At 54.9% G+C, this 984,694-nt stretch overlaps 8 protein-coding genes, 3 long non-coding RNA genes, 1 other non-coding gene and 2 pseudogenes across 54 annotated transcripts; 5 read left to right on the forward strand and 9 right to left on the reverse strand.

Annotated features, from left to right (window-relative positions):
• The first annotated feature begins 7,051 nt into the window (after positions 1-7,051).
• Positions 7,052-112,636, forward strand: JPH3 (junctophilin 3). Of its 3 annotated transcripts, XM_003820836.5 has the most exons (5): positions 7,052-8,072; positions 49,346-50,123; positions 98,535-98,659; positions 104,068-104,948; positions 111,070-112,636. In XM_003820836.5, exons 1-5 carry the CDS (start codon positions 7,691-7,693, stop codon positions 111,148-111,150), a joined length of 2,247 nt encoding a protein of 748 aa, XP_003820884.2. In that variant the 5' UTR covers positions 7,052-7,690; the 3' UTR covers positions 111,151-112,636. The 3 variants fall into 3 exon arrangements, with proteins under 3 accessions (XP_003820884.2, XP_008972551.4, XP_008972552.1); XM_008974303.4 differs by lacking the exons at positions 49,346-50,123; positions 98,535-98,659; positions 104,068-104,948; positions 111,070-112,636 and adding an exon at positions 8,784-8,983 and having other exon boundaries at positions 7,292-8,072; XM_008974304.6 differs by lacking the exons at positions 49,346-50,123; positions 98,535-98,659; positions 104,068-104,948; positions 111,070-112,636 and adding an exon at positions 8,633-9,579 and having other exon boundaries at positions 7,296-8,072.
• LOC129394120 (uncharacterized) lies at positions 112,637-118,037 on the reverse strand (annotated as a pseudogene).
• On the reverse strand, positions 112,637-192,994 carry KLHDC4 (kelch domain containing 4). Of its 11 annotated transcripts, XM_055100220.2 has the most exons (16): positions 192,419-192,994; positions 191,548-191,680; positions 187,061-187,305; positions 182,248-182,333; positions 179,479-180,090; positions 175,627-175,718; positions 170,504-170,582; positions 169,303-169,401; positions 162,793-162,929; positions 144,943-145,035; positions 141,152-141,311; positions 128,916-128,991; positions 125,732-125,940; positions 123,762-124,164; positions 122,846-122,962; positions 122,310-122,571 (listed from the first exon to the last, which is right to left on the reverse strand). In XM_055100220.2, exons 5-15 carry the CDS (start codon positions 179,575-179,577, stop codon positions 122,847-122,849), a joined length of 1,563 nt encoding a protein of 520 aa, XP_054956195.1. In that variant the 5' UTR covers positions 179,578-180,090; positions 182,248-182,333; positions 187,061-187,305; positions 191,548-191,680; positions 192,419-192,994; the 3' UTR covers positions 122,310-122,571; position 122,846. The 11 variants fall into 11 exon arrangements, with proteins under 11 accessions (XP_008972546.1, XP_054956195.1, XP_063454123.1 ...); XM_063598053.1 differs by lacking the exon at positions 182,248-182,333 and having other exon boundaries at positions 187,071-187,221; positions 192,419-192,984; XM_063598052.1 differs by lacking the exon at positions 192,419-192,994 and having other exon boundaries at positions 187,071-187,305; positions 191,548-191,966.
• A 7,733-nt stretch (positions 192,995-200,727) lies between these two features.
• On the reverse strand, positions 200,728-220,966 carry LOC134729372 (uncharacterized). Its single transcript, XR_010110381.1, has 2 exons — positions 219,856-220,966; positions 200,728-205,763 (listed from the first exon to the last, which is right to left on the reverse strand). It is a non-coding gene; the product is annotated as an uncharacterized LOC134729372 (long non-coding RNA).
• A 23,558-nt stretch (positions 220,967-244,524) lies between these two features.
• Positions 244,525-285,060, reverse strand: SLC7A5 (solute carrier family 7 member 5). Of its 2 annotated transcripts, XM_034940866.3 has the most exons (10): positions 284,384-285,060; positions 266,968-267,093; positions 255,762-255,867; positions 255,139-255,183; positions 254,412-254,535; positions 253,332-253,435; positions 252,467-252,563; positions 251,119-251,268; positions 248,901-249,078; positions 244,525-247,517 (listed from the first exon to the last, which is right to left on the reverse strand). In XM_034940866.3, exons 1-10 carry the CDS (start codon positions 284,919-284,921, stop codon positions 247,462-247,464), a joined length of 1,524 nt encoding a protein of 507 aa, XP_034796757.1. In that variant the 5' UTR covers positions 284,922-285,060; the 3' UTR covers positions 244,525-247,461. The 2 variants fall into 2 exon arrangements, with proteins under 2 accessions (XP_034796757.1, XP_063454125.1); XM_063598055.1 differs by lacking the exon at positions 244,525-247,517 and having other exon boundaries at positions 247,535-249,078; positions 284,384-285,015.
• An 11,834-nt stretch (positions 285,061-296,894) lies between these two features.
• Positions 296,895-350,354, reverse strand: CA5A (carbonic anhydrase 5A). 2 transcript variants are annotated; one of them, XM_063598057.1, is made up of 7 exons: positions 350,213-350,354; positions 342,231-342,428; positions 320,252-320,370; positions 317,894-317,989; positions 317,380-317,442; positions 307,235-307,390; positions 296,895-297,288 (listed from the first exon to the last, which is right to left on the reverse strand). In XM_063598057.1, exons 1-7 carry the CDS (start codon positions 350,352-350,354, stop codon positions 297,160-297,162), a joined length of 903 nt encoding a protein of 300 aa, XP_063454127.1. In that variant the 3' UTR covers positions 296,895-297,159. The 2 variants fall into 2 exon arrangements, with proteins under 2 accessions (XP_063454127.1, XP_054955877.2); XM_055099902.2 differs by lacking the exon at positions 296,895-297,288 and adding an exon at positions 302,955-303,450.
• Positions 350,355-352,804: 2,450 nt separating this feature from the next.
• On the reverse strand, positions 352,805-353,045 carry LOC134729373 (small EDRK-rich factor 1-like; annotated as a pseudogene).
• A 6,115-nt stretch (positions 353,046-359,160) lies between these two features.
• BANP (BTG3 associated nuclear protein) lies at positions 359,161-484,658 on the forward strand. Of its 27 annotated transcripts, none has more exons than XM_063597813.1 (15): positions 359,270-359,297; positions 359,983-360,216; positions 382,776-382,914; positions 389,184-389,275; positions 392,186-392,385; positions 409,950-410,066; positions 411,743-411,918; positions 424,102-424,341; positions 433,381-433,548; positions 439,043-439,179; positions 441,229-441,291; positions 443,864-443,902; positions 472,623-472,688; positions 479,446-479,589; positions 483,959-484,658. In XM_063597813.1, the coding sequence occupies exons 3-15, from the start codon at positions 382,845-382,847 to the stop codon at positions 484,028-484,030; spliced, it is 1,584 nt and encodes a 527-aa protein (XP_063453883.1). In that variant the 5' UTR covers positions 359,270-359,297; positions 359,983-360,216; positions 382,776-382,844; the 3' UTR covers positions 484,031-484,658. The 27 variants fall into 27 exon arrangements, with proteins under 27 accessions (XP_034796772.1, XP_034796767.1, XP_034796768.1 ...); XM_063597810.1 differs by having other exon boundaries at positions 359,281-359,297; positions 382,776-382,932; positions 441,220-441,291; XM_034940881.3 differs by lacking the exon at positions 359,983-360,216 and having other exon boundaries at positions 359,161-359,297; positions 382,776-382,932; positions 441,220-441,291.
• A 2,293-nt stretch (positions 484,659-486,951) lies between these two features.
• On the reverse strand, positions 486,952-508,394 carry LOC100979541 (uncharacterized). Its single transcript, XR_004666978.3, has 3 exons — positions 508,260-508,394; positions 494,637-495,004; positions 486,952-493,734 (listed from the first exon to the last, which is right to left on the reverse strand). It is a non-coding gene; the product is annotated as an uncharacterized LOC100979541 (transcript).
• Positions 495,014-500,369, reverse strand: LOC129392928 (uncharacterized). Its single transcript, XM_055099901.2, has 2 exons — positions 500,258-500,369; positions 495,014-498,830 (listed from the first exon to the last, which is right to left on the reverse strand). The coding sequence occupies exon 2, from the start codon at positions 498,176-498,178 to the stop codon at positions 497,510-497,512; it is 669 nt and encodes a 222-aa protein (XP_054955876.1). The 5' UTR covers positions 498,179-498,830; positions 500,258-500,369; the 3' UTR covers positions 495,014-497,509.
• Positions 497,633-502,825, forward strand: LOC134729323 (uncharacterized). Its single transcript, XR_010110324.1, has 2 exons — positions 497,633-497,771; positions 498,731-502,825. It is a non-coding gene; the product is annotated as an uncharacterized LOC134729323 (long non-coding RNA).
• Positions 508,274-853,764, forward strand: ZNF469 (zinc finger protein 469). Of its 2 annotated transcripts, none has more exons than XM_034940869.3 (5): positions 508,274-508,635; positions 634,666-634,908; positions 685,680-685,782; positions 837,401-837,465; positions 840,343-853,764. In XM_034940869.3, exon 5 carries the CDS (start codon positions 840,469-840,471, stop codon positions 852,340-852,342), a length of 11,874 nt encoding a protein of 3,957 aa, XP_034796760.3. In that variant the 5' UTR covers positions 508,274-508,635; positions 634,666-634,908; positions 685,680-685,782; positions 837,401-837,465; positions 840,343-840,468; the 3' UTR covers positions 852,343-853,764. The 2 variants fall into 2 exon arrangements, with proteins under 2 accessions (XP_034796760.3, XP_054955866.2); XM_055099891.2 differs by lacking the exon at positions 508,274-508,635 and adding an exon at positions 618,951-619,066.
• Positions 853,765-866,168: 12,404 nt separating this feature from the next.
• ZFPM1 (zinc finger protein, FOG family member 1) lies at positions 866,169-949,534 on the forward strand. The gene is made up of 10 exons (XM_034940874.3): positions 866,169-866,601; positions 898,774-898,878; positions 901,897-902,019; positions 930,299-930,432; positions 941,186-941,288; positions 942,408-942,614; positions 946,368-946,601; positions 946,990-947,085; positions 947,165-947,311; positions 947,524-949,534. The coding sequence occupies exons 1-10, from the start codon at positions 866,562-866,564 to the stop codon at positions 949,347-949,349; spliced, it is 3,015 nt and encodes a 1,004-aa protein (XP_034796765.3). The 5' UTR covers positions 866,169-866,561; the 3' UTR covers positions 949,350-949,534.
• LOC117976326 (uncharacterized) lies at positions 921,896-940,916 on the reverse strand. 2 transcript variants are annotated; one of them, XR_008621391.2, is made up of 6 exons: positions 936,347-940,916; positions 929,627-929,825; positions 927,500-929,252; positions 926,768-927,040; positions 924,334-926,034; positions 921,896-923,033 (listed from the first exon to the last, which is right to left on the reverse strand). It is a non-coding gene; the product is annotated as an uncharacterized LOC117976326 (long non-coding RNA). The 2 variants fall into 2 exon arrangements; XR_004666979.3 differs by having other exon boundaries at positions 921,896-926,034.
• Positions 949,535-984,694: the final 35,160 nt, after the last annotated feature.

The following is a 984,694-nucleotide window of genomic DNA, read 5'->3' on the forward strand; positions in this document are numbered from 1 at the left end:
TCTTTATGTGTTTGGCATCATCTGCTGAGCAGGAAGGGGTGAGTGGGACCTCTGTAACTCTCTCTACAGCCGTCCCCAAGTGCCATGTTGGCAATATCAGCTCATGTCAAACAAGGTCAAAACATAGATCACAGAAATAGCCACAGCTGAGTGTCTTAAAAGCACTTTCAGACGGCACCCTTCACTTTATGTGACAAGCATTGATTCAACAAATGTTCAGAGGAGGCTGACTTCCCAGTCATGTATTTGTTTGTTCATTTATCATTCACTCAAAAATGTAACGATTGCATCCCTACTGTGTGCCGGACATTGTGCCAGGTGCTGAGGAGGAGAAGAGAGAAGGAGAGAGAAGAGAAATCTGGCAGCACTCCCCTCTCCCCACTTGAGTGGACGAGACCATGAGTTAGAAGATAGTTACGTGGCAGAGCAGTATATGCTATAATGGGGGTGCACAGGGTGCGGACAGAGCTCAGAGACACCTAAAGTGTCTCCAGGGGACCCCTGGAGAGGGTGTTTATGGTGAAGGCTGAGAGCCAATGAGTGTTCTGCGGTAAAGAGATGTGTGCACACATTCCAGAATACACAGACAAGAAAGTGAAAGTTTTTTGTTTTGTTTTGGTTTTTTTTTGAGACAGAGTCTCACTCTGTTGCCCAGGCTGGAGTGCAGTGTGCGATCTAGGCTCACTGCAAGCTCCGCCTCCTGGATTCACACCATTCTCCTGCCTCAGCCTCCTGAGTAGCTGGGACTACAGGTGCCCGCCACCACACCCGGCTAATTTTTTGTATTATGGGTTTAGTAGAGACGGGGGTTTCACCATGTTAGCCAGAATGGTCTCGATCTCCTGACCTTGTGATCTGCTCGCCTCGGCCTCCCAAAGTGTTGGGATTACAGGCGTGAGCCACTGTGCCTGGCCAAAAGCAGTTGTTTTTAATAAAAACAGCCACAAACCATAAGGAACTCTTATGTCTACCTACAGTAGAAGGGCTCAGTCATATTGGAGATATTCATAGGATGGAATATTATACAGCAAAGAGAACAAATGAACCTAAGGAACCCAGCCACATGGGTGAATCTCAAGCATGATGTTGGGCAGAAAAGAATGCATTTGGTATGATTCCAGTCCCACGAAGCTCAAAAACAGGAAAAACTAGGCCACAGTGCTTAAGATGCACATAGACAGGTGGTAACATTATAAAGAAGAGCAAAGTTGATGAAAAATTCAGGTTAATGGCTCTGTCTGGAGGGAGGAGAAGGTTATGATTGGAGAGGGACACACAGTGGGTTTTGGGGGTTCCAATAATGTCTAATTCCTTGACCTGGGTGGTCATTATCTGGGCATTTACTATTTAAGTATTCATTAAATTATACAAATATGTGGCTTGGCCACAGATAACTCATTTTTTCCCAGCGAGGGGACATTTACACACTTGAGACAGAAGAGTGTGGTGGCTGCAAGCCTGTGCTGTGCTGTCAACTGCTTCTTCACTTCCACCTTAGATAAGTGAGTTGGCCTTTATGAGCTTCAGATTTCCTCATCTGTAAAATGAGGATAATAATACTACCAGCCTCATAAAGTTGCTTTAGGATTAAATATGATAGGATAATGTAGGTTCAGCACAGAGGCAGGCACATACATGTAACAATTATCACTATCATTATCACTACCATCATCACCAGTCTCATAATCCTCATCACCATCACTGTCATCACCATCATCACTACCATCATCATCATTATTACCATCATCATCACCACCATCACCATCATTATAATCATTATAATCATCACCATCATCACCAACACCATCATCACCATCACTATCATCACCACCATCACCACCATTACCATCATCACTATCATCATTACCATTATCACCATCATCACCATCACTATCATCACCACCATCACCATTACCACCATCACATCACCATCATCACCATCATCACCACCACCATCACCATCATTATAATCATCACCACCATCGCCACTATCATCATTACCATCATCACCATCACGACCATTACATCACCATCACTGTCATCATTACCATCATCACCATCATCATCATCACCATAACCATCATCATCATCACCATAACCATCATCACCATCATCATCACTATCATCACAATCACCATCACCACCATCGCCATCACCATCACCATCATCACTAACATTATCACCATCCTCATCACCATCGCCATCATCATTACCATCACCATCATCACCATCATCACCACCATCACCATCACTATCATCATCATTACCATTATTACCATCATCACCATCACCACCATCACCATCACTATCATCATCACCATTATTACCATCATCACCATCACCACCATCATCACATCATCACTAACACCATCATCACCATCACCAACACCATCATCACCACCATCATCACCATCATCACCATCATCCCCATCATCATCACTAACACATCATCATCTTCACTATCCTTTATATCATCATCACCATCACAAAGTTTATTTTTCCTTCTTGCTAATCCATCCAAATTACTTCTGCTTTATCCCCCTCTTCTTCCTTCCTCCCACCTCTCTTTTCATAATTATCTTCATCTGGAAATTGAATGACCAGTAACAGCGCTATCTGGAGTCATGGATAGTTCTAGATCTTAGTAAGTAAGGAAGTAAAATCATGCTCAACATTTTTTCAAAGCTCTCCCTTTCTCAATGTTAAATCATGTCTTATCGACAGACCCCATATCCCAATTTTTGGCTCAGTTTGCTTCCTCTACTTGTACTAGAAATGCTGATCATATCTTTCTGCCATCACAAGGGAGGACCCTGGACCCCACTACTTGACCACAGCTAATCGAGTCAGAAAGGGACACCTGACCCAGGCTGAATGTCTCTCCTAAGACTCAGGAATCAGGATCTCCAGAGTCCAGGTTAGTGACTGTTAGGATGGGAAGAGCAGATTGCAGCAGAGAAAGCTGGTCTATGGAGGGCAGAAACATAAGGCAGGCTGGCTGAGAGCAGAGATGTAGGGCCCAGTAAAAGAGAGACGCTTGGGTCGTGGCACAGTGGGAAGGTGGCCATCTGCAAGCTGGGCAGAGAACTCTCACCAGGGACTGAATCAGCCAGAAACTTGATCTTGGACTTTTAGCCTCAAAAACAATAAGACATTTCTGTTGTTGAAGTCACCCAGTCTGCGGTATTTTGTTATGATGGCCCTTGAAGACTAATACACAGGCAGACAGTGCTAGAAAGCTCACTGCATCACTGTAACTGCAGAAAACAAAACAAAGCCGACCGCCCTAAATGTCCCTCATTGACAGTGGGTGTATGAGGAGGTGACTGTCCTCCTGGCTGCTGGTACTCTGGGGAGGGGGCTTTGGCGCTCAAGCCAAGAGATTGAGGTTGAACTCTGGGACTCCCAGGAGGGGCTGATTTTCCTGAGAGCCCCGTGAGCAAAAAGTGGTAAACGTTTTCTGTAAAGAACAAGATGGTAAATATTTTAGGCTTTGTAGGCTATATGGTGTCTGTCACAACGACTCCACTCTTATGTTGCAGTGTAAAAGCCACTCTAGACACACAAATGAATGGCCATGGTTGTGCTTCAGTGAAATTCTGTTCATGAAAATAGGCAGTGGACTAGATTTGGCCTCTGGGTTATGGTTTGTGTGATGCCCGGCTTAAAACAACAATCTTCTTTTTTTTTTTCAGAAAATTGAAATTCTGACAAGATGTGATGGGGAACGCTTGTCTCAGCTGCATGTGGCTTTAGCTGGGGTGACCTGCCTGGGGTCTGGAGGGTCTACTTTCAAGATGGTACACTTTTATGGCTGTCAAATGCTGCTGGCGGCTGGCTGGGAGTCTGGCTGGAGCTGTGGGCTGGAGGACCCTGTATCTCTCCTTGTTGGCACGTTCAGGGGCTGCTTGAGCTTCCTTACATCATGGCAACTTGGTTCCAAGCTTGAGCACCCCAAGAGCATGAGGCAGAAGCTGTGTTGCTGTTTATGAACTGACCTTTGAAGTCACATCCTGTCACTTCTGTGATAATCACACACTGGCCCAGATTCAGGGGAAGGGAATGCAGAGCCCACCTCTCAACAGAGACCTAGAAACGCCCGAATGGCAGTCCCACTTTGCTCCCCCAAAGCACTCCCTCAACAGGAGGGGTGTCAACACCACACTGGAAGAAGATCACGTGGAATGGGGAATCTTGTGGACATTTCACAGTGTTATGGTAAACACAGGCAAAGACAGGAAGGCAAGCACAGATGAGTTGATCGTGGCTCAGTTCTTTGAAGGAGATCAATAGGCTTTTGTGGGGATGCAGGGGGAGCTTTCTTTCTGCACTAGTCAGGAAGCCTCTCTGGAGCTGAGACCAGAAAGCTCTACTGTCATGGGAAGAGGCACCAGGCAAAAGAGACAGCAAGGACCCATGCCTGGAGGCCAGAAAGGGTGCAGGCTGGAAGGCCAGGCAGACTTGGGCTCGAATCCTGCCCAGTCATTATTTTCCCTCTGGCAAGGCACTTTACGTTGGTGGGGAAAAGTGATTCTTTTAAAAAGGAGAGTGTAATTCCAAATCACCTGAGTCCATGAGATGACTAATGTGCTGTCTTCATCCTAGTGCCTGGCTCACATGTGGGTTACAGCTTTTTTATCCTTCTCCCTGGTTTTTGTTTTTAAATGGCTGGGTGGTACTATGTTTATAGGCTTGGAGAGTTTCCTCCAAAATGAAATCAATACTGCCAGCCCTACTTCATCGGGAGGGCGGTGATTTCCAAATTGCACAGAACAAATGCCTGTAATATCTGCATTTCAGAGACTAGAGCCTGTCACCGCTGGAGTAACTGACTGCAGGAGATGAGAGAGGGTCAGTTGGAGGTGGGGGTCTTGGAACTGCAAGGGAGCGGAGTGTACACTGGCCAAAGATGGAAGGTGCTGACCAGTAACTGCTTGGAAGCAACCACCGTGTTTCAATAGGATCTCAGTTGCAATCCACTGCTTGTGTGAAGGAGGGCTGCTGATTCAGCAGCAAAAGGGTTGGAAATAAAATGGAAGAAATGAAAAGTAGAACATACGAGTGGTGGCAATGTTTATTTCAACAGGCAGAGGGCTGGGTGTCTCCATGCAGGAATCCATGACCCTCCCTGGGGGGCTGGCTTCCAGTAACATTACTTCCCACTTCCCGAGCGCTTACTGAGTGCTGGGCGCCTAGCCTTTGAATTCCCACGGTAACCCTATGGGAACTCTGCCATCTCCATTTTACAGATGAGAAAACTGAGCTCAGGGACATTAGGTGACTGCCCAAAGCCATACTGCTGGTGGGCCCCGGAGCCAAGGTTTCGACCCGAATCTCTTGAGGACAAGGTGCAGTTCCTTTGGCCCACACATTTACAACAGAGAAATTTCCATGGACATGAAACAGCCCAGAGATATTATTTCATACCCATTTAGATGAACAAAGTAAAATAAATGGAAAGAAAATCAGAAGTTTGAGGACACCAGTGCTGGCCAGGAAATAGAGAACCACAAACCCAGGCACACTGAAGGGTGAGAGGTCAATTGCTCCAGGTGTTTGGAAAGCAATTTGGCAGCTTCCAATAAAGTCCAAGACGTAGCTGGTTCAATGATGCCACCGCAGACATTTAGAAAACTTCTGTAGAGGGGCACAGGGAGACAGCGCTAGAAAGCTCAATGAATCACTGTAACTGCACAAAACAAAACAAAGCCGACCGCCCTAAATGTTCCTCATTGACAGTGGGTGTATGAGGAGGTGACTGTCCTCCTGGCTGCTGGTACTCTGGGGAGGGAGCTTTGGTGCCCAAGGCAAGAGACTGAGGTTGAACTCTGGGACTCCCAGGAGGGGCTGATTTTCCTGAGAGCCCCGTGAGCCAAGAGTGAGCCAAGAGTGGGGACCATCCTGATTCTCTCGGACAGGGGAAGATCTGAGCAGGGCTCCTGGCTGATTGGAGGGTCCGAATCGCACCTCTTCTCCTGTCCTAATCTCAGGCTCCAGGCCTGGCTTGCAGTTTCTGGCTCACCGCGCTGGGGTCACCGGCCCACACTCCCAGGAGTGAGGACCCTGGGCAGCCTCCACACCCCCATCAGCCCCCACTGCACCGGTCTGCTGCCATTTCCCGCACGCATTTCAGGAGGGTTGGGGACGCCGGCTTCTGCCTGAGGATTTATGGTCCAGGAAATGCATTTTAAATGGATCCCAGGATGATCGGATCCAAGAATCAGACACTCTCTTGTGCGTGGGAAGGGGGGCGGAGGGTGAGAGTATGTCTAGAGAGAGACCTAGAAACGCCCGAATGGCGGTCCCACTTTGCTCCCCAAAAGCGCGACCGTTCCCCGAGTGGGGGGGCGCTACCTGTTGGCCAGGGCGCAGGGCGCACGGAATTCGGGTGACTTTGCTCCAAGATACATGCGTGTGTCCCGACTCTCACTTAATTTATAGGGGAGAGGGACTCGCCAAATCCCTGTTTTCTGGGGTAACCCCCCTCCCCCCACTCTTGGACCCAAGCTGCCCGGAAGGAAGAAGGAAGCATTGTTTGTCACCGGAGAAAACCACCTGTGGTTTGCAAAGGGCCTCAGTCGAGTCAGGGGCAGGCGGGGCAGATCCGAGCCCGGCGGGAGGGGCGAGGCGCGGGGGCGGGCAGGGGCAGGGGTAGGGGCGCTCAGCTGGCAGGTCCTGCTCTGCAGGCCTCACCGCCCAGCTCCCGGGAGGGGGCCGAGGGCGCCCTGAGTGCTGCGCGCCTTCCCATGACGCAGTTCCTGTGCCTTTAAATCCCACTCCCGGAGGGGGCGGGGGCGCCCCGGCTGGACCCCGGTTTCCAGTCCGGCGGGGGCCCGGGGGAAGCCCAGGGCGGGGAGAGCGGGGCGGGGGGCGCGGAGGGCGGGGCGCCCGGGGTCCCCGCCCGCGCGCCGCGCCCTAGCCTGCCGGGCCGCGCCCCTCTTGGGACCGCCGCGCTCCGGGGGCGGGGGCGGGGGCGGGGGCGGGGGGCGGGGGGCGGGGGGCGGGCGGGGGCGCGCGGGCGGGCGGGGTGCGGGCGCGCGCCGCGCGGCCCGAGCGCGCGAGCCGGGCCCGGAGCGCACGCCGCCGCCGCCACCGCCGCCGCCGCCGCCCGAGCCGCCGCATTGCTGCTGCTGCTGCCGCCGCCGCCCCGCGCCCGGCCCGCGGCCCCCAATATGGTGCAGCCGCCAGCGCCGCCGCCCGTGCCGCCGCCGCCGCCCGCGGGCCCCGCCGCCGCCCTCGGGCGCCCGCAGCGCGGCAGCCGCAGGTGGGGGGCCGCGGCCCGGGCCTGAGCCGCCCCCCGCCCGGCCTCGGCGCGGCGCCCTCCCCGCGGGGCTGCCGGCGAGGGGCCCTCTCGCCGCTGAGGTGGAGCCGCGGGCCCCGCCGCCGCCGCTCCTGCCCCCTCCCTCCCTCCTCCCCTCCCCCTCCCCTCCGGTCCTGTCTCCAGCGGGAGCGCGAGACGCTGGTCAGGCTCCGCGGCGCAGCTCGAAAAGGAATAATCGCCCCCGATTGACTGAAATTCCTCCGGAGCCGGCGCCGCGGCCGCCCGCGCCCGAGACCGCGCTCCGGGGCCGCGTCCTCCTCTCCTCCGGAAAACGCTCGCGACCCAGGGCCGCCGGCGGCCGCGACTCTGCTGTGTCGATCGCCTGAGTCCGTTTTCACCGTTTGCGGGATCTGGAACCGAGTTACATGCATGTCCAGTGGGGGCAGGTTTAATTTTGACGACGGAGGGTCCTACTGTGGAGGCTGGGAGGACGGCAAGGCGCACGGCCATGGCGTCTGCACCGGCCCCAAGGGCCAAGGCGAATACACCGGCTCGTGGAGCCACGGCTTCGAGGTGCTGGGCGTCTACACCTGGCCCAGCGGCAACACGTACCAGGGCACCTGGGCGCAGGGCAAGCGCCACGGCATCGGCCTGGAGAGCAAGGGGAAGTGGGTGTACAAGGGCGAGTGGACGCACGGATTCAAGGGGCGCTACGGGGTGCGGGAGTGCGCGGGCAACGGGGCCAAATACGAAGGGACCTGGAGCAACGGGCTGCAGGACGGCTACGGGACCGAGACCTACTCGGACGGAGGTAGGTGCCGCGGGCCGGGCCGGGCCGGGGCGGGTGGGACGTGCTTCCGATCGCGCCCCTTCTGTGGATCTCTGGGGAAGTTGAGCTGCGTCCTCCGGTTGGGCCGTGGGCACCAGGGGCCTTTCCCGGGCTTCCCTGGAGGCCACGGCGGCTCCTGGCTACAGGTTGCCCCGCTGCCTGGTGGGGACAGTGCCCCTGTGCCAGCTGAAGGGTGTTGGGGGCTTTCCAGGGGCAGAGCCAGGCGGGGCCCAGCAGAGCCTCCGTGCGTCGGACACAGCAGGCCGGAGACCTGCGGGAAGGGCCAGGCTGGGCCCGCGGCCCTGGGGAACCCAGCAAGGGCAGAGGGGGCTGGGAGAAGGGCCCCTCCCCTTGTTGGCTTTGCCCCCCACCCTGGAGGCCGCCCTTCGATCAGGCCCCAGCTTCGCTTCTGGTGTTCCTGCGGCGCCCGAGGGCCTTCCTCAGCCCCGAATCTGCCCAAGCCGAGAGAAAGGGAGTGATGGGGAGCGCTAGGGGCGGGGGATGCCAACCCGAACCAAAACAGCCAGGCAGTACACTTCTAGGTGGTTGGACGCGGACTAGCGCTGTCGAAGCAGGCTGCTGGAGGGAGGAGGGAGGCCCATCTGCTCAGTGAGAGCCCAGGAATCTCGTCTTTCAGTGGCTGCATCGTTTTCACCATTAGTTGAGGGAATCGATCTGTGCCTTCATTCTAAGATGCCACCACATTCGGGGCAGAGCCGGGGCCGGAAGCCAGGGAGCTGCCTGCTGCTGCTGCTGCTGCTGCTGCTGCTGCTGCTGCTGCTGCTGCTGCTGCTGCTGCTGCTGTAAGATGGTTTCTGTGCAGGGAGCCTTGGCCGGCTCTGCAGCTGCCCGCCTGCCCGGACTCTCCGATATCCACTCCTCAGTGCACCTGACACGCACGGAGCCGGTCCTTTCCTGGAAGCCAGACCCCAAACAAACTGGCTTCCCCGACCAGTCCACTCCCATGTGGGAGCTCATCCTCAGAGGCACTGGGTCCTCTGCCTCCCTCGGGCGGCTCGCCTGTTTCAGGCATGGATGCCTGGGAAGGGAGTGAGACGCAGCAATGACTTGTGCTTCTGCCGGGAATAAAAATCCTGAGCGTACGTGTGCTCTAGTCCTCCCCGCCCGCTCGCTGCCTCCGAGTCTCATGAAGAAAGCTCGGAACACCTGCTCCACGGCCACATCCAGGAGTGGCAGGGGGCTGGAGAGTAATTATTATTTTGGCTTATGCAACTGAAAAGCAGGGTTCGTTATTACCCGAAGAGGAGGAGGAGTCTGGGGCAGTTAATTATATAATGCTCCTGCCTGTCAAAGCCGTGCCCAGCCCCGGTCTCAGGCGGCCTTTTCTGTGCCGTTGTTGTTTTCATGGAGCAGGTTGGAGAGCTTCCCTGACCCTGGGGCGCTAAGGGCCGGGCGGGAGCAGACGGTGCTCCCTTGGTTCCAGGCTGTGGGCCTGTGTGTGTGTGTATGTGTGTGTGTGTGCGCGTGCGTGCAGGCACAGGGAGGCCCGGGCAGCAGATGTGGGTGGCTGAGACAGGCAGGCAGCCTGGCGCTTCCAGCTGGGCTGTTTGGAGCCCAGGGGCTGCTATCACCCCCAGGCTCTGGCCAGGAGGCTCTGCAGACCTGTCCTCCAGAGGTGCTCCTGCCTGAGCCTGCTCCAGGAGGACTGTGCAGGCCGGGCTCACGCAGGGCATGGGGACGAGAGGAGCCAGGGCTTTCCTTGTCTCTGAAACTCCCGAGAATATCTGGGGGTGAGGCTGAGCACCCCACTCTGCCCACGCTCCTCAGACATCTCCAGAGTCCTGAGGAATCATTTCTTTCATTCAACAAATACTGATGGAATGTTTGCTATGAGCCAGGTGTGCCAGGCTCTGGGAAAACCACACTGAGCAAAGCAGACAGCCAGGTGTCCTAGGCTTTGGAAAAACCACACTGAGCAAAGCAGACACAGATCTTTGCCCTCACGGAGCTTACATTTGAGGGAGAAGGAGCGGCGATTATGTTGTGACTTTTTAGGGAAGAAAGGATCTGATTCTGTGGCTGGCCGTGTAGTTTAGGATCTGACGGGTTAAGGGGAGAGATGTTTTTCTCTATAGGTCCACTTCCCTGGGCTCTCCACTCCAGCCAGACAGCTCCCTCAGCATCCTGCTCCTCTAAGCCCTTCCCCTCCTTGTGGTCCTGCCTGATCATGTCCATTCTACAGATGAGGCCAGTAAGGCCCGGGCTGTGTGATTCAGGAGTCCCAGCCTTTGGCTGCAAGGATCCCCGATCTGTCTGGGACCAAACCCCCCTCGTTCTCGCATCACATTGCCGGAAGAAGCCCAGATTGTCAACATCCTCTCAAGGGGTATGCGGTTCTTAGCTCTCCCATAAGCAAAGCCAGGCAGGGATGCAGATGGGGAGCTTCATGGCCGGCTCTCCCTTTTGGTTGGCAACATGGCATGACGGGAAATAGAATTGACCCTTCTGGTCTTGGGGACTCGGGCCTGGACATCTGGGCCACTTTTCTGGAGGGCTCCCAGCTTCCTGTTGGGAAGGGGGTGATTGTGGCACTGAGTGTCCCCAGGCAGCCCATGGAAGGAGCCTGCAGGGTGTGGGGATCGCCAGAATGGGGCAGAGACCTCCACGCCTCCTTCCCAGTCAACTGGTGGGTGGTGACAGCCATGTCGCAGTGAGGAAGGAGTTAATGGCCCCAGCTCCACTCTGACTTTTCCTTTGCACAGGAAGTGGGGGAATACTGGGCAGCCATCAGCAAAGCTCTAGAACCTCAGCCCAGCTCTGGGCGCTGACTTGGGGAAATGGCGATTTTCATGAATGATGCACCAGCGGCCAGCGTATTCCACATGTAGCTGGAATTGGTGTGGAATTTCAGCTGGGGACACCTGTGCCAACTCCTCCTCCTCCAGGTGTGTCCTCCCCTTAGGGTACTCCCTGATTGAGCTGAGTAGCTTCTACCGTCTGCATGGTGAGGCCTGGGGGTGTGGGGTACAGGCACACCTGCTTCCAGTCACAACCCCAGCTTGCATCCTGGGCTTGAATCCCTGCCCTACATGCCCTGTTTTGTGACCTTGGTTGGGTTACTTAACCTCTCTGAGCTTGTTTCTTCATCTTTACAAAAGGTTGATAACAATACCTGTAAGGTGGGTGAGGATTAATTGAGAATGGTGTGCGTGGCTATGCCAGGAATATAGTAAGCATACATTATTATTTACCGTTAGTTTTTTCATTACAGTTTCCAGGCAATGCATGTCACTTACAATGATCATTATTAGAACCAACATCTGGACAGGAGACTGGTGATCATGTAAATGATGTTAAATAGCAACATTAGATACTTACTGTCTGCCAAGCATGTGGCAAGTGTTAAATGAATTACAGCCCTTAATTCTTACACCTCTAGAGGGTGATTTTCTTGTTGTTCTCATTTTCCACACTGGGAAGTGGAGGCTCCCAGTGGGCGTGGGTTGGGAGGAACCAGCAGGCATCACGCTCAGGACAGCCGTCCCAGAGCCTGGGCCTTTGCTAGGTACGTCGCTCTCTAAATGTCCCTGTGTAAAAACACCTCCTGTTCTTTCCTCTCGTTTATATCTCTCGTTCTCTTGTGCGTACAGTGGCCCAGAATTGCAGGTGAATGCCCATGCACAGACGGGCAAACCCATACCCTGCCCAGGACCCCTGGCCCCCTGAGGCCCACCATGCATGCCGGTGCTGCACTGCACAGGTATAGATCTTTCCTTCGGGTGCTGTGTACACAGAACCCCTCGAATCGAAAGTTACCCCCTCCAATAAGCCCTCCTACACCCTGAAAGATATGAGTCATCTCACGCCCAAGCCTCTCCCCCTCATACTCAGGTCCCGTTCACCGGCCCAGATTCCTCAACCCACACAAATCACACACACCCACAGTCAGAATTCAGATCCCCCCAGGCGCCTGCGCACACACACGCGCACAAAACACCTGCCACCCGGAGACATTTTCCACCCTGTCCCCCAGAACGCAGCCACTGCGCCCTTGCAGCCTTGCTTGCTCTCCACTGGCCAAGGACTCTGAATCTCCACCAGGCCTGTAAACGGGGAGCTCAGATGACAGAGGCAGTGGTGTGCTTTGTTTCCATTTTAAACACACGTTTATGCTGTTAGTGCCCTTTTAGGGAGAAAAATCCCTCATCTCAACAAAATAAACTACCATGGGGCATATGCTTTGTGCTTGGCTATGACTATGCAACAAGTAATTTCTTTTTAAAATGAGTGCCCAGGTTAGAAGGAATCAGGTTCATTGGTGCGGAGATTATGCCAACAGAAACTCATTTCAGAAACAAGCCCTGAGCAGTTGGAGATGAAAGCGTTTTCTCCGAGATTCTCTTTCCGCTACTTCGGGGGGCGGGTGGTGAAAGGCTCCGTAAGGTGAAAAGAGAAAGGAAGAAGCAAACAGCTATTTTTTTGTTGCCAGTTATAGCTGAGAAACAAATGTGGCTGAAGGGCACCCCTACCCACGTCGGCCGTGAGGCCGTTTGACGGGCTTTGTGTGAGGAATGCTGAGATGAGCTGGCCGGGGAGTGAGGACCAGCACCCGCCTACAGCAGCGATCTGGAGTAGTGAGTGAGCAGCCCCAGCTGACACAGAGAAGGAGAGAGAGAACTCTGACCCCTTGTCTTCTGAGGACACCCAGCCGGAGAGAGCAAGAAGGGGTGGAGTGTGGGGGTGGGGGCAGGAGCCTCTGCTGTTCCTTTCCAAGACTTTTTCTTCCTGTTTTCCCCAAGCCTCCACAACTCTAAATATGACGAGCTCTCAACTGTGAGCTAATAATGTTGAATGTAACGCCCTTTGTGTCCTTAGATGACAAAAAGACTTGTGAGTACTAGAGGAGAGGGTGATGTTGGTGTGAATTTTCCACATTGGTCCGTGTCTCCGTGGACTGGCTGCTTCCCCCGCTGGTAGCTTCCTGGCTGTGAGAGGCCATGCGGTGGATGGAGCCACCGCTGCACTGGGGTCCTGGCTCGAACTTGAGTAAGGTGCTGTCTTCCAAGTCTGGAGAGGAGAGGAGAAGAGAAGAGAGGCAGTCCCTTCAGGACCTTGGAGAGCGCTCCCGGCTGCCTGCCTGGGTGGGGTGGACGGCTGGAGTCACTTTCGCTCTAGGCATCCTCTTCAAGCCAAACCATCTCTCCTTGCCAGTGACCGCCTGGTCCTGGACCCTCCGGCACACTCAACCACCAGAAGTGTGCCTACGCCTGTGCCAGATGTGGGCGCCACGCCTGCGATCCCAACACTTTGGGAGGCCGAGATGGGAGGTTCACTTGAGCCCAGGAGTTTGAGACCAGCCTGGGCAACATTGTGAGACCCCCGTCTCTACAAAAAATACAAAAATTAGCCAGGTGTGGTGATGCACGCCTGTGGTCCCACCACTCAGGAGGCTGAGGTGAGAGGATCGCTTGAGCCCCGGAGGTCAAGGCTGCAGTGAGCCAAGATGGTGCCACTGCACTCCAGCCTGCTGACAGAGCCAGACCCCATCTCAAAAGAAAAAGAAGAAGTGTGCCTGGTCCTACTCAGTTGGTGCATGGATTCCATGCTCCAGGAAGGGCTGCCACTTGGCATGCCTGCCTATTTTTTCACCCCTACCCTGTCAGTCCTTCCTGAAGAAGTGAGTGTCTTCTGAGGTAACATCCTCTGCTGGTCAACTGGGAGAGCAGCTCCCAGCTTGTGGAGGTGGGTTTGGGGGTGAGACTTTATTTTTTTGTTTTTATTTATTTATTTATCTATTTTGAGATGGAGTCTCACCCTGTAGCCCAAGCTGGAGTGCAGTGGAGTGATCTTGGCTCATTGCAACCTCTGCCTCCTGGGCTCAAGTCATTCTCATGCCTCGGCCTCCCGAGTAGCTGGGATTACAGGCATACGCCACCACACCTGCCTAATTTTTTGTGTTTTAGTAGAGACAGTGTTTTGCCATGTTGGCCAGGCTGGTCTTGAACTGAACTCAGGCGATCTGCCTGCCTCGGCCTCCCAAAGTGTTGGGTTTACAGGTGTGAGCCACTGTGCCCGGCCTAGGGTGAGACTTTAGTAAGATGTATAGAAGTTGCTCTGAAGTCTAAGGTGTATTCCTGCCATAGGATATGTGTGTTCACTTCTCTTGGAGCATAACAGGGGTCATAGGTGCACAGCCGAAGGCAGGCAAAGGAATGATTTGTCTGTACCAGTCAGTGAAACTGTTTCACCACCATTCTCTTTACATCTGCCTCAATGGGTGAGTCCTCTAGAGCAATGGTCCCCAACCTTTTTGGCACCAGGGACCTGTTTCATGGAAGATAATTTTTCTACCGCCCAGGGTTGAGGGATGGTTTTGGGATGATTCAGGCGCATTCTATTTATTGTGTGCTTTATTTCTATTATTATTACATTGTAATATATAGTGAAGTAATAATACAACTCACCATCATGTAGAATCAGTGGGAGCCCTGAGTTTGTTTTCCTACAACTAGACGGTCTCATCTGGGGGTGATGGGAGATAGTGACAGATTATCGGACATTAGATTATCATAAGGAGTGTGCAAACTAAGTCCCTGGCATGAGCAGTTTACAGTAGGCTCTGCATTCCTATGAGAATCTAATGCTGCTGCTGATCTCACAGGAGGCAGAGCTCAGGCAGTAATGCAAGCGTTGGAGAGCGGCTGTAAATACAGACGAAGCTTCACTTGCTTACTTACTCACTCGCCACTCACCTCCTGCTGTGTGGCTGGGTTCTTAACAGGCCACGAACCAGTACCAGCCACATTTCATGGGCTCAACAGCCACATGGGACTAGTGGCCACCATATTGGACAATGTAAATCCAGAACATTCCATCAGTGCAGAAAGCTTTATTGGGCAGCACTGGTCTGGAGTGTAAGTTCCATATGGGAAGGGGTTTGTGTCCATGCTGGTCACTGCCATGTGCCCAGTGACTAAAATGGTGCTGGCACGTGGTGGTCAATAAATATTTGTGGAATGAATGACTTGTGCAAGTAAATGCGGTGGTATTTGGTAATTTTGTTTACCATCATTATTTCGTATGCCTGTTTCATTGCAAGACCTTAGAATTGGACGTAGTTAAAGGAAAGTTTTTCCCTCAGACCCTCATGTCCACAGTTCAGTCTCACTTTACAATTAGCATTAAAACATGCCTGTTCTAATTCCTTGATCAGTTTTGTTTCGTGGTTGGCTTTGTCATTGCTCCTTAAGAGACTGCCAGTGTTTCATATGAGAAAGATGATGGTGTTGAATGCAGTGAATAATGGAGCGATACCAGCAGTCATGACGGGGAGGCATTTTTGGACCACGATTTAATGAGTAGCATTCATTGCAAAGTGCAAAGAAAGACCCATGGAAAGATGAGTACCCTCCAGTCTGCTTAATTCCTCACTATCTTTTTACTGCTCCCTTTTCCTTGGCTTGATTCGTTCAGTCATTGGAGAAGCATTTGCCAAGTTCAGACCGTGTTCAAGGCACAAAGACAGAAAAGCTCAGGTCCAACCTCAGTGAATCAGCCTTAAGTATTTGCTGAGTATTGACTATGTACGCAGTACAGAGTTTGTGGTAACGTGGAAGATTGGAAAAAAAGAAACAAACACATAAAAATGAAAATGCAAGAAATAGGATGTCCTATGTTCTACCAGGAAGAATAAGGAGTCTGAACAGGGATGCAAAACCGAGATATATGGAATAATTCAGGGTTTCTCATGCCACAGTGGGGGTCCTGAATGGGAGCACCACAGGGCAGGGACCTGAGGAGGGGCAGGGCAGGTGTGTGTGTCCCTGAAGGAGCGGCAGAGGCTTCTGGGGGTAGGCAGTGCCTGAGTTGAGTCTGGAAGGGCAGTAGGGTGAGAGTTGTTATCCCAAGCCTGAGGCTGCAGATTTGTTCGAGGCCACGTCTCCCTCAGCCTCAGCTTCCCCATCTCTATGATTTAGTCATGACATTTTTTTCCTTCTCAACATGTGCCATCTCCCTCCTACCTATGAATGTCATGGGTATTGTTCTGGACCCAGGGAAGGCTCGCTGGTGCAAATGCTTTCCAAAAACACCGAGAGTCGCTCTCTCTGCTGCTGGTGGAGTCTGAGTTGGGCAGGACATGGGCCCGCCTCTGTCTGCTGCTCTATGCCAGTGCTTCCCAAGCCTGAGTGTTAAAAGAACCACCTGGAAGGTGTGTCAAGACACAGATTTACAGCCCCACCCCTGAGTCTCTGGGCCTGGGATGCCACCCAAGAATTTATATTTCTTACAAATTTCAGGCGATGCTGAGGCTGCTGATCTGGGGACCTCACATTAAGAACCACAGTCCTGGGCTTGTGCCTCCTAAGCCTGGCTACACATTCGAGTCACTAAGAATGTCCCTGGGAGACGGTTAGAAATGCAGGGTGTCAGGCCTGCCACCGACCTCCAGGGTCAGGATGTGTGTTTGGAGATGCTCAGGTGGCTCCAGTGCAGGAGATACTGCCTTGGTGCACTCACTTTAACCCTAGCTGTGCATGAGCTTCATCTAGGTTGCTTTAGAAAATGCAGATGCCCGGGCCCCACCCACAGGTGCTGATTGAGGTCCTCTGGGTACAGCCTGGGCATTGGGATTCTTTTTATTTTAATTTTTTTGAGACGGGGGCTGGCTCCGTCTGTCATCCTGGAGTGCAATAGTGTGTGATCGTGGCTCACTGCAACCTCTGCCTCCTGGGCTCAAGCCATCCTCCCACCTCAGCCTCCTGAGTAGCTGGGACTGCAGGCATGCACCCCCATGCCCAGCTAATTTTTGTATTTGTTGTAGAGATGAGGTTTTGTCGTGTTTCCCAGACTGGTCTCAAACTCCTGAGCTCAAGCGATCCACCCACCTTGGCCTCCTGAAGTGCTTTTACAGGTGTGAACAACTTTTTTACAGGATTACAGGTGTGAGCAACTGCACCTGGCCTGGGATTATTTTTTAAACATTCCAGGTGATTCTAACGTTCAGCACAGGTTGAGGACCACTCATCTGGAGCGTCTGTAGCTGGACATCACTTGGGAGCTTTGATGACTGACCCATGCCGGGGTCCATCCAAGACCACTGACACTGGAAACTTTAAGGCGGGGGTCTCAGCCTGAGTATTTGGTCACAGCAAGCAGGGCCTAGAGTTGCAGCTGTAGGTAAGAGTTTTTCAAACTCTGGGTCAAGTGGTTCATGAAATTAATATAGTACATTAAAATAGACTAGAGGCCGGGCGCGGTGGCTCATGCCTGTAATCCCAGCACTTTGGGAGGCCGAGGCGGGCGGAGGCCAAGGAGGTCAGGAGATTGAGACCATCCTGGCTAACACAGTGAAACCCCGTCTCTACTAAAAATACAAAAAAATATTAGCCGGGCTTGGTGGCGGGCACCTGTAGTCCCAGCTACTCTGGAGGCTGAGGCAGGAGAATGGCGTGAACCTGGGAGGCGGAGCTTGCAGTGAGCCAAGATAGCGCCACTGCAGTCCATCCTGGGTGAAAGAGTGAGACTCCGTCTCAAAAAAAATAAAGGAAAATAAAGTAGACTAGAAATTTTTCAAGCACAATACCTACGTTTCTTTCTTTCTTTTTTTTTTTTTTTTGAGACAGAGTCTCACTCTGTCGCCTAGACTGGAGTGCAGTGGCGCGATCTCGGCTCACTGCAAGCTCCGCCTGCTGGATTCACGCCATTCTCCTGCCTCAGCCTCCCGAGTAGCTGGGACTACAGGCACCCACCACCATGTCCGGCTAATTTTTTGTACTTTGTTTAGTAGAGACGGGGTTTCACTGTGTTAGCCAGGATGGTCTTGATCTCCTGACCTCGTGAACCGCCCGCCTTGGCCTCCCAAAGTGCTGGAATTACAGGTAGCGTGAACTCAGCTCACTGCAGTCTCTGCTTCCCGAGTTCAAGCCATTCTCCTGCCTCTGCCTCCCGAGTAGCTGGGATTACAGGTGCCCACCACCATGCCTGGCTAATTTTTGTATTTTTGGTAGAGACGGGGTTTCACCATGTTGGCCAGACTGGTCTTGAACTCTTGACCTCAAGTGATCCGCCCACCTCAGCCTCTCAAAAGTGCTGGGATTACAGGTGTGAGCCACCTAGCCCAGCCTATTGTGTTGTTTTTAAATATATTTTTGATCTGCAGTTGGTTGAATTTGTGGACTTGGAACCTGAAGCTATAGAGGGCTGACTGTGTATGATAACCTAGAACTGCAAAGCCAGGGAATTCCTTTGAAAGAAAAACACTTTTTCTTTCTAAAACATCTATTTTGTTCCAAGTATTGTGCTGGGCATTTTATCATAGACGTTATATCTTACATTCCTTAAGATAATGCCTTGAGATAAGGCATTCCGCTCCCATTTAAAAGACAGGAAAGGTGAGGCTCACGGGGTCACACTCGCTGAGATCACAGCGCTGCAAACTTGTTTCTGGCTGCAGAATTGTTTCCGGCGCTCCGAGGTGCCTTTCTTGATGGAGCCAGCATTCCAGGGGCCCCCTTGCTTTACAGATGAGGAAACTGAGGCCCACCAAGGGAGGGGCCCTGCCCCAGGTCTCACAGTGAAGCAGGGGCAGAGAGGTTTCACTCCCAGCAATTTGTAAGCTTGGGGGACTGCCAGCGTGGTGTGGACACAGAGCTGCATGACCCCTCCCAGGATAAAAGCAGGTCCCTGCAGACAGGAGGAGCCGAGTGTCCCCTCCCAGGATAAAGGCAGGTCCCTGCACACGTGAGGAACTACACGTCCCCTCCCAGGATAAACGCAGGCCCCTGTACACAGGAGGAGCTGTGCGTCCCCTCCGAGGATAAAGGCAGGTCCCTGTACACATGGGGAGCTGTGTGTTCCCTCCCAGGATAAACGCTGGTCCCTGTACACAAAGGGGTCTGCACGTCCCCGTCCCAGGATAAAGGCAGGTCCCTGCACACGTGAGGAGCTACACGTCCCCTCCCAGGATAAAGGCAGGTCCCTGTACACAGGAGGAGCTGTGCGTCCCCTCCCAGGATAAGTGCTGGTCCCTGCACACACAAGTGTCCGCGCGTCCCCCGCAGGATAAACGCTGGTCCCTGTACACATGAGGAGCTGCGTGTCCCCTCCCGGGATAAAGGCAGGTCCCTGCACACGTGAAGAGCCGCGTGTCCCCTCCCGGGATAAAGGCTGGTCCCTGCACACACGAGGAGCCGCGCGTCCCCTCCCGGGATAAACGCTGGTCCCTGCACACACGAGGAGCCGCGCGTCCCCTCCCGGGATAAACGCTGGTCCCTGCACACACGAGGAGCCGCGTTTCCCCTCCCAGGATAAAGGCAGGTCCCTGCACACAGGAGCTACACGTCCCCTCCCAGGATAAACGCAGGCCCCTGTATACAGGAGGAGCTGTGCGTCCCCTCCCAGGATAAAGGCAGGTCCCTGTACACAGGAGGAGCTGTGCGTCCCCTCCCAGGATAAGTGCTGGTCCCTGCACACACAAGGGTCCGCACGTCCCCCGCAGGATAAACGCATGTCGATGCACACAGGAGCTGCGTGTCCTTTCCCAGGATAAAGGCAGGTCCCTGTACACGTGGGGAGCTGTCTGTTCCCTCCCAGGATAAACGCTGGTCCCTGCACACAAGGGGGTCTGCGCGTCCCCGTCCCAGGATAAAGGCAGGTCCCTGCACACGTGAGGAGCCGCGCGTCCCCTCCCGGGATAAACTCTGGTCCCTGCACACACGAGGAGCCGCGCGTCCCCTCCCAGGATAAACGCAGGCCCCTGTATACAGGAGGAGCCGCGCGTCCCCTCCCAGGATAAACGCTGGTCCCTGCACACACGAGGAGCCGCGCGTCCCCTCCCAGGATAAACGCTGGTCCCTGCACACACGAGGAGCCGCGCGTCCCCTCCCAGGATAAACGCTGGTCCCTGCACACACGAGGAGCCGCGCGTCCCCTCCCAGGATAAACGCTGGTCCCTGCACACACGAGGAGCCGCGCGTCCCCTCCCGGGATAAACGCTGGTCCCTGCACACAGGAGGAGCCGCGCGTCCCCTCCCGGGATAAACGCTGGTCCCTGCACACGTGAGGAGCTGTGCGTCCCTTCCCAGAATAAAGGAAGGTCCCTGCACACATGAGGGTTGGTGGCTCTCCTGAGGGTTCACAGGTTCCCGGGGACCCATCCACAGATCCCCAGATAAGAACCTGTCCATCCTCCCCGGGGCCTAAGCGTGCCCAGATTGATCTCAGTTTGCACAGTGAGTAGAAAAATAGGCCAGGATCAGCAGATTCCTACAGGCCTGGTGGAGGCTTGGGCTGGAGTAGACCCAGGCAGAGTTGGTCTTTCACCTCGCCCCCTTCCGGAGGCCCCGTACCCTTGGGGTCAGCATCCAGGCAACATGGGATACCCAGAACCTTCTTTCTTGTCCTGAGCCCTTCTCTGCCAGCTCGGCATGGACTTGAGTGACAGCTGCTGTGTTTCTTTCCTGCCCAGTGAGTGGGGCCGGGCCCTGGAGCTTTCCCTGTTCATTTGTTTCGTCTCCTTGTGGGGAAAGCATGGCTCCCCCATTTTCCAGATGGGAAGCAGGCTCAGAGATGCAACAGAAGTGGGAAGTGATGGAGCAGGGACTCCATAGCTCCAGTCACGAGTCTCAAACTCTGTGCACATCTGGGTCGCCTGACCCAGCCTCCCTGACCCGGGCTGCCCAGAAGGGAGCCCAGGAATGCCTGGGAGGGTCACACAGCCAGGGCCATTCAATGCAGGTGGTGCTGGGACCACGCCTTGAGAAGCTCCAGTCGCCTTCCCTCCTCTGCAATGAGGCATTGCTAGGGGGAGGCGAGTGGGGGAAGAGACCGGGTCTGTTGGGGTCAGCCCCGGGCACAGCACCCGACAGCAGAGGAGAGCTCCGGAAATCATGGCTGGATGGGTCAATGAGTGGTCAATCAGGCGAGCTCTGAGCGACAGGAGGGGCCGGTGGTGTGGAGAGAGGGAAGAAGAGCCTGCAGGAGGGAGACGGCGCGTGCAGGGGCACCACGGCTAGAGCCTGCTTGGTGTTCAGAGAGCCCTGTGGCTGCCGCAGTTGGGAGAAGGGCATGGGGTCTGAGCACAGACAGCCACGGGGTCTGAGCACAGACAGCTTCCAGGCCCCAGGGTTGGGGGACTTTGAATTTTGTCCAGGGCCCAGGAACGACATTGTCTGATTTAAGCAGAACAGCAACGCAATCTGGTTTTGTGTGTGTGTGTGTGTGTGTGTGTATATATATATATATATATATTTTTTTTTTTTTTTTTTTTGAGACAGAGTCTCGTTCTGTCACCCAGGCGGGAGAGCAGTGGCGCGATCTCAGCTCACTGCAGGCTCCGCCTCCCGGGTTCACACCATTCTCCTGCCTCAGCCTCCCGAGTAGCTGGGACTACAGGCGCCCGCCACCATGCCCGGTTAATTTTTTGTATTTTTTTTTTTTTTTTTTTTTTGTATTTTTAGTAAAGACAGGGTTTCACCGTGTTAGCCAGGATGGTCTTGATCTCCTGACCTCGTGATCCGTCCACCTCGGCCTCCCAAAGTGCTGGGATTACAGGTGTGAGCCACTGTGCCCGGCCAGGTTTTGTATTTTTGTAATTACACTTTTTATTTTGAGATCACCGTAGATTCCCAGGCAGTGGTGAGGAATAGATCAGAGATCCGGTGTCCCCCTCATGTGGTCTCTCCCGAGGTAGCATCTTGTGCAACTGATGACATGTCGGAACCGGATATTGACGTGGACACAGTCAGGATGGGGAGCACCCGCGCCCCGGGGTCCCTTGTGTTGCCCTTTTGTAGCCACACCCGCTGCCATGGCAGCCTCTGAGCTGTTCTCCATTCCTTCAGTTTTGTCGTTTCCAAAATGCTCTGTAAATGGAAAAGTACAGTTCGTCATTTTGGGGCTGGCTTTCGTCACTCAGCCTCATTTGCTGGAGATTCTTAGGTGTTGCCTATATCAATAGTTCATTCCAGGCTGGGCTCCGTGGCTCACGCCTGTAATCCCAGCACTTTGAGAGGCCTAGGCGGGTGGATCACCTGAGGTCAGGAGTTAGAGACCAGCCTGGCCAACATGGTGAAACCCCGTCTTTACTAAAAATGTAAAATTAGCCGGGTGCGGTGGTGCGTACCTGTAATCACAGCTACTCGGAGGCTGAGGCAGGAGAATCACTTGAACCTGGGAGGTGGAGGTTGCAGTGAGCCGAGATCGCACCGTTGCATTCCAGCGTGGGTGACAGAGTGAGACTCTGTCTCAAAAAACAAACAAACAACAAACCAAAAAACCAAATAAAATAGTCCTTTCTTTCTTATTGCTGGGCAGTGTCCCACGGTGTGGATGGGCCGTTTGTTTAACCATCTGTCCCTTGAAGGGCATCTGGGGTGTCTCCAGCGTGGGACGTCGTGAATTTAAAAAGCTGCTGCCAACTCTCAGGTCCAGGTTTTCCTGTGCACAGATGTCTTCGCTTCCCCCCAGTGGATGCCAGGAGAGCTGGTGCTGGGCCGTGTGGAAGTTGTATGGCTGAGTTCACGTGGTCACTCTGGTGCTGGCAGGGCAGGGAAATGGGGGCCAGAGAGGAAGCTGGGGGTCATGGGAGGGATGCCACCTCTAGGGAGGGGTGCCTGTGTCCAAGGAGTGGAGATAGTGGCTGGGTCTGGTGGGGGCTGTGGAGGTAGGGGGGCTGCATGGTAGGGCAGAGGCCAGGAATCTGGGACTGGGTGGTCCTGTCTTTGAGGGAATTTGGAGAAGGAGCAGGTGCAGGTGCAGGGGCTGAGAGTCACCTATGAAACATGCTCAGCAGAGAAGCTGTGGGCAGCCGGGGCAGGGGTGCATCCGTGGTGGCATGGTGGGGATGGTGTGTCTGGGTGGAAGGGGCGGGGCATCTCCCACTCCCGGGGGCATTGAATAGTGGGAGGGGAGTGACTGGGCGTGGTGGCTCATGCCTGTAATCCCAGCACTTTGGGAGACTGAGGTGGGCAGATCACTTGAGTTCAGGAGTTTGAGACCAGCCTGGGCATCATAACGAAGCCCCGTCTCTACAGAAAATACAAAAATTAGCTGGGGCATGGCAGCCTGCGCCTGCAGTCCCAGCCACTCTGGAGGCTGAGGTGGGAGAATCACTTCAGCCCGGGAGGTGCAGGTTGCAGTGAGTTGAGATTGGGCCACTGCACTCTAGCCTGGGCAACATAATGAGACACTGGCTCAAAAAAAAAAAATAAATAAATAATAAAACTTGGAAATAAGGCAAAAAATATTATTTAAAGAAAACAGAAAGTGGGAGGGGAGAAATGCACAGGATGGAGCCTAGGGGAGCCCCAGGACTCAAGAAGTGGGCAGAGGAAGAGGAGGCAGGAGGAGGGAGGGAGGCCAGGCAGCCGCTGGGGGAGGAGGGTGTGGACAGGCCGGGAAAAGGAGCAAAGGCAGGATGAGGACACAACACTGGCCTGTGCCTGGCCTTGTGGCAAACACCTCATCCCTCAGGCCATTGGCCATCGTCCCTGCTGTCCTACAGCCCCGAGAGGCCAGGTACGTCCATGTGTCGTGCCCATTTTACAGACGGTGGAGCTCAGGCCTGGGAGACAGAGTGACAGTGTTCGGCACTAACTCCACCCCAGCATTTTTCCACCTGGCCACACTGTTTACTCGTTCCCGCCAGCAGCATGGGGGCTCTGGTGTTTCTGCGTCCTCATCCGCACCTGTCATCGCCTGTCTTTTTGGTTGCAGCCACTTCTGGGATGGATTTCCTGTAGGCTGGTGCTGAGTCTCTCTAGGTGCTTGTCGGCCCATTGGTACATCTTTGGAGCAATGCCTGTTCAGATCCTTGCCCATTTAAAAATTGGGTTATTTCAGGCCGGGCGCAGTGCTCACACCTGTAATTCCAGCACTTTGGGAGGCCGAGGTGGGCAGATCACCTGAGGCCAGGAGTTTGAGACCAGCCTGGCCAACATGGCAAAACTCCATCTCTACTAAAAATGGGAAAATGAGCTGGGCGTGATGGCAGGCGCCTGTAATCCCAGCTACTCGGAAGCTGAGGCAGGAGAATCACTCGAACCTGGGAGGCAGAGGTTGCAGTGAGCCAGGATTGCACCACTGCACTCTAGCCTGGGCAACAGAGTAAGACTCTGTCTCAAAAAAAAAAAAAGGGGGGCCCTGCGCACCAGCCTGGGCAACATGGCAAAACCCCATTTCTATAAAAAATGCAAAAAATTAGCTGGGCATGGTGGTGCCTGTAGTCCCAGCTATGAGGAAGGCTGAAGCAGGAGTATCACTTGAGCTCAGGAAATCAAGGCTGCCGTGAGCTATGATCACGCCACTGCATTCCAGCCTGGGTGACAGAGCGAGACCCTGTCTTAAGAAAAAAAAAAAAAAAAGGATTATTTGTCTTCTTACTGTTGAGTTGTGACATTTTCGTAGGCTGTAGACACCACTGTGAGCCCCCGGCTCCCCTGCACCCCAGCCCACCTGGCTGCAGGCTGCCTGCTCCGTTGGAGGTTGGACTTCTGAGATAAACTGCGCTGGGTGTCTGTCTCTTGGCTCCAGAGTACCAGGCACAGTGCCATGCACACAGTAGGTGCTCAGTAAGCGGCGACAGGACAAAGCCAGGATCGCAGTCTGCGGCTTGGAGGGGTCTGGGGTCCGGCTGTCACTATCTGGCTCTGCTTACCAGCTCTGGTCCTCGGACACCACGACGGCTGCAGAGGGAGGAGCCACGGAGTCTGGGGGGATGTTGGGCCACACAAGTATCTATTGAGCGCCGACTGTGTGCTAGGCAACAAGCTGGCCCTGGGGACAGTGGTGAACAAAGAGCCTTAGGACTTCTTGGTTGGGGGAATAGGACCCGTCAGTCAGCCCTGCAAAGCTTCCTGCGGGGCACGGATGGGGCGCAGGGAAGGGGCTAGAGATGCCTTCTAGGGAGTGAGGCTGGTGAGCGGGTTGGGGAGGAATCATGGGGCCTCCCAGACTTCAGGAGGCGCATCTGTGAGCACCAGGGGCAGAAGGAACAGGGCCACCCTGGGACCCAGTGCGCAAGGAGCCCAAGGGCCCTCACACGTCACCCTTGGGTGTGCCAGAGCCAGTCCAGTTGTTAAGAAAAACAAGAGCCGGAGGTAAACCCCTTGGGAAACGGAGGTCCCAGCCCACAGTACTGCATGGGAGGGAGAAGTGTGGGAGTCACCTGGGCTCTGGGGTCCCTCAGGCCAGCAATGGGGACTGGGATCCCAGCGCAGGCTGAGCCTGGGTGGCTATGTCCACACTGCAGAGACCTATCGTGAGCAAGTTTATGGTGCATTCCTGTGTGGAAGAGTACAGCAGAGGCCAGGGGGGCGGGGCTGCAGCGACAGTGACCAGGAGTCACCCATAGGGGCAGGGTCCTGGTGTCATGGGCCAGAGCGGGCCAGAGTGGGGACGGGGGGGCAAAGGGAAGGAGCATTTGAGCCTGGATGGGGGTGTGGTTAGCAGAGAGGTGGGAGGGGAGGGGGAGAGAGAGAGAAGGAGAGACAGGGAGAGAGAAGAGAGAGGAGAGAGAGGGAGAGAAGGAGAGGAGAGAGAGAGAGAAGGAGAGGAGAGAGGGAGAGGGGGAGGGGAAGAAGGAGAAAAGGGAGAGGGGTGGGCTGTGAGGAGAGGGAGGGGAAGGGCTGCAGAGGGGGGAACGTCAGTCCTGCCATGGGGGGGACGTGCGTTGTTCCTCGCCCCTCCCTTCCAGGTTTTGATGCTGCTGTTCCCTGCGTTTACACCACCGCTCTTTTTGCGTCTTTCCTTGGATTCCACACAGCAGCCCTGTGAGGCGCTGTCCTCCTACTGCCCGGAGGAGGAGACTGAGGCCAGAGATGCGGCAAACTTCCCAAGGCCACAGGGTTCTGCCGTTGGGGCGGCACTGGGCCTCCCTGCCCGCCTGCCTCCGTCTGGCCCTGTGAAGAGGTCTCTTGGGACTGTTAGGAGCATTTGATAGAAACTGGGCCCCTGGGCTGGGTACGGTGGCTTGCGCCTGTAATCCCAGCACTTTGGGAGGCTGAGGCCTGATCGCTTGAGGTCAGGAGTTTGAGACCAGCTTGGCCAACATGGTGGAACCCCATCTCTACCAAAAAATACAAAAATTAGCCAGGCTTGGTGGCGGGCGCCCGTAGTCCCAGCTACTCAGGAGGCTGAGACAGGAGAATTGCTTGAGCCCGGGAGGCGGAGGTTGCAGTGAGCCGAGATCGTGCCACTGCACTCCAGCCTGGGCAACAGAGCGAGACTCTGTCTCAAAAGGAAAAAGAAAAAGAAACTGGTCCCCTGGAGCGCGGGGGTCAGCAGCTAACTTCTCGCCCTGGCAGCTGGACCCGACTTGGCCCAGAGTGCCAGGGCCAGTGCCCCCATCTGCTCTGTGTCGGGAGGGGCTGCTGGCAGGAGGAGGTGGCCACTCCAAAATCCTATAGACGGAGTCCGGGGGAGGGGGTTCGGGACAGGAACAGCCCAGACCTGGGATCCGCAGCTGCGCAAAGGGCTTCAGGGTGGTCTGGGCCTAGTTCTGAGCCCTGTGAATCCAAGGCCACAGGACTGGGCCTGGGGGCTTCTGAATCCCCACCAGTGCCTTCTTGCTCTCAGGAGCGTTGGCCAACCCCAGGCCCCAGGGCTTCCCCTCGTGATTCTCCTCTGAGAGAAACGCACCCACCTACAGTCGCCAGTCGGGAGCAATTGCTGTGCAAACACCCAGGACTGTCTCAGACGGTGGATGCAGCCAGCCAAGCCCCCGGAAGGCTCCGGTTGAAGGGCCGGGTTTATTCCTCCCTGCAGTGAGGGTGGACACTCCCCCAGGAACCACGGGGCAAGAGGGTGTTGGGAAGAGCCCCACTAGGGTTTGGGGTTTGGGTGGGTGGTGGGGAGGGGACGGTCTAGGGACGTAGGGCTCACTAGACCAAGTGCTGTTAGAAAGGGGGCGATTCTCTTGTGGGTGCGTTGGTCACTGTCGCCTATAGACACGGGAGACCTGCACCAAAATAATGCGAAGATGGGTCAAGAAGCAGCCGTCCCTCGCCTTAGTCGAGAGGGGGGATGATTGGTGATCGTGGGTGGCACAGTGACCTGTTTCTGTCTCACTCTACTGTGATCTCAGAGTGAGCTTGTCCACATGTGGTGTTCTGGGAGATGGTTTATATCCAACAGAAGAACGACGCAGCCTGGCAGGAGCTCCAGGTGTCGGGGGGGGCCCCTTTGGGGTGGAGGGGATGCCTCAGAGCCAGCCGCATGCCACCCCGCAAGCTACCTCTCTGCCGCCGTCTGCCCCAGAGCTGCCTGCCTTCCGAGGCCTCAGCTGGTCCTGTGCGTCCCTGCGTCTCCAGGACTCTTGGGTGATGGCTCAGGGGAAGTTTCCAGAAAGCCCAGCCATTTCCTTGTCTCCTCCTGGGCTTGGGTCTGAGGTCAGCTTCCCAGGGGGCACCCAAGCCTCCGTGAGCAAGGACAGAGAGTGGCTGGAGTGAGAACGGGTGCTGCTGTCCTTTGGCGGTGGGAGGGTGTCTCCAGCTGTGTTCCCATTTCTCAGTGACTACCAGGTGCTGTGGCCCTTGGCTGCAGAGGGGGGTGCAGACAGCCTCTCCTTCCTGTGAAGCAGCAGCTGTGGCAGGGCCAGGAAGGAGAGCTCCCCTCTGTGAGGCTGTGGCTGGGGTGGGAGGAGAGCTCTCCCTTCTGCGAGGCTGTGGCTGGGATGGAGGTCTGCCAGAGGCGGGCTCAGAAGTTCCATGAGGAACTGAGGGCTGGGACCTGCAGGAGGAGCTGAGGGTGCATGGGGTCTGGGGGAGCCCCAGAGATGGTCAGGGTCTCCTCCTGATAAATCAGACCCCCCCCGCCCACCCTGCCACTGAGAGGCCTGGTCCTGCTCTAAACCTGGAGTGGATGGGGAGCGTGGGCTGGGGCTGGGGGGCTGGGGAGGTGGTGTAGCCAGTGCCCTGCCCCAACTCAGCCTCTGGTCACCCTTCCAGGGCTGGCAAGGCATTGGGGGTATGAAAGGGCCCTGGGGTCCCAGGGTCGCAGAGGACTTGCCTTCTCTGCGATGGCCGCTACTACCTGGGTCCCACAGCGGGGTAAGTTCAGAGGGGGACCTGGTGGAGGTCGGCTGTGGGCAGGGGAGCCACAGGAGTGTCCAGGCCCCTCCCAGGCCAGCCCCACAGATTCTGAGGCAGCAGTGGGGGCCTCAATGGAGGAGTCCACTCTGCCCACCCCGGATACTGCCCAGCCAGCCTGGGTTCCAGCGTGGGCCAAGCTCTCATCCTGGTCTCCTGGGAGCTGTGTGGTCCTGCAAGGACCTCAGCACCTTCCTTGCTTTGAGCATCCCTCCCCCAAGGCCTGGCTGACACTCGAAGCCAGTATCCATAGAGGGTTGCAGGGGCAGGCGAGGGTGGACACTGATGTCCTTGGCTCATTCCTCCCTGGCTGGCTGCTCTGATGTCCAGCAGGGTGGGTGTGAGGCTCATGGGGGGCTCCCCAGCCAGGGCAGGACTTGGGGTAACACTATCCTGGGATGTTTGTTCCCGCTGTGTGGGGGACATGCCGTTTCCATGAGTGACAGAGTCACCGATGTGGCCAGTACCACTGTGGGCTTGAGGCATCTTCTAGTTTAAGGAAATGCTAAATTTCAAGTAAAGCTTAGTGAAAATAAGGATGCAATTTCATTCCCCAACAAAACAACCTCTATTTCCCTCTGTGAACCCCTTGGGAGCTGCAGACCCCGGGTTCCGGACCCCCTCACCTCACTCTCCTCCTTCGGAGCAAAAGTGGTGCCTGAAATCTGAGGCCCCATCTCTGAGTCCTGCACTGGTCCTGGCCCGAACACTCCCCAACATCGCATGGGCCACAAGGACCCTCTGAGCAGATTTTGGGGTGTCTTTGGAGGTTTAGGGGCACAGCTTGAAAACTGTGGGGTCCTCCCTGGGGACCACATGCCCAGCTGTGGGGTCCCCCAAGGCCACAGAGCAAGCTTTCTGGGAAATCCTCCTCCTGTGAGAGCCACCATGGAGCCCCCATAATGGGAATGGAGGGTGTTGCCATCAAACATGGCCTTGGCGTTGCCCAGAAGTCTAGGTGTGTCCCTGTCAGCTGGGAGGGGACAGGGTAACTGTGCGGCCCTCCCCAGGGCTGAGGCTGGGGCAGCCTCCAGAGGCCAGGTTGTCGCTGTCACTCCCCAAATGGAGGGTCCCCCTCATGCTCTGATTGCAGAAAAAGGGCTCCAGTAAGCCTGGCTTTTAAAAAATACAGCTTTGCTGACATATATTTCACACACCGTACAATTCACCCATTTAAACTGTACAGTCCAGTGGTTTCTAGAATATTCAGAGTTGTGTCACTCTCACCATAATCAATTTTAGAACATTTTCATCGTCTCAAGAAGAAACCCTCTAGCTAGCTACTCCTTCCCCATTCCCACGGCTCCCCACCCCTGGTGACCGAGACTCCATTTTCTGTCTTTGTGGGTTTGCTGCTCCTGACGTTTCGCATGCGTGGAGTCATACGCTGAGTGGCCTTTTGTGTGTCGCTTCTGTTGCCCAGCGTTGTTTTCAGGGTTCACCCGCGTAGGAGCTGCATGAGTCCACTCCTTCGTATCACTGAGTAATATTCCACAGCGGGGCACCGCGTTTTGTGTGAATCTGCCACCACTCAGGATAGCTCACGGGTGGAAACAGCCTAAAGCTGGCAGAGGTTTGGGCTGTTTGCCAGCCCTGGGTCACTTTTGGGCTGTTTCCACCTGGGGGCTATCCTGAGTCGTGCTGCTGTGACCATTTGCGTCCTTTTGTTTCCTCCTGGGTGGAGATTGTGGGGTGGCCTGGCTGGGTCGCTCTGGGTCCAACTCTCTGAGGAGAGCTGTTGAACACATACCCCACAGCTTTTTTTAGTTTTTATTTATTTCATTTTATTTTTTGAGACAGAGTTTCACTCTTGTTGCCCAGGCTGGAGTGCAGTAGCGTGATCTCGGCTCACTGCAACCTCCACCTCTCGGGTTCAAGGGATTCTCCTGCCTCAGCCTCCGAAGTAGCTGGGATTATAGGCATGCGCCACCATGCCCGGCTAATTTTGTATTTTTAGTAGAGACAGGGTATCAACATGTTGGCCAGGCTGGTCTCGAACTCCTGACCTCAAGTGATCCACCTGCCTTGGCCTCCCAAAGTGCTGGGATTACAGGCATGAGCTGCCTCACCTGGCCTTATTTTATATACTTTTTAAGACGGAGTCTCACTCTGTGAGCCAGCACACCTGGCCCATGGCTTCTTTTAAAAAGAGACTTCTGGAAGCTGAGAAGTCTTTTCCAGGGCTCCACCTGGCGACTGACCACTGGGCATGGTGAGGTCTGCGTTTGGAGGAAGTGGGGAGACAGTGACAGCTGTGGCTACTGGAGCACACAGTCGGTGCTGGGCAGGTGGGTCATTCCTGAACCCTCAGTGTTTCCCTCCTCGGGGGTCCTGGCCAGTCACTCTCCTCCTCCACACCAGCCCCCAGCAGCTCGCAGGCTGCCTGGGCCCAGCCCCATCGTCAGCCGCTGGGCACCCACCTGAGAGGTCTGAACCCTGCTCTTGGTGCTGCACGGTCACTGGCCATTTTCGCAGAGGGGCCCCCTGAGCAGGAGGAGCAGGGCCAGCATGCACACTGCAGCCAAGGTCCCAAGAAGGAAGTGACGAGGAGGAGGAGGAGGAGGACCGGCCCCCCCTGTTGCCCTTTGTCTCACAGGGCAGACCGGGGGAGACGTGAGGATCTAACAGAGGTTCCTGGGGGGCCTTCATGAAGCTGTAATGAATGTTGTGCCAAACCCCTGTCAACACCAGTGGGTACAGCACAGGGTTCAAGGGCTGAAGAAGTGACCCAGGGCTAGCAAAGGAGACCCGGGGTTTACTGCGGGCCGTGGGGTGGAGAGGGAAGTGCAGGGACGGGAGAACCGCAGCGGCTTGTAGACAGCGCGAAGTTCCTATGGCACGTTCACCCCATACCCTCCCCTGACGACCTCCACCTGCCAACCTTCATTCAACCCAAAACTCAGGGCCTCAAGCCCCTGCACAGCGCACGTTCCACGGGACACGCCAGGGGCTCAGAAGTTCCTCATAGCCAAGGAGGGAATCTCCAGATGGGCCACTCCTGGATTCCTTAGCTCAGGTTGTTCTTGGAGTATGTGTAAGTTACTGCTATCGGGGGTGTTTACCCTCCAACAGGTGTTTGGTGGGGGAGGAGCCTCCTTGGGGGTGCCAAGAGCAATAGCGGCCGGGGTCTCATGTCTGCAGGGCCACTCCCATTGCTTTGTGCTTAGTAACTGGGTCTTCAAGGCAGCTCTGCGGGGTGGGAATCATTTTTATCCTGTGATATTTCATTGTGCACACGTGCAGACTGAGGTTGCGTAACTACCCCAGGCCGTACAGTTATCACCATGGAGCTGGGATTTGTACCCTGGTGGCTTAGTACAGAGCCTGAGCACACAACTCCCACCCGCCTGCCTCTCTCCGAGCGTGAGTCCTCCAGGAGGATTGGGGCTCTCCTCCCAGCACCACCACGGCCATTGAGCCCAGTGCCCAGGAGACCGAGGCCTGTGAGGTTTCACCTGGGGCCCGGAGACAGGCTCCAAGTGGTGTGGGGGCCCCTGTGCCCAGGTTTTCCCCCAGGTGCCGGCTCACAGCTACACACGCCCATGGGCCTGCCTGAGTCCGGTGCTCCGAGCCACACCCCGAGTGGGCGGCCTCCCTCCCACGCAGTCCTCAGCCTGAGGCCGCCACACTCAGAGCCACTCAGCCTATGGGGTCGTGCATGTCCAGAACCCTGACCTTTGGGAAGGTTGGGATGATTGGAAATGCAGATGTTCCAAGGGGAAGTGGCGGGAGCGGGTGCCGGCTGGGGCCAAGGGATTCTCAAGAGAAGACAGGAGCTTCACTCAGGCACAGCTCTTCAGCAGCAAGAGTGTTGGTCCTTAAAGATCATGTAAATAGAGGAGGGCATGGTGGCTCATGCCTGTAATCCCAGCACTTTGGGGAGGGCAAGGTGGAAGGATCTCTTTAGGCCAGGAGTTCAAGACCAGCCTGGACAACATAGTGAAGCCCCATCTCTATTTATTAAAAAAAAAATAGTTTTTTAAAAGATACTTTTAAAAGGTGGTTGGTTCTGAAATAAGAATCACCTGGGAAGCTCTTAAAAGCCTCAAGCCCGGGCCTGCCCCAGCCCCGTTGAATCAGTGTCTCTGGGCTGGGGGGCGAGGCCAGTCATTAGTTGCCAAAGTTCTCCAGGTGATTCCAACTCAAGCCTCTTTGCCCTAGAGCCGTGGCTCAGCTTGAGGAGCATTAGGGCCCCTGGAGGTTGTTAAATCCACGTTGTGGGGCCCCAGCCCCCAGTTCCTGATGCAGCTGTTGGGGTGAGCTGAAAATCTGCAGAGCCTGCATTTCAGGGTTCCCAGGCGGCGCCACCAGCTTGAGGGGGTCTTGGCGCTACTGTAACGATAACAGCAGCAGTCTCCAGAACCTTCTGTAGGCCTCTGCATGCTCACAGGTTAGACCACCGAGACCACCCATGGATTTTATGCAGTAGACACACAGGGTGGGCCTCGTGCCCAGTGTTGTCTAACATGCTTTGTAAATGCAGACCCGTTCCTCCCAGTGCCTTTGAAGTTGGAGATTGTGGTCCTTGTTTTACAGGCAGGGACAGTGAGGGGACTGTGAGTGCTGTTGGTGCCAGGCATCTGGCTGCAGCTCCCAGGCTCTCATCCCTTTGCTGTGCTCCTTTGCAGCTTGGAGGGAATGATTTTTATCCCCATCTTACAGTATGGGGAAGGTGAGGCTCAGAGAAGTCAAGGACTTCTGTCTAGGTCACGTGGCTAGGAAGCTAACAGCCAGGATCCGAGCTCAGATTTGTCCGACTTCCACCCATGCCGATGGGCGGGTCTTCTTCTTGGAGAGGGGCCAGTTCTGCCCCGCGGTGCCATCTCTGCACAGGTAACAGCATCAGCCAGGCACCCTGCTGGCCACCCCGCGCCTCGCAGGGGTTTCCACTAACCCTGCTGTCTGCCAGGCCAGCCTGTGAGCCCCACCACCCCCTAGGTGAGCGTTCCCAACATCAGAGCTATGCAGCGGGCAGTGAGGGGATCATGGGTCCGGCAGGGGCAGGACTGGGAGGGGCACCCTTATGTGCTGTGTCCTGTTCCTGCCTCCCCTGTTCACGCCCCACAGAGGAGGGAGGAAGCTGGGGTTAAGGGTAAGGGACAGTTCCTGCTCTTCCAGGCCCCACAAGGCGTGCAAGAGGCTAAAATTCAGAAGCCAGCAGGACGCCCAGGTCTCCTGAGCCTGTGCGTCTGATCTGCTCACCTGGGAGAGGATGGTGCTGGCGTGGGCGGGTCAGAAGGAGCAGCAGGACCCTTCCACGGCCGAGGACAAGCCAGCCGTCAGGGGCCAGAGCCCCCATGCTGGGCACAGGGCTGCCACCTTGGGCGGTGCCCTCCCTAGGTGCCGCACTTCAGAGTGAGCCCCCATCACTGGCGTCTGCCCTCCTGAGTGAGTGAGGGAGGGGCCGGGTGGGGCCGGATCGTGATCAGAGCCAGAGTTGGCCTTCCTGAGTGATGGCCTTGCCTGCTCCGTTGCCCGGTGGCAGTAAAGAATATTCCTACAGAGTGTGGGTTTTGGAAGCAGACATGCCTGGTAGGGGTCCTGGCTCAGACGCTTCCCTGACGTTAGCACCTGGGCAAGTGGCTTAACCTCATCACTCGGTGTTGGCATCTGTAAAATGGGCACAATAACATGCTAATGTCTCCCTCGCGGGGCTGTGCGAGAATCGATTCAGTGGCCCGTGGAAACCCCTAGCGTGGCCCGGATGTGTGGTGAGTGGCCTTGGCGGCGTCAGCCTTCATGCGAGGTGGGAGAGCTTTGCCCTCCCGGGTGAGGTCGGGGTAAGAGAAAGCAGAGTCGGTCCCCAGCAGGTGTGGCTGGGAGGATGCTCAGTCACTCCCAATGTTCATTGGGAGTCACTGTGCTCCCAGTGGACAGAGTGTCAGGTAGGGTCTACAGATGAGCCCCACTTCTTAGCCTTGCCCTGGGTCCACAAATCAGCCACAGTTACTGGGTGTGGGGCTTCCTCCATGTCGGGGATAGGGGGGAACAGAAGGGCTGGGTCTGGAGTCTCCAAGGCTCCTTCCAGGCTCCAGGGCTAACAGTGTGGGGAGGGCCCAGGTCTCCACCTCTTGTTGCTGTGTGGCCTTGGGCAAGTGACTCACCTCTCTGAGCCTCTGCATGTCATGGGGAAGTGACTCCATGCCTGCTGCTGTCTCGGTATTTCACAAGTGCTCAGCAAATGCCAGCAGACCGTGTCCTTCAGACGCGGCAGCTGGGGTTCCTGACTGCTGGGCTACTGCTGGGGTGGCTCATGAAGGTTTTTCTGTCCCCACTACAAAACAAAAGGCAGGTGATGCAGGAGTTTTAGTAAAGATAATGTATATTTTAGTAAAGATAACGTATATTTGATTTAAAAGAATGCTCTTTATTCTGAGATTTGGTCCATCCCATCTTTGTGGGTTTTTTTTTTTTAATTTGGATGTGAAAAAGACATTCCCTTTATTTGTAATTGCCCAAAGTCGGAAGCAGCGAAGATGCCATTAAATAGGGAAGTGGATAAGCAAGCAGCGGTGACGACGCGGAGCAGCCTTCAATGCCTGGTGCTCAGCGGGAGAAGCCCGTGTGAAGAGGCCACATCCCGTGGGGTTCCAACTAGATGGCATTCTGGAAGAGGCGGAACTCTGGAGACAGTGACAAGATCAGTGGTTGCCCAGGGTTGGGGGCGGGGAGGGACAGACAGGCGGAGCCCGGGGGATTTGTAGGGCAGTCATACTACTCTGAGATACTCTAACGGCGAGTATATGTCCGGATGCCTTTGTGCACACCCATGGAAGGCGTGGACCCTGATGAAAACCATGGCTCTGGTTAATAATGTATCTGTCTTGGCCCATCAGTTGCGACAGATGTACCACAAGATGCTAATATCAGGGGAAGTGGGGGGTGAGGGGATACAGTATATGGGAACTCTCTGTACTTTCCACTTATTTTTCTGTAAAGCTAAAACTGCTCTAAAGTATTTTTTAAAAAGAAAAAGTTAAAAAAAGACCACATGAACCCATGTGGAGAGTGGAAGAAGCAAAGTCAAAACATTGCCCAGAGTCCATGCTGGAAGCCAGCTGGGGCGTGGCTGCTGCACTCAGTTGACTGTCTGAGTCTTGTCCCCACAGCACAGATTGGTGGACCTTCAGCCCCCACACTGGAGGCACTGGCCTTCCGAATCCCTTCTCACCTGGGTGGGGTGAAGATGCATCTGGGTCCTATTTGCTGCCCACCTCTGGGGTCAGCTGCTGTTCTCGGCACCTCCCACCCTAGGGGGATGGTGTCTGCAAACGGTGCTTTTGGCCTCTGGAATGTCCACCCTGCCACAATCATCTTCCTCACCCTCATCTGCAGACCTTCTGACACCACCTCTGCTGACCCCTCTCCCCTTGTCCTTCTGGGGAGATCATGGACCTGCCCCTTCCTGGCATTCCCCAGCCAGTCCTCCATGGGGAGCAGGACTGTGCATCAAGGCCAGGCTCAGGTCTTCACCCACGTTGACAACGTACGAGTCCCCTCTGAGCCTTAGTTTCTGTGGCTGGAAAAATGAGGTTAATATCACTATTGTGAGAATCTTCTCATAAATGCATCTTTCCTTCCCCTCCTCTTTAAAATTTTTAATCCTTATTGAGCTATTATGTGCCCATAGTTTAAGGTGACATTTAGTGCTAAAAACAAAATAGAGCTTGGAGCAAAAATCATGTGTGTCTTCAGAGACTGACCACCATGTTTCCAAGTGGGTGTGTTTGCCGCTTCCTGAGCTCATGCTCACTTTTAGCCATTATCTGTTGACTCCTACTGTAGTAGATGGAGATTTTCAATCCCTTAGACCCCCATTCTCCCCACTCCCAGCTATCTCAATATTGCTATATTGCATTTTTTGTTGTTAAATCCATACTCAGTGTTTTTCATTATGACTATGTAAGTATTGCTTACTGCTGAGCCAGGCAATGGAGTCTGATTCTGTACACTTCTCATGCATAACTTGAGTTTGTAATTGTCTCGCTTTTTTTCAGTTGCAATTTTCTTTAAATCATTGGTTCTTTTTTCACCTTCCAACTGCTCAGTGAAACACCTCTCAAATGCAGCTTGCACTTGAGCAAACCTGCCAGATTCAGTAATACACACAAATGTACAAATACGTTTGTTTATTGATTGATTGCCTTCTTCCCAATTCTTCCCCCATTTTCCTGGATATTTCCTTCACCTGTCCTGTGTTTGATCTCCTCATGTCTTCTTTCATGGTTTCCTCCCTCATTTGGGTGGAGCACATCCTGGAGTAGCTTCCTAAGAAAGGATGCACGGAAGATATAGTTTCTGTGGCTTGATGATTTGATAAATTGGTATGCATAGTATGCTAGGTTGAAAATCATTTTTGCTCATAATTTGGGGCGGTGGGGGTGCAGTTTCCCACTGACTTCTAGGTTCAGTGTTGCTCTTGAGAAGCCCATGCTGTTCTGATTCTCGGTCCTTCATTTGTGATCTGTTTTTGCGTTTCTCTGGAAGCATTTAGGGTCTTTGTCATTTGAGTTCTGAATTTCATGCCACTGTATCTTGGTTGGGTGTCTCTCCCCTCATGGTTGGGTGTCTCTCCCCTCATTGTGTGGTATCTGTGAGCCCTCCAGTCTGGACGCTCACACCCTTCCATTCCAGGAGACTTTCCTGTTTAAATCTTTGCCCATTTTCCTTCCCTGCTTTCTAGAACTCCTGCTGTTTAGAGTTCGGGTGTTCTGGATGAGTCCTTTAATTTTCTTACTGTTTTGCCTACCTCTTTTTTTGTTCTAGTTTCTTAAAGATTTTCTTGATTTTTATCTTCCAGCTTATTTACCAAAATATTTCTTTTAGCTGTTAAACTTTTAATTTCCAGAAGCTCTTTATCCCTGGTCTTTCCTTTTTAATTGCATTTTATTCTCATTTTGTATTTTATGTCTGAGGATTGAAATTCTGGTCCCTCGATGTCTTCTCCCACCTGCTGCATTTTTTGATTCCCCCTCTTTTTTCCCACTTATTTGTAAGTTTTGGTCTTTTTTGTCCCTGCCAAGGCTTCTCCTTGTGTCTGAGGACCGCTGACTGTTCATATATTAAAGTGAGGTATGAAAAAGCTGAGTGGAAACTTGTGTGTTTGGCAGCCTTCGCTTCTGGCTACAGTCTGTTTTTTCAGAGGAATTTTCCACCTCTCTCCTGGATAAAGTAATCCTCCCTGTTTGGGGGGGGTAGCAAGCAGGGTCTCTTGGTTCAGAATGAGCACTTTCCCAGTGCCTGCTGAAGCACTGGCGAAAAGACGAAAAAAAAAGCACTTCCCTGGCAGTCCTCCCCCACCCTCCTCTGCCTGGTGCCCCTGGGGTGGGCTTGTCTGATTGTTTGCCTAGCAACTTTTCTTCCTGGGTTCTGCAGAAGGAGAGAAAACTCTCTTCCTTTCATTCATTATTTATATTTCTCAGCAATCTGGCTTTTTATCCTTTTTCTTGGTTTGTCCTAACTTTAAGAGATGGAGTCTTGCTCTGCCACCCAGGCTGGAGTGCAGTGGCACGATCACTGCAGCCTCAATCTCCTGGGCTCCAGCCCCTCCTGGGCTGAAGCAGCTGGGCTACAGGTGTGCACCACTAAACACACTAATTTCAACAAAATTTTGGCTGGGTGCAGCGACTCACGCCTGTAATCCCAGCACTTTGGGAGGCCAAGGCGGGTGGATCACTTGAGGTCAGGAATTCGACACCAGCCTAGCCAACATGGTGAAACTTTGTCTCTATTAAAAACACAAAAATTAGCTGGGCATGGAGGTGTGCACTTGTAATCCCAGCTACTCCAGAGGCTGAAACAGCAGAATTGCTTGAACCTGGGAGGTGGAAGTTGCAGTGAGCTGAGTTCGTGCCACTGCACTCCAGCCTGCGCGACAGAGCTGGACTCTGTCTCAAAAAAAAAATAATAAAAATTTTGGTAGAGACAGGGTCTTGCTGTGTTGCCCAGGCTGGTCTGGAACTCTGGGGCTCAAGCAGTCCTGCCTCAGCCTCCCAAAGGGCTGGGATTATAGGTGTGAGCCGCCACGCTTCTCCTCTCCTTTTACTTCATTATTTATATAGTTAATCACCTCGCTAGAGACTGAGAATTCTGTGTCCTCAGGCTGCCATCACAAAATACCACAGACAGCATGGCTTAAACCACAGTTGATTTCCTTGCAGTTCTAAGGCTGGAAGGTCAGGGTCAACGTGCTGGGAGAGTTGATTCTTTTGTTTTCATGGGCTTGTCCCTCTGTATGACTCTGAGTCCCTTCATAGAAAGACACCAGGCCTACTGGATGAGGGCCCCCAGTGCCTTCATTTTTAACTCAGCCACCTCTTTAAAGACCTTATCTATCTCCAAACAAGGTGACATTCTAAGGTGGCAGAGGATGCCGGGGTTGGGGGTGGGTAGGACTTCAGCATATGCATTTTGGAGAAACGCAATTAAGCCCATAGTGAATTCCGGCAGACATAACTATTCAGAACTCCGCTAAGATTAACCAAAAAAAAAAAAAAAAAATTATATATATATATTAACTGATGGGCGGGGCACGGTGGCTCACACCTGTAATTCTAGTGCTTTGGGAGGCCGAGGGAGGCGGAGTACGTGAGGGCAGTTTGAGACCAGCCTGGCCAACATGGTGAAACCCTGTCTCTAGTAAAAATACAAAGATTAGTTGGGTGTGGTGGCGGGCGCCTGTAGTACCAGCTACTCGGGAGTCTGAGGCAGGAGAATCGCTTAAACCTGGGAGGCGGAGGTTGCAGGGAACCAAGATCACACACTGCACTCCAGCCTGGGCGACAGAATGACACTCCATTGCAAAAAATAAAAAAATATCTGGTGTTGGTAGTAACGATGTAGGGGACATGGTCTCTCTTATAGTCTTTTCTGAGGGTAATTTCTGAAAAACCATAACCCCAAACCCTTCCTTTGGACCAAGCAGTTTCATTCTAGGAATTTATCCTAAGGATAAATTTTAATGTCATATGAAGATTAGCTGTGAAAACGGAGGAGTGACCCGAATACCTTGCGGCATAGGATTAGCTTGTAATTTATATGCTTGTGAAACAGCCGTGCAATGAATGGGGCTCCGTGCAGCCGAGGACAAAGTGGGTGCACAGAGGCAGGAGGGACAGGCACGGGGCATGGGAGCCACCCGTGGAGAAAGCCCTGGAGCTTTGTGAATGCCGTCTGTTGGCCAGCGCAGGGCTCTCACTGTCACGTTGGACCTGTGCCCAGGGCCTGGTCCCTTGTCTGTGAGGGTCCCAGAGGGGGCACAACAGGTGAAGACCCCAAAGACAGGGGTCTGTTCCGGGGCATCCTGGGCAGAGAGTGGGTACAGGGGACAGAAACCTAGCCAAAGCGGCTCAAGTGGAAGATGGGTGCTGGTCGATGTGGGCCAGCCTGAGGGGTGTCAGAGCCAGGAATGGGGAGGCCATCGGAAGCCCACAGGAGCCACTTCTGAGTTCCCTCAGGGTGGAGGCCTGGCCGCCTTCCCAGTGGTGCCTGTTTCTTCCTTTCTCTGCGGGTTGGCTTCTCTGCGTCCCTGCCTCTGGGTGGGAAGGGGTCCCTGCAGGCTTCGTCTCCTCCCAGCTGCAGAGCCACCTCCTTGGGCTCCCCTGCCCCAGGCCCAGGCTGGTGGATCTAATTGGGATTTGGTAAGCTGTGATGGGAGGGGGGCTCTGGCCCGTGCCTACCCATGGGAAACGGGCCTTATAGGAGGCAGGTGAGGCGGGCCAGAGTGAATCAGTGGTCCAGTCCAGAACGGAGGCTGTGACCCGCCAGGGTGGGAGAGGACGGGCTTTGGGGTCGGGCCTCAGCCCCGAGTGGGCAGGCACAGCATGGGACTAGCTGAGAGACGCTCTGTGTGGGTTTCGGATCAGCTCAGCGTAGGTTTCAGTCCTGCTCTAGCTGGGTGACACTGGGGTTATTTTACCTGTCTCTGCCTCAGTTTCCTTCCTTAAGTGGACACAGTAAGAGTGCTGAGCTCCCGGGGCAGTGTGTGGATGAAAGGTGACCTCCGCTTGTACGGAGCCCCAGAAATGTTTCCCCTTTTCCCTCCTCACTGGACTCTGGGACAGTAGTGGGAGCCTGGGTGGGGGCTTTTGCCTGCCAGAACTCATGGGTCGGGGCCGCGCATGAGCGAGTGTCTCCTGGGCAGGGCTGTGGCCGTGAGCTCAGGTCTGCAGTGGGCTCCTTGCTCCTCTCAGCAAAGTGTTCACTTTGCCCCACCCTGGGACCTCTCAGGTACTCTTTGGAGGTGTTGACCTGGGGCATCTGTCCATGGCCCTGAGGAGGTGGAGCACATGGTGGGGGCTGCGCTCTCTCCAGCTGGGACCCCGGGCTCCGAAACTAATGTTTTGGGAAGAGTGTCAGCTGACGGGTGGGGCTTCAGAGGAGAAAAAGAAACAAGGGTGTGAGATGTGCAGGCCCTGGCGAGAGACAGGCAGCAGCAAGAGCCTGCCGGCCATACTTACCTACAAGGCCGGCTGAGGGGCTGTGCTGGCCCAGGGCTCTGGCTTTCGGACCCAGACAATGCTGCTGACCACGTAGGCCAGGCGCTGAGTGACTGTCCCAGCGGATCTCCGAGCAGGGTCCCCTGAGCATTAGGAATGCAGCTTCTCAGGCCATGCCAGCCTGGCAGAACAGGAAGGGAGGGGTACAGCCCTGCGGGGACGCAGCTGTGGCTCGAGTGACACCTGCTGGCGGCCTCATCTCATCCGCTCTCTGCGAGTCTGTGGTGTTTCTAGTCGGCGTTTCACGGGCAAGGTTTAGGGGGTTTGTTCCTCACCTGGGGTCCACCCACGTCTTCCGACTTCCTCTCGCGGTGTTTGGGCCATCGGTGGGTGAGGTGGCTGCAGCAGAGCCGGGGGCTCCTGTGTGCAGAGGCAGCAGCGACATCCCCTGCAGCCACACCCTCCTGAGAGGGTCTGGAAGGAAGCAGGGCACCCTGCCAACCCATCTGCCTCTGGGGTGTCTTCCGGGGCCCCAGGGCCAGGGCATCTGGAGCAGACAGGACATTATCTAGCTCTGGGGGCCATGCTGACCGAGACAGACCCTCGCGGCGGCCCACAGAGATGGGCACCTTGCGGGGCAGCTTTGTCCCCCCGACACTGGGTCCTGTCTTCATGCACACAAGCCGCCTGTTCTGCAGGTGACCAGTTAGGTTCAATGGGACAGGCTTTGGGAATCAGCGCCTTGGATTTGCCCCCCACAGCCTTGGATCTTGACCTTGGGAGAGGCCTCCACCACGTGCCCTGGGGTGGGGCGGGGGCGTCCTGCATCTGCGCTGTTCAGCTCAGTTGCCCTCAGCCGCGGTTGGCCGCCAAGCACTAGGGTGTTGCTGGCACAGCCAAGGAACTGAGCCCAGACTTTTTGTTTACTTAATCAAGCATAAATGCAAAGGGCTGGGGGTGGCCGAGCTGATGGTGCAGGCGTGTGCGCTCAATAGCTCCGTCACAGTGGCTGTCGCTTTATTGAGCAACCAAGGGAGCGAGGGAGAGGAGCAACTGCGGCGAGCGTGGAGGCCCAGCCCGCAGAGCTCCCGTCTGGGGGAAGCCCTGTCCCTCACTGCCTGTTCCCGGCGCTTTGGTGCCCTCTGCTGTGGGGTGATGAGGTCAGGCTACGCAGGCAGTCACGGCAGAACTGAAGGCCGTGTGCTTTCGTGTAGCTAAACCCCTTTCCTTATTGATATCAGTTATAAAATCAGAGCTATGTTCCCACCAGGGGCAAAAATCCAACACCGTGCAGTTGCAAACACGGGGCAGGAAAGACTCCGGTGACCCTCATTACACTGTGCCGGGAGGCATGGCCAGAGCTCCGTCAGCTCATGCGTCACTTAAATCTAGAGGTGGGTGCGATTATCACCCTATCTTACAGGTGGGGAAACTAACTCAGCTCTGAGATGTGACTGACCTTCCCCGGCCATAGTACGCGCAGCGCAGTGGGGCCTGGACGCGGCTGCCTGGTTTCAGGTCCACACGCTCCCCAGCACTGCCTGCCAGGCTCCAGCACGACGGGGGTCAGGCCTCCACAAGGCCCTGTCGGCCACGGGAGTTTGCTGCGAGATTCTGGGTCCCTGACTGTGTTCTCAAAGCCCCTAGGATTTGACCAGCCATTCTTTTATCTTAGGAGTCGGAAGTCTTACATCTGTATTTTTATTTCGCTGTGCTTCCGCCCCCTGCTCTGCTACCCTCACTACATTGTTTTATTGGCATAGTATAAAATTCACATTTTACAGTATGCAATTCAGTGGCACTAGCACATTCATGGGGTTATGATCATCACCTCTATCAAGTTGCAGGCCACTTTCATCACCCCAAAACCCCAGCCCTGTGAGCAGCCATTCCTGCTCCTCCCCGGCCACCATCCATCTGTCTCTGGATTTACCTGTTCATGATACGGGGGAGAGAGACAGAGAGAGAGAGTGTGTGTGTGTGTGTGTGTGTGTGTTTTAAATGAAGGCTTGTGGTATGGGGTGTGTTCTCATTTTGCGCCGGTGTTGGGCCTGAAGTGTGTCCTGTGTGCATGTCTCTGACCCCCGGAGTCATGGGACCCAGTCACGTGCTGCACTGACGTGGAGTCCGAAGTTGTAACGACAAAGCTGGGTGAGACCCCAGTGACTCACAGGTCCTTCTGCTCTCCTTTCCGGATCTGGGACTTTCTCGGGGACAACCCTGGGATAACAGCCACCACTGGAGTCTATGCTTGAAGGCCATTCCGCCTCGTGGTGCCCTGGGCGAATGTCAAGGAAGGCAGACTGCCTGTGCCCCTGGGGTTGGCTTCTTGCTCAAGGACTCCAGATGCTGGCCTCCTGGGTGTTGTTCCCATGCCGAGCTCCAGTTGGGGGTGTGACCAGCACCCTGTGCGGGGGCTGCTGGTGTTCTGTGTTGTCAGAGCAGTGCTGTTTTGTGTTTTTCTTTAAAAAAAAATTTTTTTTTGAGATGGAGTTTCACTCTTGTTGCCCAGACTGGAGTGCAGTGGCACAATCTTGGCTCACTGCAGCAGCCTCTACCTCCTGGGTTCAAGCAATTCTCCTGCCTCAGCCTCCCCAGTAGCTGGGACTACAGGTGCCTGCCACCATGCCCTGCTAATTTTTATATTTTTAGTAGAGATGCGGTTTCACCATATTGGCCAGGCTGGTCTCGAACTGCTGACCTCAGGTGATCTACCTGCCTGGCCTCCCAAAGTGCTGAGATTACAGGCATGAGCCACCACACCCGGCCTCCTTTTAAAATTTTAATTTTTAATGAAATGGGATCTCACTATGTTGCCCAGGCTGGCTTTGAACTCCTGGGCTCAAATGATTCTCCTGTCTCAGCTGTGTTTTGTGTTTGCTCCAGCCCTTTGCTGGTGAACAGATGCGTTCACTGGACACCTAAGTGCCTGGACCGTGGAGCACAGGGTGGGGGTGGTGTTCATGGCCGGAACTCCAGAGGCTACTGGGGAGACACAGGAGCGACCACCATGATCCACAGACCAGGACTGCACAGAGCACTTGAAGGGGCGGGCTCAAGAATTGTGCCGGAACAGTGAACATGAGGGCTCCTGGCTCCCCTCTGAGGACAAGGGTTAGGTAGGAGGGGACAGGGCAGGGCTGAGGTGGGTAGGCTTGGTTCATGGCAGGGCTTGGGGAGCGAGGAGAGTGAGGAGTACCGGGACCCGGGGTCCCTGCTCTGCTCACCTGCTGAGAATGAGCCAGTGTTGGCCTCTGGTCTCCATGTGTGTAGAGAGGCTTCTCTGCTTCCGCTCCTGTAGAATGGGAATGACCACATCTAGCCATAGAGTGCTGAGAGTTCAGGGACAGGACGCAGCGAAGGTGCCCCAGTCCCCCTTCCTGACCCCAGCCTGGCGTCACCCCCTATCCAAGGGAAGAAGCAGGAGTCTGCCTACAAGTCTCTCAGGATGTGAAGCGTGGCCCCCAGCCTGGTGCCTTTGCAGTGGGCCCAGGACGGAGGGTAGCCTTGGCACCTGGGGAGGACAGGTGAACCTGGATCCAGACTCTGCCTCAGGTGACAGCCCTGGGTTCTAACCCTGTGCCTTCCATGTCTTGGCTGTGTGTTCCTAGGGCGGCCACAGCCCCTCTCCAGCCTCAGTTGCCTCACCTGGGAAGAGAGGTGCAGGGCTTTTGCGATGATCATAATAGTTACCATCAATCGAGCATTAGCGACTTTCCAGCACCTTAAGGCAGTTACCCGGTGATCTGCACAGCCGCCCTCCCCTCGTTGGAGATGAGGAGACTGAGTCAGAGAGAGGTTAACCCAGACATTCCCAAGGTTGTAGATTGAGAAAGTGTTGAGTTGGGATTCGAACTCGAGTCTGTCTAAGGCCCCTAGCCCCTTCCTGACCCTGGAGCTTTCCACACCTCATGGCTCCACCAGACCCTGCATGAAGCTCCTGGTGGGCAAACTGTGCACCTTCACTTTAAACGTTGAGGGAAAAATACACATAACCTACAGTGTCCCGTCTCAGTCATCTTCACGTGTGCCGTTCTGTGGCATTAAGCACATTCACGCTCTTCAACCGTCACCAGAACTTTTCCATCTCCAGAACTTTCTCATCTTCCCAAACCGAAACTCTGTCCCACCAAATGCTCACTGCCTGTCCTCCCTCCTGGCCCCTCGCACCCTCCGTTCTACTTTCTGTGTCTATGAGTCTGATGACTCCAGGGACCCCATGAGAGTAGAATCCCACAGGATTTGTCCCTTCGAGCCTGGCTTATTCCACTGCATGACGGCCTCAAGGCTCATCCAGGAAGCAGCAGGTGTCCGGCTTTCCTTCCTTTTTAAGGCTGAGGAATATTCCACTGCATGGGGGGACCACGTCATTTTATCCATGATGCCTTCACTTTTCAGCTCTTGTTCACATCTGTATGTGTAAGCTGGAGCATCCCTTGATGGAGGAGGGATCTCAGGGAGTGGGTGAGCCTCTCCTCTTTCCAGGGTCATCCTTCACTTTGTGGGGGCAGCCCACCTTCCTGGACTTCCAGCTGAGGGGCGGCCCAATTTAACAAGCACTTTGGGAGGTTGAGGTGGGCGGATCATGAGGTCCAGAGATTGAGACCATCCTGGCCAACATGGTGAAACCCTGTCTCTACTAAAAACACAAAAAAATTAGCTGGGTGTGGTGGTGCATGCCTGTAGTCCCAGCTACTCAGGAGGCTGAGGCAGGAGAATCGTTTGAACCTGGGAGGCAAAGGTTACAGTGAGCTGAGATCGCGCTACTGCACTCTAGCCTGGCGACAGAGCAAGACTCCATCTCAAAAAAAAAAAAGGGTTGTCCAGTTACATGTGCATGCCAGGTAATCAACAAATGCTTTTTATTTTTATTTATTTATTTGTTTAGAGACAGAGTCTTGCTCTGTCGCCCAGGCTGGAGTGCAGTGGCATGATCTGTGCTCACTGTAACCTCCACCTCCCAGGTTCAAGTGATCCTCCTGCCTCAGCCTCCTGAGTACCTGGGATTACAGGCACCCATCACCATGCCTAGCTAGTTTTTTTGTATTTTTAGTACAGACAGGATTTCACTATGTTGGCCAGCCTGGTCTCTAACTCCTGACTTCAGGTGATCTGCTTGCCTCGGCCTACGAAAGTGCTGGGATTACAAGCATGAGCCACCCCACCCAGCCAACAAATGCTTTTTAAATATAGGTATGTCCCATGCAGTGTGTCCCCTAAAGAACGATGTGTTGTTCATCTGAAACTCAGATGTTACCAGGCGTCCTGTGTTTGATGTGACAACCCTGTCCACAGCCCTGGCACGGAAGGGGCAGTCGCTGAGGGTGCAGTCTTGGGGTGAGGGTCCCTGTGATGGCAGCCTGTGTCCAGCTTGGACTGGCCGTGGGAAGGCCACTGTCTGGGCGGGTCTGGCCTTGGTAAAGGGCCACCCCCTGAGACCCACCGAGCCTAGTTCCAGTTTCCTCCTCACAACCCCAGCCTGGAAGGGCGTTCGGGTGTGGAGCAAGCCACAGGGTTTCCCCCCAGTGTGGTTCGCATTGGGGTGCCGGGTGGTTCCGAGTTAGCTGCCCCCTCTGCCTCCTCCCCGTGCCCACCACAACTGCCCCCAGTGCTGGGACCTCTGGGCAAGAAGCTGAGGCTGACACTCTGGAAAGGTGTGCAGTGGTGCTGTGGGGTCCCTGGGGTCCGGTCCACATACATCCCTGCTTGCCCGGCTCTTGGCATCCTGCAGGAGAAGGTGCCACGGCCTAGTGGGTGGGAGGGCAGGAGCCCCATCACTGGAGTCGGAGGTTGCTTTTGATGTTGATGGCAGTGAGGTTGCTTCCGATTTTGATGGCAGTGAGGTTGCTTCCGATGTTGATGGCAGTGAGGTTGCTTCCGACGTTGATGGCAGTGGACTTGCCTCCAGGTTAGCTGTCTCCCCAAGCAGCTTTGGGGGTACAGAATGACCGACCAGTGTGGGAGCCCAAACATCCTACCCCCTTGCCTGAAAGTGGGACGAGGCTGAAGCTGACCTCTTGCTGAGACCACCTCATTCAGCCCCGTCCTCTGCTGCCACGTCCTTCCTCCTGGTACCCCCCTTCTCCAGCCCCAAAGAAGTCACGTTCACAGGATCCCCAGCTCAGGCTCTGCTCCTGGAGAAGCTGCCCTCAGAGGCTGTGTGGCCGATTCCTTTTTCAACGGAGAGGCTGCAGCGTGTGGCAGCTGCCACCATCTCTTGGAGTGAGGCAGCCTCAGGGGCTCTGTCCGGGGCTGCAGCCTGATTGGTGATCTTTGCATGCCCCTTCTCTGCCCTGGCTGGGCCATGTGCCACATGGGGTGTGAGGGGCCTGCAACACAAGTCCCTCTGGGGGCTCGTGATGTGGTTGAGCTGGAAGATACATTCTGGAACATGTAAGACCCCAGCCACTGTCCTGAGTCTGGATGCCGCGGGTGCCGGGCATGGGGGCTCTGGGCCCGGGCACTGGGGTGCTTGGAGGTGCTGTGGAGGAGGGGTGGGGCTGGCTTGGAGCCCATGGGATTCGATTGGAGGGTGGGAGTGTGAGAGAGGAGAGAGCGTGAACAGAGCCTTGGACAGAAAAGCCTGGAAGGATCAGGACCCTTTGGGGGGTGGTGGGTGAAGGTGGCGGGGTGTGGGGATACCCTCGGGACGGACAGGTCACTTGAGGCTACAGGACTTTGAATTCCACACTTAGTTTGGATCCCACCCTCTGGTGTGGGGTGTGTGAGTGGAGGGGGCCTGGCTAGGGAAAGGGGAGGGGCAGTGGGGAGTGGAGGGCTGCTTCGCTCCGAGGGATGGCGGCACCTGCCACCCGCTGCAGCCTCTCCGTTTAAAAAGTGACTGGCAGAACAGGAGCAGCTGCTGCCAGCTCCTGTCCATTTTGTCCTCTGAAAAGAGAGGTCGGGGTGGCCAGGTCCTCATTTTTCAGGAGACAGAAGGGAGCTGAATTTTTATGTGAAATCTCTTGGTTTTGAGTTGTTAGCGGGTAATTCCAGTGTTTTATGAAAACAGCGGTGGGACGAATAAAACCTACGTATCAGTAAGTCTCGGCCTCCAGGCCTCTGGTCTGCAGCCTGTGCCACCGTGAGTTGGAAGAGTGGTGGACAGACTCTGTTCTCCCCGCAAAAGCCCTTTCCAGGGTGGCACGTCCACGCCGTTAGTGCCCGGCTGCAGGGAGAAGCTCAAATGACAAATGAGGCTTGAGGTTTGCCGTGTTGGGCGTCGTGCTGAGGCTCAGTCGTCCTCACGGTGACCTTTGGCATGAGGAGTCCTGGTTCCACTCTACAGACGAGGACAGTGAGGCCAGCGGGGCCCAGAAACTTGACTGAGTCACAGCTTACAGAGCAAGACATGGGCCCAGGTCTGCTGACCGGGTTTCCTTTTTATTTTATTGTGGTAAGAGAAATACAAAATGTACCATGTTAGCTACTTTTAAGTATACAATTCAGTGGTATTAATTACATTCACGGTGTTAGGTAGCTGTCATCACTGTTTACTGCCAAGACTTTTCCATCATCCTACTGCAAAACTCTGTCCCTATTCAACACTGACCCCACAACCCTCCCCAGCCCCTGCACCCACCGCGCTTTCTGCATCTCTGAGTGTGACTACTCTTAAGGACCCCGTGTACATGGAATCATCCAATATGTGGCCTTTTGTGCCCAGCTCAGTTCACTCTGTGTAATGTCTTCAGCGTTCATCCACATTGCAGCCTGTGTGAGAATGTTCTACCTTTTCAAGGCTGAATGATGTTCCATCGTATGGACGGACCGCATGGCGTCTGTCCATTTACCAGGTGATGGACTTGTGGGTTGCCTTTACCTTTCCAGCCATGGAAACAGTGCTGCTGAGAACCCAGGTGCACAGGCAGCTGCTGCAGTCCCCACCCTCCCTTCTTTTGGGGATATCAGGTCTGCTGATTTTATGTCTGAAGGTCATGGGCCACTGCCTCTTCTCTCTGCCCTTGAATCTCTTCCATGGTGTGTCCACTGTGTGGTCTTCCACACGCTTCTTGGATATCTCCAGCAATGGGGAGCTCACTGTCTCCCAGAGCAGCCCATTCAGGGCTTAGTGTGTAGCCCACACCTGTGTCCCTGTAGCTGCCACTCATTAGCCTCCTGACCCAGGACGCGTTTCCTTGTCCCCTTGGCAGGGGCTCCGTGTTCACTCTGGGTTCTGTGGTCCTCACTCTGCACCACAGACTCTGATGCCTCCCTTCTCCCTCCCCGATTTCCAAGAGAGAACAAGATCTAGCCATCAGAAGCAGGATGGAGGTGTCTTCAAAAACATCCACTGGTGATAGAAGTTGTAGGAAGGCACCATGGTCTGTCTGCCTCCACACAAACCTCACCAGGTTTCGTCAAGATAGCACACCAGGAGTGGTGTGGCTCATGCCTGTAATCACAGCACTTTTGGAGGCTGAGGCAGGATCGCTTGAGCCCATGAGTTAGAAACCAGCCTGGCCAACATAATGAGTCTGCCATCTCTACAAATAATTTAAAAGATAGTGGAGCATGGTGGTGCAAGCCTGTAGTCCCAGCTGCTCAGGAGGCTGAAGCAGGAGGATCGCCTGAGCCCAGGGATTCCTGGCTGTTGTGAGCTGTGATAGTCTCACCGCGCTCCAGCCTGGGCAACACAGCAAGAACCTGTCTCAAAAAACACAAAACAACAGGAAGCTCAGACAGGACTGTGGCTGCTTCCACCCTGTCCGTGGCCAGGCTGTGCCCCCTCCTCTGTCGCTCGACACTCACCCCGTTCTCATTTTCTCCCCAGGGACCTACCAGGGCCAGTGGGTCGGTGGCATGCGCCAGGGCTATGGCGTGCGGCAGAGCGTCCCGTATGGCATGGCTGCGGTCATCCGCTCACCCCTGAGGACGTCCATCAACTCCCTGCGCAGCGAGCACACCAACGGCACGGCGCTGCATCCCGACTCCTCTCCGGCGGTGGCCGGCAGCCCGGCCGTGTCCCGCGGGGGCTTCGTGCTCGTGGCCCACAGTGACTCCGAGATCCTCAAGAGCAAGAAGAAGGGGCTGTTTCGGCGCTCGCTGCTGAGCGGGCTGAAGCTGCGCAAGTCGGAGTCCAAGAGCAGCCTGGCCAGCCAACGCAGCAAGCAGAGCTCCTTCCGCAGCGAGGCGGGCATGAGCACCGTCAGCTCCACGGCCAGCGACATCCACTCCACCATCAGCCTGGGCGAGGCTGAGGCCGAGCTGGCGGTCATCGAGGACGACATCGACGCCACCACCACCGAGACCTACGTGGGCGAGTGGAAGAACGACAAACGCTCCGGCTTCGGCGTGAGCCAGCGCTCGGATGGGCTCAAGTACGAGGGCGAGTGGGCCAGCAACCGGCGCCACGGCTACGGCTGCATGACCTTCCCGGACGGCACCAAGGAGGAGGGCAAGTACAAGCAGAACATCCTCGTCAGCGGCAAGCGCAAGAACCTCATCCCCCTGCGGGCCAGCAAGATCCGCGAGAAGGTGGACCGTGCCGTTGAGGCCGCTGAGCGGGCCGCCACCATCGCCAAGCAGAAGGCTGAGATCGCGGCTTCCAGGTAGGAGGGCAAGGGGGCGGGGGGCCCTTCTTGGTGCCCAGAAGGTGTTTGTGAGCCCAGTCTGTTCAGTCCTGCTGTCGCTCAAGGCCTTGGGCTAGGCCCAGTTTGAGGCCTACACTGGTGTTTCTCAAACTATGCCCCCATGGAACCCTAGGGTTCCCTGGAGGTTCTCAGAGGTGACTGTGGTCAGGACTGGTACAGAGGAATGGTTGATTTGTGGGGGTGTAGAGGCCTACAGCCTCCTTAAACTGAGCAGTGTCTCTTTGTTCTATATGCTGATGTTTAGTGTAAAATATTGGTGAATAAAGAAGGTGGTCTGTTCCGTTGGTACAATGCATTGGAGTGCTGCTGTGCTGGCTAGTAGGGGTGACACCACCAGGTGGGGGTGGCAGGTCCAGCACTGCAGGGCTGTGGGAGGTGGCTAGGAGCTGCCTCAGCTACCCAGACCTGCGATCTAGATTCTTCCGGGACCCTGGGAGATGACAGCAGTTGGGAGGCCAATTCCGAGTGCCTGGCAAGGGGCTCATGCAGGCCTGGTGCTTTGGGGGCAGCCACTGTTCTGAATCGGCTGCATGACTTACGGAATTTGGGGTCCAGTGGGGCGTCTAGGCCCTAAGGAATGGGTCCAGAGGTGACTGTGGGTGGGATTGACGTGGCTTGTGGGTACCTTTAGGGGTGGGTGCAGGGTGGGGCCTTTAGGGCTGGAGGAAGGCGCCCAGGGTCTGGCTCCTGTGGAGGTGAGTGTGTGAGCCAGGGGCTGGTCCCCGCCAGGCTGTGGCTGGCAGGAGCCACCTGCTGCAGGTTGGAGGAAGTTCCCCTGTGGAAAGCCACGGGCCCCACAGGTAGGCATTTGGGTTCTAAAGTAACTGAGGTTACTAAAGGGCTTTGTCAAGACTTGAGAAGGCATTTCAGAAAACCCAGAGCCTTTGCTTTCCACCGGCATTTGCTTTCCTGGGCCAGACGAGGGCCCTTGGGGTAGCCCGGAGAGTCTTGGGGCAGGGATCTGGGAGCTGCGGGGGAGGCCATGGGCTGCCCAGGCAGGAGGCTTCCCAGGGCATGTTCCCCTGCGTCTTTCTGGATGGCTTTGTGTTCTCAGCCAGGGGCAGACCTGGAGTTCCTCCAGGAAAGCTCCCACCTTGGGTGCGGCTCAGCCCTTCCCGACCTGTCGCTAATTAAAGTTCAGCCCATTTGGTTCTGATTTTCAGTGACCTTTGATCTATAGTGAAAAACAAAAATGGTGGCTGCGGTTTGTTGGCAGAATATGTTGCTCGCAACTTCTATTGTTTTAGAGGGAATCAAGATCGATTCCAAGAAGCCGAAAGAAACATGGAATTACTACCTGACACCGAGGTCCAAACTCGCTGTTTGTCCCTCCCTGCTCCCTCAGAAATGTTCAGGCAGGGAAATAAACAGCAGCCCACGTGTGACTACTCATCTGGGGTTTTAAGAACAAATTAGAATCAGTAGTTATTTTTTCCATCATAAATGTAATACTTGTTCCACAGGAAAATAAATAACACTGAGAAGGGAGAAAGCAGCATTAGCTCTGGTCTGATGGATCGGCCGAGCGCTCTCCTTGGCATTTTGGTGAATTTCTTTCCTCTGTGTTTTGTTTTTCGACCCTTTCTATTTTGTGTAGTTGCTTTTTTGACCCTAGTGGACAAGAAGCAGTTTTGGGGGCTGGGGGACAGCGGCGTCACGGAATTGAGGAAGCTCGTGGCAGCTTCCGTGTGACCTGCAGATTGGTTCATGAGTTCATTGGTTCATGAGTTCTCAGCAGGTCGAGGACTTAGTGGACAGTGCCCTGCAGGACTGAGCTTATTTCACAGCCTTGGCACTGGGTGGATGTCTGTAGGACTGGGGGGACATGGGACCTGAGATAGTTTTCAGACGAATTCCCCTAGACATTAAGAGAAGCGGGTTCCCATTAAGGAGCCAAGGTGGCATGGACAGGGCTGGGGGCAGCACAGGTGAGGAGCTGCCCCAAGGCAGGTTGTCAGCCTCTCTGGACCTCAACTTTTAATCTCTGAAGGCCTGTGAAGCTTAGGTGGTAACAGCTCCCTTCCTGGGGCATCCAACCTCTTCCTGGGGTTTTGGGGGGCCCGGGGGCTCTGTGGAGCATTGTTGGGGGAGATGCCTACGTATAAGTGGGCATCATGCTGGGGTGAAAGCCCAGGGGCTGGGCCGGGAGGGCGAGACCTGAGACCCATGCAAAGGAGCCGGGGCCAGGGTGGGGTGGGCGCGGCTCCTACTGAGTCCCCAGCCCTTGGGACGCTGGCCAGCCAGCCTTGGCATGGCCAGCGTCCCTGTGTCTCCTGGGGAGGCATTTTACTTAATGGACAGAAGGACAGACAGACGGGTGGAGGGAGTGAGAGGGAAGGGATGGGTTTGCAGGCTGGTGCAGCTGTGAAACTGACGGAGCCCACCCCCCGCCAACCCCCCGACAGCCTTTGAGACCCAGCAGCCCATGCTCCCTGGCAGGTTGGGGCTTGCCTTCTGCACTGGCGGTGTCCGAGCTGACTCCGTCCCTTCGCCCGAGCAGGCGTCGCGGGCAGGGAGGTGGTTCCTGCTTCCGCATGCGCACAGCTGGGGTCTTGGATCTAGCTCCTTTGTGAGAAAGGGACTGGCTCACCCACCGTGTCCTGCTGTCCACACACACGGCTCTGCACACCACTCACGGCCTCCTCACTGCTGTGCACAGCCTGCACATCCATGCGCACCCGTGGAGCCAGGGTGTGCGGCTGCACAGGTGCGCCTAGGTGGAGGTCTCCAGGTCACTGGAACTTAAAGTGTCCAAGAGAGGAGGTGTCAGGCCTCAAAGGGGCACTAGGAACCGGCGTCTCACCCTTGCCTCTGAGACCTGCAGACCCGCGTCCAGCCTGGGCTGTCGTGGCTGAGTGCCCCAGGCCGGTCGCCTCCCCTCTCTGGGCTGGGTTCCCCGCTGAAGGGGGGCGGGGCTCCCTGCTCCCTGTAGTGGCCTCGGCGTGGGGCCGGGCCTGTGGTTGCACCATCTCCATTGGTGTCATCCTCCCCCAGCCCTGCTGTGACAGGCATGGGAGGCAGGTGTGTTTGTGAGCTCACTGGTGTGACCCTCGGAGGTGGGAGGCTACACAGTATTTTTGGTCATCAGAGGATGGAGGATGAGCCTGCATTCTGGGCTGCAGGGCCTGGAGCTGTGCTTTCTCAATGGACTTAGAATTTAGGAAAAAAAGGAGGGAAGAGAGTCTGCCGCCCTGGAGAGTGAAGCTCATGAATGGCTGGCTCAGGCGCCCACAGCCCCAGGGCCAACCCTCCACTGGAGCGTGAGAGCGGCCGCACCACGTGGGCTGAGGAGTGACTGGCCCCGGGCGGGCTCCTGCCACTGTCACAGTCGAGAGATGCGAGGGAGCTGTAGGGCAGCTGGCACTGTCCTCACCCGCCCCGGCCGGCAGGGCTTGTCAGGCCGCGTGAAGTGAGAAACGGTTTGCGGTGTCCTCCGCGGAGTGCCGGGCCCTTCCCCGGAGAGCAGCTCTGCAGGGAAGGGAGGTGGGTTTTCCTGGAAAACGGGGCGGGAGGTGTGGAGCTCGGAGAGACTGAGGTCCTGCACTGCTAAGGGGACTGGCCCCGGCCCTGGGCTGGGAGTGGGGGAGCTGGGACTCAGCCCAGGGTGGAGTCACCATGGGTTCTAAGGCACAGGATGGATACCCTCCTCGGCCATGTGACATCATTGTCTGGGATGCGCCCGGTGTTCGGAGCCTTTGAGGCTCCCCAGGTGCCTGGAGGGCTTGTAAAAATGGTGGTCAGGCCCCACGCCCCAGACTTTGTCTCATCATGTCTAGGTGGGGCCCCAGCACCTGACGCTGACCTGGTCCCCAGGACGCAGATGCTGCTGGCCTGAGCGCTCCCGGCTGTCTCCTGTCTGGTGTGGGTGCTGCCGCCGGGAGGCCTCGGCCCCACGGGGAGATGAGGCATCACACACGCAGCCACAACACGGGTGGGAGGCAGAGTCCAGCCCAGCAAGGGTGTGGCAGTGGAGACGAGGGAGGGGTGAAGCGGGTGGTTCCAGGAGGTTCCGTCTGGGTGAGACCCTCTGCTGCAGAGAGGGGCGGGAGCCATTGGCCCCGCGGAGCTGAGGTCAGGTGAGAAGGGGCTGCAGTCTCTTCTGTGCCATTCTCCTGTGGGGTCAGCCTCACCCCAGTGGGAACTCCCACTAGTGAAAGTCTGAGATGGCCCTATCCTGCCGTGTCGCCTAGCAGTGCACCCCAGGGCATTCGGCCCCTCCTGCCTTCACACACTCAAGACGTTTTCATGACTCATCTCCTGCCAGGAGGGCATACACAGGGGACCTTTGCATGGCACTGCCTGTCCTGAACGCCTCGCTGTCCCCAGGTGGACATAGGAATTCATCACAGTCCTCCTCGAAGCCCGGGTTGCTCTAGAAGATGAAACTCAATTGCTGTCCTTGGTCTGCTGCTCACTAGAGGCCCTGGGTTGGGAATCGGAATGTAAATGTGTCACCCATCCTAGAGAAGAAAGTCCTGCAGTGTGACATGGCTTCATTTTCAACAGCTGAGACCCTCTGCCACAACAACTCTCACAGCCCCCTCATCCCCACCCGCCGTGGAAACCTAAAAGCAGAAAGCTCTGGTGGAAGCCGAGCTGGGGGTGATGGGGCAGATTGTAGCCCGTTTCTCCTTCCCGTCCCCCTCCCCACTTTGGCCCCTGGGACCTGCTCAGAACCCCAGGGTGAAGGTTCATGGCCCAGGAGACATCTCAAGTGTGACCCATTGGCTGCCTCTGCTGTGGGAGAGGGAGAGACGGGGTGGCCCATGTGAAAGCTATGCCTCCTGCAGCCCCGCAAAGCCTGCAAGAGCTCAGCCAGGATTTGATGGCGTCGTTTCTGCTGGGACCCCCTCTCTGCTGCGTCTCGTGCAAACGTTGCTGTGAAGAGATGCCAAGGGGTTTTGCAAAGCAGAAACCCAAGCTGAGAGGAGGAGAAGGGATTGTTCTGGGGGCCAGGCCCACCTTGATTCAGGGGGTTTCACTTCATTGTGCTTTGCAGATGCTGTGTTTTTACAGATTGGAGGTTTGTGGCACCCGTGCATGGGGCAAGCCTATTGGTGCCGTTTTCCCAACAGCACGTGTTCACATCGTGTCTCTGTGTCACACTTTGGTAATTCTCATGGTATTTCAAGCTTTTTCATGATTATATCTGTTCATGGTGATCTGTGATCAGTGGTCTCTGAGGTTACTAGTGTGGTTATTTTGGGATGCCACACATCGCACCCATATAAGACAGTGAACTTAATAAATGCTCTGCATTCTGTCCAATCCTCCAACCAGCCGCTCCCCCATCCCTCTCTCTCCTCTGGTCTCCCTATTCCCTGAGACACAACAGTATTAAAATTAGGCCAGTTAATAACACTACAATGGTCTCTAAGTGTTCATGTGAAAGAAGAGTCTCACATCTTTCACTTTAAATCAAAAGCTGGAAATGATAAAGCGTAGAGAGGAAGGTGTGTCAAAAGCCGAGACAGGCCTCATGCACCAGGCAGCCTAGTTTTGAATGTAAAGGAAAAGTAATTGAAGAAAATTAAAAGTGTTACTCCCGTGAATACATGAATGATAAGGGAGTGAAACAATCTTATTGCTGATATGGAGAAAATTTTAGGGTCTGAAGAGAAGATCAAACTAACCACAAGCCTGATCCAGAGCAAGGCTCAACTCTAATGCTGTGAAGGCTGAGAGAGGTGAGGAAGCTGCAGAAGAGCTGGAAACGAGGAGAGGTTGGTTCATCAGGTTTAAGGAAAGAAGCCGCTTCCAGAACATAAAGTGCAAGGTGAGGGAGCAGGTTACCCAGAAGATCTGGCTGAGATTGTTGATGAAGGTGGCTACACTAAACAGATTTTCGGTGTCGATGGAACAGCTTTCTATTGGAAGGAGATCCCGTCTAGGACTTTCATGCTAGGAAGAAGCTAATGGCTGGATTTGAAGGACAGGCTGACTCTCTTGTTAGGGGCCAGCACAGCTGGAGATGTTAACTTGAAGCCAGTGTTCATTGAACATTCCAAAAATCCTAGGGCCCATAAGAATTGTGTAAAATCCACTCTGTGCTCTAGAAATGGAACAACAAAGACCTGGGTGGCTGCACGGCTTACAGCATGGTTTCCAGAATAGTTTTAAGCCCAGTGTTGTGATCTACTGCTCAGAAAAAGATTCCTTTTAAAATATTACTACTCACCCCGGAGCGCCCATGGAGATGTACAGGAAGATGAATGTTGTTTGCGTGCCTGGTAACATAACATCCAGCATGCAGCTGTGGATCAAGGACTAATTTTGACTTTCAGGTCTTATTATTTAAGAAATACATTTTGTAAGGCTGCTATAGATAGTGATTTCTCTGATGGATCTGGGCAAAGTCCATTGAAAACCTTCTGGAAAGGATTCACCATTCTAGATCCCATTAAGAACATTCGTGATTCAAGGTTGGAGGTCAAAACATCCACATTAACAAGAGTTTAGAAGAAGTTGATTCCAGCCCTCAAGGACGGCTTTAGGGGCTCAAGACTTCAGTGGAGGAAGGACTGCAGACGTGGTGGAAATAGCAAGAGAACTGGACTTAGAAACGGAGCCTGCCGATGGGACTGCGTTGCTGCAAGCTCACGACCATACTTGAAAGACTGAAGAGTTGCTGCTTAGGGGTGAAACGAGAAAATGGTTTCTTGCGATGGAATCTACTCCTGGCGAAGATGCTGCAGACATTGTTGAAGTGACAGCAAAGATTTAGAATGTTCCTTCAATGTAGTTGATAAAGCAGCAGCAGAGTTTGAGGGGATTGACTCCAGTTTCCAATGAAGCTCTACTGTGAGTCAAATGCTATCAAATAGCATCACATGCTACAGAGAAATCTTTTGTGAAAGGAAGAGTCCATTGATGCAGCCAACATTGTTGTCGTTCTTTTTTTTGTTTTTTTTGTTGTTGTTGTTTTGAGATGGAGTCTTGCTCTGTTGCCCAGGCTGGAGTGCAGTGGCACGATCTTGGCTCACTGCAAGCTCCGCCTCCCAGGTTCACGCCATTCTCCTGCCTCAGCCTCCCAAGTAGCTGGGACTACAGGCGCCCACCACCGCGCCCAGCTAATTTTTTTAGTATTTTTAGTAGAGATGGGGTTTCACCATATTAGCCAGGATGGTCTCGATCTCCTGACCTCGAGATCCGCCCACCTCGGCCTCCCAAAATGCTGGGATTACAGGCGTGAGCCACTGCGCCCAGCCTGTTGTCTTATTTTAAGAAGTTGCCGCCTCAGCCTTCAGCACTCACCACGCTGATCACCCACAGCCAAGCCAAGACCCTCCACTGAAGGCTCAGATTATTGTTCACATTTTTTAGCAACAAAGTATTTTAAAATTAAGATTTGCAATTTTTGAAGATATAATGCTATAGCATGCTTCATAGACTACAATATAGTAGAAACATAACTTTTTTCTTTTTCGAGACAGGGTCTTACTCTGCCGCCCAGGCCGGAGCGCAGTGGTGCCATCACGACTCACTGCAACCTTCACGTCCCGGGCTCAAGTGATCCTCCTGCTTCCGCCTTCCGAGTAGCCTGTGGGGAGGGTGCACGCAGCTGGGCTAGGATGGCCTGGCTGGGGTCAGCCCCCGTCTGTCCTGGAGGCCAGGCAGGTGCGGAGCTTATGGAGGTGGCCACCTAGATGATGGTGCCCACTCTCGTGAGTTGAGGCCCTTGGATCTCTGTGGCAGTCAGCAGGACTGTGGTGGCCGCCGGTGTGCTGGTTGTCAGCTGATGTCCCTGTCTGTGATTTTTCCATGTGAGTGCAGCCGTGACTGGGCATGTAGATCAGAGGTGACAAGTCCTGGGCACCTCTGCCACTCTTCTTCCTGCCCTGCACCCACTACAGACACAGCTAATTGGTGGCTGCGTTGAGAATCTTGTCACCAGGCAGGCCCTTCTGTCGGCTCAGGACTGTCCTGGGGGCATAGCAGGAAGTGAACTGCAGGGGGAAGTTGGGGCCTGGTTGCTGAGGAGGGCAGTGCATGGTCTCCAAGCTGGTCAGTGCCTGGGGCGGGGACTAGAATTCTCACCCAGGCCTCTGCTCTTGGTCCTGTTCCTCCTTTCACACCCTTCACACCCAGGCTGGGTTCAGGGATCCTTGTTGATGATGGCCTTGAAATGTCCTCTGAACAGCGTTGCTCTGGGGGTGTGCAAAACCCAGGGTGAGACCTGCTCTGAAAGGGGCTTCCAGATCCCTTTGTGTCTCCAGCACCTGCCGTGTGCCTGCCCCAAGCTGGGGTCTGTGAGCTGTGCCTCAGGGCCCCTGCCTGTCCCCGCTCTGCTCTCCGCTGTGGCTTGCTGGCTGCAGGGTTCTCCAGTGAGTGAGGGATCCCCGCTGGCCATGCCTGGAGCTGAGGGTGGAGGGAGGCCCAGCAGGAAGCCCCACAGGTAGGCCCCAGTGAGGGTGCATTATCTACAGGAAAGTTGCCTGGGACACTCTAATGGGCCGTCTAGGAAATGCAGCCTTTAAGGACCTGAAATGGAGGGGGATATTTTTAGTTTTTAAAATTTATTTCTCATTAAAATTATAACACAGCCTCGTAAAAATATTAAAGCAGCGAGACAGATGTGTCGGGGTTATGTATATGAAGGAGGTAGCACAGTTCTCATCACGGGTGTGCTTAGTGTCCCCCTAAAGTTCATGCCAGTGAATGTGATCGTGACTGTAATTGGAAATAGGGTCGTTGCAGATGTAATTAATTAAGATGAGGTTCTTCTGGAGTCGAGTGGGACTGGTGTCCTTAGAGGAGAAGAGACACGGACCCAGACGCCACGTGGGACAGAGGCCTGCTGTCTACACCCGTGCAGAGGAGACAACAAGGAGAGTGGGGCATGACCCCTGCCGTGGACACTCGCCTCCAGGAAGGCAGCCAGCTGCCCATCTTTGGTGCGGTCATCTCTGCAGGCGACAGAATGGCAGAGTGGCAGTCTGATCACTCTACTCCATTGTGTGAGAGTCCCCGGGATGAAGACCAGGCTCCCCAGCAGGACCTGCGGCCCTCATGGAGTTCTGGCCTTGTTTTCGGCTGTTGCCTGGCTGATATTCTGCACATCTGCCCACCGTCCTCTGGGCGGTCGACGAATACATTGTGCCTTCCTCTTTGCATATGCTGGTCCCTCTGCTGGCAATGCCCTTCCTTCTTGGTGAGCTCCAATGCATCCCTCAAGACTCAGTTCAGATGCGCCTCTGTGGACTCATCCCCAACTCCCAGACGGGGTTGGCTGCTCCCTTTTTCAGATCCTGAAACACTTACTTTTCCCCCTTTATGTGGGCATTTATCTGATAGTAGAGTTTTTCTGTACTGTTGGAATTGTGAGTGCCCTGAAGCTAGGTCAGCTTCCTTCTCAGCATTCAGCAGGCGGTGGGGGAGGAGGGAAGGAGAGGAACTTCCTAATAAAGATGAACACCTCTTTGTGGTTAGGTCAGACCAGCCTGTGCCTGTGCGACCTGGTGCAGACCTTCACCTCTCAGAGCCTCGGCTTCCTCATCTGAGCCTCAGGCACGACAGTCTGCTAGACTCTGCTTCCCGGTGGCAGCTGGGGAATGGGATGGGAAGGACCCCTGGGATGCTCAGGTCATCCCTGCCACCAGAACGTCCCCAGAGTCATGACCATCAGCATCTCAGCCTCGCTGCTTTTACCTTGGGATCCGCGGGGGCAGGACGCAAACCCCGCACGCTCGCTGCGCAGTAAGCTGCAGGGGCTTCTCCAGCAGCACCGCTGAGGCCTGCCTACCACGTGGAGATGCTGCTCCCGTGGGCTCTGACCACTGCTCTGCCCTCTTCTCACAGGAACCAGCGACCACTCGGCCCGGCGTAACCACACATGTCCACTGGTCACCTGGTGGCCTTCGACAAGAACGTGTGATAAATCCCTGCCGGAGTGCGGCTCCGGGAAAACGCTGTCACCGCAAACCAGCTCCTCTTTGTTGCAGGCCCCCGGGGGCATGGCCCGGCAAGTTTCCCTAGCCAGGGGCCAGTTTGCCTTGGGTCAGTGGGCAGCGCCTGGGAGTCGAGTGTCTCAAATGGGGTCCTGCTTGGTTTCTCCTTGAAGGTCTGGCAGGGTCAGACCCTGCATCGGCAGTAACCGCGGAGATGGGAGAGCCGAGTCTGCCGCTGTGGGCTTCCTGGGCCTTCCCGCCACCCCCGCCAGGGCCCTTGGGCTGCATATTCGAGGCGTGCAGCCTGCCAGGCCCTCTGGCCTCCCTGCGTGGCCACCAGGGAAAGTGGCTTCACTTTGCTGAGCCTCTGTCTCCCTGGTTACAAAACAAATAATTTTATTTTTTGAGACAGGGTCTTGTTCTGCTCTGTCCCCCAGGCTGGAGTGCAGTGGTACGATCATAGCCCACTGCAGCCTCGATCTCCTGAGCTCAAACGATCCTCCCACCTCAGCCTCCTGAGTAGCTGGGATCGCAGGCGTGCACCACCACGCCCAGCTAACATTTTTATGTCTTGTAGAGATGGGGTCTCACTATGTTGACCAGGCTGGTCTCCAACTCCTGGCCTCAAAAATTCTCCTGCCTCAGCCTCCCAAAGTGCTGGGATTACAGGCGTGAGCCACTATGCCTGGCCAATAATGTTCTATTTTAATTTCCTGTATTCCCTAAATAGTCATAACCGTTTCCAAGGGCGATATTCAGAACACGTAACGAGTGCAGTGCAGGCACCAGCCCACGTCCCGGCCCCCTGTGTGGGGAACCAGTCTGGCCATCTCATGGTCCCTGCGTCTGCTCTGCCCACCTCGTAGGAGGCTCTGGATTGAATGAGGTTGGACAGAAAGTGCTGACTGTGAGCCTGGCCCTGAGTCCGCTCAGGGGTCTCACTTGCCACTCTGCTGCTGTCACTGCGCCGTTCCCTTTGCCCACATGCCCTCCTGGCCTCTGCACAGATGTCCTGAGTGGGACTGCTGGGAGTGGGGCATTGCTGCGTGGCAGTGGAGCCTCGATAGTGGGTCTCTCGGGGGATTATTGGCAAGCTGCACCCCTTGAAAGTTAACCGATGGGGGTGCATGGCGTGAACTTCCCTTCCTGAGCTGGTCAGCCCAGTGTATGCTGTGAGCCAGGAGCCCTGAGGGCGTCTCTGCCTGCCTATCTCAGAGCACACTCTCAGTGTTGCAGGTGCCGTGACACCTATTTTACAGCCCAGGAAACAGAGTCTTTCATACTGTTCCTTCCAGCCGAACCCTCAGCTGGAGTCACTCCAGAAGCCGCAGGCAGGAGAGCTCCCACAAAGGACTGGATGCAAACCTTCCTGAGACGGGGGGTGGGTTAGGATTCCAGCAAAGGAAGCTCTGAACACCAGAGTGGCCAGTCCATGGCATTTGTTGGGGGACTTACAGAGGGGGCTTCAGCTTCCTCGTGGGAATGGGGAGATGAGCCACGTTCTACCCCGGTATGTCTGCAACGACGGGATCAGATTACGGAGTTCACATGAGGGTGAAGGAACTTGGCTCAGGGCCGGGCCCAGTTTCCAGGCTTGATCTTGCAGTGTTTGGGGGCAACAACCTGAATAAATTAATCAGTCAGTGCCTGGGAACATTCAAGGCCCTGGCTTGGGTTCAAGCCTGCAGGAAAAACGTGCAACTGGCGGATCAGGGGCAGTTAGGACAGAGGACGAGGAGGAACGGGGTCCCCTACGTGCCGTGGGCATGTGCTCTTCTCTCTCCTGGTGTCCACTTTTCTCCTCTGCCTTGTGGCTCAGCTTGGACTGCCATAACAAAATACCATAGACTGGGTGGCAGAAATGCATTTTCTCCCCGTTCTGAAAACTGGACAGTCCAAATGCATGGTGCCTGTGGTGTTCTGACAGGGGATCACTCCTCGGGCTCCTTCTCGCTGTGTTCACGGGGCTTTCCTTGGTGCATGGAGAGGATCTCCCTCTCTTCCTCTTCTTATAAGGTCACCAGTCCCATCAGATTAGGGCCCCACCCATATGGCCTCATTTAACCTTAATTACCTCCTTAAAGGCCCTATCTCCACATATAGGCCCTTTTCGTAGCGGAGGCTTCACATAGGAACCTGAGGGGGACTCAGCCTGGAGCACCTGGTGTGTTAGGAGGAGGCCAGGCCAGCGCTGAGCACCCTGCCTGTGGGTGAGCCCTGCTTCTCAAGGAACAGTAATAAATAAAAAGGAGGAGGCCAAACTGACCAGACCTAAAATAACAGCATTGTAAGGTCTGACACCTGCCACGGCATGAATGAGCTGTAGAACGTGATGCTGAGTGAAGGAAGCCTGTCACAAAAGGACACATGTGGCATGTGAAATCTCTAGAACAGGGAGATTCATGGGGACAGGGAGTGGACTGGGTTACCAGGGGCTGGGGTGGGAAGAATGGGGAGTGGCTTCTTCATGGGTGTAGGGTTTCTGTTGAGGGTGACGACAGTACCCTGCAAGTAGACAGGTGACCGATGCACAGCGTTGAATGTACTGAATGCCACTGAACTGTGAACTTTAAAACTGTTAAAGTGGCAAGTTTTATGTTATATTTAAAAAATCATATATAGAAAGGATGTTGTATTAAACGAGAAAAACTCATTTCTCTCAAGTACCAGTCACTCAGTGTGGAGACTGCTCTTGAGGTCACTGTGCCCAGGCCTCTTCTGTCTTGAGCCAGTCCATCTCTGGGGTGTGACCCTAGCTTACCCCCATGACCACAGGAAGACCATGAGCTGGTCCTTTAAGGATGCAACCTGGGAGTTGCCCCGAGGACTGTGCTCACATTCTGTTGGCCAAAACTTGGTTACGTGACCACACCTAGCTGCAACGGAGGCTGGGAAATGTAGTCCTTAGTCTGGGGGCATGTGCCTGGCTGACAATTGGGCTTCAGTGCTGTGGGAGAGGAGGAGCTGGTGGCTGCCAGGGGATGGACAGCTGTCTCTACCACACCTGGCCTCACAGTGGTCACGCTCCAGGACATAAATGTCCCCTCTGCAGCAAAGATTTCCTGGGTGTGGAGGGGACTGGGGGCCCACACCCTGGTCTTCACAAGATGGTCTCCTACCCCGGAAGGCACCACGCGGCCCACGCTTCAGTGTGAAGACACCACCTGTGTGTTAATGGGCCTGACACCAACCTGGGTGCAGGGCAGGTATTCAGCAAACAGTGAATGGACACCAGGGAGCTGGCTACTATAGTGACCTCCTGAGGTCGCAGGGCTACCAAACAGTGCCCGGCATTTGCACCCCAGCTCAGGCGTCCCGGCAGGGATTCTGCATTGTCTGCCTTTGAAAAAAGGGTGGGGGAGTTAGGACAGGAATTTTCCCTGTTTCCCTCTCTCTCTCCTTCTCCCCCCCTTCTCCCCCTCTCTTTTTCCCTTTCTCTTTTCCTCCCTCTCTGTCCCTCCCTCTCTTTTCCTCTCTATCTCCCTATCTGCTTTGCTCTCTGTCTCTCTGTCCTATTTTTCTCCATCACTCTTCGTCCTTGTCTCTCTTTCTCGTTCTCTGTCACTCCGTTTCTGCTTTTGTTCCCCCTTCTCTCTCTCTCCCCTACCCCCCTGTTTCTCTATCTCTTCACCTGTGGATTCCTGAAACAGACCCAGGGCATGATGTCGTGGAAGGCAGGCCCTAGAGGCGTCCAGGTGACACCGTGTGGGCGTTTGTAAAGCAGGAGGCCCCAGCAGGTGGAGCAGGAGGACTCACCCCCCTGCAGTGGGTGGTCAAGAAGAGCTGCCTTTCCTAAGCCCCTCTCTCCTCCAGCCACCCCTCACCTGGGGCCTGCTGAGAGTGACAAGGTGGATTGGGGCTTGCTGTGAGGCTGGTGCTGAGGCAGGGGTGGGTGGCCCCCCAGCCCCCATTTCCTCCTCTCCAAATCCAGCCATCCCAGTTAATTATTTGCCCAGCAGGGCAGCTTGACTGGCGGTGTCTTGCTGAGCAATAAGCAGCTGAATAAGGGTGCAATTGCTGGAGGCGGGGGCGCAGTTGCAGACCTGGGCGGTCACTTAGTCTGGGACAGCTGCAGCAGCCACAGCGAAAGCCATGCAGCCCGCCCCATGCCTGGCTTTGTCGCGACGGCTGCTGGAACAGACGGGTGTGGTGGCTCATGCTTGTAATCTCAGCCCTTTGGGAGGCCAAAGCAGGCGGATCACTTGAGGTCAGGAGTTAGAGACCAGCCTGGCCAACATGGCAAGATCCCCTCTCTACTGAAAATACAAAAAAATTCAGCCGGGTATGGTGGCAGGCACCTGTAATCCCAGCTACTCAGGAAGCTGAGGCATTAGAATCACTTGAACCCAGGAGGTGGAGGTTGCACTGAGCCAAGATCAAGCCACTGCACTCCAGCCTGGGTGACAGAGTAAGACTGTCTCAAAAAAAAAAAAAAGAAAAAAAGAAAACTACACACACATACACACAACATAAAATGTATGATTTTGGCCAGGCACAGTGGCTCACGCCTATAATCCCAGCACTGGGAGGTTGAGGTGGGTGAATCACTTGAGGTCAGGAGTTCTGGACCAGTCTGGGCCAACATGGTGAAATTCCATCTCTACTAAAAATACAAAAATTAGTAGTGTATTAGTGGGTGTGGTGGCAAGTACCTGTAATCCCAGTTACTCAGGAGGCTGAGGCAGGAGAATTGCTTGAACCCAGGAGACGAAGGTTGCAGTAAGCCGAGATAGCACCACTGCACTCCAGCCTGGGCAACAAAGCAAGACTCCATTTCAAAAAAAAAAAGGATGATTTTTAACCATTTTTAAGTGTACCGTAAGTGGCATTAAGCATGTGGTGCAACCATGACCACCATCTATCTCCAGAACTCCTTTCACCTTGCAGAAATGACACCCTGGACCCTTGAAACACTAACTCCCCCTCCCAGGTTCCCTCCCCCAGCCTGGGGATTAAGCATCTAGCAGCTGCTGTCTGGAGAGGGATAGCATGGCCCTGCTCCGTCCCTTCTGGGCCCGTTGAGCTCTGCTGTGAAGGGGATTCCTTTCCTTGTCCCTGTCACTCCTAGTGTGGGGGTCGGGGGTACCAAGCCCCAGCCCTGCCACCTGGAAACCATGGGAAAGCAGCGTCACCTCCCTGTGCCTCAGTTTCCTCATCTGTAAAGGGGAGCTGAGGACAGGACCTGCCTCCGAGCCTGGGGAGAGACAGCAGTGCACAGGGACCAGCTGTGCATCTCAGTAATACGGAGAGAACTTTCCAGGCCAATGGCGTCCCTCTGAGAAAGACTCTCCCTGGATTCTGTTTCAGAGAGTTGAGCCTTTCCCCAGAGCAGATGCTTTGAAACTGTCTCAGGTGGACAGAGGGGGCTGCAGGGAGGGCACAGAGGACTTCCTGGGAGTGAGGTTTCCTGGGATTGAGTCCCAGCCCTGCTGTAGGGCTGGAGTGAAAGGGGCCTTCCCAGAGAGCCTCTCCCAGGACTCTGTCCCCAAGTGGCCAAGCTAATTCAGTTCCATGCTCCCCTTTTGCCCACCCCCACCGGAGGCCACAGGCAGGACTGGGCGCCACTGCCCATGCTTCTGTCCTGGGATAGCACAGACCAGTACACCAGGGTCTGGCACATGTCCGTTGTAGTCAGTGCAGCCCTCCCAGTCTCCCCGTTTTGTAGAGGAAGGCACAGCTCCGGGCAAAGCCGCACCTCTCAGTGGACAGGTGAGTCTCTGCCTCCCCACCAGCTGCCTCTTCCACAGATGGACCCCCAATCACACTGTCATATCGCCTGTCTGAGCCTCACTGTGCTAGTCTGTAGGAGGGGGCACCTCCTCTTGGGCCATCCATATAAGGCTGGAGACAAACAGCTCCACCCAGTTATGGGAGTCCCATGCCATCCAGGACACATCCAGGCGGATCTCTCATAGCCTATCATGGTTCCTCCAAGATCCAGTTTTCCCATCTGTCCAGTGGAATGACAATGTTACAGGCTGTGAGAATCCCTTATCTGAAATGACTGGGATCAGAAGTGTTTCGGATCTTGGCTTTAAGTTGTAGAATATTTGTATGCACATAATGAGATATCGTGGGGATGGGACCCAAGTCTAAACCCAAAATTTGTAATACATAAGTCTCTGGAGGCTCCAGGGAGAATGTGTTCCTCGCCTTTCCCAGCTTCCAGAGGCCGCCTGCGTTCCTTGGCTCGAGGTCCCTCCTCCACCTTCAGAGCCAGCGGGGCAGCCTCTCCTCTCCGACCTCCTGCCTCCCTCTTACAAGGACACTTGTGGTTCGGGGTCATCGGATTATCCACCCAGATAATCCAGGGTCATCTCTCTCTCTCCTGATCCTTAACTCAGTCATATCTGCAAAGTCCCTTTTGCCACATAAGGGGACACATTCACAGACGGGTTCTAGGGATCAAAACGGGGACATCTTTGAGGGCTGTGTTTCTGCTGACCACGCCCTCCTCTGGGCCTGCCCTTTGCACCTGCAGATAGCAGTGGACTCTCTTTAGGGGGAGCAAAGCCTCCTGCTCTGAGCATGGGCTGGACTTTGAGGGTCCAGGACTGGGGAGGGGTCGACATTGTAGGTCACCACCATGAGTGACTGTCCAGGGAGGCTGGGCGATGAAACAGCCGAGGGTCTGACTGGGGGAGAGCCGAGAACACACCCCACTTTTTCCAGAAGGCCAGCCATGTCTGCTCAGAGATGAAGAGTCACGGGACAGCCCTGTCCAAGAGCAAAGACCCGTCCAAGAGCAGGGTCAGCACCTCGGAGAGTTCCCCACAGGCCGCCACGGGGCGGGGAGAGAATTCATGGGGCTTCGACTTAGAAGGGGAACATACAATGCTGTGGTTTTCACTGCCTCTGGATGAAACTCAGCATTTCCCCAGTTATGAAGCCAGGGCCTTGGCCCCCAGCAGGAAGCCTCGGGTATTTCATTGCCTCACACTCACGTCCCATCTGCTGAGGGGCACGTACGCCCCCACTACTCCTGAGTGGCAGTTGATTTTACGCTCACAGATTCATCCTGTTATTTAGTATGTTAATTCAGACGGCTATGCATGGCTGTCTCACAAATTTGATTTTTAAGCAATTTAACATTTCAAAATACTTGGTTTCCCTTGTAACCCTGCACCTTTTATTTTCTGTACCTACGGTCATCCCTCAAGAGGGATCCGTAGGCGTCCCCTGCCTGCCCTGGGCACAGGGACATCCCGAAGCGCCGGTCCCAGAGCCTGGGCTGTGCTGCTGTTTCTCTGTGACTTGAGGCAAGATATCCTACGCTGCCGAGATAGCAGCCACCCTGCCTGGGGAGGTGAGTATCAGGCACCCGGTGTACTCTGTCGATGTTTAAGGGTCAGTGGGCGCCGAATGAATGGTTTCTGTCAGCAGCACGTTCTGCATCTCCCAAAACCAAAACCAAAAGGACAGCCGGATTTTCCCCACTGCCTGACTTCACTAGGCTCGCGTCTGATTTTTTTTAGCACCGTCAGCATAAGGGCCTGGGTTTATTTTATGGTTGTTTATAGTGGAATTGGGTGTAGTGTCCTGATTTGTTTTCCAGGATGTTCGTTTTGGGGTCAAGGGTCTTTGGGGTGGATGAGGCGGGAGAACCAGGCTTGAGTGAGGCTCTGCCCTCCTTTCCTGGCCCCCTGGTGGCCCCTCCAGAGTCTGTCCTGGCCATGGACCCCACTCCCCACTGAGCCATGCTGAGAGTTTGGGAGAAGTGCATACCTGCCTTGGGGGCTTGACTGGCAGGCTGCTTTCCTCTGGCTCATCTTGAAGTTAAAAGGTAGCTCAGACCCTCCTCAGCCCCCATTCAGGGTTGCAACCTCTTCCGTCTGTCTCCCTGTGAAATCTACCCTCCAGGGGGCAGCCTGGGACCTGGGATGGCCCTCCCTGCCTGAAACCTTTCAGGCCTTCCACTGCCTGCAGGGAAAAGCACCGGCTCCTTTCACGGACTTCCAGCACCCCTTCGGGGCTGCTGCTGCCTGGTTGGTAAGCCCTGAGCTCACTAATCTCAGCCGTGACATGCTGTTGGGCACCAGCCTGTCTCTTTGGACCATAAAAACGCCATGTTGGGTTGGCAGGATAAGTCGGCAAGTTTTGATCCAGGGCTACAGATTTCCTGGTTGTATTGTTTCAAGGTTAATTTCTTTCTTTCTTTCTTTCTTTTTTTTTTTGAGATGGAGTCGCGCCCTGTCACCCAGGCTGGAGTGCAGTGGCACAATCTCAGCTCATTGCAACTTCCGCCTCCCAGGTTTAAGCAATTCTCCTGCCTCAGCCTCCCAAGTAGTTGGGACTACAGGCCCGTGCCACGTGTCCAGCTAATTTTTGTATCTTTAGTAGAGACAAGGCTTCACCACGTTGGTCAGGCTGGTGTCAAACTCCTGACCTCAAGTGCTCCACCTGCCTTGGCCTCCCAAACTACTGGGATTATAGGCATGTGCCACTGTGCCCAGCCAAGGTTAATTTTTTGATAGTGAGAGTTGGACAGTCAGTTTTGCTACAAAGCTTGTTTTGAAAATGAGAGTTGTTTCCAGCATGATTGATATATCAGGGAGCAGTTTGAAGATAACACAAGTTTCCTGTTTTCCTTTGTGAGATTTCACCCACCAGAAGCACTGGGTGAACACAGCCACTGCCCCCAGCCGGCCTGATGCACCTGTGTTCACATAGGAACACATAGGATGCATACGCACCTCACACAGCCCCAGCTGCCCCGGGGACCCCATCCTCGTCAGGGCACAACTTCCCCGTCTCCACTGCCCCGTCTCTGCCACTCTGCACCAGCTCTCCAGCCCACCTCCCTCGGTAAACTTACAGCGTTTTCAAGCCCAAGTGCTATGTTAATGTGTCTCTGAACCCCTTGATATGTGAAGCCGTGCTGCCGTTTTTATTAGGGTTCCTGTCTGTTTTGAGTGCCCTTCCCCTAACCCCATTCCCCGACAAGCCCTGTGGTTTTGACTGTGCGGTTTTGCATGCAGTGATTTCTAGGAATGCAGACGTCGAGTTGTAGTGGAATCGACTCTTCTGTGCTCATGTGAGGGAATGGCCTTGTTTCGAGGAAATATGCGCTGAAGTACTCAGGGGTTAAAAATCATACGGCCAGACGGGCGTGGTGGCTCACGCCTGTAATCCCAGCACTTTGGGAGGCCGAGGCAGGCGGATCACGAGGTCAGGAGATCGAGAGCATCCTGGCTAACATGGTGAAACCTCGTCTCTACTAAAAATACAAAAAATTAGCTGGGCGTGGTGGAAGGCGCCTGTAGTCCCAGCTACATGGGAGGCTGAGGCAGGAGAATGGCGTGAACCTGGGAGGCGGAGCTTGCAGTGAGCCGAGATTGCGCCACTGCACCTCCAGCCTGGGCGACAGAACGAGACTCTGTCTGAAAAAAAAAAAAAAAAAAAAAAAATCATATGGCCAGTCAGGCGCGGTAGCTCACGCGGTTTGGGAGGCTGAGGTGGGTGGATCGCTTGAGGTCAGGAGTTCGAGACCAGCCTGGCCAACACGGTGAAACCCTGTCTCTACTAAAGATACAAAAATTAGCTGGGCGTGGTGGCGCATGCCTGTAATCCCAGCTACTCAGGAGACTGAGGCAGGAGAATTGCTTGAACCTGGGACGCGGAGGTTGCAGTGAGCTGAGATCGCGCCATTGCACTCCAGCCTGGGCAACAAGAGTGAAACTCCGTCTCAAAAAATAGTAATAATTCGTCCGTCTCCTCGGCGAGTGGAGGCTGGGGCCAGGGTGGAACAGGAGCTCCACGGTGAGCCACCCCGGAGTGAAGGCCACTGGCCCTCCTCATCCTTGCTGCGGTGTGGGGGTGTATGCGGTATGGCCCACAGCTCACATGTGGAAACATGGAGGCCCCGGGGCCTGTGTGACTTGCCCAGGGTCCCAGCTGGCAGGTGGCAGAGCAAGACCTGTATGCAGAGGCCCAAGGAAGCGTCATGCGGACCCAGGTCACCAGTGTATCTCCAGGGTGAACCTGGCCCCTGCCCAGCGCGTTTGCCTGTCCCCTGAACCCGCCACCACACAAAACCATGTGCATCTTCACAGCAGGAGGCGTCTCCACCATCTGTTTGCTCCCGTTTGACAAATGGTCGGTGCTCCTTGAACGGATAAACAGGAACCATCTGGCCCTCTTCCTTGCTGGAGCTCATCCCTTTGACTCCAGGGAGGGAGGTCATGAGCACCACAGTCTTTATGGGGGAGATCACTGGCCTGCCCCTGGGCGGAGAAGCCAAACTAGAACCTTCTCCCCAGGGTGAGCTCACAGGCTTTTCCCATCCGGGACCCCTGAGCCGATTGGCTGCCCGGGACCTGCTGTTATATCGGGGGCTCCCATTGCAAAGCCCCTGCCTGGGCTGGCTTCCCCGGGTTTGGTTTCTCCCCAGTGTGCAGGGTCTTGGGGTAGGGTCTGAGCCAGGTCACCCTGGAGAACCGACAGCACCGGCCCAGCCCCGCTGTGACCTGCTGACCCCGGACCCCGCACTTTGCTTAGTGCTTTAGGTCTGTAGGAGTAATCTTTGGAGAATCGTGATTCTGGGACCCGAGCTCTGAGGGAACAACCTCCTCTGAGCCTCCCAAGGCCCCCCAACATTGTGGGGTGAGCCCCACCTCACAAATGCTGAGACAGGCCTAGAGGCGTGGCGCTCCCAGCCCCATGCCCCACATAGCTCTAAGGCCTGGCCTCACTTGCAGGTGAGGGTCCTAGGAAGCTGGGGGTGGGAGCAGGCCTGGGAGAGGCACTCAACAACCACGGCCCAGCATGGTGTAGAACTGCCCCCTCTTCCTCCCGGCTGCCCCGAGTCTGGCTTCTGTCAGACCCAGCCTCCTTCCCTAGCCCATCCCTCTCCCTCTTTGATGAGGCCGATGGGGCAAGGACCTTTGCTTCCCAGAATGTTCTGTCCCTGGTTGGAACACTGGTCCCTGGGACACAGCCCTGTCCTCAGCTTTGAAGTCAGTTCCCATCGCTGCCCCCCAGGTAGCTGGCTGGCTTCTGCCAACCTCAGCCTGGTCGCAGCTGGCACCTCCTCACCAGGTACTAAACCAGGGTGTGCAGAGTCCCGCTCGATCCATGGGGCAGATCAGCAAATGGTAGTGCAGGATGCCCCATCATATGTGAATATCAGGTAAATAACAGGTACTTCTTTTTTTCTTTTTCTTTTTTTTTTTTTTTTTTTTTTTGAGACAGAGTTTCGCTCATTGCCCAGGCTGGAGTGCAGCGGCATGGTCTTGGTTCACTGTAGCCTCTGCCTCCCTGATTTAAGCGGTTCTCCTGCCTCAGCCTCCCAAGTATCTGGGATTACAGGCACCTGCCACCATGCCCAGCTAATTTTTATATTTTTAGTAGAGACAGGGTTTCATCATGTTGGTCAGGCTGGTCTAGAACTCCTGACCTCAGGTGATCCGCTCCCCTCAGCCTCTCAAAGTGCTTATATTACAGGCATGAGCCACCGCGCCTGGCCTATTTTTTTTTTTTTTTCCCTTGGCGACAGGGTCTTGCTCTTTTGCCCAGGCTGGAGTACAGTGGCGCAGTCATGGCTCACTTCAGCCTCAAATTCCTGGGCTCAAGTGAGCCTCTCACCTTAGCCTCCTAAGCAGCTGGAACTACAGATGTGCACCACCATGCCCTACTAATTTTCTTTAAAATTTTTTTGTAGAGATAGGGGTCTCTCTATGTTGGCCAGGCTGGTCTCAAACTCCTGGGCTCAAGCCAGAGAGGGGCTGGGCTGGTGCTCTGGGTTCTCCAGACCCCCGCCTGCCTTGGTCTCCCACAGTGCTGGGATTACAGGATGAGCCACGGTGCATGGCCACCTGATGGATAATGTCTAATATAAGAGAACCCCTAATTTAGCTGTCCCTGTACCCTTGTGAGGTGAGCAGTATTGTTGCCTACATTCTATAGATGGGGAAACAGAGGCCACAGAGGCCTAGCAGCCTGCCTCGTCACGGAGTGGGAGCTTGGCAGGGCTGGGATCTGAACCCAGGCTGTCGGCTCCTGGGCCTTTGTGCCCCCTCCATGACCATATCAGCTTCCTGCAGCTTCCATGACAAAGCACCACAAAACCGGGGGCTTAAACACAGAAACGCAGTCACCCAGCTCCGGGCAGAAGCTCGAGACGAGGGTGTGGCAGGGCCGTGCCCCCTCTGCAGCCTCTGGGGAGGGTCCCTTCCGGCTTCTGGGGGCTGCTGGCCTCCCCGGAGTGGCCACGTCCCTTGTTGCTGCTGTCTCCGTCGTCACATGGCCTCTCCTTCTCTGTCTCTCAGCTCCCTCTGCCCCGTCCTGAGCACAGCTGTGACTGCATTAGGGCCCACCTGTACAACCCAGGAAGCCCTCCTCTCAGGAGCCGTGCCGTGATCTCACCTGCAGAGATGCTTTTCCCGACGTGAATGGAATATTCTGAGGATTAGGACGTGGACCTACCTTGTTAGGGGCCACCATTCAGCTGACTGTCTTTGCCAAGCACAGGCAGTCGAGACTGTGTCATGCTCTGATCCGAACAGTCGTCCTTCTGTCTGCCGCCCGACTTCCCCAGCCCTGTTCAGAAAGACAGAAGGAACTCCTGCCCCACCCTAAGCTGAAGTCGGGAGCGTGAGGACCGTTTATCTGGTCTTTGGGGGCCAGGTGGGTTCACGGGCGCAGGACAGCATCACAGGCAGGGCCTGGCATTGGGACACCTGGGTCTTAGTCCTCACCTGTGGCAGCGGGGGAGGGGGGGGGTGTCTTGGGCAAGGTCCCACCCCTCTCTGGGCCTTGAAGATGAAGGGGTTAGATCCTGGCCTTCCGGAGCTTTCCCTGGCGTAGGATCAACACACTTTTTCTATCAAGGACTAGAGAGTATTTTAGGCTTTGCTGGCCCTGTGGTCTAAGTCACATACTCTTCTGTTTGTTTTTGTTTGTTTTGGTTTTTTTTTTTGTTTTTGTTTCTCCTACAACCCCTTTAAAACGCAAAACCCGTTCCTAGCTCCAGGCCATGGCTGCCATTGGGCTGTATTTAGCCTGTGGCGGCGTGCACAGACCTCTGCCCTTGGTGGACACTCTGATTCCACCTGCAAATCTTGAGCGCACACCGGCTCTGAACAGGCTCTGTGGCTTCAGAAACTTATCTTCTGGCTTCGTCAACCTGGCTGGTTTGCCCTGGAGATCCCGCATCCTGTGACTACCGTGATGAGCAGAGCGCAGCGCCCGGCTCCCTGGGCCAACTTTTGGTGTCTTGCCCTGCCTGAGCCTGTTCCTCCTTCCTCTCCCTGCCTCTCCAGCCGCTCCGTGTCCTCTGGGAAGCTCCGGCCTCTTCACCAGCCCTGCGCGGCTGCTGGATCTGGAGGCCAGAGCCGGCACATGCGTCTGACAGCAGCATTGCTGTCTCTTGTTTTTCGTGGTCCATGTTTGGGGGTTACATCTGGGCCTGTCCCTTCTCTGTGCAGCCTGAAGGCATTTCCCAGGCTTGTGTCCCTCACCTCTCCGCAGACGCCCTTTCCAGATTCTGTTCAAATCCTGGCCCTACTCACAGGAACTTGGGTGAGTCAGTTCCCTTCACTGAGCCTTCGTGCCTCCCTGTTAAGGAGAAGCTTCACTCGGCATGGCGTGGCCCGTCACACTCATCCTGCATCTGTTACAACAAATGCAGTTTCCTCTTCTATAAATGGGAGAAAATCACCTATCCTTGCCAAGTGTCCGGTGAGAATTAAATGAGCTGAGCCAGGGCATGGGTGGAGCTTGCTAAGTGTTAGGTCCTGTGCCTGCTCTTCTTGGCGGAGTCTGGCCAGATACCTCATCTGGTTCCATTGCTGTCAGTCTCTAAATGGGGCCTTTCGTGCCCAGCTCCCAGCCCTGGTGCTCACACCATCACAGGCCAAAGAACTGGATTCCAGACATTGCCTCCTCCACCGTCCCCACAGTGAAAATGGGGAGGGATGTCCCTGTGGAGCCCTAATTGGGACCCAGACAGCCCTACCCCCAGCTCCCACCCCCTCCGGCTGTCCCGGAGGCCGTGCTCCGTGGATCTCCTCTCCGTCGCCTCCACGTGGGCTCCAGGTAGCTGTACACGCGTTACAAACATCTCGTTAATCTTCTCGGAGGTCCTGCGAGGCGAGGCCTGTGGCAGCCCTGCCCTTGGAGCACTGAGAATTAGCAAGGAAATCGCCGCTGCGTCTCCAGGTGGCACAGGGGCGTGGAGGCGCGGCTGGCCTTCCGTCTTGCGCCACTTTGGATCCTGGGTCCTCACAGCAGTGTTCTCTGCAGGGGAGGTGCAGGCATTGGTCTGCTCTAGGGCCGGGTGTTCTAAAGCCCCTGGTCAGCCCCCAGTCCTGCAGGAATCTGCATGTTAGTGGGATTTGGGGTTCAGGATGCTTGCCTGCTGGGTAGGATGGGGGTGCTGAGTGAGGCTGAAATCCCAGATGGGATGTCTGGGCTCCTTCATGCCTGACTTGGGAGGGGCTGAGGAAAGGAAGGAGACTTGACCATCTTTAGTCTAAAAGCCTAGTGCTGTCTCACAGGAGGGAAGAGCAGGTCTCTGCAACACACGCCTGGGGTTCCGTCCCCTCTGGCCACTTGTCTGTCACCTTGGACACGTTGCGTGGCAGCCTCTGAGCCTCAGTGTGCTTCTGTGAAGTGGGGTGACCCTAGCACGGTGCTCACGGACAGAAAGCTTGGGAGTGCAGACGTGGGTCAATGGCCCGCGGTGAGAGCTCCCTGTCTGCCCCATGCTGAGTTTCCACAGCAGTAAGAGAGGCCTGGCCTGTGGGGTGGAGGCCGGGACAGTGTGAGGGCCACCTGGTCAGAGCGGGAGGCAGGACCCCGTAGGGAGATGAAAGCCAAGCTGGACCCAGGCAGAAAAAGGGGAACGAAGGACAGTAAGTCCAAGAGCAGTCACTGCTGACGTGAGTGCGGCCTGCAGGCAGCCAGTGTGGATGGACTCTCAGGCCCTCCGTTGTGTGTTAGGGGACCGGAGGAGCAGAGAGGTTGCAGCAGCCAGCCGGCGTCTCTCGGTGAGGGCCGGACTGCACATGGGGCTCAGAGGCCGTGGGTGTGCCTGCCCGCCTGTGCCAGCTCCAGCCGTGGGGGCGGGGGTAATCCGAGGCTGCGTCCCGAGGCTGTGGGAGCTCTGCCTTCATCCTTCCATTCACAGGTAGGGACACAGGTGTGGGGATTCCACGGTGCCCGTGAGGCAGCTGTTTCCTAGACCCCCAAGGCCCTGACGGAGACTCCCCCACCCCTCAGGAGCAGAGGGTGAGGCGGGGTCTGCACTGGCCGATGTGGGCAACCGTTGCACCCTCGGAGCCCAGCAGCGAGGGTGGGGGTCTGTGGGGAGTCAGCCGCAGCCACCAGCATTGCTGGAATGTGTCAGAATGGTGGTGCCTCCTGCAAACAACCTTAGCCTCTGTTCATCCTGTCACCAGGGTCCTGGGAGAAGCAAACCCACGTGTGGCCTCTGCAGGGTGGGTGGGGAGGTTCTCCCGGCCAGGCCTGACTGACACCCCTGCTGCTCCCTGTGGTCCAGCCTGGACTTGCCACCGATTATTCTGTCAATGGCACTGCACTGGGCACCAGGATCCAAGCAGTGGACTGTGGGACAGGACCTGTCCCTGTGAGCGGCCTGTCCCTCTCCCCAGGCCCAGCCTCCTGTTGGTTATCCTTCCAAGCCCATGCCTGGGCTGTGCGATCCACCTTTCCTCCAGGCACTCCTCAGACAAATCTCTGGAGCACCCACTGGGTGCCACACACTGCGGATGGGACGCAGGGTACAGCACAGCCCCGGTCCTCAAGGACCCGGCGGGGACAGCACTGGTGAAAAACCACGGAAATACATTGATGTGTCACTTCAACAGGGGCCTACGCAGGGGCCTGCCCTGTGCCAGGCCCTGTTGTTGGTTTGGGGGGTGAAGACCCTGTTCCTATGGTGTGGACGTGGTAGAGATCCAGGGGCTCTGGCAGCTTGTATGGGGGAATGGGGAGGGGAGGGGGTCAGGAATGGGCTTCTCGAGAGAAGTGACATTTGGTCAGAGGCCCAAGAGCGGGAATTGATCCTGGCCCTCCCTGAATCAGGGTGGTGTGACCCCTCCCCGCAAGGTGAGGGTAGCAAGGTGCCTGGGGCTGGAATCCTGGGGCTGTGGCCCGTACAGTCGCCCAGGACCCATGCCCAGAAGGGCCCTGCACCCAGAGTTTAACACTGAGGTCCCCACCTTGAAATTCCTAATCATTGAGTCTTCGTAACTTATGTTGGGGAGTCCAGCGAGACAATGGGGTATGTGCGGGGTCTTTGGAGCTTCAGCCCATGCACAGACACGTCTCTCTGTTCCTCGCCTCCCTGCAGGCTCTCAGCTGCCTGCCCCAGAGACCAAGCCCCACCTGGCCCCTTCGTCACCCCGAGGTTGGCGACTGGGTTGTGCTGAAGGAGGGAGGCCCACACGCCACCACTGCCCTCTGACCCGTCAGGGGCCCCGAGGGCCTGGTTGGTCAGGGCTGGGCACTCCACCCACCCCAGATGACAGCGCCAGGCTCATGTGGCAGGTGACTCGGCAGGGGCCACTCACCAGCGCCACCTGGTGTGTCCTGGGTGGCGGCCGCTGTGCCTGCTCCTATCCACCATGGTTGGGCACTGGCTGGGAAGAGAGGTGACCACCAGACCCTAATAGCAGGAGTCACCCATACAACCCTTGCACCCAGCCCTGGGGTCCAGGCCGCCTGCACCGGCTCAGTTCTGCACCTGAGCTCCCAGCTCTGGGGTCCAGGCCACCTGCACTGGCTTAGCCCTGCACCCGGGCTCCCAGTGCTGGGGTCTCCCACCCCTTGGTGTTGCCGCATCCTCCCTGGGCCCAAGATTCCTGGAGCTGGAGAACCCCCTTCCTCCCTGACGCATGGAGGCTGGGCTGGTCCTGAGCCCACTCCAGACACAGGGGACACACCTGCTTCCTTCTTAACTGAGTAGAGCAGAGTTATTTTGAAGATCAGTTTTCAGCAGGACAGTAAAAAGGTGAACTGGGAGATTGTTCATGCAGCAGCTTCTAAAACCAGTTTTTAGATAAATGCATCTTTGTCCGTGGGGGGTGGCCGCACCCAGCCTCGCTTCAGGTGCCTGACGGGGTACGTGCTGCGTTCAGTCCCAGGCAGGTGTAGGGCTGGGCAGGTGGAGACGCGTTGCCCTTACTCAACCGGGGTCTAGGCTCCTCGCCGGGCGGGGTTCACCTGCTATCCCCAGTGTGTGGGGGCGGGGGTGTGGGGTGAGGGAGAAGAGTGGGTTGCTGAGTCTAAACATAGGCTGTGGCTTGTAGGTGAGGGGAGGCAGCGGCAAGGAGGGGGAGATCAACTCCTGAAGAGACCCCGTTTCTAACATGCCGGGAGCCCTGCGGTTTGTCATGGAAACTGGCAAGAGTCCCTCTCCATCCCTCCCTACTCCCAGAAACAAGATGGTCCCAGGCTAACGGGCTTCTCTCTGGCCTGGCCCTGCTCCCAGACCCCCGCTGAGGGTGGTAAACACCCCAGCCGCGCCCTTGGCAGGGGTTCCCTCCCAGGGGCCTCCGTGTTCTCACTGTGAGGGCGGGGATGATGGGCAGCTTTGGGGAGCCTCCTCAGCACAGAGCCGCACATGAGGGGAGTGGACAGACTGTGGCCCCACAGCCGTCCATCACTTTCATCTTGTGTGGTGGGAGAACGGGGCTTGCTTGAGGTCTGTCCTGGATATTCATAATGCTGGCAGTGACGGGGCCAGTGAAGGCTCTGATTGGTGCGGGTGACGAGGACACAGTCGCAGCAGGCGTAGGCCACCAGAGCAGGGTGTCCATGTGGCGGGCCACGTTTAGTTGATAAAAGTGGCATCTATAAATGGGTGGTGGTGCGGAATGGGTGGTTCATTGAATGGTATTGGGCCGCTCAGGTGGCCATCGGGGAAAGGTAAAGCTGGATCCCTACCTCATACCAAAATTATTCTAGGTGGATAAAAAGATTAAATGTAGGCCAGGCAGTGGCTTGTGCCTATAATCTCAGCACTTTGGGTGGCCGACATGGGCACATCACCTGAGGTCAGGAGTTCAAGACCAGCTTGGCCAACATGGTGAAATGCCATCTCTACTAAAAATACAAAAAATTACCTTTGCGTGGTAGCGCGTGCATGTAATCCCGGCTACTTGGGAGGTTGAGGCAGGAGAATCGCTTAAACCCAGGAGGCGGAGGTTGCAGTGGGCCGAGATCGCACCGTTGCACTCCAGACTGGGCGACACAGTGAGACTCTGTCATAAAAAAAAAAAAGTTTACATGTAAAACATAATAAAAGCTGGTTTCCTTACTGCATAAAACACTTCTACAAATCGACAAGAAAAAAAAATCAACCGCACTCTTAATAACAGAAATGTAAATTAAAACTACAAGGAGATAATGCTGGGTTTCACTTGTCTTGGGAGAGATTTAAAAAAAAATACTGATCTACTGAACTACAGAAGATGCGAGGAAACAGGCCCCCCCCGTGCTTTGCTCGTGGGGGTGTAAATGTCCTCCCTGGAGAGAAAATTGTGAATCTCTAGCAAAGTTCAGACCCCAGGAACATTTAAACTGCAGCTTTAATTCAGCAGTGGCACTTCTGGAAGTATCTTCTGAAGATGGATTTGTGTGTGAAATATCAAATATACAAGGTTATTATTAGACTGTGAATTCTAATAGGAGAACATGGAAGACAGCCTTCATGTCCATCAGCATGGGCGGACTTCATGTGTTCTGGAACAGTCATTAAAACAAGAGGCTGGGCACGGTGGCTCACACCTGCAATCCCAGTACTTTTGGAGGCTGAGGCGAGAGGATCACCTGAGGTCAGGAGTTCGAGACCAGCCTGACCAACATGGCGAAACCCTGTCTCTACTAAAAATATAAAAATGAGCTGGGTGTGATGGCAGGCACCTGTAATCCCAGCTACTTGGGAGGCTGAGGCGGAAGAATCGCTTGAACCTGGGAGGCAGAGGTTGCAGTGAGCTGAGATTGTGCCACTGTACTCCAGTCTGGGTGACACAGCGAGACTCTGTCTCAAAAAAATAAAGTATAAATAAATAATTTAAAAATTATTTAATAAATAAATAGAATAAGAAAGCTGTGTTTGCTGATATGGAACAATCTCCAAGATACAGTGTTAAGTTAAAAAAAAACAAAAACAGGCCAGGCGCAGTGGCTCACGCCTGTAATCCCAACACTTTCAGAGGCCGAGGCGGGTGGATCACGAGGTCAGGAGATCGAGACCATCCTGGCTAACATGGTGAAACCCCGTCTCTACTAAAAATACAAAAAATTAGCCAGGCGTGGTGGCAGGCGCCTGTAGTCCCACCTACTCGGGAGTGTGAGGCAGGAGAATGGCGTGAACCCGGGAGGTGGAGCTTGCAGTGAGCCGAGATCGCGCCACTGACTCCAGCCTGGACAACAGAGCGAGACTCCGTCTCAAAAAAAAAACAAAAACAAAAAAAAGCAGGGGCAGAACTGTGTGTGGTGGGCCAACACTTGTGTCCAGGTTTCTAGCATGTGAGAGTGTTTGAAAACTGGAGCCTGTCCTGTGACGGAGTCTTGTGCAGACATGAAAAACGAGAGATATCCTAGTGAGCTCCCAAACAGGGACACCCATGACAGAGTAAAAGCAGAAACAAGTCACAGGAAAAAATATGTAGAGTATAACCCCATTTGTGCGGCAAAAATAAGGTGTGTATGTCGATCAATCCATCGGAGAGGAACTGAAAGAGAACCAATCAGAATGAAGAGTCATTTTCTGTGGGAAGCTGGACACATGTGGAAGGGTTTGAAGGAGGAGTTTTACTTTCATTCTGTACATTGTAAAATTTTTTCTAAAGAACTTGTGTTTTACTTTTGTATATTTTTTTTTATTTATTTATTTTGAGATGGAGTCTTGCTCTGTCGCCCAGGCTGGAGTGCAGTGGCGCGATCTTGTCTCGCTGCAACCTCTGCCTCTTGGGTTCAAGCCATTCTCCTGCCTCAGCCTCCTGAGTAGCTGGGACTACAGGTGCCTGCCACCATGCCCAGCTAATTTTTGTATTTTTAGTAGAGACGGGGGTTTCACCATGTTGGCCAGGCTGGTCTTGAACTCCTGACCTCAGGTGATCCACCAGCCTCGGCCTCCCAAAGTGCTGGGATTACAGGTGTGAGCCACAGCGCCTGGCCAACTTTTGTATATTTTAAAAATAAAATATCCAGCCACAATCCCTGAGAATAGCTAGGCAGTGGAAGGATGATTTCTACCACCCCATGCCCCACCCCCCAGCTGGCAGAAGCTTTCACCCCCCGCCCCTCACCCCCCCCGCTGTTTCCCCGACTCGCTGACCCCTCCTCTGCCCCTGGGCCTTTTGCATCCTGGAGCTCTCTTCCCCTTGCCAACTCCTCCTGCCTCCCAGGCCTCAGCCACGCCTGCTTCCTTTGGGCTGATGCTGAGCAGCAACCCAGAGTGTTGGTGCCGCTCATTGCTCCAGTGATCCCGTCCAGACCAGCCTCCCCCTCCAGCCTTCCTCTTGCCCCTGGGCAGGACCTGCCCTGTGCTTTGAGGCCCTGGGGCCTGCACATATCCAGCATGTGGGTGTGCCTTGTCTGTGTGTACCAGGTAAGTGGGCAGATGAGCCCAACAGACAGTGCTGCAGCCGGAGGTGGCCGGCAGCCCGCGGTGGCACAGCAGTGCTGTGGAAGGGCCTTCCTGTGTCTGGGGCCGTGTTTTCCACACTCCCCCTCTGGCTTTTACTGTTTTGCTCTGGGAGTGTGGCTTTCTAGAGTTTTGTCTGATTTTATAGCAGAGTTTCTGTTAACTCAAAAAGGGACTCCACAGTGGAGGTTTAAAGGTGGTCCCAGCTGCAGCAGGAAGCAGGTGTGGGGTGCCTGCTGCCCAGGCCCTGTTCCCCAGCACTGCTTCTGACCCAGGAGGGGCTGGGGAGAGGACCACTTTTCCTCACCTTTCATACACCCACTCCCATCCTATTTCCCACCCCACCCTCCAGGCTGCCTGCACCTCTGCCCTGCTGGCCTTTCGCTCTATAATTCCTTTCTGAAAGAAATGTTTTCCATGAAACAACAACAGCAAGAAGAAAGCAGATCAGCTGTTGGCAGGAGCTGGGAGGAGGGATGGGGAGGGCAGCTGATGGATATGGGGTTTCCGTCGCAGGGGACGAAAGTGCTGTAAAATTAGATCACGATGGTGGTGACCCGCCTCAGTAAATGTGCTAAAAACCAGTGAATTATACTCTCAACAGGAGTGTAATTGCTGTCTTCTTAGAACGTGTGGCCATGGAAATGTGCTCTTTTTATGTGTTTACCTTTGTATCAGCCGTCTTCTCAATGAGACCAGAATCCCTATCAGAGCAAGGACCTTGTTTGTGTCTCCCTTTTCCTCTATGTCCTAACATACAACAGTGTGTTTAGCTTGTAGCAGACACTCAATTTAACAACATCTTTTTGAACGAGTGGATCCATAAATGCATTAAGTTGCTCTGTGACTTCAGACTCTTCTTCACGTTTACGGTATATAAATATATCATTTACGGTATCTTCATTTATGGTATATAAGTGATATTTCAGCCGGGGTGCAGTGGTTCACACCTGTAATCTCAGCACCTTGGGAGGCAGACGCAGGTGGATCACGAGGTCAAGAGATCGAGATCATCCCGGCCAACGTGGTGAAACCCCGTCTCTCCTAAAAATACAAAAATTAGTCGGGCATGGTGGTGCGCGCCTGTAATCCCAGCTACATGGGTGCCTGAGGCAGCAGAATCCCTTGAACCTGGGAGGCAGAGCTCGCAGTGAGCTGAGATCACACCACTGTACTCCAGCTTGGGTGACAGAGCAAGACTCCATCTCAAAAAAAAAAAAATTGTTATCTCAGCCAGGCACAGTGGCTCACACCTGTAATCTCAGCACTTTGGGAGGCTGAGGCAAGTGGATCACATGAGGTCAGGAGTTCAAGTCCAGCCTGACCAACATGGCGAAACCCCGTCTCTACTAAAAATACAAAAATTAGGCCAGGCACGGTGGCGCACGCCTGTAATCCCAGCACTTTGGGAGGCCGAAGTGGGCGGATCACGAGGTCAGGAGATCGAAACCATGGTGAAACCCTTTCTCTACTAAGAATACAAAAAATTAGCCGGGCGTGGTGGCAGGTGCCTGTAGTCCCAGCTACTCGGGAGGCTGAGGCAGGAGAATGGCGTGAACCCGGGAGGTGGAGCTTACAGTGAGCTGAGATCGTGCCACTGCAATCCAGCCTGGGCGACAGAGCGAGACTCCATTATACACACACACACGCACTATATGTATGTATGTATGTGTATATATATACACACACACACACATACACACACACACACACACAAATTAGCCGGGTGTGGTGGGCGCCTGTAATCCCAGCTACGTGGGAGGCTGAGGCAGAAGAATTGCCTGAACCTGGGAGGCAGAGTTTGCAATGAGCCGTGATCATGCCACTGTACTGCAGCCTGGGTGACAGAGCAAAACTCTGTCTCAAAAAACAAACAAAATAAATGATATCTCAATAAAGCTGCTAAAAACACTCGCCCACCAGGTACCCATCAGGTATCTTACCCAGCATAAGAACAGCTGGGCTGTGTGCTGTCTGCACCTCATCCCATGAATCTTTGCAGGGGTTCTACAAGGGTCCTCCTTACTAAACCCCCTGCACAGGTGAGGAAACTGAGGCCCAGAGATTATGCAGCCTGCCCAGGTAAAGCAGCTGGTGAACGTGGACAGCATGGCCCCCGTCATACCTTCTCGCCAGCTGACGGCTCTGTCCAGGGAGTCTGGAAAGCAGAGATCCAAAGGAACTGGCTGGGCTGGAAGGTTCCTTACAGAAGAGCTCACTTGCCCATTCACTTATTCATTCGTTCAGCTGAACGCCCACCTACGAGTGTGTACCAGGCAGACCCGCTCCTGCCTCCACGAACCACAATCACAGAATTGTGTAAACGAGGTAAAGCCGGAGGCCTGAGATTGTGGGGATGGGGATTGAGGTCAGGACTGTTTTACCAAGGAGTGACATTTGGCCTGGGATTGAAAAGTCACGAAGGAACTGAACATTAAGACCCTGTATGTCGACTATCGAGAGAAGGACTGTGTGGTAGATAGAGCTCCCTCTCCCCTCTCCCCTCTCCCCTCTCCCCTCTCCCCTCTCCCCTCCCCCCTCCCCCCTCTCCCCTCCCCCCTCTCCCCCTCCCCTCTCCCCTCTCCCCTCTTTCCACGGTCTCCCTCTGATGCCGAGCCAAAGCTGGACGGTACTGCTGCCATCTCAGCTCACTGCAACCTCCCTGCCCGATTCTCCTGCCTCAGCCTGCCGAGTGCCTGCGATTGCAGGCGCGCGCCGCCATGCCTGACTGGTTTTCGTATTTTTTTGGTGGAGACGGGGTTTCGATGTGTCGGCTGGGCTGGTCTCCAGCTCCTAACCGCGAGTGATCCGCCAGCCTCGGCCTCCTGAGGTGCCGGGATTGCAGACGGAGTCTCGTTAACTCAGTGCTCAATGGCGCCCAGGCTGGAGTGCAGTGGCGTGATCTCGGCTCGCTACAACCACCTCCCAGCCGCCTGCCTTGGCCTCCCTAAGTGCCGAGATTGCAGCCTCTGCCTGGCAGCCACCCCGTCTGGGAAGTGAGGAGCGTCTCCGCCTGACCGCCCATCGTCTGGGATGTGAGGAGCCCCTCTGCCTGGCTGCCCAGTCTGGAAAGTGAGGAGCGTCTCTGCCCGGCCGCCATCCCATCTAGGAAGTGAGGAGCGCCTCTTCCCGGCCACCATCACATATGGGAAGTGAGGAGCGTCTCTGCCTGGCCGCCCATCGTCTGAGATGTGGGGAGCACCTCTGCCCTGCCGCCCCGTCCGGGATGTGAGGAGTGTCTCTGCCCAGCCGCCCTGTCTGAGAAGTGAGGAGACCCTCTGCCTGGCAACCACCCCGTCTGAGAAGTGAGGAGCCCCTCCGCCTGGCAGCCACCCCGTCTGAGAAGTGAGGAGCGTCCTCCCTCCTCGTCCGGGAGGGAGGTGGGGGGGTCAGCCCCCCGCCCGGCCAGCTGCCCCGTCTGGGAGGTGAGGGGCGCCTCTGCCCGGCCGCCCCTACCGGGAAGTGAGGAGCCCCTCTGCCCGGCCAGCCGCCTCGTCCGGGAGGGAGGTGGGGGGGTCAGCCCCCCGCCCGGCCAGCTGCCCTGTCCGGGAGGCGAGGGGTGCCTCTGCCCGGCCGCCCCTATTGGGAAGTGAGGAGCCCCTCTGCCCGGCCAGCCGCCTCGTCCGGGAGGGAGGTGGGGGGGTCAGCCCCCTGCCCGGCCAGCCGCCCCGTCCGGGAGGTGAGGGGCGCCTCTGCCCGGCCGCCCCTACTGGGAAGTGAGGAGCCCCTCTGCCCAGCCAGCCGCCCCGTCCGGGAGGGAGGTGGGGGGGTCAGCCCCCCGCCTGGCCAGCCGCCCCGTCTGGGAGGGAGGTGGGGGGGTCAGCCCCCCGCCTGGCCAGCCGCCCCGTCCGGGAGGGAGGTGGGGGGATCAGCCCCCTGCCCGGCCAGCCGCCCTGTCCAGGAGGTGGGGGGGCGCCTCTGCCCGGCTGCCCCTACTGGGAAGTGAGGAGCCCCTCTGCCCGGCCAGCCGCCCCGTCCGGGAGGGAGGCGGGGGGGTCAGCCCCCCGCCCGGCCAGCCGCCCCGTCCGGGAGGGAGGTGGGGGGGTCAGCCCCCCGCCTGGCCAGCTGCCCCGTCCGGGAGGGAGGTGGGGGGGTCAGCCCCCCGCCCGGCCAGCCGCCCTGTCCGGGAGGTGGGGGCGCCTCTGCCCGGCCACCCCTACCGGGAAGTGAGGAGCCCCTCTGCCTGGCCAGCCGCCCCGTCCGGGAGGGAGGTGGGGGGGTCAGCCCCCTGCCGGGCCAGCCGCCCCGTCGGGGAAGTGAGGGGCGCCTCTGCCCGGCCGCCCCTACTGGGAAGTGAGGAGCCCCTCTGCCCGGCCAGCCGCCCTGTCCGGGAGGGAGGTGGGGGGTCAGCCCCCGGCCCGGCCAGCTGCCCCGTCCGGGAGGGAGGTGGGGGGGGGTCAGCCCCCCGCCCGGCCAGCCGCCCCGTCCGGGAGGTGAGGGGCGCTTCTGCCCGGCCGCCCCTACTGGGAAGTGAGGAGCCCCTCTGCCCAGCCACCACCCCATCTGGGAGGTGTACTCAACAGCTCATTGAGAACGGGCCATGAAGACAATGGCGGTTTTGTGGAATAGAAAGGGGGGAAAGGTGGGGAAAAAATTGAGAAATCGGATGGTTGCTGTGTCTGTGTAGAAAGAGGTAGACATGGGAGACTTTTCATTTTGTTCTGTACTAAGAAAAATTCTTCTGCCTTGGGAAAAAAAAAAAAAAAGACCCTGTATGTAAGGCTGGGTGTGGTGGCTCCCACTGTAATCCCAGCACTTTGGGAGGCCAAGGTGGAGGAATGCTTGAGGCCATGAGTTCGGAATCAGCCTGGGCAACATAGTGAGACCCCATCTCTACAAAAATAAACAAAATTAGCCAGGCGTAGTGTCTTCCTGCCCACTTGGGTGGCTGAAGTGGAAGGACTGCTTGAGCCCAGGAGTTCAAGACTGTGGTGAGCAGTGATTGTGCCACTGCACTCCAGCCTGGGTGACAAAGGGAGACCCTGTCTCTAAAAAATAAGATTATAAACCAGCCAGGCATGGTGGCTCACATCTGTAATCCCAGCACTTTGGGAGGCTGAGGCGGTTGGATCACCTGAGGGTTTTGAGACCAGCCTGGCCAACATGACAAAACCCTGTCTCTACTAAAAGTAGAAAAATTAGCCGGGCTTGGTGGCACATACCTGTAGTCCCAGCTACTTGGGAGGCTGAGGAAGGAGAATTTCTTGAACCTGTGAGGAAGAGGTTGCAGTGAGCCGAGATCATGCCACTGCACTCCAGCGTGGACAACAGAGCCAGACTCCATCTCACACACACACACACACACACACACAAAATATATATATATGTGTGTGTGTTTGTGTATATATACACACTCACATACTCACACTCTCTCTAGTGGGCTGGTGTCCCCAAAAGCTAGGTCTGCCTGGCAACTCACTTCCACCTTCTTGGAATAAGGGTCTCTGCAAATGGAATTAGTTAAGGATCTGCAGATGAGATTCTCCTGGATCAGGCTGGGCCCCAATCCAACGAAGAGTGCCCTTGTGAGGCAGAAGAGGAGAGAGACACGTGCCGGAGGAGGCCACATGAGGGCAGAGGCCGAGAGGCGGGAGTAAGGCCACCACGAGCCTGGGAACGCCGAGGGCGCCAGCAGCCGCCAGCAGCTGGAGAGAGGATGGATGGGAGGATGTTCTAAAGCCTTCCGATAGGGGTGTGACTTCTTGATTTTGGACTCCGGGACTGCAGGACCGTGAGAAAAGGAGTGAGTGTTAAGTCCACCTAGTTAGTGGTCATTCATTACTGTAGCCCGGGACACCTACATGAACTTCAGACCTCAAATCCTCCCCATCCTGCAGCCCCAGGCGCAGACCTGGGCAGTGGGGCCCCCGTGTGCCCATCCCCTAGCTGGCCAGGCTCAGCTGAGAGCTCCTCGACCTCCTGCCTGTCCCGGCCACCCTTAGGAGTCCGAGAAACTGGACCTGCCCGTGGCCTGAACACCACTCCCTTTATTGCTTAGGGTTTCTCTCTTTCTTTCTTTAAAAATTTTTTAAATGAAAAATGGGGCTGAGGGAAGACTTAGTCTAAAGATAAAGAGAGGGGTCACCTTGATCTGGAATGTTCTCTGGCTTTCCAGGCTGCTCTGATCGCAGACCTCCTGTCTTTAACAATCCAGCCTGGGTCGGGTCTGATGAAATGCACTTTCCAGGGAATGGGGCTGGTTTGGGCTCTGCAGAAGCTTCCCTCTTCCATCCTGGCACCGGCAGAAAAGCCCATTAAAATAATTGCAGGGAGAGACTGTTACCTAAGTTTCCTCCCCTTGAGCTGTTTGAGCTCTTCTTTGACCTTTATGGTTTTTAAAACCCTGCCAATCCTTGCCTTGTCCCCCTGGACGCATTCATCCAGTGGGTTGGGAAGCTGGTGTTCGCTGTCCGGGCTGGGTCGTGCCGGCTCTCTGTGTGTGCACGTGTGGGTCTGGCCTGGGTGTTGACCTGCTCCTGGGCCAGGGCTCACCAGAGCCTTAGTCCGGGTGGCCACCATCTGGGAGGCCCGGCCATGTCCTCTCTTACCCCAGTTCTCCAGGGACTGGCCGGGGGCCCCCTCAGCACACATGTCATAGTTGGTCCCTCTCTGCACATGGCCCTTCAGAGGCCCCCAGCTGGTCTTGGGAGGAGGCGGCCTGTGTGGGCCAACTTTCAGCACAGCCCCCGCCCTCTGCTCCAGCCTTGGGTGCACCCCAACGCCACCCAGCTGACCAGCCTGTTGGGGGTCCTGTGGACCCCGCCTCTAAGCCTGGGTCTTCCTCTGGGCACCCGTGGAGGACAGGGCAGCCACACAGCCAGCCCAAGGTGTGGTCTCCCCACCCAGCTGCCTCCCTTGCAAAGGCAGGGTTGGCTTGGCAATGACATCTGAGGAGGAAACGCTTGCCCTGGGTGCGCTGTTTCCCTGTCTTCATTAAGGGAGGAGGCTGGCTTCCTCTGGCGGAGGGGAGGCAGCAGCTCTCCTTTGCCTTGGAACTCGCTTTGCTCCAGTGATCCCTGAGCCACCACATTGGTAAGACTGGCTGGAGCTGAAGGTCCGAGTGTGGCTTCAGGACTGGTGACGATGGCCAGGGATGAAGGGCTGCGGCGTGTGGAGGGGCTGCGCCCGGAAGGAAGCGGTATGGGCCCGGAAGGAAGCGGTGTGGGCCCGGAAGGAAGCGGTGTGGGCCTGGAAGGAAGCGGTGTGGGCCCGGAAGGAAGCGGTGTGGCCGTGCGAGGATCCGCGCCTGGGAAGGAAGCGGTGTGGCCGTGCGACGGTGCCTGCGGCGTGTGGAGGGGCTGCGCCCAGGAAGGAAGTGGTGTGGCCGTGTGAGGGTCCCTGGGCTGCCACCACCTGGGGGGCTTCAGCTGCAGGAGTGATTCCTCCACAGTCTGGAGGCCTGAGGTCCAAGATCAGGGGGGTGGCGGGGGGCCGGTGCCTTCTGAGGGCCTGGAGCGGGGACCTGATCCAGGCTGCATCCCTCTGCTGGTAGCCGAGAGTCCCTGGCATCCTCCCTCAGGGTGTGTCTGTGTCCACATCTTTCCTTTCAGAAGAACATGACAGTATCCTGACCATCCCAGTCCCCAGTGTTACCTTGCCACGTAGAGAACCCTCCGGGCCGGCTGCTGTGTGTCTTGGTTCTGAGAGTGGAAGCGCGCTTTGGGGATGTGGTCCGAGTGCCCGCCTTGGGGGGCGTACCCTGCTGGCCCCTCCATCTCTCTGTCAGGCCTTTCTTCTGCCCTGGCGCGGGTGATCGGGGCTAAGCCAAGAACGGACCATGGTCTGGGAGCGCCACGTATGAGGGAGCCCTTCTCAGGTGAAGCAAAGCAGTCACACTTGACTGTCCTTGAAGTTTTTTCTGCTTGAGTGTAGCCTATTTTATTGTAAAACACAAAAACAGCGTGAAATGCAGAAGTAGCCTCCTCTTTATATGGATGCCCGTCCTGTTGGGTAAGAGCCCACCCGAATGACCTCGTCTTAACGCGGTCACCTGTCTAAGACCCTGTCCCTGAACAAGGTCCCAGTTGTGGACCTGGGGGCAGACACCACTTGTCTGTTTTGGGAGACGCGGTTCAGCCCATCACGTGTGCATCCTCCGTTGCAGAGCTGAAAGGTCTTCCTGCAGTGAGAGAAACACGCAGGTTAAAATACAGGAAGTCCACCCTGCCTTCTGGCTACAGCCACCTGCTGGCCTGATAGGCCGCATGGGGACTGTGAGCCCCTAGGTTTGAGACCCTGCCCCACCACTCACCCCCGGTGTGAGACTGGGTGTGTCCCCTTTCCACAGCCTTGTTCCTCTCATCTGTGAAATGGGCGGTGTGGCGATTCCACTCTCCCCCCGTGCTCTCCCAGTCCATTCCCGTCCTGCCACATCCTGCCACATCCGTACTACCCATTCCGTGTTCTCTGTCAGTCTGTAAATGTGACCAGCCCCTCCATCTCCAGCCTGTCCTCTGCACTCCCGTGTGGCCAGTGTCCCCTGCAATGGGTGTGGACAGGGAGACAAGTAGGTGGGGGTGGCGTGGGGTGGGAGGGGAAGCTTGAGTCCGGAGGACCTTCTGAGACCACCTGAGAAGCCTCAAGAGGGACCCCAGGCGGAGCCTGTTTCTGTTCAACGATGTCACTCCCCTTTAAAAATGTAAGGCTGGGCTGAGCGCAGTGGCTCACGCCTGTAATCCCAGCACTTTGGGAGGCCGAGGCAGGTGGATCATGAGGTCAGGAGTTTGAGACCAGCCTGGCCAAGATGGTGAAACCCCATCTGTACTTAAAAAAAAAAAAAAAAAAAATTAGCCAGGCATGGTGGCGGGCACCTGTAATCCCAGCTACTTGGGAGGCTGAGGCAGGAGAATCGCTTGAACCTGGGAGGCGGAGGTTGCAGTGAGCCAAGATCGCACCACTGCACTCCAGCCTGGGTGACAGAGTGAGATTCTGTCTCAAAAAAAAAAAAAAGAAAAAAGAAAAAGGGCCAGGTGCAGTGGCTCATGCTTATAAACCCAGCATTTGGGGAGGCTGAAGTGGGAGGGTCCATTGAGACCAGCTGGGCTGTAACATAGTGAGATCCCCTCTCTACAAAAAATGCAAATATTAGCCAGGCACTGTGGCATGTGCCTGCAGTCCTTCTGTCCATTACATAAAATGCCTCCCTGGGAGACGCCGGGGCACTGACCACACCAAGGCTGGCCAGCCGGTGCCCCAAAGGCTGGGGACTCAGTACAAGAAAACTCAAGGCCAGGCTTTTTAAAGGACGTAGACATGGGTGTGGTGCCCTGACCTGTCCAATGTGGTCTGGACTCTTGACGCCACGTCCCCAGGGCCCCAGGTGAGTAGCTCAAGTCTGGCCTTGAGTTTTCTCATCTTCAAAATGGGGGTCTTACGTTCCTCCTGGAGCTGGGGGAGAGTCAAATGGCAAATGCGTGTGGACGGTCAGAGCACAGCCAGGCTGCCCACCAGGGCTCTGCAGAGGGGCTGCGGGGCCGTCTCCCGCAGCCCCATGACACTCAGTACACGCCCAAGGAGGAGCAGTAAATGTCATTATGATTCCTACTAAAGCCAAAGGCTGACCTGTCTGCTCTCAGCCTCATCGGTGAGGGGCCCGGTGGATGAGGGCTTCTCTGGGACGCAGATGCTGAGTTCTCGTCCATGACGCCCCATGCTTCATCTCACTCCCGCGTATTGATCATTATTGAGACACGTTCGTCTCAGGCTGCAGGCATTAATGATGCATAAAAAGAGCGATGTACCGGCCAGCCGCCTGGGAAGGGCAGGCATTTGCACAGAGGGGGATCGGTCTGCATTTGCTTCTCCCTGAACTCTGGCTCTCATCCGCCAGCTTCTCTCTGAGGGAACTACCGTGATGGGCTCTGCCTTGAGGACGCCTGGTCCCCCGAGGCCCCTGCTCACAGCCAGGAGGACCCACACAGAGCGTCTGCACTCGGGCAGGCCGGGCTTCAGGAGCTTGCAGCAGGGATCCATCTCAACTCGGGGTACTCAGAGGCTTCAGGGAGAGGTGTCCTCACGGAGAGGGGAATTAGCCAGGCGGAAAGGACAAAGGCTGCCTGAAAAGAGTTCCTCCAGGAGCAGGAAGGGCCAGAGTCCTGCATGGCCGGCCGATTCCATGAGACCAGCCTTTCCTGAGCATTGAGGACCCTACAGGGGCTGGAGCTCCAGTGCTGAGACGGCCTCCGAGGTTTTGTGTAGCTTCCTGAGCGCTCGCATTGATCAGCAGAGGAGGGCACAGGATGTGGAAACACCCCAGATATGCATCCCTTTAAGAGTCTGGAGGGGCACAGCCAGAAACCACCGCCCTCATAGTGGGTGTCAGTTGGTGGCGAGTGGGGCCATAGGGCCCCTCAGTGCCCCTTTGGCCCAGGCTCTGTGCAGCCCGAGGAAGACAGGCAGGAAGTGAGATTCGAGGCCAGGCAGGAAGTGAGATTCCAGGCCAGGCAGGAAGTGTGTGATTCGAGGCCAGGCAGGAAGTGAGATTCGAGGCCAGGCAGGAAGTGAGATTCAAGGCCAGGCGTCAGCGGAGCGTTCATTTCCTACCTGGGAAGCCACCGTCCTGCCCTCAGGGAAAGAGACACAAAGAGGATCAGGAAGCAAAGGCTGCTGGGGCGTCTGAGCCTACTCCTCACTCCAGGATGCTCCGCGGGCTCCAGAACCTTCCCCTTCAGGAGATGCGGGTGGCCTTGCCTGCCTGGCTGCCCTGCACTCGGCCTTTACCCCTGTGGTGGCTCCTCCTGGGGCAGCCACTGACGTTGGTCCAGGCCGGTGCCAGGAGCAAAAGGCCCCCGGCTTCTCCCAGAACCGGGGAGATCCTGGGAGGCCTCAAGTGGGGAGGTCTCTGAAGGGGTCTTCCAGCAGGAAGGGCTGCTTGGTCTCTGCCAAGGGGGCAAAGGTCACTGCTGCAGGCTCCGGAGGGAAGGTCAGGCCCTCAGCTCTGTCTGCCCCGGTTCCTCCACCCTGAGTCTCCAGTCCTGTTCTTTCCTGTCTGGCTTTGGCCTCGGCACAGGATGCTGCCTGCTGAGTCCGGCCTTCTGGGTCCTGCCCTCCCTCTGCCCCTGGCTACAAGAGGTGGGGGTTTCCCGAAACGCTGCCGGGGAAGCCCCCTGGCTCTTACACTTCACCCTGAACCACCCCAGACTGTCGTCATCTCTTGGATGAGGCAGTGGCCTCCACAGAGTCTCCCACGGCCACGGTCTTCCCAGCTCTCTGACCCTTCGGACCTTTCAAGAATCAGCAGAGCACCCCACCCCCTGGGCTCACAGTCTCCTTGGGGCTGGTCACCAGGGGCTGTCTGCACCCCAGTCACCTGTGCTGGGTCCTCCTGGCCTGCCGGAGCCTTCTCTCCAGATCCATGCCTCCCTGTTGCACGGCTGCTTGGGGTACCTGCTGGAGATGAACTTGTAGGGAGGGAGGACGGCAGGGCTGGGCGGGGAGAGGCCGGCGTGGATCTTCACAGATGGAATTGAGTCAAGGATCTCAGGATGAGGCCATCGTGGATTATCCAGGTGTTCTGAGAAGGGAAGAGGCCGCACGGTGGCAGAGGTAGAGATGGGAGTGAGGCGGCCACAAGCCATGCCAGGAGCCCCCAGAAGCTGGGAGAGACAGGAAAGAGTCTCCCCCTGAGCCTCTGGAGGGAGCACGGCCCTGCTGACACTGGGTGGAACCTCCAGCCTCCAGAACTGTGAGAAGAGACGTTTCTGTGGTTTAGGTCACCCAGCGTGTGGTCATGCGGTTGACCACTGCAGGAGACGCATGCCCTCGCCGCCCAGACAGACCAAGCCTCACCGGGCTGGTACCTGCTGCCCAGAGAAGAGGGGCCTGGCATACCAGGCTGCGTCAGCCTTATGCCTGGCCCCAGGAGAATGTCACCGTGACCGCCCGTGTGCTGTCGAGATGAGACAGAATCCATCAGGGACACGGGCTCTCTGAGATGCATCTGGGATCACTGCGATGGAGGGTGGCACTCGGGCCTGGGACCCACCTGGGACCCACCTGGCTGCATCTGAATTGGAAAGGGCCCATGGAGATTTCAGGTGCTCCAGTGACCTGGGGGTGGGTGTCTAGTCTCCTCCGGGCCCTGGACAGCCAGTGGTCTCGTGGCTCGGTGAGAAGAGGGAACCCGATTGTCAGGGGAAATCCTGCCCCCAGCCCTGGGGTGGGCTCGGAGGCTCGGGTCAGTTCAACTTGGAAGGGAAGGTCCAGGCTGCATCGAGCTGACCCCCTGGACACCCGAAGATGGGGACGTGGGCAGGGCCAGAGCCACCATCCCACAGCTGTGAGACCCCCGTGGGGCTCGGAACCACCCGGGCTGCCAAGGTGGAGTCTGTGTGTCTTCGTTTCCTCATTTGTCAATGAGGAGTGATGCTCACTGCTGTGCCTGCATCAGAGTTGTCACGGGTGTGGAATGGGGCCTCTGGAAAGCTAGGGGCTGTCATCCAGGGCCAGCTATCACCTGAGATGTGTGGAAGACCCCTGACCCCAGGGAAGAGGATTTCCTGCTGGAGGGGAGTGGGTCAGGGCCAGTGAGAGGTGAGCAGTGACTCCAGGCCTCATCAGGAGCCGCCTCCTGACCTCTTGGCTCCCGTATCAGCTCAGCTTAGATGCCCTCTCTTCCAGGAAGCACTCCGTGATTTCACAGGTCGGGAGCCACCTCCTGACTTCTTGGCTCCCCGTCAGCTCAGATGCTCTCTCTTCCAGGAAGCACTCTGTGACTTCACAGGTCAGGAGCCATCTCCTGACCTCTTGGCTCAGGAGCTTAGATACTCTCTCTTCCAGGAAGTACTCTGTGACTTCACAGTAGTGCTCACCTGGCTGCCCTGCTCACCTGCCCCTCTGGCTTTCCCAAACCTGGGGGTGATGCTCCAGGATGGGGGCACCTCCTGGTGACCTCTGTCCACCCAGCACAAGCCTCCTCCCTCGAGAACGTCCTGGTCAGCCTTTGCCTCCCTGCAGCCCCTACTGCACCCCATCTTCTCAGCACACTTCTGTGCTTGCCGGGGACCCTGGGGCACCAGCCAGCACGGGGAGGGCCCAACAGTGTTGGATAAAGGCAGGGTGAATGGGAGGAGTTCAAGGAGAAGCCCCAGGCCTGTTCTGGCCCCTGGGTCATCAGCACAGGTGGCAGCTGGGAACACAGGGTCCGCGTGCTGTGAGGACTTGAGATGGAGGCTCTGGGACTTGCATCTTCCGGTGGATCTGAGCCAAGGAGCTGTCACTCAACAAGGAGCCATCAGTGGTGGGGAATACCACGTTCTGACCTGGGCCAGGGTGTGGGGGGCGGGGACCCCACTGTGGGGAGGTAGGCTGCAGGATCTCGTGGCCCCTCCTCCGGCAGGCAGGGAGAGTCGAGCACAGTGGAAGTGGTGCTGGCAGGGCAGGAGCCCTCAGCCCGGGAGTTGAGGAGGAGGAGGAGGAGGGCTGCATGCCGCCAGCGTGTGGCTGGGCCGGTTCCCCTGGCGTGTGGGTGAGTGGACGTGGCAGGGGGGCGGCGGGGATGGGAAGTTGGCTTCTAGCAGAGCGGCCATCCAGCAGGAGAGAGGGGCTGCCGGGCAAGGTACAGGCTGAGTACTCTGGAGTTTGCCCTTTTGGTGTTTCTCCAAGCAAGGTCCCTGCACCAGTGGGGGCCACCACCTCACTTGGGAGATAAAAGTGCAGATTCCCAGGCACCACCCAGACTTGGGGAATCAGACACTCTAGGGCTGGGTCAGGCTCTCTGGGTTTTATCCCATCCTACAAAGACCCTATTTCCAAATAAAGTCATATTCCCAGGTTCAGGATGAAGGAATATTTTAGGGGGCCACGATTTAATCCAGTGCAGGTGCTGAGGGTAGAACCAGGAGTCACCACAGGCCCCACCTGCACCTCCATCGTGTGTATCTGTGGCCTTGTCTTCCGTCGGCTACTTCTCTGTCCTCGGTACCGTCCACAGCAGAGGTGGCCTGGGCAGCGAATCCTGCCGGCATCCACTCCACTCCCAGATTGGAAGAGCCCAGGCGTCTGGCCAGCCGGCCTACGGTCAGCAGTGGCCCAGGAACTGGGCCTTTTCTTGCCTCTTGCCTCTGACTCAGAGCGGCTTGTGGGAGCCTCGCATGCAGGGCCAGGCAGGGCAAGAACGATCGTGACCTTTTCCTCCAGGGAAGGTTGCAAGAAAGGCGGGATCTGTGATGTGACTAGGTGGAGGCACTACGGAGCCACGGTGCAGGGGTGGGGGGCCCCAGGTGAGCTCAGATGCCCTCCCTGCCTGTGCCACCGTGGCCTGACTCTCCACAGGTGGGAGCCACAGGCGTCAGGAGCCATTACCCCTTGGAGAACTGGGTGCCAGGCCGAGACCTGGTGTCTCATTAATAACAAACCGCTGCAGTGCGTTTGGGAGTCTCCTCCTCCATGACATGCGCTTGTCTGGATTGGTTTTATTTTAGTGCAGGCGCCACGTCGTCTTTTTATATACGTGTGAACATATATATGTAAACACACGTATGATGTTGGTGAGTTGATGTTGGTGGTATTTTTACTAAGCAAAGATGTGGGAACCAAATGGGCCCATCCGGGGAGTTTCCCATTTGGTCCCTCGTGCTGTGTGTGGTGGGGGGCATTGTGGTTGAGGTCTGAACAGCCGGGGAGGTGAAAGACTCCGTCGTCTCCGGGAGCTTACGGGAGTGGGAGAGACGTTGACGAAATATTACCCATCGCAGGAGTCAGGTGCACACAGTGATGATAGTTCCGGAAGGTCAGGTGCGCACGGTGATGACAGTGCCGAGAGGTCAGGTGTGCGCGGTCGTGACAGTTCCTGGAGGTCAGGTGCGCGCAGTGGTGACAGTTCCTGGAGGTCAGGTGCGCGCAGTGGTGACAGTGCCGGGAGGTCAGGTGCGCGCGGTGGTGACAGTGCCGGGAGGTCAGGTGCGCGCGGTGGTGACAGTGCCGGGAGGTCAGGTGCGCGCGGTGGTGACAGTGCCGGGAGGTCGGGTGCGCGCGGTCGTGACAGTTCCTGGAGGTCGGGTGCGCGCGGTGGTGACAGTTCCTGGAGGTCGGGTGTGCGCGGTCGTGACAGTGCCGGGAGGTCGGGTGCGCGCGGTGGTGACAGTGCCGGGAGGTCGGGTGCGCGCGGTGGTGACAGTGCCGGGAGGTCGGGTGCGGGCGGTGGTGACAGTTCCTGGAGGTCGGGTGCGCGCGGTGGTGACAGTTCCGGGAGGTCGGGTGCGCGCGGTCGTGACAGTTCCGGGAGGTCGGGTGCGCGCGGTGGTGACAGTGCCGGGAGGTCGGGTGCGCGCGGTGGTGACAGTGCCGGGAGGTCGGGTGCGCGCGGTGGTGACAGTGCCGGGAGGTCGGGTGCGCGCGGTGGTGACAGTGCCGGGAGGTCGGGTGCGCGCGGTCGTGACAGTTCCGGGAGGTCGGGTGCGCGCGGTCGTGACAGTTCCGGGAGGTCGGGTGCGCGCGGTGGTGACAGTTACGAGAGGTCAGGTGCATGCGGTGATTGTTCCGGAAGGTCAGGTGCATGCGGTCATAGTTCCAGAAGGTGTCCCCGGGGCAGGATATGTTTTCCTATTTTCCTTGGCTTCCGGGGAGCTTGGAGCCTGCTTTCCTTTGGGTCCTGGGCTGATTTTCGGGCAGGAGCTGGGATGCAGTGTCCTGGGTGCTGCAGCATGGCTGAGCCTCGGATTCTCTGTCCAGGGCTAGCTGTGTTCAGACCGCGCATCTTTAGTTTTGGGGCATCGCAGATCCTCCCAGAATCTGATCAAAGCCGTGGACCCTCTGCTTGTGGCGGGGGGTCATGCAGAAAACTTTGAGTACAGTTTCAGGGGATGCACAGACCACCCAAAGGCCCGGAATCGGAGCCCCCACAAGATAGGGGGTGTGCTCTCTGGGCCAGCGTTTGGAGCACTCTCTGGCTCTTGGAGCCCTGGTGGGGCATTCCCAGCAGCTTGCTTCATTTCCTGGACACGTGTTCTTGGCTGTGGTTTATATTACTGTCTGTATGTAAATGTCATAGGTTTATTTTCTTTTAGTAAAATTGTTCCTAGTTAGCACAGTGGAATCTTGAAACAAGAAAGCCGTCTTTCATGAACAGTGTGTGGTTTCCAGACTTAGCCCATGGAGTTGGAGTGACAGGTATGGCAGAGATCGGGGGTCAGGCTGCGTAGAAGGTGTTTGCGCCCCCTAGGTGCAGGTGTTAATCCTCACCCCCAGGGCGATGGTGCTAGGATGTGGGGCCTTTGGGAGGTGATGGGGCTGAGGACGGAGCCTCATAGTGGGGATTAGTGCTCTGATGAAAGAGGCCTCAGAGGGCACCCTCGCCTCTTCTACCATGTGAGGACCCAGCAGGAAGGTGCTGTCCAGGACCCAGAAAGTGGGTCCTCTGCAGACACCAAATCTGCTGGCACCTTGATCTTGGACTTCCAGCCTCCGGAACTGGGGGAAAGCAATGTCTGCTGTTGATGAGCCGCCCAAGCTGCGGTGCTTTGTTGCAGCCCGAACAGGCTAAGTCAGGAACCGTGAGCAGGAAACCTCCCAGGGAGTCTGCTCCGAGGGGGGATTGGTCGTGGGGGAATGGGTCATTGTGCCTCAGTTTCCCCGATGTTGGGGAAGTGGTGCCCATGGCCACTGGCAGGCCCCCCCGGGGGCCAGCACACCAGGTAGGAAGAAATGCAAGCCCCAGGCTGCTGAGATGCACAGAGCCCCACATTCTGCCTTCAGGACGTCTGTCTAGTCTCTTGTTTTACAAAGGGTGGGCAGGTCCCCTGCAGGACTCAGCAGAGGGAGAGACACAGTCAGGGAGCGGCCAGAGGGGTGACGTGCCCAGCTGCCCACAGATACAATGGCTCCTTCGTGTCACACATGGGTGTCGGCGTCATCTTTCGGCTGGGTGAGGGAACTGCCCAGCTGCCCAAGCCCTGGGGTCCCAAGTCAGAGTTGCTGGGATTACTGGGCAGGGAGGTGGTCCCACAACCCAGACCGGGGCAGTGGCAGGAAGCACAGACACACACAGCACAGCGGGCCGGCACCGCCGGGGTGGGTTGTCTGGGCTTGGACTCTTTCTGTGCACATGCTGATGTTTGTCAATAATAAGAACAGAAACATTTTCTTTTCTTTTTTTTTTTTTTTTGAGATGGAGTCTTGGTCTGTCACCCAGGCTGGAGTGCAATGGCATGATCTCCGCTCACTGCAACTTCCGCCTCTCAGGTTCAAGCAATTCTCCTTCCTCAGCCTCCTGAGTAGCTGGGATTACAGGCACGTGCCACAACACCCGGCTAATTTTTGTAATTTTTAGTAGAGACGGAGTTTCACCGTGTTGTTCAGGCTGGTCTTGAACTCCTGACCTCATGATCTGCCCGCCTCAGCCTCCCAAAGTGCTGGGATTACAGGCGTGAGCCACCGTGCCCAGCCCCCCCCCCTTTTTTTTTCCTTGAGACAGAGTCTTGCTCTATTACCCAAGCTGGAGTGCAGTGACGTGATCTCAGCTCACTGCAACCTCTACCTCCCAGATTCAAGCAATCCTCCTGCCTCAGTCTCCCGAGTAGCTGGGACCACAGATGCGTGCTATCACACCCAGCTAATTTTGTATTTTTGGCAGAGACAGGGTTTTGCCATGTTGCCCAGGCTGGTCGTGAACGCCTGAGCTCAAGCGATCTTCCTGCCTTGGCCTCCCAAAGTGCTGGGATTACAGGCGTGAGCCACCATGCCCTGCCCAGAGGTGTTTTCAAGCATGTCCTGTGCACTGGGCCTGGTTGGTTGATGCTCAGCGATGTTTATTGAATGAATGAATGAATGAACAAGATCCAGAAGTCTGAGGGTAAACACGGGGTGCCAGCATCTTGTCTTAGCCCAGCCCGTGCCTCCTGCCCCCCTCACGCTCCTCCCTGTCTCCCCCAGGACCTCCCACTCTCGGGCAAAGGCCGAGGCAGCCCTCACGGCGGCTCAGAAAGCCCAGGAGGAGGCGCGGATCGCCAGGATCACTGCCAAAGAGTTCTCCCCTTCCTTCCAGCACCGGGAAAACGGTGAGTCTCGCCCGGCCTGATACTGGCATCGTGGGGAGGGGGTGCGTGGATGGCTGGGCAGTCCTGGCAGCAGATGCGTTCTCCAGGGTGGGTAGGCTTAGATGGGCTCGGCCCCAGCTGCTCCCCTGCCCGGTGTCTGCCTCTCCCGCCGAAGGTGCCTGTTTGTGCCGAGGCCTGGCCTGGCTCCCCGGGACACAGGACATGTGTCTTGGCAGGTCTCTCCCATTCCCACAGCCCTTGGGGCACCGCGTGTCACTTGCCGGCTGTCCCTGACGGTGAATGCCCACCTGCCCGGCCTGTGCTGTCTGCTGCCAGCTCTCCCCCAGTGTTGTTCTAGAACCTTCTGTGATGATGGAACTGTCTGCTGGGTCCAGCGTGGCAGCCATTAGCTGGGTGTGTCTGCGGTCCTGGCTCTTGACCTGCCTCTGATGTGAACTAACTTACGATTAAACACACCCAGTGGCTGCTGGGTTGGACAGCGTCACAAATGGCAGCTCCCACTGTGCCCCTCGGAAAGAGCTGGAAGCTGCTGCCTGATTTAGGAACCTCGTCCTCCCTTCGAGGGGGGGATCATGGGTGATACGGCCCAGTGACAGTGGCGGGGGTGTGGAGGGTGTGGGGTGGGTGGCGGAGAGGCCGTGGCCAGCTGCCTCCCATCTCCTACCTCATCTCGGAGGAAGCTTCCTCTGCACCAGGAGGCCCCAGAGAATGGGGTTAGGAGCACGCCCCCTCAACCCGAGCTCTGACCGGTGAGCGGCATTCGGATGAGGCTCTGCGCACTGGAGGTCCGCACCTGACACCACAGCCCTGAACTTGCTCGCAACACCTGCCACTCTGGCCACCAGGACAGGATGAGGAGCCCAGCCTGGGGGCTGCGGGGCTGGGGGCTCCCCTGACTGGAACGCGAGACCACATCATCTCTAGAGGTGACCGTCCGCCACCACTCCAAGACCTTGCCTTCACTGGGCGAGTGCCGGGCCCTGCAGAGCCTGCAGCTGTAGCCTGGAGGTCAGGAGGACGAGCCCCCGCACCCCCACCTCCTTGGGCAGCTTCTATTCCACTGCGTCCCCTCCACTCTCCTGGCCCCTGCAGACACACGCACCCCAAAGTGTCCAAGTGGGAGGGCCACGGGCCAAGTGCCCCTGTGGCCATTGGCATCCTCCATGGTCTCGCCCTCAGGCCCTGAGTTTCCTTCTCCCTGGGGCCCCTCCTTGCCTTGCCCACGACCAGCTGCCTGGGCTGGGAGGCGGTGGGGCGCACACTTGGGGGCACACGTGTAGTGTGCACGTGCATGTGGGGAGTGGGTGCAGTGCTGCGGGATGGACGAACGGAACAGGGATGCCGGAGAGGAAGCCAGTGCCGTCAGGGGCACCTGCCAGAACCCTGGCTGGGCCACTCCACGCAGAATGTACGTAGGACAGGATGGGATTCCACGTACCAACCCTGGCCCATGGTCGCCTCAGCTCCAGCCCTGCCTGCGACTCACATTCCACTGCCTGCGGCCTGTTTTGTTTCCTCTCAGAGCCTCAGTTCCATGTGTGAAAGGAAGGGGACCAGACAGGGAACATTGAAGGCTCCATCCTGTGCCAAATCCCCAAAGAGACACATCCACCGGAAGCTCCCAACGTGACTTATTTTGGGGGAGGAGGGTCTGTGCAGGTGTCATTATGGAACAGACTTTGAGACAAGATCAGCCTGGATTGGGGTGAGTCCTAGATCCCCGCGGTGTCCTTAGAAGAGACAGAAGAGGAGGAGACAGGGGCGGATGGAGTGATATGTCAGAGATCGCTGGAGCCACTGTGGCTGGAGCGGAGACCCTGGAAGGAAGCAGCACTCCCGACACCTGGATCACGGCTTCTAACTTCCAGAAACACGAGTTTGCCTTTTGGGTGTTTCTACCCCCACCCCCGCGTGGCGCTTTACTGCTCCAGTCCCAAGAAATGGGTGCAGGCTCCCCCACCCTGAGAATTCCAGTTAAGACTTTGGAGTCAGAGATGCTTCCTGGAGGGCTCAATCCTGGAGTCAGAGGAGATGCTTCCCAGAGGGCTCAGTCCTGGAGTCAGAGATGCTTCCCAGAGGGCTCAGTTCTGGAGTCAGAGATGCTTCCCAGAGGGCTCAGTCCTGGAGTCAGAGATGCTTCCCGGAGGGCTCAGTCCTGGAGTCAGAGACGCTTCCTGGAGGGCTCAGTCCTGGAGTCAGAGATGCTTCCTGGAGGGCTCAGTCCTGGAGTCAGAGATGCTTCCCAGAGGGCTCAGTCCTGGAGTCAGAGATGCTTCCTGGAGGGCTCAGTCCTGGAGTCAGAGATGTTTCCCAGAGGGCTCAGTCCTGGAGTCAGAGGAGATGCTTCCTGGAGGGCTCAGTCCTGGAGTCAGAGGAGATGCTTCCCAGAGGGCTCAGTCCTGGAGTCAGAGATGCTTCCTGGAGGGCTCAGTCCTGGAGTCAGAGATGTTTCCCGGAGGGCTCAGTCCTGGAGTCAGAGGAGATGCTTCCTGGAGGGCTCAGTCCTGGAGTCAGAGGAGATGCTTCCTGGAGGGCTCAGGTCCCTGCAGGAGGGGCCTTGGGCTGACCTTTTAAGTCCTGAAGCTGCCTCCTCAGTCAGTTCTTGTCTTCATGATACAGATGCAGGCCCCTGTGGGGGCCACTGTGATGGAGAGACGGGGCCGCTGCTGCCTCACTGGTGGGAGTCCAGTCCTCGAGGGTCTGGCCAAGTTGGCCTCACCTCCAGCTGCTGCACCTTGGAGCCTGGCTCACTCTGAGCACCTCGGTCCGATCTGCCACCTCTTTGGGTGGCGCCCCGGGGCCTTCTCTGAGCAGCATCTTCCCCGGAGGGGGCATTGGGACCGTGTGTGTTTTACAAGCGCTGGGACTGGCATGAGATTTGATCCAAGCGTTTCTTGTTTCCGCCTATGGATGCATTCAGGATCAGTGTTCCCAGACCAGGCACCCCGGGGCCTTCTCGGCTGCTGGGGATGGGTGGGGCCGGGGGAAGCTGTCCAGGTCCTTCCTCAGTCGTCCTCACAGCCAGGAGCTGAGGTCACCAATGACAGATGACAGAACAGAGCCTCCAAGAGGGGAACAGGGTTGCCAGAGCACTCAGGCAGGACGTGGTGGAATCAGGATTTAAAACGAGGCTCTGAAGCCTGGGCCATGCCGGCTTCTAGAAGCAAACCATCCAGCGCTTCAGCTGCAGAGTGGCTGGCTCCAGCCTCTTGCTGCCTGTCTGGGAGATCCCTGGCAGCCTCCCAGCCTGAGAACTCTTGACGATCAGGGTTCTGCCCAAGGCCACGTGAAGGTAGGACCATGAAGGAGCCTGGCCATGCGGTGTCCAGTGCCCAGGCCACTTCCGGTGCCATCCGTCCCCGCCCCAGAGGCAGGAGGACTGAGCGTCGGAGGCTGCAGGACGCAGGCGGCTTGAAGGCACAGGAACGGAGCTGCAGGGGCTTCATGAGGACCTGCCCTGCATCCTCACCACGAGGCTTCTAGGAACATTAACTGCTCAGCAGCTCATTCTAGCTGAGGGTGCCCTCCTGCTGGTGGTGCTGGGAGTCGGGGCCCCTCTAGCGTGGGGTCTCCTGGGCCAGCCAGGCCTGATCTCAGCAGCAGTGGGTGGACGGCCTCGTGGGAAAGGCCGGGGCGCCATCGGGGGATGGGGGGGGCCTTGATCCCAGCCTGCTAGGTCCATAGTGTCTAAAGCACAGGAATGCCAGCCCCTTGGAAGTCCCATCCTGGCCAAGGAGGAGGTACGATGTGGGTGATCCGTGGGCATGATTGGGGGCCTCTGATGGGGCCAGGGCTGCCCTCCACACAGGACCCTCACGGGGAGAGAGGTGGTGGGGCTGGGCGTCAGGTGGGTACGTGGATGTCAACGCAGTTCTACACGGACCTTCTCTGGCCCATTCCCTGCTCTGCTCGGGGGACACCCAACCAGCCCAGCCCTGTTTCTGGGGAGTGACCACAGAGAAGCAGTCATTGAGACCTCAGAGTGGCCCACCCACACCCCCGTGTGACAGGAACTCAGACTGGGGAGGGCTGGCCACCCACCCAGAGCTACCCAGCTGTGCCCCAAGCCCCATGCCAGGGCCATGGCCTCGCTCTGCTCAGCACTGCCTCTTAGACCAGCAAGGAGGAGGACGCAGCAGCCCAGCCTGGTGGCGTCGCAGCGTGCCCCGAATCTGCTTGCTAACGTCTCTTCACAAACGGAGGGCCTATCTGGTGCCACACCGAGGGTAGCCATGTCTCCCAGACCTTCTCCTGCCAAAAGGTCAGACTGGGGTACAGGCCAGGAGAATGTCCGAGCGTCAGAGACTCTAAGATGGGCAGTGGCTCTTGGTGTCCGAGCTGGTCTCATGAGGTGGCCGCCCCGGGTAGAGCTCTGCACCATTTTGGCTCGGGCAGGACGGGGATGCTGGGGGCGGGGGTCCCACTGTTCTGTGCTGAGCCTAGGACCCTACTTGGGATGAACGTGTAACTGTTCCCCGGAGGGTAAGAAGCGCCGCGTTCTTGGGTTTCTCCTAATGGAATAAAGTCTGGCATGGCTCCTGTGTCCCTGCGTTGGCAGGAAATGAGATCCCCATCAATGTTCTTGGTTCTCACCTCCTGCTGGGGGCTCACGGAGCTCCGGAGAAGTCTTGGGGCTAGTCCTACAATGCTGCCCCTCCCTATCCAGGCCTCCGGGTGGGGGCTGATGGGGACTGCGCCACCGGCAGACGACAGGGACTCTGCTGGCTGCAGAGCTGGCCCCTGGGTCCTGTGGTGACCTCCCCTTCCTGGGAGCCCCCTGCCTCTGCAGCTCTTTGGAGACCAGGGGCTTCTTGACTCCCTGCAAGTGAAGGGGAGCCCCGCCCTAGGACTTGAAGCCCCAGCAGCCTCGAAAGATGGGGAGGGAAGTCGGCTCCTGGGCTCTCACGCTGGCCCCGGCACTGGCTGTTTCTCAGCAAGACTGTCCCAGCACCCTGAGACACAGCCCCAGGCGGGTAGGGGTGTTGGCGGCCTTGCTGGGACAGCTCGGCCTCCCCAGACAGGTGGTCAGCTAGGGTGAGGGGCTTCCTCTCACCCTCAGGACAGGCGAGTCAGGGTTGGTGGGACCTGAGTCCACACCCCAGCGTCCTCACGCACTTTTCGAGCCTTGGGTCTTCCTTGTAGCCGGGGAGCTGCTGTCCGCCCCTCCTGTGGTGCCTGGGCCCAGCCAGTCTCCCTCCAAGTGTCTGTGGGGTGGGGACCACGGGGGTCCCACAGAGGGCTTTGGGAGCCACGGTCCCCACTCCCCTCCCTTGCTTGCAGCCTTTTGGTGAGTGGGAAGCTTCTCTGCTGCGGTGAGGTTCCTTCTGGCGCCCTGGCCCGGGGACTGCGGCCTCGCTGTGGAATGTGCTGGGTAACGCCGTCTGGTGTCGTCTTGTGTCCCCATACAGGGCTGGAGTACCAGAGACCGAAGCGTCAGACCTCCTGTGACGACATCGAGGTGCTGTCCACCGGGACACCCCTGCAGCAGGAGAGCCCCGAGCTGTACCGCAAGGGCACCACCCCCTCCGACCTGACCCCCGACGACAGCCCCCTGCAGAGCTTCCCCACCAGCCCCACGGCCACCCCGCCGCCCGCGCCCGCCGCCAGGAACAAGGTCGCCCACTTCTCGCGGCAGGTGTCGGTGGACGAGGAGCGGGGCGGGGACATCCAGATGCTCCTGGAGGGCCGGGCCGGGGACTGCGCCCGCAGCAGCTGGGGCGAGGAGCAGGCCGGGGGCTCCAGGGGTGTCCGCAGCAGTGCCCTGCGCGGCGGCCTGCTCGTGGATGACTTCCGCACCCGAGGTTCGGGCCGCAAGCAGCCCGGGAACCCCAAGCCGCGGGAGCGGCGGACGGAGTCACCCCCCGTGTTCACGTGGACTTCCCACCACCGGGCCAGCAACCACAGCCCCGGAGGCTCCAGGCTGCTGGAGCTGCAGGAGGAGAAGCTGAGCAACTACCGGATGGAGATGAAACCCCTGCTGAGGATGGAGACGCACCCCCAGAAAAGACGCTACAGCAAGGGCGGCGCCTGCCGGGGCTTGGGGGACGACCACCGCCCCGAGGACCGGGGCTTCGGGGTGCAGAGACTGCGGTCCAAGGCCCAGAACAAGGAGAACTTCAGGCCGGCCTCCTCCGCGGAGCCCGCCGTGCAGAAACTGGCGAGCCTGCGGCTGGGCGGGGCCGAGCCCCGGTTGCTGCGTTGGGACTTGACCTTCTCCCCGCCCCAGAAATCCTTGCCTGTCGCTCTAGAGTCCGACGAGGAGAATGGGGATGAGCTCAAGTCCAGTACGGTGAGTGGGCGGCCACCGGGCTGGTCCCAGTGGAGGCAACATCCACCTCTCCGCTGACCTGGTGTTTCCTGAGGGTTTCCAGCAAGGTCACTGCTCCCCTGTTCCTCTCCAGGGGTGGAGTAGGGTGGGGGTACAGCCGGGAGTGGTGGCCTTCAGGTCGCTGGGACCCTCCCCTAGGAAGCCAGGTGGGGCAGGTGTCACACCTCTTTCCGTGACAGGCTGCCCCCAGGTTGTCCAGAAAGCACACGAACCTCCTGGTTTCCAGGCAGCATGGGATCCCTGCGCTCCCCGCAACGTGCTCAACCCCAGCTGCTCCAAGAGTCTGTGCCCCTGGTCAGTAGCTTTGGGCCGTGAGATGACCGCTTGAGTGTCCTGTGTCCTGGATAGGAACCCAGAGGCGTAGAAACAGCTGGGGGCAAGGCTGGCCCTGGGGCTGGGAGTCAGGTCTGGGGTTGGGGGGAGCTGCCAGTCTAGGTTTCTCTCACCCATGGGGGGTGTTGGGGTTGGAGCCGGCTCCCACATGAGGCCCCCTGTGTGCAACTCACCATGAGCCTCACCCAGCACCCCCCACCCCCCCACCCTAAATTCATTCCTCCAGGGCAGGCAGCTTGGAGGGAAGAACAGCGTCCCCCGGGCTAGACTCGGCGCCAGGCTGGGGGTCCCGGGCTAGACTCGGCGCTAGGCTGGGGGTCCCGGGCTAGACTCGGCGCGAGGCTGGGGGTCCCGGGCTAGACTCGGCGCGAGGCTGGGGGTCCTGGGCTAGACTCAGTGTGCGAGGCTGGGGGTCCTGGTGCCTCACACAGGACTGGCCTCCCCTTGAAGGGACCTTCACTCTGCAAATCCCACCCTGCTCCCTTGACCAGTGCTGCAGGAATGAAGGGCTGTGGGACGGTGGCTACATAGGATCTGCGCACGGCCAGGCCCTCACCCCAGCAGGGCTCTGCTCGCTCGTGGCTGCCAGGCAGTGCGTGGTGCTGAACAGAAGTGCTGCAAGCCAGTCTGCCCCTCGGGTGTGAGCACGCAGGGGGGTGTCTGCAGGGGGCGCTCAGGGGGTGTGGGGCGGGCAGGGGGGGCCATTGGTAGGTTTATTGTCGACGCTGTGGCAGGGGTCGGTGTCTGTTCCTGCCCCTGACCTAGGGGACCTGTGGTTTTCTTCTTCTGCCAGCCCCACCCCCAGAGGAGTCATTGCGTGACACCCCTTTGAAGGGGCACGTCCTGCCGGGTGGCAATGCCTGTTTCTGCCTCTCCTTGGAACCACTGCGGACGTCTGTCTGTCCTGTTGGGTTCCTAAGATGCCTCCCCGTTCCCCAAAGCCCACAGAGAACAGCCCCTATGCTCCTGCTGGGACCAAAATACCAGCTCACACTTACAACTTGATTTTCCCCATCGCAGCCGGAGGTGTGTGCGTGCGCGGTTATTTTAGGAACAGCCAAGCAGTGGGCAGGGTGGGAGATGTAGGGACAGGTTCTATTTTTAGCCTGCTTAATGCACTGGCACTTTTGGGTGCTTTTAAATGAACCTTCCTGGGGTCAATGCATAAGCTGGGGACAAGTGCCAAGCTGGCCTCTGGGATGAGTTCACTACGTGACACGCAGGGTGCTACATGCTGCCCTGGTCCTGCCTGGTCTCCAGCTGGGGCTAATCTGGAGGTCCCGTCAGCTGCAGCATCATGTCCCACCCACCCTGGAGGATGCCAGCTGAGCTCCTTGGAAGTGGCCACCCTGGGGTACCTGGTGCTGGTGCAAACAAGGTTTCCCTCCCTGTCTCCCTCCCCACAGCTTTGGAGCTGTGTTTTCTGCCAGGTCTGTGAGGGGAGATGGTGTGTAGAGGCGCGGTCAATCCTAAGCACTGTTCCAGGCCCTGTTGGTGGGAAGGAGGAGGGGCCCGTGCCAGCCGGCATCCATGTCAGGGGACAGGTGTCAGGGCAGTCGGGTGCCAGGCTGGGCTGAGTGCGTTCAGTGCCACCCCCTCACGGGGGTACAGCTCTCTGCAGTGTCTCCCCTGGGCCACCAGCAGGGTCTGGGGTGCTGTCTTCTGGCCATCCCCCTCCACCATTCCCAACATGCTGCAGAGCTCACATGCCAGAGGCCCTGGGTCCCACTGGCCACATATGGGCCTGGGATTCTAGCCCACATAGGGTCCCACTGGCCACAGATGGGCCTGGGATTCTGGCCCGCGTAGGGCCCTGGCAATTCAGGGTAAAGTCCCTTAGGATGGAAGCATAGGTTCTCCCTACCGCTCTGCTGGTGAAGGAACTCTGGCCCTGGCTGTTTCCCTCTTGGTGAAATGATGGATATGACCTGATGGTGGGGTCCAGGGTTGGAGGATGGCTGGGGAGACAGAAGCTTCCCTCCTGCGGGCAGCCACGCCCTCGCCCACAGCGTGCGTACCTGCTTCCCGGCCCAGAGCACGGGCTGGACTGTGGCAGAAGAGGTGCCACTGACCACCCCACTCCATCCTGCTCCCCCACTGCAGGCTGAGTAACATCCAGCCCTTCCTCCTAGCTGGGCTGGGGGAACTTTGCACCAGGGGTGGCATCAGTGGGCAGGGCTGGGCCCTTGGCTGTTCTCTGCCCCCTGCAGGCTGGCCCAGCCCAACCAAGTTGTCATGGGGCCCAAGACTCACAATACACCTGCCTGAGGCCACGATGCCACGGAAAGCTGGGCTCAGGGCAGCTTGCTTTCTCTCTGGCTGAGTGGAGGCCCTTGCTGTGTCCACACCTCCACTTCCATCTGCGCCTCAGGTCCCTGATAGGCTGGGAGGTTGCGGAGGGTGTGGGCCTGGTGCTGCTGTGGCTGCAGGTGCCCGCTAGGCAGGACCTCACCCTCTGAGGACCCTCCTCTCTGAGCTGCATCCCAAGGACAGTTTACAAAGCCCTTTGCTGACTGGGGTTCAGCTTATCTGTTGAGCAAACTTTTTCTTTAAAAAGTTTCTTGGCTAGGCACGGTGGCTCACACCTATAATCCCAGGACTTTTGAGAGGCCGAGGCAGGTGGATCACCTGAGGTTATCAGTTCGAGACCAGCCTGGCCACCAGGGTGAAATCCTGTCTCCACTTAAAAATACAAAAATTAGCCGGGCATGGTGGCACACGCCTGTAATCCCAGCTACTCAGGAGGCTGAGGCACAAGAATTTCCAGAACCCACAGGAGGCAGAGGCTGCTGTGAACTGAGATCATGCCACTGCACTCCAGCCTGGGCAACAGAGCGAGACTGCATCTCAAAAGTTTCTCAAGCCAGTGTCTCTAGAGCCTGAGAGCTCCAATCCCCAGTGTGAGGAGAGGCGCTCGGGCCTGGGAGCTGATGCCCAGCATACAGTCGGGGGTGCCCCTGCCAGGTGTGGTGCAGAGCACGGCAGGGGTGTGTGAGACCTGAGGATAGCGTCTGGATGTTTCTCTCACGTTAACGGGAATGAGATAGGCTCATTGGCTGCTCATCCCCAAATCCAAATGGAAAACCGCCATTCGGGCCAGGCAGAGGCAAGTACTGCCACCCGCTGCCGTGTTGAGCCCACCATGCCGAGTGGTGTTGGCAGGGGCCTCCCGAGGAAGCTGTGCCAACGCAGGAGTGGTCAGAGCCTGTCCAGGCCACAGATGGGGCTACGATGAGCACTGCTGCCCAGGGCATGTTGGGGGCAGCTCCTGGAGACCACAGGGAGGGGAGGTGGGCACCCAGGTGTGGGCAGAACTGGACCAGGAGGAGGAGGGGCAGCAGCTTGCTCAAGGCACAGGGCCTCAGCCACAGGGTGGAAGGCTGGGAAGGGGCGAGGGTGTGATGGGTTCTGAGTGCCCCATGCAATGGCTGTTTTGGGCCACATGCTCAAGCAGGCACCCAGGGAAGACCAGCCTAGGTGCTGGGATCAGGCCCTTCAACATCACCTACGATGTTGCTTCATCAGGAGCACAGCCTGGGGAAAGAATGAAACTGACCCAGGAGACAAAAGGGTCCCCGGGCCAGACGGTCAAGCAGGAGGCTGCTTCTCTGCCGCGGGATGTGGCATCCAGGCTAGGCAAGGGAACGGCAGGCTGCCATCCCCAGAGGGAGTTCTCCGGGCAAGGCTGTGACCCCACTGGGGCTCTGAGTTTGCATCCTTCCTGTGTGGCAAGAGCAGAGCCGGCCACTGCCAGCCCATAGCTCCCACGGTGCGGCCCTGGAGAGCTGACTTCACGCGGGATGTCTGCTGTTCTTTGCGTAGCTTTAGCTTTACTGAGAGAGAAAGCGTGTACTGTTCACTTCAGGTGGCCACAGTGTACAAGTCAGGGATTTTAGTGTATTCCCAGTTGCACAGCCATCACCCCCAATTCTATCTAGATCAGCTCCATCACCTTAAACCTCAGGGCCATTGAGCAGGCACTTGCTGTCCCCTCCTCCCCCAGCTCCCGGACTCTGCTTTCTGCCTGGTGCCCAGCTTCTCACGCAGCATGCACTGCTCCTGCACTTTCTCCGTGGCATCCGCGGTTGCACGGCCCATGTCTTCCCGGCTGTGTGTTCATCCTCCACTGGACAGCTGGCTCTGCTTCCACTCCGTGGCTGTTGTGAATCCTGCTGCCGGGAGTGTGTGCACACACAAGGTTTTGAGTGGAGGCTTGACTTTGCCCTCTTAGATTTAGGCCTGGGAGTGGAACTGCTGGGTCTCTGGGGTTCTCATCAATTCTCTTCCAGTCTCTGGGAGAGGAGCCAGCAGCAGCTGCTTCCTTGTGGGTGGGGGGAAGGGGGAGGTGCGTTGTTCGGGCTCCACTCCTTAATGCAGGCCTGAGCAGCCCTCACCTGGTGCCACATGAGCTACTCAGTCTGTAACAGACCACCCCATCATGTCTTTGAAATTTGACCAGAGGCCAGACTTGGGGGCTTAAAGGACTCCATGGAAAACCAGTCTATTAACAGGGAGGGGGAGGAGAGTAGCCATCCCTGAGGAATGTGCATCCTGGGACGACCTTCAGGACAAGCCCTGGTCCATCTGTGTCGCACAGCAGCAGGATGTCAGCGTGGTAGGAAGTGGGGGGCTCCGGGGGCTCTGAGCAGCTCCTTCCCCCAGTGGGGTCCACATCTCCTTCCAGGTGGCTGTGAGATGCAGGGCGTGGTGGTGGGGGTGGGGAGAGGCAGGGGCAAGTGTCCTCTGGATGCAGACTGTGGGCAAGACTGGAGTGGGTGTCCCAGCCATTCCTGGGCTGGGGCCACCGTCCAGGAGGCGTCCATTCCCTGTGCAGCAGGTACTGTATCTGTAGGGCAGCACCCACCCCTGCCGTCCTGGGAGCTTCCCAGAGGGGCCACGCTCCCTCTCACCCCTGCCTGGTGTGAGCAGAACACAGCAGAGTGCAGGACTGCAGGAATCACTGCAGAAGGGCGCCCCCGGAAGAGGCTCTGTTGTGAGACGTGTCCTACCTGGCCCCGGCAAGCACAGGGAAGGTGGCAGCTTGGTCTGAGTGCCCAGGCTGTGTGGCTGAAGGGGGAGTCTGGCACTTGGGGCTCCAGCGGAGGCTGAGGACTTGTGAGCCACTTCAGGGAGGTGGTGGCAGCAGCACTCAGGACCGTAACCTAAATCCAAGGCAGCTCCCAATTGGACACAGTCCTCCAGAGCCAGTTGGCGTGAGGGGTTTGTTGAAGAAGGTGTGGTGAGAGGGGGTTTTGTTGAGGACACTGTGCTCATGGACTTTGGGAGTCCTCTGAGTTCCAGGGCCTCTCTGCTGGGCCGCATCTGACACTGGCCATGGCAGCCATGCAGGCACTTCTGAGATTCTGAGGTCCCAGTTCCACAGGGCAGGAGAAACCTGCTGATTGGCACAAAGGCCACACGCACTGAGACGTTTGCTTGCAGGGAGGCCTGGGTGGTTCTCTCCAAGGGGACCCTGGGAGAGCTGGTACTCAGGGTCTCGGGGCCACAAGGGAATTCCAAGACCAGCAACCTCAGACTTACAGGCAGTTGGGGCTTCTCTCCCCCGTCTGGACTTCACGGAGCTCAGGTTCTTGTGGGCCTTTGGTGTCCGAGCGTTTCTAACATCCTCCCGTACACTTCCACCCCCGAGGGTCTGCTAGCTTGGTGAAAAGACGTGGGTGGGAGGCGTGGTGGCCCAGGCAGAGCCCCCCGCGGCTGTCGCTCACCTCTTCCCCTCGCTCTCTTCCAGGGCTCAGCGCCTATCCTGGTGGTCATGGTGATCTTGCTCAACATCGGAGTCGCCATTCTGTTTATTAACTTTTTCATCTGATGAGATGTCGCGGTAGCGAAAATAGAGAAAGGGTAGAAAAAAGGGACATTAAAATTAAAAGCAAAACCACAAGAAGGGAAAGACCGCAACTCGGACAGCCCAGCGACTTCCAAGTCCTCTCACAGAAGAACCACACGATTGGGTATCACTCACAGTTTGCCTTTTTTTCTGGGTAATGTTTTTTGGATTTCAGCCAAAATTCTTTGCTTGTATAACACTCTGCTGTGTGGCATGGCAGAAGGAGGCCAGCACGCAGCCCCTCCAGCTCCACGTGGAGACAGAAGGGATCCCGGCACATCAGTGGTAACAGCGGACGTTGTCCTCGTGGTCACACGTCCCGTCTTGGGTGTGGATGGAGGGCAGCCCGGGGCGGAGCCTCAGCCCCATGACCCGCGCCCCCTGAGCAGCAGGGCTGACTCCCGTCGACACGAGCTTAGAAAGTGGATTCACTGCTTTCTCTGTCTAGAACAGACGGGTGACAAGTATGGGCGGGAGGCATGGGGCAGGGTGGCCCACCCCAGTGGGCAGTAGCCTGGCCTTTTTCTGTGTGAGATCTGTGCTGCACACCTGAGGGAGGGGGAGGGATCGGCCACCTCCTCCCTGTGAGACGGATGCAGGTCCTTCCCTCTTCTCGGCACTGCCCCCGGCCTTCCATGAGAAGCCGACTCCCCACACCGAGTTTTAAAGCAAAGCCTTTTTCTTCTGCTGCCCACTCACTGTGGGTCCCATTTGGCTGTTTCCCCCATCAGACCCCAGGGAAGCCAGGGCCCACTCCGATCCGCCTGGGCTCAGCTAAGCACGGAAGCCAAGGGGGCTGTGCCGTGGAGCTGGCCTCGCGCCGGGGCTCTGGGTGTGTGCGCTTGGCGTGCAGGGTGGACGCGTGGGCTTCCGTGTCCCCAGCAGTGAGGGCCCTAGAGGACGCCTTCTCCCATGGTTACTGACCTCCACGGGTTTTCACATCTTTGTACTGTGCCTGCCTCAACTTCCCCTAACAGATATGCATATTCCTTCCAGATGCCTCAGTGCTACACCAGAGTGGGCCTGGTCCCAGGACAGGAATGCGGTTCAAACCCAGTGGCTTGAAACTTCCTGAGAAACTGTAGCATATCCAGCCCCCTAAAATGTACAATGTAACTTGTTCAGTCCAACAAAAACAGGTTCCTTATGTTTCTGCCTTCTCCACCAGGGTCGCTCCATCACCCAAACAAAAGAACAAGGTTTGCCAGGATGTCCGAGTGCCCCCTGGCTCTCTTGTGCATGGACGTGCCTGAGGGGTCCGGGCACGGCCATACGCAGGACCCCTGTGCCCGGGGAGGCGCTGCAGGGATTCCCCATCCGGTCGTCTTGGGGCCAGCCCGTCTTATGGACTCTGCCTTGCTTTGCTTATGTTTAGCTGTTTCTCTGCTACCTTTCGAGCAGACTTCTTTACTACACTGCACTGGATTGCTATATTTTTAACCAGAAATAAACTAAAGATTAGAGCATGTTCCAGTTAAATTCAGTTTTATTGTTTTCCGTTATATGTTCACTCCCTGTTCCTTCTCGCCGCCTGGTCTGGTGGGGGCATAGGAGAGGGAGGGAGGACTGAAGGTCATACATTTCTGATAATGTCGCTTTCTAAAGGGCTGTGACGTCTTTTTGTACATCTTTTCCATTTTTTAGTATCAAGTGGTTGCTGCAGACCAGAAGTGAACCAAATAAAGACTCCTGCTCTTTGCAGCTCTCAGAAAGATCACAGCTGCTTTTGTACATTCCAGTAACTGCATGACACAAAACGGTACCTGTGAGCAGGAGACACATTCACACCATGAGACATGCACGGAGGCAGGTGTCCCTGAGCGAAGTCGTGCAGAGATCTAGGCCTAGGGGCCATCAGCTCCCGCCCCAACACAACCTAGAAAACCAAGCCGAGAACAGCCCCTTGCCTTCCAGCAGCGAGGGCAGAGGGCAAAGCCACTTCCCTGTGAATTCCAGGAGGATTCCACCAAGGCTAAAATGCCCCGGGTCTGAGAGAATCGAATCTTTAATTGGTTTCCACATGGGGTGATTAAGGAGAAGGCTGCTTCCCGCCTGTCCGGAGCCTCGGCCTTCCCTGACAGGCACGCAGTCCCTCTGCCCAGGCCCAGGGGACCTGCTTCCCTCCACACAGTCGGGCAGGGCAGGGCAGGACAGCATGTGCCCGGCTGGCTGCTGCTGCATGGAGAATTTGATGAGTTTTCATTAACCCGAGAGCAGCCTGGTGAGAGCCATTTTCCGCCCCAATAGCTTCTTCATGTTTCACCTGTGCACCCGAGGCCAGGAGGAAGTGGTGGCATCCCCTCCAGACAGCAGCGCGGTCTGGCGGGGGTGGGTGTGGACAGCCCATGGGCCAGGCTGGCGTCTCCCCACCCTTACAAGCCTGCAGACAGGCCCACCTCTGGCCCAGGAACAGATGAGCCCCGCCCTGGAAGAGCTGGAGAAGACCCTCTGCCCCGGGGCCTCTAGTGAAACTGTCTGTGCCCACGGCTGGCCTGTTTTACTTACCAGCCTCTGCACACTGGATGGACTGGTACTTTCTGAAGTTCAGTAGCACACAGAATGTGCCTGGATAATTTCGGGAACCTGAAACAGTCTCTTTATCCATTCTTTTGGATCTAGAACCATTAGCTCACAGAATTCCCAAAGATACAGATCAGGCATGCAATGCCTGAGCCGAGCTAACTGACAAGACAGTGGTGATGTAGAAAAGCAGGGCAAGGCCGGGCGCTGTGGCTCATGCCTGTAATCCCAGCACTTTGGGAGGCCAAGGCAGGTGGATCACCTGAGGTCAGGAGTTCGAGGCCAGCCTGACCAACATAGTGAAACCCCATCTCTACTAAAAAAAAAAATACAAAAATTAGCCAGGCGTGGTGGCAGGTGCCTGTAATCTCACCTACTGAGGAGGCTGAGGCAGGAGAATCGCTTGAACCTGGGAGGCAGAGGTTGCAGTGAGCCGAGATCGTGCCACTGCACTCCAGCCTGGATGACAGAGTGAGTCTGTCTCAAAAACAAGAAACACACTGTAGAAAGACGGGCCCTCCCCTGCATGCACTCAACTCGCTCCCCTGTAAGGCCCCAAGCCAGGCCATGGGCCAGCGGTCCACGGGACGTCCATACTCCAGGCTCTAACCATGCCCCTGACTCTAACCACACTTGCTCCTTTTCACTTTTAGAAGCACATGGCCACCCCGTCTCACTGAGGGCCATCAGTCACCCCCAAGGCACTGCAGACCTAAAGTGTGGAGAACTTGAGGGAAATGAAATGTTTTTCATACTTTTGCAGTTCAGGTTCTTGGTTGTCCTTTACTCCTTCCCCGGGAAGTTTTATCGACAGCTGGACCCGTCGGACTGAAGAGACCCTGAGGCCTGTGGTGGTCCCCAAGCTGCTGGCGCTCCTGGGCCGTGTGCGGGCAGCAACTCCCCTCACAGTCTTCATGGGACAGTGTGGATTTCACCTCATACATGCGACAGACGCTCTGCAGGAGACAGCGGAAGGACCTTCTCCCTCCTCTAGGTCACGCTCAGTTTCTCTGACTCTTCGGAAGTTTGATCTGACTGTTCTTGCCTTTGGTCTTGGAAACTTGACATCAAGGTGCCCATTAGATTTTCGGTCGTCGCCTTCCATAGCTGCAGGTGCTGTGACTGTTTCTGCCTTCAGCCGGCCGACAGCACCGGGCGCAGCAAGCTTCAGGACATCATGATGCCGCCCACCCGCAGTGCCTTTAACCTCGCCCGGGCCAGGGTCTGCCTCCAGCCCAGGACCAAGACCCCGATGCCAGATAAGGCGGAGGGAGGAGGGCAGAGAGTAGAGGGAGGAGGGAGGAAAGAGGGTGGAGGGAGGAGGGAGGAAAGAGGGTGGAGGGAGGAGGGCAGAAGAAGAGGGCAGAGGGAAGAGGGTAAAAGGAAGAGGGTGGAGGGAGGAAAGAAGAGGTGGAGGGAGGAAACAGGGTGGAGGGAGGAGGGAGAATGTTGGAGGGCAGAGGGAGGAGGTTGGAGGGCGGAGGGAGGAGGTTGGAGGGCGGAGGGAAGAGGTTGGAGGGCAGAGGGAGGAGGTTGGAGGGCAGAGGGAGGAGGTTGGAGGGCAGAGGGAGGAGGTTGGAGGGCAGAGGGGATTGGAGGGTGAAGGGAGGAGGTTGGAGGGCAGAGGGAGGAGGTTGGAGGACAGAGGGAGGAGGTTGGAGGGCAGAGGGAGGGGATTGGAGGGTGGAGGGAGGAGGTTGGAGGGCAGAGGGAGGAGGTTGCAGGGCGGAGGGAGGAGATTGGAGGGTGGAGGGAGGAGGTTGGAAGGCGGAGGGGAGGAGGTTGGAGGGCAGAGGGAGGAGGTTGGAGGGTGGAGGGAGGAGGTTGGAGGGCAGAGGGAGGAGGTTGGAGGGCGGAGGGGATTGGAGGGTGAAGGGAGGAGGTTGGAGGGCGGAGGGGAGGAGGTTGGAGGGCGGAGGGGAGGAGGTTGGAGGGCGGAGGGAGGAGGTTGGAGGGCGGAGGGAGGAGGTTGGAGGGTGGAAAGAGTCAGTCAACTCAGGCACCTGGTTGGCTTCTCTCGCGCCCAGGCCGCGTGTCAGGTGAGGCAGTCGGTACGCAGAAACTGAGGAAGCGACTGTCCCCAGGTGCCAAGGAGATTGCCGGCTCAGCCTTCAAAACAAGCAAGGAAAAGTGCAGCTGCATTTGTTGAAAAAAAGCCAGGCTGTATTTTTACCATGTGCCCCCTGCCTTGAAAATGAACTACGGAACGCACAGCGGGTGGGGGGTGGGTGCTGGAAAGGGACAGAACAAGGGTCCGTGGCAACCACAAAGCACCTGCAGGCCAGCGCTTCCTGATGAGCAGAGGCAGGGGCTGGCACCTGGCGCTGGCTGCAGACAGGCAGTCAACGCCACCAAAGCAGAGGACCTCAGCCACCCAGGTTAGCAAGAGGGTAGCAGGGCACTCAGGAACAGGTGAAGCCATACTGTGGAGAGAAGCTGAATGCTCCTCCCAAGCTTCAGCCCACCCATTAGGAACAAATGCTCTTTAAGTCTGTTTCTTCATGAAACCCAAAGTGGAAGTGCCTGAGCTGTGAATGCGGCCACAGCGTTCATGCCAGCTTGTTCCCAAGCCTAGGAGAAGCAAGCAGCCCCGTGACGGGCACAGGCCACAGTGTGGGCGTGAGCTCACCCCATGTGTATCCGGGTGCTGGGCCCAGGCCGCTGGGTTTCTGGGGTCGGCAGAGTGGGCCAGGCAACAACCTCACATGCCTACCTCACTGCCACTCGTCCGCCTCGTCCACTCCTGGCATTTGGGATAAACATCCTGTGTCAGACACACCCTTCTCGTGCGCCCACGCCACCTGCTCAGGCCTATGCCGCCCGCCCGTCCTCCCAAGCGTGTACACCCGTCCGCCATCCTTCCCCCCTGTCTGTGCCCCATGGGACAGAGGCCTCCAGCTGCACCACCACTGCTCGTTAACAGCTGCCATCCACACCGAGGAAGCCTCTTCCAGCCCAGGGAGTGGAGGATGGGGCTCTGCTGTGCACGTGCTCCCTCGGGCCCTCCCAGCAGTGGTGGATGGGGCTCTGCTCTGTCCTTCTTGGTCATTTTCCTGGGCCTGCAACAAAGCTCAGCCCAGCAGCCAGGCAGCTCCTTACAGAGGCTAATGCCGGGTCTGGTCCCTGGTGACCCCAGGCTGCTGTGAGAACTTGTGACCCCCGAGATCAGAACAGCCTTCGGGTCCCAGAGCTTCCCGCATGATCGTGTGTGGAACAGACCGGGAGATTCCAGCAGATATGGTTTCAACGTTGACCACCAACCTTGACAACCCAAGGGCTGCCTCCCCTGACCATGACAGCCAACTCCTCCTCCACAGTGGCTCTGCCAGGCGCCGAGTCCATAAAGGGCAGCCACTGTTTGGCAAGGAGGGCCGGTCTGCCGGGGGCTCCCAGGCCCTGGGGTCAGGCTGAGAGAGGAAGATGGGTGTGAGGGTGCAGGGGGGCGGGCCCTGCAGGGCAGTGCCTGACCCGTCCTGCACCCCCAGCCTGGGAACCCCCGGCTTTCTCGCTTGGGCCTCTGGGGAGCCCGCGTCCCCAAGTGTGGCCACATCAGAGCACACTTCTCCGGCAGCAACTTCCCAGGCACGTCCGTGGCCTCCTCGGGGGCAGGCGCCCCCTCCTGGACGCTGAGCTGACCTCTCTAGCAGGACTCTGCTCATCTGCACCATTTGCCATTTCCACAGAAACCGTGTCCCCAGAGCCCGGCGGAGAAAAAAACCACAGGGGCCTCTCTGCTCAGGGGAGCCACGCGGAAGAGGCACCCTCGCTCCAGCTGCCAAAGCAACTGAGCCTGCTGCAAACATCTCTGTGAACTCGGAAAGAAAACAGTGTTAACCTGTGTTTCCTTCCAAGTCGGCCCTGGCCCATGTGAACTGCTTGCTAATACTGTGTACAATCACGCCGTGCAATGACAGAGAGAACTTTTCTTATTGATGAAGTGGTTTAAAAAGTTACCCTGAGCCTTTTCTCTTTGCTTTTAAGCTGGAAAGATAGCTTGATTACTTATGAAATGAAAAAAAGTTTTCCTAAATCAAACAGTTTAAATCATACTGTTACAAAAACAACACTGTCAAGATTAAAAAGAAATTCTGCTCCTTTTAGTAATAAACAATGTCGTGTGACACTTTGGACCGCTTCTCTCATTACAAACCAGCGTCTTTACTGAAGGTCCTTCGGCTGCAAAGCTGCGCAATGGATGTGTGGACAGAGCTAGTTGGCACGTGGAGGCTCTCCTGGTTTCCGAAGAGGAAACGTGCTGTGAGCAGGAATCACGAGCAAGTTCCGTGGCGTCCCCGGGTCAGCGCGCACGGGGTCCTGTCTCGCTGGCTCACCACTGGTGGCCAGGGCATGTCTCCCCCAGCCCTGAGTCTCCGCAGTGGTGACCAGGGCATGTCTCCCCCAGCCCTGAGTCTCCTGGCAGTGGAGGCAGCGTGGGCACAGGGTTTGTCACAGCCTGTAAGTGAATGGAGGACACAAAAATAACCAGAGAGGCAGGCTCTGCCCTCCGGGAGCACACAGGCGGTTTTTAAAGTGTGTGCGTTCATGTAATTAAACGTCTCCCCTTGTTTCTGAGGGAGTGGTTACTCAATTTCTTCCCAGCCAGAGCTTTGTAAACCTGCGCTTCTCACCCCTCAGTGAAGCCTGAGTCCAGCCTCTAAAGGTGGGTCCCCTGGGTGGGCTGCAGCCAGTGGGGGCTTGGAAGGGCTCTGAAGGTTGAGACAAGGAAAACGGGCGTGAGCTGGACTCGGGGAAGCCGGATCACCGTGGTACCTGCACTGTGGCCCTTGGCCATGACAGTGTGTCAGCTTCCGGCAGGGACTGCTTGTGTGCCTCGGGACACCAGTGACCAGGTGTGGCCAGGCCCCAGATGGCACTGCTGCAGCTCTCTCGTGAAAGAGTAATGGAGGTGACTGCAACCTGCGCCGGGAGCCATCTGGGCTATGAAAACGAGACTGGCCTCCAGCGCCCCCGGCCTCCACACAACACTCTTACACTGCCCAGGAGAGCAGCGGTCACTAGCAAGTTCCTTCCATGCACAAAGGCAGGCAGGCTGAGGCCGTGATCACAGCTAGAGCTCGGCTCCTTTTCCTTCCGGGCTGGGGAACCACCATCCCCCGCTCCTTCTGGAGGAAGGCAGACTCTTCTCTGATGGAAACCATCAAGCACACGGCGCCACCTCCTCACTCCAACACCCGAGTGCCACGTCCAGCGCGGGGTCTCGCCTCGTCACCTGAACGACACGTGGAAGGAGGCGCCTGTGGAGAGCCCTGGGGAGGGTCCTGAACGTCACGGGGAAGGAAGCGCCTGGGGAGGGTCCTGAACGACATGGGGAAGGAGGCACCTGGGGAGGGCCCTGGGGAAGGTCCTGAACGTCACGGGGAAGGAGGCGCCTGGGGAGGGCCCTGGGGAGGGTCTTGAATGTCACGGGGAAGGAGGCGCCTGGGGAGGGCCCTGGGGAGGGTCTTGAATGTCACGGGGAAGGAGGCGCCTGGGGAGGGCCCTGGGGAGGGTCCTGAACGTGACAGGGAAGGAGGCGCCTGGGGAGGGTCCTGGGGAGGGTCTCTCTCACCAACGGGCATCTTGGTATTTGGTCCCCCAGTGACTTTGTCACCTAGCCAATGACATCCTGCTTGTACCAACTCAATTAAAAAAAAAACCAGATGTCAAACTGCAATCAACACTGCTCTCATCTAAACACAAACACAAACCAACTGCCTAGCAAGGATTTCTAAGCTCAATGGGTGGTTCCCTTGATGTTCATTCCACCCAACACCCTCCCGACCCCAAACACGAAAAAAGCCACCGCTCATGGCCAGTCCCTCCAATTCATCCTCACACAGAGCATGGCGCGCATGGGCGGCAGGGGGAGCATGGAGAACAAGATGATTCATCCTTTAAAATCCCACAAAGCCCTGCGAGGAGGAGCTGTGGCCCTGCTGCCAAGTGGGCCGGCCAGAGTGCCTCCCCTGGTACGCCCGCCCACCCTGCAGTCAGGGGTCTGGGGGCCGTGTGGGAGGGCCGCAGCCGAGGGAAAGGCCTCCTAACAGCCAGCAGCTCACCACAGTGAGGAACTGGGCAAGAACGTGGCACCGAGTACGGCATGTCCCAGCCGCGCCGTGCCAGCAGCTCCCGGTAGACAGAGGCCCTGGGCTTTCCTGCCGGCCGCTCACGCCCTACGGCGGCTGTCTGGCCACCAAGTAGTTCGGTAAACTGGGCCCCGGCAGACAGAGCAGACCACAGGCCCGTGGGGCAGGCAGAGCTCCGCCCAGGAATCCACCACCCTGTGTTGTGTTCCGCGTCTCCCACGGTTCCACACTGAAGGCGCCCTGTTTTAATCACGGCCGTGACAGCAACTCCATGCTGGGAGCTTGTCTATCTGATCCCCATTGGTTCTGATCAGCATCTTTCATTCAAACCAAATCTTTAGCAACAAAAGCAAAATGCTTTCTGTATAAGAAAGTGTACAAGAAGTTTCTTCCTCAGGGCTGCTGTCATCTTTCTTTCAACTGGGTTGATTCAAAAGTCTCTTTTTCCTTGGAATCCCATCTAATCAGTTACAAGCTCCTCTGAAAGAAAAACTGTCCCTCATAACAGACAACTACATTGAAGCCAACAAGATCTTTCCATTCCTTCCTCCAAGAGCAGGAGGGAAGAACCGGCCACACAATGGCGTCCATCTTCTGGACAGGGGCCAGAGCCGCAGAGCCGGGCAGGGCCTGGGTGGGGGCGGGGGCGGGGGCGCTGCTGCCTGCGCTCTGGCTTCTCAACCCTGTCCGAGCCTCTTCCAACCAGCTTAGCTGAGAGTGTGAGGAAAGGACCTTGACTGCCCAGCACTCAGACAAAGTGCCCAGACCGGCCGCCAAAGCCGGCGCAACGCAACACAAGCTGCAGCCCTGGGGTGGGGGGGGGTCGGTGCAACACAAACACAAGCTGCAGCTCTCAGGGGGTTGGCACAAGGCAACACAACCTGCAGCCCGAGGGGAGGAGGGGTCGGCGGAACGCAAACACAAGCTGCAGCCCTGGGGGGGGGGGGGGGGTCAGCGCAATGCAAACACAAGCTGCAGCCCTCGAGGGGGTCGGTGGCAGGGAGGGGGGTGAGCTGGCACAACCCAAACACAAGCTGCAGCCCTCGGAGAGGGGGGAGTCGGCGCAATGCAAACACAAGCTGCAGCCCTTGGGGGGGTCGGCGTGGGGGGGTTGGTCGGCACAACACAAGCTGCAGCCTCCGGGGGGGGGGGGGTCGGCGGAGGGGGCCGGCACAACGCAAACGCAAGCTGCAGCCCTCGAGGGGGGCGGCACCTGCAGCCTCACTCCTGTCCGCACTGCCACCCACATCCAGACGAACCAGACAGGTGTCCCCACCAGGGAAGAGGCAGTGCCCAGAGCCTTCCCCTTTCTGATCAGCATTCCCATCAAGTGTCAAGTGACAATGGAAGCCTGAAGTGAGGTCACACCCATGGCAGTGGGCGGGGCCCTTGGGGCCAGTTCAAGTGCCGCCCACCGAGGCCTCCTGAACATCCGGCTGCACCAGGGAGCTCAGCACGTGCCCTGCTGTGGAAGAGCTGGCCAAGTGCCCCTGAGATGATTCCTGAGAGGCGACACTTCTCAAGCCATTGCCCCAAGGTGACCTGGGTTTTCCTGCGCCCACCTGGAGCCGTAAGGATGAAGAGGCCAAGGGAGCGGGGAGGTGCTCACAGGTGCTCGCCACCAAGTCAGCTTCTAGCCCTCTCCCAGCTGCGCTTCCACCCGCCCAACACCGGCTCCGCCAGGAGGGAAGTCTCCCCACCACCCTTGTTTTCAACTCCCAGATAAGAAATGGGACCACAGTGAATATGTCATCAGCCCCATTATAGAAAACTAAGGATCCTATATTCCCACTGTTCAAAATATTTAAGATACACAAAAACTGCACCAGGTGTGGTTTCAATGCTCAACTTTTGACCCCAATTATGCAAATCCGAATTGGCCTTCAGTCTTGGACTGGAGCAGGCCTAGGTTGGGAGTTAGCGCACCACAGCCTTCGGGGGCAAGGAGGCCGCGGCGCTGAAGCCAGGAGGAGCTGGATGGGGACACCTGGTGGCAGCCATGTGGGGACGCTGGGAGCCCTCGCCCTCCAGCCTCCCTTCCTGTCGCTTTGCAAATGCTAATCCTAAACCCTAAACCCGACTGGGACAGGGACAGGGATGGTCCCACCACAGCCTCCCAGAGACCACGCGGCGGCAGGGGGCTCCCAGGAGTGAGGCCGCTGCACATAAGGAGGCCCCACCACGAGACCCCCGTGTGCGGCCAGCCAGCGGTGCTTCACGTGAATGAGAACCGGGAAGGTGTGCACTGGCCCTGGGCTGCTTTTCAGTTTCAGGCATCAGAGGCTGATCCCAAATGTGAATATGGATGGGCAGTCAGGGCCCTCTTCTGGTTTTGCAGAAGGAAAGGATCACAAAGCACAGCATATTCCGGGGTTTCGGGCGCAGAAACCTGCTTCTCGAGGGTCCTTCGTGTCCAAGGTTCCACCCTCCAGTGTGGGGTGGTCTCGCCCTAGGCCCAGCCCTGGCCCGAGGCAGAGGCCCCGGGAAGACTGCGGTGTGCCTAGGGCCGCACAGAAGACACCCTCCGCGGTGGTCTTGTTTCAAGTCCAATTTATTTCACACAACACACAGGCTGCTGAGGGAATCCACCTGCACTGCACTCAGTTGAACTTCCGGCCCAGCGCCGCGTCAGAGACTAAACCATGGGAGAAAGTTCACACCCTGGCCTGGGCCACCCACCTTCAGCTCTCTCCTGTGCGTCAGGGCGCACGCTGGCCCCAAGAGCTTCACTCAACACGGCTGGGTCCTGGGCGGACGTGGGCACAGCACTTGCCAGGCGCCCCTGGCAGGGGCTCTTCTGATACGCAAGGCGGAAGGAATGAGAGAGAAACACATTCAGCCGAGGGGGAGGCCCGTGCAGGGGGCGTAGACAGAACACCGGGTTTTCAGGGAAGACGTCATCAAAGAGCCCACAGGCACACGGCACTCATTAGCAAGCTGCCCAAGTTACTCCACACACCAACGTTTTTAAAAAATTTACAAAGCTGAATTCCAATAAGCATCCGATAAACACGAAAAGCCTTTCACGAACACCCAGCAGCCGCGCCACCCGCCAGCCCGAGCCCGCTCACCTCAGTCCCCCGCGCCGCTCTCCTCTCCGCTGTCGTCGTCGTCGACCCCACCCTCGGCGCCCTCAACCTCCTCACTGTCCTCTTCCGAGTCCGTCTCCTCCAGCCACTCCTGAGTTTCTTCAAAAGCAGAATGAACACACATACACGTCAGCGCAGCTGAGGCAGGTGGGGGAGGCTGCGGGACGGTGGTGGCTACGTCCTGGGGGGATTCCGTGTTCTTAAGAACCATAATGTGAAACCTAACTCCTCTTCCCCGACCCCCTTCAGATCCACAAAGGAAACAGACTGCGTTCCCCTGGGCTTCAGGACAGAGATCCGAGACGGCAAACATGCAAAAGCACCCCCGTAACGGAGCAGCTGGCCAACAGGGCCTCCTGCCACCCTCCACCCTGGCTCACGGTGTTCTCACAAAACAGCAAACATCCTGTGCCAACAGTTCACTACCTTTCCCTAGATTTGTGGATTTTGCTTTAGTCTCAGATCTTTAAAAACTGCATAGTGACTCGAGCCCAGCAGCAGTTGGGGTAAAGGGGACGTGTGACTACGGCAGCAGAGGGGCCCTGGGTCAGGCAGCAAGGCTGGAGGCTCAGACCCAGGGCCTCAGGGCCCGGCTCGGACGGCCATCCACAAACAAGCATGCTGTGGATGGAGCAGCAGATGCACCCGTGTCCTGTGCCGCCAGAGCCGCAGCTCCCGTCAGCACCCGGGACAAAGGACAGACGTGCCCAGGGTGGGCCCCCCCTTTCCACAACAGGGGCCTGTTCTCCGTCAATCTGACCGTGGAGGCAGGAGCACAGGCGAGAAGTGTCGGCACAGGCCGCCTCTGGGCAGCTTGCAGGGCTTGCTTTCCAGGGACGCGACACACGACCGTGGGCTCTCGCTCCCGGGCACGGAGGCACCAAGCTGCCTGGCTCACCTGGGTCCATCTCCACCAAGGCCTTCCACGCCTCCATCCTGTGCAGGTCCAGGCAGTGCAGGTCGCTGAGGGTGACCTGGCGGTCGCCGGCCTCAAACATGCCCCCATAGACGTAGAGCATCCCATGCTTCACAGCCAGCATGGCGTTGGAGCGTGGACACGGCCCAGGTGCGGGGCTGCCGGCCTCCTCAAGGCTGTCTTCGTCCTCAGACCGGGGCTGCCCCACCGAGCCTGGGGCGGCGAGCACCTGCTTAATGGTGACCACGGTGCCATCCTCGGCCACCACCTCCTTGACCACCTGCACAGGCCCCTGGGTGCCAGCTCCCCCACACGCTGGCTTGCTACCACCTTCGGGCTCCTCTTTTCTGCCCTGCCTGCGTTTCTTCTTTTCAGACTTGGGTCCCTATTAATAGACCGAGGAAGCAGAGAGCAGCAGCTTCAGCGAGGCAGGGGTCATTCCTGCTATGCCCACGAGGCCAGGCAAGGGTTTGCGGCGACCACCCACAAGCGTGGGGAGTGTGTGACCCAGGAAGGCGCCATCCCTGACTGCCCTGGGTGCAGGCACTGGGCTGCAGGAGCACGCTCCTGTCTCCCACTGGCCTCGCCGTTCACTCCTGGGCTGGGGCAGAAAACCCCCCACTGCGTGTCCTCACTGAGGGGCCGCTCCACACCTCCGCTGAGAGGTGGACAGGCCCACCAGACCCCACACACAGGGCACCAGCCCCACAGGCTCCGACGCTCACCCTGGGAAAACCCAATCACCCACAGTGCTGGCTCCCAGAAGGGCTGGGGAAGCCAGGCTGAGGGGCTTCCTCCCCTTTCCCAAGCAAGACAGACGGTCAGGCCCACAAGCCCAGCTCATTTACTACGAACGGCGAGCCAGAGAGGGGCCCTTCCTCACCAAACGTTTTTAAAGGGGAGCTCTCAGGTCAGGCTGCCTCCTGCAGGACAGCCAGCCATCCCTCTCTGTCCCACTTCCCTGGCTGTGTTGCAGGGGTCAGTCTGGACCCTTCTGTCACTGCCTTTGTCATTTTGTCACAAAACGCTGCCAGCTCATGAGGTGACATTTGCCAGGTTATTTCCAAATTTTCCAAGGATCACTACCTCCAGATCAACCCAAAGTCAGCTTCACATTCTAGACTTCTAAGATCCACTTTGTGTCTGGACTCTGCAACAGTGAGTTTCAAAAGGGAAAGCTCTCTGAGGTCCTCCGTAATCCTGGGGAATGTCAAGGGCCCTGAGATCACAGTGTGAGAACCGTGACACTAGCTGGGGTCAACACGCTCTCTGAAGAAAAGCCACAGGGGAAACCTGTGCAGACTCTGCTTGGAGCAATTCCTTCTAAAGTAAAAGAGCGAGGCGGACTGTGGGTCCAGAAACGAAGCCGCATGTTTTTCCAATTTCCAGCCCAGGTGCCACCACACGTCAAGAGCAGCTTCAGGAGTTTGCAACCAACAGGGACCAGCCCTCCTTGGCCCTTTCTGGGTCCGGCTGACCTGGTACACTCCGAGACCCTGAGGCCAACTGGGGGATCCCCTTCTGGGACTGTCACCCACTGCTGTGCCTGTGCTGGGCTGGCCCTGGACAGCAGCTATGCTCACGCGGACAGTAAAGATGGTGCCGGAAACCAGGGAAGCTCAAGCGTCATAACACAGGCTGGTCCACACCAGGACCTCCAGCAAACCCTTCTCACACAGAGGGCCGGGGAGGTCCCGGGCACCTCAGCCCAGGGCAACTGGCTTCCGAGGTAGCAGCCCCGCCAGCATCCAGGACAGACTAAGGGGACCGTGACCAAGGGCTCTCTAAGCCTAGTCACCCAGGACAGTCAGAGACGGAACCCTCGCCCCTCTTGAGAGAGCTCATGGGCTTTGGGGGCCCCAATACCCAAAGGTGCTGGAGGAAGGCAGTGGTGGCAGGGACCCAAGTTAGGGCCGTGCACCACGGCGCATGCTACTCAGAGATTGCACTACCTTCAGCTGTCCCTCAAACCAACGGTTCCTGGTGGCGTCGTAGAAGTACAGATCGTTGAAGAACTCCCCCGACAGGCTCTCCTCCTCTTCCTCGTCACAGACACCCCCGAAGAACAGTGTCTGGTGATTCGGGGCCATGGCCACGGAAAAGCCAGACCGTGGGGTGGGCTTGACCCCCGAAGGGTTCATCCGAGTCCAAACCCACTTGTCTGTCAAAAGAGAACAAGGAAATGGGATAAGAACACAAGGAAGGACCCTGAGAGCCAGCCCAGGACATGCCCAGGACCCCAGGTGCCCCCCAGAATGGGGTAAATGAAAACCGTGAGACTGTGGGCAAAAACTCTGCTCCCTCTGCAGAAAAACAGACACCATTCAACTCCCCTCGAGTTCCACCCTTCTCCTTAAGAGAGGTAGCATTCAACAGCTTTCCACACACCCCCAAGCACCTCTAAACTAGGGGTAGCTACAAGCCGCAGTAGAAAGGCAGGGATTGGGCAGAAGCAGCACACACGCTAGACACGCAGAGGGGCTTCTGTGGGGAGGCTGCCCTGCACAGGGACCCTCCGCCCGGCACAGGGACCCTTCGCCCAGGGGGCTGAGTGGCCTGCACCAGCCCCCCTTGGGCCTGCACGGGGACCCTCCACCCTGCACGGGGACCCTTCACCCAGGGAGCTGAATGCCTGCGCCAGCCCCCCTTGGGCCTGCACGGGGACCCTCCGCCCTGCACGGGGACCCTCCGCCCTGCAAGGGGACCCTCCGCCCAGGGGGCTGAATGCCTGTGCCAGCCCCCCTTGGGCCTGCACGGGGACCCTCCGCCCTGCACGGGGACCCTTCGCCCAGGGGGCTGAATGCCTGCGCCAGCCCCCCTTGGGCCTGCACGGGGACCCTCAGCCCTGCACGGGGACCCTTCGCCCGGGGGCTGCAGCGTGGCCAGCGAGGAGCCCATCCCCTGGGGTCTGAGTGCCTGCACCAGCCCCACCTTGGGCTGCAGTGTGGCCAGCTCTACTTCAGGAGGGGTCTATGTTCTCTCTTGGCACGCGCCTATGTGATGTGCCAACCCTCAAACAGAGCCCAATGTGCAGATGTCTCCCCACCACTTCTAGGAGACAGAATGGAGATTTTTTTCCTCCAATGAACATTTAAAAAAAAAAAACAGAAGCAGCAAATGGACGTATTCTGTGTGGTGCTAGACGTCACTCGCCCATGCCCAGTGTGGGCGTGGCTCTGGAGCCCCTGCCTCATTCCCACCAGCACACGACTGTGTGAAGGAACAGGGAAGACCACCACAAGAACTCGCCACACAGGGCAGGACCCTCTCCGGTGACAGAAACCCACACACACAAGGTGTGTCGCTCCTCACCACGATGCTTTCCTCCTGGGGGCTGACGAGCAGAGCACACAGGCTCAGGGCCGCCCTGGGGGAAACACTCCAGCATCCAGGTTCAAGTTCACTGGGGTGTAGGCTGGAAAGTGACTGAAAGGAGGCGTCTGTCCTATCAGCCAGGGTGCAGTAAGGCAGGGCCCTGGGAGAGGCACCTGGGCCTTTTGACAGGCAAATGGGTGTGGATTCAGATTAACCCTTCGGGTATTTCTGAGGCCTCAGCATGAGGAATTTTAGTGCAAGAAAGAGATAAAAACACTTTGCACAATGGTCCCCTCTCCTGGGGAGGTTGGAGAACTTGCTGTGGGTCACAAAAGCAGACCCGGCCTAGGCACTGGGTCTCCTGGGTCTAGCCCAGCCCTCTGGTCCCAAGCCACAGCCTCCCATAAGAGAGCTGTCCCCTGGTTTCCTAACGGCACTGGGGACGCTAAACTCCACGGCAAACACCCTTGACCTGTGCCTCCTGGCGTCACTCCCTTGCTCTGGAGCAGAACAAATGCCATTATCTCCTTCTATTTATTATTTATTTTTTGAGACAGTCTCACTCTGTTGCCTAGGCTGGAGTGCAGTGGCACGATCTCAGCTCACTGCAGCCTCCACCTCCTGGGCTAGAACAATCCTCCCACCTCAGCGTCCCGAGTAGCTAGAACTACAGGCGTGCGCCAGCCTGTAGTTTTTTTTTTTTAAGAGATGGTGTGTCACTATGTTGCCCAAGCTGGTTTCAAACTCTTGGCGTCAAGCAATCCTCCCACCTCAGCCTCCCAAAGTGCTGGGATTATAGGTATGAGCCACGGCGCCCAGCCAGTAACAAATGCAATTTTTTTCAAAATCAAGAAATTAATGATTGAAAAGTAGCAGCCCACCCCCATCCCCCCGCCCACGCTCCACACAGGCACGGCTTCTCCTGCTTCAGAGGTCTGTGAGAACGGACGGGCAGCCACCGGCAGGAAACGCCGCCAACAGTTCATCTCAGCGCATGACCCACGCCCAGGAACATGAAACGTGCCATGTGTAGAAGGTGGTGAGAGTGGCTGACACATCCTGGGCCCTCTGGGTGCCAGAGCCATGTAAAGGGCTGTCCCCTAGGTCATCCCATGTCATCCTTTTAAAAAGTCCCAGAGAATGATGATTGTTCCCCTGTGCTTTAGTAAGAAAATTTTGATTCTTAGATCCCAGTTTAGCTAAAAGCTTTTAGAAATCTAGGCATTCTAACAGCCCCGAGTTCAGTAACTCAAGCTGACAGAGGCCACGGCTGCTCTTGGAGGCCGTCCCTGTGAGGGCCAATAGCAGTCTCGGTGATGACTTCTGAAGTTCTGTGCATGAGCAACACCGACCCCTGGCTGGGCAGCCCACACCCAGCCTGCCCAGCTGCTGCCCGCAACCACCCCAAGAGCGAGGCCCGTCACCACAGTGCCAGGCAGCCCCAGTGACTCCTGGTGGCTTGTACTCAAGGCCCAGGATGGTTCTCCCTTCGAGAGCTCAAGACCCTTGGAGGGGCCCATCAGGAGCTGCTGAGGGGCACTGTGCTCACTGCTCCATAGAGGGCTGTCTGCAGGGTAACAGCGCCCGTGCTTCTCAGTCAGTCCATCATCAATGCCCCCAAAGGTGATTGCCCAGCAGACACCAGGGCTATGGAGCCTGTCCCACCCGGCCCACCCCGAAATGGGCCATCTCGGCAGGCCCTCCGCTCCGGGCAGGGTGCAGGGGCTCACCGCCAGCCCCACATCCATGGGAGGGTGTGGGCTCCGCCTCCCGCCACACACAGACCAGCCAGCTCCCGCCCTGGAGGCACAGCGCCTCTACCTTCTCTTCCGTCCTCCGGCTTCAGCAGGAACATGTCTGAGTGCCGTGTGCCCTTGTCTACGTCTTTCTTAACTCTCTGCAATGGAAAGGAATTGTGTGAGAACCGGGGGCAGCTACAGTGGTTGCTTACAGACCCCCCAACCCTGTGGGCACATTTTGGATGGAAGGGGCTGGAGGCCTTCCCTGTAGACCAGCCCCAAAGCTCCAAAGCATGCCTGCAGTGTGCTCAGGGCTGGCACCACCTGACAGGCTTTATCCCCCAAATGGGCCCATCTGAAGAGGCCACCTTTCTAATGGCCGCGATCACACAGTACACTAGAGTTCCTGTCAGGGCACGCACAGCTTCCACAGCAGCCCTGGTCTGTGTGGAAACCACCACAGGGGCCTCTGATACTATTACAGAGTCACTCTTTGTTCCTGATCCCGGTAGATCCCCACCGCCTTTCAAATAACACGACTCAGGCTTCACAGCAGAAATCAAGTTACTACTGTGTGCAGAGGGCAGGCACTGCCCACTGAAAGACTTCTCCAAGCTTCGAAAACAATGCGCTCCATGTCCCTTAACCCTTAGTCTTCTGCCTCAAGTGAGCCTCAGCCGGACCAGGTGCACTGTTCGCCAGCACCCATACCCTACAAGTCCTGGTGCCACACCCCTTACCTGGGACCTAAGGTTGTGAGGAAGATGGCCAGCAAAACGCTCACCCTGGGTGGAGGGCCCCCATCCATTTCCATCTCATCTTTGTATTTGTCTGCACTTTAATTCTCTATTTTTAATACACTATTTTAGAAGTTTTGTATTTGCAGAAAATTGAGACGATAGTACCGAGAGCTCTCACACGCCCACACCAATGTCCCCCCAGCATGAATACCTTCCTCTCCTTGGTGCCCTTGTGACGGCTCAGGAACCGGCACTGACCCGTTACTGGGAGTGCGGCCCACACTTCATTCACAGCCCCCAGTGCTCCGCAGCTCATCCTGCCCAAGGATCCCGTCGAGGGTGCCACTGGCCGTTTCGTCCTGTCGCCTCCTCAGGTTCCTCTGGGCCCTGAGCTTCTCCGACTCTTCTTGTCTCTGAGGACCATGATAGCTGTGTGGATGGCTCAGGAGTTTTATAGAGTGCCCCTCTACTGGGACTGTCTGCTGTCTTTCTCATTAAACTGGGGTTATGAATCATTAGGACGATCCCCGGGGTGAAGTGCCCATCTCATCACATCCCATCAAGGGTCCACACCATCAACAGGACTCATCACGGTGGATGCTGACATCGACCGCCTGGCTGAGGTCGTGTCTGACAGTTTCTCTTCAGCTCTATGTTCTCACAGATATTGACACAGACTTCGGCCATGCTACTGTGGTCGCAGGGGTAGTGACACAGACTTCAGGCATGCTCTGTGCCTCGTGAATACTAACACAGACTTCAGGCACGCTCAGTGCCTCGTGGATATTGACACAGGCTTTGGGCACGCTCTGTGTCTCATGGATATTGACATAGACTTTGGGCACATTCTAAGGTCTTGTGGATATTTATGTAGACTTTGGGTAGGCTCTATGTCTCGCAGATATTGACACAGACTTCAGGTACGCTCTATGTCTCGTGGATACTGACGTAGACTTTGGGTACACACTATGGTCTTGTGGATATTTATGTAGACTTTGGGTACACGCTAAGTCTCGTGGATACTGACGTAGACTTTGGGTACACACTATGGTCTTGTGGATATTTATGTAGACTTTGGGTACGCGCTACGTCTCGTGGATATTGACGTAGACTTTGGGTACACGCTATGGTCTTCTGGATATTGACGTAGACTTTGGGTACGCGCTATGTCTCGTGGATATTGACATAGACTTTGGGTACACGCTATGGTCTTGTAGATACTGACGTAGACTTTGGGTACATGCTATGGTCTTGTGGATACTGACGTAGACTTTGGGTACGCACTATGTCTCGTGGATATTGACATAGACTTTGGGTACACGCTATGGTCTCGTAGATATTGACGTAGACTTTGGGTACACACTATGGTCTTGTGGATATTGACGTAGACTTTGGGTACGCGCTAGGTCTCGTGGATACTGACACAGAGTTCGGCTATGCTCTATCACTACCCATCTTTGTTGCTCGGGTTGTTCAACGACACACAGCTGCCACTAGGAGCCTTTACAGCTACTCTTGGGTCCCTGTGACTTGCACCATCTTTGTGGGTTCCTTTGAGCACCTCCTTAGGCTCTGACACAACAAGATGCTCGATTCCTCCTATATACTCCCTGCTCAGCCCTACAATTCGCCATTTCTCAAGGGAGCCCTGGTTCCCTTTGTTGGAGAATGGTGTTAGAAACCAAGAAACCAGGGGCCGGGCATGGTGGCTTACGCCTGTAATCCCAGCACTTCAGGAGGCCGAGGGGGGTGGACCATGAGGTCAGGAGATCAAGACTAATCCTGGCTAACACGGTGAAACCCCAACTCTACGAAAAATACAAAAAAATTAGCCAGGCGCAGTGGCAGGCGCCTGTAGTCCCAGCTACTGGGGAGGCTGAGGCAGGAGAATGGCATGAACCCAGGAGGCGGAGCTTGCAGTGAGCCGAGATCTCGCCAGTGCACTCCAGCCTGGGCGACAGAGCGAGACTCCGTCTCAAAAAAAAAAAAAAAAAAAAGAAAAGAAAAGAAAAGAAACTAAGATACCAAGATTTGCTGTATTCCCAGCACTTTGAGAGTCCAAGGTGGGCAGATTGCTTGAGTTCAGGAGTTCAAGACCAGCCTGGGCAATGTCAAAAACCCATCTCTCCCCAAAAATACGAAAATCAGCCAGGCATGGTGGCATGCATCTGTAGTCTCAGCTACTCCCAACGCTGAGGTGGGAGGACTACTTGAGCCTGAAAGGCAGAGGCTGCAGTGAGCCAAAATCATGCCACTGCACTCCAGCCTGGACGACAGAGTGAGACTTCTCAAAAATTAAAAAAATTAAAGAGACCAAGATTTGGGCAATGGATGTGTGAACTGCTACCGGGTAGTATTGTTTCTAGGCCTTCCCATCTGGTAGAGCAAGGAAATATTTGTTTATGGTTATTTTTCTTATAGCTAACATGTACTGTATTTACTATAATGGAAGAAAAACATGTTCCTTTTGAAACATGCAAATGATCCACTGTCCACAGAGACTTCATATTTCCACCTGGGCCTGAGTGTCCTAAAACTAAGAGGGCTCCACGTTGGCCATATGGAGAGCGACCTGAATCTCAGGAAGTGAAAACTGAGTCTGGGTCTCTTTTGTTCTCCTTCTGGAAACATCTGTGCAATTCAAGTGATGCAGTTTCTGCACATTACAGACAGTGATTGAGACTAGTCTCTTTTTGTAGCAGGTTGATAGAAAATGGCTGTCATTTCCGTGCCTGCTTTTCCAAACCTAAGGGCCTAGCATTATTGGGAACTGAATTGACACCCAGAGACTTCATCTGCTGGGGGGACAAGGAAGGAATTCAGTGACGTCTCTATTTGTCATCAGAAACTCAAATCGCTGCTTACCTTCGGCAGGTCTCTGTCTCCTTGTAGTACCCTGCACCTGTCTATGTGAACCGTCTTGTTTTGCTGACAGCAACATTTTCTTCTTAGAATTAACAGGCTATGGGGGAATGTTTTATGCTACAATATTTAAGTACTTCCCCTCCAGACCATGCAAGCCAGAGAGGTGGAGCACTTCACAAGGCCTGCTCTGCTCACACGGGTCCACAGGTTGCTTCCGGCACACAGCTGGCTGGCCACACCCTCTAACAGGGCCCATGGTTCGACCTCCCCAACAGCTTCTAACTCCTCCTACAGCAGTTTCTTTTCTTGAAGTGTTGTGACTTTTCCCAAAATCCAACCTATCTGTCTTCAAAGAAAGTAACAGACAGTGGCCTTGTTGCCCTCTGTTTTTCTGGATCACCTGTGCTCAAGCTCTATTAGCGTACACCAAACCAGCTTTACATTCACACAGTCTTTCCACAAAAACCGATTCGCTCTGGCTCTCCCTCTCCCTCTCCCTCCCCCTCCCTCTCCCTCCACAGTCTCCCTCTCCCTCTCTCTCCACGGTCTCCCTCTGATGCCGAGCCGAGGCTGGACTGTACTGCCGCCATCTCGGCTCACTGCAACCTCCCTGCCTGATTCTCCTGCCTCAGCCTGCCGAGTGCCTGGGATTGCAGGCGCGCGCCGCCACGCCTGACTGGTTTTTGCTGGAGTGCAGTGGCGTGATCTCGGCTCGCTACAACCCCCACCTCCCAGCCACCTGCCTTGGCCTCCCAAAGTGCTGAGATTGCAGCCTCTGCCCAGCCGCCACCTCGTCTGGGAAGTGAGGAGCATCTCTGCCTGGCCGCCCATCGTCTGGGATGTGAGGATCCCCTCTGCCCGGCTGCCCAGCCTGGGAAGTGAGGAGCGCCTCTTCCCGGCCACCAAACTGTCTGGGAAGTGATGAGCATCTCTGCCCGGCCGCCCATCTTCTGAAATGTGGGGAGCGCCTCTGCCCCGCCGCCCTGTCTGGGATGTGAGGAGCGCCTCTGCCCGGCCGCGACCCCGTCTGGGAACTGAGGAGTGTCTCTGGCCGACTGCCACCCCATCTGGGAGGTGAGGAGTGTCTCTGCCCGGCCACCCTGTCTGAGAAGTCAGGAGCCCCTCCCACCGGCAGCCGCCCCGTCTGGGAAGTGAGGAGTGTCTCCGCCCGGAAGCTGCCTCGTCCGGGAGGTAGGGGACAGCCCCCGCCCGGCCAGCTGCCCTGTCTGGGAGGGAGGTGGGGGGCAGCCCCCGCCCGGCCAGCCGCCCCGTCCGGGAGGGAGGTGGGGGGCAGCCCCCGCCCGGCCAGCTGCCCCATCTGGGAGGGAGGTGGGGGGCAGCCCCCGTCCGGCAGCCGCCCCGTCCGGGAGGTAGGGGGCACCTCTGCCCAGCTGCCCTGTCTGGGAAGTGAGAAGCCCCTCTGCCTGGCCGCCACCCCGTCTGGGAGGTGTACCCAACAGCTCATTGAGAACAGGCCATGATGACGATGGCGGTTTTGTCGAATAGAAAAGGGGGAAATGTGGGGAAAAGAAAGAGAAATCAGATTGTTACTGTGTCTGCGTAGAAAGAAGTAGACATAGGAGACTCCATTTTGTTCTGTACTAAGAAAAATTCTTCTGCCTTGGGACGCTGTTAATCTATAACCTTACCCCCAACCCCATGCTCTCTGAAACATGTGCTGTGTCCACTCAGGGTTAAATGGATTAAGGGTGGTGCAAGATGTGCTTTGTTAAACAGATGCTTGAAGGCAGCATGCTCGTTAAGAGTCGTCACCACTCCCTAATCTCAAGTACCCAGGGACACAAACACAGGGAAGGCCGCAGGGTCCTCTGCCTAGAAAAACCAGAGACCCTTGTTCACATGTTTATCTGCTGACCTTCCCTCCACTATTGTCCTATGACCCAGCCAAATCCCCCTCTCCGAGAAACACCCAAGAATGATCAATAAATACTAAAAAAAAAAAAAAAAAAACCGATTCGGCTACGCTAAAGTAGTAAACAGAATCTGCATGAATTTTTGGAGAAGTTAGACTTCATTCTAATACATTATTGCTGGAATGCAAAGACATCTGAGAGAGAGATCAAGTGTCAACATGGAGGGTGAGCGCAACAGGGCTGGCTCTGGAATTACTTAGCATCCGGCTGAGACCCCAGAGCCCAGCACAGCTGTGCCTGAACGTTTCGAGGCGCACCGGCCACACACGCCAAGTCCCAACGGGCCCCCACCTCCCGCACAATGTAGTACAGGCCACCTAGCTTAGCCTGCAGCCACATCCCCTGATGAGACCCCACCTCCCGCAGAAGTACAGGCCACTTAGCTTAGCCTGCAGTGAGTCCTCAATGCAGCCGCTTTGGCTCACCCGGCTGTCGGCTCAGACGCCGACCCATTTCAATCATCAGGAGAGAAGACACACAGGGCCGCCCCAAGGACCCCGTCACCAGCTCAGGCCTGGTCACAGAATGGGCCGGCGGTGCAGTGGTAGGTAGATAAAGGCCGGGGAGCGTTTGTGGGAGGAGACGGCCAGACGACAGGTCCTGGGAGAAGACAGTGCTAACGGCAGCACTGATGTTCACCGAAATCACAATCAGGCAGGGAGAGGGTGTCGGTTCCAAGCGGACGTGTGTGAACACAGAAACCATGGGGGCCGCTCCTTCCCACACCACTGAGACTGTCCATCCAGGCGCCCGAAGACGACTCCTAAACCACCTTTGCCAGACGCAGGTCCAGCAACCCATCAAGAGCACAGCTCGGGCAAGCAGCGACCGCACGCACCGTGCCCTCCTCACCACACAACCACAGGTGATGAGCCCCTGCGGAGACGCTGAACCCCTGTGGAACCGCCGCGCCCCTGGGGAGACGCCGCACCACATCAGTGCACGGGAGGCATCTCACGTTTCGCGGGGCTTGGGAGAGAGGGACCCATGACGAGAGGACCCCCGCCCAACCACGTGTCGCGAGAGCAGCATGAACCCGCGCACCCCCTCTAGGCAGGGCTGCTGCTAAAATAACACCCTGTCGATTACGGTTAGCATCACTTCCATTAGCACGACTTCTAGTCAGCTTCCATTTGAAAACTGCTTCAGGGAAGCTGCTCCAGAAGCCCATGCATGTGCCCTGCCACAGCCGCAGCCTCTTTGGGGACACTGCTGTCGGGATGGTTTCTGCAGAGCCACCCGGGGTCCCCACCATGCCTGCCTCTCCAGTCACTCAGTCCTTTCTCCTGGAACCTGGTCAAGTCCCTCTGCGTGTCTGAACCGGGACAAGGCCCTGCCTGCTTCCATACCTGAAGCTGGGCCCCAGGGCACCTTCCCATCCACATCCGAGACCACCTTCTTAACGGCCAACGGCCACTCAACCCGCCACAACCAAGACTTCTACCTGTCGCTTTCCAAGACTGAACATTTTCAGCTTCGCCATTAAAAAATACACCCAGAAGGCCGGGCATGGTGGCTCACGCCTGTAATCCCAGCACTTTGGGAGGCTGAGACAGGCGGATCACAAGGTCAGGAGATCGAGACCATCCTGGCTAACGCAGTGAAACCCCGTCTCTACTAAAAATATAAAAAATTAGCCGGGTGTGGTGGCAGGCGCCTGTAGTCCCACCTACTCCGGAGGCAGGAGAATGGCGTGAACCCAGTGGGTGGAGCTTGCAGTGAGCCGAGATTGCCCCACTGCACTCCAGCCTGGGCGATAGAGCGAGACTCTGTCTCAAAAAAAAAAAAAAAAAAAAAAACACCCAGAAACAGGTGTGGCCACAGGTCTGTGTGTACTGGAACATGAGTAGGAGCCGCTGTCGCGCCCAATTCCCCAGCACGAGACAAGCTGAGACACCCTGCAGCCAGTGACCTGGGAGAGCTGGGCTCGGAGCTCAGGGGCCCGGTGGGCACGGAGCTCTGGCTCCGAGGTCAGCCGGGATCTCCCGAGTCACACAGTCCACACTCGCAACAACTCTGTCTGCTTCTGGTATTCCAGGAGCTCAGCTCCCAAGTGGCAAATGAAAGGACGCTCTGGCCTCTGCCAGCATGCTCCACGGCCACGCGGAAACAGTGGGGCGTGCAGAGAACAGCCCTCTCCTGGCTATGCATGGACGTTATCTCCTGACCTCCAGGCGCACAATGACAACTGAGGTCAAAACGCAGGCAGGAAGGAGGGCCCCATCCTCAGCAGGACTCCGCCCCTGGCTGCCCATGTGTCCGTGGAAACAGACCACCAGGTGATAAACCTTCCACGGTCGCGCCCCCACCCTCGCCATCCAAACGCCATTTCCAAAGAGCTGTGCTGGTTCCCTGACTCTCTAAAGGAACGAGAACTCCCCCTCTCCGGAAGCTCCCACAACACCAGAAGCACGTACTAAGGACTGAGTCTTTGACACGTGAATGCTGCTGGGTCTAAGGACTGAGTCTTTGACACGTGAAGGCTGCTGGGTCTGCTGTCCCACACGCTGCATCTCTTTTGTTAGGATACAAGTCATCATAGTCAAAGCACTAGCTGGACCCAGACTGACTCGGAATTTATAAAACGTGGTTACGATACTGACCAAAGCTGCCGGTTCTTCGTGGCAGCGCAGAGCCTGGAGGGTGTTTAAAGTCCTCCCGAGGCTACTCAGATGCATCTCCTGAGGGAGCCTGGGACGGGATCTGGTTACAGGAGGAGGAAGGAGGGCAGGTGTCTGTGAGTTCCTCTTAATCTACAGGCAGGTTCAGCCCCAAGGTCAAGGCTCTGAGCACTACTGTCCACTTCATGAACCCGAGCTCTTCACATGTCAAACTCTGGAGCCTTGCCATGCAGAACCACGGTCAGAATGCCTTCATCTGATCAAACACTGTCAAGCACGCCACTGTCCGGGCACCAGGCACGCAAGTGGACAGAAGACTGGCCCTGTGAGACTCTCTTCTCCGGGCTGAGAGACAATGGCCAAGTCTGTAACCAGCAGGGAGGATGGTGAGCAGAAGGACAAGGACACGCAGGGGGATGGAAGCTGGGGCCGCCCTGCTGAGACGAGGACCATGGGGGTTCTGCATGGAGGAGACCTGGCCTGGCTTGCATCTCTGCAAGTCACTCCAGCTGCTGCACTGTGGTGTGATCCTGAGGGCCCCGGGGAGGCGCCAGCTCTGGCAGGAGAGTGTAGTGCATGGCAGTGGGCAGGGTTCAGGCACTCTCCAAGCCACCTCTACTTGCTCAGTGAAATGTGAGGTGAGGGTGGGTGGCGGGTGGCAGGACCTCCTGGGAGCATGGACGGGGCCTGCGTGGGGGAGAGGCGTGTGCCCACAGTGTGTGGGGTCTTCTCTGGCCTGGGACGTGCAGCAGCACAGCACAGCTGGGTCCTGCCAAGAGGACAGAGCATGGGGGGTGGGGGTGTAATGGCGCCAGAGCAAGCACGAGCTTCCCCCAGCCCCAAGCTCAGGTACGGGCCACGTACCCTTACCTGAGTTTCTATCAGTTCTTGCAGACTGCTGCTTCGGCCATGGCGCAGCTGACCACCTGCTTAGGCTACCGAATTTTTACACTCCAAACCATTCACAACTCAAATCTCTCGCTAATTCTGATAAATCCCTCACGAATCCAAACAGACAAGCTTTTCACTGCAATTCCAAATGCCACAGGCTCAGAGCCAAGAGCTACTGAACTAAGTGGATTGAGATCACCCACCGTCAGACTGAGGGCGGGTGCACGTGGCTGCAGACAGCAGCTGCTGAGAATGACACGCGACTCTGATGAAAGCGATACAGCTTAGCCGGTCTGGCTGTTCACCGTCCTGCTGCACTCTACGACACATCTGCTGGGAGAAAGCACTAGACCGGGGCATCCTGCCTGGCTTTCAGCCAAGTCAGCCTGTTCTCAGTGCCCTCCCACATGCCAGAATATCTGGACAAGCCTGACCGATGCCAGCCACTACTCCAGAAAATAGGGTGATTTTCTCTGTGCAGAACAAAAGATGACCAAGAAAAAAATCGGGTCATTCCGATCAACTCGGTACAATCTCTGACCAATTGCCATTAAAAGGCTGAAATCCTTTATTGCCAGGGCAGCAGAATGAACGTGGATCAGAATGGAGAAAGAGACCCATGTTCCTGCAGGCATGTGATTTTCAACAAAGGTTCCTAAGGTATTCAATGGAGAATAAAAAGCCTTTTCTTTTTTCTTTTTTTTGAGATGAGTCTTGCTCTATTGCCCAGGCTGGAATGTAGCAGCACAATCTTGGCTCACTGCAACCTCTGCCTCCCGGGTTCAAGTGATTCTCCTATCTCAGCCTCCCGAGTAGCTGGGATTACAGGCACGCCCCACCACGCCTGGCTAATTTTTGTATTTTTCAGTAGAGACGGGGTTTCACCATGTTCGCCAGGCTGATCTCGAACTCCTGACCTCGAGTGATCCGCCCGACTCAGCCTCCCAAAGTGCTGGGATTACAGGCGTGAGCCACTGTGCTCGGCCTAAAAAGCCTTTCCAACAGATGCTGCTGAGGTAAGTGAGTATCTACATGGGGGAAACAGCCTCAACACTCACCTAACGCTGCTCTTGAGAATTAGTTCCGTGCAGATCTCAGGACTAACTGTGAAACCATATCATTTTTAGAGAAAAATAAAATAAAATAAAATAAATAAAATAAAAAGAAAATCTTTGTTACTGAAGCTAAACAAGGTCTTCCTGTATCACCGCAATAATCACAGAAGAAAAACGTAATAAATTAGATTTTATCAAAACTCAAAGCTTCTCATCAACAAACACTTCGGAAGGTGACCAGCCAAGCCACTACTGGGAGGGTATTTGTAATCCACACACCTGAAAACAACTGGTGTCCAGAATGTCACCTTCTGCAACTCACTAACAAAAACTACAGCCCATTAAAAATAGCAGAAGACATGAACACACACTTCAGGAAAGACAAGCTCATGAAAAGCACTCAACACCAGCAGTCATGAGAGAAATGAGAATTAAAACCATGAGGTACCACACATCCACCAGAGTAGCTAAAAACAGAAAGACTGACGCCATTGGGGCTGGTATGAACAGGGGGCAACTGGAACTCCCCAACATTTCCAGCACAAGTGGAACCGGCCACTGCTTTGGGAAGAGAGCTGACCATTCCTTATTAAATAACACCCACACCCACACCCACCCCAGGGCCCAGCAGTTCCACTCCACATATCTATTTACCCAAGAGAAACCAACACACGCAGCCACTCAAAAGATCCGTATGGACATGCTCATAGCAGCTTTAGTCACAGCTGCTTCCAAAGGCTGTGTCTTCTGAAGAACGGAAACAGCCCAGGTGTCCATCAACGAAAAACAGAACCACAAACTGTGGGACAGTCATATAATGGAACACTTCAGCACGAAGCAGCAATGAACAGAAACATGCAACACGTGGGTCTGAAAAGCTGAGGGAAAGAAGACTGGCCCCACATCTGGGTGACTGTGTTTAGCAGAAGCTCCAGGACAGGCAGATCTATTACGGTGGGAAAATCAGAGCAGTGTCACCTCTGGGCGGAGGGGAGGGCGGGCAGCGGGGCCGAGTGGGAAGGGCACGGCAGGATCAGGGTGTGGGTGACATGGTGCGTGCACTTGTAAAAATGTGTCCCCTCACTGTGGGTAAATGACGCATAAGAAATTACCACCGACTATAGGCGCCTGTCACCACGCCTGGCTAATTTTTTGTATTTTTAGTAGAGATGGGGTTTCACAGTGTTAGCCAGGATGGTCTCGATCTCTTGACCGCGTGAGCCGCCCGCCTCGGCCTCCCAAAGTGCTGGGATTACAGGCGTAAGCCACCGCGCCCGGCCTAAGCATAGCAAAATCTTAATAGCAGGATCTAGGAGGAGTATACAGGTGTTCCCCGTAAAATTCTTTCAAAAGTTAGCTGTGGTTGAAAATTTTCAAAATACAAAGGATTTTAAAAAACCCTACAGTGAGATACTACTTCGTACCTCTCAGATTCACAGAAATGTAAAGGTTGGCAGAGTGTGAAATGGGAGTGAAGCAACAGGAACACTTGAGTGCCGAGGACAGAGCCTGTGCCAGCCGCCTCTGTGGAGCACACGCCCCACGAGCAGCAGGCACATGTGAGGAGCACACATTCCACGAGCAGCAGGCCCGGGTACGTGTGAGGAACACACATTCCACGAGCAGATGCCAGTACACGTGCAAAGCACACGCCCCAAGAGCAGGAGGCTCCGGGGTGGGCGCGAGAACATTCCTGTCAGCACTGTTCTCAGGTTACCAAAGAAACAAGCCCGTTAACAGGAGCGAGGAGAATTTCATTCCCCAGAGAATACTACACAGTAGTGAGCGTCCATGGTGCAGGAAGGAGACCCTCAGAACACAGAATCGCTCACACTGCACTGCTGACAGGGGTGTGGAGAACAGAACAGGGCCCTAACACGGCACCAAGTTCACAGAGGAGCCGATTAACACTATCTCTATTTCTAATTCAATACAAACAACTGTTTATATTCAACCAATGAGTAATCCCATGTGAGAGTTTCAATGTTCATGAAACTGAAGAGACCACAGACAGCAGCGCCTGTCTTCCCACGCCGCAACTCACCCGTCTCCCCAAGCCGCGCCTCGCCCGTCTCCCCACCCCACGCCTCGCCCGTCTCCCCACCCCGCGCCTCGCCCGTCTCCCCACCCCGCGCCTCGCCCGTCTCCCCACCCCGCGCCTCGCCCGTCTCCCCACGCCGAGCCTCGCCCGTCTCCCCACCCCCCGCCTTACCTGTTTCGAGTAGCCCCCATAGACGACGATGCCGCCCTGGGGAGTGACGGACATCTGGCAGCCTGATCTGGGTGTGGGCCCCGTCCCTGACGGGGACAGCTTGCTCCATGTGAAGGTGTCCAGATTAAAGGCATACACGTCGTTGTAGTAGATGTAATCCCTGGTTAGAAGAACACCAGCTGTCAGGGTCCGTAACACTGGGAAAAGCCCTGACATTAAAAACTGAACTGATTTAAATTAAAGGTAAATTTCCTACTGTTTGGGGAAAAACTCAAACCATTTTTCTCCTCTGCTCTTACACCAACACAACAATCAACACAGAAATGTGGGCGCTTTCCCTGCAACGGGCCAGAGACGCCAGTCAGGTCTCCTCAAACTCAATCTTGACGCAGTCTACCTGGAGACAGGGCAACATTTTTACCAAGTCACCTGTTTAATTCAAGTTTGAATTTATATGAAAGGACCACAAGCACGTGTGAGTTTGCATTTGAAAACCGGAAATAATGCTGGCCCACAGAGGCAGAGGAATTTAATCTGAAAGCCATACTGCGTTTTCTTACACAGTTAACACAATCAGAGACAATTCCATTAGGTTATTAGGTGTGCAACCGTAAGGGCAGCAGTGAATGGCGCCTCCAAAGGGATGATCAGAACGGAGGTGTGAGCAGCCTGGCAGCAAGGGCGGTAAGGCCCCACAGTGGACTGGAGGGGTGAGTGAGGGGACTGGGCGCTCCAGGGAAACTGAAGACCACAGAAGCCGACCCTCTGTGCCCGAAATCACAGCGCGGCAAGGAGGCCCCGCAGCCTTGCTCTGCTCAGTGCCTGCCGGACCCAGCACGCAGACTGGGCTGAACAGGGAAGTGGCAACTTTGCTGGAGGCATGGGGAGACTCGGAGGCGCACCCAGAACGTCCTGTCCTAATGTGGAACTTTGACAGAATAATTGTGAAAGGGTAAGGGGCTGCTCTCCAGCTACTCAAAAAGGAGAGCCAAACTGATTTTTTAAGGAAAGAAAGCATGGAAGAGCAAGCAGCTCTAGCCCAAGTCTCAAGTGCCCGGTTTTCTCCTGTTTGTTCCTGTTTTGTGTGAAGCAAGAAAAGTCACAGGGCGTTTACCCAGCACCGCTGCCACATCTGGTCTTAAAATAAACAGCCTGGGCACAGTGGCTCACACCTGTAATCCCAGCACTTTGGGAGTCTGAGGCAGGTAGATCACTTGAGGCCAGGAGTTCAAAAACAGCCTGGCCAATATGGTGAAACCTTATCTCTACTAAAAATACAAAAAATTAGCCAAGCATGGGGGCGGGTGCCTATAATCCCAGCTACTCAGGAGGCTGAGGCACGAGAATAGTTTGAACCTAGGAGGTGGAGGCTGCAGTGAGCTGAGATCACGCCACTGCACTCTAGCCTGGGCGATCAAGTGAGATTCTGTCTCAAAAAAAGAAGAAAGAAAAGATAACCTGACCTTGCTGACTGCAACTCAGACTGACCACATCCTTCGCAGGACGATGGCTCTTAATATAGACAGAATCTGAGGAATGTGGAAATGTGGAAGCGTGTAATCTTTAAAAGACTGCTACAGACCACTGTTTTTTTCAGATTTCACGTCGCAGATTTTTAGTACAAAGATTCTACTTTGCACGTAAGATAAATACAGAATATTTTCTCTATAAATGCAGAATAGAGTTTAAGGAAAACTCAAAGTTGGTATTTGAATAATTTTAAACAAGATAACAACAGCTTTGAAAAAAGTTCTGATTTTAAAATGGTTGCAAGTTAAAACAAACATGAAGCATGATTTGATTTATAACCTGTAAGTTCAAAGGAGGAAGGGGCTGTACAATCTCACTGTCCTACACATAGTAGGTAATGAATTAATGCTCTGACAAACTTACGTGTGCATTCTGACAATTATTTGTTTTAAAATAAATTTTAAGAATGAACATAAGGCTAGGCGCGGGGGCTCAAGCCTATAATCACAGCACTTTGGGAGGCTGAGGCATGTGGATCATGAGGACAGGAGTTCGAGCCCAGCCTGGCCAACATAGTGAAACCCCGTCTCTACTAAAAATACAAAAATTAGCTGGGCATGCAGCTCACTTCAACATCCGCCTCCCCAGTTCAAGCGATTCTCTTGTCTCAGCCTCCCGAGTGCCTGGGATTAAAGGTGTGCACCACCACACCTGGCTAATTTTTTGTATTTTTTTATTGAGATGAGTTTTTGCCATGTTGGCCAGGCTGGTCTCAAACTTCTGGCCTCAAGTGATCCACCCACCTCAGCCTACCAAAGTGCTGAGATTACACATGTGAGCCACTGTACCCAGCCTTAAATACTTTTTAGTTTGAATTACATTTTTAAATCTTTCCCCCTTGAAAAGTATTTAAGAATTTGGATCCCTTTTCCCCCCGAATTCACAAAATTAATGAGACTATATCAGTGAAGAAAATCTGAAACCTGGCTGGGCGCGGTGGCTCACGCCTATAATCCCAGCCCTTTGGGAGGCTGTACAGACTAATCATGATGGATCAAGAATCACGAGAGGGTGCAACTGGACTCACCATGTGACAAAGGTGTGAGTGGCACCTTCACATCAATCAATTGCCATGCTGGTTCCTGAGGGACCAGTAGAGAAAGAGGGCTTCAAATGAGGCCCCGGAGATACAGACAGCCACTGTCTCCGACACCACGAGGCCAGCAGAAAGCCTTCAAAGATGGCCTTCACCAGGGTTGCAGAGTCTGCGACACTTCACTCAGAACACTACTGCACTTATGACAGAAACAGGGATAACCAGCTCCCCTGTGTCTTGCTTTTCTGGACTGAACTAAGTAAGCTCAAGAAGATATGTGAGCAGATAACAGGCCTAAAACAATGAGAGAGCCCGCAGCTCACCCTGGGCAGCCATGCCAGCTGCACGAACACCCACGTGACATCAAAAGAGAACCGCAGGCCTCTTCCGGCATCGCTGTGGAGAGCGTGCTATCACTGCTCTCCCGGACAGGAGTGTTTTGAAGTGATTACAGACCTGTGGCTCTCAAAGTGAAGTCCCCTGGCCAGCAAAGTCAACATCACCTGGGAGCTTGTTAAAATGCAGATTCTTGGGCCTCACTCCAGGCCTCTGAGTCAGAGCTGCGATCAGCACTCTAACCAGCCCTCTAGGGTATTCTGAACCAGGCTAAGGTTTGAGAATCCCATTTTATTTATTTATTTATTTTTTCAAACAAAGTCTCACTTTGTCACCCAGGCTGGAGTTCAGTGGCATGATCTCAACTCACTGCAACCTCCATCTCCTGGGTTCAAGCGATTCTCCTGCCTCAGCCTCCTGAGTAGCTGGGATTACAGGCACCTGCCACCACGCCTGCCCAATTTTTGTATTTTTAGTTGAGACAGGGTTTCACCACGTTGGCCAGGCTGGTTTCGAACTCTTGAGCTCAAGTGATCCACCCGCCTCAGCCTCCCAAAGTGCTGGGCTTATAGGCGTGAGGCACCATGCCCAGCCAAAACCCCATTTTAGATAGAACTAGCCATATCATTTGCAGGACCTGGTGTAAAATTAAAATGTGGGGTCCCTTGTTCAACAATGGTGAAGAATTTCAATAGGAATACAGCATGAAGCCAGTGTGAGGCCTGGTGTGAGGCCCTTTGGAGGGCAAGGCCCTGTGTGGCTGCCCAAAGCTCATGAAGCTGGATTTGGGAGGATGGGTGCGTCTTTCTTGTGTATTCAGAACACTCTTTCTATAAAAAGCCCACTCAATGCTTCAGGAGAGAAAGATTTTTCCATTCTTGGTACCAACCGTGTACTTTCATGGAAGCCACCAAAAAGGATCAATTGTCTCTTCCAGGCCACCATCCGATGTCCACTCCGACCCGAAGGACCGCCTGTTGATCTAAAATGAAACAAACAAAAAGACACTATCAACCTGCTTAATTTCTGGTTGCTCTAAAGACGATAACAACAAACAAAACCCAATTTTTACAATGATTTCTGTTTTGTGAGCACTTACTGCTCACAAATTAAATACCATTTAATCTGATCCATGAGCTACCAAAACCATCCTGCTAAGAGCCCAGCTGGCTAAGCTCAAACCTCAGGAATAAAACAGGAGAACATCTCCAAGACCTTGGGCTGCATAAAGATTTCCTAGATAGAACATTACAAACTGGACTCCGCCAAAACAAAAAACTTCAAGAATACACCATTACAAAATAAAAAGACAAGCAACAGACTGAGAGAAATATCTTGAAACACATGACTGACAAATGACTTGCATCCAGAATATATACAGAATTCGTTTTTTTTTTTTTTTTTTTTTTTTTTTTTTTTTTTTTGAGATGGAGTCTCCCTCTGTCTCCCAGGCTGGAGTTCAGTGGCCAGATCTCGGCTCACTGCAACCTTTGCCTCCAAAGTTCAAGCGGTTCTCCTGCCTCAGCCTCCTGAGTAGCTGGAATTACAAGCGTGCACCACCACACCCGGCTGATTTTTTGTATTTCTAGTAGAGATGGGGTTTCACCATGTTGGCCAGGCTGGTCTCGAACTCCTGACCTCAAGTGATCTGCCCGACTCAGCCTCCCAAAGTGCTGAGATTACAGGCATGAGCCACTGTGCCCGGCCCAGAATTCTATCGTAATAGTAAGATAAATGACCCAATAAAAATATAGGCAAAAGATTTGATCAGAAAGTTCGTAAGACAGAAAAATGGGGGAAAAAAAGATGGAAAATGGCCAATGAAAAAAGGAAAAGATGCCCAACATCATGAGTGGTCAGGGAAACATATGCCAAGTCCACAGTGACCTCCTACCACACATGGCTGGGCACCCGAGATCAAGACAACATCAAGTGCTGGCGAGGACATGGGGCTGCTGGAGCCATGGCACCGGTGAAAACGTAACACAGTGAAACAACGGTGAAACATAAACTTAGCGCACAGCTTAGCAATCTGACATAAGACATGGACTCAAGAGAAAGGAAAACACCAGTCCACACAGACGGACAGGCACACGTTTATACACGCTCTTGTGTCACCACCAGCAGCCGAGCTGTCCCTCAGTGGGTGAATGAACAGCATGTGGTGCTCCCCACATGGCGGAGGACTTCTCAGAAACAAAAAGGAATCGTTTACTGATGCACACAGCAATTCGAATGAATCTTAATAACATCTCGCTGAAGGAAGGCAGGTTCTGCTGGACTCCATGCACACGAGCGTCTTAAAGGTGAGATCTGTCTTCGGCCCAGGATGGCTGCTCGGGGCAGGAGCTGGGAGGGGACCAACTATAGCTCTCTGGGGTGACAAGAAGGGCCTACATCTTGTCTGTGGTGCTAATTACATAAGTGTGCATATTTCTTTTTTTTCTTTTTTTTTTTTTTGAGACAGAGTTTCATTCTTGCCCAGGCTGGAGTGCAATGGCGCAATCTTGGCTCACTGCAAGCTCCGCCTCCAGGGTTCAAGCGAATCTCCTGTCTCAGCCTCCCAAGTAGCTGGGATTACAGGTGCCTGCCACCACGACCAGCTGCTTTTTGTATTTTTAGTAGAGATGGGGTTTCAACATATTGGTCAGGCTGGTCTCGAACTCCTGACCTCAGGTGATCTGCCTGCCTCGGCCACCCAAAGTGCTGGGATTACAGGCATGAGCCACCGCGTCCAGTGGGGTGTGTATATTTCTTAACACTCATCTAAGTGTACACCTAAAAAGCATGCATTTTATTGAATTTTATTGTAATTATGTCTCAATAAAACTGATATAAAAATACATGGCAATAAAAAAATACAAAAAGCAAAATTAAAACCTTAAAAATACACACAAAACTATAATCAACCTCCCCAGTAATCAAAGAATTTCAAATAAAGCAGAGATACCATTTTATTCTATCAACTTGACAAAGATGTTTAAGAATTAGATTCTTTAAAATACTGCATGTCACTGGAAAATGCTCGAAAAACAGCAGGTGAAAAGGCAGGTCCAAAGCAAATCCTATCCCAGCTTCTATAGGTGAAAAGGCAGGTGCAAAGCAAATCCTATCCCAGCTTCTATAGGTGAAAAGGCAGGTGCAAAGCAAATCCTATCCCAGCTTCTACAGGTGAAAAGGCAGGTACAAAGCAAATCCTATCCCAGCTTCTATGGGTGAAAAGGCAGGTGCAAAGCAAATCCTATCCCAGCTTCTATAGGTGAAAAGGCAGGTGCAAAGCAAATCCTATCCCAGCTTCTACAGGTGAAAAGGCAAGTGCAAAGCAAATCCTATCCCAGCTTCTACAGGTGAAAAGGCAGGTGCAAAGCAAATCCTATCCCAGCTTCTACATGGGTGGTTCTCAGTGGTTTTCTTGTCTTAATCGTTTCCTGCATCTCCCAGCAGTCCTCCAGTGAGCAGGCGTGACTTTCACAACCAGAGAGAGGAGCAACAAAACAGAGAGGGGTGGTGAGGAGGCGCTGGGGCAGCAGGTGCTCAGAAAGCTCGCAGAGGTGCTTATGCCTGCCACAGATGTGCAGGGCGCCCAGGCACAGAGGAGGCGGGGCACACAGGAATGGCTTTAGGCTGCAACATCAGGCTCAAAGGGTGCGTGTGCTGTGACTACCCAGGAAATCTCCTAGAGCCGCAGGCACCAGGGCAGGGCCTTAAGGAGGGCTGCTGGGCACAGTCACTGCAGCCACTCCCTGGGATCCTCACTGATGACCTGCCTCGCCTCCTACTTAGGAATCCACTCCCTGGGATCCTCCGTGGCTTTCACACCCACTCTCTGCCTGGCCCTCCCACCTCTCCACACAGGTCACAGCAACTCTGGGCTGCAAAGGATGGTTACAGCTTCAATCACGCAAGTCAGTGCCTATTTAGATAATGCATTCTTCCTCCATTTATTTTTTGTGCATGTTACACAGCTGTCCCCAAAACCCACTTACAGGGTTTTATGTAAAAGCCCAGAAATGGGCAGGTACCCTAAAAAACACAAGAGGGCCAGGCGCGGTGGCTCACGCCTGTCATTCCAGCACTTTGGGAGGCCAAGGTGGGCGGATCACGAGGTCAGGAGTTCAAGACCAGCCTCACCAACATGGTGAAACCCTTTCTATACTAAAAATACAGTAATTAGCTTGGCGTCGTGGAGGCACCTGCAATGCCAGCTACTCAGGAGGCTGAGGCAGGAGAATTGCTTGAACCCAGGAGGCGGGAGCTGCAGTGAGCCGAGACTGCGCCACTGCACTCCAGTCTGGGCGATAGAGCAAGACTCCGTCTCAAGGAAAAAAAAAAAAAAAAAATCAAGACATGGAATCTCAAACGTAAAAGGAAGCTTGAGTGATCTAATCCAAGTTTACTGAAGTTCAGAGATAATTCACCACATCATCAGGGTGACTGCCAGGAGTCTTCGCCTGCTCCAAGCTGGAGCGAATTCGGTTCTCAATGTTCAAACGCGGGATCCCTCCAGCTTCTCTCCTCTAACACCCTCAATCGTATCAGCACCCCTTTCAATGTATCACTGAAAATGACAACCACACCCCTCCATGGAATGTCAACCAGAAGCAACCAGTTCCTTTTTCTAGACACCAATTCTATTAATCCAACCCGGAGTTGGCATGAGCCTTTGGGGTGGACTCCACACATACTGATACCCAGCAGGATCTCAGCTCACTAAGTTTCTTTGGAGTCCTGCAAGCTGGCCTCACTTCACAGTTCCAAAGTCTCCACAGCAGCTCCATCCCCTTCGGGCTGGGCACCGCAGGGGACAGCACCATCCAGCGGACACACTACACATGAGAGTCAATTGAGAAGAAAACCCCACACATGCGGAGCAAGAAAAGAACGCCCCTCCCCCTCCTGACGAATTTCCTGACGCCCCTCCCCCTCCTGGCAAATTTCCCGATGCCCCTCCCCCTCCTGACGAATTGCCCGACGCCCCTCCCCCTCCTGACGAATTTCCTGATGGATTACTTTATAAGAACAATCTGAGGATCAGACCTTCATTCAAAACTAAACCAGTGCTGAAACCCCGTCTCTACTAACAATACAAAAAAATTAGCCAGGCATGGTGGCGGGCGCCTGTAGTCCCAGCTACTCAGGAGGCTGAGGCAGGAGAATGGCGTGAACCTGGGAGGCGGAGCTTGCAGTGAGCAGAGATCGCACCACTGCACTCCAGCCTGAGCAACACAGCGAGACTCCGTCTCAAAAAAAAAAAAAGAAAAAAAAAAAACTAAACCAGTGTGTCTGCATCCAAGTCCGCTTCAAAAAATGACAGAGGAGAACCGAGCGCTGCCACTGCCGTCCCCAACCAGCAAGGGAACACAGGCCTGGGGCCTGCGGCAGCCCCATAGATGGGGCGCCCCCCGCTGCCCTAACTGCGCTGGGGCGGGGCCTCCTTTCACTGCCTGCATGGGAACCCCACCAGAGTCTCATCCTCTGGCTGACACAACGGACTCAATTAACTTTTTGTGGCAGTAGCCAAATATCACTGTGTTTTCTATCTAAAAAGGGAAAATTTTCTATAAAAAGATTCCACGTCCCTCTTTAGAAAAATAAAGCTACTATAAAAGGCCACTTATATTTGAAACCCCAACAGGCTTTTCAAAACTGCTGTCATTCCTAAATACGAAGTCTTAAAAAATCCACATGTCCTCCTCAGCCAGAGGCCTATGGACAGCACAAAATACAGGGGAATGTCGTGGTGGCGGCTGCCTCGAGGCTCAGCAGCTGCGTGCAGGATGGAGCTCCAAGCAGGGCGAGCTGCCAGGCAGTGTCACCACCAGGCCCCTCGACTGGGCCGCTGCGGTGACATTTACAGAAAACTCTACATGCTTAGGGTACAGTCAGAATTAAACACTCTGTATGCAAACGCTTCTCTGAGTTAAGCACTCTGCATGCAAACGCTTCTCTGAGTGACTTTACAGTCTACACCTTACAAAATTATACAACATACAGTCACGCACTGCTTAATGACAGAGACGGGTTCTGGGAAACAACACATCATTAGGCGACCTTGTCATTGTGCTGTCCGAGTGCACGCATACACTTCTGGAAGGCACAGCCTGCCACACGCCTGCACTGTCGGGAGAGCCCACTGCTCCTAGGCTACAAACCTGGACAGCACAGTACTGTCCCAGATACTCTAAGCCACTGTAACACAATGGCAAGTAGATGTCTCAACACACAAAAGGGAAGTAAAAACACAGTCTGATCATCTTAGGGGACCACCACTGTATGTATGGTCCGTCGTGGACAGAAACATCGTGAGGCAGCCCAACGGCAGGACCACTGCTGCACCGGCAGCCTAGAGACATCTGCTGAGCAAAGGAGCAATTCCTGCCAGATCCCTGAGAGCCTGGGTGACAGGGGCTGAGGAAACTCAGTCTAGTGGCTCATCCTCAGACTAGAGAGCCCCTGTCTTTCAAGAGCGGTTACAGCGCAGCCAGGGAGAGCCGTGTGCATGCACCTCCCCTTCCATTTCAAACACATGCCTTGGAAGCTTCGCCCTGCTTTTCCGAGTATCAAGTCCATCAAATAACAAATGATAGTGTAAAGACAGGGCACTTAATCACGTTGTGTGGCATGATTAGTAGCCATCTCCAGAATTCAGGCAACTTATAAACCACACCCTTGTCTCATCTTAATGATTACTACTCAGAGAAAAACCACCATTTGTGTTTATTCTATGCCAGGCAAAGTCCTTTTACGTGCATTTATCCTCACAGCAAACTCGTGGTGCAGATATTACCTTTATTCTCATTTTACAGACAAGAAAATCGGCCGGGCGTGGTGGCTCACGCCTGTAATCCCAGCACTTTGGGAGGCAGAGGTCAGGAGTTTGAGACCAGCCTGGCCAACATGGTAAAACCCTGCCTCTTATTAAAAATATAAAATTAGCCAGGCATGGTGGTAGGCACCTGTAATCCCAGCTACTTGGGAGGCTGAGGCAGGAGAATTGCTTGAACCCAGGAGGCAGAGGCTGCAGTGAGCCGAGATGGCGCCACTGTACTCCAGCCTGGGCGACAAAAAAAAAAAAAAAAAAAAAAACAGATAAGAAAACCAAGACTTACAAGTCAGGATACCCAGGAAAGCAGTCAGTGGCACAGCCAGAATTTGAACCAAGGTGTTCTGGCTGTCAACACTGATTAAGACACTAAATGACATCACATGAAGTTAGAGGCCTCAGCACCAAAATAAACCTATGGCTCAAAAACCACTTACCCTAGGCCAGGGGCGGTGGCTCACGCCTGTAATCCCAGCACTTTGGGAGGCCAAAGCAGCCAGATCACTTGAAGTCAGGAGTTGAAGACCAGCCTGGCCAACATGGTGAAACCCCGACTCTCCTAAAAATAGAAAAATTAGCCAAGCGTGGTGGTGCGCACCTGTAATCCCAGCTACTTGGAAAGCTGAGGCAAGAGAATCACTTGAACTCAGGAGGCGGAGGTTGCAGTGAGCCAAAATCACACCACCGCACTCCAGCTCACCTTCCCGGTTTCTCTACAAATCAGTCCTTTTTTTTTTTTTTTTTTGAGACAGTCTCGCTCTGTCACCCAGGCTGGAGCGCAATGGCACGATCTCAGCTCACTGCTACCTCCACCTCCCGGGTTCAAGCAATTATTCCACCTAAGTCTCCCCAGTAGCTGGAATTACAGGTGCCCACCATCAGGCCTGGCTAATATTTTTCGGTATTTTTGTAGAGATGGCGTTTCACCATGTTGGTCAAGGTGGTCTTGAACTCCTGACCTCAAGTGATCCGCCTGCCTCGGCCTCCCAAAGTGCTGGGATTACAGGTGTGAACCACTGCGCCCAGCCCAGTCTCTCTAAGTACATGTGGGTCCTACCTCCGTCCTATCACAGATACAAACGATCATCCATCAGCAAACTGCACAACGGGGAATCCATACACACCCCGGTCTTCCAGCAGGGCAGGTTCTGCCTTCATGAGCTACTGCTGTTTGCTGTCGATAGAACCCAGGTTACTGTGGAGTCAGAGAGCTTCAGACCATGCAACGCAACCCACCACCCAGAGGGCAGAGCAGGGCGTGTCCATTCCTATGGTGACCTGTACTTCACACCTGAGATTCTCAGAGGCCAGTCACTGTTAGCTAACTCGTTGCCGTCCTTCACTACAGAATCGTAAAATAACGGAATCATCCTGCCGAGGAGCCTTCTCCAGGAAACTGACTTTCACTCAGATGCAGCTTTAGCTGAGGACCAAATGAGGACCCTTCCTCACGTCAGGACAAAACAGTGCGTATGCCTGCGCACACACGGACGCGCACACACACACACACACATCTACATCTTCATCCAACCAAACAGTACCGATCATCTCCCAAGTGCTCCGGTGCATACAAAGATGTATGCACTGTCCGTAAACGTTTACAGCAACACTGCAATAGCAGAAAAGTGGAAACAACCCAAGTGCCCAACAGAAAACCAAAACGTGCTCCATCCACACACCAGCACCTCATCCATCCACACACCAGCACCTCATCCATCCACACACCAGCACCTCATCCATCCACACACCAGCACCTCATCCATCCACACTCCAGCACCTCATCCATCCACACACCAGCACCTCATCCATCCACACTCCAGCACCTCATCCATCCACACACCAGCACCTCATCCATCCACACTCCAGCACCTCATCCATCCACACTCCAGCACCTCATCCATCCACACACCAGCACCTCATCCATCCACACTCCAGCACCTCATCCATCCACACTCCAGCACCTCATCCATCCACACTCCAGCACCTCATCCATCCACACTCCAGCACCTCATCCATCCACACACCAGCACCTCATCCATCCACACTCCAGCACCTCATCCATCCACACTCCAGCACCTCATCCATCCACACTCCAGCACCTCATCCATCCACACACCAGCACCTCATCCATCCACACTCCAGCACCTCATCCATCCACACTCCAGCACCTCATCCATCCACACACCAGCACCTCAACCATCCACACACCAGCACCTCATCCATCCACACACCAGCACCTCATCCATCCACACACCAGCACCTCATCCATCCACACACCAGCACCTCATCCATCCACACACCAGCACCTCATCCATCCACACACCAGCACCTCATCCATCCACACTCCAGCACCTCATCCATCCACACTCCAGCACCTCATCCATCCACACACCAGCACCTCATCCATCCACACACCAGCACCTCATCCATCCACACACCAGCACCTCATCCATCCACACACCAGCACCTCATCCATCCACACACCAGCACCTCATCCATCCACACACCAGCACCTCATCTGGCCACGGGAGTGAAGTGCTGATACTCGCAACAGCAGGACATGTCCTGACAGCACCACGTGGAAAGAAGACACATCCTGACAGCACCACGCATAAAGAAGAGCCCGTCACAGAGGCCACGTGTTTTGATTCCGCTTTTATGAAATACCCAGAAGAGGCAGATCCACAGACACAGACAGCAGGGACCGGGGATGGTGGGGTGACTGCTAAAAAGATGGTTTTTCTTTCTGGGGGATGAAAATGCACTAACTTTAGATCATGGTGCTGGTTGCGCAATTCTGTGAATATGCTAAAGACCACTGAATGACACATTTTAAACGGTGATTTGATGGTATATGAATCACATCTCAGAGAAAGCTGTTATGAAACACCTATCGGGCGGGGTCCTAAAGTGGCCTGGCCTCCATCTGTGGTGTGTGAGTCACAGATCAACCCTCAGAGGGCACTGGCCCAGAAATCAATGGAGGGAGACGAATCTCCCCCAACCCCCTGCAGCTTCTCCAGGGGACAGGAAGAGAAGGTGGCAAGTGCCTGGAGAAACGCTGGCTGTGATGTGTGGCAAGCCGACCTAACCAAACTCTGAATCTTCAAAGCCAGCAAGCTCAGCGGGCAGGGCAGGCCCACCGTGACTGAGGAGGGAAATGAGAGAGCTCCAGTGATCCCACCCGACATGTGTGCATCCCGAGGGGACCACCGGCTCCGCTCTGCTCCCTATCCCAGAGGCCCAGGGCTGAGCGGCACAACGGGAGATTGACAGGTTGTGGGGGTGGGGAGAGGGGAAACCCTACTTTGGGGGTTCCCAGGAGCAGCCGCCTCCCCTCCTGCTCCAGAGCCTAATGCTGGGAGGATCCAGGCTGGACTGGGCAACAGGGCCTCTCTCCCTCCCAGCCCAGCGGAGGGTGGCTCCCACCTTCCTGGGAGCTGCCTGCACCCCCAGCTGTGACCCATCTCCACCAGGACACACCTTCGTCAAAGGAAAATGCTCTGCAAACACCAGATGCTGGTGTTTTTAGTGTTTCACAGTTTCCAGTCACTCTTGCCAATAACCGCAGACAGACTTTCAGTCACCAGCATCTGTTTACATGCGAGGGAAAAGGGGAGTCTTACAACCCCCTCCTCTTCCCAGCCCTTCCCACGCCCTCCATAATTAACACCACTGCCCTGAGCACAGCTCCTGCTGTTGCATCTAACTCCCTTCAAACTCACATGAGCGCGCACACATTTAAAACAAACACACAGAAACAAAAATAAGAAACAGTACAGAGATCTATGCTGCAAAGTCGCAACAGGGCAGCTTTGCAGGCAACTCCCACTCGAGGAAGAGACTGAAGAGATCTCAAAATAGCTGCTAGCGCTGGCCACACGCAGCCCTCCAACGAGGCACGGATGCTCCCGCACCTGAGTTTTGGTCTTGACGTCAGCATTGCCATTTCCCCCCTCATTTCCAAACCATTATGACGTCAAGTATATGTGTCTGTTGCTAGAATGGAGAAGATGAGAGACTGTTACAAAGTATCCACATGATGTCCTGTCTGTTGCTAGAATGGAGAAGACAATGAGAGACTGTTGCAAAGTATCCACCTGTCAACCAATGTGCTACAAAAACACCCACCAGCCAACCAACCAACACCCAGCAGAAGGCAGCCAGCCAGTGCTGGCCTGGACAGAGGCCCAGGCGCCCTGCTGCCTGCCAGTTGGAGGTCCATGGCCTGTTAGGAATCAGGTCGCACAGCAGGAGGTGTGGGGGCCAGCAGGCATCAAAGGCTGAGCGCACCTCCTGTCAAAGCAGCAGCAGCATTAGACTCTCACAGGAGTGAGAACCCTGTTGTGAGCTGCACACACCATAGATCCAGGTTGCGGAAACTAGGTTGTGAGCTCCTTAGGAGAATCTAATGCCTGATGATCTGAGGTGGAACAGTTTCATCCTGAAACCGTCACCCCTCGCCACCAGCGGTGGAAAAATTGTCTTCCATGAAACCAGTCCCTGGTGCCGAAAAGGTTGGGGACCATTACTATACATTAACCCAACTCAAATCAGATTATCAGCATCCCAAAATATGCACCGCTGTTAAAAATGACCAGATAACAGGAGGGACTCTATTATGCCTTCCTACAAGAAAACCCTTAAAAGCCAAGGAAGAGACTGACTACTCCAGATACTGAATCCAGACTCCGTGTGCTTCTGCCAATATTTAATTCCCGCCAACTTCACACCCTCGGCTGAAAAACCAACTCCCCCACAGAAGTAAAAAATATTCACTAAAAAACCAATGCGCAGTGCAAGGCTGCGTCACGGTAGCAACGTCTATTCCGTTTCCTGATGCTCTTCCTGGACTTCTCAAAAGACGTAAGCCCACCCCACGGGGATTCCCACGTGCTCTGCACGAGGCCTGCCACAAGCCCACCCCACGGGGATTCCCACGTGCTCTGCACGAGGCCTGCCACAAGCCCACCCCACGGGGATTCCCACGTGCTCTGCACGAGGCCTGCCACAAGCCCACCCCACGGGGATTCCCACGTGCTCTGCACGAGGCCTGCCACAAGCCCACCCCACGGGGATTCCCACGTGCTCTGCACGAGGCCTGCCACAAGCCCACCCCACGGGGATTCCCACGTGCTCTGCACGAGGCCTGCCACAAGCCCACCCCACGGGGATTCCCACGTGCTCTGCACGAGGCCTGCCACAAGCCCACCCCACGGGGATTCCCACGTGCTCTGCACGAGGCCTGCCACAGCAATCTTCCCCAGAAAGGGCAAAAACCGTCTTCGTTGTGGCTGAATCTCCTGACCTTTCCTTTTAGATCAGTTTAAAAAAAAAAAAATGACAGAGGAAAAACAGCCAGAGTAATCCTCTCTCAGCAGCGGCCACATAGTGTGTGAACCCCCAAGCCCAATTACGGGCAGCAGCAGCACTGCACCAGGATGCCACACACCGCAGCCCAGCACATGAAATCAACAGGCCGCCTGCACCCTTCAATCCCCTGTACCATCCCCAGCTACACTAGCCCATGATGATCTGGCCACATAGCACTCAGAGCCTGACCTGCCAAACCACCATTAAGCGAATGCTTTCATTCTGTAATCATTCGTAACTTACAAAAGCAAAACCTACACTACTTTCATTATTAAGGATCTAAGAGGTATTTTACATGAATATTCTTACTTCTTTTAAGCAGCAACTAAAAAACTTCACCTCAGTTGAACAATATTCAAAATAAGCATGCCTTCCACCAGTCACAGAGGCTGATGGATCAGATCATAATCGGACCCCGTCTATGGTCCACAGCTGTCAGGATAGGGATCGTGGAGAGGGTACAAGGAGAGGTTAGGGTAAAACACAGATTCCTCAACCACACATCAACCTGCTCTGAATGGGACTGAAGTCCGGAGTGGGAGGGCAGGAAGGAGCAGTCTCCTGGGCTCCCTAGGGGCTACGTGGAGTATGAAGACTTGAGAACCACTACTCAAGATCCTCTTCTCTGCCAGCGGACAGCTCTGCTGGCCACTGTGCCAGGAAAACCCCCCACTGTTCTCTAAGTTCAGAATCAAAACACGGCCCCTCCAGACGAGTTGCCCTAGCGCCTTCCCATCAGGGCAGGGAAGACTCATTCTGCAAGGCGCTGCAGCTGTAGTCCAGTGTCTGCCACAGCTATGAAGTGACAATGAGCACGGAGAACACTTGAGGAAAACTGTGAAACAGGAGCACCTGCACAGGCATCGCGCCAAGAGTCAGCCCTCCACACGCCAGCACCGGCACTAGCTGGAGGCTTTTGGGAGAACCATTAGACATGAGGTCAAATACTTTATAAATGTGTATGCCTTGCATTCTGATGTTTTGTTAAGTCACAGGGCCTCACTTGTGGCCCAGATTGCAGTACAGTGATGCAATCACAGCTCACTGCCACCTTGAACTCCTGAGCTCAAGTGATCCTCCCACCCCAGCCTCCCAAGTAGCTGGGATTACACACACACCAGCACATCTAGCTAACTTCTTTAGAGATGGGGTCTTACTATGTTGTCCAGGCTGGTCTCAAACTCCCGGGTTCAAGTGATGCTCCCGCCTCCGTTTCCTAAAGTGCTGGGATTACAGGCATGAGCCACTGCACCCGGCCTGAACTCTACAATTCTACTTCAGGCCATTTTAAACTTGCCTGAACATTAAAAAAAATAAACCTGGCCAGGCGCCGTGGCTCATGCCTGTAATCCCAGCACTTTGGGAATCCGAGGCGGGTGGATCACGAGGGTCAGGAGATCGAGACCATCCTGGCTAACACAGTGAAACCCTGTCTCTACTAAAAATACAAAAAATTAGCCAGGCGTGGTGGCGGGCGTCTGTAGTCCCAGCTACTCGGGAGGCTGAGACAAGATAATGGCGTGAACCCAGGAGGCGGAGCTTGCAGTGAGCCGAGATCAAACAACTGCACTCCAGCCTGGGAGACAGAGCGCGACTCCGTCTCAAAAAAAATAAAAATAAAAATAAATAAATAAATAAATAAACCTAACTTCCCAGGGTGTTTACAGGTCAGGATTTGACACTCTTACCACCATAGCCCAGGTTTAAATTCTTAAATAAATAAAAAAACCAAATGGAGAGATACACGGTGCTCCCAAGGGGGAGGACTGAGGGGTATGATGGTGTCACTGCCTAAATGCGATTTAACAGCAAACGCAATCCAGTCAAAATCCTTCTGGACTTTTAAAATTAGAATTTGAGGGCCAGGCGTGGTGGCTCATGCCTGTAATCCCAGCAATTTGAGAGGCCGAGGGGGGCGGATCACTTGAGGTCAGGAGTTCAAGACCAGCCTGGCCAACACGGTGAAACCGTGTCTCTACTAAAAACACAAAAATTAAGGCCGGGTACAGTGGCTCATGCCTGTAATCCCAGCACTTTGTGAGACCGAGGTGGGGGGATCACCTGAGGTCAGGAGTTCAAGACCAGCCTGACCAACGTGAAGAAACCCCATCTCTACTAAAAGTACAAAATTAGCCGGGCATGGTGGCAGGCATCTGTAATCCCTGCTACTCAGGAAGCTGAGGCAGGAGAATTGCTTGAACCTCTGAGGTGGAGGCTGCAGTGAGCCGAGATCCCGCCACTGCACTCCAGCCTGGGCGACGAGAATGAGACTCCGTCTCCAAAAAAAAAAAAAATAAATAAAATAAAATAAAATAAAATTAGCCAGGCATGATGGCAGACACCTGTAATCCCAGCTACTAGGGACACTGAGGCACAAGAATGGCTTGAACCAGCGAGGTGGAGGTTGTAGTGAACCAAGATTGCACCACTGCACTCCAGCCTGGGCAACAGAGCTAGACTGTCTCGGAAAAAAAAAACAACAGAATTTGAAAAACTGATGGTAAAGCTCATGAAAACAAAATACACGAAAAAAGCAAAGACTTTAAGTAAATGAGAAAAATCCTCCAACCTATCAAAATATACCATAAAGCTACAGTAATTAAAATGGCACAAAAAATGATACCAAGAAAAGATCAATGAATCAGAAAAAACCTCAGAAACAATACAGACCTTCTCCCTTCTCCTGTGCACGTACAGTGTGCACGCACCAGGTTCTCCGGATCACTGCGTCAGCACACACACTTGCAAGTGCACACACACGAGCACATACACGCTCACACACATGCAGTCACACACATGCATACACAAACAGGCATACAGAGGCACATGCACTCACATATGCTCACACGTGCACACACGCAATCGTCTGCACACACGCGCAGGTGCACACACGTGTACACATGCAGGCTTTTTTCCAAGCATATGTTGTTCTGCATCCTGTTTTTTGTATATATTTTTGTACGAAATAAGAGGAAGCATTTCTTTAGGGTATAATCCTTAAACTTGGGGGTCAGGGTACACGCACATTTAAAATTCCAACAAACAGGTGCCACCCACTGAGCGGTGGGGGCACGTTCTCTCCACCCTCACCCTACACCCATATTGCCCAGCACTGCTCTCACAGCACCCGCCCTGGGGCCGGCCATAGGGTGCCCTCTGCTCCACCTTCTGCTCTTGCAGCACCCGCCCCGGGGCCACCTCCTGGTGCCTCTGCCCAGCCCATACTGCCCAGCACTGCTCTCGCAGCACCAGCCCCAGGGCCCGCCCTGTGGTGCCTCTGTCCCGCCTTCTGCTCTGCTGCAGAGGGCACCACCTCCCGGAACGTGAGCTCCGCCTGATGCTGCAGGTACCTTCTCCCCACCAGTCACCATTTTTAACTTTCCCTGTGGCATCATCTTCCACACAAAGACCTTCCTGTTTCATATGGGCAAATCCATCCACCTCTTCTGGCTTCTGCTGAATGTCTTGCTCAGAAAACCTTAGCTAAGACGTGCTTGGAGCTGGTACACAACAGACTGCAGTCAACTGTCACCGCAAGAGAAGCGTTCACTCGCATTGAAGGTCTTCAAGACAACATTGGGGCAGGGTGGGAGAGGGCAGGCTGAGGCCATGGGGACAGTCAAGGCGCCTGGTGTTTATGAGGGCAAGGGCTCAGCACCCCGAGCTGACTACAAGGTGGGAGAGAATGCGGAAAGGGACACGGACATCAGCTGTCAAACAACATCTCCTGCAGACCATTTGTCACCGCTGTGCGTCTCGTCAGGGTCTTAACAACTGAATAAGGCTCAACATTAGGCATCTCCCAATCACAAATACATTAAGCAGCAGTAACCTAATCCTGCTGAGCAGTAGAAATACAGAAATTAAGCAGCTCAGCCTGGCACAGTGGCTCACACCTATAATCCCAGCTACTCAGGAGGCTGAAGTGGGAGAATCTCTTGAGGCCAAGAATTCAAGACCAACCTGGGTAACATAACAAGACCCCATCTCTAAAAAAAGAAAAAAAAATTTAATTAGCCCGGCATGGTGGTGCACGCCTGTAATCCTGGCTACTAGGGGGGCTGAGGCAGGAAGACCACTTGAGCCCAGGAGTTTGAGGCTGCAGTAAGGTGTGATCACACCACTGTATTCCAGCCTGGGCAACAGAGTAAGACTTTGTCTCTTGAAGGAGGAGGAAAGAAAGGAAGGAGAAAGAGAGAGAGAGAAAAGAGACAGGAGAAAAAGACCAGAAAGAGAGAAAGAGAGAGAGCGAGAGAGAGAGAGAGAAAGAGACAGAGAGAGAAAGAGAGTGAGAGAAAGATTAAGGGCACACCCTCAATTTCCTGACCTCCAAATCCGTACTCAGAACAGGCTGCATCTCCTTATCAGACGCACACTCCACACGACCTTCCAGGACCAAGGGCGACCTGCAGAACCACACCCTGGCTGCCAAGGCAAACGTCTCAAAGCAATGCTCCGCGAGGTATCTCTGTTCATCCCCCGCACAGGTCTCCCTTGCTAATGGTTACTTAGGCCAAGGAGAACCAGAAATCATCACCAGAGACAGATGCCTCCACAAAGGGTGATTCTGGCAAAAAGAAGAGAGTGAAGCACATAATGACCCTGTTCCTGCCCCACCACTCCCTCTAGAGACTGGAACTGGGGGCCAAGAATCGCAACTACATTGTATGTTTGCAGGATCGCTACTAAAAAAAGTCTAATAGCTTCTACAATATACCTTTAAAACAAGTCTCCTGTTTTAATTACCATTAGCAAGCATTCGAGGAATGAGGTGTCTGTTTATCAGACAATCCAGACCCAGGGCAGCTGCCACGGATGTCCCGCGTATGACGGAGCCTGCAGTGTGGGATGCAGCTGGAGCTGCACATGAGGTAGGGGCTGCCACCCGCAGCTGCCGGCCCAAGAGAGGGGCCAGGGCCACTCCCAAAGTGACCAGGTACCCACAGTGCATCCCTATTCCCTTGGAACAGATACCCATGATCCGAGTGACAGAACCACCAAAGCCTGAAGGCACGAGAGAGCCCTCATGTCACAGACAGCTCAGAGTCACCACAGAGGCACCGCAGCCAACACCAGACTGGCGGGACCTGCTGGGTTGGGTGCTGGGTTAGACGCATTCTATCACAGAGACTTGACTCTCCTCACCTGTCAATTATGAACAAGAGATACCAAAGCTGATAAAATGCTATCAAAAAATCAATCAATTTGCCAAAGATAAACAAGCAAATCAGTAACAAGCGGGCTCCAAAAGGAACAAAGCAAAAGGACAACTGCGTGCTGAGTGGAAATACGTGAGCTTCAAGATATACACAAAGAAATCCATTTTTAGCATGAAAGTAATTTCCCAATTGCTGTGCCTACTAAAATTACGAACCTTTCTCAAAGCAAGCATGAGAAAAGGGACAGAAAAGCCTGGGAACACAGTAACCCACCCCACACCACAGCACCTTCCGGGTCCCACTGTAAGGCTATCGTCATGTCCTCCTCCAGCAGGTGGGCCCAGGGCAGGGAATCTGTCTGCACCCTCCCCACCCACAGCAGACTCTTCATTTGACTGGTTAACATTCCCGGCCTAGAGCCAGGCAGAGCAGTGCAGCCAGCGAACAGGACTCAACACCCTGACAAGGCTCACTGCAATACAGCTGGGGACCAAACTCCAGAAAACACCTCGAACTGGCTCATTGTGACATAACCAAGCCCGGGCTGCAGGGAGCACCGCTGCCCTCCGGCTGAAGCCCCAGGATGTGGAGAAGGCGTGCGTGCGGCGGCCTCTCTCCCAGAAGCAAGGGCACTTCCGCTCTGCTGCTTTAATGGCAGAGAGATGGTGTACGTAATGGTGGGTCATGGCTGCAGCAATTGAGCCAGGTCACACATAGAAGGACACTAACAACTCTACTTCAGTCTGTCATTCGACTAGACTTCTTCTCTTAAATAATTTATATGCAAACATGCCATGTGGCTCTCTACACGGAGAGACAGACATGCAGCTCTTGACTAATGGGAGACACCCGTGCCTGGTAAACATGCATCAGAAACCCCATCAGCAACATTCCCGACAGAGGTGGAAATCAAGAGGCTGAGCGGGGTTCACTGAAGAGAAATGTCAACATCCTTCCTGTCTCATACCAGCTCCACAGTTTCTACACCAACTCGACACAGAAAGAATGTGCCTTTTAGTCAATGACATATCGCTATGGGGCCCTCCTTCCAGCAAGCTGGGCACCCAGAGCTGCCTCCAATGGTGTAAACAGAAGACCACAGGAGAAGAGCTGCAACACAGGCAGCGAGAGGCTGGTGGCCAACAACAAGAGGAACCTGGAGAACAACACCAGGCAGCTGGCACCCCCCACACCCGGCCCAGGCTTCTGTATGAAGGGTCCAGAGAAAATGTGGTCTCCCAGGACCCAGCGAGGCTGGGCTCCAGGACTGTGACCCAAGTTCCTCTGAACCCTGGTATTCTGAAGTCTGCTCCGAGCACGCAGGCTCAGCACACAAGCACAGAAGAGCCATGCCCGGAGCTCAGCTTCTCATCTGGCTTCTTACTTGACTTGTTCCCAGGTCTTGGTGGCCAAATGCAGGACCCAGAGATCCTTGTAGTGGTAGAACTGCTCTCCGTTGGGAGAGGCAAACTCCCCTCCAAAGACCCACAGCTGTCCGCCACCTTGAGGCACCACCACCGCCTGTGAAAAGAAAGGTGACAGGTCAGGGCACAGCCACACAGCAGAAGGGCCAGTGTCATGGGTGACCGGCAGTGGTGAGCGCTTCAGTACTATCTCGGCTGCCCGGCAACATGACCAGCCCCACACTCAGCCACTGTCCTCTCCTGCCTCTAAGGGGAGGATTCCAGACAAACACCCTCGTAGGAAAGCATGTCCTCAGTCAAGGGTCTAATAAACTTTCATGTATCCCTAGGTGGCAAAATAAACATCCATTTAAATGTAGACAATGCCACATCCCATTAAAGTGGACACAGCTAGTTACTTCAAACATTAACAACAGTGTGGTGCAACCTAGCAGTGTTTTCCTTTTATTAATATCTACAATAAAGCTGTCTGCCTGCTCTCGTTAATCCCTTTCCTTGCTATTATGTGCCAACTAAATTAGCCTCAGAAGTACAATGTGCACGTAAAAGAAAGTGTTTATGGGCCAGGCACGGTGGATCACACCTGTAATCCTACCACTTTGGGAGGCTGAGGTGGACAGATCACAAGGTCAAGAAATAGAGACCATCCTGGCCAACATGGTGAAACCCCATCTCTACCAAAAACACAAAAATTAGCCGGGCATGGTGGCATGCACCTGTAGTCCTAGCTGCTTGGGAGGCTAAGGCAGAAGAATCGCCTGAACCTGGGAGGCGGAGGGTGCAGTGAGCCAAGACTGTGCCATTGCACTCCAGCCTGGACGACAGAGCAAGACTCCATCTCAAAAAAAAAAAAAAAAAAAAAGAAAGTGTTTATGTTTTTTCCTTTTAGAGACCAGGTCTTGCTCTATTGCCCAGGCTGGAGTGCGGTGGCGCCATCATCACTCACTGCAGCCTCGACCTCATGGTTTCAAGTGACCCTCCCACTTCAGCCTCCTGAGTAGCTGGGACCACAGGCATGTGACATCATGCCCAGCTGTTTAATTTTTTGCAGCAATGGCATCTATGCTGTCCAGGCTGGTCTCAAACTCCTGGCTTTAGTCAATTCTCCCACCTCGGCCTCCCAAAGCACACTGGGATTACACATACGAGCCACCACACCCAGCCTTATGTGACATTATGAATGATTTATGAATGATTAATAAAGACTCAGCACCACAGTAAAGGTGAAGGACCGCAGCGGGAGTGATGCCCTCTGGGCCACACAAGGCAAAGCACTCCGGCAGCAGGGGATGCCAATGAGAGAACAGACCACCAATCAAAAACGACGGCATCCCTGACGGGTCATCAGACACTACCGGCTACTCCACATGAGGCCCTCCATGGCCCACTCCCTCTCAGGGCCCCCAAGAACTGCAGGAAGCAGAGCCTTTAGGGGACGGCACACATCCATCTGTGCAAAGAGCTGCTTGGACAGCCTGCTGGGCTACAAGCAATGGCAGAGACCACCAAGCCCCACGGGGTCTTTCCTCCAAACCTGCACATTAAGCAGCAGCTGGGGTCCAGGATGAGAAAAGCACGCTCCTAGGCAGTCTGTGTTAGCAACCACGCTGGAGGGGACCCTCAGTGCTGCATCTCCACAGGTGAGAGCCGCCCACCCTGCCCAGGGTCTTGCAGCCCAGCTTTGCCTGACTATAACGCACCTGGTGGCATAATTAAGAGAGAAAAAGCAACCTGAGCAACCTGGCAGCAGGTGAAGCCCCATTTCCCAGCTCAGCCATGGTCATTGCAGAGTTGGTTCTTTCATAAAAGCCTGTTGTTTTATTTCCTCTCATTTCAAGGTAAGAGTGAGGATCTAGCAGGACGAAGAATGGTTCCACACAGGGCGCAGAGAGGGCTGGTAAATGAGAGTGCCAACCCGTCTAAGGTCAAGTGCGCCTCGGGTGGGGCAGACAGTGGTCCTCAGCAGGCTCCCTCCCGGCACCTCTGAGTCGGTGTTCCCCCGCCCGCACTTAGAAACGGCCACAGTGCCGCCCCTCTGCACCAATGCCGTTCCTTCCTGGGCCAGACGGCAGGTGCAGGTGGTAGCAGCACACAGGGGGTGGCGTGTCCCTCTCCACCCCACCCACTTCCAGTTGTTCTTTGCATCTGTCATCTCAGCACAGATGACTCACCTGTAAAGGGACAGGCCAGGCTTCCTATCATTCTAAAAGCCCAGTAGTTCCATAGGGAGAAACTAACCAATTTACACCTTTACAGCAGACATGATGACTGGCTCAAGGCCGAAACCTAACAAATGTTTTGAGTCTAGAGGTAGTTAGGTGGCACAACCATGCCACACAGTAAACTGAGTTTTAAACTATGATCTCGGGAAGACTATTCAATGCCACAGAATAATCCTACAATAATACATCAACGGTAAAAAACACTATAGAAAGAACACACACGCACACTCCAGTAAGCGTGAAATAGATGCATAGAAATATGAACTGGCTGGGCGTGGTGGCTCACGCCTCTAATTCCAGTGCTTTGGAAGGCCAAGGGAGGTAGATCATGAGGTCAGGAGTTTGAGACCAGCCTGACCAACATGGTGAAACCCTGTCTATACTAAAAATATAAAAATTAGCCGGACGTGGTGGCATGTGCCTGTAATCCCAGCTACTTGGGAGGCTGAGGCAGGAGAATTGCTTGAGCCTGGGAGGCAAAAGTTGCAGTGAGCTGAGGTCGCACCACTGCACTCCAGCCCGGGCAACAGAGCAAGACTTCATCTCAAAAAAAAAAAAAAAAAAATGAACTCTATGTGCAGAGAAAACATGCAGAAAATACAAATTCAGTTTAGGGAGAATAGACAATGGACTTGCCTTTTAATTCTTTTCATTTTTTTCAGAATGAATATTTACACCTTACATAATCAGTCCCTAAAGCCATTCCTGGCCAGGTGCAGCGGCTCATGCCTGTAACCCCAACACTGTGGGAGACTCATGTGGGAGGACTGCTTGAGCCCAGTACTTTGACACCAGCCTTCACAACAAGCAAGACCCTATTTCTAAAATATAAAAAATAAAGCCATTCTTAAAAAATGAAGTCGGCCGGGCACGGTGGCTCTCGCCTGTAATCCCAGCACTTTGGGAGGCCGAGGCGGGCGGATCACGAGGCCAGGAGATTAAGACCATCCTGGCTAACATGGTGAAACCCTATTTCTACTAAAAATATTTTAAAAATTAGCCAGGCACGGTGGCAGGTGCCTGTAGTCCCAGCTACTCAGGAAGCTGAGGCAGGAGAATGGCATCAACTCGGGAGGCGGAGGTTGCAGTGAGCCGAGATCACGCCACTGCACTCCAGCCTGGGCAACAGAGTGAGACTTTGTCTCAAAAAAAAAAAAAAAAAAAAAAAAAAGCCAAACGGCCAGGCACAGTGGCTCACGCCTGTAATCCCAGCTCTCAGGGAAGCAGAGGCAGGAGGATCGTTTGAGCCCAGGAGTTCAACACCTGCCTGGGCAATATAGCGAGACCCGTTCTCCACAAAAAAGAAAAAAAAAAAAAAAAGACCAAAAAGAAAAAAATGAAGTCAAACTCCAGGCAAAAGAGTGTAATCCACAATCCGATCCACAGCACTGTTTTTTCTTTTTTTTTTTTTGGAGACAGAGTCTCGCTCTGTCACCAGGCTGGAGTGCAGTGGCGTGATCTTGGCTCACTGCAACCTCCAACTCCCCTGGTTCAAGCGATTCTCCTGCCTCAGCCTCCTGAGTAGCTGGGATTACAGGCACGCGCCACGACGTCCAGGTAATTTTTGTAGTTTTAGTAGAGACGGGGTTTCACCATGTTGGCCAGGATGGTCTCGATCTCCTGACCTTGTGATTCGCCCATCCCGGCCTCCCAAAGTGCTGGGATTACAGGCATGAGCCACCATGCCCAGCCCACAGCACTGTTTTAACATCCTTTCCTCCATCTTAGTTACAATCCCAGGCTCGAACCAGTCCGACCCAGAGGACCACAAAGGCAGGCGGATCAGCAGTCTAAGAGCTTCGTATAGCCTACGCCCCAAAGATAATGAACACCAGGGAAAAAAATAAATATGACTCAAGGGAAGATTAAAACTATGGAGACGCACAGATAAAACTTCTACTCCTGCCCACGATGGAGCAACCTGTACCACGTTAGCTCCGCACCATCAACAAGGAAAAAACCAGACGAAATCTAGGAAGCAACAACCTCCAGACAACAGGAAGCGGGAAGTGCAGGACTGCGAACCTGAGAGCCAGGAAACACGCCACGCAGCCCTGACCCATGACTCCAGCCCCTGCAGGCAGCTTCTTCCCTGGTGCAGGGACAAGGGGCACAGGCAGGGCAGGTGGTCTTGCGTAGCTGAGGAGACAAGGACTGGCGTTCAGGGACGCAGAGGCAGCTAAAAGTGGCAGGGCAGAGCATTGGAGAGAGGAAGCTAGGGGAGAAAAAGCCCTGGAAATCTGCACGGGGGCGTCCCCTGGAGTCTCTGTACACTAAACTGCACCCTGGGAGGGTGAGACCAAGGAACCACCACTGTGAAGACAAAAGCATCTTCTGATGCTGAGAACTATCAGAGCTTACACAGGGCTTGGAAACAGGCGAGTTCCAACCAGACGAGGTGAAAAGATGTCACTGACCACACAGGTCGTTCACTAGAGACTGCAGAAAGGCCACCACTGAGGGCTAAGCCAGCCCTAGAGAGAGCATCCAAAGATCAAGATGATCTGCAAGGAACTGAATCACCTCAGGACAAAATGCAACACTGTCTGATAGGTGAAAAAATCCAGACACTCAGGCTGGGAGCAGTGGCTCACGCCTGTAATCTCAGCAATTTGGGAGGCAGAGGTGGGTGGATCACTTGAGGTCAGGAGTTCGAGACCAGCCTGGCCAACATGGTGAAACCCCGTCTCTACTGAAAATACAAAAAATTAGCTAGGCGTGGTGGCACACGCCTATAACCCCAGCTACTTGGGAGGCTAAGGCAGGAGAATCTCTTGAACTTACGAAGCGGAGGTTGCAGTGAGCCAAGATCGCGCCATTGCACTCCAGCCTGGGCAACAAGAGCGAGACTCCATCTCAAGGAGAAAAAAAAAAAAAATTAGCCAAGCGTGGTGGCGGGTGCCTGTAATCCCAGCAACTCAGCGGGCTGAAGTAAGAGAATCGCTTGAACCCGGGAGGCGGAGGTTGTAGTGAGACGAGATCACACCATTGTACTCTTGCCTGGGTGACAGCAAGACACCATCTCAAAAAAAAAAAAAAAAAAAAAGTAGCCGGACATGGTGGCATGTGCCTGTAATCCCAGCTACTGGGGAGGCTGAGGCAGGAGAATCCCTTGAACCCAGGAGGCGGAAGTTGCAGTGAGCTGATATAATGCCACTGCACTCCAGGCTGGGAGACAGAGCAAGACTCCCTCTCAAAAAAATAAAATAAAGATTCAAATGTAGAAGGCACCTTAGCCACCTAATACAATCCCAGTCAGGTGTGGTGAGGGGTGCCTGTAATCCCAGTTACTCAGGAGGCTGGGGCAGGAGAATCGCTTGAACCTGGGGGTCAGAGGTTGCAATGAGCCGAAATCAGGCCATTGCACTCCAGCCTGGGTGACACAGCAAGACTCCATCTCAACAACAACAACAACAAATACAAGCGTATACAAATCTGATTTTTAAACCAGCCCAAATGCCTGCAAGCCTGCATCTGCACGGGATGTTCACACAGCTCAGGCAGGCAGGTCCTCCTCACCAAACCAACTTCATTAGCAGGTGAGTTCTAAGCACAGAATCAGCAAAAGGGGAAGCAAATATTGCACAGGAATGCATGTATCATGCTGTGGTCACCTGATGCGATGATCTTTCTCTGCACTGGAGAGGCAGGCACTCATTCAAATTTTCTGTGCGAGCCCAACTGTCACAGAGTTGAACAATGGACAAGGACAGAGTTCCCATCCTTACGGAGCTTACAGAATGTCTAACTCTGGAAGCCCCTTCCCTGACAGGAGGGCGACAGCTGACACTGCTCTCCTGGGTAGGAAACGAGCTAACCACGTGCTAAGTCAGTGCCACTTCTCTGTGATCCCTTTACAACTCGTTTCCGCTAAAACAATTGTTTTCCTTCCACCATGCACACCTTTCCCGAACATCCAGTTCTCCTGTCTTCATCATCTAGTCCAGACCGTGGGCCTAGGGGGAGTGAGCATTCTGCCAGTGGCTGGGACACACCAGGAACGACACGAGCTATTTTACACGGAATATTTCATGTGATCCTCACGCCACCTGGGGAGCAGGTGTTCTCCTCCCCGTCTCACAGTGAAGAAGCTGAGTAAGGAATCCAAGTGAGCAAACAGCAGAACCAGGCGATCTACAGGGCCCAGCCCCTCCGCACCAGCTGCCTGTCACCTATCAACTCTCCATGTGTCTACCAGACTCTCGCGTGGGAAGAGGGAGGACGACTGAGAGTCAGCGCTGACATTACCTGGTGAGCACAGCGCCTCGGAGGTGGACTGGGGATGTCAACTTTGGTCCAGGTGTCCTTTCTGATATTGTAGACATAGAGCTCGTTATACAAAAAAGTCTACAGGAAGGAAGAAGAATGTCAGTGTCACAAATGATACGCTTCCAAGGAAGTGGTGAGAACAATCTTAATCATGACAATTCCCTGGGAAACTGACATGCTAAAGGAATGTAAACCACACCAGCACAGGGAGGCCATGGGCTGGGTCCCCGGGGCCCTTGGGGATGACGACACAATGAAAACGACCGAACGCCCACCGGGCCCATCAATCTGGAAGGTACTGAAAGCCCTCGCTGTTATTAGGACTGGTCATTCTCCTAATTCCAGCCTAGTTTTTTTGTTTTTGTTTTGTTCGAGATGAAGTCTCGCTGTTGCCCACAATGGAGTGCAATGGCGCAATCTTTGCTCACTGCAACCTCCGCCTCCCAGGTTCAAGCGATTCTCTGCCTCAGCCTCCGAGTAGCTAGGACTACAGGCGCCCGCCACCACGCCCAGCTAATTTTTGTATCGTTAGCAGAGACTGGGTTTCACCACATTGGCCAGACTGCTCTCAAACTCCTGACCTCAGGTGATATGCCCACCTCGGCCTCCCAAAGTGCTGGCATTTGGGAGCCACTGTACCCAATCAAGCCTAGTTTCTGAATGCACGAAAACTGAGAGACGAAGATGGACAAATGCAGTCAAACCCCCAAGGCCCATCCCGGGCTGCAGGGAAGGTGAGCTCCTGCTTTTGTGTTTCACACACAATTGTGAAACACAGGTCTTACTGGCCTGCTCAAAAATAAAAATTAGCCCTAAAATTTATCAGCACTTTCCGTGTTTAAGACAACCTGAAAGCTGAGTGTGAAACCTGGAAACCCGCTGGGAGGAAGAACAGCACAGACAACCACAAAGAGGGGTGCGCCCACCAAGAGTGATGACGGCAGAGCTGGGCCTCAGCCTAAGTCCCAGGAATAGAGACCCCAGGAGCACTGAAGTCATCAACAGTCATGCCAGGGCCTGGACCATCCTGGCGACGTCTCACATGAGCCCTGACGGCTCAAGCGCGTGATACAAGGGGGTGAAGGGGCTAACGCATATTTGATGTCACTGTCTTAAGTTAACTTTCTGTCAAATGATACTCATGCAACATGGGAAGAAAAGAAAAAAATATATACTTTACTTTTTGGCCGTTGAAATATTCACCTCCAAAAAGGATTAACTCATCTTTCTCAGGATGAACCGAGAGGGAGGCATTTAACCTACAAGACACACAAGCGGCAGGTCAGCAAGATCACCCCCGATACCCACCTGAGCGCTATCCCCTTCCTCACAGAATCCTCTGTCACCACAAACTGGCTGCCTCTACACTTCCTGAAAGGAGAGCCTGGCATCGAGAAAGGAAGCAAAGGTGCCACTTGAACACCAACCCCCCTACCAGTGCCCAGGGCCACACTCCAAGGACAACCATGGAGCTGGACTGACACAGTGTCTGGTTGTATTAAAAAAAAAAAAAAAAAAAAAATTCCCCAGGCAGGAATAAGTCCAGATGCCCCTACTGATGTATCAAATGTTCCAGAACTGTTTTTTTTGTTTGTTTTTTTTCTTTTTTGAGATGGAGTTTCCCTCTTGTCACCCAGGCTGGAGTGCAATGGCAAAATCTCAGCTCACCACAACCTCCACCTCCTGGGTTCAAGCAATTCTCCTGCCTCAGCCCTCCGAGTGGCTGGGATTACAGGTGCCCACCACCACACCCGGCTAGTTTTTGTATTTTTTAGTAGAGATGGGGTTTCACTGCGTTGGCCAGGCTGGTCGCAAACTCCTAACCTCAAGTGATCTGCCCACCTCGGCCTCCCACAGTGCTGGGATTACAGGTGTGAGCCACCGTGCCCGGACCTCAGAACTGTCCTCTTTTAAGAGCCTATCCTGTCAAATCACCTCAAAACCATTCTAAAAAGTCCAGTAACTAGGCCTGGAGCAGTGGCTCATGCCTGTAATCCCAGCACTTTGGGAGGCCGAGACAGGCAGATAACGAGGTCAAGAGATCGAGACCATCCTAGCCAACATGGCGAAACCCTGTCTCAACTAAAAATAGAAAAATTAGCTGGGCATGGTGGTGCGTGCCTATGGTCCCAGCTACTTGGGAGGCTGAGGCAGGAGAACCACCTGAACCTGGGAGTTGGGGGTTGCAGTGAGCTGAGATCATGCCATTGCACTCCAGCCTGGGCACAGAGCAAGATTCCATCTGAAAAAAAAAAAAAAGTCCATATGTAAGTATTTCAATATACATGCCAGATATCTTCCATCTAGAAAATACAAAAAACTTTCTATTTATTTCACATGAGAACAAAAGAAGAGCTACAAGGAAATTACATAATAATATTATGGGCCAGGCCCGGTGGCTCACACCTGTAATCCCAGCACTTTGGGAGGCTGAGGCGGGCAGATCACCTGAGGTGAGGAGTTCAAGACCAGCCTGGCAAACATGGTGAAACCCCCCGTCTCTACTAAAAATACAAAAAGTAGCCAGGCATGGTGGTGGGCACCTGTAATCCCAGCTACTCAGGAGGCTGAGGCAGGAGGATCGCTTGAACCCGGGAGGCAGAGGTTGCAGTGAGCCAGGATTGCATCATTGCACTCCATCCTGGGAGACAGAGCAAGACTGTCTTAAAAAAACAAAAAATAAATAAATAAATACATAGGGCCACTTCAGTTGAAAGTAATGAAAGACACAGTGACTATATGGCAAATCACTGTGAAAGATCCTCCCTTCAGAGTCCTCTAAGACGGCGTTCCCCAAGGCGTGCTCCATAATGCCAACTCCAAAAGATGTTTCTCAAAAGAAAAACAGGTTTCAAGGTCAAGTGAGTTTGGGAAATCTGAGAACTCTATTTTCTATTGGGGATTTATTTGCATAGAAACATGTCATAGGCTGGGAATTTCTGCAGGAAAGAAACCAGTATTAAAAGCTAAACACAGAATCACCACATGATCCAGCAGTTCGTTCCCAGGCATTAGCTCAAACAGATACCTGTATGCAATGCTCATTACGGCCTCACAAAAGCCAAACAGTAGAAATAACCTAAGTGTTGGTCTGCAGATGAGTGGACAAACACAATGTGGCATACCCACAGACGGAACAGGATTTAGCCATAAGAAGAAATAAAGTTCTCACACATGCCACAGAACTGATGAACTTGGACATACCAGGTGAAGGAAGTCACTCACAAAAAGACACTTCTGTGACTCCACTTACGCAAAATACCTAGAATAGGCCAATTCACAGTGACAGAAAGTTGACCAGAAGTCACTAGGGGGCTGGGGGAGGGGAAACAGGGAGCAACCATTGAAGGTTCTAGACACTTGTCCCATCTTTTGGCTTCCCTGGGCTACAATGGAAGAAGAATTGTCTCGGGCCACGCATAAAATACACTAACACTAACAATAGCTGATGAGCTTTAAAAAAAAAATCTCATCATATTTTAAGAAAGTTTACAAATACGTGTCACGCTGCATTGAAGCTGTCCTGGGCCACCAGTTAGACAAGGTTGGTCTAGAGTTTCTATTTGGGGTGACAAAACAATGCTGCAACTGGATAGTGCTAATGGTTGCACAGCGGCATGAAGTAATTCCACTGAACTGCACAGTTTTAATGATTAAAATGGCAAATTTTGGCCAGGCGCATTGGCTCATGCCTGTAATCCCAGCACTTTCGGAGGCCAAGGCGGGCGGATCACCTGAGGTGGGGAGTTCGAGACCAGTCTGGCCAGCGTGAGGAAACCCCATCTCTACTAAAAATACAAAATTAGCCAGGCATGGTGGCGCATGCCTGTAATCCCAGCTACTTGGGAGGCTGAGGAAGGAGAATTGCTTGAACCTGGGAGGTGGAGGTTGCGGTGAGCCGGTATCATACCACTGTACTCCAGCCTGGGCAACAAGAGCAAAACTCTGTCTCAAAAAAACCAAAACCAAACAAAAATAAAATAAAATGGCAAATTTTGTTAAACATTTTACCACAATAAAAAAAACTTTTTAGGTCGGGGGCAGTGGCTCACACCTGTAATCACAGCATTTTGGGAGGCCAAGGCAGTTGGATCATCTGAGGTCAAGAATTTGAGGCCAGCCTGACTCCAGAGGTTGCAGTGAGCTGAAATTGCGCCATAGCACTCCAGCCTGGGCAACAAAAGCAAAATTCCGTCTCAAAAAAGAAAAGAAGAAAAAAAAACTTTTTAAAAATAATAAATAGGCCGGGTATGGTGGCTCATGCCTGTAATCCCAGCACTTTGGGAGGCCGAGGTGGGTGGATCACCTAAGGTCGGGAGTTCAAGACCAGCCTGACCAACACGGAGAAACTCCGTCTCTACTGAAAATACAAAATTAGCCGGGCGTGGTGGCGCATGCCTATTGTCCCAGCTACTCGGGAGGCTGAGGCAGGAGAATCACTTGAACCTGGGAGGCTGCAGTGAGCCAAGATCGTGCCATTGCACTCCAGCCTGGGCAACAAGAGCTACACTCCATCTCAGAAAAAAAAATAAAGAGTGTTTCCCAAATTCCTCTGACCCTGAATCTTTTCTCACTGAATACCTATTGATTTTCTGCAGAAAAGCACCAAACACAACTTCAGAAACGATTTACACGGGGCCCAAACTGAGGCCCCCACCCAGCCACCAGCGGCACCAGCCCAGGTGTTTCCGCCGCACAGGCAGGTGAGGTACTGAGGCAGCTGGTGTCATGCCCCCATTTTCCAGGTAGGTCACGTCAGAGCCAATCCTGACGGTATGCTCATTTAGAAACTGGTCATTCTCACAAGGTTTTAAAGTAATATGATTGAGAAATAGGAAGTTGGAAGTTATTAAGGTTACCAAGCAAAAGATCTTAATCTCAGGATAACTGCTCCCTCCTATTAGGAAGCATTTCCGGCTGACCCAGGGAACTGCCAACACCTTAAATTATATCCTGACATGAAATCTGACTTTCAGGCAACATTACTTATGGAAAAATTCTAAAATATCATTAAAAAAAAAAAAAAAGAAAAAGGCCAGGTACAGTGACTTGAGCCCAGGAACTCAAGACCAGCCTGGACAACATAAAAAAATGTCTCTACAGGGCCGGGCACGGTGGCTCACGCCGGTAATCCTAGCACTTTGGGAGGCTGAGGCGGGCGGATCACGAGGTCAGAAGATCGAGACCATCCTGGCCAACACGGTGAAACCCCGTCTCTACTAAAAACACAAAAAATTAGCCAGGCATGGTGGCGCGTGCCTGTAGTCCCAGCTACTTGGGAGGCTGAGGCAGGAGAATGGCGTGAACCCGGGAGGCAGAGCTTGCAGTGAACCAAGATGGCGCCACTGTACTCCAGCCTGGGTGACAGAGTGAGACTCCATCTCAAAAGGAAAAAAAAAAAAGTACATTTACCATGTGTAACTTACATTTGGCCCTGAGGGCAACATGCAAACTGAAGGGAAAAAGAAAACTCAAATCCTAATGGACATGAAGTGAAAACCAGGAAGGACACTGGCCTTTGGGAGTGGCTCCAACACCACTCACTCTGCGCAGGGGCTGATCACCGCGCTCCTCCCACCTCTGGGCAGGTGATGATAACCCTGCCTCTGAGGCCGGTGGGTGGGACTTGGGCATCAGAGCCATCACATGTGCCTCATTAATGCAAACGCAGCACAATTGTGACCCTCCACTCCCGATGGGCTGAACCCCGGCTTCCACTCGGGCCTGCAGCAGCTTTATTACAAGGGTAAATCCTGCAAGGTTAATCTCCTACTGAGGGAAATAAATCATTTCTCATTCCAGCTCATCCCACACGTGTATGAAATCCTACAGACTCGGAACGTTTTTACGTTATTTTCAAATCCATTTAAAATGGCTTATACTCAATTTATGTTTAACAAACTTTTCACATGAGAATTTGAAAGCATTACAAACACATCAAAAAGCCACAGTGATTTTCAGCTTTCTGCCTACAGTACGCACTTTTAAAATACCTTAAGAACCAAAGAAAAGCTCACTGGGGCAAAACTTTCATCCCCACGTCATGACCAGTGGAGGAGCTTTCAAAGTTGGCACCAGAGCCCAGAGGCAGCAGCTGTCCTGGAGGCCCTGCTCCCAGGTTCCATGGCAGTAAACCTCTACAGCCTCATTCCAGTTCTTCAGCAGAAAGTGACCAAGAACAGGTTTTAACAATGAAAATGTCCCAAGTGCCTGGTCATTTACGAAACCTGGTGCTATTTAAAGCAGTTTTTCAATGTATAGAAGAAAAGGAAACATACAATATGAAAAATGCTACTTGCTCACCTTGGTGAGGGCGGGGGGCACGGAATTTCCACAGTCTGAGTCCTCTTGGCATCGAGTGTCTGGAAATGGGCTATGAGCGCTTCCAGGTCTTCCTAGGGCAAGCAAGCAGGCACACGTGAGACTTGTTCCCAGGACCCGCCGCAGAGCCACAGCCCGCTCAGCTTTCCTCCAGTCAGTGTGATTCGACTGGGCTCAGTCACGTCTGTGAACTGCAACATACTGTGCCTGTGTTGGAAATGCAGAGTTTGACACATTCCAAAGTAACCAGAGCTTGACCTCAAAGGCAGTTTGCTTAAAGGGTAGATGTGTGCACCAAGTATTATCTCACTCCACACCCTTAACGCTCCCTTTGCAAGACCTTCCACTTACACAAGCCCGTTGTGACTTCACTGCAGACACCCTCAGCACCTCTCATAACCCAGGCTCGAGCCGTCGCACCTGCCAGCCTTCCTGTCTGCAGAGCAGTGTCCGACAAGAACTTCCACTTAGACAAGCCCATCGTGACTTCACTGCAGACACCCTCAGCACCTCTCAGCGCCCAGGCCTGGGCCGTCGCGCCTGCCTGCCTTCCTGTCTGCTGAGCAGTGTCTGACATATTTCTCTTGCTTATTTGTTTCCTCCGCCCCAACAAAATAATAAAATATGAGCTCCACCAGAGCAAGACTTGTGTCTAGTTAAAACACTGCCTGCACAGCAAGGGCTCAGCAAATACCAGCTGCAGTATATTCATGTAAGAAGGTCTCAACTTTTACTACCATCGAGAGTGACTCCAGGTACTGATGTGACACACAGAGGGCAGCACTGGAACCCAGTGTTCCTGCCTCAGTCCCAGTGCCCATTTCCCAACATTTACGAGACACCCCCATCCACACCCGAGCCTGGCATTTCAAGTTCCTTCTAGCCTTCAGTGTCCTTCTTGCAACTACACACACCTGCAGACCATCTTCCCTCCCCCACACCCACCTCTCCAACCTCACCTCCCACCTGGCCTCACTCTCCAAGATACACCGGCATCCTCTCCGTTCCTTTAATGAAAACGCCAGGTTCCCTCAGCCTGCCACACCCCACCTCGTGCTTCCTTCAGTCCACCTCTCATCTCAGGGTGAACGTCAGCAGGGTACACTGCTTAGTATTCTAAACGATGCAATATTTAAAACACACAAGTTAACAGAACTTTATCCAAGACACTCCTGTGTACCGTTCCCAGGGTAAGGAATAAAGTGTCACCCACATGTACCCACCCACACATTCCCTCAAGTAACCACTATCTGGAACTCGATGCTTATTAGTCTCACGCTTTTCTTCAATCTTTTATTACACATGTGTATCCCTAAGCAACATATAGTATTGTTTTACATTTTTAAATGTCATTAAATGAACTGGGCACAGTGGCTCATGCCTGTAATCCTCCAACTTTGGGAGGCCGAGGCAGGTGGATAATTTGAGGTCAGGAGTTCGAGACCAGCCTGACCAACACGGTGAAACCCCATCTCTACTAAAAAACACAAAAATTAGCCGGGCACAGTGGCGCACACCTGTAGTCCCAAACTACTCGGGAGGCTGAGGCAGGAGAAATGCTTGAGCCTGGGAGGCAGAGGTTGCAGTGAGCTGAGATCATGCCACTGCGACACTTGCTCTGGGTGACAGAGCAGGACTCCATCTCAAAAAAAATAAAAATAAAAAATAAAATGTCATTAAATGGTATCATACTGTATATTCTTTCAACTTGCTTTTTTTGCTCAGTGAGGTTAAACAAACAGTTCAAATACTAACGTCTGTGTACCGGGAAAGCTTTGCTGCTGCTACTTAAAGAGAGTGGTCTTTAACCTTGGCTGAACCTCATCATCATTGGGTGACTGAAGGAGAGCAAGGTGGTAGGGTCTGGGTGACGCCAGTAGCCTAGCCAGTGACAGCCTCTCCAAAGTGACAATAAGCTAAATGCTGAAAAGACGAGTCAGACGGAGTATGGTTGGGGTATAGGTAAGACCACAGACACAACTTGGCATGTTTGAGACACTAAAAGACATTGTGGCTGGAGTGAGCCCAGGGAGACAGCTGGAAAGACAGGCAGAGGCCAGGACCAAGTGAAGGTGCGAACCAGGTGACCTGATACATGAGTTCTATGGGAGCAGAATTCCAAACTGTCCCCAACCCTTCCCCCAATAATTGCCAGGACTGTGAAAGAATGGGATACCACTCTTGTGATTAGGTTGCATTACAGACACAGCTGAATTTAAGAAAGAGATGATCCTCTGTGGGTCTAGCCTAATCAGATGCCCACTTATTTTAAAAGTTTGTTTTGAGGGTTCATTAAGATAACATACAAACCCCAGGCCTGACAGGCTCTCTCTCTTAAGGGAAGCTACCGTTACAATCACCTTAGTATTGGGTACTGGAGGGACACATGGAGATGAGTAAAAATGACAGGTAACTGGCGGGGCAAGGTGGCTTACGGCTTGTAATCCCAGCACTTTGGGAGGCCGAGGCAAGCGCATCACCTGAGGTCGGGAGTTCCAGACTAGCCTGACCAAAACGGTGACACCCGGTCTCTATTAAAAATACAAAATTAGCCGGGTGTGGTGGTGCACGCCTGTAATCTCAGCTACTTGGGAGGCTGAGGCAGGAGAATCGCTTGAACCTGGGAGGCGGAGGTGCAGTGAGCTGAGATCACACCATTGCACTCCAGCCTGGGCAACAAGAGTGAAACTCCTTCTCAAAAAAAAAAAAAAAAAAGCAGAAAGCAGCTAACAGCTGGTTACTGACTGCTTACTTTCTGCCAAGCACCATTCTGAAGATACCACACAGATGAACTGACTTCCTGTGCCACAACCTTAGCCAGCAGGTCATGCCACTGCAGTCCAGCTTAGGCGACAGAGCAAGACTCTGTCAAAAAAAAAAAAACAAAAAAGAAAGAGCCTAAGAGGAGTGTGAGGGAAAAGTCCAACTCCATTATGTAAGAGATGAGGACATGGAGAGATCAATGACTTAGGAAGAAAAGGGACAAAGGAATGTGGTCAAGAGCTCCTGATTCAGGACATCTGGTCACATCCCAGTTCCATACCACTTCATGGTTCACCTGTTGGTCTGACTTCCTGTCAAATGGGAATACCAGTGCTACGGAACTGACCTGGTCGTGAGGAGTAAAGCCCAGGGAGCTGTGCCTGGCGCACGGCAGGCCATAAAACTGCCCCCGGTTAGGGAATCCATGAGCAGCAGCCGCAGAACACTCAACCCTAAGGTCAGGACGGATCCTCCTGCAGACCCCGGGCTGAGGACCAGAGGGAAGAAGACAACCGTGATGGCCGCCATCAGCTGCTACGGGATACCCCGTGGCTCCAGTGCCTTCTTCACTTAACCATCTGCTGCTCACTCCTCAGGGCTGCTGTGATGATTATTTGCCCTCTTTTGAAAGAAAAGTAAGGTTCAGAAAAGTGAAGAGTCTTACTCCCAGACCACACATCTTGCAGAGGCAGCCCCCGGCTCAACCTCAGGTCTTCCTATGCCAAACCCCTCCCTCTTCTCACCACCCAGCCTCCCTTCAGAGGGAGAGGAAAGGGAGAAGGGAGGAGGGGGAGGAAACGCAGAAAAACGCCCGTGACACCATACTAAGAAAAGCAAGCACGTTAAAGGGGGCAGCTCCGAGAAACGGACAGACACACGTGGAGACTCAGGAGGGGGCGGGCCCCGTCTGGGCTGCCCGGACGCGGCGCCGGGGCAGTTCCTACGGCCTCCAGCTCTCCCGCAGGGCCGGCGCGGCTCCCACGGCGACCCGTAACCCCAGGGGGCGCAGGGACTCGGCCGAGGCTGCACGGCCGCGACGTCGGGCCGCTACGCCCGGTCTGACCCGCTCACCTCCTCCTTCCGCGAGCGCTTAGACACCTTCTTCTCCATCTTGGCGGCCGTCTTCTCCGCGCCGCGGCCCTTCTTCTCCTTCTTGCCCTTCTTGCCCATCTTGCCGGGTCCCAAGCCGCGACGGGACACCAGGAGAGGAAACGGCCCGCGCTCTCCGCTCGGAAACAGGTGCTCGTGGGGGCGGAGCTCGGCGCACAGAAATGGAGTCACTTCCGGCCCCGAGTTCGAGCCGCTTCCGGCTAGAGGTGCGGCTGGGCCCTTTACGAGGTTCAGTCTTGGAGCTCCGTCCTCGGACTCTGCATAAGGCCCCGGAGAAGATGACCGGCCCCGGGCTGGGCGCGGTGGTTCATGCCTGTAACCCTGGCGCTTTGGGAGGCCTTGGCGGGCGGATCGCTTGAGTCCAGGAGTTCGAGATCAGCCTGGGCAACAAAGCGAGACACCACCCCCCACCCCCAGTCACTACAGAAGAAAAAAAAAAAATTAACCGGGCGTGGTGTCTCGCGCCCAGTGGTCCTAGCTCCTCGGGAGGGTGAGGCGGGAAGATCGCTTGAGTCAAGGAGTTCCAGGCAGCAATGCGCCCCTGCACCCCAACCTGGGCGACAGAGCGAGATCCTGTTTCAAAAAACAAAAAAGATGGCAGCCCCGGCCTGACATACCCCGGCCATGCTCGCCAATTCTCACGCCCTGTGCCCCCACCTAGCCTGTCCCCGTGTCCTAGGAGACGTGCCCTCTGAGTTTTATTTTTTATTTTTATTTTTTGAGGCAGGGTCTTGCTCTGTCGCCCAGGCTGGAGTGCAGTAGCGCGATCTCGGCTCGCTGCAACCTCCGCCTCTGGAGTAGCTGGGACCCCAGGAGCCCACCACGCCCGGCTAATTTTCTCTTGAGTTTTCCCGGGTGCACGTGCCCCCTGTTAAGGCACATTGCTTCGCCCTGTGTAGAAGTAAGTGGGCGACTCTTGGGCTGGCCCCATTTTTTCTCCTCAGACCAATCAAATGAGTGCTTTTTTCCCAGAAAAAAAATTTCACATAGTTATAAGGATTTGCAGACCCTAAGTAAGACAGTCCCTGCCGGGCGCGGTGGCTCACTCCTGTAATCCTAGCACTTTGGGAGGCCGAGGTGAGTGGATCACGAGGTCAGGAGTTCGAGACCAGCCTAGCCAACATGGTGAAACCCCGTCTCTACTAAAACTACAAAAATTAGCCAGGCGTGGTTTTGGGCACCTGTAATCCCAGCTACTTGGGAGGCTGAGGCAGGAGAATCGCTTGAACCCAGGGGGCAGAGGTTGCAGTGAGCTGAGATCAAGCCACTTCACTCCAGCTTGGGCAAAACAGCGAAATTCCATCTTAAAAAAAAAAAAAAAAAAAAAAAAAAAAAAAGGCTGCCCCTTCCACCTTCCCATTTAAAATGTGCCAGACACTGTTAGGTACTAAGGGCATGTCCTCAAATGTCCTAACATGGAGGACTTTTGTTTCTTCATTGGTAGGCTAGAGCTAATGATAGCACCCTGAAAGGGTACTCAATTTGTGGAGCCTGAGAAATAAAGATGAGTAAGATCCAAATGCCTGCTAGGAAACTGTACTCTAGGATTTGCCTCAAATTACGTAAGAAATGGCAAAATCATCTGCAGTGCATGGAATGTTATGATTTGAAAGAGCAGAGTAAAAATGCTTATCACTACTTAGAAGTTGTCATCTTTGGACGGGTAATCAAGGAATAAGGCAAATTAAGGACAAGGACAAGCCAAAATTTGGCAAAGGGAAAGCATAAATCAGGAAATAATCTAGTTTATTACTTTGTGTGTGAGTCAGCCTTTAAAAGTTCTCTTAGGCCAGGCGTGGTGGTTCATGCCTGTAATCCCAGCACTTTGGGAGACTGAAGCGGGCTGATCACGAGGTCAAGAGTTCAAGACCAGCCTGGCCAATATGGTGAAACCCTGTCTCCACTAAAAATACAAAAACAAAAATTAGCCAGGTATGGTGGCACCCACCTGTAGTCCCAGCTATTCAGGAGGCTGAGGCAAAAGAATCACTTGAACCTAGGCAGCAGAGGTTGCAGTGAGCCGAGATTGCACCACTGCACTCCAGCCTGGGCGACAAAGCAAGACTCCATCTCAAAAAAAAAAAAAAAAAAAAAAAAAAAAAAGATGTTATCTTAGATCCAGCCAGGTGTGATGGCTTACGCCTGTAATCCTAGCACTTTGAGAGGCCGAGGCAGGCAGATCACCTGAGGTCAGGAGTTTGAGACCAGTCTGACCAACATGGTGAAACCCTGTCTCCACTAAAAATACAAACTTAGACAGGCGTGGTGGCGCGCACCTGTAATCCCAGCTACTTGGGAGTCTGAGTCAGGAGAATGGCTTGAGCCTGGGAGACAGAGGTTGCAGTGAGCCAAGATTGAACCACTGCACTCCAGCCGGGGCAACAGAACTAGACTCCGTCTCAAAAAAAAAAAAAAAAAAGAAGTTAACTCGGCCAGGCGCAGTGGCTCACATCTGTAATCCCAGCACTTTGAGAGGCCAAGGTGGGCAGATCACGAGGTCAGGAGTTCAAGACCAGCCTGGCCAACATGGTGAAACCCCGTCTCTACAAAAATACAAAAAAAATTAGCCAGGTGTGGTGGTGTGCACCTTTAATCCCAGCTACTCAGGAGGCTGATGTAGGAGAATTGCTTGAACCGGGAGGCAAAGTTTGCGGTGAGCCGAGATCACGCCATTGCACTCCAGCCTGGGCAGCAAAAGCGAAACTCTGTCTCAAAAACAAGAAAAGTTACCTTAGATCCAATCAATGACTAGTCACTGAGCAGCCGAGGAGGAATGATTTTCCAACCCACTCCAAGCCTTATCCATAAACCTAGTTCTGTAAGAAGAAAAATGAAATTTGGGGAAATAATGAGAAGAAAAGATAGCACTGGTTGAAGGCCACCATGGTCTCCAGCACTGCTTGTAGGAAACCTGTGTGGTGGTAGAAAAAAAACCGGTTAGGAGCTGAGCAGAAAGGAGCTGGAGAATTTCACAGAAACCCAGCCTGGGCATCCAGGCATGTTTATCTTCCATGACAAACTACAAAAGGCTAAATCCTCACTATTGCTCTCAGGAAATAGTTCTGTCCCCTCTAGTGTACTATGACATTAAGAACATACCTAATCCTTTAATATTTTTCTAAAAATCCTGGGTAAACCTGAGGCAACGCACTTGAAGCAAAAAGGCTCTTCATTCACAGCACATCTGGCTGCAGTACATTACAGTGGTGTCCACTTCAGGCCGGAGACAGGGAGAGCGTATGACCTACTGAAGATTTAGGAGGATCTGGTGGATGCGGGGTTTAATACTTTTATTATCTGAAAGAAGCTTGAAGCTAAATTAGAAGGCTCTTGGATTATAGGTGTCATGGTGATTTACGTGAGATTGAAATTCTCATACTGAGAAAGACGGAATAGAACATCTAAAATGAGATCAGATCCTAAAATAGTCAAAAGATTAAGTACAAGTCTCTATTTTAGTAAAATTCACGTTGTTGAAACTTTAATGGATTATCTTTAATCTATCACTGACTTTTAGAGTGTATCTTTTGTGTGATCAGGCGCCCTCTGCTGCCTTCAAGTTGAAGTGCAGAAGAGAAAAAAAAATCTATTAATAATAGATTAAATTTTAGGAAAATATGCTAACTTCTAATTATCCTCACCACAAGTAATCAATGTGATTGGAAGGTTCTGCCAAGTGCGGTATGGATTACGTGGCTCTTTGCACGTTTCCCAGCAGGAAAGTGGGAATAATGAACTAGTTCACCTATTACACAGGATTCTTGGGAAAATCAAGTGAAACAATAATAAAGCCTAGGAAAGAGGCCGGGTGCGGTGGCTCACGCCTGTCATCCCAGCACTTTGGGAGGCTGAGGCGGGTGGATCACGAGGTCAGGAGATCAAGACCATCCTGGCTAACATGGTGAAACCCCGTCTCTACTAAAAATACAAAAAATTAGCCGGGCGTGGTGGCGGGCGCCTGTAGTTCCAGCTACTCGGGAAGCTGAGGCAGGAGAATGGCATGAACCCGGGAGGCGGAGCTTGCAGTGAGCCAAGATCGCACCATTGCACTCCAGCCTGGGCGACAGAGTGAGACTCCATCTCAAAAAAATAAAAACTAAAAATAAATAAAATAAAGCTTAGGAAAGTAAAAAAGCAAAACACAAAGGCTTTTTTTTTTTTTTTTTTTTTTTTTTTTTGAGACAGAGTCTCACTCTGTCACCCAGGCTGGAGTGCAGTGGCACAATCTCAGCTCACTGCAACCTCCGGCTCCCAAGTTCTTACCTCAGCCTCCCAGGTAGCTGGGATTACAGGCATCTGCCACCACACCCAGCTAATTTTTGTATGTTTTATAGAGACAAGGTTTCACCTTGTAGGCCAAGCTGGTCTCAAACTCCTGACCTCAAGTGATCCACCCGACTGGGCATCTCAAAGTGCTGGGATTACAGGCGTGAGCCACCATGCCAGCCTTACTGAATATTTCCCACTTCTTTGAATCCATTCCAGAGAGAGGAATAATAAGATTTCCAACTATAATCAGGGATTTATCTATGTGTTGCTTATATACAATAAACTGTATATATTTCAAGTGTGCACAGGTGGCTGGGGTGAGGCAGGTGGCTGCTGAGGAGCAAGAGGGATCTACAGTTGTCCCCTGCCCTATGAGAAGGACCACCCACTCAGGAGGGGCCTCAAGGGATGATGAGAAATGAGTATGGAATTTGTCAGCCTTGAAGTTCCAAATTGGAAACCTGGAAACATGTGTCCCGTCTTCTTCATCAAGATTTTCCAATTTTTTTCTTTTTTTTTTTCTTTTTTTTTTTTTGAGACGGAGTCTCCCTCTGTCTCCCAGGCTGGAGGGCAGTGGCGCTATCTCGGCTCACTGCAAGCTCCGCCTTCTGGGTTCACGCCATTCTCCTGCCTCAGCCTTCCAAGTAGTTGGGACTACAGGTGCCCGCCACCATGCCCAGCTAATTTTTTTTTGTATTTTTAGTAGAGACGGCGTTTCACCGTGTTAGCCAGGATGGTCTCGATCTCCTGACCTCGTGATCTGCCCGCCTCAGCCTCCCAAAGTGCTGGGATTACAGATATGAGCCACCGCGCCCAGCCGATTTTCCAATGTCATAGCATAAAGCAATAAGTGATGTTCTTCTAATTAAAACAATAAATTAAAGTGTAGAATTTAATATGTATTAATACTATCAAAGTCTGGCCAGGCACAGTGGCTCACGCCTGTAATCTCAGCACTTTGGGAGGCCGAGGCAGGCAGATCACAAGATCAGGAGATCGAGACCATCCTGGCTAACACAGTGAAACCCCGTCTCTACTAAAAATAGAAAAATTAGACAGGCATGGCGGCATATGCCTTTAGTCCCAGCTGCTGGAGAGGCTGAGGCAGGAGAATGGCGTGAACCCGGGAGGCAGAGCTTGCAGTGAGCTGAGATCGCGCCACTGCACCCCAGCCTGGGCGACAGAGCGAGACTCCATCTCAAAAAAAAAAAAAAAATACTATCAAGGTCAAATAAAAATATAGAGATGGATCTCTAAACAAAACACCTTGTATGGGAATCATAGAATTATATTTTGAGACATATCCACAGGCTGGGATGAACTTCAATATGTCCAAAGAACAAAGAGAAGGTTGGGGGTTTTATTAAAAAGAGAAACGTGGCAAGGCATGGTGGCTCCTCATGCCTGTAATTCCAACACTTTGGGAGGTCAAGGTGGGTGGATCATTTGAGATCAGGAGTTCAAGACCAGCCTGGCCAACATGGTGAAACCCCATCTCTACTAAAAATACAGAAGTTAGCTGGACGTGGTGACATATGCCTGTAATCCCAGCTACTCGGGAGGCTGAGGCAGGAGAATTGCTTGAACCTGGGAGGCAGAGGTTGCAGTGAGCCAAGACTGTGCCACTGCACTCCAACCTGGGCAATAGAGTGAGACTCTGTCTCAAAAAAAAAAAAAAAAAAAGAAATGTGGTTGGGCGTGATGGCTCACACCTGTAATCCTAGCACCTTGGGAGGCCAAGGTGGGCAGATCATTTGAGGTCAGGAGTTCAAGACCAGCCTCGCTAATATGGTGAAACCCGTCTCTACTACAAACACAAATTAGCTGGGCATGGTGGCACACACCTGTAATCCCAGCTACTCAGGAGGTTGAGGCAGGAGAATCGCTTGAACCCGGGACATGGAAGTTGCAGTGAGCTGAGATCGCACCGAGATCGCCTGGGTGACAGAGCGAGACTCAGGCTCAAATAAATAAATAAATAAATAAATAAAATAAAAAACTCTTGATTAGTTTCCATTTTTCTAGGGTTTTACAAAATGGAATCCTACAGTCAGGGACAGTGGCTCCCACCTGTAATCCCAGCACTTTGGAAGTCGGAAGTGAGTAGATCACCTGAGGTCAGGAGTTCAAGACCAGCCTGGCCAACATGGCAAAACCCCATCTCTACTAAAAATATAAAAATTGGCCAGGCTGTGAGATTGTCTCCCATAGCACTGAGCTGATTTCTGTGGTTCCTCAGGTCATGGGGGGTAGGGTGAGACCTGCTTCAATCTTACCCTTTTGGGGCAGAACTCTTGAAATCTTGGCTTAATCTGGGGAGTTCTCTCTTAGATCCCACCTTGGACACCCTTGGATTTGATTATGTTTTTCTTGCCCTTGGGGGCTGTCAAAACCAAAGGTAAGTATGGCAAGACCGGCTCATGCGTGAAACTAAAAGCTGTCTCAGAGCCCAGTGGCCTGTTTTTGTTGCTACTTTCCGTTAAGGTCTGACTTGGTAATTCCTTATTAGCTTTCGGATGCCTTTCTGATGTTATTTGTGTCTACCATATTCCTTAAAAGACAGCATTGCTTCGTTTTTAAATGGTGGGTTTTTGGGAGGTTTTTCTGAGACGGAGTCTTGCTCTGTAGCCCCGGCTGGAGTGCAGCGGCATGATCTTGGCTCACTGCAACCTCTGCCTCCTGGGTTCAAGCAATCCTCCTGCCTCAGCCTTCCAAGTAGCTGGGATTACAGATCTGCACCACCACGCTCAACTAATTTTTGTTTTTTTAGTAGAGACAGGGTTTCACTATGTTGGCCAGGCTGGTCTCGAATTCCTGACCTCAAGTGATCTGTCTGCCTCAGCCTCCCAAAGTACTGGGATTACAGGCGTGAACCATCACACCCAGGTAAATGAAGTTTGTTATTGTTGTTGTTATTGTTGTTTTGAGATGAAGTCTCACCCTGTCACCAGGCTGGAGTGCAGTGGTGTGATCTCGGCTCACTGCAACCTTTACCTCCTGGGTTCAAGCAATTCTCCTGCCTCAGCCTCCTGAGTAGCTGGGACTACAGGTGCCCACCACCACGCCTGGTTATTTTTTTGTATTTTCAGTAAAGACAAGGTTTTACCATGTTGGCCAGGCTGGTCTCGAACTCCTGACCTCAAGTGATCCGCCCACCTTGGCCTCCCAAAGCGCTGGGATTACAGGTGTAAATGATGTTTTTTAGTGTGTAATTAATATATACTCATTTTCAAAATTTGGAAAATACAGATGAGTATAATGAAGGAAATCTCACAGTCACTTACAGCCTTCTCTGCTGCATGCCAGCACTCTTGGCACTTGGCGGGTATTTCCTGCTGACGGATCTTGAGCAAAGGTCCGTGCTGTGGCGTCACTCATCTTAGTGTCGTGCAGAGGGCCTCCTTCCTTCTTGCAGTATCCGTGTCTTCTTTATCACTGATCTCAGAAGAAGCACGTGAAGATTAAGAACATTCTGTAAGATATCCGATGCAAAGATAGGGAAGAAGAAACTACCAAAACCTAGAAAATAGCACAGAAAATGGAACAGAAGATAGAAGCTATGCTGGAAATGCTAACTGCAAACTAGAAAACAGCATTATTTATTTATTTTTATTTATTTATTTATTTTTGAGACGGAGTCTCGCACTGTCGTCCAGGCTGGAGTGCGGTGGCACAGTCTCGGCTCCCTGCAACTTCCGTCTCCCAGGTTCAGGCAATTCTCCCGCCTCAGCCTCCCGAGTAGCTGGGATTACAGGCGCACACCACCACACCCGGCTAATTTTTTTGTATTTTTTGTAGAGACGGGGTTTCACTATGTTGGCCAGACTGGTCTCGAACTCCCGACCTCATAATCCACCCGCCTCGGCCTCCCGAAGTGCTGGGATTACAGGTGTGAGCCACCGCGCCCGGCTAGAAACAGCTTTTCACATCATGTCAACAACTGTGAGCCAATGATTGGCTCTGAGGAAGCCATGGACCTTGTGTGCTCCCCATGTGAGACTGCAGGTTTGCGTCTGTCTCCCAGTGGGCGTGTTCCCCGACCCTACCCAGACATAGCCAAAACCTTGCTTTCCTGCATGCAGTCATCAGAGATGCCAGACCAGAGGAAATACAGCAATCAAAGCAGGCAAACCTGTTGCTAAATGTGTTTTTGAGAGTAAAACTCCTTGGCCAAATACTTCAAGACATTGATGATTCTCAAAGTAAGTAGATTTTTTAAATCCTATACTGTCAATGTTTTGAGCATCTGGCTTCTTAACCCAGGAACGAGCTGTTTTCCAGCCTGATAATCCCATAGTCAACAGTGTATGCTTAGCCAGGCGCGGTGGCTCACGCCTGTAATCTCAGCACTTTGGGAGGCTGAGGCGGGCGGATCACGAGGTCAGGAGTTTGAGACCAGTCTGGCTAACACAGTGAAACCCCGTCTCTACTAAAAATACACAAAAAATTAGCCAGGCGTGGTGGTGTGCGCCTGTAATCCCAGCTACTCGGGAGGCTGAGGCAGGAGAATCGGATGAACCCAGGAGGCAGAGCTTGCAGTGAGCCGAGATCACGCCACTGCACTCCAGTCTGGGCGACAGAACGAGACTCCGTCTCAAGAAAAAAAGAAGAAAAAAAAATGTATGCTTAGGGTTCACAGTGGTAACCCCTGAAATTCTGGCTGTCTAGCCATGGAACTAGTTCGCACTGAAACCCCCTAATTCTAAAAAAGAAGGGCTTTTTTTTCTCATTGTTCCTACACAGACTGTCATCATGAACCATCTGGAGAAGGCCAGATGTTTACATTTCACGGAAATGTGGTCCTGAAACCTTCCTTCTGAGCGCAGAGCTAACCACCTCCTCCTATTCTTGGCAACACTAGTAAATGATACATTACCACAGAGCAGGTGAAATGCAGCAGAGACATCTACGCTAGAACCCGAGGGTTGCTATGTTGTAAGAAGCATGCCCAGGTTTATACTAGGACGCTCGGCTGAAGCATTAGGTTCACTGCTGTCCACTATTTTAAAGACATGCCAGAAATAACAATCCTATTATCTGATTTCCAAGTAAGTCAGGATGTTCCTACTAACAGCCCTTCCTTTTATGGTAGTGAGAATAGTCTAGAAACTTAGTGTATTATGATAATTCATGTGCTGTAGCTCTCTTCCAGGAGATTTTAATCTCCCTCTGGCCTTGTCTTATTCACCTTTATGTCCCAGGACAAAAATGTTGGACTGTTTGTTATATGTTAATAAGTGGGCTGGGCGCGGTGGCTCACGCCTGTAATCCCAGCACTTTGGGAGGCCGAGGCGAGCGGATCACAAGGTCAGGAGTTCAAGACCAGCCTGCCCAATATGGTGAAACCCCATCTCTACTAAAAATACAAAAAAATTAGCCAGGTGTAGTGGCACATGCCTGTAATCCCAGCTACTCGGGAGGTTGAGGCAGGAGAATTGCTTGAATCCGGGAGACGGAGGTTACAGTGAGCCAAGATTGCGACACTGCACTCCAGCCTGGGCAACAGAGCAAGACTTCGTCTCAAAAAATAAAATAAATGATTGATAAACAGTGAATGAAGGCTGGGCACAGTGGCTCACACCTGGAATCCCAACACTTTGGGAAGCCAAGGCAGGCAGATCACCTGAAGTCAGGAGTTCAAATCCAGCCTGGCCAACATGGCGAAACCCCGTCTTTACTAAAAAATACTAACAATTAGGCTGGGCACGGTGGCTCACGCCTGTAATCCTAGCACTTTAGGAGGCCAAGGTGGGTGGATTGCCTGAGCTCAGGCGTTCAAGACCAGCCTGGGCAACACAGTGAAACCCCGTCTCTACTAAAATACAAAAAATTAACCAGGCATGGCGGCGTGTGCCTGTAATCCCAGCTACTCAGGAGGCTGAGACAGGATAATTGCTTGAACGTGGGAGGCGGAGGTTGCAGTGAGCCAAGATCACACCACTGTGTCACACACGTCCGTGTGAAGAGAGTCCACCAAACAGGCTTTGTGTGAGCAACAAGGCTGTTGATTTCACCTGGGTGCAGGCGGGCTGAGTCAGAAAAAGGAGTCAGCAAAGGGTGGTGGGATTATCATTAATTCTTACAGGTTTGGGATAGGCGTACAAAGTACATTCTCAAGGGCTCGGAGAATATTACAAAGTACATTCACAAGGGTACGGGGAGAATATTACAAAGTACCTTCTTAAGCGGGGAGAGAGGCCGGGCACGGTGGCACACGCCTGTAATCCCAGCACTTTGGGAGGCCGAGGTGGGCGGATCACGAGGTCAGGAGATCGAGACCATCCTGGCTAACACGGTGAAACCCCATCTCTACTAAAAGTACAAAAAATTAGCCGGGCGTGGTGGTGGGTGCCTGTAGTCCCAGCTACTCGGGAGGCTGAGGCAGGAGAATGGCGTGAACCCAGGAGGCGGAGGTTGTAGTGAGCCAAGATTGCGCCACTGCACTCTAGCCTGGGTGACAGATCCAGACTCCGTCTCAAAAAAAAAAAAAAAAAAAAGAATTGGCTGTCAGAGCGAGTCACAATGGCTCACACCTGTAATCTCAGCACTTTGGGAGGCCAAGGTGGGCGGATCACCAGAGGTCAGGAGTTCGAGATCAGCCTGGTCAACATGGTGAAACCCCGTCTCTACTAAAAATACAAAACTTAGCCGGGCATGGTGGGAGGTGCCTGTAATCCTAGCTACTTGGGAGGCTGGGGCAGGAGAATTGTTTAAACCCGGGAGGCAGAGGTTGCAGTGAGCCAAGATCATGCCATTGCACTCTAGCCTGGGCAACAAGAGCGAAACCCTGTCTCAAAAAAAAAAAAAAAAAAAGAATTTGCTGTTGGATCTCACTCTGATTCATATCTCATATTTGCCTATGTTTCTCTCTTTTTCTTTTTTGCTGTAGCCTGGGGTGGAGCAGAGGGGACTGCTGTAACCGGGGACCTGGAAACATGGTCAACACTGAAAGTAAAAACACAAACTTGGTTTTTCCAGGGAGCTGCTGGAAACTGACCCAAGGCAAAAGCAAGGTGCAGGTGGAATTACTGAGAGGTTGTGGAGGCCTCCTGCTCCCCTCTCTGCTGCCAGACACTCTGTGTGGGGCCCTCGAAAACGTGCCTGGCACCCCAGTCCCTCAAATGTTCCCTGGATATGGGGAAATTGTTGACTAACGACTTTATAAGTCATGGACGTTTCTTGGCTGGGTGCAGTGGCTCATGCCTGTAATCCCAGCACTTTGGGAGGCTGAGGCGGGCAGATCACGAGGTCAGGAGCTCGAGACCATCCTGGCTAACACAGTGAAACCACGTATCTACTAAAAAATACAAAAACATTAGCCGGGTGTGGTGGCGGGTGCCTGTAGTCCCAGCTACTCGGGAGGCTGAGGCAGGAGAATGGCGTGAACCTGGGAGGCGGAGCTTGCAGTGAGCCGAGATTGTGCCACTGCACTCCAGCCTGGGCGACAGAGCGAGACTCCGTCTCAAAACAAACAAACAAAAAAAGTCATGGACATTTCTCTGCAAACGTGTGCTATCAGGGATACGTAAACTCTAACAGCCATGAGAAGCCATTGGACGGGTGTTGCTGTGGCCAAAATCCAGAGCATGGACAGCACCACACGCCGGCCAGGAGGTGGCGCATCTTTTCATGTCAGTCATGATTTATCCAAAAACAGCACCTCCCGTGATGCCAGTGCTGCGCAGAGGTTGGGATACAGCGGGTGGGTGCCTAGAAGCCAACTCCCGCCTTCCAGGAAGTATGGTTAGGGGACATACTCACCCGGACACCGACGTGAACCTGCAGCCTCCCCCGGGGAGCACGCATGGGTCCCAGTTGCCTTAGAGTCTGATCACCGATGCTGTTGCCAAGGCAACGTGAGGGTGGCCCTGGCTCCTTGATCTTCCTGGTGGCTCTGGGGGACCATGACGGAGATGCGGATATTTCAGGTCAGGGCAGGAGCCGGCCGGCAGGGGGCGACAAGCACACTGCCCATGAACGGTTGGCTCTGCCCACGTGCACACGGCGTTTCCACATTAACATTCATTTAATAATAATAAAAGAATAAGCAACGAGACAGAAAGCCAGAGATCTACATGACTAGACTTGCTGCATTTCTAAATTACCAGGTACGACGTGAGCCGAGCATCTGCCCCCTTGCCCTGACCAGGTCCCCATTTCTGACTCTCCACTCCCAGCCCTGGACAGGAGGAGTCAAGGGTCAGAAATGGTCCGGGTCTGCCAATACATTCCTTGGTAATAGTATGTTTAAAGTAGCAAGTGGCAATCTGTTCTCTCTCTTTCTTTCTTTCTTTCTCTTTCTTTTCTTTCTTTCTCTTTCTTTCTTTCTTTCTTTCTTCTTCCTCTGTCTCTCTCTTTCTCTCTCCCTCTCGCTCTCACTCTCGCTCTCTCTCTCTTTTGAAACAGGGTCTCGCTCTGTCTCCCCGGCTGGAGTGCGGTGGTGCGATCTCGGCTCAGTGCAGCCTGTGTCTCCTGAGCTCCAGCAATCCTCCCGCCTCAGCGTCCCAAGTACCTGGGATCACAGGCGTGTACCACTACGCCCGGCTAATTTTGTAATATTTTGTACAGAGATGGGGTCTCATTATGTTGCTCAGGCTGGTGTCAAACTCCTGGGCTCAAGCGACCCACCCACCTCGGCCTCCCAAAGTGGTGGGATCACAGACGTGAGCCAGCGCTCCCTGTCAGCGTTTCATTCCCTCTTCATATCACATCACTTGGGTCTGTGGTCCAGGTGCGCTGGGGGCAGCGCAGGCCGGGTTCAGGAGAGCTCGGCTCAGCAGCAGCCGATGTAGCTTTCCTGGGGGCTCCCACCTGGCCGCCAGCTCCAGAAGCCAAGCCAGGGGCTCTTCGAGACATGGTCCCACCAGAGGAGAGACCGAGCCTCGGAGAAATGAACGTCCTAGGCCATGGGACTCGGACCCCTCACCCCACCCGCCACACCTCCCAACTTCCCGGCCTGCAGGGTGGCAGGAAGCCTGAGGCCTTATTCAGCTTCCTTAGGGCCCGTTGGCTGATGCAACACAGCTCAGAAGTTGAGTCCGAGCACCAAGCCCGCAATGTCTGCGTCGGCCGCCAGGGGTCAGTCCTCCCGCGCAGAAGGCGGCCTTGGCAGCCTCGCAACGGCAGTATGCGAAGGTTGCATCACCCTCGCGGGGTCTAAGAGGACGGATGGGGACCAGCCCGCAGGCGGGCCTGAGCCTCCTGGCAAAGCCCTTTGTCAACGTCAACAGAAGCATCTGGCGTCCTTTCTGGTCGCGGACGTCAGAGCTGGCTGCTCCGGCACTCAGCCGGGTGGTTGGTCCCCAGGCAGCCGCTGGGGCCCTGCCACCAGGTCTCACCTGGCCGAGAGGGAGTCAGGATGCCCTCTGAAGCAGTGTCCTGAAATCCCGAATTCACCCCTACCCCCAGGTCAATAATGTACAAGACGCTACATTCCTTTTTTTTTTTTGAGAGGGAGTCTCACTCTTGTTGCCCAGGCTGGAATGCAATGCCACGACCTCGGCTCACCACAACCTCTGCTTCCCAAGTTCAAGCAATTCTCCTGCCTCAGCCTCCCAAGTAGCTGGGATTACAGGCATGCGCCACCACACCCTACTAATTTTGTATTTTTAGTAGAGACAGGGTTTCTTTTTTTTTTTTTTTTGGAGACGGAGTTTCACTCTTGTTGCCCAGGCTGGAGGGCAATGGCATGATCTTGGCTCACCACAACCTCTGCCTCCTGGGTTCGAGTGATTCTCCTGCCTCAGCCTCCCGAGTAGCTGGGATTACAGGCATGCACCACCATATCTGGATGATTTTTTTGTGTTTTTAGTAGAGACGGGGTTTCTCCATGTTGGTCAGGCTAGCCTCGAACTCCCGACCTCAGGTGATCCACCCGCCTCGGCCTCCCAAAGTGTTGGGATTACAGGCGTGAGCCACCACGCCCGGCCTGAGACAGGGTTTCTCCATGTTGGCCAGGCTGGTCTCAAACTCCAGACCTCAGGTAACCCGCCTGCCTTGGCCTCCCAAAGCACTGGGATTACAGGCATGAACCACCACGCCTGGCCGTTGAAGCTACATTCTTGTTCCAAAGTTTTAAGCAGGGACTTTGGTGCAGACATAGCAATCCTTTGCGAGGATTAATGGAGGGAAGAAATAGTACCTGGTATTCCCACTGCTCTCACCCACAGCCCCGGGATCCACCTCCTCTTTACCGCCCGGGCCACAGAGAGCACACGTGGGCTCCTTTCCATTTGCTGGTCCGACCCAGCAGTGGTCACCGCTGGAGCCCTGAGACCCCACCAAGGTGTTCTGCCCAGCTCTCCTCATCCACAGAGGACAGAGGGGGTAAGGGGAAGTAATATGAATCTGACGCTGGGGACATTTGCAACCCGCAGAGTCACCGCCACCTGGTGTCTCTTCAGTGTCTATGGAGACCAGTAAATGACTGTTTGCTCCACTGTTCTGAAAACAAATGAGTGCAGAAACAATCTTCTTTTGCTTCCTACCTGGTGAGAGACATGATTGCCAAGAGCTCAGGCCAGGAGCCGAGGGTTTGCTTTTCATCCTAATCTTCAAGGTGGTCATCTTCAAAGGATGTGAGAGGGCAAGAGCTGAGCTCTGCTTCCTGCAAAGAGAACCACACATGCCCCTCAGTGGAGTTCCCAGTCCAGCTTTCCTGTGTCTGCCTTCCTCCCTCCACCCACGCCTTCCTCCCTCTGCCCACACGTCCTTCACCCTCTCCCCACAGGCTCAGCCTTCGGGAGCTGTTTCCTGTGGCTTTTTATTCACTTCCTTTTTTTTTTTTTTTTTTTTTTATGAGACGGAGTCTCACTCTGTCGCCCAGGCTGGAGTGCAGTGGCACGATCTTGGCTCACTGCAACCTCTGTCTCTCAGGTTCAAGCGATTCTCCTGCCTCATCCTCCTGAGTAGCTGGGATTACAGGCCTGAACTACCATGCCTGGCTAATTTTTATATTTTTAGTAGAGACGGGGTTTCACCATGTTGGCCAGGCTGGTCTTGAACTCCTGACCTCAAGTGATCCACCCGCCTCAGCCCCCCAAACTGCTGAGATTACAGGTGTGAGCCACCGCGCCCAGCCTTATTTACTTGTTTTGATAATTTTTTTCTTTTGGAATAATCGTAGGTTTGCAGGACAGCTAAGATAGTTTCTGAAGTTCTCCAGTGATCATCTTCCATACAATGGTACATTGGTCAAAACTAAGCAACCATCGTTGGTATATTGCCATTAACTAAACCCCAGACTTGCTTTGGATTTCCCTGGGTCTTTTCCTACTTACATCCTTTTCCTGTTGCCATCCAGGATCCCACGCAGGAGACAACATTGCATTTAGATGTGGTTCACTCTTCAATGCAGAGATTTCAGACCCTAATGCATCTCACCCTGTGTAGCTCCAGGTGTGTGGCCTCCTGCTGCTGGGAGGAAACGCACCGAGTCGTGGTGCTCAGTGGCACCCTAAATGCCCTGGGAGCCTGTGAACCCCAAAAATCTGAGACAGGTCTCAATCAATGAAGAAAGCTTATTTTGCCAGGTCAAAGACAGGCACTGTGACACAGCTGAGTCAGGAGAATAGAGCCCGGAAGAAGGGAACCGAGAGACTGCCTAGGACTAAATCAAATGTAAGGGCTGGGTACAGTGGCTCACGCCTGTAATCCCAGAACTCTGGGAGGCCAGGCGGGCAGATCACCTGAGGTCAGGAGTTCAAGACCAGCCTGGACAACATGGTGAAACCCCGTCACTACTAAAAATACAAAAATTAGCTGGGTGTAATGGTGGGTGCCTGTAATGCCAGCAACTCAGGAGGCTGAGGCAGGAGAATCACTTGAACCTGGGAGGCGGAGGTTGCAGTGAGCTGAGAACGTGCCACTTCACTCCAGCCTGGATGACAGGGAGAGACTCCATCTCAAAAATAAATAAATAAATAAAATAGAAACACTTCAGCTATGACAGGAAATATCCTCTTTACTTACATAGGGCATCTGTGTAAATGAAGCGTAAATGATTTCATTGACAAATGAGTAAGTGACTTTGTAACTTTACTTCATCCTCTTCATTTACACAGGGCGTACACCAAGTACATGACTTTGTAACTTCACTTTAGCCTCTTCATTTACAAAGGGCATACACCAAGCAACCAATGGAAACCTCTAGAGGGTATTTAAATCCCAGAAAATTCTGTAACCAGTTTCTTGAGCCCCTATGCTGGGGCCCACTCCTACCTTGTGGAATGTACTTTCTCATTTTTTTTTTTTTTTTGAGGTGGAGTCTCGCTCTGTCGCCCAGGCTGGAGTGCAGTGGCGTGATCTCAGCTCACTGCAAGCTCCACCTCCCGGGTTCACGCCATTCTCCTGCCTCAGCCTCCCGAGTAGCTGGGACTATACGTGCCCGCCACAACGCCTGGCTAATTTTTTGTATTTTTTAGTAGAGACGAGGTTTCACCGTGTTGGCCAGGATGGTCTTGATCTCCTGACCTTGTGATCCACCCACCTCGGCCTCCCAAAATGCTGGGATCACAGGTGTGAGCCACCGAGCCCGGCCTTGTACTTTCGTTTTCAATAACTCTCTGCTTTTGCTGCCTCGTTCTTTTCTTGCTTTGTTTGTGCATTTTGTGCAATTATTTGTTGGACAACACCAAGACTCCAAGAACCTGGACACCCTCCACCGGTAACACAGCCTCAGGGGGTCCTGAGGACATGTACCCAAGGTGGCTGGGGCACGGTTTGGTTTTACATGTTTTAGGGAGACATGGAGACATCAGTCAATACATGTAAGATGTACATTGGTTCCGTCCAAAAAGGCAGGACAACTCAAGCAGGGAGGGGGGCTTCCAGGTGGCAGGTCGGTGAGATACAAACCGTTGCATTCTTTTGAGTTTCTGATTAGCCTTTCCAAAGGACGCCATCAGATATGTATGTATTTCAGTGAGCAGAGGTGTGACTGAATAGAATGGGAGGCAGTTTTGCCTTAAGCAGCTCCCAGATTGACTTTTCCCTTTAGCTTAGTGATTTGAGGGCCACAAGATTTCCAAGATTTATTTTCCTTTCACAAGCTGAAGAAGCGGTGGGAGCTGCCTTTGGTGGTCTCCCCATGGACCTGACTCTGGCCTTCCCCTCCCTTTACCCCCATGGGTCCCTTGTCTCTGCACTTGATTTGCTCACGAGATTCTAAGTATCAGCCGTTTACTACTTAGGATAAACCGCAGGTCTTGCTGCAGTATCGCCCGTTGCTGATATGTGCAGATGCCCAGTTCTCTGGATGGGAACCATCTAGAGCCTTGGTAGTCATAGGCCGGGCACAGTGGCTCACGCCTGTAATCCCAGCACTTTGGGAGGTCAAGGCAGGCGGATCACTTGAGGTCAGGAGTTTGAGACCAGCCTGGCCAACATGGTGAAACCCTGTCTCTCCTAGAAATACAAAAATTTGCTGGGCATGGTGGTGCGCGCCTGTAATCCCAGCTACTCGGGAGGCTGAGGCAGGAGAATCACTTGAACCCAGGAAGGGAGGTTGCAGTGAGCCGAGATTACACTACTGCACTCCAGCCTGGGCAACAGAGCGAGACTCTGTCTCAGAAAAAAAAAAAGAGTCTTGGTAGTCGTGGGGATTGAAGCCTCTTTGGGAGTCCCATCCCTTCGCTCCTTCTGTGCCTGTGGCCCCTCACTGTGAAGTGCACACTCCCAGAGTGCCCAGGCCAGGCTGGTTCAGTGCCACCCACCCTCCAGCCTCTCCCAACCCCCCACAGCCAAAGCACCGGCACAGAGGTCACAGGAGACTCAGGCCACGTGGCATCCAGATGCCGACAAAGTGAGTTCTTTACCCAGAAAATGAAAGGGAGACCTTCCCGAGGCGCTTGCCCATCCAACTGTACAAGGATGACGGGGTTCCACTCAAGCCAACCAAAAACATCCACAGATAAGAATACACAAAATAAAGCCAACCCAGAACAAACTCCCAGGACTCAGAATCCAACACGCCTCCCATCGTCGTGTTGTGACCAAGCGAGTTACAGAGAAACGCCACACTTTGAGACAAATTAAAGAGTCTTTTATTAGCCAGCGACCAAGAGGCAGCTAACGCTCAAAATTCTCTCGGCCCCGAGGAAGGGGCTAGTTTTGTTTTTATACCGTGGTCTAAATAGTGGAGGGGGGATTTTAGCTGAAGCAATTTTTACAAAAGCAGAACCGGCAAAAAGTTAAAAATTTAATTGGTTACATGGCCGGGCGCGGTGGCTCAAGCCTGTAATCCCAGCACTTTGGGAGGCCGAGGCGGGTGGATCATGAGGTTAGGAGATTGAGACCATCCTGGCTAACGTGATGAAACCCCGTCTCTACTAAAAATACAAAAAATTAGCCGGGCGTGGTGGCGGGCGCCTGTAGTCCCAGCTACTCGGGAGGCTGAGGCAGGAGAATGGCGTGAACCCAGGAGGTGGAGCTTCCAGTGAGCCGAGATCACGCCACTGCACTCCAGCCTGGGTGACAGAGCGAGACTCCATCTCAAAAAAAAAAAAAAATCAATTGGTTACAAAAAATTTTTAAGTTCCAGGTGCAGGGGCTTAAACTATCACAAAGAGATAAATGCAGGGGCTTCGGGTGCCATCCACCGAGTGCGTCCCGAGGAGCTGCAGGTGCAGCTTGCCTCAGTATCTTATCAGTAGGTGCATTTCTGGACGTGCTTTGAGTCAGTTTACACTAGTTATGCCTTAAGGGAGGGAGGTGAAAGGGGACTGCACGTGAAGAAACTAAAATGGAGTCTGTCCGGCTCTCTCTCTGCTAGGAGAGAGCGGGGTATCACCGCTGAGCCACAGGGGACGGCAAGTTGTCCATTTTTCCTGCTCAGGGGCCGCTGACCTCACAGCAGCTGGAATGTGGGTGGTGGCATTCATAGGACAATCCACATTTCACCGTGATTAGAAAACGAGGCCAACACGGCTCAGGCTCTGAGCATGGCTTCTCTGCATTGGTGACTGCAAGAATATCCCTCATGCCTTTGAAGGGCCATGGGGAAGATGGCATAGCTCTCCCGGAGTTCCCGAATCTCTCGCCCAAAGTAACTTGGCCCTCCGAGGCAGAATTGGACAAACAGAACATCCTCACACCCAAGTCCCATTTTCTCTGTGGTGACCTGCAAACCACACTGCACCTTCTGGCTGCGACACCCTCAGATTTCAGGTCAGAACCTTGGAAGAAGTAGGGCCACTCCCTGGTTTCGATGGGCCAGAGTGCTAGGTTGGGGACGTTGCCTCCAGAGCTGTCCCTGGGGGCCCTGACGCTGCCGTGTGCTGGGAGTGAAGGAGCTCCTACCTCACGGGCCAAACCCACTCCCGCTCTCTCCCAGGCTCCAGGGATAAAACTGGAGACCACTATGTCTTGCTTTCTGTGTTCTTTCTCCCTGCCATGGCTGGGCGCAGAATGCTGAAGCCGCCTTTGCAAAATTATGACTGCAGCAGTGAAAGAGATCTAATGTAACCAACATCATCTTACTTCTTTTTGGTGGGTGTGGGGGATGGAGTTTCACTCTTGTTGCCCAGGCAGGAATGCAATGGCACAATCTCCGTTCACTACAACCTCCACCTCCCGGATTCAAGCGATTCTCCTGCCTCAGCCTCCCGAGTAGCTGGAATTACAGGCATGTGCCACCACGCCTGGCTAATTTTGTATTTTTAGTAGAGATGGGGTTTCTCCATGTTGGTCAGGCTGGTCTTGAACTCCCAACCTTAGGTGATCTGCCTGCCTCGGCCTCCCAAAGTGCTGGGATTACAGGCATGAGCCAGTGCGCCCGGCCTTAACCCCTATTTTAAATGTGCACAATTTCTACATTGTCAAATCACAGAGTCATTGCATATGATCACATCTCTCATTTTGTCCTAGTCCTTCAAACAGCTATGCACGTGTATCTCCCACTCCCAGCAGTCCTCTTGATATCTTGTCACTTTGGTTGTCTGAAACCCAGCCTCTAGGAGGTTCCTTAAAAGGCATATAGGGACCAGGTGCAGTGGCTCATGCCTGTAATCCCAGCACTTTGAAAGGCCAAGGTGGGTGGGTCACCTGAGGTCAGGAGTTCAAAACCAGCCTGGCCAACATGGCAAAAACCCCGTCTCTACTAAAAATGTAAAAGTTAGCCGGGCGCGGTGGCAGGCATCTGTAATCCCAGGTACTCAAAGGCTGAGGCATGAGAATTCCTTGAGTCCGGGAGACAGGTTGCAGTGAGCCGAGATCATGCCATTGCACTCCAGCCTGGGGGAGACAGAGTAGAACTCTGTCTCAAAAAAAAAAAAAAAAAAAAGAAGGCTGGGTACTGTGGCTCACACCTGTAATCTCAGCACTTTGGGAGGCCAAGGCAGGCAAATCACCTGAAGTCAGAAGTTCAAAACCAGCCTGGCCAGCACAGTGAAACTTTGTCTCTACTAAAAATACAAAAATTAGCTAGGTGTGGTGGCGCACACCCCTAGTCCCAACTACTCAGGAGGCTGAGGCAGGAGAATCAATTGAACCCAGGAGGCTGAGGTTGCAGTGAGCCGAGATTGAGCCACTGTATTCCAGCCTGGGCGACACAGTGTGACTCCATCTCAAAAAAAAAAAAAAAAAAAATACAAAGGCTTATGGGAATAATGAGTTCTTGCACGTCGATGTTTTCTCTATGCCCTTTGTACTTGAAGATCAATTTTGCTTGGTGCTTCTTGAAAGGAGGCCCCGAGCAGTCATTTCTGAGAGTTCACAGAGGATATAGACCCCAGTCTCTTTAAACATAACCAGAGTCCCCTTGCACTCACCCACTAATGCAGACAAAACCACTCTGTCAGTGATAATCCTATTACATGTGAACGTAAATAAATTATTTTTTAATGAAAAGCAACTATGTTTCTAAAACCACAACATATTTAGTAAGAAGGATGGCTTGTTTTATGTTTTTGCAAATAGAAGACAATTGGATTTTTATTTTATGCATTTATTTATTTAGAGACAGGGTCTCACTCTGTCACCCAGGCTGCAGTGCAGTGGCGTGATCATGGCTCACTACAGCTTTGACTTGCCTGGCTCAGGTAATTCTCCCACCTCAGCCTCCCAAGTGGCTGGGACTATAGGTGTGCACCACCACACCTGGCTAATTTTTGTATTTTTTTTGTAGAGATGGAGTTTCACCACGTTGCCCAAGTTGGTCTCAAACTCCTGGGCTCAATAAATCTGCCTTCCTCGGCCTCCAGAAGATCTGGGATTATAAGCATGAGCCACTGATCCTGGCCCAGATTTTGTTTTCTGTTTTGGGATAGAGTCTTGTTCTGTCACCCAGGCTGCAGTGCAGTGGCACAATCTCAACTCACTGCAACCTTCACCTCCTGGGTTCATGCAATTCTCCTACCTCAGCCTCTGGAGTAGCAGGGATTACAGGCATGTGCCACCATGCCCAGCTAATTTTTGCATTTTTAGTAGAGACAGGGTTTCACCATGTTGGCCAGGCTGGTCTTGAACTCCTGACCTGAAGTGATCCACTCGCCTTGGCCTCTCAAAATGCTGGGATGACAGGTGTGAGCAATCACGCCTGGCCTGTATTTTCAGTAGAGACAGGTTTTCACCATGTTGGCCAGGCTGGTCTCAAACTCCTGACCTCAGGTGACCCACCTGCCTTGGCATCCCAAAGTGCTGGGATGACAGGTGTGAGCCACCATGCCAGGCCAGTGGCCCAGAGTTTATATCTGGTTCTGCATTCTATCTCCTGGCTGCATCATGTCATATGGCCTCTGGAAAACTTCACTGAACACTCATGAGAGAATCCCTGGACTTTTTGTTTTGCTATGTTGTCATGCTGTCTGCTTTTTTTGGGGATTTGGAATGTTCAAAAACTATGCTGCCACTGCCATCTTTCCAGATCTTCATAAGATTGCTGATAAGGGAAAGGGGTAAGAAATAGAAGGTAGGCCAGGCGTGGTGGCTCACACCTGTAATCCGAACACTTTGGGAGGCCGAGGCAGGTGGATCAGTGGAGCACAGGAGTTTCAGACCAGCCTGGACAACATGGTGAAACCCTGTCTCTTCAAAAAATCCAAAAATTAGCCGGGCATGCTAGCACACACCTGTAGCCCCAGCTACTCTGAAGGCTGACATAGGAGGATCTCTTGAGCCAGGGAGATCAAGGCTGCAGTGAGCGGTAACCACTCCAGCCTGGGTGACAGAGTGAGATCCTGTCTCAAAAAAAAAATTAAAAAGAAAGAAATAGAAGGTGAAGCTGCAATGTTCTCTCTCAGCATGTCTATTTAACATTGTACCAGAAGGCTTAGCACAAAAGGCAGGAAAAAGAAATAAAAGGTTTAAGGTTTAGAAAATGTAGAAAATTTAAAGAATGTACTGATAATCTATTAGAATTCATAAGTAAATTTATCTAGGTTGCTGGATACAAGATCAACATACAAAAACTAGTTGTTTTTCTATATATCAGCAGCAAACAAAACAAAGCTAAAATCTTAAAAGTTACCATTTATAAAGTCACCGTTTATAAAAAACATCAGATACTTAAGAATAAATCAAACAGGCCAGGTGCAGTGGCTCACACCTGCAATCCCAGCACTTTGGGAAGCCAAGGCAGGTGGATCACTTGAGGTTAGGAGTTTGAGACCAGCCTGCCCAACATGGTGAATCCCTGTCTTGACTAAAAATACAAAAATTAGCCGGGCATGTTAGCATGCACCTGTAATCCCACATACTCGGGAGGCTGAGGCACGAGAATCGCTAGAGCCTGGGAGGTGGAGGTGTCAGTGAGCCAAGATCGCGCCATTGCACTCCAGCATGGGTGACAGAATGAGACTTCAATTCAAACAAAACCAAAACCAAAACAAACAAACGAAGAATAAATCAAACAAAGAGTTTGCAAGACCTCTACACTGAAAACTACAAAATATTGTTGAGAGAAATGTAAGGAGACCAAAAAATAATGCAGGGCTCTTTTAGTAACTGAGACAAGACTAAATATTAGAAAGATGTCACTTCTCCTCAGACTGACCTACAGATTCAACACCAGTTTTTTTTCCTTTTCCTTTTTTTTTTTTTTTTTTTTGAGACAGGGTCTCACTGTTGCCCAGGCTGGAGTCCAGTGGCTTGATCTCACCTCACTGCAACCTCCGCCTCCCAGGTTCAAGCGATTCTCCTGCCTCAGCTTCCTGAGTAGCTGGGATTACAGGCATGAGCCACCACACCTGGCTAATTTTGTATTTTTAGTAGAGACAGGGTTTCGCCATGTTGGTCAGGCTGGTCTTGAACTCCTGACCTCAGGTAATCCACCTGCCTAGGCCTCCCAAAGCACTGGGATTACAGAAATGAGCCCTGGAGCCTGGCTGCTTTGGGTGTTCTCGAGACTCTACACTCTCCTCCCGCACACCACAGCAAACAGCTTGGACCCCCTGACAGCTCCTGGTCTTCCCCAGCTGAGCAGAAGTCTTCTCCTGGGCTTACTTCAGTTCTTTGTGGATTTTGCCCAGTCGCCCGGAGGCTGCAGTTCCACCAGGCAAAGCCAAACACGCTTGTTTGTTCTATTAAGAAATGGCTGGTTAATCTTTGGACCTAAGTGCAACGTTGGACGTGGCTGACGTTCATTGCTTGAGGAGGTATGTGTTGTTGAAATGACCCAGAAGGCTGCATTTGGCAGTTTCCCTTATTTCTGACCCAAGCCTCATGCAGGGCTGTGTGGGTGCTGCCTGCAGCCTTTTGCAAAAGATGGAAAAACGACAGGAGGCACGAAAGACCACCAGGAAAGCCGAGTGAGCTCCTCAGGCTTGTTCCATCAGGTCTGGGAAGTCAGTAAGCCATGGGAATGAGATCCCAGCAATTCTTGGGTCCTTCCAGCTGTTTCATTCCTTGGGAATTAACACATAGGACCCTGAGGGTTCTAACGCACAAGGGCAGGGAAGGGGGCCAGGCCATGCCCGCGAGCTTGCCAGGTCATTGTCTTGGGTCACGGGGTGGAAGGACCTGCTCTGTGCACGCAAGGCACGAGCTGACTTGCAGGGCCGCTGAGTCACGGGAGAGTCAGGAGTCAGTCCAGTGTAGACTGCGTGCTAAAGTGGTTTAACAAGGATGCCAAGTGCATTGTTCAAAACATGGCTCCCCTGTCTGCCGTGAGTCGTCGTGAGGCGGGGCTCCTGTAATAAGCTTCCCCCAAGGCCTCTCCTCTGCAGCACCCCGCTGGACACCTGAGGTCCTCTCCCTGTACAAAGAAAACCCAAACCCACTGCTTCTCTTTGGCCATTAGCTTTTGGCCTCTTCAAGCTGCTCTTTGGGGTCTCCACGGTCTCTGGTGGGATTCTCTCTGCGAATTAGGTTTGCATTAAGTTTTCTATCTTTATTACGCAGAGAAGACTGGCTTCATGGGCTTTCCCCGTACTTGGCTAGCAGACACATCTTTTCAGCCCTAGGCAAAAGAATCCCATGCTCGAATTATCCAGAGATAATGTACGTTCGCTGTAATTAACAACCCACCAGAGCCCTGGGGCGCTCCCTACAGACATGGGTCTGGTGTGGCAAATGTGCAAGGGAACTGGCTCTGCCCGGCCCTCCCAGGCAGCTCTCCCATTTGTCTCAGTATCATCGCCTTCCCAGCTCCCTGGGGCTCCCCCTCCCAGAGAGGAGCAGCCCAGGCCTGACTGCCAAGACACAGGGCATCATTTACCCACTTGTGGTTACAAAGCTTGCCCAAGCAATGGCACCAAGCCAATAAATATTATTCTCTGCGATCAACAGCCAAGGCCACACTCTGATTTGTTAGTGGTGGGTTAAATAAACAAGACTTCTGGCTGGGCGCGGCGGCTCATGCCTGTAATCCCAGCACTTTGGGAGTGGATCACAAGGCCGGGAGATCGAGACCATCCTGGCTAACACAGTGAAACCCCATCTCTACTAAAAAAAAATACAAAAAATTAGCCGCTCGTGGTGGCATGCCACTCTGTAGACCCAGCTACTCGGGAGGCTGAAGCAGGAGAATAGTTTGAACCCAAGAGGCGGAGGCTACGGTGAGCCAAGATCGCCCCACTGCACTCCAGCCTGGGCGACAGAGTGAGACACCAACTCAATAAATAAAAAATAAAATAAACAAGACTTCCAGACCACGGGTGGAGAAGATCCAGCCAGGGAGCTGGGCACAACTCCCCGTTTCACTGTGCGGTTTCATTCCAGTTGGAAAGAACTTCATCTGTTGAAGTGCACAGACAGCATTCAGAGGCTAGAGACGCCGGCATCGGCACAGCACACAGTGCCCTCTGTTCCCCTGGCCCAGGCCAAGAGCTCTTTGTGTGTCTGAGTGACTGGTCAGCACTGGGCAACAAACCCACGCCGGGAGACGGACGGCGAGCCGCCTCAACTCACCAGCCTCTGGGGAGCCTCTCATCTCGCAAGCACCTGCGGAGGCCTGCCCGGCGCCAGGCCAGTCCAGGCACCCAGAGGCCTCTGCTCTCCTGGAGCTCATGACAAGTAAACAAATACACAAGAAGGTTTGGGATCCTGATGAATAAGTTAAGCAGGGCAACCCAACAGGGAGGACAGGGCTCCCGCATGTGACGGACCCAGGAGGGAGCGACCCCCCGTGTTGACATGGGGGGAAAGGCGGGAAGTCAGAGAGGCCGGGAGGTCAGAGAGGCCAGGAGGTCAGAGAGGGCAGGCCCCTTCACACGGGGTGGGCGGGGGGCAGGGGGATTTGCTCCCTCTGGAGGCCACAGAGGAGGGTCCTTTCCACCTCTTCCAGCTTCTGGGGGCGGCTGGCTTCCTGGGCTTGTGGCGTGTCTGTCACTCCAGCCTCTGCCTCTGCCTTCACGTGGCCTCAGTGCATGTCCTCACACGGCCTTCTTATAAAGACATCTGTCATTGCATTTAGGACCCACCCTAATCCAGCGTGATCTCATCTTAACTAATGACACATGCAAAGACCCTGATTCCACATCCGGTGATGTTCTGGGGCTCCGGTGAACATAAATTTCGGTGCTTCGTTCAGTTTCTATGGAGTCCTGTGTATAGGAAGGGACAGGAGAAGAACCAAATTCTCATCTGAGGCAGATTTTTATTCCTCATTGCAAAATTTAAACATGAAACCAATCAAAACCTTTTTGGGGAGGCCTCTGCTCAATCAGTCAACCCAGGACTATTTACCAAGCAGCTGGTCTTGGGCTCAGCTCTGCAGTCAGCACTGTGGTACCTGACACGGATTGGCAGCTTGCTCTCAGAACATTTCCAGGCTAACCAAGAGGACGAGCACAACGAGCTATTTTTCAAGGAATAGATCAGTTAAGATATAACCCACCTACCGTACGATTTGCCCATTTAGAGTGCGCAATTCAATGGCCGTTAGTACAATGACAGAGTTATGCAGCTATTACCCCAATCAATATTAAACATTCTCTTTTCTTTTTCTTTCTTTTTTTTTTTCAGATGGAGTCTCACTCTGTCGCCCAGGCTGGAGTACAGTGACACGATCTCAGCTCACTGCAACCTCTGCCTCCTGGGTTCAAGCGATTCTCCTGCCTCAGCCTCCTGAGTAGCTGGGATTACAGGTGCGTGCCATCACGCCCGGCTAATTTTTGTATTTTTAGTAGAGACAGGGTTTCACCATGTTGGCCAGGCTGGTCTCAAACTCCAGACTTCGGGTGATCCGCCTGCCTAGGCCTCCCAATGCTGGGATTACAGGCGTGAGCCACCATGCCCGGCCAAACATTTTCTTTTTACTTCTTTTTTTTTTTTTAGGACAGGGTCTGGCTTTTTTTTTTTTGAGATGCAGCCACAAGGCCAGGCTGGAGTGCAGCGGTGCAATCTTGGCTCACTGAAACCTCTGCCTCCTGGGCTCAGGTGATCCTCCCACCTCAGCCTCCTGAGTAGCTCAGGCCACAGACACATGCCACCGTGCACAGGTGATTTTATTATTATTTATGTATTTATTTATTTAATTGAGATGGGGGTCTTGCTATGTTGCCCAGGCTGGTCTTGAACTCCTGAGCTCAAGCAATCCACCCGCCTCAGCCTCCCAAAGTGCTGGGATGACAGGCGTGAGCCATGTCACCTGCCCCAGTTAACTTTTTTGTATATTTGGTAGAGATGAGGTTTTACCATGGTGCCTACACAGGTCTCGGGCTGAGCTCAAGCAATCCACCCACCTCGGCTTCCCAAAGTACAGAAGTGAGGCACCATGCCCACCATAACTTTTCCTTTTTAATTTATTAAAAATACATAGGACCGTATAAAGCAAAAATTACCACATCACCCTGGGGTTTGTAATGTATGTAGGTGCAATATGCAAGACAACAGCAGCATGAAGCATGGGGGGTTGGGTAAATATGGTCACAAGGCTTCTATGTTTTATGTGACGTTTATATTTCTAATACTAACTCTGGGCTGGGCGCGGTGGCTCACGCCTGTAATCCCAGCACTTTGGGAGGTGGATCACCTGAGGTCAAGAGTTCGAGACCAAACTGACCAACATGGAGAAACCCCGTCTCTACTAAAAATACAAAATTAGCCAGGTACGGTGGTAGATGCCTGTAATCCCAGCTATTTGGGAAGCTGAGGCAGGAGGATCGCTTGAACCCAGGAGGCGGAGATTGTGATGAGCCGAGATCGCGCCACTGCACTCCAGCCTGGGCAACAAGAGCGAGACTCCATCTCAAACAAAAAACAAAACAAAACAAAACAAAACAAAACAAACTCTGAGTAGACTGTGAAAAACTAAGGGTAGATGTTGCAATCCCTAGAGCAAGGAGGAGGAACAGCTAAAAAGCCATAGTTCTTGCTTCATAATGCTAATACTTGGGGTGGGCATGGTGACTCATGCCTGTAATCCCGGCATTTTGAGAGGCCAAGGCAGGTGGATGACTTGAGTTCAGGAATCTGAGACCAGCTGGGCATGGTGGCGCATGCTTATAATCCCAGCTACTCAGGAGGCTGAGACAGAAGAATCGTTTGAACCTGGGAGGCGGAGGTTGCCGTGAACTGAGATTGTGAATTGCACTCCAGCCTGGGCAACAGAGCAAGACTCCGTCTCAAAAAAAAAAAGCTAATACTCAGAAAAGAAATTCCAACTTGACCACTTAGTGGTGTGATCAGAGGCGGGTCTCTCAGCCCCTCTGAACTTCATCTGTCCTGGGAATTGAACAATCTAAGCTGTTTATCCCCCAGGGTGTCCCAGAGGATGAAATGAGGCAATATCAACTGTGCACTGCGTTTTGTAACCTGAGAAGCATTGTTAGCCTGCAAAGGGTCCCTTCCATTTGACAGAATTCTCCTGTACCAGAGATGATGGTTTCCTCCCTATCCCCCAAGAAAACAGAGACTATCTCTGATTTCAGCAAATAGCTGTGTCAAGGCCTCACCTCCTTGGCATGCAGGCATGTCTCAGTCACTGGTGAGGACCTCTGATCCCACCTTCAGGTTCACGATCAAAGGGACTGTTCCCATTTCCTTGGGCAAGAAACCAGAGGCCTGGGACTTTGTACAATTTCTGAAGCAAATGTTATGCACACATACGCCTTCCCCATCCCACAGGAAATAGGCATTTCCGGAAGCTTTTGGTGATCGTGATCACGCGTAGGCAGTTTCCAAAGCGTGAGGGGACCTGGTGGTGCAGGTGAGGTGGCCCGTCTCAGGTCCTACAAGGTCCTCTGGCACAGCTGGAATCCCTGCTAACTCGGCGGAAGGGCTCTCTGCTCACCCTGCCACCTCAGTGCCCTGTGGACCCTGATCAGCGGTCTGAAGCCAAATGCCGTGGCATGCCCTCCCTGTGGGGTTCCCTTCCCAGCCTGAACCCTTTGGGGTTCCACTGCTCACCAGGGGTGATGCTTCAGAAATCATACTAAACAGCACCTGCTTCAGAGGTCTAACCTACCCCTGGCCCAGCCCAGGTAGGAGTTCCCCAGTCTTCATGAGCTTGGGAGAGGTGGTCAGACACCAGGAGACTGTTGCCATTCCCTGCAGTGACACTCCAGAAACCAGGCAGCCGACGGTCCCAGAGGGGCGAGTCTAAAGGGAGGCACTGCCAGGTGGGGTACCCCAGGCTGCAGGACACCCACGGAGAGGCTGAGGGTTCTGTCCAGAGAAAGGAACAGAGCAGAGCCCTCTGATTGCTCCTTCCTACAAAGTCTAGGTGGACGTCCTCAACAGCAGGTCGCTTTGCTGAGGGGACTGTCTTCAAGGGGAAGCAGCCAGAGAAATCTACCACGGCCTAAACCAGCCCTCACACTTAGTCTTCGGCACATGCCAAAGGTGTTCCCTGCGTTAGTCTCCACTGCTGCCGCGCTTCCCTCCCAGCAAGCTCAAGAAAAGCCTGGCCCTGTGTGTATCAACCGCTTGGTCCCCCTTTGATCTCTCTGGCCCAGCTGCCGGGCCCTGGCTCGCCACTGGGGAGGCCCTCAGTCCTCTCGCATTGATCCTTCCACTGAGGCCACGGGAAAGCCTTTGGCACTGGGTGCTGTAGGGCACATGAGCTGGGGTCAGAGCTTTGGACCACCAACTGCAAGGGGTGCTGTGGAGGGCTCTCTGGAGACCCCCACAGCACTGAGGCTCTCGTCCCCCCACCAGGAGTCTCTCCACAAATTGTTCTCCAGGAACTGCCCTTGGCTAAAGCAATGTCACGTCCCAGGCCATGGTCCCTCCCTGGTGGCCCATGTGGAATCTCTCATCAGTGTCATATGAGAAGAATTGTATGCTCAGACTCTGTAACCCAAGGCAGCTGCCCGCTTGCCAGTGTTGTCTCAGAGCCTGTTTGTTGCAGCAACAAAAAGCACAGGCATCTCAGGGGCTTGAAAACTAAGGCTTCTTTCTCGTGTACATCAAGTCCGCTGGGGGTCCAGGAGGTTCCCCAGGGTAGCTGCTGCCAGGGGAGGGCCCACACATGACCCACGCCAACCCCTGCTTGCCCAGCCATCACGCAGAGGACAGAGGAAGGCGAACCCCAGCAAATAAGGGCTTCCACCAAGAAGCGACACCCATTGCCTCCACTCTGAGCCCACTGGCCTTCCCGAAGTCTAAGACTAGAATTCCTGCCTGTGCATAAAGAAATGGGGATTGGTGAACCACCATCAGATCTGCCAGATGTTTCAGGAAAGTGAACATTTGTTTACATCTGTGTGGACTGGGCTACCTCCTTCTAGACAGAGCCCGGTCCCCTCAGCCTCACTGCCCTCTTTTTATTTTATTTTATTTTTTTGAGATGGAGTTTCACTCTTTTTTTTTTTTTTTTTTTTGAGACGGAGTCTCGCTCTATCACCCAGGCTGGAGTACAGTGGCACGATCTTCGCTCATTGCAAGCTCCGCCCCCCGGGTTGACACCATTCTCCTGCCTCAGCCTCCCGAGTAGCTGTGACTACAGGTGCCCGCCACCATGCCTGGCTAATTTTTCGTATTTTTAGTACAGACGGGGTTTCACCGTGTTAGCCAGGATGGTCCCAATCTCCTGACCTCGTGATCCGCCTGCCTCAGCCTCCCAAAGTGCTGGGATTACAGGCTTGAGCCACCGCGCCCGGCTGAGACGGAGTTTCACTCTTCTCACCCAGGCTGGAGTGCAATGGCGCAATCTCTGCTCACTGCAACCTCCATCTCCCAGGTTCAAGCGATTCTCCTGCCTCAGCCTCCTAAGTAGCTGGGTTTGCAGGCACCTGCCACCCACGCCAGGCTAATTTTTGTATTTTTAGTAGACATGGGGTTTCACCAAGTTATTGCTCTTTTTATAACGGATATTTTGAGTGCCTCCTTTCTACCCTGAAATGAAATCCACAGAAACTATAACTTGCCAATACACGGAATTTAAAAAAATCTACACGATACATATTGGATCATACAAGCATGAGAAATAAACCGAAGCAGAAAGGAAGTATGAAAATAAAAACAACTGGCAATAAAGCAATATGAATTTCAAGATGTAAATTCTCAGGCACCGCTATGCTAGAAGACATAAAACACGAATGCTGTACTCACATGTAAATTCGCTGTCAATGCAGCAGGGACAAATGTCAGCAGCATCAGGAGCACTGTGGCTCAAATGCCAGGAGGGGATTTACTAAAATTGTGAGCCTCTCCTGGTTCCAATTAGAACCCAGCACCTTCATCTGCATGGTAGTTTCATCTCTACAGATTTCAGAACTTATCAAAACTGGGCAAAGCGGCTGGACGTGGTGGCTCATGCCTGTAATCCCAGCACTTTGGGAGGCCAAGATGGGTGGATCACTTGAGGTCAGGAGTTCAAGACCAGTCTGGCCAACATGGTGAAACCCCGTCTTTACTAAAAATACAAAAATTAGCTGGGTGTGGTGGCAGGTGCCTGGAATCCCAGTGACTCAGGAGGCTGAGGCAGGAGAATCACTTGAACCCGGGAGACGGAGGTTGCAGTGAGCCAAGATCACGCCACTGCACTCCAGCCTGGGCGACACAGGGAGAATCTGCCTCAAAAAAACAAAACAAAACAAAACAAAACTGGACAGACCCACTTTGTGTTGATTGGCAAAAAATAATAACGATGTTAGGTTTTAGGATCAGTTAGTTATAAATAGGTTTTTCACCTTTGAAAACTCAAACAGGACAATCCTTCATTGTTTAGGACCTTCTTCCACATTACAGAACATTTAGCCTCCTTACTCTTACTCCACATCCTAAGAAGGCTGCAAACACCTCCCACAAACTTCCAAAATGCCTCCTAGGGAGGGTACCACATCCAATAAGAAAACCTCTATAGGCTGGGTGCACTGGCTCATGCCTGTAATCCCAGCACTTTGGGAGGCCGAGGTGGGTAGATCGTTCGAGCCCAGGAGTTTGAGACCAGCCTGAGCAACATGGTGAAACCTCATATCTACAAAAAAAATACAAAACTTAGCCGGGTGTGTTGGTGCACACTTGTGATCCCAGCTACTTGAGAGGCTGAGGTGGGAAGATCACCTGAGCCGGGGAGTTCAAAGCTGAAGTGAGCCATGATCACACCACTGCACTCCAGCCTGGATGACAAAGCAAGACCCTGCCTCAATCAATCAATCAGTCAATCAATCAATACTTTTTAAAAAAGAAAGAAAACCTCTATCCAAGATGGTACTAGCTGTAGTGTTTTCTAGGCCACCAAAGAAGTGGAAACCACAGAAAGACTTGAGGAGTAGCATTAGTGACACATTTCAGTGCTAGAGATTCTATAAAATAAAGATAAGTGAAAGGCTGGGCGCGGTGGCTCATGCCTGTAATCCCAGCACTTTGAGAGGCCAAGGGGGGCAGATCACTTGAGGTCAGGATTACGAGACCAGCCTGGCCAACATGGTGAAACCTCATCTCTACTAAAAAATATATATATATATATAAAAAATATATATATATAAAATATATATATAAAAATATATATTATATATAATATATATAAAAAATATATATATTATATATATAATATATAAAAAAATATATATTATATATAAAATATATAATATATATAAATATATATATAAAATATATATAAATATATACAAAATATATATAAATATATACTATATAAAAATATATATAAAAATATATAAAAATAAATATATAAATATATAAATATATAATATATAAATAAATATATATAATATATATAAATATATGTATAATATATATATTATATATATATATATTTATATATATAGCCAGGCATGGTGGTATGCACCTGTAATCCCAGCTACTGGGGAGGCTGAGGCAGGAGAATCACTTGACCCTGGGAGGTGGAGGCTGCAGTGAGCCGCGATTGCACCACTGCACTCCAGCCTGGGCAACAGAGCAAGACTCCATCTCAAAAAAAAAGATAAATGAGATAAATTGTATTGATGGAGGAGCAAGACTTGGGAATGAGACCCCAGAGGGCATAGAAAAGCCGATTTGGGAATTAGAAATAGAGGAATCCCAAGGACGTATTGTTTCCTTCTCTGTAGTGGTTGAATAGTGACACCCTCCCCCACCAACGAGTATGTTCAAGTCCTAATCCCTGGCACCTGTGGATGTGAACTTATTTGGAAATATCTTCTCTGCAGATGCAATTAAGTTAAGGATCTCAGGAGGAGATCATTCTTGATTGAAGGTAGAGGCTAAATCCAATGGGTGGTATCCTTATAAAATAAAAGGGGGGGGGTTGAAACACAGAGAGACAGAGAAGAAGACCATGAGAAGATGAGGCAGAGATTGCAGTGACAGAGCTTCAAGTCAAGGAATGCCTGGAGCCACCAGGAGCTAGAAGGGGCAAGGAGGGTGTGATGGTTGGTTTTATGTATCAGCTTGGCTGGGTTGTGGGTACTGAGATATTTGGTCAAACATTATTGCAGGTGTGTCTATGAAGATGTTTCTGGATAAGACTAACATGTGAGTTTGTACACTTAGAAGAGCAGATTGTCCTCTCCAATGTGGGTGGGTCTCATCCAATAAGTTAAAAACCTGAATAGAACTAAAAGGCTGTTCCTCTCCTGAGAAAGAGAGAATTCTTCATACCTGATGGCCTTTGAACTGGGACATGGGTCTGTTCTTGCCTTCAGACCAGAACGGACACATTGGGTCTTCCTGGGTCTCAAGCCTGTGGGCCTTCAGACTAGAACTACAGCACCAGCTCTCCTGGGTCTCAGGCCTTCAGACTCAGACTGGAGCATGCACCATTGGCTCTCCTGGGTCTCCTGCTTGCCATCTCACCCTGCAGATCTTGAGACTTGCCAGCCACTATAATTGTGTGGCCAAGTCCTTAATGCACACCTCTTTCTACATATAAATGTACATCCTTTTGGCTCTGTCTCTTTGGAGAATCCTACTAACACAGAAGTGTGTGAGTTCATTTTGTGTTGCCATAGCAGAACACTGGGGCTGGGTGATTTTTTTTTTTTTTTTTTTTTTTTGAGATGAAGTCTCGCTCTGTCGCCCAGGCTGGAGTGCAGTGGCGCGATCTCGGCTCACTGAAAGCTCCACCTCCCGGGTTCACGCCATTCTCCTGCCTCAGCCTCCCAAGTAGCTGGGACTGCAGGTGCCTGCCACCATGCCCAGCTAATTTTTTTGTATTTTTTGTAGAGACAGGGTTTCCCCATGTTAGCCAGGATGGTCTCGATCTCCTGACCTCGTGATTCGGAGGCTGGGTGATTTATAAAGAACAGAGGTTTATTTGGCCATAACTCTGGTGGCCAGAAGTCCAAGATTGGGCAGCCCATCTATGAGGGTCTCGTGCTGCTTCAAGTCCTGGCAGAAGGCAGAAGGAGAGCGAGGGGGTGCAGAGACCAAACGTGAAAAAAACCACCTGCTCTTGCAGTAACCCAGCCCCATGAGAGCAGGAGCTCACTTTCCCGACACAGCATTCATCGATTCAGGAAGGATCCGCCCCATGACCCAAACACCTGCCACTAGGCCCCACCTCCAACACTGGCAAACTGGGACTCAAATTTCAACATGACTTTTGGCAGGAACAAAGCACATCCAAACCATAGCAGAAAGGATGGTCCCCAAGAGCCCTAGGAGGGAACGTGGCCCTACTGGTACCTTGATTTCAGACTTCTGCTTCCCGAACAGTGAGAGAATCAATTCCTACTGTTTTCAGCCCCCAGTTTGTGGGACTGTTCCAGCAGGCCCCAGAACACTCTCACAAAACAAAATCAAACAGGCTAGGTGCAGTGGCTTACGGCTGTAATCCCACCACTTTGGGAGGCCAAGGCAGGCAGATCATGAGGTCAGGAGTTCGAGACCAGCCTGGCCAACATGGTGAAACCCTATCTCTACTAAAAATACAAAAATTAGCTGGGCATGGTGGCAGGTGCCTGTAGTCTCAGCTACTTGGGAGGCTGAGGCAGGAGAATTGCTTGAACCTGGGAGGCGGAAGTTGCAGCAAGCCGAGGCTGCACCATTGCACTCCAGCCTTGGTGACAGAGTGAGACTCCATCTCAAAAAGAAAAGAAAAGAGAAAAGAAAATTATCCCTGTGCACTATAAATTTGAGAATGGAGGGGTCTCTAATTTCACAGCATCCCTGGTGGAGAACCTGACTTCCCATCTCCTCCCTGGTCTTCCGAGGAGTAAGAGGGAGGAGTTGATTTGCTCCCTGAGGAGCAGAACTGGAAGAGGAGGGGAGAGAAGCTGGTCACAGTTGGTCTAATACATTTTGTGTTTATAACAGGCCTGCAGTGAAGACAAGAAGAGCCTTGGCTAGAGTTCCCACCACGGCTTTAACTGGATGGAGGTCTGGGAACACACATCTCCCTTCGCTGGGCTTCCATCTCTTCATGCTCAGTGAGGATGTTGACTAAGCAGATCTCCTGGGCCCCTTTTCCAGCTCAAACCCGTGGGTTCTCTGACCACTGGAGTCAGAGCAGAGGCCTCTGATGGAGATACGATGTCACAGAGAGGTGTCTGGCCAAGAAGACCCCAGCGTCAAGCTCCAAGCTTCTGCTCCAAGTCAGCCTGGAACAGAATCCTGGAGAGGGAGGGTGGACCTTCAAGGCGGAGGCAGCTCCCGTCACTGGGCTGATGCACCTGCCCAGAGGCTTCCACAGGAGGAGCGTGCAGGGTGCGGGCCACCCCCAGGCTGAACTGCTCTCTCACACGGTCTGAACTGGAAAGGGCCTGAGACGCTCAGCGGTCGAGAGCCACCCCTCACCAGGGAGCCAGTTCCTCCACCCCCACCTGGGTGCCCTGCAGGTCCCTCAGAGACCAATGACCACCTAAGAGGGTGTGGCTACAGCTGTTTCCTGGCTGTTTCCTCTCAACTTGAGAAAGTCCCATGAAACAGAGCAGACCCGGCGCTGTTTAGGGGGCGGCCGCCAGTTACAGCTCAGTTCCTCTCCCGGGCTCCAGGACCTTTCCAGGAGCTTCCACCCCGGTTCTGTTGCTTCCTGCCTCACTCAATGCCCTGGTCCCCTCCATCCATCTGCCATCTGCACACACTGAAATCCATGGGTCCCCAAGCTCCCGCCACGGCACTTCTGCCATGAGGCCTCCCAGGATGACCCCTTAACTCCACCTTTCCAGGAAGACACCTGCTTAGTCAATTCCACAGCACCTGGACAGACACACGCTCCATCAGTCACAGAAAGCAGCCCTTGCTGTGCAGGCGCAGTGGCTCATGCCTGTAATCCCAGCATTTTGGGAGGCCGAGGCGGGCAGATCACTTGAGTGAGGTCAGGAGTTTGAGAACAGCCTGGCCAACATGGTGAAACCCCATCTCCACTAAAAATACAAAATTAGCTGGGTGTGGTGGTGCTTGCCTATAATCTCAACTACTTGGGAGGCTGAGGCAGGAGAATCGCTTCAACCCAGGAGGTAGAGGTTGCAGTGAGCCGAGATCATGCCATTGCACTCCCGCCTGGCAACAACAGCAAAACTCCATCTCAAAAAAAAAAAAAAAAAATAGAAAAGAAAGAAAGCAGCTCTCGCTGCCAGCTGGTCACAGACACTGGGGCCTGAGATGCACCAAGTCCCACTGTACTCCAGCCTGGGTGACAGAGCGAGACTGTCTCAAAACACACACACACACACACACACACACACACACCTGTTTCTCTGTGGGCATCTGCTGCCTCTTGCAGCCTGACCGTTATGCACTATGATACCCGCAGAGGCTCTTAGTTTCCTTTTTCTTTTTTCAAAATGTGTCTCCTCATAGCCCATACAGCACCAGGAGTGAGGGGGAGAAGGAAGAAAGTGGCCAAGGGGCACCGACCCCATCCCTCCACAGCACACCCTTCACAGTGGTCTGTGCTGTCACTCCCTGGGTGTTCGTCTGCCTGATGAGGCTGGCAGCTCCCAGAACGCACTGGTGGGGGTTCATTCATTCTGGGACTCTCCAGTTCCTGGTACAGGGCCCTACATCAGATCACACCACCCAGTCCACATAGCACGGGGTGGGCCAGAGATGACCACACACTTCATTCACCCTCCTTGTGTCATAGGATGCCGGAAGAGTAGAATCCAGTGGCAGTGACACTGTGCCACTTCCAGGCCAGGCCCCAGGCGGCTGGCAGCTCCCACATCCCTTCTTCCCTTCTCTTAGAACAGTCACTCTGGTGCAAGGAGCTTCCACGTGAGAAACCCCACCACCCTCAGACTGCCAGGCGATGGGGAGCTCCAGGCAAGCCCCATGGAGCCCACGTGGAGAGACAGTTGCCTAACTAGTCCCAGGGGTTCCAGCTCTCCCAGTGAAGGGCCAGACACGTGGACAAAGAAGCCTTGAGAGGACTCTAGACTCAGCCACCACCTGACTGCAAGTGCATGGGAGACCCTGCACAAGAACCACCTGGCTGAGCCCAGCCTGTCCCAGACTCATAAGCTGCTACAGTATTGTCCTAAGCCATTACGTGTTGAGCTGATTTGTTCTGCAGCAATAGATAGCCCAAGAAGTGGCTTGGTGAGGACCAAAACAGGCTCCCACTCTAGGGGGGATGCAATGTTAAACAGCACTCCCTCTGGGCTGACACAGTCCACAGGAGGCTAGTGGACACCACCTCTGTGCAGGGAAGCAGAGGCCCCATCTTTGAGCTGGAGGAGGCCCAGTCAGAATGCACAGGGTGCCCATGAGTCGCAGGCTGGCGCCAGGTGCTTTTGTACAGTGAACAAACTGTGCAACTGTATGTGGTGGCCCTTCCTAGAGCTCTCATTGCAGAGAGGAGGCAGGAAGAGTCTGATGAGAGCTCCATCACCGTCCTTCACAGTATCCTTACTGACTTTCATCAGCCCAGTCCACAGAGGGGCCCCTTCCTCATGCTGGGGAACTCAGTGCAGCAGGGACCTGGCAGAACGCTCTGGCGAAGGGAGGTGGGGTGCCAGGAGACCATGGAGAAGGGCGCTGGCTGGGCTTGGCAACTCACGGGTCAGGACCTGACTCTACTTCCCGGGCACAGGGCTGCAGTCACTGCTTGTCCCAGCCTTGTTCGCCCGACCAAGCTCTTTTGAAGTTCAATGCCAGGAACATTAACAAGTGTGCTGATCTGGAACTGAGTGCTGCCTGCCCCCCATCTTTGGCTCTTCTGCCCCGGATGCACCTACCCCACTCCCTGGTATCCCTGCCTGTCCAGAACTGCCTGGTGTCATTATCCAGCCCTGCCCCGCCCAACCTGAAGGGATTTGCCTCCCAGCCTCCAGATTCTCTCTCTGCTGTGTCCACCCTGTTCTGGGCCCGGGGGCCTCTCTTGCCTTCAGGGGCCTGTCTTGCCCACGGGGGGGCCTCTCTTGCCCACAGGGGGTCTCTTTTGCCCACGGGGGGCCTCTCTTAGGGCGTCTCTCTTGCCCACTGTGGCTTCCAACTGGGTTTGTGCCTGGATTTTCTTCCCCAGCTCCCCACTGGAGCTCTGCTGTGGGGCATGCTTCTCCAGGAAGGCCAGCAGCCCCTCCCTGTTGCAGGGATCTCGGGACCTTCTGGGCCCTCCCTGTCCTCCCTGAGCTGGGGGTCCCTGGTCCTGCTCTCTCGAAGCCTCGGTCTCCTAGGCCCTTCCCACACTGGCGAATACTCTCTGTATCCCACCCTCCTCCCCACTACGTTCCCGCCACGACCCTGGCTGAGGAGGGTCGAAAAGAAAACAACATGGCTTTGACTGCTGTCCTGAGGCTTCCCGGGATGACCCCTCGACTCCACCTTTCCAGGAAGGCACCTGCTTAGTCAAACCCATAGCACCTGGATAAACACTTTATCCCATATCTTGGGGTCTGATGGGCAGGGGCAGCATGTGGAGAGAGAGGGCGGATGGGCCCTCATTCTTCCTTCCCCAGAGGCTGACCTTTCTCGCTGGTCTCTGGGGCCTCGTGGCCATGGGGCCTCCAACGCCGCCCAGCCATGTTGCTGAGGGCGAGGCACCAGGCCTCTCTGTGGCCCGCTTCCTCCCATGTCATAGTCGTCATCATAGTCCTGCCACATGCCCATCTGCCTGTGGCTCACCCAGCTGGGAAGGAACTGAGAGTTGTGAGACCCACACACGCTCCCCAGGCAGGGGCTCTCCCTGCCCTGACCTTGGTGCATGGACCCCTGGCCTTTTTTTTTTTTTTTTTTTTTTGAGATAGAGTCTTGCTCTGTCACCCAGGCTGGAGTACGGTGGCGCGACCTTGGCTCACTACAACATCCGCCTCTTGGGTTCAAGCGATTCTCCTACCTCAGCCTCCCAAGTAGCTAGGATTACAGGCATGCGCCACCATACCTGGCTAATTTTTTTTTTTTTTTTTTTGAGACAGAGTTTCACTCTTGTTGCCAAGGATGGAGTGAAGTGGCGCAATCTCAGCTCACCACAACCTCCGCCTCCCAGGTTCAAGCAATTCTCCTGCCTCAGCCTCCCGAGTAGCTGGGATTACAGGCATGCACCACCACGCCTGGCTAATTTTGTATTTTTAGTAGAGACAGGGTTTCTCCATGTTGAGGCTGGTCTCGAACTCCTGACCTCAGGTGTCAGGATCCGCCCACCTTGGCCTCCCAAAGTGCTGGGATTACAGGCATGAGCCACCATGCCAGGCCAATTTTTTGTATTTTTAATAGAGAAGCGGTTTCACCATGTTGGCCAGGCTGGTCTCGAACTCCTGACCTCAGGTGATCCACCTGCCTCGGCCTCCCAAACTTATGGGATTACAGGTGTGAACCACCGTGCCCGGCGGGGCCCTGTGTTTTGATACCTGAGAAGGTGCAGCTCACCTGGTTCTGGAGTTTAATTGGACCCTGAGTTCTCCCAGTGGAAGTCTGAGAAGGCCAAGCTGAGCTCGCTGGCTGTCAGAATCCTCATTTACATTGGATGAACAGGGCGCAGTTTCCCCTGCTCCGGAGGATGGTGGGGTGAGGTGGGAGCCCAGCCTGGGGGAGTGGGGGCAATAGAAGCTGTGGGAGAAGCAGCCCCCCAGAGGCCAGGACCACGAAGCCTCAAGGGACGAGCAAGGGGGCCGCAGAGGGCCAGGCATCAGAGTGGAGAGCAGACGCACAGGACACCCAGAGAGGCCCCCTGCCCCCTACCTCGCCCCTCCAAGAACATGCTCTTCCAGTGAAGTCACTGCAGCCCCCGCCCCCCCCCCCCCCCCCACGGAGAAGGAGGCAGCTTTAGGGTACCTGGGACACGAAGGTGACCAAGACACACCACTGTGGCCAAGGGGCGTGTGGCTGAGGACATTTGTCAACCTCCCTTACCATGACTCACGTTCAGAAATCCACAGACATACGCATACATGTGTCGGAAACAGAAGTGGCACCGACAGTTCTCTCAAAGGAGCCGTGTTCTGCGCAGACCCCCGCAGCCCCTGTCCAACATGCAGCCAGGTAAAGCTGCAGCCGGGCCTCCCAGCACCCCAGGCCCCTCCCTTTGCAGCCGGGGCACCGCCCACAGCTCTTTAAAAAGCCCGCTGCCTTCCATCCCCACGCTGTCCTGCAGAAGGCTGCAGTCAGGTCTTCTGCCTCCCAGAATCATTTCGCCAGCAGCCCGGCGCCCACCCAGCCCCAACGGGGCCTGTCCTGGGAGGTGCCTGCAGGGCGGCTCTTGTTTTCTTTCCCACTTCTGTGGCCACGTGCATTTGTAAGGGCTCCGGGAGGAGGGGGCTTCCCTTTTCTGTGGGTCTCTTTCAGGTCCTCCTTCCACAGAGCTACACAAGGCCCCACTAATGGCTCTAATTGCCTTGCCGCTACCTGGTGCAGATGCAGCCGCCTTTCCAAACGGAGCTGCTGGGCAGGGCTGTAACTCACACTTCCTGCTTGAATCATGTCTGCCTCTTGCATCAGCCACCAGCCTCTTTTTCATCCAGCATGGGAGGGTGCAGCTGGGGCAGAGCTGCCGTTGATGTAAAGTCACTAAGCCCTGGGGGCTGGGTTCATGAGTGGGATGGGAATGGAGGTGCCCGGGGGGCTCCTCTTTCTCTCCAGAACATGCTGCACCCTTTGTGGGCAGGTTGGCACCTGTACAATTGGAGACAATGGGTGTCATACGGTCCAGTTGCTCCTCTGAGCTGCTCTGACACGCACCTGCCTCACCTGGGACACAGCAGGCTCCCCTGTGAGCCACCCCCGGAGGCGCGGTTCCTGGAAGCAGGGGTGGAGGAGGGCAGGGAGGTTGGGGTGGGGCCCTTTAAGGAGTCAGCCCTGCCCTTTAATCCTCACAGGGACGATGGGAGCCAGGATGGCTGCCGGCGTTTTGAGATAACGCCAGCCATGCAGGGCCTGGAAGGGGGAGCATCACCCAGGCGCCTCACAGAGCACACATATGCAAAGCCACACGGTCCATACCCCAGCAGACACGGGATAGAGGCTTCTCCCCACCAGCTCCCAGTGATGATGCTGCCTGCCTGCAGCCTGGTGTTTGCAGCTGGACTTAGTTGTTAACCAGGGGATACAGCAATGTCTAGAACAGGGGTGTCCAATCTTTTGGCTTTCCTGGGCCACCCTGGAAGAAGAATTGTCTTGGGCCACACATCAAATGCACTAACAATAGCTGATGAGCTAAGAGAAAATCACAAAAAAAATCTCATAATGTTTTAAGCAAGTTTACGAATTTGGGCTGGATGCAGTGGCTCATGCCTATGATCTCAGCACTTTGGGAAGCTGAGGTGGGTGGATCACTGAGGTCAGGAGTTCGAGACCAGCCTGGCCAACATGGTGAAACCCCGTCTCTACTAAAAATACAAAAATTAGCCAGGCGTGGTGGTGCCTGCCTGTAGCCCCAGATACTTGGGAGGCTGAGGCAGGAGAATTTCTTGAACCCAGGAGGCAGAGGTTCCAGTGAGCTGAGATTACGCCACTGCACTCCTGCCTGAGCAACAGAGCAAGACTCCATCTCAAAAAAAAAAAAAAAAGTTTATAAATTTGTGTTGGGCCTCATTGAAAGCTGCACTGGGCCACAGGTCGGACAAACTTGGCGTAAAATATTTTTGGGTTGTCACAATTAACTAAGGGGGAGGTTGCTGCTGGCCTCCAGTTGGTGCAGGCCAGGGATGCTGCTAAGCATCCTGCAATGCACAGGAAACAACCAATTAACCCCACAGTGAAGAATTATCCAGCCCCCAATCCCAGTGACCAAGACTGAAAAACCCGGGCTGGGAGTGACAGTGCTGCCATCAATTGCTTATGTCTGCCACTGGTGCAGACAGGGTGGTGGTGATGCCTGCAATCCTAATCCCACCCGGCAGACTGTTCTGAATGTATAACCCATCTCACCTCCCACTGTTCTCTCTGGGACCTTCACACCTATAGTCTCCTTTGCTCTGTGAGCTCCAGGTTGAGGAGAGGTGCTTGGACCTGGGCCACCGTGTTGCACAACTGCGTAGGTTCTGCAACATTTGGCCTCCTTTGGATTGTTGTTTTCTTGAGGATGGTTTTTATACAGGCTGGGAGTTGAAATCTCAAAGAGCTACAGGGCCCAGACCTAGGAAAGAGATGAGTGAAGTGGGCAGGTGGGAACGATGGTTAAATGCAGAGGCACGCCACAACCAAGGGGCAACAGCCTTCAGCCCCCGCAACTTCCAGGTTCTGAGGATGGTGATCCCCAGATTACTAAATTTTTCATTTTTTTAAAAGGAAGTAAAAAATGTGTTTTTCTTTTTTAAATGTGAAATCGGCCGGGTGCACCTTGACCTCCAAAACTGCTGGGATTACAGGCATGAGCCGTCACACCTGCTCAGGAATCTGTTTTTTAAAAGATTTTAAACAATGTTCTTTATCTTGATAGGGATTCGGGTTGCCAAGTGTATGTGTCTGGCAAAACTCATGAAGTGGTGCCTCGTAGGTAGTTTGCTTCAGTGTATGTGACTGTACACAAAGAAGAAAGAAGGAAGGGGTGGAAGGAAAGGAGAAAGGGAGAAGACCGTAAACCAATGCTGAATAGTAGTTGAAGCCCAACTCCAGTATGATTTCCAGAGGTTTCCCTAACACCCGCTATCCCATAACTCAACCATTTTACCATGTCCTGTGCCACTGGTATTCTTTTTTTTTGAGACAGAATCTCGCTCTGTCACCCAGGCTGGAGTGCAGTGGCACGATTTTGGATCAACCTTGTCAGCGGGGTCCCCGCAGGAGATCTGAGCACAAGTTCCTTCTGGGAGCAGGGAGGTGCATAGGCACCTGGATCATCATTTCCGCTTCTGGGGTGGCAATTCTCCTAGAACCTGTTCACAGCTGTGGCATTCGTGTCCTGGAACTGCTATCATTAGCTTCCACAAACCAGGTGGCTCTAACAACAGACACTGAGGGTCCTGCAATCCTGGAGAACTAAAGTCCAAAATCAAGTTGTCAGCAGGGCCTGCTCCCTCCAGAGGCTCTAGAGGAGGCTCCTTCCTTCCTCTTCCGGCTCCTGGTGGCCCCCAGAGTCCCTTGGTGCCTGGCTGCATCGCTCCAATCCCTGCCTTCCCCCTCACACAGTCTCTCCTCTGTGTCTGTGTCCAAATTTCCCCCTTCTTATAAGGACACCTGGCATTGGGTTCAGGGACGGCCCCTCGGTAAGTATGACTCATCTTAGATAATCACATCCGCAAAGACCCTGTTTCCAAATAGAGTCACATTCACAGATACCGGGGTTAGGACTCGAGCATATTGTAGGCGCAACTCACCCACACAGCTGTAGAGAAGCACAGCCACTCCCAAACCATGGGCAAGGGCAGCAGCGTGCACACTGAGCACTGTTTTGTTTTTTTTTTTCTTTTGAGATAGAGTCTTGCTCTATTGCCCAGGTTGGAGTGCAGTGGCATGATCTCAGCTCACCACAACCTCCGCCTCCTGGGTTCAAGTGATTCTCCCGCCTCAGCTTCCCAAGTAACTGGGACTGCAGGCGCGCACCACTACACCCAGCTAATTTTTGTATTTTTAGTAGAGACGGGGTTTCACTATGTTGGCCAGGCTGATCGCGAACTCCTGACCTCATGATCCACCTGCCTCGGCCTCCCAGTGTGCTGGGATTACAGGCGTGAGCCACTGCGCCCAGCCAGCGCTCTGTTCTTTCTCCAATGGCCCCACTGCAATTCCCTGGACAAGAGAGCCCCTGAAGCAGGCTGTAGGGCTCAGGCCGCGGCACAGAGATGGGCAGAGGGAGCCCAACAGCTGTGAGTGGGAGGGGGCAGCTCTGCCCCACACACCCCTCCCTCAGAAGAGCCAGAAGAGAGAAAATGGTCTCCTCCCACGTGGGGTCTTTGAAGCAGCCCACAGGTGCTGGTGACTCTGGCCGCAGTGTGGTTGCCTGCAGGACTGTCCCCAGGCCCTGGAGACCCACCTTCTCCTCTCAGCCAGCACCCTCGGCTTTGCCCAACCACAGTAAAGCTCCAAATTCCCCAATTCTCTGAGTACTTTGATGCAAAACTGCCAAATGGGGAAGTGATTCTGCTGAGGTGATGAGCACCTGGGGCTGGGACGGAGCAGCATAGAGGGATGGGTGTGATCAGGGGGGCCCCTGCACCCCACTGCAGCCCCAGGTGGACCTTGGATGGCAGCAGAGCCTCTTCTGCTGCAGGAGGAAGTCAGGTCCTTTCACCTAAAACCTGTCATGAGCTCGGGCGGCTCCAGTGCTGGGCGCCGATTAGAAAACAAGCCAGGGAAGGCCAGGTGCAGTGGCTCACGCTTGTAATCCCAACGCTTTGGGAGGCCGAGGTGGGCAGATCACCTGAAGTCAGGAGTTCGAGACCAGCCTGGCCAACATGGTGAAACCCCCGTCTCTACTAAAAATGCAAAAATTAGCCAGGCATGGTAGCACACGCCTGTAGTCTCAGCTACTCAGGAGACTGAGGCAGGAGAATTGCTTAAGCCCGAGAGGCGGAGGTTGCAGTGAGCAGAGATCACACCATTGCACTCCAGCCTGGGCAACAGAGTGAGACTCCATCTCAAAAAAAAAAAAAAAAAAAAAAAGAGGGATTGAGACCCTAACGTAAAACCCAAAACTATCAAAACCCTGGAAGACAACGTAGGCAATACCATCCTGGACCCAGGAACGGGCAGAGATTTCATGAAGACGACGCCAAAAGCAATTGCAACAAAAGCAAAAATTGACAAGTGGGATCTAATTAAACTTAGATCCTGCTGCAAGTACTTCCTCCCGGGCCCAGCTGTTCATTTTCCCCATGTTTTCCCAACTCACTCATCACCTGGTCTCTGCTGCCTCTTGCTTCGAAGGCTCCAATCACACAGCGGCAGCTTATCAATCCGTCTCTCACCCCGATGGATTCTCAGCCCGGAGCGGAGCAGCCCAGGCGGGCATGTGTGCAGGACTCAGAGAAGAGCTCCGTAGGAGGGTTTTGCACAGCAAAAGAAACGATCAACAGAGTAAACAGACAACCTGCAGAATGGGAGAAAATATGTGCAAATTATGCATCTGACAAAGGTCTAAAATGCAGCATCTATAAGGAACTTAAACAAATATAGAAGAAAAAACAACCCCATTTAAAAGTGGGGAAAGGACATGAACAGACACTTTCCAAAAGAAGACATACATGCAGCCAACAAACATAAGAAAAAAAGCTCAATATCACTGTTAGAGAAATGCAAATCAAAACCACAATGAGATACCATCTCACACCAGTCAGAAAGGCTATTATTGTTATTTTTTTTGAGACTGAGTCTTGCTCTGTTGCCAGGCTGCAGTGCAGTGGTGCAGTCTTGGCTCACTGCAACCTCCGCCTCCTAGGTTCAAACGATTCTCCTGCCTCAGCCTCCCAAGTAGCTGGGATTACAGGCATGTGCCACCATGTCAGTGTAATTTTTGTATTTTTTTTTTTGCAGAGATGGGGTTTCACCATGTTGGCCAGGCCGGTCTTGAACTCTTGACCTCTTGATCTGCCCGCCTCGGCCTCCCAAAGTGCTGGGATTACAGGCATGAGCCACCATGCCCAGCCCAGAATTGCCATTATTAAAGTCAGGCTGGGTGCCGTGGCTCACGGCTGTAATCCCAGCACTTAGGGAGGCTAAGGCGGGCGGATCACGAGGTCAAGAGTTCAAGACCAGCCTGGGCCACATGTCGGAACCCCATCTCTACTAAAAATATAAACATCAGCTGGACGTGTTGGTGCACGCCTGTAATCCCAGCCACTCCAAAGGCTGAGCCTCGAGAATTGCTTGAACCAGGGAGGCAGAGGTGGCAGTCAGCCGAGATTGCACCACCGCACTCCAGCCTGGGCGACAGAGCAAGACTCTGTCTAAAAAAAAAAAAAAAGGACAGGGACTGATCACTCACAACAACCCTGACTGCAGCTCCTTTGGGAGCACCGTCTCTGTGTCCAGGGCTTGTCTGCCTGGAGCTTCTCCCGGGAGGCCCGGTGCACGCATGGAAACATTCCTTCCCTTCCCAGGCTCCCCTTTCAAGGATGTAATGGATTTATCATGGATCCATTTGCCAGCTTTTCCACCATGCCAACTGCACGCCAGCTGTGCTGCCGGGGCCCTTACATCCTGGGTCAGGATACGTCCAAGGCCTCATTTCAATACAGAGTTATTTATTTTATTTATTTTATTTTATTTTATTTTTTTGAGATGGAGTCTCACTCTGTCACCCAGGCTGGAGTGCAGTGGCGCGATCTCAGCTCACTGCAAGCTCCACCTCCCAGGTTCATGCCATTCTCCTGCCTCAGCCTCCCAAGTAGCTGGGACTACAGGCGCCCGCCACCACACCCAGCTAATTTTTTGTATTTTTAGTAGAGACGGGGTTTCACCATGTTAGCCAGGATGGTCTCGATCTCCTGACCTCATGATCTGCCCGCCTCAGCCTCCTAAAGTGCTGGGATTACAGGCGTGAGCCGCCGCACCCGGCCCTAGAGAGTTATTTATAAGTGCACAGTGATAATGAATGTTCAGTCACGTCAAACATTACATTGTCTTTACATCTTCTCATAGGGAACGTTGAAACATTTTGCGATAGCTTGAATTCAAACCATTGCACTCACAGCACCGCTACGTGTCTCCAGCCTCACCTGGGGAGTGAGCAAATGCCAGACACCCTCCTACGGAGCTATTCTCTGAACCCTCCACACAGGCTCGGCTGGGCTGCTCCGCTCCGGGCTGAGAGAGTGATTGATAAGCTGCCGCTGTGTGATTGGAGCCTTCGAAGCAAGAGGCAGCAGAGACCAGGTGATGAGTGAGTTGGGAAAACATGGGGAAAATGAACGGATGGGCCAGGGAGGAAGCACTTGCCGCAGGAAGCCACCCCCAGCCCAGGCTGCTGGGGCCTGAGACGCTGAACACAGCTGCTGTTTGCCAAGCATTCTGGTTACACTTTTGTTGTGGGATCTGTAACCTGGGGGCGGTTGCCTGGCTACTGCCAAGACAGGAACATGTGTCCCTGGTGACATCTGGACCTGAGCCATCTCAGTGTGGAAGTCATGGCCAGAGAGGTTTCTGGAACCTGAGACCTTGACTATCACCCTACCCTATCTCTCTTTCTCCTGGCGACCTGGAATTCCAGGTTGCAAAGGGTCTTACAGGTGTCTAACCCAAACCCATGGCCTGCACTAAACTTTGACTCTGCTCTGTGGCCCCCAGCGGCGGCCCCAAGGTCTCCTTCCATCCTCACCCATCCTTGGTTGGTGAACACGAACCCTCTCATAGACCCACAGGGAAAGCCTTGTAGGTCCTGCAGCGGCTGCTCCCAAGACAGTCTTTGGGTTTTCTTGACACTGTTTTCTTCTCCTCCAAAGACATTCCCCCTTAGACTGGGCATGGTGGCTCACACCTGTAATCCCAGCACTTTGGGAGGCCGAGGCGGTGGATCACTTAAGGTCAGCAGTTTGAGACCAGCCTGGCCAACATGGTGAAAACCCTGTCTCTACTAAAAATACAGTAATTAGCTAGGCGTGGTGATGTACGCCTGTATTCCCAGCTACTTGGGAGGTTGAAGCAGGAGAATTGTTTGAACCTGGGAGGTGGAGGTTGCAGTGAGCCAAGATCATGCCATTGCACTCCAGCCTGGGTGACAGAGCAAGACTCTAAAATTAAAAAATTTAAAAAACCCAAAAATGTTGCCCTTTCTTGGGACCTCCTCAAAGTGTGTGCCTGGGATATGAAGATAAAAATAAGACCCAGAGACTTGGGGTGAAGAACCGGAACCTGGCCACATGTCCATTCCCTCCTTGCGTCAGGGAGGGAGAAGAGCTGGCCACGCTTGGAGTTCCCAAGAGTTCTTCAGGTGCCTTTCCCACCCTCCCACCTTGATATCTTTCCTCCTGGGCTTGCCCTTGGCCCCTGAAATTCTATCATCAAAGCTTTATTGCAGGCCAGGTGCGGTGGCTCACGCCTGTAGTCTCAGGACTTTGGGACACCAAGGTGGGTGGATCACCTGAGGTCAGGAGTTCGAGACCAGCCTGGCCAACATGGTGAAACCCCATCTCTACTAAAAATACAAAAATTAGCTGGGCATGGTGGCACACGCCTGTAATCCCAGCTACTTGGGAGACTGAGGCAGGAGAATTGTTTGAACCCGGGAGGTGGAGGCTGCAGTGAGCGGAGATCACTCCACTACACTCCAGCCTAGGCAACAAAGCGAGACTCTGTCTCAAAGAAAAAAAAAACCTTTATTGCTTTCGGTCAAAAGACCCAAAACAGGCCAGCTGAGGTGGTTCACGCCTGTAATCCCTGTGCTTTGGGAGGCTAAGGTGGGAGGACCACTTGAGCCTGGAGTTCAAGACCAGCCTGGGCAGGAGTTCAAGACCAGCCTGGGCAACATAGAGAGACCTTGTCTCAGTAAAAAATTTGAAAATTACGGCCAGGCGCGGTGGCTCACGCCTGTAATCCCAGCACTTTGGGAAGCCGAGGCGGGCGGATCACGAGGTCAGGAGATCGAGACCAGCCTGGTGAACACGGTGAAACCCTGTCTCTACTAAAAATACAAAAAATTAGCCAGGTGCGGTGGTGGGCGCCTGTAGTCCCAGCTACTCGGGAGGTTGAGGCAGGAGAATGGCGTGAACCCGGGAGGCGGAGCTTGCAGTGAGCCGAGATTGCGCCACTGCACTCCAGCCTGGGAGACAGCAAGACTCTGTCTCACAAAAAAAAAAAAAAAAAAAAAAAAAAAGAACAGAAAAGGCTACATGGCTGTGGACATCTCACTGCCTGCCCCCCTCCGCCCTTTTTTTTGAGATGGAGTTTCTCTCTTATTGCCCAGGTTGGAGTGCAGTGGCACCATCTCGGCTCACTGCAACCTCCACCTCCCGGGTTCAAGCAATTCTCATGCCTCAGCCTCCAGGGTAGCTGGGATTACAGGCGGCCACCACCATGCCTGGCTAATTTTTGTATTTTTAGTAGAAACGGGGTTTAGCCATGTTGGCCAGGCTGGTCTCGAACTCCTGACCTCAGGTGATCCACCTGCTTCAGCCTCCCAAAGTGTTAAGATTACAGGTGTGAGCCACTGTGCCCGGCTTGTCTCTTCTTTAGGTTTGGTTTTCTGTGACCCCTATTTTTTTTTTTTTTTTGAGACGGAGTTTCCCTCTTGTTGCCCAGGATGGAATGCAATGGCGCGATCTTGGCTCACCACAACCTCTGCCTCCCGGGTACAAGGAATTATCCTGCCTCAGCCTCCCTAGTAGCTGGGATTACAGGCATGTGCCACCATGCCTGGCTAGTTTTGTATTTTTAGGAGTTTTGTATTTAGTAGTTTTGTATTTTTGTATTTTAGTAGAGGGTTTCTCTGTGTTGGTCAGGCTGGTCTTGAACTCCCGACCTCAGGTGATCCGCCCGCCTCAGTCTCCCAAAGTGCTGGGATTAAGGCATGAGCCACCGCGCCCAGTCTTTTTTTTTTTTTTTTTCCAGACAGAGTCTCGCTCTTGTCGCCCAGGCTGGAGTGCAATGGTGCGATCTCCGCTCACTGCAACATCTGCCTCCTGAGTTCAAGCAATTCTCCTGCCTCAGTCTCCTGAGTAACTGGGATTACAGGCATGTGCCACTGCGCCTGGCTAATTTTTTTATTTTCAGTAGAGACAGGGTTTTGCCACATTAGCCAGGCTGGTCTTGAACTCCTGACCTCAGGTGATCCACCCGCCTCAGCCTCCCAAAGTGCTGGGATTACAGGCGTGAGCCACCACGCCCAGCCTGACCCTCTATTTTAATGCAGACTTTTTAAGTGTGATGTACATGCCCTAAGTGTCCACCGTTTGATGAATTTCACAAAGGGGCCATTGCCGTGTACCCAGCACTAAGGTTGAGAATCAGAGTGAGGCCCCACACAGAAGTCCCTCGGTTAGAACCCTTTTCCGTCATGTGCCACGCAGAAGAGGCCATCCCCCAAAATGCACACCCACCTGGAACTCCAGAATGTGGCCGTGTTTGGAAGCAGGGTCTTTGCAGATGGAATGAGCTAGGATGAGGTCATGCTCATCTTAGTGTGGTAGGTGGGCCCTAAATTCTACGACTAGGCCCTTTTAAGGGGAGGGAGAGGGAGATACACACATGCAGGGGAGAGGTTGCGTGAAGGCCAAGGTTCAGACCAGAATGGTGCAGCCACCCACCAGGGGAGCGCAAGGACCCTCCCCAAGAGCCCTCAGAGGGAGCACAGCCTTGCTGTCACCTTGACCCCAGACATCTGCCTCCAGAACTGGGACAGTGCATTCCTGTTCTCTCAGCCACCCCGTTTGTCCATTTGTGGTGGATGTAACTGCAGCCAGAGGGCACTCACACTGCCCCATGGCCACATAGCTGCTGGCCAACAGAAGGGAGGAACAGCTGTGGGCCCCCTCTGACCAAAGGCAAGCTGTGGGCTCAGCGGACAGCCGCCGGCAGCCACCTGAGGACAGCAAGGCTCAGGGTTCGCACCATCTGGGCCACACCCCTCAACGTCCACTCCAGACCTGGACCAAGCCAGGCAGCCAGCAACTCCCACCCTGAGCAGCTCCTGGAAGGGACAGGAGCTGTGACAGCCACAATAATAACATTCATCGGCTGGGCGTAGTGGCTCATGACTGTAATCCCAGCACTTTGGGAGGCCGAGGCGGGCAGATCACCTGAGGTCAGGCGTTCGAGATCAGCCTTGCCAACATGGTGAAACCGCATCTCTACCAAAAATATAACAATTAGTAGGGCATGGTGGCATGCGCCTGTAATCCCAGCTAATAGGGAGGCTGAGGGATGAGAATCGCTGGAACCCAGGAGTCAAGGGCTGCAGTGAGCTGCAATTGCACCACTGCACTCCATCCTTGGCGACAGCAAGACTCTGTCTCAAGTAAATAAATAAATAAATAAATACAACATTCTTCGCAGGCCACCATTGTTGGAGTTGTCCTAGGTACCCAGCTTCCTGCTCAAAGCTGCAGGCAAAGTGTTGGGGTCATACAGGACTTGCCCCAGAACAGGAAACCCAAGTCAAACTGTGGAAGCTGTGAGGACATCTGTTGGTTTCTGCAACTGGACGTCTGGAGGGAGTGTGAACTTCCGGTGGCATCTGCTTCTCCCTTCCACTCCTGGGGCTCCAGCATGTTGGGCCTCTCTCAGGATGGGCTGGAGCACCGGCAGCTTCAGGCCTCAGGGGCCTTCGGCAACGTCCAGAGGAAGGAAACTGCCTGTTTCAGGAGCCTGTGGCACTAAGAGGAAGCCTTCGGCAGATGCAGCCAGCAGGCTTCCCCACGGACCCCAGAGGCACAGCTGCTCCTGCCGGGAAGGGGTGTAATTTCAACCACGGAGCAGCCACAGCCCTGCAGCAGCTGTGGGCTTGAGCTCCCCAGAAGCGCCTGGGATCAGGAAGGTGCGGTGGCTCCTGGAGTGCTGATGGGTGTGTCAGAGGCATGTGAACCAGAGCAACTCCATCTTGAATAGAGGCTGTAAAATGAGGCTGAGACCTGCTGGGCTGCATCTCCAGGTGATTAAGACATTCTAAGTCATAGGATGAGATAGAAGGTCGGCACAAGACACAGGTCATAAAGACCTTGCAGATAAGACAGGTTGCAATAAAGAAACCAGCCAAAACCCACCAAAACCAAGATGGTGTTGAGAGTGACCTCTGGTCGTCCTCACTGGTACACTCCCACCAGCTCCATGACAGTTTACCAATGCCCTGGCAATGCAGGAAGTTACCCTGTATGGTCTAAAAAGGGGAGGCATGAATAATCCACCCCTTGTTTAGCATATCATCAAGAAATAACCATAAAAATGGGCAACCAGCAGCCCTTGGGGCTGCTCTGTCTATGGAGTAGCCATTCTTTATTCCTTTCCTTTCCTTTTTTTTTTTCGAGACAGAGTTTCGCTTATGTTGCCCAGGCTGGAGTGCAATGGCGTCGTCTAGGCTCGCGGCAACCTCTGCCTCCTGGGTTGGGTATCAGTTTAGACTGTGAAGTCTGGCTGAAGCCAACGGATACAGGACACAACAGTAAGGATGACCCAAAAGTGTAAGGAATAAATATGTCTGCGTTTCCTTTGTTCACTGTCCTCTTGGGGCAAGACTGCTGGCAAGTGTACCCTTTCTGCAGAAAGTAAAAATTGCCTTGCTGAGAGAATTAAATATATGTTCAAGTGCTATTTCTTTATGGCACCAGGGAACAAGCATTTAGCATTTCTAACACGGGTTCAAGTGATTCTCCTACCTCAGCCTCCCCAGTAGCTGGGACTATAGGCACCCACCACCACACCTGGCTAATTTTTGTATTTTTAGTGGAGATGGGGTTTCACCATGCTGGCCAGACTGGTCTCGAACTCCTGACCTCAGGTGATCCGCCTGCCTGGGCTTCCCAAAGTGCTGGGATGACAGGCGTGAGCCCCTGTGCCTGGCCCGATTTATTCCTTTACTTTCCTAACAAACTTGCTCTCACTTTGCAGACTTGGCCTTAATTATTTCTTGCGTGAGATTCAAGGACCCTTATTGGGGTCTGGATCAGGACCCCTTTCTGGTAACAGATGTGCCTGGGGGAGAAGGGGCCAGGAGGAAGGTGATGCAGAGGCCACCTCCACTAACCCTCAACAGCGTACACCACCTCTGCCACTCCCACTTCACAGGCGAGAAAACCAAGGCTTAGTGAGGTGGGGCCAAGTGCTCAGCGGACACAGCTGGAGAGCGGCGGGCCAGGATTCCGCATAAAAAAAGCAGCCCTCTCAGATCCTGGGAGGACAAACAGGAGAGCTCATTCCCTATTCTCCAGCTTCCATCTCAAAGTCTCCAGGAACCCCCAGCAACCAAAATATTCTTGTAAGTGAATAAGGAAAAGCAAAGCCAACAGGTGATTCTCGATGCTCCCGTAGGCCACAGGGAGTGGAGAAGCACCACGCTCCAAGTGCCTGGACAGAGAGGGATCTGCCAACGGGAGCTCGGTCAGAAAGAGGAGGAGGGGGAACCAGGGCAGGGGGCAAAGAAAGAGAGTTCAGTGAGGGGGCAGCGCGTGCCAAGGCCTCAAGGAGTGTCCCGGGCATGGAATGTTCCGGCAACCAAGAGAAGGCCGTGTGGGTTTGAGTGCAGACAAGGGGAAAGCGGCTCAGCACAGCCAGGGAAAGCCAGCCAGAGCGAGGGACAACGGCCCAGGAATGGCTGGGGAGCTGCGGCTCTGTCTGGAAAGCAGTGGGCAGGCGTCACTGGCACCTGCTGCCATCTATGGATTCACCCAAGCCAAGGATGAAGATGGGGAACCAGCAGGCTCAGGACACAACATGGGCCCATCCCTCGTTGACTCCCATTAGCGGACAGCGACCCATGCATGAGCTGCTCTGGGGGACGGCAGCTTCTGGCTCAGGGGCCAGCCTGCGTGTCTCTGCCATGGCGGGTCATAACCTCATCAGCCTCCTTCCTGAAACCCGAATGCCGCACGCCTGCTGAGTTTCTCAGGATCTCACAAATCCTACCCCAGTCCCCAACATCCTGGCCAGCCTGACAGTTACTTCCTGGAGCATCTTCCAGAGTTCCGTCGGGTTTGCTGACCCTGGTTGAGTGATGGCATTTTCTAGCTCTTTCTGTCTGTACCCTAGAATGTAGCTTGTCCAAGCCCAGTGACTTAAGCCCAATCTATTCATTTCACCACTGTCCCCTGGCAGGAGGAATTCCTCTGAAAAGACCCCAGGAGCCTGGCGAGGGGTACGCTGGGGAGGCAGCTGGTGACAGGGCCTGGGCAGAAAGCCTGCTTTTCACTAAGAATTCTTTGAACCTTTTGAATTTTGTACTATTTGCATACACTGCCTATTCAAAAATAAGTAATTAATTGAAACAATGAGATCATTCTCTTTGATACAAAAAGGCAAAACCCTAACCGGAGTCCTGTCGTTCTGCTGTTATCTCTTCCCTGGCTGGAATCTGGTCACCCCAAACTCCCCACGCCCCAGCCTCAGTGTCTCCATCTGTAAACCAAGGCCCAGGCCCTCGGACCTTGGTGGGGGGGGCTCCACTTTGTGAGTCTGACTCGTCAGAGCCTGAAGCTGTGGCCCGGGCCCCTGTCTCCGTCCCACTCGCAGGCTGGTTAAATCCTGGGAGTCAAAACCTCCAGGAGCAGGTTCTGTGGTCTGAGAGTCCAGGACAGCTTGTCACTCAGCAAGACAGCCGGGCCGGGGCCGGGGTGGGGGGGCGCCAACCAGGGCGACCGAGGACACCAAGGTGGGGCCTGTGCGTGAGGTGCCCCCAGGAGTCTCATTGGAAGCTCCAGGAAGGTCACAAGAGGTCCCTCCTCCCAGGTGGCCCCTAAAGAGGCCAGCACACAGTCCATGGAGGAAGAGGCACAGAATCAATGAATCTGGCTTTCAAGGAGCGAATAAACTTAGGCTTGTTGGTGTCTCAAAGGCATCTGGTACGTAAATTGTTCTTGGGGTTCCTACTGGAGGCGTCAGCCCTTAGAGGCTGAGCAGCCAGGGACAACACCCCCGGGTGGCTGGCAGTGCCACCCGTTTCCTGCCAACCCACGACCCGTGGAGACCAGGATCAGCCTCTAGCATCCCTGGGTCAGCAGGAGAGACCCTTGTCCCTCCTCCACCCACACACTGGGGATCCCCATGCCTCCCTCATAGCTTGTGAGGAGCCGGGGGTCCGGGGTCAAAGTCAGATGCCGCGAGCTGGAGAGGAAGCGTCGGCAGACGTCCCCTGGGTGGGGTCCTGGGGTCTGCAGGTCACGTGGAGAAGGCACAGCAAGAACAAGACCGAGGCCAGACGGCAGCGTCAGCGCACGCTCCACAGCGGGCTTCCCGCAGCTCTGCACAGCACGGCGAATTTCCACCTAAGTGTGTCCACGGAGCCTCCACCAGATCAAAGCTGGAGACAGCCCCAGCTTCCCAGACAGCCTGACGACCCTCAAAACTGCATTTAAAAACCACTGTTTCGGTGAGTGGGTGAATCATTCACATGGTTCAAAATTCAAAAGGAACAGAATGATGTCGCCTGGAAATGCGTGTCCTGCCCCATCCCAGGGACTCAGGGTCCTGCACCTGAAACGGCCTTTGCAGAAGTCCTGTCAGTGAGACAATTAGAACACCAAGCTAAGCTAACCCAGCCCCCATCCTGCCCTTCCCTTAATTATTCCTGGGCTATTGGGCCAAGCTAACTTTGGAAGACATTTAGGCTACAGTTTAAATGGTTGATAATAGGCCTTGCCCCAAACCTGCTTTTGTAAAGCTAATGGGAGGTCCCCAGGCTTCCAGGAGGAGGGAACCAGAGACCTTATAAGGCGCAGACACAAAGGATGGTCGGCCATTATCCCGGAGGTTACAAATATGCAACTTCCCCCATTACTCCTGCAAGTAACACCACCGCTGTAGATGGAAGTATCTTCTGAGAGATCTTTCCAGGTTTTTTGCATGTCTGACACCCACAGCTCCACTCAGACCCCATGGCTCCACCTGGACCTACAGCCCTGCCCCTGTGGCCCCACCAGAAGCAATTCGGCTGCAGGAGGAAGGCTTCCACCCCTGTGATTTCATCTCCACCCCAACCAATCAGCAGCAAACATCTGTTACCTGGCCACCCCCACCTAAACCCCTAATCTAATCCGGTTGCGGTGACTCACGCCTGTAATCTCAGCACTTTGGGAGGCTGAGGCGGGCGGATCACAAGGTCAAGAGATCAAGAGTATCCTGGTCAACAAGGTGAAACCCCATCTCTACTAAAAATACAAAAATTAGCCGGGTGTGGTGGCGGGTGCCTGTAGTCTCAGTAACTCGGGAGGCTGAGGCAGGAGAATCGCTTGAACCTGGGAGGCGGAGGTTGAGGTGAGCCGAGATCATGCCACTGCACTCCAGCCTGGGTGACACAGTGAGATCCGTCTCAAAAAAAATAAAGAAATAAATAATAAAAAATTGTCACAAGGCTGGCCATGCCACAAGGGAGATGGAATTATTACTCAAATCAACCTCCCCGAAGGCATGGAGGTTAGGGGATTTTCAAAAACTAAATTTCTCCCAAAGCTAGCTTGGCCCATGCCCAGGAATGAAGGAAGCCAGCCAGCCTGCCTGTGAGGTGAGGAGCAAGATGGAGGCAGCCATGTCAGATTTCTCTTCCTGTCATAATTTTGCAAAGGCGGTTTCAGGACAGGGCAGGAAGGGTCTGTAACCAGCAGGTGCTCGACAATGAAAAAAGGAGAGTAAGGCCACGCACAGCATCTCCACATCTAAAGTCCCGAGGAGGGGTGTCCTGCAGCAGGGGCAGAGGGAGAGACCACCAGGGGCCCTAGAAGGGGCGGTGCCTCGTGCAGCTCAGCAAGGAATCCATCTTCATCTCCACAGCGTGGAACTCAGCCAGTCCTGGAAAGCCCTCCCGTGTGTTCTGGAAACAGCTCACTGCAAACAGCCCCCTTCCCACAGGACTGAGATGAGACTCGCGGCTGCCGGGTCCGCCTAGGAGAAGGCCAGATCATGGCCTCATCAGTGATTCCCTGAGCTGTTTTGTTCCCACAGAAGCAGCAGAACAAAATGCTTGTTTAAAAAAACAACAAAAAAAGCTTGTTCAGCTTCTCTGCCTTCCCCAAACCCTGAAATGGGAGACCCCCCAGCCTAGTTCCCCCTGGGTCAGCCTGTAACCCCACCTTAGCCCCTGAGACTGGGCTGGCCAGGGGGGACCTGCTGTATCTGCTGCCCCTCGGGCCCCCTCACGCCACTCCCCCACCGATTCTTTCCAGCCCTGCTCCCTCTCTCCGTCAAAGAAAACCCCTTTCCCTGGCTCTGGAGGCCCAAGTTGGAGTGGTATGTACCCCTACTGTGAGGCGCTCCCCCAAGCCCTGCAATAATCCTTTTGGAATAAAGTTCCCCTTACTAAATCCGGATTTGTTTTTTATTTGACAATTTCTTCTCTGTGGAATTCTCAGCTCAACTCAAAGGACGGAGCCAAGCTTAGAAATAAAACAGGAGCAGCGTCAACAGAAGATGTCAGGAGTGGGGGCCTCGTTTCTGCGTGGTGAATTCTGAGACCAGGGCACACTGTCCCAAGAGGGCAGTAGACGCTGGGGAAAGTGTCACGGCCGCTGAAGGAGAGGGAGGGGGCCAGTGGAGGATCCAGGCTCCTTCTGGCCCCTGGCTGCCTAAAGATGAAGCGTCGCCCTGGCAGTGTTTGAAACATGGTCCTTAAGGAGTGAAATCGGCGCGGTGAGTTGTGCAGGAGAACGTGGCGAAACCTCCCTGGAGACGAAGAGCCCCAGAGCCTGCAACCTCTACGGGGGAGTCTGGGTCCAAGCCCACCGTGTCCTCACCCAGACCTGCCCACGCCTCTCTCCCAGCTGTCAGGAGTTGTCAAGGGGATTAAGTGGATTCTCTTTGCCGTTCATGGGAACGGCAGCGGGATTAACTGGGGCCTCCTACCGAGGAGGGGGTGGGCTCGGGTTAGCCCAGACGACACTCAGAGAGCTTGGAGGGGCGGTGACCAAAGAAGTAGGTCACAGCCAGATACCAAGGCCTTGACTTTGGGGTCTCATTTTAGGGGTAAGAACCCTCCCTTGGCTCGGGGTGAGGCTAGGGCCACACACCCATTCCCCAGCCAGCCTTTGCAGAGGTCAATGAGAAAGAGGCAAATTCTGGAACCTTTCCTCACCCTTTTTGACCCAGAGAGGATTTAATCTGGAATGAAGCTGGTTGAGACTAGTTTTGTGAGCGATCTGTCCACCTGGGGTGCCAGCGTGTTTTACAAGGCTGGCTTTCATGGTGCAGTTGAGTTCCCACTTGCAGAACGTACTCACCCTGTGGCTATAAGGCAAAAGGCTGAGTCTTGTAGGCACTGGACCCCGAGCAGTGAACAGGTCAGTGCAGGGCCTGTTTGTTTGGTGTGGCTGCACATGCGCGAGAAACAGGAATGCAGGCGTTTCTGGCTGGAGGGAGAAGGTTGGATGAGTGTAACAGCACCTTCGGGGTGAGGGTTTGCATTTCCGCTGGAGACGAGGCCAGGTGTCTTGCACTCAGGTTAGGCTGTGAGGAATTGAGGCCAGGCCCAGAAGGAGTGTGGGATGGAAGGGAGGGGCCGTCATGTGGATGGTGGGCCAGGTGTCCAGGCCCGCCAGGTGCCCAGGTTGGAGAACCCGGATTCTCCATGTGTGCGGGTCCTCCAGGTGCCCACGTCCTCCAGGTGCCCGGGCCATCCGGGTGCACAGGTTTGTGAGATGCTCCCATTGTGTGCTTCCTACCGTTTTGCATCCAATGCACACGGATGCACTCCCACCTCTCGGCTCCCCTGGATCACCCCAGGCAGGTGAAGGAAGGAATGTTTTGGAGCCCTGTTTTCTCCTCCCTGAGACAGGGTGGCACCCGGCCTCCTCCTCTGGCTCCTGCAGGCTCAGTTCACTTTCCCACGCTGGATCCCTTCAGGCCAAGCCTCGGGGAGCACAGAACCATGGGACAGCGGGGATCCAGGACCACCAGAAATCCGGCTGGAGGAGCTTCAGGGTGACCCCTCCTCCCCTGTGCCTCAGAGCAGATGCTCCTAGAATGCTCCTCCTTAGAGCAAGTGAATTAGCATTCCCACCAAGGCTGCCCAGAAAGGGGTAGGGGCAGGGTGTGTGGGGCCCAGCATGGGCACCGAGCCTTCGTCATCTGTGGTCTCAGTGGCAGGCGGGCAGTGCCAGAAGCCCCATCTCCATCCACTGTCTCTCCTCTGTGCTCTCCCAAGGCGTGGCCCCCCGCCCCCTCCCACCATCTCACCATCTCTGCAGGGTTTCTGCTCAAGACCAAGGACTTACAGGCTCTTTAGAGGCCAGAGAGGCATCCTGTGTTTGGGACAGTTGGCGGGGACCCAGCCCAGGTGGGGAGTGACCAGAGGACACCCAGGCAGAGCCACTGCTCCCTCGGGGACTCCTGGGCCCCCTGCTCTTCCCAGGTGGGGAGTGAACAGAGGATTCCCAGGCAGAGCCACTGTTGCCTCTGGGGCTCCTGCACCCCTGCTCTGTCCAGATGTTGGCTTCCCACCCTGCCCGGGCTGGGACCCCTGTTCACCTCCCTCCGCTATTCCCGCAGCCTGTGAAGCCCATGCCCCGCGGTGGTTTTGACTGACTCCAGGGCAGGGTTGCCTCCTCCTGTCCCAGGTGTGCAGCTCGCACGCACACAGCCGGCAAACACAGCGTGGTGAGCTCAGGAGGATTGTCTAGGATGCAGGAGTCACAGGAAGGGGTCCCAGCCTGCAGCCCACCCTCTTCTGCATCCCCCTCTTCCCACCACCGCCTTCTCCTCCTCCCTCTGCTTTCCTCTGTCCTCCATCCTCCTCTGCACAGGAAGCCTCTCCAAGCCTGAAGGCAGAGTTGCTGGAGCTGTTGCTTGATTAGGGCCATGGCCCCCATCCCCTGGCCAGGGGAATTCTCTCTCCTCTCCCCCTTTTTCCTCCCCACTTCCCTCTTCCCTCCCTGTTCTCTCCCTCTGAGCTGGGTTAGGCTGATGGGCTCCGAGCACAGAGGCAGAAGCATATTCATTCCGGTCCTCTCAGGGGCCAAGACCCTTTTACATCAGAGCTGGAGAACGCAGCCACCCGTGGGCTAGAGGAGGGGCCGGGGCGCCCCAGAACTGAGGCCCCCGCTTTCCAGGCCAATGCCCTCCTTCCTTCTGTTTCCCACCCTTTCCCACCCTGGGGGTTTAATGTGCGTCTCCATGCGCTTCTATCCGCAGTTCCCAGCAGGTCATAAGAGCTGTCCCGGAGTTCTGTCCAGTGGGACCTCATGGGGAGACGGGGTTCCAGCAAGGAGCTCTGAAGGAGAGCGAGGTAGCAAGAAATGGCGGGCCATGGGGAGACCTGGGCTTTCTGCAATGAGAGGGTGGTGAGAGGATTGGTCACTGGTTCCTTTAGGAAGCCCTGCTCTCTTGGGGAGGGCGCACCTGACAGGTGGCTTCATTCGAATGTGTTTGGGGCTCCCGCCCCAACAAACGCTCCCCCCTCATCCTCTCTCTGGGGGAGAGGGAGCTGCCACACACCATTCGTTTATGCCCGCCATCTCCCACGGTGCTCAAGGCATCGAAGCGCCAGTTGGAGGGAGGGCAGAGCTTGCTGGGTCCACCCGGGATGAGGCCAGGACGCACACAGCCCCTTTCTTGGCCTCATCAATGATTCTCTGAGCTGTTTTTATCCCCACAGATCCATCAGAACAAAATGCCTGTTGACTAGACTTGAGTTCAGCTCCTCTCCCTCCCGTAGGCCCTTAACCTGGACCCCCTCAGCCTGGGCTAGCCGGTGACTCCCCACCCCCTGAGACAGCGCTGGCCGGGGGAAGCTGATTTGTTGTCCCTGAGGCCACCCACCCCACCCCCGACACAAGAACAAAGAACAAGGTTGAATTCTTTCCAGCCTTGTTCACATCCCCCATAAAAGAAAACCTTTGGCCGGGCACTGTGGCTCACTGCTGGAATCCCAGCACTTGGGGAGGCTGAGGCTGGCAGGTCACTTGGGGCCAGGAGTTCAAGACCGGCCTGGCCAACATGGTGAAACCCCATCTCTACTAAAAATAAAAATTAAAAAAAGTAGCCAGGCATAGTGGTAAGTGCCCGTAATCCCAGCTACTCTGGAGGCTGAGGCAGGAGAATCACTTGAGCCCGGGTGGCGGAGGTTGCAGTGAGCTGAGATCACACCATTGCACTCCAGCTTGGGTGACAGAGTGAGACTCCATCTCAATTAAAAAAAAAAAAAAAAAAAAAAAGGTCGGGCGCGGTGGCTCATGCCTGTAATCCCAGCACTTTGGGAGGCCGAGGTGGGCGGATCACGAGGTCAAGAGATGGAGACCACCCTGGCTAACACAGTGAAACCCCGTCTCTACTGAAAATACAAAAACAAAATTAGCCTGGCATGGTGGCAGGTGCCTGTAGTCCCAGCTACTCGGGAGGCTGAGGCAGGAGAATGGCGTGAACCCTGGAGGCAGAGCTTGCAGTGAGCCAAGATTGTGCCACTGCACTCCAGCCTGGGTGGCAAAGCAAGACTCCATCTCAAAAAAAAAAAAAAAAAGTCTGGATTGGCCGGGTGCTGTGGCTCACACCTGTAGTCCCAGCACTTTGGGAACCCCCCAGGCAGGCAGATCACTTAAGCCCAGGAGTTTGAGACCAGCCTGCCTGGGCAACATAGCAAGACCCCATCTCTACAAAAAGTTAAAAAAAAATTAGCCAGGTGTGGCAGTGCACACCTGTAGTCTCAGCTACTCAGGAGGCTGAGGCAGGAGGATCACTTGACCCTGGGAGGTCGAGGCTGCAGTGAGCTGAGATTGCACCACTGCACTCCAGCCTGGGTGACAGAGTGAGACCCTGTCTCAAAGAAAAAAAAAAAGTCTGGGTTGGGCTTTGATTTTGACATTCCCCTACCTGTGTCCACCTCCATTGACAGGGCTGGACATTGGCCCCTGCAGTGGCCTGGCCGGTCTCTGAGCACCTGTAACTGCTGCAGCCCAGAAGGGAGCACCTCCCACCTTCCCGCAGACCTGCGCCCCACCCAAGGGGCCCGGCCGCCGCTCACTCGGGGCCCCCGAGCTGAGATGGGGTGCTGGCTTCATTTTTTTTCACCTCTTCCACAAATACTGACCAAGGCTTTTGTTCAACCAGACCCTGGAACTGGGGGACCCGGTGGGGGACAGGGCAGATGACCTGTCTTCAGGAACCTTCCCGGGGTGGGGGTGCACCCATGGGTGACTGCAAGAACGCTAACACCAGCACTGCGGGTGCAGACCGTGCTCTGGGGGAGACGGGCTGGGTCAGGGCAGGCGTCTGACCATGAAGGGTGGCCTGGAGGGAGAGTGATCCAGGCTAAGTGGAAGGCAGTGGAAAGCCCCGGGATGGGGGCGGGGGGGGGGTGAGGGGCAGAGCTTCGGGGACTCCAGGGGCCCAGCCTGACTGGAAAAGGGAGATTGGGCAGGGCCAGGCCTGGTGGGGCTGCAGCTCTGTGGCGCGTCTGCATTTCTCTTCAAGGGCAGGAGGAGCTTTTCTGACTGGTGTTCGGCAGGGGATTGAGGGATGAAGAACAAATCAGGGTTTTTAAAGGAGTTGACTTGAAAAGGTTATTGCAGGCCGAGTGCGGTGGCTCACGCTTGTCATCCTAGCAGTTTGGGAGGCCTGTAATCCCAGCTACTCAAGAGGCTGAGGCAGGAGAATTGCTTGAACCTGGGAGGCAAAGGTTGGAGTGAGCCGAGATCATACCACTGCACTCCAGCCTGGGTGAGAGTGAGACTCCGTCTCAAAAAAAAAAAAAAAAGGTTATTGCAGCACCGAGGACTATCGCAATGGGGGATCTCTGCTCCCACCACAGGGTCTACAAGGAGCTCCAGGGTTAGGCAAAGGCTTTTTGTTTTTTTTGAGACGGAGTTTCGCTCTTGTTGCCCAGGCTGGAGTGCAATGGTGCGATCTCTGCTAACTGCAACCTCCACCTCCTGGGTTCAAGCGATTCTCCTGCCCCAGTCTCCCAAGTAGCTGGGATTACAGATGCCCGCCACCATGCCTGGCTAATTTTTGTATTTTTAGTTGAGAAGGGGTTTCACCATGTTGGTCAGGCTGCTCTCGAACTCCTGACCTTAGGTGATCTGCCCGCCTTGGCCTCCCAAAGTGCTGGGATTACAGGTGTGAGCCACTGCACCCAGCCTGGGTTTTTTATTTTATGGGGGTGTGAACAAGGCTAGAATCTGTGTGGGGAGTTGGACGCGGGGCCTGAGGGGCGGTAGATAGAGGGGGTTCCCCGGGCCAGCCTGGTCTCAGGGAGTGGGAAGTCACAGGCTGGCCCAGGCTGAGGGGGTCCAGGTCCTGGGCCTAGGGGAGGGAGAGCAGCCGAGCTGGGTTTGGTCAGCAAGCATTTTGTTCTGATGGATCTCTGCCGGTCATCGGCGAGGTCAAGGGGACTCAGGGCCTGGGCTGGGCCTTGCCCTAGGTAGACCCGGGGCGGGGGCATCTCTGAGTCTCCCCTCAAGTCACACGGGAAGAGGTTTCTCTGCACAAGCAGAACACAGGGGTCAGGGGTTTCTTAACCTTTACTGTTTCCAGGAGCCCAAGGCTCTTTGAGCTCCATGTTGGCACCAAGCATCTCGAAGGAGCCAGCTGGGCTGGGGGCCAGGCGGGATGGCAGCCACTGAAATGCCACCTGGGAGGGCCGCCGAGGCTGAGGCTGTTCACCACGCTGGTGGCAGCACCTGCAGGGCTGGCTCACCTGTGGCTCCCAGCCCCACCCTTGGATATCACTCAGCAGGCCCCCAGGTAGTCCCCAGATGCTGGTGCAGGTGTGTTGGGGCCTGTCTCACTGGTGACCTCACAAGGCCAGTGTCAGGGGGTGGGGCAGCCTGTGAGTTCTCTCCTTCCTGTCCCTCGACAAGCCCACCATAACGGTCAAGTCCGCAAAGGGGTACACATCTGCCGCAGGGCCATCCAAGGTCCCCAGCTCCAAAAATTGCTTTCCAAATTCCAGCTCCCTTAGAGGGCAGCCAGTTCTCAATCGTGAGGGGGTGAGCTATTGGATTAATTTGCCTTTGAACAGCACTGAGAGGCCTGGGCCTCAACTTCCCAGCAGTGAAGACATTACTACAGTGCACCCGAATCCTTCCAGAACCCATGGGAGGTGGGTGGGCCCTTCCTGCCTGGGTGGTCAGAGTGGGGGGCTCACACAGATCCTGAGCCAGGGCTCCAGGTGACCCCAGTTGCTGCAAAGGTTCCCAGCTGCACCCCAGAATGCCCTGGTCCATCACTGGGCAAGGTCTTCCTAAAGAAAGGGCTGCGGGGAGGGGGGGCCCAGCCTACTAGGGAAAAGCCGCCCAACCCCCAGTCCCAGGAGACCTGCAGCCAGGAGGCCTCTTTGCTAATACCCTGTGGAGCCGACTGCTCACTCCCGTGACTTTGTATTTCTGGAGCCCTCCCGGCTCCTCCGGGGACTTGGTGGCTCCAGGATAAGACTCAGACTATGGGGCCCACTCAGGGCCTGTCCCCCACCTCCCGTTCAGCTGGGACTGCGTGAGTCCTGCAGATAGGAGCAGCCTTCACTGGATCCAGGACGGAGCCCTATGGTTGCCTTCCCACCCCGTGCTGGGAGGTGGATGAGGGGCTCATGCTCTGAGCCCCGGACTCGCCCCCTTAACTGAGAGGCTCGGGAGTGTCCTGGGAACACAGAATCAGTGCCGCTTCCTCTCCTGTTCTGATCCCAGGCTGGAGAAAGGCTTCCTTCCTGACCTCCCAGGAGCTGGAGCCCTGCATCCTCTCAGCGGGTGACCCCCAAACCCCTCCCAACTTCACCCCTGCAGCTCCCTGGTACTGGAACCTTCCCCCTCCTCCCCGGTGGTCTCCACCTAAACATCCCTGCACAGGATGCCTGCCCCCTACTCCCGAGGCAGATCCGATATCTTGGCTCAGCCCCCCCACCCTCGAGGGGTGCGTGCTCACATGTGTGCAACCCGCCCATGGCTCACCCCCACCCAGCGGCCTCAGTGGGCTGTCGGTGAATGAATGAATGAATGTGTGAAGGTGGGAAGGAATGAGGTGGCCAAGAGGAGGCCAGGAACATTCCTATACACAGAACTTGGTGCAGAAGAAAAGAACACAGAACATCAGCGGTAGGATGATTGAGTGTTTCTTTAAAAATAAAAACCCCACAAAAAAGCCAGAACACCCTACCCAACCCAGCCCAGTGTAACAGGTTAGCCATTAACACAGAATAAAAAAGGTCCCAGCCACACACGTCATTACTCGGCAGAGGGTGTCCAGCCTGGTCGGCCGACGTCACAGTGGATGGCCCTGCGTGGCTGGGACACAGACAGGGAGCAGGCATGGCACCTGCGCCACGCAGAGCAGCAAGGCTGAGCATGACCACTGGAAATAAATAAACATGGTGCCGACAGCATCTTTAAATTAGTAAGACGTTAGCACAAAACAAAAAAGCACAACGACTGAAAATGCACTTGCTTGTTTTGGTGGGGTGTGCTTGAGAACACCTGAAGCCCACAAGTGGAAACCGTTGGGGACGTTTGTCAGTGGAGTGTGGAGAAAAAGGGACGGAAAAGTCAAGTCTTCTGAGACAGTCCCCTGCGGTGGCCCTGGTCCCTGTGGAATTCCAGCACAGCAGGAGGGGGAGGGGGAAGCAGGCCTCAGTCAGCACCGCGGGACACGGCCCCTACCTTCTGAAGTGGGGTCCCCAGGCTGGAGTGGGGCACACAGCACCAAGGATCACAGACTGGACCCCCCACCAACCTTCTGCGCAGGAGTTCCCACCCCAGCCCAGACGAGACCTGCGCAGTGTGAAGAGGGACCCCAGCAGCCCCAGCCATTTCACTAGCAGCTACTTTCCACAACAGACGCTGGCAGCCCCCATGCTCGCCCACAGCCGCAGCAGCCAACAGGCAAGCGCGTGCCGTCGAGAGGCCGCCGGCTCGCTGTATCCTTGAGGCATGTCCACCTCCCAGAGCAGGAGGTTGGAACAGAACGGCATCCTGAGGACCCCTAGCCGAGGCGGGAAAGTAAGAGGCTGACGTCGTGCATGGGCCCTGCCGGCCCCAGTGGGAAGCAGTGGTGCGTGCCTCCAGGGAGCACTTCTCCTGGACCCGGGGCCGTGGCTGCCTACGATGTCCACTGCCTCCTGGATTCACACAGCAATGCACCAGGCAGGTGGGGCACCAGCTGCTGTCCTTATTTGCAGCCAAGAGAACAGGCCCAGAGGGAAAAGGTCTTGCCCAACACAGTCAGTCCACCTGCCTGCTGGTGGTCCTCGGCCTCCAGACCGTGGGCTGTCCCTTGGACGAGTGGAATTCGGCCCCAGGAAGGATGCAGGTCCTATGAGCAGACGCTGTGAAGTCTGTCCATGTGCGTGGGAAGCAACGGGGCAGGGGTGAATAAAGGTCTTCATTCCTCAAGCAAGAGAGACGGACATCTGTTCCTGAGTCCCCAAACTGTTCATCAGGTTTCTCCGGGCCCATTGGATGGTGAGGGGGTCCCGGTGCCCAGGCAGGGGCGGCAGGCTCCACTGGGCACTTGCTGAGAGCTTGCGGCTTGAGCAGCCGCTGGTCAGTGAAGGCGTTTCCAACCGGTGGCTCCCGGCTTGGGACACTCAGGGCTGTGCCACAGGCCAGCTCCTCCAGCCACAGCTGAGCACTGGAGTGACGCTGGACCACTTGGCTCCACCTCTGGCTGGGGAGAAGGGAAGCCCGGGGCCTGAGAAGGCAGAGCCCCCCGAGCTCAGGAGGGGTCCTGCGGGGTCTTCTTGTTCTGGGGGTCCCTGGCTGCTGCCATGGAGGCAGCGACAGCTCAGGAAAGTGGGCCGCATTGGCCAGGCCTCGGCTGCCTCCCATAGCGAAAAAAATTCACGGGAACAACAGAAACAAGGGGTGCGCTAGTTCCCTCTCTGCAGGAGGGTGGGGACTGGGTGAGAGCCCAGGGGCCTCCAAACGCAGGCGGCAGAGACGTGAGCAGTGCTTGGCTCTGTCTCCTAGACAACGGGCATCAGGACCAGGACAGGACATGAGGGTGACAGGGAGAGTGGGGAGGTGCCTAGGCCGGGAGTGGGAACCCAGCACCGGCCAGAAGGGGCTGCCGGGCAGTACAGAGGCCAATGCATTAGAGGCTGAGGGTAGCTGCAACCTCTGGGGCAGGGGACACTGCTGTGTGGAGCCCAGGGTGGGCGCCCACATGGGTGCCTGGCCGCGGTGTGTCTGCCTTTCTTGTTTCTGTTTCTAGAAGACTGAAGGACAGGGCTTTGTCTGCATGAACCAGAACTCAGCCTCCAAAACTGGACACAGAAATAGCCAAGAGGCCACACTGCCCAGAGGCCAGGCCTGGTGAGCTAGGGGAGATGCCGGCACCCCCCCACCCTGGGGCTGTTCCCTGGCTCAGGATGGTGTCTCGGGGCTAGGATTATGGTCAGGAGTCCAACGGGGCCTCAAGCACCTCCTGGGAGGAATCACCCACCTTGCCCAGATCCCCCACCCCCTCCCAGTGCCACCCTACGGCTGAGTTTCCACTCTGCAAACCCTAAGGCAGAGACATAAGCCCACAGGGTTGGTTTTCACGAATGTCACAAGCCCATGTGTCTGGGCAGCTGTCCGGCTTCAGTGCAAGTCTGTGGTAGCAATGAGGTTCCAAGTCTCAGTAGCTCTGTTCGCCCAGGGTCTGGGCCCTTGGGGCAGGAGAAAGGAAGGCTCCTGCCCTCCCCCAGCTCCTTAAAAAATCATCTTAGTGGTGTCAAGTTGACCCAAAATTTAAGTTAAAAAAAATATATATATATAAGTAAACAAAGGAGGGAAGGGGAAAAGGGCCCAAGGAGACCAAAAGCTGCTCCTGGGCAGGAGCACAGGCACACCTGGGTCCCTGGCCCTCAGTTGAGGGATGAGATTCGTACCAGAGTTTTCACAGCAGCCTCCACTGCCCGACCTGGGAGGGACGGTGAGGGACTGGGATGGGCAGCTGAGCTGTGGGTTGCGGGGAACCGGAGTGGGTTCGAGGAGGTGATCTACTTTAACTGGCCTCTGCGCATGCTCCTCCGGCAGCCACTCGGCCTCCTGGCTATGTCTCCTGGGGGACCACCTGCATGAGCTTCTGACACAGGACGGTCGTGGAGACTGTCAGGAGAGAAGACAGCTGTGTTAGCCTGGGGGCTGGGTAGGCACCTGTGGGACACGGGGGCGTGAGCTGGGGCTCCCCCAGCCCTGCTGTCACCAAACCCAGCGCCGCTGCCCAGCGCTGGGATTTTAAGGAACCTTCCCTTGTGTACTTGTGCATGTGGGTGCCGGGTGCCTGAGGCGCTGTCTTCTACTGAAATGCGGAAGTGCCACATCCCACTCGGCCCACCCCTCGCCCGCTTCAGAACCCTGGGGAGGCGGAGTGCGGCCCCTGGGGCACACGAACCAGGCCCTGGTGTCTCAGCAAAGTGCAACGGGGGGATGATAGGCCTTCCTGCAGGTCCACACCCGGGCCACCACCTGGACACATGCCTGGACTGTTCACAGCAGGCAGGGCCGGAGGGGCCAATCTGCTAACGGGTCCTCGGAAGACCTGTCGCGCCTGGGACTGTCTACAGACATCGCTCTGCGGAGGGGGACTGCTTTCAGGATAGAGACGGGGGTTTGCTTTAAGCTCTTGGTGTCCTGAATGACAGTTAATGCAGATCCCACTGCAAAGCTTGAGGCAAATGTTCTACCATGACCCTGGCGGTGATCAGAGTGTGGGGTAGGGGTGGGGGGTCTCCCTGCCTGTGTTGCTGCCATCCCAGGAATTCTCCAAGCCACCCAGTGACATGGGGATCAGCATGTAGGCCCGCAAGCACCCCGGCCTTTTTCTAGGAGCCTGGCCACATTTGCAGGCGCTGAGGACGGGGTCCTGAGCTTGGTGGCAAAGCACCCCTGGGCCTGCCGCTGCACAGAGGGCCGGGGGGCGGGTTTCTCCTTCTGCCTTTTTTTTTTTTGAGAAGAGTCTCGCTCTGTCGCCCAGGCTGGAGTGCAATGGTGCGATCTCGGCTCACTGCAACCTCCGTCGCCCGGGTTCAAGTGATTCTCCTGCCTCAGCCTCCTGAGTAGCTGGGATTACAGGTGTGTGCCACTACACCCAGCTGATCTGTGTATTTTTAGTAGAGACAGAGTTTCACCATGTTGGCCAGGCTGCTCTTGAACTCCTGACCTCAAGTGATCCGCCTGCCTCTGCCTCTTTCTGCCTTTCTGGGTAAGTCTGCTGTGTCCGCTGGTGGCAGCCAGCAGGATTTTGTTACTTGGCAGCAGTAGCCTGGTTTTCCAGAATCCCTCGTCCTGAGAGATTAGCTGGTGCTGCGCTGAGTGTCTTATCCCTGAACCATGTGGGCTGCGTGTCACTAGCGGACACTGCAGTGACCTGAACCCTCCTGCCACCCAACACGCTTGGCCCCATGTGGGTGGAGACGGCCGACGCCTCTCAACTCCCTTCGCTGCCCAGGGCAGAGGGTACCACGGGCTGTGGGCCAGCGAGATACTCACAGATGCCCTGGAGGAGCCACTTGGGCTTGTTTTTCCACCAGACCCCAAAGAAGTAGACGGGCAGCCCGCTGAGGATGATGGTGAAGCCGATGCCACACTCCACGGGTGTCTTCCAGAAGGAGACGGCGATCAGGAAGAGGCAGGCCAGGATGAAGAACACAGGCAGGGCCAGGTTCACCTGGGGCAGAGGACAGGGCCTGGGTGAGCCCTCTCCTGTCCAGCCTCCCTCCCCCATGCCCCGAGGTTCCTCAGCCCTCCTGGGCCCTCCACACCCACGGCTGCTGACTTCCAGGTCACCAGGATGCGATCTGCACTCCATCTGCCTCACACACCGGGCTGTCCCGCCCTCGACTCTGCATACAGTGCTGGGCATGTTGCCAGGGGCTCAGGCGGCTTATCATGAGGGATGGAAGGAGCCAGCTTCGTCTCCCGAGGCCTCCCACGGGCAGGGAAGGCCACGGCTCCATTCCCACATCACAGGCCTGGAAACCCTGAGCCGCCAGGACGCACAGGGGCCTGATGCTTCCAGTAGACAGTGGCCACCCACTAATAAGCCAGGAGACCACCCTCTTGGAGACACCGCTGTGGACAGCGCTGAGCAAAAGCCCATCCCTGAAGCTGCAGCCTAAACTGTCACCTTCATCAGATGAGCTCCACCCGGCACAGAAGCCAGGCAGGGCTGCAAGGAGCCTGCAGGCCCAGCCCGCCACCCGTGGCTCGGCACGGCTGGGGGATTGACTCAGCTGTCCTGAATCCATACTTGGACAGGGCACCCTGGGAGATGCAGGGCTGACCACGGGTCCCAGCCCATCAGTGCAGGCTGCATGACTGCCCTGTCCCCAGGGAACAGACGCCAACCCGTGCCCAGGCTCACAACAGTGGGTAGAGCCTACCCCATGCCCAGGTCCCCATGGGGCCTGAGCCCCCGCTGTGCCCAGTGACTGCCCTGTGCCCTAGGCACTGCTCCAGGCTGGCACAGCAGGCACAAGCTGGTGCCCATGTAGGGTGGCTCCTCCTTGCCCTCTGCAGCCTTCTCTTGGGGCAGCATCTGGGTTCTTGTGCTGACTGTATTTTAAAGCCCCTGTTTTTTTTTTTGTTTGTTTGTTTGAGATGGAGTCTCACTCTGTCGTCCAGGCTGGAGTACAGTGGTGTGATCTCGGCCTCCCAGGTTCATGCTATTCTCCTGCCTCCGCCTCCCGAGTAGCTGCAACTACAGGCGCCCGCCACCACGCCCAGCTAATTTTTTTGTATTTTTAGTAGAGACAGGGTTTCACCGTGTTAGCCAGGATGGTCTCTATCTCCTGACTTTGTGATCTGCCCGCCTCGGCCTCCCAAAGTGCTGGGATTACAGGCGTGAGCCACCGCGCCCAGCCTAAAGCCCGTTCAACAGCATTCACAGGCACCCCTGGGGCCCCAGGATTCGGGAACACAGAGGGAGAGATGGTCCGGGCAGGGAAGCAGGGGCTACTGTGACAGCCATAGGCCAGCTGAGTGACAAAAGCTGCTGGCTAGCAGCCACCAGGGGCTCTGGCCTCTTGTTCTGTGTCAGGGCCAGGGCGGTGGGACTTGCTGGGCTCCAGGCAAGAGCATGGCCTCTGCTGGACGGCCCCATTTCTGGAGAAGGCAGCCCACGGATAACAGCTGCCCCTCTGAATGAGCCGCTGGGGACGGGGAGAGTCCAGGAGAGTCCAGCTGGGCCCAGGCGCTCCTCGGGCCGGGTTCCCTGCATTCCTCCTGCCAGCACAGCCCCGACAGCCCTTTGAATGCTGCGCCAGGCCCGGCTCTGCCCCACCCCTGCTGGGGCTCACCACCGCCCACCTATGACTGCAGTGTCCTTATCTGCTTCCCTCCACCCAACGGAGCACAAGCTCTGTGCCATCTGCTGTCCTTTGAGGAACCCCAGCTCCTGCAGTCACACTTGGCACCCTCGTAGCTGGTGGTCAAGTCATCACTGGAATTAGTTGACCCCCGTGTCTGCTGTAAAAGCATGGGCACACACGGCCTCGCACCCCTCCCACCGGGACCCCCTGCGGCATGAGCCCTGGTTTGCCGAGGGGAGACACGGGCTTGATGTGGATGTGGCCCGGCCCAGGTGCATGCAGGCAGGGGCAGGTCCAGAGGCTGAGCTGGGATGCTGGCTCCCAACTCAGGGTCCTTAGGACCCACGGACCCTGCCTCTGTGAAGGGTGCCTGGGTGAGCGGGAGGCCCCGGGCTCACCTTGATGGGCCGCTCAAGCTCAGGCTTTCTGTGGCGCAGCCAGATCATGCCGATGATGGCCAGGGCCACGCAGAGCCAGTTGAAGAAGCTGAAGAAGTTGATGACGGAGAAGATGTCCTTGGAGAAGGCGTAGAGCAGCGTCATCACACACTGGAAGAGAGAGGTGGCTGGCTGAGCCCTGGGGCCCACGAGCAGGGCTGTGGAGGGCCGTGGTGGCCACCGGGGACTGTCCAGCCTGGCTGGGCCCAGCTGAGCACCAGGGAATTTTGTTTTAAAGGAGAAACCTCATCTGAGCAACATGCAAGGTCTTGAAGGAGGAAAGGAGGGAAGGAGGGAGGAGAGGAGGAGGGAAGAGGCGGGGAGGAGGGAAGGAGGGAGGAGAGGAGGGAAGGAGGGAGGAGAGGAGGAAATGGAGACCACATTCGGGTTAAGGACAGGTGAAGAGCACAGTGTACATACACAGCTGGGCTCTGCTGGACTGTGGCTCTGTGTGCGAGGGCCACAACCTGACCTAACCCAGTGGTCACCAAGAAAACAGTTTCTGTAACCCCCGGCACAGCCGTGCTCCCGAGGACCATGCAGCTGCCAAAGAGTCCCGGACTTGCTGCCCTTCCTGACTCGCTTCTAACTCAGGGAAGGAGTAGTAAGCAAGAGCCAGGACCTCTGAGGACAGCCCACAGCTGCCAGACCCCAGCTTCCTCTGCTGTATCTCACTGGCTTTGGGGGAAGCAGCCTGTGGGGGGAGCCCAGTGTGCTCAGGGGCGGGGCCTGCAGCCCACAGCCCTGGAGGAAGCCACTGTGGGAGTGGCCTCTCCAGCCCTGGTCACACCCTAGGATGAGAACACAGCTTCAGGCACCAGCTCCCTGAATTCCTGACTTACGGAAACTGTGAGATAATAAGTGCTTTTCCTTTTAGAACACTACATTTTGGAGTGATGTGTGACACAGCCAGAGGGAACAAAGGCAGTCACACAGGCTGGCATGGAAAGATGCAGGAGAAGCGGAAGGAAACTGTGTGTGATGCACCCCGCTGAGAAACGAACAGAGTGGGCACCCATGGAGGTGCAGTGAGCCAGGCGGCTGGCAGAGCAGCACCCTGGGTCAGCTTCTGCCTCCCGCATTTCCGATGGTCTGAATTGTTTGTGGCAGCCACCATATATTGTTTTTGGAATAAAATCTAAAGCCCCTCCAGCGCTCTCTGGCATTCAGCGGAGCTCGGCAGGAGGCCACATTTGAGCTGTCACCCAGTCCACACCCCAGACAGAGCTGCAAGCTGTGGCAGCCTCCCTCTGGGAGCCCCCGGACAACCCCCAGGGATGTAGGGCACGGGGCCGTGCAGCAGGCTTACCGTGAACACGAGGGACGGCACGGGGGTCAGGAGCTGTGGGTGGATCATGGAGAGGATGGAGGGCAGGTGGCCTTCCCGGGACCCCACGAAGAAGAGCCTGTGGACAGACAAGAGTGGCAGAGTCAGCCACTGCCCCACAACTCAGCACATGGACAGGGGACACGCAGGCTGGGGAGTGGCAGGGCCTGTGCCTGGCTTGTCTGGGCCTCTCTGGCCACAGTGGGAACCAGGCCCTTCCAGCCGCTGGCTGTGGGCCTCTCAGTGCCCCCAACCAACCCGGCAAGGACAGCAACTTGGGAGCCACTGCTTACTCCAGCCCGGGGGGTCAAGCGGCGGCCACAGGGCATCTAGGACACCACAGCTGTGTCACCTCCAGGCAGGAGTGGGGAGGCGAGGGCCAAAGTTCATGCTTCCTTTATTTCTGTATTATTTGGGCTTGCTGCTGCCTTTTTTTTTTTTTTTTGAGATGGTCTCACTTTGTCACCCAGGCTGGAGTGCAGTGGCACCATCTCGGCTCACTGCAGTCTCAATCTTCTGGTCTCAAGCAATCTTTCCACCTCAGCCCCCCAAGTAGGTGGGACTACGGGCACGTGCCACCACGCCTGGCTAATTTTTGTATATTTTTGTAGAAACGGGGTTTTGCCATATTGCTCAGGCTGGTCTTGAACTCCTGAGCTCAAGCGATCTGCTCACCTCGGCCTCCTAAAGTGCTGGGATTACAGGTATGAGCCACCATGCCTGGCCTATTTGAGCAATTATGCATCCCCAGTATCACAGAGACAAACCTTTTACAGACACGGAACATGTTGAACCTGGCCATGAGGCCTGGGCCTCCCTCACCTGTGGTGGGTCGGGCTGTGCTCACCTGGAGGATGTGAACAGGGACCCATTGACGGAGCCGAAGCAGGACAGGCCCACGAAGACGGGGATGATCCAGGACATGACGCCCAGGTGATAGTTCCCGAAGTCCTAGGCAGGCACAACCAGTGAGCTGGGCCCCACCGGGCCGGCCCTCGCCCTCCCTGTGCTCACCAGGAGCCCTCTGCACCGGGCCGGCCCTCGCCCTCCCTGTGCTCACCAGGAGCCCTCTGCACCGGGCCGGCCCTCGCCCTCCCTGTGCTCACCAGGAGCCCTCTGCACCGGGCCGGCCCTCGCCCTCTGTGCTCACAAGAGCCCTCTGCAGAGGACCTCTCAGGCTGGATTCTGGCCTCTGGGGGGACTTCCCAGGACAGGGCTTTCCAGTGACCCCTGCCCAGCCTGCTTGTTGGGGAGCCCTTGCTGGTCCTGATTTGCCCCCTCCTCTGGGACTCCCTGGAGCAAGCTATGGCCTGCAGGTGGGGGTCTTGCCTTCCCCAGTGGGGTCCTCCACAGGCTCAGCACGGTGCCCTGCCGGCAGTGGGCTGGGAGTCAGAGCTTGTTCAGTAGGAAGCTGGCCAGAGCACCCACTCCCTGTTCCCCCAGCCCTGGGAGGGCAGTGGGAGGAGCCTCGGGAACTGCGAGGCCAGCCTGGCTGAGCTGCCCGGTGACACCGCCCAGGCCTGGCCTCCTGCCTGCCGAGCCAGCAGCAGCCGTGCCTTCTAACGAACCCCAGTCTGTGGCAGACTCCAATCTTTCTGTACTCAGATTTAAAATGACCTCTGCCCTGGACTCCCTAGGCATTCTGGCTTATGGCTGGTTCTGGGTGTGGCTTGGCATCAGATTTTAAACCCTTCTCCCCTTTGACTCCCCCAGCAGCTGAGGTTGAGGACGATCCCCAGACACTTCCTCTGCGGTCGCTGTGAGGGGAGACCACCACTCCACCCCTCTGGGTAGGGGAGGCTTAGAGACGCGGGGCCCCCTCTGGGTAGGGGAGGCTTAGAGACGCGGGGCACCACTCTGGTCTGGAAGGGACGGGCTGGCCACAGCCTCTCAGGCCCCTGGTGGAAGCTGGCGGGTAGCGGCTCACCACGGCCACGGCCTCGGACGACAGCATCTGCTCGGTGGACAGGGTGGTGAAGTAGGCCAGGTTGGTCAGCACGTACACCAGCGTCACGATGGGCAGGGAGATGATGATGGCCAGGGGCAGGTTTCTGGAAAGAACAGGGACGACATGTCACCCAACGCAGCCCGGGCTGAAGGCCAAACCCTGTGCCCAGGAGCCAGGTGGGCTCCTCGCAAGCAGTAGCTCCAGCCTCTGTGCCGGGCTTCTCGGGGAAGGTGGGAAGCAGCAAGAGAGCACAGGCTGGCGGCAGGAGGCTGTGCCTGGAGCGGGACACTGCACAGGCCTGGCTGGTGCCTTGGCCGCGGCCTCAGCTTCCCCACCTGAGAAATGGGGATTCTTCGGGGTGACCTCAAGGGCTCAGGAGAGCTAAGTCAGGCCACCTGGTCTGAATTCTAAGGCTCTGCCCACGAGCTGCACAGCCGGGGACCAGAGCCGAGAGCCCAGGCAGCTCCTCTGTACCGTCCCGCCCTGAGTGGGGCCCTCACTTGCCACCCGTTCTCTGGAGAAACCGTGCTCAAGGACACACGGCCAGAAGCCACCCGCCCCACATCCTGCTGGCCCCAGAGGCCCCAATCACGGCCCTACTGTGAACTGGCCTGAGCCGACCAACAGGCTTCGAGTGGAATGTGGCTGCTTCCTGCCTCACATTAAAATAATGAAAAAAGACGGCTCCATCCATTCTTGCACGTACCTGTAGGGGTTGATCATTTCCTCTGTGACGAAATTCAAGTAATTCCTAAAATTTAGAGAACAGCGTTCAAATTATATGATCCTCATCAGGGAAAATAAATCACCGGGGAGAGAGCATCCCAGGGCAGCTGGTGAGCCTGCCCCCCGGCGGTCTGCTCGCTGGGCTGGAAAGCAGACCTGGAGTGGGAGCTCAGCCTCCTGCGTGTTCCGGGGGGTCCCTGCTACCCCTTCCAGGCCCTCCCGCACATTCCCTGCCTGTTCGCCCTACTGGGGTGATTCTCAGGTCCCTGTGAGTCCCAGTCCCGCCTGATCGCAGGAGTCAGGCTGGGGACCTGGAGGAAAGGGGCCGCAGGGCTCAGCTGCCTCCACCTGCCACCTTCGCCAAGACTGCGACGTGGGGCTACAGCCAGAGTAGGGCTGCAGCGGGCGGCCTCCCCGCGCTTCGTCGGGATGTGGGTGACTCTGGAGGGTCACCTGCCACTCTTTAACTGCCAAGGGGCAGTTAAAGGGAGGGGCAGTCCACTCCCTTTAACTGCCCCTTGATGGCTGGGAGATTTGGGATTCCTGGACACGTCAGGGACTGTATGTCCCCAGACCAAGGGACCCAGACATTCCAGAACCTACCATCCTCCATAGGCAAACAGGCCGCTGTATAATGCCAGCACAATGTTCCCCACATCCAGTTTGGTGCCTTCAAATGAGAACTTGGGATCTAGATTGGACACATCACCTGGCAGGGTCAAAGAAAGGAATGCTGGGTTAGAGAGCGCTGAACAGAGGTCATGCTACCAGTTCTAGAATGCTCCTGGAGCAAAATACATAGCAAACAAAAATGCTGGAGTGAAGGCTTTTCACTGTGACAAATGGTATGTACCTGCTGAGCCACATGGAGGGTGCAGGGTTCCAACCACAACCAGAGGGATGTGGCCCCGCCAGAGGCCCTGTGCCCACCTGAGAGGGGACAGGCAGTTCTGACCACTGCCCAGGAGGGCTCCTCAGACGCTTGTCTACAGGAGGTCAGGATGGAGGGGTCAACCAGCCCCAGTTGCCTTCAAGAAGGTTCCCTGAGACCTCATGACATGAGTGTCAAGGCAGTATAAAGCCAGGAGACCTCGGTTTGCATCCTGGCTACGGCAACAAGGAAGGCCCAGAGCCACTAGGGCCCTGCTTCTTGGGGTGCGAGGAGCTCGGAACAGACTGCCCTCCCTCCAGGGCTGGCAGGACAGGCCTGGGCAAGAACATAGGTTTGTCCTGGACCATGCTGAGTGTGTGGCCAGCTGCAGCCGGGGCAGGGGCAGGAGCAGGGCTGCCAGGGCCGAGAACGATCCCTGTGCTGTGTGCAGAGCTCTCTCCTTTGCCCTCTGAGGACACGTGTCACTGGACTTCGTGACTGCTCCACCCTATTCCAGAAGGACCTCATCTCAAAACTTGAACCTCAGTCACATCTGCGAAGACCCTTTTTCCAAATAAGGCCACCAGCATTCACAGGTTCCCCAGGAGGACATGTCTTTTGGGGGAAGGGGTGTCTCCGGAAGGTCACGTGGCTGCTGGGACAGCACTGGCCCTTTCTGTGGCTGTTACCTCCTCTGTGAAATGGGCCTGGCGTGTTCGAGCCCGGAATATATTGCCCAGACATCAGTCTCACAGACCACTGCGCTTCAGGAAGGAGAACTTGGAAATAAGACCAAAGACACCACCGGAACAAAGGAGCCGGGTCCCCTCCTGCCTACCTGCCAGGTGCATACACAGCTGGAGGCACAAGTGGAAATCCTGGTCAGGCTGTGGACTGTTAGTTCATTTGAGAACCGTGTGTGACAGTATCCTTCCTGCTGGAAAGTCACCAGCCCGTCTCACAGGGCCAGGCAGGGACGGGCCCTGGGGCTGCTGTGTCCCAACATGTGGCCTTGGACCACAGGCCACCGTGGGAGCCCAAGAAGGGGAACCACCTTGGTGGTCCAGGGAACACCGCAGAGTGACGAGGTGAGCAAATTTCAAAGGGGACCCGTGAAGGGAGGTTCCCGTAAGACCTTGGCAATTACCCCAAACAAAGGGTGCACTTCAAAGGTGGCACCAGATTTCCTACGGCAGAGCCCACGGTGGGGTCCCTTCCTGATGGGTGGACCCAGTTCCTGTTTTGCACCTGCTTCCCCGTGGCGTGCTGGATGCCTGCGGCTCTGCCTCCAGCTCTGTCTGTCTCAGATGCCAGGTGTGCTGGGGCCTTTGATCTTCAGCCTACACTGGGGGTGCTGGTGGGTTCCCTGAGGGCTGCCCGCCACCCTGCCCTGCTGAGGCCTTGATCTCCCGAGAAGGAGCTCCAGGGCCCACTGCCTGCGTGTGATGTATCCTGGTCACCGGGTGGTCAGCAGGCAGAGCTTGACTCTGCAGGCCTGGAGCGGGGGCAGCTCAGAGCAGCTCAGGACAGGGCACTCTGCCCAGCACCTCGGCCAAGACGCCCACAGCCCCTCTGGCCTCTCTCCCATCTGCTCTCTGATGGAATGTTCTGGAATGTGCAGATCCTTCACATCTGCAGAGCCCTACTGTGTCTTGCCCACTTACTTCTGCTGGGGGGAGCATCTGTCCTACAAGTGGGGGAGTGCAGACCTGCCAGGCTGCTTGAGAATCAAGGTCCTGCCTCCCCCATCTGGCACTCATGGTGGGAGGGGGTGAAGGTGAGCCCTGGAGGCCAGAAACACGTGCCCCATTCACTGTGACCACCCCCGGACTCAGCCTGAGCTGATGGACAGGAGGCCTCAGTCCAAGGTCCCCGCCAGACACATCAATCCTCATAGCCGACCTCTAGCCTCATGACAGAAAGGCAGCTGATCCTACACAGAGGGCGGCTGCTTTTGCTAAGGACAATATACCGAGGCTTGACATGGTATGAGGGCTTCAGTCAGGAGCCAGATATTGGCAGCCCTAAGGCCTGAGTAACTTTTTTTTTTTTTTTTTTGAGACAGAGTTCCACCACGCCTGGCTAATTTTTGTATTTTTAGTAGAGATGGGGTTTCACCATGTTGGCCAGGCTGGTCCAGCTCTGCTTAAGGGTGGCCTGGAGGGCTGCAGGAAGGACCTGCTTGCAGCCCAGGGCAGCTGGACACAGGGAGGTCACCACACTCATCCAGTGACTCCACGCTACACACAGGGGAGAGACACACCAGAGGTGGGAGTTAGACAGCGTTCAAACCCTGGGGGCAGCACCCCCACACCTCTCAGCATGACCAGGGGGCATTCTGCACACCGGGAGACCTGGGCTGTCACGACGGCAGGGTGGGGCGCTACTGGCACGGAGCAGGAGGCCGGGGATGCTGCTGGATATCCTGCAATGCACAGGACACCCCCACACAACAGAGAGCCCACCACAGGACACCCCCACACAACAGAGAGCCCACCACAGGACACCCCCACACAACAGAGAGCCCACCACAGGACACCCCCACACAACAGAGAGCCCACCACAGGACACCCCCACACAACAGAGAGCCCACCACAGGACACCCCCACACAACAGAGAGCCCACCACAGGACACCCCCACACAACAGAGAACCCACCACAGGACACCCCCACACAACAGAGAGCCCACCACAGGACACCCCCACACAACAGAGAGCCCACCACAGGACACCCCCACACAACAGAGAGCCCACGGTGGCAGAGGTGCCAGGCTGAGACCCTGTGCAAGAAGACCATGACAAGGCATCAGCCACGAGCCTCTACCCCTGCCGGGAGGACAGGACCAGCTCCTCTCAGCTTTCTCTCCCATGGACCCTAGACTCGGGCGTGGTCCTGGCTTCGACATGAAGCCCCAGGCACTGGGCAGGACTGGAAGGAATGGCTGAGCGGCCCACTCATCCAGCAGCCACCCAGCCTCCACACCTGGCAGTCTGCTATCCAGTCAGCCTCCACCCACAAGGAGGGGACAGCGTGACAGGGAAGTAAGGAAGAGAATCACCGTGGACAGACGGTGACATTTGCCAGAGCCCACAGAGAGGCGAGAACAGACTCAGCGCAGAGCCTGAGTGGGGCCCTCCAGCCCCTTCCTTGTCCCTAAGAGGCATCTTCCTCAGCGGCTGGTGAGGCTGCCGTGAAAGCAAATGCACAGCCAAACCCTGGGTGGGGGGAAGGCAAACTGCAAACGCCGCGGCGACAGCCAAACCCTGGGTGGGGGGAAGGCAAACTGCAAACGCCGCGGCGACCCCGGCACAGCAGCCCCGTCAGCAGGATCCCCTCGAGAGCAGGGTAACTGCGGTGGGAACAAGCGCTCCAAAGGCCCTGGGGAGATGATTTCAGGGAAAAGTGGCCTTGATCCCTGAGTCAGGCAGATGCGGCCATGGGAACCATCCACCCCGAGGCTGGACGGGAGACTCCGCCGGTGGGTAAAGCCATCCTGCTGACGGGGCCCAGGGACGCCCCCAGTGGCCGAACGCACGTGGGAACGGGATCTTCCCCCTCCTCTGTGACGCGGCCAACCCTCCAAGCCTCTGCCTCTTGACTCAGAGGACGATGTCTCCCCATGAACGCAGTGTCCCTGGAGAGAAGAGCCTGCCCAGCGTGGGGAACATGGGAATGTGGAGAGGGAGGGCATCCCGGAACCTCAGGGCTGACGGGGCCCTGCCCCAGCCCTGGAAACACCCCAGGGACAAGAGAGTCACTCCTCAAGCGCGGACTTTCCGCTGTGCTGGGGCTTTCTGCCTTCCAACCACTCTGGCCCCTTGGGGCTCTAGGTGGAGTGTGCTCAACAGTGTCCCCCAAATTCACGTCCAGTGGAGCTGTGGGATGTGTCCTGGCTGCAAACGCGGTCTCCGCAGGTGCAATCAGCGAAGGACCTTGAGATGAGATCACCCCGGATTCGAGTAGGCACTAAGGCGGACGACATGCGTCCTCAGCGACACGGAGACAGATCCAGGGGAGACAGAGTCAGAGCCAGCCCAGGATGCCTGGGGCCACGGGCAGCTGGAAGGGGAAGGTGGCACCTTGGGTCTGGACCTCTGGCTGCCAGGACCGGGACCGTCTGCATGTCTGTTGCTAAAGCCAGTCTGTAGGCATCTGTCACCACACATGAGGGGCCAACCGTGCCACCCAGGGGAGACCTCCCTGGCTTCTCAGTGCATCAGGCATGGTCAGGGGCAGGACAGCTGCAGCTCACACCCCACTTCTCAGTCACCAGCCGAGTGCACAGCCAATGGCACCTCATCTAGGAGGGGGCTGTGAGTCCCATGTGGTCAGCACCCTGGAGCTAGCTGCCCTGTGGGCTCAGGGAGGTCGTGCAGTGACCGCCACACAGGTTCAGTCCAGAGCCCAGGCCAGAGTCCATGCCCACCCCACAGAGTCCACGCCCACCCCACAGAGTCCACGCCCACCCCACAGAGTCCCACTCCAGGCAGAGTCCACGCCCACCCCACAGAGTCCCACTCCAGGCAGAGTCCCACTCCAGGCAGAGTCCACGCCCACCCCACAGAGTCCACGCCCACCCCACAGAGTCCACGCCCACCCCACAGAGTCCCACTCCAGGCAGAGTCCACGCCCACCCCACAGAGTCCACGCCCACCCCACAGAGTCCACACCCACCCCAGGCAGAGTCCACGCCCACCCCAGAGTCCACGCCCACCCTAGGCCACGGCGCCGCTTTTCAGATGCCTGTTTCGCTCTGGCCATCTAATGCCTGGGAACCGTGATGGGGCAGGAATTTGGGTTTGGGGGTTCTGGCGGTGACCAGATGGCACTTTTGGACCACCAGCAGTGTCTGTCGGTCTTGGAAACTCATGAAGGAGTGGGCCCTTTGCTTAGAGCTGCCAACCTCACACCAGAAGTAAAAGCTTTTTCCAACTCCACAGGCGGGAAAAGACCCTGAGAACTGTCCCCAGCACAGGGCTGTGGCTGCGACACCTCCCACACTCACCTTCTCCTGCGGCTGCCCTGGCCTCTGTCCATGGGTCTGACGAAGGGCACCGGGAGGTGAAGGCCGTGGGAAAACAAGCCCCGCTCCCGTCCTTTGATTCTGTCCCAGCACACGGCACCAGCAGAGCCCCAGCTTCCCCAGCCTGTCATCCTCCCGAGGCCAACGGCACAGAAGCATGGCAGGCCCAGGACACACTGAGCTCCCAGAGCAAGCGGCGGGTCAAGCATCCTTTATCAACTGTGAGGCCTTCGAGGCCCAAAAGAGGTGCCCTGAGTCGCGAAGTACCCACCCTTGGGGCAGCCAACGCCGCAGCCCTGGCTCCAGGCCCAGGTTGTCTGGAGCGGAGCCGCACTTGAGCCTGGCACCAATCTGGGAGCTCCTGAGCGCAATGTCCTGTCTGTCCCTGCATGACCCTGAGCCTGTCTGAGATGCCTCACAGAGACGCCCTGGAGTCCCCCACAGGCAGGCCAGCCTGGAAGCTTCTCTGGAAAGTGAGCTTTGGCAGCTCCAGGCCGAGCTGTGGCCGACTCCTCCCTTGGTTAACACAGCCTGGACTCAGCTGGGATTCATTTTGAGGCCCTGGGGCTTGCCCTATTTCCTGCCAGGAGAGCGGGGCCCGAAGCTCCACCCTGTCCCCCAAAACTCAGACGTGGAAGCCCTAACCCCGGTGTGGCTGTATGTGGACATGGGGCCTCTACAGATTAAGGGTAAGTGGGGTCCTCAGGGTGGGGCCTGATCTGACAGGATCCTTGTCCACACAAGAGGAGGCCCCAGACAGCTCACTCTCCCACAAGGAAACACAGCGAGGGGGTGTCTAGGAGCCAGGAGGCCGAGCACCCGGCCCAGGGCATCAGCGTCCCTGGCCTGGCGGGGCCTCTCACCGACTCTCCCCCCGGCATCCAGGTAGCAGGGCCCCGGCACCAGACCCTCTGAGGCTGAGACCCACCCACCCAGGCCTGCTCCGCTCTTGCTGTCACCCCCGGAGAAAGCGGCAGTCAGGGCGTGAGGTGAGGAAAAGGGGCTGTTGGACCCTGCATGGCAGTGGCTCCCGTGCCGGGGACGCAGTGAGCCTGGCCTCCTCCCTGCAAGGGAGGACAGCCCATTTCCCAGGGGAAGACACCGAGGCTCAGACTCACCCTGGCCGGGGGGCGGCAAAACTAGAATCCCAAGGTAGCTGCACATCTGGCACCTGCCCTTGCCCTCTCTCCGGGAGGGCACCCTAGAAGCCCACAGTCCCGATCTGGGGTTCGGAGAGCAGGCTGGGCTGAGCTCTGCTGGGAGCACCTAGAAGCCCAGCTACGGGTCCACGCACACACTCAGGTGAAGCCAGGCCCAGAAGAAGGAACAGCTCTAAGCCACAGCCCAGGGGGGCCTCTCAGTCCACGAGGTGACCCCTCCACACCCCAGAGCCACAGACAGCCGAGGTGTTGGTGAAACGTTTTTCTCACCAGAACAGCCCAGCAGCTGGGCATGTGCTGTGACCACTGAGGGGGCCTTTGTCAGAAACATCGTCTGGGGGCTGGAAGCCCCCACCCACAGGAAGCGGGGACCAAGACAGGGCCGCACACCCCCAGCCAGATGAGGGCCAGATGAGGGAGGCGGCACCTCTTCCTCCAGGAAGCTCCTCAGGAGGGAGATCGGGAGGGGCTCAGGGGGCTGCCTTCAAGGAAGCTCAGCGAAGCTCAGAGACCAGTCTGAGAAGGGATGTCCTCCAGACCTCCACCCTCTCAGGATGGACATGTTACTCAGGAACTGTCCCATCAGCCTTTCCTGTAACACATGACACCCCACGTGAACCTCCCAAGAGCAGATGGGCCCAGCGCTGTCCACCCGAACGCACCCTGGGAAGAGAGGTGTGGGCCTCCCCCCGGCAGCGCATGACCCTGCACACTGCGCCCAGGGTCATAGTGGGGGTGGGGAGGGACCTGCCCACTGCTCACGCTGTGGGACCTGGGGCAGGGCACCCCACTTCTCTGAGTCTAAGGGGCCCTACTAGCTGAAGAACCAAAGGAAAACCATCATTTCAAAACTGTCACGTGACACACAAATGCAGGCCCCTGCCCCACAGCCCAGTGGCACACATGTATTTACCGCCTGGGACACGGGACCATCCGGAAGTGCCCTACTCATAGGTGTAGGTCACATCCACGGGTCTCGGCCACCGGGACCCAGGGCCCAGCAGCTCAGCAAAGCCATTCGGCTGGGGTCTGAGCCCTGCCCAGGGGAAGCATTTTCCCCTCCCGGGGCGAAGGACAGCAAGAGGCACGCCGCCCTGGCAGGCTGCGGCTTTCTTTCCTTTTTGTGGACAGAGTGAAAGGGCAAATCTTGCTCCAGGGGAATACTGACCTCCAACAGTACAATGTGGGAGGAGAAGGAAAAGAAAGTTTTTATGCAACCTTTTTTTAAAATCTGCCCAACTATCCAATCTGTAACTGTTCAAGGAGAGATTAGTTTGTTCTGCTGCTGACGGCTGCAGCCCAAGCAAAGCACAAAGCGCCCCATTGTGTCCTCCAGGAGGGACGTGCTGCTGCTGCTGGGCTGGGACGGCAGAGCCTGTGCCCTCGCTCCCACCCTCCGCCCTGCAGGCGAAGGCCCAGCCACCCTCTCCTTAGGCAACAGCCTGCGAGTGGACTCATGGGACGGTGGGTCAGATCTGAACCCTAATGAGTACTGTCTCCCTTTCGAAAAGGCTGGGACTAACTGCAGAACCTCGTGTGACACCTAAGCCTGCGTGTCCCCATGCCCCAGCCTAGGGGCAGCCATGACTCCCCCAAGACGTGGAGGAGGCGAGGGCTCCCAACCACTCAGGCCCCTGCAGAGTCGCCCCTGTCACTCAGCCAGCTGCCCCTCCCAGCCCGCATCTCAGGAAAGGCCCAACCCCTCAGAAGGGCTTTTCTGGTCTGCACCAGGGCCCTGCTTATTCCCCACTGCGACTCTCCCATTCACGTGCCTATGGCTCTCAGGTCCCCCCATGAGCTCTGGATGCGGGGCCATGTTCTCGTTGGGACCTGGCATAGATGCGGCACACGGGACAGAAGATGGTTCTGCGGATGGCCAACTGGGAAGGGGTGATTACAAACTTCCCTGACGAGGAGGAAACAGGCAAGAGGCTGTACGGTCAGCCAAGGCCTACGGGACCCTAGGGCCAGTGCCTTTCCATAGCACAGGGCCCACTTGGGGGCCAAGGGCAGCAAGGAGGAGCCTTTTCAGCCCCAATGGAGCAGGGCACCCAGGGTGCAGGACAGGCAGGAACAGGTGCGTGGGCCAGGCCTGCTCTGCTAGATTTTCGCTGCATTCTCCAGACCCGGAAAGGGCCACTGGCCAATTGTTGCAAAATTGAGGCCGGAGTCTCTGCCTTGAAGTATCTGGGGGCGCTGCTGCCAGGTGCCAGCGAGGGGAGGGGGCAGCTGCCCAAGGGCTTTGCGTCCATTGGGGGTATAAAGTTGGACAACTGCTTTGGCAGAAAGGGGTCAACACAATGTATCTTCTAAAAGCAAGGCATTCATCTGGTAACAAAATAAATCTGTTGAAGCCAAACAGGAGACAGGAATTCTGCAGACACTGCACTGTATCCCAAAGCTCAGAAGGGAATTGCTGGGGGGAGCACGGTGGGAGGGCGCTTTCAACAGCTAACGGAATTATAAACCTATTATGTATTCAAGTCGAACAAAAGCTCTTTGCTCTCCCTACCGAAATTTGTTTTTACAAAAATCACGTTCCCCTCCTAAATCTTTCCTGGCTATCTGATGAGCGCAGCCAAGCAAAGGCCTTCACGAGCAAAGCACCCCTTCCGTGCCCACTTCTGGGAGGCACAGGATGGATTTGTCTCCTGCCCGTAAAATGTTACTCAGGCCCAACCACCTCCCTGGGCAACTTCTGAGTGCCCGGGAGCCATGGAATGAGCTCGTCTTGTCTTGAGTAAGGTGCCGGAACCTGAGGTCCCAGGAAGGTTCAGAATTGGGACTTCCTGCCAGCCCTGTCCTGCCAGCTCTTGGGTGGCTCTGGTACCCCGGGCGACTCTGAGAATCCCTGGTCAGACACATGCATGGGGGATGGGCTCGAGCTCCTGAAGGATTGACCTGGGCAACTTTCCAGAGCCACCTGGGAATCAAGTGGGACTTCCCCTCGACGATGAGGCAGGTAACTAACACCTGCTGCAGACTGTGTACAGATTGATACGTTTGATAAAGACAGTCTGGCCCCAGCACCTGGAGCTTGCCTCGCTGTGGTGAGGTCATAGCCCGGCACTGCATCCCCCTGCAGGCCCAGGTTACCTGTTTGGTGTGGAGACCCCTCCCCAGCTGCAGCCAGCCTTTGTCTCTAAGGCGAAGTGCCAAGTACAGCCAGCAGGGGGCGCCAGGAGCAAGGCGGAGGCTCAGCTAAAGCTGCGTGCTGGGTGCTGGGTGCTGCTGGGCACTGTTCAGTTCACAGCCCACCAGTGGCACAGTGCACACAGGAGAGCCTCCCAGCCCTGAGGCAGGGCCCCACACAGGAGGAGGCAGCGTCCTTGTGTCTGCATGTTTTGGCCTGGCCGTGCATGGGGGCGGGGCAGCTCACAGCTTGCTGGGTGAGGACCTTCCTGCCTCTAGGAGCAAGGTCCTTGCCCTGTCCTCTGCAGCCCTGTCCTCTGCAGCCCTGGGGTCCTACCTGCCTCCCCTACAGCCATGTGGGACCAGGCAGCCTCTCTGCAGCCATCGGTGACTGTGAGTCACCAGAGCGTGCATCCGCCGGGTGCCTGCACTCAGCGAAAGCTCCACAGCTCCAGGACTGGGATCATCTCTACCTGAGGCTCTGGGAGAGAAGAGTAGGAGGCCAGCTCCTAACTGCTCTGCTCCTAGGCTGGCTCCAACATGGATGGAGACAAACTCAGAAGGAACTGCAGACAGAGGCATCCCTGCTGGACTCAAGCAACAGGGCCCCCCACTTCAACTGTACCCAACCACGGGCGGGATCCAGTGCCAAGGACAGTGTGTCCCAGGGTCTGTGACCACACAAATGGGAACTGCTTATGAAACCCCAGCCCGACCTCACCGCGGAATGGCAGTGTGGAAAGGGTGGAGGCTCTGCAGGCAGACACAGAACACAGATCTATGGGGTGTGTGTTAAAGGGTCCAGAGACACCCAGCAAAATACCAACTGTGTCAGTCCACGTCGACAGAGAACACAGGTGCAAAGGGGCGGGGGCTGTTTCACACTCACTCTCTTTATTCCTTCTACCAGCCCCAAGAGAAAAAGCAGCTGGGAAAAAGGCTCAGAATCAGTGATTTCCCCAAGATCACACAGCACAAGACCAAAGTCTGGGCCAGCCAGCCTTAAAACCTGTGCGCCAGACTGCTCTCACCTGTTCCCGAATGCTAACAGTGGACACGTCTGAGTGATGAACCAGGTTTGTTTTGTTTTCCATGCTTACCTCATCTTCTTTAAAAAGCAGACAGAAACACAGAGACAATCCCACACCTGCCCATGGAATGATGAATGAATCACAGCATGACCAGAAGCGTGGCCCCGTCGGGGGTGGGTGAGGGGCGACAGCACGTGGGACTCTGACAGACCCAGGGTGAGATGGCGCGGGTGAGGTCTGCATGGCAGGCATAGCCCCTGCCAGGCCTGGAATGTTCCACATCGCCCCCAGGTGAGGTTACAACGCATCAGCTGGGCTCTCAAGATTCACAGACATTGCAGCGTAAAAAACGAGAAAAACTGCCAGAGCCCCTCCCAGTGGTGGCCACGCTGTCCCACGGGAGCACTCCTGTGTCCCCCTCTGGGTCGGATTTCACTTGCTGGGTGATTTTTCCCAGAGGGAAATCTCCACGTTGTACAGCACTGCAGAGCTGCGGACTGGGAGGCACCCGGGGACGGGACCTCATGCCCTGTGAAGGACACACAGGCAAAGCCTCGAGGGGCCGCCGGTGGGGCCTGGGGGACGTACTCACCCTTCCCGATCTGGACGAAGCCCAGCAGGATGATCAGGGCCAGAGCCAGGAGCTTGGCGGCGGCAAAGGCATCCTGGACCCGGGTGGCGGCCTTCACGCTGTAGCAGTTCACGGCTGTGAGCAGCACTGTGGAGACAGAGGGCAGTGGTGAGTTCCACGGGCAGACGCCAGCTCAGGGGTAGGCTGGGAGGTGACGGCCCCACCTCCACCCCAGGGCCAGGGCTGGGTCCACCAGAAAAACAAGCTCCTTAAACAGCTCCAGTCCCGTGCCAGCCCTTAGGGCAGGTTCTGACTTTCTGGGACCTGTTTTGATAAACTTCGCAGTTCTTTCAGGTCTAAGGGCTGGATCCCAGGTGCCCCTTAAGATCTGCAAGGGACCTTTCCTCACCCCCCACCACACCAGGCCACGGAGTCCCACCTGTAGTCAGGACTTCAAGTGGGGTCACTGCCTCCAGAGACCCAGGTGAGCAAGGTGACCCTGCCACTTCGAAGGTGCCCATTACACCTTTTTGCACCTACTCAGCACCCTGACCTGACCGTGAGACCCACGCACAGCCCGGCTGCCGGACTCCATGAGGGCAGGGCCCTTTCCTCAAAGAGGATCTTCTGTGGATTCCAACAGAAGTGGGGTGTCCCGCTTTCCTGGAACTACCTGGCCAGTCACCTGGGGACGGCAGCCTGGGAGGGGCCACAGGGGCCTGTGGTGAGCAGAGCTGACCCTGCTGCCCTGCTGCTTTGGGGGCATACCATGAAACCCAAAATAGCACCGTGTGCTTCAGAAGCCTGAGTGACCCCACACAGATGGCCAGAACGCCTGCCCCAGGAGGCGCTGAGACGTGGGGTCAGGCACGCTCAGACAGGTCTCCAGACACCAGCACGTCCTCCTGGGCCCTGTAAGGCACCCAGCTCTGAGCCAGTGTGTGTGTGTGTGTGTGTGTGTGTGTGTTTTGGGGGGTTCTGTTGCAATATGTAGGCACGCTGAGCCACTGTGTGTGTGTGTGTGTGTGTGTGTGTGTGTGTGTTTTGGGGGGTTCTGTTGCAATATGTAGGCACGCTGAGCCACTGTGTGTGTGTGTGTGTGTGTGTGTGTGTGTTGGGGGGTTCTGTTGCAATATGTAGGCACGCTGAGCCACTATTCAGGGATCTGTGAGCTGATGGGGAAACAGCCACCCCCACAACTTAAAATGAAGTAAAATCATGTTAATCCCGAGGCACTGACTCCACGACACCCCTCACTGCCTGCTGCACTACCCTTCACTCCTCTGCTCACGAGGTTATTTGTCGCTGTCAGGAGCTTGAAATCTGCCAGTGGGAACGTCTACACCCCAGAAGTGGGCAAAGGCCTAGCACGGGCCACCCACACAGCTCGGATCTCACAGCCCTCCTGGCACCACACCACTAAGACTGCAGGAAGGTGAGAGCATCGGAAAGGCCGTGGGCTCCTCTTCTCTCTTTCCCCATGGGAGTAACGCTCAGAAAGGTCTGGCCAGCCAAGGCCTTGAGGACTCCAGTGGCTTTTCCCCAGCTGAACAAATCCTATGGAATTTTACAATGTAAGCAACAGACCCCGAGGAAAGACATCCATGCTAATTAACTGATGACACCGAAACGTCCTGAGGTGCGGGACGGGCTGCCGCCTGCCTACCTCTCAGAAATTAACCACCCCGCTACAATTCTGTGAATGCCAGAGCGGAGACGGCTACTACACACCAGGAAAGTCTGGTTGAAAAATGTCTGAAAGTCAGTGTTTTCGCTGCTATTCCTAAAATAAAATACTTGAAATTCCGGAACTTCCACTCCTCACCCAAACTGAAGAGGTGATTCTTCACCTCTTCCCAGGGCTCCCAGGGACATGGAGATGTTACCAGTCCAGAGCTCTCCAGTCCAACCCTCAGGGCTCAGCAGGGTCGGGTCAGTGGGTGTAGGCAGCTCCCTCTCCGCTGCACAGGGCAAGGGGCAGGTCCTGGCTTGCCAGTCCCATTTCCTTATGGTTGGGGGAGCATGACCATAAAAGAAACTGAGCCTCGGGGACCTAGCCGGCTTCCGGAGAGCTTTCTGGATTCGCAAGAGGCCGGCTGATTGCATCACTCGCTCATTCATGCCCGGAGGGAGGCGGGGAGTGGGTGTGGCCAAGCCGCACTCCAGGCTGCCTCTCCCCAAAAGGGAGAGAGGCACGCTGCCACCACTGAACTCCAGAAACCAGACAGGCGCTGCCGAGACACTGAGCACTGCCCTCGCGGCTGTCACGTCTGCTAGGGGGTTGGGGGGTCCAGGAAAGGCAGCGAGTTGCCCAGAATTGCCCAACCATGGGCTGTCCTGCCACACTGACGTGGTGCTGGGTAATGATGCCATCAGGGCTGTCACTGTGGGTGGGACAGAGGCCAGGACCCCCCCGCACCCCCCCCCCACCAGCCTGACCCTGCCTGCCCAGATCCAACCCAGCCGCTCCCCAACCAAAAACAATCTGGAGGGGCTGACGGGTGCCACCGGGAGGGTTCACCAGATCATCTCCTGACGTTGAAAATAACCACAGGGCAGACAGGCGGGGGCCGGGTCTTGAAGTCAGGTGGGGAGCAAAATGGCCATAGAACAAAGGGGACCTTATATTTATTCCTTTTATAACAAGAACATAAATTTTCATGTTCACTGACTTTGGGTGATGAGTAAACAAAGGTTTCATTATTCTCCACAGTGTCCTTTTTTTACGTTTTAAGATGAGATAAAATCTTAAACAAATACATGAATTCATCTGGGTTCAGTACCTTTTGACCTTAAGGAGGCGAGGCAGTCACAGGATAAGTCTGGGGTTTGAACCTCAGTCCCTGCTGGCACCTGCCCTCTCCCAAGCCTCAGTGTCCACACCATGGAGGGGCTGCTGGCTGCCCCCACAGCAGGGAGATTGACAGGGCTGTGCCCCGAGTCAGAGTGAGGGGGCTGAGCACACAGGGCCAGCCACCCCCAGATAAGTGTGGCCGCGCCAGCCTGCGGGGACAGCTGGGCCAGGAGATAAAACCCATCCGGGGATATCAAGCCCCGTGGCATGGCTTGGCTTGATTGGCAGATAGCCGGGCAGGCTGAGCTGGGGGCCCCTCCCAGTCTGGGGTGCTGTCTTCCCCGTCCTCACCTGGCTGCCTGGCAGGGGCTCCAGAGGAGCTGGGGTGCCTTGGGGGCAGTGCACTGGAGGAACTCCTGCCCTCCTCCTCCCTTCACCTGTGTCTCCACCACCCCCCAGGGCCATCAGCCACAGAAACATCCTCATCTTCGGATGGGCATTGACAGGAAGGCCCACAGCCTGGTGAAGGAAGGACAGCCCTGGCCATACCCAGAGCCAGCGCCAGGGCCTTGGCCAGGACACCTGTCACAGTGAGGCCCAAGCTGTGGTCCTGGTCCTGACTCAAAAGCCACTTCAGATACCCTGAGGCTCACGCAGGAGGGACTGGGGACGCGGCCAGCCCATTTCTCCTCAGGACCCTGGGGTGGGCACCAAGGCCTCCCATTGCTCTCGCCACGTGCCCTGCTGCTCAGAGCTGGGGCGTCCTGGGGAGGTTGCCACCACCCAGCATGAGGTGGGGGACACCCCCACCCCCTTGTGCCTCCCCATCTCTGGGGTGGGGCCGGCAGTGATACTGACCTCACAGACCATGCAAGAAGGCACCTGAACGGGGAGGGCCCACAGACAGGACAGGTACATACTGCTGGCTGGGCCCACAGACGGGACAGGTGCATACCGCTGGCTGACCCCCAACTCTGCTCAATCACACACGTGCACACACACGCACAGCGCCCCCACAACTTGTAAACCAGGAGGCTGCCTTCTCCTGGCCCCTGGCCTTACCCCTCTCCCCTCGGGGGGATGATTCTCTGAGGTGCCTCCCTGCCTGATGCCCATGAACGCTCACCTCTGTGGCAGCCGGCTCTGCTCACCTCCGTGGCAGCCGGCTCTGCTCACCTCCCCTGATGCTGGCATCTTGGTCTCCTGGCCCCAACTCTGTCCAGCTCCTGATAAAATCCCGCTACAGGCAAAGGGACGATCCCCCAGGGTCCAGTGTTGGAGGAGAGGGGTGGGGGAAGGGCCAGTAACAGGTGTGTTCAATATGGAGAGCAGGTGGGACCTGTGGGCCCCTTGAACCCACCCCACACGGACTAATGCCTGATTCTTTCAGGTAATAAACATGTACCAGGTACAGGAGCATCTGTGGATAGGGTTCAGGGTCAGCCACAATGAAAATCCTCTCTTTTGGCCACAGAGGCTGCTCCCTGGGCCGCCGGTCCTCACCTGCCCCTGAGCCAGGCACAGCAGTGAGTCCTGCAGGGCTCAGCACCTTGGCCTGTCTGTAAGTGGGAGTACCCAATGAACATGATCCTCCCGGTCCCCTTCGAGCCCAAACACAGCCACTGTGAGTGCCCCAGGCAGGGGTCCAGCCCAGGCAGGCATCCTGCAGTCCCTTCTGTCATTTTCAGACCCAACAGAAACAGAAGTGCTCCTGCCAGGCCCCCGAGGACTGCCTCCAGGAGTCATCTGTAACGACAGGGTGTGTTCTGCGGACGGTTTCAGAGTCTGTCCAAAGGGCCAATGCTGGGGCTGGGGCAGAGACGGTCCAAGGCCTGTGAGCTGTGCAGCTTTATAGGCAAATGAAGATCGTTTACCCAGAACTGCCTGCTGGAGACAGCACAGAGGAAGTGGCCGGCAGCTTCACCAGTTCCAGGAAGCCCAGGCAGCCTGGTCCCCCAGGGTGCACCTGGCACGGCAGTTTGCACGGGGCCGGAGAGCGGCAGCTGACCACAGCAACTACAGCTGGCCCGACACCGGGCACAGGTACCAGCCCAGCCCAGTCCCGCCCAGTGCAGCCTGCGGCCCCTAGCTGAGCCAGCACCTGGCAAACCTGACACCCAGCCTTGGAGCTTGGGCCCCCCTCTGCAGCTGGCTGGGGCTCCTGAGACAGCTTCGTTGTCGGAATCCACTCGGTACGCACAGGGCCCCGAACTTGGTGGCTGCCCAGTGAACATGGGGCTTTAGTAGAACCAGTACCTTCCTCCCTGGCACCTTCAAGTCTAAATATCCCCTGCTCTGAGTACAAGCCTCCACCTTCTCCACTGATAGACAGCCCCCACCATCTCCCGTGTCATCCCCTGGGGGGACATGTAAAAGCAGTGGTGGGGGAGGGGGATGGAAACCCAGAGCTTCTGATCAGGCAGGTCGGGGAGAGGGAGACAACACATCTGCACAGAACAAGGTCCCAGGGAGGCTGGTGCTGCTGGCCTGGGAAGCGCCCCAGCACAGGCGCGTGCTTCCCTGATGGACACGTCACCGCCCCTGGGCTCCAGAAAATGAATGTGTCTGACCCAGTGACCCCTGTCCTCACCCAAGGCCAACCTCACCCCAGAATGGGCTGGAATGCCAAGCCTGCCCATGCCGGCTCCAGATCCACCCGCCTCCCCGCCACTGCTGGCCAGAGAGGTCAAAGTGGTCCAGAAACCCCAAGGAAAATGAAGCAGTTCCGGGTCAAGGAAGCAAAGGCAGCGTTCACATTTTTTTTTTTTTTTTGAGACGAAGTCTCGCTCTTGTCGCCCAGGCTGGAGTGCAATGGTACGATCTTGGCTCACTGCAACCTCCGCCTCCTGAGTTCAAGCCATTCTCTCACATCTACCTCCCGAGTAGCTGCAGCCTCTGCCTCCGGGGATCAAGTGATTCTCCTGCCTCAGCCTCCTGCCTCAGTAGCTGGGATTACCGACACCTGCCACCACACCGGCCTAATTTTTGTACTTTTAGTAGAGACAAGCGTTCACCATGTTGGTCGGGCTGGTCTCGAACTCCTGACCTCAGGCGATCTGCCCACCTTGGCCTCCCAAAGTGTTGGGATTACAGGGGTGAGCCACCGCGCCTGGCCGGGATGGTCTGCTTATAATGGCTCAATTTTGATGCCCAGTCTCTGCCGAGCACAAGGCCCCACCTTTGGGCCGGACATACAGATGTCCCTGGGCAAGCAGAGAGATGATCCCAAGGCCCTGGCCCCACCTGTCTGCTCAGTGTTGAATCAGATTTCTGTGAAAACAAATTACTAACAGGCTGGTGTCACATTTTAAAATTCTGTCACCAGCCCTTGAACACATGTCTTTGTACTTTTTTCCATTTTTAACCGGGGCTGAGTTACGCCCAACCACACTGTCCTGGCTGGCACGGGGGAGGAGGTGTCAGCTGCTGTACAGAATGGGGCTGACACATTCATTTTAAACAGGCCAGGAAGATGCAGATTTGGCAAGCTCTGAAATTTGCCAACACCCCAAGTCCAGGGTAAGCAGGAGAACTGGAAAAGGGCAGCTTCTCATGTGGTCAGGTTCTCCTGACGCAAGCGTCCTGGTGGATTTGGGTTTCCCAAAGGTCCTGACTCCAGGAGACCCCCAGGGCTGACAGGAAGGGCCACCCCTCCCTCTGAAACTCTGAAACCAGGCCACCCGGTGCTGAAGTGCTGTGTGAACTCGGGCAAGTTCCTTTGCAGGGACTGAGCCTCCCTTTCCTGTTTCCAACAGACTGGAACAACTGCCTCCTGCTGCATGGGCTAAATACCTCGCGGACATGTCTTACGGCGCCCCATGAAAGCATCACCATTAATCTGACCAGTCACCGCAGCATGAGTATCTTCAGGGCACAGATGAAGCCGTGGGCACCAGTGATAAGGAGTTGCCACTGCTGGCTAAGTGCGGAGCCTCACACATCTGTGGCCCAGAAACCCACACCCCACTCCAAACCCTCTACAGCTCCAACAGTTATGCTAACAAGAAAAAGGAGTGAAAACCCGCTCCAGTCACGGTATTGTGGAGGTGGAAGGACACTTGTGGCAGCCAATCCAACACCTCCATTTTATAGCCGGGGTAAACGTAGTTCAGAGAGGTTGTCCCACTTGGTGAAAGTCACACAGCAGTTCCTGGGCGGCAAAACGAGGACATCCAGGTCTCCTAAATCTCACCCTCACGCTCTGGCCACTTGACTGGGATTTTCAATCCCGGCTGTCAAAGAGAAGCACCAAGTCCACTTGGGCTCCTGGCCAGCATCCAGGCCAGTCCAACTCAACAGCAAGCGGAAGCAAATACCACACAATGAACTCGTTGAACAGACTCTGCACTCAGGCTTAACCAGTGCACAGCCTGTACACCCGACAGGAGGATGCAGCTGTTCCAAACTAAGGCCAGGGCCTCTCCCCAATCCCGATGGGCTCTGCAGGTGCAGTGATGGAAGAATCCCTGGTGACGGGGAGCCCTTAGCTCCGAGCAGGACCTGAAGCCATCTCAGGGCTTGCACCGGCCCAGATGCTGCTGCACAAGTGCTCCAGGGGCTCCTGCCCTGCCCTCCTCACCTGCCTCCTCACCTGCCCCCTCACCTGTCAGGGATGTTTGATTCCTGGCTGGCCCCTCCCCTACCTGACCCCTGCCAAAGACCCACGCCACCCCAGGCTCCCAGCTCTGAAGCAAACGACCAGAGAAGTCAAGCGCCTGGCTCCAGGCCACACAGCTTGAGGGACTCAGAGCTCCAGGGACAGTGCCTGGGCCCTGCTCAGGGCTTCTGCAGAGGCCCTGGGCTCTTCCAGTTGACTCAGCTCACAAGGCCCCTACACGGTAACAGGTGAAGACAGGGCCCCAAGAACCCTCAGGCTCTGAAGCCACACATGTGAGCCGTGGGCAGAATCCTGCATTGGCCTCCAGCAGCTCGAGAGCACAGGGACAAAGCTGGACTGGCCCTGGGGTCACCATGGCCTTGGTTTTGTAGCAGCTGCAGTTTGAGCACGTACACCAAAAATAAAATTCTAAGCCCCGTAACTGACTGAAGGGACCCCTCCTATTGCCAAAGGGATATTCCAAAGTTAACCTGAAAACGAAGCTCAGGTCACGATGGGAAGAGGGGGTCACACAGGCCTTGTTATACCCCCTCCCTCTGGAATTCAGGTACAGCTGACCAGCACTAACATTCAAACACAGATCTTGGCCTGGATCAGTGGCTCATGCCTGTAATCCCAGCATTTTGGGAGGCTGAGGTGGGCAGATCACGAGGTCAGGAGTTCGAGACCAGCCCGACCAACATGGAGAAACCCCATCTCTACTAAAAATACAAAATTAGCCAGGCATGGTGGCGGCAGGCACCTGCAATCCCAGCTACTTGGGAGGCTGAGGCAGGAGAATCGCTTGAACCCGATTGCAGTGAGCTGAGATCATGCCACTGCACTCCAGCCTGGGTGACAAAAACAAAACAAAACAAAACAAAACAAAACAAAACAAAACACAATATTGGTCTCCACAACCTACTGTCTTACCCAGATACTCCTTTCTATTGATTCCAGGTCTTTAGCTAATAACTCTTTCAACCAATTGTGAATCAGAAAATCTTTTGCCAGGCACGGTGGCTCACACCTGTAATCCCAGCACTTTGGGAAGCCAAGGTGGGCGGATCACCTGAGATCAGGAGTTCGAAACCAGCCTGACCAACATGGTGAAACCCCTGTCTCTACTAAAAACACACAATTAGCTGGGCATGGTGGTGCATGCCTGTAGTCCCAGCTACTCGGGAAGCTAAGGCAGGAGAATCACTTGAACCCAGGACGCGGAGGTTGCAGTGAACTGAGATCATACCACTGCACTCCAGCCTGAATAACAAAAGCATCTCAAAAAAAAAATATATATATATATACACACACACACACACACACATATATATATAAAGAAAAAGGAAATCTTTGAACCCACTTGTGACCAGGAAGCCCATCCCCGCCTTGGAGTTGTCCCGCCTTTCTCGGCAGAACCAACAAATACCTTTCACGTACTGACTGATGTCTGCCTGTAACTTCTGTCCTTGTAGGAGGTATGAACTCCAGCTGTGGCCCACCCCCTGGGGCACATGTCCTCAGGGCCTCCAGGCCTTGGTCCTCACATTTGACTCCGGATAAATCTCTTCAAACATTTTACAGAGTCTGGCTTTCTCATTAACAAGCAGCTCACACATACAGTGTCTCAGTAGTGACAGATGCTGGCCCACCCCGAGGTCAGGATGACTCAGCAGGGATCGAGTTTGCGGGCGTCACGCTCCAAGGCCCAGAATAGGAGGTAGGTGCTCATTCCTCACGTAGTGGGCAAATCCTAGGGCAGGGGAGGGGCCGGCAATGCCAGAGAACGGTCCCCACCTGGGGTGGTCTGACGGCCAGGGATGCAGGGAAAGAGACGCCTCCCACACTGCTGGAGGCACGCACGTGCTGTGGCCACCCCGAAGGGTCCGCCTTCCAGAGGGAGAATTCAGGATTCGGCCAGTATCAGGGAAGGAGACGCTGGGGGGGGCCCTCCTGTCGGAAAAGCGCAGCGGCGGGAAGAGGGTGCTGCCACAGGGCCTCTGGGGAGCGTGCGGGCACACAGTACCAATCTGCATGCATACACGTGTCCTGTCCCTGCAGACGGGCCAGGCAAGGCCTGCCCATGGCCAGCCATCCAGGTGATGCTCCAGGGAGGGCCAGGCCTACTGGGGGGCAGAACCCTGTGGCTGTCCAGGGTACCTGGATGTGAGTCTGGGAAGGATGGAGAAGGGTGGAGGAGCGCAAAGGGCCCCTAGGGGATGCTGGGGAACACAGATGAGCCTCTGACCCACCTGTGTCCTTACCTGGGCCAACTGGGCTACCCAGTCTTGCTGACTGACACCTCCCCAGACCCCTGGCACCCACCAGACTCCCCAGGCGTGGCTTTGTGCTCCCCTATGCCTGATGACAAATGGTGGCCTCAGTGTAGAGGTGGGCACTGTGGCCCCTGGCTCCTGGCTCGCTCCTGCCTCAGTTTCCCCAGCTGTAAATTGGGGATTATCACTGGGTTCAAAGGCTGGAGTGCAAAGTGGTGGCCAAGAGGTGGCCAAGAGGTGGTCCAAGAGTGTGCCCTACATTGGACACCCCTCTCCAGGGGGTGGCTCTCAACCTGGCCTGGGCCCCCGGGGGTCTGCGCAACCCACCCTTCTGTGTGAAGGCGGCTGATACACATTCCTGGGCAAGATTCTGCACATTCTGCTGGATTATGAAAGAGGTCTGTGACCCCAGAAAAAAGGGTCAGAAGTGCCCGTTAGGCTCTCCTGTGTGGCTCAGGTCATGTGCTTCTGTGAGCTCCCCCTACGGCCTTGCCCCGAATCCCGTGATGCAGCGTGACCTGCCCGGGCGCCGGCGGCACTTTCATGTGTGGCTGGGAAAGTCGCATTTCAGCACTAATCACTGGCTGCCGCCTGCAATGAGCCCACGGCTTGAGCTCTGGGGCCCACCCAGCTCCTTAAACACGCAGAGCCTTTGCTAGCTGAGCCCGGGTCCCAGCTGTGCGGGGTTGGGGGTGGAGGGGTGCAGGGATCCCAAAACCCAACCCGGGGCCAGGTTTTACACAGGCCTGGACTGAGAAGTGGGGCTACAGGCTACAGGTGCTTGATACCCCAGGGGGGCCCTGGAACAGGCCTGGACTGAGAAGCGGGGCTACAGGCTACAGGTGCTTGATACCCCAGGGGGGCCCTGGAACAGGCCTGGACTGAGAAGCGGGGCTACAGGTTACAGGTGCTTGATACCCCGGGGGGGCCCTGGAACAGGCCTGGACTGAGAAGTGGGGCTACAGGCTACAGGTGCTTGATACCCCAGGGGGGCCCTGGAACAGGCCTGGACTGAGAAGTGGGGCTACAGGCTACAGGTGCTTGATACCCCAGGGGGGCCCTGGAACAGGCCTGGACTGAGAAGTGGGGCTACAGGTTACAGGTGCTGGATACCCCGGGGGAGGGGGGTGCTGGACACCCAGGGGGCAGATAGAGGCAGCCAGGCAGCCTGAAGACCCTGGGGCAAAACACACACAGGCCCCCTCTGCTCTCTGGTCACTGCTAACTGGCCAACTGGCCTTTGAGTCCACTGACCACAGCTAAGCCCACAGCCATCAAAACCCACCCCTTACACCCTTCTTCACCCTTTAGGGAGGGGCTCAGAGACAGTTGTGGTGATTCCTACTTCCACCCATAGCCCCCCGACCCTGGGCCTGTGCCGAGCGTGGGTGGGTGACATCATCTCGCACCCATAGCTCCAGACTAAAGGAAACCCTGGCTCCTGTCTCTGGCTCTTCCTTCCCTCTCTTTGTTCCCTTGCTCCTTCCTTCTTTTTGCCAGAGGAGAAGACAGTGAGGCTGAGGGCTGCTCCATGTGCACAGTGAGCAGGAGATACAGGCACGTGGAGGGACGGTCACAGCCCGTGCAACTGGCACCTTCACACGTGGAGGCCTGGGATTCCCAGACACCTGGCGCTGGGGCAAATCCCATTCCACAGCCAGAAACAGGCTCGGCGGGGCCAGGTGGATTTCTCAAAGCCTTGGTTGCTTTTGGCCTGATGCTAGCTGGACAATGTCTCAGCTCACAGGTTCCTAAACGCACACCCGCCCACACCAATCTGCTGAGGAGTGACAGCCATGGGGAGGAGAGCCACCTCACTCCAGGGACCCTGGCACCGTCTCCCATGAGGCCAGGTGTCCTCAGCCACCCACAGCCAGAGTCCCGCGAGACCGACAGACGGCCTGCCCCTGTGTGACAGCACGCCTGGGACTGTCTCAGCAGCCCCCCATGCTTCACCCAACTGGGACAGGGAAACAGGAGGGGGCTACTTCTGCTTTCAAGGCATGGAAGAGCTGTCTGCAGGCCACTTCCCGAACACCTATGCGCTTGGGGAAGTGACTGAGACTGAGCCGGGGTATCTTCTCCACGATGAGGTGAGCCCATTGGGCCCTTCTTCTGAAAGCACCTCCCTGGAGGTGGAAGCCCCTGAGGCCCACAGCATCTTCTGAACCTGTGAGTTCCCACCTACTGAGAACTCGCCTGGGTCAGTGCCGGGCCACAGTGGACCGGGACTTTGAGTAGATGCTACCCTACTCGCTATGCAGAGCCAGCTGGGGCCCAGGGAGGTCAGATAAACTGCCCAAACCAAATCCAGGCCCAGCCAGAATCTCAGCTCCAGCCTTTGCGCCTTCTGATAAAACCCAGCATCGCTTGAATTTCCAGTACACGCTGCCAAGTCTTCGTTAAGCAATAAATAACCCACAACCCTACTGTCATGCCAAGTTCCATATGGCCATCCAGAAAGAGACACATGGAGCTGGTTCCTCTCACCTTTATGACCAGTGAAAAGTGCACCAACACGAAGACACGCGTGAAAGGACCTCATCTCCTAACCAGATTGACAAGCAAGGGATTTTTTTCACTCACCGTCAGTGGGATGGTTCTAAGCACCGAGGCCAACCCATTTCACACGATTATTTCACAAAAAGAAACTTTCTGTGGGACGTGCCTGGGCGACTGAAAAGACAGCCAGCAAAACTGAGAACCTTGTTCTCAAATCCGTACCCTCTCCCAAGGCAGCCTCAGAGGCCCGAGGGCTGAGGATCCAGACCCGAAAGCCACTGTATCTTGTGTAGGATCAGGCTCAAGGAATAAGGGGGTAAAAGGTGCCCTTTCCCTTCCTAAGCAGAAAATTCCGGAACCCAACCTTATGTGTGATCATTTAAAAAAAAAAAAAAAAATATATATATATATATATATATATATATATATCAGCCGAGTACGCTGGCTCACGCCTGTAATCCCAGCACTTTGGGAGGCCGAGGTGGGCGGATCACCTGAGGTCAGGAGTTCGAGACCAGCCTGGCCAACGTGGAGAAACCCTGTCTCTACTAAAAAATACAAAATCAGCCAGGCATGGTGGTGCATGCCTGTAATCCCAGCTACTCGGGAGGCTGAGGCAGGACAGTCGCTTGAACCCGGGAGGCAGAGGTTGCAGTGAGCCGAGATCGTGCCATTGCACTCCAGCCTGGGCAAAAAGAGGGAAACTCCACCTCAAAATAAATAAATAAATAAATAAAATAAATAAATCACTTTCTATGGCTTTTCACTGCTCCGGGAGCAATGTCCACAGATCAAACGCCCAGCCTCTCCTTCACACCCTGGAGCGCCCATCCTGCCCACTGGTCCGGGCTCCAGGCTGCCCCCTGCACCTGTCAGAAGCCCCCTTATAAGGGCAGGGTCTCCCTTCCTGGGACATCCACTGCCCTTCTCCGAGCTGAAGTCAGAATGACCTGAGAATCAGATTGGAGTTCTACCAGCCTCAGCCAAGCCCACCTCTGCGACAGCACTCCTTGCAGACCCCTGACCCGGTGACAGATGAATAAAGTACAGACACACAGATATTCTGCTCTGCCAGTCCAGCTGAGGGTCCCAGCCGCTTATAGGCTCCCTGCTGAATCCTGTAAACAGTTGCTACTTGGCCCTGATCAGCTAGTCAGACGTACATTTATTCAGTATGATTAATTAACAAAAGCTTGAGTCAACACCATTAGAGTGTAACAGACGTTGTGGACTTCCCGAGTAAAAAGCACTTAAACACCCACGGTCTTAAGATTATACGAGTAAACAAGCTAGCTAGGTAAACTACGCTGCCTTTCTTTTATCACTATTTTTATTTGTTTAATTAAAGGTAAAGGGATCAGGCCGCCTTCAGCCAGAGCTAATTACCGAAGTTATGCCAACTTCTTGGCCTTCCAAGATTTGTGTCTATTTCTATAACTATCTCTAATATCTTTCCCACCAGAATGATTGAACCTCTCTCAGCAGGGTCTGCCTGTTCAGAGAACACAGCTTCTCTTTCTTGCCTTACACACAGGGGCAAGAATAGATTCACTCTTGCAGAGAGCACATCCCTTTCTGTTACTGAAAATCACTTTCCAAAAAAAAAAGCAACACGTACACACATACTCACCACACACACAGGTGGGTCAGAGAAAAAAACAAGTACAAATGGCCTAGGGACATGAGAAGTGTGGCCCTAACTTTCACTGAAAGGGACCCTATTAACATTAACCCTCACCTCTGGGTCAGAGAGGGTTGGCACTCTAGAGCCTGCCTTGAGGCTTTACCTACTGGGACCAAAAGGACTGCAGGAAAGCTATTTTAGGCCAGGCGCTGGCTCAAGCCTGTAATCCCAGCACTTTGGGTGGCAGAGGCGGGTGGATCACCTGAGGTCAGGAGTTCAAGACAAGCCTGGCCAACATGGTGAAGCCCCGTCTCTGCTAAAAATACAAAAAATTAGCTGGGCATGGTGGGCGCCTGTAGTCCCAGCTACTCGGGAGGCTGAGGCAGGAGAGTCGCTTGAACCCGGGAGGCGGAGGTTGTAGTGAGCCGAGATCGCGCCATTGTACTCCAGCCTGGGTAAGAGCAAAACTCCATCTCAAACATAAAATAAAATAAAAATAAATTAAAAAATACTTTTTAAAGCCCTATTACCACAAAATAAATCCAGGAACGTGTGACTTGGTACAGCCTCTTTGGAAGGCACGTTAGCTATGACATTAGAATGCACACCCCGCCGGGTGCGATGGCTCAGCTCATGCCTGTAATCCTAGCAAATTGGGAGGCTGAGGCTCATGCCTGTAATCTTAAGCTCGGGAGGTTGAGGCAGGAGAATCGCTTAAACCCAGGAAGCAGAGGTTGCAGTGAGCAACAAGCCTGGGCGACAGACACAGACTCTGTCTCAAAACAAAAACAAAAACAAAAAACAAAAAAACACATAACCTTTTCCCATTTGCACAAAGCTGGGAAACCCCAAATGCCCTCCACAGGGGTCTACGGGGGGTTGGGGGGTGGGGGCGGTGAGCACACTTGTTCCTGCCGACACAGGGACGTCTTCTTAGCAGCTAAAGAGGGTAGCCTCTGCGTACTGCCTGGGAACATGGCAAAACCATTTTAGGCTTTAAAAAAAAGGTGGAGAACAAGTTGTACATTATGATCTTTTAAATAAATAGGCCAGCGATATATTTGTAACAGAAGAAGCTCTGGAAGCATACGCTGTCAGCCGCAGAAACTCTGGGGCTGGGGAGTGGTAAAGGAAGAGAAATGTGTCACCCAGGCAGGAGCTCAGTGGCACCATCTTCAAGCAGTTCTCCTGCCTCAGCCTCCGAGTAGCTGGGACTACAGGTGTGCGCCATGACGCCCAGCTGATTTTTGCTTTTTTTTTTGAGACGGAGTTTCACCTTGTTGCCCAGGCTGGAGTGCAGTGGTGCGATCTCAGCTCACTGCAACCTCCACCTCCTGGGTTCTAGTGATTCTCCTGCCTCAGCCTCCTGAGTAGCTGGGATTACAGGCATCTGCCACCACACCCAGCTAATTTTTTGTATTTTTAGTAGAGATGGGGTTTCACCATGTTGGCCAGGCTGGTCTCGAACTCCTGACTTCAGGTGATCCGCCTGCCTCGGCCTCCCAAGTGCTGGGATTACAGGTGTGAGCCACAGTGCCTGGCTGGTTTGAATTTTTAAATGATGATGAATTCATGTATGACTGATGTGATTTTTATTAGAAAGAGAAAACTAGGCAGCGCCCCATCCTATGTCTCCTTCCTGGTGGCCAATGAAGCATTTCCCACGACTCACTCCTGGCACCAGCAGGAAGTCAGAGACTCAGCACCCAGGGGCTGCTTTTTTTTTTTTTTTGAGACAGGCTTGCTCTGTCACCCAGGCTGGAGTGCAGTGGCAGGATCTCAACTCACTGCAACCTCCACGTCCCGGAGCATGCCTCAGACTCATAAGTAGCTCGGATTACAGGCGTGAGCCACTCTGCCCGGCTAATTTTTGTATTTTTAGTAGAGATGGGGTTTCACCATGTTGGTCAGGCTGGTCTCGAACTCCTGATCTCGGTAGATCTGCCCGTCTCAGCCTCCCAAAGTGCTGGGATTATAGGTGTGGGCCATCACACCCAGCCAACCAGGGGTTCATTTTTTAAAGATAAGAGTGCAGGCTGCGTAAGCTATTATCCATGTCGTTACATACCGGGCCGACATGTACCTAGGCGGGAGGGAGACTGAACCAGTGAAATTCTAATGACAAAAAAAGAAATCAGAGTCATTCCCTACATTCACATCTCCAACGCCCAGCTGGAAGGCACAGGCTCTCCCCACTGCTGTCCTGCTACGATTTTTCCCGGCTTTGACCTGCATGGTGGTGCGGCTGCTCCGCTCAGAGCCTCAGAGAAACCACACAGAGCCCTGCTGAGTCTTGCCCTCCGGGCATTCTCACATTTATGAAGAAATGCCTCCCCCTCCCCCTCCCCCCCAAAGTATGGTGTGGCAGAAAACAGCGCCAACAGGTCCTGCCAGTCAGAAGCCACTCCCCTGATTTCATGGCTCAAGACCCCAACTATAAATTAGCCCTTCCCACCTTGAATGTGTACACACACTATTGAGATCCAGGCCAATCCATGCCATGGGATGAACCTGAGAATTGCCAAGACCCACCTTCCCACGCCCCCCAGCCAAATCATGTGGCATCTGGTACAAGTGATTTTCCCCCTGAAATCCCACAAGAAAACTATTTTGAGGCCGGGCACGGTGGCTCACGCCTGTAATCCCAGCACTTTGGGAGGCCAAGGCGGGCGGATCACAAGGTCAGGAGATCGAGACCATCCTGGCTAACATGGTGAAACCCCGTCTCTACTAAAAATACAAAAAAAATTACCCGGGCGTAGGGGCGGGCACCTGTAGTCCCAGCTACTCGGGAGGCTGAGCCAGGAGAATGGCATGAACCCGGGAGGCGGGCTTGCAGTGAGCCGAGATCGCGCCACTGTACTCCAGCCTGGGCGACTGAGCGAGACTCCGTGTCAAAAAAGAAAAAAAGAAAACTATTTTGAAAAGCAGTTATCTCTGGCCTGGTGAAGAACACACCAGGACCATGCCCACCAAAACAGGAGCCCCATGGCTGTTTCCCAGAGAAACCTGGGACCCGCACGTCCATTCACTGCAACACAGACTGAATCTGCAGCCAAGCTCCGCTCTCCCACTACTGGGAACCCTCAGGGGGGATCCCTTAGCCTAAACCAGCACCAGTCACTACCCGCACACGATTTTATTACTACTGTTTTCTTATGAGTCAGCCCGTGTCACTGATTCCTGATGAGCTGCTGTGGAGAGCAGAAATGAATGATTTTTTTTTAACTGCAATTTCCTTCTCACCAACCAGTCAGCAATCGGAGCTCTAACAGTAAACCGATTGCTCAGTTACTCCACGTGGGTGCCACGCAAGAGGCTGGGAGTATTGCTCAGCGGGGCCAACGGGAGGCTGGCACTTGCCTGAGCCGCTTAAGTGGGGGAATGGAATGCCCACCGAAGGGCAGGGCAGGGACCCTGCTGTCCCGTCACTGAAGATATTCCCAGCCTGTGGGGAGAAGTGTAAAAGAATGAATGAAAGAAACGCACGTGGTTTCTGGGACCAATGACCTTAGCCTAGAACTGCCGGGATGGTCCAGGAACGTAAAGATGTAGAGATGTGGGAGCCAGGGGCGTAGTGATGCAAGGATGCAGGGACCCAGGGACTACGACCTCCCAACCCCCGGCCCGCGCCCCGTACTCACGCACGCAGAGGCAGGCCACGAGCTTGGCTGCCTCCTCCGGCACCGGGCAGGTGGGGAAGAGCGGCTTGAGCAGGTAGGTGGCGAAGACCAGGGCCACGATGTACTGCGATGAAGGCCGGATGATGAGCAGCTCGATCCAGAGCTTGAGGAAGGCGGGCAGCGAGCCGTAGACCTCCAGCATGTAGGCGTAGTCGCCGCCCGATTTGGAGATGGTGGTGCCGAGCTCCGCGTAGCAGAGCGCGCCCACGATGGAGAAGACGCCGCACGCGGCCCACACCACCAGCGCCAGCCCCGGCGAGCCTGCCTCCTTGAGCACGCCCGTGGGCGTCACGAAGATGCCCGAGCCGATAATGGTCCCCACGATGATGGCCACGCCGTTGAGCAGCGTGATGTTCCGCTGCAGGGTCACGCCCTCGCCCTCGCCTGCCGGCGCCGAGCCGTCCGCGCTCTTGGCGGCCAGCATCTTCTCCCGCGCCTCTTCCTTCTCCTCGGCCGCCGGCGCCGCTAGCGCGCGCCGCTTCGGGCCCGCACCCGCCATGCTCTGCGCACCGGCCGGGCCTGTGACACCCGGGAGCCGCAGCCCAGAGAGGAGTGTGCGCGCCGCCCGCCGCCCGCAGCTGCGCAGGAACCCCGCCCGCGCCGCCTTTTAGGCCCCGGCCCGCCGGCCCCGCCCACCGTCCGCGGCTCCTCCCCGCCCCGTGGCCCGGCCCCGTCCCTCAGCCCCGCCCCCTCGACCCAGCTCGGAGCACGTGCGTCGTCCGGCCCAGCCTGGCGGGCGATTCCCAGGCCTGCGTGGTCCTCGAAGGCCCCAGTCCTCCTGCGCCATGGAGACCCCGGCCTCGCGACCTCCCCCCACGGCGCCCGCGTCATCCCAGCCCGTCCTCCCGGGTGCGCCTGGGCGGGGCCTGGCAGTCAGGGCGCGCCCCTTCACCCACTGGCCCGCAGCCTCTCCTCAAGCCTGGGAGCGAGCAGTGCACCAGGGCTGGCCTGAGGCCAAGGATGGAGTTTGGGGTACCCCCCGAAGGGAACCTAGGCTCCTGTCCCGGATGGGCCGAGGGGATGGAACCGCCCCCACAACCAGCTCCTGGGGCACGGGGGAGGGATGAGAGGATGACCTGAGGGGAAGCTCCTGCAGCCTCCTTCCAGCCTGGGGGCTGCATCAGTGGGGCTGGTGAGCCGCGAACTGGGACGAGGGAAGAACCGAACCGAGGCCACCCAGTAATTCCCATTGTATCCCAAAAGAATCTTGCCAAAGACGGCGATCCGGTGCCCGTAGCTTTGAGAAGCAGTAATAACACAGGCTTTGGGAAGCCAGCAATCTGCCTGAGCTCAATTTAATCAACAGAACCGGGGGTTCACCGGGAGCCATAAGACCCCCACCCCCAAATCTACCTGGGGAATTCAAAGGCAGGCTTCAATGTGAAGGGGCTTTAAAGCTTGTTATTCCTGGGGAATGCGAGAGGCATCTTAGCTAAAAAGGGTTGAGAGGTAATTTCACTTAGAGGCGAGAGCAGGATGCCAAGGCTCCTAGGCCTGGAAATGGGAAGGAATATAAATACTGCCCCGAGATTGACCAGACTGGTGAGCGGCCAAAGACCTGTTCAAAGGGTGTGTGTGGGTCAGGGAGGAAACTCCTTGGTATCACCCCAACGCGGGGTTCCTTGGCGTGTGTCCAAACGAGTCCTTGGAAGCTCACAGCAGGCATGTGGGGAGGCCTTTGTTCTGGGTGAGCGTTCAGCCTCCCAGGGCAAACACGCAAACACCGGTTGCAGAGCTGGGTGTTCACAGCAAGACAGTCTGCTGGGCAGATGCCTCTGGAATCCACAGAATTCTGAACAATAGCCGTGGTGGAGGGGGGTCAGAGTCCCTGTCGTGCTGGGACCTCTAGCTGCAGCCAGGAATGTCCAGGCCCCACCCCAGGGAGGGGGCGGCTGAGGAATGCCAGGGCTTGTCATTCTGGACCTTGCTCGCCCCCCGGTATGGCGGGCATTCCTCTGCAGTGATAAAACCAAGCGAAATCTCAGCAGCCCAGGCAGCCACAGGTGGGGGAGTGCGGAGGTCACACAGATACTAACTTGTAATCTGCCGTCCACATTGCTGGCTGTGGAAGGTGCAGAGACCCCTCCATCTGCCCTATTCTTCCCGCTGTGCCTGCAGAGGGAAGGAGACAGTACCACCATGGCTGGACAAACTCACCAAGTGCTCACTGAGTCCTCCCCTAGACAGCTTCTTATGCAATAGGATAGGTGCCAGTTAGAGCCATTTTGCAAATAAGGAAGCTGAGGCTTGGTAGGGTTACCTCGCTTGTCCGGCCAGCAAGTAGCCTGGGAGCTGTCCTTTTGACTGTGAACTTATATGGTACTTTTAATCATTCCGCCATTCTTCTTTGACTAACAAGAAAGGCAACCAACAGTCATACCCCAAAGCATAAAATTACAACCATGATAAGCCAAGGACATGACAGGGTGAGCCAGCGACAGCGACAGGGACCAGGCAGGTCCAGATAGACTTTTCTGAGGTGGTACCTGGAGCTGAGAGCCCAGGGTGAGTGAGAATTAATAAGGGAGGTGCAGGGGCCCCCGCGGGCACAGAGGGGGCCCTGCACAGTTGGTACAAGTCATGGTTGGTGCCCCCAGAGCCAGGCTCCTGGCAAGTGCTGGAGCCCTTAAGCAGGAAGGGTGACAACAGCCATGAGCGTGTTCAAGTCACACAGCTATTACGCCACCTCTGTCGGTTTTTACTGGGTTTTCATATGACAACATTCTAGATTTATCCAGCAAATCTACTCATCTCAGACTTCCCTGATGCTGGTCCTGAAACGCCTTCGCCTGAAAGCTGTGACTCTAGAATCTTAGCAAAGAGTGCCATCTGGTGGAAAGATTCGGCAGCGTTTTGATTTTTACAGAGGCAGTGCAATGGTCTTTTCAGCTCCAGTCAGTAATTCATCACATGTTGTGTATTTTCAGAGGTTAAAAAAAAAGAAAGAAAGAAAGAAAAGAAAAAAAAGTTGTGGCATTCTCGCTTGAGCTGGTTGGGAGAATACTTTCTTTTCTTTTTTTTTTTTTTGAAACGGAGTCTCACTCTGTCACCCAGGCTGGAGTGCAGTGGCACGATCTCGACTCACTGCAACCTCCGCCTCCCGGGTTCAAGCGATTCTCCTGCCTCAGCCTCCGGAGTAGCTGGGATTACAGGCGCCCGCCACCATGCTCGGCTAATTTTTTATTTTGTGTATTTTTAGTAGAGATGGGGTTAGCCAGGATGGTCCCAATCTCCTGATCTCGGGATCCGCCCGCGCCTCAGCCTCCCAAAGTGCTGGGATTACAGGCGTGAGCCACCGCGCCCAGCGCCCTGCAGGTCCTTCTTAAGGCTGTTTGCAGCATAAATGAGACGAGGCATCTTCTGCCCCCCTCAGAGCGCCAGTGTGGAGTTGAGCAGGCCACCCTCTCTCACAAGGCGAACCCGTCATTATTTTGTCATTTGGAGCAACTGCAGGGGAGCAGCAAGGCCGCAGGGCGAGGGGAGAGAACCTGGTGGATAATCCTTTGTTTTCTAATTATGAGCTGAGTCTCGCAGTGCAGGGATTGTGGTTTTCATCTCAGCCAAACGCAGGAGTGAGGTCCTGAGCGGATCCTTGCTCTTCCTTTCAACTCGTTCTTTTTCCCAGGAAAACGACTTACCTGGTAAACCCTGTAAACCAAAAATAAAATTCTAAGGGCCACCCCAGACATCTAAACAGACTTCCTCCTCAGCCAGGGCTCTTAAAATTTAACCTGAAAGACTGGTTTGGGCCAGGAAGGGAAGCGGGGGTTGGACGGCCTCTTTAGACCTCTCCAGCACCAACACCAACACAGACTTGCAGTCTATCAGACTTAAAGATTAACATTTTACAGCCTGTTCTCTTTGAAGCCTCCTAGCTAAAAGCTTCATCTGCATGATACAGCTTTCATCTCCACAGCCTCACCACAACCCAAACATTCCTTTCTTTCTTTCTTTCTTTCTTTGAGACAAGAGTCTCACTTATCGCCCAGGCTAGAGTGTGGTGGCCCGATCTTGGCTCACTGCAAGCTCTGCCTCCTGGGTTCAAGTGATTCTCCTGCCTCAGCCTCCAGAGTAGCTGGGACTACAGGCGCCTGCCACCACGCCCGGCTAATTTTTTTGTATTTTTAGTAGAGATGGGGTTTCACCGTGTTAGTCAGGATGGTCTCCATCTCCTGACCTCGTGATCCGCCTGCCTCGGCCTCCCAGAGTGCTGGGATTACAGATGTGAGCCACTGTGCCCGGCCTCCAAACATTGCTTTCTACTGATCCCAGGTCTTTTGTGTTTTTCTTTTTTTTTGAGACAGAGTCTTACTCTGTTGCCCTGGCTGGAGTGCAATGGCACGATCTCGGCTCACTGCAACCTCTGCCTCCCGGGATCAAGTGATTCTCTTGCCTCAGCCTCCCGAGTAGCTGGGATTACAGGCGCCTGCCACCACACCTGGCTAATTTTTGTATTTTTAGTAGAGGCTGGGTTCCACCATGTTGACCACGCTGGTCTCGAACTCCTGGTGATCTGCCCACCTCGGCCTCCCAAAGTGCTGGGATTACAGGCGTGAGCCACCATGCTCGGCAACAATCCCAGGTCTTTAGACAACAAACTCAACCAATTGTCAACCAGAAAATGTTTAAATTGGTTGGGCGCGGTGGCTCACACTTGTAATCCCAGCGATTTGGGAACTTTGGGAGGCGGAGGCAGGCGGATCTCGAGGTCATGAGTTAAAGACCAGCCTGGCCAACATGGTGAAACCCCATCTCTACTAAAAATATAAACATTGGGCGAGTGCAGTGGCTCATGCCTGTAATCCCAGCACTTTGGGAGGCCAGGCAGTCGGATCACTTGAGGTCAGGAGTTTAAGACCAGCCTGGCCAGCATGGTGAAACCCCGTCTCTACTAAAAATACAAAAAAATTAGCTGAGCGTGGTGGTGGGCGCCTGTAGTCCCAGCTACTCGGGAGCCTGAGGCAGGAGAATGGCATGAACGTGGGAGGCGGAGGATGCAGTGAGGGGAGATCACACCACTGCACTCCAGCCTGGGTGACAGAGTGAGACTCCGTCTCAAAAAGAAAAATATATATATATATAATATATATAATATATATTATATATATAATATATATTATATATATAATATATATATTATATATTAAATATATTATATATATAATATATAATATATATATTATATATATATTATATATAATATATATATTATATATATTATATATATATAATATATATATTATATATAATATATATATTATATATATATATACACATCAGCTGGGCGTGTTGGTGCGCGCCTGTAATGGGAGGCTGAGGCAAGAGAATCACTTGAAACCAGAAGGCAGAGGTTGCAGTGAACCAAGATTGTGCCACTGCACTCCAGCCTGGGTGGAAGAGTGAAACTCTTGTCTCAAAAAAAAAAAAAAGAAAATGTTTACATTTACCTCTAGCCTGGAAGCCCCCCTCCTGCTTTGAGTTGTCCCGCCTTTCTGAACCAAACCAATGTATTTTTTAAATGTACTTGATTGATGTCTCATGTCTCCTTAAAATGTATAAGACCAAGCTGCACCCCAACCACCTTGGGCACATGCGGTCCGGACCTCCCGAGTCTGTGTCACGGGCGCGCCCTCAACCTTGGCAAAATACGCTTTCTAAATTAAAGGAGACCTGTCTCAGATTTGCTGGCTTCACAACCCTTAATTGAAGTGGGGCTTCCTGGGGCCGCCTCTCTCCTGTGAGTCCCCTGCCGGGCTGGTTCTCAGTCGTAGAGGAGAAATGCCTGCATCTTTTAACATAGCAAGGGTCCTTGCTTCTTCTGGAGGTTGTTTTTGAAAGCCATGCTTTTATTATGCTCAGAGGTGAGCTTTTCCTGTCTGCATGCTTGACAAGGTGGGGCTGCCCTCGGTACGATCAGAAATTCCGTTCTGTTTCCAGGCAGATAGGTGTGTAGGGCAGCCACTCAGTCGGTGTTCGGCCTTAAAGACTCTTGCCAGTCAAGGAAGATGACCGAGGCAAGTCTCCGTCATTTTAGCTTTAAATGCCAACATTAGGGACGCGCACCTGAGAGACTGGTCTATGCCTTTCTCCGAAGATGATTTTGAGGGCTTCAATATTGAAAGGGGGAAGGGCAGGATATTGGGCAATACACAATTTTCATGTGAAGGGGGTAGGGGAAAATTCGAGTTTTTGTCTGGTTTAGTGACTCTGCCGTTTTACGTAAGATACCGTAGACGATAGGGCAGCGGAAACAATGAGATATGCATTTGCTTCATGTGGGCGGAGGGATGACTCAGTTCTGCCCCTTGTCCCATCACCTGTGAAGATAAGCTAACGGTTCACATTGCCAGGGTGAACTTTAACAGAAGCGCTTAGGGTAAAGATCTTGGAGCCCACGAGGAATTTTCTTTTGGGCAAAATGTGAGGGAGGTGTGTCGCTTTTCATCTTTTTTTTTTTTTTTTTTGAGACGGAGTCTCACTCTGTCACCAGGCTGGAGTGTAGTGGGTCGATCTCAGCTCACTGCAACCTCCGCCTCCCGGATTCAACTGATTCTCCTGCCTCAGTCTCGCAGGTAGCTGGGATTACAGGCGCCTGCCACCATGCCCGGCTAAGTTTTGCAGTTTTAGTAGGGACGGGGTTTCATCATGTTGGCCAGGCGGGTCTGGAATTCCTAACCTCAAGTGATCCACCCGCCTCGGCCTCCCAAAGTGCTGGGATTACAGGGGTGAGCCACCAAGCCCAGCCAAACTTTTCATCTCTGTAGCTATTTGTTAAATAATTAGGAGCCGAAACAGGAGGCCGGTTCCCATGACACGGTCACCAGCTTCACTTTTCCCTGTCGTTAGCAAGTGTGGGGTCCCAGGATTTATGTTCCTTTCACACTCTCTATGCCATTTAATTTTTGCAGCAACTATAGTTAGTCGTCATTTATGGTTGGAGAAAAAGGGCAGTTCAGTAAGTGGCCAAGCCCAGCTTCAGACCCAGGGCAGGCCTTTAATCCTTGTGGCAATGCTGACGGCCACGCTGATGGCACCACTTACAAAGGCAGCCAGATTCATAAGCATGCGGATTTTCCCAGTTAAAAGAGAATTTTGGCCGGGGGCGGTGGCTCACGCCTGTAATCCCAGCACTTTGGGAGGCTGAGGTGGGCAGATCACGAGGTCAAGAGTTCAAGACCAGCCTGGCCAACATGGTGAAACTCCGTCTCTACTAAAAATACAAAAATTAGCCTGGCGCAGTGGCAGGCACCTGTAATCCCAGCTACTCGGGAGGCTGAGGCAGGAGAATTGCTTGAACCCAGCAGGCAGAGGTTGCAGTGAGCCAAGATCATGCCACTGCACTCCAGCCTGGGCAACACAGTGAGAATCCGTCTAACAGAAAAAAAAAGAGAACTTCATTTCAGCTGCCCCTGGTGGCACCTTGAAAGCCTCATTGCCTCTTCACTGGAAACATCCACCATTCTTGTTAAAGAAAAGACACTCATGACTTTCCTTCACCGAATCCTTCTAGCTTCTGTTTGAACACTTGGGTAGTCCCCCCACCCGTTTCCTGAAGTTCGTATGGGGGAACGGTAAACAGCATCCATGCCTGCAAGTAAAATCCGAAGCCCTGCGATTGCTCAGTAACAGCTAGGAGCAAGGTTAGAGATTGTAGGGCCAGATTTTTTGCTTAGGTTCAACTAGGTAAAATAAAAATAGACTTTGCATGCATTTCAGGCACTGGGCTGATGACCGGCCACCAGGGAGGCTCCGTCCCACTTCTTAGCTTTGGCCCCAATGTTAGTCTTGTTGCTGCTCTCAGACGTGCTCTGCGTGTCAAAGATGACTTGGAGGCTGGGCGCGGTGGCTCATGCCTGTAATGCCAGCCCTTTGGGAGACCAAGGTGGGAGAATTTCTTGAGCCCAGGAGTTCAAGACCAGCCTGGACAACATAGGGAGACCCCGTCTCTATAAAAAATACAAAAACTAGCCCAGCGTGGTGGTGGTGCACCTGTAGTTCCAGCTGCCGGGGAGGCTGAGGTAGAAGGATCACCTGAGATCGGGAAGGTTGAGGCTGCTGTGAGCTGAGATCACGCCACTGCACTCCAGCCTAGGCGACAGAGCGAGACCGGTCTTTTTTTTTTTTCTGAGACAGAGTCTCGCTCTGTCACCCAGGCTGGAGTGCAGTGGCGCGATCTCGGCTCACTGCAAACTCTGCCTCCCGGGTTCACGCCATTCTCCTGCTTCAGCCTCCTGAGTAGCTGGGACTACAGGCGCCCGCCACCATGCCTGGCTAATTTTTTGTATTTTTAGTAGAGACGGGGTTTCACCGTGTTAGCCAGGATGGTCTTGATCTCCTGACCTCGTGATCCACCCGCCTCGGCCTCCCAAAGTGCTGGGAGTACAGGCGTGAGCCACCACGCCCGGCGAGACTGGTCTTGAAAAAAAAAAAAAAAAAAGAAAGATGACATGGAAGCAACAGTAGGAGCCGGGGTCAGAGTTCAGGCCCGTCCATCCGTGGATGATGGATAAACCCAGTGTAGTCCGCCATCCCTTGGAGCGTCATTCAGCCGCACACGGGAAGACACGCTGCAACGTGCAGGATCCCTGAAAACACTGGGCTGCGTGAAAGGGTCAGTGACCACGAGTTGTATGATTCCGAGTGCACGAATGTCCAGGACAGGCGGATCCAGAGAGATGGACGAGATTCGTGGCTGCTTAGGGCGGGGGGAAGGGGCGATGGAGAGTGAGGGCTGAGTGGATGGGGTCTCTCTTTGGGGTGATAAAATGTCTTGGAACTAGATGATGGGGATGGTTGCCCAACACTGGGAGTGACTTAAACACCACGGATTTGTACGTGTTTAAATGACTAACGGTTAATGTGATGTTATGTGTGAACTATACATCCAAAAGATAAAAGCAGTTCAGGCCTGGAATCGAACGGTCCTGGGTTCAGATCTCACCTCTACGACTTGGTGGCACCAGGCGAGTGACTCGGCTCAGCTTTCGAAGTCTCAGTTTCCTCTTCTGTGAAGCAGGGAGACACCTGTGCCTGCCTCCTGGGGACCAGCAGGTAGAAGACCCTGAGCCGCTGGCATTGCCATCACTGCAGAACTGTGCTCCCAAGACCAGCCAGTGGAGGACCCTGAGCTACTGCTGTGTCCCTGTCACTGCAGAACTGTGCTCCCAGGGCTGGCGGGTGGAGGACCCTGAGCCGCTGGTGTCATCCTCACTGCAGAACTGTGCTCCCGGGGCCAGCAGGTGGAGGACCCTGAGCTGCTGGTGTTGCCATCACTGCAGAACTGTGCTCCCAGGGCCAGCCGAATGCCTGGCTTCCACCCTCAGACTTTCTTTCCAGTGTGGGCGAAGGGAACATGGAGGGACAGCGGTCGCAGCAGCCCACACTTGCTGTGTCGGGCGTGGTCTCAGTGGCTGGAGTGTGAAGATGGAGGCGGGGATGGGAGTGGGCGGCCTTGAGTCAAGGGACACCTGTAGCCCCCAGAAGCTGGAAGAGGCAGGAGGGGTCCTGGAGCCTCCCGAGGGAGCCTGGCCCTGCCACCACCTTGATGTTGGCCTCTGGCCTCCAGGACTGTGAGAGAACAAAGGGCTGTTGTCTTAAGCCCCTGTTTGCGGACAAAGGGAATAATCTCAACATTGAAAAAATATGGCCTTAATCTTTAGTGCTGTAGGTGGCAAACTTACCTTCAGGATGGCAAAGACAGATCTTTTTTTCCTGTTGACAGGCATTTTAACATTTCCAGAGACACGGGAGCCAGGTTCTCCTGCTTGGCCTCTGCACTATGAGCCAAACCTGCCTATTGTTAAGTGATTGAATGAGTTGACACTCACCTTGAACTTTCTTCCACTCTGCCCTGGATTACAAGAAGAATTCATTGCTCAGCCCATGTCCCAGCATGAGGCTGGAAGCAGCTGTTGAATTTTGTAGAGCCTGGAAGGCCCTGCACTCTTTGCAGCTGCCAGCTTCAGCGCTGCTCTCTTCGGCTACTTTGCCCTGCCTCTGTTTTGGGCACAGTGGCTGCAGGGCAGATGCCATTCAACCAGGTCAAATTTCCATGTGAGGATGGAAATTTGTAGGTTATAATTCAATTCTCTATTTTGGAAAATATCCAGGTGGATATTGTTTACCACCAAAACAATGACTTCTATCATGTAAGCCCGAAAACCAGGCTGATGCATGCTACGCCATGCGTGAGTGGTGCCTGCTCCATGTGTGAACCATGCTGCTCCATGTGTGAACTGTGTCTGTTCCATGTGTGAACTGTGTCTGTTCCACGTGTGATCCATGCTGCTCCATATGTGTTCCATGCTGCTCCATGTGTGAACCATGTCTGTTCCACATGTGAACTATCTGTTCCATGAGTGAACCATGTCTGTTCCATGTGTGAACCGTGTCTGTTCCATGTGTGATTCATGCTGCTCCATGTGTGATCCATGCTGCTCCATGTGGGAACCATGTCTGTTCCATGTGTGAACCATGTCTGTTCCATGTGTGAACCGTGTCTGTTCCATGTGTGTTTCATGCTGCTCCATGTGGGAACCATGTCTGTTCCATGTGTGAACCATGTCTGTTCCATGTGTGAACTGTGTCTGTTCCATGTGTGATCCATGCTGCTCCACATGTGAACCGTGTCTTTTCCATGTGTGAACCGTGTCTTTTCCATGTGTGATCCATGCTCTTCCATGTGTGAACCGTGTCTATTCCATGTGAGATCCATGCTGCTCCATGTGTGAACCGTGTCTGTTCCATGTGTGATCTGTGTCTGTTCCATGTATGGTCCATGCTGCTCCATGTGTGAACTGTGTCTGTTCCATGTGTGAACCGTGTCTGTTCCATGTGTGAGCCATGTCTGTTCCATGTGTGATCCATGTCTGCTCCATGTCTGATCACACCTGCTCCCTGTCACTCATTTTGTCTAGACTTCTCAATGATGACAGCCCCCAGTTACCCGGATTTAAGGTAGTTTCTAAATATTTGTAGCCAGATCCATCTAGTATCCTGCAATTCATTCATTGACTCAGCAAACATTTCACGATAGCTAGACATACGCCTGGCTTTGTGAGAATGTGTGTCTGTATGACACCCCAGCCTGCGGGTGACCCTTTCATGTGCACCCCTGTGATAACATGGGATGTGCAGGAGCCCAGGTGCGGGGGGAGGGGATGCTGCTGCCTGGGGCTGGCACTGACGAAGGTGTGGTGGAGAGGAGGGGCTGGGCTGGGCCTTGGCAGAGAGGAGAAAGTGCATCTAGCAGAGCAGGGAGGATGAGCCCAGGAGAGGGAGCAGCGCCTGGAGGCCCTGGGGCAGCGCACAGCAGTCCCCGAGCTTACAAGTGGGAGCACTGCAGCCCATGGCACCCGACCGCGTTTATTGTGTGCTGTGGGCAAGCAGAACAGTTGAGGATCCCGCCCCTGGGGGCTCACATTCCAGAGGGGGATGCAAGCATCATGCAGCAACACGTGCCTGATGCCAACAGCTGGGGAGGGGACACAGGGAGACCGTGGTTGGGGCAGGTGTCTGAGAACTGGTTGAGGATGGAAAGGAGTGACTGTGAAGCAGCCAGAGGCCCACACACACAAGGTGACGTGGAAGAGGGCCAGGCTGCGAATCTTGCCGGGAGAAGCTCGTGCTCATTCCCAAGCCTAGTGGAAAGCCTCAGTTTTGAACAGGGCAGCAGAATGGCCAAGTGTCGGTTTCTCAAAAAAAACCCACCGTTAAAAGAAAAATGGATTTGGGGGAAGAGGGGAAGAGGCTGGAAAGAAAGTGGCTAAACTGGAAGGCCAGCTTGTCACTCAGGCTGCAGCAGAAGGGACAGAGAAAAGTGGACGGACTTGGAATAGGCGGCAGTTTGAGGGTCCTCCAGCAGAGCCTGCTGCTGCCCTGAGTGCAAGGAGTGAGGGGAGAGGAGGGCCCAAGGGGGCTCCCGAGATTGCCTGTGGCATCGGGTGGATGGAGGGACCATTTATCAGACGGGGTTGGTGGGCACAGAGTTGGGGACGCAGCAGTGCACGGACAGCCCACCTTTCAGCAGGAGGGACAAGTGTCAAAAAATGACACTTACTGCTCCGTTAACGGAGTAATGGAGCAGACACTCCATTACTGCTGGGCACCGCTGTGTGCCAGGTGCCATCTGGGGGCTCAGCTCAGGCTGAGGAAACAGGAGGAGCAGGTGTTGAGCAGGTGGTATGGGGCGGGCGGGGAAGGGTGCCCTCAGGTCCATCAGAACAGCCACAAGAGCCCTGGGGTGGGAGGGGGCCGATATTCTGGTGGGCACAGAGTGGGCTGCCAGGAGAGGGCGGGGGCGGAGGGGCAGGAATGTGGATTCTGTCCCAAGGGGGCAAGGCTGAGGGGATGTAGCTGGGCACATGGTCTGCTCTGAATTGAGCTTGGTTCTCTGGAGGGTCGATGGGAAGGACGTGCTGGGGATGGGGAGGAAGCGGAGGAGGAGGAGGCGGTGGCAGCTGGGAACAGGCAATGCTTCTCGCACAGGCGTATCTTTATTAAACAAGAAAATAACATAAAAGCAAAGGGAGGAAGCCTTGAACCTTAAAAGCTGGGCCAGAAATTCTGCAATACAATCAGAAGCCACAATCTGGTCACAGTGAGAGCCCTTCCCGCAGAGCCGCAGACACCGGCCGCTGCCCCTGGGGCGGGAGGGAAGCCTCCTGTTTGTTTTTTGTCCCGTTGCTTTGAGGGCTGCAATCAATGTCTTTTCCTCTCGGTGTGTTTGTGGTTTCATCTCACTGTGTCCAGGCTTGGATGGCTTCCCGGGAGTATCTCCGTGTCTCAGGATTAGCACCAGTTTTTAAAAATAACTGACAAAGGCCATTTTTCAGGAGACAAAGATGTTGGTGCATGCAGAGGGCCCCCTGTGTTGATACGGAAAATGAAGGTCAGCCACTCCCCGCTTCTCTTGGTGTGTTGTTGGACACGATGTCAACATGGGGCCGGTAGAACTGGAGCCCAGGGCCCCTCTGGCCGCTTGGGCCTTTCTCTGTCCCCAAGCCCCCCTGGAAATGGGCAGCCCATGGAGAATGGCTGAATAGCTGCTCTCTGCCCCCATCCCAAGCTCCAGGTTCAGAGACCACCCCCTCCATTGACTGTGTCACCCCTTCCCCAGCAGAGGAGGGGGCTGTTCTCAGAGCGCTGCAGGAAGCCCAGCCAAGTGCCTTCCTCTGGCTGCTGCTTTCTCCTGGGTTTTAAGGTTCAGGACTTTCTCTCTTTGCTGCGCTTTTTCCTTGACTGATTGCACAAATCAGAGAAGGCAAGAGTGAAATGCTGCGTATCCCTTGGCCTAGCGGGTCAGTGACAACTTTCTCAACTTCTCAAGTGAGCCTCAGTTTCCTTATTAAAAACCAGGGACGATTTTGTGGAACTTGTCGCAACTCAATGGGAGTGCCGTGGCCCTTACGCCCAACGACACCATCCTGTCCCTTCGGGAGTTTTTCCTAAAACACCATTCCCCAGACCAACGGCACTGCGAGCTTCTGGGGCGTGGGCTGGGCCCAGCATGTCAGTGCGACCCACAGCAGGGCTGGAGCTGCTGAATGTGCACAACACACTTCACCTGGGCCTGGTTCAGGAGCGGGCGAGGCAGCCGTACACCCTGTCCTTAGGCAGCAAACTCCTCTTGATCGATGGAATCGAAGTCAGGCGCAGCAGCTTAGAGCAGAACAGAAACGTGCCCATTTCCCGGCTTGGTGCTTTCCCACTTCCACTTCGACTCCTTCAACCCAATCCTCTTTCACCCGCATCGCCACCAAGTGTGATCTCCTTTAAAGAGCCAGACACTTTATTTTCGGGGGGCGTGGAGGGGTGGAGTCTCGCTCTGTCGCCCAGGCTGGAGTGCGGTGGCCGCCATCTCAGCTCACTGCAAGCTCTGCCTCCCAGGTTCAAGCGATTCTCCTGCCTCAGCCTCCACAGTAGCTGGGATTATAGGTGCGTGCCAACACGCCCGGCTGATTTTTCTTTGTATTTTTAGAAGAGACAGGGTTTCACAATATTGCCCAGGCTCGTCTCAAACTCCTGACCTCATGATCTGCCCACCTCAGCCTTCCAAAGTGCTGGGATTACAGGCGTGAGCCACCGCGCCTAGCCTTAGTTTTTTTTTTTTTTTTCTTTTTGAGATGGAGTCTCACTCTGTTGCCCAGGCTGGAGTACAGTGGCACGATCTCGGCTCACTGCAACCTCCACCTCCTGGGTTCAAGCAATTCTCCCTGCCTCAGTCTCCAGAGTAGCTGGGACTACAGGTACATGCCAGCACACCCGGCTGGTTTTTTCTATTTTTAGTAGAGACGGGGTTTCACCGTGTTAGCCAGGATGGTCTTGATCTCCTGACCTCATGATCTACCTGCCTCAGCCTTCCAAAGTGCTGGGATTACAGGCGTGAGCCACCGCACCCGGCCTAGTTTTTGAATTTTTTTTTTTTGGAGGTGGAGTCTCGCTCTGTTGCCCAGACTGGAGTGCAGTGGCACAATCTTGGCTCATTGCAATCTCTGCATCCCGGGTTCAAGCAATTCTCCTGCCTCAGCCTCCCAAGTAGCTGGGATTACAGGTGCCTACCACCATGCCCGACTAATGTTTTGCTTTTTTTTTTTTAGTAGAGACGGGGCTTCACCGTGTTGCCCAGGCTGGTCTCGAACTCCTGACCTCAGGTGATCTGCCCACCTCAGCCTCCCAAAGTGCTGGGATTGCAGGCGTGAGCCACCGCGCCTGACCTAACCTACTTATTCTTTATCTCCCCGGAATGAAACGGCCTTTATCACCTTGGGAAACAGATGAGCATCTGCTTATTTTTCTGTGCTCATCCGACTGTAAGGTAACGTTGGAAGATAATGTAATTAGGTTTATTGTAAAACTTTCTCTCTTCTGGTGGGAATATTTTTTAATGCTATGAAAATAAAAATACTGGGCCAGGCGCGGTGGCTCATGCCTGTAATCCCAGCACTTTGGGAGGCCAAGGTAGGCAGATCACATGAGGTCAGGAGTTCGAGACCAGCCTGACCAACATGGTGAAACCGAATCTCTACTAAAAATGCGAAAAAAAAAAAAAAAAAAAAAAAGACTGGGCGCAGTGGCTCGCATCTGTAATCCCAGCACTTTGGGAGGCTGAGGCGGGCGGATCACCTGAGGTTGAGAGTTTGAGACCAGCCTGACCAACATGGAGAAACCCCGTCTCTCGTAAAAATACAAAATTAGCCAGGCGTGGTGGCCCATGCCTGAAATCTCAGCTAATTGGGAGGCTGAGGCAGGAGAATCACTTGAACCTGGGAGGCAGAGGTTGTGGTGAACCAAGATTGCATCAATGCACTCCAGCCTAGGCGACAAGAGCAAAACTCTGTCTCAAAACAAAACAAAACAAAAAATTCGCTGGGTGTGGTGGCGGGCGCCTGTAATCCCAACTACTCGGGAGGCTGAGGCAGGAGAATTGTTTGAACCCGGGGGGCAGAGGTTGCAGTGAGCTGAGATCGTGACATTGCACTCCAGCCTGGGCAACAGAGTGACACTCCATCTAAAAAAAAGGAAAAGAAAAACACTGTACTGATTTTGGATTTTTTCCAAGCAAGTAATAGGTAAAAAGAAACCCAAACTAAACTGGCTTACATGAAAGGGCACCTATTGGCTTGTGTAACTGATCAGGTGCAACCATTGCTATAAGCTTGATCCAGACCCGACGTGGTGACCCATGCCAGTAATCCCAGCACTTTGGGAGGACAAGGCAGGCGGATCACCTGAGGTCGGGAGATTGAGACCAGCCTGACCAACATGGAGAAACCCCGTCTCTACTAAAAATACAAAATTAGCCAGGCACGGTGGTGTATGCCTGTAATCCCAGCTACTTGTGAGGCTGAGGCAGGAGAATCACCTGAAGCCGGGAGGTGGAGGTTGCAGTGAGCCAAGATTGCATCACTGCACTCCAGCCTGGGTGACAAAGCAAGACTCCGTCTCAAAAACAAAACAAAACAACAACAACAAAAAAAGAGGGTGAAAGGCAGCCCCAGAGTGGGAGAAGAGATTTGTAAAATGGACAAAGGCCTTATAATTGGAATATATAAAGAACTCCTAAAAATCAATAAGAAAACCACAGACAGCCCAAGAGAAAAATGGGCAAATGGCTCAAGCAGGTATCTGGTGAAAGAGGATATGCAGATGGCCAATGAATCTGCACCAAGTGCTCCACGTCATTAATCATTAGGGAAGTGCAAATTAAATCCACAGGAGACACCTGGGCACACCCTCCAGAAAGCACACAATAACCTGCTGGCAAGGACAGGAATGACCACTTTGGAAAACTCTTTGGCAATGCAGCCAAACTGAGCCTCTCCACTCGAAAATGCCCTTTGCTCAGAACCCAGCAGCAGCTCCAAAGTCTCCACCCAGCCTGTGGGGCACCGGTACCCACCCTTGCCTCCCATGCCTCTCTCCTCACCCCTGCACTTGGCTGCCCTCACCCTCGGGCTGCACCTTGAACACCAGAAGGGTGCTCCTGCCTCCAGCCTCTGCCTGGAATTCTCTGCCCTTGGGTAGCCACGTGGTTCACTCCTCCTTTGGTCTCTGCCCAAATGGCCCCTGTAGAAGAGACCTCCCCACCCAGCCATGTCCTCTCCCTGTGACTTACCACCCCAGACTTTCTGTGTTGATGCATCATGGTCTACCTCCTTCCATCAGAATGTGAGCTCCGAGGCAAAGGCTCTTCAGACCTTAAACAGTCTAGGCTCCGTCCCCAGAGTCTAGAATAGAGCCTGCCACGTAATTGGCACTCAATAAATGTTACATGAATTAATGGAAACCATCCTGGCACGAGTGGTAGCTCTCTTTCCACCAAAAGAATGAGCTTGCCAAGAGAGAGACAACATCATGAAAGAGAGACGGAAAAGCCACACTCAGATCCAACACTGAGTTCTGGATCAAGTCTTTTTTTTTTTTTTTTTTTTGAGACGAAGTTTCGCTCTTGTTTCCCAGGCTGGAAAGCAATGGCGCGATCTCGGCTCACTACAACCTCCGCCTCACGGGTTCAAGCAATTCTGCCTCAGCCTCCCGAGTAGCTGGGATTACAGGCATGCACCACCAAGCTCGGCTAATTTTGTATTTTTAGTAGAGATGGGGTTTCTCCATGTTGGTCAGGCTAGTCTGGAACTTGGCCTCCCAAAGTGCTGGGTTTACAGGCATGAGCCACAGCTCCCAGCTCCTATGTTATTTTTTAGGAGCTTTATTGTTTTACCTTTCCTGTTTAGATCTATAGTCTGTCAGGAATTAATTTCTGTGTGTGCTGTGAGGTAGGGGTGTGAGGTATGGTAAGAAAAAAGATTCATGTTTCCCCATTTGGATGTCCCGTTGGCTCGGTGGGGTGGCTAATGCCTGTAATCCCAGCACTTTGGGAGGTCAAGGCAGGAGAACTATTGGAGCCCAGGAGTTCAGGACCAACCTGGGCAACATAGTGAGACCCCGTGGACCGACTGATGAATTGATCGATCAATCAATAGATAGATAAAAATCCAAATGATCCAAAACTATTCACAGAAAAGCCCGTCCATTCCCTACAGCATGAGTCAGGGATCACAAATGTGTGGAACCTTCTAGACACGCTATTCTTTTTCATTGGTTGATTTGTCCTTCTCTGACAGGTACCACATTATCTTAATTATTATAGCTTTTTATTTTTATTTATTTATTTATTTTGAGATGGAATCTCGCTCTGTCGCCCTGGCTGGAGTGCAGTGGCGTGATCTCGGCTCACTGCAAGCTCTGCCTCCCGGGTTCAAGCGATTCTCCTGCCTCAGTCTCCTGAGTAGCTGGGATTACAGGCATGAGCCACCGCACCTAGCTCATTTTTGTATTTTTAGCAGAGACGGGGTTTCACCATGTTGGTCAGGCTGGTGTCGAACTTCTGACCTCAGGTGGTCTTCCCGCCTCGGCCTCCCAAAGTGCTGGGATTACAGGCATGAGCCACTGCACCTGGCCTACTACAGCTTTTGAAGTAGGTCTTGACATCAAATTGTGTATGTTTTCTGGTTTTATCCTGCCAGATTATTTTTGGTTGTATTTTTGGTAGAGACGGCGTTTCACCATGTTGGCCAGGCTGGTCTCAAACTCCTGACCTCAAGTGATCTGCCTGCCTCGGCCTCCCAAAGTGCTGGGATTACAGGCGTGAACCACGGTGCCTGGCCTCACAAGAATTCCTTTTTACTTTGAGACAGAGTTTTGCTCTTGTTGCCCACGCTGGAGTGCAATAGTGTGATCTTGGCTCACTGCAACCTCTGCCTCCCGGGTTCAAGCAATTCTTCTGCCTCAGCCTCCCAAGTAGCTGGGATTACAGACATGCAGCACCACACCCAGCTAATTTTTGTGTTTTTTATACAGATGGGGTTTCACCGTGTTGGCCAGGATGGTCTCGATCTCCTGACCTCGTGATCCGCCCGCCTCGGCCTCCCAAAGTGCTGGGATTAAAGGCATGAGGCAATGCACCTGGCCAGTTCTTACAAGGAGGAGGCAGAAGCTGGAAAGGCAAGGAAAAAGATCCTGCCCTAGAGCCTCAGAAGGAAGCAGCCGTGCGGACACCTTGGTGTCGGGCTTCTGGCTCACTGAACCGTAAGAGAATCAATCTCCATTGTTTTAAGCCACCAAGTTTGTGGTACTTTGTTACAGTGAAACTAAGCACCCTGCACTTGCGTTGGGTGCCATGGCACACCCCTCCATCCCAGCGTTATGTTCCCCACGGTACTTACACATCTTTCTTTCACTTGCAGCTGAAAAGTACTTTGACTAAAACAATAACCTCATGCTCTCTTTTTAATTTCAGAAGTCATGTACAATCATATTGTGAAACTTGGGAAACAACGCTTCCTTCCTTCAAAGTCAGTTCTGCTATTCATGTGGACCTAATGTCTCTAGGACCTTGTGCCCTCATTAGTGGCCTGGAAGGACGCCCAGACCTTCCGGTTCATCAAGGGTTGAAGTGGGCGATAGTTGTTCACCATCATCTTCTCCTCTTCACCAAGTGCAGAAAACAGGAGAGTACGAAATGCAGAGAGCTGGAATAGAGGGCAGCCAGGGTGAGCTTGGTATGACTGCAGGGTGAGCCAGCCTCCGGGTGTCCCTCAGGCCTTATGTGGTCCCCTCCCATGCTGAATCAGGATGGCCCGAAATGACCAGTAAATATGGTGGCAGTGATGGTGTGTGCAGGGCCAGGTTATAAAAGGCATTGCCGCTTCCGCCTTGGTCTTTAGGATCACTTGCTCTGGGGGGAAGCTGGTCGCCATATTGGGAGGGTACTCAAGCAGCCCCGAGGAGAGGCCCATAGGGAGAGGAACTGAGGCTCCCAGCGAACTGCCAGCACCAACTTGCTAGCTACTTGAGAGGGCCAACCTTGGAATGAATCCTCTAGCCCTAGTTGAGCTTTCAGATTGCTACAGTCCCAGCTGACACTGGGCTACAATTCATGAAAGATGGTAAGCCAGAGCCACCCAAATTCACAACCCAAGGAAACTATGGGAGATAATAAATGATTGGTTTTTGTTGTTGTTGTTTGAGACAGTGTTTCGCTCTTGTTTCCCAGGCTGGAGTGTCATTGGCGAGATCTCAGCTGGCTGCAACGTCCGCCTCCCAGGTTCAAGCGATTCTCCTGCCTCGGCCTCCTGAGTAGTTGGAATTACAGGCACAAGCCACCACGCCCGGCTAATTTTTTTTTTTTTTTTTTTGAGATGGAGTTTCGCTCCTGTTGCCCAGACTGGAGTGCAATGGTGTGATCTTTGCTCACGGCAACTTCCGCCTCCTGGGTTCAAGGGATTCTCCTGCCTCAGCCTCCTGAGTAGCTGGGCTTACAGGCATGCACCACCACGCCCAGCTAATTTTCTATTTTTAGTAGAGATGGGGTTTCTCCATGTTGGTCAGGCTGCTCTCAAACTCCTGACCTCAGATTATCCACCTGCCTCGGCCTCCCAAAGTACTGGGATTATAGGCGTTAGCCACTGTGCTAGGCCTAATTTTGTATTTTTAGTAGAAACAGGGTTTCACCAAGTTGGTCAGGCTGGTCTTGAACTCCTGACCTCAGGCGATCCACTCGCCTAGGCCCCCAAAGTGCTGGGATTACAGGCATGAGGTACTGCACCCGGCCCAAATGATTGTTTTCTAAAGCCACTATGTTTTGGAGCTATTTGTTACACAGCAATAGATAACTAACACCTATAATGTAAATGCTAAAGTAACATTTGAATTTACTTTTCACTGAAGGAACTAAAAGACTACTTTTTATGGCTGGATGTGGTGCCTCACGCCTGTAATCCCAGCACTTTGGGAGGCCGAGGTGGGTGAATCACCTGAGGTCAGGAGTTTGAGACCAGCCTGGCCAACATGGAGAAACCCTGTTTCTACTAAAAATACAAAATTAGCCAGGTGTGGTGGCACATGCCTGTAATCCCAGCACTTCGGGAGGCCAGGTGTGGTGGCTCACGCCTGTAATCCCAGCATTTTGGGAGGCTGAGGTGGGTGAATCACCTGAAGTCAGGAGTTTGAGACCAGCCTGGCCAACATGGAGAAACCCCATCTCTACTAAAAATACAAAATTAGCCAGGTGTGGTGGCTCATGCTTGTAATCCAGCTACTTGGGAGAGTGAGGCAGGAGAAGCTCTTTAACCTGGGAGGCAGAGCTTGTGGTGAGCGAAATCACGCCATTGCACTCCAGCCCGGGCAACAAGAGGGAAACTCCATCTCAAAATAAATAAATAAATAAATAAATAAAGACTTTTTATGTATTATCTCACTTGTTCACAGAATATACTTATGAACGCTGTGAGGCAACTCACGCATTTAATTAAATTCAGAAGTGAGATTATGTCTACATGCTGACAGCATACTGGTCCAGTTAGCCCTGCATGATGATCCAGCGCCCCCTAGAGTTGCGCGCGCATGGTGCACGTGGCCTCCTGGGCCGTGACCACGGTGTGCTCATCCACATTTGTGCTCTGCACATTTGTTGACTGTCTCAGAAAGGCAGCCTTTCTCCTCCCCTGGAAAACTCCCCGCCTTCCAGGACATGTGCCTCCCTGGCTCCCCTGCTCAGGATAAGGGGCTCCTGCCCGGCATTTTTATGTGACACCGTCCACCCTGGCTTAATACTATTGGCCTTGTTTCTACTTTCCTGCCAGACAGCAGTGTTCTGAGACGAATGACCTGTTCCTGTGCCGCCCCTCCACACCTGCCCCCCTCCCACCCTCTCTTGGTGGCACAGACCCAGAATGGGCACTTGTCACATATATGCTTGTTGAGTGGCATAAGGGCCTTGCTGACAAGGGGCCACCTTCAACAAAAGCCTTCCCCATGTCCAACAGCTCTGGTTTGGAGGCAGGCAGATCATCCCACATCTCCAAGTGCAAATGACATCATGCCATGGTTTGTATATAAGGGAATATTTTCACAGGCCCAGGAGACTGAAAGACCCTCTAAGAGCTCACCTGGAGCCCTCGGAAAGAGATGAGCCAGAGATGCTAAGTCGCGCTGCGACTGCTGAGAAACGTCTGCCGGGCGGGGGTGGGGCATAGGCAGCACGTCTGTGGCTCTAAACTGCCTTGGACAGACAGAATTGCTACAGATTCTTAAGATTTCCAGAAAAAAATGATAGTATAACTTTTATTTATTTTTTATTTTATTTTTTTGAGACAGAGTGTCACTCTGTCGCCCAGGTTGGAGTGCAGTGGTGCCATCTCAGCTCACTGCAACCTCCGCCTTCCAGGTTCAAGTGATTCTCCTACCTTAGCCTCCCAAGTAGCTGGGATTACAGGCACACGCCACCATGCCCGGCTAATTTTTGTATTTTTATTTATTTATTTATTTGAGATGGAGTTTTGCTCTTGTTGTCCAGGCTGGAGTGCAGTGGCGTGATCTCAGCTCACTGCAGCCTCTGCCTCCCGGCTTCAAGTTATTCTCTTGCCCCAGCCTCCCAAGTAGCTGATATTACAGGCATGCACCACTACGCCTGGCTAATTTTGTAGATTTAGTAGAGACGGGGTTTCACCATGTTGGTCAGGCTGGTCTCGAACTCCTGGCCTCAAGTGATCTGCCTGCCTTGGCCTCTTTAAGTGCTAAAATTATGGGCATGAGCCATGACGTCCAGCCCAAGAGTATAACTTTAAAAAGTGTATACAAATATTATTAACTAATTTTTGAAAAAAAAAAAAGCAATGAAACTATTTAGATAAGAAAAAGGAGGCCGGGCTCGATGGCTTATGCCTGGAATCCCAGCACTTTGGGAGGCCAAGGTGGGCAGATCACCTGAGGTCAAGAGTTCAAGACCAGCCTGGCCAACATGGTGAAACTCCGTCTCTACTAAAAATACAAAAATTAGCCAGCCTTGGTAATGGGTGCCTGTAATCCCAGCTATTCGGGAGGCTGAGGCAGGAGAATCGCTTGAACCCAGGAGGTGGAGGTTGTAGTGAGCTGAGATCGAGCCACTGCACTGCAGCCTGGGCGACAGAGCGAGACTCTGTCTCAAAAAAAAAAAAGGAAAGAAAAGAAAAAGGAAGAAAACAAAAACCATGCAGACCCATGACCCTGGGACAACTCCCATGGATGCCTTGTGTGTCTGTGTGTGATAGATTAGGGCGTTGATCAGAACATGCCCGCTGTGATCACTGGAACCGCTGTCCAATCTCAACAAGCTCCTACTTCAATTGGAACTTTCTTCTTGTGTAAGAACGCCCCAAACGCATGAAAGAATATACATAACTCCACAACACTCTCATGCAGCATCTTAGTGACGCTGCCAAGCAAGAGGGACGCCTTCCATGAAGTGCCATCATGCCAGTTACGGGCACGGCTCACCTGGCTTGGGGCCACTTCAACGGGCTCCTTCTGGATGATCCAGGTGACCGACTCAGTCAGCGGCGGGGTGGTGAGCGAGCCCGCGTAGGTCCAGTAATCCCAGCAGGTGGGCAGCAGAGTGGAGGGGTCGAAGGGGCGCATGGCCGCCCGCGTGTCCTGAGAGACCGAGAAGCACAGGACGTGTCAGTCCTCAGGGGAGACTAGGAGCTTCCATCTTGTCTCAGCACGTGAGGCCTTCATGGTGCTTGGAAGGAAGTGCTTTCCCCCAGATAAGGCCATGAGGCCACTGCTGTCACACTTGGAAGCAGTGATGAGAAAATGTGACCCTTCTATACAGAGCAAGGATTCCTGCCAACTTACATTGGTGGGAATGACATTACATTACACCAGCTTACGTTGGTGCTTACATTTTTCCTTTTGAAGTCATTTCTTGGGGCGCAGTAGCTCACCCCTGTAATCTCAGCACTTTGGGAGGCCGAGGCGGGTGCATCACTTGAGGTCAGGAGTTCGAGACCAGCCTGGTCAACGTGGTGAAACCCTGTCTCTACTAAAAATACAAAAATTATCCAGATGTGGTGGCGGGCGCCTGTAGTCCCAGCTACTCAGGAGGCTGAGGCAGGAGAATCGCTTGAGCCCAGGAGGCAGAGGTTGCAGTGAGCCGAGATCATGCCACTGCACTCCAGCCTGGGCAACAGAGTGAGACTCTGTCTCAAATAATAATAATAATAATAATAATAATAATAAATTAATTAATAATAATAAATAAAAATAAAGCCATTTCTTTTAGCATACCTTGGCTGCAAAAAATATTACTTTTTATTGTGATAAAATATACATAACATAAAATTTACCATCTTAACCTTTTTTTTTTTTTTTCCGAGATGGAGTTTTGCTCTTGTTGCCCAGGCTGGAGTGCAATGGTGCGATCTTGGCTCACTGCAACCTTTGCCTCCCAGGTTCAAGCGATTCTCCTGCCTCAGCCTCCAGCGCCTGCCACCACGCCCAGCTAATTTTTGTATTTTTAGTAGAGACAGGGTCTCACCATGTTAGCCAGGCTGGTCTTGAACTCCTGACCTCGGGTGATCCACCCGCCTCGGCCTCCCAAAGTGCTGGGGTGAGCCACTTTTCCCGGCCTATGGGCTCCTTTTTAAGGAGGGAGTCATGGTGGCCAAGAAGGATGTCCACATGCCTAAGCACCCGGAGATGGCAGACAAGAATGTGCCCAACCTTCATGTCACGAAGGCCATGCAGTCTCTCAAGCCCCGAAGCTGCCTGAAGGAACAGTTTGCCTAGAGACATTTCTTTCTTTCTTCCTTTTTTTTTTTTTGAGACAGAGTCTCCAGGCTGGAGTGCAGTGGTGCGATCTCAGCTCACTGCAGCCTCTGCTTCCTGGGTTCCAGCAATCCTCCTGCCTCAGCCTCCCGAGTAGCTGGGACTACATCTTCACGCCATCGCGACCAGCTAATTTTTTATATTTTTAGTAGAGACGGGGTTTCACCATATTAGTCAGGATGGTCTCGATCTCCTGACCTCGTGATCTGCCCACCTCGGCCTCCCAAAGTGTTGGGATTACAGGCGTGAGCCACCACGCCCGGCTTGCCTGGAGATATTTCTACTGCTACCTTACCAATGAGGGTATCCAGTATCTCCATGATTACCTTCATCTATCCCTGGAAACTGTGCCTGCCACCCTATGCTGCAGCCGTCCAGGGACTGGCAGGCCTCGGCCTAAAGGTCTGGAGGGTGGGCGACCTGCAAGACTCACAAGAGGGGAAGCTGACAGACATACCTACAGACGGAGTGCTGTGCCCCTGGTGCCGACAAGATAGCCGAGGCTCGGGCTGGGTCAGCAACCGAATTCCAGTTTAAAGGCAGATTTGGTCGTGGACATGGCCAGCTACCTCAGTAAAATCAGAGAGGATTATTTTGCATTGAATATACTCACAGCCAAAAAACAAAAAGAGTCAGGGTCTTACTTTGTCACCCAGGCAGGAGTGCAATGATGCCATCATAGCTCACTGCAGGCTCTAATTCCTGGGCTCAAGCGATCCCCCTGCCTCAGTTTCCCAAGTAGCTAGGACACCACACCAGGGTTTAAAATTAGTTGTTTGTAGCCAGGGGGTCTTGCCATCTTGCCCAAGCTGTTCTCCAACCCCTGGGCTCAAGCGATCCTCCTGCCTTGGCTTCTCAAAATATTGGGATTACGGGCATAAGCCACTGTGCCCAGCCAGCTCTTTTGGATATATACCCAGAAGTGTGTGATTGCTGAATCATAGGGTAGTTCTATTTATAACTTTTTATTTTTTTTATTTTTTTGAGGCAGAGGCTCACTCTGTCTTCCAGGCTGGAGTGCCGTGGCATGATCTCGGCTCACGGTGGTTGGGCCTGGCCGCAACACAGCCCTCATCAGCGTCCCATGCCAACCAAGCACAGCTCTGCACCTGCCCCTGGCCAGCACTGTGGGACAAGAGTCCAGTCCAAAGTGACAGAGTCCCTGTCTGCAAGGAAGATGGCCTCCCTGCTCAGCCACATCACATCACCTTGACTTTGCTGGGCCCTGGCCTTCCAAGGTGGAAGCCGGCAACCCAGATGCCTTGGGCTTGTCTCCTAACATCAAGCAGTGAGGGTTAGGGTCAAGAGAGGCGGCTGAGCTACCAGAAGGAAGCCCGGGAGTGTCCACACTGGCAGACACATGCATCAGTTCTATGCACGCCTGTTCACGTTTATAATTATCCAGTTAGTTAAAAAAAAAAACAGCATTATAGGCTGGGCGCAGTGGCTCATGCCTGTAATCGCAGCACTTTGGGAGGCCAAGGCAGGCAGATCACCTGAAGTCAGGAGTTCAAGACCAGCCTGACCAACATGGCGAAACCCCATCTCTACTAAAAATACAAAAATTAGCCAGGCGTGGTGGCAGGTGCCTGTCATCGCAGCTGCTCGGGAGGCTAAGGCACAAGAATTGCTTTGGCACAGGATGCAGAGGTTGCAGTGAGCCAAGATGGCACCGTCGCACTCCAGCCTGGGCAACAGAGAGAGACTCTGTCTCAAACAGCAGCAGCAGCAGCAAAACCCACAGCATTATTGTGATAGAATTCACATACCATGCAACTCTCCCATCTAAAGTGTACAGCCTGGTTGGGCGCAATGGATCATGCCTGTAATCCCAGCACTTTGGGAGGCCGATGCGGGAGGACTACTTGAGGCCAGGAGTTTGAGATCAGCCTAAGCAACATAACGAGACCCTGACTCTACAAAAAACACAAAAACTAGCCAGGTGCAGTGGTGCACGCCTGTGGTCCCAAGTAGTTGGGAGGCTGAGGTGGGAGGATGGCTTGAGCCCCGGAGGTTGAGGCTGCAGTGAGCTGTGATCATACCACTGCACTCTAGCCTGGGTGACGGAGTGAGATCCTTTCTTAAAATAAGTAAATAGGCCGGGCACAGTGGCTCATGCCTGTAATCCCAGCACTTTGGGAGGCCAAGGCGGGTGGATCACCTGAGGTCAGGAGTTCGAGACCAGCCTGACCAACATGGCGAAACCACGTCTCTACTAAAAATACAAAATTAGCCGGGCGTGGTGGCGCATGCCTGTAATCCCAGCTACTCAGGAGGCTGAGGCAGGAGAATTGCTTAAACCCGGGAGGCATAGGATGCAGTGAGCTGAGCTCATGCCATTGCACTCCAGCCTGGGCAACAAGAGTGAAACTCCATCTCAAAAAGAAAACAAAAAACAAAAAACAAAAAAAGTAAATAAAAATTGAAGTGTACAGTTCTATGGTTTTGGGTATATTCACAGTTGTGCAGCCATCCCAAGTCAATTTTAGAACTTCCGCCTCAAGGAGGAAGCTTGGTACTTTTTAGCTCTTGTCCCCACCCCCGCCCTGCTGCTTCTGTCTCTGTGGGTTTCATAGGAACTGAGTCATGTAACATGTGGAACATTTGTGTCTTGTGTCTCTCACTTAGCACGGTGCTTTTGAGGCTCACCCACGCTGCAGCATGAGTTAGAGCTGTGTCCTTTCTGATTGCCAAGTAATATCTCATCGCATGGTCTAGCTGGGTTGACATCCCATTGCACGCTCTAGCTGGGCTGTGAAGGAGCAGGCTGCTTGTGCACGTGGGTAACAGGCGGGTGTGCAGTGAGGCGTCAGTCTGGTGCATGTGGGTAACAGGCGGGTGTGCAGTGAGGCGTCAGTCTGTGCACGTGGGTAACAGGTGGGTGTGCAGTGAGATGTCGGTCTATGCACATGGGTAACAGGCGGGTGTGCAGTGAGACGTCCGTCTCCTCCTGCCTGCCACACGTCCCCAGGGCACAGATGTGCCAGTCACTTTCTGAGCAACTACTTCAAATCTTCAGAACAACCCTTCGAGAAGTATTTCTAGTTTACTGATGAAGATAGACAGACAGATATAAAAAACTTGCCCAAAGCCACGTTGCCAGTCAGGGCCACTGAGGCCTGGCCCGTTCCGAGGTGCGGGCTCTTCCTTCCCTCCCCAAGGCTGCAGGAATCAGTCGGGGGAGTGGCAGGCTCCAGCCATTCCACTGCGTGCAGGTTTCTTGCCAATTAAGCTTTCTAGCCTTGGGCTGAGAAGAGGTTGCCTGTGTGTTGCATCATTGTCCCCAGGAGTTCCTGTCCTGTCTCTAAGATGCATGAGGGCTGGAGCAGCCATGTGGTTACAGAAAACCGCTCCCCCTCAGGGCCCCCAAAGCAAGTCAGGGCCCTTCCTTTATGCATGTGGTGAGCCCCAGGCAGCTAGAATGGGACACCGGTGAGCACACCAATGAGGCTGAAGACCATCACATCCATTATCTGAGCACGGATGGCCCAGCTACCTGTGGAAAGCACCACAAGCCTTTGCTGGCGGAAGTGGGTTGGTAACTTGTTCTACTTTTCTTTTATTTATTTACTTTTTTTGAGATGGAGTTTCACTCTTGTTGCTCAGGCTGGAGTGCAATGGCACGATCTCGGCTCACCACAACCTCCACCTCCCGGGTTCAAGTGATTCTCCTGCCTTAGCCTCCCTAGTAGCTGGGATTACACGCATGCGCCATCACACCTGGCTAATTTTGTATTTTTAATAGAGATGGGGTTTCTCTATGTTGGTCAGGCTCGTCTCAAACTCCTGACCTCAGGTAATCTGCCTGCCTCAGCCTCCCAAAGTGCTGGGATTATAGGCGTGAGCCACCGCTCTATTCCTGGTTTTGTTTTCTTTCTCTTAAACAGGACCCCACATTTTATGAGCGTCAAGCCCCACCCAGCCTAACTCCGCCCTTGCTTTGTCCTCTTAGAGTCTCAGTTTCCCCAGGTGTACGACAGGCAGTGTGGTGGCTGTAATGGGCTTCCATCAGTGCCTGCCACGTGGGCGTGGGGCTCAGTAGGTGCTGCCGCTGCTGCTGCCAAAGCTAGAAGAGCCCCCACAGGGCATAGAGCCGTTCCCTGGATCCCCTGGACCTGGTGGGCTGTTTCCAACTCCACAAGGCAGCCAATTCCCCTGTAGCCCTGACTGTTGTGAAGGCAGGGATGAGGGGGCGCCCCAGCAGCCTGAGGAGCTTGCAGCTTGTCCAGGCTTGGAGGACGGGGACCCTCTGTGGGCAGTTTTTGCCAAAACTTCTGGCTATGGTGAGAGGGTCAAAGGCGAAGCCTTGAGGTCTCCATTCTGGAACTGTCTGCCCGGGGTCACCAGGGCCACACTGGGGCTGTGCCTGCATGCTGGGAGCTGACTGCATAGTGACAGGTCGGCACTGGTAGGGGCCTGTGCAGATGGGATGGTGCTGGGGGTGGGGGTGGGGGTCCGGGCTTCCAGGCAGCGCCTGATGTGGTTTTGGTTACAGACACTGCCTGTGTTTCCCTCTAAGCTGCTGAAAAGCTCAGAAATGTGCAGCAGGGGCTGGAGCTCAGCCTGGGTTCTGACTGCATGCGGGAGGTGGGTGCTGGGACGACTGGGAGTTCAGGCTGCCTGGACCCACTTCCTGGGTTTAAAAACGGGCTCTTCACCTGCCAGCTGTGTGCCCGGGCAAGGCCTTCTCTGCCTCTCTGAGCTTTGGTTTCCCTGTGTGTGCAAGACAGATGAATCACAGGCCCTGCCCCGTGGAGTGATTGGAAGATTCAGTGTGATAATTTATATGGAGGGCTGTTGCTTCTTTGAACCCTCCCACCGAGGTGTAGGGTGATGTCGCCTTGCCCTGAGCCTGGGCAGGTGCTCCTGGCGGGAGTGGTGAACAGGATGCCGCAGGAGCAGCGCTTTGTGACTCTGGAAGCCAGGGCAGAAAAGGACATCGTGTCCATCTGGCTGTTTCTGGAAATGCACCCTTGGATCCCTGAGCACTGCATAGAAGCCAGCTGGGTCCCCAGGGAGCGACCGTGGCAGGCATTCCTGGAGGGTCTCTGCCAAGTCAGTCCCACAGCAGGGCCCGGACCAGCCTGGAACCAGCAGAGATGATGGGGACTACGTGACTCTGGTCTTTCCTGCCCTAGTTCAGGACAACTTGTTCCTTAACTGGAGGAAACCAGGAAAGCAGCCCAGAAGCTGCAGGTGAGCCTGTCCCTGGGTGAGAACTGCTGAGTCCGCGGGGGAGTGGCAGAGCTGGGATTTGAAGCCAAGGCCATCTGCCCTTGAGCCTGAGGCCACCATGGCCCTGTCCTGCCCTGCACTGCCCACCAATCAGGACTTAGATTCAACCACACTTCTAGCATTTTCCATCACAAGGCCATCATTCTAAAGTTTCATGGACTCCCAAAACGTAATAGCTCTCTCTGGGAATCACCTGACAGAAAGCACCCGCAGCAACAAAAAGCGATTTTAACCTTAGTGATTGGGCTGGTGGATTTTCGTTTCGTGACGGGCAGCAGCAGCCTGTGCCTTCCACAGCAGATGTGTGTGTGTGAGTGTTGGCCACAGCTGGGCCTTAAACTCAACTGCACATTTCACCAAGAACCAGACATGCTCCTTATTCCATTACATGGTAAGAATGCTGCTCTAGTGTGGATTTTTTTTTTTTTTTTTGGAGACGGATTCTTGAGCTGTCACCCAGACTGGAGTGCAGTGGCATGATCTCGGCTCACTGCAACCTCCGTCTCCTGGGTTCAAGCGATTCTCCTGCCTCAGCCTCCTGAGTAGCTGGGATTACAGGAGTGTGCCATGATACCCAGCTAATTTTTGTATTTTTAGTAGAGACGGGGTTTTGCCATGTTGGCCAGGCTGGTCTTGAACTCCTGACCTCAGGTGATCTATTCACCTCAGTCTCCCTGAGTGCTGGGGTTACAGGTGTGAGCCACCATACCTGGGCTACTGTGGATGTTTAATATCTCCATTTCACAGGCGAGGAAGCTGAGGCTCAGAGGTGCGCAGCTGAGGAGTGGTGGATCTGGGCTCTGAACCCAGGAGTCCAACTGTGGGGCTCTCTGATACACTGTGCTATGGGAGAAGCTCCCAGAAGTCCTAGGCTAGGATCCTCTAGGCGAGAGGGTTGTTCAAGTCTCTTCCCATTCCCTGGCCCATGAAGCACAGACTCTTGCCCCCAAGGCTGGGCCTTTTACCTTCTAAGGTCTTTTTTTTTTTTTTTTTTGAGATGAGTCTCGCTGTGTCACTCGGCCTGGAGTGTAGTGGCACAATCTCAGCTCGCTGCAACCTCCACCTCCCAGATTCAAGCAATTCTCCTGCCTCAGCCTCCTGAGTAGCTGGGATTACAGGCACCCGCCACCATGCCTGGCTAATTTTTGTAGTTTTAGTAGAGATGGGCTTTCCCCATGTTGGCCAGGCTGGTCTTGAACTCCTGACCTAAGGTCGTCTGCCTGCTTTGGCCTCCCAAAGTGTTAGGATTACAGGCGTGAGCCACCGCACCCAGCCTCTTAAGGTCTTTTAATTTCTCAAAGGTCTAACTCGGCCAGGTGCGGTGGTTCACGCCTGTAATCCCAGCAATTTGGGAGGCCAAGGTGGGCAGATCACTTGAGGTCAGGAGTTTGAGACCAGCCTGGCCAACATGGTGAAACCCCATCTCTACGAAAAATACAAAAATTAGCCAGGCATGGTGGTGGGCGCCGGTACTTCCAGCTACTCAGGAGGTTGAGGCAGGAGAATCACTTGAACCTGGAAGGCGGAGGTTGCAGTGAGCCGAGGTCGCGCCATTGCACTCCAGCCTGGGCAACAGAGCGAGATTTTATCTCAAAAAAAAAAAAAAAAAAAAAAAAAAAAGAGTCTAACTCTTTATTTTCAGCTGAGGGGATGAGCCCAGAGATCAGCATCAGGACCAGAGCTCAGTCCGCGGTGGCACTTCCTCCCCTGTCCCGGGCATCATTCGTCCCCTGTGGTTTGCCTAGAAAATTCTGACTTACCCCATGAAGAAGAAATGCTCCAGAACCTTCCCCGGGAGGAAAACAGCCCTTGGGTAAAGGGTCCTTCACAGCCAGCTCTTTTCTTTCCCACCAAGAGGTGGGACCACCTGGTGTGGGAGGTGGAGGCCGGCTGGGAAAACAACCCCTGCCCAGGTTTCCTCTGGCTGTGGAGCCGCGTGGAGGAAGAGGATGGGGCGTCAGAGCTCTCAGAACCGTGGCCTTGTGAAGTTCCTGAGCAGGCAGATGGGGCGGCAGGGGGTGATCTGGTCCCAGTCCCAGGAGGCCGCCCCGAAGCCAGCATCAAGGCGAAGGCCACGTACAGATCAAACGGCTCCTTGAACCGCGAGGAAGGGCTGGTCCCAGCTCCATCTGGACCAGCCCTCACCATTGTTAACACAGGTTGAAGCCTCATCCGTCCGCACATGTGAGGCTTGCGTTGACTCCTTCTGCCCTGGAATTCTTTTGTCTGCTGCTGAATAAATAAACTACATTTCTTTGGAATTTCTCCTTCTCCCTCAAAGCCTTTTCTCAGCTGATCTTGGAGAAAGGCGACACTGTTGTCCCCACCATCTTTTCGAGCTGCGCTGGATACAGGGAAGCCTATGGATCGCTGGGCGGAGAGCTGCGGTTTGGGCAGGTTTCTCTCCGCCCTTGGGCTTGGGGTCGGACAGGGACTGTTCAAGGAGAGTGCTGGGTGGTACATGAGTCAACATTCTTAAATGTTATTAGTTAGGGATTTGAGGTTTTTGTTTCAATCTGTTTTAAAACAAACTTTATCATTAGTGACTACCATCACCCAGGACAAGGCTAAAAATTTTTCGAGCTAATCAATTTAAAGAAAAATATTAAGTAGGCTGGGCGCGGTGATTCACGCCTGTAATCCCAGCACCTTGGACGCCAAGGCGGGCAGATCACCTGAAGTCAGCAGTTTGAGACCAGCCTGGCCAACATGGTGAAACCCCGTCTCTACTAAAAATACAAAAATTAGCTGGGTATGGTGGCGCACACCTATTGTCCCAGCTGCATGGGAGGCTGAGGCAAGAGAATTGCTTGAACCCGGGAGGCGGAGGTTGCAGTGAGCCAAGATCGCGCCACTGCGTTCCAGCCTGAGTGACAGAGGGAGACTCCTCGAAAAAATAAAAAAGAAAAGAAAAGAAAAATATTCAGTAGAAAGTTGTTCCATTGGCAGGCAGATATGTCAAACATCTTCAGGATCTTGCCTGCATGGCTGAATTTTGGGAACTTCTGTTGAGCTCAACACCCTTATTTTATGGAGGAGGAAACAGGGTCCCAGAGCAGTGGTGATGCATTCGAAGTCAGAGAGAGCTAGCTGTGGAACCACGAGCATCAACCCTGCGGAATCCCATTTCCAGAACTGGAACCACAGCCCCTTGGCGGGGCTCTTTCCACTACGCCATTTCTTTTTCCTTGCACATGAATCGCTGCACTAAACAATTTTGCTTGTCAGATTATACTGATTTCTTTCTTTTCTTTTCTTTTCTTTTTTTTTTTGAGATTGGATTTCACTCTTGTCACCCAGGCTGGAGTGCAACGACACGATCTCAGCTCACTGCAACCTCCACCTCTGGGTTCAAACGATTCTTCTGCCTCAGCCTCCTGAGTAGCTGGGATTGCAGGCATGTGCCACCGCACCCAGCTAGTTTTGTATTTTTAGTGGAGACCGGGTTTCTCCATGTTGGTCAGGCTGGTCTCGAACTCCCAACCTCACGTGATCCACCTGCCTCAGCCTCCCAAAGTGCTGGGATTACAGGCATGAGCCTCCGCGCCCGGCCTGCTGATTTCAAATATGCAGCTTACCTTATGTTTTATTTCCGGCAAGATGTCCACCAGCCTCTGCAGCATCTGATGATGGGCCCCAAGCTGCATGGCAGACAAAGGAGGGGTTAGCTGAAAAGGCAGTGGATGGGGGGGGGAAGCTCACTCCACTGTAAATACACCACGTTTTAAAAGCAATCCTAGGCCAGGTGCGGTGGCTCATGCCTGTGATCCTAGCACTTTGGGAGGCCGAGGTGGGCGGATCATCTAAGGTCAGGAGTTCGAAACCAGCCTGGCCAATATGGTGAAACCCTGTCTCTACTAAAAATACAAAAATTAGCTGGGTGTGGTGGCACACTCCTATAGTCCCAGCTACTGGGGAGGCTGAGGCAGGAGAATCACTTGAACCCAGGAGGTGGAGGTTGCAATGAGCCGAGACTGTGCCACTGCACTCCAGCCTGTGTGACACAGCGAGTCCTGTCTCAAAAAAAAAAAAGCAATCCTAATGATGGATCACCACTTTCTTCATTAGATCTACACCCGAGCAAGTGATTACCTTTAAAAACACGCCTATCACAGCCAAACCATTCTCTCCCACGACAGCTTCCTTGTAATTTTGGTATTTCACAGAATTCCAGTGAACTAAATGTAGCTGAAACACAATGGAAAGAGAACTTAAATTGATCAGCAAGAAATAGTCAGACAGTCACTTCCCCTTCTGAATGGCTGACCTATGTGTCCACTTAATCATAATGAAATGGCCAGGCGCGGTGGCTCACACCTGTAATCCCAGCACTTTGGAAGGTGGAGGCGGGTGGATCACAAGGTCAGGAGATCAAGACCATGCTGGCTAACATGGTGAAATCCTGTCTCTACTAAAAATACAAAAAAAAAATTAGCTGGGCGTGGTGGCGGGAGCCTGTAGTCCCAGGTACTCAGGAGGCTGAGGCAGGAGAATGGTGTGAACCCAGGAGGTAGAGCTTGCAGTGAGCTGAGATTGTGCCACTGCACTCCAGCCTGGGTGACAGAGCGAGACTCCATCTCAAAAAAAAAAAAAAAGAACTAAGTTGTTGCAGCCAGATGTGTAAGATCCCAGCACCAGCAGCACCTCTGAGCTCCCAGGCCCTTGACGAAGCCACAGGAAGGAACAGCCTCAGTCTTCCTGGTAGGGGGAAAAAGGAGAGGATCATGTTAACCTCATCCAATAGAAATGGGTGGTTTCATTATTTTCTACTTCCTAGTTATCCTTGGACAAGAATTACCAGAAGAAACTCAGGCCTCGGCTGGGCGCGGTGGCTCACGCCTATAATCTCAGCACTCTGGGAGGCCGAGGTGGGTGGATCACGAGGTCAGGAGTTCAAGACCAGCCTGGCCAAGATGGTGAAACCCCGTCCCTACTAAAACTACAAAAATTAGCCAGGCGCAGTGGCAGGTGCCTGTAATCCCAGCTACTCAGGAGGCTGAGGCAGGAGAATCACTTGAACCTGGGCAGCAGAGGTTGCAGTGAGCCAAGATCGCGAGATAGCGCCACTGCACTCCAGCCTGGGCAACAGAGTGATACTCAGTCTCAAAAACAAATAAATAAATAAATAAAATATCTGTTCATCAAAAACAAAGTTGCAGATAGAGATACTAAAATAAAAGTCATGTTGTTAAATGAAAGGAAGCACACAGAAGCCATTGTTGTGCTCATTCTTGGAACAATTTATAAATATGTGTATGATGATGACGATAGATATCACTCCCTATTTATAAAATGTCCGGAGGTCATCTCTGGGTGTGCGATTACAAGCAATTTTCATTTTTTGGTTTGGGTGGATTCTAGTTCCACATTAACTACAGCATTACTTTCATAACAACAACAAGTTCAAAAAACAGAAAGAGTCCTCAGCTTGAAAAAGCATCAAAAAGTCAGGCGAGTGGGTGAGCAGAGGTGTGATAACGTGAATACGGCAAAAATGATCATCACAGGACTGACACGTCAAACTTGTAGATTCTTCTCGTTCATTTCTTTTCATTTTTTCATATGTTGCAAAAATTTCATAATAAAATATTTGGTGAAATCTATAAGGCATCACTTATCACCCAAAAAAACTACAAAAACCAATTCCCAACACTGATCTGCACTGATTTTCTCTACTGACTCCCACTTTGGAAGGTTGAAAATAAGACTGCTTTAAGAAGATGATCTTGGCCGGGTACAGTGGCTCACACCTGTTATCCTAGCACTTTGGGAGGCTGAGGTGGGTGGATCACTTGAGGTCAGGAGTTCGATACCAGCCTGGCCAACATGGCGAAACCCCATCTCTACTAAAAATACAAAAATTAGCAGGGCCTGGTGGCACACACCTGTAATCCCAGCTACTCGGGAGGCTGAGGCAGGAGAATTGCTTGAGCCTGGGAGACGGAGGTTGTGGTGAGCCAAGATTGCACCAATGCACTCCAGTCTGGGTGACAGAGTGAACCCTGTTTCAAAAAAAAAAAACCAAAAAACAAAAAACAAACAAACAAACAAAAGAAGATGATCTCTATTGCAAAGATGTTCAGCTTCTCAGCAGAGGGCCTTGTGGATTTGCTAGTCCCTACAGCTGCAAGCACACAGCTGAGTGAAGTGTGGCAAAGAGCTCAAGCTCTGACTTTGAATCCCGGCTGTCTGGCTTTGGCAAGTTCCATAACCATTCAGAACCTCAGTCTCTTCTTCCGTTAAATGAGAGAACTTACAGTGCCTTCTTCGTAGGAGACGGGTGTGACTAAACGGGTGGGGCGGCCGACTGTTCTGGTTTGAGCACTGACAGTCCCAGGCCCCAGGAAATCCTTCACATCTGAGCGGCGGGCACGGCTTGTTCACCCCCCACCATAGAGCCGGAGACATAGAAAGTGCGCAGATATGTGCTGTTAGGCCACGTCTACAAACCTCTGCGGGGTACATGTGGCCGTCCACTGTGTGCTCTGAGCCCCCCTCGTTCACTGCTCCCCAGTGGAAGTGAAATTGCTTCAGTCTGTAGTGGTTTTCCAAGGGCCCACCACTAATTCCTGGAAATAAAGGCAGCGAGACGTGTGTGTCATTTTGTCTGTTTGTTGAGCTGTGGTGTTACCTGAGGCATTGTCTACATTAGGGTTATATGAGTTCACTTGCAAGGGGTTGCTGTATGGTTGAAGTGACAAGCCAAAGGTGGGCTCCATGAAAGGTGGGCTCTGTCTGTCCCATTCACTCTGCCCCCCGCCAGCCCAGCGCCTGCCCAGAGGTTCACAGTAAATGTGGAATGAAGGCAGGGTCCCAGTGCTGCCACTGGCTGGTGGTGAGGGCCTCAACTCCCTGCAGGCAGAAATCGGTAAAGAACGTTTCTGTGATGCCTGCCTGTCCTATAAGATTTCCAGACTTTAATTTAAAAAAAAGGTGTCTTCCAAATATTTTTTAAAAGCAGCTTAAATCCTATCACCAAATAACATTATAAAATAACACACAATGAGCAAAGTTTTTGTTTTGTTTTGTTTTGTTTTGTTTTGTTTTGTTTTAAGACAGAATCTTACTCTATTGCCCAGGCTGGAGTACAATGGCATGATCTCAGCTCACTGCAACCTCCACCTCTGGGTTCTAGTGATTCTCCTGCCCTAGCCTCCTGAGTAGCTGGGATTATAGGCATGTGCCACCAGGCCAAGCCAATTTTTGTATTTTAAGTAGAGACGGGGTTTCACCATGTTGGCCAGGCTGGTCTCAAACTCCTGATCTCAGGTGATCCACCCGCCTCTGCCTCCCAAACTGCTGGGATGACAGGTGTGAGCCACCGCTCCTGGGTGAGCAAGGTCTTTAAATAAGCAGACCCTGAGCTATAGCATCAGTCCTGATCTCTGGCAGTCCCTGCTTAATCTAGGCCCACCACAGGGCCAGCTTTTATTGGAACACTCCTTCCTTCCTAAGTCACCCTAAACACTCACCTTGGAGTCAGCACTCTCTACCTGCAGGCCTCGGGGTGCCCCTCTCCATGGCACAGTGCCAGGTGTGGCCTCCCAGGAGCTTGCTTCTCCTGACATGTGGGGCTCAGCCATAAGCATCGCTAGCTGAGGCCTCTGGCTCCGGCCCCCAGAGTCATGGCTGCCGTTCCCACGTGCAGGTAGTGCTGGGAGTCTGCCTTTTAACGAGCTCCCCAGGGGTTCAGATGTGGGTGGCTTCTCCTCTATGTAAGCACTTTGTCACTAACAGATTTCCATCAGCAGCTGCTATAAATGGGGTACCTGTTCCACACGTTTTCACTGAAAGCAGCACAGCGTGCTCCTGGGATGGCTGGGCAAGGCTGGAAGGTGCCGGCAGAACTGGAGCACTGATCCCGAATTCGGGGTGGCCCGAGTGCCTCCCATAGCTGTGGAGGAGCCTCGTGTCACCCGCCTTGCTCATCTCACCTCCCGCTGTGGCAAAAGCCAGGAAAGCACTGAGCACATGATGAATGCCTTGGGGAGCTTGACACTGCTGACTCCTGGTGGTTTCCCGACACCAAAAGTACTTGGGCTGGGCGTGGTGGCTCACACCTGTACTCCTAGCGCTTTGGGAGGCCGAGGCGGGCGGATCACTTGAGGTCAGGAGTTAGAGACCAGCCTGGCCAACGTGGTGTAACCCATCTCTACTGAAAATACAAAAATTAGCTGGGTGTGGTGGCAGGTGCCTGTAATCCCAGCTACTCAGGAGGCTGAGGCAGGAGAATTGCTTGAACCTGGGAGGCGGAGGTTGCAGTGAGCTGAGAACGTGCCACTGTACTCCAGACTGGGCGACAGAGTGAGAATCAGTCTCAAAAAAAAAAAAAAAAAAAGAATCATAGTTGGAGGCACCAAGGTGTAAACTGGAAAATGGAAAATGGATTTGGCTTTAGTCCAGTCAGGGGCTAGGCAAGTGCTGGACCAAGCCACAGAGCTGCTCACTGCCCCTCTCACTCAAAATCTCAGTGCTGGTCTGGAGCAACCTCAGAGTCATATCTAGTTTTAAAATTCTACCATTATGAGCAAGTCTTCTATTCTCCTTAAATATACACAGATGAATTACATCTCAATTTTTAAAAATACACAGAAAGAGTCCTTCCCACAATAAGCACATAAAATCACTTTGTTAGGCCAGGCACAGTGGCTCACGCCTGTAATTCTAGCACTTTGGGAGGCCAAGGCGGGCGTATCACTTGAGGTCAGGTGTTCGAAACCAGCCTGGCCAACATGATAAAACCTCATCTCTACTAAAAATACACAAAATTAGCCAGGTGTGTTGGTGGGTGCCTGTAATCCCAGCTACTTGGGAGGCTGAGGCAGGAGAATCGCTTGAACCTGGGGGGTGGAGGTTGCAGTGAGCCGAGATTGCGCCAATGCACTTCAGCCTGGGCGATAGAGCGAGACTCTGTCTCAAAAACAAAACACAGGCATGAGCCACCGTGTCTGGCCTCCAAAACACAATCTAAGGAACTTACAGAACCACAAAATGGGAGCACGGTGAGCTCTGTGCTCGCTTCTGCCTCAGCCTGTGTCCGTGGTGGAAAGGGGGTTTGCAGTCCACCAGCCCCAGCAGCATCAAAGTGCATTGATTGGTGGCTGAGGGTGGAGCCTGCCAGGGGGTCTGCCTCTCGCTCTTGGGATGGGCTCACTCATGATAAGTTTACTGTGTGGAAATTCACACATGTCTGTATCATCTCTTCTAGAATAGAAATGCCTAGAAGGCAGGGATGATGGATGCTTCATGGACAAATTAGACTGGACCCAGCCTGGTAGATGCCATTTGTAAGACTGAGTTAAGTCCCATCCAGTTGCACTCTTAGGACAGAGGCTGTTTCTAGGCTGGGTGTGGTGGCTCAAGCCTGTAATCCCAGCACTTTGGGAGGCCAAGGTAGGCGGATCACCCAAGGTCAGGAATTCAAGACCAGCCTGACCAACATGGTCAAACCCCACCTCTACTAAAAACACAAAAAATTAGCCAGGTGTGGTGGCAGGTGCCTGTAATCCCAGCTACTTGGGAGGCTGAGGCAGGAGAATTGCTTGAACTTGGCAGGCGGAGGTTGCAGTGAGCCGAGATCGCACCACTGCACTCCAGCCTGGGCAACAAGAGCGAAACTCTGTCTCAAAACAAACAAACAAACAAACAAAAACGGCTGTTTCCGTCTGGACCATCACTGTATCAACAGGACTTAGAGCAGGAAGGGGTCATCGAAGGCACACAACGAACCCTCACGGGATGAATGAATACAGGAACGAATGGGATTAGTCAGTTCACTGATTTATTCATCGAATCACTCGGTTGGTAAGCAGCTCTGTGTGTTACAGTGGAATCGAGCCTTTCCCACGGCAGTTTGGGAACTGCCTGGGATCTCTAGGAAAGTCCACAGAACATAGAAATAGTTAAAGACCTGGATTTGCAACTCAACTCTGCTTCTAACTTGCTGTGTGACCCTGGGCAAGTAGCTTAGCCTCTCTGAGCCTAAGCCTCTCTACCTGTTAAATGAGAAGGGCGGGCAGGATAAATGGAGACAAGGCAGGAAGCATTTTGTAAAGTGTTGTCTGATGATGGCAGTGGTGGTGATTGCACATCGCACACCCTTCAGGGGCTCTGCAGCTTCGTCTGTGTAAAGAGAGTTACTACACGTTTCTCCTGGTCCCAGCTCAAGCACCCTAGGGTTCTACGTAGGCACATAAATAGGGTTCCAAAGAGAGCGACGCCAACTGCATGAGGCATAAGTCCACTGACAGCCGATGCCTGCCGGATCCCCACCCACAAAACCTAGTAGAAAAGTCACCCTCCAGACTGTGGCCAACCAACAAGGGCCAGGAACGGGAGATGCTGGGACCGGAAGGGACTTGTGAGCCCTGAGCCTCTGCAGGGTAAGTTGCTGTGCTAACTCTGGGGCTAGAAGACTTTCCCAAGGGTTTCCAGCAGGGCTGGAGCCCACAGGCATCTCTTCATCCTTCCCGACCCCGAGCTGTCCCAGAATTCTTCTTCTTCTTCTTCTTCTTTTTTTGAGACGGAGTTTCACTCTGTCGCACAGGCTGGAATGCGGTGGCGTGATCTCAGCTCACTGCAACCTCCACCTCCCGGGTTCAAGAGATTCTCCTGCCTCAGCCTCCCAAGTAGCTGGGACTACAGGTGCGCACCACCACACCCGGCTATTTTTTTTTTTTTTTTTTGTATTTTTAGTAGAGACGGGGTTTCACCATGTTGGCCAGGATGATCTCGATCTCCTGACCTCATGATCCGCCCGCCTTGGCTTTCCAAAGTGCTGGGATTACAGACGTGAGCCACTGTGCCCAGCCTGTCACAGAATTCTTTACTGCAGCAGCCTCTGATAGGCTGGATCCCCCGCCTCTCTACTCACTGGAGTAAGAGACAAGTCAGCCCTTTCCAATCTGCCTCCTGAGGGGAACCATGGGGCCCTCGGGACATGCGGCCCCTCCTCAGGCTGGCTCGGGGCATCTGCACGCCTGTACCTGAACAAGGGACTTGCTTGAAACGGCGGCCACCCTGGGCTGGGGACCAAGCACGCTCAGGGGAAAACCCAAAAAGGCTAATGTGTCTCACTGGCTCTATGATACGCAAATGAGGAGGGAAGCGAAACGTTCGTTCTTCTAAGAGGATAACTGCAAAGGAAGGCTGGGCCGCTGCGTTTTCGGGAACAGCAGGTGCAGGGGCCGATGGATCACTCGGGCTGGGCTGGAGCGGCCCCTGGTGGCAGTTCGGTGAAGAGCAACGTGGCCCGCGCGGGGCGCACGCATTTCAGGAAGACACAGAGGCCTTTTTACTGAAAATGCCAGCGGGTGTGGATTCCACAGGCTCCTCTTCAGCATCAGTCTAGTGTGGGATTCATACACCTTGAGCCTCTTTCAAGGTGAAACAGAGAATCTCACTGCAAATTTTAAATCCCACTGTAAATTCCGAAATTAGACCTGCGCCGCGAAGACCGCCCACTAGCAAAATGCCAAGCGTATTTCTTTAAAAACTGGAAAGCCGTGTTTCGTTGCTCTTCCTGTAGACAACACAGCATGGGGTCAGGAGTGGGGTCTGGAGTCGGACGCACGTTCAGAAGCTGGGGTCACTTCTCCCAAACCGTGTGCAGTCGGACGCACGTTCAGAAGCTGGGGCCACCACTCCCAAACTGTGTGCTCTAGGTCCAGCTTTTGCACCCCTTCTAGCCTCAGTTTCCCCATCTGTAAAGTGCGGATGATCCTTGAACCCCCACCATAGGACTGCTATTACGGTTAAGTCACATGGGAAATACGAAGTCCTTAGCACAACGCTTGACGTAAAGGAAGCACTCTGAAACAAACAAACAAACAAACAAACAAAAAACAATGAACTGGAAGCCACTGAAGCCTTCATGGGGTGAAACAGCTGATTAAGGGGCAAAGGCTCTCGCTAGCCAGGTTCTGCCGTGTCCCGGGCACCACGCATCCTGTCCATGAGCTCACGTCGTTGTCGTGACGGAGAAGGCTTGGTGCGTACCAGAGTGCAGCGGAGGAGCTGGCGTTCGCTGGGCACCTGCTACCTGCTGGGCATTGCGAGGTAATGTTTTTATGTTCCTCCCAGGATGAACTCCTCACAATGGCCCTACAGAGCAGGTCCTGTGAGTCCAACTTTGAGATGAGGAAATTGAGACGCAGAGAGGTTCGGTCACCTGCCCCAGTTTAGCCGGCAACCTCACCCAGGTCTGACGGTCCAGGCCCTCAGCTTTTGTAGTAGGGTTCAGGCCAAACTCTGCTACTTGCCTTGCCAGTAAAGTTAGGGACCCAATTTAAGGCTGCAGACCTGGATAAAATAATCTCAAAGTGACTTCTTTTTTTTTTTAGGTGGAGTCTCACTCTGTTACCCAGGCTGGAGCACGGTGGGGTGCTCTTGGCTCACTTCAACCTCTGCCTCCCAAGTTCCAGTGATTCTCCTGCCTCAGCCTCCTGAGTTGCTGGGACTACAGACATGTGTTACCACACCCCACTAATTTTTGTTTTTGTTTCTTTGAGATGGAGCCTTGCTGTCACCTAGGCTGGAGTGCAATGGCCAGATCTTGGCTCACTGCAACCTCCACCTCCTGAGCTCAAGCGATTCTCTCACCTCTGCTTCCCGAGTAGCTGGGATTATAGGCACCCACCAGCATGCCCAGCTGATTTTTGTATTTTTAGTAGAGACGGGGTTTCACCATGTTGGCCAGGCTGGTCTTGAACTCTTGACCTCAAGTGATCTGCCACCTCAGCCTCCCAAAGTGCTGGGATTACAAGCATGAGCCACTGTGCCCAGCCTAAAGTGACTTTTCATAATGACAATACAATGTCAGGGTATTCTCCTTAATCAAAAAAAAAAAAAAAAAAAAAGGCAAGCCCAATTCACGAAAAGCGGTCTTTAAGCTGCCAGCCCCCATCCCCCGGACTCTGCTATCAGCAGGGCTGGTCCACCGGGCAGCACTGGCCACTGTTGCCTCAGCGTTCTGTGTAAGCAGGTGCGTCAGAACCGGCTCATGGAGATATAATTGAATGATTGCCTCAGCGCGTGCCAGACTCTCCAAACATAATAACAGATGACGTTTGGGGCCGGCTCCAGGCTGTGACGTGCTGGCCCCAGAGAATATTGTCTCTGCTATTACAACAGATGCTGTTAATAGCCATCTATTTGTAGTTCGGGGCTTTTACCAAGATGAGCAGGCTTTTGGCAGGCACGGGTTGTTTGAAGGCTTAAAATTAGTACACGAGAAGTTTGAGATGTTCTAATTACTGGAAATTTCAAATACCATGATGCTGCAAAGGACCGGCCTGCTTCCGGTGCCACTCTGGGAGGTAGTGCACGTTCCCAAGCTGTAAAGGGTGACGGCTGAGGGCTTCTGTGTGCCACCTCCCCAGGCAGGCAGGGGCCGCAGCCACTGCAAGCCCCTGCCCACAGAACTCCGCGACGATGGAACCTAGACTGCTCCCTGGAAGTTAGCCTCTGAGACCATCACATATTGGCACTGGTTTGAAAGCCAGGCAAATGTGGGCTCCAATCCTGGCTTCACATGGTGGGGCTTTGCAAGTTGTTTTATAGGTCTGTGGCCCAGACTAGACGTTTGTAAAAGGATAATGATGCCTACTTCAGGGGCCCATGGCAAGGATTGAGTACTGTGATGCTTACAAAGTGGCTCCCTAACAGTCCCTGGCACGCAGTGAGAGCTCAAATAATGGTAGCCACTTACTATTATTATGACTGGTGTTATTGTTATTATTAAAATTACTGTCATCGCCCAGGCACGGTGGCTCACACCTGTAATCCCAGCACTTTGGGAGGCTGAGGCGGGCAGATCACTTGAGGTCAGACGTTTGAGACCAGCCTGGGCAACATGGTGAAACCCCGTCTCTACTAAAAATACAAAAATTAGCTGGGCGTGGTGGCACGTGACTGTAGTCCCAGCTACTTGGGAGGCGGAGGTGAGAGAATCGCTTGAACCCGGGAGATGGAGGTTGCAGTGAGCTGAGATCGTGTCACTGCACTCCAGCCTGGGCGACAGAGGGAGACTCCATCTTAATAAATAAATAAACAATAAAATAAAATAAAATTGCTATCATCACTGCCATCGCCATTATCTCACTACAGCAGAGATCCGCAGTCCCCTGAAACAGATACCACGAGTCTCAAGGTAAGACCTGCATGTAAAGACGTCGAAAGATAAATATGTCTTAAGAACACGTCCATGAGAAAGGGCTTTGCCAGCCATGCAAGCATAAAAGAAGAAAAGTCCCTCATTCATGCGAAAACACCCACTGAGTCTCTCCCGCGTGCCGGGCACCACACTCAGTACGGGGGACAGAGGGAGGAGGCTCTGGGCTCAGACTTGCCCTCGCAGAGCGTGGAATCCAGGAGGGGCAGACGGTGGTAGAGATAAAAAGCTGTGTGTCTGAGAGGTGAGGGCGCGGGCTTTGGGGCCCTAAACTTGCTTGGGACGCCCAGGAGGGCCCCCGTGGAAGCGGCGTTTCAGTGGAGCCCTGAAGATGGGTTTCTATTTGTCAGGTGAAGATAATGGCGGCTCCAGGGAGAAAGGGACGACCAGCGGAAAGGACCCTGGTGAGAGCAGCCACCACGACGGAACAGGCGGAAGCACCAGCCGGCAAAGGCACTGTCAGGGGCAGCAGGAGATGGGATTAGAGGGGCAACAGGGTCGGCGCCGGTGGTGGCGAAAGGAAGGGAGGCCTTCGCCAACAAACCCCAACATAGTTTTTTTTTTTTTGAGACAGAGTCTCGCTCTGTCACCCAGGCTGGATGCAGTGGTACAATCTTGGCTCACTGCAGCCTCTGCCTCCTGGGTTCAAGCAATTCTGCCTCAGCCTCCTGTAGCTGGGATTACAGGCACGCACCACCACAACTGGCTAATTTTTGTATTATTACCAGAGACAGGGTTCCACCATGTTGGCCAGGCTGGTCTCAAACTCCTGACCTCAGGTGATCCACCTGCCTCGGCCTCCCAAAGTGCTGGAATTACAGGCTTGAGCCACCACACCTGGCCCATCAACAGGTTTTGAATGTTCCAGTCTTTTTTTTTTTTTTTTTTTTGAGTCAGGGGTCTCATTCTGTCACCCAGGCTGGAGTGCAGTGGTGCGATCATGGCTCACTGCAGCCTCAACCTCCTGGGCACAAGCCATCCTCCCCTCTCTGCCTCCTGAGTAGCTGGGACCACCATGCCCGGCTAATTTTTTTTACAAGACCACTGTTAAAAGCCCGGAAGAATCCTGCAGCTCGCTGTGGTGGGCTGTTTTGCGTGTGCTACAGTCTATTCAGCATTTGAGATGGAAAAGCCTCAGCATTCCTCTTCCGTGGGCCTCCACCGTAGCTCCTTTGAAATCTCTGCTCTTTCTCGCACCTTCCCATCTGAGTCTCTGTGCCGTGGCCCTCCCCTCCTCTCCAATACGAAGAGCCCACACTCAGCTTCCCTCCCTCCTCCTCCACCCCACACTGCCCGAGCACCTCACCTCCCAATGACTGACTCGTCCCCGGTCTTGCACACACCTGGGGAGCGTAGCTGGCCCGTCCTGCACACCAGCCTTGCAGGCTCGGTGAGTAGACCATCCTTGTCTGCTCTTGCCGGGTGCAGCCCTGTGTAGTGGCCCAAGGGGGGTCATCTGGGAGGGCATAAGGAAGCTTAAGTGACGTCCACCACGAGGAAGCGTAAGTGATGTCCACCACAGGAGGCGTGGGGAGCGGCGGCAGTGCGTTCATCCACTGTGCTTGACTTCGTTTATTTCCCCCATGACCTTTTCCCGGACTTCCTAGCTGGATCTCCGTGAGTGCCAGGGCTGAGTCTGGGAAGGGTCTGGGACCCAGCACATCACCTGGCACAGTCAGTGTTTGCTCAATATTTGCTGAGAGAAAACTGCAGCCATGTCACCGACTTACAATAGGAGCTTCTCGTACGGAGCAGAAGTGTGTTGTTGCCTGTGGCTTTGCAGGAGCTCCGAGCAGTGGCGAGAGGAAGTCACGGGTGACCATGGTAGGCATTACCACCTGATGGGGTTGCTGGCTGGTCCTGAGCTCATCTCCGTCCATCTCCTGCATCCACAGTGATTTCTATTAAGTGCAGCTTTTCGTCAGGCAACCGCCAGCAGCACTGAGGGGTGGGATGATGGCAAATTGACCAAAACACTCAGGGGATGCTAGCCACGTGGCGGGTGCAGATGCGGACCCCCAGCCCCACGAGCTTGGAGTGCCGTTCAGCCCCGCTGCACCCCCGTCTGTCTCCAAGGCTGAGGAACTGGGGTGGGAGGAGGAGGAGGCACAGAGCCGTCTGAACACAGCTAGAGCCACTCACTGGCCCCTGCAGGGAGGCAACGCAGTGGGGAAGCCAGCAGGGAGGGAAGGGGCAGTTGCAGTGGGTGGGCACGGGGGCTCAGCTACTGGCACAGAGCAACACGAGGGAACCACGGAGAGCAGGAGGGAGGACGCGAGGGCGGGCGCAGGGCGGGAGCACCGGGCGGTCCACAAGGTGGTCAGGACCTCAGCTGGCGGCTGGGCTTGGGAGGGGCTGGCATGGAGTCACGGGCCACCGTCCCCTAAGTGTTTCCCTAGGCAAGGTTCTCATTCCCCTCGTCAGGGGAGGGGACGGGCACAGAGAAGCGCAGCTATGAGCCAGGAACAGAGCTGAGATGAAACCTCGGCCTCCCATCTTCGGAACGAGAATTAATCCACAGAGGAGCTAAGGAAAACGCCAGGCACCGAGTTGACGGGTGAGGGGTGTGAGCGATGTGGCCAGCATGGCCGCCCCACCACCAGCTCCATCCTGAGCGTTTCACGGACGTGGCCCTCTTCATCCACACAACTGCCCCAGGAGCCACCGAATGAGGCTCGATGAAACCCCGACTCGCGTTGCAGCGCACGTCCGACCACACTCGCCTTTGATCGCTTTTATCACTGGGGATCCAGAGGTCAGGGCTTTGTGTCTGCAGCGGTCCCTGGGAAACAATCTTCAATTCGAAGCGCCACCAAACTCACTCAGAGTCACGAAATTTCTATCACTGACTGCTTTCCTCCAAGGCCCAAACTGGATTTATAAACTTCCAAAGGAAACTTTATATTGAAAAAGCGATGTACTCACAGCATTGTAGAACGATGTTTACAAAGGAAAAACAAGGCCAGGCGTGGTGGAGTGAGCCTGTAGTCCCAGCTACTTGGGAGGCTAAGGTGAGAGGGTGGTTTGAGCTCAGGAGAAGCTTGCAGTGAGCCCAGATGCACTTCAGCTTGGGCAACAGTGCCAGATCCTGTGTCAAAAATAATTTTTTTTTTTTTGGTGGCTCACATCTGTAGATGCGGCTACCCAGGAGGCTGAGGTGGGAGGATCAATTGAGCTCGGGAGGTCGAGGCTGCAGTGGGCTGTGATTGCACCACTGCACTGCAGCCTGGGCGACAGAGCAAGATCCTGTCTCCAAAAAGGAAAAACTATTGTTTATGCCATCACCACCCAGTAAACATAGTTACTGATATTTTTACTTGCAGTGTAACTTTCTGGCCCCTTCCCATAACCACATGTAGTTGGTAAGCTTTTGTTTTCAAAATAAGCCAGTAACATTTAATAAGAAACAACAGTGTATTTGTCTGTTTTCATGCTGCTGATAAAGCCAAACCCGAGACTGGGTAATTTACAAAGAAAAAGAGGTTGAATGGACTCACAGTTCCACGTGGCTGGGGAGGCCTCGCAATCACGGCAGAAGGCGAAAGGCAGGTCTTCCATGGTGGCAGCCGAGAGACAGAATGAGAACCAAGCAAAAGGGGTTACTCGAGAGCCTGCGGCAGGAGAATGGCGTGAACCCGGGAGGTGGAGCTTGCAGTGAGCAGAGATCGCGCCACTGCACTCCAGCCTGGGTGACAGAGCAAGACTCCATCTCAAAAAAAAAAAAAAAAACCATCGGATTGGCTAAGTGCGGTGGCTCATGCCTGTAATCCCAGCACTTTGGGAGGCTGAGGTGGGTGGATAGCTTGAGGTTGGGAGTTCGAGACCAGCCTGGCCCACATGGTGAAACCCCATTTTTACACTACACTACATTTTTAGTGTAGATCCCAAATATTTAGCATAAGTATGGTTTGTGTAATATTTAGGATGCTCGTATTTTAAAACGGTGATGCTGGAATGCTCCTCCCCACCGTCATGAAGCTGGCACTTTCTTACCAGCTGGGACTTGGGTCCAGCGGGGTCTTTTCTGACCATGTTGTGTAATGCTCACAACCTCCCTCAGTGGAGTCACCGCTGGCCTATCACCTGGTTTCATTTTCATCACAGCACTTATCACTATCCAAAACCATCTTCTTTCTTATGTACATATTTGTTTATTTTTCTGTAAACTTGTGTAGAGAAGTACCTATTTATTAATTAATGTTTACTAATTTTCTTATCCCACCAGAAGGCAAGCTCCATGGGAGCAGGGGTTTCACTGTCTTGATTGATCCTTTCTCCCTACAAAAGACGACACAGCACACAGGGGTCGCGGTGCACCTGGGAAGCGTCTGGGAAGCTGGACGATCAGAAATGGGCTTTTGGGCTGGGCATGGTGGCTCATGCCTGTAATCTCAGCACTTTGGGAGGCCGAGGCAGGAGGATCACGAGGTCAGGAGATCAAGGCCAGCCTGGCTAACATGGTGAAACCCTGTCTTTACTAAAAATACAAAAAAAAATTAGCCAGGAGTGGTGGCAGGCGCCTGTAGTCCCAGCTACTCGGGAGGCTGAGGCAGGAGAATGGTGTGAACCCGGGAGGCGGAGGTTGCAGTGAGCCAAGATAGCTCCACTGCACTCCAGCCTGGGTGACAGAGTGAGACTCTGTCTCAAAAAAAAAAAAAAAAAAAGAAAAGAAAAGAAAAGAAAAAAGAAATGGGCTTTTGGATCCAAATGATAACAACAGTGGCTCCACCGCCTGACATTTTGTCCAACATGATCCCACCCCTGGTCACAGTTGATTGGACAGGGATGGGCGCTCAAACCATGCTGGACCAATCAGAGCCCCTTCCTCAGTCCCGCTCCTAATTAGTGCAGGGCTGGGCCAATCAGAGTCACTGCTCTGGGAATTTAGAATTGGAAGTGAGCAAGAACAGGAACAGTGGCTCCCCAGTGGCTGAATCTCTAACAGGTAAACTTTGGAAGCTGTTTGGTACGTTTTCATTTTTCAGTCTTGAGGACCAGAAAGCAGAGAAAATATCTGTAGAGAGAGAGGGGACACTGACTTCTACCTAAATTCCCCCAAAATATTCACACCCAGGCCTGAGGGAAGAAACAGGAGCTACATACAGAATGGAGATGGAAACACACATGTGTGCACACATGCACACACAACACATGTGCACACACAAACACACATGTGCGCACACACATGAACACACGTGCACATACATAGAGACACATGCACACACAGTGCACACATGCACACCCACACACGAACACGCACACGAATACGTGCACACACATGGACACAGATGCACACATGTATACACAGTGCACATGTGCACACATGCACACCAACACACACACGAACACACATGCACACACGTAGTCGCTTTAGGAACTAGACTGCCAGTTTATGAACTTGCGATGATAAATCACTTTCCCAGGATATAAGCGTGATGCTCGCATCCTTTCCTCTCAGTCCAGGGGTCGTCCTTGAACCGCACAGCCACAGTCCCAGTCCCGACACTGCCAGGATTCCCCTCCAAGGAATTCACTCTTCCCCTGTCTCTCATCTTGGAGCTGCCGATTGGTGCCCCACTAGAGGAGCCAAGAGGTCCCTAGAGCCTCCTCTTCTGATGCGGACAGCCTGGCAGGCACCCCCCAACTCCGGGCTCTCAGGCCTCGTTTGGATTTATTTTGAAGGAAGCTATTGTCTACTAAATGCTTAATTCTCCCAGAATGGTGCCAAGTGCTTCACACAGCCCTGCCCAATGAGCTGGGCCCTCCCGCACCTTTAGGGAATGAGCTGAGCTGTCTGTGGGGGCACTCAAGGTGGGACAGGCACGGTGTGGCAGCGCGTGGATCTGGCTGCTGTTTTCCTTTGTGACTGGCACCTCTCCTCTCCCCCTTCCCTCCTCCCCCCGCTTTGCTCCCCCAGCCTTTCCTCCTTGGCCTTCAAGGCCATACACACTCCCTGGAAAGAGCCTTTGCCGCCACCTGCGTTACTCATCGTCCTTGGCCCATGCTTGCTCCAAGTGCTGGCACCCCCAGCTCCTAGGAAAACTGCTGGCAGTGTCCGCGCCGACGGAAATTTCCTTGGCCTGTCCATTTGTTTCGCTTTGTTTCTGGCCCTGCCACGGCATGGCCCAGGCCTCGGGAGCCTGTCTGTGTGCAGTTCTCTGCACCTTGTCCACTCCCTTCCCTTTCTCTTATGGGCACTGCCCCTCCTTCCATCCAGGGTTTGCTGTGTTTTCATCTCATTCTTCTCTGTTTCTCTCTGAAAACCTTTCTCTAGCCCTACCTGTCCTTCATCTGAGGTTCTCATTCCCTCCATCCCCAGTGGCTCCCGATTCCCAATCCGGGTGAACAAAGAGGACAGAAAATCTGTGAAGGAGAGGACCAAGAACCTGGAAAAATGGGCTGCAGAGATGGGGAGGGGACCGGGAGCACGTGAAGCTGAGTGGGAGAGAAATAAAAAGGAAACTGGGTTTTGGAGAAAATGACAAATAAAGTGAAACCAGATTGGCCCGCGTGGACGGGAGCCAAAGGAGGGATGACCCAGCTCATTTCCATGGCCCGGGAGACACACCGGATCCTTCTTTCAGTCTGTGGCAGGGAGGGCCTAGATCCTTTAAGCAGATGTGAAGCCAGTGGGGAAGCCAAAAGTGGGGTTGGGACAAGGTCAGAGGCTGACGCTGGGAGACAGAGACAGCAGCAGTGGCCTTGGACCTGAGAGCAACCGAGTCAGGGAGGGGCCGAGGTCAGCTCGGGGTCCATGGCCAGGGTGCCCCATCCTTACTCTGGGAACAGCGTCCTCGGCTGTCCTGCGGGAGTGCTGCCTCCCACTCTCCAAACACACCTTGCTCCAGGCGGGGTCACCCTCGGGCTGGCCAGACGAGCAGCCAAAGCCGGGCCCCTGAGAATCAGCCCTGGGATGGTGGCTGGAACTGCTGGGAAAGAGGCGACATCGCTCCACTGGAGGCCGAGCCACAGCCTCGGGCGGCCACCTTCGCCCCATCAGGGAACCCCCGTGAGTGTCCCCTGGGGAAAGCAGAGCCTGGGGGAGCACTCAGAGGAAAGCAGAGCCTGGGGGAGCACTCAGAGCCCTGGCAGTCGACGACCCCTGCACCCGGTTGCAGCCTGGACTCTTTAGGATCGGAGCCGGCAAATCTCCCTCTTTGCTTAAGCCAGTTTGAGGTGGGGTTCTGCCAGGTAAACCAAAAAGAAGTCTTAAGAAGGCTTACTGGAATTCCTCACTTGGAGAGCAGCAGTGAGATCCCAGGCTGCAGGGACAAGAGGGAGGAAGGCAGGGGGCAGCGGCGGGTGGGAGATGGCTCACGCTGGCTCTGGAGCTGACTGTGCAAATCTCTTCCCAACTCCACTATCGGTGACTGCACCTTCAAAACTTGAACTCGGCCGTGCAGGAGTATTTGCACCATGGAAAGTGGCGAACACCACACATCACCGCTCTCGTCCCTCCACCCAGCCCCGGAAAGCCAGCTGCTAGGCCTGTACCAGCATTCCCCATCCATGGACTCAGGAGGGCCGGGCTTACCTGGGACCACTTCTGAAAGATGCACCAGCCCCAGCTTCCCTGAGGACAAGGCTGAGTCACGAAGCATGGACGAGGCTGAGCTGCAGTCTGCACAGGTGGAGTTAAACAGGCCATAGCCAACTCACCCCTCACCCGGGGTCTGCACAGACCTCACCTGCAGCCAAATTACATTTGAGCACGCAGTAAAAGGATGGAAACTGATGATCCTCCTGCTCCCTCCCTTCTATTTCTTTGCTCTCAGTTTAGTCACTGTTTTTTGTTTGTTTGTTTGATTGTTTGTTTGTTTTTGAGACAATGTCTCGCTCTGTCGCCCAGGCTGGAGGGCGGTGGTGCAATCTCAGCTCACTGCAACCTCCGCCTCCTGGATTCAAGCAATTCTGCCTCAGCCTCCTGAGTAGCTGGGATTACAGGCACGCCCCACCACGCTCGACTAATTTTTGTATTTTTGGTAGAGACGGGGTTTCACCATGTTGGCCAGGCTGGTCTGGAACTCCTGACGTCAGATGATCCACCTGCCTCTGCCTCCCAAAGCACTGGGATTACAGGCCTGAGCTACTGTGCCTGGCCAATTTAGTCACTTATTTTATTTTATTTTTTTGAAACTAAATCTCACTTTGTTGCCCAGGCTGGAGTGCAGTGGCGTGATCTCGACTCACTTACAACTTCCGCCTCCCAGGTTCAAGCAATTCTTCTGCCTCAGCCTCCCCAGTAGCTGGGATTACAGGTGCTTGCCACCATGCCCAGCTAATTTTTGTATTTTTACTTTTTTTTTTTGAGACAAGGTTTCACTCTTGTCACCCTGGCTGGAGTGCAATGGCACGATCTCGGCTGACCGCAACCTCCACCTACCAGGTTCAAGCGATTTTCCTGCCTCAGCCTTCCAAGTAGTTGGGATTACAGGCATGCACCATCACGCCTGGCTACTTTTGTATTTTTTGTAGAGATGGGGTTTCTCCATGTTGGTCAGGCTGGTCTCGAACTCCTGACCTCAGGTGATCCGCCTGCCTTGGCCTCCCAAAGTGCTGGGATTACAGGCGTGAGGCACTGCACCCGGCCAATTTTTGTATTTTTTAGTAGAGATGGGCTTTCACCATATTGGCCAGTCTGGTCTCGAACTCCTGACCTCAAGCAATCCACCTGCCTCAGCCTCCCAAAGTGTTGGGATTACAGGCATGACCACCGCGCCTGGCTACTTTTATTTGTCTGCTTGTATCAGGACTCTTGGAAGCAAGGGATAGGAACTTAAATCAAACTGATTTTAAAAAGAGGCTTATTAGTACAGGGGTTGACTTGGCTTCAGGTACAGCTACATTCAGAGGCCCCGAAATTGGCTTGGGCCTTGATTTCTCCCCCTCTTGGCTTTGCCCTCCCGTGTGGGCACTTTTTCAGGAGGGCCCTCACCTGCTGCGGGGCACAGCTGGCCTTTGCACAGCCATGGAAATAATCTCTTTAAATACAGCCTTGAAAAAACTCCTTGGCTCTCATTGGCTGGTCTTGAGTCACGTGCCCATGCCTGTACCAATTGCTGCAGCCAGTGACAGGGCTGTTCTGAGTGGCCACGCCCAGGTCCCCACCCACTCCTGTCTCTGGACCCCGTGCATGGGAGTCGGGGATGGGCTCCCAAGGAAAACAGGAATGTTGGACCCAGGAGGCAGGAGGATGGAAGCCGAGCCAGCAACACAGCAGATGCCCTTACAAAGCCACGGACTGGCGGGATCAGCGGCACCTGGGAGCCTGCTGGCATGAGATTCTTGGATCTGCCTTGCACCTGCCAAGTCAGAATGTCTAGAGGAAGCACAGGTTGTGTTCCTTTGTGTGTGTGTTATTGTTATTATTATTTTTTTTTTTTTGAGAGACAGGATCTCGCTGTGTTGCCCAGGCTGGAGTTAAGTGGCACAATCCCAGGTTACTGCAGCCTCAATCTCTTGGGCTTAAGCAAGCCTCCTGCCTCAGCCTCCCGAGTAGCTGGGACCACAGACTTGCACCACCACGTCCAGCTAATTTTTTTATTTTTATTTTTGTAGAGATGCATTCTCGTTACCCTCCCGCCTTGGCCTATCACAGTGCTGGGGTTACAGGTGTGAGCCGCCGGGCCGACGGGAGTCTGTGCTCTAACACACTCTCCAGGGATGTTGGTGCACACTGGTGTGTGAGAACTGTTTGTCAGCCCCCCATAAAATTAGCATTTTATTCACTGATGTGAATAATATCCTCGCTAGGACCAGGTGCGGTGGGGAAGGGGAGGTTCCAGGGAAAGTTGCGAGGCTGTTCCTGAGGACGGTGTGCCACACAGACAGGCACGCAGGTTAAGATTCTTGACCAAAAGCAGGCTTTGACTTGTGATCCTGGGGGATATTTACCATCTGCAATTGTCTTGTTTTCTAGCCTAAAGCCTGAGCCTGGGTTCCCTTGGGGATACAGAAACATCTAGATTCCAGGGCACACATGCTGCCACGAGCTGAACAAAAACTAACAAGTGTGCCCTTAAAGCACTGCAGAGATGTCCCTGCTCCACCGCCAACAGGGTTGAGGCGTGGGCTTGTTCTTGCCCTGAGGGGTGAGGGACGGGCCTCCCGTGCCGACCTCAAGGCCCACTGGACACAGCCTCTGCTGGGCTTGAGCCAGAGGCCCGTCTGGGCCCCGGGCCGGCTGCCGGTTCTCCTGGGGACCGACTGTGACCTTGGCCTCACTCACCCAGGGAGCTGGTGCTTCCTCTCTGCATGGAGGTCAGCTCCTGGTGGCCTCCTGCTGGATTTTGTGAATGTTGGATGCAGATTCTTTCTCTAAACGGTGCCTGCTCCCCAGATTCCCTTCTTTGCAGAGCACGGAGTCCCATTGGGAGGCCTCTGTGGCCTCTGGCCGAGGAGTTCCCGAGCCTCCTTTTTCGCATCTGTAAAATGGGGACTGGTTTGTATCTCCCACGACTGTTGAAAGGAAGACTGCAGTGGTGCAAGTGAAGCCCTTGGTGAGAAGAAGTGAGTTGGTGAAGGGCTAGAATCTGCAGTCGGAACGGAAGCCGGCTCCTTGTACTAGGTCACTCACCCTTGGCAGTCGCCCCTTCTCTGAGCCTTCATTTGTTCTTACGTAAAATGAGGGTCCTGCAATACTCTCTCTAGTGGCTTCTGTTTTGTGCCATGCTGCTATTCATAGGTGGCAGCGCTTTTTTTTTTTTTGGAGTCTCGCTCTGTCACCCAAGCTGGAGTGCAGTGGCTCGATCTCTGCTCACTGCAAACTCCACCTCCCAAATTCAAGCGATTCTCCTGCCTCAGTCCCCCGAGGAACTGGAACCACAGGTGTGCGCCACCAACCTGGCTAATTTTTGTATTTTTAGTAGAGATGGGGTTTCACCATGTTGGCCAGGCTGATCTTGAACTTCTGACCTCAGGTGATCCACCCACCTCGGCTTCCCAAAGTGCTGGGATTATAAGCATGAGCCAGCTCGCCCAGCCTGGCAGTGCTTTTAAAGCGGGTCTGTCCACATCCCTTCCTCCTTCTGGGAGTAGTATCAGGATTCCCCTGGGGCGCCCTGTTCCCCACTGCATGAGGTCTTGGTGAGGACATTAGCCGGGTGCCTGATGCTCCACCGGCTGAGGGCTGGGTGTCAGCTCAGGGTCAGCTACCAGACCCTTTGCCTTGGGAATTTATTTTGTAAAATAACAAACAAAAGTCCAAAATAACCTTCAAAGTTTATACTTTACGACTTAGAGGAAACAAATCGGTTATTGAAATATCAGTGAGACCCACGGCCACATCTAAAAATTATGCAGGAGGAATATGAATCCCATAGCAACTCATCTGTATCCATGACAACTATTTTTCTCAAAATTACTAATACATTCACACAACTATTAACCCAAACAATTAAAAGTTCAGGAACTATTTTTGGTTGTTCAATATTTTGAAGTGGCTGCATGAAGAATTTTTAAATAATATAACCACATTAAAACTGAAAAGCCAATCTGAGTTGCTTCTTGGGCATTTGAACTTGGAACAGACCAACAAGGGGAGAAAAACCACTGGCAACTAAATAAATGAATGCAAAAATCCCTGCTCCCTGGTCCCCGAAGCTGGCCTGGTCTGTGCCTCCCAAGATGTGGTTGTCCAACTTTCCCTCTTCTTCTCCGAGCTGGTCTTGTCCTTCCAAGAAGTTGCACTTTGCTTACGTTGGCTGGAGTTGGGGTTACTGCTGCTGGCACTCAGCAAGCCCCACACGGGAAGCATCCCTGGGGGTTGCAGTGGAGCCTGATGAAGCAACTGTGAATGGCACTGAGCATATAGGCAGCGTGGCTCCTTCTCACCTTCGAAAGGAGAGAGAGACACTGGAAGGACCAAGCCGTGGTGTTTGCGATGCACTGTGTAGGGCCTGGCACGGAGAAGAAGCTCTCACGCCCTGCCCCCAACAGCAGCTGCATTAGAGGCAGGAGCAGGCTCAGGCTGGGCCTCTACTCTCCATGGGGTGCCTCTCCCCGGGCTCCAGGAAGGCCTGCACATACGGCTCAGCGCACTCATCCGTGGGCACCGTGCCTGCTCACCGAGGTCCCCTGTGTTGAGAATTTCTAGGCATATGCAGATTTAAGTGGCTGAAATGCAAGCACCATGTCATGACGAAGCTGGGACGCAGCTGGGCAGACCTCCCCGTGACAGCAGGAGCTGGGGAAGCCCCGGTGAGCATGTTTAGTGTAAGGAAGGTGAATGCTGCCTCCGCATGCACAGCGAGAGGGCATGAAGGTGAGCGTGGGGGCACCGTCCCGCTTGTTGGTCCCACTTGGATAACACAGAAGCGTGGAAGCAGGTCCGGGCGTGCTGGCAGCCATGTGGGAGTTTCTGTGCAGATGTGGTGCTGAGTGCCGGCCTGGGGTGGCCTCGATTCTCTCCCTGCAGCCTTTGCAGTGGCCATCCCTTCTCTCCCCAATCACAGAGGAAGAAAAGGAGGCTCATTTATGCCTTCAACTCTGTTCATCCATCAATTTGCTGAGGGCCTAGGATGCCTGGCGCATAAAATATCAAATAAGACAAAAACCTGCCCCAGCGGAGTTACATCCTCATGGGAGCAACAGTGAGTGAGCAAGATCCCCAGGCATGTGGGACGCACCCGATAGGAGGCAGATGGGATGCCTGCCGGAGAGGATGTGGGGCTGCGGCTGCTTTGGGGACCCCAGGTTTGATGATTCCCCAGGAAGAGTCACTGGGTCCAGCACAGAGCCACCCTCAGAGCTAAGCTACATTCAGCAAAAGGACGCAGAGCGAGATCAGCCACGCGAAGAGGTGTCTGGGCTGTCTGGAGGGCCCCAGGCAGGAGCTTCTGGAGTCCTCACCAGGGGAGACGGACAGGACGGACTTAATTCTCCCCTAAACCAGCTGAAACAGTAAACCAGTGTGACGTGTTCTGTACCAGAGCAGCTCACTAGCAACTCAGTGCCCAAGGGTTTATTGGGAGCTGTTCACATAGGCACCTGATACCCAGCGCGTGGCCCAATTCCAGGCTCGCAGCAGGAGGGAGAGCAGGCGTTCCGCAGGAAGGCAGCTTACAGTGACACCAGCTGGTGCTGGGAAAACACCAGGTAGGACCTGGCAGCCAGTCCTGATAAAAATGCAAACATAATAGGCATAGAGAGAACCTTCCCAAACCTCAGAGCATCTGCCTGGAACTTCCGAGAATCATGGTGAAGGTTTGATGAGATGATCTGCAGAAGCCCTTGGCCAAGCGCTGGAACCTAGTAAGGGCTTGGTGGCTTTCAGGACCTCTCAAGTCACCTCCCAGCCCACCCCGTCCCTCCACCACCGTCTCCCACCTGCATCTCCCCGGACTGCCTCCTATTTAACCCCTGCTCCCCTCCAGGCGCCTGCTCAGTCTGTCCTCACAGCAGCTGGGGGATCCATTTAAAAGGTCAGCCAGGGCCGGGCGCGGTGGCTCACGCCTGTAACCCCAGCACTTTGGGAGGCCAAGGTGGGCAGATCACCTGAGGTCAGGAGTTCGAGAGCAGTCTGGCCAACGTGGCGACATCCCATTTCTGCTAAAAATACAAAAATTAGCCGGGCATGGTGGCAGACACCTGTAATCCCAGTTACTCAGGCTGAGGCAGGAGAATCACTTGAACCAGGAGATAGACATTGCAGTGAGCTGAGATTGCGCCACGGCACTCCATCCTGAATGACAGAGCAAGACTCTGTCTCAATATAAAATGAAATGAAATGAAATGAAAAATGAAATGAAATGAAATAAAATGTCGGCCAGGTCACTGCCTGCTCAAGCCTGCAGTGGTCTCATTTCCAGGCTCCCAATGCCCCTGCCCTGCTGTGGTCCCAACTTCCTTGCAGGCCTCTGCCTAGATGATCAAGGCCAGCATGGGCGTCCAGCCACCGCTGCCTTCTGAGTTCCTCTTCCGACGCGCAAAGTGTTCGCATTTCAATGAGCTTGTCTCTTCCTCCCACCCGCTGCAAGGCGAGCCCCACGGGAAGGGGTTTTTCTTTGCTAGGTGCACCTGTGTGCATGCAGGTGCCGGCGGTATTCTCATCTGTAAAGTGAGCACCAGGCTCCTGTCCCCTCGAGAACCTTCACACCATCCCCCGGGTGTGTCCTCCCTCAAGCGAGTCTCTGTCCCTGCCCCAGCAGCACAAGGAAAGCAGCACCTTCCTGCTCTCCTCCCCCTTCTCCGCGAAGCTCTTGACCCTGCTGCCAGAACAACGGGAGAGGACAAAGCCCTCGAGCCCCAGCTGGCACTCACCTGATGCCTCGGTGGCATCGTCAAATTCCACCTGGAAGAGGTAGCCAGTGTTCCAGATGTACAGGCAGGATGCCGCGTCATAGGAGACCCTGAGTGGCTTCAGCTGGGGGTCATAGACGCTGTCCCTCCACTGGATGTTAATAGGAGACTGCCGGGTGCCCCCTGGCACGGAGACCGGGACCGTCCAGAGTGGGTGCACTGCAGGGAGAGAGACGGAGACCCTGAGTGAGGCATGAGCTTCATCCTGTGTCTTGGAAGGACAGGGCAGAAACCCGGCCGCACGAGACCCCTCAGGTCCTGGCTCACGGGAAACTGACCCACGGGAAACGGGCGCGTGGGGGCCCCTGCGCAGCTGGAAACGTGCCCACAGGGTACTTGCCTGCTCCTCTCCTTTCTGCACCACTCGGGGACTTTCTTTCCCACCCGGAAGCAACTCCCTCTCGGCCCGTGCCGCCTGTGTTGATGGGTTTTTGACTTTTGTGTTGCCCTCGTCACAGAGTGGCCACAGGAAGTCTGGAGAGACCTTGGGGAGGGCAGGTGGGTGGAGGAGGGTGCTGTGGGGAAGGCAGGCTGAGTGCAGTGGGGCTCTTGTCTCTCAGAAAGGGCTTGAAACCTCCCTTCCCACTCACAGGTACCCCACCTTGTGGTCCTGTGGAAACTGGATCTGCTTTGGAAGTCCCACTGTCCAAGCCCTCTGGCAAGGAGGAAATGAGACCCCAGTGTGGAGAAAATTAAGCAGAGTGGCAGCCCCTCTACCTACTTCCTCGAGGCTCATTTCAAACTGCTTTGATTGTCATTTTTAAAGTAAGAGCCATTAATCAAAAACAGTTCAGAGGTCAGGAACAGTGGCTCACACCTCTAAACCCAGCACTTTTGGAAGCAAGGTGGGCAGATCGCCTGAGGTCAGGAGTTTGAGACCAGCCTGACCAACATGGTAAAACCCCATCGTTATTGAAAATGTAAAAATTAGCTGGGTGTGGTGGCGGGCGCCTGTAATCCCAGGTGCCCGGGAGGCTGAGGCAGGAGTATGGCTTGAATGTGGGAGGCGGAGATTGCAGTGAGCAGAGATGGCACCATTGCATTCCTGCCTAGATGACAAGAGCAAATTCGGTCTCAAAAAAAAAAAAAAAAAAAAAGACGTATAGCCCTGTCAGAAATGCGTCTCCACCTAAGTCGAATGGTTAGCGCATTGCTGTGTTTTGTTCTTTAATGAACTTGAAAAAATTTTTAGCTGTTATTTAATAAGTAAACCATCAGGCCAGGTGCAGTTGCTCACGCCTATAATCCCAGCACTTTGGGAGGCTGAGGTGGGCGGATCACAAAGTCAGGAGATCAAGACCATCCTGGCTAACACCGTGAAACCCGGTCTCTACTAAAAATACAAAAAATTAGCCGGGCACAGTGGTGGGCGCCGGTAGTCCCAGCTACTCAGGAGGCTGAGGCAGGAGAATGGTGTGAGCCCGGGAGGCGGAGCTTGCAGTGAGCCGAGATAGCGCCACTGCACTCCAGCCTGGGCGATAGAGCGAGACTCCATCTCAAAAAAAAAAAAAAAAAATAAGTAACCCATCAGAGGTCAGTAGAATGTACAATACATTTTTAAGTCAAAGATTGCAAAATCGCAGAATGTTTGTTCTAAAATCGCATCTTCTACTCGTCAGTGTTAAAAAGCCCTATGTGAGATAATGGTGATGATAGATAGTAGGTTGGTTGTGTGCCTGTTTATTTTAATTTTCTCTCTTGGGTTTTCTCTCCCCTGTCAACGTGCGTGGTAACATCTGCTAGGGGTCTGCTGTCTGTCTCGTAACCAGAATCTCAGCAGGGGCTTAGTCATTTTTCTGGCCCGTGCATTCCCGTGCTCCGACGGCATCTGGCACTATGAATGTTTGTTGAATGAATAATCCCTAGTGTGGATTAACTGCCCCTGCCTCTTACAGATGGGAAAGCAGAGGGCCAGGGGCTGCAGTCCCTTTTCCAAGACATCCAGCAAGCTCGCTGCAGTCTGAACTGAGATCCTGGCCTCTGGGAGTCTCTGCTAGAGCTTCTGGCTGCTCCAGGCTGGTGTCCAGATCTCCAGAGTGTTCCTCTGTTCTTTGTAGACCAGCGGCAAGGACCCCCCCGCCGCCCCGGACCCTTCCCCAGTGGAACCTGAGGCCTGAATCCCGTCAACATCAGACCCAGGCGCCTGGCTTCCCTATTAAAGTGGACATGTTGTGAGGGCAGAGGATGCTGACGAGTAAAGCTGCTGTGGGCAACGGGCCCTCCCTGGCAGGCTGGGTGGGCAGGAGGGAGCAGTGGGGACTGCGGCGTGTGGACAGCACAGGGTGGTTCTGAGAGGGGCTGCTGCTACCCCACTGGGTGGGAGAGGGAGCCCTCTGCTGCCAGATCTTTGGATCTATTTTTTTTTTTTTTTTTGAGACAGAGTCTCCTTCTGTGGCCCAGGCTGGAGTGCAGTGACGCGATCTCGGCTCACTGCAAGCTCCAACACCCTGGTTCAGGCGATTCTCCTGCCTCAGCCTCCCAAGTAGCTGGGGTTACAGGCATGTGCCACCACGCCTGGGGAATTTTTGTATTTTTAGTAGAGACGTGGTTTCACCGTGTTGGCTAGGATGGTCTCGATCTCCTGACCTTGTGATCTGCCTGCCTCGGCCTCCCAAAGTGCTGGGATTATAGGCGTGAGCCACTGCGCCCAGCCTGGATTTTTAAAGAGAAGATAGAAATACAGATGTTCAGGTAGGGTGTCCCAACGTTCAGGTGTTGTCAAGTAATTTTTTTTTTTTTTTTTTTTTTCAGATTGAGTCTCACTCTGTTGCCAGGGCTGGAGTGCACTGGCGTAATCTCAGTTCACTGCAACCTCCGCCTCCCGGGTTCAAGTGATTCTCCTGCCTCAGTCTCCCGAGTAGCTGGGATTACAGGTGCCTACCACCACGCCCGGCTAATTTTTGTATTTTTAGTAGAGACGGGGTTTCACCATGTTGGCCAGGCTATTCTCGAACTCCTGACTTCAGGTGATCCACCTGCCTCGGCCTCCCAAAGTGCTGGGATTACAGGCATAAACCACTGTGCCTGACCTTGCCAAGTAATTTTTTAAGTTTTACACATTGTGCAGTGGGGAAGACACATCTGTGGGCCAAAACCCTGGCGGCTCTCCCCACTCACTCTCCGAGTTACCTGGCATATTATTTACCACCTTCTCCCAGTCTCAGTTTCTTTATCTGCAGGAAGGAGAATAAGGGAGTAGAATCACAGCAGCTTTGCTGAGAAAATAAGCTCGCTGGCGCTGGCGAAGGCCTGGAGTGCCTTCCGACGCATGGTAGACGGGGAGGATGCATTTCCCTGCCCCTGCCTTACAGCCCAGCACAAGCCTGCGGTCACACACAGAACTCGCTAAGTGCCCGAAAGCAGTGACTAAGCCGGCGCTGGGAAACGGTGGGCCCTGCGGCATCCTGCAGATGCGTTCTGTTCTCTCTCACGCGATGGACAACTATGGACGCGGGAGCCGGCGGCCACAACAGGGGCCTCTGTCTGTGTGTCCTTTGTCCCAGCGTCTGCTTTAATTCAGAACGACACCAGCAGCCCTGAACTTCCATTGACTGTTCTCTCCAAAGAGCCTCTCTGAGGCCGGGCGTGGTCGTGCCTGCCTGTAATCCCAGCTACTCAACTACTTGGGAGGCTGAGGCAGGAGAATCACTTGAACTCAGGAGGTGGAGGTTGCAGTGAGCTGAGATTGCGCTATTGCACGCCAGCCTGAGCAACAAGAGGCAGACTCTATCTAAGAAAAAAAAAAAAGCCCCTTTGAAGCCTCACAAATCTCCCTTGCATCCAACGGGAAGCAGGACTGAGTGCACTCTACCCCCCTCCCACGGCCGCTGCCTCCCGTCCTCCCTGCTGGGCAAGGGGCATTTAACATGGCTACACAGACCTGAATGTAGACAGAACCCCAAAGCCACTGATGCCACAGAGGAGGCGCGCATCTAGACCAGAGACGCAGGCTTCCCTGGCTCACAGAGACACAGGTTGTAGGAAGAGCGGGTAATTTTAGGTTCTGTTTACTGAGCTGCACCAACGGGCCCACCAACAATGAAACACCCGCGTTGAACTCAGTGTGTGTCACCCAACAAAAGGATGGGCTCATTGCCACCTGCACGGAGGCGATGCCACCTGGATGCTGAATAGGCTTCCAATCTCCACACAGCCAACCCTGGTGCCCAGCAACGTAGGTTCTGTGCTAATTCCAGTAGGGCTCCGATGGGAGGCAATACAAACGTTATCCTCTTTTTCAATCAGTCAACAAATATTTACAGAGCTGCTCCTATGGGTCAAGCCCTGGCCCAGGTGCAGGGGACATGGAATCAAAGACGCCAAGTCCCCTGCCCCAGGAGGCCAGTATTTGCCCCTAATTCACACGGGCGCAGTCTGGAAGGAGACCCCATCTCCCCGATGCATTCTCAGTCTCCAGGTTTGATGGTGGTTCAGCAAATCTCAAATTCCTTCCCCTTTGACCTCCATGGGAGAAGCTATCCCCTCCCCCATTGTCACCAGGCTTGGCCACCTGGTGACCTGCTTTGACCACTGGGACATTAGCAGACATGACGTGAGCAGTAGCTTGGAATACATGGGCACTGCTGGCCTCGCCCTGTGAGTGCCCGCCCTCCGCCGTGAGAAGAACAGGCCTCAGGTGGCTGCGGAGGGAGGATGAGAGATGCAGTGAGCAGGCCTGGACCCACCCAGAGTGGGGAGCCCAGCCCAGCCACGATCAGCCCAGGGGGAGCCAAACGCAAGAAGTCTCACACACACCTTAGCAGGAAATACCCAGTAAAATGTCCAAAAATGTGCAGCAGTGTGCTGGTTGAGGTTTAATAAGCCGTTCTCCCAGGAATTTAGAATCTTTGATTTCTAGGGTTTACCAATGACTGTGGTGTAAATACTTTCACCATGGCCAATTTTAAGTTACCAACGTAATGTTGCTGATCATACACTTAGGAACAGATGGGCACTGCCAGTGCACACGCTGAAACATGACTAGAAAACATTAAATGATCCCTAAAATTATTTTTTCTTAGACAGAGTCTTGCTGTGTAGCCCAGGCTGGAGTGCAGTGGCCTGATCAGGGCTCACTGCAGCCTGAAATTCCTGGGGTCAGTGATCCTCCTGCCTCAGCCTCCCAAGTAGCTGGGATGATAGGTGTGTGCCACGATGTCCTGTTAATTTTTTAATTTTTTTTTTTTTAGAGATGGGTTCTTGCTATGTTGCCCAGGCTGATCTTGAACTCCTGTGCTTGAGCTGTCCTCCCACATCAGCCTCCCAAAATAGTGCTGGGATTACAGGTGTGAGCCCCCATGCCTGGTTCTAAAATTATCACTTAGCGTTTTGTAACTCTGACTTTTCTCTCAAGGCCAAACCACCAGTGATTTTTCAATAATTTTTAGTAACAATATTCTTTTTCCAAGTGAAATAATCTTCAGAATGCCCATAAATAAAACACCGACATAGAAGGATGAATTCCTTACGATGTTCCAATCTTCTCTGCTTGGCAGAATATTCTGCTCTTTGTGGAACTCTGAAATGATTTGGCAGAGCCCTCTGTTCACTGGGAACAGATTGAGGACCATGGTGTAAATGGATTTAGGTGCCGATACAGAATATGACTCTCTCTAGCACACGATGTAAGAGGACATGTTGCCACAGTAAGAAATGGGATGCTACCTGCTGCCCACTGACAGGGAAATGCTTAAATAGACACAGGGCACCCACCGCTGCCTGTGTTAGCAACAGCAGCAGCTGGCGTCTAGCAAGGGCTTCCTGGAGCCATGTGCTGTCCCCAGCCTTTGCAGTCCCCACCTCGGACCCTTCTCCCAACGACACTGTGCAGTAAGCACCATTATCAACCCCCTGTTACAGATGACAAAACCAAGGCTGGGGGAAGTTAAGAAAGTCACAGAGGGGACAGCCGGGCGCAGTGGCTCACGCCTGCAATCCCAGCACTTTGGGAGGCTGAGGTGGGCGGATCACCTGAGGCTGGGAGTTCATGACCACACTGAGCAACATGGAGAAACCCTGTATCTACTAAAAATACAAAATTAGCCGGATGTGGTGGCGCATGCCTGTAATTCCAGCTACTCGGGAGGCTGAGGCAGGAGAATTGCTTGAACCTGGGAGGTGGAGGTTGCAGTGAGCTAGAGATGGCACCACTGCGCTCCAGCCTGGGCAATAAGACAGAAATTAGTCTCAAAAAATAAAGGAAAGTCACAGAGGGGCAACAGCCATAGAGCAGTGGGGCAAGATTCCAATCTAGGCAGGCTAGCGCTCTTGACGGTCGTACTAAGAATAAAAAAGGGAGGTGGGTGCGGTGGCTCACGCCTGTAATCCCAGCACTTTAGGAGGCCGAGGCAGGTAGACCACTTGAGGTCGGGAGTTTGAGACCAGCCTGGCCAACATGGCGAAATCCCATCTCTACTAAAAATACAGAAATTAGTTGGGCGTGGTGGCACACGCCTGTAGTCCCAGCTACTTGGGAGGCTGAGTCAAGAGGATCGCTTGAACCCAGGAGGCAGAGGCTGCAGTGAGCCGAGATCGCACCACTGCACTCCAGTCCACAGGTGTGGACCCCAACAGAAGGAATGAGTGTAGCTCACTGAGAGTCTGGGGTGGGCCAGGCTTTCTACACGCATCGTGTCATCCTTCCATGGCCCTGGAGAGAAAGTCTGACCACCCCCATCTCGAGATAAGGACACAGAGGCTTGGGGGTGAAGACCTGCTGAGGCTCCACCTCAGCAAGCGTCAGTCGCACTGCATGCCTGGGGTCTGGCTCCTAAGCCCATGCTCCTAAGCCCATGCTCTTTCAATGGCCCAAACTTGGAACGCGTGGAAGATTTGAGTTAGAAGAGAACTTGGCAGCTGCCAAAGCAGGCTCTCATTCTACGGAGGAAGCACCTGAGACCCAGAAAGAGGAAGCGCCTCGTCCAAGGTCACAAGGCACTGACCATGAAGCCAGGAGGGGCTGGCACGGGGCAGTTTCTTGGCAGAGCTGGCTGAGTGGTTTATTTGTTACAGGTTTGCTTGAAAGCGTTCTCTGCCGAAGAGTTTAGGAGCGATCGTGACTGGTTAGTGCAGCCCATTCCGCCGGGTCTGGATGGTGAGTCGTGCCAGTGTGTCTTGTGCAAACACGGACTACCTGCCTGCTCCCAGCATCTTGCCCTCCCCAGGACCCCTGAAACGGAGGCTAAATGATTTACCCCAGGTCACCAAATACAAGAGAAATGGAGTGTGGCCAGGCACGGTGGCTCACGCCTGTAATCCTAGCACTTTGGGAGGCCGAGGTGGGTGGATCACCTGAGGTCAGGAGTTCGAGACCAGCCTGGCCAACATGGTGAAACCCCATCTCTACCAAAATACAAAAAATTAGCCGGGTGCGGTGGCGGGTGCCTGTAGTCCCAGTTACTTTGGAGGCTGAGGCAGGAGAATCACTTGAACCTGGAGGGCAGAGGTTGCAGTGAGCCGAGATCATGCCATTGCACTCTAGCCTGGGCAAAAGAGCAAAACTTCATCAAAAAAAGAAAAAAGAGGGCCGGGCGCCGTGGCTGACGCCTGTAATCCCAGCACTTTGGGAAGCTGAGACAGGAGGATCGCGAGGTCAGGAGTTCGAGACCAACCTGGCTAACACGGTGAAACCCTGTCTCTACTAAAAATACGAAAAATTAGCCAGGAGTGGTGGCATGCGCCTATAGTCCCAGCTACTCAGGAAGCTGAGGCAGGAGAATCACTTGAACCCGGGAGGTGGAGGTTGTGGTGAGCCGAGATCACGTCACTGTACTCCAGCCTGGGCCACAGAGCGAGACTCCATCTTAAAAAAAAAAAAAAAAAAAAAACTGAGTGGAAATCTGAACCCATCTGGCTCAGGACGGTCTCTCCTCTCTCCTCTCGAAAGACCCCATCAGCTAAGACAAGGATCCAGTCACACTTAGGAAATTTCAGGCTCTACTTACAAGTGTTATTGCTGGTTTGCCATGCACAGGAACGCTGAGAACACCATTGCCCTGGCCTCATCGAACGACTCCAGAGAGGGGCCCACATCTGCTCAACCAAGAAGGAGAAAGCTGAGGTCTTCCAAGTGTTCCTCCCCAACATCTTGGGTCTGTTCCCACTGACTCCAATCTGAAGAGGGTGATGTTCCCTGCTGTCTGTTCTCACTTTGATCAGGACCACTGTGGACTGGCGTGTACCCACCTCTTTTTGTAGAAACTCATCCCAACCCCTGAGCCTAATGGTTAAAGTTCAACCCATGCCTTTCCCAACTGGGTGGGTCAACAGGGACTAGTGGCCTCTGCTGGGGACAGGCCACTCAGGTCACTGGGCTTTGATCTGGCGAACAGGAGCACAAGTCTGCCAGGGAGCTAGAAAAACTTTACGGTGGGGCTGTGTGAGCACCAGGGGATTACGCGGGGGGCAGGGGCGAGTGGATGAGAGCAGAGTCCCTGTTTCTTTCATGGGGTTGACCCTGTGGTTTGGGGCTCCGGGACACTCAATACCACGCAAAAAGCCATAGTGTGCATGTGAGGAGGGACTGGCAGGCAGGCTCAGAAGTACAGGAATGGGACTGGCCAAAGCGCTGCTGGGTAGACAGGCCAGGGGAGCAGGGAGCTTCTGTCCACCCACCAGGGCTCCTGAAGTCATAGAGTCCTTGCTTGCCTCAAAATAGGTGCGATTTGATTCATTCATCCGCCCCGGAAGCAAGATGCCCTGTGGCTTCGGACACTTCCAGGTCATGCCTGCTGTCTTGGCATAAACATTAACGGGGCCACCTTTCTTTCTTTCTTTCTTTCTTTCTTTCTTTCTTTCTTTCTTTCTTTTCTTTTCTTTTCTTTTCTTTTCTTTTTTTTTTTTAGACAGAGTTTCACTTCTGTTGCCCGGGCTAGAGTGCAATGGCGTGATCTCCGCTCACTGCAACCTCCGCCTCCCAGGTTCAAGCAATTCTCCTGCCTCAGCCTCCTGAGTAGCTGGGATTACAGGCGCCCACCACCATGCCCAGCTAATTTTTTGTATTTTGAGTAGAGATGGGGTTTCACCATGTTGGCCAGGCTGGTCTTGAACTCCTGACCTCGTGACCCACCCGCCTCGGTCTCCCAAAGGGCTGGGATTACAGGCATGAGCCACTGCACCCGGCCTTCATTTCTTAAATTAGAAGTTAGGAGATCAAGAAACTGCTCCTCTCTGCCTGTTTACAAACATTCTTCATATTTGAACCCAAAATGTTTAAGTCAAACCTTCTTTAATTGATTTTTTCTAAAATGGACCACGTGTACCCAGATAACCCTTCCATGTGCAGAAGATTGAAATTTCTATTCTTATTTTTTTCTCACCTGTTAAGATTTTCTATTTTTCACATGTTCTGTAGAGCACACACTACGTTAGTACCTAACACACAGATGTAAATTTACACGTAAGCATGTTCATGTGTGAGTGAGTGAGAGAGGCCTGGAGCCCACCATTCTCTGAGAACCCTCAAATTTCTCTGCATCACTTTTTGAAATAGGGCTTTATTCTCATGTGATAGAAATTTAAAGTCATTTCTTTTTTTTTTTTGTGAGACAGAATTTCACTCTTGTTGCCCAGGATGGAGTGCAGTGGTGCAATCTCGGCTCACCGCAACATCCTTCTCCCGGGTTCAAGCAATTCTCCTGCCTCAGCCTCCCGAGTAGCTGGGATTACAGGCATGAGCCACCACGCCTGGCTAATTTTGTATTTTCAGTAGAGACGAGGTTTCTCCATGTTGCTCAAGTTGCACAACACGTTTTTCCTTGAAAAGTAAGAAACGATGTAATGCATGTCGCGAACTCCTGATCTCAGGTGATCTGCCCGCCTCGGCCTCCCAAAGTGCTGGGATTACAGGCGTGAGCCACCGTGCTCGGCCAGAAGTTGAAAGTCATTTCTAAATGCACTGACTGCGCTCCACAGTACTCCGTGAGCTCAAAATGTTACACTGTCCATGAAGAAATGCTATTTTAGGTGAAAAAATCAAATAGGGAAAACTTGCATTGGACAAAATCCTTCAAAACACACAAAAGTTTCTGCACGAGTTTTGTTCACAGTAATTTCTTTTGCTGAGCCACTGGACTTTTTTTTTTCCATGGTGTTTTATTTTTATTTATTTATTTATTTATTTATTTTTTGAGATGGAGTTTCGCTCTTGTTGCCCAGGCTGGAGTGCAATGGCGCGATCTTGGCTCATCGCAACCTCTGCCTTCTGGGTTCAAGCGATTCTCCTGCCTCAGCCTCCCTAGTAGCTGGGATTACTGGCATGTGCCACCACGCCTGGCTAATTTTGTATTTTTTTTTTAGTAGAGATGGGGTTTCTCCATGTTGGTCAGGCTGGTCTCGAACTCCCTCAGGTGATCCACCCGTCTCGGCCTCCCAAAGTGCTGGGATTATAGGCATAATACACCGCGCCCGGCCTAGTGTTTTATTCTTTGAAGAATGCTTCTAAAACATCGCACCAAGTCAATCTGAAAGGTAAAGTTTAAAATCTTTTTAAAGGATAAGTTATATGTCATGACTGTTCACTCTACAAAATCTTAATCTTAGGGCTTACGAGGCACCCAGTTGGCAGTAGCATCCAGGTTTTCCAAATAGCCAGTTATCATTTTTCTCGTCTGCATAGATTTCTCATTAACTGCCTCCTGTTTTGTTGCATGATCTCAGAGTCCCCCTGCTTTCTCTGAGAGGTGGTCAAGCTATCCTCTTTTCTTCTTCCCTTGCTAATTTCCTGGGTTTTCTTCATGTTTTCTGGCGGGCAAGTTCTCGTTGATTTCCACGGACCATGCTGACTACCGACAGAGCCAGGAAGAAAGCAAGTTGGAAAAGCGACGGTTCCCTGGCACGCTGGGCTACCGTCACTGCTGCTGGATTTTTTATGGGTCCATTTCCCGCAGGCGTTTTTTACTGATTGCGTGGGTTTGTACACCTGTTTCCCCCACCTGCTTCACAGCGGCAACTTCTCATTAATAAGGACTCAAACGCCCAGTAGCCCCTGTTGAGATGCTAATCCGCTGTCTGGCTTGGGTGGCCTGGATTAATTGCACCGTACGCAGCCTCTCCTGAGGAGTTCGCATCAACGGCTGCTCCCATTCTCAGACAGGAGGACAGAGCTGCCAGCCGGACAGAACGTCAGTGCTGACGTCAGCGTTCACGTGTGCAGGAGGAGAGCCCTGAGGGACCCCGCTGGGGACTGGTGCTGTTTCTGCCTGCGCACACCCAGCTCTTCTCCCTGGCAGCTGCTGGGTTTGCTCCGGGAGACCAGCCCTCCCCACCCGCCCTCCACAAGGCTGGGCCAGGCTGACCCCTCCCCCAGACATGTCTCAGGACTGGCCACTCGGAGTGGGGGTCATTGCCGGGTACACAGTCTGGCCAGTAAGCATCGCCCCCGGGAGCCTTGCTGGAATGATGAGAAAAGAGGCCCTCTCTCTCCCAGGGAATGGTTGAACTGGAAAAACCTGTTGGTAGTTGCGGGGACCCCTTCATGAGATCCTGCTCAGGAATGGGGAAAAACCAGCCAGGTGAGGTGGTTCATGCCTGTAATCCCAGCACTTTCAGATGCCGTAGGTGGGAGAATCACTTGAGCCCAGGAGTTCGAGACCAGCCTGGCCAATATGGTGAAACTCCGTCTCTACCAAAAAAATACAAAAATTATAGCGAGGCTTGGTGGGAGGCGCCTGTAATCCCAGCTACTCGGGAGGCTGAGGAAGGAGAATCACTTGAACCTGGGAGGCGGAGGGTGCAGAGAGCCAAGATCGCACCATTGCACTTCAGCCTGGGTGACATAGCGAGACTTCGCCTAAAAATAAAAAAATGGGGAAAAACCAAGCCCACAGATGGGAAGGGCGGGGTGGAGAGAGAGAGAGAGAGAGAGACAGAGTCAGAGACAGAGATGAGGGAGTCTGTGCAGTGGACTCCCGGGGGTTTCTGGAGCCACTGAACCTGGCCCCACTCCTGGAGGTGCAGGCTTTGGTGTTTTCAGAGGGTCTCCTATCAGCCCAGATTGAGAACTGACCATGAAGGCTGCTTGGCCGTATGTTTGGCCAAGACAAAGGAGAAATCAGCCAAATCGCTGGGCCGAAGCAATGCCACTCTCTCTCTCTCCTCTCTCTTTCAAACGCATGTTACTACGCAGATAGTAAGGGTCTCTGTGACCTTTACACATGGCCTAGTGCACACACGTGTAAGCGGCCCCCATATCTGAGGCCTTGCCGATCCACTTTACAAGTGAGGAAGGTAAGGTAAGCGTAGGTTGTTTCTCCAGTTTCAGAGGGTACCGTATCCACACAGCAGTGACTGGGTAGGTCCTGGTCTCTCTCGACAGCCCAGAGTGTGTGGCCCGTCCCCGGAGAGGGTGGGATCCATGCCAGGAGGGGCTGAGTGGTGCTGACTGCCACCCCCTCCCGTCACCCCTGGATCATCATCTTGTTTTCCAGTGGGGTCTCCTTTCAGGGCTCTAGTTCACCCCAAAGCTGACCTCTTCCAGTGAGACCTTCAAACCCTTACAGTGCCCTTGCATGAAGTGGCAAAGTCGGGGGAGGGGTGTGGAGAGTGGAGGATGAATTACAGAAGGAGCCCCCCTGGGGGAACAATTGCAAAGATGTGTTTTCAGGGACAGTCCTCACGACCGTGGGCGGGTAGCCATGACGTCCGGTCTCCCATCTCCTGGAGCTGTGCGTCCACCATCCAGTACAGCACCTGGACACCCCCTCTCCCTTAGCAGTCCCCAGCATCGGGCTCATGGGCAAGCCCTGTGCATTTCACTCTGTGGAACCTCTCCAATCTGTCCATTTCTCTTCATCCTGTCTGCACTGCAACCCCCTGCAGCAAGCCTCCGTCTCTCACTTGGAGCCTGTCACAGCCTTCTCCACTGCTCTCCCCAAATTCATGCAGGATAATGTATTTCCTCCTCCCATTCCTTTTCCAGCACTCCAGCCAGATGGACTTTTCTTTTTTTTTGAGACAGAGTCTCGCTCTTGTTGCCGAGGCTGGAGTGCAATGGCGCGATCTTGGCTCACCGCAACCTCCACCTCCTGGGTTCAAGCGATTCTCCTGCCTCAGGCTCCCGAGTAGCTGGGATCACAGCCATGTGCCACCACACCCGGCTAATTTTGTACTTTTAGTAGAAACGGGGTATCACCATGTTGGTTGGGCTGGTTGCGAACTCTCGACCTCAGGTGAGCTGCCCGTCTTGACCTCCCAAAGTTGCTGGGATTACAGGTGTGAGCCACTGCGCCAGGCCGCCAGATGGACTTCTCAAAACACAAATCTGATCCTACCCACTCTGGCCCCAAACTTTGTAAAGTCTTCCCCATTGCCTCAGGAGCAAGACGACACCCCTTCCTCGCTGACAAGGACGCAGTTGCGCCTTCACTACCTTTGCTGCCACATCTCACCACCTGCCTCCTCTCGTCTCTACCCCCACTGTGGCTGTGTGACCCCAGGTGTATTGCTCAACCTCTCTTATCTTCCTGTTCTTCACAAAGAATAGGAATTACACTGAAATGTGCCCGGCTCATGGGCACTCAGCCCATGGTAACATGAGCACATCCGCAATCAGACTCTCTACTAAACGCTTCATCACCTCCATGCCATGGACCCCTCCCAATATCCCTGTGAGCTGTGAGATCTAAACACCAGTTCCCAGAGTGGGAAGCGAGGCCTGAGAGCCTCAGCAACTTGCCCAGGGAAGGCTCAGACTCTAGCCCTGGCCGGGCAAACTCCAAGTCCTCGCACTTAAGAACAACCAGGCTCAGCGTTCCAGCATTCCACTCGGCCTCCTGGGCTTTTCCTGGGCCACCGAGTGCATCGTGTTTACTTTCTCTTTCTCCACCCTAGTGACATTCTCAGAAAGAGGAACCGTCGGAAGGTTCCAGGGTTTTCTTGATGTGGGCATTTCGAGGTGTTGACAAAAGGACCTCTGTGACCTTTACTTATGGCCTAGTGCACACACTTGTAAGTGGCCCCCATATCTGGTGCCACACAGGCCAGAGTGCACTTCCCGCTCCTCTTATAATGCCCTCACTAATGTGACTGTAACTTCATTAACTCCAGGCCAGATTGGATCCTTGTACCGACTGGTGAGTAAGCGAACCTTCACTATAGACAGCTGTCTTTGCTGATGACTAGCTACTTCATTTTTAAAATTACGGTGAATCAACTATATGCCAATATTGAACAATGCCTTCCTTTTTTAGCTTCCTGAGCAGCAAAATAAAAACTAAATCAAAACCATCAAAAATAAAAAAGTGTAGTAGCTCATGCCTGTAACCCTAACACTTTGGGAGGCTGAGGCGGGAGGATCGCTTGAGTCCAGGAGTTCAAGACCAGCTTGGACAACATATTGAGACCTCTGACTCTACAAAAAATAAAAAAAATCAGGCAATGGTGGTGGTGCATGCCTGCAGTCCCAGCTACTCTGGAGGCTCAGGCAAGAAGATCACTTAAGCCCGAGAGGTAGAGGCTGCAGTGAGCTCTGATTGTACCATCGCACTCCAGCCTGGATGACAGAGCAAGACCCTGATGCAAACAAAACAAAACAAAACAATCACTAACTGCAGCACAATCATAGTTTTGATTGGCTTAATTTCTGATCATGCCTAGTCAGCAGTGGCCTTCAACAAACCTCACTGTAGCTTGTTGGATGGTCACAGATGGATTCACCTTTGCCCACAAGTTCCTCCTCTCGTCCACTCACACCTGTTCATGACGCCGAGCCCAGCATTGCCCAAGGCCTGGGGATAGGGGAAATGCAGCTCCAGACACGGACTTGGGAATGTTTTGAAACAACAGGAACGACATCACCCTAGGTTTGTCTGTTTTCAAGCCAGATATTCCGGCGTGGATGCTAAGAATTCTTACATGGGCAAGTATTAATATTTGAATGCAGCCGTGATTGAGGTGGAGGTGGAGACAAAAGGCGTGCCTCCCTAGAACATGTTTTGTCCCCACTGCCGGAGGGAATATTCTGTGGCAGCTACCGCACGCACCCTTTCCCTCCATGTGAGTGGACTCCACACTCTAAGCAAGGCGTTCTGGACTGCAAACTCAGCTTGTGCCTCTCTCCAGCCCTGCGGCCTCGCTGGGCAATTTTTCTAATCTCTTTGGAGCTGATCTTCATGTTGAAAAAGGACAAGTCCCATCTTCAGATCAACACCTGTGCCAGCGCTGCCATTCTGCCAAGGTTCCTCCTTGGAGTGTTTGTAAGGCACTTTTGCCACGAAGTAACCCAGCCACCAGCCTCAGTGGAACCTCCAAGCCTAATTCTGGAGGAGACTTTAACTCGGTAAGGTTGCCCAAGGTCGCATAGCCCATGACTGCGCTGAATCCTGTTTTTATTATTGGCAAAAGGGAGTTGGGCAGGAAATTCAAGGTAAAGCATTTTCTTTTTCTTTCTTTTTTTTTTTTTCTTGAGACGGAGTCTCGTTCTGCTGCCCAGGCTGGAGTGCAGTGGCACCATCTCGGCTCACTGCAAGCTCCGCCTCCCGGGTTCACGCCATTCTCCTGCCTCAGCCTCCAGAGTAGCTGGACTACAGGCGCCCGCCACCACGCCCGGCTAATTTTTTCTATTTTTATTAGAGACGGGGTTTCACCGTGTTAGCCAGGATGGTCTCGATCTCCTGACCTCGTGATCCGCCCGCCTCGGCCTCCCAAAGTGCTGGGAGTACAGGCGTGAGCCACCGCGCCCGGCCAGCATTTTATTTTTCCCAGTGAAAATAGCTGCCTCGCCCTGTGTTTGGGAGATCAAAGGCATTCTTGCTCATAGCAAATAATTCAGGAAACAGAGGCGAGTATAAAGAAGAAAATGAAAGGCAAGGTAATCCTAGATAAGCAGAGGGAGATAACCAGGAATGACATTTCTGGGAACTGCGCTATGGTTTGGGAATTTTTTCCTGTGATTACCCACAAACGCATATTTGCACATTTATTCTACATAAGATATAACGTGTGCACATTCACGTCATCACTTTTTTTTTTTTTGAGACAGTCTCGCTCTGTCGCCAGGCTGGAGTGCAGTGGCGCGATCTCGGCTCACTGCAACCTCCGACTCGCGGGCTCAAGCGATTCTCCTGCCTCAGCCTCCCGAGTAGTTGGGATTACAAGGCGCCCGCCACCACGCTCGGCATAATTTTGTATTTTTAGTAGGGACAGGGTTTCGCCTGTTGGCCAGGCCGGTCACGAACCCTTTACCTCAGGTGTTCCGCCCGCCTTGGCCTCCCAAAGGGCTGAGATTACAGGCGTGATCCACCGTGCCCGGCCGGCATCACTTATTTATATTATGTGTCACCTATAGGACTTATCTAAGACCATAATCACTGCCGCGTGTGCTAACTCCCGCGCGCGTGCACTCAGGCCCCTCTGGATAGACACTGGGGACCCCTGACCACTTATGTCTGGGAAAACGCCACCAAGCGCTCCGGAACCTCAGGGCAGGACCCGCCGCAGCAGCAGGTAGGACCCGCTGGGGGCGCACAGCCCACCTGAAACATCGTAACTACAAGTCCCAGCAACCCTTGGTGCGGGGACAGGACGGGCCACCGGAGTCCGGAGAGACTACAAGTCCCGGCAGGCATGGCCCAGACGCAGGGACTACGAGTCCCGGAATGCATGGCTCCCAGCTTGCGCAGGGCACCCTGGGAGGTGTAGTAGTTGAGGGAGTTAATGCGTATTCATTCCGTCTCAAAGAAGATGCAAATTCCTCAGACCGTCCACTGAGGTGATTTTTCTCACGCAGGCCATGGGCATGGGCGAAAAACGGGGGGAAAAAAGCCCTGGGAAGCCGGTACCGTCGCGGAAGAAGGCCGCCTGCGCATGCTCACCAGGAGGCCGAGCGGGAAAAGCGCGCGCAGCTGGCCTCACTGCCGCAGGGGTGCCCCGCCCCCGGGCCCGCGCGCCCAGTGAGCCTGCGCGGAGGGCGGGGGCCGAGCGTCGCGGGGAGGGGCTCGCGGCGCCTGCGCAGAGCGGCGGCTTCTCTCGCGAGGACGGACGCCATTATCGCATCTCCCCGACAAACACCACGAGAATTCCGCAGCCCACACGGTAATTGCAGCTCCCGCAGCCGGTCGCGCCTCCGCCTCCCCCTTCCCGCGGGGCGAGAGCGAGAGCGAGATCTCCCTCCTCCCTCCTCCTCCCGCCCGCCGGGCCGCCCGCGCCGCAGCCCCGCCGCCGCCAACCGCCCGGGCCGGGCGATCGCCCCCCGGGCCCCGCTCCCCGTCCCCGCCCGCGCCCCGGAAGAGGGGCTCCCGCTTCCTCGCTTCCGCACCCACGGCCCCGCCGCGCCCGGCGTCCGTTGAGCCGCCGCTGCCGCAGCCCAGCCCGGGGGCCTCGCGCTCCCGATCTCTGTCCCGGGCCTCGCCCCGCGGGAAGGACCCGGAGCTACGGCGGGGAGACTGGAAAGGCCTAGAACCGCGCCCGGGCTCCTCTGGGGCCCGAAGTCTCCCAAGGGGGTCGCTCCTGCCAGCCAGGCGGGAGCGACAGGCATCGTTTTTGTGCCTCCTCCGTGGCTGTGGACCGGGGCCCCATAGCCCAGGACTTGCACACGCAAGTCTCTGGCGAGGCAGCGGAAGGGGCGCTCTCGGGGCGACCGCAGATCTCGGCGAGGACCCCAGCCCGTCCCCCGAGGGGCCCCGATGAACGAGGACTTCGGGGTGCCCCCTCCCCAGCACGTTTGTGCGATTTCTGTGATCTAGTCCTTAAGGAAGGTGGCCTTTTTTTTCCCCCCTAGGATGCAGAAAGTAGATGACATTCCATCCACACTGTGTGAGCAAATTGGAGAGATTGCCTTGATAGAGGACTGATGTTTTTCACTGATGAGATGGTAGGGGTTGTCTTGCTGTTGGAGAAATACATCATCCCTGAAGAACTGTGAGCAAGTGGAGCGAGTGTGGGCTTTGAAGGGTAGCGAGCTTGCACCCTGACCGGGGAGGGCCCGGGTCACACAGTTGTTGATGTGGAACAGGTAATTGCCCTGTTTGGAGTTGCCTGTTCTGCCCAGGAATGTACTCCAGGGCCTGATGGCGATGCTGGAACTCGCACTACAGTAAATAATTGATAAGAGGAGGCAGTTGTAGGGTCCACTTTTAGCTGGAAGTTCTTAGGGGACAGAAAAATAACTTGGAGTAGTGAGTGGTTCTGAGTAAGCTCAGGAAACGTCAAATAAAAACTGGATCTGGTCATTTAACACGCAGCTCGCAGATATCCAGTGCTAGAAGAAAACACCAAAACGCGGTAAAATTCTGTATGTGGGTCCACTTCCCGTGTCTGGCGATTAAAATAAGAACATAATCTTGCGATGTTGGATTCTGTCATCATTGGCGTTAATATTTTTATTTTTTTGGAGATAGGGTTTCACTCTGTCCCCGAGACTGGAATGCAGTATCGTGATCTTGGCTCACAGCAGCCTCAGCCTCCCTGGCTCAAGTGATCCTCCCACCGCAGCCTCCTGAGTAGCTCGGACCACAGATGCCACCACCCCTGGCTAATTTTTGTATTTTTCGTAGAGAGGGGGTTTTGCCTTGTTGTCCAGCCTGGGGCTTTAATCTTTTTAAAAAAGAGCTTCCATTTGTGATTCTACGCTGCGTGGGGGCAGCTCAACATCTGGGGTGCTTCATCATGACCCGGGAGGCAGAGGCTGCCCCCACTTTACAGATGAGGTGACTAGGCCCGCAGACACTAAGGGACTTGCTCAGATTTACAGAGCCAGGGTTCGAATTCAGTCTGTCTGAAGCCTATGTTCTTAAAAAAAAAGCCCATATATTTAGTATTTTAATCCATATAATGTATACAATAGGAATGTCAATGAAAGACTTAAAATGAAAAGCAGTGGTCCCCTGCCCCACCTCTCAGCCCCGTTCTTCAAAGAGGTTTACATCTTGAGTGGTTTCTTTAGGTCATTCTCCACAGCTCTGAGTAAGCTGATCCTTTTTATTTTTTTCTTGAGATAGGATCCCCCGATGTTGCCCAGGCCTTACTCGAACTCCTGAGCTCAAGTGATCCTCAGCCTCCTTAGTAGCCGTTAATACAGGTGTGAGTGACTGCACCTAGCTCTAAGCTGATATTTTGTATTACATAGCCTTGTCTTTCTGTTACGATGGGGTGATGGAGCCCTTCTGTCATATCCCACCTCTTCTATCCCCTGGACTGTCTGTGTTAGGCCTATGCAAATACTGTTCTCTTCACGGACAAATTGAGTGTTACCCTTCCTGTACAGCGTGGATTTTTCTGTTAGTCATGGCTTTTCTCTTGGCACTTTCTGTTCCCATCGACTCCTTACATTGTTTTAAATTCTCAAGGATAGTGTTAGGTCCCCTTCCTCCTTCAGCCCCTGTCCTTCTCATCTGGATGGGTTAGCCTGCACACGAGCGAGCCTGATATTTTCCTTTCTTCTGTGGCTGGGTGTGTTCAGGAATGTTTTCATCTTGGCTCTGTTCGTTTCCACAGGAACCTCTGGCAAGTGCTCTTCCTCCTTGTGGAGACCCCTCTCCCTCCCTGAACGCTCTTGGATCTTCTCTTTGGTGTTAATGATGTTTTACCCTTGTGTGTGCTGAGGTGTGTGGATTCCTCCGCCGGGGACTCTGACTCTGGTGCTTTGTCCTTCAGCTCTGGGAAGTTCCCTTGTTCTGTCTGAGAAGTTCTTCCTCTCCAGCTCTGCTCTTCTGTCTTAGGAGTTCCTGTTTGTGATGGACGTCCTAGGTGGAGCCCTGGAGTTGAGTCTTTATCCTTCCTTCTGTGTCTTGTTTATTCTCATTTCTGGGAGAGGGCTTTAATATGTCTTCACAATCAAATTTTTAATGTCCAAGCATGTATTTGTCTTGTTTCTTTTTCATAGTAGCTTATTGTTACACAAGTGCCTCATCTCCATGACTCTAAGGAAACTAATAAGGATTCTTCCCAGCTCTCCTTTGTTCTAATTTCTTGTTTCCACTAATGTCACTTAAAAAAAGTGTTGGCTTCTTCCTCTGTATGGCAAGTCCTCCTCAAATACTGATATTTACTGTTGTCTGAGGCAGGAGGAAGCTGGCAGAGAGCCCCAGGTCTGTGGGGTGCTTTTGAAAGAGTCCAGTTTCCCCTCGGGTGATTGGGAGCCTGTCACCGTGGGACCTGGAGCACCAACTTGCAGATATTTTCTCTGGGCTGTTCCGCTTCTCTAGGAAGGCCCCTTTGCTGGCGGTGGGGGAGTTAGCTCTCCTGTGCGGGACCGACTTGGCAGGTGCGGGTTTGGCCTGCCTGCAGGGTTCTGCGAGGCTTGGAGCCCCACGCCTGTGCCCCCGGTGCTTTCCCTCTGCCCCGATCGGGTCCTCTGCATCTGTCAGGAGTGTGTTCTTTCTTGTGGGTTGATAACACCCTATTAAAGATGATGATAATGGGGTGAGAGGAGGTCACCCGTGCGGCCAGTCACTCCCCTTGAGCAGGAATTTGCAAGCCTGTTCTATTCACTCCACCTTCCTGCTTCCTTGTGGCCTTGGTAATTGCCCACAGTCAGTGGGGTGAGGTGCCAAGCCACCGTTCCACAGCCGCCTCTGAATTGCAGCATGGGCTGGTGGCTCTGGCCCTGTGGCCTTGGAGGGCTGCCGGCGTACCTGGGCAAGGCCCGGCAGACCCGTGTGGTAGCAAAGACCCTGACTTTGGCTCCTCGCTGGATCAGTGTGCCAAGCGGGCCGTCTGCCCTGCTGGGGTTCAGGAGGGCCTGCAGTGAAGCGGTGGTGAGCGTACTGGGAGCATGATCTTGCTGCATGGTGGCTGACTGTCACTGGGAAGTTGTGTGTAGTGCGGTGGGCTCTGTCTGCCAGAGCCTTGCCAGCCAAGCGTCCAGGGGCCAGCTGTGTCCATCAGCATCACTTGGGTATTGGTGAGAAATGCACACTTTCAGGCCCCACCCAGGTTCTCGTGCAGAATCAGACTGCAGCTTGGTCAGCTTTTAATTTTCAGGTAGTTTTTGACTTTACAGAAAAGATGCAAAAAATATTTCACTGAGCTTCCCTGTTGTCTTCATCTGCTTCCCCTAATGTTGACGTCTTATGTAACCAGGCATCCATATAAACGCCAGAAAGTTCACAGCATTATTGCCTAAATGACAGACCTTATTCGAACTTCGGTTTTGTACCAGTGTCCTTGCTGTTTCGGGATCCCCTCCAGGACCCCACACTGGTGCGTGTGGCTGCCATGTCTCCTTAATGTCCTTCTGTCTGTGATATTTACATAGTCACGAAGTATCTCCCCCAAGATACACGTCACAAAGGGAAAAATAAAACTGTAGCCTCTCGGTGGAAAAACCCAGCAGATACTGTGTGAAGCAAGTGATTGGGGTAACACCATCAGTCATAAGACGTTGACACCAAGGACCCAGTGAGACACATCACTTCTCTGGCAGTGTTGCCAGAAATGCAGTCTCATCATGAGAAAATGCTGCACCCAAACTGAGGGATGCTCACCACAGTCCTGGCCAGTGCCTCTCAAGTGTCCAGGTCTTGAAAGACAGGGAGGCTCAGAATTTCCTGCAGGCAGGTGGCCAGGTGATGTGTGTGCACCCTGGTCCACACGGAAGGCCTTCCCACAACCTCGAGGGAGGTGAGGGCGTAGGGGGTTGGGGGCTCCAGGCACAGGTGCTGGGCAGTGGGCCTCAGTGGTCTTGCAGCTCCCCCATCAGGTTTGTTAGCATTTGGGTTCCTCGTCTGCAATGATACTGTACAAATCCCAAAAACTCCAGTTACACGATTAAGTGATTGACATGACATGGCGTCGCAAGGCTGACTTGAAAATGACTGTAACTCAGCACCAGTTTAGCCACTGCAATCTAGAGAAACTAAACATTTCCTCATTTTGAAGGAAAGACTTCTTGGGGAAAGTCAATTTGAGGGTTTGAATGAGAATGAGATGAAAGCTTTAGAAGGCCCTCCCTGTGCCTGAGGTAGATAAACATCTGTATTTTCTCTTCACACGGGTGATGGTGGTGAAAGCGTGACATCATTTGACTTGGTCAGCAGAAGTGCTCTGAACCATCCGGAACTTTGGGGGCCTGGGGGCCGTGGGGAGGAGTTTCAGGAAGTTGAAAACAGTATTGGGTGGAATCACACACTTGGAATTTGCTCTGAAAAAGCTACACTTGTTTTGTTCTCAGCTGCACCGGGGGCCCTTCAGCCCCTGCAGGAGAAGAATGAGGCGAGTGATTGGTACGGGGCCTTCCCAGCCTGCAGAGCCGCCTGCTTTGGTTGTAATCATAGGCGAGCTCAGCCTGCTTTGGTTGTAGTCGTAGGCAAGCTCAGGTTTCCGCCTCTGCACGTCCCGGTGGGCTCGCCTGGGACTCCCCTTTGTCTGTTGTACAAGACTCCACTCTGCCCGCCCCTTTGGAAGAGACGATGTCTCCATCCTCAGGAAGTAGAGAAACGCTCTCCCCCACCCTCCATCCTGACCCCCGTGCAGAGGATGAAGTGCTGTCCCAGAAGCCCCCTCTCAGGGGTGCCGTAAGTCTCAGAGAGAGGAGCACCCCGGGGCCTCCGTGGCAGAATCCTGTGAGTGTCTTTGGTTAAAATGTGCAGGAAGTGTTAACTCCTAAGCTGCCAGCAGATGGTGTGCCGAGATACTGTGAAGTCACATGAACTTGATTCCTGTTGGAAAGAACCACTCTGCATCCTTCGCGTCTACACTTCGTCAAGAACCGTCCAATTTGATTAAACATTCTGGATCGTCAGCGTCCACGGTGGAGCAGACTCCACGACTCGCTGCTCCCATGGGAGGTGTCTCTCTGGGGAAGGGGTCAGTGGTGGTGGAGGATGGCGCGGTGCTCCAGTCGGAACCCACAGGTTGCCAGCTTACAGCGTGGGAGCTGTGGAAGGACACATGGAGCAGAGGCGGCCGAGGAGGTGAAAGGCTGAGAGGAGGCTGCAGTGAAACACCTGAGGAAGGCTGGGCAGAATGGAGCGGGGGTGTGTATTGGCTGCAGTCACCTCCCCTCTGCTCGTCTGTGTCCACATTCTGTCGTGGTTGAGACCAGATCCTGTGTGGACCGGGTGGGCTGGTGTGGAGTCCTGTCAGGAGACCTGGGGCGGTTTCGAGGCAAGCCCACGGAGGCCTCCCGCAGGGCCCTGCACTGACAAACCTTTCGCTAATGACCAGTTACCTTCTGTGTCTGAGAGAAGGCCGTTGTGGCCTGTAGTGATTTTCCTTTTCCCTTGAGATGAAAAGTCATCAAATATCTGGAAGCAAAGCTTAATCTTTCTGAAAGTAGAAACGCGTTTGGATGGAGCCGGGAGGGAGAACTGGGTGCGCGCTTGGCATTTCCTTGCCGGTGTGAATGCGCTTCCCGTAAATATGGCAGAACGCCTTCACCTTTCACCAGATGACGCGGGGGGGATTGGGCCACGGTCCCTGCTGTCATCATGGCATGCTGCAAGCTCTGTGGGCGGTGGTGGCCAGGATGCGGACAACCCCTGCCACCACGTATCCTCAAGTGAGCTCAGCTCTTGTGTCGGTGGGAGCTGGCGGTGGGTCCCTGAGCAGAGTGCTGCCGCTGCCAGTCTGCGTTTTGTGCCGAAAGGCGTCCCTGAGATTGAGAAAGTTCACACCCTAAGTGTTTTTAGAAGGCTGGGTGCCCTGTTTTCCAGCCAACAGTTGTGACTGTCAGTGGGCAAACACAGTTTGCAATAATTGGCCTGTTGTCTTATAATTTCTGGCTCTCCTCTTTGTGGTGTAGGTCGTGTTAGGTGGTGGTCCTTGGTCGTTTGTGCCACGTTCCCTCATGTTCTTGAACTCTGAGTCCCTAGAAACTGACATTGGTCTTATTTTGAGGGCATTATTTTTCACACTTTGGGTCTGAACCCAAATCAGTTGAGTGGGCCACGGCCAGTGTTAAGAATACTGGATAAAATGGAGCATGCGTTGGATAAAAGGAGCATGGCTCGGAGTGGCTAACGGGTAGGTATCGACTCAGGAAACTTGCAGTGATGCGTGTATGAACTTATCATTGTAGGCCCCAGTCGAGAGCGTGGAAACCACTCTTCTGTGATGCGTGTCTACTAGCGGGTGGTTATGCACAGCATTTGACTGAATTTGGGTAACTCTGGATGTAGTGTATAAAGCACTTTTTAAAAGGCCATCCACTGGGCCAGGCATGGTGGCCCAAAGCTCCCAGCGCTCTGGGAAGTGGAAACTGGAGGATCACTTGAGCCCGGGAATTGGAGGCTGCGGGGCTGCAGTGAGCCATGATTGCACCACTGCACTCCAGCCTGGGCAGCAGAGTGAGACCCTGTCTCAAGAAAAAACAAACAAAAACTATTCCCCTTAAGCCACTTGCTTAGGGGTGACTGTAATTGAACATGTGGCCTCTCATCCAAGTTGATTTTAATCTCAATGGAGATCAGACTAATAACCTCACGGTAGAAAACCCACCAGTGAGCTCAGCGGCACAAACTCACAGCCCAGCAGTGTTTGCAGAGGGGAAGGCCCAGAATGCGTGGAGGCTTCGGGATCCATCCTTTGCAGACATAGAGAATTCTCATGGGGGAGGGAGAACCTTGCGGCGCCTTGGGAGTGAGGGGAGCAACCTCAGCATGATGTTGGCACGTACACTGGGGACTGGGTGGTGACACCGTGCATGCCCACAGGGGTGGAGATCTTTGTGGAGTTCACTGATGGATCCCAGAGGCCCAGGACGGGATGGCACGCTTTTCTGTGAGGGTCAGAGTGTAAGTGTTTCTGGCTGTGTGGGGCGTGGGATGTCTCGTGCCACCGTGAAGCCGCTCGACTCTGCTGTTGGGCTGAGAAGCAGGCACCTTGTTTGTGGACGCTGACATTTGAGTTTTATGTAATTTTCTCATCATGAAATATTGTTCTTTTGTTATTTTTCTGTTTTAAAATGTAAAACCCATTCCTGGCTCACAGGCTGCATAGAAGCAGGTGGAGAGCTGAGCTGGGTTGTGGGCCCTCACGTGCCACCCCCTGACCTAGAGTGTGTTTGCCCTGGGAAGGAATAAGACGAGGTTGTGTAGAGAGGCAGTGGCTGGATGGGGAGAGGCCTGGGCCCTGCACAGAGGAGCTGAGGTGTGAGGCTGCTTGCGAGGGAGGCGGCTGACCAGGCTTGGTACTAGCAGGCTCTCCGGGGAGGAGGCCCCCTGGAGGAACAGCGCTGGCCTCAGCCACAGAAGGGCTTAGCGGCCACGGTCTTCCTGCTGCAGCCCCTGTGGTTTTGGGAGGGACGCATGGAGCATTGGGGGCAAAGAGATGGCCAGATCGGAGTGTGTGTGGCAGAGGGGCGATGCCACCCTTCAGAGCGATGGGTGCCAGGGTACTCGAGAGCCCAGGTCCCGGGTGAGGGGGTGGGCCGAGGGGGAGTCAGAGAGGGAGGAGCCTCGGGATGCAGAAGGGCGAGAGCAGGGCGATGAGGGTGGGGCCGCAGGGAGGTGGCTGGGACTCCTGGTAGTTTTCTTGGGGAGAAAGATAACAGGGAAGTGAGGAGGGTTCAGCTGTGGAAGTGCTGGGATGGCTGATCCGAGTGGGATGGCTGATCCGAGTGACCATGGCCTAGACGGGGTTTAAACCCTGGACTGAAGAAAGTGCCGGTGAGAGGTCAAGGCAGGAGATGGAGACCTGCGGGTGACAGGTGTCCCCGGCACCTTCTACCCCCACCCTGGGAGACGGTCCCCAGGGGCACCTTCACTGGGGGCTGGCCCTCATGCACACCAGCCAAACCCCCTGCCCACCTTCTGGGGGCTTCTGGAGCAGAGCAGAGGCCCCGCGGACCGTGAGGATGGCCACAGGGAGGGGAGATGCGAAACACTGGCCGAGTGCAGGTGCCCACGCAGTCAGGAGCTTGCTTGTGGGGCTCTTGTCTGACACCTGGGAGATGAATTTCAGTCTGATGGTGGATCTGGACCTAGATGGCTTGCTTGGGATTCAGCAGCTCTTGGGAAGAGCCACACTTGAGGATGGGCTTGGGTGAGGGTTTGGAACGTGCTTAAAGAGTTTGGCAGGCAAGGATTTGGTGGTAGCAGGTGGGGCACATCGTGTATTGGCAGGGTTTTGTTATTTTTATCCTAAAGACATACTTATTTGCAAACCTTCTGTTTTGGAACATTTTGAGATGTATACATATGTGGCAGAGATAGCATAGGGAGTGCCCTTGTGCCTGGTACCCAGTTTCTCCCGTTGCTAACAAGACGCATGACAGCAGTTCATGGCACAGTGTTGGGTGTGCCCCGGCCAACTCAGCAGATGAGCTGTTTCACGAAATCAGTGATTCTGCTCTGATAAAATGGCAAGTCCACGGAAAGCACTTTCGTTGTATTTTGAAGTTGGGTGGTTGCTGAGGGATTATTTGAGTTGTAGTTGAACTAGCTGCTCTTTTCATGGAACACTATAGAAAAATAATTTACAGGTTACTGACATCTCTTACTAAACGAGTGAAGTTAGCCTGTCACCTCAAAGAAGTCAACTAACAGTGTTTGTTGCCAGTGATAAGATTTGAGCCGTCAAGTGAAGTTGGAGTTTTGGAAAGTTTGTCTCTGCTACCGTGAGCCCGAGAGCTCCCAGTAAATAAGATGCCAGTGCTAATGCTGATGAACCGTATGCTTTTAATATTACAGACTGAACAACATTTGCAAGAGCTGCCTAACTCGGTGAAGCAACATTTTCCAGATGGTCGATGCGGGATCATGCCTGGGTAAAAGATCCATTTAGAGTACAAGTCAAGCCAATGGATTTTAAAGCCATAAAGTGCAGAAGCTCCTGGATACAGTTCAGATTCCATATTGCAAACAGCCTTTAAGGAAAAATAAAACACACTTGTTGCATTTTGGTGTGGTGTTAAAGAAGAATCTCCATAATTATCTGAAGAGCCTATTAAAATACTTTTCCCTTGTGTAACTGCATCTCCTTGTAAGGCTGCATTTTATTTTATTTTTTTCGTACTTTTTGTAGAGACAGGGTTTTGCCGTGTTGCCCGGGTTGGTCTCGAACTCCTGGACTCACAGAATCTGCCCCCCCCTCCCCGGGCCTCCCAAAGTGCTGGGATTACAGGCGTGAGCTACTTCCCCTGGTGAGGCTGCGTTTTTGTCATATGCATCGACCAAAACAACGTATCGGAGCAGACCACAGGTGGAAGCAGATAGGAAACTCTAGTTGTTTTCAATTAAGCCGGGCATTGGAGATTTGTAAAAATGTAAAACAATATTATCCCTCTTCTCACTAAGGTTTTGTTGTTCTTTGGAAGCTATAGTATTTTTCATAAAACATGTTTTGTATCTACCATGAATGTTTGTCCCCTTTGAAACTCCTGTTGAAAGCTGGTCCCCAGTGTCACAGTATTAAGAGGTGATTGGATCATGAGGGCTCAGCCCTCAGGAATGCGTTCAGTGCATTTATAGACTAATGGGCTCTCTTCGTGGTGGGTTAGTGATCATGACAGGGGGTCTGTTATAAAAGCCAGTTTGGGTGTCTCTCATATCCCCACCAGCAGGAAGGCACTCCTCAGATGGGGCCCCTGGACCTTGGACTTCTCAGCCTCCTGAACTATAAGAGATACATTTCTTAGGCTGGGCGCAGTGGCTCATGCCTGTAATCCCAGCACTTTGGGAGGATGAGGCGGGTGGATTACCTGAGATCTGGAGTTCAAGACCAGCCTGCCAACATGGTGAAACGCTGTCTCTACTAAAAATACAAAAAATTAGCCTGGTGCAGTGGTGTGCGCCTGTAATCCCAGCTACTCTGGAGGCTGAGGCAGGAGAATCACTTGAACCCGGGAGGTGGAGGTTGCAGTGAGCCGAGATCATGCCACTGCACTCCAGTCTGGGCTACAGAGCGAGACTTGGTCTCAAAAAAAAAAAAAAAAAAAAAAGGCACATTTCTTTCCTTTATGTAATAAATTACCAGTCTCAGATATTCAGTTATAGCAACAGAAAATGGAGTAAGACAGCGTTAACATGTAATGTGTTAATTTGTATGATTTTTACATTAATTAACAAATATTCAAACATTTATTGTTCTAGTTTCAAATATGGTAAATATTGATAGGTAGACTCTATACAAGTGCAAGCTCTTCAGGACCCTCAGTAGCTTTAGAATGGTGAAGAGGACCCTGAGGCCAGAAAGTCAGAATTACTGCCTTAGAGCCTAGACGCTTCTTAAGATGTGTCCCTGGAAATTATGCATGCTCAGGTGAAATTATGCATGCTAATATATTCAGGTTTGGAATTCGACCACTTACTTACAAATTTGAATTTTTCCTCCCTTTCCCCCGCAAGCACACATTTGGGAGGCCATCTTAAAGAAAAAGCAGTGTTGCCTGAATGACCCCAAGAGTAAGTGGGAGCCTTCGGGAGAAGTGTTCTTGCTTCTTTCTGATTTCCCGCCTATCTAGCATCCGATCAGTCATTTATAGTTTTCTTTCCGGTTATTTCCCATCTCATTCTTGTACGTTCCACTTCAGACTGATTTTGGGCAAAAGAAGTAAGCTGAGACTTTTTCACATGTCTCAGTTTAATAAAAGTTGACTTCTTCATGTCAGTTAATCCTGCCTTTCTCATTATTTCTTCCTTTCTAGACTTAAATCCCGAGAGGATTTGACTAAATGGAATGATTAATTTCTTAGCAGTTTCCTCGTTTCGGGAGATTTAGCTTTTTACCAGGTACCACTTAGTCTCGTCTTTAAGTGGGAGTTCCTGTCCTAATTTTTATGGCTCTTTGGACTTGCCATTCCAACTCAGGTGGCCTGGGAGTCTCCACACGGAAGCCATCTGAGGAGAAGGGCGCCAGGACGATCTGGGGACGGGCTGGGAGCTTGGTGGCCGTGGTCCCTTCTTGTCACTTTACTGTCTCAAGCGTCTTCTCTCCCTGGTCGCACGCACTGTGAGCTTATTGTTCTGGGCGTTCCCCACCCTCAGTTCCCAAGTGCAGTGCAGGCCAGGCCCTGTGCTAACTTTTTACAGCAGGGAATATACTCAGTTCATATTTTTGACGTCTGTAAAGTGAGGTAGGCCCCTTCAAGACATGTAAGGAGTATCTATGGCTGTGGAACGCATCTTTTTAGACTGGCCGCTCTGCGTGTATCTGATCACGGGTAGGTGCTGTGATTCACACCACGTCAGAGCCCCGCTCTGGGAGGTGACACATCTGGGCTATATTGTTCCACTTCCTGTGGAAATGACTGCATCCAAATCAGATGCAGCCTTAGGACTTTTCTTAAGGGTTGATGGAAGAAACAGCTCTATGAAGAATGTCTGCCCTAAAAATACTGACGGGAAAAAACCCGTTACGTTGTGACACCCCTAATGATGCATGTGATGCGGCTTAGGTAGCGACAGAGAAGATCCTGGTGTTGAAGGAAGCCCTAGTGTTAAACACAGGAAGCCTGGCTTGACTTTTCTTGCTGCTGTTTTTCATGTGATACTGATAATCTATAGCAGTTTGTTTTTTAACTTTGACTGTTAAAGCCAAGTTTTCTGCCCAGTTACAGTGGGTTTCCTTTTAGTCCTCTTTTAATGGCTTTGTGGTTTTGTTTTGTGGGTGTCCAATATTTTTGAAATAGTAATAGCAAAATGAAATACCTTTGCAGCTGTCCGTTTCACCTGATGACCAGCTGCCGTTAGCCTTTGCTGACAGTGGATGGGCACTGTTCATCAGATGTGTCAATCACCCTGATTCCACATTCATGAACTGAGTAGTTAGATTAGTAACTTAATTATAGCACAGTCCTTATTGAAATCAGGACATGGGCACAACACACTTTGAAAACCTTAATCCATGGTTTTTAAATAGCATTTCTGACATTCATCATTGTGCGTTGGGGAATGACGTCAGTGGTGTGTTCTCACTGGACTCATCACAGACGTATTGACTGCATGCGGTGCGGGCCAGGCCCGGTGCCCGGCTGAGAACACAGCCATGCCAGTTCCTGCCCTTGTGAAGCTCACCTTCTAGCAGGAGACACTAAGCAAGAGAAACCTTTCAGATGTGTAGTAAGTCAGACAGTAGAGCAGGAAAGGCTGCTGTGCAGGTCACCGTTGCCGAGGCGTCCAGGAGGCGTGCAGGGGTGGCCAGCTCCGTGGTAGGACCCCGAGCTGGGTGTATCCCTGAGGAGCATGGGGAGGCCCAAATGCAGGGGCCAAGTGAGCGTGGCGGGGAGGAGAGCCCCAGGGGCTGCAGAGGGCCCGTGAGATGGGAAGCCCTCGGAGGGCTTAGAGCAGATGAGGGGCATAGCCTGGCATGTGTTTTTATGTGACGCCTTGAGCGCTCTTTATCGTGATCACAGCAGAGGTGCAGGTGACAGTGAGACGGCCGTATGTGAGCCAGGTCTGAGGGGCGGCCTGGGTCCAGGTTGGGAGTGACGGGCTGGGAATACGAGGCCGGATCAGGGTGAAGGAGAGGAGAACCCAGGAGGACTGAGGTTTTGGCCTGAGCATCTGGGAAGCAGGTGTTGCCTTAAATTGAGGTGGAAAGTGTGGAAGAAGCAGGTTGGTTTGGGGTGGGTGCCAGGAGCTCAGTTTGGACGTATTAGAATTGAGACGACCCCTTAGGGGAGACGCCTAGTAGGTGGTGTGGTGTGAGGCCTGGAGTTCATGTGCGAGGTCTGAGCTCGCAGGGTGATCGGCGCCATTGGCGTGGAGATGTATCTGAAGCCGCAGACTGATGAGCCGCTGGGTCAGTGCTGACTGAGCAAAGGTTCCAGGGCCGTGCCCTGGGCATGCATCCTCAAGTCAGGAAGTGGATGTGGGACCAGCAGAGAGACAGAGGAGTGGGGGCCAGGCAGGGAGGACAGCGTGGGGAGGAGCCGGAATGAGCCCCGTCAGGCCCTGTGGTGGGGAGAATGGGGGCAGCATCTGGGCTGGAGCAGTTTTGGGGGAGTAACTGAGTGACAGCCCAATGGGATCTGGAGGGGATGTGAGCACCGAAAATGGAGACTGCAAGTACAGGCGGGGCTTCTGAGGAATTTTATCTGAAAGGGAACAGAGAAATGGGGCTGGGGCTGGAGGGGCAGGAGGGAGGGCAGCACCGTGGGGGAAGGGTGTGCGAGGGTGATGCTGAGGGACCAGGGAGGGATGCTGACTGGGTGTGGGGCACATGCCCGAGGAGGCAGGAGTGGGCATTCTTGGGAAGTGAGAGGGAGGAGAGCAGGATCACCCACTAAGCCCGAGGCGCAGAGGGTCCAGGAGCAGGGGAGTGTTCGCATGGCTGGGCGGGGCTGGGCGGGGCTGGGCAGGGCTTGCAGCATCAGGCGCACCTGAGGTTGATTGGATGTGGATTCTCTCCCCATCCCTGCCCGGATGTGTGGGTCCCCATGCCTTGGTGGCTGAGAAGTGGATTTAAGGCCAGGTTAAAGATGGTTCTGTAAAGTTTATCAAGATTTGATGTAGTTGGCCTTGCGTGTAGACACATCACTTTGTTGTAGAAACAGTTTCACAGGTAATAAATAAGTAAGGCCTAAGGAATAAGGCCTATGGAAAGCTCAGCAGTCCAGGAGGGTGGAGTGGACAGGAGAGTGGGGCTCGTGCAGTTGGAGCATCCCTGCTCTGGGTAGCCTGAGGTTTGCTGTTTGTCATCCCCAGCTGTCTTGGATGTGTTGGCACACGTGGACAGATGACCACATGTGGACACCATGTTTAGGAAGCAGAATTGGGATCATATCATCCGCACCACTGTGCAACTTTCCATTTGTATGCCTTCCTTTTGCTATCATATTCTGGAGATCTTTCCATTTTGGTTCATGTAATTAAATCAGTCTCATCCATGTGAATGACTTGGTGGTGTCTGGCAATCTGGATGGGCATGGATTCTTCACCACTCCTGTTCTACTGTACATTCAGGGTGTTACTCCGGGCTGTAGGCCCTGCTTTCCCATATGCGCCCTGAGCCCTGCGTCTCTTGGTGGACTTGGTACGGTTCTGAATAGTCGTCAGAGTAAGAGGCTTGCTTGAGCATTAGTCTCAGTCCAGCTGTTTTATTGTATTAAGACTGGACTATCCCCAGGACTTCTGAGAAATGGCAAATTTAATTTGCCAAAATAGCAACCACAGGCATTGCTGTGTTCCAGTTTTCTTGGGCTTGTTGCCCTAGTTTTTTCTATTGAAATCTTTACTGTTAGCAGAATTTTAAATGACTCTTGATCCTGGCAACAGAGGCGTTTTGAGTAAACAACTGGAATAATGTGTGGTGTCCTCATTTGGAAGAGGTTAGGATTCAGGATTTTATGGTGAGTTCAGAGCATTTTCTGAAGCCACTTGCAGAGCTTTTAGAAACTAGCAAAAAGCTTGAATTGGGCATTTAAAACTATTTCCACTGGCCCCTTAAGAGAGGCAGGAGTTTAACCTGGACTCTCTGGACCCGGGGCTGTTTGTGGAAGGGCCTCAGGGCATGTCCTTGGGTTTAGTCTGGCTGCACGTGGTGGGCTCCAGAATACCCTGTTTTGAACCAGGTAGTTGCTTATTTTCCTTTGCTTTGAGGAAGTCTGAGGCAGGCAGCCTGGGCCGGTGTGGCAGCTCCCTGGACGGGAGGGGCCTGGGCTCCTTCCTTCCAGGGCTTTGCTCCTCCGCACTAGCTCCTTCTGCCTCCTTCCACGCCTGGCACCAGCGGGAGGAGGAGCACGGAAGAAGGGACAAGGCCAGAGGCCAGGGCCCCTGAAGGAGGTTTCCCAGGGGGCTGCTGTGGGACACGCTGGGAAGGGAAGTCCGTGTCTGATGCCCCGCACCCCTAGCTGTCATGGGCTCTTCCGTGAGCTCTGGGGAGAGCAGGTACTGGCACCGGCAGCTAGGACTCTCTGGGATTAGGGGAGCCTCAGAAACTTTGCAAAGTTTTGTCTGTCTGTACTTTTTCCTGGAAAAGGTTCTTTTTTTTTTTTTTTTTTTTTTTTTTGTATTTTTAGTAGAGACGGGGTTTCACCCTGTTAGCCAGGCTGCTCTCCAACTCTGACCTCAGGTGATCCACCTACCTCCTCCTCCCGAAGTGCTGGGATTACAAATGTGAGCCACCACACCCGGCCGTCAATAATAATTTAATTGTACATTTTATTTTATTTTATTGTTTTTTGGTTTTTGATTTGTTTTTTTGAGACAGATCTCGCTCTGTCACTGAGGCTGGAGTGTAGTGGCACTATCTCAGCTCACCGCAAACTCTGCCTCCTGGGTGCAAGTGATTCTACTGCCTTGGCCTCCCAAGTAGCTGGGATTACAGGCATGCCCCACCACACCCAGTTAATTTTTTTTTTTTTTTTTTTTGAGATGGAGTCTCACTCTGTCGCCCGGGCTGGAGTGCAATGGTGTGATCTTGGCTCACTGCAGCCTCCACCTCCTGGGTTCAAGTGATTCTGCTGCCTCAGCCTCCCAAGTAGCTGGGAATACAGGGCGTGTGCCACCATGCCCTGCTAATTTTTGTATTTTTAGTAGAGACAGCATTTCACCATGTTGGTTAGGCTGGTCTCGAACTCTTGACCTCATGATCTGCCCGCCTTGGCCTCCCAAAGTACTGGGATTACAGGCGTGAGCCACCACGCCTGGCCAGAAGAGGTTCTACAGTTTTTTTGCCTTTTTTTTTTTTTTTAAAGGTTCTGAAAGCAATCTGTGACCCCAAAACGTTTTAAATGCACCAATGCCAAGGTTGGCTGGGTGGCTTTTGACTGAAGACTACTGGTTTCATTAGGAAATTTAGTTGGCTGGGTGCAGTGGCTCACCCCTATAATCCCAGCACTTTGGGAGACCGAGGTGGGTGGATCACCTGAGGCCAGGAGTTCAAGACCAGCCTGACCCAACATGGTGAAACCCCATCTCTACTAAAAATACAAAATTAGCCGGGCATGGTGGTGTGCACCTGTAGTCTCAGCTACTCAGGAGACTGAGGCAGGAGAATCACTTGAACCCAGGAGGCGGAGGTTGCGGTGAGCTGAGATCGTGCCATTGCACTCCAGCCTGGGCAACAAGAGTGAAACTCTGTCTCAAAAAAAAAAAAAAAAAAAAGAAAAGAAAAAGTTTAGTTTATCCCTTTAATAATCTTTGCTTCTGGTTCTTACTCTGGAAAAAAGAAGGCTGTATTGATGACATGTAGCTTTGATCTTCAGGCTGACTACCAACGACTCTGAGCTGAAAGATCCTCTTCAGAGGACGCAGGCTTAGCGTCACCACATAAGTTTCATGCTAGTTGCGCCTGACAGGGCCCCTCAGTCAGGCCTTGTGGCTTCTGCTTCCGTGGAGCAGCTCCGAAGGCTGAGCAAGATCCCAGTGTTGATCCTAGCACCAGTGTTTGAAGAACATGAGCGTGCGTAGGTGGAGTTGGAATGGACCCTCCCCCCACAGCTTAGATCTGCATATTTTCCTGTCCGATCATTTTTTAAAAGTATACTTCTTTTTCTTTTTGAAAAAGTGATAAATGCACAGGATAAAAATGGAAATATTATTAGAGGATGAAAAGTGAAAAATAACTTCCTTTTCACCCATGCCCCAGGCTGTTGTAGGTCTCGTATATCTTAACCTGGAAATATTCTGTGCATATCTGACATACTTCTTAAAAATAAAGCATGTCGGCTGCACTGCCCTCGTCCACGCTGCCCTGCCCAGTTGATATTCACGGGATCCTGCACCTTGGGAGCCGCTTTTCAGGGGCTCTTGTTGACTCCTGAAGCTGCGTGGTATATTCCATTCTTAGCTGTGCAATGCTGACATCCATTCTTTTGCTGCTAAAAACAATGACTTACGTTGTTTTTTTGTTTTGTTTTGTTTTGTTTTTTGTATGTAGGTCTTTGCACACATATGTGAATGTCTGTGCTGGCTGAATGCTGTGTGGGGCATGGCCAGGTTAAGGGCTGTGGCCATTTAGCATTTTGATAGCTATTGCCCTTCAAAGAGGTTGTACCCATTTACACCCCCAGCAAAAGTGCAACAGCCATGTTTTCTGATATCTTCTGGCGAAGTGTGTCATATTTTGTGATTTTTTGCCAATCTGATTGGTGGAAAATGGTGTCTCGTTTAAATTGTTTTAAAAAGATTACACATCGAGATTGACTTTTTTTTTTTTTTTTTTTTTGAGACAGAGTCTCACCCTGTCACCCAGTGTGGAGTGCAATGGCGTGATCTCAGCTCACTGCAACCTCTGCCTCCCCAGTTCAAGCGATTCTCCTGCCTCAGCCTCCTCAGTAGCTGGGATTACAGGCACGCGCCGCCATCCCTGTCTAATTTTTTGTATCTTTAGTAGAGACGGGCTTTCACCATGTTGGCTAGGCTGGTCTCGAACACCTGACCTCTTCATCCACCCACCTTAGCCTCCCAAAGTGCTGGATTACAGGCATGAGCCACCACGCCTGGCCTGACTATCTTTACACAACTTGTTTTTCTGTGAATTCATTTTCATTTCCTTATGCTCATTTTTGATTAGGTTGATTGGTCTTTTTTTTTTTTTTTTGACAGAGTCTTGCTCTGTCACTCAGGCTGGAGTGCAGTGGCACAGTCTCAGCTCACTGCAACCTCTGCCTCCCGGGTTTAAGCGATTCTCCTTTCTCAGCCTCCTTAGTAGCTGGGATTACAGGCATGTGCCACCATACCCTGCTAATTTTTGTATTTTTAGTAGAGATGGGGTTTTGCCATGTTGGCCAGGCTGACAGGTGATCCACCCGCCTTGGCCTTCCAAAGTGCTGGGATGACAGATGTGAGTTTCCTAGTCTTGCTTTGATTTTCCTATTTGCATTTCTGTGGTATAGTTTAGCATGTTCTTCTGGCCTCTGTATATCCCGTCACTTAGGAAATGTTAGGATTCTAGAAGCTTAATTAGATTCAGCATTTTTGTTTGTTCGGTAGGGGAGCCTCCCACATAGACGGTGTTGAATTCTTCATTAATGAGGCAGATAGTGTGTGTTTTTCTTTTTCTGATGGTAACTCTGTTACCTAGATTCTTAATTCATCAGGGATTGCAAAACGATGACTGTTCTTTTGTTAGAATGCTTTTATACAGAGAAACATTCTATTGCTTATGATTTGGTTTTTCAGTGATGTGATTTGTATAGAAAGGCAGAATAAATGCTTGATTTTTTTCTTTTTATTACCATTAAACAAATTAAAGGCTTAATAATATTATGAACTCATGAATTTAAAAATATTTCCCTTTCAACCCAGTGAAGTTGTTACCGTTGTTGATAGTCTGCTTTTCTTATTCACAAGGGCATCAGGGATGACAGAATTGCACACAAGGCAAGGCGTCCACAGACATAACTCTACCGGCCGGGCGCGGTGGCTCGGCCTGTCATCCCAGCACTTTGGGAGGCTGAGGTGGGCGAATCACCTGAGGTCGGGAGTTTGAGACCAGCCTGGCCACAGAGTGAAACCCCGTCTCTACTAAAATACAAAAAGTAGCCAGGTGTGCTGGTGGGCACCTATAATCACAGCTACTCGGGAGGCTGAGGCTGGAGAATTGCTTGAACCCGGGAGGCGGAGGTTTCAGTGAGCCGAGATCCTGCCACTGCACTCCAGCCTGGGCAACAGAGTGAGACTGCATCTCAAAAAAAAAAAAGAACTCTACCACTTCTTAGGGCCACTCAATGAACATTGTAACATTTGTTTTTGTTAGTTTTTGAAAATTGCTCAGAAAGAACTCTCCCACTCCTTATGGCCACTGAATATTGTGAACATTGTAACATTGGTTTTTGTTTTTGAAAGTTGTTACATTTGTTTTTTATATGTACTCCCAATTCCTCCCAGTTTCAAGCAGTTACATTGTGTCTGCGTTTAGCACATAGCCTTGCATGCTGTTCCTTCATCTCCTCTGTCTCAGTCGTGCGTGGAGATAGGGTGCTCCGCTAGCCGCTCTTCCCAATGCCTCTCCAGTGGTTTGGTTTTCTGTTTTCCGAAGCTTGTTTGTTGCCAGTGCCTTCAGGAGGGAATTTTTGGGAATACTGTTCTCTGAGGACTGGATGCTGCCTTTATACTTGAAAGTAATTTTGTCTGGATATAAAATTCTTGGCTCACATTTCTTTCCTTGTGTGTCTTAAATACGTTAATCCTTTTTTTTTTTCTGTTGGAGTTTGATAATCTAATTTTCTTTCCGTTATAAGTCACCTAGTCTTTTGCTTGGATGGCTAAAAAATTTTTCTTTAAATAGTGTTTTTATTGGGCTGTATCTTGGTGTTGTGTCTTGGTGTTGTATCTTGGTGTTGTGTCTTGGTGTTGGTGGTTTTGTTTTTGTTTTTTTTCCCCTAGGTTGTAGTGTATTATTTTAACGAGTAGTTTCAAGCACCCTCCGTCCTGTTTTCTGGAGAGCTTTCTTGAATTACAGTTTTTAGTATTCCATTTCATTGCTTTAGTTTTCCTTTTTTCGAGACAGGGTCTCGTTCTGTTGTCCAGGGTGGAGTGTAGTGGTGCAATCACAGCTTGCCACAGCCTTGCCCTCCCAGGCTCAAGTGATTTTCCCACCTCAGCCTCCTGAGTAGCAGGGACCACAGGCAGGTGCCACTGTACCCAGTTAATTTAAAAAATATTTTATGGAGTCAGGGTCTCAGTACACGCCCAGGCTGCTCTTGAGCTACCAACCTCAAATGATCCTCCTGCCTTAGCCTCCCAAAGTATTGGGATTACAGGCATGAGCCACTGTGCCTGGCCAGTTTTCATCTTTAGCATCTCCTATTATACATATGTTGGGTCTTCTTTTCCTGTCTTATGTGCTACTTTTTCTTGAGCTTTTTTCATCTCTTTCATTTCTTTTTTATTCTTGAAAATTTTGTCATTTTGTTTTTCTTAAGGCACCATTATGTTTATTTGTTCTAAGATTCTTCTAGTTTAGTCTTCATTTCTGAAGTTATTTTTTCTTTTGTTTCTAATATATTCTGAGTTCTAGCACCTTGTTTCTGAGTTTTTCTAATGCTGGTTTCTGGTTAATGTGTGTTATATGTTTAATGTATTTCAGTTTGTTTTGAATTATCAGGATATAGTTGTTTTTTTCTTTTTAGTTTTCGCCTTTTTGGGGGACATATGTTTCTAGAATGTTTTCATTGTCTGCAGTGATGTTATTTTGCTTCTTACTCTTTTAAGAAATACATTATTTTTGCATGATATTTGGCCTCAGTAGTTTCTGTTGCTCATTTTTATATGACTTTTGCTTTTCTGAATGCTCAGAAGGGAGGCTTGGTTTAGAATCGTTTCTCTAATTTCAGTGTTTTGGGTTCTTTCCTGTGTTGTTTATAGGAAGTTTTAAAAATGCAGCAGCTTCTTTTCTCAGCTCTCTAGGCTCTGTTCTCCCCTCCCACCTTTAATTAGCTTTCATGTTCCTTTGTCTCTAGTTTCCATGCCCTGCACATTTTGTGTTCAATTCCAAGCCGTTTCTTTTCAATGTATTTGGCCTAAAAGGGAGCTTTGGATAATGCATTTTGAGAGGGCTTGGGGTCCAGAACACTCTGGCCTCTGGATCAGCCCTGCAGGCCCCTGTGTAGTTCTCCTGGTGGATCCAGCAGCTGCTGCTCTCGGCCCGGCTCCTGCTTCCCTTTGCTTCCTCCATCCTATGCCCGTGTGCCATGCTGACTTTGTGGCTTCCAGTGTCCCCATTTGCTTGTGTTTGGGGTTCTTGAGGAATATGCTGTCACCTCGTTCTGTTGTCGGTGTTGACTTGGATTTTGGTTTTGCTGTCCTTGGAGCTTTGTGTGTCTGTATGGGAGGATTTAGGGAGATTAAACATCTGTCTCATTCCGTCTTTCCCAGCTGGACTTTTTAGAGGTTCAGTGCTTGTGCCTCTGAGGCTTTGTGTCTTCCCCTCCAGTTATTTGTCATCAGCTCTTTTTTTTTTTGTTAAGGACAGTTAATTGATGTTTCCTCAGTTCATCTAATCTTCTGTAAAGTTATAATGTGGGAATAAAAACACCTTTGCTATTTTATTGATCGTATATTTGATCAGACATTTATGAAAAATATTGCCTTTACTCTATAAAGGAATATTTAAGACAGCACTTGGCTCCTTCTTCCACAAATTGTTATCCCCAAGAAATTCTAGAGCTGAGGCCGGGCGCGCTGGCTCATGCCTGTAATCCCAGCACCTTGGGAGGCCGAGGCAGGCGGATCACCTGAGGTCGGGAGTTCAAGACCAACCCGACCAACATGGAGAAACCCCGTCTCTACTAAAAATAGAAAATTAGCTGGGTGTGGTGGTGCATGCCTGTAATCCCAGCTACTCAGGAAGCTGAGGCAGGAAAATTGCTTGAACCCAGGAGGTGGAGGTAAGCCGAGATTGCGCCATTGCATTCCAGCCTGGGCAACAAGAGCAAAACTCCATCTCAAAAAAAAAAAGAAAGAAAGAAAGAAAAAAGGAAAAAATTCTAGAGTTGCCATTTAAGCTATAAAATTTAAATCTAGACAAAGGAGAGGAGGAACTGCATTATTTATTGGATTGAAGGACACGGGTGAGGTCTGCTTATGTAATTTCATTCCTGTTGGGACTTATCCATGAACAGAAGTTGTGAATAGACTCAAGAGTTGAAACCATGTGACGTGAAAACCTTACTTTTCCTTCTGCGATGGGGGTTGTGGTTAGGGACAGTGAACGGACTCTTCCTGATGAAGGGCGCTGTGCTGTACAGAGCTGGGCACAGGGTTTCTGCCCTCAGGAAGTGTGTAGCGTAGTTCAGGGAAGACAGTTTACTTTATACCATTTATGTGTCAATAATTAAAATATAAAGTATAATCTGATAAAAACATGATGGTCACATTCATTCCTCATTTCTACGGCATCCTATTTTGCAGTACTATATTTGGATCTGTGTGTCCATAGACCATAGTTTGAATGATGCGGCCTTATTTTTACTTTGGAAAATAAGTTCTCTTGAAGCCCAATCAGAGTGTCACAGGAGCTGGAGGAAAGCCCCTGACCTGTGTTTCAGACACTGTGCGAGGCTCGGGGACAGCCCCGCCCTGGACAGCACAGTTGTGGACAGGACAGATGTTTCCTCCTTGGTCATGGTGGCAGGATGCTGCTCGGGCTCAGGACAGAACCTGAGAGCAGAAAGAAAGCAGAACAGAGGTGCTGCCACTCCGCCAGGCCTGTGGGGTAGCAGAAACGGAGTATGGGTTGTAGTCTAGATGGAAGCGTGCAGCTGGGAGAGACTTGGGAGGAGAGATGGTGTATCACCACGGAGACCAGTGGTATGGGTGGGAAGGGATGCTTCTTTCTGGGTTGTGGTGAGTGTAGCAGGGCTGAGGCCCCTTGGGAGCAGGAAGCGACAGAGCGTTTGCTGTAGGCAGTCAGGCCCCACTGGAGACTTGGGCTGAGAGAGAGGACGTTTCCAAGCCAGTGTTGGGAAGGTGGCTTTGGAAGGGCATGAGGAACGCAGTGGAAACGGAGAGGCCCTGGGTGGCTCGTCCAGTGGTTAAGGAAAAAGGCAGCGGGTGGCGTTTTCAACTATTTGTTAATTTTCAAAGAAACTAACCTTTTAGGGGTTTGAGGCAAGAAGAACCCTGCATGTAAAACTCCACAGATGTTCGCGGCCTCTTGCATACACGTGCTCGGCTCGTGGTTTTCATAATTTCACGTGTAGCGATGGTTAATGTCCTCTCCTCCTCCTTTGCTTCTGTTTGGTAGGTGACCAAAAGCCAGCCCCACTGTGAGTTGAACTCTTTCGTGTTGACCGGCCACTCTCCTGTGCTCTGGATGATGTCGGAACACGACCTGGCCGATGTGGTTCAGATTGCAGTGGAAGACCTGAGCCCTGACCACCCAGGTACAGAGCTGTGGGACAGTAGGTGAAATATTATTCTCTTTATTCTTCAAAAACCAAAAGCTGCTCCAGTTATTTTCTTTCCTTTAAGCAGAAGAAAAAGTAATGCATGCTGCGTATGAAAAGTTTGAATCCTAGAGATGTGAACACTGTAGGCCCCTCCCTTCCCTCGCCCCTGCAGCCTCAGCCCCACGTCCCTTCTGGAGGGGGCCCTGTGACACTTTGTCTTGAGGGCCATCCCTGCTCCCACTCCTTGGGGGTGTGCGTGTGTTCTACACTCTCTCCCCTGCCGCGTCCCTGTGTGCGGCGTCATGGATCTTTACCATGTTGTGTGTGTAATCCCCTGTGTGCGGCGTCATGGAACCTTACCATGTTGTGTGTGTAATCCCCTGTGTGTGGCGTCCAGGATCCTTACCATGTTGTGTGTGTAATCCCCTGTGTGTGGCGTCATGGAACCTTCCCATGTTGTGTGTGTAATCCCCTGTGCGTGGTGTCATGGAACCTTACCATGTGGTGTGTGTAATCCCCTGTGCGTGGCGTCATGGAACCTTCCCATGTTGTGTGTGTAATCCCCTGTGCGTGGTGTCATGGAACCTTACCATGTTGTGTGTGTAATCCCCTGTGTGCGGCGTCATGGAACCTTACCATGTTGTGTGTGTAATCCCCTGTGTGTGGCGTCCAGGATCCTTACCATGTTGTGTGTGTAATCCCCTGTGTGTGGCGTCATGGAACCTTCCCATGTTGTGTGTGTAATCCCCTGTGTGTGGTGTCATGGAACCTTACCATGTGGTGTGTGTAATCCCCTGTGCGTGGCGTCATGGAACCTTCCCATGTTGTGTGTGTAATCCCCTGTGCGTGGTGTCATGGAACCTTACCATGTTGTGTGTGTAATCCCGTGTGTGCGGCGTCATGGAACCTTACCATGTTGTGTGTGTTATCCCCTGTGTGCGGCGTCCAGGATCCTTACCATGTTGTGTGTGTAATCCCCTGTGTGTGGCGTCATGGAACCTTACCATGTGGTGTGTGTAATCCCCTGTGCATGGCGTCATGGAACCTTCCCATGTTGTGTGTGTAATCCCCAGTGTGCGGCGTCATGGAACCTTACCATGTTGTGTGTGTAATCCCGTGTGTGGCGTCATGGAACCTTACATGTGGTGTGTGTAATCCCCTGTGTGTGGTGTCATGGAACCTTACCATGTGGTGTGTGTAATCCCCTGTGTGTGGTGTCATGGAACCTTACCATGTTGTGTGTGTAAGTCTGCTCTGTTAGCAGCTCTGCAGGATTCATTCACAGGTGCCCCCTCCACAGTTGACTCTTCTCTTTCAGAGGGCTCCTGGCATAGTCTGTCTGATTTTTCCTTTATACACAACCCTATAGGGAAGATCCTTGCATATATATCTTGGCAAATAGATAAGTTCCTAGAAGTAGAATTGCTACATGTGTTTAAATTTTTTTAAGACGGTGACAGGTTTTCTAGAAATGTTTTGCTAATTCTTCCACGGACAGTGCTTGAGAACAAGTTTTTTCTACACCTTTGCTAGGGCTGGTATCTTTTAAAAATGGTGTTAAAGGCACATGTCTACTTTGAAATCATAACTGTTTGTTTGTTTAAAGGAGACCCTTGAGAAATGAAACCCTAAATTTCAGGAACTTCATCTCTTCATCTGTGATAACACTTTGTCCACACTTATTGTTTTAAAAAGTTTTTTTTTTTTTTTTTTTTTTTGGCCATAAAGTAGTATATGTTTTATTGTTCTGTTAAGTTTGAAGTGACCAGCCCACCACAGTTAAGTCACTGAGTGTTTCAGTTGCCTGGTTATTCTTTCAGGAATGTTTGAATTGAAATGCTCACAATTTATTCCCCCAGAAGAGAGAATTTTCAGAAATCTCCTAAGAAAGTCTGATGTCCGTTCATATGATCTGTTTGCTTTGTTAGTCGAGAAAACTACCTTTGGAGACTAGTTGTAGCATGGAAGGGGAGGGCAGTAGAAATAGTTTTGGGGTGAGGTGAGCAGTCCCAGGGGAACACGAAGGCAGCGTTTCAGGAGTGCTGCTGGTTAGTTTTCCACACCATCATTGCACATTATTTTACAAATCCCTGTTTCTAGTTCAGAAGGCAAATGACAGTTTCTTTAGAAAACATAACACTGTAATCTTGTAAAATGAAAGTGTTCCAGTTACATCATTTTCGGTGATTTCAGAACCATTAAAGTTCTGACAGCCTACTTCCCCAATAAATCTCTCTTTGTAGACTGTGGTCCAAAGAAGGCTTAGAGAAATAATTTTGAATCTTGATTTTGTTCCAACTCTGTTCCTTAAATGCCTAAGAACTGCGATTTCTTGAGTATTTGTTAAAAGCCTACTGTGTCAGCCAGGCATGGTGGCTCATGCCTGTAATCCCAGCACCTTGGGAGGCTGAGGCGGGCGGATCACGATGTCAGGAGATTGAGACCATCCTGGCAAACACGGTGAAGTCTCTACTTAAAATCCAAAAAAATACAAAAAATTAGCTGGGCGTGGTGGCGGGCGCCTGTAGTCCCAGCTGCTCAGGAGGCTGAGGCAGGAGAATGGCGTGAACCCGGGAGGCGGAGCTTGCAGTGAGCTGAGATCGCGCCACTGCACTCCAGGCTGGGCGACAGAGCGAGACTCCGTCTCAAAAAAAACAACAAAACCTACTGTGCACAGAGCTCCGAGGCCTGCCCCAGTACAAAGCCTGCAGTCTCTGACCCAGGAGAAGGTGTGCGCAGCTGCAGGTACCTTGATGTGTCAAGCACATTTGCATTCATAGTGGGTTTAAAGTACTTTCCTTGTCTCGAAAGTAGGCATCTAATAAAGTTTAACAGGATAGTCAAGAAAGTAGAAGAAATAAAAATTTCCCATAATTCTACTGGTTGTTGCAGCTTTTAAATTGTTGATGTGTATGTCTTTCCAGTTTTTCCTTATTTTTATTTAAAAGAAAGACTTGTAGGATCATCTGACTTGGCGTGTACCGACTATGGCTTGCGCTTACTCTACCTGTCTGAATGCAAAAATTGTGACTTGCATCAGGCCTGTCACTGCAGTTGATTGATTGTGATATCTTTATTTATTTATTTAAGACAGAGGTTTGCTCTGTTGCCAGGCTGGAGTGCAATGGCGTGATCTCGGCTCACTGCAACCTTTCTCTCCTGGATTCAAGCGATTCTCCTGCCTCAGCCTCCCAAGTAGCTGGGATTACAGGTGCCCACCACCATGCCCGGCTAATTTTTGTATTTTCAGTAGAGACGGGGGTTTCATCATGTTGGCCAGGCTGGTCTCGAACTCCTGACCTCAGGTGATCCACTCACCTCGGCCTCCCAAAGTGCTGGGATTATAGGCGTGAGCCACTGCACCCAGCCTGATTGTGGTATCTTTAAAATGAACAAGGAGTTCTTTTGTCTAATTCTAAAAGTAAAGCATACAGAATTATAAAAAGCAACACATACCAAAAGCAGTACAAAGAAGAAAATAAATGTCACTTGCTGTCCCACTACCCGTGGAGTCATTACTGGAGTTACGGCACGCCTCTCTTCCGCCGTTAGGACGAAACTAGCTCTGTGACCCCAGAGAAGTCCCATAACCTTCCTGGACTTGTTTTCTTCTCAGCAAACTAAAAGGTTAGAGTAATGAGTACGAGGGTCTCTCTCTGTTCTTCCAGGCCTTGTGTGATGACCGGTTTCCAGTGAGAGTAAAGAGCCTTTGACTGAGGTCCTGAGAACCTTTGACTAACCACAGGCACTTGTAGGCATGGAGTTTTAAAAGTTTCATTAAGTGAGAATTCATCTGCAAAGGCTTAGGTGGAGATGGTTGATGCGCTCCCTGCCTGTGAGGAGTCATGAGGCCGAAGGCAGAGCCGTGTGCTGTACTCAAGGGACACCCGCACCTCAGCCCCTGAGTAGCTGGGACTATCCAGGTTAATAGCTTAAAGTTTTTAACAGTAATACCAGTGTGTGACCAGTGTGTCATAGGTGCTGATAATCAAAACAGTCTCACCCTTAACACACTAAGTGACAGATCCCCAACCCTCCCAGGCACAGCTGAGACCAGCTGCCCCCATCACACAGCAAGCGTCAGGTGATCGTCACGGCTTCCCACAGGATAAGCAACTCGGCCCCAGCTCAGGGCGGCCACAGTGTGGTCCCAACCTCCTTCCTTTTGTCTAAAACTGACTACAAAAACAATGTCAAAGATAACCTCAAAATCAAAGACCATAATCAGCCGACAGTGGTCCTTGGCTTTGGATGATTTCCCACCAGGTAGATCGGATTTGACTGCTTTTGCCTAGGACCTGTGAGAGGTACCTGTTAGAACTGCAGGACGATTCAGCATCTTTAAGTTTCAGAGTTTTGAGAGGAATCATCTAGTGTGTACAGGCTTAAAGGCATGGACAGTCTTTTTTGTTTTCCTGTTAAGATCTTCTTCGGAATGTCAATCTATGTAACACATCTGAGGGGAGTTGCTTTGGTGGAGGTGGAGGCAGGGACCAGAGAGGCCTGTGCACTTGGCTTTCCTCTAGCACCTGGAGAATCTGAATGCCAGCCAGGAGTGCTTCACCCACATCGGTGGGCAGCCTTGTGTATAAGGTGCTGGGAGGGTGGTCTGCTGTGGGGTGGGTGCTGTGACCTTGTTGGTGTCACAGTATAAACAGGTGTGAGTTGAGGCCCTTCCAGGAACAGCTTCCCGAACTAGGCGGCATTTGAGCGGGGCTGGACAGAAGGTTGTTAGATTTCCCTGGTGGAGGTGGCTGGAGGGTTGGCAGTACGGGAAGGGTTGGGGCACAGCACCAGCAGAGCGGGGCAGGTGTCATCTGGCCACAGTGAGGTCATCCTGCTTGGCTGTGGTGTTGGTGCCCTTGAAAGCAGATGGTGTGCCAAGGTGTGCATGTGCTGAAGGGCATTCCCAGCGGCCAGCATTCAGATTTCTGATTTTTTTCTATCAGAAGTGTTACAGTAAGCATGCTCGTATGTATGCATGTATATAATATCTATTCTTATATACTGGCATTCATTTTTGTAAATAGTCACACACTGGTATTACTGTTAAAAACTTAAAGCTATTAACCTGGATAGTCCCAGCTGCTTGGGCTGAGGTGGGGGATCCCTTGAGTACAGGAGTTTGAGTCCAGCCTGGGTGACATAGCAAGACCTCATCTCTTCAAAAACAAAAACCAAACAAAACGATTAATATTAACCCAGAGTCCATATTTGTTGCTCAGTGAAGAGGAAGGCTGCAGACAAACCTGTTGATGAGGCAGATGGTCTCGCACCTCCCACATGTTTGCCGCTTGTTTATCTCAGTGTGTGAGCATGTAGAGTAGAGCGCGGTAGGAGTGCACTAGACAGTTCACACTGTCATTTCAGGCAAGGAAATGAGAAGAAAAAACACTTGTGGCACAATGTACAATCTTTAACAAGAACTGTTGACCTTGAACTTCTATCTATAATTGCAAATGTGTAAATTTTTAAAAATTGACTAGGTCTAAGGAAAAGGACTAGAAGGGTCACAGACAGATAGAAATGTGATTTGCAGAGATGAGGCAATTGTGGCCAATTTTGGTCTTTGATTTTGAGGTTATCTTTGACATTGTTTTTGTAGTCAGTTTTAGGGAAAAGGAAGGAGGTTGGGACCACACTGTGGCCGCCCTGAGCTGGGGCCGAGTCGCTTATCCTGCGGGAAGCCGTGACGATCACCTGACGCTTGCTGTGTGATGGGGGCAGCTGGTCTCAGCTGTGCCTGGGAGGGTTGGGGTTCTGTCACTTAGTGTGTTAAGGGTGAGACTGTTTTGATTATCAGCACCTATGACAATGTGATAGTCAGTGTATTTTTTCCCCTTTTAGTTCTGGACCTGCAGATAGAGTGGCTTTGATTTTGGAATGAGGTGACCAACAGATAAAACTTTATCTTAAAGTTGGGAAGAAATCATTATTATTGATTGGGTTTTATCGTGGGTTTTCTCAAACCAAACAGGGCAGCCCCGCAGAGCATTGAGTCAGAAGTCAGAAGCTTGCAGGTTTGGAGTTAGGACTGACTCAGTGGCACATTAATTACCCAGTGTCTGGGCTTTTCTTGGGATTAAGGAGTTATCCTATTTTTCTGCCTGACTGAGAATAAGTTTAAAAAGGTGAAATATGAAATAGGTTCTGCTGTTTCTCATTCAACCTTAAGGTGTCAGCACTGTTTACTATCTTAATGTTAAAATAATTCTGTAAAACTTTTCATGTTAAACATTTTTTTTCTCTGTCACTGATTTCAGTTGTTTTGGAGAATCATGTAGTGACAGATGAAGATGAACCTGCTTTGAAACGCCAGCGACTAGAAATCAATTGCCAGGATCCATCTATAAAGGTAAAAATCTGACTGTTCTGTGATGTGTAGTGCATTGCAGATTTCAAGGGCTGCTATAACAAATCACCATCAATGGGATGGCTTAAAAATGTAGCCTCTCAGCTGTGGAGGCCAGAGATCCAAAACCAAGATGCAGGCGGGTCTCGCTCCCTCCAAAGGTTCTAGAAGGTGGATCCTTCCTGCCTCTTCCAGCTTCTAGTGGCTCCGGCCCTGCCTCAGCTTGTGGGGCTCCTTCCAGCTGTGCCTTCCTCTTCATGTTGCGGCCGCCTCTGTGTGTCTGTGACTGTTTCCCCTTCTCTCCTCTAGTAAGGACTTGTCATTGGATTTAAGGCCCACCCTAATCCAGGTTGATCTCATTGACTAAATTACATCTACACACACCCAAAGAGTTTCTACATTACATCTGCACAGTTTCCAAAGAGACCACATGGGTAGGTTCTGGCGGTTAGGATGTGGATATATCACTTTAGGATGTGGCTATATCACCAGGCAGCCCGCTACAGAAGAGTGTGAGCCATTTTTTCTCTTGAAGAGCACAAAGAGTAAGAATTGTTTACCTTGAGATGCTGCTGAAGGAGGCATCTTCCCACACACCTGCAGGCCCATTTTGGATGGAAGGAAAGTGAACTTTCTACCAGTGATGAATGACTTCTGTGTCTGCCATTTAAGTCACTTAGATTCTAAAGTTTACTAGATGGGGTTCTTGGGAACTGCTCATTCAGTGAATTATTTTTGGATCTTTGAATTTGCTTGGTTGGTTCCAGTGTGTGCAGAGTCACCGAGGTAAATATCGGCACATGTGAGAAGGTTATGAGAGCAACACAAAACCAAAGTCACTTTTCATATAATTCTTCTACTTACACAGGGTGTCTATTTGGTAATATTTAATTTGTTTTGTTAACAAGGAGAAGCAGTGTAAATGTGTATGAAAAACTTACAAATAAATTGACTGTAAAATGCCTGTTTCCAACCAATGGATAGGATGTGGCTCTGTTAGTAAACACTGCGTTATCATTCCCTAAATAAAACGCAGCTCTGATTTTATCACAGAACACACATCTGTTGCACATAGCACAGAGATGTATAAAGTGGGCATGGGAGTGGCCCTGCCTTCCTCCTTGTCCCACTGTTGAGAAGAGGGTGGGCCCCCGGTTGAATGTGACTTGCGTAGAGTCGTGTGCGTGGCTCTAGGTTGTTTTATTGGTATATAAGAGTGATTTTTCTCAAAACCCCAGGCAGAATCATTTGTAATTCAGAATTAAAATAACATGGGTATACTGTGTAAAGAATTTGAGAGCCAAACATTTGATGTTCTCCGGTTGTTGAAAATAGCAGGGTTATCAGTGGCCATTCAGGGATTCAGCCACCTATGTTGCTTTTCAAGACGATGCCTGTTTGTCATGCCGTGGACCGTGCCTCCTTTGTAGATAAGCTGATTGAGAGTCCACCTGACGCCATCGCTCCTTCCCTCTCTCACACGCGCCTTCAACAGAGAGTAGTCAGTCAGGGAGGGTGAGTTTCAGTTGGTTTCTTTAGCTCCTGTCTATATCAGCGCCCAGTGGTGAATCTTGCCAGGAGAGGTGGTGACCTGAGAAAAGGCGAGTTGTTGGGCAATATGTGGATTTTCCCTCCTGAAGCGCTGTCCCTGCCACTATGTACACCAGGTTTCCATGCCAGCTACATGATGTATGATATCACTGCAGTTTTGATATTCTGCAGATTCCCTTGAGATCAGAAAGGAGAGTGGGCATAAGCAGTGGTGTAGGTCAGCTGCAGTTAGTGGGAAAGCCGTTCCAGCTCCAATGTGGGCCGGCCTCCCGCTCCCCTGTCAATGTGGGCCGGCGTCCCGCTCCCCTGTGCTGCGAGCTCCACGGCCAGCTCTCAGTGGCCGCCTCAGTGCCACCCCTGCTGTCCCGAGCCTACCTCCCCCTTCCTTCTGATGTGCACACTTTGGACCCCACGCTCTTTAGGTCATGCGCAGGAAAGGAGAGAGAAAAGACGAAACAAATTCTGTGCTGTTTTCAGCTGTTGATTCTTAAGGCAGGTGCCAGCCTTCCTGAATACTAAGCAGGGCTGGTGGGCGCTCCCCCAACCTGTCCCTCCCTAGACCTGAAGGAGTGTCCTTCTGTCTGCTGCTGAGACCTGGTGGAGGGCGTCTCTTTTGCATAGTGCAATTCCTGTGTGATTAACACGTTTCCGCGTGTGCTCACGGTGGCTCCTGGCTGGGATGGCAGCTGGGGAAATGAAGTTCTTCCCTTTCTGGTTTGTGTGTTTCTCTGTTTCGTGGGTTTGGAGTCCGGCACGTCACTGCTCACTGTGGTTCCTTGGAGTTAGGAATCCGGAGGAGACTCAGCCGGAAAGGTCAGACGTGGAGCCCGGCTTTGCCAACCACTAGGTGGCAAGCTTGCCGCTCAAGAGCCCCACGGGAGCCTCAGGACCAAATCGCAAGTCAGGGCCACAGGGGATCCAGTCACCCTTTCCTATTAGGCAGCAGGGTGTGAGGTGAATGTGCATGGCCTGTGGCTTTTATGCTGTTTTGATGTTAGGTGTAATCTGTTTTTATTGTTGAGAAGATTTGACTAGTTTTATGTGTAAATTTACTGATTAATAATAACATATTAAAGTACATTTTTAAAATTAAATGGGCTTAACCAAGAATTGCAACTGCACGTAGAAGTGAAACCATGACTAAATCATCACATTTGAAACAGGACGTGTGACTCGTGTGTAAAATGTGAACTTGTTACTCACATGTTTCTGGCTCGTAGCTCAGGAGCTAGTTCCAGTGTGGGGATTGTTCTGTCTGAATAGATAGAGTTGAGATCAGGAAATAGCTGTTTGGTGTTTCTTGGGGTTGTCTTCTTACAGTTCAGGAGACCCTTCCTAAAGCCGGTCTTTTTTCACTTCCAGTCATTCCTGTATTCCATCAACCAGACAATCTGCTTGCGGTTGGATAGCATTGAAGCCAAATTGCAAGCCCTGGAGGCTACTTGTAAATCCTTAGAAGAAAAGCTGGATCTGGTCACGAACAAGCAGCACAGCCCCATCCAGGTTCCCATGGTGGCCGGCTCCCCTCTCGGGGCAACCCAGACGTGCAACAAAGTGCGATGGTAAGAACAGACCAGGGTGCCGGGGCCTTCAGGTCACTTGGGGAGAAGCACGTCACCTCCTCGCCCAGGCCCGCAGCTTAGTGGCTCAGTTTGCTGGAGATGCGCAGTGTCTGCCTCAGCAGTCTCAGCAGTTTCTAACTAAAGCTGACTTTTAGTTAGACCGAAACCGAACACATGGCATCCTGCCAGGGTGACCTGAAGTCATCCTCACGTTTCCTTTCCACATAAAGCCGCCCCATGCACCTTTTCTTTGGAACTAACCCACCAGATCTTAGAAGATGTACATGTGCTTCTTTCCTTTTTCCTACTCTACCTGGCTAGTCTTGACATATGTTTTTCTTCGTATGTGGTGTTTATACATTTCACATGAATGTATCAAACTTTTCATTCAAATCTGCAGTTTTTATTTTGCTTATTTTTAAAAAGTAGAGTCTAATGAGTCTAATCTTAGAAAGCTGTGTGGTAGTTTGCGAACTGTTTGAGTAGAAGCTTTATGATGTCTTAGAAAGTCTCGGACCTGCGTGGTGTCCACTCATCCGAGGCTTCCCGTGAGATGTTCCAGCCGACAGCTCGTGCTGAAGCGCAGGCTCTGGTGTCGCTAGCCTTCCCCACGCCTGGCCAGAAAGAAGTCCTGCTTGAGGCAGTGGACACGGCACGGCTTTGTGCTTGACGAGGGGCCTTTTGACTGAGCGCTACTCACTTCAGGTTCCCTGGCCTGGCTGTAGCCTTCTGCCCGGTGTGTCTGGGAGGAGAGAGAATGGTGGGACAGCAGCGGGGGCGCCGGGGAGGACATGTGGACGCCGAGGAATGGGAGCCGCAACAAGCCTGGAAGGACTGTTGTGACCTTGCTGCCCGTGTGTGCTGGTGGCTGGCGCTGGGTTAGGTGCTTTGTGGGCCTTGCCAGGGGGTGTGGGAAGTCTGGCGGCAGCTCCGCATGACAGCTGCTCTGCTGGCCGAAGCAGTGGTGCCTTTTTGAACTCTCGGGTGTGCCGGGGCTTTTGGAAACGCTACCCGGCCATCTTCCGAGCTCCGCTGCTGGTGGTGGAGTTGGCATCTCAGTTCGCAGGTGGGAGCTGGGGATCGTTCACGTGTTACTCTGAGATGGGGGCCTTCGCCCTGCACAAATGCTGTCACTCACGTGTCTCCCCCCAGCAGGAGTTTGTTTACCGTGTCCTCTGTGCAGGGACGCTGTTGGGCTCCCAGGTCAGGTGTGCAAAGCTGTTGGACCCAATGCCTTTTTTTTTTAGGATGGTTTTTTGGGGTAATGTCCTCTTACCCTAAAATGCAGTTCTTAGAAAATATAATTTATGTTTCAAAAAAAAAAAGAAAATGTAATTTATAACTTATAGTTATTAGACTGCCCTAGCTATAGAGAATGAATGTGATAGTATTGTGTAATAAGACAACACATTTCAACATGATGATGGTTGGCCGTGAAAAAGCCGGACGTCCCATCTGGTGTGTTGCGTCCTGGTGACCGGGGGGCGGTCCCTGCAGACGGACCCAGGTGTGACACTGGGAGTTCAGCCCCCAGCTGGTGATGGAATATTACAGAATGGTGAGCAGTTCCTAATGAACTTTCACATAAAGCAAAGTATAATTTTTTCTAGACTTGTAATAGTTGAATTCATGGAAAATTCAAGTCATAGTAAGACTGTGCAAAAATGTTTTGTGTGTAAATGTTGAATAGAGTAAGATTCTGAGTTCCGAGAGTTAGAAGCATGTTTTCCACTCATGAAGTTCTGGTTCATTGTAAGTTTTGTGTGTGGAGAGTTTTTGTTGGGTGAGACTGTCTCGCTCATTGAAGGACGTCTCAACCTCCCTTACCTCTGCCTGCCAAATTCCAGTACTCTCTGAATCTTGACCACCAAAGATGTCCCACGGGATCTCAAAGCACCCCTGGGCACCTGCATTGAGAACCACTGTTCTAAGGAATTAAACACAAGGATGAACGAACCTCTCCTGCCCCCGGAGCCTTGCGTGCTGGCGGACGGCTGCCCATCACGTGTCACTTGTCACGTTGTGCCAGTGCTGGGCAGGTCATTGTCACCACTTGGGAAAAGTGTTGACAAAATTGGTCGTTAGATTCCACCACTGACAATGTGTGATGGGGGAGAAGTTCCTCTGTGAAGAACTCCAAAGGCTGAGTGTGGTTTCTGTCGTGGGTTGGCCTTGAGGGTGCCTTGCTTGGATTCCATCTGCACAGGGCGGAGCTTGGGCCTCCGACTGTCACAGTTGCCCTGACAGACACTGAGGTGACCTTGGCCAAGTCACGCATTCATTCCCATCTGAGTTTCTAGTTTAAGATAAGAGGAAGAGGACCTGGAGCTCCTCTGGGGCTGCTTTGGCCCAGGGTCCTCCTGCTTTCTGAGGGTAACAGTGTCTGTGCTCATGAAAACATGTGATGTTAGTCACAGACCTGCCGTGGCAGAAATCCCCCATGCTTCCCTCTGCTGGGGGCAGATGGTATCATTCACAGACCTGCGGTGGTTGTCTGTCTACTTGTCAACAAGCAGTGAAATAAGAGTAAAGTTGCCTAATACTGACTCAGATGCACAATCCAGTTAACCCAGATGTGTGAGATCTTCCGGTTTGAAAGAACTGTATTGGCAAGGCAAAATCAACCTATTGTAGAATATATTTATTGTATATCAGCATGGGGATTATTAATATTGCTAATAAAACCATTATTTGTAAAAATTAAGATTAATAGAAGAATCGTTCTTCTATTTTCCCATAGTTTTAAATAGGATAAAAGTATATTCTATTTAAAATCCTATTTAAAATATATCCTATTCAGAATTACAAGAAAATGTAAGAATGGTTTCTTTTTTTTTTGAGACTCCGCTCGGCCACCCAGGCTGGAGGGCAGTGGCGCGATCTTGGCTCACTGCAACCTCTGCCTCCCAGGCTCAAGCAATTCTCCTGCCTCATCCTCCTGAGTAGCTGGGATTACAGGCATGCACCATGCCACCTGGCTAATTTTTGTAATTCTGGAAGAGACAGGGTTTCGCCACATTAGCCAGGCTGGTCTTGAACTCTTGACCTTAGGTGATCTGCCTGCCTCGGCCTCCCAAAGTGCTGGGATTACAGGTGTGAGCCACCACGCCTAGTGGAGTGATTTCCTTTCATAGTAAAGTTTTAAATGTGGTATATTTGAATGAATATTTTAAATTTGAATATTTTAAAGGAGGAGGCTGGGTGCGATGGCTCACACCTATAATTCCAGCACTTTGGAAGGCCAAGATGGAAGGATCACTTGAACCCAAGAGTTCCAGACCAGCGTGGGCAACATAGTGAGACCCCCATCTGTACAAAAAAATAAAAAATATTAGCTGGGCACAGCGGCACCCGCCTGTAATCTCTTAGGAGGCTGAGGTGGGAGGATTGCTTGAGCCTGGGAGGGTGAGACTATGGTGAGCTGTGACTCTGCCACTGTACTCCAGGCTGAGCAAGACCCTAACTCAAAAAAAAAAAAAAAAAAAAAAAAAAGGATGTTATTATGTCTGACATTTCTTTCCATGTAAGTTCTTTTTAAAAGGCAGTCTCACTCTGTGATGCAGGCTGGAGTACAGTGGTGCAATCTTGGCTCACTGCAACCTCTGCCTCCTGGATTCAAGCGATTCTCCCACCTCAGCCTCCCGAGTGGCTGGAACTGTAGGTGCATGCTACTATGCTTGGCTAATTTTTGTTTTTGATAGAGATGAGGTTTTGCCATGTTGTACAGGCTGGTATCTTTCCATATAAGTCCTGAAAATTAGAAATAAAAATTGCCAACAGTTGAAAGCTGTTGACAGAAAATTGTAGGGGAGAAATAACAGATAAGAACGTAATCCCAGTATGTCAATGAAAAAAAGTATGTTTAAATTAGAAAGTTACTAATTTGTGAACACATATGAATGAATAAGAATTGTCTGTCTAAAATTGGGCAGTGGAACATTGAAAAGGAAAAGTCTCCAAAGTTAAAAATTGATTAGCATTCTGAATAATAAGGTGCTTCTGTGGATTATTTATTTTGGGACTCAGATATTTTGAGATGGAGTCTCGCTCTGTTGCCCAGGCTAGAGTGCAATGGCATGATCTTGGCTCACTGCAACCTCTGCCTCCCAGGTTCTAGTGATTCTCCTGCCTCAGCCTCCTGAGTAGCTGGGATTACCGGTGCAGGCCACCACGCCTGGCTAATTTTTTTTTTTTTTTAAATTAGAGATGGGGTTTCACCATGTTTGTCAGTCTGATCTCAAACTCCTGACCTCATGATCCACCCGCCTCGGCCTCCCAAAGTGCTGGGATTACGGGTGTGAGCCACCGCCCCCGGCCGGGACTCAAATATTTTGAATGAAGATTAGAAGTATGTAAGTCACAGATAGTATTACCTCCAAATCATATGCTGTTAAAATAGCCCGGGGTTCCCAGGGCTCACTCCTTGCTGTGAGGGATTAGCTGGGAAGTCCGAGTGTAATCTTACAGCACAGATGCAGACACCTTAAGGGGCTCTGAGTTGTGACGAGGCCCCCGGAGAGAGTGCGAGAAGCTGCCCCCTGCGGTATCACTTGCCCTTCTGTTTAGAGCGGCTGCATCTGCTCAGAGCCAGCCCAGCCCTCAAGGGCGGGCACAGCCTTGCAGCAGCAGGGGCGTCACTAAGGCCCCCTCTCTGTGTGTTGAAATCACCCCACCTGTTGGTTCTTTCTCATTAAAACTGACTGGTCTGTACTATCAGTGCTGAGAGATGATTATTCTTTCCTTTCACTCTCTGGAACACAAGAAGGCAGTGGAGTACTGCTTGCCTCGCTTGGCATTTTGGATCCAGGTTTTTGGGTTCTACACCTGAATGAGATTCTTTAAATAACTTCGAGAACAAAGAAAAGAAAAAGAAAGCCCCTCTTATTTGAAGCTAAAGTTGAATCATTGTAATAAAAATGCGAGTCACCTGGATGGGCCTCATCCAACAGTCGTCATCGACTTGGGGACAAGAAAAATGGTCTTTTAAGTTTTGTAGGTAGGGGCTTATTTTCTTCCTGCAGGTGTGCCATCAGTTTGGATTTTGCTTCATTGTAATTTTGGTGTAGTGACCCGAGGTTTTAACTTTAAAGATGTTTGGGCCTGTCCTTTGAATGCTAGTGTGGACAGTTCGGTTGGGGCATTCGTTATGTCACATGGTCTGCAGGGATCCAGGGCACGCACATGCTCACGTTTATATAGGTAAATGTTAACATCCTTTGTCTGTACTTCGAAGCTGGACAGAGATAGTGGTGTAAACAGGATGCAGCAGAGCATGGAGTGTTGCCCGTCAGGGGATGCAGGCCCGCGTGGCTGTGCGCATCCAGGACACAGGACACAGGACACAGGGCGGGTGATGGGGGATTCAGGCCCGCGTGGCTGTGCGCATCCAGGACACAGGACACAGGACACAGGGCGGGTGATGGGGGATGCAGGCCCGCGTGGCTGCGCACATCCAGGACACAGGGCGGGTGACGGGGGATGCAGGCCCGCGTGGCTGCGCACATCCAGGACACAGGACACAGGGCGGGCGACAGGGGATGCAGGCCCCCGTGGCTGCGCACATCCAGGACACAGGGCGGGCGACAGGGGATGCAGGCCCGCGTGGCTGTGCGCATCCAGGACACAGGACACAGGGTGGGTGACGGGGGATGCAGGCCCGCGTGGCTGTGCGCATCCAGGACACAGGGCGGGCGACGGGGGATGCAGGCCCGGGTGGCTGCGCACATCCAGGACACAGGGCAGGTGACAGGGCTCTGTGTGCCTAGCACACCTGTGGAGTTGGCTACTGGCCAGCTCAGACAGCAGCTCACAGCCCCGGATTTTCTGCTTTGTTTTCATTAACTGAACATACTGACTCGAAAAATTATTTTTAAAAATAAAAAGCTAATTTTTAGTTTATTTTAATTTAAAAATAGATTTTAAAATCTGCTTTTTAAAGTCATAGATGTTTATCTTTAAGAACATTAAACAATTAAAGAACTAGCATGTTTCTACAATTTTACAACAATTGTAAACCATAGGCTTCTGTATAAGACTAGTTCTGGAAATTTTTAAAACTGTGATTTCTTTTACAGTGTGTCTTCCAGAGATGTGTCATATAAGACTCAATGAAGGAGAAATTTTTCTTTTCCTGAGAACTGACTGTTGACCCGTGGATAATTGAATATTTGTTGTGGTGTTATGTAGAGCTAGGCCTCGTTCTGAGCATCTCTGTTCTGGCACGGGAGCACAAGAGGTCTTGGCCAGGGTAAACCAGTTTTTTCAGTTTTGGGTCATTGACATTCTCAGTCAAAATTATAGCATTTCATAGGCTTTAGAATCTGACAAACTCAAGGGAGAGCTGCGTGAATTGTGAAGAAATGGTTTGGTCTCAGCTAAGATGGTTTTGTTTAATTCTTTTCTTATTTAATATTGAATTTTGGTTGCTTTCGTTTAATTTCGTGTACATGTGATTTCTCTTCCTGACTGGTCTATACTACCTTGCACAGCTGCATACTTTTGTTTTGTTTTGTTTTTTGAGATGGAGTCTCCCTCTGTCGCCCAGGCTGGAGTGCAGTGGCATGATCTCGGCTCACTGCAACCTCCGCCTCCCAGGTTCACGCCATTCTCCTGCTTCAGCCTCCCCACTAGCTGGGACTACAGGCGCCCGCCACCATGCCCGGCTAATTTTTTGTATTTTTAGTAGAGACGGGGTTCCACCGTGTTAGCCAGGATGGTCTCGATCTCCTGACCTCATGATCTGCCTGCCTCGGCCTCCCAAAGTATTGGGATTACAGGCGTGCGCCACTGCGCCCAGCCAGCTGCATACTTTAAGTGACCTAATAGTGGCACCCTCTACATGCTAGGGCTGAGTACTAGCCAAAGAAAACATACAGTTTACATACCTGCAACTTCGGGAATTATTCACATAATCGTATGATACAGTTTACATACCTGCAACTTCGGGAATTATTCACATAATCGTATGATACAGTTTACATACCTACAACTTCGGGAATTATTCACATAATCGTATGATACAGTTTACATACCTACAACTTCGGGAATTATTAACATAATCATATGCTTTAGAGATACAATCTAATAACCAAACTAATGAGAAACATAAATTTAAATGTTGTAATGATTATGCACATTCTAATAATTTGGAGCACTTCTCTAGTTTTAGAATAACTCAGAACTCATTGATTGGCATCGTATTGAATCTGTAGATCAATTTGGGGGAAGTGCCAACTTAACAGTATTGAGTATTCTGATTCATGAACATGGTACGTCTCTCCATTTATGGAGGTCTTTAATTTCTCTTAGCAATGTTATACAGTTTTCAGTGTTCAGCTTCTGTGCATATTTTGTTACATTTATCTCTGAGTACTTCATACTTACAGATGCTATCATAAATGGTATTGTATTTTAAATTTCAGTATCCAGTTGTTCATTGGAAGGATGTAGCAGTACAATAGATTTTTCTTTACTGACCTTTATCCTGTGTCATTTCTAAATGAACTTGTTTTAGATTTTCTGTAGGATTTTTTAAAAATATGCATAATTATGTTACCTTTAAACAGAATTTTGCTTCTTCCTATAGAATTTCTATACCTTCTCTTACTTTAATGTGCTGGCCATGATCTTTATTTCAGTGTATTTTCTTTATAAAAATATTTTTGCCTTATTCCTGATCTTGGAGTGAAAGCATCCAGCATTTCACCATTAAGTCTGATGTTACCAGTACATTTTTCCCAGATGTTCTTAATCAGGTTGAAGAAGTTTCCTTCTATTCTTTGTTTCATGGGAGTTTTTTCTCATGAACGAATGGACATTGGATTTTCACATGCCTTTTCTGTATCTTCCGAGATGATGGTATGGTGATCCTTCTTGATTCTTTTGTTAAAGTGAATTACGGCAATTTCAAATGCTAACCGAACCTTGCATTTCTCTTATCAGAAACCTGACTTCATCTACATGTATTGTGCTTTTGCTATACTGATCAGTTTTCTAATATTTAATGAAGAGTTTTTGCGTCTGTGTTTGTGCAAGATGTTAGTCTGCAGTTTTCTTTTTTTTGCCATGTCTTTTTGTTATCAGGATAATGCTGACCTCAGCAACAGAGCTGGGAGGCTGCCCCTCATTGTCTGTTTTCTGAAAATGTTTCTGTGAGATTAGTTTTATTTCTTTTAAAAAATTTGATAGAATTTGCCAGTGAAGCCTAGGTTTTTAATAATAAATTCAATTATTTTAATAAATATAGAACTGCCAGGCACGGTGGCTCATGCCTATAATCCCAGCACTTTGGGAGGCTGAGGAGGGTGGATCACCTGAAGTCAGGAGTTCGAGACCAGCCTGGCTAACGAGGCGAAACCCCGTCTCTACTAAAAATACAAAAATTAGCCAGGTGTGGTAGCGGGCGCCTGTAGTCTCAGCTACTCAGGAGGTTGGGGCAGGAGAATCACTTGAACCTAGGAGGCGGAGGTTGCAGTGAGCCGAGATTGTACCACTGCATTCCAGCCTGGGAGACAGAGTGAGACTCCTCAAAAAAAACAAAACAAAACAAAAAAAACACTTCAATAAATGTAGAATTTCTTGAGTTAGTGTTGTTTGTGTCTCTCAAGATTATTTTCTTTTCCCCTAAATTCTAGAGTGTGTCCGCACACTGTTCCTCATGGTACCCGCTGTATGTTTCCGTGTCTGTGGGTCCACAGGATGCTCTGCTGCCAGGCCTCCCTGGGCTCCTCTGATCCATGACCGTTTCTCACACTTCCTTGTTTTTGGCGACTTTTGGAGGAGCATTGGGTCGGTTATTTTGTAGGATGTGCCTCTGTTGGAATTTGTCTCCTGACTAGATGGGGGTCACGGGTTTTGGGGAGGGAGGACACGTAGGTGAAGTCCTTCTCATCGCATCCTGTCCAGGCCAGCACTGCCAGCAGGACTCAGTGCTTAATGCTGATGCGGGTCACCTGGCTGAGGTGTGCTCTTCAGCATTTTCCACAGTCAAGTGACTCTTTCAGCTTTCATCCTGCACTTGGGAAGGAAGCTGCTATGCCCATCACCCAGTTAAGGAGTGGGGAGTTGTGTGCCGCCTCCTCGAGGGTGGAGTGTCACAGATACTGTTGTCAGTCTACCCGGGAGCCTTGTCTCTTCTTTCCCATTTATTCACCTATTCACTCATCCGTTTCCATCATTGTGTGCTCATGGAGATGTATTTCACACTCTGGGTTAGAATCTAGTTCTGCTTCATTCTGGTGCTCACATCCTTCCATCTTTGGCCATTGGCAGCTCGTCAGTTGGCTCCCGTGCCCCTTGACATTCCCTCCATTCCCTCTTCATTGTAGGTGTTTCATCATTAGTGGGTTTTTTTTCCCCCTTTTTTTCTTTTGAGACAGAGTTTTGCTCTTGTTGCCCAGGCTGGAGTGCAGTGGGGCGATCTCTTACTGTAACCTCCGCCTCCTGGGTTCAAGCAATTCTTCTACCTCAACCTCCCAAGTAGCTGGAATTACAGGCTGTGCCACCACACCCGGCTGCTAATTTTTTGTATTTATATTACAGACGGGGTTTCACCATGTTGACCAGGCTGGTCTCGAACTCCTGACCTCAGGTGATCCGCCTGCCTTGGCCTCCCAAAGTGCTGGGATTACAGATGTGAACCACCATGCCCGGCCTGAGCACTTTTTACTTGCACAGCACTACCAAATGCTTCTCCGGGCTCATTGTGAGTGCTTGTCCCAGCCTAGAATGAGCCGTTTCTCCGTGAATTGAAAGATGGCGTTAGAGACCAGGATGCGGTGTTTGGAGGGCCCTGGCGTTAGAGACCAGGATGCGGTGTTTGGAGGGCCCTGGCGTTAGAGACCAGGATGCGGTGTTTGGAGGGCCCTGGTGTTGGAGACCAGGATGCGGAGCGCGGCGGTGTGCTGCGGTGCACTGTGTCCTCTGAGCATGCGAAGGGCCCTGGGCGGCTTTTCACCCAAACATGTTGCCTAGGAGCCCCGCATCCTGTGCCGTTGCAGAGTGCTGACTTCTGTGGAGTTGGTCCTGACGCTGCTTCCCTCTCTCACTAGTAGTCATTTGTGTAGCTTCTAGGAAAGAAGAAGAAAACATACCCGTCCTTGACCTGCTCGCATTCTGATTTGGGACTGTTGGGTGGAAGTCACAGATCTCTGTTGGAGCACAAGCATGGCTCCTTGGGGAGAGCAGCGTGAGGAGTTAGATCAGGAGCCTCTCAAAGCCAATTGCCAGAAGCTAGAAGCTTCTTTCTTTCTTTAGCAACGAGGTTTTAAAGTTTGTTACATTAGGTTAGTCCCGTTTCTCTGGTGCAGTGGTTATTTGGAGGGTTGGTTTTATATTCTGTTTTGCTTATTTCATTAGATATTAGGAAGAAAATTTTAATGCCGATTTATTTTTACCCCTGGGTATTTTTTGTTAGATCATGTTTTTATGACTTTTTAATCTTTAGCGTGGTACAGGGGCTTAGGCCTGTAATCCCAGCAACTCGGGAGACTGAGGTGGGAGGATCATTTGAGACCAGTCTGGGCAGCATAGTGAGACCCCGTGTATAAAAATAAAATAAAATAAAAAGCCCCTCAAACCTGCAAACAGTAGAAATATACTTTCAGTAAATGTTTGATTAGTCTGAGTGCTGATTGTATTGATTAGGTGACATGAGCCATGGCAGTAGAGGGTCCCCTGGACTTGTGATTAGCACGGTGGGAGGGTGCATCTTGCTTATGTTCAGGGTGCAGTGTGGGCGATTCTGGTCCTCCCACAACTGCCCTGGGTGCCTCTGATGCCTGAGCCTTCTATCATGTGCTCACCCTATGGCCTTGGGGTCCTCAGTCTGGGAAGGGGAGAGGCGTGAAAAGGTGCATCCTGTTTTTAAAACCTGTGTCCTGGAAGTGACACACGTCTCACCTGTTAGAGTCCATCAATGGAGTCTGGCCACAGGGCCGTGTGTGCACAGAAGGGGCTTGGGAAATGCAGTCTGGATGTGCGGGGGCTCCCGGGACAGCCCCTGACGGCTAGGGAAGTAGGCTGTGGGCTGCCCTGGCCTGGGGGTTTTTGGGGGGCCTGCTTTTCCTCCTGCTGAAGCTCTGAGCAGCTCCTCTTTTTGTAAGTACATTACATCAAGCCAGTTTCTTCTTTTATTTGGCCCCGGTCCTTGTGTGTTATGTAGGAGCATAAATGTCCATGGGAGAAAATGTTCTTAGGGAACAGGTACTGGAGTTTAAAAGAAATCTGTCCATTTTTTCCTAATAAGTAGAAAGCAGAAAAAATTGCTTAATTCTTTTTACCTGGCTGTTGTTGAAATACTTTTCCTTGAGAGAATTCATAAAAATTAGAAAAGTAGTATCAGCTTTTCTAACCTGCACTTGATGATAATTACTTTAATTATAAAAGGGATGCCTACCTGGTGGCAGAGTGTCACGTGGTGAGGCTGCACTCTGGGTGGGAAGGAGACAAAAACTTGTACTTGTTCAAATATACATCAGATATCCTGATGGAGTTCCTCCTCTCCCTGCCGTAGAAAACAGCCAGATACTGCGGCGTGAATGGGAGTGGTCGGTGATTGACTCCACAGGTAACAAGCTCTGGGTCAAGATCTTGGGCTGGGCGGGGCGCCAAGGGGAAGCAGCGCGCCCGGCCTTGTTCATGCCGTGAGCTGGAGCGGGAGCCCCTGGAGGCTGGGGTTCCTGCGGTGCCCAGGGTGCGCTTCTCACTTGCTGAGCATTCAGTGCAGACGTGTTAGACGCACATTTAGCGGGTTTGGCCCTGGGGCATTTGAAAGTTGTTTAAACTCATCTTTGGAGGGCTGGTGCTTGCTTTCTCCTCAGGTTGTCCTCTCAGCATCTCCATGTCAGTTGAGGGTTAGGCGGAGAACAGAGTCATGTCTGTTCTCTGTCCTGTGATCATTTGTGCCCAGGCAGAGGTGTGTGTCCAGCAGGCACCGACGGCGGTGTCTGGAGTCACCACTGTAGATCAGGTGGCTCTCTCGCCCCGTCATTTCCACATTTGACAGCTTTCATGGAGCCTAGTCACCGCCTGAGACCGGGACCCACCTGGCGTCTCAGCTGCCTGTGCCACTTAGTTGGAGATGGCTTCCGATGCTAACCTCTGCTGCGAGGGTTCTCGGGTTCTGCTCACTGGCTGCATGAGTTGGATGTTCTGCTGCTCTGAAGTGCCGGCTGGGCCCTCGTCCAGGTGCCAGCTGGGCTCTGGTTCTGAGTGTTGCTGGGCCCTCGTCCGGGTGCCAGCTGGGCTCTGGTTCTGAGTGTTGCCGGTCCCTCGTGCTGGGCGCCGGCTGGGCTCTGGTTCTGAGTGTTGCTGGGCCCTCGTCCTGGGCGCCGGCTGGGCTCTGGTCCTCAGCGTTGCCCTCCCGTCCTTCCCTCCTCCCTGTGTCGTTGTCTGCACTGAACCATTGCATAGGTTTTCAAGGCTCTGCTTCAGAATAACTTAGTTTTCATTTCCTTTTGTAATAAAACATGGCAAACACAAATCTGTGAAAACAGTTTAAATACTTCATTTCTCAAGATTTTTAATTTTATGTTGTATCTTGGTGGCTGGTTTTGCATGTACTTGGACAAAGCCTGTTGATGTCTGTTCACATGTGCTCCATTTTGTGTGGTCCACGAGCAACAGGGGCCGCCATGCCAGTTGCCCAGAGCACAGGGCAGGTGCTTAGGGCTCTGTGATGAGGTGGGTTCCCTGAAGCAGAAGAGAAATGGAAGGCCACTTTATAAGCTCAGCGTAGAAAATGTTTGCCATGACAGCTTTCAAAGTGGAAGATGTTTTGTAGAAATGGGGTCTCACTGTGTTGCCCAGGCTGGTCTTGAACTCCTGGGCTCAAGCCATCTGCCTGCTTCAGCCTCCCAAAGTGTTGGGATTACAGGTGTGAGCCACCGCACCTGGCTGAAGAGGTTTTGTTTTAAATCCATCAAAGTAAAACAGTTAAAAAACTCAAAACACTGAAAGGGTGAGTTGTAGCAGTAGTTGAAATAGGATCATTGCTGTTCTTGTCCAGCAAGTGACTAAAAGCATGAGAAATACTTAGTTTTGAACACAGGTTCTGTCACCAATAAATGGTGAGACCTGGGACAGATCCTGATCTTTCTGAGCATCAGTGTCTTCGTGGTAAAGTGGGTGAAATAGCCAAGATGGCTGGGAGTGAGACCATGTGTTCGTGGTAAAGTGGGTGAAATAGCCAGGATGGCTGGGAGTGAGACCATGTCTTCGTGGTAAAGTGGGTGAAATAGCCAGGATGGCTGGGAGTGAGACCATGTCTTCGTGGTAAAGTGGGTGAAGTAGCCAGGATGGCTGGGAGTGAGACCATGCACACGAAGCACTCAGTACTCCTTGAGCTCAGCAGAATCAGGACTGTTACTTCCTGGTGAGTCCCTGAGTGCCCACTCTTGGCTGGGTCTCATGGTGGCTGCCGGCTCCCACCAGTCAGCCCTCAGACTTTAAGTCACCTTTAGTTTAGCACTTCCTGGTGGAATTCAGAACTGACCCCGCACAGTGGATGAGAACATTCTAGGCTGTCTTTTGGCATCCTGCTCGGTGGATTCTGCTCTGGGTCGGGATTCTCAGTCTTTGCTTTCAGCATGCAGAGCAGCAGCATGTGAACCAGCGGATTGAGAGGCATTTCCCTCCAAAATGGGAAGCTCACTCTTGAATTCCTCCGTGTCCCAAACAGTCTTCACCCATGTCCTGTGCATTCTTCTAGGGACTTTGGGAGACATCATTGGATGAACAGAAGGACCCCTGTACAGGGGAAGGCCACATGGAAAACTAAAGCATAGTAAGGACATGGCAAAATAGATGAAAAAGTGCTGAGGGTTGTGGGGGCAGTGAGTGGTTTCGGTTAGGAATGTCAGCTGTCTGTCGCAGGGGGACTTTGGCCTCAGACCTAATTTTGCCATTCACTGGCTGTGTGGCCTTGAATAGGTTAATAGCTTCTCTGCGTGGGCTGCTGTCTGTGCCATGAAGGTGCTGCAGACCCGGCTCCTGAGGCTCGATGACCTGCTTCTCAGTTTCTTGCTGTCCTTCCAGACACATCTCCATGCACGCACGTGCGCAGCTGGACTCACCTGTCCTTCCAGACACGTCTCCATGCACGCACGTGCGCGGCTGGACTCACCTGTTCTTCCAGACACATCTCCATGCATGCACGTGCGCGGCTGTACTTACCTGTCCTTCCAGACGCGTCTCCATACACGCACGTGCGCGGCTGTACTTACCTGTCCTTCCAGACGTGTCTCCATGCACGCACGTGCGCGGCTGTACTTGCCTGTCCTTCCAGACACCCAGACACGTTTCCATGCACGCACGTGCGCGGCTGTACTTACCTGTCCTTCCAGACACGTCTCCATGACCGCACGTGCGCGGCTGTACTTACCAGGCCTTCCAGACACGTCTCCATGCACGCACGTGCGCGGCTGTACTTACCTGTCCTTCCAGACACGTCTCCATGCACGCACTTGCACGGCTGTACTTACCTGTCCTTCCAGACACGTCTCCATGCACGCACGTGCGCGGCTGGACTTACCTGTCCTTCCAGACACCCAGACACGTCTCCATGCACGCACGTGCGCGGCTGGACTTACCTGTCCTTCCAGACACCCAGACACGTCTCCATGCACGCACGTGTGCGGCTGGACTTACCTGTCCTTCCAGACACATCTCCATGCACATACATGCGCGGCTGGACTTAGCTGTGTTTTTTGTCACTTAGTATTGTTGTGGCACTTTTTCCACATCAGTCCTTAGATAGGGACTGCATCCTCCTTAATGTGATAAAGATGTTCCATAATTTAAAAAAAGTATTCTTTTGTGCAATTTGAGGTTGATTTAAATCGCGTTAGTTGAAAGCATGTAGTTTCTGGCATTTTTTAAACATTAAAATAATTTACTTTTACAGCATATTATAATATTGATCTTTAAAAACAAAACTGGTTTATTTTTTTTTTAATTTTTCCATTATAATCTAAATATCATGATGGATTTTGAACGTCTCACCAATGAGCTTTTGGCAGTCGAATGTTATGTCACTTTTCTGTTCTTTGAATTTTCGTTTCCATTTCATTTCCCTCACAAAATTTTATCCTGTTAGCCTGGCTGTCGTATGCCTTTGCAACAGAAATAGGGATGTAAATCGAAGCTGAAAAAATTTATGTTCCTAACCATAAGGCCCTAAGTGCTAAAAAAAAAAAACAAAAAAAACAAAAAAAAGCCTTCTGGATTGAAGGTTCAATCCAGATTTGTTCAACTACAGTGGTTGAACAGAAGAACGTGAATATGTCACCCACTTAGAACTAATTCTTGATAATAAAATACTAGGAATGTATTTTTGAAGAGCTGGATAGGGCTTTTTGGTTAATTATTGAATCAATGGATGATTATGTTTGACTGCTTAGATGAGACAGGATTCCATGTTGGTCCTGCTGTTTTTGGTTTTTATAGCTCTGGGTGCTGGGAAACTTGGGTCCCATCAGTAATATGTGGGAGAGGAAGGAGTCCTTGGCTTCTTTGAGTTGTGTGCCAGGGGTCTCAGTGGTCTGTCCTCAGAAACTGTTTTTGATGATCTCTGTCTATTTTGTTGAAAGCAAAGATTGCAACCCAGCTGACTTACCAAGGGCTTTCTAGTCAGCCGGTGAGGTGCTGGTTTTGTCACGCCCGTGCTGGTGTTCAGGTGGCCCTGCGCTGGCTCCTGGGGTCTGTGCCCTAGGTGGATGGTGCATCCAGTGTGCTCAGAGCAGAGGTTGTTTTTTAGGTGGGAAAAGGGCTTTGTGGAGGGGAACACACACATTGAGATACTCGCTCAAGGAGAGTCATCTTTAGGCAACAGGACATTCTGGAAGGTGGGGATCTGGAGACTGCGTTGCTGAGAGCTGTTTGCATCCATGAGCCCCCCAGAAAGCTGTGGGGCACCCGAGGGGCACATTATTCCAGTTGGGAGCTGGTTGTCTTAGAATATGATTTCCTTCACCTTAATAAGGATCTTCAAGGAAAAAAAGGTATATTTGGTCAAATGACCTTGCCAAATGGTGGCCTGAATACATTTTACTCTCTTAAAATTTCTTCTCAGACTGTCAGTGTGCCAGTGGCCACTGTGAATAGTCATCAGGGGACTGTTGGCTACTCAGCAGCACCGTCCTTCTTCAGTTGCTCATGGGGGGAGAGAATGAATGCATGTGTGGACATGCTGTGAGCCTAGGATCCCGGGGACACCAGCCTTCCCACATGCTGTGAGCCTAGGATCCCGGGGCCACCTGTGTTCCATAGCCTCCACTTGGGGAACATACCAAGCTCGTGCAAGCCAGGTAGCCTCTCCAGTTCTACATCTCTGAGGAGCATAGGACTGTCACAGCCTGTAGGTGACTGTGGTGAGCAAGCCAAAAGCCACCTGGGTTACTTTCCATACCTGACCTATAGGTCATTTGTCAGGTTTTGCTGTGTTAACGTTAGGTGTCACCAATAACAAGTAGAGGAATTTAAAAAATCATATTTTTGAATGAAATGGAGTTGATTATGCCTTTATTTTAGGAGAAAACCTGGTGGTCCTGTGAGTTACTTGAGCATGGCGTGGTGCTGTGCTGGCACTCAGTGTGGGGACAGTTACAGTGATACTAGGCTAGAATTTCCTATGTGCAGATCACAGAAAGGCAGGCTTCCCAGGTTGGTTTTTGGAGAGTGAAATCCAAGAATGGAGTTTTATTGTCAGGTGATAATCACGTTGTATTTCTAGTGCTAGTTCTTTCTCTCCCCAGCCTTCCACAACAAAGCGGACCTTAGATATCCCTTGTGACCAGAAAGTGCTAAGGCTTAAAAACGCATGATTGAAAACCGTGGGTGAGTCTGTACTTTAAGATGAAGCTGTGTTAGCTGCCGCCTGTCTGAACACACTCGTGCTTCCTCCAGGGTGGCGCCAGGCTTGGTGGTTTCTGGGCCATGGTCTGTTCTTTTGTAGAATCTTTTCCTTCAAAGCAGAACCCTGAGCCCTTTGGTTGTAGCTCACACATGTTCCTGCAGGACCTGGAGGCAGCATGTGTGTCCTTCCATCCCAAGTCCAACGTGATGTTTGCCCCTTTCTTTCCAGGGCGCTACCGTTTTGGAATGATACCAACACTTACGTGGTTACGAACGTTAGATCTGTCCCATAGGAATGAGTTGGGATGGAGTGACTGAAAATGTCAAGCCAGTTCTCATGCAAGTGTGCCACCCTAGAAGCTTTATTAACTGGGTGCGATAACAGCTGGTGCGGTTGCAGTCTATTCTGTCACAAGTTCAGCATCCTCAGCCCAGCTGTCCTGTGCTATCCAGTTGTGCAGACAGAACACCAACAATTAGGAAAAGTTACGTTCTGCTAAAAACCCCATCTCCAGTTTATTCTTCCTTAGCATTTGGGGCTCCTTCCCCCTCAGGACGGGTCCCTGGGAGTGGACTATGTTGAATGACTCTTAGGCCTCCCCCTCAGTGCGGGTCCCTGGGAGTGGACTGTGTTGAATGACTCTTATGTGCTCTTACCATGAATGTTGTTGTTTTAAGGCCTTCTTTTTCTTTGTGATTCTTTTGTTCCCTAGCGTCGTCCCCCAGACTACAGTAATACTCAACAATGATCGGCAGAACGCCATTGTAGCCAAGATGGAAGACCCCTTGAGCAACAGGGCACCGGATTCCCTGGAAAATGTCATTAGCAAGTCAGTAGCACGGCACCAACCCCACCTTTCCCTGCCACTGTGCGGAGTCCCGTGAGAATAAGTCAACGTCCCCAAGCCAGGGCACAGTCCAGCACACGCTTCATCTCTGTGGTCACAGGGTTGAGCCTGGCAGGCACCGCCCCAGCTCTCTGAGGTCGGGGAGGGCAGGCTGGGCGATGCCGAATGCTGAGTCCAGCCACACCAGGGGCAGCTGCCGCCGGGGACTTCTGTGTCTCGTGCTGGCCTGGGTTGTGGAGGGGCTGGCTCTGTCTCCTCACAGCAGTCTGTGAAAGCGCTCATCCTCCCACCTAGCTCAGTGGTCCTCACGTCTGTCTGTGCAGAGCGTGTCAGGCAAACAGACGCCCTCTCCCACGGTTGCTAAGTGGTGCAGGCATGTTGAGTTTATGACTTTTTTCTTATACCTTTTTCTCTTGAGACATTTTGAATGGAACTTTGGTCAGAGGTGGGAGTGGACAGAAGACACCGTCCCCGCTCTGTGTGAGGGGAAGGCTGTGCAGTGGCCTCTGGCTGGCATCCAGGCCCTGCTGTCCCCAGGAGTGCCCCTGGGGCTGCGTGAACCCCTGAGGATGCTGTTGCTTTTTCTTTCCCATCTGTGTCTTCACAAAGTTCTATTTGCTTTTTCTCTCAGTCTCCTTTGTGGATTCCTCCTCCTCCAGCTTCGTCCCCTTTCTGTATTGTCTTAGCTCAGTTCTCCAGGGCCGCAGCTGTGGTCGCAAGGGTCTGATACGTGGGGTGAAGGGAGAGGAGTTGGTGATGGGCGGTGAGGAGGTGCCAGGGTCAGCTGTGCCTCAGGGGCTTTGCACTGAGGTCAGCCAGGCAGATGGCCAGTGTTGAGATCAGGTTCAGCGTGGACAGCGCTCTAGAGAATCCAGGCCAGAAAGTGCAGAGTGCAGCGCCCTCCTCTGGGTGCGGCCAGTGTTTTCAACACCCTTTTTTTTGACTTTGCAAATAGAGAAATTGTGCTCCTTTCTCCTCCTGGTGCGTAGCCGTCCACGGTAGAGGATGTTGAAAGGGTCATTAAAAAAGGGAAGTAGTGAGTCTCTAAATCATCCTTTTTTTGAGCACTTGTGGAGGTGGCCTCGCCCTGCTTTGCTAGCAGTGTTCTGTCCTTCCACATCAGCAGCCCTTGGGATGATGGCAGCTCCGATGGGATCTCAGTGGGTTTTTTAAGCCCCTTCAGGGTTTTTTGCCCTTGGGCGTACGTGGGAGTGCTGCTCGCATTGCGAGGTGGAGCCATCTCCAGCGAGCCCAGCAGCATGGCTCGAATTGACCCAGGCCTCTGGGCACAGTTTTCCTCATTTAGTCTTTCCTTTAACCTCGCCTGAAAAAAGACTCTTACCAGCATTTTATGGGATGACTGCTGAACTCAGAAGGCAGCATGCTAGGCCTGAGTCCCAGTGAGTATGATTTTACTCCTTTTGTGATACAAACATTTTCTTTAAATGGTTAAGTTTTATTTTATACAGTTTCTTTCAGCCCCAGGCCATTTTCTCCCATGGAGTTGCTATTAATCTTGGTAGAGAGAGCGGTATGGGAAGGCTGTGTGATCCACTGGTCCACACACAGTTAGATTTTGCGATAAGGAAAGCGCTGACCTTCGCGTGCTGCTTGCGGCTCTTACCACATCGGGCTGGTGTGTTTTTTTTCCCGTTTAGCGCTGTGCCTGGGCGTCGGCAGAACACCATTGTGGTGAAGGTGCCGGGCCAAGAAGACAGCCACCACGAGGACGGGGAGAGCGGCTCGGAGGCCAGCGACTCTGTGTCCAGCTGTGGGCAGGCGGGCAGTCAGAGCATCGGGAGCAACGTCACGCTCATCACCCTGAACTCGGAAGGTGCGTCCAGGGCGGCTTTCCTCTGCCAGAGCGCCAGTACAATTGTTTGTTTGTTTTGCCTTTTAGAAATTTTGTTGTTTTTTAAAGAAGTGATACAGTGGCCAGGCACGGTGGCTCACGCCTGTAATCCCAGCACTTTGGGAGGCTGAGGCGGGCGGATCACCTGAAGTCGGGAGTTCGAGACCAGCCTGGCCAACATGGAGAAACCCTGTCTCTACTGAAAATACAAAATTAGCCGGGTGTGGTGGCAGGTGCCTGTAATCCCAGCTACTTGGGAGGCTGAGGCAGGAGAATCGCTTGAGCCTGGGAGGTGGAGGTTGCGGTGAACCGAGATCATGCCATTGCATCCAGCCTGGGCAATAGAGGAAACTCCATCTCAAAAAAAAAAAAAAAAAAAAAAAAAGTGATACAGTATAGGACAGGCTCAGTGGCTCACACCTGTAATTCCAGCACTTTGGGAGGCTGAGGCGGGTGGATCATGAGGTCAGGAGTTCAAGACCAGCCTGGCCAAAATGGTGAAACCCCATCTCTACTAAAACTACAAAAATTAGTCGGGCACGGTGACAGGTGCCTGTAATCCCAGCTACTTGGGAGGCTGAGGTGGGAGAATTGCTTGAACCTGGGTGGCAGAGGTTGCAGTGAGCTGAGATCGCACCACTGTACTCCAGCCTGGGCGTCAGAGACTCTGTCTCAAAAAAAAAAAAAAAAAAAAAGATAGTGATACAGTATAAAAATGAAGATTAAAGGGAAAATAACTGTGATCCCACCATTCTGAGATCTCTAAACCTTTTGGGGTTTTTTGGTGCACATTTCATGATTTTATAACTCACTTCTTTCCCCTACACAGTAGAAATCTTTCCACGTTAGTGCAGATGGACAGAGTCATTTTTAGCCAGTTTTGCTTATTTCATTGGGTCTGGATGCTTTCCAGGGATGGCCCCCTGTAACCTTTCATTATTGAAACTAGCATTGGCCTGCTGTGTTTTCATGTCTCTTGGATCAGTGTCTGGACGTGGGCTCTCAGAGGCAGGTTGCTGGGCTAGAGGACGCGGCTTCCACGGGTTCCATGGCACAGGATGCATTGCCCATTTCCCCCGAGATCTGGAAGGATGTGAAGCTGTTTGTCCTACTTGGACTCCTAGCGGGGGCTCTCTCCTGCAGGGCTCTGAGGTGCCCTCCCGCCTGGCCCTCGGCCTGCGCAGTGTGCCTTTCAGAGCCCTCTTCCCCTGAGAGCCTCTGTGTGCCCTTCATCCTGTCACCGTAAGTGACCAGATGACTGTCAGTGACTACAGCGTGGAGAAAAGAAAGAACCAAACAGACTTAGCTTTGTGCGTGGAGTTGTAAAGCATGTGTTTTCCTTACTTACTAGGAAGAACTCAGTTTTTCTGCCTCTGTGTCTGAGTTGTTGATTTTTCCTAGCAACTCGATGTTGCTTTGTCTACTGAACAAAGGCTTTCCTGTTAGGAAGACTCATTACCATATCTGAAACATTGAAAACAATGTTTTCCACAAAAATTGCTTTTACCTCTAATACAAATTGCTAGGATTCAGATGGCAGAATGGCGGGAAGAGAGAAAGAGACGTTGAGTTGATCTTTTTTTTTTTTCCAAGTTGAGATCTAATTTATATACCATAAAATTGACTGTTTTAAAGCATACGTCTCAGTGGTTTTTAGTATATTCTCAAGGTTGTACAGTCATCACTTCGGACTAATTCTAGAATATTTTTTATTACCCCCAGAAGAAGCCCTGTGCCCATCAACAGTCACTTTCCATTCTCCCAGCCTCCAGCCCCGGCACCCAGCTCATCTCCGTCCTCGTGGATGTGCCTGTTGTGGACCTTGACTCTAAATGGAATCCTGTGGCATCACCCACATTGTAGCTTTTGCCCAGTGCTTTGTTCCTTTTCATGGCTGCGTGATGTGCCGAGGTATGGATGGCCCACATTCTGTTGATCCATCATCAGTTGATGGGCATCTGGGTGGTTTGCACTTTTTGGCTGTTGTCAGGAATGCTGCTGTGAACGTTGAGGTGCAGGTTTTTGTGTATGTATTAATTGCAGGATCAGGGCAATGGAGTTTTTCACACATGAAATTTGAGGAAAGGAGGGATGCTCCTGATTTCATTTTCATGGAAATTGAAAATCACATTGCAGTAACGACAGACTAATTGTTGTAATTATTTTTGGATGTGGATTTTGTGTAAATCCCCACATAGATCTGGCCACCCCCTTCAGGCCTGATGTTTGTTTGATTGAAACTGTGTTAGCTAAGGCAAAAAAACTTGGTAATTCTGGGGAGTCCAGGGTCATAAAAACAAAAAAATCTAAATGAACTTATGAGACGATATCAAATTTGGAGCTTACTTAGTATTGATCTGTATCTATAAGGAAAAATACAAATTTTCTTTGTGTCTGAGTTTAAGTTCTTTTGATGTTTTGTGTAAGACATTTTTCTTTAGCTAGGCTTTGAGCAGAGTTTTATAGCCATGTTTGCCACTGATTGTTCTCATCAAACATAATTTTGCTGTACAACACAGGTTGTTAGGATTGGGGTGAATTGCAGAACTTTTTCTCATCTTAAATTTGACTTTATTTTGAAAGAGAGGTCATCATCCAGAGCCATTCTGTTTTCTCATCCCATTAGGAGGAAACATTTTTTGTAATAAATCTGTTTCACTGACTGTCCTTGGGAATGTATATCCCAGTGGGGTCGGTGTTATGAAAATATCTGCTTGAGCTGCCTTATTTGGCATAGTGGCTTGGTGAAAATGAGGAAGTCACCTTTAAATGATTGCTGTGTATGTAAATGTTGGGAAAATAGCCAATCCATTAATGTCTCTTATGTCAGATTTACTCTCAGCCCGTAGTGGCATCCTCTCTTCAGCACTTCCATGCGGGGTGCGAATGTGCCGAGAATGGGGCCAGCATCTTCCTGCCTGTGGCCCTCTGTCCCAGAGCACCTGGGCAGGCGGTGAATCAGCGAGTTTCTACGAGGGAAAGCATTAGGAATATGGGAAGGGCTAAAGGGGGTGTGCTTGTCTTTCTATTTAGTTATTTTAGGCCCTGATAAGAAATAGAAGCCGCAGGAGACAGATTGTTCTTAGCTTCTTATTTAAGTATTTAAGTGCCTTAAGTCTTAGAGAACCACAGATTTCAAAACGGTTATTTCTTAAGAATTCCAAATGGCTTGTGTGAATTGACATGCTGTTTTGTATCAAATTTGGAGTCAGTTTATTGTACTGCAAAGATACCATATCATTTTATTCTAGTTTTTTTCACTTAGGTAATTCCTTTTGTCATTACACACGCTCCACTGGAATAAGAAGGATGGTAACTCTCAGCATTTGAAAGCAGGGAACAGTAGACTGTGTCTCATTGGAATAAGAAGGACGGTAGCTCCTGACTGTTGAAAGCATGGAACAGTAGACTGTGTCTCATTAGAATAAGAAGGACGGTAACGCTCAGCTATTGAAAGCAGGGAACAGTAGATTATGTCTCATTAGAATAAGAAGGACGCTAACTCTCAGCTATTGAAAGCAGGGAACAGTAGACTGTGTCTCATTAGAATAAGAGGGACTGTAGCTCCTGACTGTTGAAAGCAGGGAACAGTAGACTGTGTCTCATTGGAATAAGAAGGACTGTAGCTCCTGACTGTTGAAAGCAGGGAACAGTAGACTGTGTCTCATTAGAATAAGAGGGACTGTAGCTCCTGACTGTTGAAAGCAGGGAACAGTAGACTGTGTCTCATTGGAATAAGAAGGACTGTAGCTCCTGACTGTTGAAAGCAGGGAACAGTAGACTGTGTCTCATTGGAATAAGGACGGTAGCTCCTGACTGTTGAAAGCAGGGAACAGTAGACTGTGTCTTCATTCTTGTGCTTGCCTTTTGTCAGTAGTTTTGGTCTTGGTGTGCTCATAGCTTTGTTTTGTACTTGAAAGTGTGTGGGGCCTCATCATTCAATGACTAAGCTGCCAGCTGAGTTAGAGAAACAAGTTGAGCTAAAATGGACCTAGCATGGGATCTGTTTGTCCATTAAGGGATTTAGTTAGGTTCTTAATCAAGAGTTTAAATTTCTGCTGTGTATGCATTTGATAATTCTTACAAAACATGACTGATCCTACACGTAAAATGTTAGGTACTTCATTTCAGTGGGGGAAGGATTGTGGTTGAATTCTAATTGAATTATTGCCAGGAATTGGTCCCATGGACTTCCCAGGGAGTAGAATGACTTACGTGGTAGCTCTTGGTGATGCCGGTGAAGGCTGGTGAGGCACAGCTGGGAGAGTTGGGCAGCTGTGAGAGCTGTCAGCTGTGGCCATCCTGCGGCTGCTACTGGCACGCTGTGCTGACCTCGTTGTCCCGGACCTCGTTGTCCACAGAATGTCAGCCATGCACGTGGAAATAAGAACATGTAGCCACACTGCTGTGCGGATTTACAGACCTCACAGTCCACACAATGTTAGCCGTGCACATGGAAATAAAAACATACAGCCACGCTGTGCTGTGCAGAGTCACACACCTCGCAGTCCACCGAACACCAGCTATGCATGTGGAAAGCAGAACGTGTAGCCACGCTATGCTGTGCCGATTCACACACCTCGCAGTCCACGGAATGCCATTCGTGCACATGGAAAGAAGAGCATTTAGCTACAAACATGCCTCGAACATTTATTTACAGAATTCATCTTATGTAAGTGTTTTTAACGTAAGTGCTGTATATGTGAGGTAACAGGGAAACATTTTTTCATGGCAGTCCTGAGTTGATTGCTAATAAGAGTAGGATTGCAGAGAGATGAGTGACCACAATAAAACCAAGGGAAGCGGGAGACAGCAGCGTGAGAACGGTCGTGGCTCTGAGTGCCACAGAGCGGCCGGAAGGGCTGTCTGGGGAAGTGAGTGGGAGTGATGGCGTCTCAGCGGCTTGGGTTGAGTTTCCGGATACACAGCCTGTGCCCCGGGATGGAGGTGTCGGGAGCAGTCTTGATCCATGGCAGTGTTGGTGCTGAGCAGTCAGGAGTTCACCCAGGCTCCTCCCCACCACCTCCCCCACCCTGAAAGACGCCCTTTCCATCCCTGCCCTGTGAGACCAGACGCTTGGAGAGCAAACTTCTCAGGTGCTAGAGGCGCTCAGCTCTCCAGAGCTCGGCCGCCGACTGGTGTTGGACTCAGGTTCTCTGCGTGACCCGGAGGCGCAGGATCCTTTTAACTCAGGGTTAAATTATTTTTCACTTTAAGAAATGCTTAAGCATTACAGGCAAAACCTTTACAATAGAATCGTTGATGGAAAACAGCCCACTCAAAAAGACAAACAAAATAAAAGCAGCCCACACCAAAAAAGCATTCTGAAAGAAAATGGTAGTGTTCAATTTCTAAACTGAGGTCTCTGTAATGTGTAGCTTGCAGAATGTCAGTGTTACAGGTGTCTAAAATTCTCAAATACGATGTCACATAATCATAAAGTCCCTGATTTTAGAGCGAGGCCACCCTATCAGGAGCCCACCTGGTTTTCAAAGTTGTCCTCCAGGAGTGTGCACTTTTTGCTGTTCAGGGTACCCCCCCTCTTCCTCTCCCCTCCCCTTTTAATCTTTCTGCTCCCCTTTTCCCATCCCAAATATTCATTAAGCATCCACTAGTACCTGATGGGAATGGAGGTTCTTTTGAAGCATCCGTTATGTGATATCGTAGACATCTAGCCAGTAGATGGCCAGAGTTGGCGTGTTTGGGACAAGTGTAGCCTTACCTTTATGGGGTGTCCCTAGTCCCCAGGATCCTGGCATACCCCAACACATTATATTTTCTTGTGGGGCAAATAATTATGAGGAGCCCAACAGATAAAATGTCTCATGCGTTCCACATAGAATTCTTATTCTCTACCTTGAATAGGAGAGATGAGTTATTGACAGTTATGGTTCATCACGTCCTGGCGCTGGAAGCATTTTGAGCCGTGATGTGTGTAACGACACAGCCCGGTGCTGCCTTTAGGTTTGAATTCTGTGTGGGTTTGCTCTGTGTTATCCATTGTTGGAACCATGTATTTCATTTTATGCAGAGTTGCTTTTGAAATTCATAAACAGCTTGAGTAAGCCTTTGCAAAGCCAGATGAAAATTAATTTTTGGCGTGGATGGCATATCTAATGTGAATCTGTTCTCTGAAGACTTACCTGGAGATGGTGAGGCTGACCTTGAACTGAATTGACATGGAGTTGGTTGTGTTGTGGAAAGTAACACCGTGCTCTAAGGCTTTGAACAACCGTGCAGCCCAGTGACTCGCAAAGGATGGCCTTCTGATTTGTTCACTATCCTGCTAGAGACGGAAATCCGGCATTCGTCACCTCTGTGACTGCAGGGGACTAACGTGTGGAATCCCAGGGACAGGAACACTCTGAGCCATCGCCTGAAAAGTGACCGTGGAGCTACGCTTCCCAGGACGTTCATGGAAGTTAGGGCTTCGGTCTTGGACAACACACAGATAACATTTATCGGAATTATTCTTTCATCTGTTCTTGGAAAGTCAGCATTCAAATGAAAGTAGGAGAGAGAGGGATCTTAAAAAGATTGTATTTCAATTATTGGTTAATTCCTTTCTATAGACGGCCTAAGAAAAAAGGATAAATTAATAACTATTCACTGTGGTCTGACAGTACAAATTCCAGGCTGGGATTTTTAAATCATCGTTTTGTTTCCCTTTTTCCCGACAGTAGGGAATTCTGAATATATAAAAAGTTGAGTAATACAGCAAATTATATCAGGAAGCAGATATGAGACAGTGCCTTCCATTTCAGTGTAGAAAAGGCATCATTTAAACTCAGAGTCTTTGAGGATCAGCAGCTTTCTAGGAAGAGACACTAGAAATGTGTGAATCACTGGTTGTTAATAGGCAGGGACTCTCATGGCCTACAGCGTTTGCCTCCATTCCCAGTCTGCCTCTCACTTGGCCTGCGACCTCGATCAGGGTCATTCACTTCTGCAGACGTCTGAGCGCCTCTCCTGTGAGATGGATCATGGGCTGGCTCAGCTGCTGGGGTTACTGTGAGGACTGAGGAAATGAGGCCTCTGAAGTGGTGGAGGTGTGGATTCAGGAGCCTGCCCGACAGAACGGGCCCTCCCTCAGTGCAGTGTGACGTGGGTCCGCCCCATGCCTAGTCCCTAGACCGCTGCCTGCACCCACTAGAGCTCAGCCTGCCTGACAGGACGGGCCCTCCCTCAGTGCGGTGTGACGTGGGCCCGCCCCATGCCTAGTCCTTAGACCATTGCCTGCACCTGTCAGAGCTCAGCCTGCCTGATGGGACGGGCTCTCTCTCAGTGTGGTGTGACGTGGGCGTGCCCCATGCCTAGTCTTTAGACTGCTGCCCGCACCCGTCAGAGCTCAGCAGGCCTTTGTGCTTTCCTGGTGCAGGAGGCTCCAGGAGTGGTATCCTTAATGGTCTCTACACATGGGGCCCTCCTTGCACAGGTCAGAACCCCCTTGCCTCAGAACCTCCTTGCTAAGCAGGGCCTACCCCACAGCCTCTGATTGGTTGGGCCCAAGAATGAGCATTTTCAGCAAGTTCCCTGCCACTGCTGATGCTGCTGGTCTGAGAACATGCCTGAAAATCTCTAGTACTTAGAGGAGTGAGGTGGGAGTGATATTGTCAACAGGAAATCTGTGGACACAGGTGTGGATGGGAACCGGTAGACTGGGGTGGGTCAGCACTCATAATGTGGCTGTGCTGAGCAGGAAGCGCAGGGCGTGGAGCTGTGAGCCGCAAACACAGGCCGGCACAAACTGGGTCCTGCTGGACACTCCAGGCGGGAGATTCCTGGGAGGACAGGCCAGGTGGAGTAACTCTGGTGGGTAACTCTGGTGGGGCAGAGTTGAGAGTCAGAGTCTCCTGCGGTGCTGAAAAAGGCCAGGAAGAAGTGTTGAGGCCTGGACGAGGCCACTGGTTGTGGAGGGAGGGCTCATTGTGACCTGCAGTGCAGGAGGAGTCACCCAGAGCTGGGGCAGCTCCATGTGGGGTGGAGGGCACGGCCAGCCTTGGGTGCACTGGGTCTGGACATTTGCACACTGGCCCTCAGTGAGTCCTGAGCCTGCCAGAGGATGAGCTTAGCGGCTGCCCTGACACTGCCTTGAGGTGGAGCCTGGGGAGGACGGAGGTGGTGGGTGGCAGCGCCCCCCAGGAGCTGGCTGTCATCCTAAGTCAGGGAGGTTCTCGGTGTGGGCATGGAGAGCCCACGTCATCCCTCCTGGAGGGTCTCAGTGACACTGTGACATGATTTTGACTTACTGTTTGAAAAACAACTGAATTCTTGTCCAGTGTTTACTTTAAAAATATTATCTCACCACAGAGAGCTCAGCTAAGTGTGTTTCAGCACTGTTAATTCCTGAGAGAGGCTGCAGGGATCTTTAGCAGCTTGGTGGCTACAGCTGAGAGCCCCTGCCCACCGTCCCCACACCATCCTCGCACTGGTCCTGCATCACCCACATCCCGGTGTGGGTGGGTGATGGTCGGGGAGGCCGGTGGCTCAGGATGCTGCTGCCCTTCCTGCTGCCTGCCTCGGGTCCTCTGTTTGTGATCTCCAGGTCCTAAGTCTAGAGATGCTTGCTGTCGCTGGAGACCACCCTCATGTACCCAGAGTTCCCATTAAATGAGCCTCAGTGCTAACCCTGGGAAGTTTAAAGACAGTGGGTCTCACTGTGAGCCCTACTGACACCAGGCCCTCGGCTATTCCTGGATTACTGAGCAGCTCTGTAATCAGCTGCTTGCCCCCTCTGCCCGTCCCTCTGCCTGTGCCCCCTCAGCTTGTGCCCTCTGGCCGTGCCCCTTCAGCTCATGCCCTCTGCTCGTCTCCTCTGCCTGTCCCTTCTGCCCGTCCCTCTGCCCGTCCCTCTGCCTGTCCCTCTGCCTGTGCTCCCTTAGCTTGTGCCCTCTGCCCGTTCCCTCTGCCTGTGCCCTCTGCCCGTGCTCCTTCTGCCCATCCCTCTGCTTGTGCCCTCTGCCTGTGCCCCTTCAGCTCGTCTCCTCTGTCCAGTCCTCTGTCCATGCCCTCTGCCTGTACCTCCCTGCCTGTGCCCTCTGCCCGTGCCCCCTCAGCTTGTGCCCTCTGCCCGTCCCTCTGCCAGTCCCCTCTGCCTGTGCCAGTTCAGCTCGGACCACGCTGGGCGTGGGCGCCTGCTTTCTGCCCAGGTGACTGGGCACTGCTCGGTTCTCCACCCTCTCCTGTCCCTCGTCTGCCCTATGTTCCCTGCTCTGGCCACGCTGGTTCCCTTACCTTCCTGGAGCACGTGGCCCCTCCTGGCCCAGGCCGGTGCTGCTCCCCGCTCTGGAATGTTCTCTGGAGTTCTTCCCCTGGGTGGCTGCTTCCCGCTTCCCTGCTTGGGGTCACCCGTTCTCGTCTGAGGTCAGCTCTACCCCTGCCTGTCTCCCTGTTCGCTTGCAGGCCACTGTCCCTGGCACTTGGGAGTCAGGAGGAGCGGGGCCGAGGTCTCACGCTCCAGGAGCTACCAGGCAGCTGCCGCAGGGACTCAGGTACTCAGGTGCTCTTCTAGCGCCTCAGCGGCTTTCACTCCATTCGTGCTCCTTTACCTGGGGCTCTGTACCGGTGTTGCCAGGAGGCCTGGCTGGCCCGGGCTGGGAGCCCACATTGAGCAGCATCTGTGTGGGATCGAGGCTGATTCCCGCGGCCCCGGTTCACATTGGATGGCATCTGATGGTGTCACCCTGGCCTGAGCCCAGTCCGGGTTTGGGAGTCCGGGGACCTTGCAGTGGGACAGTTCCCATTTGCCAGCATGGGCCTCCGCAGCCTCTGCTTGCCACCCACCAGGGGCCACAAGCAAATCTCTGCCCCTTGCCCAGGCCCCAAGGCAGAACATTTTTAAAAATCCTCCCTTCACAAGGACAGACATAGGGAAGGATTCAGCCCCTTAGGTTTAATCTGACCAGGAAATCTGTGGCATGGTTTAAGGTCAGCACAAGCGGGGAGCTGTGTCTGGGGCCTCCCGTCCATGCAGGAGAATCATGTGGCGCTGGGAAATGCGTGGTACAGGTGCCAATGCTCCAGAGCCGCCTCGGCCACTGTCCTCCCACATCTTGGGTTTCCCCTGCAGATTCCCATTTAGATCTTCGGTCCCATGGAGTCCATGACCATCTCTAGCCATGGTGTGACCAGCATGTGGCTTCAGATCTTGGAGACTGGACCACTCCTGCCTTGGCTCACACGTCCCCTCTGTTTCCCCTTCCCCTCCCCATGGCTTCCTTACTGGACTGCTGCTGGCCAGGGCCTGCGCCACTGTGTTCGATGACATTGACCCGTGACTCTGAGCAAGAGCTTAGATGTGGAGCTTTAGACCCAGTGCCAGGCCCTTGGGTGTCCCGTAAGGATTCGTAGATCCCGGAAGTTGGAGTCTCCCAGCTTTGCAGCTGTGGCCTTTAGACAGCCCTTGCCATGAGACTCCATCCATTAGTCTTGAGGTGACGTTTCCATTTTGCTCCTCATATACAGGTGGAATGTAATAGTGGCTGACGGATGTTCTGAAAAAATGCACGTCTGAGCGTATGTTCCTAGCAGCATCCCTGTGCTTCTGAACCACCTCTGAGCATCGATGCTCCTTACTCATCTCTGTCCTGAATTTCAAAAATTAGAGCTGTTTTCTATCCTTAGCTACAGCCAAGAGCCCAGCCACACTGCCCTGCCCCTGTGACAATGTGTGTTTGAAGACAGGGTGACCAGCCCTGCCCTGATATTTCATGGAAATCTTATATTTCAGGGAATGGGAGAGGCTGCCTGTGGAGGGAGCTGTGCACGCTAGGAGCACACGGCAGCCACAGGCTTCTTGGCTGTGCTCCAGGCTTACTGGCCCACGCTCCAAGCTTCCTGGCCCGGCAGGCAGGGCTGGCTGCCCTTGTAGGAGCCGGAAAGTCAATACTGGGACATTTCAGAATAAAGCTCACAGACGTTCTGAGGCAGCGATGCCCAGGGTGGCATGACTGTAGCCGGCCCTGGGCCTCGGAAACTCTGCAGAGCATGGCGTCCCTCCTAGGTCCCGGCCCCTCGTGGGAGGTATTCAGGTTTCTACCCTTCCACAGGGGAGGACGTGCTGGGGGAGGGAGACTCTCGCAGCCTCCCTTTGGTTCAACTTCAGGGTCAGAAGAGATTGGGCAGCTGCTGAGCTTCCAAGCAGGAGTGTGAGTTTTCCCGTTTATGATCATCTGTGGAGCTTTCTTCCGTCACATGGGGAGGCTTTGAAAAGGCAGCCTTTCACATACTGTACTTGGTCAACCTGAGGACAACCCGGAGATGCCGTTACACAGAGAAGGAATCCGTGGTTCAGAGAAGACTAGTGACTTGTGAAGGGTCAGCTAGGAAGCTGAGAGCCCACGCTTGGGAGGGAGGGAGGCAGAGAGGTGTGGAGGGGCTGGCGGGCGTCACTGCCTGGGCAGGCAGGTGGGAAGTCCCACTCCATCGTCACAGGAGTGTGCTTTGCAGGCAACCTCAGGCCCCTCCAGGTGCCTGGCCACCGTGTCTCCTCCGTGTGGAGCGTGGGCCTGTCCACGGGTCCTTGCTGTGGCCTCACTGACAGTGGAGAACGTGGCGCATTCCCACACCTGAATGCGCTGCTCTGGGCGGCTGCATTGTAACTGCCCTGAGAATGCTGGCGTCAAGGGCATGCTGTGACTTACACTGTGCAGAGGCAAGGACTGGCATTGTGTGCACGGGGGCGACGCCAAGCCGGCTGCTGATGCTAGAGCCCCTCACCTCTGCGTCTTTCTTGGTGGGAGTGGCTGGCCAGTGGGAGAGCATGGCTGGCAGTGAGGTGTGAGGGACCCCGGGGAGGGTTCCGCTCTGCAGGTGGCTGGGGTAGGTACCAACTGTGTGCAAGGATATCGTTATTGCTGGGGTCCCAGGTCCAGGATGAGCAGAGTGTGTGACCGTGTTGGCGCTCAGGTCCCGAGGCCCTGCAGCCCCACAGGCACCTGGCCGCTTCTGGGGGGTGGTGGGATCGTGTCTGTTCCGCGTCAGTTCTTTCTTGGGCAGCAGTCGGAGGCTCCAGCGCTCTTGGTGACTGCATCACAAGTTAGGAGGGATTTGCCCAGCCCTGCGTGGAGCATCTTTCCTGAGTGTGTCTGAGCAGAGCGCTCTGCTGTCCTGAATGTGAGCTTATTTGAGCCTTGGCCATCTGAGGACCTGTCTTCTGTTTTTCAGAGGACTACCCCAATGGCACCTGGCTGGGCGACGAGAACAACCCCGAGATGCGGGTGCGCTGCGCCATCATCCCCTCCGACATGCTGCACATCAGCACCAACTGCCGCACGGCCGAGAAGATGGCGCTCACGCTGCTGGACTACCTCTTCCACCGCGAGGTGCAGGCCGTGTCCAACCTCTCGGGGCAGGGCAAGCACGGGAAGAAGCAGCTGGACCCGCTCACCATCTACGGCATCCGGTGTAAGTCGGGCCCCGCCTTGGGGGACTGGGGTGTGCGGGGAGCTGGGTCAGGACCCACATTTCAATGCTGAGGACGCTGGCATCAGTAGCACCGGCACGGGGCTGCGTTTCTCCAGGCGGTTTGAAATCTCAGCCCGAGGATCAGTGCTCGAGGGGATGGATGCGCGGTTGGCCCTGATGTGCTTATTACGCACGGCATGCCCGCACCAAAATACCTCATATACCCCATCATATATATACCTACTGTGTATCCTTAGAAGGTGAAAAACTCCTCGCCTCCTGTCTGTAGGCCACTCTTGAGGAAGAGAGAGGAGGAGGAGAGCCGGGGCCTTCCCTGCTGTCCTGGCCACGCTGACCCAGGCCCCCCTGAGCCTCTCCTAAGCGGGTGGAGTGCTACCTGCCTCCTTCCTTCTGAGAGGGCTGGGCCTCAGCAGCCGTGCCAGGGCCTCAGCGCTGACCTGGCTGTGATGGGAGCCAGGAGAGCTCCAAAGCCTGATTTTCGTGCCCAGCCCGGCCTGTGACGTTTCCGTCCCCTCTGAAGAGCGGGATTTGCTCCAGGTGGCGATTGCGGTACTGCCCTTCAATGGCGTTTGATGGGCGCTCAGGTCCTCCTTGCCAGCGTCCATGGTCCGTTTGCTCCACAGAGCCCGTCTGCTTCAGAAGCCGTCCTCCTGGCTTCTAACGAAGATGTAAAGTGAAGCAGCAGCAAACGCAAGAGACACGAGGCCCCTGGCGGGAGGGTGTGGGAGGGTGCAGTGGCCTCCGGCAATCTGGGCTCTGGAGAGTTACCTCAGGGGAGCGTGAAATGTAAATCTGATCTCGAAACAGGGCGAGCGAGGCAGAGCATTCAGCGTCCATGATCTCAGCATGCGGGGGGCGTCCGGGATCTCGGCGTGCAGGGGGCGGGGCGTGCGGGATCTCAGCGTGCGGGGGGCGGGGCGTGCGGGATCTCAGCGTGCGGGGGGCGGGGCGTGCGGGATCTCAGCGTGCGGGGGGCGTACGGGATTTCAGCGTGCGGGGGGCGTCCGGGATCTCAGCGTGCAGGGCCCGCTGTTCCAGCAGGAAAGAGCCTTGCTCCTCTGGGAAGCACAGTGTGGCCCGTGAGCCTCTGTCAGGAGCAGTGGGGGAGTGGAAGGGCTCCGCTGTTCTGTAGCTGCTGTGAAAATGGGGTATGAGTAAGACTGGGGTGTCGTGCTGACTGCAGGTTTTTCTGGAAGCTGCTGAGAGGTGGGTCCAGGTCCCACCCACATGCGTGTGAGCAGGTCATGGCATCTTCCCATGTGCCATGTCTTGTCCCAGGCGTGTGCCCCAGCTGTCAGACACCGGCGGGCGCCCATCCTGGACCCTGAGGGTAGTCTCAGATAACTGCCTATGAGACCACACGTGGGGCCTCCTCACAGCTGCTCAGCGGTGGAGTAAAGCAGGTCACGAGGATCAGAGGGTCATGGGGCAGGGGTCACCCTCAGCCTTCTTCTGAAGGGCCACACGGCAGATATTTCAGGCTTTGCAGGCCCTGGGGTCTCTGTTCAACTGCTCAGCTCTGAAAGCAGCCACAGACGAGGTGTCAGCGCATGGTCGTGGCTGTGCTCCAACAGGACACTGCCTTCAGAGGCGGGCAGCAGGCCCACCACCCCCTCCACCCTCTGCTTTAGGGCATGGCGTGGCCAAGAGCACACATCTGCGCACCTGACCACGTGATGTGCTTCCAGCTTGAAACCCGGGGGTTGCTTCGTGCTGGTGCTTGCTGTGTGGATCACAGTGTGGAGTGCGTTGAGATATATAGACGAATGAGAAATGGCCTTGATGGCAGAGCGTGCGGTCAGGTAGATAGAAGCGTCTGTAACCTGAGAGGTGGCATTGTGGGGTGTCGCAGGAGTGTCAGGCTGAGCTACAGGTTGGAGGCGCAGCCTGGACAGAGAGGAGCGGGTGCTCTTTGGAGAGGATGGTAGCGTGTGGGATGAGCGTGCTGTGCTGTGTGGGGCGGTGGCATTCGGGGCTGGGCCCTGTTCCCAGGTGAGGAGTCCCTGCTCCTCCGGGGAGATGACAGTGGCCTTGGATGTGAAGCTGGAGGCCAGCTGGCTCTGCCTTGGAGACGGTGCCTTGGAATGTCAGGCTAAGGATTTGGGCTTTCAGGGCATTGGCTGCAATTGGTCTTTTTATTAATTGAGCACAGGGAATGTTCCAGTGAGGTGACAGGGGCATGGCAGGGCGATACTCAGAGCAGAGCCCATGGCGGTGGGGTGGCTGTGTTTGTATTCAGGGAGTCCGTGTGGGGCGGTGGAAGGCACTGCGTGGGGCAGAATGGGGCAGGCTGCGATTCCCTGCATGTTGTGGCTATGAGTTGACCTTCTCTGCTGAGCTTCTCCTTGCTTGGGAAGTGCTGCCAACCTCGATGGGGGTCTGGAGGCCAGAGAGGGGAGTGGGAGCCTGGCATGGGCCACCACCCTCTCCCCTGGGCCCGCTGGCTTCGGGGCCATCCTCCAGATAGCTGAGGTCATTGGCAGTGTTCACCAGGCTGCTGGACCTCATGGCTTGGGGCCCACTGGCCCAGCCTCCCCAGGCTCTGAGCTGGGCTCTGGAGCACGGTCCCCTGGCAGGGGCGTCCGCTAGCACCGTCATTCTGCTGGAAGTCCCTCCGGGGTGGGGCTCCTGGGCTTGCTCACAGTGCCCGGCCCCTTAGAGATGCCCAGTGAATTCTTGTCTCTAGAGCCGAGCTTTGGGAAGGTCATGGTGTGGCTGACCTTCAGGGTGACTTTGCATGAGGAAGGCTGGCATGTCCACAGGGCCATGTGGAGGGGCCTGGAGCAACTGCTGCGTATGGACCATGGCTGTGCCTTCTCCCCCCACCTCAGGCCAGGCGTGCCTGCGTGGCTTGTGCTTAGACGGAATTGTTGAAACGTAAAAAGCATGGCTTTACCTTTTCTTCCTGTGGCCCAGTTTCATTCTTATTGCTGATTGTTGCCCAAAAAACCAAAACAAATGAAATAAATGCACGGACCAAACCTCTCAGGCCCCAGCTGGAACAGCGGCAGGAGTGGAATTGGCCGCATTGCCCCACCTTAGTCTCTGCTGTTGCTTCAGAGCCCGCAGTGACGCCTGTAGCCTCAGCAGTCAGAGGCCTGCGGCTGTCCTCACTCAACCCAGGCAGCTCACGAGGGAGAAGATTTTGATTTAAGTTTCTCCTTATTTGTCAGCAGAAAGATTTTCTTTCTTTTTCTGGAGAAAAAAGTCTACATTTTGAAACACACAGTAGGTTAAGTCTCTAAGTACCACCTTCTCAAAATGAGGAAATGAGGTTATTGAAAGAGGGAGAGAGAGAAATTTGCTTTTTGGGGTGTTGGCTTTCTTAGGGTTCCCAAGGATTGGTGGACCCCCCGAATTTGGGCAGCTAACCAAATTTGTGTGTTTTATGCAAAAGTAGCATATTATTGCAACTTGGAAAACCTTGGAGCATTTTCCTAAGGAATGTGCTCTCAGGACAGCAGCATTCGCCTGTTTTCTCCATGAAGAGAAATTGGTTTAGTTCTTAGGATTTTTATCCACGGCTCGCTCATGCCTCTGCTTGGACTGTGCATCCAAGCCGGTGACCCCGGATCTGAGGGCTTTTCTAAAGAATGCTGTCTAAGGCCATGCCACCCTGAACACACCCGATCTCGTCTGATCTAAAGAATGCTGCTGTGGATGGCCGATCCCCATGAGACCTCCTAGCAGTTATGGAAAGACTGGATTCATTTGCACAAAGTAAAAAGTTATGCTTTCAGGGTTGACCTGTCAGATGATTGTAGTTCTTTTCAAATCATTCACTCCAAGCCAGGTGGTGTTTCCTAGTGGGAAGCAGCGGGGGCCACTTCACCCACACCTGTCCCTGTCAGTGCAGGTGTGCGACCTGGCCCCGTTGTGTCTTGCAGGGTGCCTCAGGTTCCTGTGGCCGCTGGGACAAAGCTCACAGCCTGGCTGGCTTAGAACACAGGCTTATGTTCTCATGCAGGTTTGGAGGCCAGATGCCTGGGATGAAGGTGTGGGCAGGGCCACGCTGCCTGAGAAGGCCCTTTCCCTCTCCCAGCTTCTGGTGGTGGCCGCATCCCTCCAGTCTCTGGCCACGTCCCCCACGGCTGTCTTCCCCCCATGTGTCCCTCTGTGTCCCTCTCCTTATGAGGACAGTCCCTGGATTTGGAGCTCCCTCTCCTGCAGGATGACCTCATTACAACCTAACGAATCACATCTGCAGAGACCCTAGCTCCCAGTCAGGTCACATTCTGGGGTCCTGGGCCAGGACGTGAGTTTTGTGGGGACACTGTTCAGCCCAGGACACAGGACACGGGTGGTCAAGTGCTGTCTCTTCTCCAGGTTCTCTGTGAGGTGAAATGGTGAGGCTGCCCTATATGTGTCCTTAAGTTAGAATGTGGACTCCACGCAGGGGTGGGTGTTTGTCTGTGTGTCTTGGGACACTGAGCGCCTCTCGGTGACTGAGAGCTGGGAGGAAGGTGTGGTCAGTGTGGGCTTCAGGCAGAAAAGTGAGCAGAGCCTCCTTCTCAGCAGGTCACCCAGATGCTGTGACCTGGAGGTGGTCCTGCAGGTGGCTGTGAGGGGCTCTCATGCTAACAGACTGAGGACAGGTGTCTCTCCATCATTTTTTCTCATAAAGGAGTGAGTCAGCAGTCTTGAAGAAGGCAGCCGGCTTGGCCTGGAGGCTGGACGTTTGAGGTGCATGGGGCGTGGGCTGTGTATGCTTCCCCCGGGAGGGAGCATGTCAGCTGGCTTCCATCGGGCAGAGGCTTCGAGACGCCTTTTGTTTTTCTAGGCAGCACTGTCACGTCGAGTCTGTAATTTGAAGAAATCAGTTGTTGGCACTCGGTTTTGTGCTGCCTTCCCTTGCACATGAGAGTGTTAGCAGGTGGTGCTCTTCATTCCTTTGTGACTGATAAAGCCCCGTGCCACCCACCAAGGCACAAGATGACAAGCCCTCCTGGCTCTCGTCTCGCTTCCCACAGTGCTTCTCATGGCCCCACAGATGGAGAGCTGGGAATCGGCTTATGATTTGAACCACCAGAGTCAGTAACGGGGGTTCTGGAAAGTGGGAAGGCAGCTAATGGTGTAGTGGAGACTCTTTAGCTCTTTGGGGACTGCAGGACAGCTCGCCAGGAAAATAGAGGCGTGCACGGTGGCAGGGATGCTGCCTGGCTGAGCCTGGAAGGCAAGCCCGTCCCGGCCTTGAGGGGCCTCGGTGGGTGTAGTGTGGGGATATGGCTGGGGAAAGCAGGGACTGAGGCCAGGCAGGGTGTTCTGCTCCCAGGTGACGCCACGCTGTGGGGATCCCGTGAGCCTCAGCAGCCGGATCCGAGCACTTCTGTTCTCCTTGTGCCCTGGGCACTGCTGCAGGGGAGACTTCTACCTCGATTGAAGTTCGACTAGGCCTCCCAGAGCAGGGGCTGCGGGTGCCTTGGGCTGAGGGAGCTCAGGACAGCAGAGGCACGTGTGTGGGGCTGTGCGTGTTCTTCCCGTCTCCCCAAGCACCTCTCATGGTTTCTCAGGATCCAGTGAGGGCCGCTGCTTCTCCACCTGGTGGGCCCAGGAAGCTTGCACTTTAAGGCCGGTGCTCACTCGTAACTAGTAATTGGACTTGGACACATCACTTCTCCTTTTTCTGGCTTTTGCCTCAAAACCAAAGTGATGAGAGTAGTGACATTCCTACTTCATGAGGCTTTTAAAAAAAATGTCCGTCAAATAACATGAGATCAAATGCTTAAAGTGGAAAATGGCAGTTAAATTCAAGGTGATCTTTTGATCCCATCATAGGATTTTTCCCGCTCCCTGTTAAGTGCGGCTGCTCAGTGCTGTCAGAAAAGATAAAGGAATCCAAGCCCCGAGGGCTGCCCAGACGTGGGCGCTTGCCCCAGCTGCTGTGCAGTAGCATCTGCAGGCGGCGCCTGCACCCGTAAGTGCATGTTCAGATCCTCGCCCTCCTCACCCACTGCACTCTGCGGGCAGCACTTGGGCGGCTGGTCCGTTCTCTGCATCTCCTTGGTGGCCGGCAGGGGGCATTCGCCCAGGCTGGGGCCTGGAGCACAGACGGAAGGAATTAGATAATTTGATGTCTGAGGACAATGGAAACTCGGTGGCGGGTAACCAGATGAATATATATTTTTTATTTAATAAGTATGAGTCAGGGTTTGAACTGGCAACTTGATTTTTACAAAGTTGAATTTAAATGTGAATGTTTTCACTCATTTCTCTTACCTATACACCTGGGTGTTTTAGATTTATCTTCTTTCCTGTTACTAACCCGGTTTTAAATTTTGTATGGACTCATTCATCCTTCAAAGTCTATGGAATTTTTCTCCTGGAGTGTGAAGGTGGGAGGGTCACAGGAGGGCGGTTCTGAGGATGTTTCTTTTTATCGACTCCTGCTCCAAAGACGTTTTCCTGCTGGTGGGATGGCTGTTTCTTTCTTGCCTCCCGGTGGCAGCAGCTGGGCTGCTTTGTATCTAAAATCAGTAGCTGGGCTCTCATGAAACTATTGAAGTGCAGTTTGAAAGCTGGGTTTTCCGGTAACTATGGTGCAACCTCTGGCAGCAGCTGGGCTCTCCTGTAAGGATTTCCTAGTGATTTTAATGGTTGGGTTCCCCCATGACCACAGCCAGCGGCTGGGTTCCTCTGTGAGTCACTAAAGTTGCTCAGCCTGGGGCTTCCTGAGGCGCCCAAGTCACCCAGCCAAGATTCGAGGGTGACTTGGAGTATTTTAGAGATGACCCGAAAATTGGAAGCCAAAGGGCGGCTGCTTCCTGTATGGCTTCTTTATGCATGAGGATGAAAATGTGCTGCCGAAACCACTTTAGGGTGTTCTTCCCTGTCATCCTACAAATCCCACCGTCCTGGCTGGTTTCTTTTTGTCTGTAGCACAGACAGGTTGGTTGTGATTATACAGAGAGTCAAAACGTGTCTCAAGTATCTACTGATAAAAAAGTCAAGAGGCATGTTTCCAAAACCCAAGGGACTTTTGATACCTAATAGAGTACTTAAAAAAACCCAAACACTTCTTCCTCTGTTTTAATTATTTCCACCATTTTAGTCTCAATGGGAACAGATTTTTAGGGTTTGGGCAGTAGAGTCCGAAGTTGAGGCTCTTGGTAGTTGAAACGGGACACTTTTCAGCTTAATCTTTTTATTACTACAATTTTGGATTCCATCCATGTATTTTCCTGTAAATTAGTGAAGTTGCATGAGCCAGCTAGAGAGGCCACTGCATTGAAGAGCCCTTCCCATCATGCCCACATTCGTCATCGCTACAGGGATGGGGTCCTGTGGCCTAGTGGGAAGTGGCCAGGCGTGCAGTGGGGCACTGGCTCCATCCTGTCACCTGCTCCGCCGTGGCCTTCGGATCCTCAGTTTTCTCCTCGTTGAATACAGGGCATCTCTGGATGCTGCTCAGGGCTTGCTGAGAGCTCTCCGTAGCGCAGGTGGTAGAGAACTGGGGGTCCCAGGACAGTTCTCTGCGTGTGCACGGTGAGCCCCAGGAAGACGATGCACCTGGCTTTGGCCCCACAGTGAGAGTAGGTTGTGCCCACTCGGCTTGTGCTATAGGGACTCCAGGGATGAGGACACAGGCCCTGCCCGTAAGGAGTTTGTACTCCAGTTGAGAAGGCATGATAGAGAGGCGTCGGGAATGACATAAGCAAGCCCCGGACCTGAGCAGCGATGGGAGGGTGTCTTGCAGTCCGTTGTCATCACTGTTTACACAGGAGCAGCCACTGTGCGCCAGAATGTTCTGGGTGCCTGACCCCCATGGGTGGACACAACAAAGGCCCCTGTGTTTATGAGGGGGACAGAGTAACAGTACATACATGAATTCTCCAAAGTGTGTTTGCGAGGGGAACAGAATAACAATACATGCCTGAATTCTCCAAACTGTGTTTACCAGGGGAACAGAGTAACAATACATACGTGAATTCTCCAAACTGTGTTTGCGAGGGGGACAGAGTAACAATACATAACTTGAATTCTCCAAACTGTGTTTGCGAGGGGAACAGAATAACAATACACACATGAATTCTCCAAACTGTGTTTGCGAGGGGAACAGAATAACAATACATGCGTGAATTCTCCAAACTGTGTTTATGAGGGGGACAGAGTAACAAAAATACATACTTCAATTCTCCAAACTGTGTTTGCGAGGGGAACAGAATGACAATATATATGTGAATTCTCGAAACTGTGTTTACCAGGGGAACAGAGTAACAATACATACATGAATTCTCCAAACTGTGTTTGCGAGGGGGACAGTAACAATACACACCTGAATTCTGGAAACTGTGTTTGCGAGGGGGACAGAGTAACAATACACACCTGAATTCTCCAAACTGTGTTTGCGAGGGGGACAGAGTAACAATACATACATGAATTCTCCAAACTGTGTTTGCGAGGGGGACAGTAACAATACACACCTGAATTCTCCAAATGCCGGAAGGTGGTCAGTGCTCTGACAAAACAAGTGGGAGGAGGGTGGGAGCCCAGGAGGGCAGGAGGGCCAGATGGTTATCCAGGGGGATGGTGAAGCCAGGACATGAAGGAAGGGAAGGCGGTGGCCGAGCAGGCCCAAGTAGGCAGAGGACCAGCGAGTTCTGATCCAATTGTTGAGGTCCCTGATCTCACCCTCTGGGCATTCAGGACCTTGGGTGCTGCTGTGAGCTCAGGGCAGAGGGAAGTTGGGGCGTGGAAGGTCTGGGAATCTTGTGAGAGCCCCAAGTGTGCACCTGGTGTGGGCCGACCGAGTCAGAGGGATCGAGAAGTTAAGTAAATGGAAAGAGTGTGTCATGACACCTTAGTGAGCATTTATATGTCGTGGGGAGCCCCGCCGGTGGGCCAGCTAAGCACCTTCTGTGCAGTGGGCCTTTCCAGACCCTTGCAGGAAGACGGGGCCGGCCTGGCGGGCTGGGGTGCCTGGGTGAGGCCTCTTCAGCGGGCCCCGGCCCTGCAGCCAGGCAGCTCCTGGTGGCTGTCCCGAACAGGCCTCACCGCTTCTCCTTGGATGTGTCCTTCCAGGTCACCTTTTCTATAAATTTGGCATCACAGAATCCGACTGGTACCGAATCAAGCAGAGCATCGACTCCAAGTGCCGCACGGCGTGGCGGCGCAAGCAGCGGGGCCAGAGCCTGGCGGTCAAGAGCTTCTCGCGGAGAACGCCGAACTCGTCCTCCTACTGCCCCTCAGGTAGGCCTCGTGCTGCAGGAGAGGCCGCCCTCCCCCGCTCGGGGCAGCTGGCCCGGTGGCACCCTCAGGGGCAGCCAGTGCGTGGCCGGCGGCTCCACCAATGGCCGGGAGCCGAGGCCAGAGGCTTGCGCGGTGCGCACGGAGCAGTGGAGCCGCAGGACCCATGCCTGGCCCCGTGCGCCCTTCACACGGACAGCCTCGGGCCTGCTCCAGGCTTCTCCGTGAGGGACAGAGGGCCTGTTGGGCCTCCTGGAAGTCTTCTGGATGGGGGCAAGGAGGCCGAGGCCTTTGCGTGGGGCTGCCGGCCATTGTATTCTCACGATTTGCCTGGTGACTCTGGGTGAGGAAGTGGGGTGGATTCTGAATTGTGCTTTATTTTTACTTTGAGTTCATGGCCTTAGTTGGATTTATCCACAAGATAATGGAAACAGTTCTCTTTGAGTTGCCTCTCAGGCATCGCTGGGGGGATTGTTCTCCTTGGAGAATTTTCACTAGGAATGACAATGTGACTTGATACTGCCTTTCACCCAAGACATCTCAAAATATTTTAATAAGTATTTGAATGAAAACTATTCTCTTAAAGCTCCCCACAGTAGCTGCATTGGCAGCGACTCTTGGAACTTGAGCTGTGACTGGGGCTGGGGTCAGGATGCGAGGGCAGCCGTGGGCAGGGCCAGCTCTCCTATTCAGTGGAGTCTTTGTCGGCCGGAACCCTTTGTTCTGGAAGTCCTGGGAGTTGCAGACCAGATCACCTGGAGTTCTCCCGGGGCCTGGTTCTTTCTGAACCGGACTTCAGGAAGTGGTTTTCCCGGGCTGTTTTGGTAGTTATCAGATACTCGGACTCAGCTGCTGCGCAGGGGCTTGAGGATGGGTGGTGGCTGCCTGTAGTGGGCCACACAAGTTGTGTCCCTAAAGCAGCGCTTTATTGAGTGACCTGTGTTGAAGAAGCTCTTCTATTCTAGGCCTTTCTACTACAATGAGGAATTCTGCCTTGGGACTTGAGAGAGGTAGCAGTCCTGGGGTGTGGGTTAAGGGCATTCACTGAAATACCATGTAGCAGCGTGACCTGTGGCTATTGAAATGCGGCTGTAGGAATATTGCGCATGACTTAAATTCTGCTCTTGAATATTCATAGCTAGGCAGCAGAGAGCGATGTGAGGACTATACTTATGGCATGATACCATTTTTATTGCAAATATATAGGTATATGTGGAAGTTGACTAAAAATTTATGTGTGATCATTTTTACAGTGCCTGTCTCTAGGTAGTAGGATAATTTTTATTTTTCCCTTTGTCTTTCATTGTAGTTTCTCAGTTATTTCCAATAAGCACTGCATTAGTTTTATAGTTGTAAAAAATGTTTAAAAGTCAGGGAGCCCAGGCGTGGTGGCTTATGCCTGTAATCCCAGCACTTTGGGAGGCTGAGGCAAACTGATCACCTGAGGTCAGCAGTTTGAGACCAGCCTGGACAACATGGTGAAACCCCATCTCTACTAAAAATACAAAAATTAGCCAGGTGTGGTGGTGCATCCCTCTAATCCCAGCTACTTGGGAGGCTGAGGCAGGAGAATTGCTTGAATCCAGGAGGCAGAGGTTGCAGTGAGCTGAGATTATGCCACCGCACTGTAGCCTGGGTGACAGAGCGAGACTGTATCTCAAAAAAAAAAAAAAAAAAAAAAGCCGGGTGCTGTGGCTCACGCATGTAATCCCAGCACTTTGGGAGGCCAAGGCGGGCAGATCATGAGGTCAGGAGATCGAGACCATCCTGGCTAACACGGTGAAACCCTGTCTCTACTAAAAATGTCAAAAAAAAATTAGCCGGGCGTGATGGCAGGCACCTGTAGTCCCAACTACTCGGGAGGCTGAGGCAGGAGAATGGCGTGAACCTGGGAGGCGGAGCTTGCAGTGAGCCGAGATCACACCACTGCACTCCAGCCTGGGCTACAGAGCAAGACTCCGTCTCAAAAAAAAAAAAAAAAAAAAAAAAAAAAGTCAAGGAGAGGAGGTTTCTGTCAGGCACAGTAGCAGGAACCAGATTGAATTCTCTTGCCATTGAAATCTGGACAAAAATCTGTGAATCGGCTGTCCTAAGACATTAGACAAGCAACAGCACAGGACCGTGATCCTGAGAGAAGGAACATGAGAGGAGGGGACAGGGAGATACCGGGCAGAGACACCTGCATCACTGCATGGAGGAGATGGGTTGGAGTTGAGAGAGGCTGAGGCAGCAGAAAGTTGTGGAATCAAGTTCCTAAGAGCAGAGGGTTACACGGGGGCCTTCTTGGGTGTTTGGGGGACTCCAAGGCAGGCATGAGCTCAATGGCTCCTAAGCTCACCCCAGGCTGGGTGGTAGTTGGATTCCCACTGGCCGGAGTCCTCAGTGATCAGTCACTGCACTAGCAGGCCATGCCTACTGGCAGGCTAAACTATCCCTAGAATAAAGGCAGAGCTTAAGACAGCCTGAGAAAGATCACACTGAACCACAAGTAACAACACTTTTAAAAGAAAGACAACAAAACCTAGACACCCAACAAAGTAAAATTCACAATCTCCAGTATCTAGTCCAGAGTAGCAGGAAGCAGGAGATTGTGACCTATGATCAGAAAATCAGCAAATAGGAAGGGACCCTGTCTGGAATTAACTGACCAGGACATTGAAATCTATTAAAATTACATTCAAGAATTTAAAGGAAAAAAGGAACATAGCAAGGAGAGAAATAGAAGACATAAAAAAGAACCGTATGGAACTCCTAGACTCGAAGAGTGAGGAGAGTTGTTGCCAGGCTTGCCTTCCATGTGTTTCGGGTACGTGCATTTGGTAAGGTTAGCGGTCTGCTTCATCCAATGGGGAATCAAAACCCAAGTTAAATGACTTGCCAGGACCTTAGTGAGCAAGAAGCTGCTGTTATATAACCTGACGACTGCCAGATATGTTGGCCTGCGTCATTAGGATACCAGAATCTTGAAAGGGTACATTTAATGAGCTGAAATGTCACAGCTGGAAATGTAGACTCAGAGCATTTGCACAGGGGTAGACGGTGGTGTAACAGCGTGTGAAGCCGAGTGTTTTGCTGGCTGCGCTGGTGTGCAGGAGCTTCCTCGGAGCCCTTGTGATTGCAAGGTGCACTCTGGAGCACACCCATTCTTAGCTTGTCTGCCCTGTGGCCCCAGTGGAGTGTTTTGGAGCTGCTGGGAGGAGCTGTCCAGGGACAGACTGTCATGGTGGCAGTGGGCTGGAAACCGTTGTCTTTGGGGAAACGGTTAGAAATGGAGATTTCACAAGGTTCGATAATGGTTAGATGCCTGGAGAAGCAGCGCCTAAGTGAAGAATTAGGCTGGTTTTGTAGGTGCTAAGAGGGTCAGTGGAGGAACAGCAGCTCCGCAGAGGTGGGCTTCAGCCCAGCTGGGATTTTGTCATTTTCTTCCTGGGGTGCACAAGGCTTGCTCGAGGACCTGTGGTGGTGAGTGCTCTGTCACTGCTCAGGCAGACAGGAAGCCGCCATGGAGCACACAGCACTGCCTGGCGGTGGTTGCTTTGGGACATGACCCATCACTGGAGGTGCTCAGGTGGAGTCAGGGTCTTTGGCTGGAGCCGAGCTCTCCACGTGCAGCATGCAGGTGGGCATGTTGAATCTCCTTTGAATCTCATGAATTTCAGAATCTGATTTAGTGTAGCGAGGCAATTTCTAGCATATAGCAAGTATCAACATTCTGTTAATGTGGCTGGGCACAGTGGCTTACACTTACAATCCCAGCATTTTGGGAGGCTGAGGCAGGCGGATCATTTGAGGTCAGGAGTTCAAAACCAGCCTGGCCAACCTGGTGAAATCCCTTCTCTACAAAAAAATACAAAAAAAATTTAGCCCAGCATGATGGTGGGTGCCTGTAATCCCAGCTACTTGGAAGGCTGAGGCAGGAGAATCGCTTGAACTTGGGAGGCGGAAGTTGCAGTGAGCCAAGGTCATACCACTACACTCCAGCCTGGGTGACAGAGCAAGACTCTCTCAAAAAAAAAAAAAACAAAAAAACCCCAACATTTTATTGTTACTTTAAAAAATGTATTCAGTGGAATCTATGTACTATGGCAATTTAATACCTACCATTAGCTATTGGTAAAAAATACATGGAAAGCTTTTCTCTCCCCTTTCCCTCTCCGCCCCTCCCCCTCCCCTCCCCCCCCTTGCCCTCCCCTCTCTTGCCCCTCCCCGTCCCTTCCCCCGCTCACTCTGTTGCCTGGAGCTGAGTGCCATGGTGCCATCTCAGCTCACTGTAACCACCTACTCCCAGGTTCAAGTGATTCTTCTACTTCAGCCTCCCAAGTAGTTGGGACTACAGACGCGTGCCACCACACCTGGCTAATTTTTGTATTTTTAGTAGAGACGGGGTTCACCATGTTGGTCAGGCTGGTCTCGAACTCCAGACCTGAAGTGATCTTGCCCGCCTTGGCCTCCCAAAGTGCTGGGATTACAGGCGTGAGCCGCCGCGCCTGGCCCGCTTCTCTTTAATAATCAATAATTTTATGTCTTTCATTTTTCTCATTTCATTCATATCAACATTCTACTTCTCTCACAGAATTTCATCTTACTGCTTCCCTCCCCTGTCCCCCCGAGATGGAGTCTCGCTCTGTTGCCCAGGCTGGAGTGTAGTGGTGCCATTTCGACTCATTACAACCTCCGCCTCCCAGGTTCAAGTGATTCTCCTGCCTCAGCCTCCTGAGTGCCTGGGATTACAGACCCCCACCACCACGCCTGTCTAATTTTTGTATTTTTAGTAGAGATGGGGTTTCACCATGTTGGCCAGGCTGGTCTTGAACTCGTGACCTCAGGTGATCTGCCTGCCTTGGCCTCACAAAGTGCTGGGATTACAGGTGTGAGCCACCGTGCCCGGACTACATTTTTATGCTTAAAAGCTTTTTAAAATTAGTCATTATAATTCTCTGCAACAAAACTACGTGTATACATTGAAAATTAAAAAGTTTTTCTGCGCTCTTAATATTCTAAGAGTTTAAGAAAATTATGATTGAGACATCATTACAGTGAAAATTAATACACAGTACATCAAAGCAAATGTATCTCATTTTGATTAAACACAGCGAGTAAAATTTGTTGGAAATGTATCTTTAAGTGTGCGGATGAGACTTTTGCTCTATTAGTTTAATTACCCATGGACAAATATTGCCAGCCTGAAACAGCTTTTAATGTCCACTTTAAGAACTTCATTCATTTAAATAAGTTGGGGACTAGAAGGGGTTTTGTCATAGCAGCATCACGCCACTCTCAGGCCCTTCTGCATTCCATGTCGGAAGCCTCAGTTCCTAAGACTCACGGGTAGTGATCTCTGCAGAAGAGTGGAGATGCAGTGAGTCGAGGAAAAATGAAGCATTTCCTCTTCTCTGCTGTGGGAGTCGAGAGTGAGGGACGGGGGTGCACACATGCCGCACAAGGCAATGCCTAAGAAACTTCTCGTTCACCCCGTTCACACCTGTTGCCCCCACAGAGCCGATGATGAGTACCCCACCTCCTGCCAGCGAGCTCCCGCAGCCACAGCCGCAGCCGCAGGCCCTGCACTATGCGCTGGCCAACGCACAGCAGGTGCAGATCCACCAGATCGGAGAAGACGGACAGGTGCAAGTAGTACGTACCCTCTCCACCTCGCACCTTGGGAAAGGGGGCTGCGGGGTGGGCCACGGCAGGGCCATGGCGGCTTCCACCGGTTCCGCTGTGTTTTGGGAGCACAGTGGTAGCTTGGGAGGAGGCACAAGGTCCCCATTTGAAGTAGAGGTCATCGTGGCCATGAGCTCTTAACATTTCACAGGTGGGGGCGGCTGCTGCGGAGCCTAGGGATTGAAGCACATGGTGGGGTGGGGCATTCAGTCAGCTCACCTCAGTCCTGCCAACAGGCAGGTGGGCAGTCAGCTCCAAGGGTCAGGCCGTGCGGTGGTCCCTGTCCCAGCTCGTGCTCCTGGAAAGCATCGGAAATATTTCTCAGTTCAGAAGTGCAGGCGCTCTCTTACTGAGGGAAAGAGTAATTTCCTTCCAGGATCAGTGGCAAAAGCTTGAGGTCATTGTTCCCATGCAGCGTTTCCCTTGGAGTTACTCAGCACACCCAGGTTGGGCGGGCACTGTCCCAGCAGCAAGTCAATGTCCTGCCTTGCCAGTGCGGAGTTCTCTATTGGGGTTTTGTGACCCAAGCTGTGGTCAGCCTGATGCGCCTAGGGGCTTGCTCCCGGGTGAAGTCTCTCTACAAACACCTCCTGGATTCTGTGGCACGAGAGTAGGGGGTGGCTGAGAAGGAAGGCTTTTCTGGAAGCTTCGCTGAGTGACTAGAAATTTTACATGTACCACTAGACATAGCCTATGTTTTTAGTGGCACCAGCCCCCTTGGGACCTCTGAAGACAGGTCATCGTGTGCCTCCGTGTCACCAGGGCTTTCTCCTGGAAACAAGGTCCTCCACTATTGAGAGTGGGGCGTGGCTCTCATCTCAGTGTGGCTTCAGCATGCTGTCTGGAAGAGGGAAGGCTTCCAGAAAATTCTGGGGCTTTTAGAGGGGGCGTTACCCTTCCTCTTCCAAAGGAGATGAGACAGTTATGAGTAGTGAATCTTATTTAATAAGCTTATTAATTTGTTTGACATTCACAACGGCAGTTCCTCTCATCTTGTTAGTAAGAAGCTCTTTGAAAGCGTTCCAGAGTAGATAACTTTGTCATAAGGCTTACATAGAACATTCTACAGGAGTTTATTTTAAGATCCATTTCGACTAAGAGAGAATTTCAAATAAGATAAGGAGTATTCGTTTCATTTACAGGTTTATAGGAATTATTTGTCTGCCCATATGTATAAACAGTGGATTCTTTGATTTTTTTTGAATCACATTTATTAGTGTTTACTCAAACTGTTTAAATAGTCATATGAGTGTTTCTTTGATTTGAAAAACGTTGCCTGCCCTGTTGTGAGGGTAGGCACGTCAACAGCTCCCCTGCTTCAGCCACACACTGCTTGCGTAGCCTCCCAGTATCCCCAGAGAGCTGAACGTATCATTTGAAAAGAGGTGTCATTGTGATTTTCTATTTCCCCTCTTTTCTGTGTGTCATGCACATTTTAAAATTTACTTGTTTAGTAACATTTAAAGATGTAAATATCTTTCCTGGGACCTATTGCTCCTTTGTGTAGTACTGGAAAATGTTCTGTGTTACACAGTAGCCCCCCCTTAGTCAACTGTGATCTGAAAATATTAGATGAGAAACTCCAGAAATAAACAATTTGTAAGTTTCAGATTACATACTCTTCTGAGTAGTAGCATGATGAAGTCTGGTCGTCCTGCTCTGTCCAGCCCGGGACGTGAGTCGTTCCTTTGTCCAGCATGTCCAAGCTGTGTGGCACATATAGGCAGGAAAAAGCATAGCATATACGGGGTTCAGCACCATCCACAGTTTCTGGCGTCCATGTGGTGGGGGTAGGGGGTGCTTCTTGAAACCCTCATGGATGAGGGGGACTACTGTGAACCAAAAGCTTAATTTAAAGAAGTGACCACAGACTATATTGCACTATTCAGGATTTAGTTATCTTTTTGAATTGTAAACAGATAATCAAGAACAAACATTCCGGAAGATGTTTCTTGTTTCCTTTGCTTTTGATTTTCTTCTGATGCTTCTTGGTGTCTTTTCTTGCTGCGGATCCCACAGGGACACCTCCACATCGCCCAGGTGCCACAGGGGGAGCAAGTCCAGATCACGCAGGACAGCGAGGTGAGTCAGCTCTCGCTGCAGCACTGTCCCTGCAGGCACCGTGCCCACATGCTCCTGACCTTCATCGGTGTCACAGTGCGAGGGCAGCAGGGAGCCCCCAGGACAGGGAACGTGGGCAAGGGCTGCAGGACTCCGCTTCCAGGGTGCACATAGCGGGCCTGCAGTCTCTGTGGCCTCGCTGCCTCCCCCTCCTGTCCGTTGGTCTCCACAGCTTCTGGTCTGTCTTGGTAATGATCTCCTGGGTAGATGTTTCTACTCCTGGCTGGAAGTGTCCTCTGAGTACCCTTCTCTCCCTGTCTGGCCCTGCCCTTCCTGCCAGGGGAGGCCCCCAGTGTGGCCGAGATGGGGTCTGCCCCTGCATAGGTGACCTGACATACCCCCTCACCTGCCATGTGGCCCCAGCTTCCTAGTGGCCTCTACGGGATTAGTGCCGATTTCATGGGATGGTGGGGAATCCCACAAGGTGATGCTGCCAGTCCTGAGAGCTGGTCATAGCCCTTGACGCACCTGCCGGGTCTGTGATTGTCTCAGTTTCTGGAGCTCTACCCGGCCACGCACTCAGAAGTGCGGGCTCAGCTGCTGTTGGGGTCTGGAATGTGAAGGCGGGAGTGACAGTCTGAGTTCTTGGAAAGCCGAGGCCAGCCGGTTGCGATGCTCCATGTTTGCATGCCAGAGCAGGACTGTCTCCCGGGTGACCGTCCTTCGACTCTGGGCTGTTTGCTGCAGCACAGGCAGCAGCAGGCACAGGGCACTAAGCAGCGCACACGTGTTGTACTCAGTGACCATGGTGCGCTCTGGGGGATGAGGAACATGGCTGTTTCTAGGTCGTGACAATGGCACCAGCTTTGTGTTTGGTGCATAGTAGTGTGTTGCTACAAAGATCTCAGGCTTCCCCCACACACACCAGCAGCGGAGACTAGGAAGCCCGGGTGCTGAGGTCAAGGGGACTCTTGGAGATGTTGGCGTGCGAGGCCTCCTGGGAGCTCATGCTGGGTGCAGGTGCTGTGGGGGAGCAGAGGAGAGAGAAGCCCTGCCATCGGGGACTCACAGCGGGCGCAGAGCCTCCTGCCCAAGTGCCCGTGAGCAAGACTGTGGACACATGCACACCGTGGCACGTGGAGCACCAGGGACTCGGGCATGTCTGCTGGCAGTGGCTTTAATTTGGACACCAGCAGTTCCCAGTGGGTTGTCCTGAGAGGGGAGCACATGCGTAAGGGTTCCGAGGGCGGAATGAGGATGAGGTGAAAGGGGAGGAACGAATTCATGTGGGGGCCGTGAGCGACTGGGAATGAGTGGGCTCATCCACACAGCGACATGACCAGGTCACTAAGAAACGTGGTCAGATGGATGGATGGAAGGAAGCAGCAGGGCGGGGAGCAGGTAGGGGATGGTCCCAGGAGGCCAGAGTGTCCAGGAAGGAGCAGGGCCTGGTTCTGTGTCTGTGGGTGGGTCAGGGACCATCTCCGTGGAGATGTCGGGAGATGCGCCTGTCAGCTCAGCGAGGTCAGGTGCAGGAGTTGGGGGCCTGAGTGGCTGCGAGGTGCAGGATCCCAGCAGCACCTTCCAGTGCAGGAGCTGCCTTTGAGGGGCAGGGGAAGGTTTGCTTCTCAAGGCACAGACAGATCGGGGCTGGGAGGCTAAGCTCACTGCCAAAGAGCTCAGCCAGAGTTCTTGAATACCTGGAAGCCTATGAAGTTCGTCAGAATGCTTAATTTCCTTAGAGTCATTGAAAATGCAGGAAAATTGAAACAGCAGCAAAAGAAAAAAATCAACACACATTTGCTTTTTATAGTTTATGCTAAAAAATCTTGACTACTCGAATTTCAATTTTTTATTATTAGTTTTATCCTCTTCAGTTTTCAAAACTGAATCCATCTTGTATAGGTGATTGTCTTTTGTTTTCAATAGGAATTGAAAGCAGTAAGTTAGAAATTGCTAATAATACTAACGATGGCTTCGTGATAAGTGACAGTATGCGGTCTCCTCACCATAAATTCATACCGTCTTCATTTAAAGTTATTTTGTTAAAACAGGATATCTGCAAATAAACATTTAGCAGGGTCTAACAGACGACACAGTTCCTTTTTACAACAAATGAAAATGAATTTCTAACTGGAGAGCTCTTAGTAGCTCTGTGGTTGAGTGAGTTGGTTCCTTGCGTGCAGCCCGTGTCCTGGCGTGGTGATGCCGCACAGCTCAGCAAGGCGTCCCCCTTCGGGGAAGCTGGGCGACACACACATAGGACCTCTCTCTGCTACTTTCTGTACTTTTTGTGAGTCAGATTCTTTCAAAATAAAAAATGAAGTAAAAATGACATTTTCATTTGGGGTCAGGGTAGGGGAATGGGTACAATGCTTTTTGAGTTGTTTGTTCATCTTTAAAATAATAGTACCTAGAAATCTAAATATTTTGTTTTGGGGCTTTTGTTGCTACCGGAGGTTGAATTTTTGCAGAACTAGTGTTTTCTTGTTATTCTCAAGTGGCCTGTGATGTGTCTTGGCGTGTTTGCCGTGTCTGAGGGTGTCTTGGTGTGTTTCTACTCATGACCGTCTCCTCCTCTCGTTCTTTGTAGGGCAACCTCCAGATCCATCACGTGGGGCAGGACGGTCAGGTGAGTGTCCCAGTCCCCATGCACATGCGGGCGTTGCGCTGCCGAGGGGTGGGGTTCTCAGGGGAGGGGGTGGGACGGTCAGGTGAGTGCCCTGGTCCCCATGTACATGTGGGCATTGCGCTGCCGAGGGGTGGGGCTCTCACAGGAGGGGTGGGACGGTCATTGTGGGCATTGCGCTGCCAAGGGGTGGGGCTCTCATGGGAAGGGGGCGGATGGTCAGGTGAGTGCCACAGTCCCCCTCTCACATACAGGCCATGGTGCTGCCAAGGAATGGGGGCTCTCGCGGGAGGGAGCGGGGGTGCAAAGGCCTCTCAGTGTGAGCCCCAGAGCAGGACTGGCTTTCCTCACCATGACAATGCACAGGCCTGGAAGGGGGAGGGCAGGGCTTGGGGGTTACATTTGTGTTCCGTAGGATTTCAGCAGCTTTTGCGCTACGGCGGAAACGTGCCCTCCCACCCCCACCACGCCACCCCCTTCAGATGGTTATTTGCACACGCATGCGTATGTTGATGGTGGTCATGTTTGCACAGATAACTCTGTTAGAAAAAGGTGGTTTCGCTCCTGTGTATTGCCGTCAAACTCACAAACTTGCCTGCTTTCTAAATCCTTGACAAAAAGAGTGACCATTGGTTGAACACCCCAGTACGAATGGTCTTTAAAAGATGACGTGCTCCGACGGTGCGGGTCCTGGGGAGGGTGTTGCTGTGCAGGACAGAGTCCACTCGCTGGTGGTTTTGAGGCTGTGTGTTCCTAGGTCCTGGTGAAGACCCTTTCTGTTCAGGAGACGGCTGTTACCTCTGGATCACTGAAGAATCTGGGTGATCTTCCCATTTCATAAAACAGAAGCTGGGAAGTTGACAGTGAGAACCATAAACAGAGCTCACTGCATAGAAAGATAATACTAATTTTTCAAAACCACAGTGCACTGTCCTTCGAGAAACCTGCATGCGTTCTCTTTGTCAAGGCCAGGCCCTGTGGATCTCTGACCCGACTGAGCCTGGGGCACTCCCAGCGCGAGGTGCTTTACACAGAGCGGGACAGAAGGGCATGTGCTCCCGTGGGCTTTCCGTTGACCCCTCAGAGGCACCTTGGGAGAAGGGCTGCAGACCCTCCAGAACTGGTTTATGTCAGAGTTTCTTAGTTGGAAAGTTTCATCTTAAAGATCAGCACGAGGTTTTCTCAGGTAGTCCTGCAGCATCGCTCATCTGTAAGTATGAAATTGCTGCTCTGGAAAAGAGCCAAAGGAATGCGCAGCTTTTTAAATCCACAGTTGTGGCTTTGTGCTCACTCCACTGGGGTAATGAGCCTGCGGTCGGCGCAGTGCAGGTCAGTTCTCCACGCCTTTGTCCCGTGGTTCTCACGGTCACTGGGGCAGCAGAGGACAGGACTCATAGCTGGCGGTCCGTCTTAGTTTTCTGCAACATAGTGGTTTATGGTTCTGCTGGTAGTGGAACTGTATCATAGTTGAAACGCTGCTGGACTTTTAATTCCTAGGAAAAGTAAGGCACGTCACCTTCGATATTCCCTTGTTCCTATCTCTACCCCTGAACAAAATCCACTTGGAATTTTAAAGATAGAACCAGGCTTTTACACTGTATTACTGCAGTGCTTCTGTTTATGATTGTAGACAGAATTCTCCCAACTGTATTGTGGGGACAGAGATTCCAGCTTTTCTCAGCAGGCGTGGAGGCCCGTTGGCTCCAGCACAGATCTGAGTTCAGGAAGGACTCGGGGCTGACGTCGGAGGAGTTGCTGTCTGGATTTCTCTGAACAAGACTGTTCTGGTGTCTCTGGTTCCTCCGTCACTGCTGCTGCCCCACGTGCCTTTGCACTGCAAGCAGGGTCACAACTGCTGCTCATTCCCGCGTCTTCCGTGGCCCCTCCGAGTCCCCACTTTCTCTAAGTGGCCTCACCGCAGAATGAATAAAGCTGCCGTACTACCACTTTTTATGTGAAACAAATAATAATTTATAAATCACCTGTTTTTGTCCCCCTTGTGAACTCTCATACGCTCCTGATTCCTATTATCGGTCACATTTCTGGGACCTCAAATCAAAGACGGCTTCAGGAGAGGCCGGTGCTGCCACTCAGGGTAGCGGGCGGAATCTTGGTACATGGCCCCTGCTTCTCTTGGGAAGGAAACTGCTGTGTGATTTAAAGAAACCGCTGTGTTCATCTGAAGCTGCCTTTTCTGGTGAATCTGTGTAGTGAACCCCCTCGTTTTCCATTTGTGGAAATTCTTTTTTTTTTTTTTCCGTCATTTGGCCAGTTCTCATTCCTGCTGATCTACACCCTGCTCATGCAGGCTTCGTCCTCCGGGCTGGCCACACGTTTGGGAGACAGAAGGATGTTTCAGAAAGCACAGAGAAGCCCACTCGCCTCGATGTTGTTGACTGGGCTAAGAAGCCCCGAGCCGTGGTGGGGGTCACACAGCCCATTCGCTCTCCTCCCCATCCTCATGCCTACAGAAGCCCCGAGCCGTGGTGGGGGTCACACGGCCCATTCGCTCTCCTCCCCGTCCCCATGCCTACAGAAGCCCCGAGCAGTGCGGGGGTCACACGGCCCATTCGCTCTCCTCCCCGTCCCCGTGCCTACAGAAGCCCCGAGCAGTGCGGGGGTCACACGGCCCATTTGCTCTCCTCCCCACCCCCATGCCTACAGGAGGATAGTGCATGCAGGTCTAGGGCTCTCTCTTCTCCAGCCAGACTTGATCTCAGAAGCATCCTTCATGTGACACTGCAGATAGCTCAGCTCCCCGTCCTGTCCCGGAGGCCCTTGGCCTGACCTGGTGTGAGCACTGGCTTGATTGATGGGAGACCCTGCAGCCCACGCTTGTTCCAGGCGGTTGGGGGAAGGCAAGGAACAGCACCCCAACCGGAGTAAGAGAACACAAAGAAATGGACGCGGCTGCTTTAAGTTCCTAGATCACTGAGGATTGGCTTAGTATTCCCTTCTGATTCCCTAGTTCCAACTGTCATTTAGGAATGGTTATGTGGCAGTAGACTCAGAATCTGACAGAGCAGCTAGAAATCCTCTTGGGAGGGTGGCCAGGCCTTCCCTTTTCCGGCCGTCCGTTTTCCATCCTGGGGCCGGGGCCTGTGCCCTGCGCCCTGTGCCCCACATCCTGCACCCCACCCCCTTTCCTTGTGCTGGGCTCACACTTGTTGCCGTTCTCCTCCTATTCCACTTCTGAGATGATTGTTGCTATTACTTCTTGTAGTTAATTGATTACTTTCAGAATCAATGGACAGCTTCTCTGAAAATAGCCTCCATTCTTAGTTCCACGGAGGGAGGGATGTGCGCTGTGCTTGTGGATTGCTGCTGGGGCGACGGGTTTGAGGCCACGTCTGCAGCCAGCAGCAACGTCAGTTCCAGGAGGGCCTTGGTGTCTGCGGTGCTGGGAAGCGCCATTGTGCTGCGTTGGTGTGACCCTGTGGCACCTGCTGCCAGGGGACCATTCTTTTTGAGTCATGTTTTCTTCAAATTAAATATTGAGAGATTCTAGTCACATCCCACAGTTGCCATTTGCTGTCTGAGTAGAAAATATGAAGAATCACCTGATTCGAAGCTATGTGGTCAGCTTCACGTCCATAGCTGCCTTGCTTTTCTTCCTTGCTGAGAGATGGAATGCCCTGTCTCACGCTTTTTCTGCCGTTAGGTCTCTGTCCGCTCTGATACTGAGGTTCCAGGAGGGCTGCCTCGACCTCCTTTCCCTGTGGCCCACGACACCCCATCCTCTGGCTTCTTTGCCAACAGTCGTGGTGTGCGCTTACATCTGGTGCTGGGTTGCAGGCAGGATGGGACTCACAGCTGTTCGTTGACTCTGGGAGGGCTCCCCTGGCTGAGGCTGTCTGCTGACAGGTGCTCTGCAGGTGAGTGTGAGCCTGCACTAAGGAATGCTGATTAGAGTCCATTTCAGGCCCTGTTGGGCACACTGGGAGTGCGCAAGAACCGCAGAGCCTGAGAGACACAGTAGGAGGGTGGGAGACGCAGTAGGAGGGTGAGAGACGCAGTAGGAGGGTGAGAGACGCAGTAGGAGCGTGGGAGACGCAGTAGGAGGGTGGGAGACGCAGTAGGAGCGTGGGAGACGCAGTAGGAGGGTGGGAGATGCAGTAGGAGGGTGAGAGACACAGTAGGAGCGGTCGGGAGAGCCACCTGCACCAAGGCCTCAGGACAGCGAATGGCACAGCCATGGGGAGGGTGACTGCCTGTGCAAGGCCGGAGGCCATGGGCACCTGGGTCCAGTGAGGTCGGACGGAGCCCCCGGTGCTCAGCCTCCTGTGACCAGTGTTGGGGGGTAGCAGTAGCGGATGGTGCATCCCAAATGTGGGCAAGAAGTTTGGAAAGATTGGCAGAGCACCAGAGGCTTCATAAAGAGTCATTTAGGAAGATGAGGTTCAGGGGATGGTGGCGGGTGCGCAGGTGTGGGGACACACTGGCTGCATGGTACCCGCTTCCTCCTCCCCGAGCCGTGCCCTCCAGCGCTGTGTCTCAGCCTCCCCTCCAGGAGCGCTCACTACCTCTCAGCTCTGGGCCCCTGTGGCCTCTGCTTTGCCAGCTGCCCAGCCGTGATGACCACTTTCCACTCCAGTGCTATCTCTGTCTTTATTGTTCTTTTTGACCTCTAGGTGCACATGCTGTCATGCCCCAGTGTTCCAGCATCGCTGGCTGGGAGAGGGAAGAGAAGGTGAAGGGTTTCCTTAGAACACTGACATTGAAATTGCAGCTGAATCTTTAAAAAAAATGTTTTGTGCTGGCTCACACCTGTAATCCCAGTACTTTGGGGAGGCTGAGGTGGGAGGATTGCTTGAGCCCAGGAGTTTGATGCCAGCCTGGGCAACATAGCGAGACCCTGTCTCTACAGAAAAAAAAAAATTAGCCACGTCTGGTGGTATGTGCCTGTAGTCCCAAGCTACTCATGAGGCTGAGGCAGGAGGATTGCTTGAGCCCACAAGGCCCAGGCTGCAGTGAGGCGTGACTGTGCCACTGCATTCCAGCCTGGGCAACAGAGCAAGACCCTGTCTCAAAATAAATGAAGTGTACAATTCAATGGTTTTTCAAAAAATTAAAATACTTAAAAAATTATTTGGAACCACTTTGGCTGGTTTCAAAGGTTGTGTATTATCTTTCCTCCTGAATAACAACGAGCATTCAGGTCACTGTGGAGCTGCCTAAGCGAGAGTCTCAGTCTCGGGCTTTGTAGAGCAGAGCCCCTGTGTGTGTGGACGTGTGCTGCCCTCCTCGCCTCCTGCCCTCCGCCGCATCCTCATCATGCACCTAATCTGCTGCCTTCCAGGGAAGCCAAACAGCCACTACTGTTGGAGTTGAAATTAAAATGCAGTGGCTGGTTCCGGTCATGGCTCCAGGCCTGGGTAACTCCTTCGGGTGAGCTGCGTAGAGCTGAGCCTGGGTCTTTGGCTGTTTAGATGCATTTGTGGCTGTGTTCTGGGTGCTTCTTCGTTGAGAGTGGAATTGTGGAGAAATGGCTCCTTCGTCAGCTGACTACACTGTGCTGATTTCTTTTGTCCCTGCCTCACTGGGGGTGTGAGTCATCCGGGCAGCATTTTCGTTTACTGGACAATCCCCGTAGTGTTGGCTTTGTTGCTCAGTGAGTATTTGAAATTAATCATTTGCTGCCCTGGGCATGAAGATCAAATGATATCATAGTAGAAATTCGGAATGATTTAGGTAGAGGTGTTATTGTATTGCCCATATGGTTAACTTAAGGGATTGCAGAATTGGTTTGAGTAGAGGACAGGCCTTGTATGGTAAATTAGACCAGAATCAGGGGCATCTGGAATTCCCTGAAATTCCCTGGAGCGGGGAGAGGCATTCTGGTGTGCCAGAGATTCACAGAGGGAGAGAGTACGTTCAGACAGACGGTGCCAGGAGTGTAAAATAATTTATTGTCTAAGGAATTTCGATTTTCAGTTAGTGGTAAGGATAATAGAATCTTTAATTTGGTGCAGATTTTCAGAAGATTCTGAAAAACAAAAAAAGCCCTTAAAAATTAAGAGTTGTAAGGATTGAAATTTGCAGGGAGGTGGATGACTTTATTTTTGAGTGCATTTTAAATGAAAATTGATGGTTTTTTTATGAGGTCATGGGAACTTTTGCATAAGGTGGATAGACCAGTTGGCCACTTCAGGGGGCTGGCAGGGGAACCGCTGGTTGGTCATACCCACATCTTGGTGCAGCTGCTTTGCTGCCGTGGGTACCCTGAGCCAGTGCTGCGTGACCTGGGCAGACTCCCTATAAAGGCCAACTCGCATTCTGCGGTGATGCTGCCTCTGGAGTGATGAGTGCACGCGGGCTGCATGGCTGGACTCTACCAGCATCTGCGCAAGCCACAGCAGGAAGCAGCTTTCCGTCACGGTTCTAGAACCCTCCTCTCTCACTCATGCGTGTGCACACACACAGTCGGAACAGGTCCACAGGACAACAGGCCACAGCGAGAAGGCAGCTTTCCATTGTGGTTCCAGAGCGCTCCTCCCTCGCTCACGTGTGTGCACTTACAAGGTCGGAACAGGTCCACAGAACGGTATTACTGCGTGCTGATTGCACTAATATTTTTTTATTGTTTTCTGTTCTGCTTTTCTGTTTCTCTTCCTTTTTGTCTCTTTGAAAACTGGCTATGACACATTGCATTGATTTTGCAACCCACACTTTGAAAAATACTGGAATAGATGATTGCTAATGTCTCTTTCTTAAGAGTTTGTAGTTCTAAAAGTTGTAATTGAGTAGCTGGGACTATCGGTGTGCACCACTGCACCTGTGTAATTAAGTAATTTTTAAAAATTTACAACTATATAGGCCGGGCACGGTGGCTCACGCCTGTAATCCCAGCACTTTGGGAGGCCGAGGTGGGTGGATCACGAGGTCAGGAGATCGAGACCATGCTGGCTAACACGGTGAAACCCCTTCTCTACTAAAAATACAAAAAATTAGCTGGGTGTGGTGGTGGGCACCTGTAGTCCCAGCTACTCGGGAGGCTGAGGCAGGAGAATGGCTTGAACCCGGGAGGCAGAGCTTGCAGTGAGCTGAGATCGCGGCACTGCACTCCAGCCTGGGCGACAGAGCGAGACTCCGTCTCAAAAAAAAAAAAAAATTTACAACTATATAAAGTTTACACTGCAAATATTAATATTCTTTCTCTCATATTTTGATAAATCAAAAGATAATTGTTCTTGAATTGGGAAGCTTTTAAAAAAATCACATTCAATCTAAGAAAAATGATTATAAATGTGCTAGTTAAAAAATGTTTAGCGTTCTTCTCAGGGCTTTTCATCTAGATCAGGAAAATTAGGATTATCTGTGTCACTTGGGCATTAGAATGAAGTTTTCCTGAGAACTGCAGTCAGGTTTTTGGCATGGCTGGCCTTCTGTTGGTCATATGGTGGGCATGGGACGGAAGATGGCTCGATGTTTGCCGCGGCTGTCCATGCCCCTCTACGCCATCCACAAGCCTCTGACCGAGTTGTCCGTGCGTGCACTTGAGCGTTTCTTGCAGGAGAGGCCGGGGCCAAAGGAACGCTTCAGTTGCAGCTGGGCTGTGCTAAGGGGCCTCAGCAGGAGCAGCCCTTGGGGGCCAGAGCCCAGGCTCTTCCAGCAACAGGAAGGACCTTTCTTCCCTGTGCAGCACCTGTCGAACATAACATGCTGGACTCCCTCGTTCATTCCCGGCAGAGAAGCGCTCCCCTCACTCCCCACAGAGCCCTGCTATGCCAGGCACTCAGACCAGCCAGAGGTGGGGGAGCCTGTGAGTAAAGTGGAGAATTGGAGGTGTGGTGCCACCCTGACCACAGCACCTTTCTTCTCCCTGAGGCCACCTCCTCAAATACTCTTCTTGGCCACAGATGAGGGCCCGGCTGTGGTTGGCAGATCTTTTGGGAGAGAACTGGATGGGTGGGGGGTGGGAGAGTTGCCATGTGTCCCAGTCTCAGGGCGGCCGCTCCCTCAGTGTCTGTCATCTTGGGATGCGGCAGTGTCGCTTCCTCGTGCTTCAGTGCCCTCTTCACTGCAGTGGGGTGGCAGCAGCACCTGCTCAGGAAGTTGGTGGGCTTTGCTGGGCACACACAGCCCACCTGGCACTCACCAGCCTCTGGGCTGCCCTTGGCAGGTGCCGTCCACACTGCAGCACTCAGGGAGGGGCGGTGCAAATCCTCAAAAACTGACCACACAGGCACTGGCGCCCAGGTGGTGAGTGGGCGGGCTGTGGTCTGCAGGCAGAAGCTTTACCCTGTACACGTACGAGGAGTAACAGCTGCTCATTTGAGTGACGTCACTGGACTGTGGCCCTTAGAGCCTCCTGACGCGGAGGTGGGCCTTTCACTTCTGCCTTTTGCATGTGTGAATGTGTGTGTGTGTGTGTGTGTGTGGGTGTGTGATTTTAGAGATACTGTTTTAAAACTGTGTACTCAAAGCATTAGTTAATTAACTAGGAAGTGTCTTCTTGTGAAAATGATGACCAGGATGGAACCTTTTAAAGCAGGTCATCTGAACCTCATCGCTGTAAAGCAATCTGACTACAAAGTTCATTCTTTCACGTGAATTAAACAGTTTGGTAAAGAAATACTCAGCATAACGTGGACGTGCTCTAGTGATCTTAGGGAGCTGTGAGCTCGTGCAGTCTTGGGTGGGAGTTGGCATTGTTTATGTTCTTTTTTTAATTTTTTAAAAATGTTTTTAATTTTTATTTCTTTTGAGACGGAGTCTTGCTCTGTTGCCCAGGCTGGAGTGCAGTGATGCCATCTTGGCTCACTGCAACCTCCGTCTCCCAGGTTCAGGCGATTCTCCTGCCTCAGCCTCCTGAGTCGCTGGGATTATATAGGCACCCGCCACTGCACCCGGCTAATTTTTGTATTTTTAGTAGATACGGGGTTTCACCATATTGTGTTTGTGTTCTTTAAAATCCATATCATGTTGGCCAGGCGCGGTGGCTCACACCTGTAATCCCAGCACTTTAGGAGGCCGAGGTGGGCGGATCATGAGGTCAGGAGATCGAGACTGTCCTGGCTAACACGGTGAAACCCCGTCTCTACTAAAAATACAAAAAATTAGCTAGGCGTGGGGGTGGGCGCCTGTAGTCCCAGCTACTCGGGAGGCTGAGGCAAGAGAATGGTGTGGACCCGGGAGGTGGAGCTTGCAGTGAGCCGAGATTGCGCCACTGCATTCCAGCCTGGGCGACAGAGCGAGACTCCGTCTCAAAATAAAATAAAATAAAATAAAATAAAAAATCCTTATCATGTGAACGTGTTTTGGTGATCTTAGGGAGCCATGAACTCGTGTGGTCCTGGGTGGGAGGTGGCATTGTTTGTGTTGTTTAAAATCCCAAGCCAGAGCTCCCGGGGCTGCCAGGAGTTTGGGCTTGATGCGGGTCACGTAACGCAGGACACCAGGGTGGGGAAGGGCCCAAAGTAAGATACCACCAGGGTGGGGAAGGGCCAAGAATGCTTGCCCCAGTTCCTTGGCAAAAACTGCCAGTTTCTCCCCACATCTCCGTTAGGTAGTGAGAGTGTCAGTCAAGGCAGTGTTTTCATGCACGTCAGTGAATGGGCCTTGCTCCTTCCCCCAAACCAGGAAGCTGAGTTTGGCCCCCTGCTTGGGTGTGCATCAGTCAGGCTTGGTAGAATGGAACAGGGTGCATGTTTGTTCTTTCAGCCCTCATTGGAGCACAAAGATCAGTGCCCATGGGTGTGAGCTGGGATGGCTGTAGGTGGCATCCTTATTCAAATCCAGACTCTTCCTGAACATGTCCAGAAGGGCAGTAATTCAGGGCGCCGGGCCTCACTGGAGTCTGATGTTCTTAGTGGGAACAGCCCTAGTGTACTCCTAATAGTCACCCAGAACAGCCGTTCTCCCCACAGGGCGCAGAGCACTCCTGCAGACCACGTTCAGGTTCTCAGAGGATTTAAAATACCAGTGAGCTAGGAATGTGGTACATAGTGAACTCCTTCCTGTGTTTGGTGTACTTGGCAATAATGCGCCCAAATGTTGGGTTTGACTGTGCTTTCTTTTTACACTGCTATGACTATGTCCTGTCACTTAAACATTTTGAAGATTCTATCTAAATTTAACCCTGATTAGCAGGGTCCGCAAGGGCTTGGCCGAAGCAAACATTGGGACTTAGGGGGCTGTCCCCTGGGGAGGGCAGGAAAGCTGATGGGTGATGGGACGTGCAGGGCCCGCTCGAAGACCACCAAGGCCTGCTGGGTCCTCTGACTTGTGTGGCTTCAGCAGCTGGCCGTGACTTTGTCATGCCAGTTTTTCAATTTGGACACTGAAATATGAGTAGAATTTTGGTATATCATATAGGGGATAGTCACTTACCAGAGTTTAAAACAGCAAGAGGTACATTTGCTATGGTTCTGATTAATTTGATGTGATTGAAGACTTAGCCAACTAAAAATAATTTTCCGGAAGTATCTAATCATTTGGAGAAATAACTAATCTGCCTCATTGAGGAGATTGCAGCACAATTGTAGAACTAAATAAAGCGCAGACACAATATGGGAGGTTGGATTTCAGTAATGGAGGAAAGAAGGGGCCAGAAGAAAGGACGTCCATTCTAACAGTGTTCTCGGTATTGAATCGGCGCTCACCGCAGATTAAAGAAAGGACATCGATTCTAACAGTATTCTCAGTATCGAGTTGGCACTCACCACGGATTAAAGAAAGGACATCGATTCTAACAGTGTTCTCGGTATCGAGTTGGCACTCACCACGGATTAAAGAAAGGACATCGATTCTAACAGTGTTCTCGGTATCGAGTTGGCACTCACCATGGATTAAAGAAAGGTGGATTCTAACAGTATTCTCGGTATCGAGTCGGCGCTCACCACGGATTAAAGAAAGATGGATTCTAACAGTATTCTTGGTATTGAATCGGCGCTCACCGCAGATTAAAGAAAGGACATTGATTCTAACAGTGTTCTCGGTATCGAGTTGGCACTCACCACAGATTAAAGAAAGGACATCGATTCTAACAGTGTTCTCGGTATCGAGTCGGCGCTCACCACAGATTAAAGAAAGGACATTGATTCTAACAGTGTTCTCGGTATGGAATAGGAGCTCACCACAGATTAAAGAAAGGAGGTGGATTCTAACAGTGTTCTCGGTATGGAATAGGAGCTCACCACAGATTAAAGAAAGGAGGTGGATTCTAACAGTGTTCTCGGTATGGAATAGGAGCTCACCACAGATTAAAGAAAGGACATCGATTCTAACAGTGTTCTCGGTATCGAGTCGGCACTCACCACAGATTAAAGAAAGGACATCGATTCTAACAGTGTTCTCAGTATCGAACTGGCGCTCACCACAGATTCTGACCTCAAGGTTGAAGGCGCTGAAGTCAGTGTCTTCGTCAGGTGTGGGGTGCGGGGTCTTTGAGACTGCACGGAGCACTGGACTCTCGTGTTGGCAAAGCTCTGCAGACCACATGTTTCCTCTGCTCTCACACCGTGACCATCATCAACACACAAAAAGACTGCTGGGACCAAAAGTGGGGTTTTTTCTGGACACAGCAAGCAGTGGACACCAGCTGGGTGTCCTCTAATTCAGTTCTGACACGGAGACAGCGTCGGATCCCATGGGTTGAGGGCTCGGGGACTGCCGCCCAACCACACCAGTCGCAAGTTCGGGCCTCAGAACTTCTGGCCATCCGGCTTCAGGTTGGGCTTCCCACGACCCGCCTTTGGGTTTGATTAATTTGCTGGAGTGGCTTGCAGAGCTCAGGGAAGTACTTTTGTTTCCTGTGTTTATTATCATAAAGAATACTACATAGGCTACGGGTGTGGAGACACATCCCGGCGAGGTACGGGGGAAGGGGCACAGAGCTTCCAGGCCTTCCCTGGGCACCATCCTCCAGGACCTGCTGGACCAGCTGCCTGGAGGAAGCTCACCGAACCTGCCCTCTTGGGTTTTTATGGAAACTTCATGACATCAGCATTCCTTCCCCAGGGTCTAGGGCAGGACCCTCTCATGGGAGGGCCTTAAGACCCACAGTCAGCAAGCGGGGGGATCATTAGAGTGAAAGGAGGGTGAGAGCCCGCCCCTGAGGTCCACACACCTGGCATCATAACAAGAGACGACCCAGGGCTGTGGGAGTTAGGGGCCAGGAACCGGGGACAAAACCAGTATCTCTCGTAAACACCACAGCTCTTCAGAGGGTTTTTCAGGTGGAGTCACGGGGGAGATGGCTGGACTCAGGCACTCCAGGAATGGAGAGTGCTGTGGCCACACGCTCAGTGACACGACGCCCCAGCCACACGGCATCCGATGAACACCAGACATCTCTAATGCGTTTCAGTGTGCCAGAAGGAAAACATGTTTCCTCCTCCCTCTGATTTCTTTACAGACAATTGTTTTCTTGGGGATTTAGATTACATACAGCATAGGAAATGTGTTGTTCTAATTGGAGTATAATTTGATATTCTTCCAATTAAGAACCCTCTTCAGGAAAGAGCTGGTGTGTGGGCGTGGCCGGCTGGTGAGCTTCTCAGTCACATTCACAGGGATGGGAATCCTTGTCCTCCGGTCTTATTCCTGATGTGTCAGTGAAGATTAACAGGGACAGATCCAGCTAAACATAGCCAAGATGCTATCTATCTAGCTAGCTAGCTAATCGATGAGACACAGTCTCGCCCTGTTGCTCGGGCTGGAGTGCAGTGGTGTGATCTTGGCTTACTGCAGCCTCTGCCTCGCGGGCTCAGGCAATCCTCCCACCTTAGCCTCCCCGGTGGCTGGGACCACAGCTCGGGCTACCACACCCAGTTGATTTTTGTATTTTTTTGTAGAGACAGGATTTTGCCATGTTGCCAGGCTGGTCTTGAACTCCCGGGCTTAAGGAGTCCACCTGCCTCGGCCTCCCAGGGTGCTCAGGTTACAGGCATGAGCTACCATGCCCAGCCGACAAGATGGTTTTAAACTAATAGCTGTGCCTCTTTAAGACACACACTTGTTAATGGTTGTGTTGAGCATCTTGAACTGCCAGCGGCCTAAGTGGCGTTGCAGCCCACAGGAGTCTCATCCAGACCTGTCAGAATTAGGACCAGGCACTAGTGAGCCTGATTGTGTAAGAGCATCTGCACTCAGAAACCCATCATTTGGATAAGTGTGAGGGGTGTGTATTTGCTGTTTTTTCATTTTAATTTTTTGTTTTTAGAGACAGTCTCACTCTGTTGTCGAGGCTGGAGTGCAGTGGCGCAGTCACGGCTCACTGCAACCTCTGCCTCCAGGTTCAAGCAATCCTCCCACCTCAGCCTCCCGAGTAGCTGGGACTACAGTTGCGCACCACCACGACCTGCTAATTTTTTTATTTTTATAGAGATGGGGTTTTGCCCTGTTGCACAGACTGGTCTCAAACTCCTGCGCTCAAGCGATCCGCCTGCCTCAGCCTCCCAAAGTGCTAGGATTATGGATGTGAGCCACCACACCCAGCCTGCTTGTTTCTCATCTGCTTGCTGGTAGGTTGCAGAGATCCCAGAACTCCGTAGAACGCTAACCTGCATAGCCAGCTGAGCAGTCACTCTTCTCCCGTGATCTCTTGCTGCCACAGCCAAGCTGTTGACCGCAGCACCTGGGTCCCTCCCGTGTAGTGGCGGGCCTCGCAGCATGAGATCAAGGCTGCAGGATGGCGGCTCCCCAGTGGTTTAGGGCTGAGGCCACAGACCCCCTCGAACCTCTGTGGAAACTGTGCTTCCCTTGAGGGATGGGGCAAAATGTCCATGCCAGAATCTTGAATTTGAAAAGATTGAGGTGTGGGGCGGCCTGCAGGGTGTGGGTGGGGTACGGCACCTTTCAGGGCCTGTTGCTGCCCTGCATGTGTAGATGTGGAGCTCCTTAAGGCAGGACCCGTGCCCAGCACACATTGAGCTTGTAGAAAGCATGGGGTTTGCGGGAGCCCATGCCTCCTTCGGGCTCAGCCTCGGTGCCTCACGCGCAGTAGGCACATGGGAAGTGCGGCCATTCCCAGGCACTGCTGCAGTGCTGAGCGCGATGTGTTCCCACGTAGACATGGATTTGGTGAGCCACGGTTCCCTCTCTCAGGGGTGCCTTTCCCTGCCACAGTTGCAGGTTGTGGGGCTGGTCTGTCACCTTCAGTGTTGTGATCTCAGGAAGATAGCAGCCCACCCACCTGACATAAAAATCCACATAGAGAAATTCAGGATTTCTCTTGATTTATTAACTGTGTGCTTTGTTGGGGGCAGCTCGGCTGATGATAAGTACATTTTTATAATTATGCATCATTAAATAGTAATTGTTAAATAGACTTAGAGTTTTCTTTCCTATATTAAAAAATCTAGATTTAAAAAATCCAGATTTATGCAATTTCTGTGGTATCGTTTGCATTCCATTCATCTCATTTGTTTGAGGAGTTTAAGAAAATAAAGTGAAGACCTAAACATTTCCTCACATGACCAAGAAATAATACTCCAAATCAGTATGTTTCTGGAATTGGTAGCTGCTACTAGCTGCCCTCAGATACCTCTTGAAGCACTGTATCTGGAGTTTCTCTCATTGGGCACTCTTAACAGCCAAGGACAGGCACCCATTCCTGGACAGATGCTGGTGTATTTGTTGTTCTAATTACTACTAAATTGTTACTAAAGAAAATCAAAACAAAACACAAGAAAGATACATAAGAGGTCACTTCAGCTCAAATGTAGCGTATGGACATTCCCTGGCATATCCAAGTCATCCTTAGAAAGCTGAAATACACCTTCTAAAGCATTGTGGCAAGCTAGCGCTCTGCCTGCATTAACTCAGGGGCCCCTCTCTGAAGTTAGAGACTTGCTTTCTCCTATGTCTTCACCTGTCTTGCATTTCTGAAGAGAAATGAGATTAAATTTGGTGACTAGGTTGAGTGCTATTCTCATTTTGGAGATGAAGACAGTAGACAGGAGCTTTTCTAGGACCGTTCAAGGAGTTAAAGTCAGGGATACATCCAGAACTCAACTCTCATGATTCCTGAACATTGCCTGCAGATCCCCCAGAGCTCCACCATCATCATCACCTCCACCTACTACCACTGCCAACACAACCACCTCTACCACCTCCGCCACTGTCATCTCCATCATCCTCACCATTATCATAATTGCCACCATCATCACAACCACCCTAACAACTGCTATCACCACCACCTCGACCACTATCATCTCCATCATCATCACCAACCCAACCACCCTAACCACTACCACCACCACCTTTACCATTATCATCTCCATCATCATCACTAACATAACCACCTTAACAACCACTACCACTACCTCCTTCACCACTGTCATCTCCATCATTATCACCAACACAACCACCCTAACAATCACTACCACCACCACCTTCTTCACTATCATCTCCATCATCATCACCAACACAACCACCTTAACCACTACCATCACCACCTTCACCACTATCATCTCCATCATCATACCACCACAACCACTTCTACCACTACCATCTCCATCATTATCACCAACAGTCACCCTAACAAACACTACCATCACCATCACCACTGTCATCTCCATCATTATCACCAACCCAACCACCCTAACAACCACTACCACCCCCACCTCCACCACTATCATCTCCATCATCATCATCACCAACACAACTATAACCACCTTAACAAACACTACCACCACCACCTCCACCACTATCATCTCCATCATCATCATCACCAACACAACCATAACCACCTTAACAACCACTACCACCCCCACCTCCACCACTATCATCTCCATCATCATCATCACCAACACAACCATAACCACCTTAACAAACACTACCACCACCACCTCCACCACTATCATCTCCATCATTATCATCACCAACACAACCACCCTAACAACCACTACCACCCCCACCTCCTTCACTATCATCACCATCACCAACACAGTCACCTTCACCACCACCACCACCTCTACCACTGTCGTCTCCATCATCATCACCAACACAACCACCCTAACAGCCACTCCCACTCCCACCTCCTTCACTATCATCACCATCACCAACACAACCACCTTTACCACCACCACCACGTCTACCACTGTCATCTCCATCATCATCATCACCAACACAACCACCTTCACCACCACCTCTACTGTCATCTCCATCATCATCACCAGCACAACCACAACCACCTTAACAAACACTACCACCACCACCTCCATCATCATCTCCATCATCATCATCATCACCAACACAACCACCCTAACGACTACCACCCCCACCTCCTTCACTATCACCATCACCAACACAGTCACCTTCACCACCACCACCTCTACCACTGTCATCTCCATCATCATCACCAACACAACCACCTTCACCACTGTCATCTCCATCATCATCACCAACACAGCCACCCTAACAACCACTACCACCACCACCTCTACTATCTCCATCATCACCAACACAACCACCTTAACAAACACTACCACCACCACCTCCACCATCATCTCCATCATCATGATCATCACCAACAGAAATCACCCTAACGATTACCACCCCCACCTCCTTCACTATCATCACCATCACCAACACAGTCACCTTCACCATCACCACCAACACAACCACCTTCACCACTGTCATCTCCATCATCATCACCAACACAGCCACCCTAACAACCACTGCCACCACCACCTCTACTATCTCCATCATCACCAACACAACCACCTTAACAAACACTACCACCACCACCTCCACCATCATCTCCATCATCATCATCATCACCAACACAACCACCCTAATGACTACCACCCCCACTTCCTTCACTATCATCACCATCACCAACACAGTCACCTTCACCACCACCACCACCTCTACCACTGTCATCTCCATCATCATCATCACCAACACAACCACCTTCACCACTGTCATCTCCATCATCATCAGCAACACAGCCACCCTAACAACCACTACCACCACCACCTCTACTATCTCCATCATCACCAACACAACCACCTTAACACTACCACCACCACCTTCACCACTATCATCTCCATCATACCACCACCACCACTTCTACCACTACCATCTCCATCATTATCACCCACAGTCACCCTAACAAACACTACCATCACCATCACCACTGTCATCTCCATCATTATCACCAACCCAACCACCCTAACAACCACTACCACCCCCACCTCCACCACTATCATCTCCATCATCATCATCACCAACACAACCATAACCACCTTAACAAACACTACCACCACCACCTCCACCACTATTATGTCCCTCATCATCATCACCAACACAACCATAACCACCTTAACAAACACTACCACCACCACCTCCACCACTATCATCTCCATCATTATCATCACCAACACAACCACCCTAACAACCACTACCACCCCCACCTCCTTCACTATCATCACCATCACCAACACAGTCACCTTCACCACCATCACCACCTCTACCACTGTCATCTCCATCATCATCACCAACACAACCACCCTAACAGCCACTCCCACCTCCTTCACTATCATCACCATCACCAACACAACCACCTTTACCACCACCACCCTCTACCACTGTCATCTCCATCATCATCACCAACACAACCACCTTCACCACCACCTCTACTGTCATCTCCATCATCATCACCAGCACAACCACAACCACCTTAACAAACACTACCACCTCCACCATCATCTCCATCATCATCATCATCAACACAACCACCCTAACGACTACCACCCCCACCTCCTTCACTATCATCACCATCACCAACACAGTCACCTTCACCACCACCACCACCTCTACCACTGTCATCTCCATCATCATCACCAACACAACCACCTTCACCACTGTCATCTCCATCATCACCAACACAGCCACCCTAACAACCACTACCACCACCACCTCTACTATCTCCATCATCACCAACACAACCACCTTAACAAACACTACCACCACCACCTCCACCACTATTATGTCCCTCATCCTCACCACCACTACCAACAACAACACATCTATCACAGCATGACCTCTACCACCATTGTGCCTGTCACCCTCTCCATTGCCCTTACCTCTGCCACCACCACCACCACCATTCCCAGTGCTATCACAGCCATCAACAGCACCAGCACCAGCACCAGCACCGTCAAGGGGTCAAGTGAATTTCCTGATTATCCTGAGTTGTTTTCTAATCTATCTACTTATTGGCCTCTCACCCTCTTCCTGTGGAGACTGAAATGACAGTGCTTCCTTTGCCCAGCTCATAGGAATGTTTATGGAGGGTCAGTGGGCATGGTTTCTGTCCTTACTATGTAGGCCTTGAGTAGTAGCTTAGGTGTGATAGAAATGGAAGGTCCTCAGTGTTGCTTCAGGATAAAGCCTTCACAGTGTTGAATTTGGATTCTGCAGATTGAATCTAATGTGCAGTATGTTTTGAACAGTTAGTACCAAACTCTGTTCCTAGGGGATATTATATCTATTGAGATGTTCAAATCTGGGTCAGTTCTTTCACTATATTTGGAAGATTTTCAGTCACATGGGAAGCTTTTCAAGGCTTGAGTATTAATCATGCTGCTTAGATCATGAATCATGAAATTATTTAGTACTGTTTCTAGTACGTGTGTATTTTAATACTTTTTTTTTGCCCTTTTTTGCCCTTTTTTTTTTAAACAGATGTAGCTAATGTTACCTAAGATGTGTACGAACAAAGCTTATATATGTTTATAGGCTAAACAATGTGAAATCACTGGAAAAGCTAGGAGGTATTTTGTGTATGTTCTGGTAAACCCATCTGTAATCCATACACCCACCCACCCCCTCCCCACACACACCCCTGAATGATTGAATATGTGTACGTACACATGACGCGTGTACATTTAGTAAAGTTAAGCAAAGCAGTGACGGATCCAGGGCTTTCCCACTGTGCACCTGTGCAATGACTTGACCAGGGTTCAGCTGACGGCAGGCTTGGTGACCTTGAAGCTCTTCAGCTTCTCTCCCATCTTTGGCATTTGTATTCCTCCTGATACTTTGCTTAAGAGTAAGTTTCAGAAGGCTTCAGAATCTTTTTCCATAAAATAAGGCCTTCTAGACCCAGCTGGGAAAAAGGTTAGAAGACATGGGAAATGTCCAACATTTTACGTGTAGGATTTTTTTGGAGAGAGCGAGGAGAAGGAGTGTGTGTGTGCAGGGTGTCTTTATCTATAGCTGAAAAATGGCCTCTTGTATTTCCAGGAGGCTTTAGGCCACTCTAAATGGTTTGTCACAGAGGGAGGATCATCTCGCCTTCCTAGACACACACCCTATGTCACTTGTAATAAAAATGCTCCCATCAAGAAAATATATTCTTGCATTACATGCCAAAACACAAGCAGAAATCTTGGAGACTCTCAGTGGTTCAGGGAATTAATCTCTTATGGAGAAGCCTTCTCTACCAGAAATGGTGGAAAATGTAATTTAAACCATAAAAGGTCAGAAGTGGAGTGAATTTGGTGTTGACTAGTCCCAAGAAACCCCCTGGGAAAGGTGTGGAGCTGCCCGCATGCCTCCTGCTGCCTTGCTGGGGGGCTCAGGCCCACCTGGACAGCTGGCTCTTCAGCTTCCTTGCCCTGTCTGGGGAGGTGGGGCCCTGACTTACAAAGGGAGGCTGTGGTGTCTCCTGCCTGTGGCTCTGACACTGGAGGGGTCCTTGTGGCCCCTAACAGGCTTGCCGCATGCAGCAGAGTGTTCTGAGAGTGTGGAGTGGCTGTGGAACTCCAAGGACTCTCTGCTTCTTTGCTTCTTGGTCTGTTTTGGCAAGCAGCAAGGAAGGTAGTTTCAGGCTTGAGTGATGACTAGTCAGTAAAATAGGTGTACTACTTTGAGGACTATCATTTTTGTCCCGTTGAATTTCTTGGGACACTGTCTGTGGTTGCAGCGTAGAAGAATCTTTAAGTCAGGCAAGGGCCCAGGACAAGCTGGACAAAGTGTTTGGCTGGGAAGCGTATTCTCTCTCTTTTTTTTTTTTTTTAGAGAGAGAACTTAGATGAAATGATGACTGAAATGTCCACTTTCAGTGTTTTACTCAGTTGAAACAATGGTGCCTTCGAAGGGCTCGCTGTTAGCTGAAGCTGAAGTGTCTTTATCACAACCCCTGAGATGCTCCCACTGCTCTGGTCACGCTTCACGCTGGCCCCTGCACTCCTGGCCCTTTTGTTTAGCCCTGCATCAGACTCTGTGATGTCAGACAGTGGTGGCAGGCCTGATGATTCGAAGATTGTTTTTGATCAATTTTACCATTTTCAAATATATATTTAAAAGGTTATTCATTTCTATTACCTGTCATACCCAGTGTAGTATACTTAGCAACACTGAGTGATCATTGAGTGAATGAATACAATGGCAGCTGTTGCAAGTTAGCAGTTAGTTATATGATGCACACATTGAAGACATTTGGAAATACTCTTGTTTGAGCCATTTAAAACTACGGCTTATGTTCACCAGATCTTTAATCATGAAAACATATAGAACAGTACTGATTTAAAACTCTGTAACTCAAAAAGCAGAAAAAGTGTGATTTCTGAATAACTTTACAAATCCTTTTGGTAGGATCCAAATGTGAGAACTTTTTCTGAATAAGGGAGTTTTGGTGATTCTTTGGGTGTTCTGAGACTGTTGAGCTGTGTCTGCCTTTTCTGGTGGGCGGGCCTGCCGCGTTGTGAGGGGGGAGCGACTTCACACAGCTGGCATGGGATGCTTCAAAGTGGGGTACAGGCCAGCCGCCAAGAGCTCACCCAGCACGCCTGTTGCTTTGGGTGCCTCTGTGCGGAGCAGCTAATGGATGTGTAGACTCTTTTGCCCCAAGAATTATCTTCTGGAAGGCTACCAGAGTAGCTGCCTGCGAAAGGGAACCTGGGCGTTACTGCTGCACCAGGATTCCTGGCCTCCAGAGGAAGGATGGTGGCTGAAGGTGAGCCTTCTCCAGGGGGATGCCCTGGAGACTCTTGCGGTCCCTTCCACGTGTTCACCTCGTCAGAGTCAAGAAACGAGGAGTGAAAAACACCCCTCAGGTCGCTTCATGCTGATTCTGTTTAGGCCCCGGCTTTTCCCTCATGCAAAATGCAGGCACTCTGACTGGCCCACGTTGTGTAAAATTGGAAGAATGTTCTTCACACCCTTCATGTTGGCAGTGTTTGGGTCCTGGTTCTTACATCCCAGAAGGGAAGTTGCGGCACTGTGCGAGACAGTCTGACTTCTGACAAGTAAGAGAGATGGCGGGGCCATCTGGGTTGGGGGCGGGTGCGTGCAGTGACTCGCGCTGGCCCTGTCCCCGCACCCTGGACTCCAGGGCAAGTGGTGCTGGCCGGATGCCCACAGTGAGGAGGTGCGGGGCATGCAGCGAGCACTTTCCGGACAGTGCGGTGCGGGGCAGCGAGTGGCCGCCTGTGTTCCGACAAGCCAGGCGCCGAGGCTTGGTGTGGGCCAGTGGGCCTGATGGAAGTCACACTCCTGCCCCCTTAAACTATGAAACGGCGGAGTCGCACGGGAAGAAAGGGTTCAAGCGTAATGTAATTTCCTACCTTTTTTTCACTCTGAGAGTGAACCGCTGAGTGGCTGTTAAATTCATTGTGTATTTACGAGGAATCTTTCATCTAGAGACTGTAGATGCAGGACGGTGCCGGTGCCTGGTTAAAACGTTGAAGCTGGTGCTAAAGTGTGTTGAGGTGCCTGAAAGAGAAGCTTATGTTTTTTGACTCACTGGCCTTTGGGAAACTGAAGGACAGTGCGAACAAAGATCCCTTTCTTCCTCAAACGGGAGCTTGGGATTTGTTGGGTTTCACGCAGTTGGGCCCGAGGAGGCCGGCGGGCAGGGCCGGGACGTGCTGATGTCAGGCGCCTTCGTCGACTGAGCTCCTTCCTGGGCCTTGTAAGGCCTTAGGTGTAAAAATGGGGCTTGGTCTGCAGCAGGGCCCAGCTCCACGGCAGTGCTGTGGCTTCCTAAGTGACTCAAGCACAGGGGCCATTTCTGATCCACAGACCAGAGCTTCGGGGGATTCCTCTTCACTCTGACCACCTGACAGGCTGTTTCCTCTCACACAGGCAGTACAGGGGAACGTGGCCAAGGTTTAATAAAACCCACCACCATCGTTCTTTCCATTTTCTCTAAGGAGTCGCAGCCCCAGATGAAACGTGTGTGTCCTGCCCCGGGGTTTGTAGGAAGCCTGTGGTATCTGAGACCATGGGACTGGGAGGTTGTAATTAAGAAGCAACTCGGACCCATGGCTGCTCTTGGCTGCATTGTGTAATTGGCTCTGGACATAAAATATGCATCAAGGGTAGAAAAGTAACCTAGAATTATTTTCATGTGTAGACAATCTCTTATTTATAATGTTCAAGGGCATTGTTTACGTTGACTCCCAAAGTGAGATCAACGAAAAGCCCATAAAGTGGCCCCTGCCGGCTTTTCCTTCTGCCTCCTGGTGGGCCCCTGAGCCGCTGCTCCTGCTTTCGGCAGCTGCTCCTCCAGTGGTGTCCCTCACGCCCGGTGTGTATCAGGGATGTTGCCTGGTCGGAACCCCTGTACCGCAGTGCTGAGGACCATGCTCCTGCTGGTGTGCTGAGGTCCGTGCTCCTGCTGGTGTGCTGAGGTCCGTGCTCCTGCTGGTGTGCTGTGGTCCGTGCTCCTGCTGGTGGTGGGGCATGACCTTGAGGAGAGTAGGGATGCTCCTGGAGGCTCTGCTGTAAGGGCAGTTGGGGGGTGGGGTGGGGCGGGCGGAGGTGTGTGAAGGTGTGGAGATGGGGCACTGCCTTCCCTCTCGGCAGTGCTTGCTGTTCCTGGGCTTGATGCCACACTGTTCCAATCTCTGCCTCTCCTCTGCTTCTCTGTGTTCAAATCTGCTTCTTTTCATAAGGCCCCTGTCACTGGGTTAGGGCCCACCTGAGCCCAGTGTGGCCTCACTTTAACTTAAATTTGCAAAGACCCTGTTTTCAATTAAGCCCAAGTTCACAGGTACCAGAGGTTATTGAGTTGCTTTTTAAGGGACACGGTTCAGGCCACAGGACCCTCCCCATCCCCATACCATCTTCGGCAGAATGATGGCCACCACCTCGTCTCGGCCCCACGTTCCTGCAGGCATGTGCTGAGCCCTGGCTCAACACCACAGATGAAGCTTTTTGCAGGAAGATGTGAGTTTGGTGGGTTCTGGGTGCTTTGGGGCTTCCCGACGGAGACGTGTGCTACTCCTCGCGTCCTGTCAGGGCCCTACCAGCTGCGCTGTCGGACGCGACACATGCCAGGCCCCCTCCTCTGCTCCCTGTGTGAGACCGCATGGTCATGGACATCCCGCTGAGTGCGCCTAGGTCAGATGCACTTGAGACCCGGCATTGGGGTGGAGTCACCTGGAGCCACAGCCTGCTGGGGAAGGGTCACGTTCAGGCCCCAGACCTGCACACACACACCCCAGGAGGGCTGAGGTTGGCACAGGTGGGGTTCTCCGTGTAGTGTGTGGTGAGACTGGCTTGGCGCAGCTGTCCGTCTCTGGGCCTTCCTCTGAAGATGGCAGGTGCTCTGACTTACCCAAGTCGGGGGTGCTCTGCTGTGGCCGAAGGTGCCGAAGTGTGAGCGGCTTGTGTGAGAAGTGTGCAAAGGTGCTCTTAGCCACCAGCGCATAGCAACCACCTGTCGGCACGAGTGGCAAGGCCGTATGTTTCTAAGCATAACGTAGTTTGAAGTGTGTGCAGAGACCGCCGTGCGTTGCCCTCCGGGCAGAGCCCACCTGACGAGGGGTCTCTCTGGGTCTCCCCAGCCTGGCCTGGCCTGCTGGTCACTCCTCCACTCGGATGGTCAGTGTGGGGCTGAGATTGGGAAGGCTGGCCCACCCTCTGTTTAAAAGCCACGTTTTTCCGTCACGATTAGGAGGGAGATCGGCTGACATTGGACACGCGAGTGATCCTGTGCGGAGGCTTCCGACGGAAGTGAGCTTAGTGGGAACGTTGGATCACATGTTTTTAGAAGTTCGTTCTTTTGCCCTATCACGGTGGGTTCAAACGTATTTTTTGTGCCATACAGTAAGTTTTCCAAGTTAAAGAAATGACCAGAGCCACGAGAACGGTGCCATCTGGAGGGTGCGTGGAGGCACGTGGAGGTGGCCTCTTTCTGTGGGGAGCGAGAGGCTCTTCTCACCGTCAGCTCTGGGCTGGCATCTCAGCCCCTCGAGGTGTGAAATTGGATGGCAGCCTGGCCGGGCTCCCCGACCTGCCCTTCTCCCTTTCCTGGGGACACCTGAGCAGCGCCACGGTGATGGCAGGCTTGTGCACGCGTCATGCAGATACATCCTTATTTTCTTCCCACTCTTCCTCGTCCCCTGCCCGCCCACCCTCCCTCTCACCATCCAGAAGCCAGAGGCCTGTGGTCCATGGGGGAGCGCCACAGGCCTCGGGGTGACTTTGGTTGTCTTCTTAAACGCCCCCCACCCTGCCCCAGTCACTCAGAAGACCCCAAGACACACACATGGTTAAGATCACTCCCAGGAGCGCTGCCCTGCTGGAAGGTGGGGGTGGGCGGCAAGCACCCGCAGGCCTCCACTTCCATTCCTTCGAGTTTTTAGCCTTTGTTTTGCCTTCTCCCAAGGCTGTGCTTGATTGAGGTTCATGCTGAAACGCTGGAGCCAGCCGCAGAGCACTTTGGAGACTGCTGTGCCTACCGCTTGCCACAAGGCACCTTTGTGTGAATGTGGGGTCTCCTGGGGCATCTTGCCATCGCTCTGGGCTGTAAATCTGCCTTATAGCTCTTAGCCTGTTAGCTTTGAAACTTAGCCTTTTTTGGCCTGAAGGACGATTGTCTAAAACGTTGGATCAGTTGACTTAAACCCTGAGGTCTGCAAGAAGCTTCTGTGTGCTGTTTCTTTTTCTCCAGGAGAAGCAGGTTTCTGCATTTGCCTGCACTGGCCTGCTGTGTGTGCTCTGTTTCTGACCATCCACTAATGGGTGATTTGGTTTGTGAAAAGCATTAGAAAAGGAATTTAAGGACACGTATTAGTATTCCCATCAGTGGGTTTAAAGGCTTAAGAATGATGATGTGGCCTTTTGGCATTTCTTGTAGGCACGTAGGAGAAAGATTTTAGGCCAGTTGGGGGCATCACTGGGATGAGCCTCCTTCTCTGAGCACCTCATTTTTCTTTCTTTTTTTTTTTTTTGAGACGGAGTTTTTGCTCTTGTTGCCCAGGCTGGAGTGCAATGGCACGATCTCGGCTCACCGCAACCTCTGCCTCCTGGGTTCAAGCAATTCTCCTGCCTCAGCCTCCTGAGTAGCTGGGATTACAGGCATGCGCCACCACGCCCGGCTAATTTTGTATTTTTAGTGGAGACGGGATTTCTCCATGTTGGTCAGGCTGGTCTCCCAACCTCAGGTGACCAGCCCGCCTCGGCCTCCCAAAGTGCTAGGATTGCAGGCATGAGCCACCACGCCCAGCCTGAGCACCTCATTTTTCTAGTATGAGGAAGCTTCTTTGAAGTGAACATCTAGATTTGAAAAAGGCACCTTGGTTACAGTCTCAGCCCTCATACCTTAACAAGTTGGATTCAAAGCTGAATGACAAAAACAAAGGACTTCTTGGCTTTTCCAGCACACCTGTGGATTAGTGGTTTCATCCTCGTTTCTGTCCACACGCTTCAGCAGTGTTCAGAGTGTATCTTTTAAAGGCATGGGGGGTGGGGTTCTTTTGTTTGGTTTTGCGTTGCACCTGAGTGGATTCTTGGTTAGATTCAGGATTTTGTATCTAAATAGTACTGAGAAGTCCTTGGGCTTCTTGCGTTGACCTTAGATTTACAGCAGTTTAGCATGATCTCAGTTGGACATTACACAGAATTTCTGCATTCTCAGTAGATAGAGGAAACCAGATGTGTGTGCTCAAAATGCAGTGCCTTTAGGCCGGGGTTCCCTCAGTAGGCTGCTCCCATTTCTACCTTCTGCCGCTTTCTTTTATCTGAAAACAACTGGCTCTGTTTCAAAACTGTTCAGGGGAAAACCCTCTGAATGGAGCTGGGAAAGTAGCACGTGTCTCCAGCCCTGTCCCTGACCACTGTCCCCAACCAAGCCTCTCTTGAGATGATGAGGTGCTGCCCTTTGGGAAGTCCGCTTCAAGTTCAGCCGCAGGCCAGTGTCCCTGGAGCCTGGAAGCCAGGACACCGTCCGTTCCAATGAGCGGCTTCTGCATTCCAGAGCTGGTTTGGAAATGCCTCAGACTGGGGCCCTGCTCCAGACATAAAGCCGGCAGGGAGAGGAAAGAAGGGATTGAACATTCATTGTTGGGCACTAAGTCGGAATTCGGCCCAGCCTGCTCTACCCCTGAAGGCCTGCATCAGACTTGGGGTTCTTTTCATCACAGGGCCCCATCCTACCGGCAGCAGCATCAACTGCGCAGATCCCAGGGCGCTTATCTTGGGGCGTGCAGCGCTCTGTAGGGACCCTGGCATGACCTCATTTTTGCTGCTTCACGTTTAAGATCTGACTGCTGAGTTGTACTCATCACCAATTTCAAATCAAGCCCAAATCCACAAACTATATCTCAGCCTCCTGTGTGTTTTAAGAGGCTGCGCAGTGCATGGAGGTGCCCTCAGCCTGCAGCAGCGCAGCCTAGCAGAGGGCGCACCGTGGCCTTCTGTGTGACTGTTCTCAGAGCACGCTGTGCCTTCATTTCTGCGTGTTTCACGGCGTTGCTCTTGTGGTATCTGTTGACCCCGGTTCCCTTATTTCTAGGCCCAGTGCCTCGGCTTTCGCCTCTCAGCCCTCCCCTCCCCGGTGTGGATGCTTTCTGCCCTGGCCTGGGAGCTGGTCCCAGAAGGAGGAGTTGTGTTGTCGTTGTGGTCCTCCCTGCCCTTCCACGTGGCCCGGCTCAGCGCCCTTGCTTAGTTAATAGGAATTCAGTGTTTCATTATGAAATCCACATATGGCAAACATACGAAACAATCCACCAGGTCCATAGAGAAAGTGAGTCCCCTCCCAGCCTGGACTCTCAGCCCGTCTGTGGGGTGACCGCTGGTCATTTCTGATCTCGCCTTCTGTGCACAAGCTCCTGTGATGATTTTGTAATCACTTCACATTTTAAAAGATCCCTTGATAGACGAGTTTCAGATCCGATCACAGCTGTTCTTAATGAGACTTGGGAAGCCGTGTTGCTGATCTCCAAGAGGGTTCTGCCCTCCTCTGGCTGTGGAAGGCACGTCATGGCATCCTGACCGTGATGTTGTTCCTGCCAGCATTGCCAGTGACAAGACTTCTCACATGATCCGTGCAGCTCATTACACTGGAAGAATTACAGTGTCAGAAACCTCAGAATCTAACTTTGCAGCTTTACAATAACCATGAAGGTAGGCATACCCAAGTGGTGAATGAAAATAAAAGTAGAAAATGTTCTTAACTGGGAATGCATTTGAAAAGTCATGACTTTCAAATGTTTCTACATTGATTTTGTTTTGATAAGTTTTTTAGAAATGAGCGAAACACTTAATGTACACTTAAGATTCGAAGAAAGAGGTACTGGGGCTTTTGTGGGGAACAAAGGCACAGACATTGTTGCTGCCTTGGAACAAGGTGTGGGGGCCAACCACAAGCAGGCACCGGCGCTGGGGGACCAGGGTCAGGGGGCTCTCTTCAGAGACGGCAGAGCACGAGGCTGGGGCAGGAGGTGTCGGGGGCTTGAGAGGCGCAGGGGAGCAGGGGGAGAGTGGAGGCGGGTGGACAGCGAGGCGGTGGATGTTGAGGCAGTTGTGCGTCCACGGCGGGGCCTGCCTCCGTGGCAGCGCTCCCAGCACCCTGTGCGTCCCTTGCACCCTTGCCCTGTGGTCACCTGTGGTCAGGGACAGTGGGTTCCTCTCCCTTAGCACGCTTGGAAGCAGTGGTGGCATCATGGAGCTGGGAGAGTGGCTTTTATTTGGAGGACAGATGTGCGCATTCACTTAGGGTCCAAGAAATGAGTGGGCCTTGAATGAGCAAAACAACCCACCTGCCTCCCACGGACAGATGCTCCCAGGATGCGGCTAGGCGTCCAGGCCAGAATCGGGTTGGCCGAGGGTTTGCCGAGGAGAGGGCATCGCCAGGCTGGGCGCCTGTGTGGCACCACGTGGCACTCCCCGAGGAGGCCTGGGGACCCCTCCTGGACATGCCTTCCTCCCTTAAAAAACAACAACGCTTTTGCCAGACACAAGAGGCTCCTGTGGAGCTCTCATGGCTGGCAGTGCCAGATGGGAGCCTGGTGCCTTCATGCGGTTGGGGGTGCTGCCGCTCTTGCCCGCAGGGCACTCCTCTGGCTGGGATAGGAGACAGCCAGGACCCCTCAGCTTCTGAGGGCCGTGGCCTTCAGGCTGTCAGGAGGCCCTGGGAGGTGGCTAGAGCCCAGTGGCCACCAGGGGAACACGAGCCATAGAGGACATTTCATTTTTTTCTCCTCCAATTTTGTTTTGGCTTTTAAAAACTCCTGCAGTGCAAACTCTTTCTAATGGAAAAAAGCGGTTGCTCTCCCTGCAGCTGCCAGCCCGCCCTGAAGGCACGGACTGCCAGGCCTTTTGTTTCTGTTGTTTTTGCTGTTTGGGAATTTGATGTTTTAATAAAGAGCCCTTTGGGGACCTGGCTGGAGGCTCCTGTGGCTGCCATAACAAACGACCACAGACCCCGTGGCTTTATCGGAGGGCAGAAGCCCATCCTGGGTCTCAGTGGGCTGAAAGCAAGGCAGGGTTGGTCCTTCTGGAGGCTCCAGGGGAAAATTCGTTTTCTTGCCTTTTCCAGCTTCTAGAGGCCACCCGCATCCCCTGCCTCCTGGCCCCATCCGTCTTCAAAGCCAGCAGTGGCCAGGTGAGTCCTTTGTACATCCCATCTCTCCCACCCTCTGTGGCTGGGAGGAGTCTCTGCTTTTAAAGACCCCCGCGATGACACTGGGCCCACCTGGCCATCCAGGGTCATCTCACCACGTGAGGGTGATCAGTTGAGCCACATCTGTGAGATCCCTTTGCCCATGTAAAGTAACACCTAAACAGGGCCCAGGGATTGGGACCTGGGTGTCTTTGTGGGGTGGGTAGCTCTGCCCAGCACAGCGAGCTGGGGTGAGACGCGCTTGCAGGTGCTTTCTGAAGACACAACAGGAACGGGGGAAGAATTTCTCGCCATCTTTTGTTCAGAAAACTGATGGCACAAGTGGTGATGGTTCCCTCAGGCTGAACTGGTCAACCTAGGAGGGAGGAGAGCAGGGACCGGCTCTGCTTTTGTTTTTCTTCAGGGGAACTGGGCTGGTGGCAGGACCAGGTTGCATGCTTGCTCAGGTAGAGCACAAAGAAAGCGAGTATGGAAGGGCACCCTGATCCCGGGAGGCCCACAGGATCCCAGCCCCACAGTGTCCCCAGCGGAGCAGCTCCCCTCTGGGAGGACCCAGCCATGCTTGCCTTCCACCTCCTTCCTGTCCCTCCTGGGCCCACTGCCCAGCTTAGGATTCTTGGTGGGGATGGGAGCATGGGAGAGGGTGTGCACCTGCGCCTGTGGCTTTTACGAGCCTGGGATAGCGTCCGAGCAGCCTCTGCCGTCCCACTACTGCGGCAGGTGCAGGGCGAGCTGTGCCCATGCGAGGCGGCCTCAGGGCAGACGGGGCTTCTCCCAGACACGTTCCTTAGAGCACCGAGGGCTCGAAAGAGCCTTTCCTCATGAAGGGGTCCCCTGCCAGGGGATCCCTCAGGTACACAGCTTTTAAGACTCTGAGACGAGGTTCACCAACGTGGAACTGAACTGCCCAATAAATGTATTAACAGGAAGTGAATGTCCAGGGAAAATTCCTCACCCCTGAGGCTGACATTACCAGCAGGCGGTAATTTTACTTTGAGTGAAACTTGGGAGTTTGGTGTCGTTTCTCTCTGTGGCGCTGCTGCTGCCTTATGGATTGCTGGGTACTGCGGGCCTGGCCACCTGGTGAAGGGCCTCGGCCACGCCCACAGCCAGAAGGAGCTCGAAGGAACCCAGCTTCGACTCGGTGTCTGACACTGTGGCCTCTGTTCCCAAAAACAAGTGCCTCCTGCTCCTTTTGCCTAAAATTCTGTTTATTTTCAGCTGAGCTGTGTTGTTCACAAAAAGTAAAACCACATTGCCTGGAAAAATGTAGTTTTGAGGCAGAAATGAGAAAATCCTAACCCATAAATCAAGGAGGAAACTAGAAGTTTCTGTTGATAGATTCTTGAAAAACTCAAAACATTGAATCCTTTTGTTCAGTTTTTTTTTTCCCCCCAGAAAGGTGCCAAACCTTGCCTACATTGCCTGTGTGTGTCTTTGCCATCAGCCTTCAAAACGCCGCTCCCAGCGGTGCGGGCTCTCCCTCTCGTGCTCCCTTGGGAGACTTGAGGGTCTCCCAGGGCGGAGGGGAGGCAGTGGCGCTGTCAGTGGCTGTGCGAGGCTGGGTGACTCTGCTAGGCAGAGGTCGAGCCATCGGCCGGGGCACATTGCCACAGCGGCCTAGACATTTTTGGATGGAGGTACCAGGCAAATTATTTTATTACTGTTTTGAACTCACCTAGAAACCCAGTTATAGGAATGCACACTCGCTCTCTTTTTTATTAATTGGTGTTGGACACACAGCACGTGGCGGGGTCCCAGGGCCCAGGTGTGTGGGGGAAGGTGAAGCCGCTGACCTTTGACCCTTTGCAGCTCTGTGCCGCCTGCCACTCAGTGTGTTCTTTGCTTTGGTGCCAGTGGAGTGGCCGACTGGCTTGTGTGGCTGGTCTCATGGGGCCGAGGGGGTCAGAGCCGCTGGGCTGGGTGTGGGGCGCCACAGTTGTTTGGCCTCTCGGCCCCCAGCCAGTGTCACCCAGGTGTCTCGCCCCATGCCCCATGCTGCATGGTTCCCACCTACACCACATCTGCGCCGGGGCCTCCCTCAGGGAGGAGACTCGAGCTGGACCCAGGCTGTGACCCTGCACCCTGCTGCGTGCCCCCGCCCCGAGACGGGACCCAGGGGCTTGTCCTGAGGGGCTCTAGGCCGGCCCCACCTCACCTGCTGCACTGCCACTGCTCAAACCTGATTTGAGATACTTTATGGGTATTTTATGCCAGAGTTTCAGAGTCCTTTTTTTTCCTTGGCACTATTTCCAAATCTAAGGGGGTCAGCTGCTGCCACTCCCATTCAGAGCTGCTCCCCAGTGCCCAGCCCCCCCTGCACCCCACGGCGCTCACCCGGCCATGCTCTGGCCACCCCTGCCCTGGACCGCCGGCTGCCCCAGTCCTGGTCCTCCACCCTTTCTTTCACTGACCTCGCCCTGCTCCACCCCAGGGTAAACCCCAGGTCTCCACCCAACCTGTCAATCTCCCCACTCCATTGTTCCTGCATGGTTACACCCTGAGATGAGGGAACCCTGACAATGCTCCCGGCTGAGCCTTGCCTTCCCGCAGTTATACGTTGCACGGGGCCGCCCCGTAGCATCCACTGTGTCAATGCCCCCTCTGTCCCCAACAGACCCGCCCTCCCCCCACTGTCTGCCTCCTTGTGTCGTCAGTCCGTGACACGCCACGTGTGTGATGAGGAGGTGCTTGGAGTGGCACTGCTCTGCGTGTGGCCATGCACTTCGTTTCCGTTTTCACACGTAGTTCAGAGCTGGGTGTCCGACAGAGGTGCCCGAGGTGGAAAGCGTCGTGCACTCGTCCCACCTGTGGTCCCTGCAGAGCTCCGGCTGTGTGGCACGGGCTCCTGAGAGCTGGGGATGGAGGAGGTGCGGGCTTACCGTGTGCTCCTCTGCTGCTCGCCCCAGGCTTGGGTTTCCTGGCGGTCACCTGGTTGGCGTGAACCTTGGGCGTGCGCCAGGGTCCCTGTGCTGTCGTGGAGTGCAGGCAGGTGGGCAGGCGCTTGGGAGTTACCAGTCAAGTCCCTGCGCCGCGCAGACCATTTCCTGGTGTTCAGGAGTTTTCAAGGCCTCGGCCTGCTGGGAATAGTTGAGAAACGCTGGTTCAGGCAGCTTGCTTTATTCACAGCCCTGAGACACCTCTGGGACAGCCCCTGAGGATATTTTTCCCGGAACTTTCTCGGGGCCAGGAGTGTGCCTGTGCTGTGATGAGTGGGAAACGCAGTTTGTGCAGGGCCTCACAGAAGAGCCCACCGGTGCGGGTGCTGGCTGCCTCCTCCAGTGGGCGCCAGCTCGGGGTCTGTGGCAGGAACGTGGGTGGCTGCGGATCCACCCAGGACAGAGTGACTGCCTGGGCGCGTGGTGGAACTGAGTGCAGAACTCCTCCCCAGCCCCCTTTCCAAGTGCAGCCTTGCCCGGTCTGTTCCCAGGCATCACTGAAAAGTTACTGGTGGGTTTGCACATTGGCAGGAATGTCTGCTCTCTCTTCCTTCCTCGGGAAGAAGGTTCTCTCTGCAGGGGCTCCACCTCCCTGGGCACTCTCGTCCCCAGCCTTGTGGTCTGAGCCAGAGTCTCTGCGGCTGACAGGGACTTGCTCTCTCTTTCCTGCCCCTGTCCGTGCACCCAGCCCAGCCCCCGTCCCTGCACCCAGCCCAGCCCCCTGCCCCTGCACCCAGCCCAGCCCAGCCCCCTGTCCCTGCACCCAGCCCAGCTCCAGCCCCAGGCCCAGATGGAGGGCGCTCCAGTGGGCTTGCCCCGTCTCGTGAAACAGTCCAGAAACCTCAGTGTTCTCATCGTCAGGCTGGGTTCTGAATGGCGCGCTGTCGCTGCGGGACCTCGGGGCCTGTAAAGATCATGGGAAGGGGCAGCTGTGCCGGCAGCTCCTCCTCCTCGGTGCAGCAGCTCCTCTCCGAGTTTATTTCATGTCAGCAGAAAGATGGAATTCTTGCCAGCCAGACATTCAGCTCATTGACCTGCCTTTTTCTTTTTTCTTTTCCACTGACAAATTCATTGTTAAAAAAATATAAGGCATTTGCTCATCAAAAACTAGAATGCTGTTTTAAAACCACAGGCTGTATTTTCTAAGGACTTAGAGAGACCCATGCCCGAGCCCTCCCCTCACAGAGTCCCTGCCTTCTCTCTCCGCTCCCTCTCGAAGAACCGCAGGCTGGAGGGAGCCGGAGGGTAATCGTGCTGCTCCGCTATGGACGGTGGTGGCCCAGGAGAGTGCCTCGGGGACCCAGGTGCTTCCTGTATGGACGCTGCCCCCACCTGCTGTGTGATGGAAGCCCAGCCCCTAAACTGCTCCTAACCCCACCCAGGTCTCAGTTCCTCATCTGTAAATGGCACCTGCACCCCAGGGCCAGCAGCCCCTTTGTCAGCACTCTGATGTCAATGCACGCACTTCACAACGCTCTGCTCCTTCTGTCCATCACCAAAAAACGAACGTTTGTTCCTTGGAAGAAGACTACAGTTGACCCTTGAACAACACAGGTTTGAACTATGAGGATCCACTTACATGTGCATTTTTTTTTTCAGTAAAAATTATACTGAGTGTGCCTGCCTCCTCTTCCACCTCCTCTGTCTCTTCTGCCTCTGCTGCCCTGAGACAGCAAGGCCAGCCTCTCCTGTTCCTCCTCTTCCCCCCAGCCCCAGTCAGCATGCGGACGGTGAGGACGAAGGCCAGGATGATGATCCACTTCCGCTTAATAAAGATCCACTTCCGCTTCATGAATAGCAGCCATATTTCCTCTCGCCTGTGCCTTTCTGAATACCACGTTTTCCCTCGCTTACTCTATTAGAGAAATACAGGTGATGGTACACACAGCACACAAAATACTTGCTCATTGACCGCTATCAGTAGGGCCATTGGTCAACAGGCTATTAGTAAAGTTTTGGGGAGTCAGAGGCTGTACATGACTTCAGCTGCACAAGGGTTCAGTGCCTCTAACCCTTGTGGTGTTCAAGGGCCAGCTGCACAATGAATTAATCCCTGGGACCATGTCGGGCTGGCATCTGACACCTGGACTCAGAGGGCCTCTACAGTAGGGGCCGTTGGGTAAAGAAACCCCAGAGTCCAGCAGAACATCTGACTCTGGCCATATTCCTTCTTGTATAGCATCTGTTTGAGACAACAAAATCCCGAGGCAGAAGATCAAACGCTCCTTAGGTTCATTCTGATGGCTCAGCTATTCCCCCGAGGCTGGTCCCCGAGGCTGGTGTGCTCGCAAGTCGTGGCTGGCAGGGTTGCCAGGCTTGTCTGCAAAGGGCCAGGGGGGATGGGTTTTCAGCTTTGGGGGGCACACCTGGTCTCATCACAGCTGCTCACCACGGCCCTTGGGTCATGACAGGCCAGCACATGGGGGGCCTGCAGGCCTGTAGATGCTCACTGAAGATGGAGGTTCCTAGAATTGTCATGTGGCAGAAAATATTTTTTTGCATTTTTTTCTGTCATTAAAAATCATTGAAAAGCCATTCTCAGTTCACAGCTGTACAAAAGCAGCCAGCAGGTTTGCTCTGGGCGCCGTACTTTGCTAACCTCAATATAGAGTGAATTATACTTCGTATCTTTAAAAGGCTTGTCTTCTAGCATTGCAGGTGAACTTTGCTTAGAAACATAACTATTTTTAAAAGCACATGTAGGTGAAGTCTAGTCTTTAAAAGCACTTGCAGGTGAAAGCCCTGGTCCGGCGCTGTCTCTGCAGTGTGTTTGCGGAGGCCAAGTTTGCTCTGTGCAGTGCTGCTGTTGTCCAGGGCAGGTCCCACGGAGGGGATGCTGCGGCCAGGCTCCGTGGGGTGGGGCACCCTGCAACGGGCTGCTCCTCTTCCCAGGGCCACCGGTGAGACTCTCAGTGCACAGAGTGCGGTTCTGTGTGGAGGTGTGGGATGCATCTCCTGGCCCTCCCGTAGTGGGATGCAACCCCAAGTGAAGACCCCATGGCTCGTGTCACGTGCCCTCAGGGCTGGGGCTGCCCACCCGCCTGCCTGGGCCGTCTTGACACCGGAGCTGCCTGCCTGGATGTTGGAGCGCCCAGTGGATTGAGTGAGAAGTGGGCCTGGGTGCTTACAGGCGATGGGGTCACCAGAGCCCACCCAGGGGCCTCGCCTGTCCCCCATTCTCATTCCATACTCTGGGAGGCGGTACAAGGTCGGGAGGGCCAGCGGGGCTCTCTGCCACCAGGACTCACTTCCGCCCATCTTGGAACTGGGCCTCACTTTCCTGCGAGCTTCTGCTGGGTTCTCAGTGCCCACCAGCAGCTCCTTTGCTCTCCCTGAGCCCTTGAGGTCGCTCTGCCTTGGGAATGGGGAGGGTTTGGGTCTCAGCCTCACGCTCACGGTCCTGGCTTGGATTTTAGCCCTGAGTGGCACTCTGGGAGCACTTGTGCTCTTCGTGGTTGCCACTGGGATTTTCCAGGAGGCTCTGTGGCATTTGCTGTTGCTCTCTCTCTCTGTGGAAGCTCTGCCTTGCTTTTTTTTTTCCCTTTTTTCTGCTCTGTAGGTGCTTGAGGGGGGAGTTGCAGATCCAGCAGAGACTCGATGGCACTCTCTCACTGGATCTGACGCGACTTGAGAGTGATGGGGAGACAGGATGTGCCGCAGAGTCCTCGGTGTGGCCCTGAGGCCGTGTCCCTGCTGCTCAGGAGACAGCACCTGTGGGCTGGGGTCTGCGGTCTGTGGAGCCATGTGGGTTGTGGGTTGTGGGCCACGCCGCTGACGGGCCCCTGTGTGTCTCCCTCCAGGTGCTGCAGGGTGCACAGCTGATCGCCGTGGCCTCCTCGGACCCCACGGCAGCGGGCGTGGATGGGTCGCCACTCCAGGGCAGTGACATCCAGGTTCAGTACGTGCAGCTGGCGCCAGTGAGTGACCACACGGCCGGGGCACAGGTGAGTCAGGGACACTGAAGTGATGGCATGGCCGCCTGCCGCTGCCACCGGGCACACGTGGCCCCGGGGCTTTCTCGTGACTCTTCCTGTGCGGAGGGCACGTGATTGGACACAGATGCCCATCCGAGGGTTCTACGTCTCACACTCACCGTGAACGTGAAGGTGAGAAGGTAGATCCTGCCCCAGTTCCAAATTCCAACTGATTCTTGAGACTGTCTTGTGGAAATGTTTGTAAATTCAGGGGCAGAAGTGAAGCTCTGCCCTGTCCTCCCTCCACATAGCCCTTTCCTGTGGGCTGGGGAGCATGGGGGCCCCTTTAGCCCGAGAGCTCCCTGCCCCTTGTTGAAGGTCTCAGCTTGGGGCAGAGCCAGTACCTTGGGCTGTTGTGACCCTAGCGTCCACCAAAACAAAGCGCAGGGCTGCTGTGCTCTGTGGATGGCCCAGCGGGCTCACAGCCAGCATCTCCATACCTCGCAGGCAGAAGCCCCTGAGGGTGAGGCCGTGCTGAAATCTCCAGCGTGGCCGAGGCCCAGACAAGAGCCCCGTGATGCCGTGGGCTGTTTGCTCTGAACACTGGAGGCAGAAGGTGGCCCTGCATCCAGGAGCAGTCTTGGCCCCGCAGCCTCCGTGCCACTTGCTTTGGGAACGTGCCCAGCGGGGACCTTGTCCTTGTTCTACCTCCAGCCTGGTGGTTGGCTGCTGCCCAGCCCTTCTGGAACATTCTGGCTGCTGTCTTTGGGTCTGTTCCGCTCCTTTCTGTGGACCCAGCGCTGGTGATCCACCTGTGTCTTGATGCCATCCACCTTCAATGCTTAGAATTAAAATCCTAGATGTCTGAGCAGCCTTTCCCTGCTCCCCGGGCACTGCTGAGGGCAGGTGTGCCCCTCAGCCCTCGGGAAGAGAGGGGTCCTCCTCAGGAGGCGCTTGCTAAAGAAGTGGGCTCAGTAGAGCTCACGCTCACCAGGGTGCGCAGGTCGCCAGGCTGGGCGGTTCTGCAGTCCCTCAGCCGCGACAGCCGTGTGATGATGTCAGTGCTCACCTGACGCTCACGTCTTCACAGCGGGGCAGCTGCGGGCCCAGAGTTTAAGGACCCGTGTCCTGTAGAAGGCCTGGCCCCTCCTCTGGCCTGAGCATTCCTGCTGTGCCCATGGGCACGGTGGCCCCCGCAGAGGCACGCCCTGTACTCTCTGCCCATGGGCGCGGTGGCCCCCGCAGAGGCGCGCCCTGTACTCTGCGTGGTGTTTGGTTCCACATTGTCGCCGACCTCACTGGAGATGCGCTGGAAGCACGTGAGGGCCATGGGCGCAGAACGCACAGGCAGTGAGGAGGGGGTGGGTGGGATGGTGAAGGCAAACTCGTTCGGCAGCGCTTATTTTATGTGGTGTGAACCTTGGCCTGTCCGTGAAGAACAGTCAGGCGTGGCTGCCTCAGCCCCTGCCGAGGACGCGTGGCAGCCCCTCGTGCCGTTCCAGATAGGAGCGCTGCAGGAGGGCAGTGAGGTCCGCGCCCAGGAAACTAGATGTGGGGGCCGTGCCTGAGGGCGTCCTGCTGCATTATAAGTTTCTGGTCATTTTCAGATTTCAAAATTGAAGAAACCTGTGTCCCATGGTTGGTGTTTACACCCCTAGCTTCCTGTAAGCTCTCTCTGTTACCATGCCCTCCTGGCAGGCCCCAGGTGAACGATTTAATTAGGATCCATCCTAACAGCCAAGGAAGACGGCATGCTTAACGGGCCGCTTTCCCTGCAGAAAACCCCAGCGTGGTTGGACTTGGTGGTGAGCAGGTTTGCCCATCTGAGGCCAGACAACTGCAGGGTGTGTTAGCTTGTCACCAAGGGCCCAGCTCTCTGCCTTACCATCTCAGCTTGTCCTCAGGCTAGCTCTGCCCCACTGGGAAGTGACCGAAGGCCTTCATGGTGACTCTGCAGGCGTGACTGCACCTAACAGAGACGGGTTTCTGGTTGAGCCTCCTTATCCACATGAAGCCCCCACCCCAGTCATGCTTGGGAATGGTCTTGCATCTTGCATGGGTCAGAGCAGGGTCACGCGCTTGAGCTCGTTCTAGGAAAACCTGTGGCTCAGCTGTGAGGGCCTGGCTCTGAGAAGATGGGTTCCCTTAGGAGGGAAGGCAGGTGGCTGGCCTGTGGGGGTGGCCAATCCTCAAAGTGGAGAGTGGGGCCTGTTCCCTGGAGCAGTGGGTTGGGAGGGTAGGGGGGTGCCATTTGCAGGGGAAAACACTTGTCTTAATGTGCGGTGGCCTGTGGGTGTCATAGGCTCCCTGAACCATCTGTAGCAGAGGCAGCACCTCCACCAGCCTCTGCCCAGAACACAGGTCTGGCCACTGTCCTTGGAGGGCAAGTGAGTCCCAGCCAGCCCAGACCTGTGCCCCACTGTCCCCACCCACCCAAGTCCCCAGCTGCCTTTCCAGCTGTCTGGGGGAAGGGGCTTTGCATCCCAGGTGGTGGCCCCCCTACCCCAACCTCCCATGGCCTGCAGCCACCCACCCCAGGGCCCTGGTGTGGCTCCTCCATTCCAGCTGAGGTTCACCCCTTCCCGTTAGGCCTTCCCAGCTGTGGCCGGGCTCGCAGGAGACAGTCCTCATACTGACCCCTCATCCTACCCTGGAAGGCCCCTCCTCCATCCAGGGAACAGTATATCGAGTGTCATTTGACATTTGTCTTGAAAAAGCACAACCTGGACCAGGTGCAGTGTTTCATGCCTGTAATCCCAGTGCTTTGTGAGGCCGAGGCAGGGGTGTTGCTTGAGCCCAGGACTTCAAGACCAGCCTGGGCAATGTAGCGAGACCCCCATCTCTACAAAACGTAAAAAAATTAGCTGGGGCCGGGCACGGTAGCTCACGCCTGTAATCCCAGCATTTTGGGAGGCTGAGGCAGGCCAATCACCTGAGGTCAGGAGTTCGAGACCAGCCTGCTCAACCTGGTGAAACCCCATCTCTACTAAAAATACAAAAATTAGCCAGGCATGGTGGCAGGTGCCTGTAATCCCAGCTGCTCGGGAGGCTGAGGCAGGAGAATTGCTTGAACCTGGGAGGCGGAGGTTGCAATGAGCCGAGATTGCGCCACTGTGCTCCAGCCTAGGTGACAGAGTGAGACTCTGTCTCAAAAAAATTTAGCCGGGCGTGGTGGTGTGCACTGGTGGTCCCAGCTACTTGGGAGGCTGAGGTGGGAGGATCACTTGGGCCCATGAGGTCGAGGCAGCCGTGAGGTGTGCTTGCACTACTGCACTCCAACCTGGGCAACAGACCAAGACCCTATCTCTAAAAAATAAAATGAAGCAGGACCTTAACTATAGTAGAAGTTGCCAGGCCTCTTCCTCCCGTGGGCTCGGCTGTGGGCTCGTGGCTTCTCCTGGCTCTTCCTTTGTGGTTCCTGTGCCCTCCAGCTGAAGCTTCTGGGAGTGTGCACGGCAGCCCTAGAGTGGGCTCCTCCACCTGGGGCGTGTTCTGTGTGGCTGAGCTGGAGGATGAGTGACTTATTCCAAGACTGTATGTTTTTCCTTTACTTTCTTTTTTTTTTTTTTTTTTGAGATGGAGTCTGGCTCTGTTGCCCAGGCTGGAGTGCAGTGGTGCAGTCTCAACTCACTGCAACCTCTGCCTCTTGGGTTCAAGTGATTCTCCTACCTCAGCTTCCCTAGCAGCTGGGACTACAGGTGTGCACCACCACACCCGGCTAATTTTTGTATTTATTGTAGAGACGAGGTTTCACCATTTTGGCCAGCCTAGGCTTGAACTCCTGACCTCAAGTGATTCACCCGCCTCAGCCTCCCAAAGCCCTGGGATTATAGGCATGAGCCACTGCGCCCGACCTCCTTTAACTCATTTTAAGATAAAGCTGTGATTTCGTACTTGAAGTCCTTTTAATATCTGTAACTCGTTGACCAGAACTTGTATCTTTGAGGGAAGAAACATAGCTGCCCCGAAAATCCTTTGTTGAAACACTGGGACAATGTTTATAGGAAGGCAAAATGGTACCTGAAGCTTCAGGGAAATATCTTCGGGAGGGCCAGGATGTTCTCCACTTCCAGATTACTTCCCAGTGAGGCAGCGGGTTGGGGGTGGAGAGGCAGCAGTAGCTGCCGCGCCGGCCCCGGTGACCGAGTCCATGTCGGGGGCGGGCCGGGGCCTGGGTGTGCCGGAGCCGCCCTGGGCGCCAGGGTCGTGGGCGCGTCGTTCCGCTGGGAGCCAGGCGTTGTGTACCAAGTCGGGTGAGCCTTGGGGCCGTCAGGGCTCCTTCGCGCTCCTGTGTGCGTGTTTCTCATTCTGCCTTAAAGTCACTGGCTGTTCATGACAGCCCCTGGCCATGCAGTGCTGGGTATTTTTCTAGAAAGTCCCTCCTTTCTCCTGTTTGCAGACGGCCGAAGCCCTGCAGCCCACGCTACAGCCGGAGATGCAGCTCGAGCACGGGGCCATCCAGATCCAGTGAGCGGTGCCCATGGCACCAGGAGCCCCTCGCCGGCTCCGCCTACGGCCCGGCCCCCACGCGCCCTGCTCTCACGGCCTCGGCACAGGCAGCGGCTGCACGTGTTCTGCTGAAGTGCGTCTGAAGGCCGCTGCCTCCGCGGGGAACATCCGCGGGGAACAGCATCCTATCAACTGAAAGAGCAGCCGCCGCCGCCCCCAGCCGGAGACCCCTTTCGTTTGAGTCGTGCTGTTGGTGTCGGAGGACGAGGGGAGGCACAGTGCGGAGAGCGTCGCATATGCGCGGGAAATCAAGAACTATGATATTTTTCTGTTTAAACAGCTTTTTTTAACTTGCTATGGTGTTTATAACAAAAAAGAAAATTTGAAAAAAAAAATCCCAGGGGAGTAGCAGGAGCCCTTTGCTGTGTGCTCTGTCCAGTGTCATGAGACGGGAGCCCTTTGCTGTGTGCTCTATCCAGTGTCATGAGACGGGAGCCCTTTGCTGTGTGCTCTGTCCAGTGTCATGAGGCAGGTGTTTGCAAAGCCAGCTCTCGGTTCCGATGGGGTATTGCTGACCTACTTTTCTAGGGGAAATGCTCTTAAACACTGTAATTATGCATTTCTAATGAAATAAAATGTATTTATGACCACAGCAGCCTTATGCTTTTCCTCCTGCGAGACGGTTCGCCAGAGAGTGCCTGTCCCTGGGAGGTTGGGCTCGCTGGCCTTCAGGCCACAGTGCTGCCCTCTCCACTGTGCTGCCCTCTCCACTGTGCAGACAGTAGGTGTGGGCACCCCGGGACAGTCAGTTCTGTTTCCGCGTCGTAGGCACTGCCGAGGGGAAACCTGGTTTAGGACACAGCTGTGGAACTTCTTGTTCTCATAAACCACAGAGTTCTGCCAGCTCCAGAAGGCACAGTCCTGGGGTCCTTAGAGAAAGTTGCAGCCACAGAGGCAGGCCCTACTATTTACAGATTTTTTTAAGGCAGACATAATATCTGCAAATAGAAGTGCCAGAGGCAGTTTGAATCCCTGGTGACCAGCCGGGCCCGGCCTGCTTCACCCACACCGTTGTGGCAGTTGCGTTAGGGGCTTGGGAAGGGCCTACCTGGAGCCGCGTTCGCTGACTTAGAGCGGGGCCTCTCTGGGCTTTCTCTGGGAGGAGTTCCGCGTTGCCATCCAGACGGTCGTAGCTCCAGCCTGCTCCACCCCGTCAGGATCCTGGGCTGGGTCCCCTTGGGGGTGAGGGTCTGGGATGAGCTGCTCTCGAAAGGGGGATGGCGCTCATGGGTTCTGCGTCTCTATCGTGGTGGGGCCGCCTCTGAAGATGGCCACCACAAGGAGCCGGGCCGAGGCCTCCCAGGAGGTCACCGGACCTTGGCCACTCTCCAGGAGACAGAAAGGACCAGCTGGGAGGCAGGGTGTAGAAAGTCAAATCCACACGTGTATGATTGGAATCCCAGGAGAGAATGGAGAGAACAGAAGGAAGATGCATTTCAAGGATTCAGGAAGTAGAATAGAACCCCAAGGAGAAACGAACATCAGTCTCTGCCTCGACACACGCAAGTATCACAGGCAGAGATAATTTTGACAGCAGCCAGACAGAAAGGACAGATGCCTGCGATGGGATGAAAGCAAGGCAGCAGGCGTGGGCACCCACTGGCCGCTGGGTGGAGGGGGAGCCACTGGTGCAGAGGAGGGAGCTCTCGGTGTGGGGCTGGGTCTTCAGTGAACCTGTTGTTCAGGATGCTGGTGACACGCCACCAATTGACCCAGCAGTTCCACTTGTGGGGATCCACCCTGGAGCTCTGAAGACAGCTGCTCACACATGCACTTGTGCCTGGCTGTGCCCAGCAGCACGGCTCATACCAGCCACAGGGTAGACGCAACCTGGGTTTCCATCAGCAGATGAAGGGAGAAACAAAGCTGACTGTCCAAAGAATGGGACGTCATCCAGCCACGTGAAGGAACAGAACACGGATGCGTGCTGCAGCCCGGCCAGCACTCAGAGGAGCTGTGCCAAGTGAAGCCACGTGCAGAGGACCACTTACTGTTTGATTCCATTGATACGAAATGTCCAGAAAAGACAACTGCAGAGAGACCGGTTCGTGGTTGCCAAGGACTGGGGTGAGGCAGGATTGGGAGTGACTGTGAATGGGCATGGGGTTTCTTTTTGGGTGATTAGAATGCTGTGGAATTGAAAGTCGCTGAATCCTTCACTTAAAAGGGCGAATTTGTTGGCATATAAATTATCTCAGAATTACAAAAATAAAGAATTAGGTGATACTTAAAAAAAAATGTATAAACAAAAATTGAGGCCGGGTGCGGTGGCTCACGCCTATAATCCCAGCGCTTTGGGAGGCTGAGGTGGGAGGATTGCTTGAGCCCAGGAGTTAGAGACCAGACTGGGCAATATAGTGAGACCCCATCTCTACAAAAAAATACAAAACAATGAGCTGGGTGTGGTGGCACGCACCTGTGGTCCCAGCTACTTGAGTTCCTGAAGTGAGAGTATCACTTGAGCCCAAGAGGTTGAGCTGAAGTGAGCTATGATTATACCACTGTACTCCAGCCTGGGTGACAGGGCAAGACCCTGTCTCACAAAAAAAAAAAAAAAGCTGTCATTTCCGATGACACCTCCTTTACAGGGAATTGTTAGGAATTTTTCTTGAAGAGCAGGAGTATGAATCCAGGGGAGGTGCCTACAGTAAGATGGAGTGATGGACAAAGAGAATAATAAACATACATAAATCATTTCATTGAAACTTTAAAAACAAAATACTGGAAAACATTACTGTGTAACTTGGGCCATGGATGAAGGGAGGTGAATTGTTTTAAAGCCCCTGTATTGCCCTGCAGAAAAAGGCTGGAAGGGCCGTGCAATTTTTTTTTTTTTTTTTTTTTTGAGACGGAGTTTCACTCTTGTCGCCCAGGCTGGAATGCAGTGGTGTGATCTTGGCTCACTGGAACCTCTGCCTCCCGGGTTCAAGTGATTCTCCTACCTCAGCCTCCCGAGTAGCTGGGATTACAGGCACACACCACCACGCCCAGCTAATTTTTGTATTTTTAGTAGAGATGGGGTTTCACCATGTTGGCCAGGATGGTCTCAATCTCTTGACCTCGTGATCCGCCTGCCTCGGCCTCCCAAAGTGCTGGGATAACAGGTGTGAGCCACCGCGCCCGGCCTTGTTTTTGTTTTTGTTTTTGTTTTGAGATGGAATTTCGCTTTTGTTACCCAGGCTGGAGTGCAGTGGCATGATCTCGGCTCACTGCAACCTCTGCCTCCTGGGTTCAAGCGATTCTCCTGCCTCAGCCTCCCGAGTAGCTGGGATTACAGGCATGTGCCACTATGCCCGGCCAAGGGTCGTGCAATTTTAAGTCCTGGAATTCACTATGACAAACACTTCAGAAACAAGGCATAGAAAACGTTGGTAGAGATGCAAGGTACTGCAGCAAGGTGACGAGCACCTTGACCCAAGTCACGTGTGAGGAATGTCATGCCCAGCAACCTCAGGGAACGCGCTCTTCTCCAAATTGCCACCCACTAGACTGTGAAGCCACCTCAATGCCACAGGATGGGGGCTTGCAGAATGTGTTTTGTGACCAAATGGAATTAAGGCAAAAATTAATGAGAAGAAAAGTAGAAAAATCCCTGAATGATTGGGAGTTAAATAACAAACATTTAAATAACCCCTAGGTCAGATAAGAAAGAAAACTGGACATGTGAAGGTATTTGTAACTGAATGACAAATGCAAATTGATCAAAACTCGGGGAATACATCGACAGTTGTATTAGAGAAAAGCTTAAAGACAAGGAAAAATTAAGGAAATGAGGCACAAAACATAGAGTAGATACAACCAACAAAACCAAATTGGATTCTTTGAGAAGATTAGTACACTTGAGAAAGCCCTGGTACACTAGTCAGAGAAAAGAGAGCAGGGACAAATTACAATGTCAGAATCTACAAACCCTTCAGACATAAAAACTTGAGGCTGTCTCAAAAGTCAGTGGGAAACGTTAAATGCAATTGACAAATTATTAGGAAAAAACTGCTATCAGAAGAAATAGAACATCTTACTAGCTCCTGTCTTTCAGAAATCTTACCTATATCTTGTCACAAAGAAAAACTCCAGGCTCAGCATTTCAATGTTACGTGTTTCCAAATGTTTAAGAAAGAATAACGATCTTTTAAAAGTCTTCCACAGAACCAAAAAAAAACAACCAAAAAAAAGAAAAACAAAAAAACACGAGACTCTCATTTCCCATCTTGTTTTATGAGGCAGCATAACCCTGAAAAGGATGTTTCAAAGAAAAACAGAAAATCCAGGCCAGTGTCTCTCTTGAACATCCTAAGCAACCCTAAACAAAATATGAATAACCCTGATCCAGTGACATTGAGGGATGATATGTCATGATCAAGTTGGGCTCAGGAATGCAAGGTTGGTATAATATTTTAAAAGTCAATGTAATCCATCACACTAACAAAAGAGGTAAACTATATGGTTATCTTAATAAAGGCAGGAAAGTAATTTGTAAACTTCAACACCCATTCATGATGAACTATGCCTAGTGTTCCATTATTGGAATGCCAAGCATGTGGGAGTTCTTTATATCCTACTGCTCGAGCTCATTGCCAAGCAGTAGGTGACTTCAGGCATAAATGGGTTAAGAGAACCTTTAGCAAACCAGGAATAGAAAGGACCTTCCTTAATTTGATCAAAGTATCTATAAGAAATCTACAACAAGCAGCCCACTCAAGGGTGGAAAGTGGAGAGCTGCCCCCACCCCCCTCTCCCGTTCCCTGAGATGGCTGCCCCTCACTGCGATGTGCTAGCACACCAAGGCAAGAAAAGAGGCTTAAAAGGGCCGGGTGTGGTGGCTTACACCTGTAATCCCGGCACTTTGGGAGGCTGAGGCAGGTGGATCACCTGAGGTTGGGAGTTCAAGACCAGCCTGAACAATATGGAGAAACCCCATCTCTACTAAAAATACAAAATTAGCTGGGCATGCCTGTAATCCCAGCTACTCGGGAGGCTGAAGCAGGAGAATCGCTTGAACCTGGGAGGCGGAGGTTGTAGTGAGCTGAGATCATGCCATTGCACTCCAGCCTGGGCGACAAGTGAAACTGTTAAAAAAAAAAAAAAAAAAACTTAAAAGGCTTTAAAACCAGAAATGAAGCTGTCAGTATTTACAGGTGATATGGTTATATGTGAAGAAAATCCAAAGGAACTCACAAGCAAACTGTTAATAAGTGAATTTACAAAATTCCTGCCCACAAGGCCAACATACAAAACACTAATTATATTTCTAAATTCCAGAAACGAACAGTAATAATCACTTACAAATGTTATTATAGACACTAAGAAATTTAACAAAAGATGTCTGGGACAGAAAGCTATAAAATATTAGGAAAGTGAGGAAAACCTAAAAAAAAAAAACAAAAGGAGGGATGTAGCCTGTTGGTGAATGGAAGCCTCAGTATCGTAAAGATGATGATTTTCTCTAAATGGAACATTCAGTGCAATTTCAGTGAAAATCCAAGCAGAGATTTGTGGAAATTGCCATGTTTATAGTAGAATGATTTATATTCCTTTGGGTATATACCCAGTAATGGGATTGGTGGGTCGAATGGTATTTCTGATTCTGGGTTTTTGAGGAACTGCCACATGGTCTTCCACGATGGCTGAACTAATTTACATGCACGCATATGTCCATTGCAGCACTGTTCACAATAGCAAAGACATGGAATCAACCCAAATGCCCATCAGTGATAGACTGGATAAAGAAAATGTGGCCGAGGTGGGCGGATCACTTGAGGTCAGGAGTTCGAGACCATCCTGGCCAATATGGCAAAACACCGTCTCTACTAAAAATATAAAAATTAGCCAAGCATGATGGTGCGTGCCTGTAATCGCAGCCACTTGGAAGGCTGAGGCAGGAGAATCACTTGAACCTGGGAGGTGGAGGTTGCAATCAGCCAAGATCACGCCACTGCACTCCAGCCTGGGTGACAGAGTGAGACTCTGTCTCAAAAAAGAAAAAAATTAAAAAATAAAAAAAATAAATTGGTCAATTTATGGACTCTGTTCTGCCAGGAGCAGACACCAGAGTTTCCTCATCCTCTTCGGAAGCCTGCCTGCCTTCATTGCTGCTGGGTTATCTGACAGTGAATTTTCCCCTCTACCAAAAAAAGGAAAAAGGCCAAAGACATGAAGAGTCACCTAAGAGAAGGCCTCCAAATGGCCAGTAAATGTGAAAAAGTGCTCAGCTTCATTGGTCAAATGAAAACCACTAGAATCCCTAAGGTGTAAAAGGCCAGCACCATGGAGGGTGTGAACAATTGGGCCTCCCCACACCCTGGTGGGGTGGAAGACGGTGCGGTGCCTTCTGCCAAGTCAGCTGAGGCCACCGAGGCTGCAGCAGCCCATATTGGGTGTGCCCATCAGAAACGGCAAGTGGGCTTCAGGAGACACCGCCAGGATGGCCTTGGCAGCCATGGTCAGCCCGATCCTGGAGAGCCTCAGACACCCATCACCAACGCAGAGTTGCTGCTCGTCCCATGGAAGACTTTGCGGCAACATAAAAGAGGGGCTCGCGGCTCCCACAGTCACACCAGCGAGTTGCACGTGTGCGTGACGTGGGACACAGACATGCAGCGTGATCCTGTCTGCCCCTTTCAGAAACCAATGAAATCATCAGTGGGTGAGGCATTCTCTGCAGAGGGAGAGGAGGCATGGATGAAGGAGCGAGGCAGGGGGCTTCCAGGAGGCTGGCATTGTTTCCCAGTCTGCGTGTATTCACTTTTTGAGACGGTGTGCTATGATCTGCACACCTCACAATGTCATTCTTCAATTAAAAAATATATATATTAAAACACAAAGGGCCAGAGCTGGCCACGGGCAGACCTGCACTATGAGACGCTGTAAGACTACAGGAAGCAGGAGGACCGCGGTTCCAGACAGAAGATCTGAGATGGGGAAGGGAGGAAGAGCAGAGAAAATGGTAAATGTGTGGGCAGGCCAAAAACTCGATTTATAAAAGAAGAGGTCTTGGGCTTAAAAAGAGGAAAAGATAAGAATTAGCATATGTAAAAGCAACTTCAGGATCCCTTACCCATTAAAGGCTACACCCAGCATATGTAACTTCCACGCTAGTAGAGGTGAAAGCTGCAATTAGAAAAATACATGGTCTGTCCAAAAGAAGGCAGGAAAGGACGGGGGCCTGGCCTGGGGGGTGTCCACTTGGCAGTGTCACTGGCCCTGCTCGGGGTCAACAGGAAAGCTGACTGAAATGTACAAATGTGCTGAGAGTCTCGGGAGTGCAGCCCTCCTAGTCAAGGGTCTGGGCAAGGAGAGCGCCTGGGCATCGGGGCAGCCCCGGAGTCACTTTTCTCCTGGGCTGGTGGCTGCCCTGGCAAGTGCTGCCTGGGGGGGTGTGTGGGGCCTTGGCCAGCCTCGCAGCCAGAGGGATGGGCACTGGGACCTGGGGCTGCCAAGGACGAGGGCCCCAGTGTTCCCCTTCCCATTGGGCCGAATCCTGGGAGGGCTGCACCCTGAGTCTCCCGGGGCTGCCACTCAGCCTCACATCGTCCCAGTCATGACCCTGGACTGACGTGGTCTTGCACGGCTGGTGTCCCCAGCTGCCAGGCAGAAGCAAACACTAATCCTTCTGGGAGGAAGATAATGCTAAATTATGTCTGTGAGCAATTTTGCAAATACGGTATCCAGCACACAGAAACAATCAGGCAAAGGAGAGAAAACAATGTAAATAAAAACCTATGGAAATAACAGAGAATAGAAACAGCCCCACAGCGATGAACTGGACACTTAAAAAGTACCAAACTGGCCGGGCGTGGTGGCTCACGCCTGTCATCCCAGCACTTTGGGAGGCTGAGGCGGGCGGATCACGAGGTCAGGAGATCAAGACCATCCTGGCTAACACGGGGAAACCCCATCTCTACTAAAAATACAAAAAAATTAGCCGGGTGTGGTGGCAGGTGCCTGTAGTCCCAGCTACTCGGGAGGCTGAGGCAGGAGAATGGCGTGAACCCGGGAGGCAGAGGTTGCAGTGAGCCAAGATGGCGCCACCGTACTCCAGCCTGGGCGACAGAGGGAGACTCCATCTCAAAAAAAAAAAAAAAAAAGTACCAAACAGTAGCTCTACCACTAGAAAATAGAATTATCAAAATTAAGAATTCAGTATGTAGGTATAATAGCAGATGAGACACATCTGAGGAGGGAGGAGGTGAACTGGAAAACAGGAAGGAAGAGATCCCAAATGATGTGTGTGGCAGCAGACACCGAAGGAGGAAAGGACTCCATTCCTTCACAAGCTCTTCCAGGAAGCAGAAAGAAGTGGACATCCCCCAACTCATGTTTTGAGGCTAGCATTTCTTTGGCATCAAAATCTGAAGACATCAGCAGAGAGAAAAAAATTACAGCCCAATCTTATGCTTACACATTCACATTCTTTTTTTTTTTTTTTTTTTTTTTTTTTTTGAGACGGAGTCTTGCTCTGTTGCCCAAGCTGGAGTGCAGTGGTGCAATCTCAGCTTACTGCAACCTCTGCCTCCCAGGCTCAAGCGATTCTCCTGCCTCAGCCTCCTACTCAGATAAATTCTAAGCAAAATTTTAGCAAACCAAATCTAGCAGTGAACAATCTCATTTGGTAACTAAGTGTGGCTGGATTCAATCAGGTGTCATATCTTGTATTCTGTACCCTTGTTAAGCTCTCTAATTAATCATAACAGTTTCCAACAATATAACAATCTCAGTCCTTTAGATTTTCAACATGACACGTGTTTGGGCTGTGACTGCAGCTTGGCTTGACCTTAGAATATCACTCAATGTGACTCAACACACTGACAGATTAAAGCAGGAGAAATTCATGTGATCCTCACGGCCAAGGCAGACACAGCTTTTGAGAAAATTCAGCATCCAAGAAAAATGCTTAAAAAAAAAAAAAAAGGGCCAGGCATGGTGGCTCACGCCTGTCATCCCAGCACTTTGGAAGTCAGGAGTTCAAGACCAGGCTGGCCAACACGGTGAAACCCCGTCTCTACTAAAGATATAAAAAAACAGCCTTGCGTGGTGGCGGGCACCTGTAATTCCAGCTACTGGGGAGGCTGAGGCAGGAGAATCGCTTGAACCCGGGAGGTAGAGGTTGTGGTGAGCTGAGATCGCGCCATTGCACTCCAGCCTGGGTGACAGGGCAAGACTGTCTCTCTCTTTTTTTTTTTTTTTTTTTTTGAGATGGAGTCTCGCTCTTTCGGCCAGGCTGGACTGCACTGGCACTATCTCGGCTCACTGCAACCTCTACCTCCCAGGTTCAAGTGATTCTCCTGCCTTAGCCTCCCCAGTAGCTGGAATTACAGGTGCCCACCACCACGCAAGGCTGTTTTTTTGTATTTTTAGTAGAGACGGGGTTTCACCGTGTTAGCCAAGATGATCTTGATCTCTTGACCTCGTGATCTGCCCACCTTGGCCTCCCAAAGTGCTGGGATTACAGGCGTGAGCCACTGTGCCCGGCCAACTCTTAAAAAATAAAAAAAAGCATTCTAGAAAATAAAAGGAATTCCCTTGACTTGATCAAGAGTTTCCACAGAAGCCTTGCAGCCACAGCGCGCGTCCCCATGGTCAGGAGCAGGACTGGGTGCCATTCTCACAGCTTCTGTCCAGCTGTGTGGAGGTCTCGGGAGCAGAGAAAGAAAACAAGCCAGAGGTACACTGTGGAAACGAAGAGACAAAACAAAACCCACTATTCGCAGGTGATGTCACTGTGTTCTGGAAAACTCCAAACAATTTCCAAAGATAACCTAAAATATTTCCCAGGGATAAATATCGGAAATATTAAGAGATGTCAGCACGTTTTTGAGGATCAAAGTCAGTATACAAGGTGTCATTGCGTTTCTGTCATCAGCAGTCATGCGAAAAGGAAACTTTAAAAAGCCACCGTTCAAAAAGCTTTAAGATACAGAAATGTCAAGAAATAACTCCAATTAAAGATGCAAAAGATGTTTATGGGAAAAAAATCATAAAACTTTCCTGAAAGAGGTTAAAGAAGACCTAAATTAAGGGAGCCCCGTCCCGCATCCGTGGATTGCAGAGCACATTGTGCTGACCCCTGTTCTGCCGTCTCCCCTGTGGCTGGCTGCCCTGGCCCCTTCTTCAGCCGGGCCAGGAGCCCAGACCCGCGCTCCCCTCTGCGTGGACACAGCCTCAACCCCTTCGCACCTCCGAGGACTCACCTCGTAGGACTCACCTAGACAAAGCCCCAAGCTGAGATACGTGAACCTTCGCCTGCCCTGTACCTGAGAGCGGGAGAAGCAGCGCACTCCTGGTTGCATTTTTGCCGTGAAACCACAGGCTTCCAGGCAGCCTCTTCATACCGCCCTGCAGCCCCACTTCCCTTCCCTTTGCCTTGAACCTGTACACCGCCTCCCCACCTCCACTCCACTACGGGGGATGCCTCCCTGTTCATCAGCCAAAGCAATCAAAAGAAACCCCACAGGCACCCCAGCCACACCCACTCACCCACCCGCCCCGCGCTCGCCTCCCTTTGGTCCCCGACATGGGTGGGTGCCCGCCTGGTTCCCCCAGCAGCCGGGCCCCACCCACCCCACACTCACCTGCCTCTGCTCCCCCACATAGGCGGGTGCCTGCCTGGCTCCCCCAGCAGCCGGGCTGCGGGAAGATGGGCGAGAGTCAGCTCTCTGAGTGCTTGGCGGCAGGCGGTCAGCTCAGCTGGTGGGAACAGCAGGACGGTGTGGACGTCAGCCTGGCACCGGGCAGGGGTGCCCCTCAGCAGAATGGCATGGGGGCTGTGGCAAGCTCCCCTCCATCTCTGGTCCCTGGAGTCAGACTAGACCTTCGCCGCATCCGGCTCGAAGGCTCGGATGGATGAGGGATTGCCCGGCCCATCTTCCCCGGGGGTTTGGATCTGAGACCATCAGGATCCAGCAGCCGTGAGTGTGATGGATGAACCGAGGCCAGTCACCTAGTGGGGAAACGACATCTCACATTTAAAGAACACCAGGCGTTTCTACACAGCGGGGGAAGGAAATCTGTCCTGATTTTAAACTTTGGCACAGCCGTGAAACCGAGGGTAGTGAACTCTGTGTGAGGAGAGGACTCTTTTCTGTAAGTGGCCCTCCAAGAGCCGAAGTCCCGGTCCCGAGAGATGCGTGTCATGTGTGTGGCCTTGTGACAGAGCCGCTGGGGTTCTCTGTCCACTTCTGGGTCGTCCCCGTGTTGCTGGGTGGGCTCCCTGTGCCCCCACCCCAGGCCCTGCAGGCTGGCTTCGCAGTGGACTCGGCTGTGGGAGTTCCCGGCAGGGCGGGTGCTCCTTCCCCGCTTCCCCTACACCCCTGTGACTACAGCCCCATCCCTGGCATCAGCATCCTTGGGATCTTTGCCCCTCAAGCCCGTAACCTTGCTGGTCTCTGGGGCTGTACAGAAACCTGTTTCCTGCAGGGACATACATTTAACGTCCATGAAAGCCTCAGACCCCCTGAGCACACCTGCCTAGCCGTGTTGTGGACGAACAAGGGCTGACGAAATGCCTGTGGAGGCTGATTTCACCGGAGTCAGGGGAAGTCACTCTAAGCAAAGAGCAGGGGCAGGGATGAAAATAACAGAACAGTGACCCAGGTAGCAACCGTGTGCCGGGGAGGCTGGGCCAAGCATTTATAGAAACTGCCCAAAGAACAGCGCAGGGCGGGCGTTTCGGCCCATTTTACAGACCAGGAAAACGGGCGGAGAGGCTGAGTGGCTGCCCGAGGCCACACGCAGCTCTCCCGCCCTGTTCGCTTATGCACATTCTTGGCCATGCAGTGAAGGGAGTTCCCAGCAGTGTCCCCCGCCCACTCGCATCCTATTGCCCAGCTGAGCCCCTCCCTTGGCTCTCCCGCCCATGGGCCTGATGGCTGCAGCTGGGATCCACCGGACACTGCAGTCCCCCAGGCTTCAGGTCTTTGCCTCCTTAGTCACCTGTGAAGCACCTCCTATGTGCCAGCTCTGCCCGTCCAGGGAGAAGCAGCACAGCCCAGCCACCCGAGGCCTCCTGTGCGCTTCCCCGTCTGAGGTCCGTGATCAGAACTGCGGGCTTCTCCCCAGAGGTCGGGGCAGCGACAGGACAGCCTCAGCCTCTTTAGACGCTGCCTTCAGGGAGCAGTGAAAGAGGGAGGGAGAGACAGAGAGCACCCGGGCGGGTCTCCTGGCCACGCCAGGCAGGTGGGCGGGATTTATGTGCCAGGTACTGTGCTGGCTATCACCGGGGCCTGGTGGTCTCTTGGAGTCACAAGCAGCCGCCTGAGATGAGGTTTATCATTTTGAGCTAGAATAGAACTGAAGCTCATTCCCGAGGGGCTGGCCGGGCCGGCTCTCCCTGCCCGCCGGCATCTCCACTGCCTCGCTGTCCTGAAGCTCTTATGAAGGTTCACATTACTAGGATGCCAATGTGGGTTCTTCTCTGGGCTCTGGCCCCAAGGCACCCCAACCTCAGGCATGTCACCGCCTGGGCCTACTAGAAATGGAGACTGCAGTTCTATGATGGGAAAATCTCTACACCATCGGTCATTTGGGCTATAGAAGAAAAAGAAATTATTTTCAGCTGCAGCTTCGTTTTTGGAATCTTGGCAAAAAAGTTAACAGTGGAGGGGGAAGGAGGCTGGGCACCCTGCCACGAGGCTGGTTCTTGTGGTCCTGGGCACCATGTGGTCACTTTAAAGAAGCAGGTGTCCCCGATGGGACACGCGTGCCTTGTCAGGGTGCACCGTCGGCCGCCTGCTCACGGTTGGGACACACATGAGGGCTATGAGGACCCGGGGGTGGTGGCCAAGTGACTCCACAGTGGCCCAGTTGCGGTCTCTTCACTTGCTGGACGGTGGCTCAGCCTGACAGGTTTCACAGGTATCCACGGGTCTGAGTCCAGAGCTGCCCCACACAGATGGCCCCTCCCCAGGTCCTGCGTCAGCCAGCGAGAGGTTCCTGCCCAGACCTCAGGTGACCCCAGCTCCGGTCACTTCTGCCCAAAGGCAAATGAGCTTTTCCTAAAGTCCAAACCCAGTGGTCCCCACAAATCTGAGCAAAGCTGGAAACCCTTGTTCGTTCTGTGGTGCACAGGGCGGGCAACTCTGCGGCTGAAATTGCTGTTTTCAGCTACTGTCAGCTGAGCCTTGCCTGGAGCCTCAAACCGCATTGAGGGCTTTCTGTGCTTTGCCTCCCAGAATCCTGGCTGTGGCCTCATGAAACAGGTGCTGTTAAAATTAGCTGCATTGGAAACAGCCGAGTCAGGCAACGAAGGCACAGAGAGGTTAGACAACTTGTGGAAAATCACGCAGCACCGGCACCTCCACATTCACACTCCGCCCCTCCGTGTCCTGCAATCCTGACCAGCCCCACGTTCCCCAGGACAAGCCGCCAGCATCCCGGAAGGGGTTAATCCCTCTCTGGTGGCTCAGCTCCTGCCACTCTCCCAAGTGCTTTTGCACATGGTCTGGTCTCAATGTGCCCAAGACGGCCCTGTGCTGGGGAGGAAAGTGCTTACATAATCCTCCCCGAGTGTTTTCTCTCTCAGGCGGCGTGCACACCCCACTTGGGTTGCAACACAGGCAAGCAGATGCCAGGAAATTCTGAGGCTGCTGCTGAGCCTGGGCTGGGTGAGGCTCAGACCCGAGACCCCCTCACCTGTGTGGGCCCTTGGCTTCCTCTGTGCCCCTCCTGAGCGGGGTCCCTGGCACAGACTCTTGTTCAGACCGTGCAAGGTAGGTGCGTGGTCAGGAGCCCACGGCTCAGGACAGAAGCCATTTGGGGAACCAGCGGGACCTCCAGCGGCTTGGAGGAGGCTGAGTGGGAAGCACGTTCCTACCCAGGCTGAGCACTTCACACAGGGGGCTGGGCCAGAGGGAGAGCTGCCTGCCCCGGAGACCCCTACCTGCCTTCCTGTGCTGGCACAGCCATGCCCAGCCTCCGCTGGACACCTTGGACTGAGGTTTCCTTGTGGTGGCCCCTCCCCAGAGTGTCTCCCGGGGGCACAGGCCCTGGCGGCATGCACGTCACCTGGGGGGCTTTTAACAGAGACCAGCAACCCTCCCACAGAGGATTGGGGAGCCGGCCCGTGGCTGGCGTGGGGGAGGCAGGCACTACCCAGCCATGCCGGGTGGACAGGCATTTTCCACAGCTTGGGAAACGGAGCCGGGCCAGGAAGGTTGGAGCTCAGCTCTTGGGTGAGAGCCGCGGAGCCCTGGCTGAGCCTCACCTGCGCTCGGAGCCCATTTCCTTTTCTGTCAAATTCACGATGGGATCTGGCCCTTGACTCCACCCCAGCAGCACCAAAGACACCGCCCTGCGCTCATTACATTTCCTCCCAGCCCGCGGGGGGTCGGGGGGGAGGTGGGGGGGAGGGTGGGCGCAGGCACTGCCTGGCAGGGGAGTGAAAGGAAGGGCAGCGCCCATCCAGGCCTGGGCCCCTCCCCAGCGCGTCTCCTCCCCCACCTGCTGCCGCAGAGGGTGGACACCCGGCAGGGCCTGGCGAGGGGCGGCAGGGCGGGTTGTGTGCCTGGGGCTGGGGGATGAGTGTTGGGGTCTGCCAGCGCTGACAGTGGGGTGAGGACCATGTCCCCTGGATTTCCTCCACCCCCGGGCCCTCTTGCCTGGCGGGGACAGCCAGGAGAGAGACTGAGCATTCTCTGTGTCCTGAGGCTCTTCTTGAAACGGTCCCCAGGATCCTGTGAGCAGGAGCCGCGCAAGGCCTGGATCAGCCTTGATCTCGTCTCGAACTCCCTGACTTCTTGCACAGGAAGGTGCTGGGCGCCGAGTCCTCACTGCGGGTGAAGGACCCAGAGGAGAGGAGTGAGCCGAGGCCGCCTGCCCATGGCCAGGGGTTCTGAGTTGGGGCACGTTTCCCATTTGGTGGCCTCAGACCCTGCTGGCTGCCAACCCTTGGAATAAGCAACAAGGCGCCTTGGACCCAAGAGCCTGGTGGCCATGAGCCCATCTGAATGCCCGGAGCTCGCCTTGGACCCAACGGCCTGGTGGCCACGAGCCCATCTGAATGCCCGGAGCTGGGGAGCTGGGACCAGGTGGTGGGAACTGTGCGGCCAGGCCGCCTGTCATGGGAAATGGGCCACCGGAGCCCCTGCCCAGCAGTTGGCTGTCCCCCAGGGCTGCTCCGGCCAAGCTTCTCCAGAGGTCACGCCCTCCACCACATCCTCCCACCCCACTGGGGCCAGCCCTGCTGGAGGAGGGGGTGCCCCCACAGAGTCTGCCCCCGCCGCTGCCGGCGAGGACCTCCGGGTGTGACCACACAGGGCCCGGGCTCCCATCCAGGCCGAGTGGGCGCAGGGCACGGCTTCTCCGTGGAGTCCCAGGCTCTCCACCTCCAGGGGCCAGGCGTGCCTGAGTGAGGGCCTCATCCCGGAGGACGGGGAGGGGTGCAGGAGGCGGCTCAGGAATCCCTCAGGGCGCCCCAGGCCAGGCTGATCACAGCAGAGCGGCCTTAGCAAAGCTTCCAGCTTCCCCCAGCCTTTGCCGCACGTCTGCAATGGGGACTTTTCAAAGCTGATCTCGGTGCAGTGGGCGTAGCTGATTCCGGGCCCCGGGCTGCCGAGCCAGGAAGGAAAGCCTGCGTCTGCTTTTTGCTGGAGTTTAGCACGAGCGCTGCAGATGGCAATCCTGTACCGCCATGAATAAAGTGGGTTTCATCCCAGTGCTGCTCTCTCCAGCCAGGGCCAGGCTCCTAAAGGGGCTCACAGGGCTCCCAAGTTGGACTCCCTGCCCCAGCCCCTTCCTCTTCCCCGGCTCCCAGCAGAGCGGGGCTGTCATTTCACCAAGCAGCCATGGGGGTGGGGGCCAGGGCCTTGTGGGCTCATGGGCGTGGGGGGAGTGAGGTGGGTCCCTGCCCGTGGGGGAATGTGGGGGCCCAGCGGTGCTGGAACAGGAGTGATTCTGCCCCCAAGCAGGAAACACAAATCAATATCTGAATGTTTGGGGTTGTTGCAACTGGGGAGGGGGCCATACTGGCAATTTGGGGGTGTAAGTCAGAGGGAGGAGGGAGGGAGGGAGAAAGAAGGGAGAGAGGGAGGAGGGAGGGAGGGAGGAGAAGAAGGTGCCCAAGCCCCCATTCCCCAGGAGAAGTAGTGCCCAGGACTATGGTGCCCTTTGCAGGGCTGACCTCCCATCTCCATGGTGTCACTCTCTTTCCTTCTCGGGGACTTGGGGTGACCATGAGCCGTACTATCGAAGTACTTACTGTGGAAGGTGGAAGAGCTGAGGAGGGTGCCCGACAGGATCCCCCAGGACACCCTGGCCCATTAGGCACCATTCGAATGCATGAGATCGCAGACCCTGTGCGGGTGCCCGGGGCATGAGGGGCCTGCCCGTCCTGCAGGGTGCTGCTCAGATGCCTCGACCCTGGGAGGCCCCTCCTGGCCATTCTTGCAGGCCTGCCCCAGCCTGTGCCTTCTGCTGGGGCAGGGCCTCAGGCAGCAGTGGACAGTGGCCAGGAGGGCGCCGCTCAGGTTGGGAGAGGCCCGTGGGGGATCAGCCTCCCCGGATCCCGGGGTGGGGCCGAGTTACACACAGCGATAATGCAGACTCAGGCAGTGCACAGGCAAGGCCGGAGCGCCGAGTATGGTACAGGAAACGCAGTGTGCGCAGCTGGGCTGCACCGTGGTCCACACAGCCAGGCTCTTTGGTGTGTTTCCTGCACACAAGGACATTCACAAGCCCTCAGCATCGTCAGAATCAGGGAATGGACAGGTCCCTGCAAGGCCCCACTGCAGCCTGACCACTGTCCCCACGAGGTTCTGAGAGCGGAGTCTGATGGTGTCACGCCCTTCCCCAAGCCGCCGTCTCTCCTCCATCTCTGTCAGCCTGTGCAGGCTCCTGGCCCCTCCGTGCTGTGGGCACTCGGACTCCTTTGCCTCTGGATTCCTGGTGATGAGATCCTGGGTGGGCGGGGACAGCAGGGGGTGAGGCTGCGCTTCTGCAGGTGTCCCGGCGGCGGGTGTAAAATCTCACCCTGGGCGGTCTCTGGTGACATGAACGCTGACGGTTTAATTGATGCCGTGTCTGCAGCCTCCCCTGCAACGCTGTCCTTTCTCTCTATTATGATTAATCCGTGTTCTGTGGGGCGTCCTTTAAAGCCATGGGGACATCCACGCGCACCAGGCTTCCAGCTGCTTGTCTGAGCCTGAGCTGTGGGGCCGCTTGTGCCCCAGGCCATCTCCTGGCACTGTCAGCTCCCACCACCCCCCGCCACCCTCCCCATCAAGCAGGCTCCTGAGTGCTCGGGCACGGCCTCGTAGCCCTGGAGGGTTGCGATCTCCTACAAGCCTCTGGTGTTTTCCCTGCCCAGGCTGGAGCTGGCCAATTCTCCCAGGAGTCCTGGCCACTTTGAATGGAACACGGTACTGAGAAGCCGAGGTCTGGGTGCTCGGGATGCTCATGCCCATGGAGGCCGGGACGTCAAGGGGCTTCCAACTCCAGCCTCTCATGGGATGGTAGAGCGGCCTGGGCAGGGGCGGAGCTGAGAACAGAATTTCACCCCCGAGGTTCTCGGACTGGAGCTCCAGAGGAGCCGCTGCCCAGGGGCACTTACCGTGTCCTTCATGAAAACAGAAAGTTGAAAACCCCAGATGTCTAACAATGAGCGAATGATTTGGCGAGCTGTGGCTCGGGGTCTGCCACGAATTCTTGGCTCCTGGACTGTGGACTGGGGGCGGAGGACACCAACAGGAACTCTTAGAGGGAAGCTGGAGGAGGTGGGGGAGACAGAGCTTTGGAAAAAGAGCTTCGACTTCGCTCTTGGGTGGAGGAGACAAGGGGAGGGCACGCAGCCAGGGACCACGGGCCGCAATGCTCCCTCCTTCCCCGCGTCCACGGGCGGCAATGCTCCCTCCTTCCAGGGTCCACGGGCGGCAATGCTCCCTCCTTCTCAGGGTCCACGGGCGGCTGGTGCTTTTTCCTTCCCGGCATCCACAGGCAGCAATGCTCCTTCCTTCTCAGGGTCCAAAGGCAGCAACACTCCCTCCTTCCTGGCATCCAGGGCGGTCGGTGCTCCCTGCTTTCCAGGGTTCCAGGGGAAGTCCCACTCCCTGAATCTTGGGAGCTGGGGAAGAGGTGGGACCCTCGAGGACAGGCCGTAGCCCTCATACCCAGCCACCCCTAAGGGAGCGTAGCTGCTCCACACAGCGGAATTCTCTCCGCACAGACAGCACAGCCCTGACACCTCCAGACACCCCTTCTTGGCGATGCCCTTTTCTAGCTTGATCTTGATGGTTCCTAGAGCCTGGGGGTCAAGTGTTTCCTGGCTCGCTTCCTGTAACATCAACTGGAACTTTTCATTGTGGTCTAAAAATAATCCCAGCACTTTGGGAGGCCAAGGCAGGAGGATCACTTGAGGTCAGAAGTTCGAGTCCAGCCCGGGCCACGTAGCAAAACCTCACCTCTACTAAAAAAAAAAAAAAAAAAAATTCAGCTGTGTGTGGTGGCTCACGCCTGGAGTCCTCGGAAAGCTAAGGCAGGAGGATCACTTGAGCCCAGGAAGTGGACACTGCAGTAAGCTACGATAGCAACATTGCACTCCAGCCTGGTGGACAGAGCAGACTCTGTCTCCATCATCATCATCATCTCTCAAGCATCAATAAGACCTTATTCTATAATGATGATGGTCACACAATTCTGAATAGACTAAAGACTAGTGAATTGTGCACTTCACATAGGTGAAATGTGTAGTATGTTAATTATATCCAAGAAAGCTGTTTATTTCTAAAGGGATTTATCATTCTAATAACAAAAATAAATGATAATAGTGTGACTCTTTGGCACTTTCATTTTTTTTTTTTTTTCTGTTTGCTCCTTTGATCATCCAGCACATGGGTGGGAGAAGGCTGGGTTTCACTATCATCTCTGCCTTGCCAATGGATGAAGCCCAAACCCCAGGTGGGAAGTGCTGGGGTGGAGACTTCAATCCAGGGACTCTGCCCAGGGCCTGTCCCATGTTTTCATGTCAGCTGGCATTTTGTCATCTTAGCCTGATCAGTCCTGTCTAAACTGGTCATTCTTGGGTTGAATCATTGGAATCCCTTTGGCCTTGTCACCGAATCCCCCTCTGGGACAATGCTGAGACAGCTCTGTGGCCTCCAAGATGAACCCACTGACCCATGCCTCCTGGGGTTTATCATCTTCCTACATTGACTCAGGGCTGATGCGTGTGGCCCGTGGAACATGGCAGAGCTGACAGTGTGTAACTTCCATGACTGAGCTGTACAAGGCACCATAGCTTCTGTCTTGGTCTCTCAGGCCATCCACTCCAAGGAGAGCCAGCCCCCATGCTGTGATATTCAAGTGGCCTCATGGCAGGGTCCATTTGGAGAGAACTGAGTTCTGGCCAGCAGTACCACTGGCCAGTGTGTGATGGAGTGACCTAGGAGTGACCTGGGAAGGCCAGCCCCAGTCAGGCCTTCAAATGAGACTGCAACTCCAGCTGATGCAAGACTACAGCTTCAGGAGACTTTCAGGCAAGAATGCTTAGTCAAATCCCTCCAGAAATAGGGGCTCTTCTTCTATCAGCAAGACCATGGCCTGCAGTAATGTGGAAAGTGGCCCAATGAGCTGAATGATCAAGCTAGCAAGCTTTGTAAGGAGGGCACTGAGGGTGGCATATCTTGTACTTTAGTTTATTTATTTATTTATTTTAAATAGTAATATTATAAAATAGAGATGGGGTTTTGCCATGTTGCCCAGGCTGGTCTCAAACTTCTAGGTTCAAGCAATCCACCTGCCTCAGCCTCCCAAAGTGTTGGGATTACAGGCATAAGCCACTACACCTGGCCTCTTGCTACTTTTAAATAAAATAAGAGAGGGAAGAGATAAACTAAAGGAAGGGCTGCTAAATATAAAAGAGATGCTTTCTGTCTGGAAACGATGCTTTTTCTCATTCCCGGCCCCTCAAGGTGGCACACAATGCTGAGAATAGGAAACCCAGGGATGCAGGTCATTTAGGGAACAGGACAGGTGATGGTGGCAAGCCTCCCAGATGGCTCCAGTGACCCCCCAACTCCTGTATTTGTCTGTGTGTGCTCCCCTCCCACACAGCAGGGCTGGTCTGTGTGGTCAGCATAGAGTACGGTGGCGGGCAACATGTGACTTCCCCTTGAGGCTGGATTATAATGGCATGGCAGCCTCCACTTGGCCTGTTGGCTCACTCACTCTAGAAGAAGCTGGCCACCATGCTGTGAGGACATCAGGCAGGCCCTGGAGAGTAACTGGGGCCCTCAGCCAATAGCCAGCACCAGCCCACCCGCCTCGTGAGGGAGCCACCAGCCCCAGTCTAGCCTTCAGGTGATGCACCCCAAGCTGACATAAGACCACAGGAGACCCTGAGGAAAACCACCCTGCTGAGCACTTCCCACTTTCCTGGCTAACAGTCTGTAAGAGATAAAAAGTGATTTTTGCTCTTTAAGCCATTAAGTTTTGGGTGTGTAACAACACAGCAACAGATATAAAATATAGCAGTATATAAAAGACCTGCATAGAATTCCTTTGGAAGTGGGGATGCACCGTGGATTTGGACCAGGGACAGACAATATCATCTGTTTTTCCTCCCTGAAACCCTTCTTAATGATCCTGGAGTCAGGGCACTCCTATCAGAATCAATGACCTGCTTTGGGTTTTGATTCTAACCAGCACTGGCATGTCCCCTCCAACATGCGAGGTATGAGAAGGACTTGCTTTTGGTTACTTAAACATGCCAGGCCATCTGACACCCTCACTAATGACAACCACTTTGCAATCTCACTGATTCTCACTTGGGTGTCCAGTGTTTGACCGGTGACTCTTCTAAAAAGTTGGACATGCCGTTACCCAGGGGTGCACTCTGTGTCTGCCCCATGGAGGAAATGCTTTGTTCAAAATGCCTAATCAGAGTCCTAGCGCCAAACCAGGGTGTCAGCCTTGGCTGAGCCCTGGAGACACCTGGGAGCTCTGAACATGCAGCTGCCCACCCCACCCCACCCCGGGAGCTGCTGGGAGCTGGAGGAGGCAGGAAGGGGCCTCCCCGGGGCCCTCAGAGGGTGCACAGCCCTGGAACAACTGGCTCTCAGACTCGGCCTCCAGCAAGGGAGAGGGTGAATTTCTGTCACATGGAGCCCCCGGTTTGTGGCACTTTGCTGCAGCAGCCCCAGCACACGGATGTAAAGTGGGGCCAGCATCAGCCCCACAGCCCTTTGTTCCTGCTTCATGGCCCCCAGGAGAGACACCCTGAGCTCCCACTCTCCCACACACACTCGAGGCTGAAAACGCAGGATTTTTATGCCCAGACCTGCTGTTTCTTTCAGTTGTAACTTTTATCTTATGAAAACATTTCTGACCTACTCGAAGGTAGAAGGGCAGGACTCACCGCTTCTGCCTCCTCTTTCTGCCCAAGGATAGAAAGAATAAAAGCCAGCCATGTGGTCCCTACAGGAGGACGCCATGTGGTCACTGCTGTCACCAAGAGACTGCACAGGCTCCAGCTGCGCATGGGCGCCCTGAGTATTAACTGGGCTCAGCCATGTCCTCACTTTGATGGTGACACACAGAGGCATCTGCCTGTTAAGCAGGTGGTCCCCCAGGGTCCCCTGAGAGCACAGCCAGGGAACCGGATGCCCACATTTCCTCACTCTCCTCCCATCTTCCCTCCCTCATCTTCCTCCATGCGCTTGAGTGCTTGCTCTGAAATCCAACCTTTAGTGACAATAAAGGAATGAAAAAGAATTCCTTCCACTTAAAGTGGACAGCAAGCCCCTCAGTTCCTCTAGGACCCTCTGTCCTTGGTGTAAGTTTGTAAGAAACTTCCAGGAAACGTTGCTTCTATCTTATGTAGACGCTTCTGCACAAATGACAGATGTCCACAGGATGTCCAAAGGATGACAGGGGACTCTCCCTGCTGCCCAAACACATCCTGGCTTTCCTGAGGGTGATGGACCCGCCCAGCTCTCCACTGCCTAGACCCTCCAGCTTTCCTGAGGGTGATGGAGCTGCCCAGCTCCCTGCTGCCCAAAGACCCCCCAGCTTTCCTGAGGGTGATGGAGCTGCCCAGCTCCCCGCTAGATGCTCTGGCTTTCCTGAGGGTGATGGGGCCCTGCCCGAGGACGGCTGCATTTGTGCCAACTTTCGATATTTCATCTGAGCCGCCAGAGGCTCTAGAAATTGGAATCTACCAATGTCGACCAACACTGGGAGCAGCGTCCTGAGCCCCGAGACAACCTGATCACCCAGAGATCTCTCTTCCCCACCCCACCTTCTTCCTGAGCCATGCACAGAGAGGGTAGACGTTGAACAATGATTAGAAGCAACCCCAGGGTCCCTCCATGGGATCGAGACCAGGTGACGATGTGCGCCAGGCGTGTTCTCGGAAATGCTGGAGGAATAGGGCCGTCTGGACACGTTGAGAGGTGGGTGGTTCCAGCTCAAACTTCAGGGGGCGCACCGCGGGTCGGGGTGAAAATGGCACTTCTATCTCTAGAGTTCCCCCAGTGGCCAAAAGGTGGACTCAACCCAGATGTCCTTGGGTGGACTGATGCCTGCTTACCCAACATGGGGTCTCTCCCCACCGAGGAGTACGACTCAGACATAGAGGAATGAGGGCCTCACCCATGCTGCGGTGTGGGCCAGCCTGGAGAACGTCATGGAAGCGGAAGGAGCCAGATGTGAGGACCACACATGGCCAGCTGCATCCCTGTGCAGAGCAGAGCAGACATGGCAGAGCAGGTGGGTCTGCGGAGATGGGGGCCCATGGGTGGTTGTCCGGGGCTGGAGGGGATGGGCAGTCATTGGGTGGCCTTTGGGGATGATGAAAATGCTTTGGAAGTAAACAGAGGACATAGTACAGCATGCGCTTCATGCCACCTAGAGTGTCATACTTTAAAACGTTAATTTTATGTGCAGTGAGTTTCACCTCAATTTAAAAAACAGGAAGAGAAGTACCAGAGGATGAGAATTGTTTACTCCCTGTGTGCTCTGTGCATGTGAGATGAATGTCACACTCCACACACACTTGCAGACTCCCAGCCGGGTGCCGTTCCTGCCCTTCTGGGGTTGACGACCTGTACAAAGCCCCCAAAAGAATGGGATGGTGTCCCAGCAGCCTGGGGCTTCGAGGGGGGAGGGCGTTGCCCGGGTGGACCCTGCCCCACCCACATGTTCTCGAGGTCAGACCCCTCACTTAGGGGTGGCCGAGGGTGCACCAACTGGCAGGCTGGGTCTCTGTGTTCCAACCACAGCGCTGGGGCCCTTTCTAGAAGCTTCCTGGAAGCGAGAGCCAGTTTTTGTGTAGGCGCGGGGAACGCAGGCCGGAGGCCCCGTAAGGACGGGCACATCTCCCTCCCGTTGCCTCACTGGCTGCACCTGCTTCAGGGGAGCAAAGGGGGCTGCTGGGGTGCTCGGGCTGTGGGAGGTGCCCGTCAGAAGGCGAGTGTGAAAACAGCAGTGTGTGTGGAAGCAATGGAAGGGGGGTCTGGGGAAAATGAGGGGGCGGTCAGGACGGGCTTCTGAAACAGTTTTTAAATGTCTGTTTTCTGATTATAAAGGCAATGTATGCTCATTGTAGCAAACTGCAAAAATACAGGAAAGTAGAAAGTGGGAAAAGGTGCTGCGAATCTGCCGTCCAGACCTAACCGAGAAGGCATGGCGTGTTGCCGCCCTCAGGGCATGTGCCGATGGCTCCTCCTGGGCCCACGCCTCCTCCTGCGCCCACCCTCACATCTCCCCATCTGGCATGACGCCTCTCAGTAGCTATTTATGGGCTAAATTTTGGCCATGATTAAATTCCTGTGACTCGGCTTCCCTGGAAGCTCATAAGAGCCCAGGACGCCTTAAGTGGATGGAACGGCGACTCGGGGCTCAGGGGAAGGCAGGCAGAATCACTGATGCACCTGCACTCCACCTGGCAGTAGCCTGCCTCAGTGGCAGCAGCTCAGTTTTGGGTGCTGTTTATCTCCTACGAACGAGGAAACCAGGGCTCTGAAAGCACCAAGGCTGGCTAAGGGTCCCCACAGGGAATTGAGGAATGGGCTGGAATTCCCCCCCCAACCAGTGCCCCTTGCTGAGCCTGGAGTGGAGTCTGAGTGTTAAACTCTCCAGGGGAACCCCCACCAAGGGTGACCCCTGCAGAGACCAGAGGGCTGGACATCCCGAATTCCTTGGAGCAGGTGCACCCCTCTGCTGCCTAGGAGGAAAAAAGCCCAGTGGGTTAGGAAACACCCGCTCACCCTTGCAAAGCCGCAGCAGCATCCAGGGTCTTGGCCGCTTGTTCTAGTTTGTGGCGAAAGCCAGGTGGAGCCAGGAACAGACTCTGTGCCTCTGAGGCAGCCGGACGCGGCTGTTGACGCAGAAGGTTGATTTTGTCTGGATCTCTCTTGACCAGACAAGGTAGGGTTAAGTGTGTGAAGGGGGAGAAGGGAATGCAGACCGCCTGGAACTTGAAACTTCCCAGCCCAGAGCCAGCCAGTGCGCGGAGACGCAGCCCCAACGCGCTGCTGCTGCTGCGGACACCTGGGGCGTGGAGCCAGGGCACGGGGCAGCTGTCCCTCTGCAGCCACACGCCACAGGGGATGGGCGCCGGCAGACACGCCTGCTCGCTCCAGGGTAAGTGCAGCGTGTGGCGTCTGGGGTGGCTCTGGTGTTAAGGAGGTCAGAAATGAAGTGTTTTCATGCAGGCTGGATTTGATGCGATTGGGCCATCCGGACTGACGATGGTGACGATCGCGATGCCTTCAGGCTCGCAACCGAGGGGGTGCACGCAGGGGAACGTGCCATCCGGGAACGTCTTTCAGGCAAAACAAAGCATTTTGCTTTCCAGTTGATGATAGGGAGTGCTGAACCCAATGCCAAGAGCTCAAAGGCGAATTCGTTTGGTGGGAAGAGTCCGCCTGCATCTTTGATCTGATGTGGTTAGGGGCGTCCTCCCCAATTAACGATTTCTATTAGCTGCTGGCTTTGTCTTCTCTCCTTTTTGTGGCACGCTCCAGGTGACCGGCTTATCTCTCAGCGCCCGGGTTGGGATATGCCGTGGACAGACTCAATTAGCTAAATATGTTGTTAAACGTGTATCTCATTACGCTTTTTTTTTTTTTTTTTTGAGAAAAGAAAAACAAAGTGTGGAGGCAGAAGGCCCGGGTGCCCCGGCCACCCAGGGGCAGGATGAGTTTGGGGCTTGCAAGTCCACAGCGAATCTGAGGCAGGCGCCGTCAATAACAAAGTGCCTTTACGATATTTATAAGAACTAGGCTCTCCTCAATCCTTTCATTTGAACACGTTTCAAAGCAGACCCCTTCCTGGCACTTCGGTGAGGTGTCTGTTTCCCATTATAAAGCTGGGCCATGAACGAAAGTGACAATCGCAGCTTCCAAACATAAACTTCCTGAAACTCCTTTAGAAGGTTCCTCCATGACGTGTAGACATAACCAGAAAGCCGTCACGCTGGGAGGTCGGCCGCGGGTGCGTCTTGGCTCCGTCATGATCCTGGTGAGGGTGGCAGGTCAGGATTGTAAACTCCTGGAGGGGACTTAAGTGACGGAACAGGGAAGAAAAGTGGCTGAGCTTAGCGACAGGCCGGCCTCAGAAGTGACATTCCCCCCCTCCCACCCCCACCCCCCGCCCGGTGTCCTTACGCTTTGTGCAGAAATCTGGCATGATCTAAGATATTGGTGCAGAATTCCCATGTGCTGGTGATTTATCACACCTTCCAGTGTCCTGAGCAGGAACAGGACAGAGGGTGTCGGTGGCTTTTTGGTTAAAAACAGGCAGGGCCATGCCAGGCCAGGCTTGGTGGCTCACGCCTGTAATCCCAGCACTTTGGGAGGCCAAGGCGGGTGGATCACCTGAGGTCAGAAGTTCGTAGAGCAGCCTAGCCAACATGGTGAAACCCCATCTCTACTAAAAAAATACAAAAATTAGCTGGGTGTGGTGGCAGGCACCTGTAATCCCAGCTACTCGGGAGGCTGAACCTGGGAGGTGGAGGTTGCAGTGAGCCGAGATTGCACCATTGCACTCCAGCCTGGGGGACAAGAGTGAGACTTTGTCTCAAAAAACAAAACAAAACAAACAAAAACAAACAAACAAAAGAACATGGGCAGGGCTTCTTGCCCAGTGTGATGGCTTAGGGATGCAGAGCTTCCTGGCCACCCTTCGGCTCTGGTCCCATCCGTCCTCACAGCGGTCCAGGGGCTAAATCACAAGGTACCGACAGCCCTCATCGTCCTCCCAGACTTCAAGGAGCGTTTCTTTGCAGACCCCGTACTTGGATTGGGCTGTGAAAGAGGAGAAACCCTCCCTGGGGTAGGTGGGGATGGTGGGTCACTTGCTACCAAGGCGTCCACTGCGGGGCCCCTGATCGCCACCTCTCCGCCTCCATCCGCCAGGACCTGGCCCCTTGGCCTCGTGTCTGTGCAGCCTCTGTGGTGACACGTGGCAGAATGCATGTGCTCGTGGCTTTGGTTTCTCTGGAAAGGGTGTCCCAAGATGAGGGTGTTCAAAGACTCTTCAAGGACAGGAATCGCTCTCCTCCAGCTCTTCAGACGTGGATAGTTTTGTTCTCGTGTTTTACGTGGTGCCTGATGGTGATGCGATTCTTCAACACCAAGAATGGGGCCGTCATCAGTCGCTAAAGCTGTTCTCATGTGTCCACTGCAGTGGCCGGTTTCTGGCGGACGCCCCTTCCGGCCCCTCCCCCCTCCCCTGGGTAGAGCAGGAACAGGACAGATGGTGTCAGTGGCTTTTCGGTTAAAAACACTGGCAGGACCTCTCGCCCAGTGTGGTGGCTCTTAGGGACGCAGAGCTTTCTGGCCGCCCTTCGGCTCTGGTCCTGTTTGTCCCCACAGCAGTCCACGGGCCGTGAGATCTCAAAGGCTGGGCACTGGACGCTTTGCTCTCTATCCTTCACACCAAGCTGGTCTGAGCTCTCCACCTGCTGCGGGCTGCCCAGTGCCCCTTGCCAGAGACCCAGCTCAGAAACTCAGAAATGCTTCCAGCCACCTGCCCTCGGGACCGGCGTGAAGACCCGGTGCTGGGGCTCCTGGGTGGGGCTGTCACTGCCTGAGTTTGGGGGCCTGCCCTCCTTGTCCCCCCCGAATCTCCCCCTCCCTAATCCCTTCGGGGGGATCGGGAGAGTGGGGGTTCCTAGTTTCATTTCTCCTGCATGAATCAGATCATCTTCTCACCCCACGGGAGCCCTGGGACGCCGAGGCTGGGTGGGGGCGGTGGGATAATCCTCCGTGGCACGAGGAAGCGGTGGAATAATCCTCCGTGGCACGGGGGCGGTGGAATAATCCTCCGTGGCACGAGGACGGTCACCTCATTCGTCACTCTTAGCTGCAGTGCGTTTGACAGTCGCCAGGGCTGCTGTTTGAGGAACAGGGGTTGCCTGCGTCTGCTCTGCCCCAGGTGGTTCGTAGGGTGCTTTTTACTCCTTGCCAAAGCCCACACAGCCCCGCAAGGCAAACAGTGTTCAACTCTTTTCATGGCTGAAAAATTGGGACATCAGAGAGGTTAAGACACTGGCCAGGGCCACCTGGCAGGGAAGCTTCCGGGCCTTGCCTGCACCAGGACTGTCTGATGGTGACGTCATCTGCCTCCCAGACGGTATCTTAAAAAAAAAAAAAAAAAGACAAGGGATTTATTGAGATACACTTCACATACCACAGAGTTCACCCATCAAAGTGCAATTCCGTTTAGACTGCAGAGAGATGTGCACCCACAACCACTATCAACTTGGAAATTTTCATTACCGCAGACAGAAGCCCCCAGCCTCTCGCCGGCCCCTTTCATTACCCTGGACTGAAGCCCCCCAGCCTCTTGCCGGCCCCTTTCATTACCCCGGACGTTAAGTCCCCAGCCTCTCGCTGACCCCGCCAGCCACACTCTGCTTCAGTCCTGGAGTCGTCAGCTCTGGTCCTGTCCCATGCGCAGGTCACACAACGCGTGGCTCTTTGGGAGTGTCTCCCTCGCTCAGCGTCACATTCCGGGGGCCTGTCCACACAGCCAGCACCACCCCAGATGATCTTGTCTGAGCCTACAAAGATTCCTAAAGAAAGGTTAGAAACTTCAGCTTCATTGGCTCCAGCCAGTGTGGACACTCCTATCCTTCTGTGATCCTGTTTTCTGCCTGTCCCCACAGCCTGACAAAATGTGTTCCCCACCCCTCCCTTTCTCCTACACCTGGAGGCCTCCAGCTAGACTTCCTTCAGGCCTGCGTTTCACTATCAGTGTGTGGACCTCTGGTTATTTTTTTCCTGGAGAGGACACTTCTTGGGTATTAAGGGGAATTTTGGCCGGCTGCAGCAGTGGCTCATGTCTGTAATCCCAGCACTTTGAGAGGCTGAGGCAGGAGGATCACTTGAGTCCAGGAGTTTGAGACCAGCCTGGGCAATACAGTGAGACCCTATCTCTACAAGAAACAATTTTTAAAAATTAGCCAGGGGTGGTGGTGCGTGTGTATAGTCCCAGCCAGTTAGGAAGCTGAGGCGGGAGGAACAGTTGAGCTGGGAAGGTCAAGGCTGCAGTGAGAGCTAGGATGGTGCCACTGCACTCCAGCTGGGGCAACACAGTGAGACCCTGTCACAAAAAAGGAAAGAGGAGTTTTGATCCTCAACACTATAAAGGCCTCTATAACACATACAGCATTTTCTTTTTTCTTTCTTTCTTTTTTTTTTTTTTTGAGACAGAGTTTCACTCTTGTTGCCCAGGCTGGAGTGTAATGGCACAATCTTGGCTCACTGCAACCTCTGCCTCCCAGGTTCAAGGGATTCTCCTGTCTCAGTCTCCCAGGTAGCTGGGACTATAGGCACCTGTGACCACGCCCAGCTAATTTTCGTATTTTTAGTAGAGATGGAGTTTCACTGTGTTGGCCAGGCTGGTCTTGAACTCCTGAACTCAGGCAATCCACCTGCCTTGGCCTCCCAAAGTGCTGGGATTATGGCATGAGCCACCATGCTTGACTACATACAGCATTTTCAAAGGGCCCAGGGGGACACAGTGAACCCAGCAAACCCAGGCAGGATTAGCAAATAAGCATAATTGGGAACGGATGAAGAGCTGAAAGCCTGAGTGCTAAGTTGTAAAGACTCGGAAGCCCTGGTGGGAGCTCGGTAGTTGATTGATGATGTCTGCCATGACTGGGTAGGGGAATAACGGCATGTGTGCTACGTGGTGGCATCTGGTGCAGATTTGGTTGGGTGGGAGAAGTCCCTGGATCCCAGAAGTCAGGGTGGGCACACCCAGGAAGCAAGCACTCACACCACCTCGTGTGTGGACAGCAGGGCCTGGCTGGCCTGGCCCAGGAGGCTCCATCACGGTTGCAAGCTGCAGGCCGACTGGGTCTTGGCGCGGGCCCAGTAAGCTGCTTTCAGGGAGTCTGTGAGGAGCTGCCTCTCGGGTCAGCCACCTCTGAGTAGCAGAGGATTTAAAAACCAGACCCCATTGCCCTGCCACACCTGCAACATCTGGCCCAGCACAGTGTGTGTCCTTCTGGGGTAGCCGGGTCCCTGCAGAGGGAGACAGTGTGGCGGGCGCCAGCAGGCTGTGCTCCAGCCTCCACCCGCGCCCCCACACCCTGGAGTCAGCGCACTGCAGAGCTGTGACGGCCCCTCCTCTTCCTCCATGCCGCTCCTGCGCCCACTTCTCCCTGCTCGTGATTCACCTATGGGGCTCAGCACAGGGATTCCTGAAGGAATTTTTCTCCATCCGAGAGGCAGTACGATAAACTCCCACAGATGAGATTGGCTGTCTAGCAGAGGAGAACCCTGTGTACTCTTGTGTTCTAGAGCTTTCTTTTGGTGTCACCTTATTTATTTTTGCAACCTCCTGCCTAATTTTCTTTTGAAATGTTTTTTCACTGTAAAAACCGATTCAGAGAGCAAATGTGAACAGAGAAAGGAGTAGGCTGCCTGTGCCCATGTGTCTAGGCCAACCAGCGGCTTTTCTGCAATGCTGCACCCGGAGCAGCCCCCACTGTCTGTGGTCTTGGCAGACACTCCCTTGTTCATTTTGCACCACGTGAGCCAAGGCAGGTTGGGTGGGCCATGGCTGCTCTTGGTCCCAGCGACGGTCATTCAGGTGCAGGCTGGGGTGGGCGTGGATGCCTGCTGGCCACCAGCCTGGGATGCCATGGGACGGAGCTCAGCTCAGCCACCGCCTGCCATTGCCGCACAGGCCAGGAGGTGAATTGAGCTGAAGCCATCGCCCCCAGGCGGGAATCCCACTGTCTGCCTTCAGGAGGGGTGGCAGCAACGCCAGCCTCTCCAGGGAGATTTTCGGTAGAAACAGACCCCTCTAGATCCCAGAAACTGGGCCCTCACCATGGCCAGCTCAGCCTCATGGGGTGAAGAGCCATTGTAATATCCAAGTAACAGCAGCGAGGGTCACGAGTTCTGCCTTTGGGGCGTGCTGGCAGGCGGGCGGGGGTCTGCGTGCCTCGGCTCTCTCAGGCCCACGCGGGAGGTGCCGTGACTGTCCCAGGCTTCAGACAAGCTGACTGTGGCCAGCTGGAAAAGGCTCCCCCAAATGCCCTGATCCCCAGAACCTGTGCCTGATGCCTGGATTAGCCCATTTTCACACTGCTATAAAGAACTGCCCAAGACCGGGTAATTTATAAAGGAAAGAGGTTTAATTGACTCACAGTTCAGCATGGCTGGGGAGGCCTCGGGAAACTGACAATGATGGCGGAAGGCGGAGAAGAAGCAAGAACCTTCTTCACAAGGCAGCAGGAAGGAGAAATGCAGAGCAAAGGTGGGAAGAGCCTCTTATAAAACCATCAGCTCTCACAAGAACTCACTCACTATCATGAGAACAGCATGGAGGAACCGCCCCGTGATTCAGTCACCGCCCCCTGGGCTCACTCCACACGTTAGGATCATGGGGATTAAATTCGAGGTGAGATCTGGGTGGAGACACAGAAACTGACCATGCCACTGCCGTGCACAGCACTGCCGGTGGCTGAGGGTCACGAGGCAAGGTCTTCCCAGATGATCCAGCTGGGCCCAACATAATGGCAGGGTCCTTTTAAGGAAGAGGCAGAGGAAGATTCGGCCCACACAGAGGCAATGGCCCTGGGACACAGACGCGGAGGCGGAGATTACAGGGAAGCAGCCACAAGTCAGGGCACGCCTGGCTTGCAGACGCTGCAGAAGCAGGAAGGACCCTCAGGAGAGCACAGCACTGCAGCCCTTGGCTTTGTCCCCACAGGGCCCATGTTGGGCTCCGGCCTCCACACCACATTTTAAGGCCCTCGGTTTGTGATGTCATGGCAGCCCAGGCGCCTGGTAATGGCTGAGGGCTGAGGTGCCTTCCCATGCCCTGCACACAGGTCTCGCTGACCCCAGAGTCAACTCCTCCATGCGATCTGTATGTCATTTGGAGGTGGATGCAGGGTAGAGAAGAGAAGACTTTCTTGAGGATTTTTGTGCCCTTCTCTTTGAAGAAATAAGGTCATTTGGACGTCTGTGGGGATGTGGGGATGGAGGTGCACGTCTGTGGGGATGTGGGGACGGGGGTCCACGTCTGTGGGGATGTGGGGATGGAGGTGCACATCTCTGGGGATCCCAGGACAGAGGTGCATGTCTGTGGGGACGCGGGGACGGGGGTCCATGTCTGTGGGGATGTGGGGATGGAGGTGCACAGAGGACGCCTTCCAGTGAGCCCTGCACCGTCACACTGTGGCCCTGGCCATCCCTGTGGGACAGCGTGTCTGGGTCTGGCTGCTGGTACAGCCCATCTCGATTCTGGACTGAGATTCAGTGGTCACACCTGACGTCTCCTGGGTGAAGGCAGAAGACAGGGCTCTGGGGTTGCTGCCCAGAATTCAATTGCTCTTTCCACCCTGAAGAATCAGGCTGTCAAGTTGCACAAAACTGGTGAAGGGGACTTCTGGGGGTGAGGATCTTTGGGGGTTGAGTTGCTGATGTCCTAGGATCTTCTCCCCACCTCCATTTCCCCAGAGAACTCTCGGCCAAGGGTCCCCACTTCAGCGTGACTTCCCTGAAAGCAGGTGGTGGTGACGCTGTAGGGTGTTGGCCTCCTTTCCTAGCCTCACCCTCTTTCAGGGCCTTGCCCACTGTATGGGGGGCCACGCATGTGTTTGCTGAGGCTAGGTCATCATGGGCACCAATAGCTTCTTGCCCTCACTCCCCAAGACCTCCTGCTCCAGGGGAGTCCAGTGCCATGTGCCAGCAGCTCTGTGGGGAGGCTCAACAGGGGAGTGCTGAGGCCTCGAGCCACCAGCCCCGGTCGGGACTTCAGATGACTCCAGCAAAGACATCTCGATGGCAGTCTCATGAGTGAGCCTGTGCCATAGCTGCCCAGCCAAGTCACGCCACATTCATGACCCAGAGAAACCAAGATAATCAATGACTGTTGTCCTTTTTAGCCACCAAGTTCAGAGGTGACTTGTTACACAAAAGCAGAGACCAAATGCGCCAGCTGCCAGGGTTGTCGACGGCTCATAGCTGGGTCCCTCTGGAAATGGCTGCCGTGTCACCCCACATAATGCCTTCTCCTGGGAGCAGCTGCATGGAAAGACTGGTCCTCATGTTTCCATTCAGGACACCCACAGAGGGTCTCTCTTCTTTGTGGGTGAGGCCTCAACAGTGAGACCTCAACAGTGAGACAGCTGAGGCCTCTGCTGCAACCGCATTGCAGCCCAGTGGCTCCCCCTGCCCAGGCCCACTTTCCACACCCCTGCAGGTGTTGCTCCAAGGAGCCTCTGCACCTCCTCCCAGACTCAGATCTGTTTCCTGGGACCCAGGCATGAGGCTTCTCCCCGGCAGCCTCCGATGTCACGTGGATCAGGCAGTGCTGGGCATCTGTGTCCACGCTGTCTCCTCTCCAGGATCAGGAGGTGCTGAGCGTCTGTGTCCACGCTGTCTCCTCCCTGGGATCAGGAGGTGCTGAGCGTCTGTGTCCACGCTGTCTCCTCTCCGGGATCAGGAGGTGCTGAGCGTCTGTGTCCACGCTGTCTCCTCTCCGGGATCAGGAGGTGCTGAGCGTCTGTGTCCACGCTGTCTCCTCTCTGGGATCAGGCAATGCTGGGCGTCTGTGTCCATGCTGTCTCCTCCCTGGGATCAGGGGCTTTGCCAGCTTGCTCACCTTTGGCCCCTGGGCACATGATGGACTCTTACCAAATGTTAGTTGAGTAAATGTGAGTGGGTGGCATGGGAGGAGTCAGGCTAGGTGGCCGTCTGTGTGGGCGATTCGAGAAAACTCTTCCTGCAAACAGCCTCCCGGAACCTAGCACCAGAATGCCTGGGCCTCACCATTGGTGACTCCTTTTTCCCTCACTCCTCACATATAGAATGCAAATACTATGAGGAAGACAAAGGCATGAAATCATTAACACTTCTTCAGAGTCACACACACATCCAACTGCCCCTCCCCAAATCACCCAGGCCGAGGCCGCCCCACCCCAGTACCCGTCAGAACCCCCTGGAGGGTGAGTTCAGACCCCCGGGGGGCCGCCTCCTGGGCTTCTGATTCAGGAGGCTGGGGCGGGCCCTGAGGCTCCACATTGCTGACAAGTTGCAGGTGGTCCACTGCCATTCCGCTTGGAGAACTCTGCTCCCGCTCACGCCGGACTGAACTGGCTGCTGCCTAGCCTACCACGGTCTCCATCCGTCTTCTCTGGCAGGGGCTGGCTCTCCCAGGTGTCGCTGAGCGCCTGGTTGTTCCAATTCAGTTTGCTTACAGTGTCTGTGAGTAATATCCAAGGCTCCCCTCCTGCTCCTCCACACCCACATGGCGTGAGCAGCTTCCCCAGCCCTGGTGCAGCCTCCTGACTTCAGGCCCGTCTCTGCCTCGGTGTGAACTGTATCGGAGAGATGTCCTCCCAGCGTGGGCTGCTGTCCTGCAGGTGAGAATCATAACGTGGTCATTCAGAACCACTCGTCTTAAAGTGTCTTCTCTAGACAAAAAATGCCTTTCCCATCGAAGGTGGGGAGGGGAGAAAAATGGCCTCCAACCTAGGGAGTGCTGTGCAGGTTGGGCAGGTGCTTGTGGGCTCTAACAAATGGATTTCCACGAGGGGCCCAGGGCAGCAGGTGCAGCTCGGCCGGGTGTAGCCTCGCTGGAGACATGCGTCTGCAGCCAGGCTCTGTGGGGCCTCAGGACAGGCACTGGGAAACCTCAGAAACTGCAGACCCGGGCCAGCGATGGCACAGTGTCTGTGGCAGGGAAGCTCAGGCCCCCTTCACAGATGAAGACGCTGCGGCCCAGATGGGCACTCGTGGCGCTTGCAGTCAGTGTCGAAGGCCCCTTGCTTTTCTTCAGCCCCCGGGCACCTGGGCTGGGTGCGGCTTCCCAAACCCCACTGTCAGGGCCCCTCCCGCACCGCCCCATGTCAAACCATTTTCTGCAGCGATGGGGCTGTGATGCCACTGCCGAAGAGGCCAGTGTGAGGAAGGGCTTTTGAACTAAAACCACTCCCCGCAGTGGCCAGTCTGCAATGGGCTGTTTTTCTAAAGACTTTTTTTTTGTGGGTACGTCGTAGATGTATATATTTATGGGGTACATGAGATGTTTTGACACAAGCATGCAAGGTGTAACAATCACATCAGAGAGAATGGGGTCTCCATCCCCTCAAGCATTTATCTTTTCTGTTACAAACAAACCAGTGATTTTATTTTAGTTATTTTAAGATGTACAACAAATTATTGTTGACTGTGCTCACCCTGTTGTACTATCAAATAATAGGTCTTATTCATTTCTTCTGTTTTTTTGTACCCATTAACCATGCCCCCACCAAGACCCCACTTCCCTTCCCAGCCTGTGGTAACCCTCCTTCCACTCTCTATGTCCATGAGTTCAATTGTTTTGATTTTTAGCTCCCACGAATAAGTGAAGACGTGTTTTTGTTTGTTTGTTTTGTTCGTTCGTTTGTTTGTTGAGACAGAGTCTCGCTCTGTCACCAGGCTGGAGTGCAGTGGTGCCATCTCAGCTCACTGCAACCTCCGACTCCCGGGTTCAAGTGATCCTCCTGCTTCAGCCTCCTGTGTAGCTGAGACTACAGGCGCCCACCACCACACCCAGCTAATTTCTGTATTTTTAGTAGAGATGGGGTTTCGCCATGTTGGCCAGGCTGGTCTCGATCTACTGACCTTGTGATCCGCCTGCCTTGGCCTCCCAAAGTGCTGGGATTACAGGCGTGAGCCACCGCGCCCGGCTAAAAACGTGTTGTTTTTCTTTCCATCCCTTGATTATTTCACTTAACATAATGACCTCCAGTTCCATCTGCGTTGTTCCAATGACAGGATCTCGTTCTTTTTTGTGGCTGAATAGTACTACGTTGTGTACATGTCACATTTTCTTTATCTGTTTGTCTATTGATAGGCACTTAGGTTGCTTCCAAATCTTGCTACTGTGAACAGTGCTGCAGTAAACACAGGCGTGCCGGCCAGGCGCGTTGGCTGACGCCTGAATCCCAGCACTTTGGGAGGCTGAGGTGGGCGGATCCCTTGAGGTCAGGAGTTCCAGTAAACACAGGACTGCAGACATCTCTTTGATAGATGGATTCCTTTCTTTTGGGTCTATACCAAGCAGTGGGATTGCTGGATCCTATGGTAGCTCAATTTGTAGCTTTTTGAGGAACCGCCAAACTGTTCTCCACAGCGGCTGTATTAATTTACATTCCCACCAACGGGGTACGAGGGTTCCCTTTTCCCACATCCTCACGAGCATTTGTGATTGTCTGTCTTTTGGATAAAGGCCATTTTAACCGGGGTGAGGTGATGTCTCATGGTAGCTTTGAGTTGCATTTCTCTGACGATCAATGATGTTGAGCTCCTCTTCAGATGCCTGTTGGCGATTTGTGTGTCTCCTTTGAGAAACGTCTATTCAGATCTTTTGCCCATTTTTAATCAGATGATTAGATTCTTTCCTATAGAGTTGTTTGAGCTCATTATATGTTCTGGTTATGAATCCCTTGTCAGACGAGTAGTCTGAAAATATTTCCCCCCATTCTGTGGGGTGTCTCTTCACTCTGGATTGCTCTCTTTGCTGTGCAGAAGCTTTTTTTTTTTTTTTTTTTTGAGATGGAGTCTTGCTCTGTTGCCCAGGCTGGAGTGCAGTGGCACGATCTCAGCTCACTGCAAGCTCTGCCTCCCGGGTTTGCACTATTCTCCTGCCTCGGCCTCCCCAGTAGCTGGGACTACAGGTGCCCACCACCACGCCTGGCTAATTTTTTTGCATTTTTAGTAGAGACGGGGTTTCACCGTGTTAGCCAGGATGGTCTCGATCTCCTGACCTCGTGATCCACCCGCCTCGGCCTCCCAAAGTGCTGGGATTACAGGTGTGAGCCACCGCGACCGGCCTGCTGTGCAGAAGCTTTTTAGCTCGAGGTGGCCCCATTTGCCTGTGTTTGCCTTGGTTGCCTGTGCGTGGGGGCATTGCTTGAGAAATGTTTGCCAAGGTCAATGTCCTGGAGATTGTCCCCAGTGTTTTCTTGTAGTAGTTTCATCATTGGAGGTCTTGGATTCCAGACTTTGATCCATTTTGGCTTGATGTTTGTATGTGGCGAGAGTTAGGGTCTCGTTTCACTCTTCTGCGGATGTGTAGCCAGTTTTCCCAGCACCGTTTATGGAAGATACTGTCCTTTCCCCAGTGTACGTTCTTGCCACCTTTGTTGAAATTGAGTTCACTGTAGGTGCGTGGGTAATGGGCGGCTCTTCCAGCTGGTGAGTTTCCATGGCTTCTGGCGCTTTGACACCTGGTGACAGGAGAGCCTGGTGAGCAGGGATCCAGCCCTGTGGACGCAGGACGTGAGGACCTGTGGCTGAAGCCCGGCTCGGGGAGGAACAGTTTACCTCCAGCCCTGGGCAAGGCCATGCTTTTTGGGTCTCAGTTACCTCCGCAGACTGTGGTGAAGGCACAAAGGCTCTCGCAGCTGAAGGGCCTATCGTAGGTCAGGTCTGGCCTGTCTTAAACCGGTAACAAGTGGCCCCTCTGGGACAGGCGGTGCAGGGCCCCAGCTGTGAGGCGTGCGTCACTTCTTCTTAATTTCACCGACACGGCTGGTTTGACACCCCCCGGTGCAGGCTGCAGGGAGATCAGATACACGTGCAGCCTCTTGCTTTGGAAAGCTCACCGTGTGGTCTAGTGCGTGGAGAAGCTCCCGGGTGTGAGGAAAGTTCTTGCCGCACTGAGAGTACTGTGGGACTGGACACCTGGCTCCTGCCAGGGCCGCACTGGGCAGGGCTGTGGGCCGTGCGATGGGAGGTCCTGTGGTCCCATGATGTCCGGCGAGCACCATGGGTGGCTAAGGAAGGGTCTCCCCCACCCCACAGCCAGTCCTGTCCCCCACCCCCAGCTTCATGGCCTTTGCAAGTCCCTCCACCTCTCTGTGCCCAAGTCGGCCCACCTGTGAATGGGGAGAACGATAAGGGCCACACTCACTGACTGCGGGGGTCTCAGGGGAGAATGACAGGGACCACACTCACTCACTGTGGGGGTCTCGGGGGAGAATGACAGGGACCACACTCACTCACTGTGGGGGTCTCGGGGGAGAATGACAGGGACCACACTCACTCACTGCGGGGGTCTCGGGGGAGAATGACAGGGACCACACTCACTGTGGGGGTCTCGGGGGAGAATGACAGGGACCACACTCACTCACTGCGGGGGTCTCCGGGGTGGGGAATGACAGGGACCACACTCACTCACTGCGGGGGTCTCCGGGGTGGGGAATGACAGGGACCACACTCACTCACTGCAGGGGTCTCCGGGGTGGGGAATGACAGGGACCACACTCACTCACTGTGGGGGTCTCGGGGGAGAATGACAGGGACCACACTCACTCACTGCGGGGGTCTCCGGGGTGGGGAATGACAGGGACCACACTCACTGCGGAGTCTGAGGTGAGACTGGATCAGGGAACGCGCGGTGCCCAGCTGACTTCCCAGCCCATGAGCTGGGGTAGACGGAGCCGTGGTTCTGGTACTGCATTCTCCTCCGTGCCTCCAGCTTCTGCAAGTGTTGCCCTGGGCGTCTGGGACCCTGTCTGAGCCTCTCTGCAGCCTGGTGAAGGCGGGCCTGGCCCCCAGATGCAGCTGTGTGTGCGGTGAGTCGGCTTGCTGGGCCCACAGAGGGGCAGGGAGCTCAGAGGGGCTGTTGGAGAAGAGGTGCCCCCCCTTCTCCACCTACAAGCCCAGCAAACCTGGTTCCTTGTGGCTGCCGCACTGAGAATTCTTGGACGCCATTGCTTTGGGAGGAAGTGGGCACTGGAAACAGGCCAGGGGGAAAATGTCTTATCAGTCTGTAAAAAATTTCAGCCGCCTTTCTCTTGCCGTGGCCTCTCATGGAGATGATGCTTCTGGGGCCGGGGAAGCAGAACCCAGAGGTGACTTAAAAAACAACCACCAATCCTCCAGGTCGCAGGGCAGTGAACGGTGGCTCCGCAGGGAAACGCAGCTGGTTCTGCCCCTGCCCAGCCTGTCTTAACCATGCTGCCTGGTCTTCTGTGCCGGGCTCTGCGCGTTCAGGGTGTGATTCCATTTAATTAAACTTAAACTAAACCTTAGTGCACAAAGGGGAAACGTGGCAGGAAGCACACCAAAAACAGCCACTGTGTTTATTTTCAAGGGGCTGGATTATTTTATGCATTGCTGCCATTTCTGATCTGCAATAGATATATATTATTTTCATAATCAGAAAAACACATTATAAAAAGCTTTAGGAAGACAAGTACATGTGTGACGCTCGTATATCCCGGCTGATCAGCCAAGGTTGCTCCTCTGGAGAAGCTTGGGGGTCACCGCCGTGCACCCCTCCAGCTCATGTCAGCCTTGCACGGTGCACACGACCCCGTCCCCTCCCGCTTTCCCTCCTGAGTTGACCCTGGTTTATCTGGGATGGCCACGGGCTCCGCTAAAAATATGCACCGTCCAGGATGGTGGTGTGGAAAGAGAAAGGTGCCGGGGCCCTGTGTGTTCCTGGACTTCCTAACTCTAGTTCTGGAGACCAGAAGGGAAATCAAGAGGCCCACCGAGCCGTACTCCCTCCAGAGGCTCTGGGCCCTTCCAGCCGTACTCCCTCTGGAGGCTCTGGGCCCTTCCAGCCGTACTCCCTCTGGAGGCTCTGGGCCCTTCCAGCCGTACTCCCCCTGGGGGCTCTGGGTCCTTCCAGCCGTACTCCCTCTGGGGGCTCTGGGTCCTTCTAGCCGTACTCCTTCCAGAGGCTCTGGGCCCTTCCAGCCATACTCCTTCCAGAGGCTCTGGGCCCTTCCAGCCTCTCCCAGCTCCTGGGCACTCCAGGTATTCCTGGGCTTGTGGCCACATTGCTCCCATCTCTGCCTTTATCCTCATGTGGCCTCTTCATCTTTGGGGGCAAACCCTGCCCCCCCATCTCCCTCGTGTAAGGATACCTGGTCATCCAGGGTGGCCTCCCCATCTCAGGTGAAAAGCGTGCGCTCTGGGAAAGGCTGTTTGATGAGGATGGAAAGAGAAACTGCAGAGCGGGGAAAATATTCACAAACACACACGCCCGACTAGAGCCTTGGGGTCCAGACTGTATAGAGAACTCTCAAAACTCAACTGTGAAAAAACAAGCCGATGTGAGAATGGGCAAGACGTTGAGGGGCTCTTCCCTGAAGAGGATGCAGACGGCCAATCAGGGCATGGCAGGTGCTCCTTGCCAGCAGCCGTCGGGAAACACACTGAGACCACAGGCAGGGATCGCCACACACCCATCAGGACGGCCAGCACAGAACCGGTGATGTCGCGGTGTAGACACAGGGCCTGGACCTCCAGAACCAGCGATGCCCCAGTGTAGACACAGGGCCTGGACCTCCAGAACCGGCGATGCCCCAGTGTAGACACAGGGCCTGGACCTCCAGAACCAGCGATGCCCCAGTGTAGACACAGGGCCTGGACCTCCAGAACCGGCGATATCGCGGTGTAGGCACAGGGCCTGGACCTCCATTGCTGGCAGGAATGCAAATGGCATGGCCACTCTAAACACCAGCTTGACAGTTTCACCCAAAAGTAAACACCCGACTAACGTACAACCCCACAATGACACTCTTGGGGCGTTTATTCCAAAGAAATGAAGACGTATCTTCGTGCCAAAAACTGTGCAGCTGCATTTGTAACAGGCAGAACGTGGAGACAACCCGAGCGTCCTTCAGTGGACACACGAACGGCCGCACCGCGGAACGCTACTCAGCCGTGAAAACAAACAGACCAGCGGCACACAGCAACTTGGACCATCTCCAGAGAATTCTGCCGAGTGGGAAAAGCCGACCTCAAAAAGCCTGTACATGCCATGACGCTGTTTATGGAACTGGCATCATCAAACCAGAGACCGAGAACAGGTTGGTGGTTTGCCAGGGCTGGGGACGGTGGGTGGGGGGAGTAGGGGCCGCAGGGGGGCAGCTGGAGGCAGCCTGTGATGAGGGGAACAGTTAGTGCTTTGGTGGTGGTGGCAGTTACACGAATCTACACGTGTGATAAAATGGCCTTGCCTGAAGTGCATGCGTGCACGTGCACACACACACACACACACACACACACACACCAGGGCATGCAGAGCTATGAGAATCTGAACGGGCCCTGCGGGTCATGCCAGGCTGATGGCTTGGCGTGCTGCTGTGTTGGCAAGCCTGATGTTCTGAAGGGTGTGGCTGGGTGGGAGTGAGAGTCAGGGATGCGTGAGGGCCGGGGATATGTGAGAGCTGGGGACACGTGAGAGCTGGGGACACGTGAGAGCTGGGGTCGTGTGAGAGCTGGGGGCATGTGAGGGCTGGGGATGCGCGAGAGCCAGGACAGATGCGTGTGGCTCTCTCTGCCTTTCTCTGCAATTTCCTGTGCATCTATAATTGTTTCAAAAATAAAAGTTTTTTTACAAAAAGAAACAAATGAAGAAAAAATCACCGCAAATTCCTGTTTTGTCCCTTTGATCTTTTTTTACTTGGAGAGACGATTCAGGTCTCTGAATACTCAGCCACTGACTGCCTAGAAGACCCTGGGGAGGGCTGGGCCTCTGAGGCTCAGGCCAGTTCATACTTGTGGAAGTGCCACGTGTCTTCACGGACCGTGGAGGTGCCACGTGCCTTCGGGGACCGTGGAGGTGCCACGTGTCTTCGGGGACCGTGGAGGTGCCACGTGCCTTCGGGGACTGTGGAGGTGCCAAGTGTCTTCATGGACCATGGAAAGTGCCACATGTCTTCACGGACTGTGGAAGTGCCACGTGTCTTCAGGGACCATGGAAGAGGGGCTTTTCCTGGGGAAGGGCTTGATGCTGCTGCACTGTTGCTGGGACCCAGCTTCTTGGAGCCCCGGTCGTGTGCGAGTGACCTGGGAGGTGGACCTGTCGGAGTGACTGTGAGGGAAGCTGTGTGAAGGTGGGAGGCCGCCGTGTCGTCAGAGGCAGCTATGGCAAAGGGAGGCTCCACACACAGCGCCCGTCAGCAGAGCAGGAGGAGGAGCACGAGGGGAGGCGCCATACTGTGATTTTATTTCTTTGTTTTTTTGAGACGGAGTCTCGCTCTGTCGCCCAGGCTGGAGTGCAGTGGCGCGATCTCAGCTCACCGCAACCTCCGCCTCCCAGATTCACACCATTCCCCTGACTCAGCCTCCCCAGTAGCTGGGACTACAGGCTCCCACCACCACACCTGGCTAATTTTTGTATTTTTAGTAGAGATGGGGTTTTGCCATGTTGGCCAGGCTGCTCTCAAACTCCTGACCTCAGGTGATCTGCCCGTCTCAGCCTCCCAAAGTGCTGGGATTACCCAGGCGTGAACCACCGCACCCGGCTCCTATCTTTTCATTGAAATCTTGCCTCGCAGCTTTTAAAGACTGTACATTTCTTCTAAGTTCTTTTTAGAATTCTTCGCAGTGTTCTGGTGGAGCTTTTGAGTGTCTTCACGGGCTCTCCACAGCCCCACCCTGAGGACGGGAGCCCTTTGGATGGGGCCGGTGTCAGCAAAGGAGGCACAAGAGTCTCAGCCGCTCGACCTGGTCCTGCCCGCCGTGGGCCCAGAGAACCGTAGGAGCAATGTCTACCATTTGGGCTGACTCTCTGCTTTCTGTGTCAGCTCACCTGTCACCTCCGCCTCTGCAGAAGGAGGGTGATGGCGCGCAGGGGTCAGGCACGCCCCGGGTGCTCTTGGAGTCTCATCTTCCTCTTTTCTTCCCTTCAGAGTGCGCTGATCCAGGCTCAGATTCCCGACTCTACGGCTTCCTTAGCAGAGGGGCCCTGGTGTCAAAGGACTGCTTTTAAAAGAAGATACAATTCTGACTCACAAATACAGAATACATACATGTCAAAGACTTTATTTAACTCATTAACTAATGCAGGCACCAGTAAGATGTTTCCGGCATTTGGGAGAGAATTCAGAGAACCACACGGATAAGCAATAGGGAATGCTGAGATGAGTTTACAAATAGATGCCGAGCTGCTTTATCCCCAGGTGGTCATCGGCTGCGTTCCACGATGCAGTTCACTTGTGTTTCCACTGCTCTCACTTTTCTAGGATTTACAAAGTTGTAAAATAGCCCCAAGACAATGAGAGGCAGGGCGCTAGGCAGGAACTGAGTCACTGTTTGTTTTTGCTCGTTTCAAAGTCTTTTGCAATTTTCCCTGACAACTCGTGACTCTTGGGCTTGTTTTGCCATCTGTGGAATGAAAATAACGTTTGTCCAGTCCTTGAGGAGTTGTGAGCTTGAAAAGAAAGATAGTAAGTGAAGAAATGTCTTCTAGAGGCTTCTTTGTATCAGCCGAGGCGGTCTCACGGTTAGCTCTGGGCACCCTGGGAAGCAGGTCTGAAATTCACTATTTCATGATCTCCTACAGGTTTATCTCCCTCCCTCGCTTCATCCCCGCACTCTTCCTTAAAGCCACATCCCTCAGTGCAGAAGCCTGGCCGTCCGCAGCCTGTGGTGCACCTTCGGGGCCCATCTGTGCCGGGTGTTTGTCATTATTAAGTGACCCTGATGAGAATAACCTTGCACGGCTGGGAGCAACTCAGCATTCTTCTTGGTCACCAATTTTCCTTCCAAGCCAATTGCTCAAAGCAACCAAATACCAAAGTTTTCATCAGAATGCCTCGCTCCACGTGCACTGATGAACAACACCTGCTCCTGGGTCACGGGGCCGGCAGCCTGGATGTGTTTTACACAGAGGGTGGGGTGGAGACACAGGTGCCGGAAACTGTCCCCCACCGGGTCCAGCCGTTTGGGTGGATGCTGGCCAGCCCAGCTCTGGATGTGTGGGACTGGGCTGTTCCCAATCGGCTGCCTCTCCTGGTTCTCCGCTGGGAAGTCAACCGCTGACTGATAAGGTTTTGCCCAGCTCCCTGAAGCCTGGTCTTGGTTAACTGGGAGCGTGTCGTAGGGAGTGGGGTTAGGGAAGAGATGGGGACATCTGGTTTTTGTCCTGCCCACTGTTTGGGACAGGATGGTTCAGTCAGACCACATTTGCAAAGCGAGAGCCGTCTGTGGAGTCCCGGCCCGTGGGGTCCTGGTGTTGGGTCTGTCTGCCGCCGCCGTGCGCGCTGTGAGGGGAGCACTGTCTTCTGAGAACGGGATGGGGAACCACACACAACCAAGAGTCCCCCAGGTCCGCCTGGGAGGGTGGAGGCTGCACCGGGGAGAGTGTGCTGGGGCCAGGGTGGGTGGACGTGTCCCGTGGAGGGGGAGGCATCGCCCCTGAGCCATTCTCCAGCTTCCCCGCTTCCAGGGAGCGCAGAACTGTCCCGTGGTTGCTGAGGAGGAGAGCAATCTTCAGGGGCAGCCCTGGGCCCAGGGGAGCCACTGCCTGCCTCAGCAGAGCCTCGCGACACTTGCTTTCTCTGGGGTCCGTGCAGGAGGCCCAGGTCCCCGCCTTCTGCTGCATGTGTGTGTTACAGAAATGGCAGATGATAAACTAATTCCTCCATCGGAGCTTGGTGCTCATTTCCCGGAGTGATGTCATCGGGCCGGCGGGACGCATTAGCCAGAGGGCTGGGAAACAGCGGAGATGGCGCGCCCCACCTCGGAGAACACAGGCAGCTGGAGGACGTGGGCGGTGTTACTGTGACGGTCACCTGGACTGGGCGGTTGCAGGTGGCCGGATGCTGGACCCGCAGCATGAGCTCCACGGCCGCAGCAGGGAGGCGAGAGCCCTCAACCAGGGACGGAGCCACCCTGTCCACGGAGCATGCAGACCCACCAGAACGCCTGGGTCACCGCAGCTCCCGGGCGGGCCTCACTGCGCTGGGACACGTCAGGACACGTGGCAGCTCCCAGCGCGGCGGAAGGCCTGAGCCCCGGGAACACTGGCTGGAAAATGGAACTCGGAGGACAGAGCTTGTCAACGGCGTCTCGTGTGAATCCCGGAGGAGACGCCCGTGTCGAGGGCAATTACAATCCAGGCGTGAGCCCCGGCTGGCTGCGTCCACTGGAGCCGCCTGAGCTCACCTGAGGGTGGGAGGCCGTGTGGTTTCTTGGTCCTCAGCCATGCGGCCTTTCTTGGCCGCAGGCGTTGGGTGAGGTTCTAGAAAGGCCTCACCATAGGTGTGGGGTGTTTGGCACCCTCTTCTTCACTGGGGTGGCATGAGGCACCCACTATGTACCATGCACAGTGGGGTGGGGGGGTGGTGGGCGCTGCATGAGGCACCTGCTGTGTACCATGCATGGTGGGATGGGGGGTCGGGAGGGGGGCGCTGCATGAGGCACCCGCTATGTACCATGCGTGGTGGGGTGGGGGTTGGGGGGGGCGCTGCACTTGGCACCCACTGTGTACCATGCACGGTGAAGGGGGGGAGGTTGGGGGGGTGGGGGCGCTGTACTTGGTGCTCTCCTTACACTGACTTTGGTCCTTGTCCAAACCCTCCAAGGAGTTCACCCTATTATTAAAACTCGAAACAAAAACCAACCAAACATAAAAACATAGTCAGAGAGTTAAAGAGAGAGAAACTAAGCCGCTGTCGCCAGTGCCGTGTCATGAGCCAAACATTTCAGTATCGATTCTGGCCATCGGAGGGGCTGGCTCAGTGAACTTCCAGAATGAATCGTTCGCAAAGAAACAAAATTGACCTTGAAGAGAGCTCAGCCTTGGCCAGATGGGCCCTTGAAGTCTGGCTGTCACGTCACAACCCCGGCTCACAGGCTGAAATCTGGCCCTGGGCCGCTGTGAGAGTTGAATAGGCAAAATTCCATACATATTTAAGCTTATCTATAATTTATTCCAATGACCTAAGGAATCATATAGCATTTTGTCTGTTGTTCAGTAACTTTTAATCCCTGCCTTCCTAATCCTAAATTGGCCAGGAGGTTGCAGGCCGCACTCCATAGTTCTGATGTAACTGCAAATACTCGCCCACTAGGTCCTGGGTTTGCTGAAGTTTACTGTTAATGATTAGGAATTTATTTGTCAAAATATGCTTCTTTTTTACTCACTGGCCACTAGAACAGAGGCTTGTGGTAACGCGTACAGAGATGGTGCATCCCTGTCCTCTCATCAAAGTGATTCCTCTCCCTTTTGCCAAACTTCCACAGAAGCCAAATAAACAGTGTAGACACTCTGTCACCCGCTACGGCCATGGTGGCCACTCGGATCACACTCCGTCACTCGCTACGGCCTTGGCGGCCACTCTGATCGCACCCTGTCACTTGCTGCGGCCTCAGCGGCCCCTCGGATCACACTCCGTCACTCGCTGTGGCCACAGAGGCCACTCAGATCACACCCCGTCACTCGGCATGGCCACAGCGACCACTCAGATTGCATCCCGTCACTCAGTAGGGCCACGGCAGCCACTCTGATCGCAACCTGTCACTCGCTGCAGCCACGGCAGCCACTCTGGTCACACCCCATCACTTGCTACAGCCACAATGGCCCCTTGGATCACACTCTGTCACTTGGTGTGGCCACGGCGGCCACTCGGATCACACTCCATCACCCACTACGGCCACAGCAGTCACTCAGATCACATCCTGTCACTCACTACAGCCACGGCAGCCACTCTGATTGCATTCCCGTCACTCGCTATGCCCACGGCAGCCACTCAGATGACACTCCATCACCCACTACGGCCACAGCAGTCACTCAGATCACATCCCGTCACTCACTACAGCCATGGTGGCCACTCGGATCACACTCCGTCACTCGCTACGGCCACGGCAGCCACTCTGATCGCATTCCCGTTACTGGCTATGGCCACGGCGGCCACTCAGATGGCACTCTGTCACTCACTACGACCACAGCAGCCACTTGGATAGTTGGTCAATAAAATAAGAAGGTCAAGCATTTACCCTGTGTGAGCCGGCAACCTCCAAAAGGCAAACACAGTCAGTTTGGTCAGGAGCTGGAGGATTTGTACACATATTTGTATGCTTTAGTCTGCCACAGTTTTATGTGTGTGTACATAAATACACTTTAGGTATATATTCTTAGCTCTGTGTGTATATATATGTGTGTATATATGTGTATATATGCTTAACTCTGTGTATATATGTGTGTGTGTGTATATAAATATATATTTTAGAGATGGCGTCTCACTCTGTCCCCCAGGGTGGAGTGCAGTGGTGCAATCATAGCTTACTGCAGCCTTGTCCTCCTGGGTTCAAGTGATCCTCCTGCCTCAGCCTCCGGAATAGCTGGGACTACAGGTGCCCGCCGTTGGGTCCAGCTGCAATTGTTATATTTTTGATACTCAGATTGCCTCTTTGTTGGCTATCACTTTTATTTATGTAGTTTTGCTAAATGATTTTAGTGGTTTGAATGGCATATGCTGGCGAGTATGGACACATTTTTGCACTCACATAGCCAGCACCATCCCGAGACTACCCATCACCTGGAAAGGCCCTGCTCCACCCCTTGTATGCCCCAACCCGTCTGCTTTCCCTTGCTTGGATGAGACAGGGTTTTCCAGGGTTTCGTGTCCATGGAGTCGGGCAGCACGCACTGGCTGTGTGTCTGTTCTTTCACCCAGCGGAGTATCGAGGTTTATCCATGCAGTGTTGCCTCTCAGAAGGTCATTCCTTTTATTGTTGAGTAGTGCTTCATTTTTGGATGTACTACGGTTTGTTTGCATGTGCACCTGTCGATGAAGATTTGGGCTGTTTTTAATTTTGGGCTGTTGTTAGGAATAAACTGCCGTGGATGCAGATTTGGGCTGTTTTCAATTTTGGGCTGTTGTTAGGAATAAACTGCTGTGGATGAAGATTTGGGTTGTTTTCAATTTTGGGCTGTTGTTAGGAATAAACTGCCGTGGATATTAACAGCAAGTCTTGGTGTGTGCCTGGGTTTTCATTTCTCTTGGGTGAGGGCCTAGGAGGATAATTGTGGGGCCACGTGGTGAATATATGTGTGACTTTATCAGCAGAGCCAAACCCTTGCCAAAGGGGTCGTTTCCCCCGATAGATGTAGGGGTGGGTTGCATATTATAATTTTATTTTTTATTTTTCTAGTTTTTTCATTTTCTAGTGACTAATGATTTTGAGAATCTTTTCCTGTACCTTTTTATAATCTTTCATGAAGTGTCTATTCAGATATTTGACTCTTTTTTAAATTTCGAGATGGAGTTTCACTCTTGTTGCCCAGGCTGGAGTGCAATGGCGCACTCTCGGCTCACTGCAAATTCCGTGTCCCAGGTTCAAGTGATTCTCCTGTCTCAGCCTCCCAAGTAGCTGGGATTACAGGCATGTGCCACCACGCCCAGCTAATTTTATATTTTTAGTAGAGACGGGGTTTCTCCATCTTGGTCAGGCTGGTCTCGAACTCCTGAGCTCAGGTGAACCACTTGCCTCGGCCTCCCAAAGTGCTGGGATCACAGGCATGAGCCACCATGCCCAGGCTGATTTGCTTTTTAATTTCTTAATCATGTGTTTGGAATAATAGAAGTGTTTTTTGTTTGTTTGTTTGTTTTTGTTTTTTTTTTGAGATGGAGTTTTGCTCTTGTTGCCCAGGCTGGAGTGCAATGGCGGGATCTAGGCTCACTGCAACCTCTGCCTCCCGGGTTCAAGCGATTCTCCTGCCTCAGCCTCCTGAGTAGGTGGGGTTACAGGCATGCACCACCACACCTGGCTAATTTTGTATTTTTAGTAGAGATGGGGTTTCTCCATATTGGCCAGGTTGGTCTTGATCTCCCGACCTCAGGTGATCCACCCGTCTCAGTGTTCCAAAGTGCTGGGATTACAGGCGTGAGCCACTGCGCCTGGCCAAGAATAGAAGTTTTCGATGTTTAATTTATCAATCTTTTAAAAATACTTTTTGTGTCCTATCCAAAAAAATTTGTCTATCCCAGGGTCATGAATAATTTTTCCTATGTTTTCTTCCAGAAGTTTTCTAGATTAAGCTTTTATAATTAGTTCTATGCTCCATTTCAAGATATTTTGTGTGTGCTGTGAGGTGGGGTTCATATTTTTCCATATGGATTTGCAGTTGTGCCAGCGCCATTTGTTGAGAAGAATGTTCTTTCCTCACAGAATTGCTTTAGCACTTTGTTGAAAATTGACCATTTATGTGTGGGTCTATTTCTGGACTTCTTTCATTGATCTACACATCTATCTTTACACTGGCATGCTGCCTTGTGGTTTTATACTATATCTTAAGATAGTGAGTCTTCTAAATTTGTTCTTTTCAAAATTATTTTAGCTATCATAGATCCTTCGCATTTCAGAAATTCAAAGAAGAATTGGTACCAATCCTATTGAAACTATTCCAAAAGACGGAGAAAGAGGGAATCCTCCCTAAGTCATTCTATGAAGCCATATAACTTTTAGAATCAGCTTGTCGGTTTCTACAAAAATAGCCTGCATGGCTTGGACTGGAATGAGTTAAATCTATTGGCCGATTTGGGAAGGGTTGCCATCTTAACTCTATCGAGTAATCCAATCCATGAACATAGTTTGCTTCTCTTTTTATTTAGATCTCCTTTAATTACTCTCAGTAGCATTTTATAGTTTTCACTATCAGGTCTAGCTCATACTTTGTAAAAGGTGAAGGATTTATATGATCTGAAGAGAAATCAGAGTATAGTAGCTCATATTTTGTTAAATTTATCCCTAAGAATTTTATGATTCACTTGCAAATGGTATTTTATTTTTTTGCAAATGGTATTTTTTAAAAATTTAAATTTCCAATTGCTTGTGCTTATAGACAGAAATACTGTTAATATTTGCATACTGGCCTTTATCCTGAGACCCTGCTCAGTTCTAGTTCTAGTAACTTTTTAAAAAGTTCCGGTTGGGTGCAGTGGCTCACGCCTATAATCCTAGCACTTTGGGAGGCCAATGCGGGTGGAATGCCTGAGCTCAGGAGGTTGAGACGAGCCTGGGCAACATGGTGAAACCCCATCTTTACTAAAATATAAAAAATTAGCTGGGAGTGGTGGTGGGTGCCTGTAATCCCAGCTACTGAAGAGGCTGAGACGGGAGAATTGCTTGAACCTGGGAGGCAGAGGTTGCAGTGAGCCGAGATTGCACCGTTGCACTCCAGCCTGGGTGACAGAGTGAGACTCCATCACCAAAAAAAAAAAAAAAAAAAAAAAAAAATTCTTTGGGATTATCGAAGTAGATGTTTGCATTGTCTGTAGATAATGCAGTTTTATTTCTTCCTCTCCTGCATGCTTTTTATTGTTTGTTTCTGTCTTTACTGTACTGGCTGGAACCTAGTACAATGTGAGATAGAAGTGATGTGTGGAGACATCCTGGCCTTGGGGGAAACGTCTCGTATTTCACCATTAAGGATGATGTTAGCTCTAGACTTGACAGAGATGTTCTTTATCAGTTGAGGAAGTTATTTCCTATCCCAGTTGTGCTTGGAGATTTTAATCATAACTGGATGTTGAGTTTCGCCAAAGCCTTTACTGCATCTTCCACAATGATCTTATTGTTTTTCTCCTTATTCTGCTTATATAGTGAATTGTGTTGATTGATTTTTGAATGCCAACTCTGCATTTTTGGGATGAATCTCACTTGGCGATAATATGTTTTTTGTTTTTTTTTTTTTTGAGACAAAGTCTTGCTCTGTCACCCAGGCTGGAGTGCAGTGGCACTATCTCGGCTCACTGCAACCTCTGCCCCCCGGGTTCAAGCAATTCTCTTGCCTCAGCCTCCTGAGTAGCTGGGATTATAGGCACGCACCACCATACCCAGCTAATTTTTGTCTTTTTAGTAGAGATGGGGTTTTGCCATATTGGCCAGGGTGGAGTGCAGTGGGGCGATCTCGGCTCACTGCAACCTCTGTCCCCCGGGTTCAAGTGATTCTCCTCCTGCCTCAGCCTCCCGAATAGCTGGGATTACAGTCACACGCCACCACACCCGGCTATTTTTGTATTTTTAGTAGAGACGAGGTTTCATTCACCATGTTGGCCAGGCTGGTCTCGAACTCCTGACCTCAGGTGATCAGCCCGCCTTGGCCTCCCACAGTGCTGGGATTACAGGTGTGAGCCACCACACCCGGCCCAGTTTCATGTTTTCTGGGATGGATTTGCTCATTTTTGTTGAGGAATGTTGCCGTGCTCACGAGGGCCTTGCTCCGCTGTTGCCTGCAGGTTCTTTCCAGCGTTGTCCACGTCACAGGCCTCATAACACAGATGGGAAAACAGTCCCTCCTCCTTCACTTTCGGAAGAAGTTTGTATGAGTTTGAAGTCATTCTCTTCCTTAAATGTCTAATAGAATTCAGCAACGAATCCCTGGCTTCCAGGATCTCGCTAGAATAGAATATTATCGCCTTGATTTCACTGCTTTCATTTTTATGACGACTTTCTATTTGGTCAGTCGACTCTGATTTTTCCTTTACAGTAGTAATATCAAGTTTGATTTCTCAATACTTGCATTGCAGCTTATGAGAAAATTTGTTTAAAGAAAGATAAGTGAACAGCATTCTGGGGCGGGAGGAGGAGGGCGGTATTCAGATACGGCGAAACCGTTTGTTGAGAGTGGAAAGGCTGGTGTGATGAGCGCTGTCAGTGCTGGAGGCGGCAGGAAGGGCCTGGGGCTGCCCTGTCCCGCCTCTACCTTGGGAGCCGCTGTGTGAGTTGAGCACTGGGCTGAGGGTGGGGTGGCCTCCTTTCCATCTGAATTCTGTATTTGAGATGAAGAAGGTTGGGTTTGGTGACAACAGGAACTGTGTTTAGAAGGAAAACTCCGTTTCTTGAAGCAACACCTACTCCAAATTTCCAGAGGGTTTTGCTGTCTCCTCACCTCAGTTAAATGAGGGAGTCTGTGAAGGACCAGCCCAACAGTGAAGATCAAAGAGTTTATTCCCAAAACGCCTCCCCAGAACCAAGCTCCAGGACACGCAGGCACGAGGCTTGCCTGTGCCGGCGGCCACAGCAGTGAGTGTAGGCCAAGGGTTCTGCACAGGAGGGGCTGTGCCCGTTTAGGTCTCAGCCCACCGGCCTCTAGTCTGTGTGAATTCTGTGGGAATTACTCCCTGGGCCCTGGGAGAAGGGCAGAGGATGGCAGCTGTTGGGTGACCCAGATGGCGAGACGGCACCAGCACAGATGCCTGAGCCGCTGAGGATGGGTGGCCCCTCTCGAGGCCAAGGGTTGAGCCCCTGAGGGCCACGTTGCCCAGAATGCAGGCCTTTCTCGGGGGGCCGTCAGGAGAAGTAGGGGGTGATCCTGGGTAACTTGGGGCACAGGCTGGTGCAGCCCTCTCCAAGGATGGCATCTCTTGAGGTTTTACATTGAATTCCATGATATAGCATATTTTTTAAAATATGAAAATGATGTTCATAGTAACCAACTGGTTGAATTATTATTTTTTGCTGTTCTCACCCTCCAACCCTCAAATACCATCGATCCACCATGAAGTGGCGCCATTGTGGTTCGGAACACTTTACAGTTTGCTTAGAGGGTGCTCCACCTGGAAGGGCCTGAGCTCCTAAGCAAAGGTGTGGGCACTCCCTTTGTGGGTGTGAAAGCCCACAGCCCAGACAAGAGACCGCAGAGGCAGGGGCTTCTCTCCCCCGACCCAGGTCTCCCTTTGCCCCTGAGCCTGCACCCCGTGACGCACTGGTCATGTAAACCCCTCTAGGCTGTGGGTTCCCCAAGCTGCCTGGGCAAGAGCTGGGGCCCTCCCAGACCCTCCAGGCGTCTGCTAAGCTTCCTGGGATAGTCCAGACAGAGCATCCCGGGGGCTCTGCTCACCTGGGCCGGGAGGATCTGACAGGCGGGCAGGTGGGCAGAGCAGAGAGCAGGGCAGGAACTCCCCTCGCCAGCATCTGCCGCTGCTGAGAAAGCTCCTGGCTCACAGGAATGACCAAGAATGGAGAGAAACTTCCATGACTGGAAAATGCAGCACACTGGGAATGTGTGAAATACGCGTGTTTGCGTTGAATGATGGCGCCGTGCTTACAGGTACAGCATTAAGTGGAGAAGAATACGTAAAATGAGGTAAGAGAAACCATCGGTAATGCAGTGATAAAGCGTTAAACTCCAACTATCAAAAAGTACCTGCCTCATTCATTCCAACTGGAGCTCATCCCCGTGAGCTCTGGGTCAGAGAGATGAGCTCCCCAGCCCTGCCACAGCGTCATGCCAGGAACCAAACTAACACGAGCCTCAGGCTCCTCGTCTTAAAGTGGGGTTAGCCTTAGGGTCGTCTCGGCCTCCGGTGAGCCATCACGGCAGCCTCTCGGCGGGGTCTGGCGGGCAGGAGGTCCTTGGTGAGTCTTGCCACTGCCTCTGTTCTTCCTTGGAATCTGTGGAGCTGAGAAGACAGAACTCATTGTCCTCTGCTCCTGTACTTTGCACATACCGTTTTTTTTGCTACAAGTTCTATATTGCATTGCATTAATTTATGCATATATCTGTTTCTTTATCTGGGGTCCTACCCTCTTTCAACACAGTGCTTGGAATTCAATAGGTGATAAATATATTTTTTGTTAAATTGAAGCTGCCTGGGAGTGGTGGTTCATGCCTATAATCCCAGCACTTTGGGAGGCTGAGGCAGGAGGATTACTTGAGCCCAAGATTTTGAGACCAGCCTAGGCAACATGGGAGACCCCATCCCTACTAAGAATACAAAAAAATATAAAAAGCCAGACGTGGTGGGGCACGCCTGCAGTCTCAGCTACTCAGGAGGGCTGAGGTGGGAGGATCACTTGAGACCAGATCAAGGCTGTAATGAGCCAAGATCATGCCATTGCACTTCAGCAGCCTGGGCCACAGAGCGAGACTCTGTCTAAAAGAGAAAAAAAGAAAAAGAAGGCTATTGCCACACCAGCCACCGAAGCCCCTCCGAGGGAATCCTGGCGTGCTTTGGTCTTTGGTTTGGAAAAGTTACCAGTTTCAGACTCAGCTTTTCTTGCTTGTGATCAAGTCCTGGTCCTGTGGTGGCAGAAGTTTCTGTAGTTTTCTCTTCAGTGAAAAACCATTTCTAGATCTGCTTTAAGAGGACTAAACCGAATGCGTGGGTCGGCAGAGTTGGGCTTGAGGACCATTACCGTCGGGCACTGTTTGTCTCTAACCTGAATGCCAAGCCTCCCAGATGGCAGCTTGCAGCATCGGGGTGCGTGCGCAGGAAACGGGAGGCCAAGCTGTCCAGCCCTCCCTCAAAAGCCGGGGTCGAGGCCATCTGGGGGTCTTCAGATAGGTCTCGCTGTATGCTCTGGACAAACCGCACGCCGCAGACAGCCGGTATAGTCAGTTCTGCCAAAACGTGATATCGGCGTCCCTAGAAACCACCACGCAGGCAGAATGGCACAGTTAAAAACCACAGGGCATGTGGGGAAAGGAAGCCAAGGGTGCAGCACTCAAGGACTTCACCGGCACCAGGTTACAAAGGGAGTGGAGGCCGAGGCGGGCGGATCACCTGAGGTCAGGAGTTCGAGACCAGCCTGGCCAATATGGTGAAACCCCGTCTCTACTAACAATACAAAAATTAGCTGGGCGTGGTGGCAGGTGCCTGTAGTCCCAGCTACTGGGGAGGCTGAGGTAGGAGAATCACTTGAACCCGGGAGGCAGAGGTTGCAGTGAGCCGAGATCGCGCCATTGCACTCCAGCCTGGGCCACAAGAGTGAAACTCTGTGTCAAAAAGAAAAAAAAAAAAAAAAGAGGCACCTAATAAGAACGGCAGCGCAGCCTCCCACGCACTCAGTGGTTCAGACACACGAAGACAGCAATACAGATGTTACCTAGGCTGGTCTCAACGCAGCACCGGTGCTGGGAAACGACGCTGCCTGGGATGGCGGGCGCGTGGGAAGGCCCCGCGGAGTGGGGGTGTGAAGTGGCCGCGGGGTGTCAGCAGAGACAGGCGGAAGTGGCGTCCCGATGAGGACGAGGTGCCCGGGCAGCCGGGGACGGGGGTGCGAGGGGCGTGTGCTTCTCCTGTTCCTGCGTGGCTCGGTTCCACGGCGGGCAGCGCGGCGTTCACCTGGCATTTCTGGCGGGTGAAATTGCACAAAGGCAAACACAAATTTGCATCGTGTTCAGATCGTCTCCTACAAATCAATTGCTTTGGAACCAGTTGGCATTTTCAAAACAAACGTGCGGCAGAACCGGCTGTCTGGGCCATTCCGTGTTGAGTAAGGCGCAGAATCACACCCCGTTGAATAAATTTCAAAAGTGACTGCTTTTCTCAGCCAGAGACTGTTGAAAAAAATGAAAAACAAAAGAAGTCAAAACAATACCAAGGCTGGCGTGTCGCCTAAGCCCTTGTGACCCCTGTCTGGTTGCAGATGGGATGGCCTGTTAGAACCTCTCGGCTTTCCCTTCCCGGGGCCTGTTGTTAGAACCTCTCGGCGCTGCCTTCCCGGGGCCTGTTGTTAGAACCTCTCGGCTTTCCCTTCCCGGGGCCTGTTGTTAGAACCTCTCGGCTTTCCCTTCCCGGGGCCTGTTGTTAGAACCTCTCGGCTTTCCCTTCCCGGGGCCTGTTGTTAGAACCTCTCGGCTTTCCCTTCCCGGGGCCTGTTGTTAGAACCTCTCGGCTTTCCCTTCCCGGGGCCTGTTGTTAGAACTTCTCGGCGCTGCCTTCCCAGGGGCCCAGGCCTTCTCCTAAACCACCCCTTCACCGGGTTTCTCATAGTCAGGCAGAGAAGGTCTTATGTTTCCCCATTTCTGAAAACAACACCGAATGCCCCTTGGGCTTGGGCGTCCTGTGAGGCGAGGCAGGCTGGGGCACTCCTGGACCCCACGTGCCAGTGCAGGGAGGGGCCACTTGCAGAAGGCAGGGGCTGACCTGGCCACACGGCGTCCACTGCATGTCTTTGGTGGACACTCTGTCCAGGGATGGGGTCAGGGACGGGTTTGGCTGTTGCCTAGATGCTGCCCTGGGACACGGCTGTGCTTTGGGGTCAGCTCTGTGACCTCCTGGTGGGGAATTCCCCTCCTGGTGGGTGGCTTGGGGCGCCCACCTGCCCGCGCCCACCTGCCCGCTCTGGGTGGGATGCTGCCTTGCCAGCCTCTAATGGCTCCTGCTCGGCCCACGCATCTCCGGGGCTGCTGAAGACAGGGCAGCGATGCTCCGCCCGTGGGAAGCTGGGCAGCGGCGGGACGGCGCTCCCAGCCTCTCCATCAGCTTTGAATCACGGCCTGGAGTTCCGATGCTTCGTGGCCACTCTCCTCTCCATGTGTGGACATCGCCGTCTGTGGCCCCGGCCGTACTGATGGCTTCAGCTGCCTCAGGCTGCGCTCGGGGTCATGCCACAGCGCCAGGCCCCCGCCCCTGCCCAGGACGGGGAGGTTGCTTTCGGCCTCCGACCCCCGCCTTCCTGCACCCAGGAAGTGATCCCAGTCACTCGGTGCTCGGGGACGGACGCTGTCTCTGTCCTTCCCATGCCCTGGCCTTCGGCTCCCCGCGGCGACTGGCTGCCCAGAAGAGAGGCTGCAGCTCCATCGTCCCCATCGCTCCCTCCTGGCTGCTCAGCCCACCCAGGGTGTGCCGCGTAGCGGGCGGGGCTGGATCTGTGACTGGCCCCATCTCTCCAGCTCCATGGGGCTCGAGAGACTGAGCCTTTCCCAACAACACGTGGCCGTCCAGTGTCACAAACTCATCTGAACTCACACCACCGGGGTCTTGGAGACACATGCTGGCCCCAGCTCTGCTACCATCAGCAAAACATTTTCAGAATTGTCTAAAGAATCCATATCACATTCTTTCCTGTGCTCTCGGTGGTGACAAACTTTCATCTTACGAGAGCAGATTCAAGTTTTCAAACTAAACGGAGACGTAAGTGCGGCTCTCCTGGGCCTGGTGGCTGTGCACCTGACTGAGTGTCCTGGGGCAGTGGCCGTCTGCCATGTCAGCCCACGCTTCCTCTTTAGTGAAGTCAGAGGTGGAGGCCTCCGTGCAGCATCAGTTACAGGAGGGTGAAGCAAATTTGGACATAAACAGGTCAGCTGAGGGCCCTGCACAGAGCAGCTGCCTTGGGCAGCACTGTGGACCCCCGAGCTGACCGCCACAGGTGAAGGGCTCACAGAGCCAAGGCGTGCCACTCCAGGTAGGCACAGGTGCGGTGGGCACGCTGGGAGAGATGCCAGGAGACCCGTGGGCAGCTCCCACGGGAGGGTCACCACAGGGGCTGCCCTTCTTGTGCACCTTAGCTTTGCGGGAGGGCGCTGCCTGCGATCAACATCACCCACCAGCTGTGCTGCAGCGTGCCGGCCACAGCACCTCACTCGGGAAGGCGGGCACCGAGACGGGGCCCTGCCAGGGCTCCTTCCGCCCTCGTCCTTGGTATTGTTTCCGACCGCCTAAGAATAAAGGGTTACTTCTGATGATTCCCGTGGTCAAATCATTACTGCTGGCGATCTCGCATGTTCCCAGCACTTGGCAGCTCGAGAAAGTCTTTTGCACACAGGATTCATCTTTGCTCTGCAACCCTCCCTGTCAAGCAGCCCCTGGGGCCTGTCAGGGAAGGGCTGAGGAAACCGCAGCTCACACAGATGGTGGGAATGGCAGACGCCTCCTGGGGCTCTGAGTCCAGGCCGGACGCGGATTCTCACAGGAAGATTTAATTTAATACTGTATGTATTAAATGTATTATTAAAAATAAATAAAACCAACAGATTTAACCAATAAGTTCAATCATTCAAGCAAGAAATCAAATCATTCAATAATTTTAATAAATCAATAAATTAATAAAGTAATAAAATAATAAATTATAAATAAAATAATGAAATAAATATAAATAAAATCAAATAATTATTAAATTAATTAACTAACTTAACATTCATAGGATATTAAAGTTATAAAATTCTTGTGTTTTGAATATTGGAAATACCTCGACCTGGCTTTCTGATTGTACATTATGCATAAAAACAGAAACATCAGCCGGACACAGTGGCTCACGCCTGTAATCCCAGCACTGTGGGAGGCCGAGGCGGGTGGATCACCTGAGGTCAGGAGTTCGAGACCAGCCTGGCCAACATGGTGAAACCCTGTCTCTACTAAAAATACAAAAAATTAGCTGAGCATGGTGGTGGGCACCTGTCATCCCAGCTACTTGAGAGGCTGAGGCAGAACAATCACTGGAACCACCCCGGAGGTGAAGGTTGCTGCGAGCTGAGATCACGCCACTGCACTCCAGCCTGGGCAACAGAGCGAGGCTCTGTCTGAATGAATGAATGAATGAATGGAATCATCACAGTGATCCCAGTACTTAGGTTTAGAGTATCATCCTTCTGAATGTATTGTCATGTAAATGGGCTGCCCTTGGCATTTAGCTTTATAACCACTTTTTCCAGCCGGTGGTATTTTGTGGCAATCCTTCTGCGTCAGGACACACTGCTTTCTTCCTTTTCATGGCTGCACGGTGCACTGTTGTACTCACTCTTTGGGCAAACGTTTACGAACCACGTGCTGTGTGCTGGAACCATGTGCTGGGAGCTGGGGACACGGTGAGGAGGACAGAGAGGTCTGCGTGGTTGCACCACCATCCATTTCACAAACCCCTTATGGATGGGTCTAGATCATTCCGTCTGGTTACTTTCTGCAATGAGCCATGTTGCAATGCATGTCTCCACTTATCCATCTTTGCATATGTATCTATTAGTTATTTAGAATAAGTTCCCGGAGGTGGAATCACAGAATCAAGAATAAGCACATTTAAAAGCCAGGCGGATGTCCAAGTAGTTCCTAAAAAGCCGCATCCATTTCCATCTGCCGACCCCGTGTGGGTGTGCCCGCCTCCTCACCCTGACAGCAGGGTGTTGCCACGCTTGTAAATCCCTGCCGCCTGGCAGGTGGCCTGTGCCTCGAGCGAGCTGGTGTCATTGATTGTGAGTTAGGATGGACAGCTGTTTGCATTTTTTCTTTGGCTGATTGCCAGTGTATATTATTTTAAAATTTTAAATGGATTTGTCTTTTCCTCATTGATTTATAAGAGCTCTTTCTATATGGAGGATATTTACTCCTTGCCATATACCCATTGCCATTTTTCTCTCTGTTAACTGATTCATTTCATCAGAGTTTTCATCTTGTTTCAAAAGAAAGTCCCCAGGCCGCTCCTCCCTGCAGGCAGCTCCTGGACAGGGGTCAGTCCACCCCCATGTGCCTGCCTCGCTGATGCAGTCAGGGCGACGCCCCAGGCAGCAGGGGTTCCTGACCACCTGGGAAGAATCGGCACTCCCTGCTGGCATCTGGAACAGAAGCCTATTGGGACCCGAGCATTCCGTGGGGCAGGGCTATGAAGGAATCGTCTCTGTAAATCTTCAGTGTCCTCATTTCTCCCCTCCTTTATCTCACAAGGCCTCTTGGCCGAGCCCAGTCTCCCCCGAGGAATCCTCTCTGGCACACATCATTTGTCGTCTGCTTTGTTCTGCTGCTCAATGTTTGGAATTCCAGGCTCACTGAGAAGTCATCTGCTGGGGAGAATTTGGGGCTGGTTGACTCTGTTGTCAGTGACACCGCCAGATGGGGCTGACTCCAGATGGACGAGGTTGGCCAGGGTCGATCTGGGCCAACAGTGCCAGCCCGTGGCTGCTTCCCGGGCAGGGGCCATCTCATGGGTGCCTGAGGGGTGAAAACTTGGGGTGTTCGTGTCACCTTGGCTGGGGCACAGGAAGGCCCCGCACGTTAGCTGTTGGTGAGGAGCACCCACACCCAGGGGAGCACTCACACCCGGAGGAGCACCCACCCCCGGGGCCCCTCTTTCCTGGGCATTCGGTTCCTCAGCGACACCGGCTTGGTGCTGGGACCCGTGATCCACAGGCACAGATCTGTCTTCAGGGATCTCACTGTGAAGCTGGCCACGTTTTATTCTTTTCTTTTCTTTTTTTTTTTTTTTTTTGAGATGGAGTCTCACTCTGTCGCCCAGGCTGGAGTGCAGTGGTTTGATCTCGGCTCACTGCAAGCTCTGCCTTCTGGGTTCACGCCATTCTCCTGCCTCAGCCTCCCGAGTAGCTGGGACTACAGGCGTCTGCCACCACGCCCGGCTAATTTTTTGTATTTTAGTAGAGACGGGGTTTCACCGTGTTAGCCAGGATGGTCTTGATCTCCTGATCTCGTCATCCACCCACCTTGGCCTCCCAAAGTGCTGGGATTACAGTCGTGAGCCACCGTGCCCGGCCAGCCATGTTTCATTCTATGTGTTCAGCTGGAAAAAGGTCCCCCAGTTGTCCACGTCCTAGTCCCTGGACCTATGAACGTGCAGCTGGACAGCAGTGCCAGAGGTGCTGTGAAATGCAAGCCACTGCTGTTAAGTCAGGTTCCTCTGCGCGGGGGAGGCTGCGAGGATAGAGCCACCTCCAGTGTTGTCTTCCAGCCTGGCCCCTGCCCTCCTCCTCCTCATCCCATCTGGCCCGCCCTACAGGCACAGATGTCCTTCTCACAACTCTGATTTTCATTTTATTAACTCATATTGCTGGGATAAAGCAGAGACATGTTCAAGGCATGCAGCTGTCCCGAGCTTTGAGGATGGCGTGTTGCAGCCGTCTCCTGCTTGGCCAGGAGGCTGGGTCCAGATGGCAGCAGCAGGGTCTATTTCTGGCTATTCGTAACCCCAGGCCAGGTTGAACATTTAGATGAATGAATTGTGTGCTCCTGGTCAGCGGCACTTGCTGTATCATGTGCCCTTCACAAATAAACCTAGCTAGCAGATGTAGTGTGGGCCCTGCCTGTGGGGGCCCGTTGACATTTTGCTAATTACTCAAAGAGGAGGCCTGGAGCCTGAATGATGGACGTCTGATGGCTCATCTCATCCAGAGATTGCCTCGTGCCTGTTACAAGTCTGTCCCCAGCTGCCATCCTGCCGGCTCTGCCTTCTTTGTGGAGAAGATTAGATGATTCTCATGTACCGAGCGTGCCCAGTACAGGGCAGGGCCTGGGTGAGTGCTCAGGTTGGTGCAGTTTGTATCTGAATGATGACTGTGGAGGGCTTTGTCCTGAGCCTGGCCACTGGGAGGGGAGGATGCAAAGATAAGTTCTGTCCTCCACAGTCAAAGATCTCAGCATCCTTGGGCAGACATGCATGTATGTAACTATGGATGCATACAGCCATGTGCATGTACAGCTGTGTGTGCATATAGCCATGTGTGCATACAACCATGTGTGCATATGGCTATGTGAGCATACCACCACACAAGCACCATGTGTGTGCAACCATGCATGTGCAAGTCATGTGTGCATACAGCCATGTGCACATACAACCATGCATGCAATAACCACGTGTGCATACAACCATGTGTGCATACAGCTATGTGAGCATACAACTACGTATGCATACAGCTATGCATGTATACCACCACACATGCATAGAGACATGTATGTGTAAAACCATGTGTGTGTATGACCATGTGTGCATACAGCTGTGCGTACATACCACCAAGCCTGTGTACAGCTATGCATGCATACAGCCGTGTGTAACTGTAAACAGTCATATGTGCATACCACCATGTGTGCGGTTGTGTACATACAACCAAGTGTGTGACAGCTATATGTGCATGCAACCGTGTGTGTGCAGCTATGCATGCATGCAATCATGCATGTATACAATTATGTGCACATATGACCGTGTGTGCATACTCCACACATGCATGCAACCACATGTGTCAGCTATATGTGCATACCGCCATGCATGTATACAGCTATACATGCATACAACTGTGCATGAATACAGCTATGCATGCATGCCACCATGGTGTGTGCACAGCTATGTACACATACCACCATGTGTGCATGTAACTGTGTGTGTATAACTATGCTATGAGCCATGGTAACTCATTGCAAGAGGGAAGGGAAAGACAGCCAAGGGGTTATTGTAGTCTTTAGAGGACGAGCTTCTTTACAACTGAGGAGGAGAAAGATGTTTGATACGAGGCATGGTCAAGGCTCAGGGAGCAATGTGAGGTGCAGAGCCCTGGGTCTGCAGATTTGGCTGGGAGACCATGGCTAGCCCAGGGAGACAGAGGGTGGGAAGAGGAAGACGGGATTGGAAAGCTCTAGGGGTGCTGTCTTGCCCAAGACAATACAGCCGGGTTAAAGCAACAACAGAGCCTGGAGAGGAGCTGGTGTGGCCTTCACCCCATCACGGAGCATTCCACCACTCCCGGTCCAAGGGAGTGCCCATCTCACTCAGTGTCTGTGACATGGACAGCAGAACTGTGGAATCAGACACACAAACTATCAAGGTGTGTTGAAACTATCACATTCTAGAATGTTCCATGGACTCTTTTGGCATCCAAGAGCAGCGACTTTACTATTCCAAACTCAGCCATAATTTTGTAGTACTTGGTGAATCATTACTCACTGGCAAGAGTTCACTGTTGTTTGTCTTCTAATCACAATCCTGTTTAAACCATGTCCTAGTGCTGGCATTGGCCCCTCCCCTGCCCTCACCCCACTTTCCCAAATGCCACACCAAAGTCTTGGCAGGGGATGTGCCTGCCTGGGAGTGCCCAGCGGGTTGTCAAGGGATGATTACACAGAGTCCTAGCCCCAGCTTCCTTACCTCTTGGAATAACATAACACATAAACCTCCTAATTTTCATCTTCACTCTACATAAGCCTGATTGAATAGTAGAAAAGTCATCTTTTTAAAAGGAATCTGCCCCTAGACACAATATTAGTAAACTTTATGCGGCAGTGTCTGAATAAAAGGGACATTTATAGTCATGCAATGTTGGTTCTGCAAAGGAACATAACAACCCATCACCAGATTAACCTCTAAATCCATTCAAAATGCCATGTGACCAAATTCACCTCTTCCTGATTTTAGTAAACTAGACGTAAAAAGCAGCCTTCTTAACTTCATAAACTTGCATCAGATATTATTCCTAACGGAAACACATTTAAAGCATTTCCACTAAAGTCAGTAGCAAAACAAGGGTGTTGGCCTTGCTGCTACTTTTCTATGTTGTATCTGAGGTCATCGCCAAAGGAATAAGAAAAGAAAAAGAAATAAGCAGCGTAAGCACAGCTATTTGGCTATTCACCATTTGGCTGCCTGGAAAATGCTAGAGGGAGGCCTCTGGTGAAACGCTAGGCTGTGCTGACAGGGGGGACCCTGTCCCATTGTAAACACACAGAGATTCTGGGTAAAATGTAACCTGCAACATTTTAAGTCCATAGACAAGCTTGAAAGAAAGACCGGGAAAGCTTTCAGGACTAGAAATGAAGAGTGAAATGAGAGGGTGTTTCGGAGACCCTGAGAATTGTGACGAGCGTCAGAGCGGAGACTGCTCTGCATCCCACATGCTGGAAGCTGGGATGAGCCCGGCCAGGAGGCTCAGAGCCCAAGGAACTGCGCATGCTGTGAAAAGAGTATCTGAAACCTTTTTGCCCCCTGGCCTGGGGACGTGATGAGGAAAATTGCTGTGAAAAGTGGATCCGAAACCTTTTTGTCCCCTGGCCTGCGGACGTGATGAAGAAAATTGCTGTGAAAAGTGGATCCAAAACCTTTTTGTCCCCTGGCCTGGGGACATGATGAGGAAAATTGCTGTCCGTCCAGGCTTTGAGTAGAGGAAAGAAGTTTCCCGTAAGAAATAGAATCTCCAGACCTTCTCGACACCTGAGTCTGGTGACTGCATGGTTGGCACAGCACAGAATCCCTAAGACAGAAATTCACAGAACCCCAGGCCAGAGGATCTGGTAAATGAGGACATTTCCTCAGCCCAGCATTCATGAGACAGTCTCCAAACAACAGCATCAACAACAAAAGATACGAAAAAAATTAAAAACAAGACTGTGTGGTAGATAGAGCTCCCTCTCCCCTCTCCCCTCTCCCCTCTCCCCTTCCCCCTCCCCCGTCTCCCCTCTCCCCTCTCCCCTCTCCCCTCTCCCCTCTTTCCACGGTCTCCCTCTGATGCCGAGCCGAAGCTGGACGGTACTGCTGCCATCTCAGCTCACTGCAACCTCCCTGCCCGATTCTCCTGCCTCAGCCTGCCGAGTGCCTGCGATTGCAGGCGTGCGCCGCCACGCCTGACTGGTTTTCGAATTTTTTTGGTGGAGACGGGGTTTCGATGTGTCAGCTGGGCTGGTCTCCAGCTCCTAACCGCGAGTGATCCGCCGGCCTCGGCCTCCCGAGGTGCCGGGATTGCAGACGGAGTCTCGTTAACTCAGTGCTCAATGGCGCCCAGGCTGGAGTGCAGTGGCGTGATCTCGGCTCGCTACAACCACCTCCCAGCCGCCTGCCTTGGCCTCCCTAAGTGCCGAGATTGCAGCCTCTGCCTGGCAGCCACCCCGTCTGGGAAGTGAGGAGCGTCTCCGCCTGACTGCCCATCGTCTGGGATGTGAGGGGCCCCTCTGCCTGGCTGCCCAGTCTGGAAAGCGAGGAGCGTCTCTGCCCGGCCGCCATCCCATCTAGGAAGTGAGGAGCGCCTCTTCCCGGCCGCCATCACATCTGGGAAGTGAGGAGCGTCTCTGCCCGGCCGCCCATCGTCTGAGATGTGGGGAGCACCTCTGCCCTGCCGCCCCGTCCGGGATGTGAGGAGTGTCTCTGCCCGGCCGCCCTGTCTGAGAAGTGAGGAGACCCTCTGCCTGGCAACCGCCCCGTCTGAGAAGTGAGGAGCCCCTCCGCCCGGCAGCCACCCCGTCTGAGAAGTGAGGAGCGTCCTCCCTCCTCATCTGGGAGGGAGGTGGGGGGGTCAGCCCCCCGCCTGGCCAGCCGCCCCGTCCGGGAGGTGAGGGGCACCTCTGCCCGGCTGCCCCTACCGGGAAGTGAGGAGCCCCTCTGCCCGGCCAGCCGCCTCGTCCGGGAGGGAGGTGGGGGGGTCAGCCCCCCGCCTGGCCAGCCGCCCCGTCCGGGAGGCGAGGGGTGCCTCTGCCCGGCCGCCCCTACTGGGAAGTGAGGAGCCCCTCTGCCCGGCCAGCCGCCCCATCCGGGAGGGAGGTGGGGGGGTCAGCCCCCCTCCCGGCCAGCCGCCCCATCCGGGAGGGAGGTGGGGGGGTCAGCCCCCCGCCCGGCCAGCCGCCCCGTCCGGGAGGGAGGTGGGGGGATCAGCCCCCCGCCTGGCCAGCCGCCCCGTCCGGGAGGGAGGTGGGGGGATCAGCCCCCTGCCCGGCCAGCCGCCCTGTCCAGGAGGTGGGGGGGGCGCCTCTGCCCGGCCGCCCCTACTGGGAAGTGAGGAGCCCCTCTGCCCGGCCAGCCGCTCTGTCTGGGAGGGAGGTGGGGGGGGTCAGCCCCCAGCCCGGCCAGCCGCCCCGTCCGGGAGGGAGGTGGGGGGGTTAGCCCCCCGCCTGGCCAGCCGCCCCATCCGGGAGGTGAGGGGCGCCTCTGCCCGGCCGCCCCTTCTGGGAAGTGAGGAGCCCCTCTGCCTGGCCAGCCGCCCCGTCCGGGAGGGAGGTGGGGGGGTCAGCCCCCCGCCCGGCCAGCCGCCCCGTCCGGGAGGGAGGTGGGGGGGTCAGCCCCCCGCCCGGCCAGCCGCCCCGTCCGGGAGGGAGGTGGGGGGTCAGCCCCCCGCCCGGCCAGCCGCCCCGTCCGGGAGGGAGGTGGGGGGGTCAGCCCCCCGCCCGGCCAGCCGCCCCGTCCGGGAGGGAGGTGGGGGGGTCAGCCCCCCGCCCGGCCAGCCGCCCCGTCCGGGAGGGAGGTGGGGGGGTCAGCCCCCCGCCCGGCCAGCCGCCCCGTCCGGGAGGGAGGTGGGGGGTCAGCCCCCCGCCCGGCCAGCCGCCCCATCCGGGAGGGAGGTGGGGGGATCAGCCCCCCGCCCGGCCAGCCGCCCTGTCCGGGAGGTGAGGGGCGCCTCTGCCCGGCCGCCCCTACCGGGAAGTGAGGAGCCCCTCTGCCCGGCCAGCCGCCCCCTCCGGGAGGGAGGTGGGGGGGTCAGCCCCCCGCCGGGCCAGCCGCCCCGTCGGGGAAGTGAGGGGCACCTCTGCCCGGCCGCCCCTACTGGGAAGTGAGGAGCCCCTCTGCCCGGCCAGCCGCCCTGTCCGGGAGGGAGGTGGGGGGTCAGCCCCCCGCCCGGCCAGCCGCCCCGTCCGGGAGGGAGGTGGGGGGGTCAGCCCCCCGCCCGGCCAGCCGCCCCGTCCGGGAGGTGAGGGGCGCTTCTGCCCGGCCGCCCCTACTGGGAAGTGAGGAGCTCCTCTGCCCGGCCACCACCCCATCTGGGAGGTGTACTCAACAGCTCATTGAGAACGGGCCATGAAGACAATGGCGGTTTTGTGGAATAGAAAGGGGGGAAAGGTGGGGAAAAGATTGAGAAATCGGATGGTTGCTGTGTCTGTGTAGAAAGAGGTAGACATGGGAGACTTTTCATTTTGTTCTGTACTAAGAAAAATTCTTCTGCCTTGGGATCCTGTTGATCTGTGACCTTACCCCCAACCCTGTGCTCTCTGAAACATGTGCTGTATCCACTCAGGGTTGAATGGATTAAGGGCGGTGCAAGATGTGCTTTGTTAAACAGATGCTTGAAGGCAGCATGTTCGTTAAGAGTCATCACCACTCCTTAATCTCAAGTACCCAGGGACACAAACACTGCGGAAGGCCGCAGGGTCCTCTGCCTAGGAAAACCAGAGAACTTTGTTCACTTGTTTATCTGCTGACCTTCCCTCCACTATTGTCCTGTGACCCTGCCAAATCCCCCTCTGCGAGAAACACCCAAGAATGATCAATAAAAAAGAAAAAAAAAAAAAAAAATTAAAAACAACAAAAGATACACAAAACAACTCCTACCGAGTTTGAGCTCCAATAAACAGCCACAGGAAGAAACGAACTGTCAGGATCAAGTGCAGTGAACACAGAATCAGCACTGTGCAGACAGGGAATAATTGAACAGCAGGAAATACATGTGTTTATCTAAAATTATTTAATACAAAAGAGGGAGTCATAATGAAAGTCCAGAGCAAGAGAAATGGATTTGGAATTGAAGTGGCAGAACCGATTTAAATGAAAAATATAGTCATAAAAAAAAAAAAACTTTGGCTATATTAAATGGAAGCTGTAAGAGAGCTGGTAAGAAAAGTGGCCGGGGAAATACAATACGGAGGAATAAATATTTGGAAAGGAAGACAGAGCCATTTAGAAATCGGAGGGTAGCACGGAGGAAAGGAGGACGGAGCCATGTAGAAATCTAGGGGTAGCACGGAGGAAAGGAGGACGGAGCCACGTAGAAATCGGGGGGTAGCACGGAGGAAAGGAGGACGGAGCCACGTAGAAATCGGGGGGTAGCACGGAGGAAAGGAGGACGGAGCCATGTAGAAATCGGAGGGTAGCACGGAGGAAAGGAGGACGGAGGAGGAAAGGAGGACGGAGCCACGTAGAAATCGGGGGGTAGCACGGAGGAAAGGAGGACGGAGCCACGTAGAAGTCGGGGGGTAGCACGGAGGAAAGGAGGACGGAGCCACGTAGAAGTCGGGGGGTAGCACGGAGGAAAGGAGGACGGAGCCACGTAGAAATCGGGGGGTAGCACGGAGGAAAGGAGGACGGAGCCACGTAGAAGTCGGGGGGGTAGCACGGAGGAAAGGAGGACGGAGCCACGTAGAAGTCGGGGGGGTAGCACGGAGGAAAGGAGGACGGAGCCACGTAGAAATCGGGGGGTAGCACGGAGGAAAGGAGGACGGAGCCACGTAGAAGTCGGAGGGTAGCACGGAGGAAAGGAGGACGGAGCCACGTAGAAATCGGGGGGTAGCACGGAGGAAAGGAGGACGGAGCCACGTAGAAGTCGGAGGGTAGCACGGAGGAAAGGAGGACGGAGCCACGTAGAAGTCGGGGGGGTAGCACGGAGGAAAGGAGGACGGAGCCACGTAGAAATCGGGGGGGTAGCACGGAGGAAAGGAGGACGGAGCCACGTAGAAGTCGGGGGGGTAGCACGGAGGAAAGGAGGACGGAGCCACGTAGAAATCGGGGGGTAGCACGGAGGAAAGGAGGACGGAGCCACGTAGAAGTCGGAGGGTAGCACGGAGGAAAGGAGGACGGAGCCACGTAGAAATCGGGGGGTAGCACGGAGGAAAGGAGGACGGAGCCACGTAGAAGTCGGAGGGTAGCACGGAGGAAAGGAGGACGGAGCCACGTAGAAGTCGGGGGGGTAGCACGGAGGAAAGGAGGACGGAGCCACGTAGAAATCGGGGGGTAGCACGGAGGAAAGGAGGACGGAGCCACGTAGAAGTCGGAGGGTAGCACGGAGGAAAGGAGGACGGAGCCACGTAGAAGTCGGGGGGGTAGCACGGAGGAAAGGAGGACGGAGCCACGTAGAAGTCGGGGGGGTAGCACGGAGGAAAGGAGGACGGAGCCACGTAGAAATCGGGGGGTAGCACGGAGGAAAGGAGGACGGAGCCACGTAGAAGTCGGAGGGTAGCACGGAGGAAAGGAGGACGGAGCCACGTAGAAGTCGGGGGGTAGCACGGAGGAAAGGAGGACGGAGCCATGTAGAAATTGGGGGGTAGCACGGAGGAAAGGAGGACGGAGCCATGTAGAAGTCGGGGGGTAGCACGGAGGAAAGGAGGACGGAGCCATGTAGAAGTCGGGGGGTAGCATGGAAAGTCAGTGACAACACTGATTTACAAATGAGCAGGCAGAACGTGAGAGACGCGATGTTCAAAGATCCTGCAGAAAAGCCGGGGGTCTTGCCCTTCTAGTTACCAAAATACACTCTAAAACTGTTATTCCAGGAGGAATTTCAGTATAGAAACAGATAAGTGGATTTTAAATTGAGGCCAGGCGCAGTGGCTCAGGCCTGTAATCCCAGCACTTTGGGAAGCCGAGGTGGGTGGATCATTTGAGGTCAGGAGTTCGAGACCAGCCTGGCCAACATGGGGAAACCCCGCCTCTACTAAAAAATACAAAAGTTAGCCGGGCGTGGTGGCGGGCGCCTATAATCCCTACTACCTGGGAGGCTGAGGCAGGAGAGTCGCTTGAACCCAGGAGGCGGAGGTTGCAGTGAGCTGAGATCACGCCATTGCACTGCAGCCTGGGTGACAGAGGGAGACTCTGTCTCAAAAAAACAAACAAACAAACAAAAAAATCAAGTCTAACGTATGGCCCTTTACAAGAGAATTTAATGTAGGAAATTGGTCACGTTTGAAAGAGAGGAAAGAATCATTCAAAGGCATCGTTGAGCCAATGAATCCACCATCTGGAAAAACAAAGTTAGAACCCCACCTTACGGACACAATAAATTCTGTGCAGATAAATCCGCTAAATTGCAAAAAAAAGTATAAAAGTATTAGAAGAAAAATAGAATAGTTGTATAATTCTGGTGGAGGAAAAGACTTTCTACCCCAAATTCTAATCCCAAAAAGGACAAGATGGACGTCTTCAGTTACATAAGAAGTTAAAGCAGTTGTGTAACAAAAGACACCAAAACCAGTGTTAGAAGACAAGAGTCGGACTAGGAAAGAAACATGCAGCCCGGGAAAGAGGCCCTGGGAGGTACCCCCGTCCTGGTCCCCGGAGCCTGCTATGTGCCTCTCCCACGGCAGTAAGGCCTGTGCAGATGGGACTGAGCGAGGGGCCTCCAGGTGGGGACCATCCTGGTCATCTGGGTGGCCCAAGGTCATCACGGGCATCCTTGTAGGAGGGAGGCGGGAGGTCAGGGGCAGGAGGGTCAGCAGCAGGCAGTGGCAATGGAAGCAGAGGTCGTGGTGATGTCAGAGGCACCATGAGACCAGGAACACAGAAGCCTCTGGAAGCCAGAAAAGGCAGGAAATGGATTCTTCCCTGCGCCTCCAGAAGGGACCAGCCCTGCTGACACCTTGATTTCAGCTCCGTGAGAGCCGGTTGGGCTTCTGACCGCCAGAGCTGTGGGAGAATGCATTCGTGTTGTTTCAGCCATAAGTCTGTGGGCCATTTGTGACTGCAGCCGCAGGAGGCTACGCAGACAGGCTCATGTGTGCAGATCTGAGCTGAGCTCGAGATGCCTGATGCAGACGATAGGAAATAGTCCACAGCGGCCAGGATCTCAACAGGCTTCCAGGGGAACAACACAGCGATGTCCAAGGGCGCGTCCAGGGTGAAACTGCAGGGCCACGTTCAGCACAGGGAAGCAGAGAAAGAAGGTGAGAATAAATCAGCTGTCCTTCCTGCGAGACCCGGCTGGGCGGGGCGTCTGGGAAAGGCTGCCCTGGGAGGGTCAGCAGGTTCCCTGGGCTCTCAGCCACAGCCCTGCCCTACTTTGCTAGGTCAGGCGAAGGCACCTGACCTTCGCCTCCTGGCCCTGGCCCTGCCATCCAGGCTGGGCAGATGATGTTGGCAGGCCAGAATCCTGTGAGGGTTATCCTGAGGCTTGAAGGTGGAAATAGATGGGAGGGACCTTGAAAAGCTCAGAGTGATGCCTAAGCGGGTCCTTATCAACAGCCCAGTGTGAGCCTCAAGCACTGAACTCCAGCCTCAGGACTGAGAAGGTCCTTATCAACAGCACAGACCTCAGCGTGAGCCTCAAGTCTCAGGAGCTTGAAGAACTGCTTCTGTTTACTGAGCACGCGTGATATGTCAGGTGTGGCCCTGGGGCTTGAACTCTATTGCCCGGTCTATAAAGCACATGTTCTCACCACCCTGTTTTACAGAGGAGGAAACTGAGGCTTGGGGAGGCTCATCAGCTCACCCTGCGGGGAGTCGGCCGGCAGCAGCTGCGTCGCTGTGGATCCCACCCGAGGGTCCCTGATGTGGGTCACACCTGTGTGCTGGCTTTAATCCCCAGCCCCACCTGGATGTGCAGCCTGGGACCAGCATGGCCCACAAGGGTGGGATGGATGGCATCGTCACCCTCCACGCACAGGGGCCTGAGAGCACAGGGCCCCTCAGGGAGAGCCCCTGCGGCAGAATCAGAGTCTCAGGAATAAAGACAAGCAGAGGTCTCAATTTCTTTGCCTGAAAACTGGGGGTGGCAATCCCCACCTCACCGGCCTGTGATTAGGATGAGAGGAGACAGGCTGAGATGGGGCCCCAGGCACTTCACTGACACCCGGTGAGCACTCACCGAATCCTCACCTGGAGAAGCCCTGAGGGGGTGGGGGGCTCAGCGGCCCTGCCCACGGAATGCCCACCTGGGGCTTCTTGAGTCATGGCATCAGGGGCAAGTGCTTGATCGTTTTGTGCCTCAGTTTCCTCCTGTGTCAATGGAGATTTCAGCAGTTCCAACCTGTTCAACACCATGAAGATGGAATAGGTTAGCGTGCTTAACGCACTCAGGGCCGTCTCCAGCCTTAAGGAGGCACCGCCCAGAGCAGGCTGGGGCGCCGAGCAGAGTGGGGCACCGAGGCTGTGTTCCTTGTTGCTGGGGGGATACAGATGCCCTCCCACTCCTTCCCCCTAAGACGCAACCACCAGCCTGGAACTGGAAGTGGGGATCACCCCCACCTTCGGGCCTCTGCTCCCCCCACGCGTGGCCCATGGCCATGCGTCTCCCTGCAGCAGGAGAAGAAAGCCAAGAGGTGGCCCAGGCCCAGGGCTGACATGTGTCAGACACGGGTGAAAATGCTGCCTTTGTGTCTGACGTCTGTCTCTTGCTGTTAAACGATGACAGCTTGTCAGAAACATCACACACGTTTGCTCTAATTAAGGGAACGTTGTGAACAAGTCGCAGCCTTGGGGGGGAGCTGTCCCAGCTGGATGTGTCCTCTGAGCGGCCCCTGCCTGTGTCCTCCCTGTGGCCTCCCAGGCCATGCACTGGCTCTGTGTCTCCTGCATCTTCACTTGTCTGCCTGGCTGGCGGCCAGCGGCACCAGACCAAGGACCCACCGCTATTTCCCTGTGTTCGCTGCCTTCCTCTTCGCAAGGACACCGAGAGCCCCTGGCTCTGGGCCTCCCATCTGCCCTTCCTCCCGCCCATCATCAGTGTTTACGAGGGTCTGCCATGTGCCAGGTGCAGGGGAAACGGCGCAGGGTCAGAGGCAGAACCCGCCTGCTGGGGAGACAGGAGTGGGGAGTGGCCTCACACCCCAGAGGAGGGGATGGAGGAGGTACGCCTGGGGCCGTCCCAGAGCAGGGCAGAGGCTTGGTCCAGCCTGTGGCAGTGAGCAGCTGGTGGGACAGAGGCCACAGCAAGGCCAAAGGCGTGGTAGGGAGGGCAGGGGGCATCTCTCTGGTCCCGGCAGAGCTGCCAGTCCCTACTACGTCTGTTTGTTGATTGGGTCACGTTTAACTTCGGGAACCATGCACAGTGTTGGCCACGAGATGCCGTAACCAGAATAAAACAGGACTCTGCCTGGCGTCAACGTAGCTGTCTCATGTCCTGTCAGGAGGTAGGGCAGAGATAAGGGGATGGTGTGATTAACGCCAGCTGCCTCTGCCCTGGTGGAGAGGACGGAGGACATCACGTCCCTCCAGCCACCCCAGCCCATGACACGTGACATTTAAAGATTTTTTTCTTGCTCTTTGAGGCACATTTTTCTATTTTCAAGGACAGATGAGGTCACAGACGCAGTGTGTGCTGCATTTGAAATGTTTTAGGCTAATTTTTGGCCTTTGATTCCAAAGCCTCTTTAAGACATATGTTCTCTCTGTCATCACCCGTGTGGCCCAGCGAAATCCTGAACTCTAAGGAGAAGGCAAAGCTCTATCCTTGCTTTTCAGCCTCAGACAGTGAAGTGAGAAGTTCAACATGTTGGGCTTTGTAGCTGTTTTCTCCTTGTTTTCTAGACGTGTCCATATTCTAGAGTCTCTTATCTTGGGAAGTTACATGCTCTGTTTTTGCCTTTTTTTTTTTTTTCTTTTTTTGAGGCGGGGTCTCGCTCTGTAGCCCAGGCTGGAGTGCAATGGTGTGATCTCGGCTCACTGCAACCTCCGCCTCCCAGGCCCATGCAATTCTCAAGCCTCAGCCTCCTGAGTAGCTGGGATTACAGGCTCCCACCATGACGCCCAGCTAATTCTTATATTTTTAGTAGAGACAGGGTTTCACCATGTTGGCCAGGCTGGTCTCGAACTCCTGACCTCAAGTGATCCGCCCACCTCAGCTTCCCAAACAGGCGTGAGCCACTGCACCCGGCCCATTGTTGCCTATTTAACGATTACAAAAAAAAAAAAAAATCTTTAAACTTAAGTGACCTTAAGTCCCAGGGAAGGGTGATGCGTCATGTTCAGGGAAACAGCTTTGCAGTCAACCGACTAGCATTTTAAAAGCAATTATTTTGGAGCATTTCAAACACACACACATAATGAATGCATGCCACCTGGGGCTGGGCCACAGCACCACGGCCCCTCGTGCTATCTCTGCTCCCCCCACCTCCCCTCCCACTGGGCTATTGGTGGCAAATCCCAGATGCCTTTCTCAAACTCACGCATTGGAATCCCACAGCACTAGCTTTGCCATCCAGCCCCTGCGAGCCTCGTGTTTGGCCGCTGTTCACCGGGCCGAGCTGCCCTCTTGGGTTTGCCGTTGTTGGTGCAGAGGCGCCTGCGATGGGCCCGGGGCGGCGGTTCTGCTGCCAGGTCTGGTCTTCCAAGTGGCTTCTAATTGCTTCTGGCAAGAGCTCCCCTCTCTGGCTCCCCTAGGGGCCCAGTGAAGACCAGAGCTGGATGTTGTGTCCTGGCTGGGCTTTCACGTCCTCCTTATTCCCGATCCCAGGGGGCCTCTTGCCCCCTCACTGCAGGCTTAGGATGCTGCCCCAGCCCCCAGTGCCGGGCAACTGCTCTGCAGAAGGATGCTTGGGAGATGGACGGGCTCCCCCTGCCGCCGGAGCCTCCTGTGGCCCGAGGCCATGAGGGCAGTGGGTGGCAGATGTGGGGTGATGAGTGGTGAGTGTCCTGACGGGGCCTTCAGACCAGGGCCCAGCGGTCCGGCCTCTGGGAAGCGGCCGAGAAGCTGGAATTTTCCCAGCCGGCCTCGCAGTCCCGTGTTGGGAGACTGGGCCACTTTGTGTTTTCTGGGCTTGAGAACAGGAACAGCAGCTTCATCCAGCACCGCCTCCCTCCTCACGGTGCCCGGTGCAGGGCCTGCCTGCTCACCCTGGCTGTGCACCCCTCCTTGCTGCCTGTAATCCTGGAACCACCAGCTCCTTGGGCACAGTCCAGGCTGCTCAGGCATCCATGCACCAGCGGCACCACGACCCACCCGGGCCCGGATGACTCGACTCAGGACTCAGACAGTGCCTGGCACGTGGCAGGTGCTCTGGCCGTGGCTGGGTGGCAGGGACCCTCGCTGCGGGCCACCGTAGCATGTCCTCAAGGGTGAGGTCAGGCCCTTCTGGCTGTCTTTGTGCCTGCTCCATTTATTAAATCAAAGCCACCCGTGTTCCCTGGGGGTCAGGAGGAGCCATGCCACCTGCAGTGGCAGCTGTGGCTGGAACCTTCTTCCATGTGGACCCGGGTCTCACGCCCCCAGGTGCAGCACGGAGCTAAGGTGAGGCCCGGGGAGAGTGGCACCCTCCCCCGAGTCTCAGCCCCCATGGGGTTTTCTGGGCTCCTGGGAAAGAATCTGGTGGCCAGGGCCTGAAGCAGAAGCCCCAGGGATGGGGACAGCTCTTCTCTCCCGCCGTCTCCAGTCTCTGCCCTGGGGACGGCTGCTCCCGTGTGCTGTGCATTTGTGGGGGGCATTCCTTACACCTCTCCTTGGCCCTCCACACAGCACAAGGGTGGTTTCCAGCCCATGAGATCCATTTGCACCTGAGAGAAGGGGCTGCTGTCTGAAGGGCCTGCGGGAGGGACTCCAGGGCACTCACGGGGCTTCCAGGATGGAAGGGACCCCTGGGGCTGAACGTGACCAATGGGTGGACTATGGCTGAAGGGGCCGGAAGAGCACGCTGCAAGAGAGGGCGGTGGGGCTTCCAGCACGGTACAGCGTGGGTGGCCTCCTGGGGGTGTCTCAAGCTCAGAGAAGCTGTCCCCACATCAGGAGGGGTCTGCTGAATAACAGCCCCAGAGGCATCCATGTCCTGATCCCTGGATCCTGCAAACATGTGCCCTCACGTGGCAAAAGGGACTTTGCAGATGTGACTGAGGTTCCCTTTCCAGGGAGAGGACCCTGGATTCCCTGTCATCTCAAGTCCTTGGAAGAGGAAGGCAGAAGGACGAGGCCACGGAGAGACTGGAGCTGCCACGCAGCTGGCTCTGATGGCGGAGGAGGGGCCACGAGCCAAGGGATGCAGGGGCCTGGGAAGCTGGAAAGGTGGGGAAGATTCTCCCCTGGAGCCTCCGGGAGCAGCCAGCCTGCCCATGCCCTCACCGTAGCCCAGGGAGACTGGAGTCCCACGTCGACCTCTGACCTTCAGAGCCAAAGTCGGTCCATGTTGTTTTAGCCATAGAGACTGTGGCCATCGTTCTGGCAGCAGCGGGAGACACAGGAAGCTCTCGGGTGGGGAGCACCGACTGGGGTCCAGGGCTGCAAATTCAGGCCGATGGAATCCCAGCCCCCAGAGGTGTGGGTGGGAGCCAGGAGAGGTTCTGGTCAGTGCTGGGAGGAGAGGTCAGGATGCTTTCACTCTCAGGGAGGAGCCTGTGAGTTGGAGGAGGTGGGGACCTCCAGGCCAGTGCGCAGAGCACCTGCTGGGTGCGGTGTGCTCACGGGACGCTGTGCCCCCTGCCAGCTAGGGAGTCCCCGGGCAGCTGCTTGCTCAACCCTGGGCCATTCCAACATACCCCTTAGACTGTGAGCATGTTGGATGCACACTGGCCTCCCGGTCATCACAGGGGCTTCCTGCCCTCCACAGCCCATGTGCAGCTGACCAGGCGGCTGAGCTCAGAGAATATCCCATGTGGAGGCAATCTGAGTGTCGAAGAGAAACCACAGCCTATGGAAGGGACCCCTGAGTGTCGAAGAGAAATCACAGGCGGCAGTGATTGTGGCTTCCTTTGTCGTCGTGTGTACGCCGTCGGTCACCTCTCTTTGCACCCTGCTCTGTAGCCTGCAGTGGGGCTTTCCCCCAGTTCCTCCCATGCATCAATGTGTGTTCACTCACCAACTTGCCCCTCTGAGGGGCAGAGGCGTGTGGTGTTTTGCTCCTTCAGAGACTCCCTCGGGGCCTCGTTCCCAGCTCCACCACCCCCATGGGGCCTGCAGCATGTTCTGCACATGAATGCCCCAGCACAGGAGGTCCAGCCACACAAGAGGATGCCCTGCTCCATGCCAGACACACACCAATGGCCCAAGGAGAGCGGAGTTGGCCCCGGCGCTGTGCCTCCCACCAGCGTCGCACTCTGCGAGGTCTTTCTTTAATCACGAGTCCTAAGGGAGGAAATCTCCTGTGGGGCACAACTGGCCAGAAGGGCAATATGGAAGCCTGGCTGCGGCACCAATGTCTCTGTGAATTGCAGCTCCTTTGAGCTCATGGGACCCTTTCTCCAGGGTCCCTGAGCTCCCAGGTCACTGGTGTCCTTGAGGCAAACACCCTTCCAGAAGCTGTCAACGGATCTGGGCCTTGGATGGGCTCCTCCCTCTGGGCTTGGCAACCCTGTCTCGGGCGTCTGCCACCACCCTGCCTTGGTGGCGGTGAGGCTGTCATCATTCTGGGGCTGGGCTGTTGGGAGGCGTCGTGCTGGGGCCAACTCTGTTCTCACTGGGCCGTTGGCCTGAGTCCGGCATGGAGCTGAGCATCCCCTTGTGTGGCCATGACCTCTTGTGCCAGGGGGGTTCATGTGTGGGACACGCTGCAGGGTCCTCAGGACTCAGACAGTGCCTGGCACGTGGCAGGTGCTCTGGCCGTGGCTGGGTGGCAGGGACCCTCGCTGCGGGCCACCGTAGCACGTCCTCAAGGGTGAGGTCAGGCCCTTCTGGCTGTCTTTGTGCCTGCTCCATTTATTAAATCAAAGCCACCTGTGTTCCCTGGGGTCAGGAGGGGCTGGGCCTGGTTCATTTGTCATTGTTCAGAGTCAGAAGCTGAGCTCACAGTCTTTCCTCCAAGGTCACACAAGGTCTCCTGGTACCACATCAGCTGATATTGTGGAACTTCTCCTTGAAGGACAGCAGCCAGGCCCGCTTCTTTGTGCTATTCCTGGAAAGAGATGTGCACAGGCCACATGGGAGACCTCCGTAGGCTCTCCGGCCTTCACTCGGCCAGAGATAATTCCCCTGGTGAGTGCTGGGCGGGAGAGATTTCCAGGGATTCATTTTCACGGAAAAGACCAAAGCCGTCCAGCCGCCCCTTATCTGTCGGGCCGGTGTCTGTGTCCTGACAGAGGCCATTTGTCGGCCCCCGCCTCTCCCGCCCTGTCTCCGTGCAACCGCAGCCTGAGTGCAGAGATGGGCGCATCCCTGAACAACCCTTTCTGCTTCTCCTGACACCCTTTGCAGGGCTGCGGCTTGGGGAGTGGAGTTTAGCAAGCAGTGGGCGAGTCTTGCACTCAGTCCAAAAGTAGCAAGGGGACTGATTTGTACCGTGGTCTCACCACTGAAGAACCCTCCGCACCCCCAGCAGCTCCTGGAGACATGGATGATGCCAGGACAGCAGCTCCCGGAGACACGGATGATGCCGGGGCATTGGGCCTCAGCTCCTGGCTGCAGCTTTACCCCTGACACGTGCTGGGCAGGCTCTCTTTCCCTCTTTCAGTCTCAGGTTTCTCCTCAGAAAACAGGCTGAGGAACTGGTCTATAAACTCCTTTGCCCCCAGTGAACTCCTACTTATCCTTCAAAGCCCTGCTCACATGCCCCTCCTCTCCAGGTGGACAGGCATTGCCATCCTCCGGCTTTGCTGTGCTCCCCATAGAACTTTCCAGGTGTTGCCTACCTCTGTCAGGCAGGGGCACAGCCCCCCAGCACATCACTGGGTTCAAAAAACATTTGTTGGTTGGGAGCAGTGGTTCATGCCTATAATCCCAGCACTTTGGGAGGCCGAGGCGGGTGGATCACCTGAGGTCAGGAGTTCGTGACCAGCCTGGCCAACATGGTGAAACCCTGTCTCTACTTAAAAAATACAAAAATTAGTTGAGTGTAGTGGTAAATGTCTGTAATCCCAGCTACTTGGGAAGCTGAGGCAGAAGAATCGCTTGAACCCGAGAGGCGGAGGTTGCAGTGAACCGAGATCACACCACTGCACTCCAGCCTGGGTGACAGGGCGAGACTCCATCTCAAAACACAAACAAAAAAATCAAACAAATAAACTAAAAAATATGCTGCGAAAATCAATTTAGAGCCATTTTCCTCTCTGGATTCAGTTACAGCTGTTTTTTGGTTTTTGTATAAATATTTCGAAGGGCAAGCCATAGCATCTGGGTAAAATCTAGACTTGCCCTCTGAGCTGCCTCCACGTTCAGATGGGTGTTAGGGTCATCCGGAGGGGTTGCTGACAGCAAATAGCTGCTCCCCCTTTGTGGGTGGACTCTCAGTGCCTGGAACAGTGCCCAGGAAGCTGCATTGTGAATCAGCCCTTCAGGCGACTGGCTGCAGGTGGTCTTTGGACCCCACGGTGAAAATCCTGCCGGCCTGGGAAAAGTGCCATGAACAGGAAGCACCAGGACTGGGTGGGGCCGATTCGGGAGCTTTGAGCTTTCCAGGTTTGAGTTTCCGGACTTTGGGAGGCGACACTCAGGACGGGGGGTGGGAGGGCGCTAATTTTGAGGAAGCAGCCCCTAAGGAAGAACATGAAACTGGCCCGGCCGTAGAAGCGCCGTGGGGTTCCGGTAGGCAGGCTGTGGAATTCTGCGCCACGTCATTCATCTCTCGCCACGGTGGGGAAACTGAGGGTAGAGGCAGGGGTTTGAATTCCTCAGGCCCCGGGAAGGGGTTTGGAGCCATGGAGTTTGAAAGTATCGTCCAAAGAAGTCCAGGAAGAAAGTGCTTACGTGTAATTTACGACTCACTAATGAAAATGGCACAGAAGTGACACACGACTCCAGAGCCAGCACCCGTCCAGGTGAAGCCCCACAGCGGGCAGCTTTCTGGGACCTCAGCGAGCTCCTCCGCCGGCTCAACCCAAAGGCAGCCCCTCTGCAAACAAAGTCTTATTCCTTTGAAACAGGAACCCTCAGGGGCCGCCTGGGGACTGGTGCCGACTGTCAAACCCAGCAGACGGGCTTCATCCAGGCCTCGACTGTCAGCCGGGACGACCCCAGATCACACGGGCGCGGGCCGAGGTCAGCCGGGAGCGTCCACGTGGTCAGCCAGCCCGATGTGTTCGGTGACTCAGCCAAAGCTTAAAACACGGAAGCCGGGGAGCGCTGGGCGGCTGCATGTCAGAGAATGAGTGTTTCCCGATGGAACGGCGGGACAGAAATGGCCACAGAATCTCCCTGCTTCCAACCAATTTCGCTTTGCGGTGCTCACCTGTAAGTGACTGTCCAAAAGTCCACAGATGTGCAGGGCTCTGGGTGAGACTTCTGCCAGGGTGGCGTCTGCTGCAGTCCTTTGCTGTTAATATAATTGTGTGCCTCACACCACTGCTAGTGTCTTCCGTGTGGATTGGTAGGCACCATTAGTATCATAATCATTCTTTTAAAACCAAACAATACTTGTGTGCACCCTCAGTTGGCTGCTGCTGTAAATGTTCTCCGTAACCTAACCTGCTGGTCGAGAAGGATCCTCGTTCGGCCACTTCTGAATTGCAAGCTACAGCTCCCAAGAACCTGAGCCCAGGCTTTGGCAGGAAGCCTCCAACAATTTTTAAGGCACCTTAGTAAAGACGTCCCCGCATTCATCACAGCAAAAGTGCAGAATTGCTCTGAGCAACAAAGTCATGGGAACCCAGAAACTCAGAAAACCCTTTTCTGATAAATAAATACTTGTGTAAAAGATGTTTCTGCGGAGGAGCTGATGTTCCCACACCAGCAGTAGATACTCCCTTCTTACACAGAAGAGATGGAAACGCCTGCGTCTCAGCTCTTGGGGGCAGGGTGTGGGGAAAGCCCCACAGAGAGAGCTGGCTTTGGAGAAGACGGCCTGGAGGTGAGGCCATGGGCGGAGGAGGGCAGGCGTCTCAGGCTGTGGATGCAAAAACAATTCTGAGAACTGTAGCGAAAGGAAGATTTCATTTTAAATGTGTTGAAAAAATCACCATTTGGCTAAGATTCTGCACCGGGCCCCACCTTGCTCTGGCCCTAACGCGTAGCCCTCTGAGATGGGCTTTGGCGTTGGAAAAGTCATGGGCAGCCATGAGCAGCCTACAGACACGCTCTGGTTTCCATAGCTCTCCAGCACTCCTCTGCAGGGTTTCTTCTGGGGCTGGGGGAGCGCAGCTGCTTTTCCGTCTATGGTGCTGGCCGAGGCTGGGGCCGGGGCCTCGGCAGCTGTGGATTTTGGCTGCCCCCGCGGTCCCAGATCCGTGCTGCTGATGTCTGCTTGGCGCGCTGGATGCCTCTCTGTGGAATCTGTCCCTGGCTGGGTCTTCTGTTGAGCCCCCCTGTGCCAGCCCTGACGGAGTCCTGGCGTCCACAGGCGGGCTCTGTGGTGCTTTGTAGCTACCTCTGTGCTAATTGGAAAAAACCATTTGCCCCTACCTGGGCCTCTGGATGGATGTTTTTTTTTAACGTAAGAATTACTTAGCAGTTGGTAAATCACTTCCCTCTCTTCATTTCCAGAGAAACTGTCCCTTTCTGGGAAGGCGAGGGTCGGAAGGACTGCAGAGTTGCCAGGGAGGCCGCAGCCGGGGTGATTTGCTTTGTGTTTCTGACACAAGCCGCTGTCTAATGATTTCCCAGACTTAAACCATTTGCGTTTTCATTAATGGTTTTGGAGCCGGGGCAAGTTTCTGTCAAGGGGATCAGCTCCAAATGCCGTCTCCTCCACCTCACTGGCCGTGAAGGGCTCTGGCGGGGCACGCCCCCAGCACCCTGGCTCCGGCTGGCGTCTGCTGCTGTGGTGACGTTCTGCGCTGTATGGGGGGATGGCGCGAGGGTTCCCTCCCACGACAGGATATTTCTTTCTGAACTCCTGCTGCCCCGGGCAGGTTGGCGGGGCCGGGGGTGTGGACAGTGCCCAGCACAGGCTGGACAGGGTATCCCATTTCCAGCCCAATCTCGTTCTCTCTGCACTCCTGGAACCCAGGTTGGGGGCTGAATGGCTGCACCACAGCGGAGCCTCCAATCAGGGTGTTCTGGGGTGTCCCCTCGCCTTCGTGGGGGGCCTGCGGTGGTGCTGGGCTCCACACTGAGCACCCTAACCCCAGCTATTCCCTGTATCCCTTCACATGTAAAGCAATGGGCTGGTCTAGAAGAGTCTCCGTTGTCTCTTCCGATGCTAACAGCTTGGTGTCGGTGATGCTACCTGGTGTTTTGGAAGCAAAACAGTGGCTGGGAAAATAAAGTAGAATTTACCCATTGCCCTGAGGATTTTTCCTGCGTGGGTAGAAGGATGCACCTGCCCGTCACAGGGTGAGGTTGACCTTTGCTTATGGGGACACAAATGGCACGTGCAGGCGAGGTCATAGCAGCCCTCAGCAGGGTCGCTGACTGTGGACTGCAGGAGGCCTCGTGTTAGCCCAGGCCGCCTGCGAGGCACACAGCCCCGGGTGCCTGAGGCAGGCGCTTGCTGCTGAGAGTTCTGGAGGCTGCAAGTCCAAGGTCAAGGGCCCTACAGAGTTGGCTTCCCCGAGGCCTTTCTACATGGCCTGCGGATGGCGTCTCCTCCCCCATGTCCTCACAGGGCCTTCCTTCTGTGCATACATCGGGGGAGAATGAGAGTGAGAGAGAGAAGGGGAGACAGAAATCCCTGGTGTCTCCTCCTCTCCCTAGGGGGCACCGGCCCCAGTGGATCAGGGCCCCACTCTCAAAGCCTTATTTATCCTAAGCCCCCTCATTAAAGGCCCCATCTTCAAATACAGCCACACTGGGGCCTAATTGAGGCCTCAAGGTATGAATTTGGGGACACAGCTCAATCCACAGGAGGTGTGAATTAGTGCTTCCAGCTTCTCTGGTCCTCTGGTCAGTCTCCATCACGGTGTGTAATGGCACCTTGCCCAGCCTTCATGCTTTTCTAAGCATCTTTTTTGTTTGTTGGTTTGATTTTGTTTTGTTTTTTGAGATGGATTCTAGCTCTGTCGCCCAGGCTGGAGTGCAGTGGCGTGATCTCGGCTCACTGCAACTTCTGCCTCCCGGGTTCAAGTGATTCTCCCGCCTCAGCCTCCCAAGTAGCTGGAATTCCAGGCATGCGCCACCACGCCCAGCTAATTTTTGTATTTTTAGTAGAGATGTAGAGATGGGGTTTCGCCATGTTGGCCAGGCTGGTCTCAAACTCCTGACCTCAAGAGATCCACCCACTTTGGCCTCCCAAAGTGCTGGGATTACAGGTGTGAGCCACCGCACCCGGTCTGCCCCATTGCTTCTGTCAAAAAACACTTTGGGAAGAACCACGGTACCATCGTAGAAAGCTCTGCCATTTCCAGGCCGCTGTGTTTCCTGATTGAAGCCTCGCTGGCCTCCAAGGCCAGCATATCCCCATCACCATTTGCTGAGGAGGAGCTGAGGCTCAGAGAGAAGGGCTGGCTGCTCACTTTCCTGTTTGTAAGGGCTGCTTAGACTCGCTATTTTGTGAGCTGCATGGGGCGGATTCTGTTCATTTGTCTATCACTGTCTGTGTCCCCAGAGCAGCATCTGCCACATCACAGGCAGCTGCCTGTGCCATCGAGGGGACGGTGAACGCAGGCAGGGATGTGCACAGGAGTGGCATGGACGGGATTTAAGCCTGGGTCTTCTCGCTCCAGATCATGGGCTTTTTTCCTCACTAACCTGGCGACTGATGTGACTTATCTACATCCAGGAACAGCTGGCAAGCACTTCTGGGCAGTGGGGTGTGGGTGGCAGGGTTCAGCCCGTGCTTTAATGAGGACATGAGCCACCTGTATGGCAGACAAAATGCAGATCCCGTCTGCAGGTCTAGGTGGGGCTGGAGATTCTGCATCACCAGCAGACCTGGGCATCGCAATGCTGCTGGTTCACAGACCGCATTCCATGGGGTACAGGGCTAGGCTGGCACAGGTGAGGAGATGCAGAGCTGGGGACACAGACACAGAGCCTCCAAGTCCAGAGTGGGCCATGGAGCGCAGCTGCAAGTGCCGGCCCACAGGGCTGAGTTCAAGTCCTGCTTCTGCCATTGGTGTGTGTGCAGCCCCCTGCTGACCCTGCTGAACCTCCACTGTTTTGAATGACGGCTTTATTGAGGCATAATTTTCCTACCATACAATTCAGCTTTTTAAAGTGTACAAGTCAGTGATGACTGGTTATAGACATAGAGGTGTGCAGCCAGCACCAAATCAATTTTAGAGCATTCTTGTTGCCCCAAAAGGAAACTCTGTCCCCACTGAGCAGCCACTCCCATCCTCTCATCCCCCAGCCTCTGGCAACCAGCCCTCTGCTTCTGCTTCTGTGGATTTGCCAGTTCGGGATGTTTCACAGAACTGGGATCACACAAGACGTGGCCTCTGCCTGTGGCCTCTTTCACTCCGAATGGCGTTCTCCATCTATGTTGCAGTGTGGACCAGAACCCCATTCCTTTGTATGACTGAATCATATTCCATGGTGTGGATGGACCACAGTTTATGCATGAATTTGGTGGGAATTTAGGTCGTTTTCACTTTTTGGCCATTACAAATAACGCTGCTGAAAACACTGGTGCGTCAGTTTCTATGTGGGCATCGGCTTTTGGTTCTTGGGTGTGCACGGAGGAGTGGAATTGCTGTGTTTAACTTGAGAAGCTGCACCACGACGTTCCCACTAGCAGTGCACGAGGGCCTCGTCATCGCCACGTTCTCATCAGCACTCACTGCTGTCTGCCTTCTTCTTATAGCCGTGCTTATAGGTGTGAGGTGCCTCTCACATGATTGTGACTTGTACTTCTCTGGTGGCTGATGACACTGAGCACCTTTCCATGTGCTTGCTGGCCATTGTGTATCTGCTTTGGAAAAATGCCTATTTAGTTCTTTTGCCCATATATTAATCAGGTTATCTGTCTTTTTATTATTGAGTTGTAGAGGTGCTTCATATAGTCCAGATACATGTTCCTTATCAGATGTGTGATTTGCAAGTAGTTTCTCCCATTGTGTGTCTTTTCACTTTCTTGATGATATCTTTTGCACAAAAGTTTTCATCTTGATGCAATTTATTTATTTGTTCTTTTCTTATGGTGCTTTTGGTGTCATATATAAGAAACCATTGCCTGACCCAGGGTGATAAAGATTAATACCTTTGCTTTCTTCTAAGGCTTTTATAGTCTTACCTCTTACATTTACCCTTGATCTACTGTGAGTCCCTTTCTGTGTATGGTGTGAGGTAGGGGTTCAGCTCCATCCTATTGCACATGGATATCCAGGTGTCCCGGCACTGTTTGTTGAAGACTATTCTTTCTTCATCAAATAGTCTTGATGCCTTTGTTGAAAATCAATTGAACCTACATGTGAGAAGTTGAAGTGTTAGATTTATATCTTTGCAATCAGGATAAAAATTAATACCTGCATCATATTGCTATTACAAGGGTTGAATGAAATAATTCACAGGAGGGATGTCTTATCCATGCCCTGGCATCCTACAGACCCCTGGAGCACCAGGTGATGACAAAGTGAGGAGGAAGGACAGGGATGTTCTCTCCTGGAGGGACTTGAGGTGCTGCTGGGGGCTGGCTGGTGGGAAGCAAGCAGCATGACCCAGCTGGCTGTGCAGGCAGAGGCTTCACCACTCCCAGCCCTGTCTTGTTGCCATGCCAACAACAGCCTGGCCCACGAACACCCAACCTGGCCAGCAGGGATGGAAATAATTACTCTGTCTTTTCACAGAGATGGACGATGATCTCAGGTGAGGGGCAGGGATTTGGCACAAAATGTCCTTGGTAACAAAGCCTCAAAGAAAACACAGCCCCAACAGTCATCTCTAGATGGGCCTCGGTGCCGGGGTTTCCTTGCTGGGCCTCCACAGCCCATGCAGCTGATGCAGGGATGCCCCTCCCCTCTGCAGGGCTCCTGTGTCCCGGAGGCTCCGCAACCATCACTCATGAGCACCAGGGCGCACAGGCAGCCGGCGCCACCGAGGGACATGCGCTTGTTGCTCTCTCGGGGCTGAAGCCGACACCCCCACCTCACAAGCTCTCTCAGGAAGGCCTGCTGTCTCAGTGCTCTTTCTCCCTGAACACTCGGTGCCTGACGGACTCAGTGGAGCCCCACAGCCTCAGGCGTGGGACCCACTTTCTTCCACACAAGATGTTGCACCACAGGGAGGCCTGGGCTCTGAGCCTCTCTCCTACTCCAGGAATCCATTTGCACCAGTTCCACCTCCTGTGCAAAATTGCATGTGGACAGTTCGAGCCGTGTCCTGGTGAGGGCTCTCCTCTGTGTCACTGTGGCTCAGAGGGCAGCAAGCCTTGTCTGCCAGCCATGGTGAGGGTGGGACAGCACCCATCTCTCCTCCACCCTCCACCACCCCCTCCCAAGGCCCCCAAACCTGCTCTTATCCACAGCACCATGACAGACCCTCTCAGGGGCTGGAAGTGCCATAGCGGATGGACTCTCTCAGGAAAGTTTATTTGGTTGGATGTGGAGCTGGTGAAGAAATGCCCAGCTCCCCGCTCCTGGTGGCCTCCTGGGCCCCAGATGCCTTCCTTCAGCCCCCATCCCAAGTCTGGGTCCAGGGCTCCAGGTGGGGGCTGCCTGTGTGTCATTGTTATATGACCATGCCATCCTCGCCACTGCTGGGTGCCATGCCCATACAAAGTACTGGCACCTGGTGAGGATGCCTGGGTCTCTGCTGAATGACCAGGGATCCTGTGTTGGGGTTCACAGGCCCCTCATCCTCTCCTGTCCCGGAGAGGCAGCTCTAAGACCTGGATGACACACGAGGCTCTGAGTGCTTTGCTCAAGGCCAAGGCCACCTGGGCCGGCAACGTGGTCAGGTCCTGCTGCGGGGATGCTCCAGGGGTCTGCTCTTGGGGTGTCCGCCACCCCCAGGTGATGCCTTATTGCTTGCCTGAGCCCTATAGACTCAGGGTCCAGGGTGGGACCTGAGAATGTGCATTTCTGGCAAGTCCCCTGGGGGTGCTGCTGCTGGGGCCCCACCTTGAGAACCCTTGTTAGAGGCAGCCTCTGGGCCACACAGCAGGGAGGCGGGAGATGGGAGGTGGGGGCTGGGAGGCCAGGGAGTGGGGGCAGCTGTAACAAAGCCGAGGCTCTGTGCTCTCGCTGCTAGAGAGTGGGGTGGGGGCACGGGAAGCCCCCGGGGCAGGCAAGGGTGTCTGGGTTGCAGCCCCACCCACCCCGAGCTGCAAGGACACATCCTGCCATCTGGGGGTGCTGTGGACCCCATGGGGAGGGTGGGAGAGCTCAGGCTGGGGGCCTCGGACTCCGACAGTGGAAGCACTACCTGCCACACCTTGAACTTGGGCACATGCCTGCCTCTGCGCAGAAGCCTGGCCTCATCTCTGCTGTCCCGGGCAGCCTCTTGGTCAGGACTCAGGGCTGGACAACCTGGCTGAAGCCCACTCTCAGCAGGAGAGGACCGTGAGCCTGGAAAACGGAGGGGAAGAGATGGGAGAATGTGGCCACCGCTGCCCCTCTGCTGGGGAGCTCTGCTACTCTCTTCTAAAGTGGATCTGTGGCCTGTGGACAGCAGCTCCTGCCCTCCCTGGCGGGAAGCCAGGCCGAGTCAGAGTGCAGACAGGACTGGGGTCTGGGGGGCACCGGGCAGTGCAGGGGGGCAGAACTCTGCAGGAAGACTCCTTTCCAGCTCCTGGGGCCCAGAATCAAGTTGTGGTTCTGAACCTACTGGGGCCTTCCGACATCCTCCTTCCCCTGACCTCGCTGGGGCAGGGACCTCAGCTCCCCAGGTGCGCAAGTGCTGGTCCAGTGGGGCTTCCTATGGGGTGGGTCAGTTTGTACAGAACTTGTGGCCTACAATGTCCTATCAGTGCACTGGTCACGGATGATTATATGGCTGTGTGGACCATTCTCACCGTCCTGGTCATGGATGCTCATATGGCTGTGTGGACCACTCACCGTCCTGGTCACGGATGCTCATATGGCTGTGTGGACCATTCTCACCGTCCTGGTCATGGATGCTCATATGTCTGTGTGGACCACTCACTGTCCTGGTCACGGATGCTCACAGGGCCGTGCGGACCACTCTCACCGTCCTGCTGGGCAGCGTCTGTCTGTGTGAGCTCTTTCCCCTGCACACTTGGTTTCCTCAAGATTGTCCATATGGTCTCAGGGCACTGCAGATTGTGGACAAGATCAGGAGCGATTGTGCCTGTGTGTGTCCCGTGCAGTGTGCAGCACCCCAGAGGAGCCGTCTGTACCGTGCCATGGCTCACGGGTCCATCTGATCCCATCTTCTCAGAGTCCTGGGGGATAGGCCATGGCTCTGTGGATCTCGTGTCCATGTGGTGCACGGAAGCGCTTCAGGGATCTGGGAAGGGAAGGCCCGGATGGATGAGTGTGGAGCGTGGCGTAAGGAGAGAGGGGTGGGAAGGAGCAGCCCTTCCCCACGTTCTCGTCTCTAAATCAGCTTCTTGAAGCAAAAACAACAGCTGAGCCTCCTTTTCTGACTTTGAAACAGAGCTGCCTTTCATCAAAGCCTCTAAGTGTTTATATTAACACTTTCCCTATAATTTAAAATTATTTGCCACATTCTCGGGGCTGTTTCTCACCTCCCATTGTGCAACGGCTTTCTCATCTTCACAGACACATGGGCAGCCATCTCTGTCCCTTGTCACCAGCGGTGGGTGGTGAGGCTGTCATCCCACAAAGCAAGGATGGTCCCTGAGGGATAAGAGAGTGAGGACTGTGAGGCGTCAGCACAGGCTCAGGGGAGGATCCTGCAGAAGAGCTGCCTCCCCCGTCTGAACTGGCAGCCTGTCTGATGGCAGAGGGAGGCAGCAGGTATTTGGGCCCAAGGCTGCCTGGATCACCTCGGGTAGCTTGTTTTCCCCCTTTCTGACTCAGTTTCCTGAAGTGTGAGTTCTGCCGGCTTTTCTCCTATCCCATATGGATGATCCTACCTATGCAGCTTTCATCAGTCCCACAGAACTCGCGGAAGGGTGCTGACCCCTGTGCCTTTTTTCCAAATCCCGTGATTGCGACAAGGAAGGAGACTGGGTCTGGGACTAAGGAGCCACGGCTGTCGCTTGCCAATCTCCCTTTGGAGCAAAGAGACGGCAAATATCAGGCCTGGAGACTTTGGTGGGCAAGATTATCTCTGAATGTAACAGATTTTTTTTTTTTTTTTTTTTTTTTTGAGACGGAGTCTCGCTCTGTCGCCCAGGCTGGAGTGCAGTGGCGCAATCTCGGCTCACTGCAAGCTCTGACTCCCGGGTTCACGCCATTCTCCTGCCTCAGCCTCCCGAGTAGCTGGGACTACAGGCGGCCGCTACCACGCCCGGCTAATTTTTTGTATTTTTAGTAGAGACGGGGTTTCACCGTGTTAGCCAGGATGGTCTCGATCTCCTGACCTCGTGATCCGCCCGCCTCGGCCTCCCAAAGTGCTGGGATTACAGGCGTGAGCCACCGCGCCCGGCCTGAATGTAACAGATTTTTAAACGATTTTATTTTTGAAGTGACCTCCCACTGACAGCAAGAGATGCCGGTTTCCTTGTTAGGGCCGGCATCTGTCCGAGACCGGCATTTTTCACGAGGTGTTGCTGTTGATCACTGCACTGGAACGTGCTTGGGGAGCAAGGGGTGCTGCCTGCGCACTTTGCACTCTGACCTCGTGCTCCTGGCTCCATCGCGGTCTTTTCTGCGGGTGCGGGAGGCATGTGGGCCGTGGGCAGAGGCCTGGCGAGGCCTGAGAGGAGCCACGAGCCCTTTCGCTTTTCTCAACTCTTTTCACAACAACTTAGCTAAAATCTTCCCTCTGGGGATCAGGTGGGTCCAGAACAAGGGGTTGGGGCACCACTGTGCCTCCCGCTGTTGGTAGGGTTGAGGCACCGCTGTGCCTCCCGTTGGTGGTGGGAGAGGCGTGGCACCTGCTGCCCGGCTCTGACATTGCACCTTTTCCCACCCAGCAGCCTGCGAGATACACTGAGCCACCCAGCCGCCAGCAGGCAGGAACAGTGAGCAGCACAGGAAATAAAAAGAGTTTTAAAGGCCAGGTGCGATGGCTCACACCTGTAATCCCAGCACTTTGGGAGGCCGAGGTGGGCGGATCATTTGACATCAGGAGTTCAAGACCAGCCTGGCCAACATGGCAAAACACTGTCTCTATATTAAAAATACCAAAATTAGCTGGGCGCTAAAAATATAAAATTTAGTGGCAGGTACCTGTAATCCCAGCTACTCAGGAGGCTGAGGCAGGAGAATCGCTTGAACCGAGGGGGCAGAGCTTGCAGTGAGCCGAGATCGCGCCATTGCACTCCAGCCTGGGTGACGGAGCGAGACTCCATCTTAAAAAAAAAAAAAAGGGTTTTATTAATTCCATTGAGAAGTCCAACCTTAAAGGTACACTGATTTATCTTTACAAATACCAATTCTGGTGGAGCATAATAGCATGGTTAAAACAACGTTCTCCCTAAACGGCGACGATCTATGGGGCGGAAATATGCTTGGAACTGACGGTACTGCCTGCAGGCATGCGCTCGTCAGAATCTATTCCCAACACAGTAGAAGCGGAGGTTTCAGGAGGTGCAGAGTGACTAGACCACAGCATGTGTGTGAGAAAACTGACACTGAATGAAAACACAAAACAAACTTCATCTCAGTCAGTGCTTTCTGTTTGTTGCCTGTCACCACTCAGCGTTTAGAGAAAACGTCCTTGCCTCTGTAAATCAAAGTGGCTCACGAGGGTATCGAAACTTTTCGTATGTGAGTGCTCTATAAATTTTGGTTGCATTTTATTCAGACTTCACTAGAAACTTCCAGTTATTCAATGAATGTTGTGCCAGAAAACATCAGTTTTGTAAGGGGAAAAAAAAAGCTAGCTCAAGGAAAGAAAAGAAGCTGAAATAAATGTTTCCCTGCAAAACCGAGGGACAGCCGAGGAAGCCAGATGACGTGAGCTTGCGTGGCTCGTGGACTTGGCGTGCAGTGTTACAGTTTTATTGTGGAATGTCCTGCACTTGGGCAAGAGTCTTCTGATGGAGTCCACATTTTTAAGTTGGATATATTTATATTCTGGACCCAAATGGAATGCCGTTGAGACAGCCTGTGATTTTAGAGCATTTAAATTTAGTGAAACATTGGAAAGAATCACAAATAGAGACAACTTTTTGGAAGAGTTTTGCATGAAGATTTGTCCAATTTTTTTGTTTATGAAAAGTTCTCTGAATGGAGACAAAAAGATGGTACGTACACAAATAGCCAGGCTGAAAGAGCCACACATCTCCACATGGAAACATGAGAGTTGAGAAAATCCTCCATTTAGCCAACTTGCCCTGAGCTTCCTGGGTCTTTTAGACTCGTAGGAAGGGTATTTTTTCAATAAAATATTTCATACTACAGAATAGAGTCAAAGCTGTCAACAATTTTTAATTTATCCATCACAAAATTCAACACTGAAAAAAATTGGAGGATATTTTATGAAAAATAAAAGTAATAAATAATGAAAAAAGACATTCTTCAAAAAAAAAAAAAACCACATCGATGACATAGTGTTAGAGCCAGAAATGCTTGAAGACTGAAATGAAGTTTGTAAGTATGTACCAAGAATAATTATTCTGCTTGTTTTTTAAGTGTAATCAATACAAAGGATTTTATAAAAAACATTTTGCTTTAATATACAGGTCTATTGAAATATTTTTGATAATAGATTTTAAATAGAACTGTTTTATAAGTCTGCCAATAAAAATAAATACACACAAATGTCAGAAAATAAATAGGCATTTCAAAAAAGCATTTATCTTAACAATTCTTTTTAGTGCCCCCCCCCTTTTATTCTCCGTGTCTTGGTTTGCTTGGCAGCTTCCCTTGCCACCCTGGCAGTGTGTCATACATCACATTTGTGGAATGATTATTTTGTTCACTTTTCTTGCCCTTTATATAAAGGTACAAGTGATATCTTAATTATTTTTGTGTTAATTATTCACTCAATTCAGCTATCCAAAAAATACTTAGTGCCTACTCCAAGCTGGGTATTAGAACTTTGTAAACTCAGCATGTAGCAAGAGTATAGCAACACGAAGCCCTTTAAAGTTGGATGGACGGATGGTGGGGGAGGGAGTAGGTGTTGGATGGATGGGTGGGTGGATGAATGGGTAGATGGATGTGTGGATTAATGGGTGGCTGGATGAATGGATGTGTGGGTGGGTAGATGGATGGATGGATGGGTTGATGGATGCATGACTGGGTGGGTGGGTGGATGTATGAGTGGCATAAGTGGATGAATAGATGGGTAGATAGGTGGGCAGTTGTGTGGATGGGTAGACGGATGGATGGATGGATGGATAGATAGAAGGATGGATGGGTTGATGGATGCATGACTGGGTGGGTGGTTGGATGTATGAGTGGCATAAGTGGATGAATAGATGGGTAGATAGGTGGGCAGTTGTGTGGATGGGTAGATGGAGTGATGGATGGATGGATAGATAGAAGGAAGGACAGAGAAGGATGGATGGATGGATGGATGGATGGATGGATTGGTAAGTGGGCAGATGAGTGGGTAAGTGGATGAATAGTAGGGTAGATGGATGGGCAGATATGTGCATTGGTAGATGGATGGATGGATGGATGGATGGATGGATGGATAGTTGGGTAGATGGGTGGGCAGATATATGGGTGGGTGGATGTATGATGGATGGGTGAGTGAATGGATGGGTGGATAGATGCATGAGAGGATGGGTAAGTGGATGAATGGATCGGTGGATAGATGCATGAAAGGGTGGGTAAGTTGATGAGTGGATGGGTGGCTGGATGCAGGGATGGTAGATGTACAGACGGATGAGTGGATGGATAGGTAGGTAAGTGGATGAATGGATGGGTAGATGAATGGATGGATGGATGGATGGATGAGTGGGTGGATGGATGAATGGCTGGGTGGGTGGCTGGATGAGCAGGGTAAGTGGATGAATGATTGAGTAGATGGGTGGGTGGATATGTGGATGGGTAGATGGATGAATGGATGGATGGATGGATGGATAAGTGGGTGGATGGATGAATGGATGGGTTGGTGGGTGGGTGGATGAACGGGGTCAGTGGATGAATAGTTGGGTAGACGGATGGGTAGATGGGTGAATGGATGGGTAGATAGATGAATAGATGGATGGATGGATGGACGAGTGGGTGGATGGATGGATGGACGAGTGGGTGAGTGGATGGGTGGGATAAGTGGATGAATAGTTGGCTAGATGGGTGGGCAGATATGTGGATGGGTAGATGAATGAATGGATGGGTGGATGGATGCAGGAATGGTAGATGTACAGATGGATGGGTGGATGGATAGGTAGGTAAGTGGATGAATGGATGCACGGATGGATGGATAGATGGGTGGCCAGATGCATGAATGAGTAGATGGGTGTTTGGATGGGCAGATGAATGTGTGGGTGGTTGGACAGACAGCATGGGTATGTGGCCTGAACCTCGTTGTTGATGAGGGCACTGTTGATACTCTGAGTTTTTTCCCTTTCTATGTTTGGCGTGGATTCTGGTTCATGACAGCACAGTGCCTTCCCTGGCCAGATGATTTCACTGTGCTTTATGGCTCTGCCAGTGGGGATCACAGGGCTGGCCATCAGGGCAGTGGGTGAGAAAGCAGGATGAGGTCAGAATAAAGCCCTTAAATCTTCACAGGGAAGCAGCTGGGCCTTGGGTTTCTGGGTGGTGGGTCTGCAATATCCCCTGTGACTGAATAGTGCATGAGTCCATTGGAGGCAGGACCAGCACAGGACACTTCCCGTGGGGTTGGATCACAGTCTACACTGAGCGTGCTTTCCAAATTGGCTCAGGGCCAGGCAGTAGGTGGTGTGCCCTGCCATGCCACGGTGCCGAGGGAAGGCAGGGCCATCGTGGGCTCGTGTGTCTTTTATCCCCCCGCAGGTGGTGTGCCCCTCCATGCCGATGATCCTGAGGGAGGGGAGGGCCATTGTAGGCAAGTGTGCCTTTCATCCCCTTCGTGGCTTTCAGTTGTGCTCAAACCAGAGTGGCCTCAGCCCGAAGGTAGAGGCAGCAGGGCTCCTGTGAGTGGGCTCAGGGCACCCAGCAGGGCCTGTTTGGCATCATGTGCATTTCACTGGAGTCATCTCCCCAAAAGGCTGCCTGTCACCTCCCCATGGAGAAGCATGTGCTGCCTGCCCTGGCTCCCAATGCCCAGCTCACGCCACCCCGGGTAGCTGAGGCTTCTCTGGTGCCTCCCAGTCCCCGTGCCTTCAACCTGGTGTCCCCGATGGCTGTGAAAGGCCATTGAGGGAGGACATTGCTGCGGGGTCTGCTGCTCTCTCCTAGGCACCATTTCAGGAGGGCTCACTCGGGCTCAACTTCCAGAAACTGGGAATGCAGGGCTCTGCTGTCTGAGGCCTTGCTCAGCCTCTGGGCTCCTGGATTCTCGGACGTGAAGCAGCTGGCGAGAATCTCTGGGGACTGCTCAGCCCTCTCTGTGGGCCAGGGCTTCAGCACACTAACTTTTTTCCAATTTTTAAATCGTGGTAACATAACATAAGACGTACTATCTTAACCACTTTTAAGGTACAGTTCTGTGGGACTCAGTACTTCCTTTATGCTTTGCAACCCTCACCAGCATCCATCTCCAGAACTTATTTGATTCCAAACTGAAACTGTGTCCCCACTACACCCCGACTCCCCGCTTTCCCTGCCCCAGCCCGGCCCCGCCGCCTCCTTTCCGTCTCTGAGTCTGATGCCTCCAGGAACCTCGCGTAAGTGGGATCCTGCGGCATTTGTCTTTTGGTGCCTGGCTTATTTCAGTCAGCACAAAGCCCACGAGACTCATCCACATGGGGTGTGTCAGAATCTCCTTCCCTTTTGAGGCTGAGTGGTGTTTTTAAACTTTTAAAACCTTGCACAACCCCAGAAGCGGGCACTATTGTCACGCACCCAGGGGCCACTGAGGCCCACGCCAGTGAGGAGGCCGACCCTTGTCCCACGGTCACTGCGTGTAGAGTGAGATTCATGACAGACAGGCTGGCCCAGAGCCTGCGTTCATTCTCTTTTCCAGCATTTTCTTGTGAAGAAGTTCAAACATACAGTAAAGTTGAAATAATTTTGCAGTCAACACCCACACACCCACCACCTAAATTCCATTAACAGTGAACTACACTCACTTTGATCAAATCTCCATTCCTCCCTCCCTCCCTCTTTCCCTCCCTCCATCCATCTTATTTTTGGATCCATTTCAGAAAACAACTGTGGACGCAAGCATGATTCACTCTAAATGGTTTTAGCTCAATTTCATTAGCTAGAGTGCAATCGTTGTTTACGTTTTAAGTGAAATTTCCATGCGGTGAAATGCACAAGTCTTAGATGTACGGTTTGCTGTTTTGGCAAATGTGAGCGCCCCTCGGCACCCTCCCTGATCAAGACATGGAACCCCAGGAAGTTCCCTCCCAACTCTTCCCAGCCATCCGTGTCCCTCCTCCACCCCTTGAGGCAACCATTGTCCTGACTGTTTCATCAAAAATAGTTTTTTTAGCCCCAGAACTTCATATAAGCCAGAGTCAGCATTGGAAACCGCCCATCGATAGCGCCACTGGGTGAGGCGTTTTTCAAGGGCTGGGTTTCAGAACCGATATGCCTTTCCTACTCCGTGGATCAGGGCGCTCCAGAGAATCAGAATCATAAACACACACACACACACAAAATACATATAAATGTATATAAAATACGTAAATATATAAAAATGTTATATCTAAATCCACCACATTGATAACAGCATTATATCTGTAAAATCATTTCTATATGTGTGATTTTTAGGAGTTTTCTCTTGCAACTGTAGGGGCTGGCGAGCTCACGGTGTGCAGGTGCCGGCAGGCAGGACTCTTGGGCAGAATCCATGCTGTGGTCTTCAGGTGCAATTCCCTCTTTGGAAAACTGCAGGCTTTTTCTTTTCTTTTCTTTTCTTTTTTAGAGGGAAATCCCATCTGTCCTCCAGGCTGGAGTGCAGTGGTGTGATCTTGGCTCACTGTAACCTCCACCTCCCGGGTTCAAGCGATTCTCCTGCCTCAGCCTCCCAAGTAGCTGGGATTACAAGCACCTGCCACCATGCCCGGCTAATTTTTGTATTTTTAGTAGAGATGGGGTTTCACCATGTTGGCCAGAATGGTCTTAAACTCCTGACCTCAGGTGATCCACCCGCCTCGGCCTCTCAAAGTGCTGGGATTACAGGCGTGAGCCACCATGCCCGGCTCGCAGATTTGTTCTTCAGGCCTGCCATTGACCAGACGGGTCCCTGCATTGCAAGAAGAATCTCCTTGACTCTGGCAGCTGGTTGCTGACACCGACCACGTCCACCTGGCACCTGCACTGCAGTGTCCAGGCTGCTGCTTGACCGCCACTGCCCCCAGCCCACTGAGCGACACATTAGATTTCCCTCCTGCACTGGACGCCTGCAAGTTGCCACCTCCTGCCCTGGCCCTGGTTAGGAATGTGGTAGGGAGGTTTCCAAGGTGAGGGGCAGGACCCAGAGACCCAGCCCCGGGGGAAGTCCTGATTCCATCTCAGGAGCCACTCCGCTGCGTTTCCTCATCTCTCTGGTCAAGGGGGCGCCCATCCCGGGCAGAGCTGCAAATGGGGGGTGGGTGTGGCCACCAAGCCCCCTCCCCTGGTTGCCGGAAGAGCAGCTGTTGTGTAACAGAGGGATTCTCTGCACCGCTCCCCAGGACGGACCGCTCCTTACAGCGATGATCTGATTAGGTTTTAATGAGAATAATGTTGGCTTCGAGGAAGGAAGAATCCAGCAGTGTTTTGATGTCAGCCAGGCGTCTTGAACACTGCCCCCCCCCGAAACATTTGGAATCTGGCACGACCTGTCATGCAGTTTGGCGGGCGGGTCCCCCTCCACCCGCTTCGCGATGAACCCCATGTGCGTTTCCAGGGAGACGTGAGCCATGTGTCCCTTATTCATTTACACTTCGTTCATCAAAACACAGTTTTGTAAGAGCTAATTGGCACCGGGGTAGCCTTTCAAATCTTTTTTATAAGCCTCTTACCATCTCTCTGGTTTTGAGCCAAGTGTTAACAGAACCTCAACTTCAAAAGACTGAAGTTTGGTCTGAAACTCAGAGTGTGGGTGTCTGAGGGGTACTGAACTTGGCCGAACATTTTCTACTGATTTTAGGCTGAGCACAGCCAGGCTGTTGGGAAAGATGCTGGAATCCAGGCAAAGTGAACTGGTTTTTTTCCCCACATATTTTCTAGGCTGACAACGGCCTTGAGCTGGGAATTCCGTGGCCTCCCTGTCACCTGCCCGCTGTGGGCCTGGGCTGGCTCATCAGTGATTATGACCTTGTGTGGGGTCGCTCATGTGTGATTGTGACCTTGTGTGGGGTTGCTCGTGTGTGATTGTGACCTTGTGCAGGTTCAAGAGGGGTCCAGGTAACTTCTTTCTTTTTAATAGTCCCTTTTCTCTTGCCAAAGAATGGGGCTTAGATGAGTCATTTTGTCCCCATCTCCTCTCCAGAACAGTTTGTTTATCTGTCCATTCATCCACCGGCTTCTTTAATCATTTGTATTGCACACCTGCCGTTTGGCAAGCACTAGGACGAGGGCTGGGCTTTGAGGATTAGCAAACGGCACCGTGGCAGGCCTTCTGCAGAGCAAACTGGGAGCTGACAGCTAAGTAGAAAAATAAGACTCTGAGGCTGGGCTTTGTGGTGGCTGTGCCTGTAATCCCAAAGCTTTGGGAAGCCAAGGCGTGAGGATCGCTTGAGCCTAGGAGTTTGAGACCAGCCTGGACAACATCGTGAGACCCCCCCTCTACAAAAAATAAGAATTAGAATCTGAAAGGGCAGGAGGGGGGCCTCCTCGTGTGTGGTAGGGAGGACACCATCTGGAAGGATGTGGGGAGGAGGACAGGACGAACATTCACGTTGGGGGACAGAGTGTTAGGGTCCCTGGGACACCAGGGGACAGGCCGGAAGTGTGTGCAGCTGTGGGTGGGAGGGTCAGCTGTGAAGAGGGTGCGGTTGAGGACAGGGCCCAGCTCACGCATGACTGCCATGAGGCAGAGGGATGAGGTGAGGTTGGTACAGGAGGATGTACCTGTTGTTGCTGAAATCAGGTTTGCTGGGATGTAATCTATGTCAGTAAAATCCACACTTTCAATTGCTGCTCTCTGAGTTTCGGCGAATGTGTACAGTTGTGTGACCAACATGGAAACGGAGGTGCAGGATGTTCTGTCACTCCCCCAGACTCCCTTGTGCCCTGGGAGTCAGCCCCTCCCCTGTGCCAGCCCCTGGCAGCACCCCCTCTGATTTCTGTCCTGGAGATGATTTTGCCTTTTCCAGAACGTCATTGAGGTGAAGTTCTCCAGTACGCAACCTTTCACCTACCAGAGTGCGTTTGGCAATCCAGGTTGCAGCCCGTCTCCATCCTTCTTAGTCCTAAGCTGAGTCTGGGGTTTAGAGGCACCAGCTGCGGTGGTCCATCCACCTGCTGAAGGACGTTTGGGCTGATTCCGGGTCTGCCAACTGGACACAGAGCTGCTGTGAGCCTTTGCGCCCAGGTCGGCCTTCGTGCTCACATTGGCCGTCTGCCCCTCCGTCCCAGCACCCAGCCAGTGCTCCAGGAATGTTTGTAAGGGCTTTGGCGTGTGCATGTTGAACAAACCCTTCTCCAGAGCGGCCATGCCACGTTCCCACCAGCGGTGCATGAGGGTTCCTGTGGCCCCTCCGCCTCTGGCACACGTGGGCCCACCAGTCTCTCTGGGGTCGGCCCTGCCAGTGGGGTGCAGTGGCACCTGGCTGGGGTTTCGAGATGCATTTCCCTAGTGACTAGTGATGTTGCGTGCCTTACATGGACTTCAGCTGCTGTTTTTAGGATGCATTTATGGGGGGCATGGTGCAGAGAGCACAGGCTGGAGGAGGACAGAGCACCCGAGTCCCGCTTGTGGCTGCTGACTTACTGTGTGACTGTGGGTGAGTCACTTAACCTCTCTCAGCCTCACTTCCTATCACTGTGTTTCTTTTCCACCTTTATCTAAAGAGGTATATTTGACAAATGGAAATTGAATAGAGTTAAGGCATGTAATGTGAAGCTTTGGTGTGCGTATACACTGCCGAATGATTACCACAATCCAGCTAATTGTCACATCCATCGCCCTACAGTGACCTTTGTGTGTGATGAGAATGCTTAGGACCTGCTCTTCTCAAATTTCACAGACGCAATAGATTATTCTGAACTAGAGTCACCAGGCTGTGCACTAGATCCCCAGGACGTATTCACTGTACAACTGAAAGTTCTCACTCTTTGATGGACACCTCTCCATTCCCTCCCTGTTCCCAGCCCCGGCAACCACGGCTCTACTCTCTGCTTCAGTGAGTTCAACTTTTTTAGATGCCACATGTAAGTGAGATCGTGCAGTGTTTGTCTTTCTGCACCTGGCTCATTTCACTTGGCATGACGTCCTCCAGCCTCCTCCACGTCATCACAGATGACAGGACGGCCTTCTTTTTAAAGGCTGTAGCATGCTCCGTCATGTCGATACCACGCCCTGCTTGTCTGCTCATCTGCCAAGCAGCCGTTGGGATGGTTCCTTTCTTGGCTGTTGTGAGCAGGGCCGACACGTCTCAATGATGTACTGATTTCCTTTCCTTTGCATAGGTACCCGTTGATGGGGTTGCAGGATCATATGGTGTTTTATTTTTAATTTCTTGAGGAACCTGCATACTGTCCTCCCCAGAAGCTAACTGACTTTCCCCTCAACCACGAGCAAGTGTTGCTGCTCCACACCCAGCGCCAGGGGTAGCGGGGGACAGCGGACTTCCCTGGGCTGCCACGAAGGCCAGGGTCCAGGCACAGGAGGGGAAGTGCATCACGGTTAAACACTCACCCTAGGACAACCTCTAGGAGGTCAGCGTTGTAGTAGTACAAATATCTTTTAAATATACATTTATCTAAATTTAAGAGAGAAGCTAATTTTAAAGAAACATGTTAAATAAATAACAAGGTAGGCATTTAGCAAGGTAGGCATTTACCAAGGTAGGCATGATGGAGATTTGGCAAAAGTCATGAGGATGCACATGTGAGTGATGTTTGGGAATCCCTGAAATAATGCAAAGGGCCTTGGCCTGTTGTAGCCCCAGCTGCACCCCAGGTAGCGGTGGCCCATCTGCCACCTGTTCCAGGAGCATGTTGAGAATTCGAAGTGATCACTGTCCCAGGCACTTGCCTAGGAACACCTGGAGTTGTGTGGAGCGTGTTTCAGAGATTGCACCCAGAAGCTCAGTGTAAGAACTTGCTCCTGATGGTGCCAGCCCAGGCCCAGCCTGCCCTGCTGTATCTCAGAAAGCTCCTGAAGCAGGAACCCTACCTTTCTGCCAGGATGACACAAGCAAAGAATGTCAGGCTCACAATCTTGGCTTCAGATACACGCACATAAAAATAATCACATTCTTAAGTCCTATGATCAGGTACTGTGTCTCCATGATCTCCAATGAATAGTCCCAAATGTTAGCTTATGAAAAATGCACAGACTCTGTGGTTAAATACGGACATTGTAGAGAGTTTATAAACGGGTGGAAAACCCTTCGCTGCGTTACCCTGGGGAGAAATGGTCTTTATCCTGAGATCATGTCCTTCCTGCTGTGTGATAGAATGACAGTGACAGTAGAGGGTGATGTATTTGTTGGGGTTAGTCTTTAAAATGTGGGAATAAAAAATGATTTTGTTCAAAAAAACTCAAAATTTTACTGCTATTTGGACATCTGGTTCTGACTAATACGGGGTAATAGGAATGGGGATTTACCCTCCTGCTGCTGTAAACTACTAGAAAACTGGATGAAGTGTTCAGAGCATCATGTTCAGACATTGGACAACAGATAGCTCAAGACTGTGATCCCTGCGAGAAAGGACACAAGTGTCCCATGGAGGTGCCAGCTCACTGCCATGAGGGGAGAGGAGATCAAGGTGACCATCTCACTGAGTAGAGGAGATAGAAATGAGTTCAGGGAGGGCAAATAGCAAGAACCAGAGGGCAGAGTACTGGAGAGGAAAGCACTGCCCAAAGAGAGCGCCAGAGGTCTACAGAGAGGGCCCCTGGGGTTTTGGCTAAGCGTTGATCTGTGTGTGCGTGTGAAGAAACTGCTGAAGGCTGGGGAAACACCCACCCGAAAGGAGCAGGCAGAACAATACTTGGAGCTCACACAGGGTGGGGGACGGTTTGTGTTCCCACCAACCAGGATGGAAAGACTTTATAATATGAAAATCCTCAGAAGAGTGTTGCCTGAGAAATGGTGGTAAATTAGCCATAGCCTAAGGCTGTTTTGGACCCACCCTGACAACATTTAAAAGCACGCCTCAGAAAGATCGAACTGATTCCAAATAACTTCATTGCACATAAAGTCCAACGCTATTCAAAGGAGTACAACAAAAGCCAGAAATCAACAATGAATTTTCACGATGTCTGGCATTTGGTCAAAAATAAGAAGATATGCAAAAAATTAAGATCTATAATTGGAGGTGGGAGTGGGGGTGGGAATCAATCATAAGTGACAGATGATGGAATTCACAGACAAGGATGCTAAACAGCTATTAAAAATGTTTTCCATGTGTTCAAGAAGGAGGAAGAAAACATGGTCATGTAAGGAGAGAAATTAAGCATATAAAACGTCACAAGCGAAACTTTTAGAGATAGAAATTTAATACCTGAAATGAAAAATACACTGGATGGGATTCACAGAATAGAAGAAAAGATCATTGAGTCTGAAGCTAGAGAAACTATAGCTATAGCTATAGAAACTGTTCGAATCAAAGCAGAGAAAAAAGTCTTAAAAAACAAAAACAAAAACAGGACACTGGTGACCTGTGGGATAATATCAAAGCATCGTGTCTGTGTGTAACTGGAGATCTAGAAAGAGAAGAGAGGCAGGGACAGAAAAATGTTTTGAAGAAATAATGGCCAAACGTTTTTTGAATTTGTTGGAAAGTATAAACCCACAGATCTAAGAAGCTTGATAAATCCCATGTAGAATAAATACCAAAAGAGCCACATCAAGGCATGTTATAAACAAATTTCTGAAAGCCAGTGATAAAGAGAAATCTTAGAAGCAGCCAGATAAGAAAAAACATATTATGTATAGAGGAAGAAAATATGAGAGACAGCAGATCTCTTGACAGAAACCATGCAAGCCAGAAGGCCATGGGAAGACATCTTTAATACGCTAAGGAGGCGGTTGGTGGGGAGAACCTGCCAAGAATGATTTTTTTAACTCAGTAAAAATATCATTCAAAATTGGAGATAATGACTATTTTATGCAAATAAAAACTGATGGAATTCATTGTCAGCAAATCTGTTCTACAAGAAATGTTAAAGGCTTCCTTCAACATTTCTTTATTTTTCTTCTTTCAGCAGAAGAAAAATAATTCCAGATGGAAATTTAGAGTGACACAAATCAGTGAAGAATAATTACAGAGATAAATGCAAAAGATAGATAAATGCATTTTCCTCAATAATTCACTGTTTAAAACAATTTATTTTGGGGTTTATAGTATATGTGGAAGTAAAATCTATGACAATAATAGCACAAAGAATGAGGGTTGGGGGAATGGAAGTACACCACTCAGTGATTCCTACACTCTATGTGAAGTGAAACAATATCATTTGAAAGTAGACTGTGATAAGTTAAAATACATATTATAAACTCTAGAACATTCAATAAAAATTAAAAATTAAGGGATAGCTAATAATTCAATAGTAGGATAAAAGAGAATCATTAAAAATAAGACCCTCGATTAATCTAAAAGAAGGCATGAAAAAAGGAAAGAAGAAAGAAAGAACAGATGGGGGCAAATAGAAAACAAATAGCAAGAAGATAAATTTAAATCAAACATAATCAATAATTACATGAAATGTAAATTATCTAACCTCCAAATTATGAACAACAATTGTAAGATACAGTAAAGAAGGAAGACCGAAGTATATGTTGCCTACAAGAAATGCAATTTAAATAAGAAGCACAAGTAGGTTAAAAGTAAGAGGGTAGAAAAAAGATATATCATGCTAACACTAATCAATAGAAAGATAGAGTGGCTCTATTAATGGCAAACAAAAGAGATTTGCTAGCAAAGCATATTAGTGGAGATAAAGACAGTTATTTCCTAATGATCAAGGTGTCAGTTCATGAAGGGGACACAAAATCCTAAATATGTACATTCTTAATTACAACTTCAACTTACATGAAGCAAAACTTGATAGAACTGAACAAAAAAATAGAAAAATTCAAAATTATAGCTGGAGGCTTCATTACCCCTGTATCAGATCAGTCACAGTGTAACCAGAGGAGCAGAATTTGTCTGTCGTCTGTCTGTCTGTCTGTCTGTCTATCTATCTATCATCTATCTATCTACCTATCTATCTATCTACCTATCATCTATCTGTAGTTGATCCTTGAACAACATGGGTTTGAACTGCAGGGTCCACTTATAGGTGGATTTCCTCCCACCTCTTCCAGCCCTGATACAGCAAGATTAGTCCCCTCTTCTTCCTCCTCTGCCTCAGCCTACCCAATGTGAAGATAATGAGGATGATGACCTTTACAATGATCTACTTCCACTTTACCAATAGTAAATATATTTTCTCTTCCTTATGGTTATAATATTTTTCTCTAGCTTTATTGTAAGAATACAGTATATAATACACATACAAAATTATGTATTAATAACTATTTCTGTTATTGGTAAGGCTACTGGTCAACAGTAGGCTATTCGTAGTTAAGTTTCTGGGGAATCAAAAGTTATTTGCAGATTTCCAATTGTGCAAACATTGGCGCCACAACCTCTGCATTATTCTAGGGTCAACCGTGTGTGTGTGTGTGTGTGTGTGTGTGTGTGTAAATGAAATTGGCTAATGTAATTGTGAGGGCTGTCTGCAAGTGTGAACATGGGCTGACATGACACAGACACAAGCTGGAGCTGTTGTTCATAGGAGAAATTTCTTCTTTCCTTTGGGAAAGGCTTACTGAGCTTTTAAGATCTTCTGACTGATTAAGTCAGGCCCTGCCAGGATAATCTCCCCTACTTAACATGGACTGATTATAGACTTTAGTGACACCTGCAAAATCCCTGCACAGTAGCACCTAGAATAGATTTAGATTGGGTAACTGGGACTGTAACCTCACCAACAGACACACCAGAAAGTCATCACAGCCCTCTCTCAACAACTGATAGAATAAGCAGACAGAAAGTCAGTAACATATGGAAGACCTGAAGAACGTTACCAATCAGCTTTACTTAATTGGCACTTACAGAAAATTCCCTCTAACCACAAAATAAACATGGAACATTCATCAAAGTGGACTATATTCTGGGCCATGAGATAGATACCACTAAATTTAAGAAGATTAAAATCATACAATATATGTTTTCTGACCACAAGAGGATTAATTTAACTAGATATCAGTAACAGAAAGATGTCTGGAGACTACCTAAATATTTGAAATTAAAGAACACACTTCTAAATAACTCATGTTTCAAAGAAGAAATCACTAAGAAAATTAAAAAATATTTGGAACTGCGTGAAAATGGAAATGCAATCCATCACACTGTATAGAGTTCAGTTAAAGCCGCACTTCAGAGGGAAATGTATAGCATTCAATGCTTATGTTAGAAGAGAAAAAAGGTCCCAAATCAATTATCACCTTGAGAAACTAGAGAAAGAAGAGCAAATTAAACTCAACAACCCAGAAAGGAGAAGAAAAGGAAGAATCAGTAAAACAGGAACAGAGGAAATCCGTTTCACTGGTCCTTTTAATTCTGGAGTTGGAGGACACTGCCCTGATCTATATGATGATCTAGGAATTATCCTACCTTAATCTGTACGATTATCCTTCCTAAGTCATAGATGACAAATAGGCTCAGAAACGCCAGGTGGCTAGTGTGTGGTGAAGCTAAGACTCAAACCAGGCCCTCTTGCTTGTAGAAGTTCCCACCTGCCTCCTGCTACCCCAGGGCTACTCAACACAGGCCCTCTTGCTTGTAGAAGTTCCCACCTGCCTCCTGCCACCCCAGGGCTACTCCACTCCCAGAGGTCTGGGGGGTCTCAGCCTGATGGCCTGAGGACGTCTGGCACCCTGCACCCACCGAAGCTCATAAAATGCTTCCATTAGATGGGGATCCTGAGTTATTAGTACCAGACTGCACGGAGCTCACAAGTTCCAGCCTTCTGTCCATCATCACGCAGGGCCTCCTGCTCTCCACCCTGGGATGCTTTTGTCTTGGGAGATGCCAGAGTGAGCTGACATCAGTGGCGCTGCTCCTTGAGGCCATCCACCCAGAGATGTGCAGTGCAGAGAACATGATGGATTGGACCTGGGCCTGGGGGAGCTGGCTGGGACACCCGTGTGCTTTCTATCAACATTTCAGAGGCGTCAAAGAAGGAGATTTGTTCTGCAGTGCCAAGGAGCTTGGCCAGGCCATGCCTCCAGCCCCTGCCAGGAGCTTCTCCACTAGGGCGTTGGATAGCAGAGAGGCAATGGTGGCCTCCACACACCACCCTCTCTCCCATGAAATTAAAGAGCTGCTACAAGAAGTCTCAATCTTGAAACTCAAAGAAATATGAAAAAAAAAATGAAGGTGGGGAAGTTGTTATCATGATGACCGTGTGTTTGTCCTTGGCAGGTTGCTAAGCTGCCTGTGGTGGGTCGGCCCGTGGCCTGCCGGCCCACATACAGCCCCAGCCTCTGCCACAACCCCCAACGCCCAGCGCAGCTTCTGGCTCACTCATCTGCTTTGCAGTAAGTTTGGGTCAAAAGAGGCCTTGAGAAGAGAGACAACCCAACCAGAACAGATGCAGCACAGAACACGTACGGGATCGTAAATGCAGAAACGACAGATTCTTCCATCCCACCTTGAAAGTTTTGGCAAGGCGGGGCGTAGCTCGTGTGTCTGTGGCCCGTGGCAGGGAAGCCTCATCCGGGAATGGGATGGGCTTTTCCCAGGTCATAGAAACCTCGAGGCAAAGAAGGCACCCGTGCACGTCTCTGGTGACTGACAGGTGATAATGTTTGACTGACCGGTGATAATGTTTGTTTGACTGGAGCAGAAACATTTCTGGACTAATTCACCCCTTCGCTCATCTGGATAGAAAAAGAGGGGCGTGCCGGGCAGGGAGAGAGTGAGAACACAGAAGCAGATCAAGGGGACCCGAGCTGAACTCATGTGCCAAACTATACACACCGCGGGCCTGACTTTCACTACGCAAATGCAAGGTTGAATTAGGCACAGCAAATTCAAATGCTATTTATTGAAGGCTGGAGGTGTCCAGGCTCTTGCGGCTTGTGGAATGCTCCCCTCTTCCCCACCCTGCTCCCCACTCTCCCAGTCCTCACCCCCCACTGGCAAATGAACTTGCGTTTCCTTCCATGCAAGTCCACTGAAATCAGGATATTAGTTATATTTGAAGCGACATGTTCTAAAGTTACTCGGAAAGAAAAAGGTATCAGTTTTCCATCAAGGCACTTCCCATCTCAGACGTGGTCCTGGGGATGTGCCCCTGACACCGAAACCAGCAGACCCTGCCTGTGGCTCCCCGGCCAAGACCAGGCACAGCCAAGGCTTGGCTTGGCTTTTCTGTTGCATCAGAGTGAAACTCGCTCACCAGATTCCTCCTGCATTTAAACCGGGCCTCGTACTTTTATTTTTTTATTTTTTTGAGGCAGGGTGTCACTCTGTTGCCCAGGCTGGAGTGCAATGGCGCAATCTCGGCTCACTGCAACCTCCACCTCCCGGGTTCAAGTGCTCCCCCTGCCTCAGCCTCCCGAGTAGCTGGGACTACAAGCATGCACCACCACACCCGGCTAATCTTTTTTGTATTTTTAATAGAGACGGGATTTCACCATGTTGGTCAGGCTGGTCTTGAGCTCCTGACCTCAGGTGATCCACCCGCCTCAGTCTCCCAAAGTGCTGGGATTACAGGTGTGAGCCACTGCACCCGGCCGGCCTTGTACTCTTGAGGCGGTGTTGACTCTTGCAATCCGTAGCTTTGAGAGCTCCCCATCCGAATCTCAGGCACATTTGACTTTTTCACTCTCATAGGAGTGATCTCCTTAGTCCATCGATCAAACTACTGAGAGCAGGACATGGCCTGCCTGCTGTCATGGCCCGTGAAGCAGAATTGGAGATGAGAGGGGAGGACCTGGGCTGGAGAGTGGGCAGGAAAAGATCCTGCAAACAGGGAACTGAGAGAGGGGAGGGAGGAGGAGGGTTTGAGAGTGGGGAGGGGAGCTGGGGGTGCTCCCTGAAGACCGGGAGGAGAGGAAGGAGGGGAGCTGCAGGCTATGAACGGGGCTGCAGGTGATGAATGGGGCACTCCGGCGTTCTGAGAACGGAGCACTCCGACGTTCTGAGAACTGGGCACAGGGGCACCAGGCCCTAAGTGAGTTCTGCTCCGGGGTGGCCGGGCCCGAGAGCACTGACGTCCAACAGGAGTGTCGCTGCCCACCGCCTCCCACAAGAGGACACTTCGATTTGCCAGAGAAGGGCAGAGTGGGAGATGACTTTTTCTCAGCATCTTGCCTCGTTTTCCTCTTCCCAGAGGTTTGTTTTTAAGGAAGTTTAAGCTTGCTGCACTGGAAAAGCAAAAAACAATATTTTGTAAAATAAATATTTGTTTTGTGCAGACATGGGCCTTCCCACATGTTGGTTTTTCTTGAAGAGGAGACACAACCACAGCAGGGGTGAGGAGAAGAGAGACGCAGTCACTCACTCATTCAGGAATAATCTTTGAGTTGAAACTGCAGTCTCCTCTTGGCCAAAGGGAGGGTGCTGACCACCTTCACCTGGAGGCCGCCTTCAACTGGAGGCCGCCCACCACCTTCACCTGGAGGCCGCCCACCACCTTCACCTGGAGGCCGCCCACCACCTTCACCTGGAGGCCGCCCTTGCTCTTTCAGGATCCTCTTTCATGGCTTTCTGCAGAGCCACTGGGTCAGAGCACATATGTGGGCCATGAGGACTTTTCCTTTGCACCCCAACACATCTCTACCCGTCCTCCCTGCACCCCAACCCGAAGACGGGCGTGTGATCCTGTGGGTGGGTGCGTGGTCCGTGTGTGTAATTTTGTCCGGAGCAGTAATTCTCGGAGTGGGCCCCAGACCCGCAGTGTAAGCATTGCCTGGTGCTGTGGTTTGGACGTGTGTCCCCTCCACATCTCAGGTTGAAATGTATCCCCAGTGTTGGAGTGAGGCCTACGGGCAGGGGTTTGGGTCAAGGGTCAGATCCCTCAGGAATGGCTTCCTGCCGACGCCACCTGCCAGTCATGAGCGGGCCCTTGCTCAATTAGTTCCTGCGTGAGCCAAGTGTTAAAAGAGTGTGGCCCCTCCCTCCCTTTGGCTTCCTCTCCCACTGTGCCCTCTGCACACATGGCTCCCCTTCACCCTCCACCCTAAGCGGGAGCAGCCGGAGGCCCCACCAGAAGCAGATTCTGTTGCCAGGCTTCTTGTACAGCCTGCAGAACTGTGAGCCAAAGAAACCACTTTTCTTTAGAAATTGCCCGGCCCCAGGTGTCCCTTGATAGCCACACAAATGTTCACCTGTGAACTTGCTATAAATTCAGATTCTCAGGCCCCACCCAGACCTGCTGAGTCAGAAACTCCAGCAGGGGCCTGGAAGTCTGCCTTTTACCAGGAACCTGTGTGATTCCCATACAGAGTTTGAGAACCTCTGGTCTCTGGAACTGCATGCTTTAAATGGGTGCATTTTATGTATGTGGATTATATCTTTAAAAAGATATCAAAAGACAAACAAAAAGATAATTGACTACCTGAAGCAAAGATGGGAAAAGTGTATTGTGGGGTTTGTAACATGCAGAAGCAAATCTGTGGTAACAGTACCAAGGATGGGAGGGAGGAAGTACAGATGCTGCTGTCAGGTTACTACATGTATGTGAAGTGGTAGAATATTGTGTAATGGCAGACTGAGAAGCTACAGCTGTAACTTTATCATAAGCCCTATTGCAACCATGAATAGCTACACTAAGAGGTATAACAAGGCAATAGTGAAGATAAAATGAAATAATAAAAAATACTCAGCAGCTCTGCCTATGGAGTAGCCATTCTTTTATTCCTTTACTTTCTTAATAAATTGGCTTTCACTTTAAAAAAAGTACTTGATCCAATAGAAGGAAGAAAAACGGAAACATTATTTAAAAAGAACAGATGAGACAAATACAAAATAAATGTCAAGGTGGTAGATTTAAATTCAACTTCCCAATAAAAATATCCAGATTTTTAGGTTGGGTAGATATAAAAACAAGATCCAACTCTATGCTGTCTACAAAAGAAAAAAAAATAACATAAAAACATAAGTGGATTGAAGGTAAGGGACAGAAATAGTTATATTTTGAACTATTAAAAGACAGCTGGGGCAGAGATGTTAGTATCAGATAAAATAGATATCCGAACAAGGAATATTACCAGAGATGAATAGATACATTATATGATCCTGAAAGTGCCATTCTGGCCAGGCGCGGTGGCTCATACCTGTAATCCCAGCACTTTGGGAGGCCGAGGCGGGCGGATCACCTGAGGTCAGGAGTTCGAGACCAGCCTGGCCAACATGGTGAAACCCTATCTCTACTAAAAATATAAAAAAATTAGCCGGGCGTGGTAGTGGGTGTCTGTAATCCCAGCTTCTCAGAAGGCTGAGGCAGGAGAATTGCTTGAACCCAGGAGATGGAAGTTGCAGTGAGCCAACATGGTCCCACTGCACTCCAGCCTGGGTGACAGAGTGAGACTCTGTCTCAAAAAACAAACAAACAAACAAATAAATAAAGTGCCATTCTGTAGGAAAATATAGCAGTTGTAAATATGCTTGCACCTAACAGTGGAATTTCAAAACACATGGATCACAAAGTAAAGAAGAAATAGAAAAATCCCTGAGTATCGTTGGAAACTTCAATACTCCTCCAATACTCCTCTCTGTAAGCTATAGAAGAAGTAGACAGGAAACCAGTAAGAATGTAGAACCCTGAATCACAATATCATCCAAATTGATTGATTTGACATTTATTAAGCAATACTTTCAATATTAGCAGAATACACACTTTTTTTTTTTTTTTGAGACGCAGTCTCGCTGTCGCCCAGGCTGGAGTGCAGTGGCACAATTTCAGCTCACTGCAAGCTCCGCCTCCCGACTTCAAGCAGTTCTCCTGCCTCAGCCTCCCGAATAGCTGGGACTACAGGCGCCCGCCACCACGCCTGGCTAATTTTTTGTATTTTCAGCAGAGACGGGGTTTCACTGTGTTGGCTAGGATGGTCTTGATCTCCTGACCTCGTGATCCACCCGCCTCGGCCTCCCAAAGTGCTGGGATGACAGGCGTGAGCCACCACTCCCGGCCAGATTACACACTTTTTTACAAATGCACATGGAGCATTCACCAAGATAGACCATATTCCAGGCCATAAAACAGATCTCAACAAATTTTAAAAAGTGAAGTTATGTGAAATATGTGGCCACAACAGAATTAAGCCAGAAATTAATAGTATGTCTCTTCAAATATTTGGAAGATAAAGAACATATTTTAAAATGACTCATAGATCAAAAAATCCAAAGAGAAATTAGAAAAAAAATTAATTGAGCAAAAAAGAAAATACATATGACAATTTGTAGGTGCTGGCAAGGCAGTGCTTGGAAGAACATTTATAGCATTAAATGTATATATGTGAAAAGAAGAAAGTTCTCCAATCAGTAATCTAAGCTTCTACCCTTAAAAGCCTAGAAAAGGAAGAGCACAATAAATTCAAAGTAAGGAAAAGAAAGAATATGATAATGATTGAAGCAGAAAGACTGGAAACAAAGTCAGAATGTCACTCTCATCACTCTTATTAACACTGTGCTAGAGGTTCTGGCCACTGAAATAAAGCCAGGAAAAGAAGTGAAAGGCATGCAGATTGGAAATAAGACATAAAATTGCCTTTATATGCACTCAACATGATCATCGATGTAGAAAATCCTAAACAATCTACCAGAAAATGTGTAAGAGCTTATATATTTAGCAAAGTTGCTGGACATAAGGTTAATGTATGAAAACCAATTGTATTTCCATATACTAGCAGTGGACAATAGGAAATTGAATTTAAAAACAATATTCACCATAACATCACAAACATGAAAGACTTAATGATAAATCTTACAAACTATGTGCAAAATTTGTTTACTTAAAACTATAAGATGTTGATGAGAAAAAATACAAGAAGACCTAAATAAATGGAGAGATGTACCATGTTCATGGATTTGAGGACTCAGTATTGTTAAGATGTAAATCCCTGCAAACTGAGCTATAGATCCAATGGAATCACAATCAAAGTCTCATCAGACTTTTTTTTTTCTTTTAGAAACTGCAAGCTAATTCTAAACTTATATGAAAATGAAAAGGCACTTAAATAACTCCCACAACTTTGAAAGAGAAAATCTTCCAAATCTTCTTTGGAAGATTCACACTTGATTTTTGCAAGAGGTACAATAATGCCACTGTAATCAAAACAGTGTGATATTGTCATAAGGACAAACAAGTCGGTCAACAAAACAAAATAGAGTCTTGGAAATAAACGCATGTATATATGGTCAATAGATCTTTTTCAACAAAGTGCCCACATAACTTGATGGGATAAAGATACTCTTTCCAACAAATGGTTCTGGAATAGCTGGACATAAGTCTCCAAAAACAGAAATGAATCTCAACTTATACCTTACATTAAATACAAAATCTAAATCAGAATGGTTGTAGACCTAAAGGTAAAATTTAAAACCGTAAAACATCTAGAAGAAAACAAAAAACTGCTTTGTGAGAATTTGATAGTCAAAGATTCTTAGATAGGATACAAAAACATAACCCTAAAAGAAAAAACTGACAAACTGAACTTTATCCAAATCAAAAGCCTCTGCTCTTTAAAGACATACTTAAGAAAACGAAGAGACAAACCACAGGCTAGAAGAAAGTATTTACAAAACACATTTCTGATAGAGGACTTGTACCCACAATATTTAACTCTTATAACTCAATACTAAGAAGACAAATATAATCCACTAAAAAGTAGGTAAAAGATTGGAAATAAGACATGAAATAATACCTAAGATGTTTAATAAGATGTTTAACATCACTAGTCATGAGGGAAATTAACATTGAAAGCATTATGAATCACCACTGCCAGGTGCTGATGAAAATGCCGCACGCCTGGAGTCGCGGGCGTTGCTGGCGGGGGTGGAAAACGGTGCTGCCGTTTGGAAGACAGTTGAGCTGATGAGTTGAACGTACCCTTAACATGGGCCCCAGCAATCCCACTCTCAAAAGAAATGAAACTGCACATCCCCACCAAACCTGCACGCAAATGTCTAAAGTGGCTTCACTCACAACAGCCCACATGCCCATCCACAGGTGAACCCGTGAGCAACTGTGGTACCTCCACCTGCCCCACAACCTACAGCTCAGCAGCACCAAGGGCAGGACGCTGGTGCCACCACACGGGTCCCGCGAAGCCTGCTGCGAAGTGAAGGAAGCCAGACACAAAAGTCTCCATCCTGCGGGAGTCACTCACAGGACAATTCTGGAGGACGCAAAGCTGTAGGACCGAGGAGAGACAGGTGGTGGTTGGGGGCCGGGAAGGGGCCTGACTGCAGAGTGGCAAAATGTGGGCTGCCTCTGTCGGGGCAGAAGTGCCCCACTCTAGACCCTTACCAAGTCGTCGGCTGTGCATCGAAAAGGGGTGAGCCTTATGTGTGTACGTGATACCTCAATAAACCTGACTTGTAAAAGCAGCATGTGAAGTCGTCAGCCCAGGACCCGGCCACAGGAGGGGGCGCACGGTGAAAAGGAGACCCTGCTGGGCACACCTTGCCCGGTGGGTGGGACAGGGAGGCGTCCCTGGAGAAGGCGGCCCATGGGCTTGGGGGAGGGATGTCCTCCAGGGAGTGGGGAGAGCCACTCCCGTCTTCCTGGGGCTCTTCCTTGCCACCCCAGCCCTTTCCCAGCTTTCTGTTCCTACCGGGAAGGAGGAACGCAGAGGTGCCGGAGTCTCCGGCACTTTGAGGCGGGCAGAAGTGGAAGCTTGGAGTGGGCATAGATTTGCCCCTCCCCTGCCCGGGCTGGGATCTGCACTGTGGCCCCCGTGTAAACAGACGACACGACCCTCACATCCCAGGGACAGCCTCACGTGGCTGGGACTGATTCTAGAGCCCCTAACTCAGCTCCGTGCCAGGGAAGACCGATCACCACAGGCCGAATTCCGGGGTCACGGCAGCTTGGCACCCAGCCTGGCAGTGTGGGGCTTGGGGCCACCAGAGCCTCCAGGGACAGGAGGGCACAGCAGTGCAGCCCCTGCTAACCTTGGCAAGCAGGAGGGCGCCGTGATTAAACGTATGATTTCTGCCACCTCCAAAGCCGCAGCCAATGAGAAGGCTATTTTAGCAAAACTGGAAAGAAAAATGCAATTTTTCTTGGCCACATCGTCTTCGTTTCCTCTGCTCCTGGCGTTCGGTTTGTTTGTCTCTTCTCGCTACTGAGAGGCAGTTTTGCCAGCCGGTGCCTCCCGCCGGCTGTGGCTCGAGGTGTGGACGCCCGCGCCACCTTCCCGTTCCCGTTTCAGGGGGGAAGCTGCTGAGTTCTGGAGCTGTGAGTAGCACCGCTGTCGCCGCAAAGCAGAACCCCCAGTGATTAGGGACACTCCACGGACTTCACGGCTGCACGGCCGGCATCACGGGCTGCTGTTGCTCCAGCGTCTTGGGACGTGCGAGAGGCATTTACGACCTCAGCGACACATTCCCTCAACCTCGTCACGCTGCAAGTGCTGCCAGGGTGTGTTCAGGGGACACTCCCTCTCGGGCTGGCTTGTGCGGGGACACGTGCGTGCACACACAGACACGGACTCACATAAATGCAATCCACATGCACACACTCACACAATAGGCTCTTATGCACAGACCCTCACACTCATGTGAACACACTCATGCACACGCAAGACTTACATATTCACACTCACACCCGTGGGCACACCCAGACATGGATACACACTCATACAGGCACACACGTATCCAGACACCCACGCACACACTCACACACACGGGCACACCTAGACATGGATACACACACAGGTAGTCACAAGCACTCACATATCCAGACACCCATGCACACACTCACACTCACAGGCACACCCAGACATGGATACACAGGCACACACATATTGGGACACCCACGCATAGACACTCACATTCACACACGGGCACACCCAGACTGATGCACACGAACACAGACACGCACTAGTATAGCCAGACACCCAGGCACACTCAAACTCTCACAGTCACACATTCACATACACTCACATGAATACAATGCATGCACACACACATACCTATACACTTGTGTGTGCAGAGAACACACACTGACACATTTGCACTTATACTCACATGAATACAATAGAAACACATGCATACACACTTGTGTGCCCAGACCCACATTCACACATTTGCACACTCACATGACTATAATACATGCACACATGCATACATACATGTGACCAGACCCACGCCCACTCACATTCGCACTCACACACACGTGAATGTAGTACTCGCACACACACGCATACACGTGCCCAGACCTACAGACACACTCACATTTGCACACTCACACATGTGAATATAGTATATGCACACACTCGTGCCCAGACCCACAGACACATTCGCACACTCACATGACTATAATACATGCACACATGCATACATACATGTGACCAGACCCACGCCCACTCACATTCGCACTCACACACACGTGAATGTAGTACTCGCACACACACGCATACACGTGCCCAGACCTACAGACACACTCACATTTGCACACTCACACATGTGAATATAGTATATGCACACACTCATGTGCCCAGACCCACACACATTCGCACACTCACACACGTGAATATAGTACATGCACACACATGCATACACACTCGTGTGCCCAGACCCACAGACACACATTCGCACACTCACACATGTGAATATGGTACTCGCACACACACGCATACACGTGCCCAGACCTACAGACACACTCCCATTTGCACACTCACACGTGAATATAGTATATGCACACACACACTCATGTGCCCAGACCCACAGACACACACATTCACACCCTCACACACGTGAATATAGTACATGCACACACACACATACACACTCGTGCCCAGACACACACTCTCACAGATTCGCACACTCAGAGTGCCCCCCTCCCACTCACAGGCCTTGTCCTGGGGACGAGTCAAGCCGTCAGGTACCTACACTCTGAGCTCCCGGATCACTGGGCCGACACCGGAGGCTGCTGCTGTTTGTGGTCCGTCTTCCTGTGGAGTGTATTCGACTGCGGGGGCGTCCACAAGGGAGGTGTGGGTGGGCCCGGAGACCTTTCTTCCGGGAGGCCAAGTTTCCAAAGCCAGTCCTTCACGTTCAAGGATGCCCTCTCCCTGCAGGATCCTGGACTTGTCATGGGGTCTGGATTAGGTTATGCTAATGGCACCCACGCTTGGCCTTTCCCCTCTTTCCTTATAAATCAGCCAACAATGGGAGGCCATGGGCTTCGCCAGAAGCCTCTGGAAACAGAGCTGCTCCTTTCCAGCAGGCCAGGCCGACCGGGGAGGCTGCAGCCCCATCGTGTGCTGGGGGAAGGTGAGCCAGGCTCCCATCACGTGCCGGGAGCTGATCTTGGCAGGCCGCGTCCTCCCGAAGCCTGCACTTCAGCCCCAGGGTTTTCCGACCGCCTCTGCTCCCAGAGGGGACCCGCAGGGGCGAAGAGGCAGAAGACAGCACCGAGACCTCAGTGTCGGGGCGCGGGTGCTCCCAAAGCACAGCGGGCCCACCTCCCCCGACAGAGGATCGTGCGGCAGTCAAAGTCGCACACGGGGCTTCTGAGACGTGCGGCCCGGGCCTAAGAGCTGCATGTGTGCAAGCCGCTCCGTGTTGGAAAATGTATGTAAAGTAAAATAAACACGGCTCTCGCTGGGAGGGCTCCGGCATCCAGGGTTCTGGCGGGGCGGGGGGATGCGGTCAGCCAAAGCATTTGAGGAAGCGGCTGTGACTCACGGGGCCTGAGCTGCAGAGGAGCTGGCTGCCGAGATGCAGGACACGCCGGAGACACTGGACCCGGGACGCTCAACACACCCTGCCCCCCACTGCAGAGACGGGCTCCAGGGAGGCACAATGGCAGGCTTTGTCTCGGGAGAAAGTTCTAGCAGCCCTGCAGGTGGGGCGGCTGGGAGGCCCTGGGGTATGAAGACGATGTAGCGGGGCCCTCTGGAAGGCAGGGCTGGTGGGCGTCTGGCCAGCAGGTCAGGACTAGCTGAGGTGTCTGTGGAGACCCCCAGGGTCCAGCTCACCTGGTGGGGGGAGCCCTGAGCGGGTGGCGCAGGTTGGGGACCCTGAAGCAGCTCTTCTTTGCCTGGGGTGGCCTAGGAAAGCCGCCTCCAAGCTAGGCCTCCCAGATCCGACCGGACCCCGCAGAACCTAGCACGTGTGGGCCCAGCACCTGCCCAGGTGTGTGACTTCAGTTTCACGGTCAGCATGAGAACACACGTTCTGTTAACAGCAAAATTCTCGTTGATAAAAATGCAGATGAAATTGCATGCAGGAAGGAAAACCTCCGGAATGGCTCCTAAACGCAACATCTCACAGGCCCTCTGTAATCAGAACAGTGTGAATTACGCCAATTACACTAGGACAGGGAGGCCCCTTGTGGGAACATGGCACCAGCCGGGACCCCAACAACTGCTCCCCACAGAGGGTATTTAGGTTCTTTTTTTCTTTTTTATTTTTTTTGACTTGAAGAAATCTCTGTAAATTGAATCTCAGAAACGCTGGAAGAATCCCAAATGTGGTTTATAGAAACAGTTTGAAGTAGTCCAACTTAATTCCAGATTGCCTGCATTTTTTTTTTTTTTTACATCTGTGAAATCAAAACCAGACAGAATGCTGTATTAAAATGCGGTGCCTAATGGTGATTTTTCCCATGGTCAATGTAACGAGTCTCAACTCTTAGTTTCCCTGTTTATCTTGGAGTGTCTGAAATCACATTGACTGCCCTCTCCTCCTCCTGCGCTGTTGTCTCTTTTTCCCCAGCAGGGTCTCAGGAAAGGGGCCTGGGAAGAAAAGCGGGTGGGCAGGGGCTTTCCTGGGATGCGTCCCGGGCCCTGTCTTTCACACCAGCCTCCTGGCTCCCCTGCTCCCCAGTTCTCCTCCCATAACCCCATCTCCACTTTGGAGCTCAGGGCCTGGCCCTAAGCTGATTCACGCAGTTTCCAAGCAAACAACGAGCTTTGCCACCTCTGTGCCTCTGCCCGTGCCATGACCCCTGCCTGGGGTGCCCTTCCTTGCTGCCCTGGACAACTCCTCCTTTCCTTCCAAGGTCCAGATCACGTCTCACCTCTCCTGTGACACCCCAACACCTCCTCTCCCCCAGAGCACCACAGGCTGCTCCCTCCCCGAACCGAGCACCCGTGTAACTGTGCATCTCACTTGGGTAGCATCTAGCACATCTTGGGGGACCATCTGCTGTCTCCTTAGTGTCTGTGTAGACCTGGGGTGTCGTACTATCATCCTGGGGGCCTGGACTGCTGCCTGGAGGGTTCTGAGGCTGTGCCTGGCCTAGTGGACGGCATGGGCTGCTTAATGACATCTTATAGCATGCAGGAAGGGCGAAGTGCAGCTCCTGGATGGGCTGTTGCCATGGTCTGGCCCCCATGGTGCTCAGACTTGCCAGAGCATCTGAATCTCTGGGAGTCCTGTTCAACCTGGGTCCCCAGGCACCACTGCCAGGGATTCTGAGGCAGGAGGTCTGGGATGCCCCAGAACTTGCGTATCAAACAAACTCTCAGGGATGGCCAGTGCCACGGGTCTCCAGGCTGGGAACACGGATCCCAGTCCAGGCTAGCTGCCCCTGTAGCCCTCGGGAGCCCGTTAGAAATGCAGACCCTCCGCCTGCCCAGATCCACTGCACGAGAATCTACATGTCTGCGAGATTCCGGGGGCACCTGTCTGTGGAGTTTGAGGAGCACAGCCTTAGATGCTAGTCCCCGGTGTGGGCACCATGCACCACTCCTTCTGCATTTGTGTCACTACCTGCTTCTGCACCTAGGAGGCACCTCAAATGCCATTTAGAATGGATGCTCAGTAAGCCAAATGTGGCCTCCTTTTTCCCTTTTGGAAAGGAAGGTCCTTCTTTCTCAAACCTTGTGTCTAGAATGTTCCCCAATGAGGGGAGGCTGTCTCACTAAAAACACTGAAAGGACATTGCTTATACACTGGCCTTCTGTAGAGAGCCTCTGCAGCCTCCAGGAAGTGTAGCTCCTAACAGTCGGCTGCACTGACTCAATTATACCTCTGTTGGACCTTCCCAAGTGCAGAGCTGCCACTGTCACTTCTGATCGTAACAACCCAAATGCATGTCTCCAGATAGCACCAGAGGTAAGAGCTGGAGGGATAAGGATGGTAATGCTTGGGTGTCAGCCCCACAAAGGAGAAGGGGAGCAAAGGTCTGATGGGGGGATGTGATGGTTCTTCCCAACCGGGGTCTCTGATGGGGGGATGTGATGGTTCTTCCCAGCTGGGGTCTCTCATGGTCTCTCTCTGACTGGAGTTGGGGAAGGATATTTGGACACCTGGACATGCATGTCTGCATGCCCCTGGGACGTGCTCTCTAGAAAAGCACTGGGCACGTTCATTTATCCACCATTCCACATGCACTTATTGTGCTCCTACTGTATGCCAGGCACTAGGTTGGGTGCTGGGGAAATGCTCCTATGGGGGAATTGTTTTCTGTGCTAATTGTTGCCATAGAAAAAGGCACAGGCTGGGCACAGTGCCTCACACCTGTAATCCCAGCACTTTGGGAGGCCGAGGTGGGTGGATCACCTGAGGTCAGGAGTTGGAGACCAGCCTGGCCAACATGATGAAACTGTCTCTACTAAAAATACAAAAAATTAGCTGGGCATGGTGGCAGGCACCTGTAATCCCAAGTACTTGGGAGGCTGAGGCAGGAGAATCGCTTGAACCCAGGAGGTAGAGGTTGCAGTGAGCCGAGATTGCACCACTGCACTCCAGCCTGGGTGACAGATTGGGACTGTGTCGGAAAGAAAAGAAAAACGCACAGATATTTTAACCAACCAGGAGGCAACCAGACTCTGGGGAACTTTCAAGATCCTTATCACAATTTCCCACCCCACCCACCCTGTTACTTCCTCTACTTTTCTCTCTCTTGTTGCCTTGTCTTGACCCTTTGTGCTGCAAAATGGGTACCCGTACATGGGGCTGGGGGCTTTAGACCAGTGGATGGGTCTCAATCCACACAAACAGCTAATCTGGATACATGAGGCCAAAACCTTCTCATTTTTCTGGGCAACTTTTTTTCCTGGCCCAAAATGTTTTGATTGTTGTAAACTCACAGGAGTGGGGTAGACCATTAAGGCTAATTTCAGGCCCAATATTGTCATTTTTAGAGGAGAAAAGTGGAAACCTGGGCACTTGCCTGGGTAGTGGCTGAACCAGAGGTGACACCTTGCTCAGTCCCAGCACAGCCCCACCATGCACCCGGCACCACACCAGGCACTCACCCTCTTAACTCATGCAACAGGACAGGTGGCGTGTTTGTGAAACTAGTGGAGGTTTGTGTTCAGGAGGTGGAGGAGGGAGGACAGGAAGGAGAGGGAGAAGAGCATGCACTGGAGAAGTAAATCCAGGGATCACACACAGCCACGTCCTCACAATGCATGCTTGAGATCAGTGTTTGTACTAAGGGCAATGGGGAGCTATTGAAGACTCCAGGCTGGAAGCAACACAGGCAAGAGTGTGTCTTAGAAGCATCTCTGTTGCATTTGGTAGGCTGAGATAGAGGCTAAGCTGAGGCTGTTGGAGAACTCAACAGAGGAGGGTGTTGGCTTGAACTAGGGAAGTATGTTGTGTAAACGGGAGTGCGGTGACCTGTTGCAGTCCTACTTTCCCACTGACTTCTATGGAGTATCAGTTTCCTGTTGCCTCTGTAACACACTGCCACAAACTGGACTTTAGAACAATAGATGTTCATCATCGCTCTTCCCAGGAGTGTCCGGAGGGAGCCAGCCCCTGCCAACACCTGGACCTTAGGATCTCTGACCTCCAGAACTGGGAGAGACTAGATGTGTGTGGTTGGAAGCCTCTAAGTCCGTGGTCATTTGTTATAGCAGTGCTGGGGGCACTAGGAAACAATTACCAGAGGCAAGAGACAAAGTCTTATTAGCTACCCTCCTCTGAAGGACAGAAAGGAAAATATGAGACCAGGAGGGTGTTGAGAGCCAAGTAGATTGAAGTGAAGGCTTGGGGCTCCTTGTGGATTTTGTTTGTGTGGGTTATTTTGTTCCCAGGAGTCTCAGGCTGTGTAGCCAAATGCAGTCTGCAGTTCTACTCTTTCCTTTCTTTGAAAGCAAACAGCCTCTTTTGGAAGAGTGAAGGGCACCCGAGGTTCCAGCTGGGGCTGGCCCAGGCCACAGAGCTCTCGGAATGCGTACAGAACAGACAGCACCCTGCAGTTGGGTGGGTGCTGGCTTTGAGGTCTGGAGATCTAGATGTCCACAAGGTGCCCCTGGCAAGTGGGGGCTGCAAAGGCATCAACCACCCCACTGGGCTGGGGCAGAGAAATTGACACGATGCATCTGATGAGCTCGGAAAACATTTCTAATGTATTTATTTTTTGTGGTTCGGCTACAGAAGAGAATACGAAAGGGCTGAAGGGGATGAATGAACAAGAGCAGGAGAAGGACCGCCCTGAGGGCAGGAGAAAAGGGTGTGAATCGGGATAGAAGTCAGAACCCCACCAGCTTCTCGCCTGGGAACCAATTGCTGGAGCTGCTTCCTTCCTTCATTCATTCCTGCTTTCTTCACTTCTTCATTCCCTGAACATCAGACATGGTCATAGGCCCTGCTGAGAATTAAAACAGAACAATGAACAAGTCCCACTCTCAGAACGCAGGCAGAGGTGAAATGTTCGGTGGGCTATGGTGATGGCTTTGGAGATTTACGGTAGCTTCTGTGGGGTTACTCTGGCTGGGATGGGGACCCCAGGGGCCTGCTATGGACAGAATTGTCTCCCTCTCAAATTTGTATATTGAAGTCCTAACACCCAGCGTGATGGTATTTGGAGGGGGGGACTTTGGAGGGTGATTAAGTTTAGATGAGGCCATGAAGGTGGGACCCCATGATGGGACTGGTGTCCTTACAAGGAGAGGAAGAGGCTGGAGCTCCCTCTCTTACCTTGTGAGGACACTGTGGGAAGCCACCTGCAAGTCAGGAAGGGCCCTCATCAGAAGCCAAGTCAGCCATACCTTGATCTTGGAATTCCAGCCTCCAGAACTATGAGAAACAAATTCCTCTTGTTGAAACCATGCAGCCTGAGCTGGTGGAAGCGTTCGGGGTGAGCATGGCTCCTGCAGGGAGATGGAGCAGGGACATTGTGTCAGGTCTAAGGCTGCTGGTAGAACCTCAGCTTCCTTTCCTTGGCACTCACCAGGCCATGCTGGGAAAGAAGTCTGAGCCAGGTAGTTCGGAAAACACCCCCTTGGTAACTCTTTTGGGAAACGGAGACAGACATCAAGGTCTTGTCCACTTTGTGCAGGAAGATGACGTGCGGTAATAAGGAAAAGAAAATGGGAGGTCCTCTGTCTCATGGAATTTGGGGTCACAAGTGTCTCTACAACACTTTACTGGGTCTCAACTCCCAGCTTCTCAGGAACAAGAGACAAAGAATATAGGTCAGCAGAGCAGAGCCCGAGGGGCTGGTCCACAGTCCAAGTCACACATGATGAGGACAGTATTGAGAGTCATCACATGATGATGGCAGTGATGGTGGTAATGATGATGGTGGTGATGGTGATGATGGTGGTGATGGTGATGATGGTGGTGATAAAGGTGGTGATGATGGTGTTGATAATGGTGGTGGTGACAGTGGTGATGATCATGATGGCGATGATGGTGGTGATGATGATGATGGTAATGATGGTGATGGTGGTGATGGTGATGGTGGTGGTGATGGTGGTAGTGGTGGTGATGGTGATGATGGCGGTGGTGATGACGGTGGTGGTGATGATGATGGTGGTGGTGATGGTGGTGATGATGGAGGTAATGGTGATGATGGTGATGGTAATGATGGTGATGATGATGAGGATGATGGTGATGGTAATGATGGTGGTGATGATGATGAGGATGATGGTGGTGGTGATGGTGGTGGTGATGGTGGTGATGGTGGTGGTGGTGATGGTGGTGGTGGTGATGGTGGTGGTGGTGGTGGTGATGGTGGTGGTGGTGGTGGTGATGTTGGTGATGGTGATGGTGGTGGTGATGGTGGTGATGGTGATGGTGGTGGTGGTGGTGGTGATGGTGGTGATGGTGATGGTGATGATGGTGATGGTGGTGATGATAAGGATGATGATATTGATTATGAGAGTTGTCTTAGTCCATCTGGGTTGCTTTAACAAAATACCGTAAATTGGAGGCCAAGCATGGTGGCTCACACGTGTAATCCCAGCACTTTGGAAGGCTGAGGCTGGAGGATCACTTTAGGCCAGGAGTTCGAGATTAGCCTGGGCACTACACAGGAGGATCCATATCTCTACAGAACATTTTAAAATTAGCTGGGTGTGGTGGTGTGCACCTGCAGTCCCAGTTACTCAGGAGGCTGAAGTAGGAGGATTGCTTGAGCCCAGGAGGTTGAGGCTGCAGTGGGCAATGATCTCACCACTGTGCTCCAGCCTGGGTGGCCGAGCGAGACCCTGTCTCTAAAAAAACCCCAAAAAAACATAAATTAGGTGGCTTATAAACAACAGAAGTTTCTTTCTCATAGTTCTGGAGGCTGGGAAGTCCAAGGTTAAGATCTCAGTAGAGTCAGTGTCTGGTGAGGCCCATTTCCTCATAGATGGTTGTCTTACTGCGCCCTCACATGGCGGAAGGGGCAAGGGGGCTTTCTAGGGCCTTTTATAAAGCACTAATCCCATTAATGAGGGCTCTGCTTCTTAACCTCATCACCTCTCGAAGGCCCCACTTCCTAATCCCATCACTTTGAGGTTAAGGATTTCAACAAATGAATGTGGAGGGATACAAACACTCAGGCCGCAGCGTGGCCCGGCACCTGCAGAGTGTGGCTTGGTGCAATCAGTCTTTAAGCTCCCGCCCCTGGTTACTTGGTTTATTCCCCCCCTCCCCGCCACATAAACCTCCAAGGCTGGGCTACTGATCATCCTCTTCCTACAGACGAGAGACTGCAGGCCTGGAGATGGCACAGCCTGCTCAGGCCACACGGCCTGCAGGTGGCACTGCACTGCAGCAGCCGGGGACGGGCCCCACGTCCTCAGTGCCCTGTGATGTCATTTCAGTGTTGGAGCAGGGAGGTACCTGCTTGTTTTAGAGAAGGGGGTTCACCTGGGACACCCCTGAGCTTTGTCCCAAGCCTCAACAAGCCACTCACTTCCCACTTGGGAGTAGTTTCTCTGCACACACCAGGCAGTGGGACCAGGGAAGAAGTCGCGTCCGCTAAGTGGTGTCGTCTGCCTGCAAGACCTGCACAGCTCCCAGGCCTATGGCTTTGGGCACCAGGTGCTGGGCCGGTGTCTGGAAATGATTAATTCCCTTTGGAGAGAAAAACATCACAGCTGCGTGGCCCTTCCCAGTCCTGGGCGTGGGGCGGGAGGCAGCCGTGCCCGGGATTTCGCGCTGCCCCCGGCGCCTCCTTCCCCGTGCTTTTGTGACTTGATCAGGGTAGATTTATTTTCCGATCCAGTGGTTTGTCGACATGTCAATTGACTTGCCTACATCTGCTTTTTCCCCATGCCAGGACGGTGCCGGCTGAAAGGGAAGTGGCACTGTTCTTCTGTCTTTAAAAGGCAGCAAAGAAAAAAGCGCAGGGTTGGGTTTCGTAACGTCAGTGGAGGCCAAGGACACAGCATGGAGTGAGTTATCCGGGCGGCGAGGGAATCGGTGGGGCTGGTCCACATCGCTGTCCCAGGGAACGGTATTTCTCTCTTTCTTCAGCCCTGATGCGTGTTGCTGGGCTGTGGACACTGGACGAGTTCGGAGAACTCTGGGCCACGTAGGCCCCAGAGGTGCAGGCTGATGGATGGGCTTGTCTTTCTCCCCTTGTCGCCTTTCAGATCTGACGGGAAACGCATGTGGGCGAGGAGGTGATGGGCTTCAAGGCGCGGCTCTCTGGTCACAAGCCGCCTGTTCTCAGAATACAGCTGGCTGTGTTGTAATCGCACGCTGATCTCACAATAAATAACGTGTGCATGGAACGTGCCTTCAGATGAGCGTGAATTTTTACAGTGTGCACAAACAAAATCCCCCAGCCTGGAGAGCTAAAAGCAGGAGGCGGCCCAGGGGGTGACAGGGCCTGCCTTTCTGGACATGCATGACCTGCAGCCTCTGCACCGGGACTGTGCTGCTAAATACAGCTGTGTTCGTGGGCCCCGCTGGGTGGTTTTGCGAAAATCCATGATTCAGCTCAGATAATCTGCTCTGAGGCTGTGGGTGAGGGAGGATTTTCTGGGGGAACAGAAGGTGAACTGAGGGCTGGAGGGGAAGTGGGTTTTAGCTGGGGCTGTCGGCTGATCCTGGCCAAGAGACAAGGTTGCAGAGTGGATTCTGAAAGTTGGACATGTCTTGGGGTGCGAGTCTCTCTGTCATATCGTCAGACTCAGCATGAAGCCGTGGTGACAGTCCTCGAGAGGGCATGGGCCCAGCTAACAATGGCACATGGACGTTTGAAGAAAAGGGGGAAGAGGGCTCTTGCTCTGAGACCTCGGGGTGTCCCGAGATGCAAAGGAGAACAGAGCCCAGAGCGTCAGGAAAGATCCCATGAGTCTCTCATTGGTCCCCCACCCTGAGCTGTCTCCAAGGAAATCTCTTCTGGAGTAATTTATATTCCATGTCAACCGGTCAGGACAGCCTCTGTGGGTTTGGCAAGGTAGGAGGGAGCTCCAGAGACAGCACCGAGCAGGACTTGATGTCCAGACACTTGCTCCCAAGACGATTAACTTGGGAAACTGGAATTATTCTGCCCAGAGAAGGCTGCGTCGTGATCCACAGACATCCGATATCTCAGGCCACATCAGTAATGTTCTGTTTTTCCCGGAGACCTGTGCTCTGACTTATCCATCTGCATTTGGACATTGGAGTCTGTGAGGCCAGCCCTCGCCTTTCTGTGTGTAGGTGGGGAAACTGAGGCCTAGAGAGAGGCATGGCTTGCCCGAAGTGGTGCTGATGGCGTGAAGTTGCTCTTAGAAGTGGAGTACCTGTCTGGACAGCATCTACCTTTGTGGACCACCAGGCTAGCAGGCCTGGCCCAGAACAAGACCTGCAGCCTGTGCCAAGGAGAGAGGTGGCCTGGGTCAGGTCAGGTGCAAAAGCTGGCTCTGAATGACGTCTGTGATTCTCATGAGGGCAAGGATCCAAGCCTAGTTCAGCAAAGCCATCGGGGGGAAATTTGGGTTTGAGCAGTCATGGGAGGAGTCTGATAATATGACAGAGGTACCCCCACCCCAAGACATGTCCAACGTTCAGAATCAACTCTGCAACCTTGTCCCTTGGCCAGGAGTGGCCGACAGCCCCAGCTAAAACCCACTTCCCCTCCAGCCACTCCATTGAGTTTGGTGGAGTGGTGTCCACCCAGGAGTGACCACCAAAAATAGCTGGAAAGAAGCAACAAGGGAACAGGGCCTACAGGTTGGCTGCTGTGGGCCACTCACCGACAGGCCCCTTGCTCTGCCCAAATCGTCTTGGTAGCTCTTTAGTCAGGTGATATCACCCCCTCATCACAGATGGGAAAGTGAGGCTCAGAGCTCCACCAACTGCTCAAGGCCACACAGCCAGGCCACACAGAGCAGGAGCCAGAGACTGAGCGCTGTTTTGTCCGATGCCAAAGCTCTTTCTGAGAGTGCACACACCTCCATGAGCCCTGTGGGCTCCTCCTGCTCTTTGGGGCATGAGGAGCACTGCCTATGCCCTTAGGGAGATGCCTCGGGAGGGGTGACTTGCTCTTGAAAAGCAGCCACCTCTCACCTGGGTCATGTCTGAGCTGGGCTCCCCAGAGCATGACTGTCTTGTTCAGCGGCTGGAATTCGTCCCTCAGTGTTGGTCACTGACCGTTTTCAGGGATGCTTCTGGCTGGCGCTCACTTCCCTATAGATCTAATCTTGGACTTCATCACTGAGGCCATCACACCTAGGAAGCTGGCTGTCCCTACCCTTCTAGCCTTCGGATAAAGCTGTACTTGCAGGGGAAGCTGCCCCTTTGGCCTCCGAGTGGAGCAAAGACGTCAGGAAGCACAGGTGCAAAGGAAGAAGCCAGTGGCATGGACCATGGCTCACCGCGGGATCCTGCCTCTTTGTACAGACACAGAGGAGGGCTTTGGCCACTAGAGCAGGAGCAAGCAGGGGCACCTTCTTCATGCTAAGTCACCCACTAGTCTAGATTCTTAATATTTCTATTCTCAGTGCTGGATACATAGAAGGTACACAGTTAATGTTTATCCCACAGGATTAAATGCACACAGGAAAGCAGATGTCTTTCCCAAGGGAATGTGGGCCAAGGATTTGGGATGGCACGATCAGTTTGCATTTGGGAGAAAGCCCTTGCCCATTGTATTAGTCATCCACTGCTGCGTAACAAACTACCCCCAACTCAGCAGCTGCCGCCTCAACACTTACCCTCCCCATGGTTCCTGGGGCCCAGAGTCTGACAGCCACCCAGTACGATGGTGCGGGCCTTGTGGTCCTGCAGTCACAGCATCCGTGGGGCTGCCATCATTCGCAGGCCCACCCACGGCCAGAAGGTCCACTTCTACGTTCACACCTGGAGAGTGTGTGCTGGCTGCTGGTGGGAGGCCGTGGCATCTGCCACGTGGGCTTCTCCATGGGCTGCCTGTGTGTCCTCACAGCATGGCAACCAGCTCCCCAGGGACCAGTGATCCCAGCAGAGCAAGGCAGGCCTACGTGTCTTTTGACTTCATCTTGGCAGCTGCACGCTAGTGTGCCCACAACCCTCTACTCATTAGAAGCATGTCCCTGAGTCCAGCCCACACTCAAGAAGGGAGCTTTTGAGGGAGGAGTGTCAGAGTTTGGGGGCGTATTTTAAAACCACCACACCCATCACAGCTACAGAAATCTCATTTGCTCATTCAAAACCTGTCTCCTGAGCACCTGCTGTGTGCCCAGCCCTGGGGCTGAGGACGGAGCCCTTTCCTGCCATCATGGAGCCTGCATTGCACGGGGTGAGATGCGTGACAGAAGGACGTATCCCACATCACGTGTACTGAAGACAAAGCTGTGAAAGGATGGAGTGTGGGGAGGGGCTTCTGTCTCAGATGTGGAGGTCAGGGACGTCCCCAGCGGGGGACTTTGGAGCAGGGGCCTGAGGGACGTGGGAAGCCCAGCAGAGCCCTCATGACGTGTGTTAAAGCCTCCTCCGGTGGGGGACTGGGCAGAGGCTATTGCAGTTGTTCAAACTTCCTGCAATGGCAGAACATTCTAGATCTGCACTGTCCAGTAAGGTGGCCATGAGTCACACGTGACTGTCGAGCTCTGGAAATGCAGCTGGTGCAGCTAAGGAGCTGAATTTTAAATTGTATTTAATTCTTGTCACATTAAATGTAAATGTCTACCCATGGCTAGCAGTGACAGGGCAGGCCCACCTGGCCTTGGCAAAGCAGGTGAGTGCTGGAGTGTGTACTTTGAGGCTGACGGGTTTCTTGATGGATGGGTGGCGAGCAGAATGGGTTTTTAGCTGGCCAGGCCTTGGAGTTGTGAAACCTGGACTTTGTTTTGTGGTGGTTCTGTGGTCTTGGACAGAGCTCACAACCTCACCAACTCCCTGTTTCTTAAAAAGAGCGATGGCTCTGCTGGTCACACCGGGACGTTGCAAGGCACAAATGCAGCAGACATGAGCCTGTGTGTGGCTCACATTGGGTCAGCGTTAGCCCCGCAAGCCACCCGAGGCGAGGGCCCCTGGCAACTCCAGGGCGGCTGCTTGACAAGGTGCTGCTGCCGCCTCGTGTTCTCTGTTACCTGGCTAGGGGTCTTCTGGGCTCTGCAGGCCGTGTTTGAGGTGGGTTGTGACCCAGTGCTCCAGTCTGACCCTCGACCCTCCCCCAAATCCCACCAGGGTTCCCATTCTCCCGTGACCTGGCAGGAGATGTCAGACCGCAGCTGAGGGCCCTGCTGGTTTCCTATGAGGAGGCTGCAGATGGGAATTAGGACCTCACGGTCAAGGGCATGGGCACCGCCCGCCTGGCAGATGACACATTTGTGAGTGGGTCCCCAGAGGTCTGCCCTGGCACCCGACAACCCCAGGAGGCAGGAACAGGTTAGAGCCAACTGTGGAGCTCATCAGAGAGGTGACTTTCAGTACCAAAAGGGTGTTTTCCAAGGGAAATCCTGCCGCACAGAGCAAATGAGAGCAGGTCAGGGCTCACCAGTCACTGCAGAATCCGCCGGCCCACATGTCCCTGTTTTTCAGGGGTGGGAGCAGCCAGCCGGGAAGGAATCCACCTGCCCCCATGGCCTGTGGATCTGAGGACTCCGCTCCCACCTCCTGTGCCAACCATTGTTTGATGAAGGCGCCCTTGCTCCCAGCCCGCTCTCCTCTGACATTCTTTGGTGAACATCCCATCTCCTTTTCTCCAGAACCAGCCGGCTCGGACCACCCACATATTTTACAGTTACTGGGCTTCTATGTTCCACAGAGGGTGCTTGGCTGTGGGGACTGGGGAGGGGACAGAGCCACAGGCCAGGTGCAGGGAGGACGGTGCTGGCCATAGGGCTGGGGCAGCCTCAGGTCACACCACCATTCCAGCACTCTCTGTGTGGCTCCAGGGACTCAGCGTCCCCACCTGGGAGTCAGGATGGGGGCTCAGGCAGAGGCGCTGGTTTGTTGTCCCACAGATCAAGCCTCTCTGAGTCCTCGGCTGTCTTGGTAGAGACTCCAAAGGTGAGGCCGGACTGCATGTCCCATGACCCTTCTCCACCGGGCAGGGCCGAGGACCCCGCAGCAAGGGCCCTTCATGCCGGGCTCACCACCCTGTTCCCTCCATGACCTCGCCAAATGCCTTCCGCTCCCACCCCCGGCTTTGGGACGGTCAAACAGGCGAGGGCTGGGGGTCCTGCCCCGGGGGGATGATGACAGGTGACGGGAGGAGTGCCCGGCATGGCCGAAGAGAACACGGCAGTGGGGTGTGTGTCAGCAGCAGTGGCACCGCCAAACCCCGACAGGCTTCATGCAGAAGGCGGCATTTGGGGAGAAGTTAAAGGCTGAGCAGGAGCCAGCGGGTGAAGTGGGAAACGGAGAAAGGGCTAGCCTGTGCCCAGCTCTCCCTGTCAGCCCGAGACGAGGGACATCTTTTGTGTCCGGGCACTGCCTGGGTTGCTTGGACAGAAGCCTCAGAGCTGGAAGGAGCTGAGAAACCACACGCTCCAATGCTCACGCCCCATAGGGGACCGAGGAACCACAGAAGGGACCGCACCTGCCCGGTGGCCAGCAACGGAAGGCCGGCAGGGAGCGAACGCACTCCAGCCCCTACGGTCTCTCCGCTCTCCCAGCTGAGCTGTCTACCCCAGAGGCCGGGCTGCAACCCGAGAAGGTGCCGCGCCATCGGCCCTCACCCTGCTCCGCCTAAGCTGCTGCTTTTCCTCTGCAAATGCCCTGGGCTGGACGTCAAACCACAGTCAGGTAGGGGCGGCCCAGACCAGGGACCAGCAGCTGGTTCCCTCTGCCTGGTCTCACTTCTAAAGCCACTGGAAGAGGAAACACATAAAATGTGACTTTGCAGAGGAATTCCAATAAACAAGATGTGTTTCCAAGTCTTCTGAGGCTGCCGAGACTGAGTAGCTGCGTGTGAGCAGCCACAACTCCTCTGTTGTCCTCCTGCAAAGTGTCCCCGCCCTCCCACTCAGGTCGCGTTCCTCCGGCCGCCCCCGGCTGCTCCCGCCACAGGAGACTGGACGGTGGGCTCTGGCCCTGGGGACCTCCGGCCCTGCCTGCAGCAGGCCCCACTGTGTGTGGGCGAGAGGGCCGGGCCAGCTGACTCCCGTCTTTCTTTGGGACCACGTCATCAAGCGGGCTGGAGCCAGAGGCTGGGCCCCTCTGTGTCCCGGGGATCCTCACCCCCCAGGTCCCCAGTGCTGTCCTTGTCACCACTGAGCGGCAGTTTCTCCCCACCCCGTGCTTCAGTTTACCTGTCCAGACCAGGGGTGGCAACCTCTTTTCCAGAACGGGGCAGAAGGTGAATGCAGTTCACTCTAGTTCTCTGCATTGTGTCTTCTTTTTAAAGAAAATAACCCTTTACAAATGAAGGGTTGGCCGGGTGCAGTGGCTCACGCCTGTAATCCCAGCACTTTAAAAAGGTCAAGGCAGGTGGATCACCTGAGGTCAGGAGTTCGAGACCAGCCTGGCCAACATGGTGAAACCCCATCTCTACTACAAATACAAAAATTAGCCGGGCGTGGTGGTGGGCACCTGTAATCCCAGCTACTTGGGAGGCTAAGGCAGGAGAATCACTTGAACCTGGGAGGTGGAGGTTGCAGTGAGCCGAGACTGCGCCACTGCACTCCAGCCTGAGTGAGAGAGTGAGACTCTGCCTCATAAGTAAATTAAAAAAAAAAAAGAAAACAAAGGGTTAAAACACCACTCTCAGTGTGGAGGCTAGGCACAGACAGCTGTGGCTGCTGGCAGTCCTGCAGCCCTGGAGTGGACTGGGGGGTGAGGCCACACCTGCCCAGGGGTCTCCGGGTGTCCCTGCAACTCCATCTTGAGCAAGCCCTTACATGCCAGTGCCTGGCGTTGCTTGTGTTGGCCTGTGGTTTACAGATGAGGAAACTGAGGCTGGGAAGGGCCAGAAGTTCCCTAAGGCGCCGGCTGCTGGCAGGGGTGGGGGAGCTCTGAACCCTATCATTTGTGTGCTCAACTGTGATTCGATAACCCACAGGTGGTGGGGGCCGTGGTGTCTCTTGATGGCCTGGGGCTCCCATGCGGGCCCACCCTGCTGGGTCCAGGGTGTCCTCCTGTTCCTCCTCCCTTTTTGCCTGGAGGAGACTCCTCCACTAACTCGGAGGTTCTAGTGACTTCCTGCCGTGCTCCCCCCAGGAGTAGCCATGTTTCCACAGCCACCCCACGGGCAGTGGCCAGAGTGGCTGGAATGCCAGGTTTAGCATCTGTGGTGTGAGGCATGGACACGGCACCTGCGAATCCATGTTGGCTGTCATTCCTATTAACCAGTTATAACAAGGATCACACACCTTGTTCCCCACACCAGTCATGTGGTGGCTGCACTGTGAGGCGGACACCAACCGTGCATTTTCCACGTACAGAAGTGGCTGAACACAGCCCAGGAGCTTGCCCAAAGCTGCATGCGGCCACTCTGGCTCGGGCTCAGGACCGGGGGCTGCTTAGAGTGAGGCTCTGGCTGTCCTGCCCGCCTGTGGGTCCTAAAGTCCTCTCATTGCCATTCCATGTGCCCTCGTGGATAAGCTGCACCCACCTGTCCCCAGGAGCACAGCCAGCACCTCTCAGGTGCACCCCTGAGGTGTCTGCGGCACCTGTCTCTTATCCATCATCATTCTCCCAGGCAGACCCAGGGCGGGGCAGGTGCTGGCTCTGGCACCGCAGGAAGCACATCTGGTCCAGGGCATCTCAGAACCTGAGGCTCTGGGGTGTAGAAAGGACTTTGAGTTTCTGGAAGAGACCTTAGGAAACGTTGTGTCTGCATTTCCAGGTGGCCGGATGGTGGTGGGGGCGCCTCACTCCTCACCATGTGCTGCATCCTCAGCCTCTGCCTGCATCTCTCGAGTCTGCTCTGGGTCAGCACTGGGGGTGAGGAGGTGATGAGGGGCAGCAGCAGGGGCCGGCGGTCAAGAGCACCAGAGGGGAGGCCAGGTCAGGTCCCGGCAGCCCAGGTGAGGTGAGGGCCTCGTGGTGGCCTTGAGGGCTAGAGGTGAGGGAAGGGCCCTGAGCCGGGTGCCGCAGCCGATGCCCTGTCCTTTGCCGTGACAGTCTCTGTGCAGTGCAGGCAGCCCCCACCGAATCCAGGTACAGTGCTCAGTCACAACCGTAGGGAGAGTGGTCAAATCGGAGCGGGGGCGGGGGCCGTGAGTCAGGCTGAAAAGAAGCTCAGAGCAGGAAGGGCAGAGGGGCCAGGAAGGGCAGATCTGAAGCTCGGAGTGGGAAGGGCAGAGGCGGTGAAGGGCGAGTCCGGAGCAGCCTCGAGTTGCCCAGGTGCTCGGAGAGTGAGGAACCCCCCAGGGAGGGAGGAGCCCCCAACCCACAGGGCTGCAGCCTTGGACACGGCCAAGACCCGGGTCTAGGAAGAATGGGGTCCTCAGAGCTCGGGTGGGTTACTCATCCGCCCGCTCTGTGCCCAGGGCCCTCCCCCACCACTGTCAGCGAGTCCGCACACAGGTGCCTGGGGTTGTCACCTGAGGGCCGCGCCTGCCTCCTCTCCTGATCCCACAGCAGCCCAGGGAGCAGGGCCCCGTGTGAGCTCCCGGAACTGCGGCATCAAAACACCACAAATGACGGTAGGGGCGGGGACAGGGCGGGGGTGAAGGCAGGAGCTGGGGGCCAAAGACGTGGAATTCACTCCCTCTCAGCCGGGACACCAAAATCCAGGTGTCTCAGGGCCATGCTGCCTGGGGGGTCTCCCGGGGATCCTTCCTGCCTCTTCCAGCTCCTGGTGGCTCCAGGCGTCCTTGGCTTGTGGCCATGCCACTCCAGTCCCACCTCATCCTCACATGGCCTCTGCTCTGTGTCTCTCCCTGTGTGCGTGTGTATCTCTGTGTCTCTCGCTTTATAAAGACACTGGTCATTGGATTTAGGGCCCACCCTACTCCAGCACGACCTCATCTTGACTAATTACATCTGCAAAGAGCCCATCTCCAACCAAGCGACACTCACACAGGGCGGGGGCAGGACTTGGACACAACTCAACCCATAGCAAGTGTGGGTTTTGAAATAGAATCTTAAAGAAGTCCCTCATAAGCCCCAGAGAGCAGCTGGAGGTGCCCCATGAACCCCACAGAGTGGCCAGAGGTGTCTCATAACCCCACAGAGCAGCCAGAGGTGCCCCATAACCCCACAGAGCAGCGGGAGGCGCCCCGTAACCCCATAGAGCAGCGGGAGGCGCCCCGTAACCCCATAGAGCAGCGGGAGGCGCCCCGTAACCCCATAGAGCAGCCGGAGGCGCCCCGTAACCCCATAGAGCAGCGGGAGGCGCCCCGTAACCCCATAGAGCAGCCGGAGGTGCCCCGTAACCCCATAGAGCAGCGGGAGGCGCCCCGTAACCCCATAGAGCAGCGGGAGGCGCCCCGTAACCCCATAGAGCAGCCGGAGGTGCCCCGTAACCTCATAGAGCAGCTGGAGATGCCCCATAAGCCACATAGAGCTGCTAGGGTGCCCCAGGCCTTGTCTCTGTTTTTCTGGGCATCCTGGGAACTGGGCAGAGTGGGATCGTGACACCCGTGGACCAGGAGAGATTCTGGGAAGCCCCTGCCGTTCTGCTTCCCACTTCTTTCAGGCCACTTGGCCAGCACCGCTAGGCCCTCCTCGTCCCTCTTCATGGAAAACCGTGCAGAGGGAGGCAGGTAGAGAAGAGAAAAGATGTCTGACTTCAAGCTTCTAAAGGATTTTCCCCGCCAGGAGGAAGCGATACTTTTCAAAATGGTTGTGAGCCGCCTTGGCCAGAACGCAGGGGGACCCTGTTAAGAGGAAATCAGGCACAAGGCGCCCACACAGCCGGGACGGGAGGGCATTCCAGGATGGTCACAGCCGTCTCCGCTGTGGTCTCAAATGACTTTGCTTGGCCTTCTGGAATCTAAAGGGTCCTGGAGTGGGGCATTCACTGGATTTGCTGCCGAGAAGTCTGCAGCTTTTCACTGTCACTCTTGAGACCTGGATCCTTCAGACGTGGAAAAGGGAGTGATTGCTCTGAAAGTTCCAGTTTGGGTGCTGGCGACCGGCCTCCAGGCATCTAGGAAGTCGGAGAGCACAGTGCTGGGGACTTTCCATAGAAACCCAAGTGTGCGCCAGCTGCAGGATTTATAATGTAAAAATCAGTGCTCGCGTTAAGGGGCAGCGCCGAGAGAGCAGAGCCTGCGTCCATCGCCATTGTGTTCCAGGCCTCCTTCTGTCAGGTGCCCCTACCAGCAGCTTGCATTCCCTGTACCCCGATATTTCACTGCAGATGTTACTGGAAGCCCTCTGCCACAGGAATCCTCAGGAGCTGATTATTTTAGGAAAGTAAATGGAGAATGAGGAAAATAATATCCGAATACATGACCTCAATCCGCAACGGAGATGTTTCCCAGCAGAACATTGGCTTCGTAGAACCACCTGATTATGTCCCGGCTTCCTCGAAGGGTTTTTTAGGAGCCTCCTGAGGCACAGCAGGGCTTCGAGGAGGCTCCTAAAGGGTACAGGAGCACTTTGCAGGGCCGTACCCAGAAACCCCATTCTAGGCAGAGTTCCCCATTTGGGCTGTGTTTTGAGAAGGCGTTTTTAAGGATTCTAATCCTGTATTCAAACATCATTAAGAGCCTAACATCAACCTCATAGTTTTTTCCTGAACATTCAGCTTAAGGGGCTGAGCTCCAGCGTGGCAATCCTGAAAGTGGAATGAACAGTTTCGGGGTGATGCTAGAATTCTCTATAAAAACACACACAAGCAAAGAGAGGGCCTGGGGCTCTTCCGGCGGTAACAGCAGCACAGTACAAGGCACAGATGCGGAACCGGCTCCCAAACCCCGCGCCTCACCGTCCCTGGTGTAGTGACGAGGTGTCAGAGACACGTGATCATTTCAGATGTTTTCTATGGGGAGGAAGCTGGGTTTTCTGAGCAGTCGTGGGGGGTGAGTGATGTGTGTGAGCACTCGCACAGGCCAGAAAAAATGATGGCTTTAACACGGATCTGGAAAGAAATTCTGAAAACCAAAGAAAGTCGGCAATGAGGCCAGCCTGGGAAATGTTCCGAGAGGGTGTGGAGAACTGGGGAGCAGTGGAGGGTTTCAGAGGAAGGGGGGGGCCCAGCCCATGACAGGCCTGAAGAAGGACCCTGAGCCCCCACCCCGGGTGGCACAGGGGCGCCCAGGCCTGCAGCCCCCAGGGAGAGACGCCGTTGCTGGTGAGGGAGGGGGGAGCTGTGCTGACCCCCCGTGTTTTCCATGATCTTTCACTCCATGCTGGGCAGAGGCTTTAGGAAAAGCTGAGCTGTGCCCGGAGACGGCACCCAGGAGTCCAGCCGGGATAGGACTTGTTTTTCTTCAACAGCAGCGCCGGAGGCGGAAGGGCCAGGACTTCACTTGCCGTGGTCCCGGCCCCTCTCCTGGGGCCCATCCTGGGTCTTGGCCTGGGCTCAGGGCCCACTGGCTGGACAGACTGGAGACCCGAACTGAGTGCAGGAGGCTGTGGGTCTGGGCGCCTCCCTTGGGACTTCCATTCATTGCATTGATTTATTTTCACCGCAGATACCTCAGGTGTACTTCCTAAGAGCAAGCAGAGGCCCTTTCATAACCGCAGCTCAGTTTCGGAAATGGGAAAACTTCCATGATCGCAATCCTGTTACCAGATCCACGGACCTTGCTCAAAGGCTGCCGATTACCACAATCGTGTTCTTTATGACAAAAAACAAACAAACAAACAAAACCCTACACTTGTCTCTGGTCCAGCCCAGCAGCCAGAGTGGTGCTGGTTTGTCATGACTCGACTCTGGTTCCCTGGAACCCTGCGTCTTTCTTTCTTTTTAAACCTCGATGGCTTTGAAGGGAACAGACCAGTTTGTAGGTTGCCCCTCTGCCTGGGTCTGGCGGGCGCTTCTTGGTGAGAGATCCCACTTGGTATCTCTGTGGGAACGGCGGGGAGGAGAGGCCGCGGGAACGGAGGGGGGGGAGGCTGCGGGAACGGCGGGGAGCTGAGACTGCGCCTCCTCGTTCCCTGGCTGAGAGGGTAATTCTGACCACCTGGGTGCAGTGGAGCCGCCAGCTGTCCCCCATGTAAAGGGACTGGCGGCTCTGGGTGCCTGTGGCTGCTCCAACAACGAACCACAAACCGGGAGCTTAAAACTTATTCTCTCCATTCTGAGGCCAGAAATTCAAAATCAGCCTCCCCTAGACATAACCAAGGTGTCGACGGGGCCGCCCTGCACCTGGGAGAGTCTCCCCGGCCCTTCCAGCTTCTGGGGCTGCTGGCTTCCTTGGCTTGTGGCCGCATCGCTCCCGTCCCCACCTTAATGGTTACAGTACCTCCTCTCCTGTCTGAAATCTCCCTCTGGCCCTCTTATTAGGATTCACCTGATAGCAGCTGGGGCGCCCTGGATAAGCCACATCACCTCCACATCTCGATCCCATCTGCAAAGTCCCCTTTCCATATGAAGACGCGGTCACAGGCTCGAGGGTGTGGGGAGTGGATGTGTCTTTGGTGGCCATGATTTAGCCGGCCAGACTTAATAAGTATTTTGTGAGCTGCCTTGGGAATATATAAATGTCCTGTACTTCTTTGTTAAATTTCATGATGACTGAAGAGATTTCCTTTCTCCCCATTTATCTGTGTATTCATTTATATATTTATATTAGTGTGGACTCGTGGCTTTTTAAAGATTTAATGGGTTGTAATCCATTGCCATCATTATGTGTTTGATGCCCACATTGTCCCGGGTTTGGTCAGTGGGAGCCCCTTCAAACCAATTCCTGTGTCCCCATCATCCTTTAAGTACCTATTTCCTTTGCAGCAGGAAGAACTATCCCAAGCTCATCTGCACTTTCCCTGTCACGTGCTGCAATCTGGCGCTTTCCCTGTCACGTGCCGCAATCTGGAAATTTTCCCATGAAGCCTTCTGTTCATGGCAAAAGGTATCCAGAAACCAAGACGTGGGTGCTAGTGTGCTGATTACTACTGGAGTGCCTCGGTGTCCAGGGTGTTTCAGTGGCTTCAGTGACGGAGTGTAAGGGGAGGAGAGGAGGGAGGGAGGGAGAGAGAGAGAGGGAGGAGAGATGGGAGGGAGGGAGAGAGGGAAGAAGGAAGGAGGGAAGGAGGGAGGGAAGGAGAGAGGGAGGGAGAGAAAGGGAGGCAGGGAGGGAGGGAGGAGAAGTGGGAGGGAGAGAGAAGAAGGAAGAAGAGATGGAGGGAGGGAGGGAAGAAGGGAGGAGGGAAGGAAGCACACACAGATAAGACAAGACAGGACAAGAAAAGACACACACATATATCTGCATCTATAATCTGTCCATAGTAAATGCACACACACACACACACACACACACACACACACTCTCTCTCTCTCTCTCTCTAACATACATGAGCCATGAGCTCCCACGATGCCTCCAGTTCCAACGTGGAATACCTGCGACTCCTTCCCCAGCAGGGCCAGGTCTGCCCTCTACCATTCTCAGGGTATTTGCTTATTTGCTCAGTCCTAGAATAAACGGAAAATAGTTTCAGCATTGCTAACCCACCCCACTGTGGAAAACACATCTGTTCACCCCACATATTCTTTGCCTGAAATACAGCGAGCTTCTTTTGTTTCTATCTGCAATCCATTTAGAGTCACCTGCCCCCTCTTTTTTTCCTTTCAAGTATGTAAACTTAACCTGGTTCCACAAAACAAAACCCCACACACACACATCTATTCACAGAAATGTCGCTCCCTAGTCCATCTCCCCGACACTGTCCCTCACCTCCTGTGACATACACCGTCTCATCAGTCTCTTGGTTGTTCTTCCGGTGTTTCTTTTCTTTTCTTTTCTTTTCTTTTTTTTTTGAGATGGAGTCTTGCTCTGTTGCCCAGGCTGGAGTGCAGTGGCGCGACCTTGACTCACTGCAAGCTCAGCCTCCCGGGTTCATGCCATTCTCCTGTCTCAGCCTCCCGAGTAGCTGGGACTACAGGCGCCCGCCACCACACCCAGCTAATTTTTGTGTATTTTTAGTAGAGACGGGGTTTCACTGTGTTAGCCAGGATGGTCTCCATCTCCTGACCTTGTGATCCTCCCACCTCGGCCTCCCAAAGTGCTGGGATTACAGGTGTGAGCCACCACACCAGGCCCCTGTGTTTCTTTTTACAAAAAATTAGCATTGTTTTATTTCCCCTTTCTTTTACCCAGAAGATGGCATGTTAGAGATAGTCTTTTACATTTTTTTTCACTTAATAACATATCGTGGAAATGACTCCATATGAGTTCATAGAGGACTTCCTTATTCTTTTTTACAGCTGCATAGTACTCCACTGTTTGGGCATACCACAGTTCATTCAACCTCTCTCCTGTCTGTGGGCATTCCAGTTGTTTCTAATATTTTGCAATTACATGCAATGTTGCAATGAATAAACCTGTGCATCTGTTTTTTTTTTAATGCATCTTCATACTATTGTAAGAGTATCTTCAGAGTAAATTCTAGTCATGAGATTACTGAGGCAAAAGTAAACTCTTCCTCCAAGAGGGTTTTACCAATTTGTATTCCCACCGGCAAAGTAAGGAAAGGCCCACTTCCCCAGAGCCTTCTCATGGGAACATGTTCTCAGTGATGCTGCTACATTGTTGCAATCTGAGAGGTGAGAAATGAGACCGCAATGTAGCTCTGACTGACATTTCTGTTTTGAGTGATATTGAGCCATTTGTTCATGTGTTTAAGGCCCATTTATAAACATTTTTGGTAAATTATCTCTTCATGTCTTTTGTTCATTTTCCTATTGGGCCTTTGGTCATTTCTTCCCTCAGTTTTTAATAATGCTTTCTGTATTAGAACTATTTCCCCTATATTTGATGTATGTTATAAATATTTCTCCTAATTTGTCATTTGTCCTTTGGATTTCTTTGCGGGGTTTTTTAACCATGGAAAAGTGGTTCTGTTTTTATATCGTCAAATGCATCCATCTTCTCTAGTGTTGCATTTGGATGTTGAAAAGTGGTTCTGTTTTTATACCGTCAAATGTACCCATCTTCTCTTGTGTTGCATTTGGATGCTGAAGTTTAAAAAGCTTTTCTGACATTTCCTTCTAGTATTTGTATGGTTTAATTTTTTACATATAGATCTCTAATCCATTTGGAGTTTATTTTTTATGTATAGTATGAGATATGAATCTAATTCCATCTTTTACTAAACAGCTAACCAGTTGTCCCAGCACCGTTTGTGAAAAAGATCATCTTTGTCCTAGAGACGTGAACGTCACTTTGACCATCTACGAACTATTCAGAGGTCCTCAGGTCTATTTCCGGATGTTCTTTTCCATCGTTCTGTTTTGTTGTGTATCAGTCCCACACTTTTTTCTCTCTAGAAGCTTTTTAGTGTGTTTTAATGCCTGGTAAAGCTGGGCCTCCTCCTCCACCCCCCACCAGCCCCCACTGTGCTAACGTGTTTATTTTTCATATAGGTTTTCATATCAACTTAGCATCATTGTAAAAAGCTCATTGGTATTGGGCGGGGTTGCCTTAGCAGTAGGAATTAACTTCAGGAGAACCGATGCCTTCGGCCGTTGAGTGGCCTTGGCCAGGAACAGGAGATGCCTTCTCATTTGTCAGTCTACTTGTATGTGTCTCTCAGGAGTATTTTAATGTTTTCCTTAAGTAGTTTTTCCCTGCATTCTTGATACATTTATCCCTAAATGTTTTTATCTTATTTGGTGCTTTTGTAATGGAGGTTTTCGAGCATTAGATCTTCCACCTGGTTATTGTTGATGTACACGGAGGATATTGATTCTCATGTGTTTGTGATCTATTCTGCTGCCTCTATCAGGTTTGGAGATGCAGAATCACTAGAAGACAGAGGTTAGAAGCCTTAGTACAGGGAGGTGATCGTCTACAACGCAGGCATTAGTTAAATGCCTGGAAGGCCAGTGTCTTCACATCCCATGCTGGGTCACGGACTCTTCAGGGTGGGTGGTTGTCAGGAGGGAAAGTCGATACAAACTGGGGGTCACATTGTAGGTTTCTTTGAATGTCTAGTGATCTTTTATTGTATTCTGAACGTTGTTACTGACACATGGTATAGACCCTGGGTCCTGTAACAAAGACTGGGTTCTGTCATGTTTCTCTGATGTGTACTGATTTCTTGGTGTCTGTTTTAATGGGCAATTCACTTAGCTGAGCAGATATGTGCATACTTCAGGTGTTAGACAAGGATTTGGGCAGAGTTTATATGCAGAACTGTGGGCTCTGTCTGTTTTTATCTTTTTCTGGATTTTTCCTCCAACCGTCCAGCTGCTGTGATCTCCACAAATTCTGTCCTTTGCTTGTTCGAGCCGGTATGCTTGTGAGTTTCCTATTAGAATGGTTGCCACCTGTGTGGTGCCAGCTGGGCCCTGCCCTGATGCAAGGGGCATGAAAATGGGAAGTTCACCCAGCACCATTCCCTTCACCCATGTGCAGCACCCTCCATTTCATGCTTTTCCATGCTCTCCAATTCCTCCAGATGTTTTAAAAACAATTTGTCCAGTGATTATGGTGGTTATTTGTGGAACAGCTGGTCTTGTAGGGATGACTTCTCCATTCCTGCAAATGGAATTCAGTTGCCTTGCTTTGTTTATTCCTTGATGCTAGGCTAAAATTTATATATATTTTGTCCTTTTAAAGTTGCCTGATATTTTTGTCTGGAGGACCCAAGCATTTTTTTTTTCTTCATCTTTGAGGATTTCTTGCTTTATATGTAATGTCTAATAGTCTCACTGAGCTATGCCTCGGAATCACTTGCTCCAAACGGATTGCCCCAGGTACCTGGTGGATCCTTGCATAGACTGATTCAGGTCTTCTATCTCTGAGAGTTCTCTTGCATTACATTTTTCTTTTCCATGACTTCAGTTATACACAGTGTCTCTTCTCCTGTCTTCTGTTTCAACCACTTTATCTTTGACACTCTTTCTTTTTTACATCATCTCATTTTCATTGCCATGGTTGATTTTCTGCTCTTCTTCAGTGGTATCCCTGAATTTTCATTCAAATCTGTTCTCCTTTGGGTACCTTTTAATTTAGTCTTCATCATTAGTGTGATTTTTGTCATATTCTTCTCTTTCTTTCCTTCTTTCTTCCCTTATTTATTTATTGGCATTTATTTATTTTAGACAAGGTCTCACTCTGTCACCCACGCTGGAGTGAGGTGGTGCCATCTTGACTCACTGCAACCTCTACCTCCTAGGCTCAAGCAATCCTCCCACCTTAGCCTCCCAAGTAGCTAGGACTAAAGGCACACACCACAACACCCAGCTAATTTTTGCAATTTTTTTTTGTAGAGACAGGGTTTTGCCATGTGGCCCAGGCTGGTTTTGAACTCCTGGGCTCAAGCAATCCACCTGCATTGGCCTCACAAAGTGCTGGAATTACAGGTGTGAGCCACTGCTCCCTGCCTCTTGTTTCAGTTCCATCAACTTGTACCTTGTTTCTTCCCATTTTTTGGTCCATCTATGTCCTTAGTTTTAAATTTTACATCACAAGGTGATTTTTATATACTCAAATGCTTAAGAATATTTACTTTATGTTATGCTACCGTTTTCTTCTGCTTTGTGTTGATACTGGGGGTGGTAATTTTTAGTCACTTGAAATGTTTTGATTCCGTATTCTGTTTGCTTTTTTTTTTCTTTGAGATGGAGTCTCGCTCTGTCGCCCAGGCTGGAGTGCAGTGGCACCATCTTGGCTCACCGCAAGCTCTGCCTCCCGGGTTCACGCCATTCTCCTGCCTCAGCCTCCCGAGTAGCTGGGACTACAGGCGCCCGCTACCATGCCCAGCTCATGTTTTTGTATTTTTAGTAGAGACAGGGTTTCACTGTGTTAGCCAGGATGTTCTCGATCTCCTGACCTCGTAATCCGCTCACCTTGGCCTCCCAAAGTGCTGGGATTACAGGCGTGAGCCACCGCGCCCGGCCTCTGTTTGCTTTTAATAGTAGTTTTTTAATAGAAGAAGACTTCTTAGATATTTGCACTTAATGGACAGGGTTGGCAACTTGGAGTTGTTTACAAGATTTCAAGAGAATTGTCTTTTGTTAGCATAGCAAAAAGTCTTCGGGTTGAGCACGGAGAAGGACGTGTGTGCTCATCCACATGTTTGTGTCTTCAGAGAGTCTAAATTTCTCTCCTCATCCTTCTCATCATGATGCCATTTCCAAAGGGTGCCTCCTCCTCCTCCCCCAAAAGGGTTGCCTTTCTGAGATCAGCTCCTCACTCTCGTGTGTCCTTCTAAGAGCTTTTCCGGGAGTCAGGGCTCTTTTCCCAGTATTTCCACACTTACTGTGGCCTTGCTCTTTCTGGGGGTGCTTTTAGCTCAGTCTCCTCTTCTGTTTTCTGGGTGGCTTTTCCACCCCTTCCCTTTGCTCCCAGCTTTCCGCAGAGGCTTACGATGAGAGCTCAAGAAATACTTCTGTTTGAAACTGGTGTTTGTTTTCCTATTTGCAGATCATTTAACATTTATATTATTCTCTGTCATGCAGACATGCTGAAAGCGTGGAATTTGTGTGATTTTGTTCTTGCTGATCTGTGTGATTTTTAGAGGATGTTTGGAAAGATTCAGATTTGGGTGGTTACTCTTGTCTTGGCTGCAGAAGTCACAACCCCTGTCCTCTCTCCGTTTAACAGGGAACTGCGTGTGTCTTGACCTGAGTGACCCCAGGGAAGCATGGAGGCACATGAATTAATACAAGGGAAAGCTACTCTATTCCATAAAGAGGATAGGATACCCCCGGAAGGATTCACTGATAGCCTCTTGATGAGAGCACGCCCAGGGGTTTTCCGGTGATGACCCCATCTGCAGTTTGCTCACAGCAAGGATTTCCTATAAAGAAGATGTTCTCCATGTGAGGGCTGGTTAGCTTTCTGCTTAGATTTTCCAGAAGCTAGAGTTTCCATATGAGGGGAGTCAGGGTGACTCTGGGCATTTGAAGAGGGGTGTTAATGTCCCCACTCTGATTATAGATTTGCCTACCTCTTCTTTTAGTTCTTTTGACTTTTTTTTTTTAGAAGGCATGGTTTTATTTTAGTTCTTTATTTTATTATTATACTTTAAATTCTGGGGTACAGTGCAGAACGTGCAGTTTTGTTACATAGGTATACACGTGCCATGGTGGTTTGCTGCACCCATCAACCCGTCATCTACATTAGGTATTTCTCCTAATGTTATCCCTCCCCTAACCCTCACCCCCCGACAGGCCCCGGTGTGTGATGTTCCCCTCCCTGTGTCCATGCATTCTCATTGTTCACCTCCCACCTATGAGTGAGAACATGCGGTGTTTGGTTTCCTGTTCTTGTGTTAGTTTGCTGAGAATGATGTTTTCCAGCTTCATCCATGTCCCTGCAAAGGACATGAACTCATCCTTTTTTATGGCTGCATAATATTGCATGGTGTGTATGTGCCACATTTTCTCTTGATTTTTTATTGAATAAATACAGACTTAGGATTCAAGTATTTTTCTGGCGGATTGACCACTTTATCTGCAGAAAATGTCCCTCTTTGTCTCTGATGATGCTCCTCGCTTTATAGCTTTAACTAATATTAGACTAGTTCTTTTGGTTACTGTTTGAATAATCTTTAATTCCATATTTTTATCTTTCAAATTTTCTGTCCTATAATTCTGTCAGGCATGTCTATTGTAATCAGCATACGGACAGATTTTTTTTTTTACCTAGTCTCCAATAATTGTAGTCATTAAATTGGAGTAGTCTGTTTGCATTTAATGTAATTACTGAAATACTTGCATTTCTATCTACCATGCTTTCTTTCTATTTGAGCCATCTCTTTTATATCTTCCTTCTTTCATATCTTGCCTTTTAATTTTTTTTTTTTTTTTTTTTGAGACAGAGTCTCACTCTTGTCACCCAGGCTGGAGTGCAGTGGCATGACCTGGGCTTGTTGCAACCTCCGCCTCCAGGGTTCAAGTGATTCTCCTGCCTCAGCCTTCCAAGTAGCTGGGATTACAGGCACCCACCACCACGCCCAGCTAATTTTTGTATTTTTAGTAGAGACAGTGTTTCACCATGCTGGCCAGTCTGGTCTTGAACTCCTAACCTCAGGTGATCTGCCCACCTCGGCCTCCCAAAGTCCTGGGATTATAGGCGTGAGCCACTACACCTGGCCAGCCTTTTTTTTTTAAATCAATAAAAAAAAATTATTCCATTATTTCCCTTTATTAACTTTTGCTAGTCTTTTAGTAGTTACCTTAGCGATTAAAACATGTACTTGAAATGTTCCCTCTGCTACTCCTGGATAATGCCAGAATCTTAACCGCTATGACTTTTGTGTTTTTGTGGTCTTGCATTATTAATTCTATGTATACTTTAAACCCCACAATCCATTCCTATCATTACTTTGTACAGCTAATATTCAGTAAATATTCCTTCATATTTGTCCACAGATTTACTTTCTATTTGCTTTCTATTCCATTCTGCAATTTCATGTTTTCCTCTGGGGTCATTTTCCTTTTTCCCTAAGAACTCTCTTCCATATTTTTTTTTTGGTACAGATTTTCAGACAACAAAGTCTCTCAGTTTTTCCTTGTCTGAACATGTCTTTATTTCACCTTCATTTTTAAGATGATTTTCACTAGGCATGTAATTCTAGGTTGGCAGATACCATCTTTCAGCACTTTAAAGATATTATTTCAAGCCAGGTGCAGTGGCTCACGCCTGTAATCCCAGCACTTTGGGAGGCCGAGGCGGGTGGATCACGAGGTCAGGAGATCGAGAACATCCTGGCTAACACGATGAAACCCCGTCTCTACTAAAAATACAAAAATTAGCCGGGCGCGGTGGCGGGTGCCTGTAGTCCCAGCTACTTGGGAGGCTGAGGCAGGAGAATTGCGTGAACCCGGGAGGCAGAGCTTGCAGTGAGCCGAGATCATGCCACTGCACTCCAGTCTGGGCAACAGAGTGAGACTCCGTCTCAAAAAAAAAAAAAAAAAAAGATACTATTCCATTGCCTCTGCACTTCCTTAATTTCTATTGAGAAGTTGGCTGTCAGTCTTATTGTTGATTCTTGGAAGACACAGAGTCTCTGACTGCATCTAAGATTTTATCTCTGGTTTTGGAAGTCTTCATATGATGTACCTAGGTGTGCCTTTGTCTTTATCATGCTTCTGATTGAAAGGGTTTTGGAAGCTATCTTTTCAAATATTGCTGCCTTTTTCATTCCTTACCTCTTCTCCAGAGATACTGATTACTGGATGTTAACCTTTTAACTATGTCCCGTTTGTCTCTAACATATTTTTCTATATTTTTTATTATTTTTTTCCTGTTGCTTCAGTTTGCTTATGTTCTATTAAACTGTTTTCCAGTTTACCAAGTCTGTCTTCTTCTTTGTCTAATCTGTGTTCTTCCTTTTAGTTTTTTTTTCTTCATAGAATTCTAAAATTCCCTCTGGTGAATTTCTTCATCTGTTCCTCTATTTTCCCGAGCTATGGTTCTTGAATCAAGGTTATTTGAAAGTTGTTGCTTGCAAAATCTGTTATCTGGATCATCTCTGTATCTGCTTCTAAGATCTGTATTTTCTCTTGGTTTTTGGTCGTGTGGTCCTGCCTTTGGTCATGACATGTGATTTTTGATTGAATACTAAACACGGTGAATAAAATGCATCGTGGAGGCTCCAGCTGATGCTATTTTCCCACACAGAGGGTTTATCCTTCCTTGTGCTAGGATGAGACAGTAGTAACTCCTCTCCTTAATCCAGCCAGGTACTCTGCTGAGTCAAGTGGGGCTGCAGCCTGGCTAACTCTATCTCCTTTGAGCTTTCTGATCCTTTAGAGTTTTCTGTGGAAAGCGTGATGTGTTCCTTGGGGCCCCAGTCTTTCATGGGTCCTGAAGTCTAAACATTGCCTTGTGACTGTGTTGAAATTTCTTTTTTTTTTTATTATACTTTAAGTTTTAGGGTACATGTGCACATTGTGCAGGTTAGTTACATATGTATACATGTGCCATGCTGGTGCGCTGCACCCACTAACTCGTCATCTAGCATTAGGTGTATCTCCCAATGCTATCCCTCCCCCCTCCCCTCACCCCACAACAGTCCCCAGAGTGTGATATTCCCCTTCCTGTGTCCATGTGATCTCATTGTTCAATTCCCACCTATGAGTGAGAATATGCGTTCTTTGGTTTTTTGATCTTGCAATAGTTTACTGAGAATGATGATTTGCAATTTCATCCATGTCCCTACAAAGGACATGAACTCATCATTTTTTATGGCTGCATAGTATTCCATGGTGTATATGTGCCACATTTTCTTAATCCAGTCTATCATTGTTGGACGTTTGGGTTGGTTCCAAGTCTTTGCTATTGTTAATAATGCCGCAATAAACATATGTGTGCATGTGTCTTTATAGCAGCATGATTTATAGTCCTTTGGGTATATACCCAGTAATGGGATGGGTCAAATGGTATTTCCAGTTCTAGATCCCTGAGGAATCGCCACGCTGACTTCCACAATGGTTGAACTAGTTTACAGTCCCACCAACAGTGTAAAAGTGTTCCTATTTCTCCACATCCTCTCTAGCACCTGTTGTTTCCTGACTTTTTAATGATTGCCATTCTAACTGGTGTGAGATGGTATCTCATTGTGGTTTTGATTTGCATTTCTCTGATGGCCAGTAATGATGAGCATTTTTTCATGTGTCTTTTGGCTGCATAAATCTCTCCTTTTGAGAAGTGTTTGTTCATATCCTTCACCCACTTTTTGATGGGGTTGTTTGTTTTTTCTTGTAAATTTGATGGAGTTCATTGTAGATTCTGGATATTAGCCCTTTGTCAGATGAGTAGGTCGTGAAAATTTTCTCCCATTTTGTAGGTTGCCTGTTCACTCTGCTGGTAGTTTCTTTTGCTGTGCAGAAGCTCTTTAGTTTAATTAGATCCCATTTGTCAATTTTGTCTTTTGTTGCCATTGCTTTTGGTGTTTTAGACATGAAGTGCTTGCCCACATGATTATCTCAATAGATGCAGAAAAAGCCTTTGACAAAATTCAACAACCCTTCATGCTAAAAACTCTCAATAAATTAGGTATTGATGGGACGTATTTCAAAATAATAAGAGCTATCTATGACAAACCCACAGCCAATATCATACTGAATGGGCAAAACCTGGAAGCATTCCCTTTGAAAACTGGCACAAGACAGGGATGCCCTCTCTCACCACTCTTATTCAACATAGTGTTGGAAGTTTTGGCCAGGGCAATTAGGCAGGAGAAGGAAATAAAAGGTATTCAATTAGGAAAAGAGGAAGTCAAATTGTCCCTGTTTGCAGACGACATGATTGTATATCTAGAAAACCCCATCGTCTCAGCCCAAAATCTCCTTAAGCTGATAAGCAACTTCAGCAAAGTCTCAGGATACAAAATCAATGTACAAAAATCACAAGCATTCTTATACACCAACAACAGACAAACAGAGAGCCAAATCATGAGTGAACTCCCATTCACAATTGCTTCAGAGAGAATAAAATACCTAAGAATCCAACTTACAAGGGATGTGAAGGACCTCTTCAAGGAGAACTACAAACCACTGCTCAAGGAAATAAAAGAGGACACAAACAAATGGAAGAACATTCCATGCTCATGGGTAGGAAGAATCAATATCGTGAAAATGGCCACACTGCCCAAGGTAATTTACAGATTCAATGCCATCCCCATCAAGCTCCCAATGCCTTTCTTCACAGAATTGGAAAAAACTACTTTAAAGTTCATATGGAACCAAAAAAGAGCCCGCATCGCCAAGTCAATCCTAAGCCAAAAGAACAAAGCTGGAGGCATCACACTACCTGACTTCAAACTATACTACAAGGCTACAGTAACCAAAACAGCATGGTACTGGTACCAAAACAGAGATATAGACCAATGGAACAGAACAGAGCCCTCAGAAATAACGCTGCATATCTACAACTATCTGATCTTTGACAAACCTGAGAAAAACAAGCAATGGGGAAAGGATTCCCTATTTAATAAATGGTGCTGGGAAAACTGGCTAGCCATATGTAGAAAGCTGAAACTGGATCCCTTCCTTACACCTTATACAAAAATCAATTCAAGATGGATTAAAGACTTAAACGTTAGACCTAAAACCGTAAAAACTCTAGAAGAAAACCTAGGCATTACCATTCAGGACATAGGCATGAAATTTCAACCTACTTCCCTGGGGCTTTCCATATATCCCATTTCCACATGACCCCAGTTTTCATCATGTGACTTGTGGGGAAACCTGGCCAGGTCCTTCAGGCACCCCAAGTCTCCACCAAGAGCTCAGCTCTTTCCTCTGTCCCCAGAAGTGGCCCTCCGTGGGTACAGCTCAAGATTCTCAGCCTCCTGCCTGTGCCCACAACTGGCAGATGCCCCTAGAGAGAAGGCACCTGAGACGTTGCTCCCCTTCCTGGTTCTCCCCTAGAGAGAAAGCATCTGTAGACGTTTGCTCACCTTCCTGGTTCTCCCCTCTCCAGAGTCCTCCAATACTTGACATGACCTCAGCAGCCTCATGATGCCTCCCAAAGACAATTTTGTGTCCAATAGAGTTTTTCTAGCTGTTCTCAGTGAGCCATGTCCCCATGGTGGCCTCATTCCCACCCAGAACCTGCTGTTGGGGTTCTGAAGCAGAGGGCACTGCATGCTGGCCTCATTTCCACCTAGAATCTGCTATTGGGGTCCTGAAGCAGAGGGCACTACAGGCTCCCTCGTGTGAGCGCATCCTTCAGCGAGATTGGAAGATACCCAGTGTGCAGCCGGTGTCACGCCCACCCTGCTATAAAACCTGGAGAATTGTTTGTAAATGGAGGAAGTCATGGAGGCCTCAGATCTGCTGAGATGATTTGTGGATGATTTGCTGGGATTCCCACCGTATGAGAGCAGTGCCAGAGCTTTCTTGCCCGGATGAAGTGTGCTGCAAGCAGATGGCAGCCAGGTGACAGAATGCCACAGTGTGACCCATGACAGGACGGGGGTGAACCGGGTGCTCTCATCCAACACTTACTGAGCCCCTGGAGCAAACTGATTCTCGTGATTTATCTCATTTAATCCTCATGACACTGTGAACTAATCACAGTTATGGTCCCATTTCACAGCTGAGGAAGATGAGGGAGAGGTCGCACTGTCCAGGTCATGTCACTTTAAGTAGCAGAGCCCAAACAGGAAGCTGAGTCTGTGGCTCCAGGACCTGAGCTCTGAGCCACCGTATAGCACAGACCTTGGTGCAGCCATGGGGCCCCTACACCCTTGAACATTCCCCCACAAGGGGATCCTTCCTGGCCTGGCTCCCAAATTAACTCTGGGCGTTTCTCCAACACATTGTTCAGGTTTGGCTCCCACTTGCCACTTGCTCTCTGGGTCTCAAATTGCTGCCATCCACCTGCCCTGCACAGGGAGCCTCACTCATCCACTCACTGCCACCAGTAAGCCCCACCCTACACCCAGCACTGGCCCCTGAATGGCCGGAGGGAAGACCACCCAGAACACTGGTGAAGGCGTTAATCAGGGACCCAGTTCAAGCCAGGCCCTTCTGCTGCTCCCGCTCAGTGTCACTGTGAGGCACTGGGAGTGCCCAGGACACAGTGACCCAGGCCTGGACCCGCTGGCACGTCCTGGATAGAGCAGGACTCACACCAGAGAGATGAAGGCTTCGGGTAAGGACAGACCCGGGCTGGCTGGGCCGCAGAATGTCATCTCCTGCTAGCTGTGGCTTCCTCATCACCAGATCTATAAAAACAGCTTCCCACGGCTGTGAGGGCTCGAGCGAGATAGCGCAGAGGAAATGCTTCCCCACTTGTAAAACTCTCTCTGTGGGCCACTATCGTGCCTGGCCGCCACACATCCTCTCCGCTCCAACTAAGGCCTCACTGTTCACATGCAGGCAGCTTCCCGAGGAGGTTGCGGGGCCAGGATACAGGGCCTTGTAGACGAGCAAGAATGCATGGTCTCAGGGGGACGGGAAGCCTTCTGAGCGCTTCCTCCAGACTGTGCCGGAGAAGGGGCCTGGCTGCTCCTTGCCCCGGCTGCGGGCCAGCGTCCAGTCTGCTATGTCTCTAGCATGTGCCCCTCTGAGATCAGTGAGAGCCCCAGTCATGCATCCCCAGGGGTCCTGTAACAGAGGACCACACACCGGGGGGCTTCAAACAACAGAAATGCATCCTTGCACGCTTCCAGAGGCCAGGAGTCCTAAGGCATCGGCAGGGCTGACTCCTTCTGGGGTCTCCGAGGGAGAATCCCACTCCATCCGCTCCCAGCTGCTGCTGGCCTCGGCTCTTCTCTGCTTGTGGACACTTCAGTCCACTCTGCCTCTGCTGTCCCGTGGATTTTCTCTTCTAAGAACACTTGTCATTGAATTCACAGCCCTCCCTACTTCAGAACAATCTCATCGCAACATCCTTAACTGAACCACACCTACAAAGACCCTTTTTACAGATGAGGCCACTCTCACAGTCTCTGGGCCGTGGGCTTCTTTTTTGGGGCTGCCATTCAACCCCCCTCATCACACTCTCACACTTTCTGAGCTGAGATCCACAGTAAGGAATACATTGTTTCATCTTCGCCCTAGGCACATACTCTCATCCGCAGCTGAAATGCAGTTTCAGAATGTGAATCCTTATTTCACGTTCTGTTTTCTCTCTGCCTCCTCCTCCTCAGCACTGGCTACACACCCACTAACTGATTCCCAGAGCTCACAGCCTGGATCAAAGTTGTTTCTTTGTTTTGTTTGTTTGTTTGTTTGTTTAGAGACAGAGTCTTGCTCATTTGCCCAGGCTGGAATGCAGTGGTGCAATCACACCTCACTGCAGCCTCAACCTCCTGGGCTCAAGTGATCCTCTTGCCTCGGCCTCCCGAGTAGCTGGGACTACAAGTGCATGCCATTATACCTGGCTAATATTTTCAAAATTTTCCTAAGGCTGGGCGCGGTGGCTCACGCCTGTAATCCCAGCACCGTGGGAGGCCGAGGCAGGTGGATCACCTGAGGTTGTGAGTTTGAGTCCAGCCTGACCAACATGGAGAAACCCCATCTCTACTAAAAATACAAAATTAGCTGGGCATGGTGGCACATGCCTGTAATCCCAGCTACTAGGGAGGCTGAGGCAGGAGAATCGCTTGAACCTGGGAGGCAGAGGTTGTGGTGAGCCAAGATCGTGCCATTGCACCCCAGCCTGGGCAACAAGAGCGAAACTCCATCCTGAAAAAAAAAAAAAAAAAAAAAAACATTCTAGAGACATGCTCTTGCTATATTGCCCAAGCAGCTCTTGAACTCCTGGCCTCAAACGATCCTTCCACCTTGGCCTCCCAAAGTGCTGGGATTATAGGCATGGGCCACCACACTCATCCCAAAGTATTATTTTTGCAAAGCGTCAGCCTCTCCCTACAGCACCCAGCACCTGGGTTCCATGCTAGAGGAAGTCATCCTGATTTATAAAAGAGGGTTGAAACCAGTTGCTTAAAACCTGCCACACAAGGGTAAAAACCTGAAGCATGATGATGTTCCCAGCAGTGGTATTTGTGAGAGGGAAGAACTGGAAACAACCCAGGTGTCCCCTAATAGGGGAGTGATATGGTTTGGCTGTGTCCCCACCCACATCTCACCTTGAATTATAGCGTCCATAATTCCCATGGGTTGTGGGAGGGACCCAGTGGGAGAAAACTGAACCATGGGGGCAGTTTCCTCTATTCTGTTCTTGTGGCAGTGAATAAGTCTCATGCGATCTGCGGGTTTCATAAGGGGAAACCCCTTTCTCTTTGTTCTCATTCTCTCTTGGCTGCCGCCACGTAAGACATGCCTTTTGCCTTCCCTCCCCAGACACATGGAACTGTGAGTCCATTAAACCTGTTTTTCTTTATAAATGACCCAGTCTTGGGTATGTCTTAATCAGCAGCATGAAGAAGAACTAATACAGAGAGGCTGAGTAAACACCATGTGGGGTGTTTGCATCACTGAGTATCACAGCCTTCTCACTCATGGTTAGAGACGGAGCAGAAAGGTGGACAGACACCCCAGCACAAAGCCGAGTGAAGAACTCTGAGGAAGGATGCGTGCTTGGGAATGATGCCTCGACCCTGGTGCCTGAAGCCGTGCCTGGAGCGTGGGGCGTCCCTGTTTGCTGAAAGAATGTGGGGACAGAGCACAGGAGCAAAGACTGGCTGGGACCGTGTGAAAGCAGCTCTCCGCTGCCTCTCACCCAGCCCGCTGTGTCCTTCCACAGGACTCATCTCAATTTGTGGTTATTTGACTTTTCTCCTGTCCCTCTGGGCCGTCCGCCCCCTTCGTTAGAATGTAAACTGTGTGGAGTGCAGGCCTCGCCTGTCTTACTGTGCCCCCATCTCACGCTCAGCACCGCGTCCCGCCCTGGGGGCCCCCATGAACATGTGCCGAATGAACGAGCGGAGGAATGGGGGTTGGGGCATTTTTATTAGTTTTCCATTCGCCCAGTCATTTCTAATGTGGATGATTTTCTTTCAAATGATAAGAGCGATGTTGACTTTTCTATGTTTGAAAGTAAGATAAAATAAAACAAAAGACGCCTGTTGTTTTCTCGGGCAGGGGTCTGAAGGGAGCCGAGCTCCTTCTGCAGAAGGGCGCTGAGAAGGGAGCTGGAAGGAAAAGAAGGAAACATTCCTTCCTCAACTGGAGGAAGACACGCGGCCACACACAGAACCAGCGGCTCCAGGACCGTCACCCTGCGTGCCCGGGCCTGTCCCTCCTGACCCCAGGATTATAGTGGCGAGGCAGGGTGTTAGCCAAGTGGATTGAGCCAGGACACAGCACCGCGGGGCCCTGCAGGCGGTGAGTGATTTCTTCCTGGTTTTTAATGTCACTGTTGGCACGGATGAGATGTGAATCTGGGTCTTGCGTCTGTAACGTGCGCCGGAGGAAAGGGCCTTCTTTCTGTTTCATGGTCCCCAGCAAAGACTTGGGCAGTACAGGAATGTGGGCGGGGTTGGGGGCTGGCCTGGGTGTGGCCTGCAGCGTGGCATTTAGTGGTAAACCCGTCAGCTTCTCTGATGAGGAGACTGAGGCGCAGAGAGGCTGAGCAGCCTGACACCCAGCAGGAGGGCGTCTGGGCTGCACCTCAATCCAGGCCCGCAGGGTCGGAGCCCAGCAAGGCCGCGAGCTCTGCCCGTGTGTCTCTGTGTGTGTGTGTCCCTGTGTGTCTCTGTGTAAGTACGTACATATGTAAGTGTGCACGTGTGTGTCTGTGTGTAAGCATGTACACGTGTCTCTGTGTGTGCACACACATGTGCCCTGGGCCCACAGCCTTTTGACTCCTTATCTGTGAAGCGCCCAGTGGGTCCCCAGCGGCTCAGGGTGTTGAGCGGCTCAGGATCTGCTGTGCTCTGGGGAGCGGAGGTGCCCCAGCCTCACTGCTGGGCTCACGTGGCTCAGCCCCATGGTGGGATGGTGGGGCCCCAACGCTAATCCTAACCCTAACCTCCGCCTCTGACCATGCAGGATGTGAGCGTGAGCTGCTCCGCTCCCCACTCTACATCCTCCTCACTGGCCCCTCTGCCCCTTCCCCTCAGTGCCTACGGGCGCCTGGCGCAGGGATCACCCGACCCTCTCAGCAGTTTGGACTCTGCCCAACCTCCGTTCCCCACTGGCTCCTCAGGCCACCTGCCCTCAGCCAGCCATAAATGAGTGGCTATCTTTGAGTTTCCTCAAATATTCTAAAAATCACACTTTGTGGCACCCACTGGGAGTTGGGTTCTGATTTCCCGATGTGGCTGAATTCTGGCTGAATCCCTGCATTGACTCGATTCAGAGTCCCTGAGGTTTAAACTTGAGACACAGTCTCCACTGCTTATCCCAAAATCTTGTATAGTGCGAGGCATTTTGAAGGAGGCTTTAGATCAAAGGCCCCCTTTCTAATCGCCAGAAGGGAAATCGGTGGGCAGGGATTGGGGAGACCCTTCAAAGGGAAGGTGAGGGGCAGGGAGGGTGGAGGGCTTTGCCTTTTTCGGGGAGGAGGTGAATGCAAAGGGGGTGAAGGAGGAGACGCCCATGCCTTCTGCTGCAGCCTGTGTCTGTGGCCCCCAAATGTGTGTGTTGAAACCCCACCCCCAAGGCCATGGTGTTGGGAGCTGGAGGACATGAGGGTGTGGCCTCGTGGGTGGGATTGGTGTCCTTACAAAGAGGCCCTGGAGAGATCCCTGCCCTTCCCATCACATGAGGACACACAGGAAACACTGCCTATGAACCAGGAAGGGGCCTCCCCACACACGGACCTGCCAGCATCTCCATCCTGGGCTTCCAGCTCCAGAGCTGCCAGCAGGAAATGTCAGCTGTTTGCAAATTACTTAGTCTCGGGTGTTTTGTTATAGCAGCATGTATGTACTAAGACAGCCTCCCTGACAAGTCCTGAGGTCTCTGGCAGCTGGACCTTCCTGGCTGTCTCGGGACACCCTGGCTCCCTGCACATGGCAGAAGGGCTTTCTCTGCAGCCCCAGGATGGTCGCCCCCCACCTCCCCAGGCTGCAGGGTGCCTGTCACAGTGGCCCCGCTGGTGTCTGGGGGCCTTGGTCCATGGTCACTCATGAAACCGAGCCAGAGATTTTTCGCAGGCGTCTGTGCTAGGGGTGGAGGGTGCTAAACGTCTTCCACCTTGTCAAAGTCCTGAATCTTTTTGGACAGTTGTTTTGGGTTGAATTGTGTCCCCCCAAAAGGCATGTTAAGGCTTCACCCCCAGCACGCAGGATGTGAGCTTGTGAAAATGGGCCTCTGCAGATGTGAGGAGGGTGAGGTCGTTAGAGTGGGTCCTTAGGAGGCTGGGAGAAGAGAGGCGTAGGGGAGAGGCCACGTGCAGCGGGAGGCAGAGGCTGGCGTGGTGCAGCTGCCCACTGAGGACCCCCAGGATCGTCAGGGCCTCCCACAGCTGGGGTGGGAAGGGAGCAGACCCTTCCCAGCGCCTCCAGAAGGAGCCGGCCCTGCCCTCACCTTGGTTTTGGGCTGTGACCTCCGGAGTTGGGAGAGAGGAGTTCCTGAAGCTTTGCAGCACCCTAGTCTGTGGCCCTTCCTTACGGCAGCTCAAGAGACCAGTGCGGCCCTCCTTCTGGAAAGCAGGTGTCACCCTCCAGACACCGATGGTGCTGGGTGATGCTCCAGATGCTCGCCCAGACCTCGAATGTCCCCTGGCAGACAAGGCTCAGGAGGGCCCGAAACAGGCCCTGCCCGCCCCCCTACCCCCACCTCCAGCTCCATTTCCTTCTCCCTTCCTGCCTTTAGTGGTTTCACTGTCTTATTTGCACTCTGCGTACTTCTTCACCTCTGAGTTAAGAAGTGTGGGTTCCAAAGCAAAGGGCGTGTGGGAAATCACGCACCACAGGCTGCACGTTTAAATTCTAGCCCCCTGTGTTCCACCCGGGAAGGATTCCCAAGAAATGCCCTGCACGTTTCCACCCGTGCCTCCTCCATGCCCGGGCCTGCGCGTTTCCACCCGTGCCTCCTCCGCGCCGGGGCCTGCGCATTTCCACCCGTGCCTCCTCCGCGCCGGGGCCTGCGCGTTTCCACCCGTGCCTCCTCCGCGCCGGGGCCTGCGCGTTTCCACCCGTGCCTCCTCCACGCCGGGGCCTCCACACTTTGCAGCCACTGCGGGGATCCCTGCGGCCAGAGCTTGCTGCCTCTGTGTCTGAAAGCCCCTTGCCCGTCGTGGGGATACATAAAGGCGGGCACCTGACTAGTCTTGTCTCCCCAGGGCCGGGAACAATGTCTAACACAGGAAGAGAGAGGAAGCGGGGAAGGGGGAGGAAGGAGGATGGAAGGAGGCCAGGAAGACCCGTCAACCGCCACTCAGCCGTGCCTGGCCTCAGGCTGCCCCCACCCCTTCTCTCTGTCTCCTGGCTCCTGGCCTGGGAGGCCCACACCGGCCTCCAGTCCCTCCCTCAGCTTCTCCCTGTCTCCCCGTCTCCCTGTCTCCCTGTCTCCCCATCTCCCCATCTCCCCGTCTCCCCGTCTCCCCGTCTCCCCTTCTCCCCTTCTCCCTGTCTCCCGGCCCCCGGCCTGGCCCCCGCCCCTTCTCCCTTCCTCGAGTCTCCCCACTGCCCCGTCTCCCTGTGTCCCCATCTCCCCTTCTCCCTCCCAAGGGTGCCTGCCTTGATGCGTATTTTCCATATGTTCATCTCTGTGGTGACGTCCCCAACAATGATGGAGACGTTGTTTCCCGTCACCGCTGTAACAAATGCCACACACCGGAGGCTTAAAACAACAGAAACGCATCCCCCACAGCCCTGAAAGCAGAGGGCTGGCATCAAGGAGCCGGCCCGGGGGTGCCAGCCGTCCTCGGCGTTCCCCGGCACGCAGGTGCACCCCGCCAGGCTCTGCCTCCGTCCTTAGGGGACCTTGGCTCACAGGTGCACCCCGCCAGGCTCCGCCTCCATCGTTACAGGGCGTTCTTCCTTCCATGTCTTCATGTGGCTCCTCCTTTTCTTATGGGGACACCCACCATTGCATTTAGGGCCCCCGATGCAGTATGACCTCGTCTAAGCTGAACTGATCACGCCTGCAAAGACCCTCTTTCCAAATAAACCCACCTTCTGAGGTTGCAGGAAGACGTGGCTTTGGAGGACACTGTTTGGCTCACTGGGAGGGTGTGGGCTGTGGAGCAGGGGGACCCTGCCTCGCTCCTTGCTGCCGCCTGCCGGCTTCGCAGGCTCCGAGCAACGGGATGAGGGCCCCACTGCGCAGGTCGCCCTGTGGGTCCCGTGAGACAGCACACACGGCGCCTGGCATGGGCGCTGGGTCTGGGCCCGGGGGTGTGTGTCCTGGGGCCTTGCCTTACAATGGCACCTGCCCCGCAGGACTACTGCGGGATTCCCGAGATAAGCCCTATAGCAGCCCTGTCAGAGCAGAGGAGAGGGCACGGCAATGGTGGTTTACTCTCTACTCTCAGACAAGCTGATTAAAGCAGAGACGCACCCCTGGGGAGGAGAATATTTTCTGTAACTTATTTTGAAAGCTCATCCTGAGTGTCCAAACCTGGCAACGTCTGTTTTTTTGCAAAATATTCTCATTATGAGAAATTTGGAAAACACATAAAAGTAGATAAAGGACCAAAAAGACACCAAAGCCAGCTCTTACTCATCTTCTGGAGAGTTTCCTTCCGGCCTTGCTTTGCTCCCCCTGTGAATTGTTTCAATAGTTGGGATTGACCTGGAAAACAATTTTCATACAACTCCTGGGAGGCCTGCCTGTGTCAGATGTCATAAATGGGTTTTATGTTTAATGCAACACACACCAGTTTGGCCGGGGGCTCCCAGTGTCTGGGTGGACGGGGTCTGGTGAGGCAATTCGGGGGCTCAGCAGCAGCATCGGGCAGAAGCCAGGCGGGGAGGGAGGCACAGCAGCCGGGCGCCCATGTCTGCCGTCCTCACCGTCCTTGTCAAGGTGAGAGCCGAGCCATCTGCAGTCCACGGTCAACAAACAGCATTTAACCCATCACCTCCCCGGGACTGCAGACTTTTCCAAAACTTCAAACATGAGAATTTATTTTGCACTTCACTAAAAATGAATCAACTTAAAGGAGAATAAAAAAGTCAAACCAAGATAAAGAGATAAAATCGATGTAAATATTTTCACCAGTTTTCCAATATTTTTCTCTAGAAAAAAAAACAACCGGAGAGACTCTAGTGAAGGTCTCGACAAGACATGGCGTTTGTGCTGGCTCCAGCCTCCTCCGCGAGCAGCCCGTCAGGCGGCAGGAACCTGCCACTCCTGGGAGCAAAAAGCTGCTCTCGGGAACCCTCCTGCTTCTTGGGCACACCAGCCCTGGGAGGACTTAGCGATGATCTGGAGGAAAAAGAGGCTGCACGAGGTTGGAGGCAGCTTGTTTTCCGTTCCCGCCAAGACCCTCTGTGGTCATTCCGTGCGGTTCTTGTGCTAGTCCTGTCTGAATGATGAGTGTGCGTGCGTGTGTGCTGATGTCACGCGTGTGGATGTCACACGTGTGTGCTGATGTCACGTGTGTGGATGTCACACGTGTGGATGTCATGCAGGACCGCAGCTCCCTCCTCACCAACAAACTGCTTCCCGCAACAATGGTGCCTCTGTGCACACCTCCTCCTCCACTCTGCCCCGCTGTGGTCCAGGAGCCCAGGGAGGGTGAACAGCAGGGACACCCCAGCAGGTGCAGCAGGGCCGGTGGCTCTCCTGGGGGCGTGCTCTGTTCTGGAGGACTCTGTGCCACTCTGGTTGGGTCTGGGATCCAGGGCAGCCGCCTACTTTCTCAGGGCCCTTTCTCTCCCGTCCTCATCCACTCTCCATCGGGAAGGCTCAGACTGTTTCCAAAGTCCGGTGTCCCTTTCCCTCCGGTCCTCATCCGCTCTCCATCGGGAAGGCTCAGACTGTTTCCAAAGTCCAGTGTCCCTTTCCCTCCGGTCCTCATCCGCTCTCCATCAGGAAGGCTCAGACTGTTTCCAAGGTCCAGGTGTCTTTGGCTTTCATTGATGATGGAATGGAGATTTTGGGTTCTAGTCCCGCTCGTGGTTTTCCCAGAAATTCCAAGGAAGAGAACACAGCAGAACCACCCTTCCACCTTCAGCTGGAGCCTGGAAACAGCCAGAAAGGGCTGATCCGAGGCTGCCGTCTGCTGTCTGCTTCAGGATTGCTGAGGCGGCCTCTGGCCTCTGGGCCTGGGTCCCCAGAGGCAGGCCTTGGGAGCAAGATTTGGGGGTGACCCCAGGCAACCCTGGGGAGTGGGCAAGTCAGGCAGGAAAGGAGCTGATAAGGGCTGATGAGCAGGGGTCACTGTGGGTAACTGGGCTCTGAGCCTCTGGGGACTCCCCTAGAGGAGCGGAACGTGGAACGCACCAAGGAGTGGGCAAGTCGGGTGGGAAAGGAGCTGATGAGGGCTGATGAGCAGGCGTCGCTGTGGTTAACTGGGCTCTGAGCCTCTGGGGACCCCCCCCCACCCGCCAGAGAGTGGAACGCACCAAGGAGTGGGCAAGTCGGGCAGAAAAGGAGCTTATGAGGGCTGATGAGCAGGTGTCGCTGTGGGTAACTGGGCTCTGAGCCTCCGGGGACCCCCCCAGAGGAGTGGAACATGGAACGTACCAAGGAGTGGACATCTGTCCCGCAGTCCCCACACGCTGCTGAAGCGGCTGCTCCCATGGCCTCCCTCCCTGGCCCCGTGGCCTCTCCTGTGGACAGGGAGCAAGCTGCCTGGCAGAGGCCCCGGCTCTCACAGCGGGAGCTGTCAGCATGCTGGGGATGGTGAGTGCCAGGTGCCATGGGCCAGAGCCTTTGGTGTAGGCTCTGGCGAAGGGACCCAGGACACGCGCCTGGAACTCTAAAAGTCCTGGGAATCTGACATGTCACACGGGAGAAAACCTCAGACCAGCCGCACGTGCCCTCCCCTCCCCTAACACACGCAAGCCCTTCCCGGGCTGGAGAGACGGTGGCTCCTGGTGGTCATGCCAGTTGGTTCATGCTCATCAGAACCCATGGATGGCATTGCCTGTGGGACTTCCAGGGTAGCAGGGGAAGGCAACACTGTTGCCCAAACGGGAGGAACAGGACCACATCGGTCAGAGCCCAGCAGGAGGGAGACAGCACCTGGAGGAGGGCTTCACAGTGCTGAAAAGGTTTGGGTGGGGCTCAGGGAACCTGTGTGAAGGGACCGAGGACCCTGTGAAAGAGAAGCCCCATCGCCCTAAGCCTGAAGGCTGGGGTGGGACTGGGGTGGTGTCCTTTCTTGGAATCCACAGAGGACAGGTGTGTCAGTGCCACGGGGCTGCGATGAGATGACCACAGGCTCACAGCTCTGTCACCTCTGGAGGTCAGAAGTCTGGCACACACATCGCTGGGCTAAAATCAGGGTGTGTGGGGGCCGGTTCCTCCTGGGACCTCCAGGGGAGGGTCCTTTTCTTACCTTTGTGGCCTCTGAGGCCGTTGCATTCCTCGGCTCATGGCCCTTCCTCCACCTTCCAGGCCAGCAGCGCAGCCTCTTTCCATTTCTCTCTGACTCTGTGTTCCTTCTCACACCTGCTCCTCCTGTGACCCCCCCTGCCTCCCTCTTCAAGGACCCTGGGATGACACTGAGCCACCGGGACAACCCAGGGCCACTCCCATCTCAAGAGCCTTCACTTACTCACCTGCTCAGTCACGTCTGCATGTAAATATCACCAGGGAACATATTCCCAGGATCTGGGATTAGGATGTGGGCATCTTTGGGGGCCATTATTGAGCCAATAACAATAAAGTCTAAAGGTGCCCGTGATGGGCTTTTTGGGGTGCAGCCAAGCCGCAGGAGCCAGGGAATGAACACCCGGCCCCAATCTCCCTGCTGCCACCCTCTGCATGGACCCAGGCATGGTGGACCCTCCGGGCAGCCTCCTGGACCTGGAGCCTGGAGGGAAGGCAGGGCGGGCGCGAGGAGGGTGTCTGGCCCTCAGACCTCGACCACGCAAAGGCCGGGCACTGCCAACGTTGACGGCAAGGTCCCTGCTGAGGCTGCAACAGTTCCCAGGTTCAAGAAAACCAGAGCACGAAATCACGCTGAGTCCTGTCACTTCTTTCCCAGCCTCAATCTGAGGGCAGGATGAAAGGATTGCCCTGCACAGCCATCGGGCTGTTTCAGTGATTACCTGGATGTTTAGAACACAGATTTTAAGAACCTCCCCTACCCAATACGGCTGGTCAATGAGAGAGACACCACTTTGGGAGGTGGCGTCAACAGCTCCCCTCCCACCACCACCCCACCTCCCAATTCCCTGGGACAGCTGGACCAGGCCTGGGACTTTCGGGGGTGTCCAGGCACTGGCCACTGCAATCTCTGGAAAGAGCAGAGAAACCCCAGCATCTTTCCTCCATCCTGATTAGGCCTGGCCTTTGCGGAAATCATTCCTGTCCCAGTTAACGCTGTCCTTGTTTTGAGAAGAGGTGCCCTGCGTGCAGTGATGCGTGGGTAGCAGGCTGTCCGGGAGCTCTCTGCCTGAGAGACGGTCGGCCTGCGGCAAGAGGGTAGCTGCAGAGTGATCAGGCCACGGCGGCTTCTGCTGGCCCTGAGAACGCCCTGCCTGGGGCTGGGTCGGGTCTGTTTGGCAGCATTGCCCAGATTGCAACTCATGTGTCCTTGAACAAAGTCAATGTGTTTTTCCTCTCCAGAGCCCAGCAACTATTTGACATTCGGAGCTGCTCCTCAGGGTTCTGGGCACGTCGCATATTGCGCCCCAGCCTTCTCAGCAGCCAGGAGCTGGGAGGTAGAGGGGCCTGTGGTCTGGCCGCCGCCTAGCAGGCCTGCATGGCCACCTCCAGCCGGGTGCAGGCTGGCTGGGGTGGGGCTGCCCTTGACCTTGGGCTCTCCCTCCTCCGCCAGATCCTCAGGCGCTGGCTCAGCCTCCCACGGCCCGGGGGAGCCTCTGTCTGCTCCTTCCAGCCGTTCAAGGACGAGGCTTCCGAAAGACTCACTGTTCCTGTGTGGGGAACTGGGGCCATGTGAAGGCTGGATGAACCGCTGCTGTGGCCTGGTGAGAAAGAGGCTGTGGGCACCGCGGCAAGCATCTCCCCTCCCACAGTGCCAGAGAGCCCTCCCCGCCGGGTTCTTTGTGTGTGTAGCCTCGTTTCTGCCTCTGTTTTCATTGTGGGGCTTGGGAGGAAATTGCCAACCTTCAGCACTGGGGCAGCCCCACCATGGCCAGTGGTTTGTCAATGCCTTTTGTCCCTGCCTGTGTCCAAAGTCTAGGGGCCACCTGGGAACCTGAACATCATTGCCATCTTCCTGGCCTGGGCCGTGGGCTCACTCTGTTATTCCTCTTGGAAGTTTGGCCAGGCCACCTTGGATGGGCCCCAGGCAGCAGGGGGCTACTGGATGCCATGTTCTGGAGGTTTCTGCGGGAGGGAAGGCGCCCAAATGTATAGCAGCTGGCCTTGACTGGGTTCGGTTTTGGTGAGGGAGTTTGATTAGGCTTAGGGCTGCCTGGGCATGAAACAGGATCCCAAAACCTCAGCCCCATGACTCTCCCACTCTCCCACCAGGGGAAGGCAGATGTTTTGGGGCCGTGATGGGCTGGCCTGGCTGTGCCAAGGTGCCTGGAGGCAGAACTGTTTCAGGACCCCGATGGGGACGTAGAGGATGCGGGAAGCCCATGAGTGCCTCCTGTGCACGAGCGCTTTGGTGAGCGCCGTGCAGCCGCCTTCTTGGTTGCTGGTGGACGTTCAGCCCTAATACCCTGCTCTCTCGCCCGCAGCCCCATCTGAAGCCCCTGAAATTTGAACCTTGGTTTAGGGATTTGGCCTGTTTGTCAGTGGGTTTTCCACTTGTGGTTTCCACAGGAACTTTTGCTGTTTAAGTGCTTTTTTAAACGATGAAATTATCTTTTTCCTATTGGGATGAGCTCACTGGCTTTTGTGTGGGCTGCAGGCGATGGGTGATTGGAAGGGCCATGGACTTCTGAACCCAGAGGAGAAGCCCTGTGTACAAAAGCCGCTGGGTCTCAGCAGTCCCTGAGGAGGTGGTTGTGAACGTAGCACCGACTTCTTTGATCTTCTGAGATCGCTGCGTTTTTCTAGTAAGGCCCCCATGGAAAGCTTAGCATGCAGGCACGTGGGTCGTGGCCTCCCTCCTGAGTGAGCTGAAGGATTTAAGAACTGTCAGCTTCCTATATTATAGATGGGATGGGGTTTAACATCTGCAGCTGCCAGACTTTGTAAGGGCCAAGAAACTTGTGTGACCTTGTGCGATCTTGAGGGGCAGGGAGAAGACCTTTAGCTCAGAACGGCACAAAGAATTAACACTGAGGACGAAGCCAGGGAGGGGAACCAGAGCCGGAGCTGGGCTAAGCCAGTTCCCACATCCCATCTTGCAGTGCAGACCGCGGCTGGCTCCAGCCTCGCAGCGCGGACCAGGGCTGACCGTGGCACAGCCTGTGGATCATCCACCAGGGGTGCCTGAGGGGACCGGCTTGGACGCAGCCCGTGGGGAGCTGGGCGTGCTCTTCTGGAGCTGGACAGCCTCCAGGGTCCCCTCAGAGTGTCTCCGATGGGGAGGCTGGACACAGCGTCCCTGCACCAAGGGGGCAGTGCTCTCGTCACAGAGCGGAGGGCCGCACCGCCTGTGTTTGTCTTTCCCATTGCAGCTTCTCAGGCCCTAGGCCAGGCCTCGTTCCCATCAGATAAAGCCTGGGGTGGCCGGACGCAGTGCAAGCAATCGTGCCTGACTCACAGGAAGGGAGGAAAACAGGAATTCACGCAGAAGCTGTAATGTTCCCCCTTGGCCCTGGGAAGGGTGTGAAGGGATGTGCGGGGGGGGGGGCGGCTCTGCCCTTCCTCGCCCCCTTCCAGGTGCCTAGACTTGGGAAGGAGAGGGATGCCGCCAGGCTCGGGTCCTGCAGGGCCCCGGCCTTCTGGTGTGGGATCTGGCTTGGGGAGGCCCGGCGCTGGGGCTGCTGCTGAAATTCTTGAGACTGGTTGACAAGGGATCCCATGGTTTCATTTTGCACCGGGCCTCTCCAGGGATGGAGAGGGTCCTGACTGGCAGTGTCGAAGCCCCGGGGTCTCTCCTTGGTCCCTGGCTCCCCTCACAGCCCTCCCTGCCCATGGAGCTCTGGGCTTCCGCACACATTTCTCTCCTTTTTAATGGCTCATTTCTTTGGGTTCAGCAGTACCTGGGTCCCCAGTGCCCTCCTCCTGAGGCTCTCTCCTTTGAGTGGCCACCCTCCCCCCACACACCTGGAGCCCGGAACCGGGAGTGCCGTGGACACCAGCCCTCCCTGGCCCAGAGCCTCTGCCTCTCCTGGGCCTCCCAAGAGTAAAACCTCTCCACGCCAGACCAGGCTGCAAACCTGGATTTGAAACCAGTGCTGTCGCACTCCTTGAACTGTATCAGGGGTTTTCCGTAGTGGGACCGGAACCAGAACCCAAAAGAGGCTCCTTCCTTGTCTTGAATTCCTCCCACCTGAGTTAGCATCTTGGAGGTCAACGTTTCGAGGAATTCAGTATCTGAGAAGAGAAAGACACCAAACCGTGGTTCCCCATGAGGACTTGTTGCTGAAAAAGCATCTCACTCCATACAATATTTGAAGAGAGTTATTCTGAGCCAGATGTGAGGAGCATGACCCGTGACACAGCTCCAGGGGGTCCTGAGGACATGTGCCGCAGGGGGTTGGGCCACAGCGTGAGCTCATACACTATGGGGACAGGAGGTTCAGGCAGAGTCAGTCAATACTTGACAGATGTACGTTGGCTCTGCCCAGAAAGGCGGGACGACTTCAAGGTGAGGAGGGGCTTCCTGGTCACAGGTGGGTTCAAAGACTTTCTGATTAGCAATTGGTTGAGAGAGTTAAGTTATTATCTGATCACCTGGACTCAACAGAAAGGAGTGTCTGGATTAAGATAAGGGGTTGTGGAGACCAAAGTTCTTATTCTGTAGAAGAAATCTCATAGGGGGCTGCCCTTCAAGGCAATAGATGGCAAATGTCTCCTATTGAGACCTTTGAAATGTGCTAGACGCTAAGCCCATCTCTCCAGCGTCAGAAAAAGCCCTGGAAAGGGAAGAGGATTCTCTACAGAATGTGGATTTTCCCCACAAGAGACAGCTTTGCGGGGCCGTTTAAAATTATGTCAAACACTCTATTCCTTCCAGGACCTGCTCCCTGTCATGTGATGTTATACTAGACTCGGGTTGGAATTTGGTGTCTTATTGCTACAAACAGCCTGTGCTGTCAGTCTTAAAGTCTCAGTTTTAATGTGAGTGCTGGTCAGCTGGGCCTGAATTCCATAGGGAGGGGGGTATAAAGAGACGTGTCCGACCCCCACTTCCCATCACAGCCTGAACTTGTTTTTCAGGTTTACTTTGGAATCCTCTTGGCTGAGAAAAGGGTTCCATTCAGTTGGTTGGGGAGCTTAGAGTTTTATTTTTGGGCTGGGCGCAGTATCTCACGCCTGTAATCCCAGCACTTTGGGAGGCCGAGGCAGGTGGATCACCTGAGGTCAGGAGTTCAAGACCAGCCTGGCCAACGTGGCAAAACCCCATCTCTACTAAAAATACAAAATTTAGCCGGGCGTGGTGGTGGGTGCCTGTAAGCTCAGCTACTCGGGAGGCTGAGGCAAGAGAATCGCTTGAACCTGGGAGGCGGAGGTTGCTGTGAGCTGAGCTAGTGCCACTGCAGACACAGCGAGACTCTGTCTCAAAAAAAAAAAAAAAATTATTTTTGGTTCACAGACTTAAAAGAATCAGTGCTCTGCCAAACAAGCCAGCATCCCTCTAATTTTTTCTTAATTAATAAACTATTTTTAAGAGCAGCTTTAGGTTTCAGAAAATAGAGCAGATAACAATTACCATATCCCTTCTCTCCATCCTCCCTTGCCCTCCAGTTCCACTACTGAGAACATTCTGTGGGTGCTGACAGATGAATCATGGCACACGATCCCCATTACAGTATCACAGAGCAGCTTCCTGGGCCCCTAAATCCTCCATGCTCCTGCCACGCACCCTCCCTGCCCTCCTTGCTCCTGCCACGCACCCTCCCTGCCTTCCGTGCTCCTGCCACTCACCCTCCCTGCCCACTGTGCTCCTGCCACGCACCCTCCCTGCCCTCTGTGTTCCTGCCAGTCACCCTCCCTGCCCTCCGTGCTCCTGCCACGCACCCTCCCTGCCCTCCTTGCTCCTGCCACTCACCGTCCCTGCCCTCCTTGCTCCTGCCACTCACCCTCCCTGCACTCTGTGCTCCTGCCAGTCACCCTCTGCCCAGCCCCGGCAGCTGCTGATCTTTCTTGTTTTCATGGTTTTGCCTTTTCCTGAATGTCATGGAGTTGGAATCACACAGTATCCAGCCTTCTCCAATGGGCTTCTTCACCTAGCAGCATCTAAGATTCCTCCCTGCCTTTTCACAGCCTGGCAGTTCCTTTCTTTTTAGCACTGAAAAATATTCCATTGTCTGGAGGGACCCCAGCTTATCCATTCACCTATGAAGGTATCTTGGTTTCTCCTAAGTTTCTGGAGATGATGAAATCCACCCTCTAATTTTCACCTGTTTCTCTGTGCTCCGCCCCTCCCAACTGGGAGCTCTGACGGGGAGGGGGATGCCCACGCTGCCATGTGGCCAGCAGCACCCACTCACCCTGTGTCTGCTGAACTGCATGGTAGGGAACAGAAGGGAGGCTGGAAGTTCCCCGTGGGAAGGGAGAGAGGAATGAGCCCTTCTGTCCCTCTGTCGGGTGGAGAGCCACACAAGTGACACACAGGGGTCCCTCCCTGATGCTGCTGGGAAGGAGGCAGGAGGAAGGGATGTCCCAAAGTGGGGCGCACAGACCCTAGATAGATAGACCCTAGGTAGACCCTAAATAGACCCTAGATAGACCCTAAATAGATAGACCCTAGATAGATAGACCCCAGATAGACTCTAGGTAGACCCGAGGTAGACTGCCCGGGTCTGTCCAAGCCAACTTGAGGGCTTCCCTTAGGAGGCCACTGTCCAGGTCCTCTCTGGGTTGGAGACTGGGTTTTGCCAATCACCACTTAATTTAAACTCTTTAAAATGTATATATCTGAGAACATTCAGGACCAGAAGGCAGTGAAGTTGATAGCTTCCTATCAACCCTCTTAAAACCATGGAGATCCCAGCCTTCTCTGCAGGGAAGGGGGCAGAGCCCGGAGCCTGACCCTGGGGCAGCCATGCCCTGTGATAATCCACCAGAGCCCAAGAGCCCACTGTCCTTGTTGAGAAGAGCAGGCGCCTCTGCTTTGTAGTGGAATCACTGCATACAGAACATGCTTCTGAAATTTCCTGCCCCTCAGCCTTGTGGAGATCCGGCCTCCCTCCCTCCCATGGCCTTGGCTGTCTGCCCGGCTTCAGGAGATACAGTCCAGCCTCCTTGGTGACTGTGTGAGGCTGGGTGAGTCACTGCCCCCTTTCTGACCTTGTCTGATTCATGGTAAAACGGGCTATGAGTAACTGGTTTAATCTTGCACATGAACTGGGATTGACTGGTAATGGCTGTCTGGAGTCTGGGTCTAGCTCTGTGTAGATTAGACATGTCTGTCATGGTGCGGGTGAGGGAGGTGGGGTTGTGCCGAAGTCTCTGCCATCGGCTATTCTCTGGGGTTTTTCTACTGGTCCTACTCGTTTTTGTTCATTTTACAATCCAGAGTTGTGAGTTGGGTAGATCAGCTGGGAAAAAATTGAAAAGTAGTTGTTTTAATTATTTCCCCTTTATGTGGTTAAAAAGAAGATGAAGAAGATTCTTTAAGTTCTAGCATTGACTGTTGAAAGCCACTTGTATAAAAGGTGCCAAGAACTACAGGAGTCTTTCATCTACTGCTTTGCTTCCGGTGAGACTTGGAATATGATGGGATCAGGAATGGGTCTGAGTGCGAATTTTCATGATGGTCTGTTTTTGTTTTGTTTTTTTTTTGAGATGGAGTCTCACTCTGTCACCAGGCTAGGGTGCAGTGGCGCGATCTCGGCTCACTGCAAGCTCCGCCTCCCAGGTTCACGCCATTCTCCTGCCTCAGCCTCCCGAGTAGCTGGGACTACAGGCACTTGCCACCACGCCCAGCTTATTTTTTTTTTGTATATATATATATATATATATATATATATTTTTTTTTTTTTTTTTTTTTTTTTTTAGTAGAGACAGGGTTTCACCGTGTTAGCCAGGATGGTCTCAATCTCCTGACCTCGTGATCCGCCCGCCTCGGCCTCCCAAAGTGCTAGGATTACAGGTGTGAGCCACCATGCCTGGCTAACAATCACTGTGGTCTCTTAATGACAGTGTTATCTTGCATGCCCAGAAATTTACATTATTTCCAGCTTGAAATTGCCCAGCTAGGTAGGTATTACAATCTGATGGTGGAAAAGCTCAGGCAGACCTGCCCAGGCCCCATTGGCGGTGGAGGGGCTGCTGCTCTGGCCTGTGCTCAGGGACATCGATCCTCCTGCCCAGAGAAGAGCCAAACACCCATGCCCATTGGTGACTGACCCTGAGCCGGCGATGCTGGCTGCCTGTGATGATTTAAGGGGGTGATTCTCAAAGCCTGCTCTGTCCTGCCAGCCCCAATCAGCAGTGGGAGGTGCTCCCAGTCATTTCTGGAGGTCAGGACGTGTCTTCTCACACGGGTTTCTTTCACTTAGCCACAGTGTGGCCTGACCTTCAGAAATGAGTCACTTGAGGAGGAGTGGGAGGAAGTCCAGTCATTCCTCTAATAATCGTGTGTTGGGGGGAGAGAGAGAGATTTGGAGGGAGGGAAGGAGAGAGGCAGAGAAAGAGCATGTTGGGAGAGAGGCCACAGCTAGCAGCTGACAGTTGCCCAGGGCTGCGTGGGGAGGCTGGCCTTTCTGTATGGGATCAGTCACGGGCATGCTGACCGCCTGGCCTCAACACTGTGCCCACCAGGTGCAAGAATTGAAAAGGGAATGTACTAATATGCAGAACGTGGGGTCCACAGAGACGCAGATGCATCAACCAGAGAGCGAGAGAAGCGTCTCTGGAGCTGGGATAGGCCACTGTGTAAGATGCAAGGCTGGAAAGTGGGTATCTGCCGACCCCAGATCCCTCAACATAGGAGAAATTAACCGCTCCAGGTGGAAGGCAACTTAGGGACGTTTTGGAGACAGGCACATCACCACTGTCACCTGCAGCCACGGGCAACCGCGAGTTGGTTTGAAGGATGGTTGAAAAGAAAAGTCCCTTGTGCTGGAAAAGTCCTTCCCGGCCCACTTCCCCTCCCCAGCTGACGCCAGGGACCCTCAGTGTGCCCCAGGCTGCACCGCCAGCCCTCTCTCAGTGGGGGTAAGAGACACACAAGCCACCTGCCACCGAGGCCCACCCCAGGGGCTGGGCGGAAACCCCATCTTCCTGCAGGCCCTGGCTGCCAGGACGGCCGCCCACACCATGTCAGATGCTGCCTAGCAGGGCTCTGCCATTGTCCCTGCTTGGTCACGGAGCAGCATGGGTTAAAAGTGCTATTGTTAGGCCGGGCGCAGTGGCTCACGCCTGTAATCCCAGGACTTGGGAGGCTGAGGCAGGCAGATCACTGAGGTCAGGAGTTTGAGACCAACCTGAGCAACATGACAAAACCCTGTCTCTACTAAAATTAGCTAAGCATCATGGCGCGCACCTGTAATCCCAGCTACTCAGGAGATTGAGGCAGGAGAATTGCTTGAACTCGGGAGGTGGAGGTTGCAGTGAGCCAAGATCGCGCCACTGCACTCTAGCCTGGGCGGCAGGGTGAGACTCCCTCTAAAAAAAAAAAAAAGCCCTATTGTCACATGAAAAGTTTATTTGTTGGGGACCTGTAAGGCTCAAGAGAATGAACCCAGACTTGGTGGCAGCTCTGTTGGTGGCTGAGCTCTGGGGACAGTACTCTCACTGGGGTAGGCTCAGGTGTCACCAGGGCCCAGGCGACAACTGGGGAGCCAGCACTGAACCAGACACGGTGGTTGTCCCTCCCTTGCACTCATGACAGGCTCAGGGTCCTGGCAGGCACTTGCAGAGCCCACTGGCAGGGAGTGTTGACATCCGGTCCGCACCCATCCCGATCACACCACTGATGTCATCACCTTGTACCCCTGGGATGCTCCGTGGCCTCTCCACCATGCACACTGGAACATGGGGAGAAGGATGCCGTGTCTGAGGTGGTATGAGATGACAAGGAGCATGCTTGGGGCCGGTGGAACAACGTGCTCCCAGCTGCCCCTGCCCTTCAGGGTGAGGGACCTGCTCCAGCAAGTTCAGGGCCCCATGGAGACTCAGCCTGGAGAGGAGAGGCTCAAGGGCTCCTCCCGGAGTTCTGGGAATGTGTGGGAGTTGGCACCCTGTGGCTGGAAGGTGCTGTTTCCCGCTGCTGTGCAGAAAGGATGGGAGGAAGGGGGTTCGTGCCGTACCCAGGGGATTTGGCGAGACAGTTAAAGGCTGAGCAAGGAGCTCATGAGGCTTTGGTGGGGCTGGCATGGGTCCCCCAACCCTGGAAGTCGCAGAGAGCACCACCTGCAGGTGGCCCAAGCCATCCTTCAGGAAAGGCACTCAGAGCCTGGCGCTCTGCAACCGGCTCTAGTGGTCAAGGGTGAGGAGCCTGGAGCCCCACGCTGGGCCCGAAGGTTCAAGGGCTTATCAGCGGCTTCTCATCTGTCTCACCCTGGTCTGCAGCTTCTTCTCTAAATGCATTTTCAAAATTCAAAATGCATTCAAAATTCTTCAACAATGCATTTCCACACAGCTCTGGAGGCCAGAGTCCGAGTCAGGGTGCCGGCAAGGCTGGCTCTTCTGAGGCCTCTCCCTGGCTTGTCGAGGCCGCCTTCTCCCTGTGACCTCACATGGCCATCCCTCTGTGCATCTATGTCCTAATCTTCTCCTAGAAGGACACCAGGCAGATTGGACTGGGGCCCACCCAGATGACCTCATGCTACCTTAGTCACCTCTCTAAGCCTGTCTCCAAATATGGTCACATTCTTAGACCCTGGGAGTTAGGACTTCTACATGTGCACTTTGGGAGGACCTAGTTCAGCCCAGAGCAGATGGGAGGAAGCTCCAGCCTGACCACCGCCCCCTTTCCCAGGCAGGGTCCTAGGCAGCAGCGGGTTGAGGGTCAGCCTGGTTCCCACAGCGAGGATGCTAGCCATTGCCTGAAAGCATGAGGCATCTCTGGCACATGGGGCTTGGCACTGTCTCTAAAGCCCAGGGTGTTTACACATTCCTGTCATGGAGGGGAAAACCCAAGGAGCAGCAGCCTGGAGCACGCATTCACCCCTGCCTGCTGGGGCTTCCGAAGGAGCTAGCTGGGAAACCATGAGTCAAGGAAAATCCTTTATGGAATGAACAAAAACAAAAGGAACAGAAGCCTTTGACTCAGCTCACCGAACCCCACAGGGAGACACTGATGCGGTGGGGGATGTCTACCCGCCTTGTGTCCCCAAACTCACTGCTGGCCACCCCTGGTATTCTGCATCCCCTGGGCCCACTTTCCACTGCTTTATCATCACTGCTCATGACAGGGCTCAGCAAATGGCTCACGAGGCTGGAAGACAGTGAATTGTCCTTGGCTGGTGGCCAGCTCATAAGCTCCTCACGTGACCACCATAGAGTGGCACCCACCTGAGATAGTCAGTGTTGGTCCATTGGTCACCAGTGCTGACAGATCCATTCACAGCCTGACAGCACTCAATCTAAGCCTGCTCAGTCATGGATGCCTGTCCCACTGAGCTCTTCCATGGTCATACCAGTAGGATCCAGTCCCTGTCTACAACAGGGTTCTGGCCACAGTTGGGATGTAAGATGTACCCACCCCTTCTGGAAGTTTCCTCAGATTCTCCAGGCACAGAGCGTCCATCAGTTGTGTTCTCATTTGGCACTTGTCCCCTCCTCTGTAGTCATCTGCTGATGGACCTCCCCAAGACTGCATTTCTCAAGGACAAGTGAACTTGGGTTCCCAGGCGAGCAGAGGGAGTAGAGCATCTCCTTCAACCCCATGGTCCCTGCATGTATGTTAGCAGGTGGCCCAGAGGAGATGCCTCCTCTGTGCTGTTTGGATGGATGTGTGGGTGGGTGGATGGGTAGATGGATGGGTAGATGGGTGGAAAGATGGGTGGATGGATGGATAAATGGGTGGATGGGTGGATAGATGGGTGGATGGAAGGGTGGATGAATAGATGGATGGATGCAAGGATGAGTGGATGGATGGATGGATGCATGGATGGATGCATGGATGGATGGATGGATAAAGGAATTGGGTGAATAGATGAATAGGTGGATGCATTGATGGAAGGATGGATGGGTGCATGGATGGATGGTTGGATGCATGGGTGGATGAGTGGACAGGTGAACTGATGGCTGGCTGGATGCATATATATATATATATATATGTATGTGTGGATGGATGAGTCAATGGGTGAATGGATGGATGTACGTATGGGTGAGTGCATGGATCATGGGTGGATGGGTGAATGGATGAGTGCATGGATGGATGAATGAATGGATGGATAGGTAGATGGCTGAATGGGTGGGTGGGTGGATGGGTGGGTGGATGGATGGATGGATGGATGGGTGCATGGGTGGATGGGTGGATGTGTGGATGAACAGACAGATAGGTGGGTAGGTGGATGGATGGGTGGATACATGCATTTATGCATGCATGGATGGGTGGGTGGGGGTTTGGGAGGGTGAATACATAGATGGATGGGTGAATGGATGGATGGATGAATGACTGGATGGGTGGGTGGATGGATAGATGGATGGGTGGATGAGTGGGTGAGTGGATGGGTGAATGGGTGGATGGATGGATGGGTGGATGGGTGAATGCATGGGTGGATGGATGGATGGATGGATGGATGGATGGATGGATGGATGGATAGGTGGATAGATGGATGGATGGGGGAAGGATGGGTGGGTGGATACATTAATGAGTGGGTGGATGCCTGTATTCATGGATGGATGGATCAGTGAATTGATGGATGGGCAGGTGCATGGCTGGATGGGTGGATGGATGCATGGATGGATGGATGGATGGATGTGTGGGTGTCTAGGCAGATGGATGTATAAGTGAAAGGATGGGTGAGTAGATGCATGAATGCCTGGATTAGTAGATGGGTGGGTAAATGGGTTTATGGATGGATAGATGAATTGATGGGTGGATGGGTAAGTGGATGAGTGGGTGAATGGATGGTTGGATGGATGAGTGGTTGGATGGGTAGCTAAACAGAGGGATGGCTGGGTAAGCATAAAACAGTCACCTAAGTTTGACAACTGGTGCATATTATATGCCCAGTGGCATGGCTCAGAAAGTTTATGATTTAGGAAAGCAGAAAAACTTATGGTCCCCAGGAGATGTGGAACTTGGTGCCAATGACAAGAAGAGACCCTCTGAAGTAGTGCACAACCCTGGGACACCAATATATCACTGCTAAAAGGAAGACCATGAACTTATCAGAAGACCCATCGGAAGACTAGGCCTTGTCCTACAGTCCCAGCACTCCTGCGCAGCAGGACACACCCACAGGGCAAAGGAATTTTGTTTCCGAGGGAAAGAGCATTTGGTCTTTGTGGACCCTTCATCAAGGGTCATGTTGCTATGAGGGAGGGGAGGAAAGAAGGGGTGTGTTCTGAGGGGATTGAGTCCTTCCTGATGAAGATGTCTCAGCGGAGGTACAGTCATGTGAGCCTGGTGCAACCTTGCTGCAGCATGAGGAACTTAGGGCCGATGTAGTAAGGACTTCGGGCTATGAGGATGATTAAGTAGAGGAGGAGGCTGTGACTCAGTCCTGCAGGCTGTGGGAGCAGAGCTGTTTCTCATGGTCTGCTGCTTGCTGGAGTCTGGCTCCAGAACAGTTGGAGAGAGGATGCGTAGGCTCTTGGCCTCTCCCTCCTGGACCGTCCTCCCGCAGCCCCTGTGAGACTCAGCAGGGCTGAAGTTCACTGCTGTCATCTCCCTCTGTGGGTCCTGGAGATGAGCCCTGAGGCTGGGAGGTCAGCTGCCCAGGAGAAATCCAAGGCTGACAGGCAACCGTCGCCTCTGAGCTTTCCCAGATGAGTCACCACATGATGGTCACCTTCCTCATCCTCCACAAGCCCAAGTCCCGAAGAGGGGAATTCTCATCCCCAAGTGTCCTTCTCCCCCTTGCCTACAGAGCTCATGAGTCAAGACTCCCGGCCTATTTTTAGGCCATTTCTTCAGATCACACGGTGGGCAGGGTTTGTTTACTCTGGATTAGAGCTGCTCTGGGAACTCTCCATGCAGCCACCAGACACTAGAACAAAGACCAGTGAGGAAGGATGACTGAAGTCCAGACATTGAGCGTGTCTGGTGTGTGTCCCGGTGACAAAGGCAGCCGAACAGACCACAGGGACTGGGGCTGGGGCTGGAGCAGTACATAGCCCCGGGACATCCTCCTGCCTGGCTCAGCAGCTGGAATGGTTGCTTTGGCTCATCCAACAAAAGCAGAGAGGACGCATCCGCCTGGGCGCCATGCAAAGATTATTGGACACAGGAAGGTCAGCCAGTGCTCAAAGGGCTTCCCTCGTGCAGCCATCAGCTCTGGCCCCAAGCCCCTGGAGGGCCTCATTCATTTCTTCTTTGCTCCCCATGATGTTCTGAGAGCAAGCCAAGGGCAGGAGCTCCGCCTTGCCCATGTTCATAACCCAACTCTACCACCAGAGAAGACTCAGTAAAGTCTGTGTTCATTCACTTACTCATGTTTTCATTCATTTATTCATCCCTTCTTTATTTAACATTTGCTGTGCACCTGATGTGTCAGGTACCAGTTCCATCTTCAGGAAACTTTCCCCAGGAGACTGGCAGAAACAGGTGTGATGAGCATCATAGCGGGGGAGCAAAGGAGCTGGGGGACCAGGAACCCCATCTCAGAGCAAGCCAAGTAAGGATTCCCAGATGAGGGGAGAATTTGTTGAAGGACCTGTAGGCATCAATCAGGCATGGAGACGGGTGGGAGGAGGCTGTCTTGGCACAGTGGTTCTCACACTTCAACCTGCATTAGAATCGCCGAGAGCGCTTGCTAAAACACAGATCACTGGCACCAACCCAGAATTTTTGATTCGTAGGTCAAAGTGAAGCCCAGGAATTTACATTTTCAACAAGTTTTAGTGATGCTGCTCTGCAGGTCCAGGGACCACACTTTGAGAACCACTGCTTTAGGGAGCAGGAGCAGCAAGGGCAAAGGTAAAGAGGTGACTGTGAGTGAGTGAGTGAATGAGTGAGTGAGTGAGTGAATGAGTGAGTGAATCAGTGAGTGAATGAGTGAGGGAATAAGTGAGTGAATGAGGGAGTGAATGGTGAATGAGTGAGTGAATGAGTGAAGGAACAAGTGAAAGAGTGAGGGAATAAGTGAGTGAATGAGGGAGTGAATGGTGAATGAGTGAGTGAATGAGTGAAGGAACAAGTGAAAGAGTGAGTAAATGAGTGAGCGAGTGAATGAGTGAGTGAATGAGTGAGTGAATGGTGAATGAGTGAATGAGCGAGTGAATGAGTGAATGAGTGAGTGAATGAGTGAATGAATGAGTCAATCAGTGAATGAGTGAGTGAATGAGTAAATGAATGAATGAGTGAATAAGTGAATGAGTGAATGAATGAATGAGTGAGTGAATGAATCAATGAGTGAGGGAATGAGTGAGTGAGTGAATGAGGGAATGAGTGAATGAGTGAATGAATGGGTGAGTGACTGAATGACTGAGTGAATGAGTGAGTGAGTGAATGATTAAATGAGTGAGACTGAATGAGTGGATGAGTGAGTGAGTGAATGAATGAATCGTGAATGACTGAGTGAATGAGTGAGTGAGTCAATGAGTGAGTGAGTCAATGAGCGAGTGAGTGAGTCAATGAGTGAGTGAATGAGTCAGTGAGTGAATGAGTCAGTGAATGAGGGAGTGAGTAAATGAGTGAATGAGTGAGTGAGTGAGTGAGTGTATGAATGAGTGACTGCTTGGGTGAACCCAGCTCCCATGGTTGGGTCATGTCCAGATTTGAGTCTTCCCAGCTGAGCCGCCAGACATCCAAATTCCTGACCCTCGGAACGTATAAGCGTTGTTCAGTGGTCGTCCCAAGCTGTGACGCGGCTGGACGGAAGGCTATCAGAGCAGCCAGCCTCAACCAAGTGGGAGGCCACCCACACAGGGCTGCTCCAGTGGGGTTGGAGAGACAGGCCACAGCCAGGTCAGAGACAGATGAGAACCAGAGAACCAGTCTCTGACTTTGGGGGCTTGTGAACCAACCAGTGGGATACACAAGGAGAGAAATAGAATTGGCCATTTTTAAGGGAACAGAGAAAGCACTCTTAGGGTGAGAGAGCTTGCCTTCAACGTAGAAGGGCATTTAGTAACCACTGTGGAAATTATCAAGAAAAATTCACAGCTGAACCAGGCCTGATAGGACCAAGCGTGAAAAAGGCGGTCAAATGGATCCGTGTCTTTGATAAAAGCTGTGAGCAGACATTCTGGGACTGAAATATTGGTCCAGTTTCTCTCTCAGAGTTGCAACACTCTCTAAAAATTCCCCCCAACTGCCAGGCACAGTGGCTCATGCTTGTAATCCCAGCACTTTGGGAGGCCAAGGCAGGAGGATCACTTGAGACCAGCCTGGCAAGATAGTGAGACTCCTGTCTGAAAAAAACAATTCCCCCCAACTAATTTTAACTTGTGTAGAATTTATAAAACTTCAGTGTATGCTATAATAGTACCATGAGAGAGGAAGATGGGCTAGTTATAACATTAAATAAAAGAGAGAGTGTTATAACATGTTTATGAACTCAGCATCATGGAACTTTGGAGTTAGAAACCTTTGCATTTATTCGTCTGGACTCCCCCACATTGCAGATGAGGAGACGGGTACAGGGAGGTCCAGCCACTCATTTCAACAGATCAGCCAGCGGTAGCAGAGCGGGGATCAGAAGCCAGCTGTCGGGCTGAGGCAGGTGCCCTTTCTCCACTTCAAAGCTTTTCCTTTGTCTGGCAGGGATGATCTCTCTGTGTGCACACCATGGTCTCAGCCTCAGTCTTTCCCTCCCTGCTGTGTCCCTCGGCCTCTCTGTCCACGTTCCTCAGTGTGTCTGTCTCCCTCTGTGACTGTGTGTCCGTGTGTCTTGGCCCCTGGCTGTCTCACTCTCACGCTGCACACACATGTCTATGCGCTCTTTTTTAACCCCACATCCATTGCTGATGCCCCAAATGAAATAGCCACAGGGATTATCCAGTATCCCATGTCCCAGGTGCCCCGAGCCACTGCTGGATAGTAGCTCCACTCCTATCCAGTGATAACAATGGTAAGATGATGGTAAGATAACAATATGCCATCAATACCCACAGCCAGCTTCTGTTTAAAAAAAAAAAAAGAAAGAAAGAAATGGGGTCTCAGGCTGTTGCTCAGGCTGGAGTGCAGGGCCACAGTCATACCTCACTGTAGTCTCGAACTCCTGGGCTCAAGCCATCCTCCCACTTTAGCCTCCCAAGCAGGACTTCCAAGATGGGACTACACCACAACTGCCAATTTTTTTTTATTTTCCTTTTTCTTTCTTTTTCTTTTTCTTCTTTTTTTTTTTTTTGAGTTGGAATCTTGCTCTGTCACCCAGGCTGGAGTGCAGTGGCGCCATCTTGGCTCACTGCAAGCTCCGCCTCCCTGGTTCACACCATTCTCCTGCCTCAGCCTCCAAAGTAGCTGGGACTACAGTGCCTGCCACCGCGCTGGGCCAATTTTTTGTATTTTTAGTAGAGACGGGATTTCACTGTGTTAGCCAGGATGGTCTCGATCTCCTGACCTTGTGATCCGCCCGCCTCGGCCTCCCAAAGCGCTGGGATGACAGGCGTGAGCCACCACGCCCAGCCAATTTTTTAATTTTTTTATAGAGACAGGGTCTTGCTATTTTGCCCTGGCTGGTCTGGGCTCAAGTGATTCTCCCTGCTTGGCCTCCCACATTGCTGGGATCACAGGCGTGAGCCCCTGCACCCAGCCCTCATGACCTGCTTCTAGATCATGTGTGACTCCTCCTCACCCCAAGGCCCCTGTGCCAAGTGCTCCTCCCTGACCTTCAGCATAGCTGGTTCCTTCTCGACCTCCAGGATTTGAGCTGAAGTTGGCTCCTCAAGTGAAAACGTCGCTTACCTCTCATTATTCTCTGTCTATCCCTTTTTAAAATTAAAAACATTCTTACTTTGCAATTCAAGTATAATGTATGTGCAGAAAAGCGAAGTTGTATATATCTAATGCAAAGCGTTTTCACAAAACAAAGCCACCAATCAGATCAGGAAACAGAACAAGACCAATACCCCAGAGATGCTCCTACTGCACCTCCGTGGGACTTCCCTCTCCTCTTCACTAAAGGGCGCTGCCATTTTCACCTCTATCACCTTGAGTTAGTCTCGCCTATTTGAACTTTATATGAGTGGAATCATATCACGTTATTCCTGTGCATTAGGCTTCTTTTGTTCAATATATTTTTTGTGAAGAGTTATTCATTCTGTTACATGTAGCTCTAGTTTATAATTTTTATTGCTGAATAGTATTTCATTTTGTGAATATAAAACAGTTCATTTATCCATTCTGTTGTCGATGGATTTGTTTATCCTGCCTGGGCTTCACTGAGATTCTTAGAACTGTAAATTTATGTTTTGCACCAAATCTGGGAAGTTTTATGTCATTTCTTCACGTATTTTTCCAGTGACTTTCCCTCTCATGCCTCTGGAATTCCATTTCCACATAGGCTGCACTGCTTGCGGTTTTTGCATAGGTTTCTGAAGTTCTATTCCTTTCTTTTCAATAATGTTTTCTCCATTTTTCAAATTAAGTAATTTGTTTTCACTTATTTTCAAGTTCTCTGATTCTTTCTTCTTCCAACCCCAATCTGTTTAAAAACTAGCAAGTTTTTAAAATCTCAGTCATGGTACTTTTGAGCTCCAGATTTATCACGCGTCTGTTGTAGTTTCTGTTACTTTGTTGAGGCTTCCTACCTGTTCGGGGTTTTTCCGTTTTTGGGTTTTTTTGTTTTGAGATGGGGTATTGCTCTGTCCCACAGGCTGGAGTGCAGCAGCATGATCTCAGCTCACTGCGAACTCTGCCTCCCGGGTTCAAGCGATTCTCCTGCCTCAGCCTCCCAAGTAGCTGGGACTACAGGCACCTGCCACCACACCCAGCTCATTTTTGTATTTTCAGTAGAGACGGGGTTTCGCCTTATTGGCCAGGCTGGTCTCAAACTCCTGACCTCAGGTAATCCACCCGCCTCAGCCTCCCAAAGTGCTGGGATTACAGGCATGAGCCACCGCGCCCGACCTGTTTGGTTTTTGATAGCACATTTTCCTTCAGCTCTCTGAACACATTTATGACATCTCATTTGAACTCTCTCTGTGAAACCCATTATCTGGATTAACTGGGAATCATTTGTTCTTGAGCACGAGTCACACTTCCCTGTTTTGTTGAATGTCATTTAACATTTGGACATTGCATGTGTCATGTCTACATGCACGTGTCAGGTAATCTACATGTAGAATGTAGATGCTATGTCGGCAGCAGCTCTGGAATCTGTTGTGTTCTTCTGAAGATTGTTGCTTTTTTTGTTCTAACATCTGTCATGTGCTGGATTCTAAGGACAAACATTGCCATCTCTGTGGTAAGCAGCTAATGTCCCTGCTGTCTTTTTTTTTTTTTTTTTTTTTTTTTTGAGATGGAGCCTTGCTGTGTCGCCCAGGTTACAATGCAGTGGCGTGATCTCGGCTCACTGCAACCTCCACCTCCCGGGTTCAAGCAATTCTCCTGTCTCAGCCTTCTGAGTAGCTGCGACTATCAGTGCATACCACCACACCTGGCTAATTTTCGTATTTTGAGTAAAGACAGGGTTTCACCTTGTTGGCCAGGCTGGTCTCAAACTCCTGACCTTAAGTGATCCACCTGCCTCAGCCTCCCAAAGTGCTGGGATTACATGTGTGAGCCACCGCGCCGGGCCCCTGCTCTTTTCTTATGGCTCCAGCTGCTGATTTTTAAGCCTGAATCCTGGAGATTTTCCCTGCACCTGTGCAACGGGGCAGGCAGCCATGGATCTGGGCTAAGGCTATGCTCAGATTTAGGGTCTCAGTGTCTCAGTGGCTTCCTTGCTTCCGGTGAGTACTCCTGAATTTCCACAGCTCTGCCAGCTTTGGGCTCTGTCCTCTTCAGGCATCTACGGCTTCAGGTGTCTGCCTCTTGAGCTGCACACAGCTGGGGCATGCACTCATTTAAAAAGGCAGCAGCACACAGACCTTGCCCTGTGCAACTCCATCTTTCAAGAAGTGCCTCCACTCTGGCGTTTCCCTGCTTATTGGTGGCTGCCTGGGACTCCCTCTGCATATGCACAGTCTAATTGTCAGCCAGGGATTTGGGCAGAGCTCACCCTGGGTGTGGAGTTTCAAGCCAACTTTTCTCACTGCCAAGATCTCCCCTGTATGTATATATTCCACACCCAGGCAGTCTTGCCCCTCATCTCTGGCACCTGGAGTCTGTCGGGCTGTGATTTCCACCAAGGCTGTGCCGTCAAGACAGAAAGCTGCAAACTCACAGCTCCTAACACTTCCATTTGCAGTTGACAGTCACCTCTCCTCTGGCTTCTCTTGGCTTCTCATCTCTTTATAGAGTATTTAAATCATCACTGTTTACATTTTATGAAGTGTTTGGAGTTGTTATCTGCGGGAAGGTTCACATAACCACTCAGCTCTCATGCCATTCCCAGAAGTTCTTTTCTAAATACTTAAGTATGTTGATATCTATAGAGACTATGACTTCATTTAAATAAAGTATATATACACACATGTGTATTTGTGTATTACTGAAGCATAACTTACAGTAATAAGCACATATGTTAAGTGTGTGATTTGATGAGTTTTGACAAATGTATAGCCTATATAATCAACACTCATATGAAGACATAGAACGTTTTTCACCCCAGAAATTTCTCTCATCTCTTTTCCAGTCAGTTCCACCAGCATCTCCCAGAGGCAGCCACTCTTTGAATCTCTATAGCCTGCGTTACTTCTGCCTTTTCTTGAACTTCCTTTAAGCAGAATCCTATAGCATACGTTCCTTTGTATCTGCCGGTTTTTTGCTTCACATGGTGTGTTTGAGGTTAATTTACGCTGTTGCGTATTTCAGTGGCTCATTCCTTTTTATCATTGAGCAAGAGCCCATGGGATGAATGAATTATCACTGTTTCAGGTCACTTACTTGTTAACATTTGAATAGATCTTTGGAATGTTAGAGGGGTTTTGACTGTCATGAATAAAGTTGCTGTCAGCATTCTTATCCATGCCTCCTTGTGGCCACGTTTCATTTCTCTTATGTGCCTACCTAGGAATTGAAATGAGGGGTCGCTGAGCAGAAGACATTTTGCCTATTAGAAACCCTCACAGAGATTTCCACAGTAACTCCCTGACGATCAGTGAGGGACCTGGTTCTCCTGCTTCATTACCTACACTTGGGCTTGTCTTGTTTTTTCCTTTTAGCTCTTTTAGTGAGCGTGAGGCTGCATCTCACTGTGGGATTTGCATTTCTAGTTCCCTGATGACTGATGATGTGGACCCCCTTTTACTGAGCTTAGGGACCATTTGTGGATTTTCTTGCATAAGGTTGTGTTCAAATCTTTTGTCCATTTTTTTGTTGTTGTTGTTTTTGTTTTGGAGATGGAGTCTCATTCTGTTGCCCAGGCTGCAGTGTAATGGAGTGATCTCGGCTCACTGCAAACTCTGCCTCCAGGGTTCAAACAATTCTTCTGCCTCAGCCTCCTGAGTAGCTGGGATCACAGGCGCCAGCCACCATGCCTTGGCTAATTTTTGTATTTTTAGTAGAGACAGGGTTTCACCATGTTGGCCAGGGTAGTCTCAAACTCCTGACCTCAAGCAATCCTCCCACCTTGGCCTCCCAAAGTGCTGGAATTACAGGCGTGCGCCACCACACCCAGCCCTTTTGTCCATTTTTAAAAGGTGATTTGTCTTGTTCTTACTGGTTTGAAGCAGTTCTTCATATTATTTGATGTTCGGTTCCATGCCAAATCTACATTGTGAATATTTTCTCCTAGTCTGTAGCTTTTTTTTTCCATTTCCTAATAGTGTTATTTAATGAGCAGAAATTATCAATTTTGATAAAGCCAAATTTAACTTTTTTCTTTTCTGGTTAGTACTTTTGGCTTCTGTCTGATAAATACTTGCCTATCCCAACATCACAAAGATATTCTCTAGTGTTTTCTTCTGTAAACATTATTGCTCTATGTTCTATGTTCAGGCAACAATGCATTGCAAATTCATATTTGTGCACAGATTGAGATAGAGGTAGAGATTTATTTCCTTCCACGTGATTGCCAGTTGTCCCTGCACCATTTATTAAAATGTCTTCCCTTTTCCAAGTGAGTTGCCATGATGTCTTTATTAAAAGTCAGTTGTATATATGGGGTCTATGTCTAGATTCTCTAATTTTATTGAACTATTTGTCCATTCATACACCAATATAATACTTTGTTGATTATTGTATATTTATAGTAAGTCTTAAAGTCAGATAGTATAGCTCCTCTAATTGTGTTATTCTTTTTAGAGATCATCTGGCAGCTGGGCATGGTGGATCATGCCTGTAATCCCAGCACTTGGGGAGGCCGAGGTGGGCAGATCACTCGAGGTCAGGAGTTCAAGAGTACCCTGGCCAATATGATGAAACCCCATCTCTACTAAAAGTACAAAAATTAGCCGGGCGTGGTGGCACATGCCTGTAATCCCAGCTACTCAGGAGGCTGAGGCAGGAGAATTGCTTGATCCTGGGAGGCAGAGGTTGCAGTGAGCCAAGATTGCATCATTGCACTCCAGCCTGGGTGACAAGAGTGAAACTCTGTCTCAGTAAATAAATAAATAAATAGGCTATTCTAGATCCCTTTGCATCTCTGTATAACTTTTAGAAACAGCTCATCAACTTCCACCAAAAAAAAATCAGCTAGAATTTTGATTGCAAATGCATTGAGTTTACAGATAAATTTTGGGGAAGATTAACATTGTAATGGTATTGAGTGTTTGAATCCATGAACATGGTATACTTCTCCATTTATTTAGGTCTTATTTAATTTCTCTCAATAATGTTTTGACATTTTCAGTGTAAAATTGTTCAGTAGCTACTTTTCTTAATATACAACCATGTCATACATAGACATGTATGATATGGGCTGTGCTCTCAAATTGCTTAGGGTCCGATAGCTGGGAGAAATAAAAAATCTTGGACAATGAGCCCAAGTAATTTAAGACATTCACAGTTGGGCTGTGGGTTGCTCTTGCCAATGTGCAAATGCAGGCTGCATATGTTGCAGGGTCCTCTCATTCATTCCTCAAACATTTATCAAGCATCAGTGATATGCCCAAACACTTAGAATATAGTGCTAAGCCAGATGGGTTCTATGGGAAAGGAAACTCAATAGTAATGATAATTATGTGCCAGGCATTTTCTACATGCTTTCCCTGTGTTATCTCATATCATCCCAACACAGCTATAAAGAAAGTGCTATTTTTAATAAACTTCATTTTTAGAGCAAAGTCTAAACCTCTGTTTTAAGTTCACAGCAACATTGAGCAGAAGGTACAGAGATTTCCCATATATCCTCTGCCCCCACACAGGCATTGCCTCTCTCATTATCAACATCCCTCACTAGAGTGGTACATTCATTCCAGCTTATAAACCTACACTGACACATTATTATCAACCAAAGTCCATGGTTTACGTTGTAAGAGTTAAAGAAAGAGGAAAGAATCCTGAAAAGTGGCTCAACAGTCCAAGACAGGTTTATTTTGGAGAATAAACCTGAGAGGGGCTTCTGGCCAATTTCAGTCAGGAGTGCTCTGTCTTACAGACTAAGAGTATGGAAGGGTTCAGGGCAAGAGAGCTTATCACAGCCTTAGGATGTTTCTGTGTGGAGGAGAAGTTTATTACAGGGTTGGAATGTCTCTGGTCGGAGGGAAGGTTACCTCTGGGCTGGCATGTCTCTGGTTACAGAGGGGTTTATCTTAGGGTTGGCATGTTTCTGGTTGGAGATGTCATTTGTGATTTATGGTCATGCTGACATTAGCCATTAGGCTGATGCCCCTTGGGTTGGATTTAGGCCGTTTTTGATCATGGGGAACTTTAAAACGGTGGTACTTGTCCAAAATGACGATGCTTCTGCTCTGTCATACATCAGGGTTCATTCCTGGTGGTGTACATTCTGTGGGTTTGGAAAAATTTCTAACAATATCTATCCACCATTATGGTATCATACAAAGTAGTTTCACCGCCCTAAAAATCCTCTCTGTCTTGCCTGTTCATCTCACCCTCCTGCCAGCCCTGGGCAACCACTCATCTTTTGATGGCTCTCACACTTTTGCCTTTTCCAGGATGTCACATAGTTGGAAGTACACACTACGTAGCTTTTTAAGACTGTCTTCTTTGACTTAGTAAGATGCACTTACGTTTCCTCCACATCCTTTCATGGTTTGCAGCTCATTTCTGTTTAGTGCTGAATAATGCTCCACTGTCTGGATGGACCACAGTTTATTATCCATTCACTTATGGAGGGCTATCTTGGGTGCTCCCACATTTTGGCCACAGTGAATAAAGCTGCTATAAACGTCTGTGTGTAGGTTTTTATGTGAACATAAGTTTCCAGCTCCTTTGGGTAAATATCAAGGAGTGTAATTACTGGGTGGTATGGTAAGAGCATGTTTAGCTTTTTAAGAAGCTACCAAACTGTCTTCCACAGTGGCCACACCATTCTGCATTCCCATCAGCAATGAGTGAGAGTTCCTGTTGCTCCACATCCTCGCCCAGCATTTGGTGTTGTCGGAGTTCTGGGTTTTAGCCATGCTGTTAGGTGAGAGGCGATATCTTATGCTTATTTTAATTTGCATTTCCCTGATGACATGTGTGGTGAGGAGCCTCTTTTCTTTCTTCCTTCCTTCCTTTCTTCCTTCCTTTTTCCTTCCTTCCTTCCTTCCTTTCTTTCTTTCCTTCTTTCTTTCTTTCTTTCTCTCTCTCTCTCTCTCTCTCTCTCTCTCTCTCTCTCTCTTTCTTTCTTTCTTTCTTTCTTTCTTTCTTTTCTTTCCTTGATGGAGTTTCACTCTTGTTGCCCATGCTGGACTGCAGTGGCACAATCTCAGCTCACTGCAACCTCCGCCTCCTAGGTTCAAGTGATTCTCCTGCCTCAGCCTCCTGAGTAGCTGGGATTACAGGCATGCACCACCATACCCCACTATTTTTTTTTTTTTTTTTGTATTTTTAGTAGAGAAAGGGTTTTGCCATGTTGGCCAGGCTGGTCTCCAACTCCTGACCTCAGGTGATCTGCCTGCCTTGGCCTCCCAAAGTGCTGGGATTACGGGCGTGAGCCACCGTGCCCAGCCGGGAGCATCTTTTCATATGCTTATTTGCCATCTGTGTATCTTCTTTGATGAGGCGTCATTTAAGATATTTCGCCCACTTTTTAAATTGGGTTGTTTATTTTCAAATTGTTGAGTTTTAGGAATTCTTTGTATATTTTGGATAACAAGCCTCTCTTCTCAGATATTTCCATCAAAAATATTTTCTCCCAGTCTGTGGCTTGTCTTTTCATTTTCTTGGCAGCATCTTTCACAGAGCAGAAGTTTTCATTTTAAGGAAGTCCAGCTTATCAATTATTTCTTTCCCGGATCCTGCCTTTGGTGCTGGATCTAAAAAGTCATTGCCAAACCCTAGGTCATCTAGATCTTCTTTTATGTTATCTTCTAGGAGTTTTATAGTTTTTCATTTTCCATTTAGGCCTGGGATCCATTTTGAGTTATTTCTTTGTGAAGGTCCATGTCTAGATTCATTGTTTGCAAGTGTTCTTTTTATGTGCATTGATGAGGTTTGGGAAGGTCAATAACTTGGACAAAGTACACACCCTGGTCAGCAAAGGAACCGCAGACCATGCTTCTATCCATAGGGCTGAGCTGGGGCACAGCTTTGTGGAAACTGAGTTATGTATGAGACCCCACAAAAGGCTTAGAATCACTTCCCTTTTCCCCTCTCACTTCCTTGGCTCCAGAATGAGAATAGAATGCGCGTCCAGAAGCTCCTTTCAGTCTGCATCCTTTGACCCGTGTGCCCACATGCTGCAAGGGCTCTGGTGCCCTCTATGAAGTACAAGGAAACACTTATAAAATAGCTAAATGTGCAGTTTTGCCCCAACCAGAGGTGATTGCAATAGAACCTGGTACAGACCAGTAGAAGCAGGCATTGACAATTCAAAGAAGAAATAATAGACAAACATAACAGAGAAAGAAACATAATTGAGAAACAGAAAAATTATGGGAGACACATAACAGAGAAAGGGTGGGTGTGTGTGTGTGTGTGTGTGTTAGGGAACAGCCACTATGTTCTAACTTTGGGGAAACATCATTAAGATCTCTGAATTACTGTGTCACAGAGGAAGGGATTTCAAGACCACCTGCTGACATTTGAGGATTTTGCTCAAGGAAGGTTCCTGGAAGGGAGGGGCCACTCCCATGAGACAGCACAGCTCAGCAGAGCTGAATGGCTCACCCCCCCACCCCCCCAGCTTACCCCCTACATTGCCGATGGCCTTCTCTGCCAGGGATAGGGGCCCTGGAGCCATCGGCTAAAGGAGGCCCAGCACAAAAGGTGCCCAAGTTTATTGAGGGTTCTGGGTAGAAGTTTAAGGCAGTAATATTGGAGAGAACCTTCTTCGTGGTGACTCTAGCTTTGGGGATGCTAAGCATGGTAGCATTTGGCACAGACCCATGAGTTTAGACACTTGGAGATTTGAGCGTTTGGGTGAGGGTGACGATGATGATGGTGGTGGTCCTTGTGGTCCTGATGAACTCGGATGACATTTTAGAGGGTTTGCAGCAATGGAGAAAACGCAGCCCCAGCCTCATGGAACTTGCGTTCTGGCAGTGGGAGGTGTACAAACAGCATCCCTCACAGTAATCCTTCTACACAGATGTTATGCTTATTCTACACTCAAGGAACCGAAGCTCAGAGATGTCCACAGCTTGCCCAACCCACACAGCAGGTGGTGGTGAGTCTGGATTTGAACTGCCTTGTCCGTGGGGTGGTAGAGATTTGAGCTGCGAAGACACACGTGCCTCACCAAAACTCGTGGGAGTATTTTGTTCTCAGGGGTGACTGAGCACGCCATTTCCTCTTGACCCAGCTTAGCTCAGCCCTTCAAAGGACCAGAGAATGGTATGTGTGTCTCTTTCTCTTTAAGCAAACTTTCCTTAGGGGAAAAGAAAAAGCCATGCCACAAGGCAGAAGAAAGTCGCAGGAATGAGGCTGTGCGGCCAGGCCTCGCGGCCACCCACCGGCTTGTGAGTGGGAAGCAGTGGGATTTCCTCCCGGGCAAGCCGACCCACCCCCCACCCCACCCCCGAAGCGGGCCAGAGAGGTGTCCTCGGTGGGTCAGGAAGGGTCGACGCCCCCTCCTTCCCTCAGCCTCCTCCCTGCCGCATCCCCATCCCTCTGCCCGCCAGATTCTGCGGAGTCTGCGAAACAAAACCGCCATTGTTTCCAGCCGGGCTGCTCAGGAAAAACAACAGGTTTTTCCACTTTGGGGCCTTTGTAGATGTGGATGCCCCGCATGCTTCTCCTCCGCTGCAGAAGGCTGTGGTCTTCTGTTCCTTTCGTCAGGAAATACTCTGGGAACTCTCCAGGGCCACGGCAGCTGGGGGCCCGTCCAGCCTCCAAACTTAGGGGTTCCCTGGGACCCCAGAATCCCTATGAGCCCCAGGATCTCCCAGCCTGACAGCCACCCCCAGGCACCGCGCTCTTTCTCCTCCCAAGATGCCTCTCCTCTGCGTCTCACCCCCACCTGCACTCACACCAATGTCCCAGGGTCTCCACACACCGTGGCCCCCAAGCGGCCTCCCCAAAGTCCAGGCGCTGATCCCTCCCTCCAGGGAGAGACCCCTGACCCTGGGGTGGGGGGCTGCAGGCTCCGCCGAAGACCCTCCTGGACATCTGAGCAGCAGAGCTGATGTCTTACTCCTAGGACACAAGCCCCATCCGGACATTTACAGATTTACATATTTTTTCTGTAAATCTAAAACTGTTTTAGAATAAAAAGTCACTTTTTTTTTGTTTTTTTGTTTCGAGACAGAGTCTCACTCTGTCACCCAGGCTGGAGTGCAGTGGTAAGATCTTGGCTCACTGAAACCTCCGCCTCCCGGGTTCACGTGATTTTCCTGCCTCAGCCTCCTGAGTGGCTGGGATTACAGGCGCACACCACCACGCCCTGCTAGTTTTTTGTTTTTTTTTTTTGTATTTTAGTAGAGACAGGGTTTTACCATATTGGTCAGGCTGGTCTCACACTCCTGACCTCAAATGATCCTCCCACCTCGGCCTCCCAAAGTGCTGGGATGACAGGTGCGAGCCATCGTGCCCGGCCAACAAGTCGCTTTAAAAAGCATTCGGCTGAATGAGGGAACGAGTGTTTCCACAATACGACACGATGTCAGGCTCAGCCTAAGGCCTTGGACTGAGCAGGTTTCAATGAGCTCTGGGCCCCTGGCCACGGTTGCATCTCTGGCCGTCAGTCCTAAGCTTCGCTCTGGGGACTGTCTAGAGTGGTAGGTGCTGGTCTGGGTGCACACACGTGTCCCTTGTGTTTGCTGCTGGGAGGACGCCGCTCTCACAAATTTTGAGAAATTGTCTGGGTTTAGGAGAGTGGAGAGGCTTTACTCTTTTACAAAACTGCTTGATTTTTGACATTCTTCTCAATCATGCTCAGCGGCTCCGTGTTGACTAGGATATAGAGCTAAATGCCGTCATTTCTTTTCTCCATGATCAAATCTCAAACCCATCTGTACTGGCCCCAGAGATATCAGATCCTAATCCCTGGGACCTGTGAATGCTACTTTACACGGAAAAAAAGGGTCTCTGCAGATGTGATTGAACTGAGGATCTTGAGATGGAAAGATTGTTCTGAACCATGGTGGGGCGGCGTCTGATGGCATCAGGAGGTCCCGATAAGAGGGAACAGAAAGAAGTTTAAGACACGGAGAAAAGGAGGAGGCTGCGTGGCTACGGACGCAGACACTGGTGTGATGCAGCCATGACCAAAACTCCTGCAGCCCCAGGAAGACAGAAACACGGCGGGGAGGATCAAGTGAAAATGGGGAGCCCGGGCCAGCGTCTGGGGGTCTTGGTGCCTGACGGGGGCTTCCTGGTTCTAACAGCTGGGATGGGGTCCGGAGAGGCTCGAGCACGCTGCGACTACCCCAGGAGGCAATCAGCGATCTCACGCATGGTGGGCGGGACACAGGTGGGCCCTTCTGGGGCCTCAGCTGCTGATGTGGGTGGAAGAGGAAGGAGCCCGCATTTGAGGGAGGCAAAGTGTGCAGAGAGAAACACTTCGAGGTTCCTTTTCCTTGTGAGAAAAGCCCTGGGTGCCACCGCCCCTCACACGGCACCACCTGCCCCTCCCTGTGGCAGAGGCTGTCCCCGTTCCATTTTGGGCTGGGGGAGGCTTGTGGCCCAAGGCTAAGGGGTAAGTACATGTGCCGCAGCCCTGGAATGCACAGTAGGTCATGCCCCCCACTGAGGAATTGCCAGAGGCGGGGGACTTGTCTGATGTCACACCTGGCCTCACCCAGTTCTGCTGACGGATGGGCAGCCACAGGACCCCAAGTCCTGAAGCTTTGGGAAGTATGAGCCTGTCCTCTAGAAGGGCAGGTCCTGGCCTTTGTAAAAGAGCTCATTTTGCTGGATTGAGAACCTGGAGAAGTGAAATTAATGAGCTGAAAGTGACACCTGCCTTTGACACAAAAAGTCCACCAGCCGCTCCTCCCCCAGCCCTACCACAGGGCAAGTTCTTGGCCCTGTGCAGGTCTGTCTCGGGTGGGGGCTGCCTCGGTTAACTCCCCTTCCTGTGGCTGTGGGGAGAGGCAGGGAGCAGCTGTAGAAACCAAGAATTCCGTCTGGATCTTCAGGGTGAAGGCTCTTTGCTGGCTGTTCCCTGCTGGTGGCACAGAGGGCTTCTGTGGATGAGGACTCGGAGGCCCCCTCTCTGAGCCCAAGGAAGGCCTCACACCCCGGTGAACCACAGAACAGGGGCCATGGCGCTGCACTGGCTGAAGCTCCGGCCTCCTCTCCCTCCCACCATCTGTGCGGGACGCCCGGCTCATCCCAAACCAACTTCCTGGAGCTTTCCGAGGCCGATCTGCGAGTGACAACCAGGTGAGCTGCAGGCTGCACCGACGTTTCCACCTCACTCAGCCTTCTGGATTGTAGAGACTATGTCTGCACTCAGCATTAGTGAAGGAATTGCATTCTTGGGATTGGGGGAATCGGAGGGAAGAGGCCTTTTCCATCCCGGTGGTAGCAGAAGTGGAAATCTGTGCTGGAAATAAAACACCCTGAAATAACAGAAGAACTGGACATACTCCAGAGGGTTTTGAAGAAACCATCCCAGAGCGAGAAGGCAGGCTGGCTGCTCAAAGAGCCGAGGGGTGGGGCGTTTGAACTGCAGTTCAGTGACTGGAGAGGGGCCATTTGGGGCAGTGGCTTCCAAACCAAGTGGCTGGGCTTTGGTGGATGGGGAGCAGTCCATCATAAGCTACAGTTTGCAGGTCACGGATGGCTGCAAATTTCCTCCACGGCCAGAGGAAGATGGGCCCTTCCATGGGGCTGTCTAGGGCTCTGGGGCAGCTCTGGAAAAGACAGCCATGAACTTGGCCACGGGCAGGAGCCTGCAGAGTCCCAGCAGAGACCCCACCACCTGGGGGGCAGAGGCTCCCTATTGGGGTCCCCTCCTGGGGTCCTGGATCCCCACAGACCAAGCACAGGCCGACAATTTCCCTGCCCTCATGCATCTCGGAAGGCTTGGTGCTGGGCAGGGCCAGGGATGCTTCAGTGAGTTCTAAACATTCTCAGTGGATCAAAGATTCTCATAAACAGAGGCCTAAGTGCTTACATGGAAATTCCCAGTGGTTTATCTTGGGAATTAGTTAAGTGCAATAAAACAGGCTTCTGGCAGATCTGCGTCCTGTGGTGGCGTGACCCCCACACAGCCTCCTACGGACGAGCTCTGACCGGCTTGAGTGGGGCTGGGCTCCCTCTCAGTGGAGGAGCGTTTCATTAGCGACAGCTGGGGATTGTTCGCTGAAATGCAGGCGTGGCCCCCGGGAGAAGCAGACCTGTGAAATTCCGGACTTTGAAAATGGAAGTAAAAAAACAAGCTCTGTATGAGAACTAGGAGTCTCCAGGGATTCGTGTCTGAGTTCCTCTCTGCGAAGGAGCTTGCTGGCACTGGTCTGTCCAACCCCGGGGTTTACGGAGACTCAGGTTCCCGGACGATACTGCGTCTCCACGGCGTCCAGCGAAATGCCTCCCCCACCCCACCCAGTTGTTGGGCCTGTGGGGTAGAAAACGAACTGGGGGATTGGGATTCACTGGTGTACTCAACAGATGCATATGAGGCCCTTGTCGCAGGCTGGGCTCTGCCAGGCCGCTGTGGTACGCCGAGGTGAGTCCTCTGTGAATCGGGAACGCCCGCTCCCTGTGTCTGCCCAGAAGGCTGCACTTGTCCTGGGCCGCTCGCGGGAAGAGGTCACCCAGCAGGGAGATGTTCTGTGCCAACGTGTGCGGGGCCCCAAGGAGACAGAGGGAGGGGCAGGCGTGTGGGCCATGGTGGGGTTGGTTGGCTGAGGGCATGGGGTGCCCATGTGGGCAAGTCCCTGGGACCTCCTGAGGAGGGTGGATTGGGACTTTGCTGAGAGGCTTAGAAGGGGTCAAGGGTGCAGTGGGCAGCTCAAGCCTCCCTTTTCCGGGGGGTCCAGAGTCGCCAGAGGACCCGTAGCCCCTTGCAGCAGCAGCAGTGGCAGATGGACAGACTTTGTGGGAAGGGCCCTGCAGACACCGCCTCTCCCATCCCAGAGGTGCCTGTGAGGCAGAGGAGGAGAGGCCTGCTGAGAACAAACCCTGGGTCCCCCACCTCCGAGACTGATGCGCCGGGCAGAGGCCGCCTTCCTGCCTCCTTGCTGGGGCATCTTCCCCTTCCTGCTGACCTGCGTGGCCAGGAGACCCCAGGCTGGGCTGACCAGAGCCCTGGAACAAGCTCACAGAAAGCTCTTCTCCACTTCCCAGGGAGCCTCCTGCCCACATCAGCCTCCCTGTGGCAGGCCCAGTGTCCACACCACGTGCACTCATGGAGCTCGGCCCCTGGGAGACTTACTCCCCACCCCCCAGGACCTGCTCCTGGCACCAAGCTGGCCACAGGGGCCACGTCCTCTGCATGTGGCAGGCCTCAGGGACGGCCCTGCCCACAAGGTCACTCTGCTCCTGGGTCCTCAGGCCCCTTTGCTTCCAGGAGAAGCTTGTCCTTCCTCCTCCCACAGCGAAACCCACAGAGAGGAGCGCACGCCCCGTGGCTCCTGCCCTGCCCTAGGCTGGCCACCCCTCATGCAGCTCAACTCCCACGTATCCCTGGGGCCGGGGCAGGCCAGCCCTGATGCCCACCTTCCTCTCTCCCATGGCCCCCTTTGAGGTGAGCCAGCCCTGTCTCCAAACCTGGGGTGCTGTAGAGATGCCTCCTCCTATCTGCTGGCTCCAGGACTGTCCCCTGCTCTGCCCCCACCCCAGCCTCCCCACCTGTGCATGTTCACAGCCCCATGGCGCCTCCCAATACCTGCTGAGCTCAGCCCTGGCCCCTCATCCCAGCCCCATCCTCCTCCCACATCCTCCTCCCCAGCACCACCGCCTGACCCCTGCATGGCCAGAGGAAACACACCTTTGTCCGGCCTCCCAGCCCAGCCACACCTCAAGCTCAGCACAGGTCCCCACTCCCCCGAGCCCCTCCCAGTCTGGTCCTGCTCGTCCCACACCTGCTGGGCTTTGGCGCAACCCTAGGCTGCCTGGCCACACGGCCCCCCCCCCGCCTCGCACCCTCGCGCCGCGCACAGGCGGTACTTCTCAGATGCTCACTGGGCTGTTTTCCAGTGGGTCTGGGGGCTCCTGAGGGTGACCGTGGCCTCTCCCCCACATCCTTCCTGTCCTCATCCAGGGAGCAGGCACACAGGGCTGACTGCAGTTCTGTGCTCAGCAAGGGAGACGCCCATTTTCTTCGAGGATTTCCTCTGGCGCTGACCTACTAGATGCGTGGGGTCAAGGGACGGGGGCAGGGCAGAGGAGTTCAGGTTTCGGCAGCTGCCACTCCGCCCTCGTCCTGTCAGGGACACCTCGGGCCAAGGCGCTGTCTGGATTTTAGCCAGCAATGGGGAGTCCCGCTCTGCCCTGGCCGCCGCCCACTGTCTCGTGTGAGTGAGTCACCGGCTGCTTCAGCTCCCTCCTCCTCCAGGGGTGACTTCACCCGGTCGGCTCTCACTGACAAAGAAAGGGATCCAAGAAATCAGGGGTGTGGAGGCAGGAGGCCAGGGGCCTTCCTGGGACCCCTCAGGAGGTTCCCCTAGCACCACTCCCAGGCAGAACAGCCCAGCCTCACCCCGAGGGCTGCGGGAGGTGCTGCTAGAAAATCACTTGGGGCTTCCTTTTGGCCTGCCAGTGAGTCATGAGGGCTGTGGCACAGAGGGGCAGGGGGACATCCAGGAGGGCTGGGTGCTCCTGCTGCTGTCCTGGGAGGGGGCACGGCAGTGTCCGGCGGGGACGGGTGCATCCAGTAAAGGAGTGCGTGCAGCGTGTGGCATCTGAGCGAAGCTGGAGCCACACCGTGTGGCTGGGGACCCCAAACTCCTCACTCAGCTCCCCCCAGCCTCAATGTTCCCATCTGTGAAGTGGGGCACAGGAAACCCGCCCGTCCTGGGTCACAGGGTGCTGGAGGAGCAGACGGGAGTAGGTTGTGCCCTGCGAAACTCTGCACCTCGGGAGGCGGCGCGTCTCTCCCGCAGCCTCACTGGGGTGTGTGTGGCCCAACCCGGGGATCCCCGCCGGCTTCTCCACTCCCTTGGCTGCCTCCAGGCTCAGCAGAGGTGGTTTCTGTCCTTTGGTTTGGATGAAGGTGGTTGGCTCAGCGGAGACCATCTTTCTCTGGTAAATGGGAACAGAGGCCCAGAGGGGATGGGATTGGCCCAAAGTCGCACATGACGGGCCCTGACTGCCCGGCCAGCTCCCCACCCCCAACAAGCTTGAGCTGCCACCCCTAAGCGCCAGGCTTCCTGGAGGGCCCCTGCCCAGGCAGCAGGCCTGAGCTCCATGGGGTTGGTGGCCTGTGCCCTCCGACAGACACGGGGTTGGCCACTACTGAGGGTCAGCAGCGTGTGAGGCTGGCTGGCCACTGGGAGGCTCAGGAGGGCAGGGGGCCCAGCCCTCTGTGGAATGCAGGGCCACTGGGAGGCCGGGTTCACGCTGCAGGGACAGCACCACTGGAGCTATGGGGGGACTTGGGGCCACTGGGAGGCCAGGTCCACGCTGACCACAGGGATGGCACTGCTGGAGCTACAGGGAGGTTGCTGGGGCTGCTCCGGCTGAGCTCCCAGGTGCCAGGCTCCAGGAGACAGCACGGCCTGTCGTGCACACGAAGGAACCAGGAGCAGGGAAGGTCACTCGTGTCTTTGGGGTCTCACGGTTGCTGGGGTGTGTTCAAGTCAAAATAAAAATGTAGAGGCGAATTTCCAAGTTTAACGTTTTATTTGGGAAGAAAGGATTGCATCTTGGGGCATACGTGCCGACCAGGTAAATGGTGGAGGTTGGAGAAGCAGTAGAAGGTTGGTGGTTTTACAAGAAAGGGGAAGGTTACCTATGGCTCTTTGAGGAAGTTCACTGGCACTGGGAAAGTTCTGAGGACCTGGGACGTGCTGGTCGGTGTGACAGCTGTGAGCAGAATTCCTTCTGGAGTTGGAGCAAGTGACCTCAGCAGCTGTGGATAAAACTGGTCCCAGGTGACAAAAGGCAGTTTCAGCAGCTGGACTTGCAGAGAGTTCCATTCTTGGAGCAGTGTTGTGCCCTGAGTACTTTTCCCCTGCCTTCCGAAGGCAGTTTTAGTTGGTGTGACAAGAATGACACACTTTGTATGATCAGTGTTTATAGGTGTGAGCTTGGTGGCAGGGGCATCCTCTGCAAACTCATCCCAGCCATAACCAGGGGGGCCCTGGAGCAGCAGCCCCCGCCAAGGCCTCGGGAACTGGATTCCAGGCGCTCCGGGTGCCCGGCAAGAGGACCTGGGTGTCCGTGGGTCACGACTCTGGAGCTCACTCTATCTGCCTTCTCCCTGCGGCTCACACTGGCCGGCGGCACCCTCCATCGGCGCCCTCACTCTCTGCGTGTGGTCTGTCCGTGTCACTCATCTGCCCCTGTCACTTTGGCTTATTTATACCTTGCTGCCGAGGGCGTGCTCCTGACCGTGGCTGCCATGGAGCCCCGCCTCCACCCGGCACCACATCGATTCTTTCCCTGTGGCCCCGTTTAAGTGCCCCAGGGAGGAATCTGGCCCAGTGCCTTCTTGCCCAGCCTCACTTCGGTGCCAGTCGCGAAAGCCCAGGGATTGTCTGCCCGGGAGCCCGACGCACACCCCTGGACACAGAAGTGCTGTCCGTTCAGACGTGGTGAGGAGGGGTCCGGGGGTCAGCTCTGCTCATCTCCTCATGCCCAGGGCTGGCCCACCACGGGCACAGAGCAGCACGTGGTCATTGAGGCTGGAAATAAAGAGCCTACTTTTCCCGGCTGAGCTGAGTCCCTTTCGGTTCCAAATGGATTCTGTGTTCCTCCCTCTGGGGCAGGCTGGCCTGGCAGGAGGTCACCACACAGGGCCCCCAGGTGTGGAGTGGGTCCCTGGGGGATAAGGGCTGAGTGGAAATGGAGGGGAGGGTGCACCTGTTGGGGGACTGACTTACCCAAGTCCAGGAGGAGGCTGTGCTGGGGGCACGGGGTCGGCAGGGACACCGTGGCTGTTTGCAGGTCGGGCTGTTTGGGATAATGCAGCGATGAGTGTCCAGTATGTTTCACTTCACTCACATAGATTCCTCGGGGTGGCACTGCCGGGTCCTGAGTAAGCCGACCTTTCACCTTTTAACAGCACCAGCTGGCTTTCCAAAGCGGCTGAGCCATTTCCCATGCCCCCCGGCACCAAGGGAACCGATTTCTCCACATTCTTACCGGCTCCTGCCATCCTCTGGGTTTTGATCAGGGTTATTCCAGCAGGTGTGCAGTGGGCTTCGATGCGCTTTTCCCCTCTTCATGGAGGTTGAGCTCCTTTGGATGTGTTTATTTGCCATTGACATGTCGTCTTTGGTGAAATGTCTATTCAAGTCTTTTCCCTATATTTTAAACATAAACTTTTTACTCTGGAAGAATTTTCTGTTTCTAGGACAGTTGTGGCATGAGCCCTGCGTTCCCGCGCCCCGTTGTCAGTCTCCCCCTCGCTGGTGTCTTAAGTCTCCGTGGTGCATTTGGCTACCCTGAGAAGATGACGTTGGTCTGTACGTCAACAACATCGACTGACTACAAACAAATGTCAGACTTGGATCTGATTTCAGTCATTTTTTCACCAACATCTCTGTTCTGTCCCAGGACACCGTGTGACACTCCATCCCCAGGGCCTCCTCTCAACTGAGACCGTTTCTCAGAATTTCCCTATTTTTGAGGACCTTGACAGTTTTGAAGAGGACCGGCTGAGTATTTTGTGGACTGTCCCTCAATTTGAGTTCTCCTGACATTTTTCTCCTGGGTAGAGTGAGATCCTGGGTTTTCAGGAAGAACATGCAGGGGTCAAGTGCTTGGTGCCTCACATCCCCGCGGGGGTTGGCACCGCCAGCAGGACGTGTGGCTGTCGACACTGACCTGGGCCGCTGGGCTGAGGTCACGCTTGTCACACTTCTCTACTCTGTTCTTTGGAAGCAAGTCACTAAGCCCGGGCCACCATAACATTTTTTTTGAGGTAAGCCTGGGAGGGTGCCCTAGACGCTCGCTTGAAGTACATCGAATGTTTTCGGTGTGGAAAACGCCCAGCCCGGCCCCCATGAGCTGTAGGACACCAGGCAGGTCACCTCCCCTCTGTGAGCCTCCCCTGAAGAGGGAGGGGATCCTTGGACACATAGAGCCCTGGGCCTGGGCAGTGACATCACATTTAGGCCCTTGGAAGGGCATGGAAGGTCACGGGCTGCCGGGAGGAGAGATGGTATTTCAGTTGACCTAGGAGGGCCTGGGCCATGCAGGGCCTGGGTGAGGGCTGGGTGTGCTGGGTCCCTCTGCTCAGCCCTCCCCTTTCTTACAGCCCAGTCTTTCCATGAGGAGCAGGTGAAGGCGGGGCAGGCAGGGCAGGCGGGAGCTGGGCTCCACACCAGTGGAACTGGGTTTGAGTCTTTCCACTTTCCACGGCCGGCTGGGGCAAGCTGCATAATTTCTCTGCGCCTTAGCTTCTTTCCCTGCAAAATAGGGATAAAAACTGTACCCAGGCGGCCTGGCCTGTGACAGGTGGGTGCACCCGGGCGGCCGGGCCTATGACAGGTGGGTGCACCCGGACGGCCGGGCCTACAGCAGGTGGGTGCACCCTGGTGGCCGGGCCTACAGCAGGTGGGTGCACCCTGGCGGCCGGGCCTGTGGCAGGTGGGTAGAACTGGTGTTTCCCACAGGAGATGAATATCACCCTGCAGCACATTCTTTTTCTTTTTCTTTTCTTTTTCCCAATCCTCATCTTTATTTTTATCTTTTCTCAACATCTTACTATGTGACTTTCCAAACACACGGACCTCTTAAGACCCCTGCACACACTGTGGGCCCCGCCTCCACCTGGGCTGCCCGGCTTCCTCCCACCATGTCTGTGTGGCATCCTCCCACCCATCCTTACCGGGACGCTTGTTTAAATCACGTCTTCTGTACCTGCTGGTTGGTATTCTGCTCTCGGGAACTGCTGACCAATCCCCCCAGCACACACTTGCTGGTTTTTCTGTCACCAGGATGGCCTTGTGAGTTGTTACTCTATTTCATGAGTTACAAACTCAGCGGCTTCTGATGGCTCCTGAGGTGGTCAGGAGTGTCCCCACCTTTTCTGAGTGTGTCTGACTTCCCGGCATAGATGCTCCAGGTGCACCCAGTCATTCTCCTGCCCACGCCCTGGACTCAGCCACTTCTCCATGGAGCCCTGGCTCCTTTAGAGCAGAGTGTTTTCTAGAAACCACCATCCAGGATCTAGGTTCGCGTCCTGCATTTCTAGGTGGTTGTGACATCGGCACTGCCTCCTGTAGACGGGGCAAGCCATCATCAGCTGGAGACTGGCATTCGTTAGTAGCTTTTTTTCTTCTTGGAGGTAAATTGCGCCTGCAGTGAAATGCCAAATCTTCATGGACCAGAATTCTGGCATGCATCCTCCTGGATGACCCCAAGCCCATGTGGGTAGAGAGAGGGTCTGGCCAGGGCCCTGCTCCCCACCCTGGGCCCAGGGGACTCCAGCTCCCTGACCTTCGGCCTCCCAGCCCTGCCACCCATCCTTCCCAAGGACGTTGAGGGTGAAGGGGAGGAGATCTGGTTGGCTGCTCACAAACCAGCTGGGCCTTTCAGCACCGTGGGCTGATGGCTGTGCGTGTCCATGTGGCCGGCCAGCTCGCCAGGGTCCTGGACGCTCGCACCTGCTGCCTGGAAGGTATGGAAAATGGGGACAGCCAGAGGCTCAGGACAAGGCCGGACTCCACGTGGCTGCTCAGGGCCTGCTTATCATGCAGACTCCCTGGGCATTTGTGTGCATGCTTCTGTGCCTGAGCTTCCCGGACAGTGACGTTCCATCCGTCTGCAGCATACAAAACCAAAGGCTTTTACCATACTCGATGCTTCGCAGACTGTGCCCAGATTCCAAGTATCCAAAGCAATCATGCTCACTCCACGGGAAGATTCTCCAGGCTGCTTTCCTCTGCCTCTTGTTTTTCTCTTGGCTTTTGCCTTCTTCTCATTCTTCCTCTCCGGGAAGGAAAACTCCGTCTCTGAACACTTCTGTGTGGTGTTCAAGGCTTTCTGTGGAGGGCTAACCACTGAGAACTTCTGGGCTTTGAGATCAGTGCCATTGGCTTGAGCCTCCACCCATTTATTCTATCATTTATTCATTCATTCATTCTTGTTTTCAGTTCAGGAACAGACAGTTCAGGTGTGGGTACCCCCTCTCGGGGCTGGCATCCAGGCTGAGGATTCACGGCCGGTCCACATCCCAGCTCTGGAATCAGACAGGCCTGGGTTGGGATTCAGCTCAGTTGTTCACTGTGTGACTTGGAGTGAGTCGCATTCCCTCTCTGAGCCTCAGGGGTCCTCCTCTGTAAGAGGGGGATGGTAACAGAACCTGCCTTATAGGGTTGTTGAAAGGATTCAGTGAGATTCTGCACAGAATGTTCGAGCCCAGGCCTGGCTTCCGGGAGAGCCACCGTCATCATCTTTGTTGGTAATAACAGACCCTGCGGAAAAGCTATTGTGCAGAATTTGGACAAAGTACGTGGGAATGTGGCAACATGTGCAGCTGCTCTTCCCCAGGGAGGGGGTTAGGGCCGGGGCCGGGGCCAGAGGCGGCTTCACAGACTATGAGGGTGATTTGTGAGAAGGTGGCCTAGGCTAGAACAGCCCAGACAGAGGCATGAAGTGTGGGGAGCCATGTGAGTTCACAGTGGGCGGACTGGCTTCCAGGGCTGGGCTGCAAAGGTCTCAAAAGCCTCAGTAGGAAGGCATGTGTGGCACGTGGAAAGGAAGCTGCCTGATGACGCTGCTTGCTCCCAACAGTGTCTGAGACTAGAGCATCCAGGGGGCCAGGCCCCAACAGCAGGAATCCCCATGGAGCTCAGAGCAGAGCTGCATGCAGGAATCAACAAAGGGTCAGAGCGAAGGTGAGGCAGGGGAGCTGAGTCACCACAGCAGGCAGGTCCAATGGAGACTGAGTAGGAACTGACCATCAAGAACTCAACAGACTTGGGAACAGACAGGGCTGGGGCACAGTGTCAGATTCTAGACATGGCAGGGCTCTCAGGGGTGGGTGGATGGATCTTGGGTGGTTGGGTAGATGGATGAATTGTGGATAAATGGTTGGGTGGATGGATATATGAATGAGTGAGCGGATGGACAGATGGATGGATAGGTGTATGGCTAGATGAGTGGGTGGATGGATGAATTGTGGATAAATGGGTAGGTGCATGGATAGATGAGTGGTTGGGTAGTTGAATGGGTGGACAGACAGATGGATGGATTTATGAGTGGGTGAATGAATGAATTGTGGATAAATAGGTGGGTAGATGGATAGATAAATGGGTGGATGGATGAATAGATGAGTGGGTAGATGGATGAATTTTGGGTAAACGGGTAGGTGGATGGATAGATGAGTGGGTGGGTAGATGGATGGGTGGGTGGATGAATTGCGGGTTGTTAGATGGATGGATAAATGGATGTGTGGATGAGTAGATGGATGGATGAGAAGTAATGAATGGATATGTGGATAGACGAATGGGTGGGTGGATGGATGGGTGGGTGGGTGGGAGGATGGATGCATGCTGGGTGGTTAGATGGGTGGATGAATGAGTGGGTTGATGTAGATGAATGGATGGGTGGGTAGGTGGATGGATGGTGACTGGATGGATGAATGGTGGATAAATGGTGTGGATGGTTGTATGCTGGGTGGTGAGATAGATGAATGAACAGGGGGGTGTATGGATAGATGAGTGGATAGATGAATGAACAGGTGGGTGTATGGATAGACGAGTGGACGGATGGATGAACGGGTGGGTGTGTGGGTAGACGAGTGGACGGGTGGATGAACGGGTGGGTGTGTGGATAGATGAGTGGACGGGTGCATGAACGGGTGGGTGTGTGGATAGACGAGTGGACGGGTGGATGAACGGGTGGGTGTGTGGATAGACGAGTGGACGGATGGATGAACGGGTGGGTGTGTGGATAGACGAGTGGACGGGTGGATGAACGGGTGGGTGTGTGGATAGACGAGTGGACGGGTGGATGAACGGGTGGGTGTGTGGATAGACGAGTGGACAGATGGATGAACGGGTGGGTGTGTGAATAGGTGAGTGGACAGATGGATGAACGGGTGGGTGTGTGGATAGATGAGTGGACGGATGGATGAATGGGTGGGTGTATGGATAGACGAGTGGATAGATGGATGAACAGTGGATAAATGGGTGGATGGATAGATAGACTGGTGGGTAGGTGGACAGGCAGGCACATGGCTGGATGAGTGAGTGGGTGGATGGATAGCTGGACAGATAGATAGATGGATGGGTGAGTGAATGGATACATGAATGAAGTTGCCAGTTGAAGCCACTTGCTGCAATCCTGTGTGGTGTTATGCTAGGAAAAGAATGACCTTCAGAGGAAAACAGTCATGGTTCTGTCCCTCACAACCACATTACTCTGCAGTAGTTGCTCAATAATATCCATCCAACAAAGGATTTTTATATAGAACTTATTTTACAAAGTCGTGCACATGAAAAGACGCGCAATATCACTAATCATTGGGAAATGCAAATCAAAACCACACTGACATACCACCTCACGCCCATTAAGGTAATTACCATAAAACACAAAGCTAAACCAGAAAATAACATGTGTTGGCAAGGATGTAGGGACACTGGAACCCTCCTGCACGGTTGGTGGGAATGTAAATGGCACCGCATCTGTGGAAGACGGTATGGAAGTTCCTCAAAAAATTAAAACTATGTCTGCTTTATGATTCAGCCATCCCACTTTTGTGTACATACCCAAATGAACTGAAAGCTGAGGTCCAAAGAAACATCCACACACCCATGTTCACAGCAGCACTATTCACAACTGCTAAAAGGTGGAAGAAATTCAGTGTCCGTGGACAGGTGAATGGATACATACAATGTGGTGTATTCACACCATGGAATATTTTTTATTCAGCCTTAAGAAACTCTGACACATGCTACCACATGGACGGACCCTGAGGACATTCTGCTCAATGAAATAAGCCAGACACAAAAAGACAAAAACTGTCTAATGCCCATGGTGTGAGGTCCCTAGAGCAGTGAGATTCACAGGGCTGGGAAGTTAGTCTTTAATGGAGACAGAGTTTCAGTTGGAAAGCTGAAGAGAGTTCTGTGGATGGTGGTGGTGATTGCACAATGCCGGAAACGTGTTTGATGCGACTGAACTGCTTACTCAGAAATGGCTAAAGTGGTAAATTTTATGTTACGTGTATTTTACCACAATAAAAGATAAAAATATAAGTCTCATAAACATGGTGTTGCATGAAGTCACATGCTTCTGGTGTGACCGCACCAATAGAAGTTTCACAACAGATCAGCCCACCCTCTGCCTTCAGAAGACAGGCTGGTGTCCGGGCAGGGCCCCCGGGGAGGGCAGGCCGTGTCCTGATTCTGGATCTGGCTCTGGTGACATGCATGTGCTCTGTGTGAAAAGGCTGTGGGGGTGTGCTTGCTTGCTCATTTTTCTGCGTTTCTGTTATCCTTGGAAGAAGGTTTTAAAACTACAGAATTCAGTTCAATTCTGCTCTTCAGTTATTAGAGTAAAGGACACTTCGTTCACCGTAGCTTCATGGAGGACTCGCCGTATTGCCTTAGCCCTCACTCATGGCCGTAGGATCCTGAGAACCTTCTCATGGACCTGACATGGTTCGCAGACGGACACTGGCAAACATTGCTTATGGGGCAGCACTGGCCCCCAGGCCGAGCTGTTTTACAAACAGCGTATACACGCTTGGACACTCGCTCGCACACATGCCAACACTCTGATTTAAAAACTAAAAAGGAGCAAAGTTGTCTTAAAGACAGAGTGAGTGTGTGGGAGGGGGTTTCCGGGAAGCCTGGGTGTCCCCACCCCCATGTCTGTGGGCTGGAGAGATAGGGCACAAATGCTCCCACGAGCTCTGCGACCCGGAAACGATTAATTAATTAGACAGTGGAGACGGGAGCCTACCGCGCATTTGGCCTCTGCAGGCAGCTGCTTTTCTATGTCTTGCTGACAGTCCGAACGATCCTACATAAAATGGGGAGGGGCCGGCGAGCACCTGGGGAGGCTGAACAGTGGATCCCAGCAAGCACAGCCACCATGCAAAGACCCCAGCCTCCGGTGCTCTGCACTTTTACATGTAAAACATCACCAGAGACAAGAAAACATGTCTTTGGAGGCTACCTGGGTTAGTTGGAGTCATGGGTGCTGAGTTAGCTGGAGTTAGCTGGGGTGACGGGTGCTGAGGAAGGCACCAAGAATCCAGTGCTCCTGAGATCCCCTCAGAGCCACAGCTCCTGCCGCCACCCATCTTCCGGGGCATTGATGGCGGGAGGGTGCCTGGAGTGGCTCGGGCCCTCACAGCATCCTTCCACCTCTGTCATCACCCCAAAAGGGAGGCACGGCTTTCTCCTCATGACTAGAGTGGGTACACTGAGGCACTGAAAGACCAGGCTGGTGTCCAGGCTGCTGGCTCTGAATCCCATGCAGCTTCTAAACCGGTGTTTGTCACGAGCCTGATTTCCTCCTTCCCCCAAACCCCAAAGCCTCCCAGGACCCTGGTTAGGGAAGGAAGTGTGGGGCTGGCAGCGTGGTCCTGACTCTTGTTGCGGCATGGCGGAGGGGATAAGACCCCCCCAGGAGGCGGGGCACAGGGGAACAGGGGAAGGTGTCTCCCCAGCCCCTGGCTCACACAGCCCAAGTGAGACACAGAGTCCTGTAAGATGGAGACCAAGGGGCTGGAAAACACGGGAACAGGCCCATAAAGTGCAGAGTCCATCCTGGGAGGCCGTGGCAGCGACCCCGGCAGGACCACAGCACTGCAGTCCTTCCCCCAGCATGATGCCGCCTGGCACCCTCCAACAGGCTCCACATGGGCCAGCAAGTGGACACCCCCTCCGGGACACAGTGCAGTGACCAAACAGAGTGATCCAGACTTAGATGCCATCCTGGGGGTGGGGGATGGGGTGAGAAAACGAGGCCCCTGCACAGGAGTCCAAGCCACAGAAAGCCGGATGGGCAGGTCCTGGGATGGCCAGGCCCCTGTGCGTGTAAGCGAGTGTGCTAAAACCATCCAAGCACACTCGCTGGATGTGGAGTGGGGGTGCAGCAAGCAGTGGGGACTGGGAGGAAAGTCAGTGCATTTCAGACAAGCGCCATCAAGCGGGCCCCTCTCCTCCACGGGGCCTGGCAACTGCCCACCCTGGGGGGCTGCACCCTACTGGTTTCCCCAGCACCCCCGCCGAGCACCTCAGCCTAAATGCCTGTGTGTGATTTGCAGAGTCCTCCGGAGGCTGAGAGCAAACGGCTGCACTAGGAACCCAAGCAGTCAGACCGGCCCCCACCCTGGAGTGAACACATCGCCACTGCCAGGCATCGCAGGGGTAAGGAGCGGTTTTCTCTTCTCTTTAAAGCTTGATTTCGCATCACGTCCTGCCTTTTTCCTTATGTTTATTGTCACGGGCTGTATCGCATGAAGACAGTGCACGAGTTAGTACTGGAATCATAGCAGTGCATGGGTCAGTGCTGTGCCACACTGACACTTGGTCAGTACCATGCACAGTTAGTGCTGTGCCACGCTGACACTCGGTCAGTACCATGTAGATATCAGTGCACGGTTAGTGCTGTGCCACGCTGACACTCGGTCAGTACCATGTAGATATCATTAGTGCCACGCTACGCTGACACTAGGTCAGTACTGTGTAGATATCATTAGTGCTGTGCCACGCTGACGCTCGGTCAGTACCGTGTAGATATCAGTGCACAGTTAGTGCTGTGCCACGCTGACACTCGGTCAGTACCATGTAGATATCAGTGCATGGTTAGTGCTGTGCCACACTGACACTTGGTCAGTACCGTGTAGATATCAGTGCATGGTTAGTGCTGCGCCACGCCGACCCTCAGTCAGTACCGTGTAGATATCAGTGCACAGTTAGTGCTGTGCCACACTGACACTCGGACAGTACCATGTAGATAACATTAGTGCTGTGCCACGCTGACACTCGGACAGTACCATGTAGATATCATTAGTGCTGTGCCATGCCAACGCTCAGTCAGTACTGTGTAGATATCAGTGCACAGTTAGTGCTGTGCCATGCTGACGCTCGGTCAGTACCATCTAGATATCATTAGTGCTGTGCCACGCTGACATTCGGTCAGTACTGTGTAGATATCAGTGCACAGTTAGTGCTGTGCCATGCTGACGCTCTGTCAGTACCATATAGATATCATTAGTGCTGTGCCACACTGACACTCGGTCAGTACTGTGTAGATATCAGTGCACGGTTAGTGCTGCACCACGCTGACGTTCGGTCAGTACTGTGTAGATATCAGTGCACGGTTAGTGCTGCACCACGCTGACGCTCGGTCAGTATCGTCTAGATATCAGTGCACGGTTAGTGCTGTGCCACACTGACACTTGGTCAGTACTGTGCTGATGTTGGTGCACAGATCAGTGCTGCGCCACACCAACGCTTGGTCAGTACCATGCACAGGTTAGTGCTGTGCCACACCGATGCTTGGTCAGTACCGTGTTGATTTTGGTGCACGTGTTGGTGCTGTGCCACCCTGATGCTTGGTCAGTCCCATGCCGATGTCAGCACATGGGTTGGTGCTGTGCCACCCTGACGCTTGGTCAGTACTGTGCCAATGTCGGTGCACAGGTTAGTGCTGTGCCACACCAACGCTTGGTTAGTACCATGTAGATATCAGTGCATGGGTTAGTGTTGTGCCAGACTCACGCTTGGTCAGTACCATGCATGGGTTAGTGCTGTGCCACACCGATGCTTGGTCAGTACCATGTTGATTTTGTTGCACGTGTTGGTGCTGTGTCACCCTGATGCTTGGTCTGTCCCATGCCAATGTCAGCACACAGGTTGGTGCTGTGCCACCCTGATGCTTGGTCAGTACTGTGCTGATGTCGGTGCACAGGTTAGCGCTGTGCCACACCAACACTCAGTCAGTACCATGTAGATATCAGTGCATGGGTTAGTGTTGTGTCACGCTGACGCTTGGTCAGTACCATGCATGGGTTAGTGCTGTGCCACACTGATGCTTGGTCAGTACCGTGTCAATTCTGGTGCACAGATTAGTGCTGGGCCATGCTGACGCTTGGTCAGTACGGTGACAATGTTGGCTCACAGGTTAGTGCTGTGCCACACCAATGCTTGGTCAGTACCGTGTCAATTTTGGTGCATGGGTTAATGCTGCGCCACCCTGATGCTTCGTCAGTACTGTGCTGATGTCGGTGCACAGGTTAGTGCTGTGCTATGCTGACGCTTGGTCAGTACTGTGCTGATGTCAGTGCACAGGTTAGTGCTGTGCCACACTGACGCTTGGTCAGTACTGTCTGGATATTGGTGCACGGGTCAGTGCTTGGATTGTACTGCGAGATGTTGAGCACGAGTTCATATCATGCTGATGCCGGTGCATGGATTAGTTAGTAGTAACTAATGAGCCAACATTATTGCATCAGTCATTATTGCGCCAGTGTTGGTACCTGGATTGGTATGAGCTGGCATTGGTGCATAGTGTAGGGTAGTCCGTGGCAGATAAGGAAATGTAATCTCAACATTCCAGCAGTTCTTGGGATGGACCAAGGGCCAGAAACACCTTTGGGCAGGAAACACCTTCAGCCAGGCTCAAGGCATTTGGGAGACACAGCTCAGAGGGCAGTGCTGGCTCCACAGGGGTGCACCTTGTGGACGGTGGTCGGAAGGCACCTTGGGCCTGTGTTCTCACTGTGTTCCAGGGTGAAAAGTGGGGTTTATGTCAAAAGTTAGCCCTGGGTGATGAGTGGCAGCTGCCTGGTGCTGTGTTGAGAGGGACCTGGGTGTGTCTGGGTGTGGCGGGGAGGCTGAGGTCACTGTGAAACGATCATGCCCGCAGTGCCTGTTGGACCTTGCCCTGGGCCCTGGCCTTTCGACCCCCGCTGTGACGGTAATCATCCTTCCGATGCTCACCTTGCAGAAGACACAGTGGGGACCATCTGGAGCCAACGTGCACAGAGGGGGTGTGTATAAGAGCTGGGGGATGTCGCCAGACTCCTCCACACAGCTGCAGAGACGTCAGATTGCAGACACAGCCCCTTATCTGCTCAGCCTTTAAGCAGCTTTATGCAGTGCAGAGCAGAGTCCCACAGGGAAGAGCCTCACTGTCAATTGTCAGCATGTGTCACCCGTAAAGGGTCATCCCTTTTACCCCAGAGCAGGAGACCGTCTCCTGACCTCGATGGAATGGATGCAGCTACTCACTGCGGCTGTAAAAACTCCACCCTCCTAAAGCAGCTGTCTGGGCTTGTTTCTGATTAAGGTCCACACGGGGAGTGCAGCGTTCTGGGAGCACATTACCTCCTGGCAGCCCTCAAGCTCCCAGAGCAGCCCCAGGAATCCAGAGTATCCTGACATTTAGCTTAACAGGGAGCAGGAGGACCCCAGCGATTCCCTCCGGAGTGTGGCCAATGCATTAGGTCAAGAAGTTGGCAAACCCAGGAGAAAGTCACTTTCCCATTTCTAATTATTCAAGACCTGGCTGCACAAATTGTTTATTTTAGTCGTTGACATTTATTGGAGCAAATGCTGAGTGGTGAGCAGTCATCTAGGGGGTGGGGAGGGGACTGGGAAGGAACGTTTCTGGGGTGATGGAAACCATCTATACCTTGACAGGATTTGAGTCACCCGAGGGAATGCCTCTGTCAAAACCCATTGACTTGTACGCTTGTGATGTGCACATTTTAACTAAAAAAAAAAAAGCAACCATAAACAAATGTTGAACTCTGGTTAACGCAGTGCACCCTGAAGTGTGTTGGGGAGGTGTGTGGACACCTGCCGTTTACTTTGAAATGCATCAAAAAATAAGACGAATGAATGAACAGAGAGGGATGGAGAAGTCAATACATTTGTAATAGCAGGAAGAGTAAAACGTGAACAACTGTGAGCCTAGGCAGTGGGTCACTGGATGTGTGCTACGCCATTCTTTCAACTTTTCTGTGTGTTTGAAAGTTTTCCCAATAAAATGCTGGGAAACAATTCTAGGTGGTGGGTTGGGGGTATCTGTTACATTACTTTCTAGGCTTTTCCCTACTTTGGAAATCGTTCATGATTCTCTGGGGTGTGAGGAGTTGGAGCGGATTCTTAGGGCTGGCTACTTTTCGGATGGCCCACCAAGGTAGCTCGGCTGTGAACGCGGAGGCTGGTAGACCCCAAGTCTGCCCGAGGTCTGCGGAGGCCGGTAGACCCCCAGTGTGCCCGGAGTGCCCGAGGTCTGTGGAGGCCGGTAGACCCCCAGTGTGCCCGAGGTCTGTGGAGGCTGGTAGACCCCCAGTGTGCCCGAGGCCTGTGGAGGCTGGTAGACCCCCAGTGTGCCTGGAGTGCCCGAGGTCTGCGGAGGCCAGTAGACCCCCAGTGTGCCCGAGGTCTGCGGAGGCTGGTAGACCCCCAGTGTGCCCGGAGTGCCTGAGGTCTGTGGAGGCTGGTAGACCCCAAGTGTGCCCAAGGTCTGCGGAGGCTGGTAGACCCCCAGTGCCCGAGGTCTGTGGAGGCTGGTAGACCCCCAGTGCCCAAGGTCTGCTGCTGCCATTAGGTTTGAGCAATTATCTCTTGGCTCAGTTTGCTGACAGAGCCCCTGGCTAAATAAAAATGGACGCCAGGCTGGGCACAATGGCTCGCGCCTATAATCCCAGCCTCCTGAAGTAGATGGTCTCTTCGACCCAGGGATCCTGGGGCATCCCAAGAAGGACTCGAGCCCGTGAGTTTGAGACCAGCCTGAGCAACATAGCAAGACCCCTCTCTACAAAAAAATAAATACATAAAATTAGCTAGGCCTGGTGTAATCCCAGCTACTTGGGAGGCTGAGGTGGGAGGACCACTTGAGCCCAGGAGGTCAAGGCTGCAGTGAGCTGTGATTGTACCACTGCACTCCAGCCTGGGCGACAGAGGGAGATCCCATCTCAAAAAAAAAAAAAAAGAACAGGCTCCTGTAAAAACCAACAGACAATTCACCACCAACAACACTCTGCAGGGTGGGTCCTCCCAAGGACAGCAGCAGGTGCTAAGGGCCTTCCATGGTGTGGGGCCTGCAAGCACACTCCGCCGTGCCCCTGGCAGCTCTGCAGGAGGGCGATGGGGCCTTGGTGAGGGGCAAGACTCAGCCTTGGCCTGAGCCGCAGGTCCCCACACATGGATTCCTGATGCTGAAAGGGGCCATCTGTCCTCTACCAGCTGGCACTCTGGGAGGCCACTGTCCCAGACTCATGCAGGAAGAATTTTGTTTTGTGCTGATTGGACTGAGATGTTATTTCCCAACAGAGACCATCCTTGGGAGTCCAGGCAGCCGACTCTGAGCCCACAGCAGGTTCCCCCAGGGCCAGGTCTCAGGCTTCCAGGCTGGGAGGAGGCGCATTGCCCATGCCTGGCCTAACATGCCTCATACCCATCAGCTTCAGCCCAAGAAGCCCAAGGCACAGATGCCCATGACCATCACTGACTGTGGAGTCTCAGGGCTGCTATCTGGGCCAAAGGCCCGTGTGCCCAGAGAACTGCCCCCAGAGCTGTGGTAGGCAGGCAGCATCAGCCCCACCTCCTGCAATGGAGCTATTCTGGGTACATGAGGGTTCCTGCCAGGGCAGATGAGGCCCTCAGGAGAGAGTTCTGAGCAGGGCCCACTGCTGAGCAGTTTCTAACCCTCGGCATCTGTGCAGGGGATCAGGCAGGTACAGCAGCCATGGTCACCCTGGTGGACGAAGACAGGCAGCTGGGGGCTGTGGGGAGACAGTGTGGGAGGCCACACTGTCACAGCAGAATCTTCGAGGCATTGCCACAGCCAGCATGGGCAGGGCCACAAAGAGCAGGGTCAGCCTGGTCACGAGGTGAGGCCTTTCCAGCAGCTGACACGGCACCCAGGACCCGAGGCCCACCTGTGGCCCATTTGGCACCCTCTTGCCCACAGCTGTGGTCTGTCCATGTAATGTCCTTTCAGACATGCTGGAAGCATTGGCACGGTGGGGAGGTGCTCAGGGCCTCCGTGGGGCCGGTGGAGAGCAAGCCAGCTGGTGATGTCCCTGGGCCCTCTCTGAGTGGTGGGCAGTGAGGGGGTTGGGAGTGCCCTCTGGCAAGGGCCGCCATGTTGTCTGCTGCTTCCCAGGCCACCCTGGTCACAGTGCAGTGGTGGCAAATGCTTTCCATGTGGGAGGGGCCCTCGTGCCACTCGGCCTGTGGCCACAAGAAGGCCTCGGCTGCAGATGTTTTCATCCCTCCGTGAGACCTCCTGCTGACCCTGTGAAGGCTGCTCGCTCTGGCATTGTCTGCTCAGCCCCCATCGGACCCACAGCCCGGAGCAGCGCCATCTCCTTCCTTTCAGAACCACCCACCTGTATTTTAGCCCAGGAGCCCCAGTCCCAGCCCACTCGGTGCCTCCATCGTGCCCCATTGCTGGGGACGGAGCACATTCCCCTGTTGGGACCTGCCTTTGGCTTTTGGAGTTTTTGTGCAACCTGTCCTGCCTGGGACGGATGAGTTTCTCAAAGTCACAGGTCCCTCCAGTTGCTTTCCTAAGAAGCCCCCACTCCGTTCACCATAGAGTCCTGAATGGATTCAGGCTCCTGGGCCTCAGCGGCAGCTAACTGTGCAGCAAGATTGATTCGCTCCTTGGAGTCCTGGGAGAGCCATGGCCTGGCTGCTGACATCTGCCATTATCAGAGGACTAAATACTCAGGAGGCTGCCAGGCCTTTCTGCACCTGCCTGTCTGCTCTGAGCTTGCTGGTGCCCTCTTCTCCCTGCCCCATCCTCTCCCCATCTGAACGCTGGGTATTTACACCTTCCTGCCCATCTGCAGGAGCCAGCTCCCACATGCCATCCTCTGGCTGCTGATCTGAGCCACTTGCCATCGGGAGAGGACACGGCCCCTCACCTGGCCTGAGCCCCTGCCAGGGCTTTGTCAGGGCAGGTGTGGGAGGGAATGTGGAGGACAGGAACATTCTGCATTCAGTGCTGACAAGATGCCATCACTCAGCAGGGGCTGGCTGGGAAGAGGCTCCCGATGACTGACAGGTGAGCTGCTGTGAGCTTTAAAAGGAACAGAAAAGTACTTTCATGTTCCCAGTGCTGCATGGCCCACAGAACAGGATAGATACTGCCCTGTGGCCCTGTCCTGGCCCCTTTCTGCCTCTGTGTCTTATAATACTGCATCCATCCAGGTCACATGAGTCCCCCTGAGGCCCTCGACTCCCAGAAACTGAGCTCTGGGGAACTCGCTCAGGAGAGGAGACGTGGGTGGAGCCACATCAGGGGGAGTGTGCATGAGACCATCTGACTACAGCAGCTCAAATGAGCTTAGGAATGCCTAAGTCCCATTTTTCTTATTCTCTTGCTTTTATTTACAGTTCTACCCTATAACTAGTGTCCCCAAACACTAGATTTTTCTTGCTTTTTAAAGCTTTTATGAACATGGTAGGGTCCAGGCCATATGCTGTTCTGTGACTTGCTTTATTTCACCGAATCTTCAGTTTCTAAGGTGCACCTGGGTTGTTGTCCGTAGCCGATGGCCATTCATCCTCACTGCTGTATAATACACCCTTGTGTGAATGTGCCACAATTTGTCTACCCAACTCTCCCGTCAACAGACACAGGAGTTTCCAGTGTTTTGCTGTCACAGTGAAACTGCTCTGAGCATCCCAAGTCTCCTGATGTGTGGCACAAAGATTTCTCTAGGTGCACATGCACATGGCATGTTGCATTGTAGACAGTGGTTGTGTACAACCGCACCAGCGGAGCCCAGCCACCTCCAAAAGGCTGCACCACTGCCCACTACCACTAGGGGGAGACAACAGCTCCAAGTCTCCCCACCTTGTAGCACCTGCTACCCTTGAACTTCAGTTTCTTTATCAATCCCATGCTGGCAAAACTGTACCTCACTTTTTATTTGGTGGATCATTTTATCACAATTCTAAATACACATCACTTAAAGCCTTAAAACATTGAACAGTTCTATAAGGCTTGTTATGAGAAACAACATCCCTCCCAGGTCCAGCCCCCACCCCCAGTACCCTTTCCGGTCTTCATGTTGCCATGAATGCTGGTGTGACGCTACTTCTTGAAGTTCTGTTTTAAGCATTATGCATTCACGCTCCAGGCTAGACTTCCTTCACCCTGCCCCATTAGCCTTATGGCCAGCGCTGACTTTATGGTGATCACGTAGCTGTAATTCATAACTGAGGCTTACTGAGTACTGTCATTTCCTTTTCTTTATTGCACATGTTTTTTAGAAGTGATTTGAGATTTTTGTCGGTTGGTTGTGATTGGCTGGTTTGTTTGCTTGCTTTTCTGTGCACTTATTAATTCAATCCCAAACTCACTCCAGTTGTATAAATCTCCTCCCAAGACTTTCAAACACACTAGATAATTTATCCATTTCTTCTTCGTGGAGAAGCCTTTTTCTTCCTGCTGCTCCAATCTGGACTAGATGTTCTCCGTGCCCTGTGGTCAGTCAACATTTTGCGAGTCTCCTTTCTCCATCTTCCCGGGGAGTATCTGTACCTTGCTCTTGTGTTGAATCTCCTGCTTCCTAGATCCATGCCCTTCACCTTCTTAGTTTACTCCCTTGTTTTTATGGAGCATGCCCCCAGTAGCTTTGTGAGAGAGGGAGCCAGGGAGGCACGCATGTTGAGAACTTGGATGTTTTCACATGTGTTTATTCTACTCTGTCACTCACGCTCCTTGATGGCAGGACCTACCTGTTTTTTATTTATCATGTGTGCCTTTGTTCACCCCATTTTTATTGCCAAGAACATTGTCTCCTACCCATCCACCTATCCAAATCTATCAATCATCAAGGCTACACTCTATGATATTTATTGCATCACTCTCTTGACATTCATACTCATCACATTTATTCATTAATTCAGCATTCACTTGATGAACACCTGCTACGTGTGTTTGAGGAATTCACAATGAATCAAAAACAAGCTCTTCTGCCAAGAGGAATTCCAGAATGTTGGAGCTAGACGGGACCCCTGATGCCATCTCATGTAACCCCTGTTGCGTAGATGGAAAGATTGAGACCTGCTTGTCCAAAAAGGATGCAGCCCAAATCTCCTGACTTCCAGGCTCTTGCTCTTCCTATGTCAAAAGCTATGTACAAGAGGGGCTTTAATATAAAAGGATGACAAATAAAAGTAAAAGCCTGTGACCAGAGTTTCACAGGAGAGAGAGAGAGAGAGCACTTGTAACAGAAGCACTAAGGGCAACAGTACCAGAAAGTCATTTAATGACAAAGAGCATAAAACAGACACTCCATACATCCAGTGTTCTTGGTGACTCTACAGTTATAGTACAGTGGTGGTGATGATAATGATGATGATGAGGGTGATAATGGTAACAGTGATGGTGATGATGGTGGTGATGAGGATGATGGTGATGGCAATGATGATGATGATGAGGGTGTTGATGATGATGAGGGTGATGAGGTTGATGATGGTGATGGCGGTGATGATGAGGGTGATGATGGTGATGATGATGGTGATGATAATGATGATGAAGGTGATAATGGCAACAGTGATGGTGATGATGGTGGTGAGGGTGATGGTGATGGTGATGATGGTGATGAGGATGATGGTGATGGCGATGATGATGATGATGAGGGTGTTGATGAGGGTGATGATGGTGATGGTGATGATCATGATGATGGTGATGATTATTATTATGATGATGAGGGTGATGATGATATGATGATGATGATTAAAATAACACAATTACACCAATCTGTGACTGCGAGTTATTGAGTGTTCTCTGCTAAGTAAGTACTATGCTGAGTGCTTTGCCTAAATTAGCTCATTTAATCTCCCATCACCACTCCATGAGCAATGAGTGTTATTTCACTCATTTTACAAATGAAGAAGCTGAGAGAGAGAGAAATGAAGTCACTTGTGAGTGGTGGAGCTGGGATCGTTCCCCAGGTAGTCTGACTACAGAGAGAGGGTGCGTAGGAGTGAATGTGTTCCTAAGCTCTCTTGGTCTTTGTGCCTTAAGGTCCTGGTAACAGATGTTAGAAATGCAGAAGCTGGCAGATGCGCATGGTAGGATTTATGGACCAGATATGCACACTTATGTCCCAAGTGTGTGTCTGTTGTACGTTTGTGGAGTGAGGAGGGAATCCCTTGCAACATTGCCTAACCAGAAAATAGCTTTCACGGGCCAAGAAGACTCAGCCTGTTATTTAGGCTGATGGACATTGTCTGGAGCCTGAGGCTGTGTCAGAGCACACAGGAGATGCTCTGTCTGGGCACTACTTGGGAAAGATGTTTGTTCCCAAGTCACAACTGTGAGCCGCTCCCTCAGAGCTCAGACAGCAGCGATGGACATCGTGGGTAAGCTGTCTGTAGCTCAGTCCCTCTGAGAGCAGTGAGGCACTTAGAGTGCCGGGAGCCATGCACCGCGGCTTAGCACGCCAGCAGGAGCTAATATGTACGCTGCACCACTGTCGCAGCATCTGCCTGGCTGCGGATTTCCTGTGCAGCTGATGGACTTTCAGATGAAAGGCAAAATTTCCGGTGCCCTTGATCTCAAAGTTGTCTCTTGGACTTCTCACTTCCTCATAAGCTGCCTCCATAAAGGGACAGAAAAAGGGAGGTTTTTGGCAGAAAAGGAGTGGGTGTTGGGAGCATTTCGGAAGTCTGTTTCCAGCATGGCAGGTGATGTCCCCTCCTTAAGCAGATCTGTTATCCCTGTCACAGTTGGGCCATGACAGTTCAGAGCCATGTTCAGGTTCACACAATTCGAGATGTTAGTCTATTCCTTTCTGAGGCATTCCTGAAAGTTCTATCTGAGGCTCTATTCCTTTATATACAATTCTATGTAAATAAATGTTGAGAGTCTGAACAATCCTAGTGCCGAGCATTCTGCATTAAGTAGAATTACTGATATTGGGTCCCATCTATTCATCCCCACCACTCCCCAACCTCAACTACAGCAGAAGCTCTGCCCAATCTGGTTCTGCCCAATTTTGTGGTCACCACAGTGGCACACGCTGGAGGTTTTCAATACATGTCTGCTGAACGACTGAGTGAATGAAGTCACATCTAGGAGGTGCCCACTTGTTCATGACCCTGATTGCAAATGACCTAGTGGACATCAGGCCACCCCCACCTTCAGGACAGCATCTTTCCAGGGATCCCTCTGCCTGCCATTCCTGTGTGGGTTTAAACCCACGTTTCCCCACAAAACCAGATCGGAGCGGGTCAGCCTTGGCCAGTGCTCTCTGCCTGATGTCCAGGGCAGCTCCTGCCACATGGGGTATCTGGGAAGTCTCGCTGAGTGACTGGATGGGCTCCAGGTGTGTGTCCGTCCAGCACCTCTGCTTCCCTCTGGGAGACACACCTGGAGCCAAGCAGGCCAAGGGATGCTAACCCACATAGATGGGGCAGTCCAGGCTCCCCACTCCCCTCTTGGCTCCTCAGACCCACCTGGACCCTGAGATTTCTCCAGAAGCACCAGTGGGCAGAAACCATGAGCTTCCTGTTCAGACTTTTCTGTAGGAGCCTGGTGTCTGCCCAGCAGGGACTCCCGGGGCTCGGCTGCTGCACATTGGTCCCCACTACACACACGTGTTTAATGCATGAAGGGCACTTGCTGAATTTTGACCAGAATCCTGAGCTATCGGACGTAGAAGCAGCTTTAGCCTCCCAGCCCACTTTCCCCTCAATAAGACACGTTCATAAACTTCTGTCCTTCGCCAAGTCCTGCTGCCGGGGAGGCAGAACCTCGTCTCTTCACATCGGGCAGCCATCATCTCGTTTTAGAGATGAAGACACCGGGGCTCAGCACGCGGCTTGCCTGATGTCTTCCAGGTAATAAGGAACAGTCAGGAACTGGACTTGCCTCCCTGGTTAGAGACTCTCCCACTTGTGTATCCATCTTACACCCCATGCAGACGCCCCCCTTCACAGCCCTTGACCTTGAGGGAGCCCCGTGTGGAAGCACTTCTCATGGCTGCTGCTGGTCTCGGTGAATATCAGCAGAAAGGAAATGGAGCCGCCATACTGGATCCTCCCTGCGTCTGGGTGTCCTGGGAGTGCCTTTAAGTCCTCCTGGGCCTCAGTCTCCCTTCTGGGGAGAGAAGAACCACCCAGGTCCGTCCTCCCTGGCGAGCTGATGTGGTGCCTTCAGACCCCTCTGTTTTGTGTCCTTCCTTCTAAGCAGGCAGGGCCTCTGGGGCTCAGCCTTGATGGCTGCTGGCTTCCCAGGGAAGGGGCTGGAGCCGAAGGTGCGAGGCACATATTCTGTGGTAGGACAGTTTTGGGGACCGAGGCTTTGGTGTCAGGTCCCAGGAGTCTGGAGAACATGAAGTGGATCTGGATATGCGGGTCACAATTAAGGGCAAGGGGGTGCCATGTGGGGCCTGGAGAATGGAGCAAAGGGGACTTCCAGAGGCAGAGGGGGAGCCAGAAGGGGCCCTGGAGTCGCCTGCAGTGGGTGGGTGCTGCATAGCACTGAGCTGCCTGGTGTGCGTGGTCCCAGTGGGGGCCTTGACCAGACGGCAGCCGATGCTTGGGTCCCCAGCAGCGAGGACCATGCATTTCCAACTGGGGCAGGGTGGCCCAGCTGAGCCAAGGCCACAGGAGCCGGGACATGGGGTAGCAGGGCCTGAGTGTGAGTCCCTGTTGTAATCTCAGACCAGTGATTTTGCATCTGTAGGCCTCCACCCTCCCATCTATAAATTGAGACTGATAAACCCACCTCACCAGGGCCACAGTGGGGTCCGGGGACCGACACGTGTGAAGATGCTTCACTGGAAAGCATTGTGGTGACATGTGTGACGCACGTGGGGAAGGGACAGAAAACGGGTTGAGTGAAGCCTCGTACAGCTAAGTCGGGTGGGTGGGCTGGAATTTGGAGCTGGAATCTTCTGGGGTGATGGTGGCCAGCCAGGCCTCGGTGGCCTTGACTGGAAAAGTCTGCCCATTGTGAAGCGCCTCCTGCTCTGGGCAAACTGTGCTCATTACTTGCTCACTCATAGGCTCTCCAGACTCTGCCCTGAGTCACTTTCCCCATATGTTAGCTGTCTCCACCCTGTGTTATAAAAAAAAAAAAAAAAAAAAAACCTCTAACAGAATTTGATTTCCATCCAGCTGACCAGGAACTTTAAATCCCCCTGTCTGGATCCTTTATCAGACACTGGTCCGCTAGACAGCCTCTCTGAGGAGCATGATCCTGACAGTTTCCACATAAATGCCCTTGGGGAGGCCCTGGGGTCTTCCTCATCCTTCACACAGAAAGATTGAGATCAATGGCATGGCCTCTACCAGCAGCCAGAAACATAAATTTACTTCCCTTCTATTCTCCTGAACTAACTGAGGCCTGTGGATGGTTGGTGGATGGATGGATGGGTGGATGGGTGCACGAATACATGCATGGATAGACTGATTGATGGATCAATAGGTAGACAAGTGGATGAATGCATGGGTGGATGGATGGATGAATGGATGGGTAGATGGATGGATAGGTAGATGGGTGGATGAATGGATGAATGGGTAGATGGACAGGAAGATGGGTGGATGGATGGGTGGACACGTGAGTGAGTGGATGGATGGGTAATTGGATGGATGGATGGATGGATGGATGGATGGTTAAATGAGTACATGGTGGATGAATAGATAGGTAGGTGGATGAATAATTGAGTGGGTGGATGGATGGATGGATGGTTAAATCGGTACGTGGTAGATGGATAGATAGGTGGATGGATGAATGAGTGAATGAGTGGATAGGTGAATGGATGGGTAGGTAGATAGATGAATGGGTGGACTTATTTACTAAATGGAAAGGGGAAATGATGATCCATCACCTGCCAAGATTCTGGGCTTTGTCTAGAAAGTTCTCCCACCTGAAGGGGTCTGTACTGGCCATTTCTTCTTCCTAGAATACTCCCTTCAAAGCTTCATTGGGGGGTGTATTTTCCCTCTTAACCTTAATGTCACCTCTTCTGAGACCCCTTCTGTGATCCTATAGGGAGACCAGCATTAAATAAATAATTAACCTTCAAATAAGTCTAGAGTGTCCAATTAGGATGCGTGCATGAGGACTGGGACTGTGGGTGGGAATTGTGGGGCATGGAGGGGGCTATGGGTAGCTGATCGGGAAAGGTTTCTCTGAGCCTTCGGTCTCTCTCCTAAGGCACAAGCAGGCTAAGTGGGGTTCAGGTGACACAGGTGGAGGGAACGGTGTGAAGGCCACGAGACGGGCTTTACTCTGAACCAAGATAAGCATCTCTGTGCTCTCTGCCCAGCTCCAAGTGCCAGGACTGTGCACGGGGTCTCCCCTAGAGCCCCCAGTGCCTCAAGGGAGGAGTCAGTGGCCTTTGTTGGATGTGAGGGTTATCTTCCTATGGTCACCCAGGAAAGCTCTGGCTCAAATTCCTTTGTGGCCAAAAGTTGCTTGTGGCAGAAACACATGGGACCAGTGACAAAGATCAGCTGAAACTGTCTTTAGACCAAGATGCCAATCAGAACCAACTGTGCAGAACCAGCGTGCCGCCATGCCAAACCACTGCCCAAGGTAGGCTCGTGCCATCCTACCTCCTGCCCTGTGCACTTCTAACACACCATCTAAGCACCCGCTCCTTCCTTACTTCCTTCCACAAATAACTGCCTAGTGCTGTCTTACTGTCTCCTCAGTGGTTTAGGGCGCATAAACTTGGCCTTCCACATCATTGTGCAAACTCCCTTGTTCAAATCCACATGGCACTTTGCTGGGTTCCTGCCTCCTGCCCTCTGAGCTCCCAGGCTACTCAAAGACACAGGCAAGAAAATACAACCCTGCATTAAGAGCCGCTCATTCTTTGAACAAAGAGGCCATCTCATCTGAGGAGCTTTTTCCACGTGGAAATTGCCTCTTTAACCCTGAGTATCCTTGAGTCCAAGCGCTAAAAACCAACACACCTGCTTGCTTCCCACAACTGGGAAGCCGCTAAAAGCCTGGGTCTCTGCTGTCTTTGTAGATCGTGGCTGAGCAAATGCAGCCGATGAAATGGAAGAGCAAGGGGTGAAGAAATGAGTGAGGTGCCCACGCAGCCCTCATAATGCCGGGGCCATCGGAGAGAAGACCGGGATGAGTTTTCAAGGGTAAATGCCAGGTCTCTGTAATAACCAAAGAATGATTTATACCAAGCACGGCCTGTGCTGTTGGGACATCCATGGCACAATGACTAGCAAGAGCCTCTCGAGCCCTCAGGACGTGGCAGGGCTCAGGGTCTGGGGAGTACGTCATCTCGGGCCCCCAGGATGTGGCAGGGCTCAGGGTCTGGGGAGTACGTCATCTTGGGCCCCCAGGATGTGGCAGGGCTCAGGGTCTGGAGAGGATGTCAATGGCTTTAGCTGAGCCCCTGCTGAGGAGTTGGGTTGTGGCCGTTCTGGTGTTTGTGGGTTTTGATTAGAGGGCTATCTGAAAGCGCTGATCTGTCATTGAGCTGTACAGCTGTACACAATGATACTGCGGCCAACACTCGGTGCACACAAAGACACACATGGGCCAGGCCCCCGGGAGATGCTGGGCAGGACCAAGCTGTTCACCCATCACTGTGCTTAGCAGTGCGAGGATGGCTGAGTTCTAGAAGATCCCTCTCTCTGGAACAGATCTGGTGAAGATGTGCTGGGAACACCATCTGCTCTCTGCGTGGAATGACAGACACTCTCATCAACACAGATAACATATGTCTGAGGTCTCAACCTGCATTCTGTCGCCCCAGAAATATGGAAGGCAGCTGGCACCTCTGCCCCTTTGAGATGTTTGACTGTGAATAGAGAAAGGGCTTGGATGTCGCGCCATCCCTAGGGCAGTGCCTGGCTTTGATAAGCGTCCCCCCTCGGGCTCTCGGCTCTGCAGAGGATATTGCCTCTGAAGGGCGGAAGCGAGCCCGCCCGGCTGCGCCTTTGCAGGGCCCCCTCCTTTCAGATCCCTTCCTGCGACAGGAATTTCCCTGAGAGTGGCCCTGACAGACCCTGATGCATTGCAACAGCCCCAAGGCCATAGGGTGGGGCTTCTGTGTCCAGACTCCAGATGCCTGGGAAGGGGCCAGCCTGGCGGGGACATCCTCATAGGATCCCAGCTTCTGTCCCCACTGGGGATGGCAAGGTGGGCGGAACATGAGAGACAGGCTGCAGCTGCATGGGGGTGGGGGAATGACACACACACTCACACACACATGCTCATGCACACATACACAGGTGCACATACAGACACATATGTGCACACCCATGCTCACACACATACATGCACACTCACAGACATGCTCACCCTCCCCCCACACAGTGCACAAACACGCATATGTGCACACTCACAGACATGCTCACCCTCCCCCCCACACACACAGGTGCACATACACACATATATGCACACTCACGTGCTCACACACAGGTGCGCATATGCACACACGCACACTCACAGACATGCTCACACTCATGCACACTCACATATGCATACACACATGCACAGACATGCTCACACACTCATGCACACTCATGCACACTCACATGTGCAGACCCATGCTCACACACATTCGCCCATGCTCCACCCACACACATACACAGGTGCACATACATGCACACACACATGCACACATGCTCACACACTCACACGGTCGTGCACACTCACATGCTCACACATACCACGCACACACTCACGCACCCACACCCCACCGAGGGGAGGGACAGGCACACCAGGCAGAAGGACAGCCCTGGTGCAGCACATTGGATGCAAGTGTTTTGAAGCAGGGCCATTTCGGTGCAGGCTGGATCAGAAGTCACACAGACTGATGTTGGCCACTGAGCAATGCGTTCAAACTGTCTCTCAGTGGGTCCTCGTCTCCCAAACGCTGGAAAAGCCATTGCTCCAGGAGAGATCTGGAGCAGACTTCCAGTAAGCAGCCAGCGGCAGGCACCAAAACAGTGTCGCCACGCAGGGGCTGCTTTCGGCTCTAGCCTCGAAACCTGCATTCCATCCAGCCCAGCAACATGCAGCTCAGAGGCGGCTCAGTGGCCATGGGAGATTGGGACGGGGCAGGCGTCTGAGTGGTCTCTCGGCTGTGCTGATGGCTACAAAGCTAATGGCGGGGGGGTGGCTTCAGGTATGATCAAAGAGGTTCCGTTGCTCAGCAGGGTCCCGCCAGGGATGAGTCAAAGACGGGTGCGTGCATGACAAGGCTCAGCCACCCTCCACGTCCGCTTTCCTTGGCTTCTCTCCATGCACTTTTTTTGTTTTTTTGCACTCTGTCATAGGCTTACCTGCAAAGCACCTGCATCTGCCCACACGTGGCCTGGAGGTGTCCGGCCTGCCTCACTGCCGCTGAGTCTCTCACAGCCCACGGCACACGGCAAGTGGGAAACGGAAGCTGTTGCCATGAGCCCTGCATGCCTGACCTCCTGCAAAGACCCCTCCGTGGGATGGGAGTGTGGCAGCTCACTCCAGTCTCCAGGGCCGGCATCTTCATCTCTCTCTGCTCTGTCCCCACGCACCCTCTCCTCTCTGTGGGCCGGAGCCCCCTCCGCCTCCCTCTTATGAGGACATCTGTGATTGCATTCAGGGCCCACCCAGGTGGTCCAGGATCATCTCGTCTCCAGAACCTTCACTTAGTCATGTGGCCCTTTCTCCAAACAAGGACACGTTTGCAGGGTCCAAGGATTAGGACCTGACCTCTTTAGGGTACATTATTGAGGGCACTACAGGTGCCGGTGTGGCTTTTGTCCCCAGGTCCCTGGGAGGTGACAACTGCCATCCTTTGCCTGTGCTCCCAGCTTGAGGAAGGAGGTTCCCCAATATCTTTATGTGACGAGCAGGGCGAGTCGATTCCTGCAATTGTCCCACAGGTCTTGTCACCAGAAATCAAGTCCTTCTTCACCTTTTCAGTTTATGAATGGCACAAGGGCCTTAAGACCAGAATTGCAGATGTAACCCCGCCATCCTCTTGACAGTCCCCCACCCCCTGCCACAGCCCATGGGGTGAGGTGGGGTCTGGGGGCACCAGGCTTGGTCCCCAGGGCTCTTTCATCAGCGGCTTTGGAGAAGGGGCCTCTGGGCTGTGCTGTCCACTCCCATAGGCAGCGGCACCCCTGGTCAGGGCTTCCTGGCCCAAGAACATGCCTCGAGCGTGTTTGCTGGGGGCTCCTTCCGCCTCGAGGAGCTGTGCACAAGGGAGACTCCGGGAAAGGGCGGACGCCGCACGCAGCGCCAGTGCCGCCAAGTTGCTGCTTGTTCACTGAGTTCCAAGAGAAGCCTGTTCAATCTGGGGCAAGGCTGGGAGCAGCCACCAGTCCAGACAGCCCAGGCTGAGACCCTGGAAGGCGAAACTCAAAATGTCTTCAGTTGTTTTTAGCTTTTCATATTAGGAAAGTCTCCTGAGGCGTGGAGAGGACATGGAGCTGCTGACGATTCTTACTCTTAAAATATTTCAGATTTAGACATTTCTGAGCTCTTGGTTATGTGCCAGAGAGATTTGGCCCTGGGACACGGAGGGAGGCAATGTTCTGGAAGGTCACACCTCCCACCTTCCTCTCCCCACTCCTCACTGGCTCTCCAGATCCCACGGGCACCTCCCGAGACAGGAGCAAGCAGACGTGCATTCCATCCTTAAATAGATAGGTCTGCTAGAAATTCCTTCCATCTTTGAAGCCAAAATCCACATCCCTGTAGGGTCCACCCAGCTGGCCCCATTTTCCCCTCTGAGGGGTGATCCCTCTTCTGTGTAAAATCCCCTCACAGAAGGTTTGGTGGTGAGCTCTCTGAGACCTGGGGGAGCAGACACACAGCAGACGCTTGCCCAGGGAACCTAGGCCAGCCTGAGCCTGTCACCCTGCACCTCCAGAGCCCCACACAGATGAGTGTAGGGTGGAGGTCAGGAGAAAGGCCTGCAAGCCGATGGGGGGCAGGGAGGGCTTCCTGGAGGAGGCAGCTTGGGGTGGGGAGGGCTTCCTGGAGGAGGCAGCTTGGGGTGGGGAGGGCTTCCTGGAGGAGGCAGCTTGGGGCGGGGTGGGCTTCCTGGAGGAGGCAGCTTGCGGCGGGGTGGGCTTCCTGGAGGAGGCAGCTTGCAGCAGGAGAGGGCTTCCTGAAGGAAGCAGCTTGCAGCAGGAGAGGGCTTCCTGAAGGAAGCAGCTTGCAGCAGGAGAGGGCTTCCTGGAGGAAGCAGCTTGCAGCAGGAGAGGGCTTCCTGGAGGAAGCAGCTTGCAGCAGGAGAGGGCTTCGGAGAGGCCGGAGGGCAGAGGCTCCAGGTGCCGGCAGCACTGTTCTTTGGAGGAAGGAGCCAAGTGAAAGGGAACCAGCCAGGCTGCTCCAGGAGCCAGACAGGAAGGAGCACAGCTTTGATGATCTAACAAGGGCTCATCTTGAGGCATGGGGCTGTGGCTTCTGGGAGTCATAGCTGAACCCAGGGAAGCTTTGCCGTGCGGTGTGGGCGGTGGCAGTCTCTGTTCTGGGGCGGTGGCTGGGGGTCAGGTCGCTGTGATCCCACTCCAGCTGAGTGCCAATCCCTGCCCCACCCGGATGAGCTGCTGGGAGGTCTTCAGGGATTTGGGTGGGCTCTGCCTCTGCCACAGGGGCCCCACTGGCTCTCATCCACTTCCCTGGGCAAGACAGGGGACTCAGGCCCAGGAGTTGCCTGACCCTGAGCAGGATGGACTTCTCCATGGAGGTTCCAGCCACTCTGGCTGGAGTTTCCCTCTGAGGCCAGCACTGCCCCGGTGCAATGGCAGCATTGCAGGGCGCTTGTTTGAGGACGACCTTTTCTTTGTGTGGTGGCATCACCACGGCCCCTCTGCCAGGTCTCTCCCCGGGGAGCCTGCTGTGATGGAGGCAGCGCACGGCATGGCTAGGGGGACGCAATGGCATTTGCGGATGAGGAAGGAACGGGAGAAGGGCCCTGCTCGGCCTGACTGGCTTACACCATTGTCCCTTGATTGCCTGACCTGGGAAAAGGAAACTGGAATTTCTCCCAACTCTGCAGTGGGGCATCTTCTCTCGGTCAAAGTCACTTTGATTTCAACAAAGTTGATTCTACTCCCAGAGCCACTGGGTTGCTGGAGGCACAGCCACTGCAGTTCGCAACAGTCCTGCCCGGGTGGTGAGGGTGGGAGGTGGCCATGGATGGAGGCTGGATTTACAGTCGGGAGACCCAAGTTTAAAGTCAGCCTCCACCCCTCTGAGCCTGTCACCCTGCACCATCTTATCATCTTCAGTCCAGGTCCTCGGACATTCGATATCTTTTCTTCCTCTCTAGAGTGAAAACCTGTGTGTGACGGGCGCAGCATCCCCCAGGGCCCCGACACTGCTCACAGGCGCCATGCTCGGTGCTGCCATCCTCTATCCTAAGCCAGAAACCCACCACCGAGCAGCAGGGAGCGCTTCTCTCGGTGGCTCCATTTCTTGTATACAAAGGGAGCCTCAGAGGTTGGCACACCATTGTATCTAACACTTGCATAGAGCACGTGATTCCCCTTGGAATAATGAACAAGTGAGTCGTGAGTGGGCCACCTTCTTCACCCACCCAGCCCCTGGGGAGCTCCATGATGACTCCAGCCTCTTCCAAGCTGGTTGTCTCACTCTAAGAGCCCGTTCTCAGAGCTAAGCTGTTAGAGGCCGGGTGCGGTGGCTCACGCATGTGATCCCAGAACTTTGGGAGGTCAAGGCGGTTGGATCACCTGAGGTCAGGAGTTGGAGACCAGCCTGGCCAACATGGTGAAACCCCGTCTCTACTGAAAATACACAAATTAGCCAATCGTGGGGGCAGGTGCCTGTAATCCCGGCTACTCGGGAGGCTGAGGCAGGAGAATCCATTGAACCTGTGAGGCAGAGGTTGCAGTGAGCTGAAATCATGCCATTGCACTCCAGCCTGGGCAACAGAGCGAGACTGTCTCAAAAAAAAAGAAAGAAAAGAAAAGAACTAAAGCCGTTGGGAGCGTGCTTTGTACGTGAGAGGATGGAAGATAACTCCGACGCACAGTGGCCACACTTTTCTTTTTTTTTTGAGATGGAGTCTCGCTCTGTCACCTGAGCTAGAGTGCAGTGGCGCCATCTCGGCTCACTGCAAGCTTCACCTCCCAGGTTCACACCATTCTCCTGCCTCATCCTCCCGAGAAGCTGGGACTACAGGTGCCCGCTACCACGCCTGGCTAATTTTTTTGTATTTTTAGTAGAGACGGGGTCTCACCATGTTAGCCAGGATGGTCTCAATCTCCTGACCTCGTGATCCGCCCGCCTCGGCCTCCCAAAGTGCTGGGATTACAGGCATGAGCCACGGCACCCAGTGGCCACGCTTCTCTAAGCGATGATTATTTGGAAGAGAACCCTCTCTTGTACTCAGTGAACAGTGGGATGCAGAGGCAGACGCTCACCCGAACAGCCTCTCCAGGGCACCGTCAGGCGAGTAGGGGACACAGGCATCTCCTGAGCGTTTGGGCAGGTCACCATTTGTAGCCACGGCCGGGAATTCCCAGGAGCTGTTGAGGAGCCTGCTGGGAGTGGTCATGAGATGCCGTCCCTGTGGGCACCACTGGTGTGGGGCAGGGCCAGCTTTGTCTCCGCCCAGCTCTCTTGTCCCTTCTGTCTCTGTGTACATCCTTTTTGTGGGTTACTGAGAAACAGGCCTTACCTTTCTGCCCCTGCCCCCTGAGCCCCCTCCTCAGATCTCCACTCCGGGCTCAGCATCCCAGGCTGCAGGCAGGAGGGAGTAACTATCAGGGTGACAGTGCTGATGACTGTTACCCAATTCCTAGTTCACCAGCAACTGCAGGCCCTCCTCCCCCAATCCTTGTTACATATACATTGTTGTGCTCACTATAAAGACAGGGAAGCTGAGGCTCAGGGAAGCCCTGAGCTCCACCATGGCAGGGCTGAGCCTGGCTCACGGGCAGTTCGTTTCCAGGCAGCCCTGTGCAGAGCAGATGCTGCTGAGAACAGCTGGGCTCTCGGTCAGGACAGTGGCCCTGTTCTTCCTGGGTAGTGGGAGACTCGGGGGGTAACCGACGCCAGGGAGGACGCAGGAGCTGCAGGGGCGGTGGTTACCTGCCGTCTGACCCGCTGTCCCCACTGCTGTCGGAGTGCTGGGAATCAGCCTCTTATGAAACAATTCCACACAAGCCCAGATGATATTAATGATAAAAATGCTTCATCTGAGTCTGGCCAATGGAGTCTCGCTCAAGATAAAATTCATTCCTTTTTTAAGAGTGGATATATTTATATTTGGTGCTCTGTGTGTCTTAAAAATCTGTTTCAGTGGCTGCTTCCTTTGGCCCAGGAAGCGCCGCCCACCCTGCCTGACTTCCAGCACTCCATTCCTCGGCTTCTCCATGAAAGGGAGAATGTGTTCCGGCCACCTCCCTGGGCTCACAGCTGCCTGGGCTCGTCTGGACCTGTGGTTGAGAAAGGTTCTCCATCACCCTGGTGGTGGAGATACAGGGTCAGGCTGTGTACAGAAGGCGCTCCACAGATGCTTGCTGGCCAAGAGTGAACAGACATTGGGAGGAAGGACCAGCATCTGCTCCCTGCCAGAGGCTCACTTTCTGCTTGGACTCCGAGGCCCCTGTCCCTGCTGGCTGCTCTGTAGGGCCCTGCATGTGTCTGCTTTCCAGGAACCTCAGGTGTCTACCCTCGCCTCACTCTCATCTACCTCCCAGTTCAGCAACGTGCTGTAGGGGCCAGGGTGGGGCCTCCACTACAGAACCCCTCTGCCCTGGCCAGCTGTGGGGCTGCTGAAAAGGGGAGGCTTGGCAATCCCAGATGCTGCAGAAAAACAGATGGGTGGGAAGGGTGTGGAACTCAGCAGTGCCAGCCTCCTGCAGGCCCCTGAACACTCCTGTCCCGGGTGCCAGTGTGGAGCATTTGCCTTTCAGAGGTTGGGTCCCTTAGGGTTGAACTCCAATCTGACGGCTGAAGGACAGGTTCCCTACTCCCCTGGTGTCTGTCTGTTAATCCCTGCTGTGAGCTCTGGGCCTGATAGGAAAGTGTGAAGTTGTGTCTGAGGATTTGGTGTTTGCAGCCTGTCATTGTCGGAGCAATCCAGAGCTGTACCCTCCAGCATGCAGCCACCGGCCATGGTGATCATTTATTAATTAATTAAAGTGAAATCAAGGTAACAATCCACTTCATCCCATGTATCATCGCGTAAGTTCTCCTGGGCCCCGTTGGCTGGGGACGTGGACACGTGTGATTTCTGCTCTGTACCCTCGCCAGCGCTGTTCTTTCCAGTGGGCCTTTCCAGCCGTGATCCCTGCCCACTTCCTTGTGCCCAGCTTTCCAGAGCCCCTCAGCCCCTCCGAGGGCCCACCACAGCCTGCAGCAGCACCTGGCCCTGGCTCCCATGGAACTGCACTGCTGGGAGGAACATTCTACCTGTGCTTCTTGGAGGCATCTCAGAAGAAAATCTCAGAACCGCAGACTTGGAGAAGCCCTCCCGAGGGCATGGGGTCCAGCTCCACCTCCACCTTCCAGTGGGGCTGATGGCTCCGGCGGTGCCTCCACTCTCTTCCTACCTTGTCCTCCCAGCCAAGCCATGAGCCTCTTACAGGCAGGCCCAGCATCCTCTTCAGAACATGTTTGACTCCCCCTGAAATCCTGAACCTCCCTGCTAAGGGGTGGGCTCCTCATCTGGAGAGTGGGAATGACAATTGTCTTCCTCTCATCAGGAGGTTGTGCAGATTGACGGAGACATGATGCAAAGCACCCACACAGGCCACACTCAGTGCCACACACTCAGTGCCACTCAGTGTCATCGTTCTTAATGAAAGTTGCTGATGAGGTCTGGGGGCTGCTCCTGCTTCCTCTTGAAGAGGTGCTTTTGCAAGGAGCTGCTGAGAAGTGAGGCAGCTTTGCAGAGGTAATGGGGCAACTCCGCAGCTCCTGGGCTGTTATGCAGACCAGAGTGTGCTCAGAGGAGGCTTGTTCTGGGCGGAGGACTTGCTGGCCTTTGCAAGCAGTTTGCAACCTTCACATAGGACCCCTCTGGAAAACTCATCCTAGGAATGGGGAGAGGCTTGGGAAGGGAGACCATGGATTCACAGCCCTTTATCTTATCTGGGAGGTCACGGATGCCCCGACGACCCAGCGCTGCAGCCCGGCCGCCCCCACACCAGTGACACCAGGGCGATGGAATGCACACACGTCCCCATCGCACTGTGGGCTCCTCCCACCCTGTTGCAGGCGAGTCTGCACGGCCAGTACAACAGCCTGGAACTGTCTGAAGATGGGAAACTGAGAAGGGCCAGGACAGAGGAATCTGCAGGGGCCAGGCCTCCATCCAGACCTCTCTCTCCAAGAGCGGAGAGAGCTGCGGGGAGGGCATTTTGACTTTTGGCGACAGACTCACCCAGTCGCCCGGTGAGCAAGGGGGCCAGCATGTTCCCATATCCACCCGACTCAGCTCAGGAATGTGCCTGTCCAGGGCTTCACCCAGCTGCTTCTGCTCTCTGTGGCATGCTTCAACCTCAAGTGTTTGGAAGCCAAGAGCATAAAAAGGCAAACACTAACCCAACGCATTCCTTCCCCCATCATCTCAGTGTTTTATTCCTCCCAAAGAGCATCTGCTCCTGGATGTTGCAAAATCAGATTATAGCTTTTGACTGCTGCTTTGAGGAATTTGTATTGTCTCATCTGGCTAAGGAGGCAGTGTAATAACATATTGTTCACCAAAGCAAGGGACCCAGGTGCTGCCTGCGCCCTGGAGGCCAGTGGACTTGCTTCCCCTGCAAGAATTTGGACATTGGCTTGGGATCCCTTTTCTGAAGCTCTGAATCCTGGGCTCTTAAAGCCACACCCAAGTTCCATCTGGAATCCCCCTCCCCAAGCCACTGGATAATTCAAGAGCCTACTGGAGGCTAGAGCAGCAGAGGCCAAGCTGGAGACAGGGCAGCATCTGACACCCACACAGAGCAAATGCAGTGATGGGCATCAGCAGGAGTGATGCCCTGCTGCAGAAACTCCCAGTCCTTCTGAGGCCTAATGTCCATGCCCGGCATGGGGCAGGCCACACTGAGGGGATGTCTGCATGTGCAGGAAATGTCAGTGCACACCCTCACACACATGCACACACACGCTCACAGGCACACACGCATGCACACCCTCACACACATGCTCTCAGGCACACACACATGCACACCCTCACATGCACACACACAGGCACACACACACCCTCACACACATGCACACACATGCTCTCAGGCACACACGCATGCACACCCTCACGTGCACACACATGCTCACAGGCACACACGCACACACACCCTCACATGTGCACACATGCTCACAGGCACACATGCATGCCCTCACACACGTGCACACATGCTCACACACACACACCCTCACGTGCACACATGGTCACAGGCACACATGCACACTCTCACATACATGCACACACGCTCACAGGCACACATGTGTACACACCCTCACACGTGCACACACGCTCACAGGCGCACACACACACACCCTCACACATGCACACACACCCTCACGTGCACACACATGCTCACAGGCACACAGGTATGCACACCCTCACACATGCACACACATTCTCACAGGCACACACACATGCACACTTTCACATACACACACATGCTCACATGCACACATATGACCATACATGCATACTCACATTCATACCTGCACACTCATGCCTGCGTGCTCATACACACATGCAAACACACATATGCACACTCATAAATGCACATTCACATGCACACATATACACATGTATGCACACTCACCACGCATGCACATGCCCAGACACAGATGCACACTCATGCATCCATGTTCACATACACACATACATCCCCAGCACACTGTCATGCACACCGATATTCTCATGCACTCACACACTGTCACATAAACCCACACATTCACATACATGTCCTTACACACATGCACACATGTACACATCCTCACACCCCATGCAGCCATACACATGTGGGTGTGAATGTAGACACCTGGTCTGACTGCACTGCAAAAAGGCCTGGAGATGCCAAGGCTGGTAGTTCCCAACAGGTGTGTTGTGGGCCTAAGGAAGTCACAAGGCAGGGGCTTCTGATGACAAGAGGTTCAGAAGCAGCCTCCTGTCCATGGTTTACTAATGATGTCAGGAGCCTACAGTGTGCCAGGCACCGGACTGTGCTGCCAGCACCCTCCAGGCACCTCTTGCTCTTGTGTCCACACACCCCTGCATGGCAGGTGCTGTCCGCATCTCCTTGTCACTAAGGGAACTCGAGGAGCTGAGGGACGTGCCCTGCCTCTGCCTCCTGTGTGAGGGCTGGGGCTCTCGCACTAGCCTGTCACAGTTGTTCTCTGTAGGTGTGTGGATACCAGGTGGGTTTAACACACAGCAGCCTGCTTAGCCTGTGTGACACCCTGGGAGGCTCGGGGAGGCTGAGCTGCAGAGCACCTGTTGAGTGGGAAGCCCTCAGGAAGATGCGGGATGTCACCTACACCCAGAGGGTGGTGGGGTGTGGTCCACACAACACTGGGGCCACCAGCACCAACAGCCTGAAGCCCCATGACTAGCCTGAAGCCCCATGACTGCCCGGCATTGCTTGATGCTGTTGGAATGTAGCTCAGACGCCTCCAGGCCAGGCGTGGACAGGGCAACCCAGGACCCTGACCAGCACCAGGGTCCTTGCTCCAGAAATGAGCTTTGATGGACAGGTTCTGGCTTTATTCCGTCTCCTTCCCTGTCCCCGCTTCTACCAGATGGTAAGGAGTGGGGAAAAACAGTGAATTTTTTTAGTGACATCTGTATTTAGATATAATTCATGTACCATAAAAGTCATTCTTTTAATTCAGTGGTTTTTTGTGAATTCACAGAATTGTGCAACCATCACCACTATCTAATTCCAGAACACTTTTATCACTCCAGAAAGAAACTCCAGGCCCTTTATCATCAGCCCCTTGTTCCTCCCCCTACTTTTACCCCGGTCCCTGGCAACCGCCAATCCACTTTCTGCCTCCAAGGTTTCCCTGTTCTGGGCATTTCATAGAAATGGGATCATACCACACATGGCCCTTTGAAGCTGGTGTCTTTTACTCAGCATGATGTTTTCAAGGTCCCCCACACTGGGGTGTGTGTCAGCACTTCATTCCTTCTGTGGCTAAAGAACATTCGCTGAGTAGATAGACCACATTTTGTTTATCTGTTCTTCCACTGATGGAAGTGTGGGCTGTTTCCACTTTTTGGCTATTGTGAATAATGAACATTTGTGTACCCGTTTTTATGTGAACAAAGGTTTCCATTTCTCAAGAGTCCCCAGCTACAAGCAGCATTGCTGGCCGTACAGTCACTGTACAGTTAACATTCCAAGAGGACTGGCCAAACTGTTTTTCCAAAGAGGCTGCCACATCTTACATTCCCACGGGCAGTGTGGGAGGGTATCAAATTCTCCCTACTCTCATCAACACCTGTTATTGTCTGTCTTTTTGGTGACAGCCAAGCTCCTGGGTGTGAAGTGGCATCTCATTGTGGTTTTGATTTGCCTTTCCCTGACGGCTAATGATATCAGTGTCTTTTCATGTGCTTGCTGACCATTTGTGTATCTTCTTCAGAGAAATATCTACTCAGACCCTTCACCCCATTTTTAGTTGGATTCTTGTCTTTTTATTATTGTTGCAGGAGTTCTTTATGTGTTCTACAGCCAGGTTCCCTATTGGATATATGGTTTACAAAAGTTTTCTCTCATTCTCTGGGTTACCTTTTCACTTTCTTAATGGTATTATTTGCGGCACAAAAGTTTTAATTTTGAGAAAGTCCAGTTTATCTACTTTTTGTCATTTGTGCTTTTGGTGTCATATGTAAGAAATCATAGCCTAACTCAAAGCCACAAAGATGTATTCCTATGTTGTCTTCTAAGAGTGTTATGGTTTCGGCTCTCACATTTAGGTTGCTACTACTTTTGGAGTTCACATTGTGTATGGTGTGAGGTAGGGGTCTAACCTCATTCTTTTGCACATGGATATCCACTAGGCCCAATACCATCTGTTGCAAAAATTATTCTTTCCCTGTTAAACTGCCTTGGTGCCCTTGTTGGAAATCAGTGGACTGTAACTCTGAGGGTTTATTTCCAGCCCTCATTCTCAGTCCATTCCATCAATCTGTGTATCTGTGTTTATGCCAGCTCTTGACTTCTGTGCTTTTGCCATCAGCTTTGAAAGTGGGATGCGTGAGTCCTCCAGCTTTGCTCTTTTTCAAGATTGTTTTGGCTATTCTGAGTCCCTTACATTTCCATATGAATCTCAGGATCTGCTTGTCAGTTTTGGCAAGAAAGCCAGAAGAGATTGTGATCGGGATTGCACTGACTCAGGGATAAGATTTTAAAATCATCTGATTCTTTGGGAGATGTTTTTAAGGACCTAGGGAATCTTTCACCAATAATGAGTTAAAATGAAAGGGCCAGTTCTTCCCATCTCCCCCAGCCTGCCCCTCCACACTCTGTTCTCTGCAGAGCACCCAGCATTGCAATCTAGTCCTCTCCCACTAGAGCCCATGTCTTAGAGCAGGATTCCTTCTCTTCTTCACTGCTGCATTCCTGGTGCCTGGAGCAGAAGGACACCCACAGACTGGGCATGGTGAGGGCTGGAAGACTGAGCAGACCCCACCTCCATGAGGTCCATGGGATGCAAAGCACAGAAGATTCTCAGGAGACCCCCAGAAAGAAACTGGGAGGTTTTTCCTCATCTATTTGGACAGACACCCTCCTAAGTGCTGTCTGCAGAGCCATGAGAACATGCCTCTCAGGCCTTCCATTGTGGGGAGCAGGACTGACCAGTGGCCCAGCCTCTGCATCCTGAGCTCACCTCCACATTTGCATCAAGGCTAGCCTGACACCCAGGCAATCTGTTCCTGGGTGGTGGTGACTTTGGCTTGAGGTCCCCCCAGTGGCCCTGCTGAGCCACCGTGCAAAGGGCTCCCAACCTTCCTTCCTTTCCTCTCTCCTGCCCAGGGCCCAGACCCACGTCCCGACTGGACCTTCTCCCAACCTCCCAGGCTCCTGCCCCGGTTTTCTCACAGATTTTCCCCTAGTGAGTCTCTCACACCTGATCCTGCCCTGTGCGTGCTGCCCAGAGGCCTAAGGCTGATGCTCACCTCTCAGGGGAAGGAGGAAGGCCTCATAAGTGTCACAGCCTGGAGGAGTGGGCTCAGTGGTGGTGTGCTGGCAATTTGAGGAGGGTGGGACAGTGGTGACCTGTGGTGGCCAGCCCTACAGGGACACCTCCGAGCTGGGCCAGGAGGAGCACAGTGTTCAGGACACCTGGCGGGGGGAGTGCCCTCTGAGGTCCCCTCTCAGTGTTCAGGACACCTGGCGGGGGGAGTGCCCTCTGAGGTCCCGTCTCGGTGTTCAGGACACCTGACGGGGGGAGTGCCCTCTGAGGTCCCGTCTCGGTGTTCAGGACACCTGACGGGGGGAGTGCCCTCTGAGGTCCCCTCTCGGTGTTCAGGACACCCGACGGGGGGAGTGCCCTCTGAGGTCCCCTGTCGGTATTCAGGACACCTGACGGGGGGAGTACCCTCTGAGGTCCCCTCTCAGTGTTCAGAACACCTGGCGGGGGGAGTGCCGTCTGAGGTCCCCTGTCAGTGTTCAGGACACCTGATGGGGGCAGTGCCCTCTGAGGTGCCCTGTCAGTGTTCAGGACATGTGGCAGGGGGAGTACCCTCTGAGGTCCCCTCTCGGTGTTCAGGACATGTGGCAGGGGGAGTGCCCTCTGAAGTCCCCTATCGGTGTTCAGGACATCTGACGGGGGGAGTGCCCTCTGAGGTGCCCTCTCAGTGTTCAGGACACCTGGCGGGGGGTGCCCTCTGAGGTTCCCTCTCGGTGCCAGGGAGTGTGGTTCACTCTCCTCAAATGCTGGCCTCCAAGCCCCTCTGTCCTGTCCCTGGGATCAAAATAACAAAGCATCAGGGCCACTCTGTTAAGGCAGAAACAACCCGCGTGGCAGGAGTCAGCTGTAACCTGAGGGCCTGCCCCTGCCAGAGGCCAGATCCCTCCACTGCCCAGGGTAGCCTGGCTTTGAAGAGTCAGGTCCATGACCCACCCATGTTGTAAAACCCTTCCTAGAATCAGAAGAGCAATAACAGGTGTGCAATTCCTGTGCACTGAGTGGCCTGAGAGGGAGGGCGCTATGGGGAGCAGGGGTGCCCTCCAGTGGCGCAGTGGGGGCAGGGAGAAGCCAATGGGGAGGGAAGGGGTCATCAGGTGGGACAGCCTGGCATGAGAGCAAATCTCTGCAGAACCCGCAGATTACACGGAGGACATCAGCTTCAGGTACCTGCTGACTTCCTCACCACCCCCAAACTCTGAGGCAGGAGAGGTTGGGGGAGGGAAGCAGAATTTCTTTGGGGAGCTGGGGGGTGGGAGCTGTTGGCTAAGACACAAGGCAGTGCCTCCCACTGCTTAAATTTTAGGGTGGCCATGAAAGGCAGAAATAAGGGTGTGCCTGGGGCTCTGGTCACATCTCACAAGTCACGCATCTAACACAGCCCTGCGTGCTGCCCCTTCTTCCTGGTGGAGCCATTTGCACACAAAAGTGATAGCTGCACTTCCCCCTTTGTTTTTCTGTAGCCTGTGTCTTGGATCTTGTTCCTTGACAGTACCTTGTCCTTCATTTTATTTTTTTATTTTTATTAATTTAATTTATTTACTTTCTGAGACAGAGTCTCGCTCTGTTGCCCAGGCTGGAGTGCAGCAGTGCGATCTCGGCTCACTGCAACCTCCACCTCCTGGGTTCAAGCGATTCTCCTGCCTCAACCTCCTGAGTAGGGATTACAGGTGTGCGCCACCATGCCCAACTAATTTTAGTATTTTTAGTAGAGACCGGATTTCACCATTTTGGCCAGGCTGCTGCTTTTTATTTTTAATAGGCTTTTTAAAAGAGCAGTTTTAGATTTACAGAAAAATCGAGAAGATGGCACAGAGTTTCTACTTGCCCTGTGCCCAACTGTCCACATCTCACCCTCGCACGGTGCCTTTGTTGTCACTGATGAACCAACACTGATCCATCCTCATTCCCCGTGCACCCTCACAGCCTCCTCCTGCACCAGGACCACATCCGGATCCCACCCAGGATTTGCTCGTCACGCCTCCCTCGGCTCCTCTCCAACTCCTTGTTTTTGAGGATCTTGACAGTTTTGAGGACCGCCTGGGCATTTTGTGGAGCATCCCTCAATTGGGATTGTCTAGTGTTTTTCTCATGGTTAGACTACAACGATGAATCACTGGGAGGAAGACCCTGGGGGCGAAGTGCCCATCTCACCACATCCCCTCGGGGGTCTACACCATCAACAGGATGCATCGCAGGGGACATTGACCTTGGCCACCTGGCTGAGGCCTCGCTCTTTTTAAAGCTGAAACTGCAGGTCCCCAAGCTTTTATCCAAACCCTGGAGTTCGACAGGCTTTTTATTTCAGAGCTCAGGATTTTAGAAATGTAATGTACATTTACACAGCACTCCCATGGGATCCAGGGAAATAACCCATAAGAAAGCCCATGACTGTTTCTGCACTGAAACATGAATATTTACCCTGATTGGAGAAGCAGAGAAAATAAACAGTCTCACTGCAAATTTCCAAGCAAGTTCCAGAAGAACTTTTGTGGGGACTTCAGAACAGCAAGTAAGGGATGGTGGCCTGCCCTCCGTCAGTGGGTCATTCTATAACTTACTGTGCTGGGCTCCAACTGAGGGGTGTCTGGTGGTTTCAGGGCTGTCCCTGCAGGGTTACAGAGACAGTCCTAGTGTGGAAGTCTCTGTGAGTACCTGCCAGGTAGATTTCTGGGAGGCCACACTTGGCCCCAGGTTTGTGTGTCTTAAACTTGGATTGAGTTGGCCAAGTCGTTCGCCAACAAGGACATATCGATTTGCATTCTAGCAATAATATAGCCTGGGGCTTGTTCCTGAAGCTGCGTGCTTTCAAATGATTGATTGTGGAACACCTGATGGTGAAATCTCATTGGCTGCTTGTATTAGTCCGTTCTCACACTGCTGATGAAGACATACCCAAGACTGGGTAATTTATAAAGGAAAGAGGTTTAATGAACTCACAGTTCCACATGGCTGTGGAGGCCTCACAATCATGGCAGAAGACAAAGGAAGAGCAAAGGCACATCTTACATGGCAGCCGGCAAAGAGAGAATGAAAACCAAGCAAAAGGGGTTTCCCGGTATAAACCCATCAGATCTCATGAGACTTCTTCAGTACCATGAGAACAGTATGGGGGAAACCACCCCCATGATTCAATTATCTCCCACCTGGTCCCTCCCACAACACAAGGGAATTATGGGAACTACAATTCAAGATGAGATTTGGGTGGGGACACAGCCAAAGCCTATCAGTACGGTACTTCTAATTCCCAGGAGGCTCAGCCTGTTCTCATGTGGTTATAGGTTGCTGGGATTTACTTTCTTGCACCAGCTTCTCAGTCCATTTGCCCATTTGTCTCTTGACGGGTTGGTCTGTAACTTACTCTTTTTGTTGTTTCTTTAATCCCCTGTTTCTGATATATAAGTTGCCAAATTTCTCCCCAATTCTTCACTTGCTCGTGTGCCTGTGTTTTGTTCATTTGTGTTGGCTTTAAGACCCTTATTTTATGTGGTCACATATACCCACCTCCTTTTAAGCTTCCTGTGTTTTGTTTCATTCTTCAAAAGGCCTTGCACATGCTGAAATTATTTTGTTAGAAACATCTTTCATGATTTCTTCTAGTGCTTTTGTTTTTTTGCCCTTAAGTCTTTGATTTGAGGGAGAGACGCCATTTTTCCTTTGTCTAGTGGGTGAGCCAGCTGTGCCAAGACCATTCATTTGAAACGCTGCCTTTACAACGCAGTCAGTGCGTCTGCCTTGTTCCACTGACGGGTCCACCCATCTTCATACCAGCCCCAAACCGCATTTTACTACAGTAGCTTTGCAAGCCATGCTGGTGCGCCATGGACTCCTCGCCTCCATGCCCTCACAGAATTATTCTAGGATGGCCTGGATGTTTATTTTTCCATATGAACTTTAGACTCAACTTACTTAGTTCCAGAAACAATTGTTGGTATAAGAAAAAGGAGCTGATTGACTCTGCAGCCTTATCTAGGGATAACTGACATATTTGTTATTATCGCGGCTCCTGGTCAGGGTCACGGTCAGGGTCAGTGTTAGGGTCTTCCCTTGATTTGGGCATTTTGAGCATCCCTCCGCTGTGCCTCCAAGTTCCCTTCATGTGGCTGAGGCACATTTCCTAAGTTTTTTCTGAGATATCTTTTTGTTGCTGTTATAAATTTGATCTCTCATTATATTTTCTATCTAATTATATATGAGAAAGCTGTTGATATTTGAATATCTTACTCTAACCAGTCATCTTCATGAACTCTGTTCATTTTCCAGACATGTAATCATATCAACTAAAATGGTGATCATTTTCTCTGCTCTTTTTCAATTTTTATACCTTGTAATTCTTTCTCTAGTCCAATTGCATCCGCCCATCCCTCCAAAAAATGTTCAATCCTAGTGAATATCTCTGTCTTATTTCACTATCTGTAATTAAGACGATGCTGGTGTGGACTGTCTCTGTAATTAAGACGATGCTGGTGTGGACTGTCTCTGTAATTAAGACGATGCTGGTGTAGACTGTCATCTCTGTAATTCAGGCAGTGCTGGTGTGGACTATCTATCTCTGTAATTAAGACAATGATGGTGTGGACTCTCTATCTCTGTAATTAAGACGATGCTGGTGTGGACTGTCTGTGTGATTATGATAATACTGGTGTGGACTCTTTCTGTAATTAAGACAATACTGGTGTAGACTGTCATCTCTGTAATTCAGGCAGTGCTGCTGTGGACTGTCATCTCTGTAATTCAGGCAGTGCTGCTGTGGACTGTCATCTCTGTAATTCAGGCAGTGCTGCTGTGGACTGTCATCTCTGTAATTCAGGCAGTGCTGCTGTGGACTGTCATCTCTGTAATTCAGGCAGTGCTGCTGTGGACTGTCATCTCTGTAATTCAGGCAGTGCTGCTGTGGACTGTCATCTCTGTAATTCAGTCAGTGCTGCTGTGGACTGTCATCTCTGTAATTCAGGCAGTGCTGCTGTGGACTGTCATCTCTGTAATTCAGTCAGTGCTGCTGTGGACTGTCATCTCTGTAATTCAGGCAGTGCTGCTGTGGACTGTCATCTCTGTAATTCAGGCAGTGCTGCTGTGGACTGTCATCTCTGTAATTCAGTCAGTGCTGCTGTGGACTGTCATCTCTGTAATTCAGGCAGTGCTGCTGTGGACTGTCATCTCTGTAATTCAGTCAGTGCTGCTGTGGACTGTCATCTCTGTAATTCAGGCAGTGCTGCTGTGGACTGTCATCTGTAATTCAGGCAGTGCTGCTGTGGACTGTCATCTCTGTAATTCAGGCAGTGCTGCTGTGGACTGTCATCTCTGTAATTCAGGCAGTGCTGCTGTGGACTGTCATCTCTGTAATTCAGGCAGTGCTGCTGTGGACTGTCATCTCTGTAATTCAGGCAGTGCTGCTGTGGACTGTCATCTCTGTAATTCAGGCAGTGCTGCTGTGGACTGTCATCTCTGTAATTCAGGCAGTGCTGCTGTGGACTGTCATCTGTAATTCAGGCAGTGCTGCTGTGGACTGTCATCTCTGTAATTCAGGCAGTGCTGCTGTGGACTGTCATCTCTGTAATTCAGGCAGTGCTGCTGTGGACTGTCATCTCTGTAATTCAGGCAGTGCTGGTGTGGACTGTCATCTCTGTAATTCAGTCAGTGCTGCTGTGGACTGTCATCTCTGTAATTCAGGCAGTGCTGCTGTGGACTGTCATCTCTGTAATTCAGGCAGTGCTGCTGTGGACTGTCATCTCTGTAATTCAGGCAGTGCTGCTGTGGACTGTCATCTCTGTAATTCAGGCAGTGCTGCTGTGGACTGTCATCTCTGTAATTCAGGCAGTGCTGCTGTGGACTGTCATCTCTGTAATTCAGGCAGTGCTGCTGTGGACTGTCATCTCTGTAATTCAGGCAGTGCTGCTGTGGACTGTCATCTCTGTAATTCAGGCAGTGCTGCTGTGGACTGTCATCTGTAATTCAGGCAGTGCTGCTGTGGACTGTCATCTCTGTAATTCAGGCAGTGCTGCTGTGGACTGTCATCTCTGTAATTCAGGCAGTGCTGCTGTGGACTGTCATCTCTGTAATTCAGGCAGTGCTGGTGTGGACTGTCATCTCTGTAATTCAGTCAGTGCTGCTGTGGACTGTCATCTCTGTAATTCAGGCAGTGCTGCTGTGGACTGTCATCTCTGTAATTCAGGCAGTGCTGCTGTGGACTGTCATCTCTGTAATTCAGGCAGTGCTGCTGTGGACTGTCATCTCTGTAATTCAGGCAGTGCTGCTGTGGACTGTCATCTCTGTAATTCAGGCAGTGCTGCTGTGGGCTGTCTCTGTAATTAAGATGATGCTGGTGTAGAATATCTCTGTGATTATGATAATGCTGCTGTGGACTATCATCTCTGTAATTATGCTGAGCAAGTGTCCTCCTCGATCTGACCTGGAGTTTTGAATGAGATATGATTTTCCTCTCTGACCCTAGATTAGATTTTGGTGAGAGCCGGGGGCAGGAAGGTCTCCCCCGAGGGCCAGGGCTCCAGGGCAAGTCACCTAACGTTGTGCGGCTTGGTTTACCTCACTGTGAAACGGGTGCACGAGATCTGTGTGGTTGGAGTGTTGGTGCCCTCTGAGGTCCCTGGAGCAGGGGCTGGCACGGCACCGGCCCCAGACCCAGAAAGCAGGGCCACCATCCTGTGTGTCACTGTTGGGCCACACATGCACACAGACCCAGGAAGTGGGGGCCGTCATCTTCTCCGTCGCTGCCAGGCCACGCACCCACACAACGCCTGGATGGACTCTGGCCTGACGCTCACCCTGGCACAGGGGGAGATGAAGCTTCTGTTTGTTCTTTGCAGAGCCCGCTGCCTCTGTTGGACCATTTTATCGCCATGGTGACCAAGAGCGTGGCCGGGTGACTTTGCAGAGGAGGGAGCAGGGCCCAGGAGCTCTCAGGCCTCCCTGTGACCCCAGAAGGAGGGTGGCCATTCTAGTCCAGGGCTGGGGAAGTGCACATCCGTGCGTCTGCCTGTGCAGAAGGTGGGGGAGGGAGGACCCTCACTCAGCCGATCAGCTTCTAAAGACCCCAGGGTTCAAAGGACAGCCCTTGACCTCCTGGCCTGGGTTGGTTTCCAAGACAAGAGCAGGCCTGGGCTGGGGTCCTTGGAGGCCAAGGGGGTGGGAGACACGGAGCAGCGGCAGGAAGAGCAGCTGGTCCTCCAGGCCCTCCCCCTCCTGCTGAGTCACACACAGGGCCTCGCCCGCCCAGGCTGCCTGCTCCGGACGTTCCAGAGGAAACCTGGAAGTGCACAAGGCCCTGACCCCACCCCCGGCGGCTGCACCACTGAGGAAAGGCTGTGATCACGGCCATGCACCTGCAGCCCTGTAGGGCGGCACCTGGACCACACGTCAGCGGGGCACATGCTGCCACCACAGCCCCGAGTGGGCAGAGAGCAGGGCCGGCCGCCCCTCACTAGTCGCCAGCCTGAAAGGCAGGAGCAGCTTCCCCCAGGTCCGTCCTCCTCACCGGAATCTCCGGGGCAGTTTTCATACGTTTTGAACAGTCCTAAGTCAGAACCCGCAGGGCTGGGTCCAGGAATCTGGACGTACCTTTTATACCTTGGGCGAGTGTGATCGCAGCTGCCAGCCCTGGTCTGCCCGCCAGCATCTGCCACCTTTAGGATGGGATGGCGCACCACGCTCGTGAGGCCAGACGCCAGCCTTGCATCCAGCTCACCTTGGCACGGCTCTTTCCACTTCTCTGCCCTGGGAGTAACACTCCTTCCGGGGTTTTCATGAGGGTGATGTGATCTGACATGCAGACACCCCGACGGTGGGCCTGGGCTCCCTGCTGCTCGGCCAGTGTGCGTCAGCTCGGCTGGTGAGCACTGAGTATAGGTACTGTCTTTTTTTTTTTTTTTTTTTTTTTTTTGAGACAGAGTCTCGTTCTGTCGCTCAGGCTGGAGTGCAGTGACACGATCTTGGCTCACTGCAACCTCCACCTCTGGGATTCAAGCGATTCTCCTGCCTCAGCCTCCCGAGTAGCTGGGATTACAGGCGCCCGCCACCACGCCCAGCTACTTTTTGTGTTTTTAGTACAGACAGGGTTTCACCACGTTGGCCAGGCTGGTTTCAAACTCCTGACCTCAAGTGATTCACCCGCCTCAGCCTCCCAAAGTGCTGGGATTACAGGCGTGAGCCACTGCACCCAGCCTGGGTGCTGTCTCAATGCCCCATTGCCCAGCATGCTGGGAACCTATCGAAGCTGGGGTCCTCCCTGAGAAGGATGCACCCCCACAGAAAACTCCAGATCCCACGCGCTCTCCAGCTCTAAACCCAGAACACCTGACCTCGGCATTCTCCCTCCCAACCCAGCTGGAAGGGGCAATGCTCCACCCAGATAATAAACTGTGGATGGTGGGGCTCTGGCAGAGAGAGGGGCCGGCCAGCCAGAGGCTTCAGGAGAGTGCCACATGGGCAGCCCCCACCCCAGTTTGATGGAATCCAACTGATCTCAGGGCTGAAGCCCTTTCCCCACATGCTGGCCTGGCCCTCAGCTGTCAGGCAGGGTGGGGAGCCGAAGCAGTTCCCAACTGCCTCTCCAGCGTGATGAACACCGACTCACATGCCAAAGCCTACTTCAGACACCCTCTTCTCCGTGGAGCCTCCTTCTGCCTTCTCTCCAGGGCAGATGCTCACAGCACCTCACCTGTTCCATTCTTCTGCGGGTGAAACGTGGTCCTAGAGGGCCCCTGTGCATTTTCACCTTTGCACGCTGGCCAGGGGCAGGGTGGAGCCTCGGAATCTGGCTGGTGAAGGTTGGAAGAGTTTTGCATCCTCTGAAAACAGAGGTAGGGCCATGGCCCTGTGGTCCAGGAGACCCTTCCCTGGGAGGGGTCTCTCCTGGCATTCTCCCGACCTGGTGCAGATGTAGTCTCCGTCGTGCTGAGGCTTGGGCGTTGGGGTTGAGGGGCAGTGCCCCCCGGCAGCCGCCCTGCGCAGCTCTCTGGCCGGTGCAGAGGCCTTCTCTTTCCTCACTCTGGCTTCCAGCCACAACTGTCCTCTCAACCACAGGAAGTCCATGTGCAGCTTCCCAGACGCCTTTCCCTTGACCGTGACTTGAGTCCCCAGGAACTCACAGGAACCTTCCAGAAATTCCCTCTTTATCTCCCAAATCCCATCTGGTTCTGTTTAAGGATTCACCATACTTCCTGCTGCTCTCTGCGCCGCTGAACCGGGCCTGTCTCAGAGCTCGGTGTCATCTTTCTCCCTGGGACAGGGGTGAACCTAGGTCTTGAGGGTGACGGTGGGGTGAGGTCCCCGTGCCTTGGCACTCAGAGCATGGCCTTTCCTCCTGCTTCCTCCTCCTGGCCCCAGCCCTGTCCTCTGCTGTCCTTTAATGACAAGTTACTTTTATTGCCACAGAATCTGCCACTGTCCCCATGAGGAGAGGGACCTGCGATCCCTGCCCCTGGCTTGGGCCTGTCAGGTTTGGACAGCCGGTGGCAGCTCCACCCTCTCAGCCCTTCTCTCCCAGATCTTCGGGCCCAGCCTGGGCTGGAGGGAGGCCGCTGGTTCTCCAGGGCACGTTCCATGGAGTTGCGGCTGTGGCTGTGGGGATGAGCTACCAACTGCAGAGCCCCCAGTGGGCCCGGGTCTGTTACATTCGGCAGGGGCTGCCCTTCTTAGCCTGGCCCCCTCCAGCCCAGCCTCCTCCTGGAGACGCTGTCCCCCCCCTTCCTCCTCTCCATGCTCTGTGCCCATTCGGTAAGCGGGGAAGAGCCAGCGGTGTCCTCTGCCCCAGCTGCATCTCAGGATCAGGGGAGGAGCTGGCGGTGTCCTCTGCCCCAGCTGCATCTCAGGATCAGGGGAGGAGCTGGCGGTGTCCTCTGCCCCAGCTGCATCTCAGGATCAGGCGATTCTCCCCCCAGCCCTTTAGCAAGTCAGGGAGACGCGGTGGCCCCTGCCTGCCAAGGGCTGGAGTGGGGTGGGGGATCAAGAAGGGGACCATTTTCTGGGTTCTGTTGCTCATGAAGTAAGAACTCCTGGCCTGTCCCACACCTGGGCTGCCTCCCTCCCTGGCCTGTGCCATGGGGAGAGGACAGAGCTCAGCCACCGCTGCTCTGCCAAGGGAGGAGTCTGAGATCTTGGAGCTCGGAGGAGGGGATGCTCCCTTGGAAAGCATGCGAGGGAGGGAGTCTGTGCAGAGGGACCACTGCCAAATCCCGAACAGCACGTGCAAGGGGGAGAAGCCCCAGTGTCCAGACGGCCGTCATGCAGACAGCTTGGCCCTCACGTGGTGACCGTCCTCACCAGGGCAGCAGCATCTTCAGATGTCAGCTGTATGACACCCAGAGATAAACGTGCTTTTGTTTGGGAGCCCAAAAGTCTCATTACCTGGGGGTCAGGACCAGACGGGGCACCCCAGGGCTTTCCTAGGAGGTCATTTTGTGTTGCCAGCTGGGGTCAAGAGGGCCTTGGCCACCAGGCTGGGGCAGGATGGGACTCTGCCTCAGGCTTCTGATGCATGCCTTCCCATGACCGGCCACTGTCCTGCGGACTCTGGATTTGGGGTTCGGGCTCCTCAGAGACAGATGGAAGAGGGTCTGGGTGTCTGGCTGCCCACGCTGCCCCCCTTGGCCTCACCTCCGAGGGGGCCTTGCAGGTGGCCGAGACCTGGACACCTGCCTTTCTGAGGTTCTTCCTCACCAGTGTCGCCTAAACAAATGCACTCAGGCCCCTGACTGAGCCGAAGGGGGCTCCTCGTCTGCAGGGCCAGGAGATTTTCTTGGGCGGAGCCACACAGGAGGTGCAAGGATTGGGCCCCGGGAGGAGGGGGCTGCTCCCCCAGGGAGGAGGAGGCAGTCCGAGGCCTCGGAAGGTGGGGGCCCTCCTGAACAGAGTGAGCACAGGCCCTGCTGATGCGCCTGGGTCCTGCCAATGATCCCTTTTCCATGTGCAGCGCCTCTCAGAGGGGAAGCGGCGGGGCCACTCCCCAGGCTGCCCTCCTAGGGCCTCAGGTAGCCCCCTTGGCTCCCTCCCACCCTTCTCCTCCCCATCCACCATTTCCAGCCCTCCCTAGGAAGCCCCGTCTGTGGGTCGTGCAAACTCGACGCCTTGGGTTTGTGGATGCTGCAGGGAGAATAACAGGACACGCTGAGTGATCAGCAGCCGGCCCCCAGGCCTCCCTGCAGCCCAGCTTCGCAGCTAGGGGACTCCCCTGCCCTACAGGTGGGACCCTGACTCTGGTGGAGACCAAGCTGCTGGGTGAGGAGCTGGGCCTCAGGCCCCTATCTTCCAAGGAAAGGTTTTCTCCAGTCTCCAAAGCCAGAATGGTGGGCTCCTGACCCTCACGTGGGGTCAGTGAGGGTTTCCGCCCATCTGGCATCTCCCCGGCCTGAAGCCTGACTCCTCGCCACACAGGCCATGATAACAGGCACCCCCCAAATGTCCAACAGCGGGGGATAATTCAAAGCATGGCCAGGCCTCCACTCATGGAGCATTATGCAGCCATTCAAAAGCAGGTGGGACATTTACAGAGCACGGGGGAAGCTGCCTGCCGTGGCAGAAGTTAAACAGGCTGAGTGCCTTGCACGTGTTTACTAAGTGATAATTCCACCCAATTTATATAATCCTAGGGAGACTCGGGGTTTTAAATGTCATCTTCAGAATGTTCCTGCTGATTACACTGCCCTCATGATGGGAAGCCTGCGTTTACTCTAATGGTAATAATTGTTGTTAACAGTGAGGCCTTGCGTCTTCATCAGCATTTCTTAAAGGCTGACCACGAGATTCTTTATTCTTTTTTCTTTTTTCTTGGAGACAGAATCTCGCTCTGTCGCCCAGGCTGGAGTGCAATGGCATGATGTGAGCTCACTGCAACCTCTGCCTCACAGGTTCAAGCAATTCTTCTGCCTCAGCCTCCAGAGTAGCCGGGATTACAGGCGCCCACCACCATATCTGGCTAGTTTTTGTATTTTTAGTAGAGACCGGGTTTTACTATGTTGGCCAGGCTGGACTTGAACTCCTGACCTCAAGTGATCTGCCCACCTTGGCCTCACAAAGTGCTGGGATTACAGGTGTGAGCCACCATGCCCAGCCTGACCATGAGATTATTGACAGGTATGTTGGTCTTGAACTTGAACACATCAGCTGGAGACCCCCAACAGCCTCCTGCACTTATGTCCATGTAGTCTCATTGCTGGTCTTTAGAAAAACAACAAAACAACCCCCAGTGGTTAACCAGCCAGTCAATGACGAACCCACCCAGCACACGCCCAACACGAGTCCACAGAGGGTGTGAGCTGCCCCCTCAGACTCTGCAAGTGGGAGGAGTTCAGGACGCAGATGCAGTGTCCAGTGCTCGGGAATGAATGAATGAGTGAATGGATAGATGAACAGGCGAATGAGACACTGTGGCTGCCATCCGAGGCTGCCTTTCAGTATGAAATGTTGGGGTCAGGGTGGGGACGTGAGGGCCTTCCTCAGCCAGTCGGTCCCAGGTTGACCAGGCTGCAGAGCGGCCCAGCCTGGCCCGGGGATGCCGCAGGGACCGACCTTCTCCTGTCCAGGCTGTCCTGGGCGAGGCGCCAAGGGGAAGGTCCTGGGGTGCCCCCCACCTTGGGTCTCCCCCTCGGGGTCTTGCTGGGGCAAGTCTGAAATCCGTAGGGCAGGCTGGAAACCCAGGCAGGAGCTGATGCTGCAGCCTTCAGGCAGAATCCACCATCCCAGGGAAACCTTGGTTTTTGCCCATAAGGCCTTGCCTGATTGGATGCAGTCTTCAAATTCTGCATGTAAGGCCTCACCTGACTGGATGCAGCCCTTGGCATCTGCTCATAAGTCCTCACCTGATTGGATGTGGCCCTTGGCTGCTGTGTTAGGCCTCACCTGATTGGATATGGCTCTCAGCGTCTGCATGTCAGGCCTCACCTGATTGGATGCAGCCCTCGAATTCTGCATGTAAGGCCTCACCTTATTTGATGTGGCCCTCGGATTCTGCTCATAAGGCCTTACCTGATTGGTGTGGCCTCAGATTCTGCATGTAAGACCTCATCTGATTGGATATGACCCTTGGCTTCTGCACATGAGGCCTCACCTGTTTGGATGCAGCCCTGGGATTCTGTTGGTAAGGCCTCACCTGATTAGATGCAGCCACCACCATCCGGAGCATGATCTGCTTCACTTGAGGTCAGCTGATGGCCAAGGCCAATGCCTCCCCCAAATGCCTTCTTGGCAACACCCAGACAGGTGGGATGGAACCCAGGGCTCAGTGGCCACAGGATGCTGCACCGCTTCTGACATCACTCAACAGCAAAGGCCCTAGGACAGGCCCTGGCGAGATCTCTGTGGGATGAGAGGGCCCTGGGCATGAGAGAGAGGCCTCACTATTGGAAATGGTCCCTGTGGGCCTGGACGAGCTGGGCGGGCTGCAGGCTACAGCATCATGGAGCCACGGCAGGAGGTGCTGCCTGTGCTGCTCCGACCCTCCCTGCGGCCTCGGCATCTTCTTCCAGCCTCCGAGGGACTCAGAGCCCAGCGTGTCAGAGCCGGGGGCGACTTTCATCCAAACCTGTGCCCCACACAGTCCCCAGGAAATTGGAGGCCAGGTGAATCGGAACTCACCTGAGGCCCCACGGCCACTCTGGGAGGAGCCGGCTCTGCCAGTACCTGGACCCATCACATGGGAGGCGGCTGCGAGGCTGGGAGGCAATGGCTCCTGCACCTGCTCTCACGGTCTCGGGAGCCCCACCCTGCCTGTCACTCACGTCAGTGTCCCGGCCGTGTTCATCCTGAAGCTCCACAGCCGCAGCCACCCATGGCAGTGGGGAGCCAACTGCAATATGCTCTGATCAAACCGTATCTCATGGCTCCAGCACAGATGGCGGGAGCCTCGGCAAGTCCGGTGATGCTGAAGGGGGTGTGACTGACGAGGAGGGTTTGTGCCAGAGCAGGCGGCACCACCACTCCTCGGAGACTGTGTGGGACCCGAGCGACCCCTCCATCCCACGAACTCCAGGACTCAGTCAGGGGTCGCCCTTGCCTTGAGCTCTAGGAGGCATCAGGAAATGCATGAAGGTTGCCGAATAACCACTCCAGGCCCTCCCCATGCCCACCCACCTTCAGGAGAATGCGTGGGATGGGGGAACCATCGAATGGACTTGGCCCAGGACTTGGGGGCCAGGTTCAAATGTGAGCCCAGCCCAGGAGACTTTGAGCAGGCCTGTGACTGTCGGAGGCAAGGAGACGAGCTCAGGAAAGTGGAGAGGATGACAGCTCTCGGCTCCTCCTGTCTCTCCCAAGATTGGAGAACGGCATGCTTACAACGCTGTCAGTACCCATGCCACCCAGCCACGGCCATCTGGAAGTTGTTAGCTGTTATTACCTGTGGACCGTGTAGATGGCACATGAGCCTCAGTTCCCCTCGTCTGTAAAGTGGGGGCGGTGATCCCACATCATGGATTAGAGCTGCCATTCCCTGGGTGCCCATGTTGTGCAGTCAGGAGCCAGGCTCGGTGGCCACCCCGCCTTCTGCCACACAGTCTGCCCCAGGCTCTGCAGAGCTCCGAGGAGGGGCCCCGGAGGCCTTGGTGGTGCAGTGCCATGCCCCTGGGAGGCTGGGGACACATGTCCCAGGCCCTGACACCCTTGCAGGCCGCTCAGTGGATTACAGGGCCACAGACCTGTCCTGACAGGGCCACATACAGCTGCCAAGATGATGGCTGCTTACCTAGCAAACTCTAATGCCAGAAACCACCTTCTTCCTTCCCACTTCTCTGCAGCATTTGTGTTTTGATCACTTCTGACATCACTCAGCAGCAAAGGCCCCAGGACAGGCCTTGGCGAAATCTCTGTGGGGTGAGAGGGCCCTGGGCATGGGAGGGAGGCCTCACTATTGGAAATGGTCCCAAGAGCCTCAGGACCCTGTGGGAAGGCCTGGGCAGCCAGGCTTCCTCTTGGCAAAGCCAGGATCTCCCTGACCTCCACTTTCCGGTGGACAGTGTAGAGGTATTGGGGGTGCTGCCACTGAGTGGCAGAAGTGGGCAGGGGGACTCCCACACCCAGTGTTGCCCATGGCCGGTAATGGCCGTGGTCCCACAGACCAGGGGCCCACTCTGCCCCTGGCACATGCCAGACCGCAGCCGTGCAGTCTCCCACTCCGTGCCCCCATCCCCCTGCAAAAGGGCGTTGTGTGTCCATCCTACAGATGGTGACAGGGAGACTCGGAGGAGGCACGTGGGGGTGCCCACCATTTCACCCCTCCCAGTTCCCTACCGTGGTAGAACAATCACCCCAGAACTTAGTGGCTAAAACCAAGCAGAGTTACTTATTTTGCTCACAAATCAATGGTTGTCAGGGCCTGCGGGCAGCAGCTCATCTCAGTGACACAGGCTCCAAGGGCCTGCGGGCAGCAGCTCATCTCAATGACACAGGCTTCAGCTGGAGCAGCTGGGCTGGGGTGAGATCTGCCGCAAAAATGGCACACCACTTGGCTGGCCAGGGGCCTGTGGCCAGCGCCTCCCCACGGGGCCTCTTCGGGGCTACTTGGGCTTCCTCACAGCATGAGGGCTGGGTCCCAAGAGGCAGGAAGTAGAGGCTGTCAGTTTTGGACCGCCAGCCCTGAAATTTTCTGAGCAATACTTCTGCAGCATTCTGTTTTGGCCAAGAAGTAAAAAGGTCCAGATTCAAAGGCAGAGACGCAGACCCCCACACACACCCCTTATGGGAGGTGGGTGGAAGGATGTGGGGGCTGTTGTGTCACAGCTGTGCCGTCTGGGATGTTGACCTCCCCAGAGCTCTCAGGTGTGAACACACGTGTGGCCAGGCCTCAGTGCTGTCCTCTCCTATGGCTGTGATGCAGAGAGTCCCAGAACCGGGGCTCAGCCCAGGAGGGTTCTTGGCTTCACTCAGGAAAGAATTTGAAAGCCAGCTGGTGGTGGAAGGCAGGTTTACTTAAGCGGCCGTGTACAGAGAGTCACTGCTCCTTGCAGAGCAGGGCTAACCCACAGGGAGTGCGCCAGGGTGACTGCATAAGGGACTGCAGCTGTATTTATACCCACTTTTAAGTATGTGCGAATTAAGGGGAAGGTTATTCAGAAATCTCTAGAAAGGGGGCGGCACCTTCCAGATGTTGCCATTGCGTTTGTAAACTGTCATGGTGCCGGTGGGTGTGTCTTATGCTGATGGGCAGAGGGGGCAGCTGGAGGAAGCTGTGTTAGTCTGTTCTTGCACTGCTATAGAGAAATACTTGATAATGGGCAATTTATAAAGAAAAGAGGGTTGGCTCACAGTTCTGTAGGCCGTACAGGAAGCATGGTAGCTTCTGCTTCTGGGGAGGCCTCAGGAAACTTACAGTCATGGTGGAAGGTGAAGGGGGATCCAGCACTTCAGCCGGTGGGAGCAGGAGGAAAAGAGAGAGGGAGGAGGTGCCCTTGGGAAATGTCCTTCCAGCAGCTTCTGGTTGAGATCACATCCAGCTGCGGCATACTCAGGGTCTCAAGTCCTCACCTGCACACTCCAGGTGGTCCCGACAGCAGCTGCGACATACACAGGGCCTCAACTCCTCACCTGCACACTCCAGGTGGTCCTGACAGCCGCTGCGACACACACAGGGTCTCAAGTCCTCACCTGCACACTCCAGGTGGTCCAGACAGCAGCTGCGACATACACAGGGCCTCAACTCCTCACCTGCACACTCCAGGTGGTCCTGACAGCCGCTGCGACACACACAGGGTCTCAAGTCCTCACCGGCACACTCCAGGTGGTCCCGACAGCAGCTGCCACATACACAGGGCCTCAAGTCCTCACCTGCACACTCCAGGTGGTCCCGACAGCTGCTGCGACACACACAGGGTCTCAAGTCCTCACCGGCACACTCCAGGTGGTCCCGACAGGCTCCGTAAGCTGCCCGAGGTGCACCCCGGGGGGCCGCAGGGGCTCAGACCCAGGACACCCACCAGACTGCACAATTGGTGGCCAGCTTCTGGGGCAACCATCAGGGTCACAGTGGGAGAGGCACAATTTCCACCCAGAGCATCACTCTTCCCAATTCATGCCTGAAGACGGGGCAGCCACTGAGTACCCTGCCCAGGGGACCCGGAGGACACAGGTCAGTGAGAGGCGTGGCCCCACCACTGCAGCCAGGGGCACTATGTGTGGTGGCACCGAGCCCAGCATGGCCAGAAATGACACTGATACCCACACCAGGACACAGTGTCCCAGGGTGGTAGAGCTGGAAGGGCCTCTGCCGCTTAGGGCTCCTGGTCCCATCCCTCATGCAATTTGTGGCCTGTGAGACCCCCTAAGGGAAAGTGATTTGTTCAATGTCACCCCAAAAGTCTGCAGTGGGGCCAGGACAGACAGGGCCTTGCCACTCAAATGCTCCGTGTGACAGCTACCCTGGTCCTTCCTTCCTCCTTTTCTCCTGCCTTCCTCCCTTTCCTCCTTCCTTCCTCCCTTTCCTCCTTCCTTCCTCCCTTTCTCCTTCCTTCCTCCCTTTCCTCCTTCCTTTCTTCCACGCATCCCAGATGGGGCTGCAGGGCAGAAGGATGGGTGCTCTGCCCCCTTAGACCTGAAGGACGCCACTTCGTCTCTAGCCTCAGCTTCCTCAGCTGTACACTGTGAGCAATAGAGCTAACAACACCTGTCAGTCAGTCCAGGGGTGGCCACTGTGCCTGTGATTGCGCCCCCTCCCCACTCCCAGCCAGTGTGATCCTGTAGGCAGAGAGGAGGGGCTGCCAACCCAGAGGCCCCAGCAATGGGCCACAGACATGTCCTGGTCTCAGAGCCTTTGTGATATGGTTTGGCTGTGTCCCCACCCAAATCTCATCTTGAATTCCCACATGTTGTGGGAGGAGACCCAGTGGGAGGTAATTGAATTACGGGGGTGGCTCTTTCCATGCCGTTCTCGTGATAGTGAATAAGCCTCATGAGATCTGATGGTTTTAAAAATGAGAGTTTCTCTGCACAAACTCATTCTTTTTGCCTGCTGCCATCCATGTAAGAAGTGACTTGCTCCTCCTTACCTTCTGCCATGATTATGAGGCCTCCCCAGCCACGTGGAACTGTAAGTCCATTAAACCTCTTTCTTTTGTAAGTTGCCCAATCTCAGGTATGTCTTTATCAGCAGCATGAAAATGGTCTAATACACTTCGAGACACTCTCCAGGGACTGCAGCTTCTGCTGCTCCTGGGCCTCGGGGACATCCAGAACCACTTTATTAAAGCACCCAAGGCCCAGGGCAGCGACACTGCTGGGCAGGACACCGCGTGTTTCCCAGGGACCACCCTCCAGCCACCTCACATGGAGGTCAGGACCAGAGTGCCTGACCCAGGCACTCACATGGAGGCCTCGGGTTTGGGGTGTTTGCTTTAACGTCACTGACTCATGGGACCCCCGCTGTGAAAGCACCTTAGAGACCTTCCAGAACAATCCCAGATCAGAGGGTGACACCCAGGCCTTCCCTGGCCAGGGCAGCACTGGGGCCGGTCCTGACCCCCCCGCTCTTTCCTGACTCAGCCATGGCTGCCTTGTCTGCACTTCATTTTCTTGAAAACTGGGCAGAGTACCCAATGCCCACCTGGCAGCAGGGCCCAGGAGCAGCACCCCCACCTCTCTCGGCCTGTGTCCCTGTCTCCCTCCCCGTCGCACTCCCTCCTGTCTGTCTGTCTTTGGTTTGAGCTGTCTCCTGGGTCAGGGCGGCCCCGCCTCTCTGATGGGCGGAGGGTCCTGATGTCCTTGGTCTGTCCTCAGCATCTGCTGTGGGACCTCAGGAGAAGCGCCACTCTGGACCCCAGGAGTGGGGCCATCCCCCATCCCAAATGGTGTCCCTCGTACTGGTACAAGGTCCAGGCCCCGGGTGGCCACCTCTCCAGAGCCTGTGGGACCCTGTGGCCTGCACCACTGGGGCTTCTCACACCAGCCCCTGCCTCCCCGGCACTGGTTCTCTGGGTCTGCCTCTCTATCCACTCAGCCTCACACCAGCCCCCACCTCTCCATCCGCTCAGCCTCACACCAGCCCCCGCCTCTCCATCCGCTCAGCCTCACACCAGCCCCCGCCTCTCCATGCTGGTCCTCCCGGCCTCGCCTCTCCATTGTGCAGCACCCCTGCCACCTGGCTTTGGTAGATGCACCTCCACCTGCTTCCCTGGACGAGGTGGGCTGCAGGCCACATCCTGTGAAGCGGGTAGGCAGCCCCATCCCAGGGCGTAAGCACGGTGTGGGTGCTGAAATGTTCTCATCTGCGGTTCCCAGGGCCAGCTAGGGGCCAGGCCTGTGCCATCCTCAAAATATCACGTTGGGGTGGGGGGGGGGGTCTGTGCTCATGGTGGGCTGCGTCACCGGCAGCAGGACAGGGCGCGTGCTCCGTACCTCAGGGCTGAGTGCTTACAGGGCCACCTCCTTGTTCCTCCCTCCTCTCCGCTCCTCCACCACCCTCTCCCCTCCCACCTTCCGTGCACACTCACTGAGCACTGACAGGGCAGCCTGGGCTCCACGCCTAGACCCCGAGCCACAGGTGTCATCCGGAAGGAGCTGGAGAGGCCGCAGTGTGGTCGGAGCTGACTAGGCCCGGCTGCTTGAGAAAACCGGCCGGATCCCGAGTTCAGCTGGGGCCCACACACCCACCGGAAACACACCCAGCAGAGCAGAAACCAGAAACGTGAGATTGTCTACCAGAAACACTTTCACGGCCGGGGTCCATCACGGCTGCACACCCACCTGCTGTCCCAGCCAATGGGGAATGCACGGCCCATGCTGCTGCCCAGGCAGGAGAGCAGCAGCTCCCGGCACACACGGCGACTCCCACAGACACAGAAGGGCACACGCCGTGGGAGCCACGGTCCTAAAGCTGGGATGAGGTCGAGGAATCCGCAGGTCCCAGGGAAGGAGTAGCTGCCGAGTCTGTGCTTCTCGCCCGGGGCTGCTGTGCAGGCAGACGCACGCTATGTCATGGGCCAGGCCGGACACTTCAGTCTTGGTGCTTTCTGCATGTGTACTGTATTCTGCCTTAAAGGTGTAATTAAAATGCTTGTAGAGGAACAAAATTCTCACTCTGCTGCTGACCGTGTGACCTTGGCTGAACCATATGACGGCTCCCAGCCTGCACTTCCTTACCTGTGTGATGGGAATGATAGCAGTGCCTTCTTCACAACCTCCAGGGAGGTTCTCCAGGAAAACGCCATGGCAGTTCTCAGCCAGGGCCTGGCCACATGGCTAACGTCGAAGCTCTGCTGCTGGACCTGAAACGCCACGGCCCCAGTGCAAGATACCATCAGTGTGTGCTCTGTGGGGAAGCTGATCCGATGCACCTGGCCTGACATGGATCTTCGTGGGGTCCAGGGCCCGGGTTCTTCTCCAATGCACTGATCTCCTCCATCCCTGGCTCCCAAAATGCACCAGACAAGGAAAACCAGAAGAAATCAGATACAACCCTCAAGCGTTCGAGCCGGGGGACTGGGGTGTACACACACAGCTGAGTGCAATGGGAGAGGGTGTGGTGTGAGCAACAGAGGCGCCCAGTCTAGGGAGGGCTGCTTCCCACAGAGTGAGCACCACACAGGAACCAGAGAGGATTCCAGGTGTCCAGAGAAAACAGCTGGGGCAGGCGGGTGGGGGAGACGCAGTTTGGCCACAGCAGAGGAGGCCGAGGAGGAAGCGGAGGAGGCCGAGGAGGGAGCAGAGTCAAACCGAATCAGCAAGAAGGGTCAGGGCCCTAAATGCTCTCCACGGGGTCCCGACGTTCACTCGCAGCCGGAGTCCTTCAAAGAAAACCCAGAGAACACCTGCCTCCATATTTCCTGCAGTTTTTATAAAAGTGCAAGTTCCTGTATCCCACCCATGATGTGCTGACCAGGAGCTCTGGCAGTGGTATCCGGGGTCTGTGTGTCGACCCTCACTGTCAACAACAGGGAGACACAGAAGGTTCATGAGCTGGGGAGTAACACGGCCGCTGCTGTCCGTGACTGGGCAGGTGGTGAAGGGGCTCCAGGGAGGGAGCCCAGCCAGTGTGTTTGCTGCTTCTTCATCTTCTGAGAACACGGAGAAGCCCCGTTGGAAGGAAAGGCCTGGGTTAGTATTGATCCAGATGTGGACACAGCTGGCCGATAAGGGAGGGTGTGTGAGACGTGATTTAATTCCTCCCACCAACCGCACATCGCTGCCTAGCGGAAGCCCCCTCCAGGGGTCTCACCTCATACCACAGCCAACCAGGGGCTGGGGGCTGCCTCCCCCTGGCCCTCTGAGGGCCTGAGTCAGAAGGGTAAGGATGAAACACAGGTGGGAGCTCCCCAGATTCCCCAGAGGGGCTCCCTTCTCAGAGGCGAGGGCTAGCACCTCTGCCAGCCACTTCTGCCCCTGAAGGCCCCACATCCTGGGAGCGCTTCGGTCCCCAAGAGACTGGGAAGTTGGTCACACTGACAGGGAATTGGTCCTCATTGAAAACATTAGTCTTTCAGCTGTTCCAGGGGAAAGGGGACAGGGGTCAAGGGAAAAGTTCTTAACAACATTTGTGCTGAAAACATGGGGTGGGGGGCAGCAAACCCAAGGCGAGAACAAGCTGAAACCTTTCCCGGGATGCAGGCGCCTTCACAAGGCCTCACCCACCAGAGCAGAGATGGCCTCAGCCCTCAGGCCATCCGGTGAGGGACGGACAAGCACCACGGGCGCCCACAGGCGTGGCATCATCCAGGCGCCCAAAGGAACGTAGTCTGATGCACTCTGGGCACAGGGTGCCTGGGAACAGGCAGAGTGGAAGCAGCCAGTCACAAAAGGCCACGTCCAGCCTGATGCCATCCACATGAAATGCCAGGCATAGGCAAAGCCTCAGAGGCAGAGGGAGGCATAGGCAAACCCTCAGAGGCAGAGGGAGGCATAGGCAAAGCCTCAGAGGCAGAGGGAGGCATAGGCAAAGCCTCAGAGGCAGAGGGAGGCATAGGCAAAGCCTCAGAGGCAGAGGGAGGCATAGGCAAACCCTCAGAGGCAGAGGGAGGCATAGGCAAAGCCTCAGAGGCAGAGGGAGGCATAGGCAAACCCTCAGAGGCAGAGGGAGGCATAGGCAAAGCCTCAGAGCAGAGGGAGGCATAGGCAAAGCCTCAGAGGCAGAGGGAGGCCAGCGTTGGACTTGGCCTTCTGACTTTTGGTTAGAGCGTTTCTCATTTAGGGACATGCAATGATGCTGTCATCGCCCCTAGGCAACGGGCACTTATGCTGTGGCTGTTTCCTGCGACTGCACTTGCACACGGGACCTGTGGCATCCTGTGGGCGTCCTGTGAGTGTTGTGTGGGTGTCCTGCATGTGTGTGCACATGCGAAGGCCCTTCCTAGCATTTCTGCTGTGTGTACTGTCGGATACGGTCCTGGAAGTGGACCCCGCATTGCCGTGATGAGTGTGGGGCATTGGTGCCATAGCCACGCCTTCTGAAAAGTCATGTCCATTCAGGCTCCTACCCTGAGAGCGGAGTGGGCTTGCTTCTCCACACCATCCTTAGCACACATATTCCCAGTGGTTCTCATGCGTGAGCAACAGTCACAAAACAATGACGTGTTGTGGTTTTCCTGGCATGTCTTTGGTTCTCACTGGCCCAGACTGTGGCCTCCGCTTCATGGACAGAGGGACTAAGAAAGAAGCTTGTGTCTGGCTTGCCACGTGTAGAGGCAGAGGCATGGCCCACACCCCTGCCTCAGTCAGAACAGGAGGTGAGAGACTTCTGCCCCCAGGGAAAGGAGAAGTTTTCTCTCCTGGCCCTCCCATGATCTCTCCTGCTGAGGCTGCACACTGAGTGACAGGCCAGCCACTGCCGCATGCTACCTGTTTGCCACTCTGTGACCTTGGGCTTGCCCCTTCAGTCCTATGAGCCTCATCCACAAAAATGGAGACACATTCCCTGTGCAGCAAATGGGTTGTGCAGACTGAGAACATGTCTGCAAAAGCACCTGGCATGCAGCAAGTGCTCACTAAACACTGGGCAGCTGCGTCATCATTGTCATAGTCATCACCATCGCCACCACCATCACCATCACCACCATCATCACCATCACCATCACCATCACTATTACCACCATCATCACCATCATCACCATCACCATCACCATCACAACCATCACCACCACCACCACCATCACCACTATCACCATTGTCACCATCATCACCACCACCATCACCATCGTCACCATCACCATCACCTTCATAGTCATCATCATCACCATCACCATCGTCACCATCGCCATCGTCACCATCACCATCACTATTACCATCATCACCATCATTACCATCATCACCATCGTCACCACCACCATCACAACCATCACCACCACCACCATCACCACCATCACCATCGTCACCATCACCATCACCTTCATAGTCATCATCATCACCATCACCACCATCACCATCATTATCATCATTGTTACCATGACCATCACCACCATCATCCTCCTCACCACCATCATCACCATCATCATCATCATATCACCATCACCATCACTACCATCGTCATCACCATCACCACCACCAACACCACCATCATAACCATCACAATCACCACCGTCATCACCACCACCATCATCACCATCATCATCACTATTGTTATCACCACCACCATCATCCTCATCACCACCATCACTATCATCACCATCATCACCACCGTCATCACCATCACCACCACCACCACCATCACCACTATCATCACCACCATCATCATCATCACTATTGTTACCACCGCCATCATCATCACCACCATCATCATCCTCATCACCACCATTACTATTATCACCATCATCACCATCATCATCACCATCGTCACCATCACCACTATCATCACCACCATCATCATCATCACTATTGTTACCACCGCCATCATCACCACCACCATCATCATTCTCATCACCACCATCACTATCATCACCATCATCACCACCATCAGCATTGTTGTCATCATTATTCATTTTTCTCTTTCTGGAGACACCCATGAGTCCTGGAAGCTCAGGATGCAGGCTTTAGGAGTAGCCCCCTCCTCATTCACAGGAATATGAAGGCCTGGCGTGGCAGTGACTTGCCCAAGGCCACTGTGCCAAGAGCAGAGCTGGGTTTGACCCTCTGTCTCCGCATGGCCCTTGGCAGCCCCCAAGTCCCCTTTGGCAGATAGCTTTCCTCACAGCCCTGAGGACAGGCATGATGGGACAGGGAGTCTCTCTCCACCCCCTCCTTGGTGTTTAGTTGACATCAGTAAAGCCACCGAAGGAATCTTTCAGAAATAAACAAAGTTGCATTTTTTGACAGAGGATGGAAAATGACTCATAGGAAATCAGCATTCCAAGTGCACTACCCCATTAGGTATTAAGCGGGTCGGGTTTCGGCACAGCGTCCAAGAATGCTGTGGCTTATTGCAGGAGGATGACACCGTCTGTGTGGGGAGCTGGCGCGGGTGCCTGAGGCCTGGAAGCACCCGTGGGAACCCATGATGTGCCATCGCCGCGTGCCCTGCCCCCTCTGTGCCGGCTCTCCTGGCAGTGCTGAGCACCGCCACGCTTGGGCACAGCCTTGCCCCTGGCCCTGGCCTTGAGCAAGGTCCTTGCAGCATCACTGGATGCTGGGTTCTAATTTGGCTCTGAATCTGACTTGCAGGTTTGGGCCATTCCAGAAGAATAAACCTTTCTGTGTGCACCTCTGGCAGGCAGCCACCTGGCATAGGCCATGCGAGGCAGGGAGAGGGAAGGCAACATGAAAATCAACAAAGCAAGGCCCCCCCTAAGGGACTCCAGAACCCGTGGGTTGAGATGGGCAGGATGGGGGAGGGGGGGCTGCTGGGAACAGGGTGAGGGCCCCCAGCACCACTGCTCAGGCCGGCTCTCACAGCCTGCAAACCCTTCCCACAAGACTCCACACAAGCAGCCTCTGCAGCCAGCCTCCTCACCGTTTCACAGACGAGAAGACCAAGGCCCCGGGTTGCCCCTTGAGTCTGGGCACTGGAGACCCAGTCATGCTGCTTTCCAGCCCATGACCTTCCCGCCCCCCCGTCAGAGCCACCGAGCTGTGTCCCCAGGAGCCAAGTCCCTGCCCAGCCTCTGTGGCACCCAGAGGTGCACTCTGGCACCAGGACACACCCCGTGGGTCCTTGTGCTGCTGCTCATTGGTGATTTGGTGGTAAACCTTAGAGGGAGGAGGCCTGCTGGGATCATGTGCCCACTGCCCATGCTGTGGCCTCTGTGGGCAAAGCAAGTGTCCCCACATCCACGGTCCATCCGTGAGTCCCCTGCTTGATGCTTCCCGAGAGCCTCCACCCACCTAGAGGGAAACCAGGTGTGGTCTCCAAGCCGGTGGGTACGGCCAGGGGAGAGAAGGCTCCGGACTTGCTGAGTCACGGAAGAGGGGCCCATGGGTGGAGAAGGCTCAGACTTGCTGAGTCACGGAAGAGGGGCCCATGGGTGGAGAAGGCTTGGACTTGCTGAGTCACGGAAGAGGGGCCCATGGGTGGAGAAGGCTCGGACTTGCTGAGTCACGGAAGAGGGGCCCATGGGTGGAGAAGGCTCGGACTTGCTGAGTCACAGAAGAGGGGCCCATGGGTGGAGAAGGCTCGGACTTGCTGAGTCACGGAAGAGGGGCCCATGGGTGGAGAAGGCTTGGAGTTGCTGAGTCACGGAAGAGGGGCCCATGGGTGGAGAAGGCTTGGACTTGCTGAGTCACGGAAGAGGGGCCCATGGGTGGAGAAGGCTTGGAGTTGCTGAGTCACGGAAGAGGGGCCCATGGGTGGAGAAGGCTCGGACTTGCTGAGTCACGGAAGAGGGGCCCATGGGTGGAGAAGGCTTGGAGTTGCTGAGTCACGGAAGAGGGGCCCATGGGTGGAGAAGGCTTGGAGTTGCTGAGTCACGGAAGAGGGGCCCATGGGTGGAGAAGGCTCGGACTTGCTGAGTCACAGAAGAGGGGCCCGTGGGTGGAGAAGGCTCGGACTTGCTGAGTCATGGAAGAGGGGCCCCCGGGTGACTGAGCGACAGTTACAACTTGGAGACATTTCCTTCCAGCAAAGATGCAAAGGTGGGGCATGAAGGCAGGAGCACGGAAGTCTTTGCATGTGTGGCCGGGGCTGCCTGCCCAGGGAAGGCATTTCCATTCTTCCCACGGATGCGGGCCTGCAAGGTGGGGCTGGTAGTAAAGATCCCGAGGAGAATAAAAACACACCAAGAACTGGAGCACTTCACACACTTGAGCAAGGGAGAGTGACGGCTGCGTGGCAGGGGGTGGGGGGGGACGTGGGGGCAGTTGCAGTGTGTGTGTGTGTGTGTGTGTGTCTGTGTGTGTGTGTTTGTGTATCTGTGTGTCTGTGTGCATGTGTCTACATGTGTATGTGTTTGTGTGTCTGCATGTGTATCTGTGTGTATCTGTGTGTGTCTGTGTCTATGTGTTTGTGTATGTGTGTGTCTGTGTGTGCATGTGTGTCTCTGTGTGTTTGTGTCTGTGTGTGTCTGTGTGTGTGTTTCTATGTGCATGTGTATGTCTGTGTCTGTGTGTCTGTGTCTGTGTGTGTGCCCAAGGGAGGCAGGCGTGAAGCTAAGGAAGTCTTGCTCTGTGTTACAAATGTCACTCCCTTTCCTAAGAGACCAAAGAGTTAAGAAATTTTTCAGGTTTGTTGAGATGCTGGACTAAGCTGGACTAAGCTTCCTGTGAATGCCCCCTTTGAAAAAAATTCTGGGGATTGATGGTAAAAAACAACAACAACAATCTTACCTGAAACGCTTGGGACCAGAAGTGTTTTGGTTTTGATGTTTTTTCACATTTGGGAATATTTGCCTTAGGCTGACCAGTTGAGCATCCCTGACCCAGCATCTGAAATCAGACATGCTCCAGGGAGCATTTCCCAAGAGCATCATGTCAGAGCTCAAACAATTTTGGGTTCTGGGGCATTTTGGGTTAGGGATACTCAACCTGTATGACCCAGGGTGTGCACACATCACAGAGCCGGGAGTGATTCATCTGTCCCAGAAGGTTCAGAAGGTCAAACTGTGACCAATTCATGTCCACCTGGAGCCGATGACTGGGGCCTTATTTCATATAAGGGTGTCGGCGGGAGGACACATGTGACAGAGACGGACGTGGGAGCCGTGAAGGAAGATGCCGACGGAAGGACACGTGTGATGGAGATGGAGGGGGAGCCGTGAAGGAAGATGCCGACGGAAGGACACATGTGATGGAGATGGAGGGGGAGCCGTGAAGGAAGATGCCAACGGAAGGACACATGTGTGATGGAGACGGATGTGGGAGCCGTGAAGGAAGATGCCAATGGAAGGACACGTGTGATGGAGATGGATGTGGGAGCCATGAAGGAAGATGCCAACGGAAGGACACGTGTGATGGAGATGGAGGGGGAGCCATGAAGGAAGATGCCGACGGAAGGACAGGTGTGATGGAGATGGAGGGGGAGCCGTGAAGGAAGATGCTGACGGAAGGACACGTGTGTGATGGAGATGGAGGGGGAGCCGTGAAGGAAGATGCCGACGGAAGGACAGGTGTGATGGAGATGGAGGGGGAGCCGTGTGGGAAGATGCCAACGGGAGGACACATGTGTGATGGAGATGGAGGGGGAGCCATGCAGCCACTGGGCACAGGAAGAGGCAGGGAGGACCCGCCAGAGCCTTTGGAGGGAGCACAGCCCTGCCCATGCCTTGATCTGGGACTCGCAGTCTCCGGGGCTGTGAGAGGACAAACGTCTGTTGCCCTAAGCTGCCAGGCTCTCCACCACCCCAAAACTCAGAGCTTAACTGTGGGGTCAGATGCAGGCCAGGCTCTCCACCACCCCAAAACTCAGAGCTTAACTGTGGGGTCAGATGCAGGCCAGGCTCTCCACCACCCCAAAACTCAGAGCTTAACTGTGGGGTCAGATGCAGGCCAGGCTCTCCACCACCCCAAAACTCAGAGCTTAACTGTGGGGTCAGATGCAGGCCAGGCTCTCCACCACCCCAAAACTCAGAGCTTAACTGTGGGGTCAGATGCAGGCCAGGCTCTCCACCACCCCAAAACTCAGAGCTTAACTCCCTGGTTAGTACATATCCGGATGCACGTCAGGAATGCAGGCAGGGCTGGATGCACTTCCGCTCCACATGGTGTGGATGAGGGCCACTCCGGGGTGTTCTGTGGGCAGCTGGGCTGGTCAAAAACTTCCAAGGCGGCCTTACTTCTGCAGCTGGTGCCATGGCGAGACAGCTGGAACGTCCCCACAGGGCCACTCTGGCACGGGGTCTCAGGGTGGCCAGGCCCCCTCCTCGGCCCCTCAGGGCTCCCAAAGTGAGTGTCTGGAGGGGCCTCTGATGACGCAGCCACAGGGCCTCACTTTGGCCACACTCCACTGGTCAGGCATTGCCAAGTCCAGGCAGATGCCTGGGAAGGGAATTAGCTCTGCCTTCTGATGGGAGGAGAAATGAGAGCCTCGATAAGCATCGAATGAATGAAAGAAACTCACATGGAGGCATTGACGCAGCAACACCACGCATGTTCATCCTTCACGTGAGACACTAACATGCCAATACCATGCACGTTCGTCCTTCACGTGAGACACTGATGCGCCAATACCACGCACGTTCGTCCTTCACGTGAGACACTAACATGCCAATACCACGCACGTTCGTCCTTCACGTGAGACACTGATGCGCCAATACCACACATGTTCATCCTTCATGTGAGACACTGATGTGCCAATACCACACACATTCATCCTTCACGTGAGGCACTAACATGCCAATACCATGCACGTTCATCCTTCTCATGAGACACTAACATGCCAATGCCACACACGTTCATCCTTCATGTGAGACACTGATGCGCCAATACCACACACATTCATCCTTCACATGAGACACTAACATGCCAACACCACACATGTTCATCCTTCACGTGAGACATTAACATGCCAACACCACGCATGTTCATCCTTCACGTGAGACACTAACATGCCAACACCACACACATTCATCCTTCACTTGAAACACTAACACGCCGATACCACGCACGTTCATCCTTCACGTGAGACACTGATGCGCCAATACCACACATGTTCATCCTTCATGTGAGACAGTGATGCGCCAATACCACACACGTTCATCCTTCACGTGAGACACTAACATGCCAACACCACACATGTTCATCCTTCACATGAGACACTAACATGCCAACACCACACGTTCATCCTTCACATGAGACACTAACATGCCAACATCACACACGTTCATCCTTCACGTGAGACACTAACATGCCAACACCACACATGTTCATCCTTCACATGAGACACTAACATGCCAACATCACACACGTTCATCCTTCACGTGAGACACTAACATGCCAATACCACACACGTTCATCCTTCATGTGAGACACTGATGCGCCAATACCATGCATGTTCATCCTTCACGTGAGACACTAACATGCCAATACCACACACGTTCATCCTTCACGTGAGACACTGGTGCGCCAATACCACACATGTTAATCCTTCACATGAGACACTAACATTCCAACACCACACATGTTCATCCTTCACGTGAGACACTAACATGCCAACACCACGCATGTTCATCCTTCATGTGAGACACTAACATGCCAATACGCACATTCATCCTTCACGTGAGACACTGATGTGCCAATACCACACACATTCATCCTTCACGTGAGGCACTAACATGCCAACACCACACATGTTCATCCTTCACGTGAGACACTAACATGCCGACAGCACACATGTCCATCCTTCACGTGAGACACTGATGCGCCAATACCACACATGTTCATCCTTCACGTGAGACACTAACATGCCAACACCACGCACGTTCATCCTTCACGTGAGACACTGATGCGCCAATACCACACATGTTCATCCTTCATGTGAGACACTGACATGCCAACACCACACATGTTCATCCTTCACGTGAGACACTAACATGCCAACAGCACACATGTCCATCCTTCACGTGAGACACTGATGCGCCAATACCACACATGTTCATCCTTCACGTGAGACACTAACATGCCAATACCACACACGTTCATCCTTCACATGAGACACTAACATGCCAATACCACGCACGTTCATCCTTCACGTGAGACACTAACATGCCAATACCACACACGTTCATCCTTCACATGAGACACTAACATGCCAATACCACACACGTTCATCCTTCACGTGAGACACTAACATGCCAATACCACACACGTTCATCCTTCACATGAGACACTAACATGCCAATACCACACACGTTCATGCTTCACGTGAGACACTGACACACTACCACACACGTTCATCCTTCACATGAGACACTGATGCACCAATACCACGCATGTTCATCCTTCACATGAGACACTAACATGCCAATACCACGCACGTTCATCCTTCACGTGAGACACTGATGCGCCAATACCACACACGTTCATGCTTCACGTGAGACACTGACACACTACCACACACATTCATCCTTCACATGAGACACTGATGCACCAATACCACGCATGTTCATCCTTCACGTGAGACACCGACATGCCAATACCACACACATTCATCCTTCACATGAGACACTGACATGCCAATACCACGCAGGCTCATTCTTCACATGTGCGATTCGGTGGCTTTTCATGCATTCACAAAGTTATGCGACCATCACCACTATCTCATTCCAGAACAGGTCATCATCCCCAAAACAAACCCCATACCCATGGAAGTTCACCACCTGCCGCTCCCCCAGCCCCTGGCCACCCCGAGTCTACCGTCTCTGCTCTTCTGGGCATTTCCTGTGAGCAGAATCTGCTGTGTTTGCCCCTTTGTGTCTGGCTTCTTCCACTCGGCCCCGTGTTTTCAAGGTTCCTCCACGTTGCTTCATGTGCTAGTGTTTCACTCCTCTTCGTGGCTGAAAAGTATATTCTGTCGTGGTTTAACCATTCACCAAATGATCAGCATCTGGGCCATTTCCACGCTGGGGTTATGGTGAGTAGTGCCGCTATGAATGTTCACACCTGGTATGGTTTGGCTGTGTCCCCAACCAAATCTCATCTTAAATGGTGGCTCCCACAATTCCCACATGTGGCAGGAAGGACCCTGCAGGAGGTAATTGAATCATGGGGGCGGGCCTTTCCCATGCTGTTCTCATGACAGTGAGATCTGATGGTTTTATAGGGGAGCTCCCCTGCACAAGCTCTCTCTTGCCTCCTGCCATGTAAGATGTCCCTTGCTCTTCCGCCATGATAGTGAGGCCTCCTCAGCCCTGTGGAACTGAATGCATTAAACCTCTTTCCTTTATAAATTACCCAGTCTCGGGTATGTCTTTATCAGCAGTGTGAAAACGGACTAATACAACACCCAAGTGTTTGCACGGATGTGTTTTCAATTCTGCTGAGTTTATACCTAGTGGTACAGGGTCCCAGCGTCACTCTCTGATTGTCTTTTTGAGGAAGTGCCAGGCTGCTCTCATTTTGCATCCCCATTTGCAAGGCACAAGGACTCTGGTCCTCTGCATCCTCAGCAGCAAGCATCACTGCACATCTTTAGTTCTGGCCACCCCACGGGCGTCAGGGGCAGCTCGCCGCAGCTGTGACGCACGTTTCCCTGGTGGCTGATGGTGTCAGGCATCTCTCCATGTGCGTCGGAGAAGCCCACTCAGATACACGGCCTCTGCTTTAATGGGGTTGTCTGGCTTTTTGTTGTTGAGTTGTGCGTGCTCTGTGTATATGCTGGACACTAAACCCTTCTCAGATGGACGGTTTGCCAAAATTTTCTCCTGCTTTGTGACCTGCCTTTCACTTTCTCAATGGTGTCCTTTGAAACACAAATGTTTTTAGCTTATGATGATCCACTTTCTCTATTTTTCCTCTGGTTGCTGTGCTTTCGGTGACACATCTACGAAAAGTGCTGTCACTTGGCCAGCGGTTCCTAACTTCGCTTTCTCACAGTGCCCCAAGACATCCCATGGCCCATGGGCAAACTTCCTCTTAATGCGCAATGCAACCCTCCAGCGCTGCCAATCGCCTGGGGAGAGACCCTCTGGCTCCCGGAAGGCAGGGGTCCCGTGGGTGGGGAGCTGCTGACTGTAGTGCAGTACCCAGCGGTGGTCCTGAGCTGGGTCCAGGCTGCGGGATAGTGCTCTGTGGTTGATTAGCAATGTCTGCCCCGGCAAGAGAGGAGTCTGCACCCTGCAGGCCACCCCCGGCTCCTGACTCTCCGGGCTGATCATCACTGTGCCCTGGTCTAGTTGATGAGGAGAGGTGGCCTCGGGTGATGCACTGAGGCTCCACGCCCCCAGGGTGTGTTTGCCCCGCACAAGTACTGGGCGGTCTGTAGAGACTGTCTCCTGAGAACCACAGAGCCCCCAAGCCATCTTGTGCTGTCACCAAGGAAGAAACACGGAGGCCAGAGGCCTCTGCTGGGTGAACATTGCCCCCAAACCCATGTCCACCCACAACCTGTGAACATGGCCTGATTTACAGACAGGGCCTTTGCAGGTGCAATTAGTTAAGATGAGATCAGGCTGGTGTCCTTACCAGAAGGGGGGATATGGGCAGACACACAGAGGAAGGGCAGGGCTACAGCACAGATGGAGGCTGTGGCGATACAGGCACAGGCCACAGGCCAAGAGCGTCACAGAAGCCAGCATCCCCCAGAAGCAGGGAGGGGCAGCAGGGACCCTCCTGGAGCCTCAGGAGGAGCGTGGCCCTGCAACGCCTCCGTTTCAGGCTTCTGTACGGAGAGAACATTTGTCTCTTTTTGAAGTTCCCCAGTTTATGGCACTTTGTTCTGGAAGCCGCAGAGAACCCACATCACACCTGATAGTGTGCCTTCACCGCACGGCAGGGCTGCCTGAGCTGGACTCCCCAGGGCTGCTGCGTCCTGGAGGGGACGTGCCTGCCTGAGCAGAGAAGTCACTCAGTGCACTCCCAGAACCAGCAGGGCCACTGGAGCGAGAGTGGGAGCCAGGGAGGACAGGGTGGCAGGGGGACATGGGGACAGGGTGGCAGGGGGATGTGGGGACAGGATGGCAGGGTGATCGGGGATAGGATAGCAGGGGAATGGGGGGACATGGTGGCAGGGGGACAGACTGGCAGGGGAATGGGGGACAGGATGGCAGGGTGGTCGGGGGTAGGATAGCAGGGGAATGGGGGACAGGATGGCAGGGTGATCGGGGGTAGGATAGCAGGGGAATGGGGGGACATGGTGGCAGGGGGACAGACTGGCAGGGGAATGGGGGACAGGATGGCAGGGGGACGGGGCACATGGTGGCAGAGGGATGGGGGACATGGTGGCAGGGGGATGGGGAACATGGTGGCAGGGGGATGGGGGACATGGTGGCAGGGGGATGGGGGACAGGATGGCAGGGGGACGGGGGACATGGTGGCAGGGGGATGGGGACATGGCAGGGGGATGGGGACATGGCAGGGGGATGGGGACATGGTAGGGGTATAGGGGACATGGTGGCAGGGGGATGGGGAACATGGTGGCAGGGGGATGGGGGATATAGTGGCAGGGGGATGGGGGACAGGATGGCAGGGGGACGGGGGACATGGTGGCAGGGGAAGGGGGGACATGGTGGCAGGGGGATGGGGACATGGTGGCAGGGGGATGGGGGACATGGTGGCAGGGGGATGGGGACAGGATGGCAGGGGGATGGGGGACAGGATGGCAGGGGGATGGAGGACATGGTGGCAGGGGGATGGGGACATGGCAGGGGGATGGGGACATGGCAGGGGGATGGGGACATGGTAGCAGGGGTATAGGGGACAAGGTGGCAGGGGGATGGGGAACATGGTGGCAGGGGGATGGGGGACATAGTGGCAGGGGGATGGGGGACAGGATGGCAGGGGGATGGGGGACAGGATGGCAGGGGGATGGGGGACATGGTGGCAGGGGAAGGGGGGACATGGCAGGGGGATGGGGACATGGTGGCAGGGGGATGGGGGACATGGTGGCAGGGGGATGGGGACAGGATGGCAGGGGGATGGGGGACAGGATGGTAGGGGGATGGAGGACATGGTGGCAGGGGGATGGGGATGCTGGCAGGGGGATGGGGGACAGGATGGCAGGAGGATGGGGGACATGGTGGCAGGGGGATGGGGGACATGGCAGAGGGATGGGGAGGCACGATGTCAGAGGGAGGGGGGACATGGCAAGGGGATGAGGAGACAGGTGGCAGGGGGATGGGGGGACAGACTGGCAGGGGGACGGGGGGACATGGTGGCAGGGGGATGGGGGGACATGGTGGCAGGGGGATGAGGGGGCAGGATGGCAGGGGGATGGGGAACATGGTGGCAGGAGGACGGGGGACACAGTGGCAGGGGGCCTGGCCATGGCAAAGCCCAGGTGCTTGACAGGGTGGCACAGTGTTGGGGACAGGGCCACCCCTGCAGAGGGGGAGCAAGTGGGCAGGCCTCTTTACTAAGATACAAACCTTGGTCATCTTCTGAGCATGCAGGGGACAGATGCAATATTTTTAAGCAAGAGCAGTGCCAGGTCTGAACCACGGACACCAGTCCTCTCTATAAAGTGAGTCAGCAAGCAAACAGCCCCCTCACCACCCCTTCTCCTCCTACCCCAGCAGACATGGCTGAGCCGGCACAGAGGTGCCTCCCCTGCACGGCAGTCCAGGCCGGCACGGCAGTCCAGGCCGGCACGGCAGTCCAGGCCGGCACGGCAGCTGAAGGAGTTCACCTGCAGAGCGGGGGGCGGGGGGGCCTGTTGTTCAGGCACAGAGCACCTCATAGGTGGGAGTGAGCCACGTGTACCAAACCAGGTGTTGTCATGGACCAGGTGTCAAAGGCCAGGTGACATGAACAGGTATAATGGACCAGGTATCATAAGGCTAGTTATCATAAGCCAGATGTCATGCGTCAGGTGACATGAACAGGTGTCATGGGCCAGGCATCACAGGTCAGGCATCACAGACTAGGTATAAAGGGCCAGGTATAATGAACCAGGTGACATAGGCCAGACATCACGGGTCAGGTGTCATGGGTCAGGCCCACAAGAAGTTCTTGAAGCTTTGATAGGACTGGGGAGTGCTGGGCTTTGGAGCCAGAAAGTCTCCCAGGGAGGGTGCTGCCCAGCCCCACAGAGCACGTAAAGAAGCTGAGGCCCAGAGGGAGGAAGGAACAACAGTGCAGGGCGGCGCAGCTCAACAGCCGGGAGCACAGAGGAGGCAGATGCGTGGGGAGGAGTCCCGCTGGAACAGAATCGGCCTGCCTGGGCTGGGAGTCGGCAGAGGGGAGGGAGGGGCAGAGGGGAGGGAGGGGCAGAGGGGAGGGTGGGGCAGAGGGGAGGGAGAGGGTGATGCACAGAGAGGAGTTTACAGACAGAGGCATCAGGCAGAGCCACCCTGAGGGACCGTGAGAGGACTTGGGATGAGGACCTGCTAGGAGAGCCTGGGGGCCTAGCGGGGAGGAGGCCTCGCAGAGAGCCCTGGGGGCTGGGGTAGCGAGGACCCTGCAGAGAGAGCCCGGGGCCTGGGCAAAGCGGTCCAGGCTGGCGTCTGGCTGGCAGCCCTCGCAGAGCTCCTGGCCCCCTCCTGAGCCACCTGAGCGCCTCATCTTCACCCCAGAGGTTCAGACCTCTCCTGTGAAGGTCCGGTAGTAAAGCTCTCAGGCCTTGCGGGCCACAGGTGGTCTCTGTCACACATCTATACCTATTTTGTACAATCCTGTAAACGTGTAGAAGCCCTTCTTAGCTCACAGGCTGGGCAACACCAGGTCTTGGGGTGTCCCTGTTCAATGCCCGCCTGGTGCACTGAATGCTGGGGGCCTGTACAGGGCCAGCCCCTCAGTCTATTCTCCAGGGCCCAGGAGGTGCGTGGGCCGGGGCCTCCCACTGGGAACATGCGTTTGGAATCTTGCTCCTGGTGGCTGCTGGGACTCAGTTTCCCCTGCTGGGACGTGCTGGGCAGCGTGGGGCAGGGCGGGCCACTGTTGTGATCTCTCACCTGGGGGACTCATTCTGGGCCACCCTCCAGGTTTCCCAGGTCAAGCCGTCCTCCCCAGCTCTCTGACGTAATCCCAATTTCCTTTCGCATTGACTCTCAAGCCGTGCCCCAGAAAGCAGGCACCTGGGTTCCTAGCCGTCCTAACTCCCGCACGGCTCACGGCTGGGACGGAGCCAGGGTGGCAGCAGGCAGGCCCTGCACACCTGCAGGTGGACTGGGTATCTCGGTTTTGCCATCTGCGGGGGCATGGATGCATGCTCCCTGAGGCAGGAGGTGCAGCGTCCACAGACTGGGGTTGGGGTTCAGATGAGCCAGGAAGGGTGTGCAGGGGAAGATGGCTGAGGGCTGCCATGCCCAGTGGGGGCTGGGCGGGTGACTGGATGAGCCTGAAGGACTTGGGGACCAAGGTCATGATGGGTCCAGGGCCAGGGCGAGAGCATCACCAAGGGCGCTGGCCATCTGGGAAGGCCGTGAGAAGGAGCTGTGTAGGTGTCGGGGCGGCCAGCATTGATGTGTGGACTTCGAGGTGCCCAGCTGGGGAAGCAGACTGGGGGCTTTGGGCATCATAGCAGGTGGCAGCTCCAGCCAACAGGGTCCCAGGTGAGGCAAGCAGCAACATGTGCAGGGCGGGGGCGGGGCTGGCTGGGGACGAGGAAGGCCGGTGGGAGAGGCCGGGCAGGGGCTGAGGAGGCACTGCGACAGGGGTCTCCAGCCCTTCGCCCCCCAGCACCTCGCAGGTCTGGGCTCGGTCTCCACCTTGTCACTGCTGGGAAGGTGACTCGAGAGATTTACCCAAAGTGACCAGGGAGCTCAGTGTGGGAGTCCAGGCTGGGACTTGAGTCTCTGCCTCCCCTCCTGCCTGCATCTCTCATGTTCCTGGAGCTCCAGGAGCCTCAGGAAGATCTCATGGGGGAGGCCAAATGTCCTCTCCCAGCAGCCCAGTTCCCTGTGCCCCGCTCATGGCCGAACCTGGATGGAGCCTCAGAATCCTCCTCAGCTCCCCACTCCAATGGCCACTGAGGGTCAGAGAGGATGATCGGGGAAAGCTGCTTCTGCTCTGATGCACGGTGGGGGCCCACTGCCCTGCACTCAGGTGGGACATCACTGCCCCACCTCCTGTGGCCCCACAGCCCCCTCCTTTGCTCAGCCTCTCGGACCTCCTGCCAGGGCCCGTCATGCAGAGGCAGCTCTGAGCAGTGAGCCTTTTCCCTGTAACTTGGGGACAGACCATGGGGGGACTGAGGCTGTGCCAGCAGGAGGTGGGCCTGCTTCTTTTCAAGGTGGCATCTGTTCTGCGTTGGGCCAGGTGGGAGAACGTGCATAAGTGTAAGACTCTAGCAGCCGCCTGATGCCAGCGTAGGGCGATGCCTGTCAATGATGCCAGCATAGGGCGATACCCGTCAAGCCCTTGTCGGGACCCAGTTGCAGGACGTCATGTGTATTTGGGTGGTGGGTCCCTGTGGGAGGTAACCCTCCCTCACCTGGAGGGGCACAGGGGCAGCAAGGCCGGGCTCAAGTCCTTCATGGCCACTGGATGAGCTTTGTTGGCAACTGCTGAGCTCCACGTGGTCCACAGGCAAAGCAGCGGGCACATAGCACACGGGGACTCACAGGCAAAGCAGCGGGCACATAGCACATGGGGACTGAGAAGCACAGGCATCCTGTCTCACACCCCTCGTGGTCCACAGGCAAAGCAGCGGGCACATAGCACATGGGGACTGAGAAGCACAGGCGTCCTGTCTCACACCTCTCATGCTCCTGGGTCCGTGGTAGCCCACCCTGCACTTGCTCTCCTGGACCTCCGTCCAGAGCTCAGGGCCAGGGCTGAGATGGCATCCAGTGACAAAGTAAACATGGTATGGGGTTGTACAGGGTTAAAATCCCAAGGATAGAATAAACATCCACGAGCCCACAGTAATATAAAGTATCGAATGGATGAAATAAATAAATGGGGAAGAAAAGACACATCCCTCCCAAACAATGTACATAGACGCTTGCCCAGGAAGTAGCACAGAGCCGCCCGCCCACGTGCAGCCTGCCCATCGTGACTTCTTCCAAAGAGCAGAGTGTGTGTCTTAGTCCATTTCTGCTGCTGTAGCTGAATCCCTGAGCCTGGGTAGTTTATAAAGGAAAGAAGTTTATTTCTCAGGGTTCTGGAGACTGGGAAGTCCAAGGTCGAGTGGCTGCCTCTGCTAAGGGCCTTCTTGCTGGTGGGGACTCTGCAGCATCTGAGGCAGCACAGGGCGTCCATGGCAAGGGGGCTGAGCCTGGTGGCTCAGGTCTCTCTTCACCTTCTTATGAAGCCACTAGTCCCACTCCTGTAATAACCCATGAATCCATGAATGGGTTAATCCATTCATGAGGGCAGAGCCCTCTAATCACCTCTTAAAGGCCCCACCTCTCAAGACTGCCACAATATGGATTGAATTTCAACATGAGTTTTGCAGGGGACAAATATTCAAACCATGGCAATATGGGGAGATGGAAAAAGAGGGACTGCACAGTGGAGATGCTGACAAACACGACCTCGGCCAGGAGGTCAAGGTCATCCTTGACCATGATGAGTCCTTTTGATGGTGTGGATCCTTGACGGGACATGATAAGATGGGCACTTCACCCCTGGGGTCTCTGTCCCAAAAACCCATAACCCTCGTCTAATCATGAGAAAAACAGCAGAGAGTCTCAACAGGGAGAGACTCTACAAAACACCTGAGCGGTCCTCACAACGGTCAAGGTCATCAAAAACAAGGAGGGTCTGAGAATTTGTCACGGCCCAGAGGAGCCGAAGGAGACGTGAGGATCCTGGATGGGATCCTGGGGCAGAGAAAGGGCATGGGGGGAGAAGAGGCGATGGGGGGCGGGTTCCGAACAAAGCGTGGACTTCAGTTCATACCAACGTGTCGATGCTGGTTCCTTAGTTCTTGCTGGTGTCCACAGTGATGTGAGATGTTAACGGCAGGGGACCCTAAGTGAGGGGTGGACACAAACTCTCCATGCTGTCTTTGCAACCTTCATGTACATCTTCAACTGTTCTGAAATTAAGAGTTTATTGAAGAGCCATTGGGCTGGGTTGCAATGCTGGGCACAGGGCCTGAGGCAGGTGCTCTGCAGAGTGAAAGTCCCCATGGGCTTCTGGCAGGGATGGGGTCAGTGTGAAGAGGGGCACATTGCACTGGGGGCCGGGACAGCCAGCTGTGTTTTGGCCCTGCCTCTGCTGCTGTGCATCCTCAGGCGGTGCCCCGGCCCTCTCTGGGCCTGTGACCACAGCTGTGCAAAGAGCGTGGGAAGCAGCTCTGCATATGGCCATGGTGGACCCAGGATGCAGCCGGAAGATCCCCCAAAGTGCCTGGGTTCCTGGGAGGGGCCGCTATGGGTGTGTGCCCCACGTCCCAGAGGCGAGACCGGGTCGGAACCCGAGTCTCCTCCCCAAACCACCACATTGGCTCTGGGTCCCGCGTGTCGCACCCGTCAGGTCGCCCTGCCTCCATCACCCGGCCTCTGGGATTTCCTGCAACCTTCCAGGTGTCAAGCATGTGGCCCCGACATCCCTGACAATGTTGTACATCCATCACAGAAGTCGCCCTGACTTGGGGTTTGGCTGGTCAGGCCCAGAGCCCTACAGCAGGTTCTAGAAGGGCCTGAGAAGACCAGTCACCTCCTCCTCACCCGTTGTAAAGGTGACGTGAGCCTGGGGTGGGGGGAGTGGATCCCGAGGTCATAGGGCACGTTGCTGACAGAGCCTGAATTGTCCAGCAAGACCCCTCCCGGGCACCCAGGCCAGATGCTCCATTTCCATCCTTGCTCTTGAGTCCAAAAGGAGACCCTGGCATGGCGCCTTCCACGCACATCTCGTGTGACCATGGGACAGCTCTGTGCCTGTGCTGGCAACACAGCTGCCACCACACACAGGGCTTCTGAGCACCTGAGGCCTGGGTAGTGGTATCAAAAAACCAGATTTTTAATTGTACCTAATTTCAATTAACTTAAATTTAAGCAGCTCCATGTGGCCCAGGGCTTCCTTATGGGACGGCACAGCCATGATGGCTACACACGCAAATGCTGGGTAGGTGACACCAGGAGCATGGGATCTGCACCAGGGCCCCTCTGTGGTCACTCACCATGAGATGTGGGCACGTCACTGCCCTCTGTAAGACGAGAGGCCTCTGCAGGCTGGCATGGCGGAACCCACACCTGGGCAGCTGTCCCCTCGGCCCGTGGGGTCGCCACAGGGTCCATTTCACACAAGCCCAGAGGGAGCCTCTGGCTCACCATGCAGGGAAGGGCGCTTTCCAAAGCCTTGCCTGCTTCCACCAAAACACTGGCTCCAGCTCTCCTCACGTGGATGGAACTCCCCCCGCCTGGAAGAAGGAGGATTTTACGAGAGTCAGCTTTTCACAGGGGAGAATGCTTGCCAGCCCGCCCGCCAGGCCCCACCGAGGCTGCCAGAGGTGACCTTCAGGCTTCAGCAACTCTGCCCTTCATCCAGAAGGATCTAGACCTGCTCCCTCGTCGAATATCACTACAATGACCTGGCATCGCATCACCCTGGAAGGACCAGAGGAAAATGGCGCCATCTGTTCCCATTATTCTTGGCCGGGGCAGGAGCGTGAGAGGTGGGGCTCTGGACCGGGTCAGGCTGTGAGCACACCACTCAGATTTCTGGCTAAAGTGCTGAACTTCACAGCCGAGAGTATTACAAAAGAATTTTTATTCCTTTCCTACTCTTCCTCCGTGGGTGCCCGACAGATATCTCCAGGGATGGGAGTTCTCGGCTCCATCCCAGGCCCGATTCTCCAGTGGTCTCCAGGATGTGGGGACGGCCAGTGCGGCTGCTGGGTGAGGGAGAAGCATGGTCTCTGGCCCGTTCATTTCGGGAGAACCTCTGCTGACCACGAGGCCCTGCGAGTGCGCTGGGGACCCAGCTATGCTTGTCCACTAATCACCGAAACAGACCCCGGCTCCTGAGAAACTCCAGGTCGGCTGCCCGGAGCCCCTCCCTCCCAGCCCTGGCCTGGACCTGCACATGCAGCTCCCATGCCACCTCAAAGCCACAGAGCAAACGCTACAGCAGGACCCTTGCTCCTACTCTTATTTACTTTTATTTTTTTTATTTTTTAGAGACAGGGTCTCGTGCTGTTGCCCAGGCTGGAGTGCAGTGGCACAATGTTGGCTCACTGCGGCCTGAACCTCCAGGCTCAAGCAATCCTCCTGCCTCTGCCTCCTGAGTAGTTGGGATTACAGGTGCACACCACCACACCTGGCTAATTTTTTAATTTTTGTAGTGACGGGGTCTCACTATGTTGCCCAGGCTGGACCTGTTCCTTCCTTTAAGAGGAAATGGGGAGATGGGCGGCCCAGTGTGTGCGTCCCAAGCTGCTCAGGCAGCGAGCTGGCCCTGGACCTGCCCACTGCTGGACTTTCAGGTTCCCATTGTGTCCACGCTGCCACATCCTCCCTCAGACTTTCTTCGGAACCACGGAATGAAAAGCGGCAGCCGGGAAGAACCAGCTGGCCTGGCCACCCTCGGGAGAAGGCCCTCGTTCCCAGGAGAGGCACACTGAGGTATTTAGCAAGAAATGTCATTCCTGCTGGTTCTGGGGGGGAAAGTAAGATAAATTCACAGGGAAAGAGCAGAAATGTGGTAATGTGTGAACAGGCTGTCTGGCTGAGCTTGGGCGGTCTCAGCATGGTGTCACCTGTGTTGGTTTTGCTTCCCTGGGAGCAGGATGCCGGCCTTACCTCCTTCCCACCAAGCTGCGGACCCACACCTATGAGGCAATGCAGGAGGCCCCTGAACCTTTGGACGAGTGAGATCCCATGTTCTGGTTACATTCGATCCCCCAAAAGACGTCAGGGCCCCACCCCCACACCCGTGCACGGGCCCTTCTTTGGAAATAGGGGCTTTGCGGATGATGAAGTGAAGACATGGTCATTAGGCCGGGTCCTAATTCACTAGCACCGTTATTCAAAGGTGAGATTTCCACTGAGCCGCGGGCACACCCAGAGAGACGGTCACACGTAGACACCCGGAGGAGACAGTGTCGCCAAGCCCAGGAAGAGAGGCCTGGAGCAGACCCTCCCTCCCGACATCCGCAGGAACCAGCCCCACCATCTTCACTTTGGACTTCCAGCCTCCAGAACTGTGACGATAAACTCCCGTTTTAACCACCCCATCTGTGATACTTGGTTATCATGGCCCCAGGAAACCCATCTGCCCCGCATCCACCCCGATGTGAAGAACTGTGGGGAAGGCGGGGCCAGTCTCCTCCAATCACAGTGAAGAACCTGCACCTCACGCCTGCCTCTGGGCCTCCCATCTTCGCCTTTCCAGCCTTGGCTCAAATTCACCCCAAAGGCGTCTCAAGCCCTGGGCCACGCCCAGCACCCACCCGCTTCCTGGGACCATTGGATGTGTTTGGGCCTCCCAGGAAGACAGCAGAGTCCTGTGAGAGGTGTGCAGGGTACAGCTGGAGTAGGGGGGCCCCATGACCCCTGAGGAGGAGGATCTCAGACCAGGCAGGGCAGGGCTCTTCCCAGAGAGCTCCGCCAGGTGTCAGGAGCCCAGAGGCCCAAACGGTCTACCCTGCACCCCCACGTCCTCCTCGCTGTGGAAGCCTGGTGGGCGGAGCATGGTCGTGGTGGGCCAGGGACAGCAGCGGGTCGGAGCCTGAGTCTTCTGGGCTGGCCCACCTGCCCCTTCGCATCTGTGTGCGTCCCCTGGGGCTTCCCTGACAGCAGCAGCAGAAGCGATCCTTTCAGAGCTCTGGGGCCGGAAGTGCAAAGTCAAGGTGGCTCAGGGCCGCCTTCCTGCCTCTTCTGGCTCCTGGTGGCTGCGGGCGCTCCCTGGCTTGTGGCCACATTGCTGCTGTCCCTGCCGCTGGCTTCACACTGCTGTCTCCCCTGTGCGTGCCTCTCGTCTCCCTGTCCTTGTAGGGACACCCATCATAAGATTCAGGGCCCCACCCCACTCCTGTGCGACCCCAGCTCCATGACACCAGCAAAGACTCTGGCTTCAAATAAGGCCACACCAACAGGTCCCCAGGGTTGGGACATGGGCATATCCCTCAGGGGCCACCGTTGCACCTGCCTCAAGACCCTGCCACCCTCAGCCCCAGAACCGGGATGACCTGCTGATTTGCCCACACGGGGGAGCTGTACAGGGAGTGGGGGGCCAACAGTGTCCCAATGGACCGGATCAAACAGATGAGGGACAGCACTGACCAGGGCCAGCCCAGGCCCTGCCCAGACCCCTGCCGTGAGACCTGGGGACCTCCTGAGGTGCCATTTGGGGTCTGGGACCTGGGTTGGATCCGGGGAGCCTGCCTCAGCCGCCCCACTGCCCTGGGACCCCAACTCTCCAGGTGAAGAGTTGAAGAAGACCTGTCGTCTCCTTCTTGAGGCCCCTGGGGCTGTCGGGGGAATGGTCACACAGGACCCCACAGGCACTCGGCATCACGCGTGGGCATGTATGTGTGTGCCTGCATGTGTGTGGTGCACACAGCCGCTCTCCCGGGACAGGGTAGGGCTCACCACAGCCCCCACAGCCAGTCCTGAGCTGGGGACAGCATACGAGTCCTTGGCCCCTGCCTCCCACGCAGGCCCCAAGCCGACTGCGGCCTCTCTGCCCATTTCCATCGCTTTACTCAGAAAGATCCACAGGCCAGCATGGCTCTGGGCGGGAGGCAGGAGGCTTCCAGCAACCTGGAAAAAGAAGCAAGCAGCCACTCGTCCCCCCTCACCAGCACCTCGGTTCCAGACACCCAGGCCGGTGCAGCCTTCCCCGACGGAGCAGGAAACTGAGGCCATGAGAGACAGACGGAGGCTTCACAGCCAAGAGGGCTGAGCGAGGCTCTACACGCACAGGTGACCTTCAGGTAGCAGCGAACACCACACACGCTGCATGGGACATGCACATGAGCACCACACACCACACACAAGTACACACATATCACACACACACACCACACACAAGGGCACACACACCAGGCACCACACACACCACACCCAAGTGCACACACCAGGCACAATACACACACCACACAAGTACGCACAGCCGGCACAATACACACCATACACAAGTACACACACACTCTACACAATACACACCAACACAAGTGCATACACACCAGGTACACACCACACCCAAGTGCACACACACCAAGCACAATACACACACCACGCAAGTACACACACACACCCAGCACAATACACACCAACACAAGTGCACACACACCATGCACCATACACACCAACACAAGTGCACACACACAAGGCACCACACACACCACACCCAAGTGCACACACCAGGCACAATACACCACACAAGTATGCACACCCAGCACAATACACACCATACACAAGTACACACACACTCTACACAATACACACCAACACAAGTGCATACACACCAGGCACACACCACACCCAAGTGCACACACACCCGTCACAATACACACCACACCCAAGTGCACACACACCAAGCACAATACACCACACAAGTACACATCCAGCACAATACACACCATACACAAGTGCACACACGCCCAGCACAATACACACCAACACAAGTGCACACACACCAGGCACAATACACACACCACACAAGTGCACACACACCAGGCACATTACACACAACACAAATGCACACACACCAGGCACCATACACACCACACACAAGTGCACACACACCAGGCACAATACACACCACTCACAAATGCACATGTACACCCTACACAGACCACACATCACATACTACACACACACCACACTACACACAAACACACACTGCACAATACACACCACACACTATACACACCTTACACCCCACACACGCAAGTGCACACACATGACACTACACACAAATACGTGCTGCACAGTACATACCACTCACTACACACACCACACATACATATTACATACTAACAGGCACTACACACCACACACACCACACACCACACACACTTCACACACTAGACACAAATATGCACCGTGCACAATACACACCACACACTTGCACACACATCACACACAATACACACTACACACCACATACCACACAACACACATGAGACACAAATACACACCATGAGCGATACATACCACACAATACACACCACAAGCACATGCAGCACGCACAGCGTACAGACCGTGTGCACCCACACCACACACAGACACCCCCAGCTTCTGCCATGGCCCAGCCCGGCAGGCACGAGCAGGGCAGTTCCTCCCGCCCCCCTTGGGGCCGAGGGTGCAATCATGGAGCTGCTTTAGTGACCGAAGGTCAAACACTGTCCACATTTCAACACAAGGCAGCCACAGCAGCTGCTCCAGGCCGATCTCCAAAGGTGTCACAGTGAGCAGCCTCCCACAGCACTGCCCTCCTGTCCCAAGGGCCCTGCCCTCCCCTCCGCTCCCCTCCCCTTGGCATGATCCACGCAGGGACCTGGATGGTGCCCACACAGGCTCCAGTACAAGCGCCACATCCCGGCACAAGGCCATGGGCACCTCCCGGCGCACCCACCTCCCTTGGCCAGAATCGCCTTGGGGAGGGCAGGGAAGCCCCACCACCAGCTCTCGCCTGGGCTGGGCCACTCACCAGCACATGACCAGGCAGGTTGCCTCCCTCTCAGAGCCTCAGTTTCCCCTCCGGACGATGGCCAGGACCTGAATTAACAGGGGAGGCAGAGCAGCCTGGACTCACGCTTAGCCTCCCTGGGGTGGGCAGAATAAGATCATGATTCTGGAACCTCACGTGGTGAAAGGGGGACGTTCAGGACCCTGAGATGGGAGAAGATCCCAGGGCTCCTGATGTCATCACCAAGCTCCTCAATGCTGAGCCAACCTCCCTCTTGGCCAGAAGTAGATGTTGATTATGGCAGCAGAGGTTAGAGACATGCGCTGCGGGCTCTGAAGGCAGAGGACCCTGAGCCCAGCAATGCAGGCCTCTAGAATTTGGAAAAGGCAAGAAACAGATTCTCCCCAAGAAAAAAGATTCTCCCCTGGAACTTCCGGAAGGAACCAGCCCCGCCAACACCCTGATGTTCGTGGAAGCAGTGAGAGTGATTTTGGACCCTGACTTCCAGAACTGTGGGGGAATAAATGTGTGTTCCAAGCCTCCAAGTGTGTGTGGCCTGTTGTAGCAGCAAGGCGACCGGCCGCGCTCCCCCAGCGTGGCCATGTGACCCTGGACACGTGCTGTGACCTTGCTGGGCCTGTTTCCTGGTCTTCAGCATGTCGGGGGCAGTCACTCCAGGTGCTCAGGAGAGGGTGATAGGTGACAGGCAGTGTGGCCTGTCCCTGACCTCGGCACACACCCGGCCCTCGGTGGCGTAGCCAAAGGCTGGACGGCTGCCCCCTCCCACTGCTGGTCCCGGGTGCCCAGCTGCAGGTCACTGGGCTGTGTGGGTCTCCATTTCCCCAGCCATACGATGAGGACGTTAAATGCCGGTAGATTCTGAGACCTTCTTCTGCCCCACAGGCCTCTGTGCAGGCCTCCATCACCCCAGCCATGGGATGGGGACGTTAAATTCAGGGGGTCTGAGACCTTCCTCAGCCCCACAGGCCTCACATGGCACCGCCCTGGGCCTGTGGGATAGTTGTCTGAGAAAACCGAAATCAAAGCACAGGTCCCAGAAAGGCCCTGACCCCTCAGGAGCAAGAGCATCCCAGGCTCCCCAGGCGGCCTGTGATGTCCCCGTGTCCTCCGAGAAAGGACAAAGGGGCCGCCGACGCTCCAATGACACTGACCAAGTCCCGTGCTGTGGCGGCCGCCCTGGGCTGTGGATCTGAGGTCCAGACGGCCCTCTGTGGAGGCCCCCACCCCCACCGCCGGCAGCAGGCCCCAGCCGGAGCTCCTCCCCCACCAGCAGAGTGCAAGGGGTTGTGCGGGGCTCCAGGGCTTGAGGCCGGGCCACGCCTTGCCACCACCCACCACCCTCTCCCCACCCTTGCTTGTCTCCACTGGGAAATGACAAGTGGTGCCGTGCTCGCTCCAGCGTCTCATTTGATGTCTACAGTGGGTTTCGAAACTGGGTCACCCGGCTGGTGGAGAAACACTATGTGTCCCACGTGAGGACGGGGGGCTCCTCCGCCCCGAGGAGAAATATGATGCTGACGCTCACCACGACACAGAGAAACCTGCAGGTGATGCAGCCACAACAGGCCGCACATGGTGGGATTCCGTTTCTAGGGAACACCCGGAACAGGCACACACAGAAAGCGGGTCCATGGGTGCGAGGGGCTGGGGGCGGGGGATGGAGAGTGACTACCCAGAGGAACAGGTTTCCTTCTAGGGTGAGGAAAAAGTTCCAGAACCAGCGAGAGGGGACGGGTGCACAACGCCATGGACAACTCACTGCCACCGAACTGCCACCGAACTGTGCCCTTTCAGATGGTGGCAGCGGTGAATTTTAGGAGTATGTATTTTGTCGCAGTAAAGAAGCTTCATGCCAACCCAGAGGAATGACAAATTTGCCTGGCGTCCTCGTGACTCATCTGAGAGAATTTCACTTATGAAACCAATAACAGAGTCAGGGCCTTTTGGAGGGTGCTGCAGGTGCACAGAGGGAGGGGTTGCCTGTGCGGAGGCAGAGCATGGTGCTGACGGGCACGGAAGGGCACACCGGGCACCATGGCTCAGCACCAGGCCACTGGGCTGCCAGGCAGGTTCCTGAAGCCCTCAGGCCTGTGTCCTTGTCTGTACAACCACAACAGGCATGGGGCCAACTTCCCGGAACTGGTAGACAGGGCTGATGGTGGGCACTTTGGTACCAAACCTGCCGTGGGAATGAGCCCTTCCCCTCCCTGGCTGGTAGCAGCCCTGGGGACGTGGCGTGGAAGATTTCGAGGCTACAGCCCCAAGGGTCTTCTCTCCCCTCTTCTCCCTCCCTAGGCAGGTCCACATCACAGGGAGATGTGGGCATATGGCTGCCCCGGCCTCACAGCTCTGGTGGCTGACCCCGTTCTGCTGCATGGGCCTGACCCCTGGGCACTGCCCCAGAGCCCACCGAGTGAGACGGCTCCTCCTGGGTCCCGTCCATTGGAGAGGCCTGGGAGGTGGGGGCAGAGAGCCAGGCCCAGCCTGGGGTGGGAGGCCAGCCAGAGAGATGTGGTTCTCAGGCCCAGCAAGTTGGGGGCACCCAGGCAGGCCCCGGTGAGGCTGCAGGGTCTGGGCAGGGAGAGACCAGGCTCAGGCTCAGGGTGGTGCCAAGCAGGAGGGAAACCCTTAGGTGGGCTGACATCCCAGGGTGGGATGGTCCAGAGAATGCTGGTCGCCTAACAGTCCTGCGGACAGTGCACCTCCGAGGCCGTAAGTCTCACTGCAGAGAGAGCGCTCCCAGGTCCAGCCCTCTCCCTCGAGACGTCACAATACGCTCCCAATAATGCGGCTGGAGGGACGCTGGCTCTTTAAAACGTGAGTCTGCCATGTCTTCCTCCACGCAGGAACCACCGATGGCTTCTGCCCTCCCACTCAGAGGGCGGGACAGTGTCACTCCTCCCATGCCAATGACAAGAGGCCTGTGACCCGGCGCCCACCTCCGCTTGGGGCTCAGTCCCACCCAGCTTCCCCAGCCCCACACCCTGGCCCCCTTCACGCTGTACAGAGCCACCAGCGGCTTCCTGCCCCAGGGCCTTTGCGTACCATGCCCTCCGCCAGCCTCTCGCCCCGCCTCACTGCTGCCTGCCCAGAGAGGCTCCCGGAGCCCATTGGGTGCCTTAGGCCTTCCCTGCTCGGTGTTGCTGCAGAGCATGCGCACGTGTCGTGGTGAACGGTGGCTCCTAACAACTCAGTCCACACGAATCCTCAGAATGTGACCTCTCTGGAAACAGGGGCCTTGCAGGTGTAATTTGCTACGGATTGAAATGAGGTCATACACAGATGCAGGGAAGATGAGCCCAGGATGACGGAGGCAGAGATTCTGGGGATGCGGCCACTCGCTGAGGACCGCCTGGGGCCTCCGGCAGCTGGAAGGGCCAGGAAGGAAGCTCTCCTGGAGCTTCCGGAGGGAGCACGACCCTCCGCTCCCTGCTGTTGGCCTCTAGGCAGTGGGAAGGTAAAGCCTGTCGTCTCAGCCCCTCCTCACATCCGCCGTGAGGGGTGAATGCTTCATATCTACCTGCTCATGGCTGCCCCAGCTGGAATATAAGGACACAGGGCCAGGGACCGTGTTGCCAGGCTGTGGCTGCAACCTCAGCACTGGGGACAGTTTCACAAACAGTGGGCACTCAGTGAGTGCTTGTGGACTCAGTGGCTGGGTGACAGCTCCCTGTGACACAGCCTCCTTGCAACCCAAGGGGTTCCCTTCTATGGGCAGAAAGTCTGCCGCAGGAGCTGTCAGCATTTGAATCTGGGTCTGTAGCTCCCCAGGGGGACCAGGGAGAAGCAAGGGATGGTGCCTCGCATCCTGGGGCCGGCTGCCTGCCAGCCCAGTGCCAGGTTCGGGGTAGGAGGGCTTCTGGCAGCCAGGTCCTCGGCTCCCTGGATATTCTCTGGAACCCGGGACGCAGGCGGCGGGAGTGGAGAGGGCTGTCTGCAGAGTGATTACCAGCTCGTGCTCCAGAATTAGGTGCAGCTGGGGTCAAGTCTGTGTTTGGCCACTTACTAGTCCTGTGACCCGGGGTGAGCCACAGGAGCCGACCGCACCCCGGTTTCCCAGCCTGTCCAGTAGGGATAGTGGGACCAAGTCGGAGCAACGACTTAAGGATGAGATAAGAGGGTGCGTGCGAAGGCGCTTCTCACCGCGCCCGGCCCCCTAGCGCAAATGGAATCGAGGCTGCTGTTAGGGTGCGCTGCTGTGTCTAAACGCTCTTTGAATTTAATTTCCATTCTCCGCCCAAGCAGCCTCCCAAGCCGACCAGGCTCCCAAGGCTCCCAGGCCTCCTGGCTGCAGGTAAACAGGGCTTCCTTTTATTCATACTAGACCCACCTTGGTCAGCTTCAAAAGGGGCCTCTCAGCCCTGAGGCTCCAGGGTTTGATGGGCAGCTGAGATCAGAGCAGGGTGCTGGAAGGGAGGCCTGAGCTGAGTCGAGTCCAGGGTCTCCGGTGGGGGCAGGGGGCTGAGAAGAGACTTGTGCTTATCCAGCCCAGCTCATCTCTAGGCCCTTGTCCCCGCTGGGGGAAGAACACAGCACTGTCCCACCTGATACTCAGGGAACGTGGGCTCGCGGCCCTGTCTCCCACAGACCTTGGGCCTGGGGAGGGTGGGCAGGGGCGCAGAACACTGGGCAGAACACTGGCTACCTGCCCAGCTGCAGACACTCAGCTCCACCAGCCTCGGCCTCTCAACTCTAGAACGAGACTATCACGCCCCCTCCCAGAGTCCACTGTGCAGACAGCTAAACACCCATGGCTGGAGGTGCTTAAAGGCTGGGCTATTTTCTCATCCTAATTCCAGCAGCATGACCTTGAACAGTCCCCTAACCTTCTTGGGCCTCGGTTTCTGCTGCTACAAAACAAAGAAGCTAAACTGGGAGCCCCTGAAAGTGGCCTCTGGTTCCTACCCTCCCTGTCCCGCCACCATGGCGCTCACAGACCAATCAGCTCCATGTTCATCTTCCCGCTGGACCCTTACCTGGCCTGAAGGATGGGGAGAAACGTGAGCGTGGCGTCGGTGACCCGGGCTCCCGCACCCTGCAGCAGCTGCTGCCGATCCTGGGGATGGGTGAGGAGTCCAGGCCAGGCCCTCACATCTCAGTGCTGGTCGTCAGATCGGCCTGGCTGTGAGTCCACAGGCAGCAGTCTGCTCTGTGAGTGGACAGGTGTTTCCAGGACCCGCAGGAAGCCCAGGCACCCGGACAGGCCTATCCTCCAGGGGCTGGGAGTCTTGCAGGGAGAGTCCTCTGGGCCACATACTCAGACCCAGCATGGCGACAGCTCTGCAGAACTATGAGCGGGGCCGGGGGACACTCAGGAGGCAGGATGGACCTGGACCCGAAAGAGGTGTGGGACTCCCAGGGGAGGACCAAGACCACACTTTGGGGTGCAGACGTGCCCTCGGCGGCCGCCTCTTGGGTCAGCCTCTGGGGCATGCCGTGGGGGTCCTGCACAAAGACCTACACAGAAGGGGGTTTTAAAGCCTCCGGCCTGGCAGACGTCCCACATGTGGCCACATCCCCTGAGGCCCTCTGAGGAGGAGAGGACCCTAGAAGCTGGCACCACCAGCCTTCATCATCACTTCCAAATGTCAGCAAATCAGACCGCACGCCCCGCCCTCTGCCACACCACTTCAGATCTATGTGTGTACCCCAAAATCACACCCGTACCCTCCATCCCTCGTGCCCCTCCCACACCACTGCTGGGGGCCTCCTCGGCTCTGGGCACAGAGAGTTCAGTGTGGGAGCCGTGGGTCTAAGGTTGGAGATCAAAGGGGCGTGGTCAGGGTCCAAGGCTCCATGATCGAATCTCAGTTCTGCCACTGCCCAGCTCTAAGCCACCTGGTTTCAGTCTTGAAGCCCTAGTGGGCTTCTTGGGAAACCTCTGCCCCAGTACACAGGGAGGGGGCAGGGCTCCATGCAGGAGCCCCTGGGGAGGCCTGTGTTTTAGTATAAACAAATGTGTGTGTCACTGTGTGTTGACGTGTGCCTGTGCGTGTGTGTACACGTGCCTGTGTGTGTACATGTGCCTGTGTGTGTATTGACGTGAGCCTGTGTGCGTGCGGGCATACACCTATCATCACTGTTAACATCATCACCATCTGCCAGCTCCCAGCGGACTGGGCTCAGAAGGTCCTCCAAGGCCATGTCAGTGGAAAGGCCGGATAAATGAACAAGGCACCAAGGAGAAAAGCTCCAGCCAGGGTTTCCGTCGTTCCGTGACCGTGACGCAGCCCCATGCGCAGAGGGGTCAGTCCTGGCACAGCCTGTGGACTCGGCCTGGAAGCTCCCCGGGGCAGGAGCCGCATCAGTTCCTGGAGATGGGGCGAGAGGCACCAGGCCAGGGTCCGCAGACTCTTGCTGAATCCCAGCTCTCCTGTTAGCCGTGCAGGGTTAGGCAGTAACAGAGAACTTTCTGGAAGCTTGGCTTGCCCTGCTGTGACACGCAGGTGCAGCTGTGGTGGCACATGGTGGGTGCCCAGGCAATGCTTGTTGGGGAGCTGCAGGGTGCCCGGCCAGCCCCGCTTACGGGTCCCCTCCCAGCCCTTGGTGGTCCCCAGCTGTACCCTCTGACCCGGGCCGGGCTGGCCCTTGGCTGGAGGGGTTGGAGGTTGGTGGTCTCCCTGGCAGCAGGGGCAGAACAGTGCTCCTTCTGGGACGATGACAGAGCCCTGGACCCGGGTTTGAATCCCACTCCCCACTTACTGTCCCTTCAAGCCGCACTCATGACCTCAGTTTCTCCACCTGTACAATGGGATGACAACCTCTCTGCAGAGGTGGTGGGGACCAGCTGTCACTGCAGCGTGGTGCCACCTCTCCACGGGTCTAGACACTGCCCCTAGCCACCTGCAGATATCCAGTCCTCGACTGCGTTGACCCCCAGACCCTGGATGAAGACTTCCTAATGGGCGTGGGAAGTGTAGGTTCGAGTCTCATCCCGGCCCTGATCCTGGGAGGCCACTCCCCCTCCCTGGGCCTCGGTGGCATCAGCCAGGAAGTAGCAGGTGGACCCCAAGGCCTCTTTCCGAGCCAGCATCTCGGTACACTGGGTGCTAGCAGGCAGGCGGGGGCCTGGGCAGGGAGGCGATGGCTGAGACAGAGGTGAGGAGAGGGGGCCCGGGCTTGGTTTGAGTTAGCTGTGACTGAGCTCCGAAGCACGCCAAGTCTGTTTTGAGGCAGCGCAGAGTTATTTTATTTCCCATCGCATTTATGGGAGATCATGATTCAATTAGTCCTTTTGTTACCCATGCAATGCAAAAATGTGCAGCATGCCCTCACTGCCTCCCAAACTGGTTCTTATTAAGCGAGTGACTCAGGCCGCGAGGTGTAGACAAGGGAGGCCGGAGGGAGCCGGTGGCGGGGCCTGTTGGGAGGATGGGGCGGAAACAAGGAGCGTCTCTTCTGCAGGCGCCTTCCGCACCCGCAGTACAGATGCCTGGGATGGCATTTGGCCCGAAACGTCCACTTGTCCTGGGAAGAAACTGAGGCACAGAGAGAGGGAGTGAGTGGTCACATGGACACGCGGGGGGCTGGGCAGGTGGCCTCAAGATCCAGGCTCCTTTCAGGGCAAGCTTCGCTTCAGTGTGGGCTGCTTGAGGTCCCACCTCCCCCAGGCCCCCAGCCGGCTTGCACTGCAGCGTGGGCGTCAGGCCCCAGGAAGAACAGAGGCGGGCATTGTGAGGAAGCCCAGCTAAGCAAACAGACTCAGCTCGGACCCCCAACGCCCAGGTGCTCGGACCTCAGACCCCCACCACGGCCCCGCAGCTGGAAGGTCCACACCCGGGGGAGGGGGGCTGGTCTTCCCACCCAGCCTCCAGGGACCGTGTTGGGCAGAGTGTCATGACGCGAGACCTCTGGGGCTGGGTGCATTTCCTGTATTGCAGGATCATTTATGTACAGAAAACCACACAACTCGAATGTCTGTAAAATGAACCTGCCCACCCATGTACCAACCACCCAGATCCGAACATTCCAGGATCCAGGATTCCTCCCTAGAGGCAGCCACCAGCCTGCCACTCCCACCCAGGCCAGGCCCTGATGCTGAATTTTATTTCCATCAGTGACATGGAGGTGGCTCTTTTGTGTCTGCCTCTCTTGCAGAGAACGCCAGGTCTCTGAGAGTCACCCCATCCTGGGGTGCATGGCATTCCTCTGTGTGAAGGCACCACTTTTGTTTTAATTAATTTATTTTAATTTGTTTTTAATTTTTATTTTTTGAGACTGAGTCTTGCTCTGTCTCTCAGGCTGGAGTGCAGTGGTGTGATCTCGGCTCACTGCAAACTCCACCTCCCAGGTTCAAGCGATTCTCCTGCCTCAGCCTCCTGAGTAGCTGGAATTACAGGCGCGTGCCACCATGCCAGGCTAGCCTCACCTTTTCTTGTCCTTTCTGCCCTTGGTGGACACCTGGGATGCTTCCAGTCTCAGGCTCTTCTAACTTGCAGGCTGTGGGCTTCCTTGGACAGCTCTTGGGAGCATAAGTGTTCACTCACTTCTACGGGGACGCCCCCTAGAAGTAGAATCACCGAGTCGTTGGCTGTGCAGACGCTCTGCCCCAAAGATGCTGTCACACAGCTATTCAGAGGATCTGTGGCAAGTTACGCCCCCACCAGCAGCACGTGAGTGTCCTGGGGGCTCGGTATCCTGCCTGCATTTGCTATTGTCTGCTTCAGAGAGTCCCGGGCACTTGGTACCCTGCATGCATTTGCTGTGGTCTGCTTCTGAGCGTCCCGGGGGGCTCGGTACCCTGCCCGCATTTGCTATTGTCTGCTTCTGAGTGTCCCGGGGGCTCGGTATCCTGCCCGCATTTGCTATTGTCTGCTTCTGAGCGTCCCACGGGCTCGGTATCCTGCCCACATTTGCTATTGTCTGCTTTTGTGCTCTGTTTCCCTGTGTTTTCATTTGAGTCATTTGGTTTGTGTGGGAAGGAGTTTTGATTTACATTTCACTGCTGCCTAAAGATGTTGCGAACTTTCTTAAACATCGTTGGCTATCGGGATAGACTTTTTTGTGAAGTGTCTGCTCGAGTTTTAGTCCACTTATCTAAGATCATCTCTGTCTTTTTTGTATTGATTTTAGAAGTATTGAAAAATACTCTCTGGATACTAGTCTTTTGTTGGAAGAAAAATAAAAGCATTGCAAATATATTCTTTTACTCTGGGGCTTACATTATTTCTTCTTTCTTCCCCCAACATTGGATCTGAAAATCAAATATCTAGAAAGCTCAAAAGAATTCTACAGTGATGATCCATATACCTGCCACCTGGATTGTAGAATTAACATTGAATAGACCTTATCATGTCTCTGTCCATCTTTCTATCTATCAGTTCATCTTATTTTTTGATGCATTTCAAAGTAAGTTGCAGACATTAATACACATTGCTCAAAATACTTCAACATGTACATCATTAACAGAGAGGTCAATATTTGTATATTGGTTCTTGACTTTTAAATTTTTTTTGTATTTTTAGTAGAGATGGGGTTTCGTCATGTTGGCCAGGCTGGTCTCAAACTCCTGACTTCAGATGCACCCACCTCGGCCTCCCAAAGTGCTGGGATTACAGGCATGAGAAACCACACCCGGCTGGGATTACAGGTGCACACCATCACACCCAACTAATTTTGTATTTTTAGTAGAGATGGGGTTTCTCCACATTGGCCAGGCTGGTCTCAAACTCCTGACCTCAGGTGATCCACCCACCTCGGCCTCCCATAGTGCTGGGATTACAGGTGTGAGCCACCGTGCCTGGCCTTGACTTTCTTTTCAAGTGAACTTTACATGCAACGAAATGTACAACTCGAGCGCCATTCAGTGAGGTCCAATAAATACAACCTAAAACCTGCCAACGTGCAGAAGAACATCATCTCTCCAGACAGTGCCCGCATGCTCCCCCAAAGGCAGTCCACCCCCAGACAGCGCCTGCATGCTCCCTCAAAGGCAGTCCACCCCCAGACAGCGCCCACATACTCCCTCAAAGGCAGTCCACCCCCAGACAGCGCCCGCATGCTCCCTCAAAGGCAGTCCACCCCCAGACAGCGCCTGCATGCTCCCTCAAAGGCAGTCCACCCCCAGACAGCATGCTCCCTCAAAGGCAGTCCACCCCCACACAGTGCCCGCATGCTCCCTCAAAGGCAGTCCACCCCCAGACAGCGCCCACATACTCCCTCAAAGGCAGTCCACCCCCAGACAGTGCCCGCATGCTCCCTCAAAGGCAGTCCACCCCCAGACAGCGCCCACATACTCCCTCAAAGGCAGTCCACCCCCAGACAGCGCCTGCATGCTCCCTCAAAGGCAGTCCACCCCCAGACAGCGCCCGCATGCTCCCTCAAAGGCAGTCCACCCCCAGACAGCATGCTCCCTCAAAGGCAGTCCACCCCCAGACAGCGCCCGCATGCTCCCTCAAAGGCAGTCCACCCCCAGACAGCGCCCGCATGCTCCCTCAAAGGCAGTCCACCCCCAGACAGCGCCCGCATGCTCCCTCAAAGGCAGTCCACCCCCAGACAGCGCCCGCATGCTCCCTCAAAGGCAGTCCACCCCCAGACAGCGCCCGCATGCTCCCTCAAAGACAGTCCACCCCCAGACAGCGCCCGCATGCTCCCTCAAAGACAGTCCACCCCCAGACAGCATGCTCCCTCAAAGGCAGTCCACCCCCAGACAGTGCCCGCATGCTCCCTCAAAGGCAGTCCACCCCCAGACAGCATGCTCCCTCAAAGGCAGTCCACCCCCAGACAGCGCCCGCATGCTCCCTCAAAGGCAGTCCACCCCCAGACAGTGCCCGCATGCTCCCTCAAAGGCAGTCCACCCCCAGACAGCATGCTCCCTCAAAGGCAGTCCACCCCCAGACAGCGCCCACATGCTCCCTCAAAGGCAGTCCACCCCCAGACAGCGCCCACATACTCCCTCAAAGGCAGTCCACCCCCAGACAGTGCCCGCATGCTCCCTCAAAGGCAGTCCACCCCCAGACAGCGCCCACATACTCCCTCAAAGGCAGTCCACCCCCAGACAGCGCCTGCATGCTCCCTCAAAGGCAGTCCACCCCCAGACAGCGCCCGCATGCTCCCTCAAAGGCAGTCCACCCCCAGACAGCATGCTCCCTCAAAGGCAGTCCACCCCCAGACAGCGCCCGCATGCTCCCTCAAAGGCAGTCCACCCCCAGACAGCGCCCGCATGCTCCCTCAAAGGCAGTCCACCCCCAGACAGCGCCCGCATGCTCCCTCAAAGGCAGTCCACCCCCAGACAGCGCCCGCATGCTCCCTCAAAGGCAGTCCACCCCCAGACAGCGCCCGCATGCTCCCTCAAAGACAGTCCACCCCCAGACAGCGCCCGCATGCTCCCTCAAAGACAGTCCACCCCCAGACAGCATGCTCCCTCAAAGGCAGTCCACCCCCAGACAGTGCCCGCATGCTCCCTCAAAGGCAGTCCACCCCCAGACAGCATGCTCCCTCAAAGGCAGTCCACCCCCAGACAGCGCCCGCATGCTCCCTCAAAGGCAGTCCACCCCCAGACAGTGCCCGCATGCTCCCTCAAAGGCAGTCCACCCCCAGACAGCATGCTCCCTCAAAGGCAGTCCACCCCCAGACAGCGCCCACATGCTCCCTCAAAGGCAGTCCACCCCCAGACAGTGCCCACATGCTCCCTCAAAGGCAGTCCACCCCCAGACAGTGCCCGCATGCTCCCTCAAAGGCAGTCCACCCCCAGACAGCATGCTCCCTCAAAGGCAGTCCACCCCCAGACAGCGCCTGCATGCTCCCTCAAAGGCAGTCCACCCCCAGACAGCGCCCGCATGCTCCCTCAAAGGCAGTCCACCCCCAGACAGCGCCTGCATGCTCCCTCAAAGGCAGTCCACCCCCAGACAGCATGCTCCCTCAAAGGCAGTCCACCCCCAGACAGCGCCTGCATGCTCCCTCAAAGGCAGTCCACCCCCAGACAGCGCCCGCATGCTCCCTCAAAGGCAGTCCACCCCCAGACAGCATGCTCCCTCAAAGGCAGTCCACCCCCAGACAGCGCCCGCATGCTCCCTCAAAGGCAGTCCACCCCCAGACAGTGCCCGCATGCTCCCTCAAAGGCAGTCCACCCCCAGACAGCATGCTCCCTCAAAGGCAGTACACCCCCAGACAGCGCCCACATACTCCCTCAAAGGCAGTCCACCCCCAGACAGCGCCCACATGCTCCCTCAAAGGCAGTCCACCCCCAGACAGCGCCCACATACTCCCTCAAAGGCAGTCCACCCCCAGACAGCGCCCGCGTGCTCCCTCAAAGGCAGTCCACCCCCAGACAGCGCCTGCATGCTCCCTCAAAGGCAGTCCACCCCCAGACAGCATGCTCCCTCAAAGGCAGTCCACCCCTGCCCGACACCCCCTGGTACAGCGATCCCCAACCTTTTTAGCCTCAGGGACCGGTTTCATGGAAGATAATTTTTTCATGGACATAGGGCGAGGAGGATGGTTTTGGGATGATTCAAGCACATTACTTTTATTGTGCACATTATTTCTATTATTATTACATTGCAATATATAGTAAGTAATTATACAACTCACCATAACGTAGAATCAGTAGGAACCCTGAGCTTGTTTTCCTGCAACTAGATGGTCCTATCTAGTGGTTATGGGAGACAGTGACAGATCATCAGGCATTAGATTCTCATAAGGAGCACACAACCTAGATCCCTCACATGCGCAGTTCACAATAGGGCTCACCCTCCTGTGAGAATCTAATGCCACTGATCTGACAGGAAGTGGAGCTCAGGTGGTAATGCAAGCCATGGGGAGTGGACGTAAATACAGATGAAGCTTCCCTGGCTTACCTGCTACTCATCTCCTGCTGTGTGGCCCGGTTCCTAATAGGCTTGGGGGTTGGGGACCCCTGCCCTAGAGGAAGCACACACTGTATGATTCTGTTTCTATATAGGAAAATCTAGAACAGGTGAAACTAACCTATGATGGAAAAATGAAAACACCAAATCAGAGAAACTTCGCATTTCCCAGAAGACTGATGATGTTGACACCTTTCCATGTGCTTATTGCCCATTTGGATATCTTCCTTTGTGAAGGTCTCTTTAAATTATTTGCCCACTTAAGGCATTTTCTGTTCTAATTCTTTATATGCCCTGGATACAAGTGCTTTGTCAGATACATGTTTTGAAAATACTTTCTCCCAGTCTGTGTCTTGCCTATTCATTTTCTTAATGGTGAATTTTCATGAGCACTGGTTTCTTTTTTTTTCGTTGAAATCTAACTTATGAATATTTTTCTCATATGTTCTTGCTTTTCATGTCCTAAGATACTTTCTCCAATCCCTAAGCTGTGAAGATATTCATCTAAATTTCTTTCTTTTAAGCATGATCGGTTTAGCCTTTAGGTCTGCAGTTCATCGTGACTGAGTCTGGGGTGTACAGATACCCAGTTGTGCCTGTGTCATTGGTTGGAAGATTCACCATTGGATTGCATTGACACTTCTGTTGAAAAACAAATCATCATGTAAGTGTGTGTCTGTTCCTGAATTGTCAGTTCTGCTCATTGATCCGTTTATTGACTGCTGTTGCAGTCCCTGCTGTCTGGCTTCTGTAGCTTTAGATTGATTCTTAAATTCAGCTACTATCAATTCTTCAACTTTGTTCTTTTCAATGTTGCTTTGGATATTCTTGGTCCTTTACATTTCCCTATCATTTTAGAATCAGTTTGTCAATTTCTGTGGAAAAATTCTGGTAAGATTATCATTGGAATTGTATACCAATTCCAGTGGTATGCAATTGTAAGATCAGTTGATGGCTCCTGGTTTTTGCATAGAATGTCAAAATGTGGAAAGAGCTTTGCTCCCATCCTCATGCTGTTCACCCATGTAGTTACCATTTCTGATGTTCTCCATTTCCTCCAGAAGACCTGAATTTCTATCTGAATTCCTATCTCTTCAGCCTTGAGAAGTTTGTTTAGTATTTTCTTAAAACCTAGGTCAGCTGCCGATGAAATTCTCTAGTTTGCTTTTATCCAAAAATATCATTTCACCTTCATTCTTGAAGGGTGTTTTTCCTGGATATAAAATTCTGGGTTGACATTTTTTTTCTTTCATCGCTTTAAAGATGTTGTTCTACTGTCTTCTGACTTCCGGTGTTTTTAATGAGGATTTCGTGGTAATTTGGATCATTATTCCTCTAGATTTTTGGTGCCATTTATCTTTGGTTTTCAGAAGTTTGACTATGATATGCCTGAATATAGCTTCTTTATATTCTTCTTGCTTCTTGTTGACTTTCTTAAAGCTATAAATTTATCTTTCACCAAATTGGAGAAAAACCTAACTGCTGTTTGTCCAAATAATTTTTGACCCATTGTCACCCTCCTTTGTTTCTGAGGCTCCAATTACACACATAGCAGACCTTTTGATATTGTCCTGTAGGTCTCTGAGGCTCTGTTAATTTTGACTTCCATCTTTATCTAGGGTTAAGCCACGTCCATTAATCTATGTTCAAACTTATGGATTTTTTTCTTTGTCATCTCCGTTCTACCGTAGAGCCCATCCAGGAAATTTCTCATTTCAGATATTGTCTATTTTACTTTTAGATTTTTACTTGTTTCCTTTTTATAGTTTCTATTTTTCTGTTGAGGCTTTCTGTCTTTTTTATTTATGACAAGCATAATTTCCTTTACAACCTTGAGCCTAGTAAAAGAACTACTTTTAAAATCTTTGTTGATTCTAGCCCTTAAGTCATATCAGACTTGGTCTCTGTTGATTGTCTTTGCACTTGAGAAAGTGTCACATTCTTCTGGGTTTTTGTTGCTGTTGTTGTTGTTGTTTTTACATGTCAGGTAATTTCAGATTTTATTCTGGACATTGTGAGTGACATATTTTAGAACCTTTAGATTCTGCTGTGTGCCTCCAAAGAGTGATGCCTCCAGACAGCCAGCATTTAAGTTGGATAAACTCAAAGTGAAAGAAAACTCTGTCTCCTCTGTTGTGGATGACAGCTCAAATCTTGATTCCAATTATTTAGCCCCAGCCAGACTGCTTGGGGTCTACCCCATGCATGTGTGGCTTGGGGGAGTCAGCCAGATGTTCTGGCAAAGTTTAAATACAGGATTTTTCCCATGTTGGTCTCTCCTATTTGAGATCTCCTCTCCTCAGTTTTCAGTGTCTGTAGCTGCCCTAAACTCTGTCTTCTGGTTTTTCCACCCAGCAAGACCACAGGTTTTGCATCAGAGTTTTAGCTGTCCCACGTGGCAGACACTAGAGTCATCTCTCAGACCAAAAGCTGTAAAACCCAGAAAACACCACAAATACTCATCCTTTTTTCCATGTGCAGATACCCCTCCAACATCAGCCTGCCTTTATTCCCTCTCCAGCACCTCTGAGTCGTTGTTTTCTGGTATTTTGTCTGCAGTTGATAGTTATTACCTGCATGCAGGCTGGTCTGGAAGAGGCTAGTTGGCCATTAGCAGGAACAGAACTTGTGGTTTGCATCTCACTCTCTAATGGTGTCTACTGGTGAACCGATGATTTTAATTTTAATGCACTTTTATTTATCAGTCTTTTCCTTTATAACTAGTGTCTTGTGCCATGTTTAAGAAATCACTGCCTATTCCAAGACCACAGATATATTTTTTGTATTACCTTCTGGATGCTTTGTTATTTTACCTTTCATACTTAGAGCTAAGATTCCAAAATTGAGTTTTGGGTATGATGTTAAGCAGGGCTCAACATTCAGTATTCAGTTGATCCAGCAGCGTTTACTGAAAATACTATCATTTCCCCTGTAATAATTCATTGGCACCTTTGTCATCAACCAGGTGACTGCATATGTACAGATTTATTTCTGAACTCCAAATCTTGTTACTTTTGTCTATCTATTCCTGTGCCAATATCACTGTTTTCATTACTTTAACCTCAGAGGAAGTCACAATATCTTGTGGTGGAAGCCTTCCAGCATGTTCTTCCTTTATTTTGTCTGGCTATTATTGTTCCTTGCTTTTCCACACAAATTCTAGAATCAGCTTGTCGACTTCCAAAAAAAAAAAAAAGCTGCTGGGATTTAGATTGAAATTGTGTTTAATCCAGAGATCAATTTGAGAAGAATCAACGTCTTTCCATTAGAGTCTTGCAGTCCATGAATATGGCCCCACACTTACTTATTTGGGTCTTAATTTCACTTAGTGATGTCGTGACATTTTCTACATAAAAGTCTTGTATAGACTGGGCGCAGTGGGTCACGCCAGTAATCCCAGCACTTTGGGAGGCCAAAGCAGGCGGATCACTTGAGGTCAGGAGTTCAAGACCAGCCTGGCCAATGTGGTGAAACCCCATCTCTACTAAAAATACATAAATAAACTGGGTGTGGTGGCAGGAGCCTGTAATCCCATCTACTTGAGAAGCTGAGACAGGAGAATCCCTTGAACCCAAGGGGCAGGGGTTACAGCAAGCCAAGATCGCGCCACTGCACTCCAGCCTGGGCAACAGAGTGAGACTCCATCTCAAAAATAAATAAATAAATAAATGAATAAAAAGGCTTGCACATGTTTCATGAGTTTATTCCTGGATATTTGATGTTTTACGATGTTATTTCAAATGGTATCAATTTTCAAATTTCATTTTCCGATTGCATGTGGGGAAAATGAAATAGCATTATTTTGGGATCCATGAGTCGAGTCTCAGCCCAGCTAATCATTAGCTGAGTAATCTCGAGCAGACCTCCAGGCATCAATTTTCCTATCTGCAGGATGGAAGCTAGGCCTGTGTGCCAGATATTAGTTGTGTTCAACTCCCAACATCCAGCCTTTTCTGGTTTATTTTGCTCTACTTGTCTTCTGGGGATTGGCCCGGTGTTGGCTCCACCCATGGCTCCTGGGTGGCCCACGGCTAAGCCCATCCAATCAGAGCTCTACATTCCTGGCTGCTGGGATGGACATGGGACCCACTGGAGCCAGTGGTCAGTCATATCTTCTGGGACTGTCAGAAGGGGCCAAGCACCCATCTGCTGCTGGACCAGGAGGTGGCGGGCATGAGGCTAGCATGGGGGGGCTGTCTTCCTGCTGCCAGGGGCAGGGCTCTGCTGGGAAAGAACCCTGGAGCCGGCCAGCAGAAGCCCTCGGCTGTGCCTGGGCTTTCCAGTTATGTGAGCCAAGCACTGCCTTTTCTCAGCTGGTCCATTTGGGCTGGGTTTTCTGCCACTTGCTGCCAGAGGGTCCTGACCAGGAGCGGGTCCACTCCATGGTGCTGGTATGGCTTCAGGGCTGAGTGTGGTTGCAGGTGTCCTCACCAGCCTTGGAGTCCTTTGCAATTACATCTGTGGTCGGGGTAAGTGAGGGAGTCCAAGGGTTCCATTTACCTTATCATGGCAGAGGCGATGCCGCCACACAAGCTACCAGACTGAGACTGCCAAGCCCTTCCCAGATTGAGTTCCGCCTCCTCACTAAAGCCTCCTCTTCCTCCTCCAACCAGCCATACACACATGGTGACAGTGCCCCCTGCAGAAATCTGCAACATTCTGGTGTTCCCCCACAGTCTACTATGTGTTACAATTAAGATAATGTGGACAATAAGTTTACAAGCCCTGGTATAAAGTAAATGCTGATAAATGTGAGGCCACCATCATCACCATCATCACCATCATCATCACCATCATCATCACCATCATCACCATCATCATCACCATCATCACCACGATCATCATCACTATAACCATTATCATCATCATCATCACCACCATCATAATCGTCACCACAACCACCATCACCACCACTATTATCACCATCATTACCTTCACCACCACCACCATCATCACCATCATCACTATCACCGTCATTATCATTACTGTCACCACCACCATCATCATCACCACCATCACCATAACCCCCCATCATCACCTTCACCACCATCATCATTGTCACCACAACCACCATCATCACCACTATCAGCACCATCACCGTCATCACCACCACCATCACCATCATTATCGTCACTACCACCATCACCGTCATCATCATCACCATCACCATCATCATCACCATCATCACATCACCATCATTATCATCATCACTGTCACCATCATCACCACCATCGCCACCATCACCATCATCACCATCATTATCATCATCAGTATCACCATCAACACCACCATCACCATCATCACCAATACCATTACTGTCATCACCACCACCATCGCCATAACCATCATCATTACCATCATCACTACCACACCATCAACACCATCACCACCACCATCATCACTGTCATCATCACCAAGACCATCATCATCATCAAGACCATCATCATTATGAGCAATAACAGTGCTAACATGATCTCTGTCATTACCACCATCACTGACACCTCCATCCTCATTACTAGCATCTTCACCACCACCACCACCATCATCACCATTGTCTTCATCACCATCATCATCTTCACTTGAGGGCAAGATCCATGTCTTCCCCCTTTTTGTGTCCCCTCAGTGCCTGTCACAGACTCTGATTCCTCTGGGTACTCAGCAAATGTTTGCTAAGTAAATGAAAGAAAATAGCCTATTGAGCTCCAACTGTATACCAAGTTCTTAGTTTTAACAATAGCAACAGCATATATTGAGTTAGATGTTGGTCCCCACGCTCTCATCTCAATGGTCATAGGCAAGACTCAATCCTTCAAGGCAAGTATTCCAAGCCCACTTTACAGATGAGGAAATTAAGGAACAAGAGGGGTTAAGCTCAAAGTCCCACAACTCGTGAGTGACGGAGCTGTGATTAGCATGTGATGTGACTGGCTCCAAAGCCTTGTTTCCCCTGCCCCAGGATAGCTGATGAAGGTCATCCTTCGCCTCCTTCTCCCAGGGCATGGGGCACCAGAACGTTTGCCACGATAGCAGACACAGAGACAGCTTTGAGGGCTTTGGAAGGAAGTGCACGTCCCAGCGCCTGTGATGAACTGAAGCAGGAATTTAGAAATCAAAGCAAAGCGACCATGACCACAAAAAGGTGTTTGTGTGAGCGTTCTGTGTGCTGGAGCCAAGCCCAAGCATGCAGTGACCTCCATTATGCACCAAGCCCCGCATCCTTGGGCACCATCCTGAGCCTCACTGGCAGCTGCTCATCGGCTGGTCACTGGCTCCGGTCCCTGGGGTCCCGGGCTCATGGCCCCATCTGGAATTCCGAACAATTCCACGAAGAGACCAGCTTTCCAAGAGACATATTTATCAAAAAACAAAAACATCCCTCTCCAAAGCAGCCCCCACGCTGCTGAATCAGTGAACCTGGGCCAGCATCAGCATCAGCGCCAGCTCTACGGCAAACACAGAGACCCGCATTCTTATCCTAATGCCCGCAGACGAAAGCACGCCCGATCTCAACTCCACTCCAGATGAGTGTCCTCCCTGCACAGGATGAGAGAGGAAATCCAATATTATTTTAGGACTTGCCTTCGCATAATAGCAGCGAGGGCAGAGAACAATCCCGTGCTTATATCAAACATAAACAAGCCTGCTCCCTCAGCTGACACTGGGCCTCACTGCTGCCCAGGGGCAAGCTTGACATCAGATGCTGTGTCCTTCTGGACAGTGACCGGGTCTCTGGGTTGGAGTCCGGAGCCAGTCACAGCCTCCACAGAACCCAGGAGCAGATACTGAGGAGGGGGTAAGAGCTGCACATGTGGGACAGGGTACAGGTGACCTGGGGCCTGGACGCCATCCCTGAGCCGGCAGCAGAGAACTGAGCTCTGATGGAGGCCAAGCTCCTTGCAGGGGCTCTGCGAGGTGGGGGTTCTGCGAGGTGGGGGTCTCCATCCTTTCTCTTCAGGGCTCCCTGAAACCATCTAGCTTCTTGGTCTCTGAGAACAGAGCTTGGTCATTGGCTGGGAGCAGCCTCTGGGGAGAGTGCAACCTTGGAGAGAAGGTGGCCTGGAGAGAGTGGCCTGGGAGAGCATGGCCCTGGGAGAGAGATTGGCCCAGAAGAACGTGGTCTGGGAGACTGTGGCCTGGGAAAGTGTGGCCTGGGAGAGTGTGGCCTCAGCAGTGCCACCAGCTCACTGAGCTCCTTGATCTCCTTCTCAAAGGCCTGGGCAGGCCAGGCACAGTGGCTCATGCCTGTAATCTCAGCAGGCAAATCACTTGAGGTCAGGAGTTCGAGACCAGCCTGGCCAACATGGTGAAACCCTATCTCTACTAAAAACACAAAAATTAGCCATGTGTGCTGGCGGTCACCTGTAATCCCAGCTACTTGGGAGGCTGAGGCAGGAAAATTGCTCGAACCCAGGAGGTGGAGGTTGCAGTGAGCTGACATTGCACCACTGCACTCCATTCTGGGCAACAGAGTGAGATTCTGTCTCAAAAACAAAAAAAGCCCTGGGCGGCAGGTCTCCACAGCTTCCACCTTACGTACCAGGCCCCACATCCTTGGGCGCCATCCTGAGATGGTGGCCCTGCAGGCTTTCCAGAAAGTTCTGAGCCATGGATTCCCCTCGCCATTCCCCCACCCCACGCTGGGGAATAAACCCCTCCCTCCCAGGTAGGCAGGACGCCCAGCACATGCATCAGTGCCCTTGAAACGCCACATGCAAATAAATGCAAATGACATGCAAATCCACCTGTTGGGACTAAAGCCCCATTGCTTCTTCCCAGGGCTCCTTGGCATTGCCTGACTCACAGGATGGAGGCAGCCCAGTAGGCTGGGGTCTGTGTGGCCTTCTCTCCCCACTTCTCCATTGCAGGGGGCACCCAAGCCACATGAGGAGAATATGGGAATTGAAGTTGGACACAGCAGGGCATCATGTCAGCCCATTGCCCATTGCTGTGTGACCCTGGGCAAGTCACTTCACCTCTCCGAGCCCAGCTCCCTCAACTTCAGGCAGGATGTTAATGTCATGAGTCAGGTTCACAAAGCAGCCCCTGGCTGTGACGACATTCTCATGATGACTCTGAGGGGTGACACTGTCCCCACTGCCCTGTTTCTCAGATAACAGAGCAGGCTCTTGCAGAGCTAGATGGAGAGGAGCAGGAATAACGAGGGGCCACGGTGAGGTGGGGCCCGCCGTGCGCTGTTCATGCCACAGAGGCCACCCCCGTGACCCCCAGCCCCAGCTTCCGGGGACAGTGACACAGTCTCAACAATCCGTCCCCACCGCGCCCTCAGAAACCACAGTGTCCGCTCCTTCCCTCCTGGGGACCCACCTCCCTGAGCACAGCTTTGACCACTTGGGCTGAGGCCACTGCTTTTAATTGCATTGTTTTCCTGTTTCAAAAATAATACCTGTTCTTTACACAAAGTTTGGACACTCCAGCAAAACCCAAACAGGGAAATTTCAAAGTTCCCCTTGATCCTGTGGCCGAGATGTCGACGCAGCCTTTCTGACCGCTGTCTGTCTTCCCACTGTTCCCAGGAGCATCAGCTTCTTTTTGTTGCCTTTTAACAAAATGAGTGCAGACGTCTCTTATAACCAGCTTTTTACACGCACCTATTCGGCACAATTTCCAGTGTCAATAAGAACAAGCCTTTTCAGCATCTTCTGGTGAGAGCATATGTATTTAAACCATTTGCCTGTTGTGGGCATTTGTGCAGACTGTTGCCGACTCTGATACCATGAAGAGCGTGGGGCGGGCTCCACCTCATGGTGGGCCCCTCGTTATTCCTCAGGGGAAAGCCATGACACAGAGCTGCCAGAACAGACAAAGGTTCCAGAATTCAGTAGCATGTGCGTGCTCACTGTCCCCCCAGTCACTAGCCCTGGGATCCACGTGCCCTGAACCTTGGACGATCGGCTAAGGAATAATATCTTGTCGTGTCACCCACGTCTCGGTTCCTCTTGGGGCTGGACGTTCCGTGCTACTGGGCCGCTGTGTGCCTCACGTGTGTCACATGTTTGTGTCCAGGGCCCACTCCTGAGTCCTGAAGCGTGTGAGTCTCCTGGGGCTGCTGTCACAAATGACCGCAAACCGGGCGAGTGAACACAGCAGCAATCTATCCCCTCGGCGTGGAGACCAGAAGTCTGAGGCCGAGCTGTGGGACGGGTGGGTGACCCTGTGGCTCCTGCCTTCAAGATTGGAGTCTCTCTCCATCCCTTGAAGTTGGCTTTGGCGATGGGACAGTAGCAAGTGCGATGCAAGTAGAAAAAGCTTGGAAAGTTTTGCTCATGGGGGTTACGCTCTTGCTGAGCTTGGGAACCCTGCAATCCCTGCCATGTGAGTGAGCCAGGCTACCTGCTGGAGGATGGGAGGCACGTGGCCCAGTCATTCCTGTCGTCCAGCTCACAGCAAGTCAACCATTAGACCATCCAGCCCCAGCCAAGTGGCTGGCTGAATGCAGATATCAGCCAAGCTGGCCTAGGCCAGAAAATGGCCCACATGCTCCTCTGAATCATGAGAAATAATCTAGTTACTGTTTAAGCTGTTAACTTTGGGACTGGCTGTTACACAGCAAAGCCTCACTGATAGAGCATCCCACAGACATGGCAGCCTCCTCAGTCTGAGAAACCAGCCTGATCTCTTCTGAGACAGGAAGAGGAGTTAGTCAATACTAAGCACACACAATGCTCCGATAGATAAACAATTAGGAGAATCCAGGATGGGAGATGCTAATTTATCCTAAAACCCATGCACAGCCATATATATGAGCAATCAAGTTCTCACATTTACATAGGACGTGACAATTGACAAAGGGTGTGGCATGTGTCCCCAGTTCAGTCCTCATAGTAACGGCCTGATAACAGGCCAGGCAGATCTGATCATCCCCATGTGACAGATGGGAAAACCAAAGCTCAGGGAAGTGAAGGGATTTGCCCAAAGCTGTCAGTCATGCTTTGTAGAGGCAGAGCTCCAACCCGGTTCTAGATCTCAGCCAGAAAGTCATGCTATGGACAAAATGCACTCACGCTCATGCTTACAGCAGGCTTGGTTTTGAGAATTTAGCATTCCTTGTTCCATCTCTTCCTCAGTGATGTAACCATTGAGCAAACCTAGCCAGCCACCAACACCACAGCTTGGTTGCTTGTTCTCAGTGATATCAACACGTTTGCTATGCTTAATTTGGTGTTTTCAGTATACTACTCTGTGAGATCATCATCATCACCATCACCATCATCACCACCATTATCACCACCATCACCATCATCACCATCATCATCACCATCACCATCATCACCATCACTACCATTACCATCACCATGATTACCACCATCATCACCATCACCACCATCACCATCACCACCATCATCACCATCGCCACCATCATCATCCCCATCATCATCACCATCACCATCATCACCATCACTACCATTACCATCACCATGATTACCACCATCATCACCACCATCACCATGATCACCATCACCATCATCACTATCACCACTATCACCATCTTTACCATCTTCACCATCATCACCACCATCATCACCATCACCATCATCATTACCACCGTCATCATGATGTTTATCATCTTCACCATCACCACCATCATCATTACCATCTTTACCATCTTCACCATCATCACGACCATCATCACCATCACCACCATCATTACCACCGGCATCATGATCTTTACCATCTTTACCATCACCACCATCATCATCACCATCTTTACCATCTTCACCATCATCACCACCACTACCATCATTACCAAGTTCATCATGATCTTTACCATCTTCACCATCTTTACCATCATCACCATCATCACCACCATCATCATGATCTTCACCATCATCGTCTCTATCATTACCATCTTCACCACCATCGCCATCATCATCTTCATCCCTTCCTAACGCTAACAGAATCCCCTGGCTTGGTGCCAGGCACTCTTTTAAGTACTTGACATTGTTTCGTTGCATTATCATGACAATGTTTGAGGTGTCAACCTCTATTTTGTCACCTCTGTTTTTCAAAAAAGAAGACTGGGGCTCTAAGAGGAAACAAGACTTGCCCAAAGTCACCCAGCTGGCAACTGACAGGGCTCCTCCTGCAGTGGCCACAGTCACCCTGTGCCAGGGATGCCCAGTTCCCTGGTATATGGCTTGCAGGAGTCTCACTGTGTGACAGGATGTGTTAGGTGGTTTGGTGGGGGAGTGGAATGAAGCCAGGATGCCTTGAGAGACAGCATCTGAGGATGGGGTGTTGAGCTGTCAACAGGATGAGACAGCTGGGCTGTCCCTGTGTGGAGGCGGATGGGGAGGCCACGCAGAACAGAAAGTCCCCTTGGGAGATCTGGTCCCACCCTGCCTGTGCCCCACCTGGCATCTCTCCCTCTCTGGGCCTCAGTTTCTTCATCTGTAAAGTGAAAAGCCTGGACCAGACCACCGTCAAGAGGCTTTCTGGTGCCAACATTCTCAGATGCTCCATAGACTTGCTCACATCACAGTCACATTGGGTTAAGCACAGAGGGCTCCCTTCAGGGGAGGAATCTTGAGCAGGTTTTGGAAGAGAGAAGAGACAGCAGGGCGCGGTGGCTCACGCCTATAATCCCAGCATTTTAGGAGGCTGGGGTGGGCAGATCACTTGAGGCCAGGAGTTTGAGACCAACCTGACCAACATGGCAAACCTCCATCGACACTAAATATACAAAAATTAGCTGAGCGTGGTGGTGCACGCCTGTAATCCCAGATACTTGGGAGGCTGAGGCAGGATAATCACTTGAACCCAGTAGGCAGAGGCAGAGGTTGCAGTGAGTGGAGATTGCACCACTGCAGAGCCTGGGCAACACAGTGAGACTTTGTCTAAAATTTAAAAAACAAAAAAAAAAAAAAAAGAGGCTTTAAGTGTCAGAGATATGAGCCATTCCAGGCTGAGGAATGAACGTAGTGTGTGGTGAGGAATGAAAGAACAGACTCAGCCCATCACAGATGCACATAGCCCTGCATGGGGTTAGGCACTGTCTGAGGTACAGGGTGGACAGAAATGAGTAAGGCCTGGCACCCTGTGGCCCAGCAAGGGAGAGCCAGGGCACAGCCAGACATAGGACACAGTATGACATATGTGTGCCAAAATACAAGGAGGCAGCATAGAGGAGGTGACTTCTGAATGGGTCTTGAAGGATGAATAGGAGTTTGCTAGGCTGGCAAAGCTGGCAGCAAGGGAGAGGATTCCAGGAAGGAGAAACATCACATACAGAATGAGTGAGGTGCGGGAGACTAGGGAGCAGCAGCTCAGGGTGGCCTGAGTCGGAGTTAGGGAGGCAGGGAAGAAGGGGCACTGAGACCAGGAACATAGGTGGGGGCCCCGACAGGGAAAGGCTGTGAGTCTAGAACTGAGTGAATATTCATGCTATGGGCACTGGGGTGCCATGTGAGGCTTCTGAGCAGGGGCATGACATGACAAAGTCCATGTTTATTCCTGACCCCTTGGTGTTCAGGGACATTCTTGTGATGGGTAGGATGTTGTTTTCTTATTCACACTAACCCAGAGTTTCATTAACAAAGAGCTGCATGTGCGGTGGGCTGAGATCGGCGCCGTGTGCGGTGGGCTGAGATCGGCGCCGTGTGCCAAGTGGGCTGAGATCGACGCTGCTGAGCTGTGAGCAGCTGTATCTGCGCTCTGAGGCGTGCTGGTTTTGCTAGCAGCTTGGGCGGTGATGCAGGCCCCAGCACAGTTCACAGTTCGCAGCAGATGTAAAGGTTTTACCTGCCCTGAGCAAACGCCTGGCAGCGTTCAGTGTGGTGGAATCTACGCACAAGGCTCCGGGAAAACACAGGCCCCGGCTGCATTTGCAGAAACCGCCCAGGCACGGAAGCGCTGGGACTGTGCACGCAGCTGGGGCAGGGCCCTGGAAGCACAGGCCTGAAGGCTGCAGCAGGCGCAGGGCAGGGTGGTTGATGGTCTCTCAGGCTTTTTCTGGTTATGAAATAGAATTCATGACCAGCGTGGAAATTTGGGAACTTGTGAAGGAGAAAACAAGTCACCCAGAAAAGATTCCAAGAGCAGCCGCAGAGTTCACCTCCATCCGGACCCAGGCTGGGCCGCCCTGAGGGCCTGAAACAGGCCACCGTTCATCTCTCTCAGCACAAGGATGGGGAAACTGAGGCACAGAGGGGCCAAGGCCACTAGCCCAAGGCCACCAGTAAGAGGCAGAGCTGGGATTGAACCCGGACGTCTGCTACGCTGCCTCTCAGCAGGCATCTGGGCCACTTAGCAGCCAGTTGGGTGAGTTACCAGAACGAAATACATTAACACCTGTGATGTCTTTGCACAGAGTCCCACCAGGGACACAGGCCCGGCTGGCTACTGGTACCATTGCCATGAATGGTGCCACGGCATGGCCCCTGGTACACCCAGACTTCGCCCTGCCGGTGCCTCTGCTCATCCTTCCCACGTTTCCTTCCAGCCGTTGAAGAATCTCTTTGTTCATTCATTTATTCAAGAAAGAGGAGTGTTCCTGGGTGCCGGGCGCCATCGCAGGCATGAGGCGCACTGTCCTCTGGCACCCGGCCTCGTCACATCTGACCACAGCGGGAATGCTGAGCCACACGGCCAGCCTGTGCAAGTTCAAACACTAAATGAAGGAAATCGTCTGACTGCCGAACTTCACCCCCTGGGAAATCAAAAGGAACGACTGGGCTCCAGCAGCAGGTGGCAAAAACGGAAGCATGATTTTTCTTTAATGTCACTAAAGGGAAGAAGAGCTGGCTGACGTGTGGGCCGGACTGGAGTGGATAAGCCATTTGGAGAGGAAAAGCTCCCAGGGAAACTTGCCACATTTTTTTCTAGAAGAATGTTGGAAGATTCAGTGGCCAGGTATGGAAAAGAAAACCCGCGTACACTGAGGGCATTCATGGCAGGTTCAGGGCGGGCGGCACGCAGGCCCAGGTGCTGGGAGAAGGACGCTGCTGTTCACGGCGCAGCCGGGCCACAAGGGCCAGTTGTCTGCACGCCTTCACCAGTCGCCCCAGCAACACAAAAACACACATCAATGCGCCTTTTACTGTGGGCCTTTCTCGCAGGCTCTGGATAAATGACTGAGCTGAGCAAAATGTAAATGCGTAGTTATCCCCTGGAGACATAATTACAGGAAAAAAAATGAGGACAGTGGCGATTCTGACTGCAGACGTCTGACTCCTTCACACAGCTGGGCCCGGTGTGAGGGGACGTCCGGGGTAAGAGGGGGAGGGAAGCTGCAGCAGGCACTGAAGGCCGCTGTCCCTCTCCTCGCCTGCCCCAGGCCTGCCCCAGGCACTGCCATTCCTTGGGCCCAGCCCGGGTGCCTCCTCCGGGGCCCTCGCTCTGCAGCCGCCCGTGAACGGGCCCATTCATGCGCCAGCCGCTGGCTGGGGTTCCCGCGGCCGGCCGGTCTCCGCCGCCTCTGTTTTCTTTTCATTAGAAGGATTCCCATTTTGAAGGTCTGCGAGGGCTGAGTCAGGGATGCTCTGGCTGAGCGTGTCTGGAGAGAGCAGCTGCCCACGGCCCCAGCACATTCACTGGGTTACCGCGGCAGATGGGGAAACTGAGGCTCGCGGGGTGTCCCGGCCACACAGCTGGCAGACAGCAGAGCTGGGGCTTGGACCCAGGCCACCAGCTGCCTGCTGTGCCTCAGATTCCCAGAGAGGCTCCTAGGGCAGCCAGGAAGTGCAGGGCACAGGTGTGGTGTGTGCCCAGCCCAGACGCCAGGCCTCCTCCCAGCATGCCCCGAGGCCCCCGAGGGCCCAGCCTCCTACTGGGTAAAGCAGGGAGGACGGCTCTGCCTGCTCATGCCGCCAGGAGGGCCAGAGGCACCAGAAGGCCAGGCCCCAGAGCAGGCTGGCTCTCAGCTGGGTCCCTTCAGCATCTCCCAGGAGGGACTTGCCAGAGCTGGAGGCAGAGATGGGACTCGACCCAGAGCCCACTGTTAGCCACCACTCCTGTGTCTTCTGCACACCAGGCAGGCCACAGGAGTCTTCCCAATGGGGCAGGGGCACAGACCATGTGCCCAAAAGCAGCCCTGCTCAGAAGGCAGGAGCCGGGGTTGTGCAGGGCAGGGGGGCTTCCCAGGGGAGGGGCATTGCTGCTCAGAGCCTCACAGAGGGTGTGCAAGGTGGGTCCTGCGTGCCCAGACCCTCTGCCGACCCATGGGCCCGGTGGCTTCCGGCTACTCTCCTGCTGGGCCCGCCACCCATGGCAGCACGTGAGTGTGTGAGCCAGTGTGTATGGCCCGCAGTGGGGGTGTGTGCCTGTGCCCCTGTGCAGGACGCCCTCGAGGCCACCCCTGTCCACCCCAGCTTTTTGCTCTCGACTGGGGCCATTCAGATGATGGGGCAGAAACGCTTGGGCCGTGGGCATCTGAGTCACGCGCCACCATCTGTCTGGAATGTCTCCTTGGACCGGGCTCAGCCGAGCTCCAGGCCCTGACACTCCCTCCCTCGAGCTTCCCTCTGTCCTTCCTCCCTTCCCCACTCCCCATCCTCCCTCCTCTATCTCCCTCCTCCAGCCCTCCCTCCTCCCTCCCACTCTCTTTCCAAAGCCTTCCCACTGTCCCAGCTGGCATCCTGTACCCACACAGGTCCTTGGGGCGCGGACCACGCCACCCCTCAAGCACTGGCCTGCAGGTGCTGTGCTCTGTAGATGAAGATGTATTCATCTCCACTTTTGTATTCTAGAGCTTGTTTTCTTTTGTTTGTTGTTGTTGTTGTTGTTTGATGCCAGGAAAAAAAACTGGTTTTTGAGCTGAGCCCTGGCCAGGTGCCTAGGGCAGCACAGGGGGCACCACAGCATAAGAGGAAGCCTGACCCAGGGACGGACACCTGCATCCTCAAGGACCCCAAGTCCGAAGAGCCACCCACTCCTCCTACCTTGCACATACCTGTTATGTCCAACTGTCCTAGACGCCCCAAGATCCCCCCAGTTCACCGCCAGGGAGTGGTGAGGCCACAGCACCGTAGCCTCTAGGGGCCAGCTCTGCCCTCCTGACAGGTGGGCGCCATGATGTCATCTCCCAGATGAGCAAGTGGAAACTCAGAGAGGCCGCTGACTCACCCAGGCACACACAGCGGGTAGGGGGCAGGGGGCACCGGGGCCGGGCCTGTTTGTGCCCTTTTCTCTGCAGCATCCAGACCCAAATTCAGGGTCTACTCAGCAAAGTCCACAGGTACTGACTGTGTTCCAGAAATTCCAGGCTGGTAAAATAACTAGCGCCATATCAGCCAGGTCGCACGTTCTTGGAGAGGCCCCGTGATCGCTGTCCTCTGTGCTTGCACACATCGTAATGGGGAGAGGACACACGAGCCCCTGCTCACCTCCTGCTGCACCCAGGAGCCGTCCTCAGGGAGGTGGGAGCTCATCAGAGGCCGTCCAGGTGGGCTTCCTGCCCCATAGGGAGTGCCGAGTCTGCACCTCTGCCCGGCTGCTCACAGACCCCTGTATGTCGTGCAGACCCCAATGCTCGGGGCCCCCAAAGCTGCTCTCCCTTCCACTCCCACCCTGAACTAGGGAGAGGGTGGCAGCAGTCAGTACCTGGCACAGGCTGGACCACTAACTGCCACATCTTTGGGATGGGGTCTTTGCATCCTCCAGCCTCAGTTTCCCCTATCTAGCAAATGGGATTAAGGAGCCCATGAGATCACAGGTGAAGCTTGCTTTGAAAACTCCCAGAGTGTTTAAACGTCCCACATGCCACATCTCGGCCACAGGTCTGGTCCTCGCTCGGATGTCTCCTCTCTCGAGAGCCCATCTGGGGCAGGCGTGGGCCCACACGTGGCAGAGGTGCGGCCTTGCTCTCAAGGTGCATGGTTGTCGGGATGGACGGGTGTCCACACACCCAGGCCATCAGTGCTGAGCTCGAGTGCCAATGGCAATTGCCCTTGGAATCTGTCGGAGGCTTCTCGTGCCTCCACCTGCGTGGCGCTGGTTACTCGGTTTCATTTTTACATCAGGCAAAAGTCCAGGGGGTGACTCGTGTGAGCTGGCCCTCCTGACCGTCCACTGGGACTCAGGAAACCTCACCCCCCGAGGTTGATCAGTAGCAGGCCTGGAGCTCTGGGCAGCATGTGGGCTTGGCCAGGGCATGAGACCTGGCTCAGTGGCTGTGGGTAAGTCTAGTCAGCAGCCTGCTGGGCCAGTTTCCTCCTGGAAAGCAGAGGCTAGGACCACCCGGGAGCCTTCCAGCTCTGCTGAGCTCACAGACACAGGGGACCTTCCCAGCCCCTGCTCCCTGCAGAGCACCCCATCAGGCAACTCCTTCCAGGAGGGGTGGACATGGCCCTCCTTTTCAGCTCTCTGATGGCTTTGAGGTCTATGAAGAGGGGGAAGAGGCGCTGCCAGGGCCAGGCCAGGGGAGTGACGGGAATCAGGCCAAGCCTGGAGCAAAGCTGCCCCCAGGAGGGCGTTGATACCAGGATTCTCACCTCCCGCCATTGACACCTGGGGCAGGATGATTCCTGTGCAGTGGGGAGGCGTGGCAGCAGCCCCTGTCCCCCAGCTAGATGCCAGAGGTAGCTCCCAGTTGTAACAGTCCAAAGTGACTCCTGACGCTGCCACTGGGTTAGTCAAAGCAGGTGGGTGTGGAACATGAGGACAAGGCAAGGGGTGGACGGTGGCTCTGGGACAGGGGAGGTGTGCCGCGGGCCTTGGCCATGTTGCTAGTCCTCCCTGTGAAAGGGAAGAGGCAGTCCCACCTCGCGGGGTTGTCAGAGTCCTTCACACAGTGACTGGCCCAGGGTGGGTACAGGGTCATCCCCTGTTGTCACCATGCTTGTGAGCATGGACTCTGAGTGAGGGCTTCTGTGATTTCTCACGCCCAGGTGGCATTCAGGTGCCCCAGGGCTAGGGAAAGAACTTGTGTGCATGCATACACATGCAGTCACACACACACATACTCACACACAGACACGCACTCACACACACAAATGCACTCACAGACATGCACTCACACACACACAGACACGCACTCACACACAAATGCACTCACACACATGCACTCACACGCATGCACTCACACACAGACATGCACTCGCATGCACTCACACAGACACGCCCTCACACACAGACATGCACTCGCACACTCATGCATTCACACACTGACATGCATTCACACAGTCACACAGACATGCACACACATGCACTCACACATACGTACACACACACGCACTCACACACAGACGTGTACACACACGTACTAACATGCACTCACACACAGATATGCACTCACACAGACGCCCTCACACACAGACATGCACTCACACACATGCACTCACACATGCACACACACAGACATGCACTCACACACACATGCACTCACACACAGACGTACTCACACACAGGCACACATGCACTCACACACCCAGACATGCTCTCACACACATGCACTCACACACACAGACGCCCTAACACAAGACATGCATTCACACACATGCACTCACACTCAGACATGCACTCATACACACACAGACATGCACTCACACATGCACTCACACAGACATGCACTCACAGACGTCCTCACACACGTACTCACATACATGCACTCACATATGCACACACACCCAGACATACACACACACGCACTCACACAGACATGCACTCACATGCACTCACACACAGTCGTGCCCTCACACACAGACATGCACTCACACACAGACATGCACTCACATGCACTCACACACAGACACGCCCTCACACACATGCACTCACACATACGCACTCACACACACCGACATGCACTCACACATGCACACACACAGACATGCACTCACACACTCAGAGACACCCTCACACAGACATGCACTCACACACACGCACTCACACATGCACTCACACACCCAGACATGCACTCACACACCCAGACATGCACTCACACACATGCACTCACACACAGACATGCACTCACACACGCATTCACAGACACGCACTCATGCACTCAGACACGCCCTCACACACAGACATGCACTCACACACACGCTCTCACACATGCACTCACAGACATGTACTCACACACGCACTCACACACAGACACGCCCTCACACAGACATGCACTCACCCACCAAGACATGCATTCACATGCACACACATGCACTCACACACAGACATGCACTCACGCACACACACAGACACGCACTCATGCACTCACACACAGACACACCCTCACACACAGACATGCACTCATGCACACACAGACATGCCCTCACACACAGACATGCACTCATACACATGCACTAACACATGCACTCACACAGACATGGACTGACACACACACACAGACATGCACTTATATGCACTCGCACACAGACATGCACTCACGCACTCACACACAGACACACCCTCACACAGACATGCACTCACACATGCACTCACACACAGACATGCACTCACACATGCACTCACACAGACACGCCCTCAGACACAGACATGCACTCACACACACTCACACACCCATACACTCACACACATGCACTCACACACAGACATGCACTCACACACACGCACTCACAGACGCCCTCACACACAGACATGCACTCACACACGCACTCACACACTCAGACGTGCACTCACACATACGCACTCACACACACATGCACTGACACACATTCACTCACACAGACATGCACTCACACACACGCACTCACTCACACAGACATGCACTCACACACAGACATGCACACACGCACTCACACACAGACATGCACACACACGCACTCACACACAGACATGCACTCACAGACACACACAGACATGCACTCACCCAGACATGCACTCACACATGTACTCACACAGACATGCACTCACACACAAAGATATGCATTCACACACACACAGACATGCACTCACACATGCACTCACACACACAGACATGCATTCACACACACGCACTCACACACACACGCCCACACAGACATGCACTCACATGCACTCACACACCAACATGCACTCACACACATGCACTCAAAGACACACTCACACAGACATGCACTCACACACGCACTCACACACAGACATGCACTCACATGCACTCACACAGACATGCGTTCACACAGACATGCACTCACACACATGCACTCACACACATGCACTCATGCACTCACACACAGAGACATGCACTCGCACACAGACACGCACTTATACACACATGCACTCACACACAGAGACATGCACTCACACACACGCACTCACACACAGACATGCACTGTCTCACACACACACACACGGGTTTGGAAATTGAAGTCTTTCTTAGAAACAAGAACAGACCCAGTAGAAACGAGAAGGAAGGAAACGCCCTCTGGGGTCTTTGTCCACAGCCAAGGGACCCCTGGCCCTTGAAACTTTAGGAAACCCGCTTGATTGAAATCCTGATTAACTCGAGAGGGTTTCTTAGTTCTTCCCCGTTTTCCATGGAAAGGGAGATCCCAGGACCTGGAGGCCCCAGATGATGCCATGGAAATGTGAGCCAAGCCTCGAGCCTCTGGGGCCTCTCAGCCCCTGCCCCTTTTTCAATTCACGTTTTCGCGTCCACTGGCAGGAATGCCATGTGCTGCGATGCCAGCACAGAAACCCCACTGCCATGTGCAGTTCCTTTTAGTGTATTCTATACCGTGCGCAGAGTCCCAAAACAGCTTCGGGAGGCAGACCAGATTGGGGGAGGGGCAGGCCCAGTCACTGGCTCCGCCAGAAGGCCCGTGGTTAGGCCACACCTTGCTTTACATAATAAAGGTGTCCTTAAAAGGGTGTGCAACTTGAACTTGTGTAAAGCGTGCTTGACCTGCTCCCGGGGGAGCTTTGTCTGAAGGACTAATTCTGAAAGCATTCCTTTCTGCGAAGTCCCCCCACTGCCACCCTATTTCTTAGAAGTCCGCCAAGTTCATGACTTGGGATCCTCTGAAGTGGGGGAGGGCGATCCGTCCCCAGATGCTGCCCGTAACGCTGCACCCCTGCCCTTGGAGGAGGCCCACACGCCCCTGTCTGGGACAGCCGGGGACGGGCACGTGCTGGGCCAGGGGGCTCTGCCTGGAGCCATCTCCGCCGTGTGGCCTTGGGCAGGTTCCTTGTCTTCTTCAGGCCTTGGTTTCCTTGGCTGTGAATGGAGATGTTGGGCAAATGACCGGTAAGGGCCTCTCCCTCTCTAGGGGCCTGGATGGCTCCTAGCGCCCCACCAGCAATGCTGCCGAACTCACGGGCCAGTCTGGGGCAGTCCCAGGGCTGGACAAGGGACCCAGAGTGGAGACACGAAGGTCTGGGGGCAATGTTAGCTCCCACCTATGAGAAAGCGTGCCATGGGGACCTCCTTATGGTGCCTTCGAGGGCCAACTTGAGCCACTCAAGCCGAACTTGCCCAGGCAGGTGCCAGGTGTCAGTCGGGACATCCCCCACCTCCCAGACAGAAGCACAGGGGCAAGCGTGTCATGTGTGGGCACCTGGGGAGCTGGAGCGCAGGCCAGGGATGGAGATAGAGCAGCCACTGGAAGCCACGTGGGTAGCATTATGGCAGACGTTTTTTAAGTTGTGCTGAATCCAGCGTTTCCATCTGAGCAGCAAGGCCAGCCATTCTGGGGTGGGCTGGCTGGGGAGTGTGAAGAGGGGGTTCAGGGAGCAATGCCTCAGGGCCCCCCATCGCCGGGGTGGGTCCCATGAAACAAACACCTAGGAAAAGCGGCGCTAAAAATAGCTGGGGGGGAGGGTGCGGGGGCGGCGGAGTCTGTAACCTAAGCCGCCCCAGCCTCCGGGGGGCAGACCCCGCGGCCGCCGGCCGGCGTCCGGCCTTCCCAGCACCCGGCCCAGGGCTGGAGCTGGCTGCAGGGCTGGCCCGCGGCGACCTGGGCAGGGTGGCGGCTGCTCCCTCTCCTCCCACCCCGCCCCGAGGCGCAGCGCGCGGCAGAGCGGCTCGGTGCCCGGCGGGCGGGCGGCCCGGGCGGGCCTGCGGTCGGGATGAGGACGGCGCCTCCGCTGCAGAGCGCTGGGGCGGCGCGGGCCGGGAGCTCGTTGGCGGCGGCCGGCGTGGCGGGCGGAGCGGGCCTCGGAGCGGAGGTGAGTGCGGATGCGCCGCCCGGGCGCGCGCGGTGCCTGGGGACCCCGGGCTGGAACGCGGGGCGGGGGTGTCACCGGGCTGCGCGGGGGTCTCCGGCCCGGCTCCCGCTCCTGCGCCCTCGGGGGCCGCTCCCCGGCGGGGCCGGACCCTCCCAGCGCTCGCGGCGCCCGGCCCGGCTCCCCCGACCTCCTCCTCCCGGGCCCGGACGTGCGGGGCAGCGAGCGCTGGGGCCCGGCGGGGGCCGCAGCCTTGCCCGGAGCAGAGCGTTGGCAGCGCGGGGTCCGGCTCCGTGGGCAGTTTGGGAAGCGCCCGGGCAACGTACTGGCGAGGGCCGCGGAGCGGGGGGCTCGGGGAGTGGGGCCTCCGGGCGGGGCTGCGGGGAGCGGGGCCCGGGCCTTCCCATTCATCGCGGATCGGAGCCGGGGGTGCCCCAGCCGTGCCGCCGCCTCCTCCGGGCCGCCCGCCCGGGCGTGCTGGCCCCGCGGCGCTCCGAGCGCGGCATAGGCTTGCGAGTCGGCGGTGTCAGCGCCCCGGACGGGGGTGGGAGCTTTGGAGCCCACCCTGGGGGAGACCACGCCGCACCCCCGCCCAGCCCCGCGCACCCCCAGAGGCTTTTGCAGAGCCGGGAAGTTGGCTGGACGTCTAGACCCGTGGGGACGCGGCGCCCCGCGTGGCGGCGGCCGGAAGGGAAGGCCAATGGGGCTCGGGGGACTCCCGCGGCCACCCAGTCCTTGTCCCTGCACCCTGGGCCGAGGGCAGAGGGACAGGTCCCCGGCGGGGGCGGGGGGGCAGCTCGGCTGCCAAGTCCGCTCCTGCAGCGGAGGCGGTTAACTGCTTCATCCCCAGCCGTGAGCCATACTGGGCATAGGGAGTGTGCCACGTGTTATCACGTTTAATCCTTACGTCCTGAGATCCGTGTTAACCCAAGTCTTAGATGAAGAAACTGATGGTCAGAGTGGGCTGATGCTGGGAAGTGAGCACAGCACGCGGTAGTGTCGTTGACAGCCCCTGCCCATTCTGCCAAGAGCAGGTCTAGTTCCCTTCTGCCGGTCGGGTGGACAAAGGTGTCTTGAGGCCCTCTCAGTGCCCAGCCTGTCCTAGGTGCCCCCAGCACAGCCCACAGCCCTGCATTCCTGAAAATAAACAAAATAAACAGGTAAATGCCTGGACAGCGTCGGGCGTGAGGGCTGAGCAGGGAGCTCGGAAGGTGGGGCGGAGCTGCAGTTTTAGGAAGGGCAGCCAGGCACCCTCGGAGGAGGTGGCCTGGGAGACGTGTCTTCCATGCCATGCGCCTGGCAGGTCCCAGACCACAGGACAGAGCTCACCGGGAGCTGATCATTCCGCCCTGCAAATAGAAAAGAGGAAGAGGATATCTGAGGCAAAAAGGAAGGCCAGGGCCTTCTCAAAGGGAACCCAGGGGCCCCGCAGAGTGTCAGCTTGGGAGGCACAGGCGAAGGGTGTGCGACTGTAATGCCCCGAGGCTGGCAGCTCTGGGCAGTGTGCAAACCAGGAAGTCCCAGGATTTCAGGGTCAAGGGACATTTTGGGGTCAGGAACTTCAACCCCCTCATCAGCGCTTCAGTCTCCACCAGACCCTGCCTCCAGGTTACTGACTCTGCTTGAATACCTCCAGTGACCGGGAACTCACTCCCCATCACAGCAGCCTGTTCCAGCCATTCCTGCAGTCCTACCAGCTAGAATGCACTGGTCCATCATCCTGAGGCAGCAGGCAGCACATCTGCTCAGCTGTTACACATGGCTGCCTTTGGATAATTTTAATAGGGATGGTCTCCCCCTGTATGCCTAATCTCTTCAGGTCATTTCTGACTTGACATTCCCGGTCAGGCCCCATCCTGCCACCTTCCCCTGGGAGAAATTCAGTGGGTTTCTGCCCTTTCCTCGTGTTTGCTGAACGGAAGTAAACCTGAACACCAGGGTGGCCTGGAAGCAGAGATGCCCTCCCCTCCTTTCTCCTGGAGTCTTGTCACCACCTATAGTGCCCTAGATATCAGGCCATGATGGACTCATCTGGAGCCCAGATGGTTTCAAGACAAGCCACCTACCCTCCCTTCTGGTTCTGACTGCTACTAATAATTCAGTTACCAGCCAGGGGTGGTGGCTGTGTAATCCCTACAATTTGGGAGGCTGACACAGGTGGATCACTTGAGCCCAGGAGTTTGAGGCCAGCCTGGGCAACATAGTGAGACCCCATCTCTACTAAAAAAGAAATTGAAGTAAGTTAGCCAGGCATGGTAGTGTGCACCTGTACTCTCAGCTACTAGGGAGGCTGAGGAGAAAGGATTGCTTAAACCCAGGAGTTCAAGGCTGCAGTGAATGATGATCGTGCCACCGCATTCCAGCCTGCGTGATAGAGTGAGACTCTGTCTCAAAAAAAAAAAAAAATTCTGTTACCCTGCCTGCCTCCTTATCCAAACATAGGGCTGATGATGTGGGGAATGCCTGTGTAGTAGTTAAGAGTCCAGGCTCTGGGAACAGCTGCTAGGGGCTGTGTGGCCTTGAGTGAGTGACCAAACCCCTCTGGGACTTTATTTCTCATCAGAAAAATGGGGAGCCCTCACAGGGGTCAGTGGGACGGGCTGGTGTGTGGAGCACCCTGGCACAGGCCTGGCACACCGCAAGTACTTGGTAGGTACCAGCTGCTGTGGTTGCAGCCCATGGGTTTCAGGAGACTCCGTGGGACCTGTGGAGAGGGTTCTGAGGACAAGAAAGACCTGAGTGGTGCAAGGTGCCAGCTAAAAGCCCAGATGGAGGCCGCCATAGGGAGCAGTGATGCCGGTGAGGCACAAGCGGCCCGGTCCTGTGGACTCTGCCTTCCCCATCTTCCCAGCGCCCTCCCCATCTTCCCAGCGCCTTCCCCCATTTTCCCTCCTGGCCAGCCAGCCCACCCTTGCTTTGGTTCATTCTAGACTTGCAGGGTGGGGAGGAGACCTGGGAGAGTGTGACCAGCCCGTCCTGCTCACTGTGGGCGGTGGCCATGCTCGGGTCCTGCATTCCAGGCCACAGTCCAGCCTTGTTCTGACTCCCTGACAAGGGTCCTCATGGGTCCATCTGAGGATGTGTGTTCTCTCTTCCCGCCTCCTGCCTGGGACCCCACCGTCCCGCCCCATCTCCACCGGCGACTGCCTGCCCTACTTCCCTAGACATCACCCCCACCCTCGTGGGAACACCCCTCCTCTCCCTGCTGCCCTCACCCATCCTGCATCCCACCTCCCATCGTTGGTGTCCCGTCTACCCTGCAAGGCCATCCCCCTTGACGAAGGGGCCCTATTCAGGCCGGATCCCTTCTCCCCAGGCTCAGCAGGTGCTGGCCGGTGACTCGGAGGGCCCTGTCACATCCAGGGCCCTCTAGTGATTCCTTTCCAGACACAGCTCCATCCACCTACCTAGAGAGACCAGCCGCTCCCAGGTCAAGCCTGTCTCCAAGTGGCTTTAAGGTCCCAGGCCTCTCAACTGAACCCCATGAGCCAGCCTCGTTCTCTGATGGAGCTGACCTGCTACATGCTCGGGGCTGGACGGAGCATGGTGGAAGGCAGTGGGTGGTTCCGTGAGGATGGGGCTCTGTGAGGTGGCCTTGAAGTTGCTCAGGGCCTGTTTCTTTGGCCACTCCCTCCCCGTGCTCATCATTTGCCAGTGGTCATGGTGGGGGTGGCAGATGCTGTCCTCAGGGACTGGCTGCAATCGTATACTTCAGAGCTAAGGACTTCCATTTCCCTGGGTAGAAGGAAAGATGGGCCAGTACAGTTGGGCAGGTTGTTCACTGCACATGGGCACCCAGTCCATACTCTGCTTGTCGGGCCTCCCCAACCTCCAAGACTGTGTCCACCCAGGGGAGCACCTTGTGCTAGACACCCAGAGACCCACGGCAGCCCTGGGTCAGGTGCGGACGCCGTCCGCACCCCTGAGGACCTTCCATGCAACCCCATCCTGCATGCCTGCGGAAGCTGCCCCCGGTGCCCAGAGGGTTGCGGCCTTGGCCCTCCTCAGGTGCTATCGGCCGTCCAGCCCCCTCATTCCTGTGAGTCCACATCACTCCCGGTTCTCCCCCCTTGGTCTGGGTTCACCAGGCCGGCTTCAGGGCGGGGTGGGAGCGGCAGGCAGGACCCACCCCCGGGTGCCGGGGGACTCGGGCCGCGGTCAGCACAGCCTCCAGATGTTCTTCAAAGCATGCCCCACCCCCTTGGCTGCTTGCGGTTGCTGGTCCCGAGTCCGGAGGACCAGAAAGTGACACCAGCGACAACGCTGGGGGCGGCTTGGGGGCTGTGACCCGGCGTCAAACGGTAGACTTCCTGCTCAGTACTCACCCCAGCCCTGCCGGGAGTGAAGTGGTCTCTGAGAATCACACTGTTGTTGAAAGGGAGCTGGCCTTGGGGAGGAGAATTCCAAATATAAGCTGTTTTTGACCCAGCGAGGAGAGCCCGCAGGCCAGGCTGAGAAGGCTCAGCGTGTCTGGGGAACGCTGGGTGCTCACCTGGCCCACACTGGTATGGTGGACCTGGGGCTCCTGCCACCCCGTCCCCCTAACACCCAGCTCTTGAAGCAAGAGGAGCTCTGCCCCCCGCCGTGGAGGAACCAGGAACAAAGGGCCCGTCTCTTCCCCAGCCCTTGCTCCTCCAATCAGGGTGGGTGGCCCCTCAAGTGGAAAGAACACAGGCTTGGGGGCCTCAGAGCTCTGGGGCCAAGCTTCACCCAGCCCTCCCAGCCACACCGCCAGGACAGGGCAGCCACGGCTCCCAGCCTCGGTTTGCATTACCAAGTGGGGTGCACAGCACCTGGAGTCTCTTTACAACCCCAGAGTGGCTGCAGAGGGGCTCCCCAGAGAGGAGAGCGGCCGAGCAGGCACGAGGGTGTGGATAGGCAGGTGAGTGGACGGATGAGTGAGCAGTGACTGTGAACTCAGCAGCCCCGGCCGAGGGAGCTGTGCCCAGGGCTGCTCCTAACACTCCCCACCCTCAACCCCTCCTGGCCGGTGGGCCAGAGCCAGAGGCAGGATGGGGGACATTCCGTCCCCTGGCTAACTGCTAACAGCGCCTGTCCTGTCTCTGGGCCGTTCGCAGGGCCAGCATCCCAGCCAGCGGCCAAACAGAGTCCACATTCATGAGCAGCCATTGAGGCTTTCCTACCGGCCGGGCACGGCAGCCGCCTGCAGAATGTGACCGTTGGGAGCGTCCCTGAGCAGGGTTTTCCGCATTCCTCCGGGGCTGCTGGGCCAAGGTGGCTGTGTGTAAACAGAGCCTGCGTCTCCAGGCCTGGATGTGGCCAGCCGGGCACTGCCCACTGGGAGGCTACAGAATGGAGCTTCTCTGCATTCCGGGCAGGGGCAGGAATGTGACTTGCTAAGATCCCAGCCAGAGGGGGCGTGGGAGCCAGGATACCCGGGTCTCCATACTGGAGGAGGCTGCCCCATCTGTAGAAGCCAGAGAGCCTGGTGCCAGTGCCAGTCTCCATACTGGAGGAAGCTGCCCCATCTGTAGAAGCTGGGGAGCTGGGTGCCAGGGCCAGTCTCCATACTGGAGGAAGCTGCCCCATCTGTAGAAGCCGGGGAGCCAGGTGCCAGGGCCATCCTCTGTGCCTTACACCAGCCCTTCGCTGTAGGAACCTTTTCTACAGAGACAGCAATAAAGCTCTCGAGTCACATAACCGCTCTCCTACAGTGTGCGCTTCAGTGGCTTTCAGGATATTCACAAGGTTGTACAAACATCACCACCATCTAGTTCTAGAATGTTTTTATCACCCCAAAAAAAACCCTGTGCCCATGAAGAAGTCACTCCCCATTCCCCTCTCCCAGCCCTCGGCAGCCACTCCTTCCTGCCTGTGGATTTGTGCATTCTGGACACTTCGAGTCCGTGGTTCCTACATCCCGCTCGTTTGTGACTGGCTCTGTCACTCAGCGTCACATCTTTAGGGTCCATCTGTGCCGTGGCGGGAGTCGGCGCTTCCTTCGTCTTTGCGGCTGAGCGCTGTTCTGCCACGTGGATGGAGCATGTTTTGTGCACGCACCCCTACTCCGTTGGACGCCTGGCTTGTCTCCCCTGTCTGGCTGTTGTGAGTCCAGCTGCCGTGAGCATTTGTGTACCGCTTCTGTGTGGGCACCCATTGTCATCTCTCCTGGGCAGCTTCCTGGGGATGGAAGTGCTTCGTCCCGTGGCCACCCTGGCCTTCAAGGAGCTACCCCACTGTTTCCCACCATTCCGCTCCCACCAGTGTGTTCTGTTCCATTTAGCACCGTTCCACTCCCACCAGTGTGTCAGTGGTGGGAACCTCTTACCCCAACTCTGTGGATGAGGCAACCAGGCCAGGGGAGGGTGAGGCGTTGGCTCAGGACCACACGACTGGGAATGGGGCCAGGATTCAAACTGGGAATGGGGCTCAGGATTCCCTGAGTAGGGAAGTCAAGGCAAGGGAGTGAGTGGCCATGGGGACCTCAAGGCTGTGTCTTTGAACGACAGTGCAGTCCCCCAGGAGGCTCCCCCACTGTGCCTCCCTGGCCCCCTGAGGACAGCACAGCCCTCGCCTCCTGAGCACTTACCTGTCCACTCTCCACTCTCCACACGCAGGGCCAGGTGCTTCCTCAAGGGAGCCTGGTGAAGCCGCGAGTGAGGTGGGGTCGGCCTGGGGAGGGCCCCGCTACGCTGCCAGAGATGACGCTGTTCGTCCTTGCACAGCCTCCTCCCAAGGGACCCACAGCTTTTTTCCGGGGTGCTGTGTGTTGAGGAGAAAGAAATAATCAGACTTTCGGGGGCCGCTAGACACTGGCTCCAAACTGACATTGACTCCGGGAAACCCAGGACATCCCTGTGCTCCCCAGGCAGAGGGGCTCACGGAGGTCAGGTGGTCACGGGGTTCAGCTCAGGCCTGTCTCACAGTGGGCCCAGCGGCTCCTGGGATCTGTCCTGTGGCACCTTCCCCAGTTCTGGATACACATGGGAGTAGGGGCACCCACCAACTGGCAGGGGCCCCATGGCTCCAACCCCACCAAGGTCAGGGCACCTGTCCAGAGCCTACCCAGTGGGGAGCAGTCAGAGGGGTTGGGGGAGGCAGGCCAGACTGCGTAACCCCACGTGGGGTCCATGAGCACTGTGTGTCTTCTCCAACCAAACAGGAGGCGGCCGCTCTGCCTGGGAACCCCCACTGCTCCTCCTGACCCAAGTCTCACTTGGACACAACCTCCAGGGGGCCTCAGTTTCCCCTTCCTAGGCAAGCTGACTTTTCCTGCGCTGTCCGCTACTCTCAGCTGGAGGAAACAGGAAGCAGGGACGGCCACAGTGCTAACATTCGGATGCCGCCGGGCACTGCCCCCAAGCAGCCCCTCCAGATGGTAGAAGCCAGCAGGTAGACTAGGGAGACAGGCCAGTGTGTGAGGATCCCACAGTGGCTCCCTGGGGGAAGGCGTCTCTGAGCTGGGTGGGTTTTGAACGGTGACTGGGAGTTCTCCAAGCATGCCAGATGGGAGAGGGAATCCCCAGGTTCTCCAAGCATGCCAGATGGGAGAGGACATCCCCAGCAAAGGAAGCAGCATAGGCAAAGGCACAGAGACACATTGCTCTTGGCAGAACTGAAACCTCTGGCAGCTCATGGTCAGCAGTTCCGAAAGACCCGACCCAGGCAGCTGCCCACACCACAGGCCCGGGTGAATGGCCCGCGTCGTCCTCTCCAAATCAGGCTGCTGTCCTGGCGATGGGACCAGCTCCGGCTGCCATCCGCCCATGTCATGCAATTGCATTTGGGAGGTGTGCTATAGAATCCCACTGTGCCAGCTGCTGCCCGGGAGACTGTGGGCAAGTCCCCTGCAGCCTCAGTTTCCCCACCTGTGCAGTGGAGTGATAAGATGTGGAGAGCACCTCAATGGTGCTGAGGCAGCACAGGGCACCATGTGCAGGGTCTGGGTGCCAGCACCCCGTGGAGAAAGGAAAGAGCCGGGCAGCACACAGGGCTGGGATTCAAAGCTGCCACCTCTTGCTTGGCAGAAGGGACAGAGCTGGGACAGTTGCTCCATGTGACTGCGCTTGGCTGGCTGCATTCCCCAGGTCCCAGCATCCACAGGCTCAAGTCTGATCCTGGGCAAAGCCCTGGGGAACAGCGAATTCAGGGCCATCGTTTTGGATAGACTGTAAGGGTTCGCTGTCTCTGCCACCCAAGGCAAGGGGTGTCCCTCTCTGGCTTTGGTGTCCTCTTCATCAAGTGGAGGGCTGAGTGGTCCCCACAGGCACAGGCCCAATGCCTCGGGATCGGGAGCCTCTGACCTGTGTAGGTGGGAAGGCTCTTGGGACAGGTGGGGTCGGGGGACAGGAGGCGGCGGGGAGCAGTGCGGTCTGTGGCCCATGGCAAGCACCCGACACATCTTCAGGAGATGCGAGGGGACAGGTTTATGGCGGCCACATCTCATCCGCTTTCAAGAGAAGCCTGACTGAACTTTTCTGTAACATCTCTTGGCTGGAAATTTTTATGAGCATTTTGAACCCTGTGCAGGCAGGCTGGGTTTGCAGTCTGTGGGTCAGAGCTTACCAATAGAAATAGCTAGAAAAATTTAGTATAATATGATATACAACATAATGTAATAAAGTATAATGTAATCTAAAGATATGATGTATGACAACCTGTCATATAACACATAACGTGATACGGTATCCTATTATGATGCAGATACATTATATCATATAACATGATACAATAGCTTATGCAGGCTACAAACTCAAGCTACCCAAGTGATTTTGGAGCCACATTTAAAAATATGTAAAGAAACAGATGAAGTTAATTGTATTGTATCTACAAAGTATCCTCATTCCACCATGTGATGGATACAAACATCAGTGAGTTCACATTCTCCTTGCTGCGCCCTCAGGAAGTTGCGTGCGCTCGCTCTGCGCTTGTACCGTGTCTTGATTCTGGCCAGCGATGTGCAAACGCTCCGTGGCCACGTATGCCCGCAGCTGCTGCACGAGCAGCTCAGCCCTGCACCCAGGGTCTCTCAGTGCCCTTGTGCCTTGCAGTCCTGATGCCAAACGCCTAGCGTAGGTGCCTCCTCCCCAGCCCAGCCTTTTCACACCTGACAGCCTTCTCTATTTTCTCCGGGAAGCCACACCCGATTTTTGTGTCCATCACGGACCTCTTTCGTCTCTGAGAGTTAGTTCTTTAAAATAGGGTCGGTGGGCCTGGATCAGACCCCCTCGGGGGCTGGTTAAGCCACACATTCCCAGCTGAGTGGAAATCAGTGGGGCAGGGTCTGGGGTCTGCATCTGAGGCTGCTCTGGTGATTTTTATGTTGAGCTTTGAGACCCTTGTAAAGCCTCATCTCTTTGTCCCTAGATGCTATGTTTCAGGCACCTGGATGGCAGCTGCTGTCCCCAGACACCCCACTTCCTTGCTCACCACCAGACCATTTTGCTCTTGCTATTCATCTCCACCTGGAATTCTTGGAAGACTCCTATTCATCCTTCAAAACCCACCTCCAACATCGCCCTGCCTTTCCTCTGAGAAGGTCTCCCTTCCCCGGCAGGTTCCCTCCCCAACCTCCCTTGCTCCTTGTAGATCTGTGGTTTGCCTGCTGGTCCTGAGTCCCAAGTCCCTGAAGCACTGATACCTGCTGAGGGTCGTGACTATCACCAAGCTCTTTGAGTCCCGGAGTCCGCCAGGTCCTGGCACAGAGAGGCCTCAGAGCGTGGATGTGGGATAAATCCAGGCGTGTGTGGGTGGGTTGGTCTCTGCAATCTCAGTAAACATCTGGCCGCAGGGCCTGGCAGGAAGCTGACCTCGTGGGTACCACGCGGCTGGCAGCTGTGGCCGGTCTATAAATACATTCTAAACGCGGACCAGCCCGTGTGCATTCCTGCCTCGCCCGCCCTGGAGTGCCCTCCCAGCGGAAGAAAGGCCGCCAGCGGCCCTCCGTGCCCGGCCAAGCGGTCACTCCCGGTGAGTGGGAGCATGCCCACAGCAGGGTCAGCCCAGGGCCCGCGGCATCCGATTGTTAGCTGAGCGCTCAGGGCCTGCCTGGAGCTGGGAGCCGCATTTAGCTCTGGGAAAGGCTGTCCACACCAGCAGCCTGCTTTGCTTGGATGTCTGGGCTGTGTTTATGCCGGACCGGTGCCTGGGGAATAATTAGAGTCTCCAGAGGGCACCCAGGGGGGCCTGCCGTAGGCGGGAGGTGCCTGGGACCCAAAGCCCTGCTGTGTCCTGTGGCCCAGGGTGGGCAGAGCCCAGGAGCCCATCGAGGAAAGAGCGGGAGTGGGTTCGCCCCAGTGCCGAGCTGCCCGGGCAGGAGGAGGGGCTCGGGTGGGGGTCAGCTCTGGAGCTGTGGGTTTTGTTAAGGTATTTCACACCCTCAGCCTCAGTTTTCCCACCTGTTGCCTGGTATTACAAGTCCTGCCTTCAGGACACAGGTGACAACCAGCAAGGCTGGCAATTGGTCTGAAAGCCAGAGGCCAGGGCTGGTGTGTGACGGCCATCATGGTTCCAACCACAAGTGGGGCGGACGCTGCCCCACCAGTCTCCGGCCAGCAGCTTTGAGGGCATGTGTCCAGGAGACGTCATCGGGGACCCCAAAGGGCGAGCCATGCTGGGGCCTCAGGAAGGAGGGGCTCATGCTACACCTCTGCTGTCCGACAGGAGGGGGGTTTGACACGTCTACACCTGCGCTGTCCGAGGGGGCGGGGTTTGACACGTCTACACCTGTGCTGTCCGGGAGGAGCGGTGTTTGACACGACTACACCTGCACTGTCCAAGAGGAGCAGGGTTTGACACATCTACACCTGTGCTGTCCGGGAGGAGCGGGGTTTGACACGTCTACACCTGTGCTGTCCGGGAGGAGCAGGGTTTGACACGACTACACCTACGCTGTCCAAGAGGAGCAGGGTTTGACACGTCTACACCTGTGCTGTCCGGGAGGAGCGGGGTTTGACACGTCTACACCTGCGCTGTCCGAGAGGGGTGGGGTTTGACACGACTACACCTACGCTGTCCAAGAGGAGCAGGGTTTGACACATCTACACCTGCGCTGTCCGAGAGGAGCCGGGTTTGACACGTCTACACCTGCGCTGTCCGAGAGGAGCCGGGTTTGACACGTCTACACCTGCGCTGTCCGAGAGGGGTGGAGTTTGAGCCACACTCAAGTTTCAGGTGCTCAGTGGCTTCAGATGAGAAAAGAGGTGAAATGAACTTTAATGATACATTTCGTTTAGCCCAGCATAACCACAATAGTTTCACGTTAACATGTGGTCAGGATTTTTAAAAATTATCCGTGAAGCATTTCACGTTCTGTTGGACTCAGTCTTTGAAGGTGCCTCCCGGTCGTATCATGAGCACAAGAGGTGCCCGTGGCCAGGCGCCTTGAAGGACAGGCCTGTGGGGTGTGAGGTGGGGCTGACACTCCCGGCCCCTCCCCAGGTCAGGCCTGGCATCTCCTCTGCCGCCTGGTGAGCTTGTCGAATGCTGGAGGTACCTTGTCATTTTTTTGGCCCTGAAGGCCAGGAGACATCCAGGTGTTCAGAGAGTGAAAGGTGCAGCGCCTGAGGGAACAGGGGGCTCAGGGCCTCTCAGAGCGTGACAACAGCATGTGGAGTCCCCTGGACACGTCGGAGCCCTGTCACCATGGCTTTCATGTGGTCCTTCTCTCATGGTCCCCGAGATACCTGGGCCCACCACTGGGCAGGCACCCAATCCTCTTTACCAACCTGTACTCACCCCCATCCCTCCCTGCTATCCAGGACAACTTTACTGTGCCTTGGCCCCAACAACAGCTTTGCCCCCATCAGCCTCTCCACTCTGGGATCTGGGCTTTGCTGCCATGTCTTGGCCAGTACAGCCTCAGGTTGGCTCAGGTGCCCCCCGCCGCAAGGAGTGACTCAGCCCCAGGGACCCTTCTACTTTGAGGTGAACTCTGTAGGCAGAACTTCAGAAAGTTGAAGCCAGGAGGAACTTTCTCTTATGGCCATGGACAGCCAGCCAGGGAGCTCTGTAGGTAGGTGGGTATGTGGATGGATGGGTGGATGGATGTATGTATAGATGGATGGATGGATGGATGGATGGATGGATGGATGGATGGATGGATGGATGGGTGGATGGGTGGATAGGTGGGTGGATGGATTGATGGGTTGGGTGGGTGGGTGGATGGATGAATGGCTGGATGGCTGGATGGCTGGATGGGTAGGTAGGTAGATAGAAAGATACACAGATATATACAGATATTATTGTGTGTATACTTATGTAACATTGTATGTTACACGTATTGTATAAATAATATATAATTGTATATATGTACAAATATAAATTATATAACTGATATGTTCTTGGTTTGGGTGTGCCACTCTTGAGTATGACATACTAGGCACCATGCTGTGACCTGCCCAGGTTCGTTGGTGTCAGGGATCCTCATGGAAGCCCTCTGGGTAGATAACATTATAATGTTATAATTCCCACCGGAGGCTCAGAGGCTAAATGCCTCACTCAGGGCTGTGTGACCAGCAAGGAGAAGGGATTAAAACCTGAAGGCAGAAGCTCTAGAGTCTGATCTTCACTCTATGCTGGGCCATTCCACAGCCAGTAAGAGCTGCCACCATGCGGGGTGCACATGGCCCAGGATGTTGACAGGCATCAGGCCACACGTCTTTCCTGGATGGATCAAAGCCCATGCTGTGTTTAGACAGGCCCCATGCCCGTCTTCTGCACCTTTCCCGAGGGTCCTGACCCTGGGCCACCCCAGGTGAACTCTGGAGTCATCCCCACTGCAGGTGACGCCCTCCCAGCCATGTGCTCAGGCTTCCTACAGGCAGCAGAGTTTAGGTCTGAGGGCGGACACGGGACCATCTGTCGTGTATCCACTCCACGTCCCTTCTCCCCGTAATCCCACTCTCAGTGTGACGGTCAAGCTGTGTTTTTCAGGTGCTTGTATTTTGGGTCTGTCAAGTGCGAGTGACAGAAACACAACTCATAGAACACAATAGAGAATTTCTTGGCTTGTGAGACTGAAAGGTCCATGGAATGATGGACTTCAGGCAAAGCTAAATCCAGGTTCTCAGACAGGGCCGGCAGGTATCTGCCTGTCTTCATCTCCTGCCTCTGCTTTTCTGCACATCAGCTCCAAACTCAAGAGACCCTCCTGCAGGGAGGCCTGGAGGAGACCCTCTTGAAGGGAGGCCAGGCAGAGACCCTCATGAAGGGAGGCCGGGAGGAGACCCGTCTGAAGGGAGGCCGGGAGGAGACCCTCCTGAAGGGAGGCCGGGAGGAGACCCTCGTGAAGGGAGGCCGGGAGGAGACCCGTCTGAAGGGAGGCCGGGAGGAGACCCTCCTGAAGGGAGGCCGGGCGGAGACCCTCCTGAAGGGAGGCCGGGAGGAGACCCATCTGAAGGGAGGCCGGGAGGAGACCCTCCTGAAGGGAGGCCGGGCGGAGACCCTCCTGAAGGGAGGCCGGGAGGAGACCCTCCTGAAGGGAGGCCGGGAGGAGACCCGTCTGAAGGAAGGCCGGGAGGAGACCCTCCTGAAGGGAGGCCGGGCGGAGACCCTCCTGAAGGGAGGCCGGGAGGAGACCCTCGTGAAGGGAGGCCAGGAGGAGACCCGTCTGAAGGGAGGCCGGGAGGAGACCCTCATGAAGGGAGGCCGGGCGGAGACCCTCCTGAAGGGAGACCGGGAGGAGACCCTCGTGAAGGGAGGCCGGGAGGAGACCCTCGTGAAGGGAGGCCGGGCGGAGACCCTCGTGAAGGGAGGCCGGGAGGAGACCCTCGTGAAGGGAGGCCGGGAGGAGACCCGTCCGAAGGGAGGCCGGGAGAAGACCCTCATGAAGGGAGGCCGGGCGGAGACCCTCCTGAAGGGAGACCGGGAGGAGACCCTCGTGAAGGGAGGCCGGGCGGAGACCCTCGTGAAGGGAGGCCGGGCGGAGACCCTCGTGAAGGGAGGCCGGGAGGAGACCCGTCCGAAGGGAGGCCGGGAGGAGACCCTCGTGAAGGGAGGCCGGGCGGAGACCCTCGTGAAGGGAGGCCGGGAGGAGACCCTCGTGAAGGGAGGCCGGGAGGAGACCCGTCCGAAGGGAGGCCGGGAGAAGACCCTCATGAAGGGAGGCCGGGCGGAGACCCTCCTGAAGGGAGACCGGGAGGAGACCCTCGTGAAGGGAGGCCGGGCGGAGACCCTCGTGAAGGGAGGCCGGGCGGAGACCCTCGTGAAGGGAGGCCGGGAGGAGACCCGTCCGAAGGGAGGCCGGGCGGAGACCCTCGTGAAGGGAGGCCGGGAGGAGACCCTCGTGAAGGGAGGCCGGGAGGAGACCCTCGTGAAGGGAGGCCGGGAGGAGACCCGTCCGAAGGGAGGCCGGGAGGAGACCCTGCTGCAGGGAGGCTGGGCGGAGACCCTCGTGAAGGGAGGCCGGGAGGAGACCCGTCTGAAGGGAGACCGGGAGGAGACCCTCGTGAAGGGAGGCCGGGCGGAGACCCTCGTGAAGGGAGGCCGGGAGGAGACCCGTCCGAAGGGAGGCCGGGAGGAGACCCTCCTGAAGGGAGGCCGGGAGGAGACCCGTCCGAAGGGAGGCCGGGAGGAGACCCTCGTGAAGGGAGGCCGGGCGGAGACCCTCGTGAAGGGAGGCCGGGAGGAGACCCGTCCGAAGGGAGGCCGGGAGGAGACCCTCCTGAAGGGAGGCCGGGAGGAGACCCGTCCGAAGGGAGGCCGGGAGGAGACCCTGCTGCAGGGAGGCTGGGCGGAGACCCTCCTGCAGGGAGGCTAAGTGGCCCCCAGGGCTGAGGCCTCTGTCTGACCAGCACAGCAAAAGCACCTCTTCCTATGAGTTCCAGCAGAGGACCCAGGGAAGCCTCTCATTGGTGGACCCGGTGCCCACCCTCAAGCGATCACCATGGCCCTGGGATGGATGTGGTGCCCTGGCTTGTGAGACTGGGCCATGTACTCACCCCGGGACCTGGGACGGGGTCAGCCCCACTCGGGGCTTGTGGCCTGGGAGTGCCTCTCCTTCATCATCTCCCTCCTGCCATGCAGGTCTGCCTGCCCTCATCCCAGCTAAGAAGACTGCTGGGGAAGGCTGGCTAAAGGAGATCGATGGAGCTGGCAAGTTTCACGATTCTCAGGGGGTTAAAGGGCAATGTCGTGTATCTCAATGTTAGCAGTCTTTGCCCCACCATGTAAATCCGAAGCTGAATATTTATAAGGCATATATGTATGTAGTATGTGTATATATGTGTGACGGATGGATGGATGGATGGATGGATGGATGGATGGATGGATGGATGGATATAAATAAGAGATAGATAGATAGATAGATAGATAGATAGATAGATAGATAGATGTGATAGAGACACATAGATATATACGCGAGGAAAGAGAGAGATTCTCCTCTGTAAGATCTCTTCTTATGGTCATTCGAACGAAGGTGTCAATGTGGAGAATGTTGGAAATCGCCTCCCTGGACGGCCTCTGACTCCCTGCATCCCAGACACTTTGGAGACTGTGCCTGGGAGTGAGAGTCGAGGTCAAGAGAGGAACTCAGCTTTTGCTTCATGGCCTGTCATCAAGCCCCTGGTGTCAGGGGCCTGGCTCTCAGGTCCAGGGTCAGAGGTTCTGCCCTGCCCAGAGCCGGGCACAGGAGATGGCGCAGGTCCTCCTCAGCCCGGCAGGGCCAGGCCTCCATTAGCCTCTGGACAGGGCCAGGTCAGAGAAAGCAAAACAAAGCCCCAGAAAGTGCTGGAGGAGGTGACCTCTCTACAGCCTGATGGGCCTCCGATCCCTGCTCCCTGCTGTGGTGTCAGAAGTCCTGGTTGCAACGTGCAGCTCTTTAGAGTGGCAGGCGGGGCTGTGCTCCCTCCACCACCCTCCTCACTCCTGATCCTGTGTTCAGGCCACACACGCAAGACACCACAAGCCACGGACAAAGGGAAACGTGAACCACAGATGAAGGGCCACGTGAGTCACAGATGAAGGGCCACGTGAGCCACGGATGAAGGGACATGTGAGCCACGGATGAAGGAGGACCCATGAGCCACAGATGAAGGGACATGTGAGCCACAGATGAAGGGCCACGTGAGCCACGGATGAAGGGACATGTGAGACATGGATAAAGGGGGACCCATGAGCCACAGATGAAGGGCACGTGAGCCATGGACAAGAGGACATGTGAGCCACAGATGAGGGGCGTGTGAGCCACAGATGAAGAGAATGCACGAGCCACAGACAAAGGGACATGTGCCACAGATGAAGGGGGCATGTGAGCCACGGATGAAGGGGGGGTGTGAGCCACAGATGAAGGGGGGGTGTGAGCCACAGATGAGGGGACACGTGAGCCACAGGTGGAAAGGGCATGTGAGCCACAAATGAAGGGAACACGTGAGTCCCAGAGGAAGGGACACATGGGCCAGCAGGATGGACTTGGACTTGGATCCTTTGCAGCAGCCCAGGGCATCCGGGCTGGGATTCGTGACCAAAGGTCAGGGCAGATCTGAGGAAAGTGTTGCTTTCATGGGTCAGAGACAAAGCAGAGGACGACAGTCACTTGTCTGCACTCACTCTGACCTGCACTGCCTCATTTCATCCCCACAGCAAACCACCACCCCCCCAGGATCTATTTTTAACCTCATGTAACAGATAAGAAAGCACAGCATAGAGACGTTAACCACTGTCAACTGCCACGTAACAAGCAGCCCCACTGCTGAGATTCACACAGCAATGGTTTCCCCTGTTCCGAGAGTCTGAGGTTGGCGCTTCGGCAGGTCTCACCTGGCCACCCAGGGGCTGCATGTGGCTGGCAGTTTGGCAGGCAGCCCACTGGGCCCAAGAGGCTCTGTGTGTTTGCCTGGCAGTCATCTGGGGCTGGGCCTGGGCCCCTCCCTCCCCTCTGCTCCCTCATGTGATGGCGAAGTCTCCAGACTCACATGACATCTGCCGCATCCCAATGATCAAAACAAGTCCGGGGCCAGCCAGGTTCTGGGGACAAGGATACACTCCATGTCTGGATGGGACACAATGCAGAGACTGGGACCACATTCAATTACTTGCCCAGAGTCACAGCTACAAGATGACAGTGTTGGAATTTAAACTGGGCCTGTGGGCCCACAGGTTACGCAGGCAGATGCCCGTGGGCCAGGCAGGAGGGGGCTACGTGAGAAGCCCGGCTGTGGGTGGCAGGGGCAGACAGAGCCACCCTGATGGGAGGGCCAGTCTGGAGCGGGGACAACCTTGTCACAAGAGCCAGAAATGAGTATCTGTGGTGCCTCCCAGCTGCTCAAAATCACCTAAAACCAACCATTTTCAATAGCAGAACACGCTTGCTGGGGCCAGGTATGAGCTGAGGCCCCACATATGTGAGCTGCCCCCAGCCTCACTCCCGCAGCCTGAACCAGCTGTGCGCCCCTCTCTGCTCTGGATGGAGCTCCCAGTCCTTCCTTCTCACCCAATGCCCAATCTCGCAGGAGTGCGCAGGAGGCGTGGAGCCTGGGACAGCAGCTGGGACGGCAGCCCCTCTGCCAGGTGCTCCTCCACAGGGCTCTACCCAGGGCTGGGGCCACCTCAGCAGAAGCAGATCCCTAGGGAGGCAGACACCAGGAGCTCTGGGATCCCACACGGGTCACTCCACCTCCCTGGGCCTGGACTCCTCATTGGGAAAATGGAAGCCACCATCGTGCCTGCCTCACAGGGTGAGTGAGGGCCGGCTGAAGCGTGGCAGGGACGTGGGGTGAAGGGAGGCAGTGTCCGGGCCAGCCGTTCATCAGCAGCAAATGCCATCATGCCATCACTGGGGAGGCGCAGAGCCAATGGCCTTCATGGCAGGTAAGGACAGGCACCCAGCAAGGAGGCTGGCATCTGGATCAGCAGGCCCGAGTTCGAGCTCCGGTTCTGCCCTAGCTCACACGGGACCCTTTCTGCCCTCCTTGGAGCCTCAGTGTCCTGTGGCCCCACCTACTGAAAGCCCAGCAAAATGTGCCCAGGCCTGGCAGCTTGAAGCCCTGCTGCAAAATTGGCCTGCCAGGACAACGGCTCCATTTTCCAGATGGGGAGACTGAGGCCCTGCCGGCTCACACCTGTCAGAGCTCCCGCTGCTGCTCCCAGGAGCTGGCCAGACCAGGAAGGAGCACAATCCCAGAGCTGCTGTGGGTCTTGGGAGCAGTTTGCTCGTCCCTGCTTTCCGGAACCTCTGAGCCAGGCGAGCCCAAAGGCCTTCCTGGGGCCAGGGACCCAACTTCTCCACATCAGTCCCTCCTCTCAGCTGTGAAAACAGAGCAGCAGCAACAGCTGGACCCAGAGCCAGCTCTGTCCCCACAGCCATGGGTCAGCGGGTGGTCGGCAGTGCAAGGCCCCATTCCAGAGGCTGAGGGCAAGCTGGGATGGCACCCAAGGTCAGCCTGTGGGTCAGCAAACAGTCTATCTCTGGGCAGGTCACCCCACCTCTGGATAAAATGGGCAGAATCTCTTCAGATCGTGTTCACGGGATCACCTGGAGCATCTTCAGTAACCCCAAGACAGTGGTTACCACCACTAGGGACTAAGCAGAGGTCCAGGGGTGGCCAGGGGCAGGAGATGGAGGGGCCCAGAAAGAATCTGCTGAACAACAGGCCAGGGGTTGCTTCTGCAGACTGGAGGGGGATGGAAGGGCATCCACTGCAGGAAAAAGAAGAGGCCATTGTCCCCCACCAAGCCTGGCTCCCTCCACCCCAGCCCCTCCCTGACCCTGGCTCACAAGGCCCTTGGACACTCAGTAGTCTCAAGCAGAAAAGTGCGTGCAGACCCCAGAAGACTGGGTACAGTTTCTCTCTCCCATGGGACCCAGAGATGACCAAGAGTAAATGCAAGAGAGGGGCAGCTTATCTCTCCTCCCAGCATTGGGGTATGCAGAGCAGTAGAAGACAGTGCCACGGGCACCATGCTGTCCAGTCTAACAATGTCAGGGCCTCTCTGGTTGAGGCTGGGCAGTGGGGGACAGTACGGCAGTGGCTTACTCCAGGACGCCACAGCACCTTCAGCCCTGCAGTAAGCCGAGGGCTAGAATAGAGTACTTGCAGGCCCAAGACCCAGATTCTAGTCCTGATGATGGACAGATGGATAGAGGGAAGAATGGATGGATAGGTGGGTGGGCAGATGGATGGATGGATGGATGCTGGGGTGGGTGGATGGGTGAGTGGATGGATGGATGGATGGATGGATGGATGAGTGGATGGATGGTGGATGGATGGGTGGATGCATGGGTGGATGGATGGTGGATGGATGGATACATGGATGGATGGGTAGATGTATGGGTGAGTGCATGGATGGATGGATGGATGGATATATGGGTAGATGGATGGGTGGATGGGTGGATGGATGGATGATTGGATGGATGGATGGGTAGATGGATGGATGCATGGGTGGATGGATAGTGGATGGATGGATGGTAGATGGATGCATGGGTGGATGGATGGTGGATGGATGGATACAAGGGTGGATGAATAGGTAGATGGATAGATGGGTGAGTGGGTGAGTGGGTGGATGGATGGATGGATGGATGGATGGATGGATGGGTATGTGGGTGGATGGGTAGATGGATGGGTGAGTACATGGATGGATAGATGGTAGATGGATGGGTGGGTGGATGGATGGATACATGGGTGGATGGGTAGATGGATGGGTGAATGCATGGATAGATGCATGGAGAGATGGTGGATGGATGGGTGGGCGAATGGATGGATGGAAGGGGGAATGAGTGGGTGGCAGATGCTGGATGGTGACTGCAGTCTGCCAGGCACCAGAAGCACAGTGGTGACCCTGTCCTACTCTACCCTCTCCTTCAGGAGTGTCCCATCTAGTGCAGGAAGCAGATTCACCCAGGTGAACAGGTGGATCAAGAACTGGACCCCAGTTATGCTAAGGATGCTGAGTGCTGTGGGTGGCACCATGGCTGGACCATGAAGTCACGGGAGTGCAGTGGGAGGGAGGATGGTGAGGAGACAGTCTGGGGGCACCAGCGTGGGGAGAGGATGCTACCTGGGCCAAGTTGTGTTTGAAGGCCCCTGTGGAGAGGGACAGTGTGTCCCTGCAGGGACCTCAGTTTCCCTCTGTGAGTAGAGACTTTCCCAGGAAGCTGGTTGCAGCTCAGACCCCTTTGCAGTTGACCTGGGTCTGCCCCCACGGTCAGGGCCTCCACCGTCACCTGCTTTCTCAGGGCCCTCTCTCATGCCAGGGCAGCCCTGCCAGGATCTGGGGGCACAGAATGGGGCCCGGCCCCCGCCTGCCTCTGGACATTGTTCCTCCGGTTCCAGGGCCTCTGCTGAGCTGGGTTCATCTCCCACTGAACTCCCTTATGCACTTCATCTTACCAGTGCGGAAACCGAGGCAGGCCAGGCTGGGGCAGCGGTTGGTCCAGGGTCACTCCACCAGTCAGGCTTTCCCTGGGCTCTGCTGACCCTTTCAGCTGAGAACCCCCCCTCCGGGAACAGGAACACCCCATCAAAAGGCCGGCCCGGCCTGGGAAGATGAAGCAGCAAATGGCAACACCCGCCGTGCATACCAGAGTGTGGACGCGTGGGAGACATGGTGCATCCAGGCACTTTTAACTTTATGGGGCCCAGAAACTTAAGAAGGAGAGGTGTGGGAGGGATCGGGGAGTCCAGGAGAGAACCTTGGGTGGAGGCCGAGTGCGGTTGGGAGCCCGGGGCCAGTGGCCGTGCTGGACGCTTCTGTCCGTCCGTTGCCAGGGCTGTGTTCCGCAGGGTGGCCACGCATCCTGGTTGCCCAGAACAGTCCCTGCTGTCTCACACCTGCTCTGGGTGAGCAATTACCCTGGACTTCTCATTTTTTGTAACACAGTGTTATTAATGGTTATGTTAAAATCCTCTGCGTGGGTTTGGTGGCTCTGGGTTCCATCTCGCACTTGTTGAAGGGGGCAAACACAGGCTCTCGTTTGGACAGTGGTGGGATTGGGCAGGTCACTGCTCTCCCAGGCACCACAGAGCTCACACCGCCATCTCGGGAGCAGCTGCTGAAACACAGGGCAGAGGGCTCCAGGTCTCGGGGTCTGCAGCCGGGCCTGTGAGCTGCCATCCAGGCCACCATCTGCAGAGGCCAGGGAGGGTGGGACCAGGGGTGGGCGAGGGTGGCAGAGCAGCTGCTGGGACAGGGAGCAGGGCCTCCTGCCCTCGGCCCCCACAGTTTGTACCATTTGTTTCTGTCTTGATCATTGACCCTTTCCGTTCTGCAATTGTTACAAACTTATAACTTGAATTGTTTTACTCTCAGAAGTAGCCTGGTGCCGACAAAGCATCCTCCATCCTCCCTAGAGGCCAAGCCCTGGGTCTGTCTGGATGCCTCCCGCCCCCACTCAGCTCAGGTGCCCCCTCCCCTCAGTCCCAGGACACTCCTCAGCCTGGTTCAAAAGCAAATTCGGGGGTTCCTGGTGGGCAAGGAGGGGCAGTGCCCTTCCCACCAGCTCAGCTCTGTGGCTTGGGGCGGTGCTGCAGGGCCCCCCAGAGGCCTCTCCACCCTCACACTGACAGTGCAAACACAGCCTCTGTGCCGCCAGGGGGCCCAAAGCCCCCCGACTGGTCAGCTCCCCTGCAATTCTGGGATCCTTTAGAAAAACAGCGATTGTTGTTTTGCGGGACCCTTGTGTTTATGCTTTTATTGTGGACCTTTTTAAACATATACAAGAGCAGCGAGAGACACGTCACAGCCCCACACCCCCGGCACCTGGCTGCAATGGGTGCTGGCCCCTGGGCAGCCTGGCTTCATCTGTCTCTGCCCCCATGCTTATTCTTGCTGTGCTTTTACAAGCGGATTCTAGATACCAGGTCATTTCGCCTGTAAGGACTTCAGCAAGAGCCACAGCCAGGCCTCGAGAGGCCCGGCAGACTGGCCCTGGGTGGCGCCGGCGGTGCGTGTGCTGTTAGTGATTCACCAGCACGAGTGAGTTGCTCACCTGTGTGATTCAAACTGGAGTTGGTTCGAGGTTGTCCACCCACATATCCCTTTGGCCATGTTCTGTTAGGCCTTCGCGGTGGGGAGAGGAAGGGGCAGCTGTCATGGCTGAGCCACAGTGGGGATGTCGTCTGTGCCTGGGTGGCAGGGGAAGAACTGGGAGTCCTTGGAAAGGTGGAAGGCTCTAGTGCAAGGTGATTGCCCACGGACGTGCTGCTATGCAAATGAGTGCATGTGCTGGTGGGGGCGGGCACAGAGGGATGCTGCAGGAAGGAGGCACCAACCACCCAGAGGGGTGAGTATGAGTGGCATTATGAGGAGAAAGGTAGCTAGGGACCACAGGGCTGAGTCAGGCCCTCAGGACAGCCAGTGCAGACGCACAGCAGACCCAGGACAAAATCGGCACCCAACTGGGTCACCTGTGAATCCCCACCTGGGATCATGTTGGTCAGGACACTTTTCAGCTTCAGGAGGACAGAACGCAACTCCAAACAGACTTAGCAGAAAGGAGACTCTATTGGCTCACATAACCAGGCTGTGCAGGGGAACTTCAGGCATAGCTGGATCCAGGTATTCAAACATCAGCATGAGGATCCAGTCTAACAGGGCGGGGAGGGGGTCAGCTCTCCCGGAGCCACATGAACACAGGGCAGGGGAGGGTAGCTCCACACAGCCTGCTTGAGGTGCTGTTGCCAACAATGGGAGATTGGTGGTGGACAGGCAAGGAACAGATGTCCACACAGAGGGGACATTTGCAGCCACAGGATGGGCCAGGGCTAGAAAGGAGGATGAGGAGAGCAGAGCAAGAGCATCTGAGCCCTGAGCCTTGGGGTGTGGCCTCATACAGGACGAGGCTGGCACACGGGTAGCCCCTGGGCTACCGCTGTGGTTTGGCCACCACTGTTTTTAAAATATTAGAAGTGCACGAGAATATCCAAGCTTCTGTTGGAAACCAGAGGGGAGTGGCCACATGGGCCCGTGGTGCCTCCCGGCAACAGTCAGGTGGGGCCGACTGCTGCCACCCCTTGGAATGGGCCGTGAGTTTCCCCAGCGTGCCCTGTGGCCCACCTGCCTCCCTGGCGTCCTCCCCCAGCAACTGGGGCATTTGCATCAGGGCCTTGGGGGCTGGAGAGGACTCCAGTGGGAAGGGCTGGGGAGTGAGTGGACACAGGTCCCCAGGGAAGTGAACACCAATGAGATTTCACCAAACACCCATGAGAGCAGAGCAGAGGGTGCAGCTGGGCCCCACGGACCCTGTGGGTGCTCAGAGTACCCCCAGGAAGTGCACGTGGGTGTGCAGGCTCCCGGCACTCCGAGCCGCCTCGGTGGGGCCACAGCGTCTGTCCCGGTCATAGCCCGCCCTGCCAAGCCCTGCCCAGCCCGCCCCACGGCCCAGGCCAGAAACGCCTCCAGCCCTGCAGCTCTTGGCCTCAGAAGCGGAAAAGCCTCTGCAGTTAGCAACGCAAGACGGTTTCTGCGTTCTCCCGACCCCCGCCCCCAAAACACACACACACACACATCAGAGCGTCTTGGCAGCTGGTGAGCGCTAACGTGGCTGAATTGCTTTTGGGGACTTTGAAGGAAATTAATTAAAACCAGCTGAGATGGGAAAGCTGGAAGGTGGCGGGAGCCAGGGACAACTTTCCACAGGGCCTGGGAGGGAGCAGCCCGGAGCCGACCACGCCACCTCGAGCCACAGTGTCCAGCCAGGCCCGACGACCTGCCTGGCCTCGCCAAAGGTGGGACTGCCCAGGAAACCGCCCTTCCGTGGGGCCCAGAGCTGAGTACGGGAAATGGGGTGGGAGGGCAGAAACGTGGGTGTGTCTCAGGGTGGCCGTGTATGTGTGCACGTGTGTGTTCATCCGTGTACACATGTGTGTGTTCCAGGGCAGCTGTGTGTGTGGTATGTGTCTCAGGATGGCCCTGTGTATGTGTGCCTCAGTTTACCAGCCTATCCAAGTGCCCTGCAGTGCCCCCCACGCTGGGAAGCCCCCGCTGCCCGCTGCGGCCTTCCTGTCCTCCTCCCTGCCGTGGGGGCTGCCCATGGCCAGGGTCCAGGTAGCCTGCGCCTGCCGCCTGCGGCCCAGCAGAGCATCTCCAGGTTATCGGAAGGACCCGTGCTTTGGTTCTTCTCAATACAAAAGCTGTCCCTGCCCAGGGTGAGGGACTTAGACGCAGAGGGTTCAACAGGGAGAGGAGAGGGGCAGCCGACCCCACGCGCCTGCAGCCCCTGCCTCCGAGGGCCGCAGAGTCCTCTCCCTGTGTGCGCGCCTGTGGCCCCTGTCTCCAAGGGCCAGAGTCCTCTCTGTGTGTGTGCGCCTGGGCATAGAGGTGGCTTTTCTTTGCCTTTTTTACAAAGATGGGGTTGTGCCTCGAGTACTGTTAGTGTTTTGCTTTCTTGGTTGGGGATGACACAGGGTTGGCACCACAGCTTCCCCCGTCGGCCCCCAGGTCTCCTGATTCCCCCTAGCGGCTGTTCAGCACCCCTCAGGTCACTCAGTGCCTCGTGGGTCCCCCTCAATGGACATTTTCTTTCATTTCCTACAATCTTTCTGCCTTAAAAATCAGCATAAACATGTGTTTTAAGAGACCAGGAGATCGCGCCTGTGATATTGGGGACAGTGCTTATCTGAGAAGCCTGCCCTGATTGCTGTGACCGCTGTGCCTGGGCCTTTGCTCTCTCTCCACCCTCTGCGGCCCCAGGACTGAGGTGTGTGCCCGGCGCTCTGTGGCTAGCTGTCCCTGAGCGGGCGGCTGCGGCTCAGAGCTCCCAAAGGGGTGAGGTTGGGATGGGCCCCCCAGGGTGGGAGCACGGCTTAGAGCTCCCAAAGGGGTGAGGTTGGGCTGGGCCCCCCAGGGTGGGAGCTCCTGCATCACTGGGAATTGTCTCAGCTGCGTCCACACTTCCAGGGATCCGTCCGGAACCGTCGCCAGCACCTGCGTGCGGCTCTGAGCTGGGAGCCGGCATCATGGCAGGGCTCACGGTACCCTCTTCTCAGTGTTACGCAAAGGAAGGAGCAAGCCTGGACAGGGATGGGGCGGACCCTCATCAGCGTCACTCTCTGTATCTGTAGCGTGGCCGATGACGCACTAATTGAGTATCCTGCCTGATCATTTTTAGTGAGAAATCACCAGGTGCCGGACACCGAACGAGGCCGTGTGCATCCGACGTCTGAGTTCATCTTCATTTCAACCCCGTGTGGCTGTGTCCTTGTCCCCGTTTTGTGCAGGGGAAACTGAGGCATGGGCAAAGGAGAGTCATTTGCCCAGATGGCTGGCATGTGGCAGAGCCTGGGTTCCAGGCCTGGCATGCATTTCTAGATGGTTCCTAGCCCCCAAGTCCCACCTGTGGGCCCAGGTTTAAATTACTCCGAGGGTGGTGACACCACAGGCCCTGCCAGTGCTCAGATGCTGCCATCTGTGAGTTGGGGGCATGGGCATCTCCTGTGGAGCCCTGCTGGTGCCCACTCTGTCTCTGAGTACAGGTTTGTGCAAATTAAGACAATATCACAGGTAGGACATAGAAACCGCATGCACACACCCGGCCATGCCTGCACGTGTGTGCCTGCTGCATCACGTGAGTGCATGCATCTGACACACGGGCACTCACTCCCCTTGCTCAGGTCATGGAAGAGACAAGCTCACTGTGTGTTGTTCCCTTTTTGCCTTGGTGGCCAGGAAGCTCAGAGCTTAGACTTCCTGTAAGCTTTTTAGTTTGTGGTTTGTGTCTCAACCTCTTGTCGTATAGGCCTCATTTTCCCTAAGCCCCCTTAGTACTTTTTTTTGTTTTTTGTGTGTGTTTTTTTGCAAAGGAGTCTCACTCTGTTGCCCAGGCTGGAGTGCAATGGCGTGATCTCAGCTCACTACAACCTCTGCCTCCCAGGTTCGAGCAATTCTCCTGCCTCAGCCTCCCGGTAACGGGGACTACAGGAACCCACCAACACGCCCGGCTAATTTTTGTATTTTTAGTAGAGACGGGGTTTCGCCATGTTGGCCAGGCTGGTCTTGAACTCCTGACCTCAGGTGATCCGCCCACCTTGGCCTCCCAAAGTGCTGGGATTTCAGGCATGAGCCACCGTGCCCAGCCCACTTAGTACTTTTTGGAACAAAGGGAGGGCAAGTTTTCAAGAAACAAAGTTGGAAGGAGAAAAAGATTGAGGAATGAGAGGGAGGGGCTGTCACCGTGGAACCCTCACCAGAAGCGGGGTCAGCACAAGGCTCAGGAATGCCCTCCCAGACTGCCAACGCCCCACCAGCACTGACTGCTCAGGGCTGAATTGGTGTCTCCCCGCTTTCCTTCCGGAATCGTCTCTCCCTTCCAGGCTTACTGCCGGGGCCACATGGGCTTCCCAGGCCGGCCCTGACCCTCCCGCCTGGCCCCCGTCCCTGCAGACCCCGGCTGGCCCGAGAGAGGGGCCGCCTATGCCCAGCACCCAATGCACCATTGAAGGAAAACATGGCCCCAGTGCCTTTTCCAGCCCCTGGCAGATATCCCTCTTTCTTCATTTCTTCCCTACTTTTTCTCCAAATGATGAAAGAAAAACACTCATAGGGAAGCGGGGAGGGAGGGGCTTTCTGCTGTATCCTATCCAGCCCCACCTTCTGAAGCCAGCAGCTGGGGCTTGTGTGGGCTGAAGGTCAGCCCAGCAGGGGGGCCCTCCCTAGCTGCAGGGGAGATGGGGCTGGGGCTGGGGCTGGGCCTGCAAGGAAGCTTCTCTCTGGGGGCCCCTCTGCTGCAGGGAGGGTCATGGGACCAGAGACCCCGGGAGTGCGGCCTGGAGTTGGGGGCTTGCCCACCTGTGATGTGATGTGTCTGGGCTCAGGTCAGCATTCAGGGAGGGTCAGTTCCTGACTTCACAGTGACTCAGTTTCCCCACCTGCAAAGAGGCGATGATGACAGGGTCTCTTGGAGCCAGCTGTGAAATGGAGGTAGAGACAGGATCTCCATCCTTCCCTTGGAGACACTTGAGAACTGGAGGATGACAAGAGACTGAGCACGGCTAGATAAACGTGAAAGCGGGAGGGCAGCAGCCAGGACAGAGGCTGGTCACTCGAGTCCTCAGGGCAGCAGCCAGGACACAGGCCAGTCACCTGCATCCTCGGGGCAGCAGCCAGGACACAGGCGGGTCACCCACGTGCTCAGGGCAGCAGCCGGGAGTGTGGGAGGAAGAGACCCTCACCAGGGGCAGGGGGCCAGCCGGGGAGGGGTCCTGGGTGTCAGGATGGAGGACCTTCTCCTCATAGGCCGTGTGCACCCCATGCACATATGCTATATGAGCGTGTGCACTCACAGACACTTTTTGAATGGAGACGCAAAATGCATGTGTTCACACGTGTGCAGCACTGCGTGAGGAAAATGCAAACAAAGCTCAGTGAAGCAGGCCGGGGCCCACTCATGCGGGCAGGGCATCCAGGCAGCTTGGGCAGAGTGATCAGAGGTCCTCGCTCAGTGGCCTGTGAGCGGAGGCCTGAGTGCGACAGGTGTGGTGGCCATCTTGGGGGGGGGGCGCGGGGCGTTCCAGGGCTCTGGGTGGGGCGGGCTCTGGCTGCTGGAAGACGGTGAAGCAGGGTGTGCAGCAGAGCCCAGGAAGGGGATGCCGAGTGTTCTAGTGGACGATGAGAGTCAGGGGGTTCAGAGCAGATACTGGGAAAGGCTGGATTCTAGAAGGCAGAGCCACTGATAGATCAGATGTGGAGGTGGGGGAAGGAAGGTAACTTAGCAGATCAGGGAAGCCCAACTGTTCACGGAGAAGTTCACGGTGCAGGTCACACAGTTCACGGTGACGCCTATGATGCCGTTGATGGTGCAGGTCACACAGTTCACGATGACGCCTATGATGCCGTTGATGGTGCAGGTCACACAGTTCACGGTGACGTCTATGATACCGTTGATGGTGCAGGTCACACAGTGACATCTATGGTGCATGGTTCACAGTAACGTCTATGATGCTGTTGATGGTGCAGGTCACACAGTTCACGGTGACGTCTATGATGCTGTTGATGGTGCAGGTCACGTGGTCATGGAGAAGTTCACGGTGCAGGTCACACAGTGACATCTATGATGCATGGTTCACGGTGACGTCTATGATGCCGTTCATGGTGCAGGTCACGTGGTCATGGAGAAGTTCACGGTGCAGGTCACACAGTTCACGGTGACGCCTATGATGCCGTTGATGGTGCAGGTCACACAGTTCATGGTGACGTCTATGATGCCGTTGATGGTGCAGGTCACACAGTTCACGGTGACGTCTATGATGCCATTGATGGTGCAGGTCACGTGGTCATGGAGAAGTTCACGGTGCAGGTCACACAGTTCACGGTGATGTCTATGATGCCGTTGATGGTGCAGGTCACGTGGTCATGGAGAAGTTCACGGTGCAGGTCACACAGTTCACGGTGACGTCTATGATGCCGTTGATGGTGCAGGTCACGTGGTCATGGAGAAGTTCACGGTGCAGGTCACACAGTTCACGGTGACGTCTATGATGCCGTTGATGGTGCAGGTCACGTGGTCATGGAGAAGTTCACGGTGCAGGTCACACAGTTCACGGTGATGTCTATGATGCCGTTGATGGTGCAGGTCACGTGGTCATGGAGAAGTTCACGGTGCAGGTCACACAGTTCACGGTGACGTCTATGATGCTGTTGATGGTGCAGGTCACGTGGTCACGGTGAAGTTCACAGTGGAGGTCCTGGTGAAGTTTGCAGTGAAGCGATGACCCGACAGGTGTGGGCAAGGCCACCTCCTGCTCAGGCCCCTGGAGAAGGTCCCTCCCACCTCCTCCTCCTGCAGCCCCTGGAGGTCCCAGGCATTCCTGGCTCGTGGGCTCCTCACTCCACCTCTACCTCCATCTTCACGTGGCCTCCTCCTGTGTCTGTCTCTCTTCTCTTCATGGGGCCCTCTCCTAAGGACACCTGTCTTTGGATGTAGAGCCCCTCTAATCCAGGGCGATTCCTCTTAGCTAATCGCATCTGCAAAGACCCTATTTCTAGGTAAGGTCACATTCGTAGGTGCTGGGGTTAGGACTTGCTTTTGGGGGACACACCTCAGCCCACACCTCACAATTCCCCACCCTCCACCCAACCTCAGCAATGACAACTTCAGAGGGTTAAAGTGCCACACAGACAATGACACAGAGACGCAGGTGAGCGGCTCCGTGGGGGTGGCTCAGACCCCAGCGAGCCAGCATCTGGGCCGAGGCCTCCAGAGCCCAATACAGCCCCGGCAGTTGGTCCAGGGGGAGTGGCGGGCAGGGGTGGTGGGGCAGCAGGGGCAAGGCCAGGAGGTGTGTATGCTTGGGCTCAGGCAGGCAGGTGAGCAGGCAGGGGTGCGAGTGGGCAGGGCTGGGTGTGAGCATGGCTCTCCCGCATGGGTGCAGCCTCAGGTGTGTTTGGAAGGACCCCTTGGCCAGCCTCAGGGAGAATGGGGTGTAGGGAGCCCCAGGAAGCTGGAGACAGGTGTCAAAATCTTCTGGGCAGGAGACGGTGGTGGCCTGAGGTGGCGCAGGGTGGATGCCAGCCCAAGTGCTCCAGGGCCTGGGGCCTCTCACTCTGTGTCCATGGCGAGTGTCTCACCCTCTCTGAGCTTGGTTTCTTTATCTGTAGGGTGTGTGTGAGGCCCCCACCTGGTTTCCCTTTCTGTCACAGCTGAACAGGCCCACACCTGGGGTCCCCTTCTGCCCTTCAGCATTCTGGGGGCCTCACAGGGCCCCCACCAGCCTGCCCTGCCTTCCCAGAAGAGACGAAACCCTGATGTTCATGGAGCCCTGGCATGGTGTCGCACAGCAAGGCCAGGTCCAGCTGCTGGCTGTGGACGGCCGGGGTGAGGGGCCACCACCCTCTTCCCCCTGGGAGGGGAGGCCAAAGGCTCTGGGAAGGAGCTGGGGGCCACTGCCCTGCTGGGCGAACCTGGGGTCCCAAGACCCTGTTGGTCTCGCCTCTGTCTCCTGCCAGAGCCGAGTCAGCCTCAGGCTAGGGAGGTGCAGGGGGCGGGGGGTCTGGAGAGGCAGTTGGGGAGGCAGGGGCCAGCATAGAGCCCCACCCTCCATCAGGAGCCCACCACGCCCCCTGTCCGAGGCCCACCCTGCTCTGCCATCCCCTCTCCAGTCCCAGGCCCAAAGTAACACGTCTGCCAGTCCCACTTGGCCATGCAGGCCTCTGCGCAGCCTCAGACACAGCCACCCAGTGCCCACCTTCCCAGTGCCCTCTCCACAGCCTGCTGTGTGACTGCAGGCACCTCGCTTAACCTCTCTGAGCCCTGCTGTGTGACTGCAGGCACCTCGCTTAACCTCTCTGAACCCTGCTGCATCGGAGCTCATGAGGTCTTTGCCAGTGAAGGCTTTTCCTGCTCCAATGGCGGTTCCAGAAACCCTTGACCTTTCCTGGGCACGGCAGCCCAGACCCAGCCATAGAGCCAGGGACCTTTGTTCTGTCCTAGAGTTGCCCCAGACTGGGCCCTGGGATAGCAGCATGCAGCATGGGGGACAGGGAGGGCAGTCTGTCTCACCCACAGCGATGTCCCCACACTCGGTCAATATACCCGAAAGAGCGAGTGGGTGAACGGGGGACCTCATCAGGGCGGGGACAGCTTGGAAAATGTGCAGCCCAGAGAGAACGCTCACACACCATAAACCACGCCGACGGCTTCGGCCCACATGGTAGTTACTTGTTTTACATGAATTCTTGCCAAAGTTTTTAAATGGGGAGATTTCACTTTAAAACCTGGATTTCTCAAAAATCAGAAAGTCTGCCACTGCGCTCCGTGTCCTGGCAGCCACAGCCACAGCCGGGGCCCGGGCAGCAGTGGCCGCTTATCCAACTGTGGGCATGGGAGCCCTGCGACCCCCACCTGAGTGGGAGGGTCACCGAGAGACCCAGGGCGCACCACGGCGACACCAGACCAGGCGCTAGCGGTGTGGCATCCCCATTGCTCCTTCCTTGAACAAATCTGGGCCATTATCTCTGCCTTATCCAAGGCACGGGGGCCATAGTCGTGCATAAAGCTAATTAAAATCCCCGCACGCACGTGATAAATGGGACAAACAGCTGCCATCCTGTGTGCATGAGAGGCCGGGACCAAGAAGGCAGAGCAGCCGGAGATGGCTGGGTGCTGAGGCTGGCGGCCTGGGCAGTGACACTCCAGGACAGACCCGCTCTGTCTCTCCCCTCAGCCTCTCTCTTCCCTTCACCCTCAAAACACCCACCTGTGGGCCCTGGAGGTGGCAGGAGGAACGCAGGAGTGAGGAGACAGCAAAGGAGAGGCCCAGCAGGCCGAGGCCCGGCGCACCGTGGCTTTCCCAGCACAGATGTGTTTTCTGTGTTTTTCTGAAAGCGGGGAGCCCTGGGCTCTATGGCAGCCCTGCTCAGCCCCACTGGGCCCCGCCGTCCTGCCTGCCTGTGAACCCAGGCCTCTGGAGAAGTGATTCCGTCCAGAGCGAGCCTCAGAGGGTGTCCTGCAGAGCTGGGGGCAGCGTTATAGCAAGGTTCAGTCAGTCCCGCCATTGCCTCTAGCTGGGCGTTGAGCTCGGTTTTCTCAGCTCTGAAATGGGGTGATTGTGGCAGTGCTGACTGCAGTTGTGGTCCGGAGGGTGCAGGACCCAGGGACATCCCAGCTCCTGGGCTCCGCGCCTCAGCGCCTGGGCAGTGCCACAGAGGCCTCTGCAGCCTCCGCAGCAGTGGGGAGAGCGACCGGGCCAGCCCCCAGGGCTGTGTGAGTGTGGTGGCAGGTGCCATGGAGGCAGGTGCCATGGAAGCAGGTGCTGTGGTGGCACTTAGAGACAGTGACCCTGAGCCTCCACCAAGAGGGGTGAGGAGAAGGGCCCTGCTGCCACCTGGCCAGTGACAACCCCAAGACCATGCGGTGGAGCCATCTGGGACCCTCAGCATCCGAGCTTTCCCTACACCCTCGGGTCTGGGACTCCCTGAAGGACAGCTGGAGGCTGCAGGCCCTCAGGGCTGGCTGCCTGCAGTGGGTCCACACCCTGTCACCCTCAGGGCCTAGATCCCGAGTCCCCAGGAAGACAGGGTGGAGTCCAACCTTGGGAGCCCAAAGCCCCCACCTGGATTCAGGCTGCTCCCTGCAGGCCACGGGCCTCCAGGTCGGACACGGCCACAGATCACGGCCACGGATCCCATCACGCCCGGGCTTCAGTCTCCAACACAAACACCTGCTGGGCATCGGGAAACGGGAACAAACGTGGGTGCGGGGTGGAGGCATCTGGCCTCGGGGGCACCTGGAGGAGGCCACGGTCTCGTTACCTCCACCCCAAAGAGCCCTGGGGACCACAGACTCGAGTTGTTGGAGGCCCAGGGATGCTGTGGCGCCAGGATTTGAAAGGTGGCAGCCTCCCGGGAGAGAGCCGTGAGGGCAGAGGCCCCCAGGCCCGGCAGAGCTGCCCTGGATTGGGAGCAAGCTATGGCTGGGAGCAGGCCCCACGACAGGAGGGTCCGAGGGAGAGGCAGGCCCTGTGGCCTCAGGTTGGCACCGTAGAGGCCTCCTCTGTCCTGGCTGTGGCCTCCTGCTCTCGAGAACAGGCCAAACCCAGGAGGATGTCCCAGTGGGGGGTAACTTCCCCCGCCCCAGGGAATAGGGCTCTTCAGTGCCCGGGCGGCACAGGGCCACCCCTCACCAGGCCACTGTGGCCAGAGGTCCACGCAGGACAGCCCCGCCCAGACGTCCACTGCCACCCGGCCCTGCCTTCCCAGGGCCATGGGTCAGCCAGTTAGGGCAGGGCAGAGGGGAGCACGGCCAGGCCTCCAGTTTCCAGCTGCCCAGAGACCAGCTGAGGCCACACAGCGAGTGGGGACAGCAGGGTCAGCCGCGCCAGGGCCCAGGTAGCCTCGAGGAGACACTTGCAACAGGGAAGGGCGCTGCCTCGGCCTTGCAGAGACTCCGGTCCCGGGTGCCACTTCCCACTGTGTGGCCTTGGAAAAGTCCCTTCCCCTCTCTGAGCCTCGGTTTCTCGTCTGAGCAATGGGGAGGAACAGAACCACCTTGTGGGGCCTTGAGAGGATTCATGAGGCAGTGCTGGCCCGGTGACCACCCGGAACATCAGGGACCCTCCGGGATCTCAGGATCTGTCAGGCCAGTGCCGGTCACAGCTGAGCAAGGTCCTGGAGAGGGGCCGGGACCCCCCACCACAGCCTGCCGCCCAGGGCCTTGAGCTGCCCCAGGCTCACCACACTGCCCCACAACCTCAGGAGCCAGGGCCCTTCCCCTAAGCCCCTCCTCAAATCTCAGCCAGACTCCACCCCTGGCTGAAGGAGGGAAGAAGGCTCTGTGTCCTGGGAACCCAGGGGCCTGCACTGCGGGGGCAGTGCTGTGCCCATTTTACAGCTGAACACACTGAGACTGAGCCCTCAGCCTGGGAATGGCAGTGCAGTGGGAATGCCCGTCACTCAGGCCCCCTCTGCAAAGTGTCTGGAAAATCACAGCTGGCACTCCAGGTGGCCACCCAGACAGGATGTCTTCCAGGGGCAGGAGGACACGGACCCAGCCTGTTCAGGAGCAGGGAGAGCACCCGGAAGTGACCAGAGCTGGGTGCACGTCCCAGCCCCACATCTAAGCCATGTGCCCTGGAACCCAGCACTGACACTGGAGCCCCATTTCCTCATCTGCAAACCGGGACCGACGGCTTCTTCCAGGCGTGTAGCTCCCAAGCCCCGCATGGTGGTTGGACCGATTGCCTGGAAGGCCACACCCGGCACACAGTCGGTGCTCATAGCGTCCTTCCTCAAGCTGGGGCAGCAGGCACGCAGCCCGGCCCCTCCCAGGACGACTCGCTTCCCAGCGCTGCAGAGCCAGAGTGCGGACACCCCATCCCCACCCAGCTCCCACCCCGGGCACTTCACTAATCCTCTCGTCCTTAGGAGGCAAAGTTATAATCACTTTTAATTGAAAAAGGAGGCTGATATGACTCCGAACCCCACAGCAGCGGGAGAGTAATTGACACAGCCACCAGGCCTCGCAGAAACCCATTAATCATGTCACTCAGGAGACAGCTCATTAAACCTCGGCTGGGGCAGTGGGAGGACCAGGTGACCCCCATGTAGGCCTCATCGGTCCCGGTTTCTCATGCAGAGACCTCACTCTAGGTGGGATGGGCTCCGTTCCCAAAAACCAGAGGCCGTGACCTTCTCAGGAGGCCGCTTGACGGCACAGGGGGATCCAGGTGGCTGCTCGAAGTTCACTTACGCTCTTGCAGCCTGGGCGTCCTCATCTGTGAGATGGGCCTGCTGGGGCTTCCCCACGCTGGAAGACAGACGACACCCAGGCCTCCCGTCCTACCTCCCACCCAGACCAGCTTCACACTGTCACACGTTGTGATCTTAGTGGTGTGTGACTTCGGCAGGATCTCCAAGGCAAGCTCTGGGCCTAGCCGGAAGCTTCTGACCCAGAGGGTCTGGGTAGGCCCCAGAAAAGACCACTGAAAGAAGCCACTTCAGACGCCACCACCATTACCGTGAGAAATTGCACTCAGGGCTTCATTGGGAAAGAGTAATGGAAAATAACTACGGTTTCTAGCATCAACAAGCAGTCACGTGGTGATCGGTTGTTTTAGGGGAGGGATGGTAACAACCTTGCCCACAAAATCAAAACCCCGCAGGACCACGCACCCTTCGCCCTTCCAGGGCTCCCTCCACGGGACCCAGCCTGCAGAAGGGTCCTGCAGGAAGTGGCACGCTCGCTCCCCGGGAGGGGTACCCAGGGCTCCTCTTGGGGGACCAGAGCCTGAGCAGGGGCCTGTCCTGCGGTCGGCGTCTACCCCAGGGCCTGGGACTGTCGGGTCAAGGTCAGCCACCCACACACTCAGGGCGTCCTCCTGGGGTCCCGTGGAGTCTCTGTGGTACTCGGCTTCCTTCTCGCTGTGACAGGGTGAGGGCTGACAGCTCCAAGAGAAACGCAGACCTGGGTGCCGCCTGCCCTTTTCCAGAGCTGCTGCTTGGCACGTGGAGGGCTGTTTGTCTGCTCGGCCTCCCCCAGGAGGCCTCCAACCACCCTGCCCAGAGCGTCGCTGCAAGGGAGCTCAAAGCCAGAGGCGAAAGAGCCCAGGCTCCGCCGCTGTGTGGCCTGGGGCAGGCCCACACCCTTTCTGAGCCACTGTTCCCATCTGTGAAGTGGGCACACTGACCGAGTCACCCTCAACGATCCTCATTCTAGAAATCCAAGGCAGGGCTGCTCGACCGGCCAGTGAGAGAAAGGCACCCCCATCTTTGGATTTTAAAGTGGGTTCTGGGGCTGTGGGCACCGTTGCCCATTCGAACCACCTGCCGCCTCCACACCCTGGACGAGCCGTCTCAGCCTTGGGATACCCACCTGGCTGTATTCACCTTGGCTCTGCTAGAAGGTTCCTGGGGCCAATGAATCCCAATCCAGTCCCTGCAAGCCAGATGCCTGGCGGGGCGGCCCCCACACATTTCTCACTCCCCCCACGTGGTCCCTCTTCCTACACCCTTTGGGCAGGGGAGAAGGACCCTCAGACAAATGTGCTGATGGAGGCACCTGGCGTTTGCTGGGCTCCGGTACAGCATTGACATTTAGAGGGTAGGCTGTGTCTCCAAAGTCATTTCTGGACAGCATGCTACAGTTGCACCTCCACCTCCCAATGCCGGGGAGCTCTCAGAGTCTCCTATAGAAATGAGGCCCCAAAGCCCCCCATGGCCTGGCAGGGGAGTGTGCGTGAGCCCACGTGTGCATGTGCATGTGTGGATGTGTGCACATATGAGCGTGTGCTCACGCGTGTGCATGGATGAGCATGCATAACTGTGCACACACCTGTATATGTGTGCATGAGTGTGTCCACATGTGTGCTCACAGGGGAGGCCTGTCCCCACCCTGCAGCCCACCCGAATTGGTCCCTCACCCTAACTTAGAGCCCCAGGTTCAAGGAGCAGCTCCTGGAGACCCCAGGAATAACAGCTGCCCCAGCTGGACTCTACCCGGGCTCCTGAGCACCAACTCCCTGCCCAGGATGGGGGCAAGCAGAAGACCTGCAGCCCCAACCGGTGTGATGCCGGCAGTGAGGACAGCGGACAGTACAGCAGCAAATGGACACCATGTACAGAGCCGGGACCAACAGCAACAGCTCTGTGGTCAGGGAGGGCTTCCTGGAGGAGGTGGCATTGGAGCTAAAGCTGAAGGCCCATCTCGGTGAGGCCGTGGAGGGTTGTCTAGGAGACTGAGCAGAGCTGGGTTGGGGCCTGGCCACTGATGAGGTCCTGGTGTCCTTCTGGGTAATGACCCCCTGAATATTGGCCTTTGTGGCACAGAGGGGCAGAGGCGAGGGGGGCTGCCGTTCTTGCCTGGCTCTTGCCATGTGCCAGCTCTCAGCAATTTCAGTGGGTGGCAGGGCTCCGTCTTTAAGCACAAATCCCCACCGCCCCCGGGCCACCTCCCTGTCATTTTCGAAGACATCGTTTTCTTTCCCCATGTGCCCCCTTATCTCCCTCCTGTTAAAGGATCTCGAATAGGCACCCCGATAAGACAGGACGAACACCATTCCCCAGCCCCTCCAATGCCGGCCTCCACTTTCCCCCAAAGTAATTAAGATAAATGCAGCTGATAATTTGCACCGTATTCTTAAACGTACCCTCCGGGCCATATCTCAGATATAATTTTACCTGCAAAGGTTTATCTGAGCACTCAGGTAACAGATAGTTTTTAAGCAAAGCGGCAGCGTTTGAAGCAAAAGGAAAGGAGAATGTTTGTGAAATAAATGTCAGGAGGCAGCAGCGCTGCGGCCCCGTACGGCGAGGACTACAGATGGGAGGCCCCCGTGCTTTTCTCCTGGGCTGCTCGGCTCCACCAGCGTTTGGGGTGAGCCTGGCCGCCTGCCCAAGTTGTGAATGGGGCCGGATGGGTGTGATGGGCAGACACGATGCTCAGGATGAAGGCCGGGGCACAGCCGAACTCCTCCCTTTTCCCAGCCTCGCTGTCTCGGGTGACCTGGGACCGGAGGCCGCTGCCCAGCGGTGCTGGCACACATGGCGTCTGGCTTTGTGCTCCACACCCATCGGGGAGAGGCCAGCTGGCTGCAGGGGCTGTGCCAAGCCACGGAAGGGGGGTCAGACAGCAGGGGACGGTGCCCAGGGTGACACAGCTCGGACAGGATCAGCCCTGGTGGGCAGCCAGAGGCCGGAGGGAACCGACAGACTGGACCGAGCTGGTCCGAGGACGGGCCGGTGCCTCCCAAACAGACCGGGAGAGCTCAGCGCGGGAGGCCAACATCCTGACCCCGGCTCTGCTCCCCAGACTTGCCATGTGACCTTGGGCAGGTTCTGTGAGCCTCAGTTTCCCCCATTCGGCCTGGAAGCCCAGCTGCTCTTCCCAGCCCGGTCCCACCCCATGGCACATATTTCTTGGCCCTTGTGTGGTGTCCAGGGTGGGATAGGTGGGGCCCTGGGATTGGGTGTGGACAGCCTCCCTAACCCCCGGCAGCCTCCCACTCCCTGCCCCTGAAGCCCATGCTGGTCCCACCCCTTGAAGCACCGTGTGCCCCCTCAATAGCACTCCACCCCTCCTCAACGTTCCTCCAACAGCCAGGAATGCCCCCAACGCCATGCCTGAGAGACCCTCACCCAAGGCCAGGCCTCAGCTAAAGAGTCACATCATCAGAGCAGCCGCTCAGGTCACCCAGAAGGCCCCATGTGCCCAGTCTTCTCTCTCAGGCCAGGGCCTTGGAGCTGGGATTGAGCCAGGCAGGACTCGGGGGCCTGTGGGGCTCACGCAATGCCCTCTTCTGCCAAAGAGAGGAAGGCACAGAGAGGGGTGGAGGCCGGCCTGAGGCCACACAGCACACGGTAGCAGACCCTGGCTGTAGGTGGGGGCCAGATCCCAACTGCAGGTTCAGCTCTCAGCCATGCTGTCCTTCCCCAGTGCCATGTCTGGAAAGCAGGGGCCACACGCAGGTTCCATGTGTGGGGAAGACAGGGCACATGCACCAGGCTCCACTCCCACACCGGGACGAGGGAAGAAAGGGCAGTTCTCCCGCAGCTCCCCCTCGCCGGGAACCCCACGCTTTCCGCTCTCCCCACGGAGGGGCTGAGGAGAAAGGGAGAGCCAGTCCCTGCTGTTTGGGAAGGCACGGGCCAGCCCTGACAACAGCAGAAACAACCAGGAGAATGAAGCCTACCCCACACCAGGGATGGCTGCAGCTGAAAGGGCTGGGACCATTCACAAGGAGGAGGAGCGGGTTGCTTAGGATGCCTGGCTGCGAGTGGGACTGCGTGAGCGTTGATATCAGGGTGTCACAGACAGGCCCAAGGACCCATCAGATCCAACGTCCATTTACAGTTGGGGAAACTGCGGCCAGGAGGCCCGATTGGACAGTGGCACTCCAGTTTGGCAGTGCAGCTGAGTGTGCAGGGCTCCCAGGCCTGGTCCCCAGGGAATGGCCACCAGGATGTGGAAGGACAGGCGCCCTTTGAGAATTGCAGGATCATGGAGACACGCCCGAGGAGTTCACACCACACGCAATCCAGGAAGGCTTCCTGGAAGAGGGATGCCATGCTTCTGAGCAAACGTCTGCTAGGCGCTCACTGCGTGCTGGTTTGTGTGCTCCATGAGGTGGCTTGCGTTGTTCTGTTTAACCCTCTGACCACACCCTGTGAAGTCAAGACTCTGATCATCCCCGTTTCACAGGTGGGAAAACGGGCTCAGAGAGGCTGGGACGGGGCCTGGATCCCACAGTCAAGGAGTGCGGGATCTGAGAGTCAAGCCCAGGTGGAGCTGGCCCCAAAGCCCCCTGCGTGGTTGGCCAGGAGTGAGTGGGGGTCGGGAAGAAGGGAAAGGGGAGGGGCAACCCAACCCGAGGGATCTTCTCCAGCAGAGGCCCCAGGAGGGGCTGGGAAGGAAGGGCCAGGGGTGGGGCCAGGGGCAGGTGGGGGAGAACCTGGCTCTCGAGGGTGCACAGGCCATAGCTGAAACTGAGCAGGTTGAAAGAGGAGGTGAGGCGAAGAGGATTGGGAGCAGCGGCCAGGGGTGGGGCAGAGGCGTGGGGGCAGGAGCCCAGGTGGGGGCACCCCTCCTTTCAGGCACTGGCGTCCCCCACACCCTCAGCCAGAGCCACCGCGACCTGCTCTTGAGTTACCAGAGCGCTTGGCCGTCTAAAGAGGGGCCAGTTCCTATTTCTGAGAGAAAAGGAGCCGCTCGTGCTCCTCCGGGGTCTCCCTGGGGCCAGCCCTAGATCTGGGGGATAGGATCTCCCGACTTCAAAGGGGTCCGGCCTACTGAAACCCACACCGACAGGCTGGCACCAAGGGGCTCTGCCAAGAGCCTGGGCAGGGCCAGAACCCAAGGCCTGGAGCACATGCTGCCCCCATGCCCACCCCAGCTCCAAGGACTGGGACCCGTCCCCGAGCCCCTGGAGGGAGAGCTGGCAGCTGGCCCTCGAGTGCCCTGGGGTGCTGCAGGCAAATGTCCCTGCTGTCCTGGGGCAGAGGAAAGGGGATGGGATGGCCAAGTTCTGCCCACAAGCTGGGCAGGCAGAGGCAGGGCCACCCCAGGGGATGGGAAGGACAGAGGGACAGGGTGTGGAGGCAGTGGGGTGGGGCCACCCTTTGTTCAGCACGGAAGCAGCACAGTTACAGACAGTCCTGCCTTCAAATCTCAGCTTGGCTGTGTCCGCTGTGTGACCTTGGACCCGTCACACCACCTCTCTGGGCTGCAACTTCCTCACTTGCAGCAATTTCTTGGTTCACTGACTTTCTGGTCAGCCCAAGGCTGCGAATCTGTCACATCACTGTGTGCCCAGTGCCTGACACAGCATCCAACACAAATGTAAAGACTTGTGGATGGATGGGTGGGTGGGTGGATGAGTGGGTAGATTAGAGGGGATGGGCGGGTGGGTAGATGAATGGGTGAGTGGGTGGATAGATGGGTGGGTGGATGAATGGGTAGAAGGGTGGATGGGTGGCTGACTGGGCGGATGGATGGATGAGTGGGTGGATAGATGGGTGAGTGATGGGTGAATGGGTGGGTGGATGGGCAGGTGGATGGGCAGGAGGATGGGGGGACGGGCATGTGGATGGATGCATGGGTGAGTGGGTGGATAGATGGGTGGATGAATGGTAGAAGGGTGGATGGATGGGTGGATGGATAGGTGGGTAATGGATGGATGGATGGATGGATGGATGAGTGGGTGGATAGATGGGTGAGTGATGTATGGATGGGTGAATGAGCAGGTGGATGGGTGGATGGGGGGATGAATGGGTGGATGGATGAATGGGTGAATGGGTGGGTGGATAGATGGGTGGATGAATGGTAAAAGGGTGGATGGGTGGGTGGGTGGATGGATGGGTGGATGGGTGATGGATGGATGGATGGGTGGGTGGATAGATGGGTGAGTGATGGATGGATGGATGGGTGGATGAATGCGTGGATGGGCAGGTGGATGGGGGGATGGGCGGGTGGATGGATGAATGTGTGAGTGGGTGGATGAATGGGTGGAAGGGTGGATGAGTGGGTGGGTAGATAAATGGGTGGGTGAGTGATGGATGAGTGGGTGGATGGATGGGTGGGTAGATGGACAGATGGGTGGGTGGGTGATACATGGATGGGTGGATGGATGGATGGATAATGATGACGGATGAGTGAATGGATGGATTAATGGATGGATGGATGGATGGATGGTTGGATGGATGGATGGATGGATGGATGGATGGATGGGTAGATGGGCAGATGGGTGGGTGGGTGATAGATGGATGGGTGGATGGATGGATGATGATGATGGATGAGTGAATGGATGGATTAATGGATGGATGGATGGACAGACAGACAGATGGACGGATGGGTGGGTGGGTGATGGATAGGTGGATGGATGATGATGGATGAGTGGATGGATGGATTAATGGATGCATGGATGGATGGATGGATAGATGGATCAATGGGTGAGTGGGTGGGTATCTGGATGGATGGGTAGGTGGGTGGATGGATGGGTAGGTGATGGATGGGTGGATAGATGGATGATGATGATGATGGATGGATGGATGGATGGATGGGTGGGTTGGTGGATGGATGGGTGGGTGATGGATGGGTGGGTGGGTGGATGGATGGATGGGTGGGTGGGTAGATGGATGGATGGGTGGGTTGGTGGATGGATGGGTGGGTGATGGATGGGTGGGTGGATGGATGGATGGATGGGTGGGTGGGTAGATGGATGGATGGATAGGTGGGTGGATGGATGGATACATGAACAGATGGATGGGACAGTGTGGCAAAGGCTCTACTGCTGAGTCCCAGTGGCTTCCTGCAGTTCTTCACCCTCCCTGGGCCTCAGTCTATACATCTCTGGGTAAGGACATGCTTCCTTCTGTGACACAGTGACTCACATTAGGGCCTCTGGGTTCTCTACATTGCTAGGAGGGGCATGAGTTAAGGTTGTCTACTGCTGTATCGTAAAGAACAGACTGAAACAACAAACCTTTATTATCTCTTAGTTTCCAAAGGTCAGGATGCAGGCACAGCCTAGCAGGTGGTTCTGGCTCAAGTTCCCTCACACGGTTGTGGTCAGAATGTCAGCAGGGGCTGCAGCATCATCCAAAGGCCCAACAGAGGCTGGGGAAGCCACTTCCAAGATGGCTCCCTCACACAGCTACAGGCAGGAGGCCTCTGTTCCTCACCTCATGGCCTCTCCACGGGGCTGCTTGAGTGCCCGGAAAGCATGGCAGCTGCTTCCCCACATGTGTGACCTAAGTGTGCAACGAGGAAGCTGCAGTGCCTTTTAGGGCCCAATCTTGAAGTCCAGCACCCCTCCTTCCAGCATATTCTGTTCATTAGCAGTGAGGCGGTAAGCTCAGCTGTGTTCAAGTGGAGAGAATGAGGCTCCACCTCTTGAAGGGAGGAGTGTTAAAGAATGTGTGGCCGTATTTTAAAACCATCACAGAGATTGACAATTGGACAATCTCCTTCCAAAGTCAAACGCAGGTGCCCTTTGACGCAGCTAGGCCCACAGCGTTTGGAGCACAGGCTGTCGCCATGTGGTGAGCACTGCTGTATTGTTTCTAAGGGCCGAATGCAGGCAGCAGCCCCGTGTCCATCCAGACAGGTCTGGGTGCTCTGCAGCCTGGATGCGAGGACGAGTGGACAGAGAGTGAGAAACCTCTTCACGGAATGTTGTGGAATTATCTACAGGATATGTTGTTACATGAAAAAAAGTCAGGTGCAGAACAGTGAGCGTAGCCGACGATCTTCCGTCCAAGGAAGGAGGAAAGGCAGTGTGTGTTCCTGTGTGCTGCTATTTGCATCCAGGGACTCTGGGAGGAAACACCAGAAGCTCCTCTAGTCTCCCCAGCGGGACTGGGGAGGGATCCTGGCAGGGATGGGAGGGGCAGCGTTCTCACTGCAACTCGTAATAATCTGGAGCTTCGGAGCCACATGTACACACAATCTATGCATACATAAAGACCCAACAAAAAGAGATGTAAGATAGCCGTCAAAGCTGCAGCTGAGGCAGCCAGGTGACCCCTAAACCCTTCAGGGTCCCCCGGGCCAGCTGAGCTGCCCGCTGGCCTCTGAGAGGAGCTCGCCCATCTCCCGGTGGCTCTTGGTGGCTTCCCGGTGCCCTGAGGCCACAGCCGGCTCTGCCCGGGAGCCGCTCCCTCCCACCTGGCTCCTCCTGGGGCTCTTGGTCCAGAGCCATGCACCACATCGGCCCTGACATGCTTTCCATTTTCTTTGCAGCCAAGAAATTCTCATTCCTCAGGAAGTTGTGCGGCGACCCACCTGAGGGGCCCCCGACTCCCCAGGTATGTACAGGCAGCAGCCTGCGCCGAGGCTGGCCACAGATGCTCTGGTCTTGATGGTCCTGAGGCCCCCTCCACCCCCACCCGCCCGGCCTTCCTCTCCCTCTCAGGACAGTAATCGGGCCTGCCTACTGCCTCCCGAGAGCCGACTCCTGGGGCCCGCCGGGCAGGGCTTCCAGCCACAGCTCTGAGCCAGCAGGCGGGCGTGTCACCTGATGTTCCTCATGGCAGCCGCTGAGCCAGCAGGCCTCTCTCCTTCCCTTGATAAATTAGACCAGCTCCTTCCCTTGACAAAGCCCCTGGGCACAGCTGTGTTCTCAACACTCCTCCCCACCATCCAGGACTCAGTGAAGGCCACCTCCTCCAGGAGGCCTTTCTGATGCTCCATCTAGGCTGAGGTCCCCACTCTGAGCCCCCTCCTCCTCCATCACCTCCTGGAGGACTCTGGCCATGGGTAGGGGGGTCTCACATGTGGGACTGGGCTTCATGTGGGGCCTGGCTGTTGCTGTTCCTACCCCCACCCCTGCAGCCTGGCCCCAGTGGGTGTCTGGGCCGTGTGGGACACGGCTAAGCCCAGTGCAGGGCAGGAGATGTGCAGGGCTAGGAGCCAGCCCTCCCAGGAGGACCTCGCCTACACTGGCTGAGGCCTTGAGCGGCTTCCCCACCTCTCTGTGCCTGGATTCCTCACCCATAAATTTAGGGTGGCAATCACAGATCACCTCTGAGCCACCGTGAGCACAAGGGAGGCAGTTCAGGAAAGTGCTCAGACGCCCAGCATATTCACTCAACAAACCTCACCTGTGAATCCTGGCCCCAAGGACTCCCAGGCCTTTGCCCCCTGGCAGTGGATCCCAGAAGAGGGAAAGGGACCCTCCTCCCGGGGTCATGGGACAGGAGGTACCTCAGTGGTGGGGGCAGAGGAGGAAGGGGCACCCGGGCCCACCAGCTGGCATGACTCTTTTTGGTGCTGTGATGTGGAGTTTGCAGGCTGGGACCTCGCCCACCCTGGAGACCTTGGCCCAAATTGGGCAGGACCCTCCTCCCCGGTGCAGGCAGTCCCTGGGCACAGCAGGAAGAGCTAGCCGGAAGTACAGGTACCAACCTCGTGCTGGGGACAGAGGGCCTGCCAGCCTCTGCGTTAGGAGTCCCCAGGCGGCTGTAGTGCGGGAACTCCGGGAGGGGCATGAGACACCACCAGCTCAGGCCAGTGGGAGGGTCCTGTGACCTCAGGAGGCAGCCCCCCCCTCCACAGAGGCAGCAGGGTCTCTGAGAGCGCTCCAGGCCTGAGGTCTGTCCCTTCAGCTCCCAGCTGCTCTGCTGCTGGCTGTGTGACCCTGGCCAAGTCATCCGCCTCTCTGGGCCTGCCATGAGGACCCAGGGGTCAGTGGCAAGGACGATGCCTGCAAGGGCTGAGCCCTGCCTCACTCTGCTGTGTAAAGGACGCCCGGTCCCTGCTGGGCAGGTCAGAAGGGGCCCCCACACCTAGCGGCCTGCGCACCTGGTGGCCACAGCCCATGGCTCGGGTCTGAGTCCTGTCCGCACAGAGGACAGTCCCGTATGTCATGACATGAGAACAGACATGATCAGTGTGAAGCCAGCCCTGGGTGAGCAAGGGGCCAGGCTCCTCTGGGCAAGCGGTTCCTGCTACATCTGGCATGTGCCAGAATGGGAGCCCGCACCGTCCGGAGGCTGGGGGCTTCCTGGAGCAGGATCTGGAGGTTACCCTGTAAGGCCTGGTGGCAGGGAGACCCTGGCTGATGGCAGGATCTGGAGGTTACCCTGTAGGGCCTGGTGGCAGGGAGACCCTGGCTGACGGCAGGATCTGGAGGTTACCCTGTAAGGCCTGGTGGCAGGGAGACCCTGGCTGACGGCAGGATCTGGAGGTTACCCTGTAGGGCCTGGTGGCAGGGAGACCCTGGCTGACGGCAGGATCTGGAGGTTACCCTGTAGGGCCTGGTGGCAGGGAGACCCTGGCTGACGGCAGGATCTGGAGGTTACCCTGTAGGGCCTGGTGGCAGGGAGACCCTGGCTGACGGCAGGATCTGGAGGTTACCCTGTAGGGCCTGGTGGCAGGGAGACCCTGGCTGACGGCAGGATCTGGAGGTTACCCTGTAGGGCCTGGTGGCAGGGAGACCCTGGCTGACGGCAGGATCTGGAGGTTACCCTGTAGGGCCTGGTGGCAGGGAGACCCTGGCTGACGGCAGGATCTGGAGGTTACCCTGTAGGGCCTGGTGGCAGGGAGACCCTGGCTGACGGCAGGATCTGGAGATTACCCTGTAGGGCCTGGTGGCAGGGAGACCCTGGCTGACGGCAGGGGAGGCCCCGCTTGGAACCAGCCGCCCAGGCCCTGAGAGGTTCAGGTTGAGCCTCTGCTGCCTCAGTCCCCTATGTCCTGCAACGCAGCCTCCTGCCTCAAGGCCCTCCCCATGGCAGGTGTAAGCATCCACCTGGGCCCTCCTGGGCGCTGCCAGGACCCTGCTCTGGGGCAGTTCCTGCAGGCTGAGAGCTTGTGCCCCACACAGGTGCCTGTCCTCTCCACAGCCTGGCCAAGGACTGCTCTGAGGCTGTAAGCGGCCTTCTCACACCCCAGAAAGTTCCCCCTCCCTCCCCCCTCCACTCAATCTCTGCGCTCCACCGCCCCTCTTCTCCCTGAGACAGGGAAGGGTCCCTGTTCCATCTGGCGGGATGCCCTCTCCCTTCCTGCTTCTAGGTAGGGGCTGAGCCGAGCATCCCTTCTAAGCGTGGAGCTTCTGTGATGGCTGCACGCAGCCTCTTCTGCTTCTGGCCCGGCCACACCCGCATGGAGAGCCTAGAAGCTCCCTGTCTAGGCGAGGGCCACCCAGCCCCTCTGCCCCACTCACCCCTGACCTTTCCTTCCAGGCTCCACTCAGGACCATGAGCGCAGGCTTCCCTGGGGCCCATCGAGGGCTGAGGATGGCCGTCCAGCCCACTCCCCGGGGGCCCCCTCGGACAGCTGCGTCGTCCTAGCGCCAGGACGGAGGGGCCATGCCTGGGGAGCGCCCCCGAGGAGCGCCGCCCCCCACCATGACTGGAGACCTGCAGCCCCGCCAAGTTGCCAGCAGCCCGGGGCACCCCTCCCAGCCCCCACTGGAGGACAACACCCCAGCTACCAGGACCACCAAGGGTGCCAGGGAGGCTGGCGGCCGGGCCCAGGCCATGGAGCTCCCCGAGGCCCAGCCAAGGCAGGCCAGGGACGGGGAGCTCAAGCCCCCACCCCTGAGAGGCCAGGCCCCAAGCAGCACCCCTGGGAAGAGGGGCAGCCCCCAGACCCCACCGGGTAGAAGCCCCTTGCAGGCTCCCTCAAGGCTGGCGGGCAGGGCAGAGGGCAGCCCCCCACAGCGCTACATTCTGGGCATCGCCAGCTCCAGGACCAAGCCCACCCTGGACGAGACACCAGAGAACCCACAGCTGGAGGCTGCCCAGCTCCCTGAGGCGGACACCCCCCAGGGCCCTGGGACTGGAGCTCCACTCAGGCCGGGCCTCCCAAGGACTGAGGCCCAACCCGCCGCCGAAGAGCTTGGCTTCCACAGGTGCTTCCAGGAGCCACCCTCCAGCTTTACCTCCACCAACTATACCTCACCAAGCGCCACCCCCAGGCCCCCAGCCCCGGGGCCCCCCCAGAGCAGGGGCACCAGCCCCCTCCAGCCCGGTTCCTATCCCGAATTCCAGGCCAGTGGGGCCGACTCCTGGCCTCCCGCTGCTGAGAATAGCTTCCCAGGTGCTAATTTCGGGGTTCCCCCCGCCGAGCCGGAACCTATTCCCAAAGGCAGCAGGCCCGGCGGCAGCCCCAGGGGAGTTTCCTTCCAGTTCCCCTTCCCGGCACTGCATGGGGCCAGCACAAAACCCTTGCCTGCGGATGTGGCTGGGCACGCGTTCACCGATGGGCCACTGGTGTTTGCCTTCCATCAGCCCCAGGGAGCGTGGCCGGAGGAGGCCGTGGGCACGGGCCCTGCCTACCCGCTGCCCACCCAGCCTGCGCCCTCACCCCTGCCCTGCTACCAGGGCCAGCCAGGTGGCCTGAACCCCCACAGCGACCTCAGTGGTGCCCTCTCTCCCCCTGGAGCTGCTCACTCGGCCCCGAGACCCTTCTCTGACAGTTTACACAAGGGCCTGACCAAAATCCTTCCCGAAAGACCACCTTCAGCCCAGGATGGGCTGGGGAGCACGAGAGGGCCCCCTAGCTCCCTACCCCAGAGGCACTTTCCAGGGCAGGCGTACAGAGCCAGTGGGGTGGACACCAGCCCGGGGCCTCCGGACACCGAGCTGGCCGCCCCAGGGCCCCCACCCGCCAGGCTGCCCCAGCTGTGGGACCCCACAGCAGCCCCTTACCCCACACCTCCTGGGGGCCCCCTGGCTGCCACCAGGAGTATGTTCTTTAACGGCCAGCCCAGCCCAGGCCAGCGGGTCTGCCTCCCCCAGAGTGCCCCCCTGCCTTGGCCCCAGGTGCTCCCGACCGCCCGGCCAAGTCCCCACGGAATGGAGATGCTGAGCCGGCTGCCTTTCCCCGCGGGGGCCCCCGAGTGGCAAGGGGGCAGCCAAGGAGCCCTGGGCACTCCTGGCAAGACACCGGGACCCAGAGAGAAGCTGCCAGCCGTGAGAAGCAGCCAGGGCAGCTCCCCAGCACTGTTCACCTACAACGGAATGACAGACCCAGGGGCTCAGCCCCTGTTCTTTGGGGTGGCCCAGCCCCAGGTTTCACCCCACGGGACACCCAGCCTGCCCCCACCGAGGGTAGTGGGAGCCTCCCCCAGCGAGTCCCCACTGCCGTCACCGGCCACCAACACGGCCGGCAGCACCTGCTCTTCCCTGTCGCCGATGTCCAGCAGCCCAGCCAACCCCAGCTCAGAGGAAAGCCAGCTCCCCGGCCCCCTCGGGCCCTCGGCCTTCTTCCACCCACGCACTCACCCCCAGGAGACGGGCAGCCCCTTCCCGTCCCCGGAGCCCCCCCACTCCCTCCCCACCCACTACCAGCCAGAGCCAGCCAAGGCCTTTCCTTTTCCCGCAGATGGGCTGGGAGCCGAGGGTGCCTTCCAGTGCCTGGAGGAGACCCCATTCCCCCGCGAGGGCCCCGAGGTGGGTCGGGGAGGGCTGCAGGGCTTCCCCCGTGCACCGCCCCCGTACCCCACACACCACTTCTCCCTCAGCAGCGCCAGCCTGGACCAGCTGGACGTGCTGCTGACCTGCAGGCAGTGTGACCGCAACTACAGCAGCCTGGCGGCCTTCCTGGCCCACCGGCAGTTCTGTGGCCTGCTCCTGGCCAGGGCCAAGGATGGCCACCAGCGGTCTCCAGGCCCCCCTGGGCTCCCCTCGCCCACCGCTGCCCCCAAAGTCCCTGCCGACGCACACGCGGGCTTGCTCAGCCACACGAAGACCTTCCTGTTAGCTGGGGACGCCCAGGCCGAGGGCAAAGACGACCCCCTGAGGACAGGCTTCTTGCCCAGCCTGGCCGCCACCCCCTTCCCGCTCCCTGCCTCGGACCTGGACATGGAGGATGAGGCCAAGCTAGACAGCCTTATCACAGAGGCGCTCAACGGCATGGAGTACCAGTCGGACAACCCCGAGATCGACAGCAGCTTCATCGACGTCTTCGCGGACGAGGAGCCTTCCGGCCCCAGAGGTCCCAGCTCCGCACAGCCGCTTAAGACCAAGGCGGGGGTGACTCCAGAGAACAAAGCTCCGCCCGCGCTCCCAGCAGCCACGCCGGACCCCCAAACCCCCCGCCCTGGGGACAGGGGCTGCCCAGCCCGAGGCAGGCCCAAAACGCGTTCCCTGGGTCTGGCCCCCACCGAGGCGGATGCGCCCAGCCAGGGCAGGCAGCAGAGGAGGGGGAAGCAGTTGAAGCTGTTCCGGAAGGATCTGGACACGGGCGGCGCAGCAGAGGGGTCGGGGTCGGGCGGCGGCGGCAGAGCCTCCGGCCTGAGGCCCCGGAGGAAGGACGGTCTCGGGGAGCGGCCCCCACCCCGTCCCCGGCGCCCTAGAACTCAGGCCCCCGAGAGCCGCGCAGACCCCGCGCCCCGGGTCCCGAGAGCCGCCGCCCTCCCCGAGGAGACCCGCAGCTCCCAGCGCCGCCGGCTGCCCCCCAGGAAGGACCCCAGGAAGAGGAAGGCTCGGGGCGGCGCCTGGGGCAAGGAGCTCATCCTGAAAATCGTGCAGCAGAAGAACCGGCGCTACCGGCGGCTGGGGCGGCGGGCGGGCAGGTGCGGCTCCCTGGCGGCGGGGAGGCCCCAGCCCCGAGCTGAGGACCGCAGGCTCCGCGAGTACGACTTCGCCTCGGAGTCCGAGGAGGACGAGCAGCCTCCGCAGCGGGGCCCCGGCTTCAGAGGCCGGCGGGGCCGAGGCGAGAAGAGGAAGGAAGTGGACTTGACCCAGGGTCCCAGAGAGGATGAGCAACAGAAACCCCGGAAGGCAGTGAGGCAGGAAGCCGGCGGGGACGGAGCCCCCGCGCACCCCGAGGAGCCGGGCAGGTCTCGCCCGGGCCCCGGCAGGAGCCCTCAGGCCCGTGGCCCATCTCGAAGCCTGGAGACGGGAGCAGCCGCCAGGGAGGGAGGCCCCAAGTGTGCTGATCGCCCCTCAGTGGCCCCCAAGGATCCCCTGCAGGTCCCCACCAACACCGAGACCTCAGAGGAGACCCGCCCGTCGCTGGACTTCCCCCAGGAGGCCAAGGAGCCTGAAACTGCCGAAGAGTCAGCCCCGGACAGCACAGAATTCACAGAGGCTTTGCGTTCTCCTCCAGCCGCCTGTGCGGGAGAAATGGGAGCAAGCCCCGGTCTCCTGATACCAGAGCAGCCGCAGCCCAGCAGACATGACACCGGCACCCCCAAGCTATCGGGAAGCCTCGCCAACACGGCGACCCACGGAAGCTCACCAACGCCAGGTGTGGGCAGCCTGCTGGGTGGTCCTGGGGGCACACAGGCCCCAGTCTCCCACAACAGCGAGGACCCCCCTGCCCGCCAGCCTGGAGAATTTCTGGCACCCGTGGCTAACCCCTCAAGTACTGCCTGCCCCAAACCCAGTGTTCTGTCTTCAAAGATCTCTAGTTTTGGCTGTGACCCTGCTGGTTTTAACGGAGACCCCTTGGGGGTTCCAGTTGCCAAAAAGGGGCCTCAGCCCTACAGCAGCCCCCACAGTGAGTTGTTCCTCGGACCCAAAGACCTGGCTGGCTGTTTCCTGGAAGAACTGCACCCCAAGCCCTCAGCCAGGGATGCCCCGCCGGCCAGCAGCTCCTGCCTTTGCCAGGACGGCGAGGATGCCGGTTCCCTCGAGCCACAGCTGCCGAGGAGCTCACCTGGCACCGCTGAGACGGAGCCAGGCAGAGCGGCATCGCCACTGACCTTGGAGTCCACATCCCTCTTCCCAGACCTGCCGGTGGACAGATTCGACCCACCCCTCTATGGCAGCCTGTCTGCGAACAGGGACTCCGGTCTGCCGTTCGCATGTGCCGACCCTCCCCAGAAGACGGTGCCGTCAGATCCACCGTACCCCTCTTTTTTGCTGCTTGAGGAAGTATCCCCGATGCTGCCTAGCCATTTTCCTGATCTCTCGGGGGGAAAGGTGCTCAGTAAGACATGTCCCCCTGAACGGACAGTGGCTCCCGGCGCCGCCCCGTCTTTGCCTGGGAAGGGGAGTGGATGTAGCATTGCTCTTATGAGTCACCTATCCGAGGATGAACTGGAGATCCAGAAATTGGTCACCGAATTAGAAAGTCAGCTGCAAAGGAGCAAAGACACACATGGGGTCCCGAGAGAGCTTGGAGAAGCTGAGTCGGTGGGCAGGGTGGAGCTGGGCCCAGGCACAGAGCCACCCTCCCAACGGCGCACCTGTCAGGCCACTGTGCCCCACAAGGACACGTTCTCAGCAGCTGACCTCACGCGCGTTGGAGAATCCACTGCACATCGGGAGGGTGCGGAATCGGCTGTGGCCACCGTGGAAGGGGTTCAGGGGAGGTCTGGGGGGACGTGGCCCTGCCCAGCCTCCTTCCATCCGGGAGACGCAGCCCTTCTCCCCTGTGCCCAGGAAGACCTGGTTTCTGGGGCTCCTTTCAGCCCCAGGGGAGCCAACTTCCATTTTCAGCCAGTGCAGAAAGCCGGAGCCTCCAAGACTGGACTTTGCCAGGCAGAAGGAGACAGCAGGCCCCCCCAAGATGTCTGCCTGCGTGAGCCCAGCAAGCAGCCTGGGCCACAGCTGGATGCCGGGAGTTTAGCAAAGTGCAGCCCCGACCAGGAACTTTCATTTCCTAAGAATAAGGAGGCCGCCAGCTCACAAGAAAGTGAAGACTCCCTGCGGCTGCTTCCCTGTGAACAGACAGGAGGGTTCCTCCCAGAACCCAGCACAGCAGACCAGCCCCACCGAGAGGCCCCCGCTCCAGAAGCTTTTGGCAGCCCTGCTGTCCATCTGGCCCCTGACTTGGCATTTCAGGGTGACGGGGCTCCACCTCTGGATGCCACCTGGCCTTTTGGTGCCAGTCCCAGCCATGCTGCCCAGGGACATTCTGCAGGCAGAGCAGGTGGGCACCTCCACCCCACGGCAGGGAGGCCTGGCTTTGAGGGTAATGAGTTTGCACCGGCGGGGGCCTCCTCACTGACTGCCCCCCAGGGCAGGGAGGCTTCGTTGGTCCCTGTGCCAAGTCCCGCCTGTGTGTCTAACACCCACCCCAGCAGGAGGTCCCAGGACCCAGCTTTGAGCCCCCCTATACGTCAGCTCCAGCTCCCAGGGCCTGGAGTGGCTAAGAGTAAAGATGGCGTCCTGGGCTTGCAGGAGCTGACACCTGCTGCCCAGAGCCCTCCACGAGTGAACCCCTCAGGTCTGGAAGGGGGCACTGTGGAAGGAGGGAAGGTGGCCTGTGGCCCCGCCCAGGGCTCCCCAGGGGGTGTGCAGGTGACAACTCTCCCTGCAGTGGCCGGACATCAGCTGGGGCTGGAGGCAGATGGACATTGGGGCTTGCTTGGCCAAGCCGAGAAAACCCAGGGCCAAGGCACAGCCAACCAGCTTCAGCCAGAGAACGGGGTGAGCCCAGGGGGCACGGACAACCACGCCTCAGTCAATGCCAGTCCCAAAACAGCGCTGGCCGGCCCCACCGAGGGTGCAGTCCTGCTAGAGAAATGCAAGGGAAGCAGGGCAGCCATGAGCCTTCAGGAGGAGGCCCAGCCCACCCCAAGCCCCCCGACCCCTAATAGGGAGTCGCTGGCGCTGGCCTTGACAGCAGCCCACACCCGAAGTGGATCTGAGGGCCGGACTCCAGAGAGGGCGACCAGCCCCAGCCTGAACAAGCCACTGCTGGCCACAGCGGATAGCCCAGCACCCTCTGTCGGGGACCTTGCCGCCTGCGCCCCCTCACCCACTTCAGCCGCCCACATGCCCTGCAGCCTTGGGCCCCTGCCCCGTGAAGACCCACTTACCTCGCCTTCCAGTGCCACCAGGGTCCAAGGTGGGCTGGGGGGGCAGCTGCCAGCATCTCCATCCTGCAAGGACCCTCCCGGCCCCCAGCACCTGCTGGCCTGTTCTCCTGCCTGGGCACCTCTGGAAGAGGCAGATGGTGTCCGAGCCACGACAGATACTGGGGCTGAGGATTCCCCGGTGGCTCCCCCGTCTTTGACAACAAGCCCCTGCGATCCCAAGGAAGCCCTGGCTGGTTGCCTTCTCCAGGGGGAGGGCAGCCCCCTGGAAGACCCTTCCTCCTGGCATCCTGGCTCCGTCAGTGCTGTAACCTGCACTCACAGTGGGGACACCCCCAAAGACAGCACTTTAAGAATTCCAGAGGATTCCAGAAAAGAGAAGCTGTGGGAGTCTCCTGGCCGAGCCACCTCTCCTCCTCTGGCAGGGGCCGTCTCCTCCAGCGTGGCCGTCAGGGCTGCTGGCCTGTCCAGCACTCCCACCGGAGATGAGGCACAGGCAGGCAGGGGACTCCCAGGGCCAGACCCCCAGAGCAGGGGAGCCCCGCCCCACACCAACCCTGACAGGATGCCCAGGGGCCACTCCTCGTATTCTCCAAGCAATACTGCCCGCCTCGGCCACAGGGAGGGCCAGGCTGTCACAGCTGTGCCCACTGAGCCTCCCACGCTACAGGGTGCAGGGCCGGACTCCCCCGCCTGCATGGAAGGTGAGATGGGGACCAGCAGCAAGGAGCCGGAGGACCCAGGGACCCCTGAGACCAGGCGCTCTGGTGTTACCAAGATGCCCAGGGTCACCTGCCCTTCCACAGGACTGTGCTTGGGAAGAACCACAGCTCCAAGCAGCACAGCCAGTGACTTCCAGTCTGACTCCCCACAAAGCCACAGAAATGCCTCCCACCAGACTCCCCAGGGGGACCCCCTCGGCCCCCAAGACCTCAAACAGAGGTTCCGTGGCTATAAAAAGAAGCCTGCATCTACAGAGAACGGCCAGTGGAAGGGCCAAGCTCCACATGGGCCTGTGACCTGTGAGGTCTGCGCAGCCTCCTTCCGCTCCGGGCCGGGCCTGAGCCGGCACAAGGCCAGGAAGCACCGGCCACACCCGGGAGCCCCCGCGGAGCCGAGCCCAGCGGCCTTGCCTGCTCAGCAGCCTCTAGAGCCCCTAGCCCAAAAGTGCCAGCCGCCCAGGAAGAAAAGCCACAAGGTGTCTGGGAAGGAGAGACCAAATCACTCACGGGGAGACCCCAGCCACGTCACCCAGCCACCGCCTGCCCAGGGCTCAAAGGAGGTTCTCAGAGCACCGGGGTCCCCACACAGCCAGCAGCTGCACCCTCCAAGCCCTACTGAGCATGAGGTAGATGTGAAGACTCCGGCCTCCAAGCCCAGACCAGACCAGGCCAGGGAAGATGAGCTGCATCCCAAACAGGCAGAAAAAAGAGAAGGCCGGAGGTGGTGCCGAGAGCCCACCGTGGACTCTCCTAGCCACTCAGAGGGGAAGTCAAATAAGAAAAGGGGAAAGCCAAGAGGGAGAAGGCTCCGGGAGGAGAGCGCTCTTCCAGTCTCTCCTGATGTGATTTCAGATGGGCGCGGCTCCAGACCATCCCCTGCAATGGCCAGTTACGCAGCCTCTCCGAGCCACTGCCTCTCTGTGGAAGGAGGGCCTGAGGCTGACGGGGAGCAGCCGCCTCGCTTGGCCACTCTGGGACTTGGGGTGATGGAGGGTGCAGCGGAGACTGACCAGGAGGCTCTGTGTGCAGGGGAGACTGGGGCCCAGAAGCCACCTGGTGATCGGATGCTGTGTCCAGGGAGGATGGACGGTGCAGCTCTGGGGGAACAGCCAGCTGGGCAGAAGGGAGCCTCGGCAAGGGGGTTCTGGGGACCAAGAGAGACCAAGGCGTTGGGTGTGTGCAAAGAGTCTGGGAGCGAGCCTGCGGAGGACAGCAGCAGGGCCCACAGCCGATCAGAGGAAGGTGTCTGGGAGGAGAACACGCCCCCCTTGGGCCCCCTGGGTTTTCCCGAGACTTCCAGCTCTCCGGCGGACAGCACCACCAGCAGCTGCCTCCAGGGCCTCCCGGACAACCCAGACCCCCAGGGCGGAGTCCAGGGGCCTGAGGGCCCCACTCCTGATGCCTCCGGCTCCAGTGCCAAGGACCCTCCAAGCTTGTTTGATGATGAGGTCTCTTTCTCCCAGCTCTTCCCTCCAGGCGGCCGCTTGACTAGAAAGAGGAACCCCCGTGTCTACGGGAAGCGCTGTGAGAAGCCAGTGCGCCCGCTGCCAACCCAGCCCAGCTTTGAGGAGGGCGGTGGCCCCACGCTGGGCCCAGCCCGCCTGCCCACAGACCTCAGCGACTCCAGCTCCCTCTGCCTCTGCCATGAGGACCCGTGGGAGGACGAGGATCCCGCAGGTCTGCCCGAGTCCTTCCTCCTGGATGGGTTCCTCAATAGCAGGGTGCCTGGCATTGACCCCTGGGCCCCTGGCCTCAGCCTATGGGCCCTGGAGCCCAGCAGGGAAGCCGGTGCAGAGAAGCTGCCCTCCCACTGCCCCGAGGACGATCGGCCCGAGGCCATTCCTGAGCTGCACATGGTCCCAGCGGCTTGGCGAGGCCTGGAGCTGCCGGCCCCTGCCGATGACTCCTCCTCTTCTCTCGGAGATGTGAGCCCCGAGCCCCCCAGCCTGGAGAGAGAACGCTGTGACGGTGGGCTTCCCGGGAACACGCACCTGCTGCCGCTCCGTGCCACGGACTTTGAGGTGCTCAGCACCAAGCTTGAGATGCAAGACCTGTGCTTTCTGGGACCCTTTGAAGACCCCGTGGGTCTCCCCGGCCCCAGCTTCTTAGACTTCGAGGCCACGGCGAGCTCACAGGGGCCACAGAGCCGAAGGACAGAGGAGGCTGCAGGGGCAGGGAGGGCCCAAGGCAGAGGCCGGCCGGCCAAGGGCAAGCGGGCCTCCTACAAGTGCAAAGTGTGCTTCCAGCGCTTCCGCAGCCTGGGCGAGCTGGACCTGCACAAGCTGGCCCACACGCCCGCGCCGCCGCCCACCTGCTACATGTGCGTGGAGCGCAGGTTTGGCTCGCGGGAGCTGCTGCGGGGGCACCTGCAGGAGAGGCACGCGCAGAGCAAGGCGGGGCCCTGGGCGTGCGGCATGTGCCTGAAGGAGGTGGCCGACGTCTGGATGTACAACGAGCACCTGCGTGAGCACGCGGTCCGCTTCGCCCGCAGGGGGCAGGCGCGGAGGTCCTTGGGGGACCTGCCCGGAGGCCTGGAGGGCAGCAGCGCTGTCGCCCACCTTCTGAACAGCATCACGGAACCCGCGCCCAAACACCACAGGGGCAAGCGCTCCGCCGGCAAGGCCGCCGGGAGCCCGGGAGACCCGTGGGGGCAAGAGGGAGAAGCCAAGAAAGACAGCCCGGGCGAGAGGGCGAAACCCCGAGCACGCAGCACCCCCAGCAACCCAGACGGGGCCGCGACCCCAGACAGCGCCTCTGCCACCGCCCTGGCTGACGCCGGCAGCCCGGGCCCCCCCAGGACGACCCCCAGCCCGTCCCCCGACCCCTGGGCCGGCGGGGAGCCCCTCCTGCAAGCCACCCCGGTGCACGAGGCCTGCAAGGACCCCTCCCGCGACTGCCACCACTGCGGGAAGCGCTTCCCCAAGCCCTTCAAGCTGCAGCGCCACCTGGCGGTGCACAGCCCGCAGCGCGTCTACCTGTGCCCCCGGTGCCCCCGGGTCTACCCCGAGCACGGGGAGCTGCTGGCACACCTGGGCGGGGCGCACGGGCTGCTGGAGCGGCCGGAGCTGCAGCACACGCCGCTGTATGCCTGCGAGCTCTGCGCCACGGTTATGCGCATCATCAAGAAGTCCTTCGCCTGCAGCTCCTGCAACTACACCTTCGCCAAGAAGGAGCAGTTCGACCGCCACATGAACAAGCACCTCAGGAGGGGGCGGCAGCCCTTCGCGTTCCGCGGCGTGCGGAGGCCGGGAGCGCCAGGACAGAAGGCCCGGGCCCTCGAGGGCACACTGCCCAGCAAACGGCGCAGGGTGGCCATGCCCGGCAGTGCCCCTGGGCCCGGCGAGGACAGGCCTCCTCCCCGGGGAAGCAGCCCCATCCTGAGTGAGGGCTCTCTCCCAGCCCTGCTCCACCTGTGTTCGGAGGTGGCTCCCAGCACCACCAAGGGATGGCCCGAGACCCTAGAGAGGCCTGTAGACCCCGTGACCCACCCGATCAGAGGTTGCGAGCTGCCATCCAACCACCAGGAGTGTCCCCCACCGTCTCTGTCTCCCTTCCCAGCTGCCTTGGCTGATGGCAGAGGAGACTGCGCGCTGGACGGAGCCCTGGAGAGGCCAGAGAACGAGGCTTCCCCAGGCAGCCCCGGGCCTCTTCTCCAGCAAGCTCTCCCTCTGGGGGCATCTCTGCCGCGGCCGGGAGCCAGAGGCCAAGATGCGGAGGGAAAGAGGGCTCCTCTCGTGTTCTCAGGGAGACGCAGGGCCCCGGGTGCCCGTGGCAGGTGTGCCCCTGACCATTTCCAGGAAGACCACACCCTACTTCAGAAAGAGAAGGAGGTGTCCTCAAGCCACATGGTGTCTGAGGGGGGGCCCCGAGGCGCCTTCCACAAGGGCAGCGCCACCAAGCCTGCGGGCTGCCAGAGCTCATCAAAGGACAGGTCGGCAGCATCCACCCCCAGCAAAGCACTCAAGTTCCCAGTGCACCCAAGGAAGGCGGTGGGGAGCCTGGCACCCGGGGAGCTGGCCCGTGGCACAGAGAATGGGATGAAGCCCGCCACCCCCAAAGCCAAACCCGGCCCCAGCTCCCAGGGCAGTGGAAGCCCTCGCCCCGGCACCAAGACAGGAGGTGGCAGCCAGCCCCAGCCAGCCAGCGGGCAGCTCCAGAGCGAGACAGCCACCACCCCAGCCAAGCCCAGCTTCCCCAGCCGGAGCCCTGCACCAGAGAGGCTCCCCGCTCGAGCCCAAGCCAAGAGCTGCACCAAGGGGCCAAGGGAAGCTGGTGAGCAGGGGCCCCATGGGAGCCTAGGTCCCAAGGAGAAGGGAGAGAGCAGTACGAAGAGGAAAAAGGGCCAGGTCCCGGGGCCAGCCAGGAGTGAAAGTGTGGGGAGCTTCGGGAGAGCCCCCTCAGCCCCTGACAAGCCCCCCCGGACCCCTCGGAAGCAGGCAACTCCCAGCCGCATGCTCCCGACTAAGCCCAAGCCCAACAGCCAGAACAAACCCAGGCCGCCACCATCAGAGCAGCGGAAGGCAGAGCCGGGCCACACACACAGGAAGGACAGACTGGGCAAGGCCTTCCCCCAGGGGAGACCCCTGCTCAGGCCCCCCAAGAGGGGCACAGCTGTCCACGGTGCTGAACCTGCCGAGCCGCACACCCACCGGACGGCCGAGGCCCAGAGTGACCTCCTCAGCCAGCTCTTCGGGCAGAGACTAACTGGCTTCAAAATCCCTTTAAAGAAAGATGCTTCTGAGTAATTTCTAGGAGCAAGAGCCTGGGAGCGGAGCTGGGCGTTCCTGTCTAGGCCTGCCTCCTTGGCCAGCTCTAGCTCCCTGAGATGGTCCACTCTGTGGCCACTTGACTTCTTGTGCAACTGCTCAGGCCTTGATGTCAGAGCTGAGGTGGTGATGCTTTGAACAGGGCCCAGGTGGGCAGCATTCCCTTTCTTGCTGGAAGGCTGGGGGTGAAAGACAGGGCCACTGCAGCCCTTTTGAGACCACACAGCTGTTTTCTTGGTACCAAGTACTTGAAGAGACAGCAGCCCATCCCCTCAGCCCACACCCCTGCGCCCTGTGGGCACCGACACCACAGAAGCCAATGTTTGGAGATTTGCACAACCTCCCGTTCCCCCACATGGAGAAGGGAAGTAAGTTGAGGCAGCCGTGGGATGGTGGTAGGTTCCCTCTTAGTCTTGCTGCTGTTGCTGGAATTCCAAAGTGACCTTAGAAACCATGTGGGGGAAGGCAGTGCTCACTACTTAGAAGGGTTGCTTCTGAGCCGCCTGGTCCCCCAAGAGCACAACAGGCCTCCTCCCTCTGACCACAGGGTCATGCCTCCTCCCTCTGACCACAGGGTCATGCCAGCCTCCATTTGCGCTGCGGGAGAAAAGCCCATCTCTAGCACACCTTGACCCTAGGAACCGGGTTCCCGTATGGAACTGGGAAGAAACCGCCCCTGTGCCAGCTCCCGCCGGCCCTCCTCGTTCCCCCCCGCCCCCAGCCTCCATGACCGCCCTCTAGAGCCTCCCTGCTGTACGGAGCTCTGGGCTCCACCTATTTGCAATGTTACTCTGAAGTTTCTGGTGCTATTTTTGTGTTGTAATGTGAATACAGGCTTCCTTGATTTTTTTTTTTTTAATGGGGGTATTGGGTGGGACAGACAGGGTCAGGGAGGCCCCACCATGGCTGCGTCGAGGGTAGGGGCACCTGCGTGGCGGCGCTCTCCCTGCCTCCCCTGCCGGGCTGCAAGCCTGAGGTCTGTGCTGCCAGACGGGGATGCTCAGGGCTGGGGCTGCAGAGCCGCTGCCCTGGCCAGGGCACCCTCATGCACCGACCCAACCCAGGCCTGGGACGCATGTGTCCTCTCACAGCGTCGTGCCTGTGAAGGTGGGTCAAAGGGTGAGAGGGCTCCCTTCTCTCCATAAGTATCTTGAAGATCCATGGTTTGTTTTGCTCTATTGTTTAGTTTTTACCTTGGGTGCAATGTGTACGTCAAAAGTTTTTATTTTGAATTTTGAAAGAGACCAAATCAGGCCCAGACCGCCTCTCTGGAAGGTGTTGTAGGCCATTCAAAACGCCTCCGGAGTGTCGCAAACCAAGCGCGGAGGGGCCCTGAGGTTGTACTGTAAACATCATAGTGACTTGTCTTTTCAAATATATTCCCACTATTTTCGCAGAAAACCTCCAGCTGCGTGACGTCTGTCCTCCCGCCGGCCCCCACCCCTGGTCTGCACCTCCCTGAGCCTCAGAACTTGGCTCCCAGGGTGTCTGCGCCAGCTGCCACTCTCGGGCCACCGTGGGCCAAGGGCCCAGCCAGGGCTGCGCGGCCTCGTGCAGGACCCAGTGACGCAGCCATGGCTGTGTCCTAAGAACACCCCTTCAGCAGTGGGTGTTCCAGGTTTTCCAGAAAGGGGCAAGCCCACCCCGGCCATCCTCACTGAGGCCCCCCCTCACCCCCCAGGAGGAACAGACGGGAGACTGAGGTGCCCTGGCGCCCCTCCCCCACATCAGAAGCAGCCCGGGGGACCCAGGGAGCGATGGGGCTGGGCTGAAGGAGGGTAGGCGTGGGGCCTGGGCTCTGCCACCCTGGGGCCTCCCCCCAGGCACCCGTCTGGTGTGAGTTTTCCAGCCTTCACATGCCAGGACGCAGCTCTCCCAGGCTGGGGAGCCAGGCCCCCTCACCTACCCAGAGACGCAGCCTTGTCCGCCTTGTCCCTTCCTCTCTCCCACACTCGGGTCCCTGAAGGTGTCCACACGTCCCTGCCTCAAAGCCTGCTCCCTCATGGCCCTTCCAAGCTTCTCCTGAGACTGTCTTCTGGAATGTTCTGTGGAAGTGCCTGCCACTGACCATCACGGCATCCTCTCATCTTCTTGGCCAATGGACTTGGTCAGCTTTCACCCCTCCCCCAGGGGGGCGCTGGGCCTCCCCCGCCTTCCACCTGTTGCTGGCAGAACTCACACCGTAAGGGCGTCTGCGAAGGGGCCCAGCGTGGGGAGGGCAGCACCTGTCCTCAAAGCCCTGCTCTCGGGGTGGATGTCGGACACCGTCATGCCAGCTGCAGGGGCTGGGGGCATGGGGAGCTCTAGACCGCAGCAGAACCTGGGTGGGATCTTACAAATGATTCCCAGCGGGGCGGCCACACCTTCCCGCTTGTTAACACACGGAGATCATGAGGCCGTCAGCAGCACTGCCTCAGTCTCCCGCTCTGTTTCCAAAACTTCCTGGCTCCGGGATGGGGTCCTCAGGGAGCAGAGTGGCTCCATTGAGGGAGCCGCAGGAAAGGGGCCAGGGCCGCAGGAAGAGTGGAACCAGGAGACCCTCCCCACCCAGCCTCCGGTGCCCTGCAGCGCCCCTCAAAGATCCCAGTGTCCAGGAGACAAGTGACCCTCTCCAGTGAGGGTGGGTCAGAGTAGACCCCTGACTGGGCAGATGAGGAGGCTGCTCAGCGGAGGCCCCCAGCCCTCCCTGCCTCACCAGCCTTGCTTTCCTCCCCTCTTCCACGGGAAGCGGAGCTCCTAAATGAGACACCTTAACTGGGGTCTCACCACTTCCGTCCAAGCACACGGTGCCCCTCTTCCCTGGATAGAGGACAAATTCACCTGCGGCCTGCGGCTGTGGCCCACCCACCCCCACCGCCTCCCCACTGCGGCCTGCAGTTGTGGCCCACCCACCCCCACCGCCTCCCCACCCGCCAGGCGCCTGCCTGCAAGGTTCCCTTTGCCAGGAACACTGTTCCCAGGCCTGCACACGGCCCCTTCCCTCCTTTTGGGACCCTCCCCTCACGTCCGCCGTCCTCTGCCTGGGTGGCTCTCTGCTCGGACCCTGGTTTTGGGGTCTTCCCAGCCCTGATGGTGGCAGAGGCCACAAGGCAGCCTGGGCCAGGCCTGCCTGCAGGAGGGGCTGGTGAGTGGGGGTGCGGCCATCTGCCCACCCCCTTTGCTCACATTGCCCCCCCACTGTGCAAGGAGCCTGGCTCAGGGAAGCCAGCAGACGCAGCCCCCAGGCGGGGCCTTCTGAACAGGTGCTGGTCTGGCACAGGGACTATACCTGGCGGGTGAGCAGGTGGCTTCATATCCAGGGAGTAGGCTCCGCAGGAGGCCCGTAGACGGGGGTTGGGGGGAAGGGCATGGAAAGGACCTTGCACCCCGCACAGGGCTCTGAGTTGCTGTTGGGGCAGCGGTGGGTCACGGGGCTGCCTGTCTGGGCTCGGTGTGTGAAAGGGTCCCATGGACTTCATGGGTGGAGACCCTTGAGGTCCCACCAGGTCTGCAGTCTGGGACACTCGCTCCTGTTCAGCACAGTGTGTCTCAGGCAGGGCCCCGGCCAGCAGCATCCAGGGCACCCCACTCGGGTCAGCGGCTCTGGGACGGGCTGGGCACTTGCTCCCACCAGCCTCGGGGGCTGACGTTGGAGGGCCGCTGCTCTGAGCCATCTGAGGCCCTGCTCAGGGACTGCCCGGAGTGAGCCCTGCCCCTGTCCGCTCACCCCTCCTCCTGTGGGGCCTGAAACCACCGTTTGGCTGGAGACCCAGGATGTGGAGGGCCCCCGCCTGGCCACCAGGTGGCAGCATTCGCCCAGCCAGGGGGTCCAGCCTCCACCTGGGCAGGGCGGCCGCCTGCAGCCTCCAGAGGCACCGCACCTGCCGACCCCACACCCACTTGACCTGCAAACCACCCACGTGCACACCCGGCACCTCCACACACTAAAGGGGACAGACAGGCGGGAATCCCTCGACTGCACACGTGCACACAGCACAGCCTCACCCCTGCGGACACCTGGGCATTCAGACGCATGCCCACAGGCACACACGCATGCACGCACACACGCACACACGCCTACTTGGCCCCCGGAGTGCACTCAGGTGCCTGCCAGTCGCTCACACAGCCACAGGAGAGAGTGCTTCAGAGTCCCTGCAGGGTTCCCTGAAGGACAGGTGTTTGAGCTGGGAGCAGAGGAGCACTGGGCGTGAGCTGTGCAGGCCCTGTGGGGACCCCTGCAGAGGGAGTGGACACTGAGGCCCGGCCCTGTGCACAGCCAGGGTCACTGTCCACACCAGCCCTCCCCCTGGGCACAGTCAGGGTCACCATCCACACCAACCCTCCCCCTGGGCACAGTCAGGGTCACCGTCTACACCAACCCTCCCCCTGGGCACAGTCAGGGTCACCGTCCACACCAACCCTCCCCCTGGGCACAGTCAGGGTCACCATCCACACCAACCCTCCCCCTGGGCACAGTCAGGGTCACCGTCCACACCAACCCTCCCAACCTGGGGACCCTGTCTCTCCCACCCAGGATTCTGAGGCCCAGTTTGCCCCAAGACTGCAGAGTCCCTCTGTGGCCAGAACCCCCAATGGGCTGCCCTGAAGCAGCAGGGGGAGGCAGGGAGGCTATGAGTATGCAGAGAGCTCCCATAGTCAGCGGCGTTATTTCCCATCATCCACGTCTAGATTCCAAGGCCGCTGGGGAAGTGGGGTAGGAGAGAAGTGGGTGCCCTGGGCCAGGCTGAGGAGACAGAGGGGGCAGGCAGCCGTGGAGGAGGGGCAGGCAGCCGTGGAGGAGACGCAGGCAGGAGAGCACATGCCAGGTGCCCTTGGGTCTCAGCCTGTGGGGCGAGGAAGCAGAGGGAGGGTAGGACGGTGCCAGTGGTAAGCGGCAGGCCTGGCTTCATCCCCGCACCCCGCCGCACAGAGAGGAGGTATGCAGGGCAGGGTCAGGGGTTCCGCGGGATGGGGGCACACCCTCCTCAGGGAACAGTTTACCGGGACGGTTTACCGGGAAACTCATGATTGAAAGCAGGCTCTCCTACACGCTCCTACACTTGAAGCATCTGCTCTCCTGAGAAGATGTGTAGATGGCCAGGTTCACGCAGTGGGGAGAGGGGGATGGAGAGGGCCGGCCCCGGGGAAGGGGCTGTGTCCCAGTGACTTTGGGGCGGCTAATGTGGGGATTCCTTGAAACACCCCAGAGGTGATGGGACTTGGAGGCCCTGGAGCCCATGGGGAGCTCAGTCCTGCCCGTGTCCTCTGTCCACGTGCCACGTATGGGCCACAGAGATGCAGCTGAAGCTGGGGGCTCCAGCCCCAGTGTCTCCCCCTCCCGGCGCAAGGACAACAAGCAGGTCACGCCAGGTTCCAGCTGGGAAGCAGCGGGAGGCAGTTCCCAATTCTGGGTGGATCGCAGCCCCAGGACAGCCACGCTGAGGCCCAGGGGTGTCTGTCTTTCCAGGCCTGCCCTGGCCTGGGTCCCAAGCCCATGACCCCTTTCCCCAATGCAGTGTCTGTCTCACTGACCAGCCGCGTGGCTGTGAGGAGAGGAGGCAGAGCTGGTCCTCCCCGAGGCCCGGGGCACGGCAGGGAGGTGAACACACTGCCCCTTGGCCTGCACTGCCCGAGAGAACCCCAGGGCTGCTTCTGGGCCCAAGGAGGGGGCAGATGTGTTCTGCCAGCACCAGGAGGTACCCAGGAGCAGCAGAGCCCTGAGCTGGGGGCCAGAGGCCTCAGGCTGGTCACCAGCAACCCCCGACCGGGCCTCAGTTCTTCCATCTGTTAAATGGACGAAGTGACCAGCAACAACCTTTCCAGCCCTGGCTCCCACCAGCTCCCTCTGAGAGCTCAATTCCAGGCAAGGAGCCGTGGTTCCCTGCGCCCGGCTGGATTTCACACTGCAGGCTCAGTTTCCCCTGTCTGTAAAACGGGCTCCATGAGACCTCCCGGGACTGTGGTGAGAAGGAGTGAGACGGCGTTTGTGAACTGCTGGCCTCACGCCAGGCAGTGGCGCTCTCTCTGTGAGGAGAGAAGCACACGCTGCGGCTGGCGCCTTCCACACTGACCTGGGCCCCTGCGGCGAGGCTTGCGGAGTCAAAGTCATGCGGTGCTTCCTCGCCCCTCAGGGCCTGGCGCGGCTGGGGCCCTGCCTCTCTCTGACTCCGTCTCCCACCCTCTGTCTCGGTCATCTCTGGCTGCATGAAAAGCCACCCCGGCACTCAGTGGCTCGGAACAACAATCGCGTCTTTTGCTCACAAATCTACCATTTGGGCAGGGCTGGGTGGGCACAGCTCGTCTGCTGCCCGAGGCACCTGCTGGGGCTGGCGTCTCCGAGTGAGGTTCCACCCAACATGGTGATTGAGTTCCAACATCGAGGGTCCCGAAAGACGAGACCCAGACGCCGCCGGCCTCTCGAGGGCTGGGCTGGGAGCCGAAGTGGCGTGGCTTCCCACACATCCTTCCGGCCAAGCAGTCACGGAGCCAAAATCCAAGACGGGGCCTGGGTCTCCCCACCCACACGGAGGTGTGTCACAGATCCTGGGGCCATGTTTTAAAACCATCACCATTGCCCTCTGGCCACAAATTATTTATATTCCACCCAGATGCAGGGCACACTCACCCCTCCAAAAGTCTCCCCAAAAGTCTCACCGTGTCTCAGCGTCAGGCTCAGGCCCAGGGCCCTGACATTTAGATAGGGCCAGGTGTGGCTGAGGCCATCGAGTCATTCCTCCGGTGAAGTATGCCCGTGCGTCGGGGTGCAGGGCACGGGGTGTAGGACAAATGCTACCAATGCCCCTGTCGGGAACTGGGAGGAGGGTGGCACACATCCGTCACTGCCACAGGCGGTTCCGAAGCCCAGGCCCTGCCCCGTACAGTGACTGTGTTGTTAGCCCGGCCACCTGGGGCCTGGTTCCGCATTGGCATGTCCTCTCCTCGAGGCAGCCAAGTCTGCCGTTCAGGGACCTCCCTCGCTCCCCTGCCTGGTGAAGGTCATGGGGTCCCGGGCCTCTTCACCCTCTGTATTGTCTCTGCCTCCTTCCATCTCATCTCATGGTGCATCCACCAGAGCAAGGCCCCTTCAACCTTCATGGACTGACCCTTCTCCACTCTGCCAGCCGTGGCTGCTGTGTGGCCGAGCTCTTCCAATTCCGGAGGCGGATGTCCAGATGCAGCAACAGGGTCTTCCTGGAGCCAGACACGCGGTCTTGCAGCCACACCTTGGACCAGCTCCTCACTCTGAGGCCAGGGCTTCCTCCGAGCATCTTTCTCGGCGAGAGAGACTGGAAACACGTGGCAGTTTTCTTTCCAGCCTGGCGTATCCACACTCTTGCATATGGCTCCTAAGTTCTGCTTGAAAACCAAACAGGTCTTCCTGCAGCATCGCCTGGGACCAATCACACAGGCCATGGCCGCTTTCCATGTCCTGCCCGGGCCGACCTCGCCATGGCGCACAGGTTTCCTGGCTCCTCATCGTGCCTCGGGTCCTGTGCCGAGAGCTTCCCCGGCGGTGCCAGAGGTGCAGCCCCTGCGTCCCGCAGCTGTGCGCAGCCCCTGCCTCCGCTCACCCACGTTCATCTGCACCATCTACGCCCGTGTCACAAACAGCCCCCAAGCTGGTGGCTGAAAACAGGACTGACGACGGGCCAAGTTTCCACAGGTCGGCTGAGCGGACTGTCTTCTGGCCTCACCTGGGCTCATTCTGGCAGCTGCCACCCACCAGCAGGTCAGCAGGGGCAGGGCTGCACACCCCCCACCTCCAGGCAGTCTTTCATTCTCAAGGCCCCAGGTCAGGCGTCCTCAGGAAGCTGTGCATACACCTGCTCCGTGAGCCTCTGCTTGCCTCCGATTTGCTGGCACTCCACTGACTGAAGTAGGTCACAGGGCCATGAGGCCAAGCCCAAGGTGGACAGAGATGGGGGAACTGAGCTGCAGCCCACAGCCTGCCTCGGCCACGTGCTGGCTCTGCCCTCCTCCCGAAACCCTCCCCAAGTGTTACGGGGTCTCCCCTAGACACCTGGTCAGATGGCAACCCCCGCCCCACCTGATTTATAGCACATGGAAGCCCCCCGTGTCATCTGCTGTCCACTCACTGCTGTTGGCCACCACCTCCGCCTGGCACAGTCCATCACACACAGTGACGACTTGTGTGTGTTCACTGCCTAATCTCAGTACCTGAGTTGGGAGCTCAAGACATATTTATGGATGGAAAGAAGGAAGGGAGGCCGGGTGCAGTGGTTCATGCCTATAATCCCAGCACTTTGGAAGGTGAGCGGATCACCTAAGGTCAGTAGTTCAAGACCAGCCTGGCCAACATGGTGAAACCCTGTCTCTACTAAAGATACAAAAATTAGCCGGGCATGGTGGCAGGTGCCTGTAATCCCAGCTACTTGGGAGGCTGAGGCAGGTAGAATTACTTAAACCCGGGAGGTGGAGGTTGCAATGAGTGGAGATTGCACCATTGCACTCCATTGCACTCCAGCCTGGGGGACAGAGTGAGACTCCTGTCTCAAAAAAAAAAAGAGAGAAGAAGGAAGGGAGGGAACAGGGGAAGAGGAGGAGGGAAGGAAGGAAGGAAAGGAGGGAGAGGAGAGAGGAAGGAACGGAGTCCTATCTGTTATGTACGTGACCCCCACTATCAGAGATTAAGAAATGTCCAGATAAGATTTCCTGTCTGCACTGGTATCACCTTGCCCCGCCGGATAAATGGGACAGACAGGCAGTTGCATGAAAAGGTCACTCCTGGCTGATATCCAAGGACAGTCTCCAGGCAAGAGCCTGGCCATTGGCTCTTGGAGGGCAAAGCTTGTGACACCCACAGGAGAGGGGCTTATCCAGCGTGGTCCCGGGCCAAGCCCGCTTTCTGATGTCCCCAGATGTCTGATAGATCAGATGGGTCCCGGCTGAGGGTGGGACTGCCTGAGCCCAGTCTCCAAAGCCAGAGCCAGCCCCAGTGATGATGGGGCCACAGCAGCAGCAGCCCCTGCCCAGGGTGGCCCAGGCAGCATCCCAGAGCCGGCCAGACCACCCCCCACGGCGAGTGGCCTCCCGATTCCTAACTTAATTTATTTTGACATCTTCGCTGCCGCCTGACCGCCTTATGGAGTCACGTGGTATTTAAAACTCATTATCCCCCCCATTGAAACAGGAAGTTAATTAAACCCTTCACAGAGCCAGCGTTGACAAATGTCAGAATGGGCCCCTGGCACGGCTGCCCGGCGGCGCCAAGGCCTGGGGATGACTGGCAGTGGGGGAAGTGAGGCCCTGCCCGGGCGGGGACCACGGGAGAGGTCCTGCGGTCCCTTCGCCTCACTCGGCCACCCCTGTGCGTTTCAGAGCATGCGCGTCCCCGGGAGAGTCCTGCCCTGGGCTTCCCTGCTTTGCTGCTTCAGGCGAGTGACTTCCCCTCTCTGAACCTCTGTTTACGAATCTGGCAAATGGGAGTTCTGACAGCTCCTTCTGCAGAGAGCTGCTGTGAGCAGAGTGTGCCAACATATGCAAATGTGCAGCCTGGCTCGGAAGGGCCCTCCGCAGTGTCTGCTGTTGCTGCTGCTGTAGGAGGGCAGCGCTGACTGCGGAAGAGGAGACAGCTGGGCCTGCCCTGCATGCTGGGACAGTGAGGCCTGAGCCTGCCTGGGGCACTCAGGGGATTCCCTCAGGAGGGGTGGGCAGACCAGGCCAGGCAACGGAGGGAAGGGTGCACCCAGCAGCCAAATAGCTTGTGCCAAGGGGGACCCCTGGACCCACATTCAGGGAGGCTCCAGGATGAAGGAAGGGCAGAGCCTGAGGCTATGACACATGGCTCTTAGGAGGCCCCGCTGGCTTCACCCTTCCATCAAGGACCAGCCAGGGTGGGGGAGAGTGGGCAAGATGAGGCTGATGAAGGTTTGGAGCAGGGTGGGAGGGGCCTTTCAGAGCCATAAGGAAGTGAAGTCACAGATCCTGGTGACAGGCCAGCTGTGGGGAGTGGTGGGAAGCAGACAGAGGAGTTGGGTGCAGCCTGGTTCCGAGGCCCTCACATGGCCTGACTTCCAGGTGCACCAGCCCTGCAGCTGCTGCGGCCCCGGGTCCACCCACCCCGGCCTCCAGCTTCTGCCCCTGCACCCTCTCCGCCAGAAATGCCCTTCTCTCTCCCATCACTCTTTTTTGATCATCCTCTTCATCCTCATCCTTCAAGGTCCAGCTTAAGTTCCTAGAACATTCTGTGGCTCCTTGAGTCACAGCTCAACAGTCGGTCTGGCACATAGGTGATGCCACAATTAGCCCCTCACCCATCCACAGCTGCTGCCCAGCCCCTGGTGGCCTTCCTGAGCTCTCCCCGGGAGACTGCGGAAGAGGAGACAGGTGGGCCTGCCCTGCATGCTGGGGCAGCTCGGCACTGGCCCGTCAGAGGAGCCAGGTCCATGGCCGATAGCCCACAGGTAGGAGGGAAAGTGGCAGAGCCAAGACTCGAACCCAGTTTTCCCAACGTCCCATTCAGGGTGAAGAACATGCGCTCTGGAGTGAGAGTTCCTGGGCTCCCTCCCAGCTCCAGCACTTCCCAGACGTAGGACCCCTGAAAAGCAACTGGTCCACTCCAAGCCTCAGTTTCTGCATCTGTAATATGGGGGTAACTTGAGCCCCCACCCCAGCCAGTTGTGCAAAGGTGGCACGGACCTGGCACAGCCTGGAAGCACAAAGTCAGTGCTGTGCTGGTGATGCTGACACAGGTCCCAGAAAGGGGAGAGGAGGCTGGGGAGCTGGGAGAGGGGGCCATCTCAGGGTGCCTCCTCCCTTACCTCCAAATGTACAGGGTCGGCAACGCACAGGAGAACCTCCCCTGAAACCGACCCAGCATCAGGGGCAGGGCTGAGGCAGAGTAGAAGCATAGTAAGGCATTTGCCCCATCACACCCCTCTACTCCCAATAGAAGGCTGGAATTCCATGTCCACTGGCCCGGCCCACCCCTGCACACCCCCACTGCTCAAACCCCAAAAATGTCTTCTTTGGGCTGAGGTTGTTTTTGGAGGGGAGGCAGTCTCCAGGCCACTGCCAGACAGCACTTCCTATGTGTTCCAGGCCCTGCTCTCCCTGGGAGCCAGCAGGGGAGAACCCAGTGCGGCTGCTGAATGCAATTCCAACTTCCCCACCAGTGACTTTGGATGTGAATCTCAACACACCTCGAGAACATGCAGGGGCAGATGGAAACTGGGGTTCACAATGGGCAGCAGGTGGGGGGTGGAGGTCCCAGGTGGGCTCAGCCTGGACAGCCTCAGCAACCCCACACCCTGTTCCTCTCCCACCTGATCAGGGACTCCTGGGAAGCCCCACTTGGATGTCACCTCCTCCAGAAAGCCTTCTCTGATTTCCCCAGGCAGAGATGGCCACTCCTGCTCTGGGCTCCCCCAGACCATCCTCTAGACAGCATGCCTTGTGTCTCTTCCTCAGTGTATGGTTATCGTCATGACCACCCTGAGGGTTTAATGGTGTGTGCAAGGTCCTGCAGCTTTACCACTCGACATCAACAGGCAGCCTCTCCTCTTGGCTGCGGTTTTCTCATCTGTAATAATGCCTTCCTCCGGGCAGGTAGAGGGACAGAGTGTAGAAGGAATGTGCTACAAAAGCAGCCCTGGCAGGGTTAGGGGACCTGTGACCGGTGCAGGGGCACAGGGCCTGAGCTGGGAAGGGCAACACACTGGGCTCAACATCCTGCCCTTGATGCCCTGGGGTTTTGGGGTTTGGGGGTTTTGATCAAGGGGGCTCCACATTTTCATATTTTCATTTTGCATGGGGCCTTGCAAGTGATGGAGCCAGCGCAGCAGGCTGTGGTCTGGACCTGCCGCCTGCCCCCTTCGCTGGCTGCCCTGGGCATGTCCCTCCATGTTTTCATCTATATATGGGCTCATAGAAATAAATCAGATCAGGCAAAGCAGCAGCCAAAATGATTCCCATCGTCTCCTCCTGCAGCCTAGACAGACATCAGTCATGGATGATCATGGCTGTCTCCTGTTGACCCTCGGAATCCACCTCAACACAGATCTCCGCCCGTTCCAGCAGCGCCAGCCTGGGTGCCACTTGCTGTGCGTGGAGCTTCAGACCCAGCCCAGGTGCCAGCCCATGGCCACGTCCTCCAGGAACTCCCCTAACTAACAGGTCCACATACTCTAAAGTGGAATCCTTTGGGGAAGGAGGCGAGGACTGGTGGGAAACCCAGACAGGTAGGTGCTCCATCCAGTTGACAAGCACTGGGTGGGGGCGGGAGGGTGGGGGGGAGGTCCTAGGTTGAGTGAACCAATCAGACATGGGCCCCACCCCCTCCAGAGAGCAGCTGTGGGAAGGCTGTGCCCACTGGACCCTGGCAGAGAGCAGGAAGGGCTGGAGGACCCGTATGCCCCTGGGCAGTTCTCTTGGCCTCCTGGTCTCAGTGTTCCTGTCTGTCCATGGCTGTGGGGAGGGACGGCGCATATCCAGTGTTGTACCCCTGCCTCTCCTACCCACCCGCCACTCTCCTGTACCAGGGAGAGAGCCCAGGCTCTGAGGGTAAGCCCCCACTTCTCCCCTTCCTTGGAGCCAGGGAATAGGTCCCAGAAGTTGGCACGAGATGGGGTCTTAGGAGCTCCCAGCAGGCTGGCGTGTGGTGTGACAGTCCTGCTGTGCGATGATCTCATCATCAGGCGGGAGGGGTCCTTCCTGTCTGCCCCTGGGCCCACTGACGCCCGTTTCTTATGAGTACGGGGGATGCGGGAGCAGGTAGCAAGTGTAGACCGAGAACATTAAACGGAGATGATACCACTCAGCTGGGAGTGGGGGACAGCCCCCCAGTGCGTGACCTTGAGCAACTCCCCGAGCCTCCGTGAAGTGGGGCTCTTGAACACACCCCGGAGGGCAACAGTTCTCCATTTCCAGGCCTGAGCTGACAGCACCGCGCCCACAAACCTCGCTGACCTCTGACTGCTCCGAGAGGGGGCTGTGGCCCGGGCGCTGTGGGCAACTCCTTCGTGGGTCTCCTGCGGGGCGCCCTGGAGAGGCTCGGTGAGGAAAGAGGCCCCAAGTGGCAACGCCCAGGGCTGCCAGCTCCCGCGCCCCCTCCTCGATTTCCAGCCTGGTCTGAGCTCACAGGGGAAGACCCGAGATCCTGCTCTCAGTTGGCGGACCCCACCGCAGTCTGGGACGGAAGCCCCCTCCCTGGCCCGAATCCGCTCCACACCCCAAGTCTGGCCCAAGAGAAACGTGGGCGTCAAGGCCTCGGGCTTCCTGAGCCGGTTGTCACTGCCCCCACCGCGCACGTGGAGCGTGCGGCAGAGCCCAGGGGTCTGGGGAGGGACCAAGGGCTGGGGGCGGAGTTACAGTGCGGGGGCGGAGCCTCGGGGTCTCAGGACCCAACCAGGTCGGGTCAGGTTTGGAGGCGGAGCTGGCGCCGAGAGGCGGGGCGCAGGATGCGCTGCCGCGGGGCAGCCCAACAGAACCGAATAGGTCTCAGAGTCCCAGCCCGGCCTGGGGACATGACCTCCGGGCAAAAGAGGAGTTGGGGAGGCTAGAGGTCTCCCCGGGGCGCGGGCGGGGCCGAACCAGGAAGGGGCGGGGCATCGAGCGGGGCGGGGACAGTGCCTTGAAGGCCCAGACGGACAGGGGCGGGGCCGCGGCGCTGGGGTCGGAGGCAGCTCCGTAAAGAGCGAGGCGGGCGGGGGCGCGGTCGCGGCTCTGGGGGCGGAGCCAGAGCAATGAAGAGCCGGGCTGGCGGGGGCGTGGCCGCGGCGCTGGGGGCGGAGCCGGAGAGGTGCAGGGCCCGGCAGGAGGCACGGGGCGGGGCCGGAGCGCCGGGGGCGGGGCGGGAGGCGCGGCGGCCGACGACGCTCAGGCCCGGCCCCGCCCCGTGCCTCCAGCCCGCCAGGAGCGCCCTCGCAGTGGCCGCCTGCTCGGCCGCTCGCCGCCCGCGGGTTCCATTGAGAAAAGCCGAGCGGCGGCGGCGGCGGCGAGTGCGCGGGAGCGGAGGAGCCGGCACCCGCCCGCCGGGCAGTCCGCGCGCCCGCAACGCAGGACCGTGGCCTCTCGGGCCTCCGCGGCAGCTCCAGCGGCTCCGGGGCTGGGCGCGCGGGCTGGGGGCGCGGGCCGGGGCGGCCGCGGAGACCGGGGGCCGGGGGCATGAGCGGCCCCGCGGCCCCGCCGCGCCCCCGCCGCCCGCCGCCGCCCGCCCGGGGCTAGAGGCGGCCGCCGGGAGGGCGCGCGGCGCCGGAGACATGTCCAGGAGGAAACAGAGCAACCCCCGGCAGATCAAGCGTGAGTCAAACTTTGCCCGCCGTCCCCTCCGCGCGCCCGACCCCCGCCGGAGCCCAGCCGCCAGCGCCGCCCCCGCCCGTCCCCGCTCTGCCCTGGGCGCCGGCGACCTTCACCCCGCGCCGCGCCCCCCCGCGCTGTGCCAAGCGCGCCGTAATCTAATCTCCGCCGGCGGCCTGGGCCCCCGCGTCTCGGCTTGGGCACCGGGGGGTTCAGCCCAGGAGGGGGCCGCCCGGAGACCGGGAGGAGGGTGTTTGGGGGCGCGGCCCGGGCAGCTCGGCCCCTCGCGGCCTGCCCCTCCCCCGCATCTGCGAGATGGTGCGGCGATAGGGCGGCCTCGATCTGGGCTCAGATAAAGTTTAAAATATTCCATTCTGCAAGTCCCGTCCTGATAAGATCGTTCTGTCGGGACGGGCTGAAATTGTGATCTTATCTCGCGCGGTTGACTCTCCCAGGCTTTGTATCTAGAAGCGGAGAGAGAGACCTGGGAGGGAGAGGGGACACCCGGGGCCGCGGAGATGCCTGGCCAAGTGGCAGGCACCGGCCCGCGCCCACCCCCACCGGTGCCGTCGCAGAGCCGCAGGACAGGGGAGGGGGTAGCGCGCAGCTGCCGCAGCCTAGGCACTTGGCTCCAGCCCCCCAGACACCCCCACCCCGTGCCCTAGCGCTGAAGTCCTGAACCCAGGCCCTGCCTGCCTGGTGACACCTCCTGGACCCTGCAAGTGTCCCAGCCAAGGCGGCATGGGCAACAAATGGTGCCCTCGGATGCCCGCGGGCACCCCCTGGCATCCCAGTGGGCTGCTCTGAGTCAGAGAAGGGCCTCCCAGGACGCAGCCCCGGGCCGAGGTCGCCCCTGCACGCGACTAAGTTTCTCGCTGGTCCGGCTCCCTGCCCGGTCAGAGGCTGCTGCCCCGCTGCCACATTGCCAGTGCCCCCGTGATGAGAACTAAGCTGTCGGGGCCACTGTCTGGCCTGAGCCTCTGGGCTGTGCCAGGAGGGAGCAAGAGCACAGGAAGCTACCCTCCCCACCCTATGCCAATAATAACTTTGCGCCTCACAGTTAGGGCCCAGACGCAGGTCTTCCTCCCCGGGGCGCCTCCCCGGAGCCTGACGGGCAGGTCGTCTGAGCCCTGCCAGGAGGCCACGACGGAAACCCGCCCGCTGCCCAGCCGTAGGCGCCGGGGCACTACCTCCTTTGTCCACACGACCACTGCCACCAGGACCCCTTGTGCGGGGCCTGTGGGAGCTTCCCTACTCAGGAGGTCTCCCGAGGCGGGGGTCACAGGCATGAACCGGTTCCGGTAACCCAACTCCCTCAGCGCAAACGGGACCTGTTTTCCGAAAGTCGCCTTCTATCGCGTCAACTCAAGTATTAAAAGCCACCCACAGGTCCCGATCCGCGCTTGTGCTCTGTTTTCTTTTTCCTTACTCCCCTGAGCGCCTATGTTCGGTTCTGGGGTGTGTGTGTGTGTGTGTGTGTGTGTGTGTGTGTGTGTGTGTGTGTTTCACTGTGATGAGAAATGCAGATAGCTCGGGCAGGGAGATCGCAGGTTGGGAACCGATCTCCAGCGCTGATAAGGCCGCCAGCGCCAGCGAGAGCCCGTAGCCCAGCCCAGCGGGGCGGGCAGAGCGCGCGCACTTTGGGAACTGGGACCGCGGCGGGTGCACTGTGAGCCACCGGGGCCCATCCTCGTTGCGGCCCGGGACCGGGGCAGAGAAAGGGCCCGGACGAGGGAGGCAGGGCCGCGGACCCTCCCTGTCGCTCGCGGCCCGGGGCGCCTCCTCCCCATGGCAGATCTCAGCACGTTAAGATGCGAAGGCTGATTGTCACCAAGCGGCGGCGCCCGCCCGCCCTCTTGCCAGCGCCTGTGCCTGCCCGCTGCCCTGGCCTCACCTGCGGCCGGGCCGCGAGTGCAGAGCGGAGGGGGCCGAGGGCTTCGGGCCGCCCACCCCCAACCCGCGCCCCCATCAAAGCCCTGGCGCAGCTGCCCGCGCCTCTGTGCGCCTTTTGTTCCGTGCGGAGATAGATGTGCCGCGCTGATAAGGCGCGCAACCGATGGTGGCTGAGATAGGCGCTTCCATTTATTAACTTCAAACGTGGGAGCGGGGGCAGGGCGAGGCGGGAGCGCGGCCTTGGCCGGCCAGATGGCGGAGGCGATAGGCCGGGCTGCCGACGGGGAGCGCGGGGCCGGGGCAGCTCGGGACCCCCGGCGCCCCCAGCCCGCTGGGTTTTCCTCCCGCCCGAGTCGATGTGAGCTCCGATAAGAGCCTGGCCGGTCAGCCCGATGGCGATCGCCAAGAGCGATAAGAGGCCTTATCTTTGGCCACCAGGCCCGGCCGGGTTGGAGAACAGCGCGGGGGCGCCGCGACTGGGGCGAGTGGGGGCTTGGAACGGCCCGGGTTGGGGCCGGGGAGCCGGCGTCCCTGCGCTGGTCTGTCTGGGGGAGTTTTCTCCCCAAACACACTTAATTGCCAAGAAGTTGATCCTCCCCTGTGGCCGGTGGTACAGTCCGTCAAAATGAAAGAAAACTGGCTTTGCCCGGGCCAGGAGGGGGAAGGGGGAGGACACCCCGCCCCGAGTCCTCGTAGATGGTGCGAGACCGCTAGAGGTGGGTTTGTCACCTCCAGAGGGAAAGAGGGTGTTTTCCCCTTGAATCATGCTGGTGTTGCTGGTAGTTCCTAGCAAGAACCAAGTGTACACTGCTTGGAGTTTTCTTGAAAAAAAAAAAATCAAGGTGGTTTCCATGGCCCAGGCTGCTTTGGGGGAGGCCAGTGTACCCTGGTGTGGAGGCGCTGCAGACCTGCCTGGGCTGAGCACTGTTTGCTGAGCACTACTGCATACAGGCCCTGGGTCCCAGTGGCAAACGAGAGGGGCAGAGGGGGCAGCCAAGGGGAGCAGGGGGCACGTCAGGTGGTCAGGGACACTTCTTGGAAGGGGGTGACCTTTGGCACAGTAGGGCTGGCCTCAGTTTTCCACTGCTGTCGGGGGAGCAAGGGCTGAGAGGCGCCTGGGGCTGGGGGGCCAGCCTGTGCCAGCAGGTGCGAGTGAGGGCGGGAGTGATGGAGTTGGTCAGGTCCTTGGTCTCCCACTCTGAAAAATGGAATCAGGAATAGGTCCCCAGGGCTGTGGGAGTCCCCAGGTCAAGCTGGAGATATTGAGGGTCCACCGAGGCACTTTGCAGTGGAAGGGCCCATGGATCCCACAGGCCAGATAGAACCCTAGGCCATCTGGGTAGGGCCTTCCGGAAGGAGCCGGGAGGGAGGGTCCCTGAGCCCCTCCTATTCCAGCCCAGGCAGCTGCTGCAGCTCAGAACAAGGTGTTTTTCACACACTCTCAGAGTTTGATTAAACAAATTATTGGTAACCACAGGATGACTAATTCACTCCAAGCTTCAAAGTCACCCACCTGCTCTCCCCAGCAGCCCAACGCCCACCCGTGGGGCTGGCAGTGCCATCTGGCAAGGGCCATTTCCAGTTCCAGAGAGGGCTGGGTTGGGCCCAGAGGGAGATGGGGTGGTTTCTGTGATGTGTTATGAACATGAGTGGGATGTCAGCACAGAGCCATCCACACTGGCCTTCCATGCGTGGGAGGCACCCGGGTGTTGAGGCTGTCAGAGGCCACCTTACCATGCTCATGACCCAGAGTGGTGGCAGAGCATCCAGGAAAGAAGGGGCTTTGGCAGCCTGGCTGACCCTGGTGCTGAACCACAGGGGACAAGTTACTGTGCCTTCCACAGCTCTCAGTTTCCCCCTGTTGGAAACATGGATATGATAGTGTCTGCCATCCAGGGGCTGCAGGTCCTGCTCTCAGCTTACCTGGTCCTTGGCCCAGTTGCCTCGTCCCCAGTCACCATCCTGAGGGGAACGGTGCCTGCAGCCTGCTTGGTGCTTAGGCTGTGAAGCCATCATTGTCATCTCAGAGTCCTGATCCCAGCCACGTTTTTCTCTCTTTCTCTCTCTTTTTTTTTTCCTTAGTTAAAATTTTTTTAAAAAATAGACATGGAGTCTCACTATGTTGCCCAGGCTGGTCTTGAACTCCTGGACAGAAGCTATACTCCCAGCTCAGCCTCCCAAAGCACTGGGGTTCCAGACATGAGGCACCGCACCTGCCCTCAAGCCACATTTAGCAGAGGGAATTAGAGATCGGGAGGTACTCTCAAGGCCCCCCACCCCTAAACCTGGACTCCAGCAGGGTCTGGCGGACCCCGGAGCCCACGCCGTCACCCAGCTCTGGGCCAATTTGCCCCCTTTCCTGGGCCTTAGGGAAGGCAGACAGCTCATGGTCATTTGATGGTAAGAATAATATTCATAACAGCCAATGCTTAAGAGCCCTCTCTGTGCCAGGCTGTGTATTAACTTAAAGCAGGTCCTCTTCTGATCACTATTTTACATCTGGGGAAACTGAAGCACAGAGAAGTTTCTCGCCCAAGCAAGTGATGGAGCTAGAGTTGGAACCCAGGCGGCCGGGCCTGTGCTCCTTAAGGGTGTGTCCGTGAGCACCGCGCTGCCTTCTCTCCATCCTCCGGCTTCTGTCTGCCCTGCCACCCTGGGCCTCTCTCAGCCTCAGTCTCCACATCTGTGAAATGGGCCTTTGGGACCAGAGGCCCTCTGAGGTCTTTCCCCAGATGGCCTCCTTCCTAAGACATGACTGCAAGGGGGAGGGGGTCCCCTGGGAGGCTCATCCGGGCTTTCCTTGGGCCTGGGACTGCCATCAGCCCCGCCAGCCCCTCCCTGGAGGTCACCAGGAACCCAGCGTGGCATCCAGCACCACTGGGGATTTAAATGGGTCAGTTGGAGAAGAAAGGAGGAGGGAATGTGATGCCATTAATTGTGCCCCTTATCTCCTGTTTCTATGCCAACCAGACGTTCCTGGGCTTGACGGGCTTGTGAATAATACTCCCGCTGGCCTATCTGCCATCGACAGCCTCCTCCTGGAGGCAGCTGTTGCCTGGCCGATTGGTATCACCAACCCCATGGACCCGGCCCGGCCACACTCGGGGCCCTGGTGGGGCTCCTGCCCACCTGGCCACCATACCCGTGGGTATTCCTGGAGGTGCCCAGTGGCTCCTGACCCCATTTCACAGAGGGGGAAACTGAGGCTACAGCCACAGGTCTGCTCTCCAGACCTCATCTGCCACCCTACACTCAGGCAGGAGTGGCCCAGACTGAAGGGAAGGGGGTTCCAGAACCTGCAAAGGGGTCATCTGCGCCCCGCCTGGTGAGTCCCGCCACTCTGGATGCGCTGTCCTTGGTTGTGTCATTAGGAGGCAGATGACCCCATGGGTGAGGGATCAGCCACCTGCAAGCTGCAGGCAGCGCATGTGGCCTTATGGACCAGGGGAGAGCCGGCGCCCGTCAGGGCTGAGCCCCTCCTTAGGGCCTGTGTGCAAGTCGAGACTTGGGTGGCTCCTCTCTGGCTCCTTTTGGCCCCTGGAATTTGCCTGTGTGCAGGCAGCCCCCATGCAGCTCCTTCAGAGGCCCTGTCCACACCTGCCTGATGGCCTTGCCAGCCCATCCTGTCACCCACTCCCCGCTCAGGCCCACAAGCTCTCTGAGAGCAGGACTGGGTCAGTCCCGTCCCCACAGAGTGGGCCTCCTGGAACTCTGTCAGATAAATGACCAGAGGGACGCTCAGCTCAAAATAGACATGGTCTGCTCACACCACAGCTCTGCCTGTTACTGGCCGTGGAACTATGGGCAAGGCCTGCCCATGTGAGCCTCCGTTTTCCCATCTGCAAAGTGAGCTTAATGATAGTACCTGCCCCTGAGCACTGTTGTAAGAATGGAAGGAAAATACCTGTTATCCGAGACAGCTGCTACTAACCCTCTCCCCCTCCTACCCTTCTCCTTCCTCCCCTTCCTCCTCCTTCCCTTCATTCCCCCCCTCCTCCTCTTCCTCCTCCCCCTCCTCCTCTTTCTCCTCCCCCTCCTCTCCCTCCTCCCCAGCAGCCTAACGCCCACCCATGGGGCTGGCAGTGCCCTCTGGCAAGGGCCTTCCTCCTCCCCCTCCTCCCCTTCCCCCTTCCCCTCTTCCCCTTCCTCCTCCTCTTCCCCTTCCTCCTCCCCCCTCTTCCTCCTCCTCCCCTTCCTCCTCCCTCTCCCCCTCCCCCTCCCCCTTCCCCTCCTCCCCCTCTTCCTCCCCCTCTTCCCCTTCATGGTCAATCACTTGGGTGAGATCTGTGGTTTCCAGCTTATCTGAGATGGAGCAATCCCTCTTCCCAAGCTGTCTCCCAGGACAGCCCAGCATGTGAAACACACAGGGGCCCTGCCTTGGAAGGGCCCCTCAACCCTGCTGCTCACATAGCTCACTGCGCTGGCCCCAGGTTCCAGGTCAGGGCAGCCCCTGACACCCACCCTCTAGCTGGCTGGCCCTTCCCTCCAGCGCATCCCGACTCCCCAGGCTGTGTGGCCTTGGCATACTCTTGCCCTCTTGGGCTGGGGCTTCCCTTTGGCGAAGGCAGCAAGGAGGGGCTGAGATGATGCTCCTGCCTGTGCCTCTCCACCTCCCCACCCGGCTCTGGGAGGGTCTGGACCAAGCCAAGCCAGAGGGGTTTTGGGGCCAGGCAGCCAAGCGAGAGGCCCAGGGTTTATCGAGGGTCCCCAGCCTACTGTTGGCAGGGCCCGGAGAGCAGTGGGCTGCTCTCAGCCTGGGAAGGTGGGTCAGGAGGAGCGGGGGTCCTCGCGGGAAGGCACACGGGCAGTTCCTGGGGAGCTGCCTGCCATCTTTCTGGGCCCAGGCAGTGTCATGGTGGCGGCCCTCCCTGCCTCGGTTGGTTCAGTGGGCATATACCCATTGTTCAGATGAGGATGAGAAGGTCCTCAGAGGTCAGGACTCGAGTCCTGCCCTGGTGCAAGGACGAAACAGGGGAGATGGTCTGCTCCTGCCCTCTGCCCAACACCAGCCTTCATGTTTAGCACCTGGCACTGACTTAAGGACCCCACAGTGAGGATGGGGGGTGTGGCTCTCAGCCAGGTGGCCTCAGCCAATGCCCACCTTAGAGACTCCGCTTTAGAGTGGGAATAACAGGGTCCCTCCTATCCGAGCTGTGTTGGGTAGTCTAACAGGGCTGGTATACAGTAGGTGCTTAAATAGCAGCTGTTTGGAGCAGACCCCTGCTCCCGGGTCAGGAAGAGGACCTGACTTATTCATGCCAGGTGACATGGTGCTCCTACTCCCATGGGCCTCGGCCTCCCAGCTGTTCATGGGGCCACTGGGCAGGCTAAGGACTGAGGGATGGGAGGCCTGGTGAGGACCGAGGGGTGGGGTGGGAGGCCTGGTGAGGACCAAGGGGTGGGAGGCCTGGTGAGGACCGAGGGGTGGGGTGGGAGGCCTGGTGAGGACCGAGGGGTGGGAGGCCTGGTGAGGACCGAGGGGCGGGAGGCCTGGTGAGGACCGAGGGGTGGGGTGGGAGGCCTGGTGAGGACCGAGGGGTGGGAGGCCTGGTGAGGACCCAGGGGTGGGGCGGGAGGCCTGGTGAGGACCGAGGGGCGGGAAGCCCTGGTGAGGACCGAGGGGCGGGAGGCCTGGTGAGGACCCAGGGGTGGGGCGGGAGGCCTGGTGAGGACCGAGGGGTGGGGCGGGAGGCCTGGTGAGGACCCAGGGGTGGGGCGGGAGGCCGGGTGAGGACCAGGATGCTTGCTGGGGAGTCCCCAGGTTCCCACCCCATCTCCACCGCAGGGGCTTTGCCTCACCACCTGGGCTGCACCCTCAGGGCTCCGGGTGGTTGCCGGCCTTCAACTCTGGAGAGGGAGGTGACCAGTCTGGGGACCGCTTCGGACAACAGCGCAACCTCACGTCCTGGCCTGGCCTTGCTGTGACCCTTTGGCCAGTGGCTGTGTCTGGGGCCTCTGTTTCTCTCTTGAAGGAGGAGCTTAATGAGAACACCTCCTTCCCGGCTGTTGTGTGGGGTGCAGGCTGGGAAGGGCTGTCCTAGGGACACGTCTGTGAGGGACTTTGCTGCCTCTGGAGCTGCCGGTTGCGTTATTGATATTTTGCCAAAAGCCCTGAGGGCTGGACGTTAAGCAGAGTCCCACTGGCCCTCCCCTCCTTCAGGTGTTAGGTTGTGAAGGGAGGAGGGACTCTGCCTGAGTGTGCCACGCCCTGGGCTGGGCTGGCCTCACACCCCAGCCCCGGCTGTCCTCTTCTTGCCCGGAGATCTGGCCCACTGCTAAGATCATCGTTGGCATTGGCCAACCCATTTTACAGGAGAGAAACGGAGGCCCTGGAGGCGTGACATGCGTGAGGTTATGTGACGTCGGAGCTGGGGCCGTGGACCCCGGGGGTGGGCCCAGGTTTCTCTGGGCACTGCCCACTCAGCACCCCCAGGCCACCAGCCCTACTGCATCGGCCTGCGGCCGGGAGAGGCCCAGGTTCCTCCCCATCTCCTCCTCCCTCCCCAGCTGCCTTGTGTTTTGGGGGAAGGCAGTGGCCCTGCTGAGGCAGGAATGTGGTGGCTGACCTTGGGCAGAGCCGGGTGAGCAGATAAGCAGGCCCCTCCCCTCAGCCTCCTGTGCCTCCGTCTGCTTCCCCAGCTTCCCCTGGGCTGCTGGCTGTGGTCTTGGGAGCCTCAGCTTCCCCGGCTGTGAAATGGGTGTTGGGGGCTGGTGGGCAGCTTCCGAGAGCTCAGGCCCTGACTCCCCTGGTTCCCTCAGTTCCCCACCTGGAGCTGGAGTGAGCCTGGCGTGCTGAGGGCTCCTGTCTGCTAAGTGCCTTACGGGCATCCCCGTCCTGCCCTTCTCCAGACACCACTTAGCTTCGGGTTCTCCACCCATTTCGCACGTGAGAAAATCGGGGGTCAGAGAGGGTGGGTGGCTGCACTAGAGTCTCACAGCACACAGTGGTGCTCTGGCTGTGGAGGCAGTGGCAGGGCAGGGTGGCCCTGCCCCAGCTCCCGGGCGGGCTGCCTGTGCCTAGGACCTCCTGGACTGTCAGGGGTGTGGCTTCCTGAGAAGGAGGGGGCAGCCACCGCGGGCTTCCGGGTTGTTCGGGGAGCTTCCCTGTGGGCCGCCATGGTTGGAATCCTGGAGTGGAGAATCCTAGATCCTCTGTCATTATAGGGAGGTTACCTTGCTTCTCCAAGCCTCAGTCTCCATCTCTGCAAAATGGGGGTGTCGTAAGGCACCAGGCTGGGCTCCAGGGTTGCCCGGTCTTCGTGCAAGTCACTCAGCCACCCTGAGCCTCAGTTTCCCCACTATAAAATGGAGCAGTGATGCTCACCTCACGGGGCTGTGAGGAGCGATGCCACCCAACACGGGAGGTGCAGCCCGGGCCAGGGCCCTCTGTGGTCTGTGCTGTGTAACAAAATCCACACAAACAGGGCAGGGGCCCCCCTCCCCTCCCCAGGTTGCTGATGTCCCTCAGGTGTCTCTGTCACGGCTGGCCTTGCGTGGGCCCACTCCTTCCCACTTCCTTCTGGGCACCTGCACCCATCACCGCCTCCTGCCCCAACTTCCCTTTTTTCCATCAAGCTCCCACTTCCCATGTCAGACCCAGGGAGCAGGAGCGGAGGAGGCCCCAGGGCCAGGTGGTCGTGGCTCCTTCCCGAAGTGATGCATGAGGAAAGACCTGCTGGGGAGTCCTCCGGGGACAGGGGACAGGGCCTCACGGTTGATGGCGCATCTATCCTGTACATCCTCAGCCCCCAGTGAGGGACCAGGTGCCTGCAGCTGCCCCCTCAGCCTCTCTTGGGGTTCCTCTGGCAGCAGGCACCCAGACCCTCGTGATGGGAGGGGAAGCCAAGACTCAGAGCCATCAGTGGCCACAGGGCCCTCCCCCGGATGTGACCCCAGGACCTAAGCCCCTCTCCACACTCAGCCCCCAGGTTCACCGGTGTCACAGCACCTACTGGGCATTTACTAGGCCCCTGCCTGGCACTCGGCCACCGTGCCCAGGATTTGATAGACGTGGCCTCACGTCCTTCTCCCGGCAGCCTTTGAAGGAGGCCCAGTGTGCAGATGGGGAAACTGAGGCTTAGAGAGTTTCAAGGTCAGCCCCAGCCCCGGAGCTTGAGCACCTAGATCTGGGCGGGGAAACCACCCAGCAAATATTTTGAGGAGGGAACGAGAGGAGGGCAGCAGTGGTGGTTTTTATAGGAGACCTTTCCCTGCTCCCGCTGGGCCAGGGGACGCCCGTCTTCAGGCTGAGGAAACTGAGGCCTTCCTGTATCTGTAGGCAGATCCAGCTCTGGCCTCAATACTGTGTCCTCTGGCTGTGTGACCCTGAGAAGCCTCAATACTGTGTCCTCTGGCTGTGTGACCCTGAGCAAGTCCCTTCCCTGCTCTGGGCCAAGGTGGCCACTGCAGGGCCTTAGAAATGTAGGAAAGAGATCAGAGCCACGGCTAGACCTGGCACACGTAGGGCAGGGCCAGCCCTGGGCACTTCCAGGAAGTCCCAGACCGTGGGATGGGGCTCCAGCCAGCCAGGAGGCCTTGATCGAGGTGTTTGTTCTATACCCCGTGGTCCCTCGGTCAGTCCTTGGGGGCTGGAAGGAATGGATTGGAGGCTCCTTCTTCCCAGTGGACAGAGGTGCTATGTTTAGGGCCTGGGTGCCGCGTCTCAAGGAAGGGCCCTGAGGACAGGTGAGCAGCCCCTCAAAATTTAAGGGTGCACTGAGCACACCTGGGCCCGAGGGGCCGAGGCATGTGAGCCGTGCCTCAGGTTGAGACCCACAGGGGCAGGGCCCCCAGGTGCCCCCAGGCTGCCTGTTTATACTGATAGTTCCCGACTCCAGGCCTGGGCCCTGGATATGCTCCCAGAGGGGACGGGACACCCTGCAAGTCCCAAGGCAGGAGGACGGGGTGTTTGCACTTCGGTCCTGCTGCTGTCCCCAACACCACCTACCGCCTTTCCACTTCATGGGCCTGGAACAGCTCAGGAAGGCTTGGGACTACCCCAGCCTTCTTGGGACCTTGAGGCAGTCAGCCTCAGTTTCCCCCATTGCTCATAGGCCCACACCCAGCTCCACCAAAACCAAACATTTTCCCAGAGAGCAGAGAGACCCCCTACCCCTGCCATGGCAATGGTCGGTGGGCACCCAGGCCCTCTGGGGCCCTGGCTCAAGCCGATCATCCCCATACCCTTCCAGCTCCACAGGCTGCGGCCTGGTCCGCCCTGCACTGTCTCCTAGTCCGGGCCTCTGGCAGGCACAGGTTCCAGCTCCTGCGATAACTGGGAAAGTTGAACTGGCCCCATTACTGCGCCAAGATGGTGAGTGAGATACAGCCTTGATAATGGAGGAGATACCAGCTTCTCGGTGGCCAATAGCCCAGCCTCTCCACCCATTAACATTCCCCACCAGCGATCCGCCGCCTATCTCCTCCATTTCCACTCCTCCCGAAGATAAGAATGGAAATTCTGACTTCATAGCTCACTGATTAAAGTGTCTGGATTTCTTGATAATACACAGATAAATTATGTTTTTGAAAAAGAAGGTAGGGAGGAGGGTGAGGAGGATGGGGGCCTGGGGTGGGTGGGAGCCCTTGGCCGTTTCTCCCAGCCTCTTTTGGCCCCTGGGCCAGGCCATGAACCACAGAGCATCCGGCCTACACCGCCGCGGCCTCTGCACAGACCCCGTGTCCGGAGGCGCAGAGTTAGCTCACAGCAGGGCCCGGGCTGGGGAGACACAGGCAGGGCGCAGCGTCTGCTCAGAAGACAAACAGCAGAAACATGTCGTAATGCTGGAAACAGGCTGGTGCTGGGAGCTAGTAACCGTGGCCCACAGGCCTGCGGGGAAGCCCTCTGTCGGGGAAGTGCCCCTCCCAGCAGCCTGGTGGTGGGCAAAGGGTGGAGGAAAAGCCAGAAGTCTGGGCCTGGCTGGCTGCGCCTGTCTTGGGCCATGTCTCGGTGCCTCAGTTTCCCCACCTGTCAAATGAGTGGGAGCACGGGGCCCTCCTCACAGCCTTGACAGCAATGCAATGCCCCAGGGTGGGCATTTCGCCTGTTTGGATCCCTGGTGTCCCCCTGGTGCCTAGAACAGTGCCCGGTTATACAGTAGGTACTTAATAAAGGTGGAGGGCCCAGGCAGAGCCCCATTGGCCAGCTGGGGAGGGGGAGGGGCTTGCCTGCATTGAGAAACCCTGTGTGCTCCCCGGCCCGGCTCCCACCCAGTCCCCAGCCATCCCTGGCCCTGCTGCTGCACCTGACAGCTGCGCCCAGATGGGACTCAGGTGCCATCGCGGCGTCTGTCTGGATAAAGCCGCCTCCTTCAGCTGATCCGAGATCCAGCACTGATGGAGCGATTAGCAGCGATTAGAGCCCGGCGTGCGGCTAATCCTCCTGCTGAGGGACAGGTGAAGCAGCCATAGGGGTGGAGGAGGGACAGGTGAAGCAGCCATGGGGTGGAGGGGGCCAAGGGGCCCGCCGTGCATGGGGGAAACCAAGGCCACGCAGCTACGATGTCTCCTTGAGGCAGTGGCCCGGCCGCTCCCTCGCTGGCAGAAAGGCTTCCTGTGGAGCCACCTGGGCTCCCAGTGGGTGCAGGCCAGCTTGCCATTTCCCCCTTCCTGGATTTTATATTTTGAGTGACTCTTGAGAAATGAGATCCTCTGGGATCCCAAAGGCAGGATCCCTGGGGTGGTGTGGATGGTGACATTTCTGGGTGGTTCTGGGACCCCCAGTTGTAATGATCCTGACGGCGGCCGTGGTTAGACAACAGCTCCGTTACCCAGCCCCGGCAGTTCTGGCATGGAGTACTCTGCAGCCCTGGGAGGGGCGCCTATGACCTCATTCTCCTCAGAGAACTGAAGGCTTAGCGAGGTTGAGTAACTCATCCAAGATCACACAGCATGAAGAGAACAGAAGGGACCCTGGCTTCTAGCTTAGAGTCTAGCCGAGGTCAGAGTCTCCATCCTGGCTGGAGGTTCTGGGGTGTTTGCAGTGGGGGGCAGCCCACGAGCCTCCCAGGGGGCTCACCCCTCCCTTTCAGGGAGAAAGGCCAAGCACAGAAAGGGCAGGGGACGGCTGAGGGCTGCACAGCCCGTCCTGGCAGTGGGAGGGGATGGGCGGAGGCTGGCCTGCCTCTATTCTTGTTTCTTGGGTTCATTTCATCTGTCCCCAGAAAATAAGCTCCTTTGGTGAGAAAGTTGGTTTCTTTCTAACTTTTGGGTTTGGTTTTGTTTCAATATTCTAAAAGGAAGTCAGCTATTTCCAGTGCAGTGGGGTGTGTATGTGGGGGAGCGGGGTAAATGTCAGCTCCAGTGACCAGCGTTTAAATCCTGCCCCCTGGCCGGCAGCCTCTCAGTTTCCTCACTTGTATCATGGGCATGATCACAGTTCCAGCCTCCTTGGCCTTTGAGGAATTAGGGCAGAAGTGGGTAAAGCATCTGGGGCCCTTGTGCAGCAGGGCTCAGTGAACCCTAAAACAGCGGTGGTATTAATGGGGGGACACGAGCCGGGGCGAGGGTCCCTGGGGTGGAGCCACCTCTCCAAAGCCCTCTCTGCCCGCAGCCCACCCTCCCTGAATCCTACTGGCATTCTTCCTGCACGGTTTTCCGCCAACAGCTACAGTGTGCCGATGACCTCAGTGATGTCACCTAGGGCCTCGTCCCATCACACAGTGGCCAGAGTGGCTCCAGAACATTTGTCCCTGTGATCCAAGAGTCTACCCCTTGTCAGTCCCCCATAGTTGCCACAGTCACCCAGACCAGGAGCTGCAGCAAACAAGCAGGGGGTACAGCATCTGTCCCCATGGCCCTGGTTCTCATACACATCCCAGAGGCTCAGGCCTCAGTTTCCTCATCTGTCAAATAGGGCCGACACTGCTAAGCCTGCCCTGCAGGCCATGGCCAACCTCCCTGAGGTCTCCCCACCCCTCCCAGTGGTGCCCACCCAGGGCTTCTCGAGGAAGGAGCTCAGCACCCGCCCCAGTGACACTTCACTTCTCTGGGCTTTGCTGCCTTTTCCTATAAAATGGGGTGCCAGTCGCCCTCTCAGAGTCCTTTCAAGGAGCTGATGGTGTAGACTGCGAGACCTGCCCTGCAGGGCGCATGCGCAGCTGCTCCTGTCATGCTGGGACCTCCGGACCCCGGGTCTCGCAACCGCCTTGGATCCCCTCCCTCCTCCAGTCACGGGCTCTGGGCTGGCTGCTGGGCGTGTTGGGCACAGCGGGCCCTAAGCTGACCCGTGCCCTTTGTGGCTGGGACCTGAGAGGGGGAGGCCCCCACCCCCTAGTTCCATGGCTTTGGGAGGTGGGGGTGGGGTGTTTTCTACTCTACCACCCTACAACGAAAAAGAAGAAAAGGGAACTTGATAAAAAGGGCGATGCGTGCTGTGCGGTGGAGGAGGTGCTATCGCCGTTATCTATCTGCCTGCTCGAGCTGAGCGGCCCCCCTTCCCCTTATCTCACCCCACCCTAATGCCAGGAACAAAAGCGAGAACACACTCTCACCCGCACACCTGCGAGCCCACCGCCGCCCCTCAAGCACCCGCGAGCCCACCGGCCCCTCACGCACCCGCGAGCCCACCGTCCCGACGCACCCGCGAGCCCACTGCCTGCGGCGCACAGAGCCACCAGATCTAGAGGAAGAGCTGAGCACTCGGGGTGCTCTGAGAGTCATCATCATCATCATTTTGCAAAGAAAGCCCCCAAATAGCCCTCCCTGAAACAAGGCAGCCAAAAATAAGAAGTCGCCCTAAACAGGCCCCCACAGGAGAAAAGAGGCCGGCCTTGGAGAGGGGTTGGGACTTGGGGCCAGGTCCCAGCTGTGCCGGCCTCTTGGCTGTACGACCTTGGGCCAGTATCTTTCACGCTCAGAGTCATCCCTGAATGGATGTCAGGGAGCCTTCGAGGAAAGGGGAGAGCCTGCACTGTAACTGAAGCCCCCCACCAGCCCCATGCAGCTTTCTGACCCTAGACTTGGGGCTGGGACCAGTCACCCAGAATCTGATACCCCCAGGGCCCCGCCCCCCAGAGCCCCACCCCCATGGCCAGGGCACCACTGTCCTAACCAGCCTGTTGGCAGCCAATGGAAATGGGGTATGCAAATGAGCAGGGGTGAGGCCCAGGGATTGGCTGAGCTGCTGTGTGGGGGCAGGGCCTCCTCCAGGGGCTGCCCTTGACCTGGGGGAGTAGTTCCCATCCTGGACCCTGCCCCAGGACAGGAGACCTCTGCCACCACCACCACCGGCTCTGGAAGGGCCCGCCTTTTAGGGGCCTCGCCGTCTGGGCACAGGCGGATGGACAGGCTGGCCTCTGGATGACCTGCCAACCCTCAGAGCCCAGACCCACGTGGCCTCAGTTGGGGACCAGGACCCAGGAGTTCCCGAGAGGAGTGCAGCCAGCAGCCACTCCCAGATGGGAACAGCGAGTTTCACAACCCGGCAGGGACGGCCCCAGGGCCAGCCAGCCTCCCACCCCCATGTCTGGGCCCACTCCAGACCCTCCTGCAGGCTGCCCCCCACCGCTCCACCCTCTCCCCGTGCTGACTTCCGTCCGGAACCTCATTCTGCCAAGCTTCTGAAGTGCCGGCCGGGCCGGGGACGTGGCACCATCTTAATGAATGACAGTCCCAACCCCTTTGCCCACCCTCAGCCTCCCCATCTGTAAAACCGGAAGGCGGTCTAGTAGGTCTGCCTCCCAGGATGGTTTCTGGGCTCTTCAGCAAGCCCCTTGCCGGCCTGGGCCTCAGTTTCCCCTTCCACACCATGAGGCTGAGGTGGCAGGTTCTCTGGGGGTCCTCCTGTCTATGGCTGTGGCATAGCCTGGAAACCTGGGGTCTTCCAGATTTCCCATTGTCAGAAGTTCACATGCCAGGAGACCATGTCTATAGGGGGCTCAGGACACCTTAGGGGGCATGTGTCTGTGTTTCCGAATCCACCCACACTGCACAGTGGGTCTTGTTGGCAAGACCAGGATGAGGCAGGCTCCGCCGGCCTGAGACCTGGCTGGAGGCCCTGTCGGCTCCCACGGCACCTGAAAATCAGCCACAGGTGTGGGTGTTTGTCAAAAATGTGTAAGTGGAAAATAGTGGCGGGGCGAGGAGAGAGTCTGGGCTGAGATCTAAGGAGAGGAAGTAGGGAGGGGCCGTCCGACCAGAACCAGACATCACCTTGGCCAGGGCCCCACCCCTAACGTGGGGTGCAGTGCCTCTCACGTGGTGAGGGTCAGAGGTGCGTGCCCAGCCCAGAGGATCTCCCCACGCAGCCCTCCCAGTCTGCAGAGGGGTATCCACGCATGCAGGCAGCTCTGTCCTCCCCCAGGACAGCTTGGGGCATACAGTAGGTGCTCCATAAATACTCCCCAGCTGATTTCTGGATCTGCTCCCTTTGCCTGGCTGTGTCCCCAGAGGCAAAGCAAGCAGAAGGAAAAAGGAAACGGAGAAAAAGCCAGGGCCTCCAGAGCCAGCATTGTCCTGGGCAAAGGCCCCTCCCATGTAGGGGCATCGCCTGTGGAGAGCCAGGGTCCTTGTGCCTGTGGAGAGCCAGGGTCCTTGTCCCTGTGCCGGGGCTGTGACTCACTCCTGCGGGGTCCTTGCTGTCAGGGCCACCCCACCTGTCCTGGGGACGGGGCTGCTGGATGGGTTGGGGCGGGCAGCCTCTGGATGCCCACGGGTGTCCCCTGTACTCTCCAAACCTGTACTGAGTGCCTGCTGTGTGCTGGGCATGGACCAGGGACCCCAGGTGACCTCATGGAACCCCAGCCTAACGGGGGAGAGTGAACACAGGGTGCTCTGTGGCAGAACCACTGGGGAGGCTGTTGTTGGGGGACTGGTGGTGTGGAGGGCCGGGCGGTGACGCTGAGTGGCAGGTGAGGACGTGGCACGGCGTGGAGGGCCGGGCGGTGACGCTGAGTGGCAGGTGAGGACGTGGCACGGCGTGGAGGGCCGGGCGGTGACGCTGAGTGGCAGGTGAGGACGTGGCACGGCGTGGAGGGCCGGGCGGTGACGCTGAGTGGCAGGTGAGGACGTGGCACGGCGTGGAGGGCCGGGCGGTGACGCTGAGTGGCAGGTGAGGACGTGGCACGGCGTGGAGGGCCGGGCGGTGACGCTGAGTGGCAGGTGAGGACGTGGCACGGTGTGGAGGGCCGGGCGGTGACGCTGAGTGGCAGGTGAGGATGTGGCACGGCGTGGAGGGCCGGGTGACAGGTGAGGATGTGGCATAGGGAAACACATCCCCGCCGAGCGCACAGTGGGAGCTCCGAGCAGGGGATGAGGTCGTCCAGGAAGGGGCGGGAGACGCAGCGTGACGCACTGACCCAGGGCCCAGCTCAGATGCCAGCACCTCACCCGGTGGGGTCCAGCCTCCGCCACAGGCATTCCCTTCCCCGTGTGCCCTTGCCAACTACATACTGGGCTGCCCAGAGGCTGCCTTCTGAAGGAGCGAGGAGGCCGGGAGGAGGAAAGCCCAGCTCCCCTGCAGCCATAATAGACCAGACTTTTCCTCTCCACTTGCTCCGCCCTGACCGCGATGGGCACTGAGAATTCAGACAAGAGCCGGACTCCCTGAGCTCCCAACCAGCTGACCCTCCAGGGCTGCAGCCATGTGTGACCTCCACCCTCGCGAAGGCCAGCGGCCGCAGGGTCTGGCTCGGGCTATAGCATCTAGGCTCTGAGATGACCGTGGCCGTGGCGGCTCCCGCTCACAGTTCAGGACCCCGAGATGACCGTGCCCACAGTGGCTCCCACGCATAGTGGAGGGGCCAAGACCCCAAGATGACCATGGCTGCGGTGGCTCCTGCTCACAGTGGGGGATGCCAGGACCCCGAGATGATCGTGGCTGTAGCGGCTCCCACTCACAGAGGTGGGGTCAGGGCCCCAAGATGACCGTGGCCACGGTGGCTCCCACACACAGTGGAGGGGTCAGGGCTCCCGGCTCTGAAGCCACATGGCCTGGGCATGAATTCCTGCCCACTACTTACTCACACTGGGATCTGCCACAGACACCTGAGCCTGTGACTAAGACTAAGGCTGTGTCTCCATCTCTGTGAAATCGGGGCGAGGCCCCCGCGGGCTGGGAGGGCTCTGGGCCTCCGGCTGGCTGTGCACCATGTTCCACTGGGTTATTCCTGAGGGGACCTGCAGGTCCACAAGAGCCTTGGGTGGGCCGGGGCAGGGGCCGTGTGGTCTGCAGGGAGTGGAGCCAGAAGCCTGGGCCTCCCTGGTAGGAGCCCGGCAGGGCCAAACCCTGATGGGCAGCAGAAGTCTGTTGGGGCCACTCTCACGACAGGTCACCTCAGCTGGGCTCCCACCACCCATGGCTGCCAGCAACCCCACCCCATCTGTGGACCCAGTTCGTGGAGGGGGCGCAGGGTTGAACCCCAGCGAACCCCAGCCTCAGTGTCCACACCCACAAGTGGCTGGAGGCACGGTGGTGGGCAGGGCAGGTGCCCACAGGGTGGGGCACACAGGCAGGGATGTGCCAGCTCTGCGCCTCGGTCCCAGGAGAAAGGGAAGAGGCACCAGAGCGCCTGCTGCGCCCACAGCACAGAGAGGGTGGCATTTCCTGCTTTTTTGTTTGAATTTTCTTATTTTTTTTTTTTTTTTTTGAGACTGAGTCTCGCTGTGTGGCCAGGCTGGAGTACAGTGGTGTGATCTGGGCCCACTGCAACATCTGCCTCCCGGATTCAAGAGATTCTCCTGCCTCAGCCTCCTGAGTAGCTGGGACTATAGGCGCCTGCCACCACGCCCAGCTAATTTTTGTATTTTTAGTAGAGACGGGGTTTCACCGTGTTGGCCAGGATGGTCTCCATCTCCTGACCTCGTGATCTGCCCGCCTCAGCCTCCCAAAGTGCTGGGATTAGAAGCGTGAGCCACCGTGCCCGGCCTGAATTTTCTATTTTTTATTGTGGTAAAGTGTACATCACATTTACCATATTAACCCTTTCCAGTGTACAGCTCAGGACACAAGTGCATTCGGTGCTGGGAACCCAGCAGCTGTGGGTCCCCATAACTCCACGCCCTCCCGGCACAGGCTCTCCCTGATGGTGGCTCCCACCCTTGCCCCAGCCCCACTCCAGCATCCTAGGCTCCGCCTCTGTGGGTTGGAGGCTGATGTGTTAACTCCCGGTTTCAGGCGGGGCAGCAGGCCCAGGGCAGGCCTGCATCACAGAGCTCAGAGCTCTAGCGCCCCACAAGCTTCCAGGATGCCGCAGCCCTGGACCCCACCAGGATGAGGGGCCCGCTGGGCAGGAGGTCTGGGCGCAGGCCCTGCAGCGTGCCGTCCCCCGTGGGACCGGGCAGCCTCCGTTTCTGCAGCTGTGCGGTGGGAGCAGTTGCTTTGCTGCCTGAGACCCTGGAACGAGGAAAAGGCTGAACTGAGCCAGAGGGCGTGACTTCTTCCTTTCTGAAAGGCATCTGAGGGTCTGGACACTAGGGTCCCCGGGTCTGGGGTGAATCCTGCTCCTGGCCCCCGGGAATCTCCGGGACGGCCCACTTGGAAGAGGACGGCAGGAACCACCCACCCTTGGGCTGTGGTTCGATGCTGTGAATGAAAGCCTGGAGTCTCCTGGGCTTGTGAGCTCACCCACTGCCCCTCAGGCCTCAGCCCAGCTGTACAGCCGTTGATGAGGGGCCCCTCTCACCATGGCCTTGAGGGCGGGGTGAGGTGAACCCACAGGCCTGGCCTCGAGGGCCGCAGGGCGGGAGGAGGATCGGCTACTAGGGAGGGCCATGACGGCCCCGCTGCCCCGGGGTCTGGGTGCTGAGCCCCACTTCTCCCATGGCCGGGCCCATCCTGGGGGACCCCTGCTCCCTTCCAGGGAGCCAGCTGCCTCCACCCATCTGACGCAGGCTGCGCGGCGACGGCTCCGTGAGCCGCGGCCCCCGCCCCATCTGTCGGCCCTTATCACCCATCTGGGGAGGGGGGTCGCTCCCCAGCCCAGATTCTCGGGGCCGTGCTGGGACCTCTCCTCCTCCCTGGGCCTCCGGCGGGCTTGCAGCCGCGTACGTGGCCTCAGCCACCCTGCCACACATATGGCCTGACCCCATCCTCACCTTCACCCTGTGCGGTGGTCCTTGCCCCCCACGGCCCCACGCGGCCTCGCCACCCCCACCCACATCCCATCCCTGGACACCCCCTCGGCTCTTCCCCAAGGGGTTTAGTAATCGGTTCTCCGGAGTGAAGCAATCTCATGTAATCTATCAGTGGCTATCAGGCCCATCGGAGGGCCGGGAGTGGCCGGGCCCAGAGATGGCGCCAACCTTCAGCGTCGATAAAGTTTCCGAGTTCAGCGGTGATGAATGTTGAGTAAGCGCAGGCCGCACCGATAGGATGTGGACTTGGCAGGCCGCGGCTCCGGCTGTAACCAATCTCTCCCCTATCAGCCAGGCTGGGCTTTCTCAGGCCCCGGCTCTTTCTTCCCTCCTCCTCCGCCTCCCTTTCTCTCTGCCTTGCCCCGCCCGGGCCACTGCCCCTGGGGACACGGGTGGGAGACCAGCCCACTGGCCCTGGCCCCAGAGAAGGGGCAGGCTCAGGGCAGGGGGAGGATCCAAGGGAGCCCGAAGAGGTGGCCAGAGCTGGGGGGCTGCCTGGAGGTGGTGGCAGATGCAGCAGCTGCCCGGCCAGGGTTCCCCCAGCAGCCCAGCGACCCTACCACAGTCTGACAGATTTTGGCATTCTGCTCGGTGTCTGATGGTGGCTTCTCACGGTGCCCAGAATAAAACCCCAGCTCCCTCCAAAGCCTCCAGCCCCCTGCCTCCCCGCCACCCGCCTCCTCCCATTCCTGGGCCGTGCAGGGCTCCGTCCCACTTCGGGGGGCGGGGGGCTCTGTCTTCAGCGCTCTCTGCCCGGAGCTCTTCTCAGTCACAGGTAAAGGTCAGCCTCTGAGAAGCCCTGGTGACCACCCTGTCTGAAGCCAGCCCCCCACGCCAGCCCGCTCTTCTCCATCCTGAACACTGTCCGAGCCTCCGCGGCGTCCTCCATCCCCACACACAGGACGTTCATTTGCTCCGCTCTTAACGCCCCTGCTGCAGAACCCCCAGGGCTGTCGGGAACCCGCATCCGGGGCCTCTCTGCCTCCTGCAGAGCCTCCCAGCCTCTGTTCACAGCAGCTCTTCGAGACTGATGAGTCCATACTCGTTGGCCAGATGTGTAAACCAGGACCTGGGCAGCCCCTATGCCCAGAGCCAGTCACCAGCTAGATTCCACTTGGCCCTGAATGGCAGCTGACCTGAGGCCCGTGCTGGGACCATGCAGGGACAGGTCTGGCTGCTCTCTGCCTCAGTTTCCCTACAGGCCTGTGCTTGATCCTGGCAGAGCTTCATAAACTGTGAAGGGCTGTGCATTCGTGTTGATGGGGATCTGGTCAGAGGGAGCCACAGCTCCGGGAGGAGACCTGCCCGGTGCCAGCCCTGCACCAGAGCAGGCGAGGCAGGTGGACGCTCCCGTGGGGTGTCGAGGGTGCCCTGGCTTCAGCCATGCAGTGGGCACCTGGCAGGGCCCAGGCCCTGGGGAGCCATCAGAGGGGAGGGTGGGCACACACAGGGACCATGGTGAGGGCAGGAGCGCACGCGATGGGACGGAGGGTGTGGGACCGGGGAGGGCCTCGCTGAGCTGTGATCCTCCTATGACATGGAGCCAGGAGGAGAAACTGAGGCCAGCAAGGGGAGAGACCAGACCTCGGGCCTGGAAGCTGCACAGACCTGTGTCCCAATCCCACCCAAGTAACCCTGAGCGGGGCAGGGGTCCGGGGACGGGGGCACAGCCAAGAAAAACGGAGGAGGAGGTGGAGGAGGGGAGAGCAAGCTGATGCCTAAGAAAGCCCAGGTCCTCTCTCCTGACTGTGAGGACCCCAAGGACAACGCCAGGTACAGGGCAGGGCTCGGGAAAAGGGTGCAGGCAGGCTGCTGGGTCAGCACACCTGGATCTGTGCTATCTGGCCACCCCGAGGCTCGCTGGCCACTGCCCACTGTCCACTGCCTACCGCTGTTAGTTCCTCTGCTTAGGGAGGGGCTGGGCTCAGAGGAGCCCCAGCATTGCCTGCAGCCGATGCTGCCTGGGACGCACGCGTGCAGGAGGACCTGGGCCTACCCTCAGCCCCCTGGACGGCTGCTCAGCCTGGACACCATGCGGCCAGAGGCTGGGCGTGGCTGTGGGCCCGGGGCAGTTAAGCCCACCAGGTCCACCCCTGGGTTACTGGGTCAGCCACAGGAAGAAGTGGTGGGGCTGAGGGGGTGTGGGTGCAGAACCCCCTCCCAATGCTGATGCCCCATGACCCTGAGTCTCATCGTCTCATCCCTCTCCTCGTGGTGCCCCCACACCCACCCAGGCCTCAGACCCCACAGGGGCAGGTAGCAGGGCACCTTGCCATGGGCACCTTCGGCCAACCAGGTGGGACTCAGCCTGGCTCACCCACCCCAGGGTGAGCAGGCTGAGACCCGAAGGCCCCTCGCGGGAACCAACCAAGCCTCCATCCCTCTGCATAGCCTCCCTGCTGGGGGAGCCCAGGATGACCTAGCCACACCCCCCTCCAAGCCAGCCACACCCCACCAGCCTGTTTCCAGGCCCTGACCCTTCCGGTGTCCATCAGCATTTGCTGGGTACCTACTGTGTGCCGGGCACCGTTCCAGATGCTGGGGGTGCGGCCGTGAGCATACGTGAAGGGAGGGAGGGAGGGCTGCCAAGTGGCAGGGCGGCCATCGTGGGAACTGGGGAGGGCTGAGGGAGGGAGGGGAGAGGGCGGAGCAGGTGCCTGCTGGAAGTTCTGGCAGAGAGGGCAGCCAGGGCAGGGCCATTTTCGGAAACCAGGTGGGAGCTGGGTAGGGGTTTGGCTTTTGCTCCGAGATCCCCAGGGGCCCATGGGAGGCATTTCAGCAGAGGAGGTGAGGGGTTGGGGGCTGCTTAGTGAACATGACCACAAGGCCAAGTGTGGCTGGGGAGGCAGGGAGACAGTTCTTCACACAGCAAGTGTGTTGTGGAATCCAGGCTGTTGGCACCGAGGGAGGAACTCGACTTGAACATACATACGATGGGGGCCGACCTGAGCCAGGGAGGGCTTCCCAGAGGGGCAGGGAAAGGCAGGGAATTTGAGGGCCCGAGATGGTCAGAAGCTAAGCTGGTGGCCTGAGGGCTTCCCACTTCTGGCCCGGGACCACTTTTGGCTGCAAGACCCCGGCCCCCCAAGGGCAGTGCTTACGCTAGACACACAGTGTGATAGCGATGGAGAGAAGATTTGGACGTGTGCATGCCCGTGCGCCGGGTCCCTCCTCCACACCGTCTGCAGAGCGGGGCCACGCACACCTTCCCCGCAGCCCTGAAAGTGAGTTCTGGTCTCTGCCAGCCCGGCTTCCCTGCCTTCCATGAGGAAGTCGGAACATGGACATAGAGGGAACCACAGGAGAGGAGAGGAGGGAGAGAAGCGGGCACAGTTCACATGAGTGCCGGGAAGGGACAGCTGAGCAGCCACGTGGGCTGGGCGTGTGGGCTTTGGCCTGTGAGGGCCCCGGGTCAGCGGAGAAGGGCACGGGAAGGTGGCTGATGCTAGAAAGAGTAAGATTTTCAGTGACTCCTTTCAGACTCTTGAAGAGAAGCAAGCACAGATTTGGGTCACCGCGGTGTGTTTCTTTGCCTGAGACTGGGCCAGGTGGGGCCCTGGATTTTATTTGGGCTGCGTGTTACCACCATACCCATTTCCAGCAAACTTTCCTGCCTTTAAAAGCCAAACATGGCTGGGTGCAGTGGCTCATGCCTGCAATCCCAACACTTTGGGAGGCTGAGGTAGAAGGATTGCTTCAGTCCAGCATGGTGGCATGAACCTGTGGTCCCAGCTACTCAGGAGGCTTAGGCCGGAGGATCGCTTGAGTCTAGGGGTTTGAGGATACAGTGAACCGTGATTGCACAGGCACACTCCAGCCAGGGCAACAAAGCAAGACCCCGTCTCAAAAAAGAAAAGAAAAACCAAGAGAATGCTTACGGGGATGCAGTTGGTTGTATGTGAATTCCATCTCAATTGAATATTTATAAGGCTCTCACTGGGAGTGAGTCAGGGCTCAGGGCCCCTGCACAGCAGCCACCTCCTTGAGCCTGGGGACATTGGGTTCAGCAGCAGCTCCCCAGGCTTGGCCTGGAGGGCGTGTTGGGCTCTGAGGCTGCTTCAGTGGGCTTGGCCCTCCTGGAGCCCACAGCCTGAGGCCGACCTCGGAGGGGAGAACAGGGAGAACAGACCTGGGGGTGGGTGGGTCTGGGACTCAGAAGAGGCACGAGCTCCCCATGGCAGGGTGTGTGGGAGCTCTGTCCGTCTGCCTCTTGGTGGAGCCGCTCAACCGCCATGTCTCCCCTGCCCCAGGCCCGCTGGCACAGTTGAGGGGCAGGACCAATGGGGGAGGGTGTCTGGGCCCAGAAGGCACAGCCCGGGTGGTGGGCTCAGGCCACGTCCCCAGCCTGCCACGACCCTCTGGGACCCTGGAGGTTCAGCCGCGTGCTCCTGCGCTGGTTAGGGCTCTGCTCTAGTAAGCCGCACCCTCACCGGCATCCGCTTTTGTGGTTGCCCTGGCTGACAGCAAGTGCTGGTCCCGAACTGAGGAGCTGCGGGTGGGCCAGGGGTGGGGCTGCTGCGGGGCACTCTTCCCGCCTGGGCCTCTCATAGCCCCCAAGGGCCTCTTCATTCTTCATCTCCATCAGCGTCTGCGTCTACACAGCCGTTCCTGTGTTCTTTCTTTAGCACCTGGTGCTGGCATCCCTGTAAGGGGTCGCTGTCACGGTTGCCCGTCCTGCCTCCCGCAGGGCTCACTGAGCTGCTGTTCCGGGCCCACAGAGGCACACACACCCCCTCCCAGTCCAGCCGGTGAACCAGTGTGACCTACAAATAAACGAGGCTCCGGCAGAGCTGGGGCGCTGGAAGGGAGGCCTGGACCATGGGGGACGGACCTAGGCTGGGGGAAAAAGCCTCCGCCAGAGGGATGAGGAGGCCTCAACTGCACATAGAGGCGAGGGTTCCCGTAGAGGGGGCAGGGGGTGCTGAGGCCCCAAGGCAAGAGCGGCAGGGGAAGGAGTTGGGGGCCAACCTGAGGACCCATGGGTTGAAGCAGCCAGGTGACAAATGCTACTCGAGGGAAACGGGGGTGGAGACTTGCTCGGGGGCCTGGACCCCACATGGCAGTGGTGGCTCCGGGCCACACTGGGGTGATGGGTTGGACGTGAAGGAGGCTCGAGGCTCCGAGGGCGTGTGCCGAGCCTGGGCTCCCCAGTGGGTAGGTGGGTAGGCACAGAAGGCGCCGTCTGCTCCGGGCTCTCCCAGGCTCTGCGCCCACTCCCTCAGCTGCCCTAGTGCCTGGAAGTCAGCCTGGCTGCTTGATGGATTGCACGTGAGGTACTGGCCACTTGGTCCTGAGGGTGTGGGCGGTGAGTCCCCAGTCCCAACCGCGGGGCCGGGCTCCCCACGCAGGTGGTGCTGGGCTGGTGTCGCCAGCAGACCCCACTTTGATGGCAGGGCTGGGCTGCTGCTACCGCTGCTCTCTGTGCCTCGGTTTCCCTGCTTGGCGAGATTCACGGGATGAGGGATGCTCCTTGCTGGGCCAGGGGGTGTGGACAGCATCAGCCACTCACCAGGGACCTGGGAGGGCGCTGCTTGGCTGGAGGTCATGCTGTAGACTCAACTCGGGTCAGCTTGGGGGACCCAGGCCCTCTGCAATGGCTCACCATGGCCCCCAGACCCAGCCTGGGCCCCAGTCACCTTGCGCTCCCATAGCGTGGCCTCAGCAGAGCGAGCGGGGCCGTCCCCGTCTCCTCTCTGTCCCCACCGTGGCCCAAGCTGCCCGCTGCCCAGCTGGTGGGAAAGTCTGAATCTGTTGCTATTTTCTGTCTGTTATCAGGGCCTTATCTGGCCGCTGTGTGCCGCCAGAGGCCAGGGTCTCTCTCCTGGCAATGCTGTAACCCCCCCCACCACCTGCTACCCAGGGCCAGCAAGACCAGGAGGCCAGCCCTGGGGGTCTTTCTCTTCTGCCTCCCCAGCCCCACCCCTCTCCCATCTCCCCATCCCATCCTCTGCCCCGACCTGTGCCCCTCTCCGCTCCCCTCCCCGTCCCTCCCTCCCCCCCGCTGCCACCCCCTGCAGTACTTCCTCCCCCAGCCCTGGCCTTCACCCACTCACACCCCCCGCCGATGGAGGAAGATGGGGCACGTCCCTGCAGAGTAGAAACAGTGACAGCAGCTGTGGTGACAACCTCACATCTGCGCCCAGCGCCCGCTGCCAACACCTGGCTGAGTCCTGACGCCAGCCTTTGGCAAGACAGTTTGATCCGCTGAAACCAGACTCAGGGAGAAGCCGCCTGCCCTGTGCCAGCCTCAGCTCCTGCTGTTCCTTTCTCCTGGAGCGCTTTTCCCTGGACCCGGTGCTGGCAGCCTCCTCCTCTCCCCATCCAGATTGCCACCCACTTGCTACTTCCTCCAGGAAGCCTTCCTGGATGGCACCTCTGACTCTTTCCTGTGGTGCTCACACTGGCATCTTCCACTTTTTGGGGGATGGGGCTGGTCACTGCAGGATCTCTGGCACCTCGTGAGGGTGGGGCACGCCAAGGGCTCAGGAAGGGGAAAGGAGCCAGCGAAAGCGAAGGAGGAAGAAGTGAGTGTGTGAGGGGACGGGTGAGTGAGGGAGCGGATGAAAGAGTGAAGGAAAGAGCCATGGTGCTGGTGGGGGAGGAGCGGGGCCGTGTGGCTGCCAGTGGCCACCCGCCCCACCAGCTGCTCACATGGGGCCTGGGCAGGCACCTGCACCTCCACTTCCTCCCCTCTAGACCAAGAATGAGAGAACTCCCAAGAGAGGCCAGCATAGGCGCCTGTGTCCCCTGCAGGCACCCACTGGGGACTTAGGCTGATCTCAAACACTGAGCCGGAGCAGGGTGCTCCCTGGGCCAGGGCCCTGGTTTTCAGAAGGCTTGCCCAAGGTCACAGAGCCAGGGGCACCGCAGGGGCCTCCCCAGGGGCCTCAGACTCCTCATCCACAGCCCCCATCTGCGCCCCACCTGGCATGTCCACCCTGGGCCCCACAGTCTGGGGGATGCCCCACTCTCCTCAGCGACTGGCCCCAGCTTTCCACAAGACAGTCGTTCAAAGGAGCCCCCCAGCGCCTCGCCATCAAAGCCGGGAGGGGCCACCTTAATTGTCGGTGTGGGGACTTGGAAGGGAGCTGGGATCATCCCGCTGCACAGAGCCAGCTCCATAATTCAGTTTTAAAGCATGAAAAAAGGGAGTTGATGAAATTCTGCTATCAGCGCCAAGCCAATATGCAAAATATCTCACCCCCAATCAAATAGCTATTATGTTTTCATTTCCATTTCGGCGTCCGGCTTAATGAGCAGGAGACGGATGGGCGCACGGGTGTCTGCTGGCTGTGATAACCAAGGGGCTCTGGGCACCACAGGGGCTGAGCCCAGTGCTGCCGTGGCCACCGATGACCACAACCATGGCCCGTGGACACCTCCAGGCAGGTGCGGCCTTGGCCACTGACCTCTGCCAGGCCAGGCAATGGGGCTGACATCACCCTCACTGCAGGTGGTCCCAGGGCGAGGGAGGCGTGGGGTCCTTGTCTGGCTCGGGGAAGGGCTACGTGCTGGGTGCAGGTCTGAAACCCAGCCCCAAGTTCCTGTCCCACCACCCCCACCCCACCACCGCTGCCTCCTCGCCGGGGGCCGTGGACAGGGCAGCTCACAAGTCAGCCTTGCTGGGCCTTGGTTTACTCACCTGTAAAGTGGGCATGACTCGGCTTCCCACTGTGGGTATTGGGATGTGGTTGGCGAGTGGGATTTCCACGATGGCTGCCCCCAAGGTCCTGCTTACGCTACTCCACTCCACCCTGCCACAGCCGTCACCAAGTCCCCGTACTGTCCTCGTACCCCCTCCTCCATGCACCCTGTCCCCCTGCACTTTCCTGACCGCCCCTACCTGCTGAGGTCTATGTGGGCCGCCACCCTCTACACCCCAGGTTCCCCATCTGAAATGAAATTGGAAGACCACCTCGCTGGACTATGTGGGTGGGGGCGGTTAAGGGTGGGCATTTGTAAAGTGCTGAGCACCGCCCGTCCAGTCTTAACCATTCACACCCTTGCCCATTTCTCAAAACCTGTGCTAGCCACAGTTCATGTTCACTGAGCACCTGCCCTGTGTTGGGCTCTGAGGACGTGGGCAGGCTGCACGTTTCATCTCCTGAGGTGGGAGCTGCTGTGGCTTCCATCTGTAGACCAGGAAACTGATCACAGAGAGTGGACTGACTTGCTCGAGGTCACACAGCAAGGACGCAGCAGCTGTCAGCCTGCCTGGCCGTGGGTTGGCCTGCTCCAGCTGTTGGCATCACTGGACAGAGAGAGGGTCCCCAGGGAGGCTAGGGGGGTTCTTTGCTAGCCCCGGGCATGGGGGGAAAGCAGCAGAGAGCAGCTGTGGCTCACAGATGCCCCCAGCCACTGGGGGCCCAAGTGCTCTGTCGCCCACCTGGACAGTCCCCACGGACCCCAGGTGGGCCACAGACGAGACCGGTGCTGACTTAGGGGCTCAGTGGGGACCAGGCAGCTGCTCTCAGACACCGAGGCGGGCCCAGGGCAGCATCCACCTCGACACATCCTATTTGTGGGCTGACAATTGTCTCCTGCATTATCAGAGCCGTTTTAATTGTGCTGGAACTGAAATTAGCCTGGCAGCCTCTTTCTCCACGCTCATCACCACGGCTTTGTGTGGAGCAGGAGCCTTTGTTCTTGTGTAAATAGGAGAACCCATCACCATCCCAGCACCTCCCTGGGTGTCTGAGGCCCACCTGGGTGGGGTATGGAGAGCCAGCCCACCTTCCTGAGGCTGCGGCAGGTATGCACAGGGCTGTGTCTCCTGTGGGCCCCAGCCCCAGTGCTCTGGTCCCCGAAGTCCCTGAAGGCAGGTGGCCTCCAGCCCATTTGCCAGAGCAGGTCACTGAGGCCCTGATGCCCTACAGCTGCTCAGCAGGAGGAAGCACAGCTCCTGGGCAGCCCCTCCCAGCTCCATGCCAGCCACGGAAAGCCTGGGCCTCTAGAAAGGGGAGGAGCCAGGCTGAGCTGATCGTTCCGCGTGCTGCCGCCAAGTCGCGGACGGCCGAGCACCTCCTGGCCTTTTGGATGGCACTGCCTGCTCAGGGCCGACCCCAGAGGTGGGGAGGGGAGGCCTCCGTGGCTGCTTTTCTGCCCTGGTGTGTGCTGAGGGAGGGCACTCGGGTTGGGCTTCCTGTCCCAGGGGCAGGAGTTGAACCGGTCGGGGGTGGCCCAGCCTGCCCTGGAGCCTGCCCGTGTGGGCGCTTTAATGGGAGGCTGTGAGCCCTCGCCTGGGGCTGGCTCCTGTGTGGTCTGAGCCCAGCCCCCTCCTATAATTACAGCTCTGAGGTGCTCTGAGGAGGCCAGGACTCATGGGTCCCAGCTAGAGCCCCAAAGGCTGCAGCTAGGAGAGTCCAGCCTGCCCCTCCTGTCCAGGACCCCCCATGGCTCCCCGGTGGCACCTGCCCCTCCTGTCCAGGACCCCCCATGGCTCCCCGGTGGCACCTGCCCCTCCTGTCCAGGACCCCCCATGGCTCCCCGGTGGCACCTGCCCCTCCTGTCCAGGACCCCCCATGGCTCCCCGGTGGCACCTGCCCCTCCTGTCCAGGACCCCCCATGGCTCCCCGGTGGCCCCAGGATGAGGGTCCCCTCCTCCCCGTGGCCTCTGAGGTCAGCACGGCCAGGACCCTGCCTGCCCTCAGCCTTGACTGCCAGCACACCCTGGCCCCCAACCTCCCTTTCCTCCACCACCTCCGTCCCCGCCCCAGGGCCTTTGCACATGTGGCCCCCTCTGCCAGAGCTGTCTTCTCAGGGGCTGGTCTCACAACAACCACTGTTCCCTCTGAGATCTATCAGCGGCAGCCCCTCCTCTCCCTGTGTTTTTCTGTCTTTCTCTCATGGCCCCTTCCCTCACTGCACTTCCAGAACTTGCCATTGTTTTTGGCCGGGGCCCATCTGTTGTTCTCTGACTGTCCCCACAGTGGCCCGGACACCCGGGGCAGTGTTCAGCGATCTGGTGCACCCCTGCATCCTGGAACGGCACCTGGCACCTGGCCCTCGGGTGTCAGCAGAAGGCAGAAAAGGCATCTGCCCCTCCAGGAGCAGTTTGGTTTGATGGCATCAGCCAGCCACAGCCTGCTCATGATCAGAGAGGGGGCTGGAGTCCAAACGCGCAGAAAATCCACCTTCTCGCCTCCCTGCTGCATGGAACGGCGGGGTCAGCCTTGGACATCAGCCTGAAACTCAGTCACAGCATTTCTCATTCTCTCACATCTTCGGGGGTCTCTGACATGAGCCTCTGAACCTGGCGTTGGACGCTGGCGGGTGGCACATTTCTTACTGGCTGGGCAGGTGTTTCGGGCGTCAGCAGGCTCCACCTCCGACCAGCCCGTCTCCCTCCCATCTTCTGCCTTTCCCCGGAGAAACAAAGCAAAGCAGGGAGCATGAGGGGCTGCGAAGGAGGACGGTGGGGATTCGGAGAGAAGCTCTTGAAGCTGGGCACATGTGGGCGCTTCGGTGTGTTTTTCTGGGGAGGAGGCATCAGGTTTCATCAGATTCCCAGAGGGGCCATGAGGCAAGACAAGCCAGGAACCACCGAGCCAGAGGCGCAAACCCCGAACAGTTCTCCATCCGTGCGGCTTGCTTGCCTCCAGGGATGGGGAGCTCAGCCCTCAGGAGGTGGTTGTTCCAGCCTGCAACGCTCAGGCCTTCCCTCTGGTGTCTTCTGTTCTGCCCCACCCCCACTCTGCCCCATCAGCTCCCCTGACACGTGAACTCAGACACGCGGTTTCCAGACTTTTCTTATTCATTATTCTGCTGTGACCATGGGGCTTGGCGGCTGCAGGACCTGGGCTCAGGAGGGCCACGGCCCCTCCCACTCCTGAGTGTGTCGGGAGGCTCTGCCCCCACCGTGCTTCACACAGGACAGTAGAAGGCTGGGCGGGTCAGGCCTTGTGGTGTATGGGTGCAGAGGGGGCAGTCCCAGCACGCAGGCTGAGTCAGGGCCTGGGGACCCGGGGAGCAGTCAGGCAGGATATGGAAGGGCACCTCTGTCCTCTGTTCACACTGGACACCATCACCCATCACCAGCCCCGCCGGCGGATGTCAGCACGCACACCTGCACTCAGCGCCACTCCACAGCCACTGTGGGGTCCGGAGCAGCTGCCCCCGCACTTGGGCCGGGTGGCCTTGTCTCAGTCTGCCTTGTCACCTGCACCTGTAAGGTGGACTCCTGGAGTTCCCCCACCCCGATGTGTGAGTCTCTGAGGGACCCAGGCCCTGAGGCACTCCACCCCCAGGTGCTGCAGACACCTGTGCCCTGCTTGGTTTGTTCGCTGGACAAGTCTGTGAGCGCCTCCTTTGTGCTGGGTGAGGGCGTCACCCCAGGGAGTTCCCAGACCGAGGGAATGAGTGTGAGGGAAGTGCACGGGGACTGGGCCCCTGGGCGGGGCACTGGCAGGTGATGCCAGGCGGAGGCCGTGGCGACGGCGACCCTCAGGGCCTGGATGGACGCTGGGCCTACAGTACAAGGAGGGCCCGCTCGCTGCTCCAGGGCTGCCAGAGCAGGTGGGGGCCTGTCCCCTGGTGCCGGAGGGAGCAGGTGGGAAAGAGACACAGGGTCCGCGGGTCTTCTCTGGCAAGAGTGGAATCCGTGGGCGTGGTGGAGGCCAAGGGTCAGGGCAGGTAAGGGTGGGCGGAGGCGACCCTGCAGCTTTGGAATTGTTGCAGAGGGTGCGGGTTCGTCAAGGATCATCAGGTCTTTTTTTTTTTTTTTTTTTTGAGACAGAGGTCTCACTCTGTCACCCAGGCTGGAGTGCAGCGGTGCTATCGCGGCTCACTGCAGCCTCCAACTCCCAGGCTCAAGCGATCCTCCCACCTCAGCCCTCCTAGTAGCTGGGACTACAGGTGTGCGCCACCACACCCAGCTAATTTTTGTATTTTTTATAGAGACAGGGTCTTGCCATGTTGCCCAGGCTGCTCTCAAACTCCTGGACTCAAGCAATCCTCCCACCTCAGCCTCCCAAACTGCTGGGATCACAGGTGTGAGCCACCATGCCCAAATGTCAAGTCTTGAGGAACCCAGAGGGAGCCCCCAGCTAACAGCCACCTGTCCTTTGACTTCAGGGTGAGGGATGACCCTCACCCCTGCCCAGTTGCCAATTCCTCCTGGGCACCGGGGCTGTGCCTATGCCAGGAGGCGTCGGGAGGCAGGAGCTGTCCCCCCAGAGCTCCTCCCGAACCCCCTTCGTCTTGTGTCCACAGGTTCCCTCGGAGACATGGAGGCCGGAGAGGAGGTGCAGTTGGTGGGTGCCAGCCACACGGAGCAAAAGGCCACAGCCCCTGAAGCCCCGAGCCCTCCCAGCGCCGGTGAGTCAGACTGAGCCCTCTCACCGCACCTCCAGCTGGGGCCTCCATTGCTTACCCGTACCATGCACTCAGAGCTCAGTGGTGTCTGAGAGGTGTGGGCCAACTATATGCAGGAGTCCAGGACAGGCGTCTTCCAGCCAGAGGCCTGTTGCCCGGAGGCCCTCGGTGGGGCTGGGGGGTCTCCAGGAAAGGGGAGATGTGCACACCTGCTGCATGTGCGGCCTGAAATCCAGCCCTCATACAAATGAGCAGACCAAGGCCCAGATGGGGCAGGTCTGGCCCTGGGTTGGATGGGAATCCATGCCCCTCCCAGCCTCAGTAGACCCTCTGTGAAGTGGGGACCATGAGGCCCCCTCCCTGGGGCTTGTCGAGCTGTGACCCCTGCTGGCATGCTGCTTGGGCTGAGTGCACAGTGGGTGCTGGGTGCAAGTGGGTGCTGGGTGCACAGTGGGTGCTAGGAGCACAGTGGATGGCTGCTGGGTGCAAGTAGGTGCTGGGTGCACAGTGGGTGCTAGGTGCACAGTGGATGGGTGCTGGGTACACAGTGGGTACTAGGTGCACCATGGGTGCTGGGTGCACAGTGGATGCTGGGTGCACAGCAGATGGGTGCTGGGTGCACAGTGGGTACTAGGTACACAGTGGATTGGTGCTGGGTGCACAGTGGGTGCTAGGTGCACAGTGGGTACTGGGTGCAAGTGGGTACTGGGTGCACAGTGGATGTTGGGTGCACAGCGGATGGGTGCTGGATGCACAGTGGATGCTGGGTGCACAGTGGGTACTGGGTGCAAGTGGGTGCTGGGTGCGCAGTGGATGCTGGGTGCACAGTGGATGCTGGGTGCAAGTGGGTGCTGGGTGCACAGTGGTGTCTCCTGCTAAGACACCACACCCCATTCACAGACCAGAGAAGTTTGGTGACTTGCCAGGGTCACTCAGCTGGCAAGTGCCCTAGTGGGGGTCCCACCCAGGTCTGGGTTTAGCCTGATTTCCTCCACCCTCACAGGCACCTCCACATTCCCTGGGCCCTCCTGGTGGCCAATTCCATGGGGCAGGGCATTTCCCAAGCCGAAAAGAGGGCCTGCCCTCCCGGGAGAGATTTAACCTGCCATAAGGAGGCCTGCTGGAGCCAGCTGTACCCCAGACACATCCAGAGATCCTGGGAGAAGGGGCCTCCCTGGGACAGAGGTGCCAGGAGAGGTCAGCATGCTCACCCCTATTTTCCAAGGTCCGAGAGAGACAGCAGCAGGTTGTGGGGTGGGCTCTGCCCAGCTCCCCCACACTCCACTTGCAGCCCCAGGCACCAAACTCATACCTACCCCATGCCACGAAACCCTCTGCACACAGACTGTGAATTACCCCCACTCCAACGTGGAGGGGATGTGGCCATACCCGGACCATTTGGGAGGATGCTAGGTGGGTGACATGAGCTGGGGTGGAGGAGAGATGGATGCGTGGGGCTGCCCCTGATGGGCGGAGGGATGCCAGGAGGCAGTGACAGCAGGTCCAAAAGCTCCAAGGCCAACGGGGGCGGGGGGAGAGGTTTCAGAGGGGTCTGCAGCCGAGGGGCTGGGGTGGAGATCCCAGGCAGACCTTGGTCCCTGGCTTGGGAGCGGGGCTTCTCAGTGGGGACCCCCACCCCAGCATTTCCCAGTCTGAGTGTCAGGGTCCCCGCTGGGTGGGCCGCAGCCCCAAGAGCCCAGCAGGCCTCATCCCCCCATCTGCACATGACCAGCCTGCTGCGCCTGGGCCCCTTTTTCTGGCAGCAGGCCCTGGGGTCACCAGAGCCAGTGGGACTTGACCCCAGGGCTGGGGCCGCCATCTCCCCCAGCTCACCCAGGGACATCCCAGCCCCAGGACGGCCAGGCCGGGTGCAGGCGTCCAGCCCAGCCTCTGGTGAGGCCTGGGACCCGCTGGCTGCCACTCCTCCCTGTCCTTGCCGCCGTCCCCGTCGGCACACGCTGCTCGTGGTACAGCCAGAGCTCTCCCTGGCCGTTCCCGGGGCCGGGCTCTTAGCCCTCGCTGAGCCTCGGTTACTGCACATGTGAGCTGGGTGCGAGTCCCTCGGTGGCTGAGGGGAGAGAGCACGTGTAGCACATGTGGACTCCGAGGCCCTTGGCTGTCACCGCCGCCAGCCTTAGTGCCGCATGCAGGTGCCGCCGGCAAGCTGCAGGGCGCCCTGATGGAGGGGCCGCAGCAAAGGGCAGGTGGAGGTGGACTTTGACCCGGGCCGGCTTCCCGGGGAGCCAGGCTCCTTATCTGATCTAGGAGCCAGGGCCGCATGGGGGCGGGGGTGGGGCCCGGGAAGGAGCTGGAAAAAACAGCCAGGGCTGCACCTGGCACCGGCCGTAGTGATAGCGTGGCGATGGGCGCGATAACACAGCAGCGCAGGAGCTGTCTGCCGCTTGGCGGGTCCAGCGAGGCTCCCTCGCGGTGGCTGGAGCTCAGATGCCAGCCACTTTGATTTATAGCCAAAAATAATAGGACTTTTATACTGTGTGATTGACTTATTTGATGTTAATCGCAGCCCTTATCGCGGGTATTAATAATCTGTAGACACGTGACGTCATGGGGTGGGGGGGCTTTATGGGATCGCATCGATCGGGGCCGAGGTGGTTATCAGGCCAGCTGGGAAGGCAAACATGCCCTTTGGGCTGGAATCGGTGCAGGGCCTGGTGGAGGGGCCCCCAGCTGCCAGCAGAGGGGACCGGGGAGCTAGCGACGGCGCATGTGCCTGCTGGCCGGGACAGGCCGGTTGGCCATCCTGTACCCTGATTATCAACAGCAGCTGGAATAACAATTATCATTGAAGCAATTAATGAGGGGAGAGGGGTTTTAAAAGACCAAGAGGAAAACTTGGATGTCTGTCCCACCCCAGTGAGAGCGAGCCAGGAGATGGGGGTGGCTCTGGGCCCGAGCTCCCCAACCCGGCGCCCAGCGCCTCAGCATCCTTCCCAGCTACAGGGAGGGGCAGCTCAGTGCCCGGCACTCAGCAGGGATGTGACGGTGTTTTCCTCTCTGCAGATGTTAACTCACCCCCACCGCTGCCGCCCCCCACATCCCCAGGAGGCCCCAAGGAGCTGGAAGGACAGGAACCAGAACCCAGGCCCACGGAGGAAGAGCCGGGCAGTCCCTGGAGCGGGCCAGGTAACCACGCGGGTGGTGGGGGCAGCAGCATCGCCTCCCGGGCAGCCTGGCCTGGCCCCTGGGAGCAGGGCGACGTGGGTGCTGGGGCAGGTGTGTAGGTTGCTGGAGACCCACCAGGCCCAGGCCTGTGCCTAGTCCAAAGCTCAGCCAACCCGTGCAGCTGGTGGTATCGCTGGAGCTTGGCACCCTCGCGCCAATCCCGGGCCTCACGTGGTGTACAAGGAAGCGCTGGGGGGTTCCCTGGATCAGAGCCTGGTCTGGGCCGCAGAAGAGGAGACAGAGTGGTGGCTGGGAAAGAATCCTCAGAGGTGGGAAAGGCAGGGAGGTGGGAACAGGAGGCTGCATCTGAGCTGCCCGGGCCCGTGGCCTTCCCAGCTGGGCTGGGATTCAGAGCTGTGCTGAGGTGCCCAGGCAGGCGGTCAGGCCTGAAGGGCAGGAGAGGACCCCACCCCACTCCAGAGCGGCTGCAGCCTATGGGGACGGAGTCCGATCCACATACCCCACAGGGCCTGGGCCACAGGGTGTGTCCTAGAGGGTGGTTTGGTGACTCTGCTCCGTGATTTGCAGCTGGAGTTCTGACCCCAGAAGTCCCATGAACCTGTTCTCCCTGTGGCCCCTTCGGGGACTGTGAATTCCATTCACTTATGAACGCAGGAAACACTGGCAGTCAGGTTGTTTCTGTCGTTCCTAATAAATCCCACGGCCCGAGGAACCGCAGTAGCGTCTGGGGTGGAATCCCAGGGCTGCCTGGCCGAGGCCGTCATGGGAGCTGGTGGGTGAGGGAGGGAGGGGGCCCAGCAGAGGCGGGGTGGGGGTTGCCAGGTCCCCCGTGGAGGAGGGACAGCGTGGGGAGGGGCCGGTGCTCGAGCCAGATGCATGTACAGATGCAGCAAGTATTTATTATTTTTTTTTTTTTGCGATGGAGTCTCACTCTGTCACCCAGGCTGGAGTGCAATGGCGCGATCTCGGCTCACTGCAAGCTCCACCTCCCAGGTTCACGCCATTCTCCTGCCTCAGCCTCCCGAGTAGCTGGGACTACAGGCACCCGCCACCACGCCCGGCTAATTTTTTGTATTTTTAGTAGAGACGGGGTTTCACCGTGTTAGACAGGATGGTCTCGATCTCCTGACCTAGTGATCCGCCCGCTTCGGCCTCCCAAAGTGCTGGGATTACAGGTGTGAGCCACCACGCCCGGCAGCAAGCATTTATTGAGTGCCTGCTGTGTGCCAGGCATATAGCCGGGAGCAGATGGCCGTTGCAGAGCGCGCAAGCGGCCGTAATGACACCAGCAGGGCCCCGTCTGTGGAGAGAAGATGTGTGGTGAGGCGCTGGCCGTGCTGGGGAGCGGGGAAGGCTTCGCTGAGGCAGAGGGACCCCATTCCTTCCCAGGGGCCAAGATAGAAAGGGGTCGGCGAGGTCCCAGCAGCAAGGGGAGAGTGCATGATGGGTCCGCGTGCCCGCCGGTGCAAGTAGGCAGCCGCCTGTTTAACGCTGCCCCTTCCCACAACAGGGCAGCCGGGGCCACAGAGAGAGGGGTGGGCCTGGGCAGCCGCAGCTAGGAGGATGACCCGGCCCCATGGGGAAGCTGAGTCACACCTGCATGGGCTGTGGGGCTGCCCAAGGCAATGCTGGGGCCCCGTGGCCACCGGTCCTCACGGGCTCCCCCTGCTGTCCCCCAGGAAGGGGGACCGGGCATCCAGCACAGCAGACGATGCGACTTACCCACCTGGGACCCAAAGATGGTGGGGGTCCCAGGCGCCGTGGCAGAAACTTGCTGGCTGCGTCCCTTCTCCTCAGGGACACCAGGTGGGGAGCAGGCCCAGGACACACCTGTCGGGGGTCGGACAGGCGCTGGTGCCTTCGGGGCTCTCGGTCAGGCGCTGGTGCCTTCGGGGGTCCCGGTCAGGCGCTGGTGCCTTCGGGGGTCCCGGTCAGGTGCTGGTGCCTCAGGCCTTCGCTGCGGAGTCAGCATGACAGGGAGGCCTTTTCACATGCAGGGCAGCACTGTGGGGTCGGGAGGGGCCGCCCTGACTGCCTCAGTGTCCCCAGCTGTAGAATAGGGTAGCGGGTAGCAGGGAGGGCACCCACAGGCCCCCCTTGGGCCTGCAGAGCTCCCACACTCTATCAGTAGAGACCACCCACGCAGTGGCAGGGACCATTGGGTACCTGTGGGACCCAGTTGGCCACTGGGCAGACAGGGGGTGCTGGGCAGTACTCACACCAGCCCCAAGAGGGGCCGAGATGGTGACCCAAGTCTCTGGAGGAGGAGACCCAGCCCGGGGATGCAGGACGCATCCACCATCATGCGGCTGGGAGGTGGTGGAGCTGGGTTTGGGCCTGGAGTTCATAGACACTGGTTTGATCGCCACCCCGCGGGTCCCTGTCCACCCCTGCGGTGTTGAGAGGGGTTAGATCATCCTCCTGTTCTCCAGACGGAGGAGGCCCTGGGGGATGGAGCCTGGCGCCGGGAAGGGCTGGGCCCCTGAGGCCGGCCGTGGTTTGGGGCTGGGGCACACCCCCGAGCTTCCTGTGCTGTGTGCATCCTCAGGACCAGGCGGTGCCCTATCGGCTCCCACAGATATGAATTTCTGTGCAGTGGGCGGTGATGGGCTGATACGCGGCCGCTGGCCAACCGCTGCAGTGGCCACGGCCTATCAGACCCACACAGGCCGAGCTATCACCCGCGGGGAAGCCAAGGAGGCTCTGTGGGCTGTTATCTCTCGGGGCGGCCCGTGCGTCGATGGCCAGTAGGGTCAGTGGCCCCAAGGGCAGTGCCCAGCCAGGTGACCGGTCCAGTGGCCGGGGCACAATAGGGGATCAGCCACATTTGCCCTGCTCCTCCTGAGCATCTCTGCCTTCTGTCTCCAGACCCTCTCTCTGATGCTCCGTCTTGTGTGAGCGCCTCTCTCTCTCCCCCTCCCTCCTCGCCTTCTCCCTCTCTCCCTTCCTCTCTCCCTCTCTTTTTGCCGTTCTCCTTCTCTCTTCCTCCCTCCCTGCCTCTCTTTCTGTCTCTCTCTGTCTCTCTCCATGCCTCTCTCCCTCACCCATCTCTGCCCCTTTCTCTCCCAATTTCTGTTTCATGGTCTCTGGCCCACAGCTGCTCCCCACCCCACCCAATCCCAAGGGTGGGAAACAGTGCAGGCCCCAGCCCCTCTGAACCTGCCCCAGCCCCTCTGAACCTGGCCTGGGGCCCTGTTCTTGAGGCGGCCTGGGAGGTGCCATCCTCATTTCCTATCTGGGGCGGAGGGAGCACCAGCTCGGACCAAGGGGCACTCTGCACCTTGTGGCTTTGGGGAGGTGACTGGGCCCTGAGTCTGTTTCCCATCTGTCCTGCATGTGGATGGGACCCGGTCACGCTGCAGAGCCCAGAGCCCAGGGCCCTCATCTGCTGGCTGGACCCGGACTCACAGGTATCCTGGGAAACCCCCCAACCCCGACCCCGGTTAGACCCATTTCCCAGGGAAAGCGACTGGGACTTGTGGACATCCAGAAGGTGGACGGTGTTAGCCCGGCGGAGAGGCCCGGCCTTGCTGCCTCTCCCAACAGCTCCACCATGGGTCCAGCCAGGCTGCCCTGTCCCTGGTGGTCCCAGCCTCCCTGGAGGCACCCATGTAACACCAGGCAGAGAGGAGGCCTCCCAGCCCCTCTCCTCCTCCCAAGGGACACCCAAGAGGCCCCCAACACCCGCTGCACACATAAGTGAGGTCCTGGGCACACAAGGACTTTGTAAGCACCGGAGAGCTGTCCCGGGGAGCAGGGAGCTGTCCCAGGGTGTGGGGATATGTCCCGGGGAGCAGAGAGCTGTCCCAGGGTGTGGGGAGCTGTCCCGGGGAGCAGAGAGCTGTCCCAGGGTGTGGGGAGCTGTCCCGGGGAGCAGAGAGCTGTCCCAGGGTGTGGGGATATGTCCCGGGGAGCAGAGAGCTGTCCCAGGGTGTGGGGAGCTGTCCCGGGGAGCAGAGAGCTGTCCCAGGGTGTGGGGAGCTGTCCCGGGGTATGGAGAGCTGTCCCGGGGTATGGAGAGCTGTCCCGGGGTGCGGAGAGCTGTCCCGGGGTGGGGACAGCTGTCCCGGGGAGCAGAGAGCTGTCCCAGGGAGCGGAGAGCTGTCCCGGGGTGTGGGGAGCTGTCCCAGGGTGCGGAGAGCTGTCCCAGGGTGGGGAGAGCTGTCCCGGGGTGGGGAGAGCTGTCCCGGAATGAGGAGAGCTGTCCCAGGGTGCGGGGAGCTGTCCCACGGTGAGGAGAGCTGTCCCAGGGTGCGGAGAGCTGTCCCAGGGTGGGGAGAGCTGTCCCGGGGTGGGGAGAGCTGTCCCGGAATGAGGAGAGCTGTCCCAGGGTGTGGGGAGCTGTCCCAGGGTGCGGAGAGCTGTCCCAGGGTGGGGAGAGCTGTCCCGGAGTGAGGAGAGCTGTCCCGGGGTGGAGAAAGCTGTCCTGGGCTGCGGGAAATTGTCCCGGGGTGGGGAGACCTGTCCCGGGGTGGGGAGAGCTGTCCCGGGGTGCAGGAAGCTGTCCCGGGGTGCGGTGAGCTGTCCTGGGGTGGGGAGAGCTGTCCCGGGGTGCGGAGAGCTGTCCCGGGGTGGGGGGAGCTGTCCCGGGGTGCGGGGAGCTGTCCCGGGGTGGGGAGAGCTGTCCCGGGGTAGGGAGAGCTGTCCCGGGGTACGGAGAGCTTTCCCGGGGTGCGGGGAGCTGTCCTGGGGTGTGGAGAGCATTCCTGGCACGCACATGGCCATTGTCTTGACTTCCCATGATCTCCTGGCCCTGTTACTGCCCCCACCCCAGCCCCTTCCTGGCCCTACCTGATACCTGGTGGTCCCAGAGCCCTAAAAAGAGATCAGGGAGGCAGTCAGTGGGTGCTGGTTTTTGTTTTCAAAAGTTCTGAGCTCTGTCTGCTGCGAGCGGCTTTGCTCTCGAGCGCCACGGCTTCAAAGGAGGGCACCTTGAGCTGTTCTGAGACGGGAGCACAGGCCCTATAGTCCAGCCTCGCTGAGTGACAGGCAGGCCGCCTGACCCCTCCAGGCCTCAGTTTCTGCATCTGTAAAATGGACGTAAGGAAAGCCACAGCCGCAGGAAGCCTCCATGAGGAGGGGAACTGCGGGGTGTGTAGCGCAGAGTGTGGCTGGAGTCACTTCCCAGACCTCGGCTGCGGGCCTTGAGCTTGTCGGCTGCCCTGGGGCGGCCTGGGTTCTCTCGGACTGGGGGGTGCGGGCAGGTTCTACGGGGAGAAGCCGCCATCTGCAACCTGGAACTCCCCTTTCCGCGGCCAAGAGGCGGCCGAGCAGGGGCCGGGAGCAGCCACCTTGCGCTCCCCCGTCGGTGGCGGTCACCATGGCCTCATGGCAGGAGGAGCTCACCCCCCAAACCCCGTTACCCTCTCAGCACCAGGGAGGCTTCCAGGTGGAAGCCGGAAGGGATCCACCAGTGGGGTCGTTGCAGTGCGGCCCCGCTGTCCAAAGCAGGACGCCCGGCCGGGGTGAGAGGCCGCAGGCAGAGCCTCCCGTCACAGGGACCGATCACAACACACCAAACCCTGCCATCACCACCCACAGCAAACCCAGGAAGCAAGGGGGAAACAGGGAGGGGGCTGATTCCAGGAGGGGGTGTCCGCGGGCCTCCAGGGTGAGTCGGGGCCCTGCAGTAGGGAGCAGAGGGTGCAGTAGAGGGCGCAGCCCTGCACGGGCAGGAGGCCGCAGGGCCTGAGTGGGGGGCGAGGCAGGCGTGGACGGGCAGGAGTGCGGCCCGGTCACTGGGCCTGTGGCCTTGGACTCCAGTGAGGCAGCAGGAGGGGCCGGCAGGAGGAGAGAAGGGCCGGGGTCTGAGCGTGATCCCAGAAGTGGCCACAGAGAAGGGACCTCGGGTGGAGGCCACCAGGGCCTGGACTCCGTCCTCCTCCCTGGAGCCACCAGCCTGGATGCGAAGGGAAGGATGGGCGGCAGGAGGCGGAGAGCTCCTATTTTATCTTTGAAATGACCTTGTTTGCCGGAGGGGCGGCTGCTTAAGATTCTGCTATGCAAATGGCTAAGCCATAATCTATAATCCCTGCACGCGCTCGGGAGCAGCTCGGCCGTGGCTCATCCTGCAGGCCCGTCCCATCGTGGGATGTGGGGCTGAGTCCTGGGCATCCCACTCCTGCCTCGGAAAATGGAGGCGCTCGGACGTGCCAGCCCCACTAGGACTTAGAGGGGTGGAGCCGGGGTCCCATTCGACTCCCTGGGGTCCTGGGCTGGCCCATTTCATGGGCCCTGTGTGGTCGTCTGCCCGGAGAGTAATCGTGCAGGCTGGGCCACAAGGAAACAGGTGCAGGAAAAGGCCGAAGAGTGTGGGGGCTGGACCCTGGAGTGTGGAGTCCCCTCCCCCGGAACAGGCCTCCGCCACCTCCCTCTGTGAGGCTGGGCAGAACTGAGGGGAACTGGGCTCAGAGGAAAGCTTCTCGCCCAGGGCTACCTGGGGCACCGAGGAGGCCTCACTTGTCCGTCCTTCCTCTGGCCCCCTACCTGCCCACCTGTGCCAGTGCAGAGGAGGTGCCTGGTCTGCTGGGTGGGCAGAGAGCGAGTCTCCCCCAGCTCTGCCTGTGTCTGTCTGGGAGGCAGCATGGTGCAGGCACCGAGGGTGGGAAGGATGGCCTGAGACCTGACGCTAAGGGCAGGACCGTGCCAAGGGTGCCATGCTAGGCGGGGAGTGAGGAGGCAGCCTCAGAGGCCCACAGGACTTGCCCACCACTCTGTGTGTGTGAAGTAACATGAGGGAAGCTGGGGCTCTATGGCCCCGGATGGAAGGTGAGTGGCCAGGAGCCCACTTGGGGGCCAGGGTGGTGGGGTCCCCTTCACCAGGAAGCGTCTCGGGGCCTAGAGCTTTTTCCTGGTAACCAAATGTATGAAACAAAATGCAACTGGGCCATGGGGAGGGGGGCATGCTAAGGCAAGAGGAGCACAGGGGTCCGCCTGTGAGGTGGGAGCTGGGGTGGTCCAGGGCAAAGCGTGGCCGCATTGCCCACAGGCTCTGGGGCAGGCCCACAGGCTCTGGGGCAGGCTCCCAGCAGTGACTCCTGCGGCTCTCACCTGAGCCCGGGCTCCATGTGGCCCCACGGCCATCCTTGGGCAGGGCAGGACGCTCCATCCCAGAGTCCTCTGGAGCCGAAGGAGGAGGCTTCCATAGGGCACCTGGCGGTGGCATCCACTGCCCTTGGGTGTCAGGGAGAATTTTCCCGGTGGGCTCAGCACACATCCCCTGCCTGGCCTCCTGGAAGGGTTTTCCATGAGGAGGGACCAGCCTGGGCAGAGGTGAGAGGCCCAGGATGTGACAGCGGTGGGGCTCGCTTTATCCTGAGAGCACAGGGCTGGGGATTCCAGGCTGGAGCCTGGCCTTGGAGACAGGCTGGATAGGAGAGGGAGGGCAGAGTGGGGCTGGGTTGGTGCTTGGGGACCTGACCCAGGTGCACCACTGAGGCTCAGCCCTGGCCTGTGCAGTTCCCGGGCAAGCAATCCCCATGAAGCCCAGACCCCGCCCCACCCCCACTGACTCCAGGGGCAAAGTGGGGCCTGGGAAGCTGGGCCTTTGGTGGAGGAGAGGCCTGGGGTACCCTGCGGCTGAGACTGAACAGGGGGGCTCCCCTGGACCCTGAAGCCCCCACCTGGGGGCTTCAGGCTGTGGAACAAAAGTCCCCACCTGCCCTGGCCCAGGGTGGGCCACAGGGGAGAGAAAGCAACAGAGAGGGGGCTTGGGGTGGGGACGGGGACCCTCACCCACACACTGCTGGGCGTCAGAGCACACCAGCACTGGTCATGTACACGGGGCTTGAGGAGATCACCTCTCACTGGGCGTTTCCTGTGAGGGGGGCTCTCGACTCCTGGTATACAGGGCCTCTCACCTCTGGCAGCCAGTCCTGCAGGGGAGGTCTGAGTTGGATCCCACTCTACAGTTAGGGAAACGGGGGCTCAGCAAGGTGAGGTGGCTTGGCCACAGTGGTCCAACCCTGAGTGGACATGGGGCTGGGACTTGGGCAGCGCTGCCTGTGGGTGGGGGGCTGCCAGGCCTGCCCCTGCCCAGGAGCCGCACACACCTGCTCCTGGCTCGCTCCACCCGTAAGTGCCTCAGGACCTGGAGCTCTCCAAGGACCACTATGGACAAGGTGAATTCCAGCTGATCACACAAGTCGTGACTTTTCCATCCCCACTCCATCCTGGGCTCTGATGGCAGAGATGGGAAGGCTGGCCATGTCCCCAGGGCACTGCTGGCCAGTAGAAGGGATGCCCGAGTGTCAGGCTGGGTGTGAGAGATGGGAGGGGCGGCAGGTGGACGGCCCCAGCCCCGGCCCCAGCCCCATGCCAAGGTGTGACAGACACAGTAGAGTGGGGTCGGGTGTGCACAAGGAGCTGGCTCAGGGCCTGAGGTTCAAGTGGTCAGTGGTGGCTGGAACATTAGGGCCCGGGCGGGGATGGGGTTCAGAGGGGTCAGGGTGGGGCTCAGGGCCCGGGCGGGGATGGGGTTCAGCGGGGTCAGGGCGGGGGCTCAGTGCCAGGGACTGCAAGGAGCTGCCTCAGTTTTCTTGGCTGTAAAATGGGTATCCTGAAGGGTTTTGTGGGGGGTGTTCGTGCCGTGAGCGATCTGGTCCAGCATCCCGGCGCTGGGAGCCGGCAGCTGCTGTGAGGCGGGAGGAGGGCTCTGTCCGCTATTTCCTGCCTGAGGCCCACGAAGGGTCCCCCACCCCAGGGTCCCGACAGGGCCCGCCCGAGGCTGGGAATCCTCACCCGAGCGTGTGAGGGCGTCGGGCTGGTTATCTGGGCCGAGCTCCGTCTGACTAATCTCGCCGGCCGAGCGTCTATGCAAACCTCAAGGCCTGCTATCGGGTGGAGGCTGAGGCGGGGGCCCGGCCTGATGGACAGCGGGGAGATGGGCCGATAGGCGACTGGCTCCCTCCCCACCCGGTGTGCGTGGGTGGGAAATCATTCCAGCTATTCTGCCTTATCAGCGGCCCGGCGCTGCCCCCGATAGCACTATTAGTCTTAGATTAACGGCGGAGGAGGGGGCCCTGGCAGATGGCAGGGGTCAGCCTGGGGTCAGCTCCAGAGACCAGACCCAGTGCTGGGTCAGGAGCCACCTCCTCTGGCTGTCCTGGGGAACACGGACCCACCTGGGGGGTCCCCAGAGGGAGCCTCAGACCCCGCCCCACTTCACAGCTGGGCAGAGGGGGCCCTGGGGAGCCCGAGACAGAACCCGAGGAGGGGCTGTGTGTCTCACAGCCACGCCCCTTCCCCGGAGGTTTGCTGAGCACTTTGGGGCCAGGTGCATATCAGGTGCTGGATAGACAAGGATGGGCCTGCCCTGGACGTGTATGGTGGAGGGACACGGGCCCTGGAACCAGAAAGAACATGGGTGTCCTGCCTGGGAGCAGTTAAGAGAAGGAGGTGACATGTTCATTCAACCAGCGTGTGTATGAGGGACGTGCTCAGGCCAGCATAGCCCAGGCCCTCCGGGATCTGCTCCTTGGCGAGGGAGACACCCCAAATCATGATGAGGTAGGAACCCCACATGTCCGAGGGGCAGGCAGAGCCGGCCTCGCTGAGCCGACGTTTGAGTTCCAAATGAGCGAGGGGCGTCTGGAAACGGTGTCCCAGGCCGAGGGCGCAGTCCCTGAGCCGGGGGCACCCCTCTGATCTGGAGTGATCGCAGGGGTGAGGCAGCAGTCAGCTCAGAGCCTGAGGCCCCATCACACTGGGCCTGTGGCTGCAGAGGGTAGTTATCTTGGAAACTGAGTTCAGAGGTCGCAGGCTCTGGCTGGCCTGACCCTGGGTCGTTGGCGTGGACACCTTGGCTGCCCCTGGCCCTGAGCCTTCCCATGACACCCTTCCCTCCCCTCTCCCAAGCACTGGCCCCAGGCCTGGGTGGGGGCTGCACCCTGGTCCTGCCTGCACCACCAGACCCCAGGCCTGCCTCTCCACGCAAGGCCCTGTGGGCGGAGCCCCTGGACAGGGTTGAGCTTGGGGCCAGAGCTATCTGCAGCCCCTGAGGCCGGCTCCCCTTCCTTCATCCCCAGCTCCCCAATGGCCCCCGTGGCTCCCCCATGACCAGGCTGCTGGCACCCTGGGGCCTGGCTGACCTCCCACACCCACCCCAGCCCTGGCCATATAGAAGCTGCCTCCTGAACCTGGCCCTGACTTCAGCCTCCACCCCAGGAAAGTCACCTGGGCCTCGAGGTCCCGAAATCGCAGGCAGAGCCGGCACTCACTCACTCCCTTGTACTTCCATTTATTGAGCGCCAGCTATGTGCCAGCCCTGTGATAGACAGGGGGATGCAGCGTGAGGAAAACAGACCTCCTCCAGAGCAGCCGCCGAGGAGAAGAGAGCAGTCGTGGGGGCCGCGCAGCGGGTGGGAGACGCAGGCCAGTGCAGAGGAAGCCGGGTGCAGAGGCCTGGGGTGGGGCCGGCCCAGCTGACTTTGGGAGCAGCGAAGGGGCCAGGGGGCAGGCAGGACCGCGCACGTGGACAGGGCGGAGCCTGGTGCCTAGCAGGCTGGACACGGAGCAGGTCTGCGTGCAGTGTGGGGGACCCCACCTGGGTGGCCCCTGAATCCCGCTGGCTGGGTGGAGGATGGCTCAGGGGCAGACAGAGGGAGATCTGAGAAAGGGCTTGGCTGAAGTGGGCAGTGTCCCCATTCACAGATGGGAAACTGAGGCCAGGAGAAGTCAGGTAGCCACCCCACCCCCATGCTGGGGAGGGGCCGAGTGGGCACAGAGCCCACAGGCCTGCCTCCCAGGGAAGGGCCCAGGCCCACCCATCCAGCCTCTCCGGGCCCAGCCCCCAAGTCCCGTGGGCTCCCCGGCCCCTCCTCGGCCCCATGCCAGCAGAGGGTGAGCGGACAGTGGATGCCCCATGAGGAGCGCAGCCAGAGCCTTGGGTCTCCAGCCGTCCTGGTGGTTGGGGGGCGGGGGCCGGGCCTGGCTGCCTGCCGTGCTGCCCTCTGGCCTCACCACCTTCCGGGAGAGGCTATCTGTGGCCAGGGCAGCCTATCTCGGCCGCAGGCGCTAATCAAGCTGGCTTCCTCCTCCGCCCTCCCACCCGGCTTCCTGCCCCGGCCATCCCCCACCACCAGCCCCCACCCAGGCCCTGCCGTTGCCCTACTGGCCCCTCCCAGACACCTCGGGGGCAGGCCCACCAGAGTCACCTGGGCGAGCCCCTGGAGCCCCGGCTACTGCCCAGAAGCTTCCCTCCTTGCCCCTCCTGGGCCTGCCGCATGGCCGGGGACACAGCCAGCTCCCCCCATGAGCTGGTGGCCTCGTCAGGAAGACGGCCACAGGGCGCTCTTGGGAGGACCCTTGGGACAGTGGGCAGGCGCTGGGCAAGCCACAAGCGTGTCGCTGGCAGCTGCTGCCCCAGCTGCCCTTGTTCCCACCACTACACCCGTGTCACCACCAGCGTGGGCACCGTGACTGTCACTAGCACAGAAACAGCGCTATTAGAGAGTGCTGCTGCTGGCCTGGCCGCTGTCACCTTGCTGGTGCTGTCGCTGTCACTCTGGGTCATGCTGTCACCTTGCTAGGACTGTTGCTGCCAGCAGTGCTGTTGCCGTTACTGGCACCAACCCTCCCGCTGGCACAACGGCAGACTCAGCTTCCAGGTGTCACCTCTCTCACCGCAGACCTGGGGCCTGTTGTGCCCTGTTCTGGGCTCAGGGTCCTCATCTGTGAGACGTGGACAGGACAGTTCAGGCTCCCTGGGGCTGCTGGGGCAGGGCAGGGCCCACAGTTTCTCTTTCCCAGCAAGTCTGCATGGTCAGCTCGGATCTTGGGCTGAGCCAGGTCCTGGGCACAGTGCTGGGTCCCTAGACGGCACCTCGGTGTCCTCACCTGTCCGACAGGTCCAGCGGGCCCTCCCTGTGGGGGTGCAGCCTTGGCTGGGGACATGTCAGGGTCTCTAAGGCTGGCCCCTCCCCACAATGGCCTGACTTCTCCACCTCCTCCTGCCCAGGAGGGAAACTGAGACACCACTGCTGGTGATGGAGGTAGCGGTCATGGATGCGGGGGCCCTCCCGCCAGTGCTGGTAATGATGGAGATGGCGGTCATGGATGCGGGGGGCCCTCCTGCAGGTGCTGGTGATGGAGATAGCGGTCATGGATGCGGGGGCCCTCCCGCAGGTGCTGGTGATGATGGAGATAGCAGGCATGGGTGCCTGGGCCATCCCGCAGGTGCTGGTGATGATGGAGATAGCGGTCATGGATGTGGGGGCCCTCCCACAGGTGCTGGTGATGGAGATAGCGGTCATGGATGCGGGGGGCCCTCCCGCAGGTGCTGGTGATGATGGAGATAGCAGGCATGGGTGCGTGGGCCCTCCCGCAGGTGCTGGTGATGATGGAGATAGCGGGCGTGGGTGCATGGGCTCTCCCGCCAGTGCTGGTGATGATGGAGATGGCGGTCATGGATGCGGGGGGCCCTCCTGCAGGTGCTGGTGATGGAGATAGCGGTCATGGATGCGGGGGCCCTCCCGCAGGTGCTGGTGATGATGGAGATAGCGGGCGTGGGTGCATGGGCTCTCCCGCAGGTGCTGATGATGATGGAGATAGCGGTCATGGATGCGGGGGCCCTCCCGCAGGTGCTGGTGATGATGGAGATAGCAGGCATGGGTGCGTGGGCCATCCCGCAGGTGCTGGTGATGATGGAGATAGCGGGCGTGGGTGCATGGGCTCTCCCGCAGGTGCTGGTGATGATGGATATAGTGGGCCTGGGTGCGGGGGCCCTCCCGCAGGTGCTGGTGATGATAGAGATAGCGGGTGTGGGTGCAGGGGCTGTCCCGCAGGTGCTCTTGATGATGGAGGTAACGGGTGTGGGTGCCGGGCCCTCCCGCTGGTGCTGATGATGATGGAGATAGCCGGCATGGATGCAGGGCCGTGCCGCTGGTGCTGGTGATGGAGGTAGTGGGCGTGGGTGCAGGGCCCTCCTGCCACTGCTGTTTGCCATGGGATCAACCCCAGCCCGCGAGGGGGCTCCTGGCCGATGAGCAAACTGAGGCCCAGTGAGTTCACGTGGCTCATCCGAGGTGGAGACCAGGCCGGTGAGCCCTGACCTCCTGACCCCAGCCCTGCAAACGCCCCAACCCATGGTTTAACACTCCTAGTAGCTCCTCCACCCCCGACGCGGCTCCACCCGCCCCCCCATTTATTTATTTATTTATTTATTTATTTATTTATTTATTTATTTATCTCTCCTCCTTCTCTGTGTGTAACTTTTTATTTCCTCACTGCGCTTTTCCATTACAGCGGCCGTGGACGCAGCTGATAAGATCGGTCCCCGGAGATGGGACAAAGGGGCCGCCATCGGCTCGAGGGCTGGTCATATCCTGCCCGAAAGGGCCGAGCAGGGCCTGAGATGCGGCAAGATGCTATCTCGGGTTTATTGCGTCTCGTGAGGGTGCCTCCCACCCCGGCCCCCCGCCCTCTCCCGCCCTGCCCAGGGGCCCGGGTGCCGGGCACTCAGGACCCACCTCTGCCTCATAGGCCTGACGCCTCTGTGCATGCCCCTCCATGTCCCCCAACCCCGTCCCTGTGCCCTGTGGGCCGCCTGGGGCCATGGACAGGGGCTTTGGCCCCAGGTTCCCATCTGGATCCACCCTGGAGTCACTGTAGGTCTTGGGCTTGTCCCCAGCCTCCCAGAGCCCCACTGTCCCTTCCCGTCCAGTGCTGCTGGAGGCAGTGGCCTTGGTGACCCCCCCCAGCCGAGGGTCCCCACCTCGCAGGTCGGAGCCACCCGGTCCGGGCTGCCCCAGCGCCAGCAGCTGCTGCCTCCCTTGACTCAGCTGTTGCCTCCTGGGAATTTATACCAGAAAAATCATCCCCGCATGGGCGGGCTCAGGTCAGCATGTCAAAGATGGCAAGCCATATATTTTTTTAAATTTTTGCTGTCTTGCCACGTTTCTTCCAGAGAAGGATGGTTCTAAGGGCAGCGGAGGCCACGTGGATGCCCATTTGTGGGTCTCTCTGCACACACGGTGGCCGGACGGCAGATCCGGGGCTGCCCTCAGAGCGCTCGCCACCCCCACCCGCCTTTAGCTGTCGTTCCTCCAACCCCACCAGCCATGAAGGCCCCTCAGGGCGGGAAGGCTGTGTGCGGTCTCTTCGGCAGGTGGGAGGTGGCGGGGGCTCTGCTCCGCGGGGCAGGGTGGGTGGATGAGCACGGCACCCCTGGGACAGGAACCCCCACTGTAGCACAGTGCTTGATTCAGGGGCCAGTGGGGACTCCCATGGGTCCTGAGCAGCGGCACAGGGGAGGGAGCTGTGTCTGGGGGGCCCACGGTTCCTGAGTGGAGGGATCTGTGTCTGGGGGGCCACGGTTCCTGAGTGGAGGGATCTGTGTCTGGGGGGCCACGGTTCCTGAGTGGAGGGATCTCTGTCTGGGGGGCCACGGTTCCTGAGTGGAGGGATCCGTGTCTGGGGGCCCACGGTTCCTGAGTGGAGGGATCCGTGTCTGGGGGGCCACGGTTCCTGAGTGGAGGGATCTGTGTCTGGGGGGCCCACGGTTCCTGAGTGGAGGGATCTGTGTCTGGGGGGCCACGGTTCCTGAGTGGAGGGATCTGTGTCTGGGGGGGCCACGGTTCCTGAGTGGAGGGATCTGTGTCTGGGGAGGGGCCCACGGTTCCTGAGTGGAGGGATCTGTGTCTGGGGGGCCACGGTTCCTGAGTGGAGGGATCTGTGTCTGGGGGGCCACGGTTCCTGAGTGGAGGGATCTGTGTCTGGGGGGCCACGGTTCCTGAGTGGAGGGATCTGTGTCTGGGGGGCCCACGGTTCCTGAGTGGAGGGATCTGTGTCTGGGGGGCCCACGGTTCCTGAGTGGAGGGATCTGTGTCTGGGGGGCCCACGGTTCCTGAGTGGAGGGATCTGTGTCTGGGGGGCCCACGGTTCCTGAGTGGAGGGATCTGTCTCTGGGGAGGGGCCCACGGTTCCTGAGTGGAGGGATCTGTGTCTGGGGGGCCACGGTTCCTGAGTGGAGGGATCTGTGTCTGGGGGTCCACGGTTCCTGAGTGGAGGGATCTGTGTCTGGGGGGCCACGGTTCCTGAGTGGAGGGATCTGTGTCTGGGGGGCCACGGTTCCTGAGTGGAGGGATCTGTGTCTGGGGGGCCACGGTTCCTGAGTGGAGGGATCTGTGTCTGGGGAGGGGCCCACGGTTCCTGAGTGGAGGGATCTGTGTCTGGGGAGGGGCCCACGGTTCCTGAGTGGAGGGATCTGTGTCTGGGGGGCCCACGGTTCCTGAGTGGAGGGATCTGTGTCTGGGGGCCCACGGTTCCTGAGTGGAGGGATCCGTGTCTGGGGAGGGGCCCACGGTTCCTGAGTGGAGGGATCCGTGTCTGGGGGGCCCACGGTTCCTGAGTGGAGGGATCCGTGTCTGGCGGGCCACGGTTCCTGAGTGGAGGGATCCGTGTCTGGGGGGCCACGGTTCCTGAGTGGAGGGATCCGTGTCTGGGGGGCCCACGGTTCCTGAGTGGAGGGATCCGTGTCTGGGGGGCCACGGTTCCTGAGTGGAGGGATCTGTGTCTGGGGGGCCCACGGTTCCTGAGTGGAGGGATCTGTGTCTGGGGGGCCACGGTTCCTGAGTGGAGGGATCTGTGTCTGGGGGGCCACGGTTCCTGAGTGGAGGGATCTGTGTCTGGGGGGCCCACGGTTCCTGAGTGGAGGGATCTGTCTCTGGGGAGGGGCCCACGGTTCCTGAGTGGAGGGATCTGTGTCTGGGGGGCCACGGTTCCTGAGTGGAGGGATCTGTGTCTGGGGGTCCACGGTTCCTGAGTGGAGGGATCTGTGTCTGGGGGGCCACGGTTCCTGAGTGGAGGGATCTGTGTCTGGGGGGCCACGGTTCCTGAGTGGAGGGATCTGTGTCTGGGGGGCCACGGTTCCTGAGTGGAGGGATCTGTGTCTGGGGGGCCCACGGTTCCTGAGTGGAGGGATCTGTGTCTGGGGAGGGGCCCACGGTTCCTGAGTGGAGGGATCTGTGTCTGGGGGGCCCACGGTTCCTGAGTGGAGGGATCCGTGTCTGGGGAGGGGCCCACGGTTCCTGAGTGGAGGGATCCGTGTCTGGGGAGGGGCCCACGGTTCCTGAGTGGAGGGATCCGTGTCTGGGGGGCCCACGGTTCCTGAGTGGAGGGATCCGTGTCTGGGGGGCCACGGTTCCTGAGTGGAGGGATCTGTGTCTGGGGGGCCACGGTTCCTGAGTGGAGGGATCCGTGTCTGGGGGGCCCACGGTTCCTGAGTGGAGGGATCCGTGTCTGGGGGGCCACGGTTCCTGAGTGGAGGGATCCGTGTCTGGGGGGCCACGGTTCCTGAGTGGAGGGATCTGTGTCTGGGGGGCCCACGGTTCCTGAGTGGAGGGATCTGTGTCTGGGGGGCCACGGTTCCTGAGTGGAGGGATCTGTGTCTGGGGGGGCCACGGTTCCTGAGTGGAGGGATCTGTGTCTGGGGAGGGGGCCACGGTTCCTGAGTGGAGGGATCTGTGTCTGGGGAGGGGCCCACGGTTCCTGAGTGGAGGGATCTGTGTCTGGGGGGCCACGGTTCCTGAGTGGAGGGATCTGTGTCTGGGGGGCCCACGGTTCCTGAGTGGAGGGATCTGTGTCTGGGGGGCCCACGGTTCCTGAGTGGAGGGATCTGTGTCTGGGGGGCCCACGGTTCCTGAGTGGAGGGATCTGTCTCTGGGGAGGGGCCCACGGTTCCTGAGTGGAGGGATCTGTCTCTGGGGGGCCACGGTTCCTGAGTGGAGGGATCTGTGTCTGAGGGGCCATGGTTCCTGAGTGGAGGGATCTGTGTCTGGGGGGCCACGGTTCCTGAGTGGAGGGATCTGTGTCTGGGGGGCCACGGTTCCTGAGTGGAGGGATCTGTGTCTGGGGGGCCACGGTTCCTGAGTGGAGGGATCTGTGTCTGGGGGGCCCATGGTTCCTGAGTGGAGGGATCTGTGTCTGGGGAGGGGCCCACGGTTCCTGAGTAGAGGGATCTGTGTCTGGGGGGCCCACGGTTCCTGAGTGGAGGAATCTGTGTCTGGGGAGGGGCCCACGGTTCCTGAGTGGAGGGATCTGTGTCTGGGGAGGGGCCCACGGTTCCTGAGTAGAGGGATCTGTGTCTGGGGAGGGGCCCACGGTTCCTGAGTGGAGGGATCTGTGTCTGGGGGGCCCACGGTTCCTGAGTGGAGGGATCTGTGTCTGGGGGGCCACGGTTCCTGAGTGGAGGGATCTGTGTCTGGGGGGCCACGGTTCCTGAGTGGAGGGATCTGTGTCTGGGGGGCCCACGGTTCCGGAGTGGAGGGATCTGTGTCTGGGGGGCCACGGTTCCTGAGTGGAGGGATCTGTGTCTGGGGGGCCCACGGTTCCGGAGTGGAGGGATCTGTGTCTGGGGGGCCCAGGGTTGCTGAGTGGAGGGATCTGTGTCTGGGGGGCCCACGGTTCCTGAGTGGAGGGATCTGTGTCTGGGGAGGGGCCGGCCTGTTCTGCCTCCAGGGCTCCTCCTGCTTCCTGGTCTTTCCCACCCTCTGCCTGGCCTGCATCTGACTCACAGCCAGCTGCCTCTCTGTGGGGCCAGGTCCTCTCTGACCTCGGTCTTCTCATCTGTGTTGGGGTGATCGGTGCCATGGCAGCACCCTCTGTGGCTTCCCATAAAACCACACGTGACTTTTAGAAGAGGAGACACATTCACAGTTCACGGAAGCACCTTCTGCCTCCGGGACTCACATGGGGCTGGGCTCACCCCGGGGCACAGGCCCTGTACCCCAGTTAGCGCCTCGGGCTGCCAGGCAGATCTTGGGCTCCCGAGGCCTCAGTCTCCCCCTGGTTAGCACCTCCTCTGTGGAGGTGACGAGCCTGAAGGGTCAGTGAGGGCTCAGAGCAGCAGCCTTTTCTGGAAGGGACTTTTCCATTCTTAGGGGGTGGCAGTGTCCTGACACTCTCGGTCGGCACCAGCGTCCTCACCAGCACCTGCCTGGGTGTCCATGGCTGCCCTCAGTGGGGGTGGGTGCCTGCCAGGCTGGGTAGATGGTCTCGCCCAGGGCTGGGGCAGTACCCTGGGCCCTCACTCACCCTCTCCCATTTATGAAGCACAGACAGAGTCCCCAGGGGGCAAATGAACAGGCTGAGCAGGGGCCTGGTAGGAAGAAAGGGCCCTCAGCGGCATCCAGACCCTGGAAAAACGGGGCAGAGGCCAGGGCGCCCAGGCCGATAGGACACAGATAAGGTAAAGAAAATATGTCCTGTGCAAACAGCTTATCTGACATCCTGTTTTCAGCCACCAATAGGACGAGGCAAGGCTGGGGAGAGCCAGGGACCCCCACCCCAGTTCTCAGGCCTCAGGGTCCCCAAAGACCAGACTACTAGGACCTGGAGGCAAATCGACTCCCTCTCCCCACTTCCCAGGTGGGAAGACCAAGGCCCAGGACCCAGGGTGTTTAGCCTTCCAGAAGCCCAGAGAGGCCGCCAATCTCCCAGCTTGGAGGTGACATGAGGCTGTGGCTTTCAGACTCCTCAGCCCTGGGGAGGTGCCACAGAGTGGCAGAGACACCGCCCAAGGTGCATGGAGAAAGAGCACCTCGCTGGGCCCCGTGCACAGACCCCTTAAGGGTACATGGAGGGACATGGCCCCCTGTGTACCGTGGCGCTCTGCCTGCCAGTCCACCTGCCCCAGACGGGGCCAAGGTAGTGGTGTCTGAGACCACAGCCCCCAGAGAGCACCATGGAAGGGGTTCAGACAGGCAAGACCTGGCTCTGAGCTGCCCTCGAGGCCTCTGAAAGGGCAGTTCTGGGCCTGAGCACTGCCCCACTGCCCCTGTGAGGCCAGGGCCTTGCCCTTTCCCTTAGAGACACCCCCTCCCCAGGACAGGCCACTGGGCCTGCAGGTGCGAGGGCCCCCAGGTCCCTGCAGGAGAGCTGGGCCCCACCCTGCCCTCCTTGCTATTCCCAGGCGGTCCCAGCTCTGCCATTAGCTGGGGCCAGGGTTCAGCCCGATAAAGATGGGCTGTTGTTGTGTGTCAAAAAATCAATAATTGCAGCGATGTTCCAGGCGATAGGAAGACAAGTTCACAGGCACCAGCTGGCGGGTGGGCGGGGCGAGGCTGGGGGCTGCAGCACGTGGGGCCGGCCCTTCCTGCCGCTCCCTCGCCCGGTGGCTGACGCAGCTGCTCTACAGTGGACGCCAGGCCCAGGCTTGGCCAAGCCAAGCCATGGCCCCTGAGCCTGCTGCTCCTTACTGCCCGTTTGTGGAAGGGCAGCCCAGACCCAGCTAGGGCCTCGGCAAGGAGGCCAGTCCCTCCCCAGGGTCCTCTGGCTGGGTCTTCTCCCAGGCGGTGGTGCCCTCCTCCTCCAAACACAGGCACTCAGGTCCACGGTGTCCCAGTGCCTTCGGGACACAGCCATTCAACAGCCGGCCCTGAGGGGCTGACAGTCCAGCAGGAAGACAGAGTTAATGAAATCAAGACCTCTGCCCCCTGGTGCCCTCAGGAGGTGGTGAGCACTCTGGGGACCTGGGAGGCAGGGAGGAGGTGGGAGGGGCCGGCATCGCCCTCCGCACAACGGCTTCCTGGGGTCCTGGCACGGTGCCATGTGGGCTGGCCCTGAGGCAGCACCGTACCTGGCACCTACCATTCCCTGGAGCCAGCACCCCCTGCCGTCAGCTCCCAGGAACGCAGCCCATGCCGCCTGTCTGCTGACCCCACCCAGGCCCCCTGCGATGTGGGTCCTGAGCACATCTTGGCAAGGAGACCACCATGCTGGTGGGCAGGTGCTTGGAGGATGGGCACATAGGGCACGAGGCCCACCCCTAGCAGAGAGAGAGCCTCGGCAGGTGCAGCCGCTGGCAGGGCCCCCCCAGGGGGCTTTTCAACCACGTGCCCACCCCAAGGACAGGCACCCCCCGCACCCCTGGCCCCCCACAGCCATCCACAGTGAGTGCAGGGTCTGAGGGAAACATCTCAGGAAGGCAGGGTCTGTGGTTCGAAGCCCTTTGTTAATCTCTGGCCTGGGGTGAGAAGAAAACCCTCATCCAGGAGGCCTGGGGCTCTAGGCCAACCCCACCCTGGGCTCTCCACTGGCCTCCAGGGTGCTCTGAAGTTTGTGGCCCAGCAGAGGCCAGGCATCATGGTCAGGAGGCCAACAGGGGCCATGCCAGGCAGAAGGCAGAGGAGACCAGGGCAGGAGGTGGGGAGACCAGGGGCAGGGGCAGGGAGACCAGGGTAGGGTTGGGGGGTACCAGGGTCAGGGGGCAGGGAGACCAGGGCAGGGGGCGGGGAGGCCAGAGTAGGGGGTGGGGAGACCAGGGCAGGGGTTGGGGGGCACCAGGGCAGGGGGACCAGGGTAGAGGAGCTGGAAGCCTCCCAGGAGGTGGTGGGCCTGGGGTCTTCCAGGGCAGGGCGCTGGGGGGCCTTGGGCAGGCCCCTCCTTTGTTTCCCCTCAGCGAAATAGACTCAGGTCTTGTGCTGGGGCTTAACTGCAATGCTGGGCACACAATAACAGAATAATCCAGAAAGGACTGAATAGGGGCGGGCGGGCAGGGCAGGCTGTGCACTGAGTGTGCGTCCACAGGGTGGTGGCCATCACTGGGTGTGCACGGGGCACTGCTCTGAGGAGCAGAGCCATTTCCCCAGTGTGGCCAGAGGGCCCAGACGTATGTGACATCTGGTTTTTCAACAGCGAAGCTGATCCATTTCTCTACCCATCCTGGGTGTGCAGCTCCCAGGCTCCTCTGTGCCTCTCCCAGACCCAGCCCTCCTGCAAGGACCTGGACCCTCTCAGGAGGAGGCAGGGTGTGAGCCCTCATCAGGCCCCCAGAAGCGAGGCTAATCTGCAGAGCCCTCGAGTGGCTTTGTCTCCAAGCTCTGGTGCATCCATGGCTCCCGTCACCCGCATCTCATCCGCCTGCGGCTCCGTCTCCCTTCTCGCTAGCGCATGTCACGTTGTTCCTTCCATCTCGGCTGTCCCAAGTGCCACAGCCGGGGCCACTGCCGCGAGAGAGGGCTACGGTCCTGCTGGCCTTTCCAGGTGGCCTTCTGCCTGCTCCGCTCGGCGGCTCCTGTCTGTGAACGGGGAAGGGGCTTCACGGAGGGCCCACTATCCAAGGGGTGGGTTTCACTGCAAGTGGGGGTATGGCCTGGGCTGCAGACATGGGTTTGCGATCAGAGGACCTGGGCTCGACTCTCCCATGCCACTTGCTGGCTGTTTAACCTCCGACGTAGCCCCCAGCTTCTCAGGCCTTGCTTTTCACAGACGAGAACAGGAGAAACGGTCCCCATCATCCCCCGAGCTCTTGGCCTCACCCCCTCAGCACCATGTCCCCGCCTCCAGAGCTCAGAGATGGGAAGCTGAGGTCTGCCCAGAGATGCCATGGCCATCAGTGACCCAGCCAGGGCTGGAGTCAAGCCTGAGTCCCTTTGTGTTTCTTGACTTGGCATTCAGGTGTGGCTTGATCCAGGGAACACACTGACTGACTAGTGCCCCATGGCTCTGGTCTCCTGGGCCTAGACCTGGGCTGCCTGGGTGTGTCAGCCTTCTCCATGCCCTAGCAGGTTGGCTGGACGGGGTATGGCTCAGAGGGCGATGCTCAGCCACTGTCCATAGCCTGGGTTGGGTCTTGTGGATTCTACAGGCCTGGGAACACCAGCCTCCATGGGAGATGCCATCCAGCTCCGGCAGATGTGGGCCTCGGGGAGAAGTGGCAGCCCTGAGGGGCCCGCATGGCTGTGGGAAAGGCCCCCTGCAGAGAGCCAGCTGCCCAGTGTACCCTGACCTCACCCATGCACCCAGGCATTCGGATGCTCACAAGGGACCCTTGTGAGGCCCCTCTGCAGATGGGCCCAGCCCCACAGCCCTCCTGGGAGGATACCTTTCCCCAGCCCATCCTGGGCTCCACTCGGGGGCCTCCAGCAGCCACTCCTTCCTCTGGGCCTTGGTTGCCCCATCTGTAAACAGGAACCTAAAAAGGGGATCACAGGAAGGGGCCCAGTGGGTCAAGGATGTGTGAAGAAGTTGCTGGTGGGCCGGGCACGGTGGCTCACACCTGTAATCTCAGCACTTGGGGAGGCTGAGGTGGGCAGATCATTTGAGGTCAGGAGTTCAAGACACGCCTGGCCAACATGGCGAAACCCCCTCTTTACTAAAAATACAAAAATTAACCGGGTGCGGTGGCGCGCACCTGTACCCCCAGCTACTCAGGAGGCTGAGATGGGAGAATTGCTTGAACCCGGGAGGCGGAGGCTGCAGTGAGCAGAGATTGCACCGCTGCACTCCAGGCTGGGTGACAGTGCAAGATTCTGTCTCAAAAAAAAGAAAGAAAAGAAGTTGTTGGACCCCCAGCCTCGTCCCCCATCCATTTCTCACCAGGCCTGGGTTTGTTCCCAGCCAGATCTTGGGAGGATCACATGTGAAGGAGGCCATGACATCCACACAGCACCACCCTTTCTACTGCCCAAGAGGCTTCCGTGGCCGCAGAGCAGGCCACAGAGTCCAACCACAGGCCTTGGGCTCCACGTGGGTTCCCCTGGTCTCTCCTTGGCACAGGCCCATCCCGACGCTCACTCTGAACCTCTCCCAGATGTGGCCTTCGGTGCCTGCCGTGGGCCCTGGTTGGTGAATCCTGGGAACCAGGGCTCTGCCTCCCGTAGGTGGCTGCAGCACACAGAGCCAAGGCCTGCTGCTGAGGCTGCAGAGGGGACACAGAGTTTGCGTGGAGGTCACGGGGCGGGGGAGGAGCTACTTAGCCTCCCCCCTCCCCTTCTGTCGCCTCTCTCTGTCCTGGGGCCTCAGCTGCCACCCAGATTATGGGCTTTTCCCCCCAGGAGGGTCTGACTTTGGAGCTGGTGACCTTGGTCACCTCGCCCCCTGTTAAATGGGCTCCAGGCCCTCAGGGGCCCCGCGGGGTTTGCCTGCGCGGGAACCGAGCACAGGTGATCAGCAAGCGAATCCGCACGCGGCGCGTCGTGGTGGACAGAGGGGCCGGCTTGCCCCGCCCCACGCAGCTGACCCCTGGCCACCCCAGTCTGCCTCCCATGTGACCTTGGGGAGCCGCTCGCCCCTCTGGCCTCGGTTTCTGTGTCTGTACAGGATGTGTTGGAAGCTGGTGTTCTCGGGGCCCACGTGGTCTGTGCACCAGCCTCACCGCCAGCCCGCTGTGAGGCTTCCAGAACCCCGTCAGCCTGGGGTTTTTCCTTCCCTCCCCCTCACTCCTTTTTCTTTCCTTTTTTGTGACTTTTATCAAAGCAAACAGCATGATTCCTGAGACAGGGCCGCTCCCAACAAAGCTGGGCCCAGCTGGCCTATGGGAGCCACAGGGCGGGGCCGGGCGGAGCGATGGGGCCGATTAGATAAGTGGGTGCTGGGGTGACCCCACGGTGGGCACCGACCACAGAGCCCACCATCTGGGGTGGCTGGACTTTGCACTCCAGAGACTACCAGCCATTAGGCACACACGGAGGCTGGCCCCTGGAAGGCGGGAAGGCCAGCTGTGTGCAGGAGGGGCCCCAGTTCCCGGACGTCCGCAGACTCACAGGGTGACGCCTTCACCTGCCTCCTCAAGTCAGAGCTGTGAGCCAGCCTGCCAGGGCCATGGCTCAGGTGGAGAAACAGGCCCGGGGAGGCGGGCGGCTGAGCAGAGTGGGTTGAGGAGCAGGTGGAGAAACAGGCCCGGGGAGGCGGGCGGCTGAGCAGAGTGGGTTCAGGAGGCAGAAGACCCTGGGTGTAGCCTTGGATCCTCTGTCAGAGAGCAGCTTCAGGGTCTGGTCTCGGGAGCAACTGCCCTCCCTGCTGTGTGACCCCCAGCTGCTTGCTGGAGTCTCTGGGCCTGTGGGATGGGAGCAGACGCTCCTCCACCGGCTTGCTGCCACACGCGCGTCACGGAGGGGGCCACGGTTCCTGTGCCGGGCACTGTTGGCCACGTTGTTGAGGGAGGCGACAGGGGCCTCTAGGGCCTCGGGGGCAGAGCCAGAGCCCAGGGGTGAAGGCCAAGTCCCAGGGGGCAGCCCTGGGCTGGGCCCCACGCCTTAGGATGCCCACCTGGTGCAGCTTCTCAGCCCATCTGGGCAGCTAGGAGAGAGAGAACAGTGCTGGCTGCACCGGCAGACACACCCCCTAACCTCACGGCACGAGCCCGAGGGAACGTCATGCTGGCACCCCCTTCTCCATATGGGTAAACTGAGGCTCAGAGCACACACAACCGCTGGCAAGCTGGGCAGAGGCAGGACTTGGCCCCAGGCCTGTGGATTCCAAACCCCAGCTCTCCCTCCCCAGACACCCCCAAAAGGCCCTGGACCCTGGCCAGACCCACCGGGCTCCCCTCAGCCAGGTTCCCCACTCTGTGGGGTTGGCTCAGCCAGCAGCGCCAAGCTCTGCCTGGTCCTCGGTCCCCCACTGCTTCCATCCCCATGGGGTGTCATTGGAGGGCTTTAAGACCATGTGGACCTTTCAATCATATAAATATGCAATGGCTGGAACTTCTCATTTGGTTCCTCGCAGATGCTTGGGGGTGAAATTGAATCCCAGCACAGCGTGTTTGTTCTGGAAATGGCGTGTGCAGTCTTGTTTGCCTGAATAAATTAGTCCTTGTCCCAGTGCTGTGCCTGTAGTGGCGGCCCCATTCCCCTGGCTGGGCTCACCCATGCGGCCTGGGTCCCGCCCCCTCCTCAGGAGACCCGTCTAGAGATGGGGAAACTGAGGTCAGAGCAGGAAGAGTCAGCCACGGGGCCACCAGCCGCTGCCTCCCACCTCAGCTCAGAAGAGCCCTGGGGCTCTGGTTCAAACCCACCCACCCACTGCCTACCCTTGGGCCAGTTGCTTAACCTCTCGGATCTGTCTCCCCCATGTACGTTGGGAGGAGTAACTTCAGCACAGCTGGAAAGAATCCTCACAAGTCCTGCTGGGCCTGGCTGAGGCTGGGTCCGTGGGGCGGGCACTCATGTTGGGTCCGTGGGGCCGGCACTCATGTTGGGTTCGTGGGTTTTTGGGAGCCACAGCTAGCGTCCCCATTTTTCAGCTGCAGAGACAACCTGGCCGGAGCTGGCATCTCTGCTGGGCTCACCCAGTTGTTCTGGAGCTGGGGAAGAGGAGGCAGAAAGACCAGTCACAGGAGGCTGGCAGGGAAGGACACCACCCCCTGGAAGCCCACCCTGACTGGCCCGCCCTCAGAGCTGTCGGTGCCGGTGGGGGTGTCTGGCCACTGCCTGTGTTTTCTGGGAGCCCCAAGGCCAAGGCTGTAGCTTGCCTGTTGCTGCCCCAGGTGCCCCACAGGGTTTTGTGGCGGGACAAGCACTGAGCTCACGGTGGGTTCTGGTCCCACCTCCAGCCACAGCTCCCAGTGTGGCTTGGGCACTCCTCAGCCTCGCCGGGCCCCAGGCTTCCTGGTGGTGGGGTTGGGTGCTGACCATCTCCATGGGTGCCACTGTCTGGATCCCCCAGCCATTTCAGAGGCCATTTAAAAAAACAACTGCCTGTGTCTTCCTGCCCATTCCCACCCAGCTCAGCATCCCCCGGCCCTAGGCTGCAGGCCCCTCACCCTCACTCACGGACACTTCCATCCATTCTCAGCCTTGAGTCAAGTCCTCAGGAGGCACCCCATCTGCCAGGAGTAGGAGGCCTCACCCACCCCCACTTTCCAATGCGATTTTACTTCCGGTTGGGAGAGGGTCTCTGCAGGAACAGGAGGCTGGAAATAGGTTATGTGAGCAGAAGAGCGTTGAGAACCACCACGGCTTCCGTGTTCAGTTGCACAGGTCGAATGCTGCACAAGGGCACCTGGGGTGAGCTGGGGCTAAGATCAGCCATGCTCCCCTTACCAATCCAGGCACCTGCATCCACCCGCAAGAGGCACCTTTCCCGTGCACAGCCCCTTGGAGACGCATCCTGAACCCTGGTCCAGGGAGATGGGTTGTCATGGTGACCATTGCCCTGGTCCCCAGCCCCACACCCCTCCGATCCCTGGACTCCTTGGAGGCCCCTCGCCCAGCCCCCGGCCATCCCTGAGTGGTGGGTTCTGCCCCTGGGCGAGTGGAACGGCCACCTTTATCAGAGCCAGCCCTCTCTGGCAGTGTGTGATACCCAGAAGGGGCGGCCGCCACGGGAAATGCCAGCCACGCTCTTATCTGGGAGGCTTGGCCGGCTGGCCCTGGAGCTCCGATTAGGGAGCAGGACCGTTTGCCTGTGGGTGCATCGTGGGCTGGGTAGGGTGGGCACCAGTTCTCCCCATGAGGGCAGGGGGCAAGTGAGAGCCCAGGGCTGCCAGGACAGGGACCTCAGCACCCTTGAGGTGTGACACGCGGCAGGTGTGGACGCTGCAGGCCCAAGCTCCTCCTACCCCTGGAAAGGTGGGCACCAGCCCCAGGTGCACAGCAGTGTCTCAGGAACAGCAGGGACTCTGGTCAGGAATGTTCTGGAACCCGAGGGGAAGGCATGCCACCCCTTCCCTCTCTGAAAGGAAGTCGCAGCCACTCCTGGGTCCACACGTGCCCTCAGGGGCTTCTCGGACAAGCGGTCCTCTTGGCCCCCCACCCCGCCCTGCCCCCCAGGCCCCAGCAGGAGAGCAGAGGCCTGCATGCAGGGCCCACCCCACGAAGCTCCAAGCGTTTCTGACGGTCCGGATGGGATTCCACATGCTTCCCTGTGGCCCCAGCCCTGACTCGGGGGTGACACACAGGCTCACTTGATGGTGGCACTGAGGACCCGCCGGAGGCCAGACAGAGGGACAGATGAGCACACACGAGGAGCTCCCATCGGGGGAGTCTCTTCTCTCCCGTGCCCACCCCCGAGGCCTGGCCAGGTGGGCCAGAGTCGCAGGTACAGCCAGGACATGAGGGGCCAGGCCCCCCATCACTGTCACACGCAGGGGTGCCCCTGGAGCCAGGCCTCTGGGTTTGGACCCCGGTGCCCCACTGCTAGCCTGCTAGCCACAGAGCCTCCAGGGGCCTCGATGTCCTTGTCTGTGCAGGGGGATGACCGTCACAGGAATGGGTGTTCCCGGTCCCCCGTAGGGCCGCGTGGTGCTAGCTGGCCCGTGTGACTGTGATGCTGGGACCCAGCTCACACTGGTCACCCTCTTGGTGCCAAGCCCTGCAGGGGCAGGGGAGGAGGGCGGCCCAGTGGTCAGAGCCCTGGGCCGGGACCCAGGCATTCTGGGTGGGCTGGCAGCCCTGAAGCTGAGACGGCAGAACCGCTCCTGCTGCCCCCAGTCCGCTCTTCCCTTCCTGGGGGCTGATAAAGGGGCGCGGGCCTCCTCGGCCTCTCGGTCCTGGTTCGCTGCCATCTTATCTGCCCTGGGGAAGACAAAGACCCAGTTAAAACGTTTTAGCAGGGCCTCCCGGCGTATTTACATGTTATCTCTGCCATTAGGCAAGCAGCTATCTGATCATCAGGCCCATTAAGGCCACAGCCTGCCCAATCGGGGCTCCAGGAAGTGGGGCCGCCACAGCACTGCGGCCAGGGGACCAGGCCAGGCCACGTGAGGCCTCTGTGGGCCCAGGCAGCCCTGGCCACAGGAGAGGTAGAGGTGGCCCGGCCTTCCTGGGCAGAGGGTGTGTGGCCTGGGAAGAGCCACGTCCCTGTTGTCCACCGAGGAGGCTGAGGCTCCAGGAGGCAGGTGAGGGCCAGGTGTGTGTGTGTCCTGGGCTGGGTGCTAAGTTAGCATCACCTGGGGCTTCAGGCAGCAGTGTGTCCTCGCACAGCCCGGAGGCTCCAAGTCCCAAGTCCAAGTGTCGGCAGCACCAGGCTCCTTCCAGAGGCTCCCTCCTGCCACTCTCAGCTTCTGGGGGCTTCAGGCGACCCTCATGGCTGCCTCCCATCTCCACCTCCATCTTCCCATGGTCTTTTCTGTCTCCTTTTCTGTGTCTCTTAGAAAGATACTTGTCTTTGGTTTTAGGGCCCACCTGATAATCCCATTGATCTCAAGAGCCTTAATCTAATTGCATTTGCAAAGACCCTTTTTCCAAATATCAGCACGTTCATAGACTGCAGGCTGATGTATCTTTTGGGGGCCCCCAGTCAGCCATGACATAAACTCAGGCCAGCGTTGCACTGTGCGGCCGGGCTCTGTGGGCCTGTCCAACCTGCAGCCCTTGCTCTGGAGAACGACCATCGCAGGGCTCACAGCTCGCTCAAACCCAGCCACAGGCATCCTCCTGGCTGCATCCCTACACCCCACAGTGCCCTAGAGATCTTGCTGCAGGGCTGCCCAGGCCCCTGCCATTCAGCCCAGGCCCCCAGGACTGCCACCCTCCACTGCCCCTTGGGCCAACCCTAGCGGGAGGTGGGCTGGACAGGCCCCAGACCGGGCACGCCTCATGCCTGCGATGTCTCTCTGCAGACGAGCTGGAGCCGGTGGTGCAGGATGGGCAGAGGCGCATACGGGCCCGACTCAGCCTCGCCACGGGCCTGTCCTGGGGCCCGTTCCACGGGAGTGTCCAGACCAGAGCCTCATCCCCCAGGCAGGCGGAGCCGGTAAGAAGCCCCCATCCCCGCCCCTGCCCGCCCACCCCGATGCAGGGCAACACGGACCCAGGGGACAGGCCCAGCTTAGATGCCAGCTCAGGGGCTCTGGCCACTTTGTGTGGGCCTGAGATATTGGGACCTGGAGGATAGGGAGGGATTCACTGCCTTGGGGCCCAGGGAGGGCTTCCTGTAGGAGGTGATATGGGGCCTTTGGTGCCTCAGGGAGGACTTCCTGGAGGAGGGGTTCTTTAAGCAGGACCTTGACAGATGACTGGGCATTGCAGCAGAGGAGAAGAGCATTCAAGGGGAGGGAGGAACAAAGCAATGGCCCAGGCCTTGGGGTACTGGGACGGTGGGGACGCTACAGCAGAGAGCGAGAGGGTAGTTCTGTGTCTGTCCCCGCGGACTCTTCTGACGACAGGCACGGCCATCAGGCCCATGGTCTCCATGGCCTCGGCACGTGTGCTCATCTCCTTGGTGACAGCCCCTGCCTGGCAGAGCCTTCCAAGGCAGCCCCTTGCTGCTAGACACAAAGGCCTGTGTCGTTTGTCTTGGATGTACTTCTGGGGCTACCTCCGACTTATGACAAGTCAGTTCGGTTTCCTCCGAAGAGGGTATGATGGTTTCTTTTAAAACACGTCTCAGCTAAGAAAGGGCACTGGTATATAGAAACCTGTAAGTACGTGTGGGGCTGCATCATGGGCGGCATAGGGTCTGGGGCCTCCTGGGCCATTCACACAGCCTTTTGCAGCTGAGTGGGCAGACGCATGTCCCAGGCCGCTCAGGGAGTCACTGGGAAGCTGGCCCAGGACAGAGGGCGTCCCCCTTTGCCAGGCCCTGGAGTCTCCTGCCTTTATGCCATCTCCTTGCTGTGCATCCCCAGGCAGGCCCCTGCCCACTGTGAGCCTCCACTTCCTCAGCCTTTGGGACCTTGGGTGAGACATAGGGGCGCCTAAAGCTTCCTTTTACGTCTGAGCCTGCAGACCCTGAGAGGGGGCGTGGGCAGGGCTGCAAGCTTATCTGTGGTGCAGGGAAGCCCAGGGCACCCCTGTCTGCCAGGGCAGCTGGGCAGGTCACGTGAGATGGTCAGGAGTGGTGCTTGACACGGGGCATGGCTCAGTGGGCACTGCGGCCAGCAGCCCTGCAGGAGGGGTGGCTGCCTGGCCCCGTGGCCTGGAGCAGGGAGGTGGAAGAACGGCAGCGGAAGCTCAGTGGTGGTCAGTTTTCTCCATGGAAGGAGCCACATTTCAGCTCCACCACAGGAAGGAAGCCATGGTGTTTAGAGCTGGTTCTGTGGGGCGTGAGCTCCCCATCACTGTACGCGTGCAAGCGGCAGTTGATCCTTCTAGGGTGCTGGGATGTGGGGATCTTGGCAGGCATTTATGGTTGCCAGGAGGAATGAGTGGATGGGCTAGGAGCTCCGTGGCTCTCATCTCTGAACTCTCAAAGTGTCAAGAAAACCCATAGGTAGAGACCAAGGGCAAAGACCGTAGGGGCTGAGATTGGAGGGCTCTGTGAGTTCCAGACACACCACACGCCCATCCTCACTTCCTCCTCCCCGCACCCTACGAGGAGGGTCCTGCCACTCCATTTTACAGATGAGAAAACTGAGGCTCCAAGATGTTAAGTCAATTGCCCAAATACCCAGGATCAAACAGCAGAGGGAGAACTAGAACCCACATCTGCCTATCCCCGGAGACCCTCGCAAGCTCCTTAATGGTAGGGCTGAGGGGCTGGCACCGGCCCAGGAGTCATCCCCACGGGCTGCCCTTTGCCCTAGCTGCAGTCACCCCTCCCTGTCCGCCTGCCTCCGCATTTAGTCCTGCTCTGGCCTAGGGCACAGGCCATCCTGGGGATACGGGCACGGGGTTAGAAACCCTCCCAAGTGGGGAGATAACGTCTGGGGGCACAAGGGGAGCCAAGGCCAGAGGAGCCGCTGAGGCTCTGCGGGGAGCCCGGGGAGGAAGGAGCCCCCGCTCCACTCTTCCCTCCTCTGCTTTATCTCCTGCAGAATTAAATCCTTGATTAACCCTTATCTCCCCAGCGAGGCGCTATCTCCGCCTTGGCGCCGAGTGTCCAGACACACCGTACAAGATGATTGATTTCTTCAAGATATGCACGCCTTTCCGATACTTCATTTATTGTCTAAATATTTTTGCGTCTCAGCGGGCCCCTGTCGCTCTTGGCTGATAGGTCCCAGTTCTCTCCCCGACCCCTCCCTGAGGAGGACGTTGCCTCCTGCCCGGATCGCCCCAGCTGCTGCCAGTTTTTCTTCTCTCTTTGTAGAAGGAGAAGGGGGAGGGGTGCAGACGCGATGCTGTGACCCTCCCCGCTGGCCTCCACAGGCCTGGGGCTTGCTCACAGGCCGGGATGAACAGGGACAGGGTGGCTTCCCCCTCGGTTCCCCACCTCTGGACATGGGGGGCGGGCACCCACAGAGGAAAATGAGTGCACAAGTCCCTGGCCGAGTCAGGAGTGTGGACTCTGGCACCGACTTGCTGTGTGACCTGGGGCAGGTCGCTTCCCTGATGCAGCAACAGCTCCCACCCCTGCCACGCCAGGGGTTGGAGGAAAGGGGCCTGAGGGGCCCAGCCAGCTTCAGAATTTATAGTCAGATACAGAAGAAACACTCGAGGTGGATGGGTAGGTGGACGGATGGATGGGTAGATGGGTAGATGGGTAGATGGATGGATGGATGGATGGATGGATGGATGGATGGGTGGGTGGGTGGGTGGATGGATGGATGGATGGATGGATGGATGGATGGATGTGTGGTTGGAGGGCTGGGTGGATGAGTGGGTGGATGGACAGATGGATGAGTGGGTCGGTGGGTGGGTAGGTGGGTGGATGGATGGGTGGATAATGGGTGGATGATGGGTGGATGGGTGGATGCATGGGTAGATGGATGGGTGGATGGTTGTGTGAGTAGATGGATAGATGGACAGATGTGTAGGTAGATGGATGGATGGATGGATGGATGGATGGGTGGATGGATGGATGGATGGATGGATGGTTGGATAGGTGGGTGGATGGATGAGTGGGTGAGTGGGTGAAGGAGGGGTGGATAGACTAATGGATGGATAAATGGATAGGTGGATGGATAAATGAGTGGGTGAATGGGTGGATAGGTGGATGGATAGGTGGGTAGATGGATGGTGGATAAGTGGATGGATGGGAGGATAACCAGGTGGATGGATGGATAGATGTATGGGTGGATGGATGAGTGGGTGGGTGGATGGATGGGTGGATGGATAGATGGATAGATGGATGGATGGATGGATGGATGGATGGATGGCTGAGAGGGTGGATGGATGGATGGATGGATGGATGGATGGATGGATGATGGGTGGATGGGTGGATGCATGGGTGGGTGGATGGGTGGGTGGATGGGAGGGTAGATGGGTAGATGGACAGATGTGTAGGTAGATGGATTGATGGCTGGGTGGATGGATAGATGGATGGATGGATGGATGGATAGATGGATGGATGGATGATGGGTGGATGGGTGGATGCATGGGTGGGTGGATGGGTGGGTGGATGGGAGGGTAGATGGGTAGATGGACAGATGTGTAGGTAGATGGATTGATGGCTGGGTGGATGGATAGATGGATGAGTGGAGGGATGGATGGATGGAAGGATGGATAGTGGGTAGATGGATGGATGGTTGGGTAGCTAGCTGGTGGATAAGTGGATGGATGGGAGGATAACCAGGTGGATGGATGGATAGATGTATGGGTGGATGGATGAGTGGGTGAGTGGGTGGGTGGATGGATGGGTGGATGGGTGGATGGGTGGATGGATAGATGGATGGATGGATGGCTGAGAGGGAGGATGGATGGATGGATGGATGGATAGTGGGTAGATGGATGGATGGGTGGGTAGATAGCTGGTGGATAAGTGGATGGATGGGAGGATAACCAGGTGGATGTATGCATGAATACATGTATGGGTGGATGGATGAGTGGGTGGGTGGATAGATGGATGGATGAATGAATGGGTGGGTGGCTGAGAAGGTGGATGGATGGATGGACGGATGGATGGATGGATGGATGGATGATGGGTGAATGGGTGGAGGCATGGGTAGATAGATGGGTGGGTAGATGGGTAGATGGACAGATGAGTAGGTAGATGGATTGATGGCTGGGTGGATGGATAGATGGATGAGTGGATGGATGGATGGATAGATAGGTAGGTGGATGGATGCGTGGGTGAGTGGGTGAAGGAGGGGTGGATAGATGAATAGATGGGTGGATGGATGAGTGGATGGATAGGTGGATGGATAAATGAGTGGGTGAATGGGTGGATAGATGGATGGATAGGTGGGTAGATGGATGGTAGATGGATGGACAGATGTATGGGTGGATGGATGAGTGGGTGGGTAGGTGGATAGATGAATGGATGAATGAATGGGTGGGTGGCTGAAAGGATGGACGGATGGGAGGATGGGAGGGTGAGTGGGTGGATGGATGATTAGGTGGGTGGGTGGATGATGGATAGGTGGATGGATGGATGGGTGGATGGATGGGAGGGTGGATGGATGGGTGGATGGATGGATTATTAGGTGGATGGGTGGGTGGATGGATGGATGGGTGGGTAGATGGATGGATGGATGGGAGGGTGGGTGGATGGATGGATGATTGGGTGGATGGATGGATGAATAGATGGATAGATGGATGGGTGGGTGGGTGGGTGGATGGATGGATGGATGGATGGATGGGAGGGAGGGAGGGAGTGTGGGTGGACGGATGGATGGATGGGAGGGTGGGTGGATGGATGGATGATTCGGTGGGTGGGTGGATGATTAGGTGGGTGGGTGGATGATGGACAGGTGGATGGATGGATGGATGGGAGGGTGGGTGGGTGGATGGATGATTAGGTAGGTGGGTAGATGATGGACAGGTGGATGGATGGATGCATGGATGGGAGGGTGGGTGGGTGGATGGATGATTAGGTGGGTGGGTGGATGATGGACAGGTGGATGGATGCATGGATGGATGGATGGATGAATATATGGCCTGAGGCCAACCTCAGTGTTCCCTCCCCCATGCCGTTCCCTCCTCTGTGCTGTTCCCCACTGCCACTCCATGCTGTTTCCCCCGCCTCCATGCTGTTCCCTCCTCCGTGCTGTGAAAACTAAAGGGAGAGTGGCCTGACTCAGCTCCCCAAGCCCAGCCTTCCCCTCCTATGAGATCAGGTTCTGCCATGGCGATGACCCCTGACGCCAGGCTCTGGGGCTCCCTGCATGGTTTCAGAGGACTGCTCAGACCCTGTGTTACCTCCAGGGGTCCCAGCCCCATCCCCAGGTGAGAAAGCCTCAGGCCATCGTGGGTCAGGGACCCCCCGCTAAGGTATCCTGAGCACAAACACCATGTTCCCTCCCCCGTGCTGTTCCCTCCCCCGTGCTGTTCCCCCAACCCGTGCTGTTCCCTCCCTCATGCTGTTCCCTCTCCCCCGTGCTGTTCCCCCAACCCATGCTGTTCCCTCCCTCATGCTGTTCCCTCTCCCCCGTGCTGTTCCCCCAACCCATGCTGTTCCTTCCCTCATGCTGTTCCCTCCCCTGTGCTGTTCCCCCAACCCGTGCTATTCCCTCCCCCGTGCTGTTCCCTCCCTCATGCTGTTCCCTCTCCCCTGTGCTGTTCCCCCCTCCCCTGTGCTGTTCCCCCACCCTGTGCTGTTCCCTCCCCTGTGCTGTTCCCTCCCCTATGCTGTTCCCTCTCCGTGCTGTTCCCTCCCCTGTGCTGTTCCCTCCCCTATGCTGTTCCCTCTCCGTGCTGTTCCCTCCCCCGTGCTGTTCCTTGGCCCTCTCGTATCCACACCCTCCCTTCCTCACCCTCCAGGTCTCGGCCAACATCCTGGCACAGCCATCCCCACTCCCCGTCTCAGCCTGTCCCGTGTCTCTGTCGCTGCCCCTCCAGGCGCCTACCTGCTATTTCTGGCCGGCTCCACACTCCAGGACTCACGGGAGATGCAGTTCTGTTCACTGTGTTCCCCACACCTGGCAACAGCTGGTGCACAAGGCCTGCCTGCTGGATAAGGGAGTGAGTGAGTGAGTGACCCAGTGGATGAAGTGGCAGCAGCGAGGTGGCAGGGGTCTCACGGACCTGGCTTGTAGTCGTGCAGGCCTCAGGCCCTCACCTGGGAAGTGTACTCCTTGCATGGTCGAGGGAGACAGAGGCACTGAGGGACCAGCTGGTGCCTCTGTTAAGGTGATGGGGAGGTGGAGGACTTCTCAGGATGGGCTGGTGGAAAGACGGGCTGGGGCCTCAACAGCCTCAGCCTCAGCCTCAGCTCCCACCCTCCCGTGAACCTGCTGCTGGCCCACTACCCCGCAGTGTCCTGGGGATGACCAAGCAGCCCCACGGGGCTTCTGCAGGACCGGCCGTTTGGCTCCATGGGCCGGGCCACCCCAGCAGCCCTGCAAGCTGCTTCAGAGCTGCACAGCGAGGTTTGGGAACGGCCTCAGATAAAGTTGTCACAGCGGATGCTGCACAGATAGGGTTTCCGATGGCTATCGGTGCCACCGCAGAATCAAGACACTGACCTCTTTGTTGGGGGAAACAAGGAGCATTCTCAGGTCCGCCCGGGGAATTTAAAGTGGCCACTGCTGGTGGGGCCGGCCAGGGCCCAGAGGAGGGACAGGGCAACCCCAAGGGGCGGCAAACAGGGTGGGCTCTAGGGTCCTCCGTGGACCCTGGACACACCTGCCTGACCAGGCTGGGTGCCGAACCTGTGGCACCCTGGGAGGGAAGATGGCCGCAGCGCCCACATCTCTGAGAGTCTTGGCAGAAGGGCCTGGTTGGGAAGATGGCCGCAGCGCCCACATCTCTGAGAGTCTTGGCAGAAGGGCCTGGATTGGAAGTTAAAAATAGGCCCCCTCGCAAGGCCAGGCGCGGTGGTTCACGCCTGTAATCCCAGCACTTTGGGAGGCCAAGGCGGGCAGATCACCTGAGGTCAGCAGTTCAAGACCAGTCTGCCCAACATAGTGAAACCCCATCTCTACTTAAACTACAAAAATTAGCTGGCTGTGGTGGTGCTTGCCTGTAATCCCAGCTACTCGGGAGGCTGAGGCAGGAGAATTGCTTGAACCCCGGAGGTGGAGGTTGCAGTGAGCCAAGATCATGCCATCGCACTCCAGGCTGGGGGACAAGAGTGAGACTTCATCTCAAAAAAAAAAAAAAAAAAAAAAAAAAGGCCCCCTTCCCCCTTGCTCCCCAGTGCCCACAGGCAGAGCAGGGTCAGGAAGGGCCTGCAGCACCAGAGAAAGGGCTTCTGTTCCAGGCTGATCAGAGGTGGGGAAACAAGAAGAGACAGAAAAAAATCAACAGGCAGACCCGTGCCCAGCCAGCCCCTCCGCAAGGGAAGCAGAAGCTGAAATTGGCTTCCTGCCCCAGCGCCTCCTGGCCGCGGCCCCAGCAGTGGCTCCCAGGATGGGCGGGTGGCCCCCGGCTGGCTTCAGGGGTCCGGCCACTTGGCACCGGGCAAGACCCTGGTTCAGGGCTGGCCGTGTCCATGCCACCTCCAGGCTGGGGACCCTGGTGGCCCCAGGCGAGGCTGTGCTCACCTGTCCCCTGGGAGGTGTCAGGGTGGCCCCTGCATCCTCAGCAGCCAGGGCAGACTGGCAGGGAGGCCCTCACCCCTTCCCAGCCTGTGGTCACAGAAGTAGGAGCGGCAGGCCCCTCTGAGAGTGTTTGGCAGTGGGGGCTGTGGCAGGGTGGCCGGAGCTGCTTATCTTGCACCCCTAGGTCTCCTACCTGTTCCCTCCCAGGTCGGGGGCGGGTGCCGGATGGGAGCCTCGCCCTCCTTCCCCGTGCCCCTCCCCACCCGCACACCCAGGGCAGGCGCCCCGTCGTACCCCACAAACGCGGGGTGCACTCGGCGGGGCCGGGCGGGAACATGGCGCCTGCCCTCCACTCGGGACCGCCACAGAAAAATCGGGGGGGTGTGCAGCGTCAGCACAGTTGCGGCGCGTGTTTTTATCATGCTGGGAACACGCTGCTCCTGGGAGTGATAAGCATTAAACCGGCCGGGAGGCTGTCAGTCTCAGTTTGAGGGTTTAGAAATATTGGGACGAATAATTAGATTTCATATCGTTACCGCAGCACCCATCGGAGGATCAAGCAGATTAATTTTTTTCACCCTCCTCTGCTCATTAATATTCATTAGAGGCTCAGGAAGGCCAGGGTGGGGAGGGCCAGGCCCCAGCAGCCTCGCCGAGCGCTGCCTGCCTGGCTCGGGCGCAGCCGGGACACAGTAGCCGCCGGTCACCCACCTTTGTGCCAGGAATGTGCCTGCCCATTGCCCCTGGGGTTTACCCCCCAGCCTGCCCCAGCGGAAGCCCCCATCGGAGCCGGCAGAGCCCCACAGCTGGCGTGCAGTTCCTGAGCCCTGCTCTGCGGCCCTGGGAATCACGGGGGTGTCCTTTAAAAGGGGGGCACCCACCCGATGCCAGCCTGCACAAAGCACCTTTTTCGGGGGAGCCACTCACCACAGTGGACACTCAGCATGTGCTGCCCCGGACATGCCCTGTGGACGGCACCCCCTGCCCACTTTGTCCTGCCAGGTCAACCCAAAAGCAACAGCCAGGGCTGGAGCTAATATGCATCCTGTGCTGGGAACCTGCCAGGCAGGCAAAAAGCTTCACACAGATCATGGCCCCCAACATACCGGGAGGAAACTGAGTCAAAGGAGATAGGACTGACCCCCCTGAGACTGCCCCAAAGGCTAATGGTGGGCTTCGGGTGGGTCCAGAGTGAGCAGGGGCTCGGCCGCCCCTCTGTCCCCCCAACAGCCATGTGGGGAGAGGGCAGAGCCCCGTCTGCAGAGGAGAAGCTGAGCCAGGGGTTGGGGTGGCTGCTGGGGACGGCTTCACACTGGGACTGCAGGGTTGCACCCACCCCAGCCAGGGCACCCACCCCACTGGCCAGCTTAGCTCTGCTCACCCGTTCTGTGGCTGAGCCATGTGGTAGCAGGCAGGTGACGTGGAAGCCACCTGCTCTGCTGGCCAGCCTGCCCGAACCTTGCCTGAGTAGTCACTGAACATCCCAGCCCAAAGGCTGTATCTTGCTAGATTCCTGAGTGCCCTGCGGATGGGCCAAGAGGCAGGGGTGGCCCAGAGGGGTCCCTGCATACGGGTCTGGTCGTGCCCTGCCCAAGGTCGCAGCAGGGAGGCCGAGCCTGGCTGGGACCCCACTGCCCACCTCTGCGGCCCACAGGGTCCCACGCGTGCTGGCAAAGTCCAGGAAAGCTCATGGGCTGGCACCTAGTGGGGAGGTACCCCAGACCCACAGGGGACATCCCTGCACTGTCACCAGCCCGGCCCCTTCTACCATGGCAGGGTTGGGCTGACTGCCATCCTCTGTCCCATGCCAGCGGCAGCATTTGTAGGTGACACTGGCTTTTCAGGCAAAGGTCATGGTGCAGGAAGTTTCTGATTAAAAGGCATTCATTTGTATAGAACAAAAAGTGTGTTTACAGGAAGTGCTGGAGCACGCGTGTATGCTGTGCCTCCAGATTGGACACCCAGGTGGCTGAGCTTGGGGACCACCAGTGCAGTGAGCAGCACAGGGCTGAGGGTCAGGGCACTGAGGCTGAGTCAGCCTTGCAGGAGGGACCAAGGCCTGAGGGGCAGCGGCGGTCACCCCTTCCTCCATCACCATTTTCTCCCCTTGATGTCTGACCAGTGTTGGGCACCACAGAGCGAGGCCATGGACTGCCCGCCCCACCTCGCCCTGTCCCAGCCCCCGACTGCACTGGGATGGGGCCCCTCGAATTTCCTCTACCATTCAGCTGGGGGCCGGGGCGCAATAGATGCAGGAAACGAGGCGGCCTCCACGGGCTCGGCCCAGAGTGTTTTCCTTCCAGACTTAGCCTGAGCCACCGCCGACAGCATGGCATGGCCCGAGGCACTGGCATGAGCTCTGTCCCTCCCCTTCCCAGGCCTCAGTTTCCTCACCCATGAGATGGAGAGGAGGGTACTGCCTGCTTTCCAGGGCGACAGTGAGGCCAGGGGGGCCAGGGCTGATCCAACACAGTGCTGGTGTCTCAGGCCCACAGGAAGGGGCCTGACCAGCCTCAGGGTGGGGACAGACCTGCTGAGTCCACCAGGTGCTCCCCAGCGTCCACCGTGTGCCGGCCCCGGGAGCGAGCGGGAACGCAGGTGGCCCTGCTACGCCCTGTGGCAGGGAGGGGAGCCATGCTGTCAGGAGGACACTGAGGCCCGAGGGTTGCTAGGGAAGTGCCGTATCTTCTGGGCTAATCTCGGCCCCAGCCCACAGAGGTCATTCTGGAGGCATCTAGGGCCTGTGTGGAAGGAGCCTCTACCAGGTCCAGCCCCTGTGGGAACAGCGGTTTCACACCCAGCACTCCGGGGGCAAGGGTGGGCGAGCAGTGGGGAGAACACAGATACAGATACGCAGACCCGGGTGTGAGTTCAGGCTCTGCTGCTCCCTGGCTGTGTGACCTGGAGCATGTTGCTCGACCTCTTTGGGCCTCAGTCTCCACAAGAACCCTGCGCCCAACCCTGGAAGGTACTACTCCCTGCCAAGCCTCCCAGCCCCAGCACGGTGTTAGCCCCACCAGTCAACTATGGCACAGATGGCCCATGCCACACCTCTGCCAGCCGTTGGGCCAATGACTGTCCACAGCTTGGCCTAGCAGCCAAGCCGGGAGGCAGATCCGTGTCACAGATGCCCCACATACCCGCGGGAACCCCCAGGCAGGCTGCTGACAGACCCCTCCCCACGTGTTCCTACCCCACCCCCAGAGCCCAGCCCTGACCCTGCTGCTGGTGGACGAGTCCTGCTGGCTGAGGACGCTGCCCCAGGCCCTGACTGAGGCCGAGGCCAACACAGAGATCCACAGGAAGGGTCAGTATGACGCAGCACCTCCGTCCCAAGCCTTCCGGAAGGTGGGGGTCACTTGGCTCCCCCTGGGCTGAGCCCTTAAAGGGAAACCAGCCTGCTAGGGTGGGAGATGGGGCACAGGGAGCTGCTGGCCCCGGGCGCTGCAGCGTGAGGCAGACGCTCTACTGGGACCAGTCAGCCCAGACCATGAGTCCCTGTATGAGGGTCCCGAGTGGCAGGCTGAGCCAGGACAGGTGTCCGTGGCGGGGGGGTGGGGGAGGATTCTGCCCCTCTGGGGGACACCGTGATCCCCGTATCTCCTCCCTGCCTTGGCTGCACCTCTGGGAACCCACCAAGGGCAGCAGCAGGGACCCCGACACCAAACTGGCTGGCAGGTGCCACTGGACCATCCTCCATGTCGTCGGGCTGGCTCCAGGAACGGTCAAGGTGGCCGTCCAGGAAGTCGAGGGGCCTTGCCGTGCTGCTGCTACTGAGGGTGGCACGTCTGGGCGGCCTGCACCTCCGAGCACCCAGGGATGAAGCGGGAGGTCCTCTGGGCTTAGGCAGGTCCACTGGCCAGTGGAGTCCCTGGCCCCAGTGCAGGGTGGGGACAGGCTGTGGTGCGCGTGGGCAGGGCTGGCTCAGGCCTGAGGGCAGCACCGCAGGGGACACACAGCCCGGGCGCCCCAGGTGAACAAGCCGGCCCCGCGCAGCCTGGGCTTTGTGGACTGAGGCTGCCCCCTGTGGGTGGCTGCAGGAAGAGCCGCCCTTGGACGGTTTCCTGGAGAGCCGGGTCCACTCTAGGGCCCCACCTCTGGCTGCGTTCCCTGAGTGGCCACCCAGGGTCTCCCCTAGTTACTCCACCACCCGCCCTCCACGTCATCCCTTTCCTGGGAGACTTCCTCGGGGCCCTCCCACTAGGATGGGCCCAGAGCAAGGAGGCCTGGAGGCAGGCAGGCTGTGAGCACCCACAGGGGACCACCCAGCCTTGCCCCCCAGGCAGGATGGCCCTGGCAGCCAGCCAGCCAGCCATGGCTGTGAACCCGGGTGGCCACCTCCTGACCCCATCCTCTGCCCCTTGTTTAAGACGGGACAGGGCAGTGGGGCACAAAGTCCTAGGTTTGGACACCTGTCTCCCTCCAGATGACGCACTCTGGTGCAGGGTCACCAAGCCGGTGCCTGCGGGGGGACTCCTGAGCGTGCTCCTCACGGCCGAGCCCCACAGCACCCCCGGCCACCCTGTGAAGAAGGAGCCAGCAGAGCCCACGTGCCCGGCCCCTGCACACGACCTCCAGCTCCTGCCCCAGCAGGCCGGGATGGCCTCCATCCTTGCCACCGCAGTGATCAACAGTAAGTGCTGGGCTCTCCGCACCCAGGGCGGCTGCTCCACCAAGGAGGTGCAGGCAGGGCAGGAGAGGGTGGGAGCTGAGGGTGGGAAGCTCGGGGGCTGCAGGCTGCCAACAGAGTGACAGGTAAGGCAGGGAAGGAGGTGATGTGGGTGGTCCCAAGTGCAGAACACATAGGGACAGGAGGGTCCCCAGAGCCCAGGGCCACCACAGGGAAAGCCCCTGCCAGCAGGCAAGTGGGCTGAGGCACAGACCCGGCTCTGCCCCGCACACCGCACTAGAAGCCAGTGCTTTCCGTGGGGGCAGACGCGGGGGCGGCCCTGACCGTGGGGCAGAGCAGGACCCTCACCTCGGCCCTCCTGGCATCTGGGGCCAGGTCATGCCACGGTGGAGGTCTCCCTGGGCACCACGGGCGGTGAGCAGCAGCCCTGGCCCCGGCCCACTAGGTGCTGCCACCACCTCCACCTCCAAGTTGTGACAACCAAGACATCTGTTGGGTTTTTGTTGGTTTTTTTCGAGACAAGGTCTCACTCTGTTACCCAGGATGGTCATAAAGTCCTAGTCTCAAGCCATCCTGCCTCAGCCTCCTGAGTAGCTGGGACTTCAGGCACACGCCACCAAAATCTCTCTACATATGGCCACATGTCCCTGGGGACAGAGCCGCCCCTGGGGACAACTGAAGTGGACAGATGCCACTCTTGCAGTGGCTCTCTCGGAAACTCTGAGGGTGGCTGTGGGAATCATGAGTCACTCACCCCCGGCCGGGTACAGGAGCCATACCTGTGATCCCAGCACCGTGGGAGGCCGAGGCAGGAGGACCGTTTGAGCCCAGGAGTTCAAGGCCAGACTGGGCAACACAGAAGATCCCGTATGTGCCAAAACTTTGAAAAATGAGCCGAGGGTGATGGTGCGCCCCGTGCACCTCCGTGGCCAAGGACAGCGTGTGGCCATCGTGGACAGGCACGAGTCACGCAGGGAACACGCAGCAAGTCTGGCTCCGGCCAGCGGCTGGGGCTTCCCAGGGTAACAGGGACGGCACCGGATGGCGTTTGGAGGGGGACGGTAAGACTCAGGTTTAGCTTTGGTGACCACAGAGTCACAAAACTGGAAGAAAAGAGACCTTTGTGAGCAAGTCGGATGTGAAGACGGCTTGAAGTAGGTGGAGGCAGCCAGTGGTTAGGGGCAAAGGGACCTGCAGGGCCAAGTGTGCAGCCATTGGGGGGATGTCAGCCCGTATGAGAGTCAGGGGAGCAGACCCCCACTCTTTGAGTGTCCTGACATCGAGACACCTGGTACATGCAAAAGAGAAGCCACAGAGTCCACTGAGGGACAAGGATGGGGCTCAGAGAGCCCTGCGGCCTGTGGACCCTGGAGTCAGGGGACAGGGGACATCTCCCAAGGTACGGAGAGTGAGCTAAGTTAGAGGGGGCCTTAGAGGGCGGCAGGTGGTCTGGCACATCCAGGCTGTGGCGAGACCAACAGCAGAGAAATGACTACTGGTCCTGACAGTGCAGAGGTCGCCATGACCCTGACCGAGGCTGCTCCAGGGAGGGTCAGAGAGGAGGCCTGCACAGGGGCCAGCTGGCCAGAGGGGGATGGGCTTGTGTGCCTGGTAGCCAGGACATAATAGCCCATGTTATGTGCTGGTGGGAATAGCTGGTGACACTGGAGAGAAGGGGCCGAGCGGCCAGGTCCACACCTAAGCCCAGGTTGGGGGCAGGGGCTGGGCAAGCCACTGCCCCAGGGAGCCAGGAGGTCAGAAGAGAACACGGGCCGCAGGTGACTGAAAGGAGCCGGGAGCAAAGGGTGTCCCCATCTGCCTTCTCTTCCCTGGAAGAAGGCGCGGAGGGGATGGGAGGCCATTGCGCCCCTCCACCAGGATGGAGAGGGGGTGCCCCCGTAGTGTCTTGGGGTGCCTGGGAGACCCAACTCCAGGGGAACACCCCGCTGATAACGCCAGTAAGACAGTGGGGACAGCAGGCTGGTGAGGGTCCCGTCCTCCAGCAGGGTCCTTGCCCACACAGCCTGCGGAGACCACCTCCCAGTCCCTGAGGGGCAGCTGCGGGTGCCCCAGGCTCAGCCTCTGCCTCGGTTTCCCCCTCGCGGGTCTGATATGCCTCATCCCCAGGCAGCAGTGTCCCGGGAACGCTGCTTCGGAAGGACACCACTGTTAGCCACACATCTTGTTGACATTCCTGAGTCCTGCCCTAGCACTTCTGCGGCTGCCAGGGCACGGCCGACGCTTGTCTGCTGCTCCGCAAGAGCCACAGGAACCAATTCCAGGGTCAGATCCAGTTTAATTCTTGAGCCTCCGGCACTCTGGGCCCATCTCGCCTGTGAAGCGGGATGCAGAGGCACCTGCCTGGAGGCCCCTCCGCAGGCCACCAGATTTGGCCTGTGGTCACCAGCAGGCGGGCAGCCTTTCTAAACTGCATGGCCACGGCCCCTCTCCCCACACCCCTGCAGCAACAGAGTCCCCCACAATGACCTTGGAGACGCAGAAACAAACCCACCCAGTGGCCTCCCAGGTCTGGGACCCAGCTCAAGGCCTCAGCTGAGAGAGAACAGAGCTGCCTGCAGCCCCCAAGTAAAAGGAACTTGAGAAACAGAAATCAACAGCACAGGAGGGAGATGTGAGCCAGAAAAGTCGCTGGAACAGCGAGGTGGAGGAGGAAGAGCCACCTCACCCAAGCACTGAAATTCCTCCCAAGAGGCAGAGGTGGCGAGCAGGCCGCAGAGGGGAGGGCGCAGGGGTAGGGGCCACCCCTGCGTGATAACTGCAGACTCAGGATCAACATCAGAGAAGCCGGGTGAGAAACCAGCACTAACCTGCAGAGGCAGAAACCAGATATCACATCAGTCTCTAAGTGGAACGGGCTTGAAAGCCAGATAAGGAATCCCAGGGCCCCTGGGTTCCACACGGAGGCCAAGGCCAAGCTGAACAGGCCCTCCCCTTCCCTGTTTTCAGCCAAGGGGCCATGGGCAGATGGGGCAGGGCTCTGGGGCAGAGAACGTTCCTTAAACTGCTATAAAGACAAACCGAGAACATGCTAGAGAAGTCCTCCCCTGCTGGCAAAACCACCATAAGCAGAGTGCAAGCCCCCAAAACTCTCAACAGTTATAAGCAGCCCATTTGGGGTCAGTGTGGTAAATTCGACAAATCTGACCAGCCAGGTGGTCACTGACATGGAGCCGCCCAGGTGTGTGGGCGCATGGGGGCTTCCTAACTTCTGCACTCCTGGTCTCACGCCCACATCCCTAGAACTGCAGTCAGCAGCCATCGTGTGCCTGAGTGCCCAGGGACTGTGTGCGTGGGTTTTCTTTGCAGCCTGGCACTCCCACGCACCTGCACGCACATCTGTACACACACGTTTCCTCCTCCATGGCCTCCCGGGTCCACACGGTCACCCCAGTATGTCATGGATGCTAGCCTCACCCGGCGGTGTCCACTTCTTCCTTCTGCCCCCATGAGGCCAAAGCATCTCCTTATGGGGCTCACCATTGGAAGGGGACCCACAGGGGTTCACTCAGACCCCACTCCCCACGGGTCCCAGGGCTCCTGGGATCTACGGAAGGGAGTGGGGCTGTCACAGGACTATCCAGGAGGCTTACAGTTACAGGAAGGGGTCAAAGCCTCAGCTCCTGGGGTGGGGAGGACGGTGGGGTCTGTCACGGCCAGGCCCTGCCTCCGCCCACAGCCTTGCCCTGGCTGGCAGGCTGGCCTTCAGCCTGACCCCGCCTGCTTCCCACCCCACAGAAGACGTCTTCCCCTGCAAGGACTGTGGCATCTGGTACCGCAGCGAGCGCAACCTGCAGGCGCACCTGCTCTACTACTGCGCCAGCCGCCAGGGCACCGGCTCCCCGGCCGCGGCCGCCACAGACGAGAAGCCCAAAGAGACCTACCCCAACGAGCGCGTCTGCCCCTTCCCCCAGTGCCGCAAGAGCTGCCCCAGCGCCAGCTCCCTGGAGATCCACATGCGCAGCCACAGCGGTGAGCCCCCACAGCGGTGAGCCCCCACCCCGGACGCGGGTCCTCAGGATGCCGGCTGCTTCCCCACCCAGTCCCGCAGGCCGCCCGGGAAAACCCACATGCAAGCACACACGGTGCCACCATTCACCTGCGCGGTCTCCGGCACACCCAGGGCCCCCGCAGGGGCCCAGAGCAGGCAGGCCGGACTGTGGGCTATCTGGGTAGTCAGCTGAGGGCTGGGCCCACTGCTGTCCCGAGAGACAAAAGGCGGAGGAGGAGGGGTTTAAAGACCCTTCAGCACAGGGTCCCCCGGCACAGATCACGGCCCTGGGCCCAGTCGCCTTCCTCATCCCTGGAGTCCCAAGGTTAAGCTGGCCCGGGCACCGCTCTTACGCGCCCTGTGTTCCAGGAGAGCGGCCCTTCGTGTGCCTGATCTGCCTGTCGGCCTTCACCACCAAGGCCAACTGCGAGCGGCACCTCAAGGTGCACACGGACACGCTGAGCGGTAGGCACCGCAGGGGCCGGGGGGTGTGTGGGTCCCGCCTCCCCGCCCTGGGCCTTGACCACCTCGCCATGGCCCACAGGTGTCTGCCACAGCTGTGGCTTCATCTCCACCACAAGGGACATCCTCTACAGCCACTTGGTCACCAACCACATGGTCTGCCAGCCTGGCTCCAAGGGTGAGATCTACTCGCCAGGGGCTGGACACCCAGCAACCAAGCTGCCCCCAGGTGAGCAGCCCTGTGGGGGCCACCCCTGCCCCTTAGGCCCCCTGAGCAGTGGGAAGGGAGTGGGCTTGTCGCCCAAGACAGGTGGGGGTCCGTTTCAGCCTTCGCTCTAAACCACTTCCGCCCACCCCTCCCCTCCCGGAGCTCGCCCTCCAGCTCTGACCGGCCAGGTCCTGCCCCAGGCCTGAGGTGCCACCCCTGCGATCTCTCTGCAGACAGTCTGGGCAGCTTCCAGCAGCAGCACACGGCCCTGCAAGGCCCCCTGGCCTCCGCGGACCTGGGCCTGGCGCCCACCCCATCGCCAGGACTGGACAGAAAGGCCCTGGCCGAGGCCACCAACGGAGAGGCCAGAGCGGCCCCCCAGAATGGAGGCAGCAGCGAGCCCCCGGCGGCCCCCAGGAGCATCAAGGTGGAGGCGGTGGAGGAGCCGGAGGCGGCCCCCATCCTGGGCCCCGGAGAGCCTGGGCCCCAGGCCCCGTCGCGGACGCCGTCGCCGCGCAGCCCCGCCCCGGCCAGGGTCAAGGCCGAGCTGTCCAGCCCCACGCCGGGCTCCAGCCCGGTGCCCGGCGAGCTGGGCCTGGCCGGGGCCCTGTTCCTTCCGCAGTACGTGTTCGGGCCCGACGCGGCGCCCCCCGCCTCGGAGATCCTGGCCAAGATGTCCGAGCTGGTGCACAGCCGGCTGCAGCAGGGCGCGGGCGCGGGAGCCGGCGGCGCGCAGACTGGGCTCTTCCCGGGGGCCCCCAAGGGCGCTACGTGCTTCGAGTGCGAGATCACCTTCAGCAACGTCAACAACTACTACGTGCACAAGCGCCTCTACTGTTCAGGCCGCCGTGCGCCCGAGGACGCGCCTGCCGCGCGCAGGCCCAAGGCGCCCCCCGGCCCGGCCCGCGCGCCCCCCGGCCAGCCCGCCGAACCCGACGCGCCGCGCTCGTCCCCAGGCCCCGGAGCGCGCGAGGACGGGGCTGGGGGCGCGGCCACGCCCGAGGACGGCGCGGGCGGCCGGGGCAGCGAGGGCAGCCAGAGCCCGGGTAGCTCCGTGGACGACGCGGAGGACGACCCCAGCCGCACGCTGTGCGAGGCCTGCAACATCCGCTTCAGCCGCCACGAGACCTACACCGTGCACAAGCGGTACTACTGCGCCTCGCGCCACGACCCGCCGCCGCGCCGACCGACCGCGCCCCCGGGACCCCCTGGGCTGGCTGCGCCCCCGGCCCCCTCTCCCGCCGCGCCTGTGCGCACGCGCAGACGCCGCAAGCTCTACGAGCTGCACGCGGCCGGCGCCCCGCCCCCCCCGCCGCCGGGCCACGCCCCCGCGCCCGAGTCGCCGCGGCCCGGAAGCGGAAGCGGAAGCGGCCCCGGCCTCGCCCCTGCGCGCTCGCCGGGCCCCGCGGCCGACGGCCCCATCGACCTGAGCAAGAAGCCGCGGCGCCCGCTCCCCGGAGCTCCGGCACCGGCGCTGGCAGACTACCACGAGTGCACGGCCTGCCGCGTGAGCTTCCACAGCCTCGAGGCCTACCTGGCGCACAAGAAGTACTCGTGCCCCGCTGCGCCACCGCCCGGCGCGCTCGGCCTGCCCGCCGCCGCCTGCCCCTACTGCCCCCCGAACGGCCCGGTGCGCGGGGACCTGCTGGAGCATTTCCGCCAGGCGCACGGCCTGCTGCTCGGCGCGCCCCTGGCCGGCCCGGGGGTCGAGGCCCGGACGCCGGCCGACCGCGGCCCCTCGCCCGCTCCCGCCCCCGCCGCCTCCCCGCAGCCCGGGTCCCGTGGCCCCCGGGACGGCCTCGGCCCGGAGCCCCAGGAGCCGCCGCCCGGCCCGCCCCCGTCCCCGGCCGCCGCGCCCGAGGCCGTGCCGCCCCCGCCGGCGCCCCCCTCCTACTCGGACAAGGGCGTCCAGACTCCCAGCAAGGGCACGCCGGCGCCCCTGCCCAACGGCAACCACCGGTACTGCCGTCTTTGCAACATCAAGTTCAGCAGCCTGTCCACCTTCATCGCCCACAAGAAGTATTACTGCTCCTCGCACGCCGCCGAGCACGTGAAGTGAGCGCCCACACTACAGCCGCAGACGCTTTGCACGCCCCCCTGCGATGCGGGGAGGGGGCCGCCCCCAGGCCGCACGGACTCTCGCTGCTGGGAACCCCGCCACGCACAGGCCTCGGCGGAGGGGGCCGCAGGGGGCAGCGCCCGCCTGGACCCTTGGCACTTAATAAAGAAGTTCAGTTTGATGAGCATGGTGGTGGGCCAGCCTAGTTCTCTGAGCCAGCAGGCACACGCAGCCAGTGTCACATCCACCCCTGCTGTGTACACGGGCCACTGCGGCCCAGAGTGGCTGGGCCCCTACCGGAGTCACACCACTGGTGGTGCTAAGAGCTAGACCGAGCGTCAGGTCGGAGGCCACAGCACACACTGAACCACTGCAGGGCCAGCCGCTCTGGGCCTACCCCACCCCACCCCTGTCCATACCCCCCTAGGGAGAGCAGCCTCCACACTGCTGACCCTCTCCACGGCCTACTTGGCCGCCAGACACGGAAGAGAGGGGCACTGACCTGGCTGGCCATCCCCCAACCCTGCATGGTCCTGGGAGTCCGATGTCCCCCATCCAGTCACAGACCACCAGGGATGGCAGGGGTGGGGGCGCCCTGGGGAGGATGAAGCCCTGTGGTGGCCAAGGCTGGGGGAAGAGCAGGCGAGTAGGTGGACAGGAGAGGGAGACCAAGGCCGAAGCATTCCCTGAGGTGGACAGGAGAGGGAGACCAAGGCCGAAGCATTCCCTGGCCTCGAGGGGGTCCTGATGCTCACTGGTGGGTGCATCTCTCCCTCAGAGCCAGGGCTGAGGACAACCGTGTGGTGGAGTCACCTGTGGTGGCTGAGTCGGTGCAAGGGTCAGGGCACCCCCCCACCCCGGTCTTCCCTGCCCTGCTGGGCTGTATGGGCCGGCCACACTGAGGGAGTACTTGGCTAACCGCGTTCAGCCACGGTGTCACCGTGCCGTTTGCAGCTGGGCGGCTGTAGGCAGCCTCCAGCGTGCTTTCTCACTGGAGAACAAAAACACTCTTCTATTCCCAACGTCACTTTTTTTTTTATTTTTGGGTCTCACTCTCTTGCCCAGGCTGGAGTCCCTGGGATACTCACGGCTCATTGCAGCCTTGACCTCGTGAGCTCAAGTGATCCTCCCACCTCAGTCTTCTCAGTAGCTGGGGCTACAGGTGTACACCACCATGCCCAGCTAGTTTTTGTGTTTTTTGTAGAAATGGTGTCTCCCTATGTTGCCCAAGCTGGGCAACCCTATATTTTTTAGAGCTAAGGTCTTGTTCTGTTCCCCAGGCTGAAGTTCAGTGGCACGATCATAAGTCACTGCAGCCTCAAACTCCTGAGCTGAAACCATCTTCCTGCCTCAGCCTCCCAAGTAGCTGGGACTACAGGCTTGACCCACCACACCTGGCTAACTTTTAAAACATTTTTACAGAGACAAGGTCTTGCTGTGTTGCCCAAGATGGTCTCAAACTCCTGACTCCAGTGCTCCTGCAGCCTCAGCCTCCCAAAACATCAGGATGACAGGCGCGAGCTACCATTCCCAGCCCATTTCCAACTCTACTTGAACTAGCTGCATTTTTTTCAGCTTTGCCCAGCAGCCCTGGTGAGTGCAGGCAAAGAAGGCAGCGGCCTCTTGCCTCAGAAGCCCGAGGCACTTCCCAGCCAGTCCAGGGCTCGCTCTCCTGCCCGCAGCTCGTGGGCCTGGGTCTGCAACGCTTTCAGTGGTCTCTGATGTCTTTGTCCACCTGCCCACTAGGGTCTGGCCAGATGGGGCCTGTGGCCAAGGCCACTGGGCAGACAGGGCTCCCACCCCCTCCCAGGGACCTGAGCTCCAGGGAAGGCAAGCAGCCTTTTCCTCACACACACCCCTTTTGTTGAAGACCAGGTGATAGCGGGGGCGGGAGGCACGGACCCCTCAAGTCTGTTCATCATTTGCATTGTTCTACATGAATTTGCGTGGAGGGTTCAGGAGGCTCTGCCCCCAAGTCCTCCCCAGGTGCAGGCGCAGGGTACAAGATGTTCTAAGAAATAGAAACCTGGTGGGGGCTTGTCACTGTGCGTACATTTAAAAGTAAACTGTTTAAAGGTGTCTAGAAACTACGAATACAGTCTCTGGTGAGCGACAGGTGCTCCAAGCGGGTAAAAAACACAACTCCAGTGTCCTCACCCCCTTTGAGCCCCACCCCAAACCTGACCAAGCGAGGCCCTGGAATGGAAGACGCAGAGGAGAATCTGGAAGACAGCCCAGCAGTGCCGCACAAACGCGCCATGCACCCAGACGTGCCTCAGTGTCCACACCTGTGCCGCAGGAGTGGGAGTTCGGGCCTGGCAACCCTTCCTGGGGGCTCATCTCAGAGGCAGCAAGGACCCTGTGACCGGGACCCAGACCTGAAGTCACCCCAGAGGACCCCGCCATGGCCCGGACTCGAAGCTTAGGGCAGCACACTGAGCCTCACGAAGGGCCCTGCGCCTGTCCTGGCTTGCATAACCCCCTACTGCCCCCACCATGCAGGGCTGGGTACCGCTGCCATCGCCCTTCCCAGGTCATTGGCGTGTGGCCAGAGCCCGTCCCCATCGCACCCAGGACTCGCCTCGGGCGCGCGTCTTCTGCGCAGACCCTGGGGCCCCCACACCTGGCAGACACCATCAGTCACCCCTACTCCCTCAAGCCATCACCCCAGTCTCCCCCCACCAGACCCCCACCTGGGCCTCCACCCTGTGCCTCCCCTGCAGCCGCTGACTCGGTGGTGGCCCAGGCCTTCTCCCGCCTCTCCCCAGGAAGCTGCCAGCCCTGCTCACAGACACCCCCTCGCCCCCCCAGCTGGTTCCCTGCTGAGCCAGGTTCAAGGCTCTGAGTCTGCCCTGGTCTCCCCTTGAAGTTCTCCCTCCACACTCCTGGGGTGGACTCATGGTCTTCTCTCCACTAATTCTGTAGTCTAGCCACGCCTCCCCTGAGCCCCAGACCTGCAGACCTACAGCCCCAGTGTCCCTCCAGGCCCTGGATGTACCATGAGTGACTGTAACCCCACACACCTGTAACTTCTGCCCACACCTGTGCAGGCGTTCCCCTCCCCCAAGCCCACCTGTCTCCCCACACCTGTGCAGGTGTCCCCTCAGCCCACCTGTCTCTCCACACCAATGCAAGCATCCCCCTGGCTCACTGTCTCCTCCCCTCACCTGCACAGGCATCAGCCTGAGCCCACCTGTCTCCCCACCAGCCCACCGGTCTCCTCCCCTCACCTGCATAGGCATCCTCACTGGCCCCCTGCCCCTCAAGCTAGAGAGCATCAGCCTTGCCTACTCACCCTTCATTGTCAAAGCAATGCTTGATTTGTCCAAAACCCACCGCTTCCCAAACCCATCCACTATCGCCGACTCCCAGACCTGGGACTTCACCCTTGAGTCTCTCTGAACAGCCGATTCCAAATCTCGAGGGTCCACTCCTCACACAGCTGCCACTGCTCCCCTCTCCCAGGCTCACCCTGCTCTGAGGCCCATCCCCGCCCCCAGGTGTCTGTGCTTCACGTGTAAAACCCCTTCTGTTACTGGCCCCATCCTTCAGAGGTCAGAAGTCTCCCTTCTCTGCCTCAGCACAGAGGAGAGGAGCCTCCCGATGGCGGCCTCTCCCGACGGCAGCCCCTGGCCCTGCTAAGCCCACCACCCGCTGGACTCCATGCTGCAGCTGGTTGCTCCAGGCAGTGCCTCCTGACGCCCTCTCTACTCCGAGGCTGTCCTTGTCATCCAGCTCTCAGCTTAGGTGCCCCCTCAGACCTGTCCCTGGCTAACTTCCCACGTAGGAACGGTCACTCTGCACCTCTGTCCCCAGCTTGCTCCCATGTAGGAATGGTCACTCTGTACCTCTGTCCCCAGCTCACTCCCACATAGGAACGGTCACTCTGCATCTCTCTCCTCTTGCCCGTCGCCTACTGGCCTGTCTCCTTTGAAAGCTGGGGCTGCGCCTGCTGGACCTCTGCCTCCCAGGCACCCGCATGTGGCCGACACAGAGGAGGGGTCTGCATCCGTTGAAGTCACAAGGGTGTGTGTGGACCACAGCCAGCCCCTCCCCATGCCCAGCAGTCAGTCCAACTGTCACAGCCCACTTTCCAGCCACACTGTCCACTCATGGCACACGGCCACCGTCACAGCCCACTCTCCAATCACACTGTCCACTGAGTCCCATGTGTGACCTGAGCTTCTTGGATCTCGGACCGCTGCATTCCAAGCTGCTCTCTCCCCACTCTCCCCTCCCCACTCCCCCCTCCCCACTTCCCCCAGCTTTGCCTGTGAAACTCCTTCTGTCCTCAAGACTGGCTTAAAAGTTCCCCCTCAGGGCCACCCAGCCAGGCTGTACCCGTCCCCTGCCCTGCACAGGATGGGCCTCCCGCCTCCACCCTCCTTCTTCCAGGAGGGCACCTGCTCCCTTCTACCTGAGCTGCATACAGCTCAAAGCCCCTTGCAGGCTGGCAACCCCCAGGCAGGGTCAGCCCAGCCTGCCGGGAGTCCCTCACGCTACTTGGGACACAACGTCCATGAGATGATGCAGGGCAGCCTCGCCCTCCTGAGGCCCCTTCCTCTGCCAGGCACAGGGTCTGTCCTCTCAGCCACACCATGGGCTGAGTGCCCTGACTGTGCACGAGGGCCCCAAGGTTCCATAGGGACACGCCTCCTGCCCAGGCACCTGGCGGGCACAGCTGGGCCAGGACACATCCCTCTGCTGGCTTCCAGCACTCGGTTCTCAAACCACCAGCCGTACTGCTGGGCACTGGCTCCCAGCCACGCCCTGGCTTACGGAAAGCTCAGGCCTAGCAGAAGCCCACGCCAGCCTGCCTGAGGAAGGGTGAGAGTGGAGAGGGCCCCCACTGCCGGCCCTGTCTCCCATGCCAGGACACCAACATGCAGAGCAGGACATCATCTGTGGCTGGGGGGCTGCGTGAGCTGGCAGCCGTCGGATGGGTCTGCTCTGAAAACCGGTCCCCACCTGTTCCTCCCCAAGCCGACCCCTCGGGAGAGCCCAGCTTTGGAGTCTCAGGCAGAGCCTCAGGACGCCAGGAGGCAGCAACGCCATTGGGCTCTGGCCTGCCCTGTATCTGACAGGGCCTTGCAGAGGGGGAGGGAGGAAGAGCGGGAGGAGGCAGCCTCACCCCCTCAACACCCAACCCCCTCCTCCTTGGAGGTGCCAGGGAGAGGTGAAGAGAAGAGCAAACCATGCAGCTGTGGACAGAACTCGCCTCGGGACCTCGGGCTGGGAGTGTCTCAGAGGTGAGCCAGGCAGGGGCAGGGAGGGTCGGGAGCTCCGGGCAGGGGTTAGGGTTAGGGCGGGACGCATGGAGGAGGGAGGCGCAGAGCAGGAGGTCTCGCAGCTTTTCGGAAGCGCATCCATTTCCACAGCGAGGGAAGGAGCAGGGGAGGTGACTGGCCAGCCGGGAGGAGCTTGGCCACCAGACAGCCAGGTGGCCTGGACCTGGGGAGAGTGGTGAACCCGGCAGAATCCCAACCTCACAGGGCTGTTCCAGGCTGCTTCCAACACGACCCTGGAGGCACATCCTCTGATGCTGTCCTTGGGCAGGGAGCAGGGGGCTCCCAGGCACGGTGACTTGCCCAGGGTCACAGGAGTGACCACCAAGATACAAGGGAAATACACAGCCTGAGCCCTGCCTTGCACACGGCGGCCCTCGCACCAGCACGGCCTCCCCATCTGGCACCCTCAGAGCCCCTCTGTCCCCTCAGAGCCCCAGGCCTCCCCAGCACTGCCCACAGACCTGCAGCAGCTTCTGTCTGGCTGCTTCCCTCCCTGCCAGCCAGGGCCTGGGAATCTGCATTTAACCAGCTCCCAGCAGTTTGCTCTCTGGCACGTGTGAGAACTGCACTCACAGCAGGTGCCCAGACCATGGGCGCCGACCTCACTAGCTCACCAGCAGGAGCAGACACAGCCCTGCTCACCAGGCCTTCGTCAACTGAGGCAGGGGCGGGGCAGGGAGAGAGCTGGACCCAGATCTCTGCCCAGGGGCCGTGTCTTGCCCTGCACGGAGTGCACACTTGGCCCTCCCCTTCTCTGACACTCCTGGTGAACAGGGTGGCGAGGGCAGTAGCCCCACCCTCGAACGCAGGGCATGGGCTGAGGCTGAAGGAATGCCTAGGAGAATGTGGCGTGTGCAGGCAGGGGGCGGAAAGGGGCAGGGAAGGGTGAAGAGGACCTTGGTGTCCTGGCTAATCCGAGTCCTCCATGTTGAACCCCAAACCCCAAGCAGCCGGGAGAAGCTGGAGCAGGCCTGGCACACACCCTAACTCCAGTCTGAAATTCTGGGCCCCTCCTGCACAGCCCAGATCCCCCCAGGAGGCCGCTGATGGCTCAAAGAAGGTCTCATATGCTCTCATGGGCATATGTCACCAGCCTGAGGCAGAGCCAGGCAGGTGTGGTGCTGTGTGGTGCCTGAGCCAGAGACCCAAGCCCCACACGCCCAGCTATTGCCGTGAGCCGGCAGCACGGGGCCTTGATTCTCTTCCCGATGCAGGACAGGTGGGCCACGCAATTGAGGCTTAGCCAGGAAAGAATTCAAGGGCAGGCCAGGGTGTTAGACGGCAGCAGTCTGTTACTGAACAATTTTACTCCTTGCAGAGCAAGGCTAACTCCCTGGCAGTGCGCCCAGAGTCCACAGTGCTCTTGGCAACTGTATTTATAACCACTTAAACCCCTCTTCAATTGCATGCAAATTAAAGGGTGGGTTAATGCAAATTGAGGAGCAGGTTACTTAGGACTTTCTTTTTGTTTGTTTTGTTTTGAGACAGAGTCTTCCTCTGTCTCCCAGGCTGGAGTGCAGTGGCATGATCTTGGCTCACTGCAACCTCCATCTCCCGGGTTCAAGTGATTCTCCTGCCTCAGCCTCCCAAGTAGCCGGGATTACAGAAGCCTGCCACCACGCCCGGCTAATTTTTGTATGTTAAGTAGAGACAGGTTTTCACCATATTGGTCAGGCTGGTCTCGAACTCCTGACCTCAGGTGATCACCTGCCTCAGCCTCCCACAGTGCTGGGATTACAGGCACAAGCCACCGTGCCCGGCTGTTACTTAGGACTTTCTAGGCAAGGGGCAATAACTTCCCCAGCATTGCTACGTAAAGCAGGTTACGTCCAGGCTGTTGCCATGGTGTTTGTAAACTGTCATGGGGCTGGTGGGACTGTGTTATGCCAGAGAACAATGAGGCAGCTAGGGATCGCCTTCCTCGCCATCTGCTGGTTCCTGCTGCTTTCCTTACTTTATCCTTTCTGGACCAGATCACATTTTGGTCAGCAAGGTTGTGACCAGAAATGTCCTGCTGGTTTCCTACCTCAGAACAGCTCAGAGGCTGCATGTGGGTGGCCCGCCCTTGGCTCTAATAGGGTCTCTGGCTATGGAAAGCAGGCGTGGGCCTCTCAAGAGGGTGGGGGCCCTCCTTATGGGCTGTGCTCTCATGTCCCCTGCAATGCATCTCCCCCACCAGCCTGCCTGGCCTGGGCACATTGATTGTTGGGCAACTGTCACTGTGGCTGCTGTCACCTCCCCCGAGGTTCTCCCCATTAACCAGCTGGCTGCACTCCTCGTTAGACCCTGCCAACTGGGGGCTCCGAAGGGGCACAGAGCCAGCAAGTTTGTCCCTCCTGCCATCTGGTGGGCAGGGCCAGAGAGCTGGCCCCTCCTTCCTTCCACAATCAAACATGGAGGTGGCAAGGAAGTCTCCAGAGCCTGGGCTTGAAGTTTCGAGTCCTGGCTTGGGATCCAGTGTCTGCACATCCCACAGGAAGGCCGGAGACAGGGAGGAGCCTGGTGGGAAGACATTGTCAGGGAGGGCGAATTATAAATGAAGAGATGCAGCTGGCACCCATCAGATGGACGGTGAGGGAATGGGAAGCACCAGGTGCCAGCAGCAGGTGGATAGGCAGCTCCAGTGCACCTGGCAGGCAGGTGCAGCCCCTTCAAATGCCGCCTGGCCATGGATGGTGGAGACTGCTGGGTCACAAGCCATCCCAGCACAACCTCCTGGCGTTGCGTTCTTTCTTCCTTCATAGCGTCCTGTAAATGTTCATTAACGAGGGTCTGACTATGCAAAACTACACTACTGTTTTCTCTGAAAAGCCTTCATTGTGCCATAATTCTTGAATGAGAAGTTGGCTGGACACTCCATCCAGCTTGACAGTTCACTTTTCTCATTCTTCGAAGATGTGCTAGGCCTGGCATGGTGGCTCACGCCTATAATCCCAGCACTTTGGGAAGCCAAGCCGGGTAGATCACCTGAGGTCGGGAGTTCGAGACCAGCCTGACCAACATGGATAAACCCCTGTCTCTACCAAAAATACAAAAAATTAGCCAGGCGTGGTGGCACATGCTTGTAATCCCAGCTACTCAGGAGGCTGAGACAGAAGAATCACTTCAACCCGGGAGGCAGAGGTTGCAGTGAGCCGAGATCGTGCCATTGCACTCCAGTCTGGGCAACAAGAGTGAAACTCTGTCTCAGAAAAAAGAAAAGAAAAGAAAAGATGTGCTCCCACTTTTCTCTGACTCTCATTGTTGATGAAGAGTAGTCAGCTGTATTTCTTTATCATCGCCTCTTTCAGGATCTGTTCATCATTAACAGCCTGCAATTGTATACAGTTCACTAAGTGTGCATCCTCGTTGGCATTCCTACATCCGAGAATTCTTACCTTTCAACATTTCTGAAAAATCCCCAGCCATTTTGTTTTTGAATGTTGCCTCTCCCCATTCCCTCTGCTCTCCTTTCTGGAACTCTGATTAGATTTATATTAGATTCTCTTCTCTACTCTGTACCTCTTAGCTTCTCTTTCAGATTTTCTATCTCCTTATCTCTCTGCACTCCTAATGGGTCATTTCTTCTGATCTACTTTCTAGTCAATAAATTCCTTCTTTACCGGTGTGTTATCTGTTGCTTAATCTGCGGTGAATATTTTTTATGGCATTTTTCATTTCTAAAGTTGAAAACGCACATTCTGATGATGGTGGTGATGGTGACAATAATGTGTGATAATGATGATGATAGTGACGATCATGGTAATGATGAAAATAATCATTACAACTATCAAAGATTGGCCAGGCGTGGTGGCTCACACCTATAATCCCAGCACTCTGGGAGGCTGGGTGTGGTGGCTCACACCTGTAATCCCAAGCACTTTGGGAGGCCAAGGCAGGCGGATCACAAGGTCAGGAGTTCGAGACCAGCCTGGCCAATACTTGAAACTCCATCTCTACTAAAAATACAAAAATCAGTCAGGCATGGTGGCTGGCGCCTGTAGTACCAGCTGCTCGGGAGGCTGAGGTAGGAGAGTCACTTGAACCTGGGAGGCAGAGGTTGCAATGAGCCAAGAAGCCAAGATCGCACCACTGCACTCCAGCCTGGATGCCAGAGCGAGACTCCGTCTCAAAAAAAAAAAAAAAAAAAAAAAAAGCACTACCAGAGATTCATCATTGTTGGCCGCACTTGTGGTTTCAGGCAGGTAGCCTTGGCAAGTCTGTTCATACCTCATGATCATTGGAGCTGAGATTTGCAAACTGCTCAGTGCAGCCCTGACTCCCTGTGAGTCAAAAGCCACTTTTCACCTCACCAGGAGCTGTGGTGTTTGTTGGGTGTCAATGTACGACTTTAGTTGTTGTTGTTGTTGTTTTAAAGTTCTACTGTGTGTTTTTTTAAAGGACCAGTGAAATTTGAAAATAGCCAAGGAAAAGAAAACTGGTTCCCACAATCACAGACACCACCATGGAACACACCAAGGCAATTTCTTCATTATAAAAATTTTATTATTAAGAGACAGGGGCCGGACGGGGTGGCTCACGCCTGTAATCCCAGTACTTTGGGAGGCCAAGATGGGTGGATCAAGAGGTCAGGAGATTGAGACCATCCTGGCTAACACGGTGAAACATCATCTCTACTAAAAAAATACAAAAAATTAGCCAGGCGTGGTGGTGGGCACCTGTAGTCCCAGCTATTCGGGAGGCTGAGGCAGGAGAATGGCGTGAACCCGGGAAGCGGAGATTGCGGTGAGCGGAGATCGCGCCACTGACTCCAGCCTGGGTGACAGAGCAAGACTCTGTCTCAAAAATAAATAAATAAATAAATAAATAAATAAATAAATAAATAAATAAATAGAATAAGAGACAGGGTCTCACTATATTGCCCAGGCTGGTCTGTGAACCGCTGTGCTCGATTGGTCCTCCTGCCTCAGCCTCCCAAAGTGCTTGGATCACAGGCGTGAGCCGCCGCACCTGGCCAACACGGGGGAAATTTTTGATGCAATGTCTGCAGTGGCTGGAGGGAGCTGGGCTCCTGCTCACATCATGCTTTGTGCTTCGGTTGCTCCCACGTCAGGGCTGCACTCACCCTCCCTCAGCAAACCTCAGACTTGGAAGAGGCTACCATGAGGGTGTGTGGCTTGGTTTAGACCTTGTTGACAAAGAAGTCAGTTAATCCCAAGTTCAGTAACTAATAAACATCAGCACATGGTAACACACAGTCTAACTACTAGTTTTTTTGTTTTTTTTGTTTTTGGGTTTTTTTTGAGATGGAGTCTTGCTCTGTCGCCCAGGCTGGAGTGCAGTGGCTCGATCTTGGCTCACTGCAACCTCCGCCTCCCAGGTTCAAGCGATTCTCCAGCCTCAGCCTCCTGAGTAGCTGGGATTATGGGCCTGTGCCACCACGTCTGGCTCTGTGAGTCAGCACAGGGAATCTTAGCATGGATGCTGCCAGGAGATGCAGGGCCACTCAGGTGTGCACATACACTGAATTCAAATACAGGCAGCAGACATAGACAACAATGCCGGGAGAGGGGCGGCTGGCAGAAGAATGGCCCCAAAGATGCCTGTGTTTTCATCCCCAGGGTGAGCCTGTGAAGGCGCAGCCTCATGCAGCAGAGGGGAGTTAAGGCTGCAGGGGAAGTTGAGGTTGCTCATCAGCTGACCCAAGATACAGAGATTACCCTGGATCATCCTGGTGGGCACAGCATAATCACAAGGTTCTTATCAGTGGAAGAGGGGTCAGGAAGAATACCAGAGAGGTGGGATGGGAGGACTCAATGGGCTTTGAAGATGGGGGGGTGCCATGAGCCAAGGAACGGGGAGGCTTCCAGAATAAGCAGCTGGTTCTCCTCGGGAGCTCCCAGCTGGGGCCAGCCCTGCTCACGCCTGGACCTCAGCCAGTGAGACCCGCTTCAGTGAGCCCCACTGGCTCCTGAAGGCTGCTGCACCTGACTCAGGATAGCTGGGACTTGGAGTAGGGTGGGACACAGGGCAGAGAGGGCCGGCCAGGGCTGCAAAAAGATCCCGGTGGCACCTCATGAGCTGGGGACAGGGGTCCTGTGCCTGACCATCTTGCGTCTCTTTTTGTTTCTACCTTTGCAATAATAATAATACAAGTAAAGTCAGATAGAAGTTCAGGAAGCATGCACATGGGATGCTCCAGTCTCCAACCAGCACGAGGAAATCATCACTCTCCAGTCAAAGGAAGAGAGCGTACAATGACGCCATCACGGCACACTGCAGCCTCAACCTCCTGACAGTCACTCTCCAATCAAAGGCAGAGGGCATACAGTGGCGCCATCACAGTGCACTGCAGCCTCAACCTCCTGACAGTCACTCTCCAATCAAAGGAAGAGGGTATACAGTGGTGCCATCACGGCACACTGCAGCCTCAACCTCCTGACAGTCACTCTCCAATCAAAGGAAGAGAGCGTACAATGACGCCATCATGGCACACTGCAGCCTCAACCTCCTGACAGTCACTCTCCAATCAAAGGCAGAGGGCATACAGTGGCGCCATCACAGTGCACTGCAGCCTCAACCTCCTGACAGTCACTCCAATCAAAGGAAGAGGGCATACAGTGGCGCCATCACGGTGCACTGCAGCCTCAACCTCCTGACAGTCACTCTCCAATCAAAGGAAGAGGGCATACAGTGGCGCCATCATGGTGCACTGCAGCCTCAACCTCCTGACAGTCACTCTCCAATCAAAGGAAGAGGGCATACAGTGGCGCCATCACGGCGCACTGCAGCCTCAACCTCCTGACAGTCACTCTCCAATCAAAGGAAGAGGGCATACAGTGGCGCCATCATGGCGCACTGCAGCCTCAACCTCCTGACAGTCACTCTCCAATCAAAGGAAGAGGGTATACAGTGGCGCCATCACGGCGCACTGCAGCCTCAACCTCCTGACAGTCACTCTCCAATCAAAGGAAGAGGGTATACAGTGGCGCCATCACGGCGCACTGCAGCCTCAACCTCCTGACAGTCACTCTCCAATCAAAGGAAGAGGGTATACAGTGGCGCCGTCACAGTGCACTGCAGCCTCAACCTCCTGAGCTCAAGGGGTCCTCCCACCTCAGCCTCCTAGGTGCTGAGGACCACAGGCGTGCACCACCATTCCCAGCTATTTTTTTTTACTTTTTGTAGAGATGGCATCTCACTATGTTGCCCAGTCTGGTATCCACCTCCTTACTTAAGCAATCTTCCTTCCTCAGCCTCTCAAAATGCTGGGATTACAGGCATGAGCCACCGCACCCAGGCCCGAGGTTAAGCTTTTGAGGGGCTGTCACCCTACTTTCCACAACAGTCACACCGATTGCTGTTCCCATCAGCAGTGCATGCCAGGCCTCCACATCCCACCAACACATGCTGCGGCACTGTCTGACTTCAGCTTCTGAATGCATGTGAAGGGGAGTCTCACGGGGGCTGTAATCTGCATTCTCCAGTGACCAGCAGTGCCACGCAGCATCCCCCTGCTCACTGGCCACTGTATGTCTATGGAGAAACATCTGTCCAGACCCATCGCCCATCTCTGCACCTTTCTGCTCATTTCGAAGGTGAGAAAACAGAGGGTGAGGAAGGTGAGGGAACACAGGGTGGGGAAGGTGACGAGACAGAGGGTGAGGAAGGTGAGAAGACAGAGGGTGGGGAAGGTGAGGGGACAGAGGGTGGGGAAGGTGAGGGGACAGAGGGTGGGGAAGGTGAGGGGACAGAGGGTGGGGAAGGTGAGGGGACAGAGGGTGGGGAAGGTGAGGGGACAGAGGGTGGGGAAGGTGAGGGGACAGAGGGTGGGGAAGGTGCGGGGACAGAGGGTGGGGAAGGTGAGGAGACAGAGGGTGGGGAAGGTGAGGGGACAGAGGGTGAGGAAGGTGAGGGGACAGAGGGTGAGGAAGGTGAGGGGACAGAGGGTGGGGAAGGTGCGGGGACAGAGGGTGGGGAAGGTGAGAAGACAGAGGGTGGGCAAGGTGAGGGGACAGAGGGTGAGGAAGGTGAGGGGACAGAGGGTGAGCAAGGTGAGGGGACAGAGGGTGGGCAAGGTGAGGGGACAGAGGGTGAGGAAAGTGAGGGGACAGAGGGTGAGCAAGGTGAGGGGACAGAGGGTGGGCAAGGTGAGGGGACAGAGGGTGGGCAAGGTGAGGGGACAGAGGGTGAGGAAGGTGAGGGGACAGAGGGTGGGGAAGGTGAGGGGACAGAGGGTGGGCAAGGTGAGAGGACAGAGGGTGAGGAAGGTGAGGGGACAGAGGGTGGGGAAGGTGAGGGGACAGAGGGTGGAGAAGGTGAGAGGACAGAGGGTGGGGAAGGTGAGGAGACAGAGGGTGGGGAAGGTGAGTAGACAGAGGGTGGGCAAGGTGAGGGGACAGAGGGTGGGGAATGTGAGGAAACAGAGGGTGACAACTATCCAAGCGTGAAACTCACGGGTATGTGCTTGGGCTGCAGACACCCTGGCCTCACCCCACCTTGGCCCTTTTGATCCATGAGACTGCACAGTTCCCCTCCTGGACCCTTGGTTCCCCCCACACCCAGGAGGCATAGAACAGGCAGGACATCCTGTGGCCAGAAAGATGATCGGGGGTCTCCAGGGCACGGAGCCCCCACCCACACACTACAGTAGGGATTGACAGTAGCCTGACCGCCACTGCCCTTTCCCCCGTAAGGTGGGGTTCCCAGTGGATGGCCAGAGGGTCCCACCCCAGTGGCTCCAATCCCCACCCTCCACGTCAGCACCAGCCAGGTAGTCACCGTCAATGACCCTGTCACCCTCCCGGGGGAAGGGGCTTCCAGGCCCACAGCCCTGGCAGGTTCATGTGGGGCACTGGCCCTCTTCCTGCCCCACCCACCAGCCCTGTGGTCTGGGCACCTGGCTCACACCTCCCTTCCTCCCACACGCACCAGCCACAGGCTCCAGGGTCTCAGAGGAACTCCTGGGACATCCCTTTATCTGGCCCCAAAGCCCGGGGCAGGGCCTGCATGTTGACCGACTGCCTTCTCTGCTCTGGCTGGGCTGAATAGCTGGGCCCAGCTCCCTCCCGGGGACTCTTCCCCCAGCCAGGGTTCACCTGAAGGCACCAGTGAGGCAGCGCCACCCCGAACAGGGGTCCCCAGACTTTGGAAAAATCACAAACCAGAAAACTGTCGACAATCACTTCCGGGTTAGCATAGGACTCTAACCTTATGTTTTTTCCAGATACTGACATTAATTTTTTTAACTATTGCTCAGTAGTCTCAATATCTCATAAAAGCACCTTTTAGCACCAAATACAGTAGGATAGCACAATCTCTGAACAAAAAGCCTTTTACACGAAAGTATTTTTTTTTAATAGAGACAAGTTCTCCCTATGTTGCCCAAGCTGCTCTCGAACTCCTGGGCTCAAGCGATCCACCTGCCTTGGCCTCCCGAAGTGCTGGGATCACAGGTGAGCCCCCGCGCCCGGCCCACGTGAATGATTTATTCCACTTGGCGCTCCTTTTCCTCATTTCACTGTACATCGATGAAGACATTGGCACCAACACACAGGTCCATGGATCAGAGTTGAGGAAAGTGTGTTCCAATCTTAACCCTTTTGGTGCTGGCTTTGTTTTACTGAAGACGAAACAGAGGGTCCAAGTGGTTAAATCCCAAGCGCCGGCAGTGGCTGCACGAGGCAGGACTGCCTCCAGCTCTAACTGTACTGCACCTGCACCCACCAGCCAGGGTCCGCCGCTTTCAGCCGGAATCCATAGACAATTCACACGGCAAAGAGAGGAGACCAAGCTTGGGTTTCAAAATGATCTGAAATATCAAAGCAGAATAAAGTTACTTCTTTAAACGTGGGGCCATTTCAGAGTTAATTTCACAAAAGGAGACATCGTGTTGCTTCAAACTGCGGTGCAAACATCAGAGTGACTCCTTATTTCTCAGTCAGAAATACTGGCAGTCACTTCTGATCTGCGTTAGATTGTAAGTCATTTGTTCTCCTCTAAATAGCAACAAGAGGCCGGGCACGGTGGTTCATGCCTGTAATCCCAACACTTTGGGAGGCCGAGGCAGGTGGATCACGAGGTCAAGAGATCAAGACCATGCTGGCCAACATGGTGAAACCCTGTCTCTACTAAAAATACAAAAATTAGCCGGCGTGGTGGTGCGCACCCATAATACCAGCTACGCGGGAAGCTGAGGCAGAAGAATCACTTAAACCTGGGAGGCAGAGGTTGCAGTGAGCCGAGATCGCGCCACTGCACTCCAGCCTGGGGACAGAGCGAAACTCCATCTCAAAAAAAAAAAGAAAAGAAACTCTGAAGTCAGTCTGAAGCCTGGGAGGGACAAAGGTGTTTTGCAGGTTCCTGCAGCTCAGGCACCCAGCGGGGGCTCACTTGAGAGGGTTAAGAGGGTGAGTGCCTGGGAGGAGCCTTCAATCAAAACTTAGCTGTGGCTGAGTCCAACTGTGTGGTACCTCCCCAGCACAGCCCTCTGACCCAGAGAACACAGAGGGAGTGAAGGTTGGTTATCTCCCTCTGAGGTCTGCGCTGCTACCCCTGGCTCCTGATCTGAGCCCTTGCTGTCAGAGAAGACAGGGACCTCACACTTCCTGAACACGCGCAATGCCCCTACCAAAACACGGGAGCTGCAGGCGGGCCTTTGGTCTTCTTCTGCTCCGTGCCCATTGCCATCTTCCAGAAGGCACACATCATGCCTGTTCTCTCCTTCCAGGCCAGGCCAGGGGAGAGGGTGGCCCCCACCCCAACCCCAACTCTGCTCCAACCGAAGGAGCCTCCTCCTGTGTGCACCCCCGTCCCCAGCACGGCGCAGCTCTACCACCAAACAGGCAAAGCACAGCCAGCTCTGATTGACCCAGGGAGGCCGGGGACCTTGCCCTCTGGAGCAGCCCACATGGCCCACGGATGGCGCAGTGGCCCCCACACAGAAGGCTGCCCTTGGGCTCCTTTCCGGAGCGGCATGGCCCAGAGGAAGTGGCCAGGTAGCAAGGCCAGGCTACAGTGAGGCTGGCGGAAAGAAGAGGAAATGGGTGTGGACACCATCTGCCGGACTCAGAGCCCTGGGGACTCAGGCAGTCTGACAGCAACCTTGGCCCATGAAAACACGGAGCCTAAGGGGCTCCCGGGAGAGGACAGTCCGGGCTCCGAGCCCAGCTCAGATGAGAGGCTGCCCGGATAATGACCTTCGGAGGGCTCTGCTCATCATTACATGAAATTATGCAAATGAGACTCTTTATGTATTTATTTAAGAGTCTCTGTTGCCCAGGTTGGAGTGCAGTGGTGTGATCTGGGCTCATTGCAATCTCCACCTCCCAGGTTCAAGTAATTCTCATGCCTCAGCCTCCCAAGTAGATGGGATTACAGGTGTGAGCCACCATGCCTGGCCAAGACTCTTTTAAAATGCGAATTCAGGCCAGTCGCGGTGGCTCAGGCCTGTAACCCCAGCACTTTGGGAGGCCGAGGCAGGTGGATCACCTGAGGTCAGGAGTTCAAGACCAGCCTGGCCAACAGGGTGAAACCCCGTCTCTACTAAAAATACAAAAATTAGCTGGGTGTGGTGGTGTGGGCCTATAATCCCAGCTACTTGGGAGGCTGAGGCAGGAGAATTGCTTGGACCCAGGAGGTGGAGGTTGCCGTGAGCTGAGATCACGCCACTGCACTCCAGCTTAGGCAACAGAGCGAGACTCCGTCTCAAAAAACAAAAAACAACAACAAAAAAAACCCGCCCCATTAGCAGCCGCCTGCCTCTCCCCCTCCCCAGCCCAGACACCCCCAGTCCTCCCCCCTGCTGTGGCTTTGCCTCTTGTGGGCATTCTGGAGACACAGAGGCACACGCGTGCAGCCTCTTGTGACCGGCGTCTTTCACTCTGCAGAAGGGTCTCAAGGTTCGTCCCACTGTAGCCTGTGTCAGCGTTCCACTCCTTTTTATGGCTGAAGAATTTTCCAGGCACAGATGGACCCCATTTCGTTTTTCCATTCACTCATCAATGAGCACCTGGTCTTGTCACATTTTCATTTTTCATTTACTTATTTATTTATTTTTTGAGACAGAGCCTCACCCTGTCACCCTGGAGTGAGGGTGGAGTGCAGTGGTGTGATCTCAGCTCACTACCACCTCAAATTCCTGGGCCCAAGTCATCCTCCCGCCTCAGCCTCCCGAGTACTTGGGACTACAGGTGTGCACCACCACACCCGGCTAATCGCTCTGTCGCCCAGGCTGGAGTGCAGTGGTGCAATCTCAGCTCACTGCAACTTCTGCCTCCCAGGTTCAAGCAATTCTCCTGCCTCAGCCTCCTGAGTAGCTGGGATTACAGGCGTGCACCACCATACGTGGGTAATTTTTGTTTTTGTTTTTGTTTTAGTAGAGATGTGTTTTCACTATGTTGGTCAGGCTGGTCTTGGACTTCTAACCTCAAGCAATCCACCTGCCTTGGCCTCCCAAATTGCTGGGATTACAGGCATGAGCCACCACACCAGGCCTGATTTTTTTTATTTATATTTTTTGCAGAGATGGGGGCCTCACTGTGTGCCCAGGCTGGTCTTGGACTGCCTTCAGGCAATACTCCCACCTCAGCCTCCCAAAGTGCTGTGTTTACAGGTGTGAGCCATTGCCCAGCCTCATCACATTTTTTAATGTGTTCATTGGCTGCCGACAGGTGCCAGCTCTGGACTGGGTTTGGTAGAACTGAACCCCGGGCTCAAGCCCAGCTCCTTCCGCTCCTGGCTGAGCTCCTCCTTCTCAGGGCTTCATGTCATTGTTACTGAAATGAAGGCTGAAAAAGCCCTCTGCCTCCCACAGGGACACAACCTTGTCCAGGGGCTCCACCGCTGGGAAGCCTGGCCTCGCTGATCCTCCGGGTCTGTCTTCCCCAGCAACACACTTGTCCCTGGTCACGCCTGCCTGCCACAGGCTCTGTGGCTCCCAGCCCCACACTCCTGAGCCCTCTGGAAGACACACTGCCCCACACATGACCTTCCACACCCACTGGGCCCACAGGGCCCTGCTCCTCCTGACGCATGCCTCCAGCTGTGGGCTGTTCCAAGTGGCGGGAATGCCCTTCCCTTACTCCTCCATGTCCAAATCCTTCTCAGCACGGAGGGGCTGGGGCAATCTTCTGCTGATACCCCCTCATTTAGAGGCTGTTTTAGGTTGAGCTGTGTCCCTAGCCCCAGGACCTGTGGATGTGGAACCAGGGTCTTTGCAGAGGTGATGAAGGTAAGATGAAGGGTCACAGCTCTGGGCTGCTGTGGCTTATGTCCTTATAAGGAGAAGGAGACAGAGACACAGAGGAGGGGCTGTATGAAAACGGACAGCGAGGAAGCCACCAGCCAGGAGCTGGAGAGGCAGGAAGGGGCCTCCCTGAGCCCTGCAGAGAGGGCAGCCCTGAGACCTCTTGGTTTCAGATTTGTGGCCTCCAGAGCTTTGAGAGAGTAAATTTCTGTTGTTTTAAGCCTCCCACCTCCCGGTTGGTGGTCACGTGTGACAGGGGCAGAAACCGAGCCCCGGACCTCACAGGGGCAGAAAACGAGCCCCAGGCCTCAAGGCTTTGCACCTGGGTTCTTGCTATTTAAGTGCACGCTGCACCTCTGACAGCAGCGGGGAGGGTCCTCCAAGACACAGCGGCATGGTGGCTCTTTCTCCCACGACACAGCATGGCCAGAGGCCCACAGGACACCACAGAGGCGGTGCCAGCCGGGCTCCCTGGGCTTTTCACAGACCTGGCATCACAGGGGCCACTAAGAGGAAACATTTTGCCAAGTCCTTCAGATCGTGCTCCCAAGAGCCACGGTCGTTCTACTTTATTTTTCTCAGAGCCACGGTTTCAGGTGAGAGAAGAGTTTTCTCTGTCTCCCTCAAACCTGCCATGAAAAGTGAGTTAATCTGCCAGGCGCGGTGGCTCACGCCTGTAATCCCAGCACTTTGGGAGGCCGAGGCAGGCGGATCACAAAGTCAGGAGATTGAGACCATCCTGGCTAACACAGTGAAACCCCATCTCTACTAAAAACACAAAAAATTAGCCGGGCGCAGTGGTGGGCGCCTGTAGTCCCAGCTACTCGGGAGGCTGAGACAGGAGAATGGCGTGAACCCGGAAGGCGGAGCTTGCAGTGAACTGAGATGGCACCATGCACTCCAGCCTGGGTGACAGAGCATGACTCCATCCCAAAAAAAAAGAAGGAAAAGTGAGTTAATTTCACACTCAGGAGGGACAGCATTCATCATTTAATAAAGCTGCAGAAGCTTGCCTAACTTCAGTGCAGTAACCAAAATTAATGAGTTTATACACTTTCCATTAAAAGACACTTCGTGTGAATGTAGAGGGGAATGCGTGCCGAGTGGAGATCCATTGCTGTTTTGTGGGATCTGGGGACGAAGGAGTCAGCCCCGGTGGGTTCCTGCAGGGCTGCCGTCTGCAAGCTCCAGCCAGGGCGGGATGCACGCAGTGCAGAGCTGGGACGGACGCCCGCAGTGCAGAGCTGGGACGGACGCCCTCAGTGCAGAGCTGGGACGGACGCCCGCAGTGCAGAGCTGGGACGGACGCCCGCAGTGCAGAGCTGGGACGGATGCGCAGCTGAAATTCCGGCACTGCCATCTCCTCTCTCTCTGACTTGAGCCTGGGGTAAGGGGATCTTCAGTGAGGTCTGGAAAAAAATGACAAGAGATGTTATTGCTTCTGTGAAAACCCCAGTGTGCCTGGGGACATCGGCCCACGCTCATCACTGGGTCACCGCCGGAGGAAGGCCTCCGCGTTTGCTGGTGGCCTCATCACAAGTATAAAATGTTTACAGCCCCAGCTAGCGGAGAGGTGGGAGCCTGGGCAGGTCACCAGGAAGCCCCGGTCAGGCTGGGGTGCTGGTCTCTGGACGAGGGTCCTGTGGCTGCTGGAACAAAAGACCCCAGAGTTAGTGGCTTGAAACCACACAGCTTCATCGTCTCACAGTTCTGCAGGCCAGAAGCTAACGCGGGTTTCTCAGGGCTAAAATTGAGGTGTGGGCAGGGCTGCTTCCTCCTGGAAGGGCTCCGGGGAGAATCCGTTCGTCGCCTTTCCCAGCTTCCAGAGGCCGCCTGCGTTCCTTGGCTCTCAGCCCCTCCTCCATCTTCAGAGCCAGCAGGGCAGCCTCTCCTCTCCTCTCTGACCTGCTGCCCGCCTCTTACGAGGACCTTTGTGGTTCGGGGGACCCGCCCGGATAATCCAGGGTCATCTCCCCTCTCTTGATCCTTAACTCAGTCATATCTGCAAAGTCCCTTTTGCCAGTGGGGTCCCAAGGGAAGAGCAAGGGTGAGGTCTGGAGCACTCAGGAGGAGAGACTCGAACCTGGAGGTTATGGGCGAGTTCACACCAGGCCCCTGCCCTTGCCTTGTATCTCCCGGACCCAGTCTCTGTCCCAGCCCTCCTCCCTACTCCTTCCGCTGGTCCCGCCTCAGCCAGGCCCCTGGGAGCATTCACGTCCTCATCTGAAGACCCGCAGCAGCAGCCTCGGCCCCACCCCCAGCCCAGCTGGGCCTCCCTGACACAGCCTCCCCGCCTCCTCTCTTGAGCAGGGATGGGCAGTGGGCAGCTGGGAGCCAGGGAGACAGGGACAAAGGACTCCCCTTCCAGGGCTGGTCCAAGCCCCTCCATGCTGGCGCCAAAGGCCTGGTTGGCTTTGAGGGAGGCCCTGCAGCTCCCAGCCTCCCCGCTCCCTCCCACAGCCGCCAACCCTCCACCAGGGAACCCTTGTCTGAGCCAGGGGCCACCACCCTTCCCCACGGCCCCATTCCTCCAGCCTTGCAAGGCGCCAAGCCAGGGGCATCTCTCTCCCTCGGGCCTCATCCTGCACACCTGACCTTTCCCATCCCAGGTGTTATCATAAACTTTTAGCAGAATTTTGCCTTAATTCTCAGCATTTTTGGCTTTTTTTTTTTTTTAGAGTTTCACTCTTGTCACCCAGGCTGCAGTGCAGTGAGGCGATCTCGGCTCACTCCAACCTCCGCCTCCAGGATTCAAGCGATCCTCCTGCCTCAGTCTCCCAAGTAGCTGGGATTACAGGCGCGCACCACCACACTCAGCTAATTTTTTGTTTTCAGTAGAGACAGGGTTTTGCCATGTTGGCCAGGCTGGTCTTGAACTCTTGACCTCAAGTGATCTGCCTGCCTCGGCCTCCCACAGTGCTGGGATTACAGGCATGAGCCATTGCACCCGGCCCCCATCCCAGTGTGTTACCATAAACTTTTAGCAGAATTTCCGCTTAATTCCCAGCATTTTCAGCTCCGAGTCTTAACACCTCCCCTCTGTCTTAATGTGGCTCCAGTGGCCCTTCGTCTCTCCCCTGCCCCTTCCATGCCTCCCGCCCCATCCCCACCCCCTCTGCCCACCCCCTGGCTCCTCTCCACCCCCGGCCCCTCCACAGCTCTTTGTCTCCACCTCTAAGACTGGGGCTCCTGGAAGCCACTGGTCCTCATCTTATTATCATCCTGGTCTCCACGGAGCCCAGGACGGAGATTCACACAGCTCAGTGGAGCGTCGCCAAGCTCAGAGGGCACGCAGTACCCTAGCAGCACCTGCAATGGCACCTGTGCTCTCTCTCGGGAGGAGATGATGGCCCCAGCTCAGGGCCCAGAATTCGTGCCTGACTGTGCCCCCTTCCAGACCTAAGGACCGCCCTCTGCTGTGCTGGGACTGCCTATGCCCAGACAGAGCGGGGCTCACTCCCCGACCCAAAGGGTTCCCCAGAGTGTGGCCCCATCCCCAAGGCCCTGCTGCCCCCACTGAAAACCCGCCCAGCGCATGGTGAGCACCGCAGAATTCACAAGGCGCTTCCTGCAGACACTTTCTCCCAAGCGGGCCATGCCTTCATTGCTACTCAGATCTCCCTAAAGCCACTGATGTGGTTTGGCTCTGTGTCCCCATCCAGATCTCATGTCGAATTGTCATTCCCAAGGTTAGGGGAGGGGCCTGGTGGGAGGTGACTGGATCACGGGGGTGGATTTCCCCCTCACTATTCTCAGATAGTGAGTTCTCACGAGATCTGATGGTTTTAAAGTATGTGGCACTTCCCCCCTCCTGCTCTCTCTCTCTCTCTCCTGCCGCCATGTGAGGACGTGCCTGCTTCCCCTTCACCTTCCACCATGATTGTGAGTTTCCTGAGGACTCCCAGCCATGCTTCCTACACAGCCTGTGGAACTGTGAACCAATTAAACCTCTTTCTTCATAAATGACCCAGTCTCCAGTAGTTCTTTAGAGCAGTGTGAGCCTGGACTCACACAGTCACCCATTTCCAGGACCTTTACCACCAGGCCAGGCAGCCACCAGTCACTTTACACACAGCATCTCGTTTCCTAGCACCTGGGCGAAAGTGCTGTTTTCAGCTCTACTTACAGGCAAGGATGGAAAACCCAGAGGGTTCAGCCAGCCTCACCTGCTCGGGAGGGCACAGCTGGGCCGCCTGTACTGCCTTAGAAGGAGAAAAAGAGAAATGGAAACAGGCTTCACGCTGGGGGCCACTATTCTTACCTCACCATAACCTCACAAGGACTGAGCACACCACGGGGGCTCAGAAACCAGGGCCCCCGCTCAGAAACTGGTCCCCTCACTCACACGTGATGTGGCCACTGAAAATGGCTGGGCGCCCTGGCCGGGTGCAGTGGCTCAAGCCTGTAATCCCAGCACTTTGGGAGGCCGAGGCAGGCAAATCACAAGGTCAGGAGATCGAAACCATCCTGGCTAACACAGTGAAACCCTGTCTCCACTAAAAATACAAAAAATTAGCTGGGCGTGGTGGCAGGCGCCTGTAGTCCCAGCTACTCAGGAGGCTGAGGTAGGAGAATGGCGTGAACCCGGGAGGCGGAGCTTGCAGTGAGCCGAGATCACAACACTGCACTCCAGCCTGGGTCACAGGCAAGACTCCGTCTCAAAAAAAAAAAAAGACATCCATGTCCCTAACCCTAACCCTGTGAACGTGACTGCATGTGGAAGAATGGAAGAAAGGTCTTTGCAGACATGATTGAGTTAAAGATGGAGAGAAAGAAGGCATCTGGACAGACCCGACGTGATCATGAGTTCTCCTAAGAGGGAGGCAGAGGGAGATTGGACACAGATGGAAGAGGAGAGGCATGGGACCACAGAGGCAGAGCAGGAGCTATGCCCTCAAGGCACGGGAGCCACGGATGCCTGAGGCCTGGGAACCTGGAAGAGGCCGTGGGGAGCCTTCCCTGCAGCCTGCAGCCCTGCCCGTGCCTCGAGTTCCACTTCATGACTATGCTATCAGACATCTGGCCTACGGAACTGTGAGGCGATATGTTTCTGAGTGTTTTTGTTGTCACTATTGTTGTCGTTTGAGACAGTGGTGCAATCACGGCTCACTGTAGCCTCGACCTCCTGGGCTGAAGCAAGCCTCCCGCCTCAGCCTCCAGAGTAGCTGGAACTACAGGCGTGCACCATCTTTTTTTAGAGATGGGGGTATCACTATGCTGCCCAGCCAGGACTTGAACTCCTGGCTTCAAGCAATCCTCCCGCTTCAGCCTCCCAAGTGCTGGGATTGCAGGTGTAGCCACTGTGCCCAGCCAGCTTCTGTTGCTTTAAGCCGCCCATTGGTGGTCACTTGTTACAGCAGACCCAGGACAAGCCACTCAGCTGAATGAGTTTAGAGTCTGATTTTACCCTTTCTGGGCCAGGAATGCCCTGCGGGGCAGGCGGCTGCAGCTGAGCCTCCTAGACCTCTCTCTACTGAAAATACATAAAAGGCGGAGGTTCAAGTAAGCGGAGATCGTGCCACTGCACTCCAGCTCTCCATCTCAAAAAAAAAAGAAAAGAAAAAGCAAAGTAGCCGTTGAGTAAAAAGGGAAATGACAGAAGAGTCTCACTCTGTCGCCCAGGCTGGAGTGCAGTGGCGCGATCTCAGCTCACTGCAACCTCTGCCTCCTGGGTTCAAGCGATTCTCCTGCCGCAGCCTCCCCAGCAGATGGGATTAGGAGTTAAAGATGTGCGGTGAGTCCCGCGTCCCCCCATGCTCCGGGGGTGTGAGTCGCGCGTACCCCCGTGGGGGGGTGAGTCGCCCGTCCCCCCGTGCTCCGGGGGGGTGAGTCCCGCGTCCCCCCATGCTCCGGGGGGGTGAGTCCGGCGTCCCCCTGTGCTCCGGGTGGGTGAGTCCCGCGTCCCCCTGTGCTCCAGGGGTGTGAGTCCCGCGTCCTCCCGTTCCCTGGGGGTGTGAGTCCCGCATCCCCCATGCTCCGGGTGTGTGAGTCCCATGTCCCCCTGTACTCCGGTGGTGTGAGTCCTGCATCCTCCCATTCTCTGGGGGTGTGAGTCCCGTGTCCCCCATCGTCCAGAGCTGTAAGTCCCGTGCCCTCCTGTGCTATGGTGGTGTGAGTTCCACGTCCTCCCGTTCTCTGGGGGTGTGAGTCCCGCATCCCCCATGCTCCTGGGGTGTGAGTCCCGCGTCCCCCCATGCTCCAGGGGTGTAAGTCCCGCATCCCCCCATGCTCCGGGGGTGTGAGTCCCGCGTCCCCCCATGCTCTGGGGGTGTGAGTCCCGCGTCCCCCCATGCTCCGGGGGTGTGAGTCCCGCGTTCCCCTATGCTCCGGGGGTGTGAGTCAGGCGTCCTCCCGTTCCCTGGGGGTGTGAGTCCCGCATCCTCCCATTCCCTGGGGGTGTGAGTCCCGCATCCCCCATGCTCCGGGGGTGTGAGTGTCATGTCCCCCTGTACTCTGGGGGTGTGAGTCCCGCATCCCCCCATGCTCCAGGGGTGTGAGTCCCATGTCCCCCTGTACTCTGGGGGTGTGAGTCCTGCGTCCCCCCATGCTCCGGGGGTGTGAGTCCCATGTCCCCCTGTACTCTGGGGGTGTGAGTCCTGCATCCTCCCATTCTCTGGGGGTGTGAGTCCCCTGTCTTCCCATTCTCTGGGAGTGTGAGTCCCATGCCCTCCCGTGCTCCGGTGCTGTGAGTCCCGCGTCCCCTCATGCTCCAGTGCTGTGAGTCCCGTGCCCTCCTGTGCTATGGTGGTGTGAGTCCCGTGTCCTCCCATTCTCTGGGGGTGTGGGTCCCCTGTCTTCCCGTTCTCTGGGAGTGTGAGTCCCATGCCCTCCCGTGCTCCGGTGCTGTGAGTCCCGCGTCCCCTCATGCTCCAGAGCTGTGAGTCCCGTGCCCTCCTGTGCTCTGGTCGTGCAATGTTGAGTTCGGCACTGAAACTCTCTGAGCTTCATTTTTTACCATCAGCACCCTGCTTCCCAGTGCCTTTGGGAGGAGCAAAGGAGAAAGTCGGGCCAAGGCCCTGGCAAGAGGCCAGCCCTAGACAGCTATTAGCTGGACTTTGCTTCCATCCTGAAACAATACAACTTCTGAACCACACGGAGCGCTGTTGGCCAGAAACTCAGAATCGGATGGGTCCTCATATCTGTGTTTTAAAAGTCACTCCAGACTTCTCCAGGGGACAGCCCTGTGCTTCCGGGGCCTGCAGGTTGGGGGGAGGGGAGGAGAGGTGGGCTGCTGGGGACACTCACAGGCACCTTGACTCCCCTGGGCCCCCTGGTGTTCCCTGCCCTTTTTTTTTTTTTTTTTTTTTTTTTTGGAGATGGAGTCTCGCTCTGTTGCCCAGGCTGGAGTGCAGTGGCACGATCTGGGCTCACTGCAAGCTCCGCCTCCTGGGTTCACGCCATTCTCCTGCCTCAGCCTCCTGAGTAGCTGGGACTACAGGCGCCCACCACCACACCTGGCTAATTTTTTGTATTTTTAGTAGACACGGGTTTTCACCATGTTAGCCCGGATGGTCTCAATCTCCTGACCTCGTGATCCACCCACCTCGGCCTCCGAAAGTGCTGGGATTACAGGCATGAGCCACCATGCCCGGCTCCCTGCCTTTTCTTTCTTTCTTTCCCCTTCCTGTCTTTTTTTTATTGAGTGAAATTCACGTAACATAAAATTAACCATTCTGGGCTGGGGGCCGTGGCTCATGCCTTGTAATCCCAGCACTTTGGGAGGCCAAAGTGGGCAGATCACCTGAGATCAGAAGTTCGAGATCAGCCTGGCCAACCTGGTGAAACCCAATCTCTACTAAAAATACGAAAAATTAACCTGGCATGGTGGCAGGCGCATGTAATTCCAGCTACTCAGGAGGCTGAGGCATGAGAATCACTTCAACTGGGAGGCAGAGGCTGCCGTGAGCCGAGGTCCCACCGCTGCAACTCCAGGTTCAGCCACACAGTGAGTCTCCATCTCAAAAAAAAAAAGAAGAAGAAGGAGAAGAAAAAGAATTTTTCAGCATCCCAGAGGCCCCTGGCCTCCCAGCCACTGTCCCTCCCTTCCTGGAGGCCAGCCACCATTGTGATGAAGAGAACCCCTTCTCTCCCTCAACATGCACCCCAAAACACCATCCTCTATGTTGCCTGTATGTGATCCACACAGAATTCCACAGAATTGAGCCTGGCCACTTCTGCTCAATGTGATTGTTTGAGAGAGGCTTCCGTGCTGCGCATAACTGCAATTCGCCCATCTCCACTGCCGCGGAAGAGCCCGGCGATGGGATAGACCATGATTCGCCCGTCTCCACTGCCGCGGAAGGGCCCGGCGATGGGATAGACCGTGATTCGCCCGTCTCCACTGCCGCGGAAGAGCCCGGTGATGGGATAGACTGCAATACATTTTCCCATGAAGCTGTTGATCGGCTCCTGGGCTGTTTCTGGTTTGGAGGGGTGTCATGAATGAGGCTGGCATGAGCACATGAGTTCTGGCTGAGTGGTATTTTCAGCAGCTTGGCCAAAAGGTATGACTTTTCAGGACCTGGCTGAAGGAGGGACTCCAGGGAAAAGGGCTGATGGGCGGGAAAGCGCTGGCAGAGGGGATGGCCAAGCCACAGCTGGTAGGCTATGGTTCCCAGAGCCCCAATCAACACACCTCAGCTCCCAACTGGGGCTACCTGGAACGACAGGAAAGGCTGACTCCATGAGCTGTCATGGCGTGGAAGACCCAGTTGTGCCCAATGGACGCAAGCTCCCTCCATTTCTGGCCATCCCCTGCTGATTCCCTCCCACCCCCACCTCCAGCCCGACCCCGCCTTCTCCACCAGGTGCCCTCCCGTGAATTCAGCTCCATGGACAGCTCCCAGGCTGCTGTCCTCCATGTGGTGCTGAAATCACCCCAACAGGGAAGCCAAGGCATGGAGAAGCTAAGGAAGAAAATGGAATTAAATGGCATGGGATGGAGCTACAAAGCCATCTGTCCTGAACCCGCCACCACGTAGAAGTGGAGACAGGGGTCCAGAGAGGGAAGTCTTTTGCCCAAAGGGGTCATGAAGTGCTCGGTGGTAATAAATGGAATCGTCTACGACGACCAAGATTTACAGAACCCTGTCTGCATGCCAGGCACCACGCTGAGTGTTCGTATGTGGACCGCCACCGTCAACGCACACGGCAAGCTCAAGAGTAGGGCCCTACGATTGTACCTGCTCAACAGAGGAGAAGCCTCATCGGTGAGCAGCAGAGCTGGGCCTGGAACCTGTGTCTTCAGCCCCACCCCGGGCCTTTCCTCCCCTTGCCCTTGGTCTCAGTGGGTCCACTGTTTCTCTAGAACCAGAAAATGACAGTCACAGCAGCGTTGACGTCACCCCCAGTATATGAGTCAGGGTTCTCTAGAGGGACAGCACTAATAGGACAGATGTATACATGGAGGGGAGTTTACTGGGAGTATTGACTCACATGATCACCAGGTGAAGTCCCACAATAGGCCGTCTGCAAGCTGAGGAGCCAGGAAGCCAGTCCGAGTCCCAAATTCCAGGCGGTGAAATGGCAGCTGAACTGACATTCATTCATTCATTCATTCATTCATCAATCAATCATTCATTCACCCCAACCAGCCTGCAGAGGTCCTACGGTGCCAGTCGCTGGGGCTGCAGAAACAACAGAAAAGCCCCAGCCTCAGGCTCAGCTGCCCCGGGAATCCTTTCCCCGGCCTCCCTGGGGTCTGAGACCTCGTCAAAGAGTTGGGGGCCCATGGACATCTCGAGGGAAAGGCAGGGGGCCAGATGGGGTGAGAGCCAGCATCCCTCCAGAGGCTGGGACAGGGACTGGAGTGGACTCACTGTGTCTGTGGTGGGGGCCATGATGGAAGTTGGGGGTCCTGCACAGAACAGACAGGGCTTCCTGCAGGTTTCACCTGCAGTCCAGGGCCTGGGACCACCCCCACCCCCCCATCCCCCCACCCCCATCCCCCCATACCCCACCCCCCCACCCCTCTATCACCCTTCACCCCCCCATCCCCCCTTCCCCCCGGGAACAGCGGCCGGGCGGAGTGGGAGTGCCCTCTGGTGGCTCTTTGAGGAAATAGCAAGGGCTATCCTTCATAAAATGCTTTCAGACAGAACCGCTGGTATGGCACTCGGCCTCCCGCTGAAGACATGGATACAGGCTGGACACACACGCTTCGCTGTGTGATACACGCATGTAATGGGGCCTGTGGGGAGTAACCAGCGCTGGTGGGGCCCGGGGATATATCCCTTGAGCGAACATGAACAAGAAAGTGAGCCCACGTTCACCCTGGTTTTCCTTGTGGGGCATCTTCCCGCATTGGCGTGGAGGTCCAAAAGCAGAAAGCACAGCCTTGCCGAGCTGAGAAACAGGGATTAGAGTTTGAGGCTCCAAACCTGCTGGGGCCTGAGGGAACTTGGAGAAAGAGCCCAAAGCCCTGAGTGCAAATCCCCTTCAGGCCGTGGCCGCCCCCTAAGCTGAATATGCCCCCAAGAAACTCCAAGAAACCCAACAGAAAAGGCTCCCGGGAGGATGGAGAGCTGAGCAGGGGTGTCGGCAGCTGCCACGGGCTGCAGACCAAGCCCTATGGGGGGCGGGGGCTGGTGACCATCACAGGCTTTCCCTTGGGAGCACAGAAGTTCCACTCCCTGGGAACAAGGGCTGTAACCCCCAAAGCCAGTCTGGACAGGGCTAACCTGGGCGCGATGGCTCATGCCTGTAATCGCAGCGCAAAAAAAAAGAATAAGAAAAGTTACAAGGTGACTTAGTCTGTTTCCTGTTGCTATAGCTAAGAGTGGGTAATTTATAGAGAAGAGAGGTTTGTTTCTTACAGTTCTGAAGGCTGGAGGTCCAAGAGCATGGCGCTGGGAAAGAGCACGCCAGCCCAAGTCTCTCTTTCTCTTTTTTTTCAAGATGGAGTCTCGCTTTGTCACCCAGGCTGGAGTGCAGTGGCACCATCTTGGGTCGCTGCAACCTCTGCCTCCTGTCTCAGCCTCCCAAGTAGCTGGGATTACAGGCACCTGCCACCACGCCCGGCTAATTTTTGTATTTTTAGTACAGACGGGGTTTTGTCATATTGGCCAGGCTGGTCTCGAACTCCTGATCTCGCGCTCCGCCCACCTCAGCCTCCCAAAGTGCTGGGATTACAGGCGCGGGCCACTGCGCCCGGCCCGTTTCGTTATGAGGCCACTAGTCCCATCATGGGGGCCCACTCTGATGACCTTATCCAATCCTAATTACCTCCAAAAGCATATAATTGTGGATATTAAGTTCCCAACACATAAAGTCTAGGAGAAACATTCAAACCATAGCACAAGGCATGCTCTCAAAAGGGACCAGAAGCCAGGAGTGCATGCCTGTGTTCCCAGGGACGAGGGAGGCTGAGGTGGGAGGATCACTTGAGCTCAGGGGGTTGAGGCTGCAGTGAGCCCTGTTCATGCCACTGCACTCCAGCTTGGGCAACAGAGTGAGACCTTGTCTCAAAAAAGAATAAAATAAAAATAAAAGAAGGGACCAGATCACCAGACATGGTGCTGATGCCCATAATCCCAGCACTTTAGGAGGCCAAGGTGGGAAAATCATTTGAGCGCAGGAGTTTGAGACCAGCTTGGGTAACACACTGGGAACCCATCTCTACAAAAAATGAAAACAATAGCTGGGCATGGTGGTGCACACCTGTACTCCCAGCTACTCTGAGGGCCGAGGTGGGAGGAGCGCTTGAGCCCAAGAGTTTGAGGCTACAGTGAACCATGATTGCACCACTGCACTCCAGCCTGGGCAACACATGCAAAACCCCGTCTCAAAAATGTGGGAAGGGCAGGGCACGACAGCTCACACCTGTAATCCCAGCACACTGGGAGGCCAAGTCAGGCGGATCACCTGAGGTTGGGAGTTTGAGACCAACCTGGCCAACATGATGAAACCCTGTCTTTATACTAAAAATACAAAAATTAGCCAGGCATGGTGGCACATGCCTGTAGTCTCAGCTACTCGGGAGGCTGAGACAGGAGAATCACTTGAACCCGGGAGGCGGAGGTTGCAGTGAGCCAAGATCGTGCCGCTACACTACACTCCAGCCTGGGGGATGAGTAAGACTCTGTCTCCAAAAAAAAAAAAAAAGAGGCAGGGACTAGATCACTGAAAACCAAGAGAAAAAGCACTTAATAGTGACGACAGAATCAGAGGTGGTTCAGATATAGGAGGCCTTCAAAATGATAACATGCTGCTTTCTTCATGTTGCTCCCCTGCTCAAAAGCCTGCATTGCTTCCCCTTGTTCTTCAATGGGGCAGTCACTACTTTCTTTGCAAGCGGCTTTGCACAATGCCAAAAAAAACAGCTGAGAACGCTGGGTTTCAGTGTGGGCTCTGGCTAAGCCAGGGGTGGTCTTGGAAAAGTGATCTCTGGGCCTCAGCCTCCTCTGCACATAAGGCAACTGGAAGAAGTTCCTGCCTCCAACTCTTCTCTCCTAGCAGGTGCCCTAAGGGCTGAGTCATTGTCACAGGGCTCTGCTAGCGAGGTGGGCCTGTGTGGATGCACACTTTGTGAAAACTCATCAAACTGCACACTTACAAGTGTGCATTTTGGGCTGGGCGTTGTGGCTCACACCTATAATCCCAGCACTTTGGGAGGCCGAGGCAGGCGGATCACGAGGTCAGGCCAATATGGTGAAACCTCGTCTCTATTAAAAAATACAAAAATTAGCCAGGCGTGGTGGCGCACCCTTGTAGTCCCAGCTACTCGGGAGGTTGAGGCAGGAGAATCGATGGAACCCAGGAGGCAGAAGTTGCAGTGAGCTGAGATTGCGCCACTGCACTCCAACCTGGGCAACAGTGCAAGACTCCGTCTCAAAAAAAAAAAAAAAAGTGTTCATTTTGGCAAACCCCAACTCAATAAAGTTGGAGTTTTTTTGTTGTTGTTTTTTGTTGTCGTTTTGAGACAGAGTTTTGCTATTGTCGCCCAGGCTGGAGGGCAGTGGCGCAATCTTGGATCACTGCAACCTCTGCCTTTTGGGTTCAAGTGATTCCCCTGCCTCAGCCTCCTGAGTAGCTACGATTACAGGTGCCCGCCACCACACCCGGCTAATTTTTGTATTTTTAGTAGAGACAAGGTTTCACCATGTTGACTAGGCTGGTCTCGAACTCCTGACCTCAGGTGATCTACCTACCTCGGCCTCCCAAAGTGCTGGGATTACAGGCGTGAGCCACCACACCTGGCCTAAAGTTGATTTTTAAAACTAGCTTCCTGCCTCTTCCCTCCCAATTTCCACCCCCAATTGGCAACAAGTTTTAACTCTTTTCATGGTCTCTTCCGGCATTTTCCCGATTTCCAGTAATATTCATACCAATGTTTCTTGACTTTTTCTTAATAAGGGCACTGTCACACTCCCAGCAGCAGAGTACGTGATTCCAGTTGCTCCACATTCTCGTGAAAAAAAAAAAAAATGAAATTAATTTTTTAGACCAGTTTTAGGTTTAAAGAAAAATGAGAGGCCAGGCACAGTGGCTCACGCCTGTAATCCCAGCACTTTGGGAGGCTGAGGCGGGTGGATCATGAGGTCAGGAGATCGAGACCATCCTGGCTAACATGGTGAAACCCCGTCTCCACTAAAAAATACACAAAAATTAGCCAGGCGTGGTGATGGGCGCCTGTAGTCCTAGCTACTCGGGAGGCTGAGGAGAATGGCGTGAACCTGGGAGGTGGAGCTTGCAGTGAGCCGAGATTGCACTACTGCACTCCAGCGTGGGCAACAGAGCGAGACTCCATCTCAAAAAAAAAAAGAAAAATGAGCAGAGTTCCCCTGTACCCCCAGCACCCCTGCCCATCTCCCCTCTTATTAACACCCTGCACTGGTGCAGAACATTTATTACAATTGAGATAGGAGGCAGGACTTGACTCCAGCGGCAGGGCTTGGAGCTGGGACCAAACAGGACTGGCTAAAACAGGGCAGGGCAGAAGCAGCTTTTTATAAGACACACCAGACTGGGCGCAGTGGCTCATGCCTGTAATCCCAGCACTTTGGGAGGCCCAGGCAGGCAGATCAGCAGAGGTCAGGAGTTTGAGACCAGCCTGGCCAACATGGTGAAACCCCGTCTCTACTAAAAATACAAAAATTAGCCAGGCATGATGTCCCATGCCTGCAGCCCCAGCTACTCAGGAGATTGAAGCAGAAGAATTGCTTGAGCCCAGGAGACAGAGGTTGCGGTGAGCCGAGATCAGGCCACTGCACTCTAATGTGGGTGACAGAGGGAGACTCCGTCTCAGGAAAAGAAAAAAAAGACACACCCACCAGTGTTGTGTGTCAGTTTACCATCGCCATGGCAACACTCCCACCCCTTTCCATGGCAATGACTCAGTGACCCAGAAGTGACTACTCCTTCCCTAGAAATTTCTGCATAAACTGCCCCTTAATCTGCATGTAATTAAAAGTGGGTATAATGGGTGTGCAGAAGTGCGTTGAGCTGCTGCTCTCTGCCTTCTGGGCAGCCCAGCTCTGCAGGAGCCGTCACGGACCTGCCACACTGCCTCTTCCATCAAGTTGTTCTCTTCTACCTCCGGCTTGTCCTTGAATTCTTTCTTGGGCAAAGCCAAGAACGCTCGCAGGCTAAGCTCCACTTTGGGCCTCACCTGCCCTGCATCACAACCAACCAGCCCGTATCGGGACACGATCATTGACTTAAGTCCACAGTTTACATTACAGTTCGCTCTTGGCGTTGTTGTGCGTTATGTGGGTTTTGGCAAATATGTAATGTCCCATAGCTGCCATCATGGGACATTACATATTTGTACTTCTTCATACAGAAGAGTTTTGCCACCCCAGAAATGAGGCTTAAAAGTCATTTACCCACTTCCTGCTCTGGAAGAGGAGGGTCTGTTCTCTCACCGCCTGGCACGCCGTGTTCCGTCCAGCCTCTGTTCTCTGAATGAAGTGTTTTTAGGCTAAATAAAATGTTTACTAAATATTTTTAAGCACTAATAACAATAATGGCCCCATGCAGTGGCTCACACCTGTAATCCCAGCACTTTGGAAGGCCAAGGTGGGAGGATCACTTGAGGTGCAGAGTTTGAGACCAGCCTGGGCAACAGAGCGAGACCCCCACCTCTACAAGACCCCCACCTCTACGAAATGAACAAATAAACAAACATGATGGACTCCAGCTTAAAAACAGAACATCCCAACCAGGTCACGCTACTGACTATCAGCCCCCACCGCAGGCTCCCTGGCACTGCCTCCTGGTCACTGCTCCTGGGGCCCCCATCACCGCAGATTCGGCTGCCTGTAATGAGTCGCAGCAACACGAGCCGAAGCATTTGTGTCTGGTTTCTTCTGCGCAACATCCTGCCTCTGAGATCCATGTTGCTTGTAGGGGTAGCGTGTCCTTTTCGTTCCTGTACGATATTCCATTGCATGGGGGTTACACCACAGCTGCTTCATCGTTCTGTCACTGAAGCACCTTGGGGTTCCTCCTAGTCCGGAGTGTAACGAGTCATGCTGGGGTGAACGATCTTGGATGTGCCTTTTGCTGGACGTTGCAGCTCATCTCTTCCGGGAAGTCACAGAGGAGTAGCACGGCCCAGGTGCCGCGGCACACAGGCTGCGGTTCCGTGAGCGCCGTCGCAGGCTTCTGGAGCGGGGCCGCCGTTTTCACTCGAGCACAGACCGCAGGCTCTGGGTGCCCCACACCCTCAACAAAACCGCTCATGATTTCAATTTGATAGAAACGTGGACCGGGCGCGGTGGCTCACGCCTGTAATCCCAACACTTTGGGAGGCCGAGGCGGGAGGATCACGAGGTCAGAAGATCGAGACTGTCCTGGCTAACACGGTGAAACCCCATCTCTACTAAAAATACAAAAAGTTAGCCGGGCGTGGTGGCGGGTGCCTGTACTCCCAGCCACCCTGGGAGGCTGAGGCAGGAGAATCGCTTGAACCCGGGAGGTGGAGGTTGCAGTGAGCCGAGATCGTGCCACTGCACTGCAGCCTGGGCGACAGAGTGAGACTCCGTCTCAAAAAAAAAAGAAAAAAGAAAAAAAGAAAAGAAATGTGCCCACCCTGTCTGCTTCTGCACTTGCCTTTGTCATGCAATCTCACAGGTGGTCTTCACCCATTTATTTATATCTGTGAATACACACTGGAGGTTCATGCAGTAGCATTTTTAACAACCACGATGTTGCAAATGTTGTACCAGATTACTATTACAATAGTACAATCATCTGCTCATCAACATCTGGGTGGTTTTCTGGTTTTTTCCTTTGTTCTTTTTTTTTCTTGAGACGGAGTCTCGCTCTGTTGCCCAGGCTGGAGTGCAGTGGCATGATCTGGGCTCACTGCAAGCTCCGCCTCCCAGGTTCATGCCATTCTCCTGCCTCAGCCTCCTGAGTAGCTGGGACTACAGGTGCCCGCCACCACGCCCAGCTAATTTTTTGTATTTTTAGTAGAGACGGGGTTTCACTGTGTTAGCCAGGATGGTCTCGATCTCCTGACCTCGCGATCCGCCCGCCTCGACCTCCCAGTGCTGGGATTACAGGCATGAGCCACCATGCCCGGCTCCTTTGTTCTTTTAGTTATGACTACTAACAGACCTGCTATGTCCTTGTTCATGTCTCGTGCCCATGGGCAGATGACACCCCAGTCCGGTGGCCCACCTGTGCCACTGGGCATCAGAATCCCCTGAGAGCTCTTCATGGACCACAGGGCCCCGGGACCCCACTCCCAGTCACTGGTGCAGCCACTCTGGGGCAGAGCCCAGGAAGGCACATTCCTAACAACCCCTAGTGATACTGAGGCTGCTTGCCCAGGTCCCACTTGGAGAACCCTGTTGAGGGTGGCACTGCTGGTCACAGGGCACTTCTTTTAAACTGACATTGTTTTCCAAAGAGGCTGTGACCAA

Source organism: Pan paniscus, chromosome 18, assembly GCF_029289425.2.
Source record: "Pan paniscus chromosome 18, NHGRI_mPanPan1-v2.0_pri, whole genome shotgun sequence".
In the NCBI taxonomy this organism is placed as follows: domain Eukaryota; kingdom Metazoa; phylum Chordata; class Mammalia; order Primates; family Hominidae; genus Pan; species Pan paniscus.

Excerpts from the sequence above, each read along its gene's own strand:
- JPH3 (XM_003820836.5), top strand. The coding sequence starts at position 7,691 with ATGTCCAGTGGGGGCAGGTTTAATTTTGACGACGGAGGGTCCTACTGT. Across the intron at positions 8,073-49,345 it reads CGAGACCTACTCGGACGGAG|GGACCTACCAGGGCCAGTGG; the intron begins GTAGGTGCCGCG and ends TTTTCTCCCCAG. Across the intron at positions 98,660-104,067 it reads CTTCCAGCACCGGGAAAACG|GGCTGGAGTACCAGAGACCG; the intron begins GTGAGTCTCGCC and ends GTCCCCATACAG.
- KLHDC4 (XM_008974298.6), bottom strand. The coding sequence starts at position 179,577 with ATGGGCAAGAAGGGCAAGAAGGAGAAGAAGGGCCGCGGCGCGGAGAAG. Across the intron at positions 169,402-170,503 it reads AATATTTCAACGGCCAAAAA|ACTTTTTTGTATAACGAGCT; the intron begins GTAAAGTATATA and ends TCCTTCCTGTAG. Across the intron at positions 124,165-125,731 it reads GGTTTGAGGGACAGCTGAAG|GGACCCAAGTCTGAAAAGAA; the intron begins GTAGTGCAATCT and ends GTCTATTAATAG.
- SLC7A5 (XM_063598055.1), bottom strand. The coding sequence starts at position 284,921 with ATGGCGGGTGCGGGCCCGAAGCGGCGCGCGCTAGCGGCGCCGGCGGCC. Across the intron at positions 254,536-255,138 it reads GAAATGATCAACCCCTACAG|AAACCTGCCCCTGGCCATCA; the intron begins GTACGTGCAAGA and ends TGTTCTTTCCAG. Across the intron at positions 252,564-253,331 it reads TCCCTGTTCACATCCTCCAG|GCTCTTCTTCGTGGGGTCCC; the intron begins GTGAGCACAGCC and ends GTCTGTCCACAG.
- CA5A (XM_055099902.2), bottom strand. The coding sequence starts at position 350,354 with ATGTTGGGGAGGAACACTTGGAAGACCTCAGCTTTCTCCTTCTTGGTT. Across the intron at positions 342,429-350,212 it reads GCAAACCAGCAATAACACTT|TGCACCCACTCTGGACGGTC; the intron begins GTAAGTAGAGCC and ends CTCTCCCTGCAG. Across the intron at positions 303,451-307,234 it reads TTGAAGTGGCCCCAAGCCAG|CTCTCTGCATTTCGTACTCT; the intron begins GTGAGCCGTGCC and ends CCTCTATTCCAG.
- BANP (XM_034940881.3), top strand. The coding sequence starts at position 382,845 with ATGATGTCGGAACACGACCTGGCCGATGTGGTTCAGATTGCAGTGGAA. Across the intron at positions 433,549-439,042 it reads GTCCTCCTACTGCCCCTCAG|AGCCGATGATGAGTACCCCA; the intron begins GTAGGCCTCGTG and ends TTGCCCCCACAG. Across the intron at positions 443,903-472,622 it reads ACGTGGGGCAGGACGGTCAG|CTTCTAGAGGCCACCCGCAT; the intron begins GTGAGTGTCCCA and ends TGCCTTTTCCAG.
- LOC129392928 (XM_055099901.2), bottom strand. The coding sequence starts at position 498,178 with ATGCCTGTCCACCCGGCATGGCTGGGTAGTGCCTGCCTCCCCCACGCC.
- ZNF469 (XM_034940869.3), top strand. The coding sequence starts at position 840,469 with ATGCCTGGGGAGCGCCCCCGAGGAGCGCCGCCCCCCACCATGACTGGA.
- ZFPM1 (XM_034940874.3), top strand. The coding sequence starts at position 866,562 with ATGTCCAGGAGGAAACAGAGCAACCCCCGGCAGATCAAGC. Across the intron at positions 930,433-941,185 it reads CCCCCAGGCAGGCGGAGCCG|AGCCCAGCCCTGACCCTGCT; the intron begins GTAAGAAGCCCC and ends CCCCACCCCCAG. Across the intron at positions 947,312-947,523 it reads AGCAACCAAGCTGCCCCCAG|ACAGTCTGGGCAGCTTCCAG; the intron begins GTGAGCAGCCCT and ends ATCTCTCTGCAG.